Here is a 1,153,433-nt window from a genome sequence, read left to right as displayed (position 1 = left end):
CAAGAATTCTTACAAAATATATTTATCGGTAAGTAACCTATCGATTGCACCACATCACTAGAATTAAAGAGTCGTAAAAAAAGTACAAAACACCCAACGTCATTTTTGTCTTCGGGATTTAAAAATCACACTAAAATTATAAAGGTGAAAGTTTTTATGTGTGTGTGTGTATGTTTGTTACTCCTTCACGTAAAACCCACTTGACGGATTTGGCTGAAATTCAGAATGAAGATAGACAATATCCTGGATTATCACACAGGATACTTTTTATCCCGGAAAATCAAAGAGTTCCCACGGGATTTCAAAAAACCTAAATCCACGCGGGCGTCAGCTAGTAGACTATAGAATATGTTAGCAATGAAATGCATCCAGTGGAAAAATATCGCTGCCCTGAGGTGATTCCATAAAAGCTCCGTTTTTAACTTTCAAGCACTGAACACTAAAAGGAAGTATTCGTTGGTTCAAATAAAGGAATTTTAATATATGAAGCCACTCGCCTGCGGCTTTGTTGTCCCGAAACATTTACGACTTTATTACGATGGCGCGTGCCTTATAAACAAACGCAAACAATTTGCCATGTTTTACATAATCTCTCCAAATTGGATATGAATAACTGACGTCAGGTGCGCTCGTTTTTAGGGTTCCGTATTCGAAGGACGTCAAAGGGACCCTAATAATAAGTCTTCACTTACTCTCACACTCAGCCAGTCCATTTGCTTAGAAGTGCCAGAGCTGACTTTTGCAAGTTTTATTGGTTGCAAATGGGGCTAACTGGACACTAAATTACTTAGCTCGGCTGTGCATCCGTCCATCAGTCCATCCGTCCATCCGTCCGTTAGTCTGTCAACAGGTTGCATCTTGTTGTATCTTGAGAACCATACTAGGTAGAGAGCAGAAATTTTCACAGAATATGTATTTCTATTGCCGCTATAACAAAAACAATCAAAATTTCTAAATGGCCACCATGAAAATGAAAAAGAATTAAAAAGTGTTATTTCTCGTACGATGGTACGGAACCCTTCGTGTGCGAGTCAGACTCGCACTTGACGGATTTTCTTATTTTTGTTGTTAGTAGCTCCTTTGTGGAATATAATATTGCTGTCCCAGTTATTTTTCATTATTCGTACCTCCATTCGGGTTTCAGAGTAACCTACAATAAAATAAATGAATATACTTATATAGTGGACAAAGCCTTCAAATCTGCTACTTGGTCTACGACTTGACTGAGATGGCTCGTGGGGTAGGTGCGTGTTGCTGGAGTGGAGGAGGGTGCATGGCAGGTTGCTGAAAGGTGACAGCGACGTTGAATTCGTTGATTTTTTCACCCAACCATAACCTGCGCTCTACCTGGCGAACCGTCTCAGTGATACAGTATTACCTACCTATAAATTTTAACACAGTATCTATGTAGGTAATGTAAAAAAGTATACTTATAAGTCTTATGTCAAGAAGATAAAAAATCAGTTAAGTGCGAGTCAGGCTCGCAAACGAAGTGTTTCGTCTTAATCATCGTGCAAGAAATAACACTATTGAAAATTTTATTATTTTTGTTCTAGTGGCAATAGAAAAACACTTTATGTGAACATTTCAACTCTCTACCGATGCAGTTTACGATATACCTACAGACCGATGACAGACATACGGTCGGACGGTTGGCAGCGGAGGGCTAGTAACCCTACAAATGACGCATTACTGCGAGAATTTCCTTAGAAAATGTTATATTAAATTTTTCTAATGCGCAGTAATGTTTAACCGTTACCACTTATTTTTATATTAATTATATTTATCAAAAGATGGTACATATATTTTTGAGCGTCAAACAACTTGAGATTTTGCATCTAGGTTTTCTCATGGTTTTCTCTATGACTCAGACCTAGACTAAGAAAGAAGTTTCAGAAATTCTAGCCAAGCCTAACCGGGGCAGGTAAGCTACTTACAACTAATTAGCCAGGCGTAAAAAAATAATTAAAATGTAACATAAAACGTGAAAACTTTTAGATGGGCAAAAATTTCCACTTAGCCTCCTCATTAGCAAGGAAATGTTGGTGTGAGCGCGCTTCCTGCTTTATGTCTGCAATTCACTTTCACATTTTCACGCTCCTCCTCCTCTCGTAATGTTACTCCATAACATTTTATATTTTGTAACATTTTTAGGGTTCCATACCTCAAAAGGAAAAAAGGAACCCTTTCCTTCACTTCGTTTTCTGTTTGTCTTTCTGGCTGTCCGTCTGTCCATCTGTCCGGCTGTCTGTCCGTTCCTCCGTCCGTCGTGTCTGTCAATTCAGGAAAATAAAACCTATAGGGTACTTCCCGTTGACCAAGAGCCATGAAATTTGGCAGATAGCTATGTTTTATAGCACAACTAAAGGGGAAAATTCGAAAACCGTGAAAAAAATTAAAGATTTGAGTTCCCTACCAAATAGTTAGTTTACTGAATCACATCAAGATGGCGCTGTCTGTTATTATGATACTGGTTTGAGATTTCTTGTATGATGTTGCAGAACCCTTCGTGTGCAAGTACGACTCGCACTTGACCGGTTTTCATTACCTAATAGTTACGACTAAGTACGCAGGCACATACTTGTTGAAAGATGCTATAATAAAATAGTGGCGCGAAATGTTGCAATAGCTATAGATACCAACATAACTAGAATAAAAAAGAACATTAATGTACCTACTGCCGTGCCATAGCAATATACCTAGGTACTGCATCTCATCATTCATCGGAAATAGCAATTTGCTGTTTTTTTTTCAAAGCCGTAAACTTTTTATTATCTGTCTGAACTTACTACCTAAGGACCTAAATTTGTTTGATTATCTTAAAAAGCATCATATTTCATTCATTTGATTATCATAAATCAGCACAAATGAGATTTTTTATTTATTTCAGATATAAAATCAATTTCAAATTCCTTGCCGCAATAAATTGGTGTAATTTACGATCAATAAGTATATAACAAGGGATACTAATGATTTGATATATTACAGAAAAAAATTATGGCCACCCTGACTCACAGAAATGAACCATGACGAGTTTTAGTATATAACTCACGTACGGGATTATGAGAGCTTTTTTACGGCTCTTTATGATTTTCTACTTTAGAGTCAGTACCTACTCGAGGTCTCGTGCTATGTACCATAGCAGACACGATGCTGATGTGTGCCATACAAAAAAAAAATGCAAATCATTAATCTCTAACCGAGTATTCTGCATCAATAAATCAATAAATCATCGTGCCCAACAGAGCGATGAACCGACGATATAAAGCGGCTGGTGGGAATTGGCTGGATGAGGAAGGCTGAGGAGCGGGTGTGGTGGCGCTCTAAAGGGAAGGCCTATGTCCAACAGTGGATGTCCACAGGCTGATGATGATGAAACATTAAAAAACCGGCCGAATTGAGAACCACCTTCTTTTTGGAAGTCGGTTAAAAATGACAGTTATTTTTTGTGCCGATTCGACGCATACCTACCGCCAATTAAAATTTGTGCCAAATTATCTACTATACTATGTTGACAGGTGTCTCATCACTAAAATATATCTACTGCTATCAGCATCGAAATCAAGTTGCCTCAAAAACAGATGCAATGCAGCGTACTTGTATAAGTAGAGGTCAGTGGTTTCCATAGAACAATAATATTAGGTTATTTGGTCCTGTCTTGACTGTTAAAGGCGAAGAATATTATGGGCTATTCTTAGGAGTCAACCGTCTATGATAACCATAAATAATAAGAAAAATTTAAAGAAAAACTTCTTTTAAAATATTATTACTAAATAATATTATATTATCTAGTTCTACAAACCCTCATGAATAGGAGTACGTGAAAACTTCGTGCTACAGAAGTGTGTTAATGTGAAAAGTGAATTGCAGACGTGAAGCGAGATGCGCGCCTATTCAAAGGTCCCCCTCACTAATGAGGGGGTGAGTTTAAATTTACCTCTCCAGAAGAAAATATTCGCTGCATCCATCTCCACTAAACGCGTGCTACATTTTAAATGTGCCCATAAAATACAGAGTGTAACCAGAATGCTAGCAAAAACTTAGCGTCATTATTATCCTACGTTAACACAATTCAATGCTAATAACTATTGGCTTTAGTATTTTTCAAACCCGCATTGTATAGCGTGCAAAACTCGGGTTAGTGCCCTACCGACGATGCGGCATTGACTTCGAGCGACCTATTTACGGAACGTTCGTTCTAGCGTCAGTCAGGTGTTTTATTTGCAAAATATTCTTATTTCGTAGTTTTTTAACTGGAATTTTATCAGTAATCATCAGTACTATTACCAGCCTTCGTTTATTCTAGCGCTCTGGTTACACTCTGTTTATTTTGTAGCTATCTGTCTGGGCGTTAAGTTGCCTTGATTATTTTTGAAGTCTAAAGGCTGATTCACACTAAGCGCGTACACGTGACACGCGCGTAGTGACGCACGTCAATCCCTAGACTTAACTGCACGCATTATGACTACGCGAACGTTCACGCCACGCAAGCGGTATGCCATGTCTCATACAGTTCCAATTTCCATACATTAATTACAACGTAATTGTACCGCGTGACGTCTACGCTTACGCAGCCTGTGTGAACGAGCTGTTATTATTCCACAACTAGAAGATGCCCGCGGCTTCGCCCGCGTGGATTTCGGGTTTTTAAAATCCCGTAGGAACTCTTTGATTTTCCGGCATAAAAAGTAGCCTATGTGCTAATCCAGGATATTATCTATCTCCATTCCAAATTTCAGCCAAATCCATTCAGTAGTTATTGCGTGAAAGAGTAACAAACATACACACACACGCACACACACACACACACACACACATACGAACTTTCGCCTTTATAATATTAGTGTGATTTTGTACTGCATAACGCTCTATCTACTTTCAAGACTTTCAATAAGTAGCACCTACCTCCAATACTCGATATATTGAAAAAAAAAAAAAGAATTACGCGCTGACTCGACGCGGAATGTACGATGGGCCGTTTGATCATGTATGTCACGTGCGGGATTATAAAAGCTTTTTCCAATTCTCTATTGTAGGAGCGCTCTGGGATCTCACGGCGACCACGTAGGCGCTATATCTTTCGCTCTCTGTACGCTTTTATTTTAACGAAATTTACCCCCGCTACTGACAGAGCCACTTACATAAGCCGATTCGACATATCGGTATCGACTGCTGAACCGATGACAGATCGTATGTAGCGACCGTTTTTTCTTTAAAAAGCGGCTATCTGCAAACAATAAGTAGTTTGAGTTATCATCAAAAACACGAGAATTTAAAAAAATGCTGTTTCTAAAGAATACTGCTACATAGGTTCTTAGTTAATTAATCCTGCGTTTCAAACTTTTTTCTACTTAAGAAATAACAGATTTTTTTAAATGTTTATAGCAAATTATTAGCGACAGCTTACAAACTACTATTTGCAGTTAGCTGCTTTTTAGAAAAAATAGAACAAATAGAGTCAACATGCAGTGTTAGGTTTTGCCGTGACCAAAAATTTGCACTTCAAAGGTCCACTTGTTTACAAGTTTACTTGATTCTTCTTCTAGTGCAAGAGGAGTCTTAATATCCTATTATTTTCAAGGTAATATATTTTATCAGATAGTCTTTAAGTATATCAATAAATCCTATGTAGCATTTACGATATATAACGAGTATCTGATATCGTGATGGCGATGCTTATCGAACCTTACCACTTACCAATACCGGTTCGGTAAGCCATAGCGATATCTTATCGGTAAGTGAGAAAAACCCCGTCACTGTCAATTGCCTCCCATTGTCTCCGCGGGAAGCGTATACCGAATCAAATTGGGAAATATTGAAAGAAAACGTGCTAAGCGATACTGTATCTGTTACCGGTTTATTTTGGGAATGTGAAAAACAATAAAATAGCTGAAAATATTGTTTTAGATGAAACTTACTACCACAGTAGTTCCAATATTCGCCACATTAGGTATTTGTATGTACATATTTCAATTTTTGTTTATGTTCACGATTTCTTACAACAAACCTATTATGAAGTTGGAATTTAAAGAAGAACAAGTGTAAATTAAAAATTTATAACACCCCCGACAAGTGAATGTTACGAAACGGCTGAACCGATTTTCTTGGATTATAGCTAAGAACACTCTCGATTAAGCCACCTTTCAAAGAAAAAACTAAATTAAAATCGGCTCATTAGTTTAGGAGCTACGATGCCACAGACAGATACACAGATACAAAGATTCACAGATACACACGTCAAACTTATAACACCCCTCTTTTTGGGTCGGGGGTTAAAAACCTATGACTTACCTTACCTTATCCAACTTTATAATATTTGTACGCAATAATGAGTATAATAAATAAACCAAATCTTTTTCTAGACCACAATAACAAAATCATCGTGTAATAAAATTATCATAACAAACAGCCCGTTATTCGTATTTTATTGCATTATTTGTTCACTCTAACGTCCATTATTTGTTCACTCTAACGTCCATTATTTGTTCACTCTAATGTCCATTATTTCCAAGCTACCTGAAGTGGAAACCAAAACACTCTCAACAGCGACAAATAAAGCCATAAAGTTGCCCACAAAAATAACATTTGTCGTGATTTTTTGAGCGTTCCGTCCCTACAATGGGGCGGGCTATTTGTTGTTCCCATTCATACAGATCCGGAAAAATAAAACACATAATAAGGGCCCTCGGTCCTGCCGCCTTGCACATTAGTGCCACCAAAAATGTGACCATTCTTATACAAATGGTTTTGCCGTGAATTATTTTGTTTTGTTTCTAACGTTCAGTGTGATATAAAATATGGTTTATAAAACAATATGTAATCTGTTTATCTTTATAATATACAAGATGAAACCTACGATTTTGCCCGTGTAGATTTACGTGTGTAAGTCCCGTAGGAACTATTTTATTTTCCGGGATAAAAAGTTCGTCTCCGGTATTAGTAAATTAGTATAACTGATGGGCCGTGAATCGTGAAAAGATAACAGACATACTGATATATATGTATACATATACATTATACATACACAGATACACTTTTGCATTTAATATAATATTAGACTGGAGGTATGGATAAAATTAGAAACTGACTGACTGACACTGAAAATAAATATTTTGAATTATAAAGCCTAAAAATAATTTTCATTATGAGATTTATTGTTTTGGGATTGAAAAAAATAAAATACAAAGTTCGAGAATTTGATGTCCCATTTCATTTAAATTAACGGTTTTATTACACGTAAAATTAAACTTATAAATAGCCAAGGTGAGCAACCCTGTATTCAGAACTAACAAAGTTAGACATCGCACACATTAAAACTTTGTTCCAATTGAATTTCTCTTGTTTCCCAATAAGTGCATTAAACAAACCACTGAATCAAAGTTTCAGACTTTACCAAGAAACTTTGGTGCCAAAAAACTTGTCGGGTATTAATGCAGTCTGTGCTTTCGGTTTAACTAACTACTCTGTTACTTTCAATTTATGAAATCTTAGTAAAGAAGTTACGAACTTCTTACGAACGAACTTACGAAGTTCATTTACTACTTACTTAAAGTTAGTTCACCTATCTAGATAATAATTTTGTTTATTACTACTTAAAGTAGTTAGTGTTCATATAATTTAACTTTTGATTTATTTGTTAAAACTTACCTTTTGTCTGCTTGTAGCCTATCATTAGTGATAACTAAACTAAACTAAAATTAGAAATCCAAGAGTGAAGCTTAACAACAATTTTTAGTGGCCCCACTGTACTATAATATGCTATACCCAGTTAAAGCCCTACTGTTTACTAAGCTATTACACTGATCGCCATCGAGCCATTTGCTCTTATCCATTAAGGAGTTCTGTTTTCCATCTCCGAAGATATTCATCAGATCTTCACCAAATATATATGGCGCCACCTGCACAAGATACCCTTTCAAACAGAAAAAAATTCCAAATCGGTCCAGGGGTCTTTGAGTAATCGGGGAACATACATAAAAAAAAAGATTCCGACGAATCCTCCTCCTTTTTTGGAAGTCGGTTAAAAATAATAATGAGAGATGCAAAGCTTTCGCAAAATAAAATCATGCTATCCTATTATGACATGCCCGCATTCATAAAGCCGGCGTAAAATTGTTTTGCCCGCGATGCAGTTAATATCTTGGGCTTAGCGAATGTGGAAAATATTTGGTGAAATAACAATTTGCACATACATTGCATTCTCTTGGCACCCGCTTCGCGGCCCGCGCGGTCCGCATTCCGTCCTGTACGGCTCAATACCATTCCTATAACAACGTTTGTGTAAAAGGAAAATTAAATTCTTCGTGGAAAAATATTTCATTTCATGAAAGAATTTAATCCGAATTTGTATGATTTACTCCTTGATTAATAAATTAATTTGTTCGCTCTAGAAAGCCTCAATGGGTTTATTTATTAACGTTTATTCGGAAAGGAATATGAAAAAAATCCTGAAAGGTCGGCAACGCATCGGCGGTACCTCTGGTGGTGCAAATGTTCATGGGCGTTGGTAATCACTTAACACCAGGCGACCCACCTGCTCGTTTACTCGCTATTTTTTATTTAAAAAGTACCTATTTTTGTTTAATTTTTAGCAAACTTTTAAAATACCTGATTATGGTGCGAAAAATGCATTTCAGAAAAAGAACAGGGGAGAGAGGATGGGGTTGGATGAGGATTTACAAATAAAGTTGACATACAGAAAAAGTCGTGAAAATTACTGGTCTTAGAATCAATAATTTTTTGGATCATATAGACTCTAGAGCGAGAATTGGCCGAAGATGTCGCCTATCATCTTAGGACCCTAATGTCTATCGGTTTTTCGAACTATGTGCCCTACCTATTGTAACTTCAGCATTTCAACCCGTTGAGCTATGTCGGTTACTCTGGCACTTAGTAATAAGAGCTAATCCTTGTAACATTTTATCTGCTCCCATTAACCCAAAGTGCCCACGTCTACGTTCTACATACAAATTGACATTAATTTTCACGAACCAACCTCATCGTAATGACAGCGGCTACCGAATTATACCGTATGGTTTAATATTACCGTACATTTTAACGAGCTGTATAATAACTCCTATTTGTATACCATTTGCAAATTTTAAAGTAATATTTCGAACTCGTTTAGCACGCATTTGGGATTTAATAGCAATAATTTGTATAAACTAAATTGTAGAAATTAAGGGAGACAGTTAAATAGATTGAAATTATTTAAACAGACACAATCAAATTATTGTAAAGAGGAGTTCATTCGTAGCATCTATACTCTATACTAATATTGTAAATGCGAAAGTGTGTTTGTTTCTCCTTCCATCACGCCCTAACTAAGCAACCAATCGACTTGATTTTTGGCATAGAGATTTGAAAGGACGGAGAGTAGCATAGGTTGCTTTTTATACCAAAAAATTATTGAGTTCTCGCGGGATTTTCAAAAACCTAAATCCAAGTGAACGAAGTCACGGGCATCAGCTAGTGTTACATAATTTTACTCTCATTTGTATGGCGAACCAATCAAACTCAAGGAAATTTTGTAAACATGACCCCTTAGAAATATTCTGATAGAATTCCCTGACATACCTATTTAGACTAGACTTAGCAGTTGCCATGCTAGGCCTACAGATAAATTAAATTATTTTATCTAGGCACTTACTGATGTTAAATAATTTTAGTGCACGAGCAAAGAAGCCAAAGTATATTTTGCAGACAGTCCGTACTCCACTTAACTTTTGTCCGGATAAAGGGTGGTAATAGGTTAGTACAAATTGACCATTCGCGTGGAGTATTTGCCAAGCGATCCACGTACTGCCTCGATTACCGATCGAGAAGGTAATTCTTCGATGTGTGGAGACTGTGAAATAATTTTATTGGTAGGTAATAATAACTGTACGATTCGATTGGTCGACCCTTAAGAGCACTTGAGGGTTTTCGCTTTCCACTCTTGGTTTCACTCACATTTGGTATAATTTTTGCGGTGTATGATTTTGTCAATTGCCTTTAGATTTTGCTGTAAAGTAATACATATTAAGGTTAGATTAAGTCGTCATCATCATCAATCGATGGGCGTCCTGACTGCTGGACAAAGGTCTCTTTCTCGTCGAAGCTCGTCGTTTCGACGAATGGTTATCTTTAAGCCCGAATGTAAGCTATCTAGGTTTCAAATTAAATAAAAACTCACTTTCGCCTTTTAAAGCAAGCATTTTCATTTCCATTCATGCTTTTGGTCGCTATTAATAAAATATTTCATATATAATGTTTATCTAAACTGACCTCTGATTTATGTTTGGTAATAAATCACGCTTACTTTTATTGGTGGAAACATTAATATGGCGTTCGGAACCGTTTGTATTTATTTGTATGATAAAATAAACCGTGTTATGGTTACATCAGGCGATAAGCTTTAAAATTGTATCGTTATACAGTTAAATCACTCTCATACTACTGACTGTTAACCTGGTTGACCCAGTTTTGAGGATTCATTGTTTTACTGCAATATTTCAATTATTTTCAATATGGACCCCAGAAAAAATGTCAACATCTCAATAAATTCGGTTTAAGCCATTTCTCCTTGTCTTTATTCTATATTCCTGATATGACTCGGGGCCAATGTGTCAACGCACGTTGTGTCCCACATTAGGGCACGCCCTCGTTTCCACGGAACCAGCGTCAATCCATCAGGTCTCTTGTCACTATCCCGACTAATCCCTGTCAGCTCAATTTGTGCAAAGTGCTCTTTTGATCGTATCGTTGTCTAAAGTCTAAAATATATGCGAACAAGGTATACTTTCATGGGTCGCGGGCACAGAATACCGGGCGAAACGACAGACACAGACGCGCTGTCACTTCGACCCACTGTGCGACCCACAAAAGCCTATCATCTTGTAATCTGACTCTGATGGAAGTCTACCTTTAGTGTTGTAATATTTGAACACTGTGATTTTTCTTTTGAACCGCTAAAATGCCATACGATTCATATGCAATCTAGTTCTATAGTAGCGATGCAATATTATTTAAGACTAATTGAATAGAGCGGTTACATAAAGTGAAAGAATGAATATATTGGAAGTCCTTAATTGAATCTATACAAAAAATGTATAGAACAATTAAGTTTTTAATAGTCAGTAACATAACGTAGAACGTCAGAGCTGGGTACAATAGAATTTGCAAATGGGCGCTATAAAGGCCGTGTGCTACCAAACGGTTACCAAATTGATGCCCCTGTAGCATTACATTTCACATGCTCGTTTGGAACATCGCCCTCAGATTTATCGAGTCCCGAACCGGAGACGCGTCCACGTGCTAGATAAATTAGCTGACTTGACAAACTGTTGAATTTTCTAACGTAAGTATATATCTAACGCCTTATGTAGACCGTTTTCCTAAGTTGATTATTTATTTTGTTTTTAGGGGTTCTGCACCTCACAAGAAAAAAAGAAACCTTTATCACGTTGCTCAGTCTGTTCGTCTGTCCTCTGTCCTTCGGTTGAGTCGGTCAAGAAAACCATACCGTAACGTTTAAGATACTTCCCGTTGACCTAGAATCATCATATTTGGCAGGTAGATAGCACAGGTAAAGGAAAAAATCCGAAAACCGTGAATTTTGATTACATCGCAATAAAAAATTAAAGTTTATGCACGAAAAAATTAATTTACTAAATTAACTAGTACCTAATAGATGGCGCAGTCCGTCATTAACTTGCAGTGTTCTACATAAAAGTGTTAACTGTTAGTTATAACTTGTACGAAGGTACGGAACACTGCGTGTGCGAAGTCGATTAGCACATGACCGGTTTTCCAAGAATATATATCTTACCCGATAGTTTTTAGTAACCAACAACTGAGTTTATTTTTGATTTTTAAAGTATTTACCTGCTAAATACCTAGTTGATTTAACACCGCTTAGGCCACGTATCTCATTTTCTATTGTTAATATTGCATTACGATTCTAACAAAGAGATAAGTACCTATATTTTCTTTGTATACTCACAATTTCTAGGTATTATTCGTGTAAAGCTTTATCAAATTCACAAATTAAAAAATCAATGAAGAGATCTTATTTAACTAGATGTTGATTCTCAATCATTTTATAGATCAATATGATAACCTTCTCGGGTGTTAAACAGATTCAAACGCGTGAATAAACACCTTATAAATTAATAAAGCTGGCGTCTACCAAGTAAATTGCATGAGCTTTTGATGCTCTAATGTTGATAAGATTATAGTTATTAGAATAGAACCAGACAATATTATAAAGAAATAAGTTATAGAATAAAATAAAGTTATTTCGTGAGCAAGATATGATCTGGATTTATTTCTTTATTAACATCCATTAACTCATTGGATTCTAAGTCGATTATTTAAGAAGTCTCTTTCGCCACTCATCGAACATTTCGATTTCAGGGAGATAAAAGGTCAAAGGACATTGCTCAAGGTAAAGATTGAAATGAATATCTGCACCCGTATTCTATCAATAGAGTTGTAAAATTATTCAAACACTGTTTTAAGATACTTTAAGAGGAAAACCTATGCGAATGACATTGACGATTTCCCCTTCAAACTAGCAATTTTGACCCTCTATTGACAATTAATCAAGCAGACATTTCAATCTGCGAAATTTACGCGGACTTTTAGTATTTTGACGTAGGAGGGTAAAAGATCCAGTACATGAACGAATAAGGACTACCCTGACTTTGACCTAAAATTAAGATATACATGTATGAGAATCGTTCTATATATAATTTTTATATTTTTTTTTATCTGTGTCTATACACAGTAGGTATACACTCTTAAATTATTTAAATATCAAAAACGCAAAAAAATGCGTGGTATTAATTATTATAAATTATTTTATTTAACAAAAGGATAAATTGCCAGTAAATGAACTGGGAATTTCAGTGAATGAACGAACTCTATCTAGTGCATAAACTCTCGATTCCTATTAATAAATTCTTAAGTATATTTTCGCCTTGGAATTTTAAAAAAAATGTCAGATTTTCAGTTTTTGACTTATTGTATATTTTTTTCTACATTTTGCGCGATAAATCAAAAACTATTTTACATAATAATAATAAATAAAACCTGTTTTAGAAGACTGCAAGTTACAATAGAGCCGCTTGGAACAATTTTTTTTGCTGTTTCTTCTGGTAATATTCACAATGCAGAAATAATAATCATCATGGTGTTTAGATGGTTTGCGCCAAATTATAAAATTTTTTTTTAGTAAAAGTAGTTAACTATTCTTATTTGCTCATAAACGCAACGAGGAAATACAGCTTCCACATATAAAAATTTGAGTCCAGGCCTTGCTGTTAGCTGCTAATGGGTTCTCAAAGTAGCCCGAGTATGCTTGTTTTACTGGGCACAAAAGGAAAGAATGAAAGGAGCTTACCCAGTACATCTTAAAAGATCCGTTATAGATACATGCATCCTGCCATGCCTTACCTATGCCAGCCAAACATGGGTCCAGACAAAGAATATAAAAAGAAATAGTGACTTGCTAAAGGGCGATGGCAAGGTGCATAAATTAAGCAAAAAATATTCAAAGTGAGAATTGAAGACATAAGAAAAAAGACAAAGCCTACAGACACCTTGAGACATGCCCTAAAACTGAAATGCAAATGGTCATATTGTATCGATTTTTACAGATGAAAGAAAGACAGGTAGGTAGACCGAAGACGCGTTGGTCTAATGCTATTGTGCAAATCGCGAGAGAAAATTAGCTTGATAGTACCAAAGACAGAGAGAAATGGGGATACCCAAGAGGGATCCATATCCAAGAAAGCAGAATACCAGAATAAATATAAAAAAAATTCAAAAGAAAAATAAAACCGACTTCAAAATCACAAACACTAAAAAGTAAAAAATAATTTAAGTTATTGTGGTTTTTGAAGTCGGTTTTATTTTTATTTTGAAAATTTTTTATTTCAAAATTTTTAGTGGCCCCACTGTACTATAATAATATGCCATGCCCAGCTAAAACCCTACTGTTTACTAAGCAATTACACTGATCGCGAGCAATTTGCTCTTATCCATTGAGGAGTTCTGTTCTCCATCTCAGAAGATATTCATCAGAACTTCATCAAATTTATATGGGACCACCTGCAAAGTATACCTAGCTTTTCAAAAAAAAAAAAAATCCAGATCGGTCCAGGCGTCTTTGAGCAATCGGTGAACATACATTAAAAAAAAAATTGAATTTGCTCTTATCCATTGAGGAGTTCTGTTCTCCATCTTCAAAGATATTCATCAGATCTTTACCAAATTTATATGGGACCACTTGCAAAGTATACCCTATCAAACAAAAAAAAAATCCAAATCGGTCCAGGCGTCTTTGAGTAATCGGGGAACATACATAAAAAAAAAGATACCAACGAATTCAGAACCTCTTCCTTTTTTTAAAGTCGGTTAAAAATATACTAAGATTTACTAACATGGTGTTATACCATAGAGTAGCAAACAGAGGCAAAGCTTCTAAGAAGCGAGCAAAATTTATAACTATTTTGGTAGGGCTGGCACTGGAGGATACAATTTAATTAACAATAGTTATTTGTTCAACAAGATGGTAAAGTTTGTTTTTGTTGTGATTGCCTAGTTTAAATATCGATCTTTAAATATCGATCGATAGATCTAAATATCGATTTTGAACGAAATCAGTCAATTTAGAAAGAATTATAAACGGTGCCAACTTTTTTAAATTTTGGTTACAGGTTCCTATTTTGTGATCCCAGGGAGCTCTAAATATCGATTTTGAACAAAATCGGTCAATTAACAAAGAATTTCAAAATGGCGTCGACTTTTTTAAATTTTGGTAACAGTTTCTTATTTTGTGATCCCAGGGAGCTCTAAATATCGATTTTGAACGAAATCGGTCAATTAACAAAGAATTTCAAAATGGCGTCGACTTTTTTAAATTTTGGTAACAGTTTCTTATTTTGTGATCGCAGGGAGCTCTAAATATCGATTTTGAACGAAATCGGTCAATTAACAAAGAATTTCAAAATGGCGTCGACTTTTTTAAATTTTGATAACAGTTTCTTATTTTGTGATCCCAGGGAGCTCTAAATATCGATTTTGAACGAAATCGGTCAATTAACAAAGAATTTCAAAATGGCGTCGACTTTTTTAAATTTTGGTAACAGTTTCTTATTTTGTGATCGCAGGGAGCTCTAAATATCGATTTTGAACGAAATCGGTCAATTAACAAAGAATTTCAAAATGGCGTCGACTTTTTTAAATTTTGGTAACAGTTTCTTATTTCGTGATCCCAGGGAGCTCTAAATATCGATTTTGAACGAAATCGGTCAATTAACAAAGAATTTCAAAATGGCGTCGACTTTTTTAAATTTTGGTAACAGTTTCTTATTTCGTGATCCCAGGGAGCTCTAAATATCGATTTTGAACGAAATCGGTCAATTAACAAAGAATTTCAAAATGGCGTCGACTTTTTTAAATTTTGGTAACAGTTTCTTATTTCGTGATCCCAGGGAGCTCTAAATATCGATTTTGAACGAAATCGGTCAATTTACAAAGAATTTCAAAATGGCGTCGACTTTTTTAAATTTTGGTAACAGTTTCTTATTTCGTGATCCCAGGGAGCTCTAAATATCGATTTTGAACGAAATCGGTCAATTAACAAAGAATTTCAAAATGGCGTCGACTTTTTTAAATTTTGGTAACAGTTTCTTATTTCGTGATCCCAGGGAGCTCTAAATATCGATTTTGAACGAAATCGGTCAATTTACAAAGAATTTCAAAATGGCGTCGACTTTTTTAAATTTTGGTAACAGTTTCTTATTTTGTGATCCCAGGGAGCTCTAAATATCGATTTTGAACGAAATCGGTCAATTAACAAAGAATTTCAAAATGGCGTCGATTTTTTTAAATTTGGTAACAATATCCTGTTTTGTGATCCTAGGGATCCTCAGATATTGATTTTGAACAAAATCTATGACAGTTCAAGAAAATAGATTTTAAACACTATTTAAATTATTATCATTAACATTAAATTAAATGAAAACACGACGCGCGACGTGTACTGCAGCCCCTGAGCTTGAGCACAGGCCGAGCCGATATAAACCGATTTCTCTCCGTACGCGACGTAGCGCCTGTGCTCACGCACACACGCGCCTCAAGCTTGTAGTAGTGTACCTATCGTAGCGCGCTTGTATGAAGCTTTGACTCTGTTCGCTACACATGTGGTTATACAACGCAATACCACACTAACAAACACTCGTACAAACATACAGACAAGTATATACTCACACACACTCACACACACACATGGACGCACGCACACGCACTTTTGAACGGTTTGAACGGAACACGGTTTTGAAATTGAAATTGAAAAAAGTGTAAGAATTTGTAAGAAAATATTTAAAAAAGGTATATCAGCCGGTTTTTTATTCCAGCTCTTAATACATGTAAAAACGTCCAATCTGTTCATTTACTTGAGCCTTTACCCTAGTACCTAATTATATCGACCGCCCCATATCAAAACAAAGTAAATGTCATTTTTCCGAAAATCGTTTTATGTCATAAGCCTAACTTTCATAGTATGTCCCGTTGTATTGTAAGGACACCCACATTAAAGTAAAATTAAAAGCTAGTAAGTCGCTTTGACCATTTTAAAACATAGTAAGTCTATGAACTGGCTAGGTTTTTTATAGATTAATGCGCCTTACTAAGTTTTTCAAAGGAATTAGATAAAATAAAATAAATATCACCCATTATCTAAATACCATGTCAAAACAGTAAATACTTAATGATGCATTAAAACTTAAAAGTAAGATAGGAAAAGTCAATGACCTCTACATGTCAACTGTTAAATATGGCTTGCAAGGGAAATACTTTGCATACTTACATAATGTTTTTAAGGTTCCATATCTCAAAAGGAAACACGGGACCCTTATAGGATCACTTTGTTGTCTGTCTTTCTGTCCGTCTGTCCGTCTGTCGTGTCTGTCAAGAAAACCGATAGGGTATTTCCCGTTAACCTAGAATTATGGGCAGGTAGATAGGTCTCAACTCTCATAGCCCAAGTAAAGGAATAAATCCGAGAACAAATTTCGTGATTCTAGATCAACGGGAAGTACTGTATAGGTTTTCTTGACGGACGGACGGACAAATGGACAGACAACGAAGTGATCCTTTAAGAGCTCCGTTTTTCATTTTGAGGTACGGAACCCTAAAAAAGAAAGTGATGCACATCTAATGAATAAATGTGTAGGCCAGTCTTCACACTAAAATATTTAAACCCCTTTAATTTAAAAACTGTCATAGCCTAGTGGTTAGAACGTCCGCCTCCTAATCGAAGGTCGGGGGTTCGATCCTGGAATCACGCACTACTAACTTTTCAGTTATGTGCGTTTTAAGCAATTTAATATTGTATATCAAATCTTTGAAAAGAGCAACCGCCGAGTTTCTTGTTGAAGACTACGGCCTAAACTTCTCTTGAATTTAAACCACTTACTAGGTTTTGATCTGAGAAAGAAATTTGACATTAATTGACAAAATTGAGAGACCTAAGCTTGTATAAGAACACAGAAGTGTCATAATTCGTGTTCACTTTGCCTAACGTCTCTCGGAGAGCAGAGAGAGATTTAAACTGTTTCTTATAATCACTGGCCATATTTCAAATGCGAAAGTGTGTTTGTTGGTTTAATATTCAATCACGCTGCAACGGAGCAACCAGTCGACGTGGTTTTTTGCATGGATACATTTAAAGACCTTGAGAGTGACATCTCTCTCCGCATCGTATTCTTTATTGCTGAGGGTTGTGACCTCTTTCCATTATTCCTACATCTAATGGTAGGTTTTCTTGGGATAATAATGCGGTGGGTTCAAAGAGCCTACGGAACTCGACTAGAAAAACGAGATTTTGACTCTTAGTTTTAACGGTTATGAATTAGTTATTATTATCAGTGATAAAATTGATTAGGGCTGCCAGGTAAAATGACATTTATCTCGGAAAATCAAAGAGTTTCCACGAGATTTTTTCCAAGTTTGCGCTACTAAGTACATATATTATGAAGAGGAAAGGTTTGTTTGTTTGTTATCGATAAACTCTGAAACTACTGAACTACTTGCACTAAAGACATAATCATCAACATCAACCGACAGACGTCCACAGTGAACATAGGTCTTTAATAGGGTCTTCCACATGCTACGGGTTTGCGCCGCCTGAATCTTTGCGCTTGCGCTTGACGACAATCATGCTTTAAAGAAAGCAATGATGAGGTCCAAGTTGGAGCACGCTTACCTGGAAGATGCCTATTCACTCTTGGCTTGCAGGTATCTATGGTATATATGGCAGGAAACACGGCCGCCGAAATGGCGTTCCAACCTTTAGGCTCTCCCCATTGCCCGCAGCATGAATCTGAGCTTCCTTATGATGGTTATATTATGTACATATAATATCTCATAAGAAATCTCTAACACACAATCCAGCTAAGTAAGTCCAATTTCGAAAAAAGCTAGCTAGCCGACAAATCTAACTCAGGCAGCCTTCGGGAACCTTCGAGATGTCTCTGTCCAAAATTCCTCAATGCTTGAAGAACAGTCTTTGAATAGTGCATATTGTCAGTGATGAAATATGGATCCGAAATATAGGTCTTTTTTTTGTACACAGGAAATGCCTGACGCATACCCCTCCGTCATGTGGGGCTTGCACCAAACTTGCACTACTACGAAATCCATTTCGGAACACGGCACCCGGAACGAGGCGCGCTATCTCCTAACATAGGTATAATACCTATTTAGAACACTTACTATCTGTCATCATAATCTATGACAACCTCCGAGTATTTACCTGGTAAAACCGTAACTTTAGAATAAAATTTAGTATATAAGCAGGCTTCATTTAGAAATGAAAAAATCCCTATTTTATTTTTCAACGATTATAAACACAACTTTCATTCAAAAATAATAAGCTTATATTCATTTTAAATAATATTTTGCGACGAAATGACGCGCACAGTCCTTCCGCCATGACAGTCCAGTGGACACTGAATTCCATAGAGCGCCTGCAAGAAAATAAATAGCACAGGAAGTTTTTTGGTTAGTTTTAGATTATTTAAGAAACGAAAAACATTTAGTATAAAACTAACAGTTAAAATTGATTGCTAAACCTAAACATATCATTTTCTGGAGGTTGGCTTCAAAGTATCAAGATGTTAAAGAAAACTTTTACAGAACAAGTTGCGAACAGCAATGTTTTCAACTTGGTTTTTTTTTATTATTGGGATAATGTATACTAAATTAAAAAAGGCCCTTATAATCTTCACAAACTGAAGTTTTTAATTGCATGTATTTAATAGCTGTTAATGCTTTAGAAAAATAAACAATTTACTTCAAAGTACAGCATTTTTGCGATTTGTCAAATAGCAATTACCTTAAATAGAGTGATTATTAATTACGTGTTTTTTTTATAATGGACTCAATAATAAGCCATAAAAGACTCTTCTCGATAGGCACCGCTAACTTTTTGGCTTTTTGGTGATACGTGCGGCATGAGTGTTCTCCATAATGTTTTTTTTTTATTATTCTTTGTTTTAAGAGATTATTCGCTTAGTGAATATGCCTCTCTATGTAGCCCAAAGGTATGTAAAATCCACTAATCCGCACTTGCCCAACATGGTGAACTGTGGCTTAAACCCTTTTCATTCCAAGAGGAGACTAGAGCTCAGTTGTGGACGGACGATGGGTTGAGATGATGATGATAATAATTAGTAAGAGAATTTATTTACATCAGTAGCATTTTCAATTGAACAATATTGAAAAAAAAAAACGGTCAAACAGAGTTGCACTAAAAGGGTTCCGTACCATCGTACAATTTTTTTTTAATGTTTATGGCGGCAATTTTGAAATTGTTAGCATTTGATGCTGTAGTGGCAATACAAATACGCATACTGTGCATAGGTTTTTGCCTATTATGGTTCATAAGATTCCCGCTTACAGACAGGCCGAGGAGTCTTAGTGATAGGGTCCCGTTGGCACATTTTGGGTAAAAAAAAAGTAAAAATATTGTCTAAGAACATTTCTTTTATCATTATGTACCTATAGCTTATTTTATTTTACTTACGTAGGTATAATTTTTTTGCTCAATTGTGTATTTTGTCTTGCATACAGTATAGGTACCTACTGGGTTCTATTGGCTTTAATAAAAAACTTTTATTATTATTGTTATCATTAAGTGTAGGTACAGATCATCTTCTAGCTAACTTTATACTGGACAATCAGTCATTGCATCAGATCTTAAATAGATACCTATTTGTAATGCTTTCAAAACAAGTTACCGTTGTTACGATAAATACTAGGTAGGTACCTATAATAGATGTTACTTAAGATTAAATTAGTTTTATTTTGCAGATAAATTGAAGCGAATTGGCAAAAAGAGACTGATTGTTATTTATAGTTGGATAATAATGATTACCATCGAAATGTTATAAAGCATTTCGGTAATAATTAAATTAGCTCTTTGATAATGTTCTTGGTGAGATTCAAATAATAGTCGCCAGTCACAATTAATTTAATTTATTTATTTAAGTATTTATTAAACTTATACAAAGTACCTACATACCAATATTTCTGCGACATGCAGTGCAAAAACCATTGTCGGTTTTACTGGGCACTGTTATAACTTAATATAATTACTAAAAGTAGATACATTTTACATTAACTATCAGCCATTTTTCAGTTTAGATTAGAATTTGAAATTGACCCGAACTTCACGCGGGGCAATCAGGGGGCAAAAGTTTGTTTAAAATATAAATTATTTCATATTAAGTTGTTACAGTCCTGGGTATAATTTTAAGTAATTCGAAACAGCCCAAGGGTTCCTAAAGAACGACTTGTTACTTCAAATAATCCAGATCCAAGGGGCGATTGTCGGTACAAATGACTTAATTGTATTGCTGAATAAATTGTTTCATAAGTAAATAGCAATATTCTAACACGAGCAAATCTTAAAGTATTCTAGACACAATTATTTTAACTCAGTATTGGAGTAACGATTATCTACGAATTTTCTCTACTTATGTGTGCATGATTATACTATCGAAGATTATGTAAATGTAAAGAGCAACCACCGAGTTTCTTGCTGGTTCTTTTCGGTTGGAAAGGCATTCCGAACCAGTGGTAGATTCAGGAGGCCGGGGGTTCGATGCCGGGCACACCTATCATGCACCTTTAACATTTCGGAGTTATGTGTATTTAAAGCATTACATATCACTTGCTTTAACGGTGAAGGAAAACATCGTGAGGAAACCTGCATACAGAGTACTCCATAATGTTCTCAAAGATGTGTGAAGTCTGTAAATCAGCACTTGGCCAGCGTGGTGGACAGTGGTCTAAGCCCTGCTCATTCAGAGAGGAGAACCTTGATCAGTAGTAGATCGACAATAGGTTGAGATGATAAGGTCTTTCGATTTCCGAAGATATCTCCATTTTGCTATCAAAGATTGAAAGGATATGCCCTACCTTGTATTTATAACTCGATCATAATTTTCGATCGTGACAAAGCGTCATATGACTTATATAGACATCATACCATAATAAACAAAGAGTAGGTGTTTAAAATAATCATGACTCTAGGCTATACTGATCATTATTTTATTTCCCTTGGCCTGGCCTGGCTATTAATCCACACTAGTATTATAAATATGCGTGTGTCTGTAACCATTTTTACATATAGGTAAAGCTTGCATTCTGGAGTCAGATATAGAATTAGGCCTAGAAATAGGCTATTTTTATCCTCAAAAACCACAGAATTCCCACGACATTTCTCTATTATCTTTATATAGAAGTTAATTTTGACGTAAAGTAGCCTAAGATACTTATTTATTTTCTGCTGGTTGTTGCTGGCGACTTCATTTGCATGGACTTAAGCTTTAAAAATTAAATAGAAACTCTTTAATTTTCAGGGATCGTTCGCGACGCGACGGCACATTCTACATGTCGATCCACCAAGTCAGTTCTGTACAGAATTAAATTTTGTGATTACGCTAATGTACCTACTTGTAAAACAGAGAAACTATAGTGAGGAATAATAAGAGAAGAAAAGAAAAGAAATAGCAGAATAAAGAAGAAGAGAAAGTGAAGAGCTAACAATATGACAAGTGCGTGAACAGGCGCGTTTCGTGGCAGTTCCCCGTGTGACTAAAGGTGCCCACGCACTTGAACTGAACTGCAGCTGAACTGCGCGTCGCGTCAGCGCCCCGCACTATATTCTCTCCAGCCGCGACGCGCGTACGTCACTGCCACGCGGCGCGGTATCTCGTCTTAAATGTCCCGGTATTACTATGGAAGTCCCGGATCGCTTTGAGGGTCTGTGTCTTATTTTAATCCCTGTACATCAGCCTGACGTTCTTACAAGTATAATAGCAAGATTTTTCAAGACCCTGCGAAAATTGATAGCGGTTCTTATATTATCAATGCCGCGTTCAACAAAGCAGAAACTTATTGCATTAGATAGCAATTTCATCGAAGCAGCTTTGCGAAAATACTGATTTTGTAAAACATGACCGAAGAATATCTCTATTGTTTATTTGAATAAAATAATATTATTTAGATAGCGCCGGCGAATAAAAGTGGTTACGAAAAGTTTGCTTGAACTTCATAAGTTGAGTGGAAATGAGTGTCAATAGGCATTTTGCATTTCATAATGAATTATAACAATGTTTTACCTAGTCGAGTTTCCTTTGGCTTTGAAATATCAACGTTTACTGCAAAGTGTATTTATTCCAATATAAACAACAAGTAGGTACGAGTATATATTGTCTGTCACAGAACCGATGGCCGCTGTGGCGAACGTGTTCTGGAGTGGAGACCACGTAGCAGCAAGCGCAGTGTGGGACGACATCCAACCCGCTGGGCTGACGACCGCGCGAAGTGGGTGGCTAGGATAAAAAGCCTGTAACCCCGGAAAGGTAACCTAATTCTGTATCCATTAAAATCGGTTGAACTGTTGGGCCGTGAAAAGCTATCACACAGATAGACACACTTTCCCATTTATAATTGATATTATTATGAATTATGGATATGGATTAGTACTGATTAAGTATTCTAAGTATGGGATGCATAATATAATATGTATAAGTTTCGTATTTATAATATGGATTGCTCTCTCGTACTTCATCTTGTCTGCACCAATCCTTATAGCAACTTTGAAATGTATCGAAACATTCTAATGTTAATATGCAGATAGATCGCATCGATTCCATAGCAGGTGACCTTGGACACATCGCGAAGACAATCACCGCATTACAACGCACCCAGGTCGGACAATGAGGTGTAGTGCCGGAGGAAGGCCGACTCGTCACGTTCAGGTTAAGGACAGGCGCAGGTCCACATGGCGAGAGATCCTTTGCTATGATATAACTGAATGACTAATTGGCCCTTTCGAATCGGTGTGCGAGTGTAACGTAACGATGGATTACTCGAAGATAACATATTATAAACGTGGTGTGTGGACTTCGTCAGTGTTGGCGTTTGCTGGCGCCTGTGCGGTGCTTTTTTGGGGTGTTTTTTTTTTTTGTTAAAAGGAAGCGCCAAACTTGACATTGGCTAATCTGTGTAAAGCCAGACAAAAGAGAGAAAAAAAAGTTTATATGTATATGGATGTATGGATATATGTTACTCTTTCACGCAAAAACTACTACACGGATTTCGCTGAAATTTGAAATCGAGATAGATTATACCATGGGTTAACACATAGGCTACTTTTTATGCTGGCAAATCAATGAGTTCCCACGGGATTTTTAAAAACCTTTATCCACGGGAACGAAGTCACGGGCATCAGCTAGTTAATGATAATCTTAATAGAAGACCAGTTTTTGAAGTTTGATGATGCATATCTATACTTCCACTATAAATAGGTAGGCTTAGGTCCAAGGTTTTATGCCGGGCACAAATTTCTAACTTTTTGGAGTCATGAGCGTTCTTAGCAATTAAGTAAATATCACTGGTTTTAACGGTAAGGGAAAACTAAGCAATTAAATATCACTTGCTTTAATGGTGAAGGAAAACATCGTATGGAAACCTGCATGCCTGACAGTTTTACATAATGTTCTCAAAGGAGTGAATGAAGTCTACCTGCTGAACCCTTCTCATTGTCTTTCTGAGAGTGATTGCTCAGTAGTGAGCCGGTGATGGGTTGATCACGATGTCTATAAATGTAATAGTGTATCTTCTGTCCGTCTTATATCTAACATAAGCTTTAACAGATCTAAATAAATAAATAAATAAATAATAATTAATGTTTTATTACCTACGTATAAGCTACCTAAGCGCCACCTTAATAATAATTAATTGATGTTAAACTATGTTTTACTACAGAATCACGACCTTACTTTAAGAGGACCTAAAAGTGGAGCGTGGGAAATTAAATAAGGAAACTTTGTAAGCAATTAGGAAATCGTTACAGTGTTTTGGAAAATTAAGGAAACTTCACTCGTACCCGCTTTAAAGTTTAATTGGCGCTATAATTGTGTCGTGTCAGAATTTAAGGTTGAATATGGGTTGAATAGCCTTTCGAGTTTGACAAAATCAATAAGACCTATAAGTGTACTTCCCTGTTGTATGTTGTTGAGTTCGCTGTAGAAGCATAACACATAAGAGGGGTATCTCCGTCACTCGCTCCATACAAACGTAGTTCCAATTTCATTTGAATATTAAGCAACCAAAGTCCATGAAATTTTGCAGACATATTCTACAAACTAATATCTATGCCTGTGGTTTTCCAGATTTCTGTTAAAATATTCGGTTTCAAAGTTACGCGGTCTTAAAAATTCACATACAAATCTTTGATTTCCTGTAATTTTAAAACTACATATTATGCGTACGATTGTGTACCTACTTCGAGTATTACACTAGTCCTGTATTACTCTGACGTCAGATATCAAAATTTTTATTTTTTATATGAGTAATTTTATCTAAATTATTTAAACAGTAGGTATAGTTTATAATTAAGTATAAAAGTTAGAGATGCGTGCCCGAGATTGAACCTCGGATCCCCCGAATTAGAGGCGTACCTACGACGTATTAACCACTAGACATTAGGGCGTCTTTATAATAAATTAGTAACTCAGTAAACGTCTAAAGACGCCCGTAAACTCTTCGTTTGAACATGATTTATCTAAGCGCTTCCCTCTCTGGTTATTTAGGCGCGCGTTGAATAAATTATGGCGGGCATTTTTCCAAGTCAGTACACAACACTCATTTTCCTAACGAACGCCTTCCCTGACGCACATATTTCAACGATTACTCACAGAGTGAGTGTGTCCTGTAAGTGAAGCGATCGTTACTATTCTGTGTATCATATTTTACAAATAGACGATGCGCTTAATTTCGCATTAAGAGGGGTCTCTCCGTCACTCGTTTCATACAAACGTAGTTCCAATTTCATTTGAATATTAAGCACCCCAAGTCTATGAAATTTTGCAGACTTATTCTAGAAACTAAGTAAACAAACACCTTCCTTATCACGACAGCGACTCAGTGGCTATGGTTCTGCGACAGACTTGGCCTATCCATTGCCACTTCAGCGTACTAATCGTGGTGAGATTTTTAATTAAGTAGTGTATTTATGAAAATTTAAATAAATTGAGCACACTGGTATTATGTTAAATAAACAAATTATATAAATTTTCTTGATATTTGCGAAAAACAGGAAATATGGTAATATATCGCGTTACATATTATACCTACCTATTTTATGGAACTGAGCAGTAAACGTGTGAAAGTGATAAATGTTAGGTAACAGTCGGTTTCAGAATATGCGACGGTGCAAATCATCCGAAATATTGTATGAGATTGAATTTCGGCTTCCGTGGGAATTACTCACTATGTTGTTGTCATTGGGTTGCCGGGAGTAAAGAGATTTATCAAAAGTGTAGAGTGGCCATTGGAAAAATTCTCGTACTAACCAATTTTTTTTTTACTTTATTTGTGGCTTTATTTAACGACCTTTAATTTGAGAGCATCGTAATCAGAGTCTAAATTTAGGAATGGTAACTAAGATTTGTTATGGAAGCATACAGAAACAAGCAGGATGATTATTTAAGATTAATTGGCTTATCAGGACACCAACTTATTCTTAATATTTATTCCGCTTTCTTTTTACTATTTTTATATTCAGCGTAGTTAAATAAAATATGTCTTAATCTGTCAATTTCCAAATTCCCGTACATTATAATGCAATGACAAATTTCGTCCAGCGGTGATGATTATTGTGAAACAATAATTTTGACCTGATGGTCTATTAAGTCGTATGTAAAATTCAGATTGTGTGTAAAATACTAATGACAACTGAGACGGGCAAACTGCAAATAGCCAAATAGTCCTTATTTTTTTATGACTCACTGTCCTTTCTGTTTCTAGATGTCTGCTCTTTAACAGGGAGGGAGCTGCTCGGATATTTGTCACCAAACGTGTGTGATTGATGCGAATCATTTTTTAACCCCCGACCCAAAAAGAGGGGTGTTATAAGTTTGACGTGTGTATCTGTGTATCTGTGTATCTGTGTATCTGTGTATCTGTGTATCTGTCTGTGGCCTCGTAGCGCCTAAACGAATGAACCGATTTTAATTTAGTTTTTTTTGTTTGAAAGGTGGCTTGATCGAGAGTGTTCTTAGCTATAATCCAAAAAAATTGGTTCAGCCGTTTGGAAGTCATCAGCTCTTTTCTGGTTTCCTTATTACTTTTATCCCAGGACCACCAGAGGTTACGTATTTTCTGACACAGGAAATATGTACGATTGAGTAGTGTTAGTAAGTACTAAGAAAGCATGCCTAGCCTACGTGCTAGCTTGCTTAGACGGCCAATTTTCAGGTATCTGATAATCAAGGTACATAAAAACATTACTTACCTCACGTAAATTCTCCAAACTGATTTTTACGTATATTTTAGGCAATATCCTTAAAAATATGTCGCCAATACTCCCAGACACTTCCCGCATCGGCCGTATTGCTTTGCAGACGCTTTAAAGCTCCCAAAATAAGTAATTACTTAACTGCACGTAAATTCTGATGCTCCATTTTTATATATGTCCACCAGACAACTATTTTAAAACCTTTTACAAGAAGACAGACCGATCCAGAGGGCCAATCATCCCCTAAATTCAATTTTAATGCCTCTGTGGGTTTGAGCGCGAGGGCATCATTATCTACGCGCATGAGACTGAGTAAGACATGTATTAGGATATGTTGACTTCTCTCTCACTCTCTTATAGTTTACTTTTGTCAATTCATTATTAATATTAAAAAAAAATCAGCTAAAAATTAAAAAAATTGGAGAATTTACGTAAGGTAAGTAATGTTTTTATGTACCTTGATTACCTGGTACCTGAAAATTGGCCGTCTAAGCAAGCTAGCAGGTCTGTAGGCATGCGTTCTTAGTACATACTAACACTACTCAATCGTCCACATTTCGTTCGTCAGAAAATACGTGACGGCTGGTGGCCCTGGGATCTTTTACTATTGTAACAGAGGTTCATAATATTATGTCAATTGGCAAATGTCAAGCTGTCAAGATGGACGTTGCCTAGATACATAATTATTTATTTGAAAATAATGTTTTGGTAAACTCCGATACTTTGGATCGTAGGCGCGGAGTTTCTAATTTATAAAATATTATAATCACAGTTAAACGAGAAAACATCAATTCAATTATAATATCCAACAGTCAACCAAAGGCCACGAACAATCAACCCAAACCCAACCCAAACCATAGTCAAACTATTTTTAGGGTTCAGTAGGTATCTGTAGAAAAAAAAAGATGTAGCTTCGACTGCAGTTGTAGTCGCGTAGGTGTGCATGTCACCATTAAATATCGTAGGAGGCGATGACCCTCCGCGCGGCTGAGGTTCCCGCATCGTAGTCGCTTTGTCGCGCAGGTTTGGATGATGCATTAGGCGCACCTTCTTTTTATTTTATCTGCTTGAACTCAGCTTATTTACTTTGACAAAATACGTTTAAAATTCATCATCATTCGGATCAACCCATCGCCGGCTCACTACTGAGCACAAGTCTCCTCTCAGAATGAGAAGCTACCACACTGGCCAAGCACGTATTGGCACACCTCACGCACCTTTGAGGGAGCATTATGGCCAACTCTCAAGCATGCAGGTTTCCTGCCGGTGTTTTCCTTCACCACTTCGTTGTCTGTCTGACAAAACTAATAAATTGGGTACTTTCCGTTTACGTAGAATCATGAAAGGCAGGTAGCAATATCTTATAGCCTAAGCACTCTACTCCTGTGGCCCAAGTAAAGAGAAAAATCCGACAACTGAATTGTCATTACATAAAAAAAAACTTGTACGGAACTCTTCATGTGTGAGGCAGACTCGCACTTGACCGGTTTTTGAAAGTTATGTCAAATAAAAATTTGACATGCAATAACAAACAAAATGAAATACAAGCCACTTTATTCCTTATTCCATCGGGTGAAAGTCGATTTCAATTTAATCGTAGGTATATCTTGAAAAGCGAACTATTATACGACTACGTAAAATGGGTACATTTTTAAAGCAACGACATGTTAGAAACAGATATTTCGTTTTGGTCATGTTAAACTATGTGATCATTCAGATAATTCTTGATTTAGTGATGTTCGGTCAAAAATATTTCATGAAACGTATAATTAACATAACATTGATGTTACTTTTGAAGAGATATTAGCTGCCTTATTGGATTTATATTATTATAGAAATTGGGTTTTAGAATGGCACTAATAAACGGTAATTTATGAATAAAAGTTTAAAAAGCGTGAAATAAAAATTAAATTAAAAATTTAAAAAACCCCCGACACATAAACCTCTAAAAAGTAAAAAAATAATAGGTAAGTATGTATGGGCCCTTTAAGAATAGTATAAATAGTAAAGTTTTTATCCAAGCGTTCGTTGCGTCGGGGGACCGCTAAAGACTATTCTTTCTACAACAGATGACTTTCATAGTTTATGATAGGTAGCGGTCCCCTGGCGCAACGAGCGCTTGGATAAAAACTTTACTATTTATACTATTCTTAAAGGGCCCATACATACTTACCTATTATTTTTTTACTTTTTAGAGGTTTATGTGTCGGGGGTTTTTTAAATTTTTAATTTAATTTTTATTTTGCTTTTGTTTACATTGCGTTGAAATTTGCAAACATTTGGTTTCATGTTTTTCATGTCTAGTAGGAGTTCAATTAATCCTTAATCCACGCGGACGAAGTCGCGGGCATCAACTAGTTTTAATAGGTAGGTACCTATATTTCACTGTAGCAACTATGTAATTTTTTCTCAAAACAACTTTTAACTTGGTTCCCGACGTGGCTGACACTTAAAAAGCGGTCACGTCGTGAATTACAGCGGTACGCAACATGATAACATTCTTCTTTGTTGGGCTGATAAAGTGGTCTCTTTGTCTCTCACATGTGTGTATGTGACGACAAGTTTTTGTTGAAGTAGAATTATTTCAATGTGGGGAGACTGGGAGATACGATACCTTCGGTATTTTTATTTGGTTTTAACTTTTACATTTTACAGGCGAGGTTTCCTTTTTATTCGTGAGGAAAATCCATCGTGAAGAGCACCGGCCACGGGGGAGCGCAGTGGTTATGTCGGACTCCTACCGACTAAAAATATCACGAAATTGCGCAGTGGTTATGTCGGACTTCTACCGACTAAAAATATCACGAAATTGCGCAGTGGTTATGTCGGACTCCTACCGACTAAAAATATCAGGAAATATCACGAAAAAATATCACGAATCCCACCGCTGACGACGGAGCACAAGGGACCGACAACGACTTGTTACTCCGCTAGCAGATGTCCGCCGGAGCAGAACCACCACTGGGACACTACAAATTTACCCCCAAATACCTGAGATCTATGCTCAGTAGTGAGTCGGCTATGGGTTGATCGTGATGATGATTATGAAAGCCAGACCCTCACTACTCTTAAAGCTTTCATAGCATTATAATAGGTAGATAAGTACAATACATTGATAATGAGATGAATGCGCTATTGATGGTAAAATGCCATTTCGAATTCAACTGAAACTCGATTACATGCTCGTATAGTGGGCTTCAAATATAATTTCGTTATCGGGACACATTTAGCAGTATTTCAACATTAGCGATAATACAATAGTATTAATTCCAGATGCAGAATTTTAGACCACATTTACAGGCGTTCTACCGTTTTATACCCAGAGAGCTGCTGGCGGCAACATTTAGGAGATTGATAAACAAGTAGTCGTAACTAAATAAACCAAAAACTAAAATGTAAAAAATTTCACATTTGAAAATAGATCATACAGCTACCATATATTTTTTTTTGTTCGAAAATGTATTTTTTTATATAAAAAACCTTCTATGGCGATTTTGCTGTTATTGCATAAAACGCAGTTTTTTTATAGATCTAATAGTTGGCAGGCATATTTCTGATACGTGTCTATTTTTAAAGAAAGCTCAAACTCCATAGTCAATAAAATGCACTGAAACAATTTATGGCCGATAGATAAGTCATTCGAGAAAAATAATATGAAACAGAACAGTGTGTGCACAGGTCTTGGTTTGCATACATAACGGTAGAATTTTTATAACATTCAACTTTTATTCTCCCAATTTTCCACCATTTCTTCAGCTATTAGTGCATACCTAAATGAGATTCTGACGTTCCATGAGTTTCAACGTAATTAAATAATCAAATTAACGTTACATATTTTAGTCCTTTTGTTACGGTCTACATAATTACAGAGAATACCACACTATTTTACATTCACATTTAACAAAGTTATTAAGGTGCTTTCATATACTGGCAACCGCGCACTTGCAAGTTTACACAAATGCATGCCGGTTTGCCAGTACAACCAACACATGCATAATTTCATTCTGTGCATTGTAATTTTTATTTTGATCTTATGTAGGTATTTACCTGTTTGCAAACCACAGTAAGCAAAGCTGCGTGTCCCAAGTTAATAAGAAATCTTTGGCAGTATTACAAGACTATTACAAACTAAAGGTTAGTTAGTACGGAATACGAGTAATTTGGGGATATAAACTTGATTAACCTTCACCATAGTAGGTAATTCTATGTACCTAATGGAGCTATTCAAACATGCATACAAGTGGCTGACGCCAGCTTTAGGGCCAGTCTATAATTAAAGCGGCACCTGTTTAGATTGAGCGCTGTTACTCTAATTAAATTGGTCTCTATTACCTAATAATTTAGGAGGCGGGATTGCCTGTTGGGAATACCGCCGTATTTGGCAATGTCAGTGTTAGTTTCACATAAATAGATATAATTCTCATTACTTCTCTCTGTCTCTTTATGTGGGCTCTGCGACCCTAAAGAATCATGGCCTTCTACGTTATGGCTGACTTACCGTAAGAAATGTGCGAGTATGTAGTGTGATGAGGACTGAAACAACAGATACCTTACGGGTACAGAAGGCCAAAGACGTTTAAACAAATAGTGACTCTTGTATTGACGCAATAAAGTGCAATTCAGCTTACACAGGACGCCTAAATAGTATCTCTAGTAGAGGAGGGGGAGAGAGAGAGTCTCTCTCTTCTGAGACTGGGAGCCGCTGATGGCAGCTCTCACTGCGTCTCAGCTCACATGACCAAGTGGGCCCGACCTTCTAAAACTCTAAAACTCAGATGTCTCTAGAAGGTACTAAGGCCGAGATCTTTGAGCTGACAGTACTTTAAGTTTGCTTACCTCATTTTAACTCTAAGCTCAAATTGTATGACAGCTAGTTAAAGTTACGTAACGGTCACCGTTAAACTTTGATCGTCAATAAAAGAAAATAGGTAGCACAAGTCAGGGTTTGTTAAATTGGACGGAAATTTCACCCATAACTTTAATCAAGAAGGTATGAATACTGACTTGTACAATACAGATTGCTTTCTATTGGTGCTCAAAATTTAACAATAACTTTAATTTGACTTAGTCATGTCATGCAACTGTACATACTCAAAGTCTTCTCCGTTAAAAAAAGTGATATTTAATGCTTTAACAGGGCTCTCTCCGTCACTCGTTTCCACTCGTTTCATACATAGATATTAGTTTCTAGAATATGTCTGCAAAATTTCATGGACTTAGGTTGCTTAATATTCAAATGAAATTGGAACTACGATTGTATGAAACGAGTGGAAACGAGTGACGGAGAGAGCCCTCTTAAGCTAAACTTCGAAAGATTAGCAGTGTGTGTCCCGGGATCGAGTCCCGGTCAACCCGAATAAAAAGTCAAACACTTTAACCACTACGCTGTTACCCCTTTTTACTTCAAAAATCTGAATACTCTCATAAAAATAATGAAAGTACCCAGGTTTCACAACGGTACCTAAAAAATTTTTCAATACATGACCATGACAGATCATAGATAGCTTGATAGCTTGATATTAGAACAATTTATTTTATCCTGATTCCATTTCCTTTCCCGTAATTGCATTAAACGCACGGTTGAATGAGTTGCTCGTCAGAGTTAGAGCTTTTGGAATATTAAAGTATTTCCTCGAATAATGCTGTTAAGTCTTCGGCGTTTTCGTAATTTATTAGGTACGGAAGCCCTGCGGCATTAATGTTATTACTTATTTCGAACAAGATCCTATTAACCTATTTTATACCGACTACAGTCAAAGAGCAAAATGATTCCAAGACAAGAACGGTCTTACTATAAAAAAATTTAACAAGTTTAACTGATGATTAAAATCTAAGTTTTTTTAATAGAAGATAATATGTTAGGTTTAAAACATCCGTTTAACATTTGTCTAAATTTTTTGGTAAGATCCAAATGGTCAAACTATACAAAAAATATTTTTGCTATTTACCCTATTTGGATTTGGAATAGTATAGACCAGGACCTCATCACTGCTTTTTATCAAGCATGATTTTCGTCAAGCGCAAGCTTAAAAAAAAGTGCCACCAAACAAGTTATTTAACTGTCTGTTTTTTATTTAGGTACGATGGCGTGTTTAAATCCCAGTCAAAAATAAACAACTGTACTCCTTCCAAGCTAAGTAACCCACTTCCATCTTAGACTGCTACAAGTGCGAGTCAGACTCGCGCACCGAGAGTTCCGTACTCCAGGTTTTTTTTAGATATTTTGCACGATAAATCAAAATGTATGAAAGTAAATAAAAATCTGATTTAGAATGTACAGAAGCCCAATCATAATAGGATACCCCCCCTTGGTATTGTTATCGTACTTTGAAAATTGAAAATACTTACTAATTTTATTACTTGTTCATGAACACATTTTTTTTTGTGATGTAACCACAAATTCAAGGTTTTCGGATTTTTCCTTTACTTGTGCTATAAGAACCTACCTGCCAAATTATAAGATTCTAGGTCAACGGGAAGTGCCCTATAGGTTTCTTGACAAACACGACAGACAGATAGATAGACAGACAGACAACGAAGTGATTCTATAAGGGTTCATTTTTTCTTTTGAGATACAAAACCATAAAAACAAAAAACGTATGACGTAGCACCGTAACTGAAATTTTAGAATTCGAAACTTCAGAATTCTGAAATCTAGTTGTAGAATAAACAAAATTTGGACCAAGGCAGACAATGCACTGTGATGCGGGATGCATAGAAACTAGAGTACTCGTAAACTACCCTCTGATACAGTACAAATATCCTTGGCCGAACGTTCGGGACGTTGACTGAATCGAAATAAGCTAAAGCTGCGGTTTAAAAACTTCACCTTTGCTTTGCTTTGCTTTAAAATGTAGAGGAAAAGGCGAAGTATCCAAAGATTGTAAATGTTTCTGTAAGGGAAGTGAATTTATAAAATCCGATCTTCGCGGTTTGTTAAAGTCGGACGGCCTCCCTGTCACAGTGGTAAGCGCTGTGGTCTAAGTGGGTGGTCCCGGGTTCGATTCCTGGCAGGGGCTTGGAATTTTATAATTTATCTGGTCCGGTCTGGAGGGAGGCTTCGGCCGTGGCTAGTGACCCTATCGGCAAAGCCGTGCTGCCAAGCGATTTAGTGTTCCGGTATATTGCCGTTTAGAAGCGAAAGGGGTATGGGTTTCATAAAAAACTGCCATATCCCTTCCAGGTTAGTCCGCTTCCATCTTAGACTGCATCATCACTTACCACCAGGTGAGATTGCAGTCAAGGGCTAACTTGTATGTGAATAAAATAAAAAGTTCGAGTCAGCTGTTGGACTATTTATGCTACATTTCTATAATCATAAACTTTGTTGCCTTGTTGCTGACAAAAAATATATACGAATACAACACAATACAAGTAAAGAATGAAGTAATAACAATAAGTGGACCTAGATCTAGGACTAACCCTGACTAATCTTAAGCAAAAATTAAAAAAGCAAAAATCTTTTTAAACTATGAATGTCTGTTATTAAGGTAAAAATCAACAAACTATCACAAACAGAAAACGATACTTTTTGTTTTTCATTCGTAGGCAACACAGAATAAGGTAAGTTAAACCAGGTTCTTAGGTATACTGATAACAGACTCTGCCTTTTCTATTTACCTTACGTAGAATTCTGTGATTGGCAAAAAATAATTTAACTTTGCAACTCTCTTTGTTATAACACTGCAGCCTGTAGGCCACAAAACCTATAACATTGAAGTTTTGGATGGTTGTTAAATTATTATATTATTATATTATAATTATTATATTATTATATTATATAATTATTATATTATTATATTAGTAATTATTGATAAAACCGCTTCGCTTCTCAAGGCAGTATCTAAAGGATGTGATTTCTCTAAATTCCTTCTTTCTACTTGGTTTTCTCATATCATTTAAAATCATCCAGTTTCAGCAGCTTTACCTGTCATTTTTAAAAGTGGAACCATTTCGTTTCCAGACATTTCCAATTGGGATAAAAGCGAGTTCAATTTAAGAGAGCTCTACGATAACTCAAAATATGGTAAAGTGACAATTTCTCTCGAATTTAAGTACACATATAATATAGAGATTTTGAAATAGCTATTTCTGTAATACTTGAGTTCTTGGTTTAACACTTGAAAATACTTCAAAATCATAGAATTATGCTAAAAAAAACTAAAATTGCACACTTTATTTACTTTCAATCACATATAAATCAGTATTGAAAAAAATCTCTTTGCGAAAATCTCTTCTCTCTCTCTTTGCAAAAAGTTTAGCACAAAATATCTTCTCGTATCTGTATGTGTTTTTTAAAATCAGCCTGGATTACCTCAATCTAGCTTATATTTCCAAATAAGTATAATTAGACTACTGTATGGATTTCATACGGTTTTCACCAATATAATTTCACCAATTATTATGAACATTTTTCGAAATATACGATGATAATGATTGTGAATTAAGTCGGAATCAAGAGATTCGGTGACTTGAGCTGCATACACAAAAATAATGTATAGTAGAATAGTAGCTCTCAAATTATCCATGCGTAGCCAGAGCGAGTCGTAATTATTACATAAAAGATAGGTACAGCCCAATACAGATTTTATATAAATTCAACAACATGTAAAGTTCACTATTATAGATTCAACCAGCATCCAATAGACCATAACGGGCCGTGATGGCCTAGTAATCGAATTCAAAACTTGTTACCCTGGTAAATACAACATAAAACTAGCAACAATTTGATCTAACATTGTAACCGAATAACAACTAGGTATAACGAACGCGCATAGTTGGCACTTGTTTGGATAGGGATTTTATTATAAAGCAGTTCGTTCGGCTGTGATAGATCAAAACTCATTAAACGACATTTTGTCATTATTGACTTTGATATTCTTGTCATGATGATTGACACTTACGTCCAATTGAGTTTTTTCCACCTAAATTGGCTTTAACTAACAGATGTTACGATATTATTATGTACTCTACCTTGAAAATATATTCATCATTTATTACCATCAGCAGTTACCTACTTAGTAGCAATCCATTACTTTTCTATGTCAGGTTTTAATAATTTAGAGTTGCAGCTGTCCTGATACAAAAAGACAAGCAGCATTTTTGAATGTTAGCTGGCGTACAATACAACGATTTTCAAATTAATTGTAGTCATAATTTGTAAATAAATATTACGTAGTTTAGTTTTTACATCTATCAGCACTCCGAGCACTGTTAATATTAGCATGTTGGTCGCCACCTCGGAGGTTTTATCCACCCCAAAATCAGCCAACGTGCCTAAAGAAGTTTCATTTCAAAATTTGGCTCTTCTGTTTGTCAGAATGCATTTACTAGGTTTCGGTTTAGAACAGTCACGGTACTATGGTGAAAGAGAAGCGGCAGTTGGTAATGAACTTACGCGCAACCATAACTTCATTGTTGCAGCGGCCGTGAGTGATACGTGCATTGGATTTGCAGGCGGAATTCAGTTACTTTGTATGGGTACTCGAGTAATGCCATCATACTTTGAAATGTAGAATGGGGAGGAAAATCTGTTTAAAAATTTCATATCGCGCTTTCAGATTTATCACTGGCGTCCATCTGCCGTCCTAACTAGATTTTAAATTAAGGCTTAATCAATTACACTTGTAACAAAGACATGTTACATTCATATTTCATGGAGTATATGCTTGTATTTATAATTTATGCTCGGTGATGAGTGAGACAAGAGGAAAAAATGCTTCGAGTAGAAGATATATAGCGCTCTACAATAAAGTGAACCAAGTATCCTAGTTTTAAATCATCACTTGAGATAGTAGTGCAAAATATGCACCTACTTCTTTTTACAGGTATTTTATCACTGGGCCATCATTGTGCTTAATCTATAAGTTCAAATAAAAATGTTGTCTTGATGGCTTTATGACTAATTTAACAACCTTTTACTCTCTCCTAAAACATAGGTAAGTATACAAGGATAAATAATTCCGCATAATATCATACGTTCCATTCCATACAATTTGTTAAACATGTGCCTTTTTCACTGTAGTGTAGGTATAATACATAATTATTCTGTACCTAACCGAAATACAAGAGGTCATTTCCAAATAATATTAAGCTATGCGTCATCTTTACCAGATAGCAATCTGGTGATGACACTGCAATTCCCGTGGTTTAGACACCGACCTTAGTTACAAAGTTTGTCTCTGTGGGAGCAAGTCAAAGTGACAATTGCATTTGGTACAGTAGCTGTAGTTTGAAACTCAATCCAAAGTTGCATCCTGCCCTGAAATATGATTCTAGTAACTGCCTGATATGATCGCTATTATGATAACCGATTCATCATCATCATCATCAAAATCAAACGAAATAGTCCACAGCCAGACATAAGGCCTCTTGTGAGGCTCCCTGCGACTCCTTTGATGTCATCTGCCCACCTAGGGATGAATCTTCAAACGCTCAGTTATCTTCTAGTACCTTGGGGTCTTGCATTACCCTGCCCATTGCTATTTCAGTTTCGCAACCCGTTATACTATGCTGGTTACTCTAGATCTCCTACAGGCTCCTCGTTTTTGATTGGATCAGGTAGAGAAACTTCAAGTATAGCTCTCTCCATCACCCGCTGTGTGTCTCTTAGCTTTTTTATGAGGCCCCATAGTTAGCGACCATGTCTCGGATTCATTCTTCACTGGCTTATACACCCTGTTCGAAGACTTTGGTCTTTTGGTGCTTGAAAAACAGATGTGTTGATTAAATAAGAAAAATTGAGTCTTCAAGTAGATACTACCTTTAGAACACAGTAGACGAATACTCTTGATGCATACCATTTTATTTTTATTTTATTTGTTACTTCTACCACTAGAATGATATCTAACTGTTGCGATCGAAACCTTTTATTAGACTAGACTAAAGCCAATTAAGAAGACAATCAGTAAGTAAACTTAATCTACAAATATTAATTAATCTCGGAGCCAAACCCTTGCCAATCGATAGAGTCTGGTACGAGGCTAGCCTTCGCTTGTTACTGCCCTACCGGCAAAGCTGTGCCGCCAAGCAATTTTAGAGATCTGATAAGGGGTGTGGATTGAATAAAACTGCCACACTCCTTCCAAGTTAACCCGTCTCCATCTTAGACTGCATCATCACTAACCACGTGTAAGTCAGGCAGTCGAGGGGTAGCTTGTAATGAAAAAACCAAGTGCGAGCCAGACTTCCGCACTCACACCAAGGGTTCCGTATTACAGAATGAGAATCACTTTACCCAGTGCGAGATAACGCGGGTGACATGCGGATACGCGAGGCGTCCCCACCGCGATTGCCATGTCGACATGTCGCGAACTATAACTATAGCTCTCTGTATGTTTGCGTTCGTTTTATTTATGCCAGCGAAAGCATAAAACTTGAAGATGCATAAAAAGTTTATTACACCTAAAAACGTGTATTTACTTTAAAGCGCACGGTTTATAAGGCAGACGAAAGCATGTTTCCCAGTGAACACGTCCGTGTAAATCTTTATTTTCACGGTTATATCGCGCCCTTTAACGGCGCAATGGCCTGTAACTAGAGACGCTCGGATGGCTCGGTTCCGATTCCGAAAGTTGGGAACTTCCGATTGATTTTGTACTTTCGATTCCGTTATTCGGTTCCGATAAATTTTAATCAGAAGTTATATCGGAGGCAGAATACACTGATGCTGCTTAACTTCACTACTAGGTATTATTTTCGATTTTCAATTCGATTTTTTTTATTTCCAACACCCAGGTATACACTACCTGTAATAATTTTTGAACTGATATTGAGAATACTCATTAAATAATGTTTGTAGTTTTATCATCTTAGATCTGCACATTTCTTTTCTGCCCTTGCCTCCGATTCCGGTTTCGGTTCCAATAAACCAAATTAAAAACTCCGCTTCCGAATTCGGTTCCGATATAACCACTTCCGTAACATCCCTGCCTGTAACGCGACGTGACTGTATAGGTATAATGCATAAATTTTGAGATCCACTCGCCATTTTAGCTCTAAGTGTCAACTGTCATGTTAAAAGTACGGTTCATCTTTAAGCCCTAATTCGCACGAGCGTTAAAAAGCGTTGCGTTAAAGCCCGGCGTTGCGCTGACAATACAAAGTGCGTGTTAAAAAAGCGTTGACGTGTGAACAGATACTTGGGAATGCATTTGTTCTATTCTGAACGCTTGTTTAACGGTCGTTAAAAAAGCTCTCGTGCGAATGAGGTCTGAATTAATGACGAGTGAGATCACAAAATGTATGCACTATACTTTCTTTATTTTATCTTGAACCTAAGATTTTATGTATATAGGAACTCTCTTAAATTTAGCATGTTTGTAATTTTGTCAAAATGAATTAAAAAGAAACTATTATGAACCAAACAAACAGACGTCATCGATCAAATTCTATCTTCGAGGATTCAGATAGTACCATACAATGTTTTTGTAAATTATACTTATTTTTAAAGTTCAACATAAAAATAGAAATACAAAATGCTAACGCACAGAGAGACCGAAGTTTCGGAATTACAAAAAATACTTTGTTATGTAACTGTTATGTTTATAATTCTATGTTTGTACAGGTTTCTCAACTACTTGATTACACGTAAAATAAATTCTGAAATCTTGAAAGTAACTTCCAAACATTCGCGACTCCTTCATCAAAATTCACAAGAACCTACGTCTACAACAGGGGAGAAAAGAAGAAGAAAGCGACAAAGGGGAAACCGACCACGAGTTACGCGCGATTATTCACCAAGACGATATGAATTTGAAGATTATGACTTAGACCTAGATTGTGACTAAGAATTTCGTCTAAACTGCCTATTGTGAACAGTTGATTAAAGAAATTAACCTTGCTAACAATCTTCTTCGATTTACCGATTTCTCACTTGATGCTCGCTTGATGGATTTAGCTCCAGGGATGATGGCGAGCCAGTATTCAAGATCATTACTGCGAAGTTGCTCCAACCATTACTTCAAAGATTATCAAGATTAAAAATTTGTTTACTGAACAATTTTATCCAGACCACTCCATTGTGAAAAAATCCCTGAAGAAATTAACCTTGCCAACAATGTTCGAGTCAAAATATTGTCATGTCTATGTAAAGTTTAGCGTAAGCAATTTAAACTTTTTCAAAAGAGAAGCGAGTTTTACAAATTATGGGGCCACCTCGGAAATGATGAGTCAGTGTTGAAGATCGTCCCCTTCTGATATTTTAAAAGTATACCTGATTCTGCGAAATTCTCTTCGTTTAAAATTTTCAATGGCTTAAAAGTTGGCCTTCGCGAAATAGCCGACTCACGTCTTGTTACTTATAAAGGATAGTGGCTCATAAAAAATTATTTCCACCTAACTTTATTGTTCGTGGAGTACCTACTCCTATTGTTAACTCTTCAGGCTTTTTATTTTTTAATTTACGTGCAGACAAAATCTTCTTTAACACAAGGTTCTAAATGAAAGGTTACATTAATTTAATTGCCAGATCATGTAAGAGTAAACCTTGAGTTTTTAATCGTTTTGGGTGCCTCTATAACCAAAGAATACCATTATTAAGTTAAAAAGTGACACTCACTCCCCTGCCTGTGGCGTACCGTTACGTTGAGGGCACAGGTGTTGTGGTAGTGTTATATAAAGCGTACTCCTTATCCCGCTCGATTAACGTATAGCGCTGTCCTTATCAATGAAGTGTCGTGGGCGCGCTACAACTATCACACGATTTCTGTGTACTGTGAACAAACCAATGGTGAAACTGTTAAAGCTTGTGTAATTAATAATAATAATTAATCTATCAATAGCTGAATAAAAACCATCAAAATCCAAAATAATTTTCTTTTTTATACAATAATTTACTATCTAATTTAATGCCCTTAATTTGTACCCCTTTTATAATACTTTTAAGTTTAGCGCGCCTTCACACAACGTTATGTCAGCCGCCTATAAAACTGTGAGCGAGCCTTGTGCAGTTCACTGCTTTTCCACAAATATCAAATTTGTCATTTGAACACCAAACTGACAATACGGCACTATTAAAACGAGACAGCGTACTGCTGGTATAAATCTGTCTCGTTTTAACTGTAAGTCTAAGCAAAGTCAAAGTGCGCTCTATAGATTTCAACATTACGTCAGGCGTGAAAGCTCACTTATAGGGTTCCGTATGCGAACGGTGCCGACGGAATCTTATTATTAAGACTCCGGCGCTGTCCATCCGTCTGTCTGTTAGCTGGATGTATCTCGTGACCGATAATAGATTTGAAATGATCACAGAATGTGTATTTCTATTGCCACTATAACAACGAATACATAAATTTCAAAATAAATAAAAAGTGGTTTTTCTTGTACGATGATACGGAACCCTTTTGGTTGCCTGGAAGAGATCGCTAGGTCGTAGATCGTAGCGATAAGGCCGCCAAATTATACTTACCTGCCTATATTTTGATGTGCTTTGTATGTGTTTTAACCGACTTCCAAAAAGGAGGAGGTTCTCAATTCGTCGGAATCTTTTTTTTTCTGTACTAATTTTGTGGTGTACCATAAAAGTATATTCATTAATTCATTCATTCGACCCTTCCTGTCTGTCTGACTCGCATTTGACCGATTTCTTTATACTTCTGTAATACAAAAATACAAAGTTAGCTTGAAGTAATTAAAAAGTAACCTAATTACGTCGGTTCGTAAGCTCAACAGCGTCAGAACAGCTGCAAAGTAGGCTCTAAGTGTTTAAACATAGTTGATGCATAATGAATGAAGGAACGGGCCTCCTAATTGCGGTGCACTATTTTGCGGTGTTAGCCTGAGAGCTCATAGATTTTTTTCAGAAAGTGAATAATACAGGTGAAGTGCAAGTCTGACTCGCACACGAAGTATTCCGTAACATCGTTCAAGATATAACACTATGTACTTTTTTATTTTATTTACATGGTTTATTAACTTTTTATTATTAATTGTTGTTAATATTAACCACGGACTGTAACGTTATACGATACTGTGTATGACGTATGTAACGCAAAATGACAGAATGTACTATAACCAACTATACCACGGACTGTGGTGTTCTATGATACTGTGTTCATACATAGTAACACGTAATGCATAGGTAATGCAAAAGACACCATACAAACTTGTAACTATAACGAGCACTTTTTTCTACGGACTCTTGGGCTATGTTATACTTGGTATAATTAAGAAATGAAATTTAGAACGTGAAGTGAGTACGCGACGAATGCTTTTGCGAAAATGCTGTACAGTTTCATACTTGAGCTTATTAGAGTGGGAATGTATGAGGAAATTCTTGACGAATTCTTAGCATTTGTCGTGGACCTTGGTTATTTTTTGACTCATAAACTAAGTGTCAACTAGTGGTCAAACTTGCTGTACCCTATCTACGAAATGAAGTTAGCATAGCGCTCTCTCTGTTTTTGTATGGGATTACGTGAATTATTTTTCAGGGTGGCTCCTATACTCCCAAAAAGAGCCGGAAAAACAATTAATTTTCTTACCCTATCATGTGGGGTATCATTGTTTAGATCTCATTGAGAAGAGTACGAATATATTTTTATTTTATTTTAGCATAAAAACAAGGAAATTAGGGGCAGCCAAAGTTGTCAGTTTAAGACCATTTTTGTGACGGGAGCTATCTCAAAAACTAAACTAGTTAGGAATATAAAACTTTGTTACATTATGTACCATATACTGTATTTTAACAACAAATACTGAAAACAACTATTTATTAAATAGTTTACAGACTGTGACCAAAACGAACTAATTTTTTTTGGGTTTTCATTCACGGTTTATCGCGATGTTCTAGCTCGGAAAAGAAATATTTCATACATCCAAAATATGAAGTTCATAATAATTATATTGTAGAGAAGGATTTATTTACAGTAGCGGTAAAACTCAATATAGAAGATTTTCAATACTGAAATCTTCTCAATAAAGCTACTTGAACTGCCGCGTGCGTTTGACATTGCTCGATACTTTGATTAAACGCTCGAAGATAGTACCGATATGGTACTGATTGTGAACGGTTTGCTTAAGGCTGCGTTTCCACCAAAGATATGCTATGCAGCTGTTGTGACCATTTCCATTAATGCTAAGCGGTGTAGCGGAGCGAAGATATGCTATGAAGATGAGTCGCCTCGACGTGGCTGTCCGAAGGAGATGTGCGACTTGAGCTAAGCGATGCATCGACGGCCACTTGCACATCGGTAGCTCCTATCTGTAGCGTAGCTCACATCCGTAGCTCTCATACACATCACGTTTTCCTCCATATAAAAAACATAGGTTCTTTGATCCCATTTTTACCAATGCTAAACTATGTGGAGCAATGATAATGGTTGATGGATATCACACACATCCATAGAAAAGTAGCATAGCACATCTTTGATGGAAAAGCAGCCTAAAAGGCGTATATAGAGTAGCTTTTAAAATGAGTACAAGACGATAGCAATAGCTAGTTGCACAGTTGCTGTCAAACGCAAGGAGTTGTGGTTATCGGGTAATAAGACCACAGTCTGTTCACGACGTGGCCTGATAGTAACAGGCGATGTACAGTTTAGGTAGGTTTATTATTGGAGATTAATAGAAATTACCTACCTTCACACGGGAAGGCTTAATACCCATCCTATGAACTATGCTACTCTTAGCATCATCGTACAACGGTGGCTATGTGCTACACAATAATAAACAGGGTGTCACCACACCCCTACTTGTATAAGCAAAGTTAGGTTCTGGTTTGAACACTAACTAATAAAACTCAACGATAAGATTTGTATCTAAATCTTTGAGCTCATAATCTGTAAAACCACAATAATACTGGTATCGTGTGTATAAAATTTCATTGAGTTAGATTGGTTAATATTTAATTAATGAGTACCAAATCAAGTTTGTATGTAAGGTTACTTCTTTTAAAAAATTGGCGGATGTCTGCAGAAATGAGTGGATGAGGAAAGCGGAGGACCGTGTGTGGTGGAGAACTTTCAGCAAGGCCTATCCACAAGAGGACGCATGTAGGTTGATAATTGAGATATGATGATGATAGATAGATAGATAGATAGAGATTATAGATAGAAAAGGGATGAGAAAAACACTTCCATCCCTTTACCAACTCAGAGTTTCCTACGTTTAAATTTTCGTTACTTGTTTTTGGGTAACCCACTGAGCATTTAGTGCGAACATAACGAAGACTCTAGAGGATCAAGTGATATTCAAATTGGAGTACTCCATAAAGCGCTCGTTGGCTGCCACTTGCCATTCAAGTTATTTACATATCTTAGTTCTAACGGTTATTATACTAGTAGTTCTTGCTGTTGTTAGTACAATTTCAGTTTCGTTTGTCAGAGCCAACACACACTTGACACCATTACCCGACTACGGCAAAGCCAAAAGGAAGGGTTATGATTTTTAACAGTCTATGTATGTTTGTATTTATGTGTGTTTGTAAACTACTGAGCTGATTTTGATGAATGAGGTGTCAATCGATTCGTCATTATGGTCCGGGTGACATAGGCTATATTTTACACGTATAAAATCAACCTGGCGGATGTTTCATCCAGAAATGTGAGGGTCTCCAAAAATTTGTTTTTGCTATTATCGAATGAGAGGGGAAAAAATCTGGGTTGAGAGACCTTTATGACTGCGGCTGAGTTCACGTTCGTGACGATATCGCAGTGTGTAAAGGCTCTAAATCATATATTGGGTTTGTGTAAATTAGTGTAATCTGGTAGGTATTTGTTATTCAGATCGACACACGTATTGTGGTTAGTCACGTAAGTTTACACTAATTGTGTTTATGAGGATTGATTTCTATAGGAAACTTCTGAAATAGGTGCCCAAAGCGGAATTTACATTACGAAATTAGTGGCACGAAACTAGTTTCACGACATTAACTTCATTGATGTCGTAATGACATCATGAAATTGGACGTTTACACGTGCAATTGAAACTCATCACCTCATAATCATCATCGGTGTCGGGGTGGAAGGTACTTTGAGTGTCTTCTGGAACATTTGTGTGGTGTTTTGCGTATTGAGTGCTTTTCCTGCTTCTATAGTAGTGGGAGGGCGAGCTATGCATATCACAAGCTGTACCATACAGATTCGTCTGTTTGGTGGATCACAGCAAATTACGCTTGTGCTTACCTAGTTTCTTGTATACCCTATAAAAGTGTGTCGGGCAATCATTTAAAGATTCCTCCTAAACCAATGATTGTTAAATATTGTTTACCAACTCTCACAAACCCTTGCTCCAAAATATTAAAGTTTCCCTCTAATCCTTCCACTTCTAATGCGGTTTGTCCTGTTGATTCCTTATCTCCCGGTAAAATGGAACTACGCTCAACTAAGTTGCTTAATCTTGTTTGACGGATACTTTACCTTTTGTCTTTGCGAATTCTCTTACGAACTTGAGACAATTTCGAAGATAGTCTGCACTAAAATATGGGTATGTTTAATTTGATTGTAGGTGGAGAGATGAAGTTTAGATCATACCTTGTATATTGAGCATCCAATCAGTACTCTAATTTAAATAATTACAAAGCCGTAAGTAATTTTATATTGTAGTGGTAACGACGTCAGCCTGCTATTCACGGGGCCTGGGGTTCAATCCTGGGAGACCTCTAACTTTTCGGAGTTTGTATTTTAAGCAATCAAATCATCATCATGATCAACCCACCTCCTGCTCACTACAGAGCACGGGTCCTCTCAGAATAAGAAGGGCTTCGGCCAAGTCTACCACGCTAGCCAAGTGCGGATTGGAAGACTTCACATATCTTTGAGAACATTATGAGATCTCTCAGGTCATCTGAAGGAAACAAAAAATAAATAAACAAACAGAGTATTCCTTACCGTTAAAGCAAGTGATATTTAATTACATAAAACGCACATAACTCCGAAAAGTTACAGGTGCGTGTCCGGAATCGAAGCCCCGACGTCCAACTAACACGTGGATGTCTTAATAACTAACTTAGTAGACTATGGCCTAAATGAACACAATTCATTTATTTTTCCGAATATTACTGTGGTAACTGTGGACGCTTTTTGAAAGTCAAATATGTGAATTCATATTATGTTAGCCCTTTTCTTTTCAATATTGGGCCGGTCACGGGTCAATAATTATACAGGTTTCCTCACGACGCGTTTTCCTTCACTGTTATATTAAGTGCTTGCTTATTACTTAAGTTACTGAGTGGATGATTATATTATTACAGACACTTTTCAAACATACTTGCCTCAAATAATAAACACCTACAAAAGGTAAATATTTCACCAACACTCAAGTATCCCGTCTAATACCTGCCCCAATAAAGCAAAACATCTTACGGCCCCACGTCTAAGATATTCAGGGGAAATAAGCCGTGAAAGGCATTGGAGCGGATCGGGATACGCAATTAACCGCGTCGCAGCCTCATTCGAGCCATCTTATACGTATAATTATATACAAGTATATGCACACAATATATTGTAACTAGAATACTAACCGTTGTATGAATATATTATGAGTGACTTTGGTACCTACTGATGTAGACTGGGTCTGAGTCCTTAAACAAATTAATGTTAGCTAACCAAGGTTTTTTTGTACTGTAACAGATCGTCTAGTTGTAAATTTTCATACCAAAAGCGGTACTTAAAAGCTTTCTCTTAATAAGGTGTAAGGTGGGCTTAAGATTTTTAACACATTTATTACCTGTTATCTCCCAAAGCCACCATGATTCAAATTTCATAGATGCTGATCGTTCGTGCCTGTGTTGGGGGTAATACGCAGAGAAACTTTCAGCTTTTATATTATGATAACGAAAGTCTGTCTCGCGCTAGCTAAGTATATAGTCCATTATTATAAGGAATCATCTTTTATATTTATGTTTATACTGATACATAGATATTCAATATGTTTTTTTCTTAATCGATATATTATTTACAAGGAAATATTAATATAATAGTATAATTATTATAGTGAAAATCACATTCATAGTTGAAAAATAGCATTTCCCACTAGAAGTACGATATTCATTAGGCACCGAGCCAACAGCAGCGCCATTTAATTTATTACATAAATACGGATTCATCAGGGAATTTTTAATTTTCAATTATTCATTTGTATTGTAGAAAGTAGGTCAGATTATTTTGTACGGCAGGACTCACATATTTTTATTGCAAACTAGTTGATGCGCCCTGGCTTCGCTCAGCAGGAGTTTCTGAGAATCCTTTCTTAACAGGTGATCTACCTATATTATAAAGATATAAGAATGCAAAATCTCGAGTTTATAACTCTAGCAGTCAGTGAATAAAAAAAAAAACTTGCTTGCGAATAATAATATTTTCCAAAACGCTATCGTAACATACAATCGTACCATACACTCGTATATACATTTTAAAAGGCTACCAATACTGGGGATGATTTTTGTTTTGTGTTATTTTTATAAACATTTAAAGTTTGTGAAAATGTTCATTCCACATTTATTTTCAGCAGTATTATAATCGTATTTTTTCTTTTATCAGTTATTTCGCCTTAGCTCCCAGTTTCCTTTTCGGTTTGTACAAGACAAAAAAAGAAAAACAAAAGAAACTTTTTCTGTTAAAAGTCCGTAAGCGAAAGAAAAGTACAATTTCTTTGGATTTAAATATTTCGGTCATTAGAGACTTGAGCTAAGGTTTGCGTACATTTACGTTGATACGACGTTATTTAAAACTAGACGATGCCCGCGGCTTCGTCCGCGTGAACTTAGGTTTTTAGAAATCCCGTGGGAACTTTTTGATTTTTTAGCTCTACTTATGCCAATTTCGTCAAAATCGTTTTTGAAAAAGACCGTGAAAAGCTAGTAGACAGACAAATAGACAGACACACTTTTGAATTTATAATATTAGTATGGGTTTACTATCTTTGGATACTTTGCCACTTTTCCTACAATATTATATAGAGATCCGACGTACATTATAGATTGTTCTCACACGAGTGAAACTAGAAATTCTCACTAGAGAAAAATGTATGTCTCTTTATTTAACTTTCTGTAAAGTCTATATAACAGACTCAATCTCGTTTATTTTTCCCTTTATCTTCACGATGAGATTTATTGGTGTAATTTTGTGTCCGACATGGTGTACCTTACTTACCTATAAAATGTTTCAAAATAACATCAAAGGTAAAATACATTATAGACAAACAGAACTATGTTAAACAAATAAGTTTACATTTTGTTTTGAGTTCACTGCATAAAGGCATAATTTCAAAATATTTGCAAGAGCCCAAAATACCTACCCAATTTATTAATTACAGTTCGATATTAAATTACATTCGCAAAATAATTCAGTAAATCCATACTTATATAATAATCTGAATGCAAAAGTATGTCTGTCGGCATACATACGGCTACTTTTCGTCCCGAAAAATCAAAGAATTCCCACGAGATTGTTTAAAACTTATTTCAAGCGGACGAAGTCGCGGGCATCATATTGTGTTTAGTGCAAAGATGGCTTTCATCTCAGAAAATCAATGAGTTTCTATGGGAGTTTTAGAAAACCGAAAATTAAGCGGATAAAGTAGCGAGCATCTGCATAGTTACCCTAGTACCTACCAGAATATTTCAACAGACAGAAATACCTCATTAATTATTACAGTTCGATATTAAATTACATTCGGAAAATCATTCATTAAAATATATGTAACATAAATGAAATGGTTTTATGACTGTAGATTGTTTTATTTAAAATTTTGAGTATCACCATAGTACCACGTATTTCGTCGAGTGCTTTTAAATCAAATTACACAGTCGGATCGCTTCAGCGAAGTGTAAGCGGGTCACGACGCGTGTAAGCGCATTAGATGCCTAAATATCGCGTTGATAAAACCAGTACATTTGACCTCCTGTTTCTTGCACAAAACCTCCTTTTAGATCCTCCACTGAATGTACAAAGAAGAGGGAGGTAGGTCAATTTAAAATTGACAAATATACCTCATAATGCGTACTGTGGTAGTTGGTATTAGAATTACTTGAAGCGATTAATGTCTTTATTATGAACTAGCTGTGCCCGCGACTTCGTTCGCGTGGAATAGTGACTTTTCGGGCAGCATAAAGTTCGCCGTGATTCTTTAAATCGACATAACTTTTTGACGTGACAACGTCTTATAATTCGATAGAGCCGGCTGCACGCACGAAAAAACATGACTCATGCGGCGTTACCTCGCTCTGAGGCGTTCCATGTAAGGCTTGAAGTGCAAGCGAGAGCGCGGAACGAGCGACAAAGAAGCACAATCGGCCTTTGTTGTCACGTTCAACTATCGTCAGTAAACCGACTTTACAGACAACCAATTTTTTATTTATGAACCGATTGACATGAAATAAACACTAAATATTAAGTGAAGCTTACTACAGTATATTAGTGAAAACCGTATCTAAATCGAATAAGCCGTTTCTGATATTAGCGTGCACAAACACACAGACAAACAGACAAACAGACAAAAAAAATAATTAATTACAATTTCGGGTTCGGCATCGATATAATAACAACCCCTGCTACTTTTTTTTATATATTTCCATTGTACAGACACCACTTTTCTACAATTTTATTATATGTATAGATATGAAGCAAGGGGAAATTTGTGCGTGCTACTGATTAAGATTACGTAAGAATGACTGAGCAGATTCTTCCACGATAAGAATTTATATTGCTGTTGTTTTATTAATACTAGTATACTCGCCCCGGTTTCGCCCGGGTGGGCTTTCCTATCCTTCATAGATACATGGATTTTTGTATTTACCTACAAAATATATCCTCGTCAAATGTTGTGAATGAAAACCCGTACTGAAATACACCGGTACTAAATTTTTTTAACCAAAATCTAACCTGTTGCTAATAGGGAAAAAATGAAAACTCATAGATATTAATTATACCTACCTATATATTATTAACAAATCAGGTTTATTTAAGTACCTTTTGCGTTCTTTACGGTTAAAATTTATTGTTTTCTGAGTAGTGCTGGTAAAAGTCCGAAATTACCGATTTCGGGCATGTAGGTTGAGATTTGGTAAACATAAGGTTTTACTGGAAAATCCTAGGATTTACTGCAGTTTCGAGCTTGTACAGTAATATTATGTATGTGTATACCTATACACACCTGATTTACGAGGGCGAACCAATCTTTTAAACAGTTTTTCTTTATATAACTATACTAAAACACGTGATTGATTCCTGAATAAAAATGCAGTTTATTTTCGTCGGGACTTTTATGGGACGATATAAAATTTTCCAATTCAACTGTTGGCACTCCTCACTGGCATTGGTTCGTGCAGTCTAGGGATTGCAATGCTGGATCCGCAATCCAGCAATCCAGCTGGATCCAGCACGTATTTGGTGCTTGCTGGATCCAGCATCTGACGCTGGATCCAGCGGTGCGGATCCGCAATCAGCTAAAAACAAGTAATTAACTGTCTTTTCGCGCAAAAAAACCATTGAATGTTTTTCAGAAAAGTAAAAAAAAACTGTAACATAATTGATTGGCCTCTCAAGTCTGAAACTATATTATAACTTGAACTTCTATTAAGTGGGATAGGCTACGTAACTTTATTTCGAAAATAGTGAGACTGAGAATCTGAGAGCCCTACAAAGTTAGTGAAATAGGTAGGTACGTAAATGAAAAGAAAAAAAATTGGCGGCGTTACCTCAGAGCGAGGTAACGCCGCATGAGTCATGTTTTTTCGTGCGTGCAGCCTTCTCTATCGAATTATAAGACGTTGTCACGTCAAAAGCTAGACCATTACGATAGATCTCTATTGTCTACAATTGCAAACCACGATGGGAAAGCTGGATGGCTATAGCCGTTAAACAACTGGACTGGTCAATTGCTCTAGCCCACAGCTGCTTCACGATAACGCTAGACCTGATACTTCACGTCCAAAGGTCGCTAAATTAAAGAGCTGTGATTGGAAACACCCACCATACTCCCCAAAACTTGCTCCAACAAATACTTTTTTCGAAATTTAGACAATTTCTTGCAAGGAGAAAATATTCAATATCGATTCAGTCCAAAGATTCTATTGCCTTCAAAGATTTATTGATTCTTGCTCCCACAATTATTTCAGCACTGGAATCAATGAATTACCTATAAAATGGCGAAAGTGTATAAATAAGTGGTACATATTCCGATTGATTAAAAATATGTATCCAATTACATTTAAAAAAAAAAAAAGTTTTTCTTTTTTTCCTTTTTAAAAACGCTTTTTTCATAGGAAAGAACCTCATAATATAACTACAAACAAATATACGTAGTTAGTAATTAAAATTTCTACAGTGAAAACATTAAAAAATTGCATTTCTTTGAGAAAACGATAGGTGCTGGGTCCGCGCTGGATCCAGCTGGATTTGCTTCGATCCAGCAAAAATCCAGCTGGATTGAAAATGCCGCTGGATTGCAATCCCTAGTGCAGTCACAAATCAAGTCTTCCGACGTTCTGCCGAGCGAAGCCATCTTTGTTTTTCGCGATATCTTCCCCGCATGAAAACCTTGAGGAAAGTGCCGTGAAATACGACATCGAACGCTGCCACGCTTGTACTATCTATCTCTCGTAAAGCAGTATCTCTTGCAGTATTTACTCATTTTAATTTATAACTTCACATGCTTGACGTAACAGGTAGGTAATTACCTACTACGTTAGTTTCCTTTTCAGTAGCTGGCTGACATTTAGCAGCTTAGACTTCTAGACCAGACAAAGGCGGGTTGGGCGTCCAAACGGAAGAATTTGAAAATTTCAAAATCGCATCGTTGGATACTATGTAGATGTTTGTGATGCATAATGCACCTACTATCTTTTGATACTATGACTATACCAGAGACACTCAGGCAATACCATCAGCCTATGTATTGATAAGTTTGAATCTACATTGCAATCGATTTATGAGCCCTAGATTGAGTGGAATCAAGTCTTTTTAATAAAAATTTAACCTCAACCTTATGAACTTTGATATTAATGCTAAACTTGGTACACTGAAAACGAATCACAGTGAAGACTCAAAGAACAAGCACTTTAGTGGGTCGCGCGCTGCCGCCATTATGACAAAGTAAAGAAATTTTAGTTTGATTAATTGTCAAGGAAGACTGGGCGCCTTGGAACTTCACTCTGCCGGTGTGCGTTGCACCTAACATAACAACAAATTCTCAATGTAATAAACGGAGAAAGAATTTGTTCCGTTTCCAAAAATAAAGCAAAAGGAAATAATACGGCGAGCGTGGAATCAGAGCGATATTGATGAATCCGCTGCGCCGTTATTGCAACTCCCTAATGGATACAGATTGACCTCCCAACACAAACACGATACGTAACAAACAGTTATAACAATGCGCACTGCACCTACTATCTACGAGTAGGTATAAACTGAGAATATCGGTGTTTTGAACTATGCGCCCTGCCCATTACCACTGCAGCTTCGCCACCCGGTTATTCTGGTTCTCCTATAAATCCCTTCATTTCTGATTTGATCACATGACCTACGAGACCTATGTCCCAGCGCGGACGTCTATATTTTGTTGATGATGATGATGAGCGTTGCACTAGAATGGATATAATAAACATACAGTCGAATTGAGAACCTCGTCCTTTTTTAAAAGTCGGTTACTAAAAAAGAAAAATAAAACCGACTTCAAAAACCAAAAACACTAAAAAGTAGAAAATAATTTTTGTTTAGCTACACACGTAATGTACCTAGGTATGAAGTCGAGCGAGCATATTAAAACAAAATTAGAAATCCAAGAGTGAAGCTCGCCCGACTTCATACCTAGGTACATTACATGTGTAGCTAAACAAAAATTATTTTCTACTTTTTAGTGTTTTTGGTTTTTGAAGTCGGTTTTATTTTTCTCTTGAAAATTTTTTATTTCACAATTTTTAGTGGCCCCACTGTACTATAATATGCTATGCCCAGTTAAAACCCTACTGTTTACTAAGCTATTACAGTGATCGCGAGCAATTTGCTCTTATCCATTGAGGAGTTCTGTTCTCCATCTCCGAAGATATTCATCAGATCTTCACCAAATTTATATGGGACCACCTGCACAGTATACCCTTTCAAACAAAAAAAAATTTTTCCAAATCGGTCCAGGGGTCTTTGAGTAATCGGGGAACATACATAAAAAATAAAGTCGGTTAAAAATATACAAGTACGCGGGACAATGCATGCCATACAAATTACAGCAATTTTTTGTGCCAATTAGAAGTGTCCCCTGAGCGTACCGGGAATTATTTGACAGTTTGTGTCAATTATCTTTATCCATATGCGAAAGTGTGTCTGTTTGTCTGCTGGCTTTTTACAACCCATCTATTTACCTTTTTGACGAACCATGCTAACCGTTCTTGACGTAGCTTGCATCCCAGGGAAGGACAGATGCTATTTTTAACCCCCGACCCAAAAAGAGGGGTGTTATAAGTTTGACGTGTGTATCTGTGTGTCTGTGTATCTGTGTATCTGTGTATCTGTGTATCTGTGTATCTGTGTATCTGTGTATCTGTCTGTGGCATCGTAGCGCCTAAACGAATGAACCGATTTTAATTTAGTTTTTTTGTTTGAAAGGTGGCTTGATCGAGAGTGTTCTTAGCTATAATCTAAAAAAATTGGTTCAGCCGTTTAAGAGTTATCAGCTCTTTTCTAGTTTTCTTGTAGAAAAGAAGGTTAGATAACCGTTAGGTTCATAATATTCTAGTGTCAATTGACAAATGTCAAGCTGTCAAGATGGACGTTGCCTAGATATACATAATTATTTATTTGAAAATGATTTGTCGGGGGTGTTGAAAATTTTTAATTTACACTTGTAATTCCTGAAAATCAAAGAGTTCTATAGAGATTTAAAAAAAAAACGAATTTCACGTGGACAGAGTCGGGGACGTCATTTATTTGGTACAGAGATAGTTTGCATCCTGGGGACGAATATAGGCTACTTTATCCCAGAAAAGCAGAGTTTCCGTGGGTTTAAAAAGCTAAGTATATCCACGCGTGACTGTATAGTTTAAAATAGGTACTATCTATTGAACTTGCTTATCCTTAATTAAAACTTTTAATTAAGAATTTATAAGCAGTCATCACTAGTTTATTATTTTAATGTTATGAAAACTTGTTTACACTATAATTAGAAATTATTAGCTTTACGTTAATGTGTAGTTAAATGAGCATTTATCCACCGCGGCAGTTAGTCAACCAGCTATCTTGTCACATGGTAATTAGACAAGTTAATTAAGTGGCATATAATTATGCATAGTTTCTGTACTTTGTGGCCGAACTTAGCGAAACACTATCTAATGAGTTTATGTAAATCATAATCATCATTTTGTAGACCTCTCTGGTGCAGTGGTAAGCGCTATGCTCTTTTTAGTGGTAGGTCCCGAGTTCGATTCCCGGCAGGGGTTGGAATTTTATGATTTCTAAATCACTGGTCTGGTCTGGCGCGAGGCTTCGGTCGTCTCTAGTTACCACCCTATCAGTAAAGCCGTGCCGCCAAGCGATTTAGTGTTCCGGTATGATGCCGTGTAGAAAACAAAGGAGTATGGATTCAATAAAAACTGCCATACCCTTTCCAGGTAAGCCCACTTCCATCTTAGACTGCATCACCACTTACCACCAGGTGAGATTGCAGTCAAGGGCTAACTTGAATCTGAATAAAAAAAAATAAGAAAAACTGTATCATCATCATCATCATCTCAACCCATCGCCAGTCCAGTCTGAGGGTCTCCTCTCAGGATTTAAACCAAGTGATGATGCAGTCTAATATGGAAGCAAACTAACCTGGAAGGGGTATGGCAGTTTTCATTAAACCCTTAGGTACTCCTTTGGTTTCTTCACGGCATCGCACCGGAACGATAAATCGCTTAGCGATACGGCTTTGCCGGTAGGGTGGTAACTAGCCACGGCCAAAGCCTCTACAAAGAAACTCTAGAAACATATTACAGGTACATAACTATATGAAAATTGAAAACAGTAATCACAATAACGAGAACTCTAGGTTTCTATGAAACAATAACACTCGCTAACAATGCATTTCGATAATCAACGTGAAATGCAACAGCAATACAGACCAGCTGAAATCCGACTGAGCTTCGATGTTGGTGGATTTACAGTTTACACAGCTTATATTATGAACATACTCGAGATTTTCGTTATCAGTTTGAATTTAGTTGTTGATTCATCATGATAAATAAATAATTTCTGAAACTACTTACTATGAATCTATAGTTAATAGATACCTGACCTGATTATAAAATGTGAAAGTGTGTTTTGTTTGTTTGTTGGTTTGTCCTTCAATCATGCCGCAATAGAGCTACGGATTGACGTGATTTTTTGCATGGGTATAGTAAAAGATGCAGCTCTTTAGCTATACCAATGGAAAAGCTTACTAGTGCTTGCAAGTGACATACAGCTTCTTCCGGAAAACGAAAATTGCCCACGTCATCAATAAATTCACACAAACAATTACTGTAAAGTGAACTCTACACTCGCGGCGCGAATGGTCACGAAAGCCCACGACAATTGCGACAATCACGAGTGTAGATGTTGTTCACGCCTTCGCGTTCGCGTTTCGCGCCTTTCCCCGATCAGTGTCGGTTTTTGGTCCGCGACAAAGGGTTTCGTCCATAGTCACGAACAAGACTGTGAAGATTTGCGAGTGTGGAAGGGACATAGTTCACGCGTGGATCGCGGCATACATTCACGGCGTGAAATAACGGCGCGACTACACGTGCGAGTGTAGAGCCGGCTTAACAGATAAAGTCATGGGCGTCATCGAGTAAGATTATAAATGTTGGTATCCCTAGGGGCGGCCGCGAATCGACACAGGCAGCTCTCTGCAGCTTAAATAGAGATGCTGCATTAACCTGAGTTTCTTAGAGGCAATATCAATATTAACAAGCCTAATTCTGTCGGTACTTTTTGCACTCAAACGAGCATCATTCTGAGCTGAATGTTAATCGGAGACAGTTGAATTTTTAAATTCAATATTGATGGCTCATGATGCTGCCGGCTAGGATTATAATAATAATGAATGTATGAATGAATATACTTAATATGTGAACTATCTAATACATCATTAATCCAAGGTCATCTTCAAGCTGACGTCACAAATATTCCATTAACACTCACCGCGGTCGACACTCCACACTAACCGATCCTATCTCCCGTGTCGTCTTAGGATATAACGTACTCGTAGTTAGTAGGGTTTACCCTCGGGGGACGGCATGTGATTGCTATCTGCTTCTACGGGCCGGAGATAACGGCAAGCCGGTAAATGACGTTATCACTAAGTCCTGTTATGAGGATATGAACTTCAGAAGGCATTAGTAGTTGTCCATTAGTCGTCGTCATAGTTCGAAATATTGTATTTTTTATTACAAGACTAGCTGATGCCCTCGGCTTGGCCCGCCTGCGTGGATTTAGGTTTTTCAAAAATCCCGTGGGAACTCTTTCATTTTCCGGGGAAAATTAGCCTGTGTCGCTCTCCGGGCTCTTAACCATGCAAAAAATCTCATCGATCCGTCTCCTACTGCGGCGTTATTGAAGGATAAACCAATTCGCATTTATAATAAAGGTAGTAAGTTGGATAAAGAACTGAAGAGTGACATATAACTACCTAGTACGCGAAAGATCGAGATGGCAATCGAGGTATGAGGCGGGGCAAAGCCCGTGCGCTAATCCGCCTCGGGTGAGCGCGGGTGATGTTCGGGTGTGCACTTCCACACTTCTACATTACTTTTTAAGCTAATGATAGAGGAATGTGCAGTGCTCAGACAAGCCGTCGAGCGCTTATGAGCACGAAAAAACCAATATTGTTATCTTTTTTGTTGAAAAAAGAAACTCGTAAAGGGTATGACGGTAAACTTGTAAAGATATCAACGTTATTGAAAACCTACTCCATCACAGTAAGAGAGGCCAATATGGTATGGTTACGACAACATTTTAAAGTTCTCGAGTAAATTGTTAAACTTGATCGATGAAGCAGTCTCCATGTAAGCTTTCCCTCATAAAAATCTATAAAAACGTGCAATTTATAACAAAACTAAAAGCACCAAGAGCACAGCGCCAGTTCTAAACAGAAACTATTAATCGTGTGCTACACAAACCTCAAGAAGCGGAACTTGAAACTTAAATGCGATTTCTTCAAATAAAGAATCAATCCTTGAATTTAAATGCACTTTGTTTTCCTCAAAGCTTTTGTATGTGTTACTAGTTTTCACCCGCGTGGTATAATATTTTATAGCCTACTCGTATTCCCGTGCTTTATTCCTGTGACTTCATCCGAGTACCTACACAGATATAGGTTTTTGAAAATCCCGTTTAGGTGGACAGACGAACAGACAGACACGACAAAGTGATCCTATAAGGGTCCCATTTTTTATTTTCAGGTACGGAACCCTAAAAAATTCAGAATTGACTGTTTAGGTTCGGAGACTACATATTACAAAATAATATTTTTTTTCCATTCCTACTGAGTTGGCAATTTTTGTAGCCTGAGCACGATCAGTGCGACATATCGTTCGGCTTTTAGGACGCTTTGTCGATGGTAAAGCTTAGAAGAAGCCGTGAGAAATCATTGCCTCACGGATTATGCTTGGGATGCTGGCATTAGTTCGCGCAGTCACAAATCAAGTCAACCATAAGTCAACCGACGCGTTCTGTCAAGAGCAGACATCTTAGTTTTTCTGCGACATTTGTTCAAGAGGGCGCGGTGAGTGAAGCACCCACCTCTTTTAAAAATACGCTACTAAGTATAAGGTACTTCTGTTATGAAACACGTTTTTTATAGGTATAAAATTTTTATTTTTACCACCTTTTCCAGTTCAGATTTCTTTAAAGTCGTAGTCGTATTGCTGTTGGTCGAATCGTGACACATTTCCATTAGATAATCACCATAATCACATAATGGTAGTTCTCTTGGTATAATAATGCGGTGGGTTTCCTTATCATTTCGCATACAACTTGCTAAAGAGAGCAAGACTTCGACTCTTATCTGTGTTACAGTTTTTATCACATATTAGTGATAATTACGGCGAGCAAAGACGGCTTAACGTGGTCTTCGAGGCACACAGGATACGAAAAGGCCAAATTTTGACCTTTAACGTCGGTAACCCATCAAAAACAGACTTGAGTGAACATTTCTCAACAATCGCAATCGACTGATTTACCAGGTTCCTTAATCTAAGGATTTAGCTGTCGAAAAATGACAAGTTTAAAATTTAAAAGTGGTTGCGTAGTAATCTTAATTCTTATATTTAATTCAATAGAAGTAGGTACTTCCTAGTTGCAAAGTTTTTATAGAGCCTTAATCTGCAAGTCTGTTCAGCTATTCTAACAATAGCTTAATCAGCGACCGACTCAAGTTTACTCTCGCTACATAATAAAGATACTCGCTACAGCACTCCAGTTAATTTTGTTCGTGTTCAAACATATTTTATGTACCTGCCTATCTATACTAGAGATCTCAGTCAACAGGCCTCCTTTTTAACCCCCGACCCAAAAAGAGGGGTGTTATAAGTTTGACGTGTTATCTGTGTATCTGTGTGTCTGTGTATCTGTGTGTCTGTGTATCTGTGTATCTGTCTGTGGCATCATAGCGCCTAAACGAATGAACCGATTTTAATTTACTTTTTTTTGTTTGAAAGGTGGCTTGATCGAGAGTGTTCTTAGCTATAATCCAAAAAAATTGGTTCAGCCGTTTAAAAGTTATTAGCTATTTTCTAGTTTTCTTGTAGAAAAGAAGGTTAGATAACCGTTAGGTTCATAATATTCAAGTATCAATTGACAAATGTCAAGCTGTCAAGATGGACGTTGCCTAGATATACATAATTATTTATTTGAAAATGATTTGTCGGGGGTGTTGAAAATTTTTAATTTACACTTGTTCACTATAGTTGAAAAGAGAATTTTCTAGAGTTTGTAGTACCTATTAGTGCTGTAAAAACACGTAACTCGTAGGATACAAGTTAAAAAAATCGTTTTTATAAAAAAATATAATTTATATCAGTGAAATAAGCCGTGGATTTTGTACATTACTATATAGGTACCAAATGAAACTAAATTAATGATATGTAAGTAAATTGCAGCAAAATGTTCGAAATTATTCGAAATTATTTGCATTCGTTTTAAACGTTGTAAAGTTAGGTAATTATTTTACTAAAGAAAGAATGTTTTGCTTGCGTTTTGCCTTGTAGAGGTACTTAATATTCGATCAGTATTACCGTTAAATAGAAGATTGGCTGTAAAGTCGTATCTATTAGATTTTCTATGTATACAATAACTTCACCCCATTTCAGAAAACATGATATTATTTAGGTAAGTACATTGATTCTCATGTCTACGAGAATATTGCTAGCATAAATCTCACAGAATAGTGGGAGCGAAAAATAAAAACAGTTGTTTTGCTTTCCCATGAAGCCACAGCTGTCTCCGAATATTAAAATGTATGCTAACTCGACTCTCTAATGACCGAAAGATTTAAATCTGGAGGCAATGCTTTTGTTTCGGCAACGGATTTTAAACAAGAAAACTTTTCTTTACACTTTTTATTTATTTTTTGTTGGTTTTGTACACAAAAGAGACAAATAAATAAACATTATTTCCTTAGCTTATCGTTTTAATGTTATGAATTATTGTGTAACTAATGTTATCGGTGTAAAATATAGGTGAGATTGCCTAAATCGTAATATTTACATTATTATTGTTTGAATGGTGAACGAAGACATCATGAGGAAACCCGCATGACTGAGAATTCTCCATCATATTCTCAAAGATTTGTGAAGTCTATCAATACGCACAATATGTCAACACGCAATAGTTAGTGCGCCAGCGCCGGGTTGAAAGCAGTAGTAGTTCACACAATAAGGGCTTTAATCATATTTATATTATTGTTACTAAGGGCGCCTTCTGTCACAAAATGCCACGCGAAAGCAGCGCGGCTGCAGGGCTCCGGCCACGCTGCTTTTGTAAATCCATATAAATAACAAGGGTAAATTAAAAATTTATAACACCCCCGACAAGTGAAGGTTACAGTAATAACTAGAAAAGAGCCGATAACTTTCAAACGGCTGAACCGATTTTCTTGGATTATAGCTAAGAACATTCTCGATCAAGCCATCTTTCAAACAAAAAAAACTAAATCAAAATCGGTTCATTAGTTTAGGAGCTACGATGCCACATACAGATACACAGATACACACGTCAAACTTATAACACCCCTCTTTTTGGGTCGGGGGTTAAAAATAAGCGTTCAAATCATAGATAGCATAGCTCTATGATACGAAAATACTCTTAAAAGTTTCCTTCTAAATTCAAAAGAGTACCTACCTAGACTGTAGAGTAAATTTTGAACTGGAGCACACTTTGTCCAAGTCGGGAACTTTATTGCCCAATATACAATTTTCCAATTCCAATGTTGGCACTTCCATATCTTTTCACCGAGGCTTCTCGTTCTGCTAGCACGAGGGGCCCACAAATCACTGCTATTGTGTTCTTTCATATTTGTTTTCAGTTAAAATGTTCTACAGCTGAGGCAATTCCATAACGTCTCACGTGAAAGGGAACCGAAAATGGAATTAGTTTCGGACAAAGAGAATAGATTTTTTAAAAGGAATTTTCGATAACCTGTTATTTTCATCGCATCCGTGGTGACACGATGTCACGACCATAACTATAATGGGAAGTGGTGTTTTACACTTTTGAATTTTTTATTCAACGTTTCAGTTTTAGGTTTACGGTTCGCAATGATTTCACCATATTTTGAGTGTTAAGGGAGTATTTGTGCATTGTACCTATTTGTTTTCACTGAGAGTCATGATCCGTTTTTATTTACCAAATAATAGTAGGGATTTACTTGTGCTGTAAGACATTGTTACCTGCCAAATTTTATGATTCTAGGTCATCGGGTTTTAACAGACACGACAGACAGACAAACAGACAACGAAGTGATCCTATAAGGTTTCCTTTTTTTGCTCTAGATATACGGAACCCTGTAAATATGTAGATGCCAACCATTCGCTAACAATTCGGAAGAAATAAACACGGAAATCAATTCGGAAATAAAATAAAGGCCGCAATAAAGAGTTACGCGTAAATGCAAACTTTCAGAAGTCGATTGTTTTCCTTGTTTTGTTTAGGCGGATCGGGTAAACTTAAGGTCATAGCACACATCAACTCGAAAAGGATCGTCACCGTATCAATATAGCCATCCAGTATTCTCACCCTCGGTTCCCGCGCCTAAGGTTCGTCGTCACCACACTTACATGTGTCTCCATATTACATCACTCCGTCCACCCTTGCCTGTGTGAGATCGGTGAGTTAGCCAAATTGACATACCGGAGCTGCTCATACGCTTTTATATTGGGTTGATGCCAGGTTGACGACGAGGTGTGAGACGATATGGTGACGATACCTTTCCAAGTTGATATGTGTGCTCAGACCTTTACGCGTAAATGCAAACTTTTAGAAGTCGATTGTTTTCCTTGTCTTGTTTAGGCGTATCGAGTAAACTTATACGTAACTTGGTGAGCGTCGAAACTTATTCGGCTTTGTACACTTTATCCGAATCTTGTGAACGATATTTTAAAGTGTTTGAATATTCGATTTATAGGAAAAATTGTGCTAAAGAAAATTCTATTTTTAACTACAGTTTAAACTGCACGCTATGAGTATTACTTATTCTTATTGAGAATGTTTCAAAACTAGTCGGTTTTACATCGATAAAATAGGTATGTTACTTTCAGCATTTTTCTAGTTTTCTTAATATCTATTAGATACACATATGTATATCTAAGTTTCTAAAAGCGGTCATAGCCGAGTAATTAGAATCTCGGCCTATTCGGAGATAGGATTCGATTCTGGGGTTTGATTATGGGTAAGTACCTCTAACTTTTCGGAGTTATATACGTTTAAAGTAATCAAATAAAGCTTTAGAAGTAAAGGAAAAGATCATGAGAAAACCTGCATGTCTTAGACTTCTCCATGTTTTCAAAGGTGTGTGAAGTCTGACAATCCACACTTGGCTAGCGTGGTGGACTGTGGCCAAAACCTTTCTCATTCTGAGAGGAGACCCGATGAGTATTGGGCTGGTGTTGGATGAACTATAAGATGATGAAGAGTCTCTTACAACGAACTTAATAGAAAAAGTGGTTTTCGATTTTCAAATTGAAGATTTAAACCCCATTTTTTTAGGTTTATAGTTTCATAGAAGCTATTTTTACTTTCAATTTTTAAACTGTTTTCATTTTTAACCCCCGACCCAAAAAGAGGGGTGTTATAAGTTTGACGTGTGTATCTGTGTATCTGTGTATCTGTCTGTGGCATCGTAGCGCCTAAACGAATGAACCGATTTTAATTTACTTTTTTTTGTTTGAAAGGTGGCTTGATCGAGAATGTTCTTAGCTATAATCCAAAAAAAATTGGTTCAGCCGTTTAAAAGTTATGAGCTATTTTCTAGTTTTCTTGTAGAAAAGAAGGTTAGATAACCGTTAGGTTCATAATATTCAAGTGTCAATTGACAAATGTCAAGCTGTCAAGATGGACGTTGCCTAGATATATCTACATAATTATTTATTTAAAAATGATTTGTCGGGGGTGTTGAAAATTTTTAATTTACACTTGTTATCGTTAAAATTCATTCGGTTCGCTCGAAAAATCAAATAAGAAGGCAAAGAAACGTACAATGGAGAAGCTTGAAGACTCTCGCTATCAAAAGTGAGATAGCACGAAATGAAATGACGTCGTAGATTGTTATTTTACCCCGGCCTCCCCTTGATTGTCACGAGCATTCTAGCGGCAGCAGTTCATAATTGACACGTCTGAGAGATGTTATATCCCTCCCATCCAGCACATTAAAGGCGTATAAAAATACGTGCCTGCATTTGTATGCATGTCAAAGTAAAACATTATTGTCGGTGTCGGTTAGAGCTTTCTGGCTTTGATAGCTCAATAAGTTGAATACTAAATTTATTCTGCTATTGCTACAACTTTTTGATATTATATTCATAACCTATAATTCTTGATACTAATAATGAGTGTTAAACGACCAACCATCTAATGTGGACTGCCAACAGACGTGAAAACTTAAAGTATGGAATAATAGTGTTTTTTTTATGGATTTTCCAATTGATTGTATCAAAAATTAAAATTTCATGATTTATAACATAAAACCTTTAGTTTAGTTTTACATATATCGGTAGTGCTACCATGCACAGACTTTACCCATAAATAAAATGTGCCTAAAGTTTTCATTTAAAAACTGTATTTTTGTATACAACATAATAACATTATATAAAAATAGAATTAAAAACTTACGTTCATACTTACCGTTCTCGATACGGTCTATACTCTATAGGCAATAACTCATATTTTTGACCCAGCGATCTGGTGTTCTAGCATAGAGGACATTCCTGACGCCTCCCCCGTAAGGAAAGGGGCTTGCTTATTTGAAGTATTAAATAAACGAGAGCTAATTCAGACAAGGATGTGCTCCGAGACACGAATGCTTCAAGTCTCAACATTTAATGAAGGAGAGAAGAACAATGGTTCGTTGATTTGACCCCCGAGTTGTTCCATGTAAAGTGAAAGTTTATTTTAAAATTATACGCCGCCGCTGAAATTTTCTTGGGCTCAGTAATAAGATCGCGAGGTGTGAATATATTTTGTAGACTACTAAAGAAATTCAGTTACATATTGGATGAAAATTGTTTAAGGATTGTTTAAGGGTATAAGTAGCTTTGCAGGGGTTTGGAACGCTATGTAGCTGATTGTTCTTGGGACTAGTATAAAGTAATTTACTTTGTCGTTTCTACTCAAGCATCTTGATGAAAGCTTAGATGCCCAGCAAATAAGACGCTCAGCTGCTGAAAATAAAAATTGTTTATTTTAATATTATGGCCATAGAGCTCGCTATTTAGTAATAATTATTATTGTCATCACCACCCCTCACTTTACCTTTCAAATTCAAAATATCTTTATACTAGCGGATGCCCGTGACTTCGCCCGGGTGGAGTTTTTAAATATCTCGTGGTAACTCTGATTTTTCGGTATAAAAAGTAGTTTTTGCCCGTCTCCAGGATACAACCTGTCTCAAATATCGTTTTATTAATTTCTTTTTAACAGCAAAACAGGAAAATCTAGCAGACAGACAGACACACTTTCGCATTTATAATATTAGTATAAGTAAGTAGGTATAGATTGTTACGGCTATACTCATGTATTTACGTGAATAATAGCCGTAACAATCAATACTTACCTATATAATGGAAATCACTCAACGCTATACTTAACGCCATATTAGAATCCTGTAATCCTACAGGCCAACTTGTTGCTAATGATTTTCAACTACCGGTTCGGAAAGCTGATTTTACTTTTAGCTTAGATAGTCTGAAAATAAAACGTCTGTATCTTACACCGACATAATTCCATTGTTCCTATTTTTTCCTTTCCTCAGGAACACTAGATAAATAGGAGTCAAACATTTCTAGCTTGTTTTTTTTTCAAATATTTATTCCAGCTATGAGCGTAAAAGTGATACTTTGAATTTAATATCAGCAAACCGTTGTAACTGTGCCAGGTTGGCAGCAGTCGTGTAAAATATCAATAATTGGCAACCAGAACACCAATATATCAATACTATTTGGCAGACTAGACTTGCATAAAAAAGTTTGTACGATCATTAAATTGTCGATCGGAAAGGTTTTTATAGTGTTAGGGGTTCCGTACCCGAAGGGTGCCTACGGAACCCTATTACTAAGCCTCCGCTGTCCGCCCGTCTGTCTATATCTCATGAACGGTAATAGATACAGAATTGATATTTTCAAAGTAATTATATATTATTGCCGATATATCAACAACCAAGATGATAAAAAATAAATAAAAAAGTACATAGTGTTATATCTTGTATGATGATACGAAACTCTTCAAAGTATGACTTGCACTTGACCGGATTTTCCTTTTTTATTTAGCTCTATCAAACTTAGATATCTACATCTAAATTAACAAAAGAACACAGACAGCATCGCAGTACGAATTGAACGAGTGGCTTACATACGCGACTGCTTACAAAGGATTCAGACGGGACAGGAAAAAGCTAAACTAGGTTAATAAGTTTAAAATCAGGACGAAAGAAAAAATATATATTTTTTTTAAATCTCCAGGCAACGGAAAGAATGTCGTACAGTCTTACACCTCAATGAATTCTTCGTCTAAAGTTACAATTTTACTAACCCATCCAGATGAATCAATTACATTTTGATAGAGTAATTTTTCCGCACTGCGCACTGGCATAAAGAATTATGCCAAATAGCTTGTCTGTTGTCTGTCTCATTAAAAACTCATAACTATTCACATACTCATATCATAAAACCTGGCATCATTATATCAATTTTGTTTGAATAAACAGTAAACAAGCCAATGTTTATTAAATTTAACATGTTTTTCGTAAATTACTACCTTTTAATAAACATGCATGCGAACGGAATACTGAATTTAGCCGCAGTAAAATTAACCGCTACAAAATTTATAGGCCTTCAACCCGGACAGCTGTAATTAATGGCTGCCCCCTCTGGAGGCGATGTTGTCACACCAAACTAACATGCTATTTCCAGGGTTTCCCAAGAAACAGTTTACGTAGTTATTAATTCCCGTAGTCAATGATGGAAAAGGATAATAAGTCCTATTTTTGAATAATCAAAAGCTTTGAAATACTGAAGAAAATTATTCGGCATTTTTTTTGCAAGTTACGTAGTGATACACATCATTATCATCATCATAATCAACCCATTGCCAGCCCACTACTGTGCACGTGTCTCAGTGTTTAGGCCGTAGTGTGCCACGCTGGCCCAGTGTGGATTGGCAGACTTCACATATCTTTGAGAACATTATGGTGAAATCTCAGGCATGCAGGTCTTCTTGCGATGTTTTCTTTTACGATGTTAATGCAAGTAATATTTGAATGCCTAAAAGGCACATAAGTCCGAAAAGTTCGACGTCCTTGTGATACCAATCCATGGTTATTGTCTGTTATCCAAACTATATATATACATTATAATACATCCCAAGGTGTATCTGTTTGTCTATCTGTCTGTTACTTTTGTATCACCAATCCGTTGAACCGATTTTGCCGAAATTAGGTACAGATATAGCTTGCATCCACGCACAACAGACGGAAACGTTTAAGTGCGGAAACCAGCCCAGAGAGAAGAAGAAGCTTGCATCCAGTGACTAGAGATAGGCTACTTTTATTCCAGAGAATTAAAAATTCCCCCACGATTTTAATAAAGGCCCGATCTGTTTAAACGATTTCAATAGATATAGAAATAGTAGGAGATGGGCATAGACGTAAAACAGAGAAAACAGGTTGAATTGTCATAGAAAAAGAAAAGTATAGAAACACAGTTGCTATGTTCATTTTGCCTTGTTCTTTTAAGTAGTACTTGCCTACCTGCTGACTAGGTCCATATTTGGTACGAAAGCAATTTTCGCTTTAAAAATTATTGTGAAAATTGTCAACAGAATTTTTTTATTATTAAATACACTGTAATATCTAAGCTCACGGCCGATGTTCCTTATAATATAAATTGTCTTATATTATGTCAAGAATTTAATACGCAAGAAATTATTAGGTCCCTGATCTTTGATTCTTATTTAGTAAGTACTAAGTAGCTATCGATGGCTGCGACATAACAATTGTATAACATTAAGTGTGTACGTCTGTCTATAATATTATTTACATCAAGATTCACGTCAATCACTTATCGTCAGGTGACATGTCAGCTTGTCGATTTGGATAAGCAATATAATGGTAATATACAAGTCACGAAGAAGCATTTAATTACACACATTCAAAGGTTTTTGCCTACCTAAACTTAAGGAGTGGAAAAACCTTTTCAAAGGGCAATTTGCTAGACCATAAAACAAACAGTAAATCCAGTAAATTCTTCGAACAATCTGATGGATTCCCGCAAACAAACTTATAATGACTTAATGTATAAACTTTTTATCGCGGCCTAAGAGCTCTGTTCAGAACTTGTAATTAATTTTTAATCCTTTATCTTTGCTTTGCGGCTTCACACAATAAATTAACTTTATGGCCGCTGAATCGCTATCATTTTAATCTGGGGCTGTAATCGGTTAATTTGGAGCTTTGTTGTTGTAATAAATAATTTAATTGTGATTTTACATTGGTGGTTCCTATGTTTTCTTGTCTAAATTTTGCTATGTTGTCACTTTTACAAACGAGCTACCCACTTACTGCTGTATCTTGAAGTTTTAATGCTTTTATAGAGTTGTTTATGTTGCAGGCTATCACAAAATGTACAAGTGTAAATTAAAATTCATAACACCACCGACAAGTGAAGGTTACAGTAACTAGAAAAGAGCTGACAACTTTCAAACGCCTGAACCGATTTTATTGTATTATAGGTAAGAACACTCTCGATTAAGCCACTTTTTAAACAAAAAAAAATTAAATTAAAATCGGTTCATTAGTTTAGGAGCTACGATGCCACAGACAGATACACAGATACACAAATACCCGTCAAACCGTTGCTCCGTTGTGACGTGATTGAAGGACAAACCAATAAATCAACAAATAAGAAGGTAAGTAAACTTTCGCATTTATTACATGGGTAAGTAGTGATAATATGGGAAGTGATAGGTACTGATACCTACCCATGTCATTTACACCCGCAGTCCACCGCAGGACTAAAGCTTCCCACTCTTCGCGGCATTTAGGTACTCCTGCTCTTGAAAAGCTGAACCATCTATCTTCTACTGCATATTTTTTATACTTAGGCGCCATTGGTGGTCGGTTGACGGCTATCAATCCAGCCGCTCCCAGCTCCAGCATCCGTATTGCCACGATAACATGCTTATATACTTAATATGTACTTAATATGCTAAAATACCCACCTACTCGATCGCTCACGAATTTTACGTGAGTACGCTCTTATTCGCGTACGATAAATAAAACAACGGCGAACACGTGAGAATCTAATTCGTTGGCTTTAATTAAAACAATGCGTGATATGTCGAGATCACGATGTGAATATTTTCCGAGTGATTGCTCGGCTGAAAGACCACGTAGTTACTTTGAATATGCAGGCTTTATTAAATAAATTAAATCAATTATCTTGTCGGTGATTGTGTAATACTATTGTTACCTGAAACCTGCAGACCTGAGAGTTCTCCATGATGTTCTCAAAGGTGTGTGAAGTGTCGATCTGCATTTGGCTAGCGAAGTAGGTAAACTGTCGAAACCTTCTCATTTTCAGAAGAGACGCGTATCGCAGTTATAGTGAGCAGGTGATGGGGTGATGATGATGATGATACCAATTTTTCTCATAATTATATTATCAGGTCAACGGCAACTTTATGGTGACTATTTTTTATGAATAAAGTTACACTCAGATTATTACCTTTTCGTTCGAATATATTTTTCCAAGAAAGAAACTATCGACAATTCAATTTAATCGCTACGACGAACGCGAACTTTGAATTATATTTCCCCTGAGGTTGAACAAAAACATTTATCCTCCCAAATGGCCTATACGTAATGGGAAGACTAGATTTATTGTCAATTGACGAACGATTATGGCCCATATAAAAGATTAGAAACGTTGATTGTTGATTGTTATGTTGTGGATCAGTAAAAATATAACATCTAATCCTTACATAAATAGATAACGTTGATATAAAATCGGTTGACAGCGAAAATTGTTATATTTTTAATGTTTTCATAACTGTTTTCAGTAGGTACCCTTTTCAAAAAAATGTATCGCAAGACAATGCCTGTGACTTTTTCCGTGTGTATTTAGGTCTAAGTTCCCGGAACAAAAAGTAGCCTATGTCCTTCTCGGGGAGGCAAACTATATTTATATCTTTCGTCAATGGGTCGTGAAAAGGTAGCAGATAGACAGATAAATTGACACGCTTTCGCATTTATAATATTAACTGTATTAACTTCATCCAAAAAGTATGGATGTAATGCATACTAATATCTTTTGACGGCCTATCCGTTTCTAACTAAAATATAAAACAATAAAATATTGTCTAAAGTTTGATTATGCAACCACTTGTCACACCCTAATTTATTATTCACTCAGTTTATGTAAACTCAAATTCATCGCACCTCATATGATACGCCATACTTTGCAAAAGATTTCGGTATTTTTTCCTAACTTTATAAGATTTAATGGAAGCAAAGTTTATTTTCGCCACAGCTTCGTTATATGAGATGATATTCTTGAGCAAATTTCCGGTTATAAATTCGCTTAATAGAAGGATTGACGGCACACCCTGCGGTACGGATTAGGGGCCCATAGAGTGCTTGGGTGTCGCACGTTTTGGTTGAAAATGAGCCAAATACTAGCTCAAAACCTACAGTCTACCGCCAGTCGCAAGATTTGGATTTAGTTCGGCGCTTTGTTCTGATTTCTAGAGGCAGATTCGGTTTGGTTCGAATCGTATTGAAGTGGTACCTAGCTACTCTAACAAAGAATTAGGTAGGTACTTACTCTAACTATACCTATTATTCAATCGATCGAATCAATCGATTTCCACGTGGCATTGAAGAACAAAATATGTAGGAATCGTAGCGATATTAATTTTTTACGGATAAGTTGATAACTAGCCGAGTTTTTTCAAATGTAGGTTTTTCTATCGGAGGTTGCATTCTACAACTATTATAACTAATTGGACTTTATTAACCGCTACCCTAAAACCTTTTAATAAACCAGATGTCTACGTAGCTTACTTAGCAAAGCTGATTTAGAAAACGAATCAAAACTGTTTTTAAGTGCATGAAAATTCCTCAAATTCATCAAAAAGCTCAGCAAAGTGAAATATAGAAGTTCAGTTTTCCAACCACCTTTGTTTCACCCAAAAAGAGTGTCGGTTTGTATACACGCGGCTTAATTCCAAAAAACGTCAAGAGCGCACCGTATTTTCAGTATACGAGAGCTTAGAGTGTGTTCTTGGGTTTTCGGTTGAAAATGCGAGAGATTTCAACTCAAGAGCACTTCGCCCCGACGGGATTTAGAAACGCCGTGTGTTCTGTTTCGTAGCGCCAGAGCAACCGTTTGTAGCTGGAATTATTATCACTTACCTAAACGTCGTTCGTAAAGGGTTCTTTTAAACCCATCGCACATTAGAGGTGCTACTTTCTTATGTGCAATGTATGAGCAATCCATAAAAATATGGAAAACGTCATTAAAATCATAGGTAGGTACAAGCCGCATTGGCCACATTTTGCTGGCGGCAAATACGGCTCATATTGATGACATCTCTCATATTTTGGCTGAACGCCTATGATTAGCAACTATCGCCTGTGTGATGCCTCTCTCACTAGCTAAGATAGAGACTGATTCGTTAGAGGGTGGTTCATTAGACAAGATCTATAGAGATCTATACATCTCTAAATAATTTTTAACACATACATAAAAAAATTGCGGGACCGGCAGGGGCGAGATTGAGGGTGGGTCACTATCATAAAAAATTATAAATTTTGTCTCGTTTTAACTATTTTAAATCTGACTTGAAATAGTTTCGTTTTAATTCCAAGTACAGTCTGAGCGAAGCGAAAGTTAGATTTTCCACTAGATTTTAGACAACATAGCTATTAAACATACTACATAGATGATATAGGGGTTAATCTGCCCTTACTCTCTAGGTACTAAAAAATTTGTTACGTGCAGCATGTAGGTATTTACGATTATGCCATTAAAATTTTCTTCCGGTGCGCGTGCGGTATTGTGATGTGCGATCAATAGTACACCAAGCGTTTACGTGCTTTGGTTGTAAATGTGTAAAATCTCCATTCAAGAATAGGTACTAGGTACTACTTGAACGGTTTAGAACTGTTATTTTTTCTCTTTTCCTAGAGGAAAAACGTATCTAGGTTGGGAATTGTTTTTATTTAGTTAAACTTTACACAGAGCTTTTCCTCGATGTTTGCATTGCTTTTTGAGTGCAGCCAGCGATTACTATGAGTGTAGCCTTTTAGTTAGGTGCCTTCTTTTTTTGTAGTTAGCAGTAGCAGGTACGTAAATTCAAGGAAAATGTGCGAAATTTTTAGCTGAAGTACAATTAATACTTCTCTAACGACAAAGATTAGAAACGCTACTTATTAATTGTTCTTTTTCCTAGTCTGTAAACACTTTGCTAAATATTATAATATGTATCAGTAAAAATATAAATAAAATCAAATCAAAATTAAAAATTTCATTTACATTAGTCCAACCTGCATCGGTGCAACAACACCACCTTACATAGATTAGTTTTTAAGATTGTTAGCTCCATTTATAAATGTATTTTTATTTTCCATTCATCTTACACATTGTTTCATTTGTTTTTTACTTTTATTTTAATTGCAAAAATTTGATTTACCTACTGTAGGTATCTGCTACATACCTATTGAGTTATTTTTTTGTTATGGGTTGTAATTTTACTGCCTGAAATAAAATTTATTTATTTATTTCTTTAGGGTAACAAGTACAGGTGTACAACAGGTTAGGACTTAATATGTTACTTTAGTGACTTTATCACTGGTTTGAATTGGTTCTATTGAGAAAAGCCGGCAAGAAGTCCAACAATTACGCTATAAATTCTATCTATGCCTTTATAGAAATGATCTTGATATTATAAGTAGGCATATGTGAACATTATATCGATGGAGATTTAAATTATTAATGATATTCATACGCATGTTTTGTCGTCTTTCCTTTTAATACAGAGTTTTGCTCGCACGGTATAATCCCGGGAAAGCATTCAGCTCTCTAATCTGCGATATTCTTATTGAAAATCATTCTGTCTCTCTTGGGATTAAGAAGCTTCGTTTGCTGTGTTTCCTGACTTATAAAATCATTTTTACTAGAGATTATCTGAAAAGTCGATTCACAGTTGAATGTCCTACTCCCGCCATTAACAGGCAGGTAGGTAGGTTTTATAGGACAAGTAAAGGAAAAATCCGAAAACGGTGAATTTGAGGTTGCATCAAACAAAAAATAATTAAAATGTGTTCATGAACAAATAATAATTAGTATTTTCAAATTTCAAACTAAGATAACTCTACCAAGTGGGGTATCATATGAAAGGACTTTAACTATACATTCTAGAGCATGTTTGAATTTATTTTAATGCCAGTTTTTGCTTTATCGTGCAAAATGACGGAAAAATAGTCGAGTATGGAACCCTCTGTGCGCGAGTCTGACGCGCACTTGGCCGGTTTTTTTTTTCATTCTTGCGCTAACATTAATATGAGATTTTAAAGCCATTTAGGTCAAAGGTGCTCAGCAGAAAGCGCCTCGCTTTTTTAAGTGTTAAACCCGCGGTTTGTCTTTGAGCTTAACGTTTCTTGTTGCGTTTAAATTATTTATTTTCGTTACTTGGGCCTTAAAGTAGATTAAGATTTGTAAAATTATGTTCATGTTATTTTTAAATTAAAGATTAAAAGGGCACAAAACATAATTAAACAATCGTAATCGTAAATTACTTCTTTTATTATAAATGCGAAAGTGTGTTTGTTTGTTGGTTAATACTTAAATCCTGGCACAACGAAGCAAGGGATCGATGTGATTTTTTTGCATGGATACCTACAGTTAAAGACCTGGAGAGTGATATAGGTTATTTTTTATTCAAAAAAAAATCCAAGAGTGAGTTCCCACAAGATTTTTGAAAACCTAAATCTGCATGGATGAAGTCGCAGGCATTAACTAGTAAGTATTTTCAGTAAAAATGACTCACTGGCTGATTCACCAACGCCCAGCCCAAGTCCTTAGATCAAGAAAGCTGCGTTTTTGCAAAAAGCGTTCCTTCACAATGTAGACCAGACCAGATTTTTCGAAATTCCCACGAAATAGGCAATGAAGAGGATTGATATTTTCGCCCAGCAAAGCCGCAGACGGTCGCCAGTTGTATGTAAGACCGTCATTTTATGCAATATGTTGACATTAATCAAACAAAACAACTTTTATTTCGTACTCAGCGATACAAAAAACATGACAAGCATTTTAGATACAGAGATAAAATATTCCTTCGTAGATAAGATACATCAGCCTAGCAAATCATAATAATACAATGTGCCATAGCAAATGGGAAACAAAAATTTCAAGGGCGTGCCTTTCCAGATTTCCTTATTCGTAAAGGCCAGCTTCTTGTACCATGAAATTGGTATTCCATATACAACAAGCCTCGAACTGTAAACCAAACAAATGCGCAACAAAAAAAAAACCGGCCAGGTGCGAGTCAGACTCGCGCACGGAGGGTTCCGTACTCGGGTATTTTTTCCAACATTTTGCACGATAAATCAAAAACTATTATGCATAAAAATAAATTAAAATCTGTTTTAGAATGTACAGGTAAAACCCTTTCATATGATACCCCACTTAGTATAGTTATCTTACTCTGAAAATTGAAACATATTTTAATTTTTTTTTAATGATGTGACCACGAATTTGCGGTTTTCAGATTCATTCCTGTACTTGTGCTATAAGACCTACCTACCTGCCAAATTTCATGATTCTAGGTCAACAGGTACCTATAGGTTTCTTGACAGACACGACGGGCAGACAGACAGACAGACAGACAACAAAGTGATCCTAGAAGGGTTCCGTTTTTCCTTTTGAGCTACGGAACCCTAAAAATAACTTGCACATCCATCTATGAATTGAACTGACAGAAATAAAGTGGGCCTTGTTTTATGTCGAGTTGTATCAAGTGGACAGGCAGTCACGAGTCAAGCTCAGGGTTCCAAACCTTAACCTTACTGTCTACCATGCCTAAATTAGATATATGGATACATTGGCCGAAAAATTGAAAAGATATAAAAGTTATCCTACTAATAGGTATTATAAATGCGAAAATGTGTTTGTTCGTTGATTTGTCCTTCAATCACGCCGGAGCGGAGCAATAATTTTTTTTTGTATAGATATAATATAAAGTCCTAGGATTGAAATTTGCCAAACTGAAATTGAATGTTTATGCTGGAAAATTAAAGATAAAATCGCGAATAAAATGGCATAGTCGAATAATAATGATTTAATTAGTATATTAAAAAAAACTATAAAAGGTTCTAACGACCACATATCGGTAGTTAGTGTAGCCTAATTGCCCTCTTTAACACATAGATACAAAACATACAAATATTTATGGGCATAAGTCTCTTGTAGAAATTTCTTCACTGACCGTCTACTAATACTAACACTGCCTTTTTGAGTACTAAATCGGAATTCAAGTACCTAAATATTATGTACGTACCTATAGGTACACAGTTTTTCAACCGACTTCTGCAATGATATATATTTTAATCATGAAGAAAAACTTGAAAGAATTCCCTATTAAAACAAAATTCGGTATGCGTAGAATGCTTAGGAAAAACCCCAGGAAACATCCGAAAACCAACAAAGTTTCGTATCAAAGAGTAACGGAGAAATTCCATTTGCAGCTCGCACCTGCAAAATATTTTAGTCAACATAGAATTTTGGGAATTGGGAGCGCAAATTGAATGAGCTCCCTGCCTCGGAGCTACTCATTGTAATATTACAATAGTTGGTCTATTATTATGGTTGGCTACATTTACGTTGTTTCTTCAAACCTATTATGTACCAAGGGGGATTTACAGCCCAAACTAAAAAACAAGTGTAAATTAAAAATTTATAACACCCCCGACAAGTGAAGGTTACAGTAACTAGAAAAGACCGAAAAGACCTGATAACTTTCAAACGGCTGAACTGATTTTCTTGGACTATTCCGCGCCTACGATCTAAAGTATCTGAGTTTTCCAAAACATCATTTTCAAATAAATAATTATGTATCAAGGCAACGTCCATCTTGACAGCTTGACATTTGTCAATTGACATAATATTAAGAACCTAACGGTTATCTAACCTTCTTTTCTACAAGAAAACTAGAAAAGAGATGATAACTCTTAAACGGCTGAACCAATTTTTTTGGATTATAGCAAAGAACACTCTCGATCAGGCCACCTTTCAAACAAAAAAAAGTAAATTAAAATCGGTTCATTCGTTTAGGCGCTACGATGCCACAGACAGATACACAGATACACCGATACACAGATACACAGATACACAGACACACAGATACACAGATACACACGTCAAACTTATAACACCCCTCTTTTTGGGTCGGGGGTTAAAAATAAGTAGGTCCTATCTAGAACAATCAGTCTATCGATATCCATACCTACTAAAGTATTATTATAATTTCATAAATGCGGAAGCGTTTCTGTGTGTCTGTCTGTCTCTCTGCTAGCTTTCCACGGCCTATCGGTTAATCGACTTTGATACAATTTGATAGCTCGTATGCCATGGACAGACATTTGTCCCGGAAAATCAAAAAATTTCCACGGGATTAAAAAAAAATGCAGATATTTATTCGCTTCTTTTGTAGTACCTTATTGATTTGACATCTAAAATGAAATCAATAATTTTATTATGAACAGTTTCAATTATTGGGTATGTAGCATGAAGCTCCTGTGGTGAAGTATCCATTTTTTGACGAAAGTTCTAATCTAATTTAATCCGGTATAAATATCTTCGTGATCGATCTGTAAACAGGCATTTCTTGTATCTGATAAAGGTATACCTGTGTAATATTACATAAAGAATCGTACCCAACAAACGAAATTACCAACAACCACTCAAAAATTAAAAACGAAAGGTCGACGGTTCAAACCCCGCCCGTTGCACTATTGTCGTACCTACTCCTAGCACAAGCCTGACGCTTAGTTGGAGAGGAAAGGGGAATATTAGTCATTTAATATGGCTAATATTCTTATTAAAAAAAAAATGCTTTATTCAAATCCTAAGGTCAAGGGCATCGAATAATTGACGTAGTGTTCCGAGCTATTACGATAATCGGGAGATCATTTTAAAATCTTCAATTATAGTATCATCGAAATTTCGATGGTTCTGATTTTATAATGTCCGTAACAAAGATAAAATCGCAAGATTTTAGTTTTATCGTCTCTATGTCAATGTCAGAGTTAATTTTTGAGGAAATCAAGATTTTGTTGATCTGCAAGAATTTTGAGTTTTACTATAAAGCTTAGATCAGTCAATTAAGCTTTTTGTCTCTAAATTTAGTGATGCGTGATGCGCTCACAAAGAAATAAACGGTCTATAACTTTATCATAATAACAAGCGGTGATAACCTAGTGGTTAAGACGTCGTCCTTCTAGTTAATAGGTCCGGGGTTTGATCCTGGGCACGCACCACCTATAACTTTTCGGGATTATTAGGTTAATATCACTTACTTTAACGGTATAGGAAACCATCCTGAGGAACCCCGTATACCAGAGAGTTCTCCAAAGGTGTGTGAAATCTGTTAATCCACACTTGGGCAGCGTGACTATGGCCAAACCCTTTTCATTCTTAGAGGAGACTCGTCCTCAGTAGTGAGCCGACGATGGGTTGACCATCATGATATGAATAATCAACAACCTCTATATTAAAGTACTCATTCCAATAAAAATTTATTGTAAGCTGCAAATATTTTCTTATTTACATAGATATCGTTGGTTATAATCAGCCTTACAGTATTCTTTTTGATGCGAGCTTAAAATCAGAGAACCTTGCACAATAAGCACATTTTGATGCCGGCGCCACACGATGGCCGAGAAAGCTTGTAGAGAGTCGGGATGCTTGTTATACACTCAATAGCAAACCGAGCCAAGTGCTTTGTCCACACCCTTGCACTTGGTGTTTGTGAAAGCTTGCTGTAGCCGCCAAGCGTGTGACAGCACCATAAAGGTAGATGTTGCTTGGTCTGTATGGGTGTACAAATGCAACGCGTATAGGTACGCTTAGTAGACTGCATGTAGCAACACCAAAGAACTCTTCAAAGTTCAAACTATGAATTTACCCTATTCAATCTTTGCTTTCGTACGTTGCGTATTTATGCACTACACACACCAAGCAACTCGCCTATAAATATGCACTTACTAGCAATAGACTTTGCTTGTGTTGAATTTCTACAGTCTATGAAGTAAACTTTGTAAGCAAAATCCCAAGTTTTTTAGACCCAGTGGTTTGAGATATTATATTGATATATCTGTCATTCAGTTTCTATAGATCTATAACAAGAGAATGGCAGAAGTTGCACATAAGTGTGAGCTTAATAGTATTCTGTTGTTTCCGTATTTATACATAGATTTGTTTGCTGTAAAATAATCATTGAAGCCTCATAAAAATCTCAAACTCCCTGCAATTTACAAGTTAATAAACAGTCGATCACCTTGCAGCTTAAAGCTAGACTTTATTTTATTATCATATTCACATATAATTACGGCGTGAACGAACCGTGAAGTATTTTAGCACGTAGCTGTTATTGTTTGATGATGAATAGTAAACATTTCCTCGACGCCCACAGAATGTCGTTATCGAATATAAATCATATGATTGCGTATTTTGAGGGAACAGGATGCAATTCCACCTACAATAGGCGAGGTAATATGCAACTGTCAACCACATCTAAAATAATACAAAAAATTTAATATTGATTCATAAGCAATGTGAAGTTACAACTTCTTTTAATTTGTTTTTATGTATCTTATAGATAAATTATGGGTTCACAGACTTAGCGTCGTTTCAGACGTGCCACATCCACTATGCAAACATAACACCGGAAACACTATCGCCGGCTATATAAATTTATGAAACTATGTTCACCATCAAGTTTGCATCAAGCTGAGTTTGTTGTGGGCTCTTCGTAGCTTCTTCTCGTAGCTTTAGTTTTAAGTTTACGTAATTAATTATCACCACGATATCATCTTACAAATCTAACAATTATGACTATCAAAAGGCGTACCTACTTGGAATAAATGAATTTCATTTTGATTTTGGTCAAGAACAATTTAGTTGCATCTAACGGCTGCCACGAACATTGTGGTCAACACTGACGACGCGACGGCGACGCCGCGGCCACAAATGTAAGAATTTACGGTAGTCGCAGTCTAGTGGCTGACTACATAGCGACCATCATTCTATTCCTCGTTATTTATGGCTATGGCAACGCAACTTCAGGCAGTGAGACCATTCCTACACAACCACCGCCCGCAGATAGATGTTTTTGCCACTGTGGTCTGGTTGTAATGTGGTCCATCTGACTAGACACTAAAGTCATAGACAAAATATATACCTGTGTGCAAATATCGCTGTATAAAAGCAAATAATAGCTCGCTTAAAATAAACAACAGAAAGGTAACAGGATGTTGACGTATATGGATAAACAAATGTCTAATATTTTTGTAATTTTGAATAGGTACTAGCACTCAGTCTAGCACTTGCAAACATTTTCGTATCTGAGTCTACGTCTAGGAATCATAAATTAGGATAAACGCTTTATAAGGTAAAACCGCCTTGAGTTGACCGAAAAAGACAGACTGGGGATTCGAGGTTTAATCCCGGGTACGCAACTCTTTCTAACTTATCGGAGTTATGTGTCTTTTAACGATTATAATATCACATTAATGGTGAAGGAAAATATCGTGAGGGAACCTTACGTCTACATTGAATTATAGATGCTGCCGAGCAATAATAAAATTGTTAAAAAATTGCTCATGTAACCTTAATAATAAAGCAAACATAAGTCACCAATATTTTTTTTAAGAATATTAGTTATGCTAATCGAGACTAATACTACCCTTTCCCCTCCAATTAAGCGTAAAACTTGTGCCAGGAGTTGGTACGACAGTAGTGCAACGGGTGGGGTTTGAACTGCCGACATTTCGGAATTCAGTCCGCTCCTCAACCGTTGAGCTATCGAGGCTTTCATATCAATGCCAATTTTTGTAAGTCTAGCTGCTGAAATTGACTTTATGCGAGTGTTTACACAGTGCAAGTGACTAAACAGAGCTGATTTCTGCAAGTTTATTGCTTGTTGACACTTGACCTTACACCAAGTGTTATCTAGAAAATGATTGCTTTCGTCTACCGAAGACAATATCGAGAAATATGTACTTAATATTAATTAAGATCTAATTTTCGTAAAACTTTCACCAAGGAGTCAGGAGTATGAAATTTTATGTTAAACAACGGAGAGGCTTTCATTATTCGTTGCCTAACGTACGAGTAAGTAATTAATTTCCTATAAGTAATCACCGAAGATAAAGTTTATGGCATAATATTTGTAAAACGCATGAAATTTGTAGAGCCTATACGCATTACTGTTTTCTTTCAAATTGGAATACTTATTATGCATTTCAAATGTTTAGATGGTAGTCAATATCAATAAGTATGCCAAAATGTAATGTAAGTATTCCTGTGGGAATTTTTGAATTCAGGATCCTAAGAATAATTTCGATTCATTTTGGCGTGCCGCGTGAAGGTTTACAGACGTCCAAACATTTAACTTTAACATAAGCTTTAAGATATATTTCGTATTTTTAGGATTCCTTAAGGACCTCAAAAGAAAAAAGGTTCTCCTACAGGACCACTTCGATGTCCATCTGTCTGCCTGCCCAGTGGATCGCCCGCCCGCCCTGAAATTTTACATTCAATTTTAATCGATTTCGGGAAATGAAGGAGTTTCTTATTACGCCATGTATTTTTATACATTTATATATTAGCTAAATAACAAAAAACACTTCAAAACAAAGTTAACCAATTTTGTAACTTAATTTCCCATTTTTAACCCATTGATTTGTTAACTTGTTAATTTCACGGTATGAAGTATCTACCTAACTAAAATCTATTTTTTGTTACACACTACTTTACAGAAATCATTATGCATGTATGTAAATAGGCCACTTCAGTGCGCATAGGTCTCCACCCTTGCATATTCAGAAGCAATTAGAAAACTTTAGTACTGATCCATTACGTAAACGCAATGAATAACAATTTTGCCTCAACACGTAACAAAGTTATAATACGATTTCCTTCGCGCCCGCTTTGACGCTCGCAATTATTAGTTAAATTAGTATTTTAGTATAAAAGCAAAGGTATTTGACGTGAAATTTAAAGGTTAAGTGTCGAATTTGCAATGGGAAAAAGGAATGGGAATACTTTGTATTTTTTTTTTTGAATATTTATAAGCCACCTGTGCTTCGTAGTTAATGAAAGTTTGGAAAAACTTATTGTGACGGGAACTTATTATACTCATTAACCAGATGGAGGACCTCAAGTGCTTTCACATGATTGCAAGACTAGCCTCCGATAGAAGCTGATGGAAGCAATTAATCCGCACAAGGTTGCAAGAACACCAGAATCACGATCTTCAGAAATGAAGGAACGAATAGAGAGAGTGCTCTGTAGTGAGCCGGCGATGAGTTGATTATAATGAGAATGATGTGGTGACGTTGAATGCATTCTTGAGTGGTGAAGCAAAATATAATGTATTACTATTAAACAGGCACGATTAATTTACATAGTTATATGATAGTTTTAATCAATCAATAAATAGATGAGCTGACATAAAATTATCTAACACTGCATAACCAGCGTCATTAATCTCGTAAGACAGCCAGTTTATGTAACGGACGACAGGTAATGTGTATAATGACAGGGTCTTCAACGCCCACGAGGATGGTAATAAAACAGCCGTGAACCGTCGGCCATGACATGACCAAACGTTTGCCAAAGGTTTTGCCAACGTAAAGTATAGTGCATACAATTTGAGAATGTACTTGCTGTATTATATTGGGTTTGTGTCAACTGTCATGTCAAAAATACAATTTAAGTCTTTTTTTTTTCTTCTCGTCTGGCTTTAGGTACATATTTTAGTCTTTATTCTAAGGGCAAACCGTACTTTTGACAGAACATTTGACACATAGAGCAAGTATGGCGAGTGCGTTTTCAAAATGTATGCACTATTAACATAATAGGTATATTATACCTATAATATTATATTACTTTTTTTAATTAATTACAAGTTAGTCATTGACTGCGATCTCACCTGATGGTAAGTGATGATGTAGACATGAACGCGGCCTGATTTTTGAAGGGATGGCGTTTTCCATATCGGTTTTTTTGCGGTAAAGCTTTGCGGTATGGTGATAACTAGCCACGGCCGAAGCCCCCATCAGACCAGGTCAAAGATAATTTAAAAATCATAAATTCATAAATTAACCCAACTATGAACGAAGCCCGGGACCTGCTACTGATAAGACCACAGTGCTCACTACTGCGTCAGGAAGGTTGACAAGAGTCGTATGTTATCACACTAACATTATAAATGCGAAAAATGTGGTTGTGTGTTTGTTTGTCTTTGCCGAAATGGGCAGCAGATCAACGTGATTTTTTACATGGATATACAGTTAAAGACTTCGAGAGTGACAAGGGCTACTTTTTATTCCGGAAAATCAAAAAGCTCCCACGGGGGTTTAAACACCTAAATCCATGCGGACGCAGTCGCGGGCCCCAGCTAGTTTTGCATTATAGTAATACTATACCTCGGAATTGTAATTTGTTGGAGTGATATCGGAATTTGCACATGATTGTATTAAAGTTTTTGGGTTATTCGTAATTATGGTTAGGCCAAAGTTTGATGTAATATCGTTATTACAGTTTTTGCTTAGTTATATTGAATTAGGTTCTATTAGTGGAATCGTGGGTCCATATTTCATTTTGGTCGCCCATCGTAAAGTTTTAGCCTTTCCATAGAATAAAATATAATATTAATAATCCTTAATCTAAGAATATTAGGTACAATGATAGTACACTTTATAAAGATAAACGAATACGGTGACAAGTCTGTACATTATTTTTTTATTTCACAGCTTTATAATATTTGCTTTACTAAATTAATTAATACCAGATGATGCCCGCGATTTCATCCGCGTGGATATAAGTATTTAAAAATCCCTTGGGAAGTATTTTATTTTCCATATAAGTAGCTTATGTAAGTCCTCGGGATATAAGCTAATTTTGTAGCAAATTTCATCAAAATCGGTTAAACTGCTGGGCCGTGAAAAGCTAGCAGACAGACATAAAGACACACATTTGCATCCGCATAATATTAATATGAAAAAATGACAATTTTAATGTACATAAAATTGACATTTTGGATGCACGAGGCGTTGGCGTCGCAATGAAAAAAAATGAGTTGAACAGAAAGTATTACGAATGTAGGAATATTGAGAAATGAGGTCATTAAAATAAATGTTTAGAACGACGACCTATGATAAAATGATATGGTACAAAAAGCTTGGTCAAGTAAAATTACAAAAATGAAACTATTTCAGCTTTATATTAGACTGAGCTTGGAAAAAGTTGAAAATCGTTTGGTCTCACTTACAAGAATAAATTATATTATGATATGTACCTAATATAATAATTAATAGTAATTAAGTACGACGATGGAATCCCTTATTCAGCAGGATTGCGGAAGCACAATTCGTAGGAAATGAGCGGGCTTAATTATACTAACCTTTGTTCTATTGTAGTCTTAAACCTGTCTTATTATATGCATAATATAACATCAATATTGTCGCACGACGAATGTCAATCAAACTTTTTTGCTGTAGATGTTTTTATGATAAAGGTACTTATTGTAACTGAGACTAATTTATCAAATAAATTATGTACTTTACTGCAGGTAATAAACTTTAATAATGCGTTTAATACTGGTTAATACTGTTTTACTCCAAAGCAACACAGTCCAACATTGAGGTTGTTAAGCCACAAAGCTGCATGCTACAATCATTTAAAATGTACCGAGAACCGTGTTCACGATATCGCCGCAACATAAGGCAGAAAAATAATTGTCGCATATTGTGATTGCAGCGTAAACCCACCTTAAGAAAACCAATATATTATTATAACTTTTTCAGGTCTTCAGATGTTACTTTCGATATAAGCTCGGAGTATTTTATAAGTAAGTAAGCACTCTTAACTTCAACATATTGTCAAATCAAATCTTGTAGAAGGCGCTCACAAAATGCTCCTTAAATTGGCATTCCGTTTTGTCTATACATTTTTTTAATCAATACACACGATAAAGGTTCGATTCACGTTGATAAAATGTCTTTATTTAACATCGTGATGTATTTAAAATAACGCTCAAAATGGCAACTACCTACTTAATTAAAACCGTGTTTCAGACTTCATTAAGTAATATTAACTGTGTTCGTTCGTGAGTTAACTTATAAGTAACATGAATTTACTCGTACAACTTGAAATCTAAGATAGCATTTACAAGAAATATGTAAAAGATGGCAGTTTAAATGTCCCTTAGATAACAGTTTGCGTTAAATTAAGGTGTATCTTAACTTGCTAATGAGTTTGCGATTTAAAATATTTCTAGTATAACATTAATTCATATTAATGTAATTAATGCTTGAGTCTACTAATTAATTAAATATGTTGCATGACTTGTCATGACAAACTAGTGAATTCATAATAATAATTATGAAATTAAAGTGTGCTACATTCGTAATTAATGTTCCAATAAATAATAATAATATGTTTACACGAAGTTTATTTCTATATTCAGTAGCAGATGTGCCAGAGTCAAACTACATAGTCACCGTAATCTATCCACATCGTTTTTAGTTGTCGAAAAATACCATTGACAAAGTCAACAATTGCAAACAATGTTGCTAAGTAACTTATCCGCAGATTAGAGATAGGATAGATTATTTCTTAATTTTGATTGTAATTCATTATTTTTCACCCATTTTGCTTAGAAATTATAGTCTAACACCTAGACAAAACTAAATTACTAACTAAAAAAATAGTACGAATTATTGAATACTTACCTACCTACTCAAAATTTCACTATATATTCTAAGTTATCCCGCTTTAGTAACAGGTGCCTTATCTTGGTCATAACTATATTTAGTGGCATCAAAATGGACGGCTCTTTACACAAGAACCAAAGTCTCAACTTACAAAATTAGTAGTTACATAATACATAGGTCTAAATTCAACCCTTCCAATATGTCGCTGTGAAAACGTGGCCTATGCGAGCTGACTCTAATTGGTACATTGAGATCTCGATGTCATTTCGATATCGACAGGAAAATGGCGTGACTACACGCTGTGACACAAGACATGGCGTGTCTATGTAGTCGTGTCATTCGGCAAAACCCTAGACCGACGCGGTCGTTATACAGGAAGGCCAAAATTTTTCTGTATAGAACCAAAAAATTGATCAAGTGATCTTTGTGTTGTATGTTGTGAGTGACTCTAACTAAAATCCACACATACAAAACAAGCTTTTACCACGACTTCGTTCGCGTGATAAGGGAAAGAATATTTAAAATACGAACATCAATTCCGGAGATTCACAAACTAACATATAATTCTTTATAACAATAGTAGGTATAATACATGCCATAAAATTATATATTACCTACTTTGTAAATGGTTTTGGTATGTTCTTTTCCATATTGTATTGATTTATAGTGACACAATGATACTTTAGTTAAGATAGATAATATTTTGCTAATGTCTATTATGTGGAGCGGCGTGAAGAACTCAATTTTTAGCAAAGTTTGCATGCACAAGGCTCCAGTCGGGTTTAGCCACCATATTGGTACTTAAAGTATCTATGTACCAAATCGTGTCATTCGACTAAAGTAACATACCCGCGCTACCATGTTACACCTGTGTCTTGAAAATTAGGTGCTTACTTGTGAGAATATATTCGAAACTGTCCTTGCTTAGTCGCAAAATCTATCTACGTAGTATTTACTTACTTATCTAAATATTAGCTTTGTACACAGTATTTGTACGGATGCAGCTGTTTTTGCACAATCAGTGCTTCGTTATTTTGCATTACAAGAGACTCCATACTTTGAGGCAAAATCAAAAAATTTTATAAACAAGGTTGGGGTTTCTGGTGATTCTATAGATTTCATATCAAAATGAACTCCATTATTGTCTTGGTCAATTATAGCTCGTGAATTTTATTTCCCCCGAGAAAATTCCTGATATTTGTAATATTTCAAGGTTTTATTCTCATTATGTAGTGGTTACTTTCTATAACTGGGCTAAGTTTTAATGTCTTTACAGATTGAAGATATTTCAATAAAAGGGCATCCTTTAATATTTTAGCAAAATTCTTAGTAAAGTTCAATTTTGTAAGTAAATTGAAATATCTAGGTTAGGTAGGGAGGTACATATTCTACACAGATCAAAATGAAGATTAAGGGTCCTTTTAGGCACTCCGGTTATTTATTATTTAGATACATGGATATCCAGGGCTGAATAACCTATGTTTAGATAGGTAGAGTTATTCAGCCAAACAACAAACATTTATTTCTATTACACTATATGTAGTGAAATTCGTAACAATTTATGCTCGTATCTCAAAATTTACTTAGTGAGTGGGTAAAGGCATAAAATACATTCATAAACTTGACTCTGCAGATGTTAGAGATCCATTCAAAATATTAAGATATCTTAGATTCTATTCAGTAAGAAAGAAAAAGCTTTAATAAATCAAAATTTTAAAAACCCCCTGACACAAAAACCTCTATAAGAAAACTAGAAAAGAGATAACTTTCAAACGGCTGAACCGATTTTCTTCGATTATAGCCAAAAACACTCGATCAAGCCACCTTTCAAACAAAAAAAAACTAAATTAAAATCGGTTAATTCGTTTAGGAGCTACGATGCCACAGACAGATACACAGATACACGCGTCAAACTTATAACACCCCCCTTTTTGGGTCGGGGGTTAAAAAGATAAAGTACGCACAATGGCATAATGCTACAAGTTACTTTTGACGCTAGTTTCTTTGGTACAGTGATTCATAGAAGTGCTGTATCTATTATTATAAATGCATCTCACTCAATGGAGATTCTGATCTATATAACGGTATTCCTACTATAATAAAACCTGTGGTAAACGCTCCGGTTTTGACTGTTAGCTGACTTCACCCTATTAACCTAAAGTATTAATATGTGTGGGGATTAGGCCTCCATGAGACATGACCTGACAGAACTTAATAGTACACTATCCGTTTAGCCCTGACAGACGAGGGTGGCTGACTGACTCGTACGTTATTGATTTGCGTAGAGCTTTACCGTTAAAAGCTACCAACAAAACTACTACGATTTTCTTGAGGGCTTATTTGAAAAGAAAACACTTTTAACTTTCCTTTTATACCTGCTTACCACATAATCTTTCATTTGCCTTTTACTTTTTTATTTTGAAGGTTAAAACAAATGTAGGTACCTACATACCTAACCAATGTCTTACCGCCTACCTATTTCAATACGCATGATAAATGGTTTTCTGATTTTGAAGCGATTGTGTACCTACGACTTATAATTACAAGCCGAAAATAGTTTCCTGTTAAATGCTTTTAATATTAGTAACCATAATCTATTTCACCATTTTGACGTCAAGGAGACAAAATAATATCACGCCCACATATCGATATAATTTATTGCTGTTATACAAATCACTATAACGTGTCCTGTTATTTATTAAACGGGCTAAAATTATTGGTAACTGTAACACGTTAATTTACAATGTTGACATTTTGTATTTATTGATGCTAACAATTTTTAACACACTACAATACAAATTTTGTTAAATAAAGTAGTTACTAAAGAACTACGTATGTACTAGATACACAGTCAGAAAAAATAATAATTACCTACTTAAGTACCTATAGATTTTACAATAAAGTATACGTTTTAGATATTTAGAACAAAATACATACAAAAACAGAAAAGGATACATTTCTTAACGGGTTTTAAATACCGAAGGCTGAAATAAAGTTAATTTTTTCAGTTTGTTCCAAACTTGTTTGATAGTATAGGTACACTTGTAGAACTATTTGTACAGGTTAATATCATTATTAAATTACAGTTAGTGCCGACATTAGATAATCATTTATTAGTTATGTCATCGTAGAAATTCCTAAAAATATGTTCCCAGATTCTAATTAACCCCCGACCCAAAAAGAGGGAATTGTTCCTTTCCGTCCCCCTAATCTGTCCCCCCGGGGGGACGGATAGGAATAAAGGGGTGTTATAAGTTTGACGTGGGTATCTGTGTATCTGTCTCGTAGCTCCTAAACGAATGAACCGATTTTAATTTAGTTTTTTTTTTTATTTGAAAGGTGGCTTGATCGAGAGTGTTCTTAGATAGTAATCGAAGAAAATCAGTTCAGCTGTTTGAAAGTTATCAGCTCTTTTCTAGTTTTCTTATAGAGGTTTTTGTGTCGGGGTTTTTTTTAATTTTGAGTTATTTAATTAAGTTGTCACGGAGAACCAATTAATTACGATACGATAGTGACACGATGAGTCTCCATATACGGCCATAAAACGCGTTTCTTATGTCAAATTGCTGGCAAGTGCCAAGTGTAGACAAGCATCGCGAACATCTCGCCCCCAGCAGCCATTCCGAGAATTTGGTCACGGTTCTTACAACCGTCAATAATTCAATAAGTTGTAGAGAAACCAAACATATAGTTAATTGATGAAAAGACTATTATGAAGATAATGTGGCATAATTCATTCGGTTGGATTGTGCCACATGCGGTTGTTTTTTTGTAATCCTATGTGAACTCCTTGATTTTCCGGGATTAAAAGTACATTGTAGTGTAGGGATGCAAGTTATCTCAGTACCGAAATTCGTCAAAATTGGTTAACTGATGGGCCATATAAATGTGGCAAGCACCCACACATTTACTGTTATAATACATACGTATTAGTATTCATTTGAAAACAAAGTTTTTTGGTCACAAGTTTTGTGTAGGGCCAGGTAGTGAAAGGGCTAGGGGACAGTCATCTACTCAGATATGCCACAGTCATTTACCTGAGACGGTTCCTGAAGCAGGAATGTGATGCGGTAAGGTCAATAGATGGCACAGTTACCGTCACTGCTCTCACACCACACAACTATTGAAATTACTGGAGTTTAATAAGTTAACCAGGCATGATAAAAATGTGGCACCTTCAAGTTTGGGATTATTTGAAATATCCTTATAATTATATTTTACATCAACATTATTATTACTATGTAACAACTAGATAAACAACGATCCTTTTAAGCATTAAAATATTCGGCTGCATCACATTGTGGATACACCGACAGTAAAACCATCGAGATATTCAGGTAAATCGGACCTTACCTTAAATAATGAGTTGTATTGATTACTTAAAAGGACGCGTTAAATATGCTAATGAACTGCAGTAATGAGCTGTGGATGTATTTAAAATACCTAGTTAATTACGCTTGTTTGCATTAATTAGTGGTTTATGTGTTTGCATACGGTGTTTTATTGGTTAGAGCTTTTATTTTAAAAAAGTATATTTAAAAAAAATGATACTACAGAAAATGTTACAGTAAAACTTAAAGCTAGCCTTATCTAATTACGATACAAATCCTAAAGTTTACACGGAATTTTTAAATCCTAAATCTACGACGATCTAGCGTACAATGTCGTTGGCATCAATACTAAACGGGTTTATCAAAATGCATAGTGTTAAATCTATTGTAAACACAGTTAGCAAATGGGGCATGAACGTTGCGCAAGTTAGTTGTCAATGCAATGAATTCGTCATTTGCTGCTTCGTCGATTTGCTATGTAAAGAAATATCGATCAAATAACAAAAATAACTGTATAAGACAAACGAGTAAATCTCAGAGGTACAGATAGGTACACATTATTTTGTACTAGATGATAGCCGCGTGTTCGTCCGCGTGGATTTAGTTTTTTAAAATCCCGTGGGAACTCGCGACCAAAAATACTATGTCTTTCCTATGGGAGTATATCCTTCCTGGGATGCAAGTTAACTCTGTATCAACTCTCGGCAAAACGGTTAAACAGATGGGCCGTGAAAATCTGGCAGACAGACAGACAGGCACAGTTTCGCATTTATAATATTTACCTAGTGTTTAGATAAGTATCTGTAAAACAATTATTTAAATAGCGTATCGGGAACCTTTAGAAATGACATTTTGATCAGAAAAACTGGCAAAAATGTTCGTGCAAAAATCGATTAGATAAGGCAAATAAATAAATCAATAATGCGGAAAAAATTGTTTATTTTGTTGAAACTTATTCTGATTTTAACGGAAACAAATTTATACATATTAAACCAATTTATTTAAATACCATATACTAAATCACGACTCAAAATAACTTTGATTTTCCGCATTCGGTGAGAGTACGAAGCCTTGGTCGAGATCGTGGTTCGCATTGCAGGAAAAGAATGATTATAATGATTATTGTATAACTTTTAACATATTATGAATAATGTATGAGCATAACTCAAGCTTAGAAGTTCCGTTGAATTTAGATAGATGCTACAGGTAATACACACATAACCACACATAGGTACATCTCTTCCATTCTATTGTATTGAAAACAAACTATTTTCTTATTAAAAAAATAAACTATAAGAATTGTAAGATTGAAAAATACAGTTATAGAAACCTATTACCACTACAGTGCCATATTTAATGACAATTAATAATATAAATGATAATTGAAAAAAAAATCGGGCTACTTCAGAACACGTCCCGAATACGAGGAGGACATCCATCACCACTAAGCTATCACGGCTCTACCTATATTTTTTTTAATTTATTAACTGTCTATGAGGATTTTTGAACAGTTTTTGAAATAAAAATTACGATTGCCAAAGTTTTTAGCAACTAGCATGTCTATTGTCTACCCTACCAGCGTATTCTGGTTTCTGATATGCAGTTAAATGGTTTTTAGGGTACCGTACGCGAAGGGTTTCAACGGGACCCTATTACTAAGCCTCCACCATTTTCATAGTATTTGTATTACTGTCACCGATATAAAAACAAATGATGAAAATTTCAAAATGGCCAGCATGAAAATTTAAAAAAATCACCGTTATTCCAAACTGTAAAGCACAAGATATTCTAAAGTTTGTAGTTAATCACAACTTTTTGTTACCACTTCAACATGACAAGCATATTATGTAGCATTAGCATATAAAATACCAGGTCTGTGATGGATGAAGATAAATACGCTTATAAGTATATTAAATTTAATCGTTTTAATCGGTGAACGCTTGACATAATTCGTGCTGCTTGTTTAATTCTCGCTGGATTTAATTCAAATCCATAGGTATTCTATTGTTATTTAGCTAGGTATAAGTAAAAACTACTCAATTAAAGGTTTTTTTAATATTCAACAATCGGTCGTATAAAACTACTTTCAAGTAAAAGTTTTTTTAATACTTATTTTAAAAATCGGTCAAGTGTGAGTTCGACTGGTAAATAAAAGGTTTTAGTAGGTACCATCAAATCGTATAGATATATTTTATCCATTAACATGTTTTTTTTATTGGCATGGCAGCTATTTTGAAATTCGCCAAATTGGTTTTTATTATTTGTTCTAATAGTAGTACAGAATATTTTATGAGAGACTGCCAGAACACCTAACAAGCTAAATAAACAATATAAAATGCGTACTCTTATCAATAAATAAATCAGTAATCGATATTAAAAGCGTTTATCGCGTCGATCAAATTAGAGTCCTATCGAATAGCTACAAATTCTTTGCCGGGAGCAAAAAACGAAATATGTACTGGAACGGATCAATGAACAAAACCAAGTTCAGGGCACCTAAAATTCTATATTTGTTGGAAGTCTTTGATTTTTCTGAATAATAAGTATTTCACTTTCCAAGTTTTTAATAATATGCATAATTGCATATAAAAATCACGACAATCCGTTGCTCTGTTAGGTTGAGTAACAAACCAACAAATCAAAATAATTTTCACATTGTAGGAATTCGAAGCAACGTAATTTTATTACTGACTAGCTGATGCCCGCGACCTAGACCGCGTGGATTTAGGTTTTTCGAAATCCTGTGGAAACTCATTGATTTTCCGAGATAAAAAGTATCCTGTGTGCTAATCCAAGATATTATCTATCTCCATTTCAAATTTCAGCCAAATCCGTTCTGGTAAAACACACTAATACATACACACAAACTTTCGCCTTTATAATATTAATGTGATCTGTAACCATATACAACTACTTGAATATTTTAGATTCTATGTTTGTATTCACAGCATAATTATCACGTTTTAAATACAAGCAAGATATCTAAATGTCGAAAAAAGGTCTCAAGTAAAATGTTGTTAAACTGTCAGTAATTAAGGAAGTGTCATAACTACTTTGAAAAACGAGCGCATGCAAAACGGATACAAAAACCCTCTCACGTAACAAATGATCTAATTAACCAACAGCTAATTAGCTTTGTTCTAATTTGAATTTGACCAAAAATACTCAATCATGGCTGATAAAATCAACGGCCGTGGTTGAGGTTTTACGCTCGATAGCCATCTCTGAAATGCAGATAAAAAATGAATGTTTTTTGCTATCAGTTTCAATGAGGCAGTCAGCAAATTTTTAGCCTACTATTTTATACTGGCACTACTATACTGACTTTTTAAAACAGTTCTTTTTAACCCCCGACCCAAAAAGAGGGGTGTTATAAGTTTGACGTGTGTATCGGTGTAATGTAATGAGCCGATTTTAATTTAGTTTTTTTTTGTTTGAAAGTTGAAAGGTGGCTTAATCGAGAGTATTCTGATCTATAATCCAAGAAAATCGGTTCAGCCGTTTGAAAGTTATCATTATCAGCTCTTTTCTAGTTATTACTGTAACCTTCACTTGTAACCACAAATTATAAACCACACCATAATTTTTTTATTTACACTTATTTCAATCTGTAAATAATCCCTCAGTATGAAATAATAAATTCGAAACATTTTACAAATATTCGGAAAAATCAATTATTATTGTTGGATCAGTTGGATTCAGAGATTGGAGAAAATTTAAATAGAACTAACCTAACTTCTTTTCTAATAGGGAAAAAATTGAAATCAGTTCAGATTTGACGGAGTTATGAAATCCCTTTTGTTTAAGTCGCTTAAAAATACCTACTTAATAAATGAGATACAAAATAAGTGCACTATTTATTAAAAAAAAGTCTTAGTCATCTTTTAGTAAATATTTTAAAACTAACTACGACTGAGACTTTATTACTTTCTCACAGAAAATTGCTGGAGACTTTAATCAAAGGTTTCATATCCCTGTCTGGGTGTTGAGCACTCATTAAATATTATGAAGATGTTATGAAGTTCTCGACAGGGGTCCCCACACTTAATCACTGTACGTTCACTCGGAGTGAACTTCACGACAATGCTGGATATTGCAACAGAGTGCAAAGATTCGTGATCACGCCCGTGAATTACTGTGTGGCTATTAAATGGGTAATTTTTGAATACAATTCGTTTCTAATTGAATTGAATTTCGTTTCTGATCCGAACTGCTAGGATATGGAATGCCCTTCCGCCATCAGTTTTCCCTTCCACTTTTAATATGGGTACGTTCAAGTCAAGAGAAAATAGGCAACTTCTTAAAATCATAACCCTTCGTTTTGGCTTTACCGTAGTCGGGTAAAAAGTATGGCTTCGGCTTCTTTCAGGTCCATGGTTGAAGATTTGGACAAGTAGCAAGGGCGTATTGTTAACCAAGTTATTCTTTAGCAGCCGCTGGGTTAGTAGCCCGATTGCATTGCACAACAAAATGCTTCATCGCTCTTATCATCTTACGCCGTGAGCTGAAAAGCGTGTGATATTCCGTAATTTTAAAATAACTTGTAACTTATTCACAATAGTTGAATGGTTGAACATTATGAGGTAGGTATAACTAAAAGCTTGCACAGATGCAAAGGCAAACTGAGCAGTAACGTCACGAAAATCTAATGTACTCCCATACATTGTATATAAAAAAGTGTGTTTGTTTGTCGATCTGTTTGTTGGTGTGTGTCTTATCTTTTCGCACCGCATCCATTTAACCAATTTTCACAAAAGGTACAGGATATCTAGCATTACGGAGCAGGACAGCTAGGTTTTCAACGGAATTAAAAAAACTTAACTCCTCGTGGATGAAGTCGTATGTGTCATTTATTATCTAATTCATTCTTACAGACCTGAAAAAAAAACGAAGTGGTTTCTTCAAGTTAATAGGTATTGAAATGGAGGTCCATTTGGTCTAAAGTTAACAAACCTTGAATAGTGCAACCCATTTGCTTTTTTGACGGGCAAAGTTAACCTGTACAAAGTACGAACGCTAAGGTTACTTTAACCGCTCGTATAGAAATAATAGGAGGTACAAAAATTCAACGATTGAAAAAAGGCTATAATTAAAGTTCTGTTTGGTCAATAACCTACTATTACAGATAAGAGATATTCATGATGATTGAATGCTCAAGGGTTTTTGCTTCTAAATGTTTCTCATTGCCCATTCTACCGGAAGATAAAAAAAATTAACTTGTCATGTTCAGAGCTATTACAATAAATTATTTGTTGTTGATATTTAAAGACACCGCACCTTTCATTGATATTTGCGCGTTACACGTACACACAAACAAACACAATATCATTTAGATCCTCATCGCAGACTACCGATAATAATAGCCAATCCAACAAAAATCCACACTTCACACTAATATTATAAAGGCGAAAGTTTGTATGTGTGTGTGTGTGTGTGTGTATGTTTGTTACTCCTTCACGCAAAAACTACTGGACGAATTTGGCTGAAATTTGGAATGGAGATAGATAATATCCTGGATTAGCACATAGGCTACTTTTTATCCCGGAAAAGCAAAGAGTTCTCACGGGAATTTTAAAAAACCTACATCCACGCGAACGAAGTCGCGGGCATTAGCTAGTTATAAATAGAACACGAAACATTTACTATTTAAAGCAGACGGTTTTACGAAAATCGGGTAAGTGTAATCGACTCTTGATAATTTAACTTGAACAAACTTAGAAAAGAACATGGGCGAAGGTCCGTGGAGTTGGTGCAAAATCAGTTAAATTGTCTTGAGAAGTCAAAATCACTACTAATATTATAAATGCAAAACGGTCTTTGTTTGATAGTTTGTAATTCATTCATGCCACAGCAGCGGAGCGACAGATCAACGTGATTTTTAAATCTTAGATATAGTTTTAGAGAGAGCTTCTAGGAAAATCTAGGACTTCCAACGTTTTTAAAACTTAAATTCACGCAGATAAAGTCGCAGATATTATCACGTACCGAATAAAAATGGGACACAGACAAAAACAGACTGCGTTAGTATTTGTATCACGCGCCGAGGTATTATTAAAAGTATGACAACCTTATTTATTGCGTAAATTAAGACGTAAATAATTTTAATAGTCGATTAAATGTTATAATAGGTGGTCATAAAATGTAATTAAAATATGAAAGCCTCTGCACCTTATAATTTTCTGAATACCAATGCACTAATAGCGCAAACCTGCGATTAGATTCATATCAGAATCGCTTAGATTCAGCTTTGCTTAAAACCTAGTGCTATACTTTTCCAGAAGGAGCATTGTGAAATGTACACCAATATATTCAGCTCTGTTATTTAAGTCTAGTTTAGAGATTGTGTACGACAGAATTAGCCACACTGATTACAACCAAAATTCTGGTCTAGAAAGCAAGGCATAAGATGAGTGTTGCCCTAGCATTCTGTTGTTTGCATGACAAATAACATAATATCTGGATAAGTACTTAATTTCACCGATAGTCCTCTGTGCAGGGCCTGTATGGCGGTCGATGAAACACCGACGCATATGTGCTCCTAGAGCGCGAGGGCGTAGCAGAAACTCCCAACCTCACTCCAGAAATCCCCAACCATACTCCATGAAGCCCTCGACAACCTGGGAGTTCTACTCGGCTTGTGAAGCGAACATGGATGACTGCAGTGAAGACTTCGGCGGGGAGGGGCAACGCACGCACAACAGACGAAAAAGTTTAAATGTGGAAACCAACCCAGATAGAAGAAGAAGAAGTACTTAATTATTTATTTCATTAACACTTAATCAGGATCGACGGAATTGACTAATTAATTTAATTTTTTTTAATTTTATTTTAATGCAGAACCTTTTAGTGCTTAGAATTCAATCGGTATGAAAAATTTGTCACATAACTAATACTCAGCGCGACAATGTCCGATCAACATTAAATGGCTTGATTACCGCTGTCGTAACTGGACCATGTGCCTTTAAAGGCGTAAATATCAATATCGTTAACTGCTAAAGCGAAAAAAAACCGGCCAAGTGCGAGTCAGACTCGCGGAATGAGAGTTCCGTACGCGGGTATTTTTTCCAACATTTTTCACGGTAAATCAAAAACTATTATACTTACATAAAAATAAATAAAAATCTGTTTTAGGATGTACAGGTAAAGCCCTTTCATATGATACCCCACTTGGTATAGTTATCTTATTTTGAAAATTGAAACACATTTTAATTTTTTTTAAATGATGTAACCACAAATTAGCGGTTTTCAGATTTATTCCTGTACTTGTGCTATAAGGACCTACCCACCTACCAAATTTCATGATTCTAGGTCAACGGGAAGTACTCTATAGGTTTTTGACAGACAGACAGACAGACAACAAAGTGATCCTATAAGGGTTCCGTTTTTCCTTTTGAGGTACGGAACCCTAAAAAATACAATTATTGCAAGTTCGATCCGTATTTGTTAACAATTAAGTAACACGCATTTATAACGTTCATTAAAATGGTGAATTGAACTGATATAACAATTATAGATAGACCGTGACATGCGTACCTACCTAATGTTGTCACTCATAACAAAAACGTTTATAACAATAGGTGCGACGGTAAATAACCGCATTCTCGATAAACAAATACTTGTAAATTTTTTTTAAAATTCGTGTCTCGAAGAAACTATGTTTTCGGGATAAAACCTAAGTATTTTTATAAGCCAATTTATGTTTAAAATTTTAAAACCGTTCAGTAGTTTTAGCGTGAAGCGAGTAGAGACAGAGAGACAAAACTCAAAAAAAAAATGTTTTGGGGCTTATATCGATAATAATAATGTTTCCTCCGGATAAAATTTCTAAATTAAGTATACCTAATATTTAATGCACAACTACAGAAATTACCAACCATTGGCTATTTTAAGCTAACTTTGTAGTACTTCTATGCATGAATTCCCTACTACAATGCATGAAGCTTTAAATTGAAATAACACAAATATGACTGTGTTCTTAGAATCAATTATTTTACTACGCTGACTCGTGTAAGCTCCGTTATTTACCTGAACCAGAAGACTAGTAATTTGCACATGCACACAAGGAAAGACAATTTCTACGTATGCCGGTGCAATTATACTAAGAGTGCCCGTTGAGAAGCGAATCACGTTCCTCAGCTTGCGACATCTGTTTGCTTGCAACCTAAGTTTTACCATCAATCAACACACACATGTATACAATTACTTTCATTAAGTGCTTTAATAAACTACGTAGAGAGTGTGTGGAATAATTTTTAGCAAAAAAACCTCCTGTAATTGTAGCAAAACCCAGAAAATTGATTTAGTTCATTATACGACAAAATTATATATAGATATTTATCGCAAAATGCAGACGAGGCAACAACATTCAATATAATTTATTTCTTCTTTACTCTTTATTCTTCTAAGTATTAGAGCCTAAGTATTAGTTGCACTATTGTCGTACCTACTCCTAGCACAAGCCTGACGCTTAGTTGGAGAGGAAAGGGGAATATTAGTCATTTAACATGGGTAATATTCTTTTAAAAAAAAAAAAAAATATCATTTTGTTTCATCGAGTATAATTATTTCATAAAAGCCTCTTTATTGTCAAGACTCAAGACTCTATTACCGGTTCGAAAAACAGATTATCTTAAGGAGAGCCGGCAAAAAACTCAGCAGTTATTTTATTCAAAACAGCCATATTATGTCTCCATCAGTGTCACAAATCATTTCTGCATTTTGCATCGCCAATTACCGTCAAGTGAGATCACAGTCAACCTGTAAGCCATAAATAATAGAACATAAGCTAAGTTGAACCATTTTCCAGCTAATCGCTGAATAAATTGAAACAATTCAATGTGCAAATCTCATTATTTATGATGCAGATAAATTACCGATAGAAACTGATTACGATAAATTACTAAAATAACAAAAGTTTTATTGCTAACCTGGGAATAATGCAAATAAAGTAATATAATTTTGATGCAAACATGTTTTTCTACAAAAACTATAGTAATAATATCATTTTGCATAATATTGCGTTGCTAAAGACACAATTAATATTCATCATATTATGTCTTGAGCAAGTTACGATAGCGTATATCAGTTGATTGCGCGGAGTACTCGTAAGTAACGTTGATCCAAGTTGGTAACTAGAGGATTACTTTCGTAGTTCGGAGAACAAGACAACAACAACTGCCGTTCCCGTAACTAAAACTAATCTGATAATAATCTCTAAAACCAAGAGTCCAAATCAGACTGATATACAAAAATGTAAAAGCGGGAGTGAATGGAAAGAGGTCACAATCGTCAGCAATGAACAAATTGATGCAGGGAGAAAGATTGTAGAGTAAATCAAATAACCTACATTCCATGTTTTTTTTATACTCTTTATTTGAGGAGTTTTTTCCTTGAGGAATATGACATCTGAATTTATGAGAATATCTATTTACGTAAGGCCTTTTTGTTAAACTGTAACAGAGCCCTAGCCTCATCCGACAGAGGTTGGGATAGGGCACTGTTACAGCCGCCGACCTGGCGAAGAATGGGAAATCTAATGATTGCGAAACTGTGTTTGTTTGTTGGTTTGTCAATTTGTCGGATAGACGTGATTTTTTGCATGAACATAGTTAAAGACATAGAGACTTTTATCCCGGAAAATCAAAGAGTTCTCAAGGGATTGTAGAAAACCTAAATCCACGTGGACGAAGTCACGGGAATAATTTAGATTCTGGTTTGTTAATTAATTTTAATTATTTAAATTGTAGTTTACACATCGTCTTCTATATCATAGGCTTGAGTGAACCAATGAGCTATGTAATATTAACAAGTGTGTACATAAAGCTGTTGCACAACATATTCACGTGATTCATAATTATTATTATAGTTTCACTAGTCTAACTTTTGAAAATTCAACATTTTGCTCAAATATGCATGAAAAAAAACGAGAGTGCATTGATTTTGAATATGGTAAAACTTTTTTCTGTTTTTAATTAATATATCTTACACATTAGTGCATATGATAGACTGATTGATTACATCCAGAAATATTCTTGAATTCATTTACAGATTTATTATAATTATAATAATGATGAATAAAAAAAGACAGCCTTGTTGCTGCAATCTTCTATAAAAAATTCGAACAGTTTAAAAAAAGGATGCATGTTTACATTGTTTTTTTTACGTATGTGCTACAACTAAAATCGTACCTACTAATAATAAAATTTTAATGTGAAAGTGTGTTTGTTAGTTGGTTTATTTGTTTGTTCGGTTTATTAGTTAGTTTATTTATTGGTTTGTCCTTCAATCATGCCACAACGAAATCAGTTATTTCGTTAACTGATCAACTTAATTTTTGCATGAATAAAATCTGCAGAGTGGCACATGTTATTTTTTATTAAAGAATTAATTTTTTAGAAAAATTAAAGCATTTCTATAGGATTTTTGAAAAACTCAAACCCACGCGGACGAAGTAGGTACATCAATCATATAGATAGTTTATACTTTAGTTAATAATTAAGTAGACGGACTTATTAATTAAATTGGTAAAATCTACACAGATACATTGTGTGAACTTCTCCTAAGATCCAAATCAGAATCTATTCAGTATAATTGATTAAATTGGCAGGCGATTCGATCGGTCATAGTAATTATTGGTTTGCATCTAATCCATAAGTCAATCAACTGAGTGTAATTTGCAATGTAATTTCTTAATTAGTACGTGCTTTGTTGAAGATATTTGAAGTAATTATCGCACCATAACTTAGCTGACGCTTAGACGGTTAGTAAAATATTATTTTTAATAAAAAACCTGGGAATCTCGGATGGTTTCCGAGATGTCGCCGATGGGAAATTTCAACGGGAGGAGGACTTCTTCTTGACTCAGGCATAAAAGTACTGCTTACTCGAGTTGTAATACTGCAATGCTCATTCCTCAATAACTTGTCATATAAAATAGGTGCCTATCTAAGTATCTAATACTTACCCCGGGTTCGAACCCTGTTGTGTGTTACTACTTGTACTTACTAAACAAAATTATTTCATTTTAAAATTTGCATTTTTATAAGCACAATAATGAGCCGAAAAGAAAAAAATATGTTGTATAAAATGCGCCAAGGAGATAAATGTAAGTGGTAGGTTTAATAAGTTCAAACACTCAAGCTCAACACATTTCGAACTTGATCTATTCCCCATTCTACCGGCAGATGGCGAAAACGATCGTCTGACATTATGTAAGGGTGCTTATTTGAATACTCAATGCGCTATTTACGTAAAAGGGTTTATCGGTGACGGGAAATTCGATGATACCGTAATGCCTCTTTGTGGTTTTATTTATAGTGGCACGGAAGTCAACACCTTCGTAGTGTATTTGACAAGTACGTGTCATGATACTTAAGTGAGATGTGTCCATGATACCTGCAAGTATGCACGATAGAGTCGATATGGATGACACTAGTTTAGTCTCATTGATTCGTACCGTAATGACTAATGCCTCTTTTTGGTTTGTTTTACAGCAGAAAAAAAATCAAATCAGTCCATTAGTCTTTGAGATAATATACCTACATACACAGTGGTCGAAGTCAGCTTGATAAATGTATTAATTAAACCGACCTTTTAAAAATAAAGGCGTGCTGGTTTTAAAATCTATCCGTGACGGGAAACATATTTTCATTTTAATGCTCCTATTTCAATGCGTCAAAGGTTAAATAAAACACGTTAGAAACTTAAGATTGACAGTTGGAAGTCAAGACCTTCACAGTTCACTGTTGTTGCTACAATTTGAAATCAAACATTTTTAATTGCCACTCTGCTCTACTTACACAGTCAACTGTCTTTATTTTACTGGAGGTTGAATCTTCACGTATTTCAAATTTTAATATGAATTGCATGAAATATCATTCTATTCTTAAAATGGAAATCACTCACGATAGTTTAAACAATAAAATATCATTAATATTTAAAACAATATTTTCGTGTTTATAGCGTATCGCCAGCGTAGTAGAATATGGTCTAAACCCTTCTCACTCGGGCACGCACCCCTAACTTTTCGGGATAGTGTGCGTTTAACTTTCAAGCAATTAAAATATCTCACAGGCTTTAACGGTGAAGGAAACTATCGTGATGAAACCTGCTTGCCTGAGGGTTCTCCTCTCCATAATGTTCTCAAGTTGTGTGAAGTCTGCCAATTCCATCGATGTACAATTCGCACAGGGCCAGCGTGGCGAACTATGACCCTTCTCATTCTGAGAGGAGACCCGTGCTCAGTGTGAGCCAGCGATAGGTTGATCATGATCTGAAATGATGAATATTGGTGAAATAGAAAAATAAGCTACACGATCATAGGTACGAACAATAACAGTGACTAAACAAAAATGAAGAGAACATCTATTACTAATCAAAAATTCCCAATGCACCCAAGAGCGTTCTTCCACTAACGGTTTGCTACAGAATTAGGTAAAGATATAAAAGCTCGTACATCAACGCGATTATGCTATAGAAAGGCTTCAACTTACCAGATCAGATATAAGATCTGACCAACTGATTCTACCAACAAATTGATCAGATGAGCAACTCTAATAATATTCGTCAAACGTATCAAAATTGATTTCCACGGCCTCATCCGCGTAGATTCTTAAGGATCCTGTTAGAATTTCTGAAAATCTTTTCTTAGTGCGGGTCTACATTATAAAGAGAACCTACATGTGATAAGTATTTTGAAGTTTCTATATTCACCACCGATTTAAACTAGGTGTTTCCTATCATTCAGTTATACGGTACTGTTTAATTAATTGTTTAAATTAAGTCGTCTCGTAAGGATAAATATTTTTTAACCCCCGACCCAAAAAGAGGGGTGTTATAAGTTTGACGTGTGTATCTGTGTATCTGTGTGTCTGTGTATCTGTGTATCTGTGTATCTGTGTATCTGTGTATCTGTCTGTGGCATCGTAGTGCCTAAACGAATGAACCGATTTTAATTTACTTTTTTTGTTTGAAAGGTGGCTTGATCGAGAGTGTTCTTAGCTATAATCCAAAAAAATTGGTTCAGCCGTTTAAAAGTTATCAGCTCTTTTCTAGTTTTCTTGTAGAAAAGAAGGTTAGATAACCCTTAGGTTCATAATATTCAAGTGTCAATTGACAATAATGTCAAGCTGTCAAGATGGACGTTGCCTAGATATAGATAAATATTTACTTGAAAATGATGTTTTGGAAAACTCAGATACTTTGGATCGTAGGCGCGGAATAGTACAAGAAAATCGGTTCAGCCGTTTGAAAGTTATCAGCTCTTTTCTAGTTACTGTAATCTTCACTTGTCGGGGGTGTTGAAATTTTTTAATTTACACTTGTTCTATCAATGTGTTTGTGGACTGGTTGGCTGGTCAAAAATGTCAGAACTCGTTGTAGGTATATCAAGCGCGATGGCACTAACAGGCGGGCTGAGCTGCCATATTGGTACTTAAAGTAAAAGCTCCTAGCAGCAGATATTACGTTTTATAGCAAAGCAATTGTCCAGAGTCTGATGTTCCAGTAGCAATTTACAGAAGCGCTTGCTTACCCGGCGGCGTAATGAAATGATATCAGCAGAGCTATGCGAGTAGAACAATGCAACTATTTAGTGTTTATCAAGTCAAAGATACAAACTTTATTGCGTCAGAAGCGACAGTCCATTTTAATTTCCTGTTTCTTGCATTTCTGCCCCAGTGGGTACTCAAGTTTTAATTTTGACGAATAGTATAGTCTTTTTTATAAATAAACGATTTGCTTTTGTACTATTTAGAGTCACTGACGAACAAAACTAATATAAACTTGCTCACAATTTTTCACTTGTTTTACGATTAATATAATGATCAATTTATTGCCAGCCCACTACAGAGCACGAGTCTCCTCTCAGAATGATAAGGGTTTGGGCCATAATTTGCCTCGCCGCGCTGGTCCAGTGCGGATTAGCAGGCTTCACAGACATTATGGAGAACTCTCACGCTTGCAAGTTTCCTCACGATGTATTCACATAATATAACTCCGAAAATTAAGAGATGTGTGTCCGGGATTGAACTCCCGATTAAAAGTAACTGACGCAGGTATACAACTAAAATTTTAATATAGTGTCCCAGTGGTAGGTCTGCTGTGGTCGGAGTAACGAGGCGTTGTCGGTCTCTTGTGCTCCGTCGTCAGCGGTGGGATGGAACTTCGTGAGGTATTTAGTCGGTAGGAGTCCGACACAACTACAGTGCTACCCCGTGGCCGGTGGTATCCATGACGAATTTCCCTCACGATAAGAAAAAAAAATTCAGAGTACATTCTACCCTGCCTCGATTACAGAAAGACCTAGTTTCTGAGTATATAAGCTACAACATTATTTAATTTTATTTACCTAATTTAGAGTCTGTTTCATCCCACTTCAGATGTTCGCTATAACTCCGCTACAACTTTAGCATTTTTTGTGCCAACTTAAAAGAACAGGCTAGGGAATAATAAAATGAGTAATGTTTTTGTGAGCAAACAAAATAATTATGGCAGGAAAACCGAAGAGTATTTTACCTAGGTACGCTTTGTTTGGTCCTTGTGCAGCTTTAAAAAGACGTGAAGCATGAAAATAATGATCTCGTTTCTAAGTTCTGAAAACGGTCTGTTTACTTTTACTACCATTTATTTTAGCAGGTTTAGAATTAATATCGATAAAGTACTTTAAAATAATATAGGTATACTTAAGTTTTCCTTAGCTTACTAAGTGCCGATTTCACCAACGTCGAGTGAAGTTTAATCGGGGAATAAATCGGGGAATAAAGTATCGATGCCAGATGTTGCTGATCTCACTAACTTTTTCAGTATTAAAAAATGTGCCAATTAGGTACATAATGTAGCGGTTTTTACACAGCCTTGTAGACATAATAGTTCCCTAATAACTCATATACCTACTACTCTAATGTAACCATAACTAGGCATAGAATATAGATTATATTATTTTTTTCTTTTGGTCCATCCTCTACCGTTGCTGTAGGTAGGATATAGGTAGTAATATAGTATCGCACAATATGTTTGAAGCTCGGAGCGATCTGATTGTTAATCTTTGAGTATGGAGCTGACCATTTACGGATCCCGCTCCCAGGAGAGCCGTGAATACGAAATGCGGTAAAACGCTGCATAGTTAAAGGAAATTGGAATTGAACGTAACTGTCCAGCGAGCGATTAGATTCTATAGTTCTATACGATACGAGTATCTCGTACGACTCACCTACTGAAATGTAATACTAATCGTATTTATTTGTGTATTAGAGATTACCTGTAGTTTTAGCTGTTCAGAATAGAGTAAATAATATCTAAGATTTAACAGGGCTCTCTCCGTCACTTACTCCATATAATCGTAAAGTCCATGAAATTTAGCTGCAGATATATTCTAGAAACTAATATCTGTGCCTGTGGTGTTTTAGATTTTTCTAAAAACATGTGGTTTTGAAATTACAGGGGCTCAAAGATTTATATGTGAATTTTTAAAACCGCGTAACTTTGATAAACATTTATATGGAGCGAGTGACGGAGAGACCCCTCTTAAATCAAGAGCGCACTTTTTTCTTAATCTGTCACGTAGTGACTGCCCACGACTTTGTCCGCGTAACTAACTTCGTTTAATCTTTTCTTAGCTGATGCCTTCGCTCTAGAAAAAACCTCCTTTTCCATTTAATTAAACCAGTAAATGAAATGTTCCTACATAAAAGTTCATCTCCTATTTTACCATCCTTGCAGTGCAACCACTAAATGCATTGCCGGCTTTTCAGAAATTTGTTGATCCGCCCTTTGGATAACTCCATGTTGAAATCTACTGGAAATATCGCAGAATGAAAGTTGTAACGAAAGTTGGTTCTACAGTTTGCATGTGTGTAAAAAAAAGATCCTGCTATAACGGGTGGTCAAAGTGAACCTGGCACACATAAATTTTATTATTATAGTGGGTATTCATAGGTGCTTCATTATAACTTTTCAGCCTCTGTTTTGCTTAATCCCGTCTTGGCTGACATTCTAAATAAATACCTAGGTATGCTTATATCATCTTATAAGCACATAATAATTAACGGTAAGTACAATGTCATGAATTATAAAGAATATAATAGATTTTATACTATTAGGTTTATTAATAGGTAGGGATAAATATTACGGATAGCTTCATAAAATCCTTGTGAAAAACAAATTCTAATAACTCATAAAATGAATAAGATAGAACAATAAGCAGTGAAAGGTCTTACAGCTTTATAAATCATGATTTATTCACCGTCTGGCATCGGGCGCCGCCGGTCTGATTACCGATACGGAGATGTGTACGTCTCAGGCTGATAGAATTACTCTATCCACTGTAGCTGATAAGGCTGGTTTTGAGTACAGGCGAAGGCGTTTCGAACTAGTCGAGTGTTAAGTAGCGTATACAGTCTTATAGCTTTACAAATCATGATTTATTCACTGTCTGGCATTGGGCGCCACCGGTCTGATTACCGATACGAAGATGTTTACGTCTCAGGCTGATAGAATTACTCTATCCACCGTAGCTGATAAGGCTGGTTTTGAACACAGGCGGAAGCTTTTCAACTCTTGAGTGCCAAATATCGTATAGGGTCTTAAAGCTTTACAAAGCATGATTTATTCACTATCTCTCTCTGTCGAGTACAGGTGGATGCATTTTGAACTCGTCGAGTGCCACGTGTTGTACTATTATCATATCTACTCCAGGCATCAGCTTTGGACTAAGCTGGATGGTAAAAGGTAAAAGGCAAGTGTGGTAAGTATTCTTTAAAAGTTTAAAACATAAACCTAACTGATGTTTATTGCTTATCTGTGATTTTTATGGCGAACTAATTCAAATGATTAGGGATGTTTATTCTTATCGATATGCATTAGTCAAAAATTAAAGTTTAATACTCCATATATATTATAATATAAACAGATATAAGCATTTCATCGTTCCAAAATACGTAAAAGCGATTCCGAAAACGGAAATATTATCAAAGAAATAAAAACACGCTTTACGTTACGTTTACGTTTTCTATTTGGGAACCGCGTTGGCGTCGCTCGTTGAGTGTGTCCATAACTTTAAGCTATCCTTCTAAAGTATGGTAGCGCGTACTTGTTATTTATTGTTTTTCGTATAGAAGCGAGCAAATGCCTGTTCTAAGCTTAAATAGATACGTTTGATTAATAAGCTTAAACTCTAAGCTGTATATTATCAGGTGTTACCTCAAATCTGCTTACAAAAATCTGTGAATTAAAATAATGATCGGGCATACAATCTTTAATTAATCAAAGGTTAAAATACCTTCTGTATGTGGCAAACATGCTCTCTATGAAATATTTCAATATCAAACTACATTGTAATAGCACATTGTAGTACCTACTCGAATGCTCATTAAATTCGCGTATAGATCACACTTCACACTAATATTATAAAGGAGAAAGTTTGTATGTGTGTGTGTGTGTGTGTGTGTGTGTGTGTGTGTGTGTATGTTTGTTACTCCTTCACGCAAAAACTATTGGACAGATTGGGCTGAAATTTAGAATGGAGATAGATTATACCCTGGATTAGCACATAGGCTACTTTTTATCCCGGAAAATCAAAGAGTTCCCACGGGAATTTTAAAAACCTACATCCACGCGAACGAAGTCGCGGGCATCAGCTAGTCACACTAATATTATAAAGGCGAAAGTTTGTATGTGTGTGTGTGTGTGTGTGTGTGTGTGTGTGTGTGTATGTTTGTTACTCCTTCACGCAAAAACTACTGGACGGATTTGGCTGAAATTTGGAATGGAGATAGATAATATCCTGGATTAGCACATAGGCTACTTTTTATCCCGGAAAATCAAAGAGTTCCCACGGGATTTCAAAAAACCTAAATCCACGCGGGCGAAGTCGCGGGCATCGGCTAGTAATATTATCACACTAATATTATAAAGGAGAAAGTTTGTATGTGTGTGTGTGTGTGTGTGTGTGTGTGTGTGTGTGTGTGTGTGTATGTTTGTTACTCCTTCACGCAAAAACTATTGGACAGATTGGGCTGAAATTTAGAATGGAGATAGATTATACCCTGGATTAGCACATAGGCTACTTTTTATCCCGGAAAATCAAAGAGTTCCCACGGGAATTTTAAAAACCTACATCCACGCGAACGAAGTCGCGGGCATCAGCTAGTCACACTAATATTATAAAGGCGAAAGTTTGTATGTGTGTATGTGTGTGTGTGTGTGTGTGTGTGTGTGTGTGTGTGTGTGTGTGTGTGTGTGTGTATGTTTGTTACTCCTTCACGCAAAAACTACTGGACGGATTTGGCTGAAATTTGGAATGGAGATAGATAATATCCTGGATTAGCACATAGGCTACTTTTTATCCCGGAAAATCAAAGAGTTCCCACGGGATTTCAAAAAACCTAAATCCACGCGGGCGAAGTCGCGGGCATCGGCTAGTAATATTATAAAGGAGAAAGTTTGGATGTGTGTGTGTGTATGTTTGTTACTCCTTCACGCAAAAACTACTGGACGTATTGGGCTGAAAATTAGAATGTAGATAGATTATACCCTGGATTAGCACATAGGCTACTTTTTATTCCGGAAAATTAAAGAGTTCCCACGGGAATTTTAAAAAACCTACATCCACGCGAACGAAGTCGCGGGTATCAGCTAGTATCACACTAATATTATAAAGGCGAAAGTTTGTATGTGTGTGTGTGTGTGTGTGTGTGTGTGTGTGTGTGTATGTTTGTTACTCCTTCACGCAAAAACCACTGGACGGATTTGGCTGAAATTCAGAATGGAGATAGATAATATCCTGGATTAGCACATAGGCTACTTTTTATCCCGGAAAATCAAAGAGTTCCCACGGGATTTCAAAAAACCTAAATTCACGCGGGCGAAGTCGCGGGCATCGGCTAGTAAAATATGAGATCGTGTAGCAAAATACATTGCTCGTGTTCGTGTATTGTTATTGAATCACTTGATTGGACGCATACATTCTAATGGAATGACAAACATACATTTGCGCTTTACATAAATTAATATTATTATTTATCTGTCTGTGCTCGTTGCCGGTCTGTTTGTTTACTTCTGTGTATCTTTCATTTGATTGAAACGAAACTTTGCACAGTAGTGTTGGGATTTGCGGAAAGGTTTCTGAAATAGATCCATCAACGAACAAAAGATGGCAAGTGAGTCTTATTTAATACCTAAATAATTTAATAAAACACTTACAAACATAACTCTATTATAAAGATAAAGTAGGTATCTAATTATTACAGATATTTTTAGAAGTTTACAAAATTATTAGAATCTAAAGCTAAGTCCTATCTCCTGCTTATAAGGCCTATTCCGTCAAAAGCTGGTTAATAAAATTGAACGAGAGTGCCAAGAGGGCTTTTTAATTTTAATAAAGACGAATTATATCAAAATTGAACAGAGTAATAACCCAAATTGCCTTGTACAAGTTTGTTTAATAAGAAAATTGAACCACTGAGAACAATCGGAAGCCTTCTCGGCACCATTGGTAGGAACAAATAGCTAAGTAAAATTAAATGGGAGTAGAGGAGGGTTCTTTAAGAGGTCACGAAACAATAGCGCCTATGTTTATAATAATAGCTATGTTTTCTTACGACGTATTTCATTCATTGCCTGCACTAAGATAACTTACTTGATTATAGTGCTATTTTCAAAATCCACAGCCTTCCAACGCTGATTCAGCAATGAAATCAAACTCAAATTTGTTTATTTCATGCAAGACAATTTGTGTCACTTTATGGTAAATCTGGGACTTTACCATCGGTTCGGCAACCAGATATTCTACTAAGAGCTGGCATATTATAATACATAGCAATATTATCAATCGTACAATTAGGTACCTGGCTACGTATTGTGGGCAACTGAGAGCACAGCTTTCATGCAACTTTGTCATTAATAAAGAATACATCATGGTATTATAGACTCCACTTAATAAGTACGGCTTTACATATTGTTTTTTGTTATGGAAAAAAGACCAAAATTCTTTCGGAAATAAAACATTTTACATTATGGCTTGTCTGAGTCTATATTATGAGTAATGTTGCGTCCACTGCTGGACCTCCAAACACCTCCAAAACCTCCAAACACTGTCATCCACCTTACTTATCTACCCATTTTCATTTTAGTTTGTCGGTTTAGCGGGCTAGAGGTCATTCCATGCTGCGCTTGCCGGCACCCCATCTCATTCCAGAACACGTTTGCCATAGCTGCCATCGGTTCAGCGATGTGAGCGATACACATGGCCTGTCCACTACCACTTTGGCTTGCGTATCCGTTTATTCTATTACTGCTAAGATTACTACGTAGATACATAGCTGTAAATCCAATAACAATTGTTTTCGCTAAAGTTTACAGTCAGTTATTAAATTTCCATTCGCAGCGGCACAGTTTTTGCAAACTGCAGTCGGCCACAAACACTAATGACTTGAATATTACCGTGGAAATCTTCCCGGGGACCGTTGCATTTGCATGCTAACAAGGAGCCTGGCTTTCTTTATTAATTGCCGTCGTACTGCACTGCAATTTACAATAACGAGAAAACTATTTTACGAGAGAGACAAACTTAGAATAAAATGCCTAAACTGTTTATCAATACCAACTGAACTTTTTTGTGCTTCAAATACCGGGGATTCACAAAAAGTCCAAGTAGGTACAAAGATTTATTTGTATAAAAATAATCCAATCTTTATGCGTCCACTGAGGTTACTAAGTGGTTAGGACATCCGCCTACTAATGGAGGTCGGGGGTTCGATACCGGGCACGCATCTCTATCTTTTCGGAATCATGTGCCTGAAGTCTGCCAATCCACACTAAAGGTGCCCACGCACTCGAACTGAACTGCAACTGAACTGCGCGTCGCGGCAGCGCCCTCATGATATTCTCTCCAGCCGCAATGCACGGCAGTGACGTACGCGCGTCGCGGCTGGAGAGAATATCGTGCGGGGCGCTACCGCGACGCGCTGTTCCGCTGCATTTCAGTTCGAGTGCATGGGCACCTTTAGCCAGCGTGGTAGATAGACAACGGTCAAAACAGTTCTCAGTAGTGACTAGTGAGCCGGTGATGGGATGATGATGATGATTGCTGCATCGGTTACAACGCTGAGCACGTGAAAATAAAGTGAATATCGATTTTGCTCTCAACTCCACACAATATTCAGTTCACTGCACCTTTTAGAGTGCAATAAAAATAATCTTCTTTGTTCAGTGGTCCGTTTGAACACAAACAGGCGTATGATAACAAATACGTTGCCTGAACAACACGACCTGTTATTTCAAACTCGAATTGGTGCATACAGTGTGCTAAGTACGAGATTTTACATCACGCAAACGCTGATAGAATTCGAACTTCGAAATACTTTAGCGTTAAAGTAAAATGAACCTTGGTAGCCTGGTTTTAAGGCTCAAGTTCCTACAGACAGCGCTCTAAGCGGAAACGTGAAAGTGACATTATAGTAGGTGGTACTGACTACTGAAGTTTTTACTTTAAATCAGGAATTTTTAAGTCCATTTTACTTTGACGTTATTTTCTTCTGACACTCGAATTCTATCAATTTGGTGAGATGTAAAATCTCATACTAAGGACACTGTTATTTCAGGACCGAATTGGTAACAGGATATACCTAAACGTTTTGATCACGGAATATATTCTCGGTATCAGTATCATCCTATAAAATTGGAACTATGTTATAAAACTAACATTAAGAAAAATATTATGACTCCAAACTTAGGCTTTATTAAAGTGAGCTGTCTCCTTCAGTATCAATATTGTATTTCCACGTTTAACTTTTCAGACACATTTTCCCAACTGAAAATATCTCAGCCACTTTTCTTTCCGCTCACATTTAATTTTAACTAACGATATAATATGTGTGTATAATGCGTACAAAGTGACAAAGGACAACAAACTGTCATTTGAAAAGTACGGTTTGCAAGGAAAGTATTTTGCATACAAGAGTTTTTAATCCATTATTTAACTGTTATTTAAATATTGCATGAAAACTGACATTATTTCATATTTAATATTGTAAGCACAAGTACTAAACCAGCGACGACTGACAGAGAGAGATAAATCACGTGAAATGAATTGATAAGACACGCCAGCAAAGGGAGATCTTATGATCTTAAAAATAAGGGTGAAAACTTTAGTTTTATTATAAACACTGACAATAAAACCCCTATTTTTCTTTTAAACAAGCAGTGATAGAAATATTTTAGTTGATATTCTATTTTTATAGAGGAAAGCAGCTGTGATAAAGGTGATGTATAGATACTCTGAGATTGATGAGACATCAGTGGAGTTGGAAAGCTCTACATTCGGATTTACTCTAAATATATATAATTTTTGCCAACCCTACCTAATCGGATCATATTGATAGCTAGAACATCACAACATGGCGGCCACAGTGGTCCTTTCTCAGATTGTACGCGTTATATGTGTACTTTGTAACTAGCTTTCAAAGAAGCTTGTCTTACTTTCGCGAGTGAGGAATAAACGTTATTGCAACTTTTATTGAAGCACTCCCGGGATTTGCGAGAGATATTTTAGTGCTCATATAAAACTTGTTAGCGTTTTTGATTGCATCTTGTTTAAATATGAGATGATGAATAAGGGTGAATGACATATTATGAATTTTATTAGCAAGTTGACGATGCGGTGAGCTGGCTCCAACACGATACCACATATAGGTAGAGCTGCATTAGGTCCTTTTGCATTAAAGGCGGTTAAAGTTAGGTTACGATTACCTACCGTTAAACTTAAACTTTGATATTTGATAAAAGGCAAATATAAATAAACTAAGAACTTTGATAAAAATAAAATCACCATTCAGGGTTTGTTAATATTGCGTAAAAAAATTGGATCCCACCTCCTCAATCCTGACGCTGCAAGGGGTCTGACCACTAAAACTGATTTGGAAACTGTCGGTTATGAATTGATATTGAAAGACCTACCAAATAAAGACTTTATTGTTGAACACGGGGACCTAGCTCCTCAACTCTGATGCTGTAAGGAATTGCATTCCTAAATCGTGCTGATCTCACGAAATTATTAAAGAATCATCCGTTCTAATGGTTATGCGGGTACAAGATACTTACGTATACTTTTTGTCCTAGAAAATTAAAAGTTTCCACGGGCAAAGCCGCGGGCGTCATCTTGTTAGTACCTACCTACATAAAAAAGCATTGACTTTAAAAACCTCTTTTACATTTAACTTATATTATTTTAATCAAAATAATATAATCTAAAGCGATATATTTCTGGCAAAGTTGGCAAATAGGGCGGTAATTCCTAGGTGAATGCAATTTGCTTATAGTAACCTCTTTACGTGGCTCCTAACAGGCAGACGGGCAGGAAGAGCGAATTTCTCGCGGGATTTTCTCATTTCGAGCTCAATTTAGAAATTTGTCGAGTATACCTTCTACTTAGCCCGGTATATGTGGAATTTATGAAATATTATTTTAGCCCTACGTGCGATTTTAATTTCCTATTTTTTAACGTAGTTTTTAGAATTTAAATTATAATATGTTAACGCAGTGCCCGGTAAAACCGACTGTGGTTTTTTGGCACTTGTTATACTAGGTATGATAGTTATTAACAGGAATTATTCAAATTAAATTAATAATTTTTAAATTAGAACGATTTTTCAAAGTGTGGGGCATCTATCCGTACTATGTCCTATAGAGAATTTAACATAGACTCTACTCGTAACTAAATACTTAGGTAAGAATTTTAAGTAATTCTAACTACATTTTTTAAAATACTCTCACGGGTAAAGTCGTGGGCTACAACTAGTTTTAAATATAATCCTACCGTTGCCATGTCATCGATACGGTATTTTTCTTCAAGCCCACCCACCTAAGTGGTCTGTGAAAACAAGCATCGATGAACTTTCATTGTCACACAAAAGGCGTATTCAGCCACGAACATTCCAAATTGATTTTCGTACGTATTCAACGGGCCTTGTCTAGACAGAGTTGTTCCTAGCTACCTAGGATAGCTTTTGTACGTAGAGAAATCTTCCATCATAACTGACAGCGCTAAAACATCAGGATTCAGGGTATCGCACAGTGACCTTTAATACTTTGTACCTTATTTTTTTTTGACGAGGGGGAAATCTTAAGTTAATCTCGGGTTATGTGGGACTTCTACCAATTAAAACCCCCTCGGTGGCCTTCCTTAGCACATATTGAGAAGCTCCAGGAACTCCGAAGTACATGCGCCGGTGCCTATCTCGCGCGACGTCCATTGGGCTCCTCCTGAAGGATGTACTGTGTGTGTCATCAATATACAAACGGTATTAAGTTTCCAAATCTGCGAAAATGGCTGTAAAAGACAGACAAATAAAGAGCTGATAGTGTTCCATTTTTAGAGTTCGAAAGTTTCGAAATTTTACACGAAGGGTTCCGTACCATCCATACCCTTGGTATGTACTATTCGTACCAATAATATAATTATTTTAACAATGATTTGGTCAGATCATAAAACATGAAAAAAATACTGTAGGTACAATCTTCATGTGGGTGGCTGGTGAACTTCATGTTAAAAAGTGTTTTATAACCCTATCCCTAATATTCTATGAAAGTCTTTGTTCTGTGGCATTTTGTTGACATTTTGCTTGTGAATGAATTTTTTTTTGCGTTATTTTCAAAAGGTTGAAGGTTTTTCTGAATAAAGTTAACATAATACAGAAAGCCTGTGTACTTGTATGTACATGTGACACATTGTGTTTATTTCTTTGATGTTATATAAAATTATATCTTCTAAAATTTAATCTCGTAGTTTAATTAGTTCCAAGGTTTAAAATTACGCCACCCGATCCGATTAAATTAGAATTATTTACGGGATTAGAAAACAAGATCCACCTAAATCCGGAATAATTTGTCTCGGCTTAGCGTACAAACATTCCGACAGCCAAAACCCGTTTAATCAAAATCGCAGGAACAGTAGAGTAATCAGAAATAATATAATTTTCGTCTTCATTATAACTTGGTGAGGGAGGCGGAATTACTTATGGCTCACAGCAAATGAAAAGATCACAATCGGCTTTATTACGGGGCTGACTAGGCATTCACTTATTTCTTAGGATAGAGACTTTTTTCCCTTTCATTTCCTTACCCAATTTTCATGTAGATGGCATTAATGCTGACAGAAATAATTTCCTTCTCGTATGAATGGCAGACCTTAATTTTTGCGATCAACTCGTTTTTTATACCTACTTGAAATAGTAACGTCTAATTTTTTAGTTATGTTTTACTATTTGATCGTTTCCCCTAAACTGAAGTAGTGCTTCGGAAGGGCCACTTCGGAAAATCATTTGGTAAGTTTTTTCAATAAAAAATTTTGAGGCCTAATATATCTTTATTATGACTACATATGACATATCCTGAAGCATTATTTATAGGAAGGCCGCTGGGTGTTTTTTCAAGTCGGGCACCGAAAAGGACGATAAAAGTTATGAGGGCAGGGAAACTCTCGTAAATAGCAAAAAGGGAGAGGGGATAAAGGTATAATATATCAATACGAATCTTTAATATTCGCACGCCAGCATCATAAATCAGATGGAATGAGACCGGACGGTAAATCAAAAAGTTTTTATGTGTTTACACTTTACATGAACCTATTAGCAAAGCTACTACTAAGGCTTCTGTGCTATGAGTAGATAATGTTAGCGCAGGATATTTTAGTCTGCATATTATTTCAACCCATTACCTATTTGTTTAGAAGTGCTAAAATCTAGTTTCAAACGGATTTTATGTTAATTTTTCCTTCATTAATAGGTACTTAGATATGTACATTTTAACACTTAAGGTTATCTATGTGAAGCTACAGAGATAATAATATATAATTAACTAAAAACTTTCCGCGGTTTCGCTCGGCAATAATTTTCATATCCTATCCCGTACGAATTTCTACAATATCAAAAAGAAACCTTTGTAAAAAGGTCTTTCTAGAATCTAGATCCTAGCCCTTGGCTTGGGCTGGCTGGGCATTAGTGAGTCAGTCCATGAGTCATAATTTTTCTTTAAATTAATTTATACTTAGTTAACTTTTGCAGTTCATTTCTAAAAACCCACTGTAAAATCAACGAATTATGAAAATCTTATTACTTAATTATATCATGATGACATCATGTTTTTTTTTTAAATTACAAGTCAACCTTGGTTAACTTACAATGCCACATACTTATCTAGTCTTTTAAGACGTTTAGTCCTAGCGTTTGTCTACACTGTTTTATATCGTTTTGAAAATTCTCCTAAAGGCTTCGGAGAATCAAAGCGGAAAATTGCACAAAAATTTTCTTCAGTATTTTGTCTGCGCAGATATGGCGCTTTCCTCATATTTCGTTATGTTACAGCGCAGTGGAATGCTGCGCTCTGAAGTGCATAGCAATAGAGTTTGAAGAGCATGGAACTTTGTAGTTTATATTATGTAGGTATCGTTAGGTATGTTTGTGCTGACAAGAATACCGCGCGCTTTTATCTACTCGCGGAATCTGGAAGATTTGTACTTAGCCTTAAACTTTCGAGCTAAAACAGCGGTCACTATACTGTTGGAGCTTACTTAATATAAAAATATTAAGAACCAACGACCTTTTGAATTTCAGTTTTGGTTATACCGTACAGCTATTGGGGCCTCAATTTAATTATCTACACAACCTTCCATAGCTTCGAGTTACGTAAGCAAAATAAACTAGCACCAAAATTAATATAAATCCCCATCTTGGCGCTACTCACTGTGCAAATATTATTAAGCCGCTAAGTCACGACGTTCTGCCAACAGTATACGCTGAAAGCCATACATTTACATAGTTTAGCTAAATTAACTTTTAGGCACGCTCTTAATATAGTAGTTTAATGTAGAATTTAGACGACGACGTTGTTTGTTTTCCCAAATAGAGTATGAGTATACTACAGTAGGTACCTGTAGTAGTGTTCACATAAATTTTTTAAACATTAGCTCTTTCTAATGAACGTCTGTTTAAAAAAAAAGAATATTAGCCAAGTTTATCATGATGATTGATATTCCCCTACTAAGCGTAAAGCTTGTGCTAGGAGTTGGTACGACAATAGTGCAACGGGTGGGGTTTGAACCGGTAACTCGAATATTGATCCACTCCTTTAACCGTTGAGCTATTGAGGCTCAACAGTACGAAGGTATCGAGGTTCACCACTTGACATTACGTTTGACTATGTTTCTAGCGTTTAATTTCAATGAAAAATGAAAAAATGAAAATGAAAATTTATTTCACAAATTTAGATTTATATAAATATTTAAATCAATTATTCTGAAGTTAATTCAATGTTGCAGCTCAAACTGATATAAAAAATAACGACAGTTATTTATGCCTTCGATCCGAAGAGACCTCAGAATATAATTCCGAAACGATTATTCTAGAATAACTTCAAGGAAGTTTGAAGGTGCATGGGTAGGAGCCATGCTGCTAACGTTGCGTATCGTAGGGTCTACAATTACCGTGAGTGCAATGTGATGTCCTGCCTTTACTAACGCCGAGCGCGATTCAGTATGTCTATGCCTTTAGGGTCCTGAAATTGCTTTTTATAACGGACCATAACACGAGTCCTTTGACTATAGGGACCACATTTGTAAATTGAAACCGAAAAGGGCCCAAAGTTCCCAAAACTATAATTTGCGGTAGTGCATACGTATGAACCTTGAACCTTCGACAATACGATTAATAGTGGGTGAGGGTTTGTAGGTATTGGTAGTAAAACGTGTCTAAAGTACCCTACAAATCATTATAGGTACAAGAAACTATAATGGAAACATTAGTATGCCCCGCGCTTCTGCTGTCGTAGTCGCGCGCAGGCTATTTGTAACCGACTTCAAAAAAAGAAGGAGGTTTTTTTTAATGTATGTTCCCCGATTATTCAAAGACCGATTTGGTATTTTTTTTGTTCGAAAGGGTATACTGTGCAGGTGGTCCCGTATAAATTTGGTGAAGATCTGATTATATCTTCGGAGATGGAGAGCAGAACTCCTCAATGGATAAGAGCAAATTGCTCGCGATCAGTGTAATAGCTTAGTAAACAGTAGGGTTTTAACTGGGCATAGCATATTATAGTACAGTGGGGCCACTAAAAATTGTGAAATAAAAATTTTCAAAAGAAAAATAAAACCGACTTCAAAAACCACAAACACTAAAAAATATTTTTTTATACGTCGGAGCAACAATATGCAACAATGTAATAAACTATACATTCCTACAGCTTTAAGAAACTTGCGACAGTTTATTTTGTCATCATCATCATCGTCATCAACAACCCACCGTTGCTCACTACTGAGAATAGGAAGAGTTTAGCCACACTGGCTAAGTGCGGATTGAAAAATGAAAGGAGATCCGCTATCTGTGGCTGAGGCTTTGAAGCATGCTACAGATTGGTAGGTAAGTATCTAGTATCTCGATGATTCTTGACACATTTAAAATCAAATTTAAAATTTGTAGCAAGAATCGTTCAGTTCTAATTCCACAGAATAAAATTATTTATTGTACCTTGTGGCCATATGGAATGTCGCATTATCGCACGATATCGCTCTGGAACGTTTCCACTATGTCGCCGTCGTATAATATCGTAATTTATCGTCGTGTCACTGTTAGAAAAGAGTCGCGGACGTTAATTAATCGTGCCGTCCTATATGTTAACACCCCCATTGAAATATGTAAGCCATGACACTGTAAACTGTACGACTATTTATCGTTTCAACAGAGTGGGAACGTGCCCGTACCCTTGCGTGCAGTTTTTGTCACGCTGCGCTAGTAGGTATAGGCACCTATAATAGGCAACATCGGCTGAAAAAGTATCTATTTAATGTCACAATATAAAGAGGTCAAGAATAGAACGTAATAACCCGATATGTATTTTGAGTAATGACAGCCGCGTGAAACTAATTTCTGACCTTTTTGTTGAAGAACGTCACAAAAGGGAAAGTTATACCCTCAGTGGACCCTTTAAACCTTTCAAATAGGCGAGCACATGTGCTCTATTACATTTCAGAGTTATTGCTCTGCATTATGACATCGCTATTATATTGAAATTGAAAAAGTTTTGGAGGGTTTATTAAAAAGAAGAAAATGACGATCTTTGCTCATACCTTTTCATGTGGAGTATACTAGAGATGTTACGGATGTCCAATTCTAAGTTCGAAACTGTCGATTAATTTTGCACATTCGATTCCGATTTCGGTTCCGATAAATTTTAATCGGAAGTTATATCGGAGGTCGAATATGCTGATGCAGCTTAACTTCACTACTCGATTTGATTGTTTTTAGCCCCAAGTATACACCTACTTATATTATTTTTTAAACTGATTATAAAAATAAACTGATTAATTATATGCAATTTTATATTTTCTTAAACTTGCCCTTATGCCCGGGTCGGGCATATTCTGCGAAGAGAGAAAGGAAACGCTGCTCATGTGACGTTTCAATGTCAGCCTGGCGGTCGAAGGAGACCTGGTCGACCAACCAACACCTGGAGGAGGTCCATTGAAGCAGACCTAAGAAGGGACTCTCGTGGAACCATGTCAAGGCAGCAGCCAAAGATAGGGAGGGGAGAAAACAACTGCTGACACAATCATCAGACCTGTCCTTAACACTTCTCTCCGATACCGGTTCCGATTCTTGTTCCGGTTCCGAATTCAGTTCCGTTATAACTACTTACGTAACATCTTTGGAGTATACTGAGGCAGATTGAAAAATAGCGAAATAGAATTTTAATAATGATTCTATTTTTAGCTTTTTTATTGCAGTTGCTGTGACTTACTGCGAACTATTTTAATATTCTACTACAAAATATTGATATTAACATCAAACGGGTTTAATATACGTACTGCTTTCTTCGTAAACGCATGAAAAATAAAATCTCGTTCAAACTCGTATCTCGTCTCAAACGGAATTCGTTTTCATTAAATGTTAAATGTTAAAAGCATGAGGTCTGCATCAATTTTTATGCAAGCAGCAAATATCTCGGGCGCATCCTCAGTTTTAATGAAACTTGCAATAACGCAACGTCTACGAGTACTTCTCAGTCGCGAATTCCATAAGACAGCCCGTCTTTGAAGGCTAGCAACAAATTACATACCTTTTTCCGTGAGCTATAATTAAATATGAGAGGAAACTAGAAGAGTGGCTGCGATATTGTGCAGCTGGAAAATATTTTCCAGGAAGTTTTTTTCTATAGGAAGGTTTTTTTCAAAGGCTTACAGTACTGAATTTGGCATCTATCATAGATATAAAATAGGTCTGGGTACTTTCCTTTTTTTGATAGGTTTTTATCAAAGCTTTCTCCACCCTTGCTGCAAAAGTCGCGTTGTGATCAGCGCAAAATGCAGTCATCTAAAGAATGGAGCAGGTATCTACTTGTATATTTTCCAAAATGGCAGTGATTTCTTAAGGTCTCGATAAGTTCATATTTTGACCCGATTCCGACGTCAGGTCATATTTTAAGGTAAAACGACTGGTTTTATTATATTGTGGTTTTGCATTTTTTAATACTGAAAATGGCAATGAATAACCGGCGTCGGCTTCATCAGCCCTAAAGAAATACGGATGACATCAGTATCATCAATAACCACGTTTATTTGATATTTTGGATTATGATTAGAGTGACTAGTTGGTGTTATTCATTTTTATTGTCAATTTTCAACATTTATTATAGCTCAGTGTAAGATCAGCTTTATTTTATATCTTTCTATAAATCAGTTTTCCATTATCATTTATCACTGATCACGAAAAATGCATCCGCACATGTTATCTATGCAAATGAAAGAATAAACTAACTGACTCTCATATCAATATGCAGGTCAAATTTTCCATTTTATGGATCCATAGAAAATTGATATTTTGCATGTAGGGATTCTTTGTAACATTGACCCCTACTAAGAAAGGATTTTTAATCTCAAAGTACTTGAAACTGACTAAGATGCAAATCAAATTGCTGGCAAGACGATGTGTTTAGTTAAGCTTTTTCTACAATATAGACTCCCAAAAATAAAAAATGTTAAGAAATTCTACCCGAGTGAAGTCAGGGCGGATATTCAAATTCAAATTCAAAATATTTTTATTCAATTAAACTTTTATAATATAAGCTAAGCTACTTTATTTATATTTTCAATTACTTGAGTTTGCTAATTATTTCTCTAGATACATAAACATGGACGTTTCGTACAAACAGTGGCGAAGGGAAATTTCATTTCAGGCTTTTGATGTGTATATAGCAATTCTCAGCGAGATATTATTTTGTTATTGAAGCGACTGATTCAAACAGACCATTTTAATTATTATAACATGAACACTGAGACTGCAAATAGTATTCAATATTGCTTTGAAAGTTTCTTAGTTGTTTGCTTAAAGCTATCTACTAAGTTGTTTATTAGATAGAAGTTTATGTGTAAAAGTATCTTGTAGGTATGTATTCAGAATGTTTTAATAGTATGAATCCTTCTTTATACTCCTAACGCCTGTTCTAGCTTAATAAAATTCTTGAAAAATCACAATGGCGGGTTTATGTGCTCTAATGTGCGAACTGAAAAAGATGCAGTGCAAACCGTAGTCAGGAGTTTGAGAAAACTTTTTAAATCACTTACTAGTGATTTTATTTTGTAGCACCCAAAGAAACTTCATTCGGACTTACGCGTTTAGAGCAGCCTCAATTTGTCTCAAGCCAAGGAGCCTTGGCTCTTATATAAATATTTAGATGAAATGGAAAGGCTGCTTGATAAAAATAGGTATCTAAGCAGAGCGTAGAATTCGAACTTTGAATTTAGACTGCTGGCAGGGCGACCAAAGCCCATTGAAATAAATTTTCCAATAATTTCAATATTGGTAATAATTCATTCCGATTTCCTTACAATTGCAGATTGGTTTATTTCCGAATAGGCTCCGAAGAGTAAATTTTCCATCTGGAATATTACAGAAGTTTTACAATAGACGCTATTCTATTTCCAAACTCGGCATTCAAGTTCGACGTTTTGTCCTAGATAAAATATTAGGTTAGTTTAGAGGAAGAGGTAAATTAGATTCGCAGAATAGGAATTTCTTACTTTACAGGTCAGGCTTGGCTCTTGTGATCAAAACTCGGATCAAAATTAACTTAAACTAATTTTCTTCATGTACTTTATTAAAGTGCAAATAGTCCAGTCGATGGTAGTTTTGAAATCGTCTCTAATTTAATTTATTACATAACCATTTTCATCGTAAAAAGAAGATGAAAGAAGTTATCGTTAAAAAACTGTTTGTTCTAAGCGCCATTTTTCCGAGATTTCGGCGCGAGCGGCAAAAATACGAGGTGGCAAAATAAAAATTCGGAAAGGGCATGTCGAAATCTATAAAATCACCAATTTGCAAAACTCCCGGAAAACTTTCTAGGTAACCCCTTTTTTTTGAGCACCAATTAATGTGAAAATAAAACCGACACTACAAAGAGACACTATAGGATTTTGCTTGAGTGAGAATGAAATCGACGCGCACGCATTCGCGTTTTGCTTCACGGTAGGATAGAGTTCACATTGTAGAAAAGATCCGTTGTTTCCCTTTACCAGAGTGAACTAGAGTGAGGAAACTCTCGGTTCGATCCTGAATTATATGTCAAATATTAGGCTATAGTGACGTAAAATCAAAGAAAAATAGGGATACTTTAGGGCTAAATACTTGGCGTCAAATGTACCTACTTATATTTGACGCCTGCCGTACATTGCCACTTCAGCTCCACAAGACGACTATTGGAGAATACCTACTCGGTACCTATTCTTCTCATTTCTAATTTGATAACGTCAAGGACAACCCTTGAACGTCTATTATACCCGCTGAGTTATTTTGAGCTTTCTTATCAAATCCGTAATAATTAATGACCATATTGTTTTAGAGGCGGAAAACGCACTGTTAAAAGTAAAGTTTGTGGTCTTGAGCCACTGAGGAATATTTGTTGAAAGAATACGACAGACTTTCTTGAAACTAAGTACTTAGTAAGCCAGCGAGTTGGATTTTGAAAACAACTTTTTTCTTGGAACTGTAGTTTAAGTACTTGCTTTTTGATGAAAATGATAGAAAGTTAGGTACAATGATCATATTACGATGAAGATATTACCGGTTCTCAGTAACAGTCGAGTCGTCAATTCACAAGTCAGATAATAAAGGCCGATTATAGAATCTTTTCATTTTTAGTGAGCGATAAGTAATTTCGCTTCCGTAGCGAAGTTATTAACGAAGACGGAAATCCTATTGCTACTGAATAGTCCAATTTCCTAACAAGAAAGATCCTCTTTGATAACTTCAAGTCGTGCATGGAAGCTTGATATTTTAATCATCATTTACCTAGGACATTTTTCTTAATTATTCCTTAATAAGAAGACACACTCAAGAGCGAGATGCGTGATATTTTGACACCGTATACCAACGTAGATATTACGTTATTTATTGCAAAACTTATCGATATTTTTAAAAAAACTAAAGATATTTAAAAATTGGTTAAAATGCCGTTGCTATCAATATCCCAGTTCCCAGTCTACTAACAAACGCCTTTGTCCAATTAGGTACACCACTAGAATAATATTATATTCTGGGGGCACACAACACAAAGTCCAACACTCTTCAATTTAAAGACAGCCTTAGTGTTTCAGAAATAATCCATGCATGTAAGGTACAAGTAGGTACCAAGCTATATTTTTCCTTTGAAAGCTAAACTCAAGTACTTTCTATAGTACATAATACGCTTGGAAATAGTTCGCAAGAAATCATGTTTCAGACTGGCAGGTAAACTATCAAAGTTATAAAATAAATGGCAGGAGTTTGCGCAAAAATTCATACTTTAACGACTTAGAGTTAGCAATAACGTGGCCAGAATTTTCTTACGCAGAAACAGGACACCTTCAGTTAAATAATATTTATTTCGTTGAAGTCACTGTGATCAAATATAAAACATAATGTCCAGAATGTCGATTATTATTAGCCCGGTCAATTTAGACATAATAAAAATAGTGGTCAAATAACAATGATTCCCACAGAGCCAAATATTGGTAGAGAGATGGGTTTTACCATTACAAATAAAGTGTTAAAAATCCCCATCGAGGTGTGCTACAAAAGTTATTCGGAGTCAAAAGTCAAAATTTGAGGTTTTTTGGACTTGTTTCGAAAACAGTAAGTTATATCAAAAAAAAAATTCATACTAAAGTTGTAGATCTTAAAATTTTCTACAAAATGGTCTTCAAAATTTTTTTCCTAAGAGTTACCATTCCTGAGATATCGCAATTCTAGTAGCAGACAGACAGACACACTTTCGCATTTATAATATTATACTAAATAGTAATGGATTAATCATTGTAGGTACAAAAATTATCCCAAATAAAGCGGGACTTATGGTCAGCGTAGTTAGTGAGAAACTTGTAACATTTACTCCGTGATTCTCCACAAGTTTTGATGTCAATTACGGCTCTTGGCGCAACAGCGATGTTTGGCCGGCAACTTAAGCGAGCGCATCTGCCTCGCTGGAGATTATCAGTCTTTTATTAAATCTTTAGCTTTATAGCTGGTCTAGTAGCTAACGTATTTGGCTGCAAATCATGACTGAGACAATCTTTGTGGAATAATACTAGTCACAATTCACATACATAATCAGAATTCAGAGCCAAAAAATATAAGTATGTACTTACGAGTAATTGTTTAAACATTGTCTTGTAAAATTATAACCTTATTCACCTAAATCATTACCCGTATTATAAATACGGAAATGTATCGTGTGTTGGTTTATTGGTTTGTCCTTCAACCACTTTGCAACGGAGCAGTGTCGACGGATAGTAGTCATAGACCTGGATGTTTAGATAGGCAACTCCATATTTAGGGTTCTGTACTTCAAAAGGAAAAACGGAACCCTTATAGGATCACTTAGTTGTCTGTCTGTTTCTCTGTCCGTCGTGTCTGTCAAGAAAGCTATAGGGTACTTCCCGTTGACCTAGAATCATGAAATTTCGCAGGTTGGTAGGTATTATAGCACAAGTACAGGAATAAATCTGAAAACCGCGAATTTGTGGTCACATCATTTAAAAAAAAAATATGTTTCATATGATACCAAATGGGGTATCATATAAAAAGGCTTTACCTGTATATTCTAAAACAGATTTTTATTTGTTGTTATGCATGATAGTTTTTGATTTATCGTGCAAAATGTTGGAAAAAATACCCGAGAACGTACCGCACTTGGCCGGTTTATTTTTCCAAAGAATGCTATACATATAACAAAAAATCATGCCACCGCGCCGGCAAAGTAAATCACCCTGTGACCGGGTTGCCTGTCCGCCCAATTGACGATCCACAAATTGATCGTCATTACAAAAATATGTCACCAAGTGATATCTCTAATGACCTGTCGTCACCGAAGCAGACATAAATTCATAATTACATTGGTCGTTACCGCCCTATAAAAACTAGACATAATAATATTATAGATAAATCATTTTTACAGCTGTTTGATGATTATTATTTTGTTTAATAGGTAAATTTTGTTATATTTTAGGTTCAAGTCATATTGCCGTAAAGTCAAAGATAGACCTACCACTCTCAATTCTTATTGAATGCTTAAAACCCTAGAAAAACCTATTTGCCAACGTCAAAACCTAACGCTCTTACCACATAAATATAAAGTGCATTTTAAACTGAGGTTAAACATGTGCTTTACAAGGAATAAATAAGTTTAAAATTTGTTTGATCAGCAGCTAAAGTCCAGTCTTATTCATAAAAATCCCTTATTATAGGTTTAAAACGTTCATTAGCTAAAATGCTCATTAGGCCTATTAAACGTTCCATAACTTTCTTTATTCATAAAGGTTCAATAAACCTCTCACAACTAAATTCTCGCTATAGGCTAGTTTCGCTTTGTTATGTTGTCGTTCTGATGAATTCATAGACAAAATTGCAAAAAAACTGGGCTCTACACAGAGAAGTGACGCAGGTGTGACATTTGTTTTCGGTCAATTGTCTGAGTTCTGGAGGATGGTTAGGTATTATCGTTCGGAGTTTTGTTCCGATTTATTTAATTAAAAATGGAAACAGGAAGGAATTTAGAAATTAGCGTTAGATTTTATTATACTATTTAAAAAAAACATGTATTAGGTAAAAGTATGTATTAGATACAGTACCTGGACATTCATGGAATAAAATCCTTTTTTTTTTAAATTGAAAATATTACAATAAAACATAAAGCTAGCCTTATCTAATTACTATACAATGCTCACTGCTTACTATACATTACTCATGCCCGTGTGGAATGGTGCCAAGAATACTGGCTGCATTTCCACGCTTGACAGCCAGGCTGATCCGTTGCGCAAAAAATGAGCCAGCCCTTTTTTTTACCCAAATCCTTCTCGGTTTATGTAGTTAGGTACTGAGCTGCATCACCGCCATATTTCTTACGTTAGAAGAAATCACATACCTATGTAAAGCAATGATTACATGAAAAGAAACTTCGAAATTAAGTAGGAACTTTTAGGTACCTACTTCACGACGTCCGTCCCTAGCATCTTGTGGCAGTTTAAAACTTGCAACTCTAGTTAATTACCACAGCTTTTCGAATCCAGAATAAATAACGTACAAATAATAATTACAATGCAATGACACTAGAATCAACCAAAACAAAATAACCTCACTTCAATCTTGCATATCAAACAAATTATCAGCTGTTAAGACAAGACGGCGGCCATGTTGTTCTTAAATAAGGGTTTATAGTAGGGTTCAGCCTGTTATAAGTTATGGAGCCGTTATTGAACACTTTTAGCACTATTGAACGTTTATGAATAATGTTTTTGAGAACTTTGCTTATAACAAGCTAATAAAGCTTCTACAAATTTTTATGAATAAGACTGTAAGATTTTATAGTTCCTTTTAATTCGTGATTAGTCAGTTGTTTCACGTTTATGAAATAGCTATAGATTCCAGATTTCTACAGTTATAACAATGTAGTCTGTAGTTAACAACAGTTCTAGAATATTCAAGGGCTGGAATAGGCCGTTAAATCTGTGAAAATGGGTGCGCAGGTGCCAGTACTGACTCTACGAAGTATCCGCTGTTACTTTGTTAATGGCTTCTTAATTGCTATTCTATGTCTAAACTACGGCTGTAAATTATTTAAATGTACATTTCAAAACACAAACATTAGCAAAGGAATTAAAGCCTAATTAAAATTCAATTATTAATCTCTTCTTGTGAAATCAATCTGCGCTAATTTAATTCCTTGACATTTCAATGGATAAGTAATAATTAAACAAAAACAAAAATAATAATAATTAGAATTTATTCATTTATAAAACTAGAATAATTAAAATTTATTTATTTATAGAGGATGCCCGACTTCGTCCGCGTGGTTTTAGGTTTTCAAAGATCCCGTGGGAACTCTTTGATTTTCCGGGATAAAAAATAAGCCAATGTCCGTCCCCAGGATATAAGCTAACCCTGTACCAAATTTCGTCAGAATCGGTTTAACTGTTGGGACGTGAAAAGGTAGCAGACAGATAGACAGACAGCAGACAGACACACTTTCGCATTTATAATAGGTTTAATGTTAAGTCCTAAATTAGAGCTAAATGAGTCCCAAGAACCACCACAACTGCAAAGTCCACAATGTATTTTTCAACCTATTGAAAATGCCGCCATCGTGGAAAAAGTGCTGATGAAGTCAACTAAGGCTAGCGCTGACGTTATCATGCATGCCAACAATGAAACGAAGCGAAAATAGCAAAACTAATCATTCGATCTTTTAGCACATGAGTAGATATCGTGCTTTTAATATTTATCTACCTGTTTAAACTATGATAGTGAAGCAGAATGTAATCTGCGGACCGCTTCGTTTCGATTGATTTCTTTACTGACACGCGTTATGCCTACCTCTAACTCAGCGCACCATGTTGACATTACTCGAATATTCAATAGGGTCTGATAATTGAAATGAAATCTACGATCTGAAGTTCTATGATTTTTACTTTAACCTAACTTAGCACTTGATTGCGATCTTATACTGCCTGAGATGGTAATCGAACCCATCCCTGTTAAACGTAAATGACCCCAGCGCGCGGATTGATCAATTCATTTATTACACGGTAAAGTTTTCTACAAAATAAAAAAGTGGCTCCACAAAAATACATCAACGAATGGCTAACAGAGTTTCGGAAAGTGAAGTTCTGAATCTGTTTCGATCAACACGCCTAGCATGCATTCACTTTGACTAAAATCGGATTGAGGAAAAGTTAATATTAGAAGTTTTGCTGCTGTTGCAACCGCGCCTACCACTACAGCACTCAGCACTTTTAACTTCGTTGTATAAAGTACTTCCTTTTGTTTATTTCTGCCTTTTCATCCTACTGTTTTTACTGTTGTAAATGCAAAAGTGGGTCTGTCTATCTGTCGCCTTACTACCTTTCACGGCCCATCTGTTTAAGCAATTTTAACGAATTTTAGTACTGAGAGCTTGCGTCCTGGGAAATGGACTCTGCTTTTCTGGATATGCCAATCTCAATTTCCGGGACGCAAGCTATCTCTGTACCAAATTTCATATAAATCGGGTAAACGGATAGGTCTTTGAGAAGCCCGTAGGAATTCTTCGATTTTCCGGGATAAAAGCTAACTCTGTACAAAATTTCGTCAAAATCGGTTAAACTGTTGGGCCGTGAAAAGCTAGCAGACAGACAAACACACTTTCGCATTTATAATAATAGTAAGTATGGAAGTAATGGATTATCGACTGAGGCTGAAATCAATAAAGCTTACTATGACGTTGTTCAGGTTTTACTTACTAGAGATATATTCAATATGTAGTGTCTGCTCTTAGTTTGAGCAAAGTCAAAGTACCTAGGCTCGATAGATATAGTCAGAGGCAACCACATACTGCAATAGTTGAAGTGTTGAGAGACATTGTTAGCAACATCAAACGATCAGCTATCTGCATTTTAAGGATTCCTATTCAGTATTAAGTTTATCGATTGGAATAGTTTATCAGCTGTATAAACTTATGTATCGAAGTGTGTGGCGCGTTGGTAATTTCATCAAAATGAAGCTCTGTCAGGATGAAGAGGGGTCTCTCCGTCACTCGCTCCATACAAACGTAGTTCCAATTTCATTTGAATATCAAGCAACCAAGTGACGGAGAGAGCCCTGTTAACACTCAGCGGGTGCATAGAGATTCGATTGGATTGATTTCCTCTGCAATTGCGCTTATAGTTTCAGATTTGAGATAGGTTGAAGTAACTGATAGGTCTATTGCATGGATTCGATACAAATATATTTTCTTTTCAAAAACTATCAAGGCTTAAACGTCTTTTGTTGAAGAATACTTGGTTGGTAATACCTAGTCTCATAATTTAAGCAAAAATATTGCGAGCTCTTTCAGAAATGAAATTGTTTTAGCATATAATAAGTAATTATGATGATTTATTTTTATATATTAAATGCCTAAGTTTTAGATGATTCATATACATTGTCAATAATATTTAAATAGGTACATGGAGAGGTCACAGTTGAGACGTGGGCCTCCTATTTGGGAGGTTGGTGGTTCGATCCCGGACACGCACCTCTAATTTTTCGAAGCAACTAAAACATTATGAGGAAACCTGACTCCTCGCGAATTCTCCATAATATTTTCAAAGGTGTGTGAAGTCTGCCAATCCACACTTGGCCAGCGTGCCGGACTATGTCTTAAGGTCCCCTTCCCCTAAGGGAGGGTCCCTTAGGGGAAGGGGACCTTAAGACATTCTCAGTGTCTCATTCTAAGTGTGGACCCGTGCTCAGTAGTGGGCCCGGCGGCGATAGGTTAGTCATAATGATAATAATAATGGGGTCCAAAATGTAATAAATTAGGTATCTACCTACCTACCTCAAATTTTTTGACGAAGTATACTTAGTGAATGCAACATAAATATACCGAAATAAGAGATTTTGAATTAAAATTATACTTAGATACTTAAATGAAATTACTATTTCCAGGCAAGAAAACTTTTGTGTTCTATTATTTAAAAGTTATTGCTACAAAATACAAATTGCGGATTTAAAACCACAACGCAAATACGCTTCGTCGGTAAGCAAGAAGTTATAGCTAAAATCTCTGTGTATTTTTCATTCGCAAAATCTCGCTTTCTTCATTTTCTGCACCAACGGCAGGAAATAAAATCGCCATCAAGACGTTGCTCGTAATTTGAGAATACATAACTGCAAAAATTCGTAAGAATGCGCGGTTTCGAGGCAAATTGCGGTGTGTCCGGATAAGGCGCCGGCTAGTCGCCTGCGGTTTTGCTGAACTTTTTATAAAATAGATTGCCGAAAAACTTTTTTTTGGTTCTAACTTTTCTAGTCTAGTCTATATAATATATATATATATATATATATATATATATGTCGGCGCGAAGGCGTTAATAGTTACTAATAATCAAACTATTCAAATCAAAAGTTAAACATTACTTTGTTCATCAAGTACTAAAATACCCTCAGAGTTGATTTAGACATGACTAATTGTTGTTGTTATTGTAAGTTTTGGTATGTCGGCGGTACCGACTTTTAGCTGTCAACACTTTGCTCACTGAGCATTACGTCATCTCCCCACTGTCGTCGTTGGACTATAAAATCAGACACGCTGTGCGTAGCGGGGCATTATTCGTCCGGTTGTTGCCGAGGACACTTCTCAGTAGGCATAGTCTGTCGTACTGTAGAATTGTGGTTACCTAAAGTGGTACTGTTGGTTAGACGAGTTGATATTGTGGTGATTAGGTTAGATGGTCGGTTTGGGACCGGTGTAGGGGTGGAGGAGCCGGTCTAGGTAGGTTAGGCTAGGTTTACCTAGTTACGCTGGTAGTTGTGACATGTAGTAAGTGAGAGTTATCATGGTTATAGTCGAAGGTAGTTCAATATCACTTAACAGTCCAAGAATATCGTTAGTACGCCCACGAAAGCTCGGTTAATCTAAAGGTTGCTATCCTGACGTATCCGCTTAGTTATTATCCAGGTTTACTAGTGGTTAGATCATGCTTCAATCTTAATAATCATTAGAAGCGCCTACAAAGTAATAAAAAAGTGAAAATATGCCCACGATAACCTGATAACACCCTCTGTCTCCGTCATCAGAAGTGGGATCGACCGCTGATCCACCAGGTCGATCATCAGATATGCTGCCGCAAAACCACCTTGTCATCGAACCTCGAAATGAAGTAAACCTCGTAGTCAAGAAACCGTGTCGGCGCCAGAAGACGTATACACGGATCCCGGATCATCCACTTCTCGAGAAGAGTCGCTGGAACAACTCACTCAAGAAGCAACCATGGAAAATGAGACGGAATAAAAACGCCGAGTTAACATATTCTAAAACCCAATTATCCAAAACCTTGTGCATAGCTATTGTCACTCGATGGAGGTGGCATGAGTTACTACTTCTAGTAACGACTAGTTTATCGTCATTCGTCACTCGGTTTAGGTGGTATGAGTTACTATTGCTCGATATAGGTGATAGTAACGACACTTTTGCTGACTAAGACACGTGATACTATTCACTATTGGGATGGTCTTCACTAATGAGATAGAGTTGATTTCTTATCCAACCATGCTGTATAGAATTAAAGAAAATTTCGTATTGTAGCTGTAGCAGTACGATGTCAACACTGAACTTGTTGTTTAGCACTAGCGTTGTACTTTGTTACGTAATGAACTCTTTTACTAAAAGTTAATCAGGAAAAGCCGAGCCTTTGACTATAGCAAGTTTTCTCTTTTACACGAGCCCCACACACACACACACACACACGCACACACACACACACACACACACACGCACACACACACACACATACACAAGTTCTATCCACGAGTTTATCTACGAGACAATCCACGAGTTTATCTACGAGACAATCCACGAGTTTATCTGCGAGAAATCCACAAGTTTATCTACGAGACAATCCACGAGAAATCCACGAGTTTATCTACGAGAAATCCACGAGTTTATCTACGAGACAATCCACGAGAAATCCACGAGTTTATCTACGAGACTCTTTTACACGAGCCACACACACACAGACGCACACACACACACACATACACACACACACGCACACACAGACACAAGTTCTATCCACGAGTTTATCTACGAGACAACCCACGAGTTTATCTGCAAGAAATCCACGAGTTTATCTACGAGACAATCCACGAGAAATCCACGAGTTTATCTACGAGAAATCCACGAGTTTATCTACGAGACAATCCACGAGAAATCCACGAGTTTATCTACGAGAAATCCACGAGTTTATCTACGAGAAATCCACGAGTTTATCTACGAGACAATCCACGAGAAATCCACGAGTTTATCTACGAGAAATCCACGAGTTTTCCACGAGTTCTATCCACGAGTTATCCACGAAACACACACACACACGTACTCACACACGCACGCACACACACACACACACACGCACACGCACACACACACACAAATACTAACGAGATTTTACTTGTTACTAAATAAGCTCAAAAACCAGAAACATTGAAGATGTGCTGGTTTACTACAAATATAACTAAGCATCATTTGATGCTGACAGATACCAAACTCAGAAGAGAATGTATTTTAGTTTCAGAATCAACATCAATCGTTAGGCAGGTGCAGAGCGCGCACCGCCTGTCAGTATGGCCGTGTCGGCGCGAAGGCGTTAATAGTTACTAATAATCAAACTATTCAAATCAAAAGTTAAACATTACTTTGTTCATCAAGTACTAAAATACCCTCAGAGTTGATTTAGACATGACTAATTGTTGTTGTTATTGTAAGTTTTGGTATGTCGGCGGTACCGACTTTTAGCTGTCAACACTTTGCTCACTGAGCATTACGTCATCTCCCCACTGTCGTCGTTGGACTATAAAATCAGACACGCTGTGCGTAGCGGGGCATTATTCGTCCGGTTGTTGCCGAGGACACTTCTCAGTAGGCATAGTCTGTCGTACTGTAGAATTGTGGTTACCTAAAGTGGTACTGTTGGTTAGACGAGTTGATATTGTGGTGATTAGGTTAGATGGTCGGTTTGGGACCGGTGTAGGGGTGGAGGAGCCGGTCTAGGTAGGTTAGGCTAGGTTTACCTAGTTACGCTGGTAGTTGTGACATGTAGTAAGTGAGAGTTATCATGGTTATAGTCGAAGGTAGTTCAATATCACTTAACAGTCCAAGAATATCGTTAGTACGCCCACGAAAGCTCGGTTAATCTAAAGGTTGCTATCCTGACGTATCCGCTTAGTTATTATCCAGGTTTACTAGTGGTTAGATCATGCTTCAATCTTAATAATCATTAGAAGCGCCTACAAAGTAATAAAAAAGTGAAAATATGCCCACGATAACCTGATAACACCCTCTGTCTCCGTCATATATATATATATATATATATATATATATATATATATATATATATATATATCATTGTTTTGCTGCGTTGCGAAAAGTCTTATATGCTTAGCTGGTAATATGCTTAGCTGATAAGCTAATAAGAACAGTTCCAACGTCGTAGGTAAAGTAAATAAACTGCATGGGTTTGGTTTTGCCAATAGATTAGCAAGAAAAGCTCCCACTCAAACTTCATTAAAAATGCTCCCAATGACCACTCTAATCTATAAGTATATCTCCTTGGTTGTTCACAGACATATTAGCAGCAATAATTTAAGGATAATGCTTGGGTAATTTCGCTCGAGCCGCCCGTGAAATCTATGGCCTTTAATAAACGCGAACAAAGTGTGGATATAATTATTTTAAGTAAATTAGTGCTTTGGAACATACCTACCCTTAATGAAAACACTAATTATGTCAGATTCACCGGCTTTAGCCGACATTTTAAATTACGATATGAGTAAGCTTCGGGATTGTATATTATCCAACCCAGCAAGATGAGTAGGTACCTACGTTCTGCAAAATAAAAAGCACCTACCAGCTACTTCTTATCAAGGTTTGTATTCGAAGGGTGCTTACGGAACCCTATTGTCCGTCCGTCTGACCGTCCATATGTCCGTCTGTCAGCGGGCTGTAGTTCGGAAATCGTAATAGGTAGAGAGTCGAAATTTAAACAGAATATGTATTTCAAATGCCGCTGTAACAAAAAATAACAAAAATTTAAAATGAAATTTAAAAAAAAAAGATTAAATAGATTCTTGTAAAATAGTACGGAACAGTTCGTGCGCGAATCCGACTCAAACTTGGTCGGTTTAATACCACAGTAGGAAGGGCCTGAGATGCCGGGCAAAAAGTGAAGCCTTGACGCAAAGTCAGCACAATAAGTACCTAATTTTCAACTTACATTACATAATATAACACAATTTTAGTAACTGAGAAATCAGTAAACATAACACATAATTCATTTTGCTTATTATACTTAAGAGTTAATTATTATTGCACTGGCCGATGGCCGCGACTTCGCCCGCGTGGATTTAGGTTTTTTGAAATCCTGAGGGAACTCTTTGATTTTCCGGGATACAAAGTAGCCTATGTGCTAATCCAGGATATTATCTATCTCCATTCCAAATTTCAGCCAAATCCGTCAAGTAGTTTTTGCGTGGAGCAACAAACATACACACACACACACACACATATCACACAAACTTTCGCCTTTATAATATTAGTGTGATTAGAATGCAGGCAGACCACAATCGAACGGTTGGCAGTTCAAATTCAAAATATTTTTATTCAATTAGACTTTTAATTTTGAATCGTTATAAGCATCTACCACTGGTTCGGAATGAGAAGTTCGGAAGAAGAAATTCCTACCGAGTAGAACCAGCAAGAAACTCGGCGTTTGCTCTTTTCAAAGATTTGATATACTATAGCAGTTGCGATGCAGTTGGGTCAACTGCAATAAAACTGCATTCCAACTGCAATTTTGCAGTCTGTATAGACCCTAGACTATTCAAAAATACCTTCAAAATAGCTCATTTTGTCAGGTAAAAGTCCTTGAAAGTGGGGCGTTCAACAATTTTCCCAACACTTTACAGTGTCATTACACGATCCTCGAGACGCGACAAGTAGTGCGTCAAATAGGTATTTTCTCCGCGGATAATGACTTTAATATCCTTTTTAAATCCCCTTAATGCGGTCTGTTTCTGATAAAAGCTTGCTTACTCATGTTCTAGATGATACTTTTAGAAAAGGCTTTGAATAATTACGTAAGTATGAATGTCTGAAAAAAAAAGTAAGATAAGTTGAAAATGTTTTTCTTGTACTACAATAATATTACGAAGTGTGATAATATTATTATCTTGCAGTTTTTATGAGTGGTTATTTAAATAAGTAAAGAAAAAAAGGTGGCTGAATGACTGTACAGTTCAAACTACCACTGAAATTTGGCATACAGATAGCTGTTATTATGACGTGGACATCCCCTAAGAAAGGGTTTTTGAAAATTCAACCCTTAAGGAGGTTAAATAGGCGGTTGAAATTTGTGTGATCTACGAGGACGAAGTTGCGGGCATATGCTAGTTCATTCATATTCAGCAGAGTTTGTAAGTCATCGAATTATAGCAAATCCTATCCCCTTATACCTTCCCCCAACCTTCTCCCTTCTCACGGCTGGAATCGCGCTCAAATTATACCCATCCTTGGCTGGAGTCTAGCGGTAATACGCCCGTTAATAGCCCAACGTATTACCTAGTAAATTGCATCGTATAATTATATGAAAGTCTATCAAGCAAATTGCGCTGTAGCAAGAGTAAGGTGATAGTAAGTACCTAGTACTTACAGAGCATTGCTGCAGAGCCAAAAAAATAGATTATAGTCTAATAATCCGGGTATTATTAGGACATGCGCAACCTTTGGAAAGCAAAAAACCCCAAAAAGTCCAGAAGATTGAGACTGAAAAAGACCTAGGGTTTCTGGATTAACAGAGCGTTGAAAAGAACTTACGTCTAACGTCTCCGACGGAGAAGTTTGATTGACCAAAGATAATCAAGAGCTGTAGAGCTTGGATGACGATGATTATTACGAGAAAAGTAATAGCTAATAGAAAAGTCAATGGCGTACCCAGAGGACTATATTTAGCATTGCTTTGCTATAAAAATTGAAAGACAAACCAAAAATCTATTGGCTAAGTTTGTAAACTCAAACATGTATCTCTTTTACCTAGCCTACCTTTGTTTCTGGTCGAATGTGATATTTAGTTCAGGCATTATTATAGTAAATTAATTAAGAGTTATTGTTTGAAATTGAATAGCAGTCTAGGTCTGGTCTTTGGTCTACAAACCAAATAACAATTGAAATGTATTATCAAAGTATCAGCACTGAATACTGCAGGCACGAAACAATAACATCAGATAAGGAGCAAGCGCAAAGCTCTGTATCTTTAGTATGAGTTTGCGCATCTCTACAACTCTGATAGATTTTGACTATCGTAACGTCAGATTAAAATAACCTTAATCACCTTGTTGTAAGCTTGATTACAGCTTAGGCAGAAGTTACATGAAATTCACCAGGTGACACGCCTGATCGTGTGCTCGCAATTTTACTATTTAAAAAAATCAGCAAACTAGAATGTTAGGCTTTCACCACAGAAACAAGGTTACTCACGTTAAACACGTGCGTTTATATGGGCTGAAATCGCATAACGTTTACTTAAACCACGCCTGCAATTTTTTTGGTAAGCCAAAGTGACTTTAAAGGGTCAGCTTAATTAGATGCATTTTTCTCAAACGTTGTTGATTTTAATGCTCGATTTACACTGGAACTCTCATAGTCAAGATAGGGGCTTTAGGGGTCCATTCAGACGACATGTGTCATATTCAACCTTATTGCATTGCATTAAGGTTCTGTTACGTTATCGAGTTGTCCAAACTCGTACTAAGGGTACATAATGCTGATAAGGACCGATGTTGATTCCGCTTTCAATGTGACCAAAACAATATCGGTATATTGAACAGTGAACAAACGAATCGCAACTGCAATACAATACATGCTGCTCTTATTGAATATTTACTCAGCCAGGCCGGATTGGCTCTTTAGTTTGCGGTGGCTTTTATCAAAATATCTATTGCTCTCGCTTTGACAACAGCATTGTCTCTCCAGCATAGACAATACGATATTTTGTTCATTTCTCCAAATATAGGTATCCTACGCGTGAATAAATTAGGAAACAGCGTTGTTCACTCTCTATCATTATTTAAGTAGGTATTCCTACTTAAATATTGGTGAGTAGGTAGTGACCTCTTTCCATTAATCACTTCATTGGAATTTCATTGGAATAAACTCTTGAGGATTCTTGAGATCCTTTCTATAGAATACGACTTAGACTCTAAGTATAGCAATAATCATTATTATTATTACTAAGTAATATTAGCCGGGTCGACAGATTTAGCATGATTTATTTCCAAAAAGAAAACGATTATTATGCCTCATTTATTTGGGCCTCCGGAATCGGTAACTGACTGCTTCAGAGTCAGATTCTGACGGTCAGAGTTGCTTACCAAAGGCAATCATTTGATATGCGCAGTCGTAACTCGTAACTAGGCCACATGGGCAGCACACGTCTTGTCTTTGGAGGTGACATATCTCTCAGCTTACTCTCGCTACTCTGGTATAAACTTTGCCTAAGATGAAGTCGCGTGCGAAGGATTTGATAGAGTAGGCATTTAGATAACTTTAGGTACCAGTGAAAACTGGCAGATTATAATAAATTTTATTAACATTGGACTATTTCAACTAAAGCATTGATTTTATGCCTTTCATGACTTGTAAGCTAAGATGGGGAAATTAATGCCAATACGACCAGAGGCATTTGCCGAAATTTCAGCCCCCACTAAGTAGCGTGTCTTAATTACTATGATGTAAGACCCGTAATAAAGGGCAATTTGGCTGATTTATTGTAACATCCATTAAAACTGTTCTCTGAAGGTTAATTGTAGGTTCAGTGGGACTCGAATCGAAGACTAGTTGCTAGCTTCTAAAAAATTTGTAATTCTTTACAGTAATTTAATCAAATAAACTTAAAATAAATTAAATGTAATCACATTTTAAATGCCAGATATATTCGAGTAATATTATAAACATGTTTTGTTTGAATTAATTAAATTTTAATTACATTTATTTTGCAAGATCTGATCAATTTATGTTTCGATTCCATCAAAATTAATATGATTGGTAATAATAATAAAATAGCGTTGATCAAAATATCAATTTTGGGGATTATAGTAGATTTCATTATCACCATAATACATATTAAAATAAACATTGATGACGTCTATTATGTTTAAAACGTGCCGAACTTTCATTTAATTTTCTGAATACCTATTATAAATGCGAAAACGTGTAGTTAATTATTTTTGTTACCTACTAACATGATAACAATTGAACTAAAAGAAAGCGGTAATGTTGAGAAACAAAAGGTATTGAGAACTCACGCGCCATTAGGGCTGCGTAGCTCAAAAGGAAAAACGGAACCTTTATAGGATCACTTTGTTGTCTGTCTGTCTGTCTGTCTGTCAGTCCATCTGTCGTGTCTGTCAAGAAAACCTGTAGGGTGTCGTTGACCTAGAATCATGAAATTTAGGAACAGGTAGGTAGGATCCATGAACGAATAATTAAGTAGTATTTTCAATTTTTCAAATAACTAAGACACCAAATGGGATATTATTGAAAAGGCTTAAAAAACCTGTACATTTTAAAACCGATTTTTTTTCATAAAAGTTTTTCCTGCTAAATGTCAAAAAAAATACCCGAGTAAGGAACCCTCGGTGCGCGAGTCTGACTTGCACTTGGCCGATTTTTATTGTTCTATATGTGTGTCATGTCAAAAGTACGGTTTACGCTTACATTAAGTAAATCTAGAAATACGTATCGTAATATTATTAAAATGATATTCAGGATATCCCTAGAGCGCCGGCTCAAATAAACTTTACTAGCTCTAAAACTTCGGGTCCCAACTAAATAAGTACCTTTTCCGCTAGAATTATGATTTGTCGCCCCCAAAGAGCGGGGCTGAATAAATTTTATTAAATCCCGGAACAGTTTACGAGCATCGCGTCAGCACTGCGCCACATCCTCGGGATAACGTGGCCAAAAATATTTATTATTGTCGTACTTGGCTCCGTCTAAGGATCTGGGTTATTACGGCATTTGTTTAATGTACCTTTTGTTTTGGGTGTTGAGCCGTATCTATCTATTTTTTAGGGTTCCGTACCTCAAAATGAAAAACGGAACCCTCAGAGGATCACTTTGTTGTCCGTCTGTCTGTCTGTCCATCCGTCCATCCGTCCGTCCGTCGTGTCTGTCAAGAAAACCTATAGGGTACTTCCCGTTGACCTAGGATCTTAAAATTTGGCAGGTAGGTAGGTCTTATAGCCCAAAAAAAGGAAAAAATCTGAAGACCATGAATTTGTGGTTATATCATTAAAAAAATTAAATGTAGTAGGTACTTTCAATTTTCAAAGTACGATAACTATACCAATTGGGGTATAAAGGGCTTTATCTGTATCTTTTCTATCACGCAAACGTCTTTTCTTACACATTTAATACCACACATCTTTATTTTTAAAGTTTACTGTGTATTAAAAAAAACTCATTAAAACCTTCAAAACTTAGCTACTAAGCTTACATTATAAGGTTCTTACACTGTTTTCGTCTTAATTTTACTTCATAATCAAGGTAAAACAGAACTTTCAACTAGAAATTTCAACGGAGCAGATGCGATGAAAGTTCTAGACTGACCAAACTTTCCCGTCGTGCTAGGTAACGTAATTGACAGCAAAACTTGAGTACCTATCACGAGGTAGATGTTGCAACTTCCACAAACTCCAAGTCGTTAAAGTATGAATTTTTGCGCAAACTACCGCCATTTATAGAGGAACTTTCTCAGTTTACCGACTCCTCTAATTCTGAGCTACGATTCCTCGACTATTTTCAAGATTAATCCAATACACTGAGTTAGGTAATTCTGGCGCCGATTCAGGCATTTCTACTTAACAAAAAATAGAAATAAAATCTATATTTTTAAGCTAGACTAGCTTAAAAATAGAGCTTAAATATATGCTTTATTATAATTTTACCCTAACATGGCTCTTTCAAAATCAATTAATTTTACAGTTTCAAAGGAAATATCCTTGAGCCTTAATTTAGTACAGTGATAGTTCTTTATTGAGTATTTTTTATTCGGCACAATATTCAGTGATAGCTGATAAATGACCGGGACTATTTTGCTCATAAAAAATGGAACATGCCACTCTTCACGCTAGTGCTCGACGCGTTGTTAAAATCGCACTAAAACAAAACGTTTTCAACGCTCCCGTTCAAAAATAATGTCACTCGACACGCAACACTGCCTAAGCATCGCCATCTAAAATGCAGCTTCAGCTAGGTTTTGTGAAACAAAAAGGTAGCCAGCGTGACGTTTAAAACACTCAACACAAGTTACAGTGTTTATACAAGAATACAAGGTGTAACCAGAACGCTAGCAAAAACTTAGGGTTATGATTATACTCCATCCATATCTATACTAATAAATAAAATTGGAGTGTCTGTCTGTAATTTCGAAATAACTACCTCATATTAAGCTCATATGGTTATTTGAACGATACCATAACTGAATCACACGTTTTTAAAATTTTTGTCTGTCTGTCTGTCTGTCTGTCTGTCTGTCTGTTTGAAAAGGCTAATCTTTGGAACGGCTGAACCGATTTTGACGGGACTTTCACAGGCAAGTAGAGGATTGACCAGGGCGTAAAATAGGCTACTTTTTTAACCGACTTTCAAAAAGGGAGTTGTGTTTTTCTACCTATGTACACCGAAATCTCCGAGATTTCTGAACCGATTTGCGTCATTTCTTTTTTAATCGATAGAGGAACTTTGCGACATTGTTTCATAAAAAATTTGGAGTCCAACTCCTCAATCCTGATGCTGCAGGGGATCTGACCAATCCACGCGGGCGAAGCTGCGGGCATCAGCTAGTCTATACTAATACTAATAAATAAAATTGAAGTAACTGTCTGTTTGAACGGGCTAATCTTCGGAATGGCTGAACCTATTTTGACGAGACTTTCACAGACAAGTAGAGGATTAACTAAGGAATAACATAAGCTAGTCCATCATAAAGCCTTTATGGGTCCACTGCTGGACATAGGCCTTTCCAAGAGCGCGCCACCAAACACGGTCCTCCGCCTTCCTCATCCACCCGCTCCCCGCCACCTTCTTCAGGTCTTCGGTCCAGTGGGCTGGAGGTCGTCCCACACTGCGATAAAACGCAGATAACTTCGAAAAGTTAGAGGTGCGTACCGAGGATCGAAGCCCTGACCTCCCGAATAGGAGGCAGGCTTAAAAAGCTCTAGAAAGTAGAAACGTACTTATGTTTGATTTAGATCTGGTGTCATTCCCATATATAATTTCGTGTGGCTTTAGTTAGATCTGGAACATATTGGGTAATATCTTTCCCAATTAATGAGGGTGCAATTGCCTTGGTATTAGACCTTCACAATCTAGTGAGAACATAAACTGTGAGACATGAACTCGGAGGTCCCTGGGGCCTGTTTAATTTCACGACTGAATAAATCCAAATGCTATGTCGCAGACTGCCCCGCGCTATTTTGACCCCAGCTCATTGATAAATCCTTTTGTCGAAAACTAGTCACCTCTACTAACATAAAAATCTACAATGCACTTGCTATTGCCGCTCTTTTTTAGCGTCATGTTTGTCAATATAGTGTCAACACGAGGGAAAATTGACACAAAAAGTGTCAATTTTGATTCCCGGGACGATCGGGAGGTGTTTTGAATTTGATTGATTTTGACCGCCTCATTTAGTGTACTTGTCCATATCTATGTTAGGAATTTAGGATAAGTTATTGTAATAGTAACTACTAACTTTAATTTTTGGCAGTAAACTGGCTACTTGATAGTTAGGGAGATAGGAGAGATAGGGAGATAGAGATAGGAGATTAGGTACTACATGAAAAAGAAAGTACAATAATAGGAAAAAAACAGTTTTTTTTTTTGTTTCAAAAATTGGCTACTGTTAATCGGCAACGGCAGCTTAAAATGCATTGCCCATATACATACCTACTAGGTACTTAATCAATTTTTTTATTTATCATCCTAGATGATACCTTAATTAAGTACCTACTAGGTACTTAATCAATTTTTTTATTTATCATCCTAGATGCCTGATTCAATTCTCAGAACCGCCGATTTACAAAACAATTCAGGGATAAGTCGGATAAGTCAAAAAATCTGTTATCGTTTGCATAAGAACCGACTTTTTCAATCGCCTAACTTTTACGACTTAAAGAATAAGTACGGATTTACTGTAAACCCCACTTCTCTAACTCGGAAAATTTTACTTAAGAAACAAAAGTACTCTAATAAAAGAAGAACAATCATAAAGGGAGACGTACGAAAGCATTTGCTGTAAAAAATAGGGGTTATGCGACAAACGTATTTTGTACACCCGAAATAAACTTGTCAAGCTTAAAACTTTTCACTTGACATGTTTTAAATTACCCTTATTTAATAAAACTTTTCACTCTGTGTTTCTAAATGAACATTTTCCTTCACTGTGTTTTATGGGCTTCATAACATATTTTTATTAGAGGGACTTATTTTTACAACAAAATTTTAAAGTAACTTTCGTTTCCTATTTATTTTTTTCCTTTCAATTCTTTTTATGATTAGATAAAATCTCAAATCTTTAGTTTTTTATTAGATAAATATAAAAAATACAATTTTAAGATACAGAATATTTAAAATTCATGACGAATACGTTTGAAAATAAAAAAAAATGTAAAAGTACTAAAAAAGAAAGTTTTCGTAGATGGGTAAATCAAGTCTGCCATTTTACGATTCAAAAGCACCACTTTGGTGACAGCTGTCCTCTTGTTTCATTTGTCATGGCCACGATGAGCGTAGTCCTCCATGATACGTAATCTGTCAGCAACGTACAATATTGATGTAAATGGATGATGATTCATTAATGATCGTAGAGTCTGTACTGTACCTACTGCTTTTATGGCATGGATTAAAATGGTATTCATTTTTTTCCTATCGATATTTGCGGTTTCATAACTTCTTTTTTTTTTAACCCCCGACCCAAAAAGAGGAGTGTTATAAGTTTGACGTGTGGATCTGTGTATCTGTGTATCTGTTTGTGGCATCGTAGCGCCTAAACGAATGAACCGATTTTAATTTACTTTTTTTTGTTTGAAAGGTGGCTTGATCCAGAGTGTTTTTAGCTATAATCCAAAAAAAATGGTTCAGCCGTTTAAGAGTTATCAGCTTATCTAATTACTATACAAATCATGCCCGCGTGGAATGGTGCCAAGAATACTGGCTGCATTCCCGCGTTTCATAACTTTTATGTAATTTTGGATCTAGGAAATAGACTTACTCAGACATACTATGTGTTATTTATGAATTTGAAGTAATTAAGTTCAATATTTCAGAAGTTATATTATATAACTCTAATTTATAGACATACGGGCATTTGGATCATCATCTATATTGTATCGCTCAAGTAGAATAGATCTCGCTTTACTCGGTTAAAAAAATCTGCTAAATATTATGACTCAAGAGAACTACTGCGATATCAGCTGTCCTCTAGTTCCATTTGTCATGGCCACGAACAGCGTTGTGCGCTCTTGACAATACGTAATCTGTCAGCAAACTGGCGTAAGAGGATCATAAGGGCTCTCGTGCATCAATCTGAATTCGAGAAAACAAGAGTACGACCGAACCTTATGTAGGTATTTCGGACTTTGATGAGACTTTTCTCAATCCATTGTCAGAATCTATGCAATATTGTACAAGGGCTATAGCCATTTTTCCTTTTTAATAATAATGAAAAAGTATTTTTTAACGCAGCGTCGTAACGGAATGCTTTTTTCAAGAATTGTATCCATCCTGAATTGAGACGCATTTTTTTTCAAATTCATCAAAAACCTATACATAATAGTAGTCCACTGCTGACAGGAGGGTTTGCCCATAATCACCACACTCAGCAGACGGGTTGGTGATCGCAATAGATGGTAGTAGTAGCTCAGAGCACGCTGCTGCCCGTAAGTACTACGTTATATTCCCTTAATTGCCTCCTATGATACCCGCGGGAAGAAGAGAGTGGTGACAAAAATTTGTAATCTGATCTGCCGTCGCCATACGGCACTACTACAATATTGTTTTTTTTTATTCAGATACTACCCGATGGTTAGGATGGATAGGTTTTCGAAATCCCGTGGGAACTCTTTGATTTTCCGGGATAAAAAGTAGCACAATGTGCTAATCCACGATATTATCTATCTCCATTCCCAGCCAAATGCGTCCAGTAGTTTTTGCGTGAAGGAGTAACAAACATACACACATACACAAAAACTTTCGCCTTTATAATATTAGTGTGACAAGTTAGCCCTTGACTGCAATCTCACCCGGTGGCAAAATGATGACGCAGTCCAAGATGGAAGCGGGCTAACCTGGATCGGGTATGGCAGATTTCATTAAACCCATACTCCTTTGGTTTCTACACGGCATCGTACTGGTACGTTAAATCGCTTGGCGGCATGGCGTTGCCTGTAGGGTGGTAACTAGCCACCGCCGAAGCCTCCCACTAGACCATACCAGAGAATTCATAAATTAGATTAAGAATATTTAAAAAAAAATTGCTACTATTTCATCTTTTTCTTATTATGGAATGCCTAGGTACTTATGTCTATTTCGTATGTACCAAGTATGTACCTAATGGATATAAGCGCTTGACTAGCAACGCGTGAAGGAAACAACATGTCAGACAGACATTTTCTTGAAGGTAAGGAAGTTATAATTGGCAGGGAAAAGGGAGGCGTGAAAGATATCGCACACCTCAACAGCTTTGTAGAAATAGGCATGTGTATGTATTTATGTACAGTATTTATGTAATATGTATGTATGTATGTATGTATATGTATGTTTTGTCCGCGACTTCGTTTGCGTGGATTTAGACTTATCAAAAATCTCTTAGTAGCCCTTTGTTTCAAAAGAAATATATTAAGAGGGCTCTCTCCGTCACTCGTTTCATACAATCGTAGTTCCAATTTCATTTGAATATTAAGAACCCAAAGTCCACGAAATTTTGCAGACATATTCTAGAAACTAATATCTGTGTCTGTGGTTTTCCAGATTTCTGTTAAAATATTCGGTTTCAAAGTTACGCGGTCTTAAAAATTTTCATACCAATCTTTGAGCCCCTGTAATTTTAAAACTACATATTTTTAGAAAAATCTAAAACACCACAGACACAGATATTAGTTTCTAGAATGTCTGCAAAATTTCATGGACTTTGGTTGCTTAATATTCAAATGAAATTGGAACTACGATTGTATGAAACGAGTGACGGAGAGAGCCCTGTTAATATCTGTATCTTATTATGTATTTGTCTATACATATTTTATGAAAAGTATTTAATATATATCTTCAAAAAGCAGGCTGCAAGCAATGAGTGCTGTGCTTAATTTCAGCTTTAAACCAGGTTAATTTTGCAGTAGAGTATTAATATAGGTAATGTTTTATAGACACATTTTTCCATTTTTATAATATTAGTATTATTTTTTACTCAAACAGAATATTATTTCGAGAATATAAAATGTTACTCAGTTACCCAGAACGCCACAAAGCCACGCAACTTTGCTCTAGAAAAGTTGCGAAATAGAGTTTTTTAAACAAGCAAAATAGGACATACAATTGAAAATTCCCAACGGTTTTCCTCGGAATCTAAGCGTCAACTTTAGCGTTCACTTGCAACAATACAAGGGTGTTTTGTTAGAGTGAACAATATTGCCGGAGTGAAAAATGAATATGAGCACAATTCTGAACATGCAAAAATAGAACACGCCACCCTTTATGGTACTTACTGTGTTGTAAAAATCCCACGCTGTCGTGCAAATCAAAACGTTCCCAGTGCTCTTCTTTCAAAATAATATTCCATGACATGTGGGCTAAGAGCCAGCGCGTGACAGACCTTCGTTATTTTATAGAAGCTGAAAATTTCTCTGCGTATTGCCCCCAACACAGGGAGAATAATCAGTGACTATGAAGTTTGGATCATGGAAATAAAGGTGTAAAAAATCTTAGGTTTTTTTTAATTTATTGCTTACAACTTACAAAATTTAAAACACAGATGGCCATCCTCCATAAACATCAAAGTATAAAGTCAAATTTTTAAATATTTTCATCGTAAAATTTAGTTGTAGAAATCACGTCATGCATTGCCAGACAGCCCCTTAAAATAAAATAAATGATTTATTTATTTCATTTTAAAGTTCCAAAATCTACATTAAACCCCGGAAAATCTTCTTAAGACTCGACTATGAAATGAATGAAATAATACTGAAAATACATATTCTTTCGAATAAAGTTGTGAGTTGAGAGTAGTGTTGAGAGAGATTTAATCAGTTAAAAACAAAATGTAGAAAATGCTCCCAAGAGCCCTATTGTTACATCTTAGTGCTCTTCGAGGGGTAAAGCAGGGAGATGAGAGGGGAAGTAAAATAATATTGCGACAACTGAGAATCCAAACTTTTTAGGTTTGAAAAATTGTACTTTTTTAGATTGAAAAACAATAACTTTGAAGATGTTTGATTTTTCGTTCAATATTATTAATGTTGATTTTAAATTCAAATGAGAAGTCAACATAATTATTATTTGTCTCCACACTAGATGACATGGTCGCCACGATACGATTTACCTAGTGTGGAGACCACTAGCAACGGTTTTATTTATTTATTTATTTATTTATTTATTTGTACCAGAAAGTTGTAACAATATAAATAAAAGGAAAGAAAAAGTGGACAGGGAAGCACTTATCTCTATAAGAGATCTCTACCAGTGACCCTTGGCAGTGCGAGAGGTTGTAAATGGAGTAGAATAGGTACAGCAAAGATAGACAGTAATCATGAAAAATAAAAAATAAATATAGTAGATATTATGTTATAATATATACTTACAAATATTTATATATTAAAATAGACTTACAAAAACATATATACCTTAATACATAAATATATACTTATAGTCATAAATATATCTTATAATATATACCGATAAATATATGTAAACAATATGTTATGACAGAGAGGAAAGATAGTGCTGTTTCAGACGAAGTTTGAAGGTGCTGATGGAAGGGTTATTTTTAAAAATACTGTCAGGTAGTGAGTTCCAAAGGCGAGTTGCGAGTACCGTAAAAGATTTAGCATAAAATATAGTGTTGTAAGGGGGAACTGCAAGTGAGTTTAACTTGACACACGAACGCACTGGCATCACCCGAGGAGCGGCTTCGTTGAAGCGCTCACGCAAGTAAGAGGGGGAGGATGAATTTAAAATCTTAAAGAGTAGCGTGAGAATATGAGTATTCCGGCGAAGTCGAATAGGGAGCCACTTTAACTTATTTCGAAATTGAGAAACATGGTCGAATTTGCGCAATCCGAAAATAAAACGGATGCACAAATTCTGAAGGCGATCTAGTTTATCAAGCAGCTCCTCGGTTGCATCTAAATAGCAGACATCGGCGTAATCTAGGAGAGGAAGCAGAAGAGATTGTGCGAGTAAGATTTTAGTTTTAAGAGGAAGGAAATTCTGCAAACGTTTCAAGGAGTGAAGGGAGTAGTGCATGCGCTTACTCACTTCATTAATGTGACTTGCCCACGATAAATGGCCGTCCAATATCACGCCAAGATTTTTAGTTCTTTCGGTTAGCGTAATAGTTACCCCATCGTAGGCTATTGCAGGGAGATTTTTTAAATCAGCACGAATTCGAAATTGTCTGCTACCTATTACAATAGCCTGCGATTTTTTTGGGTTTACCAAAAGACCGTGTGCGTCAGCCCAATTCTTTATTTGTGCAAGATCCAAGTTAATTTCATCCACTGTAGCGGCCAGGTCAGTGACAGCAGCATGCCTATAAATTTGCAAATCATCTGCGTAGAGGTGGTAGTGGGATGAAACTGTTTTAGTGATTTCGTTTATGAAAACAGAGAATAACAGAGGAGACAAAACGCCACCCTGAGGTACACCGGCAGAGATATCAGCCCAATCAGAGTAAACTCCGTCAGCATAGATTCTCTGACGGCGACCAAGAAGGTAGGATCTAAACCATTCAACTACGGATGGTGATAAATTAAGCGAGCAGAGAATGTTGAGTAGTACATCAAAATCCACTGAATTGGTTTTTTTGGAAAATAAAGATTTTTTTATTCAATTTTTATTAATTATGACATTATTTTTAGGGTTCCGTACCTCAAAAGGAAAACAGAACCCTTATAGGATCACTTTGTTGTCTGTTTGTCCATCGTGTCTGTCAAGAAACCTATAGGGTACTTCCCTATCATAATAATATAATAATATAATCATGAATCATGGTAATCATGAAATTTGGTTTTTGATTTATCGTGCAATATGTTGGAAGAAATACCCGAGTACGAAACCCTCACTGCGCGAGTCTGACTCGCACTTGGCCGGTTTTTGTACCATACTATTTGTAACCATACTTTTCTAACATCTATTTGCACACATAAATACCCGTATTTTTGCAAGTAATGAATTGAATTTACCTTTGCGGTTTAATTTACAATAATTACTTCTAAAAAGATACAGACCAACTTACTAATATATCCCACTAATAAAATCACATACAAAACTACGTTGCTGTCTCTGTCAAGTCCAATTAATGAGGGTGCAATTTAAGATAACATCACGCCTCCGGTATTAGACCTTCTCAATCTAGTGAGAACATAAACTGTGATAGGGGACGATCCTGGGCTTGTTTAATTTCACGACTGAATAAATCCGAATGTTGATCGTCTTTCGCATTGACATTTCTGTTATCCCATCTCTAAGGGCGCTATCCAGCTAGGACACCAGTGGCGACGCAACCAGTCGCGCTACCAACAAACTGTATACCGCTCTGTGGGGGGTACGTACCGTGTGGTACGTACGCTTGTTTGCACAACCAATTTGGTTGGCAAATCACCCGCTGGTGGCGCAACCACTAATAGTAATATGTACCTACCTGCCTATGGATCTATTTGGCCTTTCATTCACTCGACCACAATCTATCAGCGAGAACTCTCTGTCCACCAATTTGTCGCAGTGACAAAAGCTAAAATTAAAAATCTCGCGCAGCAACGTTCTATTGGCGTTCCAAACACTCGCGTAGGTTGTACAGGAATTTAAAATTAAAATATGTTCATGTGTGCATATACCTGGCAATAAAGTTTTTCCTAAATAAATAAAAATAAATTCTTGGAACAATTACTAAACTGAGTTAGCACAGAAAACATATCTTGTAGATCCAGACCTTTATTTATTAATGTTCTCAAAAGTCACAAAGAAAATAATATTTTGTCTTTGTCTTGTTTTATCAATTCATATCTCATTATTTCTTCGAGCGTACCAAACATATTCTAAGGATTTATTTTCTCCATAATGATATCGTATAATCAGTATTTCTTTTCCCAGTGGTATTAATAAATATGTATCTCCGAAAAGCAATTGTATTGTTAGAAATAAATCAGGAAACGCTAAATTACGTTCGATATCCTCCACGATAGCTGGGACATTGTTATATTAATCTTGTCTAAATGGGAGGGCATAATTGAGGGATTGGTAACGTAGGGCGACATCAAAGGTAATAATCAAAAGTACAAATGATGGAAATATGCCGGAGACGCTGACATGACAGAATAATTAATGAGGACATCTTTTTCTACCAAATATTTTTAGAGAGAAAGTAAAAAAATAATTATGTTTGGAACGTCGAATTTGAGATATTACTTCCAAGTATCTACGCATAATTTTTAGAATATGAAATTATATGGAATCAATTAAATAAAATATAATTTACGTAGGAAGATTAGGAATTTTTTTAACTTTGGTTGACATAATTATTATGGATGTGATGAAAATTGAAGTCAAAGCTATGAAAAAATGAACTAACTACTTATACCATTTATACTAAGATCGATGAAACCATCTAAAAAAGGTTAAGATATATATCTATACTATTTTATTTGCGGATGCGAAAGTAAAATTGATAATATTCAGGAAAATTCAGCCAGAAAATTACTTTTGATATAACAAAAACTACTTGAAATAAAACAAGGTAAGCTTTCAAACTAGAGGAAAATACCTGGCACTAAAGGATTTTGTCAATTTTGGCTCGTAGAATAAATGCGGATTTATACCAGAAGCTTTCAAACTTAGTAAATTTTGCTCAAAAGACAAAAGTACTCCAATAAAAGAAGAACAATCATAAAGAGAGGTGTACGGGAGGCAATTTACTTAAAAAGGTGGAGGATATACGTATTTTATACAAGACGCCATCTTTGATATATCTTATAAAAAGGTTATTTTTTGCGCTGCTTGTATAGATTTCAACGCGGTTCAATTTTTTCCCCGGGATATTTCCGACTTCGGAGCTATGTTTTTTTCGAGGTTTGATAATGGAGCTAGACTCTAGTTAGAGGTGGTTTGTTTATAAATATTAATAATAAAAAACCGGCCAAGTACGAGTTGGACTCGCGCACTGAGGGTTCCGTACTCGGGTATTTTTTTCGACATATTGCTCGATAAATCAAAAACTATTATGTATAAAAAGAAATAAAAATCTGTTTTAGAATGTACAGGTAAAACCCTTTCATAATATGATACCACACTTCGTATAGTTTTCTTACTTTGAAAATTTAAACACATTTTAATTAGTAACCACAAATTCACAGTTTTCGGATTTATTCCTTTACTTGTGCTATAAGACCTACCTAGCTGCCAAATTTCATGGTTCTAGGTCAACGAGAAGTACCCTATAGGTTTTCTTGACAGACACGATGGATGTACGGACGGACAGACAGACAGACAGACAACAAAGTGATCCGGTAAGGGTTCCGTTTTTCCTTTTGAGGTACGAAACCCTAAAAAGTAGGTGGTAGATGAAATAATTATAACACATATAGGTATTTCTAAAAGAATGATCACGTATTAACTCTAGACTGGGCAAAGATACTGCCAGTTTAGGAACCAAGCCAGCTATTGAAGCTGCGACCTTATTAGAGTCCATAATTCAAGACAATGCATGCAATGCTCACATGCAGTAATGCTTCGTACATTGCACAGTACAATCGATTGTCAAGTGCACATGCAATAGACAGGATGAACAATGAATCTAAGCTTTACATCAGGCTAGACCCTTAGTTAACCATGTTAATTGCATTTGCAATTAGGTACGTACGCATTGTCAACAACTACTTATTAGTTATTAACTGATTAGCTGATTATTTTTTTATTTTATTTTTATTCAGATACAAGTTAGCCCTTGACTGCAATCTCGCCTGGTGGTAAGTGATGATGCAGTGTAAGATGCAAGTGGGTTAACCTGGCAGTTTTCATTAAACCCATGCTCCTTTGGTTCCTACATCGGCATTCGGTTTAACATCGTATCGGAACGCTAAATTGATTGGTGGCTTTGCCAGTAGGGTGGTAACTAGCCACGACCGAAGCCTCCCACCAGATCAGAAATTTAGGAATTATAAAATTCCAAACCCCTGCCGGGAATATCGGACCCGGGTCCTCCCACTAATAAGGCCTTACCATTTCGCCAGGGAGGCCGTCAAAATTTTGAGATTCATTGCGTAGCGTGATTGGATTAGCAGCGAATGCCTGTGGTTGTGTTAGCGTGGATTTAGTTTTTGAAAAACCCGTGGGAACTATTTACTTTTTCAGGTAAAAGTGTAGCTTATATTACTCTTCTAGTCTCTATGTCCAAGCAAAAATGACGTCAATCGACGTATGGCGGCGTGTTTGAAGGACAGAACAACAAACCAGCACACAAACAGACCTACCCTACCCATATGGGTAGTTATATTATTATCATTAAGAAAAACGTGGTTAAACTCAATCCGATCTCTACTCGTACCTCCATTTTAAATGAAATTCCTACAAGCTAATTGGAAAATATTTTCATCTAGGATAGAGGAAAAACAGCTTGGGAATATTTCGCAGTAATCAGTGCAAGGTAAGTAGTGATGGCGGGATTAGATGAGATGAAATTATCCAGCGACCGCAGGCGGCTACGGTGAAAATTGGATTTTTTTAATACAAAACCTGTGATGCAATTTTCATTACGCTGATTTTTTGCTGCAGTAACATTAAGTAGATCAATTATACCTTAATTTTTATACAACTGCCCAAAATAAAGAAAAAAACTGATCAAGTGTGAACCGGACTCGCACACGAAGGGTTCCGTAACAAGTTTTTTTTTAATTTTATTTGTATGGCGGCCAGTTTGTTCTTATTTGTTGCTATAGTGTCAATCATTGATTTTGCATGATCTCAATAGAAATACTAACTTTATTACGTTTTAAGAGATACAGCCCGCTGATAGTAAGACTGACGGATAGTTGGACGGACAGAAGATGCTTAGTAATAAGGTCCCGTTGGCACCCTTTAAATACGGAATCCTAAAAAGGAGTGTGTAATATTTTCATATATGAGTACTCATATGTGAGTTTCTTTATTCCCATAATCCTGAACGCTTCTCAGCCTCAGAGGAAACCTGTTCTCAGTAGTGGGCCGCCGATGGGTTGATTATTATAATGATAATGATAATAATAAGTACTATGTGAAAGTTATATACAGCACAACGTTTGTGTTATTTTGACGTTCCGGACTGAATCTCAGCAGTTCAATTTTGTGAGGAAACCTGTTTGCCTGAGAGTTCGCCACAATGTTCTCAAAGGTGTATAAAGTCTGACAATCCGCACTGGGCCAGCGTGGCGGACTACGGCCTAAACCCTTCTCATTCTGAGAGGAGACTCAATCAATAGTGAATCGGTGATGGGTTGATCACGATGTCAAGATAATTAATCTACAGAATAACAGAACAACGTTTGTGTTATTCTGACGTCCCGTACTGAATCTCAGCTGATAATGGCAGTATGTAAATTCTAGGCAAATGTTTGCTCAGGCACGGTTAATATCTGATCTAGATATTAGTGCACTGTTTGAGTTATGGACCGTCTTACTGTGACTAAGAATCTGGATTGCTAATTAGGAAATTGTAATAATACCCTTACTAGCTGTGCCACCCTGGCTTTGCTGAGGTGTAATTTCTGAACTAGGTACGCTACAAAACGAATAACCTATAAGCAATCCGTATCTTGAGTTTGACGCCATTTTCAAATGTAAAAAAATCTTTAATTTTTATTTATTAATTTATAAACACATAACAGACATATTAGACGGCAAACCGCAGTTGGGTTTTTATTTTTATTAACTTTTTAAATATTTGTTATAATTATTATAATCGCAATAGGCTAATTTTTCCATATAATTTCAATTTCATGTCGTAAAATTAGGTAAGAACCGTCTAATTTTTGTGAATGTAAATGTGAACGAAAATCTTTCATGAAAACACATGCGTTGTAATATCGCGAGCTGCTTACATTATCACGATGTTTATTAAAATGTACATGACCTCATAATTAAAACTTTACGACAATAGGACCCCACCTTTGTTATTTATGATCCAATAAAACAAACCACCCACACAATGTAAGGAAAAACTCGCCTTTATTATTTTGAACGTGACAAAGAATTGTAAATGAACTTGCATTGTTTTCGTTTTTACATAAATAAAAATATTACACCACGTCCAAAATAAAAGTCATCATATTTTTTAGGGTGCCAACGAGACCCTCTTACTGAGACTCCGCTCTCCGTCTGTCCGTCCATCTATCTGTCAGCGGGCTGCATCTCGTGAACCGTGATAGGTAAAGATAGGTAAAGATTTGAAATTTTTACAATCTTATTAGAATAAATTAGATATTTTGCAATCGCCAATAAACTTTATGTTCAAGTGTTAAGGTTTATAATAAACTGAAGTTTGTTGACATTATAAAACTTTTCTATTTTTCGTAATGAGAAACGTACATGTACACATGTGTGCAAACCTGGCCACTTGAACGATGCCATTTTGTTCGTGATCTGTCATCTATACCTACTATTCTTTTTGTTTTTTTTTTTTTTAAATTATATAGACTAGCGTTTGGCTGCAATCAGACCTGTTAGCAAGTGATGATGCAGCCTAAGATGGAGCGCACTTGCCTAGAAGTTGCCTATTCACTCTTGACTTGAAGGTACCCATATTATAGGTGGAAGCGAAAACTGATGCCGGAAGGGCGTTTTCTATTCTACGTCAAAGCTGATGAATGTTATACATCGTATTATAACATACAGTCATTATGTACTGAAAGCTTCTTGTTATGAATTAATTACGAGAGTCTCTAACAAGACAGCCGTGTCAACAGCTGGTTTAGTTTCCAAACAGGTTAGCCCCTTCCTAGTTAGGCACTTCGATAACAATAACTTTGAATTCGTATCGATTATGTTATAAGCATAAACTTTGATAGGATAACCTCCCTAACTAACCTATTATTATGCCTACTATGTTGCTTTAGGCTCTTGGCGCTCTGCATTCTACGGTTTTTTTACGGGACGTCATGCAATTTTTTATATGTTTGTCTTTCAATCACGCACCAACAGAGTGATGTTTTGTACAGATTGGAACTACGTTTGTATGAAGCGAGTGACGGAGAGAGCCTGGAAAAGATAGATCATTTTTATTTCAGAAATCAAAGAGTTTATACGGGATTTTTAAGTAGCTTCAGTATATTTTTTTTATAATTTAAGTAATAAGTCATTTCAGTTCATAATAAAGGCAACGAAGACTAAGATTCAGAGTTTTCTTTGCCTTTATCATAACTTAAGATTTTAAAAGTAATGAGACATTAATAAAAAGCTTAATTAAAACTCCTTTGTTACTTTACTTAACTAAAGTTTTTGTTACTTATTCGTATACAATAACTTCTTCTTGTTTTACCTTTTTAGAAAAGCTTAGAAAATGGTTTTATTTTTCTTAACATAAGTCTATTTTCTGAATAAATTGTGTTTGCCTTTTTACGTTCTTTCTATTGTGCTTCATATAATCATATTTTAACCGATTTCATAAAATGAGGCACTATTTGACGCGCACCTATGTTTGATCCAAAGTTGTCTTGAAAGTTGTCGATAAACCGAAATCGATAATTATTTATTTTAAATTCTAGCGATCACCCATGGCTTTGTTCCTTTGGAAATGACTAAAATCCGGCCTTATTAGTTGTCTTTATTATAGAGGAATTTTTGGTTGGGGTTAATAAGTCGGGGCTTTTTGTTTTTGTCTGAAGATTATGCTACAGTTGAACCGATAGCTTTACATAAAGTATTACTATATGTACATAACAGTTTTTGATTTATCGTGCAAAATATCGGAAAAAAATACTCGAGTGCGGAACCCTCAGTGCACGAGTCTGACTCGCACTTGGCCGGTTTTTTATTTTTACCCAATATTCTGAATTCTTCACATTGTTGACTAACTAGTTCAACTAATTATTATGATCATTTGACGCCAATATCCTCAGCTACTGTGCGTCTTTTGAAGCAGAAAGCTTATTGCTATGAATTAATTACGGTCTCTCACAAGACAGCCACGTTAACAGCTGGTTTAGTTTGCAAACTGTCAACAGACTGCTCCATAGTTTTCAAGACACTTGGGTCACGTCTTTGACTTCCTTTCGATTCAATAACGCTAACGTTCAGTTGATGAACTTTGACGTCTTTTTATATAGGTATCTGTAGTGTCTTAGGGCTAGCACAAACGAACCAGGCGCTAGCTATGCGACACCACAAATTGTGATTTGTTCTGACATTTTATATGAAGCCACTGCTCCTATAGGCAGTGGCAGCTACTTTCTGTAAACTGCCGGCCTCCACCCAACTCTCCTTCCACCAGCAGCTAGATAACTGGTAGGTACGGATGAGAGCACCAGATTTAAGGATCTTCCGAATAGTTCCGTAACTCTAAGTAACGCGCTCAGTAGCCGACTTTTCAACTTTCATTATACGTACGTTATAGACAAATAACAGTTTCATAGTTCATTTACTGAGAGTTTGCGTAAGAAAACGGAAGAAGAACTAACAGAAAATTAATAGTAGACACATTGTAGAATCACACTAATATTATAAAGGCGATTTGTGTGTATGTGTGTGTATATGTTTGTTACTCCTTCACGCAAAAACTACCAAACGGATTTGGCTGAAATTTGGAATGGAGACAGCTAATATCCTGGATTAGCACATAGACTACTTTTTATCCGGGAAAATCAAAGAGTTCCCACGGGATTACGAAAAACCTAAATCGACGCAAAGTCGGGGGCATCAGCTAGTAAAGAAATATAAGGCAGTGGTCTTTTGTAGGTACGTACTAAAGTTTGTCACGCCACTGAAGCGAAAAGAACCCTATTACCGGCATGCTACTCTCATGCAAAAACATAAAACTGTACCGGACGTAGTGGATTGACAAGATTAGCATAACTGCACCAAAGCGCTGCACGCGAGGCCATAGCTTTTAATAATTAGAAACTTCTCATAAAGTGCACGATACTACGTGACATTGGCAAAGTAAATTCTGCTCGGTTAGGGCAAAGGTGAAGAAAATTGAAGTCTTGACTAAAAAGCATTATTCAACCTTTGCAAAAGATTTTAGTGGTGGTAGCCTAGTGGTTTAAGGCTCGGCCTCCTATTCGAGGTTGTATATGGTTCGATTCCGGGTGAGGTTTCAAAGCCACGTGTGTTCTAAGCAATTAGAAACCACTTGTTCAACGGTGAAGGAAATATCATAGTTCTGTTCTCCATAAAGTTCTCAAAGATGTGCTTTGTCGTAAGTTAAGCATACATGATTAACTTATGACTTTACTAATGAAAACACTCTTATTTACCATAATAAATTTGTTGTTAATCAATGTAAGCTAATTACGCGAGTTAAACATAACTGTGTAATTGTGGCCTAACAGACAGTAATTATTAATTATCTTTATACAATTCGTTTTAAAGTTAGTCAATTTAGAAATCGAAAAGATAGACGCAAGTGATCAAAACCACTGCTCCAGAAGGATTAGTGTTAAACTACCGTTTAGCTTTTATTTATTTTGTTTGCATTAGAAGTAATCAGTACACGTATACTTTAGATTATTTATAGCTTTAAATAAATTAAAATATTCTATTCAATCTATCACGCTATCATGGAAAAGTAAAGTAAGTCGGTGGCACGCCCGTGCAGTAACATAAAATTTTACCATGGTATTATTCTATAAACACTTTTAAACACTTTCTATATGGACTGTTTTGTAAGTATATTAAAAGATGGTCTGAATTAAAATATTATTTATTTACCCCTAAGACAGCTACGTCGTTGTCATAGACCTTGACTTGTTGTGCTATCATTATCACACAAATTTAATAAGTAGGCTTCAGTAAACCCATAGCAACAATAATGCGATATCGTAGCATTCCACAAGACTGAATAACAAAATACGACAGACTGTCATATACCAATTTTACAGCGCGATGTTTTTCGTATCCATTTGTACCATACTGTATAATTGTCGCATGGTGTTGCTCCACCGTATAACAGCGTAGATACGCATCGCAGTGTATACCAGCGAACGCATGATACGCATTTTGAGGAAGGATCACTAGTATGGCTGGACAGTGTGGAAATTAAAACCTGCCAAGATCTCAAGCGTCTATTTGTCGAATATGGTTCATCGGCGTACTCAACGATGAACACAGTGTATTAGAGAATAGCAAAGAAAGACAGAGTGGATTGACTAATAAGATTAGCATAATTGTGCGAGGCACTGCACGCGAGCCCATAGCATTTCATAATTAGTGCCCGTTGTTATAAAGTGCATGTGTTACTTTGCGCACTCCAACTTATATTGCACGTAAGTGAAGGAAAGTGGGTCGGGCACTCTTTGTCCTTATTGCGTGCAGTTTTTTGCTGACGGCATGGCGTCATGAGCTATGTTGGTTTTAGTGCTTTAACTTTTTTACCGTATGTAATTATTTTATTACACGATTCCACTGTAATGAGATTAATATGACGAAATTAACTGTTGCAGAATTTTTAGAATCTTTTTAGTGCATGGTAGGTACACCACGGCCAGATAGTTGTCAGGAAGGGTTTTTGAATGTCTGTTTCTAAGCCAACTTTTTAACGTTGATGCATGATAAATAATCCTAACGCCTCCACCCAAAACTTGGTGTTTTGTAAATAAAAAAGACTCGATTGCCAATAAATAACTACAATTGTCATGTTTTCTTTCCTTAGGTCGTTAGTCCCGCTGGGGTAATGTGCGAGACCATTAAAAGAGCATAAATATATTCCCCTGTCTATAAATGTCACTGGGTTTCGTAGTTTGCCACTGTAAATAGACCTTTCGATGCAATCTACAATGTTGTTGACGGAAAACTTGGTCGGAAGACATTTTTATCTACGAAAGAATAACGCTAATGACATACTTTTCTTGGAACGCGGCTTATTTATGTTCCAGCGAAGAAAATGTGCACATAATTTTGTTTACCTTCTATAAAAGGATTGTAATTCTTTTTTTACAGAATGCCTAGACTTGGTCGTGGCCTTATGCTGTTTTCAATTATAAATCTGGCAAAGGATTTAATCATATAGCTGGATTTAATATTTTAAAAAAAAAACAATTTAAGTATCTATACTTGTATGATTACATGCATGTATCATTATTTTTCAGATTTGTTTAACTTTAATTTTAAGTGATTTAACAGGGCTCTCTCCGTCACTCGTTTCATACAATCGTAGTTCCAATTTCATTTGAATATTAAGCAACCAAAGTCCATGAAATTTTGCAAACATATTCTAGAAACTAATATCTGTGTCTGTGGTGTTTTAGATTTTTCTAAAAATATGTAGTTTTAAAATTACAGGGGCTCAAAGATTTGTATGAAAATTTTTAAGACCGCGTAACTTTGAAACCGAATATTTTAACAGAAATCTGGAAAACCAGAGACATAGATATTAGTTTCTAGAATATGTCTGCAAAATTTCATGGACTTTGGTTGCTTTATATTGAAATGATATTGGAACTACGATTGTATGAAACGAGTGACGGAGAGAGCCCTCTTAAATACCATCTGCCTACTAGATGACACTACCATTAGGACTGAATACCAAAACAACAAAATATTACCTATACAAAGTCGAGAGGGTAAAATGTCTCTGAAATAGCAAAGGGAAACTTTCATTGTAAGCTTTCTGTTCCAAATAGGTACCAACTAAATTTTTTTGGATTAAGTAATTAATTTCTGGCAAAATAATTTTGAACTCATCAATCAAATGTTAATTACTATAACCAACCACCCAACAAAGACGCCCTTAAACAAAGAAAGGGTAGATCTTGAAGCACGTATTTGCTTACATTTTATCAACATAGGTACTCTTTTTAAAGAGCACGCAACATTTTTTAGGGGTTGACGAATGGGGTGGCACACAAGTTTAATTAAAAATAGTCACGCGATCCTATTTCCAGTGTGGCACTGGCGTGAGAGATTCGTTTAAAATTTCACCGAACTAGGCTTTTATTAAATGCTCTTCCAATTTGATTTAATGACTTTTCTGTCGGTTTCCTACCACGGGTGCGTGTTAAAGATAGAAACTCTGATACAGTGCGCTATTAATTTTATCACTCGAAATTGAAATGGCTAAGGGATGATTCACAATACAACGTGTACAGGACAACATGTGCCATATGCAGCACGAGTAATTTTTAGCACTTTAGTGCATGGTCTAGCATTATTCATTTTTACAATACCTTTTTACAATTCATTTGTTTCGTCCTGGGATGGTGATTAGGCCGATTAGGCCCACATTTTGAATTTTCATCACCTGTATAATAGTACCTACATTTCATTTCGATTCAAAACGTGACCTCAGGATATAAACATATCGCTCAAAAACGTGGTGATTTGTTCTACTCACGTGTTCACGGAAGTCATACAACTTCGATAACCAAAATTTTCATGCAAGCGTTAACAAGCTTAAGAAACTAGTCGATTGGTTATTTTTCATTGCTCTAAGCAATAAGGTCGCCTATGCACACAATTGTTTTTTCTGTTTTCTTCTTTCTGTGCTGTGTTCCTTACATGTATTTTTGTGTGCAATAAAGACTTCTATCTATCTATCTATCTTTGCAACAATGGAATACACAAACGGAAAATATATCTATTTTTGCTTTATTCTATGTCCATGAAAAAGGCGTTATAGGGCTCACCGAATTTATTGTACCCCGCAAAGACCCAGATGGCTTGCCTCATAAAACACACCGAGTGCCTCTGTTAGTGGCAACGCTATACTTGAAGATAATCACAATTTACGGGCATCCCTTTAACGAAAATTTGGAAACACTTGCCTCTTAATAAGACATTATGGCAATTGTATTAGGCTTTATGACGTCAGTCAACATCATTATTAAGTGATAAGTTAAGCTTAACCCTATTATCATGATCATCATAAAAAATCAGCCCACTACTGAGCACGAGTCTCTTCCCAGAGAGAGCTGTTGCCACGCTGGCGAATCTGCTGATTTTACACCCTTTTGAGAACATTATAGAGAACTCTTAGGCAGGTTTCGTCACGATGTTTTCCTTCACCGTTAAAGCAAGTTAATTAATAAATTAACTAAATAAGTTAAGTAAAGTTAATATTTAATTGCTTAATACGCACTTAACACTAAAAGTTAGAGGTGCGTGCTCGGGAATGAACCACGGATCTCAGACTAGGAGTCCAGCGTCTAAACCACTAGGATATTCCCCCTGTACATCCTCATTCAGCACTTTTTCTATAGTGCTTTCTTTGATAAAATTAGAAATAAAGAGATCTGTAAGAGAAACCACATAGCTCAATGCGTTGCCAAGGTGAACGTGTTGCCAAGTAATAAATAGAACACATACGAATAGTTCGGCGATCCGATAAACATTAGGCTCCTAAGATGCTCTAACATGACTTTGCACTAAAAAGCATACATACTTAGTGTTAGTATGCTACTGGTCTAAGTGACTTCTAAAGAAGCGACACAAGGCCATGGAGTAGTATCCTTAGTAGAAACCTATATCCAACAGTATCTAACCATCTATTTATTAAGACTATCATAGTGATAATGATAATGTCGGTTTATTTGCACAATGATCTTTCACAAAGAGTAAAAAAATTACAAAGAGGCTTACGTTCTCGAGATTGTAACTCCTGGCACGAGAATTCAAATAAAAGGAGCGAGTATCAATAAATCACGGATATAACAGCAAATATCGTACGTCTTAATCGTAAATCACTGGTGTAGATAAAATAGAAGCAGCTCAGATTTTCTTTATTTTCACGTTTTTATATGTAACCGGGATATGAAAGATGGCCTATTTATATATTCATACCACATTGGTGGGAATGGCTGGATCACGGTTTTATTTTATATCGGATTAAAGATTGCATTTACTGTAGAATTTACCTCCTCTGTAGAGATTTCTATGAAAAGAAACATATATATACCCGGTACAGATATAAAATTAATATGAAGATCTCAAAATCAGATTGAGCTGGATTTGAAGTTTCCTAATCAAAAAGCACATAAATTTATCAAAGATTCTGTATTGCAGCAGGCGTTCCTACTTCCGATATCCCGCCCTATAAACTCTCATCAGCATCCCCCAAGCTTTGGACAAATTCTTCTGATCTTGTTGTTTAGGGTAAATCTTTCCATTTATATGTAAATTTACGACTGAATCTTTTGCAAATCACCGTATAATAAATACAATCGAGGTAATAGGTATTTGTCCTATTTATCTTTTAAAAGATCAACTATGGCCAATCTTTGAAGACTCCTCTGAAATTATGTTTTGACTACTTTGAGAAAAATGCTACCCTGGAACGTTAAACCACTTTAAGGCATATCTTTACCCGTAGCTGGTAATGAACCATGGTTGAAGCCTTCCCTCAGTCTAAGTTTGAACCGAATAAATGACAAAGTTTTTAAAAATCCCGTTATTTTGATTTACTGGGATAAAAAGTAACCTATATCATTCTCCAAGCCTTTAAACCCACATAAGGGTCTTTAAACGGACTCATGCAAAAAACCACATGGATCCGTTGCTCCATCGTGAGGTGATTTAATGACAAACCAGGAAACAAACACATTTTTACATTTATAATAGTAGTGATAGTTGCCTCAGCTAGAAATCGAATTAGAGGGCCACTTTTAAGACGCTCATTACTGCACCAGGTTATCATGTGGAATATAAAGGAGATGCAATTTCTTTGAGGGTCGTAGGTATATACATATATCGATGACTCGTCACTTTCTTTGATCCCTCATCTGTATTCAATGATCCAAAGATAGGCTACGTAAGTGAATTCATTATAATATTCGTGTGATGTTACAGTTCAATGTCGTCAGTTCATTAGTGGGAAGTCTGCCAACATTGATATTCACAGTCATGTTTAATTTATTCTTTAATTCGTTAAATATCTGATCCGTTAGTAATACATCTAAACTTGATAACAACAAAAAATAGTTGTAACCTTGTCACTATTTTACTGGTTAGTGGAATGTTATAATAATTTAGATTACTACTTGAAAATGATTCGCCCTGACTACGAATGGATCAACTTACCTAACTTTTTTAATAAATTACCTAACTTTAATGATGTTAATTGGAATTATTACCTAACTTTATTAATATTATATTAGGTATACAAAGTTATCGTGCCTCATCAAATATTCTAATAAGTCTAGTTACACTTCAACTTGCGTTAGACGCATGTGCTAACTACCCAGATGTACTCGTATAATACTGCCTCTGGGCATGCCTCTAGCGCATGCATCAAACCCTGTTGTGCACAGAATAACGCACGCACTATCTTACGTCCCATCCCTCGGTTTCGTACCTAATGCGTAGACGCATGCGCTTCTCGGCAGATTACAATATAAGGTCTTCTACGCAAGTTTTAAAAGTACAAATCAGTGTAGTTGGATTAAATTGATGGGGAAAGCAGTATTTATATCCACCAAGGAGCTCAAAATTTCTACACTCTACAGCTCTCACACAAGCAAACGTGAATTGCGGTTATTTTTTATAGGTACAATTTAGAAAATATAAGTATGTAAAAAACAAAAAAACAATAATAATATAAAATAGGCCACAATATTATCGTTCAACCGTTCACTTCAGTGAAGCATTAATTTGTCTAGGCAAGAAGCTTAAAGGATTCCATAATATAATTTTATGCGAAGACCATTTGTCACTAAATCTAAGTAGACAGTTACCAAACATCGTAATTTATGTACCGCTTTCAACACAACTGTCCGTTGCAGCTACCAGCTGTAACTTTGGCGTCTAGGAGTCCTTGGGGACAAATTATGACCTAAATAGTATATATACAATGTCTTAGTTACAGTTTAGTTATATGTAATTATAATACGCTAAGTAGGTATACAAACGATCTTTATAACAGAGGGAATATGAAACTTTATAAACTAACAGAAAAGAATGATCAGCATCATAGTAATTTTATCAACTATGTACCAGGTACCTACTTTGAAAAAGTCCTTGATTAAGTCAAGAAATAAACCTTTAATTTCACACTCAATACTTATTTCAAAGGTTTATTAGTTTTTAAAGGGCAGCTCTGCAACTCATCTGCACAGTCTGCATAGTCTGGCTGTGACTGCGAGTCACAGCCAGACTGTGCAAGAAACTGTGTCTGTGGTTTGTCAGATTTCCGTAAAAATATAAGATCCGGGCTCACAGATTTATTTTGTACCTATAGAGAGCGTTCCGATTATACTCTTTTTAACACATGCATGTTTCTTTGGCACTACGGAAGCATCATCCGACTCATTCCTATATCTTTATATATTCAGGTGTTTTGGAATAGGTAATATTCATAGATATGGTAATATTATATAGTTAGAAAAATTCAAATATTTCACTCTTGAATTGTCACATTCATACGTTATGCAGACAGCTGTGGTTTATCAGGTTGCAGGTTTTCATCCTAATGTAGGCAACTTCGTCAACATCCTCTTAAGAATTTAGAAGTTTTGTATGGAAAGTACTGTAGGTAAACACCTCTCAACACACGCACATATCTTTCGCGCCACGAAAGAATCATCAGAGACTCTCAAATTTCCTCCACCGTTATTTATTCAGGTATTTCTGAATAGGTAATATAGAGTTAGGAGAACTCGAATATCTCACTTTTGAATTATTACGTTACGTGTGCGGTTTCGTTCATACGTTATGCAGGGAGCGAGACCGTCGCAGCTGTGGTTTCTCAGGTTGCGGTTTTTCATCCTAATGTAGGAAATTATACCCTCTTAAGAATTTAGGATCCTGCCAGCGACCGGAATGAATGAATGGGATGACATGAGTTTTAAAGAGACTTGTGCCTTTTAGTAATGAAATTCGTGTCAATGTATTATACTTTTACTACAGTAGGTTATAGCTATTTACGAATAATGCTGATATATTTTTGTCTTTCATAGATACATAAATCTAGTCCCACAAATTTTATCACACGTCCTTTAGTTTTGAAGATTTGTCTACAAAAATCACGAGCAAACGAGCAGGCGGGGGCACCTGTGAAACGATTACCGCCGCCCATGAGCATTTGCAGCATCAGAGAAACCGGTTTTTCAGGAATTTGTTGATTTCGCCCCTTAAACATGGGTCCGACTAGATATCAATGTTCCCAATGTTAATCGATCAATCCCCATGTTAATGTCTAGTGGGAACACTGCCGGAGAAAGTTAGTTCTACAGTTTGTATCATAGATAACAGGGTTTATACTTTGCTTGTACGTACTAAAAAGGCCTGGCACAATGGGTAGTTGAAGTGCACTAAAATGCATTAGGGTATATACATCATAATTATTATTCCTTTTAAAGTTTTATCGTTACAAACATAACTTTATTAGCATCATCATCACAGTTAACCCATCGCCGGCTCATTACTGAGCACGTTCTACTCTCAGAACAAAAAAGGATTCGGTTATAGTCCACCACGCTGGCCAATAGCAGGTTGGCAGTACTTTTTAGGGTTCCGTACCTCAAAAGGAAAAACGGAACCCTTATAGGATCACTTTGTTGTCTGTCTGTCTGTCTGTCCGTCGTGTCTGTCAGAAACCTATAGGGTACTTCCCGTTGTCCTAGAATCATGAAATTTGGCAGGTAGGTAGGTCTTATAGCACAAGGAATAAATCTGAAAACCGTGAATTTGTGGTTACATCAATTTAAAAAAAAATGTAGTTCAATTTTCAAAGTAAGATAACTATACGAAGTGGGGTATCATATGAAAGGGCTTTACGTATACATTATAAAACAGATTTTTATTTATTTTTAAGTATGATAGTTTTTGACTTATCGTGCAAAATGTTGGAAAAAATACCCGAGTACGGAACCCTCAGTGCGCGAGTCTGACTCGCACTTGACCGGTTTTTAATTTAGCAGTAAATAAAAAGAAAAATTTGGAAATCCTTACGCCATCTGTTATTTAATTGAGACATTAAGCCTGGGATCGCTCAAACGGGTCTGCTTTAATATCGCGCATACATAACGGATGGCCGACAAAATGTACGGGAATTACACAAGCGGCGCCCGCCCGGCTAAATGATGGCCATTGCCCGCAATCGTCGCCGGGAAAACTCCGGGATAATTGACATGAATATGGCGAAACGAGCGCCCGAATATGCTCAACCTACCCTTAGTACAAGTGTAAGATCTCGACAACGTGTAACGCGAATTGGAACGTCGCGTCGCGCCGGCACTCTCGTTTTCTGGCAGGTTGTCTATGGCTCTCTGCGGTGCTCGGAACGTTATTCTTTTGTGCGTGTCTCTTAATTTTATTAATATTACAATATACTGCTACAATTACTTTCCTCGTTTTAATGATAGTGAACCAGTCTTAAAAATACATGTTAACAATCAACTTACAAACGTTAATAGATTTTGAAGAAACAGCTGGCTTCAGTTTTAATGTGACAAAAATAACTTTATTAACACCAGCACCTAGTTAACCCATCGCCGGCTCACTTCTAAGCACGCTCTCCTCTCAGAATAAAAAGGATTAGATTATTATCGTTCACCACGATGGCTAATAACAGACTGGCATATTAGAATGATGGCCATTGCCATAATCGTCGCCTGAATTTGGTCAACTATATACCCTTATTGCGAGTTTCTAATATCTCGACAACGTTGATAGATTTTGGAAAAACAGCTGGCTTCAGTTTTAGTGTGACAAAAATATTTCTTCATGGTTTTAATTCACAAATTATAAAATTTTAATTTTTGGTTTTACGGTTAATGTAAAAATCCAAAAAAAACCATTGTTATTCCTTCACTTCTGTTAGCATTTTTAAACTAGATTAACTTTATTAAGATCACTTTATTGCAATATAAAAAATGTTCATTATTACAGTTTATAAGTAGGTAGGTATATTCTACCATCTAGTTTTGATTCTAAATACGACATTAAATAATATTATCATCTTTTCACTATTAAGTATACAAAAGTAATTCAACACTAAGTAACTATTGAAAATTGACCTTAATATTATGACTTCTTCATATTTTGATGTCATGCATTATGACGATACGATTTTTATTTCACAAAATTTTCTCAACTTTAACGTCAAGCTTTAAAGCACGATGACTGAGGTACATTTTAATCTTAGTTTACATTGCTTCGCTATTCGAAATCTATAAACGTCATCGAGAAGTGGAAACTCACACTTGATATAAATAACAACTGTATTCGTGGGAGGATGTCAACAATTCTCTTTCGAAATGACCTAGGGACACTTTTGATGTTTATCCCTGAATATATTCAGGCAATTCGTGACTATTTAGGCTTTGGAATAATTATTTTGACGACGAACCGCTGCCTTTTGGCTTCATAATTTGGTAGGAAATGTTGGAACTTGGACTAAATATTTTATAGAGAGAATTCAGGATTTCGTGTTTTAGAAATAAATATGAGGTTCCGAAGAGTCTCACTTTGCTTTCATGCTGTTTGTATGCCATTTTAGTTCATACTTTTCATCTATTGCTTGTTTTACTTCCGTAGGTTCCGTAGCTACCTATCTACGAAGTAAAATAATACCTGCCAAGTAAATCGAGAGGATAACATTTAAAAGTGCCCCGTCTGGATACAGGTTCAGTATGAGTTTGTCTTGAAGTTCCATTTAATTTGGATTTTAAACATAGTCATCCTTGCAAGCTATGATAGAGATCACAGTCACAAGCTTTGTTAACGTTAAACCCACTGTACTGTTTTTATAGGTAACTTAGATGCCCATGAAATAGACGTAATAGGGTGTGTCGAATTTATTATAGTCGACAAAGACCCAGATGGCCGGCCTCGTAAAATATTGCGAGTGGTTCTGTTGGTAGCAACGTTGTACTTAAAGTTAATCACGATTTACGGACACCCTTGGGCGAATATTTGGAGAAATTTTCCTTGAGGCGCTTGTCCGGCCGACAATTAGCGAAAAACGAGATGAGCTAAGAACTAGAAGCGAGTTGGCGAGCAACGAGTAGCGAGTGTGTAGTTGGGATGGTTTATTCGCTGGACTGTGAATGAGAGTGCGAATAGGTACGGGCGATTACTTGCAGCAGCTACAGTGCAGTCACTCAAGATACTGTACAAACTACGCGAATGTTTTACCCACCAAAACAGCAACACTGAGCGAGTTTTTTCTTTAATAGCACTTGACGCTGCGACAAACTAGTGGAGAGTCTTATTTATTGACATGGATTGTACGTCTTGTGAACGAGAAAACACTCTACTTATAACTAGTCGCTTCCTTGTCGGCGGTGGGACAAGTGCCTATGCGAGGTATTTTTGATAATTACCTACTAGGACTCTTATAAAGCACTATTCTTCATAAGTGAGATTTACACAAAATTATAATATAGTCGCCCGTATGTAGATTTCAGCCTCAGACCTCACTCAGTCAATTATCAATTTGAGATATGACCTCAAATCTGGATGTTTTATTTATTGTGTGGCAACGGTACCTAATTTATTTCTCAACCAGCAAACCTATCCTTCATGAGTATAAAAACCCCCGTGAAATTCTTGAAAAACTTAAATCCACACAAATGAAATCGCTTGCAGAAGCTAGTGAAAAACAAAGTTCTTAAAGGCTGTTAAACTTCTCGTACATTTGCAAGCACACAACCTTTTGAATACACGTCATCTCCGCAATCTTGAAGTATTGCCAACAGTAGAAGCCCATTTACCTGTAGTACTTACGTACGTATTGACTCCTATCGGGAACGATGCATTGTTGAAGGGTTCAGTGAACCGGCTGTGTGATTCAGCTCCTCACAAAGAGCGGTGAAAGGATTATCAGATTTGATAGTACCGAGGAAATCTGCATTCTGTTGTGGGAACTTAGGTTGAGATCTATAGAGTGTTTATTTTTTATTGCGTGAATGGGCTCGCGCTTGACGATAATAAAATAATCAATGATGAGGTCTAATGAAAGAATGACTACTTTAATAATTTGAGTTTAATTATCACCCTTTTGTATATTATTATGTTTTCCTAGTTTAAATAAACTGACCTGGTATTACCTATTGATATAACAGTAGCCTATCTCTGTATATCGCTCACAATATTCTCCTAGCCATCAAATTGCCACAATATGCGTTTGTGAGCGAATTGAACTTCATGGATTCCGATTTCTGTGAATCGAGATCCGCATGCAAAGCCGCTTATCGAGTCCTTTGTCAAAATTAGCTTTGTGGTATCATTAGCCAACTTGCAACATGCAAGGGCTAACTGATACAGGTTTTAGCAAATGCCTGTCCGTTCTGACTTTCAAAATAATGATAACATTTTGAAAATTTAAATATTAGCGTCCTCGTAGAATCTAAATTAACATGGCAGGCACACTATAACACACACTTAAATCTAACATGGCACACGTACACGTAGCTAACAAATATATCTAATGATTTAGAAACAACAGGCGATGATTTGACAAAATAATACATTGTTCTTCCACGGCATTTTAGAAAAGGCAACGACTATCAGAATAAAAACAAAAAATAAATAAAGAGATCTCATCTCAAGATTTTAACAGATCAAATAAACATGGTAAACGATAAAACTTTTTCAATTTTCCAAACACTTTCCCAAACAGGCTCCGAAAAACTTTTGCAAAGTGGCTAAAAGTCTAACAATGCTAGATTACTGAATAAAGTTATGGCATGAGGCCTTTTATTTATCCAATGTTCTACAATATACACCTAGAAATACATTATAAAGAGACTAAACTAAATTAATATTGTGTAGACAGTAGGTACGAGTATTATTATACATCATAACATTAATTAGTGAAAATGACTAATGAAAAGAGACTTAATTCAAACAATAAAACGTATTATTCTAATTAATTAAAACAAAAAAGATGAGGGAAGCGATATTTTCCCCAACGGATAATATATTTAGTTTTTATATGAAGTGTGATAACATTATACAAAATAACCTTATTATGTCTTTGTTTACCTATATCGCAGGTTATTTCAATTTACACCTTGGCGGAGATGTTTTTAAGTTTAAAATGGGAGGGCAGCATTTTTGAAGTTGTATTCACGTGGCAGTCCAAATACTAAGGTGGAGCACGCGATGTGGCACTTCCATAACTCAGTGTCATAATTGGCCACCGCGTTAATTAGTTGCAGCGTCGTGCCGTGCTCTTTAATAGCCTTTTAGGCCTAGCCCCTAAGCCCTCTCTAATTTTTTTCTACTTATTCTACTCACGTAAATAATTATGCTTTTGGTATATCGAATTGTATTGAAAGTAAAATGTGCATACCACAAAAGTTACATGTTGTAATGTAGTTGTTGTAAAGTTACAAGTAGATATTAATTTCTAGAATATGTCTACAAAATTTCATGGAATTTGGTTGCTGAATATTCAAATGAAATTGGAACTACGATTGTATGGAGTAAGTGACGGAGAGAGTCCTGTTAAATTGACTCGAAACGGTATGATTACAATAAAAATTCAACAGCTTTCTTCTGTTTCTTGCTCCTCTTGTAATCCGTTTTCTCCAGCTGCTCAAATATTGTGTTTGTCCAGAGTTTGCCCACTATTAAGAAACTGTTTTCTTATTACGAGACGCTTAAGAGAGGTGAATGAAACTTCCCATAAAATCCAAGTAGACAGGCACGTGCCATTTTGTAAGGCACTGAATGTGACCGTATTTCACGCTTCACGCACCATTACAGGTCTTTACAACGTGTACATTCGGCTTGGTATATACTGGCGAGAAAGGAAGAGCATAAAGATAAAAACCTTACGTCTTTTAAGCAAGGAAATTGCTGGAAAAAAGATGTAATTTGACATAGACGTTAATTAAGAATCCTTAAATCCTATTAATTAGGATCACGTGTACCTTATTGCACCAATCTTGATTTTGGGATACCTAATATTCAAATCATTTTTTTATAGCAAACAATTAAGTAAATAGGCTATCTTGAGAAGTGACCACAAAATGAAAACCTAACCTAATGGAAAGAATTCGAAACTGCACTAACACTCGTACGTTTTGTTAATGCTACGTTTACGTATAAGTACGAAATAAATTCAAACAAAACAAACAAAACAATAACAAAATTTGGAGATATTATATTTTTATAAATAATAGCAATAAAGAAAAATTATCCCTATAATTTTATCCTATGGCAAAGCTTCAGGAAAATCGTGCTATATTTTGAGTTTAATTTTGAGTAATAATTTAAACGAAGCTCCCAAGCGCAGCCTGAATATCTTTCTAATTAAAACGGCTAACGATCTTTTAGGAACTGTTCACTGCCAGCTAGGTTTAATTTGTAACGAGTGCTTAAAGCGTTAAAAGGATTACGCCAACATAGTAAATGGCACGGATTTATGTAGATAATAATTATGAATTCAGAGATAAGGTATTCAGAACCATCATTAAAATAAAAAATGAATAGACTGAAAAACTGTTCGCATTTTAATTATAAACCGCAACCGCATACTGGCTACTCGTAAAATCACTGAAAGTGTACAAGTTTCATTCAGTTTTCACTTTTCTTTATAAGTATAGAACATATATCTCGGCCCAGAAGACATAAGTATCGTATATTTTCACGTTATCTATCCTATTGAGGTTATAAATAAATGATAAATTAATAGGTATTGTTAATATAAAACATTAGTGTTTTAGAATCCTTCGATGCCAACGGGGCCTATAACTGTCTCCGCTAAGTTAAGATAAGTTCCATTAATACATTTCTATGGAATATGACTTTAATAATATACCTATCTACTAAATTATCCATACTAATACTATAAATGCGAAAGTGTGTCTGTCTGTCTGTCTGTCTGCTACGTTTTCACGGCCCAACCGCTGAACCGATTTTAATGAAATTTGGTACAGACTTGGGATACATCCCTGGGAAGGACAGGCTACTTTTTATCCCAGAAAATCAAAGAGTTTCTACGGGATTTCAGAAGCCGCGGGCATCCTCTAGATTGAAAATAAAAATCACTAAGCTTTCGTGGTACGTGTAGGTATAACTAAGGCATAGTGCTGAAATACGCACAAACTTTATGTTGCTCTAGAGAGAAACAATGGATATCAAATGAAGACTGGCATGGCGTAGAATCGAAATCCAAAACATCGTCTACCATTTATTTATTCAAATCAACGTCTGTCAGTCACAGGGCCGTAATCAGTACAAAGGAAAGAGCTTTTAAATCACGTTAAGTGCCTAATCTATAGGTTCCTACTGTGCTACGTGTTCACAAAAACCCAAATGCAGTGACGAGAGCTGGAAAAACAGGTGATTATTGATGATTAGTAATAAGATACCACAAAAAAGGCGCGAAAAAAAAACCTGTATTTTCTATAAGTTCGCAATGTGTTGTAAATAAAACATCTGACTGTCATTGGAGGTCAACGAACGTTGTGTAGATGAGTGCGGCAAGTTTTTCTATACATACGCTCATTGCGGGTTTGAAAAATACTAAATCACTTAAACTACAAGTAGTCAGTATTAGTCAAATGGTTTTTTAAATTAAATGTTTTCTAGCATTCAAATTACAGCCTGTATTTATTGTAAAAACTATATTATGCCCGCAACTTCGTCCGCGCAGACTACACCAAACTTCTATTTTACCCCTAGTGGTTGAATTTTCAAACTCCATTATTAGCGGATGTCTACGTCATAATAGCTATCTACACACCAAACAGCCCAATTCGTCTGATTGAGCTGTGTGTCGATAGATCAATCAATCAGTCAATCAGCTTTTCCTTTTATATACATGTAACTAAGTATATAACAAAAACAACCATAACAATAATTTGCAGTCACCATTAATATTGTACGTGACGTTAAAGGTGAATAATTCGGCTTATTAATTTTGCGGCGCACTCAAGGTGCGGTTTCCACTTTACATGACTGGAGCTCCTTAATCACGCTCCGCTCCAAGCCGGGGGAGCGCGATTCGGCTTTTATTACAATCGTTATTCATTCGATGAAAATTCAATCTTCATTCGAATAAAAAATCGGTGAGACATGGACGTCCTATTCGATTGATCCAGGGTTCAATCCAGGAGGACCTATGGATGATGGATACGGGGTGGTCCGTCGTTCACAGTGTGGTCCTCGGGTTGGTTGGCGTGCTGTGGTGCCGGCATGACTCTAATGGTGTTAGAGGACACGTAGTGTTCCAGTGGTGGGAGGCATTGTCTGTCCCTTGTGGTCCGCTTCGTCAGTGGTGGGATGGGACTTCATGAGGTTTTTCGTCGGTAGGAGTCCGACATAACGGTGGTATCCATGATGGATTTTCCTCACAAAAAAAAAGGGTTCGACCCCAGACACGCACCTCTAACTTTTTGAAGATATGCGTTTGAAAAGATTAGGATATGGATATGAAATAAACTTAAGATATTTTTAGATACTTTTTGTAGGTATACAAAAAGCCATAAAACCAACATTAATTACAAAGAATCTTTTGTTTTATAAAACATCAAGTCTGATTAGGAAAAAGTCTTTTGTGTTTCTTTATCATACCGTCGGTCCGTCGATTTAAGTGCACAATGGTCTCCCCTGACATGCTTACAATGCTCCGATAGCTTGGTAAACCACAATAAAACGTGCTAACAATAGAGTCTAATAGAAATGAAAACGTTTACGTTGCGTATTCAAGATTTTTTTGTATCAAAAGAAGATAGATATCTTACTAATATTATAAATGTGAAAGTTCGGATGTTTGTTATTCTTTCACGCTACAGGTTTGGCTGAAAATAAAGATTGTACCTTGAATTAATACAATATTGACAGGCACAGACTTGAAACAGTCCTAAAATATTCGATTAACAAACATGCTAACAGTCACGGCTAAAAGCTAGTTTAAATTAACAATAACATTAAGTATCTCATTGCAATGTACTTAATCATCATCACGTGGTGCCATCTTCAAACTAAAGCTCAGTGGTAGAGTATGCGGTCGTGTGCTATTTTCTTAATATCTGAGTAGATCTATCTACTTACTTATATCGAGATCTCTTTGTTATATTATCAAACCACTTCTTCCTGTACTCTTCAGGTGCCCTTTTTCTGATCTTAAAAAATCAGTCGTAAAAACTTGTTAAAAGTTTTAGGTCTCTGAAATACTTAAAGAACTCTTTCTCCGTACAACGGATGAAGTAATAACCCTAAAAGGATAAAGGAAACAATATTGCAACCAACTTTACTTGCAACATTATTACACCCAAGGAAAGCCCTAAGATATTTCAAGCTGTAGGTAATTGTAACGGCGCCAGCATTTATGGTTCGTTTAACTGCTGCCAGTCACCATCAATATTATTTATGTGACGTTAAGGAGAGTAATTCTGAGTATTAATTTCTCGACGTGTCTAAGGTGCGCCCTTACATGATTCGTAACTCTTAATCACACGAAGGGGAAGCGAGCTTTTATTCAAGCTCAAAGGCAAGATATATTGAAGTCATTTTTTATTTAACTTGAAATATAATTAACTGTTACCTTTGAGAAATGTAAAAGATTTCATAACCTTTATAAGTAGTCAAATAGGAATTGTCGTAGAAAATTGATGAGATTTTAAGGATAAATTGATTTCATTAGTTTGCGTATTTGCGTGTATAGTACGCGACAGGTTGAGATAGCAATTGGGGCGGGGACGCTCCGTACACTCGCACCGCCTCCGCGCTAACCCAGTGCGCGATAGCCAATTGCCATCTCGACCTGTCGCATACTAGTCGACAAGGTTACAGTCGCGACAAGAAGTAGTAACTGTAACCTTTGAGAAATATAATATTACCAATGTCATAGAAAAATCTTCAAGCATTTGAGGGTTGGTAACAGTAGGTCTGCCTTTCTCATAAATGAAGAAATATTTGGTTTTCTATTGTTACACGAAACAGTAAAATGCCCCATAAATCCTATGTTATTCATTACATCGAGTTATTTGCGTCATAACAATGAAACAATACAATCGGATGTAATGAGAATCACCGCTAAGTCTATTTTCATTTTGAATAATTTAGGCCGCTTTCTGATTAGTCGGTAGTCGGTACAGCAGACGTGCAACATGAGCACATTCGGTATACGCGGTACTGAAAGCTTACCGAGCGTCTATATTTGTATGGAGCGTTCTTGATTGGTGCGGTAAGCGCGGTAGCAATGCGGTACAGATTTGGTTTACCTCGTCTCTGCTGACTCCGAAGCGCGTTGCTCCATACAAATTCACATAAACTACATTTGCCGCGCCGTGCTGCGTCGTGTCACATCACTCAGTGTCGCTCAAGTGCGCTTTGCTCCATACAAACACATATAAACGATATATGACGTGCCGCAACGCACCACGTCGCGTCTTGCAGCTCAGCGTAAATTCGTTTAGACTTTTAGTTTATGTTTAGAGTTATGGTAAAATTAATTGCAGCGACAAGCTACTATATCTCACGTCCGCGTCACGCAAACTTTGCACCCTTCAGCGACGTAAGATTTTTATTATTATGTTCCCCTTTCCGCCATAACACACCGCGCCGAATGTATACGTTGTGAGGAGCAGTAATGATGCGTGAAGCGTGAAATACGGTCACATTTCAGCGCCTGCGAAATGGAACGCACCTGGCTCCTTAGGTTTTATGTGAAGTTTCCTCACCTTCTTACGGCGCCTGGTAAGGGCTGCCAATATCGCCGTCCTCACTTTGTGACCCCTCATAATACGAGTAATACTTCTTGAGAGGGTATTGAACGTGGGCGGGTTCCGTCGCGCCGCTGTAATTTTACGACCGTCCTTTTAGGCCTTTCGAAACTCGGCGATGTTAAATTTCTTAGTGAATATCGCAATTTATCATACATGCGACAAAATGTCGTAATAATGTTATGTCAGTGATCTTCTTCGTCGATACGTTCTGGAGCGATCGTGGTCGTCACTGCAGTTTTGTGGCTCACTTGACTAGGCGTCTCTATTCCTAGACAGTTCACTGTGATCTCTCATTACATAGGCAGCTGCCTTCCTTGTACCTAAGGGGGCATCCATCACCGCCCTTAATTAGCCAGTCTATCTCAAGGTCAATGTCAATGTAGTAACATATGATATCCGAAAGGTAGAAGGTTCAAACCCCACCCATTTTATTATTATATTATTCATTATATTATTTTACGATTGATTGGAGGGGAAAGGGAAATAATAATAATCATTTTTAATACAATGGCTAAAATTCTTTAAAAAACTTACACACACATTTCTTCTTTTACATCGTCTTTTGTTTAAAATATAATTAATGTTAAATGATATTAATGATCACTTTAATGAGTTTCTCATGTCTTTTGCCTTTGCATAATATCGTTGTATCCTTTATAAAATGAGGTATAAACTTTTTGCCGTGCGACAAGTCGTTATTGCGATTTTGCGCTTATTTATGATCGGTCTTTACTAGACTGCTTTTGCCTGTTATAAAAATGTTACGCATAAAGCTTTCAGCGAAAACAAAATACTTTTGTTATTATTCTTATGAGAATTGGAAAAGATTTTTACGTTTGAAATATTTTCTTTGAGTCCGGTTGATTATACTTATCTGATTTAATGATAAAAGTATGAGTCTATATCGCCTACCCAAATTTATTTTCGTAACAATACAACATGAGACATGGCCTGAAAACTCTAATGAGCGATTTTCCTTTTTTTGTTTGCCCCAAGCATCTTTCTACGAAGACAAATTAATTAAATCCTGTATTTTTTTTTAAATTCACTATATCAAGTTAAGTTCAATATATTGCAAAAAAAAAAACATCTAACTGACGCTAAAAGTCAACGGACGTTCCGTAAATAGGTGAATCGAAGTCAATGCGGTCGTAGGTGGGGCATCGACCCAAGTTTTGCACGCTATACAATGCGGGTTTAAAAAATATTAAATCACTAAAATTACAATATAAGGCAAGTGGTTATTAGTATTGGATTGTGTTAAGGTAGTAAGTATAATAATAACGCTAAGTTTTTGCTAACGATCAACCCTTCTTCATGAATTCTTAAAATATAGAGACAAGTGCATTGAAATTCTCCATGAAGAAGTTTGTACTCGGAATGCAGATTAAAAATTAAAAGCCTTTTATTTTTTACATTTTAAGTACAAGACTTTATATCTATTTTCTAGTTATTTATCATTTATTTAGTTAAGTTTAACTGACTGTCCCATAAATAAATAATACTTAATAAAAGTTAACTTATAATATTAACAACTAAATTAAAGGAGACGAGAATAAGAGTGTTTATTTATCATAATGTGTAGAGACATTATGCGCAAACAGAAATATCTTTCTCGACATACGGAGTAGATAGACTGCCATTTTGAGCAAAATATCCCACACAGCAAGGTTCCAACAATAGAATACAAAATTTGATTCGCTCGGCTCCGTCAAATCTGATAAGCGCTCCTAAGCTCTGCGACTAGGATACCTATCCAGCATTCTAGAAAACAAGGACTGTCTGAAACTGAATTTGATCTTGGTGATTTCACCTCTAAACGAAAAACTTATAGAATAGAATAGAATAGATTTTTATTCAAATAAACTTTTATAAGTGCTTTTGAATCGTTAAAATAATTTACCATTGGTTCGGAATGCCGTTCCTACCGAGAAGACCCAAGAAACTCAGCGGTTGCTCTTTTCAACTGTATTTGTTACAATAACAGATGGTGGTAGACATTGTTAAGGGATGCCCGCAACTCCACGTGGACAAAGTTTTTTTGAAAATCCAATAGGACAATCCAACTCTTCAATTTTTCGCTAAGTATATTATTCATGAAAATAACACGTCGATCTATCACTCTGTTGCGATATGATCGAAGTACAAATAAACACATTTATAATACGTAAATAATACTAAATGTTATGTTTATTCAAAACATAAATAATTGATGTTAGGTAATAAATTATTGGTAAGTATACATGCGTATTGTTAATTGCGTTCAATTTTTTACAACTTGTGTATTTTTTACTATTTCAAAAAAAAAAACAGTTGGTATATTAATGGCGCCTTTATATATCTAACCGTTCACTAAAAATAAAGCTTTACAATGGTAAGTAAATGGAACAAAATTCGAAACATAATATGTATTTAGAATTTGTTTTGTTTCTCTGAATATTTTTTTACATCCGTTGGATACCCTACCTGTGAGGTTGTCATGCAGATTCGAGTTTCTTGACCCGTACTACAATGCATCCTCTGCTCTGAGCAGAGAGTCTACAAAATATGTATCTAAAGGCAAATAGATTTCTGCACCTAGTATCTACCATACCTACTTATATTAAGTTTGTAAACAGCAAAAATAACTTTTTACCTATGACTTCTATAGTTTTTATCTAAACTAAATATGACACAATAAATTCCTGATCACAATGGATATCGTCGTAAGCGCTTGATCTTAGAGTTCCGTACCTCAAAAGGAAAAGGGAACCTAAGATCACGTCGTCGTCTGTCTGTCGAGACCTTTTTTCTCAGGGATGCGCGAAGGCATCAAGTTGAAATTAACTAATAGTGCCTTGGGGCTGTGCAAAAATCAAGCTTCTAAGTCAACGCAATTAAAAAAAAAGGTGATTTATGCCGCATAGATTTTGATACTCGCAAATTTATCAAAACCAAAAGGGCATTAGACGCTAACTTAAAATCCTAAAATCGTTCATCAGAATCGTTGATTTGATGTGATATCGTATGTTTCTAGGGTTCCGTACCCCGAGAGAGCGAACGGGACCCTATTAAGTAGATAGTAAGCGTCCGTTGTCCGTCCACCCATCTGTCCATCTGTCTATCTGTCAGTGGGTTGTATCTCGTGAACCTAATAGGAGAGTTGAAATTTTCACAAAATGTGTATTTTTACTGTCGCTATTTAACAACAAATACTTAATAAAAATTTCAAAATGAGTGTTATTTCTTGAACGATGCTGCGGAACCCTTTGTGTGCGAGTCTGACACGCGCTTAACCAATTTTTTTGTGATTACAAAATTATAATGTCAGTTTGAGATGATTTCGAATCCTTTCAAGGTACAAATGTTTTTTTAAAATTTCAACTCTATTATTTTTTTGTATTACGAGCCTGGCATGTAATTAAGTCTTAACTTAATTAAAAACAAATATCTAATCAACTACTCTATAACTTTAAAGCAGTTTGTTAATAAACTCTTTGCTTTGTTCGCAGTTATTTTAGATTGGCTGGTCTGATACAGTCACGTAGCAAAGCCATGATGGGAGTCCACACTCCACATAGTTCTATGGATGCAAGACGATAATACAAGCTTACAGAGGTAAGCTCCTATTATCTCCTTGCAGATGAAACCTGGCAACACTGTAAGCTCTTATTAGGTATCTGGTTGCAAGTGTTACCTAGGTACCTCACAAATATCGTGAAAATGTTGGGATGTGTCTAGACATTCTTACGTAAAGTGGTTCTTATTTCACTGCTGTCCAAACAGTAAAGTGGATTATTACTGTACATGTGCGAAACAAAGTATTACTAATCCAATCCAATCTAATCAATCCATCAGCATGTATGCATCCACTGCTGGACACAGCCGAAGAGCCCAAGAGTGCTAAACCAAACACGGTTCTCGGCCATCCTCATCCACCCGCTCCCCGCCACCTTCTTCAGGTCATCAGTCCAGCAGCGGGCTGGATGTCGCCCCACACTGCGCCTACCAGTACACAGTAGGCGCACTGGTATTACCACACCATGGAAACTTATTCCTGGGATATGTCACAGATATTGTATCAGTATCATAACATCGCCAAAGTCGGGGTCACCCAAGAAAGCAACATCTTGAGCGCAGGTTTAAGAAACCTTAAAAATCAAGATCGAACAAAGTGCGCTAGTGCGAATATGCTTTAACCATTGGATCCACCTGACGAAAACACAATAAGTTGAAAAAACTTTTTTCAAAAAAGTGAGCCGACTTCAAATTCACTGAAAAGTATGAAATAATTTTTAGTTAGGTACGTATGTATTTTATTCCAAACCAACGATCAAAACTTTTGTAATTATTGTAAGTTTTAAGTAAGTAGATCATTTTTGATTAATAACGCGGACAAGAATATATTATAACCTTTTAAAATCGGTTCAAAAGAAGCAGTAGTTATAAATAATGTACCTTTAATATAAAGAGCAATGGAGAATTTATATCGACAGACATTCTTCATAGAAAAGGAAACGGAGCTGAACCTTCGTTACGTCAAAACGGACCATTATTCACACGTTTGGCATATAGTGCGCCGTAGTCGGCAAATACAAAAGGAATTACTTTTATTTTTCATCTCAACCGCAGCATGTTGCCTTATGATAAATCACTTTGGCGCCAACGCTGCAGGAAGAGACAAAAACATTTAGAGCACATCTAAAACATACGTCTTTATTCTTTTATCTCTTTTATGTTCCTTACTTTTGCATGAATTTTACTTTTTAGGGTTCCGTAGCCAAATGGCAAAAAACGGAACCCTTATGGATTCGTCATGTCTGTCTGTCTGTCCGTCCGTAAACTTGGTAAGTAGATGAATTCTGTGCACCGCATTAAGATTTTCACACAAAAACAGAAAAAAAGACAATATGGGAGGTCACCATACTTAGGTTGGATTAGATTAGATAAAAAAAATTTTGAGTCTTAGACTCAAATATTTTTTTTTTCATCAAACCAATACGTGTGGTGTATCTATGGATAGGTCTTTAAAAATAATATTAGGGTTTCTAATATCATTTTTTCTAAACTGAATAGTTTGCGGGAGAGACACTTCCAAAGTGGTAAAATGTGTGTCGTCCCCCGCCCCCATAACCATGCAAACTTCCACCGTGGTTTGAACGAGATCTAGTGGGTAGTTTTTTTTTCCATCCATCCATCCATCAGCCTGTATGCGTCCACTGCTGGACATAGGCCTTTCCAAGAGCGCGCCACCAAACACGGTCCTCCGCCTTCCTCATCCACCCGCTCCCCGCCACCTTCTTCAGGTCATCGGTCCAGCGGGCAGGAGGTCGTCCCACACTGCGCTTACCGGTACGCGGTCTCCACTCCAGAACACGTCTGCCCCATCGGCCGTCGGTTCTGCGACAGACATGACCTGCCCATTGCCACTTCAGCTTGCTAATCCTTTGAGCTATGTCGGTCGCTTTGGTTCTTCTGCGAATTTCCTCGTTCCGGATTTTATCCCTGAGAGTAATACCCAACATAGCTCGCTCCATAGCGCGCTGAGCGACCTTTAGTTTGTGGACGAGGCCAACTGTCAGTGTCCACGTTTCTGCTCCATACGTCATCACAGGTAGGACGCACTGATTGAAGACCTTAGTCTTAAGGCTCTGCGGTATCGACGATTCGAAGACCTGACGTAGCTTTGAAAATGCTGCCCAGCCCAGCTGAATTCTTCTGTCAGCCTCCTTGTCGAAGTTGTTCCTGCCGAGTTGTATAATCTGGCCGAGGTAGTTATATTCTTGAACAACTTCGATGCTAACATTCCCGACGGTGACGGGTCTTGAGATAGCGTGCTCGTTAAACATTACTTTCGTTTTGTCTATGTTCATCTCAAGACCTACTCGTCTGGAAGAACAGCTAAGCTCGATCAGCATTTCCTCAAGGTCCTGCAGCGATTCAGCCAATAGAACTATGTCGTCCGCAAATCGCAAGTGTGAGATATTTTCGCCATTCACGTTTATGCCTCGACCTTTCCAGTCCAATTCCTTAAACGCGTCTTCTAAGGCACAGGTGAAAAGTTTTGGGGATATTACATCTCCCTGCCTCACACCTCTTCGTATAGGGATTGGATTGGTTTGTTGGTCTTGGACTTGGACGGACATGGTGGCGGAGTCATACAAACATCTCAACACTTGGATATAATGCCAGTCGACTTGGCATCGCTGCAATGAATCCAGAACAGCCCAGGTCTCGATGGAATCGAAGGCTTTCTCGTAGTCCACAAACGCTAGACAGAGGGGTAGATTATACTCTTGAGTCTTCTGTATAATCTGCCGTAGCGTGTGGATGTGGTCTACGGTACTGTAGCCCTGTCGAAACCCCGCCTGCTCCGGAGGCTGAAATTCGTCAAGTCTTCGGGCGAGACGATTCGTAATCACCCTCGAGAACAGCTTATAAATATGGCTTAGAAGTGAGATTGGTCTGTAGTTCTTGAGCAGACTTTTATCTCCTTTTTTGAAAAAGAGCACAGTAACACTTCTACTCCATTTTTCAGGTGTTATGCCAGTTTTGATGACGGTATTAAAGAGGTCTTTAAGCTTGTTGAGAATTGGCTTTCCTCCTGCGCGCAGGAGCTCCGCTGTAATACCGTCATCACCTGGGGCTTTGTTATTCTTCAGCTGCCCGAGAGCTATACTAATCTCGCCTACGTCGATATCCGGGAGGTCATCGGTATAGTGGCGCACAAGTCTCGCACGTTTGTCGTTCGCGGTTTGGGTGGGTGCAGGTTTTGGAGCATGGGCAGAGTAGAGTTGCCCGTAGAACTGCTCGATCTCAGCTAGCACCTCTGGTTTCGAAGCAACAATTCGGCCATCCGATGCTCTCAACTTCGTCAGATGGCTCCTCCCAAGACTCTTAGCGAATACTTTAGCCCCTTTATTGCGTTCGATCGCATCTTTTATACTGCGGGTGTTGGCAGCACGGATATCGAAACGTATTCGCTTTTTAATGAGCTTGTTTAGAGACCGCCACTCTGGCGAAGCTGAGGACATTTCCCGTCTCTGTTGCATCAAATCCAGGGTCTCGCTAGAGATCTTGGATGGAAAGGTTTTGCCTTCTTTTCGACAAAACTTACCCCCCACTTCCCGAACGACATCCACAAGATCGCCATATTTCTGATCAACTTCGTCGGTGGTTTCCAGCAATTCGAATCGGTTCCTAAGTTCTATTTGGAACTTTTCTGTTGCATCTATGGGTTGGCATGGTGTAGGGCGAAGAGTTGACCTCATCAGACGTCGTCTCTGGAGCTGAAGGTTTATATTAAGAGAGCCTCTTACGAGTCGGTGATCGCTTCCAGTATTAAACCTGTTAATCACGGAGACATCTCTGAATATATCCCTACGATCAGTCACGATGAAGTCAATCTCATTTTTGGTCACGTTATCGGGGCTCTGCCAAGTCCACTTCCTACGAGCACTTTTCTTGAAAAATGTATTCATTAAGAACAAGCCTCGCCTTTCCAGGAAGTTGACCAGCATTTGCCCCCTGTGATTCCTGTCACCAACTCCATAGGGTCCAATCCTCGATTCGTTGCGTTCTTGTACTCCCACCTTTGCGTTGAAGTCCCCCATAACCACCGTGAAGTAGGATTTGGTAGTATTGTCCATAGCCTCGATGATGTCTTCATATACGGCCTCTACTTCTTCATCAGAGTATGTCGACGTGGGCGCATAGACCTGCACTATTTTCAGTGAATATCGGTGGTTTAATTTAACTATAACATATGCTACCCTCGTCGACACACTACTGATCTCCACGATGTTATTTGCGAGGACTTTGTTGATCAGAAACCCCACTCCGCCTTGGGATGCCTGCTCGCCTTCTCGATAATAGAGTACGTGACCCGATTCTAGTGTCAGAGTATCCTCGCCCTCTCTACGGACTTCTGACAATCCTAGAATATGCCACTTGATTTTTTCCAACTCTACCTCAAGTTCGGCTAGGCTTTCATCCGATCTCAGTGTCCTGGTGTTATATGTTGCCAAATAGAATCGTTTGGTATGGTAGCCATCCGTAGCCCTACTACTAGTACTACTAGAGATACTAGCCGTAGCGTAGTTTTTTTTTAATAAAACTTAATTAAAAAAAATACACTATTATTAAAACATCGATCAAAGTTACAACGAACTACAAGAAGTTTTATATGATGTTATTTGCTGCTACGGAACCCTTCACGGACGAGTCCAACTCGCACTTGGCCGCTTTTTATTTTTATGTTAGCTGATTACCGATTTCATCCGCGTGGATATAGGGTCCTAAAAATCCCGTGGGAACTTTGTGATTCCTATGCCCATATCCAGGGTGCGAGCACTTTACTACAATACAGGATTTTGCAACGACAGAGCGTTGCGAAATTCCCCAAATACATATACCACATTGATTATGCTCGGACTATAATTATTGTTGAGTTACAACCCCTACCGCGCTATACCACTTTGCTGAGACAGCTCGTGGAGTAGAATAGAATGTAAATATTCTTTATAGGTAGAATAGAATAGAAAAGCCACATGTCGACGTCAAGACAAGTGCCATACTAGGTAGGTATCCGCGATTAGTTACATCCAAGGTTGTAACTCGCACCACTCAGAGAAATTGTCATTTCTACCAAATCGCGTTCGTGGTAAATCGACCTTTATCGGAATAGCGCTTTCATAAAGAAGGTGGGTTATCCAGCGGTCACTTTTCGAGGGGCCGATTTAGAGGAAACCGTACGTGTTAGCAATTTATGGCGGCGATAATATCTGGATATAAATTCAAAGGATAACAATAAAACCCTTTATTGCCTTCGTTGTTGTCACAAAAACGATTCGGCGGGCGATGCGGAGTTTTTTTGCGGACATAAAATTGTAATATCATGTAACTTGATAAACAAATCTGCACATTACAATGTAGCATATTTATTGGAATATGATATTATTTATATTTTTGTACAAAAATAATTATTTGTTTACAAAGTATATAGTCGTATTTGTATAGTCGTATGGTAACTAAGAGAAGTTTCCCTAGCGTGCTTCCCAGCGGCGCTCTCATACAAACGTAGTTTGATTTCCTTTGAACTCAATGAAATTTTGTAGACACGTTTTAGAAACAAATATCTGTTTTTCCAGGATGCCAGATTTCTTTAAAAGTTCGCAATTTGAAAGGCTCAAAGATTTGTGTGTAAATTTTGAGACCGTGTAATTTAAAACTGCATATTTTTAAAGAAATCTGGTAAACCACAGACATATGAAATAATAGAACATATTGAAAAAGTTTCATTGAGTTTAATTCGTTAATATTCAAATGAAAAATTACATCGTAGTAGGTATCTAGACGTTGGAACTGTAGGGGGTGAAGTTTTCTGTTTTAGAAGATCTTGCATTTTATGGGTTGCCTGGAGGAGATCACTGAACTGATACCCTTTCTTTTTAAGTCTATCCTGTATTTTTTACTCTTTGTCATAGTATTAAGCAATAAAGATGTTTTAATAAAAGTATAACAATAATACAAGTATTACATAGCAAAAATATACATATAAATAAGATGAAAATATAAATTGGTTGGAATAGGTTGGGTGATCCAAGAGCACGGATATATTATAATGAGGCGTTAGGATGCTTGGATCATTGAATGCAAATGAGGGATCAAAGGAAATTACGAGTGCTATATAAAATTTGCGCTGAGTAAAGAAATCTCACTTTCTTCCCTATTTTCATGCGTTCAACGTTTAAAATTGAAAAGGTACCTTTTTTAATACTAGCTGATGCCCGGAACTTCGTTCCCGTGGATATAGGTTTATAAAAATCCCGTGGAAACTTATTAATTTTCCGGCATAAAAAGTAGCTTATGTGTTAATCCAGGGTACAATCTATCTCTATTCCAAATGTCAGCTAAATCCATACAGTACTTTTTGCGTGAAATAGTAACAAACATAATAATATACCCAGCCGCCGTTTGGCTCGTCTTAGCGGAGGCACTGCCGTGCCCCTTGATCCATCCATACATACAAACGCGCGTTTATAATATTATTTTTCTTTTTTCTTTCTTTTCTTTCCAACCATTGCGATATTGAGGCATATAGACAGGAACATGAAAAGAAAGGAAAGAAAAATCATAATAATTTATACTAATTATTATTTTTGTAGTTAATTGATTGACTCCTCTTTGCTCCGTAATAAACGAATATTTAAATACATAATCTAGATATACCTAGACTGAGACGATATCAGCTTTCTGAGCTCTTCATAAATTTCATATACAAACACCAGCCACTTGAATACGAATACAATCTATTCGAATTCAAATAGTCAAGTGCTACCAGTCCAGGATCATGGAGAATTTCATATTATTTTCATCTAAGCAGCTCCTTTCAAACGCCTTTCAATAGTAGAGAAAATTTTATTGCATTTCTATATGCAAATACACACCCTTCATATTTGAAATTGACTTGTATTGGGTTTATGTCGCAGCTTACTTTATTCAATAGAATGTTACTTCATATAGTAACCCTACAGGAATGTAATGCAAGTATCAGAAATTCCTGTTTTTCAGAAGCTTCTTAGACTGTCAATTCAGTTGTAGGTATAAAGTAGTCCCTATTCATCATCATCATTATGATCAATCTATTACTGGCCCACTACTGAGCACGGGTCTCCTCTCAGAATATGAAGTACATAGTCTGCCAGGCTGGCCCAGTGAGGATTTAAGGAAACCAAATAGTAAGAGCTAAAGTCAACCCATCTTACTTATCCTACACTACCACTAAACTTCAAGTTATGATAACGTTCCACTTCCATCTAAACAAAATTTCCTAACCACACTAAGCCCGGTCTTCTTCTACAGTTTAGGCAAATTGAAATAATTATTCCGGGTCTAAGTATTAACAATTTAGCTAAATATATTTACGGACACACGCAGTCAGGGTCTAGAGACTATTCCAAAAGGAGAATTGTCGTGGACCGCCCTCGAATACAGTTGTTCACAGAGAGTTGTCATATTGCTAGAGGCAGTGATGAGTGTCCCATAAAAAACGACTCAACCTGAATAGTACAAGGGGAAAAGTCGTGTCTTTGGTCATTCAGTAAAATAACACTAGGACTGTTTTCATTTTGTCTAATTATATAAAACCATATAAAACGAAAAGCTGACTGACTGACTGATCCATCAACGGCGTTACGCTAAAAAATAAATACTTTTTAGTGGTCTAAAACTATCTTCGCATTAATGCATTTCTAGTAAAACTTACTGAGGCAAATCGGTTGGATGGTTTAAAAGTCCGTAACGGTTATAGGTAGAAATAATTTTTGGGTGTTATATAGAGATGGACATTGGTATTAGTTTTGTAAGGTTTGCGTCTCTAGTAATATGACATCTCTCTGGTTGGGCATATTTGGGCGGCCGCTTTGAAACATCCGTGTCAATTATCCGGGAGTTTTCCCACAGTTTTGCCAACGAGAATTGCGGACGATGGTCATAATTTAGCCGAGCGGCTTGTCTTGTGATACTTCATTCTGCCGTTATTTCGGCGACCCCACAGCTAATGTCTGAATTCAGAAAACAGAGCCCAAGCACAATCAGTGCGACAGAACTTTCTCGCAAGGTATTATGAGAGCAGAATTTACTAGCTAACTATCTTATCATACCTATGTACCAAAAATACAACTATTACCTACTATGTAAAGAAACGACACTACACAGACTACGACACACACACACACACTCGCACACACACATACCCCCCCCCACACGCACACACACGCACACACACACCCACACACACACACACACACACGCACACACACACACACACACACACACACACACACACACACACACACACACACACACACACACACAGACACACACACCGGTAGTAAATTGTATGGAGTGTCGGGCGTGTGGCGTGCCTATATCGTATATGTTACGACATATAGAACGATCTTAAAACACTTTATATAATATCGATAAAATGGCGAGCATCTGCTAGTTTATTGTAAGTGCATAGAACATAGCCCTCTCGTAAAGTAGGAGACTTAACCCGCGGTCACTTTTATAAGCAACCGATTTGGAGGAAATTGTACGTATTAGCTATTTATGGGGGCGATAATATCTGGATATAAATTCAAAGGATAACAGTAATTCCCTTTATTGCCACCGTTGTTTTCAGAACGGACCCGGTAAGCGAAGTAGCCTCATGCGATTGGGATGGTACGAACATGTAAAATGAATTTGGATTGTTAGAAAAATAAAATGAATAATTTATGAATTGAGATTCAGTTTCTACATAAGTTTTTCATTACTTTTATCGTAAATAGTGTAGTTCAAATTAATTTTTAATGACAACAAATCAACGCATTATCGTAAAAAATACTCCTATATGTTAAACAAACAGAAGAAATCTTCTTTTTAACCCCCGACCCAAAAAGAGGGGTGTTATAAGTTTGACGTGTCTATCTGTGTATCTGTCTGTGGCATCGTACCTCCTAAACTAATGAACCGATTTTAATTTAGTTTTTTTTTGAAAGGTGGCTTGATCAAGAGTGTTCTTAGCTATAATAATCCAAGAAAATCGGTTCAGCCGTTTGAAAATTATCAGCTCTTTTGTAGTTATTACTGTAACCTCCATTTGTCGAGGGTGTTATAAATTTTTAATTTACATTTGTTATTTTATACGGTCATTTTGGTGAGTATAGGTATAGTCTGAAAAATTATTATAATTAGATAAATTCTATCGCTATGAATTGATTTTTTGCAATTTAAATGAACGAGGAAACAAGTGTAAATTAAAAATTTATAACACCCCTGACGATCCAAAGTATTTGAGTTTTCCAAAACATCATTTTCAAATAAATAATTATGTATTTAGGCAACGTCCATCTTGACAGCTTGACATTTGTCTATTGACATAATATTATGAACCTAACGGTTATATAACCTTCTTTTCTACAAGAAAACTAGAAAAGAGCTGATAACTCTTAAACGGCTGAACCAATTTTTTTAGATTATAGCTAAGAACACTCTCGATCAAGCCACCTTTCAAACAAAAAAAACTAAATTAAAATTGGTTCATTCGTTTAGGCGATACGATGCCACAGACAGATACACAGATACACAGATACACAGATACACAGATACACAGACACACAGATACACAGACACACAGATACACAGATACACACGTCAAACTTATAACACCCCTCTTTTTGGGTCGGGGGTTAAAAATAAACTTAATATACGTTCGATACGTTAGTTATTTTTCGAATAAAAAATGATGATACCAAAACGAATTGATTAGTAATTCTTTGTAGACACCTAACATAAAAACGCTACTATACTTCACAAAATAGTGCTATTTACGGAAGCGTTCATCTCATAAGCTGGATCATAAATTCTTAAGAGGGTATAATTTCCTACATTAGGATGAAAAACCGCAACCTGAGAAACCACAGCTGCGACGATGGTCCCACATTAGTTCCGTATTATATACCTACCTATGTACTTACCTATATAACGTTTGAACAAACCCCTTCACAACATCTGTGGATTACTTTTTGATTTGGAAAGTGAATCGATTTTTATAAGCCCGCGTAAGTTTCGGTTTTTAACCCCCGACCCAAAAAGAGGGGTGTTATAAGTTTGACGTGTGTATCTGTGTATCTGTGTGTCTGTGTATCTGTGTATCTGTGTATCTGTGTATCTGTGTATCTGTCTGTGGCATCGTAGCGCCTAAACGAATGAACCGATTTTAATTTAGTTTTTTTTGTTTGAAAGGTGGCTTGATCGAGAGTGTTCTTAGCTATAATCTAAAAAAATTGGTTCAGCCGTTTAAGAGTTATCAGCTCTTTTCTAGTTTTCTTGTAGAAAAGAAGGTTAGATAACCGTTAGGTTCATAATATTATGTCAATAGACAAATGTCACGCTGTCAAGATGGACGTTGCCTAAATACATAATTATTTATTTGAAAATGATGTTTTGGAAAACTCAAATACTTTGGATCGTCGGGGGTGTTATAAATTTTTAGTTTACACTTGTTAAAAAATCCGTGGCAATTCTTTGTTTGAATTTCGGGAATAAAAATTGTTCTTTATTTATTTCTGGGGTGCAAGCTTTCCTGTTCCAAATAGATGATTGAAATACCCGCAATCTTTTAGGTGTGGATTTAGCTTTTTAAAATCCATTTTCCGAGACAAAAAGTAGCCTATGTCCTTCCTCGGGATGCAAGCTATCTTTGAACCAAATTTTTTCAAAATTATAAAAAAGCCAGCAGACAGACAGACAGACATTGGCCGTTTTGTGGCCTTTTGAAGAATATATGTAAGTTAGAGAGCCCATAACATTGCTTCAATAAAATCTATAGATTACAATGCGATTAAGAAATAAAGGTCACAACTCTCAGCATTGAAGAATGTGACACACAGAGAAATAGAAAGCATACAAATCCAGCAGAATTCCGCGAGTAGAAAATGATGCGTGGAATTTTTCTTGAGGGTTATATTCTGCCTGCTTATGTTAAGCGATGTGGCGTAGTACAAAAGTAGGACAACAATATGCGCATCAGTTTATCATTAAAGGTGTAAGTCATTCATCACTGGCATCATTTACTCCTGGATAACCGCTGAATACCAAAATGATAACCAAAATGAAGTTGCCTCCATAACATAGAATAAAGATGAGATGATCTTGGGATATTGTGCGCGCCGCAGGAGCCTGAGTTTACGTGAAGGCTTTTGCATTGTGAGTTGTGTTGTTAGTATGTCGTGAAAATTTTATAATGTTGATTTCGTCAAATTAGGATTACTTATAATGAGAGGTAGAGTATATAGATATCCTTTCTTAATTTTCAGATTCCAAAGTTAATAAACCAGATTTATGGCGGCCCCTATTGTTATACTATCCGTGAAGTAGGTACCTTGGCCTAACCAAAATAATTATATTCATCATCATGATCCAGCCTTCGCCGGCCCACTACTGAGCACGAGTCTTCTCTCACAGTAAGAAGGGTTTAAATCATAAGGCATCCAGGTTGACCAATTAATGTAGGTATATTTTGTAAAATTTTAAATAGAAAGGGAAATTTTGTAAAAACTGTCAGCAATAAAGGCTTAGCTATTATAATAATAACTATCATAATATTATTATTTCTTTTATGCATTTGGGCTGATGCCATAATAAAACTGTAGGTATACCTACGTATACATATATTTTCAAGTAAGATGATTGATTTCTTGCAAAAAGATTTCAGTAAATTAATACTCAATTTTATAGACATCAAACATTATTGCTAACGGCCTCCATAATAAACTTAAAAACATATAAAGGTGAAAGTCACCTTCAAAATAAGGTATAAAGGAACGAAGAAAATTTATGGGATAGGTTTAAGTAGAGCATACGAATATAATGAATTCGCTTACGAAGCGTTACGATGCGCTCGGATCATTGAATATAGATCGGGGGATCAAAGAAAATTACGAGTTCTCAACAAAATTTGCGCTGCGCTAAGAATTTCCGGTTATTTTCTCATTTGCATGGCTCAAGACCAGCGTTTTTAAAGTCTAAAGTTGAAAGACTCTTTCCGGTGTCGATAATTCTATGCATTTAAAACTTTTATTTTTATTTTTGCAAAACTATCTGTTTTACTTAGATATTGCACCATAGGAATTTGAGAACGATATTTTTTTAGCTTTTTTATTTGGAAAAACATACAGGTTGTAACCTGAACGCTAGCAAAAACCAAGACAGGTTATAGTTCTGATAAAGTAACATACCATTAAGTACTGATAAAATACCATAAAACAAACTATGGATTTTTTTAAATTCTGATTTTTTTAAAGTTCACTTGTACAAGTATATTGCAAATAAAACATCTGCCTGATGCTAGAGGTCAACGAACGTTCCATAAATACCTAGGTCACTCGAAGTCACGGCCGCGTCGTAGCCTGTGTCACTCTGCAAGTCTTATATATCTAGGCAAAGTTGCTCCATTACAGAAGGACAAATCAACAAACCAATAAACAAATACACTTTTGCATTTATAATATGGATAGTGATTAGTGATTTCATCACTCTACGGTTTGAATTATTAATTTCTGTTTTTTTTCGTAGTCATCGTAAAAACAGATAAAAATGTAAACATGAATCGACGCTAATCAGTTGATTTGTAAACGCATACGCTGAGACCCGAAAAAGTTCCAAATTTTAAAATTAACATATAAATGGAAAGATTTACCCTAAACAAGATCAGAAGAATTTGTTCTAAGCCTAGGGGAAGCTGATGAGTGTTTATGAGGAGGATTATCGAGTGTGCGCCCGAGGACTTAAGATACAATTTCCTATTTACATTTTAAATACTTTTTAATCCAACGGATCTTGCAAAATCTTATAGTATTATCCTTAAAGTGTGGAGTTTTATTTTTCAAATACATATTTCTAAACACACGAAATATTCTGAAAATCTTTTATTTAGTGTAGATTACGTCAAATGATCTAGATTATATTTATAATGCAGGGATTTTATTATTACAGTGTTCAACATCAGCAGTGATAAACAATTCAGCCAAATCAAGTTCAATGAACTATCCGGGGAGCTTATTTAAGGCTCGAGGCAAAGACGAGGAACAAAGTGCAGTGACGCGAAGTATTTTTAACCCCCGACCCAAAAAGAGGAGTGTTATAAATTTGGCGTGTGTATCTGTGTATCTGTCTGTGGCATCGTAGCTTCTAGACTAATGAACCGATTTTAATTTATTTTTTTTGTTTGAAGGGTGGCTTGATCGAGAGTGTTCTTAGCTATAATCCAAGAAAATCGTTTCAGCCGTTTAAAAGTTATCAGCTCTTTTCTAGTTACTGTAACCTTCACTTATCGGGGGTGTTATAAATTTTTAATTTACACTTGTACACAAATAAAGCTCAGTATACTTTGTCATTTTTTCATACTTTTTCGCGTCGTTTTACTATGACTATTGACCATGCTAATAAAACTTTATTATAATTACTATACGATTCTTCTGTTCTTATTTGGGAACATCAGTGACTATTTAGTTAGCAACCTTAATTTATAGGAAATTCATTTCATATATCTACCTAGGAGGTCCCCTACATTCGTTGACGTTACTATGCCAAATACATAATGCCATATTGACGAGTATTTCGCCCTTACTTAATTCGCCTTTTCTTACAACAACAAACTAATCTCTAAATCAAATGGACACCGTGCTTTGTAAAAGCCTACTTAGGGGTGGTTTGAGTTAATTTTCAAGGAAACTCAACCGTTATCCTTCGAACAGAATCGCGTGACTATTTTTAATTAAACCTGTAAAGTCGCTCCATTCATCAAGCACTAAAATATTGCGTGTTTTTAAATATTCTGTTAAGGTGATCATATACTACGAGATTACATGCAAAAGACTCAATAATCGCAAAAGACACAAGAGATGTAGGTAGCGATTTTTTTTCTATGCTGGAATTGCATGTGACAAAATTCATTGTGACAATAGATGTGAATGTAAAACTAAAATACTAAAATACTACTGTGAAACTAAAATATGCCAGCACAGAAAGAAGTTCTAAATGTATCTTTGCTGAAGTGTTTTTACTTGTACTTATTATGTTGCTGATTTCCTTTGCATTCTTAGTGCTAAAAATGCAGCGTTTGAGCCTGTTTCTTATCTTAGATAAACTTAACGTAACTGATCTTCTTAAATAAACTGTTTACATCAGTATTTTTGAATACAATTTGACCTGTTTCTATAAATGTATTTTTTCTATGTAAAACGGCAAGTATTATTAATGTACGACGTGTCAACATACCCGATAAGAACCCGGCATGTTTCGTTAGAACTTGTAAGTCTTGTTTTCTTGACTACTAAATTAATAGCCACCCTTTTTCATCGCACATTGTTGCGTGCGCTAATGCGACGAGACCACTTGAAGGAATCGACCATATATACCTCAACAGCCGATTCAGCCGTGCAAGTTGTACAATTGTACACAAAATATTTACCCTCCTGCTTCTACAACCGCACCGCACGCCACGTATATGCAAATTGTAGAATCAGCTCCCAGTGGTGATGTTTCCACTAGATTACAACATGGAGTTATTCAATGGGCGGACTAACAAATTCCTAAAAGGCCAGCAAAGCATCGGTGGCATTTGGTGCAGCAAATGTTCATGGGCGGCGGTAATCACTTAACACCAGGTGACCCAAAAGCTCGTTTGCTCGCTATTTTTTTATTTTAAAAAAATGTTTATTGAACTGACTAATAAAAAAATTCGATGTAAGTGTGATTTGTTGATATATGTATACTTTTCTATGATTTTTCAATGAATCAGCATGTTTGCGTCCACCGGTGGACCAATATCTTCCAAACCACTTCGCCACCCACGATATTCTACGGTCTGCCGTCTGCCTTCCTCACCATAGATGACCATAGGGTCGTTCCCATAGACGTCATGCTGCAACATGTCTGTCCCAGCGGCCATCGGTTCTGCAACAGACATGGCTCGCCTGCCACAGCAGGCTAATCCATTAGACTACGACACCGCCCAGATTAGCAGCCTGAAGTGGCTGGCTGGAATTCATTTTGGTTCTTCGAAAAAATTAAATTATGGCGTAGGAAACAGAACATTGAATACGAAGCTGATTTTAGGTTCTGTGGCGTAGCCGCTACGCTACAGGAGTGAGCAGTGAGAATGTATTTCGAATCGTTACGCTACGCCGCGCACACCGTATTAGATATTAGGATAATATTATTAGTATTAATCATGTGACTGAAAATTTTCGAGGTCTCTCACCTCGAAAATTTTGCATAAACGAAATACGAATACGAGTTACCATTCGTACGTCAAGCGCGCGATGGTGTTTCTAGACAGGTTGTGCCACCATTATTACTATTTAAAGGTTGCGTGTGATAAGTACGTTTAAGAAAGTACCTACACAATATAGACTCCATTGCTCTAGTAACAAGTTTTATATACCTAGGTGTATAAATATAGCTAGGTAGTAGATGTTAATTTTAACTTAGAATTACGCGTTTCAAGCGAGTGAATAATGAGCAACGTCTAAAAGGTTTACAGCATTTTTCTTTTGCCTCCGTTGCTTATACTTTAATAGAACTGCTTGGCTCTAATGAGAGGAAATTGTTTCATTTTCTTATTTTTGCAAGTCATACAGACAGATCTATAGTATTATAATAAGAACCATTTATCAGGGGGCACGGCAGTGCCCCCGCCAAGACGAGCCAATTGCATTATTTACTATTAGGTACCTACTTACCCCATTATATTCTTAAAAAAATATAATATCATAATACAAAATTAAGACATAATATTGTTAAATATTTTGTTATTTTTTATTTGTTTCAAAGGAAAAATGGGATAAGTAGGTAAAGAAAATATTTTAATATTACTAGCGATTATTTTAAAATTACTATAATTTATGTTCTGTAATAACATTTATTCATTTACTAGAAAATTACTTGCGAATAAACAGCGCTATCAGAAAAAACGTCGTTCCATTTTATAGCTTTTCCAATAAACCTCTTTATTCAAATTCAAACCGAATTTTATGTGCATTGAAGCAAAGCCCTTATAATGGGTATCTGTTCAATCGGTATAAATGTTTTCTTTTTTGGGAATGAGTAGAGCCATCGAGTTAGACCGTAGAGCAGCAAACTTCATACATCAATCGTCAAAAATCGTCGTTATTTAATTGCCCTAAGTTTGTTAGAAACAAAATATTTCTTTAATTACTCTGTTGCTATAGGATTATAAGGGCCGACGCATATGGACGAAACGAAATCAAGTCCTTTTGAAAACACACTTACTCAGCTTTATGTACCTATTTTAACATATCTACATATTGAATTTAGTAAGTCCTAATGCACGCGAGCGTTAAAAAAGCATTGCATTAAAACCCAGCGTTGCGCTGAAAATACAAAGTGCTCGTTAAAAAAGAGTTGACGTGGGAACAAATACTTGGGAATGCATTTGTTCTATTTGAACGCTTTTTTAACGGACGTTAAAACAGCTCTCGTGCGAATGAGGTCTATCTTGAAAACAAAACACGATGGGAGCGCGCCACGTTGAGTGCGCCTGGGCTTTCTATATACCGCTCCCTTATGCTCAAGTAAATGAAGTTAAGTTGAATGATGCAAAGTCTACCAATAAAAGCGCCGGCTCTGTCTAAGTGCATTGCGCCTAAAAGTTGTGTAAGTTTTTATTTTTTTAATATACATACTAGCGCTTGATGCTATCAGACCTGATAGCAAGTGATGCATGATGCAGCCTAAGATGGAGTGCGCTTGCCTAGAAGATGCCTAAAGAGTGAATACTCTTGACTTGAAGGTTTCCATATTAAAATTGGAGAAGAAAACTGACACTGGAAGGGTGTTCCATATTCTAAGGGTTTATAAAAATAACGATATTATTATTAAAAACCCGGAGTAAAGGCAGATCCAGGTAATTTAACTTAACGTAATTTACCATATAGGCATAACAAAAAGCACGGCTGGTATAATTTTACACGCCAGTCAATTCAAGTCTGTTTGTCGCTGTCAGTCTGTCGCTCTAGGAACGTCATAACTCTCTGAGTAGGCAAGGGTATCATTATAACTTTCAACCGTTCAAAAGAGTGAAAGCTTCAGGAAACTCTTTAAAGAAAGAGAATTTGTGGTATAAGAATGATTTTTGTGGCAATTTGGATAAAAATCTGAAAAAATAAAATTATAATGTAGCCCTTTTTAATACTCAAGTACCTATCTATCACCTACCATAAGTATTATTTCTGTAATCAATTAATTAATTGATAACAATGCAATCCATGCTATCGATGTCCCACCAAACTCGGTCCTCCTTCTTCATCACTTACCTCCAGCCCGGCTAGCATGGGCAGTAGATAAAAATTATATCCTCGATTACATTCACTGATTTCTATGACATCAGTGGATATAATCGGGGGATATAATTTTTATCTATTGCCCATGCTAGCCGGGCAGGTGAGATAACAGTCATGGATTAACTTGTCCATATTATAATATAAAGGGTGTAATCAGAACGCTAGCAAAAACTTAGCGATATTATTATACTACCTAATACAATCCAATGCCAATAACTATTTGCCTTATCTTGTAGTTTTCAATCCGCATTGTAAAGAGTGCAAAACTCGAGTCAATGCCCCACTTACGACGCGGCATTAACTTCAAGTGGCTTATTTACGGAACATTCGTTGACCTCTAGCGTCAGTTAGATGTTTTATTTGCAATAAATTGTGAACTTTTAAAAAAATACAGGATTTTCTTTAGATTTTTTTTTGCATTTTTTGTGGTATCTTATCAGTAATCATCAGTACTATCACCTGTCTTCGTTTTGGCTAGCATTCTGGTTACACTCTGTATAAAAAGGGGTATATTAAATCATAGCTTTATTATCATGTCTCCCATGTCGCTCCCAATATGAATACACAAGTCGTACTCCAGTTATAAAAAATATCGTAAAATATTTTACTCCCGTATACCTATCTATACACACCGTCAGTATTGATGGCCCGTTATAAAGTTTATGAAGTTGTTAACTTTTATACAGACGACTATCGGTGTTACTCTATCGAAGTTCCAACACTTGGCTCATAATGACGTCCATAAAGTGGTTTGAAGAGCTGTGATTCGCTTAACTACCAGTAGCTAAGACAAACTTCAAGCAATTTAATTGATGAGTGCATTTTATCAATTTCTGGGACATTTTGTTTACAAAGTATTTAACTTCTTAATCAGCTGTTCTTTTGCAAATCATAATACCATAATACTTATTTTGAAACTATTGAAAATCCAGAGAAAAGCATCAATTCACACTTCTGAAAATTTAAAACAACTTAGGTAGGTATTACGAAATTCTCTACCTTACTTATTTTGAATTTCAGTTTCAACTGGAACTGGCGAGTTATATTCATGCTAAAATTTCGGTTCGCCATAGCAACTCTATATAAACACAATTACAAGAAAATAACAAATTGTGACAAGACAAAACATACGTTTGTATCGTTGTGCTAGCAAAAAGCGATATGTCGTTGTAGGCACGATAAATGAGTCTCGTTAGTGCCGTATAACAAAGGGCCTAGCGAGAAGTCGCCGACAACTAATAAGTGTCTGTTCGCATTATGACACACCGGCAGTTTGTGAGACAGTGGATAAATCGATGTATTATTTTCTTTTTTATTAGAGAAAGATTTTCGTTAAATTATGTATCACTGTCTCTGATTTTATTAATAAATAGGTAATAATAAGCTGATTCCCGCAACTTAATTCGCATGGAAGTAGGTTTTCTTTAACGATTCCATTGGAGTTCCTCTAGAATCTATCGTAGTCTAATAGAGAAAACCTACATATGCAAAATCCACTAGTTTAGGCTGTGCGTTGCCTGTCATTCATAAAATGACCGAAACTATAAATAGTAGGTACCATAAGTGTAATAAATAACGTATAATTTATGTTATGTGTTGGTTAACATTGGAACAAAGGGATGTGAAACGGTAAAAATGTCGTATATCTCCCGTGCAGCACGCCGGACTATCGGAGACGTAACTCTTCAGTAAAGCTGGGTTTCCCTTGGAATGGTTCTTGTGCAACCATTCATTACAAAAGCAACGATATGTAAGTAGTACCTATGTACCTAATTAAGGTGTATAGAGACAAATTCAAAACATTAACTTTACTCGTAGTTTTTGAATTGTGCTCTTTATAGTCTAATTTTTATATTATTAGGTATTTCACTCTATTCGAGTATTAAAATGTCATTGTATACTTTTTATAACAGATACTAGATTGTGGTCCGCGTGGATTTAGGTTTTTCAAAACCCCGCAGGAATTCTTTGGTTTTTCGGGATAAAAAGTATCTTATATGTTAGCCAGGGTATATATATAATCTATCTCCATTCCAAACTTCAGCCAAATCCGTTCGGTAGTTTTTGTGTGAAAGCTTAACAAACATACACTCATACAAACACACAATCTTTCACTTTTATAATATTAGTGTGATTATTGTGATGTATATTCGTGCATTAAGATGAAGTCAATTCTGAATAAAACGAATGTTAATTCATAGACGGCAGCAAGGGCACCATAGGTTTAAAGGTAATTTTATTACTTCAGATTTGACTGAAAAAATATTATTAATCTACCTTCTCCATGATTTGATATAAATTGTATTAGCACGATTTTCCAAAGCGACCAGGAGTAATAATGCGAACGAGCTCTAATATATCACGTCGGCCAACGATAAGAACGCCTGGATTTATGTTGCCGATTTCTAAGCGATACCGGCGTATATTACTATATTTTGGACACTAATTTTGCCTATTTATTTAGTTATGTAACAAAACATAGTAGGTATCTAAAGAGTGACACTAGTTATTTATTTATATCGTTGCAACTTGCATTCAAATGAAAATCGAACTACGATTGTGACGGAGCGACCTCTGTTAAAGAGACTTGCACTGATATATTATATTATTTTTAACCCCCGACTCAAAAAGAGGGATGTTATAAGTTTGACGTGTGTATCTGTGTATCTGCCTGTGGCATCGTAGCTCCTAAACTAATGAACCGATTTCAATTTAGTTTTTTTTGTTTGAAAGGTGGCGGCTTGATCGAGAGTGTTCTTAGATATAATCCAAGAAAATCGATTCAGCCGTTTGAAAGTTATCAGCTCTTTTCTAGTTACTGTAACCTTCACTTGTCGGGGGTGTTATACATTTTTAATTCACACTAGTCAATGCAAATGTTTACACCAATGTTAGTTATCTATCTATATCTATCTATAATAAAATTAATAAATAATAAAATTTATACAGCAGAACGATTACGTAGTAGCAGTTAAAAAGCGTTCAACAGATTACCTCGTTCGCTCCCCCGGGAGCGATAGATCGTTATCGCTTATAAATCGCTCAAGCTTATCGCATGCATTCAGAGGAAATGTGGAAAAGGTACTTTCCGAAACGCTATTCGTTCACGTTTTCGTTAAATTTTAACTCTCCATTTAGTGTGAGCTGAATTGCTAGGTTTGATAGCCTAGTGGTTAGGACGTCTGCCTCTTGTCCGGGAGGTCGGCGGTTCGAGCCCGGATACGCCTCTCTAACTTTTCGGAGTTATGCTTATAAATCGCTCAAGCTTATCGCATGCATTCAGAGGAAATGTGGAAAAGCTATTTTTCGAAACTCTATTCGTTCACATTTTCCCTAAATTTTAACCTTGTATTTAGTGTGAACTGAATTGTTAGGCTAGGAACAAATCTAGCGAAAAATCCGCACGGAATACGCGCGCGGAAATCGTAGGCATTTTGTCCGCGCAGATAAGGCGTTCTGTCTGTCTGTTACCATTTTACGGTGACGATCGCAATCACTACTGATTGGCCAACAAGGCCAAATATTGCCAAATCAGTGCTTAAATCCACGCGGAATAAGTTATTTTTGTAAAAGGAAAATCTGAATGATCTCTCACATCATAGGATTTTCATAAATGCCACCAAAAAAGAGTCGGGGCCAGCTAATATTATACTTTTTTTATTCATATAAAAAGAAACTGTCAGTTTGCACAGCTTCGTATAATCAGGCAATTTATTTAATACCAAAGTTTACAGTGTAATAAAACAAAGCAATATATTAACAATTTTCTGTTTACTAGTGTCTTGTACGAAAACATGTTTTCCCGGAGATGGTTCCGAACTAAGAAGGCAAATAAATACTGTGTAGCACTTATTTATATTGTTTGTTCCATCTGTTGGAAATACGGCTATCACAATTTCTACTTTAGGTATTCAACAAAAACCTGAGATTGATATAGGTATTAGTGCCACAAACCAAAAGAAAAATTGATAATAGGTAGGTATACCTACATACTCGTATAATGTGTCTATAAAATGAATTTGATATAAGACTTATTCAGTATAAATAATGTGAATAAAGTGATCTTCAATTTCAAGAAGCAAGACAAAAGCTTTATTAAAAGCTATAAGTCTTAGTATTTGGATTTCTGTGGATATATATACCTACTGCTTTACAACATATTTTGACAGAATTCGAATGTCTGTCCGTCTGATAAAGTCAATTCTTTAGCCAGATTAGTTCTCTGAATCTACTGGAACGATGAAGTTGAAATTTGGTTACATTTTTTAAATTAAAAAAAAATGCTTTAAATTATTTAAGAAAATAGGTGAAAATTTACCATTCCTATTTCCCCTTATCTCAGAAACTACTGAACCTAAAATTTTGAAAAATGTAGAAAATAGTTCTTTACTTATAGAGTAGGTATAGAAAACTTATAAGAAGTTTATGGTTTTAAAATAACATGGTAAATCTCTCAATAACGAAAACTATGTAATGTTATGTATGGTAAGTATGCTTACCTTTAGTGAGGAACAAAAAGAAACAACGACATAGCGTTTCTGTGAATTTTATAGAAACATAAAACATGTGAAAGCGCGCTTGGGCGACTGCTTATTTGCATAAAAGCGCCCTACGTTATGTATAAGTACTTATTTTTTTTATGTTTATATAAAACTACGGAGGTTTTTAGATCTCGGTCTTATTAAATATGTCGTTCCTTATCTTTGAACTTTGTAGGTTTACTCGTGTAATTACGAAAGATCAGGAAGAATAAAAATACACAGGTAGGTACATACTTAACGTTTAGGATGAGGTTTTTAAACAGCAACTTTTTTAAGAAAAGAAAGAAATTTTCCGATTTGGTGTGAAAAATTAAAATTCATTTTTAAAATTATCAGAATCAAATTCAATACGTTAAAATTGCAATGTTGTAGAGAATCCTTAGTGTAGCAGTTAGTAAACAAGTATCTAAAGTGAAAAATCTGAAAACCGTGAATTTGTGGTTACATCACAAAAAGAAGTGTTATTTCTTATGATACGGAATCGTTTGTGTGCGAGATTGACTCGCGCTTGGCCGGTTTTTTTTTAAAAATTGAACTTGTTATCAGCCTGAGGAGTCCGCGCATAGGTAGGTACAAGCTGTTCCCACGTATGATTACTTACCGAATAAAATATATTATTATCTTCCTTACAAAATACACAAAAAAAAAACTAAGTATATTTAAGTATAATAAAATATAGTTTTATAAAACTCGAGCTCAAATTTTCAAATAACTTCATTTTGAACAATAATATGAATATTATTATTCATATTGTTCATTATTAACGTACCTAGGTCGTTAGGTACGTAGATCACGATCAGTATTAATTTATGATACAATAATAGCTATTATGTTCACAGTAACACCAACTTCCACAAAGGCTTCCAACATTAATTGAACTGCTATCGATAATTAATAAAGAAGGAATAAAGGTTATTTAACGAAATTCCATGAATAAGAAAATGCTTCATTGAAATCACCTGAGGATTGATGACGTTGCCTTCCATTATGGTGGAGCCAAGACTGAGAATTTAAAACGTTTTCATTTGAATTGGAAATCATTAAAAATTCTATTATATTGCTGAAACGCTGTGCTTAGGTCTAACGCAAACTACTGTTTTTTGTCTGAGACCGATTATTATTCTACAATTACTTACAACGGTCTTTAAGAGTTTGAATGTCTAGGTAATGAGTGTGGATGGTGATCTATTTAACTCCAATATCGCACAATGCTGTATGCGTTAGTGCGTGTTCATCGACTTGATTTACCTATACAATATGTTTAACGTCAAAAACATTTTTTTGTAGGATCGTTTATTATTGAAGTTTTCGTAAACTTTATAACGTTGAGTTACCATTAAATATAATAATATTCTACTAGCTTTTCCCGCGATTTCATCCGAGTGATAAATAGCCAGAGATAAAGTAGCAAACTATCAGTGAAATAATTTTCAGTATCAGATCTAGTTCGGAGATTACTCCTAAGTTTCCAAACTTACAAACATACCTCTTTTTAATAAGTATTATAGCTAGATTTTGCTATTTTCGACTATTAATCGTTCGTCTGCAGTTGGCGTTACTTACCGCGCTGAATATTATTCATGAAATATAAAAACGCAAGGAACTATGTAAAAGAACTGAAGAGACTGAAAATATATAGTTTCAGTATCACTACTACAGTTATACTAATACTTATCTCTGTGTGCAGGTACGCATTACGCATAGGATTTTTATTGGTCTAATAGAGGATGCCCGCGACTTCGTCCGCGTGGATTTAGGTTTTTAAAGATCCCGTGGGAACTGTTTGATTTTCCGGGATAAAATGCCTATGTCAATAACAGGAACGCAAGCTACCTCGGTATCAAACATATAAAATGGGTTAAGCGGATGGGCTTTTAGGAATCCCGTGGGAACTCTTTGATTTTCCGGGATAAAAAGTAGCCTATGCCCGTCCCCGGGATATAAGCTTACCCTGTACCAAATTTCGTTACAATCGATTAAGCTATTGGACCGTGAAAAGGTAGCAGACAGACAGACAGACACACTTTCGCATTTATAATATTAGTATGGATGTATGTTTCTTACCTTTTCCATTTCTAAACCAATTTTTTTGAAACATGAAACACGCCAACCAAATTAAATGTCTCCTCCTTTTCTGAAGTCAACTAAAAAAAGAATACAATGCAGTGGGCAGCACTCCAAAAGTTTTAAGTCAATTTTTTGATTCAAAAAAATATTTATTTATTTATTACTATTTTGAGATCCCGAATCATCAATATTATCATAGTATAAATTAAATTATTTATGTAACTTGAGGATTATTAATTGTATCCTCTCTAACTAGATGGAGCCACCGGCAATTTGCGTTGCACCAAAACTCACCTCAGTACTGAGCGTAAATAGAAGTAGAGACGTGTCTTGTGTAGCGAAGTCACGGGTATTAGCATAAGTTTATTTTATGCTTTACTATAAATGCGAAAGTGTGATTTAATATTTTTGAAATGGGGTATAAAATAAACACCCATAATAATAATTTTATAATAAAGTTGGAATCCATTCGGTAGAGTCCTCAATGCACACGGACTCTACCGAATGGATTCCAACTTTATTATAAAATTCGTTTATTATTATTCGTCATTAGTGATTAGTGTTAATCACTAATGACGAATGCATATTGCACATTCACTATACAGTATACACTGTATTTTTAACCCCCGACCCCAAAAATAGGGGTGTTATTTATATTTTAATTCAATATTCATACAGTTTTGGTGTAGATTGCTCCAGCAGCCACTAGACAAGACACAAAAAAAACCGGTCAAGTGCGAGTCAGACTCACGCACTCAGGATTCCGTACTTTAGTATTTTTTCCGACATTTTGCGCGATAAATCAAAAACTATTATGCATAGAAATAAATAAAAATCTGTTTTAGAATATACAGGTAAAGCTTTTTCATAATAATATACCACACTTGGTATAGTTATCTTACTTTGAAAATTGAAACACATTTTAATTTTTTTTAAATGATGTAACCACAAATTCACGGTTTTCGGATTTATCCAGTTACTTGTGCTATAAGACCTACCTACCTGCCAAATTTCATGATTGTAGGTCAACGGTAAGTAACCTATAGTTTTTCTTGACTGACACGACGGATGCACGGACGGACAGACAGACAGACAACAAAGTGATTCTATGAGGGTTCCATTTTTCCTTTTGAGGTACGAAACCCTAAAAATGAATACCATGTAAGAGAAATTGTATTTCATCATCACGTCTATTTACCTATTATTATTATTAGAACCTTACAGTGTTTTGGGTAACCAATTTTCCCACCCTGAGCTGCTGAAACACCTTAGATGTTTCATGTCTTAATTTTTTTGTTACTTACCTAAATAAATCCTTTTATTTGTTTATAAATTATTTGTATTAATTTTGATACAACTACAGTTATCAAAGTAATTTATTTCTTGTCATAATAATCGAAAATTATATATTGATACTGATTGAGGGACATAGATATCATATTCAGATAGATGTCCGTAGGTACACTCGGACCGCTAAGACAAAGTCAACGAGCTTTTTTTAACCCACGACCCAATAAGAGGGGTGTTATATATATATATATATATATATATATATATATATATATATATATATATATATGTCGGCGGTACCGACTTTTAGCTGTCAACACTTCGCTCACTGAGCATTACGTCATCTCCCCACTGTCGTCGTTGGACTATAAAATCAGACACGCTGTGCGAAGCGGGGCAGGAGAGACGGCAGACGAGCCCGTCTGCCGTCGAGTGCGCTCGAATCGTTTGCGCACCGGCGTTCGGAGCCCGCCTACAGTCTTTCGGACCATTTTCGCGACTTGCCTGTCCGAAACTCACTGCGTCCAGCGGGGGTGGTTCGGACTCACGCGTTCGTGCTTCCCGGTCTAGTCTCCCGGTCTGCCACAAGCGGCAAGCCCCGGGTGCTGGGCCGGTGGGGTCGACGTGCCGACACCCTTGTCTCGGGCTCACGCCAGGCAAGGACCGCCACCGTTTCGTCCGCCAGCGCTCCGATAGCGCTCTCGCGTCCGCGACTCGCGCTGTGCGCATGCGTTCAAGAAGCCGGTGGTAACGCGCGGAAAGTGCATTATGCCACCACCGCCGCTTCCGCAGCGCCGCGTGACGCGCCCGCGCCCCATCCGCCGCAGGGTGTTCGTCCGATCGTCGGACACCCTGGAGGCCATCATTGCATCGGGCCAGGCAACCCTCGCCGCCCGCGCTGCAGCAGCCATGAACAGTCCGGCAGTCGGCGCCGGCGAAGAATCCTTCGCCGCGAGCCCACTCGCACTTTCGCCGGCTCCATCCTCCCCGGCCTCATCGCTGCCGGCCATCGCCTGGCCGGCTAGCCCAGCCGACCCACGCGCCGCCGACCCGCGCGCCCCCGCGCCCCGCACCGATTTTCGCGCTGTGGCGCCTCGCCACGACCCGCGCGCGGCCGCGCCGCCTGTCGCCGTGCCGTCCCGCGCCGACTCGAGAGCGGCCGCGTCTCGCGCTGACGTGAGCGCCGCCCCGCGCGCCGTACCCGCGCCCGCGTCCGCGGCCACACCGACCGCCGCGCCGCGCGCATCTCTCCAACCCGCCGCGCCGGCGACTCTCTCTCCGTCGCCGCACGCGCCGCGCTTCCCGGCCCCACAGGACAACATTGCTGTGGGCCGTTTTCCCTCTCCGCCGCAAAGGAGAGGAGAGAAAACACCGGCCTTCACTCCACCAAATATGCCGGCCCTGTCTCCGGAACCCATGGAGACCGCGCCGGCGAGTGAGCCCGGCCCCTCCTACGCAGCTGCTGCGGCCGCTGCAAAGAGGCCCAAGACGACCCCGTCGGGCACCGCTCCAGTGCGCGCTCCTGCGCCCGCGCCCGCCGCCGCCGCCACCGTCGACCCCAGCAAGACGCCGAAGCCGAAGGCCGCCCGCTACCCTCCGCTGATCGTGGAGGTGCTGCCGGACTGGCCCACTCACTTCCGCGAGCTGAAGAGGCTCCTCGGCCATGCTCCCAACGGACGCCCATTTGGCAAGGGTGTCCGCTTTATACCCAAGTCGGACCAGGAGTTCCGCGCCATCCAGCGCTACCTTACGCAGCTGGAGAGCGCCAGCGGAATCTCCTGGTTCTGCTACTCGCTGCCGGCTGAAAGGAGCCTCAAAGTCGCGATCCGCGGTCTGCCGGCGAACACAGAGCCGGAGCTCGTCGAGGCAGAGCTGCGCGAGCTCGGATACGTCCCCGAGCACGTGAGGACGATCCCCGCGCGTCCAGGCAGGCCTGGATGCCTCATGTTCGCGCAGCTGCAGCGGACACCAGACATCACACCGGGCATATACGAGGTGCACGAGCTCCTCTGTATGCCCGGCATCACTATTGAGGCCTGGCGTGGCAGGAAGGGGCCCGCCCAATGCCACAGGTGCCAGCAGTGGCGGCACAGTTCGGTGAACTGTCACCGACCCCTAGTCTGCGTGGCCTGTGCGGGAAACCACGCAGCCAGGGACTGTCCGCGCCCCAAAGAAGAGCCGCCGACGTGCGCCAACTGCGGCGACGCGCACACGGCGAACAACGCCAACTGCCCCGTGTTCCGCAAGGAGCTGCGGAACCGTAGGGCGGGCACTGTCGCGCGCACCGCACCGGCGCGCGCCGCCGCCGCCGCCTCGACAACCGAGGCCAACGCACCCGGCTCGCTCATGGCTGCCGCCAACCAGCCACAGCAGCAACCGGGCCGCAAGCGCCGCCGCAGACGTGGCAAGCGCGCGCAGCCGCGCCATGACACGGCGCCGGCCGCGCCACAGCCCTCTGCCAAGCGCCCGACGGCGGCCGCATCCGCGGCTCCCGCTGCGCCACAGCCTCCTACCAAGCGCCCGACGGCGACTGCACCCGCGCCGCCAGCCGCCCAGTCCAAGCCCACCGTGGTCGCCGCTCCCGCGAGGGAGACGAAGGCGAAGCGGAAGGGCGCGCCGCGCCCGGCACCTCAGCCGGCCCCCGGCCACTTGGACTCCAGACTTACCAAAGTCATCGGCACCCTACACCAGGTTCTGTTGGCAATCCAGGAGCAGCGTGATCCAGCCCCGCTGATCCTCGCCTGCATCGCTCGTCGTGGACCTCCACCGGCCGCCAGCCGCTCGACGGATCTCGACCAAGGTGCTAAGAGCGAAGACGACGAGAACGAAGACACTACTCAGGCCTCGCTTTCGAAGGCGTCCAAGTTGGAGCTTCTGGACCGCGTTCACGGGGATCTCACCGCGATCATGGCTGCGGTGACGGGGCCCGTGTCGCGTTTGAATAAGGAGAGCACGAACGCCATCAGCGCCAGCGTACAGGACACACTTGCGGTGGTCGCTGCCCTCAGCCTGCGCCTGTGCGAGATGGAAGCAGAGCTCGGCCGGGCGAACGCGAGGTGCGCAGACATGGAGAAGGAGCTGCTGCTCGCCAAAACTACCATTGGGTCGCACACCACAGGTGCACCAACGCCTAGCGCCAGTTCGCAGCCGTCTTATTCGGCTGCGCTAAAATTATCAAAGAAAGCGGACCCGAAGCCCATTCCGGCCGAGCGAGGCCCCGTCCTTGCATTTTACCCGGCCGAGGACCAAATAGACAAGATAAAGACTGCCGAAGACACGAAGGCGGAGCTCAAGCGCGCGGTCAATCCACGCGTGCTTGAGGTCCAAATAGAGAAGGTGCGCAAAGTAGGGAACGCCGGGGTGGTTGTGCAGACCACCTCATCGCACGCTGCGGACCGACTCAGGAGTGCGGCTCCTCCGACACTCAGGGTGACGGAGCCGCGGAAGATGTCGCCGCGCATTTGCCTCCGCGACATTGACGGCAACCCCCCGGCAGAAGAATTCCTGCTGGCCCTGCATGAACAGAATCTGCGGGGCACTCAGTGGACACTAGAGAGGCTGAGGGCTGAATGTAAAATCTTCAAGATGAATGGACGTCAGCACCAGTCCACGACAGTGATTGTGGAATGTCCACCAGCGCTAAGGGAACACCTGTTAAGCAAAGGGAAGATATACATAGGTTGGCAGTCCACCGAGGCGTGCGACTTCGTTCGGGTGACATGCTGCAACAAGTGTCAAACCTTCGGTCACCCGGAGAAATACTGCAAGTCCAAGGAGGTGGTATGCGGGAAATGCGGCTGCACCGGGCACAAGAAGGACGACTGCAAGGCGGAAAAGTCCCGGTGCGCCACTTGTCACCGTTTCGGTAGGGAGTCGGACTCTCACACCACAAACGCACGGTCCTGCCCCGCCCGCCAGTACGCTGAACAAAGGGCCGTCGCTACAACGAATTATGGCTGCCCCTAGGGGGCCTCAAACTCTTCGTGTCGGGCAGCTCAACCTCGGCGGTGCTGCTGTTGCGACGAGTGAGCTACCATCGCTCGCCCGGGCGCTGGGGCTGGACGTTGTTCTTGTGCAAGAACAATACTCACAGCCTCCGCCTGGCCTCATCCAGCACGGCGCCTCAGCCAAGGCTGGAGCACTCGTCGTGTCGGCGGACGTCGCGGTGGTGGCCCTCAACCATCTCTCCACGTCGCATTGCTTCGTCGCGTCGATCAGTAAAGGCGGGGCGGAGTTTACTATCGTTTCCGCATACTTCCAATACTCAGAGTCCATCGACCCGCACCTACACCACCTGGAGAAGACTATAGACTCCCTAGGGCACAGAAGCGTCGTCATCGGTGCTGACGTCAACGCGCACTCGCCTATGTGGCACAGCGAGCCCCGCCACTACACCGGGCGGGGCCAGGAAACGGAGCACAGACGGAGATCGGTGGAGGATTTCATCACATCAAGAGGGCTCGTCATCCATAACGCCATGGGCCAACCCGCAACCTTCAGCGGCCCAAACGGAGAGTCGAATATTGATGTCACGCTAACAACACGTAGCGTCGCAGTCCAGGACTGGCGAGTGCGCGACGGAGCTTCGTCAAGCGACCACCGCCTCATCACTTACACCATTGTCTGCGATCGCGCGCGACGAGCTGTACAGTGCGCCGAGCTTGTCGATGGTGGACCGCCGAGGTTTCGGGAAAATGGGGTTGACTGGAGCCGTTTCCAAGCGACGATCAGTGCAAGAGTGGGGCTCCTGGACGAGCGGAAGAATGCTTCCGCCCTGGCCAGTGAGCTCACGGATGTTGTGGTGCGCACTGCGCATGAATGTCTGGGTGTGCGTGGACGGAGCCGGGATACCGGCTACGAGTGGTGGAGCCCGAGGCTGGATGCCATGCGCAGGAAAGTAGGCAGACTTCGCTGCGCATGGCAGAGCGCTAGGAGAGTGGGTGGTGACAGAGAAGAGAGGGCTAGGGACGCATTCCATGCAGAACGCAGGAGGTACCGACAGCTTATGGTGGAGACGCAGAACAGCTATCACCTCCGAGAGGCTGAGTCGGGTAACGTCGACCCCTATGGTCAGGCGTATCGGGTTGCCTGTGGGAGGTACCGACCTCCCGCAAACGTCATCAACGGCATTAAGTATGCCGACGGCCACTCGGAGAGTGTCGGTGAGGCCGTGGATAATCTGTTGCATGCCCTGTGTCCGGACGACGACCCGTCTAAGGATACGGCGTATCACAGAGAGGTCCGGCTAGCGGCCTCCATTTTCCCGACTGGCTGCGACGCGCCTCCACTCACTCGAGACGGGCTGCAGGCCATAGTTAGGTCCCTGCCTAACACGGCTCCGGGAATCGACGGGATCACGGCGAGAATGGTCAAGCACGTGTGGGCTGCGGCCTCCGCGGAGCTTGTTTGGGTGTACGGTAAGTGCGTCGTGGAGGGGGTTTTTCCCGATGTTTGGAAGGACGGCAGACTTATCGTACTACCCAAGGGGAACGGTAAACCACTGACCGACCCGAAAGCGTATCGTCCGATCACGCTCCTTCCCGTCTTTGGCAAGATTTTAGAACGCGTATTGTTACTGTGTGCGCCCCAGATCGCAATGGGGATCTCTCCCTGTCAGCATGGGTTCACTCCGGGTAGATCGACCGTCACGGCGTTGAGCGAGATCCTAAGCACAGCAAGAACTACTGAAGCGAAATACGTGCAGGCAATCTTCTTGGACATCTCTGGTGCTTTCGACAACGCTTGGTGGCCGATGATTATGCTGAAGGCCAAGCGTGGCGGGTGCCCGCCCAACATTTACCGCATGCTCGCTGACTACTTCAGCAGACGGCGAGTAGGCATGTTCATCGGCGACCGGGTACAGTGGAAGGTGTCAACCATGGGTTGTCCGCAGGGGTCAGTGCTGGGTCCTACGTTGTGGAACGTCCTGCTCGATGACTTGTTTCGGTTGCCGCTCCCTGGGGGGGTCAAAATTGTTGCATACGCGGATGATGTCACCGTGCTGATAGAGGCCGCCACGAGACGGAAGATCGAGCTGGCTGCGGCCGACTCCATCTCCCTCTTTGAGGGCTGGGCCCAAAGGAACCGCCTCTCCTTCGCCCCTGCGAAATCGCAGACGGTGACGCTTAGGGGTAGGCTCCAGCGGGCTCCGGTCATCAAACTCGGTGGTGCGTCTATCGGGGCGGTGCGGTCTGCCGTCGTACTGGGCGTAACGATCGACTCAAGTCTGTCCTTCGCCGAGCACGCGCGATCGATCGGAGAGCGCGCCGCTAACTGCTTTGGGAAGATGTCGCGCGTGTCGACCTCTTCCTGGGGCATTCGATATCCAGCGCTGCGCATTCTCTATTACGGTACCTATGTAGCATCGGTCACGTATGCTGCGGCGTGTTGGGCCGAGAGGGCGACGCTCTATGTCGTGCGGACGTCGTTGATCCGGTCCCAGAGGCCCGCTTTGATCCTTCTGACCAAGGCGTATCGATCGAACAGTGCTGCCGCCCTTGCCGTTCTGGCGGGGGTGTTGCCGGCGGACCTGGAGGTGATCCGTGCTGCCCGGGTAGATGAGGCGCGTAGGACCGTGGCCAAAGCGGAAATGGGCAGGCGTAAGCGTGAAATCGGGTCGGCCATTGTAGCGGAGTGGCAAGCACGCTGGACGGTTGAGACGAAAGGGAGTGAGCTGCGTCGGTTCTTCCCGGACGTGGCCGGTCGGCTCAGGTCAACCTGGGTCGCACCGGATTATGAGACCTCGCAGATCCTGACAGGCCATGGGTGCTTCAACAAGCGCCTGCATGACATGTGTCTTGTTGATAGTGGTGTGTGCTTGTGTGGACTGGCGGAGGAGGACCTTCACCATGTCTTGTGGGAGTGTGCGGTATACGAGGACCTCCGGTGCGCCCTGCTGGACGGGATCGTTCGTGAGGAGGAGGGTCCGGTCTACTACCAGGACCTCGTTGCTACGGCGGAAAACTTCGGCAAGCTACGGGAGTTCGCGCACCACTGGCACAAGAGGCGGAACAGCTCGGAGTCGTGATCAGGGACCTGCGCAAGGAGAAGAACGGATCCGGACCGCGTGGCACGCGGGGATCTATGTATTGTGCTCGTCTGCCCCAGAAAGGGGAGAAAGACAAAAAGGGACAAGGAGGAGATAAATAATTTGTAGGGAGTCAAGAATGCGCCCCTGGGAAACACGCCCAGAGCAAGTACCGGGGGGCTCTCCCGCGATTCGGCCCATATAACCGAGAGGTTGGTGGGGCCATGGGTGGTTGGAGGGTTGATCCTCGCCTGCATCATGGAGCTCTGCAGCTCTGAGTGAGCTCCGTGTGGCATTCTGGAATGCCGACGGGCTTTCGTCACAAAAAGCCCGTCTTTTCAAGAACCTGATGTCTCAGCGTCGAGTGGACATCGGCCTGATCAACGAGACTCACCTCAGACCAGTAGACCGGTTGAACTTTTCGGGATACCACGTCTACCGGGAGGACCACGCCTCGCCGATCGGGACTGCTTACCGGGGATTAGCAGTTTTGGTCCGTCGGAATGTCATCCACCAAGTGCTGCCAGTACCTCAGCTGCAGACGACCTACGCACTGGGCGTGGAGGTCTGCATTGACCGCCAACCCACCCGTGTGTTCGCCTTTTACAAGCCGCCGACGAATCGCCTCGCAGTGACTGACGTCCACACCTTGCTGGACTCGCCACTGCCCACGATTATCGCCGGGGACTTCAACGCGAAACACACGGCGTGGAATTCCAACCACGTGTGTCCGGACGGCAGACGCCTCCTGGACGATGCAGACCGCCACGGGTACGTGGTGCTGGGGCCAGAGGTCCCGACGCACTACCCGTACGCCGCAGCATATACGCCTGACGTCATCGACATAGCCGTCACCTGTGGCTTGTCCGCCACGCCGACGTTAGACGTACTGGATGACCACCTCATCTCCGACCACCAATCAGTCCTCTTGACGCTGAAGACAACGCCGATGACTTCTCTTCTCCCTCCGCCAAAGCATCGCCAGGACTGGCGAATCTTCGCCGAACACATGGCCAAGCATTCGCCGTCCTTCAGAGTGGAGAGCCCTGCAGACGTCGACCGACTCGCCGAGGACCTCAGCGCGACTATGTCCACCGCGCTTCGAGAGTCCAGACTCGACGCTGCAGCCATGCGAAAACCACGCCAGCTCCCATCCTACATCCAAGCGATGCTGGAGGAGAAGAGGAAACTGCGCCGGACATGGCAAAACCAGCGGTGCCCGACCATGAAGACGCGGCTCAACGCTCTGGCCGCCAAGATCTCGGAAGCGTTACAAACTATCGCTGACGAGTCTTGGCATATGACCATCGAGCGAGCCGGCGATGACTGGTCCGGCATCCACCGCCTTTGCCGCCGACTCTCCGGGAAACCGCCTCCGATTAGGCCCCTCCTGGCCGGTGACGGAACCCCGCGTTACCGTGCCGAGGACCGAGCGGAGATCTTTGCGGACCACCTGGAGACGCAGTTCACCCCGAACCCGACCACAGATGTGCAGCACGAAGAAGCCATCGAGCGACACTTGGAGGCATACTTCGAGTCGCCGATAGCGCCGACGGAAGACCCCGTCGTATTTTCCCCTGGACAAGTCCTTCGGATGATTCGACGAACTAAACTGCGCAAAGCGCCCGGCCCCGATCGAGTCACCAACGAAGCCCTGCGTCACCTACCCCCGCGAGCAATCGCGACGTTGACGCGGCTATTCAACGGGATACTCCGCACCGGGCACTTCCCATCGTCGTGGAAGCTCGGCCGAGTCATCATGATTCCGAAGCAGGGGAAAAACATCATGCAGCCTGGGAGCTACCGTCCCATCACGCTGCTGTCGACGATCTCGAAAGTCTTCGAGAAGTTGCTGTTGCTGCACATCACGCCTCATATTCAGCCACGCGACGAACAGTTCGGTTTCCGTGCCGAACACTCTACCACGCTCCAAGTCTCGAGGGTACTGCACCATCTCGCTGCCGCCATGAACAAGCGAGAGCGGTGCATTGCAGTATTCCTCGACATGGAGAAGGCGTTCGATCGCGTCTGGCACACCGGGCTCATCTACAAGCTGTCCACGTCTACTATTCCTCGTCGAGTAGTCAAGACTGTGGCCACCTTTTTGCAAGACAGGCGATTTCAAGTGGCGGTTGAAGACGCCCTGTCCACGGAGCGCCCCATCCGAGCCGGTGTGCCTCAGGGAAGCTGCCTGTCGCCCGTCTGCTATGGCAGATACACGGACGACATCCCAGTGGTCGGCGACGCCATGCTGGCGTTGTACGCCGACGACGCTGCATTCATAACAAAGTCGATCAATGGACCGCACGCGGCGATCAAAATGCAGCGTGCACTGGATGCACTTCCCGCTTGGCTGAATGACTGGAGGCTGAAGGTCAACGTGGCGAAGACTCAGGCGGTATCCTTCGGGCGGACTGCCCCGCCGCCACGGGTATCGCTCTTAGGAGAGACCATCGAGTGGACGCCCTCGGCCAAATACCTGGGGGTAACCATCGATAGGGGACTCAAGATGCGATCCCACGTGAAGAACGTGGTCACGCAGACGCGCGCCGCACGGGCTCTCTTGCGCCCAGTGCTGGCGTCCCACCTGCATCTCCGTACGAGGCTGTGCGTCTACAAGACGTACGTCCGCACGCGACTCACTTACGCGGCCCCAGCTTGGTACGCGCTACTAAGCGAAACGGACCGCAAGTCGCTGCGGGCGCAGCAGTCGCTAGCGCTCCGCACCATCGCCGGAGCTCCACGCTTCGTACGGAACGCGGTCATCTCCAGGGACCTGCGCATGGAGAGCCTCGACGACCACGTTCGCCGCCTGAGCACCTCGATGTTCGCGCGCGCTGATGGAGCGCAAGCCCAGCACCTGCGGGGCATCGCGCCATACCATCGGCGTCCGCCGGACAAGTTAGGTCTGCCACGTGACCTGACCATCTGAATAGTCACCACTGCTTCCCCGCCGCTGGCTGACGGGCGCTCGCCGGAACATCGCCGGCGGGCTCGACCTCGCCGAGCCGCGGGCGTTAGCCTCAAGGACATCCCACGCCGCCGCAGTAGCTGATCGCTCGCGAACATCCGCGGGCTCGATCGCACTGCCGTGCGGCCACTACCGGACATGACAATCCGGAATTGACACCCAGACCAGTGGTCCAACCCCGTGCCCCGCCCGCAGTCGCAGGCGGCGTAGCCACCACTGAAGAGGGCCATCGCCCTGACCAGTCACCCCGGGACCCGAAAGGGTCCGCGTGGACGACCTCGAGATGAAGCGGGGCATTATTCGTCCGGTTGTTGCCGAGGACACTTCTCAGTAGGCATAGTCTGTCGTACTGTAGAATTGTGGTTACCTTAAGTGGTACTGTTGGTTAGACGAGTTGATATTGTGGTGATTAGGTTAGATGGTCGGTTTGGGACCGGTGTAGGGGTGGAGGAGCCGGTCTAGGTAGGTTAGGTTAGGTTTACCTAGTTACGCTGGTAGTTGTGACATGCAGTAAGTGAGAGTTATCATGGTTTTAGTCGAAGGTAGTTCAATATCACTTGATAGTCCAAGAATATCGTTAGTACGCCCACGAAAGCTCGGTTAATCTAAAGGTTGCTATCCTGACATATCCGCTTAGTTATTATCCAGGTTTACTAGTGGTTGGATCATGCTTCAATCTTAATAATCATTAGAAGCGCCTACAAAGTAATAAAAAAGTGAAAATATGCCCACGATAACCTGATAACACCCTCGGCCCTCCGTTATCAGAAGTGGGATGCCCTAGGGCTCCAGAGTAGTCTAATGATTGATTTAGTGAGTTACTAGTCTTAGACAAAAAGAATGTATCGAGGTGATTAAGCTACCCTCTGTGTTGAAAATAATACCGAGAGGACAGAGGTGTCTTACGTGTTCGTTCATTTTAAAATGATTTGTTACAAATACTACCTTTCACTACCGATATTACCTCGCGGAACATGTTGCAACAGGAATTGAAGGTGTTTTTCTATTTTGAAACGTAAACAAAGCAATATCGAACCACCGTCGTCTTGTGGGAATAACCGATTTAATTCTACAACGTGGAAAGTTTTTCGACCTAATTTAGACCAGAGTTTTCAATCAAGTAAATCAGTGTCCGTCACTCGATGGAGGTGGCATGAGTTACTACTTTTAGTAACGACTACCGTCACTCGATGGAGGTGGCATGAGTTACTACTTCTAGTAACGACTATCGTCACTCGATATAGGTGGCATGATTACCGTCACTCGATGGAGGTGGCAAGAGTTATTACTTCTGGTAATGACTACCGTCACTCGATGGAGGTGGCATGAGTTACTACTTTTAGTAACGACTACCGTCACTCGATGGAGGTGGCATGAGTTACTACTTCTAGTAACGACTACCGTCACTCGATGGAGGTGGCATGAGTTACTATCGCTCGATTTAGGTGATGGTAACGACAAATTTATCGTCACTCGATTTAGGTGGCATGAGTTACTATTGCTCGATTTAGGCAATAGTAACGACAAGTTTATCGTCACCCGATTTAGGTGGCATGAGTTGCTATCGCTCGATTTAGGTGATAGCAACGACTAGTTTATCGTCACCCGATTTGGGTGGCATGAGTTACTATCGCTCGATTTAGGTGATAGTAACGACAAGTTTATCGTCACTCAATTTAGGTGGCATGAGTTACTATTGCTCGATTTAGGCAATAGTAACGACAAGTTTATCTAGTTTATCGTCACTCAATTTAGGTGATAGTTTTGCTGACTAAGACACGTGATACTATTCACTATTGGGATAGTCTTCACTAATGAGATAGAGTTGATTTCTTATCCAACCATGCTGTAGAGAATTAAAGAAAATTTCGTATTGTAGCTGTAGCAGTATGATGTCAACAATGAACTCTTTCACTAAAAGTTAATCAGGAAAAGCCGAGCCCTTTGATTGTAGCAAGTTGTCTCTTTTACACGAGCATCACACAGGGACGTGTGACGTGTCAGTTCTGGCCGTATCAGAGACCAACATTAAAGTGGCCATTATTTAAAGCACCATCTGTTATTAAATGGTTGTACTGCTGAATTGTAGAGCGACATCTGTTTGCGAACTCAGGTTCGTTCAGCGTGGTACTAAGGACGACAGTTACAGTTAACCACATATCCTTAACAACAACCAAAAAAAAAAAAAAAATTTTTGTTTTTAAGCTCAGTTAGACGCCACCGAGTTTCTTGCTGGTTCTTCTCGCTAGGTTGTGGCATTCCGAACCAGTGGTAAATTCGTTTTGAATAATGTTTAGATCATGATTGATTAAGAGTTGCAATAGCAATTGCGCTCTAATCATATGAACTGTAGTTTAGAATCGGTTGAACTAAATTTCGCGTCGCGACATGTCAGTAGATAGGTTCTTGTAATTAGGTTTTGGTTCTTCTCGCAGTGTTAGCCTATGTTTTAGACAGATGATCAGTTGAAAGTAATTCCTTAACCTAGGTTGGTTGTGTCAACTTCCTAAGTGTTGAGATGTGATGAATTAGTCAAGCCAAAGAGCCCTAGAAAAAGCCGTGGGGGTCAGAATCATAACCAATAGCATTGTACGTTAATTATTGTAATGTTTCTGGTTTACGGAGGTTTAGTGACTGAGAGGACATTGATGTCCAGTTTTAGAATGAGAAAGATGTTCATTGACAGTTAACTGCTAGCCAGGATGGACGAGCGGTATAATGATTTGTGGTTATGGTTTTGTCCTCACATGCTTTGTGACATTTAGCGTACGAGGACGTACGCCGGTCAGAATGGCCGTGTCGGCGGTACCGACTTTTAGCTGTCAACACTTCGCTCACTGAGCATTACGTCATCTCCCCACTGTCGTCGTTGGACTATAAAATCAGACACGCTGTGCGAAGCGGGGCATTATTCGTCCGGTTGTTGCCGAGGACACTTCTCAGTAGGCATAGTCTGTCGTACTGTAGAATTGTGGTTACCTTAAGTGGTACTGTTGGTTAGACGAGTTGATATTGTGGTGATTAGGTTAGATGGTCGGTTTGGGACCGGTGTAGGGGTGGAGGAGCCGGTCTAGGTAGGTTAGGTTAGGTTTACCTAGTTACGCTGGTAGTTGTGACATGCAGTAAGTGAGAGTTATCATGGTTTTAGTCGAAGGTAGTTCAATATCACTTGATAGTCCAAGAATATCGTTAGTACGCCCACGAAAGCTCGGTTAATCTAAAGGTTGCTATCCTGACATATCCGCTTAGTTATTATCCAGGTTTACTAGTGGTTGGATCATGCTTCAATCTTAATAATCATTAGAAGCGCCTACAAAGTAATAAAAAAGTGAAAATATGCCCACGATAACCTGATAACACCCTCGGCCCTCCGTTATATATATAATAATAAGTTTGACGTGTGTATCTGTGTATCTGTCTGTGGCATCGTAGCTCCTAAACGAATGAACCGATTTTAATTTAATTTTTTTTTTCAAGATTCAAGATTCAAGATTCAAGATTTTTGTTTGAAAGGTGGCTTGATCAAGTGTTCTTATCTATAATCGAAGAAAATCGGTTCAGCCGTTTGAAAGTTATCAGCTTTTTTCTAGTTACTGTAACCTTCACTTGTCGGTGTTGTATAAAGGGAGATGTTGTATAAAGTCGCCATTATTGTCGTGTAAAGTCACTTAAGCAGGATGTTATATATTGTCTATTGTCTGTGTCATTATTGTCTGTGGTCTCTCTCTTGAAATAAAATCATCATAAAACAGTCGGGGGTGTTATAAATTTTTAATTTACACTTGTAATAAAATTGTTTAACGATCTTGTACATCGTCGCATCGTCTCACCTGTAGTCCGGTAAAAATAATGCAAACGCAGTAGCAACAAGCTGCGCGGCAGTGCAGCAACAGGTTATGTTTGAAAGTTGCACTTCATCAAACTAGATGGCACCACATGACGTTACCATCATACTGCAACCTAAGTCAGTTTCGACGTTGAATGAAGTCGAATAGTCCAAGATGTAGCGAAGCCGGGTTATAAGCATATTATGCTACTAACTGACTGATCTATCAACAATTTTTGATATAGGTCTTTGAATTTATCTAAGTACCTATAATATAAAATTTTAGAAAATTATAAAAAATGTAGCTAATTTTTTGTTTATTATTTATGCATACATATTACATACTCGTAACCTATGATAATATAAAAGTTATAAAAACCAGGTAAGTACCTCTTATAGTTTACAGTACTTTGCATATTAAAACCGGCCAAGTGCGAGTCAGACTCGCGCACCGAGGGTTCCGTATTCGGGTATTTTTCCGACATTTTGCACGATGAATCAAAAACTATCATACATAAAAATAAATAAAATTCTGTTTTTGAACGTAACGTACAGGTAAAAGCCTTTTTATTATGATACCCTACTTGGTAAAGTTATCTTCCATTGAAAATTGAAAATAGTTAAGTACTAATTATTTGTTTTTGAACACATTTTAATTTTTTTTGTCATGTAACCACAAATTCAGGGTTTTCGGATTTTACACTTTACTTGTGCTGTAACATGATTCTAGGTCAACGGGAGGTACTCTATAGGTTTTCTTAACAGACACAACAGAGGGACAGACGGACAGACGGACAGATGGACAGACGGACAGACGGACAGACAGACAGACAGACGGACAACAAAGTGATTCTATAAGGGTTCCGTTTTCCTTTTGAGGTACGGAACCCTAAAAACACAAGTGTTTATAACTCGTGGCCAACATCGGCAGATATTTTACCCCATCGCACTAGATGGCATCACACGTGGGTGAATTCACGCATGGACTCAGTGAGGCCGCGAAGGTAAAAGCTGAAGTCCATACATTTTCACCAATAAGCAGACCTGTCTAAGGTCCCGGTTATTATTACTAACATATTTTTTGAAGTGGTTATTGTTGTAATACAAATCCACGTAAGGTACACAATAAAATGAATAAATCATATTATAATGATAATGTTAAACAAAATGTGTAAAGTGAGAAAATAAAAGGTTTATTTATTTATTTATTTATACGAGTGTACCTTTGAGTGAATACTAGAAAAGAATCAATAAGGAATATATTGCAAAAAGAAAATACACAGCACCGGCTCTCACAACTTTTATGTCTAGGCGTTTTAAGATCGAAGGTGTAGAATCCAGCGAACTAATGACTACAGCAGCTACAGTTATGGGCTATATATACCACTTGCATTTCATGATTCGTTTTTCTTCCTCTCTCGTCTGGCTTTACAAAGATTAGCCAATGTCAAGTTTGTAGTTATTTGTAACAAGTTAGTTAAACTATACAAGTGTGGACCCCGTCTGTGCCGGCGCTCGCCGACATACGCACGGCACCCCCTTAGAGCGCTTTCCAGTCAGTTTTAACAAAAAAAACACGCCAAAAGGCAGAGCATGACCGCCAGCTAACACCAACACAGACGAAGTCCTGATTCATTTCATTTTTCACAATTTTAAGATCAAATTACAGATTAAAAGTTGAGCGTTGTGCGGTTTCGAGGTATTGCAAATTGTGCATCTAGGTAAAACCACTCGGTCTGGTAATCCAGTAATGGAATTGGTTACCTGCAACGCTGCAGGCACAGATAAGGTTGAAGTAATCTACTGACTCCACAATACAACTTGGACCTATTTTGCCGTTGCAGAATATACAAACTATTTTCGATGTAACTGGTTCAAACGAACTTGGTCGGATTTACTTATATTTCAACTACTGAAGCGTGGGTTATTGGAACGTATTTATTCATTTATTTGTTTTGACTTTGCTAAAGCATTCAAGCAAGGATGCCGTCCTATAACATTTAGAAAGCCGTTAACTGCAAAAAATTGTTTTGGAGTTTCGCCAAAAAAGTGGGAATTTCAATAAAAATAATGTTACGTTATATACAGTTATATAGCATATTTTTTTAGAAATCAGCTTTTTAAAATTCTGTTTTTTTTAGTTAACGGCTTCATTCTGGGAGGAGACCTATTCTCAGTAGTGAGCCGGCGATGGGTTGACTATGGTTATGCGTTTAGTTTGGTCCAAATGAAAGGGAAAATTGCGTACCTAGGTAAAATAAACTACGCTATTCCTGGATAACATTGCTGTATGATTATGGACAGTGAAATTGGATAATGTAGAGTTGGAATATGCCTAACTATTGGATGATGTTTTGACGATGTAGAAATTCACTATGAGAGGGCGCAGTAACATTACTCGTATACTACACAGGCAAAAGGTTTGGGAATCTACTTTCTTTACGAGGAAGACGTTGCATGCTAATCAGGAAAATTATTTACTCACGTTTGTGAAAATGATACAGGGTTGTCTGCTTACGGACATAGATACATAAATTGTAAAATTTCATGGTCCGCTTTTCAGTTGCCAATGAAATTTTTCATTTTTAAAATGACAGCTTAGTTGTTTTATTTGTTGTGCAGGACTTCACCGGGAACTCTATAAATGCGACACTATGTCCTCAAGCTTCTCGCAGAATAATTCCAAACAATTTTTAATTTATTTTAAATCAAACAATGATATAATATTAAGACAATTTTGATAGAAATTAAAAGTAACAGCCCTATTCCGTTTTGGAGTAAAAATTAGGACGATGAAGTGGAGTGCTGTGGCTTCTTGCAGATTAATGTCAAGTTAAATATTTATATTTAATTGAATTTCAATTTAAAATGTCTAGGTCCTTTTGGAGGAACAATTATAACGGTACAGGAATAGTTAACCAGGAGCTCTTTAAACAGGCACCCTGTGACTTCTGACTTCTTGCAGATTAACTTAAAGTCAAATAATTAAATTCAAATTAAAAATGACAGCCCTAGGTCCTTTTGCCGGAACAATTATGACGGCATAGGAGGAGTTCGCCAGGAGCTCTGTAAATAGTCACCGCTGTGGTTTCTCGCAGATTAATTATTCCAAGTGAGGGTGCTCGCGATCCTTTCTCTATTCAAAGCCAGCCCGCTTGCGACAGACAATGTAGTTCCACTTTTATTAAACCTTTACCGAGAGGATGCGATGCGCTGAAACGTGATATCTGTATAGTCTGAAGCCTCAGTAACTCAACGGTCACAGAACAGGCTGAAATCCGAATGTGAATAGGTTCAAACCACACTTTCACTATTGTGATACTCAAGTAGTATTTCTTCATCATCATCATTATCAGCATTACTGAGCACGGGTCTCTTCTCAGATTGAGAAGGGTTGACCATATCACGCTGTCCCTGTGCAGACTGGCAGACTTCACACACCTTTGAGAACTTTCTGGAGAACTCTCACTGACATTTAATTGCTTAAAATACACGTAATATTAACTCTTCCAGTGTGTTTTAGCATGAGAAAAAAATTAGTAGTATAAATAGAATGAAAACTTAATGGGGAAATGTATGGTCGATTTTGCCGTGACAACGTTTGCACGATACACGCTTTTAGAGCTCGTATCGTAATTGTCCCGTTGATTTCAAGCAGAAGCTGTATGTTTGCCGATACCACGTGACGCACGAATACTGGCACATTGAGACTCATGCATCATTGCGCTTCGATCAGGTTTCTCAACAAGAATGCTCGTCTGAACTCGTACCTTTGAACTGAAATTCCAAACAAAGGGAGCACTTGTGAGTTGTGAACGTTAGCAAGAAAACATTGGAATAATGCTGATATAAAGGTAGATATAAAGCTGAGTGGGTGGAATAAATAATTGTAGAGTGTTAGAATAACGAGGGATGTGTGGCGACAGCATACGTCATACGTGGCGGTTAAGTAACGATAACTGAAGTCGAGTAACGGAATTGGATCGGTGACCGATTTTGGAGGTCCTTTGGAATTTTTGTTACATACTTGCCTTCGAGAGAATTTAAAGCCGTCGCGTTGGTCCCAGTTACTTATTTATCCATAACAATATCTAATCGTTAAATCTGAATTGAAATTGCCTACTCTTTCTTAGTTGCGTCGTAGCTACGTAAGTAAGAATGCGTAGGGTCTGAGAGCCAACTGTTTGTAAATAAGTAGTTGATTTCTTATGTGACCATACTACTATTGAACAAATTTTTGGAACTTCATATCTAAGTTTACAAGATAAGTCATAATATCATGTTAGACTTTAAAGTCAATTTCACTGACTAGTTTTGCAAGATTTTCTCAAATTTCCTGAAACTAAATACAGTGAAACAGTGAAATTAAAGTAACTGCACGTAAGAATCGGACTGTTTCAATGTACTGTGAAGCACTTTAAATATTCAGCGGTAATTAAATACAGAGCTTAGTATAAAGCGCGGTGATTGCTCAGAGTCAGGCTGAGATTCACTAAAATAATTTCGCACTTTCAAGTTACAAAATTAGTAGAATTGCAAAGAAAACTGCAATTTTAAGAGTGGTATATTTTTTACCCAACAGAGGAAATTCTGTCTGTCTGTACCTACATCGGTACCTTCATATTACCAAACTACTGTGAATAACACATGAATCAGCTGTTTGATATGTGGATGAACTTTATCATTTAGTGGCCTGAGTGACGCCATGATAATGCTAGATCTATGCCAGGGTCAGCTTGTCGTTTTTAAGATAATAATAATAAGGCTTTAAGTCATAAATTCAAATTATAACTGTTGAAATAAATGTAATGCACCCCATATCTAGACAAGTTATTTTGACATAATATTTTTGTCCAAAAAGTCCATGCAATATTTTTAAAAATAACGTTGCTAATTAACTTATCGACAGATTACAGATAGATTGATTATTATTTATTGAAAGTAGAAGTAAAATTTATTCAAGCTACCTAGCCTAGGTAGATTTTTACGAGTTCATTTCAGCGATCAGCTGTTTGCAGGGTTGTCACATTGGAGTTTGAGAAAAGTTCTTTAAGTCATCACATTATCTCCCACGGGTATCACTCTATGAGGCTCGTTACTATTTTGTACATATACACATTAGTCCTAACCTGAGTTTGCTGGGATGTCACGGACATTAACTAGCACCTTGTATACTGACTGATAAGCACATAGTACTACTTTGCGTTGCGCAGTCGAGTAAAAATATAATAATAAATAATTAATGTATGGGATGACGAGCATTGTACGAGTACGTCTGAAATCACATCAAGCATTGTGCATGGTAGATATTGGTAAAATTTGAACGTCATGGAATATTTACGAGTCATGTTTATTCAGGCGACGAATTCACAGCTTTTTACTCGTAGTCCCATTGTCTCTGTTTGTTTTAACTTTTAATTACTAGGTGAAATTTTGTAGTTGGAATTCATAATGAAACCGAAAATAAACCTTTCAGTAAATCTTACCTATATGAAAACACAAAATAACAAATGTTATGAGGTATACCTACTTTACATACAAAAAGATAAAATAGCTGACTGACGTAATACACCGCTGGTGCTAGAAAGAACTTTTGCATGTTGATTTTTTTATAAATCCCTCCATGAAAACTTTTTAGAAATTTCACCCTAGCAAAGCTGATTTTAAAAAATAAATATATGATATGCTTTTAAACTTTTAAGGACGGATTACTTGGACTTTTTACTCTGATATTACTTACTGTATTTTTCGACACTAGGAGTCGAGATATTCAAACCCATACTAGACATATACAACCCAAATGAATGTGCATGGGCTGCAGGAAATATTTGAAAGATAGATTGATACGTCGCGTCGCTACGCATAACTGCTACGGTTTAGGCTACGATGGCGCTGGCGTCTCCGTGTGGAGCAAAAGTCCCATACAAATTAAGATTTAAAAAAATTACTACGGTGATAGTAGTATAAATAAATAGATAATTGCTTATAACGCCTGGTTACACTGACGACAGGACAAAAAATAGCCGACATTGTAATTTCTATGAGCGAAATTTTGATTTTAGCGTCATTTTAGAGTTCTTCATATAACAAACTAGATTATGATTCTGCCGCGAGGATTTAAGTATTTTCGAAGTACCGTCTCCACTAACCTGGGTGCTAAAAATCTCTGTATACCACGTCAAAATTAGTTAAACAGATGAGCCGTGAAAACCTAATAAACAGGCAGATAGATCATGTTAGTATGGATAGCCAATTGACGTCACAAACGACAGCTACAAGAAGAACTCATCAGATCAGAGCCCAGATAAGATCCATATCCCAACTACGGCTGTATCTTCAAGATTGAATACCTATCTATCCAGTGTCAATCAACAACATTGTGGTAACCCGGTTTACTACGAAGCGCAAATACGTGCCATAAACATTAATGTTAATTTACAACACGTGCCTGCAACAGCACCTATTGCAATAAACAAATGGATAACATCACGGGAAGGCGATACTCGTAAAAAGCATAGCTGACACGCACGCCCTCGCGTAAAACACTGGCTTTATTCTCAATGTAACAATCGCAATACGGGACTAGCAGGGAGATTTCGATTTTCCGAACCCAAAATCTTGGTGGGAAATTTTGTTAGGTACTAGTTTTTCGTATTTGTTTTTCGTCTACGAATAATATACGTTTTTAGTGCATTTTCTTGCAATCCATACCAATATTATAAATACGAAATTGTATCTGTCTGTCTGTCCTGTTTTTTAAATTCATCACCAGCTAGACCTTGATAGTGATCTCACTTATTGCATTAAATAAATGACACGCACACACTCGCGAAAAACACTGGTTTTATTTGTGTAACAATTGCAATATGGGACTAGAGAGATTTCGATTTTCCGAACCGAAATCTGGGTGGAAAGTATTGTTACTAGTTTTTCGTATTTTTTTCTTGTATTTTCCCATAATACAGTCAGCAACATTTAAACCTTATAAAATAGATACTTACCAAAGAATAGTATAGAAAATAATGTCGGGTTGTGTCAATTTGAAAATTTATAGTTTCTAAATCCACTGATCATGGGTCTCCTCATATAATTAGGCCCTATATAAACCCATTTACTTACCTAACTATAGCCTAGGCTGTAGTTTGCCATACTAGGCCAAGTGCGGATTGGCAGAGGTCCTACTGACAAAAACTGTTCTAAGTACCCAGTGATTTAGCGTTCGGGTACAATGCCACGTAAAAACACATGGGATTTTTAAGAATCTCACAAAGGAAGTCGCGAGCGAAACAGCTAGTTTCTGAATCAAAAAGATTTTAAGGGAGATAACCACCGCCCTATCGTTCTTAAAATAGCCACGAATGAGCAAGCTCTTAAAAAGTTCTTAGCGATTCTTAAAATAATTTACATCCACTCTCAATGCAAATATGTTACGTATTTGGTTAAAAGCATTCTAATATTTTCGATCAAAAACTTTCAGAAAGGAGCTTTCAGGATTTAACCGGAGCGTCAGCTGCGGTTTAAAAGGCGCTCGTAAATCCGATAATGCTGCGAGAAACCTACTTTTGGAATAATATTCCAGAATTCATATTTGTCTGGAATAATATGAGTGCTTACGAAACTGCGCGGTGAAGCCGAATGACATAACTAAAGGGGTTAAAGCTTTTTTTCTTTTCAAACTGAAAGTCAATAAAGAAGCTGCATTAGGTATTGCACTGATTGTATTTGGGCTGCTTAGAATAGGTGTATTATGGTCATAGTCATAGTCATAGTCATAGTCATTTATTCTTGATAATATACATTATACGTCAATCCAATAGTTCAAATTATTTTTTAACCCCCGACCCAAAAAGAGGGGTGTTATAAGTTTGACGTGTGTATCTGTGTATCTGTGTATCTGTGTGTCTGTGTATCTGTGTATCTGTCTGTGGCATCGTAGCGCCTAAACGAATGAACCGATTTTAATTAACTTTTTTTTGTTTCAAAGGTGGCTTGATCGAGAGTGTTCTTAGCTATAATCCAAAGAAATTGGTTCAGCCGTTTAAAAGTTATCAGCTCTTTTCTAGTTTTCTTGTAGAAAAGAAGGTTAGATAACCGTTAGGTTTATAATATTATGACAATTGACAAATGTCAAGCTGTCAAGATGGACGTTGCCTAGATACATAAATAATTATTTATTTGAAAATGATGTTTTGGAAAACTCAGATACCTACTTTGGATCGTAGGCGCGGAATAGTCCAAGAAAATCGGTTCAGCCGTTTCAAATCAGCTCTTTTCTAGTTACTGTAATCTTCACTTGTCGGGGGTGTTATAAATTTTTAATTTACACTTGTATAACAAAATGTCACAATATTTTTTCTTATAAATATAGAATAAAATACAATAATAAATATTAATAATCAATTTTGTCTTCAATGTATTATGTATTGCATTATATGCAATTATGTATTGTGTGGCGTGGCTGTGGGCAGGCCAAGTCTGTCACACAGGATTCTTAAAAAATCAAAATCATAATACTCGTATATACTCTAGCAAAACCTTTGTGTTATTATTATATGCCAATAACCATTTGCCTTATCTTGTAGTTTTAATGATTTAGTATTTTTCAAACACGCATTGTATTTTTAGTGCAACTCGGGTCAATGCTCTACCTACAACGCCGCATTGACTTTGAGTGCATTTACGAAACATTCATTGACCATCTAACGTCATTCAAATGTTTTATTTGCAATAGGTATATTGTGAACTTTTAAAAATACAGATTTTTAAACTTTTTTTGTAGATTTTTTTATGTGATCTTATCAGTAATCATCAGTACAATCACCTGTCTTCGTTTTTGCTAGCGTTCTGGTTACACCCTGTAATTTGTACAAAGGTAGCATGCATCCTGGGGACGGACATAGGATACTTTTCATTCTGGAAAAACAAAAAATTCCCACAGGGTTTTAAAAACCTAAATCGTGGGCATCATCTAGTAGGTAACTAGTCACATTAATATTATAAAGGCAAAAGTTTGTATGTGTGTGTGTGTGTGTGTGTGTGTGTGTGTGTGTGTGTGTGTGTGTGTGTGTGTGTGTGTATGTTTGGTACTCCTTCACGCAAAAACTACTGGACGGATTTGGCTGAAATTTAGAATGGAGATAGATTATACCCTGGATTAGCACATAGGCTACTTTTTATCCCGGAAAATCAAAGAGTTCCCACGGTATTTTTAAAAAACCTACATCCACGCGAACGAAGTCGTGGGCATCAGGTAATAAAATACGAGTAGGTACATCCATTACTTTCGGTAGGTATCCGGGGCACTGTGGCTTCGCAAAGAGGTGCGAGGCGCGTGATTTGAATCTAAAGAACTTCGCGATAAAGCCTGTCGAAGCCGATTTGAATATGAATAGAATGCTAATGAAAAGCTTGTACCCGGGCATAACGTCTCTCGTAAAATTGTTTTACTTGAGTGAAATATACCCGGGTGATAGATAACAGGAATTGAAACAAGTGTCAATTAAAAATTTATAACACCCCCGACAAGTGAAGGTTACAGTAATAACTAGAAAAGAGCTAACTTTCAAACGGCTGATCTGATTTTCTTGGACTATAGCTAAGAACACTCTCGATCAAGCCACCTTTCAAACCAAAAAAAAATTAAATTAAAATCGGTTCATTAGTTTAAGAGCTACGATGCCACAGACAGATACACAGATACATAGTACCTACACAGATACACACGTCAAACTTATAACACCCCTCTTTTTGGACCGGGGGTTAATAAATACGATACGACAGTGGCGCGTTTGTGCCGCGACGATATTGGTTTGTCAGTCAACCATTTGCTTCCCGCACTATAGGAAAGTACAGTAGGTACTCATGCGCAGACACATCTTTCCATTATTGTCCAGAGCATGTTCCTACCGTACACATCTAAATATATAAAAAGAAAAGCTGACCGACTGACTGACTGGCTGACTGATTTATCAACGCACAGCTATGTACCAAAAAGTAGCCTAAAATCAAAGAGTCTCCAAAGAAATTTTAAAAACCTAAATCCACGCGGACAAAGCCGCGAGTATCATTTTGTAAGCAATTAACTGCATAATAATATGTGGATATACTATGAACAATAAGTAATACATTTTTAGGGTTCCGTACCACAAAGGAAAAAAGGAACCATTATAGGATCACTTTGCTGTCTGTCTGTCTGTCCGTCTGCCTATCGTGTCTGTCAAGAAAACGTATAGGGTACTTCTCGTTGACCTAGAATCATGAAAGGTAGGTAGATCTTATAGGACAAGTAAAAGAAAAAATCTGAAACCCCTGAATTTGTGGTTACTTAGATCACAAAAAAATTAAGATGTGATCAAAAAAAAATTTACTAATCTACATAAAGTGTTAGGTTTACCTTGTAGCACCGCACGGAACCCTTTGTGTGCGACTTAGACTCGCACTTGACCGGTTTTTTTTTTAATTTTTTATCCAAATCCACAAGGCTTTTATTTGCGCAAAATTTACTCGTGTAACTTATTATATTTATAATTGTGCCTAGTAGGTAAAGTAATTAGTGCGCTCTTTGTTTTGTCAGCTAATTTATCACGATAAAAAACAACAATATAGTAAAGTAATTTTTTATGGTTCCGTACACAAAGGGTGACAACGGGACCATATTATTAAGACTCCGTTGTTCGTCAGTCTTCTGTCTGTCAGCGGGCTTGTACCTCATGAACGTATGAAGGTAGAAAGTTGTAATTTTCACAGTATGTATGCCGCTTTAAGAACAAAATAAGCCACTATAAAATAAAAATCGGTCAAGTGCGAGTTGGACTCGCATATGAAGGGTTCTGAACCGTCTTTTAATAACATTTTTTTAATTTTCATGCCGTTTTAGAAATTTTTATTATTAGTTGTTATAGCGGCAATAGAAACACACATTCTGTTAAAATTTCGACTTTATATTATACCTTTTACGAGATACAGCCCGCTGACAGACTGACAGATGGATGGATGTGGACGGACGGACGGACAGTGAAAGCTTAGTAATAGGGTCCCGTTGGCACCCATCAGGTACGGAACCCTAAAAACCAATATGCCGAATTTAAAAATGGCCGTCATGCTAATTTAAAAAGTTCGTAGTATTATATCTTGTAGAATGGTACGGAACCCATCGTCTCCGAGTCCGACTCGCACTTGACCGGTTTTTTATTTTTAATTTTCCTAAAGGTTGTCCATTAAACGGTGCGCGTACCAAACTCTAATTTGCTAAAACTACTGGGACTTGCACGAGCAAGTCACGATAAACGAAATGAATATTACTCAAGAGACTGCTCGAGGGTGTTTATTTGAATATGAAAATATAAAATGAATTTATAAATAAATATTCCCACTATAAAATTATACGGCAGTGGCTATTTATTTTTATATTATTTTACACTTACCTAACTTTTGAGTTCCAGTCTTATAAGGGTTCAAAGGTCAAAGCTTTCGCACAAACCTGCGTGACCAAAGCAGATGTTTTGTTTTGTACCCAACGTTCTCGCTACATTTGGTAAAGTTTAGTCATTTGGTTCCCGAGCACCTCTTCGTTGCTATGAAAGAATGACGCGAACTCAGTGAAAAGTAATTTCCTATAAGCAAGTTTCTTATATACGTAACAACATTCAAATTTTTGTAGATGAAAGTCAAATATTTAAAGTCAGATACATTTGGTTCGCGAGCATCTCGTCGTTGCTATGAAAGAGGGTCGCGATGCAATCTCACCCAAAATTAATAACTCAAAAGTTGAGCGACTCAAAAATCAAAATCGATTACGAACGGAGAAGAAAAAGTATTTTCCTATTAGGATGTTTCGTAGTATTCGAAACAACATTCAAATTAAGTAGATGAACGTCAAATATTTAAAGTCAAAGAAACATTTGGTTCGCGAGCATCTCGTCGTTGCTATGAAAGAGGGTCGCGATGCACTCTCACTCAAAATTAATCAGCGAGAAGCTATTGCGGCGACTATTTACAAAAGCTTCCTGGCGCACTCTCCCGCTTCATCATTTTGTCGTAAAAAGGAGCCAGGGATGTCTCAGCTTAAAATTTTATATCTAGCGTGTCTGAACTTTAAACAAGAATCATAGCTAGAAGCTGGCAAGAATGTAGTTACTTTTTGTAATATTTTGCTATCTGAACAGTGTAACTATGTATATTAGCGGTGCGTCTTGCTGAATAAGTCATCCGTGTACACAAACATAGCCGATGCGCTACAGTGTCGGGCAGCCCCAACATCATCCTGAAGGCATTATTATATTGCACATGGTGTGTATTATAGATCATTTGTGTATAGTTGACCTAAAGGTCGATTCACACCAAGCACGTACACGTGATACGTGCGTAGTGACGCGCGTAAACCCCTAGCACACTGGGTTACGCATACGTCCATGCAGCGGTGTGCCATGTTTCATACAGTTCCATATATTACAACGCAATGGTACGCGCAACGTCTACGCTTACGCAGCCTGTGTGAACGAGCTTTGCTTAAAATGCTTTAAAAGTGTTACTTTGACGTATGAATGACCATTTGAAATGATAAAGGTCTCCCAAAAAGTCCCATAACTAACTTGATAATACATTAAGTAAAGTATCAAAAAAATTAAAATAAATATAGAGACAACCCTAACTGTATTTCGCAACAAGGCCCACAGACATGAGTAAATAATTTTCCTGATTACCGCGCCCCGTCTTCGGCGAGCAAAAGGAAGTCTGGAGACCCGACCTCGACAAAAATAATAAAACTTTCCTTCTCCACGTTCCTTATTTAAGTCCGAGAGCTCGTAGGAAATTCGGAGGAGCTTCTTTATACAAGCTGAAAGTTAGTTCTTCTGTGCTACTGTGTATGTAAGCTTGACCTGAACTGGATGATAGCGTGTTTCAAAGTTACGTTTTAATAAAAAAAGGTTATAAATAGGTATCCTTAATATTTTTTGATAAATCTGAATCTAAGAGAATTTAAAAATTAAATAGCAGGTGATTCAACTGTAGCAATTTAAAACGTGGAAGGGCGTGTTTAAAGTTTTTGAAGAATAGAACTTTATACAAACTAAAACTTCACTGTACCAATTTCTTGAGATGTTTTGACATGATTGGATTTGGATTATGGAAACCTAAACTAGCTTTCGTTTTCACATTACATTTAAAAATTGTAAGCCCACCACAAAAAAACTGGGCGGTTTAATCTACCATTAAATCAGGTAATGCAGAAACACTATATCAATATTTAGCAGGTTTTATCAAGCACCTTCCCAAAATTTCCTACAAACTCTTAGGCAATTTAGTTTTTTCTAGCCATCTTGGTATTGCGAAAGAAAATTGATTTCCTGTTACGTATTTTGAGTGCAATAGTGCGAAATTCGAGTACTTAGTTAACTAGATGTCGTCTGTCGCAGAGCACTCTCTGATAGGTTTCACACTGTTTGCTAACGAAAATTGTAATTTAAGTTGCAAATTATCTAATGGCAATTTCTGTTCCTGAAATTTCTGGAATTGAAATGTACTTTGTAGTCTACTGTTTACCAAAAATCACATTATGCCATTAACGTAATCTTTGACGCTAAACGAGCGATTTTCTCATGGATCAAAATTGACATTTCTGATAATTGGGAAATTATCTGAAATACTGAACATTAATTGATATGATAAACGCCAAGTTTTTGAAACAAAGTGTTTAGATTGTCTTGATGTAAAGGAGCACTAACGAAAGACTGAGCCAAAATCATTTTACTACCTACTCAATCTCTTTCTATCTTTCTTTCTATCTCTCTCTCTCTTTTTCCCTCTCTAATCTATACTAGTGTACAACTGTGTATATTTCAGAAGACAAAGCCTAGGTATTGTTGTATACGGGCATGTCATGAAGGAAAGACATCACAGCGGCTAGTGAGTCGTGAGGTGGCTCTATTGACTAGTCGGAAATTATTTCAACACCCTTCACGCTTTTTCATTTGTAAGCGATCTAGTTTATAACGTTGCTAAATAAAGCAACGCGTACAACGGATATTACAAAGATCCAATTAATAGATAAAAAGCGCATTAATTCCATTTTAGCGCACAAAATCATTATGGTGCGAGTAAGCTCGAAATGTAAAAAGTATAAGGTAATATTATTTTGCTACCTACAGAGAGTTGCCATATTGCTAGAGTAAGAAATGTCTTACAGGCTACAGACTGGCTTACAAGAGCAGCAGTCGTGTTTTGTACCAATCAGTAAAGCGTAGGAACTGATTTTATTGTCTCTCGCTATCTTTATCATATTACTCTTACGGAGTAAAAAAGTACATGTGTAAATTAAAAATTTATAACACCCCCGACAAGTAAAGGTTACAGTAACTAAAAAAAGATCTGATAACTTTCAAACGGCTGAACCGATTTGCTCGGATTATAGCTAAAAACACTCTCGATCAAGCTACCTTTCATACAAAAAAAAACTAAATTAAAATCGGTTCATTAGCTTAGGAGCTACGATGCCACAGACAGATACACAGATACACACGTCAAACTTATAACACCCCTCTTTTTGGGTCAGGGGTTAAAAAGAGAAAGATCTGAACATTATGAGAGTCGTCTCAAATGTAGGAGAGCAACATAATGTGGGAAAAAACGCTGAAGAGATTTATTTGTCGTTAGATTTGTTTCTTGATTTAATAGTTATTCTGTAGGTTTCTTAAAAAAATCATAGCCGTGTTTTTAGATATACGGATGTACTAGCCTATGGAACGCGACTTCGTTCCCATGAATTTATATCTTTAAAATCCCGAGGGAAACCTTTAATTTTCCGGGATAAAATTAGCGAATGTCACTCTCCAGGTTTTTATTTATGCCCATACAAAAACACGCCGATCTGTAGCTCCGTTACGACATGACTGAAGGACAAACCAAGCCACCAATAAACAAACACACTTGGTAATGATGGGCCCGATGTACGGGGTCTGTAGGTATTACCTCAATGGCTTCCGATAAATGAGATTGATTTCGAATAAATCTCGGGATCATATCCTAAAAATCCGGAAGAAAGAGAGCGGAATAATTCCATGACGCGAATTAATAAAGGTTTCGTTTGAAGGAGATTGCTTTTATGTGTAAAAGGAATTCGGCGCAGGTGGGGAGCGCAATTAAATTGTGCAGGTCGAAACGCTCGCGTCCCAGGGAATGTAATAAACGAGTCACCTTCGAGCAAATATTTAGGGAATTACCCGTGGTCATGTGGGAAGAAGCGCTTAATTGATTTTTGAAACAGTTTCATTTAGCTCTGCTTTAGTATATTTATTTCAGATATAGCGATAGATTATTTTGTTACTTCTAGTGAACCTATCCATATGGAATATTAGGGTACGTTTCTACTGGACTGGAGTAGAGTGGGGCTAAGCAGAGACGTGTGTTTCTACGACCGTTTTCCGACGTCCTAGAGTCGCCTTGCCAGTATGGTACTGAAAAATTAGTCCGTAAAATACACGTTTAGGCCGAGTACGTTACTGACACGTTTATTTGAAGTCTGTATCACTGGTGTTTTATATTTACAGACGGGACAAAATGTAGGGCTCTGTGTTAAGAGGGGTCTCTCCGTCACTCGCTCCATACAAACGTAGTTCTGATTTCATTTGAATATTAAGCAACCAAAGTCCATGTTTTGCAGACATATTCTAGAAACTAATATCTACGCCTGTGATTTTTCAGATTTCGGTTAAAATATTCGCTTTCAAAGTTACGCGGTCTTGAAAATTCACATACAAATCTTTGAGCCCATGTAATTTTAAAACTACACATTTTTAGAAAAATCTAAAAAACCACAGGCACAGATATTAGTTTCTAGAATATGTCTGCAAAATTTCATGGACTTTGGTTGCCTAATATTCAAATGAAATTGGAACTGCGATTGAATGGAGTAAGTGACGGAGAGAGCCCTGTTAAAAGGATTATCTTCATTTCTTATTGAAACTATATTATGTGTATGTGGGGTTGTGTGTGTGCGGGTATGCAGGGCGTCCCCCCGCCTCATACCCCGATTGCCATGTCGACCTACCTCGTACTATAGGTATATTATTTGTCACGCTAGTTTGAAGCATGCTCAGTGTTTGCTGACACAATGTGACATAGGTACCTATAATGCAAATATTGGCGTGTTTGGATATACGCGTGACTAGTCTATCGATCTGTTTGATTAATAATCTGGCTAAACTAAACAGTAACATTCATGTTAGCTTGTAGAGTATCTCTGGAATCACGTGTAGATTGCAACTATCACGATATTTTAACATAATATTCAATGTATTTTATTCCCTAGGTGCGTACTAGATTGACCATATTTTGATAGGTAGCATAATATGAAAAATCACCGGAAAAGTATACCGGTAGTAAGTAATCACCGGAATAACAATGCAACACTTGCTGCCTTCTCAAAGTAGCCTGTGAAAAATCACTAAGTAAAAATTTTACAAAGATTGAAAATCATTAAATATTTTTTTCACAGGCGCATAGTCATCGACCTGAGCGAAGACGATAAAGATAATGCGAGCTAGATCACTCACATCGCTGCATTTAAGCAAGAGAGCTAAAGATCTTGTTAATGTTTGTGCGAAAATTGAAAATGACTCCGTGAAAAACCGCCCGTGAAATATCAGCGCCATTTATCTTGATCATGATTTCTTGTTAAATTGATGTAGCAAGCGATTGTAAGTGGGAAAAATAATAAATCATATGTGAAGGATCACTGTACAGAAAAAATAATTTACGTAACGAAAAGTTCTCACCACTGCGCCAGAAAGTACCATGAAGGTCATCAAGAGGTTGGTACGTAACTTTACGATAACATACCTACTTTTCCAACACGCTACAAACACCCAACACGCGTTGCATTCTATGTACCTATTTATAAAAGAATAATAATGCATCAGGGTTTTCTTATCGAAGCCGGAGTGGAGAGCATATTCTTATGCTTATACTCGTACTTTTATTAACATACTTATTAAAAAAAATCGTTATCCAATGTAATTATTGTATAGATTGCCACGGATCGATAATATTTGTAGTATGATACTAGTCAAAACAAAAATTGTTTTGAATTCAAAACCGTCGCATTTCGTCCAGACGCTTTGTTATTTAAAAATATATTTCTGCCTTACCATAAAAAAAAAACTGTGCGCGTGCTTGTTACACGTGCAAATACACGTGTTGAGTGGGCTTATGACCACTGTCACGTTGATTTGAAGCTCGCTCAGTGTTTATTAACACTATGTGACGTAACATTACGCAAAGATGTGGTTATTATCTATATCAATCCATATGATTTTGAGTTCATCATCATCATCACCGGCCCACTACTGTGCGCTGGCTTCATCTTATGATAAAAAAGGTTTAGGCCATAGTATGCCGCGCTGGCCCACTTTCACACACCTTTATGGACACATGAACATTGCGAGGAAACCTGCATGCCCAAGAACTCTCAGGGATGCAGGTTTCCTCGCAATTTTTTCCTTCACCGTCAAAACAAGGGAATTTAATTGCTTTTAAACGAATATACCTAGTTAGGTACCGGAACAAGTATAAATTAAAAATTTATAACACCTCCGACAAGTGAAGGTTACAGTGACTAGAAAAAAGCTGATAACTTTCAATCGGCTGAACCGATTTTCTTGGATTATAGCTAAGAACACTCTCGATCAAGCCACCTTTCAAACAAAAAAAAAACTAAATTAAAATCGGTTCATTAGTTTAGAAGCTACGATGCCACAGACACATACACAGATACACTCGTCAATCTTATAACACCCCTCTTTTTGGGTCGGGGGTTAAAAAGGGGATTGTACCCTTAACCTCCCGAATACTAGGCTATCACTGCTGTGATTTTGAGTTATTTTGGCTTTATTTACATACATATTGTGTAGGGGCGCCAGCCAGGTAACCTCCCAGTGCGCCTGGATGCTGCTGGTCCCTTTTGGATGCGTCCGAGGGGAAGAGCAGTATTCGGGCCGGTACGCCCCGGTAACATGGCTAATAATTTCTCTTCGGAGATATTGTTGGCTATGGCTAATGACCTGGCAGGGGGGGAGGTTTCTCCGCGTGTCCCTCTGACTAGCAGAGGGCACAGTGGATGAAGCGTAGGACGGGACGCGGGCGACGTGCGCGGGATCGGGACTGTCTGCGGATGTCGCCCGTTGGGTCCCAGGGTCGGGGGGCGCACTTCGTTGGTGCGCCCCGGAGGTGCGGTGGGGGGACCTTGCGAGTAGGTCCCCGGTGGAGGGTCTGCCTCGGCAGACGTCGCTGGCTGGGTCGCGGTTGTTTGCTTCGGCGTTCCCGTGACCCAGTCGTCAGGCGACGCGCAGTAGCGCCGCTGGGGTTTAGTGGGTATTCCGGTCGCCTCTCGGCCGGCGAGTCCCACATACCCTCCCTCAGCTGGCTGGCTGCCTTACGGTTGGCTGGCTAGCTTCCGGGGGGGGGGGGGGGGGATGCGTAAATGCATTCCCCAGCGTCAACAAAAAAAAAATACATATTGTGTAACTCTGAACATAAACGCCGGGTCAAGTACTTGCAATGTAGATTCTTAGACTTCTACCAGAGTGAACTATCTTCTAATAAGAATGGATTTCAGTATGCCCTTCAGAGTGAAGCCGGGGCCAAATACCTATCAAATAAAAAATATTCAGCTCACAAAATTACCCGGAAGTACAAATTATTTATTACCTACCTGAATACTGAATGGTATTCGTTTAGGCGAAACTATAACAAACGTGAAATAAGCAGTCTTGATAGTGTTACGCAAGTTTTTCATTAACATTCTATTCATATTCAAATCGGCTACGGCAGGCTTTATCGCAAAATACTCCTGGAGTCAAATCACGTTCCTCGCACCTCTTTGCAAAGCCACGGTGCGCAATGAGATAGTGAAACTCTTGATTATCTGCATTCTACATAAACTAACTTCGTGCTCTATATCATAAGCATGTTCCATGTGGATACATAACTCGTTATTTATGGAGCGAAATATTATTCATTGAGTTTATGGTATAATAATTATTATTAATTAATAATCCCGTCCTCACCTATAGGGCTGAAACGTGGACACTGACAAAAGGCCTTGTCCACAAATTCAAAGTTGCTCAGCGAGCTATGGAGAGGGCTATGTTAGGAGTTTCCCTGAGGGATAAGATACGAAACGAGGAGATCCTCAGGAGAACCAGGGTCACTGACATAGCCCAAACTATTAGCAAACTGAAGTGGCAGTGGGCAGGTTCTGTACTGTTTATTGTTCTTACTCAGTAGGAACTACTAGACTAGCTTATTTCTGCACTATTTAAAAGATTAAAGACAATAACTATAACGCTAAAATTCAACATCATGATGCAAATAATGTAGGAAGAAATGCGGTGTTCGAATGTAAGTGTTAATTTTATATATTTCCTTTTTAACCCCCGACCCAAAAAGAGGGGTGTTATAAGTTTGACGTGTGTATCTGTGTGTCTGTGTATCTGTGTATCTGTGTATCTGTCTGTGGCATCGTAGCGCCTAAACGAATGAACCGATTTTAATTTAGTTTTTTTTGTTTGAAAGGTGGCTTGATCGAGAGTGTTCTTAGCTATAATCTAAAAAAATTGGTTCAGCCGTTTAAGAGTTATCAGCTCTTTTCTAGTTTTCTTGTAGACAAGAAGGTTAGATAACCATTAGGTTCATAATATTATGTCAATAGACAAATGTCAAGCTGTCAAGATGGACGTTGCCTAAATACATAATTATTTATTTGAAAATGATGTTTTGGAAAACTCAAATACTTTGGATAGTCGGGGGTGTTATAAATTTTTAATTTACACTTGTTAAATTCATAAGATCTACGTCCGCTGTTAGTTTTAAGTTTACTAACCATTTTAAATTATATTACAATTAATTGAAACGGAATTTAAATAATGTACTAGGTACCTGTAAGAAGGTATCACCAATATTTTATATCCCGAAAATAAGTATAGATTGTACACCTGAAGGGCTCAAGTTAACTCGAGCAGAGAGGAGGTAAATCAATGACACCATCACTCTCGATAACAAGGGTATAACGGGTATATCTGACGCATTAGCCAAGACAGGACATTTATTTTGTTATTAGAATTGATTTTGAAGAACTTCGGCCCAACAGTCCACTTTGAAGGTAAAGTCCTATACGATTTACAATAGAAGAAAAATAAAGCAAATACTTAACAATTTTAGCAAAATTAATTTCTAAATACTCTATTTCCATTCCATTCCATCAGCCTGTAGGCGTCCCAGCTGGACATAGACCTCACCAAACGCGGTCCTACGCCTTCCTCATCCACCCGCTCCCCGCCACCTTCTTCAGATCATCGGTCCAAAGTCCAAATACTCCATACTGCTATCTAAATATATAAAACTTAAAGTTATGACCATTGATGACAGAGCCAGCCACCCTAACTCACTAACTGACTGACTCATGAATGCTCAATCAATCAATCAATCAATCATTTATTTGCTCTAAATGCAGGTTAACAAAGATATTACAACTATTCATTTTAGTATCACCACATTTGCCATGTGATGGCGTGCAAATATTTTATAGAGGCACTTATATTAAATGCAAGTACATACAATGCAGTGTGGATCCAGCATTTACCAGTTTTTTTCAAATAAATTAAACAATTTTATTTTCTTAACTGTACAAACAGTAATAACCAACTACCTACATTTATATCACACATTTGTTAATGTGCGTAGCAATGTTTAATACATAATTCAGTAAATTAACCTTAATTAATTAATTATATATAATATATACAATGATCATTTGCGTCCATGTAGACTACACAAATTTGTAATCCCTATTTTTACCCCCTTACCAAACTCTCGCAGCTGTACAGAGATTTTCTTTATAATAGAGACAAGTAATAAGACTAAATTGTTGTAAATTCCCACAGGAGCAAAGCCGCAAGCGGTTGCTTATATAAGTGTGGAAATATGGGCAGATTTTTCAATCGCGAAATAAATCAACTGAGGGATGATTTGATAGATTTTGTATTACAAAAGCGCGCTTTGACAGTTTTTGAATTAGAGAACCGCCAAAATATCACATATTCTGTTTATCAGTTAGCGTGCATTTACATATTTGCCCTCGCTCCGGCTAATACGGCCCGTCGCGTCGCCATGAATGTCGTCGACTGACACCACATCACTCATGCATAATCTCATCACTGAGGCATGCCCTGAGTCATGACGAGAGAGGCCCCATCTCCCGTCATGACTTTCCCTTCGTAGGAATATGTATATGCACCTTTAGTTTATCTGGTAATTGAAATATCATTGTCATAATCTCAATCTATCTGCAGCATACGTGAGCACAGTTCTCCTCACGGAATGAGAAGAGTTTATGTAAATGCACCAGTAGGTACTAGCCAAGTGCATAATTAGACTTTACACACCTTTGAGAACATTATGTAGAACTCTTTGACATAATTACAGCTTAAGATGTTTTTCTTCACCGTTAAAGTAATATGATATTAATTAATTGCTAGCACATTACTTAAAAATGACGTCGCGGTCATCAGCTATTGACAACAAATGTAAATTTAAAATTTAAAACATCCCCGACAAGTGAAGGTTTTTGAAACGTTTGAAAGTTATCATCTCTTTTCTAGTTACTGTAAACTAGAAAAGAGATGATAACTTTCAAACGGCTGAACCGATTTTCTTGGATTACAGCTAAGAACACTCTCGATCAAGCCACCTTTCAAACAAAAAAAAAACTAAATTAAAATCAGTTCATTAGTTTAGGAGCTACGATGCCAAAGACAGATACACAGATACACACGTCAAACTCATAACACCCCTCTTTTTGGGTCAGGGGTTAAAAATACCAGTAGGTAGATAATAATAGTGTTTATTGCATTTGTGAAACACAGCAAAATATATTTGGCACAGAAGATACTGAATTTCAAATTTAGAGAGCGCTGTAACCTGTTTTCGTGGAAACTGCTTTGTATATGCTGACTTCGCATTGTGACTACACTTCGGCCAAGTTGCAAGAGAATTATTACCTATGTCATTTGTACATATTTGATAGCGAGATAGGAATATACATACCTATTAAGTGATTATCGCCACCCATGAACATTTGTGGCAACCGAGATACGCCGATGCGTTGCCGGCCTTTCAGGAATTTGTTGGTCCCTTGAAAAACCCCATGTTGTAGTCTAGTGGGAACACCGCCGATGGGAGTTAATTCCACAGTTAGCATTTGCACTTTCGCATTTATAATATTAGTAGGGACTACAGACCTCTCAAGATTTATTCAGACTAATAAATCTCTTACGGACGAACTTAATTAAACTAATTACCTACCTTTATGTCCAAATTAACTCAAGTCGCAGTGTTCGGTATCGTTTCGGCCCATCCGTCCTTCTTCTGTCCAATTCTATTACACCGACGCATTTTCTAAGGTACACTATGGGATCTCAAATGAGACCCTGCGTCGTCTTTCTCGGATTCCGTAGTAAAATAACTTAAAATTTAAAAACCCCCGACACAAAAACCTCTATAAGAAACTAAAAAAGAGCTGATAACTTTCAAACGGCTGCACCGATTTTCATCGATTATAGCTTACACTTACACACTCATATATACATAGGTACCTATATAGGTACACTCTCGATCAATCCACCTTTCAAACAAAAAAAAACAAAAAAATCGGTTCATTCGTTTAGGAGCTACGATGCCACAGACAGATACACAGATACACACATCAAACTTATAACACCCCTCTTTTTGGGTCGGGGGTTAAAAAGGAACACTTACCGTCTTACCATAAAAAACACATCTTGTTTAAAATTTTGGTTGTTTGTGTATGGGAAATCTGTCGGGTTCAAAGTAGTTGTTTTCATGGCTTGTTTTAATTTTTTGTCGTATGGTCGACCATAATACATACAGGTTCATCCCATTTACCCGAAACTTCCAAACAATCTTACAAAAACAATTAAGTAAGAAAAAGGCGACATAACGGAGGGTAGGCTTGGCAGGCACCTATATCTTCCGCGCGATATTCCCCATTGTCTCTTAGAAAAAGTATTGCAGAAATGGAATTGGATGGCGAAGGGACGGATGGGTTAAACAGATACCGTGCGCGGACTTGAGCAAAGATGAAGATAAAGCTAATTAGCGAAATGAATTATCATTGTAATGGACGGTTCGCTTGCTTAGATTTTTTTTGTCAACCATTTTTTTTACTGAGCCTTTCTATCCCATTTACGCGGACAATCAGGACGATGGATTCAAAAACTTTGTACTTATGCCTCAATAGCTATGCGGGCAAAAGGACACACTTTAATTTGCAAAATCATCGCATCACACTAATATTATAAATGCGAAAGTTTGTGTGTATGTGTGTGTGTGTGTGTATGTTTGTTATTCCTTCATGCAAAAACTACTGGACGGATTTGGCTGAAATTTGGAATGAAGATAGATAATATCCTGGATTAGCAGACAGGCTACTTTTTATCCCGGAAAATTAAAGAGTTCCCACGGGATTTTGCAAACGTAAATCTACGCGGGCGAAGTCGCGGGCATCGGCTATTGAAGTATATCTTTATGCTTTCTTGCAGGGAAAACAGCCGAGAAAAAATTTCTTCAGTCACTGAATATTTCCATAGAGTAGTAGAGAGTAGTTCAGTTAGTTGTTTTAATGAAATTAGAATTTTCTTAGAAAGTTAAGGTTATATCTGCAATTCAACTCGATTATTGTCCTAAAATTATGGACTAACATATAGGGCGCTGTTAGTAACGTTTTTTTAGGTATCTGTAATTTTTAGGGTTCCGTACCTCAAAATAAAAAATGGAACCCTTATAGGATCACTTCGTTGTCTGTTTGTCTGTCTGTGTGTCCATCCGTCCGTACGTCCGTCCGTCGTGTCTGTCATGAAAACCTATAGGGTACTTCCAATACCCGAGTACGGAACCCTCATGTGCGAGTCAGACTCGCACTTGGCTGGTTTTATAATATCCTTTCAAATAGTAGGTATATCAGGACTTTAGAAGATAATTTATAGTGAAAGAACTACGACAACGTTTGTTAGTAAAGGTTGATGTCCTCGCACTTTACAATGGTAAGGCAATGCATCCAAGGGAATAATCCCGAAAACACGATGCGGAGATTTCGTTCGGAAATTCGAGCATAGGGAACTTCACCGAGGAGATTTGTGTTCGGGAATTGAGTGAAGGCTATTGTTGCGCACTGACTGGAGGCGAATCGCGTCGATACTTGATATTTTGTGGCTTTATCGGTATTTGCTGCAAAAGCTTTCAACGGTTTACTCTGTCGGAGCAGACAGCCATTGTATTTTGAGTAGATGGGTAGGTATCTATGTGAGTAGATAAAATATATATACTTCATCCCTTATATTGTTTTTAAACCCCGACCCAAAAAGAAGGGTCTTATAAGTTTGACGTGTGTATCTGTGTATCTGTCTGTGGCATCGTAGCTCCTAAACTAATGAACCAATTTTAATTTAGTTTTTTTTTGTTTGAAAGGTAGTTTAATAGAGAGTGTTCTTAGTTATAATCCAAGAAAATCGGTTCAGCCATTTGAAAGTTATCAGCTCTTTTCTAGTTACTGTAACCTTCAATTGTCGGGGGTGTTTTTTTTAATTTACACCTGTAGATATTTGTCAAGCATCCAACCACTCATTTTTATGTCTTATTGTGCCTTTCTAGAATAATCTTGTTTCAGACGATGCCTGAAGTATCTAGTGCTAGGATAGAATTTAAACGAGGTTCAACCCATTGTAGTACAAGCACATGTAGGCTTGAGAGAGCAAATCAGTGTTTAGTATTTCTGAGTAGGTATGTAGCGGGGTTTGTGGTCTCCATAGGACATAGTTACGGCCAGTGCCCATTTCAAACTATTTAGTGAGATGCAGCTTTGCTAAACCCTCTTTTATTATCTAGGTAGGTATACTAATAATGTAAATAGGTAACGATTATTTTGTTTGTAAGAAGTAATCACACGAACTACTAAACCGATTTAGAAAATTCTTTCACCAATAGAAAGCTACATTTTCCTGCGTACCATAGTGTAGTTAACTGTCAAAAATAGAGATCCCTGCGAAAATTTTAATAAGCTTACAGTTCTATAAGTTCTTAAATATGGGTTACCTGGAAGAGATCACTTTAGTCGTCCCCTTTTTTTAAGTGTATCCTGTATTTTTACTCTTTGTAATTTTGTTTTTATTTTCCACTAGAGGATGCCCGCGGCTTCGCCCGCGTGGATTTCGTTTTTTTAAATCCTGTAGGAACTCTTGGATTTTCCGGGATAAAAAGTAGCCTATGTCCTTTCCCGGGATGTACCCCAAGTCTGTACTTTTCATTAAAATCGGCTCAGCGGTTGGGCCGTGAAAACGTAGCAGACAGACAGATAGATAGACACACTTTCGCATTTATAATATTAGTATAGATAGTATGGAAGTATGCATATACACTCTTGGCAGAAAACCCTCTTGCGCGGCACGGTCGCGCAGTCCCGCACGGCTGAGTTTTCTTTGAATGAAAAAACGCGCGCGATGTCTGACGCGCGGGCACGTTTTTGCATGGTTTTTAATTAAATTATAATAAAGGATGTACCAGTATCTACGTTTTGCTTTTTTGAGAGCGGTTGCAATAACACAAGAGCACTGCGATCTCTTTAACGCCTATTTTGCCAGTCGCGCCTCGTAAAAAACGCGCGCGGCCTGCAGCGCGCAAGTAGAGTGTATGACACTTTTTATTCACCTATTGTACGAAACAGTTATGGAATGACTACTTTTTATTCGTTCTTTATAAAGATACATTTTAAGATACTTTTTCTGATGTAACGAAATCTGTTGAATGCGGCTCCATGTCTACAGAAACTGAATAAGGTATTTTATTTCGATGTATTTACATTGATAAATATTCGAGAACATTTCAGTCTGGGAAACTGAACACAATAGCTCGTTTGTGACAACTGTCTTCCGCCATTCAATTAAAGTAAATGGATTTGCTGAAACACGATTAAAGTTTGCAATCAGCGGCGTAAACAGTACTGTGCCGTTCCTGAGAGCGACAACGACGAATTTATGTGAACTTGATAGAATTACAGGATTTGAGCTATTTCCTGGCACATATTTTGTTTAAACAGGAGAGGTACAGATATTCTTGCATAAATAGACGGATGGACAGAGATAAATTGATAGTTTTCTTAAAACCATGGCTGAAACATGATTAAAGTTTGCAATCAGCGGTGACGTGAAAGAGTGCTCCTTCTGATGATAAATTGCGTTTAGTTATGACGTGACCAATTCAAAAATTCAAAATATTTTTATTCAAGTCCTTTTGAACCGTCAAATGCGTTGGTACGGAAAACCATTGGTACGGAATGCCTTTCCTACTGAGAAGAACTAGCAAGAAACTCGGCGGTTGCTCTTTTCAGAGATTTCAATTTGATAGCACCTAACTACAATAAAAAAAAATGACGATTGATCGGTGTTCCTTTGAGAAGTAATTAAAGGTCAAACAAATACACTTTCGCATTTATATTATTAGTAGGTATAATCCGTAATATGATTTTAAAAAAAGTTCATCATAGGTATGTATCTAATAATGTACCTAACGTGTACTTAACAGTGCATGCTATTTATTATTCAAATATCTATTTATTTTCTTAAATTAGTTCCCTAATAATCATAAATTTTAATACTGTCTGAAAATAAGCCATCGTCATTTCAGCACTATAATTAAAACCGCCTCCCGATTTAATAAACGTAATGGAACCGGGACACAATGTAAAATTCATGGGTGCTAAAACATTCTTTTTATAGCGGACACCTTTCAAGAAAATAACAGCTATTCGAAAACAAAAGCCCCGGCGCTCTCGTCAACAAAACAGCGAATGTTCTCTCCAACCTCTAAGTAGACGCAGGCCTTTTCAATCTCGACGTGTAGGCGCAGAATAAACAAAAGTCTACGTTCTAGTGATGCGCTGAGGTTTTTTTACTCGATATCCAACATTTTTGTCAGTTTTCATAACTTTGACATTGTGAGATAGGTAATTCATGGATGCGAAAACATTATTTTTATAGCGGACACCTTTCAAGAAAATAACAGCTATTCCAAAACAAACGCCCCGGCGCTCTCGTCAACAAAATAGCGGATGTTTTCCCTAACCTCTAACCCCCCGTCCACACACTGAAAATTGAATTGAATTGAATTGAACTGCTTTACTAGCGCAACTAATCGCGACACCGCTGCACTAGGTTGCTTGCCCTTGCAACGCGATGGACGTCGAAACTGTGAGCTATTGCATTCTCACCGACAAAATAGAGAGCGATGGGCGTGAACGAGGAACACGCGAGTAACGCGTCCACGCTACGTCTCTGCCTCCGTTCCTCGCTCCTTCCCATGCCACACGGGCATTGTGTGGACGGGGTATAAGTATCTACGCCGGCCTTTTCAATCTTGACGTGTAGGCGCAGAATATACAATTACTCTAGCCCGGCTAGCATGGGCAGTAGATAAAAATTAAATCCCCCGATTATATCCACTGATGTCATACAAATCAGTGGATATAATCGGGGATATAATTTTTATCTCCTGTCCATGCTAGCCGGGCAGGTCACTGATCGTTATTCCCCGTGCTAGGGACAATAAGCAGAGAAACTTTCAGCTTTTATAAAATAACGAAGGTCTGACTCTCGCGGGTTCCTAGTCCATAAGGCCGCAGTCTCCTACTTCCAGATTCAATCATACTAATATCAAACAGGTAACACTCGATACTCGATTGTTCTAAAATAAGTACTTACCCATTTAAAGTATTTTACTTACTCGATTGTTCTAGAATAAGTACTTACCTACGTAAAATATTTTACTCAGAGCATCACTAGTACTACCTACTTTCGGAAAAACGAAACTTTTCTTATTATTTAAGAGCCCCGAATGTTTAATGCATGAACAACGATTTATCGAGAGAGAATAATGTGAAGTATAATTTCAGTGATTGCGTTTCTGCACTCAGCGTTTTATTTATTTTGTTTAAAAGTGGAATTCTCTTCATGCAAATTGCACAATGCATATAAAAGCAGTAAATAAATAAATATATTATTTTGTGTTTTTTTTTTAATTATTTAGTGCATAGTGCAAAAGCGTTTAAGTAGCGTATACTTTTAGTGAACGCTTTTGAATTATAGATGTATTTATTATATCGTTTTTATTCTTTCTTTCACCTTTCACCTATTTGAAAATTTGATAATTATGGTTTGTCCCTAACTAGTAAAAGAACCTTCACCGCTTCTCTCTACCTTAAAGACGGCTCCAGTGGCTATCGAACCCAAATCGGTATCAAGCAAAAATCGGTTATTTAGGCTTAAGAATTAATCGTTAGGATTAAAGCTTGAACGTAGGTACTAGGTACTACCTTTTTAATGATAGCCCAAGTTTTACACAGTCGAAATGTGTAAAAACTAGACATACTAGTGAGCCAGGTACTACTATTATACTACCACAGTCAAACACCTAACATAGCTAACTAACGACAAGCCATTTCTTAGTTTGTAGGAGAGAATAAAAGCGTAACAATGTATTTTCCTCGTAAACTCGAACCAACTTTCACATTTGATACCAAAAACAGACAAATTTAGAGTGCTGATATAGAAAAATCCAGTAAGCGAAGAATCCTGCTGGCTGCGAGCGAGACGTGCCTTGATTAATGGAATACTTAGATCTCTTGCATCTTCAGGAAAAACAACGTGTTATTTCATTGAAGTGACGCGCAGGAATAACATGGTGATATATTATATTATTCAAGTCGTTTACTTGGAGTTATTTTGGGAGATTTTATTAACAACTAGGTTTCCTTACATTGTTATTTTCCTCTTTTCATTTACTCTACTCACTACAATTTTTCTCTTTGTAGCATATTCCTCATTGCTAATAGGCCATGCCCCATGCTTATTAATCACGAAATATTTATTTATTCTAATTATATTTATTAAACTTCAAGAAAGTACAGGGCATTTTTATTACATTCAGTGCCACAAAAGCCACGGTGGGTTTTAACTTTTACCGGTCACTGCGTTAACTTATTATAGTTATATAATAAAACTATAAAAGTCAGTATAGTAACAAATTGATATATAAAACTTAATGTTGTGGGTAGGTAAGGAAATAGTAAAATGAAATGAAATATTTAATAATTCATGTTGGATAACTTGTGTTATTCGTGGTTTTATGATATTATGTTAACACTCTACCGCCCGTGCCGTTTCGGATAACAGAGTATTTGAGTGATAATACTCTACTTTTAAATAATAAAAGTCCATATTATTATTAATGTTGCGTACCTAATACAAACTCCGAAACCATTTTCCCGTAGGTACTCTCTCATTTTCCATGATTTTCCTCAATTTATTTCTTGGGCTCTTAGAATACAAGTGGCTTACAATGTATAGTTATATCTGCCTTATATAGAAAGCATATCTTTTGTACACCAAAATTGCGAAAATTCTTTTTTCCATATAATAAGTATACGATACCCGCTGTCAAAAGGTTAAAAGGTTACCAGAAAATGTATTCCTTTGATAAAGCTGAACGCTATAAAGAAAATAGAAATGACCGGATAATATTATATTGACGGTCGCAAAGAACAAACGGTTCCCTTCGAAAACGTGATTTTTCAAGGGAACATTTTTAATTGCTTACTTTTTAAAATGGCACATTGTGTTATAGGACACAATCTACGAAATAATTACGGCATACTTTAATTACCCAATTTAACCCCAAAAAATCCCCAAATATTGGGCTGATTTTTCTCTGATTTTTATCTGGAGGTTGAATCTTTCCTACGGGAAATCAGCTGTCAAATCGTCATTCCTTAGATTAAAGTTATTTGACGATTGAAAAATCGGCCCTAAGAGTTATATTTCAAAAATATACAAGTGTAAATTAAAAAATTTTAACACCCCCGACAAAGTATTTGAGTTTTCCAAAACATCATTTTCAAATAAATAATTATGTCCATCTCGACAGCTTGACATTTGTCAATTGACATAATATTATGAACCTAACGGTTATCTAACCTTCTTTTCTACAAGAAAACTAGAAAAGAGCTGATAACTCTTAAACGGCTGAACCAATTTTTTTAGATTATAGCTAAGAACACTCTCGATCAAGCCACCTTTCAAACAAAAAAATGTAAATTAAAATCGGTTCATTCGTTTAGGCGCTACGATGCCACAGACAGATACACAGACACACAGATACACACGTCAAACTTATAACTCCCCTCTTTTTGGGTCGGGGGTTAAAAAGACAGAATAAGGAATTCTAAGTTCATTTATGTAACAAAAGTGAATTTCGCCAAAATTGTACTTGACCGTTTGTATTTTGGGATCGTCGATTATTTCGCCGTATCGGTTTCCATCAAAGCAGCAAGATAATTGTCTCAAGATAATGTCTGGCTCATTTCAGTATTTCATTTTGTATAGGATAACTTATGTCAGCTAAGATCCTTCGGAGAGTATTGATAAACGAGCGCTAGGAACATACGGCCAGCATACAAATATTATATTGCGGAGTTTTTACCCGACTATGACAAAGCCAAAAAAAAGGGTTATGATTTTAATTTTAGCAGTATATGTATGTAGGTTTTTATTTATGTTTGTTCCGCCGTAGTGCCTGAACTACTGAGCCGATTTTGATGAATGAGGTGTCAATCGATTCGTTGTTATGGTCCGGGTGACATAGGCTACCCGCTATATGCTACATTTTAGCATTAAAGTATTTTTTACTCATTGTATACGAAAAAATCGACCAGGCGGATGTTACATCCAAAAAAGTGGGGCACTCCAAAAATTTTTTTTGCTATTGTATCGAGTGGGATATCAAATGAAGGCACGAAATACATAGATGATTCCTGCAACTTCTTCTGTGTAGATTAAGGTTTGAGAAAATTTTGATTTTCCGAGACAACAAGCCAGCCTAGATAAATCTTTTCCCAGGCTGCAAGCCACCTCTTTTCCCAATTTCATTATAATCGCCGTGAAAAGCCAGCCGACTGATAGCATACCTACACACTTTAGTATTCATAATATTAGTATGGATTACTAAAGATGGAGATACAGTACGTAATTAAAAATGATTAAAACACGGCTTCATGATTGAAAAGCAGCGGCGCGGCGCTTGGATAAACATGAATCATAAATGTTTTATGGATTTCGAATTTAACCAATATTCACATACGGGTAACACTGCCACTGAACATTAACAATGCCTGTTACAGGCCTGCGAGTGAGCAATTATAGGATGCGAATGGGACTTACACGAAAAATGGAACATAACCAGAATTAATTTATTTGATTGCAAATATAATTTTAATCATAAAAATGTATATGTCTATTTCTTTGTTGATGAAACTAATTAATTGTTCTTTAACTACCCATAAACTGCAATCAGCATATCCTTGCTCAATCATAAATGCTAGAAGAACGCGAGCAATCTGGTTTTGCTCAGCTCAATGACAAGGCAGGAGATAATTTGATGAGATGTATCCAAAAAATACCCATTTTCTCATTCATTTTTTCTCCAAAGCAGCTAAAAGTTTGCAAAAACACTCATATGAACATACAACGGTATGAACCTATGACACAAAATAAAACCTATTCCAAATAAATAGCCGTTGATGAAGATTTTATTATTGAGATTGCAGTAAATGACTATTCTTTACCAAATAATACATATAAATAAATCAATGAACGAAAGCTAATTAAACAAACAACCCGCAAGGTACCTACCTATAGGCAGTTCATGTATCAATTTATTGATTACACAAGGATTACATTGTTAACAGGAAAGCGAATGTATCCAATTAGTCAGAAGACTACCATGTGTTGCCGTTTGGATTAAGGTTTTATTTAATCCTGAAACGCAATTAGCGTACCTACTAGATATCTGTAACAAAAGTCTGACTCTGTTATTTCTATCACCTATGTTGTTCAGCTCAGATTTGTATATAATCTATAAGATTTATAAAAAAGACTAGATGATGCCCGTGGCTTCGCCCGCGTGGTTTTGAAAATCCCGTGGGAACTTACGATTTTCCGAGAAAAAAGTAGCCTATCCGTAGTAGAACGATAAAGTCTTTACTTGGTAGTTACCTCTAATATCAACTTATAACCGCCTGTTTCTAAATCCCATCAGTTTTGGTTGTCATGTCCCCTGCAGTGTCAGGCTTGAGGAGTTGGAATCCTATGGGACAATGTCGCAAAGTTTCTCTATCGCTAAGAATCGCGAGTCAATTTATGTTAAAAGAATAGTTCTAAGTTGAAGTTCCGTGTCTATTAAAAGCTACTCTTCTCGCCAACGATAAAGTGTCTCCCATTCTATTTAAACAGTGCCCACTTATAAAAATAAAACCAACGTTACTGCAATATAAATGAGAGAATATCTATAAGGCCGCACACTTTTCAAAGTAAAGTAGGTCATTTGTTGCATTCCAAAATCCAGTCTTTTTCACTTTCTGCAATAAAATACTTGAGTGGTTATTTTACTTGAGTGTCTCTTTGTCTATGTATATTTTTTACTCTCTTACCACTAGATTGATCTTTGAAAAAGCTGACAATATCTTGGTCCAATAGGAAAGTTGATATTTCAAAAAATTATCAAGTTGCGAGCCGCGCTGAGCTAAAATTACTTCTTCTGTCTTTTCTAATTTTGAAATCCATACTAAGTAATATTATTAATTCGAAAGTGTGTCTGTCTGTTTGTTACCTCTTCATGGTCCATCAGCTGGACTGATCTTGACGGGCACACAGTTAGCTTACAACTGGAAATATAAAAGTTTAAGCATATCTTAGAAATCCTAAGACTTCCCTCAGGGTTTTTAAAAATCTTTAATCCACTTGATTGTAGTTGCAGGTATTAGGAGTAGTAGAAAAAATCAAATTCACTTTCTGCGTTTGTCTATGTATTCGTTTTTGTATTGCTTAACTCGATTTCATCCAATCTATAAGTCCTGTTTGGCAGCCTTCGGGTACATAAGCCTAAAAAACAACTACTAGGCCATTCATCCAAGATCCGTCTATTTTCAAATAAATAATAATGAAGAAGATATTTAATAAAATAGTTTATAAACAAGTTGTCGCCTAATTATACCGACAGTTCTCGAAATCTACAGAATATTATTGTTGAAAACCGTATGACGTTTCCACTAGGAATTATTGTGAATTTCCTCGAAGACTTGGTTCAATGGAGGAAATTGTTATTGTGTAATATCGTCGGTAAATTCTGTATCGAGCTCAAAACCAAATTAATATCTACGCTCGAATATATAATATTAGAATAAGTACACAGAAATGTAGCTGCTAGGATACTAAAAAGGGTGAAGTTAATGTACGCTAAAAATCGTTAATATTCCTTGTATTTGTTATGAAAAAAAGGTTACATCGTCTTTGTCAAATCTTTTCGTTCGATTAAATCTTTCCACCAAGTGGGGGGTCTACCTACATTGAGGTTTCCTACGAGGTTCATAGCGATCATGTTTTGGTTATGTTATCATGGATAATACCTATATATGCACTTTCGAAGATTTTGGTCTTCAAGTACTGAGGAATTTTCATACAAATTAAACTAAATTACTTAAACAGGTCTAGAAGTATGCCTGTGTACACTATACAGGCATCTTTTTCACAATGTTCCGTGCGGAAAAAGATAGGCTTACTTTCAGTTTAATTTATTTTGGAGGCTAGCGTAACTGAAAAGCAGCATTGCGTACTAGTAAAAATATGAGTTGATATATTTGCTTTTCACAATATTGTTTGAATGGGTGACATAATAATTCACAGAAAACTTTTAAGTAAAATTAAATTTATGTAATGAAAACTCAGTCGGGTAGAAGTTTTCATTATCTACCGTAAAGTTTCATTAAAACAGTATCGCCTTCCGTTGTAATTTTATCCCTGCTCAGGATGGGTTAATAATGAATAGTTCATAATAGTTCATTGATAACTTTGTGACGAAGGAACAAGGACGCAACGTTGCATATTGCTTATTAAATTGCTTCTAACTAGTGGTCTAGCCCGTGAGGTTGAAGTTAATTGTATTCTCTTCAAAACCAAAGGTCAAAACTAATGTCAGCTACTATGCATAGAATAATTTCGTATAGTGTCGGTTTGTTGTAAAAAAAAATTTGAATACGTATCCAACAGTCAAAGTGCGTAACGCTTGTTTACAGCTGATAATAGGTGTGAACGCGCGCTAACTTTAACATTTTATACCTACTTAAAATACTAAATAGTTCGAAGATTGTATGTAGTAAAAAAATAGTCAAGTGCGAGTCGGTCTCACACACCAAGGGTTCCGTATCATCATACAAAAAACGACAATGTTTTATTTTTTCTGTGATGTAAGCACAATTTCACGGTTTTCGGATTTTCCCCTTTACTTGTGCTATAAGACCTAATTACCTGTCAAATTTCATGATTCTGGGTTAACGGAAAGTACCTATACCTACATGCATCTTGACAGACAGACAAACAAAGTGATCCTATAAGGGTTCCTTTTTCCTTTTGAGGTACGGAAGCCTAAAAATGGTGATATATACCTACAAAGTAGGTACATCAGGTAGGTACCTACTTTGTAATATATATTTTTTATTGTAGCTACGTTTTAAAATTTAAGCTATTTGTGTTGAAATATCTAGAACATACGTAAATGAAAATTCTATCTAGCTGGATTTTTAAAAATATCTAATGTTAGTCATTCGCTGTGTCCAGTGAGTAAATTTTAAATGTAAAATATTTACGAAATGTAAAATTTATGCTATTCCAAGTATAGAATTTACGGTGGCGCGTTTCGTGCGTGGGGATTTTCTAAAACGCCATATATCTTCCTTATTTATGTTTACAGCTTATACCAGCCACAGCCGTTGGTGTAGACTCTGGATCCCGTTTATCGGATTTCGTACACGTTTTGATCGGAACCAAAGAGACCACTAACCTGTAAACATAACGTAACGTAGAGCGGACACTGGGAGTATTTTGACACATGACAGAATGGTGGGATGTTGTGATTGTTTGTATATGTATGCCCATTACTATTTCCCTCAAAAACCTTGTCGCCTTTATTTTAATGCGATTTTTGGCATTACTTTATCGCTTCAAGTTTCTTCGTTCAAAAGTCGCTGCAGTCGTAGTATTTAAAAATAATTTACTTATTGTATCAAAAAATTATGACGTCACTTATTATGTCATAATATTTTGATACTTATATCTCATTATGCTTGTGTTTCTGGCTTCGTCATCTTTTTTACTTTTTAGTCTCTCTTCGATGATTGGTAGTGACTATTTTTATTAAAGACATAATGATTTATTGGAGTTGCAAAGATTTGTATAACTATTATATTTTGTAAGCTAAAAATATACCTTTTTGTGTTGGTTTATTGATTAGATTTAAGCTATAAGTTTAGATTGTTGTCCATTAAACTAAAAGAAAAAGTAGCCAAATGGCTACTCTCCTTGGATTCTTAATTTCGCTTTATGTCAATTCAAATGTTTAAATATCTTGGAATGGAACCCATATCATAGATTTGATATAAACGATCGACCTTCCTAAATTATAAGGAAAAATTTACCTCAAACGATCAGATCATAATATTGGAAATATACGAATGGAATTATAAGGATCTGTCTACTTTTAAGGCTTTGGGATATGATTGCTTTAGAGTTTAGACGGAATATGAATATTGTTGACGACATTTTGCGCTAATACTTGCATATCGGTTCCTATTTCCCAATAAGGTAAATCGATTTATTTTGTGCTTATGTTTTACATTTTATTTTGTCCCCTTTTATATTTACAGAAAAACAAAGGATTTAAGGAGTTTTCTTAAACTTTTATTAAAATAATATACCGATGAAGTTGCGGGCAAAAGTTACTATAAAGAAACTAAAGAGTTGATAACTTACACATACCGCCAGTATTTTGCTATACAAAATATTTGCATCAAAGCTTTGGAAGCTAAAAGTAATCGAACTAACCGGTAAGAATTTCGAAATATAGGTAAGTAGGTATACAAATGCAGGATTTGATTTTGTAAACTTGTAAATAACGATGTTGCCAGAGTCGCAGAAATGTTTGCCGTATATTTACACAATATACCGATGGAAATAAAGGAGAACTTTAGTTGGTTTCCACTGTAGGTATTATGATGGCACACGTTCTTCAAAACCCCTTTAAATACTAGTTTGTAGCCAGAAAAGTATAATAGTTTCTATTCTGCATGTTGGTTTTACCTATTAAATAAATAAAGTTAGATTACCAACAAAACATTAATATAAAAGCAAAGAATAAAAATCTTATGATAACTCATTGTGAAAAAAAAAAATGGTTGTCTGTAAAGTCGGTTTACTGACGATAGTTGAACGTGACAACAAACGCCGATTGTGCTTCTTTGTCGCTCGTTCCGCGCTCTCGCTTGCACTTCAAGCCTTACATGGAACGCCTCAGAGCGAGGTAACGCCGCATGAGTTATGTTTTTTGTGCGTGCAGCCGGCTCTATCGAATTATAAGACGTTGTCATGTCAATATTTAAGTAGGTAGGTTACCTATATTTATCATTATTTATCATCTGTTATAATAATTGTTCAAAGTAGGTACTTATCTTAATTTCGTGTCATCAGTCACAACATTTTAAATATTAATTAAGGAATGTATGACTCAAATTAAGTGTGTCTCTTTAACTGGACAGTAGTTTTAACAACACGAACAAAGTAAAAATAAACAGGTGTGGCAATCGAAGCCCAAACTAAACCTCGTATCTTTTTCGAACCATTATCTCGGCAAATATAGATAACCTAGCTATGTGTAAGACTTTATCTTGCTGATAGCGTTCCAGTAACGATCCGATCGTCGAGTGGACAACCCTAAGTTCTACTTTCCAGTAATAGTTTTCCTGTTTGTAGTGAAGTGAAATATTAAAGTGCAATGGCGGGGGTTGGCAGAGGCGACGGGCAAGGGCCAGCGGTCGGAAAACTCGAGTCACAGATTTATTGCATCAAGTATACTTTGTTCTGCTTCAACATTGTACTATGGGTGGGTATCCGATATTGGACGTTTCGTCCAGTTCTATTTCTCTTGTTTACTTTGAATTAGCTTTACGTACGGTTCCACACTAGTTTTCTGTCCGTAGAGTGCAACTGTGGAATTGGATGTTGGGATTTGTTGTGTTTGTTTTCTTCACCCTATGAAAAGTACACATTGTAGAGGATATACGTAATTGATATGACTCACAGACGGTGTGTTATTTTGGTAAATAGTACTGTCATTTCCGGTACATGATGAGTCATTATACATTAAGAACTACATAATATTTGGAAGGACATAGGTACGATTCAAATCCCTAATGCTTGTTGATATCCATGGCATGCATAATATTATAACAAGGCGGCCATTTTTAAAAGTAGGATAGAACCATGTTGAACTATACGAATAACAATCATGTGAATTATTATAAATAGGTTACAAAATTACAATTAATAAAAACAGAGAGTAGGTACCTACTTATTATACCTATCTTTCTTATTAGCTTCTCAGACAGTATCTTACTATTGAGATTTTGTTCCTGAAACCAATCGTAATATCTCGTATTTTTACGAGATTTTATAACGTTGAACTCCCGAAAAAAAAGGTATTTTGCTTTATTTTTGTCTATGTCTAAAAATCATTTTTCTCATTTGCTCATTTCGTCATGAATGCAGTTTGCTAAATAAAGACACAAAAGCAAAAACATTGTTCATTATGCGTTTAACAGTCTGGAATATGTATAGTTGTCGTAAACACAAAGTAATGTCATATCAGATTAGCTGAAATAAAGGGCTACGCATAAAGAATCCGTTTATCAGAACGTTATCATCGCTTGTCCCGTTTTCCAAGTACAAACGTGTCACAGCGTGAATCACATAACCAACCTACTAAAACTAAAAATATAATATCTAGATCTGTTTAGAGAATAGAAAAGACTAGATTTTTTAATTAACTTTACTTTCATAAGCTTTACTACCATTAGAAAAAAGTTTTTCTCTCTAAAAACGAATGACTATAACTACCTAAGTATCGTTTAGTTTTACAAAAATTCCTTCAACATTTAAGATAAGTCAAGTGTATCCATAAAGCTATGATGAATTTATTCACATAATAATAAAGTGAAATAAAGTATCAAGAATAGTTAACATAAAAACAATAGTCCCGTTTATTGGTAGAGTCAAAAGTTTCATAATCTCATAAATTCCGTAAATGCTATACTGAACTCGGGAGACAAAAAGATATCCAATGTTACTCTTTGTAATAGACTTGTTTTTGTAATAATAAATTTTTATAGGTTTAAGTTCAAGCAGCTACCATCCATTTTGCTTTGTTTGTGTGTGACTTGTCTTATTGAGTATATTTCATTTATAGAGGGAGGTTTCATTTAAAGCTTATTTTTGTAAAAAGCTTCCCTTTCATACACATTCAGTATATTGGTAATATCGTCATTCAGTGTGCAAGAAAATCCCTTAAAAAAGGATTGATACGGCCAAAATTTGAGGTGTTGTAAAATAGTACCCATGTGGATTTATAGTTAGAAAGAAAAAAAATTATTCTATAACATTTCAATATTTTACACACAAATATGTTATGAACATAATATTTTTCATATTTTGCCATAAAATATTCTAGAATTAATTTCACTTAAATATTCATACAAATCCGACTGAAGTTTCAATGAAAATCCAGTGTAATGAAAAATATGCTGAGCGAATCATTTTATTAACCAACAACTTTTTAAGTTATTAAACTTATATATAGGTATTTTTCTTCGAGAAACCCGGAGTAAGTATTTTAGTTATCCTAGAAATGTCTGGCTGGAAATATAACCTCTGTAGAGCTGACAAATTGCGGTACATCAACTATCGGGCCAAGTTTTCTACCTTGCTCAAACTTGTAAAATATTTACTAGTTCTTGTCCACTGTCGGTGTTTCTGTGTAGTAGTTTTATTTTGGCTGTCCATTGGGATAAAACTTAAATTACTATTACAGATATAGGCATTGCAAATATTATACACAAATGATGTAAATGCGAAAGTGTGTCTGTCGTCTGTCTGCTAGCTACTTACGGCTACCGTTAAACCAATTTTGATAAAAATTGCAACAGAGACAGCTTGCATCCAAGGGAAAGACATACTTTTGATCCTAAAAAAGCTAAAGAGTTCCAACGGGATTTAAAAAAAAACAAATACACGTGGATGAAATCGCAGGCATCATCTAATTATAATAAGTTCAAGTATTTCGCTAGGGTCCTATCTCATCCGAATATTTTCTATACAAAATTTGAAGTGGCAAAAAAACTGACTTAGTATAAATACAAACAGTACTACCGATCAAAAAGTGATAATATTTTTACAACCATAAAATTTCTACTAGTTAGGAGAGAAAAGACAAAGAATATTCGTATATTTTAGAAACTAGTACAAATGTACGGGTAAAGAAATATTTTATCTTTTTGAATCCAACCAATCCCTAGCATCAAAGATGCAAATAATCAAGCTGAAACTAAGAATCAGGTCGTCACACTAGTACCAACAGTTCTTTTGCAACGCTACATTATCCCGCAAGCAAAAAAGATCCACATCTCTGCGTCACTATACTTTGTCTGCAAAAACCTTTGTCGAGACAACAACACTGTTCGCAATCCATTAGGGCCTCGGCAAATGACGCGAAAAGTTGACTTGTACGTTTGTACGGATTGCTGCGAGAAACATCATACAATACTCGGGGCTGTAACCACTCATCAAAAGCAATTTATCAACTCAAGACCGTGGTCTGAGGGAAATTGGATAATCTAATGAAGAAGCTGCCAATTTTGATAGATAGAAATAATAAAGTTTACGGTGCTATTTAGATCTAGATGTCTGATAGCTCAATTTGGGGTTTCCATTGAAAATTTGTTAAATAAGGTACGTGGTTTAGCTAATGTTTCTCTTTATTAAAAAGGTTACATCAGTAGTTTCTTATAGCTAGCCTAGCTTAACTATTATAATTGTATTATAACTATTATAGTAGTGACTAGCTAGCTTCTTAAGGTTAATTTAATTATTATATTGTTACCAGGAATATAAATATACAAAATATTGTTGATAAGAAATAAAAAAAAACTTTTAGGAAACAATTTTATGCTAAATGCTGATTGTGTTTTTGACAGTTTTAAGTCTGACCTAAAGCTTTGTTCAATTTAAATAAACTCAGAATAGTTTTATTGGAACTCGAATAAGCCCGTATTGTTTTATTTCTCATGTACAAGGAATAAGAAGTCAATAATATTACTGGATTATTTACCTGAATTTAATGTAAAAAGTGAAGAAATTTTGGCATAAAAGCTAATCACCTATCTATTACAACATATTTAAGCCTTGCATACCTATTTTTTTAAATGAAAGTTACCTCCAGAAAGTGCAGTGTGTAAAAATCTGATTTATCATTTCAATTGAGGTTGTAAAACTGAAAATTTACTGCATAGAAGCGTTGGTTTTTTACATCAATTGCCTACGTCATCAGCATCCTCATTTATATTCCTGCCGCATATTACGTACTCCATGTTTTGCTCTTCGCAACCCAAAAACAGACTTTTTGTGATGTTAAAAATTTATAGCGTCGTAAAAACTCATACCGCGTTCGTCTTCTTGGCCAGGGGTGTCTTTGTAAGTGCGGCTATGACACCACAATGTAGCGTACTTGAATATTTAAGATGTTTTTAAGAACCTCTTCTTGAAGGTTTTCTTCTTTGCATCGTATTCCACATTTAAGAGTCGTTACCCCTTTCCTTTAAAATTTTAAGGGTAAGATTTTTCTTGGGATACGGTAGACTCCCAGATCCTGCTGGCTGTAGGTATCCGATGACTAAGAGGATGAGATTTCGACGATTAAGTTGAGGAACTCAATGTGGAATAGGTACAACTTAGAGATACTTTCTAACCGACTTCAAAAAAGGAGAAGGTTCTCAATTCGTCGGAATCTTTTTTTTGTAATGTATGTAGCCTATGTGCTAATCCAGGACATCATTTATCTCCATTTCAAACTTCAGCCAAATCCGTCCAGTAGTTTTTGCGTGAAGTAGTAACAAACATACACACATACATACATACACACAAACTTTCGCCTTTATAATATTAGTGTGATAGTGTGACTAAAGAGAAGGTTACAGTAATACATATCTTAAGGCTACCTATGCCGCAAACACTGTAACAGAAATGGAACAAAATCCAGAAGTGAGCGACATCTTGGCGTAGCTCCAAAAGTCAATTATTGGGGCAAGCCGCAGCGCGGTCGGGTCGAGCAATTATTTCTCTTCAGTGTAGGAACACCTTAACTAATGTTCAGAATTTGGACAATATTTTATAGCATTTTTAACACAGAGACATGAATAGGTCATAATATTTTAAAAAGTCGCCATTTTGTAGGGCCATTCCGCAGCCGAGTAAAAAAAATTGGTTGTCTGTAAAGTCGGTTTACTGACGATAGTTGAACGTGACAACAAAGGCCGATTGTGCTTCTTTGTCGCTCGTTCCGCGCTCTCGCTTGCACTTCAAGTCTTACATGGAACGCCTCAGAGCGAGGTAACGCCGCATGAGTCATGTTTTTCGTGCGTGCAGCCGGCTCTATTGAATTATAAGACGTTGTCACGTCAAAAATTGTCAAAGGGAACGGGTCATGAAAATATAATTTGCATCCATGTGTGTTAGAAACTAATATCTGTGCCTGTGGTGTTTTAGATTTTTCTAAAAATATGTAGTTTTAAAATTATAGGGGTTCAAAGATTTGTATGAGAATTTTTAAGACCGCGTAACTTTGAAACCGAATATTTTAACAGAAATCTGGAAAACCACAGGCATAGATATTAGTTTCTAGAATATGTCTGCAAAATTATGTCTAAGTTCTGCTAGTGGTGCAAGTGTACTGTGAAATGAATAATATTATCTCTGAATTTAACTTATTACAATTTTGAATTAACAAGTGGCCAAAAGCAGTAAGAATTAGTTATTTTCTCCATTTTCATTTATTAAAATGTACTTAATTTTATTTAAAAAACAGCAAATCTACATTATCATACTTATTTTTTTTTTAAATAGGACGCTTTATGATAGATGTGAATAACAATTCCACCATGCTTTTGCATAATTTTATTGTAATCCATTTGATTTTGCACAAGGTTAATTTACAATTCAAATTGATACGTTAACTAACGGTGACAAAAACGAGATTTTCGATTTATCAACTAACTAGGTATTGTACCTAATTGCATCATTGGTATTGTGAGAATAAATTAATTCTAAATACAGTTAATAAGCTTCGAAATAGTCAACTAAACGCATGAGCGACGAATGTGAGTCCAAATAAAAGTGTTTTTATCATCCCGGATTTTTGCTTGTGAGTTAAATGAGCTAAACTTCTACGTACTCAAAAGTAATTTGAGTACATAGAAATCCACGGGACAAGCCAGTAGGGTCCCATTGGCACTCTTCAGGTACGGAACCCTAAAAAGCTATATCATCTCTACTTTAACAGGGCTCTCTCCGTCACTCGCTTCATACAATCGTAGTTCCAATTTCATTTGAATATTAAGCAACCAAAGTCCATGAAATTTTGCAGACATATTCTAGAAAATAATATCTGTGTCTGTGGTATTTTAGGTTTTTCTAAAAATATGTAGTTTTAAAATTACAGGGGCTACAAGATTTGTATGACCGCGTAACTTTGAAACCGAATATTTTAACAGAAATCTGGAAAACCACAGACAATAGATATTAGTTTCTAGAATAGTCTGCAAAATTTCATGGACTTTGGTTGCTTTATATTCAATTGAAATTGGAACTACGTTTGTATGAAGCGAGGGACGGAGAGACCCCTCTTAAATATGTTTATGACTTAATTATGTCAGTAGTTTTATTTACGAAAGGTGCAATAATCCTACCGCACCGTGGTTCACAACAGCTTATAATATTACTCGGGGCATAAAAAACGAAAAGTTATTCCTTAGGTGAAACGAGGATTTACAACATTATGCTTACAACGCGGCGGCTGGCTTCCTGAATTACCTTCTTCTCAAAACATAACCTGAGTAGGGGATAACACGGAATGAATTTATGACAGGAATGTTTGGAAAAATTACGAAAATACATCTTTATAACTTTACGTTTATTGTTTAAATAACAATTATTAATAATTTAACAATGAATATTAAACTTAATGAATAATTCATACAACGATACACATTACGATACGATAAACATTTATTCTAATTAAATATGAATAAGTATTTTTTTAAATATTTATCTTTAATATTTAGTTTTATTTTATTTTTTGTCGTTATTCATTACCTCTTTTCAATCTCAACCTGAGCGTTTTTCAATGAAATCTGATAGTATGATAAAGATAGCTTTTTCCATTCCATTCCATCAGCCTGTATGTGTCTACTGCTGGATATAGGCCTTTCCAAGAGCGCGCCACCAAACGTGGTCCTCTGCCTTCCTCGTCCACCCGCTCCCCGCTACCTTCTTCGGGTCATCGGTCCAGCGGGCAGGAGATAGCTTGTAGCCTAAAAATTAAAGAGTTAATTAAATTAAAGAGTAAATTAAATTTTTGAAAATCTAAATCCACACGGACGAAGTTGAGAGCATCGTTTGGTCGTAAATGTAATTTTGCACAAATAATGCTTCAATCATTCGTTTTAAGCCTATATAACACTAGCTGACGCCCGCGACTTTTTCCGCATGGATTTAGGTTTTTCGAAATCCCGTGGGAATTAGTTGATTTTCCGGGATAAAAAGTAGCTTATGTGCTAATCCAGGATATTATCTATCTCCATTCCGAATTTCAGCCAAATCCGTTCAGTGATTTTTGTGTGAAGGAGTAACAAACATACACACACACACATACACACAAACTTTCGCCTTTATAATATTAGTATGATAGTATGAAGTATGAAGTATGTATGTAAGTATACATGATATTTACTAATATTGGATTATTCTAAATAAAAAGGTCTAGACATGCTATTTATGACATAGTATCTTTCAGTAAGATCGTCACAACTGTCGCCAGAGCCTATTCCGAGACACCTGTGATACGAGAAATAAAGAGCTTTACAATGTCTCTGAACGGGCCTTTTTTCCCGCGATCCAACCTCATCTTGTATACCTACTACTCGAGGGACATGAATGCGTTATATCGCGGATTTTATCTGTTCAACGCGAACTCCCAAACTCCCAAGATGGCTGCGTCGTCAATAAGCAAACAAATGAAATTTTGAAATCTATATGATAGTTTTCGAGGTGTTTTTTTTTTTGTAGCGGTAATTTAGTGTACTTTTAATACTGAACACGGGTCTCCTCTCAGAATGAGGAAGGTTTGGCCACTTCACTAATAAGGTTTGAATAGTCCACCACAATGGCCGAGTGCAGATTGGAAGACTTCATATACCTTTGAGAAAATTATAGAGAACTCTCAGGCATACCAATTTTCCTTCGCCGATATAATAAATATAATTGCTAAAAGCTAGAGGTGCATGCCCAGGATCGAACTTCATAACTTCAACTAGGCTTGATAGCCTAGTGGTTTTAGATTTTAGAATATTATAATTATGATTATTTTGTTGTCATAATGAAAAAAAACAGGTAGATATTCTGTAAAACTTGTCAGCTAAAAATCTCATCCCAAGATAAGACGCAATATTATGTTCTACATACTCCGTAGAATGCTACAAGAACAATCATCGTCAGAGTTCTATAATAATATCAGTTACAATGATACATAAAGCAAGATAATACGCGTAAATAACTATGTTACAAATTATACGTAAGTCCCATTCCCAACTATTCTAAACTTGAAAGTACCAATTATATCCTTGTCACATTGCAGTACTATTATAATATTAATGACAATGATACGACGATATTATACTTAACTATGTAAGTCCTATGGACTAGCAACCGCAATTAGATACCGCAAGCCGCTCGTCTAGATGTGCTGTTGGAGCCAAAGAGACAATCACCTATTTTGTTTTCATTCCTCTGTCATTACTATAATTCCTCTTTGCTGTCTGTTTGCTCTTGCTTGATTTGATTGATTGTGATTGTGATCATCATTAACGGCCGAAATTAATGCTGAATCTATCCGTAATTTAATCCGTTATTTGTCGAAAACGGCCATACAAGTTTGACAAATAACAAGAAACCTATCGAGAGATTACAGATAGGATTGATAATTAATTATCAAATTCAATATAAAATCTGCCAATCCGCACTGGGTCGGCGTGGCAAACTACGGCCTAACCCCTTCTCATTCAGGGAGAAGACCCGTGTTCAGTAGTGGGCCAGCGATAGGTTGGTCATAATGATGATGATTTATTTTCGGTAAATTACTCGCGTGACGTTATCGTGGGTAGGCAAAAATTGGTACGGTTGGTTTTCATACAGCATGGTTGGTAACGAGCGTGCGGCATCCAGCTATTCCAAGTCTGTGGTATGTCCTCTATGTGATGTATTCCTAGTCCAAAGTATTCTAAACTTAGAAGTACCCATTACCTTCGTCACCTCGCAGCACCATTATACAAGTGACAACTATACTCATGTCAGTTGTCACACGTATCTCTTCATACTTGCTTCCGCGTCCTTTGAGACTAGCTAAAATAATAAGGGCCCTACCTCGGCGTTCCAAAACGGGACATTTTCTCGCGATTCAACCACGGCGCGCACTTAGGGGATTTGAATATCTTCCTCTTTCTTCCTTATATCGCATTTTATCTATTTCAGACAATTTACGGGACAAATACGTCGCGAAAAACAGACTAAGTATATCAGTGTAAAACGTACTTTGTGTCAAAGCGGAATGGATAGAACGTTATACTGAACGTGTCGTATATTAAGAAATACAAGGAATTGAGCGCAACGCTTACCTAGAGAGTTGAGTGGAGCTAATTCTGTGAGAGGATCCAAGACGCAGCGACGTTTCGGAACTAGTAATTTAAAAAAATCTGAAATACGTCTGCCCTGCCCGAAAAATATGAACTAAAAATAGTGTCACAGAGCCACCATGTTGAATTTTTCCAAAAAAAATATAGCCAGTATAACTCGGGATGATATAAGGGTTCTAACGATACGCCCTTAGATCAAAAAATATATTCAGGCATTAAGTTGCATTAAATAAACTCATACACATGAACCATGAAAACATTACAATCTTTTATTGGGCAGTCGTGTAAAAATTTGTACAAATAGGTATCTTTCTATTTAAAATCACTACGGTAGCTCGACGAAGCGACAACCTGTCAATCCAGATGATCCAGGCTTTTATGACAAAGACATAGTTAAAATACAGAGGGGTAAAATTGCAAGGTGACATTTTAATGCGAGTGCAATATTGGCTCAGTTCCAAAAGTCAATTATACCGAGTGACCTCGACGGTGCAAGTAATTATTTCCCATTTGTGCGGGAACACCTTTAACGAGTGCACTTTTGAACGATGCTTGACGTACAATATTTTTGGATTTTTGGCACCGAGTCGACACTTCAATTTAATGTGTTTATCATTTTAGCAAAAACCATACAATGCATAACATTTTGAGAAAGTATTCGCCATATTATTTACTCTATGTGTCATTTATCATGTCAAAAGTACAAGTATTTTAGTCCTTAATCGAAGAGTACTTTTGATATTATATTTGATTTAATAGCTTTTATGGTAGATACACCATAAAGTAGCAAACTGCAATCTGACATTTATATCTCACCCTAATAGTTTAATTTTGCTAATTAACCCGGCTTAATAACGCTGTATCGGGCAAGTTGTGTAGAGCAAGACGATTTACTGCTGACGCCACGTGCCGCTAATGTTTGCCTTAGATAAAGCGGTAAAGGCTTGTTCATAATGGAGGAGAACTATTGTATATATTCTAATTAAACTATTATATAATATTCCTCCTCAAACGAGCTCAATGAGACTACCTAACATCCAACTACACAGGATTTGTAAAATATTGCAGTCACACGTGAAAGCGGTGCACACATTCACAGATGCAAACATACTATGGAAGTGAGGGAATAGAAATTTCCACATTTTCATAGATCGATGGGACTGTAATTCAATATGACTGGAGAGAAATCAGGTGCAGGACCAACGTCTTTATGTGCTTTTCCAAAGCACGGCTTTATGCCACCCATACATACCTATTTCCGAAATCCGGGGCTGGTATTGAGAATTTATTGACATAAAACCTAATTACTTTTTGGTCCGGCCCGAGTCTTGAAGCTCGGATTCATGATCCACTATCGAATAGCCACTAAGATCAACGAAGCAGTTATTATTCAAATATTAACCAGTATTTTTAGTCAGAAAATAAATAACCTAATAAATCTATGCACATCTACAGGACATTATTATTACTTGGTACTGATCATTCCTCTTTAGCTGCTGCCAAATTTTGTATCATGCCAATAAATTTTTACAATTTATTATGAATCGTCAAAGTTGCAAACGAAATATCAGCCACGTGTTGATTCAATGTTATGAGCATTAGGTACTTTTTATGTGAACTTTGTAGCTAAACAAGATTTACTGCTGGCACAATGTGACTTTAATTTTTATTTGAAATGTTCAACCTTTTTTCAAATAGTTTTTTTATTGGCTTGCGCTAAATAAGCTTAGTAAAAAGCTATTATGAGACTTAGGTTAGAGCGCAATTGCCTAGAAGAGGCCTCTCACTCCTTCCTCACTCTTGCCTTGAAGGTTATACGTGGTAGGAAATATGGGTAGGGCATTTGTACCTACCTTATGTGGCATTATGTCAATCTAAAATATTACAACATAATTCATTGTAAATGCAATAAATTTTTAGTTGGATCCCCTTTTAAAATGGCAGTCATTGCGAAGCATTTACGCATCCATTGGTCGGACAGTATGAAATAAAGCACAGCCTCGCGAATTTTCCGCGCTTAATGAAATGAGGCTTTAATCAATTCCCAATTTTGCACGATAGTACAACTCTTTAGTTAGAATTAATTAATAAATAACTAGTCTTTATGGTCGTAGCTTTAGGAGAGGGGTAACTCTACAAAATTACCGACCCGAGGCCATAATTCGTCTGTCCATCTAAAATTATGTGGAGCATCTGCCTTTTTATACAAGTTTCTTGAGCTTAATTTTGCTCTGAAAGGAAGCTGCTCACGAAGTTTTATTATATAAAGCTGAAATTTTTCTAATTTGCTACTACGATATTTCAGATAAAAAGTGGCTCCGTGGGTATAAGTTTTATAAAAACCAATGAAGTAATATTTTCCTACCTAAGTAGGTATACGAAATTTCATAGCTTTTTTTTATTTTTGTCTACTGAGGAGTTCCGTAACTACTTTAACCGCAAAAAACCTTTTTTCACCGAATTTCAATCGGACCAAGCTGGACAGTACATACTTTTTAATTATAAGGAAACCTACCTAATGTAGAGAAGCCTGTTAGGCTTGATTCATAACCTTCTTCTTTTTTTGAATGACTAATTAGTAATTATGGCTTCACTGCCATCTCATCTGATGAAAATGTGACGATACTATAAGTAAATAGGCTAAATTTAGGAGTGTGCAACAGATACTACATGGGAGGGCAGTTTATTAAACCCATTTCTAGGTGGCATTAGGAAAAACTAAAGTGCTTTGGCTTTGCCGGTAGGTACTTTAGAGTGAGAACCTGCACAACCCAATCTCCGACAGAATATCCTTCATCCCTTTTTAGAAAATTAATAAATAATATATTTTTATCTTTTTTCAGTTGTTCGGTGCATCAGTCTTCGCGCTATGTCTCTGGATATGCATAGAGCCTGGATTTAACGAGTGGATGAACATCCTTCAGCTGCAGAAGTATTTCATTGGCATCTACATCATACTCATTGGCTCGCTGGGCATCATGGTTGTCGCCTTCCTCGGGTGCGGTTCAGCGCTCATGGAAAACGTTAAGCTTCTATATGCGGTGAGTTAATTCGGTTTTATTAATTAGTAGGCAAGCGCTTGACCACAATCACACCTGATGGGAAGTGATGATGTGGGCTAAGATGGTACCCATTTACCTAGAAGATGCCTATTCACTCTTGTTTTAGAGATACTGGATTGTAATTGATAGGAAACACTGATCGCGGAAGAGTATTCCAAACCTTGGCTATGCGTATGATGACGCATGTTATTATAGTAGATGATAGGTATCCCTTTTATTTGGTTCAAATGTCACAATCGACTAAGAGGTCAAACCAAACATTTATGACTGTACTAAATGACGGACTCAACTTCACCTGCGTAGATTTAGGTTTTTGAAAATCCTCAGGGAACTCTTTGATTTTACGGAATGAAAAGTAGCCTATCCTAATTTCTTTAATTTCTCGAAAGAGAATCTCAGACTAATCAGAAAAAATTAAGATGTGTCATACGACGTACAATTTCAAACACCTATGTCGTCCATATAATGTGAAACTATTTTATGGGGTACATAAACACTTACATACGGTGTTCGGGAGATTTTATAGGCAGGTTTGCAACCAGATAATTTTTCTACTCACTTTACCACTTGTGAAAAGTCTGCATGCTGTTTATCAGTAGAGTTATAAACTATGAATAGTAGTAGGAACTAGGAATATGATAATAATAACAAAGTGTTAATTTTTTTTCTTTTCCAGTACATAGTATCGCAAATAGCGTCATTTGTGTTCGGATTGGTGGGCGCCTGTGTTGTGTTGGACTTCTCTACCTATGACTCCAGCATCCAACCTCTCATCAAAGATGTTATTTTAAGGCTAATGAATAACCCACAACATGAAGGCAGTCGGGAAATCCTTAGGATGGTACAAGAGGGAGTAAGTGATCAATTTATTATTTATCCTCTCCTCCTCCGTTCCTCACTATTATAAATTTCCTCTAAGATTCCTATACCGGCTGATAAAATCCTTAAACGGATCCTGTGCTTGATTAAAATCTATAATTTTAATCAAGCACAGGATCCGTTTAAGGATTTTATCATTTGTTTTTAAAATATTACAATATAACTTAAAGCTAGCCTTATCTAATTACTATACAAATCATGCCCGTGTGGAATGGTGCCAAGAATACTGGCTGAATTTCCGCTGGCTGGACAGCCAGGCTGATAAGTAGATCATGATTTGATGGCAAGTTTAATCATCTGCATAAAACTTGCCATTAAATCAAAAAATCGCATCGGTACGTACAAACAGGCACAAGCAAGCCTGGAAAAATGAAATTTTTGTTCAGAATGAGCAGTGTAGTGCGTAGTACCTACTACCTGGTCATTGGTTGGATGTGCAAAATGTTAGGTCGTAATTGGACAGTACCAGACAGTACTGCAAAGTATCGGATGAAAATCAGAACCAGACCCAAAAAACAAACAGTTGACGAATGTACAGTCGACGATGAAACGGAAGCGGAGCGTAGGGAGCAGGCACGCTGCCCGTGACGGCCGTACTAATCAAATGACCGAAGCGCTTCGTTGATCAATCGGACACTGCGACCGAAATCCAGATACGTAGGTATCTGTAAAAAAAAGAAAAAGCCAGAAACTATCCAGCGACCGCCAGAATAAAATTTTGTAGTTTCCAATAATATTAAAGGATTTTTATACCACCGAGAGGATTGCAACGATTTATTTGTGCGTTTATTTTATCTTCTATCTATAATTTCTCGTAAAAAATTTCATCAAGAAAATAATCTTATTGAAGTCTAGATAATGCCCGCAATATCGTCCCCGTGAATTTAGACTTTTGAAATTCCCGAGGGAATTCTTCGATTTTCTGGGATAAAAGAAACCTATGTTACTCTCCAGACTTTATACCTACTTTGACGTAAGATTTTTTACACTTATATTACCTGTTATCTCTCAAAGCCCCCATAATCCAAACTTCATAGTCGCTGATCGTACCGTCCTGTATTGGGGACAATACGCAGAGAAACTTTCAGCTTTTATAAAATAATGAAGGTCTGGCACGCGCTGACTCTTACTCCATAAGTAAAACAAATAATAAATAAATGAACCATCGCTGAAAATGTTTTTGCAGTCAAACAAACATGCGTGCCAATGCCATCATGTTCATTTTTATTATTTCCATAAAAACCCAAGTAATTAATCAATTTTCATTTTCGCCTAGATTGGCTGCTGCGGAGCTGATGGCCCAATGGACTACCTCCACCTGAATAAGCCTTTGCCATCGGAATGCCGCGACTCTGTCACCGGCAACGCCCACTTCCACGGCTGTGTGGACGAGCTCACCTGGTTTCTGGAATCCAAAACTGGATGGCTGGCAGGCATTGTTCTTGCTTCTTGTATGATTTGCGTAAGTTTGTAAATCTTATGATAGTGTTTTACCTACACTTGAAGAAACTACTTAAATGTTTTTTAAATACATATCAAAATTCCGGATTCGAACCTGCTGAACCTGTGTAAGTTTTTTTATATTAGAATAGCATGATGAAAATTGCCCAATTAATAATTTTCAAGGATGTTAGTTTATTTCTTTTTGGGTTCTATTGGCTCTTTATTAGAGAATCTCGTCTTCTCTTCTCAACTTATTCCCTGATTTTTTTGCCAATATAGTATCATTTTTTAATCACTAAAAATATATTTTTAACCCCCGACCCAAAAAGAGGGGTGATAAGTTTGACGTGTGTATCTGTGTATCTGTCTGTGGCATCGTAGCTCCTAAACTAATGAAACTATTTTAATTTAGTTTTTTTTTTTGTTTGATAGGTGGCTTAATCGAGTGTTCTTATTAATCTAAGAAAATCGGTTCAGCCGATTGAAAGTTATCAGCTCTTTTCTAGTTACTGTAACCTTCACTTGTCGGGGTTATTAAAATTTTTAAATTACACTTGTTGCAGGTAATAAACGCTGTCATGTCCATGGTCCTCATACAAGCAGTCAAAAAAGAGGAAGAAGAATCAGTAACGTACAAAAACTGAAACATTTTAATTATAAGAGAATCTTAATTTTAGACTTAGGTACAAAGTTATAGAAATAGATTTATATATTTTTTATATACTTATAGAATAAAAACGACTAAGAATAACAACGTTGTTAAAAATATAAAGCGGAAAATTATATTATTATTTTTTATTTAGGAAAATTGAAATGTAAACGTGATTTTCTGTTCTTGTAGAAGATTCCTAAAAATGAAATACAAACTTACTTTATGTAAACTTTTTACCACCGTCTAATAATGATAAGTAACCAAAGTGAAATAATATGACATGTAAGTACAAAATGTTTTTTTAAATAAATAAATCTGTATAAACCTGAAATATTTTCTATAATTTCATGTAAATCACTGCAGTTACTACCTACACTACTGACTGTATAACAAAACCAACTCTATGTTACAGCGCAAATAATTACCATCTCATTTCAAAGAACCATCCTCGAGAATGGAATTTTCCATTTAATTTTGAAATTGCCCAGTTCGTTAAAGAAATAGTTGCCGGCTTCGATACTTAAATAAGATTGCTGACTTTAGCATTAATTTCTCATTTACAGGAACTTTTGTTTACTACCTACTCTTCAATTTAATGCGCAAAATAAACAATAAATTATTAATTAAGTTTTAGGTATAATATTACGGACCATATTTATTGTTGGGGTAAATTTCGGTACACATTGACGTTGTTGGTTGAACTTCTAGCCTTTCTATCAGCCATTGAGCCGTGAAACTTTCACATTTTATCTACTATCCTCAGGAAACCTGTACCACGTGGTAAATCTCAGTGGCAGATTAAAATATCTGTCCGCGTGGACATATGTTTTTGAGAATCGCGTAGGAACTCTTTGATTTCCGGAATAAAAAGTTGCCAATGTTAATTTTCGGGATACAAGCTTCCTCTTCACCAAATTTTATATAAATCGGTCAAACGGATGGGCCTTTAAGAATCCCGCGGGAACTCTTTGATTTTCCTGGATAAAAAGTAGCCTATATGTCCTTCTCCGTAATGTACGCTAACTCTGTAACAAATTTTATCAAAATTGGTTCAACTGTTGGACCTTGAAAAGCTAGCAGAAAGACAGACACACTTTCGCATTTATAATATTACAGTATGGATTAATTAAAATAAACAGGCAATATTAAACAATTAACGCGATGCAAAGTTGCTAAATCTGCAAAACTCAAAGTTTGGCTAATGCATCCACAGCTGTATTACGCAAAATAGTTTGTTTCTGCTACAACTACAACTAAAACCGTAGAACGCAACCACAAAGGCATAAATTCATGTTAAGCTATTTGAATTGTTTTCCGTTACTAGTTGTTTGACTCATTTTAACGTTTTATGAATTATGCAACCATATTTGTATGATTATGCAAGCTGAGCTTATTAAAACTAGCTTTTTCCTGCAACTTCACCATAGTAATAGGTATATATATATGGGTAATTTTATAGCCTTATAGCACTCGGAAATAATGTGGCTATGTGGAAAGAATTTTTGAAATCGGATGAGAAGTTTCGGAGATTATCTATCTCCTTCATCAAAGCTTACATACAAACTTCATAATTAAACTGATATTCACGAGTGTGCTTGGCTTATGCTTGTGTTTCAGTCGTATTGGTATAAGTAAAAAAAAAAAATGGTTTATAAGAACTTGTTGGCTACACTAACGTGTGTCTTAACGTGTGTATATGTCGCAGTTATTGTCAAAGCCGTGAAATTACAATCTCACTAATGATATTTTAATTATATTATGTCAGCGGAACAAACTATCCGGGTTCGTTAATTTTTGATCAATATTATGCCTAAGTATAAATAAACACTGGCTCGTTCAGCTCTCTTTGCCTTTTTAGTGGTATTTAACGGTGACCATACTTATGCGCTTGCTTGATATGCAACTGAGCCTTGCATGACGAAAACACAACTCTACACTAGAGTTAGTATTATTCAAGGAAACTACATATAGTACACAAATAAGCACGCTACAGAAAATACAGTTCCCAGTCTATAATTTGCGTCATGTTCGATTGGAATTATAGGAAAAATTCAAACATGGAACGCCCTGTCAATCACCCCGAGTATGATGCACGAGGTTTCCCCTAGCAAATACATTAACTTTTTTTTTTATCCACACAATGTTAACAAAATGGTGAAACTGGTGAATGAAAAATGCGCATTCAATATCATTAAATACAATTGTTTAAGTATACCTTCATTAATAACTCTTTATTCATATCAACTTTACTAGCGATCCTCTAATTTTCTAGGGATCCTAAATTAGAACTGTCCGTTCCGCTACGAAAATTTTCAAGGATTGAAAATAATTATGAGTAATTGAAAAACACAACGAGCATCTCTATTAGATCAGGAAACATAATAAGTGAGACAACGCTTTCTCTTGGATTTTTGAGTCTTTTTCATCGATAAAAGCCGCTTGAGAAATGTGTCGCACCGATTGTGCTGGGACTGTTTTCAACATGTGGCATCCGTTGTATTCTACCCCCGATATATATTTATCAAAAACGAGTATTTTGAGACGGGCAAATAGGTAACTACGCACTAAAGAAGAAAAGGTTTTATTAAAAAAGTTTTAATGTGCTTCAAGTAAAGAAATAAAACGAGATATTTATCTATGCGACCCCTAAAGTTGCCCTTCAGACAATGAAGTCACCCACTTTCTAATAAAGATCGCTGCGGCGAAGGAAAGAGAGGTTCGAGAACAAATTAAATAAGGATAAGTGAGGGCTGGAATACACATGCATCCGGACCAGGTCTAATATCCGGTGGAGAATGTTTATTGCAAACAAACAACTGTAGTCGGCGCAAACAAATCCGTTGAGCCCCGATCCTAACTTGCTTCCTCTAATTGTTTGCCCGTAACTTTGCTACAACCACCGCTACACTAATATACCGCCTGGGGAATAAGCGACATGTCTAAACACTCGATGGATTGTCGATAACATTGACTTATTATCATTATATCACTGGTCGATACTGATGCCGAAATTTGAGGAAAACGCTGTCAAATATGTGCGAGATACATGGACGTATTATACTTAGCTTTATGGCGAGATACATAGGAAGTGTCAACGAGGATAATTAGGATTATATTTATGGAATTAAAAGAATCGAATGAAAGTAACCTCACTCGAATAATTAAACTCTAGTGGACTAGAGTATTGTTCGAAAGTTAATAATAATAAAAGTTAATAATCATCATCATTGAAAAATAAATTGAAGTGTCGAATCGACGCCAAAAAATGCTGAAAGTCAAGTGTCGTTCAAAATCTGAACACCCATTAAGGTGTTCGTGCACAGATAAGAAATAATTGCTCGCGTACCGCCGAGGTCACTCCCAATAATTGACTTTTGGCACTACGCCAGGATCACTCCCCTGTAAACCGTCACTTTTGACTTCGTCCTGTTTCCATGACATACTCGCAACCAACTCGTAACATTCAGAGACCATTACTTTAGCTAGCATTTTTGTTTGGTGGTTTATCGTTTAATCACGTTTCAACGTGGCTTCAGATTGACGTGATTTTTTGTTTAGTTATAATTATAGACTTGGACAGTGAAATAGGATACTTTGATTCCGGAAAATCATCATAGAATACTTACGGGATTTTTAAAAACCTTAAGCCACAGGAAGGATGTCGCGGGCATCAGCTAGTGTACTATAAGTTTAATATTTTAATAATGTTCTGCTAACCAAACTTCGGACATCTCAGTCAATCTCAGCAAACACAGTCAAGACTGATGCAAGCTAAGTATATATTGTAGTAAATAATATAGTGCACTAATAGTTATATGTGCAAACAAACACAAGCATTTTCTATTCCCTTACTCTTATTGACTCGAAAAATCTAGAACACACGCGATGGATTTGAACCTGCAGGCCTAGGGTTTCAGTCTACCTCCGCCATTGTGCAATTGAGGCTTATTTTGTCACTATTTACGCTCGCAGAAATTCACTCGCAAAAATTCAAATAACTCTAAATCATAACACCCTTTACGCAAAACGAAAGCCGATTAACCGAAAGTGACATCAAAAGCAGCCGTCTTTGTTAAGTGTTTGTTTAAAAACTTAAAATTCGTCACGGATTCGTCTCTGGTAAGTTGCGTAGAATAAATAAAATCTACCATAAGATATTCAAATCCCTTAAGTGCACGTTGCGGTTGAATCGCGAGAAAAGTCCCATTTTGGCGCGTTGTAAAACTCTTTATTATTCCAGCTTCACAGGTGTCTCAGAGGGTGGCAATGTGAAAAGGGAGTGACAGTAAGTTTCTCTATGGACTGCGTGATAAGTCTAGATTTTTTTGACACTGAAAATAGTGTGAGTAATGCTTATGTGGGTGGAACTCTTTGGAAAGAGCAAAAAATACTCCTTGACGTATCCACACATCAGATTGATAATGGCTTAGTCAAGGTACCTTCAGAATATTAGATAGATACCTACGAATCATAACTCATAAGTCGATTTCCTTCTTTGTTTATAATAGGCAGGTAGCCTGTAGCATTTACAACTTCATTTTTCGATAACAGAATCATCACGACACTCCTGAGGCCAGTTTAAATTTTCAAGGTAGCTATGCATTTGCGCCTGTGTAGCCTATAAATGAGCAAACGTCCTGATTTAACGTCTCTGTAGTCTGTACGAAGGTAGAAAACATAACTTTGGTTCACGTTTTTTAGTTAAACACTCACAATCAAGGCCTTTATTTTCATCAAATTCAAATGTAATCCTGGTTATTGACAAGCTGAGCTTATCTGTGTAAAAATATACGAGTGTTTATCAATATGTGTTATCGAGTTTCTTTTGTACGCCTTACTTAGCCATCTAAGATCCGCTATAAAATTTAACGCTCACAATATTCACGAATCTACATTGTAATGTCATACTTGTGCTTAGAAAATGCCTCTGGCTGAATAAAAGCGGTGCGAGTTTTTACGGCGTCGTAAATTTTTAACATCACAAAAAGTCTGTCTTTGGTGGTGGAAAATCGAGTGAGTTCATAACATGCGTAAGAATATAAATTGCATTTTTTAACGTTATAGCTATCTCTTCTTAATCTAAAAGCAAGGTGTCGTTGTTGTAAAAGCATAAATCTGAAAAAAATCAACGATTTTGCAAGCCAATGTCCCAATACAGTCAGCAGAGTATTTGTCAGACAGTTGTGGTCAAAATTACGAGTACTTGGAAGTCTATAGTAGAGATTACAAAAAGAACAACACTGCAATATTCTCTCAATTAATCTACTTAAGCTTATTGGAGTATTATAAGGGGTCCAGTCGTTCAAAATGACCTCAACCTATCTGGGGACATAATGGGGGCCAGTAGTGCCTTCTGTCGCTACATTTTATTTTACTCTATTGGACAAAAATAGGGTTATGATGGGATAACCCATCGATATAGAATTATCTTAACATGACAAGCTCTAACGGTAATGCGACAACAAAGGAAAACAGGTACAGAGTAATTAGATGAAGCGGGTTTACATGAATGTGCTCTTCAATAGTCTATTGAGTTCAATGGTTTTGAGTTCTTTTCTACGTCGTCGCGACAGTTTAAAAAATCATTATCATCATCATCCCAACCAACGCCAGCCCACTACCTACTGACAACGGGGCTCCTTTTGGAATTAGAGGAATTTAGGCCACAGTCCACCGTTCTGGCCAGATGCGGATTAGTAGACTTCATACACCCAATTCTCAGGCATACATACAAAATAAGCACGTAAGCAAAAATATTGGAAACATGTTAGGACGAAGAAGAACTTTCTGACAACAGGTGTAAATTAAAAAAAAATTATAACACCTCCGACAAGTGAAGGTTACAGTAACTAGAAAAGAGGTGATAACTTTCAAACGGCTGAACCGATTTTCTTGGATTATAGCTAAGAACACTCTCGTCCAAACCACCTTTCAAACAAAAAAAAAACTAAATTAAAATCGGTTCATTAGTTTAGGAGCTACGATACCCCTTATACTTATAACACCTCTCTTTTTGGGTCGGGGATTAAAAAGCAAAACTACCCAAGACTATAGAAGTAAATATCATTCTTACTTTGCTAAAATCAGTTACTTGGCATTGTTCGCAATCTCTCAATTTATCATCGCTAGAGCGTGTATCCAGGTCTGTACGTGGTTGTATTATATTATATCTATATGATTTTTCCTGCAGCAAAACGTACAAATGTACAAGTCAACTTTCCACATCATTTGCTGAGGTCTTAATAGTTGGAAAGCTAGTGGCGAATTTTTATAATAATAATAATAATAAATAGGCTTTATTGCTTACTTATTGCTAGTGACAAACATACATATGTTATAAGTAAATTAAATCTATAAAAATAAAAAAACTAACAATAGCAATAAGCCGCAAACTCAGCATGGCCGAGCATTGTTGGCAATGCTCAGCGCTGGTTTTCAGTTTGCTCCAAAAAATATTGATTAATAAAATAAAAACGCATTATGTAGTGCATGTCGTTGGAATTGATATACTCATAGTTTTGAAGTTTCTGAAGATGGTAAAAAAAGTAAAATACCAGAAGGTAGGTAATCACCAAAAAAAAATCTGTTTGTAAAAGATCAGCAATTATTTTTATTAATTTTACAAAAAAGGTTACTATATAATATCGCAGCAACAATGGTATTCCAAATGTTTATTTTGTTAGTTTCAGGGTTCAGTATCTCAAAAGGAAAAAGGAGCCCTCACTTCGTTGTATGTCTGTCTGTCTGTCTTGTCTTCAAGACAAGGAGACAAGGCAAATGAAAACTTATAGGGAATACCTACTTCCCTTTGACCTGAAATCATGGGTACGGAGAAAAGTAAAACCGTGAATTTGTGGTTACATCACAAAAAAGGCGTTTATATACGTGTGTTTACTAAATCACATAATAGATGGCGCTGTCCGTCATTAAATGCGAATTATGCCTACAGTATATTAATTTGAGATTGTGTTATTATTGATACGATGTTACAAAACTCTGGCTCGCGAGCCACATTTTAAAGTTTTCTGCTATCAGCTTCCTATCTATAATGGATTGCGAACAATGTTGTTGTCTCTACAAAGGTTTTCACAGACAAAGTATAATGATTCACAGATGTGGTTTTTTTTGCAAGTGAGAAAATGTAGCGTTGAGAAGGAACAGCCGTGGGTAGCATATTGACCTGATTCTTGCGGTTTTTGCTTGATTACTCGGAGCTTTGAGCCTTTATCTTAGAAAAGCGGTTGTTTTGTGGAGTGATGAGAGATTTTTTCACCACAGATGAGCGATGTACAAAGAGAAATAATTATAATTATTTATTTCAAGCTAAAACTTCAATAAAATATCAAATAGGTATTATTGCAATATAGCCTTAAAACTAAAACACAATAAAAGTAAAAATTAAATGAATAAATAAAAATTCCTCGCATCCCTTGCTTCAATTAATAAGTAAAAATTAAGCTTCGTTGAATTCCCTTCACGAAAGCTTTTGCTATGAAAATCAATTAGTTAGCAAAGGCAGCCTCATTAGGGCTATGCACACAAAGGGTACCAACGGGACCCTATTACTAAGCCCCCGCTGTCCGTCCATCTGTCCGTCCGTCTGTCCGTCCGTCTGTTCGGAAGCCGGTTGTATTTCATGAACGTAATAGAGAGAGAGTTATAATTTTCACACTTTGTATTTCTGTTGCCAAAAACCAAGATGGCGAATTTCAAAATAGGCGCCATGAAAATTAATAAAATTAAAAAAGTACCTACTTACTTTCATATCTCGCACGATGGTACGGGACCCTTCGTGCGCGATTCCGAATTGTACTTAACCAATTTTTAGTAACTGCATTTTATTTGCATCATCAAGGGAAATTGAAGTCCAGCGACCGAAATGAAAAGAACAATACAGAAATATTCTCTCTAATCAATTTATTCAGAGATTCCCATAGATATATTGTGCTAATAAGTTATCCAAGTAATAACAAAGACGTGTCTCATATATTATAACAAACAAAGTAGAAGGAACTGCCTCAACTTTTATCTATACTAATAAATAAAATTGGAGTGTCTGTCTGTAATTTCAAAATAACTACCGCATATTAAGGTCATATGGTTATTTGAACGATACCATAACTGAATCACACGTTTTTAAAATTTTTGTCTGTCTGTCTGTCTGTCTGTTTGAAAAGGCTAATCTTGGGAACGGCTGAATCGATTTTGACGGGATTTTCACAGACAAGTAGAGAATTGACCAGGAAGTAACATAGGCTACTTTTTTAACCGACTTTCAAAAAGGGAGTTGTGTTTTTCTACCTATGTACACCGAAATCTCCGAGATTTCTGAACCGATTTGCGTCATTTCTTTTTTAATCGATAGAGGAACTTTGCGACATTGTTTCATAAAAAATTTAGAGTCCAACTCTTCAATCCTGATGCTGCAGGGGATCTGACCAATCCACGCGGGCGAATCTGCGGGCATCAGCTAGTCTATAATAATTTAGGAGGCACAACAAAGCTATAAGATAGAATCTCCTAATTACTGGACGTCTTATTTCTCTTTTCGTATTTCAGTTGATGGCACTCACGGAATTAATGGCACTATAAAACTTTAGCTATAAACAACAATACAAATTGATCAGGTAATCATTTAATAGGACAGTGACTTGATGTCCTAGTAATTCTTCAAGCTGACGTGAAAATAGCTAACGTGATTATCTGCATTATATTTAAATAGCTGACACCCGCGACTTCGTCCGCGTGGATTTAGATTTTTCGAAATCCTGTAGGAACTCTTTGATTTTCTGGGATAAAAAGTAACCTATGAGTTAATCCAGGATATTATCTATCTCCATTCCGAATTTCAGCCAAAACCATCCAGTGGTTTTTGCGTGAAGGAGTAACAGACATACACACACACATACATAGAAACACACATACACACAAACTTTCGCCTTTATAATATTAGTGTGATGTGAAGTGTGATACTGTGATTCATTCATTATTGGATATTAGCATGTCGGCGACGCAACCTTTAAATTTTTACCCATCCTAAAAGCCTGAAGAACTTCTTCGCTTTAGAAAGATGGTAATCATTAAAACAAAATGATCAAAACATTAATTCAAACAATTAGTTCAGAATGTGTTAGCAAATCGCATGTAGGTACATAAGGTGCGGAATACACGAGCGAAGCTAAACGTTGCTGAGCACACGTTGTAATTACTCAGGAACTAGATTGTCTAGCGTCAAGGAACTAAGCGCTACTGTAAATATACTTGATGTGATCGTCGCCTGTGGTGACACGATTTTAACAGCACTTTGTTTCTGTATTATCCTTGCTGTTCGGATTTTGTTTTACCTACTTAGAAACTTTTTTCAGTTACATATAACACTAATTGCGACACATCTGTTTCGTGGCTTTTACAATTTGTCGATGATGCCGTTTGAAAGCGTTATCCAATAACAATGGTGTGCCTGTGATAGTTTTTAAAATACATACATTATACACAGCAGTGTTCAAAATACAATATCTTTTAATTATTTTATACGACATTTTAGCAAATCTTAATTGATAGCACTAAAACTCAATCCGTTTCATTTAGATCACTTTACGGAGACTGCTTTGATTTTATAAAATTATAAACATGATATTCATAAAAATAGGAATAGAAACATTTTTTATTTAAATAATCATTTAAGTGCTTTCAAATCGTTGAGTGAATCTATTTTATCTTAGCCCCATGATTAATCCCCTTGATTTCATAATTTGTAAAACTTTTTTTTAATCCTTTATTTATAGGCTTTTACTTTGTAAAACATAATGTTGTACAACCAACCATACTTTCATGTTGTACTGTATGGAAAACCATTCAATTCCCCATATTCACTTCAGTAACCATTGAGTTATCGAGAAGCGTATTCAATTAAAACCGCATTTGCCGTGTTCATAGTACAAGAATACAAGCCGGGCTAATCATCACTCAGCACACAATAAAGTTGTAATTACTCAGGAACTAGGACGTGTAGCATCGAGGAACGAAGGCGGCATAATAAATGTACTCCAGTCGCCTGCGGTGGGTAGATTGTAACGACAACTTGTTCTTGTGTAACTAGCTTTAATTACATAACAAGTCTAAAAATAATACTTTCTGTCCTATTTCGTTAGGAGCAAACTGAAAGAGAAAGCATGTGTTTTAGATATGTCTGACTAATCTGCCCACCTAATTATTAAACAAATACCTAGACATATGATGATTGTAATTTTAAATATTTCCTTTTTCATAACCTTTTCCAACTAATAAAACAATATTCTAGTGCTTAAACCGGAAAACGAATAAAAGTAAGTCTAAGCAAAGTATTAATTTCAATACAAAGCGGCTGATCTTGAATTTATTTGATCTGAATTTGCAAATTCATTCGTAACGCCAATTGATCCGATTATGGTCGGGATAGAATAAAATCCGTGGATTGAATTTCGGTGTAGAGTTTGATACATAATTTATTCGAAGGTAAATGAGGCTTTAAATTAAAAGTTAGGAAAGTTCTGTGTATAATATTACTAAATGATGCCCGCGACTTCGTCCGCGTGAATTTAGTTTTTTTTTGAATAATATAAAAAGAATATACTTACTTATATAAAAAGAAGCCTATGTCTGTCCTCGGGATGTAAGCTAGCCCTGTACCAAATCTCGTCAAAATCGGCTAAACTGTTGGGCCTTGAGAAGCTAGCAGCTATACAGACAGACAGACACACATCGCATTTATAATATTAGTACGGATAAGTATATGCAAGTATATATCTAGCTGATGCCAGATTAGCTGAACCTAATTACACACGAAAGAAAACTTTCGCGTGAAATTAGGTTTATAAAAAATCTAATGGAAACTCCTCAATTTTCCGGGATTAAAAATAGCCTATGTCACTCTCTACCTCTGTAACTATGTACCTACCTATACCCGTGGCAAAAATCAAGTCAAGCCCTTGTTCCTTTTCGGCGTGATTGAAGGACCTACCTACCTATATAGCCAACGTCTACATAAACAAAATAGATAGATAGATCGAACACTTTATTGCACACAAAAACACATGTAAAGGATCACAACACAGAAAGAAGAAAACAGAAAAAAGAAAACAATTGTGTGCAAAGGCGGCCTTATTGCTTGGAGCAATCTCTACCAGGCAACCTTTGCTGAGAGGAGAAGTGCTAGTGTTGGATAGTACCAAGTCGCAAGGAATTTTTAAAAAGACATATAATATACCTATATTTAATATTATACTAATAAACAAGTTTAAGTTTGTGACTAAACTTTCTTGTTGGTTGGGCCTTGCCGGTTCTTCTCGGTAGGAAAGGCATTCGGAACCATTAGACAACTCAAAAGTAGTTGTAAATGTTTAATTGAACAAGAAATATTTCTATTCTATAACTAAAGTAGCTTTTATTCCAACCCCAAATCAATTGAATGTGTTGATCATTCCCCAAGCGCTATATTAGCAGCGGTCTCTAACAAAGTTAGCCAAACGGTTACAGGAAAGTTAGGCTCGGACTAAATGGATTTGTTTGAGCGGGCTTGTTGTTTGTTGCCAATAAACATCCTTTAACGGGTATTAGCCCTTCTGGAGAATGCGTTGTGTGTATCTTAGAACCAATTGTTTTGTCTGGTCAATTTGCCCTCAGACATTTCTTTTAATGAAAGGCTTCTATTAATAAAGACCGAAAGTGATCGCTATTAACTGAACTTTACTGATTTATAAAGTTTACATTAGTTACGCTTTTATTTAAATCTTTGTATTGCAAAAAGTAATCTTGATAAGATTAATCTTTGTTTAATTCATTATAATTACTTACCTGCTTATTGTATTATGGTCCTTACAATATCTTCTATAAGTATATTTAATTATACTATTATTACTATTATTACTATTATTTAACTAACTAACTGACATATATCAACGTATACAGCTCAAACTAGCGTCTAAATAGGTACTTGACGCACAGGATACTACGTAGGTAATTGAGGTTTTGCTTGTAAGTACTTGAGGTTATGCTAGCTTTTAGAAATAATTTTAGTATCTTCGAAAATTCCAGCGGGATTTCAAAAAACCAAATTCCACGTAGACGAATTTAGAAAAAGGCAGTAGGCATATTAGTCTCTTCATTACTTTAATATAATGGCAAATACACATTGTTATATTTTTCAATCCCGAATGAGACGAAAGATAACATTCCAAGAAAAACATAAAAGAAAATTGTTTCCGAATGAAAACGTGGCGTAAGTGTGCGAATGTTATTCCACGATAATAAGAAAAATAGAACACGTCTCCATGACAAATAAATGTCTGCGTTTCCTTCAATAGAAACCTATCAAACGTTGGTGTATCACAACTTATTACTGAAGCAAATGAACCGATAACAGAGTTACATGTTTCTTCGACGGCGTAGCAATTCTGATGAGATCTCAGCGAGCGTAGGAAGATATCGTTCGATCCTTTGACTGTATAAGTAAGGTCGATTGTATGATAGGTCTCGTTATGCTGGTCGACGCTACTCGTGCTATAGCAGAAATTCATACAAGCCAGGGACGCCTTCCGTCGCGACGCTAGCTGTTTCGTCGAGGAAATAGAGCCCTAGTACTGAACGGAAGACTCCACGTCTGTAATTATCATCGTTGTTATCATTATAGTGGGTGTATAAACAAAAAAAATACACACAGTCACTTTCTTTAGTTAACCCTTTGCCAATGCAGAGCTTGGAATAAAACTCACTTTCTCATCAAATCTTGTGAAAGTTGAAAGATTGGAATCGGAAAATCTGCAATTAATTACGTAAAATGTTTAAGTTATTTTGAATTATTTTTACGAGTACTCGCTTTACTATTTCATGAGTTAAATAATAATTATACCTAATATAGCAATCACAATTAATAAGTATCTAATTTTTACATTGCGCTTTATGGAATAAACACCAAAATTTCGTGAATTAGACTCTATCTACGGAAAGAAGTTAGCATATTAGGACAGTACTTTCTATCAGTAGTATCTATTACGTAATCGTAAAAAAATGCAGTGCCAAAAATCGCAGTGGACGTTAACAATTTTGACTCAGCAAAAGTTATTTGCGAAATTATAGACTAATACAGCATAGAACATCATGGGGCGCCAGCCAGGTAACCTCCCAGTGTGCCTGGATGCTGCTGGTCCCTTTTGGATGCGTCCGAGGGGAAGAGCAGTGTTCGGGCCGGTGCGCCCCGGTAACATGGCTAATAATTTCTCTTCGGAGATATTGTTGGCTATGGCTAATGACCTGGCAGGGGGGGAGGTTTCTCCGCGTGTCCCTCTGACTAGCAGAGGGCACAGTGGATGAAGCGGAGGATAGGACGCGGGCGACGTGCGCGTCCCAAGGTCGGGGGACGCACTTCGTTGGTGCGTCCCGGAGGTGCGTCGATGGGGACCGAGCAGGTCCCCGGTGGAGGGTCTGCCTAAGCAGACGTCGCTGGCTGGGTCGCGGTTGTTTGCTTCGGCCGTTCCCGTGACCCAGTCGCCAGGCGACGCGCAGTAGCGCCGCTGGGGTTTAGTGGGTATTCCGGTCGCCTCTCGGCCGGCGAGTCCCACATACCCTCCCTCCGGGGGGGATGCGTAAATGCATTCCCCAGCGTCAACAAAAAAAAAAAAAAAAAAAAAGCATAGAACATCATTATCTTTATTATTCACCTTTACAGCAAAGATAAAGCGTTTCTTACGTACGAATCACACAAATATTATAAAGGCGAAAGTTTGTATGTGTGTGTGTGTATGTTTGTTACTCCTTCACGCAAAAACTACTGGACGGATTTGGCTGAATTTGGAATGGAGATAGATAATATCCTGGATTAGCACATAGGCTACTTTTTATCCCGGACAATCAAAGAGTTCCCACGGGATTACAAGAGACCTAAATCCACGCGGGCGAAGTCGCGGGCATCGGCTAGTATAAAAATAATACTGAAACAACAAGTGTAAATTAAAAATTTATAACACCCCCAACAAGTGAAGGTTACATTAACTAGAAAAGAGCTGATAACTTTCAAACGGCTGAACCGATTTTCTTGGATTATAGCTAACTAGCACTCTCGATCAAACTACCTTTCGTACAAAAAAAAAATTAAATTAAAATCGTTTTATTAGTTTAGGAGCTACGATGGCACTGACAGATACACAGATACACACGTCACCCCTCTTTTTGGGACGGGGGTTATAAAAAGTTACCGAAACCGTCTAGTATCATACAGATACAGATTGCATGCAGATATAGTCATAAAATTATTCAAATAGCTTAAACGAATTTATCTCTTTGTGGCGGGCTGTAAGTTAGTTGCTGAACAAACTATTTGGCCGTATACCACGGGGAACGCATTAGCCAAAGCTTTGTGCTTCTGATTTATTTACTCCGCGTTCGCCTTTTGCAACAGACCGATTGTACATTTCTATTTTCACAGTGTCATCATTTCAAATGCGCTTAGAAAATTAAACTAAGTGTTTTCTGGGAAAAGTTCGCGCTAAATCCTATTGTATTAAATAATCCTGACACCAAAGATGACTTCGTCTGACCAGAGACGGACGAGGATTATTATAAAACCTAGTCTAGACGGATTACTTATAGTCTATGCAAAGATGGTAGCCTACTCCAAAAATAATCCATATCCATCCATACTAATAAAAAAAAACAGCTCTGTCTGTTTGTTACTTTTTCACTCCTATACATATTGCTGAAAGGAAATATCTTGTATGCTCGGGGTGGATATAGAATACTTTCTAGAAAACTAAATCCGCTAGGATGGAGTTCTATTAGTTCTGTAAGTAAACAAAATTGAACCGCTATTTTATAAATAGCCACTCTATATTTGCTTGAGCTGTATATGTTTTAGACGTACTTACTTACTTAATAAGTTGTGAGCGTTGTTGTTCAGTGTGCCAAGTACAATCTTCTAAGTTTACTGTTATTGCGAACTCTTAAGTTGGGTCCACACCTGATATTTTCAGCTATCACGATTTCTTATCATACATTAGTGTTAGATCGGCGGTGTAGCGATGCTACAAATTCACAAAATACGTTCATATACTAACTGATCATGTTATGCGTGATACGCATTAATGATAAAATGTAATGAATATAATTGTTTCTGTGTAGGCGCTTTGGACAAATCAAGACTACTACTGCATGGTTTAGTTAAAAAAGATTACTGAAAAGAGCCAGCAAAAACTCTTGATCTTGCTTGCATGGTAGGCATCAGATCACATTGAAATGAATATAATATACGAAAGCGGTCCCTAGTCAAGCAGACGGCTACATATAATTAAAAAGAAAAGAAAGTCAGAACAGAGAAGAAGATGATATCGCAAGAATTGCATTAAAACTCGAACATCATGCGATGCCACGCTATCGTGATCGGCGATAAAACCAAATGTAGCCCCACCCTTATTCAGTTACTCGCTACTCGCTAGGTATATCTTAAGTTTATTGGTACAAATATCTGTTTATGTTGTACCAATTTCATAGCATCAATAAATATGTTTATCCTAAAACAATAATGTACCTCCCTTGCTCTAGATATTTTGATCGGTTGCCAAGTAAAACATTTTCCGATTTCATGTCTCATATTATGCTTAGCAAAGAAAATATGCTAAGTATATGTAAGAATTACATATCAATCATCACAATATTATAGAGATTTGGTTTTTAGCCAATGGGATTGGCCAAAAACCATGTTTTGACATTGATTCCTTTAATGATTGATATATTTTTAGCCAATAGCCCCCCCCCCCCCCCCCCCCCGTTCTTTATAGAAGCACCCTCATAATCAGTAAGGGTCTCCTATCAGAATGTAAGGGTTTTGGCTGTGATTACGTAATAACTCCGAAAAGTTAGAGATGCGTGCCTGAAATTGAAACCCGGACCTTATATCATACCTGGATAGAAAGAAGGTCGATGATTTTAACCACGAGGCTCTCGTCGTTCAGCACTCTAATACGTGTATAATTATACGTAGTGCATTATCCAATGCAATTACACCGCGATCTCCACCGCGCCTCCATCATGGCGGGTAATGATTTCCTGCACTGCAGGATATAATGTGTGCAGGGCTGACTAGCAATCAACTAACTAAACACTATTAGCAAGCTCTATTGCGTCATATGTATACATGATATGTATTTAAGAATAGACACAGGTTTAATTTGCATTTTCATAAAAATATAAAGGCTTGCTTGTCTAATATTCCACTTTTCTTCTCAGAGATATCTTTTGATATGAAATAAAATGATTTATTTTAGCAAGTGATTGTTTCATTTACAATATACGGCTGAGGTCTTCTTATATTGTTTGTACCTGTGGCCTTACAATAACATGCAAGAATGGAGCGCGTAAGCACGCGTCTGTGTGTTTGTGTGTATGTGTGTGTGATTTCGTATGTTAAATCGTAATTGGTAAAGTGGTAGGAGTAGCTACTACAATATTATAAAAGCCTAAAAAGGCCTAAAGTTAAAGAATGCATGTCAAATTATAACATCATAATTTAAAATAAAAAAATAAAAAATTCATGAAGAATTCTACTACACATACCTACCTACAATTTTGGATCCAATATGAAAATGTTACATTTGTAACAATGTAGGTACTTCTTAAATTCTACTGCGCACTAGTGTGTGTGTGTGTGTGTGTAGTGTGGGAAAGTGTTTTGGAAAATTCCACTGGTGTCTTATAAAAGCCTTCCACGCAGTCGAAATCGAATGTTATTTACAATATTATTTCTCAAAAAACTCAGAATCTTGCAATAATTGGCGATAAGACTTTCCGTTTCAATGAAATAAATAAACATGAAAATATTTTCATATTTTATTCAGTTTACCATTCAACGAGTTCCAGAATATAGTGAGGTTAAGAGCACTTCATATGAACTGAATTCCATTTGCTTTCAATCAGAATATGAAATATGTAATATTTTGAAAAATGTTTGGATACTAACGTATTCCTCCACTTAGATAGGGTACAGTGTAGTAGAAGATATAAACTAGGTAGGTAGGTACCTACTTGAATATTGAACTGCGGGTTGTGGCAATATTATTGGAATGAAAGAAATCAGATAAATTGATTGATGGAAAAATAAAATCTCTTCATTTCGTTTATTTATTTGCTTTCATGTACATTTGATGGTGGAAGCTTAGTAAATATGCACAGCCTACTTTTAAGGTGATCATGACCATATACAATATTAATGATCGCATTGCAACAAAAATGATTCAGTGCCACCAACAACGAGGAGCTGACAGCTGATCTTATTGATCGTTAAGAGGGCTCTCTCCGTCACTCGTTTCATACAAACGTAGTTCCAATTTCATTTGAATATTAAGCAACCAAAGTCCACAAAATTTTGCAGACACATTCTAGAAACTAATATCTATGTCTGTGGTTTTCCAGATTTCTGTTAAAATATTCGGTTTCAAAGTTTAGTCTTACAAATTTACATACAAATCTTTGAGCCCCTGTAATTTTAAAACTACATATTTTTAGAAAAATCTAAAACACCACAGGCACAGATATTAGTTTCTAGAATATGTCTGCAAAATTTCATGGACTTTGGTTGCTTAATATTCAAATTAAGTTGGAACTACGATTGTATGAAACGAGTGACGGAGAGAGCCCTCTTAAAACACAACATATCGAGTATCAATAACAGTCGTCAAAAATCAAGCAAATCTGTAGGCAAAGATTGCAAAAGATTTAGGTACGCAAATCGGTAATATTAAGAACTGTGTGGGTTGCTACGAATAGATAGGTAGAGAAATTCTATAAAAGGTTAAGGAAGCCCCGGCAGCCATTCCTAATTTAATTGGGTTGTATACAATTGTTAACAGAGGACTCTCCTCCCACACTCGCTCCATACAAACCTAGTTCTATTCTCATTTCAATATTTAAAACCTCCAGACGACTACGCAGAATTTCTTGGCAATTTAGCTTACAACCCCAATAGCTTTTTGGTCCAACCAGGGACTTGAAACCGGCACCTCACGATTCGTCACCGATTAGGGTAGCCACTGATAAACGAAAAAGTGTACTTACTAGTAAATCGATAACCCTCAACGACCTTTAAGTGTACTAAACACTACACGGACCACTCCGAACAAAAATGTATGCGGCTGCAACTCGTTTTTGCTTACAATTTGATATATCCAGTGTAATAATAGTTTTGGTAGCTTCATAGAGCCCGATCTAGCTCTTTAGGGTGAGAGATTGCCCGCCGTCACTTTTTGCCACGATACATAGCGATACAGCCGTAAAAAGGCTGCGATACAGTAGCGATGCGTCGCTGACCCCTATAATTTTGCCCACAGTTCTGTATCGCGTTCAAGATATGCACAACAAGCAATAAATTTAAAAAAAAACATGATTACCCTGCCATATCGAAATCTTTCAAATAATTTATAGCCAGTGTCACTAGGAAAGATGTAAAGATTCTAACGATATCCTATACACAGAAATCTGTTCGTGCATTTAGAAGTTATGCTGGAATAAATAATAGATACATACATACACCACACCACATACCTACATATATGAACTCTGAAAACATTACACTCCTTTTTTGAACAGTCGAGCTATGCCCTATAAGTACTAATTTAGTTGAATGTCAACCCTATATAAACAGAATCAGCACAAATATTATAAAGCTAGTTACACAACAGGGAGTCAACGTCACAATCTGCCGCGAGCCAGGATCGCATCAACTAGATTTATTGCGTCGCTTTGTTCGCAGACGTTAGACGACCTACATCCTGAGTAATTACAACCTTATTGTGTGTTCACGACGCTTACCTTCTCAGATGTGATTTGATATCATAAATAATCTCTTGTTCTAATAATAATTTACACCGCCATTTCTTAAGCTTATAGCTAACATACGTAGGGCTCAGTTGCTAAGAAAGGAAGAAAGATATAGCAAATATGAACACCTACCACAAATGAAGCCGTGCCGCCGAGCGATTTAGCGTTCCGGTACGAGGCCGCGTAGAAACCGATCAAGGGTATGAGCTTAATGAAACTACCATACCCCTTCCAAACTAGCCAGCTTCCATCTTAGACTGCAACATCACCAGCGGGGTAATTTGCTAATTCAGTGTCTAACACTGAATGATAGCCACCAAGCTTGTTTTACTTGAGTTGGCTCTACATTGCTGTTTCATCAAGTGATATTGAAATATTTTTTCGTAGAAAACCTTCAAATGATTAAAAATAAATGTCCAATGACCTCGGTGGCTATCATTCAGTGTTAGACACTAAGTTATTGAATCAGTAGGCTGATGAGATCGCAGTCAAGGTCTAACTTGTGTCAGAATAAAAAATTAAAATAAAATTAGTTATTACCTAATTGAATTGTCAATACATGGGTAAGTAGTAAAAGACGTAACTACCTTTAGTGCTTAGGTGTAAAACTATCTAGTTCCTGAGTAATTACAACTTTAATGTGTGTTCAGCGAGGCTTAGCGCCGTTCGTGTGTTCTGCACTTTATTTTACGCCTACGAACTCATGAGATTGTCTTCGGAGTGTAGGTGTAATTAAAATTCAAGCTTCGCATTCAACTTGCTTCAGATCGAGAAGTTTTGTTAATTATCGTCATTTTAGCAATTATCGCTTCGAGGCATTTGGCTTAGGCTTCACACATGCGTAGGCACTGCTTATTCTGAAGCTACTTAGACACATTATTATACCTTCACATTATTATAGTACTTTCACTAAGTTTGTATCAACTGTGAACAAAAGCATTGTTGTTCTTGAAATTAAAACAATAAATAGCGTTCATGATCTATTAAAACTCTTTTCTCCGACGATGGGATGATCATGGTGATGATGATCTATTACAATAGTAAAAAATATACATTTATATATTAAAAACCCGCGACATCGTCCGTGTGGATTATTGTTTCACCAAACTATGTATGATTATTTCTTTGTCGGGAAAAAAACGTAAATAGATATCATTTGTTCAATTATAAAAGATATCAGTAAAACCTATTAATTCATCAAGATGGGTAAAACGATTACACGGCGAGCATCTTTAGTAATATGTATTTATAGTATTAGAATTCTTAGAATCTCATGGTTCCATAGATCAAACCCTCTTTAAAAGCCCACCTCACGCATAACCACCCAAATCAAATTCTTATTACTCGAACACGCAAAAAAAAAATCTGCATACTTATATTTAAAACCATGTGATTACATTACAACCAAAGGCTGATAAGAACAGGTTAGCCTATTCCATCATGGCTCCATTGCCAAACCATCAGTAACATTACTATAGCAAATCAATCTGAATCAGTCACATAATTATATCAGAATATAACCCTTTATCCGATATTCAATTTTACCACTACGTTACCGCAAATTCCGTTTCTATTCCGAAAATGGAAAATTAAAGCTTACAGTGGAGCTTAGTTCATATTTAATTGGGAAATTATGATTTAAGCTTGCGAAGCTTAATAATTTAGAAGGCGGATTGAAATCCATAGTCGTTGGTTCAAATTGGACCCGTTGCATAATTTTTGTATCTACAACTAGTTCCATTCTGCTCTCTTGATAGGGAAAGGGAAAGACAAGTTAGTCAACTTAGACCAAAATCTATCTGTTATCATAAGTGACTTATGGCTAAAATTAAAAACCAATCTATCTGTAATGTGTATAAGTTGCTCAGCAACGTTCTTATTTGTCAAGAATTGAATGGTCTTATTTGACAAGTAATAATGTTGCTAAGAAACTTATTGACAGATTACAGATAGATAAGTTATTAATTTCGCCCGTTAGTAACATTGTTAAGCCTCGTGATCCAACGTTAGGGTGAGTACATATGTATAATATGAGTAGGTACATATTATACTCCACGACTTGTGGAGAATAAGCTACATTCTCCACAGGTCGATCGGTCGACTACCATTAGTACTATGACCCTGCCCTTTACTTGTCGGAGTTCGGCCTCTCTGATGGGCCCGGAGGCCTAGACTCTTTTTGGTGGGACAAGTAGAGGCCGAAACAACCTTACAATTTTTGACAACGTTACTAAGTACACAACTTATCAACAGATTACAGATAGGACTGATTTTATTATTAATTTCGGCCATTAACATTATGAGCACATCCCTGACACTCCATATAAGCAAACTGATTTAATTACTTATTACTTCTACCAGAACACCGGCCTTGTCTTCACATGATTTGTGTGTATGCGTAACGGTAGGGCTGAGGTCTGAATGAATCCAATCGAGCGGGACAAGGGCATGTTATACGTAAGCAACATCAATGCGTCTCGTATGCGTGATAAGTTGATAACTGACAAGAAAGTGTGCAGATGCTAGCGTGGCAGTGCCAGTAACCTTGCCGTTACGTTTTGCGGGCGACGATTTAGCGGGGGAGTGTCACTTTTTTACGTAGAGGTACTAATAGTTAGTATTTCTGTGATTCTAGTTTAACATGGCTAGTAATCCTTTAAAAAACCAATGCTACAAACAAAAAGAGCGAAAACATAATGAGGTAAGAAACCTAACTTGAAGTTTTTGAAGAAGAAGTAGTCTGGTTGAAACAAATGATTTAATCATTAATCGAAACGTTAGAAGTGCGAACTGAACAAGATTTACATTTGAGCAAATGGACGTGCATTAACGAAACATTGAACCGGGTTCGTTATTTATTGTGAACATTACGCCCCAGAAATGCAATACAACTTCATTAAGTCGAAAGGAAAAGGTTATAAATTCCAATCAACTCGGCACTTTCAATATAGCGTTAGATTCAGGATCGGTGTTTATTCGTGCCAGTACATTTATATTAGATTGTCTGAGACGAATTGCTCTGGGTATTGTTCCAAACAAGGTGGCCAAGGTGCAGTAATGAAACTAGAAAATAGGTTTGGCTTTCCTAGTGTTGGAAATGGTTATAAAATATTTTTATTGAGATGAGGTTTAGGTACTATAAAATGTATCTAATACTTTAAAAAAACCAGCCAAGTGCGAGTCAGAGACTCGCGCACCGAGAATTCCGTACTCGGGTATTTTTCCAACATTTTGCACGACAAATCAAAAACTGTTATGCATAAAAATAAATAAAAATCTTTTTTAGAATATTCAAATAAAGCCCTTTCATATGATACCCCATTTGGTATAGTTATCTTACTTTGAAAATTGAAAATACTAATTATTTTGTATTATGTAAAATATATACTATAATGTAACCACAAATTCACAGTTCTCGGATTTTTTTTCTTTACTTGTGGTATTTAAGACCTACTTACCTGCCTTATGTTTGTGGTATTTTACTAAAGAGTACCTATTTCATGAATGAAACATAAAATTACCAAATCCATGTTTGTAGTTGTTTCAATCAAGAATATTACATTTTTGTAAAATGTAGATTGAAAAAAGCCTGTCTTATTAGAACAACATTACGTGCCATTTAGGGGCTAGGAATCAAAACAGTACCATTACATAAACTTCGGCAGCACGCCTGCCCCATTCGATTTGTGGTAATTGATCTTCAATTAAGGAACTACGCAAGTGATTCCCGAAGGATTGCCCAATCAACGCCTTGCGGTGCGAGTAAATTGCTTCCTGCGAACGAATCAATTATATTATATAGGTAAGAATCAGTAAAAGTGAACCATGTCTTATTCATGCCCCACTGCCGAGCAAAAGCTTACATTAATTAAGATTTATTCGAGTATTTTATAAACGCAACATTTTTTCCAAAAAATTTCACTTAAAAAATCTTTTTTAATAACAAACTTGTGTTTAAAACATGTAGCAAAATGAGTATAACTTGAGGAGTTCCTATGTCTACCTCCCAGTTCCACCATAAGACTACTTCCATGGTAGGTCCATAATATTATTGCACTGTCATCAAAGTTACCATGATATTTGTGTTTACAAATGCTCAATGAGTTGCCGGGAAGTGCTCTAAAATTCAGTGGCAAGATTCGACCACATAATAATAAAACGGAAAATTAAATATTTAATGTGTCATTACTGAAACATAAGAAATCAAAGGGTAGTACTGAATTTATTGACGCTTGTTGAAAATATACGTTGACTTAAAGCGACTGGCGATGGCGTCCGGTTTTATTTAAATTTGAGCATCCTGGCTAAGGCAAACAATCGGAGCAATTTCACAGAAAGACAAACAATTACTCGGAGACAAGGCTGATTCTTAAATAAATATGGGTGTCCGTGAAATCGCTACCGGGACATTTGCGTTGAGAACTCTTCAACTTTCCCAGGGGAAATGAAAGCCGTTGTATGACAGGAGGAAAAATAAAGGAAAACGATAAAAATATTATATTCTTCTGTTTTATTTATTATTCTAATATTACATTATTTTTAAAAAAATGTTTACAAAAATAAAATAACAGAAATAACAAAAAAATAAATAAAAGAAACAACAAAAAGTAAAATAACAAAAACAACAGAAAACTAAAGTAACGGAAGAAAAAAACATTAATTAAAATTATATTCTTCTGTAATTATTAAACATTCAATAATTTTTATTTAGGTTTTCTAACCCAATTACGCACGTTACGCTCCGACGCCAGAGCATCTCAGGAAATCTAGACCTTACAATGTATCACGGACTCCTGCAAAGTAACGCCAACTTTTGTATATACAACTATGTACTATTTCATGAAGACAAACTTATAAAACGTATATTATTATATAGGTACATATGTACCTATTAGTTATTATTAGGTACATATGTACTTATTAGTACCTAACTCGTATTTTTGCAAACGTAGCTCGAAGTAGTATTTACTCGCTAAGCTGATTCGAGAAGAATGAAAAAGCTATAAGCAGATTATCTGTGATAATCCTCTTTCTCTATTATTTATTTATTATGCTTCATATTTCATTTTATGCCTACGACAGCCTTTACAGTTAACAATACCTACATTGTTTAAGACAAGTTTAACACATCCTTTGTCTAGTTTTGCTAATATCTCAAATAGGAATTACAAAAAATATTTACTTTTCCAGTTCAGGAAGGTTTTCTTTATCAATCAATTTGGCTGCTAGGCTGGAAAAAGATTCTAAAGAATGTGACGAACTCTACACTAATCTCGTGTGTAACGTTCGAATTTTAAACACTTTTCTAGCTTAGTAAAGGAAACCCTTTCCATGCAGATTTCGACTGACGAAGAAAGGCTTTCTGAGATGATAAAATTCAAAAATTACAGTGTGACATCTTTGTGACATTCTATTTATTTCATTTTCATTTAGGTAATGCAGCTTGTACACCTCTATTAGATGTTGTTACTTAGATCTGATCTATTGTTTTTATATTTAGACTTTTTAGAGTTACATCCTGTGTGCCTTTAAAAAAAAAAAACTTTATTGAACACACAAACATATGTACACATACAGAACCCACAGAAAAAACTATACATGAGGGTGCAAAGGTGGCTTTATTCCTAAAGCAATCTCTTACAAGCAATCTTCTATCGATTTTGGTCAGCCCGCCGCCAGAGTATGTCGCTGTAAACACATCAACCTATTATTACTTGCACAAATAAAAAAAAATACGTCATCTCTCTACCAAACCCAGCCTCAATTGGAAAATTTTTACCTCTCGAACAGGACATACGTCTAGTCGACACCTATGTTTTTGGCCAAAATATTCGAATTTTATTTCGAAAAAACCCTGCTGCAATGGGCAACAGGGCTGAACTTTTATTGCAAAAATATTATGAAAGCTGAATATCCTAAAAATTCACCGAGTATGTAGGTATAGAATACGTAATAAATCTATCTAATGAAATTGGAACTACGATTGTATGAAATGGTATGAAACGAGTGACGGAGAGAGCCCTCTTAAGTATCGTAACATTAGCGTTTAAACTATTGTGGGTGATATACATTTCATTATAAATACAAGTATATGTATCACGGTTTAACTTACTTGTTTGTCGGAGTATGCTCCACTAGACTAGAGTTAAATAAATTAAAGTAAGATATTCTTTATTGTGCACCATATTTAATAAAGAAATATATAACAAAATTGATGTATGTACAAAAGTAAATAAGAGAGGAATATACGACAGGTAAGAGGACCAAACAGTAAATATAAATAAAGAAACATATCAAATTGAGGATAAATATAATAGTTTCAGTTTCGTTTTGAAAATAAACAGTGATTTAGGCTATTTGATATCTAAGGGGGGAGAGTTCCATAGCAGTATAGCGTTAACAGTAAAATATTTAGCATAATAAGAAGAGTGTGTTGGCATTTTCAGTCGTAAATTATTTTTAAAACACGAGAAAAAGAGTGTGTATCATATAAAATCGTTCTTTAATATAAAGAGGTGTGGAGGTATTTAACAGCATACAGTAAAGAAGATGTAGAATGTGAATATTCCTACGTCAAATCGGGAGCCATCTTGAGCTTACGGCGCAACTTGGACCTGGTCATATTTTCATAGCGTAGAGTTAGTCTTGGGCATCGTTGCGGCCTCGTTAAAATAAAGACCTCGAGTCGGGCATAGTCCGACAAACGAATGAGTTACCGTCTTACATAATATATGTATTTTTAGCAAGTTCAATTTCCAATAGCTGTAACAATAAACATAGCATTCATTTTATTCATTCTGTATTTTTAACGTATTATAATGAATGAGTGTGTGAGGCTTTAGGGGTTTATACAGCTGACTGCAGCTCCCGCAAATATTATTTTTGCTTTTATATTTTATTTTGATGGGATTAATTTATTTATTATGCTGTTTTAATGGCAGTGCACATTGGCGTAGACATTGCAGAGCAGAGTACAATTTTCTTGTTTTGATCATTTCTGTTTTAGGATAGAGAAAAATTTTAAAACACATTAACTGTCATGCACTGAAGTTCATTTAAGAGTACATAATATTACAGAGTCACATTATAATAGTACAGAGTGTGTATTGAAAATATTACAATAAAACTTAAAACTAGCCTTATCTAATTGCTATACAAACCATGCCCGCGTGGAATGGTGCCAAGAATAAAATAAAGACTGCATTTCCACGCTGGACAGCCAGGCTGATCCGTTGCCCAAATGCTGTGCAAGACTGTACCAGACTAACGGCTAGCAGGGAGAAGTGGCAAATGCGAAGTGCGTATGTCAAAAAGTCACTTCCGCAATGACCACAACCGCTATGCCAACAGTGTTACAACGAAGAAGAAGGATAATATTAGAGGATCTATGAATGAGCATAGAAGAAGAGGAAACAAACAGTTTATATCTCACTATGTGAATAACGGGATACATAGGTATATGTATCGAGTTATCGCCGTAACGAAAACTCGATATTTTGTTCAGTTATCCCATAAAAGATGTTGAAAAATAGCGCAAAGCCTACGCCGAGTAGTACAAACGAAACGAGGGAATACACGCAAAAAATATACCGATCTGAGTCCGTGCTATCTGTTTATTCGTCGTGTTTTTTGGGAGTTTGTAAAGGACAGGGCATGCAAGGTTCCTGGGGGAACGATAACCTGAAAAACGGGGGTCTTCTGTGATTGATGAGGAACTGGGCTTAAGTGTCGGATAAACTGGCCCTCACGTAGTAAAACGGCCTCAGGTGCTTATATTTTTAAAGCTGTAAAATACGATTTGCTTTTTCGAAGACTTGATTTTTGTAGAGGTCTAGGATTTAGCGCGCTTGCCTCATCATCATGATCAATCCATCGTCGGCTTGCTACAGAGCACAGGTCTGCTCTCAAAATGAGTGGGGGGTTGGTCATAGTCTACCATGAACTGCGAAGGGGGCAAGGAAATGTACCTAAACGGAATGTAACAATTGAGTTATAACGGACTCGCAAGTAAAAACAAATTGTAACAAAAGATGCGGTCAAAGCAAGTCAAAAAGATATAGGTAGGAAACATGATTGTCGTTTGACATACAGTTGTAGGTACCATTAAGATATAATTCACGCCTAATTTCAGAATACTCGTAAACACTCATGAAACAAGTGTCTAAAATTGCTTCAAGTTTGATGTATTTGCACTGACTCTTCTATAGATAAAGTTTGAAAACTTTGTGAATATGAAAAGTTTGAAGTTGACTTCAATCCATTACGCGAGTGAAATATTTCTTTGTTTTCCATGTTTCGTGATGTCATTGTACGCGATCTTTCTGTACTTTATCATCTTTGTAACAAAGAGCTTTATGAGTAAGAAGATTAGATTAGATCGATTATTTTATTGTAAAGTATAGTCACTTTCGCCAGCGTGAATTTTCTTAAATAAGAACTCTTAAAAATCCAGTGGGAACTCTTAGATTTTCTGGAATAAAACGCAACCTACGTCCGACTCCGGGTATGATACGCACATAGTATTTGGAAGCGGACCTACTCCGCCAGAATCCTTTTGCTCCACGAGCGCTTATTTTAAATTGGTTAAAAATCAGTCAAGTGCAAATCAGACTTACACACGAAGGGTGCCGCACCATGGTACAAGAAATAACATTTTTTTTTTATATTTTCGGGCGGCCATTTTGAAATATTTATTATTTTTTATAATAGCGGCAATAGAAATACATACACATTCTGTGAAAATTTTAACTCTCTACCTGTTACGGTTCACGAGATTACAGCCCAGTAAAAACAGACGGATGGATGGATGGACAGCGGAGGTTTTAGTAATAGCACAAATAGCACCCATTACCCCTTCCGGGTACGAAATCTTGCAAAGTATTTCACTTTTTTTTAATTCACAGGTTTCAAATTTTATCGGGCTTTATGACGCAGAATAAATAGATTAGCTGAAGAAGGCTTCACGAGAGAACAAGAACAAATGGGATCAACTTGACAAATGTGTCACAATAACAGAATGGGGAGTTTGGAGTGAAAGCGGGCCATTAAGCAAGAGGGAAGCGACTCGAATCCTTGCTTAAAGATAATGGAGCGTATAAAATTTTGTTTTATTTTTAAATTCTTACACATTTGTCGTCATCATGTAGACTGGTATGAGTGGTGATAGCTTAGTGGTTAAGACGTCGGCCTTCTATTCTTGAGGTCGGCGGTTTGATCTCGGGCATGCACATAATCATCAAATATTAATAGTGGGCTAGGAATGGGTTGACCGCTGAATTTTTTTTTCTAGTGTCAACCCATTGACTTGGCCAAACGCACTCGGCGAACGAAAACTAGATCACTTGGCGAAGGTATATTTTGTCGGTTCACTGTCACAAACATCAAAGGGCTTGGTGTTATTCGGAAACAATGTAAAACACATTGACTGGCACACAACGCGTTGCACCTACTGGGGCCAATAGAGTAACGATATTTTTGTAATTTCTTTTTAACAATCTCTTTGCTCACCGTCTTCCTTAATGTTGAGGAATATGCTCTTTTCTACAGATCAACTTTTTTCGTACAATTTTCTGCTGCAATTAAAGAGTAGTCAACTATCTATGTATGCCTATAGTTCGCGACAGGTCGACATGGCAATCGGAGTATGAGGCAGAGGGACGCCCCGCACACCCACACGTCACTTGCGCTATCCCGCACCGGGTTAGCCGTTAGCGTGGGGGTTTTGCGGATGTGCGGGGCGTCCCAACCCCAATTGCCATTTCGACCTGTCGTGAACTATACTTATGCAGAATTTTGCTGCTGCAAAGAAAAATCATTTCACGAAAAAGTTAGACCTGCTCTTAAGCGAGCAAGGTCGCCTGCAATCGCTAGTCTATACTAATATTATAAAGAGGAAACCTTTGTATTTTTGTATTTTTGTATGTTTGTATTGAATAGGCTCAAAAACTACTGGACCGATTTCAAAATTTCTTTTACCATTACTTAGAGGGATTCTTCCGAATCCGTATAGGCTATATTTTATCCCGGAAAATAGATAGGATTTTTCGTGGTAGTGTCCACCCGTGCGAAGCCGGGGCGGGTCGCTAGTTTGTATATAAAAACAGGTAGTTTCATTCGTCTGTGAAGTTCGGGCCCGCGCAAGGCGCAAGTTTTAACGAGGTAGCACTGACTTGCATTAGTCGCTTCAACAACTTGTTAATCTTTCTATCTGAGCCAAGTTTCAGAAACGGAGCTATTTAGTGGAAACACTACCAATTAGTTCTATTTGGTAAATAGTGAGATACTTTTGAGAACTCTTGACAAGTTAAACTAGAAAGGACAGGAGGGGATCGTGCTGCAAATAGGGCGTCATTGGATCATCCTAGAAAAAACTGAAATACTGAAGTCAAGAGTTAGTTATTGCTTCATTGATAATAGAGTCATTGGGGCGCATTAACTTTGAATTCACAAGAAGATTAGGTTATACAGTATTTAAGAGCTTTATTAGTCTAAGAAAACTCTTATTCCACTTATATTTTGTAGTTGATTGAAAAGGTTTACAATCCTCATCAAAGAGCAATACGACGCAACTACACAGAGAGAAAGAAAGAGTACTTCTCTATTGAAAATTCTTTCAAATAAAGGTGAATTTCACAGATAAAATATCATTCAGCAGGTATTTGATTCTTTTGCAGAACCAAATATTAATCTGGTTGGTTTCACTCCTATCCTTCATCGCTGACGTAATGCGCCCAACACTCCTTTTATGTTCGCGGTGTTTTTGTTTCCTCCATCATTAAAATCATTGCAGCCTGTTCGCGCTTCGGAAACGTACAAAGAAATTCACAACGCGAAGTTGTCAAAAGCAAAAAGCTTCTGCGTTATTCATTCGGTAGAAATCAAAAACAACCCCGTCAAATATTAAAAATGCGTAGCTTTGTATATTGTTGAATACTAAAATATTACGTTTTAGAACCGGAAAATCTTGTGTTATTCAAGTCATATTATTTTTTGTTCTGTTACAGTTGTATACTGTCCAACCCACGAGATTTTGGCTCTGAGTGAACCACTCGCCATGCTGCCCCATAAACTTCATGGATAAGCGTTTCATAATGATATAGTTATCATAATAAAATAGTATATTAAGTATATACCGACTAATATTATAAATACGATTGCTTGCTTCACATGGTTGGAAGCAGAGTACTTTTTTTTGGAAAGAGTTCTTAAGGGTTTTTTTTTAAAAACCCTAAGTCCACACGGACGCAGACGCGGGCATGAACTAGTGTGATATAAAACGATAAACTGACTGACTGGCTGACTAACATATTATATTACAGCCCAAACTACAGGGTAACTTAAGATATTGTATAGAATAGAATAGAATAGATTTTTATTCAAATAAACTTTTACAAGTGCTTTTGAATCGTTAAATAATTTACCACTGGTTCGGAATGCCGTTCCTACCGAGAAGAACCAGCAAGAAACTCGGCGGTTGCTCTTTTCAATTGTTCAATTTACAATAATATTCGGTACAATAGTATAACGGTGCTCTCTGCAATATTGTTTTAAAAAGAAACTTATATTTCATTAGAGTTGGTGGTAATATGTTACCCTGTTACATATTTTATTTTTCATACTTTTTATGTTTTAATAATTTAACAATTGGATAATTTATTATTATTATTTATTTATGTCCAGTATTTCAAATGTATAAATATTATGAAAAGTTATTTAGGTATTTAAGTTTTAACACAAACTTACGCTACTTTCCTCAGTATATTAATACAGTGTACACAAACTGTAGAAGACTTTGCTTGAAACTACTTCAACTTTGATATATTTGCACTCGCTCATAATATAGAGATTTCGTTTGAAAACTTAGGTAGATATGAGAAGTTTGAGACTTCAATCCATTATAATGTTGTGAATGAAATGTCTCTTTACTTAGTATCAAAAGGCGAAGGTAATCTTACAAATTACATGTTTGGCATTATTCTGATTCTAAGATATCTGAAACTTGTTCTTGAACGATTTAACAAAATGGCAAAAGTGTGTGTGTAATAATATTATGCCTCAAGGAATTGAGGCATAATATTACTACACAGACACTCACGCGCACACTCAAACAAACACACGCGCACATACACACACACACACACTCATCCAAATAGGCTAGTTAAGTTTAATATTAGACATGTATGTTTAAATTAAAATGTAAAACATGTAAGTTAAAATACAGGGTGTTTGGTAATTAGTATATAATGACGACACGTACCCATGCTACTTTGATCTGATAAACACAATGCAGAAGTATAATGACGAAATAAAATTATAAAAATTTCCATAGAAAATTTAAAAAAAAATTATGTCAAAGTTTTTATGACCCTAACGTGCCCTAACTCACTGAGATTGTTGGCCATCTTTAGATAGGCCAAGGCCAACGATCTCAGTGAGTTAGGGCACATTAGGGCCATGAAAACTTGGTCATAAAAAATAAAAAAAAAATTGTATGGAAATTTTTATACTTTTATTTCGTCATTTTATTTCAGCATTGTATTTATCAGATCAAAGTAGCATGGGTACGAGTCGTCTTTATATACTAATTACCAAACAACCTGTGTATATGTGTATATTTTAAAAATTAAGGAAACTCGGTACCTATTCCTAACTTCTGCAATACAGGTATTTCCTAGTGCAGAGGGTAGAAAACACAATCTTGCTGTTGTATGTATGTAGAAGTTCAATAAGTTTAGGGATTAACAGAATCGACGCCATACAAATAACTCGCGACAGCGTAGCGTTTTGCTACGATGCCTTATAATCTTTTACCTAGTACAATAACAATTTTAACTGCCAGTCATACCTATTTTAATAATAATGTATGTTCATTTAATTGCTATATTGTATTTATCAAGTTCAAAGTTAGACACTAAAAAATACAGGTAAATACGAGTAGGTAAATAATAATTATTTATTTAGGTTTGACTAAATACCTCGAAATATCTCAAGGTATCGTATTTTACCTAGATTCCTCTCAGTCCGCGCCTTACAAATCACAACATTAGCACGACTGGCATTTGTGAGCGTCGTTACGCAGATTCGCCAAATTCTCCACTAAGAATAAAGCATTTTCATTAATAGTGTCGTTATTCAAATTACCTACAGAGAGTTTCTGATGAGATGTATTAAGCTTTCCAGGCATAAAATCGAAGCGTTTTATCTCAACATGAATTCGTCAGGCTCGACCGCTTTGGAGAAAATAAAGTGGAAACCCTAGTGGCTTTTTCTGCTACAACGAATTTTGGTAATTTATACGAGAAGATAGGTACTTTCAGCCAGTTCTACGAAATAATTATGTGCCCTTTAGCTTGTGAAAATACTTCTTAATATTACTAAAACACAAAAATATTAATAGAAATATGATATTTTTGATCATGAAATACATATTAAATGAAAAAGATTTCATAAAAATTTTATGTACTCACTTAAATTTGTATTTATAAACTATTCTAAACTAAATTGGAATTTACGTGGTAGCAAATCAAAAATATCCCAGACCTTTACTCATGACCACGACTCGACTAAGGTGCAAGGCTCATATTCTTATGACAACTGGTTTTTAACCCCCGACCCAAAAAGAGGGGTGTTATAAGTTTGACGTATGTATCTGTGTATCTGTCTGTGGCATTGGAGCTCCTAAACTAATGAACCGATTTAAATGCATAGGCTACATTTTATCTCGGCAAGTCAAAAAGTTCACAAGAGATTTTTAAAAACCTAAATCCACGCGGACGAAGTCGCTGACATCATCTAATTCCATTAAGAAGGTTTCTTTATCCATGTGAGTACTAAAGACCTCTTGTCCGAAGAGAGATAGTCAACCAGTTAATTAATAAGAGTCAGTTGAATAGTACTTGCCGTACACAATGCCATTCAGTAATTACCGGGTGAGGGGCCCCATATGTTCGTGACATTTATTAATAGACTGCTTGTCAATTGCAGGGCATCATTTATTCCTTAGTTAATCATTGTAATAAAGCCATTGAATTCCTTTGTTATTGCTTTTTGTAAACGACTACAATCGTGCTTCAGTCTAAGGCTGACATCTATAGACCGTACTTTGACTTTGCTCAGACTTAAGTCAGAGTTAAAACGAGACAGATCACGAGAGCGTTATAAGTTATAAAGTTGTCTCGTTTTAACAGTGTCTTAAGTTTGAGCAAAGTCAAAATACGTTTTATAGATCTCAGCCTAAATCCAGTTGCATGACAGATAGTAGATAGGCTCTTCTCAGACTTGGGCGCGTTTGGAACCCTTTTAGCTTTAGTTTTAATTTCCTAATTAATTATCACCACTATATCATACAACCATCAAAAGGAGTACAATAATACTTACTTTGAATAAATGATTTTGAGTTTGTTACAGGAAACAGTAACTCTGACTGACAATGAAAGGAAGGTCTTTTTCTCTTTATTGTTTTCTTCTTAACTTCCTGGTACAAATGGTGGGTTACACGAGTTATACTCTATCCAAGAAAAAGAGTTAGTATAGGGCTCTCTCTGCTACGTAATGCCATACAGATGATAGAGACAAAAATCTCAGTGGGTGTTAACTATTTACAGTGGCCAACCAATCACTGAAAGAATGTTTACTAACTATTGCCATGGCTGGAGCCTCACCAGACCAGAGCCTAAATGAAAATATTATAAATTTCCAATAGCCCCTGTTAGAAATCTAATCGAAAAGTGTGTGTGCCAGGTAGGATGTTAAATTATGTTACCCTTCTTCACAATATGTCACATGAAGTTACTAACAATGTACTACACTCCCTCATCACAAAGTTTGATCAGAAATTGTAATTATTCCCGTCACAAAACATGTGCGGGTTCCCTTATCATTCGCCATGATGTTGACATAGATTTTTCCCTTTATGCAACGTCCCCGTTCATTCCCGATCCTCGACATAATGTACCAGCGCTCCCTTTATGCTCCCTTTTTTGTATCCTACATCATTAAAATCATCGCAGCCTGTCCGCGCTTTGGGGAGATACAAAGAAACCGCCAACTTGTCAAAAGCATCCCCAGTTCCCTCTTTATGCAACGTAAAAGGTTTTTTTTATTAAGTTATTGAAGTTTACTTGGATACGCTTATAGGATATCTATCAGATGCTTTAAGCTGCCTTTCCAACAGTGATCTGCTACTTGCTAAGCTAAGGATGTCAAACCCACCATTTTCATAGCATAGTATAGCTTGGCTTAGCTTTGGTGGAAGAGAATGTAACGAAGCTAAGTTTTTACATACTAGTTGCTAAGGTACGGATGTATGTTCAACCCAACATTTTCATAGCATAGCATAGCTTGATTTGGCTTTGGTGGAAAAGTATTAAACGGAGCTAGATTTTTTGCATATACCTACTAGTTGAAGCGAGGACTATATTTAGCTCGCATCCTCGCGGGCTAAGTACATGAGCTAAAGATGCGAGCTAAGCTCCATTTTCCCTCACCACACCCGCTACCCTACTACGAGTAAATATAGCAATGCATGGCTTAGCTCGCATCGTGCATCTTCTTCGCACAGCTACGTCATGCAAAATGCATCCTTAGAGCACATCTTACCTGCTCCATTACACCACTTAGCTTTGGTGGAAATAGACAAGATTATTATTAAGATTTTTCTAGACAAGCGCGCTCCATCTAGGTTGCATCATCAATTGCTAGCAAGTCTGATTACAACCAAGCGCTAGAATGTAAATAAATAAATAAATATAGTAATTTATCTTTACTCTTTTGAACATTGGCTGTGTCACAGATTCGAATCTACCAGTAGGTATATTTGTATGACAGCAGCGAATTGGACGTCTATTTTCCGCAACAAAATAGTGGCTGAATGTAATTGGAAACGCCAAATCAAAACTATACGGGGCTGCAAAAATAGATTTGAAAACTTCTGCTCTGCTCTCTGAAACTGAGAGGTTTTTAGCTATCGTTAAATTGAATCAGTACAAAGAGGCTAGCTAAAATTAAAAATTGTGTCTGTTTTGCCATTAGAACTATATTATTGAATCGAAACTTTTATGTCGAAAGAGCTACGTCCACTTTTTTCCTTGAAGCTCTTTGTAAAAGCGTTTTAGTTTTTTTGAATAATAGATAAACTCTCAAAGAAGACAGCAACGGACAAGAAAGGCAAGTTGAAAAATGAGTAACAATAACCAGCAGCAAAACTTGTAAGCTTTTAAGTAGGTAGCCATTAACCAAGGGCGAGCGTCTTGCATTGGCGCCATTGGAGCTAATAAATCAAAAGTTTTTGAGCACAAAAAGCATTCTGTTGGATGGCTTGAATCGAGCAACTTTGCAAATCTATTTTTTATTCGACTGATTAGTTTTCATTCGATGTTGGTGAGTTACCTACTTACTTACTTACATTAATTTATTCTCAACTGGTACTCATTATGGGAGGTATAGAGACTTATTAATTCGGGTTACTTTTCCGATCAGTAGGATAGCGTAACCGACACGATAATATTTGAGGCGAGTATCAATAAAACGATATCGCATATACTTTGTGGAGTAAAAATTGATATACCTATACCGTAACGTACCTATAATAATCAGATAATCGTAGGTAGGTATATTGTAATGTACATAATTGTAACGAAAGCTGAAAAACTTACATTTCTACATTTCAACTGATTTATAATATGAATGTTCCTTTCTATACACCAATGGCTCAAGTAAGTCATTTACCTGATTATTCAACTACTACCTACAGTAGCGTAATGAATGTGATTCTATGCTTTAATGGCATTACAACCATTAGCTTGAACGTGTATTATGAATGGGCTAAATGAATACTAGCTATTGAATGAAGCTTAATCAAAACTAATGACTATGTTTATTTGCTGACGTAGTATGAAATACTGAAAAAATAATGGGATTGCAAAAAGGCACGTTTTTAACTGATTAAGAGTCCCATTCCATTCCCATAAAATGTGAATCTATTATTGATTGATCACTACCCTATATGGGAAAATGTGTTTGTTTGTTGTTTTCTTGGTTGGTCCTCCAATCAATCGATGTATACGCCAATCACATAGCAATGGAAGTACGGATCGACGTGATTTTGTGCATGAGTATAGTTGAGAGTGACATAGGACAAAGCATTCTCTTTTAGGGGTTCCTACCTAAATGGTGCCAACGGGACCCTATTACTCCTCTGTCCGTCCGTCCGTCCGTCCGTCCAATTTTAAAGATATTTTTACACTTTTTTTTACCTGTTATCTCCCAAAGCCACCATGATCCAAACTACCTACTCCTGTGTTAGGCACAATGTGGGCACAATGCAAACAGAAACTTCCAGCTTTTATAAAATAACGAAGGTCTGGCACGCGCTGACTCTCTCTCTCTCTCTATAAGTATATTACAGTTTTCAAGCACTTAGCTTCAATTTAAACCATTCAAACTTATTTGGTCATTCACGTCCGCAGCGCCAAGTTACAGGAATAAAATAAAGGTAATTTCTTACAGTCATCTTGTCAAAATCTCTTTTCTGTAAATAATTTAAGTAAAGCCGACATTCAAAAATTATTCCTGATGGAGAAAGTTAAAGAAATCTGATGCTTCCAACTTCGAGCATTTTCCGAGTTTTCGAACAAGACGATTTTATACAAATAGCAAATCAATTTGTACCTATTTACTACGAAGATTTTATAGAAGAGAGTATCTACAAAAGAGTAGTTTTTTATTATGATAAGCTTTTGAATTGCCAAATGAATCTGAACTCTACTTAGATCTACGAATCTATATTATATTAAGTACGTAAGCAGAATCAGTGCAGGATACCGAGCCCTTCTAAATTAATTAAGTATTTATGGACCATAATAATTAATTGTCCGACCATAGCTTCACCACTAAGTATATTCCAACCTTACACTGGGCACCTCCACCTCTGAGCAAATTTTCTATACTGTAAGTAGGTACTTATAGGTTATCTGTAGGTAATCTGTGAGCCTTTCATAACAAATTATTTTTGTGTGTTTGTAATAAAATATAATCTTACATTAAGCAATTAATGAATTATGTAATCAACAAAAATCTATTTTGTTATTTATACATCCCTATGTCTTGGTGTACAATAAAAAATATTTTACTTTACTTTACTTTATGTAATGTATATCTTTAGAATATTAATAACTGTTAGTATAGCAATTTTGTATAAGAATTCTCTTTTTATTATTTAGAGGTTATTTTAGTAAGCAAACGTTTGATTTACGACGACTTTTTAATTTTAGCTCCCAGAGTTTATCTAGGTTATTTATTGCTTATTAATTCTTCTCGCGTGGAGCATAACTTTATTAAACAGTTTCTACTCGCACCTATTATTATTGTAAGGGATGTTCCAAAGGTTAACAGGATTCTTCCTTTGACATCATTTTACATAGGTAATATCTCATAAACACACATAGCCGCCTAAGGAGTAGGTGTAGCTCACTCAGGGTCAGAGCATCCAAAGTGAAAGTCAAAGTCAAAGTCAAAATCATTTATTCAAAGTAGGTACAATTGTACTCCTTTTGATGGTCGAAATTGTTAAATTTGTATGATATAGTAATGATAATTAATTACGTAACTTAAAACTAAAGCTACGAGGGTTCCAATACCAACTCCCTCCCTTTGGTATTCAAAAGCGGGCAGTTCAAGTTTAGGATTAGTATTTTAAGGAAGTTTAACCAGACATTTCCGCAGAAGCCGAAAGCACCACAACCCAGCAAGACATAGCCTCTTTGCCTGTTCTATCGTCTTTGAAATGAAGAGTGCCCTGATGAGTTGCAGTTTGGTACCAACTGGTTGTCTGATATACTTTGACCATCCGTTTTAAGAGATAACTTCTTTTACATTGGTGCAAATTGTGAAACCAGCAATTTACTCGGTTCAAGAGCGGGTAAACAAATTCCTAAAAAGCCGGCATGGTATTGGCGGTTCCTGTACTACTTCAAATGTGCATTAAACAGTCTGTAGTACAAATACCGAATAAATCAACTAGCTGTAGTCTACGTTGACTGGTTGGATTGCTCGGTTTTTTGTGTACTTAGTATCCAGTAGTAGTAGTAAAAGAGTGGAATTTTTAAGAATCACTGAGTAGGTGGAATTTACAAAAATCCTGTAATTTGTACTTCTTCATTTTTAATGCCAATAATTGTCTTGGATATATCTTGAAATATGACGGACACACATATAAACTTTCCACCCCTGTTTAACACATTTCATTTCCAAAAAAACCTTTCTTAGTGCAGGTCTAGGTATAGCATGCGACAGGTCGAGATGGCAATCGGAGTATGAAGCGGCGGGACACCCCCGCGCTATTCCGCACCAGGTTAGCGAGCGGGCTGTGTGGGTGGGCAGGACGTATCCACCCTGATTCCCAAGTCGGTTTTATTTTTCTTTTGAAAATTTTTTATTTCACAATTTTTAGTGGCCCCACTGTACTATAATATGCTATGCCCAGTTAAAACCCTACTGTTTACTAAGCTATTACAGTGATCGCGAGCAATTTGCTCTTATCCATTGAGGAGTTCTGTTCTCCATCTCCGAAGATATTCATCAGATCTTCACCAAATTTATATGGGACCACCTGCACAGTATACCCTTTCAAACAAAAAAAAAATTTTCCAAATCGGTCCAGGGGTCTTTGAGTAATCGGGGAACATACATAAAAAATATAAAAAAAAAATAAAAAAAAAAAAAAAAAAAAAAGATCCCGACGAATTGAGAACCTCCTCCTTTTTTGGAAGTCGGTTAAAAATACAGCAATAACGAAATTCTACTTTTGTGAATTTCTAAAAGATTAAGCCCCAAAAAAGCTGAGCAACTAAAAAGCTTCTCATCCCATCCCGAAACTTGAGTCGCAGGTGCGCATTTGTCACCGAGATTCAATAAGTGACAGCGGGATAGAATAGAAAGGGAAACAGGAAAGTGACGTGACGTGAATGGCGTGGATGTCCAATTTGTTTCAACTCAAATAAATGATCTTGGAGTAGATACAGTTCAGTTCTGTTGATCGAAAGCTATAACCAAAGAATTATTTACTTGTACATGATGTCCGACACTTCACCCGCATGGAGTTAAGAAAGTTTTAAAAAAATTATAAATTCCATGGGCATGTTTTAATTTTCCGAGATAATTTTCTAGATATTAGTTTCTAGAATATGTCTGCAAAATTTCATGGACTTTGGTTGCTTAATATTCAAATGAAATCGGAACTACGTTTGTATGAAGCGAGTGACGGAGAGACCCCTCTATCTAGTCATGAAAAACTATGCCAGACCAGATCAAATTGAAATAGATTGAAGCGTCATATTGCCTTAGTTCTAGGAAACTCACAGAACCATCGATCATACCTGTCGCATGCCATTTAATTTTGAAGTATGAGGGAACAAACGAGGTCTTTGATATATTAGGGTCATAGATATAACATTTTTGTGGCAATTTTTACACTTATGGCTTTCATGTACCTGAGTGATATAGTTAAAGACCCGAAAAATTACATAAATAGAATTACTTTTTAAGTAAAACAAGGTGTTTTCCCACAAGATTTTTAAACCTAAATTTATGCGGTCAAAGTTACAAGCATCATCGGCCTTACTATAAAATGATAGAAATTATTTTTCAAATACCGGATCAACATACAGTCAACAACTCATTTATATTCCTGGATTATGGACTGCGTTTTAAGTTCTGACTATCCATTAGCTGTAACATATTGAAATTCTACATAGTTCTCCGTTAATACCTCTCAATGAAGAAAACAAGCAGAAAATAGAATAGAATTTAATATCGCAAATCGCAACAAACCAGAAACAACGATGAAAGACAAAACGGTAAGCAATAAAATGATAATACCCGTAGCCTACCTTACATTTAAGGCTTGAAACACAAAAAAGTAGAAAGTATCTAAAGCTGTGCAACACTGTGCAACAAAGTGTGCTTAGGTTTAAGGACAAGTTTATCAGGTGTTTGGGATACTAAATAACCAGCGACTGCTTAACGTGCTTTACGGGGCACGGTGGAAACGAAAAGGCCAAATTGGAACTCCATAACTCAAGCCATCCATAGCCTAGTAGTTAAGACGTCGGTACGTGGGCATCCTATTTGGGGCGACCAAGGTTTGATCCCGGGCACGCACGCTAACTTTTCGGAATTGTGTGCATTTTAAGCAATTAACAAGGCTCTCTCCGTCACTCGTTTCCACTCGTTTCATACAATCGTAGTTCCAATTTCATTTGAATATTAAGCAACCAAAGTCCATGAAATTTTGCAGACATATTCTAGAAACTAATATCTGTGTCTGTGGTGTTTTAGATTTTTCTAAAAATATGTAGTTTTAAAATTACAGGGGTTCAAAGATTTGTATGTAAATTTTAAAGACCGCGTAACTTTGAAGCCTAAGATTTTAACAGAAATCTGGAAAACCACAGACATAGATATTAGTTTTTAGAATATGTCTGCAAAATTTCATGGACTTTGGTTGCTTAATATCCAAATGAAATTGGAACTACGATTGTATGAAACGAGTGACGGAGAGAGCCCTCTTAAATATATTCTCTTGCTTTATCGGTGAAGGAAACCTCTCCATATTTTTTTCAGAGTTGTTTGAAGTCTGCAATTGGTCAGCGTGGTAGAATATGGCCTAACCTTTCTCATTCTCTGAGAAGAGTCGAGCTTATTTTTGAGCCGGCGATGGGTTGATGATTATGAAAATGAACCAACACAATCGACTGAACACGCCATGCACTGGTTGTCGTGCGTCTCTTTCGTCGTGCTTTGTGTCTAAGCCTAACTTTGAAGTTATCATCATAAAAGCAGTTGAAATCGCAGAGGCAGATAATAATCGTGGGTAGAAAACAATAAAATCCGTAAAGACTATGCCATAAATTGCTAAGCTGTATGAATTGCGATAAAACAACAGATTTGAATTCATAACAAGCAATTTACAAATTGTTATAATATCTAGACTGCTCCTAATTAGTTTTCTAGAAACTATTGAATGTACTCGCCATCATAAAGCTCTACTCGCACTGCATTTGATCCGAATTCAAAAAAAATCTGACCTAAAATACTCGGGTTGAATCTTGATGTCAATTTGAAATTGCATCCGATTCGACCACCATCGCGTGCATGATGGTTACGAGAGTTTTTTTAAATATGTATTATACAACTGTAGGGAAAATCCTCATGGAAACCCACTGGGTAGTGACGGACTCTTACCGGCTGAAATTCCTACTGTCTCCTGACCTGATCACATTGCAACGCATGCCGACCTGGTAAGTAATAATATGGATAAATAATTTTCAACTATTGTTCAACATACCTATTCGATATGCACCAAACGTATCACACAGAAATACAGTTATAGTTCTAACTCAACAGTGGCCTGAATATTCATTCGACAGCGCAACATTAGATTTAACGTCTCCAGCGTTGGCAGCAATCAGTTCATACATTTCTATAATGTTTCCGAACCCGACCATGAATGCCTGAGCGAGGGAATTGTTCGAAATGTTTTATTCTATTACATAACTAGGAGTAGAAACATTGAGTTCTAGCCCATAGAGAAGCTGATACCATCTCTTCGTCGTCTCAAGAGATGACGTCCACTGGCTGACAGCCTCTTACTAGGATTTCCAAAAAACACGGCCTTGTGTCACTAGTGTCCAGAGGCTACCAGTTACTCACTTGAGATTGCCCGTTCACTCTTTCAACGCTGAGCTTTTTAGTGTTGGGTCGCTATACTCTGAGACCCTAACGCCTCTCGGTTCTTGGAGCTATCCCCGCCCCATCCAATGCAACTTCGGTTTCGCGACTCGTTGGACTTTGTCAGTTGGACTAGTTCCTATACGAAACTCTCTATTCCTGATTTGATCACGCAGGAACACTCGAAGCATAGCTCTTTCTATCGCCCATAGTGTGACTCTGAGGTGAGTCTTCTTATCGGGCCTCTAGTTAGCGGCCATATTCCGGTACACTGCACAGTGAGTCATCACTGGCAACACACAACATAAGGCGTCTAAAAAATAGGAAGCTGTAATAGAATAAGTAAATACGTACTGTAAAGTAAGTATAATATCTCTACTCAGGTTGGGGCGTTTTTGAGGAACGTCTCCGCCTCTAATGTATGATACCTCTGTGACTAGAAACTTTAAAGAGGGTCCCACGTCTGGGGCAGTTATAAGCACTAAATCAAAACTTTCTCCTTTCGGATATGACTCGAGTGAATACGCTTGCCAAAGTTAGATATTCCATAGGTAATGCACTGAAGTCTGAAATGCAACGCGTGACGGCAGCAACCGCACGGCAAGAAATCACACTTAACGCGCGTGTAGCTGTGTAGGATTTGTACATAAAGAGCCATATGAAAAACAAAGATATTTTTAGCAATACGGATCTTTCATCTATAAACTAGCTGATGTCCGTGACTTCGTCCGCGTGGATTCAGGTTAAAAAATTGCTGTGTTAATCCAGGGTATAATCTATTGCAACTCCCAGTCGAATCAGAAAGAAGTCGAAAGAGTAATAATCATACGGACGCACACATAAACTTTCGCCTTTATAATATTTGTATGAAGTGTGATAGAAGAAAATATCCGTCAAATCGTCGTTTACTGAGGAATATAATAATAATTAATCATCCCATAATATCTTGCGATTGACAGCAGTATATTATTCTCTATTATTTTTCTAATAATAATTGACGTTTCTCACAATCCACCCTTGGCAAATTAATTGTTCAGGTTCAGTCCCCGTTATATTTAGTCGACTTGGATTCTTATAAATTAATGTCATTGTCAATAACTAACGTATTTGTATTGTGTGGCCCCAAACAGTTGCTGACGGCTAGACGGCAAATCACATTCTACGGAAAAATAATCAGTTCGTATATTATATGGGTTGCCTTAGAAATAGTATAAGCACTTTAAAAGAAACAGATTTCGAACAAAAGTGTACATGGTAATTTAATGTAATAATTTTGAATAATTGCAATACCTTTTAAACTATATTGTGCTGCCATAAAAATAGATTAAAACCGTGACTAGTAATTCGCATAGAAAAATAGGCTATACTATAGGTATCCAAAACAGTGCTTTGTGGTGCTGTCTCCCAACATTGAACTGACATGAAATATAAATGAATTATGTTCATAAGAAGCGACTTCCATGCCAAATCTGTATAGATTAAACAATTATATTGCCGCCTGTAACTTTCTCATTAACTTGCTTATGCCCGCGACTTCATCCGCGTGGTATATACAAAGTTCAAATCCCTATTTTACCCCTTAGGGGTTGAATTTTCAAAAAAAAATCTTAGCTGATCTACTCATAATAGCTATCTGCATGCCTAGCCTGATCCGTCCAGTGCTTTGAGCTTCGCCTTGATAGACCATCTTTCCCATTTATATATTTAAAGATAAATACCCGATTTATAGTCAGGCGAACGAACACTTGAAGTTTGGAAAACCAAAACAAAGAAATATTTCACCCGAGTCCCGAGTAATGGATTGAAGTCACCTTCAAACTTTTCACATTCACCGAGATTTCGTGCTTTTATATCAAATCAAATGAGATGAGTATAAAATATGTCAATATTTTTAAAATTATATAGGTAGGTATTTTTTGTTTTAAAAAATTAGTTTCGTGGCACAAAATGCAGCGGAAATAACTGCACTATTTTCCCGAGAAATTCGTACAACAATCCTACTATTATAATAATATTGTAAACACGAAAGTTGCATGGATGTTTGTTACTCTTTCATGTAAAATCTACTAGACGGATTTGGCTGAAGATTGAAATGGAGATAGATTATACCCTGGATTAATACATGAGCTACTTTTTATCCCGGAAAATCAATGAATTCCCACGGGATTTTAAAAACCTATATCCATGGGAACGAAGTCGCGGGCATCAGCTAGTAACTAAATAAATACTGGTAGTAATTTACTGAGTAATCTATGTTGAAGTGATTGACTAAACTAAAATATTCAGAAATTTCCTTATACATAATGAATTTTACAAGCTTTTTGTAATTTTTGAATGATATATTATATATTTATACAACTTACAAAATCGGTTATTTAGTTATTAGCACTAACTCTAAGCGGCCAAAGTAGTCGATACCTACCTAATATTTTATCTATTCTAATCAAAGTTACGAGTAAATTATACTGTAGAATCTACAGTATAATTTACTCGTAACTTTATCTACAGTATAAGTATGTACATCTACAGTGTAGATGTACATACTTGACAAAAATAACTAACCCTGTTTTTACGAACTAAGTAGGTAGAAAACTTTGAAGATAATAAAGTTGTATGAAGAGGTGGTGTTTTGATAGTTGATCGCCTCGTCTCATTTTGTTTTAATACCAAAGTTTTGATTTATTACCTTTCCTTTCGCTTGGATCCGAGCGGGTAGAAGTTCTGTAATGGTTTTATTGAAATAACTTTCCTGGTTCTGGTTCTTTAAATATAAAAGCGCTTAATGTAGTTAGCGAAAAAGTAAAAAACCGGCCAAGTGCGAGTCGGACTCGCGCACCGAGGGTTCCGTACTCGAATATTTTTTTCGACATTTTGCACGATAAATCAAAAACTATAGGTAATGCATTAAAATAAATTAAAATCTGTTTTAGAATGTACAGGTAAAGCCCTTTCATAATATGATACCCCACTTAGTGTAGTCATCTTACTTTGAAAATTTAAACACATTTTAATTTTTTTTACATGTTGTAACAAATTCACGGTTTTCGGATTTATTCCTTTACTTGTACTATAAGACCTACCTACCTGCCAAATTTCATGATTCTAGATCAAGGGGAAGTACCCTACCCTATAGGTTTTTTTGACAGACACGACGGACGGACGGACAGACAGACAGACAGACAACAAAGTGATCCTATAGGGGTTCCGTTTTTCCTCTTGAGGTACGGAACCCTAAAAATAACGAACCTTTTAAGCCACCCTACTGCCAAATTGATTGTTACTATACCGTCGAGCCGTGATAGCTTAGTGGTTAAGACATCCGCCTCCTACTCAGGTTGTCGGGGGTTCGATCCCGGGCACACACCTCTGACTTTTCAGAGTATTGTAAATTTTAAGCAAATAAATATCATTTGCTCCAACGGTGAAGGAAAATATCGTGAAGAAACCTGCATGCCTGAGAGGTGTCTATAAAGTTCTCAAAGGTGTGTGAAGTCTGCCAATCAGCACTTGGCCTAAGGCGTACTACGAGTATGCCCTAAGCCCTTCTCATTCTAAAAGGAGTCTCGTTCTCAGTAGTGGGCCAGCAATGGGTTGATCATGACGATAAACATAAACATTAAGTTCTTCCTTAAGACTTTGATCTGTTTCAAGTAAATATAGAAAATACTGGTAAATAAACCGAAAACTTGTAGAATTTTGCACTTTAACTTTCATCCCCAACACGATGCCAAAGTCTGCTGTTGACCTAAAAGCATGAACTCGTGTTCGGAACCTGACAAAGACGGCGGGGGCGAGTGAAAATATCTCTTTGTGGCATTTAGTGAGATTGCCCTTTTCTAGCTTTGGTTTATTAAAAGTCAATTATTACCTCGAACTGTACAAATACAGAAAATCTAGGTTCATTAATAATTTAAATAAGAAAGTCTATCTAGGTTATAATCTAGGTTTACTAATAGTTATCCCAAGAAAGCTCTTTCCATTAAGTGATTACTGGAAAGCGGTCATAACCCTCAACAATCAGGAATATGACACAGAAATAGAAAGACGTACCTATTACCTACCTATTTAAATACATACATACAGGTACTTACTTAAAGTAACAACCAAGAACAAGATCGATTCCAATGTGTGTGTTCAATGTATGGCAAAAGGGTATATTGACTCGACGCTTAGTCCCGGTTCCTCATCAATCACCCAAGGACTCAGTCCTGCCCGAAACTACTCAAACTAAAAAACCAAATCAACAACCAACTAATCCAACTTAGTTTCTATTTCGTTTGAAATTCGAACTCGTTGCGGACCGACTTTTCACAGAACGTAATTTTCCAATTTTTCTGTTTTGAGTTTCGGGAAATCGTGAATGTTCCGGTGTTTGTTTCTGTTGGTTTTATTTCAGATGCAAATTATTTGAATTGGTGATTTTTATTTCATGTCTAGCGTGGTGATAAAACGGTTTCCTCTTTGTTATACCTAATATGGTTATCTAGCAACTTTTTTAGCTAGTATCTGCAAAATTCGGTTTAACCATGAAACCAATCAAAATTATTTCAATATAAATCGTCACCACATTAGTGAGTACGGATCTACTCTGAGTTTGTTGTGGGCTCTTCTCAGACTTGGGCGCGTTTGGAACCCTCGTAGCTTTAGTTTTAAGTTACGTAATTAATTATCACCACTATATCGTACAAATTTAACAATTTCGACCATCAAAAGGAGTACAATTGTTACCTACTTTGAAAATGATTTTGACTTTGATTTTGACTCTGTATGAGAAAGGGTAGGCTCGTCGATTGTAATAAGTCTATGGGTAGGCTATATAGTCCACCATTAAGGACAATTTTCAGACATATTTATTCCCTCAGAATGTTTTATATCATCTTTACTAAACTGCAACATGGTAGGAGAAAAAAAACTCAGGTTTTTGTTATTATTAAATCTAATTAACCTATAGTATTAAGTACCTATTCTGACAAAAAAGGGTAAAAAGTTTAAGCACTAATTCGTATTGTCTGTTTCGTCTGATATCTCGGTTTTTAGCATTGACAGTGTGGATTCAACGGGATACTGTAGAGAATTCCTATACTGTTGATATTGCCGCTGATGTTGACTGAGGTTATTCTGCGGCGGGCTCGTTCGAACCTCTTCTAGAAGTAGTAGCACTTTAATTCTAAATTCCCGCATTTGCTCATCAGAAAGAGTCTCAACGTCTGATAATAAACTGAATAGAAACATTTTTCGGGTATCGTCTTTGTTAAATTCCCTCTCTTTCAACCAATCGACTTCCGTTTCAATTTTTCTATATTTGGCCTTTTTAAATGCATTCAACACTGCAGCTGGTGAAGAAACGCCTTCAGGAATTATTACAGATTCTTCCTCGAATGGAGAATACGCTTCTTCACGTGAAGCATCTTGTGGAGAACTATTCCCGGCTTCTTCTGTGTGAATGTTTGTCTTAATATATGGTAGGATGAATTGCAGCTCATTGTGCAAGTAATAAAGTTTCTTTTGTTTCTTCGATGACCCGTCTGCGCATAGCTTTAGGCTGCGTACAAATCCGTTCCTTATATTTTTCCATTTACTTTGACAATAGTGAACTGTAACAAAATGATGATGTTATCAATTTTAAATAGACCAGCACTTTCTTGTGAATTGGTATTGTTTAATTATTATTATCGATCAATATAAGCTCAAAAAAATGTCTACCTACCTATTTGTGTGGAGTCACTTAAATGATAAGTGAACATTATCTCAACAATTACATAACTTACCTACTTAATAGGTACAACTAAGTATTATTATTCTACCAACTAGATAATGAGTTATCTGTTTTTGTTTGTTCGTGACATCATAATAATGTGAAAAAATCGGACCAATTAAACCAAATCTTTTACTTAAATAGGAAGGGTCTATTTTGTAAAACATACAGCCTGAAATATTCCTCTTTAGATCCTTGGATCGCATCACCTGAATTTTACGTGGACCAACTCGCAGGCAAAAACACACACAGTTCTACTTAGAGGTACCTAGTTGGTAAACCTAGTTTTCAGTTCGTTTATGCGAGTAGGTATCACATAGAAACGGCTGAGCCGATTGAGATGAAACTATCGCATTTTAAAGGCCTACTTATGGCTACGGTAAGGCTCCAACCTTTATAATTATTTCTGTGGATCCAACCTAAAACCGGTCCTTTAAAGTCGAACGTACAAAGTCACGCTCTTTCGAATAATAGGATCTTAAGTACCTAAAGAGAAACATAAAATAAAACGCAATTACCTAACTAAGTATCGAATTTAATCTAAATAAATAAGTAGGTACAATATACCAGTGCCATACCTACCTACTATTATATTCTGTGCCAGTGCCAAGTACAAATAAATGACCTACTTAAGTAATATTATAATGCCTACTTACCAGTCCACTGCATAGCCTCTGCAACTTCGTTCCATGCCTTGTCCACGATATCCTTCCTTGAATAGTCGGGCAAAGTGTTGTTGTAAAGGCAAGGATACTGCTCAATTATCTGGACGAAGTTTAACACCGACTCCATAGTAAAAAGAGTGAAACACGTGCGTGCCACTCGTCATACGCTAGAGCTCTGCGACGCTGCCGCTTCGCGTCGGCGTCGCGTCGTTGGCATGTCGCGGCCGCTTGCGTGCAGCGAGGCGAGCGCGACGTTGCCGCTCCGCCTGTCGATATCAAACAGCACGCAGGCGTACTTTTGACTTTGAAACATTTTGCGAATTGGTACTGGTACTTACCCTATTTAATTTTTTTTGGCAACTGCGGACCGGAGCCGGGCCGGATTGTTGGGCATGGGCTAAGAAGTCATAATAGACATGGGGGTGCTTGTATATTCCATCCATCCATCAGCCTGTATGCGTCCACTGCTGGACATAGGCCCACTGTTGCCAACTGCTAGCTTTCCCAGTTGCTAGATATTTTTCAAAATGTTGCTAGATTGCCAGTTTTTTTTACCCCAAAAAGTTGCTAGATAGTGCTAAATGTTAAAACTTAGGCAAAGAATATTTAAACACTACGTTAACGAACTTGGTAGGTATTATGGTAAGTGACAATAAAATGACAATTTCTAAGAATCATTTTTATTTTCCTTAATTCTAACATTGTTAAAGTTAAAAATGTCTAAAGTATCGGTGTACATCATTGAATAAAAAAAATGTGGTTAAAGAATTTATTCTCAAAAGAATTTATAATAAGAAATTAATAAAGTAAAAGATAAAAATAATTTAAAAACTAATTAATTAAATAGGAAGATTTCGATGGCTGGGGTTCCGGGTCTTGCGATGGTTTTGAATATTTTTCCGCAGTACCCATTTTATGCAGAACATCTTTAGGCAAAACACAGTTATAGCAACATTTACCACTTTTCCTGAGGAAGTCTCTACTGCGGAGGAATGAGTTCAGAGTTAACAAACTTAGCTTATTTTTCACTAAATTCATTTCAGAGAATAACCTCTCTACCTCTGCATTTGAATGAGGCAGTGGAAGTTGCTAGAAAAAGTAGCTAAAAAGTTTAGCTACAAGTTTCATTAAATTGTGGCTGTCTGTCACCAAATAATAGCTAGATCTAGCTATAAAGTTGCTAAGTTGGCATCACTGCATAGGCCTTTCCAAGAGCGCGCCACCAAACACGGTCCTCCGCCTTCCTCATCCACCCGCTCCCCGCCACCTTCTTCAGGTCATCGGTCCAGCGGGGTTTGTATATTCATCAATTACATCTGTGATTCTGTAACCTCATAATTCCCAAACTCACACATGAGATATTTTTCTTTTGATGAACAACTGAGCAAGAGCACCATAAAAACCGCCGCCCAGGAACAATTGCTAACACTGAGAAGTGAGAACTACCAAAAACAGGTTGCCGGCTTTTCTGGAGTTTGTTAATCCACTTTTTGAATTTGTTAAATCCATATCTTAGTTTTAATTAAGGTTTCGATGGATTCGAATTAGCGTCCCGTATCTGGATAGGAGCAGCAGAGCAACAATTCTTTCTAACAACAGATTCTCAACATTTTACTATAAATATACCCCTTTTTCGAAAGCTTTTTGAAAATAACAAGGAGATAAAAAATGAAACAATCTCCCTTTCGTTGATAAAAATGTAAGTGATTGATCAGGTGTTAGGTACAAAATATTTTTTTAAGGTTATCTTGGTCTTACTACCTACCTATGTTCAAAATTGTAACTCTTCAAAAGAGTTTTTGTTTAAACCTCCCTAAAATCTCATATCACAAGGTTCATTTCATGAAAAAAAGTAAAAAGGGAAACAATTATTTCGGATCGCTAAAGCATTTAACTAACCTTTTAATCCTGCCACAAAGATCCTGAACGCCAGGCGCAACGAATTGTTACAGAAAAATGGCAGCAATTGGAAGAGTAAGCACGGGAAGTGGGCATTGTTCAGTCGCTGGTCATTCAGTAGCTATATTGTTCAAATTACTGTAGGTATAAATGCGGGACGGGAGTCGGGACTGACCTGACAATAAAAGTTTTGGGATGTAGTTATTCTATACATACTACATGAAGACCTAAAGGGCTTTGATCAAGTTCAGTGTGTCCTTGACGTCCTTTCTGGATATAGATCTCTTGTAAGAACTTTCACATGTCGCGATCTTACGCCGCTTGTATTTCCAGAAGCTCCCTGTGACTTGCTCGATGTCGTCTGGCCACCTCGTCAGCACTACGCTTTCCAGTACAAGGTCATCATTCTATCACCCTAAGACCTCAACGTCTATCGGTTCTTCGAACTACTTGCCCTGCTATGTACCTAACACTTTGAGCTACATCGGTTACTCTGGTAATGATATAGGCCTCTCCTGCACCCGCTGAGGGAGTCCATAGTTTTTTTTTTAATGAATGTTTTGCTGCCAACCCTCCGACATGGTTATCGGAAACTTTGTATAGCTTAACACGGCAATTTTTTTTAACCTTATTCTGTTCAGATTGTCATGAAACAGGTTCTTTTTTTTCTGTACTGTGATCATAATTTCTATGCTGAAGCCTTAGTTTTTTTTATTTTAATAAAATAAGAGTCCATAGTTATCGACTACGGTCTCGGAGCCCTATGTCATCACTAGCTTGACCAGCACTGTTTAAAGAATTTGACACAAAAAAACACCAAAAAATAGACTATTCACTGAATTAAAATCCCGTCCAACTACAATCTGCTGCTGATCTTTACCTTTAGATACTACTACTACTACTACTTAGTTACTACTTAGGTACCTATTATTTTAAAAAACTTTGAAACAGGGTAATCCAATAAACGGCGTACTGAAACGAAATGTGAAAGGAGAAAAAGAAACTTACCTATTATAAAATATGAAAACAAGTAGTAATATGAAGTAGTAATAATGTGTACTCATTTAAAAATGTAAATATATAATAAGAAAATTAGTAATTAAAAAAAAAAAAACTAGTGATGTATAAAAAAAAATATAAATGTAAATTAGTATTATTAATAGGAGAAGTCTTGTTTATGTACTACATTTTATATACTTAAGATGGAAAATTTAGTACTTATTAACATAAAATGTAATGATGCAAAAATGTTTCAGTAAATAAAGGCTATATTATTATTATATTATTATTTAATCCAATAAACATCTAAGTAAAAGGTCACCCAAAAAAATTCTGTAGACATCGTCATGACATAAATAGGTAGGATATATGTAGGTATATTGATAACCTCCTTGTTAAAGTTGGTCAAAAGAAAAGAATGAAGCATGCATCAACAGCTTAATTAGGTCGTCTAGTACGCTTTTGATTAGAATTTAAAATTATAACACATAATAAAATCTTTCAGGGTCTTGGCGAGAGTTGAACAAAAGGGCCGGGGCTTAATTAAATACAACGCCTGAACAACTCCAGCGGCCATTACGGTGTTATTAAATCGTTCGAACCGCTCCCAACACGCTACAATAATAATATGATGAACTTCGACACTTGATTTCATTTGAAACGTATCTAATCAAACCAAACCTTTTACACAGATCCTTAGGGTTTTGAATTTTGATAGAGTAAACAATAAATTGTAGAGAATGGCTTCAATTTTTTTGAAATACTTAATTATTTATTTTTGTTATTCTGTAGGTGTTAATCACACCCACAGAATAACACAGATATTCTTAACCTCCAATATTTCTGCTCTAAGCGTTTAAGATGATTATTATATTTTAGATAGTAGGTCTAGGTAGGTTTAGGTAGGTCTTCTGTGTGTGAATGAATTAACCCTTTTAATAAATTCAATCCATACGCTTTTAATTTGAATTTAAAATGATAACACATAATAAAACCCTTCAGGGTCGGCACTTGGCGAGAGTAGAACAAAAGGGCCGGGGCTTAATTAAATACAACGCCTGAACAACTCCAGCGGCCATTACGGTGTTATTAAATCGTTCGACGCGCGCCCAACACGCTACATTATGATATACCTACTTCGATGTCGGTGATTTTATTTGAACTGCTCGTACCTAATCAAAAATTGTTGATAAGTTTTATATATGGCCTGCTATTTTAATTTGGTTGGCGTTTTCAGTGCTGTGAACTCTCTATACCTTCTTCTGCCTACGTTTCTTTAATTCAGGATACAAGTTAGCCCATTTAGCACTTTAATTTTAGATTATATACCTACCAATACTTAAATAAGTCAATTAATTTTGTTAGACGTTACCTACTATTTAGGTAGGTATTATTAGTAGGTATAAAATGTAAAAAGTGCTGATTGACAGACTTCACATGCCTTTGAGGGCCTTATGGAGCACTCTCAGGCAGGTTTCCTCACGATGTTTTCCTTCACCATCAAAGCAAATGATATTTAAATTCTTAAAACGCACACTGAGGGTTCCATACTCGGGTATTTTTTCCAACATTTTGCACGATAAATCAAAAACTATTATACATAAAAATAAATAAAAGTCTGTTTTAGGATGTACAGGTAAAGCAATTTCATATGATACCCCACTAGGTATAGTTATCCTATTTTAAAAATTGAAACACATTTTTTTTAATGATCTAACCACAAATTCGCGGTTTTCAGATTTATTCCTTTACTTGTGCTATAAGACCTACCTACCTACCAAATTTCATGATTCTAGGTCAACGGGAAGTACCCTATAGGTTACTTGACAGACACGACGGACGGACGGACCGACGGTCGGACGGACAGACAGACAGACAACAAAGTGATCCTATAGGGGGTTCCGTTTTTCCTTTTGAGGTACGGAACCCTACAAATTAATAAATACTAATCTAATTACTTATTTGATCAAAATTAGTTATGTGTTATGAAATCAAATCAACTTCAGAGTGATTTAATTTTACATTTGAGTGGTCAGTACAGTAATTATTAGGTATCTCTTGGGGATTGAATGTCATGTCAAATCGACATAATTCTATAGGTGTCTCATGTTAACAAGTATCTATTGATTCAATAATGGAAACATTTAATTGAAAATAATTATTGTACCTGTATTAGTTAGGTATCTGCTAATTTAATGCCAATAAATCACTAATATTATGATTTACATATTAATTTGTTACTGTAAAAGCTCCAAATATAGTAAATTCCAGCTAAACGCCGGATTCAAACTTTTTAACCGACTTTCAAGAAAGGAGAAGGATCCCATTTGGTGCGTTAGTTTTGTAGGTACCCATACGGTCTGCTTGAGAATTTTGCAAGTCTCTGAGGTATAACAATCTAAACCTATTTGTAATAATAGGATTTACTACAAATTCCTATAATTAACCCTAATTTGGGGTTCTACAGTAAAATATACATCGAATGAGGCAAAGAAATTAATAGGCAAGTACTTAATCTCAAATCTATTTCAAACAAGAATCTGTTAAAATCTGACAAAATTAAAGCAATGTACATTGTACATACATTTTATTGCAGGTATACATGATCAACCCATTTTTGCCCCACTACTGAGTACGGATCTCCTCTCAGAATGAGAAGGGTTTAGGCCATAGTCTGCCAAGCTGGCCCAATGCGGATTGGCAGACTTCACACACCTTGAGAACATGGAGGACTCACAGGCATGCAGGTTTCCTCAAAATGTTTTCCTTCACCGTTAAAGCAAGTGATATTTAATTGCTTAAAACCATAACGCACATAACTGAAAAGTTAATGGTGCGTGCCCGGGATCGAACCCCCGACCTCCGATTAGGAGGCGGACGTTCTAACCACTAGGCTATCACAGCTAACGATCATGACGTACATTTTATTGCAGGTATACGTTGTATGTATAACTGTGTGGAATTCGCCGAACACATCGAGCTAATATAGCTTACTGGAACCACAAAAAAGCAAACGCAATCAAATGGAAATGCAAAATGGCAGGGCTGATTGCCGTCACATGTCGCGACCTGTCACCAACATTCAGCAAGCCGCCTGCCGTGATTGATAGTCTGTTCCGAATAAATCGGTTCGATATTACATTACAAACATTAAACAAACAAGATTGATCGACTCCCATTTAGCCAGATAGGACGTTTCAATTTTATTCCAGTTATATATCCAGATAATTCATTATGTATCCTGGATTGGAATATCCACCGGATGCTGTTGGCTGTTTGTGATAACCACATATTGTGTACCAACCTTAATAAATATGAAACACAATTATAGGTGAGTACTTATTACGGGTAGAATTAATATGGATGAGCATTAGCCGCCTAAGAAACTGATTTCATAGCACACATCGTAGTTATATCCAGATAATTCATTGTGATTGGCTTTATTTGACATTATTTGGTTGATTTCATAGAATTAGTTCCATATTATCTCTAGGTAGGTTACATATTAATTTATGAAAGACCTTCAGGTGCACTAATATCCTCTAATGAAACTTATCACAGTCTCAGACAAGCAAATTGCTTTCACAGTTCAACACTGAATCATTATTAACCATTATAAATTGATTTTTGTAGCTGTGTTCGATTCCGTCTGTTCTTTAATGAGATCAAAGATGTCCTGGAAATAGGGAAGATCAAGTTTAGCTGGCCCTTTGTGGCTTTTTGACCCGGCTACTTCACAATAATAAAAAGAACGAAAGATTTATAATGACGCTGGCTCAGTTAAGGGCCAATATACTATTATATCCAATAACAACGCGCAATGGAAACATGTTTGAAATCCGAATCATCTAATTATACAAAAGGAAAAGCTGACCGACTGATTGACAGATCTATCAACGCACAGCTCAAAGTACTGAACGGATCGGGCTGAATTGGCATGCAGATAGCTACTCGTATTATGATGTAGACATCTGCTAAGAAAAGATTTTTGAAAATTCAACTCCTAAGGGGGTCCTCCTAGGGGTTTGGAATTTGTGTAGTCCATGCGGACGATGTCGCGGGCATAAGCTAGTACAGAATAAAATTGAATCATACAAGAACTCCTCTTTGCACCCCCTTAGAATAATATTTTAGATATAGGTAGCCATTTAGGGAAAATGACTTTATGGCAAGAAAAAGCTTTAGGGTCAAAATTATTAGCACCACAATTATCAGCAAGATAAAAAAAAGATAACTTTTTTTAACGGGTAGTGTTCGCTGTTGTGTTATAATTGGGATGACCCGGGTTCGTTTCTCAGGAGGAGCAGTTTGGAAAATATCTGATCTGGCTTCGGTCGTGCGTGGCGGCTAGTGGCTAGGCCTACTAGTTACCCACAAATATAGCTACCCTTTGCCAAGCGATTTACCATTTTGGTACGCGTACCTAGATAATCACATCACACTAATATTATAAAGCCGAAAGTTTGTATGTGTGTGTGTGTGTGTGTGTGTGTATATGTTTGTTACTCCTTCACGCAAAAACTACCGGATGGATTTGGCTGAAATTTGGAATGGAAATAGATAATATCCTGGATTAGCACATAGGCTACTTTTATCCCGGAAAATCAAAGAGTTTCCACGGGATTTCGAAAAACCTAAATCCACGCGGGCGAAGCCGCGGGCATCGGCTAGTGAGTTTAATAAAATCCTTTTCCAGTATTTTTTTACTTAAACTGCGATCTTCCAGGTGAGATTTTACGGTCCAGGTCTAACTATCGGTTATCCGACAAAAAGTCATTCTTTTTAATACGATTCTTAAAGTACCTATTGCCCCCTATTTGCTACTATAACTTGATAAGAAAAATTTTCTTACCATAGCATGTACCTAAATTTAAGATGTCCATTATTGGGTCATCCCTTATAATACTAAGGATCTGTCTGAGTACCTTCCTACATAGAACGTGAGAGTATGTTTATTCGACTTAAGCCCGGTACCTCATCAATCACCCAGTTTTTCAGGGCTATCGTTCCCTCAGGATCCCGGCATACCGTGTCCTTTACTGATTCCAAAAAACTGAACAAATCAACAGCCATCGGGGAGTTGGATTAGCTTACTTTTTGCCCGGATTCCGAATATGCAGACTTTTTTACTCTGTTATTAATAAGTAATTATATTGAGCAGCAGTGGTATGTGTTTTTGAAATAACCTTTTCTTTTACAGCTTTATTAATACCTGTCTACTTAGATTGTTTGATCAGGTCTGTGATTGGATTGCTGATAGGCTATCCAGAAAATCTTTATCATTTACCTATCTATGGGCTTTGACATTATACGTTATCCTAAAACAGACTTAAAAAACTAGCTAGGATAGCCAATTATTATTGCTCTTGCAACATTTTTGAATCATATTACATACTTACGCCAATAAGCATGCAAATTATTCGGGATCAAACAGTTCCTAGGTATGTATTCTATTATATGCACCTATGTAACAAGATGACTTTAAATGTTTCGTAAATTATATTATTTCGATTTAGATTTCAGAGATATGTATATAAGTACATATAATTATAGCTTCTATAATAATTATATCTACTACTTGCACAAAAACTCTAACGGTCTAAACCGCTTGGAGGGTCTTTTCTAAATGAGTTATTTCAATGATCGGAATTCTGAACCTAAGTCCTTTTTAAATACGAAACCCATTTAAAACTTAAAATTTGTTAGATAAGTAGGTACTTGGTAAGTACTTATCCTACTTACGGAAACAGCAGATCACTTATAACTTTGCGTCTAAAAAGCAAGACGTTACATCGAAAAGCTTTTACCACCATTCGCCTCAAACTGAATCCGAATAACCTAAGCCGTAGTAGGTACCTACTAGGTATAAACTCAAAAGATTGCTCAAGACGCGTTCCAAATTCGAAATTGAAAAAGTTTCCGAACTAGGTAGGTACAAAAATATGACAGAATACGATAAACTCGATCTCCATTCGACTTTTGAGTCTTGGCTCATATCTAAGCTCCCTAACCCGAGCGAAATGTCGTCATCAACATTCAACTCCCTATCGCCCACCCCACGAGCTTGCGCCTAGTGTGGAGGTAGGCTAATCATAGTTGCGATATATACCTAAGTAGTAAGTAGGTAATGTAATCATCATTGATGGGAATTAAGTAATCGCTGCTTGTTGACAGGTGGTTGTTGGTAAAACAATAAAATTACTTAATTATACTTAACTGATATGATGAAAAGGACTGTATAATTTTTCCGTTTTAGGTACTTACCCACTCACTGACAATATTTATTTTGCGGTGGCATAACTTACTTTTATGGTAATTTTTTTAAGTAAAAAATCTTTAGGTGCGAATTCTGTTTCGGAGTTCGGACGTAAGCAATGCAAACTTAACTTGTATTTAAAATGGCCGCTAAATAGAACAGCTGCTTTGAATTTAGAGGCCGCCATCTTTATCGAGGTATCTGCATAAATGTATCAAGAATTCATTGATTCAGTACAATAAACAGAACTACAATACATATCTACCAAGTACGTGCCATATTTACATGTAGGTACAAAATACAGCTTTTAGCTACTTCTCATTTTCGAAACTATTAAATTCTAACATAAATTAGGTAGGTATTCAGCTTTTTTTTTAATTTAATCGTAATATGTACCTCACTTTTGCAACCGCAAAAAAGTTTTACTTCAACCTCGCATAAATGTTGCAGACAGTTATGTTTTTTTTGTTTCATTACCTACCTATCTGACATAGGTACCAGCCCATTTGCTTACCTATACAGATTCACCTACTTGTTAGGGTAGGCACCTATATTGAATGAATGGTAATATTTATTTTGCCGCCAGCGAAGATCACCGGAACGCATGCGTGGTTTCCGAACGACCCGCAGTAAAACGACTGGTCACGTGACTCGACGCGGCATTCGTTCGTCTCACTTCGGCAGTCGTCGGCGAATCTGCCTCGCGGACGGGTGTGTCCGTGTTCAATAAATCAAAATACCACAAATGTGTCAAATTAAACGATTCCGTTAAAAAAAAGTGACATGTGCGCCGGGAGTGTTGTAAACACGGGTTGTAATATCGGCTTTTTGTAGAATATTAGTATTTACTTCGTACGAATCGCGTATTTACTTAAAATTTTGTGTAGCCTATAGTTTCGTTCGTGATTGTGGTTCGCTGACATTCCAGGTCGGGTTCGCCGTAAATGGTATTTGCTTACAAGATCTGGGATTTGTATAGTGTTGTGTTTTGATACATTCAGGATGATTTGATTCACGATGGACCGAGTGAGTGGCGTGTGTCGGTTTGGCGGAGTGGTGTCAGCTGTGAGGACTAGAACTGGTCGGAGTCGGAGGAGAGTGGCCGGGCCTACTCAGGCCGCCGAAGAGTTGCCTGAGGCCCCGCGGAGAGGCCTCGGGGCTGTCCTTGTCCTCGCTTGCATAGTCGTTTACCACAACTGCCTTTACTGTGGCTTCGTGTTTGATGATATCAGTGCCATAAAAGAGAACAGAGATCTGAGACCGCAGACTCCCATCTCGAATATCTTCCTCAACGACTTTTGGGGAACTCCAATACACAAGGTGAGATGCGCGGCTAAGTGCTATAAAACTTAATGACTTCAGAAGTTGGATGCCCCTGTTAGAAGAAACTCTGTGCGTGCTTCATAATTAGTCTAATGTGGTGAAGTTTTGTTTCTGTAGTTTATCTACTCAGAAATCTTAACAGCACTTAAAGAAATTGTGTGAAAAGTAATATGATTGTAAATATTTTGTGAATTTTTTAACCCAGTTTTGGCACTAGAAGATTGAAATCAAAATTGTCAAGTGCTATTTGGTTCCAATGAATCTTATATCAGCTTGTATGATCTAACTAAAACAAATTAAAAACTTCTTTCATTTACTAAAGTTGTCTGAAGCAGGTATTTAACCACTTATCTATCTATCCAGAAAAAATAAATATTTAATGAATCTACAAACTGAAACCAATATTGAGAGCGGTAATGAAACAATAATTACAAAGGTCTGACTTTTCCATCAACCAAAATCTGATAAATTCCTGTGAAAAGACACACCATTAACTTGCTATTAAAGCAAAAAGAAGAAAGTTTCAAGTACAATCTTCGCACCAAAAAATGTACCTACTAATTTTGTAATAATACAACAAACTTTACTTATAAACAAACAAACAACATCTCAGTTTCAAACACAAAACAGTTGCATGATCCAAATCCCTGTTATCAACCATCGCTAATCCGGCAATTATGCAATGCCAGCCCCTGCGTTAAAAAGGGCGTAATTTATTATACCACATGCCACGTGCGGCTCTAGCAATCAAATTAACTATGAATAGTGTTTTGTAAAGAAACGTGTGAAAGAATACCTATCACAAGAGTGAAATTAAAAGAAGAATAAGAAAGAAGAATTAAATCGTTTACAGAACAACCTTTTACTGCGATCTTATAAAGAAGTAAAAGATAACATTATAATATAGTTATTGCTACATGCCAAATTAAAAGGTGATTCGCTATGAAATTAAATCGTGACTGTAGTCGACATCAAACTGTACAGTTATTGTAGTAAGAAAAGGTGTCAAAATACAGGTTATCAGTTTATTTCAGGGAGAACCAGGGCACAGTAGAAAGATTGGTTCAACGCTACGAAAACAATTTGAAGTTTTAACAGTATTTGAATAACAAAAAATCTTGGCCAGTCACCCAATTCATCAAAATCAGGAAGATAGATAAAATTATTCCGTTTTAGTCAAGATCGATGAAAAGTGACTTGGCAAAATATAACTTCCAAACAATTCCAATTTTCCTATCAATCTTTGGAAATCTTCAAACCTAATGCCTAATGAAAGGGGTAAAGACTTCGAATTGGAGCAAGTTTTGTAAGAGTTCTATCGTTTACATTCCGAACATTAACATTTAAATGAAGTAGGAATCGCTTTTGTTTGAGATTTCTCTATAGCGTTAGTAAATAGGCTGATTTGTAATTATTTTATATTTGAAAGGATCAGTAAACAACTCTCTTAGTTAATTGCTATGGATGTAGGAATAGGAATATTTGCATTACGATAACAGTAACTAGAGAGAACTTATTAATATCATTAAAAACATTATAAGTTCGTTCTTACTCACATTTGGTTTTATTTATCACTCAGACAGCACGAGGTTGAGCGGTTGTTAAATAATTCAGCCCTACATTTTTTTTACAATTCAGCGCAGTTTTATAAATTAAGCGTTTTCAGAATTGAGCAAGCCCTAACGCCGCCCTTCCTTCAAAAGGTTCATATAAGATTTATCTCTATATAATAGGTAAAAATCCAGGAATCCAGGTTCATTTATAGTACCCTTATATTCTAGACTTTGTTAATAAGCTCTTACTGCTTGATTTACTATTTTATTAAATTCAAAATATCCACATATTGTTCTTCAGGGGCTCATAGCTATTTCCTATAAGCCCTTTAAACTTGCCTAGGCCAATATTTCATCTAAATAGGTACTTTTTCTAACAAAATTACACAAATTAAATATTTTCCTATTTTTATACAACTCGCACTTTTTGAAACCGGCCAACACACTTTTATCCCATTTTTTTTCTTATGTTTTTTATCTAAAACTCAATTAATCATATAAATTGGAAGGTCATATTGTGATACTTTGCCTTACCCTTGTCATTTGTAAAAAAAGCTGCTTGCGTTACATCTTTTGCAATTTATCACCGAACTCTGCTTGCAAATCACCGTAGATTAATTTGGTCTTGGTTTATTTCATTAAAAGTGGGCGTTTTCACTTTATATTTAGTGAAATAGAAGCCTACGAACTTGTAATTATAGCAATTTATTAAACCTATGATTGGTGATACGTTTTCGTACCGAACGATCTCTATTGTCGGTAAGTGGCTAGCTGTTGGCCTTCTAGTATGACAAAACTTTAGCGAAAATATACTTTTCCACCTATTTTAAAATAGTTTTTTTAAATAAACTCATTTGGGAGTCTGGATCTCTCACTCAAAAGGTTTATTCGAGGTTCGTGCTCAATTTTAGAGGTACACATTTCGTATTTGATCAAAAAGTCTGGGGACGTTAGCATCGGCTCACCGATGGCATCAATCAACGTCAAGTAAATAATAAGTTTTATGTTGCACTCTTGTCGAACGACTGTCCTCTGTCTCGTTTGTAAACTGTGGTTGACACGAGGATCACATTACTTGTATGCTTTGTGAATTTCGATGTCACTCTAGTGTGTAGAAACATTATTCTCTTCTATCAATAAAATACATTCGAGCTTTTCTAAGTTATAGATATATCAATGACGACGATATTGATGCTTACAATATTACTAGATGATCCCCACGACTTTGTCCGCGTGGATAATATGTGATAACCATGGATTTTTATGGGATAAAAAGTAGCAGTGTTAATTCAAAGTTAATCTATCTCCATTCCACAGTCAAATCCGCCCAATAGTTTTTTCGTGAAAGACTAACACACACACACACGCTTTCGCCTTTATATTATAGTGTTATTTTATGTTTTAGTGTGATGTAATGTCCCTATAGAGATACAGAATTCATCATCACCATCATCAATAAAGACTGGACATCCACTGCTGCATATAGGCCTTTCCCAAAGAGCGCCACCATACCTACAACAGCACTTCACTTTACAGAACTAAGGGTCGAAAACTAATGCTATCTTTTTCACTAAGTTCTCTTGAAGAAAAGGATAACATGGATTATAGATATGTCTGTTTAGTTTGATCTTAGAGATTTATGTACAATCCAATTAAGTAGGTAGGTACCAACTTATTTTATCAAACCCTTAAAAGTATTAGCTATTACTTAGGTACTTAGTTATCAGAAAAATCTAGCAAATTTATTAGAGACTGTACATAGGCCTAATATAACCGCAAGCGGGTGTTAATCAAGATAAATTATTCACTAACCATGAAACCAATTTCATATAGCTCTTGCATAAAATATTAAGAACCGTGAGAGTGGATCACATGTATCAAGTAACTGTTTAGTGACGTTAATCATAAATGAAAGCTTGGAGTTTATGCGGGAGTTTTGTTATGCAGCTGTCTCAAGTCCTCTTACTATCTTTATTATGAGTAACTACTTTTATTTTGTCTCAGTATAAAATAATTCATGCTTGACCGTGATGGCAAGTGGTGATTTTGAAGACTAGAAGCATTTGCTAGATATTATTGTTATAAAGATCCTAACACCTTGTGGCTACGATTATAAATGGCGCTCTATTCTTGAATACAATACGAAAAAGTTGACACCTGATATAAAAAAGATTCTGACGAATTGAGAACCTTCCTTTTTCAAGTCGGTTAGTAAAATTTTTCTCATATTCCTACGTGTCATAACGAAAGTAGCAATTTTTATACTTATTTCAGAAAATTTTGCTTAAGTTTTAGCTATGTAGGTATAGCTAAGATTTCAGTATGAATACTATAAACATATTATGTACATAGATATGGTAGGTATGTAATATGTATGATACTGGTACCTCAGCAAATAAATTGGACAAAATGACGTACTCTCTCCCCTTCGTATAACCTCGCTCACCCTAATAGCATAGCATTGTTAAAAATATCGATTATGCTTTTAAGCAACATCTCAATCTGTGATCGGGGGACGTAAGAGGGATGTATACTTCCCCCTGATTTTTTGCAAACTCGGTTGAAAATTGATGTAGACGTATTTCCCCACCTCTCCCCGTCCGTCTGTTCGTTTAAATATCAAATCGAATCAAAATATACGATATTCAAATAGACGTTTACAAGATCTTTTGGATCTTCAAAGGTCTCCTCTCCGTTGGTGCCTAATGAATGATCGGAATAAATATATCGACGCTGGAAAGCGATCTTGTCGTATCTTGAACTTCACACCAACCAAAAAACATTTCCAAAAATTCCTAATTCTATTCTTAATCTATCAGGAGTACTTACAGAGTTTGTTGTTGGCACACATAATTACGTTGTATTACTCAAACAACTAAAAAGCTAACTAAGAAATAAATGTTAAACTTTTTACACATACTCGTACCTACCTGTAACGGGTTTAATATGGATTTAATTAACATAATAATTAATTAGCTTTAGGAATTTGTATGCATAATAAATAGAAGCAAAAACCGTTGATTGTCTGAATTGTTTAATTAATCAGCTTCATGTGGACGAGATTAATTAATGTTGTCACGAATTTAATTAAATGTTTTTAAAGTTGTTGTTAATTAAAATTTATTTATTATATTAGTGGCTTGGTCTTCTTGATCCCTGTTTAACTCTTTCAAATTAGCGCATCACCATTCGCTACGTTTTTGACGTTTACGAAAATAATAATTAAAATTGTGGAACTTCATTTTAATGAAATTGAATTGAATACAAATTTCACGAAATATTAAGACCTAACCTAAAAAATTGTTATTTAATAAATTATGAATAATCTAAATAAATATACAGAAGGTAACCATAATGTAATGGATCAAACAAAATGCTGACACAATTGACTACTGAAAATAATTAATTAAGTCTTTTGACGCTCCTCTTTCAAAGTTCTCACGTCGATAATGAGTTTCAAGTCAAAGCAAAGGCAACATCGGCTAAGCTAAGCTTTGCCTTTTCAGCATATTGTATAAGAGAACCACGCGAGACCCCTAAGATATACAAACAGAGTTTCAGCTAACAGCAAACTTTGTCTGGTAATTTACAGTGTGCATTTGTAACTATCCTTATCGTCACCAAGGATAAACAGAGATTTTCATAGTATCCAGGACAAGCGATATGAAGCATAAATCACTGTTACTAACCTAACGAGAGTTTCGCTCGCGTGCAGAAACGCTGGATTCTTAGGGTTCCTCAGTGCGTTTTTTTAATTCGATCAATAAGTTAGCCCTTGACCATTGGTACGTACTATTTATTATCTCTGCGTTGACTGCTATCTTACCCAGTGCTAATTTATGATGACGATATTGGAAGGTGAATGAGCGTTAACTTAATTTTTAACCCTCGACCCAAAAAGAGGAGTGTTATAAAGTTTGACGTGTGTATCTGTCTGTGGCATCGTAGCTCCTAAACTAATGAACCGATTTTAATTTAGTTTTTTTGTTTGAAAGGTGGCTTGGTCGAGAATTTTCTTAGCTATAATTCAAGAAAATCGGTTCAGCCGTTTGAAAGTTATCAGCTCTTTTCTAGTTACTGTAACCTTCACTTGTCGGGGATGTTATAAATTTTTAATTTAGACTTGTCTTGTATGAAAATTTAAAGAGTATTCTAATTTATAACCGGTACCAAGGACACACCTAGAGTTTAAAAGCATCTGGGACGAACAATCTGCAAGAGATAAATCAACGTCTCTCAAAGTTTTCGCGCCCTGGAATTTTGACTGAGGGCATGAACACTGGATTCCTTAATGTCTTTGTTCTGGAGTTCGATAAAGTTTCTATAATGCGAAAATAGCGCTTTATCGGTTTTGTTAAATGTTAGTAAATAATTATTATTATCACACTAATATTATAAAGGAGAAAGTTTGTATGTGTGTGTGTGTGTGTGTGTGTATGTTTGTTACTCCTTCACGCAAAAACTACTAGACGGATTGGGTTGAAATTTAGAATGGAGATAGATTATACCCTGGATTAGCACATAGGCTACTTTTTATCCCGGAAAATCAAAGATTTCCCACGGGAATTTTAAAAAACCTACATCCACGCGAACGAAGTCGCGGGTATAAGCTAGTTTAAGTAATATTACGTATAATACTGCGAACTACAATTTAGTGCCAATAAAATTTTTTAAATGCTTAGTAATGCTTAATGCAGTAGTAAATTTATATTCATAAACGGTGCCAAAGAGAAAATTGATATTTAAAGAAGTATCATTATATTTAATGCAGGATTTCTCTAATTGTTGCAACTTTCCAAAGAAATTGAAGGAAGAAACTAATAAGACTTCTTATTATATAAAGTACATATTAGTTAGATGAAGATTAATTAATGCTTGTAACATAGAAATCTCATTGATAGTAATAAAATCCAGCGACCTATTTATTCAGGATGATAAATCAAGCATTTACAGTTAACACGTTTCGCGAATAAGTGAAAATTTATGGACGTAATCACCATGAATGTTTCATCCGAGTTCAGTATGAACGCCATCCGAGCTGGATTTATGCTTGCCCAAACGACAGAAGTAATTAGGCTACAGGAATTAATTTCCAATACGTCAATATGACAAAAGTAAAAAGACGTGAACCTACAGTCGGTAAACTGCTGTATCTAGATTTATTTACAGCAAATTCCTCCTACACCAATGCAGGCAAATATTATTATAAGTGTAAATTAATTTATAACACCCCCGACAAGTGAAGGTTACAGTAACTGGAAAAGAACTGATAACTTTCAAACGGCTGAACCGATTTTCTTGGATTATTATAGCTAAGAACACTCTCGATCAAGCCACCTTTCAAACAAAAAAAAAGCTTTATTAAAATCGGTTCATTAGTTTAGGAGCTACGATGCCACAGACAGATACTCAGATACATACGTCTAACTTATAACACCCCTCTTTTTGGGTCTAACTAAAAATAAGCCTCAAAAAAGTAAGGAACAAGGAACACTTTCGATAGCAACACGTAATATTTTTACGTCAACACATTTCAATGGCCATACAAAATATTTTATGAAAGTAACCCTAGACATAGCAATATTGCACGACAATTTTATATTCAGATGTCATACACGTCGTTTTGAAAAGCTTCGGACCCATTAGCAAATGAATAGTAAAAATGTTCGTGACTCTGCCATTCAGGTTCGGTATTATAAAATACAAAATAAGCGAGGATAAAAAGATCTACGTCCAACAGCGTTATTTTTTGCTCTTTTTAACCCCCGACCCAAAAAGAGGGGTGTTATAAGTTTGACGTGTGTATCTGTGTATCTGTGTATCTGTGTGTCTGTGTATCTGTGTATCTGTGTATCTGTGTATCTGTCTGTGGCCTCGTAGCGCCTAAACGAATGAACCGATTTTAATTTAGTTTTTTTTGTTTGAAAGGTGGCTTGATCGAGAGTGTTCTTAGCTATAATCCAAAAAAAATGGTTCAGCCGTTTGGAAGTTATCAGCTCTTTTCTGGTTTTCTTATTACTTTTATCCCAGGACCACCAGAGGTTACGTATTTTCTGACACAGGAAATATGTACGATTGAGTAGTGTTAGTAAGTACTAAGAAAGCATGCCTAGCCTACGTGCTAGCTTGCTTAGACGGCCAATTTTCAGGTATCTGATAATCAAGGTACATAAAAACATTACTTACCTCACGTAAATTCGCCAAACTGATTTTTACGTATATTTTAGGCAATATCCTTAAAAATATGTCGCCAATACTCCCAGATACTTCCCGCGTTGGCCGTATTGCTTTGCAGACGCTTTAAAGCTCCCAAAATAAGTAATTACTTAACTGCACGTAAATTCTGATGCTCCATTTTTATATATGTCCACCAGACAACTATTTTAAAACCTTTTACAAGAAGACAGACCGATCCAGAGGGCCAATCATCCCCTAAATTCAATTTTAATGCCTCTGTGGGTTTGAGCGCGAGGGCATCATTATCTACGCGCATGAGACTGAGTAAGACATGTATTAGGATATATTGACTTCTCTCTCACTCTCTTATAGTTTACTTATGTCAATTAATTATTAATATTAAAAAAATCAGCTAAAAATTAAAAAAATTGGAGAATTTACGTGAGGTAAGTAATGTTTTTATGTACCTTGATTACCTGATACCTGAAAATTGGCCATCTAAGCAAGCTAGCAGGTCTGTAGGCATGCGTTCTTAGTACATAGTAACACTACTCAATCGTCCACATTTCGTTCGTCAGAAAATACGTGACGGCTGGTGGCCCTGGGATCTTTCACTATTGTAACAGAGGTTCATAATATTATGTCAATTGGCAAATGTCAAGTTGTCAAGATGGACGTTGCCTAGATACATAATTATTTATTTGAAAATAATGTTTCGGAAAACTCCGATACTTTGGATCGTAGGCGCGGAGTTTCTAATTTATAAAATATTATAATCACAGTTAAACGAGAAAACATCAATTCAATTATAATATCCAACAGTCAACCAAAGGCCACGAACAATCAACCCAAACCCAAACCATAGTCAAACTATTTTTAGGGTTCAGTAGGTATCTGTAGAAAAAAAAAGATGTTGTAGGTAGCCTCGACTGTTGTAGTCGCGTAGGTGTGCATGGCACCATTAAATATCGTAGGAGGCGATGACCCTCCGCGCGGCTGAGGTTCCCGCATCGTAGTCGCTTTGTCGCGCAGGTTTGGATGATGCATTAGGCGCACCTTCTTTTTATTTTATCTGCTTGAACTCAGCTTATTTACTTTGACAAAATACGTTTAAAATTCATCATCATTAGGATCAACCCATCGCCGGCTCACTACTGAGCACAAGTCTCCTCTCAGAATGGAAAGCTACCACACTGGCCAAGCACGTATTGGCACACCTCACGCACCTTTGAGGGAGCATTATGGCCAACTCTCAAGCATGCAGGTTTCCTGACGGTGTTTTCCTTCACCACTTCGTTGTCTGTCTTTGTGTCATCTTTCAAGAGAATCAAAACTTATAAATTGCGTACTTCCCGTTTACGTAGAATCGTGAAAGGCAGGTAGCAATATCTTATAGCCCAAGCACTCTACTCCTGTGGCCCAAGTAAAGAGAAAAATCCGACAACTGAATTGTCATTACATAAAAAAAAAAAACTTGTACGGAACTCTTCATGTGTGAGGCAGACTCGCACTTGACCGGTTTTTGAAAGTTATGTCAAATAAAAATTTGACATGCAATAACAAACAAAATGAAATACACGCCACTTTATTCCTTATTTCATCGGGTGAAAGTCGATTTCAATTTAATCGTAGGTATATCTTGAAAAGCGAACTATTATACGACTACGTAAAATGGGTACATTTTTAAAGCAACGACATGTTAGAAACAGATATTTCGTTTTGGTCGTGTTAAACTATGTGAGTCATTCAGATAATTCTTGATTTAGTGATGTTCGGTCAAAAATATTTCATGGAACGTATAATTAACATAACATTGATGTTACTTTTGAAGAGATATTAGCTGCCTTATTGGATTTATATTATTATAGAAATTGGGTTTTAGAATGGCACAAATAAACGGTAATTTATGAATAAAGTTTAAAAAGCGTGAAATAAAAATTAAATTAAAAATTTAAAAAACCCCCGACACATAAACCTCTAAAAAGTAAAAAAATAATAGGTAAATATGTATGGGCCCTTTAAGAATAGTATAAATAGTAAAGTTTTATCCAAGCGCTCGTTGCGTCGGGGGACCGCTAAAGACTATTCTTTCTACAACAGATGACTTTCATAGTTTATGATAGGTAGCGGTCCCCTGGCGCAACGAGCGCTTGGATAAAACTTTACTATTTATACTATTCTTAAAGGGCCCATACATATTTACCTATTATTTTTTTACTTTTTAGAGGTTTATGTGTCGGGGGTTTTTTAAATTTTTAATTTAATTTTTATATTCGTTATTCTTTATTTCTACCATTGAATTAGATAGTGCAATCGTCTTTTTATCACTATAAGTGGTTGTACTGTATCACATTCTTCTTATAATTAAAAAAAAAAAAGAATATTAGCCATTTTAATCATGACTAACATTCCCCTTTCCCCTCCAACTAAGCGTAAAGCTTGTGCTAGGAGTGGGTACGACAATAGTGCAACGGCTGGGGTTTGAACCGGCGACCTTTCGGAATTCAGTCCGCTCCTATAACCGTTGTGCTATTGAGGCTATAATTCTTATAATTTAGATCCCATTTATCGTGAATAATGTGAATTATTTGTTATTAAATATGTAATGTATGTATGATTAAGTATGTATATGTATGTAGCTGTTATGTTATGAATCACTTTATTCCTAATGCACGAATATATCATTGTTGGTAATTAGAAACGCGATAGCTCTGCATTGTAGCAATGAGCATATTTTCAGTGAAGAACGTAATTTGTACAAGTAGGTATGTACCTAGGTACTTATTATAATACATATGCCTTTTATTTTGACTGTCTATAAGGTCTGTAATTCTATACTTCTTGTCAAAATAAATCTATTTGAATAATTATAATTATCGCTGCATCTGCAAAATTATAGCTATACCTAGAAAAGCAACAAAAATTTCGCTGCATCTACAAAATTAAAGCTATACCTACCTATTAGAAAAGCAACAAACTGTTTTTATTAATTTGCATAGTTTATCATAAGAACGGCGTAGTTTGGTTTTATGCAAATCTAAGTAGGTATGTCTTTTCTTTCTGCAACTAAATATATAAAATAAAATATGAAAATAAACTATTTAGGAATAAGTATGTATTTAATTAAGTCTTTCCTTCTCACATTTGCTTTGAATTTTTTTCGACCACCTTAAGTTCATTTAATTTAATGAAAGCATCAGCATTCACTAATCAAAAATATTTAGTTCTCTAAATCATCTTAAAATGTCTACTTCATTTTAATCTCGCTTCTGTACATTCATAATGGCGTGAGGATGGGACAGTGAGTGTTTTGATAAGAGATTAACGCCATTTCGCACGTCGGCTTAGCCAGAGAAGGATTATGCGAGTATTTTATTCACTGCCCTATGAAAGAGATAATAACTATGCTAATCACCCAATTAGTAGCAAATTACGTAAGTATTGTACTGTATGTTTCCATAAAATAAATAAATTGAAATTAAATTGCAAGTAAAAAAATCTTTTCCATGGTTCGTACATGAAACAAACTGAATATGAATGTTTATAAATGAAACTAGTAAAAAATAGGAACATATTATATAAAATACTAGTGGTTATTTTGTCCAAAACTGTATAGAGTAAAAAAAGCTTAATACAAATAATAATAAAATAATAATCTTTACTGCATCGTCACTTACCACTACATAGGTTAGACCGCAGTCAAGGCACGTCAAGGGTTAATTTGTAGTTGAATAAAAAAATCTGATATTTACTGATTATATTATGGACACTACAAAATATGAAATGATGATGAACTTGGAAGAAATAGTTGTTGACCAGAATAAATTAAGTACCTTCTTAATTCCTTGTTATCTTACCCTTACTTTTTTATCAACATAAGTTAAAGTTTTCGTACATACTTATATGGTTTATTTAATTAAAAAATCTCATATCATTTTTCTTTCTTGATCCCTCAACTTGCGTAGAGACCCAATTAATCATACAAATTGGAAGGTCATGTGATATTCACGCCTTACCCTTGTCACGTGGAAAGAGCTGCCTACGTCGTTATCTATCAGACATATTGCTAAAAGCGATGTCAACGTGAAATTCTGTTCGCAAATCACCCTGGTAAACTGACGCTCACATTTTCAGCCTTTTTGTGTGTCTAGTTTATTTAAAAATCCAAATTTTCATTTACAACAGCCTGCCGAACGCATTCATCAATGTCAACTAACCATGTACCGTTTTGCATACTCTTTTTCGTGAACCAGTGACCATTTAATCTATATATTACTAGTTGATGCCCGCGACTTCGTCCGTGCAGATTTAGATTTTTAGAATCCCGTGGGAACTCTTTGACTTTCCGTGATAAAGAGTAGACTATGCCACTCTCCAGCTTTTTAACTGTATCCATACAAGAATCACGCCGATCTGTTGCTATTGCGACGTTATTGAAAGACAAACCAACAAACAAACACATTTTCGCATTTATAATATGGATAGTGAGGTAATTATATTCAAATAAGCAATTTTATGTAAAGTTCTAAGATTCATCTAGCATCTTCTGTTACATTTTAAGATTTGCTAGTGTAAAAAGTCTCAACTTATATCAAGTGAACTAAAATTGGAATTAAAATCCCACTGGACGGTGAATTTTTCTTCAGTGAACTTCTATTTTTACGAAACTCTGAAGCCAGTTTGAAGTTAAAAGCTTTCGTTCATTAAGCTAAATTTTTCCACCAAAGCAATTATTAACCTTAAAAAAGTAAACGGTAGTTGTACGATGCAAAGTTGAAAAGAAAGTCAGATTATGGCCAAAAATAACGGACCAAAAAGGTACATTATCATCCAAAACAGAACGCCCATTTATTAAAATATTAATTAACCTTGCGTTTATCTCCAATAAGGCTCGGAAACCCCGGTGAAAATTTGGAAGCTTTCAGCTAAATATAGGTGTAGTTACGTAAATTTCCTACTCATTTTAGAGTAGGCAATGTTTCAAGACTTCCAGACAAGTTCTTTAGTAATGAATCAACAATGAGGCGAAAATGGTTCAGTGTTTTCTGCTCTAAGTGTTTTTACAAAATGGTTGGAGAGTGATTCGCAGACATGCTTTTAGAATTTCATTGTAAGTTGGCTCCTCTCTATCTAAAATAGCTCAATAATATACCTATATAAATAACCTCAATAGCTCAACCGGTAAAGGAGTGGACTGAAAACCGAAAGGTCGACGGTTCAAACCCCGCCCGTTGCACTATTGTCGTACCTACTCCTAGCACAAGCCTGACGCTTAGTTGGAGAGGAAAGGGGAATATATTAGTCATTTAACATGGCTAATATTCTTTAAAAAAAAAATAGCTCAATATTTTTATATGTCCGAAACCATCTTAACGTCATATTTAAAATGCAGGAACGATGTATAATAATCAACTACATATATTCTAACTCATTTATATAGATTCAGTTTTAAAATGAGATCGATCACCTTTTTTTTGTACGGAGATCCCATTGAGATTGAATAGATTCAGTAGACGTTCAACGAAATGATAATTTATTTTAATACTAATAAATGATAAGAGTAGTCAGATTGTAAGATAGAATGATAAAGTAATAAATGAGTTACAAATATTAATGGAGTTGTTTGAGCTTTTGGCCGAAGCCAACAGTTCAGACTTGAAGACCAAAAAAACAATTTTATTTATTTTTCCTTCAGTTATAGGACCTACTATACTAGTTCATCTTTGTTTAAAACATTCACACTAGACAATACATTGAATCGAGGCGTATGATTTCGAGCGGCGTTGTTTAATACGGATGAAACCGCGGGCGGGTGTCAATCGATAATAAATTATTCACAAACCATGAAACACATTTCATATCGCTTGTGCATGTAATATCAAGAACCGACAGAGCGGATCGCGCGTATCGAGTATTTTGTCAAGTGATTATTTTGCGCTGAAGCCTGCAATTTATGTGAGAGCTGTGTCATGTTACCGCGGTTGGTCCATTGTTGTTCATAAAAAGTTCATCGACAGCCTATATTCAGTCTATGAACTTTTATTTTGCTTGATATTTAAAGTTTAACAACTAAATGCTGCCCCGGATTTGAGTCTATTTAAATGCTTAATACTTAAAAATGATTAACATTTTAAAGCCAAAAAATTTTTTTTAACCCTTATTCTTATTACAAAAATGGGACTAGGCTGGACACTGTGATACGCATGTCCAAAAAATTATAGGTAAATTCCGCAATAAGCTGGGTGCCAGAAAAAAAAAACAAAAAGACGTCGAGGCAGAACAAGGCGTTGTTACATTTATGAAAGATTGCCCTAGCCATCAATAGACCGCGATAAATGGAAGATTGAAAGGTAGGCCTTTGCAATGCACTGGGAAACAACAAATTTGAAATAATAAAATAATTTATTATTATCCTTACACATCAATATTGTAATCTCCATACAATGATCTCAATTTTCGATTCGAGTTTGGATCTAGATCTAACTTGATCAAATAAATACCTAGTTCCAGTAAATAAGTACCTAGTTATTTAGTTACCAAGGAAGGTACCTATTCATCTATACATTTAATAAAATTGTAGAAAAGTGGTGTCTGTACAATGGAAATATATAAAAAAAAGTAGCAGGGGTTGTTATTATATCGATGCCGAACCCGAAATTGTAATTAATTTTTTTTTTGTCTGTTTGTCTGTGTGTTTGTGCACGCTAATATCAGAAACGGCTTATTCGATTTAGATACGGTTTTCACTAATACTATATTGTAGTAAGCTTCACTTAACATTTAGTGTTTATTTCATGTCAATCGGTTTATAAATAAAAAAGTTATGTCAATTTAAAGAATCACGGCGAACATTTTTAACGTACATGCTGCCCGAAAAGTCACTATTCCACGTGAACGAAGTCGCGGGCACAGCTAGTTTGAAAATAAATGCAGCAAACATTTTTGTTTTAAATACTAATTAATTACCTAGTTAATGTGTTTGTCTATTTCAGTTTTTAGTATTTATATACTACTTACAATTTACATCTGTAAATTAATGTTGGTTTCTGACGGCTGTACTTCATTATGTCTACGCCCTCAATCACCAGTCAATAATTACAGTTAGATTCCTATGACCTTTTCAGTTTAATATACGATGAGTAAATAAAGCATGAGAGTTTGGGTGGTCGCGTGACTGGACTACACGTGAAGCCATATTTCAACGACCTTTTCAAGAAATTCATTTGTACGTGAGTTATTTATGGCCTAGCGTGGTTTCTGTTACGTGCCACTACGGAGCAGTTAAACTTGTTTATTAACATAATGAAATAATACTAGCTTTTGAACTACCCTCTGTGCAGGCGAAAACAGTAATTCCTTTGTTTAATTCATAACTTTCATGCATGCTTCGAGCTTACGTTTTGGTTTTAATAATGTAGTTACGACTTCTGTATTCTGAGGTTGTAACTGGAACATAATTATACATATAATATAATTATACAACTAATTCTGGTTTATTTTTAGAGAATGTTCGGTAGTCCGATGGTCAATTAGTCTAACTATGTATTTTTTGAATAATTATGTGCGTAGTAATAAATAGATATCGGTTTTTAAAAAAAACGTTTTCACTGTTACTCGCATGGTTTTCGCTGTCGAAATTCCACTGATCCCTACGAAGTGATTTGCCTCCTCGTTTCTAATTCAAACTGCTAGAATATGTAATTCCCTTCCGCGATCAGTTTTCCCCTCCACTTTTAATATACCTTCATTCCTCTAAAACTACTAATCTTTCAGGATGAACTGCTTTATTTTCAAAGTTTGCACGTCGCCACATTAATCCAAGACCGAAGACTCGTACGGGAAACGCGTATCAGCAAACTGGGTCCGGTAATTTGCAGCGTGCATTTGTATCCTTATCGCGACCGGTGGCTGGGACGAACCGGGACTTCGGAGGCGACCGGGACAAACAAACGGAGACATAAATCAATGTCACAGCGAGTTTATCGCGCCTTCGCGTTTCGCCCGCGGACGTGAATGCTGGATCCCCTAATGCGTTTGTTCTGGGGATGGAAAAAGTTTGTTGTACGCGGATAGCGCTATCGCGGATACGGAAGCTCCATTCACTATTTTGAACTGTGATACTCTGTGCCTCGACCAACTTCGTGAGTTACCTATAGTGCAGGTATTAAAGCTTTATGACGACGGAGCTTAATATTGGGTATTAAAATATATTTTTGCTTGGAAACACTTTGTCTTGTTAACTTTGCTTGCAGGATTGTATCAGTCTGTCAAAATGGTATTTTATGTCCTGAAATGTAAGTAGTTCCATTTAGGACATGGTCCTGATTCTCTACGAAATTCAATTCATCGTCTTTCTCTTTACAGGGTCTTGTGAGTTATATAACATGGCATCTCAATATTTGTTACAAGAACTGTCTATGAATTAAACATGAGGATAATATAGAGCCATGATTAGCAAATACTTGTATAGTAAGATTAAATTTTACTATACAAGTATTTTTTTAATTTATAGACTAGCGATTGGCTAAAATCAGACCTGCTGGCAAGTGATGATACAGCCTATAAGTTAGAGGACGCTTGCCTATAAGATGCCTATTCACTCTTGACTTGAAAGTGCCGATCTATATTAAAAGTGACTACCATAATCCATAAAACATTAGGGACCTGTTATTGCAGCAAAATAAACCAAACATTCTTCCATATTACTTTCGCATGTCAATGGATTTTTTTACTTAAATCCACTATTAAGCAATATTATGTTTCTATTACCTTCTTTAGGCCTTTCGTTGACCACGCAAGCTGTAACGACAGTTATTATAGGCACGAAGCTGGTCAAACCTTTTCGCTTAGTTATTGAGGCAATTACGGTTTTATCTTGTTCTTAATCGTGCAATTAAAGATATTTTAGGATTATCGAATGTTACTCCCGCATTTCTGAGAAAGTTAAGCTAAGGGCAAGCGTAGTTTGGACACGCAAATGTTTGGTATTACAATACAGATCGAGTTTTGATATTAGTTTCCAAGATTATAAATCGATGATGCCAAAGTTAAGAACCTTGAAAGCTTTAATATAACTGATACATGGCAAAAGTTGAAAACTAAAACCCGACTGCGATCGTATTAATACACGCTGAAATATTAGGTATACTAAAATTGTTTTTCTGTCTGTGTGTGTTTTGTATGATTATTCTAATATCACTCTATTATTCTGTGACTATTCTAGACAAAAATGAAAACAGAGAGTCAGAGGTACCTACTTTGCTGTTTCTTAAAAATAATATCTAGTTATTTACTTAATCAATACAAAATGGCAGAGAAATAAATCTCTCTCGGCACAGAGCTACTCGTAAAGCTTAGGACAAGATACAGGCTTTCGAGGCGTGTTGCGGCTTTTTGGAAATCCCTTAATTCTACCACTAGGGAGTATAAAATCCATTCCTCACGCGCATCAAGACGCGTAACGTATTTTCCTCTAAAACTTCTCCTTTAGTGAATCTATTACATAGAGAATGACGTAGATACTTACCGCAGTCATAGGTACCTCTACCTACCTTGTGGAATATCAGTAGGTGGGTATACTTACCTATTAATTAGGTAGATTATACGGGAATAATTAGAGCCAGTTTAATCAGGCGGTTAAGTTATGATACAGTTATCGATAAACTTTGATCGTCAATAGAAACAAAATGGTTTGCGCGAGTCAAGGTTCGTTAATTTTGGACCATATCTTTAACTTTAATTATGGAATTAAGGATACTGACTTGTACTACCCACTTTGCTTTTTATTGGCGGTCAAAGTTTGACGTTAACGTAATGTAATTTTAGCATGCATGATGCAACTTGCCCTTAAAATTTGTATTTCATTTCCACCCATTAGACTTACAAAATCGTTTTTAAATTTTTCACATCTGAAAAACAAAAAAACATAGTCTCAAAAAGTTGATTTTTATTTTAGGTGCACGTAGGCGTTAATTTTACTAATTTTTTTAAAGATCTTTTCTTAGAGATTCGACAAATGGTCTATTAGAGATTCGACAAATGGTCTACACATAACAATATCCTAATCGTTTTTGATTGTCTAGGTTAGGGAATTGATTCTCTATCACTTACTGTCTCAAGAGGTACACAGCAAATTCCGTCTAATGCTCACAATCTATTAGCATGAACTTAATATCAATTACGTCCCGATCCTATCCGAGCAACTGTTTATCTTGGATCCTAATTCCGCTCTAAGATGGTTATTAAGAGCATCCGAGACAGTTTATTAGAATTTCAACAGTCTCTTTGTACTGTTCAATCGTTAATATTCTAAAATACCGTGGTATTCTGCGCTAAATCAACACAATTCTTCATCAATCCATATTTAATTTTGACACACAAACCAAGTTGTCAACTTTGGTTTCAATTTCAATCTGTGGCTGTAATAGCATTAAAAGCCGATTCACACCAAGCATGTACACGTGACACGTGACAATCCGTAGACATAACTGCACGCATTACGTCTACGCAAACGTTCACGCTACCCAAGTGGTATACCATATCTCATACACTTTCATACTTACGCACTGGTACGGACATATACAACGCAATGGTACGCGCTACATCTACGCTTACGCGACGCATACGCGGCCTGTGTGGCCGGCGCTAAGTGCGACTATATATTATTTAGGTACTATTAATTAATACCCATACAATTTGTTTCCAGAAAATAAGTAACATCTGGCAGTCTTAGTATCTTGGACCATTATGAGATTCGTCAGAACGACTTGCCAAACATTCCCAATGCCTTTTGGTGCAAACTCACGATAGCGAAATATCGTAGGGTGCACGCTACTATTTATTACCGACGTAAGAGTACCCACATACACAGATTTACGTAACACAAGAGTCGCCGTAATTGTTGTCTGCTCGAATTTATTATCCACAGCATTTGTCACTCTTACAAGGAGGCAGGAGGCGGACTTGCTTGGCAGCGCGCCCCGGCCATGCTGCGCTATATTGAGTGCCAACAACTGCAACATTTACCCTGTTATGCTCAGTTTATTGCAGACGATTTTATGGTGCCGAAGCGTATCTCAAGAATGCTTATTTTGTATAGCTTCTGCTTGTGTAGTAAACGCAGTATACCATGGGGAGGGGCATGTAACAATTCAACTTCTACTAGATACAAGTTGAAACTATGTAACATACCCCATCAAATATGTTACACATAGCCCTGAGTATATGTACATATCATTATTGTACTTATTTTGATAAAATTGTACAATAAAAGATCATTTTCGACTTAAACACTTTAGTATCTATATTTTATGAAGAGTCACTTTAAAGTTTAACTTAATGTTAAACTAAACGTATGTAGTTTGTAGATATAATGTACCTAGATTGTAGGTACAACCCGTATATATTTGAGTGGGAGCTTCGTAATTAGCAAATTAGTTTAAACAGTACAAAATTGGATATTAGGCAAGGTAAATAACTATATTATGTCTTCAATACACGTTAATTAACGCCACCCCAGCTTCTCTTAATTGAGTCTTTAAACATATTTTAGAATAGATAAAAGCAATATTTAATGGATTCTATTTATTAATAATTGTAAAGCTTCGTTGCTTTAATGTCTGCGGTTTGTTAATTGATTAAAAAAATAAAAATCAGAGCATCAGTAAAAGATTTATTATCGTTTTATTCTTCGTTTGTAAAATGCTAACTGGGTTAGAAAATCATATACCTAGATACTTGTTTAAGAGATGTATTAGTAGTGCTTGCTATTATTTAATGAGAAACAAGTTAGCCCTTGATTGAAATCTCACCTGGTGGTAAGTGATGATGCAGTCACTCCAATCTAAAATGGAAGCGGGCTAACCTGGAAGGGGTGTGGCAGTTATTATTAAACCCATACCCCTTTGGTTTCTACACAGCATCGTACCGGAACGCTATATCGCTTGGCGGCATGGTTTTGCCAGTACGGTGGTAACTAGCTACGACCGAAGCCTCCCACCGAACCAGACCAGTAGAAATTATGAAATTCCAAACCCCTGCCGGGAATCGAACCCGGGACCTATCACACTATCACACTAATCACACTAATATTATAAAGGCGAAAGTTTGTATGTGTGTGTGTGTGTGTATGTTTGTTACTCTTTCACGCAAAAACTACTGGACGGATTTGGCTGAAATTTAGAATAGAGATAGATTATACCCTGGATTATGTAGCACATAGGCTACTTTTTATCCCGGAAAATCAAAGAGTTCCCACGGGAATTTTAAAAAACCTACATCCACGCGAACGAAGTCGCGGGTATCAGCTAGTCACTAATATGATCATTGCGCCAGGGAGATCGTCAAAACTACACTACACAAACCCCTTAACTTTTTTATTAGTAGGTATACTATAACAACTTTTACACCCCCGCTACTGCTGCAGTTTTCACGCACAACGCTGCCTCCCGTATTATATTGCTTGAAATTCAGATACTAGTCAGAATATACGTTAACTAGTCAGAATTTGCCATCCAACCGTGAAATCCTATTTACCCCGTCCGGCGTAAATCGTCCTGAGGTAAATAAAGTCCACGGCAACAATAAAACCTGCGCTGGCTTAAACAATAACAAGCGGACGAGAGCTAACATTGCACCGGCCTGATTGGATGTTGAAACTTTTAAATGCTTCAACATTCCCAACGTAATAGGCTAAGAGCTGGGTTTTTACTCGACTGCCCAAAATAAGCCCAAAACTGGTCTAGCGCGAGTCGGACTCGCACACCAACGGTTCCGTATTATCGTACAAAATATATTTTACACAATTTTTTTTTTTATTTGCATGGCGGCTATTTTGAAATCATCTAAGTTTTTTTATTTTGTCTTATAGAGGCAATAGAAAATATACACTCTGTGAAAATTTAAACTCTCTCTACCTGTAGAGAGTTTAAATTTTAAAATACCTACCGTATTACCTACATAAAATAAACCCCCTAAAACGGACGGACAGCAGAGCCTCAATAGGGTCCCGTTAGCATCCTTCGGTTACGGAACCCTGAAAAGAAATGTAATGTTTCAGGGGTCGTGCGTATGTAGGGTATATATAGTGCGCGACAGTTTGAGATGGCAATTGGGATATGAGGCGGGGGGGCGCCCTGCACACCCGCACAGCCCCCTGCCGGAAATCGAACCAGAGACCTGACAGGTACACAGTAAGACCACAGCGATCACCACTGTGCAAGATGGTCGCCCCAAAAATACAGATCTAAACATTTATAACATAAGGTTTATTTAATAAGCCATATGTAATGTATATACTAAATCCCCTTATTTGATTCATTTCAATGTTTGCAGTAGGTACATGAGTCAGAAATTCAGCTTAAACCAATTATCTGTTAGCTGGGTATATAAAGTTAATCCATAACCTACTAAGGTATTCCATTGGCTTCAATTAATTGATGTTACGGGTATACCGTTGATAATAAGCAGGAATATTCTTGAGTTACCACAACGTTGCTTTTTCGGATAATATTATGTCCTAGTTTAGTTTTTAAGGGTTTTGGATAAAATTACAAAGACTTGACTAATGCAAGCGACGTGAGTTTTGTTTTTAGACAAAATTACAAAATATTAAGTTTCAACCTCAGCAATTTGAGCTATACGACGATAATAGTATTGAAAGTATAAGAGTTTTTAGACTAACAATAATATAGGTGCATACTCGTAAGAGAAGATCAATCGGTATTAGAGTTTTTTAACGTTAAAAATATAGTGATTGATATTCTTTATAGATATATAAGTATGTAATACAGTATGACGACTTAATCCACGTTTTGGTCGGGGTATGCGCGACTAGTTCTGGGGTCCTTATATTCAATGGACCTCTGCTCGCGACGTGGCGCCTAGGAGACTGGTACTTACTCGCGAGGGCCGGAATACGCAAGCCACGTTAACTGGTAAAGTACGTGTCAGATAAGAACACGCATAAGTTCTAGTTCTATAGCTATGCTAGTTGCTAAAAACTTTGACGGACTTACTCTACAATTAGAATACTGTTGATTTAGTCCGCAAGTAATTTATTAAAAAGATTCCCTGCGCGTAAAAAAATATTCAAATTAACTCTGAGTTAGGTAGACGTAACTGTGTTTTTTATTAATCACTTTATCCTTTATCTTCATTGTCGAAGGACTTCTTTTACTTGTTTAAAATATTCTGTGTTAGGGAAATTGTAAAGAGCCTTCGCAGCTTTGTTATTCAATTGGATTTTCTTTGTTTCAGGTACAAATGAGCTGGATATTTCTTCTCCACGCACTTTCTTTGCTACCCTTCACTTATTTACGTTATCCGATAACGTAAATAAATACCTAAGTGAAACTTCACTAGGGTTACCAGATGGAAATATAAAAAGGAAGAGCAAGTAGATACTTGTACTACTTTGGAAAATAGGAAAACTATAAAAAAAGGAGGGCATATCTATACTTCTTTTCGAATATTGTAAATGTACAAATATGTATGTACATTATGTATTGTTGCGAAATAAATAATAACTTAATAATTTTGTTATAAATATTCGTAATTTCACTTTCAATCAAAACTATTAGTTTTTAACCGATTCAAAGGGAGGAGGTTCTAAATTGGCTTGTTTTATTCCTTCACACGCACACTATGATCAAGCTATTTAATCATTCTAAATTCTAATAAAAAAATATCGATGCGTTTATAATCATAGTCGATTCACCTATAGTAGCGGATTAATTAATCGATTATAAGAGTGATCGCTTCGGTACATCATTATATAATCCAATTAACTGAATACTAATAGGAATATTCGACGTAGGTAAGCCAGTATTACTATTGATGGCCTAAATGTGATTAGGATAAACGGATAATGCTGCAAATAGATTCAAAATTAATTTGAAATCATGTGTCAACGGACTACTTATTTTGAACTTGTCTATCGCTTTTGCTGCAGGTATAACTAATTAGTAGTCTAGGTATGTAGTTTACCTCTTTAAAAAAGCCATGAAAACCGTTTTCAAATCTAATAACAAGTCATTGACAATCTTACGCACGTACTTATACTGAATTTATAAAAATCAGTCAAGTGTTAGTTGAACTCCCATACGAAGGGTTCCGTACTAAGAAAAAACCATTTTAATTGTTTTTCTATAATTTTCATTGTCGCTTTTTCATTGCGGGTTCATAATAGCAGCAACAGAAATACAATTCTGTGAAAAATAGTAGAAAGTAACTCTCTAATTATATAATATGTTTGTTAACTCTTGTTATTTCTCTAGTATTATATGGTTCTCGAGATGCAGCCCACTGACAGACAGACGGACAAACAGTTTAGGCTTAGTAATAAAGCCTTCGGGTTGGGAATCCTAAAAATGGTCTCTATGTAACATAAAACGCTAAGCAACAAAATAAATCAAGAATATTTTGCGCGAGAAAAGTAATTATGAAAAAAAAATCATAACTGACTTATAAAAAAACTTCCTTCTATTCACAAATTTTCTCGAGGGACGCAAAAACGTTTCGGGCGCTCTTGGATCTAGTTATATCAAAATATTTTCCTGAAATTCTGAGTAACTTCGGTCGGGCATTGTGTAAAACTCTGTCTCAATGGAACGCGCAAGTTTCATACTTTTGAGGAGTTAGTACCTGTTAGAGTAAGTAAGAATTTACGAACTAAGTAATGGTTTACAAGAAAAGAAAAGAGTCCTTGACCACGCTTGTTTGGAAATGAACCTACGAAAGTAATCTATCCGACCTAGGGCCTTACTACCACCGCTTTAAGTATAAATGTTTTAATATTGTCTTTATTCACACAAGGTTTATATGAAAAATGTCAAAACAATATTAAAATATTACTACTTTAGGCAATGATAGTAGGGCCCCTGATCTGAACCTAAAACTCTAAAGTCTTTCAAATAGGGATAGTTCTATCAAACCGGGCTCACTTGGTCACGTGACCAGAAATATATATTTATCAATCTACCACGAATCATCTAGGTAGCAAGTCTAGTTTGTCATAACCAGGCAACACTTCAGCCTTAAGGCTTCAGCCATACGAGCGTAATTTTTTGAGTTGTGACTTCTGAGTCACTAAGTATAATGAGTCGCATAATTTACGCTGCATTTCGTTTCAACACAAAAGTTCTGTTTGTGCCACACGGCGATTTAAAATGAGTTGTCTTACGAGTTGAGATTACACGACTCATTTTACGTGACTCACAATTCAAAAAAATTACCATTTGGCTGAAGCCTTATTCAACATGGCATCAAAATTTCCCACCTACTCTTAGTCCTAAGGCAATGAAAATTCAGAAAAGACCGTAAAAATAAAACCTGTACGTTATAAAACTATTTATTTGGATTACCCAAACAGTTTTATTGCGTGGTTTTTATTCTAATACTTTATTTGAATGCCACTGTATGTTGTTGAATAAAATAAATGCCTAAACGTAAATTCCCCTAACAAATACTAGGTATAGTTAACAGTGCACATAAAAAACAGTTAAAAAAGGTACAACTACAAAGCGTATCGTCAAAGCTTTCGTTTATTTTGGGTAACATGACCGAAACAAAACAAGGCCATTTTTGAAGGCGTGATCACATATACATAGGTACGCAGTACGCACGTTTCGCTTTAGCTCGTTTTCAAACGATGCCACAAAAAACGCATTCACAAATCGAAAAATGAATAAAATCAATTTCGACAGCACCGCGGCTATCAAATATCCAATTTTTCGTCCATTTGCAATTTTAAATAGCATGCCATGCGATGCAATATCAGTTAACAATAAAGCGTTATACCCAGTTACCCGAAAATACAAGCTTTTGTTAAATATATTGATTTTGCGAATGATTAAATTACGTGATTATTTAAAGTGGAATAGTGCCACTTAGTTTTGTCAATGTTGAATTAAATTTTATACTTTCATCTCTGTGGTTTTACGCATTGTGATCAAATCAATAGATAAATTTTAGAGTTTAGGCCATGGAGGTAACATTATATTTCAGCCATATTTGCTGTATATTAGGATAGTTGCGTATGTTCGATATTGTTCTATAACGCAATAGCAAATAGTGTCACTAAAACAAACCTTTCTCAAACGGGTTAGTAAATCCCTACTTAATACCTGTCGTAAATGGAAAAGTGTGTTTGTTTGTTGGTTTGTCCTTCAATCACGCAGCGACAAATTAACAGATCCTTACAATGGTTCATATGGACATACATACACATTTAAAGACCTGAAGAGAAAATTGATACTTTTTATCTCGCAAAATCAAAGTCCCCACGGTAATAATTTAAAAAATTAAAATTCATGCTAATACAGTATTAGCATGATTAGCATAATGTCGGGGCTACCAACTAGTCATTTTAGATACTGTATATTCTCAACATATCATAGTCTACTCAATGTAGGTAATTACCTTACCACGTGGTATATATCGATTATATCAATCGAATGTTTTAACCTTACCATAGATATTTCATCGATAGACCGTAAGATAGATATGGAATCCTGACTACTAGTTTAATACTTACTTATCGCTAAGCTATTACATCAAAGATCGGATTGTAAATCTTAGCTCGCAAGAATTTGCGTCGTCGTAATCCCAGAGATGGAGTGTTTGGTGGCAAACTCTATTACGAAGTCTGCTCAGAGAGCCTTATTGATAGAGCAGAGGTTTCAGCGGTCACAAGTACACGACCGCGCCTTTTGAATAATCTGGATCATTTATTAGACAAATTAGTCGCTTAAGGCCGCTTTAAAAATTATATAAGACTAGATGATGCCCGTGACTTTGTTCGCGTGGATTTAGGTTTTTAAAAATCCCGTGGGAACTCTTTGATTTTCCGGTATAAAAAGTTGCCTACGTCAGTTTCTAGGATGCAAGCTACCTCTGTACCCATCAAAATCCGTTAAACTGCGGGGCCGTGAAAAGCTAGCAAACAAGCAAACAGACAGATAGACACACTTTCGCATTTATAATATTGGTATGGATTTTTGGAAATCTTTACCTTTAGGTACTAAAAACGTAACAAAGATGTTCTGTGTGAACTAAAAGGGGTACTGCCTCAGCATAATGCTGCAGTATTTGACTACTGCAGCGCTGATTTTCAGGCAGAGCCGGATTAGTATGGATGATTATATCGTAAAAACAATGTAGGCAGACATCCCAGACAATCTTGAATAGTTTCAGATCGAGGCTTAAGTGATTACGTTAAAGATCGGATTGTAAATCTTAAGTCTGCAAGAATCTACGGCACTGTAATCCCAAAGATAAAGTGTTTGGCGGCAAACTGTATTACGGAAACTCCTTAGAAAGCCTTATTGATAGCGTCGAGATTTCAGCGTTTCAAGACAGCGACCGCGCCTTCTGAATAACTTTTGTATAATCTGTACATTTACTACATAAGATATACGCGCCAAAATGTATGAAGTGTATCATTTGTCTCTGTTTAAGACCCATTACGCATCGACTAAGTTGTCACCCGGCAACTCAGTCGACGGCAATCGTTAGAATCTGTAATTTAAGCGGAATTTACATTACAAAATTAGTTTCACGACATTAATTTCACTATCAATTGCACGTGTAAATATCTGATTCCGTAATGCATGCATTAATTTCATAACGCATGCATTACGAAATGAGACGTTTACACATCTAAACTGTATCGTCTGAAGGTAGTTAAAAGAGGACCATTATTATGTTGACTTATAATTAATAAAGCTCTAAAACCGGTTCGGTAACTGAGAAACAAAATGTGTAAAATTAAAACTTATTCAGTTCTTTAAAATAAAACCTTTATGTACGTAAAAAAAGTTACAAAACATTTGAAATTCAAAAGGAAATACACAAACAATATTTAAATTTATTTTTAGTCAGGCTTTAAAAACTGCACAGTCTATAAAAATATGATTAAATTTGACATTCAAATATTAAAATTGCTATTCACATTGGAACTCGATTGTCGCTTAGAATCATAAAGGCATAAATGTATATAACATTTTAAACGCGTATCCACTGTTCTTGTTCGCTATAAAAATTCTCGACCTGAAGGATTTATCGACTAATTTATCAACTTGGCTCAACCAAGCCTAGACTAGATTTATGACTGGGGTTCGGTAGTTTTCCATTTGCCAATTTAGATAATTGTATGATATCCTTCATTTTTAACCCCCGACCCAAGAAGAGGGGTGTTATAAGTTTGACGTTTGTATCTGTGTATCTGTCTGTGGCATCGTAGCTCCTAAACTAATGAACCGATTTTAATTTAGTTTTTTTTTTGTTTGAAAGGTGGCTTGATCGAGAGTGTTCTTAGCTATTATCCAAGAAAATCGGTTCAGACGTTTGAAAGTTATCAGCTCTTTTCTAGTTACTGTAACCTTCACTTGTCGGGGGTGTTATAAATTTTTAATTTACACTTGTATTATTATCAGAAAAATACGCGTTTTTACTTTCGGGTTCTGACGCCTCTTGATATTGCATTGGAATCAGATTATGGAAATTACGTCAGACCTCTATCTACTTCGTTAGCACTGCCGATGTAACTGACTTGCAGCTTACACATTTACAATCCTATAAAAAAAATTATCACATGTCTTTGTGGCTGATGCGCCTCTTGCTGGTCTCTCTGATTACCTCTTCAGGAGTCATGTAAAATACAGAAACATTTCTCTTATTATATACTGTTCAAACCAATCACATCACATACATATTTTCAAAGTCCACGAGACGAAATCTCTCGAAAAAGCAAGTGTGCATGAAAAATAAAATGAAGAGTAGTGAGTATTGTAGTAGGTACCTACTCGTATTTCATTTTATTCTTTGACGTTCAAAAGGTCCTTTCATCTTTTTACGAGTCCCTCTTATGAAGGAGGCCTTAAACCTAACTTGAGGACTTCTGAGCGCGAAAAACACTCAAGTGTTCATTTTCACAATAAGACTTTGTTTGTTTAAAATAGACTTTGTTTTTTACCTTTGTTTTGAGATTTTTTCGTTGATAAACTTTGGCTTCAATAGGTAGAAATTTTCTTGAAGCCTGAGTTTTACTCGGCTGGGCAGGGTGCGGAAAGCTTCGAGATGTCTTCTCTCGAAATGACATCAAGCAAGATCCAGGGAGTCGTTAGATTTAGGAGGCGCTAGACCGTCGCGTGTGGAAGTCCCTACATAAGACCTATAACCAGCTATGGACGTTTATTTATTGACGATGATGATGATAAAAATACAGTATCTACTTAACTGTTATACTATTATTCTACTACTTAAATACATAGGTATCCACTAATTTCTCATTCGCATATTGATCCAATTAACTGTACGATAACAGGTATGTTAACAATGAATACACGTTATTGCTGACTGGCTCTTCATGATTAGGATTAGCGAGTTATTGATTGAAATAATATTTGTTAAATTATCTAGTCGACGCATTTGCCTAGACATAATATTATCTCGCTAATATTTTATTCAATTACTTCGCACTATTCGTATTTAACTTCGCAAATTGGCTCTTGACACCAGATTCATAGTTATAATAAGCTTTGTTTCTATAGGTAAAAAAGAGCTTTTGATTATAACTGTTAGGTATTTTTCAAAACCTATGTAATACCTACTAATTCCCTATATAATACCTAAATACCTTATTCTACAACCGAAAAACCATTTTAATTGGGTTAGACACGTAGTTCCATTTTTCCACTATACGACTAGATGGTACCCACGACTTCGTCCGCGAGAGTTTAGATTTTTTTAATCCCTTGATTTTCCCTTGGTCTCCAGAATGCAAACTATCTCTTTACAAAGTAAATGATGCCCGCAAATACGCCTATATGGATTTAGTCTTTTGAAAATCCCGTGGGAACTCTTTGATTTTCCCAAATATATTCTGTATCCTTCACTGGGATGCAAACTATCCCTGTACCTTTCGTTAAAATCGGTTGAACGGATGGGCCGTGAAATGCTAGCAGACATACAGAAAAACAGACAGACACATTTTCGCATGTATAATACATAATTAAGTATGGATTTTCTCTTTATACCAGTTTCCCAAAAAGTATTCGTAGAATTAGTAATAATCCTTACTTAATGAAGTCTGAGAAAAGAATTACCTAAGATTTTTCTCATTTTATCAAACATCTCAGACGCTGAGAAATCACGATAGTACACATTCATTTAAAACGGCTGATCTCAAGGTTCTCATAAGATCCCCGGTATTGATAGCGAGCCCGGCTTAAGTCCTAGTTAATCCCTGGATACACTAGTCGCTGGAATGTTCGATATCAGCCTTACACGAAGTAAGATCGACTTTTAGAAATACGAATAGTCACATAGATTAGTCTTTTTATTACTAAAGTACGACGTAGAAAAACCAAAAGTGCAATTATACTTCATGAAGAAAATAATCTGAGTATATACGAGTAAGTAGGTAAAACCTATCTCGTCGTCCATTTCAGAATTCTAAATTCTGTTAATGTCTTGGTCAGCGTTCATGCGATTAAGTACCTTCCTACTTAATTCCTCCAGCATTTTATTTTCGAGAGAAAATTGTAGACCAGGAAAATCCACTCGTCTCTTGTGAGGTTATTTTTCGGCTTCCCCTGGTAAGCCGGAACCGTAAAACTGCAGTATACATTAATCAAACCCGTATTTTGATGGATCAATCCGATTCTTTATTTCGTTTTAGGATTACGGGCAAGCTTTTCAGCTTTTTTGGTACATTCTTTCGAATTCCAATTGATGGATTTAATCAAGTTTACTACTAGGTACTTAATACCATAATATGCATTAAGAGGACTTTATTCAAAGCGCGCTGCATATAAACGAATTTTGATTCTTATTTGAACATTAGCTGATATCCAGAGCTAAAAAATGTTCCTAATTTTAGTGGTCAACGGTGGACACGTGCCACAAATTAATATTTGTGTGTGTGGTATGACAGATTTCTTTAAAAAAATATATGATTTAAAAAAATAATGTATGTTCTAATCTATCTTGATCTAAATCTGTCTTTAAATATTTTGAACTGCGAAGTTCTTACGTACAGTCAAAGGCCGTAAGTAGCTTAGCACCTTAATGATCATATTTATGTGATCGTATCATATACGGTTATTCAATTCAATTCAATTCATTTATTTAACGGACAACATGATCCATTTTTTATTTTAGTGTTAGTAACAATAAAAGCTTAAAAACTATGTTAGCACTTAAACACTAAGTAGTTAGTAACAATTATTCTTAGTCACTATGTTAGTAATTAATATTTCTTATGCACATGGCGTGTTTATAGAAAAAAAGTGCGACAGGTTTTTGATGCAATAGTTTCGCAAACTACCTAGGTATATATTTTAATATACAATGAATATACTCTACTAATTGTACCTATTTAGTTACTGTGTACCTATAAGGTACTAAATTATATTTAGGCCCCATATGCCGGTTAGACAACACGTCGAAACACAAAAGCGATATATTGAGGCAATGCGTATTAACTATTAATACACATAAATCTTGTATCAAAATCCAAATTAATTCATCCAGTGGGAGAGTTTACTATGAATAGGCAGGTAATTCATAACAAATTACGCGACTACATACCTAGTATATTATTCTTGTCAATAAAGAGTTAGGGCCGGCGCACATAAATATGACGGAGCGCAGCGCAGAGCATGCCCGCGAAGTTTTCTAATCGCGTGACACATTACGCGAATTTCTACCAGAGAATTCGCGAGCACGCGCAGGACTGCGCGCGGATGCGCGAGTATCCACACGGATGCACAATTGATTTTAGATATTATTTCAATGAGGACAATGTCAATAATACTTTGACTCGTGTCATGTGGTTATTGACTTTATTTTCTAATATTTTCTAATATTTTCTTGAAGTATTTATTCGTTTTAAAAGTATCAAAAATAAATATGACCTGGCATCAATGTTATTATAGATTTAATGAATTTCTTAATGATAAAGTTGTATCATTTATCATGGATGCATCAAATAAAGTTAGGTATATCTAATTTGGAGTCGTGGACGGTTATCTTGCTATTATAATATCCGATTACATTGAATTAGGTACTATGAAGTAGCAATGAAGTAAAATTGGTTTAATTCGTTGGCAACATTAATTACATTGAGGGCGGCGGGTAGATTGTAATTTACGTCAAACGTGAGCGTACATTGCGTGCAGCTCGATTAGATTAACGTTCAGTAACTCCTGTGCTGATGTGTTTTCGGCCACAGAAATGAAACGAAGCCTATCATTGGGTTGGGGAGCAATGACTTTGTTCCAGGATTGAAAAATTGATTTTAGGGTTCTGTATCTCCAGAGAATCAAAAAAAACTTTAAAAGATTACTTCGTCGTCTGTCTGTCTGTCAAGACCCATCAAGGAAATCAAAACCTACAGGGCACTCCCCGTTGACCAAGAATCAAGAATTTGGCAGGCAGCAATAGGTCTACCAATCCACACTTGACAATTAGTGTGGTGCAGTAAACCCTTCATTCTGAGAGGAGACTCGTGCTCAGTAATGAGCTGGCGATGGGTTGACGATGATGATGATGCTAACAAATGTTTTAAAACACAAGTAAAGGGAAAAATCCAAAAACCTTTTTGTGGTTACATCACAAAAAAAAGTGTTATTTCTGGTGCTATGGTACGAAACCCTTCTTATGCAAGTCCGACACGCACTTGACTGGCTAAAAAGAACAAAAATCCTATAAAACTGTTTTTGAACTGTAAATTAATTACAACTTACGAAACTCGTATTGTAATATTTGTAGTTAGCTCATAAAAGCATGCACTTCTAATTTGAAACTTATAATACTATAATATAATTTATTACTTTTTAATTAAGTTACATTTAAGCATCTACTATTAAAAATACACATTATTATCTTATAGTTTACTCAATTTTCAAACAAGCTCCGTCTTTTCGTAAACACAAATACATTAATTATTATTATTATATTATATTAATTGAGAATAAAAAAAATCGGAAATAAAATTACACAGTGCAGCAAAAAAAGTATCGAGTTACAGGCGTAATTGTATTCAAAAGCGCACTGAACTCGATTACTGGAGCTTAATTGCCGGTTAAGTTCATACCTGTACAACACGCAAGCGGTATTAAATATCGGAACATCATCCAATAGAGATGATGACTACTAGTCAAATCAGTGATATTTATTCATATTGCTAAAAGCACATACCCAACTCTAAAAAAAAATTTCAAAAGAAAAATAAAACCGACTTCAAAAACCACAAACACTAAAAAGTAAAAAATATTTTTTGTTTCTACACTTGTAATGTATGTATGAAGTCGAGCGAGCATAATAAAAGAAACTAGAAATCCAAGTGTGAAGCTCGCCCGACTTCATTCATACATATTTACACGTGTAGAAACAAAAATTATTTTTTACTTTTTAGTGTTTGTGGTTTTTGAAGTCAGTTTTATTTCTCTTTTGAATTTTTTTTGTTTCACAATTTTTAGTGGCCCTACTGTATAATATGCTATGCCTAGTTAAACCCTACTGTTTACTAAGCTATTACACTGATCGTGAGCAATTTACTGTTATCCATTGAGGAGTTCTGTTCTCCATCTCCGAAGATATTCATCAGATCTTCGCCAATTTTAAATGGGACCAACTGCAAACTCTTTCAAACAAAAAAAAAATCCAAATCGGTCCAGGTGTCTTAGAATAATCGGGTAACATACATAAAAAAAAAAACGATTCCGACGAATTGAGAACCTCCTCCCTTTTTCGAAGTCGATTAAAAATTAGAGGTAGGCGCCCGGGATCTCTTGACCACTAACCTATAATTTGTTATGGATACTTTTACTACAAAATGTAGTTCTTAATAGGCAGGCTAGGTAGCTCGCTATTATAAGAATAGAATTTAATCAAACCTTTGTTTTCCAAGTTAATTTATGTACCTACATAAACTGGAAAAGTTTAAAAATAATTTCACTAAATTCGTTGAAAATTTTCGTTTTTCAAATCGCACATCAACATCAATTGCAAGTTATCGAGTTAAGAAAATGTATGTAGCTACGAGCACCTACTGAATCAGGTCAAACTTAAAAATATAATACTTATTATTTGTTCAATTACAATAATAATAAATTCAAAAGAGCAAAATGTGAATGAAATTGGTAGGTATATCGTGAATCAAAATGTCGACACAACAAGTGACGAGTAACTACAATATTGTACCTACTATTCGTGAATTCAAAAGCGCGTGAAACTCAATTACGAATGGACGTAATCCCAAATTTTATACCTGTTCAACATGTAAATAGCATGAAATATCCAATTACAGCCTTAGTCGATTTTATAATAGCAGATTATTTTGTTCATAATAAAACATTCATAAAACGCATAATACGTGTAGAAATCTCCTCGTAACATAAGGCGTGATGTAAGGCTCAGCGGGTCGATTCCCGAATTTTCAGAAGCGGATTTTTAATTCGGTAATTACCCCCTATATCCATACAAATGTAAATACACCTACTGATTCGTGAATTCACGAGCGAGCATAATCCCAATTTTAATACCAGTTCAAAATGCAAATAGCAATAAATATGCAATTATAGCCCTAACCGAATTGGTAAGGGCAGTAAACAGAGTATTAGCACCTTATACAAATGCAAAATGATTCTGTATTCGTAACATGAAATAGCGGAAATAATTAAAAAGGAAAATTGTATGTAGTTCTGAACTAATGCTCACAGCATGCAAATGAAGATTGCAATGTTTTGAAACACAAACAAAATGTTAGTTACATTACAAAAACATCCAATGTGTAAATGTTTTCCAATCTACATAACATCAAATAAGTATCGACGAAGTATTCGTTACTAGTTACCTACTATAGCGTGCCGAATTCAATTAACTAAATGTGAATGAAAAATAAAGTAACTATCGCCAATTTAATAGTTCACTGTCAATTAGTTAAATGCAATCACCAATATGACAATTTCACTGTAAGTACCTACATTAAAACGGTTTTTTTTTTCACGCACAAATTTATATCCATACATCCGTGTATATAGTAAATCGGTACCATTATTGTGAATGTAAAAGTGTGTCTGTTTGTTTGTAAATAGCTATTTGACGACCACTACAATAGGCAAAACGCTACCTACCAGAGAACTACATAATGTTTTTGATCCCGGAAAAATAAAGAATTCTGACGGGATTTACAAACCAAACCATGACCAAACCTAAGTCGACGGAGACAATTTTTTTATTCCTTATTATGAGTGCGAATAAGCTACTCAATTGTATGTACTATGATCTAGCCTAATTTATGACTAATAAGTAGTTTAACTTTAACCTAAGCTTATAAATTATTATTATTTTATACATATACAGAGAAATTGTCCTTTGACGCATCTTAGACATGTTCTTTCGTCACATACACTAGGTACACTTTCACTTATCACTAAGTATACACTAACTCAGAGGCAGACAAAGTGATTTGTAACAGTAAGTTTCTTCTATAAAATGTTTCACATAGAAAAAAACATCAGTATAACATGTACGCTGAGGAGATCTTTAACTCAATGAAGTTGAAAAGTTTGATATAAACGTTCCAAAATAACATACCGAAAAGGCTGCCGTGTAATTAACGAACGAGTCTTGTTAATTTAGTTTAATAGGTAGGTACCTTACAATTTTCCAAGGTTAAGTAAATATTTTATCGAGCTCTTAAATTTTCTAGCCACGAAAATTCAATTACTTAAAATTATAAATCACCCAGTAGGTATCGTACAGAAGTCGTGAAAGTTAGAAGGAATATATTTGTTGTGACTAAATTAATAAGAAGAAACCATAAATAAAAGGTTATTGGAATATTTAAATCAATTCCGATAAGTCATAATATAAGGGTTCATAACTTCAGAAATAATGAATACTTACAACAGCTGCCCACACAATTTGTAGGTATTTATTCATCAACTCAATATTTATTTACTGACTTCTCAGCTTTGATTAAATAATTTTAGCGTTTAGTTTTGATAACGAAGAGTGTAAATTTTTAACCCCCGACCCAAAAAAGAGGTGTTGTAAGTTTGACGTGTGTATCTGTGTATCTGTCTGTGGCATCGTAGCTCCTAAACTACTGAACCGATTTTAATCTAGTTTTTTTTGTTTAAAAGGTGGCTTGATCGAAAGTGTTCTTAGCTATAATCAAAGAAAATCGGTTCAGCCGTTTAAAAGTTATCAGCTCTTTTCTAGTTTTTTTTATAGAGGTTTTTTTTGTCGGGGGTTTTTTAAATTTTGAGTTATGTATTTACAAATTCACTTTGCGGTGCAACATGAAGAGTTATTTCTTGTACTCGATAAAGGTCACCTTTCACGCGGTATTCCTATGAGGGCTGAAGTGTAGTGCCTTCAAAGTCGATAGTTCACTGTTGAGGTGCCATCCAACACTGCATAATTTCATAATGCGCTCGCGTGAAGGGGAAATGGGCTTAACTTCAGCGCTGGTGCAAATTGATCCCTTCCTGCGGAAGACAATATTACGCTAAGTGTTTTGTATTGGATTATATTGTGTGAATGGAATTATTTACAGACACATCAAAGCTCTCGTCGTGTTACTTCGAGTTGTATAATGTTGTCTAGATCTCTTTCTATCTTATTAAAACGTCTAACTCTCATGTTAAGTATCTTTTCCAAAAAAAAAATATAATTATTACTGTTTTGTTACTATCCAATACAATTTTTTTTTTAGTTTTAATTTAGATTTTAAGTTTATTGAATTTAAATTTCTAAATAAACGATAAAACTTAAAAAAAATATTAACATTAGTTAGAAATAAGAATTAAATCCGATCAACACTTTTAAGAGACTTTATTTCATGGTGGTAAGATTCAGTAATTTTCCTATAGACCGGTCGTGATACTAAGGCGCCTGTTAGGAACCGAATTCAAATCACGCTTGCAAAGCGAAAAATATCATCTCTACGTCGAAAGATCGTAATGTTCATAAACCCCAAAATAATTTGCCACTTTCACAAAATTCGAGCACGTCCAGACCTTATCCGAGACTATAGACTTAATAAGCGAAGCCTCAATTTAACTTCCTAATTTTAAAACATTTTTTGCTATCGAAGCTGATGGCGGCTTCGAAAATGGAATCACCATTAAGGATCGAAGGTACTCCACCATTTTATCGGAAATAGACTTAACGGTGACTTTTTTGGCCTCCCAACCGGCATGAATATTTATGAGCTTTGCTTCTTTCGCGGCCTCGCAGACGCAATTTTTTCTTAGATGCCCGATCAATTTTATCTTCTTTTTATTAAATTATTATCATCCGTTGTCAGCTTCTTAAATCTTTGAGATAAAAAAAATTACAAGCGGGACGATGCTGCAACTTAATATGTTTATTTCATTAACTTCATAAGTAGTAGGTACCTACTTAAATGTACAGGTAACTAAATAATGCCTAGGTGAAAACCAAGGTCATTATTTTCCTGGGATAAAAGTAGCCCACCTAACGCTTTTTTATTAGTAAGAACTAAGAGTATAATTAATTAATTTTGGTTTAAAACGTGTCCATAGCTATTTGTGTACACGTAGCAAATCTCTAAGTGACTGGTTCGATATTAGATACGACGTGTGACAAGGTGGTTTCTATTTACGGTTGATATCATATTTGATATCAAACAAGAAGACATCAGCATCGAAGTAAATGAGCCTCTTCAAACAGTTTCAACGTAAATCTGTGAATTGTGATAAGGGTAAAGTCAGTACGAAGGTAACATTTGTTAGTCGAGTAAGCAGATTTTGAAAGCTCTACACTAAAGAGCTTTTAAAATTTGTTCATTCAACGGGAACAAAGTTTTGCCTTAGTTTTGATTATAAATTGATTGATTAATTACAAATCCCACCGCGTGGCGCGCAGTCTAGACAGTTTTTATTAAATACGTGACAAGTAAAAAAAATAGGACAAGTCCGAGTTCGACTCGCATACGAAGGGTTCCGTACCACTGTACAAGAAATAACACGTTTTGATTTATTTTTTTAATTTCATGGCAGGCATTTTTATTATTTGTTGGTATAGCGGCACGTTCTGTGAAAATGTTAACTGTCCCTATTACAGTTCACGAGATACAGACCACTGACAGACAGGGAGACGGACGGATAGACAGACGCACGGACCCCTAAAAACAGCCTCTAAACAGGCGAAACAACAAGTTTATTCTGGTAATAACTAAGTAGCCTCTGTTAAATCGGTATGATACAAAGGGCAGCATGCTCTATGCAATGCTCTGATTACCTACCCTCCTGCTGGTGGGTAATGCAGTCATCATCATCACTATTATCAACCGATAGACGTCCACTCCTGGACATAGGCCTCTAGCTAGTAGGGACTTTCACACGCCATTGGTCTTGCGCCGCTTGAATCGCTCCCTGCTGCGACATGGTTATTCTTGTCAGCTGTTCACCAAGTTGCAGTCTTCCAACACTGCGCTTTCCGGTACGACATCGCCATTCCAATTTCCAGCACCTACAAAAAACATAGAAAATATACTATAAAAGTAGATATACATAGTTTGTATAAAAGGTACATAATAATATACTTAATGCATGTAATTTCAAAGGTGCTTCACCACATACAAGTATGGGGGTTGGAAGGATCATTCAGTCTGCTTGATAGTAATTAACTACTTAGGGCACTGTTCTTTTTTATTGTTCCTTTGAAGGGAGAGAATATGAAACTGAGATACAGGAGGGAAAAAAACAAGTTTTTAATAACGTTCTTGTGAGGGTATACAATATACATATACCCTCTTTTATAAGTATATTATATTTATCGTAACCATAAAGACTCGAAACAATGAATCCTAAAAATAGGTTCCAAACTTCAAGTTCATCGTCACTACACGAGTCGCTTTTTGGTTTCATCGAGTTTCAAGTTACAACGGACTAAACAAGTTTTCACTTTAAGATTAATTCATAATATGTAGTAAGTAGGAGAGTGATCAAAACCAAAAAAAAAAAACTTTCACCCTTAAAAATAAAAGTGCTTTACAAAATTTAATTCATAAACTCTTACAAGTCGTAGTTCGACATCTGTAATAATAGTCATTGAAATCCTTTCGAGTAGTGTCGGCCCTCCATCGCAGATTTTCAAGAAAAAAGGCAATCACATTAGAAATCTTTTTTCGGAACCATTTCGAGCTCCGTTTTATTACTAAGATATTTTTTTATTCCCTAAGCACCTTACAAAGGTATTACCTAAATAAAATATAGAACGTGCTTTCAGAAGCCTTTAACCGTAATCTATTCAACAAAATTGACGAAAATGCAAATATAAAATGTATAAACTGAGTACATCTCACTGTCCTAGATCGGGCCCATCTATTGGTTTAGCAAACTATGTGCCCCGCCCATTGCCACTTCGGCTATGTTTAAAGTATAACCAATTTAATGGACTTCGTCTGTTTCGGTGTTAGCTGGCGGGCGTGCTCTGCCTTTTTGGAGTGTTTTTTTTGTTAAAACTGACTGGAAAGAGCTATAAGGGGGTGCCGTGCGTATGTCGGCGAGCGCCGGCACAGACGGGGTCCAAACTTGTATAGTTTAACAAACTTGCTACAAATAACTACAAACTTGACATTGGCTAATCTTTGTAAAGCCAGACGAGAGAGAAAAAAAAAACCAATTTAATAGATCATATTTGACATCTGTCTGACAGATGTCAAATATGATCTATTAAATTGGTCAGATTCTGTCACTTACATAATATAAATAATAATGTGCGCGGAAGGGTACAGAATTATTATTTATATGTAACTGACAGATATCTAAAATGTGATCTATCAAATTGGCCCTACTTTAGACCTCATTCGCACGAGCGTTAAAAAAGCGTTGCGTTAAAACCCGGCGTTACGCTTAAAATACTAGGTACGCGTTAAGAAAGCGTTGACGTGTGAACAGATACTTGGGAATGCATTTGTTCTATTTGAACACTTTTTTAACGGACGTTAAAAAAGCTCTCGTGCGAATGAGGCCTTAGTTCGCTAGTGTCCGTTGAGATTGGCCGCAAATCGGTCGGAAAGAACTTGAAAGGAAAAATTTGAATAAAATTCAAATTTTGAACGGAGGTTTCAGTAGAGTTTTATTATACTCAATCATTTTAAATTCCCATCGTCCCATTAAGACCGAATTAGGGTTTGTGTAACGGCAAAAACCCTGCGCATCCTCGCATTTGTTAACATGTAAATTTATTCTGAGAAACCCGAGCGGAGTCGATGGTAACACAAAAACTAACCGATTTTAATATGGTGCTCTCTTTGGATAAACACAGCGTTAATGTTCCACTAGATGGGGCATTTTGTTTCAATGAACTTGTCCACTATCTTGTCAATCATAATAATCCTTCGACACAGCACGATAGGCCTAAATTTTATCATTATTCACATAGATAGCTTTAGTACTTACCTATTGTCTGTTTTAACGTATCTATCTTTGTAGAAACGAACTGCATCTAAAGCGGATTACGATTGACAGGAGTGCTTCGATGTTCGTTGGATCATATTGTTACTATATGAAGCGTCTCATCTAGTAGAACATTTATATATCGCTGGATAAACATTATCCTGTTGGTGGTAAAAGGCGGTATGAAATTTTTAATAGCATAATGAAGGTTTATTTAATCGAATGTAGTTTGGGATCCTACTGTTTTGAAGGCCGAGCAATATTGACAATTTTGCCCGTGCCGCCACATGAATTAGGGTCAAAGCTGAAAATCAGCGCTGTATTCTCTTGAGTGTAAGGGAATTCAGCATTATGCTGAGCTGTGACCAGTATTCAAGTTGTGCAGCATATAACAGTTTGTTCCGACGTTACTTCTGTTTGGGGCCTTTTAGCTTCAATGTCGTGGAGGCGAGTAGGGAGACACCTTCTACGTTTAGCATCAACTAGTTATATCAGGAGATCCCGGGCACGCACCTTTAACTTTTTACAGCTATAGGTATGCGTCTTAAGAAATTTAAATACTTGCTTTAATGGTGAAGGAAAATTTCGTGAGGAAACCTGCAAGGTCCACATTATGTGTTCACTCTCATTCCACGTAATGTTCTCAAAAGCGTGTGATGTGTGCCAATCCGTACTTGAACAGGGGTGATCATACTACCGTACTAATACTTTAAGTCTTCTGTGATAGGAGAAATCTGTGATGGTCTTTTAAAGGTAGTAATTAACTATACGATTTCGAACGTTCGGCTCTTACTCTATAAAATCAAACCCCAAAGCCGACCGCGCCGCGTGTTACAAAAAGGGTGTGTTCACCCATAATGACTTAGCCTGACTGTAAGAACTTTCCGGCTTTAATGAACTGAACGTTTCATTAATATTTATTACGGCGAACTTTTTCACAGCACCTCTTAGGCTGGGCGCACACTTGAGCGTCTGGCCACTTTAGCACAGTATAAGGATAGACACATTAGTCCGACGCTTTTGACCTCGTGGTAAATAACAACCTCAACGACTCTACCATATATAGGTCCAGGAATTACTGGGCCCGTCTCGGGCTCCCTTATCGCACGATTGCTCCGTCTAGATGACTTTTTTTTAATCAGATACAAGCTGTAGATACAAGTTAGCTCTCGACTGCAATCTCATCTAAGTAATGATGCAGTCTAAGATGGAAGCGGGCTAACCTAGAAGGGGTATGCCAGTTTTCATTAAACCCATGCTCCTTTGGTTACACGGCATCATACCGGAGCTGCTAAATAATAACCAGCAGCATCAGCACGATAGTAGCCAATGTGCACCCAGTCTTATGTGTCTTCAAATTTTTATCGTAAGTTATTAAACTACAAAGGGATTTAATAATAAGGTTAGATAAATACTTTATATTTCAAGTCTCAACCCTCTTGCGTCTAAGGGAGGAAACTATACAATGCAAAAAAATTAAATGTCGTAACTTCCAGATCTAAGGGTAAGCAATATCATTGTGCTTCTATGAAAAGCACGCCGTTCTTTTTTCGCATAATTACTTATAGTATATGCAAAGCAAACGTACAAGTTGTAGCCACATCCCAAAACAAGCAAGTCGACTGATGTTTGTACTTTCCGGGTATTTCCGTTTAGACTAGGGTCTTTTGTTTCTTGTAAGAGCAACACAGCTTTGTCTAAGCCCTGCCCGTTTGTAGCACATGCAAATGTTTGCATTGCCGTGGTTTCTGCTTTGACATTCCTATACGAGTACTAGCATTAACACTAGGTTGCGACTTTGTTCATGTCCGAGTTGACTGAAAGTTTTAATGAACCCAGACTGGGTATAGGTCTCTTTGGTAAGGGCGATAACGACGTTTTGCAATAACCACAGTTTGCTATTCACAGCTTTCTAAAAGACAGTATTGTCGTGATTCGATTAAATTTACTGTTTAATAATTCCATAATTATTCAGAGTTTTGAGCAAATCGTGTTTGTCCATAGTCAATATTATTTTTAAGTGGCAACTTTAACAATATTGGCAATATAATTTTGTATGTTGGTAGTCTTGTGATATGTTTGAATCGACCAATAGCAAGTGGCGCGGGTATTTTTATCACAAAATGGCGAAGTAGGCGGGAGAATTGGGGTAGACACGCTAACCGGCGGCAGAGCGGCATTCATTACGTGTAGCGCTTTGACAGAGTGAAGTAGTGGAAGGACTTTTTGAGTCAGTACTGTGAAAGTGATTTTAAGTTGCAGTTAAATGGGTGAGTTCGTTCCAATTTGTACAGATAATGTGAATTTACATATGTGTGGACATTGTTGGTTAGAAATGTTGATAGACGGTTGAGATAGTCGTTGAGATAGTAGTTCCAATATAGTGTAAGGTACCGTCGCCCAGTTACTTGTTATTATAATCAGAGTTCTACAGGTCGGTGATACATATTAGATCTAGTTATAGAATCCCGTGATGTTTCATGAATTCGTAACGCTGGGTGTTGTATATATCAAAACCAATTCATTATTCTGCGGCTCTGGTCAGAGACACTTCTCAGTAGACACGGTATGTCGTGCTTACTGTAGGTTTTAGAGTTGTGGTTACCTTATGTGGTTTCCGTTCGTTGAGGTCATAGCACTAGTTGTGGTAGCTAGGCTAGATGGTCGGTTTGGGACCGGTGTAGGAGTGGAGGAGCCGGTCTAGGTAGGGTTAGGGTTTTGTATTTATCAAAGTATCATGCCAATTAGCTTTTATATATTTCTTCATCATCATGGTTAGACAACAGGTCTCCTCTCCGAATGGTAAGGGCTCAGACCATAGTCCGCTGGCGAATTGCTTGAAATTAAATGAAACGAAAAAAAAATTGAATAAGAAACGAAATATCAGGTTTTTTGATGAAAATCTGATTTTCAGAGATAATACGGCACGCCTCAGTCCTCAAAGCATAAAAATTAGATAAACTTTTTTTATTGTCAAATTATGTAGGCGCCTTACATTTGCCATTTTAATTAAAGCCAAGTTAATTAAAACATCACAGATACGGCTTTAGGGGATTGCTGTAATATCAATTTCAAAGCGAAATATATATTGCGTTTAATTTCTATCAATCCATTAATAATTTATTGTCATGATTAATTACATTAAATTGATTGCCAATTACTTAATATAAAATAAAACAGCTACACGGAAAATATGTCCCCTAAAGTTTGTGGGATCTATATTTATCGCGTATTATATAACTATTATATGACTAATCTAATCTATCTAAATATATAAAAGGAAAAGCTGACTGACTGACTGACCTATCGCACAGCTTAAACTACTGGGTGGATCAGGCTGAAATTTGGCATGCAGATAGGATTGCGGATGCTATTATAACACACACAATCTATTATAAAAATTTGAATAAAATCCTATCAACTAAAAATATATATTAACGATATTGTACCTACCATCGATAAATCCGAGAAGCTTTTATATGAGCGCTTAATATTAAAGAATCTGGGATATGCTTAGTAAATTGTCCGCTTTAATATGAATGAAAATAAATCATGAATAGCTGGAACCTTTCACTGAGATGAAATTCCATATTGCCATGGCTCGATAATATTAATGCTCCTTTCTTCAGGATGGGGCATCTGTAAACGACGAGTCATCTCTATTATTGAAGCGACAAGCTACTTACGTCCGTAGCCGGTACTCTTTTGTTGTTAACGTACAGACTCTTATCCTTTAATAGTAGCGGCTTATATTTTATAGAAAAACGGGAAAACAGAGAAATACAACCTTGTTTAATTTCCTACTTTGCTTCCGAGAAATACTGTTTTTTTCAAAACCATTTAGATTCAAAAGGGAAAACTGGTTACCTACTGAATCGGAAAAGTTCACAATACATCTCGAAAGAGAAAATCAGAAGGAACATCGGAACGGACGTAGCGGTGTACGCCGCGCCGCGCCGTGCCGCCTGAATTCAGCGGCTCCTTGCGACTCGTTAGTATGTCATTGTACCTATATCATAATAATATCATGTCGTTTGTCTAGCTAGAGAGGGGTTTTTCAACGCTGGGCTTTTCACTGCGAGGTCGCCATTCTAGCACCTTAGGACCCCAACGTCTATAGGGTTTTCGAACGATGTGTCCTGCTCTGTAGAAATATTTTGAACGTTATCATGATCAACCCATTGCCGGCCCACTACTGAGCACGGGTCACTTCTCAGAGGGAAAAGGGTTTAGGCCATAGTCTGCCACGCTGGCACGCTTTAATTTCTTTTCTTTTCTACCATCAGATAAAATTGCAGATAGCAAAACTAAGATCTCCTTTTATTTAAGTTCATTTAAGTATGAACAACAGAAGTGGTTAGGTGAGTTCATCGCAGGTTACGACTGCATGTGTTATTTTCTGCCAACTGTAACCGTCCCCGAGAGTTTTTGCAGCTTTCCTTGTACCTATTCGTTTTTTTTAAAACGATAGCAGCCGTTCGTCGTGGTATTCGTCAACCGATGTCCAATAGACGGACATAACATAACTTAGCTTGTAATAGAACATAGGTTTCTTGTATACTTTCTCACGCCACTGTCTTACGCAGGCTGAATCCAGCGGCTTCCTGCTACTTTTTTGCTATGCGACATTCCACGTGTACCTATCTGCGATGCGCGCAAATGTAGCAAATGACTTGTCGCATTCCGTTATTGAAACACAGAAACAACATTAAACTAAAGTAGAATCCAAAAAAACAACAAACATTAAATTAAAGTAGAATCCAAAAATGGCACTTCTGTATTTAAAAAGGAACTACCCAAATAGCATCGTGTTCATGACAACGTATTCGTAACACGGAACGCGGACTCAATTATAGAAGGGGTAAAGGGGGTAATAGCTGAGTAAGTTAATACCTCCACAACATGCAAATAGCATTAAATGCCGGAGCAACAATTAAAGTCGTGAACTTTAATTGATATTCATGGAGCCGTAATGGGAATGTAACAGGATTCGGACGAAAGCGGCACTCGGGGCGTGTTTTATTGAGTACCTTACCTACTCTACAAATGAGGTGAGTTACTCGTGTGCTACGCTTTAAAGTGATAAATTGAAAAACTTTTTGGATCACTTTAGACTTTCTATTGTGAAACCTCAATAGCTCAACGGTTATAGGAGCGGACTGAGATCCGAAAGGTCGGCGGTTCAAACCCCACCCGTTGCACTATTGTCGTCCACTAAGCTTTACGCTTAGTTGGAGGGGTAAGGAGAGTGTTAGTCATGATTAAAATGGCGAATATTCTTTAAAAAAAACAACTCTTTGGGTCCTAATAAAGAACTAAGTTTCAGTATCCTTGATATACTTTATATCTATACAATTTTTTTTTTATTTATATTATTTGCTTGTAAACAATAGAATATCTCTACAATATAATGTACATGTTAAAAAGAAGTTGTAAAATATGATTAGGTAAATAACACGAAGTTAACTTGACTTTTGGGGTTATTATTTAGACCCGAAAATCAAGATAGTATCCAGAAATCCTGTGCAAACTTTTTGATAAGTGGCGGCTGGGATGGACGCCCGCTTCTTATATTGTTTTAAAATAATAAACAGATCCGTGTTAAATAACTGGAATATGCGAGTACGAGGGTATGAAATTCTATTTAAAACTTTATCGTGTAGTAAGTACTTGTGCTTATTTCCATAATTTATAACCACATTGTGCGGCAAAGTAATAAATACTTAGGACATACTTACCAACTCGTTGTACAATAGTGGTGGTGTATAAGTTCTGGAACTATCTCTTGGAGTTTATACTTTACCTTACCCTTGGTTCGTTGGTGATTTAATAATACAAAAAAAGGAAAGATACAAACATTATGCAGGCATATTATTGAAGAGACATGCAGTTTAGTTATACACCACTCAAAGTATTCCACGAATAAGTTATCGTTTTGTTATGGTGTCCATGCTAGCCATCTTTCACTGAGGTGATGGAGTTTTTTTTTCTCCCTCGTCTGACTTTTCCAAAGACTAGCCAATGTCAAGTTTGTAGTTATTTGCAACAAGTTAGTTAAACTATACAAGTATGGACCCCGTCTGTGCCGGCGCTGGCCGACATACGCAGACCCCCTTAGAGCGCTTTCCAGTCAGTTTTAACAGAAAAAAAACACTCCAAAAAGGCAGAGCACGCCCGCCAGCTAACACCAACACAGACGAAGTCCGTGATGTAGTTTAGCTAAAAGTCTAGTGTTTTGATCATTCTTGTTGTCATTTCGGTTGGTCACCAAAGTTATTCAGTAACAAATTAAGTCACCTGAACACTTTGCGTTAGGCGCCATCTCCACGGACGAGAGAATCGCAACGAGTCCGTCCTACTATCGTTGGATAATCTCTCAACTGTGGCGTAACAAAGTCAAAGTCGAAGTCCAAATCATTTATTCAAAGTAGGTACAATTGTACTCCTTTTGATGGTCGAACGTGGTGGTATCACCGCGAGACGCGACGAGTCCGTGATCTCATACTCGTCCAGAGCCACGCGTTGTATCGCCGCGATAATATTGCCCTGTGGAGATTGGCCCATAAGAGTTTAATGGAATTTGGTAGCACCGCGAGACTATCGCCATGATACTCTCGCTTCTGGAGATGGCGCTTAAGTAGTATTTATACAACCAAATCATATGTCTACTAAGATAAAAATAGCCTTGCTGAACCAGCTTGTTTTTATACCTAACAGACCTGAAGACATTCTACAATTGAAAAAGGCTTACGGTTTGAATAAGCTTTTATATTTTGAGAATTTTTTGTTACTTACATTTTACAATTGAAAATAGAATTCGATTGTCGGGTTGGGAAATGTTCGTGTCATCGGAAAACTCGTCCCATACGGTTATAGCAATCCGGTTTTAGACAATTTATTAGAAAGATATTTTGTGGATACAAAATTACTTACAAGTTTGTAAGTATTGAACGGATTTTCATGCGGTTTTTCGCAATAAAAGGAGACATTATCTCAAAGACTATTTGTTAAAACTTTGCAAAAAAGCTACCGGTATGATGGTTGTGAATTAAGTCGGAAAAAATCTGTCTGATCTGTGAGCACAGCTGTGAGCTTTAGTGTCGCGCGTTACGTAAATATTATGTAGTTAAAAAAATTCATGAAAACAATATAACATTGTAGAATACTTCCTCTCAAGATACCCGTGCAAAGCCAAGGCGAGTCGCTAGTTATAATTATAAGTAAGGACGTATTATTAAAAATGTCTGCCGTTTAAAGAACTAAGTACTGCAAGAAGCGCAAGCAACACAGTCCTAGGTTTTTATTAGTATTTTAATAACTACTACATTTTTATTCAACTTTTCTACTCCGAGCAAGCATTAAAACAGTTTTCTATTTAAATATTTTCATTTTAATAGAAAACCGTCGTCCGGCGTCGCGTTTTTCCATCGATAACAGGCAACTCTACCTAATAGTGTGTTTGACACTTTTTATTACTTTCTTGCTTTTATTAGGTACTTTCTTAATAAAAACCGTAAAAACTCGAGTTAAACGGTGTCATTTTACTCATAATTTCATTTGGCCATAGCAGACGCGATGCTTTCAGCATCAGCGATTGGCGATTTAGTTGCTTTTCGGAAACTGTACCGTATCCACGGAACGGAGCTAGTATATGGCTCTCATTGTTACCTTAACAAAAGACAAAGAAAAAGACAAATGGTGAACGCCCACTGAGGTTTCTGTCTTCGTCATTTGTATAGGATTACGTAACAGAGAAACCCCCATACTAACTTCTCTCCGTAGATAGTGCATATCATAAAACTGTGCTATAATCAACCAGAAGCAATCAAGTCGATTTTCGGTAATTCGATGCCGCGACCGAACGCTAACGTGCGATTTCAGTACAGCGACCGAACACAGAAAATCTTCAAAACGCGATGCACGAAATAATTGCTAAAATGTGCTGTGCTAGACATTTTAGTTTAGATTGTAAAAATAGATGTTTTAATTTAGAATATCAACTAATTTATTTGAATGCAAACAACTTAATTAATGGTTCTATTTTGTTGCAGGTACGTAACATCGTTAATACATCAGTGAAATTATTGTAAGTTTATACCTATACGCAAAATAACTTAGATATTATTTTTACGTTCCAACATTGAGTAAGTATCTTCCTCCGGAACTCTAATAAAAAGGACACCCTATACAATCAAGAAAAGATGTAAAAGAGGCAACATACTAGATCATCATTGTAATATTCAGCGTACAGTGTTTCCACAGTTCACGTCAGTTATGAAACCTGTAAGAAAACTTCAAGGTTTCACCTGTCAAATGTAGGGTATGAAACGATTCAGGTGTGTCACACGGGCCGTCGTGAAAGAGTTTTAAATATTAAACTAAAAGCTTTAAGCCTAAAATTATAAGATTTATAATCTTATGATTTTAAGTTTATTTCGTGGTTTAGCGACATTTTATATTATAAATAACGGGTGTCATAACACGATTAGTTTGTTTTGTTTAACTGCCGATATTTCGACTCAGTTGCATGAGTCTTGGTCTCGACGGAACTCCAATGCTGTGAGAGATGAAGTTCGAGCTGTCACAGTACCGATCGGGACTGCCCATAATATAAAAATATTGTTTACAATGTTTTCAAATCTTTGATTTCACGTCACCCTTAGTGCTTCAACTACCTAATATTTGACAGATTCGATTCATGATCAAACCGAGTGCTCCCTCACTCTAATTCACCCTGGTATTTCGGAAAAGTTCGTAACTTAATAGGAAGGAATTTCGTCGCTGTGAAACATTCCAGCAATCCAAGAATTATTTTAAGTAATAAAATCGCGGACAGCGGAATCTCGGAGATTCTATATTAATAGCTTCCTTCTTAATGCCAATCTTTAATGAGTTTATTGTCATTCGGAAGTAAGAGACCCTAAAAAGTTGTCAGGTGCTCAAATAGCTCTTATATGTGATACTTATGTCTTTTGCGAATAAAGGTAAAAGAATTAACTCAACATTCTATGAGTCAATGTCGGTATCAATTCCGGTAGAAACTCTTGGCAATTTCATCGATACCCAAAGTCAGTTTCTCAGTCGGAGGGAAATCGACCAAACTAAAATAAATGGCGCATAGTTCGAACCTCTCTGGGAGATGAAATTCCGGGTCACCCCTACCTCGATATGATCGAATAACCCCGCCCATCTAGGCGACGTCTTTGCGAGACAAGTTGGCTTCGAGGAAACCCACGTATAAGGGATACAATATTAGATACTATCGGTACAAATATGTAATAATATGTATACTTAGTACTAACTTATCTACGCAACTTTATCAGTGTGAAATAAGGCGAAGAAACGAGGAACGTGAGCTTATTGTTTTCATTCAGTTTATTAAGTTAAATTTATTAGTTTTGAATACCTAACATCGAATAACTAACTAACAATGCCTAGCGAAAATGATATAAAAAACAGGGCTTAAAGGAATTATTAGTCAAGCGAACGTCCGCCAAAGGACACACTAAATTTAAAAATTATATTTAAGCGGACTTGCTGTTAAATCCGACTTGAACAACATTTAATTAACTGAGGTTCGAGGCATTGTCAGTTAGAATTCATGACTTGCAAAATGACATCGAGGTGTTATGTCCAGAAAATATTGCTACTGAAATCGATGAACGTGAAAGTATAGAACACGATATCATTATTAACATTGTCACTGCCAAAACAATGGTGGAAAAATTCATAAAAAGGGTTGAGTGTGAACATACGCATATTATGAAATAAACAAATTAAATTATACACCTCATTTCATTTTAACGGACGATTATATAAAGCCCGAGCATTAAAACAATTCCCGGAAAAATATTCTACACAATATACGTATATTGCATTCTTTTGTAACGCTTTATTATGCAGAGATGGAAAATATACAGCGAATTTCTTTTATACCAACAAAAAATCCACGATTGGAGAGCAATTCAACAAACAAATGACCCGGTTTGCGCTCACGGTACCCGAAGAGCTCTTCAGATAATCACCAAGCTCTTGTTTGACGGGAGATTTCCTGTCAAGGTGCTACAAAATTCATTTTTTGTGAAAACGTCCGAATTTTCCTTAAACGCCGTAACGGAAAATGAAAAACCACTACAACAAAAAATAAATGCTATAGTCTTTATAATGACAAGAGTTCTTTTGTTTAATTCTTGCATAGGTTTCATTTTAATTAAACTGCCTTGGCAGTTCTTTTCTGGTACCCGTACTAGCGGACCCATCCCAGCTTTACTCGAGTGGAATTTTTGAAAATCGGTGTGGTGGCGGAGTCCTAAAATCCTGAAACACATATTTTTTTCTTTTTAACAGAAAGTCCAAATTCTAATTTTCATACGGATATAACTTAAAAAATTACAGGCTCATAATCAAGCTTATTACCCCTTTTAGAGGAAAAGTTTCCAAAATTCCTTTCTTAGCGAGAGCCGACGTCATATCCAACTTACCGTCAAAATTTCAAGTTTCTAATCCTAGCGGTTTTTGTCAGTCAGTTTGTCAAGACAAATCTTTTTGTATGCACCTATAGAAAAATAAATGCTATACAGTCTGTATGATGACAAAAGCTCTTTTGTATAAGGTTAATTTGAATTAAACAACCTTGGCAGTTCTATTCTTATACCCGTATTGTAGCAAAGCCAGCGGATGCGCTTTGGACCTTTTGGATCTATTGTACGATCTCCTTTCCTCTCTCGAGTTTGTTTCAATGACCTACTTGAGTAGTTTATCGATAGCCTAGATTAGATATGCTTTAGTTTTCTAGTTTTCTGAGGATGTATTTGATTTCCAGCCAACCCATCACATAAGCATAGTAATTGCTTCAACCCAACAATGTCTGAAGAATTAATAACTTGCTTTCTGTATGACCTCGTATATTTTGCAGCTGAATATTTACATCCATATTTTAAGTTGTGCCTTCTTTCTCCAAAAGCTTTATTCGTAGTAGCACACTGTTAATAGAGATGTGAGATAGGTTTTCAAAATCCCGTAGGAACTCTGTAATTTTTTGGGATTTAGTAGGGTATAATCTAATATTTCCACTCTTAAATTTCTGCCAAATGCATCCAGCAGTTTTAGTGTGAAAGAGTAACAAACATGCACACATACATACACTCAAACTTTCGCCTTTATAATATTACTTCGACTTCGTCCGCGTGGATTTACGTTTTTCAAAATCCCGCGGGAACTCTTTGATTTTCCGGGATAAAAAGTAGCCTTTGTGTTAATCCAGGGTATGATCTATCTCCATTCCAAATTTCAGCCAAATGCGTCCAGTAGTTTTTGCGTGATTGAGTAACAAACATCCAAACATCCACACATTCACATTTATAATATTATCAGGATTAGTGTGATATGGGTAGTGATACCGACATGTCAAATATCATTGATCTTCTTGCTCTGGGTTGGTATCTCAGAGATTCATCACTATTCACCACATTCCTTATAAAAATGCTTTCATACTAGTCATCACTATACAGATTAATTACATTAGCTTCATAAAGGGACACCGCGAAAGCGTCTTCTCGTAAAAATGGCAGTGTTAAGAGGGGTCTCTCCGTCACTCGCTTCATACAAACGTAGTTCCAATTTCATTTGAATATTAAGCAACCAAAGTCCATGAAATTTTGCAGACATATTCTAGAAACTAATATCTATGTCTGTGGTTTTCCAGATTTCTGTTAAAATATTCGGTTTCAAAGTTACGCGGTCTTAAAAATTTACATACAGACACAGATATTAGTTTCTAGAATTTATGTCTGCAAAATTTCATGGACTTTGGTTGCTTAATATTCAAATGAAATTGGAACTACGATTGTATGAAGCGAGTGACGGAGAGAGCCCTGTTAATGTTTACCGTGTCATTGAGAGCGACGTGAAATGATAAAGTGTCACGCTGAGTGTCCCGAGTCGTGCTCTATCGACACCCGGGCTTTTTGTCTCTATGATCGATGTTGCTCAGGCGACATCGACTATCAGCAGCTGATCTATTCACATTTTAGGGTTCTGTGCCTCAAAAGGAAAAACGGAACCCTTATAGGATCAGTTTGTTGTCTGTCTGTCTGTCCGTCCGTCCGTCCATCGTGTTTGTCAAGAAAACCTGTAGGGTACTTCTCATTGACCTAGAATCATGAAATTAGGCAAGTAGGTAGGTCTTAAAGCACAAGTAAAGGAATATATCTGAAAATCGTGAATTTATGGTTACGTCATTAAAAAAATAATTAAAATATGTTTAAATTTTCAAAGTAAGATAACTATACCAAGTGGGGTATTATATGAAAGGGCTTTACCTGTACATTCTAAAACAGGTTTTAATTTATTTTTATGCATAACAGTTTTTGATTTATCGTTCAAAATATCGGAAAAATACCCGAGTACGGAACGCTTGGTGCACAAGTCTGACTCGCACTTGGCCAGTTTTTTTTACATCATCCAGTATCCTTGCAAGTTAGGATGTATTTTCCAGAAATAATATCTCTGGTATTATGTTTGTATCAAATATTATTTAATTTTTTTCTCTTTTTCCCTATAATAATGTATATGAATATGTTAGCGCATTTCTCACTGTGTATCCTTATATTGAGATTCACTATATTATATCCAAAGAAGTTTCATATTTATCGGAATCCAATAATGAGCCTGCTACATATTTTATACTATTGGATACAATCGAAGCGTAAAGTAAAAGGGAACTAATGACAGAAGTTTAAGCCGATGTATATGTCGGTCACGTTCCTCCTCCTACAGAACGGCCTTTTGTTTTCATTGATTGATGTCCTTCGGCTCGCTTCTTCATGATTTCTTACTGTTCGTCGAGCAAATTTCCCAGAGCCCTTTGTTAAAACTTTCTTGTTTGTCGACGAAATGGGTCGAACATCCAATTGCTTATCAGTTCGCAATGAAATTTGTTTTAAAGCTAACGACAAATGAAATTTGTTTCGCCTTTTGTTGACAGCGTCGGTTTATGATAAGCTGCCGGGCGGAAAGGACGCGAACGTGCCAAAACTCCTATTCATTTTGTGTATCGCGAAATAAACTACATTGGAATTTTCTGCAAGCTTCGAAGAAAATTTGTTCTTGTACAGCGCGCGTCGGGAGTATTGTTCCCTTTTATGTAGAAACTATTTCTATTTTAGAAATTTTAGAATATTATAAAATCCAATTGGTACTGATTCTGAGCGCAACTAAATAGAGTATTCGCATCCTCTTATTAATTTATTATGAAAAGGACAGACACAGTTTGACATTTTTAAATTAAATTAAGTACTGTCAAACCTCGTGACTTTAAATTAAAATTCATGTTCTGTCCTTTTTTAGCAATATTAAAAAGAAAAAGATGCAGATACTCTAAATTTAATTTAGAGAAAGACTATAGAGTCGGCGCCATTGTATATTTTTTTCCATTTCTTTTTTGTGTGACTAGGGATATGAATTAACACAAGAAGCGTCTCTCTTTGTTCTGAGAAGAAAATAATTATTCTTCTCATAATATTACTACAATAATTATTATCTTTATCAAATGTTATGCCTATGTAATAATGTAGCTTTTATACGTATTACAAAGTTTCTTCTTCTTCTTTTTATATTAAACTAGCTGATAGTGTAATATTTTATAATAAAATTCCACAATCAATTTTAGACTTGCCTTTACACAAGTTTAAAAAATCTATTAAAAGTATGCTCCTGAAAAAAGCTTATTATACAATCGAAGATTATGTAAATGACAAAAAAGCTTGGATTTGATTCGCTCCAGCAATATACGGCGCTGCAATTGCTTGTATACAGTATGGCATATTATTGTAAATTGTACATTTGAAAAGAGCAACCGCCGAGTTTCTTGCTGGTTCTTCTCGGTAGGAACAGCATTCCGAACCAGTGGTAGATTATTTTGACGATTCAAAAGCACTTGTAAAAGTTTAATTGAATAAAAATAATTTGAATTTGAATTTGAATTTGATGCCCGCGACTTCGTTCCCGTGGATATAGGTTTTTAAAAATCCCGTGAAGGCCTATGTCCAGCGGTGGATGCAAATAGGCTGATTAATTGAAGTGAGTAAATAAAATAGTACTTAGTACTTATCTACAAACATAAATTGTTTAACAAGTGTAAATTAAAAATTTATACCCCGACAAGTGAAGGTTACAGTAACTAGAAAAGAGCTGATAACTTTCAAACGGCTGAACCGATTTTCTTGGATTATAGCTAAGAACACTCCTGATCAAGCCACCTTTCAAACAAAAAAAAAAAATTAATTAAAATCGGTTTGTTAGATTAGGAGCTACGATGCCACAGACAGATACACAGATACACACGTCAAACTTATAACACCCCTCTTTTTGGGTCGGAGGTTAATAAAATAGTATCTACGAACATAAATTGTTTAAAAACGGAAGTTTAATTAAATATTGAAGATATAATATCTTAGAGATTGTTTTGTTAAGTAGGTACTCGTAATGTTATTACGCTTTAAGTGTGGCTCAGTAAACACTAACTTTCAGAGCCTAGCTGCTATAATCAAGACTCGAGATCTTAAGCCTAACGTAATATTCCCTCGAGAAGAAAGATTAGATAGACATTAATTGCTTTTTAACCCCCAACCCAAAAAGAGGGGTGTTATGAGTTTGACGTGTGTATCTGTGTATCTGTCTGTGGCATCGTAGCTTCTAAACTATTGAACCGATTTTAATTATTTTTTTGTTTGAAAGGTGGCTTGATCGAGTATTCTTAGCTATAATCCAAGAAAAACGGTTCAGCCGTTTGAAAGTTATCAGCTCTTTTCTAGTTACTGTAACCTTCACTTGTCGGGGTGTTATAAATTTTGAATTTACACTTGTGTAAGTATTAGCTGTACACTGTACACAAAGATGAACTATTAATTATTTTTTGTAACTAACTTCAGGAAGGTGATGGTTCTTTTTTTGAATCTTTTTGGTACTACATATAGCTAGTTCTATTGTTATTTTACTATGTTTGTGATCACTTTAAAATTTAAGGCATTACTAACTGATTCCCTCGAATTCGCGTGGATTTAGGTTTTTAAAAATGTCGTGAAGATTCCTTGATTTTACAGGATAAATAGTAGCCATACCAAAACAAACAAATATTGATCGATTGAAAATCATCCATCGAACCAATAAACTAACACACTGGCATTTATTATATGGGCAAAGATGTAGCACATATACAATAGGTATAAAAAAAATTATAATCAATGCTTTCGTTTCATCTACATAATATATGATCATTTTTTCGTTAATTTTCTTATCTTTTTTATTATTTTTAATTCAAAATACTGATAAAAGCTCTACATAGAAATATTATTCCCTTGAAAATGTATTCACCATTTTTTACAATCTACACCTTAGGTTTTATTTTCGTGAAAATTATCTCTTTTCGAAATAGAATCCTTTACAAATTCTTCCGTGAAAAACTTTTCTTAATGATACATCCTCGATCGCTCGGTTGAGTGCCGGCCTGAGACCGGAAAATTCTTATATTCAACTTCCATTCAGCCGGTCGTAAGGTCTATAGGAAACGATCTAGTACCTACTGAGAAAATATACTTGGATGAGATTGGAAGAGATAAGGCAAATTGGCATCATTAAAAACGGATTCAAATCCAGTCATCGTTAATCATTTCTAAGTTATCCTCGCAAATATGTGTTTAGATAGAATTGCTCGGTCAAAACCTTTGTCACATTATAATGCAGATAACGGGTACCACGATTAATTTGATGATCTTGATTTGTCGATAATTCGACTCAATTGCACGAGTCGTGGACCCTTTGTCAGTTTTCTATGGATAGGAATGATTATACCTACTAGTGCGGTGCTAATACAGTCATGTCACTAGATGAATGTTAAATGTATGTGGAAGGAAAAGAGGAGAGGAAGATCAAAGAAAAGGTGGATGGACTGCTTGAAAGAGGATATTTTGTGTAAAAGGGGTGGAAAATGCGTTGACGTATGATCCTTGCGTATGACGTAGGATGCCTTGTGATCGGTGGCTTAGCAATACATCTATCTTTCTCTAACACTAATTCGTTATAAAGATAATTATTTATTGATACCACCAAAACACGTGTAACGATAATCTACTATTACAGTTTTCTTGTTTTCCAAGCTAACCTTTTTATGAGAGCTCTCTCCGTCACTCGTTTCATACCATTTCATACAATCGTAGTTCCAATTTCATTTGAATACTAAGCAACCAAAGTCCATGAAATTTTGCAGACATATTCTAGAAACTAAAATCTATGTCTGTGGTTTTCCAGATTTCTGTTAAAATATTCGGTTTCAAAGTTACGCGGTCTTAAAATTTTCATACAAATCTTTGAGCCCCTGTAATTTTAAAACTACATATTTTTAGAAAAATCTAAAACACCACAGACACAGATATTAGTTTCTAGAATATGTCTGCAAAATTTCATGGACGTTGGTTGCTGAATATTCAAATGAAATTGGAACTACGATTGTATGAAATGGTATAAAACGAGTGACGGAAAGAGCCCTGTTAACAAATCTGACTAGACTTCATGAAATATTTTACGCGGGCCCTAGGAAGTAACGTTAGCAAATCGCAGTTCCCAAAAGCTAATACAATAAAGTGATCCAAAACGTGATAATCTTCATGCGATTTAACACCGTTTGTACAACTAGTCGGCATAAAGCTCGACCACAGCCCAGAAACCAGTAACCACCCACATAATTCGATGCAAACAATATAAATTTGATTTGCATGAACTAAATAAATCACAGCGCAGAGCGTTGTTGGACCCTGGCTGTGTTGTAGCAGTAAATCCTTGCAGCTATCTGATTGAAAAACTTCAGCTTTGCTTTAATTTTTTCCTCGACGTACCTACGTCACACTACATACAAGTTATTATAAAACAATGAAAGCTCTCCACTGCATTTGTTTGTTTACTTGGGAACTACTGTAGCGATTTTCATTTGGTTTTTTCCTTAAAAGATAAGCGTTATGATAGAGAAAGATTTAGGTGTATAATTTATTCGGATTTATCGTAGTATAAATAATTGACCCAATTATTATGATGATGATTGTCGATTAAGGTTCAGTTGCATGACAGACGGTTAAAATTATGTTACGGTTAGTTATATTTTCACCATCAATAAAAAGCTAAGCTGGTTGATTCATATTTAAGGTTTTAAAATTTTAGTCCAAAGTTAACAAATCTGACTTTTGCAATCTTGACTTGAATTCTGCTCCGAATTTTATCAAAATCGGCTACCAAGAACCAAGAAGAGATACGGCTTTTGATGAGAATTTTGCGAAAGATTTTAAGAAATTTCAATAATCTTTGAAAAATCAAAATACACGTGGAAGAAATTGCGAGAATGAGGTAGTCAATCTGGTAGTGTAAGGTTGTAATACGAGTTTACATCAAACGTTCAATCCAATTTTAATTCGAAAACCTTCACCTTTCGCTTCGAGTTTACAATTATTGTCGGACAACCCCGTCGGGGCCAAAGTTATACGATATTCATTGGCTCCCGTATTGGTTATAAATAAAATAGTATACTCGTACGCTTGTACGAGTATATACCTATAATATATAACAATCAAGAAATTTCACCAAAGATTTAATTAAAAAACATACAAGGAACCATGAGCTCAATTAGTTATAAGGAATCCGTTAAATCAGCCAAAGTGCAACATGCATCATGCGATAAGCCTGCCCTTTCACTGCTAAACATGCAAAAAAAGCAAGCAACCATGCAAGAATCACTCAAAGCACATTTCACTCTGACACCGAAGCATCCTTTGCTGGATTATAGCAAATATCCTATGGTTCATTGTTTTGATCAAGGATTTCCTCAAAGTAAAGCCTGCTTCTTTCTATACAACATTAGAAACAAGTGTAAATTAAAAATTTATAACACCGCTGACTATCCAAAGTATTTGAGTTTTCCAAAACATCATTTTCAAATAAATAATTAGGTATGTATTTAGGCAACGTCCATCTTGACAGCTTGACATTTGTCAATTGACATAATATTATGAACCTAACGGTTATCTAACCTTCTTTTCTACAAGAAAACTAGAAAAGAGCTGATAACTCTTAAACGGCTGAACCAATTTTTTTAGATTATAGCTAAGAACACTCTCGATCAAGCCACCTTTCAAACAAAAAAAACTAAACTAAAATCGGTTCATTCGTTTAGGCGCTACGATGCCACAGATAGATACACAGATACACAGATACACAGACACACAGATACACAGATACACACGTCAAACTTATAACACCCCTCTTTTTGGGTCGGGGGTTAAAAACATAGCAGGGTAATTTGCTCACTCAGTAACACTAAATGATAGCCATCATACTCATTTGACATTTCTCTAATAAACAAACTTAGATAACCCTTCCGTATCCTGGTAATAAAAGAAATTTCACGAGTTTGCAGAATAACATAGCTATAATATAAGTCATTAAAGTAGTTCTGATAGTGCGATATAAACATAAAACTGGTGCTTTAATATCGTCATTATGCACGTGGAGCGTCGTGATATAAGTCGTTAATAGAAAAAGTTTTTGCGCATAGCGAAGCGCGAGTTTTCTGATTTCCATATTGTTTGCATTTAGTTGGAATAGGTGGGGTAACGTTAACTTCACATAATATCCGCGAAAAAATTGCGCTACAATAAAAGTTAGCGGTAAAGCGACTTCAAGATAAGATGCTATCAGTAAAACAAACAGCACAATGTAGAAGTATTGTAATACAAGAACTTATTTCTGTCTAGTTAAACATGATATTTTTATTCAAAAGTATGAAAAATGAATAAATCGTTTTATTTTAAATCAACAGTCGCCCGTTATAGGTTCAAAAGAATAAATAATTTGAATCTATGAAACTAGATTTTTAACCGCTATTTCGTTCACGTGTCATATGCCTAAGTATATGAATTGTACATTTTTCACGATAATTTGTACTTATAACTATTCATTAGTTTCAGTCCTTCCGGAGATTACCCCCTACATCAAATTCACTAAGTAATAAATCACTCTTTATAACATTTTAAGTATATAAGTTATCGAGAAAAAGGTACGTAGCGCCCCGGCCGCCGTTTGGCTCGTCTTGGCGGGGGCACTGCCGTGCCCCCTGATATAATGAGTAAGTGTAAGTTAATGTTCAAAATTCCGCATCGATACAATAAATTATACTGTGCCGTACATAAAAGTGTTTTGATTATCCTAAGAAAATATTATGATATAATTTCTATGAGCAAAATCAAACAGTCCCAAAATTGTTTTCATAAAAATAAGAGCAAAGTTAAGAATTTGTTCATACAACCCCTGGCTTTGTTAAAATAATAGTAAGTAAATTTTCTTTATAATATTATTATATTGAAATCATAGTAGCCGTCTACCGATTGACGTTCACGGTAGCATACTAGGTTTCTTGTAGGGACTTTCAAAGCACATAATGGTCTGAGATAATATGGTTACTACTTATGATCATATAATTATCATCATCATCATCATCATAAGAAAACTCAGTTTCAGTGGATGATGAAGAGAGATATGCTCAGAATTTCTCTACGTCATCAAAAAAAATAAGGAAAACAATTTAAGAGTGAATAGCATCTTCTAGGCAAGCTCGCTCAGTCTTAGGCTGCATAATCACTTGGGAGCAGGTCTGATTGCAGCCAAGCGTTAATCTATAAAAAAAAAAAAACAGAACCAGAGTAACTTACTCGTAGTTCGAAGAATATCCGGATTATAGTTTTTAGTAACTCTTTCATTTGCATCCGAAGAAAGAAACGTTCAGACTCATTAAAAGGTTAGAATAATGCCAAAATAAATTAATTGATTTATTTGCTAAAAGTCCTATCTCATTCCCTCAATAAAAACTGGCCGAGTCAGACTTGTGCACTGAGGGTTCCTTTCATGATTCTTGGTCAACGGGAAGTACCCTATAGGTTACTTGACAGACAGACAGACAACAAAGTGATCCTATAAGGGTTCCGTTTTTTCTTTTGAGGTACAGAACCCTAACAAAGCCCTCTCGAACAAAGATAAAAGTTGATTTTATCAAGAATACGGAAAATGTATTGTGGAAATACCGCCACAGCCAAAGGAAAGGAAAAGCTCTAGGTACATTGACTTTGTTCTTAGTTCTTGCAAATCAGATTTACATTGTTTGCATCGCATAATGTACGGGATGCGGTGAAGTCATGTATATATATATATAGCTATAAAGCACTATACATTACTTTATTGAAAAAATTAGGTCGCATTTCTTCGCTGCCTTTAAAAAATCGTAAACTGTAAAAAAAATATTTGATTATCACCTTATTAAAATATGAGATTTAAAATAGGATTTGGCTCGCTCCAGCAATGCGCGGGGCTGCAATTGCTTGTATAGTATGGAATATTATTGTAAATTGAAGAATTGAAAAGAGCAACCGCCGAGTTTCTTGCTGGTTCTTCTCGGTAGGAACGGCATTCCGAACCAGTGGTAAATTATTTGACGATCAATAACACTTGTAAAAGTCTATTTGAATAAAAATCTATTCTATTCTATTCTAAAAAAACTGACGTTTCTAAATAGTTTGCTACGGAGGAGCAAACTAAAAACTAACTATGAATCTTGGTCCTACGTAACATTCTGTTTTAGAAAATTGGTTTTTCAAAATTTCCATGTTTTGGCGGTAATTCAATTCGTTGAGATGTTCAATTATATGAACGATAGATTATAGAGTTCGTTGAAATCGAATAGCGTACTGTATTAGTCTTGAAAAAAACAGCAGACCCTGGTTAAACTACAGAACCATGCTAGCTCAAATAAATGTCGGTTGCTTTTATCACCCGCACGTGATGGTGTACCGGAAATATTTCGCGCAAATAAACATAACAATAGACGCAAAAGAAAATGTTATTTCCGCTCTATTTGCGTGTGATGTACGATCTTATTCGTCTTGTGCATTGTACGGGACCCTTTCTAGCAGCAAATAGACCGTTCACTATAAGAGGGCGAGTGATGTTTATGTAAACTTTTATACCTACCCTACTACAGCCCCGGGCGCGTGTTTCTCCTCAAATTTGATATCATTCCTTTACGCTTCCGTGGAAATAAATAGGGGTAGGTATATTCAAACGTTGGGCGAGATAGGGTCATGATGGGAGCCTTAACTTAAGTTTACATATGAGACTTTTTGTTTCAGAAACTTAGTCCTATTTGCCAGTGGTTTATATAAAACACACACGCGATGGCATGTAAGCTTTCATTGATAAAATATACCGTCTCCTAATTTGTAAACCAGTAAACTATTTCCATACACTAAATGGCAGGAAAATATTGACCATCGTAGCTTTAGTTTGTATTGACTTAAATAAAATTAGCACTTTACCTCACCTCTATTCACTTGTTAAATTCAATTATTAACATTCAAAAAGTGTACAGTATATGAAATTAGTTATTTTCTTACTGAAGTTCATCATTCAGTGCGGCACGGCATCCATGCAAAGGTTTCACTGTCAGTTTTTCCAAAGTCACAGCTGTGATTACTGACTGCCAATGCCGTGCCGTCTATTTCGATGTTTGCATTAAAAAAATGTACATAGATAATTCTCTGCTCCATTCACTCATCAGTCATCACTCATGATTGATTGAAAATCTATCGTTTAAAGAACGCTATTAAGAGGATGGAAAATGTAAGATATGGAGTAAGATTTCAAATTTCTACGTACAGCAACTTTTTGTAGTGAGTCTTGTCGCTAGTGTGAACTAATACTTACTCGTGAGTGTAATGCGAATAACGTCCCCTGGACCCTATACTGTGTGTGGCTGTTTCACAAACGAATGGGAATGTACGTCTGTAAAGTCCCCCATTACATTTTATAAAGCCATCATCCACGGCGTTATATAACTCCTTGGAGAACAGAGGCCTACCTTAATTAGGATCGATGTTGATGAGGGTACCAACCGTCAAGATGTCTTAAGGCGGTTACTCACGAGAGTTGTAGCATTGTATCTAATAATAATAGATCATTATTATATTGAATAAAAATGAAAATATTTAAATGTGTCATATGGGGAGAGTTATAGAGCGCACTTTGACTTAGACTTAAGATTGAGTTAAAGCGGGACAGATTTATGTGAGAGATATACATCTGTCTCGTTTTAACTCTGTCTTAAGTCTAAGCAAAGTCAGAGTGCACTCTATAGATCTCACCCTAAGTTGACTTAAGCTTGCGCCGCTCGCTGGGCGGTGGAGCATGCGGGTAACTGTTCTATCAGCAAGCACTAACGCGCTCGCGGTGCGGATTTAGGGACTCGTAGCCTCGACACGCGGTGAAAATGGAGGAGGCGTATTCACGTTACATTCTTTGAAACAACTCTAACAGCTGAAATTATGCTCAACATAGGTTGATAGTTTCGGATAGCCGAATTCTTTGGTAACAACGTTATTGTCAAAAATTCTAGGCACTTTTTGGCAAATGACAACGCTGTAAAGTAACTTATCGACAGTTTACAGATAGATTGACTAATTAATCGTTTCGTCCGTAAGTGAATACCAGGCTTTAGTACATAAAGACTTGGCATTAAAAATGCTGTCAATATTAATGGCAGTGAGCCGGCCACATTTGGTAGGAAGGTACTACCTAACGTACGTAAAATACGGTACGATTGTAATACGTTGACCAGTCAGTTGCTGGATGAGTGACCAACCTTGGAAGTTCAAATCACTCAGCCTTAATCTTTCCCTTGTGCCTCGGAGAGAACGTCAAGCCGTTCTGGGTATTCGTTATTCTAAGAGAGGTTTTTGTCCACAAAAATCAGAGAGTTCTCAAAAGATTTATAGAACCTAAATCCACGTGGAAAAGGTCATGGATTTCATCTATTTCACTAATTCCATCGGGACTTTAAAAACCTGAATCCACGCAGCTGAAGTTACTGGCATTATCTAGTATATTATAACATTTCATCAAATAAATGGCTGCGTGGCCTGCTTTTTCTAATTGCCTCTTGTCCTTTTTAGGACAGCACCTACACATTATTCCTAAGAAAAAGTTCCGTTGCTTCAAAGGAATGTTTACCATTTAAGGTAATTGTTTGTTTTCATACTGTTACAAGGCTCACAATTGTTTGGACTGTGTATTTAATGTGGGATATCAAGTAGATTGGATTGTATTGGCTAACAGTAATTGAATATATTTACCTACCTAGTTGTTTTGTTTTTATTATACCTGAACAGGTTTAGGGTTACGTAGATTTTCCGTCTAACATCTAGGTTTTCATGAAAGCGATAAGTACATTATTTTTATATGTATATTATTTTGTGATGTAGTAAAGACCTTATTTTTGTAATTTAAAGAAGACGTTTGAAAAAATGTTAACTATAATGTTAGTATATGTACGAAATTAACAAATAGGTTAAATTCATTAAATAGGTAAATACTAGCTAATTCTGTAATTTATGCTAATACTAGCATATTATGTCCGCTACTTCGTCCGCGTGGGTCCTTAGGCGTTAAATTTTCAAAAATTATTTCTTAACGGATGTCTGCGTCATAATAATTGCATGGAATCCAGTAGTTTGAGCTGTGCGTTAATAAATTGGTCAGTCAGTCAGTTAGCTTTTCCTTTTACATATTTAAATTATAAAAAGAAAAGATCTGTTTCTTTGTAACAGATAAACTCTGAAACTACTGAACCGATTTTAATAATTCTTTCATCATTTTACTGTCCAGAAGTAACATAAGCTACATTTAAACTACATTTTTGTACCACGAAAAAACTAGTCGTTCAGAAACGAGTAGTTAATTCCTCGAAAACTGTTACAAACATGTAATTAATACCTCAAATTAATCACTTAACAATTTACAAAGTCGTTTGAGTGGAGATCCATTATCAAAAACTCAAGTCATTCACATATCGTCAACCTCGGTTGTTAAATACTTTTAATTACAGAACTTTTAATAGAACTGTCACATTACAATGTCGACTGAAGTTGGCCTTGTTGGAAAAATTCATGGTATTTAAATTAACGTTTAAAAGTTAGTCTAGGTAAACGAAAATTCAAAGAAAATCCTGTAATTATATAGCACTGAAGTTTGTACCTACTCTAATTATCTCTTTACTAATAATAATAATAATTAATTTGAGTCTTTAGCACACTAACGCATGCGCACTTGCTGGCGAATCGATTAGCGGTTTTATTTATTTATTTATTTATTGTATTAACATAATTCTTAGAACTATTTACATTGTATTCTTAGCGCCCTTAAGTCTTGGCGACTTGTCTGGGCGCTGCACATTCCTCTAAATATATATTAATTATATGAAATAACCTTTTCTTCTTACTCAGCGGGCGATGGGCTTGGAGTTTCTCTACGTGATCAAATCAGAAATGAGAAGATCTGTAGGAGAACTAGGGCACATAGTTCCATATAAATAGAGGAAGCGTTGGACCACATAATGTCATGCACAACCTCATAATGGTTGAATAAGACACAATGTCGTTTGAATCCTGTTTGAATCGTTCTCTATAGAAGCCCTAACTTGACTTCGAAATCTAGTGTTATTCTTTCTTATAGTACATGACAGTTCGACATGGCACCCGTGCTGTTCCGCACCGGGTTAGTGCGGGGGCTGTGTGGGTGTGCGGGACGGCCCATCTCGATTGCCATGTCGACCTGTCGCGAACTGTACCTCTATCTACACCTTAAATTCAGTACATGTTTGCAATAAATAAAATTAAATCCATACTAATATTATAAATGCGAAAGTGTGTCGGTCTGTCTGTCTGCTACGTTTTCACGGCCCAACCGTTGAACCGATTTGAATGAAATTTGGTACAGACATGGGATACATCCCGGGGAAGGACATAGACTACTTTTTATCCCGGAAAATCAAAGAGTTCCCACGGGATTTTAAAAAACCGAAATCTACGCGGACGAAGTCGCGGGCATCCTCTAGTATAACATAAAATCCAAACCGATCTGATTAAAGACATAATATAATAGACTTTGAGTAATCTTTAGTCAAAGTTTTTTTAACCAACTGAACCGTTTATAATAACCGATACCGCTAGCTAGACCATTATACTCGAATAACTTCTCAATTCAATTTCTGTAAATTCTGTTAATAAACAAAGTAAGTACCTAAAGTAAATACAACAAGTCAGAAACGAGAAAATCGAAACGTTGCTATTTCGTTCTTGAACTCGCAAACAGTTTAGGAAATTGTACTAAACCGAGTTTAAACTTAATTCCATTAAGAGCCGGTTATACGGGAGCCCGTCGTTTTAAACTAACTTTACTTTCGTTTAACTTTTAAGGCTTTGGCATATACAACGCGCGACAACTCTAGAAATTAGTCCAATGTGGCTTCTGGAACTTCTAATAGTGATAATAATTAATCTAAAAAGTTCGAGGAGCCACATTCAAATTCCACTAAATCATACCAATAAAAAAATATACAGTTTTTAATTAATTTCCACAAGTAGACATACCATGTACTCTTCTCTAATACGCCATTCATTAGTTTATACAGAACTGTATAAAAGTTTTCATACTGCACACCAACATGAGCCGCGCCGTCTCTTCTATCTACAATAAATATTATAAAGGAGAAAGTTTGTATGAGTGTGTGTGTGTGTGTGTGTGTGTGTGTGTGTGTGTGTGTGTGTGTGTGTGTGTGTGTGTATGTTTGTTACTCCTTCTCGCAAAAACTACTGGACGGATTGGGCTGAAATTTAGAATGGACATAGATTATACCCTGGATTAGCACATAGGCTACTTTTTATCCCGGAAAATCAAAGAGTTCCCACGGGAATTTAAAATAACCTACATCCACGCGAACGAAGTCGCGGGCATCAGCTAGTCTACAATATGGAATGCCTTTCTGTCTGTTTTTCTCGCTAGCTATAGTTGGCACCTAACCTTTAAAAAATCATGCACCTATCCACGCACGAGCACGCATTAACACACATACATGCTCAGTGTGACGTCCTGCATCATAGCTGCCGTCACGCTTTGTATGTGTCCAAGGCCTTATACCAGGCACTCGTCGTTTTAAACTAACTCTACTTTCGTTTAACTTTTGTGATATAAAAACCTGGAAGATACGACTTAGCAAATTGACCGTAGCTTTTTCGCCGAGTAATATTGTTACGCTACCGAAAAGTTAAACTCTTTGTTTTAAACTTCTTTCTTAATTTGCAGTCGTTAATCATGTGCGGACTTAAAACAAGTATTAAAATTGAGTTTATTTTTAAAGGTTTTTTGGAGTGATTAGGGCACTTAATAAACTTTTATTATTTTGAGGATAAAACCTAATTGGGTTGGTATAGAAACGGTAATACAAATCTTTAACTGGATTGATTACTTTGGTGGTAGTAAAATTCCTTGTGATCTAATCATATTATATTTAATAGCTTAAGAATTTTGATCCAATTAAAATATTTCAAGTAGAAATGGCTTGTTTATGGAACTACTATAAGAGGATTTTGTTATTTAAAATCTCATAGGAAATTTTATATTTTCAGGAATAAAAATTACTTCTTGTCCGCCTCTGAGATGCAAGGTCCTACTGTATCAAATCGTCTTAAGTAAGCTTTGTACCTGGGTTTTATGGCACAAATAGTGTATCGTCCGCGGTTCGCGGAGCTCCCCAGAAACCCCAAAATTCCTAATCAATCGCTGTATAGTGAGTAGGGCATGCAGGTACCTCGTGCAGTGCTCTTCGTTGCCGGCGAATATCGGGCCCGATTCTTCTTGCTTCTTGCTTGATGCACTTTAGTGTGTTTAGTGGGTGTGGTGGAATGTGGTATTGAACTCTAACCGAAATTAAATTAACAATTATGCCGAGAGAAGGCGGCGAGCCGCGGCCGCTCCAACCCAAAACCGATGAATCAAATTTGACAGTGACACTGTCACCTGTCAGACGACAAACGACAGCTGGAGTTGCCGCTTAAAGAATAATTACCAAACAAATAGTAATTGTATTGAAAAGATAATATTAGAACTCTGTGAGATTTCATTGTTAATCTTTGTGTAGTGCTGTTATACCAATATAATATTTTCATTCGACCCTTATATTCCCCATGCGCACTCGAAACTAAATAGATAGATACATCCCTAGGGCAAAGAAACTAAACACGTTCTGTTACGACCGCGAGCATGGCTTCATATTAATACAATCCCATTATTTAGGGTCCTGTTTATGTGGTGTATCCTATCTGTGTGCCTAGTGAGAGATTTTTAACCTATTCGATCGCGTAAAAGTTAACTGCGTTTTGTATGGAATTGAAACAGCGCCATCTTCTTGTCACTAGATGGCGCTGTTTCAATTCCATACAAAACGCAGTTAACTTTTACGCGATCGAATAGGTTAAAAATCTCCCACTAGGCACACAGATGTGAAACCTCACAATGATCAATCAGGTCCTTCAAAAGTTTCAAGGGATTCCCATAATTTATATCTGGCTGAAATAGTTGGGTTCATAATTTTACAGAACTTGTGATTTTCCATATTACATACAAAAATGTTAAACAAAGGTAAAGTAACTTATTATGGTACAATCTCCACAATTTTACTTTAGTTTAAAAAAAAAATTTAGTGATAGTTTCAGTTAAAAATTTAACAGAACTGATAGAAAGCTTTTCGACTGATGTTCACTTGAATTACAATACTTTTTATTCAAGTTTATGTCTAATTTTATTGCACCTTATCAGACATGTTAAACATAGCTAAATATCTCCTAAACTCATCTAATTAGTAATAAAGCGTGGAATTGACTCGCGTCGTACGCTTGTGCTCCAGCAATGCGCTTGACTACAATTACCTAATTCTATACCTACATGGCATTATAATATTGTAAATAAAATCATTGAAAAAAGCAACCGCTGAGTTTCTTACTGGTTCTTCTCAGTAAGAACGCTATTCCAAAACAGTGGTAGATGCAAAGTACGTCTTGTAAAAGCTTATTTGATAAATCTATGAAATACTATTTTTATCTACTATAATGTTGAAAAAAATGGGTGTGGGACTTGAACAACAATTGAAACTTCACCATAGCTTGCCAATCCAGAACCAATCCCACTAATAAATTTGACATGTAACACAAATATTTGTCCAGTTTATGCGTTTAGGCGTACGCCAGGGGAGGCTAAAGGCAGAAGTTAATTGACCCGTCGTGTTTGCACTGGCGCGGCGCCGGGTGTTTGCACATTGCCATCCGATTGTCCTGCTTATTATCCACACGCGACTACCACTAAAATATTCATGTTTACCTTAGCCACACCAAAAAAGTTCAGCATGAATGATAGGATCTATTAATACACGGAATCAAGTCATTTTCTAGTAAAAGTTGAAGCATACTTAGTTTAAAATTATTTTCTTTAACTTTTAATCTATCTTATCAAAGCCTGCACTGTCCTATAGCTGGGCAAAGACCTCCCTCCATTTTTCCACAACTCTCTATTCTGCGCCTCTTTGGGCCATCTAATTGTAATTCGACTAATTCATCATCTGATTTACCTCGGATTTAGCGGAACATACAATTTTATTGCAATAGATTATCATCCAAAGCTCTGGGTGGACTTTTACTTGATGACGCGAACTCCTCCATCCGACGCGACGCACTCAGAGGCAGCTTCTTTTTTTTTAAATATAAATACCGAGCAAACGAAAAAAATTTAAATAAATATCAGGCGGGTCACCTGATGTTAAGTGATTACCGCCGCCCATGACATTTGCAGCACCAGAGGTCAATCAGGCAGCCTTTAGAATTTTTTTGGTCAGCCCCTTGAATAACTCCATGTTGGTAATCTAGTGAGACCACCGCTGAAGGGAGTTAGTTGGTTCCACAGTTCGCATTTCTTTCCAGCTCCTGATCTGATACCCATAACTCTATGTCACTCTGAACTCTATTAATCCACCGATCCTTTTCTTCCTGGAAATCTTGGACCCTGGTGTACTTTCTTGGTATTTTTATGGTTTTAATAACATTCGGTTCTTTATACAAATTAAAATTACAATGGGTAGGTATATCGATTACAATCTCAAAATTATTCGGAAAGTTAGTTTAGGTTTAATGAGTAAGGTAGAGAGTAAACTTTGAACGTCCTTTGTCCCTCTTAAGGTTGTTGAGAACATATATTAATTTATATAGCACTCCAAGATCACCAATATTGAAAATTTATTGAAATTTCCATCATCTTTAACTAAAGCTTACCAATTCAACTAGCAATCTAATATTTGCAGCAAATATTTGCTTAGGTACCAGCATTTCAACCAAGTCTCATCCATGGGCAAGGCAAAGACGACAGTAATTAATGCCCGAGTCGTGTTAATATTGCCTTAACTTAGAAAAAATCACTGGAGTTATTTTAAAGATTCAGTTCGGTACACTTTAAAATATGTACGCTTCTTTAAATAGCCTTTAAAAGTATCTATTCACCATCTTCGTCTACAAAAGATGATCAATAAATCTTATATTTGCCGCAAATATTTGCTTACGTAATGTACACTTGTACCAACCCTAGTTCCTAGAAAAAAAACCACCTGAGTTATTCTACAGTTCAATTTCGATACCTCTTGTACTAGGTACACTTTTTAAAGAGCTTTTAAAATATCTGAGAAATCTCCACCATCTTTTTCAACAAAAGATGACCAATAAATCTTATATTTGCCGCAAATATTTGCTTACGTAATGTACGTTTGAACCAACCCTGGTCCACGGGCGTCGGGCAAGGCAAAGACGGCAGTTAATGGCCAACGTGTTTGCATTGGCGCGCCTGTGCTGTTTGCGCACTACCCGATTGTCCCACTCATTGACTACATACCTACTTTTACCGCTTCGTTTACTTTCGTCGCGTGAAAAACTACTGCCATGATAAATTCAATGAACTCTATCTACATTTGCTCGTGTTTTATATATACGTACTAAATATGTAGAGTTTTGATTCTCATGTTAGTAGTTTGATTTCATCCTATTAAAAGTAAGCATATTTAGTCAAATAGTTTTTGAAGTAAAAATTCTTTAGGCTCTAGAGAGTAACCCAGATCTTTTTCGGATGAAGTTCATACGTCACTTCACCCGAATACGGCCCCAAACAGATCGGGTGTTTTGAGGCTGCCATCATTTTTCTAATTTATATCTCTTTTATATTATACTTAGTAGCTAGTGCCATAGATAAAAAACTCTATATACGAGTATTTTACTTCAATCAAAGAGCCTTGTTGCCTAAAATTCTGAAAATAGGCCTACTCCAAGTGCGCGAAACCATACACGGTCCTCCGCCTTCCTCGTCCATCCACTTCCCGCTACTTTCTTAAGGTAAACGTCAATCTCTTCTCTTCTTTATTAACCCTTATTTGTCCATTGTTGCACATAGCGCACGCCATTCTTCCCAGTGTTGGGCCAATGTTGTTCCAGCAAGCTTAGTGTTATCGTCGGACTAATGGGATGGTTGTCTTCCACTTCCTTTTTAACCCCCGACCCAAAAAGAGAGGTGTTATAAGTTTGACTGTATCTGTCTGTGGCATCGTAGCTCCTAAACTAATGATCCGATTTTAATTTAGTTTTATTTTGTTTGAAAGGTGGCTTGATCGAGAGCGTTCTTAGCTGTAATCCAAGCAAATCGGTTAAGCCGTTTGAAAGTTATCAGCTCTTTTCTAGTTACTGTAACCTTCACTTGTCGGGGGTGTTATAAATTTTTAATTTACACTTGTTCCGATTAATACTACAATACACTATAACGTATATACACTATGAGTAAGCATTTTGAGAACTTCAAAAAAATCTAAATTGACGCAGATGAGATTTGCGCGGAAGTAAAACAATCTAGTCTGTAAATACGTCAATGCTACGTATTTATTTTATATCGCTACGCCGTAGCACCTCAATGTCGAGGTCTACGAACATGAAAGGCGAGTAAGTTATCTGAAATGTACGAGTACGTTATAGTTCGCATCTGTTCCGCACTGTAAATACTTTTCCGCGTCGACGCTCAACGCCTTTGTGCTGGTGGCAGCTGCGGTTTATAGTGAATCGAGTTCGACTACGTGCTTAGCAAAACTTAGCTATTTTGAGCTTTGGTTACGATTTGCGCTACTGAAATCGCTTGAAATCGCACCTTAACTTTTTTACCCTACTACCTGGAAACTATAGTATTTTGTACTTACGTGTGTGTTAATATGTGTAATTGTGTGTGTATTTGTGTGTGTGAGGTGTGCACATTTATCAATTCCTTCATAATTTCCAAACTGCTCATAAGATTTAGGTACAAGTGCAGATTAAAAATTTATAACTTCCCCGACAAGTGAAGGTTCACACAGTAACTAGAAAAGAGCTGATAACTTTCAAACGGCTGAACCGATTTTCTTGAATTATAGCTAAGAACACTCTCGATCAAGCCACCTTTCAAACAAAAAAAAAACTAAATTAAAATCGGTTCATTAGTTTAGGAGCTACGATGCCACAGACAGATACACAGATACACAGATATACAGATACACAGATACACACGTCAAACTTATAACACCCCTCTTTTTGGGTCGGGGGTTAAAAAAACAACACCCTTACTACTGAATAATAGCCCAACCATTTATCTTCGTAGAACAATACAATGTAGTGAAGGTGGAATGCCATCGCGTGACACGTCCACTTTTTCAAACTTCTAATCTTATCGCCGCGACGCCTGTTGACGTTTGTGCCAGACCACACTTTACACAATAGCCTGCATTGTTGAAAGTAATGTTGACTGACACAAAAACTTACTATTCTACTTGAAACTACTGTTTTTGTATCCAAAAAATCCTTCGTGACATCACTAAATCCTTAGTATTGAGTGTCGCACTGGCACTACATAAGTTATTGAAATGGAATTTGCTGTTTGTTTTAGGCTTTTTTTTATTAACCCCCAACCCAAAAAGAGGGGTGTTATAAGTTTGACGTGTGTATCTGTGTATCTGTCTGAGGCTTCGTAGCTCCTAAACGAATGAACCGATTTTAATTTAGTTTTTTTTTTGTTTGAAACGTGGTTTGATCGAGAGTGTTCTAAGCTATAATCGAAGAAAATCGGTTCAGCCGTTTGAAAGTTATCAGCTCTTTTCTAGTTTTCTTATAGAGGCTTTTGTGTAGGGGGTTTTTAAATTTTTAAATTTTAAGTTATGCAATAGGGATTATGATGTGTTTGTACTCTCAGTCCCGGCTTTACCCATGGTGCAGGGTTTTCTTATTCCGATACAATACAAATACGAAGTTAGCCCTTGACTACAATCTCGCCTGGTGGTAAGTGATGATGCAGTCTAAGATGAAAGCAGGCTAACTTGGAACGGGTGTGGCAGTTTTTATTACACCCATACTCCTTTGGTTTCTACACGGCATCGTACCGGAACGCTAAATCGCTTGGCGGCACGGTTTTGCCGTTAGGTCGGTAACTAGCCACGGCCGAAGCCTCCCACCAGACCAGACCAGGGTGTAAACTGTACAGGGTTTAAGGGGCCGGCAAGCGTCCCTCGCGACTTCTCCAAAGTGGATCGCTCGCGGCGCTCTCAAAGAGTCTTCGTCTATATTACGGCCGGCCATTTGCACCCAAATATGCAATTTGCTCCCGAATTTTCGATCACTGTTGAAAATATATATAATATAACTGTAAGTATTCCATTTTGATTGCACGCATATTAGAGAACTGAAGAGAGACTTTGACTCTCATTATCTTTTAAAATTACAAAAGATATAAAAACAGTAATTATTCTTGTAATTTGTCCTAGATCATTTTGATATTGAAAGGATGTCTTTATAAACTAGAATTACGACCTATTTATTTAAAAGTACTTACCTACTTAAGTAATTTACGTGTTTTACAATCATTTAGTTTATTCAATTAATTATATCTTTAGCATCCAAATTATTTTCTAAAATCCAGTATTTATCAACATCATAATTGCTCAAAGTTCCCAATCAATTAAATACTAAACTCGATAATTAATCTTTATAGGAAACTAGTGTTTTGCTCGGTGCGCGAGCTGCTAAAGCAGCTCGCGTGACGTGGTAATGTTAAGCTTTATTGTATTAAACCGAATCGAGTTATTAAGATGCAAAATTCACCGCGAAAACACCATAAAACGACACCCATATCGATTTTTTTCTTAAAAAAGGCATGTCCGCCATCTTGGATTTCAAAATAAATGTCGTTATCAAAATCAGCCCCTGGAAAACTCTGAAAACGACATCCATATCATTTTTTGTAAAAACGGGGTAGTTGAGGGTAATAAAGTAGGGTGCGTGGGTGCGCGGACCACTAAAGTGGTCCGCGAGCATGCAGAGTTTATTCCACCGAGTAGACCTTCGGACCCTGATCATCTTTTGCCAAGAAACCATTCTTCCATCTTTTATAGCCTCCGAGATAGATACCGACGAAATTTGTACGGCGGCCATCTTGTTTTTCCAAAATTTTCCACTTTTTCTATTAATCGTTTAGTACATTCTTCAAAGATTGCGAGTTTCAACGAAATCAGTTGGAAAACAAAAGAGTTGCAAAAATCATATAGGCCGCCATCTTGTTTTTCTGAAATGTCATAATTTTTCCCTACTCATATCGCGCTTCAAAACATATCTCCCCTACATTATCGTATCGTTTTCCGTCTCTTTCTAGGAGAATGAGACATTCAATATTCGCCATACAAAATGTATGGGAAAATAAATTCCGCCATTTTGAATTTTTTTTCTATTCATCGATTAGACCTTTGGATCCTGATCCTCTTTTGCCGAGAAACCGCACCTCCATCTTTTATACCCTCCGAGCTGGACGCCGGCGAAATTTGTATGGCGGCCATCTTTTCTTCGCCATTTTGAATTTTTTTTCAGCTTTTTGGCAATTGGATGATGTCATGAATGACATTTGGTCGAGTACCCCCCACCTATCTTCAATACCTTGAGCGGACCCTTCACCCGTCTCCGACATCCTCGATCATCAGCTATTTCCAAATTTTTCCTCGATTTTTTTTTTGTTTCCTATACGAAACCATCAGTGAAAAAAAAAATTTCATACAAAATTTTACAGGAGGAGTTTTTGGGGAAAATCTCGAAAATCTCCCCAAATGTGGCAACACTGTGTACATATTTCGATACTGCTGGTTGAGTCACACAATCGATTGATACATGTCGACTTTCCAAAATGTTGCCAACTGCCTCAAAAACGTGGTCAAAATTTCGAAAAATAAAAAAAAAATACAAAATGGCCGCCAACTCGTTTCACAGAAAGATTTTACACGGTTTCATAATTTTCCTATTAACTACAGGATATACCGCGCCCGATGACGTTTCAATCTTTCCTCTCGCTCGCACCCACGCGAAAGGGGATACCGTGAAAAAGACCGTGTCGAAAATCACTTTTACTTTGATAAATTCCAGTGTTGCCAGTCTCCGGCGACAAAAATACCCAAATGTCATTTGTATGATCAAAACACATAATCGTTCATACTCGGATTTTGCGAAAAGTCCGTATTTCGATTTTTTTCAATTTCCCGAAAATCTTGAAATTTCCCCAAAAAATGGGGTAATTTTTTCCCACCGATCTATACCTCGAGTCTATACGTACAACCGCTTCATAGAAGCCGAATCGCTCCGATGTTGCCAACTTTGAGATATTTAACTTTTAAAATTGCGTTTTTTCGTACCTCGAACAAAACAGCCGCCATGACAGCCGCCATTTTGAATTTTTTAAAACCACTCCCATTCTGTCAAAATACAGGATAATCGTGGGCGAAACACGAAAAAATAGTTATCCTCGACTACCCCGTCTCGGATCTGTGGCGCCGCGGTTCGGGGTCGAAAAATCAAAAATTTTGAAACGCTACGACTCAGCCGCCATCTTGTTTTTCCAATTTTTTCGACATTTTCTGTTAATCATTTACTACTTTCTACAAAGTTTGCAAAATTTAACAAAATCGATTGGAAAACAACGGAGCTGCAAAAATCACATCGGCCGCCATCTTGTTTTTCCGAAATGTCATAATTTTTCCCCAGTCGAATCCCGCATCCGAACACATCTCCCCTACATCATTATATCATTTTCCGTCTCCTTCTAGGAGAACAATTATGTCAATGAGTCAGTGAGTCAGTGGTAATCGAGCTATATATAGTATAACTAGCTTTTGCTCGGTGCGCGAGCTGCTAAAGCAGCTCGCGTGACGTGGTAATGTTTAGCTTTATTGTATTCAACCGAATCGAGTTATTAAAATACACAATTCACCCCGAAATTCACCATAAAAAGACACCCATATCGATTTTTTTCTTAAAAAAGGCATGTCCGCCATCTTGGATTTCAAAATAAATGTCGTTATCAAAATCAGCCCCTGGAAAACTCTGAAAACGACATCCATATCATTTTTTGTAAAAACGGGGTAGTTGAGGGTAATATAGTAGGGTGCGTGGGTGCGCGGACCACTAAAGTGGTCCGCGAGCATGCAGAGTTTGTTCCACCGAGTAGACCTTCGGACCCTGATCATCTTTTGCCAAGAAACCATTCTTCCATCTTTTATAGCCTCCGAGATAGACACCGACGAAATTCGTACGGCGGCCATCTTGTTTTTCCAAAATTTTCCACGTTTTCTATTAATCGTTTACTACATTCTTCAAAGATTGCAAGTTTCAACGAAATCGGTTGGAAAACAAAAGAGTTGCAAAAATCATATAGGCCGCCATCTTGTTTTTCTGAAATGTCATAATTTTTCCCTACTCATATCGCGCTTCAAAACATATCTCCCCTACATTATCGTATCGTTTTCCGTCTCTTTCTAGGAGAATGAGACATTCAATATTCGCCATACAAAATGTATGAGAAAATAAATTCCGCCATTTTGAATTTTTTTTCTATTCATCGAGTAGACCTTTGGATCCTGATCCTCTTTTGCCAGGAAACCGCACCTCCATCTTTTATACCCTCCGAGCTGGACGCCGGCGAAATTTGTATGGCGGCCATCTTTTCTTCGCCATTTTGAATTTTTTTTCAGCTTTTTGGCAATTGGATGACGTCATGAATGACATTTGGTCGAGCACCCCCCACCTATCTTCAATACCTTGAGCGGACCCTTCACCCGTCTCCGACATCCTCGATCATCAGCTATTTCCAAATTTTTCCTCGATTTTTTTTTTGTTTTCTATACGAAACCATCGGTGAAAAAAAAAAATTTCATACAAAATTTTACAGGAGAAGTTTTTGGGGAAAATCTCGAAAATCTCCCCAAATGTGGCAACACTGTTTACATATTTCGATACTGCTGGTTGAGTCACACAATCGATTGATACATGTCGACTTTCCAAAATGTTGCCAACTGCCTCAAAAACGTGATCAAAATTTCGGAAAATTTGAAGAAAATACAAAATGGCCACCAACTCTTTTTGCAGAAGCAAATTAGATAATTTTACAAGTTTCCTATTAACTACAGGATATACCGCTCCCGATGACGTTTCAATCTCTCCTCTCGCTCGCACCCACGCGAAATGATCGTCCCTGAAAAAAGACAATGTCGAAAATCACTTTTTTTTTGATAAATTCCAGTGTTGCCAGTCTCCGGTGACAAAAATACCCAAATGTCATTTGTACCAGCAAAACACATAATCGCTCATACTCGGATTTTGCACAAAGTCCTTATTTCGATTTTTTACAATTTCCCGAAAATCTTGAATTTTCCCTAAAAATGGGGTAATTTTTTCCCACCGATATATACCTCGAGTCTATACGTACAACCGCTTCATAGAAACCGAAACGGTCCGACGTCGTCGACTGGGAAAAAATTTAATTTTAAAATTGGGATTTTTGGTACCTCTAACTTAACGGCCGCCATGACAGCCGCCATCTTGAATTTTTAAAAACCACTCCCGTTTTGTCAAAAAACAGGATAATCGTGGGCGAACCACGAAAAAATAATTATCCTCGACTTCTCCGTTTCGGATCAGTGGCGCCGCGGTTAGGGATCGAAAAATGAAAATTTTGAAAACGCTCCAGCTCGGCCGCCATCTTGTTTTTTCAATTTTTTCGACATTTCCTATTAATCGTTTACTATTTTCTTCAAATATTGCAAAATTCAACGAAATCGGTTGGAAAACAACGGAGCTGCAAAAATCACGTCGGCCGCCATCTTGTTTTTCCGAAATGTCATAATTTTTCCCCAGAGGACTCCCGAATCCGACCACATCTCCCCTACATCATTATATCATTTTCCGTCTCTTTCTAGGAGAACAATTATGTCAATGAGTCAGTCAGTCAGTGGTAATTGAGCTATATATAGTATAACTAGTGTTTTGCTCGGTGCGCGAGCTGCTAAAGCAGCTCGCGTGACGTGGGTATGTTAACTTTATTATATTTAATAACCCAATTTATTTATTAAGATACACAATTCACCACAAAAACCCACAAAACGACACCCATATCAATTTTTTTCTTAAAAAGTGCATGTCCGCCATCTTGGATTTCAAAATAAATGTCGTTATCAAAATCAGCACGCTAGAAAACTCTGAAAACGACATCCATATCATTTTTTGTAAAAACGGGGTAGTTGAGGTTAATAAAGTAGGTGCGTGGGTGCGCGGACCACTAAAGTGGTCCGCGAGCATGCAGGGTTTGTTCCACCGAGTAGACCTTCGGATCCTGATCACCTTTTGCCAAGAAACCACTCTTCCATCTTTTATAGCCTCCGAGATAGACAACGACGAAATTTGTACGGCGGCCATCTTGTTTTTCCAATATTTTCCACTTTTTTTATTAATCGTTTACTACTTTCTTCAAAGGTTGCGAGTTTCAACGAAATCGGTTGGAAAACAAAAGAGTTGCAAAAATCACGTCGGTCGCCATCTTGTTTTTCTGAAATGTCATAATTTTTCCCTACTCGCCTCCCCCACCCGAACACATTTCTGCTACATTATTGTATCGTTTTCCGTCTCTTTCTAGGAGAATGAGCCATTCAATATTCGCCATACAAAATGTATGGAAACATAAATTCCGCCATTTTGAATTTTTTTTCTATTCATCGAGTAGACCTTTGGACCCTGATCATCTCTTGCCAAGAAACCATACTTCCATCTTTTATACCCTCCGAGCTGGACGCCGGCGAAATTTGTATGGCGGCCATTTTTTCTTCGCCATTTTGAATTTTTTTTCAGCTTTTTGGCAATTGGATGATGTCATGAATGACATTTGGTCGAGCACCCCCCACCTATCTTCAATACCTTGAGCGGACCCTCCACCCGTCTCCGACATCCTCGATCATCAGCTATTTCCAAATTTTTCCTCGATTTTTTTTTTGTTTTCTATACGAAACCATCAGTGAAAAAAAAAATTTTCATACAAAATTTTACAGGAGGAGTTTTTGGGGAAAATCTCGAAAATCTCCCCAAATGTGGCAACACTGTTTACATATTTCGATACTGCTGGTTGAGTCACACAATCGATTGATACATGTCGACTTTCCAAAATGTTGCCAACTGCCTCAAAAACGTGATCAAAATTTTGGAAAATTTGAAGAAAATACAAAATGACCACCAACTCTTTTTGCAGAAGCAAATTAGATAATTTTACAACTTTCCTATTAACTACAGGATATACTGCTCCCGATGACGTTTCAATCTCTCCTCTCGCTCGCACCCACGCGAAATGATCGTCCCTGAAAAAAGACAATGTCGAAAATCACTTTTTTTTTGATAAATTCCAGTGTTGCCAGTCTCCGGCGACAAAAATACGCAAATGTCATTTGTACGAGCAAAACACATAATCGCTCATACTCGGATTTTGCGAAAAGTCCGTATTTCGATTTTTTACATTTTCGCAAAAATCTTGAAATTTCCCGAAAAATGGGGTAATTTTTCCCCACCAATCTATACCTCAAGTTCATACGTACAATCGCTTCATAGAAGCCGAACCGCTCCGATGTTGCCAACTTTGACATATTCGAATTTTAAAATTGCGTTTTTTCGTACCTCGAACAAAACGACCGCCATGACAGCCGCCATCTTGAATTTTTAAAAACCACTCCCGTTTTGTCAAAATACAGGATAATCGTGGGCGAAACACGAAAAAATAATTATCCTCGACTTCTCCGTCTTGGATCAGTGGCGCCGCGGTTAGGGATCGAAAAATGAAAATTTTGAAAACGCTCCAGCTCGGCCGCCATTTTGTTTTTCCAATTTTTTCTACCTTTTCTATTAACCGTTTACTACTTTCCTAAATAGTTGCGAGTTTAAACAAAATCGGTAGGAAAACAAAAGAGCTGCAAAAATCACGTCAGCCGCCATCTTGTTTTTCCGAAATGTCATAATTTTTCCCCAGTCATCTCCCTCACCCAAACACATCTCCCCTACATCACTATATCATTTTCCGTCTCTTTCTAGGAGAACAATTGTATCAATGAGTCAGTGAGTCAGTGAGTGGTAATTGAGCTATATATAGTATAACTAGTGTTTCGCTCGGTGCGCGAGCTGCTAAAGCAGCTCGCGTGACGTGGTTATGTTAACTTTATTATAATTAACCAAATGATAGACAAAACGACACCCATATCAATTTTTTTCTTAAAAAGTGCATGTCCGCCATCTTGGATTTGAAAATAAATGTCATTATCAAAATCAGCACCCTGGAAAACCCTGAAAACGATATCCATATTATTTTTTGTAAATTAGGATAATAATTTAGTAGGGTGCGTGGGTGCACGGACCACTAAAGTGGTCCGCGAGCATGCAGAGTTTGTTTCACCGAGTAGACCTTCGGATCCTGATCATCTTTTGCCAAGAAACCACTCTTCCATCTTTTATAGCCTCCGAGATAGACACCGACGAAATTTGTACGGCGGCCATCTTGTTTTTCCAAAAAATTCCACTTTTCCTATCAATCGTTTACTACTTTCTTTAAAGATTGTGAGTTTCAACGAAATCGGTTGGAAAACAAAAGAGTTGCAAAAATCACGTCAGTCGCCATCTTGTTTTTCTGAAATGTCATAATTTTTCCCTACTCATATCGCGCATCCGAACATATCTCCCATACATCAATGTATCGTTTTCCGTCTCTTTCTAGGAGAATGAGACATTGAATATTCGCCATACATTTTCTATGGGAAAATAAATTCCGCCATTTTGAATTTTTTTTCTATTCATCGAGTAGACCTTCGGACCCTGATCATCTCTTGCCAAGAAACCACACTTCCATCTTTTATACCCTCCGAGCTGGACACCGGCGAAATTTGTATGGCGGCCATCTTTTCTTCGCCATTTTGAATTTTTTTTCAGCTTTTTGGCAATTGGATGACGTCACAAATGACATTTGCTCGAGCACCCCCCACCTATCTTCAATACCTTAAGCGGGCCCTCCACCCGTCTCCGAAACCCTCAATCATCAGCTCTCTCCATAATTTTGGCTTACTAAGTTTTTGTTCTCTATACGACACTATCAGTGAAAAAAAAAATTTTCATACAAAATTTTACAGGAGTTTCTTAGTTGAAATTCTCGAAAATCTCCCCAAAAGTGGCAACACCGGTTGCATATCTCCATACTGCCAGCCGAGATACACAATCGATTCATACATATTGACTTTCCAAAATGTTGCCAACTGCCTCAAAAACGTGATCAAAATTTCGAAAAATTCAAAAAATTACAAAATGGCCGCCAACTCGTTTTGCAGAAATAAATTACATCGTTGTACAACTTTCCCATTAACTACAGGATATACCGCTCCCGATGACGTTTCAATCTTTCATCTCGCTCGCACCCACGCGAAATGATCGTCCCTGAAAAAAGACAATGTCGAAAATCACTTTTGCTTCGATAAATTCCAGTGTTGCCAGTCCTCGGCGACGAAAATACCTAAATGTCATTTGCACGAGCAAAACACGTAATCGCTCATACTCGGATTTTGCTAAAAGTGCGTATTTCGATTTTTTACAATTTCCCGAAAATCTTGAAATTTCCCTAAAAATGGGGAAATTTTTTCCCACCGATCTATACTTCGAGTCTATACGTACAACCGCTTCATAGAAGCCGAATCGCTCCGATGTTGCCAACTTTGAGATATTTAACTTTTAAAATTGCGTTTTTTCGTACCTCGAACAAAACGGCCGCCATGACAGCCGCCATCTTGAATTTTTAAAAATCACTCCCGTTCTGTCAAAATACAGGATAATTGTGGGCGAAACACGAAGAAATAGTTATCCTCGACTACCCCGTCTCGGATCTGTGGCGCCGCGGTTCGGGGTCGAAAAATCAAAATTTTCAAAACGCTGCGGCTCGGCCGCCATCTTGTTTTTCCAATTTTTTCTACATTTTCTATTAACCGTTTACTACTTTCTTCAAAGTTTGCAAAATTCAACGAAATCGGTTGGAAAACAACGGAGGTGCAAAAATCACATCGGCCGCCATCTTGTTTTTCCGAAATGTCATAATTTTTCCCCAGAGGGTTCCCGAATCCGAACACATCTTCCCTACATCATTATATCATTTTCCGTCTCTTTCTAGGAGAACAATTATGTCAATGAGTGAGTGAGTCAGTGAGTGGTAATCGAGCTATATATAGTATAATAACTAGTGTTTTGCTCGGTGCGCGAGCTGCTAAAGCAGCTCGCGTGACGTGGTTAGGTTTATGAGTTATATTAAACCGATTTGTTTATTAAGATACACAATTCACCACAAAAACCCACAAAACGACACCCATATCAATTTTTTTCTTAAAAAGTGCATGTCCGCCATATTGGATTTCAAAATAAATGTCTTTATCGAAATCAGCACCCTGGAAAACTCTGAAAACGACATCCATATCAATTTTTGTAAAAACGGGGTAGTTGAGGTTAATAAAGTAGGGTGCGTGGGTGCGCGGACCACTAAAGTGGTCCGCGAGCATGCAGAGTTTGTTCCACCGAGTAGACCTTCGGACCCTGATCATCTTTTGCCACGAAACCACTCTTCCATCTATTATAGCCTCCGAGATAGACACCGACGAAATTTGTACGGCGGCCATTTTGTTTTTCCAAAATTTTCCACTTTTTCTATTAATCGTTTAGTACATTCTTCAAAGATTGCGAGTTTCAACGAAATCGGTTGGAAAACAAAAGAGTTGCAAAAATCACGTCGGTCGCCATCTTGTTTTTCTGAAATTTCATAATTTTCCCCTACTCATATCGCGCATCCGAACATATCTCCCAAATATCAATGTATCGTTTTCCGTCTCTTTCTAGGAGAATGAGACATTCATAATCGCCATACAAAATGTATGGAAAAATAAATTCCGCCATTTTGAATTTTTTTTCTATTCATCGAGTAGACCTTCGGATCTTGATTCTCTTTTGCCAAGAAACCACACTTCCATCTTTTATACCCTCCGAGCTGGACACCGGTGAAATTTGTATGGCGGCCATCTTTTCTTCGCCATTTTGAATTTTTTTTCAGCTTTTTGGCAATTGGATGACGTCATGAATGACATTTGCTCGAGCACCCCCCACCTATCTTCAATACCTTAAGCGGACCCTTCACCCGTCTCCGATATCCTCAATCATCAGCTTTCTCCATAATTTTGGCTTACTAAGTTTTTGTTTTCTATATAACACCATCAGTGAAAAAAAAATTTTTCATACAAAATTTTACAGGAGTTTCTTAGTTGAAAATCTCGAAAATCTCCCCAAAACTGGCAACACCGGTTGCATATCTCCATACTGCCAGCCGAGATACACAATCGATTCATACATACTGACTTTCCAAAATGTTGCCAACTGCCTCAAAAACGTGATCAAAATTTCGAAAAATTAAAAAAAATACAAAATGGCCGCCAACTCGTTTCACAGAAAGATTTTACACGGTTTCATAATTTTCCTATTAACTACAGGATATACCGCGCCCGATGACGTTTCAATCTTTCCTCTCGCTCGTACCCACGCGAAAGGGGATACCGTGAAAAAGACCGTGTCGAAAATCACTTTTACTTTGATAAATTCCAGTGTTGCCAGTCTCCGGTGACAAAAATACCCAAATGTCATTTGTACGAGCAAAACACGTAATCACTCATACTCGGATTTTGCTAAAAGTGCGTATTTCGATTTTTTACAATTTCCCGAAAATCTTGAAATTTCCCTAAAAATGGGGTAATTTTTTCCCACCGATCTATACCTCGAGCCTATACGTACAACCGCTTCATAGAAGCCGAATCGCTCCGATGTTGCCAACTTTGAGATATTTAACTTTTAAAATTGCGTTTTTTCGTACCTCGAACAAAACGGCCGCCATGACAGCCGCCATCTTGAATTTTTAAAAACCACTCCCGTTCTGTCAAAATACAGGATAATCGTGGGAGAACCCAAGAAAAATAATTATCCTCGATTACCCCGTTTCGGATCTGTGGCGCCGCGGTTTGGGGTCGAAAAATGAAAATTTTGAAAGCGCTACGGCTCGGCCGCCATCTTGTTTTTCCAATTTTTTCTACCTTTTCTATTAACCGTTTACTACTTTCCTAAATAGTTGCGAGTTTAAACAAAATCGGTTGGAAAACAACGGAGCTGCAAAAATCACGTCGGCCGCCATCTTGTTTTTCCGAAATGTCATAATTTTTCCCCAGAGGGTTCCCGAATCCGAACACAACTCCCCCACATCACTATATCATTTTCCTTCTCTTTCTAGGAGAACAATTATGTCAATGAGTGAGTCAGTGAGTGGTAATCGAGCTATATATAGTATAACTAGTGTTTTGCTCGGTGCGCGAGCTGCTAAAGCAGCTCGCGTGACGTGGTTAGGTTTTACTATATGGTATTAAACCGAATTTATTTATTAAGATACGCAATTCACTCCGCAATACTTATAAAACGACACCTATATCAATTTTTTTCTTAAAAAGTGTATGTCCGCCATCTTGGATTTCAAAATAAATGTCGTTATCAAAACCAGCACCCTTGAAAACCCTGAAAAAGACATCCATATCATTTTTTGTAAAAACGGGGTAGTTGAGGTTAATAAAGTAGGGTGTGTGGGTGCGCGGACCACTAAAGTGGTCCGCGAGCATGCAGAGTTTGTTCCACCGAAAAGACCTTCGGACCCTGATCATCTTTTGCCAAGAAACCACTCTTCCATCTTTTATAGCCTCCGAGATAGACACAGACGAAATTTGTACGGCGGCCATCTTGTTTTTCCAAAATTTTCCACTTTTTCTATTAATCGTTTACTACATTCTTCAAAGATTGCGAGTTTCAACGAAATCAGCTGGAAAACAAAAGAGTTGCAAAAATCATATAGGCCGCCATCTTGTTTTTCTGAAATGTCATAATTTTCCCCTACTCATATCGCGCATCCGAACATATCTCCCATACATCAATGTATCATTTTCCGTCTCTTTCTAGGAGAATGAGACATTCATAATCGCCATACAAAATGTATGGAAAAATAAATTCCGCCATTTTGAATTTTTTTTCTATTCATCGAGTAGACCTTTGGATCCTGATTCTCTTTTGCCATGAAACCACACTTCCATCTTTTATACCCTCCGAGCTGGACACCGGCGAAATTTGTATGGCGGCCATCTTTTCTTCGCCATTTTGAATTTTTTTTCAACTTTTCGGCAATTGGATGACGTCATAAATGACATTTGCTCGAGCACCCCCCACCTATCTTCAATACCTTAAGCGGGCCCTTCACCCGTCTCCGATATCCTCAATCATCAGCTCTATCCATAATTTTGGCTTACTAAGTTTTTGTTTTCTATCTGACACCATCAGTGAAAAAAAAAATTTTCATACAAAATTTTACAGGAGTTTCTTAGTTGAAAATCTCGAAAATCTCCCCAAAAGTGGCAACACCGGTTGCATATCTCCATACTGCAAGCCGAGATACACAATCGATTCATACATATTGACTTTCCAAAATGTTGCCAACTGCCTCAAAAACGTGGTCAAAATTTCGAAAAATAAAAAAAAATACAAAATGGCCGCCAACTCGTTTCACAGAAAGATTTTACACGGTTTCATAATTTTCCTATTAACTACAGGATATACCGCTCCCGATGACGTTTCAATCTTGCCTCTCGCTCGCACCCACGCGAACCGATCGCCCCTAAAAAAGACCGTGTCGAAAATCACTTTTACTTTGATAAATTCCAGTGTTGCCAGTCTCCGGTGACAAAAATACCCAAATGTCATTTGTACGAGCAAAACACGTAATCACTCATACTCGGATTTTGCTAAAAGTGTGTATTTCGATTTTTTACAATTTCCCGAAAATCTTGAAATTTCCCTAAAAACGGGGTAATTTTTTCCCACCGATCTATACCTAGAGTCTATAAGTACAACCGCTTCATAGAAGCCGAATCGCTCCGATGTTGCCAACTTTGAGATATTTAACTTTTAAAATTGCGTTTTTTCGTACCTCGAACAAAACGGCCGCCACGACAGCCGCCATCTTGAATTTTTAAAAACCACTTTCATTCCGTCAAAATTCAGGATAATCGTAGACGAAACCAGAAAAAAATTATTAGTTTCAATTTCCCGTTTCGGATCTGTGGCGCCGCGGTTCGGGGTCGAAAAATCAAAATTTTGAAAACGCTACGGTTCGGCCGCCATCTTGTTTTTTCAATTTTTTGGACATTTTCCATTAATCGTTTACTATTTTCTTCAAAGATTGCAAAATTCAACGAAATCGGTTGGAAAACAACGGAGCTGCAAAAATCACGTCGGCCGCCATCTTGTTTTTCTGAAATGTCATAATTTTTCCCCAGAGGGTTCCCGAAACCAAACACAACTCCCCCACATCATTATATCATTTTCCGTCTCCTTCTAGGAGAACAATTATGTCAATGAGTCAGTCAGTCAGTGAGTGGTAATCGAGCTATATATAGTATAACTAGTGTTTTGCTCGGTGCGCGAGCTGCTAAAGCAGCTCGCGTGACGTGGTAATGTTTAGCTTTATTGTATTAAACCGAATCGAGTTATTAAGATGCAAAATTCACCGCGAAAACACCATAAAACGACACCCATATCGATTTTTTTCTTAAAAAAGGCATGTCCGCCATCTTGGATTTCAAAATAAATGTCTTTATCAAAATCAGCACCCTGGAAAACTCTGAAAACGACATCCATATCATTTTTTTGTAAAAACGGGGTAGTTTAGGGTAATAAAGTAGGGTGCGTGGGTGCGCGGACCACTAAAGTGGTCCGCGAGCATGCAGAGTTTGTTCCACCGAGTAGACCTTCGGACCCTGATCATCTTTTGCCAAGAAACCACTCTTCCATCTTTTATAGCCTCCGAGATAGACACCGACGAAATTTGTACGGCGGCCATCTTGTTTTTCCAAAATTTTCCACTTTTTCTATTAATCGTTTACTACATTCTTCAAAGATTGCGAGTTTCAACGAAATCGGTTGGAAAACAAAAGAGTTGCAAAAATCATATAGGCCGCCATCTTGTTTTTCTGAAATGTCATAATTTTTCCCTACTCATATCGCCCTTCAAAACATATCTCCCCTACATTATCGTATCGTTTTCCGTCTCTTTCTAGGAGAATGAGACATTCAATATTCGCCATACAAAATGTATGGGAAAATAAATTCCGCCATTTTGAATTTTTTTTCTATTCATCGAGTAGACCTTTGGATCCTGATCCTCTTTTGCCAGGAAACCACACCTCCATCTTTTATACCCTCCGAGCTGGACGCCGGCGAAATTTGTATGGCGGCCATCTTTTCTTCGCCATTTTGAATTTTTTTTCAGCTTTTTGGCAATTGGATGATGTCATGAATGACATTTGGTCGAGCACCCCCCACCTATCTTCAATACCTTGAGCGGACCCTTCACCCGTCTCCGAAACCCTCAATCATCAGCTCTCTCCATAATTTTGGCTTACTAAGTTTTTGTTTTCTATACGACACCATCAGTGAAAAAAAATTTTTTCATACAAAATTTTACAGGAGTTTTCTAGTTGAAAATCTCGAAAATCTCCCCAAAAGTGGCAACACCGGTTGCATATCTTCATACTGCCAGCCGAGATACACAATCGATTCATACATACTGACTTTCCAAAATGTTGCCAACTGCCTCAAAAACGTGATCAAAATTTCGAAAAATTAAAAAAAATACAAAATGGCCGCCAACTCGTTTTGCAGAAATAAATTACATCGTTGTACAACTTTTCCAATAACTACAGGATATACCGCTCCCGACGACGTTTCAATCTCTCCTCTCGCTCACACCCACGCGAAACGATCGCCCCTAAAAAAAGACCACGTCGAAAATCATTTCTTCTTTGATAAATTCCAGTGTTGCCAGTCTCCGGTGACAAAAATACCCAAATGTCATTTGTACGAGCAAAACACGTAATCACTCATACTCGGATTTTGCAAAAAGTGCGTATTTCGATTTTTTACAATTTCCCGAAAATCTTGAAATTTCCCTAAAAATGGGGTAATTTTTTTCCTCCAATCTATACCTCGAGCCTATACGTACAATCGCTTCATGGAAACCAAAACGGTCCGATGTTGCCAACTTTGAGATATTTAACTTTCAAAATTGCGTTTTTTCGTACCTCTAACATAATGGCCACCACGACAGCCGCCATCTTGAATTTTTAAAAACCACTCCCATTTTGTCAAAATAGAGGATAATCGTCGGCGAAACCAAAAAAAAATATTATCCTCGATTACCCCGTCTCGGATCTGTGGCGCCGCGGTTCGGGGTCGAAAAATCAAAATTTTCAAAACGCTGCGGCTCGGCCGCCATCTTGTTTTTCCAATTTTTTCTACATTTTCTATTAACCGTTTACTACTTTCTTTAAAGATTGCAAAACTCAACGAAATCCGTTGGAAAACAACGGAGCTGCAAAAATCACCTCGGCCGCCATCTTGTTTTTCCGAAATGTCATAATTTTTCCCCAGAGGGTTCCCGAAACCGAACACAACTCCCCCACATCATTATATCATTTTCCGTCTCTTTCTAGGAGAACAATTATGTCAATGAGTGAGTGAGTCAGTCAGTGGTAATCGAGCTATATATAGTATAATACGAAATACAACAAAACTGAATCGCAACAATGTGGTTTTGGCTAAATTATCACTTGGCCGCAAATTATGCATAGGTTACAATTAAACATGATAAATAGAATGGATTGAAAAGCGAAAATCCGTACAAATTGCATGTATTGTATTACTATTGACATACGATAAAATTTGTAAGTTATTTTTTTATCGCACTATTTGATTTGGTTTTTATTAGAGACTAGGGGAGGCTAGATTCAGTCTCTAGTGTAAATACTGAGGGCACATGATGCGTTTTCGGTTTTCAAGTTGTAAGCATATTTTGCGGAAATAAAATCAACTGAAGTGAATTGTTTCAGCCACGGCTCATCTGACAGCCACAGATTAATAATAATAAGTTCAACTTCGATGGTTTCAGTTATATTTTCTCTTTAAATTTGAAACCATACCGTATGTCCCATCACAAGTTGTTTTTGCTGCAAACAAAAAATGACAACCAACATATAGGTATGTTTTAGGTATATATGTAGAATACATTTTCTAAAACTTTCCGTAATCGCAGTAAGTAAGATATTCAACGTACAAAATAATCATATATAAGCGGACGGAAATAAGGAATGATAATAATACATATCTTGGCAATTTATGTATACAAACAAAAATTATGCGATGGCATAATAGAATGTGGACTCGCAACAAGGGTACTAGACAAACCAAGCCCCGCTGAATTTATAGAGCATATTATATTTCATCTAAACCCAGTTGCCAATTGCTCCGTAAAGTCGGATTTTTATTGGAATGATTCTATTTATCCATTCAAAATACTTGGCTCGCTACTATACCTAGTTTTGCCGAGTTCACTGAATCGAATTTAACTCGACATAGAATTGAATGCTCGAAGTTTATTACTATGCTATTATCTGTGACAGAGCCAAGAACGTAAATATTATGTATTTTGCATTCAAATATCGTGAATTCATAATAGTTGATGTAGGATGGGGGATATAGAGATGTAGTAACTCGGTAAGTAGTTGTTTTCTTTGTATAAGAGATAGTGGTAGTGTACATTGACAAAATTGATCGATATAATTGGACCAATATCAAATATCGGCGAATCCAACAAAACTATCGTAGCAATATACTTACCCGTGAATCAATTTCTAATATTCAAAATTTCGAAGATTCAATCTTGACTCCAACTTGAAAAGCACAGCGGTAAAACAACAAACGTCACATGAAACCATTAACATAAAAAAGTGGACAAAGAAATACAAAAAAAATATTAGTAGTCCTTAAAATGCCAAACAAGAGTGTGTACCCCTGGATAAGTTTAACTTATTGAATATTTTTTTGGGTAAATTAGAAAGATAGAATATCTAATCATTAAATAAAAAAAAACTAATTTACATAGTATAAAAAACTTTGATTTGATTTAAATCAATTTAAATCGAAGATTATTTAGGACAAACTCAAATATAAATTAAATGCCGTGTCGCACGTTTAAGCCCATTTTTATTTAATTTGCAGAAGAGGGTGGTTCGAGCTCCTGTTTTACACGTCTACCTATTTACTATTCTCTATTTACAGTGGGTTTAAACGAGATTCTCTTCAATTGGAATTCAATTTACCGTCAAAATGGACGTTAGGCCTCATTTGGCGAAGTATTCCCTCGCCGAATGCTCACACTATTCTGTGCTTGTTTCGTAAACAGTGTTTAAGGTAATTTTGCAGAACCAAGACCCTTTTTGCCCGACTATCAGAAGCAGGGTCATGTTTTAGGCACAGTTTAAGTTTGAAATCTATAGAGCGCACTTTAACTTTGCTTACTTAGACTTATGTTTAGGTTAATAGTCTTCTTTTATCCCGGATAATCAAAGAGTTCTCACGGGGTTAAAGCACAAGGAGATATTTTTAAAAGAATAAATAAATCCACATAGACAAAGTTGCGGACATCTAATAAAGTCATTATTCAATCAATTATTATTATTCATATCTACGTCTGGAACCTTTTTTTCGGTTCTGAGACCGATACTTGTAGACTCGCCACGTTTTTTTAATTAACTTGACCTTTTCAACTTTTCATTTTGCGTGAGAAAATAATGTAAAGGTGATTTTAATTAACTTTCTTTTTAATTTAAAGTGGTTTGGTGAGGTAAAGTTATTAGCTGGAATCCTATTGAGTTAAGTATGTAATTAGTAATTACCTACTAGCTTTTTACTTTTTTTTTGATTCTATTATCAGGTGCACGCACGGGAGTGCCCTTGCCAAGGCGAGCTAAAGGACGGGGCACTACCTACCTCTTCTGGAAGCGTTTCGTCGTTTTTTTACTCTAAAATTATTCTTTTACTTCGCCTTCGTCTGCATGGGCGATTTTTGTTTCTTAACTGTAATTCCATTGCAAGTTTTAAAATACATAGCGTTGCAAAGAGTCGTTAGTGGAGTTGAAGCGTGGTTGACATTGAATTAAAAACCCATCTTAACATAACAAAATACAAAATTTAAAAACCGCTGACACAAAACTCTCTAAAAAGTAAATAACTTTCAAACGGCTGAACCGATTTTCTTGGACTATAGCTAAGAACACTCTCGATCAAGCCACCTTTCAAACAAAAAAACTAAATTAAAATCGTTTCATTGGTTTAGGAGCTACAATGCCACAGACAGATACACAGATGCACACATCAAACTTATAACACTCTTCTTTTTGGGTCGGAGGCTAAAAACGACACCATACGGTGGCAAAACAACAAATGGGTTCACACGTAATATTAATGACTTAGATTTTATCCAAAGATCTCAAAACTTAGGTATACTACAGTCCTAGTTTGTGACAAATACAGCGTGGTTGACATTGTATTTTAAAAGCCATTTTAAAATGCTATACCACGGTACTAAAACAGTAAGTAAAATAGTAAGTAACTTCATACATAATAATATTTAATGGTTTAGATTTCCCTAAGAACCTACTCAGAACTTATATTACGGTTCTAGTTTGCGGCAGATATAGCGTGGTATCTAACCATATGCGAGACATTACGACAGCCGTTAAAGTTAAATAACTCTAACGATATAGTGCCATGACAGTCATTATCACGCGGCCTTTGCATGAAACCTATGGTCGTTTCGTAAATCAAATCTAGACAATAGATATTTACCATCCGGCAGTCAAAAGCCATTATAACCTTGTGGTTAAGACGTTCGCCTCCTATTCGGAGGGTCGGAGGTTCCATCCCGAGCACACACCTACCTTTTCGGAGCTAGGAGTATGTGTACGGTGAAGGAAACAACGCGATATGAGAAAATCTACGTGTCCGAGAGTTCTCCATAATGAAAACCACTTGATTCGTTGCTCCGTTGTGACGTAATGGAAGGACAAACCAACAAACAAGCACACTTTTGCATTTATAATATGGGTAGTGGTAATATTACTGAAGCAATAAGACTTAGGCAACTTAACATGCCACTCTAATATAAAATACAAAGGAGTTGGATTTGGCGATAACCCAAAATTGTACTAATGGGGTCGCAAGCAAAATTGTTCCAATGAATTAAATGCCTCACTGCTTGATGTATGTAGATAAGTACTCGTATAACGACAACGAACTAAATTATGGATAATACTTAAACAAGTGATTATAAACTGAAATTAAAGGTCTTAAAATACCTACTGAATATGAATTACTTAAATACTAAATGAACAAAAAATTGAGGGCGAACACAAATATTGAAAACGGCGACTTGAAATGGGTACGGAATCCGAAAAATGAAAATTCAGTCACCAACTAAGACCATGAAACTTCGGAATATGAAAAATAATATAGCTGATCTCAGATTTACTTCATTAAACCCTTACAAGTTTAATTATGCAAAGTAATTTGCATGCATGTTCGGGTAAAGAGATTAAGCGAAGCAAAGCGGACAGTAAATATATCAGAGCGACACGGACATTCATCTTGGGGATGAAAAACGCCCCACCTTTAAACGATTTACGAGAGTTATCCGCTGCGCTGGTGAACGTTTGAATTTCTACGTGATCTACCAATTTTATTTATTTGCTCCTTGTATTTTATTGAAATTTATATAATAATAGGGGATGCCCGCGGCTTCGCCCGCGTGGATTTCGATTTTTTTAGATCCCATGGGAACTCTTTGATTTTCCGGGATAAAAAGTAGCCTATGTCCTTCCCCGGAATGTATTCCAAGTCTGTACCAAATTTCATTAAAGTCGGTTCAGCGGTTGGGCCGTGAAAACGTAGCAGACAGACAGACAGACAGGCAGACAGACAGACAGACACACTTTCGCATTTATAATATTAGTATGGAAGTATGGATTAAATGAGACCCGCAACTTCACGTGGGTTTATGTTTTTAAAAACCCCATGGGAAATCTTTAATTTTCCGGGATATAAGGTAGCCTATATGTGTCTCCTGGATGCGATCAGATCAGTTCAGAAATTACCTACAAAAGTACAGAAGGTACATGGGTAGGTACAAGTTACAAAAATAATCATCTTGCAAAAAATAGAACAACAACCTATTTGCGTAGAAATGGTTCTTTCCAGGATCCAATAAACCAGATACTCATACGAATTTGTATTGAAATATATCCTAAACGAGATCCTGCAAAAACCATTCATGCATAGAACAGAATGTCGCCATGAAAACGGACCCTTAGGGTCTTATTAATTAAGAACCTTTGAAATATGTGACAGTTAAAGGCCTTCGCAAACGAGGACTTAGGTACTTGGATGTATCTAACAGAAAATTCTTAGTTCAAAGAATGGAAATATTTGCTTTCGCTTTTAACAGCCTTCCTCCGAAAATGGTTGCCATGAAAATTGGAAGTCCATTTTGCTAAAGTGCATGAGACTACAATCGCTTTAAAAAAAACACTTTAGGATAGCTTCACGTTACCTACAAGCTTGAGTTAAACTATTAAACATCATGCATTAAGAGTCAAAAAATCGGTCAATTGCGAGTCGGACTCGCACACAAAAGGTTCCGTACCCATAGTGCAAGAAAAAACATTTTTTTTTGTATTTTTTTTATTATTTGTTGTTAAAGTGGCAATAGGAATACATATACTGTGAAAATTTCAACTCTCTACCTATTACGGTTCCCTCTGACAGACAGACGGATAGACGGTCCGGAGGAGACTTAGTAGTAGGGTCCCGCTGGTACCCTGCTGGTACGGGTCCCTAGATACTTAGTGACCCTTCCTAATGATTTCAAGGATGTGAACTAATAAACATTTTAAAGTAAACATACCTATTATTATCTTATTTATTCTTGTTACATTACCCAGTTCTGACTTTCTGACACATGTAAAAGAAAATTTATGCAAACATTGTAAAGCGAAGGGGCGTGAAAATCCCTGACTTTCTAAATAATGTAAACAAACCTAGGGAGGAAAACATTAATATACATGAGCTTAGCTAGTTTTCGCTAGAAACCTAGATTTTTACTCTCGTCAGTGAATAAAGTCTAGGTATTGCGTGACTTCAGCTTTGATGTTATCTACGAAGTCGAGCTTCTAACTAGTTCTACTATCTATTCTGCGCCTTCACTTGTTATCACTGAGTTGGCTTTGTAGCAATAAAACAGAATGGCTATAATAAGACTGTACTATTACTATGAAAAGATAAAGTTTGTAAGTTTGTTTGTAGGGGGTAATCTCTGTAGATACTGAACAGATTTTTAATTTTTTCATTATTTCTGAGTTACATAGACGATATTTTATTTTCAAAAAAAAATCAGATCCTTACGAAAATTGTAATAAGCTACCCGGGCAAAGCCGGGGCGGGTTGCTACTATTAGATAAATGTAAAAGTTGTTAATTACTAGAAAATTTAAGTCTACTAGAGACTATAGACTAATAACGTTTATAAATATCTCACATTCTTTTTTATTTTAATCGATAATTTAAAATTTAACTGACTGAGGTTGGTACATCACCCTATTTAATCATCAAAAACAAATTTTTGGGGCTTTAAAAGTCGATGTGTATAGCACTCTAAGCACCAATACGAACAACTAGAAGAATTACTACTAACTAGAAAACTAGAATAATATTATCTTCCATCAAAAATATCAACAGAACCGATCAACAAAAATCAGAAAACCTACCTCCAAATTTTGGATACCAAGAGCTTTTAACCATTAACTTAACCACTAATTAACTTAACCATTGCAATTGATTAACGCTATCATTACTTACAACAATCTTGACTAGTCATTTACTTTCTTAAGTAGGTACGTCTAAATGCAAAAAAGCTATCAGTTCTAATATTCCTTCCACATTGTAAGAAGTGTTATCAAAGGGGACGACGAACCTTTTGGCAGAACTCCAAAATGCTACTAATTGTGTCACATACAAGGCCGCTACCATCAAGAACAAACATATTATTTACTTAGACATATTCTTACATAATTTATGTTTGCTCATTATGAAACGGTTCTATTCTTGACTAGTTTTGCAGGCGGCTCCACTTGCCTTTGCTGTTAAACCAAATACCTAGTTAGGGTCAAGGCATATTGTAGTAGAGACGGAACAAAGCGATGCCTCTTGTTTAAAATCTCACAATATGAACTCAATTTATTTTTTCTTACATAATGTTACATAATATTGTTTTCTTTTAGTAAAAAGAAAAATGCGCATGTTCATCGCGCAAATATGAAAATAAAATTTATGCTCTACGCACATTACGCATGCACATTAAAAACAAGTGTAAATTAAAAATTTATAACACCCCCGACAAGTGAAGGTTACAGTAACTAGAACAGAGCTTTCAAACGGCTGAACGGATTTTCTAGGATTACAGCTAAGAACACTCTCGATCAAGCCACCTTTCAAACAAAAAAAAAACTAAATTAAAATCGGTTCATTAGTTTAGGAGCTACGATGCCACAGACAGATACACAGAAACCCAGATACACAGATACACACGTCAAACTTATAACACCCCTCTTTTTGGGTCGGGGGTTAAAAAAGACTTGTGTACAGTAGTAAATAGAAGCGAGCTGTATTTACACAGAAACCCAGATACACAGATACACACGTCAAACTTATAACACCCCTCTTTTTGGGTCGGGGGTTAAAAAAGACTTGTGTACAGTAGTAAATAGAAGCGAGCTGTATTTACACAGAAACCCAGATACACAGATACACACGTCAAACTTATAACACCCCTCTTTTTGGGTCGGGGGTTAAAAAAGACTTGTGTACAGTAGTAAATAGAAGCGAGCTGTATTTACGTTACGCGCTGCTCAGCCAATGTGATGGCAAAGTCGCGCGACCGGTAAGTACGCTACTACCGCGCTGTTGTTGTATTGCATTTAAATATGGCTAAATCAACCACACCTTAAATCTTAGACCATATCATCACTTTCGATCAGATGTGATTGTGGTCAAGCGCTTGCCTATACTGAATAAAAAAAATGATAACCGTGATTATACCAGGTTGGATTTAGAGTTTTGGAAAATCCCATGGGACCTCTTGGATTTTCTGAGATGAATTGTAGCCTATATTTGGCTCTGAGATACCAAGTCTCAAAAATTTCATTAAAATTGGTTTAACGGATGGGCTATGAGAAGGAAAAGACATTCACATTTACAATGTTAGATAACGTTATAGACATACAGCAATATTAGTGCTTTGTATCTCCTAACTAAAATGGATATTGAATTACGCACGACTTACGTAATTTAGTGGAAGCAATAACGTAGCAGTGTTCATAAAATTAATCGTTCACGGAACAATGTAAGCAACGTTTGAGAGCTCTAACCGTAGAGAATTTCGTTATTGTTTCATTCCGTAGCCCCGCAAGCCCACGACCATGATCGATGCACGGTACATTTGAATAATCGCTTTGAGGGACGCCCTGTCACAAGTACACTAGTTCAGATTCCTTTGCGGGAAGCAGGCGGGTAGAAAACAACAAAAGGGGTCGAGACAATCTTCTCTGAATTTGCTTCGCTCGAAGTTTTGCTACGTGAAAATTTCGCAATGCATTTTAAGCAAACACAATCCATATTTTGTCTTTCTGCACTTTCAAACTCGTCCGTGTACGAAGATAAAGCTAGGGTGCATTTTTTATGAATACTTTGCAAAGGAATTTACTTTGGCTAAAGTTGGCGATAAATACCATTTTGGCAAATATTAAAGTGAGACAAAGAGTGCGTTTAGTAGCAGGTTTACGTTTTTTTCTCTGTTGTTCAAAACATATAATTACTTACATTAACTCTAAACACAGATAGCCTTATACCTACTGTTCTAATTCATCATCATAATGATCAACCCTTCGTCGGTCTACCATTGAGCACGGATCTCCAATGAGAAGGGCTTAGGTCATAGTCTGCTGCGTTGGCCCAGTGTGGATTGGCAGACTGTTCTAATTAAATGTTGTAAAATATTTCAATATCGTATTCATTGTTTTTTTTTTTAATTGCACACTAATATTATAAATGCGAAAGTTTGTATGTGTAAGTGTGTGTGTTTGTTACTCTTTCCCGTAAAAAATACTGGACAGATTTAGCTGAAATTTGGAATGAAGACTAAACCCTGAATTAACACATGGGCTACTTTTTATTGCGGAAAATCAAAGAGTTCCCACGTGATTACTGAAATCTACATCCACTCGAACGAAGTAGCGGACATCAGCTAATAATAGTATAATCTTTTCAAAAGCATTCCTAGTAAAAGAATAAAATTAATGATCACCTACCATAATTATATAAGTATAATTATTTTACAGCTATCTTAAAAAAATATTTAAAACTTTCCAATTGCTGGCTGGTCCAAGCTGCCTACACTCGCGTGGGATTTCGGAAAATTCTTTGTTAAGTATAGCGTAGACCCTTGTAGCGAAGCGTAGACGTTACAGAGAAAACATACATTATACAAAATCTCTTTCTAGACCCTGCGGTTTTGAACTCTACGTTGGTATGTATTTATAGATAGAGAAATACTTAAAAGATCGGGAGACGATATAACGTGCCATAAATATATCAGACCGACAAGGGTATTCATCTTGAGGATGGGAACGCCCAACCTTTAAACGATTTACGAGGGAAAAGGACGCTTCCATGGTAAACACCAACACGAGCTTTTAAAATATGAATAAATTGCTTTATTCATGCTTCGACGAACCTTAACAGACGATCGGATATGATCCGACGGATCTGTTCGGACTATATCCTATCATCTGTAAGGCTATGGACAGTGAATTGACCCTCAATGGCTCCACGGTTAAAGCGGACTGCAATCCGAAGGGTCGGTGGAGGTTCAAATCCCACCCGTTGCACTGTTGTAAAATTTTGTGATTCATGAGTAAAAATCGCAATCTTTAATATTTTGTTTCTTTACATAATGGCTTTTCTGAAAAAAACTCAGTGTTTTTGAAAATGAAATTTTTTTTACTAACTGATGCGTTTCCATCACTTGTAATATACTTATAATATTGTAATGTTATTATTAAAATCGTGTTTATTGGTTGGTTTTTCTTTAATCACGTTGAATTAACGTAGTTTATGCATGAATTTAAGTAAAGACGTGGATAGTAACTACTAGGCTACTTTTTATCCGAAAAAAAAACAAAGCGAGAATTAAGATTTTTGAAAAATCTTAATTCTAATCTAAGTCGGCCTTCAGAATAAAGGTGAGGTCTGTGTAGTGATTGATAGAGTTTGACTCATTGGAATACAAATAAGCAATTAATTTTTAATTAGTAGCTTTCAAATATATCACAAACATTATATGATTGATTACCTAAAACATATTTTGCAAAAGTAATCAAGGCTTCAACAGACTCATATCTAGGTATTCTTTTATACATACAAATAAAGGTTTATGAATTCGCTTTGATAGATTTTTTAAAATGGTTTTCAAAAGTTGTTACTGTAATAGACTTTTCTCATTATAGAGCTTTTTAATGAGAAGCTCAACACTATAATGGGTTTGGTTATTTGTTATTTCGCCGTAACTGGGAACGACCGCAGGCTGTCAAGTCCGCTATTAGAAGGAAAACTAACCGGATTTATATTTCGCTAGTACCTACCTAAAGGCTGAAATATCTGAAATAGCTGAAAATTTGTTAGTTTCACTAAAATATTCCGCTTAGCGCAGCCATTAGGTACATTGTCTCTGAGTCATAAATAATGCTCTTAAAATTTTAATGGTAGGTGCTTAGCTACTTTCGCACAATTGAAACGTTAATGTAAGTTTCATTGAAAAATGTTCTAGATATTTGTTATTTTTTAGCTTTGTAAACGCTAATATTATTTTTCAATGTTGAGAACACTTTACTTTCTATATATCTATTACCTAACATGCAAAACCACAAGAAAGCTTTGTAGCACCTAGTGTTTTGGTTAATGATGCAGGGTCCGTGTTTCTTTGTTTAAACTCTTTATTCCACATAACAAAAGTAGAATGTACACAGGCAAACTTAATACCTAGAGGTATTCTTTTTAAGATAACCCTTGGTAATAGAAAAACAGTGCGTAGGCCGTAGATAGAGTGAAAGATGCAAAAAATGACCATGTCTCTATGAAAAGTACTATATTTACTTACTTAACCATGCAAGTCTGTTAACGTTGGGAATCCAAGGTACTAGAATAGTCATCTCACACCGGAAAGAACAGGGAAAGCAAAGTTGCAGGGAGCTGCTGGATTCAGGCGGCGCAAGATCGTGGCGTGTGGAAGTACATGAGACCTATGCCCAATGGAATCCGTTAAAGTCTTTAGGTCTAATTTTAATCCACACAATTTTCAAGCTTTTATATTCTTATTTCTTAACGATTAGTTTTATAAGTATAATAGCGCGTTATCGCTCGTATTAAATTAAGTGGTGCCAAGTTTAAAGCCACCTTCGCGCTTAGGTGGCTCGGTTTTATTGCATTTTTACACGAAAACACCGCACTGGGCGCATTTCACGTACAAAAAGCCACGAATGAGCCGTTCGAGCGAGTTTCCACTACACTATTTAGATGAAAACCAGTGCTAGAGTATGTTTACGTACACCGATTCGGATCTGTTAAAAGTCGTAAGCCGATATTTCAGGTTTTACCCACTCGTGGTTGTTTATAAATGAAGAGTTTCCAAAATAAAGTAACTATTTATTCTTAGCAGTAGCTAAGAACACTTGGGGTTCCAAAGTTCTAGAATAGCGACCTTGCACTTGGGACCACAGCAATGGCAACCCCTTACTAGGTGTCGCATAGTGATGCCGCTGGATTCAAGCGGCGGCGCAAGACCGTCAAATCTGGAAATCTCTAGATACTCGTATAACAAGAGACAACAAGAGTCTACAAGAGACTTTTGTCCTGCAGTGGACATCTATCGGTTGACAATGATGGTGATGATAAGTTCTTTAGATCTACTACTTATATTTTAAAAAAATTACCGTTAAGGTCGCCCTTTGTTTTATAAAGTGTAAATGAATATTTTTCCCCGCAACTATGCGTAAAGCTTGTTATAGGAGCAGGTACGGCAATAATGCAACGCAAGTGGACTTTGAACCGCTTACTTTTCAGATTACTGTCCACTCATTTACCTGTAGAGCTACTGAGGCTTTTGATTTTTAAAGTGAACAAAGTTGAATTTATATGGGATTTTCTTTATGAATTCTACTGACACTATTTTTTTTTTTGTTTATATCTATGGCGTACCTATTACCTTTGAAATTTGAACCCAACTTTAGTATTTTCGACACTTGGGAAAACGGAGGCTCTAGAACAACGGAAACTCGCTCGTATAATGGGATTACTGACGATAAAGTGCGCCGCGTTATACGCGCAAAGGAACATAATTCGCGCTATTTAGATGAAAAATGACTTCAGTGCCGTAAACTACTTTATACGTACCGCCACATAGTTGCCGTTATTTATAAGGGTGCTTCTTCAAACTAGCATGTTGCCTCTATTTTAACATTATCTGCGTATTACGCCCCAAAAACTGGTTTCAGATGTTTTGTGAGATCAGTCAGGCATCCAGACCATCTTCATTTAAGAAAATCTTCATTTATATAGGAAAAGGAAATACAAAAACAACCAGTCTTCACCCTACGTACTCAAAATTCCACGAACGCGTACTTAGCGATTTGCTTCCTCGTCTCTTATTCGAACCGCTATGAAGGATAATATTATGGGAACGCCCTTCTAGAATCAGTTTTCCCGTCTACCTTTATTATGAGAGACCTTTAAGTTAAGACTGAATAGGCATCTTTCAAGCAAGCGCTCTCCATCTTATGCTGCATCATCACTTGTCAGCTGCAGGACTGATTGCAGCCAAGCGTAGTCTATTTAAAAAAAATACTTACTAAAGTAAAATAAAGCTACATTACAAAAATATTGACTTTAGAAAGGTTTTTAAATGATTAAAAGTCAAACAGATGGGGCATGGATGGGACGAATTTGGAAACTGTCAACTTCCATCCGCCTCCAAGCCGTCAAACTGCCAGTCACAGCTTTTCACAGTTCAGACATCGCGGAAGAAAAATTAGCAAATTTCATTTTTTCAAGAGATCTGGAAGATTCGATGATTGATGAATATGTCAACGTTGTTACTCAAAATAATTACCTACTAACAGAATACTAAACAAATAGGATCAATTTTGCTCATCGATATGAAAATTCCATACATATTAGATTTCGTAGACCTCTGCGTAGAACGCGGCCACACTTGCGCGCGTCATGAACGTGGCAATGCGATGCGGAACGCGATGCGGAAGCGTCCACGACGCGAATTTATACGTGCCTGGTGATCGCGCAGATGGGCTTGGTACCCATCTACGCAACTACACCTATCGTGGGAGTTGAATGCCGCCGCGCGGCTGATGTATGCTTCGCAGTCGCTTTGGTCGCGCAGGTTTGGATGATGCTTAAGTAGGTAAGTATGGTACAAGATTTTTATACCATTTCTGCCTACAATGAATTGACATCATCATCACATTACCAGCAACTCTGTAGCTTGTTTGAATCTTGGTAAGTATTGGCAAGCTTTCTTCCTGAGTAAAATATTTTGTTCCAATTCAACTTCAGGTAGATGTTACATATTTTATTCTATTTATATTCCATTCTTTCTAAAATTCTAACCATATCCACATTTACGGAAAATTCAAGCAGTTTGCATACATACGAGTACCATGCCAGGAAATGCAAATCGTTGCAGCACCAAGTATCACCCTGAAAATGCAAATCCGGTGGTCAAACTTTGCCAAGATTCATGCATTAAACATACTTCCTTCAATACTTGCACATTTTAGGAATGGCCAAACAAAACTCGTGGCGACAGCGATGCCCGATGGCAACTTGTTAACGCTTTCTGAAATTATTCAGGAACTATATGAAAGCGCTATATAGTTGTCGTCGTCAACCGCTAGATGATTGAGACCTTATTATAATGTCCATTGCTGGACTTCCACACGCCGCGATCTTGTGCTCTAGCTTGGATCTAGCGGCTCTCTGCGACTCATATTTTGATGTCGTCTGATGATGCCGTCTAGTGAAGGACTGCCAACGCTGCGCCTTCAATAATTACTACGTTAGGAATAAACTAGAGACCTGTGACACGCGGACAGACAGACAGACAGCAGAGTGACATTAATAGGGCTCCGTTTTTATCCTTTGGGTACGGAACCCTAAAACATAGATTCATGGAAAGATATTTGGAGAACTCTTAAATCGTTATATGAAATCTTCTCAAAGAAATATTACAAGTGAAACATTTTATATTACAGGAGCAAAGGATCTTTTTCATATATAATATTATTGTTGTCAGAAATATATTTACAGCCGAAACCATCATTCTAATGTGGAGTTTTATAAATGAAACCTCAAACAAGTCAGAAGCAGGAAATTACAGAGCCGCAAATAATGGGCCCAAATGTCGGCGACAGGCTTAATGTGTTCTACACTCCATACACAGAATACTTCATGTGTTCAAAAAGTGTAGAGACAATCAGTACCCTCAGTATGAGATATATTTCTCACCAATATAATATTCGAGAGTCGAAACAAAATAACGTCAAAGTAAAAAAGGGCCATTTTACTTCAACGCTAAAGTATTTCCACTCTCAAATACTATCAACGTTGGTGAGAAGTAAAATCTTGTACTGATGATACTGTTATACTAATCTATACTAATATTATAAAGAGGTAAAGTTTGTAAGTTTGTTCCTAGGAAATAATCTCTGGAACTTCTGAATCGATTTTGAAAATTCATTTCCAAAAAATTAGAGATCGTTACGAAAATTCCAATAAGCTACGCGAAACCGGGGCGTGTCGCTAGTAAGATATGACACGCGTAACGAAAATTACGCTGAACAACTGGCTCAGTAATGTATAAAACTTATTTCTAGTTATTTCGGCCTTAGATTTTCATGGAACTGCTAGAAAATACTTCACAAGTAAATAAGACGTGTAGACACGAACTGATTTCAATTTTAAGAAACACGTGTAACCATAATTTCCACGAACAACGAGCTAAACGAAATAAAGAAATTGTCTGAAGATTTGGGGCTTAGATTTATGGGAACCTTCTAGATTTAGAAAATGCCTCACGTGTACCTACAAAAAATGTAAAGATAAACTGCTAAGTAGGTAGGCGGTACATTTCGACTCATGGATCGAAAATATACGCGAACAACTGCCTGAATAAGTAGGTAATGGAATAACATTCATATGTATGAAACTTGTCTATTTAGATTTGGGGCTTAGATTTAGGATTACCCATTCCAGAAAATACCTCGCATATACACAGTGTAGAGACGAACTGTTACACATTAGTGATACTTGAAAGGAGAATAGCCGTTAACGCAATAAAACATTGAAAATAATTTTTTTTCTCTCTCGTCTGACTTTACAAAGATTAGTAACTTTGTAGTTATTTGTAACAAGTTAGTTAAACTGTACAAATATGGACCCCGTCTGTGCCGGCGCTCGCCGACACACGCACGGCACCCCCTTAGAGCGCTTTTCAGTCAGTTTTAACAAAAAAAACACTCCAAAAAGGCAAAGCACGCCCGCCAGCTAACACCAACACAGACGAAGTCCAAATAAAATATTACTTGTGTATATTTTTCTTGTTTACGGTTAAAGCTTTTCAAGAGTTTTATAAATGAATTACATAAATAATTTTATACATCGATCCACAGTCCAGGTTGTAACCAGAACGCTAGCAAATACTTAACGCGGTTACACCCTGTATAGTGTAAATAAAATATTAAAATGTATGAGTCGAATTATGTCAACGTGTTCTACATGTACGCGGGTCAGATTGGTTCGCAGGTCACGAGATTCACTCAAGAAGATTTCTTGTATTAGTGTGACCTCCTATCGTAATATAGACTCTATAGACGCGCGATGTGGAGGTGTAAAGGGCCTTAAATAAGTGTTCTTCGACAAGCATCACACCTCGACGCGCTAAGTAATGTAAATAATGTATTAATATGCATGAGTCTCGTTTACGCTTAAAGCTTAGATTTTCACAAACCTCATTGAATAAAGAACACCTAGGCTAACTCTTGTTACGGGTTGCGTGACTTCAACTCTGATGCCATCTACGTAACCGGCCTTCAGCTCGTTATCAGAAAGGTAGGTTTATAGCAGGAAACAATGCGCCCAGGCCGGTAGTAATTGTAAATGAATATTTAAATAGAAGCTTTACGTATACGACTAAGTTACTTAGATATTACGACTCCTTAGAGCGAATGATAAAACATAGAAGTTCTTACGCTCCATAATGGCGTAACGAAAATTTTTACCTAAAGCACCACCTGTGCTTTAGGTTTTTTCAAAATCCCGTAGGAACTCTTTGATATTCCGACATAAAAATTAGCCTGTGTTAATCTATCTCCTTTCTAAATATCAACCAAATCCGTTAAATATTTTTTGCGTGAAAGAGTAACAAACATACACACATACATACACACACATACAACTTTCGCCTTTATATTATAGTGTGCTGACTCTAAAAAACTTTTATTTCTTAAATTGTGCCACACATTCCATCTTACAACTAAAAGTTGGCGCTTCCTCCACTTGAGCATTAAAGCATACAAGCCTCAAGCAGAAGAAGTGCTGGAATGAGTGGCACAAACCGAAAAATAGTTTCAACTCATCATTATGCTGTATGCCTAATTGAATTGCAATTTACCCTAATTGAATTGTTTGAAGTTTAAGAACAAATGCGAGTTTGTAGCCTAATTTTTGTATGAAAATTGTTAAAAACCGTCCTCTATGTTTTATTATTCGCTGGTTCCTTACAATAATACATATCTAACTGTACTGTTATTCTAGTGTTCCGTACAATATCTATTTGTTCTTTTTCTCCCTAGTGAGCGTTGTTGTCTGGAAGAGATCGCTATTTAGCGATATGATCGCATTTTGTGTACCTAAATTTTAAGTTATTTTTTTGTAACCTGTCATTTGTGTTTTATGGTGCAATAAAGTATATACGTACATATGTTATCACCCCACCAAATCAGTAGTTTATAAACCTGAGCCCTTACCGTAAACAAGCAAGTCTTTTACTCGTGTATATTAATATTTGTCAAAGTTAGTGCGTGGGTGTAACAACTCGTAGGTAACTTTGATGTATTCTCGGAAATTTTCCTTTTATGTTGCTTGTCTTAGTATATCTGCACACTTGTACGTCCTGTACGTGTCAGGCATTGTAAGACTTGAACACAACTTATTGATGAGATGTTGCCGAAGTTTTGCGAACACTGATTTCCCTAACTGTTGCAAACTTTTGTACAATAGTGCTGCTTACGTAATATAATTTGAAGTACATGCTGGCAGTTGGTTACTATGTGTCCTACATTTTAAGGATAATAATTATTCTTTGTTTAGGGTGCCAACGGGTCCTTATTACGAAGTCTGTCCGTGCGTCTGTCTGTCGGTGGGCTTTTTTTTATTATTTGTTATTATAGCGTCAATAGAAATTAGAAATACATACTGTGAAAATTTCAACTTTCTACAAGGTTTATTCAGACAGACTGACGCACGGGCAGCGGAGGCTTAGTATTAGCGCCTCGATGGCACCCTTCGAGTTCGTAACCTCAAAAATCAGAGCCTTTTATAGATACATATACATATTAAAATGAGTTTATTGTGTTAAAGCCACGTTAAAGTAATATAACGTTTAATATCCCATAGATTTTCAATCGAGGAGTTTTGAATGAGATCTCGTGGTTGAACTTGTCACGAATTGGAAATGAAACTTCTATAGAGACTTGTGTACTTGAAAGAGACTCGATTCACCACAATAGACCCGCATCATGCCTACATAGTTTGCATCAGCAATCGCTCTGTACGCTTAGTACAAGTTTGTAGATCTCGACAACGTTGATAGATTTCGAGTATCGAATGTCTATTATCATGAAGTAAAAGAAGTTGTTTGCGAATCTTTCCTGTACTTTCCTTTGAGTCATAGTTTTTAAGCAATAAAGTATTTAAATAAATAAATAAAATTGGCCTAAACTGTTCTGTTTTAAGTCGAATTTGTATACACTTTGTGAACCAAAATATGTCACTAGGACGGAATGTACGACTTCAAAATAATGGTCATTTTATTTAGATGGGATAATGGATTCTCGAAATCTAAGTAGGTATCAACATTGTCGAGATGTGCGAACTCGTACTAAGGGTAGATACTGCTGAACTGAAACACGGAAAATGCAATAGTAATTTCATACAAACGTTACACAATATTGTATCTTTGGCAGGAATTCAACTCGAGCTATATAAAAGCATCGAGTACATATCTGGATGAAAAATGTACGGAAATTGATAAAAATGGTTGTCAAGTAACAAACGGCGATTCCCAAGCATTTTATGCCAAATGCCAGATGGTTTTGTTTGTTTAAAATCTTTTATGATACTTTTTAGGGATCTGTACCCAAGTGTGCCAACGGGACACTATACCAAGCCTCCGCTGTCCATCCATCTCTGTCTGACTGTATGTCGGTCTGTATCTCACGAAATGTAATAGGTAGGGAGTTGGAATTTTCACTGTACCTAATTATTTCTATTGCCGCTTTAACAAAAATAATAAAATAGCCGCCATGTAAATTAAAAAAAAATCGAAAGTAGCTGTACATAATCTTGTAATGGTATGGACTTTGATACGACAAGTGTCTTGGTTACGATATCAGAGTGCGGTTCGAAGCTATAGAAGGCTGTAATTGGATATGTTACCTATTTAATGGTTGCTTATTATGAAAAATAACCATTGAGCTATTTCAACTCAGGTAAACGGTACTTTTATACCTCTATGAAATGTACTCATTTCGTATACAAACATGAGTCTGCTAGGTGCAATCATCCTTTTTTAATCCCCGACCCAAAAAGAGGGGTGTTATAAGTTTGACGTGTGTATCTGTGTATCTGTCTGTGGCATCGTAGCTCCTAAACTAATGCACCGATTTTAATTTAGTTTTTTTTGTGTGAAAGGTGGTTTGATCGAGAGTGTTCTTAGCTATAATTCAAGAAAATCGGTTCAGCCGTTTGAAAGTTATCAGCTCTTTTCTATTTTTCTGTAACCTTCACTTGTCGGGGGTGTTATAAATTTTTAATTTACACTTGTCTCTTTTCCGTTTAACCTTTATTAGTGAGTAAGTAGTTCCAATAGATGAAAATATATTTTATCTAGATTTGACCCCTTTGTACCACAGGACAATACACAAAACTCGACTTATTTATCAATCATAATATTTCACCCGACTAAAGCAACGCTAACTTTTTTTCTATTCAATATTCAATACGGTGCCGAGCATAATTTTTGTTACTTTCTTGAACTAGTAAAGTAGGCCACTCATGTTATTTAACGTTACAAGTTATCCAGAATAGGTAATAAAGTTCTTGCGTGATTTCTTATCCACGCTCTTTGAAAAACATTCTTACTCTTGTAGCAAACTTACTACCACAGTTTCATTTCAACTCAATTTTATATACTCTACCTGCTCACCTTAAAAAGGCTAAAACACTGTTATATTTGATTTCAGCCAGAAGCCAAGATGCTGTGTTCAAAACACAGGATTATACTTATATGTTGTAACTAGCTGTGCCCGCGACTTCGTTCGCGTGGAATAGTGACTTTTCGGGCAGCATATAGGTACTCTGTACGTTAAAAATGTTCGCCGTGATTCTTTAAATTGACATAACTTTTTTATTTATGAACCGATCGACATGAAATAAACACTAAATGTTAAGTGAAGCTTACTACAATATATTAGTGAAAACCGTATCTAAATCGAATAAGCCATTTCTGATATTAGCGTGCACAAACACACAGACAAACAGACAAACAGACAAAAAAAAAATTAATTACAATTTCGGGTTCGGCATCGATATTATAACAACCCCTGCTACTTTTTTTTATATATTTCCATTGTACAGACACCACTTTTCTACAATTTTATTATATGTAAGTATAGATTAATATTATGGTAATAGTTATACATTATCTGCTGTCTGTAACACATGGACAGCTATTGCCAATGTTACAAAACTCATACAACAAACGATAATACCTCTGGCATACAAAGCAATGTAAATTAAGCGGTAATGCTATACAAATACGTCTGTTTTTACAATACCTGTTGTTTCACTAGTCAGCTGCACGCCAAAAGCTCCACGCTCCTTTATCACTTCTATATTCTAAATACTGAATTCTGTGATTGAAATACTATCACCGAAATTTTCGTTATTGAAGCCATTATTAATATTTTGGAAGGCTAACGATACGCGAATATCGTCATGTCAGTAATAATTTTATTTTTAATGAGCATCGAATATCCTCGATATTTATAAAATATAGGGATCTTAGGGCCAGCACAAACAGACGAAGTGGAAAAGATCCGAATCGTTTTGATGACAAGCTTAATACTTTGATGACACACCGTTGAGACTGATATGTTGCAGCGAAATGGCGTAAGCCATTAGTTAGCCAACTCCCTTAGTGATATGGAGGATAAAATTCATGGAGCTAATGTGTACTGATGCCTTAAGGCAGTACGGAAAAACTCATATTTACTCACTTAATTTAATTTTCTGATCGTTCTTCCTTTTTCTTTCAACCTAAAAGTAATTCCAAGTAATATCTAAAAGCTGACATATTCATCCATCACCGCATCTCCGGGGCCTATGTCTATACAAAAACTTAGTAAAATAATTTTTGGCTGTCAGCTACGGAAACATGCGGTTGGCGTTTTGACGGTCAAAGGAGCAGATTATATTTGACTGCTCCATATTTTAGTTCATTTTGTTCTTTCTTCACTCTCCTCCTCCTTAAAGCTATTGATCAGACCCCTCTGTATCGTTATGGACGAAAGGATTTGAGATTAATTCTCAGCTAGATCATTTGGGATTTCATAGATTTTTTTATTCAAATAAACTTTTTCAACTGCTTTTGAATCGTCAAAAGAATCTTCCATTACTGGTTCAGAAAGCCTTTCCTGCCAAGAAGAACCATCAAGAAACTTGGCAGTTGCTCTTTTCTAAAATTCACTCTATCTATCTCTTCTAGCTTATGCCCAGCATGCGTTGCAATTGAAGGTACCATTAGAAACTTTCTCGCAAATATGCAACAGCTGTACTTTCGCAATCAAACACTAACAGAATCGTTCCATTGAAAAACTCGTGAAAATATAAAGGACACAGAAAGAGATCTCAGAAGCTTTAGAATTTTGTAAAGAACACTTTAATATTATCATGATATTTAAGGAGCTAGGGAAACTAATTTAGTAACCTCAAGATCCTTGTATCTGCACAACACAGAGCTGCTTATAGCTCATTGAAACAGCTTTGCTCCCGGCCCCATTAGCAATGTTTTGGATTTTCGCCAAAACGAAAACTCTAGAAACCGCTCCATAATGTTCTACGTCGACGTCAAGCTGGAGCGGGGCTTCCCGCAAATGTTATTGCTTCGCCAATACGTTATGCGGAATAAATTGTTTTGATGACGAGTGCTACGTAACACTTACTTTTTAGACTATCGCTTAGTTACCATTCAGACCTGCTTTAATTATGAACTAGTCTTTCAAGAAATAAAAAGATTCGTGGCCCGTGGGCTACAGCAAGTTTGACGTGAAAATTTCAAATATTCGCCCTCAAAAAATAAAGCTGGTTTTGCACTTGTGTCAATAATTTGGTACGTGCTCAGACGTGTAAAGTATTTAGATCTAGTTAATCTGATCACGTAGAGAGTTCATATTGAATAGTGCAAATTATACCGCCCTCAGAGCGAAGGGCAGATGATATCTTCAGTAATAATAATCGCAAGACCTTTCACCGATACCTATTTAGGATAATATGATTCCTATAACAATTAATATGCTTTTGATACGTGGATCTCTTCCAGAGTGAACTGTGTAAGGGAACTCTCGGTTTGATCCGGAGTCGATATTATGTCAATTAATATTAGGCTATGGGTGACGTGAAATATAGGTTACCTAGCATTGACTTATGATAGTACTACCACAGTTCACGACCATTAGGGAACTTCTAAAATTAGATACAAGCTAGCCCTTGACTGCAATCTCACCTGGTGGTAAGTGATAATGCAGTCTAAGATGGAAGCAGGCTAACCTGGAAGGGGTATGGCAGTTAAACCTATACTCCTTTGGTTTCTACACGGCATCGTACCGGAACGCTAAATCGCTTGGCGGCACGGCTTTGCGGGTAGGGTGGTAACTGGCCACAGCCGAAGCCTCCCACCAGAAAAAAAAAGAAAGAAGAAATGTAATACATATAAGAAAGAAGAAATGTGAATAACAAACTAAACCCACCAAAACTCACTCTTATAAATAACGTCAACTAAAGTAGATATCGCAAAACACACCTAAAGCGCGTTATGGCATATAAACCATTTTTCATCTAAATCGTGACTTCTGTTCGTTCGCGGGTGTAATATGGAGCACTTTATCGTCAGTAATCCCATTGTAGCGGTTCTTCTTTGACTTTTTGTTCTCTATGTGAAACGCGTCTCTCGCTTCGTTTTCATGTGAAAATGCAATAATACCGAACCCAGTGGGCTTAAAACCTACAGTCATAGCATCACACTTCACACTATCACACTTCACACTAATATTATAAAGGCGAAAGTTTGTGTGTGTGTGTGTGTGTGTGTGTGTATGTTTGTTACTCCTTCACGCAAAAACTACTGGATGGATTGGGCTGAAATTTAGAATGGAGATGGATACCCTGGATTAGCACATAGGCTACTTTTTATCTCGGAAAATCAAAAAGTTCCCACAGGATTTTTAAAAAACCTACATCCACGCGAACGGAGTCGCGGGCATCAGCTAGTGTTCAATACGACAACAATTTTTCACGGGCAACCGTTTATCTATGTAAAACTCGTGAGAAAGTGGTATCGCACTGATTGTGCTTGGATCCCTAGCACCGTTTAATTTAGTGCGAGCGATAGCGCGTTGTACGCAGCGCTCTTAAAATTTATCATTCAAGTTATATTTTAATCCGCTTCATACTGCCTTGTTTAATGCTATATAGGACAAAGAACTTTGTTTGGCCCATGTTTTAATTGGTTGTAGCAGTTCTACTTTGACTTTTTTAGTATCTACCTATAAAACGTGTCTTTGTTTTCATGTGAAAATGCAATAAAACCAAACCATACACGGTGAGTGGGCTTAAAACCTGGTACCACTCAATATACCTAGTGTGAGCTATCGCACGTTGTACGTAGTGCTTATAAAAGTTACAATTTAATCCGCTTGATACTGGCTTGTTTAATTCTACCTACGAGTATATAGTATAAAGAACTTTGATTGGCCCATGTTTTAATTGGTTGTAGCAGCTCTACTTTGACTTTTTTAGTATCTACCTATAAAATGCGTCTTTGTTTTCATGTAAAATGCAATAAAACCAAACACGGTGAATGGGCTTAAACTTGGTAGGCGAGCGATAGCGCGTTGTACGCTGTGCTCATAAAAGTTACAATTTAATCCGCTTGATACTGGCGTTTTAAAGCTACTTACATAGAACAAATAACCTATACTATAATTGGCCTATACTTTAATCAGTTGTAACAGTTTTACTTTGACTTTTTGTAGTGTCTACTTATAAAACACTCAATTTACCTAATGCGAGCGATAGCGCGTAGTACGCGGCGCTCATAAAATTAATCATTCACGAATCACGTTACATTTTAAGCGGCTTAAATGTGGCCTTGCTTAATGCCATAGGATCCGCACCAATTACAGAATTTGATTAGTCGATAATTTAGTAGGTCGCCAATAGAAAAGCTTTAACATAGCACTAAAAGATCAGCCATCATAATATCAGCTAAGAGTAGGTAAGAATTAATTTATGTAAGAGTAGACTCTCTGACCAGTAGGTATAAAAGACCTATTTCTTATTTCAGTGCCTAAGCTATTCAGTTGTAGGTACTCTACGGAAAGCGTCCAACTGAAAAACTGCTAATTTTTGATGGCTTACTTCGATAACAAAACGAGATCTGACATCAAAAATATTGAATCTCAGTGATGGATTCCGCCAAAGACCGTTACATCACTTGACTGATGTTCGACTCTTTTCGTAGAATTACCAACTAAACTAAATTAACTGATCAAAATCTATTGCTATCCTCATACTTAGCAACATATTAAGACCTGTTATTTCAGTACAGTTTAGAGATTTTGTTCCATAAAATTAGCCACCAAGAAATACGGTATAGACTTATCAGACGACTAGTTTCGTTTATCTAGGCACGCTTTGCCCCTCGAAGAGTTCAGTCAGTGTAGAATGTGAGGTTCATCGGGTTACAGTTGCCTGACTAAATTAGTTATTCGGACGACTCGAGCGATCTAAAGTCTGTGGTCTGTGGAAGCCCTTAATTCTTTAAGGAAAGTTCCATATACCAGCGATTATATCGGTGAACGGTTCATTAGAATTTCTTTGAAGCACGTCTCTTCAGAAATAGACCGGCCATACTTCCTTTGCGATGAGGCTACAAAGGCGGTCCGCACGAGCGACCATTTTTGAATAAAGCGGAATAATCCAAATTTTCTTACGCCTAAGATCTTAGCGACTACTCGTACCTGCTTGCCACACCACATATTATTATTTGCTTCATTTAGCAATGAAATTTCAGAAAGATTTCTTAATAAAGTAGCTAAAGCTTGTATGGATTTATCGAGCACTGCTATCGCGCCATGAAAGCCAATTTGAACGCACCTCAACTAGTTTTTGAAAAGGGTTTACTGTTTATACAGTTAATGTATATACTTTTATTGATAGTAACTGTAGAAAAGTCAGGCTCAATTTGAACAATCAGCTGGCAATCCTTTTATGCCACATGTGGTGCCTCTGTCGCGAAGAGTTTCCTCTCTCTTAAAATGTCTGCCGTCGAACTCGATTTATTTGTACCTTATTAACTACTTAATTAATTATAAATAATATAAAGACTGTTATACTCTATCGGGACTTTTTATTTGTTTTCTACAATAACTGATAAGTCGCAGACCGTGGCATCGAACCAACGAACGCGCATCTTTCCGCTGCCGCTGTCGCTACCACTCCGCCTCCCGCATGTTGTCGAGGCCTAAAGCTTCATTGTAACCTGAAAAAAAATCCACTGAAATAAAGCTCTTGACAGGCTGACATTTAATAAAATACCCCAATCATAACACCACGTACCTACTTACGTATACGTAACACGCACACATCAATTTATTAAAACATACTGAAACATATCCAAACTTCGCTACATGCTAGCATTTGTATGCACACACACACATAAATGCTCATCCGTCTCAATATCGCAGTCTCCTTGAATATAATTCTATCCCCAGTATAAACTGAGGCAGTGTAAACACAACGGTCCTAGCCCGACCCTTGTCACCACGTCACATATCTGTCCGACTTAATTTTAACGAACCCGTACCCTCGGCTTCAAGGAAGCCGGCTTATTTTGTTTGACCATAGAAAATCAAACCCAGTCCCCTTTCACGAGCTCAAATGTTTACAGTATCTGCCAATAAAATTGGTCTTTTAGCACATAATAACTACTTCGATATAGGGGTTCCAAAATTGAGGTTTGAGATAGGATTTCTTGAGTTTTTCTTTATATTACAGAAAACAGTTACTTGTTCAACAAAAACTTTGCTTGAAAGTGCTTTTCTAAATATGACTCACCTATCCTATTTTACCACGTATATCTTTGATTCTCACCGAAAATGGCGTCGACAAAAAACGTGAACGATTGCTATGTAATAACTACGTAAAATACATAATAGTTTTTGCTACTGCAATGTAGTCGTATTTCATGAATTCATACGAGGTGATTCGCTTCCTCGGTTATAAAACCTTGACAGAGGTGCTCCACATTAGGCTACATCTTTTACTATCACAAGTAATTACAGTCCAAATCAAGCTTATATATTTAGTAAAAAAATCTACACCATATGTTAAAAACGCAATTCATCCAACTCGACTAATTTTACTGAATGACGTAGTTCTCCCATTTTCCTTCCCTAATAATATCCATAAAGATTCCCAACAAAGTTACTTTAGATGCCCTCGTATAAAGAACCTAACAAGAATTAAGTGTCTATTTGCATAAGATATTATATAATCTTATCTTACCCGAGGTACTTTAATGTTAAGAGGTAACATTTTAAGGTTCTTTATGTATTTAATTATGATAAAGCATACCTAATTTTATGTTTTTTATAAATACACACATGTTTTCTACAATACTTATACCAGCTATACTCACGTATTCCGTCGAATGTAAGCCCGACTAGTTTTGAACCCATCCCACACACATAATATTGTTTTTTCACGGTAGGTATCATCTTTATACTATGGACGAGGACTCATAAAAGTTCAGGCGGTTAATAAAAAGTATATCTAATAGCTAAAGCTATAATTTGATTCTAGATGATGCCACAGCTTCGCATGGATTTAGGTTTTTTAATTATGGTAACTTTGATTTTCTGAGATAAAAGTAGCCTTTATTTATCTCTGGGATGGAAGCTTATCCCTGTACTCAGTAAATAACGACCGTGGCTTCGTCAACGTGAATTTAGGTAATTTAAAAATCCCAAAGAAACATTTGATTTTCCGGAACATGTTTGGCTTTAAACTACTAAAGTACTGTACTGTAGTGTAAGTATTGAGTCCTTGAATTGGTTTTCAACCTTCAAACTTTTTCTGTATCTTCAAACTAATCACCATTAGGTTACTATCAATCCATCACATCACTAGTTTTTATGTAGTTGGTATCTTCCTTTATAACTTTCCTTGACTTTATGAAACAAGAAAACTGATACTCCTAAGCGAGAAATATTGATTTTCGATTAACCTTTTTTTCTATCATATAGGTCAAGTTCAAGAATATAGGAGGGTCCGGAGAATACACTCGTGTTCTATTTCCCATGGCGCCTCTGTTAATAATAAAAGAGTTTCTACTATAAGGAACGAAATACTTGAATCTATTTCTTTGTGGCTACTGGCTTACTCTGAACCTTTTTATTACGAAGAGATCTTTTGTAAACCGCTGCTACGAGGATATTGCTTAATCACTTTCTTTTTTGTGACTTGTTTTATCATTGTTGATTTTATGTACGCTTTTTCTATAAGCATCTTTTATTAAAATGGGCTTTGTTCGGGATCTTCTGAAAGTTTATAAATCCCTTCCATTGTAGGTTTTATTAACCTCTGACCCAAAAAGACGGGTGTTATAAGTTTGACGTGTGTATCTGTGTATCTGTCTGTGGCATCGTAGCTCCTAAACTAATGAACCGATTTTAATTTAGTTTTTTTTAGTTTGAAAGGTGGCTTGATCGAGAGTAAATAATCCAAGAAAATCGGTTTAACCGTTTGAAAGTTATCAGCTCTTTTCTAGTTACTGTAACCTTCACTTGTCGGGGGTGTTATAAATTTTTAATTTACATTTGTCATAGCCAAGACAACTGAGTTTTCATACAACTATAAATTATAATTCAGTGTAACATCTTCGGGATTTAGCCATGTGGAAAATGAGACATGGCCAACGTCACAAACCATGCTTTATATGGTTCTACGTACTGCATCGTCGTATAGAATACTTTTTTAGAATAAAGATAGAAACCGCTTCATATCGATTATATTTGACAAAGTTTATAGTACACTTTTTCTAAGTAAGACGTAGGTATTAGCCTAGCAAACTCCCTGCTCCCTAAATTAGAATTTTTATATGCTATGAGAAGCCAGTCTTTCATCTGAATGGACAGTTGATGACAAGATAAAATTGATAAAATATCAAAGATAAAAATTCGGCTTTTTCAATCTACCTTGAAAAGCATCTTTATTATTTGGTATTTTCAAATCTGTTTTAATGCCTGGTTTATACCCAAGCGGAGCGGAGATGAGATAAGTTCAGTCGACCAATCAGATTTTCAAAAGATGACGTGATAATTTTTTTACGTCATCTATTAAGAATCTGATTAGTCTGATCACATCTCTCCGCTCTAGCGCCGTAGTTTGACAGCCGCATCGTAACGATCGCAAGCACCTCTGATTGGCCGACAGACTCACCATTGGCTACAATGCAATAAATAAAAGGAATGAAATGCACTATTGCACCAAGAATACCATAAATTCAACAATCACTACAATTGAGATGAACAGAACCCAAGCACAAACAATACAACGTCGTCTTGCGATTGACAAAGCTTTGCTAAAGCCACGAAAGAGATGTACCTATCGCATGTCGCATGTTGATTCTGTTCTGGATGCAGCTTTGAGTACAAATGGGGGTACACTAAGGATAACAATGTGATATTTTGTAGCAAGAAGACGTGAGTAAATTCTCCAAAAACAATAAGTGTAGCTGGCTCTGCATTAGGTACAAAATGTATTTTCTTCCACGCGAGAGAAACAGTATACGATACAATGCCGCGTTGCATCAACTGAATTATCCGTCCAGTGCATTGAATCAGACGGTAGTTACATAAATTCATATTTGTTCAGAATGCACGGCCTGCGCTGTTGCTCTGTTTGCTTTCACCATAATTGGATTGTGTGATTGACTATAGTACGTGTGCTAATGCTTCTGCAGTATCTGTATATTTGTTTGATCCATTAAACTGATATTAATCAATTTAATTGAATCATGTGATTGGCTACCGGTTATCGCCGAATCATTGTTAATGTTATTGTTAACTAGCTGACCTGTCCCGGCATCGAACTTTTTCAAAAAACTTCTCCTTTACACTTTTTCACACAGCACTTTTTCCTTTATTTTTAGGGGTCTACGCTATAGAGAACTTCATGCAAAATCTCAAGTTTCTTAACCCGGCGCGCGGTTTTAACTGTACGTTGATAAATCAGTCAGCCAATCCTTTTATAAAATTATATAGAATACTAGAGGATGCCCGCAACTTCGTCCGCGTGGATTTAGGTTTTAAAAGATCCCGTGGGAACTGTTTGATTTTCCGGGATAAAAAGTAGCCTATGTCCGTCCCCGGGGTATAGGCTAACCCTGTACCAAATATCATCAGAATCGGTTAAACTGTTGGGCCGTGAAAAGGTAGCAGACAGACAGACAGACACACTTTCGCATTTATAATATTAGTATGGATAGAAGATCAAATAAACTTTATTGTTCATCAATAATGAAGACGAAGACTATCAAAAAATCAAATGGAACACTATACTAAACACTTATACCTACTACCCATTTTCCATTCATCAATCAGTCAGCATCTACATCTAAGCATTTACTAGTACATTGCCCGTTTCAGCTCTCACTAAAAACCTATAAATTTTAGATCTTCGTGACCTAAAAAACTAGTAAATAATTTATCTGCCACCACCAAAATAGAAAACGCTGGTGTTCAGTAAGTACGACTCTAATTTTAAAAGTTTTAAACCAGTGAGCTAGTTAGAGAATCTCTATTTAGATGTAACTTTGTTTATGTTGTTACCATCGATGGTTGTTACATAGAGAGCAGAGACGCTTTGAGTGCCACGGTTTTAGCATGAACGGGCATGGTTGGTAGGTATTTGTAAATCAGTCGATCGTTCTATTTTATTGGTTTGTGTCCATTTTAATTGGATTGTGTGATTGCCTATACATCAAAGCCCGTATTGTAGAGCTGAATATTAGTCTATTAAATTGGTTTACATTTTAAAACTGTTCATTTCGCACAGCGATATAGATTGATTTTGAAGATTAGGCAAATTATGTCACAGAGAGGGGATTAGTTCCTATTCCCTATGTACAGAAATATAAATAAAATTTTGAGGTTTGCGGTTTTAATGGATTCAGTCAGGATCATGATGATACAGTCAGGATAACAGAGAATAAATAAAATAATATAAATGACTTGTAGGTAGGGAGCAAAGAATATACGATTTCCAAGAATTCCTGTGTACAGAGAGACAATCTAAGGCCAAATGACACACGATACTTTTAGCATCGGCGATCAGCAACTTTATGACTTCATCGATGCTGCATGCACTTTTTTTAGTGACTAGGTAATTTTAACCTATGTTGTTGCAGATTTTAACCCTATTCGATATATTCAGTCTATTTATAACTCGAAAAAGGTTTTTTACCCAATTTTTTTATGAGGTTTAAAAATTTTAAAAACGTCATAAGTATGCATTCAGCTGGAGCAGATTCTACCCCGGTTCAATGCCTCGAAAGAAAACGGCGTACCACAGAACTGGCAAACAACAACGCTATAAATATAAAACTGGTTTGCAAGTCTAGACTTGATTCGCTCTCGCGTCATTGCGTATGGCTCTCAAAAAGAGCTTTATTAAAAAAAAGTTTTTATGTTGTCTTGACGCTGCTGCCTAGACAGAAAACTTCTAAGGACATATAAGTACCATATCATTAAGTTGTGTCATGATTCATACCGTAGACAGATAGGTTCTATAATTCAGAACCAGTAGTTACCTGTACCTGCTTTTTATTAGAATTCTGTGGTCTTCACATAGTATAAGATTACTATCGATTACATGTTAGTCCTTGACTGCTTTCTTACCTAAGATGAAAGCGCGAAGCTGTTGTACTCTGCAACAGCAACATACAACATTGCAACATGTTACAAATGGAAACTTATTTTGCGATCACATGCATGCAGTGCATTTAATGCAACTGATGCTGAGACAACATCGTGCTGAAGGATTATGGGAATTTTAAGAAAATTTTTTTTTAAAAGCTACGAATACCTACCACTTTTTGACTATGAGATTTTGGGATCAAAATTTTTTTATATTTATTTACACCCTCAGTCCTAAAAATAGCACACATTAATTTTAGTGCGAAATGGCACTTCCTCGTAAAAAGTATCCAACATCACATTTCGTCACATTCAAAAAGTAAATTTGGAATTTTGGTTACGCTGTATTCGTTTTTTAGCGAGCTGCAAATGCAGTACAGGATTTTATTTTCATCATATATTGCGGTTTTGAAAACGTAGTTCGTTCGTTAACGAGGTACGAAGTAATATAGTAGTAGTATTAATATAAAAACATATTTTTCGCCGAAATATTAACAGCCACAAACTCATTAACTTCTGACCGCGATTGAAAATCGGAAATAATAATTAAAATAACTAGCAATTGTGGTTCAATTTAACGCAACGGGATTTGATTACTCAGTACTTGAAAATAAAATATTGATGATAAAATATATATTAAAAGCATTTAAAAGCTACAGTGTTTTTGATGAGATAGTTATTTATGTAAAAAAATACATTTAGATCAAGATATATACTTAAATAAAAGAATATAAAAAAGTTTTCATATCCCACCAAAAACATTTCATGTAAAAAGGTAGCCAAGACTCACAAGTTCATAATGTTTTCACTGTTAAAAAGTTATGAGATCTATATCCACGCAAACAAAGTCGCAGACAAAAAGTTGTTTAGAAAATGTCATAACCAATTTTATTTTTAAAGCACAAAAAGCTGCATTCTGCTTTTAACTATGTTGCTTGTATTAACTTTACCTGCTTCAATAGTTATATTATGAAACTTGATTATTTATCCACCCAGAGGTCTATCAATAGAACTAGGTATTATTAAGTAACTCTCGACGATAGAAAAAAAGCAAATGGTTTAGGGACGAAAACGATGTCGCGTGACTGTGTCTGACTAGTAAAGCTGTGAGAATGGTCGGGACGTAATATAACCCACAAAAAACCAGCCAAGTGCTAGTCGGACTCACGCACCGTGGGTTCCGTAGCTTGGAAGATTTTTCGCAATAACAACCTTACAATTGCAGTGCGAAAATGAGCACAGGTTTCCTCTCAGTATGAAAAGAGTGTATAGGTCATAGTTCGCCACGCTGGCCCAGTGCGGATTGGCAAACTTCACACATCTTTGAAAACATTATGGAGAACTCGCATGCAAGTTCCCGCATGATGGTTTCTTGATGAAGAATTAGTGATATTTAATTGCACATAACTCCAAAAGTTGGCGGTGTATGGCCGGGATCGAGCTTCCGACGTCTTAACCAAGTGAATCTATAAGGGTTTCATTTCTCTTTTGAACTGCGGATCGCTAAAAAGTCTGGTACTACAAGACTTTATTAGAATAGGGACGGGACAGTGAACAAGAAAAGACCAACGATATACCCCTATTGTGATGGCACGCTGACATAAAAATGATAGCGCGGATGACCTGGATAAAAGCCATCAAGGACAGACAAAAATGGCGGAAGTTGAATAAAAGCTAGACGAAATCAATTGTCAGGAAAGGCTGACGACTGGTTACTAAAGCTTTCGTGAAAGCTTCATTTAGGCACAGCGCAAACTGTACGTATTGCCACTTCGTTTAGTGCTGCAACAAGACACAAAGTTCATATTCGGGCGTAAGACTGGCTTCTCATAGCACAGGGAATCCTAGTTTTGGTGCCAGGAATTTTGCGTCTACCTAGGTTTACTTAGGATTTACCTTGTAAATGTTAGTCAGATAAAGATTAAAGATTATAACTCTATTCAAACATGATTAAGCTAACTAATACGGCAAATAAAGCAATACAACTTAGATTACTTCAATACGACGTAATGAACCTTATACGCTGAATACCTAGCTAACGAGATTCTGAGAGTAATCAAATGGACCAAAGCTCCCTTCAGTAAAAAAAAATCTGTGCGTAAGGCGAAATACACACAGTTTACTTCAAAACATTCATGTAAACTATGCCTGTTTGTGACAACTCGTACAAAATTTTGTAGGTATATTAACCTTTCTCGTTTCGAATTACCAATCCAAAACAGTTACTGCTTCTTGTTAATTAGATTCCGTTTTCTGATAAGTTGAGGGTTTACTTATCAGCAAACTGAATTGAGACTAAAGTCGTGCGGGTGAATTCCATTACACATCATTATAATATTACTACCTGATGCCCGCGGTTTCGTACGCGTGGATTTAGGTTTTCAAAAATCCCGTTTGAACTCTTTAATTTTCCAGAACAAAAATTATGTGACTATGTGATATTCCGGATCTTTAACTATACACATGCAAAAAATCACGTCGATCCTTTGCGACATGATTAAAGGACAAACGAATAAACAAATACTTCTGCAACACACTAATATTATAAAGCCGAAAGTTTGGGTGTGTGTGTGTGTGTTTGTGTTTGTTACTCGTTCACGTAAAAACTACCTGACGGATTTGGCTGTTTGGAATGGAGATAGATAATATCCTGGATTAGCACATAGGCTACTTTTTATCGCGGAAAATCAAAGAGTTCCCACGGGATTTCGAAAAATCTAAATCCACGCGGGCGAAGTCGCGGGCATCGGCTAGTTTATAATATTAGTATGATGTTTGCAACATCTGTTAAAGTAATAATATCATTAGGTTCACAACCCCTCACAATAGTTTTGCGGATTTAATTCCTCCTACTAGACATAATATGGAGCATGAATATGAAACATTCGGTCTCCATTTTAGCAAATGGAAATAAGTCATTTACAAAGACCTTTACGTTGCAGCTATTCATTCTTTTATTGAGTCATTATTCGGAATGGCATCTATCAAGTCAAACATTACTTCTTTTATATTTACCATAAAATGTTACCATATTGATGTGAATGTAGGGAATGTAAAATGTGAGCGTGATGGTAAAAGCTCGGAAAATTAAAAATGTATTCTGTATAATACAAGAATAGAATCCACTCGTGGCTTTGCCCACGTTCTCTTCAAAATATAATATAAAGTACTTTGAAAATGTCCCGAACAAAATATTCCTTTTAGGTGAAGCCAAACTAAGCCAATTTATAGCGAATAGGAAAAGACACATACATCGTATGTAGGAGCTTGCTACGTTATATTTCGAAGGGCCGCAGATACCTAACTACTAGAATTTCTTTATGCGCAGAAATATTATTTTACCGTCTATTATTTTATTAACCCCCGACCCAAAAAGAGGGGTGTTATAAGTTTGACGTGTGTATCTGTCTGTGGCACCTTAGCGCCTAAACTAATGAACCGATTTTAATTTAGTTTTTTTTGTTTGAAAGGAGGCTTGATCGGAGTGTTCTTAGCTATAATCCAAGAAAATCGGTTCAGCCGTTTGAAAGTTATCAGCTCTTATCTAGTTACTGTAACCTTCACTTGTCGGGGGTGATATAAATTTTTAATTTACACTTGTTATAATGGTTTTCTAATGGCAATAGCTGTCATATTTGCTGATTGATAAAAACGTAAAGGCTGTTGCTGATAAAAAATATAATGTGTGAAACACTAATTATCAAAATATAAATAGGTAAGTCAAATTAACCATAAATTAACTAGCTGAGTAGATTAAGACAAAACCAAGACAAAACCATATGGACATAAATAAGCATACAAGCATAAAACCCCGGTTCAAGTGTGAGTCGGACCTCGCGTTTTTATTGTTCCGTACATAATTATGTACATCACATTTTGGCTGTGTGAAATGTTTCTTTTCCGAGTTTAAACATCGCAATAAACCGTGAAAGAAACCCCCAAAAAATGTTCGATTGTTTTAGTCACAACTTACAAACTATTTTACAAGTATTTTGTTAGAGCTATGAGCTATTTCTAGTTGTGCAAGAACCAATGTTCTAAAACAACAAGACAGGTTAACGATAGGGATAGCTAAAATAAACAAGGTAAATAAAGTAAAAACAACAACAGGCAAAACTAATACAACCCCGTATACATAACCAGGCGAGCATAAAAGATTCGGAGATTAAATAACGTTGAGCGGAAACTTACTACGTTGTAATTTTGTAATTTTCAACGACAAGTAATTAATTGTTAGGGCCATGAGCTATTTCTAGTTGGGCAAGAACCAATGTCGAACAACAAGAGTGGTTAACGATAGGGATAGCTAAAATAAACAAGGTAAATAAAATAAAAACAACAACAGGCAAAACTAATACAACCCCGTATACATAACCAGGCGAGCATAAAAGATTCGGAGATTAAATAACGTTGAGCGGAAACTTACTACGTTGTAATTTTGTAATTTTCAACGACAAGTAATTAATTGTTAGGGCCATTAGCTATTTCTAGTTGGGCAAGAACCAATGTCGAACAACAAGACTGGTTAACGATAGGGATAGCTAAAATAAACAAGGTAAATAAAGTAAAAACAACAACAGGCAAAACTAATACAACCCCGTATACATAACCAGGCGAGCATAAAAGATTCGGAGATTAAATAACGTTGAGCGGAAACTTACTACGTTGTAATTTTGTAATTTTCAACGACAAGTAATTAATTGTTAGGGCCATGAGCTATTTCTAGTTGGGCAAGAACCAATGTTCTAAAACAACAAGACAGGTTAACAATAGGGATAGCTAAAATAAACAAGGTAAATAAAGTAAAAACAACAACAGGCAAAACTAATACAACCCCGTATACATAACCAGGCGAGCATAAAAGATTCGGAGATTAAATAACGTTGAGCGGAAACTTACTACGTTGTAATTTTGGAATGCTCAATAACAAATTGTTAGGGTTATTTCTAGTTGGGCAGGGGCCGCGGCAATTTATTTTTCGGTCGCGATCCAATTATTTTTGGGCAGGGTAGTGGGGTATAAATCTGGCCCGCAGCCGCACGCACCCGATACCTTGTAATGCTTCCAACACTAAGTTATTGCTTATACCCTCACAAATTGTTTTCATGTCTCGATTTTACTAACTTCATTCTATTTTGTTTACCTAGTACCTTGATAATTAAAAGCTCCGATGAAGATCCTTGCCGGTAGTTAACGAGAGGCAACTATCACTATTATTGTGTAATTTTAATATACACGGACTCATTGATCTTAATACTATACCATAGAATAACTAATACCAGTACCTTCCAGGACCATACCTCTAAATTTACTGCTATCAGCAGTCAACATCAATCTTGTACTTTTTTATGTTATCAAATCTTCAATAAACAAGACCTAAATAATCATTCGTTAGCCATTTATTTCCTAAAATGGAAAATGAAGATCACAGGAATCTTAAATTTTGTATTTAACATAATATTTCTCGTGTTTCAGGTAAACTTCTGGACTCATACATTCACCAGTGTACAAGTAGGTATTCATACTATACGTAAAGCTGCATCCACACTCTCCACGAAGGGTCTCTAGAACGTGATCGTGGATCTGCGGAATCCAAGATCCCGCTAACAATGTCGGTATTTTAGCCGGAGTGTGAACAGCTCGGGTCGTAGAGTGTGACTGCTTCACGTGGCCTTGATTTGTACCTACGCCCAGCCTTCAGAAGTCGTTATTACAAGAGTGTGGATTCGAGGTAAAGTTTACACATCTGGTACATGTCTCCGTGCTTTACGACAAAATCCACGCCGCCGAAATGTTCCTGCGCAAAAATTAATTATTTGCTCGAACGCTTTGCTAAATTTTATCCATTTAACTTAATTACAGAGTAGGTAATGGAGTTTATAGCCCCATTATTAATCTTGCGAGACGTGTAGAAAAGGAAGGTCTTAGCCTTGCTGAAAATAGCTCAAAATAATTACAGAAGTAGACGAGTATGATATACCTAACTTATCTTGTAGTTAAAAGTTTTTAAATGACTACTCAGACTAAATCAAAATTTATATTTACCTATATGCTAAAACCAGTCATACCTACATGTATATCTATGATTAAATTGTGTAGTTAAATCAAAGACCTGCACAGGTTTCCACTACACACATACTCGCTATTCTTTATCAACACAGTTAACTGTATACCTACTGGTAAACCTCAGAAGAACATCTTTATATTAATTTATACTTAGTAGTCCCGCGAGCTAGCACAAAGTAATTCTTCTATCCTGCTCCTAACTCTTGAAGCCCGTGTTTCTTTAAAACAAGAGTGAATAGGCATCTCCTATACCTATTCGACATTATATATATATCATTAGAGATAGAAAGAGCTTTGCTATGTAGGTAGTCAAAATAATCATGGCGGTTATACATAGTTGCAAGAGTCTCTTCAAAGTCAAATTTACGACAATTACATCGAACCGGGCCCGCCCGATTGCTATTCACGCTAAATAAAACCACAAGCAGTTCGATAAAACCCCCTATAAACATAATTACTGGGTAATGACCCAAATGTTATAAATCTCGAACCCCGACGCGTCGATTGGCAAGGCGTCTCATTAATTCTGGCCGGTCGACATCTTGAGCAACTAATTGCTTGTTTCGTCTGATCTCTCTGATAGTGCTTCTAATATTGATTGTAATTTATTCCTAATACTGTTATCTTATTGGAATTTCAAATGAGATGTTTTATTCAAGTAAATTAATTGTTAATCTAAAAGCTCTTTTGATTGAAATGAAAACTCTACACAAGGTAGGTAGGTACTCTACACAAATACACTATAGAAACTTATAGGTGGTTATTTTTATCAAAATCATAATAATTATATTTTATGATTAACAGTTATTACAATCCAAATAACTGTTTAATTAATCATAAGCAGAAGTGTAGGCTAACATAATATTACTTATTAGCCTGCAGTAACAGGAATAAAGCTGCCATTGTATGATCATTACCTACCATTGATGGTTGTATGATTTCGATATTTTATCACTGTCAATAAGTTTGCTGATCGATAACGTAAAGGCTGCATCAATCATTCCTACAATCGAGGTATTTTTGCTGCAACATTGTATTTAGCCCAAGTGACAGAGCGTCGGTCATCAGAGGTGATTGTAATACATAATTGACCTCCCTTTGTTACTATATACATAATTATGACTTTATCATTACTAGTTCAGGTAGTACGGCAAAAATGTGACTATTAGACAGAAACACTTATGCATTATTATACTAAGTATGTAGTTTATTATATACTAAGTAAGACGAAAAGCGCAAATATCGCTGGCTTACTTTATAACGAAATTCATTTATCCTCTTGCTTACATTAATTTTATCGAGCGCTGTATTTCTTCAAAAATAAATTTCTTTACAATAAATGGGCAGAATTTTGTTGCGAGTTCTGTCCATAATAATAATATTCAATTATTTACCTGCTAAGGCCAGCTTGGACTGTAGCCTATTACGCTTCCCATTCTGAGAGAAATACCGTGCTAGTAGTGGGTCAGTGATAAGTTGAGGTGACGATGATAAAAAAGTAAAAAAAGAAAGCTGTTTTGCATTTAGAATATAAGTAAAGCCAGAAAACTGAAAAACAAAACGAAGGAAATTAATTTATCCTCTTTCTTACTTTAGTTTTACTAAGCATTGCTGTATTTCTTCAGAAATAAAGTAATAGCTTTTACAATAAGTGGACGGGCTTTTGTTCCGAGCTGAATTAATAATTATTATTATTATCTGTTAAGGCCAGCGTGGACTGTGGCTTAAACCCTTCACTATGACAGTAGATCCATGCTCAGTAGTTGTTCGGTGATGGGTTGTGATGATAAAGACAGCCGTAAAGCTCTTTTGTAATTTAGAATATTAAGTAAGTAGGCGAAGTAAAAAACAAAACGAAGGAAATTAATTTATCCTCTTTCTTACTTTAATTTTACCAAGCATCGCTGTATTTCTTCAGAAATAAAGTTCCTTATAAAATGAAAGCTATTACAATAAGTGGGCGGGCTTTTGTTGCGAGCTGAATTAATAATTATCAACTAACGAGCCCAAATGGCGTTCTGAGTTTATAATAAACTCGTTTATAATAAAGTAATCCAAAATACATTTGCATTTTTAATAAGTTATTGTCGCAATAATGTGTTGACATTACCTACTACTAGCTGCTTGTTATGTGTTGCAAAGCGCTTCGCGCGCCACCTATTGTACCTGCTACGTCAGCCACTTACACGCAAGTTCCACCAAGAACTGTACAAAGTTTCAAACAGACAAACGATGCGTGAACAAGATAACATGCTGACAGACAAACTTTCTTATTAATATATTTTTTTTTAATACTCAATATTATAAACGCGAAGGTTTGTGCGTATGTTTGTAACTCTTTCACGCAAAACAACTGGACTGATTTGGCTGAGAATGGAGATAGATTATACCCTGGATTAACACAAGCTACTTTTTATCCCGGAAAGTTAAAGCGTTCCAACGGGATTTTTTAAAAACCTATATATCCACGCGAACGAAGTCGCGGGCTGGTTTTAAATATGGACGGAAGATATAAGTTCAAAAAGTAAGATATCATAAGAAAATCTCTCTAAAACCGTGCTATACTTTATCTAAGCTACAAACGATAGAAAAACTGACATCTCAATTTCATAGTCCCACCTAGGTCATCGTGAAATTAAGAAAAACTTCTTAGTTACAAAGTAGGTAAAACTATCTCATTTTCATTCAGGCTGGCATTAATTTTGAATTTCATTTAGTAAATTTCTCGAGTCGGGTTAAATTCACCGGTATAAGACGGTCGGGACCAGCTACCTACTCGTATAATAGACCGGGATGCTGCGTTGCTAATAAGCGTCTTAACAGCTCAAAGGATGACACATTAAAGGCTTGGACACACGTGTTTAATACAGCTCCTAGAAATTATAACAGGGGATTGTTTCACAGTCCACACTGCCGTGCGAGCGTCAGAGACTACTGAAACCGCGTGCGTTACATCCTGCCATACATTTCCTAAACTAAATTCTTAAGATATATTATGATATGTTTTATGAGGATTGTATAGATACTTATTACATGAATATTAAAAGACTTTGGACTAACAATATACCTACAAAAATACTCTTCAACAATTATTGGCAAAGTTTGTGTGGCTTAACAGTAAGATGTTATCAAGATAAGACAGATCAACAGGAAGATGTATTATTCTTAAACTGTATGTCATATTGGGCAGCTATTTTTAACCCCCGACCCAAAAAGAGGGGTGTTATAAGTTTGACGTGTGTATCTGTGTATCTGTCTGTGGCATCGTAGCTCCTAAACTAATGAACCGATTTTAATTTAGTTTTTTTTTGTTTGAAAGGTGGCTTGATCGAGAGTGTTCTTAGCTATAATCCAAGAAAATCGGTTCAGCCGTTTGAAAGTTATCAGCTCTTTTCTAGTTACTGTAACCTTCACTAGTCGGGGGTGTTATAATTTTTTTATTTACACTTGTATTTAATGTTACTATGTTCTATTTTATCTTCTGAAACTGGCCACATCTTAATACTTCGTCTATGCTGGCCCTAAGACAGCTCAAAGGATAACAATTTATAGTGATACGGGGCTGAGATGAGGAACGACTGAGCGTCGTTTACGACGGACTTACTTTGGCAGGTTAATGAGACGGACGTTTCTAATTATGGAGGATTTATCATACTCGTGTTTAATCTTATGGCAGTTATGAAAACTTTTACTTTTTAAGATCTCTTCATAGTTCAAATCAAGAGTGAAACAGGCATCTTCTTCGAGGCATGATCGTACGATTTTTGAAGTGAAAACTTCTCTAGGCGCGTTGGGCGATTTTGGGACGAGCACATACTACCTACGTCCTACATACTATTAGCATGTCAGTGACACGGCTTTGCTTATAGTGCTCGAAGTGCTGTTAGATGTAAAAACTAAGTGGTTTTAATTTAGAAATTATGAAATTTTAATTTTTGATAGGTTCTACAAGTACTTAGCTGTTTTGAAAATCCAAAAAACACTGATATCATAATTTTAAGTTTTCATTTCTGTAGCAATATTTATTATCTGCCGATTTTCTTATTAACCCCCGACCCAAAAAGAAGGGTGTTATAAGTTTGACGTGTGTATCTGTGTATCTGCGTATTTGTGTATCTGTTTGTGGCATCGTAGCTCCTAAACTAATGTACCGATTTTAATTTAGTTTTTTTTGTTTGAAAGGTGGCTTGATCGAGAGTGTTTTTGGCTATAATCCAAGAAAATCGGTTCAGCCGTTTGAAAGTTATCAGCTCTTTTCTAGTTATTTCTGTAACCTTCACTTGTCGGGGGTACTATAAATTTTTAACTTAACTTGTATCTTTAATTAAATATACCTTCATCAACATCATTGTACGAGTAGATGTAGGTATTAAGTATTATTTTAATATGCGACTTTAGACCTTTCTATCGTTAGGCACTTACAAAAATCATCAAAGTTTTCGAGGTATGTCAACTTGTACCATGAGTGCAGTGTAACTTTCTTCCTTCACAGACTAATTTTATCAACTACTGAAACTACCAAGTACTCAAAGTTTCATACATTCACTCTAATATGCACTACTCATTAATCGCACATGGCAAATACCCTATCACGCATAATTTAAAGGCTAAAGCCTAGTTAACTACGCCAGATTAGGTGCTCATTATCAGAGAAATTCGCTGTCATTTTGATCGGTTGAGGCCTAGGCTCAATAGCGGCTGAATGTTCTCAATATGATGACAAATCAATACCACCAATATACGAAATCAGGTCACAGGAAATGTATCTACTTTTGTACTGTAAAGCGGACTTTATATGTGTTATTATTTTGATGTCACAATCATTCAAAAAAACCGGCCAAGTGCGAGTCAGACTAGCACACCGAGAGTTCCGTACTCAGGTATTTTTTTTACGAACAATTATTTTTGAATGTAAAAATCAGTTTTAGAATGTACAGGTAAAGCCCTTTCGTATGATACCCCACTTGGTATAGTTATCTTACTTTGAAAATTAAAACACATTTTAATTTTTTTTAATATGTAACCACAAATTTGGGGTTTTCAGATTTATTCCTGTATTTGTGCTATAAGACCTACCTACCTGCTAAATTTCATGATTCTAGATCAACGGGAAGTACCTACCCTATAGGTTTCTTGACAGACAGACAGACAACAAAGTGATCCTATAAGAGTTCCGTTTTTCCTTTTGAGGTACGGAACCCTAAAAATCAAAAAACCCACGCGAATTACGACCACGAGTTGACTACATTATAATTTATTTGCTGAATATGAGTTCTAATAGAAATGATTACTTTCGATTAAGAACCAGGAGAAGTTTCATAAAGCAAGCAAAATCAGCGGCTCGGAAACGAAGTTATTCTCAACCAAGTTTCCGCTCCCAATTAAAACTAGGTACGCGTTCAGTTATGAACTTACAAAGTTGAATACGTTGCAATCGCTAATCTGAAGGGGTCCTTTTACCTAAAGGCAAATAACAAAAGAAGATGAGGAAATATAAGTTCAGTTAAAATGTTACAAGTCGGCAAATGAACAAATCTTGCTTTACTTTTTTTTTCTCTTTAAATCTGGCTTAACTCTGATTAGCCAATGTCAAGTTTGTGATATTTTCAAGTTATTGAATTTATACAAGTATGGACTCCGTCTGCGCCGGCGCCCGCCGACATACGCGCGGCGCCCCTTTAGAGCGCTTCCCAGTCAGTTCCACCACCAAAAAACACCAACTAACACGAAAACCAGCCACTCTTAACAAAAAAAAAAACACTCCAAACAAGCACAGCACGCGCGCCAGCAAACGCCATCGCAGACGAAGTCCGGCTTTACTTATCCTTTAAACCCCCGACCCAAAAAGTTATAAGTTTGACGCGTGTATCTGTGTATCTGTCTGTGGCATCGTAGCTCCTAAACTAATGAACCGATTTTAATTTAGTTTTTTTTTGTTTGAAAGGTGGCTTGATCGAGAGTGCTCTTAGCTATAATCCAAGTAAATTGGTTCAGCCGTTTGAAAGTTATCAGCTCTTTTCTCTGCAGCTCTGTAGCTTTCACTTGTCGGGGGTGTTATACATTTTTAATTTACACTTGTGTATACCGCGAATATCATCATCATTATCGTCGTTCATTAGAAAATTAAACTTTAGTCTTTAAAAAACTAGGTACGCTATTAAAAAAAGTCATCCCCAACAACTAAAAGCTTTGCTTAATAAAGGTTTTTTAGTAATATTTCAACTCTAAATTAGGTGTCACATGGCTAAAAGCAGCAAATTAGGTTGGGGCGGACAGTGAAGAGCGGCCGGTTTAATTACATTGCGACGGCTTTATTTTTTAAGCTAGTGTTTTATTATGGTCCTGTATAAAAAGTTGACGTTTGCCTGTTTTAATTACTATAATAATAGGGTTTATTTATTTTGTGGACAAATCTATCCCTAACTCGTAAAAACTCTTCAATACAAATAATGATTGTATTTCAGCATTTCTCACAACTTATCCCTAAACCATTATATAATGCATGAACCTATAGTTATGGCTTGTGATCTTAAAACACCTCTTACGCGAGCCAAGCCGCATCGAAAAGCCAGCGAAAAACATGGAGAAAGAAGGAATACCTACCTACATATTTGAATGAAAATATTTGTAAAGTAATTCGGAACAGGGCGGATTTGTTTCACAGAAATTACGAAACAATTCGGGCGGGCCCCGGGCATCCGGGCAGGCGAGTAGGTAAATTCACAAGGGACGGGTCGGGATGTCCTTTCATGGCTTAATTCAGAAAAATCTTAACATCGCCGGATCTTTATGTACTGTTTACGAATCCGGCCGCTGATGTCTGAACCCTTCAATCCGTTAGCGGTTGTATCTAATGAATAAAATGTTCGTCCTTTTTTCTTGATGACAAGTTTTACCATATCTCACGGAAACCTGTATGAGTGTTCCCTATAATGTTCACAATGGCGAGTGTAGTCGACCAATTTTTTTGAAATAACACGACGCATACAGGCAATTTGGTTTTTAACTTATACTTATATAGCTAAATTTGGAATTTCATAAACATTTTGCGTGACTAATCAAACCGTTGTGTTAAAGAAGTTGCCTTTAATCAGACTGGGTCATCAGGGCACTCATTTGCTATTAACAAAACGAAAATCCGTTAAGTCATCAAATCCGAAATCCGTTGTCGGGCCCCTCCCCTTCTAAGCCCCGACACGAGCTGATTACAAAGTTTCAACAGAATGATGCCGGGAAAGATTTTTTAATGAATATTAATTCGTTGCCTGTAAAACAAACTTTACTCTCTGCCAAGATCAGTAATTGCTACGTTTCGTCTAAGCTGTAGGTATTCGAAGTCTTCGCCAAGGTTGGAAAGTTTTTTGCTTCCGTAGTATTTGGAGTGGAAATCGTTATTTATTACTGAATCGACGCCTACAAGTGCCTAGTCCAATTTTACGGTTCAACTGACTCTTTTAAGGACTAATGAAGCGTTATATTATTATCTCTAGATGTAGAGCGGTTATTTTAGTTTGTTTATCTTAAGTTTTATGAACCAATTCTTAGCCGAAATAATTCCTGATTATTATTATCGTTTCCACTTCATTATTGAATTTAGATTGTTTCAAATAATAACACAAAACATTTGGAAACGATGATTAGCGATACAATTGTGGTCTTCTTTGTCTCAGGACATTCATCATCATCATCATCATCATCAATATCAACACATCACCACCTCTATGCTGAGTACGGCTCCTCTAAGAATGAGAAAGGCTCGCCCGTAGTATACCACGCTGATCAAGTGATTGATGACTTAGGATATTCAAAGTCAAAGTCATTTATTCAAATTGGGTATACTTTCTGATTGTCAAACAATGATATAATGGTGGTAATTAATTACGTTAACTTAAAACTAAAGCTACGAAGGTTCCAAACGCGCCCAAGTCTGCGAAAAGCCCACAACAAACTCAGCCGGGTATTTGTTTTATCATCACCACTTTACAATGTCACTCATACTTTATATTTGAGGTAATTACTATACTAGTATTTAGTGTATTTTACAAAGATCGTTTGGACAAAGCGTTTTGAACCCCGCCTCTGTTTTGGATTTTTGTTAATTTTATAACAAAAACCCCAATTAATTTAATAGGGTCCCATTTGCACCCTTTGAGTATGGTACCCTAAAAGTAAGGATATATTATGACGCAACTCTTAACTCGTGGAGAAAAGTTGACCCTGCCTGGACTTTGCGCATACTGCGGACTTCCGCAACATACATACAAAGTAGGTATAAAAATATAGATGGAATGTACGCTCAGCGCAATAAATCTGGTATAGTTTCGAGCATTATGAACAGTCACGTACGCGCGTTGGCGGCAGTGGTTGACGCGATTTATGATTGTTGGGGAACTGTGCACTTTTACGATTTTTTTTAATTCCCACCCACTTTCACATGAAAATTCCACGCACGGCGAGGGTGATTATTTCCTTAATTGAGATATCAAATTATTTGATACTTGGTTGAAACGAATGTGGTAGACCAAATCGCTGACTGCAACGACCAAGAAGATTGACAGTTAAATTATTTCCCTAGTTTTTGTAAGTACCAATAGCGGCCTCAACGCTTTCGTTGATCTACAAGTTTTTACCATATTATTATCTTCTGATTGAATAAATGTGAAAAAGTATCCATCTGTTTATCTATTTAGTGCTTTTTCACGACATAAATGTACCTACTTCCAATTTTAATGAAATAATATGGCACTTCTGAACGTAATATATTGATAATTGTAATAGGTTTAAATTATTCGATAACATGGTAAACAAAAGTCTTGGCCCGTGAATAAATCGTCAGAGGACGTTGACTTAAAACAAAGGTCTTTGGGAACGAATTCTAAGCAGGCGCCTCTGAGATATGCGCTTAATTGATATCTCAAGGGAAATTCTGGCATACGTGAAGCCTTCTAAGGTAGTGTAGTAGCTGAAAACCCTTCTCCGCAAATAGAGCAAAGGCTTTTCTCATCAGTCAATGTCTATATGATTTCTCTGTCCCTGAAGGATAAAAACTGGACCAATTTCGACGGCAAAAGTATGTAGAATTATTAAATCTATGAGGATCTAGATATTACAGAAAGTAATGTTATTTTCTAGTGGTTGTACGAAAAAACAATTTGTATATTAGCATCTTAGGACCCCAACTTCAAAGATCATCATCGCCATTATCAACCCATTGTCTGCTCAACTATGTAGTTACTACACAGCACGGGTCTCCTCTCAGAATAACAAGTGTAAATTAAAAATTTATAACACCCCCGACAAGTGAAGGTTACAGTCACTAGAAAAGAGCTGATAACTTTCAAACGGCAGAACCGATTTTCTTGGATTATAGCTAAGAAAACTCTCGATCAAGCCACCTTTCAAACAAAAAAAAACTAAATTAAAATCGGTTCATTAGTTTAGGAGCTACGATGCCACAAATAGATACACAGATACACACGTCAAACTTATAACACCCCTCTTTTTTGGTCGGGGGTTAAGAAACTGGCTAAGTGCGGATTGGCGGACTTCACAAAAAAAAATGTTCTAGTAAGTATAGACTTCGTTGTATAAAAATTTGAAGTTTCTGGACTGTGCTGTACTTTTATAAGTCACCCTTTCGGTTTATTATTTTTTTATATCTATAGATATCCTTCACCAATGAAGAAGAGAATTTTCTCTAGATATTTTATAATGTGGGATCTCATAATAATGCGCATATTCTCGGTCCGCAAACATTTTGATCCGCATCCTAAGCAGCGCGACAAAAGCCGACTGTATAAACAAGGGGAGCGCGGCAATCTTCGCTATGCTATGCCGGATATCTATTTATCACGGATTTGTGTGACGCGCAAATATGTGCGGTGGGTAAAAACGAAGCTTTTTAATCTGGAACTTTCTCTGAAAAATTCTCGAAATCGTTCTCAATCGTATAGTAAAAGTCCAAATCTAAAACTCGACTGCGATTCTCTAATAAAACGCTGAAATATACTTAGTTAAATCACTTTTCTATCGCTTGGTATATTTTAATACTGTCAGAATTTTCTCCGCTTTCATTTGAGATCCCACTCGAATGAATCAGCGTTACAGATTATAATTGAAACCTTATCCATCAAAATCAGCTCAGTAGTTGCCTTATTGGCTAGGCAGCACGCTTCAGTACATAAATAAACGTTGTATAATAAGTATAGCCTAATTTGCAAAAATTGCAATTTATACTGTAAAATCTCAGGTATGTCAATGTCGGTAAGCAGATCCGAGAATATTCTGCTTGTAATAAATATAATACCAGTATACTCAATATTTCCTTATTTAACGCCTTATTCAAACGCTCTGAATACTATTCGAGTTTCTCGAATATGATTTGGTTGATTCAAACATCTCGTAATATGATTTATCATAGCTAAAGTTCATTAAATGCAGGAATAAGCCCAAACAAATCCGCTCCGACTTGATAAAACGTGTTTTGAATTTCAATATTCCCGTAATTAGGGTGTATTCGGAGAACATTTGATACACTACGCGAAGTTAAACGAGAACTGAGATCCTACAGGCTTAATAACGGGTTATTAATGAGTCAATAGAAATTGCCTCTTCTCTTTTAAGTTGGAAGAGTTATTTTGCATTGACATAATATTATCATTTAAGTTTATTAGCCACTTTGGTTTGAATATTATCTACTATAACTTGAAAGATAAGAACCAGTTCCCGAAACGCTAAATATTTACCTATTGACCAAACCGGCTGGAACCTTTCTCATAAACTATTATGTCACAAATCAAGTTGCATAAGACCAATTTGGTAACAGATCGGTTAAATATAACAGTCACAGTTTCTCTTGGTTTTATTAATCGTGGATCCGGTATAATTTAAACAAAACTTTACGATGATCAATCATTACTTTGGCATATATTTTTTGAATAAAACTCAGCTAGACTAATAATTAAAAAGAGGTTTTTCACAAATGTTTGCGGCGAATTCACTTTAAAACATCTCAATGCCTAGGGGAATCTAAAGGGCGCTGGTGTTTTTCGGATTTTCAGGCATTTAGCATGCTCGCCACCGCCCGCTACACTTTTATGAGCCAGCCGCTCTGTTCAAGCGCTCTCTTCTCTTTTTTTCAAGTGAGAAGCGATGAAATCCCATTTTTGACCAGCCTTTTGTACGTTTCGACCTAAGGCTTCGAGTATTTTTTTTCGATGATGGTTTTGCACTTGAATTATACCTCACTTGTAGGCGTTGTCGGGTCAGTGTAGTTGTATGGAATGATTCGCATCAATTTCGTTTCCTCTTTCTCTCTGGTCGTTATTGAACGTCTCTTCAGTAAGACCGTGGTCCTAGCAAGATCCTTGCCTCGAACGGATCATCTGTTTCCATTTTCTTCTGTCGGTAAAATTCCTTATATAATACAAACAATTACAGAAGCATGGCACAAATGTTAATTTTCTCTTCTCCTCTTGTTTCTACAAAGAAACCATTGACATGAAATAAAGATAAAATATAATGTAGAAAAAATTGAGCGCATCGACACAAAGACATTCCTATATGTATTTTTGATCGCAGTGGAATCGTTAAAATCTCTGAGACTTGTCGAACTTCATACATATTCCATCGGCGCCCACATGCGATCACATTCCAAAATTCATAAGAACTGCTAAGTTCGCGCAGAAAAAACACATTCTGAATCGCAAAATTGTTTTATCTGCCTCCTCGTATTATCATTTAAGCTTGAAACACACTAAACGCGTAACGGCGTGTCTATGCGCAATGTGGCTTTTAGAAATTATAAGCAGTTTTTTTTTTAAAATTTTAAGAAGATTTGCCGATGTCCATTGATACGAAAGGTACAACAACATTAGTCCGGTATAATCTAAAAAATTAAACAAATTTGTATGGTGCAACATGTAGCAAGCAATACGCACCACCAAGACACAACGCAACAAATTGCAACTGTGCATTGTGGAGTCTACGTCCTGAGGATGATCCGGTGTCGGAATGAAACGTAGTTGAGTGTATCTTAGAATATTTGTGTGACGTACTTGATTAAAATCTTGTTTAACTCTATCCACGGAGAGAAGTTAATACAGGGCTCTCTCTGTTACGTAATCTCATACAAATGACAAAGACAAAAAGTCAACCATTTTGAAAGACCAATCAATCACAAACGAACGCCTATGTTTTGAATTGAATTTCGAATGTTTCGAATGTGAAAATATGTATTTACCTAATAGAGTACAGTAAACACGTCCAGCCGTGAGTTTTCGTTCCGCGTTGTGTTTATATCAGCCTTTAGTCTGAGATTACTTTTTCTAATGCGTGTCTTGGCTCTTTGAGAACTGTGAACGTGGAATTAAATTCAATAAGTTATTATTTGGATTCCTGCACGTAAGAAATTCTAAAGGCATCTGATGTTTTTCAAGCAGGTACAACATAATTAATGATAATTCTAATAATAATAGATATCATGTACTTATTTTATCTTTTGTTTTAGAAATAGTGTAAAACGAAGTCACTGTCTGGGTATTCGCTTATTCAAACTTAGAACAAACAATCAAAATCAGCTGCATTTATGTTACAACTAGCCGATGCCCGCGACTTTGCCCGCGTGAATTTAGGTTTTTCAAAATCCCGTGGGAAATCTTTGATTTTTCGGGATAAAAAGTAGCCTATGTGCTAATCCAGGATATTATCTATCTTCATTCCCAGCCAAATCCGTCCAGTAGTTTTTGCGTGAAGGAGTAACAAACGTATACACACACACACACGCACACACGCACACACACACATACACACAAACTTTCGCCTTTATAATATTAGTGTGATATAGCTTTTTTACAATTACAATAGATCAGCTTGACCTTCGAACGTGTATACTCTAAAATAATAACAGTGTTAGTTATTATACGTAAAACCTAGCAACACGAGTTTTATGTTTATGTGATGCAATAATATATCCTACAGTAGCGCTATACCAGTATACCACAGTTTAGTAATCATACAATTGGGTTATAAACTTGCGTACAAAAGTAGCTAGAATCAATTTGTGGGAATTCAGTGTTGGCCCGAAAAACTAAGAGTTTCTCGGATCGAGTGCAATTAGAATAGAATAGAATAGATTTTTATTCAAATAAACTTTTACAAGTGCTTTTGAATCGTCAAATAATTTACCACTGGTTCGGAATGCTGTTTCTACCGAGAAGAACCAGCAAGAAACTCGGCGGTTGCTCTTTTCAATTGTTCAATTTACAATAATATTAATATTAATTTGCAAGACAGACGCAGCTGCAGCCTCAAATCGTAGCAGTTCAAGTAATTCTGCCTCAATATGCCTCAACCTGAGGCACGCCATGCTATCACTAACCACCGGTCATGTGTGAGTCGGACTTGCACATAAAGGGTCCCATACATCGTATAAAATATATAACACTATGTACTTTTAAATTTCATTTGCATGGCGGCCATTTTGAAATCTTTATTAATTTTGTCATAATGGCAACGAAACGACACACAGGTAAACCTTCATGGTTTTAACTGTGTCACAAAGAAGACTTATTAAACATTCCTTATGGTGATAACTTAAAAAAAATCGGTGAAAATTTCAACTCTACCTATTACGGCTTTATCGCTATTTTAGCGATAAGGCCGCCTTTTGTACATAAATCTATAATGTTATTTATATATTACTATGTCTTGTTGATGTACAATAAAGAATACTTTACTTTTACGGTTCATAAGACCTGCCTGCCGGCCTGCTGATAGACAAACGGATGAACAGCGGAGGCTTAGAATAGGGTTCCGTGGCACCCTTGGGACCCTAGAAACGTCGAATCGGGTTCTTTGTAAGCATAGTCTAAGCTTCTTTTTGTAGTGTGTTGTGCGATTAACCCGCGAATGAATTCGCACCCGTCTGTATGATTGCTAAACAGTGGCTTGCTGAACAAGCCAGCATCCCTTATGAATTATAGCTAGAACAAATCAAAAACAACGCTATTTCATGCAGAATATGTTGCCAACGCCGGCGCCGCCCACAGTGAATTGAATAAAACATGAATCCCTACTTATCTTACATTTTCTTACTACCTAACTTTCACGAGGAATCTACAAAACTTGCACTACCCATATTGTAAATGCGAAAGTGTGTTTGTTTGTTGGTTTATTAGTTTGTCCTTCAATCACGTCACAACGGAGCAATGGATTGACGTGATTTTTTGGATGGATATATGTAGTTAACTTGGAAAGCGACATAGACTACTTTTAATCCCGGAAAATCAAAGTGTTCCCACAGGATTTTTAAAAACCTAAATTCACGTAGACGAATTCGCAGGCATTAGCTAACGTTTTATAATTTCAATTGTAGGTAGTATAAATACTGGTGCCTAACGCAGAACCTATCGTCTATTGAAAGCCAAACTTGCTGTAAAAGTCAAAGTGCGAAAGAGAACAAAAATTGCAAATTTTCTCATCGAAAGTCGCTAAAATTACAAAGGCGGAAAAAATCCATTTGGCAAGTCACTAAGTCTCTCCCCTTTTCAAACTTGACACCGCCTGATTACGAAGTTCAACAGAATGACGCTGAGAGGGATTTTTTTAATGAATATTAATTCTTCGCCGGTAAAACAAAGTTCTCCACCTAAGATCGGTAATGCTTCGTTTGCCGTTAAAGTTCTATTCGGAATTCAAAACTTAGGTGAATTTAAAATTGAACTCCTAAAGGGGATTTGGAGGATAAAGCTTTTTATCTTCTTTTATATAAAAATTATGATTGTCTATCCGTTCGTTACCTATGGGTAGGTAGTATCCCTGATTGGGATGCACTAGTTTTGGGGTATGAGTTCAATAAAATTGCCAGTCACCTTCTCTTTCCAAGTAAGCCTAATTTCATCTTAGACTGCATCACCGCTAACCACTAAGTGAAATCGCAGTCATGGGTGGGAGGCTTCGGCCGTGGCTAGTTACCACCGTACCGGCAAAGCCGTACCGCCAAGCGATTTAGCGTTTCGTTACGATGCCGAGTAGAAACCAAAGGAGTATGGGTTTAATAAAAACTGCTATACCCCTTCCAGTTAGCCCGCTTCCATCCTCGACTGCACCATCACTTACCACCAGGTGATATAGCAGTCAAGGGCTTACTTGTAGCTGAATAAAAAAACAGTACTAAATGCCTGTATACATAGTTTTAAGCATTATGTAAAATCACGTGCGAGCTGGGGGCGGCGGTCGTCGAGATTTATGAGCGTGAAAGGAGCAGCGTTGCGACCCCTAGAGGTTTTGTTACTAATTGCGACCCACTTTCACAAAAACTCATGCAACTATTCTATATTCTGATGAAGTGAATAAAACTTTGTTGTTTTGATATATAAACTTGAAGATGGCTTCATTTCGTAGTTTTCCTTAACAAAGATCAATTCTTAGGGGAAGTAGCCAAGTAGGTATGTGTGTATAAAATCAATGATGCATATTATCTCGTACTACTAGAAGTACTTAAGCCGTTGTTACTTGGTACTTTAAAACTTTATTACATCAGAACTCATCCTTACTATACAATAAATACAATAGACTAGCTGATGCCCGCGACTTCGTTCGTGTGGATATAGGTTTTTTTTAAATCCCGTGGGAACTCATTGATTTTCCGGGATAAAAAGTAGCCTATGTGTTAATCCAGGGTATAATCTATTCATTATGATTAAATAAAAAACTATATATTTTAGCTAGTAATCAAAGTACGCTTATTTATGTAAAATCGCGATATCTATGAGCGCGAAGGGAGCAGCACTCCAACCCCTAGATATTGTGTTACTAATTGCGACCCACTTTCACAAAAACTCGCATACACTATCAGGGGGCACGGCAGTGCCCCCGCCAAGACGAGCCAAACGCGGCGGCCGGGGCGCTACGTACCTTTTTCTCGAAGTGTTTCGCCGTATTTTCGACCCGTCATAACTTCGGTCTGGATGACGCTAGAAAGCTGAAATTTTCAGTATAAGGTGTCCTCAGCCAATTTACCAAATATACCAAATATCAAATATCTAGCTTTTATGGTTACAGATTTATTGATACCTAAAATACGCCGTTTTCGTCCCTCACTGATGATCATCACAATTCAAAGTCTGTAATTCTAGAGTACTTCCCGAAGTCCTAGAAGGCTGAAATTTGGTATGTAGACTAGAAATTGCATACAAACTACAGGAAAATTAAGACTTTGGAAATTCCCCCCCTCTACGCCTCTTATGAGAAAAGCAAATCTGTAAATTCTGTTGCTAGAATGCTGATATTTTCAGGATAAGATGTCCTTGGCAGACTTATTAAACGCACTGAGTATCAATTGTCTAGCTTTTATAGTTTCAGATTTATTGACAGTCAAACTTCTAGTCTGTAATTCTAGGGCACTTCCCGAAGTCCTAGAAGACTGAAATTTAGTATTTAGACTAGAAATTGCATACAAACTACAGGAAAATTAAGACTTTGGAAATTCCCCCCCTCTACGCCTCTTATGAGAAAAGCAAATCTGTAAATTCTGTCGCTAGAATGCTGATATTTTCAGGATAAGATGTCCTTGGCAGACTTATTAAACGCACTGAGTATCAATTGTCTAGCTTTTATAGTTTCAGATTTATTGACAGTCAAACTTCTAGTCTGTAATTCTAGGGCACTTCCCGAAGTCCTAGAAAACTGAAATTTGGTATTTAGACTAGAAATTGCATACAAACTACAGGAAAATTAAGACTTTGGAAATTCCCCCCCTCTACGCCTCTTATGAGAAAAGCAAATCTGTAAATTCTGTCGCTAGAATGCTGATATTTTCAGGATAAGATGTCCTTGGCAGACTTATTAAACGCACTGAGTATCAATTGTCTAGCTTTTATAGTTTCAGATTTATTGACAGTCAAACTTCTAGTCTGTAATTCTAGGGCACTTCCCGAAGTCCTAGAAGACTGAAATTTGGTATGTAGACTAGAAATTGCATACAAACTACAGGAAAATTAAGAAATTGGAAATTTCACCTCTCTACGCCTCTGTATGGGGGAAGCAAATCTGTAAATTCTATCGCTAGAATGCTGATATTTTCAGGATAAGATGTCCTTGGTAGATTCATTAAACACACTGAGTATCAATTGTCTAGCTTTTATAGTTTCAGATTTATCGACATTCAAAACCTCTAGTCACAAATTCTAGGGTACTTTCTGAAGTTCTAGAAGACTGAAATTTGGCATTAAGTAGGAATTTCAACAATTATGAACAACAGATAAATTAAGAAATCGGGTCCCCCTTCATCCCCTTGTATATGAGATGCATATCTGTAAAATCTGTTACTCGAATTCTAAAGTTTTCAGGATAAGATGTCCGTGGCAGATTTATCAAACGTACCAAGTATCTGTGTTTCCTGAAGTCCTAAAAGACTGAAATTTGGTATATCTGCTTCAAAATTGAGTTGCAAGATTCCACCCGAACAAACATATTTACATACGAGTACATTGCAAGTTGAATAAAAGCTTTTAAAAAAAGAGGTAACGATAGAGAGTGGGCCATGATGATGTACCTACAAAAAATAGATCCAAAAAAATCTAGGGCACCTGCCAAAAAGAAATGAAATCCCACCAAAAACATTTCATGTAAAAATGTAGCCAAGACTCACAAGTTCATAATGTTTTCACTGTTAAAAAGTTATGAGATCTCTAGTAGAGCCAAGCCCCTAACTGAGCTTAGATTTGTGCTGGCCATGGGACCTATCCCAAGTCCAAAGTAATATAGCTCTTAAATGTTCTTGACTGTATCAAATTTATAACAATAAATAACAAATCACTCTACTTACAAGCTCTGATTCTACAAGCCCTATATCTTGGTAAAAAAAGTACGGCTTGGCCGTTTACAGTTCGTGGATTTTTTATCTGAAATGACATCTAAGCCCGGAATTGCTTCTGCGACTAAAACTATTCCTTAAGGCCTTAAAATATGTTGTCATGTAATAGTTTTACGAACATTAAACGGCCAAGCCGTTCTTTTTTTACCAAGATGTAGGGTTTGTAGAATCAGAGCTTGTAAGTAGAGTGATTTGTTATTTATTGTTATAAATTTGATACAGTCAAGAACATTTAAGAGCTATATTACTTTGGACTTGGGATAGGTCCCATGACCAGCACAAATCTAAGCTCAGCTAGGGGCTTGGCTCTACTAGAGATCTCATAACTTTTTAACAGTGAAAACATTATGAACTTGTGAGTCTTGGCTACATTTTTACATGAAATGTTTTTGGTGGGATTCTATATTCTGATGAAGTAAATAGGGCAACTTTATTATTCTGTTGTTGTTGCGATATACAGAGTTAATTGTTTCGACTTTTGACGAGATGGTTGAAACATAGTTGCCATTATGAAAAAATGAATCTTGTAGAGCTAGAGAGGCTTGTAATTGTAGGTATATTACAGTCCAGGCCTGAAATAAAGCGATTACCAGCCGAGGAATATTCTATTATATTATATTCTTTGTAATATAATCATTTCTTCTGTAAAGTAGTACTTTACGAGCAAGTGGGACTAAAATTTATTACTGAGGGTTGAACTAGTGAAACTTTTAGTCCCAGTTCTTCAACTGCATCTAAAGCCTATTAAGAGTTGAACTACTGGTACAAAACGCGGGAAGCTTTTGCAACAGGAAAACCTACTTGTACGATCTATCGGCTTATATTTCACAGCATTGTTGGACTAATTTAACTAGGCCTTGCATCTGATCCGAATTAACGTACAATAAGTGCCTGGAATCCGTTGTTTCAACGACGAAATTGAGAGACGTGGAATGGCATTGTGCATAGAGAAGGCAGCAGAGCAGGTCTCTATTGTAGCTCGGAGCGAATAGCTTTTATTTTGAGCACAAAGGAAATCTTATCTGCGCAGGCTATTACAGTCAGCTTGGATGAAGCGATTTCAAGCTGGATATGTGGTATTGTTTTAGAAGGAGATCTTTTTTTTTTTCAATTAAGTCTATATGAAGCGTTGATTGCACTTAGCTATTAAACTTATTAATGGGCAAATAGAAAAATAAAAGTTAGAGATAAAATAATAATTTCGATGAAAAAATGTAACATAAATAAGATAATCTATGAATACTATGGCAGGCAGTGTTATTTTTTGTAGCCTAGTAATATAGCTAGCCAAGCGTCAGTTGCAGTAATTATAAAGTATCGAACAGGCAAAATATACGATCGTAAACCACGCTACTCTATAAGTTCATGCAAATTAAAGATTTTTGACAGATCAAATATATAGCTTTTTAACAGGGCTCTCTCCGTCACTTACTCCATACAATCGTAGTTCCGATTTCATTTCAATATTATCATTGCTTGCTCATTGCCACTTCAGCTTTGTAATGTCGGTTAATCTGGCTCTCCCACAGATCTCCTCATTTCCGATTTGTTCACGTAGAGAAATTTCAAGCTCCTGGAAAGGACTATTTCCATTTCGAGAAAAATAGGTAAAAAAACTCGGTCACTTAGGAGGCGACGGTGAGAGCTAATAAATAATTGATCAAATTAAATACATAAGCAAATAGATAGGTATATCTTTCAAGAACATCGTTATGACATAGCGATGTTTTTGTTGGTAACATTTTATTTTTGAACCCTTTAATTAAAAAGGCAATGGCAGCTGAAAATAAAACCGACGCTGCTAATTAAAAAGGCAGCTTTTCACTGTCAACCCTAACCCAATTTGCTTTTCTCGGTCCAAAGATATTTGACACCTAACTCAAAACTGGATTAAAACGTACCAAACAGTATTTCTGACCACTAACCAAAATAGGTTTATCTCAGTAACTACTTAGGTACTTCTATTAGACTGTTTTAAAACTCTTACTTAATAATAGGTTTGTCAGGTCTGGAAAGGTTATGCAGTCTAAGACCATTTTCGTTTGCATTTAGGTAGTATTTGGTATGTCCGTTGAATTTTGTCTGGTGTGCAAATATTTTAACTAGGTTAGGTATAGGAATGAAATGCATTTATAGTTGGTCGGACAAAGTAATTTCGTTTGAGACCGCCGACATACAGAACAGACCGTTGAATTTGCACGCGTGAAAATCTTTATTTTAGCAATTCGCCGCAGGTTGGAACGTGCAAAACATAGAGCGGTCAAAAATGGGATTTCACCACTTCTCGTTGCTTTTGAAAAGGAAAAAAACGCCTGGACAGAGCGTGGTCGGCTCATAAAAACGAAGCTCGGGCGGCGGCAAGCAAGACAATTGCCGAAAAACACCTGAAATCCCTTTGTATTACACTGGACATTGATATTATGTTTGAACTTTTTAGAGCAAAATTCTTACTAGGGTTCCGTACCTTAAAGGGAAAAAGGAACCTTTGTAATCCTATAAGGGTTCCTTTTTTCCTACTTTGCCTGTCTATCTGTTCGTTTGTCTGTCTGTCTGTCTGTCTGTGAAACTTTACTCATAAAGATTATTTTATTTGTTACAGGTACTCTTCAAAACCATTTCGTGATAAAACAGTATCGCAGTAAATAAATCTTACAATTATTCGAAACCTACTTTTATTTTCAGTGGAATAAAAGCTTGAAGTTTAGTCATGTAATGTAAAACCTGCAAAAAACGTGGTTGTAAAATAAGCATTTTTATTCGACACCTAAAAGTTTCTTTAGAATAAAGAAAGTTCTTTTCGAGCTTTTAATTAAAAGCTGTTAATTTGGTGATAAAAATAAAAGCTTAATTTTGCTCTTGCAAGAATTACATGTTTACTTGCAAAACTGATTACGTCACTAAATTTTGTTTTATACTTTATTTAGGAAGTACAATAATTTTATCAACTTTTTTGTCTTTCGAGACAAGGAATATTATTAGTTTAATAATAGAAATACCTTCATAATGAAATATATAATCACACCTTTCTTTAAAGACAAAACTTGAGAACTTGACAAACGTTTCATTTCCTTTCTTTAAATATTTTTGTTTGTAAGACAAATCATAAACAGAGAGAACAAAAAGTGAAGAAGTGAACTCATTAATTGATGGCTTGTCATGAATTCGTCATAAGTCTTCATTTATCAATTATAGGCGTCACTCAGAAAAGCAGGTATTAAATATTTTTATCGAATTATTGGAATGTCCTCTCCAAAACCAACACAAAAAACACAAGTTTAATGTGCAAGGTTATCCGAGAGTTTTAATCTAAACAAACTAATGCCAAAATAAATAATTTAATTAGAGCGTGATTGCTATCACAACATCTAATTATTCAGTTCACAACTCAAATACCGAAAATATGCGATATCGCTCCGAATCTCAGAAGGAGACTGAACTAAAACCTTCAAAACACCCGTATTTATGCAAGTTCAATCTTGTTGGCCTCCTAGTAACAGATTGTATGACATCGAATGAGCCAAATATCGATTTTACCAAACTACCTTCATCAGCTAAATTAATAATTTTATATTATTTTTGACAACTCAAATCAACTTTTTAAAAATAACCTTACACAATGTTATCAATATAATATGAAGATCATGAAGATTGAATTAATTAATGATTAATTAGTGATCAAAAATTTTAAATGCAAAATTAAATTAATACTTATAATGTAATTACTAATTAATAATGTAATGTAATTAATAGTGTAATTTTACTTTTTGGCAAGCGCATTTTGCTCTTTCCAAAAAGTGACAGCATTACAACTAATATAAATCAGTTTGACTGTCCTTGTGGAAGTGAATGGCTAGAGATAACTATCAACAGATCAAAATATCCTAGATATTACATAGTTCCTAGATGTGTATCCTAGATGTTACATACTCAGTAAATATCCTAGATATTACATAGTTCCTAGATGTGTATCCTAGATGTTACATACTCAGTAAATATCCTAGATATTACATAGTTCCTAGATATGTATCCTAGATGTTACATACTTAGTAAATATCCTAGGTATTACATACTTTAGTACATAGACTGCTAAGAACCCTAACCGTAGTTTGCGCAAAAATAAAGTTTTTTTTCTACCTCAATTTAAAAAAGGTGCGGTCGCCTACACTGCTATCACGTAATTAAATAGGTCACACTACCTCATCACCTCTCACCTAATTTGTACCTCTTAGTCCGCTCCCGTGGCATCCAAGTCAGAAGTCAAGTTGTGTAAAAACATTTTTAACCCCCGACCAAAAAAGAGGGGGGTTATAAGTTAGACGTGTGTATCTGTGTATCTGTCTGTGGCATCGTAGCTCCTAAACTAATGAACCGATTTTAATTTAGTTTTTTTTGTTTGAAAGGTGGCTTGATCGAGAGTGTTCTTAGCTATAATTCAAGAAAATCGGTTCAGCCGTTTGAAAGTTATCAGCTCTTTTCTAGTTATTACTGTAACCTTCACTTGTCGGGGGATGTTATAAATTTTTAATTTACACTTGTAATATAAAATTTTTGTTAAACTACAATGGGGCACTACTACAAAAAAAACTCTTATATTGTTGATATCAATAATACATATTATATTATTATTGACATCAACATAAGAGTTTTTTTTATATAAAATAATTTTAAATCTAAATTAAAACTAAAAATCATTAAAAACTAAAATGAATTAAATTAAATCTAAAACCTCATTGAGACCACCGCAGGAGGCATTGTACCCAAGATGCTTGGCAGCATTACCCCTTTGCAAACTGATTCTTTGACCAACGTAACTGCCAGCTCTCGGGTCCCCGGTTGACTCGATAACCCATTTCGAAATTTCCTCAAAAAGAGCTCGAGCCTCCGGACCCGAGGAAACTATAAAAACGAGAGAGTTTTGTAAAACTATATTCTATGCGTAGGTATATTAAACGATACTAGTACAGCGATCAATAACAATTTGAATGCACATTCCGTTCATTCCTGTTTTCTCAGATGGTATATATTTCTTTTTTCATTCATTTTACAGACTGAAGTTTATGAATGTTGTAAGTATTCAAAGTAGCTGTACAACATCTGCAAAATCTTTCCCGTAGGGATTTTGAAAAATGTGGCCTCATCATTTGTCTGCATTATAATAAAGGGGACCTCTATTGGTTGTTGTTAAGTTAGTCAATGAGTCAGCACTTTTCTTTTAAATTTTTAGATTTCCAGCTAATAGTACCTACGCACACCAGTTACCAAAGCTTCATCATCATCAACCCATGGCCGGCCCACTACTGAGCACGGGTCTCTTAGAATGAGAAGGGTTTAGGCTATAGTCTACCACGCTTGCCAAGTGCGAAGTGATAGACTTCATACACCTTTTTGAAAACATTATGGAGAGTTCTCAAACATGCAGGTTTCCTCACGACGTTTTCCTTCACCGTTTAAGCTAATGATGTTTAATTGTTTCAAATGCACATATATTTAACTCTGAAATGTTGGAGGTGCGTGGTAACCACTGGCAGAGTGAAGTAAAGTGAGTAAGCTCTCGGTTTGATACTGAATCAACATCTGTCAAATGTTAGGTATTTGTGGGATGATACGTGAAATCAAAGATTTAAGATTATTAAGTATAATATTTAACTCTTTGTCACGCTGCCATGACGACCCCTATAGCTTACCTAGTCATCTCGTAGTCTACATTTGACACCTGGCAGGGCAGATAAAGCCTTGAGGTTTTGCTACAAGCTTCTTAACTGTCTTGAACTGTACCACTGCCTGGGCTATAACCGCTATGTACCAGAGATTGGCTGTCCCTAATATCCCGGCCACATTGACAGCCAACAACGCGATGTTCAACGGCGTTTCCCGTCAAACGGAGATTTAGCCACGATCAACGTACAACGGCATTCACAATGCCGTTTAGCGTTAGGCGTTAACCGTTCAAGTGTGGCCACTCAGTTTAACGCGTCGATTATCGCTATATTTATGGCGTTGTTGGGCATCGACGTTAACCTTAATATAGCTGCAACATAACAGAAAATGAAATGTAACAAACTCGGAACTGGTAAGCATCGCCGCCAGGCAGTTTGGAACTAGAGGGCGCTGCGCCCGTCGCCCGAGGGAACCCGTTTAGATTAGCAATTGAAATGTATTCAAATTCACAAGTTCATAACTGGAGTCTCTTTATCTCGATTTAATTGGAAACTGAAACTTAGTTTTTTGCGATGGTTTTCGTTGTGTTGCTGATTTTAATAACACCCGACCCAAAAAGAGGGGTGTTATAAGTTTGACGTGTGTATCAGTGTATCTGTCTGTGGCATCGTAGCTCCTAATGAACCATTTACAATTAACACTTGTTATGATAGTGTTTTTACCTACACTTCAAGAAAATTCCCACTAAATTTCTAAATAATTTTTATACTTATGCATATCAAAAATTGCGGAGCCGGCATTGCACCCGACGCTTTAACTATACTTGTAAGCCTAAATTAGATGATTTTGCAAGTTAAAAATTTCAAACATTCTATAAGACATGCTTCCGACTAATATTGCCACTTTTTGCTTCCTATTTTACCGTTTTATTCGAAGAAGTGTCGTTCAAACGGCTTTTGGCTTGTATCCGGATAAAGTTGTTCTCGCCTACATAGCCCTAGGGATACATTGCTTAATAGCTAAGCACCTACTTGACATGTATCATCGTTTTCAGTATTTCGGGAGGTATCGATTTATCGTTCCAGATAAAGTTGTGTAGAAGCTGATTGGAGACATGATACGTTTTTCCAGGTTAGCGGGATTGCTATATTAATTCAGATGATTCAGATGCCAAAGCCGTGCCGCCGATTAGCGTTCCGGTATGATGCTGTGTAGAAACCAAAGGGGTATGTGTTTGATAAAAACCTACCATGCTCCTTCCAGGTTAGCCCGCTTCTATCTTAGACTGCATTCACTTACCACCAGGTGAAATTGCAGTCAACGGCTAATTAGTATCTGAATATTTTTTTAATAACGTCACTATTACATTTATTATGTATGTAGCGCGGCAATCATGAATGCTCCACAGTTTGCTCACGCTCACATAGTTTCTTCTTCTATGTTTTCAACTTCTAGGAGAAACATTGTGTAGGTGTAACATTGTGGCTATTACACATCGCCTTTATGGTGTCTTGCGTCCGTACTCTGTACTGACCTTTAAAGTAGGCAGCACATTTCGTATTTTTATGAAGTCAAGGGTAAAATTACCAGATGATCCAAGCTCATGTAGTTATAAAGTGGTGGGCGGCTGGCGCTAACAAGTGTCTTAGCAGCTCAAAGGATCACACTTTAAGGTGATACGAGGGGTGGGGGCGATATGGGCCGGCTACGTTTACGACGGCTTTAGCCTGCAAGGCAATGAGGCGTACGCTTCCAATTATGAGGGATTCATCTTGACTACCTATAGGTAGCTACAACTTGGGTTCGTTATATTCACCTGTCGAATAACGTATGGTATAGGTATCTATAGGCAAATTTTATGAAATTCTCACAGAGTCATTTAGATTTGAAAAAATATTAACAGGGCTCTCTCCGTCACTCGTTTCATACTATCGTAGTTCCAATTTCATTTGAATATTAAGCGACCAAAGTCCATGAAATTTATCAGACATATTCTAGAAACTAATATCTGTGTCTGTGGTGTTTTAGATTTTTCTAAAAAAAATTTAAAATTTTTTTCCAAAAAGTTTTAAAATTACAGGCGCTCAAAGATTTGTATGAAAATTTTTAAGACCGGGTAACTTTGAAACCGAATATTTTAACAGAAATCTGGAAAACCACAGACATAGATATTAGTTTCTAGAATATATCTGCAAAATTTCATGGAATTTGGTTACTTAATATTTAAATGAAATTGGAACTACGTTTGTATGAAACGAGTGACGGAGAGAGCCCATCATCGTCATTATCATCATGATCAACTCATCCCCAGCCCACTACTGAGCATGGGTTCTCTTTCGGAATGAGAAGGGTTTTGGCCATAGTCTGCCACGCTGGCCACGTGCAGATTGGCAGACTTCACACACCTTTGCGAACATTATGAAGATTTCTCAGGTATGCAAGTTTCCTCGCGATCTTTTCCTCAAGCCTTATTAAGCTTATTTTGGGTTATCTAAAACCAAAACATAAGTATAAGAACATCATGAACCGCGCCGAGAGATTTTCATTCGCTCTATAGTACAAAGCTTGTCTACAATGCTGTCCCGTGTTTGTCATGCATTGCGCTTGCATGCCTGAATCTATGACTTTAGGATTAATTTGAACTAATTTTTCAAAGGTACGTAGCATAACACCCCTCTTTTTGGGTCGGGGGTTAAAAACGGCATTCAATTTAACCGTCATCCATATAGCTTTTTTAATAATGTACCTAATCTTAGTGAAAATCACTCCTTATTCTTCTTTAAGATATTCAAGGGAGAAGACAGTAGGTATTGAAATCTCATACCTATTATACATTTTAATATTGTATCAGTGGATAATATCTTCGCAACAATTAGCAATGCAAATACATTCGGGTCACTTTCAGATTCATATTTAAGCTCGTTCCCATTCCCCACTTAGCTTTGCTGGAGGCTAATTAATAATTCAGCTTGCGACAATAGCACGGTCAACGCTTATTATTATAGCTTTTCATAAGACTTCGAGCTCTAGTAAATAATTTTCTTTAATACCAGCAGCTTTATGAGAGTAGCTATTATTTAGATTTTAGTGTATTTAATTTCTATCTTGTTCGATTTCTGGGTCGGTCCAAAAATTTGTTTACTATGTACGCGACAGGTTGAGATGGCAATCGGGGTATGAGGTGTGGGGATGTCCCGCACACCCGCAGGTCACCCGCGCTCATCAACAGCGGACTAGCGCGGGGACTGACCAAAAAATAGGAACTGGGTTCTAAAGATTAGCTCGGAGTTCTTCGGAGAGTACGTCAAACCGTCGTCGCTCCTAAGTACGCCTGATTTGTCTCCGGTCGTATCGAATTGCCGTCTCATCAGGCCATGAGAGGGAATAAAGAGTGCAACTTATTTGCGTAGGTCCTTACTTGAGCTATGCTACGCACCTTTTACATTGAGTACATACTGTAATAACTGCACTACATAAGTAATATGTATTTAGTGCTTGGGTTTCAAATATTTGCCTAATTTAATTACTGTTACATTTAAAAACAATGTTAATTAACAGAGTTCTTCTTCTCTTAAATTAATGATTTCTAAACAAAGTAATAGAATAAGTACCTACTTCAAAACTTCTGGTCGTTCAACAAAATATTCGAATTTTCGGGCCTAATATTTCACCAACTAATATTTCATAGAAAGGTCGAGGGGTTTAAACTTACTTAAAGCTTTTAGGTATTTGAAGAGGGCTTCGAAAGTAACGTTATTACATTAGACAAGTTGTTGAGACGTCGCAAATTGAGATTAAGTGGTAGTTTTCAGTAATCCACAGCGTTACAAAATGAAAGGGTTTGAAGACCTCTCTTTCCTATTAGTAGGTAAAATAGCTAAAGCAACTTCGTCCACGTGGAAACGCTGCCCATGTCATTTTGAAAGTGTGTTTGTTTGTTGGCTGGTCTTCAAACTCGGACCAACGGACTAACGTAATTTTTGCATGGGTATTAGTCAAAGGCCTAGAGAGGCTACTTTTTCCTCATAAAATCAAGAGTTCACACGCGATTTCTAAAAACCTATACATCCACGCAAATGAAGTCGTGTACATAAGCTAATAAGGTTCACAAAAATCCTGTTGGAATTTCTCCTTTCTTACTGCGGATTTAGGTACGTTATAGAGAAATCAACTTGATGCTTGTAATATTTCAAGAGCAGATAATCGCGTTTGAGGCGTTATTAGCTAGCAGTTAACCTAAACAGAGTCCTACCAGCCACCAAAAACTTAGTATCCTAATGTCCGCTCTTCATTCATTTATCGGGCACTAGCTGATGCCCGCGACTTCGTTCGCGTGGATGTAGGTTTTTTAAAAATCCCGTAGGAATTCTTTGATTTTCCGGGATAAAAAGTAGCCTATGTTTTAATATTATGATTAAGGATGTAATCTATCTACATTCTAAATTTCAGCTCAATCCGTCCAGTAGTTTTTGCGTGAAGGAGTAACGAACAGACACACACACACACATACAAACTTTCTCCATTATAATATTAGTGTGATAGAGCATAACAAAATATAATATATAAGAATTTTGACAAAATATGATGAACTGAACACAGTAACAATACGGGTGTAAGAGTTTCATAACAATGAGTAGGTACCTATACTATGTATTAGGTATAACAAGTTTCAATTTTCCCCGTAGTGAATTGAGCCGACCATTTTCTCGAAAGGTTTCCCTTTGTCTTGACAGAAAATTATAATCCCATGTTAAAGGATCAGTCACGTAAAGATGTGTCAGTTTTCTACTGTCCTAAGGGATTTCACAAAATGTCCGGGTTTTGAAGATATCAGGAAACGTAAGGGAATCAAGCACAATGTGGTCCACATTTGAAGATATTTGGGTGTTTATTAGGTAAGTAATGCGGATTGGCCAGGTCATGTAAACTGTTCATCATTATTGTTTAATATCCATACCAAAATATGTGAATGTCTGTTTGTCTATGACCTTTTCTCAGCTCATCCGTTAAATCGATTTTAATGGACACAGAATAGCTTAAATCATAGAGACGGATACAGGCTACTTTTTATCTCGGAAAATCAAAGATTTCATTTGGGATTTAAATCTTAAACTGTTAGAATTCACGGGTATAGTGGTATAGTTGTAATATATAATATTATGTATTAGCGTTTGCCCGCGACTTCGTCCGCAATGTCGTTTATAATTTAACTGTGAAGGAAAATATCACGAGGAAACCTGCATGCCTGAGAATCCCCCATAATGTGCTCAAAGGTGTGTGAAATCTGCCAATCTGCACTGGTCCAGCGTAGCAGAATATGGCCTAGCCTTTCGCATTCTGAGAGGAGATCTATGCTCAGTAGTAGACCTGCGATGTGTAAATATGATGATGATGATATTTAAAGGAATCAGGATATCACATCACACTTCACACTAATATTATAAAGGCGAAAGTTTGTATGTGTGTGTGTGTGTGTGTATGTTTGTTACTCCTTCACGCAAAAACCACTGGACGGATTTTGCTGAAATTCGGAATGGAGATAGATAATATCCTGGATTAGCACATAGGCTACTTTTTATCCCGGAAAATCAAAGATTTCCCACGGGATTTCAAAAAACCTAAATCCACGCGGACGAAGTCGCGGGCGTCAGCTAGGATATTTTTTTATAAATAAAGAAATTTTACAAGATTATTTATTATATGGAGTACTTAATCATTTGAAATGTTTCGTAAAAACGGCTAATACGTTATGATAAAGCCCTTTGACTCGTTTAGCGTTGTTTTATGCGAAAAAAGCGAAGGCAAAGCTTAGGAGCTTTAAGGATTAATCACTTAAAATGTAACGTTTTGCATAAAATTTATTACAGTACCCCGTTTCAAAGGCCTTTTCTTAGTAACAAATTTGAAGTAGATTTCATTCGTGACATCTTTTGATCTCCGATATCCCTTTTTTGGCTTGTTAAAAAATATTCAATTACTGTTTAATTTTGTTTGATTTTGAAATCATAATATTTAGGATACTACTTGGTAAATTGAAATTGAATTTTTCAAACAAAATTTTATTTATTTTAGAGTCTACTGCAAATCTTATACCCCGTTCACACAGCTTTAAAAACGCACGTTTTTCTGTCAGATAAATCTTACCGAATGCGTAGTGCTGCAAACACTGAATACGCATAGAAGCGTGCACATGGTTAAAACTGTATTTTTTTTTACAGTTTGCAATAATGTATGAACGGTTGGTCCTAAACTCAATCTAGTCTCAACTACGTATTCGGTAAGGGTTATCTTGCAAAAAACGTGCTATGTAAATGTCATGTGAACGCGGTCTTATGGTACCTAATGTTAGTTTTTATTGTCGTGAGTGTTTCACCAGTAAAATAGATAGATAGATAGAACACTTTATTGCACACAAAAACACATGTAAAGGATCACAACACAGAAAGAAAAAAACAGAAAAAAACAATTGTGTGCAAATGTGGCCTTATTGCTTATAGGTAGTGTTAAATAGCAGATATTATTGTGACAGAGAAGATAAAACAGGTCAGCGCCAATTTACTGATTAACAAAAAGCAAGAATGGACATTTTGCAGGCCATCCCACGTATCTAGTAAAATAATAATTCTCTGGTTAAATATGCGATTGCTGTACAAAACACAACAATAACACATGTAAACAAGGGCCACATATTGTTGATTGCGCTATTGAGAATAATAATTGTGGCAGCGCGGCCTGCCTACCAGCTACAATTATTGCTACAATAAAATGTTTCAATATTTCAAACTGCTGTGCTGGTGCGATTTCATGTTTTGTTTTGTATAAACTCTTCTACTATCGATAAAAGCACATTTCATATTCTGTGAAACTGACAAAAAACGTGTATTCTTGGCAATCATAATTATGGAAAAGGATCGCTCCAATTTTTCGCACTTTGACATCAAATTGCAGAATGCGACACATAGCTCTCTCACGGCTCTTACAACACTTTTACGATGAGAATTGTACAAGAAGCTCCCTCATAAATAGGAAATGTCAATTTTTTTTAAACAAAACCAGCTCTATCACGACTTTTTGTCATTAGACATGTCGCAAGTGAAATCTTACTATCCTTTATCTTCCAAGTTGAGCACTTGCACAAATGTGCCGACAAGGGACGCTAACTTTTTTCATCTAAACAAAAAGCAACAGAAAATACAACAAGCGTTGTTCGGGAGAAACTTCGGCAATATTCTAATCGACTTGTACTGTAATGGACTCTGTACAACTTTCTGCTCAGTGCTCTGAATAGATATAACTTTTTGTACGTATTGTAGTGTTTTGTTTATTTTTCAGAAACAAAAACAGTTGTTGTCAAGTAAAAAGCAAGTAAAAAAGCTCTAGACTACAGCGGGGGAGATTTTGTGACAGCGCATGGACCTACTATGTACCTAACTGTCTTCAATTTGAATAAATGATTTGACTTGACTTTGAATTTGACCTTGACTGAGTGCGGGATGCTAAATGTTGACTAAAAACTATTACCTAACGCGGCAATATAGACATCCCTGCCGTCACACTTTCCCTTGTACCGAAAAATCGCCCGATGAAGTTGCCTACTGTACTTCTCTTATTTCCACTAAAAGCTGTTGCTCTCGGCTACGCCCACATGAAATTAAGGCAACGCTATAAACAGGTATCTCGGTTTCTAGTAGTCTTATTTTTAGAAGGCAATCCAGTATTTTGAGTACGACTTAAATACTTAGGGTGAATTCAGATTAACGGTTTTCTGCGCATTTTAGCTTATTTTGACAAACCCATATGCGCTACACGCGCGTTAATTTCGCCCTTCAATAAATCAAACGCGCGTGCACGCGCTCATTTCAGCTTGCTCGCTCGAACAGTGGGTTACTCAATAGCAATATGGATTTGATAACTTTCAAACGGCTGAACCGATATTCTTGGTTGATTATAGCTAAGAACACTCCCGATCAAACAAAAAAAAACAAAATTATTATCGGTTTATTAGTTTAGGAGCTACGATGCCACAGACAGATACATAGACACGTACACACGTCAAACTTATAACACCCCTCTTTTTGGGTCGGGGGTTATAAATATTTACTGCTGGACAATGCTCTGTGGTAAGGTTTCCATATAACATGGATGAGTTTGAGCTTTCTTATCAAGCCACAGTGTCTAGCAGACTAGTAAGTCTTCTCAACATCTGAATTTTTATTTTAAAATGCGAATATTTTATCTTAATTAAGTATGTACGTATAGTATAGGTACAACTTGGGTACAACAATAGGTTCAGTGATTTTTGTGTACGATAAACAAAATACAGCCTTTTTTTCCGTGACTACTAGAAAATGGGATATGTTCATTTTCTTTTTTTTTACTCACTATATTTACAATGTGTCATGCTACCTTTTTCTTGCGATGACAAGATGTATTAAAAAAACATTCATCTCGCCTAGTTAGACAGGTTTTTTTCGTAAAACAAGGATAACTTCCACTTTCTCAAGACTTTGATGGATGATTCTGGTGGATTCAATTTGCATTTTTTCTGTACTAAAAGTTTGCTACTTTATCTTCCAAAATAATATGAAGGTTTACGCCTTAAGCACAACGAGGCATTCCTACACACCGTATCAAACAATTACCACTTTATGCCTACAGTATTAGTGTAGGTAAACCGCGTGCAAACTCATCAGTAAGTATGCTAAAGCCTTAAGAGCTCAAAGGTCTTGGACTGAAACGCGAAAAATTATATGCTTTAATCATAATTATTGGCCAATTGTCGTTTCCTTTCTTTACACAAGTTTTATAAGAAGAGCATTATAACACTTATGTTTAAAAACGTGCCTTTTTATCAATGCAGTTTTCGTTTCTTAGTGAGAAAGTTGCTGCGCGCTGGTCAGTACGCACCCTAAGAGCCTTAAGAGGGGTCTCTCCGTCACTCGCTTCATACACACGTAGTTCGTCTCTCATTGGAATACTAACCAATCATACTCAATGGAATTTTATAGAAACGTTCCGGGAACTAATATCTATGCTTGTGGTTTTCCAGATTTCCGTTAAACGCGGTCTTAAAAATTCACATACAAATCTTTGAGCCCCTGTAATTTAAAACTACATATTTTTAGCAAAATCTAAAACACCACAGGCACAGATATTAGTTTCTAGAATATGTCTGCAAAATTTTATGGACTTTGTTGCTTAATATTCAAATGAAATTGGGACTACGATTGTATGGAGTAAGTGACGGAGAGAGCACTGTTAAAAATGAAAACTCAAACAACACCCGGGCTAATTCTCGCTCATGTCCGCTCACAGCGTTTTTGGACGTCGCGACAGCGTTGATTGATCGATCCGTGCTATTTAGCGATTGTTGTGTTTAAAACACAATCAATAACGGCGCATGCACGGCACGCATTCATTAAACAGTTTAACTTTTGATGGGGAGGCTTAACTGCTATCATTATATTATGTCATGAAAATTCATTTTCCTTGCATATTAATCAGAATTATAATTTTTTTGTTCAAATTTTGATGGCAGGGGCTAATTACCATTTGTAGCTGTACTTTATAAACTGGAAAAGTTGTAAAGCCGTTTCTTTCTAAAAAGCGGCTGATTATAAGTAGGCTACATAGGACCAAGGTTTTTAGTTTGGTCGTACGTGTCATATTTTAGTTTTTCTAAATTGTCATGTTTTTGTCAATTAATCAAAAACTATTTTTTGGTGTTAGCTAGATTAGGTATAAAAAGTAGCCTAAGTATGTCAGACTCCGTGTATTCAACACTATATCCTTGTAAAAAGATCAGATCTATCCGTTGTTCTGTTGGGGTGACATTGAAGTACATTGACATTGAAGGACACCAACAAACAAATAAACACACTTTCGCATTTATAATATTGTTAGTGATGGAAAATGACGGATTCCAATTTCAAACGTCTAATTTCGTTCACTTTAAAACAATGCACTAAAGTTATTTCATTATTTTTTAACTCACTATTTTCAGAGCAAAACTCATTCGGAGCGTAAATACTAATGTGCTAGAAAACTGGGCCATTTTTAACTTTGGACATAAATCCGAAATGAGTTTTCAAACTCCACTGCGAGAGTCAGCTTTTGGGACCAGCATATAAAATTGTAGGCCATTTGGTCTGTGAGTAATTTTTGAAGCTGTAGAGCTTAATAATAACTCGAAATAGAAATGGTTTGACGTAATTTAATACAACTTAGATTACCGAAGGGACGTCAGTTCTGTTTGTTCTATATACATCAATCTACAATATAAATGTGATAAATATTTTTTAAATACATATCAAAAATTGCGGAACTGGCAGGATTCAAACCTACTAGCAATCGGGGCGTCGGACGCCAACCCAGAAGACAACCTATTCAAAATTTTCAGCTGTGGACTTCATGCTATCGAGACAACAGCTGTAAGCTGTAAGTATTAAATAGATATTCAAATGTATGGGTATTACATTGATATTACATAATACCACCATCAAGGTCCTGCTTAGTTGAAACAACTTATTAAATATCCAGGGACTGTGCTCCCATAATAATAAATTACCATATAAATTAAATGCTACCCAATTTTCCTTTTTACGATATTGAGATGCCGATTGCGATCAGATTTTCAGCAGGAAATAGCCGGAAGCCATCAAAATTGGTTTGAGCTTCATTCCAAACGAAAATATACCTTATGTAGTTGTGATAAAGACGATGGGATATTCAATTGGGAGCGGAAAATAGTTTAACTATTTGTATAAGTGCGTATTGACATGCAATACTGTAGTTTGGGGGTAGCGATGTTTACTGGTTTCTTGGCTTATTGAGTAGGTATATTATAAAGGCCAATACTAATGCGTAGGTATATTAAAAACTGAATCCAGGAATCTTGCGAGCCTACTCCATTGTTAAGTAACATTCAAGATGATTAAATAAAAATCCATTGTTATTGATTTTCATATCTAACTAAATATAAAACAATATTTAGTAAAAAGTAGCAGAAAAATTACATAATAGACTCGACGGCTTAGTAATTAGTTGAAAGTTGAAATAAATAGGCATCTTCTAGGCAAGCGCGCTCCAACCTCATCATTGCTTTTCGAATATGGACTGCTTGTTTGAGGTTCTGAGTGTCGGGCGAATTTCCATCCTTATGTCGTTGACATTCCATCTACACGCACGAAACGTTTTGCGTCTTCATTCCTCATACGCATGGCTAAGGTTTGGAATACTCTTCCGCGATCTGTGTTTCCTACCAATTACAATCCGGGTATCTTTAAAACAAGAGTTAATAGGCACCTTCTAGGTAAACGCGTTCCATCTTAGACCACATCATCACTTTCCATCAGGTGTGATTGTGGTCAAGCGCTTACCTATAGTGAATAAAAAAAAAATCCTCAAATCACGCCTAGAAGTTTTACTTCAATTAAGTACTTAAACAATTTTTAGGCCTGAAACATACAATACGCGATGGCGGCGACAGCTTCACTTCACTCTGAACTTGCAAGTTACACGCCACGTATGAATAATTATTATAGTCAGTATAAACTAAGTACAGAAGTACATGAAATTGCAGCTTCGCAATTTGAATGCTTTATTCATACAGTGCCTTGTATCAACAGACCTATTCCGTATGGCTTAAGTTAATAACTTGTTTTACTTTAGCAAACTTATAAAGCTAATTAAATTGCAGAAAATTACTTGTAGAAATGCTAAGGCATTAGGTTTGCCCGGTGATTTAGTTTTCTTGCAGATAAGTGGCACTTTGTCGACTTTCGCTGTCCACTGAAGTACTACGCCCAAGACGGGTCATTCCGAACAAAATTTTTGGCGGTTCCCAACTTGTTATTACTGAACTATCATAAGCACTGAATCTCGGTGACAGATACCGGGGAATGGTACTGACACAGTAACTTTATTTATCTGACACTTTAGTTTTGTACCTATAACTAAACTACACACTGAGATCTGGAATCTAGCAGCTGCGTTGGAAACGTGGCCGTCAAGCGGTCTGTTTGTTTCAGCCTTTACAAAAGCCATTACAATAAGCGGTGACCGTGCTTTTGTCGTGAGCTAAATTATTAATTAGCCGACGAAGCCGAATAGAGAACGGGAACAAGCTTGTAATATGAACTCCGAAAGTGACCCAAATGTATTTGCATTGCTAATTAACTCGACGATGATATTGTTCGCTGATAAAACAATGAAATGTGTGCACGACGAACCGCGCTCCGATGCAAGACCAGTGAAATAGCTACAGGAGCGAGCAGAAAGGCGCTCTCGACCAATCAGGAGCGAGCATTCTAAGATTGAAAATTATGTGCACGACGGAGCCGCGTTCCGCTGCAAGACTGGCGAAGTAACTACATGAGCGAGCAGAAAAGCGCTCTCGACCAATCAGGAGCGAGCATTCTAGGGTGAAAATTAGTTTTAACTTATGTTTTTATCTTATAAGAATTTGGCAAATTAATAAAGAATACATTGATTTAAAGTATAAGTATAGGTAGATAACTAAGAAAACTATGTAAAACCAATAATAAATAGAATCTAGGTCTAGTATTTGCGGAAATATAACTCGATATAGTTATTAAGGAAAAATGTAAATAACTTAGAAAGTATTGAATAATTGTAAATGTTTTTTGTTTATACGAATAAAGATTAGCGCGATCCCTAATCTGGGAAAAAACAGTACACCTAGGTTTTAGGCAAAAGGCTAAAACCTAGGACTTAAGGTTGTATAATTTCTTTAATCCATTACCCATAGATTAAATAGAAAACAGGAAAATAATATGTTGTAAACGATTCATTTGATCAAGATCTAGCCTTTTAAAACCAAAGACTGCAAATATAAGAAGTAAAGACCTAGGAAATCTAAGATTCAAACACTAGAATTAATTTATGAAATTATTTAGTAAAGTAACATATGTAGAACATTTATTATAGGTAGTCTAGATAAATCTAGACGTCTAGCATACCAAATTGTACTTGTAACATGCATACTTTCGCTGCAACCGCGTCTCGCGAAATGAATGCGGGGACCTGGCGCGGGTGATATTTATAGCCTCGGTGGTGCGGGGCAGGGTCATATAAATATGCAAAATCCGAAATTCCGCCGTTATTCGGAAAAAAGACGTCGCAGAGTAAGCATGCATGATTCTAGGTATTGTAAATAAACTAGACTAAGTATTAGTTAAGGAATCAACATAATATGTAAATAGAAAATGGGAAAAATAAAGGCTTAACCACAGAGGGGGTGAGGCAGCGAATATTCTAGATAATTGGGCAAAAATATATATAAACGCGGGGGTGTCTCGACTGGACATTCCACTGATCACCGAACACGAGTCAGCGACAAGAAAATCGGAAAACTGGGAAAATCGCTGCCTCACTACGCCTGGCTGGAGACTGCAGAACGACATAGCGCATTTTTATTGCACCTCGGGGTTGGGGGCGAGGTTCGATACCCTAGGAAAGCTACCCCCCACATTGTTTGGTCCTTCGAGCCGGATTAAGGAAAATTCTACAGAACCAAGTGCGGGTCATCGAAAATCAAGAAAATGCCTACAACGCGGTCTCAAGCCAACGCGTCGGAAAATATTGTTCCAGTCAGTGAGAATCATCCCGGCGGTGTGAGAAGTACCACTTCAAGACCTACTGCCACCAGCGGTGTGAGGGACTCCGTCTCAAGACCTACTGCTGCATCAAGCCGCGACACGTCAGCGGCCACATCGGAGAGTGCAGAACGCACCACAACCTCCGAGGGTACAGATCGTACCACCACAAGTGGATCAACCACGTCCACGGAAAATTCCACGGAAAACACGACATCTTCTAACGTCACGGCAAAACCAACAGGGGACTCCGGGCGCGCCATGCCGACGAAGTCACATCGCTCCGGGTCAAGAAAGCTGAAAGAAGCTGAATTGAAGGAAAAACTGGCCGCCCTGAAGTTAGAAGAGATCCGAGCATCTATCGCTCTCGCTCAAGCACAATTGGAAAAGCATCACGCTGCCGCTACGGACGAAGAGGACCTGGCGTCAGCGTCGGAAAATGAAGATGAAGGAAAAGAGGAACGTTCTAGCCACGTTCAAGAATGGCTGGAGGGAAAATCAGAAAAGGTGAACAATGAAGGACGAGGACAGGGCGCTCGCAGTCGACACGACGACGGGAAATGCGAACACCGGGAAGAAGAAAACCGGCCTGCGCGTCAGCCACTCAACGTGGATGTTACCTCACTGGCAACAGCTCTCAGTCAAGCAGTAAGGACGACGAGAGACGCACCGAAGTACCTCCAGGAGCTGCCGGTGTTCAATGGGCAATCCGGTAGTTGGCTAACGTTTCGCGCTGCTTATGAAGAAACCAAGGGGTTATTTTCAAAAACGGAAAATGTATCAAGACTGCGCCGCAGCGTCAAGGGGGCGGCGCATGAAGCTATCAGCAGTCTACTCATCAGCTCACCAGATCCCAAGAATATCATGGAAGCTCTGGAAAGAAGATTTGGGAGACCTGATGCATTGGCAATAAGCGAAATACAGAAAATAAAATCGCTTGGAAAATTAAGTGATAGCCCACGTGACCTATGTATATTTGCAAACAAAGTATCGAATATAATAGCTACATTGGAAGCCTTGAAGAAAATTCAATATATGTACAATCCAGAGTTGGTGAAGGCCACGATAGAAAAATTAACGCCGATTTTACGAAAAGCGTGGTATGACTATGCTGCGAAGGAAAAGGAGGACATTCCTGATTTGAAGAAACTCGCAACATTTTTAAATGAAGAGGCGGACAAGTGCGGAGCGTACGCGCAACCTGAAGACATCTCAGGGTATAATGAGAGGTATACGAAGAAGAGGATCGAGCACACCTACTCCACGAAAGAGCAGAATATCAAGAAGGAACAATGTCCTGTTTGCAAATTAGATCACCAGTTACCCGAGTGCAAACGCTTCCGTGACGTCAACACGAACGAACGCTGGGAAATTGTAAAGAAGCATCGTATCTGTTTCCTATGTCTAAGAAGCCCGCATCGTCGGTCTACGTGCAGGGCCAAGAAGTGTGGTCACGACGGCTGCAGTATGTCGCATCACCGGCTTCTCCATCACAAGATAAGAGTGGCTTCACCGTCGCCGTCATCGCCGGTCGTCGCTGAAGTCACGTCTACGGTGGAAATCGTGAAAAACGCCAGCAATAGAAGCCGACAAGCATACTTGAAGATTGCACCGGTCACGCTGACGGGACCCACCGGTGCCCGCGTCGATACCTACGCCCTTATGGACGACGGCAGCACTATCACGTTGATCGACGAAAACCTGGCGGAAATATTGGAGCTCGATGGGCCGCGGGATCCTATGTGGGTACAAGGCCTTAATGAAACAGTGAGGCACGAAAATAGCCGACGCGTCGACGTCAAGATACGAGGACGGTTCAATGAAGAAGAGTTTACGTTACGAAGCGCCCGCACAGTACAACGCCTTATGTTTACGAAACAGAATATCGAACAAAGAGAACTAAGGGACTGCGCACACCTACAGGAAATTGAAGATAAATTGATATACAAGAACGCGAGCCCGAAGATACTTATCGGTCAAGATAACTGGGAGTTATTGTCGGCATTGGAGATCCGTACCGGTCGTCGAGATCAACCGGTGGCTTCAAATACACGACTAGGATGGGTTCTACACGGATGTCGCACGTCATATCACGAGGACGTTGCCTTCTGTGGTCACATTATACTCAAGGAACAAGATAACAAAATGGAAAATATGAGGAAGGAGTTCTTCGACATGGAAGCTCTCGGTATCAGTCCCAGAAGACAGAAGAGTGATCCAGAAGAACGCGGAATGAAAATCCTAAAGGAAAATAGTAGAAGATTGCCCAATGGCCGCTTCGAAACTTCGTTGCTATGGAAACAAGATGACTTCGTTGTACCTAACAACTACGATGACGCCTTCAAGCGCTTGAAGACTTTAGAAAAAAAGTTAGACCGCGATCCGGTTCTCAAGGAAAAATACGACGCAACGAAAAGAAAACGTACGAAACCGAATCCCGCAGAAGATCCTAGCTGGACAAGGGGCCGAAAAATCGAAAAGGACTCAAGTACGAGTGTGATGAGAAGAGAAAAAAGAAAATTCGTGCATTTGGAATCAGATTACATTCTAAAAGCGGAAAAACTATGGGTGCGAGAAGTGCAAGCACAATCATACGCGAGTGAAAGAGAACGCATCATACGGGGAAACGCCCCCGGCCCACGTGACAAGCTCGCAAGTCTGAGTGTTTACCTGGAAAATGATGGGCTAATTCGTCTACGGGGAAGAATCAAAGCGACTACGGAAATCACCATGGAAACGGTCAACCCTGCTCTGCTAGATGGAAAACATAAATATACAAAAATGTATATACAATATGTACACGAAAAAATGCATCACGGCGGCGTTGAGTTGACTGTGAACGAGTTACGACAACGATACTGGATCACGCGAATACGACCTACGGTGAAAAGTGTTATAAGGAGCTGTCCGATATGCAAATTAAGAAAAACGAAGCCGATGACACCGTCGACGGGGGACCTACCACCGGCGCGACTCACAGCATCTGGCGGACGAGTTTTGGAGACGTTGGGTGAAGGAGTACCTTCCCCAGCTACAACAGCGGCGGGAGCCCTACCATACCGGCTCTCACCCCAAAGTCGGCGATCTAGTCATCATCTGCGATCCAAACCTACCCAGGAACGTATGGCCACGTGGACGAGTAACTCGAGTATATCCAGGGCCGGACAACGAAGTACGCGTCGTGGACGTAACGACGAGCAACGGGCACGTGCTGAAAAGACCAAGCAAGAGGATCGTCGTGCTACCAGTATTAGAGCCGCATGCTGCGACCGGCGGGAGAAATGTGCACGACGAACCGCGCTCCGATGCAAGACCAGTGAAATAGCTACAGGAGCGAGCAGAAAGGCGCTCTCGACCAATCAGGAGCGAGCATTCTAAGATTGAAAATTATGTGCACGACGGAGCCGCGTTCCGCTGCAAGACTGGCGAAGTAACTACATGAGCGAGCAGAAAAGCGCTCTCGACCAATCAGGAGCGAGCATTCTAGGGTGAAAATTAGTTTTAACTTATGTTTTTATCTTATAAGAATTTGGCAAATTAATAAAGAATACATTGATTTAAAGTATAAGTATAGGTAGATAACTAAGAAAACTATGTAAAACCAATAATAAATAGAATCTAGGTCTAGTATTTGCGGAAATATAACTCGATATAGTTATTAAGGAAAAATGTAAATAACTTAGAAAGTATTGAATAATTGTAAATGTTTTTTGTTTATACGAATAAAGATTAGCGCGATCCCTAATCTGGGAAAAAACAGTACACCTAGGTTTTAGGCAAAAGGCTAAAACCTAGGACTTAAGGTTGTATAATTTCTTTAATCCATTACCCATAGATTAAATAGAAAACAGGAAAATAATATGTTGTAAACGATTCATTTGATCAAGATCTAGCCTTTTAAAACCAAAGACTGCAAATATAAGAAGTAAAGACCTAGGAAATCTAAGATTCAAACACTAGAATTAATTTATGAAATTATTTAGTAAAGTAACATATGTAGAACATTTATTATAGGTAGTCTAGATAAATCTAGACGTCTAGCATACCAAATTGTACTTGTAACATGCATACTTTCGCTGCAACCGCGTCTCGCGAAATGAATGCGGGGACCTGGCGCGGGTGATATTTATAGCCTCGGTGGTGCGGGGCAGGGTCATATAAATATGCAAAATCCGAAATTCCGCCGTTATTCGGAAAAAAGACGTCGCAGAGTAAGCATGCATGATTCTAGGTATTGTAAATAAACTAGACTAAGTATTAGTTAAGGAATCAACATAATATGTAAATAGAAAATGGGAAAAATAAAGGCTTAACCACAGAGGGGGTGAGGCAGCGAATATTCTAGATAATTGGGCAAAAATATATATAAACGCGGGGGTGTCTCGACTGGACATTCCACTGATCACCGAACACGAGTCAGCGACAAGAAAATCGGAAAACTGGGAAAATCGCTGCCTCACTACGCCTGGCTGGAGACTGCAGAACGACATAGCGCATTTTTATTGCACCTCGGGGTTGGGGGCGAGGTTCGATACCCTAGGAAAGCTACCCCCCACAAAATGTATGGTTTTGAAAACCTTGTAATATAATTATACATTTTATATTCTGTGGATTATATTTTAATAATGAAATGATGATATGGACAGAGTTGTGATGCCGACACACTGTGAGGATGCCCAACGAAAGGCCAAGCACATCTTTTATTCTTGCTAGGACGGAAAGCGGAAACAAGGCGATCAGTTCCTAAAATATAAAGATGTGCAAAAGAGGCATATGACTTATCATTATGACATATCTTGCATCCGGCAAGATCGTACCTTCAATTGGGAAAGACGCTGAAAATCGAGAGAAGTGAAGGCACTTGGCCCAGCAGAATATCACAGAATATGGCGACAAAAGGAGGATTGAAACTTTAAACCAGATCACCCTCCAATATAACTTACAATTATGTAGATGGTACACTATTTATGTCCTCACTGTGCGCGCTTTACCCACGCCTAATAGGGCACATTAGCGACATCAGGACACATAAGCGAAGTAGTATTATTAATCATACTTCACACTAATATTATAAAGGCGAAAGTTTGTACGTGTGTGTGTGTGTGTGTGTATGTTTGTTACTCCTTCACGCAAAAACTACTGGACGGATTTGGCTGAAATTCGGAATGGAGATAGATAATATCCTGGATTAGCACATAAGCTACTTTTTATCCCGGAAAACCAAAGAGTTCCCACGGGATTTCGAAAAACCTAAATCCACGCGGACGAAGTCGCGGGCGTCAACTAGTAGTAATTAAGCAGAGATTCAGTCGCTGTTGCCAAACTTGGCAATCATTATCATCATAACCTACATCATTATTCTTCATATATAAATTATTATTATCATGTGTGTCTGTCTGTTGACATTTCTTGTATCATGGATGTCTAAGCTACTCAACCAGTACAAAAATTTCACGGTATGCTATAACATTATAAATGTATACCCGATTAACGAAAAAGCTTTTTTCGTGACACCGACTGTTATTTCACCTGATTTTGATGGATGATGCAAATGAAATTCAAATTGGATTAACGCTGTTTCTATTTCGTATTTTCGTTGAGTGTTATCTTTTATGTTAGCCAATCCCTAGATATTCATATAAGTATCTAAAATAACCAACGTTGAATTAGTTATTAAAGATATTTTATTTCCGCTTTGCTCGAAAATCCACCCCAAGAGTTATTCTATATAAGAAAGTCCTTAGACTAAGACTGCAAAATTGGCCTTAAACAATATTTTAACGTATGAATTTTGTACTTTTGCGTAGGTTTGTTTAAACCTCTGTATTCATCTGCTTAAAAGCGACCGAAAAAGAATTAAAGCAGATGTTTCCATAACAAGCTTTTCGTATAATACTAGTGTGTTTGATTTTAGCGGCTTTTATGCTGAACAAAGCACATAAAATCCAATCGGTTTGGAACAATTGAAGAGATATTTTATTACACCGCTTTTGTAGTAAATCGCCGAGTGACCTCAATTTTGAATAGTATTTATTACTAGCCGATGCCCGCGACTTCGCCCGCGTGGGTTTAGGTTTTTTGAAATCCCGTGGGAACTCTTTGATTTTCCGGGATAAAAAGTAGCCTATGTGCTAATCCAGGATATTATCTATCTCCATTCCAAATTTCAGCCAAATCCGTTCAGTAGTTTTTGCGTGAAGGAGTAACAAACGTACACACACACACACACACACACACACACACACACACACACACACACACACACACACACACACACACACACACACACACACATACAAACTTTCGCCTTTATAATATTAGTGTGATAGTCGCAAACTTTTGCCCGCAACTTTGTCCGAATAGGTTTAGATCTTTTTATTAATTCCGCAAGAAATTATAAAAGGATTTAAAAAAAAGTATCCCGTCTCCATTTCTGTGTCGTATAGAAATCGATTGATTAGTTGCAGCGTAAAATGCCAAATAATAGACACACTTTCGGACAGTTAGAGAAAAAAAGGGAAAAAAAATCCATAAAGTCTCACAAGTGCATTATTCGTGTACGCACAATGTAGCTTCCACCAATCAGATCATGATCCGCCCGGTTCCGCTCGGGTAAAGAAGCTCTGCTCCAGTGCTCTGTAGTGAGCCGGCGATGGATTGATTATGATGATAAAATAAAAGATAATGTTGAAAACTAAAACCCGACTGCGATAATCTTAAACGCTGAAATATTAGAGTAAAATTGTTTTTCTGTCGCTTGGTATATTTTAATGTTGTTGTACATTAATTTTCACGAGCTCAGAATTTTCTCCTCTTTCATTTGACATCCCACTCGATACAATAGCAAAAAAAAAATGTTGGAAACCTCCACTTTTTTTGATGTAACATCCGTTTGGTCAATTTTTGTCGCATAAAATAATATAGTCTATTTAACCCGGACTTTTAAAACGAATCAATTGACACCTTATTCATCATAATCGGTCCAGTAGTTTAGGCACTACGGTGGAACACACAGAATCTTGATACGAACATACATACATACATACATAGACTGCTAAAATCATAACCCTTCCTTTTGGCTTTATCGCAGTCGGGTAAAAAATCATGTATAGTCGATTTTTTTCGGATGAACAATCAAAAATTTGTTCGGATACTGTGAGAGTTCATAATCAGTGTAAATAAGGGAGTTACAAGTAGTTGTGCTGGAGCCTATGAGAACGTATTACATAGTAACTATTTATTATACATTTCAGGACTTCAATATACGCTCCATGGTTTACGAGAAATTCCCCTTGTAGTTTCGACTAACGTAACAATATAACATATGAAATTGGCCGTTTACGTGGACCCTCGCGTTCGCTGTCCCATATATCGTTCCTGTTGTGACTGCGATAAATTCCAGTCCATGTACGCTTGCATGCATCAAAACTTCAGCAACGGGAAGATATACAAATAGCATAAAACATTCTTATCTGATACTACGTTATCGGAAACAAAAATTCGCAACAAATGCCTATTTATTTAATCAGTAGATGATGCCCGCGACTTTGCTGATATAATAATTATGTAGGTTTTTATAAATCCCGTGGGAACTCTTTAATTTTCTGTGATAAAATGTAGCATGATGTTTTAATTTAACCTTATCTCCTAGTCAACCTTAGGAAGATGTGAAAGACGTGTTGTGGGTGTGCTTAAAAGCAACGACTGTAAATATAATACATATATTTAAGCTTAGTTAAATAGAAAATAAAGTAAAATAGAAAGTAAGAATATCCCACACTTTTAACAATCAGCTACCATCTCTGCATGAAATAATGTGATACCAAAGATATTATTATAAAACTCCAGATAAGCAAAATTTTTACAGTTGTATTTTAAATAGTGAAGACTAATTCGTACACTTGTATGCATAGCGTCACAGACTACAATAGATATACGGAGTGCGCCGAATTTACCCACTCTTTGACAGCTACGAGCGTTCTTCAAAAATGGCCCATTCCTAGGGTTGCATATTAGTACTCAGTAACATTTAAGAGAGATTATTTATTGTATCAACCCCTGATTTTAATAACAATAACACTTTTGACGCTGTTTCAATTATCGCGCCCTCTCGTTATCTCAGTAATTGTGTATTGATATTGCTTTTTCTTATCTCAGCGTATTATACTAAGATCTAAATTGCTTTTTTCCCGTGTAATATCGCTGCGGGATCGGTCCCGGATTACTCAAAGGCAACCTTAGCTTGGAGCGATTTTCCGGCTTGCTTCTTTAGGGCCGGCTGTAGCTACTACGGTATTTTTTTGTATTTTTTCATCTTAAAATATATTTCTATATTAGAAAACGCTGCATAATATAAAATTACTTTTATGTATAGTGTCCTACGAATTCATGAAGAGTAAAAAAGAAAAATATCAAGTGAAAAACATAGTGGTTGCAATTGCAACATACAATATTATGACGTGTAACTTATACTAGTCGACACTACCGCGTACTAAACCTGTTAATGTTCGAAGTAATTTTTATGCAAGAAAAGTTGTGTTAAAATAATATGCATGAAAATATTATAAACTAGCTGACGCCCGCGACTTCGTCCGCGTGGATTTAGGTTTTTCAAAATCCCGTGGGAACTCGTTGGTTTTTCGGGATAAAAAGTAGCCTATGTGCTAATCCAGGATATTATCTATCTCCATTCCGAATTTCAGCCAAATTCGTCCAGTAGTTTTTGCGTGAAGGAGTAACAAACATACACACACACACACACACTTTCGCCTTTATAATATTAGTGTGATAACAATCTATAGATACCTCAAAATAAAGTCTTTGTTTTTCTCCTCTCGCATTATAAATATAGAATTCACGTTTGAATATCAAATTTTTTGCTGAACAAGTTGAAGTTTCTTAACTTTATTATTTCTCGTAAAATTTACTACATGAAAACTTTATAACACAATATCTTGTAAGTTTGTTCACTAAGTTAAGATAAATTTTGTTTCTTTAAATAGGTTTGGTAAAACTCACACTCTTAAATAATTAAAATATTCCACGGCTTTCGTCAATTAGTGCTACAAACCTTATCAAGTACATAATATAAGCATTTATAAAACTCCAGATACTCCAAATTGTATTATAAAACTACAGAACTCTAAAGCTCATACAATTGTATTATTAAACTAGCTGTGCCCGCGACTTCGTTCGCGTGGAATAGCTCTCAGCGCGCTTTATATAGCCACGGACGTTAAGGCGCGAGGCGTGTAGTACCTACGTACTCCTGTACGTTAAAAATGTTCGCCGTGATTCTTTAAATTGACATAACTTTTTTATTTATGAACCGATTAACATGAAATAAACACTAAATGTTAAGTGAAGCTTACTACAATATATTAGTGAAAACCGTATCTAAATCGAATAAGCCGTTTCTGATATTAGCGTGCACAAACACACAGACAAACAGACAAACAGACAAAAAAAAATTTATTACAATTTCGGGTTCGGCATCGATATAATAACAACCCCTGCTACTTTTCTTTTTATATATTTCCATTGTACAGACACCAATTTTCTACAATTTTATTATATGTATAGATATAGTGAACACAAATTTGTACGCTTGTGTGTGTGTCACATAAGCGTACTTAACACACACTACATGGATAGGTATTGGCGCAGAATTTAAACTTTGACACTTTCGAGTGGCCTTCAAAAATGGCGGCCTGTTGGCTGTTACCAGGATTGGTCTTTCTATACACAACGCTAAAAGTTCTCTGTACGGAACCTTTATCAAAAGTCGTCGTATCATACCTAGGAACCTACGTACAGTAGTTTTTCTTTCATTACATTATCACGGCACTAAAACGCCAGTCTAAAAACTGAGAAAAAATCAAAAAAAAAAAAATCAGCCAAACCGTAATATTTATTTTTATTATATAAGCATATCATCAGAAATCGAAATCAGATCGAGGAAAATTCTCATCCAAGTGGAAAATAAATCAAAATGGCGTCGACAGCGCTCCTGTTACTTGAACGCGTTGTCATTCATCTTTTAAACAAATGAAGTGAAAAGCACCGAAATATACTATGTACGTGGGAAGATATTTAAGTAACTTCTATGTAAAAAGCTTTTCGCACATCTGTCAACACAACAGTAATTTTTCACATGCATTTTTCAATTCTTATTTTTTCTAAGTGGCAGTGCTAAAAACATACTTTATCTAAACATTTCCAAACCAGCTGATGTCCTCGACTTCGTCCGTGTGGATTTAGGTTCTCAAAATCCCGTGTAATTGTGAATAATAAACTTTTTAATTTTTTGTATTGGAGTCTCCAATATTGTACAATAACGACAGAAGTCATGTACGCTGAAAAAAATTGCACATAGAGCATATTTGATGATTTCTCACGAATATGCAATCAGAGAGTTTCTGGAAGTTAAAATGGTATACTATTCTATATTTACAGGGCCTGAATGCGCGTAAGTATAAAAAGATGCGTACATACCACACGACGCGTACTGATAGATGTGCGATCCGCACAATAGGTAACTTTGAGTTATTTCGCTTCGAAGCCATAATAAATGTAGACAGGCGGGCTCCCGAAATATATTTCACGGTTAGCTTATTCAACGCTGGCACTAATTTATTGCGTGTAGGTGTTAAGTAGGTATAGACAGTCACTGTTTGCCTATTTCTATACCATTCTTGTAGAATAGTTTTTCTAGTATGTGATACCTAGTTAAAACAGAATACAAAAGCTTTTTATTGAAATGAACTTTTACAAAGTTCTTTTGAATCTTTATGTGTAGATATCTACTAAAGAAAGATATGTTGTGGTAAATCTATTGTACCTACTTAGTTTCTAAATTAAAGTTAATTGGTAGATCTAAATCTAGTGATATCCTGGTCCGCAGGGAGCATTATGAAAATCTGTCAATCTACTTTAGATTCTTTAGAGATTGTGTATAGTAAAATTAGTCACATTGATCAACTTAATCGACTCATGCCTGTAGCTTTTTTGACTTAATTAATCTATTTTTTTTTTTCATATAAACGATAGCCTTCCAGTAAACAAATCATAATAAAAATACACAGAGAAGGTGTCCTTTTGGCCATTAAAAAACGTCAATTCCATAATGGACTGCTCTCTAATATTGTAATGCTATTCGAACGGAATCCTTTGATAAGGATCCCAATTTTCGCAAGCCTCTCGGGACAACGAAAAACTGACACATCATTACGTGACTCAAGTCTCAACCTTTGACACCTTCGCATTATATAATTTTCTATCAAAGACAAAAGGGGCGAATGAACAGAAAAATCTTTTGTCTTTTTTCCCTACTTTAATTTTAACCTTACCCATTTGTAACCTGTTTTACTCAACTTGATAATTTGTTTTGACGGGCTTAGTTGACTAGCTTTTACCCTCGTCTACACACGTTACATACGAAACGAAACGAAGGAAATTCGAAGGGCAGAAATCTTGAATTCTAGTAAAAAGTAGTTAAGTTCAACTATTTTTTTAAAAGAGCGGTAATAGCCTAGTGGTTAAGACGTCGGCTTTCTATTCGGGAAGTCGGGAGTTCGATCCCGGGCATGCACATCTAATAAAATAATTTTGAATAGAATAACTGAATGGTCCTGTATAAATTACTAGCTTATGCCCGCGATTTTATCCGCGTAGACTACACAAGAAACTCCTATATAATTTTACTCCCTTAAAAGTTAATTAGCAGATATCTACGTCAAAGTAGCTATCTGCATGCCAAACAGCCCGATCCATCCAGTAGTTAGAGCTTTGCGTTGATAGATCAGTCAGTCAGTCAGTCAGCTTTTGCTTTTATGTATTTAGATTATTATTTAGCAGTCAGTATGTAGTTTCTGCGTGCAGTTCGAAATCAAGTAAACAAAACAGTGTAAAGCCATACGCATGTGGTAAAGCTCCGAATTATTTCGATCGGATACACGATCAGTGTGTCATCTTTTTTCCGCTCTTGGCTCTCTACAAACCGATAGTAACTAAAGCCAGTTAATAAATATGCCTTTGTTTCGAACAAAAAACAGATGAAGCCTCACAAACACCGCGATACGATTTTTAAATTCCGTTATCGAATAAAATATTATATTTCAACGGGAAAAACCAAATGTTGCAATTTCGTAAAAATGGAGTTAAATTTATAAATTCCATAACATAGTTTCCTTCGAATTTCGTGCTTTAAATCAGTGGTTCTATAACGAGCATACGTGCAATTGATTGTAGCAGCATTTAAACTGAACAAAAGCATATGAAATCGCATCGATTCAGTAACTACAGTTGAAACCAGAGAGTCCACATTACTAGAGCGTACAATGTCACATGCCTTTTACCACACGAGTTTACCAGAGGTGCTTTTTGTAATATAAGGTCAAAAATATAATTATAATCAATCCTATCTGATCAATCTGTTCGTACCTGTGTTGTCCTGTGTGTGTATCTCTCGATAAGTTACTTGGCAAAGTTGTAATTTGTTAAAAATAATTGGCTAATAACAATGTTGGTAAGTTACTTATCGACAGATTATAGATAGATTCATCATCATCATCATCAACAGCCGATAGATGTCCACTGCTGGACATAGGTCTCTTGTAGGGACATTCACAGGCCACGCTCCACGACCACGGAGAGTGTACGAGTTCTGAGATTTTTTCAATTCCCAACGCCCTCGCATTAGGCGGGAGTGCGTTTTCTTAGGTTGAGGGCGCCTAATGTATCAGGTTTATTGCTCTATAAATATATACCTCTATGGTTGAAACACTAAAATACATTTATGTTATTTAACCACTTTTGTGTTCAGTCGGAGCACGGCCACAATTCGCGATAGCATTTGTTATCGCGTAGTCCTTGTTTACTAGTGCTTTAAATTATTGAAGCACTTCGCACTACAAAAACATTGTTTCACACGCTGGAATTCAAATAGGTACACTTTGCTTATGATCTTCTATGTAATATCACAGAATATACAAGTGGCATTAGTCTATTTTGTACCACTGAATTATTATGTAGCCACTTGGTACTGGGTTATTTCAGTAAAATAAATATCGTTGCATTGTATTTCAATTGTGTTTGAAATAAATTATTTAAATAATTTGTTTTACATTGTAGACAGAAGGTAAAAGTTCAAGTATATTGATTTGTAATGTCCTTTTAATATTGTATGAAGTTAAAAACACATTTTGTATTTTTTATTGACGACATTAGTCCTATAATGGGCTCGATATAAAAAGTTGACGACAAAATAAGTATATTTTAGTTGGTCTGTTTAAAAGAATATCAATGATTGACAGTGATATTTATAATTTCCATAAATAATGTGTGTGAGAAATATAACAAATTGGACACGAAATTAAATAAAAATAAAGAATTATTTATTATAAAATCTAGGTAAGTACATACTTTTAAAACTACCTTCAAATACTTACAAAAAAAAAAGTTACTGAATAATTTAGAACTAAAATCAATCCCGCTTTCTCAAATGGTGTCGGTATACCTACCTATATTGATTTCAATAAATCAATGTATTTCAATATAAGAACTTATTCTGTTAATTTCATCTGGGTAAAAATCCAAGACGGAAGTTCTGTGCTTGTTTCAAAGTCAGCTAAAAAGGAACAACGCTATTAGTGTTTAACAACTTCAATCTAACTTAGTTATTGTAGTTGAAACGTAAGTCTGTAACTCGATACCAATAGGTGAAACTGTTTGAAAATTGTATTGCGTTTTTCAATTTGCTTCGAAGACTTGATCCTTTTAAAAATGTATGTGAACAGAGTCGTATACTCTCGCAAGCGAATACCAATTTATCAAGAGCTCTGGGCGAGGGAAAGCAATTTAGAGAACCCAATAGTTCGACAGGAATTTATAGTAAAAGCACCAAACCCTCGGCTGAACAAACTGCGGGACCAGTTTATTTTTCATTTATTTGTAACTAACGGACACCGTCCATCGTCTATATGCCAATGGGTTTATGCACGTGCAGCATAAGCGCATTCCTTCAAAGCCTTACCTATAGTCGGGAGCCCGGGGTTCAATCCCGGGCACGCACCTTTAACTCTTCGGAACAAACTATGTGCGTTTTAAGCAATCAATTATCACGGTGAAAGAAACTCCGTGGGGAAACCTACATGCCTGAGAGTTCTCCATAATGTTCTCAAAGGTGAGTAAACTCTGCCAATGCGTAATAGGCTATGGCCAAACCCCGTGCTTAGTAGTGAGCCGGTGATGGTGATGATATCAGAATTCCAACCAGTGGTCACATTGAGTCGGAGCCCTTTATACCCTTCATAAATTACGACGCTACAAGTGAGCACACATCTTGAACAAACGTCATCATCACTTTCACCCGATAGACGTCCACTGCTGGACATAGGTCTCTTGTAGGGACTTCCCCACAGTTTTACACCCCTCTTGAATCCAACGGCCCTGCGACGGGGTCTCCCAACGCTGCCCTTTCCGGTGCGAGGTCGCCATTCTAGCCGCTTGGGAACCCAACGCCTATCGGTTTTTCGAACTATGTGCTTTGCCCATTGCCACGTCAGCTTCGTCACTCTCCTACAAATCTCATTTCAGATTTGATCAGAAACTCCAAGCGTAGCTCTCTCTTGAGCTCTCTCTTTCTCTCTAGAGAGCTTGAACATTAGTTAGGTATAATTATTTTCATAGTCACTGGTGTAAGGATATAAATAACATTCATGTCACAGCGAATCCATTACAATATTGTCGAACAAATCCTAGCAGTGTAGCGGTGATAAATCAAAATGGCGTCTCCGCCCATTTGGCGCTCATGTCGTTACTGCGGGGACACTGGTGACGTTAATCTGAGGAGAAATATGAAGTAAGAAGCTTACATGTTCGCTGTAAACAAAATCAAAGTTATATTACAAATTAGAATCCATGCCTACTTATTATTATATAAAAATGCGAAAGTGTCTATCTATCTGTCTAGATTTTCACAGTTGTTTAACCGATTTTAACATTTGGTAAGTATAGAGATATTTTTTGTACAGACTACTGTTTGGCTGCAATCAGACCTGCCAGCAAGTGATGATGCAACCTAAAATGCATCTTAGGGATGGGAATAGGCTACTTTTGGTTCTGTAAAATAAAATAGTCCCCATTAAAAGCCTTCATCTACGAGGACGAAATTGCGAGTATCATCTATTTGGTATAGAGATAGCTTGAATCCTGAGGGACATAGGCTACTTTTATCCTGGAATATCAAAGAGTTCCCACGAGGTTTATAAAAAACCTAAAATCACGCGGACATAGCCGTGGGCATCATTACTTGCTCGTAGTTTTTGAATAAATATATGAAAAGAAAGAGGGATAGAAAGAAAAAAACTTTTATTTTTGAAAGCTATTTACCTAATAAATTATAAGCAATAAATAATTTTATTTTGTAACCTATGAATGAAGTATAGGTACCTATTTATAAGTACACTTCGATGTTTCAATCTTCAAATTCTTTCTTCTGTGCTTGTTAACCACAATATAATATGTTTATTGTTTTACTATTCAAATACTAACAGTCACGGCTTCGCATCTGCCGCTAACTTCATTCATAAAATATGTAAACTGTTTGCTAAAATAGCAAAGTTTTGAGTGAAGTTTGTAAGAGGCGAAAACCGCGCATGTTATCATTTGAGAGATAGGTATGTACATGTAACATGACTAATATTCCTCTTCCCCGCCCAACGGTTGTGCTAAGAGTACTTATTACGACAACAGCCCTAGGGGTGATATGGGAACAGGAAATTTCGGATTTCAGGCCAACCCAAACCAAACATTGAACCAACATAATGAAACTTTACATTAAAGTTGATCTTATATGTTATCGGTGAGTAAGTGTTGAATGGAAATGACCCCTTTTGTTCATAGGTGCCGTACCCGAAAGGTACCTTATTGCTAAGCCTCCGCTGTCAGTCTGTCAGCGGGCTGTATTTCATGAACCGTAATAGGTGCAGAGTTGAAATTGTCACAGAGTGTGTATTTGCTGGTATAACAACAAATAAATAATAAAAAAAAATTAAAATGGTCACTACCAAACAAATTAAAAAATTGTGTTATATCTTGTACGATAATATGGAACCGCAAACGGGAATGCAATCGGTTTTAAGTAATAATTGCTACAATAGAAGCAAACAATTGGGGTAGCTTTAAAACAAGAGTTAATAGACGTCTTCTACGCAAACGCGTCCCATCTTAGGTCACATCATGACTTTCCATCAGGTGTGAATATGCACTACACTACACTACACTATAGTGAATTCACCCACTATAGAGTTTCTTCCACACTCTCGTCTTCAGATCCACACTCTCACTTGTACGCTTCCCAAAGGCTTTTTAATCGTTGTACGTGGAAACAACACGAAGGTGCCGCCCACGTTTTTCACTCATTCAGGCCTTTGCCTCGCATCGTTTGACGCCGACCAAAGTACCGAAACTCAGTGGAGCACAGGCGTGGCGAGGCCGAGGCCGAGGGCGCCGTCCACACTCTCGTTGCCTCGCGTCGGGGAGAGTGTGGATGTAGGGTGAGGAAAAACACTGACATTAATCCGACTGGAAATATGAAAGGCCGCCGGAGCTTACAAGCTTGTTGCAAACAACTAAAAGCATGTAGATTAAAACATGCAAATATTATTACTCTGTTAATTCATAACTAGCTTTTACCTTCAATCTAGTACATCTAATCTAATCTAGTTCAATTTAGTAGTACTCTTGGAGGGTTTTTTTTTATTATAATGGTTCAAAGTCAGCATCAAAGCTAGGTTAGCACTCGCCAGTACAAACGATTGTGGACGGGCGCATAACTAGCTTTGTTTCTGACAAGAAATCTTCGTCTTCGTGTGCGAGTCCGTCTCGGTGACTCTCTTGACTCATGACCGGTTTTTATCTGAAGATAAGGAACCCTAAAAATACCAAAAGTGTATAGAACTATATAAATAAAAGCTTCCTTCAGTGAAGTATCACCATTAATGACAAGGCTGTCAAACAAACCGTGACCGATGAAGCGGGAACAAGACAGAATTGCGCCCCGGCTCGTTCCGCTCTCATGTTAGTATGGCGGCGACAGCATGACATTAATCCGTTCGGAAATATGAGCGGACCATAAGAAGCTTGTCTCTGTGCTAGTAAATTCATGAATATTTTAATAGAAATATGAAAAATGTGTACAAAACCGAAGGTAGGTCATATTTGGTAAGTAAACTACGTAAGTAAGCTACGTAAGTACTTGGTAAGTAAGCTCTAAATATTATTGTTCTTTTAACTCTAAATCTCTTTAATTTCAATATGGATCAAATTAAGAGTGAATAGGCATCTTCACTTACCACCAGATAGGTTTAAAGAGTTTATTTCTCAGAAGAACAATGTTCACTTATATGAGAATAATTCTAAATATAAATATAGATAAAACATAATTTTTAAAGGTACGGTGACTTTATACAATAATAATATTTCAAAACATGCTATATCCTAAGTTAACAAACTATAATATATATCTATCTATCTATCTATTATGTCTGACAGTACTTTTTTAACTCGGCTTTAAATTTTGGAAAAGATTTTTCCTCCAATATGTGTTTTGGCAAGTCATTATATAGTAACGCTCCCTCAAACTGTACAGTTTTGGTACCATAATTAGTCCTAGCTTTAGTTAATTGTAGCTTGTGCTTGTTACGTGTACCACATTTATGAGATTTTGTTTTAAAAGTGATTTGTGTATGTACGGAGTCCAAAAGTATTTTTCTAACTAAAAGCTCTCTGCAATAAGCAAGCAGCATCCACCGAGGTACTTGGGTGTCTTTTCCGACATTTTGCACGACAAATCAAAAACTGTTAAGTATTAAAATAAATGAAAATCTGTTTTAGAATGTACAGGCAAAGCCCTTTCATATGATACCCCACTTGGTATAGTTGTCTTACTTTGAAAATTGAAAATACTATTTAATTATTTGTTCATGAACAAATTTGAATTATATTTTTTGTGATGTAACTACAAATTCACGGTTTCCGGATTTTTTCCTTTACTTGTGCTATAAGAACTACCTAGCTGCCTCATGATTCTAAGACAACGGCAAATACCATATAGGTTTTCTTGACAGACACGACAGACGAACAGACAGACTGACAGACAGACAGACGACAAAGTGATCCTATAAGGTTCCGTTTTATTTTCAGGTACGGAACCTTGAAAATCACCTTACAATATTTCCCACGCTCTCTCGTAATGGTATCAAAAATTCATTCGATAATGCATATGAAACGGCACATATCCAAACGTCAAGCAATGTCAATTTGGTTTTGAACAGCGAGACGTGAAATATAGCAGAAAGGCCAATAAAATATCTCTGATACTCCCCAGCGACGTTCCGACTCTACTCGTATCAAGATATTGTACAGAATTTCTAGTTGGACCAACCGACATCGTAGTTGTATCATTTCTTACACTGGTATACTGTAATATAGAAGCCTAGCTCCTGCCTGCGACTTTGCGTGGATTTAGATTTTTAAAAATCCCTTGAGAACTCTTTGATTATTTGGGTCAAAAGTAACCTATTTCACTCTCAAGGTCTTTAACTACATCCTATGATTCATGCAAAAAATCACATCAATCTGTTGCTCTGTTGCGGCGTGATTGAAGGACAAACCAAAAAACAAAGACACCTTCGCATGGATTTTGTTAATATGGGTAAAACATCATCATACATTAGGTACGAAGTAAAATGAAATTAAACTGTCAAATGAGGCATACCTAACATAAAGGCGACGATAAAATCTCTCCAATCAGACTCAGTGTTTTCAAATTAACGTAAAGCAAGATTTCTAAATAATTTTTAAAGACTTTAAAGTGTACCTCATAAGAAGAACAAAAATTGTAAATTTTATGATGATGTCAAATAACGTCGTTTTTCCATCGTCTACCGCGCGTATGAATATTTCGCGTGGTGTCGTCATACATAACAATAGCAAAGCATAGGCATAGGCAGTAAAACAAAGAGATCAGTCATTAACAATTAAACAGGCAATGTTCCAACAAACAACAATTACATAAAACGTACAAAGCAAATATAGTTTTAATGCAAGCCAAAAGCTACCAGACCGTGACATGGCGAACAATAATGTACTTCCTACTGAACACTGTACTCTACTCTCGCCGGCAGATGTATAAGCCTCTACACACGGCACCGACTTTGTCCTCCAACTTATGGTCCAGCCAAGTTAGTAAAAACTAAAAGAAACTAAAGTTGGGGGCGTAGGTAATGAAAAACTGGCATCTATACCTAGTTGCATTGTTGCTTATATCTACACCAATAATTACCATAAAAAAATCATCCAGGCAAGTACAGGTTTTATTAACTATTGATATTGTCAAAACCACCCCTTTTAAATGTGTAGTCATATTATTGCTTTTCTTTCTATAATTTAACAAAGTTACTTTACAAATAACTTTTCTTTAATTTTCTTTTGTTCTAAAAATATGAATAAATGAGTGGAATCGCTTACGCTATGACTAACGGAATGGCATATCAACGTCACGTGTCAAATTATGGCTTTCTCTTCCTATGTTGGAAGCGCAGAAATTGGTAGGTATCAGAAGTTGGTACCGTCTGTAGAGGCTTTACGAGTATAGTATTGCCAAAGCAATATGTTGAAATGTATTTTCAAGTGAACATAAACATCGGTTAACTGCTTTTCGATGATAATAACTCACAGAACGAACCCGAATAGCCGTTTTCTTGAAAAGCTGAAATAATATTAGATTTTCTACCTAGATCTACTACAAAACGTTCCTCCCCGTGTTGACAATGTACAAACTTTCAGCTTTTATAAAATTACGCAGGTCTGGCCCTACTGGACTCTTAATCCATAAGTAAAAGTCCATTTCGGCTTATGTTTTCATTTGTCACATGACAATTTCAATACGCTTCGTGATTAGTACATTAGAAAGCTTTGACTCCAAAAAAACTTCTAACTTATTCATTTTAGAACAACTGAAAAGTATTTAAATAAAATCGGTTCATTCGTTTAGGCGCTACGATGCCACAGATAGATACACAGATACACAGATACACACGTCACACTTATAACACCCCTCTTTTTGGGTCGGGGGTTAAAAATAGAAGTGTTTCACTCCACATTGTAAGCATTTTAAATGAATAGATATACAACAAAATTATAGTACATACCGTATCCTGATGAAAAAGTATTTCTCATTTATCTTTTTATCTTTTCTACGAGAATTCTCTCACTGAAAGCTAACGCAAACGTAAGCTTTATTAGGTGGATACTTTATTTTAATTTTAATACGTCTAGCCAACATAAAAATGAAGATGACTTTTTAGGAGCGTAAAATTTTATCCCTCGAACGTATTTTATACTTACCTACGTATTTTTAGACCATAGAATGACCTCATACAAACCATGGTGTTTGATAAATAATGGTACTTTTGATAAAAAGCACAGATTTCTATTTTGTTTTATAGTTTTCCCAAAAAAGATAACATTTATGTGTTGAGTGTTAAAAACCGTTTTGACTACATGTATGTATATTTTTGTTAATCTCCTAAGCTACTGCTAATTATTACATTTAGTACACATTAGCTGTTACAGTTATCTGTTTCGCTAAAAATACATCCTGTATTTATGCGGCGAATTCTTTTAATATATTATAATTAATTTATTATTATAATTAATTAATTTTAATAAATGATTGATGTAGTATTCCATACTAATATTATAAATGCGAGAGTGTGTCTGTCTGTCTGCTAGATTTTCACGGCCCAACAGTTTAACCGATTTTGATGAAATTGGGTACAGAGTTAGCTTACATCCCGGGAACGGACATAGGTTACTTTTTATCCCGGAAAATCAAAGAGTTCTTAAATACGGGATTCCGTACTGTTTAACCGACTTATATGAAAGGCACACAGGCAGCTTGCGTCTCAGAAATTGAGATGGGTAAATGTTTATCGCGGGGAACGCTGGATTAAAAAATCTAAATCTACGCAGACAAAGTCGCAGGCATCGTCTAGTTTCAGATGTTGAAAGATGATGATGACGATGTCAAAATTAAAAGATGTGAAATTCAAAATGTATTCAATAGCAGTAGGTATATGAAAAATGCAAAAAGGAAATATTATAGAAAGTTACATACTCTATATATTGGTCCACTACAAAGAATTACTGCTGCATTTAGCCCGTTTCACTTATGAGGCAAAGCAAAGGCTTTATTTTCGGAATTGCCTTTTGCTCTTTAAATATACAAGGCATGCTCTTGCCGTTTTGGCTTGGACACATATTTTAAGACACTTTATTAAATATTATATTGTAAAATGTTGCTGAATTTCGTTTGCTTTTTGCTATACGGGCAAATTTTTAAATTTTGCGCGAATTTGTTGAAAATCCCGTAAGAACCCATTGCGTTTCCGGTATAAAAAGAAGTCGAGTCGGGGATCTATCCCGGCCTAACGCACCTCTAAATTTTCGGAGTTATGTGCGTCCTAAGCAATTAAATGGAAAACATCGTGAGAAAAACTGCATACCTGAGAGTTCTCCATAATGTTATCTAAGGTGGGTGAAGTCTGCCAATCCGCAGTCGGCGCCAGCTTGGTAAACTATGGCCGAAACCCTTCTCACTAGCCAGCAATGGTTTGATGACTTGTTGGTGATGATACTAACGACTATAAGCTGTTTACATTCACTTTGTTCATGTGGATTTTTAGGCTAACGTAGCTTATGTTAACCTTAGTTAGACAATTTTTCCTTTATATGTAAGTATATTAATATATAAATTTAGATATATAGCACAACTAGCTGATGCCCGCGACTTCGTTCGCGTGGATGTAGGTTTTTAAAAATCCCATGGGAACTCTTTGATTTTCCGGGATAAAAAGTAGCCTATGTGCTAATCTAAATTTCAACCCAATCCGTCGAGTAGTTTTTGCGTGAAGGAGTAACAAACATACACACACACACATACACACAAACTTTCGCCTTTATAATATTATTGTGAAGTGTGATTATTATCTTCGAATGAAGACACCGCTTACAAAATAAGAATTCTGTAGTAGACCTAGTGGCAACAATACATATACAATTCCCCAAAAGCTTTACAAATGATATACAATTCCTGCCGGCTAACAAAGGGTGTTAGGCTGCAATAAGGACGTTTAGTGTCTTATACAAACATGGCCGCGTCTTACTACTGTTCCACTTCCAAAGCAGGCTGAGTTCTAGTAAAGGCCTAGATAGACAAACTGCGTTGGCGACGTGTTCGACACGGCTCTTAGAAGACACACTGCGGAACGTGTCATGTAGCCCAGTTAAATAATTATACTGTCTAATGTGGGCTGGCCCTGGGTAGCTTGATAGGTAAGCAGTGTCTTATTTCAAACATTTCCCTCTATTGTATAAATTGTAAAAGTATATTACATACTTGTATTACCGATCCGTGTAATATAGTTATAACCGGCAAACTGATCAACCAATCGCGTGCTTCCCCTCGTAGAAATCCCCTCGCGCTCCCTTCGGTCCGTCAAAAAGACCTGAAAATCGACTATGCGCATTTTCTTGCTTTGTTACCTAAGTTATTAAATTTAAGATCTATGACTTTTTAAAAATAAATAGAATTTTTTTTTGTTTGCCGGTCACCGTGCATGCGTTTATAATGACAGCATAACGTCTCGCTTTGTTTCTACTCAGGTCTTAAGTGTTCTATCGCAGGTCGGCTTCGAGTTAGTTCGATTGCGCGCAGTAATTGCTTGTATGTTCAAGGTAAATGTTTGTGCGACTCCAGGCATTGTATTCACTCTACAGATCATGCGAGCCTTGTTAGCGTTAAGTGAACGTATAAATACACCCTCCGTATGCTTCATTAGACAAACCATATTAGCAAGAGTCTTCTGTTCTTCTTCAGTTTAACAATATGTCGCCCGTATTTGAATCTGCTTAATATAATTTTTATATTCCTACCTTTTTAGGGTTCCGTATTTTCAAAAAAGGAACCCTTATAGGATCACTGCGTTGTCTCTCAAGGGTCAAGATCCATCAAAGGATTCAAAACTTATAGGGTAGGTACTTCCCGTTGACCTAGAATCATGTTTGGCAGGTACGTAGCAATGTTTTATAGTACAAGTAAAGGGAAAAGTCCGAAGACCATGAATTTGTGAACACATCAGAAAAAATAAGTTAGGTATTTCTTGTACGATGGTTAGGTAGTAGACGTACCCTAGTGTGCCAGTGCGACTCGCGCTCGACCGGGGGTTTTGGCAATAAATCAAAAACTAGGTACTTTTTGGGGTCGGTTGTTTTTTAACAAAAGAACGACAACCAGAAGTAATCTAAGTATATTATGTAAAATCGTAACGTTACGGATAAAGCAGTATAAATAATCCAACAATGCAGGCAATAGATATCAGTCAGTCACTTTATACCACAGCTTTATACTAAGTATCTCTCAAAAAGATAGCACACACGTTAGTACCTATTCGATCTAAGCCATGCATGAACAATTATTGAATAGTTGAGAAGTATTATTTATTAGCACTACCATATTTCCCCTTCACAAAAGGTCATCGGTTACGACTGCCACCTCCCACCTGACATGGAATTTCATATAAAGAAGCACAATAACCCTCGCCTGCTAATTTTCGACACCTATAAGTCATGTTTATGGCACGGCGACATTTTTGCGCGTAAAGTTCCCCCATAAAACTGATTTATTTTGGACTTTGCATAGCTTTATACGGGATTGTGAACCGCTCTATATTTCATATCCAAATAGATGTTCTTTATCTTTACACGCATAGTTCTAGTTTTATTGTTATTGCTCCGTCTACGACTAAAATTGTGGACTATATAAAATTAAGGCTTCAATAACTCGCAAAAATCGAAGCTAAATTAAAATAAACACGAGTATACGAGTATATTTGATTGCAGTTAATTAAATTGTAACTTACTATAATAGCCTGTTATGTTCTGAATGTCTTGGATACTGGATACATACGACTGACAAAGCTTGATTATTTGAAACAAATATTTTAGAGGCATTTACTTTTACTTTTTATACAGTATACCTTCAAAGACGCCAAAAATGGAACTAGATTGGGCATACAATGCCGTTAATTATTATCCAACCATTTACTTAGGCAACCGTTGGTTCTGAACCCGCAAGGCAAAAGAAAGCATAGACGGTCAAAACAAACTTGAAGACATATAATACTATTTTAGAGAAGTTAAAAAAGATGGGGTTTCTTGGGGTGAGTTAGGCGTCCGATAGATCGGCTTGAGTAAGAGTACTGCCTTCTGCCCTGAAGGGACATTTCAATTCAGCACATACGAGTACGCATACAATATACAAGTGTTTTTATCACGGGAAAAAGATAATGAAGTTTTGCTTTATATAACTTATGGTGTTTTATTTGATTAGCTTTTCATACGACTAGCCATCTGTAATGGTCCCGTTTTGTTTGTTACAGGAGCAATCACACAAATCGTACCGTCCGCTGACGGTGCTGACGTTCCGATGGAACTACGCGGTGCATGGCCTACAACCAGCGGGCTACCACCTCGTCAACTTGCTGCTGCACGCTCTGGTCTCACTACTCTACTACAGGTAACCTTTCCAATTATAAAAGCCAGCCTTTTACTTTGCCCTAAAAACGCCAGCGCGTGACCTACCCAGGATGCGCCTATGCGCACCGCGCGGCATTTTAAGCCGTGTTTTGTTTCTATGTAAGTACACCAATAATAATCAACCGTAATAGATTATACCTATTTATATATTTATGTTTATATTTATTTACTAGGACACCAGAAAAAATTCTTAAATCCTATACACACACATTATTAAGATATATAACTTATTAATTAGGTGTCACAACTTATGCCAAAAGAAATAATCAAAAAATTATTAAACAATAAAAAGTTTACAGTGTACAAAATTTATACCTTAAAATAAAATAAAAATACTAATTACTTAGTCATTACCAAATGGTGAATCCTTACAGACGCATTTAGATATTCACATGATAATTTTTATACTTAGGTATACATAATTCAAAATATCCTGTACGTACTTGTAAAATCGTGAATACAGATTGCAAACATCGATGTATTTCATAATAATTTTGAATCGCAATTTGAATATTATTCACATCGAGTTCGGTTTGGTCAATCATATATTCATACTGAGTACGGACAGTTGATTTACTTTATTATATTTGATTTACTTTATTATATGATTTACTTTATTATTAATTTATTTATATTTCGCACTTTTATGAATATACATATTTATAAAATATTCCATTATGCAAAATCCACTGTACCTACCAAATCAAATCATATATATTATCAAACTAGCTGACGCCCGCGACTTCGTCCGCGTGGATTTACGTTTTTAAAAATCTGCCCCTAGTAACTTTACGCAACCTTTCGACAGATTGCTGATAGATTGATTAATTTTATTGATTTCGGTCTAGCGACCGGCTAGCGCCAGTCTATGAAAAACCGACTTCGAAAACCGACATTTAAAGGACTACACTAATCAGCCCTTCGCTCTCTTTAAAAGCGTTGGTTTCTAAAATTGCTAAAAGAATTTTATTCAAGTTATTGCCAATAAAATAAGATCTTCTCCGAAAAAAATGACTCACCTGTATGGGATAGGATTGATATTAAGGTCGCCTGAACAAAGGCAGGGTGTTTTCCAGTCTCGTCGTCTTGATAAGTGAGCTCGGAATATCTATCTACATTTTCATCCACTTAAATCATTATCATTTAAATCCACTTTAAGCCGTTTAGATCTAGATTGTCTGTATTACGAAACAATTAAGCTTTTGTCTATCTTCAACGAAAACTCGACACCTACATTTAAACCTATATCCTACCGAAATGGCTTACATTAGCGTAATGTTACTTTCAAACCTAAAACATTTACGGAGACAATGAAGCTGATTCTACAAAATTCCCTTTAGAAATGCTGTCTTATTTTTGTAACTGAACTTTTTTTTCGAAATAACACTGTTTTGTAACATTATTATACCAGTCAGTTAATTAGTTCCTTCTTTTATAACCCCGGTATAGCACGGGTGACGATGATCATCATACCGGTAGCTTATATTTTCGTAATTTTTTTATAAATACAACCTTAGATAATTCCTCTTTCTATTGGAAAAGCCGTATGAAAATCCGTAAAGTAGTTTCTGAGGTTAGCCCGAACAAACATGAACTCATTGCGGTGGGGTACTTTAATTTATGAAATAAAAGTACTTAATGCTATATAGTAAGTATAGATAGATTTCAGAAATGTGTTGCGAAAAAGAAAACTACGAACGTCATCAAAATATAATAATAGACAAATTGTACCAACCACCTTCCGATGATTATTAAATTATATTCTCTTTATTGTACGAAAAACCGCCTGAATATAACCATTATTATGATATAACGAGTAAAAGTACAAAGGCGAACTCATCCGATAAAGGATCTCTTTAAACCAACCTTTGATATTCTGGAACGACCAATAATCTTTAGATATGATGAAATAAATTTATTTAAAGGAATACACAAAAGAAAAATATTTTATAAGTAACTATAACGTAATCCAACAATACTAAAGGGTACTAGCCGATTACAATAGTCGATGTGCAACGCATTCAGTCTCTTTTCGTTTGCCATGATGAGTCATGCTCATTGCCCGCATCCATCCATCCATCCATCCATCCATCCATCCATCCATCCATCCATCCATCCATCATCAGTCTATACGCGTCCACAGCTGGACAGAGACCATTTAAGGCCGTCGGTTTAGCGGGCTGGAGATCGTCCCACACTGCTCTTACCTTTCAACAGTCTCCACTCTAGAGCGCGTCTACCACAACGGCCGTCGATTCTTCAACAGATATGATTCTCAGGCATATATTCTATCCCTCAAAGGGACACTGAATATAGCTTGTTCTAAAGCCCGTTGAGCAATTTTATTTTCCTGTGGAGATATCCTTATATGCTATGGATCAGGTTTCGCAGTGGTTTGTTTCACTAATCGCTATCCCATCTGCGAACAGCACCGGCTTGATATGTTTTGCCTGAGTCGTTGACCTACGCAAAATAAGTCTTTAATAAACTAAACCAATAAAGTTCGTTCACTCTGAAAAAAAACAGAAGCTCTAATTAGACGTGAAATTCAGTAAAAGACAAGATCAACTTATGTAAGACGTCTAAATATCTACAAGGAATCTTTTTTTCGGCTTTTGATTGTCTCGTTAGTTGAAACTCGGACGGTTGCCCTTAGTCTCTTTGATAAATTAGGCTTTGTATTGCAAACAATTGAATACTGCTTACTGCTGGTCTATGCTGCTATATCTTTTTCTCTACTCTAAAGATCCTTTTAGATCTGCCGACACTACACCACAGGGGCAAAAATACCTATTCAAAATTTATAATCCCAGCAGACTGACTCGTTGTATGTTACTCTTTTTCCAGAGACTAACGTTTTTAACCCCCGACCCAAAAAGAAGAAGAAGAGTTTGACGTGTGTATCTGTGTATCTGTCTGTGGCATCGTAGCTCCTAAACTAATGAACCGATTTTTATTTAGTTTTTTTTTTGTTTGAAAGGTGGCTTGATCGAGAGTGTTCTTAGCTATAATCTAAGTTCAGCTGTTTGAAAGTTTTTCTAGTTACTGTAACCTTCACGTCTTGTCGGTGGTATTATAAATTTTTAATTTACACTTGTAGATCTGCCGATACTACTGGTGTAGTACAGGCGCAAAAATATATATTCAAAATTTATAATCCAAGAAGACTATAAGACTCGTTGTATGTTACTCTTTTTCACAGAGACTAACGTTTTTAATAATGTTTTTAACTACTTCGAAAATTGTGGAACCAGCAGGATTTGAACCTGTGTTCGAGGTTCGCGCCCAACGCTCTGACCGCTAAGCCACGATTGACAGTGATAGCCGTACGATGGCGGCGCGGTCGAGATTAATTAATATTAAAGTACAATCACAGCTGCGTCATTACCCCTTAATTGTTAATTGGATCGGGGAACTTTTAATTGTTAGAAGTCAATAATCCAGCCGTTTGGGCCGCGGTTCAAGTCGCCTGTTCAATTATTCAGCGCATTCTCCGTTTAAGCGCCTGCTTCGCTATGTGTACCGTCTGCGTCCAGTACACAGCCTCATTTTCATCGACCCACCTATTATCCGTATTTAGCTTCGTTAGGTACGACTTATTCTACTCAGATTTGTAGGGAAAGCATTATTGTTTTATAAAAACAGAAAGCGCTCTCATTACTTTTGCCATCATTAGCGAATGATCGTGAAATTATACAAATTGTTATAAATAGATCAATAGAAATAGTTCTCTTATTTTAAACACTAGATGGATACGGACTTTATCACATTTTATTTATGTCAATTTCCATGACCATTGCTTTTTGCATACATTTCTGTAAGTATAACATGTCTAAACACCACGTAATAACAAGGTAAGAAGCTATCGCGACTGTATAATTTCACAAGAATGTAATGTAATAGCAGATAGTAGAATAAGTGATATCTAGATAAATTAACGCTTTTTCGCGGCTTTTTAATTGGTAAAGTTCAAAAATCAGGGGGTAATTGTATTTGGGATGCCAATTTAAACCATTATGCATATGCATGCTCTGTTATCTTCTTAAATACTCCGAATTTTCATAAAATTATTGAACTGAATGTTCTGAAACTTTGTTTTAAACAATGTGTCGCAATTCTATGTCAGTATATAATTATCACTTACCTTTGTATATAAATGAGATTATTATAGCTATTAGCTACAAAGCTTTGAGACTCCCTCTCTAGTTAGCACTAATTATAATCCCTGTCCACAGCAGGTATTGATAACCAATTTGGCAGTTTAATCCACTCAACTATAATAATTATTATGGTATTATGCAATCATTATCTAACAGAATCACAGTTCCCTAGACATTACGTCCATAATTATCTAACTACCACAGTTTAACTTTGATACATATTATTATCCTTATGTGTTAACTGTTAATTACTATATTTGGTAGGTGCATACCTATAGCATTATTTGTGCATAGCAGGTTCATTATCCGCTTTGGCTGCTTAATATCATTGACGACTTTAATCATGCAATAAATATTGTGATTTCAATTTTGCTTCATAATACTTATTTTTGAAATAACTAGATATAATAGAGATATTTTTGAAATAATGTCTAAGTGAATAATTAAATCTAAACTCTTGAGCAAAGAATATACTCATAGTTACTTAAGGTTAATCTAAGGAACTTCGCGACGATTAGCGAAAAACGAGTTTGACTAAAAACTAGAAACTAGCTCTCGTCGCTGTAGCAAACTAGTTGCTAGAGAGTTTTCGCCGGTAGTGTGCACAGTCATCAAAAAATTCAAACGTTGGCCCTTAAAATAATTTAGATATTTTAATATAACTGTTTATAATTGATTATTTCTCAGGTACTCAACTGAAAGGTATATGCACGTAATACAATTAATTATTCTGCGCTCGGCAGTACAAAGGGTAGCAAAACATTTACCAAAGGAATTAAATTAAATATATGGCTTGAGGAAATTTTACCTCAGCAGAAAAATAAGATGAAATCAGTTCCGAGCAAACCGAGCTTGCCTCCGCACTCTCCAATTACACGGGCGTGCAATAAGAAAAACATTTTATGTAGGTACCGACTAGCCGGCCGACCCACCTGAACTAATTTCTAACTTAAATATTAAGGGAACAATTCCTTTATGTGACTTTACGAGCTTTAGTTTTTTTTTTTGATTTTTTGCATTCCATGCTTAACTTCAAAAACTAGATAATGTTCGCAACTTCGTCTGCGTGGATTTAGATTTATTAAAAACCCTCTTTGATTTTCCGAGCTAATAGTAACAGGTAGACAAACGGACAGACATTATGAATTTAAAGGTAATTGCCGCCAAAAAGAGGAGGAAAATCATTTATTAATCTTAATTGGATTAAAATTGTTATAGTTAACAAATAAGACATCAAAGGAGCAGAATCCTCCTTTTATTAATTAAATAAGATAAGTCAATTCATTCAATCTCAAAGAGGCCTATACCTATAGATTGTACCTAAAGCAATATTGGAGTGGAGTGTACTCGAAATTTAGTAGAGGTGCTTTTTTCACTCTTGTTAATGAGGAACTGATATCGAGTTTCTACGGAAACGGCACTCCTTGTTACCTCCTCCCAAATTAATGTTGTAATATTAGACTTTTTAAACAGGGAGATACAAATTGCCAAATTGTACGATCTCTCCGACGCAGAGATGCGAATACTCTCCTCACAATCTATGGCTAGTATCCACTATCAATATTTGCAAAAGTCAAATTGTCCAATGGAAAAACTTGCAGAAATTGACTTGCTGCAAGTGACGTACGTGAATGACTTGTCACTTTGCTTGTTACAACTGAATTCTGTAACTTTTTGCTACTTTATTTGCTTTATTTGCTTCCAAAGGGAGACAACGGGATTCTATTACTAAGACTCCGCTGTCCGTCCGTTCGTCCGTCCGTCCGTTCGACTGTCTGTCAGAGGGCTGTATCTCGTGAACAGTAATAGTTAAAGGTTGGCTTTCACGGAATGTGAACTATCGTACTTAAGATTGTAAGTGCGAAATTTCGCTTTACGTGAAACAAACAGTTGTTTACTACGTTCAATGAAGTAGATGGTTTTTCGTCTCACACACGGAGCGATGCGAGTGTTGTCGCTCGCATTTTCACAGGCTGCTTTAATTAGAGTAGCAAGTGCTACAAATGCGAGGCGTTTCACATGATTTTTCACTGCTATCTGTGAAATGGGCCATCTCTTGTATAAGGTTTACATACTCAACCTTTTGCATCATTAGTGTAACGTGTTAAAATTTAAGCCCTTACATTATTTGCAGCCGGTATATTTTCCCCAACAGCTTCGAATTTGTAACGTAATTACTTTTAATTCATGACCGCCTGCCTTCAGCGTTTATTAACGAAGTCCCAGTTTTGAGCACAATACGAGCCTAATTTAAAATTATTTGTTATATTTTCCATTGTACCAAGTGAAAACCCTTTTTTAAAGTTACCTTTACAAAAAACTACTAGCCCGAGGCAAGTCTGTAGGCAAATAGGATTTTTTTTGTCAAAGACAATAGAACTGTAGATCATTTATAACTTAATGAAGCAAGGCTGCGAACTGCCAATGCTTTCTCCATGGCTTTCTCATGTTGTTGTTTGTTTTTTTTTTTTTATTTCATACTGCTTTTATATTTATAAGCATAACAATACAGCCTATTTTGCCATATTCTCATTTGCGTACTTCAATGGAGCTCAGCCTAGTATAGTTTACTCTGCTAGTATTCTTAGTATGAGATTTTACATCTCACTAACGTTAATAGAATTCGAGTATCGAGACGCTTCAGAATCATGCAAAATGGACCTTTAAAGTCTTGTTTTATAGCTTAGCTTCATCCATACATCTCAGTCAGCACTGCAAGTGGAAACATAGAGAAATTAAAATTGGTAGTACTGAATTGTTGAACCGCAAGTGTACATGGCGACAACGAGGTCGATGCGAGCGATATTTCTGGATTGGCCATTACCTCTGGGATCGCGAGAGTACCTATCGTGTACAGTTTCAGAGCCTCAATAGCTCAACGGTTAAGGTGCGGACTGAAATCCGAAAGGTCATCGGTTCAAATTTCACCCGTTGCACTGGCATACCCTCTCCACTATTGTCATAGCTAAAGCTTTACGCTTAGAAAGAATATTTATAGTCATGATTAACATGGCTAACATTCTTTTTAAAAAAAACAGTGTGTCGGACATATCATCACCATAAGCCAAGATGGTACGCCATAGCCATTATCACAGGCTGTAAGCACAACACCAGGAAAATAATCTTCCTCGTGACTGCCCGGGTAAGGAGGTAAAAGCTATTGGCCTCACGGGGACCTCACTCAAATCTCGTTAGAATTTCTGACTTTAAATCAATAACTTTTAGATCAATTTTACACTGATATTATTGTTTCGATTCTCGAATTCTATCAACGTTGCTGGGTCAGATCTAAAATCTCATACTATACACATCAGCTCGAGGGTAACTTTTTACTGCAAAGTTAAATTAGTTTTTCATTACCCCAAACACTGCTGGCAGTGTCATAACTCTGCCCCTCATTAGGTCGGTCCTTTGTCTTATCTTTGCATGCGAGTAATTAATTACGTTTCGCAATTAATTTACTCTTAATGGCAGAGTATCGTTGTTACGGAATGATTAAGCAATTTATTCATAAAATGTTGTTTACTGTATCAGAGGGAGCCGTTTATTTATGCTTTTGATTAAATTGTCGAACGCAATCATTTCTTTATACATGATAATTAAATTAAACATTTATTTGGGATACAAGGTTTGTATAACCTATAAGATCAACATGGTAGCGGAATGCAAACTTGTAAAATGGTACGGGTTTTTCGGTAATGTGGTAACTATACGAGATCTTCTCTTTTTCCACACCTCGTTCATAAGCTTTCAGAATGAGAAGAGTTTAGGTCACAGTTCACCATGGTGGTCAAGTGCGTAGTGGCATACTTCACACACCTTTGAGAACATTATGGAGAATTCTTAGGTATGCAGATGTCCTCATGTTTTCCTTCATCGTTAAAGCAAGTTATATATACTTAAGTACCTACCAAAACGCACATAACTCCGATAAGTTAGAGGTGCATGTCCGAAACCGAACCCAGAACCCTCCGAATAGGAGACCGAAGTCTTAACCACTAAGGAAAGCTAACAGGTACAGAGAAACCGTGGGCATAAGCTAATCAAAATTATTAAACAGAGAAAGATAATTGAAATTTCATCCAGTGAAATTATAATGATCATAATCAGAAAAGCTATGTATAAACCTGAAAACTGGCGAACCGCAGGATAACGATTGCACGAAAATCGTTAATAGGATTAAGCTCGCAAATTGGATATTGGAAGTAAGCCGGACTGAGTCGGTGGACAGCAAGCAGCGTAATTAGCAGTAACTAAGGGGAGCGGCCGCCTGATTAAACGGGCTTAACTCGCGCACTTTGCTTCGTAGACCTTCCAAATGTTTGAGTAGCGTATCGGTTTTGAGCACTTTTTGCGCAGCGGTGTATTTCCAATTGATGGTTATTTTCTAACTTGAGTTAAGACTGGTCTATCAAATATTGAGAGTAGCCGTATTTTTGCACTGCATTGTTTTAAGGTAGGTACCGCATAAAATTTGTACCTTACGATATTTTTGATTTTTTATTTTGATCACCTTTAAATTGAATGCATCATCGCCTACAATTTGGTGTGACTTCAGTCAAGCGTAAACCTTTTAGTGCAATCAAATAAAATCATATCCCATTCTAGTCAGAAAATCCAAGTAACAATATTAATATAATGTTACAGATAAAATTAAAAAACCCTAACAAGTTAGATTATACCACAATCGGAAAAAAATCTTGCCATTTAATTGGATAAAGGCATCCTTCCGATTCAACCACAAATCCGTATTTCGCGACCCTCCGGGCCTGTTTGCGATGTTAAAAATGTGTTTAATAAATCTTCCCATCGCTCGTCGCGTCGCCCCAATCTACCATGCCGATGGTTATTGTGGAAACCAAAAATTTCATCACCGCGTGTCGTGGTATAAAATTCCGTATTTCTCGATAGCATTTTTGCTAGTCCTAGTTCTTTTAAGTTCATTTGAATTAAGCGCTTACCACTGCGATCAATGACGTAATTATTTACAATACGACTGTCCAAAAAGGAGTGTAATATTTTAGGGATCATGTATGTGTGTAACTATGTAGTATATGTCTATATATGTATGTATTTATATACTTCATTGTACAATAAAACACAAATGACAGGTTACAAAAAAGAAAGAAAACTTAAAATGTAGGTACAATAAATAACTCAAAATTTAAAAAACCCCCGACATGAGCCGAAAAGAGCTGATAACTTTCAAACAGCTAAACCGATTTTCTTCAATTATAGCTAAGAACACTCTCGATCAAGCCACCTTTTAAACAAAAAAAAAAACTAAACTAAAATCGGTTCATTCGTTTAGGAGCTACGATGCCACAGACAGATACACAAATACACACGTCAAACTTATAACACCCCTCTTTTTGGGTCGGGGGTTAAAATAAAGAAAGAAAACTTAAAATGTAGGTACAAAAAGGCGGTCTTATGTATGTTTAGTTTCTTTGTTCCATCATAACTTCTAAATGCCCAAACAGATTTAGATCTATGGAGTATCGTTAAAATTCAATATGGCAGAGCAGTTGTGTTTTTATTTTATTTTTAATTATATTTTACCATCAGGTTTTATGGAACTGGAGCGGCAATCGCTTCAAAAAACCCTATGTATTTTTTTATTAAATGTTTACCTCGTAGTAGTCCTGCGCAATGATGAAATAAAAGTAAGAAATAAAATGGCTTCATTGAATTTGATCTCTGTAGAAAATATAAAATGAAATCAGCTCTATAACAGCTCGCCTCCGCGCTCTCCAATTATACCCACGTGCAATAAGAAAAGTATTTTATGTACAGACCGACAACCTACCTGAACCGATTCTTACTACGACACTTATTTAGTTTCTAGATGATTCCCGCGACTTTGTCCACGTGGATTTAGTTTTGTAGGGTCCTAATAGGAGACAGGGTTCCTATAGGACCCTATATTACCAAGCCTCCGCTGTAGGTCCCTCTGTCCGTCCGTTCGTGTGTACTATGTCAGTCGGCTGTATCTCAGAGCCAAGGGCAATCCTACCGCTCCCATCGCCCAACATCTCGATTATTTTATGGGCTTAAGAATAATCACACTATCACACTAATATTATAAAGGCGAAAGTTTGTATGTGTGTGTGTGTGTGTGTGTGTGTGTGTGTGTGTGTGTGTATGTTTGTTACTCCTTCACGCAAAAACCACTGGACGGATTTGGCTTTGGCTATTGGGCGGTTTGGGAATAACTATGTACTTGCACCATATAGGCAGCACTAAAATCGTCCTGGTGATATGTGGAAACTACTACCTACTTTACTTTACCTAATAAAACCTACTTACCAAACCTAACCTAACCTTTTACATAAAACTGTTTTTCTCAGAAACTGGGAGGAATAAATTAAAAATTCTTTTTTTATATGAAAGTAGGGATATCAAACTTTATTATATGTAAACTTTCATTGAGACACAAAAATATTTGTAAGTGGCCCAAACTCCATAGAGTGCTGGTCATTCTCTTTTGGAATGGAGATAGATAATATCCTGGATTAGCACATAGGCTACTTTTTATCCCGGAAAATCAAAGAGTTCCCACGGGATTTCGAAAAACCTAAATCCACGCGGGCGAATTCGCGGGCATCGGCTAGTATTTTAATATTTCAAACAACACTTTATTCACCTAAATAGCTATCTCTCGTAACAATAGCAAACAAATCATTCAACATTAGTCCCAGGCAGATTGGGATCTAAATTGGGAGTGCGTTAATAAATGAGAGTTTCATATGCAGATGGCGGGAGGCAGTCATGAATTTAAAAGTAATTCCATTATAAGTTGGAAGCTGGTTGGAGAATTTTCCAGCTGCAAATAATATGAGGGCTAAAAGTTTCGCTTGATACACTAATGTGATTGGTGTGTTGTGTCGTGTGCGAGTGACGCTAAAAACGTTACAAGTTTTAAGTGCCGTAAACAACTGGATGTTTCCTGTATTTTTTATCATGTTACAGACTCTAAAATCAAAAAATTATTACTTTTAGGGATCCATACCCAAAGGGTGCCTTCGCTGTCCGTCCGTCTGTCCGTCTGTCTGTCAGCGGGCTGTATTTTATAGGTGGAGATTTGAAATTTTCACAGTATGAGTGTTTCTCTTTCCGCCATAACAACAAATAATAAAAAAACTAAATGGCCGCTATGCAATCTAAAAAAAATTAAAAGTAGTAGTGTTATATTTTGTAAGATAGTACGGAACCCATCGTATACGAGTCCAACTCGCATTTGACCGGTTTTTAAAAATTCCGCGGGAACTTAGGGTACAAAGTATTCTATAGTGTAAATTCAGGATATAAGCTATGTCCATTCCAAGCCAAATCAGCTCGGCGTGATGGAGTAACAAACATCCAAACACTAAATTTTTCACATGTTTTATATAAGGTATTTTCAGATAGTAGATAGCTAAGTATGGTAGGTATCTACAACAGATCGGTTGCGGCTAGAACCCAGAGCCATAAAGCCAGTTTAAAAAAACTGATCGGTTGAGATCACCTATGAATAGGATCACCTATAAATGTATAACTAGTAGGCACATGTACTATATGTTAATATCGGATGTGGCGCCTGTATCAAGATGTAGCATCGTTTATGAGCGGTTAGGCGGCGCACAGTAATGCATACGGTGCGAGGGATTGATTGATCACTTGATCAGTGTTCTAGCTTGTGTTCGAGGCAATATCGATACATGAACTATGCGGGCACACCAACATCTTAGACATGGCCACTTGAAAGCCTTATTGTAAAGCTAGTTGGTTCCCGTCACTTCGTCTGCATGGATTCAGGTTTTTAATTTTTTGTGAAAACCCTTAGAGAAGCTAGGTGGGAAATCTCAAGTTTCTAGGCCTAGTGGTTTGAGCTTGATATTTTGTCAGTTATTATATATTATAAGTTGTGATAGCCTAGTGGTTAGAACGTCCACCTCCTAATCGGAGGTCGGGGGTTCGATGCCGGGCACGCACCACTAACTTTTCAGTTATGTGCGTTTTAAGCAATTAAATGTCACTTGCTTTAACGGTGAGGAAAACATCGTGAGAAAACCTGCATGCCTGAGAGTTCTCCATGTTCTCAAAGGTGTGTGAAGTCTGCCAATCCGCATTGGTCCAGCGTAGCAGACTATGGCCAAAACCCTTCTCATTCTGAGAGGAGACCCGTACTCAGTAGTGGGGCGGAAATGGGTTGATCATCATGATTTTGTCAGTTACTCGTTTCTCTTCAAAGTAAGATTCCATTTACAAAGTAAGAAGTTTCTTCACCCGCGTGGATTTTGGTTTAAAAAACCGTAGGAACTCTTTGATTTTCTGGGGCAAAAAGTAGCTTTCTAATAATATAATACCTAATAATCTTTGTCCCTAGGATGCAAGTTTTAGAGATGTACTTTCGTAAAAATCGATAAATGAATGGGCCGTGAAGAGCTAGCAGATAGATAGACAGACATACTTGCATTTATAATGTTTGGTAATGGACGTTTCTTTGTCTTCCCTTGATTGTCTTGATTTTGATGTAGATTGAAGGTTCACAACAAACTTGAATTTCTTCACTACTTTAGGTTTTGTATTTAAAACACTGAGGTAGATAACATGATTAGTTTAATGATCCAAGGATGAATTTACAAGAAAATAATAAAAATTGATGACGCGACGTATCGCTGCTTTTGATCTAGTGTTCCGTTCAATATGGCTGCTCCCTTCGTGTACGTTCGGGCGCTGTCGTATTACTTCGTTGGCTCGCGCGCCAACATCTTCCCCCCCCTCAACGACCTTGGGATGTTGAGGTTACTTGTCCGATGCTGATGGCAAGGGGCACAGGCTATTGATGGCACGTCTGATGATGGCACTTGTGGTTAAAATGTCTGCTACACGTGCGACTCCGTCTGCTCCAGGATAAAGTTTTGATATGCGCCCCATGCGCCATTTTAGTGGAGGAAGGTTTGCTTGTTTAATGATGACCATATCTCCTTGAAGTAAGTTTCCTTTATTTATTCGCCATTTTGCTCTTTGTTGAAGCTCGCACAGGAATTCCTTACGCCATCTTTCCCAAAATTGTTGTTTGAACTGCTCAAGTTGCTGGTATCGATTCAGACGACTTATTCTGGCGTCTAACAAGGCTGGTGATGGCAATGAGGTGAACGGTCTACCGATGAGGAAGTGCCCAGGAGTCAAAGGAAGTAAATCGGTTGGATCAGACGAAAGTGGAGTAAGGGGTCGAGAATTCAAGATTGCTTCGACTTGTACGAATAAAGTCGATAATTCCTCGTACGTGAAATGATTGGTTCCTAACATGCGACTGATATGATATTTTGCAGATTTCACACCCGCTTCCCAAAGCCCGCCAAAATTTGCACAATAAGCTGGCGAAAAATTGAATTTTATGCCCTCATCGGCGGCAAACGAGGTGATTGATTCATTGTTTTCTACGGATTCTAAAAATTGGCGAAGATCATTGTTTGCGCCAACAAAATTCCGGCCATTATCGCAGTAGATTTCGCTAGGTTTTCCTTTGCGTGAAATGAATCTCTTTAGGCAAAGAAAAAAGTTATCAGTGCTAAGGTCAGACGCAAGCTCAAGATGTACAGCCTTAGTTGAGAAGCAGATGAAGAGGCATAAATAACCCTTGGTTAATTTACAGCCACGTCCACGGCGATCTTGTATTGGAAAAGGTCCTGCAAAATCTACGCCAGAAATCTGGAACGGTAGGTTAGGAGTCACCCTCGACGCAGGTAAGTTACCCATTATAGGATTTAGTGTATTAGCTTTCATAATTCTACATCGTTTGCAGTTGTTTACTGTGCTTCTAGCTAGGCGTCTGCCTGAAACGGGCCAATAGTTTTGTCGTAAATTATTTAGCAATAATTGTGGACCGCCATGCATTAGTTTTATGTGCTCATAAGCAAATAATAATTTTGTAAATTGATGGTTTGAATCTAATAAAACTGGATGTATTTGATTATAATTTTCAGGTGAATTTTGGATACGCCCACCTACGCGCAAGATGCCATTATCGTCTACGAAAGGTCGCAGTGAGAGCAGGCGTGATCGAGAAGGTAAGCATTTTTTATCATTTAGTAGTTTAAGTTCGACTTCAAAATTTTCTAATTGATGTTGCTTTATTAAATAGATGAGAGAATTTTTAAGTTCATTAATTTTGAGATGGCCTGTATATTTAGCGCTCGGGTATTTAGAATTATGGATAAATCTTAGTACGTAAGCTAAACTTCTTTGTAGTCTTGCAAAGTTTGAAAATCTGTCAAAATTTAATATTGTATGTGTAGCTGCAGCTTTTGGAGTTGCTATAAATGTAGATGTAGTTGTAAGTGTAGATATTTGCTTAGTTTTATTAATACACGCTTTCTTTTCAGGAAGTTCATTAATGAATTTTATATTACTTGGCCACTCAATTTCATCATTTGACAAAAACTGAGGACCTTGCCACCATAAGGCAGCATTTTGAAGATTTTTTGGGTCTAAACCCCGAGAGGCTAGATCCGCTGGATTATGTGTGCCTGGTACATGTCTCCAGATGCCAGAAGAAGTCATCTCTTGAATCTTTGCAACTCGATTCGAAACAAAAGTCTTTAGATCACGAGATTGGGATGATAACCACCCAAGGACCACTGAAGAGTCTGTCCAGAAATAAGTCTTTGGAGGCACTGGAAGTCGTAAAGCCTTTAAAACAGCTGAAGCTAGACGAGATGCGAGTAAGGCTCCACAAAGCTCCAATCTGGGTATGGTTTGCGACTTTATAGGAGATACTTTAGTTTTTGCACACAGAAGATTGACACTTATCTGTCCTGATTTATCAGTTGATTTCAGATATATGCATGCCGCGTAGGCTTCAAGAGAAGCATCACAAAATGCGTGAAGTTCGATGGTTTTTGGTTCGTCATTGAGTGCGTATCTGGGAATTTGAATATTAGATAAATTGTCTAAGTTAGAAACAAAGTTAGACCATAAATTGGCAATGTCAGAAGGAATAGGGTCATCCCAATCAAGTTTTAATAGCCACAATTTTTGAAGAATTATTTTTGGGATTATTGTGCACGCACTCAAGAGCCCGAGAGGATCAAATAATTTTGCAGAATTTGATAAGATCGATCGTTTGGTTACTACAAAATTAGATTCAATTTTCGTAGGAAATTTCAAGACGTCAGCGACTGGATCCCATTTAAGGCCTAGTGCACTGGATTGCGAACTTAAATTTAAGTCCGTAGCTACATGAACATTTGAATTATTTTCAAATATAGAAGGTATGTTAGTACGAAATTTACGCAAGGGAAGACATGCAGAACTAAGGATTTCTGATGTTTTGTTTATAATATATAGAAGTTCTTGTTCTGAGTTGCAGCCTGATAGAAAATCATCAACGTAAAAATCATGTTTTATTAAATTTGATATTGTTTCATCTTTGCATGTTTTAGATGATTCTAGAAGACATCGAGTTGCGAGAACGGGAGCAGACGCAGTACCGTAAGTATCATTGAAAGAAGACGTTTCTGCAGGTACTTTTTCAAGCTCCCAAAACTTAGAAAGTTGCTGTTGTATTTCTTTGCTGAAGTTGCAATAAATTTTATCCGAAGTGTTGCTACGTTTCCCCCCCATGGGGCCAGCAACTATCCAACCTAGTTGAGTTTCTTGTAGTGTGGGCATATGAAGACCCAATTTAAATCTAGAAGAACAAAGTAGATCCCAGAAGACGTCGGCTCCGAGAAGCATGTCAATTTCTGAAGAAACAAAGAAGTTGGGATCCGCTAAGTGGATGTGGTTAGGTATTTGTAGACTTTCGATATTGATGTTGACTTGAGGCAGCTTGTCAGTAATAAGAGGAATGATGTAGCATCTGACAGGCATGCTAAATGTGTTGTATGTAGAGTGGATGACAATATTGCAATGTTCGGTAATCTTAATTACAGAATTGTTGAGACCGCATACCGAACGAAGATAGTTTTTCACTGTTGGTAGACCAATCTTTGTTCGTGCAGCTTCGGTTATAAAGGAAGATTGACTTCCACTATCCAATAAAGCTTTCAATGTAAATGATTTGCCGTTAGTTGTTACCTTCACCAAAGCCGTAGATAGAAGAGCTTGGTTTGAGGACACAGAAGACATACTAACAACGCAAGAAGGATCCTTCATATCGGTAGGACCAGAAGAGGAAGAAGGTAAGCTGTTATGTCTAGGAACTTTAAGATTAGATGTTGGAAGTGATGTAGTAGTTCCTTCGCGACTTTGTGACGATGATGATGATGTAGATGTTTGTGTCGGTGGTTGAATATAGTGAAGAGAAGACTGTCTATGTAAAATTGAATTATGTTTTCGTTTACAGAAGCGGCAACCACCCAGTCTACAGTTGAAATGACTGTGCCCTTCACGGAGGCAGTTTGTGCAAATTTGCCATTCGTGAACTTTCGCAATTCTGTCATCTGCTGACATCGATTTAAATTTTGGGCAATTATATAATTTATGGTCTAGCTTACAAGCTAAACATGCTTTGTTGGTATACGAAGATGATGATGATGATGATGAAGGTGAAGAAGGTGACGCAGCAATAAATGACTTTGATTTAACAAATTGATTGCGTTTATCTGATTTAATGGGTTTGTTAGCATGAACAGTCTCCAACACTGTTGCTCGCTGACGCAGAAATTCAAAAAAATTACTAAGCTTCACGTTGTCGTGGGTGCTCCTAAACTCCTCCCATTTTCCGGCTGTAGATGAGTCCAGTTTTGAAGAAGCCAGGTAAATGATCAGAGAATCCCAATGCTCTGTTGGTTCTCCTAGTGAATTTAGGGCATTTAAATTTTTGGTTATGTTATCAATTAAATTACGTAAACATTGTTCGGATTCCCTACTGATAGGTTCTATAGAAAATAAACCTTTTATATGTTCATTAATCAGAAGTCGCTTATTATTGTATCTGTCACAAAGAAGTGACCAAGCTGTTGAGTAGTTGATAGATGATACTGTGACAGAATTTATGACTGCGCTTGCTGAATCTTCTAGGTACGACTTGAGATAATGAAATTTATTTATGTCCTCGATGGTATCATTATTGTGTATTAACGATAAATACATGTCTCTAAATTCTATCCATTTACTTTGGTCCCCGTTAAATGGAGGAATTTTAAGCGGTGGCAACTTTACCCCACGATGCTTTGACCGGTCGGATCCGCTGACAGACACCGATCCGGATTCGTTTTTTAATGCGTTTTCAAAAATTTGTAACATTTCTTGTGCTTGCGCTATTAATTTAAAAAATCTATTTTCAATCTCTTCTCTTTCTTTCATCTGTAGGCCTTCGTCCTTAATGTCTAAAGATTCGATTTTTGATTGCAATTCATCGAAATTATATGACAGATCTTGAAACTTACTCAACCTTAAACTTAATTCATTACATTGAATTAGTTTCTAAAAGAGGCGTTAAGTATTTTTCAAAAAGAGTAATGCGTGTTTTTACGCGTCCTCTTTGCGCAATAAGATCTTTTAATTCGGTCATTTTGTAAGCGCAAACAACAATATACGATATGAAGAAAAAATTAAAATATTAAAATAATAATAAAAACAATGCATCAACCAACCTCGAAGCCCCGTACAAACCGGGCGTATTAAGTAATCCACCTGTGCGGCACGGCTTACTCGATGCAGGCACCCGCAGTCAGCGCGGCGACTCGGCCGGGCGTTCGGGAAGTAGGTATGAAAATATGATGCGACCGACCGCCACTTGGTGAATTATTTCTCACCGCTCGACTCTGAAAATAGTCGGCGAATCTATGTTTTACTATTGAAATATTACTTAATGCACTGTAATTAAGATGGTACAGTTTTAATTAGATGCTGTTTGTACTTTGTATTAAAGGAATCATCGAAATTAAACTGATGGAATGAATGTTTGTAACTCGTTTGAAACGATGAAAATGTCGACCTTTGTCGACAAATCGAAGCAAAATTGATAAAGAAGGATTAACGATGTATAGGATTAAAGATGTATAGGAAAAAAGATGTATATTATAGGAATGAGCATTACTTCCCTCGGATCACGTCGTGGAGGTCACCATAAACTTGTTTGGTAATGGACGTTTCTTTGTCTTCCCTTGATTGTCTTGATTTTGATGTAGATTGAAGGTTCACAACAAACTTGAATTTCTTCACTACTTTAGGTTTTGTATTTAAAACACTGAGGTAGATAACATGATTAGTTTAATGATCCAAGGATGAATTTACAAGAAAATAATAAAAATTGATGACGCGACGTATCGCTGCTTTTGATCTAGTGTTCCGTTCAATATGGCTGCTCCCTTCGTGTACGTTCGGGCGCTGTCGTATTACTTCGTTGGCTCGCGCGCCAACAATAATATTACTATGAATTTGTATTATATTTTTCATAGGTATCTTTTGTCCTGTTAAATAAAGTCGTTTTTCATACACTTGTGAAACAGGTTACCAACCAGAAATATAGAGTTACAAACCCACGTACCTACGTCCTACATACTCATAATTATTATACGAGTATTTCATCTTCTGTGTTTGTGTTTGATCTATTCGTTATGTTAATACGCACCAAAACACCTACCTAGTCTTGAATTTCTTTCCAATTTATCTCTGATAGTATGACAGGAATAGATGGTTTTGCAAACATATTTTTAACCCCCGACAAAAAAAAACTGTTTGGCTGAAAAGGAGAATAGACTTCATATTATAGGTACTTCTCACGACAAAGGTCTGCCGTCGAATATTGTTAAGCTTTCTTCCTTGTCCAAGTACCGGAAACGTATCACTCCAAGAGCCCTTCACGGAAGTTAGCTCGCAAATTAAGAGCATGTTGTCATGGCACTGCTGTATTGAGATTAATGAACGATGAAATTCTGGTACATGACATATTCTCGCTAGTGACCAGTAATTTATGTAATGACCTTAATTACCTTTTATGTAATGACCGAAAAATAGGATACCCAAGTTTCCGAAAGAAAATTTAAATTGAAAAGCTTTAAATGACAAGTGTGAATTAAAAATTTATAACACCCCCAACAAATGAAGGTTACAGTAACTAGAAAAGAGCTTTCAAACGGCTGAACCGATTTTCTTGGATTATAGCTAGGAACACTCTTGATCAAGCCACCTTTCAAACAAAAAAAAACTAAATTAAAATCGGTTCATTAGTTTAGGAGCTACGATGCCACAGACAGATACACAGAAACACAGATACGTAACACCCCTCTTATTGGGTTGGGGGTTAAAAATAATAGTCTATCTTCAAAGTTGTTTAGGGATGCAAACCAGAAAATATCTAGGTAGGTACATGAGTAACGTCTTCTTTGATTCTGCCAATCGAAATAAAATCCAAAAATTTCAAATCCTATTTTTTCGAGTTAAATACCAGAGTGAGTATCACATTTAATATTATAAAGGAGAAAGTTTGTATGCTTGTGTGTGTGTATGTTTGTTACTCCTTCACGCAAAAACTACTGGACAGATCGGGCTGAAATTTAGAATGGAGATAGATTATACCCTGGATTAGCACATAGGCTACTTTTTATCCCGAAAAAAACCTACATCCACGCGAACGAAGTCGCGGGTATCAGCTAGTTATTTTATAATGTTAAACACTGTAGAGATAAACGAGTCGTATTTTTCTCGGTCTTGGAGCCGGGAAACGCTTGTAAATATTTCCCGTTTAACTGACACATGGACCCAAAGTTTCAAAAGGTGTCGCTTTACATAATAAATGGAAGAATTTACGTACAGTAAAACGATTTCACAGAGAGTTCCGTGCAAGCTTCAAATGCTTTAAATTCTGCGAGGGGCATTTTTGTTTAAAACAGAATAGGATTGAAACTAAACGAGATATCATGCACTTGAGTTTCATTGTCCATTAATCACAGGGAGACAATGCTACAGCGACGTCGTTTCAATTTGTGAACGGAAAGCTATCCCGTGGAGTGAACACTACTCAAAGAGAAACTTTCACGGCTGTGAGCACGAATAGGGCGCTCAAAACAATTTGTAACAAATAGATGTTGAGAACTTTTGCTATTGATGACAGGTTTGCTATTCATTGCGATTTTTCTAAGAACTGTAAAAATACACACTAGTACTAGTATTATAATTTTTTGTTACGTTGAAAATCCCACTTAATATAATATTATAAAGGCGAAAGTTTGTATGTGTGTGTGTGTGTGTGTGTGTGTGTGTATGTTTGTTACTCCTTCACGCAAAAACTACTGAACGGATTGGGCTGAAAAGAATGGAGATAGATTATACCCTGGATTAGCACATAGGCTACTTTTATCCCGGAAAATCAAAGAGTTCCCACGGGATTTTAATAAAACCTACATCCACGCGAACGAAGTCGCGGGCATCAGCTAGTATTACAGCTAGCCTCATTTAATTACTATACAAATCATGCCCGCCTGGAATGGTGCGAAGAATACTGGCTGCATCTCCGCTGGACAGTAAGGCTGAACCGTTGCGCAAAAAATGAACCAGCCCTTCTGTCACTACTGTAAACTTTCAGTCATAAAAAATAGCTTATTCCTGCGATTTCGTCTGCGTGGATTCAGTTTTTAAGAATCCCATGGAACTCGGAATTTCCGGGATAAAAAGTAGCCTATCACAGTTTCCAGATCTTTTACTATATCCATGCATAAAATCACGTCGATCTGTTGCTCCGTTGCGGTGTAATTAAAGGACAAACCAACAAACAAACACAATTTTGCTTTTGTAATTTTATGGTTAGTAATGCCAAGTAGGTATTATGTCTTTCTGTCTGTATGTCTGCTAGCTTTCCACAATTCATCCGTTTAATCGATTTCGATTCGTTAGCTTAATAAGTCACAATTTTGCTGGTGAATGGTGAACTTAATTGAGTTAGGTATTTTAGTAAAATCCCTAGAGAATATAGACTCTATTTTAGTCAGTATCCCCTATCGATCTAACGTTACAATACGTCACGTTAATTAAGTTACAAAGTTTATAAACGAGCAATGTGATTTTAAGCTTATTTCGTGGTTTAACGACATTTTTTATATCGTAGATTATTTCAACTCAATTGCATGAGTCGTGGTCACTGAGTCAAAATATTGGCAGTTAAAAACACCAAATGAATCGTGGTATGTACTTGTTATCTACAATATAAAACTAGCAATATACTGTCGAACCATTACAAAAAACTCAAATCCGTTTAGCCGGTCCAATGAAAACTTTCCGCGTTGAAATCTTGTAAGAAATTCATCCTTGCAAATTGAAAAAGCTAGTAAGAGTTGCAAGAAAAGTTGTTCTATACGTCGCCGCTCGAAATATTCTCAAAGTTTTGTATTATTTTCGCTACTAAAACTTATGATAGCATACAATGTTTCCAAAAGCTTCGATAACAATGTAGTTCAAGTTTGAATAATGCCAATCGAAAATAACTGAGATAAAGTAAAGGGAAGAAATGACATTGAAAAATATATTAGACATGATACTAAAACTTATTGCTTATCGGATATATTAGACTTATTACTTATCGGATAGATTATTCAGAATAACCTGTCCATGCTTAAAACAAAAGTCTGCTAGCTCCTATCCATTCATTAAAAAAAATTAAATCGATAATCCTACAAAATAAGAGAAAGTAACTCAAAGAATTCCTTCACAAAAAACTCTATGAAGTTAATTGATTAGTTTGAGTTAGTACCTATCCGTTTTCACTTCTTCAAATCATTCATTCAATTTCACATAAGCGAATAGAGAACTGATCAATCAGCTAGATTCTATGAATTCAAGTATTGAAGACTTATAGCAACCACCTTTAAACCTTTCAAAAATATTTAAAGAATTAAACAAGTACCTAGTTAAAAAAGTTACCTTCCTTAAACCGGACGCTGCTCGATGTGAGCCGACAAACTTAACCAATTAGTATCTCTTCTAACTTCCCAACTCTCTGCAAGACAAAAGGATATAGGGTACGAAACTTTCAAAGATAAGTTTGCAATGTTCATTTCTTAGAAAAGCATTTTTTGCAGTTCTAATCAAACAGAATCAAACATTTCGGGTATATTCAATAGATACTTGAGCGCTTGACTAGGGAATCCCAGATTTGAGTCCGGCTAGGTCAATTAGAGAATTAATAATTTCTTAATGGCTTCATAGGTTTGGGTCTTATGGAAGGCTTTGGTCTTACTTACCATCTTTTATCCAATTTAAGTGCAACGCACACCCGCCGAGTGGAATGGAGCTGAGACGCAGCGCTTTTTGGATGATATTTCAAACAAAGCTTTATTTACTTTGGCATAACGCTCGCCACGTATCCTTTGAGCTTAGTTTGCCTTAGGTATAAGGTTTTAAACCGTATGTATAAAGCTGACTTTATGTTGTTATCAAGTAATATTCGGCTCCGCTCTACTCTGTACGTGTGCGTTGGACCTTAGTTACCATATAACAACATTTACAAGAACTAAATGCATACTTGTATTGTTCAAGCTATTTCAAGGAGCATCACAAAAACTTAAATCCGCTGAGCCGGTCCACTGAAAACTTTTCCCGTTGAGATGTTGTAAGAAATTCATCCTTGCAAATTGAAAAAGCTAGTAAAAGTTTCAATGTTGTACACGTCTCTGGAAATGTTCTGTGGAGTTTTGAATTATTTTTTTGTTGATAATAAAAGTTATAAAACGTGCAATGTTCTCAAAATTGCTGTAACTTTCTTTTTAAATGTCAGTCTTATTTGCAATATTGTAAATGCACAATTGTGTCTACCTGTTCATATTATGTCTGTCTGTCTGTTGCATTTTCACGGGTCATCTGTTTAGACGAATTTGACAAAATTTGTTTCAGAGATGATTTGCTTCCATTTATAGTGGACGGACATACGCTACTTTTTCTCGTAGGAAAATTACAGAGTTCCTGAGAACTTTCAAAAGCCTATTTCCAGGATGACGAGTTTGTTGGCATCGTCTAGGTCTTAATAAATTGATAGAAATGCTATTAGCTTATTTAACACAGGTATCACCAAATCTTAGCAATTCATGTTTGAAATATTTCGAAAGAATAAATCTCTAGCATCCAAAATGCAAATGCAATCTTTTCTTACAATAAAGCGCGCTGAGGTTTCACTAGACATCTGAGCAAGTTCACGTTCACTTCTATTATACATTATTCTGAATTCTGTGGAAGCGACCAACGCATAAACCACCCTAAGTACCTTCATTATAACATTTTATAAAAAAAATACCAAAACAACACCCGTAGATGTCAGATTAAACATTAAACCCCGCTGTTTCCATAAAGGCAACATTTAGCAGCTTAATGTTTTCTGTTCGCGGGTTCGCTCGGTTTCACATGTTATTTAACATTACACACCATTAATATCCATTTCTTAAACATTACAAGATTTCAAAATTTGAGCCGGAAATGGTTATGCGGGGTGCTTATAATGAATAATGTTTTATTTACTTTTGTGGTATTTTTTAGCTTTTCGCTAAAAGAGTGGAGCCTTTTTGGATGAAATTTTACTCGCTTGTTTAGAGTCAGCTGCGCATCAGGCGGTTAAAGTAAGGTTACAGTTAAAATTAAATTTGACTTATAAGCCACTTTCGGTTGCATAAGTCAGTATAGTAAAGCAATAAATTATAGTCAATATAGTAAAGCAAATTGTAATAGCCGCGTAGGACTTGTTTCTGTAAATAGTCTGCTGTGTTTTAGGCTTAAATTACTAATACCAATTTCAATCGTTTGCTTATAGTAGGTCCAAAAAGCTGACTTTACGTTGTCATTAAAAAGACTCAGCTGGATTCCACTCCATCTATTTAAAAATTAAATTAAATAATTTTGAAAAATATACTTACCTCAAGCTAGACTGTAATGGAAATGAATACAACGGCCGTAAATCTTAGCTTTAACGAAAATCATCATTTAAGAAAGTCTTACAAACTTGATAATGCATAAAATACTATTTAATTAAAGTTAATTAAACAGTTCCTTGTAACATTTACAACTGTTGGTTCCAAACAAAAACATTTTGGGCATAGCGTGTGACAATATTACAGCCACGAAATGTTTCCCGACGACCTCGGGTTGCCTGTGTAGCAACGAATTGTAGGGAATTATGTGTGTCGAGGCAAAATTACCAAAACTAATTTTATACTTAAAACGGAGTTATTTCGATTCTACGAAAACTTTAACACTATAGAGTACAGAAAAAACAGTAGGCCAATTTGAATAATTTTCGCTTATTACCGATTCGCCTTGAATGTCTCTGAAGATAAAAATATAACTTTGAATATGCCACTGTGAAAGAAATTCAGTACAGACGTCTATACACTGTTAGAAAGTTTAAAATATCAAAAAGTAGGTACTTATTCTTTGAATTTCCTTATAGCGGCAATAAAAATATACTCAGTGAAAATTTCCACTCTCTACCTGTTGCGGTTCAGGAGATACAGCTCGCTGACAGACAGACAGACGAACACCGGACGCTTAGTAAAAGAATCCCGTTGGGACCCTTCGGGTACGAAACCCTAAAAAAGTAGCTGTTGAGATAAAGTTAAAGTTTACATAAGAAGTACTTAAGAAGCTTAATAGTCGAGTATGCAACATAATAATATTGCAGTTAGCCTAAATATATAACAAGTGTAAATTAAAAATTTATAACACCCCCGACAAGTGAAGGTTACAGTAACTAGAAAAGAGCTGATAACTTTCAAACAGCTGAACTGATTCTCTTGGATTATAGCTAAGAACACTCTTGATCAAGCCACCTTTCAAACAAAAAAAAAAAAACTAAATTAAAATCGGTTCATTAGTTTAGGAGCTACGATACGATGATGAAAAATAAATGCCATTTTTAAGCCAGACCTCTTCCGGCATACTTGTATAAATTCATATCAGTGGTCTAAATAACAATGAACAAACTATCAAACATTTGGAAATACCACATGCATTCAAGCGACTCCATTAACTAAACACTCTCACAAAGGCAAAGTAGGAAGCAGGGACATTCAAATGAAAATGGAACGTAGCCTCAGGCAATACTGAGTACAACAACCACAAAATTTCGGAACAGGCTTGAACTGCTATTTACAAACAAGTTTGCGTATACACCAACGCAATTGTGAAGTAGTCTCGGGTGTTTTTACTTTTTAGTAAACTTTTTAGGCGCAAGGTTCACCGGTAGACCCGAGGCGCGGCCTGACCAACTCAAAAGTTTTTAACACCCGACCCAAAAAGAGGGGTGTTATAAGTTTGACATGTGTATCTGTGTATCTGTCTGTGGCATCGTAGCTCCTAAACTAATGAACCGATTTTAATTTAGTTTTTTTTTTTTGCTTGAAAGGTGGCTTGATCAAGAGTGTTCTTAGCTATAATTCAAGAAAATCGGTTCAGCTCTCAAATCACTTATTTAGTAATGGATTTAGAATTCTGTGGACGAACTAAACATAAGCCATTTTATGCTTTTCTTACAACATAATATTAGAGTACATAACATACTCGTAGAACCACATAACTAAGAGCTAGTGGTTGTTCGAGCGAAGTCGTTAGATCGGTAGCTTGCGGTTGGCACTGACCGCTCCCTTGCATCGCTACTCCGATACAATGCGAGGGCGTATCCACTGCCATTGACGTTACGTACAGATACTCGTAGCTCAGAGCTACGTAATTGTTACGACCGAGCAAATTGTAGCAGTTAAGTTAACGCGCACACTTGAGTACAGTTGTTCACATTACCTCGTAGCCGCGGTGGAGCGGGTGGATACTGTTGCAATAATAATTATATGAAACGTAGGTATCCTTCAAGTAAGCATCACGAAAAAAGCTCTGACTTTAGTGTGAAGTGGGTGATTTATTGATTTGTTTACGTCGCTTTAGAGTTTAGATGATCTATTCAATGGTGCGAAGTGAGGCGTCAATTCAATTCAATTTATTTATTTGCTGATACAGGTGATTTTATAGGTGTAATTATACAAATACTGGTCCAGCTGTAACACGCCAAGCTGGCATGCAAATACATAGTAAATAGAAAAATTAAAATAAAAGTAAAATTTGCGATTGTTTGAAATAAATGAAGTTATACAATAAAAGGGATTTACAATTTTGAATACTTAGTTCTAAAAGTCCTTAGCGTGTAGTTAGGGGTCTCTGCGCTCCCTCGCTTATCAATCTTTGTGCTGTAAGAGTATGCATCACTACTTAACTAACATTAACTGTACTTGAACAGGTAGGAATTTCAGTGTGGGCAGAGCATATGAAAATATTATACCAACTTCAAAAATAATAAGATCATTATTATGTAAATGAAAAAGCGCTTAATAGCTCGACGGTTTTGAAAGTGATAGTGATGATCACAATCACTGATGTGCATGTTAATCACACGTTTCGTTGGCATCGCTGCAAGTTGCAGTCTCTCAATTTATGATTATTATTTTTTGAGTATAATTAGTATTTATGCCCACATAAAAAAGCAATCAAACTGCATTTAAAACCAGCTCGCGCGTTGAATACACGATAGTAATTTCAGCCGCGTTTAACCCATTTTTCGTTGCAACATTTGGTCCAGCTATTAAGATGTTATGCATGTGCACTTAGAAATTCTCGTTTAGCAAAGAAACCTCGAGGGGAAGCAGCCCACTTTAGTTTGGCGTCTTAAAAGAAAATGCAGCGAGAATGTTACCGAGCGTAAACGGGGGATACCTCCCTTGAAATGTTTTTCTCAGGAACACGAAGACTTAAAACGAACTTTAATAAAAGAAAATGTAATCGTATGATTTATGAAATTTCAATTTGGAAATCTGCTTTTACGAGGTTTATGGGTGGTTTATTTGGCTCTGAGTCTTACCTATATAAAATTTATGTAATGTCATTATAGCTTATTTATGTCTCAAAACTAGACTGAAGCGTCTTTTACGTGGGTGAAAAGTTAAAGAAAGGAGAATGGTTGTTTTGTTTAAGCCCACAACTACACTTTATTTTCGAATACCGAACAACACACACCCAAGCACCTCAGAATTTTAAAGACAATAAAAAAAGAACCTCCTCCTTTTTTGGAAGTCGGTTAAAAAAGCTAGAACTAATAAAAGCATTATTATACCTACACTTAGCCATTATTAAATTATTATAAGATTAGAAAATAAATTGCCAGTTAAACTCAACTTGGCACTGCGTGATTAGTTGTGTTGTGAAGTTCTGCAGTGACCCAGTCGGCTTTGTTTCAGAGTGGGCTCCATTTTTATCCTAGAGTTTGTTGAAACAACTATAGAAAATAGTAGAACTAATAAAAGCGCTGGGTATCTCCACTTAGCTGTTCTGTCGTTTGCTTTAGAATTTAGTGGAATAACAACAGACGTCCCGCAAAAGACGTCCGCCCTGATTAGGAAATAAATTGCCAGTTGAACTCCACTTGGCACTTTGTTATTAGTTGTGTTGTGAACTTGTGGAATGACCCAGTTTGCTTTGTTGCAGGATGTGCTCCACTTTTCTCCTAGAGTTTATTTCTAAATCCTGACACAACCTGAAAAAATGAAAAAAAAAAACTAATTAAAGTGCTTTCGTCGTTTGCTTTACTGAAGTTAGTAGAATAACAATAGATGCTGCGCAAGAGACGTCGGTGCTGATTAGGAAATAAATTACTAGTTAAACTCAACTTGGTATTGCGTGAGTAGTTGTGTTGTGAACTTGTGGAATGACCCAGTTTGCTTTGTTGCAGGGTGTGCGCGATGTTCCTGCCAGAGTTCGCAAGTTTCGTGGCGGCCATCCTTTTTGCTGTCCACCCGATACACAGCGAAGCGGTGAGTACACAATCCTTTTATGATCATCCTCCATTTACATATCAATACTTTTATAGTTTCCGTCCGTCTGTACGCTTTCCGTTTAAGTTGCCTGGTAACAAACCACAGCCGAACCATCAGATCTCATCACAGCTATAAATGATCAGACCTTTTTATTATATACAATAGCGAACAAACGAGCAAGCGGGTCACCTGGTGTTAAGTGATTACCGCCGCCTATTAACATCTGCAGCACCAGAGGTACCGCCGATGCGTTGCCAGCTTCAGGAGTTTGTTGGTCCGCCCCTTGAATAACCTCATGTTGTAATCTTAACCCTGAGATGTCATGTTGTAATGGAGTAGACCTGAGCCTATTTAAAAATTATTGATTTCTAAACCCCAGCCAGTGGGGCGCCAGCGGGGCGCCAGCGGAGTAGCGTTTTACAAATGTACCCAGCCTGTAAGAATTATTATTCTATTTTTCCCCGACTACCATCTAGCATTAATATTAATTTGAACGCTAGGCGACTCCGGTTTTAATCTCTCTTAAACTGGTGAACGAAATTAAACGATCCCGCATAAAATCAGGCGAGGTCCCACGAGAATTTTATATAGGCCATGAGCCATGACCTATTTTCCATTTTGTTCACACTGACATTTCCATTTGACGATTCGACAGTTATCGGTATTTTAAAGCTTTTTAAAGGCTTTAAGAGGGGTCTCTCCGTCACTCGCTTCATACAAACGTAGTTCCAATTTAATTTGAATATTAAGCAACCAAAGTCCATGAAATTTTGCAGACATAATCTAGAAACTAATATCTATGTCTGTGGTTTCCAGATTTCTGTTAAAATATTCGGTTTCAAAGTTGCGCGGTTTTAAAAATTTTCATACAAATTTTTGAGCCCCTGTAATTTTAAAACTACATATTTTTAGAAAAATCTAAAACACCACAGACACAGATATTAGTTTCTAGAATATGTCTGCAAAATTTCATGGACTTGGGTTGCTTAATATTTAAATGAAATTGGAACTACGATTGTATGAAACGAGTGACGGAGAGAGCCCTGTTAAGCATCGATGTTATTGCTCATGCATGTTGATGCATGTAAATTTGATGCTCGATAATAATTGACACTACATAAATGGACGTCAAAATATTATGCAGTTTGCTGGACATTTTTTTTTCTTTGTCATCTATGATGAAATTTTGATTGGTTTTACTCTCATGGAAATTCAAGTTTAGAATTTATCTTGATAGATAACTAACAAATTATCTTAAATGACTCATTCCCGATTCGATTGCCTAACTAGTTTAAATTTTCCAAAAAATACCATTAGATTTAATAACGTTTTCATTCAGTTCTGTATAAACTTTAAAGAATCAAAATAGGTCACGTGTGAAACATTTGATTTACTCGTAGGTAGGTACCTACTTCATGCCGATTTCAGCCATGTTTTTATTAAATGAGTGTTTTTGTTAACATTAATTCAATCCATTTCCTATTAGTAATCAGTCTTGCTAACATCAAGATCTTCTATAATAATATTATTTTACAATAATAATTTTACCAAGCTATTCGAAAATAAAATTAAAATCAGTCAAAGCAATTTAGACATACATTGCGGATTACTCTGTTGTACCCAACAGCAAACCAAAATAAAACGAGACGAGAGGTCTAAAATACAGTGTTATTCCACGAAGAGCATTATGAATGGGATGGCAATTCATTTAGGCCTGTCATTTTAAGATTGCGTACAACAGAATTAGCTATAATTCTTACCTACTTAGTTAAAAATCTGGAATAGTAAAATAAATAATACTAATAAATAGGTAATTATGATGTCAGTACCTAAGTTTTCGGTCCAACATTCAAACATAATCTTATTCATTGAAAGCAATCTATCGGCTTAATCTAGTCTTTTGTCTTACAGATAGAAATCCAATACTTGGTAATGTAGCATAGACTACCGGATTAATGTCCATGGTGTCCTCAACCTTTGAGGCTATCGATAGTCGATACCTACTCACATTTCTAATTAATTGCCTCCTTTTATGATTGAGCTCTCCTCACGCGATTAAACGTCCTTTGACGTCCGTCCTTTACCCTCTTAGGTGTATAATTTGACAGGGACATAGTCAGAAATTCATAGATGAATACCTACTGGCCTCTATTTTTAACCCCCGACCCAAAAAGAGGGGTGTTATAAGTTTGACGTGTGTATCTGTGTATATGTCTGTGGCATCGTAGCGCCTAAACGAATGAACCGATTTTAATTTAGTTTTTTTTGTTTGAAAGGTGGCTTGATCGAGAGTGTTCTTAACTATAATCCAAGAAAATCGGTTCAGCCGTTTGAAAGTTATCAGCTCTATTCTAGTTACTGTGACCTTCACTTGTCGGGGGTGTTATAAATTTTTAATTTACCTACGACGTCTTTAACTACGAAGTTAAACTTTGTTCAATATTATAGTCACGTTTTACGTGCTTGGTAGTTAGTTGGTAGTAGTAGAGTACCTATAGTAGTTTAGTACACGCGACGTGGCACTACATTTTTATGGCTTTGCTATTAACTTAACGATCTTTAATTTCTCCATGTCATCTAGGTATGTGACGAAACGAATTAGAAGCCATTCCAAGAATGACAGTGTTTATTTTTATCATTTTTACTCCTCGACGCAATATTAAAAAGGAATTTCATAAGTATTAAAGCTTTTGTAATTTATTACGTATTTACATAACTTTACTTAAGCCTGTATTAGTACGTATCTAATTCTAGTTTAATGTGTTAGTAACAATCATAACTTAAAAACTATGTTAAACGTCATTGTACTAAACTTTCAGCAGCCAAGTACCTAGGTACAACCATTGCGATAAACAATTTTAAACCGGACTCCGCCTGGACAAAAGAATCAGTTACTTTTACAACACTTCCCATAGAATACGTACGTACTTAACTTCAGTATCTACTGGCGATAAAGGACATACTTTTCTCTAAAGTGCACGCTGTAAACGTCACTTTCGAACGGAGTGAAAATACAGGGGTAATTCCTGCCATAGTTCCGCAACTTGTTTATTTTCCGAGCAAAATTGTTTGTAATGAAGTCTTGAGAGGACTCCGCTAAGGCGTCCGCCTTCGTCGCCTCTACCCTAACTATATTACGCCCGGACGGACGGACACTAAACACGATGGGAGCGACGCGAAATGGCAGCAAAACGGCAGGACATATCACACTGAGCATGTTGAGCATTGGTCCATCCATACAAGATGAAATGAAATGAAAATACACACACACAAATGCCCGCCTCCTATTCGGTAGGTCGCGGGTTCGATACCGGGCACGCACTATTAACTTTTCGGAATTATGTGCGTTTTAAGCTATTAGATATAATTTGCATGAACGGTGAAAGAAAACATCGTGAGGAAACCTGCATGCCTGACAGTTCTCCATAATGTAGGTACTCAAAGGTGTGTGAAGTCTGTCAATCCGCACTTGGCCAGCGTGGCAGACTACGGCCTTAACCCTTCTCATTCTGAGAAGAGATCTGTGCAGGGATATTAGATTCATATTATCATTTCCGTTTTTAATATATTACTCTTCTGAGCTTCTCTATTGCCATAGAGAATAACTGAAAGTACTTTTAAACCATTCTATGTTTATTTGCGAACAAAATCATCATCTCTAATAAAAACCGACTGAACTTAATCGGCTTAACCTTTTAAACAAACTTAAACGCTGTTTTACTTTCTGAGGAGATTGAAGCTTTTTTCAATAAATACAACAATATCGTTCAATAAAGCGCCCGTTCTAAAAATACAAATACGTAATTCCTAAAATAGAAGTGTTCCATCAACTTTTTCTTCTTCGAACTAAACTTTTTATCTAAAGTCCGAACAAAAAATAATAAGGTCGATGGAAAACGTCTTCGAAACGAAATAAAGAGGGCAGTCTTATAAAAGTTCTCTTTTCAATGGATATTCAAACATTTTCAATAGATCGCACTTTACAATGGAGTCCAATAAAGATCACGATTCCAATAGGGAAAAAATACAGGCTTAATTCCCGTTATAGTTCCGTAACTTGTTTATTTCTGAGCCAAACTGTTTGTTATACTTCTACAGGCTGCTCCGGAGCTTCAACTTGATCGGAAAATACCTATGATACTTACCTGACTTTCCTCGTTATTTCTAAACTAAACTAATAACTGCTTGTTATAATTATAATAACGTAATTACAGAACTTTTTTAAACCAAGAGAATATTTATAAGTTTTGAAATTTTTTAAGTTTGCTTAAAAAGATAAGCCGATTAAGTTCAGAATATTTTCATTTTTTGTTAAAAAAACTGAAAATTCGAAAAAGAAGAAAACCGGGAGAAATACCTTATTATCGCTAACTGAAATTAATAACGTTAATAACTAATAATAATATTCAAATATTTCTCTTACATCCATATATCATTATTTAAATAGACAAAATCATATTAAAATTTAAAACTCGTTGGTACCAGCGATTTCGTCCATGATGGATTCATTTTTTTTTAATCTCGCGGAAACTCTTTTCATTTTCAGAATAAAAAATAACCTGTGCCAGTCTCTAGAATGCAAACTATTACGAGGATTTAGGTTTCAGGAATTCCGTGACGATCCTCGTTGATTTTCAGGGACAACAGTAGCCTTTGTCATTCCCTGGGATGCAGCTAACTCCTTATCAAACTTCGTCAAAAACGGTCAAACAGATAAGCCGTGAAAAGCTTGTAGACAGACAGACACACTGTCGCATTTATAATGTTATCTAGTATGGAGTCTCCCTTTATTTTGTTAAAAGTTATTTAGTCAAGAACTTATCTATAATCTGTAAGCTAGGTTTTAATCTTGATTTTTCATTCCCCCGCATTGAAATATTCTAAAGTAAATGTGCGATGTCTATTTTCTTCATTTTCAACTTATCAACTTCACTTTCATTAAATTTTAAATATTTTATTTTTTGTATCGTGAACAATCCCGCCTTGTTACTGGGGAATATTACAAAAGTAACACGAAGCCCAATCGAGCCGGATTTCTTAAGAGGTTCAGATTTGTAAAGCTTTCGCTGGCATTTCATTAACATCTCAAAAGGAAACCTGAGACCGGAGACGCATTGCGTAAAATAATTGTACCCTACCTACTTTACAATTAAAAGTAAAACAATACAAAGTAGGTTCGTAGCTACCCGTGTTTGTTTTTCAAAGGATCTTTTACAAAACAAAAATAAATTCCAAGTTTTTTTACTCAAACCTTTCAAATGCCGAAGTTTGCCACGAAAACCTGCAAATTACGAAATGAAACATTGGTCACAAAAAACGCACCAAATTTGAGAACCTCCTCTTTTTATGTTAATTTAAAAAGTGATCCTATAAGGGTTCCGATTTTCTTTTTGAGGTACAGAACCCTAAAAATGTAGAAAATGCTAATCGAATACAAAGATACGACCAGTTGCGACCAGCAGTTTGAGTCACGAAAAAAAAAGCCTTTTTTGTTCGATAAAACTTTTACAAGTTCTTTTGAATCGTCAAATGCATCTATCACTGCTGGTACGAATCTGTCCTACCAAGAAGAGCCAGCTAGAAAATCGTTGGTTGGTTGGTTGTCGATTTTACAATAATATTGTTGTGATTTGTGTCATGTATAAAAGTATAATTGCAGTCCTGCGCATTGGTGAAGCAAGCTTTGAGTCAAATCCACGCTTTATTATCAATTATCATGTACTTAACTTAGAAACCAGGCAACCTAGAAAAGAAAATAAATATAGACATATTGAGTTAGGGTGTACCTAAATAAACGCGTAGTAAGTGCGTAGCTTGTTAACTAGTCTCCTGTTGAAATTGGCTGCCGAATTTAATTCACTCCCCATTCACATTCATATTCAATTTCAAATGAATTCAACAAAGAGAATTTCGTAACGAACGTAGCATACATGAGTGATAAAATCTATTCCAAAAGCTTGATTGGTTTTCTAGGAACACAGTGGAACTAGAAAACCAATAAGCAAACAACTGGAAAACAAAATTGAAAATCGGAGATTTATCAAAATAATTCATGCTTCTGTCCATTTTTAACCCCCGACTCAAAAAGAGGGGTGTTATAAGTTTGACGTGTGTATCTGTGTATCTGTCTGTGGCATCGTAGCTCCTAAACTAATGAACCGATTTTAATTTAGCTTTTTTGCTTGAAAGGTGGCTTGATCGAGAGTGTTCTTAACTATAATCAAAGAAAATCTGTTCAGCCGTTTGAAAGTTATCAGCTCTTTTCTAGTTACTGTAACCTTCACTAGTCGGGGGTGTTATAAATTTTCAACTTACTTGTGCCTTGTTAATTAAAAATATAAGTACCTATAGTGCCACAGGTCGAGATGGCAATCGGGGTATGAGGCAGGGGGACGCCCCGCACGCTATCCCGCACCGGGTTAGCGCGGGGGTTGTACGGGTGTGCGGGGCGTCTCCACCCCGATTGCCATCTCGGCCTGTCGCGTACTATAGGTACTAATTTCGACGCGGAATGTTTTTCCTACTCTTTTCCTGTCTCTCTTTTTCCTTTGATGTAAAGCCGGAGTACAATAGCTTTTGATATAGTAAAAGCACAGTAGGTATATTGAAGGCGTCTCTTTGTGCAGGTGACTGGTGTGGTGGGCCGCGCTGAAATGCTGTCGTCGGTGTTTTTCCTCGGCGCGCTACTGTGCTACGCGCGGGCGGCGAGTAGGCGGCGATACACAGGTTAGTTACATTGTATAGTTGCAACTTCGAGTATCTCGTAGGTCTAGTAGTAAGCATGTTCGACTGCGGATGACGAAGTCCTGGGTTCGATTCCCAGGTCGGGCCAAAAATAGTTAGATATTGGATTTATCTGTTATGAAATTCTCAGTACTAACTACTAACCCGGGGTTAGGAAGTTGGCGGTGTATCACAGTGCACGCATGTAAAGCTGTTGATCCTGCGCCTGATCTTTCTATGATCGTGTCGTGTTGGATTTTCAAAGGGCTATGAGAGTGAGGGAATATAGAATACACTATTTAACCCGGTGATAGTGAGTACTATTCATCCGGTGTTTGACAACTAGTCAAATCCGTATTTTTTTATCAAACGTCAAAGGTTAGTATGCGAGCTTCTATAAAATACTGGCATGTGATGTCACAATGATTTTTTATTGAAATCGATAATTTAAAAAGGTACATTTAAAACTAACAAAATACGTGGATTTTACGTATTTTGGAAGACCCTCTAATTAATAATCACTGAGAAATAATCTATTTTTGACGAGGCAAATACCGTATTATATATAGGTACGTCCTAGTCTGTAAAATTGATCCAAAATGATTTTATTTAACAAATATGGTAGGCTATTCAGTTATATTAACAATTTCTCACATATTTAAAGTATAAATTATGCAGAATTTTCCCAAATTGTTAGCCTTCCAAAGTCCTTCGCAAATATGCATTGTTGGACATGCCGACCCGTAATTTGAATATTATAAACGCTACTTTCGGGAAAGTTGTATCCGAATCCATGCGGGAACTAATTTAATTAAGGCTCGGACACACAAGACGCGTTACGGTAGCGTATCCAACGCTGCTCCCAGAAATTTTGATACATGGAATTGGACGAGTATATTCATTTAGTTCCTTGTACAACAAGGTATGTTCCTTGGTAATATAATTAAGTTAACTGATGTTAACTGTCTTTGGTAGCAATGTACGTCCATAGACCATAGATATCGTCTTATTATGAGGTCAGAATAAAAATAGAGATGATACATATTTCACTATAGTCTATAGTTCTATACTATTATGACATTAATAAACGGTATATGTACGTTAGCGATTCTTTTCGGTAAGAAGGGCATTAACCGAACCAGCAATGGTGGATTCCTTGACGACTTGAAAGCACTTGTTTAAAAAGTTTATTTGAATATAAAATCTTTTTATTTCTATTTCGGTATTCAAAGTACTCTCTTTGCTCACTTTTCAAGTGACAGTTGGCAGGTCAAAGTCATTGACTTTCCTATTCTTACTTTGATCCATTTTGCTGTGTTGCTGCCGCACTTTGTCTATCCAGGCCTTAAAGGATGAATTAGAAAGTACGTAGTTGGCAAACGTATGGCAAACTTTCTGAAATTCAGCTGTACCAAAGGACGCCTGAATGTTCGCAGTTACCTGTGTTACGGGAATGTAATATCGTTAAGCTTCTACGGACGAGCAAATGTTTGGGAGTTCTCACTCACGTTAATTTGCTTTTTGGTCTGAACCTGCTTGATGAGGTTAAAAATTGTGGCCGAGATTGACTCCGATTTCATTATGTTCCGAGAATTCAAACTCGACGTACCAAATTCAGGAAAATAGGATTCAGGAAATTCAATGTAATTTAACCCTCGCAAGACTTGAAAATTAATTTCAGCCCCTTTATGATAATATTATGACAGGTGCAAAGGCCTGTTTAATTCGTAAAAAAAAAAGATATGTATTTGTGTTAGGTACTAATCGTTGGCAATATTCTATTACTATCTAGTACTATCGGAGCAATTGTTTTACATGGATATTGTTGAAAACCTTGAAAGTAGTATAGGCTACATTTATCCCGGAAAATCAAAAGGTTCCCACGGGATTTTTGAAAATCCACGCAGACGAATTTGCGGACATCAGCTGGTTGTTAATAATAAAATTAATTTATGCTTCTATTATTTTCTAATTAAAACTATCGCTATAGTACGCGACAGGACGAGATGGCAATCGGGGTATGAGGCGGCATGACCCGCGCTACGTACACTCGGAAAAATAATTCGCTTGGCAGAGCATACTAATGCGCGCGTATGTATAACACACAAAGATACGACCCGATGCTATCCGATAATAGATACACTCACACTTACTACACTCACTCACACTTCTAGATAACCTTACCAGTCGTATAGGGTTGCAAATTTCACATTCGTCAACATAGTTCTGATGGCCGAGTGGTAATAGTGTTGAAGTTCTTAAATATGGCGTGAGTTCTAATCCTAGTGGGGGATTGCTTTTTTATTTTTGCAATTATTTATTTTGTCTTCTTTATACAGTCAAAATTATCATACTTTCAAACAATATAATTATAAGCAAGAAAAAACAAAAATAATAACACTTTTCTATTTTAGAAGTTATTTATTTGTCTTTTGTGCAGTTCATAAATTATTATAATAAGCAAGAAATAAATAAGACGCTTGTCAAAAAATTAACACATCAAGTTAACAGAAGGTATACAAAAGAGGAAAAAAAATTGACATACTTTATCTACTCCTATTACTCCTATAGTAATTTAAAACCAATATCGATGTGAAGTATGCTAAAAGTCGGTCAAGTATGAACGTAATGTTTTATTTACGTTTTGGGTTACTTTTAGGTTTGTGAGATGAATCAACATGTTAATTACTTAGTTAGAAATCAAAATCAATTATAACTTCTAACTGCAATAACAATAATATCACTCACAAATAGAATTAAATTAATTACCTATACTTTATTTAATAATGTATAAAGGTAGGCCACCCTCGTAAGCTATTACTTTTTGTAATCGACTCGTCATGTTAGTAACCATATTCCAGCAAGTCTATGCTGCCCCACAGAGACTCCCAGGTTGAAGTTACCACTTTATTCAAAGTATAATATATCGTTTACCTGTTGTTCTATTATTATAGTATTTTACGTCCATCCTTGTCCGACTCAAAAGATTTTTCATTATTAAAAATAACAACGTAATTACATCTGTCAAAGTTTATATATTTCATTGCAAAATGAAAGTCTATGGTCCTGGTGCAAACCATTCGTAATATTTTCTTCGTAATGTATTCCGGCCGCACGCAAATGCTTCCGCACAGTTTGTAGAACTACATTGTGCTTGGTCGCTGTCAACCAAATTTTTAAAAAGGAATCCACGCTATGCATTGCAACGATTTCTTGGTGGTGATGTGACTCCATCTTATAAGCTGATGGTTTGGGCCCAGGTCAACAATTGTCTACATGCCCCGTTTCTCCGTAGTGACAGACCCACAAGCGCACGGTATTCATCTGTAAATGATTATATCCTGGATTAATACATAGGTTACTTTTTATCCCGGAAAATTAATGAGTTCCACGGGATTTTTAATAACCTATATACACGGGAATGAAGTCGCGGGCATCAACTAGTATTTAGTATATTGGTTACATTGTTATATTATAATGCGTCTGATTAAAAGTATTAAATGGACTAAAAACATTACGCTAACATTTAGAAAATACTAAATGCACATAAGTAAAACCATAAACATAATTTCAATACGAGTAGGTTATATTTGTTTACTTACCGATATCATCGATTTCGGTTATCGAAATATTCCGCTCAAATAACAATCTCTGCTTTTTAAACAAAGATAAATAAATGTTCCATGGTGGTGAGAAGTTCAGTAGTTATTCAGTGTGAAAAATAACACAATACACCATAAATGAATTCACTATACTAGGATCTATTAATCCGCGTGCTCAAGTTCTATTTGACAATAATTTATAAAATAGGTAGGGTAGATTTAAAAAATGGGACATCAACTTGATATTGCCATTCTGTAATCTATAGGTATACCTACACCGCATAATTTATCGTTTTGTGGGTTCGAAACATTTCATTGATGAATAGACCTTAACTGTCTTGTTTTAAAGCTTAAATTCGTCCACATATCTACAGCCAGCACTGCAAGTGAAAACTGCTAATTAAAGTCGTGAATTTTAGACGTTATCTCAAGGTGGTTTAAGGCCATTTTACTCTGACATAATTGTGCTTCGACGATCGGATTCTATCAGCGTGGGTAAGCGGCAATACTACCTAGTGCCTGCTGTGGGGAAATCAGCGAAATATGTAATTTGTAATTATTGCAAGTAGGTATGGTGAAAAGAGACCGACAATTCATTAAAGAGAGATAGGTGTAAAATAATAAGTAAACGAGTTATGCACACACATAATGCTTCGTTGTGTTGCCTGCTTACCGATTTGTTTTGCTTTGTGTACATGTTGTACTTATAGATTATCATCCAGTCAAGCCATAGCATAACTTATCTGCAACTTATAGACACCATAGTCGTAAACTAAGACATTTTGATCCCCCTATGGACTTAGTAAGCAGCCTCAAAGTTCACATTGTGCCGTTACCCTGCAAGTAAGCAGGCGATAAGCTCTTATCTCCTAGAACTTTGAACTGAATCGCCCGAAGCACTAGTTGGAAATAATGGAACTAAATCCCTCGTCTGACAAGAATACATAATTCGCATTTTACATCTGAAGCGAATTCGAACTTCTATTTTCTCAGAATTTGAGAATTGTTTGAAAATATCTCGTATTGTACCAACTTAATAGTTGTACGTAGTCGTTTTTTCATTCCATCATTTTTAGGGTTCCGTACAGGAAGGGTACTGTCCCTACAACTCTCTCTCTGTCTGTCTGGTGTCTGTCTGTCTGTCCATCCGTCTGGTCTCGTGAACCATAACTGGTAGAGAGTTAAAATTATCACAGAATGTCTATTTCTATTGCCGCTGTAACAACAAACAATAACACCATGAAAATAAAGTGTTATTTATTGTATGATGGTAGGTACGAAACCCTTCGTTTGCGAGTCCAGCTAGGACTTGAGAGGTTTTAATTTATAAAACAACAGCGAACACCACTGCGATACTGAGTTCGTAAGACTGACTGATCTTAGATAACCAGCTAATAAACCATACCCAGCTATAACCATAATCAGCTAGATAGGCCATCCCGCGCGTTCGTCAACTAAATCCTTTTACCAAAGGTTGTCTGTAAGAGATCGCTTTAGCAATAAGATTGTATTTACATCCTTGTAAGCCTTGTATATAGTTTCTTCTGTATCTTGTATTGTTTTCTATATTACGTACTTACCTAAGTATCTGTGTGCAATAAAGTTTTCTAAGGGCCGATCTTTCAATCGTCAAATAACTTTTACTGAGGAATAAATTTGAGATTTGACAGTTTTTATATAAAAATCTGTCAAAACGTCTTTATTCCTGAGATAAAGACTTGGATAAAGATAATTAACAATTGAAAAATCAGGCCTAAATATATAAAATAGATCAAGTAATTCTTCCAAGACTTTAATATTTAAGTTAAACGTTAAAACTAGAACTAATAAATTAATTACAGTAGGTTCTACGTCGGACAAAATTTCAAAGTCTTTACTCAGGCGACTGCTAGGTAGGTATACTATTCGTTTTAGCTTGTTCAGTCAGATCTTCATCTTACATTTACATTTTCACTTACAATACCTATAGGTAGCTACAAAGTTACAGGGCGACATTTTGAATGCCCTTTGACTTACCTACATAAAGCGTTATTGTGTCTTTGAAGGCAGAGGTCTTGCCAATGCCTGCGGTTAAGTAGGCGATAAGCCCTATCTCTCAGAACTTTGGACCAAATTGCTCGAAACACTGGTTGAAAGGAACAGAGACCAAATCCCGCTTACAGAGTCTTTGTTGGGTTTTCTTTCATGTCATGTTGAAGAGTCTTTTTTTGGTTGATAATGGGTGCTCAAAAATCCAGTGAGTCCAGTCCGTCCGTCTATTCATCTGTCTGCCATATATTAGTCTGTGTGTCTCAGCCATTTATTATTGTAAATTATGAGTGATGTCAGTCTTGTTTCCAGAAAATTCCTTTTAGCTTTCGCTTTTTTTTTCAAATTTTAAGCTTTTTTTTAATTTAATTTAATTTATTTACCTACTATTGTATTTTAGGTACTTATATTATAAATGCGTAAATGCAATTTACGTATTTAGTTAGTTTGTCCTTCAATTACGCCGTAAAGTACCAACGGATGGACGTGATTTTCTGCATGGTTACCTAAAGACCTGCGTGATTCGCTAACTCAGTGATGATCATCAATGAAATATTTTTAATCCATTGAAGGTTTTCTATGAAAAATATTTTTATATCGCTCAGTGAAATAGCAATGTATTTAATATATTGTAATAATTTAATAATAATGTAACATTAAAATTAATATTAATTTATAATGATTATAATTGTCGTAGATAATAATTTAATGATTTAATGATAAATGTAATATATTGTAAATTGCGATTCCCTGACAGGGCGTCATGTACTTCTTTAGTCAACTATACTTATTTAGCTTTAAGTTATATAGTGATTAGTACATGACAGCAATAAAATAAATGAATAAATAAAATGTAGAACCAACCAATATCAAATAAGTAAGATGGCTTTCATTTAATGAGAATCCCCCATGACTTGAGAGTGATAAGGCTACTTTTAATCCCGCAAAATCAAACATAACCCATAGGATTATTAAAAACCTAAATCCACGCATCATCCACTATCTCTATCTCTATAATAATTTTGTTTTTGGTTTTTTTTCAGATTGGCGCTACGTAGTGGCTTGTACAGCTTGTGTCGGCATCGCGATGCTGTGTAAGGAGCAAGGGATCACCGTCACCGCCGTGTGTGTTGTCTACGAGCTCTTCGTTGCACAGAAGGTAAGGTCTCACAGACCTGCTCTATTTTCGGTCAAATATATTGCGGTCAAACAAATTCGAATAAAAAGTGCATGCGACATCGTATTTTTGTAGTTTCCACTGTGGATCGTTTTTGTCGATTGATCGGTGTTAACTTTTGCTCCATTCTAACTCAACCATGATATTTAAACGACCGATAAAATTGAGCAAATCTGTAACAAGCTAACAAATCTTATTGATCGTCAAAATACCGCATATCGAACAACTTGCCACAAAAATCATCGTACGCCTTAAACAAGTTAAAATCTTTTTTTAAAGATCACCTACAACTACAAATGACTTAGGTAACCGTAAAACGAGTCTACTAACCTGCTCTGAGCTAAAAGTAATGTAATGTCGACCACATAGAAAGCGCTCAAGTAGGTAGTTTTTAAAGGAAATGGTAGATTAAGAGATTTCTACGCGCCATCATAATTTTATCACGGCTTTAGGGCTCTATGTAGCCACAGCCGAAGTCTCCAACCAGACCAGACGTAAGCCAATTATAAGTACCCAGCTAAGAGTCCAAACCTAAACCCCCCATTTATAAATGGGGAGTTTAGGTTTGGACTAAAGATACGACTGCGCCAGGAAAATCGTGATTAATCGAATATTCTAAGCCAAAGTTTGTTCGTGCACGCCTAATGGTTTATTTCGAATCAACTTAGGCCTTTTAACCCTTTCGTTTTAACTCGCTGGCCCCGCCAGAACACGGCTTTGAACAATAAACTTCCCTTTTAACTCGACCAATAGCAATTGGGATATAAGCCTCTCCATAATCTATAAAGCTTCCTACATTATATTAAAGAGAATTCCTCGTCTCGAAGATAAAAAAATATTATTATTTACGATAATAATTGATGGTATGAAAATAATATGATTAACTAACTTGGTAGTACTTATTGAATGATATTTTGATGTAAATTAAACATCCGACTGTCCCTAATAGATATATTTATAAGAATTGGAATTTGGAGCCTGCGATAATAATAATAAATCAATCAATAGGTAGGTATCACGTACCTACTTTTCTTACAAAAGAGGTTTAGCTAGTTTTTTTGTTCCGTTTAGATACAAGTTAGTCCTTGGCTGCCCCCTCACCGGGTGGTAAGTGATGATGCAGTCTAAGATGCTGGAAGCGGCCTAACTTCGAAAAAATGACAGTTTTTCCCCACCAGACCAGAGGCCATTTCGAAATTATAAATTTCCAAACTGCCCCGACCAGGAATCAAATTTGGGACCTTCCGCTTATAAGAACACAGCACTCACCAGGGAGGTTGTCAAGTTCCAAAAGTTCTAATAATTTACGGAGCAAACCTTATTTGTGACATTGAACCTTGAGGGCAAACTCTCCAAACTATCGCGTACGTCTTTGATTCGAGATAGGCAAGAGGTATTTGTTCTAAAACGGATCGAAGTTTCAGACCGAAGTTTGGACGTACCGAAACAAGCCCGCTCGGAAGTATATTGTTTCCTGTGAGCCTGGGAGGCTACAGATGTCGGCATCTAACATGCAGGCATCTACTAAGCTCTTTATTGAAAGTCTAGTTTGCATTCTGTCCTACTTTAGTTGGAAAGTCCTGCTTTTCAAGACTAATGAGACCGTATAGTGTTTGCAAGCATATACATATAGTTTCAGCGTGATATTATTATCGAAGCCGTTGTTTACTCTTCTCCCACACAGTATTAGAAAGGAGGGATTAATGCAGCTTAGAAAGAAGGCAGAGGCTAAACGAACTTTTTTTAACTTAAAAAGATTATTCATTTATTTTCACTTATATTAGCAAAAGTCGCTCAGCGAGTTTTGGAGGAGGCTAAATTATTAAGAGTGAAGGATAGAATCCCACATGAGGAGATTCACGGGAGAACCAAGGTCACTCACATAGCCCAAACCATTAACAAGCGAAAGTGGCAGTGGGTAACCCATAGGTGCTTGTCGTAGCGGCGATGGCCATTAGAGCCGAAAAATCCTAGAGTGGAGACCGCGCAAGTGTGGGGCGGATGGACCGACGACATAAAGAGGCTGGCGGAAATTGGCTGGATGAGAGCTGGTTGTGGTGGCGCCCATTAGGGAAGGCCTATGTCCAACAGTGGACATCCACAGACTGATGATGATGAAAATAGATTTAATCTGAATAAAAATTTTATTCTCATTTTTATGATTTAGTGGTAAATTTTTTGGAAGTCGTATCAAATCAATCCCTTTACTAATTCAATACTCTGCAAACTTAATTTAGATGAGATTGTTTATGCTAAGGTTTCTTATTCCTAAATTTTTTTCACCAGCGCAAAGGCAGTAACACCGGGAGGCCGTGGTTCGAATATTGGGGCAAAGGCGGATGGGGCTGCGCGTGCGGCGAGGCCGCTCGTCGAGTAGCCACGGTGTGCTGCGCCACATTGGCTCTATTGGCCGCAAGACTGCACGTCATGGGCGCTCAGTTGCCTGTTTTCACACGCTTTGACAACCCTGCTGGAGCTGCGTCTCCTCCCGCAAGGTAGATACTTATCTTCTCTTCTTCTTCCTGACCTTATCCCCGCTACGTGGGGTCGGCACAACATGTTTTCTTGTTGATAGAACAGAGTGGAAACTGTCTTCTATCATCCGTCAACGTATCATCCACCCTTTTTATACGCATATCCTCTTTCACGCAATCCAGATAAGTACTTATGGTTCTTCTACTCCAGGTACTTCTATTCATGGTTAAAATTTAACAACTTAGTCGGATAGAAATATGTCTGCTGATAAAATAGGACAATTTAGTGCAGCAGGTGTGGATTGAAGCTCAAACTTTACCCTCAAGAGCAAGCAACTTTATCCTCAGTCGGAGAGGAAATTAGAATACTAGGCATGTCTCTATCGGCAGACATATTTCTAACTTTGAACGTTGAATTTCGAATTTCTGTCAGGTACCTGGCCTTGAGGCAGTCTTTTTACGTCTTATCCTTGTTTTTGCTGACGGATGGTGGAATTCTTCCTAAGATACTTGATCTCTTCGAGAAGAGATTGGTTAATGTGGGGCTCCTACCCACTAAAACCCCCTTGCTGGACATTCTTAGCGCACATTAAGAGGCCTCCAGGACTTCTAAGAAACGTACACGGGTGTACGTAAGTTTTATCCCACGAATAATAATATAACTTACAGGTTACCCTCCTTCTGTCTCACAGCGTGCGACAGTTTTTCGGATAAAAATCATCTTTAATTGATTGTTCACTCCACAGACATCTAACGTTTGCCTACCTCCCTGCACTGAACGCCTGGCTGCTTGCTCTGCCAGAGGCGTTGTGCTGTGACTGGACGATGGGCACAGTGGCTTTGCTGCGCTCGTGGCGCGACCCGAGGAACCTGGCTACCATCGCGCTGGCCGCGACACTGGTGGCGGCGGCCATTCATGCCTTGAGGACTCGCTCTTCTGCTTTATCTATGGTGAGTACCGATAGGCGAATAACCAGCCAAGTGCGAGTCAGACTCGCGCACAGAGGGTTCCGTACTCGGGTATTATTCCGATATTTTACACGATAAATTAAAAACTATTATGCATAAAAATAAATAAAAACTGGTTTAGAATGTACAGTTAAAGCCCTTTCCTATGATACCCCACTTGATATAGTGATCTTATTTTGAAAATTGAAAATACTAACTAGTTAATTGTTCATGAACACATTTTAATTTGTTTTTTGTGATGTAACCACAAATTCGCGGTTTTCAGATTTATTCCTGTACTTGTACTATAAGACCTACCTACCTACCTGCCAAATTTCATGATTCTAGGTCAACGGGAAGTACCCTATAGGTTTCTTGACAGACACTACGGACAGACAGACAACAAAGTGATCCGATCCTATAAGGGTTCCGTTTTTCCTTTTGAGGTACGGAACCCTAAAAACCAAGAACTTTTATCATATTGACTTTGCCATCTCTATTTTCAGGGTTTAGCACTGCTGGTGCTCCCATTTCTACCAGCCTCCAACTTGTTCTTCCCCGTGGGTTTTGTGGTCGCTGAAAGGGTTCTGTACATGCCCTCAATGGGCTGGTGTCTCCTGGTCGCGCATGGTTGGAGACTGGTCGCCAAGAAACGCGCCAAGCTCGCAGCTGCTGCCCTGATATTCCTTCTGTTAGCCTTTAGCGCCAAAACCTATGTGAGAAATTGGGATTGGAAGACTGAATACTCTATTTTCGCTTCAGGTCTTAAGGTAAGTAAAATAGGTACCCTACTTTTAGTTTAGCAAATAGTTTTGCGTGAAATTCAGGGCAAGTTCCTATTTCGGGGTATACTAACGAACTGCGATAATTTCGTCCCAATCAAAATTCGGTTCGCTTATACAAAATTTACAGTGAAACCCTTACAATAGTCACTCATTCTTACATTCTCCATTAGTTCTAACGTAGACTTTCCTGAATTGCCCCATATAGTAAGGAAACCCTACTTATCACTTCTACAAAAATCATTTTTATCCAGCGCAGCCTTTTTATCTAATAAAACGTATACCTAACCTAAACATAATTGTTTCACTAATTTGCGGGGATCTCTATCGAAAATTATTTATTCCAACTGGGATAACTGTAAGGTCAAATCTATTTTCAGGTCAACAGAAATAACGCGAAGCTGTACAACAACGTCGGCCACGCCTTAGAAGCTGAAGGAAAATACGCAGAGGCATTAGAGTTCTTCAAAACAGCCGTGAACGTTCAACCTGACGACGTAGGCGCCCATATCAATGTGGGCAGAACATTCAACCACCTCGGGCTCTACCAAGAAGCCGAAGACGCTTACGTAAAAGCGAAATCTTTACTACCCAAAGCGAAACCCGGAGAATCTTACCAAGCGAGAATAGCCCCTAACCACTTAAACGTATTCCTCAATCTAGCAAACCTAATTTCCAAGAATGCTACGCGGTTAGAAGAAGCAGATATGCTGTATAGACAGGCGATTAGTATGAGAGCGGATTATACTCAGGCATATATAAATAGGGGGGATATTCTGATCAAATTGAACAGGACAAAGGAAGCCCAAGAGGTGTATGAAAGAGCCCTGTTGTACGATAGCGGGAATCCGGATATTTACTACAATGTAAGTATTTTTAAAAACAATTCCCTTCACTACTAATCCCAGAAGACAACACTTTCCTTACTGCCCAAAGCTTTGTTCACTTTTCCTACTTCCCGCCACGTACTGTAAAACGTTTCTACTCACTGCGTCATCGCTCTTAGACCTCATGTTTTGTAAAGATCATGTTTTGGATTTGTAAAGATCTATGTTTCAGTGGTGCCTGTTTTATATCTCTTGATCCTTACGGTTAATTCCTTCGGCTCATTGATTGTTGTGTGGCTTTAACTAACTGAATCTTCTCTCAAGGTTGTGCAGGAACAATGTCTGCTAAGTTCGAAAAATCATCTGATGGAACCAGTTCATTTTGAACGTTGATTTTATTCCAGCTTAACTTAAGCTTATTAGTAGGTAGATACTCACTTCAAGGATTTAGAAACTGAAGTGGAATTAAGTCTCATTTTTGTCCAATTCCTAATCAATTATTTTGTTTGTTTATACTCAGTCTTATTAATGATCTTCTCATTCCAGCTAGGAGTAGTCCTACTAGAACAAGGTAAAGCGTCTCAAGCACTGGCCTATCTCGACAAAGCATTAGAGCTGGAACCGGAGCACGAGCAAGCGCTGCTGAACTCCGCCATACTGCTGCAGGAGCTGGGAGCCGCGGACTTGAGGCACCTCGCCAGGCAACGGCTGCTCAAGCTACTAGACAAAGATGGTGAGCTGATGTTTATCAATATTATTGAACGACAGGTTTGTCTTCTCAACTGATGGAGATAGGTTTCTTGGAGAATCCACACCTTGTAATTTTGTGCCGCTTGTATCCAGCGGTTCCTTTAGACTCATTCGTTTTTGTCTGTCAGTCATCGTGAAGATCTTGCGTTCAGATCTTAGGAGGTTGATAAGAAATACAGAGAATTTATGTCTAACTCTCGGATGTGAAACTTGTGTTAACTCTTTTTTTGCCCAAGGGAGGAATTTTTTAAAGCCAAAAAACTATTCCAATTTACTTGTTGCTGCTAATGTTTATGGGACGCGGTAATGTAAATTAGGTATACTGTCATGGAACTATACGGAGGTTGATGATAAAATTGTGAAATATTTATATTGAGTAATTTCCGAACGCAATAGAAAACTAATAGCCAGTTAACCGTTTGTTATGTGCTGTCGACGAAACCCGCCTGAACAATCGCGTAGCAGAACAGCTACGTTGTGAACAGTTCCCATTTACTAGCGCGAATGTCCCATTGATTTATTAATTATTCCATTTAATTCCAGCAACAAACGAGCGCGTGCATTTTAACCTAGGCATGGTATGCATGGACGAAGGCGACGCGGAATGTGCGGAGCGCTGGTTCCGCGCGGCCGTGCACCTCAAGCCAGACTTCCGCTCTGCACTGTTCAACCTGGCCTTACTGCTCGCTGACAGGCGGCGACCGCTAGAAGCGGCGCCCTTCCTCAAGCAGCTAGTGAGGCATCATCCTGACCATGTGAAGGCATTAGTGCTTCTGGGAGATATCTACATCAACTCCGTCAAAGATTTGGACGCAGCTGAGAGTGTAAGTCGCATTTGAGTAATAATTTGGTTATTGATATCATAAAGACCTCTGGAAGGTATTGGCGGGGATGTGGCACAGCCTGCGAAACATGGGCTGACGCAAAGCAGGACGGAAGAGACAACCGGGGGTCATCCTTCACTAAGCAAGGTATACATGGTAGGATGGCTTTCCGTGGCCGTGCATCTCAAGCTAGACATCCACTTCACACTCTTCAATCTGGCCTTACTGCTCGTTGACAGGCGACGATCGCTAGAAGCGACGCCCTTTCTCAAGCAGCTAGAAACCATATCAAGGCGTTGGTACTTCTGGGGGCTATCTAAATCAACTCCGTCAAAGATTTGGACGTGGCTGAGAGTGAAAGTGGCATTTTGTTGTTAATTCGCAGAGAAATAGATAACACGCGGTCGTCTCTTAATTCGTACCGCCAAATAAATGCCTACGGCCTTTTTATTTATATTTTTCAATAAGAAATAACTCTGTTACATTTCAGTGTTACCGTCGAATCCTCGAACTAGAACCTGACAACGTACAAGCGCTACACAACCTTTGCGTCGTGGCCGTGGAGCGAGGAAAGCTCGCCGTGGCCGAAGAGTGCCTCGCGCGTGCCGCCACACTAGCGCCGCACGAACACTACATACAGCGCCATCTAGCGGTGGTGCGAGCGAGACGCGCCGCCGCCGTCTCGCCCACTCCTCCCACCAAGCAACCCGCCCCTAGCGCCACCACCGAGGTGCGAGCGAGATGGAACTACATCCCGCAACAGCCCCCCGACCCCCACGAGACAGACCCCTCGTAGCGATACTAATCCAACTGAACTGTGTAAATACGTTTAAATAAACACCAAAAGAATCTCGGTCGTTATTTTTAAATAAACGTTTTAATGATTTGCATTTGAATTTCGAACGATCAGGGTATCTCTTGTTTTGTACTCTGTTGACTGTCATGCTTTTTTAAAATTATCTAATGACTGTAAAGATTGACGCGCATGGGTGATTTTTGTTTTTTTAATATATCTACTAAATATTCTAGGATCATACCCGTGCGTTAGAGATCTTAGAGAAAATATAATTTTTTAAAAATAGAACAAAACGTTACGAAATAGATTATTTTAGGATCTCTTATTTTAAAAGCTTATTTTGCTTAACATTTCGTGATATTAGTTTACGCCATTTAATCTAATTAATTGTGTACGATATTGTATAATGTGTAGAGACATGTTGGAGCGAGCTTTCGTCATTAGCCAGGTATACGGATACTCTTTGTGTGTAATAAAATTGAAATAGAATAATAGAAAAGACTTGAAACTGTTTTAAATTTATTATAATTTCTTGTATCAAATGTCCCTTATTCGTTAAGGCCGTTAGTTATTGCATTTAAATCGTAAAACTCTTTTATGTGTAATTTGTGATGACAAGTTACTTATAGAAGTGTCATAGCGTCACAAAATGCATTTCGTGCATTAATAATAATTATTTATTATTTTGACATTTTAAGATCTCATTACCCAATATAGACTGTTAAGTACAGCAACACAGTCATATAATGTTTGCAGCCTAACGATTTTGTCATCCCTAATTATTATTTTAACCTAGATAGCGATGGATCAATGATTTATTAGATAAATTATTAGGTATTATTTGAGGATGTACGCTGTTAGTTATAATATGCGACTTGATCTCCCAAACTTCTTTTAGGCGTTGGGAGTAGGTTTAGAAATGTACCGCATTAACCCCATCGAAAATAACGATTGTTACATAAGTACTTCAACCCAATATTTTGTTAGAGAGTTCATTTTATGACTATAATAAAAAATTGTGCTGAAATTAAACTTGAAAACGTCGCCATTTTTACTGAATAATTAGTATCGTCTAGAAATGAAGCAAAAATAAGTCCGTAGAAACCTTTTTAGGACATTATGGCCTCGAAAGTAGTAATACAAATGGGCTTTTATTCTGATAGGCTGCGATCAATATTACAAAGTGCCTCCAGGAAAATTAATGCGTGCGCATCCAGCTTAATTCACGTTCAAAAACAAGTGTTTAAAGGTTTTTTTTTTTAACTAAAATTTACCTTTAAATCTTCAAGGCATTAGGTTTTTGATAATTAATTTATTTACGGCCTTCGGATAATACTTACCTATTTAATAATTTTATACAAACAATTTTTTTAAGACAATAAAAATAAAACAGCATTAGAAATCAAACAAGGCGTGATACTTTGATATAGTTTCAGGGCTTTATGTAGAAAAAAAATACCTACTGTACCTACCTACCTAATTAGACGGTTATTTTCGTAATTGCCAATGTTATTATGTAAAAAAAGTGATCGACAGTTATTAGAATAAATTATGTAGATGTGAAAAAATGTAACGTTGTTAATGTTTTAAGATAAAAAGTAACTTTTGTAAAAACAGAAATTTTTTACAATGTCTTGAAACATTTCTGCTGGATATTCCCGGGAGCGGGAGTAATGTCGTAAGGACCCCGAATATTATAAACTATTTGTCGTCAAAACATTTATTTTTATAAAATAAATGATGTTTCAAATTACCTGGCGTTTGATTTACTATTTTATTCTATTCCTGTCCAATGCTAAGTATTTACTATAAGAAATGAGAGGAGATTCGTAAGAGAACCAAGTAACGGGTTGCGAAGCTGAAGTGACAGGTGCAAGGCACATACTTAGTTCGAAAGACCCATTGATTTTGAAAGAGCCACCCCTGAAAGACCGATAGACGTATTGAGGTCCCAATAGCAACCTCACAGCGGAAAACGCAGCGTTTGAAGAGCCCCCACTAGGTGGACATTCGACATCAAAGGAGTCTCAAAGAGCCACTGGATTCGTAAGTTGCTCATGTACGTCCCGGGGGTGCAAACTTTTTTTATCCACTTCCAACTCAGTTAAGCGGATATGACCGTGAAAAGCTAACTATAGAACTAAGCTAAGAATAGGGAGACAAACACTTTCGCATTCATAATAATATTAAGTATGGATGCATTAGGTACCTACTTATTGATAATATTTTTTTTTTGATATCACCTACGAGTAGGTAGTTTCCTAGTTTGTGAGAAAAGTTTAAAAATTTATTTTCTTATTATAGTTACCTACTTACTTTTAATTTTGAAGAATTTTTTTCACTAATTCAGAAGTTCAGACCGACGGATAAGTGCAAGTTCAGCAAAGTAGACTGACCTTGCTTCACTCGGTGAATATCTACTGCTTGAGGACTTTTCAAAACTATCGTAAAAAATAAAACAACAATTTTAATGTAAAAGATTTACTATATTGTTTTGTACAGATCACAAATTTGTAAATGGTAGATAGAAGGGATCTTGCCTTCTCTACGTTCAAAACAATATACACCGTTACGCGCATACCTTACACATATTGACGTCGCTTGCTTAATAAATAGGTACAAAGTAACTAAGACAAATAAATCAATGTTTTAAAATTCAACAATGTAGCATTTTCAGATGTGCCAACTTCCAAAATCGAACAACAAGTTGGCTTCAGATAAAAAAGAGCCCTAGAAAACAGTTGAGGGAATGAATTTATCTAAGTATATAGTATCAGCCATTGGTCAGCCACCTAGCATAGGTGGCTGACCAATGCTAACAGTTAACACTGTTGTTTCCCACGCAGAATGAGAAAACGGAGAATCGGCACAGGAAAAAAAGATTGGCCGAGTCCCCCATTACGCCCATTACAATCTGCATGGTGGGCCAACCGACAGGGCACATAGTTCGGAAAACCGATGGGTCCTAAATAGTGCTAGTATGGCGACTTCGCACCGAAAAGAACAGCATTGGCTTCTACCACCTATTTGACAGGGGACCGACGACATCAAACGAGACCTCTGTCCAATGTGCGATCATGATAGTGAATGTGCATAGACAACCCCGTTGTCACGCTTCACTTCGTACCACCAAATAAATCGATAAATCACCCACTGTGCGGGTTCAGATATCAGAGCTCTTTTTTGTGACGTCAACATTCCGAGAATAAATCTGAGAGTGGGTAGAGCCTAGAAGTAAGGTTGGATCGTGACGGCAACGAACTTGTTGGCACATCTGTAGGAGTTTAATTTGATCTGAGCGAGAGTTAGTTAGTTTATTTTTCCATGCGAACATAAAATTTTAGTGAATATAAAGGACCTGTATTAATTAACATAGTTGTCCATAATATCTTATATAAACAAATACAAAATATAATTTACTATCTAACAAAATTTCAACAAAGATTAGCTTATTTTTTTCAAATGACTGCCACTTTCTTCGTTTATTTATACGTACAGAGTATAATATCTATCATACCTGTTGATAAGTAGCTCGAAGCAGCCATAATTTAAAACAAAATTTTATGATTAAGTAATTAATAAAATACCTAACTAATAGTTATTCAATTTCTATAAAAACTAATTTATTAAAGATTCGGCTTTAACATTTTGAAATCCTGGTAGGTAATATAAAATAGACATAGTCGTTGCAACAACATTGGTAGGTACAGTTCTTGCAATTCACGAAGGCGAGTGGAGCCATCAGCCATGCTTGTGTTTGTCGTATCGGTATAAGTAAGGAACACTAAGGCTAATATCTATAGAGCGTACTTTGACTTAAGTTTCAGTTGAACCGAGATAGATCTATGCAAGCGGTATAACGCCGTCTCGTTTTAACAGTATCTGAGTCTGAGCAAAGCCAAAGTGCGCACTATAGATTTCAACATAAATGTGTGCGTTTGCGAGCGCTTGCCCACGACTGATTGGTCCGACATGCACGCACACTTACGCAATGCCCACGTATACGACGCAACCGCAAGGAAAGTTCACTCGCCTTAGTTAATTGCAAGAACTGTATATTAAAATCAACTATCATCATTATCAAACCAAATGATAATAACACAATATGTAGATAATGGTAAATCTTATGGCTGGTAACTAACTGGACTGGACAAAAAGACGAGAAACCTTTTACAGTGCATTGCAAACCATTGCAAGTTTTAGAAGAAACAAAAAAGACTGGTAATTTTGTGTTAAAAATCCCCAAATTAGTCAAAAGTTGAATTAAAAACTCAAAGTGAAAAAAAAAACATCGATTTAAACTACCGGATTATTCTTTTCAATATTACAAATTTAGCACCCAACATAGCTACCCATCTTGTCAATCAAATCAATCAATAATTAATTCGCCAAATTCAATAATAAGTAATCGACCACTCATATGGTAAGGCGTGTTCTGAGGTATGCAATCTACAGTATTTACACTGAGTTCTTAAAATCTACGACTCCGGGTTGACACGGTAGGAGTATTTGAAATTAGACGAATTATTATTTCAAATTTAAACAGATATTCGTTCGTATCAAGTACATACTATGTACCTGCACCACACCTACTTTTGTAAGCTAAACCAAAGTTATAGGTCACGAAAAATTGTGGAAACGGTGGTGCATCTTGTATATTTTTGGAGTACCTATTCATAAAGTAATAATATAACTAAATTTTTTTAATCTATCTAGAACGAGTCCGTGCTGAGGGATACAGAACCCCAGAAATGACAGACAAGCATTGTGTTAAATTATTGCTTTCAAATCATTAGTAGTAACTAGTAATTTCAATAGTAGGTATTTTAAAACAGGCGACAACGGACCAGACTTATGCCCGATTTCACAACCTCTAAGATAGTCACACGTAGTTAGATATATGTAGGTAATCAAAAAGCTTATAATGTTTCAAGAAGGAATCTAGTCACTGTCCACTGAACCCGATTTTTTTAAATGCAATAATTAATAGAAACTGTAACTAACTTTAGTGAGTGATTTATAACAAACTCAAACCGTAGGATTAATAAATAAAACATTGAAATACCTACTCCTACCGTGTCAACAAGGCTTTATACTTAATTTAAGTACTATCACGGTCTTGCAGTCCTTTAAGTTATGTACAACTGTTTGTTACTTACCAATTGTCATAAAAATTAAACTTTAAACCTTTAAACTTTTCAATACAGACGTAAAACAATTATTTTAAAATAAACGCTCATTTTCTAACCGATAATCATTTATTCGCAAACAAATTAAAAAAATTAACCATAACAATCTTGAATAGTTAAAGAAATATAATTTATCTAGGTAACTAATATTAAATATGTACACTTTTCGATACAAATAATAAAAATATCATTCACTCGTGCCTCTTTTTAGTTTACATCAGTTTTCTCTTTTTTTTTTCAAAATCTAGCTTATATTATAAGTAATACTTACAAAACTTCAAATGACTAACACTTACTTTTGACTATGCCTAACTATTGCCATTCTGATATCGAAAATATAAGGCAACATCTTCCAATTTGACCTTATCCAAACTATTCTATATTTTTTCTCTGAATATATTTTATAAATACGCGCTTAATTTTGAGTACAAAATGTTTGATTTTAGATAAAACTTGAGTATAAATTGAACAATATAAGCTCGAACTTATTTTACTTTCAAGTATATAAAAACAATTCAAACACCATGGTGTATACGTCTGCATATTTGGAGAACAAAATAAATATAAAATAGCTACTTTGATTAGTTTTTACCTCAAAAGTGACAGTATTTCCGTTACACTTGATGTTTATTAACACTGTAATAATTTATGAATAAGGGTGTATTTTGATATAAATCATTCTGTAATTCAGAAAATATATAACTTGAAAATCATTAAGTCGAGCTTTTCTTATACGGTAGGACGTTTGTTTTGCCAAAAAATTAAATTAGCTCTTCTAAGCTGTCCCTAAACATCCATAACATACTTCAGATCTCTAATAGATTCCTATATAAAAATATTATACCTTTAATTCGAATTATTCGGATCTAAAGACACACGCAAGATTAAATTTTAAAATTGATTTTGTACATTTATGACATCGGTGCAAAGTTACTCGAGTCTAAAAGAACGAATCAAAAATAGCGGAGTATGGATCAATCATTAACTCTCACTTACACACTATACGTAAATATAGTGTGCAAGTGAGACGGAATGATCAGCGCCGCCGTTTTCGATCCGTTTCTTTATCGAGTTACAAATTGAGTTTAGTACAAATCTCTAAACTTAAGTAAATTAACAGGTCTATAGTAATGCTCTCCCTTTCCGCATGAAACATTATGAAAAAGATAGCATTACTTTTAAACCTATCGAATTAACTTAGTTTACAGATAGAGTAACTTGATAAACCCCGATATCGTATTTTTGTTTCAAGTGATAATATTAATGTTACGAAATAGTTACTAAATCCTGGGCACCAAATATTTATAAAAAGCAAAACATAAAATAACAATGCATTAAATCAATATTAAATATATATAATAATTGCGATTATTATCCTTCTCTGTTGCTCGCTTACATATTAGGTATTGCTTTCTCGCTTGCAGAAACATTAACTGTTAAGCGCGCAGACTATAACATAATTTAGATAGACAAAATGTATCACCGATTTTTTAATCGGATGTAAGTAACTTTAAAAATATTAATTAAACCGATATAACACTAAATGAGGTCACGAATACAAAACGATAAAGTGAGGGGTCTAAAAGCAAAACCGCCTCTTTGCATAAAATTCACAAAATCAAATATTTGTATGCGTGAAAAGACACGTTCGGGCTAAACAAATGTGAAATAACATTTTGGGCCATAAGCGCCTCTAAACAGTATTAAATTGCAGTCAAAATCGTCGGTAAAATGCAAAAGCGCCTGTTTGAAGACTAATATCAGTGTGCCTAGTCGGAGTTTTTTAACCTATTCGATCGCGTAAAAGTTAACTGCGTTTTGTATGGAATTGAAATAGCGCCATCTAGTGACAAGAAGTGGAAACATAATTTGTGAGTGCGAGTTTTTTACGTCCTCGGGACCGACTATTGTTTACCGACTCGCATGCGAAAGTGACAACGTGAGCGCACGTGATTGGTTGATTCAAGAACTATGCGAGTGCGAGTATCAAATTTTCACAATTCGCGAAGTAAATCGAGTAAACACGACGCTAACGCGATAGTTAAGTTGTCGCATAGATTTTTACAGTGAAAGTTGAGTGAGGAGATAATTTTAAAGACATTTATTTGCATTTTTCAAGTTTAATTTAAAGGACTACGATTTAAAAATTATGGCAGGGCGGTATTTTAGTCAAAACTACTTTTAATTTACTTTTCTAGGCTCTAAAAGAATATGTGGTCATAAACATAATCAGTTTTATAAATGACATATAGATGGCGCTGTTGTTATTAACTTATAGTCTTCCACGTAAAATTATTAAAATATCTTGTACGATGCTACGAAACCCTTAGAGTGCGAGTCCGACTCACCCTTGACTCATTTTTAATACATAATGATGACGTACATACTATACCTACCTACAAAGACGATGATTTCAAAACATAAACATAGAGAGTAGATATAACCAGTTAAATTTTGATAGACAGCTACTTCCATACAATCACTTCATAGAAATTTCATTCTAAATTTGGTTGGTTTATATCACGACGCCAACATTACAAAAATAATAAACGCCATTCACGGTGAGGAAACGCGTATGGGCTGGTTAGCTTCGATAGTAACACACACTCACTTGCACACGATTCTCGGTGCGTTTGACGTTAGCTCGATTAACGCGCTGGTGAAGTCATGCGAATAATTTTGTACAACTCCCACTCGGCACACCGGTGCAAACGCGCCACTGTTGAATTGAGCCAATGAGATGCGAATATAGCGCCATACTGTCATGGCGGCCGTGATCGAGTTTCTGTGAACACGCTTAGATTTCCAGAACCAGTTTTTATTAATTTTCGAGTGCTTATGGAGGTTAACATCACACCAGTGGCTCCAAATAGAGCCAGAAAAAGGATAAGGGACCCTGCGCATTGGAAACGCAACATAAAAAAACGTGAAAGGTAATGATTTCAAAGCGTTTACGTATAGTGTTTTGAGACCAATTTGAGACCTTGGTGGGATGTGTTTATGCGATAGTGTTTAGACTTTAGTTAAATATGAAAGTCGATTTTAACAGGACTTCTTTTATTTTGTCATTTTATCCAAGAAAACTAAAAATAGGCAATAATATTATAAGTAATTATATTATTGCATACTGCAATTATATTATTACTTAATATTTTCATTATTTTTTATTTAATTTGTATCAATTGAATACTATTTTATAGAACCCTACCTGACGCGCACTTGGCTGTTTTCTTTTGAGTGGGTTGGTTTGGTAATTTATTAATAAATAACATTGTTTATTTTGTTTGGTGGAAATCAGCGCAGTCTTTGAAATATGAAGTCATAGGATTTTTGTCCTAGCAATTATGTTGTCTTGTAACATTCGTTATTGTTTTGATTTTAGGTATATGCCGAAGAATCTACCAAATTTATCCATCTCTTGTACACATAAGAGCAAGTTAATGAACTGCTCCAAACTAACATCCCAAGATCTCAGAAAGTTTCGCGAGGCCTTTTACTCTAAACCAGAGAAAAACTTTCAAGACAACTTTATACTTAAATATATGAAGGTAAAGGTACCATCCCGGAAGAAGCGTGGTGAGCGCAAGAGAGGTGAATTGATATGTCACACTAGACTTTACATTCGACAGTTCCAAAAACCCTATACAATAATGCAAGTATGTCAAAAATTATTATTATGTCAACTGGAAAGTAATGCAGTCGTTTGGGCTCCACATGAAGCTAAGTATAGCCTTATGTTAGAGCGGGTGCAGAACAAATTTGTCAGGTTCTTGTACATGAGGCTTTATGGGGTTTACCCATTCTACCCATTGATGTACCCTACGTTATTTGTTCTGGGTATGGTCGGGTACAATGAGATAAGGTCTAGAAGGGAACTCGCGCTTGTTCTATATATATTTAAAATAATAAGAGGCAAGTTATTTAATGCGGACGTATTAGGACAGGTGAGCCTTAGAGTGCCGGACCGGTACGTGTGGCGGAGGCGCCGGCCGCCGCTGCTGGCGCTGCCGCAAGGGCGCACCAATTTGCTGAACAAGGCGCCGCTGGCGCGCGCTCTTGGTACTCTTAACGTCGTGGCGGAGCGGATCGACCTGTTTTGTTGTACTCGGAGTGAACTCACAAGGGTGGCAATGTGGACTATCTGTTACGATAGGAATAAATAGATAGATAGACTTACACGCTCAACTCCTTAACTTAGCTATCGCATTAGGTTAGCCTGTAATGATAGTTTTAAGTGGTGGTGAAAATAAATAAATAAAAAAATATTTAAAAGAGTATTAAGCATTACGGAACATAGAATCCGTACAATTGCTAAAAATTATTATACTTCTGGCAAACCTCCTCAGGAGAATCGTGGTGGAGACCGAACATCCATCAAAAATGTGGGTAAAAAAACGGCAGTTATGCAGTTCATAGAATCTTTTAAATGTATTGAGTCCCACTACTGTCGCTCGGCTACCTCTGTACGTAAATATGTTCCATCGGAACTCAATATTCGTAAAATGTGGCGAATGTACAACCAAAAATGCGACGAGCACTTAAAAGTTCGGCAATGTTTCTTTAGAAATATATTTAATAGATCTTACAACATTGGCTTTGTTACCCCAAGGGTAGACGTATGCTCGAAATGTTTATCATTTACAGAGAGAATCAAACATGAACAGGACTCTACAAAAAAGGCCCATTTAATAGGTGAACTAAGGCTGCATAAATTGAAGGCGAAATGCTTTCACAGGTTTTTGAAGGAGTACGATCCTAGCAGATTGACCATTAGTTTTGATTGTCAAAAAAATCAGGTGCTACCGAAAGTGCCTGATCAGTCGGCATACTATAGTCGCCAACTGTACATCTATAATTTTACAATAGTAAAAGGAAACGAGACTCAGAACATTTCCAAAGAAAATGTTTACATAAATTGTTGGACTGAAAACACGCACAGAAAATCGTCTAACGAAATTGCATCAGCTTTATATTTTTTTCTTAAAAATTGTAACTTGGAAGGCAAAAAAGTTCTAAGATTAATGGGAGATGGCTGTGGCTCTCAAAATAAAAATAGTACCATAATTGCCATGCTCTCATATTGGCTAGTAAATGAAGCTCACAGAAACCTTAAAACAATAGAGCTGATATTTCCAGTGCCCGGGCACTCATTTTTGCCCGCGGATAGGGTATTTGGATTAATAGAAAAAGAAGTAAAGAACATGGAACAGATAATACACCCACAGTCCTATATAGATATATATGAGAAATATGGGCAAGTCACAAAGCTCGGTATGGATTGTTCTGTTTTTAATTGGAAAGAATTGGGAATGAATACACTTAAGCGGCCAGGTGAATATCATTTCCAATTTCTGCCCTGTAAACGTTTTTATCTGAAGAGAGTTAAAAATAACCCCCAACGATGCTTGTTAAAAGGTGAAGTTAATTACAATACTGACCTAGGAGCCTACAAGTCTGTCATTAAAAAAAATAAAAGTTTGTACAAAGCTTCAGTTCCTTTAGTAGAAGCAGGAAAAGTCAAAGTGAGTGCACTCAAAATTGGAGATGTAAAGAATTTATTAAAAAGCCATTTTGGTGAAAATTGGGAAACCCAGTATGGCGATGAACTAAACTTTTACACAAATATCATAACGAAAAATACTGATGATACTGAAAATGCAAATGTTCTCGATGGTGATACGGAAAATGAAAATCACGATCTTTGTAATTATTATCCCGAAGAAATTGGATTAAGCGTTTAATATATTTTTATATTCTCTTTTTTATTATTTCAACAAAATGTTTATAATATTAGAATGTTTCTGTTTTTTTTTTAATAAATACTTGAATTTCTTACTTTTACACTTTTTTTATTTTTGTCAATATTTATTAGCATGCTAGTAACATCTTGCATAATGATGTCATAATAATTTGTCAGATACAAAAGCGCCCCTTTCATATTTAGTGAGCTGCAAATCCGCCTACAATTTCGACTTAGATGCAAAAACGCCTCTTTTAAGTTTTATTTTAGAAATTTGACGAAAACAAAGCTTATTTGGGTGGATATGAGGTCAAATTTTAAATAATGTTACTGCCATCAACAGCTCTATTGACGTTTGACTTCATTAGTTTGCCTGCAAAGAAAGATATGCGTTTTTCGTTAGTATTGGAAAAACGTCAACTACGCAAAGTGGCGGGTTTGCTTTTAGACCCCTCAAGTATAGGTAATACTTGGGAATCACCTGCTTAACCCTAATAATTATTCAAACTTAAAATTATTAGGTGTCGACACCACTGCCAAAGTTCTAGAGTTTTGAGTTCTATGTCCTAGTCACTGTACCTAATATATTGGAACTCTTTATGAGCTAATGAGCAACTATTTAATGTATTTGCATTGATATTGTCAGTTTTGAGAGCGACATGCAGAACTGTGAACTCAGAACTCTAGACAGTGGAATCAACGCCTTAGGCGTAACGCACACCTACAGAATAGAGTGGAGGTGAGGCGCAGTATCTTTTAATGACTGAAACTCGGCTTCATTTACTTCGTCATATGGTTGAATTTGGTATGAAAAGAAAACACATGGAGACTGCAAGGGCGCGTTCAGTCGCCCCCGCGATGCCAAAATAAATAAAGCTGAACAAGACGAGTTTGCGGAGGACGCCAAATAGTATCCGTGAAAATATCCACGATTGGGGATGTACATATTACATTAAGGTTATTTATACTTTAATATTATCTGAATAAAGTAAGTTTTACAATGCAATCTTTAAGTACTTAAGTACCTCATTTTTGTTCTATTGTAATCGAAATAGCGATAAAAAAGAGACACTTGTTCACTTTTATTATGTGACTACACGTTTACTACTACTTGTTACGGCATACATTTTCTTATATAAATGACGCTTCGCCTTGGTTCCACTCCACTCCGTAGGTAAGCGTTACGCCTAAGCTTTATTTTAAATTAGGAATTTAACACTCCTTACAAAATTAACATGCAGGTGGACCCGTATTCAAAAACTCTACGATACGACCATTTAAATGGAAGATGTAGATCAACCGATAGCACGCCGCACGGTGGGGCAGATCCGGGAATTAGCTGGCCATAAATCGATTTCTCAAAAATGGCCATTGACAAACAAAACTTACTACCTTAGGTAATTAAGTAGACACCGAACATAATGCCACCTCTCCATTCCTCTAATTAGGGGTGTTCACCATTTTGTATCAGTCTAAACCTGAGCGTCACTCTAAGTGTTCATATTGCGCTAACTGATTCAATTAAAACAACTTTTTAAAAAGTGATTTTTATATGTTAGTGAGTTATTTTTGAAAAAAATCTTAATGGAGTCGATTATATCAGGTAAGCGCCCATATATTACATTTATAAAAAAGTTTGAATAACGATAAAATAGATATTTTATGGGACTTGCAAAATAATGCTTCTGTTGCGGTCGAAAAATCATCTTTTAGATACTCAAAAAGGTTTTACTTTAACTTCCCACCGAGTCCCATCGGTTTTATTCATTGTAAATAAAAACTGACTATTATCCCTAATTGAATACATCGAGATTAGCTGCGGTCTCCCGCGGAATCCATATTTTGAAGGCTATGAAGTACATAGCGGAAAATCGCCGTATTTAACAAATTTCTTTTTTTCGTTTTAAACCGGTTTTTATTTGCTTCCAGAATAGAAAGGCACTTTAGGGACTCGCACCGTAACACGTGGATTTCTTTTTACTAAAATGCAACAACAAGACTTGCCCGATTTTGATGCAAAATTGATTTATCTTGAGAGATATATTCTATCACAAGATGAATATTGTGATGAACAAAAGAAGGAAGTTAAACATAATTTCTCACGTCTAAAGTCTCAATTTAAGAAAAAATGGATCGAGTCACATAAAAAGGCCCATACTTTCATTCAAAAGAATGGTGAATGGTTAAAAGGAACATACGAAATACCGAGACCTAAAAAGCCTTCTTCTGGTAGACCATCAAAGTCGTTTGAAGATTCAAGTGAGAGAAGTAAACGCAGAAAAACACTCAAAATGCGTAGCACTATAGAAACAGACCACAAAACTTTATATTGAGTTGTATCCCTGGCACCCTATGTCTCCAACAATGCATAAAATCTTAATACATTGTGCAACTGTAATGGATCATGCACTTCTGCCTATTGGATTACTATCCGAAGAAGCAGCAGAGGCACGAAACAAACATTTTCGCCAGTATCGGTATTTCGCAAGAAAATGCTCAAGGGAGCAATGCAATTATGACGGCCTTAATAGGTTGTTGCTAAGTTCGGATCCATTAATATCGAGCATAAAGCCAAAACCTAAAAGAAAAAATGTGCCTCATAGCAAAGAAGCGTTGGAAATGCTTATTTCCGCTGAACTTAACACAGCAGAATGTCCTCATGAGGAATCTGAACCGGACCAACTTGACAAGGATGAATTGAGCTCTAGCTCTGGTGAAGACACTTGGGATTGATCTGAATCACATTATGTTTATTTTTGTATTTTTTTATTTACCATTGCATCTTTATTTTCATAGTTTTTGTTTTTATATTTTCTTAATTTATCATAATCACGATTTTAATTTACTATTATAGTTTTAGTGTTTTTAGTTTTTTACTATGTTTTATACAGAAATAAAATCTGTTTTGGCACTTTATTGAATTATTTGTTTTTCGTGTCAAAAAACGTTTGTTTCTCCTTATCGGTAAAACTACTGAACCGATTTGGCTGAAATTTCGGATGAATATAGATTATGCCCTGGGTTAGCACATAGGTTACTTTTTATCTCAGAAAATCCATGGTTTCCACATGATTTAAATCAGAATTTCGACAAACAGGATTTAAAACCAAAATATACGCAAGCGGGGCCGCGGGCATCAGTTAGTTTTAAAAAATAAGTTCCCAAAATACTAAAAAATATAATTTAACCTATTTACAACACATATATGGGAGAAAATAATATTGGCCGCCTAATTCCTGGATCGGCCCCACTGTGCGCCGTTTGAAATCGATATCTAATCGATACTTCGATATAAAATCGATAGTATATCTATAGTAGGTTCTACAACATACACTTTTCTTTTGAAAGATTTCGCAAGCTCGAATTTAGAAATCGCAGCAGGTTTCGCTCCTTACCTTAATTCACCAAATAATGCGTCCAAACTAAGAATAGGAATGAATTGCCACCATATAGTGGAAATTTATCTTGAATAAGAATGTTTTTTAAATATATGTTTAGTTTTTGTAGCACTAAAACTTATTTAAGTATAATATGATATAGAAACCAATTGCTGCGTGTGCAGATTTTCTTTGAAACCCGTAATTTTCAAGTGCAAGTTGACGGATAAAGGTCATTGGCTTTCCTATTCTCAGTTTGGTATTGTTATATACCACCTATTGAGCTAGACTTTCAATATTTATAAATGGGGAAAAGACAATTATTCAAAACTTTCTGGAATTTAAATAATTAGGCGGTTTTATATCCTATCCTAGCGCCAAAATGGAAAAATAGCGTCCTTAAGGCCAACCGCATAGGTACTAGAAAATGTCGATCAGAAAAAAAAAGTATCGCGTGCCGGACGACACTCTACTCATGCATTCTGCACTAGAACCCGTAGATTAATCAGAATTATGCCGGATCGGACGTACTCTTCTTATGTTCGCAAAATGAGTGTGATAAAAAGTTTTGTGACCAATGACATTATACCAGACTTTACATGGCAAATATAATGCTCGATGAGTAATACAGAAGATGAATACGTACAAGAATGAAGAGATAGCGCTTCTACGTACTTAGACTTTGCTTAGACTTAAGTTTCAGTTAAAACGAGACAGATTTATGCCAGCGGTATAGCGCTGTCTCGTTTTAACAGTTTCTATTCAGCCTAGTTATTGACTTTAGCTACGTATGTACTATTATAATACTTACCATTATTTCTGACAGACAGTTTCTAATAATATACGGCGGGCCTAAAAGTGCTACCAGACCACAATTTTTGCTGTGTATTACCTTATGCCTGTCTATCGCAATCGTTTCATTCAGAAATTATTAGTTTTAAAGGTAAAAAAAGCCTGGAGTGACTGCATTTTCTTCTCTCTCAACCAACTCAAAAATCCAAAAACCATCAACAACACTGGGATTATCTTTGCGGCTTTCATTGAAAAACTGCTATTTTTTACACTTTCCGTGCAATTTTAACATAGAGCGTAGGCTTGTAGCACTTTTTTTTCATGACGTTATTTTTTACGGAATCGCACCTTAAACGCAACGCAGAACAACTTAGTGGAGTGGAGTCGCAACGTCTTATTTAATAACTTGAATTCAGCTTTATTCACTTCGACCTAAGATTGAAATTGGCGTAAGAAAAGAAAAGATGGAGCAGACTAAGGCTGAGATCTATAAAACGTACTTTACCTTTGCTCAGACTAAGAGAGACTTAAAATGAGACGAATTTACATACATCTGTCTCGTTTCAACTCTAAGTAATGTGTGAGCAAAGCTCTAATAGATCCTCAAAGCACTAGTCATCACCCAGCGCGTTATGACTCCACTCGGCGTGACTCGGCGCACTGCGACTCCACTCGGCGCGACCCGACGCATAATGACTCTACTCGCCGTCACTCTGTTGGTCTGCGCTGGGCGTAAGATTATTAGCTGTGTGTTGCGGGTCCAGATTACATATCCTCCAAGTCCTCCTGAAACACAAACAAAATATTGCTAAATAGATTTTTTTTAACTTACAAGGGCGACTTTTTAGAGTGGGCGCACTCGCGTGAAATTTGAACAGCTGTTTGGGAAATGATTTTCCAAACAAAAAACCTCTATAAGAAAACTAGAAAAAAAGCTTTCAAATGGCTGAACCGATTGTCGTCGATTATAGCTAACAACACTCTCGATCAAGCCACCTTTCAAACAAATAAAAACTAAATAAAAACAGTTCATTCGTTTAGGAGCTACGATGCCACAGACAGATACACACGTCAAACTTATAACACCCCTCTTTTTGGGTCGGGGGTTAAAAATACGAATGAGTGAAATGACCACTTTGAATCGTATTTTTACCCGACTACGGCAAAGCCGAAAGGAAGGGTTATGATTTTAGCAGTCTATGTATGTATGTATGTATGTTTACGAAAACGAATACGAGTGAATGCACAAACGCCCTAACTCCTTTCCCTCAGTCCGCGAACTTAAAAATAGTCAAGACCTAATTTGTATCTGAATAGAAAAAATAATCACCGTCTTGCGCAGTCAATTATTGAAGTTTAGTCGCAACCGGGTAGCATAAGTACAGTGATTTGTGGTAGTGACTCACTTGTACTCGTTGTCGGCCCCGAACTCCACCATCTCCTCCTCCTCGTCCGGCTTGAGCGGCTGTTGCTGCACGAGCGCTAGGGGACCCTTCTTGTACGCCGTCATCTCCTGAAAACGACCATCTAACGTTACAGAAATGATTTACATATTCACTATAGTCTATTTTTAGGGTTCCATACCTCAAAAGGAAAAACGGAACCCTTATATGATCACTTTGTTGTCTGTCTGTCTATCGTGTCTGTCAAGAAAGCCCATAGGGTACTTCCCGTTGACCTAGAATCATTTTTATGCATATAGTTTTTGATTTATCGTGCAAAATGTGGGAAAAAATACCAGAGTACGGAACCCTCGGTCGAGTCTGACACGCATTTGGACGGTTTTTAAATTCTAGAGACCAAACTGACAACTAGAAATGTCAAACTTAAGTAGTGTTGTCCTCATAGTTCCGGTTTAGGTTTAAATCGTTAATAAAATAATATTTCGTGCAAAACGAGTAAAATAAACATACGAAATGTGTAAAATTACAAGATTGAAAAGTACTACTAATATATACAGATTTTTGAAGTTAAACTTCTTTATCTGATAAGAATGCTATATGGCATTTTTAAGAATGCTATTTGTATTATTCTCCTTTCAGCAAAGGTTGCCTGGTAGAGATTGCTCTAAGCAATAAGGCCGCCTTTGGACACAATTGTTTTCTCTGTTTTCTGCCTTTTGTGTTGTGTTCCTTTTTATGTTATTGTGTGCAATAAAGATTTCATCTATCTATCTATACTATTCGGTCAAGCTAAGTTTGCACCTCGCATCGATTACGTCACACTGACGTTTAGGTACGGTATGCGAACTGTACTGACGCGAAAAGACGACCGCGGGGAGGTGAGCGGGTAAGTGGGAGAGGCGTCGCATTCCAGCGAGCTGCAAACTTAGCGCGACCGAATTAGAACTCACCCTATCATATCTCGCCTTGTCCTGTTCACTGAGCGACTCATACTTGAACTTAGTCTCAGGGTCGGCCGCGGCCCAGCGCCGGCCCAGCTCCTTAGCGATATCCCCCATCGTGTACTCGGGGTTTATGGCCTTCACCTTGGAACGCTCGTCGTTGCAGAACCAGAAGAATGCTGATCTGTTGAGGCAGAACATCATCATGATCACCCCTTCGCCGGCTCACTACTGAGCACGGACTCCCCTCAAAATGAGAAGGGTTTGGCCCTAGTCTACCACGCGGGCTAAGTGCGAGTTGGTAGACTTCACACACCTCTGAGAACATTATGGAGAACGCTCAGACGTGCAGTTTTCCTCGCGATGTTTGCATTCACCGTTAAAGCTTACTCTACTTACTATTAATTATTAACAAAAACCGCACATAACTCGAAAAGTTAGGGGTGCGTGCCCAGGATCGAACGCCCGACCTCCCGGCTGACCCGGAAAAGCTTTAAACCAGCTATATATTATCAGAAATTACCAGTAATCTGCCATGAAGTGATCATCACTTCCATAAACAAAAACAGCTTTTTGTCAAGGTTTTGCCAATTTAAATATATTACTTTTGTGAATCTAATTACAATAACATTCATTCAAATGTATTAAAAATAGTGTTGAAATAAATTCGCGACCATAAACTCACAGCGATCGCTTGGGCGCGTTGGGGTCCTTTTGTTGTTGTCTCTTTCTGCCGCGCACCTTTACGTCTTTGGGCGGCACGTAGTTCTGCATCTCCAGATCGTAGCGTTTCTTGTCTTGCTCTGCCATCTCATGGAACCTTTGCTTCTCCTTCTCTGACATAGTCTGTGGACAACAAAAGGGGGTTCAAAAGTTTCAGCTATAAACCACCTTGAAAACCCCACTTGACTTTGTACTGCTGTTTTTTACTGCTATATACTTCCAAGTTGAATAGCTTCAACTTGGAATGAGACTTCCAGACAACCGAATAACCTAAAGAAAGGCTCGTAAGAGGTCTAAAGCCAAAAATGCAAAGGCAGCAAACACGAGTGGTGAATTTTGCAAACAAATGCTATCTAAATTCTTGGAGAAAGATTACCTCCAGTGGTATTATTTTCTTTTCGGCAGGTCTGCACAAAAAACGCAAACGCAAATACACATTGACCGCGCGGTTTGTGGTATGGCTCCGCTCTCGAGATCCTGCTGTTGTCAGTGAAATCTTAAAAACCTATTTCAAGATAGAATATTCCACCTCTCAACTCATTTTTTGAAGGAGGCGGTAAAGACAACGTTTTTTTATCCGATTCTGTTTCTTCTTGTACTCTTCTTGACAGATTTGCACAAAAAATGCGTACGCAGTATGCCCCCACGCGGTTTATTGTATGGTTCCGCTTGCGACATCCTACCGTTGTCGGTGAAGCCCTACCTAGCTAGCCCTACCCTACTCAGAAAAAGAAAAGGGGGAAAATACTTACATTCCACCTTTCAGCGCATTTCTTGGAGAAAGCGGCAAAGACAACGTTTTCTTCCGGATGTTTCTTCTTGTGCTCTTCCCGGCAGGTCTGCACGAAGAACGCGTACGCAGTCATTCGACCGCGTGGTTTGTTGTATGGCTTCGCTCGCGGCATCCTGCCTTTGTTGGTCGCTTGTGCGATGAGGGCCTGCTGTTGAGCTTGCTGTTGTAACTCCTGGGAACAATCATTTTAATGTTTCATTTATTTTCCTAACTTTTCCATCTAGCTGCATATTCATTAGTAGGTCAAGGAAGTACACCATATACAGCATAGTTTCGTTTGTGATTGGCTGGTCGCTCAAAAGCCCACTGAATTTTTTGTCTTTTCATTTGTATGGGATTATGTTACAGAGATATCCCTATACTATCTCTCTATGGATAGAGTATAGTCGCGGTATGTGCCTTTACATTATAAATTATTACTTAAATAAAAAGATTAAGTATATTAAATGATTGATACATAATACAACAGTAAATTTTGTTTTAATGATTGTTGCAATTATTGTTCCACATTATTAAAACTGTTCAAACTTGCAGCAGGTTTCAATGTGGATAAGTAATCATTAACAGCAGCATTATATTTTACCTGTAAGGTGGCAGACTGCCGTTGCAGCGCAGCTTGTATTTGTTGCTGCTGTGAAGCCTGTATCTGTTCCTGCAGAGTTTGCTGCTGTTGCTGCAGTGACTGCGCCACTTGCTGCTGCAACGCCGCCTGCGCTTGCACTATAGCCTGAGCCTGAGCCTGGCTCACTTGCAACTGTATGGATTGTTGTTGACTATTCTGCTGTTGTTGTTGTTGTTGTTGCTGCTGTTGCTGTTGTTAATAATAATAATAACATAAGGAAGTGTCTCGATGGCTATGAATGGTTGTTTTATTTAAATACTATTTGATCACAAGTGAAGTTATTAGTTTTTATAATTTGTTACAGAGGTCGTTTTGCGTTAAGGAACTAAAAGCTAATAGAAAAACTTTTCGCCGTATATTTTTCCCCTGAATCAAAAAATGATTTTCGCACATCTGCAATATTTTTTAAAGACCTATTGAAAGACACCCCACCCCACATCATGAGAAAGAAGAAATAATAAATCTTCATAAAAATTTCCTTTTTCAAGATTTTATTACCACTTTTTCTGCGAGATTAATATATAGCAATTACCAAATTATAACTATCTTTTTCTAAGAGTCTTTAAGCTACGCTGCGGACGCTACGCTGCGGACGCTACGCCATATAACATGCTTAGCTAGAAGGGTTTCTGGTTGGCTACAGATCCCTAAAAAGATTAAAATTATTTGAAGTAAAGGGTCTTATTGATATTTACTTGTTGTTGTTGTTGTTGCAGCATTTGTTGCAACGTTTGTTGCTGGTGCTGCAATGTTTGTTGCAAGTTCTGGCTCTGGTGCTGGAGGGCCTGTTGCAGGTTTTGTTGCTGCAACTGTTGTTGCAACTGATTCTGTTGGATTTGATTCTGCTCTTGGGCTTGTTGCCGTAGAGCCTGATGGTTCTGTTGGATCTGCCCGTTGGCCTGATTGCTTTGATCAGAATCCGGGCTAGACTGGTTTTGGGGCTAGAACAAAATAATTTCGATCTAATTATATGCTACTGATGACCACAATTATTGGAACATTGTGTGGACTTAGGTAAGATTCCGACTAATTCAGAACCTCATCCTTTTTTGAAGTTGGTTAAAAAGTAGCTTAAACATTTGTATCCATAATGCAACTTAACTTGTAAAGGCCCATGTTGCTTTGCATTTTCTGTACATATTGGACAAAAAAATTTGCCCTAAAAACAACCTAAGAGTGTGGCCAACTATTACTATTTGTTATCAAAAATGTATGATAACCTATAACCACTAAACTGTGGTAAGTATTTTAACAAAATGAATCTAAATAACTAAGTACCTACAAGGTACCTAGTTACAAACAATTTGGGAAGAAACCTATGATAATAATATTATGATTCCACATTTCCTTATCATAATCAAAGCAGTATTTTGATAGTTATGAGGCTAGAATGACTGGATGTACAAACAGACTGCTTGTATCATATTCATGACACATAAACAATCAATTTGTATCCTATTACATGTAACATGACCTTGTTAATTTTTAATTTTTTTGTTTCTTATATTAGGTATAGTTTATTTGCACACTAAATCGCCTCAAAATTTTACCTGAAATGGAGATTTTTCAAGGGTCCTAACTTTCAAGATAAATACCTATATAAGTTATGGTCGGACTTTGTCTGTGGTGGCGTTTGTTGGCGCGCGTGTTGTGTTTTTTTGGAGTGTTTTTTTGTTAGAAGTGGCCGGTTTTTGTGTCCCGCTGGTGTTTATTGGTGGTGGAACTGACCGAGGAACTGACTGAGAAGCGCTCTAAAGGGGCGCCGCGTGTATGTCGGCGGGCGCCAGCACCGACGAAGTCCATACTTATACATATAGTTTTCCTAACTTGTAAATAACTACACACTTGACATTGGCTAATCAGTGTAAAGCCAGACCAGAGAAGAAAAAGAAAAAAAAGTTATGGTCAGTCAGAAACATGGAAACTTAGCTAGGTACTTAAAAATAAAAAAAGTACCTACCTACCAACATAGTAAAATATTACAGCAATCTTACCACTAGGTAACTTCTACTAAGAAGTTTGTGATTAGAAAGAAATGATAATATTAAACATTAATTGCTTTTTAACTTTGTACTTAATTAAAACCTAAATTCAACATCTCAAGTTTGTAGATCCATTTACCTAGGTAAGTACTAATCTAAGGTGTAGGTCATATAATATCAGTCAGTGAGATTCTCCTTAACTAAATGCCTAATGTACCTACCTACAATATACCTAATAGACTTAGGTAGTTAAGTACAATAATAACAAAATCTCACCAACAACCAAATCCTTCGGAACAACTCTGTTTCGTATATAATAATTTCACGAAATCGATAGATATCCATTTTAATTTTTATTCTCCTTCGGTACCCAGGGTTACGTCGGTACGGTTAAATCGGTGAATCGTAATTTGTATCGTATTTTTGAAAATGGAATGAAATTTAAAAGCGATTTTTAGGTTATTACCAAATAACCAAACAGTTGTTTGTAAGTAAGTTCAATACTTGAAAGTTTGATTTGACATTTTTCATTTTTAGTGATGTGAAAGAGATGTAAAAAATCAAATGACAAGTTACTCAACTGTATCCTTGATGTCCCTGTTTAGTGAAACATAAATTCAACAAAAAAATAGGTAATGATGCAATACTTTTACTAGCTTTAATAATATTTCATTGAAACTTAACTTAGTATTTTTTTAAATAATGAGATCAAAAACGAATGCATCTTTCAGCTCTTTTTATGTTCATAACAAATCCATAGACAAAGAGGCAAAAATAATGGGCGTAAACAACCCTATTCCGGAAATAAGTTTTTTTAATAATAATCATAACATTATTATAATTAATATAAAAACTCATGAATTATATAACTATACCGTGGGTGATGACGTCTGTTGCGATTCTACTGACCCTGTGGCATACCACCATGGTTGTTGAGGAGATTCTTCTCGTGTATTAGAACCAGTCATTATACGGTAATCAAAACTTGGCGTCGAGTTATCAGCACCATTATTAGAAAAACCACCAGTCATTTTGTAGGTGTATAATTGATGGGTTGCAGAAGCAGTACTTCTAGCAATCTCTTCATTTAATTGTTGTTGATGCTGTATTTCACCAGATCCACCCGGCCACCACGAGGCTTCGTCGCGCGCACCCCAAGCGCCCCCCGTTGTGCCCCGTTCCCCCATATCACAATCGGCGCTGTCGAATAACCAGTTTCTTTATTCCACTTCAGCTGCCTTAATTATTCTTTGTTTTGTGTCGTTTTAGAAAGCATATCCTTTATAAAGAAATTTAATTGTTATTTAAGCTTTCCTTTGTTATCTTGAGAACTATATATGTTTTCACTGAAACACTAATATTTTAAACACTGACTAAGCTTTTCATCACAAAGAATCCAAGTGATTACTTATTGTAAATCATTTTATGGGAGAATGAATAGGATTAATTGTGAAAACACTCGAGTTCGATTAATAAAAAAGCTGCCGGTTATAAGTTAACACTCCACGCGCGTACGTTTTGTCTTCGTTCGTATTTGAGTCAATACATTTGGCAACGTCGCATAAGTAGGACGCTAAACAAGTGCGCAGTGGTGCCCTCAACGCGCAGCGGACATTTTAAAAATGTTCCATGTCTACGCGAAGAGAGGCCGAACTTGCACGAAGTGGCAACAAGCTCGTCCAGCAACCGTGAACCGGTCAATAAGGCGATTAGCGCAGCCTCATACACTACTATATTTTCTACCTCTATACCAAAATTTTTGATTGTTTCTATCAAGTTTATTGGTATTTTAACGTAAAAACTGATTATAAGTCCTTTCAATAATATTCAAGTAGTTAGTAGTTTGGAACTTAGTCATCCTAGGTACCTAACTAAGATACACTATCTTAATTACCTAGGACCTAGGTACAAACTCCAAACTAATCGGGTATAGGTACCTAGAAAATGCGCGACATTAAAAGGTGTACTTATATTAAAATAAATTATCATAATATTCCAATCTATCTTGTCCTGATGGAATCATAATCATTGAAATACTTTCCACTCCTCTGATTTTTTTATATTCGTCTTTACATATAACTCCCTAAATTGTTTTCAGATACATATCTCCCTAGATTGCCCTTATATAAGAACATTCATTATTAGATTCATAATGAACAATCTTATGCTAGTATATTGTAAAGCCCTTGCAACCAACTGGTAAATAGTGACGGCCAGAATTTTTTTTTATATATGCAATATTTCAACAAATTGAAACAGATGAGAGCATATTATAAAGACTTAAAAAAATTGCCCTTTTACATTGAATAACTTATTTTTTTTTTGGGGAAACTGCTTCTATCATCTATATTAGTAGAAGTCTGTAGGATGAAGCATTGAACCCTGATACTCCCTGAACGCCTTACTGCCTTTTCAGCGTTACATTAAACTCCAAGAAAGTTTAAGACTGATGGAACGGGGAGATACCTGCCTGCTAATGGAACGTTAGGAGCAACTTCCAGGTGAAATTTCCCTTTAACATTTGGTGACATTTAAGTTCAGTCTTTTACATAGATTGGGTGTTATAGATACCTAAATAAAAAGGCGGCATTGGAAAAGAGGGAATCATTCTCGATTGCTTTGCTGCAGAAAATCTTTTACAAGCAGTCCCCAAGCAAGGAAACCCTTAAAATCTGGATCAAGTCAAACGGGACAGTCACGCAAATTTTCATTAGGTCCTTCAAAGGTACTCGTAGGTATTGAGTCACACGTTTCTATAACGCACGCTGAAGCGGGGCTTGAGAGTTGAGGGCGATATAGCGATAACGATCAAGTAAAGCGATTAATCCAATAAATAATTTAAAAATTGATGAAAAAATTATAAGCATACTTGGGAATGGCAATACACATAGCTAATGATACCCGGATTGTAATTGGTAGGAAACACAGATCGCAGAAGAGTATTCCAAACCTTAGTTATGCCTATGAGGAATGATGACACAATATGTTTCGTACGTGTAGATGGTAGGTGTGTTGACGAATAAGGATGAAAACTCGTTCGGTGGTAAAATGGCGAAGAGGCGACAAGATCGAAAATTTCCTGTGCGCACTCTTCGAAATATATCCTCGAATATATAAAACACCGATAAGCCGACGACCTTACGGCGGTGATCGAGACTTGTTGAAGTTGAAGTTTCACCAGGAAAGGAGTCTTCGCCTATGAGTCTCCCAGCTCGACAATCAACAGCATCCAGAGCAGCTAGTTGGTATTTAGTGGAGCCTTCATAGGGATGACTTGTGCTTGATACAACGTAATCAGGTGGCGCGGCGTCAAGAACCTACTGCTTGACCTTGTTAGGAATGCCAAGTTTTTTTGTGGCGGTTGTGTTGATGTTACCAGAGACGTCGAGACCTAGGAGATCAATATGATCAATGGTATTAATGAAAATGGGATGATTAGAATAATGAATTTAAACATCATCAAACACCAATTAAACATCTAATATAACAAGTAGGTACATAACTACATACCATAATAGAAACGTACTAAAACACATAAATTGATCGGACAAGAGCTGGGAAGAATCACTGCAACAATATTGAAAACAAGCAATATGTAACGAAATATCTGACTAGTTAATTTTAAATTGTCTCAATTTTTATTTCAACATAGATTTCAAAAGCAGGAGCAATTTTCAAGAAAACTAGTAATTCTGTAGGACTTGGAGATAGTGCCTACATCTAAAGATAACGTATTTCACTTGCAGGTGATGGCATTGTGGTAGAAAAGAAATAAAGCATTGGGTAGATAAGGTTGGCTAGACATCATAACTGATATTTTAAAATATAAATAAATATAAATGCTACAGTTGAAAATGATGTGAGGCAGTTCCGTCAGAATCTTGGAGTGACGTAATTGGCGAGTGACGAAAATCAAAAGGTAGGTAGGCAGGTATTCCATATTTTCTATCAATCCAAACAAAACACATCAATCTTAAGGGCACATCAATCCATTGGCCGCCGATGAGTGTCCTTAAAAAATTGTCTGATCTACAATCATAGTATCATTTGTAAATTACTCCAAAGTTTAGTCTCAACAAAAGTGGTTTCCATAAAATATACTTAGATATGTCGCTTCTTACCGATTACAAATTATTATTTTAATATAAAAGTTGCAAAGATGTGAAGACCAAAAAGATTCATACAAAAGTCAAAGAAACCGGAAACTGGATGAGCGCAAGCATTTTTTGGATTGTATTAAATGAAAGTTTTCTTTTGGACCTAGGTAAGCAGTTGAGTGCTTCGGTCACATCGCAAGAAAGAACGCCAGCAATACTGAAAAATTCATGGTCACTGGTAAGATCGAAGCAAAGAGATCCCGCGAAAGTGGCCCGAAATGTTGGTCAGACCAAATAAAAGAAGCGGTCGACATACATATTATCTGCGATGCTATCTAAGCGGCAAGAAAAAGGGAGCAATGGAGGAATATCGTAGCAAAAATTGTATCTTGTATCCACGATCCTCAAAATTGTTGAGGGAACGACGCAGGAAGAAGAAGCTGTTGAGACCCATTGAATATATCTAAATAATAGCTAAAACAGAAGAGAAACCAATCGGCTAAATAGAACGTGTGTTCACCCAACTGATAATATATATCTACCTTGGTGTACTTACATATTTCAATCATTACCGTATTTCATGTTCACTTTGATACCTAAGGAAGGATTTACAACTGCGAGTTGAACGTTTTAACCTGCTCATCCTGAGTCACTCCTAGTGAGCTAGATAGTTACCATAATTATTGTTACCAAAACAGATATTATATGTAAATAGGTCCTCGTTTACAGAAAAATATCGATAGGTACTTATCTGTCACACATTTTTTCTTTATAATATTTGAAAGCCCCCAAATGGTAGGGTAATCTTCTATTTAACTAGGGAATGTATAAACAAAGTGCCATAAAGTTTTACATAGGTATGAGTGATGACGTTCCTGGCGCAGTGGTAGCACTGTGGTCTTATAGGTGGGAGTGCCGGGAATCCAAGTCAGGTGTGTAAAATTTTGCCTTTCAATTTGACAGTAAGATAGAATTTAATATTATACAGGAGCGCAAGCGCATGTATATAGTACCTACATTTTAAAATTTCCAATAATCCCAGAAATTTTAAAATGTAGGGAAGGATTGAAACCCTAACCGCAGCTTCCGCCCTCCCCCTCTTGTCTTTGGCCGTGAAGTGGGATATTCTATATTTGTGTTAAAAAATATAAGTAAACTAAAAATAATAATTAATACATAATAATATGAATTGGTAATTTGAATGTGCCTAGATAGGTATATAAATCATAAATGAATGAATACCTATGCTAATTCAATTTTTTACCGTAGAATTAACGCCTAACAGTATTTCTAAATAAAAATCTATGATAAATTACCGAATAGGCTTAATAAACTCGGCGAACAATTAAAAAAAAAATATTTTTGAATTGTACGGTAACGAAAAACCCATATTTTTAACGAACTTCAAAAAGGAGGAGGTTTTTAATTCGTCCGAATCATTTTTGTTACCAAATAAATATTTACTTTACTTACTTACCTATTCTATAGTTATTAAAATAAATCAATCAATAAAAAAATATTGATCTAGATGTAGGTAGGTACCTGCCTATTTTTCTTTTAAAATTCACATTATACTCGGAGGAGAATCATAAAAAATTAAAGAAGCTACGTAAGAAGAACTATTGGTTTTGATGTAACTAAATAGGTACTTATATTCAAGAAAATATCACATTTAAAAAGCGCATAAAAGTACTTATCCTATAAATGATTAGGTTCATTTCGTAGTAAGCTGAGTATATCACTCAAATGAGTCGAATGTCTATGACAATACGGACTATGGCCACTTACCTACTACAGCTGTACTAGTGTTGTGAAGTGTCACTTCGTATTCGGCAGCCATTTGCTTACAAAATTAGAATGAGTAAACTATTTATTAAAACCGCTTTAAATAAACTAATACAATCGCACCATATCATAATTTATTCCACACGGAATTGCGATTTAGATCAAAATTACATTGCCTAATAAAACAAATAATATGAAACTCACCGAGTATGATATATTACGAACGAGCACACGATTTCAGCGCTTATTACGTAGGGAACTTCGTGTTTGTTCGCGCTAATAAATATAGCGACGGGCTATCTCAATGGGAGAATGTTTTGATTGGTCAAATTTAAATTGCGCGCCACGCGGCGGCCAATCAGTAATTTTGCTTGGGCTTTATTTTTTGTTTATACTTACCTATATCTATCTTGCCATACGATTATAGCATCTTCTTGCACACATTTGAAAACTGTTTTCATTTTCACAAAGAATTTTATGTTGGCATTGGTGTTTTGAATGTGTGAGAAATGCTATTGCTAATGCGTTTGTAAAGGTGACGGGACGTCTGTACTCTGTCGTCTTCTTGAATGGCGATCTGTGGTTAAATTGTATTGTATTTTTGTGATTAAGTGGCATAATAAAAACAGCTGGCTTATGAAAATATTGAAGAGAAAATAGTTTTGTGCGATTAATCTATAATAACTTCAAGAAGTGTCCTGTAAATCACGAACTCTGTCATAAAGCTTCATTGAAGTCATGAACGATTTGCATTATTCGTGTAAAAGTGCAGTGATTGGAAAAACGCTATTGTTGTAAATCGAATGCGGTTTAGTGTTGCGGTAACTTGGTGCTTTTGATATGATATTAATTGACTGTTTTGCCGAAATGGTCAGTGTTTTCACTTATCATAACCTCAACGCTGAGGCTTGAATACGTCAGACTATTTTGCATCGCCCAGTGCGAGGCCTTGCGTGAAACTTAAGTTTATCTGTTATATATGATTCAACGCGAGTATCCAATGAACAACGGGTTTAGCACGGGAGAAGAAGATTCTAGAGGTAATTCAGATCAAATATGTTGCCTTGTGGATGACAACGAGCGATGCAGGCGACCTGCTGGTAACGCATCATACAGCAAGCGCATACAGAAAACTGTGGCGCAGAGGAGGCTCAAACTTAACATAGATCCTCAGGTATGTATCATCAATATTTGGGCTTAATTTCATTGATTAATTCATTCATTCAAACACAAATATACTATTATTAAGATAAGGACGAAAAAACTAAAGCTCTATATTATTTTTGTTGAAGGCTAGGCACACATACATCTGTGATTATCACAAAACAATGATACAATGTGCGAGGACAAAGCAAAGGAGGCCTAAGGACTCGGAGGATGACAGCAATGAGGCAGAGATGGACACTCCTGATGTAGACTGGTTTCAATTGCAAGTCAATACTCTAAGGAGGTATAAAAGACACTACAAAGTGCCTACTAGGCCAGGACTGAACAAAGCTCAACTTGCTGAAGTAAGTTTTTTTATTTACAATTTTTCTCTCATGTAAATCTGTGATCAGATATCTATAGAATATGGCTACTATTCAAAAGAAAGTGCACTAAACAAGGAAATTAATTTTCCTATTTAATTTCAAGGCTAAGAAGATTCCAATTTACTAAGTCTAGTGATTAATTTCATTGCTACAGTTACTCATATTTAGCATTAGAAATAATAAAAAAGCAACAATCGTTTTAATTTATTTTTATTATTATGTTTATATATATTTACATTGAAATCTCTACAGTGAAAATCTCACTATGATGTAAACATTCCTTGAATTGACTTAACTTTAAATCCATACCTACTCTCTCTCTTTATAACAAAAACTATGAGGCAGCAGTTGATCCCTTGAATTTTTTATACAAGGTCATTTGAAAAAAATAAAACAATTTCCATACAAAAAAAAAACTTGTGGACTAGTAGATTTTTTTTTTCATAATTTCAGGTTTTCCCCATAATACTCAAAAATAATTACTATTAGTAATAATGATGACTACAGTGACCACTTTCCAATCAACCTTGTATACAAATTTTGTTGTGATAAGTTACTTAATTTTTTTTTTCTATTTACAGGTGATACAGAAGCATTTCAAATCTTTGCCTGTCAATGAAAAGGAGATTATGGCATACTTTATTTATATGGTGAAAACGAATGGCAATAAATTAGACCAGAAAAATGGCATAAATTCAGACTCAGTGTAGTGTTATGTGTATTTAATTTATGAAATGTAGTTCTAATGTTAGATGTACAATGTAATTAGGTGATTTCTCTTCCTAAATTTACAATCAACATTCGAGAGATTGTCTTCTGCTTATTTTTTATAAAGTAGATCTCTAAAGCGCTCCAAAAAGTTAACACGTTTCATTGCTAATATGGTACACCATCACAGGAAACCATAGTTGCTGTGTCCTGTAGCCGTGAATGTGCACAGTTGCTGGTAGCTACTCCTGGTCACTGGAAACCGTAGTTGCTGTGACCGGTGGCAGCGATTAGATACAGTCGGTGGTTCATTGCTTGTTTTCCGTCAGTGTCACAATGAACATCAATGTAAACATGAATAAATTTTTAGCTAGGACTCTAGGTTTATGCTTGACCGATCTCATTAAGTAGGTACCTAAATCTTAAGGTGGAACATGCTTAAAATGGACTTTGAGAATTTTACAATTCCATTATACTCCTTTTCAGTTTACATTATGTAAAACTCAATGCTATGGTAGAACTCTTCACATCCCCAATCAAGATACAGATGTAATAAAATGGGTAAAAAGTAAGCAACAGACAATCTCAGCTTTTCAGTTTATGATTTTATAAAATGATCAAGGGTATGCCTGCATTGTGAAATTTTTATGTGATTTTTATGTGATGAATTGTAATTTAGGAAAAAACATACAAGTGATTTCAAACAATTATTGTCATATGAATGAATTTTGTGGGGAGAATTACAATACAATTTCACAGTGCAGATTTAGCCTAATTGGCTATATTGTATTTTTGAATTACTTTTATATTATATCAGTTGACAATTTGTATTAAGTGCATAGTTTTCAGTTATTCCTTGTGATTTATAGAAAATAAGATAGTTATATAAGATTTGCTCGAAAAGCATAAAGACATGGCTCCCATACATCACCTATATTGTCCAATTTGAATGATGTTTTGAGGCTTGATTCAATTGGTGGTTCGTCCAATGTCTCCTGTACTATCAACCATAGTGATCACAAAATAAGTAGTCCAATCTGAAGTTGCAACATGACAATCAGCATAGGTACAGTCAAAGGCCGTAAGTCTATAGCACTTTAATGATCATATTCCCGTGGCACGATTATGCACATGCGTTAGGTGTGTGGCGTGTTTATAGAAAAAGGTCACAAGTTCGACAGGTTTATGAAGCAATAGTTTCGCGGAATTGCTACTCGAATTCTGAGGCAGACTGTACAGCCAAGCTCACAACCACTCTGTGATCTGTTTTAATACACTGCACAGCGTGAGGAAACCTGCATGCCAGAGTTCTCTGTATTGTTCTCAAAGGTGTGTGATGTCCAATTCCCACTTGGCTAGCCTGGAGATCACAGACCCATGCTCAGAAGTGGGCCGGCGATGGGTTGATCATGATGATGATGAAAGTCATATTAAGACAGATTTATAGAGTGCACTTTGACTATGCTCAGACTTAAGTTTCAGTTAAAACGAGACGGATTTATGTTAATGATATAGCGCTGTCTCATTTTAACTGTTTGAAATCTAACCAAATTCAAAGTGCGATTGTGGCCTTAAGACTCATTGGACTACTTGTTTTGCGACTATGGACCAACTGTGCTCGGCGCAATCTAGTCTTCTACTGGGAATATGCGACTAGTGGAATCAGTGCACTCTTGAAAGTGCTTTTCAAGAATCAAACAGCATATGGAGCACAACAAACTAGCAATGATTGTTACTTTGTTGTATATTGTCCATTAGAGCGATGTAGATGCACAGAGCACAGTTCCCAATTTTTGTGCTTGATATATTGTATCAAAAATGCTTTGTGAACTCTATATTATACATAATAATATAGAAATAATGTAATTGTCTCAATGAAGTATCCACTATTTATTTCTCATTTTGTAGTTAGACAATGCTCTATGTACATAATATACATTTTCAGCATCAGATGTTATGATTGTTTATTGACAAGGGAAATGCAATGCTAATTAATATTTAAGAGAGATTTAATAGCATTAAAGTATAAAATGTAACTTTTATTACATTTTATTTAACAAACTTGTGTATAATTTTGAGCAACACGCCCAGCGGGGTTATTTGCTGACTCAGTGTCTAACACTCGACGTTAGCCACTGAACTCATTTGACATTTATTTTTAATCCATTGAAGGTTTTCTACGAACAATTATTTTAATGTGCTATGCTGCTATCATTCAGTAATAGACACTGAGTAAGTGAATCATCAGAGAGGACATTGCTCTCTTGGTCAAAATTTTGGCATTTCATATGACCAAACATGTACTGACAAAGTTAATGCGCCAGACACACTTCACGCTATTCAACCCATCTTCTAATTAAATCTTAGTATTTACCGCACACTTTCATTCTTAAAATAACACTCAACACAAGTCATGGTCAAGTCGGAATGAGTCATTACAATTATTTATTTATTTTGTATTCACTTTAATCCATCACTACAAGGCGAAGACAAAATATTCCTGCACACATTTAACACCTTCATGTATTTTTCAGACCAATGGTCTAATATGTTGGCAGAAGAGAATGTAGGATATAGGATCTTCCCCGATGATGGTTGCTTTCAATTAATTTGAGTTCTCGTCAGAGTCTGATGATATATCTATCCATGTTGAGGCGCCTTGCTTTGCTTTTATTTCGGCCGTTTGAGGAAGGGATGGTGTAACTGTAAAATAAAAAAAGTTGCCTTGAAAGTGACAACTTGTTTCTATTGACACAAATTTATTTATTTCTTTTGTTAATAATGTACACTGTCCTTACACCAAAGAAAAGGTGGATGGATTGCGTAAAAGATATATGTGTAAAAGGAGTGGAAAATGCGTTGACGTATGACAGAACAAGATTACCATAAATTCAATGATTGCGATTCACATTGTGATCACAATGATTGCGATTGTAATAATGATTGATGCAGTTTCCCGATATCGAGCAGCTGAATCCAAGTGTGTGGATACTGCTGCAGCAGATTAATAAAAAAACCGGCCAAGTGCGAGTCGGACTCGCACACCGAGGGTTCCGTAGTATTACGGGTATTTTTTTCGGCATTTTGCACGATAAATCAAAAACTATAAACTATATAAAAATAAATAATATCTGTTTAAGAATCTACAGGTAAATCCCTTTCATATTATGATACCCCACTTGGTATAGTTATCTTACTTTGAAATTATTTATTTTTAATTTTTAGTTTTCGGATTTATTCCTTTACTTGTGCAATAAGACCTACCTACCTGCCAAATTTCATGATTCTAGGTCAACGGGAAGTACCCTATAGGTTTCTTGACAGACAGGACGGACGGGCGGACGGAAAGACAGACAGACAACAAAGTGATCCTATATGGGTTCCGTTTTTCCTTTTGAGGTATGGAACCGTAAAAAAGAATGCATTACCATCATATTTGCTGGGCTCGGGCTTAGTATCTTGTCCGTCATCTGAAATCTCTGATAAATCTGAATCTGGCTCCATCTTCGCACTAATGATATGGTTCTTGAGTCGGATGCTAAGGTCTCTCATGGTCAGCGATTGTGCATGGTCGGTCGTTATCATGTCGGCAAAGTTTATTTTGGTCCTTTTTTGTCTGAAAAAAAGAATTTAAGTGGTGAAAAATCTTATGCTATTCGCACATTACCGAGATGAGAGTTCTGTATTCGAATTCGCTAAAATATCAGTAACAAATTTTAGTAGGTATTGTTATTGTAGAATGAGTTGTTTGCGGTACATCAGCCCCAGTCAATTTTTTAGGGTTCCGTAGTTCTATCGTACGCGTGTCGCTGTCGATGTTGCAGAGAACCGATATAGCCAAGTTGGTGAAAATAGACCACAAACTTTAACCAGCAGCTCGATTGCGGTACAATGAGAGCTACAATGTCACGGTCGCAATCACCTCAGTCATTCTACCGCAATCGAGCTGCTGATTGGTTGAAGCTCGCTGACTATTGGCTACAATGTAATTGCAACAAGAATAACATAAATTAAGCCAATAACAATTGCGATTGTAATAATGATTGATGCAGGTTTTAGGGGATTGAGCTACTGGTGTCTCCACAAACTGTTCTTTATAAATCGGAGCAAGTATGTACCTATGTTTAACTCTCGCCGATCCGACGTAAAATGCGTTTATCAGCGTCCATTTTCTCACAAAAGTCCACCTCAGACTGTTTTAGCCGATTATTCCCTAGTCCCTAATCATAATAATAACTGGATGATACCCGAGACCTCATCGTGGATTTTTTAAAGATCCCTTGGAAGTCTGATTTTCCCAATCCCTGGGAACTCTGATTTTCCCGGATAAAAAGTATCCATTTCCAGGCTGCAAATTATCTCTGTAAGTACTAAGTCGATATTGCCCGCGACTTTATCCGCGTGGAGTTAGGTTTTAAGAATCCAGTGGAAACTGAAAATTTCCCGGGACAAAAATAGCATATCCATCCTAGGAATGCAAGCTATCTCTGTCCCAAATTTCGTAAAAATCGGTTAAAACTGCTAGCTTTTCGTGGCCAATAATAAGTAGGTTTAAGTAGGTATATATGGATTAACTAGGTAGGAAGTAGGAACATAATATCTTACAATTGTTGAACTGTTGGTACATCTGTAGATACTCATTGAATAGTTAATCAAGAACTTTTTGTTTTCATAATGTCAATGATGCAGAACTAGGTTATTAGGCTAAGGACATCGACCTTCGCTAAGGTCGTAGAACCTAGATTGTCACATGGCGTAAACAACCATATAACCCAAAACACTGGTGACACTGCTACAGGACATACTTTCACTCTATCCAATTACGCATATGATGCTGTGATTTTGACAGTTTTTATTAGTGTATGTTCTTGCTTGTTACTCCCAAAAGTATTTGATGAGTGAAGCATCGTTTACTTCATCTAAGCGTTCCATTTGCTTAATATAACCCCAAGCATGGTGTGAGCATACGTGAAGAAAAATATAAATGAGACAAATTACGTAATTTTCCATCTATACAACATACAAAACATTACCGCGGCGTACGTTACTAATGAAGGATTTTGAAAATTTCCAAGAGATCTTTCAAAACGTAAATTCACGCGGATTCCCGCGGGAATAAGATAGTATGTTATGTTATGTATTGAGTTAGATATCAAAATATGTTTACTTCATATAGTATGATTATTATTATTTCTTCTTAAGTTAAATAGGTAATTATTGTGAGAATTTTACTCTTAAACTTGTCAGATAGTTCCCAATTCAAACATAATAATTCGGAATTCCATTTCAATTAACATAGTATATTAATTTCCATTAGCATAGTATTAAGTGTACATACGCCAGCCAAATCCTTATTTGATGCAACATTTAACTGGTCCAACCTTCACATTGTAATGACTTCAAACCAGGCCCATGTGACCTACTTTGAGACATTTAGTATTGGTGTTAAATACATATTGGAGGTAATAACCGATCATTAGCGTGTTATTGAAATAATATCTTGTAGTTTTGACCGATTTCAAAAAAGGAGGTTATTGTATCATGATTACGCGATTACCTTAAAGACCGATGTACGTAAGATAATTTTTTCACTATAGTAATTTACATACTTTCAGGACGGAAGGTTATAGTTATACATCTAGATATCATTCTTACGTACGTAGTAATATGCAAAAGTATATACTTGTCACTAATATTTTTGATACTAGCTGATGCCTGCGACTTCGTTCCTGTGGATAAACGTTTAAAAATCCAGTGGGAACTCATTGATTTTCCAGGATAAAAAGTAGCCTATATGTGTTAATCCAAGGTATTATCTATCTCCATTCCAAATCCGTCCAGTAGTTTTTGCGTGAAAGAGTAGCAAACATCCATACATACAAACTTTCGCGTTTATAATATTAAGTAGGATATGCACACTGATTTCATTTTTTTACTCATTATAGGAAGTTTGCAAGATGGTCCCATAACTTTATGGATCTAAATCCTTAATCCTGATGCTGCAGAGTTGCTGCCCGCCTGCCGCCACTGCGAAGTGTATAACTACATTCTGGGCCTTACCTCAAATTGTCGTCGCTTATAATTCCCTTCTTAACCAGATCAACCAAATTTTTGCACCTCTCTGCCGCACTTTGTATGGCTCTATGGACAATATTAGTATTGTAAATAGCAGCTCCAGTGAGATTTAGTAAACATAACTCCTTGTACTGGTTCATGCCAACCACTAAAAGACCACCACCGGTGTCGCCATCTTCTGTGGCACTTGTACATACTCCTTCCTCTATATGACTTGGATCTGATACTAGTATACTGAAAAAGTAAAATTATAACATAAACAATGTGATTTAAAGTTATGTATCAACTCATTGATATCTATAATTTATAATTAGTAAGATCAACTGTACCTACAATTTCTGCCATATAGCAAATCTGTCTAATCCCCAATCTCCCTAATTATGAAACCAGAATCAGCCTAATAAAGAGTAAATGATGACAATATTCATTACAATACACCACCTTATAATTTTTGAAGCAAAGCTTCTTATTGGTCATTTGGAATGAGGCCCTAACTCATAAAAAGTGAAACAAACATATGCAGTCATGAAACACACCACATTGGTTGATCAGTTTGGCCATAAGAGTGAGGGAGACAAAAGAGTTTTACAGGGATCTACAATAATTTCAGAAATCAGTTGTAAAACTGAGTACTGTGTAAGTTTTGAAAGAAAAGTATAGTGAGAGAAGAAAAATTCACAGCAAAAATAACATTATTTTTGACTTTTTGTTTATTCTTTTTAGTTTACGAATATATTGTTTTTAAAATAAACATGATTACAGAACCCCGCCTTATACATGTTCTAGCATACACTTGGCTAGTTATTATTTTTATATTGTAATTACCATTATTGTCTATAAATACCTACTTATTTTTAAATATAGCAAATGTCAAACACACTGGATAGTGATATAAAACTGTTGGTATAGGATCCTTCTCAGCCAATGTGTGTATGATGATATTTTCGCCACTTCTAGTCACATCTGGTCGCTTGAAATGTGCTAAGGACGCCAACGTGGCAATGCTGGAGCATTCTATTAAGTTGCCATCGTGATTCAAAATCTTTACGTCAACTCTTAATGACCACACCTAGAAATAGAAAGAATAAAAAATTAAAATGAGTAGCACTAATTACAGTATCTAATATTGTATATTGACTAAAATATTCACTGAGGATATATACCATAATTTTGGTTGGGTAAGAACTTTTATAATTAATAATGAAATAAATAAATATTATTATTTTACTTTAATAAACTTTAAAGCAGCCTTGTACAATGTTGGTTGCAGATAGACCACCTACTATTGTAGGTGGAAGACAATATCAAATGAGTTACAAGGTATGTACAGCTGGATCAAACAGTGCAGGTTTGCAGTGTGTAATAAATCCCTTTAAGGAACCCATATTCAGCTGTGGACAGCTATTGCTTCACATTGCAAGAGAAGCAATCAATTGATAGAACAAAAGAACAATTACCTTTTCTTCCACTACAATACACAAGGATTCAAGATCAATACACTTTGAATCCTTATAGCATTTCTCAAGCAGTCTATTTAAGTAGACAGTGAGATCAGTTTGGCGGTTGGCCTCAAACTGTGGTGCAGCCATGGGACTTATTTCCACATTGATGTAGAGAATACCCTCATTTGGCCTTATTTGTTTTGGTTGGACAACCTCACATGATACTTGTGCTAATACTCTGTAAAAATAAGGTGAGTTGGATATCAAATCGTTTGTGGGAATGAGTGTAATATTTTATAATAAAATTCCACAATCAATTTTAGACTTGCCTTTACACAAGTTTAAAAAATCTATTAAAAGTATGCTCCTGAAAAAAGCTTATTATACAATCGAAGATTATGTAAATGACAAAAAAGCTTGGATTTGATGCGCTCCAGCAATACACGGCGCTGCAATTGCTTGTATACAGTATGGCATATTATTGTAAATTGTACATTTGAAAAGAGCAACCGCCGAGTTTCTTGCTGGTTCTTCTCGGTAGGAACAGCATTCCGAACCAGTGGTAGATTATTTTGACGATTCAAAAGCACTTGTAAAAGTTTAATTGAATAAAAATAATTTGAATTTGAATTTGAATCATCAATACTAAAAGTGATATTTAAATCTGACAACGAAGACCTTATGATCAAGATTACTAAGTTAAATTTTTAGTTGGTTCATTCTACAGGCAAAATCAACTCTAGTTGTTCAGTTAAATTTTATATGTAAGAACTGAACTGAACAGTCAAGAACTGACAATTATCTTACAACTAATCTATGGGCTAATAATTTTTATTAGCCCATATTTTTTTTAATTTGATTTAAAACACATAGGGTTATCAGCAATCAAAACAGATCTTACATTTTTCGGATTACAAAAAATAAACAAATCTTACTTTGTTTCCCCTATAGAAACAATACAGCTACCGTATTCGGAACCAAATTTAATATATAGCTTTCGACTTTCATTGTAACTTCTGCCATCTAATCGCTGAAAATTAAATTAAACACATATTAAAATTATTAATGAATTAAAAAAATGATTGTTTCAAATCTTTATCTGAACTTACATGGCCTTCCGAAATTATTTTTTGCACAAAAGATTTTTCGCAATTCGACAGAAATACTTCCCTCATTTTAAATAATAAACTTATTATTTATTTACTTAAAATTATTATAAGGAGCGCATTTTTCAGTTTTGAGGTTATAAAATTGTTTTCAACCTTATTGCAATCTATTATCTATGGACATCGTCACTTGTCAAATAGAGAATAGATAAAATAAAATAACACACCGGTCATTTTATTTTATCGGTTTTTAGTAAATAATAATTATAATAATTATATTATGTATTTATTTACTTACTTAATTGCTCCCGAAATTAATAATAATGTGTAATCTGTCGATAACTTACTCAGTCTGACCAACGAAAGTAACTGGAAAAGCGCGGCAAATTCAAAAAATACCAGTAGTATGGAATGGATTTGGCAATTGCAGCCACAAAATTAGTTTAACAAACCTGGAATAACCTATCATAGAAAAGAAATGAAAATAAAGGAATTCCTAAGTATCAAATTAGGTTATTCCAGCTCTGTTATACTAATTTCCCGATCTGATCAATACTGTTTTTTTTTAATAAGTAGGTAAGTCGCGCTTTTCCTGCTCTACTTTCGTTTGCCTGACTCTAGCAAAGTTATATTTTTTAAAAAGTCCATAGGTACTAATAAGAATTAGTACTTCCTACTTCTATGGACCATACATACAGTTCCTAACAATAATAAGTAGGTAACCTTTGATTAACATACAATAGGTATAATCAAAGGTAATAACCTAGTTGGTAATTTCCTATGTCAGTGCATATCTATAAGATAACAAATTACATATAGACATAATATCTAGATCAATTGAGTAGACGTACGCTTTTCTTTAAAAGTAAAATGATTGTTATTCTTGGTAATGAGACCTTGAAAACTAGCGCGCACATGGGACAACTATAGCGAGTAGTGATAACAATTTACATAACCTTTACCTACCTACCCTTATTAAGGCAACATTGAAGTCTATTTAAATAACAAGATAGCGGACATACCAGTGGTTTAATAAAGATCCCATCAAACCCAACCTATCTAACTGGGTACCTACTTACAAAATCCAAGCCTCGCAACTCAGTTCTTCTTCAGCAAAAAGTTCTCACATCTAACGTAAAACCAAGTCGGTTAATTTATTCAGTTGGTAGGTACTTAACTATAGGAGCATCCATTCAACAAAGTCTTAAATCATTATCTATTAGGTAGTTTAACTAATAATATTTTATATTGACCGTATCAGTATCAATACATAACTAATATAATCTGTTTGTATCCATTGCCGGACATAGGCCTTCCCAGAGAGCGCGCCACCATACACGGTCTTCCAACTTCTTCATCCAATCACTTCGCGCTACTTCGCCGTCTGTCTAGACTTTAGACTTTAGTCCAGCTGGTTGGACGTCGCGTCGTCCCACATTGCGCTTGCTGGTACGCGGTTTCCACTAAGGAACACGTCTGCTCTAGTGGCCATCGATAAAACGATACCTATCTGGCTTAGTTTTAGATCTAGAATAATAAATAATGGAATGACTAATAGGCATACCTATTATTATACCTAACGTTTGTATGGAGAAGCGCGTACCTACCTAAAAGTGTACCTAAGTTTTAGGTAGGTACGGCTAGAGAGAATATCTTGCGGGGCGCTGCCGCGGGGCGCAGTTCCGCTGCAGTTCAGTTCGAGTGCGTGGGCACCTTTAATCAAAGTTCTGGCATATCCACATAATCCTAGCTCGCAATAAAATATCGTGATCGGACAGTGTTCAAGGCGCATCGTCGCACCGATTACATCGGGTGACACAACCCTGTGTCACCACCACACCACCGCGACCATTCTCTAACAAAAAACTTGGACTTCCAGCAAGAGGGAGGTGACATTATACGTACCGCTCTGCCAATATAACTGACCGCTTGGTCAAAATGCATTTAGATTTTTAAAAACTCTTTATTTGCCTGATGAAAAGTAACTGTCACTACAGGACTATGACTATCTATCCTAAAAAATCACGTCGATCCGTTGCTGTGTTGCGGTGTGATTGAAAGACAAATCAACAAATAAACACTTTTAGCATTTATAATGGGTAAGTTATATGGGAAGTGATGATAGTGCCGATGTCTTCTCCCGCGCTTACTTGGTCACGACTGAGCATCACTGACCACCATAACGCGATTTAGTATTTCAATTCCAACCTTTGAATGGCATACATAACGCTCGCTCGCCTCGCCACATGACGGGTGTTGAGCTTATACTCTCAACGTTATGCAATGCAAGCGTTTGCGATTATGGCAGTTCACTCGATGGTAAATACTTTCAGTCTTATTATATAAATTAATAAAACCATAATAGTTTAGCAAAAATAAATAATAATTAGAATAAATATTATTTAAATAGGTACCAAAAAAAAAAAATTGTTAAAAATAATAAATAGGTAAAAAATTATCGTAACCAAGTTACTCATCGATTTGTTAGGCTGATTTAAAATTAAACGTTTTTTAAAGTTTTAAAGTTATGTACTAATATTATACCTAATATATAGGGGTTTGATTGGCTCTTAATTTGATAAAATTGTTCTTTGATTATAAGTATATAAGTAACTATCTAGGTATTAGCAACAAAACTTTTCAGGAGTCATTTTGCTATAAATTTTATTGCTAGTGGAACTTAAATTAAAATACCTATTCTTAATAAAATTCTGTGCATTTGAATTTTTAGATACAGAGTTAACGGCTCGCCAAAATGAAATTCAGGAATTGAAAAATGCAATCAATGGCAAGCACCTCAAAATAGGGACATACAATGTAAGTACCTACCTAAGTACGGCCTATACAAAGTTGAGCGCGGTGCAGATAGCATAGTGGTTAAGTAGGCCCTTATCGGGGCGTCCAGGGTTCGATCCTGGACTCTTACCTCCATGTGTCCAGGATCGATCATAGTAAGTAAAGCGCTGAGTTACATGGCAAAATAAAATCGGTCAAGTGCGAGTCGTTTTTGCACGCGAAGGGTTTCGTACCATCGCACAGGAAATTACTTTTCATGGCGGCTATTCTTAAATTTTCATTAAGTACCGTATTTGTTGTTATAGCGGCAATAGAAATACACATTCTGTGAAAATTTCAACTCTACCTTTTACGGTTCACGAGATACAACCCGTTGCTAACAGACGGACGGACAGCGAGGCTTTGTTAAGGACCGGGATACATTCCTGAATTCCCGATTTTACCTAAGTATAGGTACAACACAACACATGATCAACCCATGACCGGCTCAGAGTGAGACGGGTTTTGACCATAGTCTACCACCTTGGCACATAGGTACTTTATTATATACTTATTTATTTGTTCGTATTAGTACGATAGATATCAGGCGGGAAAAGGTACTTAAATTCACACTGCACAACACAATTTCTTTTAATTTAACCCAAGTCGGTCTTATAATCGGTCATTGGTCGGTTTAATAGCTGAACTAAGTAAAAAGCTATAGGCTTAAAATCTTTTTCTAGAATTACCCACTAAGTTGGGCGGAAGGATCTGAAAATGGCACCCTCGACGGCCGCGGCGTGGCGTTCATTCTCGTCAACATTCTGCGACAAAGGTTCAACTTTACCTTTGAGGTGGTGGTGCCTGAACGGAACTTCGAGCTGGGAGGGCGCAGGCCTGAGGACTCTTTGATCGGACTTGTTAATAGCAGCGTATGTTACACGGATGTATTAAAATATACCTATATAGAAACTGGATGATGCCCGCGACTCCGTCCTCGTGGACTTAGGTTTTTAAAAATCTCGTGGGAACTCTGCTTTTTCGGAATAAAAAGTCGCCGAAGTTAATTTCCGGGATATATACTAGAACTCTGTACCAAACATTAAAATCGGTTCAGGGGTTTCGAGCCGTGAAAACGTAACATACAGACAGACAGACACACTTTCGCATTTACAATACATATTGGTATGGATTACAGAATCCTTCCCAGAGAAATGCGTAAGATGTTTTCGCGGCGCTTTAGACCTTCTGGATTTAGGTTTTCCACTTGTATCATGATTTCATTGTCAGTTCACGGTAAGGATAGTGCGCCTCTTACGCATTTCATCTAGAAGACCTTTTACTTCCTGTCGTGAATAGCCACAAAAAAACTAAGTTTATTTTGCATATTAGATATAGATACTTAGTTACTTTTCCTTGAACACAGAAGGTAGACATGGCGGCGGCGTTTATACCGATCCTCGTGCAATACAACAAGTTCGTGACGTTCTCCAACGACCTGGACGAAGGCGTGTGGATGATGATGCTTAAACGACCCAAGGAGTCGGCCGCCGGCTCTGGCCTCTTGGCACCTTTCGCTACATATGTTTGGTTGGTACCCACTACTTACTATAGACCCTTGTGCAATACGGCGCGTTTGGAACCCACGTAGCTTTAGTTTTAAGTTACGTAATTAATTATCACCACTATATCGTACCTACAAATTTAACCATTTGGATCATCCAAAGGAGTACAAATGTACCTACTTTGAATAAATGATTTTGACTTTGACGTTGACTTTGATACTTGCGGTGCGCGGCGCATCGCAAGAACGTCGTTGTACCTCAAGCGATTCACATGCCGCGATGCGTAGTAGGTACATTGTCGTAGAATTCATCCGCAGCGTCTACCACGTGAAATCTTTCACACACCTTCGAAAATATTATGGAGAACTTTCAGATTCAAGTGCAGGTTTCCTCACGAAGTTTTCCTTCACTATTACAGTAAGTGCTAAGTTACCTAGTATTTAATTGCTTAAAAACGCACATACGAGTATCTACTCCGAAAATTTGTACGTGCCCCGAGATTTCACCCCTAATCTCCAGACTCTAGAAAACCGGTGTTGTAGTAACCATTGGCTACTAATGCGTTTTATTTTTGTACAGGTACCTAATCCTAGCGGCAGTTCTAGTATACGGGCCTTGTATAACTCTCCTCACATGGATTCGCTCGAAGCTAATCAGAGACCACGAGCAGCCGATCTCTTTGTCGCCAAGCGTGTGGTTCGTGTATGGCGCATTCATCAAGCAAGGGACTACTCTGGCTCCTGAGGCTAGTATGTATGGTTGGCTACTCTTGAAGTGAAATCATGTTGGAAAGTTTTATTAAATACTAGCTGATGCCCGCAGCTTCGCCCGCGTGGATTGGTCAGATCCCCTGCAGCATCAGGATTGAGGAGTTGGAATCCAAATTTTTTATGAAACAATGTCGCAAAGTTCCTCTATCGATAAAAAAAAATACGCAAATCGGTTCAGAAATCTCAGAGATTTCGGTGTACATAGGTAGAAAAACACAACTCCCTTTTTGAAAGTCGGTTAAAAAAGTAGCCTATGTTACACCCTGGTCAATCCTCTACTTGTCTGTGAAAATCCTGTCAAAATCGGTTCAGCCGTTCCAAAGATTAGCCTTTTCAAACAGACAGACAGACAGACAGACAAAAATTTTAAAAACGTGTGATTCGGTGTTGGTATCGTTCAAATAACCATATGAGCTTAATATGAGGTAGTTATTTCAAAATTACAGACAGACACTCCAATTTTATTTATTAGTATAGATGCGTACCTACTTACATCTAAATAGCAAAGGTCAATCTGAGCTTGCCTCAGTTAAAGTTTGTACCTAAATCAAAGCTTACACGTGTGCTCAAAGCTTTAATCCAGCAGTCAATTCCATCAAAGGGTGATGGTATCGGCCGCTAATGGCGACCGGCGTCATTTATCACCCTCTAGTCACACCCTCTAATGTGGACATTCCGTATCTACTAATCAGTATTTGTACTACATGAAAATGATTTTATCGAGTCATAGGTAACTATTATGGGGTATTATTTAATGATGTACTATGAATAATTACTCATTCGTAGGGATTTAGTCCATTATTTTTTACAAATTAAAAAATCGATATCCCAGCTGCTTTAAAGTCTAAGTCCAGATGATTAATAGGAGTAGATAAGTAGGCACTACAGTTTCGTCTTTCAGCCTAAGCAGGACACTGGTTCTACATTCTGTCCAAAACTATACGTATATCTATCTATCTATCTATCTATACCCACGATTTCACTGAGACGGCTCGTGAGAAAGCTTGCGGCAGGGTAAAGACGCAATTAATCAAGGAGTTCAACGTCACTGTCACACAACCTACCCCACGAGCCATCTCAAGTCGCATACCTACCTACCTACGGGCCCAATTAGTAGATAAGGACCGTAGTTTTCAGACCAGAACCTAAACCACTAAACAAATCAGAAGCTGATGCCTGATGTGGACTAGCTGTTATTGAATCCAAAAGGATTTGTACTTTGTATGTATAGGTTCTAATCACAGTTACTATCCTATTTGTAGTAGCTATCTAAGTATAGTACGCGACAGTCCGAGACGGCCATCGGGGTGTAGGGTGGGGGGACGCCCCGCACATTACGTACTGGCACAAGTTTTAGTATTCGTGTAGATGCACTATTGGTTCATTAGTTAACCTTCCCGCGTAGTTTTAAAGAACAGTATTTCTATGGCGACAGATTCCCTCGACTGTCGTTCAGTCTCTTTTTACTGTAGGTACCTTATATTTTGTAGACACCACGCGGGTCCTCTTCGCAACATGGTGGCTCTTTGTGATCCTGCTGTCAGCATTCTACACGGCCAACCTGACGGCATTCCTTACTCTCTCCAAGTTCACACTAGACATCGAGAACCCTGAAGACTTGTATAAGAAAAACTACCGCTGGGTTGCTTCTGAAGGGGGGACCGTGCAGTATGTCATTAAAAATGTAAGATAATATTATGCTTAGCTACTAGTTAATCTCCTTGCACTGCATTTTAACTAAGTAGTCTTTAACCAATTTTAGATGCCGCTATAAATTCAAAATGGCGAAATGTTTGATGACCATGTTTCATTCCACCAAATGGACAAACAACTTTATTAAACATCCACATGGAGTCAGAATTGGAGTACGGTTTTTTTAACACCCGACCCAAAAAGAGGGGTGTTATAAGTTTGACGTGTGTATCTGTATATCTGTGTGTGGCATCGTAGCTCCTAAACGAATGAATCGATTTTAATTTAGTTTTTTTTTTTTGTTTGAAAGAAGGCTTAGTCGAGAGTGTTCTTAGCTATAATCGAAGAAAATAGGTTCAGCCGTTTGAAAGTTATCAGCTCTTTTCTAATTTTGTTAAAGAGGTTTTTGTGTCGGGGGTTTTTTAAATTTTTAACCGACTTCCAAAAAAGGAGGAGGTTCTCAATTCGTCGGGATCTTTTTTTTTTATTTTTTTTTTATTTTTTATGTATGTTCCCCGATTACTCAAAGACCCCTGGACCGATTTGGAAATTTTTTTTTTTGTTTGAAAGGGTATACTGTGCAGGTGGTCCCATATAAATTTGGTGAAGATCTGATGAATATCTTCGGAGATGGAGAACAGAACTCCTCAATGAATAAGAGCAAATTGCTCGCGATCACTGTAATAGCTTAGTAAACAGTAGGGTTTTAACTGGGCATAGCATATTATAGTACAGTGGGGCCACTAAAAATTGTGAAATAAAAAATTTTCAAAAGAAAAATAAAACCGACTTCAAAAACCAAAAACACTAAAAAGTAGAAAATAATTTTTGTTTAGCTACACATGTAATGTACCTAGGTATGAAGTCGGGCGAGCTTCACTCTTGGATTTCTAATTTTGTTTTAATATGCTCGCTCGACTTCATACCTAGGTACATTACATGTGTAGCCAAACAAAAATTATTTTCTACTTTTTAGTGTTTTTGGTTTTTGAAGTCGGTTTTATTTTTCTTTTGAAAATTTTTTAGCTATCGAGAATGATTTGTGCATAAATTAGCTTTGAGGGAGGATTAAGTCACAATGATTGTTGAATATAAGCTATCTACTAATATTTATGTGAAAAAAATTGCCGGTTACAGTAAAGATTAAGAAAGCTTTTACTCTCTGGATCCATTTTACTGTTTTATCCTTTTCGCAGCCCGACGAAGACCTCTACTACTTGAGCCGAATGCTGACAAACGGCCGAGCCCAATTCCGTTCCCCAGTCGACGACCAGGAGTTCCTGCCAATGGTGTCCGGGGGAGCAGTGCTGGTGAAGGAGCAAACCGGCATCGAGCAGCTCATGTACGCGGACTACCTGCAGAAGGCGCGGGAGGGGGTGGAGGAGACGGAGCGCTGCACCTACGTCGTCGCGCCCAACGCCTTCATGAAGAGGCGCCGCGCTTTTGCCTACCCCAATAACAGCACCCTCAAGATACTATTTGATACGGTGTAAGTTGTCCCACATCTCGGTACAGTCTTTAAAAGCCCATCGTACAAAGGCGTAGTATTTTTAATCCTTTTTCTCCACAAATGCGTGAAAACTAGAAGTAGCCAAATATTCAATTTAGAAGATTAGGTAGGTACTTACTTCACACTTCTTTTATTCAACTCCATTCCCTCTTGAAAACCCGAAACATATAATCTATCGGTTTCATCATGAGTGTAGGTAAATAATTTCATTAATTATTGCAAAAGAAATTTAGTGGCAGGCAATTACAAGTATTTACCTAAATAAGATGCAGGAAAAAGGCCGAAATTTTAATAGTTTCATAAAGAATTGTGGTTGCAGGCTCTCCTATCTAATTCAATCGGGCATAGTAAGATTCCTGGAGCATCGCGATCTGCCCAGCACTAAGATATGTCCGCTCGACTTGCAATCCAAAGACAGGCAGCTCCGGAACAGCGATCTCATGATGACCTACCTTATCATGGTGACAGGCTTAGCGGCGGCCATTGCTGTATTTCTTGGAGAAGTAAGTAACACTGCTAAGTAGGTAGGCCGTAGGCACCTATTAGCATACAGTTTCACCGCGACGCTGCCAATCTGCCATCTCGATCTTTCGCGTACTATTCGCTGGATTGCTAGTCTATCCACAGTTGAAAACTTAATGAAAATCGGTATAATAGTACCTAGTTTCTGAAAGTTAGAAAAGCGCACACAGACAAACGACCTCGGCGAAAGAATTTGTTTTAGATTAGTGTTTGGGCATAAGATTTGGTGTATTGCTTGACTGAGAAGGCTCGTAGGGTAGCGTGCGTCTCATCTCACGAGCCCTCATAACTACCTATCTACTTATTCAATATTAATTTTTTAGGTGATCTTCAAACGTTACATAAAGGTCGACGCAAAGCTAGAAGACAAGGGAAAGAAAACCAAAAAGCGTAAGAACAAAAATGTCAAACCAAAAAGTTACGACAGCAGTCGTCCTCCACCCTATGATTCTTTGTTTGGCAACCCCCGTAACAGATACAAATTCAACGAGGAATCCAAGAAGGAGATTATAAACGGCAGAGAATATTATGTGGTGAATAATGTAACTGGGGACGTGCGACTGATTCCTGTTAGGACGCCATCTGCTTTTCTCTATAGATAAACTGTGACATGTGACATGCATCCAGTTAGTATAACATGTTATAAAACTTTTGTATTGTAATATAACAACATTAAACACGTCTATTTTAGGGTATAACATAGTGTCCACACTAAATAATTTTTATGAACCATATTACGAGTATGTTGGGCGCATTTATAGACAGTAGGAGGTACTTTTAAAAGTACCTACTAATTCAGTTGTACAAAACCAGAGTGAACCAGAGTAAGGTAACGCTCGGTTTGATCCTGAATCGACGATATCTCAAATACTAGGTTATGGTGACGTAAAGTTAAAGAAAAATAGAGCTACTTTAAGGCTACCCGTGGCAAATATGTAGGTACTGACATTTGACGCCTGCCAGTGACGTCGATGCCGCAACATTTTGTTAGAAGAGATCCACCAGAGATCGTCATCAGACGCTAATAAAAATACATATTTTATTTTAAGCAACAGATAAAGATAAGCATGAAAATACCTCTTAAAATATAAAGGTACAAATTATAAAAGAAATTGTAGTAGTATTTAAGATTTATCTATTAAATTATTATTATTACCAAGTAGAAATCAAGATTAGAAAGTTAAAGAGTTTTTACGTAGTAAATTAGACTTTATCACCATACCTACTTGTATTAGTTTACAATATATTGTTAAATATACCAACGTTCTATAAGTAGAATAAATGTACCTTACTGAAATAAAATCGGAGCAGTTTAATAAAAGCTGTAGAAAATAAAAACAAAACTAGTTTCATTTATATATTTTTATTAACTGTGAAAAATACATTCCACAATTGCATTAACATTCAAACCAAGATCAACATCTTTTCAATATTAACTTAATTTTCAATATAAATAAACAATTATTTTTCACCTGCCGAAAGAAATTTTGTTATTGTTATTTGCAACCCTATGACATCAGATTAATTGTAATTTATTGACACTTTAGTGATTGGATAAAATAAATAGTTGTAACAAGTTTTGCTTAATTCAGACAATAAGCCCTAATTCGCACGAGCGTTAAAAAAACGTTGCGTTAAAACCCGTCGTTGCGCTGATAATACAAAGAAAGCGTTAAAAAAGCGTTGACGTGTGAACAGATACTTCGAATGCATTTGTTCTATTTGAACGCTTTTTCAACGGACGTTAAAAAAGCTCTCGTGCGAATGCGGCCTAAATAATTACCATAATCGCAATGTCATCACAATTTTGGTGCTAGGAAGCTGTAAATAAAACAAAATATCTTTGAGCAGGCGTGAAATAATAATCTAAATAAAGGCTGTGCCTCTATGTACAATATTTTACACTTTGTACATAAATACAAAGGTACAGAACGCTGACGTCAGTCGCGCCTACAATTTGTACCGCGACGTTGTTACCATCAAACCATTCTTTGTCCGCGCGACTGATATAAGCGGGCAAGGAATTCGGTGCTCATATTATATTGAGCATCGACTAATAGCCATGCAAAATGCCTGTTACTTTTAACTATTATGATGAATTTAGACTATATAACATTAAATACAGCATTTGTTATATAACATTTACATATATGTAACATAACAAGAAATATTAAACAGACATGTAACACGTTATATAACACACATGTCCAAGTATAAAATGTTATATAGTGATTAAAATCACCATATAAAACCAACTATACCATTTTGATAAATTATATATTCTGTTTCTACGCATTTTTATACGTAACAAAATCAATAACTTAATTCATAACATGTAAAGTTTACCATTACTTTAATATATAACTTTAACACTAAGAAAATGCTAAGTTTTAAATTCACTTTCAATAAAAATTTGGATGGAAATTTCGGCAAGACAAAGTTCATAATATTGTTTGCTTTATTATTATTATTTAAACGTCCAACGCGTTAATATTGTCTGAAAGACAATAAAATAAGAAGAATACGCACCGGATATCCTGGTTATGTATATATTTTATATACAAGAAGTATTCTTTTTTAACAGAACTTATATGTTTATTTTTGTTTTTCTGAATAAATCCGTAAGTAATAATATTATTGTGAATACAGTTTAAATACTTAAGTGATAAATAAGTCTATTTAAAAAATTTGCATCCAAGTTTTCGTAATGGTAATAGGTATTTTAATATAAAATAATATGTAAATTATTTCAATTTGAAAGCCTCATTTATAATGCTGAATTCATACACTCACATCTTTACACATATAAAGGAAACTCAAAAATTGCGCGCCAAAATGAATATATTTTAATTAATATAAAAAGTTTTTACTAACTTGTAATTCACTATTATGGTTTGCCACATTCCAGTTCATTTTTTTTAAATCTTTAATTCAGTACGCATAACGGAATTCAATTAAAAGATACATAGATACTTATTTTTCACTGTAATAATAGCACATAATACAATATTGAGTACTATAAATCGATTTATTTCGACACTTTTTTCATACTGAATTTAAAATATGTACTACGTAATGTATTCCTACTACCCAATTCAAATGTTAACAAGGTAACTCCAGCTTAGTATTTAGTCCCGATTCTGTAAAATGACTGATATTTATTACATATTACATTTTGTGAGTAAATAACAAACCTGTCTAGTTCATTCTATTATCTAGGTATTTGGCTGTGGTAAGAGTCAAAAAAATTACATCCGTGGCAGCCCTAACTTATACAATATTGCAAAGTTACCCGCAAATACTTACAATCCTACAATAACGCTAGCCATCCTTGGCAACTACTTAAAACTAGAAATCTTCATCACAATTTTTTTAAACTTTCATTCAACAGTGTCCATTATAATATATCACGATGAGTTTCATATTTCTCACTCAGATGAAAGAAACGCCACGTCACTGCATGCCATGCCATTGCATGGCAAATGTGGTGATACTAAAATGAATTGTAATTTCTTTGTTAACCTGCATTTAGAGCAAATAAATGACTGATTGATTGAAAAAATAATGGCTGTATTAGATGGTCTATTTTACGAATACCGTATAGCTATGTTCAAGTGAGTGCGCACGCACACATCGACCGCAACGCAACGTAGGTGTCAAAAATGTGCTGACGTAACCGCTTTTTTAGGAGACCAGAGCTTCATCAGGGAGGATTTTTATAGTACAAAAATACATGCCGAATTGTGGGAACCATCCACCCCAAGGAAGTAGATTAAAACACGCATTGCGTATAGCCTTTTTACTATCACAAATAATTTTGTAGGTACGATAAAACCTATTTATTTATCTTATGCAGCCTGCGCGTGTTAGATATAAATAAATCCGATAAGATAACCTTATTTATGTGTCAAGAGTCAACACACGTGGAATCCGTGTCGAGTCAATTACCTTACATTATATTGAGTACAATATTTTTGAATGGAAACACAACTCGCCACACATACGTAAAAGATACAAGAGAAAAGACAACGTGAGGAATCTTGAATGATTAAATTATTGAATGTTCTGTGAGCGTTTAGAAGAGGTTCAAATCAGGCATCGCCGGCTTCAAGATTAGTAGTTCCATAGCGAAATCAGTAGTTCCATAGCGAATAACAATTTTACGTTCGTTATCATCTCTACTGAGCCGATTCTAAACTTTCTTTCCCTGATAGTTAGAACCTACTTTTAAGAAGATATATCAAATCTTTATCAATAAAATGTCGCAGGCCTGCAACCACTTTCCAGACCCAAAAACACTGAAGCTTAAAAACAGGTAAGGTAAGGACTTTCTTGAAGAAATAATTTTATAATGTGTGACCGATATTATCAGTGATTATAATTATTTACTAGAGGATGCCCGCGGCTTCACCCGCCTGGATTTCGGTTTTTTAAATCCCGCAGGAACTCTTTGATTTTCCGAGATAAAAAGTAGCCGGGATGTAGCCCATGTCTGTACCAAATTTCATCAAAATCGGTTCAGCGGTTGGGCCGTGAAAACGTAGCAGACAGACAGACACACTTGGAGATGGGCAGAGCGTGTCTGTAGGACTACAGGTGACCGATGGATTCGTTTGCTGCTGGAATGGAGGCCACGAAGGAGAAACGTTGGAAGACAACCATCCCGTTGGTCCGACGACATTACGACCAACACCGAGAAGAATGGCGTGCACGTGAAGAGGCCTATATCCAACAATGGATTAATAAGAACTAAGAAAAAAGATACTATGCAGACATCAAATAAAACGTCAGTGTGGGCCAAAATTAATGCTCAATCTATCTTTAACATGTCGATAAGTTACGCTGTTATTTGTCAAAAAGACTTTTGACGAATAACAACACTGCTAAGTAACTTATCGACAGATTACAGACAGATTGATTATTAATTTCGGTCGTTAATCGGTTGTTGCATAAAAATCGGTCCCAGAAAAAGCGGTTGTATGCGTTAGCTCTAAGGCGTGGTAATATTATAAATTTAAAATTGAACTATTTTGAGAAACGGAAGTTTCCTAGGGCGTGATATTTTATAAAGGATTAGGTATCTAAAGGAGGGAAAAGATAAAAGCGATTGTTACATGAACTATGCCTAACCGTTTATAGTATATCGCTTATTAACTATTAACCCTGACATACTAGTCATGAAGACTTTGATATTATGTTATAGAAATGTCCACTCATTAAGTCCACTTCTGCAACTGCTTCAACAGTGGATATCTACTCAATGAAATTCTCAACACTGACTGTGCCAATGCACAGCTTAAAGTGGTAGATTTAGAGGCATAAAAATTTCAACGAATTTCTTACATAGCGCTAGGTAAGCACTAAAGAAAGGATTTTTGAAAATTCATCCCCTAATTAAATAAAGGATGAACGTGTGAATGGAAGTTTATCATTTTTAGTAAGGATATGTTTTAGTTTATAAATCAGTTATTTTTTTAGAACGAAAAAAAAAAATACTTTCTTAGTTACCTACTAAAAGTGTTACCGATTGGAAATTTCATCGGTCACATAATAAGCATGGGCATAGCTATACATTGATGTATAAACATAGGCCCTCATAGAAAAAAATCGAACTGATCTGATTCATAAAATCAGAGTAATTTTAGATGACAGTGTCAGTCAGTTAGGGTATGATGTTTTGTCAATTATAATGCCCTCGCTCGTCGCGTCATGCGTAAGTAAATCACACTAATAGTATAAAGGCGAAAGTTAGTATGGGTGTGTGTGTGTGTGTGTGTGTGTGTGTGTGTGTGTGTGTGTGTGTGTGTGTGTGTGTGTGTTTGTGTGTGTGTGTGTGTGTGTGTGTGTGTGTTTGTTACTCCTTCACGCAAAAACCACTGGACGGATTTGGCTGAAATTCAGAATGGAGATAGATAATATCCTGGATTAGCACATAGGCTACTTTTTATCCCGGAAAATCAAAGAGTTCCCACGGGATTTCGAAAAACCTAAATCCACGCGGACGAAGTCGCGGGGGTCAGCTAGTCTTGTATAAAAATTTAAGAAAGGGATTTATTTGTTTCAATATATTATGGCTAAAATGATTTGAACATTTCTTTAACTGTCATACTTATTAGCGCTAATAGACTAGAAGGTAAACTGACAGAAAAAACGAAATTTAAAAAAGGAATAGCTAGGTGTATAATAATAAATGCGTAAAAAATGACTTCTCATGCACTGTTTTGACTTTTTTTTTCTTTAAATCTGGCTTTACTCTGATTAGCCAATGTCAAGTTTGTGATATTTTCAAGTTATTGAATTTATACAAGTATGGACTCCGTCTGCGCCGGCGCCCGCCGACATACGCGCGGCGCCCCTTTAGAGCGCTTCCCAGTCAGTTCTGCCACCAAAAAACACCAACTAACACAAAATCAGCCACTCTTAACAAAAAAAAAACACTCCAAACTAGCACAGCACGCGCGCCAGCAAACGCCATCACAGACGAAGTCCCTGTTTTAACTTACTGTCAAATATCATGTAAAAAGTACGATTTTTGTCGTTATTTTACAGGCGAAACATACTTTTGACATGCCAGTTGGCCCACAAACTTAAAATGGGGCGTGAGAAGTAATTTTGTGCGGACTATATCGATTAAGAACGGTAGATTAAGATTCATGAGTTTTCGTACGAATTTGGCTCAACAACAACTATTATATTCGCCTGCAACCAGCGTCTCAACTCATGGGCTGTCTCAGTTAAACGGTATATTACCTATAGATTTATTTTACCTATAAATAATAAACGATATAATTTAAAGATAGAAGATAAATAAGAAGAAATGGATTTGCAACAAAAAAAGATGGCAACTTTTAGTCATTTATCTTCATAGTTTATTAACACTAAACTAGTTTAAATTAATTTTAATTTATCGCTATTAATAACGCATTTGTATAGCAATAGCATAACTCACTGTTAACAATTCTATTTGTTTTGGTATACTATCTTACACGTAGGTACATATTAGTTGTGAAATTCTTATTTATCTAAGAACACATTGTTTTACCAATAGATTATACTAATTTATTCAAGCGATACATTATTTTAACTGTATTTAACTTAGTTTTTATTTATTTCTATTTTGTTGAAACGATTTTTTAAACGCTCATAATAATATATAGATTTTGACAGTTTCGTATTTTTTTTATTTCGAGGAACCCCCTGATATTCCTAGTTTTTTATGTATATTCATGCGCGAACATCTTTTTTACCGTAGGTATTCAAAATGGGTGCCAAAAGAACAGCTGTTTTAAGGCCACAACCTTTTATTGAGATTTTTTGAAGTACCAAGTGGTTATAAATGCCATAAATTAAATTTAAAGCTTTATTTTCCACTAAGAATGATTTTCAAAACTAATAGTAATTTATTTTCAATTAGATCGTAAAATCTACCACAATTTTAAAGACGTTATACCACTGCGCATAAAAGTTACGCGCATTAATGTTTCTTTTTTTTATATTAGGAAATATGCCAAAACGTATTTCAATTCGTCACTTAAAAAGGAAATTATACAGTTCTAGAAACGCGCTTAGCAAAATATAGAAATGCACTTTTACGCATGTTAAATATAAATGCCTCCTATTAATATTAGCTATAACAATATTGATTTTAATGTTGAATCATTTGAGAATAAGTGTGCTTACGTTAAGAACAAATACTATTATTGTTTATTAAAATTGGCATGGATTTTATGATAAGTAGCTGTTTAAAAAGCGATTTAAAATTTATTTTCTACTATGTGCATTTTATGTTTACATTTTCATGAGATTAAAAAGCTGGTTTTATGTAAGACTTTGAAATGGAACCGAGAAAGGAGGTTCCATAGTTCAGAGGATTTAAGTTTTATGGAGAAAATTACACTTAAAAAAACCGCATCAACTACTTAATTACTTAGTATTTTTTTTACTGTCTCCTGAAAATTTTGCCTAGATTCTAACATTCGAAAAGTTTTTCGAGCATTATCTAAATACTAATTTTTTTTTCTGCGCAGACTTTTGACAACATGTTGTATGAATATACGCGAGAAACAAAACGATCAATTTTCGAGTAAACAATTAACTTATGCGTGATTTTTAGGATTTTTCCTTATTTTTAAATATTTTTTTTGTTAGCTACTTAATTTTTTTTTAACTAATGCGAACCTAATACTTTTTATTGGAGTTGCTACCTACGTGTGTGATTTGTGTAGCGACGATTTCACAGCTCTGTGTAGTGTGCGGCTACGCGGCCGCCTGTCACACCGTCAGCCGCGAATCCATCATCGGAGAGGGCAGGAGTGATCTGAAAACATATAAGTATTAAATTAATTCTACTTTCTATATGAATTACGGCACGTAATATGGGTACCTTCTAATATTACATATATTATAACAATATTATATAAATAACAATACTCAAGTCAATAGTGAATAGGAAACTTCTAGGCAAGCGCGCTCCATCTTAGGATGCATCAGCACTTGCTAGCAGGTCTGATTGCAGCCAAGCGCTAGCCTAGAAATTAAAAAAAAATGTTGCATACCCACAGAGTGGAATGTAGTTGAGTCCATTAATAAAAAACCTAATTTGGTCAGAATTGTTATTACACCATTTTGTTCACCAGCTCCTCAATTATTCTCAGCTTTATTTACTTTGAACAAAACACGGTCGAAACTAAAAGCTGTCGTCGTTATACCCAAGGAAATAAAGCTTAAATTAAAATAGATGCTGCACTTTGGACACGGTAATAATATTATGTATACAGATAATATTACCGTGCTTTGGATCTACTCCACTCTACAGATATATGCTGTGGCTAAGAGTAAAAGTCGCAAATCTGATGCGGCAATGGATTGGGCATATAGAAGTAAAATACAAAGATTTTTTATTCAAATAAACTTTTAAAAGTCTGAATCGCCAAACACATATTCCGCTAAAGAACTAATTTCTTGCTGGCGAATCTTTGTAAAGAGCAACCGCCAAGTTTTTTTTTGGTTCCTATCTGTAGGAAGGGCATTCCGAACCCGTGGTAGATACGTTTGACGATTCAGAAGCACTTAAAGATTTGAATACAAAATTTTCCCTTCCCTTCTATTGTAAAGGAATTCTCACCCGCACTCCAAAGCGTCCAAATTCCTCGCAGTAGGGTTCCCTTGACTACTTGCATTCAGGTTGGAATGCATAGATTCCGTCCGCGAGCCCATATTTCGCTGCCTGCACATGTACGGAGTGACCGCAGGGGACGGCGTGTTTTGCTTCTGAAATAAGAAAACATTTTATAGAAATTGAAAATGTGGAATGCCCTCTTATTCATAAAAATGTTAAAACGCTCTAAAACTTCCGATATAATGTGTCATTTTAACCCCCGACCCAAAAAGAGGGGTGTTATAAGTTTGACGTGTGTATCTATGTCTGTGGCATCGTAGCTCCTAAACTAATGAACCGATTTTAATTTAGGTTTTTGGTTTGAAAAGTGGCTTGATCGAGAGTGTTCTTAGCTATAATTCAAGAAAATCGGTTCAGCCGTTTGAAAGTTATCACCTCTTTTCTAGTTACCGTAACCTTCACTTGTCGGAGGTGTAATAAATTTTTAATTTACACTTGTGTATTACCCTATTCAAGTGCTAACAGACTCAGTGTGGCATTTCCTGCTAACTTGACTCACTACTTGGATAAGGGTAATAGCACAAGAGAAGTTTGTGCTACTTATCTATTCTCAATGTGATGTACATAGCATATCCCTGTTTTTGTGTATTGGTAAGAGACGATTGGGGTAAGTAACTAACTACACATTAGTTATTCAGAAGTTTATAGAACTTTTTAATATTTATAAATAAGAGGAATGAAAATGAAAATAGATTTATTTATTCGGTTTATACTTGACTACTCAATACATGTATTTTTCTATGCAATTATATTATTTACACTAATGAATCTAATGATGGTGTTTGGTGGCGGACAAGTGTTAAACAAACTTACTCTAAATCTTATCAAATATGGTATCTATGTCGCTGTAAAGATACTTTATCAAATATTCAAAAATTAATCATGTAGGTAAGGAGATTATTTTGTTTCTAATGGACAATACTGGGTCTAAAATTTGATAACAACTTCTTGCCGTATATTTACCTACTATAATTGGGTAGATGCTATGGTTTTTACATGTTTGTGGTATCGCTATTGAACTTGATCGGAAATCTAAAGCCCGCTTTACACATTCGCCGAAACTTTTGGCCCAATGTCTGAACAGTGGGAGAAAGTGTGATACAAATCGAGAATGCTCACCACACAGTAGAGTCGACTACTAAACTTATGTCTCATCAAATATATGAAGCGAGCTTTATGATTATAAGATAGATACACATACCTTTCACTAAATGAAACAATGCATTTAAACACTCATAATAACAAATGCTATTACAAAAGGGCGTTTTTCTTTTTATCTGTCATTTAAACAATTTATTGATCTATAACAACATTAAGGACACATTATTTCAATTCTAGTTATGCCAACAATTTTTTATCAAAAGGTAATTTTCATACTATAAGGTCGAGTCTATTACAGAAAATTGCTCATCAAAATTCAATAGCATCGATCAAAAAGCCAATCGCATGAAAGGGCATAGTAAATTACAAAAAATGATACCATATCTAAAATTCCCTTTAGAAATTGGCTTATAAAGTTATAAGGTAAATTGTCTATGTAAATATATTTGTCTATGTAATAGCAACAATTATCACAGATAATAAAAGGCTTCCTAATATCACAAAGTACCTAATCAAATAATAAAGGAAGGGCGATAAGGAATACAAAATTATCATATTAAAACCGGTATATAAAGATATCAAGTGAAGTAAAGAATATCAAGAGCGAAATCAAGTGGCAATAAGTGTATTTAAATAATAAGGAAATAAATTGCAGTTCTTGAATGGAACTGATAAGAATTCTTTTTAATTTATCGTTCATTATTCTTCCTTACCCCTGGCCTAAGGCCGTGCCTTAGTGGCGTAGTCGAATACAATACCAATAAAAAAATGTGTCAATAGGTACATACATAGAGACCACACCCTTGATATTTGCAGACAAGTCGCCTTTACAGTAGCAGCTGCTGTGGTTGTACTTAGTCATCTATAATGGGTTGTGTACCCCAATGACTGATCCACAACTTATCAAAATATTTGGATCGGTCAGTTCAAAAACTGCATCCAGGTTTTATCAAACATACTATTTATTCTGTGAATGCTTCTTTAAAGTTAGATTACCTACAAAACCATGCAAGTCAGAAAATTTCTTATAAAGTTCAAATACCCAAAAAAAAGTTATTAAGTCCAAAAACGTTCTTTGAAATACTTTTTGCTTGTGAATGTAACAGTTTTCATTATTTTTTTGTTTTTTGAAAATTCTAAGTGGTTTTTGAAATAACCGATCATATTAAACCGATCATATGTTCTGTCGACTTCGGCCGGTCTTCCTATAATCCCGCAAGATTTATATCTAGCTGTTGTCCCTGTAATCTGAATCATCAAAAGTGTTTCTGTAGGCTGCGACAATACTTTAGTAGGTACAAGAGTCAGGATTGGAACACAGTTCGGCTCTCTTTTGACATAAAGCTATTAAGGCGGCGGTATATACCAGGTATAATTTCAAATCTAGAGATGGCGATACACATTGTATCGGCATCTCTCTTAGACGCCCCTGAACCGGTTGCGAATCGCCACAGTGTAGATTAATCAGTATCGCATCGCTTCTGCATTTTAATAATCTATGTACTTTACTGCAGTATTTACATATAACATCAGAATCGACTGCATTCGACTTCGCTAAGTTCATGTTCACACGTGTTAAGATTGCATGTACATAAAATTATTTTTACAAGTAAAATGCTGTTTTATATACTTTTTAATCCACACTGATGCCACTTGGCATTAAATAGTAAACAGTGAACAGTGTTCCCTAGTTACTGATTAAAAGATTTGAATATTATTTACAATCAATAGTTTAAATACTTTTATTGCTTTGTATACTTACGTAACAAGAAATAGCTGATGCCTATTGCTTTAGTTTAGATTCATCTCTTTACAATCATAATATTAGGTATCTTTTACAACCTGCTTGTTTTACGTATGTGTGTGTATAGGGGGTTACTTCAGATTAAAATGGACTTAAATATCCTTGATTTAAGGTCACTAATTCAATATCACCGATTTTACTTTTTGGTTCGGTTATACCTAAATTACTTAGCACCGAAATCCATACTTCCATACTAATCCATACTAATATTATAAATGCGAACATGTGTTTGTCTGTCTGTCTGCTACCTTTTCACGGCCGAACAAACCGATTCTGATGAAATTTGGTACAGGATTAGCTTATATCCCATGGACGGACATAGGCTACTTTTTATCCCGGAAAATCAAAGAGTTCCCACGGGATTCGTAAAAACCCATGCGCTAAATCGATTTGTGTGAAATTCGGTACTGAGGTAGCTTGCATCCCTGTTATTGACAAAGCAACTTTTTATCTCAGAAAATCAAACAGTTCCCACGGGATCTTTAAAAACCTAAATACACGCGGATGAAGTCGCGGGCATCCTCTAGTTATCTATCAAAGTTTCTATTTATTTCATTTCGATATTTATCGGGGTTGTAAAATGCTATTGTTTTATACATCGATATAATAAATAAATGTTCACGCGTTAGGTGTGCAAAAACAGCTGATAAGGATTCGTTCAACCGGTTCACCGGTTTGAATGTTTCCGTTCACACCACTAGCTGTAGATGTATGGACTAAATTGAGCTTTAAAACAAGGCTGTTAAGGTCCAATACCATTCTATCAACGTTGTAAAAACTCGTACAATACATAACGATACCTAATGCTATAAAATATGCTCGAGACGAGCATAATCACTTACCTGCTAAAACCCGCAGTGAAACATTTTATCAAATTTCGTAGAATTAGATCGTAAAAACACAGTAACATCAGATTAAAATGAACCTAAATTACCTTAATTTAAGGTCCCAAATTCAATAACACCGATTTTAATTTTTGGTTCTGTCTGGATGGCTATACATGAATGGATTAACTTGAGCTATAAAACAAGGCTGCTAAGGTCTATTTCACGTTAACGTTCTCAATATAAACCTATCTGCCAGTTTTGACCATTAATGTGGTGACCATTAAACTTGGCCTTGAAAAAGATACTTCATAAGGATGAAAGATTATATATAGTACGGACAAGTCCAAGTTTCTTAAATTGTTACTAGTTGATAATAATAATACCATCATTCATATTTACTTACATCTTATAGGTAAATTTAATTCTATATCTTATTTTTATATGTCAACAACACTTTCCACAATCATCATGTACAAATCAAGTCCTAGAAGTAATGAGTAATTCAATGAAACTATAGTTAGCACCGATATCATACAAGTTACTATTTATTACATTTCGCTAATGATCGGGGTCGTAAAATCCTATTGTTATATATTACCAAAACATTCAAAGTAAAAAAATATTTTACAAGCTTTAGGGGTGCAAAACACTTGAAAGGGTATTATATGCACCTGCAGCCATAACAGGATAACATTATAAAATATTTCGTTTGTATAAAAAGCTGTTTTGTTTATAATCCTCGTTTTCGTTTATTTAATATGGTTACCTTACAAATCATATTATGCGCTCGAGAAGTCAACTACTGGACAAAGTCAACAATGAATTATAATATTTTATAGCTCTTTTGTTATTTTTAGATTCGGGCCATTGATTTACATTTAAAAAATTAAATTTGTAGTAATTATGTTCTCTAATTCAGAAGCTTTGAGCTACCCTCTTCAAGCCTACCCCGTAGGTAGGCTTGAAGACTGTCAAAAATAGTACTGCGACTTACTAATACAATGCAGAGTCTGAGCCTGGTGGTGATTTTGAAGTTTGAAAAGGTGCAATAGATTCTCTCTATAACTTAGACCCGTACTAAGACAGGATTTTGAGACATTGGATCTGGAATTGACCAAATTATCGTACAACAAAATTTCTCACGGACTAATGAAAGCTATGAACCAACGGATTCAGTAGTTAGATTTTATTAATTTTCTTACATTTCGATTCAAAACAATAAAATCAGTCAGAAAAATAGATACACTAATTTGACATTCCAAAACGAAGTAACTCTCATCTTAATAACAATTTGATGTATACTTTAAATGTAACTGCATAAGGTAAGTTTTACAACAAATATTTTAACACCGATATTTCAGTGTTAGTCTAAGTGAGTGAGAACACAAAAGCCATTAAGATCCTTTGTATCGACAAAGGCAAACACAATAGGATCTTTTATTTCTTGTAAATTGGACTAGCTTTATGACAAAAAGTAGGTATGAAATTTTGCTTTGCACATGTTCAACTTTTGGCTGAGATAATAAAGTCTAAGTTGAAGGATATTGAATAAGATACATACTTATTTTTGTATCTATAAAACATTTACGACACCACAATTTTTGGTCAAACTTATTATTGACTTATAACACTTAGTGACGTATATACATATCAAACCGGCCAAGTGCGAGTCAGACTCGCGCACCAAGGGTTCTGTACTAGGGTATTTTTTCCGACATTTTGCACGATAAATCAAAAACTATTATGCTTAAAAATAAATAAATAAACTGTTTTAGAATATACAGGTAAAGCCCTTTTATATAATTCCCCACTTGATATAGTTATATTACTTTGAAAACTGAAACACATTTTTTTTGTGATGAAACCATAAATTCATGGTTTTTGCCAAATTTCATGATTTTAGGTCAACAGGAAATACCCTATAGGTTTTCTTGACATTCGGACATACAGACAGACATATAGACAACAAAGTGATCCTATAAGGGTTCTCTTTTTTCCTACGGAACCCTAATGAATGATATCATTGCATAGCAAGTAAAGAAAATATTAATTATAACACCTTGGATAATCTTGAAAACATTTGAGACTTGAAATTGGATGTTATTTTCATAATCATCATGACCATCATCATCATCATCATTATCTGCCTGGGATGTCTACTATTGGACATAGGCCTTCCCTAAAGAGCGCCACCCGGTCCTCAGCCTTCCTCATGCAGCCACTTTCCGCCAGCCACTTTATATCATCAGTCCAACGTGCTGGAGGGTATCCCACATTACACTTGCTTATACGTGGTCTCCACAGATAGACAGACATATAGAGAGATAGACAGATAGACAGACCACAAAGTGATCCTATAAGGGTTCCTTTTTCCTTTTGAGATACGGAACCCTAATTAATGATGTCATTGCATAGGATGTGAAGAAAATAATAATTATAAGCCTTTGGATAACCTTGGAAACATCTCGGACTTGAAAGCGGATGTAATTTTCATAATCATCATGATCATCATCATCATCATCATCATTATCAGCCTGTGGATGTGCACTGTTAGACATAGGCCTTCCCTAAAGAGCGCCACCACACCTGGTCTGTTTATTTTTATTTTCAAATTATAAGTCCTGGTCCATAGTGACCAAATATTAGTTTCACTACACTGCAATCTAATATTTATTGAAATCTTTTAAAACTTAAATTATTTTTCAATATAATAAATGCACAATATCAACTTATCTTAAAATCTAGAAAAATCCTAAATAAATATACTTTATAACCTAGTACTTAATTTACTACTCTATGGCATTCTTACGACATTCCACCAGACAAAATGCTTATGAAACCCGATACAGGTCTTACCGCGCTGAGGCGACGGGTATGACTGACAAGATAACGTAATTACGGCCCATAACACTCAACAATAGGGTCGAAAATTCTTTGTACTCGCTCTGTACGCGATTTGAAGAGAATAAGCGAGGAAAGCGTGAAATCAAATAATTTAGAATATAATATGAAATATAGCACTTACTGTGAAATGATCGGACCGAATTATTTATTTGATTGTTTTACACCTATGGTGAAAGTTACGTCTTTAAGAGCTTTGTCATTAAAGAGAAAAACACAAAAGTCTAAGGTTTTAGACCAAACTTCTGATTTTTTTTCTATCGAGGAAAGTTTGTCCAATCATGTTTTTATCGGACCAAATCCAAGGGGATATAATGAAAAATATTATATATTAATTTCAAATTTTTCGATCCATGCGTTCCTAACTTATTTCCATTTTAGTAAACTTTAGTATCGACGAAAACGGAGACTGCCGCGTTAAGTAAGCATTTTTTTATATTGGTAACAAAAAACAATACAACCTGACAATTTTGTAGTAATTAAATAGTAAACGTGTTTGTTTTTATCTTTATAGCGTGTTGATAATATCGAAACATTAATAACTAGATGATGTCCACGACTTCATTCGCGTGGATTTAAGGTTTTTAAAAATATGTAAGTGGGATATCTTAGATTTTGTGGGATAAAAATTTGTGAAATCTAACTTCGTCTTAATCGGTTAAACGGATGGATTGTGAATAGGTAACAGACACGACCACACATACTTTAGCATTATACTATTAGTATTGATAGATAGGTATCATAAAATCGATATGTTACCTATCACTTGTAAAGATATCTAAACGAATAAAAAAAGAATTATATTAATATTGATTGTGAAACCGTTGCAGATGGTCGTCACACGTTAGTACACGTAGGTATTCCCCTACCTAATAGCACAGAGTAAGGATGGTGGTATGTTTACCAACCAGAGCAGAGGTTCGACGAAGCCGTCTAGACAGAGCAGTTGTGCGATAAGAGACGATAGTAATGCCAGGCTATTAACCACGAGATCAAAGGCGTCGGTCTACTCTGTCTCCTTATATTGTGCTAATAGGTACTTTGGTAGCATTTCTTCACTTTAAGAATAGGTATAATTAGTCAGTGGCAGTGAGAGAATAACCAGGCCCTTGTCTAACGTTTCAAGTTGCGTAGTGACATACATAAACGGGAAGGACAGAAAACTTTTCTATCCATAGTATGTGACAGATTTACGCACAGTTTACGTTAACTTGGAAGGTTACATTAGATCCTCAGAGACTTAGTATCTTTACCTATGCCTAGTTAACCTCTGGTTTAGGCTATACCTATAGTTCACGTTAAATAGTGCTTAAATGTGACATTTATTGCCTCTCATTTAGTAAGGATATTTCTTATCACGTTATCTCATCCCTATCGGTTATACCTACTAAATGTCACAGATACGCACAGTCAAGGTTACCTCAACGAACTCTCCAAGCACTACGCACTAGAGTCTAGACGGTTATACAGTTAAAAAGCTAAATAGTTTTGTTTTTGTTTGGCATGTCCCGTCTAGTGCGTAGTACACAGAGGTCGTTGGATTGACTTCTTACAGTCTTTGTTTAAGAAGGGTAGAAAAATCATATTCAAAAGGCTGCCTTTTCCTGGGAGATTTGAGAAGATGAGTAGCAGAAATCTAAAGGGCTCAATCAGCGTAGCTATGAAAATACGGAATACCAAGGCATAACGCATATAATTGAGTAGGTTCCTTCGGTAGTGGAGTGGTACGGGAGGGGTGTGATGGCCTGAAGCGAGAACTCAGTGATTCGTCACCGCTCCCACATCGTTTCACTAGCGAGTACCGAAAGAGCCTTCTCAGTTATGCGCTATACCTACAGAAAACTATAGGGTATGCATACGTCCCTTGTTGTGCACCCTTGCATATCTCTGGAGCAAAGTTAGCCTGATTTTTAGGGTTCCGTACCAAAGGGTACCAATAGGGCTCTATTACTAAGCCTCCACTGTCCATCCGTCCATCTATCTGTCAATAGGTAGAGAGTTGAAATTTTCACAGAATGTGTATTGCCGCTATAACAACATATAATAAAAACTTCAAAACGGCCGCCATGAAAAAAAAAATCTTGTAGGATGGTACCCCAGGATAGGACCCCTTCGTGTGCGACTCCGACTCGCACTTGACCGATTGTATCTGATTTGAGGTCCTGTTTTGATTTATTAGTACTATTTCATTCTATTTAAATCATCGTGCAGAGAAATCAAAAGCATATACAAATATTTTACTATTTTTAATACATTTTATAAATAAGTAACAAAGTTTGGCACATTGAGGTATATTCAGATATTAATCGTGATTTGTACAGTCAACATTAAAACGCTTTAAACAACAATTTACAAAATATCACAAGTCTTTTTGTGTAAGTAATACAAAAACGACATCATTCTTCTAAAGTTCTAATAGCTAGGGAGCAAGTGGCAATATTATGGCAAGCAATATTATGACTTCATTCATCATTGTTGTACTATTTATATAGTAGATATTAATAGTAAGTTCTTAATATATTACACTTTTTAAACACTTTTAGGGCCCGTAGGAAGGAATAAGGAACCCTTATAGTTTCGTCGAGTCCGTATGTCCATCTTTAAGTCACAGCCATTTTATACTCGAAGACTACGGTAAAATTAGCTTTTATTTATTTTAATGGGGAGTTTTTAACCCCTAGATGATGCCAGCGACTTAGTTCGCGTGGATATGGGTTTTCAAAATCCTGCGGAAACTTTGCTTTTCCGGGATAAAAATAGCATATGTGTAAAATCAGGTTATAAGCTGTCTCCATTCCACTTCAGTCTAATTGGTTCAGTCATTATGGCGTCGGTAATATACATCCAAACTTTCACATCCTTATCTTACTACCCATATTAGAAATGCGAAAGTGTGTTTGTTTGTTTATTGGTTTGTCCGTCAATCACATCGCAATGGAGCAAAGGATTCGGAAATCGGAAAAGAGCAAAGGATGGCTTACTTAAAGACCTGAAGAGTGACATAGGCTACTTTTATCACAGAAAAACAAAGAGTTCCCACGGGATTTTTAAAGACGTAAATCCACGCAGACGAAGTCGCAGGCATCAAATTAGGATTTTAACATGACGATGAAGTCACCTAAGAATTAATACCACCAGGTCCCTAACTATTTTCATAAATTCTAAATCCCTCTCTACAATTGCACACAAAACTCTTCAATACACTGATTTATTCCTCGCTGCCCGAGGTACTCAGTTTGATGCTCACACTTGAAGAGCGTATTTCCTTGAAAAAGATTTATCGAACTCTTATCCTTTCTAAACTGTAAAACTGCAATGGAAAGAAAACACAATTTCTGCCAGATCTATTAGCTAAGCCATTAAACTCAACCCATTTTAAAATGGTTAAATTAATGTTGAGTTTTGCGAAAAACCAGTAATCTGTAGCCAATAAATCAGCAACAAAGTTACTTCTGCAGAGTCAATTTTTTGTATGATTATGAAATTCGAAAAAAGTTTGGACTGAGTTACTATATAAGTCCATAGCCAAGTAATAGTGGCGTTGAATTTTTATTCATTTGTTATGATTTATGAGGATGAGGACCAACACACTAAAAACACATTTTTTACATCCCAACTAAAACAAATATGCATGCACGCACCTATGATGGTTTGATTACATTGTTCGGTTAAGTCGTATGCAGCCACTGACTTATATGTAAATTATTATTCAACCGAATAATAAGTTACATAAGTGACACATAGCCAACCGGCTATGTTCGATCACTAGCAGTTTTCGGTCACTGACAAATGTAAACGAACTATATTCAATTTAACAAAACACACATATATAAACACAATCACACGGCATTACTGAAAGACACTAATCGGCGCATTTGTATAGACAAGCACAAAATAACAACTAGCTTTTTAATGGCTGTATCAGCAAAACCGAGATTGAATCGAATCGAGCACTTTGTTCCGAGCATAAACGTCACTGTCAAAAAATTCACACACATGGATATGAAACCTGAAATCACTCACTACGGTAACAAGTCTTAAGCTACGGTTTCCTAGGAATATTAAAAAAATAAAAAGGCGGCCATAAAGCTACGGAAGTGGTGATAGAACTTTTCACCTGTCATCACCGCTATTACTCCGTTCCACTGTCATAATATTATCGTTATGTGGCGGCACTGCTCTTCTAGGAAACCGAAGTTTATTTGTTTTTTTGAATCGCATATAGCAAGGTGCAATATAACATGCAACGTAACATTCTACACAATATCTCACAGGAGTCTAGATGAATCGCACGCTCGAATCGCGCATTTACCACGAACCACCTACGCGCATGTCTCCGCCAATCTACTATGGAGACGTGCGCCTTTTTGTTTTCGTCTGAAAATCGATAGTTCTGCGCACGACTTGCAATGCTCGCAGTATGAGCGACGAAAACACGGGTCGTGCGCCTAAGACATCTAGATTTCAGACTACGGGAATTTGTTATAACGCACGTTACCTTGCGGCAAAGTGTACGGCAAATTTTTGCATAGAAAGGTACATTGCATGTTAGATATTGCACTAGTACGTAAAAAATTGTAATGCAAGGAACTGTATGAAGATGTTTGCACCGCAAAGCTCCTGAGATTGCGCAGCGGCTGTATCGAGCTCTGTAGCACATCATCCTGAGGTACTATAGCGCCTTGAGTTCTGGCTTCTCAAGTCTTCCATTTCATCTATCTTCAGTTAATGTATCCCATTCTGCTCAGGTATCCTTCAGAACATATTCCATTCGTTTATCGTTACCAGAATTGTCTCGTGAAAGGCGTTCCGGAATTTTGAGTTCTCCTCTTTTTCCAGACTTGGGATGGGCTACGATGTGATCAAAATGGCTAGGTCTTGAAAAATTACACAAACTCGACGCAGACTCCCACTCCGACTCGACTCACAGTAAAGTATGGAAATGTGAGCTTTAAATTGTATTCTTCATGGTAGAATTTTTAATGTTGAAGTGTAATTGAGGTGAACCACGCGTGGTCCACTCACAATGAGCGGACATTCAGACTTCTTTCAATTAAATTTTAGAAATTACGCCCGTAAAGATCACGATATAAAGCTTACATTTCCATTTTTTACTGCGAATCGAGTTGGACTGGAGTCGGCGTCGAGTCTGTTTCATGTACGAAGACCTAAAGACAGACGCATTTAGCACAACACATGCAAACTTCTTGAAATATGACGTGCTATTAAAGTTCCTTGCATTACAATTCGTAAACGCGTTTAAAATGCCTACTTGCCGGGCAGTTTCCCTCGCGCATTGTATGGTGGAGGGTTTGAGAGGGATGAGAGTGGTACGTACTTGTTGATTGGGCCCGCAGCACGTGGCGTTGTGGCAGAGGTCGTTGGGCGGACAGTGCAGCGCGCACGGCGCCTCGGCCGACGCACCACTTATTATCTGCCAAAAATAAGTTTCTTTGTCTACATCTTCTTTACTAGACTAGACTAAAAAACAGACTTGACAACTAGGTATTTAATAATAACAACCACTAGTTCTTAATAAGAGCGGGTATTTTTGTCGATTCAGTGATTGATTTACTAAACAATTCAAAACAAAAAGTTTGTTTGAATCTTTCTATTTTAAAGCGTACCTAAATGATTGTTGCGTTGGTAAAGCACTGTAAAGTTTGCATTTGAACTTTAAATCGGTGGAACTTTGGGTGTCCTAAAACCTTTAAGTAGTTTGTTGATTTAATAAAAAAAAATTTTGAGTATTTTGTAATTATTTGAATTCGTCCAACAATTTCAAATAATTACAAAACTTTACTAGAATATTTATTATTGTAAATACCTCATTTCCATCTAAAGGCAACTCCACAAACTCAGGTTGTATAGTTGTCGAATGAATTCCCTCGTTGTGGAAGAATTCTTTAACCTTTTCCGCTATCTTCATGTATTCCGATAAATTTCTACACCTGTAACAAATTCATTTGTTCTTTGAATATAATATTATTATACATACAATATGTACACATCACGGATACAAAGAAACAGCTTATTAATTTCAACTATAAAACAAAGATCTCTATTTGTAAACAAATAATATTATGTAAGCTAAGAATCATAATAATTAGAATCGCTATGTAGCCAAAATCCCAAAAATTTATCCTAAGACATGGCTAGTATGATGACCAGATTTTTTGAAGCATTTGCTAAATATGTGCGTGATAACAAAGACTAAAAATATAGAAATGTGTCAGAAATAGTCAGACTGAGTGAATTAGGAGAGGATAACAATAATGCATAAGTATAGTCGATTCCGAAAAAGCGGGATCAATCATTATTACAATCTCAATTGTTGTGACTGGTTGAGTAGATGGTATTTTTGTTGCAACAATGCATTTTAGCAAATAGCAACAACCATCAGAGGTGATAGCGATCGTCACACTGTGATGAACAAACTGATGTCAAACTACGATATGGCTCGTGCATCAATCATTACTACAATCTCGTTAATTGTGGATGACTAAAATTATTGTTTTCTCCCTGCAACGATGAATTCCAATGTATCTTCACACTGCATCGAAAACGATGCAGTGTGAAGATGCTAACGAAAAAAAATTCGCAGCACACAACCATGGCAAATCAGAAAAACTCTCATAAGTTCCTTAGATAAATTGCTTGTTGTTAATTTATGCATGATTCAAATCTTTCAAAACAAATGGCCATAACATCTTAGACAAAGACACATGATTCACTGTTATTGAAACATTTATGTAAGTACCTAGGTACATGTTTAAGTATAGGTAAGTCATCTGGTATAACATACTGATGTGTTTTAGCATTCATTGCCAATGTTATCAGAATGAAATCGCGATAAAAAAAGGTGATAACAGAATTCGTTTAACACTAATTAGCTCATTTGATGCGATTGCAGATGGCATTGCGCAAACAGTTGCTATTTATCAATCTGATAACTCAAATGGAAAGATATATCTACCGACCTATCATATGCACGTACCTAATCATAATTCATCTAATATTGAGTTAATCCTGGTTATTTGAAAACTGATAAAAGTTACTTTGTTGAACAATACTTTGTAATCGATTTGGGACTTAGCCTCAGCAGATTGAAGACAATTATTGTAAAAAAACTTGTTATAAGTACTTCTTAATTTTTCTTAAGAATCTGATTTCGCATTCTGTTGATAAATCGATTAGATTAATAAATAACGGTGTACATATTTTATCATAAGATTTCTCAATTCATGATTTTTGTATAACATTATAACATTGATTGCCGTGCATTACACACTAAGAGAAATGGGTTGGAAATATCTTTCTAAACTGATCTAATGTTTTTGACCCAGAAAAACGCAATCCTATTTCTATTTATCTTCAAAAATAACTGTACTTGTTTTTTGCATACATACATTTTATGAAATCGTTCAAAAAGAATGTTTATATTATTATGATCTTCCGCGATAAGTACTTAAAATTTATGTAGGTAAAGAAATTCAATCGAAGCAAGCCTTAATCTTCCACTTTGCAATGTTCAAATGAAATTAATTAATGTATTGAAACCGCACTTTCAACTGGAATTGATGACCCGTGGTAAGGTTTCACGTACTTGTAGTTATTACCAATAGGTCTAACCCCGCTAAATATTCAACCCTCATAACACTCTTATCTCAAGAAATCACAACTATCAATTTTATAGATGCAATATTCATATTCAGGTTATTAAAACAAAAACATAACACCTAATCATCAGCTTAAAAGCAGAGACAAAATTGCCGGCGCATGGTTCACTGACCTTCATACCGGGACAAAGACTCTTGGGCAGGCGCCAAAAGAAGCAATCCGAAATCTTTTTCAAAATACCTTGAATGTATTCTTCATACCGTTATAAATAAATAAAGACGAGTTCTTTATTGATATTCCTTTGATTTACAAGCTCAGTACAATCCAATTATAAATGAGGAACTCCTCAGTATACAGAGGCGTGCGAAGATTTTGATGTATCTACGAGAGGCAAAATGCGCCATAAATGGCGTTACTCGCGTCTTTCGGACGAGGAAATGGACGGAACGGCGTTCGTTTCTCCCATCAGTAATAGGACCTTACAAGAAGAGAGAAAAGGCATATTCTAGTCTGGCGTACTCCACCTAACGCTACATCATCACTCTTTGGTATGATTACAGTCAAGTGCATGCCTTTATAGTCAAAAGCAGCAGCCAACTAATTGGTAGACTTTTAAGGACCCACCCAACTACGGTTACAAAATTGCGTCGAGGATATACCGTGGATTTCTGATTCATTCCGAATTTATAATCACACTTTTATTATTTCATGGTGGTTGCATTCGACGGCTGATGCTTCAATTTTGAATGCTTCAATATTTAAAGTGATGGTCACAAACGTTGAATTAATGACTGACTTTATAATGATCATGCTAACACAGCTTGGATGACAGCTCTACATATATAACACGAATTGAACGAGAGCAAAAACATGCTCTATTTACCTTAGACTACTTTGATTCAAATTTTAAATCGGTATTTAATCATTAAAAATTAAAGAAATCGCATGTAATATACCTCATAGTGTTTTATACAATAATTAATCTATGCGGCTTTTTCAATGACAGACCGTCTGAAAAATATTGTCTGAGACAAAATATAAATAGCTCAACTACACAATACATTATTTCAACTATCGGTCATTCATACCAATAATTACATATACTTCAATACTTATTGCCTAATCAGATTAAAGCATTAAGCGTTAGGTACTCATATACTTAAATAACGAAATAACGCCGCGCGCCCTATGTTTAAAGATATTTGCATACCTTTAGCGATTAAAGATATAAATAATAATATTAATACGACACATAGTGCCGTCTAGTTATCAGGTCATATTATATAATATAGTTATCTCAGTATCATATCTTAAATTAGAGAATACAAGGCTAATTGTTTTCTAACATTGAATTAAGAGAGTTCATTTATTGTCTTTAATGGTTGTTGCACACAAAATCTCTAATAAACTAAATTGATATGAAAAAAAAACCGGCCAAGTGCGACTTAGACTCGCGCACCGAGGGTTCCGTAGTCGGGTATTTTTTTCGATATTTTACACGATAAATCAAAAACTGTAATGAATAAAAATAAATAAAAATCAATTTGAGAATATTATACAAGTAAAGCCGTTTCATAGCCGTTCCACTTGGTATCGTTATCTTACTTTGAAAATTGAAACACATTTACATATATTTTTTTTTCAATAATGTAACCATAAATTCACGGTTTTCAGATTTATTTCTTTACTTGTGTTATTAAACTTACCTACCTACCAAAGTTCATGATTCTTAGGTCAACGGAAAGTGCCTTATAGGTTTTCTTGACAGACACGACGGACGGACGGATGGACAGACAGACAGACAATGAAGTGGCCCTAGGGTTCCTTTTTTCTCTGGAGATATGGAATGTTAGAAGTCTAGAACAATACCTTATATGCGCGCTAGCGATGATCCTGTCACCCGCTAGCTGCCAAACGTGGAATTCGTGCACCGCAAGCACTCCATCCACCTTCTCTAAAAGACGCCTTTGTATCGCGTCCACCTGCGTACATAGCACATAGTTGCTCATTTACCATAAATATCATCATCTTAACCCTAGCCAGCCCTTCTTTTTCTCATAATAGCAGCAACAGAATTAAGGACGAATAGGACAGGCAGAAACATGATAGCGCCTAAAGATAGCCATCTTTCAGATAGAATACAAAGGTATTAGATAACAAAATATAGAGCGAAGGTAGGGAGGAGGTTTTTAGGCTGTGGGCCATTGGACAACATCCCCAATGTAGTCAGGCACTCCCGAAACACCGATGTATCCACGAGAATTTTCTTCCTCTCCAAAAGAAAAAATAAATACGTTTAAGTTTATGCAATAGTCCACAACGCTAACCAAAGTCGGATTGACAGATTTGCTATTGAACTTCCAGTCTTTCCATCACTTACAATCAGATGCTGTCTCAGTTAATACCAACCAATACAGAACTTTTTCAGGTCAACGTGTTCCATTTTATGCTTCCTCACCACTTATAACTAGCAGATTGCTTAAGGAATAGATCCTCTTACAAATGAAAAATATTAAATCTCAGAGCCGAAGATGGGACAGTAATAATCAAACGCCAAATAAAACAGAAACCGGTCAAGTGCGAGCCACACTCGCACACAAAGGGTTCCTTACCATCATACAAGCGATTTTAAAATTGGCCATTTTGGTTTTTATTATTTGTTGTTACACTGCAATTGAAATAAACACTGAAAATTTCAACTCTCAACCTATCATAATTCATTAGATACAGCCCGCTGACAGACAGACGGACAGCGGAGGCTTAGTAATAGGTTTCTATTGGACCCCTCTGGCCTAAAAACTGTTGGCAATCTCAATACGTCCATCATGTACAACAAAATTGGAGCAAGCAAATAAATACATATTTTATTTGCATTTCCCGCCATGCTTTAGGTGTACCTAGGTACTATATATAGTGCATGGATATTTAGCGACCTAAAGATTATTATGTTTGTAGGTACTGTTCGGATATCTCGTATTTGCCAATTGATAAAATAGTTAACAGTGCGGGACGCGAACCGCTATTGAGGATTTGACACATTTACGAATATAAACGCAATCCATACTAATATGTACTTTACGGACTGAGCTACTACGCTAAAAAAAGAATGCGCCTAATGCATGGTCTAAAACCCTCTTCGCATTATTGTCTTTCTAATGAAACCGGTTTGAGGCGTATCGGACGGTTTAAAAGTCTATAACGGTCGCTGCTAAGAACATTTTTTATGTTTTATATATTAGGATATTCTGTGCTAATATTATGAATGCGAAAGTATGTCTATCTGTTATCATTTCACGGTTCATCTGTTTAACTGATTTTGACGTTTGGTAGAGATAGTTTGTATGCCAGGGAGGAAGGCTACTTTTATCTCGGAAAATAAAGTTCCCACGGGATTTTTTCTCTATCTAATTTTTTTTAGTTTCGATTAGCTGGCCCCGCCCTGAATTGGCTTGGGTAGAAAGTCTTTCTTAAATGGGAGTTAGATAGGTAGGCACCACTTTTCTCTAGAAATCGTAGGAAATATGTATGTAGATTGTAGATATACCTAAAAGCTCAAATTTCTACACCCTGCGTCGATTTATGATAGCTATAGATTGATATGTCAGCCAATCAGTCAATAAACGGCTTATTTTGAGCTTGATGAAATATTTAATTTGGACTAAATTCACTAATATTTAAAGGAAAATAAATATGTTAAAATACTAGGCAAGCACACTGCGCGCGCGAGCATAATTTTGATCAGAGTAAATTGAACTTTAATTTCACTATATTAAAGTTCATTTTTGTGTGGAGTAAATTCTCCGCGACCAAAATCAATACACGCAAAATCGCGCCGAATTTTGTAGTAGGATTTTACCTAAGCGGTTGAGCTATTGAGGTAAAGTAATGAGTATAACGTACCTGTATATGCGTAGGAACAGTCTGCAACAGGATGAGGGCAGACTCCCTCAGTAGAGGCCACACTGATGCGAGGATGAGGATGACTAGAACTATACTGAGCGCGGGGTCGATATAGTATTTGTATTCCCAATCTGTCAGCCATACGACTAGCGCTGAACAGACCACTATTAGCGAACCTAGAACAAAGAATAAACCATTTAAAATAACTTGAAAATAGGAAAATTATGTCTGTCACAAACTAAGGAAGTTTGAAAAGTTATCACTATTAGGCGGGGCACTAATCTAGCTAAATGCGCGAAACTTTTCGCATCTCGTGTGCGCAGATATAGCGTTTTCAATGTCAAACTATAGAAAAGTCATAAAACGATTAGCCTAGGTGCCAAAAAAAAGCTTCTTTGAAACGTGGAATAAGGGAAATAAGATTTAAAGTAACCGTTTCTTGGAGTGTGCCGAATATGTTAAATGTTTTCAAATATTAGAGTTATGGGATGCTTAGTTTGACTATAATCTATCCACGGAGAGATGTTAGTATAGGCTCTCTCTGTTGCGTAATCCCATACAAATGACAAAGACAAAAAGTCAGTGGGCGTTAACCATTTTGGGTCACCAACTTTTTTCCGTGGATAGAGGAGTATACTATTTTCACTTTGGCTTACTCTTAGCAAAATTGGCCAATATTAAGTGTCATACTATCAAGAGTGATGTATTCTCAATTTATATTTCAAATATAATATCCAACAAATATAACAATAATATTCTAATTCATTACCACTTCATACAACTATCTGAGGAACAATTATCCATTACTCACTTGTTGCAAGGTTCACCACTTAGGTACATACTACATACCTAGCTGATTAAGGTCATTTCTTAACTGGACTGTATTGTTCATTCAAAATAACTTATTACATTATTGTTACTTGTTTATTGTACATAATACATACTATGCAATAATCGTTTAGTACTTTTTCTTTTTAATCCAAAATATTGTAATAAAACTAAGGTATAGCCTTATTTAATTTCAGCACAAGTCGTGTGAATCTATAGTTAACAAAACACCATTGCTAAGGGTTATATAGAAGCAGGTGTTACTTTGCGGAAGTCCATTATATTATACAAGGAACCAAAAGCTTAATATGCAACAATCCGCTGAAGCAGACAAATCTGTATGGCGCAACATGCAGCATGCGATATGCACCGCCCGCCCTCCCACTGCTAAACATGCAGGGAAAGCTAGCCACCAAGCAAGCAATACGCGCCACCACCACGCAGCACCACACAAATCCCAAAACCACTCGACGCGTGTCGTGAAAAAATGATTTGTAGGTCATAATATTTTTAACTTTGCAGTTATTTCTGCAGTAGATAAACGTGGTAATATACGTTTTTTCTTTATTTGCTCGCACTAAATCATAAAATCTTTTAGGCTCATAATATATGGGCCATACCTCTACTTGAATTTGTGTTATCTCATGAAATAAACGGCAAGCCTGTAAGTTACTTAACCTTGGTTATTTACCAATATCAGATAACTGAATGAAAATATGTTGGTAGTCCCCATTAACTAGGAGTAACAAAAATTAAAGGGGGAGATTACTTGATAAAACTTGATAACTACTTTATAGTTATAAGTTTCGGTTAGAAGTGATAAAAGAAAAATCAATGTGACTAATCTAAATGTATGATAAGGTTTATTGGAAAGTAGTACAAGGTTGATGTTCGCACGTTTGTTATTAGTTATTACCTACCACAAAATAATGTCAATGGCGACGCCCGTCCGTCGGTTATCGAACCGAGGCTACTGGGATACGACTTTTTTAGCACCACACTTTTGAACGCAAACACGTTTGCATGCGTGAATAGGAATAGACGGCCTTTCTGCAATTATAATGATCAACTAGGGTTGCCAGACGTCTAGCTTTTGCCGGATATATTTAGCTTTTTATGGTCGCTTCGCACCACGCGCCGCGGAGAAACGCGCCGCACGCAGCACCTGTAGAGCGAGCTAAGCTGTCTAGAGTATGCTGGTCGACGGATGCGGCAAGAGATGATGGGCCTGATTTATTGATTGTTGTTGGTTAGAACTGATTAATTATGTGATTGGTACATCCTAAAGATACAAAATAGCCTAACGCTGGCTATCAAAAATGATTTGTCAAAAGATTTTGCATTTAAGACAAAATGTCCGGCTAATCTAGCGCAGAATATTATACTTTAGGGCCTGCCAACCCTATTTTCAATGTGTTTAACTTTGGGTGTGAAATGTGCTGAGATTTTATCAGCGATCGTATTGATTTGTCATCACTGGGCATCTATGCTAAGTCGGGTTCCATGTTAAGTTTTCCGGTCCGGTCAATTTCACATTAAAATTCACTACAATTTCCGTCGTTAGACGAATTGAATTTTTGAATTGAATAGACGAATCCCAAAATTGTTGGTGTTCTAAAATAGTAACTTAAAACTGGTGATTTCTTCAGTTACAAGTCTAAATTAAAAATTTATAACACCCCCGACAAGTGAAGGTTACAGTAACTAGAAAAGAGCTGATAACTTTCAAACGGCTGAACAGATTTTCTTGGATTATAGCTAAGAACACTCTCGATCAAGCCACCTTTCAAACATAAAAACTAAATTTAAATCGGTTCATTACTTTAGGAGCTACGATGCCACAGACAGATACACAGATACACACGTCAAATTTATAACACCCCTCTTTTCGGGCCGAGGGTTAATAAAATGAGGCAGACTTATCTTAGTTCAAATAAGTGCTAGATTTATTTCATTTTAACTCTATCAAGTCAAAATAGATGCTCTATAGATCTAACACAAAACCTTCCATGTCGTACAATTTTATACAATGCAATGCCAGTTGCGTACAAGGAAAACTTGTGACAATAACTTTACTCGAAAAGATTGAAAAAATTAGTTAGGTAGGTACGTAGGAACTCTTTCGTTTGCACTTGGTAGTACGTGAAAAACGGATTAACATAAAACATCCATCAACGAATATTCATCAAGACCCCGCTGAGAGCGAAATAACACAATTTCACGGTAACACTTTACTATAAGCTTTACTCAGTACTCGTACTTGTTTACAAAACGCGAAATAGGTATTCCATAATAGGAATAGTAGAGAATACTTGGAAGTGTGAAAGGAAGGAGACATTATTGACCTTAAAGGAGTTCGTGGACTAATTCGTAGCCGTTTTCCGTAAGGAATCCGTAGGAACTCTTTGATTTTCCGGGATAAAAGTAGCCTATGTCCTTCTCCGGGATATAACAACTCTGTACCCATTAAATACGGTTTAACTTTTGGGCCGTAAAAAGCTAGGAGACAGACAGACAGAGACACTTTCGTACTTTTACCCGACTGCGGCAAAGCCAAAAGGAAGTGTTATGATTTTAGCAGTCTATATATGTATGTGTTTATGTATGTATGCATCCAGATTCTGCGTGTTCCATCATATCGCCTAAACTACTTGGCCGATTTTGATGAATGAGGTGTCAATCAATTTGTCGTAAAGGTCCGGGTGACGTGTGCTACATTTTTAACCGACTTCAAAAAAGGAGGAGGTTCTCAATTCGTCGGATTTTTTTAAAATAGAATATTAGTATGGATCACTTTTTAATCGACAGCAAATCGACTCACCCAGAGCATCAGACAATACATGAAGGAAGACACCCTTCATGTTCAGATTTCCAGGGTCAGCGTTGGCGCGCGGGGTTTGCTTGCTGGGTAACTTGTCTATCTTGGGCGGCACCATCTCATCGGTTTCCTCCTCCTCGGGGGTCGCGTGCCCTAGCGCCATGTCCGCGTTGCTGTTGACCAGCTCGGTGAGATGGCGCACGTTGGCCGGCGGCGGCACCCCGCCGTGGGTGTGTCCGTGACTGCTACCATGTTCTAAGGGTTAGTGTTAGATTAGTTTTATTATAAAGTGCACCTGTAATTGACAACCATACTGAAGTTATTTTGTAAATTTTATTGTCTTATCTGTATGGAGTTGTTGGTGAAATTAATGAATAAATAAATAAGGCTGTGCCTAATTCGAAAGTTTTTATTTGCAAGTAAAACAACGCTAGCATTAAGGTATTCAAAAAAGTGCAAGTTCTCAAATTACGTAACATATATCATCTTCCAATAATGCGAAACAAAATTAAAGAAACCCGTTTTGATTTCGGCGAAAATTCTGAAGGATGAACCCTTGTGAACCAAAAGTTTTGCTTTTATTTTCATTTCCGTATAAGTACTGTTGCTATACACGTAAAATCGTAGGCTTTCAATTAGTAGAATAAGTGGGGAGAAACTTAGCAGTTGCTGTTTTCAAAAGGAAAAAAATAACAGAATTGCAGAATCATGGAAAAGGCAAAAATTATAAAACCGTTCTGGACATACATGTTTTAATTAAAATTAATAAAATCATTTGTAAAATATTAATTATCATCAAATAGTTAAATAATTAGTTAAAATAATAAATAATAATTATATAATTAAAATTAATAAATTAAATTATTATTAATAGAATTACGGGCGTTCTCACAAGCGATACGAAAAATATAATTGACCAAGTTCAAACAGACCATATTAATAACAAATTAGATCAATTTCGTTAACAATTAACCGCGATATCATGTAGGTATAAGATAATAATTTATATTTTGTAATAGCATCGCCTAACACTAAATTATTATCTAGACAAGGTCCTTACACGTAGAATTGGTTTTTTGCATATATTCGAACTAACAACTTTGGCGATGGCAGGGGTGTCTACACAGACGCGCATTGGTTCGTCAGTCAACCTGATTTGTACCTGTCAGACAGACACCCCCACATTGACTTTACGTCACATATCGTATGCGCAAGAACAATTTCAGTTAGAGACCCGAAAAATACGCGCGTCCCTTCGACTGATAAAATTATCTTATGAGAGAGAGGCAGTTATTCAATTTTAAGCCGCAGCACTGTGCGAGCTCAATAGCATTTTATTGTATCGTAACAAGAGTCACTATTTATTTAAATGGCTTTAGGGATTAATCCTTCTGTACCTGAAAGGCAACTTCCTGTGGTATTAGAACATTCTTGCTGAATAACTGTCACATTCAGGACGGAAAAGAAAGAAATTACAGTAAATTTTTAACTCACCATGGAACAAGAACAGTCCGACGATGTTTAGTACCAATCCAAGCGTGCCCACAGCTACTAATAACTTGGCGTTGTGTATGATCTCGATCTTAATGAACCTCTGCACAGCTTCCACTGTTATACTGAAGCATAAAGCTACTAGGAAGACTGCGTTCACGAGGGCGCCTAGTACTTCGGCGCGCGCCCAGCCGAATGTGTTCTTTGACCATTTCTTTGGTGACATCTAGGAGAAGGAAAGTAACTAAATAAATACCAGTTTTAAGAAACTTTATGACTTCACTAGATGACTTCGTCCGCGTGGATATAGGTTTTTTGATACTGCTAAAACTCTTCGATTTTTAGGATTCCGTATCTCAAAAGGAAAACCGGAACCCTTATAGGATCACTTTGTTGTCTGTCTGTCTGTCCGTCGTGTCTGTCAAGAAACCTATAGGGTACTTCCCGTTGACATAGAATCATGAAATTTGGCAGGTAGGTAGGTCTTATAGCACAAGTACAGGAATAAATCTGAAAACCGCGAATTTGTGGTTACATCATTTAAAAATAAAAATAAAACGTGTTTCAATTTTCAGAGTAAGATAACTACACCAAGTGGGGTATCATATGAAAGGGCTTTACCTGTACATTCTAAAACAGATTTTTATTTATTTTTATGTATAATAGTTTTTGATTTATCGTGCAAAATGTTGGAAAAAATACCTGAGTACGGAACCCTCAGTGCCCGAGTCTGACTCGAATATGGCCGGTTTTTTGGGTATAAAAATTAGAAGTAGTAAGTAGTTCCAGTAGTATTTTTGTCTTTAAAAGTAACAAACATACACACACATACAATCACCTTTATAATATTGGTGTGATAAGTGAGCAGTGATGATAGCCTAGTGGGTCAGACGTCGGTCTCCTTTTCGGGAAGTCGGCGGTTGGATCATGCACACAACTCTAACTTTTCGGAGTTGGTTGGTATGTTCATATATAGTTCATGCTATAGCATGTAGCAATAAAAAATAAACATTGCTAGTTAAAAATAGGTAGTTTACCTTTCCTCGCGGATTCATTAGCTAAATACGTATAACAGCTGAACTGAACCTTTCAATATAATCTTTTGATTTAAAAGATAGAGATTTATCGTGCAAAATGTTGAATAAATACCAGAGTATTAGTAGTACCAGTAACCCTCGGTGCGCGAGTCTGACTCGCACTTGGCCGGCTTTTCTAAGAATTACATCCAACAAAAGAATTGGTTTTGAACTTGAAGGTAATGAGGCAGGACTTTGACCATGAGACACAAATAATTACGTCACCAAATTAATCCCTTACAATTTGTATAAATATGAAAAAATAATACTAGATTTAAACGTGTCTATTGAATTTGGTTCGCGCCAAACGTGATATTTTGGTAGAGGTCAGTGGCAATTTATTTTTGTGTTTTGCGTCCAGTACCTATAACACATAATAACAAAGGCACGTGATTCCATAGGCCGGCAGTTTCTTATCGCAAGTGCAATTGCCCGCTTATAAACATTTGCGTAAGATATTTGAGGAAACGGACCAGCTTAAAACTAAGGAAGGATGTTTGCAAGTTTGGATGTATCTGGAGCTAAATAGATATATCTAATAGGTCTCTTGTAGGGACTTCCACACGCCACCGTCTTGCGCCGCCTGAATCCAGCGGCTCCCTGCTACTCGTTTTTCGAACTAATTTAAAAGCATGAATTAATCCTGGCTTGGCGACTTTGCTCATCTTTGCGTCGTATTCTTATTGCCGAGGGTCGTGACCCCTTTGCATTGATGACATAATGGTAGGAGTTCTCTTGGGATATTAATGCAGTGGCTTCCCAGATCCTTCTGCATACAACTCGACTAAGAAATCAAAATTTCGACTCTGCGGTGATAACTGGGACAGACAGTGTAACATGCTCTCCGAGACAGGAGGCAACGAAAAGCCCAAGTTCGGACCTCCACATTTGGTAACCCATCCAGTTACCAACTTGGGTTAGCGTTGCTTAATTAACAACCGATTGAATATGCATTGTCATAAGTAGGCGACGCGTCCCTCTAGACAACTTGGTTTTCCTTTTGCTCGAAGTACAGCAAATAAGACATTCAATACTAAGTATGTTTACTATTAGAAATCCCCTCTCAATTTTCCACCTTTGTAGATGTTTTTATTGAGTCATCATTAAAATACTGAATCAATCTTATACCTATTAATTTCTTAGAACGAAAACCGGAAGTCTGTCGATGACGTCATTTAGTAACAGATGACTGATTCATTGCATATGTATGTGTGATTTGTAAATAAGTCTACACAAAATAATGTACCTATTTACCTGAACCTATACCTATTGACAAAACCCTGATGCAATGTAGGTTATTTAGCAATATTACAAGGAAAATTAATCATCATCATCTCAACCCTTAAGACCCACTACTAAGTACAAGCCTTCTTTCTGGGTGAGAGTGTTTAAGCCATAATCTACCACGCTGGCCGAGTGTGGATTGGCAGACTTCACACATTTGAAAACATTATGACAAACACTCAGATACACAGGTTTCTCATATTTCCTTACTTTATGAGTAAAGCAAATGACTATAGTATACAACTCTGTATAGTTACAGGTGCATGCCCAGGATCAAATCCAGAACCCATAGGTTTTCTTCATTATAGGTACTAGACACATTAAATTTCCTTAAATGGCCCATTAAAACAGTTTTAAAGTCTTCCAGTTCAAGTATTTTCCACATGACTCTTTTGGTAAACGTCTATCAACAACAGTGATAGTAAATTATGAGAAAAAAAGGTTTTTACCTGGAAATGCAGCTAGGTTTTTAATTAAATAAGTAAACACAATTACCTTAACTGATAAGAATGCTATCACAAGTGCAGCTACATCACTCAACATGTGAAACGAGTCCGCAACAAGGGCCATAGAGTTAGTCACATAACCAACAATAAGTTCCACAAAAAAGAATGTCCCAGTCAGCCACAACATCGACAAAAGTCGACACTTCTTCCCAGAAAACTTTCCCATCTTAACTGCTGAAAGAAAACTTTAATTTAGTACATTCTTTTTGTACCTAATATTAAAAGCCTACAAATGTACAATAATATGAAATGTACACATAACTTATGTTATTTTTGTTAATAAAAAAGCAATTACAAATATAAATATTTTTTATACAATCTGTGAGCTTTACCTATCTGGAGTTTTTTAATATCTTTGACACACAAAGGTATTGTTTCAAGTGAATGACATGTAAGATAGTATTTTCTTCATTTCCCAAAAATCTCATACTAATAAGATTAGGTTATAGAGGTAAACGATACTATAAGCAAATTACATTAAGTAGGTATAGAGCATAGTATATTCATGCTGATAGTGTGGTTTGATAAGAAAACTTGCAATGCCTATAAACATCAATAATTGTACTAATTTTTGTAATTTTTAGGTTTTTTATTGCATCATTATATTCTTTATCATTAAAGAATGAAAATAGTAGGTAGTATTAGCGTATTATTACTACAAGTATGTGCTAACTCAAATATTAAGGCCTTGTTAATCTTGGCAAGCAAGTCTTGCTTATAACTTTGTAACAAAAACGTCATGAATCATAGTTCACTTACCTTAATTTTATGAAACAGTCGAAACAGAAAAGCGTGTATCAGCAAGTTGAACCCATTACAACTTCGTTTGTCAATAGATGCACAAAATGTGCATTATCATTTGACGAAAATGTGTTTCTTCTTCAATATCGATTCGATGTACTATCTAAGCGAAAACATAGAACACCTTCAATACGGAGAAAGGTAAACATCTAAACCTCGTGTGCGATTTGAAAACAAATCCCTTCTTCTATGCTTGGACGAATTTTCTCATAAAACAATCCAATTAGAAAAAGTTTCGTGAAAGCTGGCTGATCGACGTTCACAATATTTGTTGTAATAATCTATTTTCTATTAAAATTTTAATGAAAAGATTACGTCCTTTACAAGGATGATTATAAATTCACTAATATTCGATTGATTTTAAAAATTACACTCAAAATTCAGTATTCGATCGACAGCCCGTCTGATTTCTGAAAAGACTAATAAATAATCTGTCATGATCTGTCAAGGAAACTCAAGTGTCAACCATGGTGTCACTCAGTGTCACTGGTCTATGACGTCAACTCAATAAAAGAAGAGTCTTTGTATAACTAGCTTTACAGCTCTGGGTTCTTGTTCGTTTGAGAAATTGTCAGACAGTCAAAGTCTTTATACCAATGATTTCATACACTAATAATGCTTCTATTCAATTCCATTACGTAACAGCCTATAGGTAGGTAGGTATAATAGGTACTTTAAGACTGAAGGAATTTCTTGCTTCTTAAAATAAACAAAACCCATCGTTAAGAAGGTTCAAAAAAGCTTAGACCCAGAGCTGTAAAGCCAGTTGGAAAAAAAAGAAGTTTATTTGACAAATGTCAAATGGCAATGTCCGCCAATGTCCGCTGTCCAGGGAATGTCAATACGACAATATTCAATTTCAATTTATCAATTTTATTTATGCTATGCTATGCACTAGGAAACTGTATTTTACTTTTTTTAATTAATTAGAATATTTTACAAAAATTACAAGTTTACTTATGTATTAGATTTCAACTTCTATCATCTGAAATTCGTACACATTAATCACTACGTGAAATAAATACAATATCAGTTTACTATGTGGCAAAGGTTTTTGACTCTGAAGAAGGTAGACTTAAAAGTTTATTTAAGTTAAAGTGAAGATGATCACAAGAAGTATTTTTGGAAATAGCGTGGAACTATTTCGGTTCGTGCTACAAACCGCTTGTATAACTCACTGCACTTGGGAATTTATTGGAGATTTTGTGATGGTAAATACTTATGCCTTAACCTAATCTAGACTTATATTTATTTTATATAGTAGAACAAAGAATATATTCAACTGATCTGTTAAATTTGAAATCCTAAACTCTATTCCTTAAATGGGAAAGTATTGGTAACCTGCCTGCTATAAAATTAAAATGAGTTTACTAATCCATACTTGGCTAATAGCAGTCTATAGTCATACCTTTTATTTACATCATAAACATTATAAATTTTGAAGTACATTTCAGATATAGTCCGGCTGCATATTACTAGAATGTCTGGTATTTAATTGTTTTTTGTCACACGATAATTGTCTGTCAGAAAACTTTCTTTAGCACTCACTCTATGAACATCAAAAGCGGATATCAAATCTGGTATAAACCTGCTGTCTGATCATTTGATCTAGTATCATCTAAATGTATAAGTTGAGTGTTTTCAGGTGCATATCAATATTCTTTCTAATAGAAAATATCTGATAATATGCAGCTGGACTTGGCTCTGTTGACATTGGCAATGAATCAAAGCGGATTTCTTAAATTTTAACCTGTACTTATCTCTGCCATGTGAAGCACTTACTATATGTGAATTTTTTTACATAACAAATTAGTGGTTTACATGTTTGATGTATTGGTCAATATGGTATGTAAACTCTTAAAAATTAGTTTCGATTTTATGCTAATGTCAATCAACCTAATATAACAATAAGAGTAACTTCAAGTTAAGAGTGAATAGGCAACTTTTAGGCAAGCACTCTCCATCTTAGGCTGCATCTGCCAGCTGATCTGACCCTTTGATCCAGCTAGCATCAAGGTCTGCCAAGGATGCTAGCGGTATTTCTGCATGCATAGGCCTGGGTTAAATAAATAATGTACAAATTTTTTTCAGTGTTCTGGCCCTTCAATGGAACCTACACTTCAAACCAACAACATCCTTCTAACAGAGCACATGTCTCCACGTTTTCAACGGTTGTGTAAAGGTGACATAGTAATAGCCAAGTGTCCAAGGAACCCAAAGCAGTATGTATGTAAAAGAATTACAGCATTGCCTGGGGACAAAGTCAGAGGCCACTTTCCTGGACGGAGCCAAGTTGTGCCTAGAGGACATGTTTGGTTGGAAGGAGACAATTCAAATAACTCTGCAGATTCTAGAGTCTATGGTCCAGTACCACAAGGTCTGATAAGGAGTCGAGTTGTATGCAGAATATGGCCTTTAAATAAAATTAGCTCTTTATCTGAATAGAACAGTACTTAATTACTATGTACAGGTTTGTAAATATATTTTAGTAGTACCTTAGTTATGCTGAAGTAATACTTTAAATGAATTGTTGAATTGTCTTTAGTTTATTGAAATAAAAATGCTGTTAATAAATCATATAAAAACTTTTTATTTATTACTCAAGATTACATAAATTTGTGTAGAAGATTAGGTACTAAAGATTTTTCAACTAGTATATATTTAGTCTATTTCCTTCAAATATATACTGAGTGAGTATTGAAGTCAGTATCACTTTTCATTATTAATTAGATTGAGGATTGATTTCAACAGTTGTTATAGACTCTGGTTCCACTGTTAGGTCTATGTGATTTTGTAAAGATATTGACAGTCTGACATTCATTGCATGATCATTTCTGGAAAAAAAAGGATAAGTACATATAATACATTACTGATATTATTACATGCAATCAGCTTTAAATTAACTAGTTGGACTTGTCGAATTATTGAAGTTTAAGATTGTTGTTAATTGGTTTTGAATAAAATATTCATAATACTGAAATAACAACACCCTACCTCAGAATACAACCAATACTAATACAAGAAATAATTTTCGCGAAATAAAATTAGAATTTACTAACTGATGTGCTCTGCTTTGCTCGGATGAAAGTTTATATATCTATGTATAAGGATATAATTTATACCCTTTGTATACCTGCTAATTTATACCTACTGGATAAAATAGCATTTAGGTGAGAGAATTAATATTAAAATTGTTTCAGTAGTTTTAGAGTTTATCAATTACATACAAACAAACAAATCTTTCCTCTTCATAATATAGGTATTATATAATACACTTTATTAGGTATAATAATATGTATATAAGTATAGATAAGAGCCTGCAAATCTTCAGATTTTATACATATTTCTAAAACTTACGTGTTGTGAAGTAATACAACAATATTTCCTTCTGGAGTCAGTACGGCAAGGTTTTCGACGTGTCCCAAACTACGTCGCAGCACTTGTATGCGTTTGGAACCTCTTGGCATGAACTTGGAAAAGTGACCCATTGCATAGAACATTGGCTGTTTGATGAATTCATCTTTCTCTCCATACACCAGGATAGGAGCGTCTACATAGTTGTGGGCCCAATTCGGACCACCTTTGTCATCCAGGCATAGATTCCAATCTATCCAGCCGATTACGAAATTGTTTATGTCCTTAAAGAAATAGATAAAAAATACTTTTTGTTTTTCAAAGTAGACACCTACTTGTCTTATACTTGTAACCTATAGTTGTAGTATGCATCATGAAGATTTAAAAGTGAGCCTGTATCCATCTATGCGCTTGCTGTGCCCTCCGCTCCTTATCGAAGCAACTATCTACTGTAGTTTTAAGTAATAACAAATTCCTTACGTCTAAGATGTGCCTCGTGTATCTGGCCGCTCGTTCCCAGGATCCTACTTTAACTCTCATTATATCCCAAGGCATTGGACCTATTTGAACAAAGATTGTTGTAAAAATAACTTCAAAATCGAAGAGGCTACAAACAAACTACAAAACTACCAAAGTTAGGCATTCAAAATTACCTTCACAAGCCTCTGTAGACAGGAGTAGTTTACCAGGATATCTCTCTTGAATACTGGAAAGAATCGATGCTGGTATGAAATTTCCATAGTAATGTATCGCAATTCCATCAATGTAATCGAGTGATTTTGGTGCTGCTCTTATCATCTGCAATTTTTAACTAAAATTAACTTTTCTACATTGCCGCGGAAAGCTTTTATCTGTCCTACAAATATGTACCTATATAAATTGGTGTCCCTTATCGAGTACTATAGTAGAGGGTATTCCATTGCCATAAATATTTTGTTTTAAACTAAATGTGTTTCTTGATTGATTTTTCAAACTTACCCCTTGGAGGTAAATATCTATGAGGTATCTTTGGTCGTCCACTGCAAATATTAAAGTGTCATTGAAACGAGAGTTTCTTAGAGTAGGTCCAAGATTATTTGCTACCCAGCGTCCCTAAAAATATCAAAACACAGTTGCATTGACTCAGTAATTTAGTCAGTTAAAGTAAAGACTCATTGGTGACGAAGCACTGATGAAAACTAAACTCCAAAGTTTAGAACATCGGCGTAAAGTTGCCAGTCTATCGGTATTCTACAGGATATATTTCGGAGAGTGTGCACAAGAACTCTTTGACCTGGTTCCTCCTTCACCTTTCTACCATCGTACTGCCAGGCATCGTCAAGGTCTGCATCCGTACGTAGTCGAAATTCCTCGAACACGTACGAAACGATTTGCTTCCTCTTTCCTAATTCGAACCGCTAGGATATGGAACGCCCTTCCAGCGTCAGTTTTCCCTTCCACCTATAATATGGGTACCTTCAAGTCAAGAGTGAATAGGCAACTTCTAGGCAAGCGCGCTCCATCTTAGGCTGCATCATCACTTGCTAGCAGGTCTGATTGCAGCCAAGCGCTAGTCTATATAATTTAAAAAAAAAAAAAAAGTAAAGTTTCCAAAAAGGAAACAACTTAAAACTAGAGTTGACACTACTTGAATAACAATTTGAAAATATTTGTATTTACTCGTAAGTGTAGCGTCGTACTTACCAAGTCCCCAGGGAACCACCCTACCGAATTGAAGTCGACAAAAGGAACGATTCCGTTTATTGGTTCATTTGTAGTTGTGAGAGACCAAATCTTAACGTTTGCTTTTTCGTATTCTTCCATAAACCTATAAGCATAGATTTTATGCTGGTTAATTAATTAATTTCAGACCGTGCGTAAATGTATCATAGTAAAAAAGGTATCTTATCTCTTTATCATTAACAGTGATTATGTTTTGTTATAAATTTTACCGTATATGATAATCAGCATAGCTCTGGTAGTATTCAGGTTTGACTTGTGCAAAGCCTGTGATGGCTTGGTTTGTTTTCATCCAAATTGGGGGTGACCATGTGCTCGCCGTTATCTTTATATCCGTTGTGGCTACTGCTTGAGCTCTTTTAATCAGTGGCAACTAGAACAAAATAGTGTGAGTTATTTAATCATCAAAATCCTAATGGATTTTATGGCTTGAACATTCATCATGACAAACAACCTTGTAATAGTAATCTTCGATGGTCAGAGAGAAATTAGAAAGGGCGGCATCGTTCCAGGGGTATTCATTGTAAGTGTACGGATGAGTTGAAAAGTCAGCACCGCCTATTGGTACACGGATCAAGTTGTATTCCAAGCCATCTTGCGCGAAATAGGAGCTAAAATAAAGCAATACGTATTATATTATTGTTGACTTTACCTAACTTGAATAGAGAAGCTAGATTAGCTAGTAGCTAGATTGTAATTTTGCCATGAATAGGTATTACTAGATAAAACTAGAGACAACGCTCTATAAATAAATAAATAAATATTTATAGACAAGAAGTATAACAGTCATTTTTAACCTCCGACCCAAAAAAAGGGGTGTTATAAGTTTGACGTGTGTATCTGCGTAGGTATCTGTCTGTGGCATCGTAGCTCCTAATGTAATGAACCGATTTTAATTTAGTTTTTTTTTTGTATTAAAGGTGGCTTGATCGCTCTTTATGAGTAGTATTGTATTCTATAATTCGACATGTAACATTTCAACGACTTCCCACGGGATTTTTAAAACCCTACATCCACGCGAATGAAGTCATGGGCATCGGCTAGTATTATTATAATTTACTTAAGTAGGTATACTTTACTTTATTAGAGGTGACTTACTTAATGAAATGATTTTGAGTTCTAAATGAGAGTTTGCGCCAATTCACACCTGCAGCGTCTGTTACAGAACCTCCGAAACCTTCAATAGTTTGAAATTGAACGTTACGGAACAGCCTGTATGAAGCATCGTCTAAATTTTTCGCTGAAAAAAAAATCACACTGGCATAATTAATAACAAAGAACCCCTCTGGGGATTTAAAAATTAATTATACTGAACTCTGTTAGACCTACGTTGAATATTCTCTGATATATTATCCTTGACGTAAGTTTCACTCTTTTTTTCTTCGTTTTTACTATAAGAGTCAGATTCTATAACTCCTCCGCCTTTTTCGAAACGTTTGCCAGCCTGGAAATATACAAAAAATGTATAAGTGAAACATTTAAATGTTACCTTTATTTATTTTAATCTACTTCTACTACCCTCATAGCCAGGGTCTGCAGTTTGTTGGCCTTAGCCTGTCCCAGGTATTGCCTCTAATTTTAAAAAAGATGAATTAATAAATTCTGAACTACCTAGGTATTAGAAAATCATAAATTAATACTTAAGGCCGATTCACACCAATTGCGTAAACCCCTAAAACACCGGGTTACGTATACGTCCACGCTTTACGCAAGCGGTGTGCCATGTTTCATACAGTTCCATTCTTTACAACGCAATGGTACGCGCTACGTCTACGCATACGCAGCTTGTGTGAACGAGCTATTGCATAAGCAAATTCAATGTGTCAAAGCTCTGAAGTAATGAGCACAAACTGATTTGCAACATCTACCTACATTTAGTTAGGTACCAGTTAAACCATGAGCAATCACAAGACAAGCGTTAAATTCGAAATTAATGCAATGTGGCTTGGTACTTTTTGGCATAACTGGGTCCAAAACATCTTAGGATCAATTTTTCTGTCTTTCTGCTGGTTTGGCGTTATCTAGGCATTTTAGCGGTCTCTAAGCTACCTTCAACCGTACTTTATTGGTTGCGAAAGTCAAAGGTTAAATTATAATTATGTCTAAAACCTATACGGATGTATTATAATCCTTTTATTCTATTACGATCTACGTGTGTGAGAAGTAGGTACTCACTCGTGTGCTGGTGTAAGTGACGTAGGTGCCAGGTTTAGGGGCATTCCGAGTAACAGTGTCGCAGTATGTGGCGTCGCACACACAAACTATCGACCGTCCGGCAATGCCCACATCACGGGCTCTACATGGCAAATCTGTAAAGCGATAAATGAATTCACTGACAGAAATTTTTACACCGACTATAACTCACAAATTAGTCGATACTAGAGCTAATTTCTTAAACTGGACCCTTTCTAGTAAAGATTTTTATATAAACCTATGAGGATGATACTGCCCTTGGCGCAATTAAAGTGCCATAAGCCTACGTTGTCGTATTAGTTCACAAATTGCGAAAAACCAAATTAAATTTGAATTTCGCGGGCAGACCCGTCGCATCCACCTTAAGTGACTTGACTCTTGCAGCTATGCAATGTACCTAAAGTACCTTAACTTGTATTTCAAAATGCCTAGTGTAACAGACGACTGGTTATAATAACTATACCTTCTTGAGTTTAGTGGTATGGGTTTAATATAGCAACTGGTTTGATTATTTCTAAATGTGTTAAAACAAACCGACTGAGGTACTTACCACATTTTGCAAAGAATAACGAAAATTGTAAAACAGCTATAACCAAGAAAATCCGTATGTTTTTATGACCTGGCATCTGAAAATTTCAATAAAATACCTAATAGTTAGGTGATTGCCTATGCGTAAACAATTATTTTTAAAATTTAAATTATGCCTGTGGCCTTTACCTTTGATATGAAATCTCCAAATATTCATAACCTACTGGTAAATGGTAAAAGTAACGAGCATGCGATTTATCTTTTGTATCTCATTATCTTTAATTGATTGCCAATTTTTAATCTGGGTGTCTTTGATTCGCCCCTTAATCCAGATAGTAAATAATAAAAGATCGATTAAAAATCCTTATATCATTATCTTTGTGTACAGTCGGTACACGATGGATACTAAAAGATGAGTAAGTATTATTTACTTAACTAATTTCACTTACCTTTTAAACTAATACTTAGCAAACTTAACAATTAAATAATTTTAACTTAACAATTAGGTAATTACACTTATTAAGAGGGCCGTCTCCGTCACTCGTTTCATACAATCGTAGTTCCAATTTCATTTGAATATTAAGCAACCAAAGTCCATGAAATTTTGCAGACATATTCTAGAAACTAATATCTATGTCTGTGGTTTTCCAGATTTCTGTTAAAATATTCGGTTTCAAAGTTACGCGGTCTTAAAAATTTACATACAAATCTTTGAGCCCCTGTAATTTTAAAACTACATATTTTTAGAAAAATCTAAACCACCACAGACACAGATATTAGTTTCTAGAATATGTCTGCAAAATTTCATGGACTTTGGTTGGTTAATATTCAAATAAAATTGGAACTACGGTTGTATGAAACGAGTGGAAACGAGTGACGGAGAGAGCCCTGTTAAAGTAATATTTTAGGTATTTAATGGATTTTTAGAAAGTTTATTGAAATAAGTTTAAAGATTATGATTAAAGACTAAACTTAGTAAAATCAGATGTAGGTAAGTAAATTAGAGATCAGAAAAAAACTCTACACGGTTGATATACTTACCTACTTACTATACTTGCACTTGTTTACAGGTTTGTCCATATGTTTTTTCCTTAAAAAATCTTACCTACTCTGTCTAAACACATATTATGTAACTAGCTGTGCCCGCGACTTCGTTCGCGTGGAATAGTGACTTTTCGGGGCGCGAGGCATGTAGTACGTACCTACTCTGTACGTTAAAAATGTTTGCCGTGATTATTTAAATTGACATAACTTTTTTATTTATGAACCGATTGACATGAAATAATCACTACTTAAATGTTAAGTGAAGCTTACTACAATAGGTATATTAGTGAAAACCGTATCTAAATCGAATAAGCCGTTTCTGATATTAGCGTGCACAAACACACAGACAAACAGACAAAAAAAAATTAATTACAATTTCGGGTTCGGCATCGATATAATAACAACCCCTGCTACTTTTTTTTATATATTTCCATTGTACAGGCACCACTTTTCTACAATTTTATTATATGTATAGATTCCCTTTCCCATTCTGCTAAGCGTACATCTTCTGCTAGCAGTATATAAGACGATACTCTTAAGAAACGAACCCAGTATTCTCTTTGGAAAAGTCTTCTCTTTTTCTTAATCATCAAACAAATTACAACAGAATGTAATCTCAGAACATTTTCTTCCATAGCGTGCGCTTAATGTATCTAGTCGTATCATTTATTCATAGGACTGTACTAAACCTAAAAACTTGAACCAAACATGATCAAATAATTATTATTTATTGAAATATGTATCTTGATTAATATGTATGTATCTAAATTGAATATTAATCAACTGATAAATAATAGTTCAAGTTAGATGTTATGGATGTTAGAAGGGATTAAATTTTTCAACTAACCGGCAATTGGAATATTATGTCGGTGACATATTCGTAAGGAGTGGGCGTACACAATAGTATATTTCATTACAAGTGCGGAAAGGCTGTCATTGCAAAGAGTTCCGACAAATGTCTACCCGAGCCGAGGCGTAGCTGAAGGCGAGGGTTGACAGTCGGAACGAGTTGCAATGACGGTACCGCACGTGTACTGAACGACTACTTTTAATACAGTTGCGAAAAAATGAAGCAATTTAATAAAATAATAAAAACACAATAAACTCAACTAACTTAATTTAATTTAATTCAAAACAACTTTATTGTTAATAGATATAAAAAACTAGGGTCGAAATTACTCATTTTAGGCAACCAACAACTAAACTCGCAAAGAAAATTTCTGAAAAATGGCGCCAACCGTAGAATTTTTTTTTTAAAACTGTTTTTTTTCTTCACCCATTCTGGTAGGCAAAGGGAAATATGCCCATACAGCCAAGTCTTCAGTAGAAGTTTTTTATTGATATGAAATGAAAATGAAATTTAATGAGATGAAATGAAATGAAACCTAACCAAACTCATTCAATCAAATCATTAAATCTGATATTGAAACAAATTAGTAGCTTCTTATTAGAAATACGTATTTGCATGAATCATAAAAACTTCTATGAATTTTTTAAGTAAAAACTTCATGGTTGGTTTTTCTTTTTAATATTTTGACAGTTGGGAAAGAAAAAGCACGAGTGCGGGAAAGGTAAAGAAAAAGCACGAGTATGTAATAGCCCACATCCCGAACGCTATACGTCCCTGCAATACGCCACTTTTTGAGCAACTGTATTAAAAACTTATTGTCCTGGTTTACACGCAGAACTAGTATGTGCCCGAGACTTCGTCGCGTGGACTACACTTTCCAACCCTTAGGGATTAAAGTTTCAAAAACCCTTTCTTAGCGGATGTCTACTAGCTAATCAGTAATCTGTCATAATACTTATTTATCTGTATGTATGCCTTTCAACCTGATCCGTCCAGTAGTTTGAATTGATAGATCAATCAGTCAGTCAGCTTTTGCTATACTTACCTATTATATTTAGATAGAGGAAATGCACATAATATAATGCATTAGTAAATTCAAAATTTAGACTTATGCAATGTATCTGATGTTTTCCCTAGGTATCCGGTTATTAAAATTATAAAATAATATTTCTTACATAAAACTTCATATAATTTATTAATTAAATGAAAACTTAAAAACTAAACTAAATGCCTATTAGGTTTTCTCAATATAGACACCTATACGAGATAAGGAAGGATTAAAAAAAAACAAGCAATTTTAAGAAGACAATATAATTAAATTTTCATACAAATCTTTAACGTAATTTTATCTTTAAAATACTGTACACGCGTCGGGTGGCCTTGTAGCTGATCATTTGCTTATAACAAATGAATTTGAAAAGGATGTTTGAAAGAAAGTAGATGGACAAAAAAATGCGTGCAAATGATCGTGTTCAACGCCTCCGACTATATATTTATTTTCATATTGATATGGCAGATTGTCGATATGAAAGACTTTTAGAAGCAGAAATCACTTAGAACTACAACCGAAAAAATGCACTAAAATATAAACTATTTACACAATACCATCTAAGGACACCATTTATTGAACAATCGCCATTAGAACTTCCAGTTAACTAAATAGCAAAAGAGCCGAGTTAATCTCATTTGAGTACATATTAATTTTATTATTAAAATCACAAGACAGATCTCTTTTGCTTGTCTTACACACTCGTTCATGTTCTGCTAATGTAATTAAAACATTCATTTGCCGAGATTGACTCTGAAGACAAAGGAAAAGCTAAGAAAGCAACGAAAAATTAAGTTGATCTTAAGTACTAAGTGCTTGACAACTTCGCCTACAATTTTTGAACGACCATCGCCATATTTTAAACAAAAAACGCTTACATCTAATCACTTTACAAATTATCTAATATAAATCTATGAAATAAATACAAAAATCTCTTATAACTAACTAAGATTATATTATTTTCCTACCGCATGTCTTCAACTAAACGCTATTTAATGCACAAATAAATCCTCCATAGACGACGCGACTTTTGTCGTACCTATCGGGCTGAAGGTACATGAATGCAAACATTTCACACAGTCTGTTATCTTTATTTAAAATATATTTGTTACAAATATTTTTTTTTTTTTTTTTATATTTAAACATCTGTATTGTAACTATGACGAAGAATAAAAAATTCAAGATAGACTTAAAAACAAAGGGCGACCTTATCAGTACAGTGATCTCTAGGCAACCCATACTTAAGGACCTCTGGAACTGTAAGATTTTTAATTTTCTTACAAAAAAATAAAAATGTTACTATATTTAAAGCTGAATAAAAAAAATTGAAATGCTTTTGTAATGAAGTAGGTACCAAACTGTATTGATTTATAGAAAGGTTTACAGTCATATACCATGGACCCTGCATAAACATTGACAATTGTCCGATTATTGCTCGAGTATTAACGAAGTCTTTAGACGATTTAGTACCCTATAATAATAATAAAATATAGCTTTATCTATGGAGGTTTAACGATGCTAAACTTAGTTTGCGCTTAAGTGCGCTGCCGGGAGGACCCTAAAAATATTTGACTAAAAGAGAGATCAAATCATTGCCACGTAAACTAATGTATAAAATGGGCAGGCCGTTTGGAGAGACAGAAAACTCCTTTTGTACTTTGGAATATGTAAACGACCCCTGAGAAAAGAAATTGCTTACGCGAAGTGAACCGTTCCTTTCTGAGTTTTCAACTTTTTAGGGGTATTATTAACAAAAAATGGGGGTAGAAAATAGTACCGATTTCCCTTCAATAGGTACTAAGTACTTATAGTAAAATATTTATCCGATCCAAAATTTGAATTGTTTTTGAAAACATTAATGCCGAGTTTCGTAATAAAATCTTTTACAAAAATATCTGCTCGGATTTTTAAAATATTTTTGGCTTACGAGGAGTCACTTCGAGAAAAGCCAGTGAAAGAACTTAATAACAAAAATGTTGTCTATCATTCAATGAGTGAATTAGGTGTTTTTTGCAAGGAAATAGGTTTAAAAAGAAATGATTATCGCGATTTTTTTGCGGTTTTGGGTACCTGTTTGCTTAAATACGGCTGCGGGCTGTTAACGGTGAATGATAGAAAACATTTTTAACAAAATCTTCAGTATTAAATTATTTAGTTAGATATATTTGCAAGCGTGGTGTAATGAGAGAGTATAGTACTTGGTAGTCAAAACGAAATAATTAGTAATACTTTAGAAATATGTTTAAGCCGCCGGGTTAGTAATAATAATAAAGGACGCTAATTTGCATACGGAGTGTTAAAAAATAATCTTATCAAAACGACATTTTGTTAAGGTTAATTAAAACTCAAAATTAAAAGAGAATTTCACGTTAATCACAAATCATCATTATCTTAATAAGAGAGATCGTAAAAATTAATTCAAAAAATCGTGGGCATTTTATTCATGTTACTTAGATTAGCTGTACAGTGTGTGTATGATTGTTATATCCTGTTAATATGATACAATTTTACATAACGACTTTTGTTCCTACACAAAAGTTTGTGCAATTTGTATGTACAGATAGATTATTGCAGTGTGGCAAAGACTTATTATGCTGGAAAAAATCCTGAGAGCCCCTCTTAGGTGCATAGGGCATATTTTCATGTTAAAATTAACGCAATTTAACGATACTTTAATATAATATATGCACCATTTTGGTTGCAGACGTTAAGAAGATCAAATAAAGTAAACTAGTTTTAAAATTCATATTAAAGATAAGATTTAATTAAAAGCGTTAAAAATTACCATCAGAGTAGAAAATAGTATAATAAATATAGTTGCCACTGTTGTCAAACCATATTCTCGTAGATTTTTTGAAAACGTTGACTGATAATAATAATTATGAAAAAATATATGTTTTTCTGTTTACGGATTGGACAGGGTACCGTTTGCAGGTCAAACTTGATCAACAACCAATCTCAAAAAATCAATGTCAATCTGGACAAACTTCATGCTGCAGACGGAATAACAAATAGTAAATAACGCAGGAAATAAAACTAAAATATAACAGCCAACGTTTTCATATAAATTGACATTAAAAAACAATGAATAAAATTGTACCACAAGTACCTACCTACTCAGAATCGTAAACTTCACTAGACATCTTAACAACTCTAAATTCACTTAATCGAACTATTCACTGTATTCTACACTAAAATTTAATCTTTTCACTGTCGTTAAACCTATATTTAGACAATTTCCTTATCATTTTCACAGTGAAAAGACCAAATATGCTCATTTATGTTAATGTAACATAATTATAGAGGCACTGTGTGTATTCAATTTAATATTTTTTCACTTAACTTCATATTTATACACGCATTTAGGGCAAAGGTACTGAACGATATTTCGTGAAAATTATTGGACGTAAAACATTTTTACAACCGAAAACGTTAAAAAATATAAATATAGAGTCAAACCTAAACGAATGCTATAAATTTCCCATTTCGATTGGGAATAAATTATAATATAACTCTATGATAGATAAAAATTGAGCTATACATAAAATTTCATTTACAAAAATACTTGTAGCGTAAATTTTCAGATCACATTTTTGCTAGAGTCGCGTCAATATAATAATAATATGTATAACGATTTCTTTATATTGATTTTCGATACATACACGTGTCAGCTGAACACGACACCCTTTTATTGCAAAGACCTACTAATAAAAAATATATTTTAGTTTAAATAAATAGGTCCACGATCATAGAAATTTTTTGATGTGTAGTGCATACCTACACTTTCCGATTTACTTATCCAGGTTTTTCTACATCTTTCCTCGTATCCTTATAGAAACTAGCTACTTCTGCTTTTAATTATATGTAGATAGATTCTATTTGATGACAATCTAAATAAAACTCCCGACGTTAACAAAATATAATTATTTACAGCTTTAGTCTGTTCCATTAGCTTAACTATCTCAATCAGCAGCTCATCTGTGACATCACACACCTATGGTCCGCTTAACATTTGAATAATCATAATGCTGATCGCAAATTACAGCAGAACCACACGCGTCGAATTTCTCATACTGAAATTCTCCAAAGGAATATGGAAAGGTCATCAGCACGAATTTCCACAATTTTTTTTGCGGTATCACCTCTGTATAATATGATCAGTTTAAATCGGAAAGTGTATTCACTATAAATAATGATAATAATTAATGAGTGAATAGCTAACTGCTAACATGCCTGTTGCAGAAGGCTTCGGAGGTTTGGAAAGGGTATAGAGGGGTGGTGTTCAGTCTTTGACGAGGCGGTAGATGTGATGCTGAGCCCCGTGTTCGCTGTTTGACACTTCGAACACGAACGCCGCGCATAGAAGCGTCTCTTGAGTATCTCTGTTTGACACCACCTGGAAGAGAAACGGTCTTTTCAATTTTGTTGGAATTCTGATTCCATAATACTCCAAAAAGAATAATATATACTTAACAAAAGTATTATAAAAAAGGTTGATTGATTGATTGAAGCTCATGGAATCGGCAAGAGCTTGGATGAGCAAACTTTACCATCGGGGCTTCTTCCTAACTCTATTCCCGAAACTCGCATGTCAATGTCGCAACTCTCCACTACATCACCAATCTCTAACTCTCACTCCATGGTTGATCAGAAAAATCATTAATTTTATTGACAACGATAAAATGGCATTTCAATGGTTGTTCGTTTTGGCCTCTGGCACACTCGTACTACTTATATAGCAGTGTATAGAACTGCGAATTTGCACGGGACACAGCCCGATTGATGTCTTCAAACCAGTCAATTTAGAATTCGTGATTCCCGATCCAGTCCCAACTAAATCAGATTTCATCAATTCAGGAACCGCTGCTTTGGGCAAATGTTCAAATAGAAGCATATGCTGTAAGCGCTGGAGACCATACGTCGAGTATGTATGAATACGTCAAATCCTATACCTAAATCTACTTTTGCCACAGTGGTTTGATAGTAAAAATAATCTTCCTCCATCGGGCATCAGGCTTAATGAAATAAGTAAGTCCTTATCTTATTAAGCTACTAGCTGATGCCCGCGACTTCGTTCGCGTGGATGTAGGTTTTTTAAAAATCCCGTGGGAACTCTTTGATTTTCCGGGTTATAAAGTAACAACATATACACACACACACACACATACACAAACTTTCGCCTTTATAATATTAGTGTGACAGTAGGTACCCTTAGATTCGTACCTGCAGAATGGTGAAGTTCTCCAGCACACTGTTCATCATGTACTTCTCGGGCAGGTGTTTGAGCTTGTGTATGAAGTTGACCATGTACTCGCACATGGGCGAGCGCTGGATGCGGTACACGAAGCGGCCGCCCTCGAACCGGGCGTACTCCGTTTCTACCTTCTCCACCACTTGTTTGCCGAACGAACACACTTTTGTGCTACACGTTATTGTCATGTTCTCGTTGCTCTCGTACCTGCCGAAGAAAATAGAATGATAAATGATCTTTATTTGCAAAAAAACTTACCCGCTAATAGGCATGCAAATATTTATATTACATTTTTTTTAATCTATCTAAGCTTATACTAAAAGTATTAAAATCTACATATTTAAGTTATAGCCATACAAGGATGGCTAGCCATACAAATTGGGTTGTGATTGTACAATGCATTACTAACAATAAAAAGTTTAATTTGCATTTGATACTGCTGAGTTTCTTGCACGTTCTAATCAGTTGAATCTGCTTTTCGTCGAATCGGTGGTTTAGACTCCACTCTCGACACATCATTGCAACAGAATAGGTAGTTACTTAAAATATTTTGGCCCGGATGAATTAAGGTATTCTCAAAAATATGTAACCCACATTAAATACTCTTGGTAGATCTTTAGATTTATAAATAAGAACATAAAGTTCTCCGTTACTCAGTTTGCGCCTAAAAACTTAACGCGCTAACTACGATAATTTCAATTCTAAAGCTCATTTCAGACTATGGTTTATAATATATATTAGTATTACAGTCCGATCAAAATAGACATTCAAGGATACAATAATTCGCATAGACTGTAATATATATTAAATTCCATAGTCTGAAATGAGCTTAATAAGTTTTTTGTCAACACCGCATTAATTTTTTACCGCCAACATTTTAAAAGAAATAAGTTAGAACGCTACAATATCTCATCAAATTATAAAAATGCTACTAATTATAAAACAGTTCACTTACACACTAGTGACTCCGTAGAAGGCTCCTGGATCGTCGAGGTTGTTGGTGTTAAGGTCCGCCCAGAACTTGACGAGGAAGAACGCGTTTCGCGGCCCCTTCTCGTACAGCTCTTTCAAACCGCCTTTCTTCTCAGGGAATTTGTCGTTTATCTGCTGTACCTCTACTGACTGAAAAGAGACAGTCAAAATTGTAACACATCTGATTGACTGATCAAAAATTAAACCCTCGGCGATGAAATAATTGTTATTTCATCGCCGAGGGTTTAATTTTTTTCAGTAACTTAAGATTCCATCGATTTAGATGCTGGAGACCTTGTATATCTAATGAAAGCATTTAAGATTTTCATAGCTACCGTAGACAAGCTTTTCAAGAGTTGTAACCATAAGTTTTATCTAAATGATGTAAATGATCCAAACAGATTGATAAAGACCATTTTACGTCAGGCTGATGCCCAAATAAACATATTGTTAACCAAGAAACAGTTAAAAATTATTTTGCTATAATCCGCCAACAGATCTGTTGGCGGATTATATCAAAATATTTTTTAACTGTTTCTTGCTAAACATGAACTTCCGCAAAGTAACGCCTGATTCTATCCAATATATTGTTAACCGATTCGTCTCAATTTTCATCTCAATCAGCCTTTAGGTGTGATCAAGTTCATGGACTAAACTACAGACAAACTGAGCGTGTTCAAAAGTTACCACAGCTGTGATAGCTACTGGTTCCATTTAAACTTTTAAAGCGTTCCAACTTCCATACCAAATTTTTCTTCACTATGTTTATCCAAACTTACTCCCTTTTCCTCAGCTCATAATATGCAAACGCGAAGGAATACAAGTTACAACGATTCCTTTCGTATATTTTTTTATATTGAAACAGGAATATTTGACTGTTCAACTAAGGTCTTAGACCTAGAAATTTCTTAATCAGTTTTAGACCATTATTTAACACTGATCTCTACATGCAACAGATTAAGTACAATAATAATTACCTCTAATAAAGGATCTGCGTATGTTACAGTACCACCTATATGTACGAATAAATGTTGCGCCGGCGCTGTGCTCGGTGGATACTGAAACAACCAATCGAAAGTTATACCCTTTCTACAAAATATGAACTCTTATCTCGTAATATGAAGTGTTTTGAAAAACTAGTCATGTATGTTGCAAGTTGTTAGCTTCTGTACAAGGAGGAATGAGAGCGTATGCTTCTTATTACTCCAAACGGATTCTGAAATCCTTTTCTTCTTCTGGATATCTGTATTTAAGATGTGTTGGGCGTTAATCACTGGAGAAGCTCTTTAGGTCTATTTCGTATCTCACTGACGAAGTATGGAAACTTTTTCTTTTGCATCCAGTGAGAAAGGGATGATGCTACAGAACTGAGTCTTTAAAGTGACGAGTTACGGAATCTTCAAGAATATGGGTGTCACTGACATCCATGTCAGATTCGTAAACATCGCAACTAAGTTCCCTAGCCAAATATTCCCCATATTTGGCTACATTACGCAGGGAACCCAAAGCATCTCGTGTCAAGCTCTCAATCGCAACCCAGGGCATGAGAAAGTGTAGTCTGCCAAACTAACTTGGTGGTGTAAGGTTTTGGCGGATTCAGGAGGATAGCGATGACGTGGAAAGAGATTAAGGTATAGCTCAAAGCCGCTCGTGATGGCGTAATACTGTAAATGCATTCTGCTCCGATGGGGAATAGAGGACTTAGAACAACATAGGTATTAATTTTATTAACTCACTGTGTCTGGATCTCGGGGGTGTTCCACGAAGGCTGAGAACTCGACGAGCCTGAGCTTGTGCGTGGCGATGGCTCGTCCCTCCCACGGCGGCGGCGGCGCCACGTCCGTCCCGCCAGGTACGCCCACGCCCGGCACTCCGGGAACACCTTTGTACCCTGTAGCCGGGAATGGCTTCACACTGGAACAAGAGGCCATATTATGCATCTCAAACCGTGTCCCTGACCAAATTTTTTATAGGCAACATCGCAGTACTATTGGAATATTTAGTAAGTGAGATTGTACAACAGTAGATGAGCACTAAGAAGACCTTTGAAAATTCATCCCCTAAAGGTATGGAAGCTTGAATGGAAAGACTTCGTTTTTGTAGTTTGAAATATGGAATTGGTCAGTTATATCAGCGTTTTTGGCAAAAATATTTTCCAAGCTTTTTAACTCGCTAGTTCTTTTTTTTTGTTCAGTTCATCTAAACATTCTACGAATTCATGGATATCAAACTTACTCTTGTGACGTGCCTGCTTGTAGACCAGGTTGCCAAAATTGCTGAAATAAAAAAAAAACAGGTTAAAATTACAAGTAGGTATAACTAGGTATTCTACAATCTATATCAGATTAAATTGTTAGGGTCAGCAGTTTCTCACTAGGCTTCATTTCAAAAATACTTTTTCTATTTTTCTGTCTGTGTCTACTTTAGAAGATGCGATGTTATGTTTGGTTAAATAGTTAAAATGATTATTTGTTATAAATGATCCATTTTGTTACTAGTTTCGGCCACATACATTAATATAATTAACAGAAGCACACTAGGTAGTTTTGATTAATTTGATAATATTGTCTACCAAAATAGAAAACCAGCATTATTTAAAGCCACACATTTTAAATCAACATGAACACTTTCTGATTTTAAGTTTGCTTTCTCTATAAAGTTAGCAGTCACTGCGTTTTTCTCCTCATATATAATTTTTCAATTTCAATGAATGTACAGAATATTACAAATTATCAAATCATAAGTATTTCAAATTGGTAGGATTTTTAAAACTGTCTTGATAGTGTTGGACACTAAAATCGAATTCAATACTAAAAATAATGGAATATAAGTAATATAGTTCCTTTATCGTTAAAGTCCAGAAGCCGCCAAACACTCGGTAACAGTTAAATTGGAAGCCAATCGTTATTTTGATCTATCCGTTGCGTGCATGCCGCCATGCCTTGATAGAAGCAACACAATAAAGGCGTATTTTGTGTGAACCAACACAAAGGCATGCCTTGCAAAATGTACCGTGTGGTGGTACGCCGGGTGCGGCAATCCCGCCACTATCTGCGCACTCGACAGTGTGCTCATAGACTGCATCGCCTTCTCTTTCATCACCCCACCGTCCTAGATTGTTTATCAGCTCTTAAATCGGTTTCAACTAAAATGTTTACTATGTTACAATAGCGTAATAGGCTCTTAACGAATAGCGGCCTACTACGTGAATGTGTTTAGAATATGTTGTTTATTTATACTTTTACCATTACAATAGTAATAGGTGCTTAATTACTTTTGCCTCCTTATATCAAACTCAATTCAATCATGTAATTAAGTATCAGAACAATTTATTCTAGATCGATTTCATTGCTACATCTACCTATACCTACCTATTGTATTACCGAACCTATTTCATTTGTTTTAAATGTGATAATACGGTGTTATAAAACACGAAGGTTTCCAAAATAACCTCTTGATGAATTAAGGGTCCATTAGATGAAGGGTCTGCTCTCAATTTTGCCACAACTATTGTTGTCGGATAACATAAGCAATAATATAAAATAAGGCCCTCGAACTGATGCGGTCACAATCCAGACCGATGCGACTTGACAAGCGATGTGTTGACATCAGTGAGAATACTAAGATTAAGAAGTCAAGTCTCCAGATCCTCAACAAGGTAATTTCATTCCCTTTTTATTGTCGATACATTGTTACTCTAGTGAATAAAGATATGCAGCCTAAGGTGGAGCACGCCTGCCCAGAAGGTAAAATATATAGGGTAGGTATATATTTACCCTATTCTTAATACTAGTTCTTAATATGTAGAGTAGGTAAAACAATGGATATAACAATATAGAAGGATACGTCCATTTTCGCTACATTTCCCTTGCAAAATTTTAGGCAACCCCGTGTTTTAATTAAAATTTAATTGGTTAACAAAGTGAAATGCACTCACCACTTTGAGTTTGGCCTGAATCTCGCGTAGTTTTCGCCTGGCTAGCACCTGTATGTGTGACGAGACCTGTTTCCTTGTGCGCGTCTTTCCTGTTCTTAACTTTATATATCTTGCTATAAGTTCGTTTCTTCCTGGAATAGAAAGACAAAATACTGTTGAATGCTCACATAGAGATATTGGTAACCATTCATCCAAGATATTATTATTAATTTCGATCGGCATTTCATTAAATGATTAATTTAGTGTGTAGATTAGGCATGTCGAACAATCTGAGTTCTTAAATAGATTTTAATTTTCTATAGAATTATTAAACAAAATTTTGCACATTTCACAAAAAAACGAGGTACAATATAATATAAAAGATGATAACGAAGTGCCAATTGTCATAGCCCGCGAGATATTCCAAATACTCAACTCGAATCAAAACGCGCAGCACAATGCAACGCCCGGCCCGATGCCGATCTCGTTATGAAACAATTTTCAAAATATTTTGAATAGCTATTTTCAATTATTGAAACTGCAGCCGGCCCGGAATGCAGGGTGGATCGGCAGAGATAATGAAATATATTTTACTGGCAGGTCTGTTGGAAAAGCGAATACTAAATATTAACAAATAAAAGAGGATTTTTATCCGTATATTTTATTTATAAAAAGGGTGGCGGGAAGTGGCTGCTGAGAAAGACTGGGTATTCATTGAGAAATAGGACTGGCGTTTATTGGGGAAGTAAAAACATGACTAGACATTTATGAAAGACTTGTGGTAAAGCTTTGAAGACAGTTTGTAGAAGTGGGTACAAGATTTATTTCTCTTACAAAACCTCAGATTGCTATGCTACAGAAAACGATAGGTTACCTAACTTATAGAGCTTAAAATCGGCAAAGTTAGACTGCCCAAAGGAGTGTAATGTTCTCAGGGTTCATTTATGTATGTATGTGAGTACCTTTATTCCACTATAGCTGTCAATTAATGTCTGAACAGATTTGGATGTATGGGCTATCGTCAGAGTCCTTACATTTCTTACAAAAATTCAATATGAAGGGTAGTCGTGTTTTTTTAAATTAAATATTACTTGTTCTATAGGTACAGTTCACACATTCAGTTAAACACTTTTCTAGTTTTTGGATAATTCTGTTATACTATACTCCACTATACAGACAGACAGTTTTGGAATAAAACTTCTGTTATATACAGATAGACAGACGAAGTTATTTCATAAGAATCCCGTTTTTATTTAGGAGTAGGTACGGAATACTAAAAACTGAAAGAGGAACGGATCCCCGGGCTGTACAGGGCAGATAAAGTAGAGACCGAAGAATTGCTTGACGATTTTAATTTGAACAATGGTGTATTAATTTGAGGCGGCACAAGACTGGGCCAGGGCAAAGTAAATTGAAATCTCATTGAATTCGGGGAATGCGATGGCGATGAGCGGCGGCGGGTGCGAATTTAATTAACCCCTTGGCTGCTCGTTGAGCCGTGCTTACGTATATCTAGTCATTTACATGTAGATTGTACGTTCGTTTTCATGAACGATAACGTATTACGCAAGTATTCAATATGCAGAATGCAAAACTATCACCGACAACCGTTATGGAACGTGCTGCTAATTTTTTTTTAACATACTTTGCGATTATTAATAGCTCAATGTATTTTGTCCTTTAGAATCCAGGGTGGATTCTAAACCCATTTTATCATCGGAAGCGTTCAGAACAGGATAGGTAGGTACTTTCCAACAACTCTCAAAACTGTAATGGCCTCTCGATTTCAATAATAGGTACACTGATTCCCTGGTTTTTTTTCATGGTTGGAACTGAGCTTTTATTAAAGCTCATTAGATTTCCATTCCATTCCATCAACCTGTAAGCGTCCACTGCTGGACATAGGCCTATCCAAGAGCGCGCCACCAAACACGGTCCTCCTCATCTACCCGCTCCCCGCTACCTTCTTCAGGTCATCGGTCCAGCGGGCTGGAAGTCGTCCCACACTGCGCTTACCGGCACGCGGTCTCTACTCCAGAACACGTCTGCCCCAACGGCCGTCGCGTCGCGTCGGTTCTGCGACAGACATGGCCTGCCCATTGCCACTTCAGCTTGCTAATCCTTTGAGCTATGTCGGTCGCTTTTGTACTCCTGCGAATTTCCTCGTTCCGGATTTTATCCCTGAGAGCAATACCCAACATAGCTCGCTCCATAGCGCGCTGAGTAACTTTTAGTTTGTGGACGAGGCCAACTGTCAGTGTCCACGTTTCCGCTCCATACGTCATCACAGGTAGGATACCCTCATTGAAGACCTTAGTCTTAAGGCTTTGCTGCATCAACGATTCGAAACCTGACTCAGCTTTGAAAATGCTGCCCAGCCCAGCTGGATTCTTCTGTCAGCCTCCATGTCGAAGTTGTTTCTACCGAATTTTATAATCTGACCGAGGTACTCGTTACATTACTACTGTTGGATCAGTACATTCGTGTGAAGAATTTAATACCTGTGTCAGACAAAAGTATTTCAAAGTTTTATTCATCTTTAATCGGTAAAGTTTTATAATATTATCTCCGTATTTAAGTGTAAGCTCTTTGTAACTTTGTCCAAAATTTAAAGTGAAAGGCAGTCGCAGTAGCTTCGCAAACAAACTTTTGAAGTTTGCTAAGTGAAAACATTCTTGAAATTGCTTTGAAATTATGGCACCGTTTCATAAAGTTTTCACGACGGGCATTAGGTTAAAATTAGTAAGGGACACTACAGGGATAACTCGCATTACAGAAATAAACACGTCGTACGTTATTCGTCGCGAACATCACAGCGGACGACATCCGCGACCGCAACACCTCGTAGTGAAGCGCTAAGTTTTTAAAAGGTATTCTAATAAATAATAATTGATTCTACTCGATTCTAGTCGATTGCCACAATTATTAATATAATCAAAAGGATGTTTCGCCGGTAATCCGAGTGTAAATAGGCAATTAATTGCTAAGATCTGACAATAGAGTATTGACATCATAAAAGGACTTGCAAAATAGTAATTGATTGAAAATCACAGGTCGATCGATCGACGGTAGACAATCCATTTGTTTGATATGGTTCATTACCTACTAAGTTATGATATTGAGTAGGTAGTTACACAACAACTGTACAGGTTGAAATTCCAAGTAAACTGTAAATAGTTCCTTGCAAAAGGTTCACGTCGAAACGTTTCTATTTCAGGATAGCAAGAAATAATGCACTTTCGCAGAATCGAGTTGACTCACTTTTGTTTGAAAATGTACTACAATATGTATCGACTGTTAGCATGAATCTCGACAGAAAAACGTTGTCTTATTCAACTAGTGAAGTTAGTTCGACTAAATCTAGAAAAGAATTGCTTTATTTACTTCTTTGAATAAAGGTAGAAGAAGAAACATTTGCGAATCTGGATTGACTTATTTTTCTTCAGTTTGAGAATCCATTTAACATCATCGTGTTTGGTCAGTCCAGCCCATTCATTTTATACATAATAATTAATTGATTTAAAAAAGTTCATCCTAACATCGACTAATTTAGCAAATCGATTTATTCTTCAACGCAACACAAAGTGCCGCAAGTCGCATCACTAAAATCCGGCATTAAGAGTGCTTTCACCCGAAACGTCGTGTGCATCTCTCTATAAATAGTGCGTTGCAAGGATCAAGTCGAAACGTTTCTATTCCAGCGAATAGAAAAACAAAGATGATTATTTATTAGTTAGTTAGCTAATTTGGTCCGTTGCCAGCGACGCGCTACGCTCTCTGCTCCCGCGCGGATGAAATTGTGCGTGCGGACGGCTGCCATATATGAATATTGATTGCGTTTTTTTAATACCGACGTTGTGTTACTTTATTTCTTAATTGGATAAAAACTGATATTAATAATTTAGTAATATAGTTCTGTTAGAAATTGTGACTAATATTTATTCCTGTTTTACTTGTGACTATATTTTTGACGTTGCTGAATGGACAAGGTCCTGTTAAATAAAATACTTTTCAATATCTAGGGTATATTTAGGATTAATAAGACCACTCAGATTTAAGTACTTACACCACTTTTCTCGTGGAGTTATTGAATCTTCGATGTATAACTCGCTTTATCTATTTCCTATTTGTAATTTGATTCTTTAATATTGTGCTCTCTTACATTAAAAGGAAAGCCAGTGAAATTAAATATTTATTTTTCTAATCTACCGATAATTTATACGGTAAGGAAGATATTGAAGATCCATCAGGAACACATTAACGAAGCGACTGGCGGGCATGACCTGTCGATTGTTTTCGACCGTGTTAGCGAAATTAACTCTAATGTTTGCTCTAGGTATAAGTAAATAGTCTGTTGATAGCTAGGTAAAGGTCCTAGGTATCCCTGAAGAGGCTAGAGTACCACTCCAATATAATTGGACATAAGTTCTGTATCGTCCTACCTATAACATTTTGAATCTTCCTCTTAATGACATGTGTAAGTACCTACTAACTAAGGCATATTTTTCTGGTCTTCTAAACCACGTTCTTAATCTATTTATTGAACAGCTATAATTGGAAAAGCTCAAAGCTTGAATTGACTTGAACGCTGTTGGTCACCAATCGAAACTTCGATATGAGTTATAGAGTTAGAGAGAGTTCTTTGAAAGTTATGTTGCAAGAACCTACTATAGGTATATTACATTGACAGAAATGTGTTAAAGTTACTTGAATTTGTTAAATTTATTCAAAATACCGTAATATTGAAAATAGGACTCGTTCCAATAAAAGAAACATTACCATCGGTGACAGAAGCGACGGAGTCGGGACAGAATTTCACGCTGACCCAAACAGCAGATATGCAAGATGAGGGCGACGCTGAAGGGTTGAGTGGCGACGGTTAAGGAGGATTTCTCGAGACAATCGGGAGTTATGCCTTCGGCGGGCGGGGCGCTAAACGAGGGGCGCGGGAGAAGGGGCGGGCCTTCTTTATATTTTCTTACTGTGTTCGCCGCCTAGCGGCGCGGCCGGGCCCCTTACACGCTCGCTCGCTCACTAATTGCGCATTCTTCGCATAGTTTAGCCCTCCCGGCGAACCCCTCGCCCGCCGCCCCCGGACCACGTGAAGCCGTGCGCCGACGAAACTTTCATACTCCCAGGATATTGAGCGGTTTTGAATGTCTTAACTCACGAACGTGCTTGCAGCGGAGCCGGAGCTGGCTTTGTAGCCGAACTGTTTCCAACAACTCGCCGCATCGTTCGAGCCCCGCTGAATTACTGCTCACTTCCGAGTTGCCTCTATACTCCGGAGTGGAGGCTGGAGCGGCCCTCCCCGCACTGCAACACTGCGCCGCCTAACAACTTCATAAGTTGTTATTGATGTAATGTGTGTAATGTCTTTACTTGTTGCCAAACTTCGATATTGACTGGAAATTGTTTGACTCCAACTACTTAACTCTATTGTTCACTTAGCACAAATATGTTGACTTATCTCTATCACAGAGCAAGATTTCATACCATTCAGTGCTCATGTCGGAAAATAAATAGACGACAGCATTTCATCTCTAGAGTTGAGGCTAAGCATCAAATAAGTACAACTCATGAAACGGGTAAAAGACAGAACTACAAACAGTTACAGTGTAGGAAGTTAAGTGCAGAGAATATCTCTTAAGATTAGGCGTTGATCCCATTGCCAACGATTTAGAGTTCTGATCTCAGAGTAGAGCTACTTACCCTACTTAGCTACATTCCACGTTCACTGAAGTCTATGTGATGACTTTTGAATGTACATACGTGGATCACTGCAACGGTCAAATAAGTAACAATTTAATATGCCTAAGTAATACCTTATACCTATACGATTATAAGTTAGGTACTTACCCACAAGCACAACAGTCTTCGACAGACCGAGCTCAAAAAGTTGGACAGTTCATAACACATCTGTTGCACTGTTGTAAGTAGGTACTTAAGCACCTACCTACGTGTAGCAAAGATTTGGTGTGATGGTAACGACCCAAAATTATCAAAAAAGGCTTATCTTTGATTGATAAGTAGGTACGTAGTGAATGCGACACGCAGACCAGCCAACTCAAGTGTCTAACACTGAATGATAGTCACCGAGCTCGCTAGATTTTATTGAAGGTTTTCTTTGAAAAAAAATTTAATATAATAAATTATTTTGATGAAACAGCAATGTAGAGAACCAACCAATTTCAAATGAGCTCGTTGGATATCACACTGAGCGAATTACCCACTAAGCTCTCTGAGTACCTAACTTTTCAAGTTAGCATTTGCCAAAATTGTATGATGTCAACTCAAGACGTTTTTCAGTCCATACTAAATAAACTTAGGCACAGTCAAATTGAAAAGTTAACTTGAGCTTTTGTTCTTAAAACTTAAGACCACTACACAAAACTCCAGACCGCTGGCTGTAGGATTACACCCTAGTGCGGAAAATATCTGTTAAGATTAGGGCGAGGGTGCCGGACGGGACGACGGGCCAGGACGACGGGACGACAGGCGGGTGACGCACTCGCCGGCTAGATTAAGCCCGGGCCGACACGTCCGCGAATAATGCGCCCATATATCGCCCGGACGAGCGTGCCCGCAATTATGTACCGTGCTCTTTCCCATCACACTGCCCTACGACAATAAACCGTCCTCCCAAATATTATTAAACACGTTATTGGACTACTAGATTTTCCGCGTATCATTGTTTTATACGAAAATTAATTTTAAGAAATTTTGGCGACCTTTATTATTATTCTGTGGACCTGCTCGGGCTTTAACTGTTCTATACCTTTTCCTATCCAAGAAGCGGTGTGTGTCGATCTTAATCATATGAGACATATTTGGAGAAATCTGAAATAAAGTAATTCGTCCTGGATATAATTTGAGCGAAAAAATATACCTATCAGGATTGCAAAATATACTTTTTATCCTTTCCTATGTTCCTGTCATATACCTCCGCGCCAAAAACTACTTAGCCAAAAATCATAAAGTCCTGTCCAACTGTTTTCAATTAAGTAAGTAGGTAAGTATAATTGAGGCGTTCATTAATCTTTCACGCCTCCGCAGTTTTATAAAGTTCCGATTACATAATCGTTACAACTTACAATGATTAAATGTTATCTCAGAGGTGAATCGTAATGTAAAGCAATAAGTAATATTTACAGACAATCATCTAATACTGGTTCAGACGTTTATTATTATCAGACACTAATATTATCGCTTGACCTGAACCTCGCTAAATCGATAAAAGCTTTTTATATTGATAAATAGATAGCCTTTGACTAAGATATCACGTGATAGTGTGTGTTATTTCATTCAGAACCTCATTAGCTCAACTGTTAAGGAGCGGACTCGTATTCAAAAGGTGAACGATTCAAACCCCACACGTTCCTCTCTGGTCATACCCATTCTTCGCACAAACATTACGCTTTGTTGAAGAGCAAAGGGGAATATTAGTCATGTTTATCATAGCTCTTCATAAGAAAGCTCAAGAGTATCTCAGCGAGTTGCTCTATTTGATCAATGATCTGATAAAAACCATCTGAAATCTGTAAAAGAACCAGAGTATCTGGCATCTCTATGGGTTGCGAAGCTGAAGTGGCAATGGATGGGGCTTATATTTTGAAGAAACGATACATGTTGGGGTCGTAACGTGCTGGAATGGGGAATAGAAACCGTAACTGGGTGGACTGACGATATCGAATCGCAGGGAGCCGCTGGATTCAGGCAGTGTAAGACCATGGCGTTTGGAAATCAATGAATAGGTATATACATTCGCTATCTTGATATCTAGTATTTCAATGTAAGTGCAATACGAATTAATACAGTTGGACTACTTTTCATCCTACGCGACAAATCGTTTGACGGTATCGCTCAAATAAATGGCGGCAAAATTATATTTAGTATCCGGAGAAGTAGCTATAAACTAGATCTAATCTTAGTTCGAGAAGTTAACAAAACTCAGTAATCTATCAATTTGTTTGGCGGTTTGGGTTTTGTAATTTTCTGATAAGGTTAGGGACGCGATTCATATCCCATACAAATACGGGACAGTAACAAACATGATATTAACACATCTTGATAGTACAGTGACAGGTCTTCAAGCAAAAAGTTGCACTTCTGCTACGTCCAATAAAAAAAAGGTTCCGACGAATTGAGAACCTCCTCCTTTTTGAAGTCGGTTAAAAAACTTTTTACTTCAACAACAGCATCTTATCTGCGAAACTATTATTTCGTGTGTGTTCCGGACACAATTGACGTGGAACAATTAAAGGCACCGCCATTACGGCGGACGCACATTAAGTTCGCGTCAGGCACATTATACCGTCCGCTTTAATTAAAGGACTGCCCGGCTCCCGGCTCCGGGGTGGAATTGCTAAACAAATCTACCGCAAGCGATGTGTCCACCTTAAGTGATTTAATAGACGGAAAGAAATGTGCCGGTTTAATCTTATCGTCTCCCGGAAATAATCCTTTTAATGCTGTTACGTCATGCTACACGGTTTTAAACCTGCCTGACTGAATTGATTGACTGAACTGTGAATTTCATTCATGGCCTTTAAGCGTTTATTTCGTACTCCTATATTGTACCGCTCATAGGCACCCTAATGATAAAATTATTCATTCACATATTTAATATTTAGGTGCCTTAGATCTCATCCAAGTCATTGGAAGCCATTGGACACAAATGGCATAAGACGACTTGTCTATTTTCAGTATGATAAAATTATTCATTCACATATTTAATATTTAGGTGCCTTAAAATATTATTAGGCGGTTAATAGATCTCATCCAAGTCATTGGAAGCCATTGGACACAAATGCGTAAGACGACTGTGGTTTGAGGATCCCTGCAAGAGACCTATAACCCAGCTGTGAACAATGACCATAAGGCAAAAAATTCATAACATGGTCGGTCTAAAATTGTTAGACCAACATAATATTATCACCTGTAATAGTAGAACTAAATATTTTTTCCCAGACTTCACATAAGGTTCTGCTGATTTTCGAAATTGAATATATCATCAGACTATTTTGTCACTAGATTAGCTGCAAACTTAGCAATGTGCATAAGCTTATCAAGTTTCAAACTAATACAACTATTAGAAGTGGTTGGAAATCGATTTGCCAGACTTGTTTACATAGTTACGTTCCCAGGTGAATTTGCGTTTATGCTTTGAACAGAGACGTAACTTTTAATGAAAATAGGAAAGGTTTAATCGCTTCATAAGTTAGCTAGTTTATGTCTGCAACTTCTTTTGCGTGGACTATACAAATTTCAACACCCTATTTTACCTATTTTATTTCAGGGGTTGAATTTTCAAAAAATCTTTCTTAGCGGATGTGTACGCCATAATAGCTACTTATCTCCACTCTACTTGCCCAATTTTAGCCCGATCCGTCAAGTAGTTTGAGTTGTAGATCAGTCAGTCAGTCACCTTTTCCTTTTATACATTTAAATAGATAAATGACACAATATTCATGCCGAACTAGTAGAGGTCAAAAAAAATTTTTTTTTGTAGCCCTATGTTCCACGAAGAAATAACTTGACTCAATCTAAATCATCATCTTCATAAAAATATGGGGCTAAAAACTATAGATCATAATGTGGTTATAATAAGTAAACTAATAAAGGACGCCAGCAGAGATACGGTTACAAACACAACGACTGTTGCCAAGAAAAAGCTTCATTATTATTTCAATGAAAAAATTTGGAGTTTGTAATATTACTCAAATGTTCTGACCGAAACGTATGCATCGTGAAGACGGTAAAAAATATAAAAAGAGGAATAATAACGTTGTTGTCAGGATGAAAGAAATCTGCAATACGAATGATACTCAAAACACTCAACGACTTGGCAGTATTCCTAACGCTGAAGTCATGAACGATCAGGACAATTATAACCTTATCACAGGGTGAGTATCAGAACAGTACCTATTAAATTGTTTAAGATATGAGTTTCGAAACATAAACCTTAATGATGAGTGGATGATCAACATAACCAATCTTAAAAGATTGGGACTCTCTTGGAACTGGAGGCTGTGGAAAACTGCTATATGTTACTGCAGCTTTATTTTCCACAGAAGAACAAAAAGACTTCACCATGAGATACATAATATCTATATTAATTACCGCTACATGACGGTGGAAGTGGAGATGATTTAACTCTAGTACAACTTTGTACAAAACAAGTGTAAATTAAAAATTTATAACACCCCACAATGACAAGTGAAGGTTACAGTAACTAGAAAAGAGCTGATAACTTTCAAACGGCTGAACCGATTTTCTTGAATTATAGCTAGGAACACTCTCGATCACGCCACCTTTCAAACAAAAAAAAAACCTAAATTAAAATCGGTTTATTAGTTTAGGAGCTACGATTCCACAGACAGATACACAGAAACACATGTCAAACTTATAACACCCCTCTTTTAGGGTCGGGGTTAAAAAGTAGGGTTGTATGTCGTATACGATATATTAAATAGGTAGGTACTTAATAAGATTTATTCTTTTCTCTAAAACCGACCTCATTATTTGAATAATCTGTGATAAGATCTTTATTTCTTGTATCTTTTCTCGCGCCCAAAATCCCACCCTGTATAAGAATAAGAAACGTTTATTTTTGAAAGTGACACAAAATATTAACTCGAAACACGAGAGATTTACACAGTTAATTTCGCGAAGGTTTCTTTCAGTAATCGTCACGTAGCGATAACGAGCTTCTTTAGTTAACAGTGTAACGTGAAAAAATTTCCCCGCCTCGGTTTAGAGTAACTGAGCTTGCATTGCAATCATTACTCTTTCCAACCTAAATTGGCGCTTTTTTTGTGCTGGCGGGCGTTTTTATTGAAGGGACTGTAATACCGATGATTGTTATAATTTATGGAGTAGGTAAACTTTTTTTAATTCAGATACAAGTTAGCCTTTAACTGTAATCTCTTTGACTTGGTGGTAAATGATGATAGCAGCGGGCTAATCTGGAAGGGGTATGGCAGTTTTTATTAAACCCCTTGGTTTCTATATGGCAAGGCAGGGCGTGTTTAATGAAACAAGCAGATACCGATTGTTTTGTTATCCTGAATATAATTTCAGCTTGGATCTAAAACCTAGTTACAAGAGTAAATGACTAGGTATTTATTTCATCTAATAGCGTAATATTTTATTGCAGTGAAGGTGGAATACAGAACTTTACGCAATTAGCTATAGGATCAGCATTATAATCCACTTCATTTCATTTATTCCAAAAAATGAACAAAAATACATATCAAATTGGTTTCTTGGTACTCGTGAGCGCTTGATTGGCTTCGTTATTAATTAGTAGTTCCTTTCATATCATTTACTTACCCACTATTTGAGAAGTAATGGCAAATCTTAAGTCCCTCCCAAAACAAAACGTTTGCATAGACAAGTACTCGTACCCTAATTTTGTTTCTTATTTACTGAAACAGGTAATTGTAGGTTACCTACTGAATTTCGAAGATTGCAGGTGAGATTCAACAAAGCACTTATGCTTCCTCGAATCGGCGACACACCGATCGAGCGAGATAATAATTGTCGGTTCACGTCTTTCCACGGAATCGTATTGCGCAAACCGCTTTGTCGGCTCACATCAATACCTACCGTCCTTTTGTCTCGTGCTACACCATTGTTCATTTTGGAACGGCCTTGATACAGCTTCATAATTCAATTATTGTATTGACATGTACGCAAATTGAATTAGAAAGCTGATCATTACAATGGGAGAATAATAAGAGGTGATTAACTATGGTGAATAACTGCGATGCAAATTAGAGACAGCTGTGATTTGGAATTATATCTTCCGTCCATAGATATTACTTCGCTTCCGTCATAATTTTCTTAGTTTTATTGTGGGATGTTACACTTACCTACTCATAATGTCGTATTTTCAAAACTTTTCTCTTTCTTTAAGAACAGGAAACTATTTTTGGTGTCGTGAGATGCCCAAATGATTTAAAGTAATAAAGTAAGAATCTTTTACCTAGTATGTATTAGAACTTAGGTTCTTATGGAGCTTAACAATTTCTCACTGTATAGGTAATCTAACTTGTCAGCCTAGTAATCTAAAATACCAATAATTCTGAATGAAATGATCATAAATTCATTTAATACGAATCACGCTGGCTGAATTTTTGTGAGCTTCTCATATATTATATCTGTCTTTGAAACCCTTATAGCTTTCAGTTTTTTACTTGATATAGTGAAACAATTTGGCATTCATAAAATGTACAGAAATCGTTGATCACATGTGTACCTACACACATCTACTATACAGTGAAATACATCTTTGAAATAAGTCTTTTTTATTGTGTGACGTCAATCATACCTGAGAAACAGAGTAATGATGAGGTCGAGGAATGCGCTAGTCTAGAAGATGTCTATTCACTTTTGCCTGGAAAGTATTCAAGTTACACTTGGCAGGAAACACGGACGCCAGAAAGGGTATTCCACACTTTAGCGGTTCGTATCAGAAACGTTGACCAAAAACGCTTCGTACGAGTTATTTTGTCTAAAGTCGCGATTCTCTAGCATGCCCGGACTCACCGTACATCTTGCCCTCGTCGGAGAGGATGATCTTCCGCCGCCCGCACGGAGGGTAGATCGCCAGCGCCTCTTGGAAGCTCTGCTCGATATCCGGACTCCACACGCCCTCTGCGTCCGCCGCCGACATATCCTGCAGACATTCATTTACCATTCTTACACAGTATGCTCTCGAAAATCCTTTACTTTCCAATACATTTCTAATCAAAATACACACAAATATATAGAACGAAATAAAAGATTTGCATTTTTTTAAAGAATATTAGCCATGCTAATCATGACTGATACTCCCCTTTCCCCTCCAGTTAAGCGTAAATCTTATGCTAGGAGTAAGTACGACAATGGTGCAAGGGTGGGGTTTGAACCGCCAACCTTTCGGAATTCAGTCCACTCCTCAACCGTTGAGCTATTGAGGCTCAACGGTCAAATTTTAGTGACAGGTTACCACTATCTACAAATAAAATATGGACCGTCCAAGTGATCATGAGCGGGCATGGTGCTTGAGCACCATACACTAGCACTATTGCCTCGGTATGTATGCCTAGACTTACGTGGGCGGTCCCAAAATGAATTGGCCTGATATAGTTCTAAGCAACATATCGATACATGTTATGTTATATCGGACAGTACGTTTATCGTGTTACTTTATATACTAACATGCATCGACATGAAAAGCGTAGTCTCAGCTCAGCAGTGGTTTGAACATCAATATTCGCGGGTTTTTTGGAAATGTCGAAAACCGAATATCGAAGCGTCACAAGTTTCTGTTCAAAGAAGACTTATCTCCCGCCCAAATAAAAGAACGATTAGATGATGTGTACAAGGAGTCTTTCCCCTCGTAAAGCACAGTAAGAAACTGGGGGAAAGAGTTTCGCTTCGGGAGAGAAACGGTCGAAGACTGCGGCCATGATGGTCGACCGGTGGAAGTGCTCTCTCCTGAAACTATTGCTGTAATCGAAGAGGAGGTTTTAAGTGACCGCCGTTTGAAGATTAGAGTAATTGCAGCTAGACTTAGGCTCTCTAAAAGTACCATCAATCGTGCAATCCATGACCATCTTCGTATGAAAAAAGTTAGTGCAAGATGAGTTCCGAAACTTCTTTCAGCTGTCCAACGACAGGAGCGAGTGCGCTGTGCAACCGAGTTTTTAGGTCTTTGGGACGAAAACCCAAAGAATGTAATCGAGCGGCTACTTACTGGTGATGAAACTATGGTCTTATATCATGATCCAGAAAGCAAGCGCGAGTCAATGGAATGGTGTTACAAGGGTGAAAAGCCATCTAGAAAGGCAAAGGTGCAAAAATCCACCAAAAATGTCTTGTGTACAATCTATTGGGATTCTCAAGGGATTTTGATGGTAGAATTTAAAAAACGTAATACAATCGTAAACGGCGAATATTATACTTCATTACTATATAAACTGCGAGACACGATTAAGGAGAAGCGCAGAGGCAAGTTGTCTTAAAGCGTCCTGTTGCTCCACGACAACGCACCCGTTCACACTGCCGGTGTTCCGAAGGCTGCAGTTTGTGAATGCGGGTTCACGGAACTGGAACATCCACCGTATAGTCCAGGCCTGGCCCCGTCGGACTATTATTTGTTCCCAAATTTAAAGCGGGGCTTAAGAGGAAGGAAATTTTCAAACGATGAAGAGTTGCAGGCGGCCGTCTTTAGTCATTTTGAAGACAAAGATTGAAGTCACTTTTATGAAGATTTTGAGATGTTAGTTCTCAGATGTCAAAAGTGTGTTTATATTAGTGGAGATTACATAGAAAAATAAAATTGGTTTCATCTCATTTTGTTGACTACTTCATAGCTAGGCCAATTCATTATGGGACCGCCTAGGTAGATATAGCTGTTGAGCTAAATAAGCGCCAGCTCTTGGGTCACTGGGCACATGGAACAATTTTCACGAAAGATTTTATATTATGTCGTGTACGACAAAAGCTTTCGTGTCTGATGACCATGGGAATCTTACGAACTGAAATAAGGATCGTTAAAGTGATGATTAAAATTAAAAATATATTTTGATCTGTCCACAATTCAAATACTTACACAGTCGGAGAAAGAGTGGATATTTTTCTACGTAACTTTGTCTCTTCTTTTGTGTTGTTACTATGTAGGAGATATTATTTACTTTAATATTTTGCACCTATCATTATTATTAAGTAGGTAATAGCCTGTATAACTAATCTACAGATTAAAATAAAATAAACGTTTTATGTTTTTCACAAAGCCGCTTCATTTTCAAAAAACTTCTGCATAAGTGTGGCTTTTATGATTACGTGTTTTTAAATAGGTATATCTACATATTATCAAAAAATAATAAATTCCTGTTAATGAGCTCCTAAACTTCGCAATCAAACAAGATAAAAAAATGAGATTTAGAGAGTTGATATTCGCATTGTATTCGGATTTCGGACGAATCCGTGGGCGAAAGTTTTCACCCATTATAAGTATAAAATTGGGCGAACCAATATATCAGCATATGAAATAGTTATTTATAACCATAACCAACACTTCTATTTTCTATTATCTTGAAGCAAATATAAATAAATAACCTTTTATTTCAGATTTTTAGCTCCATAGTTTGCAAATAGGATCTTTATTAGATTAACATCATCATTCTTTCATCTTATCTTTTTCCTTTTGCCGAAGCTGTGTCGTGCTAAAGGCGGCCAGAAATTCTCTGTGTTGGAATTCACAACCAGTTGGTTGTTACCCATGTTGAGTGGTTCACTTACATCGACCCTACCCTTTCTTACTCACGTACTTACTTTACTTTAATACGAGTACTTACATATTATACATATACTTTTACACGAGAGATCATTAGTAGGCATATTTAAGAAGAGATAAAACCGTACCTTCTTTACAACACAAAAAAAAGGGCAAAAATTAATACTCGTTTTTAAATTTTAGGGATTAGTGGTAAGGTTTAGGACGGTCCGTTTAAAAGCCAATTGAGCCTTGAACTGTGATCCTTTACGAATTTGCACAATGTAGAGCACGTATTCCTATGCTCATGCAAATTCCATGGCAATTTACACCTGTTTAGCTTTAGTGGTACGGGTAAAATCGACACTAATAAACATCTAGGTACCTAATATCGTTAGCGTGTGAGTTCTGTGTGTCTGTTCCAAATCATCCAAATCTCTTGCATATTATCAGTGCATTCTGGAGATATCTTTGTCCTTTGGAAATCAAAATTTCCACGTTGCTTCTAGAATTATTTCGTTGTGAATATATATAATTACATTTTTACATGGATATGATAAGGAATGAATATAAATATAAGGGGAAGTTTAAAAGTAGCACCAGTGGTAGAAAAGATGAGGGGTAATAGGCTGGCATGATATAGGCATGTAATGCGGAGGGAAGAGAGTCATATCACTAGAAGAATGTTAAATATGCATGTGGAAGGAAAAAAGAGAAGAGGACGACCAAAGAAAAGGTGGATGGATTGCGTGAAAGAGGATATGCGTATAAAAGGATTAGATGATACGTTAATGGATGACAGAAGAGAGTGGAAGAGGAAGACATGTTGTGCCGACTCCACGTAGCGTAGGAAAAGAGCTAGAAGAAGAAGAAGATATGATTACATTTTTTCCTAAATCGATTCTATGATTTTCCTCTATAGCTGCTAATAATTTAAATTTTTTAGCTAACTGCTGACAAAATTTCACTAGGAACCTACTTAATACGATACCTATACAGCTTTGCATTACTTATATAATTTTATATACCCTCGAAATACTTATCGACCTTCGATTTTTGATAAAAAGTAGTGAAGTGAGTCAATTTTATTTCCAAAATGTTGAGCTGTCAAGTATTCAAAATATTTATATTTTAATTGGCACTCAAATTTTGAAATATCGACATATTGCTTACCATTTAAGTACCAATGCTATGCCCTTTTATAAATAAAAGGTGTCCGTTTTGACTACAAATTTTTGAAAGTGCCAAGATTATACACACTTTTTTCAAAAATACAAAATAGCGAGATTTAACTTTAATTAGTATTAAATAAGTAGTCATTAAATTATATTGATTGTAAATGATCTCGGTATTATTTAAACCGCTAATTTTTATTTAAGATGTTTTTGACTAAGTATACCAAAGTAAGAAAGAAGATATACTAATTTATATAATGAGGCTGAGGTACTATGATTTTTTAAACTGTAAAAAAAAATTACTTCAAAAGTTTTTAAAAACCTCTGACTGCGGTTTGCACTGCTGTCTCATGTATATCATGTGTATAATTGAAGATTTTTTCACCTTTGAAAATGACGCCAAACAGCCGCCATATTTATCATTTTTCCAAAAAAATTATAGCCCGTGTAACTCGCATGATGCTTGTTTCTAAAAATACCCCATACATCCAAATCAGTTCAGGCATTGACTCGTAGAAATAACATTGATATATTGGTATAAAATCTGTATCTATTACTTAATAAGATTAGACGTATGAATCGATTATGGATCTATTTTTATAGGAGAGTAGATCGCGTCATCTTGATGTATGATTTCCTCTACGTAGCACGCGCCGTAGCCGTGGCACTACCGATGCACTGTTGCCAAACATTGACGAGCCTAGTGGGTTCATCATGTAAACCAGATGCTATTAACATCTGTTTGTGAACCAACAGACCGAAGTTGCGACTAAAAGATTATATACACAACCTAGTAGCGGCCTAGAGCCCTTGAATTAGCTTCCGCGTTTCGACTTGTAAACATATAAACGTGTTTTAGACTGTTAGAGGAAATCTTTTTAACCCCCGACCCAAAAAGATGGGTGTTATAAGTTTGACGTGTGTATCTGTGTATCTGTCTTTGGCATCGTAGCTCCTAAACTAATGAACCGAATTTAATTTAGTTTTTTGTTTGAAAAGTGGCTTGATCGAGAGTGTTTTTAGCTATAATCCAAGAAAATCCCCTTTGAAAGTTATCAGCTCTTTTCTAGTTACTGTAACCTTCACTTGTCGGGGATATAAATTTTTAATTTACACTTATTGGTGACAATAGTCGTGCAGGATAACATAAGAACTGACGAAATCATACAATGTACAAAAAAGATAACACAGAAAGCTATCTGCTATCTAAAGAGTCAAAAACTGCGTCGCCCGCTGTACGGCACGGGTGTAAAGAGGAAACGTTCGTAGTTTAGCGAGCGGGGTTCAGTTCTCTTGCATAGCATTGTACAAAAAAAGACCTAAATCAAATGTCATAAGTTATAAGGTTACGGGGACATAAGCGCCCCTAATTAAAATCGGAAACTGCTAAGATCTTAAAGAATTAGTCATTAACTCCATCAAGGCTAGGACGAAAAAAATCGGTATCTACGTCCAAGATCGATGCGCGGGGCGAGTGGCTAAAGCTCTAACACGAAAAGCGAAGTGAAGAGGTGCGTCATTGTAATTAATAGAGCCGGTTCTATTCTCCAAAGAGAATAAAAATAACGCGCTTGACTCCACGTTGCCGCGGCGGACGCGCAGACGAAAACATCGTGATTCACTTCGATCCGTGGAACTCGAATGTGAATCTTCGTGTTAATATTTGCACATTTGTTTTCTATAAACTGTATGAGTATGTTACATTTAGCAACGACCAACAAACTAATCAGCAAATCAAAATTTAAAAAACCCCCGACACATAAACAGCTCTATCTTTCTTTTAGCTTATCAGCTATTTTCTGGTTTTCTTATACATATAGGAAAACTGGAAAAGAGCTGATAACTTTCAAACAGCTGAACCGATTTTCTTCAATTATTATTATAGCTAAGAACACTCTCGATCATTACCTTTCAAACAAAAAAAATTTAAATTAAAATTGGTTTTTTTTTTTTTTGTTAAGAATATTAGCCATGTTAATCATGACTAATATTCCCCTTTCCCCTCCAACTAAGCACAAAGCTGTATTAGGAGTAGGTACGACAATAGTGCAACGGGGGGTTCATTCGTTTAGGAGCTACGATGCCAAGACAGATACACAGATACACACGTCAAACTTATAACACCCCTCTTTTTGGGTCGGGGGTTAATAAAATAACTATACCATTTTGAATTTTTGCAAAAACATGAAGGTGGTAGGACCTTCTACGGACGGACTCCTTTCTTTCTGGATACACAAATATAGACATCAGAGCATGCGACGGAACGACAAAAAATACATTGGTGACAAATTATTGCTTGTTTGTTTAGTATGGTAGTGGTAGTGGTAGTAACCATGTTTCACTTATTTATTTTGTAGTATAAGTCTATTGTGTAATCCTTAACTTTTTTACACATTTGTTTTCTCTAACATGTATGTCTGTTCTGTTGTATGTTTCGTTTATTTTATTGGTAAATTTTACGGTATTTTACACAGTTTGCTGATTAACCACAGTCTACAGGTGAGAGTAGGTATAGGTATCTTTAGTCTTTGTTACTTGGACTTATTCGTGTAGACTTGTGATTTTTTCTATTTTCCGTCTGCCTCTACTTGCTTTTCCTTTCAAGCTGTTAGGCTGAGATCTAAAGAGCGCATTTTGACCGGCAGATGGAAGACATTAAAGAGTCGCAGGTTGCCACTGGGTTCAGGCGATGGAAAACCGTAACGTGCGGAAGTCCCTACAAGCAACCTAAGTCCCAGTTCATTCAACAGTTAGAGAACTTCTAACAAAACGTCGAGGCTTCGACGTCACTGGCAGCCGTAAAATGATGGTCAAATGTTAGTAGTTACATTTGACGCCGGTAGCTCTAATGTACCCTTATTTTTCTTTGATTTCACGTCACCATAGCCTAATATTTGACATGACTTAGGGTCAAACCCAGAGTTCCATCACTCCAGTTCACTCTGCCTATGCACTGGACGTCTATCTGTTAACGACGCCGATCCCATAATCGCTGCTGGTGGCTATAATACATCTATGTTTTACCCTAATCGATAGGTAAGTAAGTACTTAATAACCTTAAAGATTGTTTACCTTCTCATCGTCACTGGCCTCGCCAACGTCGAGGTGCTTGGCATCGGCGCCGCCCGATCCATTGGTGTCGGGCGCGCCGGCCGCCGTGCTCCAGGGAGACGCAATGGTGCCGGCTGCGAGCGCGCCGCTCGCTGCAACAAACAAACAACATTATCACTTATTAGATTACAAACACGCAGCTTAGAAATATCCGGCTCGAAGGACCAATTACATTTGCTAATTTTGTTAACATTTATTGGGTGTAACCCTCGACGTCCACTTGAATCCATAGAAATCATACAATTGGAATGAAATAAGCGTCATATTACGACATGTAAGTAGGCTTTTCAAGCTTTTGATGGCGGCTGAATCGCAGCGATCAATTTCAATATCATATATGAATCAAAGATTTTTCGAGACTACATGTACATGTGTCATCTTTTTTTTTTCTCATGGCGATTCTGCGAAGAAGTTACTCTCTGTTATTTGTTGCATAATTCAAGAAGGTTATAAATAAGTACGTTTACCTACTTCGGTGGAAGCGTTATTGTCGCGTCACGTCTTAATTATCGTAAATCTTCACGAATACGTTGCGGTCACGAAAATGAAACTAGGAACAGGGAAAGTATGAAGATGTTCTACCACAGAACAGTAAGAAACTGTGAACGCTGGTACCCTTGTTTAGTCCAAATCCAATTTATATATCAAATCTTTGAAAAGAGCAACCACCGAGTTTCTTCCTGGTTCTTCTCGGTAGGAACGGCATTCCGAACCAATGGTAGATTATTTTGACGATTCAAAAGCACTTGTAAAAGTTTAATTGAATAAAAATACTTTGAATTTGAATTCGTACATACGAAGCGTTTTTGCTCCACGTTTCTACTTTCTGATAACCAATTAATTATTAGGTATATTAATTACTATATTTGCATGCCAGAAATGGTGAATACATTGGACTCATTTTATGCTCTTTGTACAACTTTTTTTACCTGTATTCAGCAAATAAAGAATATGATTATGATTATGATTATGATTATGATTATGATACGAACCAATAACAATATGGAATGCCCTTCCAGTGTCAGTGTATCCTGAAAAGTGAATAGGTATCATCTAGGCAAACGTGCTCCAAGCTAGACCTCATCATTGCTCTGTTTCTTAGGCTTGACTATCGTCAAGTACAAGCCTATATTCTATATGATAAAAATATGTAGTTTTATTGTCAAGTTGAAAAACTTAATACAACCACATAATTAGAAAAGATTACCCTCGATACAGCTTCCCGATTTAATTTTATCGTCATAATGGTAATAGGTCGGTGTGTTAGTCACTTAACATACTTAGATACCCACTCAGTAAAATTGATATGAGCTCTTCAGCCGCGTTTTATTTATAGTGTCACTTTACACAAGTGCATTTAAAAGAATCATCATGTTTACGAATTTTTAAACGGTTAAGAGTAAAACGAAATATAGCTGATGTAAGACATTTCACTCGATCGTTTCCATTAGTAAGTAACGCGACGTCACGGTTTTTTTTTAATGAAAATTATATCAAAGGGAAAAATCTTGTAGTATTTTTATCAATGTGTTAAAATTAAGAGTTAGTTCACGCAGGTAAGTATAACGCATGATTTAGCTTTGTACCTTCGACGTTCAATATTGCGGTTCCCAGACAAAAATGATTTTTGTGGGTGAGACTACACTTTTTGATAACCGACAGATGTCAAAAAGTAGAACATTTTTGTACTTTTCCAATCCTAACAATCATACTCCTCACAGGCACTTTTTCATCCAGCTATCAGTATGGTTTATATCTACATCAATATTTTTGACTCTAGTCTCTCTACATTTATGACATGCCAGACATGGCCATATTTTGTTGGCATGTGCACCCAGTGCCAACTTAAAAACCACAAAGGCAAAACTGCCTCAGTTTGAAAGCCAATTTTTTCTACTGCTAGAAATATCAGCCTACGCTACTGAGTACGGATCTTTTTCGAGACTGAAAAGGGTTTAAGCTATAGCTCACCACGCTGGGAAAGTACGGACTGGTAGACTTCACACACCTTTGAGAACATTATGGAGAATTTTTCAGGCATGTAGATTACGAGGGTTTTGTGGACGGTCGCTAGTATTATGATATTGCTACTACCGGCAGTATGCAATTGTAATATCAAGAGGTGTAATGTAAACGCGCTCTCTGAATGGTCTCGACCGTTTCAGCGCTTCTGACGTCAGGAGCGCTGTTTGCTTACTGATTCGGATGCTCGCCTTGTAAACTTCCAATCGTATTGTGGCTTTGCACTAATACACTAATGTAAGCAAAAACAAGATTTACAGCGTGTATTTGCGAGTGATTGAGTATGTAGTATCTAGTTGTGTAGGGTCTCTATTAATAAAGCGGTTCGGCGTAGCTTTTAAGTGACGTAGCAATGTATGTAGGTAGTCCCATTGAAGCATATTGGTAGGCCTTCTATAGCTGAATGGAAATAACTCATTTGGGGATTCATTTCCTTGTATCTATTTAATAGATGATACTTTAGTAACATTTCTTCTGTCCTCTGGGAATGTATGAATAGATAATAGCAAGATTTGGTATACTCTTTTAAAAAATTGATGGTTTTATTTGTATAATCGAACTTGATGATAGTGCTTTATTTTTATACCAAAATAAAAGAAAACAATGACTAACTCTACACAAACTGTAATATTTGTACAGAACTCGGGTAATTAAAGAAATCTTGAGCTAAGAGGTTTCCAGTAATAATTCACCCCATAGTGAGGTAGGTAGGTACTTACACATCGCATTTCGCAATTACATAGTTTATTTTAATTAAACGTTACAATTTACGCCTTTCCGTTGTTTTTATTTAAAAAAATATAATAAAGTGCCGAGTTTTATGAGTCCTCGTATTGTTTATGTTGTTTTGAAAGGAGTTAACAAAATTTTATGATCAAATGTAGTACCTACTTACTATAACAGTACTTATAGTTATTATTTGAAAGTGATCAAAAATGTAAAATAAAAGAGTAACTATGTAAAAGAAACCAGTTGATTATACATTAAAGTGACGCTTTAATACACTATGCATTTGTTTATTATTTCGTAGAAATGCTTGGTAAGTAGAGACACTCGATTTTCATTTGCCTGCGTAGCACAGTTCACGTTGCATATTGCCTACAAACAGATTTGTACGTAAACCAGGAAATCGAGGCGCAACTGTGAAAAATGTCGATAGGTAAAGATTGTTGAAATTCTAGATATAAACTGAAACAGAAAAAACTTTACTATCATTCTGAATAATGTTTAAAATAAGTTCTTTTTAAATAAACGTTTCTCCATAAAAATATGCAAACAAGAAAACCTTAGCGTTCCGATTCGAAATTTTCATAATAGGTAAGCTTTTGTTCGTTCAAGATGCGAGAGCGGAGGTCGTAGGCATTCTCGAAATTTTCATATTTACCGTTAGAAATATGCAGGTACGAACGTTAACAATATAAATATAATATCAAAACGGAGAATTTTGTTATGAAGATCGGATCGAGAGTCGACGGCGAAAGTATGCGCCGCCCGCCCGCCCGCCCTCGGGCCCCGCTCCGAGGTAAATCTACTTTCTTACAGGTTACTTTCTTAAAAATATTCCTATATCAATAAACTCTGTTTAAAATTATGAGTTTTTACAACTTTTTTAATGGGAACCTATTTCATGTTAAAGCTTAATTTATTTTAACAAAATACATAGATATTTTTTCGGCTAAGAGATCTATAAGTCCTTTAATATATTGTAATAATATGTCAGACCAAAAATCCACTTTTGTGTGAAACAAAGCATCTTTCTCTGAAGGGTAGATAAGTAAGGTACCTACCTACTAATAGCTACATACAGATAATCTAGAATACCTTTAGGGTTAGACAAAAATAGATTTTTTTAAACAAAACGTTCATTATTTAACACTCTTTTTAAACATTAATTGTGTAAAACATGGCCAATACTTGTATCTATCTTTCACTTAGGACCTCAAGAAAAAGAAGAAAATATGTTTTTGGCAAAGCATTAGTGAACACATCAAACTATATCTAGTTATAAATAACAAAAAAAACCTCATTCAGTCGGAACTCTTGATCGCAATGAATATCGCTTTTAATAATTCAGCAGCCAACGACATAAAGCCGGGAGAGGTCTTCAATTAGGACAATTCAAATTGATCCGAGGCGACATTAAAGCAGTGGCCGACAAAGGGCCGTGAACGTGCAATAATTAAAATAATAAAGCATTTCCCTTGCGCCCCTGTCCTGCCCGGCCCTTTATGATATGACAAGTGTCCGCAATAAGGGGAGCGTGTGGGGAGATTGATCAACGCGCAGGTTTTGTTCACCGTGAATTTGGAATATTTCAGTCTGTCAATGGATGTGTGTAGGTTAAGTAAGCTCGGCGTTTTATGTTGTTGAAGACGAATGTATGCCAGTGAGTCACTCCCCGTTCCTTGAAAACCTGAACAATAGGATATCTGTCACTGGTTCAAACTTGAAAGGGTGGACTGAAAGCTATTCGCTTGGGTAGTTAAAATAATATTAGCCAGTAATGACTATTTTTCAATATGACAAATCAATATAACTAATATTCAGCAAGAACAAACCCAATCGTACCTATAGTTAGTGTTTGCAATTAATATATGCAAAATGTACCTAGGTGAACCGCTGTCATTAATATTATACGTAAATGCATCTATTTTATATCTCAATCATTTGATTAGACGTACCTTCCTACCATAGAACGCCATACTATTAGTCATAACGAGGTAAATTCAACACACGCGTAAATACATAATAGCCATGTCGTCAGAAACCTTTGTGAAATTATGCTTATACTCGTAGTTATCGTCAGAGAGTTGCATTGATAATAGAGCGGCAATTGTCCCGTATAATGTATTTAACCAGATTGGACTGTATGTAGTACAGTGATCACAAAATAAATAGTGCAACCTGAAGTTTCAATATGGGCACAAACCCTGCTGAAATCTGTTTTTGTTTACTGCTCAGTCATACGCCTCGAGTAATACTAGACCTCTTATAATGCCATACATTTTGAGATCTCACTCATGTTTTTTCAACATGACAGTTGACACATAGAGCTAAAAGAAAAATAAAACCGACTTCAAAAACCACAAACACTAAAAAGTAAAAAATAATTTCTGTTTAGCTACACGTGTAATGTACCTAGGTATGAAGTTCAACCTCAGTGTATTTCAGTTCAGTGTATTTTTCCAAGTTTATACCTTTGTTATCATTACATGGGGCTACTTTTTTGATGCCTTATGTGCAAAGTTTGCTCCTCTATGGTCTAATTTCATGGTTGGTTTTCGTAGTACGTTAGGATAGGATATAATTATCGTGAATAACATAACATTGCCTACGCAACGTCGTGAATAACTGGTTGTTTATTAATAACCCATAACCGTCTGGTACCTAGTTTAAGTTAACTAATACTTTTTGTTTTGAAGAGAATTGTTTCGTACGGAACTTTTAGTTTTTATGTCGATATCTTCCTTCAAATTGTATCTGGCTTATTAATACATGATCTTCCTTTTAAATATGGATTTACTAGACATTAATTACCTTATACTTGGTATCTTTATCAAAATTAAATGATAGAACAGTCCAATCTGTAAACGTTGGAGTAGTAGAGAATAATACAGAATATGGCTTCACCGTGCTCTTTATTATTGGACTTTGATTTAAAAAAAAAAAAAAGGTTTAAACATATAACATTAGCTTGGCACGTTAATTATGACTAATATCTCCCTAAAATATTCGTAAAGAATGTAATACTTAGTTTTAAGCACGATAATAAACCAAAGAGAAACCAAGTGAAATTTTAACCAACGGCCTTTCAGGTTTCAGTCCACCCTGAAACCGTTGAAGTATTGAAGCTCTAAAATAATGCCAGTTTTAGAGTCAGTTTGATCATTTTCCTCTTAAAGTTATCCACCGCATTCAATGAAAATGAACAAGAGTTACCTACAAACTCACAAAGCACTCTAACAAAACACTTCTTCCGAAATAAAAAACGCTTGTCCTCTACTGAAATAGCACACTAAGCAACACGCGATTCCCGAAGCAGGAATGCATTTAATACCAACAACGGAATAATTCCGGTAATTTAGTGGCATTTAGACCATATCGCGTGTACCTTACCGGTAATGAAAGAGAGCTTTTTTCACAGCTCCCCCTTTTTCAGTGGTACTCTTATGATTTTACGCTAGTTAGGTACCTATTACCTATTTGACCGGCGGAGGTTAGATGGTAATCGTTTTATATACTTAACAACTAAAAGGTAAAAGTATATCTGTCGAAAGTTTTAAAATTAAATAAAAGTTAAAAATATAATTATTAAAAACAAGCTTTTATGAGTAGCGCACTAAAAAGTAGAGACTTACTGACACAAGTTAAACTAAACTCGAAGGAATTATCTACTGTTAGTCATGATAACTGTTAATTCCTATCCTCATACCTAGTTTATTATAATTTGGCCTCCTCGTACATTCAAATTTAAACCAGCTTGATAGTAGCATGGATCTAGGAATCAGGTTAGGTACTCCTAAAATAAGCTTCACGTTTATTAGTAGGGGAAAGGAGAAAATGAAAAATCTTTATTTATAACTCTTTACATTAATAATATTCTTAAAAAATGTGAATTACTGGGCCAGTGCCACGGCGAAGCAATCTCAAAAAATATTGCGCAGTTTTTGAAATTTTTGGAAAGTGATCCTTGGGGGTTTAAAAATATTTTTAATTAGTACCTACTTGTTGCGTAATTTTAGAAAGGTGTTTACCATGTTGGAATCGAAGATAAACTACATAAAAATAAACTCATTTCCTTTCCAAAATATTATTCTGTTCGACTGAAGCTAATTATAGCATGTAACTATAGCGCAGCGAGACTTTATTTAGTAGATCTTCATAGACACTCACATCATAAATAACAATAAATATTAGTATTTATATTTGTAAATAAATATTATTAATTATGTCTAAGTAGGTAGGTACTTATTACTAAACTCAGGCGATACTATTTGTAAAATATGGAAACTATTCCGGTTCAGTATAATTAGTAGTAGTCTATTGGCCTTGTCTACAAATTCAAAGTCACTCAGTGTGCCATGGAACGGACTATGTTGGGTGTCTCTGGCGGATAAAATTCGTAACGAGGAAATGCGTAGGAGAACCAAAGTTACCGACATAGCTGTACGAATTAGCAAGCTGAAATGGCAGTGAGCAGACCCTAGCAGTGAGCAGATATTGACATTGGCGAGATGCGAATAGCCCTCAAACAACTCAATAACAACAAGGCGCCGGGTGATGACGGCATTACATCAGAACTTCTACGTGCAGGAGGTACTCCTGTGCTGACAGAGCTTAAGGAGTTATTTAATGACGTCATCATGAATGGAACAACGCCGAAAGCATGGAGCAAGAGTGTAGTAATCCTTTTCTTTAAAAAAGGAGACAAGGAGCTGCTGAAGAACTACCGGCCGATCTCTCTCTTGAGCCATGTTTATAAGTTGTTTTCGAGGGTTCTTACAAATCGCCTCGCCCGAAGACTTGACGAGTTCCAACCTCCAGAACAGCCAGCCTGTTCTGGAGGTTGCGAAAAGGCTACAGTACCGTAGATCACATACACACCTTAAGGCAGATTATACAGAAGACAGAAGAATATAATCTCCCACTCTGTCTTGCCTTTGTGGACTACGAGAAAGCCTTCGACTCTATCGAAACTTGGGCTGTTTTGGAGTCATTGCAAAGATGCCAGGTCGATTGGCGGTATATCGAGGTGCTGCGATGTATTTACAATTCTGCGTCAATGACCGTCCAATTACAGTCTCAGCAGACAAAACCAATCAGCTTGCGAAGGGGCGTTAGACAGGGGGACGTAATATCTCCAAAACTGTTTAACAGTACATTGGAAGACCTCTTCAAAACGCTGGACTGGAAAGGACGAGGACTTAACATTAATGGCGAGTACATCTCACACCTACGGTTCGCCGACGACGTGGTTATTTTAGCAGAAACTCCGCAGGATCTCGAAGAAATGCTGTGTAGCCTAAGCCGCTCTTCCAGACGTGTCGGTCTCGGGATAAACATGGACAAAACAAAGATAATGCTCAACCAGCACGTTGTCCCGACACCGGTTAGCGTCGAAAATGTTGGCATCGAAATTGTTTCACAATACAACTACCTTGGCCAAATAATTCAATTAGGCAGAAACAATTTCGACGAGGAAGCCAACAGAAGAATTCGGCTAGGTTGGGCAGCTTTTGGGAAATTAAGTCAAGTCTTCTCATCGTCAATTCCTCAATGCCTGAAAACAAAAGTCTTTAACCAGTGTGTCCTTCCCGTCCTCACCTATGGTGCTGAAACGTGGACACTGACAAACGGCCTTGTCCACAAATTCAAAGTTGCTCAGCGAGCTATGGAGAGGGCTATGTTAGGAGTTTCCTTGAGGGATAAGATCCGAAATGAGGAGATCCGCAGGAGAACCAAGGTCACTGACATAGCCCAAACTATTAGCAAGCTGAAGTGGCAGTGGGCAGGCCATGCTTGTCGTAGAGGCGATGGCCGTTGGAGCCGGAAAGTCCTTGAGTGGAGACCGCGTTTAAGCAAACGTAGTGTGGGACGCCCTCCAGCACGATGGACCGATGATATTAAGCGGCTGGCGGGAAGTGGCTGGATGAGGAAGGCTGAGGACCGGGTGTGGTGGCGCTCTTTAGGGAAGGCCTATGTCCAGCAGTGGACGTACACAGGCTGATGATGATGATGATGATGATGAGACCCTATCTGTCGCAGACTATATTCTGGAGTGGAGATCGCATACCAGCAAGCGCAGGGACGACCTTCAATCCGATGGATTGACACTGGCGCGCTCTCGGGATGGCCTATGCCCAGCAGTGATTGATAGTAGGCAAAAGAGCTTATAAGTGAAATCCTTGAACAACCTTTATGAAAAACAATAGGTTTTACCTACCCATGAAATGTATCACATGAAACTTGAGTTACGAAAAACAGACAGACATTTTCAGTATAATGTAAATTCCCAGTTCCCACATTCAAAAGTATTTAATTTAGCAACGGAGCTACAGGTACCTACCTAGTACCCCATTTCCCAGGCAACAACCAGTTAAACTGCTTTTCTTGAGTTCAAAAAGTAGTACAAATTATTTATATTTAAAATCATTCGCTACACTTTACATTTTCGGTTTGGTACCTATAATTGGTATAAAAAAAACCTATTTCTGGTTGTTAATATTTTACTGTCAATGCGGTGATTTTTGAACGACTTTGAGAGGGCTATTTTTGAAATGGAAACCAAAATTAAGTGATTCAATAAATTAATTGAAATTCACATTCACATTTTTAGGGTTCCATACCGAAAGGGTAAAAGCGGAACTTTATTAATGTCACTCTGCTGTGTCTCTTCGTCCGCGTGTCTAGGTCTCGAGCTCGTTAACGAAATGAGTTACAAACCAGAAATTTTGCTATTTGGTCATAATCATAATCATATTCTTGGTGTAGAACTTTGACCCAAAACCAAGTTGATTAGACATTCAATTGTCTTTTTCTGGCGGGCTTCCATACATAAAAAAGGAGCTGAATTTTTTTTTACCTAGCATAACAGCATAGTGATAATCATTCTTTAGAGCTTATTGGGTACAAGTATGAATTACATTTCTTATTCTTTTTTATCTTAAACAAGTGTAAATTAAAAATTTATAACACCCCCGATAAGTGATGGTTACAATAACTAGAAAAGAGCTGATAACTTTCAAACAGCTGAATCGGTTTTCTTGAATTATAGCTAAGAAAACTCTCGAAGCCACCTTTCAAACAAAAAAACTAAATTAAAATCGGTTCATTAGTTTAGAAGCTACGATGCCACAGACAGATACACAGATACACACGTCAAACTTATAACACCCCTCTTTTTGGGTCGGGGGTTAAAAATAAGGAAACGTGGGCTGTCTAAGTTGTCAGTTTTAGAACATTCATTTGTGGCGGGGGATATCTCGGAAACTAAACTAGTTAGGAATATGAAATTTCGGTATATTATGTACCATATACCGTATTTAAACAACACATACTGAAAACAACGATTTATAAAATAGTTTGTAAGCTGTGAACAAAACAAACGAACATGGGTTTTTCTTTCACGGTTTATTGCGATGTTCTAGCTCGGTAAAGAAATATTTCATACACCCAAAATCCGATTTTCATAATTATGTACGGAACCCTAAAAGAGCGAAACCCAACTCGCACCTGACTAGTTTTTTTTTAAATCATTATAAGGGTATCTTAATTGGAAAATCAGAGCAAGACGAAGGCCGACAAAGTAAATTTCGAAAATGTTTCAAAATATAAATTAAAATAATATGTAACCAGGTACAACTTTTATATCTGGTTCAGTAAATCAAGATATTTAAATAAATTTTTTAACCTTACAGATTCTTCTAGAATATCGATGCATTTATAACTTTTCGTCGAATAACTACGAATATTTTTACAACACTACCTATATCTAAAAATGTTTAAGATATACCTATATAGGTAAGTTTTTGTTATACTAGGTACCTATAGGCATAGGTTCACTCTGGCACCTATTGGTATCTGAAATCATGACCTCTATTTCAATTTTCAACGATAAAGCTTTTGATGCTATAAAACTGCGAATTGTTTTGAATTTTGAACATTCGAATTTTTATTCGATAGCCACCGTGACGATTTACTTTAACATAAAATTCGACGCAAAAAATTCAGCACCTACCTTGCTAAATTGGAAATAGTTTGCATTATAAAAACAGTATGACTTTTAGTCAAACTATTGAATAGAAACCCGAAAGAGCATGGAATAACGTACCTACCTAGTCTTTCATCAGTAAGTTGAAGAAGTGCGCAAGTGAAAAAAATTGATTGTATAACTAAAAAATCATCGTGGTACTTACCTATAGTAAAATGTTACTCATTCGAGTAGATGGAAAGTAGGTACCTATGTACATAAAATATTAAACTAGAATAAAATTAAATATACAAGTGTAAATTAAAATTATAACACCCCCGACAAGTGAAGGTTACACTAATTAGAAAAGAGCTGATTACTTTCAAACGACTGAACCGATTTTCTTGGATTCTCGATCACTCTCGATCAAGCCACCTTTCAAACAAAAAAACTAAATTAAAATCGGTTCATTAGTTTAAGAGCTACGATGCCACAGACAGATACACAGGGTCGGGGGTTAAAAAGTTTAGAACGTAAATAATAATGGTTTGAACCATGTTGTTTCGTGTACACGGATAGAAGTCACGGTTCGGCATCCGTCATACCATATAGCACTGTGTAATAATTCTCGTATCAGTGAGGGGGTGGCGCTGCCCACCGGGCCCACCTGTGCCGGAGGGTTGCGCCGGTTGCGCGCCAAAGTATGTTAATTAATTTTCGGTTGACCGTCCACCACTCGCTCGAATCGCCCCCGTGCGGTTTGCGTACATTTTCGTATAACAAAGGACCGGTTAGCGCTCTCAATAACTCCACTTTTTAATGAGCGACATACCGATTTTTTTTTTTTGGTTTTACGCATGATATTTGTACATAATTCGGGAAAAGTTTACCCTTTCACCTATTTTTATTGAAACTTTTTATGCTGTAACGATTTCAGCGCTAAGCACGCTATCAACCAGTTTTTGTTAGCTTTTCAATTTAGAATGTTCTTTGACCATTCCCAGTCTCTCTTACTAAGTGCTTACTACTCTACTCTCTAGTACTGAGAGATGTGACATCAATACATGTAGGTAAAATATAAAAGAAAAGTCCTGACTCAATCACTGACTGACTTATCAACGCGCGGCCCGAGCTCCGAACCAAAGCTCAAAATTTGGACAGAGGTTCCCATTATAATATTGACAAGAAATAAGGGCGGATTTTTCAAAGTTCCCGCGAGAAAGGGGATTTTCTTGGGATAATAATAAGTGGGCTTCTAAATACATTTCCGTATAAATTAATATGACATTAAAAAGTTACAGAGAATGTGTTAAACAATTGTTTTGCTTTATAATTTAAAAAAAAGAGAAATAACATGTAACTTTTACGTAAAAGCTCTAAAGCTCTTATCAAAACAAATAACACGGAACTCGATATTACGATCCTCTATTCATTATTCAATAGCGTTAACCCGCCTCTCAGTCTATTTGATAATACGGGCCAGCCCGATTTTAATACCGGGTGAATATATCGAGAGAGGCAAAAATCGATATTGACTGAGAGAGGACGTGTTATGTTCTGTTGTGTAAGGATGACCTAGTCTGTACTAATATTATAAATGCGAAAGTATGTCTGTCTGTCTGTCTACTACCTTTTCACGGCCCAACAGTTTAACCGATTCTAACGAAATTTGGTACACGGTTAGCTTATATCCCGGGGACGGACATAGGCTTACTTTTTATCCCGGAAAATCAAAGAGTTCCCACGGGATTCCTAAAGACCCATCCGCTTAACCGATTTGTATGAAATTTGGTACAGAGGTAATTTGCGTCCCGGAAATTGACAGGCAATTTTTTATCCCGGAAAAGCATCGACTTCCCAAGGGATTAAAAAACCTAAATCCACGCGGATGAAATCATGGCCATCATCTAGTTGTCCAATAAATCTTGTACGAAAAACTCGTTTGGAGGTAGGTAAAGACTGCGTGCCAGCAACAGCAACATGGGATGATCTTCAGGGACTAATGGCCAATAGTAGCGGGACGTGGCTGGATAAGATAAGTGTCGGGGTGCCTTCATGTTTAATAGCTGGTAACGCAACTAAGTTTATTATGTGCGAGCTAGATTTATCATGACGAATTCTTGTACAAAAACGTTCACATTATAAACGGAAACAGTAGTGTGACATGAATTGACTTTGGTATTGGATGTTTCAAACGACAGACAACATCGATTCCAAAATGAATACCAATTTACATTAGCCTCTAAATATGTTGACGGTATGAGTAGGTATATCGATATTATTACCCAAACCTAGTGTGTGTATTGTAATGTGTAGGGACTAGGTATGTTTATTGCAAAGACGCGCGTGCGGATTCACAAAGATGTTTATCTGAGTAAATGTTTACTAACGGTTGACGACGTGCGATCGTGCGGAGCAAGTGGTGAAGCCACGTGGTGCTCGCAACGCACGTATTCGCTCAGAGCCCTACCACAGAATGCAGCAACGTGCCTCCGTGCCTCCGCATCGCTACTGGAAATGCTACGTCAGCGGTCAACGATATATCAACAATACCGTTCTCAAAACAAAACAATAGGTAGGTACTTATTTGCATGTGCGCAATCATTATTAACTTATGTAAGAGGGTCCGTCATAAAATTTTATGCAATATAACATCGCCTATTTAATCATTAACCGACTTCCAAAAAAGGAGGAGGTTCTCAATTCGTCGGAATCTTTTTTTTTTTTTTTTTTTTTATTTTTTTTTTATATTTTTTATGTATGTTCCCCGATTACTCAAAAACCCCTGGACCGATTTGGAATTTTTTTTTTTGTTTGAAAGGGTATACTGTGCAGGTGGTCCCATATAAATTTGGTGAAGATCTGATGAATATCTTCGGAGATGGAGAACAGAACTCCTCAATGGATAGGAGCAAATTGCTCGCGATCAGTGTAATAGCTTAGTAAACAGTAAGGTTTTAACTGGGCACAGCATATTATAGTACAGTGGGGCCACTAAAAATTGTGAAATAAAAAATTTTCAAAAGAAAAATAAAACCGACTTCAAAAACGACAAACACTAAAAAGTAAAAAATAACTTTTGTTTAGCTACACGTGTAATGTACCTAGGTAGAAAGTCGGGCGAGCTTCACTCTTGGATTACTAATTTTGTTTTAATATGCTCGCTCGACTTCATACCTAGGTACATTACACGTGTAGCTAAACAAAAGTTATTTTTTACTTTTTAGTGTTTGTCGTTTTTGAAGTCGGTTTTATTTTTCTTTTGAAAATTTTTTGCTATCTAAATATATATGAAAGTAAGGTAACTGACTGATCTATCAACGCACAGCAATTGGACGGATCAGGCTGTTTGGCAGATAGCTATCATGACGCAGACCTCCGCTAAGAAAGGAATTTTTGAAAATTCAATCCCTAAAGGGGTAAAGTAAGGGTTTGAAAGTGTAGTCCACGCGGTCTAAGTCGTGAGTCTTAGCTAGTTTTAAATAAACATCTATAGCAACAATTTTAGAATCACATAAAGGAACCCGGAAGGAAAGCATACCTACTAGGTATCTTGATAGAAAAGTCTTTTTTTCAAATACGTAGACTAGCATTGGCTTGCTGGTAAGTGGGTGGAGCGCGCTTGCCTAGGAGATGCCTATTCACTCCTGACTTGAAGGTGTGTACAATATATATTAAAACTGGTAGTTACCTGAGTACCTATATTCTTTAGTATAATATATTCTTAGGGTAAACGCATCTTCTAGGCAGACGCGCTCCAACTTAAGCTGCATCATTGTTAACCTCCTTCTGTTTGATATGATTGCAGTCAAAAAAATATATTAAAAATTTCGCCTAATGAGCCGTTTGAGAAATATGATCGTAACTCTCAGCTTTTAGTGAGTATTGATGTTACCACGTTACTGTTTTTTTCTTTTCGAAGTGGCCGCGTCGAGAAAGATAATCATGGGAGCGCACCTCTGAGTCACACATAGACGACTGCCAAGTGAACGTATTGGCAATGAAAGGCTTTAACTCGTTCGAATTTGCCATGCAAATTGCAACTTTAAATGATGGCCGATGAAGATGATTTCTAAACATTTGGTGCGAAACATAGAGTTTAATGAATCACCGGTCGATTTGCCAGCTGCGAATAAAGACTCGGATTGCAATGCTCTCGGCAAATATCGCGGCTCATCTTACAGAATGAAACGTAATAAAAACAATAATATGCTCATGTAGCTTCCTCGTAATCACTTGTGTATCGAAAACTGTTTTTGTTTGACTAAGCCTCGACTTAGTACCTACCTCGAGTTAGTCTGATATTACCGGTACGAAAAACGGGTCAAGTGCGAGTCCGACTCGTATACAAAAGGTTCCGTAGTCCGTACCATTGTACAAGAAATAACACTTTTTTGTGATAAGTATGTAGGTATATTCACAAATTCACGGTTTTTGGATTTTTCCCTTTACGCCACGACAGATAGACAACGAAGTGGTTTTATTAAGGATCTCTTTTTCTTTGGAGAAACGGAACCCTAAAACCAACAGATTAGTGGCAATCTGCCAAATAGACTATCAAAACATTTAGGTACCTACTTATACTTTTAAAGTTTTTCTTTTAACTTGAAATTCAAAAATCCTTCTGACGAAATTTGATCACGTATTTTTACCATATCATGAATTTAATCTTTCAAAGAATTTGCCTACTTTTATCAGATTGAATGTCTTTCTTATGAAACAAACTTTTCAAAACGTATTGAAATATTATCCACCAAGATTCACTTGGCGAACTGTTGTTACAAGTAAATACATCTACCTACCTACTCAACTTGACACGGACAATTTGCAAACATGCAATGTAATCGATAGCATACGCCATAAATAAAAAGGTTTTATGTTGCAGAAGGTACCTAGATAGGTACCTACTACACGAATGAAACGCATAAATGTTAGTAAGTAATTGAAAAATAACGATTATTAATATTAAGAAACGTCAAGAAAGCTATCAACTTAAAATATATTATGTTACGAACAACTAAGATAATACATAATTTCAAATGAAAGTATCCTAAAGCCGCATCAACATAATATAACATCATATTCAAGACCTCAAAATAATTTCATACCCGAAATAGGTCCTATCTAAAACGCTCCCGTAAATTAATTCCGTATACATCCAGCAAAGACGGTAGATGATATTAAACTGGAAGCAATATCTAATATAGATGGCATGGTAACAAAAGACACTTATGAAATTAAGGCAATAAATCAGTGGCCCGAGCCGAGCTGTGGGCCATGAATGAGCACAGGAACAACGGCTTATATGTAAATAATGTCGTATGCCGACGCCCGACAACGGTCCGCCTGAATATAAAGTAATTTTCTATAGAACAAAATGCATGAGAAGTGATAGAATACCAATTATAATTATATTCATAAATACATTTTTATTCCCATAAAATAAAAAAAAACCTACAATAAAATAAAAACCGACTTCAATAAGGAATATATTATGTACATACAAGAGTAAACGGAGTTTGGAGCCGGTGCCAATTGTCGCACAAACCGTCTAGGTACTCTTCATATTGTTTGTAAGTCCACATTGGCACCTCATTGTATAGTATACTATAGTAGGATAGTATACTAACACATACTAACTACGTGTTATACTAACACATTAAAAATAATAGAATGCTCACGAAGTTAATAATTCACAGGAAGTCCGCAAAAATAAAGATTGCTGTCTCTGGGTTTGGAGAAATTTTCTGCCATTTGTTTACCTTTAAAGTCAGCTAAGGAAAAAGAAATTAAACATAAACTCTCATTTTAAAGTATGAAAAATAGACTAGAGTAACCTACATTTGCTAGATCATAATAATGATTTATAAGTTAGAGCAATTTTGCAAAACGGACACGCAGATAGTGTGGCGCAAAACGTAAGCGGCAGTGCAAGACGACGCGCGCGACGTCGCAACTAAAGATAACAACCTACGATAGGTGTAAGAGGCTCTACACACGAGAATATTACCGTACGAAGTCGCAACGCACGTAGACTGCGTGTATCTGTTCTCGGCTCTACACGCCGCACTGGTTGAGCTCCAACATAATTACTGTTGATTTATACAGAAATATCGGGTGAATATATAGGTATATTATGTTGTATTACAGTTAAAACCCGTTTTATATAGTAGGATGGATTGATAGATAGATAGAAGTTTTTATTGCACACAAAAACATGTAAAGGAACAACACAGAAGGAAGAAAACAGAAAAAAAAATTGTGTCCAAAGGCGGCCTTATTGCTCAGAGCAATCTCTACCAGGCAAACTTTGCTGAAAGGAGAAGGAGTATAGTTCTGACTGACAGCGTTTGTTACATTGAGTTAGTTCCTCAACCTCACAAGTGCAACAATTAATGAGCCAATTTATTTTCATGCAAAAATGTCGATAACATAACTTCTCATCTTTCTGGGGATACGTTGAGGGTCGACGCTTCTTGACACAAAATTCCTTAGTGACCTCTTGTAACTAGAATTATAATGGGAAATTACGCTATGAATATTTTTGCATCAAAACACAGAATGAACCGGTTATTGCAGTGAATAAGGTGTCACATCTAGAGCGGAGATGTGTGCTTTGCATTGTGCATTGATAGAATGATCTGAGTGCTTAACTCAGATTAATCTATCTATAATAATCTGTTGTGTCTGCTAAATATGTCTCCACTCCGCTCCGGTCTGTCGCAGTAGACGCGCTTCTTCTATCACCGTGTGTTAAGACTTTAAGCACCCACAACAAGCAATAGGCTAGTTGCTTTATTGTAGTCAATTTACCTCCATATATTAACATAAAAATATACCGAAATTTTAATACCTGTTTGATTAACAGGTATATTAAATTTTATCCTATCTATGGACCAGTTTCTTAGCATAATCTTTAACAGTTGGCACCGGTTTATTTCTATTTTTTATTTATCATTTCAAAGGTTATTTCAATATTGACTTTCTTCACGTATACATAGATATATCTGCCTACATAATATTTAAATGTATCTGTCTGTCTGCTAGCTTGTAACGGCCCAACATTTTAACTGATTTTGAAGAACAGAGTTCGCTTACATCCTAGGGACGGACATAGGCTACTTTTTATCCCGGAAAATCAAAGACTATATTAATAAAGCTAAACTCGGACGAAGTCGCGGGCATTATTGAGTAACTAGATGATGCCTGCGACTTCGTCCGCGTGGATTTAGATTTTTCAAAATCCCTGGGAACTCTTTGATTTTCCGGGATAAAAAGTAGCCTATGTGCTAATCCTGGATATTATCTATCTCCATTCAGCCAAATCCGTCCAGTAGTTTTTGCGTGAAGGAGTAACAAACATACACACACACACACACATACACACAAACTTTCGCCTTTATAATATTAGTGTGATTTACATGTCACAAAAATCGATTTACCTACATAACTTCTTTAGAATTTCATTTAATTAGTTAAATTCAGTAAACTCTACACATGTTTTAAGAACAATAAAAATATACAGCATCAAGTAAAACATCTGTATGAACGTAAATGATAATAATTGATAAAATTATAATACCTCAATGAAAATGCTAAACGAGGAAAGCACTATAAAAACGTGAATAAATGAAATATTCATATGTAGCGTTTATCACGCTGCATAAAGAGCTGACGTAACCGATACGATAGTCGAGCAACCAGACACACTACATTGGTTATGTAGGTCTTATGCATCTCTAGGTGCATCTGTGCTCTCCTATAATTAGTCCATTTTAATCTTATAGTGAAACGCTAGTGAAATTTTACGATGTAGAGTAGGTAAGTAATATGAAAAGCATATATTTGTTATGAGTATTGCGCTCCGAACGGGGTGGTAAAATCATTCCTAACTTCTAATAGATCTGATTGACTTTACAGAAATGGTTTTAAAGGAGGCATTAAATGCATCATTTATATATTTATTTAACCAATTTTTATCAACTCAAAGATCTTGTCGTACCTAGTTAATCTTGAAAACCTTTGAATATTTCATAAACTATTCATTGTGTATTACGGTGTAAATAAGCAGTGGTTATTCCATATTCATTGCATAAATATGTATAGAAGAATTCCAAAAACTCGACCCATTGAATATTTGAACTTTAATATTCCCGGTTCGTACAGACTTGGTTACGTGACCTGAACTCTTTTAAGGCTTGGGTAGCCACAACGCGCGACGGGCGTCGGCTGTGTGTCAAATGGGGCTCCTAGAAGTTGCAGTATGTGGAATTACTGTGTTAAAAGCAGAGCACTCTGTTTGATAGACCTTAAAGTCCTAAAGAATGCGATGGTGGCGCCAGAGCGTTGGGACATCTCTCACTCGACAATCTCAACCGAGAAGCACAAGCGGTACGAGAACTGTTCTGTAGCGATCCTTGCAAGAGTCATATGTCTACCTGCATCTATTGATTGAGATGGCGAAGACGATTTGCGTAGCACGTACAGTATGACATGCTTCATGCTTTCTTTATATTTCAAACTGTACACACATTTCTGTTTCCCGGCGTTCTGCTGCCGCTACGCGTCGTATCTGTCCAAAGCTCAAACCTTCATAGTGTGGTACAATATCACACGACTACGTCAAAAACAATGGATTCATGACCAACTTCCAGCTCAGTGCGTGAGCCCACGCCTGCTAACTGCATACAGATCAATGGTAATACCTCCAGAAGTTCCAATGAAATAAATTATGTATTTATTTATACCCCCATAAGGAACATTCTGAGACCTTCAAAGCGTTTCATCACAAAAGTTCTAATTAAGGCACCACCCTTATAAATAAAAGTTTTGTTCTAAAATTACTAGTAATATCCCAACCCACTAAGTACAACGATTTCAGTTAGATAGGTAAGTACTCGTACTTTTCATTTGGAATAACCCTTTTTTTTGCAATTTATTTATTTTTTATTACCTATATACCTATTTGAATAGGTAAAACAATGTGCCTTTTAGAATTTGGAGATGAGATTGCAAGTAGAATATGGCAGGTTTTTAAGATCCATGATGTCAACAGTAATTAATTAATTAGAACATGCGTTTGGCTTATTACATAATCCCCTAAGTACCTATGTATTACATTGTGGTAAGCCACGGTAAGGGTTGTAGCGCCTCAATTAATTCGAGCTAGAGGCTGGTTTCATTATACACAGGCTTATGTAATGGAGGGAATCTGAGAGCTTGGGATCAAGGTGCACTGATAATCGAATTAATTTCAGTGCGCTGAAGCCGGCAATGTTGCCGACAGAGGGTTTAACTTAGTTTATGACTATGCTAGCTAGGTACGCGCCCACTGTGCAACAAGTTTGCGAACGTCTTGAGTGCTTTGAAATCGGTAAAGCCGTATAGAGCTGTTCGACACTCAAGTGCAAGACGCTACGTTATAGTTTTGTACCGAACGAGGCATAACGATTAGCCTAATATACGACGGCTTTGCTGTTAGTTAGGAAGCTGTTTCTTATCAAATCAATGGACAGATGTACCTACCTACCAAATATATCTACATATAATGACGAGTTATGTCCACCTCTTACTTAGGTAGCTTTTTATGAAAGGTTAAATGGTTAGACAATGCGATTTCTATTGAAGTAACTTTTCTACCTATTTAATTGATGCCAAATAGTCATCTTTGCCGTCTGTAGGTATATTTTATTTCTGTCAATTACGTTTCAAAGATAAGCCCCGAAATATTAGGGGTGCGTGGCCGGGATCGAACCCTGGACTGCTCGAATAACTGCTTAACCACTGGCTGTCATCGCTTGCTAAGTATCAATGTGATAATTATTACACTTTGGTGCTAAGAGTACCTACAGAGCTCTTTTTACTTTGACCGGTATGTAAAGTCAAAGTCAAATAGTTTATTAAAAATATGTACTTAGATAACATTGTGCACTTTTTGATTGTCACTTGTTGAATTTGTTAGATAACGATGTAATGTCGATAAATTATTAATTATTACGCTTAAAACGAAAGCTACGCGGGTTCCAAACTCGCCCAGATCTGAGAAGAGCGTACGCAGCTGTCTGTCTGCTCCTGTTCTTAACATTTCGCAGTTTATAGGTTGGCCTGAGGATGTACTGGCATCACAGTGTCATAAAGGGCTATAAAATGAAGCGATCGCAATTAGCGGCAACGGTCGCGAGGGCAGCTGCGAGACAATTGACAATCCGTCGGGGTCAACGACCAGTGCAACCACTCACTCAACACTATCTATATTTGAATCTATGATGGATGTAGCGCCGCAGACTATGGGCTAATGGGCCAATAGTTAGTCGGATCGGACTGTTTTGTCGTAGGCACTACAATTTACAAATGAAACATCAGTCTTTCTTTGCTAAGAAATATCTAGTAAAAGGAAATCTTTATTAACTCAACAAACCGTAGTGTTTACATGCTTTAGTGTGGGGCCCTGCCTCCTAATGAAGTGAAAACTGTGTTTCAGGAGGCAGTGTCTTCCCATAATATAATATATTGTAACAACATACAACCACTTATTATAAATTAAGGGATGGTGCAATCTGGGAAACAGTTCGCTATAAAAAAAAATTCAGCAGACTATGCGTAGGAACTTATACAGTTAAATAAGCTTTCAAATTTTCCTTAGGTATTTGTAATTTTTGCATTTTGCTCATCTATACTATATAATATATAGAGGGGGGACTCTTCCTCTAATTTTTACAACTAAAATCGAGCGACCCAAAGTCTGTAGTCTGCGGTAACGATTCTAATTTTTAAAAAGGAGTAAAAAATAGTTTATGATACTTTCTTGTTTGTAATCAATTACTACATCGTATCTATGCTGTATACACGAATAGTTTGTCGTATTATATACATTATGTACAATCAGTTTCATTATTTTGGTTAAACCTATCTAGATATTGCGTGTGCATTTAATATATTGGTGTCAGTAGAAATTATTATACCTAGATGTTTGAACGTAACTAATGCCTCCGATTCACTCCGCTCCGCTCTGCTTTATTGGACAGGCAGGTTTAACTTTGCTATATTGTTTGTCTCGCGCGCGGCGTGGGAAATAAAATGGCTGTTTAGGTACATAAATTTCTATTTAAGTAAACGTTTACAATCGCATTAAAATTAATTATTATTAATCTTATCGTCATGTAGTGAAACAATTCTCATAATTATGTGTTTTATGCCTATAAAAACAAACAGAGCCTTAAATGTGAGATTTATGAGTGGCAGGATTACGTCATGACTCACGTCTATATAAGTACGATAGCTAGATAATTACTTGGGTAGGTATATGTTACAACTTACAAGCAATCTGTATTTCTCGTTAATTGTAATTAAGCTCTGTAATAAAGCATTTACATTGACTTTTGGCGCTAGAACCCGACAATACTTGTAAAGAGTAAAAGGTTTAGCGCACACAACTCATTATTATTTTTAACCCCCGACCCAAAAGGAGGAGTGTTATAAGTTTGACGTGTGTATCTGTCTGTGGCATCGTAGCTCCTAAACGAATGAACCGATTTTAACTTAGTTTTTTTTTTGCAAGGTGGCTTGATCGAGAGTATTCTTAGCTATAATAATAATCGAAGAAATTCGGTTCAACAGTTTAAAAGTTATCAGCTCTTTTCTAGTTTTCTTATAGAGGTTTTTATGTCGGGGGTTTTTTAAATTTTGAGTTATAATACATGAATATATTTCTCTCCAAATCTCCAGTCTACTACCACCGGGCCGCCCGCCGCCGGTATACAACGTGAGCTGTATCATGTATGTCAGTCAGCCAGAACTCAGAACCTAATGAGCATAGAGCTATTTCAACTAGGATAAGCAGTGATTTTATTACAAAACCGCCCAAAAAAGGATGTAATATTTTCAGGGTGTATATATGTGGGTATCTTTATTCCACCAAGTTCGAGGATTCGTAGAATACTTACACTACCCTGACTGACTATAAATTTTTGAAAAAAAAAAACAATATGGCGAGTGTATGACGCTATTTTTCAATGTGAAAAAGTATTTACTTCGCTTTTTGGAAGGGCTTTGTGTTTTTAATTTTTTTTTAATTGCATGCCACTGACTTGATTGTTTTACCGCAACCACTATCTATTCATGTGCCTAAGCGATCAATTAGATCGATCGATGGAAGTCTGTGATAGACCTTATCTAAGCTCCGCAATAAAAAAGCATTTACATTACCTTTAGGCGAACGCCGACAATGGCAAAGAATAAGTGCGATTAAGATTCTCACAGTAATTATGTAGTTGTGCGTGTAATATTATTTCTCGTATCACGTATAATTGGATTGCAATGCGAGTACACCTATGCGGAAGAGCGGCAGCAGAGTCTCTCGTTACGTTCTTGCATTCTGTGTCTTATTCTGAGAACACCATGGGAATATTGTGTACGAAAGCGAACTCTTGAATCGGCGAAATTACCTCGTTAAAATGTGACATACATATTATGACACGATAATGAAATACCTGCGAAAAACACTTTTTTTCTTTTCACACAAAAGCTCTTTTCTAGTTACTGTAATCTTCACTTGTCGGAGGTGTTATAAATTTTTAATTTACACTTGTATTAAGTTTAAAAACAACTTCAACGCCCGGTGTCACGTTTTTAGAGTTCCGTGGTGGAACAAGGAACCTTTATAGCTTCGTCCACTCCACTCTATCCGTCAGTCTGCCGGTTTGTGTCAAAGCCATTGTAAAAATAAACTAGAAGAGTTGTGAGGTTGAAATTTTGTACAGTTATAGGTAAGTAGGTTCCCAATCTAATAGGAACCTACACAGTGGCATCTTTAAATTTTGAAAAGTTGTTTTTTGTTGAAAAATACATGTTAATATTTTCAGTAAATAAAGAATAAAAATAAATTCTATTCGACCCGCTTAATTTAAGTAGGTAGTGTTTTATTGCACAAAAGTACGAATAACTTTAGTTTTTTGGAACTTTTTACCATTTATGTCATGAAATCCTTATCTATCATGTATTCACTTCAAGACTATTTGACATATATACTTTAAATTGAAAACTGAAAACATTCCATTTTGGCGGAAAGCTCCGATAAGATCTTAGAATATGAAAGCAATGGCGTGTCTTTACCGGAACACAATATACGAATCCAAAATAACCTATTTTTGACAAAGTTTATGTAAATTAGACTACGTAGGGGACGTACCCTTTTTCACTTTTAAGGTAATCGCACAGTAACGTAGGGCCAAGTGGCCACTAGCAATAAAAGTTGCAGAAATAGTTCTAGCCAAGTAACTTGCACGTCACTTGTACCTACTATGTAAACACTCGCAGCAAGGCAATTTCTAAAGAAAATTATGTTTTAGTTTCTGCAAGCTTTGTTACAAAGTCTACAATATTATACTGGGTACTTTTCAGCGATGAAAACGGAACGGCGGCGGCAGCGCCAACCTTTACACTTTTAGTCATCCGCATATCTTCGATGTTGCCGATGCTGCTGCGTTCTACGACTGCTCTGATAGGTTGCCTCTTAGTATGCGATCAATGGTGTGGACTATATAGGAAGGTACAGTGCCAGTATAAATATTAAATTTTGGAGCTCGTAACTTCAATACTATTAACTAATACAGTCAACAATGATGGCCCTGTTTGATATTAGACGTTATAAACTCTAATACAGGTACAAGGAGCTATGTGAAAACGTTTAAACTGCGGAGCGGCCGGCCGTAGCAGCTACGCCATAGCCGTTTTCCGGGATAAAAGTAGGTACCTACTACCTATATATTTTTTATTTTATTTTTTTGCTTTTCGTCAAGTTTACTGGAAAAGTAACATTTTATAATATGTATTATTAGATGTATAGATGTGGAAATCTTTTGTATAAGTCAATTGTTTATGTCTGTTCTACATCTTTCAGTTACCTATAAGTCTCTTTTTCATATAATATGTACCTACATATTGTATTTACCGTACATGAATGTAGTGGTGAGATAGATAAAACATAAATAAAATAAAGTATCTAAGTAGATAGGTGCGTCGTCAATAGTAAAATAGTGCAGCTCGTATCTTCAATTAACCAATATAGCCAACAGCGATGGCCCTATTTGCCACTCAAATAGCGCGTGACTCGGCGACTGTTGAAGAGGCGCACAGTGCAGGTGTTGCCGGGCGAGCCTCCCACGCGCTGACCCGCTAGCATCACTCCGCACTCGTTAGTAAGGGCGCGTTCACACTCTGGCGTGACGATAAATAGTCGTACAGTGTCATGGCTTATAATAATACTAGCTGATGCCCGCTATTTCGAGTGCGTGGATTTAGATTTCTGAAATCCCGTGGGAACTCTTTGATTTTCCGGGATAAAAGTTACCTGTGTCAATTTCCGGGACGCAATCTCGTTCTCTTAGTCAAGTCATATATGAAAGGATCTGAGAACCCTCCGCATTATCATCCCAGGAAAACTCCTACCATTATACTAACTAATAAACAAGAGTCCTCTTCAACCACTTCACAGTTTGCAAACAGGTAAAATTAATAAGACCAAGCGTGTGTCTACTAATAGTAAACTGAATAAAATTTTAGGAATTTATCTCTCGGAATCCAAGACGTTTGGCCACTACGTTAGACGCTGCCGTAGCGTCGCCCGTCGCCACAATCTATGCAAATCGCGACTCAAACTTATTGCTCTCGCCTTCACTCCTTTCCAAATGCATACTAAATAGCGTCAACCGCGAACCGCCCTTTGTTCCCAGTTTTTCACTTAACCGCGCGCCGCTACGATGGAATTGCCGTCTAGTGTTTTAAACAACTGCGGGATTTATTTTTAGACTCGTCCATTTTATTACGTGTCACGTTTTATTTGTTTACCTCTCTCTATCTTTTCCTTAGAGACTCGCCCGCTTTCAATATTCAATCTATCTGTACTTAATATGTAGATAAGTTGCTTAGCAACGTTGTTATTTGTCAAAAAATACCTTACAATTTTTGCCAAATAGTCAACAAAAAATAACAACGTTTGCTTACAGTTTTACAGATGGATTAAATATTAAAAACAGACTGCTTCTGAATTCTGCTCGAGATCCTTCACTTATCTAGAAATTAGAAATTCTTTATTTGCATAGAAATGCCTACAACAATTAGTGTTAGAAAACGAAGAATACTTTACACTACTATGCATGAGAAAACAAAATCTCTACTGGATCTATCGAAATTATTTATATCGATGAATGGATCTTTGAAAAGTTCTTGTTCGCTTTCAAAAATCGCCTGATAACAGTAAACACAAAGATGACATTTCTTTCTTCCTTGAATGGATCTGCTTAGCCACTAAAGTCGTTTGGTAGCTAAATGCAAGTCCAGTTACCGATTTGTTTCAACATTGATTAACCTGAAAAAGAATGGCGTGCAAATGAATATGCCTATATCCAGCAATTGTTTGAGTAAAGGCTGATATAAAAGCAGAAGAGATATAGATGGTATTTAAGATTTTGATAACGTCACACCAAATACCCAAGTGATAAGCAAAAGATGCAGGTGTACCGTACCGTCTTGTTCTAGGAACTTTATAAGGAGATCAATAAAATGAAATTACAATTATACCAGATGTAGGCAATACCTACATATACGTCCAAAACAACATATCTGCACGTCTAAATAAAAATTGAAAGTGTTTTTTCCACATAAGTCTAGCGCTTTATACATAAACACTCGCAATGAAACCAGTTTTGAACAATAGCTCGTAGAAAACACTAAATTCATTATAACGCTATTTAAAGAAGAACCTAGTTTAAAGGGTAGTTCAATGAGCGTAGTCAAGGAGCTGGTCGTTTAAATTGCTCCCGTTTAGCGCAGCGTAGAAAACACGTGCGAAATGTTGCCACGGGCGATTAGCAGAATTCCTCTCCGCAATAGTACATTACGCTAAAAAACAAGGATCTTGCGAGACATACATGTATAGAGTGACCATTTTTACAGACTTAATGTGGGACAGTCGTACAAAGAAGAGAACGGGGATAGAGTTTAACTTTCTGGTCAACTAGGCGTAAATCACCATAGAGCATTTTCCAAATATAAAATACGTTTTTAGAAACGGTTTTTAAGAGGCTCAAAATCTCAAAATAAACAAAACAATACGACAAGACAAGCGTAGTGAGTAATTTTTTTTTTTTTGTAATTTTTTCATGAAACTGCGTGAATGATAAGTGATATAGCTTACTTATAATATAAGTACGGTCGTAAGCTAAACGTTTTAACGTATCTTAAAAGGTATGTAGACTTCTTTTCTTCTTAGCCGAAATGAATAAATTTTAAGTTATATTTGTATTATTATATAGTATATACATTTTTTTCATGTATCAAAATTGTAGTTACAAAGTTATAATAAATTAAGCTAAGTACATTGGAAATGAGGAAATGCTTATCTCTAAAAAGGGATTTCTCCCAGCTTCCCGTTGCAGGTTGTGAGTAAGGTGCATTAATACGTGGAATAGGTCCTATGATACTAGAATTTTACTTGCTGTACCTCAACAGGTAAGGTAATAAGATAAAAAATACTCTTCAAGCAGGACCGTCCCGCCGAAAACAGGACGTATGGTCACTCCACACATGCATGTCGTTCTGTTGATTTTCCATATAGGAGCGTCGTGTTGTTGACGCATCCAACGCCTATTGAGGTAATGATCTTTTTATATTAATGAGTTTTTTTAATTACTGGAAGTATTGTTTATACCTACCTACTTTACATTTAATGAGCAGAGTATTGCAACTGTTTTAAGTAGGTACCTACCTACTTATCTACCTAACAAAATATAAATAAAAAAAATGTGAAAAAGACCAAAAAGATATTCATTGAACTTGTAAATGTTTATATAACATAGCATAATTAATATCAATACTTGATATTAATTATTATTGTAGTTGAAAAGATTAATTGATTACAAAGCTTCACTAGGTAAAAAGGTTATAAGAGCCAGTAGCTAAAGTGTCTAACTATATTTTTTTTTTGCCACATAGCTAAAAAAATCTGTAGATAGGTTTTCTGTAACAGCGGTAGAGCAAAGATTTTTGCAGATCTAAATTCTGTTTTCACAATGTGGCTAATATAAAATAATTAGATATCAGATAATTAGATAAAAGTGGGCAATTTAATATACGTATCTGTATAAGAAAAAGCAATAAGACCGTATCAAGGACAAAACAGACAAAGGCAAAGTTTAATAAAATACTATTTCTCACGTACTGGCGGTATTGTAACTGGAACATACGAGTAAACCAAACTTATTTGCTGACCACTGCTATACCCATCATGTAAAATAGTAACTATTATGTTGACTAGGTGAATAGGAAATTAATGATAATGAAAGTAAATAGTTTATTAGTGTATTCCGATTTTTAAATTGTCTTTTAGTTGTTAAGTATTTTTTTTTGTTCTTTTTTTATTTGACAATTATTTTTTTATTTGAATTTGCATTATTTTTGGACTTAACAAAAAAAAATAACAGCACGCCTAATGTTTTGATAGCCTTTTGAAAAGAGTCTTGTCATATACCTAACCTATTCTTAAAAAAATATAAATAACTACTTTACTTATTTATCTTTCTGTTTACTGATTTAATCACCTACTTATTCTTTCATTTCCTTTTTAAAGAATTAGTCATAAAGTATTATCATTCTATCAATGATTTATATATTCCTACGAGTAACTAGATAAGAAAATCTTATCGTTTGTAAAAATTATCGCCAAGTCGCTGAAACAAACATTCATGTAGTAACATTACGAACTACAAAGTAACATTTAGTATGAAAAAAAATGTCAGGTATCTAGCAATTTTTAGCATAGCTACGCAATAATTCCGCTAATGTAATGCAACAGGCAAAGTGTAGGTAATTAGAAAATGAGCGGTTGTCGCGATCGTTGCAACATAGACAATCAGCGTCGCGGGCGTCACTATGCGGGCCATTGTTGATTTGTTGCATCCAGGGTTGCCAACTTTGACAGAATGAACTAGAGTGAGGGTACTCTTGGTTTGAGCCTGACGTAACGTGAAATCAAAGAAAAATAGGCGTTTCATAGGCTACCTAGCGTCAAATGTTGGAACATTCCAAAGACTACAATATTATGAACATTCGACGCCTATCAGTGATGTCGAAGTCTCAGCGTTTATTTACAAGTGCCCTTATTGTGAACTGTGACATTGATGTAAAAAAAACTAATGCTATAGATGGATAAGGGTCGATATACACTGCCAGCAAATCGATGCAAATTTCTAAAATTTAGTGACCTCTACGTCTGCAATGTAAGCATACATTTCTATTTGTACGGAAAAAAAAAATCGAATTTTTCTTTTGGGTGACAAATTTGTGCTTCCTAAGACATAGAGAGGTCAATATGTAAAATTTTAAAAATTCGCTTCTCAATATAAATAGACCTTAAAGGTCTGCCATATATTGAAGCATGCTCGTAGGTGTCGTTTCACCCAAAGTTGCGTAAACACCGTGCCCTTTGCAAGACTACTAAAAAAGGGTGTCAACCCTAGTTGCAATCATAAAGAATAAATTGTTGTGTTCGCATAACTAACAGATAATCCATTATCACAGCACAGGTTTAGACATCAGAGCAATGAGCCTATGAGTCGATCTCTAAAATGTTCAAAAATAAAATGAAAAAACTAAATTAATACACCTTTCCGATAATTTTCTAAAAGGCATGACTTAGTTAAGAAACTGAGCTTAGATTTAGTAGGTACATTAACTAGTATTGAAAACACTACGCCAATCAAAAAAAATAATTATAATATATATTATATAATAATTTTTTATCAAGTTGAATAAGTAATGACTAGTTTTTAAATTATAAAATTGAATTCCATATCTTAAAAAAAATTATCTTACTTATACCTACTTAGGTAAAGCTTTGGTTACCGTGTCTCTAAAATGTATTGAAACTTAACCGTCGTTATAATTTTTGGCACCTGAAGTGTAATTAGACGTCTACATTAAAGTAATATTTTAACACATAACAGTAAGTTCATAAAAGTTAATAATAATTTATTAGCGGTGCTACTAGAAATAAGAAATTAAAATAAATTAAATAGTAATTAATAACTTAGTTGTAAGGTGAATCTCAAGGTCTACAAAATTTGCTTCGGAATAACTATTAAATTTTCCTTTGACTAATGTACCTACTAATGATATATTTTATTTACCTATACCTGGTGAATTCGAAGAAGTTATTAAGTGTAATTTAGATTGACAGTCCATAAAGTAAAATAATTCGGTAAGAACATAATGAATTAAACATTCATACATTATTTTAATCTCATAACGTAAACATCGTAAGTGTGCGGGTTCAGAGTAGTAAATATTTACTAATTTATCTTGAATACCTAATTATTGTTCTGTTTTATTGGTCATTAGCACATGCTTGCTACATTATCGGCGTCTCTTTATGTTTTCATTTATATCCCAAACTAAACACAGTTATTATCCACACCGATATAATTATATACTTCAACCAGAAAAAACTCCAAGAAAGACAACATCTTGATACTTAAAAGTAAAGCCACTGAATTGATGGCATTGGCTAAATAAAATCAATCTGTCTGTAATCTGTCGATAAGTGAAACTGAATTTAGTACGGAAACCAGACCAGAGATAAGAAAGAAAGCAGAATTGAAACTGAAAGCATCGTTGTTATTTGGCAGAATTTACTACTAATGGTCTTTTTGATAAATAAAAACCTTGCGAAGTTATTTATCGACAGATTACAGATAGAAGTGTGTAAGGTTTGCATTCGCTATCTTCAACATAACAGTGTTTTAGTTTAGAGAAGTAGGTACGAGATAACGACCGAATTGGAACGAAAAGGCAATATTTTAATGCGGGAAAATTGTCTAAACGGGAAAACAAATACTAGACGCCAATGTTCCCTATAAATTACTACTAAAAAATTAGATTAGTACAATATTATGGCTCGAATTTTGAGTAATAACCGAAGTAACATTTTGAGTAAATATTCCAATGTCGTTATCAGTAACTCAGTCAGTGCCGAGCACAGGAAATAAATGCATGCTAGAGCACGATGAGATCAAAATGTGGCTATTGATCGAACAGAACTGTTTTACAATAGGGCTAGGTTGGCTTTCAGGAAATCGATTTCATAATTTCACTTCCGTTAGAGATCAGATAAAGTATTTTAGATAATAAATAAATCTAACCATATAAGCCACTGGGCAAGCCTTTATGGATTGTAATCGTGAGATAGTATACCGTCTAGATATCTGAACTGTACTTTAAATTATTTTATTTAAAGCCGTGTTATTATAAAAAAATTATTAACTGGACCTATTGATAACTTTTTCGTTTTGATAAACGAATTATAAAAAAGCATCAATATTACCCAGGAATTAATATTAATTAACAGGAATTACCCAGGACTCAATAGGTAAGATATTTATCATCAGTCTGCTTACGCCCACTGCTGAACACTTAACGTTTTTCCGTAGCGCACCACCACACACGGCCCTCTTCCTCATACATCCACTTACCTTCTTAGGTAAGGTTGCAGAATAAAGTCTGGTCTAGTAGGAGGTCGGCTGCGGATAGTTATTTTTCAGAGCCTTTTTATCATCTCTATTTCCTGCTTTTGATTCACATCTTTTGCTTCCCTTATTTCGTAGAAGTCTCAACTCTCAAGAATTTGTTTTATACACCACCTGGCTCGCAGCCCGCACCGCTACTCTGGGATGCAAATCAAATATTTGGCGTTCCTGTGCGATAGCGTCATTAAGGAAAAGTATTCTTTTGTTTTTTATTAAGTCCATGTAGGTAATTCACCGGCCGCAATTTAATTAGCCGTTGGGGCAGACGTGTTCTGGAGTGGAGACCGCGTATCAGCAAGCGCAGTGTGGGATGACCTCCAAACCGCTGGACGACGACCTCAAGAAGATAACGGGAAGTGGGTGGATGAGGAAGGCGGAGGATCGTGTGTGGTGGCGCACTCTTGGGAAGGCCTATATCCAGCAGTGGACGCAAACAGGCTGATTGATTGAGGTAATTCAACCGAAAGGAATTAATTACAATAAGCGCATAAAAGCAAGTCACGTGTGGTGCGTGCGACGCTGTGGCGTCACGGATTGTGGTAACTTTGACGTAAACATAGTTTGTACTCAAGTAGCGTTTGTGAAGACGATTGTCTATTTACACGTATGGAACAAAGATTATGTACCCTTCTTTTTCCGAAGCGGTGCAGTGGTAGTCATAAATCACTGTGTAATTGTGGTTTATAGTATCGCCAATACCGGGATCACGGTATTGGAAGCCCTACATAATAGTAGCATAAGAGACATTAAGATTTAAAGGTTCCTTCTTTCGTTCCCTTTAAGATGAAACCATTGATGGATGAACTTAAAATAATTGTGTTTATTTAAACAAATGGCCTTAAGTGATTTCTTGGTATTTTTGAAGAAGTTTATTCATTCAAATAACCTCATTATTTTAATATTGCTATTTAGAAATTGTTATTTAGAAAATTTTGCTTTTCGAACAGTTGGTCGTAGAGTCTATACATACCTACTTATAAAGTCGTAGAGTCTTTATTCTGTTTTAAAGTAAACCTACTGAAATAATTTTAGTATTAAGTTAAATTTTATCTAACAAATAAAGACGTTATGACCGTTTTTGTATTGGAAAAAGGTCCCCAAGGTCTATTAGTAAAGTTTATCTAGTTGTTGTGAAACAGGCCCTAAGTTTGGATAATATTTGTTTTAGTATGATTCTAGTAGTAATTAATATCTTCGATCATCATCATTAAAGAAACGGGTCGAATTGAAATCTCCTTTTTGGAGGTCGGTTTTTAAAAAAAATAGATCAGTCAGAATGAATCAAATCAGATGATACCTACTCATAAAAACGAAACGTTAAACGTCCAAAACACTATTTTAGTTTACAAGTCTACAATTTCCTAAACGATAGAAATCACAGAACAAATCGGCAGCCATGAAACGTACAGTGCGGTTGCGGACAGTAGGTTTGCCAAATTGCTAGTGACTTTAGGACAATGTCACTGGCCACTTACGATCTGGGTTAATATTTTTTAAGACAAAACAAAATAAAAGAGTTTTAAACTATTATATTTATTTACTTTATTTAATTTACTTTATAGTTATAAAATATTGGTACTTTGCACTGTATTTTTAGCAAACCCTTGAGCATTCCGGTAGTGAAAGTGTATGGTTCTATAATATCGTTACAAACTGAATTAAAATAGTTTGATTTAAAGATTTGTAACGATGGGGCTGGCATATAGGTGACCTATAAAAGGCTCTTAAAATATCAGATTTAAATGAAACGAGGGCAGCCCAAATTTAAATACAGTCGGTAGCTGAGGTACAGGAGTCTAACTTTCACATATCATTAATATTTCACTCATTCTCAAGTAATAGTTTATTAGATCACGGATAGCAGGTAGATGACGATATTTTAGGATTTAAAAAATATATCGAATAACAAATTGTCCTAAACCGTTTTCTATAAAATATTTTTCTACCTGTAATATATATGTATGAATAAAGTACCCGTTATTTACTTATAATGTCGTCAAACCACGAAATAATCCTTAAATCATTATGTATGTAATAGTTGAATTAATTCTTAATTATTTTTTTTAACAAAATATACAGAATAGAGAGATAATAGGTCTTTGATTGGTGTTGGCGTGCGTGCTCTACCTTTTTGGAGTGTTGAAACGGTCAAAAAGTCTTCGTTCTTCAGTTGAACATTATTGGGCGATTGAAAAATCAGCCCGTAAAAAAACTAAGGCAAACAGTTTCCCAGGCTATCGGGTGTGAGAGTGTTGTGAGGGCACAAATCTGTAGTCCGTGTATCTCCGGTCATGGGCACTGTGCCAAGACTCCACTTCCGCGGCGTGTCGCCCGCGGACCGTCCACTTGTCATCCGGGCTAATAATAATAATTGAGGTTTTTGTAACCGCAACGACGTGGTCCCGCGTCTCTGTTGACTCTGCGATGAAACTGAGATGAATAATATTCATTTTATAACAGGTGTATTTTTTACCCGACTGCGGCAAAGCCAAAAAGGGTTATGATTTTAGCAGTCTATGTATGTATGTATGTATGTTTGTATCCAGATTTCGTGTGTTTCACCGTAGTGCCTAAACTACTAGACCGATTTTGATGAATGAGGTGTCAATTGATTCGCTGTAAAGGTCCGGGTGACATAGGCTATATTTTATAGGAAAAAAATTGACCTAACGGATGTTACATAAAAAAAGTGGAGGTTTCCAAAAATTTTTTTTGCTATTGTATCGATTGGGATGTCAAATGAAGAGGAGAAAATATACTAAGCGACAAAAAAACAATTTTACTCTAATATTTCAGCGTTTATTAAGACGATCACAGTCGGGTTTTAGTTTTCAACTTTTTAATGCATAAACCAATACTTTGCTGCAATCACGCAGTAAGTAATGATGCAGCCTAGGTGAAACAGTGACCATGCTTGCCTAAAAGATGCCTTTTCACTCATGACTCATGATTTGTTGGTACTATTGTAGTTTAAGTGTATATTTCATGGAAGGTTTAACTTTTAACTTTCATTTAAATACAGAAGGTTTACCGTGCAATGGTGTAATCTGTTAGGTAAAATGGGTTTCAAGAAATTAAATATAATATAAATGGATCACAATTTGATACATCGTTAAAGAAAAAATTGTTTGATGAAGCTATAGAATAAAATTACTTACCAAAAAATATATTACTTAATTTAGTTCACAGTAAATCGTAGGGACCTTTGCAAAATGTTAAAAATAACCTTTTCCGTAAAATTACTTGTAAATTAATTAAGTACTATATTTATTATTACTAAGTATAGTTTAAATTTAAATTAACGTTTCCGTAGTTAATTTTGTTGAAAAATAAATAAGTTGAAATATCGATTGAAGCTTTTGCAATAAGAAATGAGCCTCATTAACATAATATACCCATTTTCTTTATTTAATATAATACTTATAATTAGCCGTAATCGATAATATCTTACTAATTAACAGACATAAAACAGTGTCAAGCACACATAAGTTACATTTCACTTCGATTCCAATCTAAGATCAACAAGTGTCGATAAATCGGAACCACTTTTCAAAACAAGTAGTTTCAAGTGTTGGCGCCAATAACTTTCAATTTTAACAGTTCTCTGTACATGTGGCTTAATAAAGTAATACGAAGCTAAATAATAAGTAGGCCAAATCGATCACGACTCGATTGAGCCTTTTGTTGGCCCAAGGATCGTTAAAAATGAATCTTTGATCTCGAACCCTTTTAATATTCTTAACAAGTGAGCAATAAACTTGGAAAGTTACGAATTATTGAGTGATTGAATTATCTTATTAAAAGTTTTTCTGAATCATTATTTTTCATATTTTCAGTGTCATAGTTATTTTTGAGACGATATACCTAGTTTCATTTCTATCTTTAATTAAGTTTTGTAAGTGGCTATTCAGTTTACAGATAGATAAATTAGATTTTAGAAGTTTGTTGGCAGATGCTTCACAACTCAATAAAACTACGCCGCATTAGCCAATTTTTTTCTTAGTTATCATTCAGCCCATTAATTTTAATGGTTTCCTGTGTCTATAATCTGTATCTATAAAAGATTATATTTCTATAAAGACTTTTACTTGGTACTTAATGCATGAACTAAGTCCCAATACTTGTTTCTAGATAACTTTATCATCACCATTTAGTGTTGCTTTGAGATTTTGTTTGCATAATTACTGTTTTAGTATCTTCGTCAATCTTCAACGATCTACAGTTATTAATGGAAAACTAATTTAAACACCGACATATATTTACATCATTAATGAGACAAGAAGAGCCGCATATTCTCGTTCAAACTGTTATTATTATAAAGTAAAAAATAATTAATATTCTAATGTTTATTCTATTCCAAAAGTAATTATGCAAGTATGCATACTTCGTTCCAGTGTATGAAGTGTTAATACCGGACGTAATTATTTGGACGCGATACAAGATGCTTCTGATTCTGAGAATGTTCCATCACCAAAACTTATTGCTAACACTTGCTCTCCCTTATTCCATGTTAAGAATTAAATTTATTATGAGAAGACAAGTATAATGATTACACGGGATGTACAGTAATTTGTTTATTGGGTGTTAGTATGCTAATTTTATGCACCATAAAACTTAGTGTTCTGCGTAATGTATAATTTCGTAAACTTTTGAAGATTGTGAAGCGTCTAATTGTGAATATTATCTTTTTCATCTATGTTTTTACCGCAAGCAACCATATTTCTTAAAAACGTGGGTTTCCCCCAAAATGCTCTAGTGGGCTTTTACGTCATATTCACTATGACATTGAGAGTTGAGACAAGTCTATATTGGCTATCATCTCAGCATCTAATAGACCTAACAGCCAAACTCATGATTTACTATAGCATCTATGAAATATTTAAATGTGTAAGTATTTCCGTTTGATCCCTGAACTTGATGGAAATCTAATCTGCTAAAATATCAGATGATCAGCTGCTAAACAGCGATTGCTTAAGCATGATTGTGCAAGTTTGTGCTTTGAGAGCTGGATTATATTAAAAAATACTATTAGATTCAATTGCATTAGGAGGGTTAAAGTTACGCTTCGAATACTGTTAATCTTTGGCCACCAATAAAAAACAAATTAAGTATTTGTGTAACCCGTTAGCTTTTATTGACGGTCAAAGATTAACCGTGACCATAACGTAACTTAAGCCGCCTCTCATGTCAAGCGAATACATCAACGACCTGACATCCAGCATCAGATAATTCGCCAATAGTGACGTGGCAGAACACGTCACGCTTCCAACAAAACGAAAGCCTCTATTAGGTATATCTGTTAACATGTAATATGTATGCGCTAAGACACTAAAGCGTGTTAAGCTTAGGGGACATGACGTAAGTACAAAGGGTGCAGGCGTCCAAGTTGTCAAACGAGAACTTTTTATCGGTCGGCCTGTCGCCGTTGAATAGAAATGAGCCTTGAATAATGCATGTGTGTCCTCCCCCCACTTTTCTATGGCGACCATCCATTTAACTCGCAATGCGGGACGAATTCTTTATCTTGACACGTGTAGATTTAGAGGTGACAACGTACGCTATAAATCTGGCCATGAGGTGGAAATGGATATATTTACAACGGGACTTGATGAAAATAATGATACATATTAGAAAACCACAGTGTAGACGTGTGAATTTCGGTAGCACAATGTAATTGACTTCAAAAAATTATGATTTTTAACAAAATTTAATTTTGTTTTCAAGAGTGTTTGGTTGCACCGTCCGCCTAGGAAACTATGAACATGTTATACTTATCTATGATTTTGTTGGCTTCATAACAAAAATTACATTTTAAATTTTTAAACTAATATCATTAATGGTGTCAATTCGGTTGTACCTGTATAAGTCACTACTTTAAACAAAATGGAGATTTTAAAAAAGGATATCCTGTTCACAACATTCCCTGCTGAATATTTGTCAGAATTATTTTTGGAGCTGTGAATTAAATTTAGGGTAAAGTGAGATTTATGTAAGACCTCAAATATCAAGTGTCAGTTTTCAGGACTATCCTGTGAATTGATGTATCGCTGGTCACCCTACACGTTTCCCCACCTTGCCATCAAACTGATTCGCCGTACTATACCATGGACAGGTTCCGTATACCGTTGTCATTTTTATCCTATTAAAGTTATGATGAATGCTAATGCACTGATAATGTTTACTGCTGTATTTGGTTTGAAATACGATACCTATTTAGCATAATTTAAATTCGCTGTGCTTTACATAAGTTTGCCATTTCCGTCTTTTAGTAAACAAACCAAAAGATAACAACAAAGTATAAACCAATTTTAGATCATTCGATGGACTTAAAAAACAATGCTTTTAAATAGTAAAAGTAAAGTTAGTCGTCTTAGACTAAAGAAACGTATGTTTATTAGCTTTCTTCATGCTCTACTCTCCATTTTGACGTTTCTAACTAAAAACTAACTAAAACTATAAAAATTGCAAAAAAAAAAAAATCTTTACTTACTACAAAATACAAATTGATTTTTAACAAGTAGAAAAGCGCCCATAGATCCACTGGTCCTTTTACAATGAAGTTGTTTGATTGAATAGGTTCACGATTTTTACTCAGTTAATTTATCACCATTGGGTATCCAGTATCTACCTACCTGCATCTACATTAAACCGATAGCGGCTTATCGATAATAATTTATGTGCGCTTATAGGTAATCATCAGTATCTTATTAGTATCTACATGGGTAATTGCAGCATACTTTGTATCGATTACTATGCAATAAATTACGGCTGATTATTATTATAATAATATTATTATTATGGTTAATTAATCAATAATAATGGTAAATTAACTTTATTACACAATAATTTTAAGAATCTTGTAATTTGAACAGAGCTTTGGAGTAAATACATAGAAAGCTGAGAACTAGTAAATAAATAGCATAAAATTTTTAAGACATAGGTTAAACAATTAATGAATTAACACCACGACCGACATGTATAGAGATTTTTATGTAAGTCTTTGAGCCCGTGTAACTATATAACTATACATAATCATCATCATCATCATCAACAACCAACGCCAGCCCACTTAGCGCGGATCTCGTCTCAGAATGAGTAAGTAGGGTTTTGGCTACAATCTAGCACACTGGGCAAGTGCGGATTGGCAGACCCTACCTACACTCTATACTACGGTTTCCTCGCGATTTTTTCCTTCACCGCTAAGTAAGTGATATTTAATTGCTGAAATCACATATTATATTATTTATTATACATATATGTAGATTAGTCCAAAAAGTTAGAGGTGCGTCCCCGGGATGGACCTCCGATGGCCGAGGCCACCTCTTTTTAGAAACACATTTTTGAGGAAATCTGGAAAACAGACAGATAGAGCGTGTCTACAAACTTTTATTGAGTTTGATTGATTAATGTTCAGATGAGAATGAAATTAGGTTTGTATGGAGAGTGCTGTGGAGCGCGCTAGAGTGACTTCTCATAAGCGTGCCATAAAACGCGCCAGGTCGGAGGAACGAGCGTAGTTCATTAATACAAGCACGTGGCGTGATTACCCGTGCAGTAACGGTACATTAACCGAATGCAATCAAAGTGGCAACGAAGCCGTTTGTGGACTCTATTTCGATTTACCGGCGACTTGTACCTATGATGTTTACGATACACGAGCGTAATTAATTTTGTTTATTGAACACAAATTAACCACATTTTAACTATCGTATAATAAACATATTCACATTATTAAATAACTAGCTGATGCCCGCGACTTCGTTCGCGTGGACTACACAAACAACCCCCTATTTTACCCCCGTAGGGGTTGAATTTTAGAAAATCCTTCCTGTGTATGTGTGTGTATGCGCCATAATTAGGGGTGGCGCTTCCAACATAATCGCTATCCGCATGCTACATTTCAGCCCGATCGGATCCAACTCGTACCTACTTATTTTGAGCTGTGCGTTGATGGAGCAGGCAGTCAGTTAGTCAGTCAGTATATATTTATCTAGATACGTCATGTAGAAAACACAAAACTTTAAAACACCCATCATTCAGGATGAATACTGAAACTGTTATTCACGGGATTGATGAAGAAAGTCAAACACAATTTGCATAATGATTCCCTATGATTACCTACTGACCTACAATAGCCCTAACAATACAGGTAGCTAGCCAATTGACCAAAACACCACCGGCACCGGCTCCATAAAATGTCATTATTGAACTACACTATAGAACTCTTGTGTACATAATATATTTGGTAATAAATTAAATTGTTTTTAACTTTTTAGTGTTTGTGATTTTTGAAGTCAGTTTTTATTTTTTCTTTATTTTTTTTACAGCTTTCAGCACTCCGAACACTAAGTAGGTGACGCCGAAATCTGCCAACGCGCCTAAAGAAGTTTCCACTTCAATAAAATTACCAACAAGTAAATTAATACAAATCACTTTACAATAAACTTGACTGTGCCAATATCAAGACAACAACAGTTACAAAGCAAATCAAGGTCAGTATTAATGAATGAAACCTATGTAAAAAGCTCGAGCGTGAGTACAAGTATATAGGGCAACATGCAGTAGGTACGTATAAATATTGTTAGCATAAAGGTCTCGTCAGAAGAGAATGGATTACATGTAGTCTAAGAGCCTATTGTATTGCAATGTTTAACAGGAATAAAGAGAACGAAAGATTATTGCAAGAAGCAGATTTATATCTAGGTAACATATAAACTCCAGATTTTTACAGTAGTGGTAGGACACATAAGCAGTTAAAAAAAACCTGATGGACGTTGGGGACCCAAGGTGATAAAATGGTGACCTCGCATCGGCAATCGCAGCATTGGAAGACCCTCCACAAGGCGGACAGACCACATCAAACGAGTCACAGAAAGCCGCTGGATTCAAGTGGCACAAGACTGTGGCGTATGAAAGTCCCTACAAGAGAGCTCCGCCTAGGCCCTAGACGTCTAAATAAACAAATAAAAATATTTTTTACTAGCCGATGCCCGCGACTTCACCCGCGTGGATTTAGGTTTTTCAAAATCCCGTGGGAACTCTTTGATTTTCCGGGATAAAAAGTAGCCTATGAGCTAATTTAGGATATTATCTATCTCCATTCCAAACAGCCAAATCCGATTAGTAGTTTTTGCGTGAAGGAGTAACAAACATACACACACACACACACACAAACTGTCGCCTTTATAATATTAGTGTGATTCAATTAAACTTTTGCAAAGCTCTTACAAGTATTTTGCGTTCGGCGTTTGACAATGACTATGATGATGACCCCGTTTAAAAAGAATGCATTGCAAAATTCTGTACCAAAAATGTTAAAGGTAGTAAATATTTTCGTCATTTCAATATTTTAATGTGATCAAGATATCATCTACGCGAATGTGGCAGAAAATCTAGTATGCCAAAAATATAGGTCATACTCATCATATCACGAACTAAAATTGGTTAAATACCAAGGACATGCTTGGATAAATAAGAATGTGTTATGGATACCAATCAAAATTAATATAATAATAATCAGCTTTCCATAGGATGTGACTTGAAGGAATACTTTGTTAAAGATATTTTAACTGCATCTACTAATTTATTAGTATTTTATTTAAATTTGTCAGTGCTCAGGTGCTCAGGTAGTGCAGGTTAACAGCTTTCTAAGACCGATTGCTATTTGACCCTCGTGACCTGCTAAGGGCTAACTTGTTGGTAATATTTTATATTGGCATTCAATAAATAAAACTCTCAATTATTTCAAGATATTTGTGATCTTAATCAATGTCAGCTTATGGTCTTTATGAATGGGACGGGTTTACAGAGCATCAACTACTTTTTAACCCCCGACCCAAAAAGAGGGGTGTTATAAGTTTGACGTGTGTATCTGTGTATCTGTGTATCTGTGTATCTGTGTATCTGTGTATCTGTGTATCTGTGTATCTGTCTGTGGCCTCGTAGCGCCTAAACGAATGAACCGATTTTAATTTAGTTTTTTTTGTTTGAAAGGTGGCTTGATCGAGAGTGTTCTTAGCTATAATCCAAGAAAATCGGTTCAGCCGTTTGGAAGTTATCAGCTCTTTTCTGGTTTTCTTATTACTTTTATCCCAGGACCACCAGAGGTTACGTATTTTCTGACACAGGAAATATGTACGATTGAGTAGTGTTAGTAAGTACTAAGAAAGCATGCCTAGCCTACGTGCTAGCTTGCTTAGACGGCCAATTTTCAGGTATCTGATAATCAAGGTACATAAAACCATTACTTACCTCACGTTAATTCTCCAAACTGATTTTTACGTATATTTTAGGCAATATCCTTAAAAATATGTCGCCAATACTCCCAGACACTTCCCGCGTCGGCCGTATTGCTTTGCAGACGCTTTAAAGCTCCCAAAATAAGTAATTACTTAACTGCACGTAAATTCTGATGCTCCATTTTTATATATGTCCACCAGATAACTATTTTAAAACCTTTTACAAGAAGACAGACCGATCCAGAGGGCCAATCATCCCCTAAATTCAATTTTAATGCCTCTGTGGGTTTGAGCGCGAGGGCATCATTATCTACGCGCATGAGACTGAGTAAGACATGTATTAGGATATATTGACTTCTCTCTCACTCTCTTATAGTTTACTTATGTCAATTAATTATTAATATTAAAAAAAACAGCTAAAAATTAAAAAATTGGAGAATTCACGTGAGGTAAGTAATGTTTTTATGTACCTTGATTACCTGATACCTGAAAATTGGCCGTCTAAGCAAGCTAGCAGGTCTGTAGGCATGCGTTCTTAGTACATACTAACACTACTCAATCGTCCACATTTCGTTCGTCAGAAAATACCTACGTGACGGCTGGTGGCCCTGGGATCTTTCACTATTGTAACAGAGGTTCATAATATTATTTCAATTGGCAAATGTCAAGCTGTCAAGATGGACGTTGCTTAGATACATAATTATTTATTTGAAAATAATGTTTTGGAAAACTCCGATACTTTGGATCGTAGGCGCGGAGTTTCTAATTTATAAAATATTATAATCACAGTTAAACGAGAAAACATCAATTCAATTATAATATCCAACAGTCAACCAAAGGCCAAGAAAAATCAACCCAAACCCAAACCATAGTCAAACTATTTTTAGGGTTCAGTAAGTATCTGTAGAAAAAAAAATGTAGCCTCGACTGTTGTAGTCGCGTAGGTGTGCATGGCACCATTAAATATCGTAAATATAGGCGATGACCCTCCGCGCAGCTGAGGTTCCCGCATCGTAGTCGCTTTGTCGCGCAGGTTTGGATGATGCATTAGGCGCACTTTCTTTATATTTTATCTGCTTGAACTCAGCTTATTTACTTTGACAAAATACGTTTAAAATTCATCATTATCAGGATCAACCCATCGCCAGCTCACTACTGAGCACAAGTCTCCTCTCAGAATGAGAAGCTACCACACTGGCCAAGCACGTATTGGCACACCTCACGCACCTTTGAGGGAGCATTATGGCCAACTCTTAAGCATGCAGGTTTCCTGACGGTGTTTTCCTTCACCACTTCGTTGTCTGTCTGTGTGTCATCTTTCAAGAGAATCAAAACTTATAAATTGGGTATTTCCCGTTTACGTAGAATCATGAAAGGCAGGTAGCAATATCTTATAGCCCAAGTACTCTACTCCTGTGGCCCAAGTAAACAGAAAAATCCGACAACTGAATTGTCATTACATAAAAAAAAACTTGTACGGAACTCTTCATGTGTGAGGCAGACTCGCACTTGACCGGTTTTTGAAAGTTATGTCAAATAAAATTTTTACATGCAATAACAAACAAAATGAAATACAAGCCAATTTATTCCTTATTTCATCGGGTGAAAGTCGATTTCAATTTAATCGTAGGTATATCTTGAAAAGCGAACTATTATACGACTACGTAAAATGGGTACATTTTTAAAGCAACGACATGTTAGAAACAGATATTTCGTTTTGGTCGTGTTAAACTATGTGAGTCATTCAGATAATTCTTGATTTAGTGATGTTCGGTCAAAAATATTTCATGGAACGTATAATTAACATAACATTGATGTTACTTTTGAAGAGATATTAGCTGCCTTATTGGATTTATATTATTATAGAAATTGGGTTTTAGAATGGCACAAATAAACGGTAATTTATGAATAAAAGTTTAAAAAGCGTGAAATAAAAATTAAATTAAAAATTTAAAAAACCCCCGACACATAAACCTCTAAAAAGTAAAAAAATAATAGGTAAGTATGTATGGGCCCTTTAAGAATAGTATAAATAGTAAAGTTTTTATCCAAGCGTTCGTTGCGTCGGGGGACCGCTAAAGACTATTCTTTCTACAACAGATGACTTTCATAGTCTATGATAGGTAGCGGTCCCCTGGCGCAACGAACGCTTGGATAAAAACTTTACTATTTATACTATTCTTAAAGGGCCCATACATACTTACCTATTATTTTTTTACTTTTTAGAGGTTTATGTGTCGGGGGTTTTTTAAATTTTTAATTTAATTTTTATTTTTAATATTCATTTTCTTATATTTTTTTTTATTATTGCTCAAATAACTATTGGACTCAAAGCGACTATGTTTATAAAGTCTAGATTTTTGTAAAAAGCAATTTTTTAAATTGATTCTATTATTACATTAATCCAATAAAATAAAACCAAAACGACGACGATGAAGACGAATCAAAAAATTAAAGGTCATGACTAAGTAAAGGAAAACCGTCTCCAACGTCTAATTACAAGGATTTTCACCACAATCCTTATGAAAATCTGTACATATTGGTTATATTAATTTTATTATCATATGGCAAGCAAAAATAACGTGAAGCTTGCTAATATAAGATAGCAAAATAGGCTAACGCTTGATGACAATCATGCTTTATATGTAATCTATGATGAGAATATGTACTTTAGAATGTAATGATGAAGGTCTTGGTTGGATAGGTACATAATATAAACAGTTCCTAAGAGATTAAATTATCTATAGGTGACACTGGATTTAGAAAATAACTAATCTAGATCCAGCTTAGGACGACTAATGTCTTGAGTTTAAATCCAAATTCTTTATCTTATTTCTCAGGCAAATTGTGGACTTAATCTTTGGTTGATATAAACAGGTTATTTGTAATGGAAAATTCATCATTGTCATTGGTTATTGACGGCAAGCAATCTAAATCCTGCGTAGAACGATAAACACAATGGTAAACTGTCTCCTGGACTAATGCAATGCCAGGCGAGAAAGCTCGTTCGTGCACCGGCGTCGGCAGAATTTGAACGTTTGCGACATCAGGATAGGCGTATAGATAGGACTGATCTTAAAAGGTCAGAGTTAAATATCAGCGCAGCACATTAAGCTCTACACAATTGGGAACTTTAATGTTATTCTGTTCGTTTCAAAATATTTACCGTGAGAGCAAGATTAGCCGAGCTATTTTTGAATTGGAAGGAAATAAATAAAAAGGATAAAGGTTGGTCAGAGTTTGTGGTACTTATTACGGGTATAATAATATGTACAAAGGAAAATAATATAAATAAATATAAATTGTATCAGGAAAAAGGTAATGAGAATTTAGTAAGAAATAATTTGATCAGATCTGTGTCAGAGTTTGATTATAATAAATAATCCACGTTGGTTATTTAGGTACACGATCTACATTAGCTATCTTGGAAGATTTGAACAACAAAAAAAGAAAAGTAAATGATAAGGTGGCATTAAAATCAAAGTCGCTACACATAAGTATATAAAATTGTAAGTAAGTATAAATATTATTTATATGATAGCCTCTATCTATAAAACCCTAGAAATAACGAGAAATTAAAAATGTGAGACTTGCTTAGGAGTTTTGTGGCTGGTTACCTTTTTAACATAATATACTACTAACTGTTAACTTTACAATAAGTCTATTAACAATTTCTCTGAAGGCGTGCATGGGGAGAAATATAACAATATTCAAGCAGTAGTCGGCAACATTGGCCTTTGTTACACTACAATAGTGGCGACAGTCCACAAAAACTAGTTTCGAGCAGATGAATAGAAAACATACAAAATGAGTCGTTAAATTACTATCAACTGATAACAATAGAAAGTTGAAAAGATGAAACTATACGGGGCAAAGTTTGGATAAGTAGGTAGTTGGTGCAGCTTTGTAAACAAAACAGGTAAATCTGACTTAGGGTCACTCTAATTTTTAAAAGGAGATTGTATACGAAGCTAGGAAAAGGAATAATCCTTGTATTGAAAGACTAAGTAAAAACTAAAACCTAACCTAAACTAAAGAATAGATAGAGTGTTGGTCAAACAAAACTCTACTCAATACAAAAATACAGAGGAAAACGCAGTAATAGCATAGCGCCTACTTTACCGAAACATACATAAAGATGCAAAATTTACAAGTGGGTAGAAGACATTATTGGAGAAAAAAGTTGTTGCTTTACTTTTGAAAGTAGAGTCAACTTAATTGAATTGCGAAGTCGTAAATAACGGTAAACAGAATGTTCTCAGGAAGGTTTGAGGAAACCGTAATGATATTGACGTGTGCTGAGTTAAAATTAAATTGTCTTAATCAAGAGATATCCTTTAATTTAAATAACTAAATGGGTTTGCACTTGACTGCAATCCCACCAAGCAGGAGATAGTGCAGCCTAAGGTGGAGAGCGCCTGCCCAGAAGATGTCTATTCACTTTTCTTTTGAAGGTACCAATATTAAAGCTAGCGGGAAAAACGGACGCCGGAAGGGCATTCCATATTCTAGCAATGCGTATTAGAAACGAGGAAACAAATCGCTATAACAAGTCAACAAAATGTCCTGAAAAACGGATATGTTGACATCAGTAAACCTTACAATATGATATGTTTAGAATTTGAGATAGGTACTATAAAAGATTCTCAAAGTCCTGGCAACAACGGTAAAAGGTAAATAACACTTCAACCACAATAACAGCTCAATGAGCAAGTGTTTAAGATTTAATATTGCCCACTATTTACCTCATACGTACCTTTAGCAGGAAAACAGATGTAAATATATTATGTCATGTTTACATTCATAACACTGTAGGTAAATATACCTACCTACCTACCAACCTACTGAGGTTCGACGAATGAATAATTCCATTGAACAAGAATAGCATGACGTATTGTACGTAATACATCGTGAATTATTAGCGGCAGAAGCTTTCCTAGATGTGAATCTAAAAGAAAAAGCAATAGCGCGAATAGAGAAGCGAACGTTATTAAAGCTTGGCCCACGCGCCGATGAATCATGCGCCTGCGCGGGACGCCTGCCCTCCCCCTCCCTCCGACCCGCAACACACCGAGAACAGCAAAAACATTACCTACTTTTGAATAAGTTCCCTTTCTCTTTCTACACCTCCGAGCAGCTACGTTCGGGGCCATTCATTATAACAAAACAAATCATAACAATACTCATGCCAAATATATTGGTCTTGAAAACGCTTATGTAAATTTAATTCTTCAATCTGAAAATGCAAATGGTACTTTTCGGCGGAAACGCAAAACGTTTTTATTTTGTTTACACAAGTAAACGGTAAACATTAAATGGCAAATAAACTCTTAAATAGCAGTAAATTCACGATGACAAAATAAAAAGTCCTTTCACCTGCGACGCTTTTGGAAAAACACGAATAAAATCAAGCTTTTACAAACACATTAATTAGCTATACCTACATACTTACTTTAAACTAATAAAGATAAGAATTATTCCGCACGAATTTAATTGGCTAAGGTATCTATACTTACTCACTCGAGTACGTAAAACGATTAATTTCAATTTGTATAGACTACCGCAACTATAGCATTATTATAGCATATAGCATTGCCAAACAAAATGATTAAACTGTGGGCATTCAATAATATTATTATGTTAATTCATTAAAATAATAAAATAATCAATAAAAAGTAAAACTAGGTAATATAAATCAGCCGAGAGCTGATCAACGTCTGATCGAGTTAACCTTGTGACATCAGGTAAAATTGTTTTAGAGCAAAAAGTTGTTCTAAGTTTAGAAGTTCTAAACTTCAAACATCTCTAAAATTCTAAATTAGAACATAAGTTTAAAAGTAAAATTATTGTAAGCGTTTTCCAATCTGTCAGCAATCGAGTGATTGCTGAGTTATAATAAAATTGATATATACTTAATAAAATAATTTTACGTTTAAACCTATTTCCTAAATTAGAATTTTAGAGATGTGTGAAATTTGGAACTTATACATATTATGTACTACTAAAGGCAAAATTTAGATATGTAAAAAAGTCGTAAAAATGCTTCATGGAAGTAATAATGCACTTATTAATTTAAACATTACTCGTAATGTAATGTCACATCACGTCGAGTGATTGCAGTCAAAGCGTGACGAAGTTGAACGAGTGACCATGAAGTGCGTAGAGCGGCCGGTCGCCAGCGCTGTACGTAAAAACGGTGACTCACCGACAGAGAAAGGATATTAACACAGTCGTGCGATAGAAAAGGAAGCAAAATACAAGAAAACTGGTTTAAGATTTCGAGTTTCAATCCGATATGCTCCTGTCTCAGTCAACTTCGCTTGAGTAGCGCTGTTCCACTGCTGTTCAAAAACAGTAGGTCCGAGTAGACCTCATCTTTTACTTTTTTCCACTTGAGGTAGTTTGTAATTAATGAGAATTTATTCTTCTTTCGTTTGAGTTTGAACCGCTTGGGTTTCTTGTAATGCGTATTACAGCAATTAGTCACATTGTGCAGTATTAATCGTTTGGTGGGTACTTTCACTAGAGATTTTTAAATGTTTTTGTTTTAAGCTAAAATATCATCATAATCTTATCTGGGTCTTATAAGGGTTACCTACAGAGCATTTTCTTTATCTACAGTCTGTGAAGCGGTGATGTCACCGCTGCTTTAGTTCTCTTATCTCGTCGCTGATAAAACACCGAGTTAGGAATGTACTGTCACGTCTGTCGGAGAAGCGTTGCACTTGCCAGAACCATTCTTGTAAATATGACGTTTATTATGTGAAGCGTCAATTAGGCGTCCAATTGACGATAATTCATCGGGTTGCTACAAGTGCTACAAGTTAGCTATTAATTAAATGTAAGTAGGCGTTTGTACAGAGCGACTGTCGCGTGCGGAGTTTACCAAGCCGAGCGGCAATGCTGAAGAAAGTCTACAAAGATTACAGGAATTTTCCGACTGGGTGGAAATGATCGCGTCTCGGTGAATCATTGCGTGTTTTTGCCCGGTGCTCGTAGAGAAAACGCTCGACTCCACTTGATACAAAACGCTGGAGTGGCAATTTAAATTGCTGTTTTAAATTTTGCTAGATATACCTTTATAGACGCCGGTCGCTGGCCGCTTTTATTGCGTACTCGTGAACGGGTTGTACCTACTCGTTCTCGAGTAAAATTATGATGTGAACTGCAAATTTTACGAGACGTATTTAATTTTGTAAAAAGGGCCAAAAATGGGTTAACATGATTTTGTGAACCGTTAATTGTAGTGTTGTTGAGATGTTTTTGTTCATTGACTCGTCAAAAATACTCTGAATTTTGCTGATTCTTTTAGTATTCGTGGGTACGACAGTAAAATGACACCCGAAAATAAAATTATATTTCTAGTTGACTCTACAGATCAAGATACATTTTTAGACGATAAAATTTAATCGATAATAAAATTGGTAGAAACGTGAAAAAATTGTCACGCTTTAGTTAGCAACAGCGGATGTTAATCTGAATATCGTCGTGTTGTATTGATTATTCGTTATGCTCGGTTGATTCCGCTCGCCGACTCGAATCTCGTGGTCATTATCCAATCTTATTATTATGCGCACATTACTTTATTGATACCTACTTACTTCACTGGCTCAGTGACCCAAAGAGACTCTTTGAATTGCCTCCAACACTAGCGCAAGGCAGCTTCTATGCTTCAAGTATACACATGCCTGACCTGCGGCATTTTACAACCATCAGCTCTTCTGAGGGCTTGTTAATTGTTAGTCAATGCTTACTTCATTCCTTTAAGACGTCCAGCAGGATGTTATCTCAGGATCACAAAAATAATCTTCTCCTGTCCGGCACTATCGACTTTACAGACTTAAATGATATATTTTCGAAGTAAAATAAGTAATATTTCAGCGTCTTTAAAGGAAAGTTATGAAATGATAACGTTAGTGGTAAATTAGATACCACTTATGCTTTGTTTTGTAGATATGTAATATTAATAGTTACGCAACAATAAAGAAACACAGTAATATGCTGTTAAACGGTCACTTCACGTACAAGGTCATGACACAATGGATTCTGAATAATTTACGCATTTCAAAATTTTTCTTTAGCCATCTAATATGCCTATTACAAAATATAATTATTTACTAAATTCGGAAGAAGAGAATTATGATAACGTAACAAGAGCCTTATACTTACATTAAAATGATTAGAAAAACGTTTAAAAGAATTAATATTGAACTAAATTAAGACCGTTTTGTGTTTAAATTAAAACTAAAACATTAAAGCAAATCTATTAATAATAATAAATTCAACAAACCCACTAAAGTAAAATGTTATCACACATTTAGAAATAAAAAGAGCAATTTATCATTGAAAGTACATCGACTAAATTACGAACATAATAATACAAGATATAAAGACAGAACAGGGCATAATTTTATTGTGGGCCAACAATCGTTAAGGCTACTGTTACGACAGGAACCGGTTGGACCACTTCTGCCGAAAGCCCGATCAGTTTTAACGCCATAGACAGAGGGACCGCTACACGGTTCCATTTTAGATCATATTGCTTTCTCCCCTTATCGATCACTTCTTAAATTGTTATTAATTTCTTATCAGATGATAGCTATACGTTAAGCGGATGGCTCGTCTTTTGTTAGTCGTTCCATTTGAAGATGTTATTTAAGTTGAATAATAGATAATGACTTGGTTACGTTTGTTACAGGTTAATCAACTTTGTGGTAACTGACAACATAACAAAATATCAGTTAACGACCAAGTATACAAAGTGGAACAAAAATATCAAGTGGGATGGATCAACTAAAACTCAAGTGAAACAATTTGCCAACAAATGGGACTTATAGTATCAGGGAACTAAGAAGAATCTTGATTATTATTCTTAATTATCAAGAGTATAGTAAAAAAATAAGAGATAAAAGAAGATCTAGACCCATATTTGCTGCTGTCATATCAAGTAGGTAATATTGATTTACGCGGCATCGTTATGTAAATTATGTTAAACTTAAATCTGCAAATTTTAAAGGATTTACATTTCAAGTTGTGAATAACGCGATAAAATTAGAATACGTTCTAGAATATTAAAACGGTGTGGTTGATTTAAATCGATTTAGTGAGTCATCGCAGTACATTTATTAGTATATCATTTTCAAAGTGAAGATACAGAATTTAATGTGTGCTCGTAAATATCGCCGGTAGCTGTGTGCCAAGATGCTTAGCTTCCTGCTATACGAATTAGTTGTCACGCTTCCAAAAAACAGTTCGAGCTGAATTTTCATCAATTTCTAAGTGACTCGGATGTATCCACCCGTAAAATTCTGAAAATGACGTGCTTTGACATTGACATGATCTGATAGTGAATGAAATTCTTCAGTGTAAAGTTCAGGTACATTCACCTGGGATTCTTTGCATAATATTACGTATCTTCGTCAAAAATACGTATTGCAATAAAAATAAAAGTTTAAATTATTATTGACAGCTTCCCGATTTTAATTGACACCCTCAGATTTTATTTGCACAACATATTATTTTCGTCGCTACTCCGATGAATAATGCATAGCGACAGCCGTATTGCATATCACTTATCAATCTACGGAGAACCACGTTATTTTATAAAATGTAATTGATTATTCAATCATTGGCAAGGAGCAATGAATCTTTTTATATGCATGCTCAAATTATCGCAAGTGCGAGTGCCAACAGAAGTGTGATTGATGTCCGATCGTTGATGCTCCACGTGAACCGAAGATTGACAGCGGAGCGAATCTCGAAGCATACCTATGTAAATCAAATTGGCTAAGTGGTATCGACTTCCTGTCGAACTTAAATTAGCTAAAAGCTGCCCGAAAGCGAGGCATCGGCCACCGAAAATACCGAAAATTATCCCGTAGCGTGCTGAAAATTGTTACGCGTTTAGAAATGGGTAGGTAGGTAATCGACGAAATTTGGAGCTCGAGGCTGCGCACCTGCAGGCGCCGAGGTTCATTCATGAGAACGAAACGGAACGAGGCTCATAAGAGGTCGAGAATAATCCGCGGCCGATAATAACAGTTGGCTTTTCTTAGAATTAGTACGGTGTAAAGGCTTCGACGGAGGGGCTGTCGCCGTCCCTCTCGCTCTGAAGGAGGGAGAGCGAGAGCGCGTGGGCGGGGCAACCGGTGTTATGTCACGTCTGGGCAGATAGAGGCGTCCGAAGGCTCGCATGCTGCACTCACTGTATCCGTTGTACTTCCCGACTCTTTATTATGAACGTTTGTAAGAGGAGCCGAGGTCAGTGCGAGATGAACAATACTCGGGTGCGCTTTTACAAGGAACTTATTTTTCTTTGAGAAAGATTGTTTCGCGCTTTTTTTTTTTGTTTTACATCTTACGCTACTTTTAAATAGCTGTGTAGTGTGAAACTAGGGCTGTAAGTAATTAATTCAATAGAAGTGTTATCACTCATCAGTATTATGTATGATAAAACTTTATTCTTAAACGTGACACAAAAACGACTGAACCAATTTCAGCAGTATCTCAAACATTACACTAAGTTTTGTCAATGCCGGTTGAGTAAAACTTGAAATCTGGTACCTAATTTGTAGTAAGTAGGTTTACCTATCCGAGTACCTATAACGAGGACGGAATCAAGGGTAAAAACTAGTAAGGAATCGTAGAATAGGTACCTATATAGTGTAAGGATAGCAAGACTTTTTGTTCTTAATTTACCTAATTCTGTAGTTTGCGCTTAATTTTTATATAATTAGGTGGTTTACGATCAGGCATGCGAGAATTGTTCACAATTCAAAGGAATTGGCCCGAGTGAACTGCTTATGGAGCAAAGCCGTCAATTTTATTGCACGAGGCATTGGCAAGGCAACGTGTGTAAATCACACATTTATGGCTATTCCGTATTATAAAGGCGACATTGCTAACCTCGCGTCGTCAGCAAGAACGTTATATTGCCACTAAACCTAGCACTACTTTACGTAAATCTAAGTTTAGAGAGTTAGATTTTATTTTTAGATTAAATTCTAACCTCCTTTCGTCAGCAGAAAAGCTTTTGCTACTAAATGTTACTATGAGTAGGTACATACCTAGTAAAACTAAAATAGAGAAAAGAAATTTTTAAATCCGTTAATTCTTGTAATGTTAAATTGAGGTTTGCTAATAATATTTTAAGCTGGTTTTTCAGCTTACCAGATTTAGGAAAAAGATTGATATCTGACCTTTACTATCTTTTAATGTAATCATATTTCCAAAAATACTTCTAAATATATAATCAAGATCAAAATTATGTACATACTAGTGGATTTAGTTTTATAAAGATCCCGTGGGAACTGTTTGGTTTTCCGGGATAAAAAGTAGCCTATGTCCGTCCCTGGGATATAAGCTAACTCTGTACCAAATTTTCTCAGAATCGGTTAAACTGTTGGGCAGTGAAAAGGTAGCAGACAGACAGACAGACACACTTTCGCAATTTATAGTATTATAGTATGGATGGATGTACAAGTAACCAGTCCCAGATAGACTTGATAAGTAGACAGTAGATTAGTGGTAACACCACCGAATGTTTTTTCAGCTGGTCTCAAAATAGTCTAGTCTTCATTAACCTGGTTCGCGGGACTTTCATTCAATGGAATCAAACGTTCTTCTATATTTATCTTATCTACTCTCGATTGCTTTCGATTTGTTTGCTTAACTAAACTCTCGACTGCTGCAAATCGAGGTTGTAAATAAAACTAATTCGTTTAAGTTCTTTCCACATAATCGACCGACACTCAATTCAAGAGTGAAAAGAATAAAAGGTCTTATATTTTAAGGTCACTTAAATTTTGAGTTTCTCTGATATATTTATATTATGTTTGTATAGGAAGACCTAAAATATTTTAATAGTTTGTTTACATATTTTAGTTTTTACGCGCATTACACAATACAGCTACATACTACCTCGGTACAAAAGCCATAATTTTATTTTAAAGTCTATTTTCACTAAAATCAAAAAGTTCATAAAAATATCACAGATTTAGTTTCTGTTGTATTTGGCGTAAATCTTATTATAAACAATAACATGATCAAAATGTGTAACGATTGGATACCGTTGATTTTAGACAGAATGATGTTTTATCGAAAGATTGATTGAGTAGTTTTAAATAGGGCCAATTAAGTACATAGCTTACTACATAAGGTTAGAAAACAATTTAAAGTAAAAGCATCTAGTTTTAAGTAGAATGAATTTACTATCAAAGCTAATTAGGTGCTGATTTATGTAGAAAGCACCTTACTGAAGATCGTAAAGGATGGTGGTATTTAATTGGCAAATCAATCGGGCCACTACAAACAACCCGAACCAATTAACCCCATGCAAACGTCTAGAATTGCTGTCGATTAGTCTGAACTTAGGAGCGAGGGAAACTCGAACATCCCCGAAGAATAAGTTACTTTGTAGGGAGGAGCACTTTAACTGCGCTCAATATTAGGCAGGTAAACTGAATTTTGATTCTAACACTGATACCTACTGATGGAAAATGCATAGCTTAAAATGGTGGGTCTAGGATACCCGCGCAACCGCCAGTCCGTTGAGGAACAAACACAGGTTTTAGTGGGTGCAAGCCCCACATAACCTCTCCGTTTCCCCTGGCGAAAGGGTATTCGTTAGGCATTTCCTGTGTATAAAAAAAAGGGTCATCTAGAATCATGAAATTTTGAACAGGAGTTCCTTAATTTACTATGACCATTCAGTGACTATAACGTTGAAGGTAAGCACAAATAAAGGGTTTTGAACAGTCAACCCAAGGGAATAAAATAAAGATGACTTTGAGAAGTCAGATAGTTCCTGACAGTTGCCGATGGGTAATCTCATATTTTTAACCCCCGACCCAAAAAGAGGGGTGTTATAAGTTTGACGTGTGTATCTGTGTATCTGTGTGTCTGTGTATCTGTGTATCCGTGTATCTGTGTATCTGTCTGTGGCATCGTAGCGCCTAATCGAATGAACCGATTTTAATTTAGTTTTTTTTGTTTGAAAGGTGGCTTGATCGAGAGTGTTCTTAGCTATAATCCAAAAAAATTGGTTCAGCCGTTTAAGAGTTTATCAGCTCTTTTCTAGTTTTCTTGTAGAAAAGAAGGTTAGATAACCGTTAGGTTCTTAATATTATGTCAATTGACAAATGTCAAGCTGTCAAGATGGACGTTGCCTAAATACATAATTATTTATTTGAAAATGATGTTTTGGAAAACTCAAATACTTTGGATCGTCGGGGGTGTTATAAATTTTTAATTTACACTTGTACATATTATGCACCTAGTGTAAGCGATAGAGGTAAACAAAACAAATTAAAGACTAACAGTTCAATTTACCACACAATTACTTATTACATATAGGTTATCGTTCTCACGATCACAAAACATAACGGAAGTAGAAATAGACATCAATAAACAACTTGGCTTTTTTGAGTTAACATTGCTAATGCCTGGCAATAAAATACTAATCCGGTCTAAAAGAAAAAAATATTAAAGAGATATTTGCTTAGGTAGAGGAATCTCATCAACGTTTTTGAATATTAAGGTCCAGTTGAATGATTATGTGACATTATCAATATTCATTACCGTTCTAATAGGGGTCTCTCCGTCACTCGCTTCATACAAACGTAGTTCATCTCTCATTGGAATACTTACCAATCATACTCAATGGAATATTGTAGAAACGTTCCGGGAACTAATATCTATGCCTGTGGTGTTCCACATTTCCGTTAAAATATTTTTCAGGTTTCAAAGTAACGCGGGCTTAAAACTCACATACAAATCTTTGAGCCCCTGTAATTTTAAAACTACATATTTTTAGAAAAATGTAAAACCCACAGGCACAGATATTAGTTTCTAGAATTATTATGTCTGCAAAATTTCATGGACTGTGGTTGCTGATATTCAAATAAAATTGGGACTACGATAGTATGGAGTAAGTGACGGAGAGAGCCCTGTTAAAGTTTGACCACGAATAAATTTAAATGGGATTGCACAAGTCAGTAGTCATACTTTCTCCTGATAAAGGTTAACCGGCCCTTTTTTATTCATATCCATTCTTAAACTTAAAAAAAATATTAAAGACAGATTTGTGCCAAAAATAAACCGTGGATTGTGCAACCCGTTTTGTTTTATTGACGATTTAATAAGCGACTCGATTAGCATAGAAACAAGTGAATCGCTTAATAGTTTTAAACCAAGAGGTTACAGGTTCATTCCCACGCAGTTAAAAATAGAGCTGGATTCGATGCGGTTTTTATGAGTTGCGCACGAGTGCTATGTCTGAAACATTTCTATCTTGCTTTAATAGACTTGTTAAAGGAGTATTTGTCCAAATATTGAGAAATCATTTTGAGATATCCTTAGAATTCATGTTATTCTGACGTACCTGAGTTTTTCATAAAGAGTTATAAATTATTTTTGGAAGTTTCAAACATGTTTTAGAAGAGCTTCTAAAAGTTGTTGTTAAACTTATTATGTTGTTGTTAACTGTAGAATTTTCTCACAGCTATGAGGTCCTTCTAGACCGTATCCTATATACTAGTCATTGACGTTTTAGGTTACAAAACATGACTTAAGTTAGTTAGTATTAGATACCAATCAATGTGACAAAACGAAAGTAAAAACTTAGGCTAAACTATCTAAGTAAACTAAATGTAAATAATAAATGACGGTATCAGTCAGCCAGTTATGTAAGACACGCATCGCCTTATCAGCATAATCTTGAACTTGATTCGCATCACGAATCTAATTTCTTATCTACAAGCGAGTCACGCATTGCCAGTAACAGAAACAAAATAAAGAAATTACTCTATATTCATCATAATAAATTACATCCATCCATCCATACTCCATACTAATATTATAAATGCGAAAGTGTGTCTGTTTGTCTATCTGCCTGCTTTTCACGGCCCAACAATTTAACTGATTTGATGGCTAGAAGCTTACATCCCGGAGACGGACATGGGCTACTTTTTATCCCGGAAAATAAAAAAAGTTCCCACGGGACACTTAGAGGCCCATCCGTTTAAAAGATTTATATGAAAGGTACAGAGATGGCTTGCGTCCAGGAAATCGACATAGGAAACTTTTTATCCCGGAAAATCAAAGAATTTCCATGGGATTTTTAAAAGCTAAACCCACGCGGACGTACTCGCGGGTATCATCTAGTCCTAAATAATTTGTTATGTTTTTACATGGTTTTTATCGTAATACAAGAGTCTGAGTCTTGGTAAGTTTTTGAGTAAATATAGATAGGTAGGTATAATAGTCTTTTAACCACAAGTCTTTAACCAAAGGTTGCCTAGCATCTGCTTGCAGTAGGTACTAAGGTCGCCTTTGAATGCTTTTTATTCCTTGTTAATTTATATCTATTTAAAGTGTGCAAATTATAATAATATTTTTCTTTTTATTGTCACTGGAGTTAGCGTAAAACATTAGTTTCCTTGAAGTGTACTAAAACACTATCAGTAGATAAAACACTATCATAAATTAAAAAAAAATATTTAAACGATCAGTGTCATAACAGTATTAATTAAGTAGGTATATTGAAATAATCCATGTCTTTCATTTAAAAGAAAACCGTTTGTCGGTTAAATTGATATCATTATAAAATTAGTTCAAGTAAACCACCGGTTTTACTCCGGCCCTTGTATAGCACTCAATTAAATAAGTGAAAGTAGAGCACCGTTGTATGGGGAGGCGCCAATCTCTTTTAATTACGTTAATCGACATCGCTTATTATTGATTGAAGTTTATTAATAATTTCATTATTCTAATAAGCGTTTAGTTAGTTTCGTTTGATTTACAGGTTCCACTTCTGTAGGGACCTAATTAAAAACATTGAGTCGATTACTTTGTATTGCACATTCAAGTACAAAGTTGTCTATTCCGTGGAAACAAACTAAAGAATTCCTTTCTAACTAAAAAACTCGTAAACCTGGTTTTGTTTACTCAAAATAATTGCATTCAAGCGTTCAAGAATCGATATTCAGCACAGCAGAGCTGCTGGCAAAATTGCGCTGAAGTTTCAATAAAGAGAAACTTTAATATGATTTTTACGAAAGCAGACCCGTGAAAAAAGCTTGTAGCTAGATAAAATGCTTAACTTAAAGGTATGCATTGTATTATACTAGCTTAGGACCGCGACTTCGTCTACGTAGACTAGGTAAACAATTTTGAAACCCCTATTCTACCCATTTAGGAGTTGAATTTTCAAAATAAGCTTTTTAGCGGATGTCTTCATCTTATTAATAGCTATCTACGAGTAGCTAGCATGCCTTTCAGCTCTACGGTTCAAACCCCGCCCGTTGCACTATTGTCGTACCTACTCCTAGCACTAGCCTAACGCTTAGTTGGAGAGGAAAGGGGAATAATAGTCATTTAACATGGCTAATACTCTTTAAAAAAAAAATCAGCTTGATCCGTCCAGTAGTTTGAGCTGTGCGTTTCAATAGATCAGTCAGTCAGTCAGCTTTGCCTTTTAAGTACGATATAGGTACCTAGTTACCTATATTTAATCTATACTAATAAATAAAATTGGAGTGTCTGTCTGTAATTTCGAAATAACTACCTCATAATAAGCTCATATGGTTATTTGAACGATACCAACACTGAATAACACGTTTTTAAAATTTTTGTCTGTCTGTCTGTCTGTTTGAAAAGGCTAATCTCCGGAACGGCTGAACCGATTTTGACGGGATTTTCACAGACAAGTTGAGGATTGACCAGGGCGTAACATAGGCTACTTTTTTAACCGACTTTCAAAAAGGGAGTTGTGTTTTTCTACCTATGTACACCGAAATCTCCGAGATTTCTGAACCGATTTGCGTAATTTTTTTTTTAATCGATAGAGAAACTTTGCGACATTGTTTCATAAAAAATTTGGAGTCCAACTCCTCAATCCTGATGCTGCAGGGGATCTGACCGATCCACGCGGGCGAAGCTGCGGGCAGCGGGCATCAGCTAGTTTATTAATAAGATGTATCGTGGGCGATATTTTTCCATGTCGAAAGTTACGTCATAATACGTCTTTATCATTTCGCAGAAAAGATAAGCCGCGATAAGAACTGGACAGGAATTATAATTAAGCCAGATAATGGCCGTAATAGATGAGTAACGACGTTACGCTAGTAATTAACAGTTTTTTTTGGAACGACTAATTGACGACTTTACATGCAACTTATTTATTAAAATTAATCTTTGTTTAGAGAAATTCAATATTCTGTCATAATAACCACGGTTACATACATATTCATAGATTCAAAGCACAGTAGGTACCTACTTGCGGAGTACTATAAATATGTTTTAGGTATAGTTTCGAATTTTTCCATTAATGGTTGCAAAATGGTTGTAGATTTATCTACGTGAAGGTTTTTTTTCTCGTTTTTTATAAGTAACACACACGGACATAATAAGATATAACACTATGGATATGGGACAAGGGTGCGCCACCCGACCACCTTTTGAATTGCATAAAAAGCAAGCTTTTTAGGTACTTTACCACGCTACATTAATTAATTAATTAATGTAAATTATATACATTGCAAGTTTTTGTTGAAAGGTAGGTATGGCAATATTTTATTTGACATGGTATAATATAACTGGTTTTGCTATGATATGTATAGCTGGAAGCGGACCATCAGGCAGAAAGGAGATTCCAATTTGACATGTGGTTGTTGGACATATGTAATTATAATCCGACAGGGTCTGCAGGGAACGTTGTAGTGTCGGTCATTTATAAAGTCCGTCAGGGCAGTGAACGTGTTTGCTCTTACCAAGATTAGCGTAGTTTGCTCTTACCAAGATTAGCGTAGTATCCTGCAGGGTGCATCATGAGAGAACCGATCACCGAAGTAAACTTTCCATTTGTCACTTACCTAAAACGGACAAATCATAAATTATAAGATTTACAGGGTAGGACATGAATGGTAATAAAACTCTGATAAATAAACTTGATTGGTTTTGTAAAGTTGGACCACACTGACGGTAAGTAGTGCGTGAGCGTCGCTAAAAAGCATCTTATTTCAAAAGTTAAGTTTTTTTTTTCCTTAAAAATTAGACATGTTTAACTCTAGGTTAAACTCACGGAAAGGGCGATATGAGTAAGTATGTACATTAAACATTTATATAATAGCATTTTATTGTAAGATTTTAAAAATGTTTTGTTATGTTACCCTTTTCTAAGGATAAATATTTCACGTATTATTAAAACCTTATCTAAATGGAACATTGATCTTACAACTTGTTTTACTGAACCAATTCTACATGCAGATAGATTGCTGATATTGAAATCATATTGTTATGCTTGTGAAAAGAGATAAAAAGACAGCTACCTATCTTAGTTTTCATGTTCTTAAATATCACATTCTTAACACATTTTTGGTATATTTCCATTAGATAAACAATAGTTCTGTATTTCATAAGATACTCTGATAACTCGCTGATAGTCGCTCGAATAAATAGATACCTACCTGCCTGCCTAAATAATGAAACTTTCATATTTTTAATAGGTACATAATCAAATATTCTTATAGATATAATACCTATTACCTACCCGTTTGATAAGCTGTTTTTTCTATATTTCCTAATTTCTTTATTTAAATAATTATGGTATTATCTACAAAACATAACATTACATTAGATAAAGTTACAATTAATCGAAAATGTCAACAATGGAGCGCAAAGCCCAAACTTTTAATTTTGTACTTAAAATAACTGTGTATTGATTTTTTTACAAACTAAATAATATAGTCAAAGATCCATACGTTGGTAACGAACTGATGAATCTAAAGCTGGCACCAGATTATGCGAAATCTAAAGCGATACATAAAGACGACATTTCACTTCGGCAACGTGTTCGCAATATCCATTGTAGGTACCTAGATGGAATATTCGGGAATATAGGGGCTAGAATTCAAGCAAGGATTGCATATTCAGGCCGAGGCATGCGAGCACACGTGGCTGCCATGGCTGCCGGCTCCGGAATCTGACCAAATGCCCATCGGGCCTCGATTGTTACCTGAATTGCTATGCCTTATTTATGCTGTGCTTCCAAAACAATAAGCAGGTGAAAGGTCTGTGAAAGGAATTTCTGCTAGGTAGGTATTCTTTTTAACCCCCGACCCAAAAAGAGGGGTGTTATAAGTTTGACGTGTGTATCTGTGTATCTGTGTATCTGTGTATCTGTGTATCTGTCTGTGGCATCGTAGCGCCTAAACGAATGAACCGATTTTAATTTAGTTTTTTTTGTTTGAAAGGTGGCTTGATCGAGAGTGTTCTTAGCTATAATCTAAAAAAATTGGTTCAGCCGTTTATGAGTTATGAGCTCTTTTCTAGTTTTCTTGTAGAAAAGAAGGTTATATAACCGTTAGGTTCTTAATATTATGTCAATAGACAAATGTCAAGCTGTCAAGATGGACGTTGCCTAAATACATAATTATTTATTTGAAAATGATGTTTTGGAAAACTCAAATACTTTGGATCGTCGGGGGTGTTATAAATTTTTAATTTACACTTGTTAAAGTCTTAATTGAGATGAAATAATTTATTTTATTACCTATAGAGAGAGCCATACTGTGGAATGTTTTTAATGGTCCAATATCGAGAGGTTATAGGAATAGGAGGCTTCCTGTGGTTAAATTTAAGTTATTTACAAAACCTTAGTAATAATTCAAAAAAATATATCACTGCCTCATCATCACCATCATCAACAGTCATTATGCATCCACTATTGGATAATGTTTTCTTTTAGTAGAGCCAACGTTGTCTGTCCTATTTTTTTGCACCAAGGTTACTTTGATGGCAGTAATAGGTATGTTCAATAAGTTGGAGTGAACAGTTCTAATATAACTTTTATTTTAGACCAATGAAACCAAAAACTCGTAGTTAAGACAAAGATCATTATGATTAGGATTGCGTTAAAATTACGCGCCATAACTAAATTCAACAAAGCGAAATCCTATACACTGCAGATAATCCTCATAAAGAGCAATTTAGATCGTGACAAACGATCCGCGTTGCGCCGCTTAGTTTGGAAATCGTGGATAAATGGCTCTACACACGGAACCAACTTTCAATGACAACTAGATATGTAGGTAAGATAAATTAGTTTAGAGTAGACGTTCGGTTTCGCATCCGTACAAAAGTCATAGACATGAATTGAATGGGTTAACATTTTAGACATAAGCATTATTGCGGTTCATAGCTCATGTCTGGTGCGATCATCTGTCCATCAGTCATCACAGAATCTGAGGGACAAATAAAAATAAAACAACATTCAGTCGAATTGAGAACCTCCTCCTTTTTTTGAAGTCGGGTGAAAAAATATCAGTTGAACTGATGCCAAACTTTAATTAATAAAATATATAAAATATTGTGGCGATTATTTTTCGAATCTCGCAGCATTTGAAACACAAAAATCTTTTTCTTACAAATTTTGGATTTGGATGTTCATAATCAAAAATGTTAATCAATTAACATCAGTATTTTAAGGAAAGTTTGAGAAAAATTGCCTTATTTACAAATTTATTATTATTTTTCTACAAAATAATATAACTAATAATGTATAATTAGCCCATCTGGGTTGAAGATCGATTTGCCTTTCTTTTTGAACGGCTGCTTATAACTGGATTGGAAGTTGGAACTTATGTTGGAATAGAAGTTGGTCCCGCGTGTGGACACTTTTATACTATTGTTAATTATAGGTAAGTAGTATACAAGTCGCCGACGCTAAACATACAATTTATTGTCAGTAAACTAGCACAGAGATACATCTCACGAGATTTGTGAGCGTTATGAATAGCCGAATACGTTTCAAGACAAATTGACTCGTTTCGACGGTAGTTGTTATTAACAAAGAATCAACTTTCAAATATTTAGAACAAGTATTTCAAAAGTATTTATTTTACTCTAGTTCTTAATTTTATACAAGTAATTCACATAAGGTACCAAGTGTATTAAGGACATACAGGCATAATTTCTGGATTTTCTTTAAGTTTATACCTAAGTTAAGATAAACTGAATAGCTAACACATTCTATGTACAAGCAATGCAGTTCATTTTTTTTGAAAACTGGTGATAATAAGTAGTCATAAAATATTTAGAAAACTCTATTCAAAGCCTTTGGTAGGTAGGTACATACCTACTATTTTGAAAATAAGGAGATAGCTAAAATAACACACTAACATAAAATAAAACATTAACAATAATTACTTATATAGCAATATGTCTATGAATATATATATGTTAATGAATATAGTTTTCGACCCACGCATCGACACCATAGGCAGATACAAGTAGATTGACCTTTAGCTTTAGGATGAAGTGCAGAATGCCTAACCAAGGTCCTACGCTTTGTATAATGTCAAAAGTCAGATTTTCCTAAATTTCTTAGCTGATAGTTCTGCGATATAGCAGTCTTGTACTACTTATTCCCAAAAAAGTTCTCAAAATTATTTTAGACGGTTAACGCAATGGTTTAGTTCTAGAATTTTCGCAACTTTGAATTCCTTCTTATTCTTTTAGTACCTAGAACCTACATGCTACATACCAAAAAGCCTGCAAGCATTTATTAAAATTTAACTCCTTAGGGCCCATTTAGGGCATGCTTGACCAAAAATTTGGCTTAGAAAATACCATACCGATACAATTATTTTAGAGGTATGTGTACGAGAAATTTTAATTAAGGCTTCAGTTGGCAGTAAATTATTTGGTAAACTTCTCCGAACCAAGGTTTTAACAGTTGAAAAATCGACGTTTGCCTTTAACCGCAGGAGAGCAATGCCAGTCAAATAGCGATTGGAGTGAGAGATAATATAATATCTGAGTCAAGATCTAAAGGCTCTAATATAGGTACACTTTAAGATAAAGAGTTGGGTCCCTGGACCTTGTATATTGAGCCAATGTAAAGACAGCTATCTGCTGTACTCTTTGGTGTATTGTTCTATATTAACCGTTTGATAATAAAATTCATAATTATCTATGGATGTGGAAGGATCGCATCTTACATCACAATAATGAAAACTTTTTTCGCTAATTGAATAACTGCAAACTGGACAAGAAGCAAACGTGTTAGCGCTATTGGCACCCAATTGCACCAAGATCGTGAGCTTGTAAAACCGCCGCTTGTCGGCGAGAGGCTAATGGCCATAATTCGTTGAACATAATATTATATTATGCGATACTTAGCTACTTCCTGAGTCCAATATGCTTGCCCAATGCCCAAGGTATAAGTATTGAGGGCTGAGGCCTTAAAGGTCGCTTTTTCAGATTTCGGTCAAAAGCCACAGCTCAGAAGATTCCTTTACTTACTTCCATTACTTATTCTTTTAACGGAAAACTTATCGCTGTATCAAATCTAGACCGGCGATTAAGGAACAATGGGACATTAATAAAAACGCTATTTGTACTGGTGCGAAGCGTGAAAATGTTCCGTTTCTATGAAATTCGTCGCTTACTTTATGACTGCGAAGCTATAAATTTTTTATATTATGAGAATGAATGAAATAAAAAAAATAGAATGCTAAGAAAAGAGAATTTATATTATGTAAGTACCTATTTAAATAAGTAAGTCTAATACTAGAACATTTTATATTTTACTGGCTTTGCGGTCTATTTGAAATAATAGTGTTGGAGAATAATGCTACAAATTCGGTAGGTAGCTAGGAATAAATTTCCCATAATTCCCTCTATTATGGAAAGGGATCACAACTCACGACCCTCAGCGATGAGAAATATAACGCAGAGAGACACTTTCGTATTTAAATATACAGAACTGGTTTTGCTTACTCACGACGTGAAATATTGTGTGTCAAATAAATTTAGAGAAACATTGCGCGTTGTAAACTTAGAACCTTTTGTTAGGAATTGAAATAATATACTTAGGTAGGTAAGTATAGATATTTAGTTTAAAGTGTGCCTAGATTTAACTGTTGCGAAATCAGTTTTATATGGAAACCGGTTTATTCAAAACTACCTAAAGAGTTGCACAATATCTAGTCTGGATTAACCGAACCGTAAAATGTAAAGCTCTAAGCTCAGACATGTGCCTCTAGGTAATAAAATAACGTTTCGGAAATCTTTTTAAAACAAGTTATTTAGTTCCTAAAAGGTAGCAGACCGACAGAAACACTTTCGCATTTATAATATTACCTATAAGTAGTTAGTAGGTATGGATCTTATCTGGATAGAGTTATCGTACATCCTGGAGACGAACATAGGCTAAAGTTCCTGGGAAAACAATCCCTTTGTTTTTCTTGGATTTTAAATAACCTAAACCCACGCAATCAAAATCGTAGACTAAAAGTAGTATTATTATATATCCATTACACAGGTTTCTAGCTGTATTTTTCTTCGCCCAACAGCACTTAATGAATTCAGAATATTAATTAAGCACATAAGTTTTGTCGACGAAATTTGTCAGGACACACACGGTCTACGCACTAGACCATCACGACTACTTAAAAAATATACGTTCCAGTCTCTAATTAAATATAATAAATAATTCAATGTTCATTAGCTACGCGAGTCACGAGGCAGATCTTTCGGTTAGCGATACGCTGCTAGATGAAAAAGCAAGAGGCTCGGTCCAATGGTCGGTATGCGTGGAATGGCAGGGGCATCCGGGCGGCAGCGATTGTTACCAGTTATCACTGAATGTTTTTCACCGGGGCATTTTGTGTCGCTACAAAAAACCACATAAAGGGCGGGCGCGGCTCGTTTGAGACACCGCCCCTGTGGGAAAATCGTCGCCAGAAAACTGCAAGCAAATAAATTATAAACTCTCTCACGTGGAACGCGATCCGGCATGTTCACTTTTATTTGTACAAAGCTCATAAACAGCGAGGATGCGCCGCGGCGCGCAGTTGTGCACGTTTAACTTGCAACGCTTTGGGAAAATCTAGGGACGCTTGAATAAACCTCGAATGTTTGCTGAAAGTTGAGATAAATTTTGCATTCGCCCGAACAGCGCCGCTGAGGGCTTGCACGTGCGTAGTGACATCGCGATTGGCTTTTAAGGCTTGGACAGACGCTTTCGAGACAGCACGAGCTCGATCACACTGTAGCGTGAACACCTGATTTAATACTACGGACCAGCGGTCCTGCAATGATCCGCCTGTAGTTGCAGGTATCGTTGATACCACTGGAAAACACGTCACTGCTGAGTGCGATGGCAACTGCTAGCTACGTGAGTTTACTTGAGCGTGAAGGCTTTCATGAAGTTCCTGTCACATCACAAAATATAATATACACGCTCAGTGTGAGCTCTGCTGCGTTGCTGCCGTTATGCGTCGCTGCCATCGCGTTTTGTGTCCAGGCCCTAAGATTCTGTAGATGTCGCGCGATCGCAAGGGGATCATTAGCGAAAATGGAGCGACCCGGAATAGAACTGACAGCGAAACGATTGCACCGCCGTGATGGATGACGGGAGCCGGGTTATTACTGCGAGCTAATATCCACACCCGGGGAGAATTAGAGGGTAATGAAAAAATGTGGCAATCGTGTGTGGTAATCGTATAATTTATTACGGACATTATAATAAAATTAATGAGGTAATAAAATCGTTTCTGAGGCCTCAACAATGCAACGCGTTGGTTCAATGGCAAAGGGCCGGCATCAGAATTTGATAAGTCATAGTTTTGAGACTGAAGTTTTGGTCTATTTTCGTCTTTTATAGTTAGTTGGACAATAATATGGGAAACCGAGAAACGCGAGTAGGTATCTCGTATTTTTCAGTCCCCAAACCTACTCAAAAAATCAGAGACGAATTTTCAATTGCCAATGAAAAATAAAGGTGAGTTAAAAATATAGGACAAAAAAAAACCTGAAATCAAAAGTCATTTTTGCATATCAGCTAACTGTTAGAAATATCTGGAACATAATATAGTGAGACAAAAGTACTTGAATAAAGGGGATTGCAGGCATCTGCTACAAGTTGTCAGTAAAAAAAAAAGAAGTTTATAAAGATCTCAGCTAAGATCTCAACATTACAGTTAATACGTTTAACTACTCCGATACAAAACGGGCGAACGGATTGGCTAGTCTTGTCAAAGATATTAAACGATAAGGTCAGACGGGGCAAAAGTACAATTCCAGCTTAACCTTCAATATTACTTCAGGCCGGGCGCGCACGGGCGGTTAAATGACCGACTGGTCAAATCCCATCGTTTCATCATACAAAATTTGACCGCAGGTCATTTAACAGCCTATGAGTAAATGAATGAATGAGCACCAATAGCGCCTTATTCATGTATTCTTTTTCAAAAATAGGTACTTTTGAATAGTTAAGTGTCCAGGTGTATCCATTGTGGTAATAACTGCAGAAGCACTGAAAGGAATATTTTCCCTACCAAGAAGAACAACTGATACTCGATAGTCGCTCTTTTCAAACATTCGTAATGAATCTTCTATTTAAGTATACATTAAATTCATGTTTTGCCATTGCTTGATGCAAATAGATTTTATGAAACAAACTACATATTTTCAGTCTACTTCAAAAAAGGTTAGGTTTTCAATTCGATATGCCTGGCCTACGTAACATCTACGTAATATTATTTTATTTCCTTCTAAACTGAAAAGATAATTTGCGTTGGTTAAAATTATTTTAGCACAATAGCCGCTCTATCGTTTTGGTAAATCTCTTTGGCACACGTAGCTTGCAATGAAAACTCGCAGAAAATGCATCGGAGATAAGAAAAAAATTCAGTCCGCCCGAGCGCATATAAGTACAGTGCATTGACGGTGACATTCCACGGGGAATACTTCGCATATCGAGACTTAAAGTAACCATTTACCGATTGCAGATAGGTACGCCAGGGCCAGCCGAGCAATCTGTGACCTTAACACGAGTTTCATACCTTCCGAAAACGAAATTCGATGGGGAATTCCTCCATACACCAAGCATCCACGTAGTATTAAGTAGTTAAAATAAAAATCGGTAGTACAGAATATTAAATGACCCTCTAGAATCTAGATCGCCTTTTTCGTACAGACCTAAAGAAGGTGGACGAGGAAGGCGGAGGTCCGTGCTTGGTGGCGCGCTCTTGGAAAGGCCTATGTCCAGCAGTGGACGCATACAGACGGATGGAATAGAGTGGAATGGAGACCTCGTGAAAGGTTGCCCATACGATAGGTTGACGAAATCATATTCGATGTGGTTGGTCCTAATTCATTTGCATGAGGGCACCTGCTAGTAGGGAGAAGTGGCGCATGCTAGTGAGGCGTAGCGTTATCTATAAATAATGCCACAAAACCATCGCAGAATAATGATCACAAGCTCACTGTCATGTGTGATACAACGAATAAGGAGTAAATAATGTACAACTTTAAAGCAAAGAGATTAGACACCTTTTCCTTTGACATCATAATATCGAAGCTCATGAAAACCATAATACTTTTCGAGATGCAAACTTGTACTAGCGGCACAGTACTGGTCAGATCGCATCACTGGCATACTTGTTGCTACATATTATACTTAACCTAAATAAGAAGGAAAATATTTTCTTTTCGTGTTAGTTTAACGAGGCATCGCATCGTTAAGTTTAATTATTTATTTTAAAAAAATATTTCCCTATCTATAATCGTAAACGAATGTTGTTTGAAGGCGTAGTCAAGTTACATAGTAACTACTTGACTTAAGATCTTGGTTGTTGGCTTGGTCGTAGCAAAAAAAGTTACACTATATCACTGAAAGTTTTTTTAATCAAGATTCAAGTTAGCTTCCGCGATCGTATTTAGTGATATTAATTGGTGTTGCGGATATTATCCTGGGAAATCAAAGAGTTCTTAGAGGATTAAAAACAACTAAATCCACGAGGATGAAATCGTGGGCCATCTATCTACAGGCTATAAATTATCGTGCAAAAAAAATGCGCACTTCAATCGCGGGCAAAAGGGAATATTTTATGTCAGGAAGAAACATGACTGAAAGTTGAAAGTTAAAACAAAAAGCCGATCAATCTACTCCACAAAACTTCCTACTCCTGTATGTTAAAGACACAAACGATGAATAGATAAACAAAAGTCCACGTACAGTCGTCATTAAAGTAACTAAGTTACGGCTAACCGTTAGTCCCGACGTGGAATAAAAAAAAAGTGGTCCTGCCGTGACGCCACTGCCACTTGGTGACTATTCATATCTTTGTCTCACGTTGGACTTCTACTATAGTTAGAGCGGGATGAAGGTAGTTTTAATATGCCGCTTCTAATACGAGTTGCGTCTAATTTATCGCGCGACAGCCGCTCCGTAGCAACGCGACGGAGAGCAACATTAATCTTTGGCGCTAAGAATGGTGCCCAAAATTCTATACGGGATGTGATAATAAATTGTAAATAAAATATTAATATCTTAGATGATCCTACTTAAGATTTTTTAGTCCTTAGAAATAGAATGATCTAGAATAGGTAGATCTATGTACACATAGAGACTAGAGCAAACCAACTACAGTCTGTTTTTCCCTAATTTGCTTAAAAAACAGACAAATCTCAGAAACCTCGGAGAAATGCATAAGCGACGCGATTTTTCCGGGGCTTTAGACCTTCTGGAGTTAAGTTTTTCACTCGTATCATGATTTCATTATCAGTTCTTGGTATCACGATCATATGGGACGCATATCTCCTATAGTGCGCCTCGTACGCATTTCAGCGAGAAGCTACTTGTTTACTTTTGAAGTACCTAAACTAAGGAAAACTAAAGTAGGTATATGTACTTAACGCAAATGCATCAAAGTTATGCTTTATCCCCTCACTATGCTAATATCCAAGTACATAATATGTTATAAAGTAATAAGGAGTTATACCTACCTACGGATTAAATAAAATTAGTACTATACAATATAAGTACCTAACATGATTTAGATAATATTAAGTACAACTTATGTATGCAGGCAAAATCAAACAGTACTAATTGGTAAGTAGTGCTTTTGCATCCGATTTAATTTTACTTGGCTAAACATAAATTACAGTCTATTACTATATTTCAAGAAAGAGTCTAAAGATAGGTACCTATATAGTAGTCCAGAAAAATTAAACAAACCAAAGGCATAACTTCAGAATTTTTTCGCCATAAGTAGGTACATAGATTAATTTCCCTCGGCAATTTCAGAGATAAGTCTGGTTAAGAACTTTTTAATTACAAGCCCTTTAGCTATTATATAAATGCAAAATGATAATTTAATCACTAGACACAAAATGAGGACATACAATATTTAATGCTTCACGGGTATTGGGTTCAAAATCAATATATTAGCCGGCGTCCTCCGCCATTTACCACAGGACAGAATTCAAATTTAGTATCTCGATAATTACAGCGACGCAGTAATTGTTATTAAATACCGCACACGAGGTATTTGCAACCTATGGCATCGATGTGAGCACAATACTTTAATAGGCAGTAATATTAAATCTAATAACAGTAGATAAATTATCTCTATTCTCTACTAATTTTAATCATTATCATGATGATCTTGATCAACCCATCGCCGCACCGGCTCCTAACAGAGTAAGGGCACTTTCTCCTCACAATAACCGTGATAGCTTAGTGGTTTACTAGCCTGATGGTTTCTTCTATTCAGGAGATCGGGAGTTTGCTCCCAGGCACGCACCTCACAACTTTTCGGAGTTACGTGCATTTTAAGCAATTAAACATCTCTTGCTTTAACGGTGTAGAAATACATGAGAAAACCCTGAACGTCGTGTAAAATAGATAATTCATTTATTCTAAATTGACTAGCAAATTGATACGATAATGGTGAAGTAGGTACTTATTTTTTCAGAATAATATTCAGAGTTCATAGTTTCTTACCGTTTCTTTTTAGTATAGCCGTATCAAATAGATTTATGCCATGACTGCACGTGTGTTTTTGTGTAGATTGCTATGATATGAAGCTTGCTCGTGAATACTGTTGGATTATTTTTAAAAATTGATTAGAATTTTTGGAAATCATATAAGATTTTTAATTTCCGCGCATGTTTTGGGAGGACATTCCAATTATTCGTCAAAAATATTTCAATAATAGAAAAATACCTATATTTCTGAATGACTCCTTACAGTATGTACCAACTTTCGATATGGCTATTATATCGTAAATAGGTACCTACCGAGATTTACTAATGTTTTAAGGTAATATACAGCGAAAAAAACGACGTTTCCTAAACGCACTCACAAAATAAATAGTCTATTATTTAAATTCGATAGGTATATCTTACTAGTAGGTCGGTACTACGGACAACAAAACCGATCTTCAAGATACTTTTACTTACTTGAAATAGGATTCTAAAATTTTAGTATCGTTTGCACGGTGTATTTTGCTTAAAAATAGACGAAAGAACTTTTATACTCTCTTTTATTGTTAGGAAAACTATGTCGGTTTGTAGAGCAGCGAAACAGAGTTTTTATGCAAATTTTTAGATTTTCGAGGTTGTGAAGGAGTTTATAAAGTACCAATGTCTAAATTATTAACAGGCTTTGTTCTCTATATTCAGTATAATTAATATTTATTACTGAATTAATTAAAACTATAGGTACGCAAATGAAAACAGTGCACGGAATAAAATATTTTTTTTACCTAATTTACCCTAAAAACTAAAAAAAATTAGGTAGTTAGAGTGCTACAGGTTTCGGTCAGTCAAATAAATAACTATCAGATGCCACTATGATATGTCAGGGGTCTGCCACCGTTTCGGAAAGCAGATCCTATTGAGAAAAGCCGTCAAGAAACTCAGCAGTTAGGTACATTTTCGAAAAGCAAAACATTACGATATAACATAGAGATATAGTTTAGTAATGTAACTATGTAGTTACTAGCGACTGCTCGCCACTATGCTCTCGTGGGAATTTCGTAAAATCCCTCCTTATTCCTTGTTTACATTAGAGGGAATCTCTATGCTGGGTTGAAGAGTTCAGTGTGTCAGGACTACTCTTTGCAAATCCAATTACCAGGGAACGCAGGGAACCGCTGGATTCAGCCGGTGCGGCGGCGCAACACCTTAAAAGAGATTCCAACAGTGGAGTCTATCGGTTGATGAAGATGATGATAAAATTATTATAATTCACTGACTCATCTACACTCACTGTCCTACCTGACAATAACACGAAGAACCTAAAAAAATAACTTAAATTAAATTAATTATTATAAATCGTACGTACGGTTTGGATTTTTTTATTTACTAATTTTGTATACAATGTATAAAAACTAAATCCAAGAATCCAATTCTAAGAGTGTGTTCATAATATTAGTATTTTTTATACGTCATTTTCTACAATTTTTAGTGCTCATATGTGTGACCGAAGTTTCACTCAAAAGCGTGAAATCAGTAAACGTCTTCCGCAAAAATTAAGATTTGAATAATATTTTATTTCCAAGAATCTATTAAAAAGGGATTGATCTTTAATATTTTACAATTTTCTTTGTTATAATCGATATATCTGAAGCGTTACAGTCTTCAATAATTCTTAAAAAATCGAAAATAGAGCTGACGGCCTCTTAATGCTTTCAATAAAATAAATAAGCTCTGAACTCTGAACCGTTGCCTTTATTGACCAGTTTTACTTCTTTTTCAGATAGCTACAATTATAATCCACTCCTCTACCCTCTGTAATAATAGCACAAAGAGTTAAGCTACTTAGAAACTAGCAAAGTAGATACCTATGTTATACTCGTAACTCGTAAGACAAAAGAGTGGGTTCGCTCACAAGCCAACGGACAATCAAAGCGAGCGAGCCGATTGTGAAATAAAACGCACAAATAACAAGTTTAATTAAATCGCCAAGAACGGCGCAAAGGGAGCGAACAATTCCAACTAAGCACAACGATAGTTTAACAAGTGAACTCAAAGTAAGCTTCATATTGAGCTACCTGCGAATTGCAATAAACGCAGCGTGCTCAATCGTGAAAATTATAACAAAACTTTGTCTAATTTTGCAGTATAGTATCATTATAGTAGGTACCTGGCTACTGGGAGCTAAACAGTTTATGTTATTTCATTTCCTATTTAGTAAGTTTCATAGAGCCTAGTAGTTTAGATACCCGCCTGTTACTCGGATGGTCGGGGGTTCGATTCCGGCCACTGAACATGCGCACTTCGTTATCTGTCTGTCTGTCTATCGTGTCTGTCAAAAAAACTACAGGGTACTGCCCGTTGACCTAGAATCAAGAAAGGCAGGTAGGTACTTAGGTCTTTTATCACAGTCAAGGGAAAAATCCGAAAACCGTGAATTTGTGGCTACATCACAAAAACTAATTAAAATGTGTTCATAAACAAATCATTAGTATTTCAACTTTCAAAGTAAGATTACTATACCAAGTGGGGTATCATATTATGAAATAATGAAAAGGCTTTTCCTGTACATTCTAAAAAATATTTTTATTTATTTTAATGCACAATAATTTTTAACTTATCGTGCAAAATGTCAAAACAACTACCCGAGTATGGAACCCTCGGTGCGCGAGTCTGACTCGCACTTGGCCTGTTTTTTTAATACAAACGTCAACTCAAATTATAATAATAAGCTACTTACGCGCGTTTACTCCGTGAACGTGTTGGCAATAATTTCATATGACACCAATTTCGCACTCCATAATCCCCATTTGTCATTTCTTTAGAAAGTAAAATTAAGATAAATAAGAGGCAGGGAGTGGGTCCTTTCGCTTAAGTACGTTGAGTGTTTTATAAGGTTAGATAAGACAACTTTACTTCAAAGCTGAATCATGCTCTACAGTTACAGGTTTACGGTTTATTTTTCAGTGCAAGTGAGGAGGGTACACTGTAGTACTCCACAAATAGGAGTCCGAGAATAGAGCGAGGCTACTGGATACTGGATAGTCATCGCAACCGTAGATATATCCAGCAGCGTATCGGCCGCTGCAAATTTTTTCAAAATTTGCTCGGAACATTGCTTATAATTAGGTAGTTAGGTAACTTTACTGGGTCAGCTTTACTAAATAATTTTTACGGTTCCGTACCTCCAAAGGAGAAAAGGAACCCTCATAGGATCACTTCGTTGTCTATGTGTTTGTCTATAGCACCTTTCCTCTCAGAACACGCGGAGGTATCAACATGAAATTAATATTAAAAACTCAGGTCTATACATTTTGACACTCGCACGGGATCCAAAACCTTTAGGGTAGGATATACTTCACGTTGACCTAGAATCCTATTTGGCAATAAGCAATGTCTTATAGCACAAGTAAAGGGAAAAATCCGAAAAGATACCTATCACAAACTAATATTTGCAGTTGGAGATAATTTAAGCAGTAATTTCACATATCCTTCCAATGTACGGAACCCAAGGTGCGCAAGTCCGACTCGCACTTGGCCGGTTTTTGTAATCAATTAGATAGATGGAATCAATAGTTTTAATGGTAATGTACCTGCTCCCCCATTTTATGGTGTAATCTTTCGTGGTATAAAATAATAATCATACCTACCGCTTCTGTAAACTATTTATATAATACTGACTGCTACATCAGAACTTCTGCTGATAAGTTCGACAATAAGCTATTTAAGCACCTCGTAATGCGTGACAAGTAATGGCTTTGATTCGTGGTCGGGGAGTTCGTTCGGGGATTAGGGGAATCTGGCAGGTCAATAAGAGCAGGTAGCGTAACCTCACACGACGGCGCTACAATACCTATATGTATACTATAGAGCTATGGCGCCTTTATTATACGGTAGTTTACGGTACCTACCTGTCTATAAAAGGATTGTAAGGCACTTGTCCATCCGCCAACGATTACCGAGCAACAAATAGAGCTAAAGACTAGAAACGAACGTATTTGCGAGCAACTTATGACGAGCAATCAGAGCCAATGTGTCCTTAGAATAGTTTTCTCGCAGGGTTATGAGCGAGTGGATACAAACATACACACATACATACACACATTATTACATACATACATAGACTGCTAAAATTATAACCTTTCCTTGTGGCTTTGCCGCAGTCGGGTAAAAAAAGCCAGCCAGTCGCTAGTCAGCGCGGCGCGGCGGTGGGACAAGTACCTAAATACTAAAAGGCTATTATTACACATACACTTGGAGCCTGATGATCCTTCTCCTTCGAAAATCTCTTCCTTTCAAAAGGGAGAAATTTCCTTTCCCGATTTTGGTAGAAACTTTGCAGTTTTCCGATTCGGTAGGGTTAGAAAAAGTTTTTTGGAAGGAGAAACAACAAACTGCATTTCTCACGAATCTGTTTATGCTTTCAATGTGAAATAGAATAGGGCTCTGGTTGAATGCCGGCATCTTGGACTAGTAAGCTCCGACGACGAAGAAGATTGAATTACAAAACGACTAGGTTCTAGGTTAATTTGCACAAATATAAATCCAACTGGATTCAATATCGGAGTGACGGAAACGTGATAAATCGCGTTAGATCGGCCATGAGGTGCGACGCCGCGTGAGGGCTTGGAGTGTCAGCAGTTTACACGTCTTATTGCTTGTCGCTCCCGTCCCCGTCGCGTCGAGTCGCAATAAAAACATCGGGCGTATTCACCAAAATAACTCTTGGCACCCATTCGCGCAACCGACAAGAGACGAAACTAAAGCTCCGCAATCTAGTGATCTTTGCGACGCACTTCACTGTAAGGATGCTTCGGGAATTGATAATTAATTTATTAATTAGTTTTCAATTATCGTACAAGTAGAAAGTAGATAGATACTGGTAAGATAGGTATAACAGAGACTGAGCTTAATATAACTTTTCAAGTTAACGTTAACTGTGTACCTACTTAACTGTCATTTTACGGATGGTAAATGAACCTCTTTCCCGTTCTTATTGTGACAGATTTAGGCATAGTTAACAATTAACATTAACTTAAATAATTAATCAGTTTTCAAGTTTAGCTTCATGGCATAAGGTTAACTTGAAAACTAATTACTATTTATTATTATCAACCTAGGCACTAGGCACCTATTTTATAATATTCCATGGAATCCATGGCAAATGAATTGGAAGGATGGTAAAAAGGCTGGTAGCTAAGTACCTAATATATTGAAAACTATTAGTTATGATTATGATAAAATAAATATATTCGGCCGGATCATTTTGAAAAATCCCGCGTGTGCTTAATTTTTTTTCGTAATAAACTAGTCAATAGAAATATCCATGTTATAATTTTACTTCAACCGCGCTTATTATGTTTTAAATTATACTATATATAGCTCAATTACCACTGACTCATTGACATAATTGTTCTCCTAGAAAGAGACGGAAAATGATATAATGATGTAGGGGAGATGTGTTCGGATTCGGGAACCCTCTGGGGAAAAATTATGACATTTCAGAAAAACAAGATGGCGGCCGACGTGATTTTTGCAGCTCCGTTGTTTTCCAACCGATTTCGTTGAATTTTGTAATCTTTAAAGAAAGTCGTAAACGGTTAACATAAAATGTGAAAAAAATTGGAAAAACAAGATGGCGGCCGAGCCGTAGCGTTTTCAAAATTTTGATTTTTCGACCCCGAACCGCGGGGCCACAGATCCGAGACGGAGTAATCGAGGATAATATTTTTTTTTTGTTTCGCCCACGATTATCCTCTATTTTGACAAAATGGGAGTGATTTTTAAAAATTCAAGATGGCGGCTGTCGTGGCGGCCATTATGTTAGAGGTACGAAAAAACGCAATTTTAAAAGTTAAATATCCCAAAGTTGGCAACATCGGAGCGATTCAATTTCTATGAAGCGATTATACGTATAGACTCGAGGTATAGATTGAAGGAAAAAAATTACCCCATTTTTCGGGAAATTTCGAGATTTTCGGGAAAATGTAAAAAATCGAAATACGGACTTTTCGCAAAATCCGAGTATGAGCGATTATGTGTTTTGATCATACAAATGACATTTGGGTATTTTTGTCGCCGGAGACTGGCAACACTGGAATTTATCAAAGAAAAAATGATTTTCGACGTGGTCTTTTTTTAGGGGCGATCGTTTCGCGTGGGTGCGAGCGAGAGGAGAGATTGAAACGTCATCGGGAGCGGTATATCCTGTAGTTATTGGAAAAGTTGTACAACGATGTAATTTATTTCTGCAAAACGAGTTGGCGGCCATTTTGTATTTTTTTTAATTTTTCGAAATTTTGATCACGTTTTTGAGGCAGTTGGCAACATTTTGGAAAGTCAGTATGTATGAATCGATTGTGTATCTCGGCTGGCAGTATGAAGATATGCAACCGGTGTTGCCACTTTTGGGGAGATTTTCGAGATTTTCAACTAGAAAACTCCTGTAAAATTTTGTATGAAAAATTTTTTTTTCACTGATGGTGTCGTATAGAAAACAAAAACTTAGTAAGCCAAAATTATGGAGAGAGCTGATGATTGAGGGTTTCGGAGACGGGTGAAGGGTCCGCTCAAGGTATTGAAGATAGGTGGGGGGTGCTCGACCAAATGTCATTCATGACATCATCCAATTGCCAAAAAGCTGAAAAAAAATTCAAAATGGCGAAGAAAAGATGGCCGCCATACAAATTTCGCCGGCGTCCAGCTCGGAGGGTATAAAAGATGGAGGTGTGGTTTCTTGGCAAAAGAGGATCAGGATCCAAAGGTCTACTCGATGAATAGAAAAAAAATTCAAAATGGCGGAATTTATTTTCCCATACATTTTGTATGGCGAATATTGAATGTCTCATTCTCCTAGAAAGAGACGGAAAACGATACGATAATGTAGGGGAGATATGTTTTGAAGCGCGATATGAGTAGGGAAAAATTATGACATTTCAGAAAAACAAGATGGCGGCCTATATGATTTTTGCAACTCTTTTGTTTTCCAACCGATTTCGTTGAAACTCGCAATCTTTGAAGAATGTAGTAAACGATTAATAGAAAAAGTGGAAAATTTTGGAAAAACAAGATGGCCGCCGTACAAATTTCGTCGGTGTCTATCTCGGAGGCTATAAAAGATGGAAGAGTGGTTTCTTGGCAAAAGATGATCAGGGTCCGAAGGTCTACTCGGTGGAACAAACTCTGCATGCTCGCGGACCACTTTAGTGGTCCGCGCACCCACGCACCCTACTAAATTATTATCTTAATTTACAAAAAATAATATGGATATCGTTTTCAGGGTTTTCCAGGGTGCTGATTTTAATAATGACATTTATTTTCAAATCCAAGATGGCGGACTTACATTTTCTACAAAAAATAGAAATGCCTGTCATTTTATGGGGTTTTTCGGGGTGAATTATGTATCTTAATAAATCAATTTGGTTTTATATAATAAAGTTAACCTTACCACGTCACGTGAGCTGCTTTAGCAGCTCGCGCACCGAGCAAAAACTAGTTATACTATATATAGCTCGATTACCACTCACTGACTCATTGACATAATTGTTCTCCTAGTACTATATATAGCTCGATTACCACTCACTGACTCATTGACATAATTGTTCTCCTAGAAGGAGACGGAAAATGATATAATGATGTAGGGGAGTTGTGTTTGGTTTCCAAAACCCTCTGGGGAAAAATTATGACATTTCGGAAAAACAAGATGGCGGTCGATGTGATTTTTGCAGCTCCTTTGTTTTTTAAGGGACTCCGTTCAAACTCGCAATTATCAAAGAATGTAGTAAACGGTTAAGAGAATATGTGAAAAAAATTGGAAAAACAAGATGGCGGCCGAGCCGTAGCGTTTTAAAATTTTTGATTTTTCGACCCCGAACCGCGGCGCCACAGATCCGATACGGGGTGATCGAGGATAATTATTCTTTTTTTGTTTCGCCCATGATTATCCTGTATTTTGACAGAATGGGAGTGGTTTTTAAAAATTCAAGATGGCGACTGTCATGGCGGCCGTTTTGTTCGAGGTACGAAAAAACGCAATTTTAAAAGTTAAATATCTCAAAGTTGGCAACATCGGAGCGATTCGGCTTCTATCAAGCGATTATACGTATAGGCTCGAGGTATAGATTGGAGGAAAAAAATTACCCCATTTTTAGGGAAATTTCAAGATTTTCGGGAAATTGTAAAAAATCGAAATACGCACTTTTAGCAAAATCCGAGTATGAGTGATTACGTGTTTTGCTCGTACAAATGACATTTGGGTATTTTTGTCACCGGAGACTGGCAACACTGGAATTTATCAAAGTAAAAGTGATTTTCAACACGGTCTTTTTCACGGTATCCCCTTTCGTGTGGGTGCGAGCGAGAGGAAAGATTGAAACGTCATCGGGCGCGGTATATCCTGTAGTTAATAGGAAAATTATGAAACCGTGTAAAATCTTTCTGTGAAACGAGTTGGCGGCCATTTTGTATTTTTTTTTATTTTTCGATATTTTGACCACGTTTTTGAGGCAGTTGGCAACATTTTGGAAAGTCAGTATGTATGAATCGATTGTGTATCTCGGCTGGCAGTATGGAGATATGCAACCGGTGCTGCCACTTTTGGAGAGATTTTCGAGATTTTCAACTAAGAAACTCCTGTAAAATTTTGTATGAATTTTTTTTTTTTTACTGATGGTGTCAGATAGAAAACAAAATTTTAGTAAGCCAAAATTATGGAGAGAGCTGATGATTGAGGGTTTCGGAGACGGGTGAAGGGCCCGCTTAAGGTATTGAAGATAGGCGGGGGGTGCTCGAGCAAATGTCATTCATGACGTCATCCAATTGCCAAAAAGCTGGAAAAAAATTCAAAATGGCGAAGAAAAGATGGCCGCCATACAAATTTCGCCGGTGTCCAGCTCGGAGGGTATAAAAGATGGAAGTATGGTTTCTTGGCAAGAGATGATCAGGGTCCAAAGGTCTACTCGATGAATAGAAAAAAAATTCAAAATGGCGGAATTTTTTTCCCCATAGAAAATGTATGGCAAATATTGAATGTCTCATTCTCCTAGAAAGAGACGGAAAACGATACGATAATGTAGGACAGATGTGTTTGGCTGGTGGAAGCAAGTAGGGAAAAATTATGACATTTCAGAAAAACAAGATGGCGACCGACGTGATTTTTGCAACTCTTTTGTTTTCCAACCGATTTCGTTGAAACTCACAATCTTTGAAGAAAGTAGTAAACGATTGATAGAAAAAGTGGAATTTTTTGGAAAAACAAGATGGCCGCCGTACAAATTTCGTCGGTGTCTATCTCGGAGGCTATAAAAGATGGAAGAGTGGTTTTTTGGCAAAAGATGATCAGGATCTGAATGTCTATCGGTGAAATAATCTCTGCATGCTCGCGGACCACTTTAGTGGTCCGCGCACCCACGCACCCTACTTTATTAACCCTAACTACCCCGTTTTTACAAAAAATAATATGGATGTCGTTTTCAGGGTTTTCCAGGGTGCTAATTTTGATAACGACATTTATTTTAAAATCCAAGATGATGGACATGCACTTTTTAAGAAAAAAATTAAATGTGTGTCGTTTTGTGGGTTTTTTGGGGTGAATTGTGTATCTTAATAAATAAATTTGGTTTAGTATAATAAAGTTAACCCAACCACGTCACGCGAGCTGCTTTAGCAGCTCGCGCACCGAGCAAAATACTAGTTATTATACTATATATAGCTCGATTACCACTCACTGACTCACTGACTCATTGACATAATTGTTCTCCTAGAAGGAGACAGAAAATGATATAATGATGTAGGGGAGATGTGTTCGGATTCGGGAACCCTCTGGGGAAAAATTATGACATTTTAGAAAAACAAGATGGCGGCCGACGTGATTTTTGCAGCTCCGTTGTTTTCCAAACGATTTTGTTGAATTTTGCAAACTTTGAAGAAAGTAGTAAACGATTAACAGAAAATGTGGAAAAAATTGGAAAAACAAGATGGCGGCCGAGATGGAGCGTTTTCAAAATTTTCATTTTTCGACCCGGAACCGCGGCGCCACAGATCCGAGACGGGGCAGTCGAGGATAATTATTTTTTCGTGTTTCGCCCACGATTATCCTGTATTTTGACAGAACGGGAGTGATTTTTAAAAATTCAAGATGGCGGCTGTCATGGTGGCCGTTATGTTAGAGGTATGAAAAAACGCAATTTTAAAAGTTAAATATCTCAAAGTTGGCAACATCGGAGCGGTTCAGCTTCTATGAAGCGATTGTACGTATGAACTTGAGGTATAGATTGGTGGGGAAAAATTACCCCATTTTTCGGGAAATTTCAAGATTTTGGGGAAAATGTAAAAAATCGAAATACGGACTTTTCGCAAAATCCGAGTATGAGCGATTATGTGTTTTGCTCGTACAAATGACATTTGGGTATTTTTGTCGCCGGAGACTGGCAACACTGGAATTTATCAAAGTAAAAGTGATTTTCGACACGGTCTTTTTCACGGTATCCCCTTTCGCGTGGGTGCGAGCGAGAGGAAAGATTGAAACGTCATCGGGCGCGGTATATCCTGTAGTTAATAGGAAAATTATGAAACCGTGTAAAATCTTTCTGTGAAACGAGTTGGCGGCCATTTTGTATTTTTTTTTATTTTTCGAAATTTTGACCACGTTTTTGAGGCAGTTGGCAACATTTTGGAAAGTCAACATGTATCAATCGATTGTGTGACTCAACCAGCAGTATCGAAATATGTACACAGTGTTGCCACATTTGGGGAGATTTTCGAGATTTTCCCCAAAAACTCCTCCTGTAAAATTTTGTATGAAATTTTTTTTTTTCACTGATGGTTTCGTATAGGAAACAAAAAAAAAATCGAGGAAAAATTTGGAAATAGCTGATGATCGAGGATGTCGGAGACGGGTGAAGGGTCCGCTCAAGGTATTGAAGATAGGTGGGGGGTGCTCGACCAAATGTCATTCATGACATCATCCAATTGCCAAAAAGCTGAAAAAAAATTCAAAATGGCGAAGAAAAGATGGCCGCCATACAAATTTCGCCGGCGTCCAGCTCGGAGGGTATAAAAGATGGAGGTGCGGTTTCTTGGCAAAAGAGGATCAGGATCCAAAGGTCTAATCGATGAATAGAAAAAAAAATCAAAATGGCGGAATTTATTTTCCCATACATTTTGTATGGCGAATATTGAATGACTCATTCTCCTAGAAAGAGACGGAAAACGATACGATAATGTAGGGGAGATGTGTTCGGGTGGGGGAGGCGAGTAGGGAAAAATTATGACATTTCAGAAAAACAAGATGGCGGCCTATATGATTTTTGTGACTCTTTTGTTTTCCAACCGATTTCATTGAAACTCGCAATCTTTGAAGAACGTAGTAAACGATTAATAGAAAAAGTGGAAAATTTTGGAAAAACAAGATGGCCGCCGTACAAATTTCGTCGGTGTCTATCTCGGAGGCTATAAAAGATGGAAGAGTGGTTTCTTGGCAAAAGATGATCAGGGTCCGGAGGTCTACTCAATGGAACAAACTCTGCATGCTCGCGGACCACTTTAGTGGTCCGCGCACCCACGCACCCTACTTTATTAACCTCAACTACCCGGTTTTTATAAAAAATGATATGGATGTCGTTTTCAGAGTTTCCCAGGGTGCTGATTTTGATAACGACATTTATTTTGAAATCCAAGATGGCGGTCATGCATTTTTTAAGAAAAAAATCGATATGGGTGTCGTTTTATGGTGTTTTTGGGGTGAATTTTGAATCTTAATAAATAAATTTGGTTTAGTATAATAAAGTTAACCCAACCACGTCACGCGAGCTGCTTTAGCAGCTCGCGCACCGAGCAAAACACTAGTTATACTATATATAGCTCAATTACCACTCACTCATTGACATAATTGTTCTCCTAGAAAGAGACGGAAAATGATATAATGATGTGGGGGAGATGTGTTCGGTTTCGGGAACCCTCTGGGGAAAAATTATGACATTTCAGAAAAACAAGATGGCGGCCGAGGTGATTTTTGCAGCTCCGTTGTTTTCCAACCGATTTCGTAGAATTTTGCAAACTTTGAAGAATGTAGTAAACGGTTAACAGAAAATGTGGAAAAAATTGGAAAAACAAAATGGCGGCCGAGCCGTAGCGTTTTGAAAATTTTGATTTTTCGACCCCGAACCGCGGCGCCACAGATCCGAAACGGGGTAGTCGAGGATAATTATTTCGTGTTTCGCCCACGATTATCCTGTATTTTGACAAAACGGGAGTGGTTTTAAAAAATTCAAGATGGCGGCTGTCATGGCGGCCGTTTTGTTCGAGGTACGAAAAAACGCAATTTTAAAATTCGAATATCTCAAAGTTGGCAACATCAAAGCGATTCGGCTTCTATGAAGCGATTGTACATATAAACTTGAGGTATAGATTGGTGGGGAAAAATTACCCCATTTTTCGGGAAATTTCAAGATTTTCGGGAAATTGTAAAAAATCGAAATACGGACTTTTTGCAAAATCCGAGTATGAGCGATTACGTGTTTTGCTTGTACAAATGACATTTGGGTATTTTTGTCACCGGAGACTGGCAACACTGGAATTTATCAAAGTAAAAGTGATTTTCGACACGGTCTTTTTCACGGTATCCCCTTTCGCGTGGGTGCGAGCGAGAGGAAAGATTGAAACGTCATCGGGAGCGGTATATCCTGTAGTTTATAGGAAAATTATGAAACCGTATAAAATCTTTCTGTGAAACGAGTTGGCGGCCATTTTGTATTTTTTTTCATTTTTCGAAATTTTGATCACGTTTTTGAGGCAGTTGGCAACATTTTGGAAAGTCAATATGTATGAATAGATTGTGTATCTGGGCTGGCAGTATGGAGATATGCAACCGGTGTTGCCACTTTTGGGGAGATTTTCGAGATTTTCAACTAGAAAACTCCTGTAAAATTTTGTATGAAAATTTTTTTTTTCACTGATGGTGTCAGATAGAAAACAAAAACTTAGTAAGCGAAAATTATAGAGAGAGCTGATGATTGAGGATATCGGAGACGGGTGAAGGGCCCGCTTAAGGTATTGAAGATAGGTGGGGGGTGCTCGAGCAAATGTCATTCATGACGTCATCCAATTGCCAAAAAGCTGAAAAAAAATTCAAAATGGCGAAAAAAAGATGGCCGCCATACAAATTTCGCCGGCGTCCAGCTCGGAGGGTATAAAAGATGGAGGTGCGGTTTCTTGGCAAAAGAGGATCAGGATCCAAAGGTCTACTCGATGAATAAAAAAAAAATTCAAAATGGCGGAATTTTTTTTCCCATACATTTTGTATGGCGAATATTGAATGTCTCATTCTCCTAGAAAGAGACAGAAAACGATACATTAATGTATGGGAGATATGTTCGGATGCGCAATATGAGTAGGGGAAAATTATGACATTTCAGAAAAACAAGATGGCGACTGACGTGATTTTTGCAACTCTTTTGTTTTCCAACCGATTTCGTTGAAATTCGCAATCTTTGAAGAATGTAGTAAACGATTAATAGAAAAAGTGGAAAATTTTGGAAAAACAAGATGGCCGCCGTATAAATTTCATCGATGTCTATCTCGGAGGCTATAAAAGATGGAAGAGTGGTTTCTTGGCAAAAGATGATCAGGGTCCGAAGGTCTACTCGGTGAAACAAACTCTGCATGCTCGCGGACCACTTTAGTGGTCCGCGCACCCACGCAACCTACTTTATTAACCTCAACTACCCCGTTTTTACAAAAAATGATATGGATGTCGTTTTCAGGGTTTTCCAGGGTGCTGATTTTGATAATGACATTTATTTTCAAATCCAAGATGGCGGACTTACATTTTCTACAAAAAATAGAAATGCCTGTCATTTTATGGGGTTTTTCGGGGTGAATTATGTATCTTAATAAATCAATTTGGTTTTATATAATAAAGTTTACCTTACCACGTCACGTGAGCTGCTTTAGCAGCTCGCGCACCGAGCAAAAACTAGTTATACTATATATAGCTCAATTACCACTCACTGACTCACTCACTCATTGACATAATTGTTCTCCTAGAAGGAGACGGAAAATGATATAGTGATGTGAGGGAGTTGCGTTCGGTTTCGGGAACCCTCTGGGGAAAAATTATGACATTTCAGAAAAACAAGATGGCGGCCGGTGTGATTTTTGCAGCTCCGTTGTTTTCCAACCGATTTCGTTGAATTTTGCAAACTTTGAAGAAAATAGTAAACGATTAACAAAAAATGTAGAAAAAATTGGAAAAACAAGATGGCGGCCGAGCTGTAGTGTTTTCAAAATTTTGATTTTTCGACCCCAAACCGCGGCGTCACAGATCCAAAACGGGGTAGTCGAGGATAATTATTTTTTCGTGTTTCGCCCACGATCATCCTGTATTTTGACAAAACGGGAATGGTTTTTAAAAATTCAAGATGGCGGCTGTCATAGCGGCCATTTTGTTCGAGGTACGAAAAAACGCAATTTTAAAATTCGAATATCTCAAAGTTGGCAACATCGGAGCGATTCGGCTTCTATGAAGCGATTGTACGTATAGACTCGGGGTATAGATTGGAGGAAAAAAATTACCCCACTTTTAGGGAAATTTCAAGATTTTCGGGAAATTGTAAAAAATAGAAATACGCACTTTAAGCAAAATCCGAGTATGAGTGATTACGTGTTTTGCTCGTACAAATGACATTTGGGTATTTTTGTCACCGAAGACTGGCAACACTGGAATTTATCAAAGTAAAAGTGATTTTCGACACGGTCTTTTTCACGGTATCCCCTTTCGCGTGGGTGCGAGCGAGAGGAAAGATTGAAACGTCATCGGGCGCGGTATATCATGTAGTTAATAGGAAAATTATGAAACCGTGTAAAATTTTTCTATGAAACGAGTTGGCGGCCATTTTGTATTTTTTTTCATTTTTCGAAATTTTGATCACGTTTTTGAGGCAGTTGGCAACATTTTGGAAAGTCAATATGTATGAATCGATTGTGTATCTCGGCTGGCAGTATAGAAATATGCAACCGGTGTTGCCACTTTTGCGGAGATTTTCGAGATTTTCAACTAAGAAACTCCTGTAAAATTTTGTATGAAAAATTTTTTTTTCACTGATGGTGTTATGTAAAAAACAAAAACTTAGTAAGCCAAAATTATGGAGAGAGCTGATGATTGAGGATATCGGAGACGGGTGAAGGGCCCGCTTAAGGTATTGAAGATAGGTGGGGGGTGCTCGAGCAAATGTCATTCATGACGTCATCCAATTGCCAAAAAGCTGAAAAAAAATTCAAAATGGCGAAGAAAAGATGGCCGCCATACAAATTTCGCCGGTGTCCAGCTCGGAGGGTATAAAAGATGGAAGTGTGGTTTCGTGGCAAAAGAGGATCAGGATCCGAAGGTCTACTCGATGAATAGAAAAAAAATTCAAAATGGCGGAATTTATTTTCCCATAGAAAATGTATGGTGAATATTGGATGTCTCATTCTCATAGAAAGAGACAGAAAACGATACGATAATGTAGGGGAGATGTGTTTGGGTGGAGGAGGCGAGTAGGGAAAAATAATTATGACATTTCAGAAAAACAAGATGGCGACCGACGTGATTTTTGCAACTCTTTTGTTTTCCAACCGATTTCGTTGAAACTCGCAATCTTTGAAGAATGTAGTAAACGATTATTAGAAAAAGTGGAAAATTTTGGAAAAACAAGATGGCCGCCGTACAAATTTCGTCGGTGTCTATCTCGGAAGCTTTAAAAGATGGAAGAGTGGTTTCTTGGCAAAAGGTGATCAGGGTCCGAAGGTCTACTCGGTGGAACAAACTCTGCATGCTCGCGGACCACTTTAGTGGTCCGCGCACCCACGCACCCTACTTTATTTACCTCAACTACCCCGTTTTTGCAAAAAATTATATGGATGTCGTTTTCAGGGTTCTCTAGGGTGCTGATTTTGATAACGACATTTATTTTGAAATCCAAGATGGCGGCTATGCACTTTTTAAGAAAAAAATTGATATGGGTGTCGTTTTGTGGGTTTTTGTGGTGAATTGTGTATCTTAATAAACAAATTTGGTTAAATTTAATAAAGTTAACATAACCACGTCACGCGAGCTGCTTTAGCAGCTCGCGCACCGAGCGAAACACTAGTATTATTTATACTATATATAGCTCGATTACCACTCACTGACTCACTGACTCATTGACACAATTGTTCTCCTAGAAAGAGAAGGAAAATGATATAGTGATGTAGGGGAGTTGTGTTTGGATTCGGGAACCCTCTGGGGAAAAATTATGACATTTCGGAAAAACAAGATGGCGGCCGACGTGATTTTTGCAGCTCCGTTGTTTTCCAACCGATTTCGTTGAATTTTGCAAACTTTGTAGAAAGTAGTAAATGATTAACAGAAAATGTGGAAAAAATTGGAAAAACAAGATGGCGGCCGAGCCGTAGCGTTTTAAAAATTTTCATTTTTCGACCCCGAACCGCGGCGCCACAGATCCGAAACGGGGTAATCGAGGATAATTATTTTTCTTGGTTTCTCCCACGATTATCCTGTATTTTGACAGAACGGGAGTGGTTTTTAAAAATTCAAGATGGCGGCTGTCATGGCGGCCGTTTTGTTCGAGGTACGAAAAAACGCAATTTTAAAAGTTAAATATCTCAAAGTTGGCAACATCGGAGCGATTCGGCTTCTATGAAGCGGTTGTACGTATAGGCTCGAGGTATAGATCGGTGGGAAAAAATTACCCCATTTTTAGGGAAATTTCAAGATTTTCGGGAAATTGTAAAAAATCGAAATACGCACTTTTAGCAAAATCCGAGTATGAGTGATTACGTGTTTTGCTCGTACAAATGACATTTGGGTATTTTTGTCACCGGAGACTGGCAACACTGGAATTTATCAAAGTAAAAGTGATTTTCGACACGGTCTTTTTCACGGTATCCCCTTTCGCGTGGGTGCGAGCGAGAGGAAAGATTGAAACGTCATCGGGCGCGGTATATCCTGTAGTTAATAGGAAAATTATGAAACCGTGTAAAATCTTTCTGTGAAACGAGTTGGCGGCCATTTTGTATTTTTTTTAATTTTTCGAAATTTTGATCACGTTTTTGAGGCAGTTGGCAACATTTTGGAAAGTCGACATGTATCAATCGATTGTGTGACTCAACCAGCAGTATCGAAATATGTAAACAGTGTTGCCACATTTGGGGAGATTTTCGAGATTTTCCCCAAAAACTCCTCCTGTAAAATTTTGTATGAAATTTTTTTTTTCACTGATGGTGTCGTATAGAAAACAAAAAAAAAATCGAGGAAAAATTTGGAAATAGCTGATGATCGAGGATGTCGGAGACGGGTGAAGGGTCCGCTCAAGGTATTGATGATAGGTGGGGGGTGCTCGACCAAATGTCATTCATGACATCATCCAATTGCCAAAAAGCTGAAAAAAAATTCAAAATGGCCAAGAAAAGATGGCCGCCATACAAATTTCGCCGGCGTCCAGCTCGGAGGGTATAAAAGATGGAGGTGCGGTTTCTTGGCAAAAGAGGATCAGGATCCAAAGGTCTACTCGATGAATAGAAAAAAAATTCAAAATGGCGGAATTTATTTTCCCATACATTTTGTATGGCGAATATTAAATGTCTCATTCTCCTAGAAAGAGACGGAAAACGATACGATAATGTAGGGGAGATGTGTTCGGGTGGGGGAGGCGAGTAGGGAAAAATTATGACATTTCAGAAAAACAAGATGGCGACCGACGTGATTTTTGCAACTCTTTTGTTTTCCAACCGATTTCGTTCAAACTCGCAATCTTTAAAGAATGTAGTAAACGATTAATAAAAAAAGTGGAAAATTTTGGAAAAACAAGATGGCCGCCGTACAAACTTCGTCGTTGTCTATCTCGGAGGCTATAAAAGATGGAAGAGTGGTTTCTCGGCAAAAGATAATCAGGGTCCGAAGGTCTACTCGGTGGAACAAACTCTGCATGCTCGCGGACCACTTTAGTGGTCCGCGCACCCACGCACCCTACTTTATTAACCTCAACTACCCCATTTTTACAAAAAATGATATGGATGTCGTTTTCGGAGTTTTCCAGGGCGCTGATTTTGATAACGACATTTATTTTGAAATCCAAGATGGCGGACATGCACTTTTTAAGAAAAAAATTGGTATGGGTGTCTATCATGGGGTTTTCGGGGTGAATTGTGTGTCTTAATAAATAAATTTGGTTTAATATAATAAAGTTAACCCAACCACGTCACGCGAGCTGCTTTAGCAGCTCGCGCACCGAGCAAAACACTAGTTATACTATATATAGCTCGATTACCACTCACTCACTGACTGACTCATTGACATAATTGTTCTCCTAGAAGGAGACGGAAAATGATATAGTGATGTGGGGGAGTTGTGTTCGGTTTCGGGAACCCTCTGGGGAAAAATTATGACATTTCAGAAAAACAAGATGGCGGCCGACGTGATTTTTGCAGCTCCGTTGTTTTCCAACCGATTTTGTCGAATTTTGTAAACTTCAAAGAAAGTAGTAAACGATTAATGGGAAATGTCGAAAAAATTGAAAAAACAAGATGGCGGCCGAACCGTAGCGTTTTGAAAATTTTGATTTTTCGACCCCGAACCGCGGCGCCACAGATCCGAAACGGGGTAATTGAGGATAATTATTTTTTCTGGTTTCGCCCACGATTATCCTGTATTTTGACAGAACGGGAGTGGTTTTTAAAAATTCAAGATGGCGGCTGTCATGGCGGCCGTTATGTTAGAGGTACGAAAAAACGCAATTTTAAAAGTTAAATATCCCAAAGTTGGCAACATCGGAGCGATTCGGCTTCTATGAAGCGATTGTACGTATAGGCTCGAGGTATAGATTGGAGGAAAAAAATTACCCCATTTTTTGGGGAAATTTCAAGATTTTCGGGAAATTGTAAAAAATCGAAATATGGGCTTTTTGAAAAATTTGAGTATGAGCGATTACGTGTTTTGCTCGTACAAATGACATTTGGGTATTTTTTTTGCCGAAGACTGGCAACACTGGAATTTATCAAAAAAAAAGTGATTTTCGACGTGGTGTTTTTTCAGGGGCGATCGTTTTGCGTGGGTGCGAGCGAGAGGAGAGATTGCAACGTCATCGGGAGCGATATATCCTGTAGTTATTGGAAAAGTTATACAACGATGTAATTTATTTGTGTAAAACGAATTGGCGGCCATTTTGTATTTTTTTTAATTTTTCGAAATTTTGATCACGTTTTTGAGGCAGTTGGCAACATTTTGGAAAGTCAATATGTATGAACCGATTGTGTATCTCGGCTGGCAGTATGGAGATATGCAACCGGTGTTGCCACTTTTGGGGAGATTTTCGAGATTTTCAACTAAGAAACTCCTGTAAAATTTTGTATGAAATTTTTTTTTTTCACTGATGGTGTCGTATAGAAAACAAAAACTTAGTAAGCCAAAATTATGGAGAGAGCTGATGATTGAGGATGTCGGAGACGGGTGAAGGGTTCGCTCAAGGTATTGAAGATAGGTGAGGGGTGCTCGACCAAATGTCATTCATGACATCATCCAATTGCCAAAAAGCTGAAAAAAAATTCAAAATGGCGAAGAAAAGATGGCCGCCATACAAATTTCGCCGGCGTCCAGCTCGGAGGGTATAAAAGATGGTGGTGCGGTTTCGTGGCAAAAGAGGATCAGGATCCAAAGGTCTACTCGATGAATAGAAAAAAAATTCAAAATGGCGGAATTTATTTTCCCATACATTTTGTATGGCGAATATTGAATGTCTCATTCTCCTAGAAAGAGACGGAAAACGATACGAAAATGTAGGGGAGATGTGTTCGGGTGGGGGAGGCGAGTAGGGAAAAATTATGACATTTCAGAAAAACAAGATGGCGGCCTATATGATTTTTGTGACTCTTTTGTTTTCCAACCGATTTCGTTGAAACTCGCAATCTTTGAAGAATGTAGTAAACGATTAATAGAAAAAGTGGAAAATTTTGGAAAAACAAGATGGCCGCCGTACAAATTTCGTCAGTGTCTATCTCGGAGGCTATAAAAGATGGAAGAGTGGTTTCTTGGCAAAAGATGATCAGGGTCCGAAGGTCTACTCGGTGAAACAAACTCTGCATGCTCGCGGACCACTTCAGTGGTCCGCGCACCCACGCACCCTACTAAATTATTATCCTAATTTACAAAAAATAATATGGATATCGTTTTCAGGGTTTTCCAGGGTGCTGATTTTGATAATGACATTTATTTTCAAATCCAAGATGGCGGACTTACATTTTCTACAAAAAATAGAAATGCCTGTCATTTTATGGGGTTTTTTACCACTCACTGACTCACTCATTGACATAATTGTTCTCCTAGAAAGAGAAGGAAAATGATATAGTGATGTGGGGGAGTTGTGTTCGGTTTCGGAAACCCTCTGGGGAAAAATTATGACATTTCAGAAAAACAAGATGGCGGCCGACGTGATTTTTGCAGCTCCGTTGTTTTCCAACCGATTTCGTTGAATTTTAAAATCTTTAAAGAAAGTAGTAAACAATTAATAGAAAATGTGAAAAAAATTGGAAAAACAAGATGGCGGCCGAGCCGTAGCGTTTTCAAAATTTTGATTTTTCGACCCCGAACCGCGGCGCCACAGATCCGAAACGGGGTAATCGAGGATAATTATTTTTTCTGGTTTCGCCCACGATTATCCTGTATTTTGACAGAACGGGAGTGGTTTTTAAAAATTCAAGATGGCGGCTGTCGTGGCGGCCGTTATGTTAGAGGTACGAAAAAACGCAATTTTAAAAGTTAAATATCCTGAAGTTGGCAACATCGGAGCGATTCGGCTTCTATGAAACGATTGTACGTATAGGCTCGAGGTATAGATTGGAGGGGAAAAATTACCTCATTTTTCGGGAAATTTCAAGATTTTCGGGAAAATGTAAAAAATCGAAATACGGGCTTTTTGAAAAATCTAAGTATGAGCGATTACGTGTTTTGCTCGTACAAATGACATTTGGGTATTTTTGTCGCCGGAGACTGGCAACACTGGAATTTATCAAAAAAAAAGTGATTTTCGACATTGTCTTTTTTCAGGGACGATCATTTCGCGTGGGTGCGAGCGAGAGGAGAGATTGAAACGTCATCGGGAGCGGTATATCCTGTAGTTAATAGGAAAGTTGTAAAATTATCTAATTTGCTTCTGCAAAAAGAGTTGGTGGCCATTTTGTATTTTCTTCAAATTTTCCGAAATTTTGATCACGTTTTTGAGGCAGTTGGCAACATTTTGGAAAGTCGACATGTATCAACCGATTGTGTGACTCAACCAGCAGTATCGAGATATGTGAACAGTGTTGCCACATTTGGGGAGATTTTCGAGATTTTCCCCAAAAACTCCTCCTGTAAAATTTTGTATGAAATTTTTTTTTTCACTGATGGTTTCGTATAGAAAACAAAAAAAAAATCGAGGAAAAATTTGGAAATAGCTGATGATCGAGGATGTCGGAGACGGGTGAAGGGTCCGCTCAAGGTATTGAAGATAGGTGGGAGGTGCTCGACCAAATGTCATTCATGACGTCATCCAATTGCCAAAAAGCTGAAAAAAAATTCAAAATGGCGAAGAAAAGATGGCCGCCATACAAATTTCGCCGGTGTCCAGCTCAGAGGGTATAAAAGATGGAAGTGGGGTTTCTAGAAAGAAGATGATCAGGATCCGAAGGTCTACTCGATGAATAGAAAAAAAAATCAAAATGGCGGATTTTTTTTTCCCATAGAAAATGTATGGCGAATATTGAATGTCTCATTCTCCTAGAAAGAGACGGAAAACGATACAATAATGTAAGGGAGATGTGTTTAGGTGGGGGAGGCAAGTAGGGAAAAATTATGACATTTCAGAAAAACAAGATGGCGGCCGACGTGATTTTTGCAACTCTTTTTTTTTCCAACCGATTTCGTTGAAACTCGCAATCTTTGAAGAATGTAATAAACGATTAATAGAAAAAGTGGAAAATTTTGAAAAAACAAGATGGCCGCCGTACAAATTTCGTCGGTGTCTATCTCGGAGGCTATTAAAGATGGATGAGTGGTTTCGTGGCAAAAGATGATCAGGGTCCGAAGGTCTACTCGGTGAAACAAACTCTGCATGCTCGTGGACCACTTTAGTGGTCCGCGCACCTACGCACCCTACTTTATTAACCTCAACTACCCCGTTTATACAAAAAATGATATGGATGTCGTTTTCAGAGTTTTCCAGGGTGCTCATTTTGATAACGACATTTATTTTGAAATCCAAGATGGCGGACATGCATTTTTTAAGAAAAAAATCGATATGGGTGTCGTTTTATTGTGTTTTCGCGGTTAATTTTGTATCTTAATAAACACTATCGTTTTAATACTTGTCAACCCAAACACGTCACGCGAGCTGCTTTAGCAGCTCGCGCACCGAGCAAAACACTAGTAATAATTATATTGTTGCATATGCACAAAAATAAACCACCATTTGTGGTAAAACAGAAATTCTATTATAAGTCCATGAACCCAGAGCCATGAAGCCAGTCAAAATGAACTACACTTATTCGTCTGTGGTTTTTTAGTCTATGGTTGACAGATTTAAGAAAAAGTTTCAAACGTCGTGTTTAACTAATAAAAATTGAAAATAAATAAAAAGTGAGGAATTTACGTAATGTTATCAATTGTTTTATTCTTGAATAGGTATGCGGATGTACCTTTTATAATATGTGCTAGGTGGGTTGCTTAAATATTTTTAACTTTGTAGGAAATAGGTAAGTACAGTACTTTGATTAATTTTGAACTTTTATCATCTATCTATTACCTATTTGGTGGTTTTTTTAATTAGATGCAAAAATGCAATCATAATTGCTTTTTTATTCAAAGATATTGTCAATAAATTTTTGATAAATAATTGTAAGTTAAACTTAGGTAGGCAATTAACATCTCACTCGCACGCATAAAATGTGCGACAAAATATAAGTAAGTAGACAACTAGGTAAATCAATATTTTATTGTTTTAAAGTTTTTAACAAAGATCAAAAACAGTTTGTTATTTCAATAACAGAATCTGTTAACAAGTTTAAAATGATTTTTAAACTTATTAATTATTAAGTAGGTAGGTAATTAACTTACGTGAGTTTTGTAACCACCTCAGAAGTAGGTACTTAGGTTAGGTGCCTACTTAGCTATTTTCCTTCTAATATTTTTTGATTTAATAACATGGAACGTCAAACAATTGTTTTTTTATCACTGTGCATAACTAATCAATTTCTGAATCGTCTTAAATTTTTAAAAATAAACTCATAAATATACTAGCCTACCTAACATTTAAACACTTTCCCGCCCCTAACAACTATTTTTCACTTAAAATGTTGCAAATGTAACGCTGTGCGATAACGATTAAGAATTAATTTATAAAAATAAACTTACGTATAAGTAAGTAAGTGTTGTAATTTGGTTTGATTAAAATGATAACCGAATTTAGAAATTTCCGGTGGCACAAAAATTAATATCACTGATTTATATTATAATAAGGTAAAGCTTAATTTAGCAAAATATGAAATACTAGCCGATGCCCGCGACTTCGCTCGCGTGGATTTAGGTTTTTTAAAATCCCGTGGGAACTCTTTGATTTTCCGGGATAAAAAGTAGCCTATGTGCTAATCCAGGATATTATCTATCTCCATTCCAAATTTCAGCCAAATCCGTCCAGTAGTTTTTGCGTGAAGGAGTAACAAACATATACACACACACACACACACACACACACACATACAAACTTTCGACTTTATAATATTAGTGTGAAGTGTGATGCCGCGTTTAATAAATCTGATGAAATCGTCTTCTTCGATAACTACTGCCAATGAGAAGGTAAGTATAAGTAAGTAAATCTTCTTCTATTATATTACTTAAAATTCAAGTTAAAATTAAGAAGGTAAATTAAAATCGTATACTAACAATTTCAGGATCAGAGTTCAATTCTTTTTAAAATAGAAGAAGAAAGAAATTCTTTAATATATATTTTCATGTTATATAGTTTTATATGACTTTTACTTTAGTCGCAATCCTTAAATTTAATCAATTAGATTTAATTTTAACATCGTCATTATTATAAGAAAGATCAGATCTTCTTGATAAGTATATAATAATAAATACTCCGCATGACTTAGGAATTTGCGAAAATATTTGAGGAATTTGTTTGTTTATCTTTGCTAAGTTGTGATAAATACTCACGCCTTGGATAAAACTTAGAGTAATAACAGTCCATGTCACCCTTTTAAAAAAATCACTGCATCAATATCACTGTTAATTTGTTTACCGTTCACAGTTCACTCGCGCATTACACGTAAAATGTTTGACATTTCATAAATTAAGCTGACAAGTGTCATCCCCGCGCGCGGAATACGTCAAATCGCAAACAGCCACCAGCGCGACTGAAGTGTATCACGGGCGAACCATACCATACCGCGTCTTTCGAAAATTGCGCCATCTCAGCAAGCACACTGAAGCAATTTAACAACACAAAAACACCTTGAGCACACTTCATGTCCTACTAGCTTTCATAAACGTCCAAAACCTAAAACTAGATAATGTTTACATCGCGAAATGCCGACACCCAAACGACCGGAAGTCGAAGCGAAGCAAACGCGACAACTATGTAAAATATTGCAGGATCGCGCTCGCATTGTTGACATTCCCCAATAAAAATCACCAAAATCTCGTGTAAATTGTATGAAAATCACTTAAAAAATATTTTTTACTTACCTATTTCGAAGTCCAAAGGTGTAGTGAAGGGACGAATTTTGATTAGATGTTAATTAAACAGTGAATTTAAAGAATATACTCTTATTGGTATGCGAAGAATGGCACAAAGAATCCCGACAACGCACGCGACGAATGCGCACCTCGTTTGCGCATATGCTGACACAACTTCATGGATGTTACTCCCCTTACCCCGCGCACACCCGGTTTTCTTTATCAGTGTGCGTGTCTAGAGTGGTCAAACGTGAAATTTTGTGCATGTATACAACGCACACTGACACTTTTCTACCTGCGTAGCTCCCGTTTGCCGCCATCTTTGTTACGACAGAAAGCGAACGTTGTTCTATTAGTAACTGTCAAAACTACTAATGCCCTCTATCGAACTCTTAATATAATTGAAAACTGACACTAGGTGTCGCTTAACAGAATACAAAATTTTAATCAATAGTATGCACACTTCACACTTGTTTAAACAAGTAACTTTTATCATTTAGAAGATTCTTGGAACATTTAAGTAGTATAAAAAGAAAAGAAACTAATATATTCTTGACAATATTTAATTAGTTAACAAGATTTCTCTGACTTTACCAAACTAATAATTACGGTCAGCGCTTCAATGAGTAGCAATAGTTTGCTATTTTGCTACTTAAATGGTCCTACTACTTTACTTAATCTTTCTGTACTTAAGTAGGTACCTACTTATCATTGTTGTTTTCATAATAAAACACCCAAAATGAATGACTTGCTCATTAAATTTATTTCGTTAACAAATTCTATTGTAGTAAGAGACTATGTACTTAGATAATGTTAAAATATTATTAAGTATAATATACTTACTAATAATAAAGAACAATAAATATATAAGTGCTCAAAGTTATTCGGTATTTACTTTGAGAATAGATAGAATGCACACAACATTAAATAAATACGATATGTTTCAATACCCTTCGTCATAGGTATAATAATCTCATCCAGTGAGAATATCGATTGCATCGATGGTCCATAGCGATTTGATAAAAAAGCCAAAAAAAGCTTAATAGTATTTATATTAAAACAGTAAAATTTTAATAGATAAGTATACAATTTATATTCTTAATAAGTAATGAGAATAAACAATTTAAAGTGTACAAGTTACAACACACACAACAGTGCACAATAATAATATTATGGTATCGCTAGGTAGATAGTTTATCCAATAGCTGAATTTAAGGCCTGTTATTAAAATGTAAGTTTATCGAGTTAGGTACTTTCCTTTAAAAGCACAAAAATTTGGTACAGTAATTGATACAAGTTGCATAAATACTACATAAAAATTAAATATATTTTTATGTATATTATATATATACTAGGTACTTAGATACTTATATTTTATATTCAACGCGGAAATGCAGCCAGTTTTCTAGGCTACTAATTGATTGAATCTAGTATTAACATACCTATGACAAAACAGAGTAAATCCACGCAAATTATTTAAAAATATGAGAACAATATATATATTTAGCATTAGTTAAGGATATTAAGCAGAGTTAAGGAGTATGACCTATAAAATAAATATTTCACATAGTTAAGCGTTAATAATTATAATATTTAGGTAGGTAAGTACACTAAATTCTAGACTTTTTGTCGATATTATTAAACAAGTAGATAACTAACAAAGTTTTCAAGCAACTTAGGTCTAAACTATCAAATGTGTAGTTAAAACGTTTTATGATAATAATAATTATTATTACCTATAACAAATGTAAACTACCTTCTTATTGCTCAAAAAAAAATTGCTTAGTATTATTTACTTAGAACAATTAAATCCTAACTTGGAAGCATAAATAAAGTTATAAGTACATAACACTAAAAATTTAACACTAAAAATTTAAAGTAAGTGTAATAAATACTTAGGTCTAAAACTTTGACAACTTTCGTTTGGTTAAAATTACAATGGCACCAAATTTAATACTTCGGTATTAAAGTGCGCTCACTTTTTAAGCCAAAAACCCTACTTTGCTGGTTACTTAAGAGTCCTTGATCATCCCCCTTTTACGCACATTCTAACAAGCTTCTAAGTAATTACCTATTGTAAAAGTCTCAGTATACTTTTAACAATTGCCACTAACATAAGCCCTTGACAGTAAAATTACGGTCATTTCGACATCTTTATGTTTAATATAACGTTACATTAAATTAATTCGTCGAGAAAAATTCAAAATTTCCTCCCATTTCTCTTTATCAATAGGTACCTTGGTATATTAGCGTAGAATTTGTTCAAAATGTCCATAATTTTATTATTAAGAGTCTGTAAGATTATTTTTAAAAAGTTGATTTGAGTTGTCAAAAATAATATAAAATTATTAATTTAGCTGATGAAGGTAGTTTGGTAAAATCGATATTTGGCTCATTCGATGTCATACAATCTGTTACTAGGAGGCCAACAAGGTTGAACTTGCATAAATACGGGTGTTTTGAAGGTTTTAGTTCAGTCTCCTTCTGAGATTCGGAGCGATATCGCATATTTTCGGTTTTTGTATTGTGAACTGGATAATTAGATGTTGTGATAGCAATCACGCTCTAATTAAATTATTTATTTTGGCATTAGTTTTTTTTAGATTAAAACTCTCGGATAACCTTACACATTAAACTTGTGTTTTTTTGTGTTGGTTTTGGAGAGGACATTCCAATAATTCGATAAAAATATTTAAATAATACCTGCTTTTCTGAGTGACGCCAATAATTCAGAAGCGGGACGTGTCTCACGTTGTCTTAATTTCGCTTTGGTATCTTTTTGTAAACAACCCACATTTGATTAAAATTTTTATTGAGTTTGATTTGGTGATTAAAATTTTTAGTTTTTTTTTTAATAATTTAGTCTTTTGTGAATTGGAAAGTAATTTGCAATGAGTGGTTCAGATTTTGTATACATCGAATGAGAAGTTAGTCGTTTGGATTTATTGTTGACTTGATATTAAAACTGAGAGTTCGGCAGTTCAGGGGTAGGTTTTAATGATTTGACGGAGGGCAGGATAGCCCATGATTTGGATTTGACTTAGGGCAAGGAAGCCCGCGACTGACATGACAAGATTATTTAGAAACACGAGGGCGTGTTAAATTCAGGACGGCCGAACTGTAAGGTTATTTTTAAAAAGTTGATTTGAGTTGTCAAAAATAATATAAAATTATTAATTTAGCTGATGAAGGTAGTTTGGTAAAATCGATATTTGGCTCATTCGATGTCATACAATCTGTTACTAGGAGGCCAACAAGGTTGAACTTGCATAAATACGGGTGTTTTGAAGGTTTTAGTTCAGTCTCCTTCTGAGATTCGGAGCGATATCGCATATTTTCGGTTTTTGTATTGTGAACTGGATAATTAGATGTTGTGATAGCAATCACGCTCTAATTAAATTATTTATTTTGGCATTAGTTTTTTTTAGATTAAAACTCTCGGATAACCTTACACATTAAACTTGTGTTTTTTTGTGTTGGTTTTGGAGAGGACATTCCAATAATTCGATAAAAATATTTAAATAATACCTGCTTTTCTGAGTGACGCCAATAAGTCTATGTAAGAAATATTTGTAAAAATTACTTATATACTGAGGCTTTTATGATAATTTAAACTGTTAAAATGTGCGAACGAGAGGGATGATAAAGGTGCTATTAACAATTTTGATTTTGAATAGATTTCTTACCTAATTGTTATTATCTAATTTTAAAAACAATTAAGTAAAATTATTATATCAAAACTTACAAGTTCACGCATTTAATTATATATGTATCAAACTAATGAAAGCCCTAAGATATTAATACTTACACATTAGGTACATTGGCCGTCAAAATAAAGATTATCTTAAGAATAAATTAATAAGCAAGGATTGGCGGCAGTAGATGGCACATGGGGCATTTCACGTCAAGCGGACAGCCAAAAAAAAGGGAGGTCGTGGATTTTGTTAATACTCTGGTCAGTTATACTTCTAGTAGACGTGGATATATACACACAATGTTTTTTTCGTATGATGCTTTATTGCTGAGTTATGAGCTTTTAAAAATTTACTAAGAATGAAGTCCGTTATTTTTGGATGCTTATTATTTGTGACAATTCATTTGTAAAAAAAAGTAAAAAGCATTGTTTATTATAGTTAAAAAGTTGAAATTTTTATTTTTTTTATCGAATTCTAAATTTAAATTTTTTAACGTATAGTAAACCGGAAGTGAACATTTCAAATCGATATTTGAGTAACTTGGCCAGAATAAAAATATTTTTTTTTACCGTGAATTAAAGCTTACATGTACTTATTTTTCACCAAAAAAAATTGTAACGTGGAGTCTAATAGTTTAGGACTTAGAGTGGTTTTATTAATTGAGATTGAAACAGTATTAATTAAAACAGTGTTTTATTTTGTAACTAGCTGATGCCCGCGACTTCGTCCGCGTGGATTTAGATTTTTAAAAATCCCGTGGGAACTCTGACTTGCCATGATAAAAAGTAGCCTATGTTACTCTGCGTCCTTTCAAGTATCTTTATGCTAAAAATCAAGTTGATTGGTTGCTTAGTCAGGGCGAACAAATCTTGTGGGAACTTTTGATTTCCCAGGACAAAAGTGGTCTATCCGTAATAGCCCATCCCCGGGATACAACGTGTTTCTCTACCACGTAAAAACATTTAAACGGATGATCCTTTAAAAATCCCGAGGGATCACCAGGATTTAGGAATGCAATTCCTTACAGCATCAGGGTTGAGGAATTGGGTCCTCGAGGTCAAAGCCAAAGTGTTTACCTGTTATAGATACCTTCCATATCAATTTATAACCGACAGTTCCCAACCAGAATCCCACCAAATCCCACCAGCTTTAGTGATGGGGCCCCTGCAGCATCTGGATTGAGGAGTTGAAATCCAAATTTTTTATGGAACAATGTCGCAAAGTTCCTTTATCGATTAAAAAAAATTACGCAAATCGGTTCAGAAATCTCGGAGATATCAATGTACATAGGTAGAAAAACACAACTCCTCCATTGTTGAAAGTCGGTTAAAAAGTAGCCTATGTTACTCCCTGGCCAATCCTCTACTTGTCTGTGAAAATCCCGTCAGAATGGGTTCAGCCGTTCCGAAGATTAGCCCGTTCAGACAGACAAAAATTTTAAAAACGTGTGATTCAGTTATGGTATCGTTTAAATAACCATATGAGCTTAATATGTGGTAGTTATTTCGAAATTACAGACAGACACTCCAATTTTATTTATTAGTATAGATTACATTTTATTTAAAAAATCTTTTATTTTTGTATATTTCATGTTAGAATGAATGAATAAATTATTCATAGCGTAGTATTTTAGCATGTTAGTGCATAAACCCGACTGCTTAGAAAGTGCTCATAGTTATATCTATGTATTCTATATGCTCTAAGTCCTAAACTATTAGACTCCACGTTACAATTTTTTTTGGTGAAAAATAAGTACATGTAAGCTTTAATTCACGGTAAAAAAAAAATATTTTTATTCTGGCCAAGTTACTCAAATATCGATTTGAAATGTTCACTTCCGGTTTACTATACGTTAAAAAATTTAAATTTAGAATTCGATAAAAAAAATAAAAATTTCAACTTTTTAACTATAATAAACAATGCTTTTTAATTTTTTTTACAAATGAATTGTTACAAATAACAAGCATCCAAAAATAACGGACTTCATTCTTAGTAAATTTTTAAAAGCTCATAACTCAGCAATAATGCATCATAGGAAAAAAACATTGTGTGTATATATCCACGTCTACTAGAAGTATAACTGACCAGAGTATAAACAAAATCCACGACCTCACTTTTTTTTGGCTGTCCGCTTGACGTGAAATGCCCCACATGGTAAGATAAATAGAACAGTGAATTTTTATGAAACCACGCATCTTTAAAGTGCACCTAGACTTTAATTAAGATTCTGTCTATTTTTATGGTCAATTAAAAGTTTTTCTTGCACCGAACTTTGTGACGAAGGCAAGTCTACGTCATAATATGTATAAAAAAAATTGTCACACTACCTACTACAAAATATTATGGTAAAAGAGTAATTCACAGTATACCTACCAGGGATGTTTCTTGCTTATTTGCTGATTAAGTTTGGCGCTCTCGTTTATTATGCTAGAGGCGAGCCTAGAGATTAAAATATTTCCTATATGAATACAGTCGAAATTTTTCATCGTTAAACTTAAGTGTAGAGTTTACGAATTTCACAAACATAACGACGTTTAACTCCATTGTGAAACAAAATATTTTACTTTGTTTTCGATTGCACCAATAATCCCATTACTGTCTCGACATGTTTCCACGGTCTTTTAAGGTCCTCAATGGACTTCCTTCATGTTTTCTTGTGTCCATCGATCGACAGGCTGCCATAGGAACACCACTTGAGCTGTGTTTCTCTCCTCTCTTTGCAAAATATGCCCGACCCATCGCCATCGCCTCAGCTCTACCTATATCCTAGTACGAGTGGAAATTGATGCCAAGTTTTCTACAAGCCTTCACTTCTGATGAATTCCATGATTTCATGTCAAAGCAGTAGCCAAAGTCACGAGGACATGGAAAACTACGGCTGCAGCTTTAAGTTCCATGGAGGAATAAAAGGACTCAATCATCATCATATTCCATAACTAAAAGTACAAGTTTGACAAGTTTGGTCATTTATAAAATAATTATAACAGGTATTTTTTAATGTTTTTGAAAGTAAGGGTCAGTATATTTTTGGAATGAAATGATAAAGTCGATGATTTTTGCGATGTCTTAGAGCTACTAAAGAAACATAACACCATTGCCTTAATCAATAATAATATTAATTAGTTGGTCTTGCTTGTAGGGCAAACGACTTGCAGCTCGTGTACAGGGAGGTCCTGGACAATGAGCGCATGGAATGCCATGTTTGCAGTCGCGAGGATGTACTCGCAAATTGAGAACCACGTAAATGCTGAAATAAAAGTTTCATGTCATGAGAACAAATATTTATCACAAGTTTAGTTCATTGTTGCAGTTTCAATTAATTTAGGCATTGAAGTAATATTCAAGCAAATATTTGTATAGGTCCTGAACTTGAAAAAGAAGAGCAAAAGGTTCTTAATAGTTGAAGAAGTTTTACTCATACTAAAGTTCCAAACTGTTAACACTGTTACAATAAATTTTTGCTTGAAATATGATTTACGAAAATTTTGGAGAAATTTTAATTCAATTCAAAAATTGCATGGAAGAAATTACTGTAGTGATAAAGACTTAAGTCGCCTTTTGAGACGATACTGAACTTACCAAGTGGTCTACAAAGCAGTCTATGTCTTAGAAAGAAGACAATAAGGCCAATAGTAGCGACGATGGCCACGAAGAACAATATCCATACAAATTTATTTGTCCTCACTGGCTCTACCACATCACTGGCAAGGCAGCCAACACGCGCGCGGCACAGCATATGAAGAAGCGATGCCACCATGAATATAATGAATATCTTCTCGTGCACGACTAAAAATAAAAGGACACACATTTAAATGCAATTAAAAATAATTCCTTAAAATGTTTTCTGAAGCTAAATTCTATCATAGATGCAGGAATATTTCGTAAATGTATGAAGCATGATGCTCCACGCATTCGTAGAACCCATGGCTAGAATTAGACCATAATAATTATTCTATCTAACATAATGTCTGGAGTGGAAAAGACAATATTTTCATAGAACAGTTCCAATCCGAAGAAGGTGGAGGTTGAGATATATTTACGGTTTAAAATAATTGTTTATGCAAATCGCATTTATTTGTTTAAATATAAATAATAATGACAAACAGTAACACTTACAATAATTTTCTCTATTCGAAACATAAGTAACTCCTGTTAGTGCAAGTAACTCTATCAAGTTCAACCAGTAACAAGCTTCTCCTAATTTTATAGCTAAATTACGTACCTGAAAAGAAATATGATTTAAAACATCAATGCTCTCTTATATAATTTCAGGTCGGTGTGTATAAAACTTGCCTTATCTTCGAAGATATAAGAAGTGCGCTCTCTATGGTAGTTGTAATATAAAGAACCTATTAACAGTCTTGGTCCTAGGTGGTAAGCAATGCATATTCTCCAAACATATCTTTGTGGGCTGATCCCCGTAATTGCACTTATTGACGGAACTACATTATAAACCTATGAAAAAAAAAGTTAAAAAATTGGTTTACGTAACATACGAGCAACTTTATGTTAGCTTTTTGGTAGATATAATTATTTTCAACCTGGCTCCTGAATAACTTACCCTACAGTGTGTTTCATGGATATCATCTGCCTGGAATATAGATGCTGTCACATAACAAAATACTAAAGCACCTAGTGGAAGCCATAGGGCACTTAAACATATCCTTCTTAGAGAACATGACCATAGCAGTCCCTGAAGAAATAAAACAATCAATTAACATTATGATTTTACAGTCGGTTTAAAAATTAGTTAACCATTATGCACCTTGTAATTTAAAGTTTTGATAGTCCTGTTCACAATACACGATTCCTTTGTGCGAACTATGTCTTGCTCATTCGTGTGCGTTGGTATCTCTACTTGTGCGTCATTTCCCATTTTCTGTCTCACTCACTTTTAATCATTAATATCATAATTAAACAACAACCCCCTTCATCCGATGCACATTGTTTTTATTGAATTCATCGCCACTGAAAATTTGCTACACCTCGCAATAAGAAAATGTGAAAAACTGGTTAACCGTGCGGAAAATATATTTGTACATAGATAACAATAGATTAAATCTTTTGTACATTAAAATGTGAGCTTTCATAAAAGCACAGTGCTAAAACGAGTAAAGATGACTTGAGGCGTGGATTGAATGAAGTTACTCGGACTTGCGCATTTGATGCTGAAGAGCTTTTCGTTATGGTGCATATTCAGACCAATTTTCCGCAGTTGTGAAAACAGAAGAATACCTGCTTTAATAGTCGATAAACTTCGTTATTATTGTATGATTTGGTACATTAATAATTAACTATGTTGTAAGTGTAATTGTACATTCAAATTGCAGATCAATAGTTCGCGCGCAGTTTTGGCCAACTCATATAACGCTACGTAGCTGGATGCCTACCTAGTACCTAGCAAAGAAGTTTAGTGCATGCCTAGGGAATTGGTAAAAAAGGCACGAGAAAATGGCATTTCATTAATGTCTTTCATTAAATATTTTTTTTATGGTGTTAAAATCTGAATGACGTTGCGGCCCTAGATAGGCATTAGATCTTTTGATAATAGGTACCTACCGCAATAGGTAGGTAGCTACCTACAAAAAGATCGATTGAACGAGTAGCTATTTTCAACAAACATCAAGACCGTTTAAATATGATCAAGACCTACCTATAAAGAAAAATGTGCCTTAAGTTATAGTTAGGTGCCTACTATAAAATGGAACGATCAACGATGACATAAAATTATTTAAAAATATGACTTCTTATATAGTTATTATTATTTAGATAATGCATGATAGTTGCAACAATTTTTTATTTACAAAAAAAAAATAGTATTGATTGTACGAATACCACTTTACAAATTAAATAAAAAAATACGAAAAATTTGAATATGTACGAAGATTGATTAAAAATGTTGCATTGATCACTTTACAATTTTGCCGCCAAGTTTTGCAAATTTTTGCGAGGTATATATTTTTATTGATTGTTTTGGTTATTCGTCTGTGTTTTGTAGTCTATGGCCTTGACAAGGTTCAAACGGTTCGAAGCCAGAGTTGTAAAGCCCGGTGGAAAAAAGGCTGACAGATGGCGATTATCATCTGTGACTGTCAATGTCATGCGCTGGTCATGCGCGAAAAGAAATTTGCGCGGAGCGGAAGCGGAGTGGATCGGAGGTCGTGTTTGGTAGATGTATTTTCAAAAATCTTTAATTTACTAATTTTATAAATAAATGGCAGGCTTTTCGGAAGCATTTTAATAAATACAAGCCTCAACATGTCGTTTAGTAGACTCTTTATTTTGTTTGGTGTGTGCGTGATGTTATTTAACAAAGTTGAATCTTCAACCCACTGGATGGTCACTGAAAGTGGATTAATTCAACCCCGGGTAAGATAGCTTTCAAGGTAAACACTTATTTGCTTGAACAATGTATTTTCAATGTATTAAGTAGGTAAATCATCTATAAACAGTAATACAGCTTGTTAATGATAATGTTTGAGAAAAATCAACAAGGCAATGACAAATTAACTGTGCAAATTAGATTAATTAACAAATCATTGAAGGTTTTTATGTCTATGGGTGCAAGCTAATTGCTTAGTAATAGTAACAATCTATACCAGGCAACTTTACGATTAGAAAACGCTAAAAATTGGACTGTATATTATCATTAATTTTATAACAATGCACAACTTTTGTTTGTATTTCAGCTTGACTCCCCATTTGACATGGCACGTCCATATGATCTACTAGCATTTTTGAACCAAGAAAAACGTTGGGATGATATATTCGATATTTATAATGACCTAGTAAAACAGCAAACCATTATAGACAGACTTTGGTTTGACGTTGGTAAATTCACTGATATTGGTCGACAAATAGCCCAGGACGAAGATTGTGTGAGGGCTGGTAACATTAATACCATTGATTGGCATGCAGCTCTCCTTGAAGATGGTTCCAAGAAGATTCCAGAAGAAGAGTTTCTATTTCCTAATCCTTATTATGGGCCTAATACTGATATGCCAGATTGCAAACGTATGTCTTCATTGACTTTTAGTATGTTCGTTTTTGAACATTTAGAGGTAAGTACAATGACATTTATTTTATTCTTGTTCCATTAAGAGATCTGCTGTAAAATCTAAAAGCAGATTTTTTCAGTACCTATTCTCATGGCATGAGAGGCTGTTCCTCCATTGGAAACTGTCTCTAATGTTATTTATTCTAGCTTAAGGTGAAGTCACAGAGGGAAGGTGATGAGGGAGCTCCATTAGGATACTGAATAATGTAGCTAGTTTGTTGTGTTAACTTGCACTTTGTAGCTCTTTGTTCTGTGTTCCACCTTTTTTTTTTTATTGTTTGCTCATGCAGTTTCTACATCTAAATCTCTACCATTTCTAGATTTGAATTGTTTGCAGTGTCCCATAGCTCAATGCCAAAGGTCTACACTAGTTTTATTGTTGTTTTTTCAATGAGCAGTTTATTATCAAGAGAGACATACAAGTACCGTACCTACATAAGCATTTATATAATCTAATGCAGATATACATCTTTTAATATTGTGTAAATTACTCTATATAGCGAAGTTGAAGGGACTGGTGTTAAACAGAGAGTAAAAAAAGATATATGTAATTTTACGAAGTGGTTAGCAATAAGACAAGTAACAAGTAAAAAGTTAATATTTTTTTTAATGAAAAATCTGCTTTCTTATAGAGTATGATGCAAAGGGACAATCTGACAGCTAATCCTGAATTTGTGCTGCCAGAAATATTATCCCCCATCATGACATTGGACCAGTTTGGTCACTGGGTGACTGGGGTGCTCCGTCGCAATAGCACATCTTGGTTACACTATCATATGGCTTCATTGTTCTGGAGAATCAGAGGAAGTGCCCCAAAGGCTTTGGAGTGCAGTCGGCGGGCTGTGCTCTATGCACCAAGGTATTTCTTTTTCTCCTATTTTGGAATCTACATAGTAAGGCTAGGGGCAAATCTAAGGGCAATCTTTACTCAATTCCTATAATTCATATTAAGTGTTCTGTATATTATGTGTGGAAACTTCTACATGCAGTTTTCTAGCAGTTTTGCTCAATATGCTTTTTAACCCCCAACCCAAAAAGAGGGGTGTTATAGGTTTGATGTGTGTATCTGTGTATCTGTCTGTGGCATCATAGCTCCTAAACCAATTTTAATTTAGTTTTTTTGTTTGAAAGGTGGCTGGGATCAAGAGTGTTCTTAGCCATAATCCAAGAAAATCGGTTCAGTCGTTTGAAAGTTATCAACTCTTTTCTAGTTACTGTAACCTTCACTTGTTGGGGGTGTTATAAATTTTTAATTTGCACTTTTATTTTCAGAGAATATAAAGATATTGCCCTAGGAAGCTTAGGCATGGTGCTACACAGAAGTGGTAAAACAAATGACGCCATTATAGTTCTAAGTGCAGCTATAGACCATGATCATACAAACTATGTCAGCCATTTTGCAATTGCTAATGCTTATACAGTGATTGGGGAATTCAACACTTCTTTAAAATATTATGATGAAACATTGAAGCTGAATCCTAGGATGGAGTTAGCGTCTAAGCATAAGTTTGGTGTACTATGTCATGCTAATTTGGCTGTGAGGATTAAGGCTATAAGAGAGTAAGTATTTCTTAATAATGATTTAATAGAATATTAAGGGAGTGGTCTGTTAAATGTTTAATAATTGTTTCTGTTTTTCTGTGTGCATTTAATTCAATACTAATGCTTAATATATTAACATTTATTGAATGTGTTTAGTTTTAGAAATGTTACAAGTGGCTAATTTTGTTATACACAATCTCTAAACTAAATAAGAGAAAAAGGCTGCGATCCACGCTCTGGGGCCTACCTGGTCCAAAGGTTGTCCATCGCCATTCAGCGGGGCAATGCTGCCAGCTTGATGGGCACTTTTGGTCCAGGGGCAACCAGGGGTGGTCTTTTTGACGACTATAATTACTAATAGGAATATTAATTACTAGCGACCCGCCCCGGCTTCGCACGGGTGGACAATAATGGCTAAAATATAAATGTTTGGTTTATACTATTTAATAAATGTATCTGTTAATTAATTATCTATTGTAAAAATTTACTTGAATAAATAACAATTAATTTTGTATCTCTAAACTAAACTATACTTAATAACAGGTCTAAATCTATTGCTATCCCTCTCATAATGCTACCTGTGGAAAAGTATAGCACTAGATTTCTGTGAATTTCGTTTCGTTAAAGATTGTATAACTACAACAGAATTAAAATTATCACCAAAATCAAACTTTAACATTTAAATACTTACATTACTAAATATTTCTTAATATATATTGTATGTTGTACCTGTCTATAATTTTGGTGTAGGGTACTCAATAGATTATATCTATTGCAAAAGTATAATTATTTTTATGATGGACGACTTACCTGTAGGTTCTGGCATAAATTATTATGTAGGAAGATACGTACATATTATTTTTATTTTTTAGAAAGGTGCATATAAAGCTTAAATAACAAAATTTGCTGGTATTGTTATAATAAACTAAGTATGTTTGTCATATTAAAATTTTTGTGTATATTGTTACAAGTGTTCTTTGTTTGTATTCATATAACAAAGGCACATTGCAGGAAACACGAAGCGAAGAATTGATTATTTTCTAAACTATCACTTACTATCTACTTTGTTGTGTATCCCACTTGACACAATAGCAATTTTTTGGAAACCTCACTTTTTCAGATGCAACATCTGTCAGGTCAATTTTTTACGTATTAAATGTGCGCATAGGTCACCCGGACCATAATAACGAATCGATATACACTTCATTCATAAAAATCGGTTCCGTAGTTAACGCGCTACGGTGGAACACACATAAATACAAACGAATATACAGACTGCTAAAATCATAAACTTTCTTTTTGGCTTTGCCGTAGTTAATCGGGTAAAAAAGCGTATGCGTCGTTTCTCTCGCTTCACATCTCTCCTGCAATGCGCCGACAGCATCAAACTAACGTACTTAAATTTTCTTTTATATTAATTTGTATGTGTATGTATATTTTAATAGTCCCTATTGATATAATGTAAGGTAAGGTTTTATTTTTTATTACTACTTATATAAGAATATTTTCGGTTGTAGGACATTAAATAAGCTTCGCGATGAACTAAATGAGTATAACCAGAAAGAAGCTGTATGGCCTAAGGTTCAGGCAGAGTTTCTAAAGACCCTCAAAAATGGGGACGAGTTTGGTAATACTTTTGTTTATGGCTAATATACTTTTACTCTAAGTTGTCTATTATCACAAACTGAGTCAAATCACCCAAATTAGGTACTTGAGTTTATTGAAGTTTCTTAAATATTTTTTTGTCTACAGCAAGAATGCAAACTAGCTTTATGTATAAATTCACCAACATCACCTGTTTCAGCAGTCGAGTAATGAAAAGGAAAAACAACACAGATTGGCAGGCACTCTTTCACTATAAATAATTATCATCCATCTTAGATTAAGGAATAAGGATTGGTCTTCTTCAATCTTCTCGATTGGCCACAATCTAAGCTACTCATATTAACAATCAAACACTTCCGCTTATGAATGCGGAAGTGTTTGTTTATGTTGTGTGTGTTACAGGATTATTTGAAAACCTATTTAAATCTCAAGTTCTATTTTTTTTAATTTCCAGAATATAGAAACGTAGAAAAGAACTACGAAAGGATGACAGACATAACCGGCATTAATATGAGAGAGTTCAAGAACCAAGTAGACAAAAACTCTTTAATAAAATACTTTATCGATGGACCACTATACAATGATGAAAAGCTCGGGAAACAGGGTGTTAGTGCCATCGATACAATTTATAGCTTAGAGAGGCTTATACGGCATGTTAATAAGAATCCCCATATTGGTGACAATAATTTTCAAACAGAACAAAGAGAACCACCTATAAATGTTAAGTTTGATAAGGAAACTAGAACAATAACTCTGGAGCATAATATAGGTAAGATTCTTCACAATATAACAAGTGTAAATTAAAAATTTATAACACCCCAACAAGTGAAGGTTACAGTAATATCTAGAAAAGAGCTGATAACTTTTAAACGGCTGAACCAATTTTCTTGGATTATAGCTAAGAACACTCGATCAAGCCACCTTTCAAACAAAAAAAACTAAATTAAAATCGGTTCATTAGTTTAGGAGCTACGATGCCACAGACAGATACACAGATACACACGTCAAACTTATAATACCCTCTTTTTGGGTCAGAGTTTAAAAAGGGTTTGATTTTTGCGGATTGGCAGAAAACGTTATGAAAAATCACAGGCATGCAGGTTTCCTGTCAATATTTACCTTCATCGTAATCGTAAAGCAATTGTTATTTAATTACTTAAAACGAAATAACTCGAAAAGTTAGAGGTGTGTGCCCGGAATCGAACTCCCAACATCCCGAATAGGAGGCGGACATTTAACCACTAAGCTGTCACGGTACTTACCTATGCAATAAACTATAGTAGGTTACACATATTTCTTTGTGTTTTATTTTAGTTAAACAATCAACTCCTCGTGAAGAGAAAACTGAATCTCGCCCGGGTACTGAGAAAAAACCTATTACGAATGATGAAGATATAAGTGAATTCGAAACCGGAATTTATATGTAAGTGCGATTTTATTAAAGCTGATTTATAAGTCACGACTCACGGCTCTTTATGGAATTGACTCATATCAACAACATAACTTTTCGCCACTATATTAACTTTGGGTATCAAATAAACCATCTGTAGTTATCATTATCACTAAGTTAATGATTTTAAGCTTATTTCGTGGTTTAACGACATTTTATAGTGTAGATAACGGGTACATTACCAAGATTAAGTTGGTGTTTTTAACTGTCGATATTTTGACTCAGTTGCATGAGTCGTGGCCACGGTGGGAATGCAGTGCAAGAAAGCGGGTAGATCGGTACTGCCCATGACAGCTCGAACTTCATCTCTCGCAGCACTGCAGTCCCGTCGTCACCACGACTCATGCAACTGAGTCAAAATATGGGCAGTTAAAAACACCAAATCAATCGTGGCATTGCACCCATTATCTATAATATCACTAAGTTGTCGTAAAATATAAAATTAACTTTCGTTCGTTTCGACTTTCGTGGTAATCCTAATCCATAATATTATGTGCGTACATAGTGTGTGCGGTGTACGCAATCAAAATGCATGCTTGAATACATCAGTACGCATGCACGCACTCATGCAGCACATCTACGCTTTGCTTTGTAAACAATAAATATAACATAGTTATATAGTGACATAGTGGAGTAAATTATAATTATCAAATCATGCTGTAGGGTATCAATATAATTAGTATGATTAGAGTTTAAAATGGAATTTTCTGAATGTAAAACATATATTCTTTAACAGGTACCCGCCTAGTATGCAAATAAATCGTAATATAGAAGACTTTGACAAAGAAGTCGATTGGCCTTCAAATAAGCTCTGCAAAGAGACTGCGCCGGACTTCCCTCCGAATGTAGAGGCTATATTCCCAGTCTTTATGCCTTTTGAAAATAAGGGAGTGAGGTAAGATGTTGCTTTAGCAGGATTATTTTCACTAGGAATTTTTTATTAGAGCAGTGTAAAATAGATTTTCAACAGGATTATTATTTTTATTTCATCTTCCCATTTATAAAAAGTTCTCATAAAGCTGTTATAATTATTTACAAACTCAAGAAATCTTATTTAGATTAGATTTAGGTCTAAAATTCATTGGATTACGACAAATCGACGTATCGATGGTCTAGACTCTAGAAACTAATATAGTTCTGAGACTAAAAATATGTACTCGGGCTTACCGTGTCGTAATACAGTCTGGCGTGATGATTAACCGATCTCAGCATTCTTCAAAGGGTCGAGGGTCTGCGCGTCAAAACGTCATTATTCCGTACTAAATATATGACGCCCGCAATCTTTTGCCGCATCGATGGACGATTTTATCAGTTTAGGGGTTTAGCATAGAGCAGTAAATAATATTGTAGTACCTACCCGGCAGGAATTATCACACATCGAACTTTAGAAAGAGATAATCGGCAGCTTCAGTTTCATAGAGCATTGTCTCTGTCGTTGAGACTGACAAGTGAGCGACAACACGTCTCATAGGTATGAGTATCGGGTATGAGTAACAGAGATGACGCTCTACGATGTTGAAGCTTTTCTGAAATACAATTTTATTTTATGTATGCCATGGTTGTATTTTTTTTAAATGTATTGAAATCGTCTACATATTGATCCAGGAGCCCGTTTCAGAATAAAATCGTTGCTAACAGAGAAGATAGGCGTGCCTCTATCTGAAGAATACGAGTTGCCCTGGCATCCGCCCACATGCCCTCAGGACAAGGAAGCAACGCTTTTGACGCAAAAGAAATCCTCTAAGTAAGTCTTTGGGGCTAATCCTGTTGCACATTCTCGTTTCTAATTGGCGGAATGGACACGACTCTCGATTCACTAGCGAATGGTATCTAAATGTTAAAAGCGCCAAAAATGACTTAGGTACATGGTGTTAGAACTTAAGCGACAGTATATATATTTCTCAATACGCCTAAATATTTCTAGGCAACAGATAGTGACGGAAGTGGTGCAAACTAGCTACTTGCGACAGAAACTGCTGGAATATGTCAGTAATGGCAACATTGAATCTGCTTCACATATGCAGGACGCTGAGATCGGGCAGCGTATCCACGTTGCTATGAAAAAGGTATAATCACACTATCCTATTTAAGTAGCAGACCAATCAAATTATTGATAGAGGTCGTGAAAGCATTATCACGTCATCTGACAACAATCTGATTGGTCTGCTAAACTTATCTCCGCGCTAGCCCTTACTGAGCTTTAACATAATTTTTGTACAACATGACTATACCTATTCTCTTTTTCATACAGTTACTTTGAGAAGTCTTAGTAGAGTAGTTTATAAGAATTTCTAAGTAAACATGTTGGCATCTCAAATCTAGACTATTTAATATCATGTACTGTTTTATTTAGTGTGCACTCACGATTGCATGTAGTTGTACGTTTCACGGCTTGAGCCTTAAGTGGTAATGACTTGATGAGCATTGGGAAGCTAATGTCCCCAATTTTTGATCGTATTGGTCTTTTGGTCGCTTCCCACTGACAGAGTCGAAGTGACAATCTAAAATTTTATCTACATAGCATAACTCCATATCTATATCTCCAAAACATATTGTAATACTTTTCTATCGTGGAAAAAACTATGAAAAGACGCGTGTCTTTTTTCCTCTGTGTTTTGCCAAGTTGTGAAGATAGAGTTGAGCATGCTATAATGGATTACTTTTGACTAGGCGTCAGGAGAATTTTCAATTTAAGTAGGGGTTTTTTCCCAAAATCCTTAACTTAATTGTCTTTTTAGAAATTAGCGCCAAAATGGATGTTGCTAACCCTCTCGTCCCTATACTGGCGGGTTCGTGGTAACAACGTCAACGCACTGCACTGCCTCCTCACGGCCGGGCGCTGCGTGCAACAGATCTATCGAGACATAGTGCTCATTTCACTGGCTTCAGTTTATCTGGAGATGGGATACTTTGACGAGGCTCTGGCGGCCGCTGAAGAGGCTTTTAAGTTGAGTTTATATGAGGTATGAATGAAACAAATAAACAGTATGTACAAAACAACCAGACATGCCCAGAAAGGTCGACAAGACTTAAGGGTGTTAAGAACCTATGTAAATTCGTATAATAGTTATATTGATAAAATAAATTAAAACGGTGTTTTACGTTAGATAGTGTTTTTGTTGTCACCTTTTCTTTCATATTGTAAAAGAGGGACGGCAACAGATTTTAACATTCTATCTATTCGAAATAGTATGTTAACTAACTCATATCATAGATGGCGCTGTCCTTGATAAACTTGCTTATAACCTGAGGTCACTACAGTCACGAGTGCACTAGGGTTGGAACAAAAAGTGTTATATTTTTTATACTGGTACAGAACCATTCGTGTCCGAACTCCGACTTGCATTTGACCGTATTTTTTCTTTGCAGCCAGGTACAAACTTCATCCTCGCGGAATTGAACATGATAAAGAAACATCGCAACACGCACATGTTCCATTTAAAGCAAGTGGTTAGAGTGGAACCAGGCTTCATGAACGGCCTGGCAAGGAATCTGCTCAATGGATGGGCGTGTATTTTGAAACAGGTCAACACACTGCGGGAAATGGGTGAGTTCCCTTTATCATCCCCATTACTGGCCCACTACTGAGCACGGGCCTCCTTAGAGTGGGAAGGGTTTAGGACATAGTCAGCCACTCTGGCCCAATGCGGATTGGCAGACTTCACACACCTTTGAGAACATGGAGAACTCTCAGGCATGCACGTTACCTAACGATGTTTTCCTTCACCGTTAAAGCAAGTGATATTTAGTTGTTTTAAAAACGCACATATCCCCGAAAAATTAGAGGTGCGTGCTCGGGATCGAACCCCGACCTCCCGAAAAGAGCCGAAAGAATGTTTACCCTTAGGGTATGGATCCCTAAAAAAGTTGTCGGAAACAGAAGGTTAATCTTATGACTTGCATTCATACTTCGTTTCTTTAAAAATTACCTAGGTCCTTTCATTATAATATTTTGGAATTCGTGATTTAAATTTTATATTCACAAAAAAAGTTACGAAAGTGCCATTTATTCACAGACAAAACGCAGAAAAAAATTATTTTACAGATTTTTCCGTCCCCTTGGCCTTACATTGATTTATTAATTTATAGATTTACTGAAGAATACTCAGTACATTAACAAAAATATGCTCGCTCTCTATTTGGTGGTGTACAAATCTCTAAGCCAAATTGAATACTGTAAAATTAGTGTTATCCTTTTCACAACATTTCCTGCAAAATAGATAACACTGCCTAAAGACCTGACAATTTTATTAAGAGACTTGTGCACATCATATTGGTAGATATTAATATGTAAGGTAATTTTAATTTACAGACTTCGGTGAGAGCGACATTTGTACTCAAGTGCAGCCATTATTGAATATGGTTTGCGAGAAAGATGGTGAAAATTGTCAGATGGCCAACATAGAGTGCTTCAGAAGCCACCAAAGAGGTAAACTATCGTATTTATTTTTTAATTTGTAGACTAGCGCTTTGCTGCAATCAGACCTGCTGGCATGTAATGATGCAGCCTAGGATGGAGATTCAGTTTTTTTTAATGTTTGAAAATTCTTCAATGCATTTTTTTTCTTTAAATTAAACACCACGGTTATAGTTCACTCTAACTTATGCATGCATAGATATAATATCTATGCATAAGTTATTAGAATTATGTTATGGGATTTCCTCCGATTGAAATTTCCTCCGTCTCAAATAGCACTCCCCAGTACTGCAATTTTATATTTCTCCCCGGTAGCCGACACAAGCGCTCTAGTGCGAATGTTAGAGGAGAAGGGTGAACCGCAGCAAGTGGCGGACAATATGGACGAGGCATTCTTCGACCATTTCATAGCGAACTCGCCCAAAGACCACGCGGACAGGCTGGCGCACCACGCCAACTTCGACAATATGGTGAAGACGATCGACACGGTGCTGAAAGGATGCGGCCCACTGGGGTGTCACAGTAAGTGTTTGATTAGTTCCTTAATTATTTCGGTAATACACAAGACCTCTAGTCCGTAGATACTACTCTCTTTTTATGTTAAAAAGTTGAAAAATATTTGTCAAATATCGCTTTGTGGTATCATTGATCGCCTTCCGTATATAGCATGACGTTAAGTAATAATTAGGTTAAAAATAAAGAAAAAGTCATGATTTTTATTTAATTATTCTCATTAATAATGAATTCTAGCCCCATAAACTACCGCCATGCAAAACATTACATCATTTTATTACTACAGTCCAAGACTCTATTGCAAGAACTATTTATGAAACAAGCTGACGCTTGCGACTTCGTCCGCGTGGATTTAGGTTTTCCTTAAAAATCCCGTAGGAACTCTTTGATTTTCCGGGATAAAAGTAACCTATATGTTAATCCAGGGTATAATCTATCTCCATTCAGTAGGTTTTGCGTGAAAGAGTAACAAACATACGCACATACATACACACAAACTTTCGCCTTTATAATATTAGTGTGATTATTGTGTGCAGACCTGAAGCCCGAAGATTTGGCTCTAAAGGAGGACGACTGTGCGTACCATCACTTACAACTTGGCTATTGGCTGCACATCATCAGTTTTAGGCAGCTGCTCATTGATTCCGATATGGAGTAAGTTCTCAATATCATAGCACTTAAATTACTATATTCCTGTGTCGCCTTGTGACAGAAGGCATCAGTCGTCCATTTTGTAGATACAGTACCCGGTAGAAAATATTGCACATCCAAATTTAGAGTGAGATAACGGTTTCATAGAGCGTTGTCTCTGTCGCATTTTAAGTATGACAGGTAGATAAGTCTAGATGGAGATAAATTGATAAGCAATGAACTTTAATACATTTATTTGCTTTCTAATAAGTATACTTTTCTAAACGATTATCCTAAGCATTTCAATTACTTACTAAAAGGCTAAACCTACGACCGACAAAACGTCACACAGGTATGAGTGACAGAGACGACGCTCTACGAAGCAAAAATCTCTTTCTAAAGTTCGATGTGCAATATTTCCTGCTGCGTACTGTAGTGTCCGTTTTACTGGCGCCTGCCTGCTGGGCGCTCTAGTTTCTGATTGGTTGATATAGTCGAGGCAGATTATGTTGCGACACCGTAACACAGTAATGTGCGTGCTTATCAATAATTATTATATAGTAAGGGCGTGATATAAAAAATTAAACTCGAAAGTCATTGTAAATGTTTATTTTCTTTCTCTCTTACATTCATTTATTTATTTTTATTTCAACCCTTACATCTAGCCTTACATGATGTCTTTTTCAAATATGTCTAAGTAAAAAGGCTGAATACTGAAAAACAGAAATCAGTTTTTTGAGAGCACCTGAATAATTTAAGGTGCTTCTCTTAGATTACGATTGCTTAAAATTTTCTATATGACCAAATGTCAATAAAATCTACGATGTGCCTATGTCGTACATTTGAGTAATGTGTATGGCTGGGGTCTACGCAAACATAATATCTTTGGACGTACGTCTCTTTGTTCTAGTATATTCCCCATTTTTATTTCAGGGCCTGCCTGTTATCCTAAACCGTTAGATATACACTTGTAGCCTGTCAATAACGTATAGCCTAATAATAATCGTGATTTGTAGGCTTCCGTCAGAAATAGCAACTATGACCCCGTCGAATAAAAAAGTCCCCGAGTGTGTTCGGCCCGCGGAACCCCTGGACGACTTCTACTTGGACAAGCTGAGCAGAATCAGTGGGGAAGGCTGGCAGCCCGTGCTCAGCCTCATGCACCAGTTCGCGGAGATGTTCGACTACTTCGACTACGTAGCGCTTGGAGCCAAGATCGCCAAGTACGTCGACACGGTGAGTATCGTGGCTAAAATACGCCTCATTGACTGGACAGCGTGGAATTTTGGCTATATGAGTAAATGAGACAGTACAAAGTGGCGTCATTACCACTTCTACCATCTTTTAGCTTTGACTGGGCAGAGGACTGGGAAATAACAACCGTAACCCCGTCGAATAAGAAAGTTCTCCATGTGTTATCTGCCTGGAATAGATGGACGACTTCTATTTGGTTCAATTTATCAGTCTATCAGCCTGTTGGCGTCCACTGCTAGACATAGGCACACACGATCCTCCGTTTTTCTCATCCGCCCACTTCCCGCGACACTGTAAGTATAGAAACATTAATATAGAAAAGATTTTTGCTATCATCATACAGGACAAATTGTCTAGGCTTCCGTCAAGAATCTGTCTTTTATATATCCAAACTGACTGACTGCATATTACCGTATAGCTCAAAACGCTGGGTTAAGTAGCTTGAGTTAATTCATGTTATCGGATAAGTAAATTGAACAACTATAACTGTGCACCTGAAGTCGATGACGTCACAATACGAGCGAGCGACAAATGTATACGAAAGACGCAGTGCGAGAGCGGGAGGAACGCATTCGACCGTGTTACATGGACATCTGAATCGGTAATGGACACGTGTGTGTGTTGCGCAGAGGCCGCGCTCGTGGACGGGGGCGCTGGGCGCGGGCTGGTGGTGCGGCGCGGGCGGGCGCGGCGCGTGCGCGCTGCGCTGCCTGGGCGCCGCGCACGCGCTCGCGCCGACTCACCACAAGCACCTGCCGCTGCGCGCGCTCGCCGCCCTGCTGCACATGTAAGCAAAACATTAGTACATTAGAGTGAAGCCACTTGATGCGGCGCCTGAGCGGTGCCGCTGTGTCAACCTATATTGAAATCGCTGTCCCATGCCACACTATGCGATACGACGGCGTGTGGCGGCGCACCAGAGAGAGGAGGCGGGGAGGAGGGAACAACGCACCATGCGTTGAAACGCCATACTTTTTGCCGGAGCGGCAACGCAGTCTCTGTGATGCGGTGCCGCAACACACATCCTGTCACAAAAAAGACGGAAATGGTTACATTTCTATTAGATTTTATAGGGAACTATAATATTGTCAAATAAAAAATACAACATACAAATTATGAATACAGACCAAGTTTTGTGGCAATTAAAAGATTCAATAATAACTTTTAAACAATTTTAACAGTTTAGTAATTTCTAGTCTAATATTTTGTGTTCGTCTAATATAAATTAGATCTACTACCTTGATCTACTTATTATAACATACTGTAGTCAGAAAAAGTCAGTTTATTTAATAGAAACCTATTTTGTAGGCAATCGAAGCAAGAAGATGCTAAGGAAGTGGCCTATCTCTCCTTATACATGATGCCGAAGAGTAAAATCGAAGCTTTCCTAGTTGCAGTTTCCCACACTTATCTGGTAAGTATTAGTTTGAAATCACGTCCGTCTTACCGGTCATGCGTGAATGCTCAATTATCACTAGCCATATTATAAATGTGTCTGTATGTCTGTCTGCTAGCTTTTCAAGGTCCATCTGTTCATCCAATTTTGACGAGCTTACTAATCCACGGGAAGGCATAGGCTAATTTTAGTGCTAAAAAAATCAAAATGTTCCCACGAGATTCCGATATCCTAAATCGACGCAGAAAGTCACGGAAGTCATATAGTTTTATAACTAAATCAAAGAGTAACATTTCCATGAATTATGGTAACTACTAACTTCTTGAAAACATATTAATAAATTCCAATCTTTTCTGCTTCGAATCAATAACGACCATTTTTCTTGCCGTCATTTTCCATCTCCCCCGAATTGTCCTTTCTTTTTTAGGGTTCCGTACCTCAAAAGGAAAAACGGAACCCTTATAGGATCACTTTGTTGTTTGTCTGTCTGTCGTGTCTGTCAAGAAACCTATAGGGTACTTCCCGTTGTCCTAGAACCATGAAATTTGGCAGGTAGATAGGTCTATAAGCACAAATTACAGGAATAAATCTGAAAACCGCGAATTTGTGGTTACATCATTAAAAAAAATATTAAAATGTTTCAATTTTCAAAGTAAGATAACTATACCAAGTGGGGTATCATATGAAAGACATGAAATTTTCATTTATTTTTATGCATTATGGTTTTTGATTTATCGTGCAAAATGTCTGAAAAAATACCCGAGTACGGAACCCTCAGTGCGCGAGTCTGACTCGCACTTGGCCGGTTTTTTTTTCAAATTCAACTCTAGCCAAAGGCAATGTAGCTAACATATTTCACTTATGCCTTGACAATTTTTAATTCCTGTCGAAAAATTTTAGAAAATAATTAAATTTAATTTTACAGGCTGAATATGAACAAGCAATCTGGATGTACCGTTACTCACTAACGTTCGATGAAAAGTTCCTCCCTGCCAAGGCATGCCTGCACGCGACTATGTGCCTCATGTTCTACGGCGAAGGGAAGATGAAGAAAGGCGAATAAGACGTTTTTGCACCGGGGCAAATGTTTAAAGACAAATGGCATAATACTTACAGAAATATACGAGTAATATGTACCTCTAGTAACAGTTTTTTTTTATTATTATTATTAAATGAGATATAATGCGTCCGAAGTAATAATGTGAAAGCCATATTTTTGTCTCGAACTATCAAGTATCAACTGTCATTTGAAAGGTATGGTTAGCAAGAAAAGTATTTTGTATACAAAACGTGTTTTCTCAAAATAAATTAAATAATAATCATCGCTATTTTTTGCATTTTTCACTGACAGCTTTCATTAGACACTTAAATCAGCTTAAAAACGCATTAGATTAGATTAGTAAAAAAATTTTAAGCACTGAAATATCAAAAAATGCACTATATCTAGTACTTAAGCACGCAGTTGTCAACACTGAGTGGAAATATTACATTTGGAAGCTACAATTATTCGTAAATATATATACTTATTTTTTTGCTAACCCTAATCGGATCATATTGACAGCGATGACACAATATGGCGCACACGATTTCCCTTAGTTCGGACATGTTATACTGATTAGTGATTACTGACTGACTGTCACATCAACGTACAGCTGCTCAAACTGCAAGGTCTACAAACTTGAAATTATGCATTTAGATAACCTTACAAAAAAGCCAACGGGATCTTTAAGAAGCTTAAAAACACGTAGATGAAGTCATGGAAAAAACTAAGTAGTTATTTATACAATTATATTGATCGTCGAGTTTCCCCATATGTTTCAGCTTGCATTCCTACCGATTTTGCTGGTAATACAAGATGCTTTAGGTTCCTTTTAATGTTACCGAAACGGAAACTGTTAGATTTCGAGTTGAAAGAACTTGTACTAGGGGTATACTAAAAATAAAAAAAGCTCTGTAAAATAAGTAATTGTGTACTATTTATCCATAAAGCCGCGTTTTCACTGGTCGACCTGGGCAGACACTAAGGCAGACTTAAGTTTCAGTTAAAACGAGACAGATATAGATGGCATAACCAGCTATATAACGCTGTCTCGTTTTAACAGTGTCTTAAGCCTGAGCAAAGTCAAAGTTCTATAGATCTCAGGGTGAGATTTGAAATATTTCTTACACGGTCCATTATCAGTTAAATGACCAATTCGCCCCTGAAGGTCGATTCCGGGAAACCTACATCAATCATTAATCGCGAATTGTGATTGGCTGAATTTATGGTATTTTGTTGCAACAATGAGCCAATAATGAGCGAGCGTCAAACAATCAGAGATGAATTTAATCGTCAGAGTATGACTGTCATTTTACCGTAATCGAGCCCCTGGTCGACCCATGAAAACGCGACCTAACTCTCAATTGGCTCAATATCATGGTACTTTTATAAATGTAATCAATGTTAAAGCAGATAAGGTATTTGAAGAATAATATTGCTTTTTGCAAGAACAAAATTACTGAACCAAACAGTGTCGAAGTCTGGTCCTTAGATGTAAGTGTAGATAGATCTGTCTTAAAGTTTTAATAAAATGGTCAGCACAAACTTGCTTGACGAAATGTAATTCATTGCAACAACATTCAACCTTCGGCGTTCTTTAAGGTGGAGTTTCAAGTCAAGCATCAGTGACGCCGTGTCAATGAGTGGCAGATTTTATTGTACTATGCAAATGTAGGGAAAGTTATTTGAGTGCAGTGGCACACCTGACAGATGGGCAGTGTTATGTCGTAGCGAAATGGTATAAACCGGCAGTTAGCCAAAATTTAGTGAAATGCACCAATTGAGTTGTCGTTTTAATATCTCCCGGGCGTTAGCCATATCACTAAGGGAGTTGGCTAACTCCCGGCTTATGCCATTTCACCGCGACATATACAGTACGCTTAGTATAAGATTGTACTTCTCACCAACGCCCTTGACTGGTTGTTTTAATGCTCAAGTTTATACATATATTTACAGCCAGCGCTACAAGCGGAAACGTTGCGAAATAAAAATCAGTAGTACTGAATTTTTCGCTTTAAATCAAGTATCTTTAGGTCCATTTTACTTTGACGTTATTTTGTTTCGACTCTCGAATACTAATGGGTGCGAAGTAAAATCTTATACTAAGCCAGGTGATGGTTCTGATGATTACTGATAAGATACCAAGAAACCCCGATTTTTTAAATGAAAGCCTGTATTTTTTTTTAAAGCTCGCCCTGTATTGCAAATAAAAATTGTATCGTAAATCTAAGCAAAGTCAAAGTGCGCTCTATAGATCTCAACCTTATATTTTTAAACCCGCAATGTGCGAAACTCGGGGTCAATGCCCTATCACGTGGCATTAACCCCGCGGCACCTAACTACGCAACGTTCGTTGACCTCTAGCGTCAGTCAGATGTATTATTTGCGATATATTGTGAACTTTAACAAAATACAGGATTTTTTTAAAAATTTTCTTTCGTAGTTTTTTTTTCTGGTATCTTATCAGTACTATCAGCTGTCTTCGTTTTTGCTAGCGTTCTGGTTACAGCCTGTATGTTTAATATTTGCAATTATCTTGACGTAACTTAAAGAAATAGTATTAAAAATCATTCCAAATCTAGGTGTACTATTTACAATCAGAACATAGACCTACAATTTAATGTTAATTAATTTCTTTGTTAAACAATTTCATATTGAGGTGTTTATGTACCTACTTCTAACCTTTCAGGTTTCAGTTAGTTTTTATTTATGATGTTTTTAAGAAATGTTTCTTCATTGATTTTGTGCCGTGTCCTTCATTGAACTATGCGCGCTATTTAATAATTAATTTATCATTGTACAAAATTAAGACTGACCAAAGTTTATTTTGACCAGGTGGTCTTTGCAAAATATACAAAATATCCTTGACTGTTATTTGGTGGTTTTATTTTATACAAAATAATATTATGTGTATCTACCTACATAAGGAAATAAGTAAAGTGATAGATTCAATAGATCCAAGTTTTTGGCTCCAATCTGTCACTGATTTCCGCAACAGAATTGGTGCTGCCTGCAAACCAAAACAATATACCTACCTACCTATTGGTGAAAATAATCGAGATCAACTGGACCGAAATCTAATAATCAATGCTAGACCTAGCCTGTCGCCATTCCATATCACACTGCCTACAGTAGGTACGGAGGAAGAATATGAATAATTATTTACAGCTTACGTACAGTTAAAAGCTTCGGTTTTGTATCCACATTCTCAGACTTGGGCGCGTTCGGAACCCTCATAGCTTTAGTTTTAAGTTCACGTAATTAATTATCACCACTATATCATCTTTCAAATTTAAAAAATCGGACACACGAAAGGTGTACAATAGTACCTATTTTGAATAAATGATTTTTATTTTCATTTCATCTCTGAGTAATGTATCTAATTCAATTCTCGGGAACTTCTCTAACAATTTGGATGATAAGTAATGTTTTACTTTCCAAGTTTATAGTTAGAGTTGCGTTACAGTGGCTTGAAAGCTATCAACGTTGCCGATATGGCAAACTTATTCTAGTCTTGGGTGATTTCAGACCAGACACGCGCTCTAGCCGTCTAAGCCACACACACTTTATAGGTACTTACGGAACAACGAGATAGGTAACAAAATTTTGAACAATAAAAACGAAAAAAAGCCAATCATATCTTGAGTCCATTTAAAATCTTCTCGCTGCTAACGTCTTCCAACGTAGATTATGAAGCACCCACAATAACTATTGGAACACGCACAAGAGTATATCACGTTTACTAGTCCTGTGCAGTGACCAATAGTTGTTTTGGGCTTCGTCCCATGGCTTCTATGCTTTCTTGACTGCGTAAAATCTTGCTGAAATCAAAACTTTATATTAGGTACATGAATTGAAGAAACAATACTACTCTTAGTCTGAAATGTATAGAGCGCACTTTGACTTTGCTCAGGATTAAGAGTAAGAAACGAGAAAGATTTATAACGTTGTCTCGTTTTAACCGTGTCTTAAGGCTGAGCAAAGTGAAAGTGCGCTCTATAGATCTCAGCCTAACTATGCTAGTTTAATCCAAAATCAACTGAGGAGCTGGCGAACAAAACCCGTTTTCCTCTGTGACAAAACGGTGTAATTACACTTCTGAGCAATATATAGGTATTTTTTCATCCAGACGTTTTTGGTCCTCAGAATATAAATCTTTCACGCAAATGCGGGCCTAAAACTGAACTATTATTTACTTGATGATTTAATAAGAACTTTAAAGTCATTTCCAAACAAAACAGCTTAAATTAGAAACAAAATCGAGTGCAAAGTTCTAGATTTAGATTAAAGGGTATAATTACACCGAAGTTTTATCTTTTTAGCAACTTTATCTTCAGTTTTTTGCTGCTCCTGAAAAATATAATTTCGTGCAATTATACCGTTTTGTTTGCCAGTTCTTCAATTCATCTTTAAATTAAATACCCGTCAATAGACCAACCCAGACATGAAAATATGTTTCTTAATGTTACATTTTACTACACTTATGTGAAAGAGTAGATAGAGACTTGTACAAAACGGTCCATGAAGGTTTGTGTTATGCGTTATTTTATTATCAAACAGTATAATTATACCTAATATAATTTAATTTAACACAAATCTGTGAATAAAAAACAGTTATATAGATAATAAATAGGTAGGTACATTTTTATTCCTGAAAATTGTAGATATAAAAATACAGAAATACAAAAAAATATTAGTAAAAAATATACCAGCATATGACCACAAGAGTGATATTATAACTTTACTCAGTTTTTAATTAGTTAACAACTAAAGAGTTAGGTAGGTACGTACTTATCTAACTATATTTACAAAAACATTTTTCAGCTTTCGTATGGATGATTAGATCTGTATGCGTAAGTACCATCTGATTACAAGAGGAATATCAATTCGAACCATAGGTACAGTGAAGGAGCATCCACAAATGCCACAGCAATGAGCTGAGTGGCTCATGAGTCGCTCAGCTCACAGCATGACTTGCTCCGTGCCGCGGAAACTGACGGCAACCTCAACTTGATTCACGTAGTACACCTCGTGAACCACACAGTGGCTCATGAACCACTCAGCTAGCAGGTGTGGATCCTCCTTAATGTGGACTTTTATATACGTAGGTATCTAGCACAGATAAAAGTTAAGATTAAGAGTAAATTAGTTTCAGAGTGCAGACACATTATCTTGTAACGCGACAGAAGGTAATCAGTGTCATACATTTTTGTTATACTTACTTACTGTGCTTACGTACTTACGTATAGTTTTTTAGTATTATTAATTAGTATAATATTATAGTATTTAATAACACAGTGGTGCGTTTAGCAGATAACGTGGCACACCAGAAACGAACAGTGTGTCTGCACCTTTAAAGTTTTACAAGATTTTATAAGCACTAAAAACTAAGTCAGTAGGTGTTCAGGTTGGCTTGGTAAGTTAAGAAATTCACTCTTACAGACAGCGATACTAGCCCTGATAGCCTGATAGATAGGTTTTAAGACTTCCGCTTCCTATTCGGGATATCGGGAGTTCGACCCCAGGCACGCACCTCTAACTTTTAGGAACTAAGAGGTAATTAAATATCACTTGCTTTAACGGTAAAGGAAAACATTGTGTGGAAACCTCATGTGCATACTTCATGCCTGAGAGTTCTCCATAATGTTCTCAAAGGTGTATGACGTCTGCCAATCCGCACTTGTCTAGCGTGGTAGACTATGGCCAAATCCTTTTTTTTTCTCTCTATCGTCTGGCTTTACAAAGATTAGCCGATGTCAAGTTTGTAGTTATTTACAATTTAGGAAAACTATATAGGTAAGTATGGACTTCGTCTGTACTGACGCTCGCCGGCACACGCGCGGCACCCCTTTAGAGCGATTCCCAGTCAGTTCCACCACCAAAAACACTAGTAAAACACAAAACCTGGCCACTTTTAACAAAAAAAAAAAAAAACACTCCAAAAAGGCAGAGCACGCGCGCCAGCAAACACCAACACAGACGAAGTCAGGCCAAATCCTTCTCATTTTAATTCGTGTGTACATTCGTTCTGACTGATGAGAAACGTCCTCAGTGGTGAGTGGTGGTGATGATTATCATGATGATGATGACGGAAGTAGAAAGAAAAATACTTTGATGCAAAAATTACTGTATGGTAGGCATCAGTAACAAACCATGATTTACTGAGACCCCCTTAAAATTATTCTTGGGAAGAACAGGATTGAGAACCACTTATCAAATTTATTTTCCTAAATGAAAATTGCAGAAAAAATTACTTATTTTATTTTTGTAATCAGAGAAAGGCATTAATTATACCTTTCTCTAATTAAATTATGATTTCCATATTGATGAAAAAAAAAAAAAGATCTTCATTAGTCATATTATGACTAATGAAGATTAGGGGATCTGGTGCTACGGCATAGGCACATTTCAAAATATAACCTACCTAATATTGAGTTAATGGTACGAATAAGTCAATATTTCTTAAACTTTCGTCTACTATAACTACTGCCTACATCAATATAGTAGTTAGGTAATTAGGTAGATAAAACACAAAAACGTTTAAAGCTAAACTTACCTATTTAAAGGAATTCCCTAAAATATAATGTATCTAAGTATGGGGTGCTACGGCTACAGTACAATATATATAACTATTACATATATACCTATATTACATAAAAGAAAGTTGTAGAATCGATTGTTTGATTTTTCGTTTTCGTGAAAAGAAACACAAATCACGGGATGAGAAAATGCGTACCGCAGCGTGCGCGTTGAATGTTTTTGTACCGTTGCGTAGCTAATGGACTAAGAGCCAGTGAGATCCATGCCTTCGTTATTTTACAAAAGCTGAAAGTTTCTATGCGCATTGTCCCCAACACAGGAAGGAACGATTGTGGCAAACCCCTGTTGACATCCAGGACAGGACAACTACTGGAATCCAGACATACATACCTATTAAAGTTTAAGGGTGTCTGGCAGGGGGTTGCCACGATACTAAGTATTTGCCAATGCATGACATGGTACTATTCCGAAGAAAATATAAAAATGGATTTTAACTTACAATCCATCCATATCCATACCAATATTATAAATGCGAAAGAGTCTGTCTGTCTGTATGTCTGCTACGTTTTCACGGCCCAACCACTGAACCGATTTTAACGACATTTGATATAGACTTGGGATACATCCCGGGGAAGCACATAGGCTACTTTTTATCCCGGAAAATCAAAGAGTTACTACGGGATTTAAAAAATCGAAATCCACGCGGACGAAGCCGCGGGCATCGTGTTTTGTGAATTAAAGTGAATAGGCACCGACCAGATTGTGTGGGTGGTTTTATAGGTGGAAGCCTTTGAAAGTTTGAACGGGTCTAGTTACGTACTAGTCTGGTAAGGTGCCGACTATGAAATCAGTAGCGCTAAGCGACTTAGGAATCCGCTACGCTGCCGCGTAGAATCCAATTAGGTAAAGATTTGAAATAGTATACCCATCTAGATGTAAACGGTATATATATCTACTTTTTTCTCTCTTCAAAATGACGGATTGACACTTGATTGGAATTGAATCACCCGTTATTTACTGGCAAAAATGTTTTTAATACATGAATCGAATTAGTTTGAATTAGAAATTTTCCTAAAAGGGATAGGACATTATATTATAGGTCGCAGGTCGTATCGTAGGTCTACCTTTACATTGGTCGCTAGCCCGAAATTCATTTGCATTTTAATATAGGCAAAAGTAGAAATATAAAAAAAATTAATAAATAGGTACTTAAAAAATTAACATGAGCGCTAACGACCTCCTTGCAAAAACAGTCCAATAAGGCAAGCGTCTAAGCGAGTGGTTGAACATTTAGGCCGTAATTATTTCATATGAAACTGATTTTGTCCACGGATAGGCGGTAGGTATACTAATGTGAAAAATTTTATCATTAGAATAAAAATGTAAAATGAATATAATGCATCTACTTGTACTAATAAAACGTAAATTAATATAGATTTCCATAGGATTCATAAAACACATAAAAGTTCTCTTAATATTACAAATATAAAATTAAATTTTCAAGTAAAGTGAGTAGAATGTGTACAATATTTTTATATTATAGTACACAAGAATTTTGAATTTCCGTCCTGATGACGAATTCATCATATTTTTTTTAATTAAAATTTCTAGACTTTAAGAGATGCGAATAAAATTTGCCAATTGTGGTCTTACAGACCTTTTACTCACTTTGCTCAAGTTAATGAATTAGTACATTCATATTATAGAGTAAATGTAGAGTTCTGAAATTACAATAAGGCAGCACAAAAGTGGATCCCTCAATTTGTAATCTAATGAAATACCTAAATATATAAACATAACTATTGAAGTCTTCGACTCAAATTTTATTTGCCAAAAGGTTTGACAAATATTTTTAAATTGGACGAAGATTTTGAAGAAGGCAAATGTTGGGTCAAATGTTGGAGCAGAAACGTTGCATCTTCGTACGTCGTAAATGAAACGTCCGCAATAGCCGCTGTCACACGCACAAGAGTATACTCTAACTAATCTTGTGCAGTGGCCAGCAGCTGCTTTGGACTTCATTCGACTCCGTCTTGATGTTCCACACCAGTTGAATGCCGATACTTTATTGCGTTATAACAATATGCGAACTAAATTATAAAAAAGCAAAGCAAATAAAAATATAAAAGTAATAATTCTTAAAAATAAAGATAATGTTTGATTACATAAGCATATAGAATCATCGCAATGTAACTTGGTCCCCAAAAATATTATAGAAACCAAAAAAAAAATTACCATTTGGGCGGTGTAGGTATGTTTTTTTGTAAATACGTAATACTGGTAAGTTGTTTATGTAACCCTAAATTTTATTTTTATTACCTAATGTCACTTCTATTATTTCACTCGTTTTCCACATTTTTGAATTTATGAAAAAAAAATTTTTCTTTCTTTTTAACATTTTTTTTTAATATTTTGTTTCCTGATTTTTTGTTTTTTTTTTTTTGATGTCATAGATATAAATATATATTTTGTTTTAAGTCAGGTATGAGTAGTTTTGCTAAAATCGAAACATTTATTTTGTGAGTTAAAAACGTCAGCGATTGACGAACCAATTTTTTGTCGCAAGGCCAACGAACCCCATCGAAATTGACACGTAATTTAATATAATATTTGTTATCAAGTGAAACGGATGGCGGGCGAGTATAAAAAGCTACGGTGTCAGGTGGCGCGAAGCCCTGCGATGCCGTAGGAAACCATACTACCGGCGTAAGCTGCTGCGCATACTGTAATGCTAACACTAGTAGGTAGATAATTAACTATCTATGATCTTTTTCATTATCATTATCATCATCAAGATCAGCCCCAGCCCACTACTGAGCACAGGTCTCCTCAAAGAATAGAAGGGCTTAAGCCATAGTCCGCCACGCTGGGCGTCCAGATTGGCATCTTTGAGAATATCATGGAGAACTCTCAGGTATGCGGGTCGCCTCACAATCGTGATGTCAAGTGATAATTATTACAAGTGTAAATTATAAAATAACAGTTACAGTAACTAGAAAAGAGCTGATAACTTTCAAACGGCTGAACCGATTTTCTTGGATTATAGCTAAGAACACTCTCGATCAAGCCACCTTTCAAACAAAAAAACTAAATTAAAATCGGTTCATTAGTTTAGGAGCTCCGTTGCCACAGACAGATACACCGATACACACGTCAAACTTATAACACCCCTATTTTTGGGTCGGGTGTTAAAAATGCACATAATTCCGAAAAATTAGAGGTGCGTACCCAAGATCGAACCAACGACTTTCCAAATAGGAGGCAAACGTTGTAACCACTAGGGGCTATGCGCCGTATAACCTAGATATTGGTTACTTTAAATGCTATATTATACAGGCATTTTTCACACTATACGGCCGTTTATCATTAAGTATTGATCAATGAAGCTTCAATAGCTCAACGGTTAAAAGAGCGGATTGAAATCTGAACGGTCGGCGGTCCAAACCCCATCCGCTGCTCTATTATAGTACATACTCCAAGCACAAGCTTTACGCTTAGTTGGAGGGGAAAGTAGAATATTAGTCATGATTAACATGGCTATTATATTATTTAAAAAAAACGAAGTAGGCAAATCCAGCACACCGCCTCTCCGTTTGAAAGCTCGAATCTCAAAAGTAGATACTGAATAGATTTATTGTTACCGATGATGGAGTGATAGGAAGTATTTGTATTGGCTGCGTTTTAATATTTACACCCGTAATAACGTCTAATAGTACGCGTCAAGTACTTGCGTTTTAGGAATTTGAAAAGTGTCTTCTTTATTTCTACTTTACAAAAAAAATCTAGTGACGTTAAGAAATTCATAATTTTATACGAATCTATCTACCTACTTAGTATTCAAGGGTTACAAAAAGAAAATGTAGGATACATGAAAATATTTTTAAACAATCGAATTTTTAATTATTTACCTATGCAATACTGGTAAATATTAGGCAGGATTTTCTATGAAATAATTTACATACATGATTTTTGTAATTACAAAAATTAAATTGTTTATATAAATTATAAAATATTAAAAATAATTCAAAATATTAACAAGAAAATCGTACGCAAACCATAATATAAAAAAAGTAAAAATACTCACTTGAGCAACAAAAACAAAACACAAATTGAAAAAAAGCCTTTAAAATTAAAACCAACCAATCGATCACTATTTCTTCTACTTTCTAATTTTCCTCTATTTAATGCAAGTATAAAATAAAAAAATGAACGTCTGCACTCAGGGTAGGCCGGGGTGCGAGTGAATACTTGAAGCGGTACTGCACAGCTACCTTATAACTAAACAAAACGGCCTATGTCCATCGCCCTTAATTTGTGCCGGTGGAAGCTATAAACGGATAGCGGAGTACGCAGCGCGAAGGATAAACTTACGTGGAATTACTTCTTAACCCCCGACCCAAAAAGAGGGGTGTTATAAGTTTGACGTGTGTATCTGTGGCTTCGTAGCTCCTAAACTAATAAACCGATTTTAATTTAGTTTTTGTTTGAAAGGTGGCTTGATCGAGAGTGTTCTTAGCTATAATTCAAGAAAATCGGTTCAGCCGTTTGAAAGTTATCAGCTCTTTTCTAGTTACTGTAACCACTTGATCACTTCTTGTAGATTCTTCATTGTAAAATGTACTTAATTGTAATTTTTTAAATTAAAAACATCTTTTTTAGTTTTAAGATACTTTGATTTTTACTTCTTTTACACAGTATAATAAAGTAAGTAGATACATTAGTAGATAGTAGGTACTGCTCAAAGTAACGCAACAAAAGTAAGAAATAGGTAAGTTTATAAGTGTAATACAATAATTATGGTAAATAAACTGACTGCTTAAATATCAGTTAAATAAATAAAAATTACATTCCTTTCTATATCTTACATAAGTAGCTATATACCACCTAAATTTTTTCTTTCTCTATTCGCTTGTAACTTAAATACACCTTCAAAAGGCTTTTGTAATAGGATATCAAGAAACTATCCCACGAAAATTTTACCCAGAACGCTATCAATTCTCACCTGATATAATACCGCTTAATTAGTGAAAAAATATACGTAAGTAAAATTAAATAAATGGGAAAGTATAGGTGTGAAACAAGGTAGGCTGGAATGTGCGGAGGGCACTGAAGCCCTAGAAACGAGGTCGGCGCCTCCCTCGTTACAGGATTACGGACCGCTACTAAGATTTAAACCTGGCTGTTACGTGCCTTGCTGATAATAGTCTTTGTTATACAAGGTTAATTATTAATGCAATTATTCTTATGCAATTTGTTTCTTGCTATTTCCAATACTTCACACTAGGTTCATAATTTAGTTACAACGCACGATGCTCACCAAAAATCTAAAAATTAGTAACAAGACTATGAGTTTATAATATCCGAGACCAAGTTGTAAAGAACTTGGTTTGTAAGTTTGACTGAAAAAATAATTTAATTTACTAACCAAGGGAAAAATAATTTAGGAAGAGGAGTTACAGGTTTGAACTTCTATAATTAACTAGTTGAGCCTTCGCACGGGGAGCCTATGCCTATTGCTTAGGCAAAATATGAGTATGAAGGTGTTTAACCTATTGAATCTATCTAGGTACTCATAAACATTCCTCGTGAAATGTTCTAAATACAATGAAACCAGTACTGAATTGCACTAAAAAATTTAAGCACGTACCAATTTTTTTACCGGAATCAAACCAGTAGGAACGAAAAATGTATCATGTGCTATGTATTATGGTTAAGAATCTACTTTTCACAAAGCTATTATACTGATCGGGATCAATTTGCGGTTATCCGTTGAGGAGTTCCTCCTCTATTTCCGAAATTGTTCATCAAATTTCACCAAACTTGCATTTTACCAACCTGACAAAATTAGATACCTTAGAAATAATAATAACGAGTGTAAATTAAAAAATTATAACACCCCCGACAAGTGAAGGTTACAGTAACTAGAAAAGAGCTGATAACTTTCAAACGGCTGAACCGATTTTCCTGGATTATAGCTAAGAACACCCTCGATCATCACCAGTAGCACCCAAGCACACTTCACGGTTACTTCGCTGGCACCCCACAACTAGCTCCCCCTTTTTTCGTGGGGGAAATGACCGCGCCCCTGGAGGCACGGAGGTTACGTCGGACTCTTACCGACCCTCCTCAGGGGAGTAACATGTCATCATGTGATGTGTGTCACACATCGTCTGAGGCACAGTTATTAAAAATCTCAAGAAAACTCTTTAATTTTCCGGAACAAAAAGTAGCCTACGTCCGTCTCCGGGATACGAGCTATATAATCTGTACATTTCATCAAAATCGGTTAACCATTAGTATGGTAATAATATTAGTGTGAAGACAAAATAATTATTATAGACATATTTTTCGCTCAATCATTCTTGACCAATGTACCAACTACCAAACTATGGCAGTACTTATACAGTATACTTTTCTGATTTCGTAAAAGGTTTTACATGCAAGTATTATTTATAAGTTTATTTTACATGTATAGTTTTAAATATAAAAGTCTCTGCTAGGGTAGAAGGTAGCGTAGAGCTGTAGGGTACGGGTAGGGGGTAGGGGAGGTGTGGATGTAGCAGGTAATAGATTAGATATTCGACACCAGAAGCCCCGCGGAAGTTGTGTCCGGCCACCCGACACTGCCCGCCCGGTTGTGATCATAGTGTAAGTATACGATATTTAAGGTCTGGACAAATACGACGCGTGACGGAAGCGATAGGTGGTGACGATGACTCCGAAGTGATTCTTGAAGCCAGGAAAAAATCCATAGAATGTCGCAAATTGAAAAACACGCGCGATAATTTGCTCGAATCATGCATGTCATGGCTGAAATTCAATTAGATGGGAACAACATTTAAGACTATATTAGGACTAGACCCCGTCCTCAGTAAATCGCACAGAAAATACGCGTGTATAAAAAGCGAATGCGTACGGCGCGTGATTCGCCAACTTTCATTTTATTTGTATTACTTGCGTAGGTAATAAAGGAAGTAGATGTAATTTGGAGATGAACTAGCAGGTTCGTGCGACTTTATAAGCGTGGATTTAAGCGTTTAAAGATATATTGGAATTTCTCAAAATCTTTTCGAGAAGATTAAGGTAAGATGTGTGGCACAGCGTGTGAATAAAAGGTTTTCTTTCTCTCTAGGGATCCTAAGTAGGTACTTACATACTAAATTTAAAGTTACTCGAGCCATCGGCTTAGTTTGTGCGTTGTCTGTCAGTCATTCACTGTTACTGTTTTATATGTACCTAGATAAAACAAGGGACTGTACGAAGCTGGTTACACAGCCCAGTGTGACGGCAGCAGCGTTGCCTCTTCGCTCGCTCTTCAGTGTGAACGCTTTCATTCACTTCCACACGGAACAAAAGGAAGTATCAGGCACATAAATCTTATACTACTTCTAGAGGCCGCGTTAAACACACTGCCGTCGCTCATCGGTGCCATATCGTGGTGTGTCTGTCCATGCCCTTATTTATCGTTTCCAACCATTGAATAACGCCAGGATCGCAATGGGTTTATCCGTATCAAAATACCACGTCATTAAAATGTTTTATACTTATCTACTTAAATTTCTAAATACATGAAATGCCAAAGTGTGTCCGTCTGTCTTCTATCTGTCTGATTGCTACGGTTTCGCGGCCCAACTACTGAGCTGATGGTACAGACTTGAGATACATTGCGGGGAAGGACACAGGCTACTTTTTATCCCGGAAAATCAAAGAGCTCCAACGGGATTAACAAAAACTGAAATCCACGGTGGCAAAGCCGTAGGCATCCTCTAAATCTATACTAAAATTCTAGATAAACATTTAGCCCTAAAATTCACACGAGCGTTAAAAAAGCGTTGCGTTAAAACCCGGCGTTGCGCTGTAAATACAACAGTGTGCGTTAAAAAAGCGTTGACGTGTGAACAGGTACTTGGGAATGCATTTGTTCTATTTGAACGCTTTTTTATCCTTACGAAATCGTAATAAGCTACACGTGCGAAGCCGGGGCGGGTCGCTAGTTTATAATAATTTCAAATGTCTTTAGTTTGTAGGAAAAATAGTCGTAAATCCAAACGTCGATTTGAATTTTCTCTTTGCCGTTTTTAACTAATTTTTTTTTTATCTCAAGCAAAATTCATTCATCCGGCCTTTCTCGGGGTGAGGTGCGGTTAGAGGGAAAGGGTGACACGCACAGACGCACAGATAATGTCATTTCCTTAGAATAAAAACCCAGGTTATTTCCTTCATCTGTGAAAACAGCATTATTTTAAGCTCTACCTACAGAGTCGTCGCTTCCATGAACGGGGCTTTTAACTGCATAAAACGCATGTACGCGTAACTCCGAAAAGTTAGTGTTGGGTGCCCAGGATGGAATCGCAGACGCACTGAATAGGAGACCGAAGCCTTAACCACAATCGACGAATCGAACGTGGAATAGCGTACGAAATACGGTTGGATGGATGGATAATGTTATGTACTTTACTTACTTGCCTATTTAAATAGAAACGCTCTAATCTGGTTGGATATGGCTGTTTTACTAGAGTCTAGACCAAACCTATAGGCACATCCAATCCAATCCTTTTTATCAGTCTGTACCTATGCGTCTACTGTCGGAGTATTAGGCCTTTTTATTTATTAGACCTTTATAACAAGCCTGCCCAAAAAAAGTGTAAAAAAAAATAGGAGTGGGTACCGAGGTACTTGTAATGTTTTGAGGGTTATTGTGTGTATGTACGTTTCTTTATTCCACCATAACTTCTAAATGCCTAAATAGATTTGAATATTAGATATGAGGTAGGTATCGTTAGAATTCATCGCGAGTGAAGTTCGATATAGGTACATTTTTGAAAAATAAATAAATAATATGGTTTTGAAATGTGTTTTTTATTTATTTGGCAGGTTAGTTATGTTTGGTAATTAGGTTGTATTTTAATTACGAATTGGTTTATTCAGCACACTAGCAGTTCTAGGTACCTACTACCTACGTACCTACCTTGGTATATTAATTTCCGGTAACATATTAAATATGAAGAAACTGACCATCTAGGCATTAGTATTAAATTCCATTCATTTAATAAAATATAGCCAAATAATTTGTAATTAGAAAGATGGTAACAATTAATTTCAATGGGAGAGAGTTCCCGCCGCACGCCTAGCTCTATAAATAAATCGACCTTCAGATTAAAAATAGAAGCCGACCCCTCCCGAGCGAGGTCGAGAAACTGGGTCACTGGGTGCGTTTGTCCCTCTTGCGCTGCCCTTACGCCATACGAGCGACAGGGACGGCTATACAGCCTGCAGAGCCCGTGACGTCGCGAAAGCTCGTTCATTGAATTTTATACTGTACAAAGCTTAGCTTTGGTGCATTCAGGTTCTTTTCCAAATTTTTGGGAACAGAAACGATCTTTGATCAGAAATTATTAAGAGACAAACTGTAAACAGAAAGCTTGAGAAACTTTCTGAACGAAAACCTCAATATAGTCTTATTTGAATCTAATATAATTTTACTAACAAACTTTCTTATTGATAAAGTTAAAAAATTATTAATATAAGTTCCGGAAGTATAAATAATAATTAATTTATTGGAATATTATTTCTAATGAAAAAGGTATAAAGGGAGCTTTGTTCGGAGTTATAGGTTTAACCTGGGCACATTTTGCGATGACGTCAAAGGCGGGTGTGGCACGTACCCGTGACGTCACGGGAAGGCTCTGACGTCAAACAGACCCCCTCCCGCCCCTCAGCCCGGTTCACACCCCTGGTATACGAATGGATCCTACAGTTTCATAGATATTGTTTCTTTGTAGTCTTTCCGGATTAGACATGCAGAAATGTTGAAAATCATTATAGTACTTAACACAGTTAATTTAAGACAACCTCGAAAAAAACTATTTCATACTAGCCAAACTTTCATCAAAATTACGTCGTAATAAGAATTTATTTCTCACCGTTCTCACCTATGGTGGAACGTGGACACTGACAAACGTTGACAAAGTTGCTCAGCGAGCTATGGAGAGGGCTATGTTAGGAGTTTCCCTGAGGGATAATATCCGAAATGAGGAGATCCGCAGGAGAACCAAGGTCACTGACATAGCCCAAACTATTAGCAAGCTGAAGTGGCAGTGGGCAGGCCATGCCTGTCGTAGAGGCGATGGCCTTTGGAGCCGGAAAGTCCTTGAGTGGAGACCGCGTTTAGGCAAGCGTAGTGTGGGACGCCCTCCAGCACGATAGACCGACGATATAAAGCAGCTGGCGGGAAGTGGCTGGATGAGGAAGGCTGAGGACCGGGTGTGGTGGCGCTCTTTAGGGAAGGTCTATGTCCAACAGTGGACGTCCGCAAGCTGATAATGATAATTTAATTAGAAATAATTGACACCTACAATTTAAAAGCGGTGATAGCCTAGTGGTTAATACGTCGGTTTTCTGTTCAGGAGGTCCCGAGGTTCGATCCCGGGCACGCTTCTCTAACTTTTCGGAGTTATAGGTATTATATGCGTTTTAAGCACAGAAATCCCTGTGGTTTCAAGCAGTTAAGAATCACTTACTTTAAGGATGAAGGGAAAAGTCTTAACAAAATCTGCATGCCTCAGAGTTTTCCATAATGATCCGCACTTGACCAGCGTGGTAGACTTTGGTCAAATCCTTCCCATTCGGAGAGGAGACCGGCCGTTCTCAGTAGTGAGCTAGCGATTGGTTGATAATGAGTGAATATACTCACTTTATTAGTTTTTTAACTCTAATTTTGTTAAAAGTAGGTTCATTTGTATCTTATATATTGTCTTCGTGGCCCCGAAATACCTAATAAAAAAAAAATCAAATAATTATTATGTATTTGCATCTAAACAAGTATTGTGAATGCGAAAGTACACCTGTATGTTAACCCTTCCACAGCCATTAGCTTAACCGATTTTAACGACATTCGGTATAGACCTACTTAATCTAGGTATATCCCGGAGACAGACATAGGCTCATTTTCATCCCCAAGAATCAAAGAGGTCCAACGCGATTTGAAAAAAATCGAAATCCATTTTGATGAAGTCGCGGGCATTGTCTAGTTATTATTATTTATTTATGAATTAGCACGTACAATTTATTCAATAAAATAACCCATAAATATCCTATATCCTATACCCAAATAAAAAGTTTTATCGATTTCCATATTCATGTCAAGGATAATATTATCTCGAGAATCGAAACATTTTATAGTAGGTATGTATTGATTATTTCCAAGAAGAACAAAAGATGAATCGATGAAATAGATGTTTTTCCATATATGTACTCGTAAATATTTATATGAAATTAATTAAGTAGGTGGTTCCTGGTATGGTATGGTGGTGGCTAAGCTAAAAACTAATTTTCTTTGTATCTACTACATCGTAGCTACTTTCAAATACATGTTCTAGACATTATGTAGGTAAGGTCATAAAATCACCAAGTGTAGACAATTTCTCATTGAAAGACCGGACTTATAATATAGTCCAATCTTGACTGTATCCGCCCCTATGGCCGTTTCCGCGTCCACATTCCATCTCCATCTTCAGGCTCTTGTCATCGTGTTTTATGAAAAGTACCTACCATGAAAGCCAAGAAAATGAGTCTAATTTCAACTGTTCTGCCATATCCCATCGCAGAGCTCCACTTCCCTCCTACTACATCCTTCATATCCAAACCTTGATAGCTCAACGGTTGAGGAGCGGACTGAATTACGAAAGGTCTGCGGTTCAAACCCACTCCTGGTACAAGCTTTACGCTTAATTGCAGGGGAAAGGGGAGTTTTTGTCATGATTAGTATGGCTAAAATTCTTTAAAAAAAACCACACATGCCCACACAATTCGATCGGGCAGTTGGAAGTAGCCGAAAAATCAGTCACCGATTTCGACGGAATGACAACATACACGAACGAACAGTATTAGTTTGAACCACGGGTCAAAAATTAATAATATTTTTTATGAAATAATAAAATTTCAAAAATAAAATGAAAACCGACTTCAATAATCACAAACACCAAAAATTATAAAATAGTTTAATTTATTACCGAATATAATATTAGGTAGGTATTTAAAAGTTAATGTAGTTAACTATAATAATATTTTCTGGAGTCGCTGCCAATTATTATTTATTAGCCGAACGAATCGTTTATTCTTCATATTGTTTTGGGACTCCACATTGGCACCTCATTGACACCGACTCCAAAAAATATTATTATATTGTAGAACTACTATATACCTACCTAATATATTCGGTAATAAATTAAATTATTTTTAGTATAGTATTTGTGGTTATTAAGATCGGTTTTCATTTTTTGTTATTTCACAATTTTTAGAAAAAAACCATCCAGTCGAATTGAGAACCTCGGTCGATGAGTCGGTTTTTAACCGATTTCAAAAGAGGGTGATTTGGGCAGTTTCCAATATAATTAATATTATACTGTTGGTCTGTCTGCTACCGTTTAACCACCCATCCATGTAACCATTTTATGAAATTGATGAGCTATATACAGAAAATAAAAAAGAACCTAAATCCATAGTTGGTTATAAAATGTAAATATATTTACTAGAACTATAAGCCTATTATAAAAGTTCAAAGTGTGCTTTGCGAGATATTCTAGTATCAAGGTCACAGCTTCTATTGTTCAACACTTTTTACAGATTGTTAGACCAAGTTCACACAGCATTTGGACCGCACGTTTTTAGGGTTCCGTACCTAAAGGGTACCAACGGAGCGCTATGAATGCCACTCTGCAATCTGTCTGTCTGTCTGTCCGTGTGTCACAGATCTCTAGCTCGTAGACGAAATGAGTTACAAACCTGAAATTTGTTATTTGGTGTAGAACTGACCAAAACCAAATATTGAATTAAAAATTCTATTCAGTTATTTTTCAGGGGCCCCCCTGAAAATAACTATTTTGTCTCTGCTAAACTTTGAAATTAGAATAAGTAATAACCCAGACGTCGCGTCGCGTCGGTCTGTCATGTCATATTTCGAGAGGTCCAGATTTTGACCCCAGGAGCATGCCATTGTTTAAAGTTATGTGCGTCTTAAACAACTAAATATTAAAACGATGAAGAAAAATATTGCGAGGAACCCCTCATACCTGAGATTTGTCCATAACATTATCAAAGGCTGCCAATCCACACTGGGTCATCGTCGCAGACTATGGCTTAAACCCTGCTTATTCTGCACCCGTGCTTAGTAGTGGGCAGTTGATAGGTTGGTTATGATGATGATAAGGATGAAAATAGTTAGACATAATAAGAGACCGAGTGCGCTGAGTGGCGATGAGCAGAGAAGAGGCGCAGCATTACGAGTGGCGGCGAGTAGAGGTGCACCTAATGCATAGTTATAATATGGGTGCGAATTGGTTGGCACATGGCGTATTGCATCTTCGCGACTAGCACGCGCTTCTACGACTTGCGAATCGCACAAGGAGTCACTAGAATGCGTTCATTTTAATAATTTCAACCGTAGCTCAGAGTAAATAAGCTGAGCTTAATTTTATAAGACAAGAAAAGCCGCCACTTTAGTGCCACTTCGTTCCGTCTGTGATCATTGCGCAAGTACACGATTCTATTTCTGAGAGATTTATGAGATTTAAGTTAAAATTACATATAGGAATAATTTTATTATTCTTCTATGCTCAAAACAGAGAGATTTTGTGATTTGAATTTTCAATGAAAAACGTGTGTATCCATTGTACATCAAATATAAATAAAATAGTGAGTATAATAAATAAAAATATTATAATAAGCAAAAAGGAGTTCCGTTTTCCGGGCCCTAGGACCATGGAGTCTTAGTCCTAAAAAAAATTACGAGACATTTCACCACGTTTAATAGCCTCACCTAATGGCAACAGCTGGTTCATTTTTTGCGCAAAGGATCAGCCTGGCTTTCCAGCGCGGTAATGCAGCCAGTATTATTGGCACCATTCCGCGTGGGCATGATTTGTACAGTAATTAGATAAGGCTGGTTTTAAGTTTTATTGTAATATTGTTAGTTGTAATAAGTAAAATACCATTATATTAGGATTTTCGAACTTGAACGATTTTGTACTGCAAGAGTGGGGTGCAATTATGAGCTATTTTTCGTGTACAAGAAATGCAAGATCCACTATAATTATGATCTGAACTAATGATAATATTTTAGTAGTTCAATTCATGATTTGAACTGCTAGACTATGTCAATCCCGTTTATTACTGAATAACATAAATTATAATCCTCTATTTAACACGTTTGTATCGCTGAAATTTTGTATTTTTAAACTTGGTCATTAATGAACTGATGGCTAACTTGACGGAAAATAGATTATAAAATGCTCTTCGTGCTTTATGAGGAACAATAATTACAGCTATAATTATAGCTTGATTAAGTATAATTAATTTGACGATCATTCGATAGTCAATAAAGTAAACAAAATTGATACGAATAGAATAATTATACAATGCTGTCCGTGCTTTGTAGAGCACGTTAGTTTTGGACATGCTCTTCTTGCTTCCAATCAAAATTATTAGGTACCTATTATTTGGGATTCAGTATTTGGGATTCAGAATTTGGTTCACCCTGGAAGAAGTTCAGAATGCTATGTTACATGATTTGTTCAAAAGTTAGTTTAAGTAGTTACTAGATACAATTTTAAGTTCGTTTATTCGAGAATATTAATAAGATCTTAAAACTTTAAAAAAAGTAGGTTGATACTTTGATCTTGCTATTACGTAAATATCACTCGATTTCGCGGCAAGTTAAAGAACTTTGCCATTACAAAAACTGAGTCGAGCCATCCTTTGCGTAGGCGAGTCTACGGAGCTACGAGCCAGACAGCGCGTAGGCGTTCCGTAGCGTACTCGTAGCAACATCCTACACGTGCTACGCAAACTTTCTACATCCTTCAATACCTAACTTTTTCTTATCTTACTTTGACTCTGAGGATTTCTCTACATGTCTACTCTACTTACCATACCTTAGTTTGTAGTCCATAAAAACACGAAATCCGTGCCAATTATAATTAGTATTATGAATCATTTTGGTTACTTTAATAAAGAAAAGAACTTTGATACTTTAGTGTGAAAGTTCCAGAAAATTCACGGGATCGCAAAGCCAAAGGCCGCGACGGCGGGCGTCCGTCGACTGGAGCCTACATCCGACGAATTTCCCTTCAGGAGTTAGGCTTGAATGGATCTGCGCTGCGATTGGTCGTTCGGTTGTGACGTCATAACGAAAATCACAATCATATGGGCTCAGGTCACGGGTTGCGCGTGTGTGCGTGCGGCCCATGAATGGGCGAGAGGACCGCGCCCGCGCCGTGCCCTCTGACGTCACTATTATGCAACTAGAGATCTGGAATACAAGCAAATTTTCATAATAACTTTTGAAGTATATTTATAGGAAAGGTCTTTGATTACTTTTAGTTTTTTTTTCTTTAATTAGATGCAGAACAGTCCAATGGAATCCTAGGTATGAAATATGTCTGATATTTTGACAAAGAGGAATTATAAATTTCTTTCCGCAATTGGTCAGAAATAAACAAGTAGATAGCCAAGGTGTAGCACAAGTAAAATATTTATGTATTTATCAGATTACTGAAAATTTTACAAATAAGAATTAAATCATTTGAATAATTGATGCTAAGTTTTATTTTTTCGCCTGGCTGTATTCATGAATAACTACTATAGTATGTATGAGTGAATCGACATAAATGAAATCTTTGGCAAGTCTTTGAATTAAATTATTGTAGGACTATATTATGTTGTGCGAGTGATTCTGATAAATTGAGTTTTCCTATAACTTTTGGTAAGAATATTGGTAAGATTCGGCATTCCTTTAAAATCATATTTTTATGTATACAAGTTATCGTGGTAATTCGATACTACTGACAGGATTTTTTCCAGTGGATTTTGTTTTTTGTTTGGAAGTGAATTGAGAAATCATAGTAATAATGTCTTATTTCTTGTTGCCGTCATTTTGTTCTATATTATAAATTCATATTATGAATCCCTTAATTAGTCACAAGTTCATTTAGAGTTTGGTAGGAAATTATTTTAACGGGTAGTAGTAGTAAACAGCTATAAGTGCTGTATTATTGTTATGGAGCTTTTCGATTTTATTAATTAACCCCCGACCTAATAAGAGGGGTGTTATAAGTTTGACGTTTGATGGGTGTATCTGTCTGTGGCATCGTAGCTCCTAAACTAATGAACCGATTTTAATTTAGTTCTTTTGTTTGAAAGGTGTCTTATTTGAGAGTGCTGAAAATCGGTTCAGCCGTTTGAAAGTTATCAGCTCTTTTCTAGTTACTGTAACCTTCACTTGTCGGGGGTGTTATAAATTTTTAATTTACACTTGTTACCTTAGTTATGAGTAAATAGTGCAAATTGATCCTTCAGTTATAAGTACGAGATTGCATCCATCTAGAAAATTGAGTTTTTAAATCAGGTCAGGTTGGAAGCTTATCATTGATTTAGCTTGAATTTATGATCCAGTTGGAAAAAAGGATTTACAACCTGGACTAAAATTTGTAAAAAATAATCTTAATAACTAATGAGTATTCTATAAGCTTTTGAGCACACCCTATAGATTTGTAACCGACTTTCAAAACGGAGGTGGTTCTCAATTCGGCCCGTTTTTTTTTTATATAAAATATACCTATTGATTATGCATTAAAGAAAATAAATTTTATGATAAATAGGGTCTTGGACTGTTTTAGGCTTCGTCCCTGTGACGTCATTGATTGCATTCCGTACAGCATGAGTTAGTAATAAATTAAGTTAAAAATAAATAAAAATCATGATCTCTTATAACAAATTTTAGCCCCATAAACATTGACCTTAGTCATTGCCCATAAACGACCGCTTACAAAAAACATCACATCACATCATTTTACTCTCTGAATGATTTTTAAATATTTTTATTTTATTTTATGTTCAATTTTAACTGCAAGTAGGTACAGTTTACTCTGCTGCGAGGGCCTGGATAACCTATACTTCAAAACGTTTAAAAATTAGTCCTCATTATTCATTTCCTTTGTCTGATATAAAATCATCCTGAACAAAAAAGGAGTGATCTAAAATTATCCCGTATCGCGTGACCTTCGAACTTTACCTATGCAGGAGCCTGAAATAGCCTGCATGCGGGCGTTGACCTGCCGCCCGCCCCCGCCGCGCCCCGCCCGCCCCTGTGACCCGGTCAGCAACAAGTGTATCGACTAGGCATTTGACATTTAACTACCTCCATACTACCTTTTAGCACTGATGCAGACTGCAATGGTTGACGTCGAATAATCTCGAATCCTTGATAAATAGCAGACGAGGTCCTTATCATACTGTAATTTTTTATTCGTGAATATAACAAAGATTTTGTACGACCTTGTAAAGGCCTCGTTTTAAGCTATTTCAAGTGTGAAAAAGTTTCCAAATTTAAATCAAATCAAAATTATATTTCAAGTAGGAGTTAGGACCCTTTTCAAAATCAATGGTTAGGACAACTAGTGTCCTTTACCTACGTCGGTTACTCTAACATAGATTCGGAATGAAAATTCTACCGAGAAGAAACAGCGAGAGACTGAGCAGTTGCTTTTTTTTTTATTAATTTTAATATTATTTAAGCAAGAATTTTGTTTTCGTGGGAAAATCCCATGGATCTATGAGTGGGCCTAACTTATATCACCGTGGCCATGACATTGAGGTTATGTCGGACTCTTACGGACTCTTACGGACTAAAACTTATCCCCGCAACCCAACCAGTGGCGCCCGCTGATGTAAAGCCTCTTCCGGGGACCCATAAAGTCTACACTCTGTCTGCGGTGCACTAGGAACATAAAGGTACGCCTCACAATACGAGGTCTACTTTCCTATCGGACGACAGAGGAAGCTTTTGTCAAGAGGGTAGGTGGCGATCATGGGCGGCCTGCTTGGATTCGACTCTCTTGCGATGAATGCGTGACAGCCAGCATCATCCTCTTTCAGACGTACCGACGACTCTTTATGCAACATCACTTCCTGGGAGACGGATTCTACCACCGACGAAGTTCCAAGATCCACACGAACAAGGTCGCGGGCATCAGCTAATATAATGCTTGCAGTTTTCTTGCGATAATAATGCAGTGAGTTCCCAGATCCTTCCGTATACTCGACTCGACTGAGACGAGAGTTGGACTCTTAGGTTTAACAGAAACTAGTTAAACAGAAACTAGTGATAAGACGATTATTATGTCCTATTGGTATCTTCAAAAGAAGAGTGAATAAGCACCTTCTAGGCAGGCACGCGGCTTAGTCTGCATCACCACCTATTATATGGGTGTTGCAGTTAAGCGTAAACTTAATACCTAGCATTTCAGTTACAAATGAAACGATGGTGCCTGTAAAAACAATAAAATTGGTTTCATTCACAGTCCAAGGCGGTGTCGTGCGTCATAGTCAAGGACGCGGCCTTCGGGGCCCATGTTAAAGACTTGTACAGACATAAAGCGAGATGCCCAGCGAGGTTATCCGCTCTTTGAGTAGCCTATATATTATGTTTGAGGCCGTGGTAGCCTAATGCTTAAGACGTCCGCCTCTTATTTAGAAGGTCAGAATTCCATACCGAGTACGAACCTCTAATTCTTCGTTAATTCGTTTTAAGCAATTAAATATCACTTGATTTACCTAACGGTGAAGGAAAATATCGTGAGGATACCTGCATGCATAAGAGTTTTCGATGTTCTCAAAGGTGTGTGAAGTCCGCCAATCACACTAGGCCAGCGGGACGGACTATGGCCTAAGCTCTTCCCATTCTGTCCCATGTCATGAGGAGACCCATGTCTTAACATGGGTCTCCTCTCCAGTACTTATACTAGGGTCGCGGCGATGGGTTGATCGTCAGGATGATAATTTGAGGCAACACAGTGAGGCAGCAGTAAAAATAGTAAGTAGATACCTACATATAAAAAAATCCCAACCAGCAGGATTTGAGCCTAGAAATTTCACCACTCCGCTCCACACCGACGGCGCTCCGGGTGTGATACCCAAGGGTGACGTAGCTGAAAGGTTGAGAATTCTATGATATCTATTGTTGCGGCGCGTCGCTTGTAAATGCACAACGCCTGGGAACTTGTCCCACTATAGTTGACGGGGCGTGAGTGGGTGGTCAGGTAACTATTTTGCACCCTGTCCTTCAGTTGGCTCGTAGGCTGGTTCTAACGTCCCATCCCGTGCACCCCGGTCGTGCACCTCTACCGCGACAGGTAGATGTAATTTATTGGTATAGACGAAGAGAGGTTTCTTGAAATAAAATACTTATTTCGTATGCTAGTCTCTGGGCTGACTTGGGCTGACTGATTGGTCTCGGCTCATGGAGTGGTATTTATATCATGAAGCCAGTAAAATATTCCCACACCAATGAGTGAACCCTTCGAGACCCTCTTTATTTCAAGTTAAGTTTCATACACTTATTTCTTAGCAATAAAATAGGTTGATTTAAACACAAAAATGACAAGTTAACATAAATTTAACCTCAATTGGCCTCTACAACACAATTGGCCTCTATTCTAATTTCTATTCTCGCTAGGCTGCTAATAAATCTAAAACATAAGGGCCTTTTAACCTACACTATACTACTTGAGTTCCAAATTCTACGAGTTTAAACACTTTAGTCAAGCAGGTAGACGACGCGAAGAGTCATAATTTAAACCGTTCTCGAAACGTTCCTTTTTTGTGGGCAAACAGCGAAACATGGCCCTTTGCCTAACTTATAGGTACGTCGTGCGCAGAATTCACACAATATTAAACCTAGTCGCTAACATCCTCCCCCTTGTGCGTAGCACCAATCTTCGAACCTGGCGATGCTACATCTGCTGCATCACGACTGAATCTGAATTCTGAACTGGCTCGACGTAGTACTCTTCTTCTTGTTTCGAAAACTCAGGATCAGTAAACCACATGTGACTCTTTGATAAGTTTTCTGGTACATCACGCGTGTCATCATCGGCTGGATTCATGCGGTGCCATTCATGTGGTTGAATGACATCTTCGATTTCTGCAAGTCTATGTGCCACAAATGTCTCGAAGTGTCTGGGATCCGACTTGATCCATGACAGGACAACGCTGGAGTCTGTCCAATAAGTCTTTCTCTTGATTGTCAGATCTGACTCATGTATAAGTGATTCAACTAGTCGGCTTCCCAGCAGTGCAGCTTGTTTTTCTATTTGCTCATCCCAGCCAATTCCACTTCTGCATATACTTTGCAGTAGATTTTTCCATTGTATTAAAACTGGTGATGCCAGCCCGAACGGGCCAAAAGTGCTCATGACTGCACTAGCGACTTCTCTTTTCATTGGGATTCTTTTTTCTTCCCGTACTTCTTGGGGTGTGTTCCGTAGGCTAGTACGAAACCTGATGCTGTCTTCTTCGGTGAACCACCGTAAGCCTAGAGTTTTCTCTTCTTTATCTCCAAGCTCTATTTCAGTCTTGTCTACATTTTCTTTTGTGATTTGCTGAAGAAGATTCGGTTGATTCGATGCCCATCCTCTTAGTGCGAATCCTGCTTTTCTGTGGATGTAATCTACTTCTTTCGCAACTTTCACGAGTACTTGTTCGGAGTGAAAGCTATGAAGATAATCATCCATGTAATGGTTACGTACTATAGCTGTTGCTGCATCTGGATAACGTTCTTTGAAGTCTTCTGCGTTTCTATTCTTCACAAAGATAGCTGTGCTTGGTGATGAAGTTGCGCCGAATATGACGGTGTTCATTCTATATTCTTTCGGTGGAGCGTCTCGACGACCTTCTCGACATAAAAATCTCAAATGATCCTTGTCTTGAGGTCTTATTTTTATCTGCAGGACCATTTCTTTAATGTCTGCTGCTACTGCCATTGGGCCTTGACGAAATCTTGTTAGCACCCCGAAGAGATTTTGCAGAAGATCTGGTCCCAATAGAAGAGCGTCATTCAAACTTCTCCCTTGGGACCTAACTGCAGCGTCAAAGACGATTCTTACTTTCTTTTTAAATGGATGTATGACAGAGAAGTGAGGAAGGTACCATTTTCTTTTAGAATCTTGTTTGTTTGGTGCCTCTTCTGCGTAATCTTCATCAAGCAGATGCTGAATTTGCTTGATATATTCATCTCTGAGGTGAAGATCTTTATCCATTTTCTTTTCAATGGTGAACAGTCTTTTTTCGGCTGATTTGTATTTTTCTGGCATTTCATCATCTTCATTTTTCCACAGCAATCCAACTTCAAAGCCTCCATCTTCTCGCTTTTTACAGGTTTTTTCTAATATCGTGAGAGCTCTTCCATCTGAGTCTGTCGTAGGTCTTCTTGGTTGCACTCCCAACGATTCTCCGAATTCCGTCAGTGAAGCGACTGGTCGACCGGGATTTCCTCTCTTAATTTCTTGAGATACGATCAGTTCCCAGTTGTCTTGTTCTATGAGTAACCGCGGTGGCTCAAACTCATAATAAAGAATACTTGTCATTTCATTCAGGTGTGGATATTTTTCTATTCTTTCTTTATCCAGGAACTGTGGAGCAAGATTCAGTTCTTCGATGGTGCGAACACGATCGAGGCTTTTCTTTCCTTCTTGGTGGACTTCTCGTATTATTAAGTTGAGCTTCTCAGAGTCCCTCTTGCGTATCAATTTTCTTCCAACTGTTTCTAGCACCAATTTTTCTTCAGTTCCCTTTGCCCCAATATTCTTAGCTATTCGTGAATCAAGAAGAGAGACCGTTGATCCTTCATCCAAAAGTACTAGTATCTTTTGGGATCCTTTTGGTCCAAATACTTCTACCGGAATTATCTTCAGATAAGCCCTGGTTGTTCTCACTGAGTGGACTGGCAACATTGTATTCACTATCATTCCTAAATTCTCAGCTCCACTCGACTGTTCTGAGCTTATAAGCTCCGAGTGCAGCAGGGACTGATTCCCTCGTTTATTTGGAATGATATCCTTTGTTTCTTCCAAAAATGATGCCTGGATCCAGTTCTGAACATGCGAAGCTGTGTCTTCTTGTTCCTCATCCAAACCGTCTTCTAAAGCTGAATTCGCAGCTCCACTCGACTGTTCTGAGCCTATGATCTCCGAGTGAAGCAGGGACTGATTCCCTTGTTTATCAGGACTTACATCTTTAGTTTCTTTCAAAGATGACGTCTGGATCCAGTTCTGAACAAGTGAAGTTCTTCCTCCTTGTTCCTTATCCAGATCGTCTTCTGAAACTCTGGTCGTTTCCACTGCGTGGATTGGCATCGTTGTATTCGCTATCATTTCTGAATTCTCAGCTCCACTCGACTGTTCTGAGCTTATAAACTCCGAGTGAAGCAGGGACTGATTCCCTCGTTTGTCAGGAATGACGTCTTTCATTTCTTCTAACGTAGAGGTCTGGATACAGTTCTGAACGTGAGATGTTCTATCTTCTTGTTCCTTATCCAGACTAACTACTTTATCTTCGATTCGTTGTTTCTCGAATCTGATTCTGGCCAGATTAGCTGCTGCTTCAGCGCGCTGCAATTCTAAAAGCGCCAGTTCTTCTCTTGCTTCTAACTCGCGTAATCTGGCAGAAGATCTCTTAGACCGAACTGACGTGCGGATAAAACCCCCTGATTCAATCGTCTTCAAGGTTCTGTTCTGGTTCTTCCACTCAGCCATCATCTCGTCAGTGGTCTTCTGTTCTTTGAGTCTAGCCCCATTTTCGAACATCTTCGTAACTTTTGTCGCGGTGTATCCCGAAGATTCCATATTTGAAGATCTTAAGTTCGTGGCTATAGCTTCGATAGATGTGGTCCCTTCTGATCTGCGCACATTCGCCTGTTCTGTTCGTTGCGATGTATTTGCGCGTAGGGGCACACGCTCTTCCTTCTGGAACCTGGTGAGAGTCATATCTCTTGTTCCTGTTCGTAGCTTCACCTGTTACGGGTTCCAATGATGTTCAATGATGCTACACAGACGTTTTATCTAATTTATTGCACACAACAAACACTTAGGCTAAATCTTATCCTAGGTTTTAGGCGCCAGGAGAGTTTTTCTATCTTATGCTGGAACTCTGCCAAAACCAGACCTCGGCTAGCGGTATTCAGGGTTTGTAAATAACAGGCTCCAAGAAGGGCATTCCCGTTAGGCTACGACAATCGAGAAATCAACATTCTAAAAAGAACACCATAAAAGCTAAAGTTAGGCCCCCTACTATTAATAACTATGCAACTCACCCCTTCTATAATTCGATCCAGAACACATTATTTGCTAATCGCAAATTAATAAAGATTTCTATTACTTAAAATATCCGAAACTATGGCACATAACTAACACATCACATGAGCATTGCCTCCGGTCGGTACACAAATTAACGTCATCTCGCATTTGACAGCTGATCGGTAATATCGTAATGACCGACCGTGACCTTCAACTTCACTATTATAAAGAATCTATTACAAAATACTAATTAGAGCCTAGATGATTTCGTCAGGATTCGAACTCGGGTATTGCGGTATACATTTTATTCTCAGGAAGTATGAAATCTTCCTAATCCATTATATTCCCCCAACCTAAGAAGAAAAAAAAATATGATCCTATGAGGATATATTTTATTTTCTTTATGCATCATCACGCCATGATGCCTTTAAATCTTTGGCATGCCAAACACCAATAGATTTGCCATGAGCGTTGTTCAAGTGAAAAACGTTATCCGATATTTTCTCTACTATTATTGCTTTCTCAAATTTCGGTGCTAATTTTGCCATAAACTTTGTACCTGCTTTAGACAAAAATTTAGTTCTTTTCCAAACCACATCGCCCACTTTAAAGTTTGCTATTTGCCGTTTTGTGTTATACAACCTGATACTTTTGTCGTGTGCCGATTTTAGCTTCAGTTGTACTTCTTTGTACAACTCAGATCGAGCCTTTAAGTTTGATAAATATCCCTCTGTATCAATAAAAAGTGGTTGGTCATTATTAGTAAATGATTGTATGCAATCTGATTTATTGGTAAGATTTGCTGGAAAGGATGTTTCTCGGCCAAAAAATAAAAATGATGGGGTATATTCTGTAGTTTCATGCACCGATGTCCGAATAGCATGAGCAAATTCCTGTAAATGTATGTCCCATTCATTATGCTTTTTAGAATTTATATAGGAAGCTATCATGGTACCAATAACTCTATTAACGCGCTCAGTGGGATTGCTTTGAGGGTGGTAGTTTGGGGTGTACCAAATTTGACTATCATACTTCTTAGCAAGTTCTCTAAATAAGTGTGAATCAAATTGCTTTCCGTTATCACAGATTATGGCCATAACTTTTCCAAAAAGCAGAAACTGCTTCTCTAAAATTTCACAAATTTTGTCGGCTTTACCTGATCTCAAGGGAAATAATAATGTAAACTTACTAAATAAGCAGGTTATTACTAATAGCATTGTATTACAATTTTTACTTTTAGGGAAAGGCCCCATTAAATCCAAAGATATTACCTGCCATGGGCCGGTAACTGTTCTGTGTTGGCCCATATGACCTAATGGTAATTTTTGTGAAACTTTGACTTTTGCACAAGTATCACATTTCCCTATATATTGCCTGACTTCCCGTAGCATATCCGGCCAAAAGTAAAATTGTTTAATTCGAAATAATGTTTTCCGTATGCCTAAATGACCCGCTGTGACATCATCATGACAGTATTTTAAGACATCAGCACGCAGAGATTTCGGGATAACCAATTTCCAATCATTAACTTTGTCCGGATATTGTTTTAAACAAATTTTCTTATATAGTAAACCCTCTCTAACCTGCCAGTCATGACTAATATTCTGCCCACTTTCTATTCTAGCTACCATGCTTTTATACCATTCATCTTTATGCTTATCCAAAATCTGTATGTTACTTCGATCTGAATCTATAAGTGCATTAATTGACCTAGATAAGGCATCTGGCACTACATTGCTCCTGCCCGGTCTGTGAATTATATCGAAACTAAATTGCTGTAGCTTCATAGCCCATCGCCCTAATCTACCGTGCGGATCCTTCATCTTATGTAACGTTTTAAGTGCACTGTGATCGGTAACTACGGTGAAGTGTGTGCCATCTATATACGGTCTAAATTTCTCTATAGCGTAGAGGATGCTTAAAAGTTCCCGTTCCGAAGTTGAGTACAATTGTTCGCGATTATTTAATTTTCTACTTAAATAAGATATAGGTTGATCGACATTATTAATTTTCTGACATAACACGGCGCCTATTCCCTTACTTGAGGCATCACACTGTATTATGAAGGGTTTGGTGAAATCTGGACAAGAAATGACCGGTGCTGAAGTAAGTAATGTTTTCAGATTTAAAAATGCCTTGTCCGCTTCTTCAGTCCAGACAAACTTTTTAGTCCTTTTACCTTTTGTCAAATCATGAAGTGGGGCCGCAATTAGAGAGAAATTTCTAACAAACCTTCGGTACCAACTAGCAATTCCAATAAATCTCTTCAATTCGGTGATGTTTTTGGGTCTTGGGAAGTTCATGATTGCCGAAACTTTATCAGGATCTGTACGCAGTCCGTCTTTGTCTACTATGTAGCCTAAAAAGCGTAAACTAGGTGGTGCAAAATTACATTTATCAATATTTATTGTAAGACCAGCCTCCTTAAGGATGTTCGTTACACGCTTTAAAATTTCTAAGTGTTCATCAAAGCTTTCCGAGCAAATAACAATGTCATCTAGGTAAGTCCAAACTTTACCTTCTAGAGCATGAAATAAAATATCCATTAATCTCTGTTGAGATTGTGATGCGTTTACTAAGCCAAAAGGCATAACTTTAAAATGAAAGAGACCCCTGCCCGGTATAGCAAATGCTGTTTTTTCTTTACTAGATTCCTCGAGTTCAATTTGCCAAAAGGCTGATTTTAAGTCAATTGTACTTAGAAATTTCGCATTTCTCAAATTATCTACAATGCAGGAGACTCTTGGTAGCGGATAAGTATCTCTTTTCGTAATTTTATTGAGCTGTCTGCTATCTAGGCAAAGCCTATTAGTACCATTAGCTTTTTTTACTACAACGATAGGAGAGCACCAGGGACTATGGGAAGGTTCAACTACGTCTTTTTCTAACATCTCATCCAATTCGCGTTCAATTTCTTTCCTAATGGCTGGAGAAAAGTTATACTGTTTTTGATATATTGGTTTACTGTCCCCTGTATCTATAGAATGCTTGAGGATTTTAGTTCTACCTAAACCTACACCTACGCATTTCCTTATTTCATCTATAATGTCTAAAAGTTTTTGTTGTTGGACTTCGTCTAATTCTTCTTTGCTTACTAGAGCTGCCGTTTTGTCTTCAATGGAACTAACTACTGGTATTCCTTCTGATGCTTCTACTTTAAACCTAAATGAGATTTCAAATATGTCAAAAAAGTCTTTACCCAAGATCAATTGTTGAGACAAATCAGGCATGAGCAGCATGGAGACATAGTGAAACTGATTATTGAACACTACTGGCACATCAAAACCTTCATTTATACAATGACTAGCACCATCTGCCGTAGCGATACGCATAGATTTTATTTTATGTGACTTCACCCCAAGCCGTTTCAAAGTATCCCCAAATTCTCTATTCACTACTGTACAAGTAGCCCCAGAATCTAATAACCCATTGCAAATATAATTAAGAATATTTAGCCGTATATATGGCCTGTTATCATTTTCCTTTTTTAATGTCAACTGGGATACTGATTTCTTAGACATGAAGGTGTGAATAAAATCTAACCAGTCCTGCCACTCTTCATTATCACCTTTAGCGGAAAGGTTCAGTTGGCAGGTTTCCGACCTTCCCCACTGGCGTTTCCCTTACATGTGCAATCTTTTAAGGTTATACCAAAACGGCCGCAGCGGTAGCAAAATAACCTTTGTTTCGGTACAGAACATGACCGGAATAAATGACCAGTCTCACGACAATTCCAGCATCTCATATTACTGCTAGGTTTATTATCTGTACTTTTTATGAGACTTACCTCTTTTTTGTCTATGACCGTTTCTGTACTTGACTTGTAAGCTAAGTCTGGTTCTAATGCGTTAACTACCGATTTCGGTTCCTGAAATTTGTCACAATTGATCTTGGTTCTTTCGATAATCCGCATGACATTTACCAGATCGGAAATTGAGGTAAAAGTATCCCGACATACCGCCCTTTGATAATACGGCTGCAGATTTTTAACTATAATCATTAATTTCTCAGTTTCCGAAATTTTATTAGGAAGTCTATTGAACATATTCTGCATTACCGCAATGAATATCAGTACTGGCTCATTCTTTCCTTGAGTTCTCGCTTTTGCCTCAGTTAGTAATTCTTCCTGATAGTAGGGCGACTGGAAAGTACGCTTTAATAACAAAACTAATTCGTTCCAGTCCCTCACAAATTCTCTATTCGCACGAAACCATATTAACGCGTCCCCTTTAAAAAAATCGATTGCATGCTGCCATAAATCATCATGTGTCGCATGCCTGGCATCCTTTAGTTCCTGTACTCTTTCAATGAAGGCGTTGACGCTAAATTTGCTGTCACCAGAAAAATGAACCCCCACTGGCTTATCGGTACTAACTTATGCTTACGCACAGGTTGAATTTCATCAACTGGAAGCATGTCTTGCATAACGTTCGAGTTAGCGCCTGCCTTTTCTTCGGAAGTCTGCTCATCTATAAGGTTTAAAATTTTCTTACTATCCTCACCTATAGAATTATGCAAGGCCTCTCTCATTTCCGGAGTTATTTCTTCCCCATCTTGCATGTCATCCTTGCCTTCTAGTTCCTCTAATAATATAGATGTTTTATCTAAGAGCGCGTTACGTCTAGCTTTCTCAATTTCATCCAAAGGTATAGCCAAGTTTAATCTATTTACTACATGAAATAAACGTGAAACTAACCGCTTATAAAGCTGCTTATCTGGCTTTTCTTGTATCTCGGATAGATAGCACGTAATAGTGCTAATCTTTTTAGAGCATGTATCTAATTCCGCACTAGGACTATTTACAGATTGCGGAGGTGATTTTAACTCGTACGACACTTCCATTGAGCTTTCAGCCTCCAACATGTTCTTTAGGATTTTTTTTAAGGCCGATACTAACCCTGGTTGAGTATATCCACGACACGCGAGTTCGAATTCGACTTCATCTTTTAACAAGTATTGAGGATCCATGGTTGGAAACAACTCAAGAACAACTTACGGTTATGGAGTAATACAATAATACGGAGTAATACTATAATTATTGCGTTGTTTGTTAACTGCTATATGGCTACACAATTTGCCAAAACGAATTGTCATATGCCTTACCTATACAACTAACATAATTATTTTACACTAATACACTAAACACTACACATTAAAAAATATTTACAGAACATCTATGAGTAATAATCCTTAAGCCTTATAATTACTTAAGTGACACAGAATAAGATTATTTCCCCAATACTAACTATTAACTAATTATACGTGACAACCCTGCATAACATTCATGATAGTACGTCCATTTTACTTCAATATAACGTAGCTATTACAATGCAAAAATAATTCCCGTTAAGTGTATGTAATCTTGCAATGCATGAGCGCGCCGCTGCGATGTATACCTAATATTATTTTGAACGCGGGTACCGCCGTCCACTTAATGTTACTCGCTTAATTATGTTACAACTGGGCTAATATCAATGCAACCCCTTTAGTTTTTAACGTTGGGCGCTATTTTGTTACGGGTTCCAATGATGTTCAATGATGCTACACAGACGTTTTATCTAATTTATTGCACACAACAAACACTTAGGCTAAATCTTATCCTAGGTTTTAGGCGCCAGGAGAGTTTTTCTATCTTATGCTGGAACTCTGCCAAAACCAGACCTCGGCTAGCGGTATTCAGGGTTTGTAAATAACAGGCTCCAAGAAGGGCATTCCCGTTAGGCTACGACAATCGAGAAATCAACATTCTAAAAAGAACACCATAAAAGCTAAAGTTAGGCCCCCTACTATTAATAACTATGCAACTCACCCCTTCTATAATTCGATCCAGAACACATTATTTGCTAATCGCAAATTAATAAAGATTTCTATTACTTAAAATATCCGAAACTATGGCACATAACTAACACATCACATGAGCATTGCCTCCGGTCGGTACACAAATTAACGTCATCTCGCATTTGACAGCTGATCGGTAATATCGTAATGACCGACCGTGACCTTCAACTTCACTATTATAAAGAATCTATTACAAAATACTAATTAGAGCCTAGATGATTTCGTCAGGATTCGAACTCGGGTATTGCGGTATACATTTTATTCTCAGGAAGTATGAAATCTTCCTAATCCATTATACACCTTCAAAAATCTTCAACTTCCAGTTCTAGAATCTGTCTTCCGGGATCCGGTTCGAAGGACCATTTGTTGCGGCGCGTCGCTTGTAAATGCACAACGCCTGGGAACTTGTCCCACTATAGTTGACGGGGCGTGAGTGGGTGGTCAGGTAACTATTTTGCACCCTGTCCTTCAGTTGGCTCGTAGGCTGGTTCTAACGTCCCATCCCGTGCACCCCGGTCGTGCACCTCTACCGCGACAGGTAGATGTAATTTATTGGTATAGACGAAGAGAGGTTTCTTGAAATAAAATACTTATTTCGTATGCTAGTCTCTGGGCTGACTTGGGCTGACTGATTGGTCTCGGCTCATGGAGTGGTATTTATATCATGAAGCCAGTAAAATATTCCCACACCAATGAGTGAACCCTTCGAGACCCTCTTTATTTCAAGTTAAGTTTCATACACTTATTTCTTAGCAATAAAATAGGTTGATTTAAACACAAAAATGACAAGTTAACATAAATTTAACCTCAATTGGCCTCTACAACACAATTGGCCTCTATTCTAATTTCTATTCTCGCTAGGCTGCTAATAAATCTAAAACATAAGGGCCTTTTAACCTACACTATACTACTTGAGTTCCAAATTCTACGAGTTTAAACACTTTAGTCAAGCAGGTAGACGACGCGAAGAGTCATAATTTAAACCGTTCTCGAAACGTTCCTTTTTTGTGGGCAAACAGCGAAACATGGCCCTTTGCCTAACTTATAGGTACGTCGTGCGCAGAATTCACACAATATTAAACCTAGTCGCTAACATCTATATAAAACTAGCTGATGCCCGCGACTTCGCGTGGATGTAAGTTTTTAAATTCCCGTGGGAACTCTTTGATTTTCCGGGATGAAAAGTAGCCTATGTGCTAATCCAGAGTATAATGTATCTCCATTCTAAATTTCAGCCCAATCCGTATAGTAGTTTTTGCATGAAGGAGTAACAAACATACACACACACACACACACATACAAACTTTGTGAAGTGTGATGTGATGTGATTATTTATGTCTTGGTCCTACAATACATACCTGAGTAATGAGTATATGTATAAAAAAAACCGAGAGTAATTGGAGGTAGAAGAAAACTTGGTATTCAAGTGATGCATCGCTTCGAGTTTGTCCAGGCCCTTAGTGTATTAGAGCACTATTTGAACGGTGGTTTTAGGCCAGACAATGTTGGTTCTGTTTTAAGTTACGCTATTAATAAACTGAAGGCCGGTGACGGTGTTTGTTCGGACTATGTCACCTTGGTGTAAAGTTTTGTTGAAATATTATCACCAATACTTTTCCCAGTTATTTATTACTAGCTCATGCCCGTGACTTCATTCAGGTGCATTTAGATTTTTATGAATCCCGTAGAAACTTTGATTTTCCGGGATAAAGTAGCCTGTGCCACTCTCCAGGTCAACTATACCAAAGCAAAAAATTACGTCGATCCGTTGCTCCGTTGCGACGTGATTGAGGAGAAGGCAACAAACCAACAAACACATGCTTTTATAATATTAGTAGATCGGTATTGTAGCTTCGGTTCGAAACTACTTCTAGATACTTCATAGGTATATCTCTTGCAGAGATTTCCATAGAACACGGTCTTGGGAACTTTGTATTGGTGTTTAACCTAATGGAAAGTACCAATTCAGCGTCTTCTGATGCAGAGTTAAACTTGGGTTTCCTAGGAGAGCGGTACTACACATAAAGACGTGTCTACAAATTTAGTCTGCAAATCGACGACAACATTCCAGTTGGGATGCAGTTTTATTGCAGTTAACACGACTGCATCCCAACTGTAATTGCGCTCAGCTTGCAGTCCAAATGCAGTCCATGTAATAAAGCTATTCGTAGGCACCTCAAATGATCTGGTAAAGATTGATTTAGCAGTCACCCCATTACGCACGGTCGATGATTGAGTGTTGCGACGATTGCTTGCGTATACACACGAAGACTTCCACATTTTCAGATTCTAACGGTCCGGTCGCCGTGGACCGTGCGTTATGGCTCGAAGATGGTCTTTACACCCTTCTGTGTATTTGCGGCGCTTGTGTTTGAGACTCTGGGTCTATGGTCATCGGCCACGAAAGTTTTTATTAAAGTTGTGTCCCAAAATCTGATCCATGCATCTGGTGACCCAAGAGCTGGCGCTTATTTAGCTGAACATCTATGCCTTGCTATTCAGAGAGGCAATAGTGCCAGCGTATTGGGCACAATACCCATTAAAGACCTTTTGGATGGTGTATATTTTTTGTAAATATTAAGTTTTAGTGACTTTTCAGACGGACGGACAGTTGGACGGACAGACGGATTGATAGTAGAGGATTAGTAATAGGGTTCCGATGGGAAACCTTCGAGTAAAAACCCCTACAGGTAAGTCAGTGAAGACATTTTACTTACAATTTGATACAAATTATTCTACTATACATATTACGAAAAGCAACTTTCTTTCCCAACTCTCCTTTGTGAATTAACTTCAAAATAAAGTAAGAAATCTCACGTTGGTATAATATTCTTCTAAGTCATCCACCATATTATAATCCACATAAAGTGATTCATGCGTCCGCAGGTACCCACTGCGTTCGATTAACCAGGGATCCAAGAATGAACGTCGCTCTGCGTGCTTCGATTCATGAATAGAGGCTGCAACCCTGGCTGACCTACTTTTTGACTCCATGCCCCCATACTCGGAAACAAAACGTCGTAACTTTTAACGATTTGCCTGACAATAATCGCACGTACATCTTCAAAAATTGTTGCCGTTATCGCATGCCGGGTGTATCTGGGATGCTATGTTGTCGTTTCTGGGTTAAAGTATGACGTCAGTCGGTGCGGAGGGGGTATGCAGCGGTGGAATTAGGTCAGTTTCATTCTGAAACAGGTTTGATGGAGGATGTTCAGGGGTATGGTAAGGGGGGAGAGACCATCGAACGGGAATTAGTTGGAAATAATGATTAGAGCGATTACGGCGTTTGCTATTTTTAAATGGGATATAACGAATAGTTTTGTTATTGCAGAATAAGTGAGTAGGTATTTTTTTATTTGACTTTAAGTAGTAATTTATTTATGGGTAATAAATAAATTGAAGAATTTGAAAATTCTCGAAAATATGCTTCGAAAATATTTTCTCGTTATATATTACTATAAAAAATATGGAAAAATTTAACAAGTAGTATTTAATAGTATCAGACTTGAGTCTGACCACATAAGATATCTATGGCTCAACTATTGAAGGCGTGGAGGTAACATACCCCGACTCCGTCCACGTGGAATGACTTCTTGTATAATGCTCTACCTGCCTGTGAAATTCCCTGTAGATATATTTTACATTTCCATTCCCTTCGAATTCTCTTAAATCAAGAAATGTCTATTTCCTTTATTTCGAACTGAAAGCCTGTTAATTTTGTGGATAGGTATAACTTGACGAATTTTCATACAAATTTTCATTAGGTTAAGTCCTTTAGAGGTGTTATTTTCAAAAACAACAAGCCAATTTCAGCCCGATTCATCCAGTAGTTTGAGCTGTGATCAATCATTTATAAATTAGTCAGTCACTACCAGTCAGTTAGAGACTCCCATTTATGTCATTTGGAAAAATACTCCAACGATATGATCTTTTTTCCTTGTTATAAGAATTCAGTTTCCTTGTTATATGATTTAAATTATTGTAATCGAATAACTCCAGTTTTCGGAAATCGAAAAGAAACCTACCGATTCATTTCTGTCTACCTCCATCTGACAAGTCAAACCTAAAATAGGTGACCCAAATAGAGGCGTTGCCCCGTACACGCAGCCTAGGATTGTGACGTCATATCCTCCCCTCCCCTCCAGCTTCCTCCCCCTCTGCAACATAAAGCTGCACTTCCTTTTGAAATATGATCCTGAGCTTTGTGTCGCTTTGATTTTAAAATAAGTTTTCTACCTACGCCGCCGCGCAGATATATGAGTTATTAAAAAGTCACATATTTTTTTTAAACAGGCAATAAATAAATAAGACAAGTAGTAATTTTTTTTTATTAACTATCAAATATTGAATGTTTTACAATCTGCTTTAACACAACAAAAAAACCACTAAGGTTTACTATTGTTGCGTATCATTCCGTCCATTAATCAATTTAGGGTATAGTGCTTCCATAAATAATATATACATTATTTATAGAAGCACTAGGTAATGTTACAAGATAATAATTTGTTGTAATTAAAAACACAACTTCTCAGCCATATTGATAAAAAAAAAATATCTGTGTCCAGTGTTATTTGCGATGATGTAAGGATTCTAAATATATCCTATGTACATCCAAATCTGTTCAGATATTTAGAAGTTATAACAATCAAACTCACGTTTACACATACATGTACGTACTCTGAAAACTTTACACGCCTTTTTGGGCATTCGTTTAATAAATAATTAGCCGTATAAATATAATGTCTTTTTTATTTTATTTTATTTTATAACAAGTTAACAAGCCTTTGACAGTAATTTCACTTGGCCATATATAAGAGCTAGGTATTACAGGGGTAGGTATATCAGTTTAGTTAAAACCATACCCCTAATCAGTTTCTACGCTAAATCGCTTGATAGTACGTCTTTGCTGTTAGGATGGTAACTAGCCATAGCCGAAGCCTTCCACCAGACAAATACTAGACGTGATGTACTTAGTTTTATTTTAAAAAAATCCTTTTACTTATCTACGAGTACTTAACTTATTTTGTCAATAAAGTTATTTTAATAATAGTTATTTTAAGATAAAAACTACTGAAATCCAGGCTAAACTGGTTAACTTTTCAATGCAACGGTAACTGTGGAAGCAACTTACTGTGTAACAACTTTAGTTGCCTACAAGATGTTGTAGTAAAATCTTACGCACCTACTTGAAAATAATATTGCGATTATATTGTTACTTTTACGATTTGAAAAGAGCACCTACTCCTGAGTTTTACCGGCTCTTCACAGACCTCAGCGAATAAGTTCTTCACTCTGACACATGTTACCCTACTTATGGAATATTTTTTTTGAATTTTTTCTTGAATTATTTTATTATAATTAAAAATTTTGTTTAGCGATTAATTTTATTTAGCTGTTGGGAAAATTTTGATTCGATATCTCACTATAATTTTAGCATATTTACACTTATTGAGCTTTTACAACTTCAGGATGTTAAGCTCCATCTGTTAAAGTTGACTGAAAACACGTCGTTACAGTACCTACTGAAATTTACAGCTGAAATAGAGGAGCTTTCATCGTAGGTCGTTACCATGTAATATTTTCAGTTACCTATAGATGGCGCTGAATGTTTAATGTTTTGACCAGGGCAGCGATATAGCGCTTGAATGCGGCGTGAAATCAAACTAGGAATCAGCTTAGTCGATTTTTAACCCCCGACTCAAAAAGAGGGGTGTTATAAGTTTGTCGTGTGTATCTGTCTGTGGCATCGTAGCGCCTAAACGAATGAACCGATTTTAATTTAGTTTTTTTTGTTTGAAAGGTGGCTTGATCGGGAGTGTTCTTAGTTATCATCCAAGAAAATCGGTTCAGCCGTTTGAAAGTTATCAGCTTTATTCTAGTTAATGTAACCTTCACTATGTCGGGGGTGTTATAAATTTCTAATTTACACTTGTCTGTACGTGAAATGATTCCGGTTCGTATACCTAGTCGGCGCTTTTGGGATTTTTCATCAAGAAAAAATAGCTTAATTTTATTAATTTTTAGGGTTCCGTATTATTCAGATACAAGTGAACCCTTGACTACAATCTCACCTGGTCTCTCATCACCTGCAAGTGATGATGTAGTCTAACATGGAAGCGGGCTAACCTGGAAGGGGTATGGATGGCAGTTTCAACTAAACTTCAGCCTAATGGCAAACAGAACTAAGTTTTAAGTTATTGTGGTTATAATATGAAATCGGTTACTGAATAGGTTTCTAGGACCAATGATCATTACCTACTCCTAAAATCAACGCTATTTTCGCTTAGTTTATTCAACAAATGAACTGTAACCTGGCACAGACAAAACTAAGTGCCTATTTATATATTAACATACCTAGTTCTAACACTCAGAACTAGGTATGCTAATAGCAAACAGATGTTGCCAGATCCCAAATTATTTATTTGATATTTACTAAATTACAATAGGTACCGCTCGACTCTATTCCGAGTCAACTTCTGAACTATTTTGACGAAATTTGGCAAAGAGAATTCTAAATATAGATAGGTTAGGTATAAAATATTATTTCATTCTGCATAATCAAAGATTATCAAATCAGATAGATTAAAAAAAACTCTAGCACCAAGTTAGGTATATTATGTAAGGCGATAATCGCTACAACACAGATTAATCTTCTACAGGATCATCGTTCTAATTTGCTGCCATGAATAATTAAGCTTAAATAAAGTTCATAAGTTATTACCTAATAAGTTATATTGTGAAATGAATGAGGAAAAAAATTAAGATTTTTATTTGGTATGAACTTAACTGACTCGTAATAGCAACTCTTTGGTAGGTAATTTCAAAGAGAATTTCCCTCAATTTTACCGTCTACATCAAACAGTACATGTTCTAACCGGCTTCATTTGTTATTCTCAATATCCGCAATATTTCAGTAGCACATGCGATTGTCAGATTTCATGTTTTCGCCCAGAGATATGCTAGATTACTAGAACGAGCAATGTTCGCAAAATTACTTCAAGCTCACTGGTGTTCTCGTATTACATAAGATAGATATAAGATAGTAGAATATAAGATAGATATAAGATAGTAGAATAGTAAAAGATAGTGTCTGAGTAAACTAAATTGACAGGTATAATTTTTATGCTATTCTTTTCCACAGAGAGCATTATGAAAGGGATAGCAATATAAGACCTAATATTTTAGTTTAAAGAATAATAACGCTGTATGATAGCAGGGAATTTACTTGCGATTAAGTAATGTTTCACTATACTGGCTGGGAAACCAAAGACTGGCCGACAGCTCAATCCCACACTAGTATTTGTATACTCCTGCCATCGCACCTCATTTTATATCACCAAAGAAATTGATGAATCGCTTACTGCGCATGTACAAGGCCAGAGATCTTTTTAAGTGAAACCAACTGTAGTCTGTAGGTATGTGGTTTGCTCCTCCATTATATGACATCTCTCCGTTTCCGCCTCGAGCAGTCATTAGACATAATGTTCCTCTTTATATTTCTTACAAAGGAAATGTTTGTATGACTAATGGGCTAAAATTATGTTTGGAGCCTTACTGAGAAATATTATTCGACTCATATTTGCTGTCAAAGCAATTTCTTTGAAGGTTTTTGAGGCTTTTATTTAATGTGCGTAATTATTGTTTATATTTACACTGGATTTTATTAGTTTAGAACTCTTCATACCGAAACTAGCAATCCTGCCGTGGCTTTGCGCGTAAAAGTAAGTATACTTTATGCAAATACAAGTGAACTGAAAGTACTTTTTTTTCTTTCTGCGCATTTCTTGTTTGCTGTTCTTGCAATCTACGGGTCCCTTGATTTGCGGTCACAATTTAACAACCATCCGTCGTCGGCCCACTACTGAGTCGGTTGTTAGTCAGCATGGTGGACTATGGCCAATATGCCAAAATGCGGATTAGTATCTTCTAGGTAAGCGCGCTCCATCTAAGGCTGCATCATCACTTACCAGCAGGTTTGATTGCGGCCAAGCGCTAGTCTAAAAATGAAAAAAAAAAGCAGGCTTCACTCAGTTTTTCTGGTTTTCGTCTCGACGTTTTCCTTCACCGTTGAAGTAAGTGTAAATTACATAACTCTGAAAATTTAGAGGTGAGTGCACGAGATCGAATCCCGGACTCGCCAAATGGTAGGCCGAAGTCTTAACCACTAGGATATCACCAATAATACCTGCATTTGAGGAATTTTCAGTGAGAGATTAAGTCCTACAATAACTATTCGTGGAAACTTGTATGAAATCCGCTTAGCAGTGCAGCCGACGCGGCGGGCTTAACTTTATACTACATAGCGATGATAAATAAATCGGTTTTCCTGTATTCTGTTGGACGGTCGAAATTCCAGTTTCAATTACACACTTCTAAGCCAATTCCCTACGGAACTCTGGCGCACTAGTTTTGGAAATTGAACTGGTGTGCTGAGAGCGAACACTTTTCATTTTGGAGATTCACATTGCAGCGTCGCATTTCGGTATCTTGGTTACATGAATAGTGAACTAGGAGATTGGTCTGCGTTTGTCAAGCATAACTCAGAATGGCATATTCAAATATGATAGGATCAAGAAAGTAGATAAAAATCTGAGCACCGATAGCACAATTTAACTCCTGCAAAACAGTTTTATTTTCACAGAAGACAGCGCCTCACATAATAATTAGTTGGTTGATACGTTTTCAATAAAATGATAAAGATTTATTTACTTAGTTACTAAATTTTATTTTTATCAAGATGACGCCCGCGACTTAACCTAAATCCACATTGTTTCGGCGTCATCTATTTGGTGCAGCGATAACATCCCGGGGATGGACATAGGCTTTTGTCCCGAAAAATCAAAAAGTTCTCACGGAATTTTCAAAAACCTAAATCCACGTCAATGACTTCGCAGCGATGCATTGTACTTATTTGGTGCAGGAATAGCTGTGGAGATAGCTTGCATTCTATATACAGAAATAGGCTACTTTTATTTCAAAATATCAAAGAGTTTCCTTGGGATTTTAAAAACCTAAATCCACGTGTACAAAGTCGTAGGACTATCTAGTAATATAAAATATTCATTCAAAGATAGAGGTTGATTATAAGCTTTTTATTTGGGCATTCTACAAAACACATTTTCCAGCGTAAATGGCGGTATTGCGTGGGCGGTACACGACAAACGTTGTCTTCAGAAAATATGAACTCCTGCGTTACACCCAATTTGGTTTGTCATAAATTTTCCTTTATAAATAAGTGTGCGCCGTTGGCATTTCCGTGTATTGGTTTCTAAATAAAAGGATGCGCGAATTTTTCCGGAACTTAATAACCCCTCGGTTATTTGAGAGCATCAAATTTTTGTGATTTTTTATGGAAATTTAAAAATAAAGTAAAATACGTACAAGCTCAATAATGTCTCCGATATCAACAAGTATTTTTCTCTTTAGACTTTTCAAAAGTATGCCAATACTTGGATCTAAACCATTCTTTATTAGGCACCAAAAGTAATAAAAATGATCGAAAAATGCAAATATTTTTTTTTTAACTTTGTACTTTTTGTTTTTTGATCTTGCGTAGGTAGGTAATCAAACTATTTAAGTACCAAAAACTACGAATTTAATAGAGATTAAAGTGATAGTTTTTAAAAATATCGTTTTTAGAGAGAGAATTTTAATAACCATTTCTCTTGAAAGTCGTGGCCCTGGCCACTTAGGCATAGATTACTTTCATCAATAATTAGGTAGGTTGCTATTATTTTTATTAACATGATACAAGATCTTCAAAGCATATAGAGATTTCATTTCACAAGATACTCGTAGTTACGTCCATCGGTTCCGCCAACTAGATATATTCACGCTGTATAAGATCGACCGCATATTATTATCAGTTTCTGTCAGAAAACTTTTGTCCCACTTTCTATGCGAATATCAGAAGCGACGTAGATACGTCTGATCCGGTAACAATCGGATAATCTGATGTATGTCTGCAGGTATTTACAACATTATGAGCAGAGTACCTTCCGGTGCCGTCGGTCCGATTTTTTAGGGTTCTTTACCTCAAAAGGAAAATTGGAACCCTATAAGGGTTTCACACTCACTTTGATGTCTGTCTTCTGTCGTGTCTGTCAAGAAAACATATAGGGTACTTCTCGTTGACCTAGAATCATATTTGGCAAGTAGGTAGGTAGGTTTGGCACAAGTAAAGGGGAAAATCAGAAACCATGAATTTGTGGTTACATCACAAAACAAATTAAAAGAATGTTCATGAACAAATAATTAGTATTTTCAATTTTCAAATAACTAGTACAACAACAAGTAGGGTATCATATTATAAAAGGTATACCTGTATATTCTAAAACAGATTTTTATTTCTTTTTATGCATAATAGTTTTTGATTTATCGTGCAAAATGTCGGAAAATTAATACCCGAGTACGGAATCCTCGGTGCGCGAGTCTGACTCGCACTTGGCCGGTTTTTTTTCTAATAGGAATTTCTTATAATATGCGGCCGGCTTTAGACGACGACGCCAGAAATAGCGGCAGTAAAAGTGAGAATGAGGTCGTCATGAACCGATTTGTATGCTGTCCACTACCAGCTAACCGTGCAGGGCAACACTTTATAATGTGTTGAAATCATCACTATTACCTATATCTCATAACAATAACCAATACCTACATTAATAAAGAAAAATCCTCAATCGCTCAGTGATTGACTCAACCAAACGCAAACTCACTGGCCCAGATCAAACTCTTAGATGTAAAAATCTGTACCCTTTATAATGTAGACAAGTAATAAAGCCGGAAATTTCCATAAAGTGGGTTTATATTTTTGGCGAGCGAAGCCGCGGGTGGTCTCCCATATTTTCAAAAATAAAAAAGTGAGTGTGTCTGTCTGTCTGTTATCATTCCGGGTCCAACCCCTGTGCCGATATTTCACAAAAATAGATGTGTAGATTTGCATAGCCTACTTCTTATCCTGAAAAATAACGTACTATTCCTGTAACACTAGTACAGGTCTAGTATAAATTCCACGTGGATGACGTCACGCGCAACAGTTAGTGAAATCCTACTATTATCAAAAATGCGAAAGTGTGTAGGTCTACATGTATGTTTGTTGGTTTATCCTTCAATCTACTTTTTATCCCCAAAACTAGACGAGTTCTCTTGAGTTTTTTAAAAACCTATATCCACGCAGACCAAGGCAACATCGAGTTGTAGCTAAGTCGAAATCTTCAGACGACGCGTCGGCAGTTCCAGAGGTCATAAAAGTTGCATCTAGCAAGTCAGGCGAGATGTTGGAACTGCTTACTTTCCATTAGGATATCTCCAAGGAAAACACCGCCCCCGGCGTTATTTAATTATACAGAGATTATCCACAGTTGTCTTTAGTGAGAAAATCTCACATTATAAAACCATTTCTCCGCGACATTTCCTTTCGTATTGATGGTTGATTTTCTTCCTGTAATCAAAAGAAAAACGCTATTGAAAAATTCCAGTTTTGCAGCACAATACATTAATTTATTAAGTTAAATGAATAGATCTCTCTGGAGAAGTTATTTATTCGAAGTCAAGCGAGAATATTGCTATCGACAGATGATTCCGTTGGAACTCCGCTTTAACAAAGGCTTTTAAATTGCCTTACATTTTGATCGATAGTAGTTCGGCTGGTGCAGGACGGAATTTAGAGTGGATTGTGTAAGTGCAAAGTGACATCAAATTTCATATTTGAAGGGATCATTTTCTAGAAAACTTTTAAAGAAAAGGGGTAAACATTTTTTGTTTTCATTTTTATAATATAGTACATCCATCTGGTGGTGATCTTAACCTTTCTCAGAAAGAGAAATGTTTAGATCATCACCATACTGGTCAGATGCGGATTGGCAGGATTCCACACACCTTTGAGAGCATTACTTATTCAGAACCCTTAGGCAGCTATGCAGCTTTTCTTCAGGTATTTTACCTGTTAAAGCAAGTGATGTTTGAAAATGAGAATTAAAAAGAAAATTGAAAATGAAAGTGTAAAGCTAAATAAAACAGTTAAAAAGTACTTAGCATGCGTTGATTTGGAATGCCTATCAATTCACATATTTCTATCAATACCTATCCTGGAATACTCCATTCGCACCATAAAACGGAATCCAAAATGTACGGATGAGCCCGTTAACAGAAGTGTGCTTGCGGATATAAATAGACATAACAATTTGAAACGGCTATTTAAATACCATTGTGCTTAATGTTCTGGTCATTTTGATAACAAAATTACTTCTAATGTTCACGAGAATGGCTTATATCCCAATCCATTAAAACCTTAACGTATTTATGACAGTAGCAAAGCAATCCCAATAGAAAAAGGTAATCCCCATTGCACCTATGTTAATTATTTCTGTAAAAGCATAATTATTACTTCATTCATCTTGCGATTGATTAGGCGAGTCGAATTTATATTATCTAGACTAGACATGCTTTGGGTGCATCTTCTCAATAGACAACTTATGAAAAATGTGTAACTATCATCGTGCGACATCACCGAATGGTCATTCACATATTATGTACTCAGGGTACGGTATGCCGCACAATTTTATTTTAATCTGCTCAATACTCAAGATTGATAAAGTGAACGGCGATTTAAAGACTAATATTACTTACCTAAATATTTTTTGCTTTTAGTACATGATCTGCATCATTATTAAGTTTCTTTGAAATAATGCCGTTACAAAAAATAATATGTTTATGTTTATTATGTTTCTCTTGTATTGTATTACGCTATATAAAGTTAAAGGCATCGACCAATTTACCCTAAACACCCATTACGAAGATGGTAATTAGGATAAAGTACACACAATAAACATAAAAGCTCGGCAGTACCAGTAATGCTTACCCAATGGTTTTAAAGCGCTGGTTTCAATTTTCGCTGATAGCTTTTCATCTCTCCCATTTTGTAGGCATTCGTAGAAAAAGGCTTTTAGGCTGATCGATGCAGTGCCTCGATAACAGACTACCGATAAGCATCAAGAGACCTGTGGAAAACGGAGAGAATTGGAGTTAGTTTAAAGTTTTTTAAATTAATATTCCCATTTTTCCAAGCTTATGCTAAGAGTAGGTATGATAATAATAAATCGTTGGGTGTACCATGTGTACTTTGAAATTTCAGTAAAATATATTTTCAAATAAACATTTAATATTTTGGTCGGGTTCTAAACGTTGTACGTTTGTCTGTCGAGGTAGTTTATTATTATATCTTTTTGTAACTATAATATGAGATAATGAGCTAAATAAAGAGCAATTTTTTGGAAATCGCAACCAAATACAACAAATTTTAATTTTTGTTTACAATGTATTTAAATAATGCATTTGTTTATATAATAAATATTGCGTATGGTTAATTAAAATTGCAATATTATGAATATGAAAATGGAAAAGTTGTGTTCTTCCCGCGATTTCTTCTTCGTGGATTTATTTTGAATTTTTAAAGATACCGTTGGAATTTCTCCAAGTCCTTTCTTAGTTTATAGAAAGTGATCTCAAACTGCTAACTAACAATCAATAACCGCTAATAGACGAAGTCCGTTATCCAAATTTCATAAACTTCGTAAATTCAATATTTATTTTGTTGAGTTGGAGAAGGTTGGAGGTAATATTTGAAACAGCCGTTTTCGCAACTTTTCGCTTGAAGCTATTTCATTAATTGATTGCTTTCAGTCTCGTTTATGGCGAAAAAAGAAAAGTTTATAAAATTTTACTTTTCAGAGCGAAAACATTTAAAAGCTCCCCTTTTTTAGGGTATTTTCAAAACTTTCTTTTCTATTCTTCACACTAATATTATAAAGGCGAAAGTTTGTATGTGTGTGTGTGTGTGTGTGTGTGTGTGTGTGTGTATGTTTGTTACTCCTTCACGCAAAAACTACTGGACGGATTTGGCTGAAATTTGGAATGGAGATAGATAATTAGCACATAGGCTACTATTTATCCCGGAAAATCAAAGAGTTTCCACGGGATTTCGAAAAACCTAAATCCACGCGGGCGAAGTCGCGGGCATCGGCTATTGTATGATATATTATCTTCGTAGGAAAGTTTCGCGGTATTGTATTTTGCGAAATTTTATGTCATTTGCACTTTTAAACACTTTTTAATGTCTAACGTATATCTTCTATAATATAAAAATGAATCGCAAAATGTGTTGGTAAGCGCATAACTCAACAACGCCTGGACCAATTTGGCCAAATCTTTTTTTTAAATGTTCGTTGAAGTTCAAGGATGGTTTTTACGGCGAGAAAAATTAGAATTATTGCTGGAAAACCCCTAAAAATAGCCCTTTTCTTTTTCCCATACAAATGATTTCTAACTAAAACGTAGTCAATTTGAGCTTTATTGCTATGGTATAAAGTTCATATTAAATTACAAGCACTCACTGTTGTCTAAGCAATGTAGGTGTGTTCCTAACGTCAACGGTTCTGTTCAGGAGAATTTTTTAAAATACGTAGGCACAAAAACTGCCACATTACAAATCTTTTTGACAGGACGAAGTCTGTCGGGTCAGCTAGTATTTTATAGGTATGATGATTACATATTTCAGAGACGATTTTGTTTTTGTACGTATGTTTGAAATTATTGTTGTATGTTTAAAAATTAAGTATGCCTACCTATGCTAGTAGGCATACTTAATTTTTAAACATTTAAGCATGTTATTTGCCACTTAAACTGCGTATCCCTGTTTGTAATATTAGAAGGTACTCTAACCTATAGAATTCCAGTCCAGCCAACATTAAGGACCTAAAGGCACGCTAACTGCATTTTCAACGTTATTTTTGCAACAGTTAGCCTTCCCACTCAATGCCGACTAAAATACCAACCAAAATGCCTGAAAACCTTATGCAAACTGTGCAACAATACACTCCAGTTGGTATTCCGTTTTGTTTAGTTTGCTACAAAAGAAGCTTGATTTTACTTCACAATTATATATAACTAGTGACCGTCCGCGGATTTTGCTAACATCAGAAGAAAATATCGCTCAAGGATCTGTTCATCTGTTCACATGACATGTAAATACAGGTAGGACAGGTCCTTGAACGGCTTCGCTAGGGGAAATCATAAATCCTCTTTATTCCTTACCCCGTGGGAATTTCGGAAAATCTGTTTTTATTACTTGTCTACGTTATAAAGAAGAGAACATCTGTGTATTTCAGCTCTATTGGTCCAAGTTTGAGTCAGTCGCTGAGACAGGACTTTTCTTTTTATACGTACTGATTTTTCACATATTATGAAGAATTACACTTGTAAACAACTAATGAGCAAGTAGGTAGTTACAACACGTATTGTTATTTCGGCCACAATGGAAGATTGCCAATACGGTAAAAATACTACACCATCAGGCACTAAAATAACATTCCGATGCCTAAAATTTTCATTGTAAAGGTCTAGGTATATTGAGGAAGGCTTGTGCAAATTTGTCGATATAGGGCAAAATAAAGAAAAACTAACTCACTAAACTAACTACAAGTGTAAATTAAAAATTTAAAACACCCCCGATAAGTGAAGGTTACAGTAACTAGAAAAGAGCTGATAACTTTCAAACGGCTGAACCGATTTTCTTGGATTATAGCTAAGAACACTCTCGATCAAGCCACCTTTCAAACAAAAAAAACTAAATTAAAATTGGTTCATTAGTTTAGGCGCTACGGTGCCACAGACAGATACACAGATACACAGACACACAGATACACAGATACACACGTCAAACTTATAACACCCCTCTTTTTGGGTGGGGGGTTAAAAATAAAGTAAAGTAGTAATAAAGTAAATAAAGTAACTAAGTAAATTACTAAATTGGGGATGCGACTGCCGGATTTGTTTCAGTAAATGTATAACTCTGACTATCTATAGTTACCTATACGTTAAACTAAAGAAAATAATTGATACTTCAACCATTCATGTCGAGAACATATTTAGATGAAAATTATTTGAACTCTTTGATTTTCCGGCATGAAATGTAGCCTATGTAACTTTCCAGGTCTTTAGCTATACCCATGCAAAATATCTCGTCGATCCGTTGCACCGCTGTGACGTGATTGAAGGACAAACCAATAAGCAAACACACTTTTTCATTTATAATATGGGTAGTGACAAGGTATTTATAAGTAAAAAATGACTTTGTAGCACTGTTTAGTTTTAAAACATCTTTCTACACAATTTGGAATGTGAAAATTATTCTGAGGAGCTTATATTCTTAGGCAGATAACCGAAACTTTTTGCTCTGTACACGTGGTATCGGGTATCCTAGATAAACATTACCTTTAACTAACAGCATCAATGTTAAATAGATCCTGTGACAACTTCGTAGTTCAACCAGTGGAAGTTTCCTGTTTACATAGTCAAGGGTGCAATAATAGGAAGGTATCGGAGGCTTGGCAGGTATATTTACAGCAAGTATCTTTTGAGTACCTACTTGAAAGATCCATGTAATCTTAAGCATCATCCAAGCCTGCGCAACCACGACTATTATTTACAGCTGCACATAATATACAGGGTGTAACCAAAATGCTAGCAAAAACTTAGCGTATATAGCGCGGTAAAGCGTGCAAAACTCTGGTCAATGACCCACCTACGAAGCGCATTGACTTCGAGTGACCTATTTACGGAACGTTCGTTGACTGCTAGCGTCAGTCAGATGTTTTATTTGCAATATATGTATTGTGAACTTTTAAAATGAGGATTTTTTTAAATGTTTTTTCGTAGTTTCCTATGGTATCTTATCGGTAATCATCAGTACCTGTCTTCGTTTTTGCTAGCGTTCTGGTTACACCTGTAGATTCCCGCATCTCGCGTTCATGACGCGTAGGTGTGGCTGTAGTTTAAGTGACGGCATATTGCTATTCCAGTATGTGTAGGCTGTTTCCTTATGTACTTAGAAAAAGTTATTATGCTATCTACAATCAAATCCATAATCATAAAAGAAAACAATCGAATATCATTTTTATTTTTCCACGCATAAACTATGATAAATCTATGCGGAAATGAACCAAAATCTATTGAGATTCGAAAACGGACAAAAAGAAAAATATTCTAAAAGCAATTTATTTATATAGAGCCCTTATATAAAGCCCTTTTGAATCAGACAAGGATCAAATACTTTGAGGTCTGCTTTATCTTATCAAAATTTGGAAATGGCGAAGATCAAAGACCATACAGCCTAATTTATCTAAGCAACATTGAAAATCACCGGAATCACTTTCATTTTTATTTATTTGTACCTACTTAGTAGTACAATTATAACACGGCTTCGCCCGCGTGGACTAAGGTTTTTTAAATCTAGTGGGAACTCTTTTTTCCAGGATAAAAGTAACCTATGTCCTTTCCTGGGATGAAAGCTATCTTTATACCAAATGTCGTCCAAATCGGTTGAAAAGTTAGCAGACAGACAGACAAACCGACAAAGATAATAATATACTATGGATGGACAGAGAAGTCCTTATCTCTATAAGAGATCTCTACCAGTGATTCTTGGGATTGTGGCGAAGATACTTTATATATCGGTATTTTGATTAGCAAAGTAGTTCATTTTAAACTCCTAGAAAAATTACACAATACTTTTCCTTATTCCCTGTACGGTTCATTCAAAAAATTACAAGGTCTCGCTGCGATAGCTTTCGGAGGGTTAAACTAAACAAAACTCAAGGGAGTGAGCCAAAAGTTACGCTTGCTCAGGTATACTGAACAAACAACGAGTGATAGAGGTCCCTCTAACAAAGCCGAAAACTCGTCTACAAATACATAGAATAGAATAGAATAGATTTTTATTCAAGTAGACTTTTACAAGTGCTTTTGAATCGTCAAAATAATTTACCATTAGATGCCATAATTTACTATAACACATTACGCTTCAGTATTTTGCAAAATAGCTATTCCAATTTACTTCGTTGGCTATGTAGGTATATTCTGAGAATGTAGTAATTTTGATGTTCATCTTTTGTGCGTCTGCACAAAGTGTTTGGATGATACCTACGACTTCGTCTGTTCGGGTTAAGGTTTTTCAAAAATTCCATTGGAATTCTCCAATTTTCCGGAATAATAAATAGTCTAAGTCGTCTCCGAGCTACTAAGAACTCAGAGTATCTAAGAAGATTTCTGAAAATTGGTGAAGCGGATGGGTGGCACTTTCATATTTATAACATTAAGTATTAGCTATTGCCCGCGACTTCGTCCGTGGTAGCTTTTGTTACTTCTGGATAAAGTGGTTTTTGATGGTAAAAGAAATATTACAATCGGTTCAGTAGTTTCAGAGTTTATTGATTACAAGCAAATCTTTTCTTTTTATAATATTAGTAAAGATATTCTTGTCCTTTTGATAAATAAAATTACTCCTTTACTTTAATAATTACGACTTCGATTACTTTTACTGCCTCATTGGTCTATCGGGTTGGGCCAAGATATAGTTGGAATTTTGGGTTTTCTGTCAACAAATTCTCAGTAACAGCCCAGAGTAGAGTTAGCGGTGTTACACTTCCTTGCTTTAGAAAGCCTTGGGTTTATCTTTCTCCGATCGTGTCAGATAGCCATCCTACTTTGAGAATGAGGGAATAGCGTAGTGTATTTGTGCACAAGCTCGTGCACTTTAATATCTCTTGCGCAGTTGGCTCCGTTAAGATTGGCCACTGTAACTGAAATTCTGTCGTGAAGCACATGTAAAATAGGTATACATATTACTCATGACTCCACACCATGGCTGAACAACTGCCCGGCACGTTTAATGTTTATAAGATCAAATATTCAAATGGAGCTTACACGTTGTGTTATTTCGGTGTTGGTGTCAAAACGACACTGCTCTAAAAATGACTGCGAAGGGGAAGCCGGGGGGAATCGATGCACAGGAGAAAGGGGGAAAGAGGGGAAAAGTGGGCGCGGGGGGGCTGCGCCTACGCATTGCCCACCGCACCTTGCCGCCCGCCGACCGCCAGTCAGCAACTGTGACTCGTGTTGGCTGAACCATCTGTAGGGCCATCTTCTTTTTCTTTTCGTAGGTGAGTCCGTGAAGTTTTCTATACTAACTACTCAAAAAATCGACATAACCCACCGTTGAGTGCAAAAGTGAAGTGTTACCGCCACGCCGCGCAATGGATTGTGTGTGAAAATATGTTCGTGACGAAAATTATCAACCGCGCGTCAAAGTGGTGCCGTAGTACTATGTCAAAGTTAAAATAATTCGGATTCCGTCTTGATTGCTAAGTTAATCATATGTTATGACGTCACCGATAAATATAGTTCCAACTTTCAACATCCGATTCTGAGGATCCGGCTTCAGGACTTGGCATTGACATGAAACGGTTTCAGCTTACAGTTAATTTAATTGAGCGCTTTCTTGTTAATCAACTTAAATATTGTGGAAAAGTTTCTTGATTCGGCGCAAATTTTACTGAGCCTTATCATTGAGTTATTTAATTTAGGAAATTCAATTTTCTAATATTACTATTTTTTTTATTCTTTAATTTGGAGTTTTGGGAGTAGAGTTTATGAAACGCTTTCTTAAATTAACCTCGATTAATAATTTAAAATCAAAATTATTTATTTACAAAGAGTGATTTTTTAACAATCAACAATCATAAAAAACACTACTTTGATTTACTATGTCCTTAACATTAACGATTAAGTCATAATTGGACTTATAGAAATAGGATCTTAATTCTTAATACAACTTTTTTTTTACATAAAAATAGAATTAATTTAATATTTAAATTAAAACATTTCTTTATTGAATTTAAGACTCAGCTTAAAACTTTATAGCATTATTTTTAATGAATAAGATTAAACTAGTAAAAATTATTCGTACAAAAGCAACGGGTTATATAAATTTATTTATTAAAATCTCTAATGACATGAATACCTACGTCCGTATCGCTCGACGTCTGAAATACTTGTAATCTAAGTCGACCGTTTGCGACCAAATTAGGATGCGCGGGAGTGCCAGCCAGCCTATTTCAGTAGCCCGCGCCGTCCGAGCGGTGACGACTACGACCGAGTTTCCCCGAACACACTCGAAGTTAAATGCGGCACCAGCATTACGTTAAGAGCGCACGTTGTACCAAAAACCACGTTTTCCCACCCGTTATAAATTCAACCTGACCTAATTTAGATCTAGAATGCATTTCAGCCGCAATGTGCAACATTTTTGTCAACTCAACAAAACGCAAGGCTTAAGGCGTTTTAAAATTGTTGGGACATACATTTTTACATAAATGCTTAAATATCAAATATCAATTTCCTACATCTGGGTATTGGCTAAGGTCCAAATAGTTTTAAGTAACAGATTCTTGATGTAAGCCAAAATTTTCGTCTAATGTGACTGAAATATATTACATGTAGGTACCTATATAAATTTTCTGCATTAATCAATAGCTTGTCAGCTTAACGGCCCTTAATAGTTATCCGTTTATCCGATCAACCATTCAAAACTTGAGGTATAAAAGTTATAAATTACCTATTAGGTCTTACGTAAATTAAAGTTATCTGTGTAAAATATGAATATCTAAGGCGAGCAGTTGTAAAGATATTTTTTTATTAATGTTTTAATCTGAGTTCCGAGTTCGTTTTAGTTTTAGGATGCTCTCGTAATTTTTGTATAGGTATTTCTATTTAATTCTCGACATGTGTTGGTATAGATATTCATTTTAATTCAGCTAGCGTCACTTGTTTAAATATTTTTTTTGCATTTTCGCAATGACTTGTATAAACTAATAAGCTATAGGTTATCAAATCTAATTAATAAATTTCTATATAAATAAAAAATATCGGTGTACATACAATAAAAAAACGGGCTGAATTGAGAAGGCCTTGACCTTTTTGGAAGTCGGTTGATAAAAAGAGAAGCTACTGACATCTCAATGTACACCTCAAACCACCTACCTACGTATTTTTTATATCATAGATCTCCGCTACGAAAGGATTTTCGGGATTCCACTCGAGTGAAGCAGGCTCGTGTCAGCTATATTTATTATTCATAAAGTAAATAGATAAACGCCTGTTATCTTGTTCGATACTGATATTACATCCACTTTGCGCTACTGTGGATTGTAGCTTTAGATAAAATTCGAGATCAATGCCTGTCATCTGCCAATATCTTATCTGTTTCTCTTTTGAAGAATATTTCACTAGATTAGAAAGTCAATCGATAGCCTATATTTGACGAGTTTATCTTTATATTGACAATACCAGAAATATCTAGAAGGTACTAAAGGTCCATAAATTTTTTTATGTACCTACTCGTAATGTGGCCTGAAGGAACACGAAACAGTGAGCTATAGAGAAATTGGAGGGAGGCCTTTGCCTACTTGTAGGGCACAAAACACAAATATTTTGTGCCTAGGGCTGCTTTAGATTGAAATAATTATATTTTTACAAGCAACAGATCTCTGTTTCAATTAAATAAAATTCTTGGCTAATTTAGTGATTTATAATTTCTGAATTGCCTTAGGTCTGGTCCCAGGGGAGGCTAAGCCAAAGATTAGTTACTGTCGCCAAGCAAAGCAAAACCTTACAAAGTTGTAAAAAATAAACTGCCTAATTCATACTTGTCTTTTTGGAAAATTATCTCTGGAATGTCCAAAATGTTCAATGTATTTCTAAGCCAAACTTTCCCTGAGGAAATCATAAAATACAGAGATTCAATTAAAACGGATGGATGATAAAAGTGGCTTGTTTTCTTTATTAATGGATGAACAATTTTCATAATGAACTTCGTCCTGAATTTAATTTAAGTCTCGCTATGGAATTTGTTATTTATCGTTGAAAAAATATTTCTTTACTTATATTAACTAAAGAAAATAAACAAAAATTCTTACAAAATTTGCCTAATTAATTTTTTTTTATAGGACACCCAAATCCACACAAACACAATGGCGGATGATGAAGTGAGGTAAGGCTTGTAAATTAATTATATACATCAAGATAAATATAAAAATACTTTCCTTTTATAGGTTTGTAAATGTATGCTTTGTGCTTTAACGTAAGTATCACTTTGATTTTTGCGTAATCCCTGATAAAGTAAACTAGATATTTAAAGTAGATAGTGATGTTTATTTCCCAATATCTGTTTCCTAAACAAAGTAACAAACAAAAACACTCATCCCTGTTGTTCCTAATTAATTTTAATGTACTTTTTGGTTTTAATTTTTTCGAAGTGAAAACTTCTTTCAGCGCGTTGGGCAATTTTGGACTGCAAGGTCGCGTCACCAACATGCTAGTGTTATAATGCTCGGAGTGCCGATAGAATATAAAACTAAACTTAATAGTTGTTATTTAGACATTTTAATTTTTGATACTAAATCAAAGCCCTTAAATAAATAAAGAAAAAAAATTTTTTTTTGATACTACAGTTAATTTGAAAATCCAAAAAAAAAACACTTGTTAAAATTTCAAAGTTTTAAGTTTTCACTTCTGCCGGCAGTTCCCGCGACTGCCAATTTTTTTTTAAATCACAAATTCTTAAATCTTATTTTATTACTCTAACATATGTTTTGTTATTACTTTTCTTTCATTGCATCATCGCATCATCTGGGCATCGACATCTGGATTGCAACCGATCTGCTCGATGACGACAATCTACAGTATTGAATTCTTTCTCTCATCGAGACACAGGTAGAGTATGATGAGTGACTAACAACAAACTTTTATTACTCACATAACATAATATTACTGTACACAATGAACAGGTACATTTTTTTCATTATTACCTTTATAGAAACAATGAATATGACCTACTTAGGTACTGAGAAAACAATTTTTTGGAATATTTTTTAAATCAAATGTTATTCAACGTAGGCGTTACTTATACGGCACCTGTTATAACTATATAGCTAGGTGTCCCTAAAGGTATTTTTAATAGAAAATCGTAAAATAATAATAAGTAATATTATATAATCTGAGAGAAGTTTTTTTAATAATTCTTTTGTAGGTACTTCGAAATATTTGTTAATAAATAGCCTAATATCGAATGTTTTACAAAAAATATTAAAAAATAAGCATTTATTTCATAATATTTATTCTTTCCTTCCCAATGGAGATTTTACAGATACAAATTTTGTAAATTACAAACCAATATGTTGAAAATATCGTAAGTTGGTCGATAAATTCGATATTTTTTTGCTCTTCTGTCGGCCTATTAATATTGATTCATACACTAAAATATTTGTATTAATAAACCAATGAACTAAAATGGCGTCAATGTTGATTTGAAAGATTGCTTTTGTTATTCACACACCAGTTTTGTACACCATTTGTGATTCACACACACTGCGTTTTTCAATGCACAATAACAATAATTTGAATGTTTAAAACATGCAATGTTTATTAACATTATTATTACCCACGTGAAAAGAATATTATATACTACTGCTACACATTAACACAATACTTACACACTGCACATAAAAAAAATTAAATTATATTATTTGATAATTTTTTATGATTAAAATAAATGTTATTTTTTGTTTTTGAGAAAGTTTTTAACTAAATCACAAACACACTAACCGATGCATATATTTAATAAATCGTTTCTATAATTTTAATTTTTCTTTTACAGAAAAAGCGTCTCGATGAGGTAAAGTAGAGAAGATTGAGAAGAAACTTACGTACTCATACACACACTCATAGTAATATAATAACAAATCAGACATACAGAATTCAGTTCAAACGTCAATTTTTTAAAGATTTTTTCAAGTTTTGATAGCAAAATAGATTAGAAAAAACATGTTTCCTTGTGAAATCCGAATGTAACATAATACTTATCCAAATTATCGATAAAATATTATATTTAACTTGAGGTTTTAGCATCACGCAAGAAATCTGAAAATTAAAAATAATCATAATTTTTATGATAATTATGTTCTGTTAACACACACTCGTACACTATATCAAAGCGAAGCTTCTTAGTGATCGTTAGGCATAAGGAATCAGTTCGCAAATTGAATAAGAAAGTTAAACGTACGAACACGGCGATTAAATTCTCATCATTGGCGTATTGGCCCTGAGCAAGAGTAAAAGATTTTATAAAACAATGCCTAAGAAGCTTTGCTACTGTTGAATTACTTACATATCAGTCTTTTTGTCAATTTTTCCCAATTCTACTGTGTCATGCAATGTCTCCAGGCGAAGAAGGCCAAACAGGCCGAGATTGACCGCAAGCGCGCCGAGGTGCGCAAGCGGATGGAGGAAGCCTCCAAGGCCAAAAAGGCGAAGAAAGGTTTCATGACACCAGAGAGAAAGAAGAAACTTAGGGTAAGTGTCCAGATAATCAAAGCTGTTTAAATGATAAATACCTATGGTAAATGCTGTTGATACCTTTTTACCAAAAATATGCCATACAATCCTTATTAGAATAGAATATATTTTTATTCAGAGTGCTTTCGAATCGTCAAAATACCTTAATTTTGGCTGGTGAGCTAACTGACTAACTGATTGACTGATTATTTCTTCAAAATGGCTACTCCAGAAACTAGCTCCACTCTCCTTTCATTCAGCTTCACTTACTCTTGATAAATTTAGAAACCTAATATATAGAGACGATAATAATCCAGACAATAAAGGTTGTAATTTCCACCATCATTGGTTTAATAAAATTATGCTTATTAATAATTCAACGAAAGATCTGATAGTTTACTTGGTACTTTGTAGTTGCTCCTCCGTAAAAAAGCCGCTGAGGAATTGAAGAAGGAACAGGAACGCAAAGCAGCCGAAAGAAGGCGCATCATTGAAGAGAGGTGCGGCAAACCCAAGAACGTTGACGATGCAAACGAAGGTAAATATACACTTCCAAACAACAAACTACTCCTATATTAGAAATACATTTGTGGAAAGTTACAAATTCACTTATTTTTCTCTAGATATCCATAACATTGTAATTGTAGTCATTTTCGTCATACACCTCGCAAGGCAATGCAGAGTGAGCTCTGTCTTTGCAGCATTGTTACCCATGTAAACTGTGTATTCGCATTGTAGATACAGTTGCAAGGATTTGCAAAGAGTACCACACCCGCATCGGCAACCTCGAAGACCAAAAGTTCGATTTGGAATACATCGTTAAAAGGAAAGACATGGAGGTAGTGAGACGAGCCGTTGCGGAAACCCTATTTATTGACAAACTTACAAAACTTACCAAACTTCTTCATTTAATGCTGTGATGTCGAAATGCGTGTTGTCTATTACCTTCGTCTATTTTAATATGTTTCTGCTGGTGTGCCAGGAAGTCCCTCTGGCCTCTTATAATCTAATGCGCCTTTTCCTTCTAAGCTAAGTAGTCGTTAAGTCTAAGAACCAATAATTTACTTTCCTTTTTAATAATTCATTAAATTTCTCTCTAAGACTCATACTCTAGCTTACCTTTCATAACGTTAATACGCGAGCGCCGACGGAGAGCGTTAGGTCTAGGACACGGAAGCTAAGCGGCTAAGCGGCGGGAGTAACTTGTGGTTGATGTTGTAGCCGCTCTCACGAGCATCATTACGGGATACCACCAGCGTATCGCGCGGCTCGAGGAGGAGAAGTACGATCACGAGATGGAAGTGGCCCGCAGAGCTCTCGAGGTCTGACCCGCTTTGCGCGTACAGCACTCATTTATTACGCTCTACGTTTGAGTAGTTCATGCCGACAATGTGACTAGTAAACGACATTTATTTGTTTTCGCCGCAGACTCACTTTTATCACTTTAGGGAGCTGAAAATTAAAAAACTTAAATATCTAACTAATGTGGATAACAATAATGAAATTTTTGAATTCGCTAAAATAACTTCGTCCCGTTATCTGAATTGGAGCAATATAGAATGACAAGTGTAGACATTTTCATCGCGTTTTAGTTAACAAAATCTTAAATTTTGTCGCAAATAGAATTCCCACCTGTATTATCATGTAGCTTCGCTTACGCTTCCAAACCCTGTAAACCGACACCACCACCGGAATGAGAGGCGGACAGCGTCACTTTCAAAATTGTTGTACGTTAAATTGTGATTGTTTTTCTTTAGCGGAACTGCAGACGATATGTCAAATGTACTGGCACAGAATATACAACCTTGAGGGGGATAAATATGAACTAGAACGAGCTATCCAAATTAGGAAAATGGAGGTAATCTGCATATTAGGATTGGGAATGCATATTCTGACGTGATCTGAGTTTATTATGATAGTTGTTACGACATGACATGATAGTTGAACGGCTCACCGCACACATGCACACGTCGCTCCGTCGACAAACGCAGGCCACTCACACAGATGCCCATGCTCATCATGCCGGCTAAATAATCTGTCTTTCCTTTTTCTATAGCATTGCTCAAGAGAATAATACAGGAGTATTATGACCGCTTGTATGTGTGTGAGGGCCAGAAGTGGGATTTGGAACATGAAGTCAGGAAAAGAGATTATGAGGTATTGACCCATGAATTATGACCATTGTGAATATCACAGTCATCGATTATGTAACAAACGTGCGCGTGTGACAATACGTGTTTACACTTTGATATAATGCTTTGTAAGTTTTCGGTTGTTTGCTGTTGGATTGTAAATAACGGTCGAAGCGCGGGTTAGTGGTGTACTCATAGAGCAGGGTGTGCCTGAGCGTAAGTCGGCGCCCGCGAACTGGGCCCGGTCGAGCCACGGGAAGGCATGCGGTGCAAAATCGATCTGCCGACATGGAGCTTACACGATTAACACTAACGCCCGCTGCAGCCATCGGCGTAACACTGCTCTCATCCTCACGGACTGCCTCGCTGCATGATCGCTTCTCATTCGCCGTACCACCACCATTCACATCCGATATCATGTCACGCTCCATGTTTGTAACTGATGTCATTAACAGCGACTCGTCGACGGGAGAAACTTCTGATATTTACGCGTCGATGGAATTGATTTAATCTTAGGGGCTTTAATTATTGCATGACCTAGCAAACTTATCAATGAGTAACAAGCATAAGAATCCCGATTAATATATATCCCTGATAGTATGGCACTTTAATATTAATCGATAATGACGGAAGCGACAGCATTAATCGAGTACCTACCAACCGTCGCTGCATTTGACCGTTTGATGCTTCATGTGTGGTGACAGCTTACTGGCCTTACTGAATTTTCTCTTTTTATTGATAAAGTAGCAGTAGAATTACCGATATTGAATTGGAACGTTGAACGGGTTCCTCTACTGGCACACGCAAGTGCATAGTTTAAGTGAAACTTCTTGTTCCAAATCTCCAGCAATTCATGTATGTGCCGTTTGATTTCGCGCGAAATGTTTGCGTTTTCGGATGCTGACACATTTATGTTACCTCTCTCCTGCGAACCCCGTATATGAGTAGTTGGACACCGAGTGCTAAATTAAAAGTGCCATGCTGTGGTCAATCCTTCTCACTCCCTTCCCTGTCCAGGCTGAGGAGATGGCGCCCTCGCTCGGATACAAAACCACAAGAACACACAACATTTACATACCCACATGATTAGGTGATCGATTTTGCACCGATACTCTTCTACACACACTGCGACAGCTACGTTATGAATAAACGACTATTTATGTGTAGTGATTGATAATATAATCCAGATCGTTATTGTACATTTATTTGTTAGTGAAAAACAAATAAGTTAGGCGCTAAATATTATACAACTTCGACAGCTAATGATGGGCAGGTAACCAATGAAAACGAAAATTGTTATAAAGAATGAATGTGAATTGTTATATGAAATGAATAGAATATTTTTCATTGCTCAGTCATCGAAGTGGTAGAATATTATCAGCGCTAAGTTTTTGCACTTGTATTATATCCCGCACAGTGACTTAAAAATAGAAGAAAGAGCTGCTAAAGACCAGCTACCAGTTACCTCGCACAAAGAGCACGAGACAAAATCACACAAATAGCGGCTAGAGACATAAATGATATATTTAGGCGAAGAGCACAGGCAAAATACATCTTATCACAAATTGGATTTAGTTATAACTTGCCTTGATGTGTATAGCAGACACATGGTGTAAACTGTTCTACAGCTCGCAAATAACACTGCCTAATCTTCGCTCAGTTCTCTACCTATCTTGTTTTGTGCTTTAGTCGTAATAATCAAGTAGTGTTTATCACCAAATTAGTTACATCTAAAACTTATTTGGAAATAAGTTATATCGATATTGCTCACTTCTAGTAGCTTATTTCAATGGTTATTTTAGCGCTTTCGTAGTTTACCAATTTCTTTTCTTTCTTATGCATGAGATTTCTTATTAATAGTTTTAAGCTATTTTCACCTATTTTTTCGAAATTTCATCTTTTCTTTTGGTATTAAAATCTAATTTGTGTTACATAATTTTATTAATAACATAAAACTCTAAATTCTGAATTCTCGTATTACATCGACTTTTTCAATTGCCATTCTCTAAGCTTTTACACAATTATACAATATGCTTGTATCTTAATATTTTTTACTCATTACATATTATTATTTTGATTAATAATTCAAAAGCATTTTATTAAACATTGATTTTTGTTAAACTTATTATTATATTGTCTAATCATCTGCTTAAATATTTTGATAGATCTCCGACCTGAACTCTCAAGTCAATGACCTCAGAGGCAAATTGTAAGTATATTATTATCAATATTTTTTTAAGTTAAATTGTTGCCCTTCAATCACATATCACAACAAATTGTTCCCAGACATTGAGATTTTCTCCACAGTCCTGCAAATAATGTAAATGTTTGCGATTATCGACAATCTTGTTGCTTGTGTTAAAAAGTTACTTGCCACAATTTTCGGCCAAGTCAATATCCACACGGTTCATAAGATTCCCGATTTCTTCATACACCCATATGTTCATCTTGGTTCTAAATTTCACTTCTAGCGTCAAACCAACACTCAAGAAGGTGTCCAAATATGAAAACAAATTCGCCAAGCTCCAGAAGAAGGCTGCTGAATTCAACTTCCGTAATCAATTGAAGGTTGTCAAAAAGAAGGAATTCACCCTTGAAGAAGAAGACAAAGAGGTAAGCATAATTTAATACTTTGTACCTATAAATAATTTAGTCAAAGAATATCTATTTTATGAAGGTGGTTAAGGTTCGTTAAATCATAATCATCATCATTATCAACCGATAGAAGTCCACTGCTGGACGTAGGTGTCTTGTAGGAACTTGAACAGCGGCTTGTATAATACCCAAACTCAATTAATTGATTTGGAAGAAGTAAATTATATTACCATTGTAAATCTAACTGATCTGATTTTTATTGATCGTGGTTTAATAATATTTTGTAAATCATAAATTTTTACGGAACTATATTGTAAACATTAATTGTTTATCATAATATTGAATCGTACTAGTTCGTATATTATTATTATTTCTATGTTACTACGTATGTTTAAGAATTCAAGTCATAAGAAACCAATCATTTTTCTTTTGTAAGACTACTTCTTCTTTTTTTTGATAACCTATTATGTTCATTAGTAATATTTATCAATTTAATTCCATCGCAACTATCAATAATTATTCCTCGCTGTTCAAAATTAACTGTTCTTTTACATTGATCATACTTATTTTTCTTCCATTTCTAACACTTCCCCTATGTAATTGCTGTTATATTATCAAACAAATTCTTAAAATATCTAACAAAAAGTTTAACAGTTGTAGAGATTTAGAGATTACAATACAATATAACAATATCATTAATCATGTCCCAACAGGCCAAGAAAGCAGAGAAAGCTGATTGGGCTATCGGCAAGAAGTGAATTTGCTTTACATATGAATTATATTCAGAAAACTATTTCCATCGCATCAACTTTATGACGATTTAATTATTCTAATTTATCATTTAATTTTTTAATAAAAATATTTGTTTTTTATTGGTTAATTGTTTAAAATTTCCTATGAATGTCAAATCTGACAAAAAAGAGGTGAGAAATGTTTGAAGCGCGAGCGTACATTATGCTTCTCCCCTGCGTATATTATGTGAATATTGTGTTCAACATAACATATTTTGTTTTATGAAAATCCTACTAGAGCTTCAGCTGAAACTTAAAAATAAAACATGTTCTATACGGCTTCGCAAATCTTGAGTTGTTAGGTTTAAATTCAAGTTTTAATTTTTCTGTGCTAATATAGACACCTTTCTTGACTAACAATTCATTTTACCCATCACCTAAGATTAATTAAATTCCAGGTTCTACTTTTAGCGTTTTGTTTCTTTGAAAGCAATATAATCTAAATATTGCAATCCAGGTCTATGAATGGTTTCAATAATTACAATATTTACAGGGTGGTGCTGGCGCTAAGGTAACTCGATAAATCTGAGTAAAAAAAGTTTTATCTAGATATCACCAGACGCATGTGAAAGATTTAGCACATCATAGATAAAACCATTTGTAGAATGGTTATTGGCTGTATTATATTATTATAGTCCTTATATGACTTTTGATAACTAACTTCTACAAAATTATCAAAAGGTCTCCGAGTTCACAATAATTCAAACTTTTCTACAGAGAGTAGAAATATAAGATAAAGAACTATCTTTACCTATCTTTTTTATTTCCAAATTGGAGTGTAATACCTACTTACTGTAATTATTTGTGTGTCAATTTCGACTACGTATTACCGCTGAAATTAATAATCAATCCTACCTGAATTCTGTCGATAAGTTGCTATTACCTGTTTTGATATTATATGTTACTTGTCGACAGATTAAAGATAGGTTAGTTATTATTCTTTCGGCCATTAGTCTTTTCGAATTTATGTATTACCTACCTGCCATTTATACATTTAGTTGTTGACATTCCAAGATTTATAAGTGATTCTTCCTGAATTATTTTAAAAGTCGTTTGTTACATAACTTCTTAGAAAGTTAACAACTATTGATTTGTATTTGCGCTGAAAAGTACACGCTTATTTTGATAGTGAAATATATTTTCCACTGCTCTATATATACGCTTACATATATAAAGACATAGTTTTAGAGATTTGACAATGCAACCAGTGAAAATAGTTGCTTTATTAAATAAAGGGTGTAAGTTTCTAGTAAATCAATAACTGCTACGAAATTATGAGTTATGAGTGTATATGAAAACTTAAAGTTGTACAAATCGTTAGAGCGCTTTTGGTCTTTCTTTAAATACATAGTACTCATAAACTGCTTCGTAACAGTTTTTCTTTTACTTCCAACCAAGAACCATCCTTGTGTCTAGGACTGAGTGCGACAATAGTTAAAAGATTGGAACTTTTCGGATTTTAAACCGATTTTAAAGTCTATGCTTCATATAGAACTTAGGGGTAGTTATATTTTATATAACTCGATTGAATTGCACATTTTTTGTACTCATATTGTCAGAAAACAAGTGGCTCTAGAATTTAATAATATAGTTAACTGCCAGATTAAAATACTTAGAGCTATTTATTTTGCGACTAATAGCAAGTAGATATAAGAAATTCGGTATCACGACATCCTCAGTTACAAGCTAGTATTATTTTTATAAATCACATTTTCTTGTCAGTTTTTAGCTGAGTATGTTGAATCTAAATTAAATGCACAATTGTATATAAAACGTAGTATGCACTTTTATACAGCCTTGTTCTGTTCACATATCTATTATGTGTATACGTGTATACTAATATATACGTATATATGTATATATATATATATGTATATATATATATGTATTTAAAAAAATATCAGCCTTTGGTTTGTTAAAATTTTGCCTGGCAAACTTTATTACCTTTGAACTTTTTCTACGCTCTATTATTTAGGTAAAGTCAACATTGGAGACAGACAAATGCTGTATGCATTGTAAATATATCTTAAAACAGACCATATTTATATATATTATGTACTTGTTTTAAGGTGTATGTCAAATTGTAGAAATCACCTTTCGCCGGCAGCGGTGTTGAGTTTTATTGAAGTAGCTGACGCTGTCGGTGTGTGTTTAAAAAAAATATAAATCTAATATATTCATATTGTTTCACAGAAAAAACCAGACTGGTCCAAGGGCAAGCCAGGCGATCAGAAGGTAAAAGAGGAAGAAGTTGAGGCATGAAGTGTTTCCCTATCATAAACTATTAATTGTAATGTGACCTAAACACCAGCTGACCAAAAAGCATTTTGAAATGAACCCTCGCGACTAAGTGATTAGGGGTTAAATTTCCTTGAAAAATTCCTCCATCATTTTGTATGTATTTGCTAATGACCTAGAACACTTCGAACGTCAAACCCATTTTATTATTATTTATTTTTTAATTAATGTTTTTTGTAAGTTAATAATACGTTAAATAAATTAATTTCTGTATTATATTACATTGGTTATGTGACCTCATTTTCTCCTGTGTGCCACCTATCCTTACATAATATTATTATCTCTTGTACTTTGTTTGTAATATACCTAGCGTAAAGGGTAGCAAACTGTATACAAATATTATTTTTCTGGGAAGATAATATAAAGACACTAAGCAATTAGAACTACATATTACTAAACTAATCTACATTAAGTAATTAGTGATGTTAAATAATATGCCTTACATAATTTTGGTAATCTGATTTTCAGATAAGACTAAAGGATAGAAAATTTATCGAATCTACCCTTTATTATTGGTATTGTTTTGTAATATTCCAATGAGTGTTTGCCTCCATTCCCCTTTCACTTTCAATTATAATTAAGTATATTTCAATATAAAGAAAGATATTTTTATCATTCTATAAATTGATTGAAATTTTTAGAAAACTGGAATCAAGTATGATATATAGAGATATAGTATAGGCATCAAATATTCCTGAAAAGCCGGCAATACATTGACGGTTCCTTTGGTGCTGCAAATATTGCAAAAATAATAATGTGTGATACAAATAACATATGTATTACATACAGCAACTACTTATTATAAAAAAAAATGTTGTAAAACAAGTTTCCGAATTCCAAGTAGATCTTTAAAAAAAATTAAATTGATTACCTCAGAAGGTGTTATAAAAATAACTTGAGTTTGAAAAGATACATACACAATCAAATACTACCACGTATCACCTCTAAGATGTTCGCGTCAGAACCCATCATAAGGTATCCCTTACAACTTTGAAAAATATCAAATACTATTACTTAACTAACTACATAGACAGTTAATGCCCGGTGGAATGGTGTTATTATCAGAAACCTTCCTTCAAGTCCTGACAACAACTGTACAAAGCTGCAACACGATTGGATGAACGATGCCCGAATGCATAGGCAACAAACGGACAGCCAGACAGAGAAACACAATTTTTTAATATATTATGGTAACTATATGGTATATTATGGTATATTTTTCAGTGATTTTAGGTTTACATCACAAACATTAATTTATTACAAATCATATTATTATACACCACATAAATGTAGTATCTACGAGAAAAAGGTAAGTTTAATAAACCTAATTAAGTACGCTTTCTATTAAAAAATAAAAAATAACAACAGCTACTTATTAGATTAGAGCATATTTATACTTATTATAGTACTATTTTAGTACAAAAGGCAATCGAATACACTTATTTACCTACTTCACATCAATAGCTTTATTCAACAAAATATTTATTATTACAAGTACGAAAAAGCTATATCTACATAAATAATAATATATTTTATTTTATTAATAATAATCAAATAAAACAAACGGTAAGTAATATATTTGATTAGGTACTGATAAAACAAGTAAATGTTTTACATTAATATTCACAGTAGGTTTAATTAAATGACCTCCGATAAACGTAATAATTTATATATATGCTTTTGCTTTACCAAATGCATCCGTATGTTTTAAACCCTTTATTTATACCTCTGATAAAAGTAATTAGCGACTTATTGCAATAATTTTAATCAAATGTATGAAATCTTTATTTATATTTTAAAAATAAGGTATTATTAGGACAAATTTTTCATTTGCTATAAGAACTATTAAATAAAAAGTCATATTAATGTAACGTTTTTTGAAGATCAACGTTGTCATGTAAACGCTGCCCCAATAAACGTTCTGAATAATACTAATTATTAATCTGAATAGTGTTACAAAATGTTATTCAGAAAATGTAAACATAACAGGTCCGCGTCAGCCTAATATTATTATCATCTAAAATAATTCTCAAATCTTAACACAAATTATTACTATGATGTAGTAAATAACATTTTAAAAATAAAATTATTAAAAGCTATTACGATGTAACTGATTTAGCTAAAGCTTAATGCTTAAATAGCTATACAATTAGTATGCCGGCTAAAAACTTGAGCAAATGCGCAATACCGATTTTTAGGTCTTTAGGTAATGGTTCAAAGGGAATGCGAGAGGATTTCTACTGCGCGGAAGCACGCGATTGGTCGATCAGATTGTTTTCAAGGTCATTGATAACACAGTATTGATAGTTTTCTCCCACTACGCCAATGTTTGCTCAAGTTCTTTGCCAGGTATTGGCAGGTACTTACTTTGTACAAGGAACCATAAGCTTAATTTGCTATAATCCGCCAAACCAACGAAATATGTATGGTTGGTTTGGCGGATTATAGCAAATTAAGCTTATGGTTCCTTGTATATCATGGACTTCCGCAAAATAACGCCTGCTTCTATAATACGGTACCTACTTTGGTAAATAATCCGTGTCATGCTTGTTGCTGCGCTTGTAATTCATATAAGCAATATAAGAGATTGCATTATAATTTGTCGTGCGCAGGAGGGCGCTCCAGGCGAAGCGCCCGCGACGCCGGCGGCGGGCGCGCCGGCCGCGGCCCCCGCAGCTGCGCCTGCACCCGCACCCGCTGCAGCTAAAGGTAACTATAGTATAGTACAATCAGTACAATTTTGTGATATAAAGGAAGATGTTTACTAGAGACGGTGAGGCGAGCATTTCGTATGTATGTATGTTTTATCTATCCCGCCGCGCCGACGACGGGTCGACGGAGTTCCATAAAACCGGTCAAGTGCGAGTCGGAGTCGCACACGAAGGGTTCCGCACCATAGTAAGGAAAACTCAAACAAGTATAATATTACAAGTTAATGATGGACGTCGCCATCTTATGATTTAGGAAATTAATTATGTTAGTAAACACATTTTAATCAATAACCGACAAACAAACCAAAGCGCGGAGAACAAAGGGTTGTAAAAATAAGCCCACTAAGGCCATAAGCCAAGATAACGGGCCCTAGCTGATGAAATCCCGGCTAAAAGTTCGCCACCAGGGTACAAAGTTGCCCTACGCCTCACACGGGTAAAGAGGCCATGCCACGAGGCCCGTACTCCCGCTTGGCCGTTTCAGCCAAACGGAAAGGACTTTACTTACCAATTAGAGAGTAAAGTCTTTTCCGTATGTTACCTACCCGAGAGATTGTCCATAATAACAGTATATAAGTCTAAATAATGTTTTTTTCTGATTTGCAGCATAAACAGTAACTAGGCTACGGAAAACCATCATCGCAGATCACCATCGATCGCTCCATCAAGATGATTATGTACTCGTACTTTTCCATCTCATCGTGATATTATAACATCATATTCATTATTGCGATTAATAAGAACTGTAACGTACGTGTGTAATCAAAATCTACTATTGTTGTTAATTTTTTTACAAATATTATACTTATAAATAAAAAATATCGTTCGGTTATCAATGTTTTTTAATTTTTACCAAAATTGTGATCGTTTTTCAAATCTTTTACAATCGGACCCATAACTTTGGTGTGAAAACTAGTCACTGGGGATAGCCAAAAGTATCAAAACAGAAATGAAACAGAATGGAAAGAGGCCACGAGCCCTCAGAAATGAAAAACTCTACAAGGAAAGGTGTTTCGACTTTGGTGAATCCTATTTAGTTTAGTATGAACCAATGGCTCTACAGTCTACACGCATGTGGTTTCAAAACTTCTTTTCAGACCATAGCGTTTCTGTAGCTCTCATAATTTTAGTTAAGCTTACGTAATTTAATCATTACGTCACTTTTAAGAGGGGTCTCTCCGTCACTCGCTTCATACAAACGTAATTCCAATTTCATTTGAATATTAAACAACCAAAGTCCATGAAATTTTGCAGACATATTCTTAGAAACTAATATCTATGTCTGTGGTTTTCCAGATTTCTGTTAAAATATTCGGTTTCAAAGTTACACGATCTGAAAAATTTACATACAAATCTTTGAGCCCCTGTAATTTTAAAACTACATATTTTTAGAAAAATCTAAAACACACATAGATATTAGTTTCTAGAAAATGTCTGCAAAATTTCATGGACTTTGGTTGTTTAATATTCAAATGAAATTGGAACTACGATTGTATGAAGCGAGTGACGGAGGGAGCCCTGTTAAAACAAACAGTATACAGTAATTGTACCCACATTAAATAATTTTGACTTAAAGCTAATTTCAGTAACAAGCTATTTATTAAAAAAAAACTGATACTCGAGCTGGATTCTTAAAAACCAAAATAAAAATTCTCTCAATCAACTCATACAATTATTGGAAAAAGATTAAGCGGTTTATTGGTCTTAAGCCGGGTTAAACTGTTTATAAATTAGGCTGAGTCAGACGGTCGGAGCCCATACGCCCCGACCCTAGTATCTCGACGTTTATTGCTCTGACCCTATACCGAACACATTTAAGGTGAATTATCCTTGTCCTTTCCCGGAGCTTATATCTCTCGCACGATGTAATGTGAACCGCTTCAGAGAAGGGAAAGGTTGAGGTTGAATGTAAATTGTTTTATCAGTAGACTAGCTCAAGCCCGCGACTTCGTCCACGTGGACTTCACAAATTTCAAACCCCTATTTGACCCCTTTAGGGATTGAGTTTTTAAAAATCCTTTCATAGCGAATATCTAGGTCTTAATAGCTATCAGCATTACAAATTTCAGCCAGATCCGTCCAATAGTTTCAGTTGTGCGTGGATAAATCAGTCAGTCGTCACCTTTTCCTTTTATGACTAGCGGTTCAAGCAGGCTTTGCACGGGTGATCATCTATAGCTGGATGACTTTTGTTAGATAGATGGGGTGGAGGCGGCAGTCATGTGATGAAGTTTATGGCAGATACTTGTTGAAAGGAACTATTCAGCTCCCGTGCTTGTCCATAATTTTCACCGCACCGCAAAAATAGTTTGAAGAGTTGGCGAACAAAACAGGACCATTATACGAAATTAAATATTAAAACCATTGCCAAATTTTCCGATTGCTTTGCCAAAAAACAAACTAAAAAGACTAAAAACTAAAAAATTCACATTTGAAAATGGAGCCAATGATAAACCATACCTATATTGCATTATTTAAAAAAAAAAATAGTCATTGTCACTCAAGATGATATAAGTATACATCCAGTTCTGTTCAGGTATGGACCCTGAAATCAATACATTCCTTTTTTTGGGCACTCTTGTTAAAATATACCGTTTGAGACTCACGGTATTTAGGTATTCCACACAACACTGAGATCTCGTATCTTAGATACACAGAATATTGAAACCGTCCTCCCTTTGAAGTTTACCCATTCACACGACATATTCACGTCTAAAACGTTGTCCTACAGCCTGCGGCAGTTTAAGGGTCAAACTATATAGGACGAAACATGACGTACATGAATATAAGGCCGTTTACTATGGACCCAGTTTGTGAAATATTTTTAAACCACCTTCCTTATGGTACCTGTTCATTGAAGCGGCGTGAAGCGGAGATGTATTCAAGATACCATATATATTATTTATTGAGAAATGACGTAATTTTTTTACGCCATCTCATAATAATGCTATTCTGCTGAATACATCTCCACTTTACTCCGCTTTACTATAGATAGTACCAGTAGTAGTGGACAGGCATTGTTAAGGGTGCGTTTCCACCAAAGAGGAGCGGAGACGTGCATTTTCGACTCATCAAATAATTGAGAAATGACGTGGTAAAATTATAACTAACAAAACCTATAGTTAGTTAAAATCACACGTCTCCGTCTCCGCAGCGTTCCGCTTCAGTGAAAGCCTAATCATAGCTTTAAGAGAGGTCCGTACGACGATTCTTGGATTATACGAGTAGGATTTCAAGAAAATTTTTGCGATTCGGTCAAAAATGGCACTATCCAAGTTTTGAGTTACAACTACATCAGCTGTAATTCTGAGGGAAAAACCAGATCGACCTTTGTAAAGATCCTTGTCTTGATAACTTCTATGACCTCTGATGATACTAATCGTTTTAAACTTAATAATTATTATTGTTAAATACAAAACTTTAAATTACCATATTGAAAAATCGATATTTTGAATAGGATTACTTTTGCTTTCAATATGCAAAACTTACACAAAGGTTCTTACTGTTTTTCTCTTTACTACTTTCCTCTTGCTCAAATCAATAGGACGGTAATCCGACACCACTAGAGAGAGATCTGGCGGAGGAATAACCATGGACTAAGCTTTACGTACTCATTCATAAAGGACTGTGCCTTTGTGAGTACGGAAACCTTAGTAGGGACGTAAGAGATGCAAGATGTCATCTATTGAGTGGCAAGGTTCCGGCAAGCTCGCTTACCTCGCGCTGTCTGCTATTTTGTGCTGTTACTGTAAAGTGCATCTCCAGAGCACAATGTTAATTTCATATTGAATGCTCATACTTTGGGGAGCGGTGTCGTGTAAGTGGGCTACAACCTTAACACTACTAATTTGCAGACGCGACGTCGTGTTGCTAACGTGGGATTTAAGAGGGGTCTCTCCGTCACTCGCTTCATACAAACGTAGTTCCAATTTCATTAGAATATTAAGCAACCAAAGTCCATGAAATTTTGCAGACATATTCTAGAAACAAATATCTATGTCTGTGGTTTTCCAGATTTCTGATAAAATATTCGGTTTCAAAGTTACGCGGTCTTAAAAATTTAAATACAAATCTTTGAGGCCCTGTAATTTTAAAACTACATATTTTTAGAAAAATCTAAAACACCACAGACACAGATATTAGTTTCTAGAATATGTCTGCAAAATTTCATGGACTTTGGATGCTTAATATTCAAATGAAATTGGAACTACGATTGTATGAAGCGAGTGACGGAGAGAGCCCTGTTAAACCCGGGACCTCATAAACCGCTGCTGAATAGCCTAGCTACTGGACGTGCACGTATACTCGTACTGAGCACAATGATATCATGCCGCGATCATAGCGACAAAGTCTAATACTTTTTATTTTTATCATGAAAATCCGATAAGATATACCTAGTTATATACCTATGCACCACACACCAAATAGGGCGTGTCATGACAGCCTCTTAGAAAATGGTAAGTACGTGCATAACAATAGCTGTAATCCAATGTTTATTATCTTATCTCCGAAATATTACAAACAATCTTAAAGCTAGCCTTATCTAATTACTATACAAATCATGCCCGCGTGGAATAGTACCTACCAAGAAAACTGGCTGCATTTCCGCGCTGGACAGACAGGCTGATCCGTTGCGCAAAAAATGAGCCAGACCGTCTGTCATCCGATGATGCTATTAATCGTGGTGAAACGTCTCGTAATTTTTTTTGCACTAAGGCTCCATGACCCCGGAGACTTCATGGCCCCGGAGTCTCTAAGGCAGACGGAGCAAAAATGTAACTCTCGATAAGAGAGGCATACTTGTACCGCTTGCCGTTTTCAGTCACAACATAACAAGTGTAAATTAAGAATTTATAACACCCCCGACAAGTGAAGGTTACAACAACTAGAAAAGAGCTGATAACTTTAAAACGGCTGAACCGATTTTCTTGGATTAAGTATAGCTAAGAACACTCTCGAATCTCGATCAAGCCACTTTTCAAACAAAAAAAAAACTAAATTAAAATCTGTTCATTAGTTTAGGAGCTACGATGCCACACAAAGAAACACAGATACACAGATACACACGTCAAACTTATATCACCCCTCTTTTTGGGTCGGGGTTAAAAATGCGAAAGTGTCTCTGTCTGCCTGTCTATAGCCTTTTCACGACCCATCCGTTTAACCAATTTTGACGATCTACGGGATTTTTGCACATGGATATAGTGAAAGACCTAGAGATAGGTACTAGAGAGTGATATTTTTTATTTTGTATTCAAGAAATTCAAAGCATTTCCACGGGATTTTAACCTAAATCTACGCAGACGAAGACGAGCATCAAAACCATAATTATAATTATAATTCAATTATCATTACGTTTACCTATCATTACTTAACAGTTTATTATTTTTTTTTTTTGTTCAGTCCACAAAACTGACTACAATTGAAAAAAAAAATACAATATGATACATGGACAAAGATACATGTGTGCAATTGTGTCTTCTCGATGTGGACTCGGCATGCACTATTAAAGTATGTAGGTACAAAACTACAGCGCAACTTAACAAACAAGGAACAAAACTTAATCCAGAACAGCTACTAACAAAATAGGAAAAACCTTATACAAACTACTTTCTAACAATTACTTATCTGTGTACTTAACTTACTTTTTATTCTTGGTATATTGTCACAGAAGATATCTATAACATCTCTGAAACTATTTGCAAGAGACTGCATTCTATACAGCGGACCCAATATGCCCAAGCTTGGTTTTGGTATGAGGTAAACAGATCATTCATTAATCTGATACCGCGGCTTTGTCCGTGTGAATTCAAGTTTTTAAATATTCCGTGGGAATCGTTGGATTTTCACTAAGTCCACTCTCCATGTCTTTAACTATTACCTATGCAAAAAATCACGCCGAGCTCTGTTGCAACGAAGAATAAACCAAGAAACCAATAAACTAAAAAACCGGCCGAGTGCGAGTCAGACTAGCGCACCGATGGTTCTGTACTCGAGTATTTTTTCCGAGATTTTGCACTAATATGGATAAATCTCAAACTATATCTATGCATAAAAAAATCTGTTTCAGAATTTACAGGTAAACCCCTTTCATATGATACCCTATTTAGTAAAGTTATCTTACTTTGAAAATTGAAAATACTAATTATTTGTTCATGAACACACTGTGATTTTTTTTGTGATGTAACCACAAATTCATGGTTTTCGGATTTTTTTCCTTTATTTGACCTACTTACCTGCCAAAATTTCATGATTCTAGGTCAACGGAAAGCACCCTATAGGTTTTCTTGACAAACACGACAGACGGTCAGACGGACAGACTGACATACAGACAGACAGACAAACAGACAGACAACAAACTGATGGTATAAGAGTTCTGTTTTACCTTTTGAGGTACGGAAGCTTAAAACCAACACACTTTCGCAATTTATATTATGGGTAGTGTGGTAATTTCCGATAATTTGATGAAATATTTTTTTTCCATAATTTGATTAAGATTAATGTGGAGCCCGTATTGGTGACATACAAAATCAGTGACATAAATTACGTGGAGCGTGGATACGTGGAATTTTTAAAAAATTCGTTGGAATTTCTCTGAATCTTTTCTTAGTGAGAGTTTTCGTTTAGAGAGAACCTATGTGCAAAATTCCCAGCGGTGTGAGCTTTACATTGATTAAGAGAAATCAATATTAACGACCTCTAAGTCTGACCGTCTGTCGTGTCTGTCTAGAAACCTATAGGGTACTTCCCGTTGACCTAGAAACATGTTTGGCATCTAGGCAGGTCTTATAATATCACACATACTTACGGGGGGAAAATCCGTAAACCGTTAATTTGTGGTTGAATTAGGGTTGAATTATGAAAAAAATGAAAAATGAAAATGAACAAATAATAATAATTAGTATTTTCAATTTTCAAAGTAAGATTACTATACCAAGTGGGGTATCTTATGAAAGGGCTTTAACAGAACATTCTAGAACAGGTTTTTATTTATTTTTATGCATACAGATTCTGATTTATCGTGCAAAATGTCGAAAAAATACGCCTGTAGTACGGAACTCTCGGTGTGCGAGTCTGACTCGCACTTGGCCGGTTTTTTAGTATTTAGTTCAATGTTTGTTACAGAATATTATTAATTTTGTTTTCTTCATTTTATAAAAATAGAGCTGCTAAACTTCATAAAATTATCACTGTCGCTGCATTTTTAGGATTTAGATTTGGTGATTTAGCTTATCACCAAAAAACAACTCCTGAATTTATGTCTAATCTATACACGCTACACTTTTCGTAATCTTCAGCCTTGAAAAAAAAGTAAATGACCTATTTATCAGACTTAGGTTATCATATTATTAGATCTTACATAAATGACTGATATCGCAACTGAATTTCATAGCAAATATCACTTTTGTAGTTGCAACATCTAGTAGGACTTGATACGTGCTATTTTTTTTTTCTATTGTAAACGCATTAAAGAACCGATATTGCCAGCAGAGGTTGCTGGAGACGAAAATAGTAAGTCTAATTTTCATCAAGTTTTTTATTTAAAAATAAAAAATTTAAAAGTCGGGGGGTATCCCTATGAATAAGTTGAGAAAATATGCTGTAGAAGACCCTACCTATTTATTATTAAACTAGGTGTAGCATAATGTGTCTAGTAGTTAAGACATCCGTCCAGACAGATACCAGACAGGCACCTCTTTTTCGGAGTTATTTGCGTTCGAGCAATATCACTTGTAAGTTGTAGGTAAACATCGTAAGAAAATATGTATGTCTGTGAGTTCTCCATAAGGGCCTAAGCCCTTCTCATTCTGAGAGGAGGCCTGTGCTCAGTATTGGGCTGGCGATATGCCGATAATGATGGCTACCTGGCTATAAATCATATATTTGTCTGTCTATATATCTATCTGTTTGATTTGGGATCAAAAAAATATTAATAAAAACTTTTCAGTGGTCATTCTGTTATTACCTATTCAATATTTATTTTAACTTCCAAAGAGGCTATTGATATCAAATAAGCGTTTGAGCTTAAAAAAGGGGCCTTTACCTTTTTATATACAAAAGATAAAATATTCTAAGCATTAGTGCACTTTTTTTTAAAGAAAATGGATAGTCAACTCATGAGTAAGACAAGTGTAATAGTATTGGACAATCATACACCTGGAGACATCGCGAAAGCCATGATAGAGGACGGGCGACAGAAGGAACCCTTTTACATATTCGATATGGATGAGGTATATCGTCGCGTGGAATACTTCAGGAAGATGATGCCGAGGGTTGAAATGTTTTACGGTAAGAATATTCAAGTCACGTTTACTACCTATACTTATAATATTTATACTGTAAAAATATTCATTATGAAGCAAAAACGGAAGCCAAACGTTTAGTTATTTTTCGATGCATAATATGTGGTGTACCTACTTCGTTTACATCGACAGCTCACAGGAAGATACTAGCTTTGACCCGGGACTTTGTCCACAGTTTGTACATATTATGTGATTTATAGCCTATGCTACTTCTGGATAAAGTAGTTTTCTAACGGTGAAAGATTTATTAAAATCGGTTCAATAGTTTCATACTTTATCGATTAAAAACAAATAATGTTTCCTTTAATTATATTAATTAATATTTATCTTAGATAAGACTTCTGTGTCAAAAATATTCCGAGAGTAATTTTTTGATATAGATTACGATAAATTTCTGAATATTAGTTATTAACTCATTTTAATTAGATAATAATTCAACTTTGTACTTTACGTATTCTACGAAAATGTTCTACATACATAACTCTGAGTCTACGCACAAAATCATAGCAAAATCATGCCTCCACTTCTACCACTCAAAAAAATCTCAAAATTAATTTACTCACCTACCTACCCATGAGTATTATGTTAAGTTCAAATGCCACTTCAACGCTGACCTAAAACTTCAACTGGCTGAAATATTTTTATTTATTTGTAAGCTGGTTATTAAAAGCTGTGGGCTAGTAGTTTTACCGGTTAAAAATGTTGAATTTTAGAGCGTTTCCATATTAAGCCTGGCGTTCATTAGAGCCGAATAGAGGCGTGCCAACCGCCAAATCGATTCGTATGAATTAAAAATTCTATGCCTCCATCTATTGGAATTGAGCCGAACTAGCAAGTCTTCGATCGAACGATTTAAATAGACTGCCAAATTACGAGTATGTAGATAATAAAGGCTCTTTTAGGTCGGAACAACAGCCAGCGACAATGCGGCATGCTATGGTATATACTATGTATAGGTACTATATAATATACTAAATGCGAAAGTGTGTCTGTCGGTCTATGTGCTAGCTTTTCACGGCCCCTCTGTTTACAAATTTTAACGAAATTTGGCACAGAGAGCTTCATCAGGGGCCCGACATACACAATTTTCTATTATAAAAAATCAAAGAGTTCCCACGGGATTTTTAAAAACATAAATCCTCGAGAGCTAAGTAGATTTATCTTAATCTTATAAGTGTTGCTAAAAGTTTTTTATTAAAAATTACCAGACGATATTGAGTATTTTAACTTTATCTTGTTACAACAGCTATGAATACGTAATTTACAGAATTTTAGACTTTATAATACCTAAAAATTTTACCAAAGGATACTGTACAATACATACGTATTCATTAGGTTGAAATATAACGCTACTTTACGGATTTATTGCAGCTATGAAAGCCAATGACAGTGACAAAATGATAAAACTGGCAGCTGCACTAGGACTCGGCTTCGACTGCGCCTCCCCGGGGGAGATTTGTAAAATACTGGAGCTGGGTGTGTCGCCTGAGTAAGTCATTTATTTATCTACATTTATAAAAGGATATACTGTCATATCAACGTTCAGCATAAACTGCTGGGTCTATTCACTTATAAACCTAAATACATAAAAAGTCCTGACACACTCACCCACTGATTCATCAACGCCTAGTAGGTATAAGCCCTTAGTACTTACTAGAAGACTGTACAAAGAAATTCCCTTCCTTTTCTGCTATTTCATTTTTGTAAACATTTAAAAAATATGATTGTAGCGAAGTAATTGAGAGAATTATTATATGAGTTCAATTAATTATTTTGTTACAGAAGTATAATATTCGCTGCCCCCGCCAAAACGCCAGATTGGATGATGTACGCTCGTCAGTCCGGCGTTCGACATACAACCTTCGACTCTTCATATGAACTGAAGAAAGTCAAGCAATACTGGCCAGATGTTGGGTAAGGCAATTTTCAAACATTTTGTAATAATTATCTTCCTGTCTACACATATTTAAATATGGTCATTTGTTTTCAGACTCTTAATTCGTATTAAAGTTGAAAGCGACAGCATTTATAAATTAGGAGACAAATTCGGTTGTGACTTCGAAACGGAGGCTACCGATTTACTTGAAGAAGCGGCTTCACTTGGCTTGAAGGTAAAGTTTGATATAATGAGTTTTCAGGAAAGGGTATAGGAAAAAAATACATAATAACTTTTTTTTAGGTTGTTGGCGTAGCGTTTCACGTAGGCAGTAGTTGCTCTTCGGCTCACAGTCACGTAGAGGGGCTGCAAAACGCGCGGGCACTGTTTGACTACGAGCTTCGCGCGGGCAGAGGGATGAGCATCGTTGACATTGGAGGAGGGTTTCTGAGCGATCGGATTGATAGGATTGATCAGGTACGGTGACAAGTCCATACAGAATATTCCGTTAACTTCCATTCAAACTTCTAATTGCGATTCTTCTTTATGTAACTGTAAGTTAGATGTCGATTCGATCTTATCTGGTGGTAACTGATGAATGAAGATGCAGTATAAGAAAGAGGCGGGGTATGACAGTGATTAAACCTTTAAACCCATATCCCGAATTGGTTTCTACGTGACATTATACCGGAACGCTAAACCACTTAACGATAACTACCTACGACCGAAAGTCTTTGACTATACCAGACCTGAGCTAAGTTAAAAATTAAAAATACTGAAATTGATCCAGCCCGGAATCAAACCCGGAACCTTCCATATAGATAAAATCTGTAGTGCTCACCCCAATCTGCCAAAGCTGACTCACATCATCAGAATAATCATTATCAATTGATAGATGACCACTTATTATCGAGACGCATGGAGTGCGTCGTGGCAGTTCCGGCCTAAGCATGCAGTGTGTATATTTACACGGAATTACTTAGATTCACGAAATAATTTGAACCATTATCAACAGGTATCCAAACTAATAAATACGACTTTGGAAGAACTATTCCCGGAGCGGAGCATACAAATAATAGCGGAGCCGGGAAGGTACCTGTGCGATACCTCGTGCAACTTGTACTGCAATATCAACAATATTCGACGGGTAATTGATGGCTTTTTGTTATTATGCCTCTATTATTTCTTAGCCATAAATTTTGTGGTGCTTGTGTTTGAGTCTTTTGGGCACATGATTTTTGGAAAGGAAACACTTTATTTATGTCGTGAGAGATTTGGCTCAGAAGTTGATCCAAGAGTTGGCACTTGTATCAGCGCTTGAATCAACTTGGCGGACTGAAGCCCCCCGGCTAATTCTTCTAATCCAGTGCGACAACAATGCCAGTATTTTAGGTACCCATGCTCATTAATGATTGATTAACTATTATCGATCGATCAAGGTTTCGAATGAGTAGTTGATGCCAAATACATACTAGGATGCCAAAGTTCGTATCAGTGATTGGACGCCAAACACATCAGGATTCAGGATGCCATCGATTGTTAGAAAAGTTGGATCATCTCGGACATGTTAAAGGTTGCCACCATTCCGGCTCCACATTTTTCTACGGCAGAAGGAGGAAAAAACTGTGAAATTATTGAGCACACTTTTCAAAGGCTTCTTGCATTTTCATGTAAAAACCTAAAAAACTTAATTTTATTTTGTCTTTCCTAGGCCACACGTGGTGGTGAAAAAGTGAATATGATATACATGAACGATGGCTTATATGGATCTCTAAGGTATAACGATCCATGGCAAAAAGTCAAAAGATTCGGGGTAAGAGTTCACTGTCATTTTTCGATATTTTTAGGGTTCTGTACCCCAAGACCGCCAACGGGACCTACAGGGAATCTTAAGCCTTCGCAGGCTGACCGTCCGTCCATCCGTCGATCTGTCTGTCTGTCAGCAGGTAGAAAGTTGTCACAGAACGTGTATTTCTATTGCAGATATTGTAAAAAAAAAATTGAAAAAAAAAAAATTAAAAAGTACATAATGTTATATCGTATACGATGGTACAGAAACCCTTTGAGTACACTTGGCCGGTTTTTCCTATTGAAATTATACATTCTTAATTATTACTGCCTAAAAAATCTGTAATATTTTATAGAGACATGAAAGTATAATAAATGAGAAGCTAGAAAAAACGATCTTATGGGGTCCCAGCTGTGACTCCACGGACAGAGTTATGGAAAATAAGGATGTTATGCTACCCGCCTGCACTCCTCTTGATTGGTTAATATTTAATTCACAAGGGGCGTACACATTTGGATTCGCAACTCAGTTCTCATGCTTGCCTAAACCTCAGATGCGATCAGTTGTATCACAACAATTGTGGTGAGTGTTTTGCTGTAATCTAAATATAATATAAAAGTTAATAACTAAAATCCGACTACGATCGTCTTAATAAACGTTTAACAGGGCTCTTTCCATCACTTACTCCATACAATTGTAGTCCCAATTTCATTTGAATATTAAAAAATATGTAGTTTTAAAATTACAGGGGCTCAAAGATTTGTATATGAATTTTCAAGACCGCGTAACTTTCAAACCGAATATTTTAACGGAAATCTGGAAAACCACAGGCATAGATATTAGTTCCCGAAACGTTTCTACAAAATTCCATTGAGTAAGATTGGTTAGTATTCCAATGAGAGACGAACTACGTTTGTATGGAGCGAGTGACGGAGAGACCCCTCTTTAATATTATAGTAAAATTGATTTTCTGTCGCTTGGTATATTTTAATGTTTTGGTTTTGGACTTGCATAATATGATATTTTAAGAGTAAACATGCATAATGACTTTAATATCTGTCTTGAATCATTCTGGAAATGCAAAAAAATGCAAAACAAAGTAAAGTGTCGGTAATACCTGCAGATTTTCGATGGGTCGCTGATAGCTGCGTTTATCTTAATCGTTAATTCATTGGACGTTCTAATTTATTAAAATGGACCTAACCTACCTTCGTTTTACATGTGTAAATTAAAAATTTATAACACCCCACACCACACCCCTTCACAAGTGAAGGTTATAGTAACTGGAAAAGAGCTGATAACTTTCAAACGGCTGAACCGATTTTCTTGGATTATAGCTAAGAACACTCCACCAATCATCAAAAATCAAGCCACCTTTCAAACAAGAAAAACTAAATTAAAATCATTTCATTAGTTTAAGAGCTACGATGCCAAAGTGACATACACAGATACACAGATACACACGTTAAACTTATAACACCCCTCTTTTTTTGTCGGGGGTTAATAAAATGATTTGTTGCAGGGCAAAACTGAAAGACAGTAAAGTATTCAGGCCAGAGGATTTTGAACAAAATCCAGATATATCAGCACCACTTCCTTCGTCCTTGCCTACGTTAGTGACAATGTCAACCTTTGTTAAATCTAATACTTTAAAAACTAACTAAGATTTAATTTAATTTATTTTAGTTTTAAATTTTATTATTAATTAATTTTTAGTTTTAATTTGGGTTTAAGTTTATTTTATAAAATTGTCTGTTATTATATCTCTAAAGAAGTAGCAATATTATTATATAATTTATATACTACCATGAACCTCATCAGTATAGTTGTGAGATGAATAGTTAACAACTTAAAAATAAATTAAACGAGGTTGTTAATCTGGTGTGTTTTAATGTGTGTGAACTTTCGTTGGAGACAGTTGTGGTGTGTGTGCTTTATGTTTGTGTTACCTATTGTTTAGTTTATATACTGTCTCCGTAAAAAAAAATATTGTTAATCGTCTTCCAAAAGAGAGGTGGTTCAGCCCGTTTTTTTGTGTACGTACAGTCATCGATTTTTCGAGGTTTCTGGGCTGATTGACAATTTTTAGAGTTCCATAAAAAGGAAAAACGGAACTCTTATAGGATCACTTTGTTTTTCTTGACAGACACGACGGACGGACGGACAGACAGACAGAAAGGGTTCCGTTTTTAGGGTTCCGTACCTCAAAAGGAAAAACGAAACCCTTATAGGATCACTTTGTTGTCTGTCTGTCTGTCCGTCCGTCCGTCCGTCCGTCCGTCCGTCCGTCCGTCCGTCGTGTCTGTCAAGAAAACCTATAGGGTACTTCTCGTTGACCTAGAATCATGAAATTTGGCAGGTAAGTAGGTCTTATAGCACATGTAAAGGAATAAATCCGAAAACCGTAAATTTCAGGTCACATCATTAAAAAAAAAATTAAATTTTCAAAGTAAGATAACTATCCCAAGTAGGATATCATATGAAAGGGCTTTAACTGTACATTCTAAAACAGACTTTATTTATTTTTATGCATAGTAGTTTTTAATTTATCGTGCTAAATGTCTGAAAAAATACCCTAGTCCGGAACCCTCAGTGCGCGAGTCTGACTCGCACTTGGCCAGTTTTTCCTTTTGAGGTACGGAACTCTAAAAATAAAATAACGAAAAGAACTAAAAAGTTTATTAACGATACCTACTACGTTCTTCAGCCCATCACGCATTGAGGATGCGATTGCTTGTCTTAATCATCAGATATAGAGCACTGATAGCTGATAGCTACTAATTATATTAACTCTTTGTCAGAAACAAATAAACATTTTATGTTGTTTGATGAGCAGATATTACTTATAGGACTGATATCACAACAGAAATTCATAGCAAATAGTTATTTCGTCGATGCAACATCTAATTCATGACAAGTGCTGTTATCATTTGTTAATAATAACTCAGTAAACATATTATAGGAAGAGTTTATATTACCACTAGCTAGTGGAGACTAAACAGTAAGTAAGTATAATTTTCAAGTATTAGTAACTTAAAATTAAAAAAAAACCCTGACACAAAAACCTCTAAGTATAAGAAAACTAAAAAAGAGCTGATAACTTTTAAACGGCTGAACCATTTTTTTTTTCGATTATAGCTAAGCACTCTCGATCAAGCCAGCTTTCAAAGAAAAAAAAACTAAATTAAAATCGGTTCATTCGTTTAGGAGCTACGATGCCACAGACAGATACACACCCCACAGATACATATAGTACCCCTCTTTTTGGGTGGGGGGATTAAAAATAGGTTTTATCATCTCAACATAAGATATCCAGATAACCCATACTAATTTTGTGGATGCGAAATTATGTCTGTCCGTCAATCTGTCGGCTAGCTTTTCACAGCTCATCTTTAGAACAATTATTTTTTACCACATTTGGTAAGAAGATAGCTTGCATCCCAGGGAAGGACAAAGACTTCTTTTTGTTTCGGGAAATCGAAGAGTTCGCATGGGATTCTTAAAAACCTAATTCCACGTTGACGAAGTCACGGGCATTATCTATTAGGTACTGGGATAGCTTGCATCCTGAAGACTGGTGTCGACTACTTTTTATCCTGGAAAATCAAAGAGTTCCCACGGGATTAAAAAAAAAACTAAACCCACGCGGACAAAGTCTCGGGCATCATCTGGTTTAATTTTTAACTATGATATACACAGATTAAAAACAGATAAAAAATAATTACCTAAACAATTAAGGGTAATAACAATCGATCAATAAATAATTAGAAATTTATTATATTTTGGGGTCTATCAGTCATTTTCCAACAGTCGAAATTGCAGCGGTGGTAAAGGCCTTTGCAAAATTGCATTGTAAGTTTTATAAAATATGTTATTTTGTAACTTTTTTGATAAAATACTTAAAGTAAAGAAATATACTAAAGACAAAACAATTAGTTTGACTATAATAATGTTAATTATAACAATACAGTTTTATAATCATTTAGATGATGTGATTAAGTGAAAATATGCTATAAACGAGTTGCCATTTTAAAATTGTGTAATAATGTTTTAATTGTGTGTAAATTATATAATATAATATAATTATTACAGTAATATGTAAAGAAACCATATTTTTACCGCAGTGTTAAAATAAACTTATAAAGTTTACGATTATGTATTTAGCTGTACAAAATGCATATAGGATCGTACGAGTATGTCTGATTGTTGAATAAAAAACTGTGCTAAGAGACTTTTCTGTCGGTGTTCTGTTATTAATAGATATTGATTTCAAGTTTATAACTCAAGCAGTTATTTAGGAAAAGAGCCTTCATAAAAAGGTGTTCCGCTTTTCTATAAAAATTTTAGAGTCTTAAACTGTACCTACATACATATTTTATTTTTAAGAAAATGGATAGTCAACTCATGGGTAAGACAAGTGTAATAGTGTTGGACAACCACACACCTGGCGATGTCGCGAAAGCCATGATAGAGGACGGACGACAGAAGGAGCCCTTTTACATATTCGATATGGACGAGGCATATCGCCGCGTGGAATATTTCAGGAAAATGATGCCGAGGGTTGAGATGTTTTACGGTAAGAACCAGTTACTATATTTTCCTGACATTAATACACATGTTTTGTGATGTTCGAAACAAACCAGTGTAAATTAAAAATTTATAACACCCCCGACACGCGAAGGTTACAGTAACTAGAAAAGAACTGATAACTTTCAAACGGCTGAACCGATTTTCTTGAATTATAGCTAAGAACACTCTCGATCAATCCACCTTTCAAACAAAAAGAAACTAAATTAAATCAGTTCATTAGTTTAGGAGCTACGATGCCACAGACAGATACACAGATACACACGTCAAACTTATAACACCCTTCTTTTTGGGTCGGGGGTTAAAAAGATGGGACGCGAGGCACAACTGCACATCGGGATCTCATTCTGAAAACAAGGAACAAGTGTAAATTAAAAATTTATAACACCCCCGACGATCCAAAGTATCTGAGTTTTCCAAAACATCATTTTTCAAATAAATAATTATGTATTTAGGCAACGTCCATCTTGACAGCTTGACATTTGTCAATTGACATAATATTATGAACCTAACGGTTATGTAACCTTCTTTTATACAAGAAAACTAGAAAAGAGCTGATAACTCTTAAACGGCTGCACCAATTTTTTTGGATTATAGCTAAGAACACTCTCGATCAAGCCACCTTTCAAACAAAAAAAACTAAATTAAAATCGGTTCATTCGTTTAGGCGCTACGATGCCACAGACAGATACGCAGATACACAGATACACAGACACACAGATACACAGATACACAGATACACAGACACACAGATACACAGATACACACGTCAAACTTATAACACCCCTCTTTTTGGGTCGGGGGTTAAAAACCGTAAGGTATCCATCCCTCACTTTTCACGGCATAACCGTTAAACCAATTTTAAAGAGAGATACAGAGATAACTTGCATCCCGGAGACGGGATTTTTGAAAAATATAAATCGATACGGACAAAATTGAGGGAATCATCTAGTCTAGTGTATCGTCATGCGCAAACAATATCATAAAGTGCACATTGGATTACTTTAACACACACAGTGTGTTTTAACTATTTACTTTCGCGCGGTGTACGTGTATGTATTATTTGCATAATAACTAGGAAAAGTATAAACGCTGTTATACATTAGTACACAGTTTTATGTAAAAAAAGGTGTGATAAAAATAAGAGGAGTTTATTCGTAGTGCGCTCCAAACAAACGTAGTTAGGCTCTTAAAATTAACGAAATTTTGTAGATGACACGTTCTAAGATCTAATATAATATGTGTCAGTATTGTGGTTTCTCAATTTTCTGTTAAAATTACAGGTTCAAAGACTTATCTACTTACAAAATATCTTTAAACCCGTGTGACTTAAATATTTTTACGGAAATCTGGCAAACCGCAGCGACAGATATTAATTTCTAGAAAGTATCTACAAAATCGCCAATCTTCCTCGGCGGAAAGCTACTATTACATATTATATCTAATTTACTGTCAAATATTGGTTATCAGCGTGGTGTCCCCGATTATAGAAAACTAGATGATGCCCGCGACTTCGTCCGCGTGGATATAGTTTTTTTAAATCCCGTGGGAACTCCTTGATTTTCCGGGATAAAAAGTCTACCACGCCTATGTCCTTCCCCGGGATGTAAGCTATCTCTGTACCAAATTTCATCAAAATCGGGCCGTGAAAAGCTAGCAGACGACACATTCGCATTTCTAATAATATTAGTATGGAAGTATAGATTATTCATCATTCAATAACAAACGAAAACGTAAACAACGGTGACGGATTTTCCGCGCAAAGTAGAGCTCGCCTTAGGCTACGTTTATGGTGGACAGCGATGAGCGGGAGTGGAATAAATTACTTGAACTACTTTGATCTTTTTACTAATTGTGCTGGGCATCCTGAATTAAGTTTCCAAAACCTGTATCTCAGGGTCCCCGCTCTTCCTCCTCCGTCATTCACAAATAAATAATTATTAAAAAGATAAATTAGAATACAATATTGTGTGTGTGAGTGTGTATTGTGTGTGAGTGTGTGTTTGTGTTTGTGTACATGTGTTTGTTTACAATAATAATAATACCATTTACCAATTTCACCTACCTATTTATTATTGCAAATTAATTTACTTAGCGTGAACCCCTATGTTCTGGAAAATGGCAATATATTGACCCAATTATAGTTCAATGCACTTTATGTCTCATCCTTATACATTTTCTTATCAAAGATAATTTCAACAAGCCAATACTATCGAATACTAAATCTCTGTTTGTTTGACTCTTGTTTTACGATTGCCATATTATATATGAAAATATAATTAAAACATGTCAATCAAAGGTGCCCTTTAATTTGAAGAACAATGAAGAAGAAATCCAATATTCGAAAATGTACGTCTAGTACATAGTTCATAGACTGCGTGGGTCGAGCTTTTGTTGAAAAGAAGCTATTTAAAAAGACGTTTGATTTTATAAGTACTGCTAAAGAAGATAGATAGGTACCTACTCGATAAAATAGCTAACGAGGTCTTTGGAATAGTATGATCCTGGTATTTTATCGACATTTTAGATGGCCTAAATGATAAAGAGACCCCGATAATTAGATCGAAATCTTTTAGATTGAGCGAAAATAATTTTAACAAAAAACAGAGTAATTTTGTTTTTTATAGTAGGTAACAACAAAAACAAAGCAGGTATTTAAATAAATAAAATCTTTATTATTCTTCACTATTGTTGGACCCAATGGATATTACAATTTATTTAGATATATTGGATAAATAAAACATCTGAGTATATATTTTTAGCTCTACAAAATTGTGGGACTCTAGAAGAAGGACATTTGAACATTAATCGATTTCAATAATAATAATTAATGTAGTAGATATATCTTAGGAAAAGTATGATTTTATTATCTGTGATTTTAAACAAAAAAAAAATTATCTATAGAAGCAGGTGTTACTTTGTGAAAGTCCATAATATAGATAGATACAATAAACCAAAAGTTTAATTTGCTTTACCTAATCCACTAAATACAAGTCAGTACAATACAGTAGGTATAGTATGCAGCTTGCCATATGCACCGCTCCCATTGCTAAACATGCAGGAAAAGCCAGACACCAAGTAAAACTTTTGGTTCCTTGTAAAAGGTTTTTTTTTTTGCAGAACACCACAGAATCTCAATACCACCTAATACCAAAATATAATATGTACTTAGTACATCTAATTACTAGGTTGAATACTGTACTATGTATTTTATACGAATCTGTTGCAGCAATGAAAGCCAATGACAGTGACAAAATGATAAAACTGGCAGCTGCACTAGGACTCGGCTTCGACTGCGCCTCCCCGGGGGAGATTCGTAAAATACTGGAGCTTGGTGTATCACCTCAGTAAGTCATTTTTGCCTTCATGAGCCGCGATTACAGCTGTAAGTTTTACTCACGTAAATAGCTTACGCAATTAATTTACTAATGTAAATTTAAATACTTATAAGGGCATTTACATTAGTAAAGTCGTAAGTTAATAACGTAAGCTGCTTACATGAGTAAAACTGACAGGTGTGATCGCGGCCAAGTAATATATTACATTAAAGTAAGCATTTCACACTGTTTTTAGGTTTTTTTACCTTCCTAGTTTACACCTTTTATACTGTAAAATTGCTTGGATACTAAAGCAGAATAAGTAAATCCTTCTTATCAAATGTTATTTAATTGCGAGGTATTTTATTATTTATACTATTATGATTTTTATCTTACAGTAAGATATCTTACCTTGGTGTTAAAAACAAAAATATCGTAACGCATTGATAAAAAAATAGGCATTGATAAAATAGATAAATAATCTTATCTAATACGGATATTAAACCATGCGAGGCTTACGACCCATTATTGTAAAAGCGAAAGTGTGATTGTTTGTTGCTTTATTTGTTTGTTCGTTTGTCCTTCATCACGTGACAACGGAGTAACGGATCAACGTGATTTCTGCATGGATGTACAAACCTGGAGAGTGACATAGGCTTTTTATCCCAGAAAATCAAAGTGCTCCCAAGGGATCTTTAAAAATCTAAATCCACGCGAATGAAGTCGCGGGCGTCATCTTGTAAAAATATAATTACAATTCGATTCGACTTATCACGTGAAGGTTTTTGGTAATGGACGCAATTTTAGAACCATTAGGCACGGTCGACTAATCGCCCAGCAACTAGCCGACGACGGAATCTGTAATTTATGTAGAGGTTGTCCCAGCCAGTTGCTGCGCAGTGGCAACTCGCAGGCAACTCGCCAGTTGCCCCAATTTATATTACACGGGTTTTTATAGGAGTATTCAGACAACTGCGACTTTTGAGGCGACTGGACATCGCGCACAAAAGTGGTTCAGGCTTTTGTAACGAATATGTAATCGACTTGTAAAGAAAAAAAAAACGGCCAACTGCGAGTCGGGCCTCACTCTTTAAGGGTTCCGTAACTAATTATGTACAATTTTTATTTATTTATTTTTTTGTTGAAAATATTAGTATAAAACTTACAGCTAGCCTTATCTAATTACTATACAAATCATGCCCGCGTGGAATGTCAAGAGTACTGGCTGCATTTCCACGCTGGACAGCCAGGCTGATCCGTTGCGCAAAAAATGAGCCAGCCCTTCTGTCACCCGATGAGGCTATTAGAGGCGGTGAAATGTCTCGTAATTTTTTTTTTTAAATTAAAGTTACATTGGTTTAAAGATTTGTATGTAAATCTTTCGTATGTCCAAAATTTCATTGAAATTGTTCGTATTCAAACGAGAGCCTTAAGTACAGTTGGAGTACGTTACGAATAAACTCATATAAAGCTTCGTTTCTAAAGGGCTGGACAATGTGTTTTAGCAATAATGTTTTACAGGAGTATAATATTCGCCGCCCCGTGTAAAACCCCAGATTGGATGATGTATGCGCGTCAGTCCGGTGTTCGACATACAACATTCGACTCTTCATATGAATTGAAGAAAATCAAACAGTATTGGTCTGACGTCGGGTAAGGAGCAATCATTATACTATTTCCCTTCCTGTGGGCGATTTGCTAATTCAAATACATCGATGTATATATATCATCACTAAATAAAAGCGATCAAACTCATTTTTTACAACGTCTAGAGGGTTTTGATATCGTTTATATATTATGTTTATTGGTTCCCTCAAGACTAAGTACTCTTTAGATTTTAATATATTGTTGTGGTAGAAACTGTGTGAGAATTTAAACCACCCAACCAGCATAGCCGCAAGGCGATAATGTTCCCGTAAAGTATGTTCACTAATGTAGAAACCAAAGGGGTTAAGTTTAATAAAAACTGTTGTAACCCTTCCAGATCAGCCCAATTCCATCTTAGACTGCATCACTCTTACCACCAAGCGAGATTGCTAACTTGTACCTGAGTAAAAAAATTAAAAAACCTCAAAAATAATTATATTCGATTCTAAGATACTTCAAAATAGCCCACAAGTAAGGTTTAATTAAACATTAAGGCTTGGAATCAGTTAGGTTTTACAGTTAATTTACCCATCATTTCTAATATCCAGACTCCTATCTCATACATCAATACATTAGAGCCTACATACAACATTAGAGACCCGATGCCACATAATCTACCTTATTGACATCTTTATGACCACTTAGATAGCAAGCCAGTACCCGACCTAATAACAATGTAATAGACCTATGCCAGTGCATATGTTTAGATTTCCTATGTAGATTTTCTCTAAGCTATGTAAATACAAACACGGCAACCATTTATAATATAAGTACATTCGAGAATGTTTTCACAAAATGCTTGTTTATTATAAACATGCTAAGCTTGTATGGAAGCACTTGCAAGTACTTTGTAACAGGGAAAAAACCGGCCAAGTGCGAGTCGGACTCGCGCACTGAGGCAGACGACGGACGGACAGACAGACAGACAGACAACAAAGTGATCCTATAAGGGTTCCGTTGTTCCTTTTGAGGTACGGTACCTTAAAAAACCGGAGTAATACTAGTTCACTCTGGTAATACTACGTTTATGAGAAAACGTAGTACATTGGAGTTAGTGTAAGATTGTCTGTCCACTAAATTGGAGCGGAGATTACAAACCAATTAGATTATTATTGATAGATGACGTGAAAAATTATCATGTCATCTCTCTAGTTAGATCGAATACGGACGAAAAATCGCCATTATTGACAAATCTTTACTAGCTTTTGCCCTCGATTTCGTCCGCTATACATACTATATAATTTATGGCTTAAAGCACTTGGGGATAATGTAACTATCTATCAGCGAAAGAGTTTTTTACCTCTTTATAATACGAGTAGGTATTAGTGTAGATTATTTTATTTCACGTTTTTTAAAGTCTGCCCAATATTCTGGAAGGATATAAGGATCTGGAATTCTTTGTATACTAGATACTCAAAATCTAAAGACGGCCCTAATAGTTATACAATGTTTTATCATAAAATCAACATACTGATGGTGTGAATGTAATAAAAATGGTAATTTTTTCAGACTATTAATCCGTATCAAGGTTGACAGCGACAGTATTTATAAACTTGGAGACAAATTCGGCTGTGACTTCGAAACGGAGGCTACCGATTTACTCGACGAAGCGGCTTCACTTGGTTTGAAGGTACTCGTAAATATTGTAACTGAAAACGAGGCGCTTTTTGTACAAGGGCTTTTCAACAACCAATATTGAGATACTAGATGATGCTCGCGACTTCGTCCACGTGGATTTGTGTTTTTGAAAATCCCGTAGGAACTCTTTGATTTTCCGGGATAAAAAGTCTACCCCGCCTATGTCCATCAAAATTGATTCAACAGTTGGGCCGTGAAAAGCTAGCAGACAGACAGACAGACACACTTTCGCATTAATAATATTACTAAGTATCACACTTCACACTATTATTATTATTATTATATTATTATAATATTATAAAGGCGAAAGTTTGTATGTGTGTGTGTGTGTGTGTGTGTATGTTTGTTACTCCTTCACGCAAAAACTACCGGACAGATTTGGCTGAAATTTAGAATGGAGATAGATAATATCCTGGATTAGCACATAGGCTACTTTTTATCCCGGAAAATCAAAGAGTTCCCACGGGATTTCGAAAAACCTAAATCCACGCGGGCGAAGTCGCGGGCATCGGCTAGTGGATAATAAATTTAAAAAAATGCTTTTTTAAAATTGAAACACTTAATTGCACCAGGATATTTGGTGCGGCCCAAAAGTAGGGCGCTCTTGCACTCAAACGAGGTGGAGCGGCGACGTGTTCAGCACACTTGAAGCAGTTCAGCAATTGGATTATTGAGTGATAATTTTCCTTTCCGCTTTACTATAGATACAGGCACCCTTAGCTTTAGTACCAAATACGCAATTTGAAGGGAGGAAATCCCTCGCTCGCTCAACTCAAAACTTATCAAGCAACTTAGCAAGAAATGGAACTTAGTATTACTTAGCAACAAAGCTGATTATAATATAATATAATGTAATATATTAAAAATAATATGTCCGACATATACAGGCCAGTCTCATCGTAGTCTAAATTACAATCCTAATATAATAATTAGAAATGTGAATGTTTGGATGTTTGATACTCAATCACGCAAAAACTACTGGACGAATTTGGCTGAAATTTAGAATGGAGATAGATTATACCCTGGATTAACACATGCTACTTTTTATCCCGGAAAATCAAAGATTTCCCGCGGGATTTTGAAACGTAACTCCACGCGGATGAAGTCGCGGGCATCGGCTAGTTAAATTATAAAATTAATCGCTTTATAGGTGGTTGGCGTAGCGTTTCACGTAGGCAGTAGTTGCTCTTCGGCTCATAGTCACGTAGAGGGGCTGCAAAACGCGCGGGCACTGTTTGACTACGAGCTTCGCGCGGGCAGAGGGATGAGCATCGTTGACATTGGAGGAGGGTTTCTGAGCGATCGAAATGATAGGATTGATCAGGTACGGTGATGGATCAGTAGACGGGTTCGGAAATTACTTTTTACTAATGAGCCTTGTGGTTTTGCTCAGAGAAAATATAAAGAAGAAAATAAATAAAACTTTTTTATGTGATCACTAGGAGCTGATCCAAATAGCATTCGGTGTAAGCAGAGTAATTAATTTTAAGTTGTAATTTTTAATGTAAAAACTCTTTGTTCCATAATATCCCGTATGTATTTCAAAATTTATTCCTTGTTAAAGGGAAGAGTGCAAAATTTCAGCTTTCCAGGCATCAACGCCCAGTTCTTGGAAAGTTCGGCAGAGTGTGTGTCATTCAATAAGTCAGTACTTTTCTTATTAGGTAGATATTTAGGTGACGGAATAGAAGAGCCAATTATGTGCTGTCGTTGAAATAAAATCCCACCTACTTATACTTTAATTTTCAATGATAGTTGTAGGGCTTACAATTTATTCATGCCTAAAAGCGAAAACTTATAGTTTTGTTATTTTATTACTTTCCATCCCACGCCTTCACCGGAATAAAATTCTCGTCAACCTCTAGCTTAACGCGAATTTTATGCCGGCGAGAAATATATTAGATGCCAAGGGTTCTATCCCACGGTATTTATCAATCGTAGCGCAAGCAAGTCTGATAAGGTACCTGCTTTTCAACTACGTTTGTCGCAAAATAATTGGAACCGTTATCAACAGGTATCCAAACTAATAAATACGACTTTGGAAGAACTATTCCCGGAGCGGAGCATACAAATAATAGCGGAGCCGGGAAGGTACCTGTGCGATACCTCGTGCAACTTGTACTGCAATATCAACAACATTCGACGGGTAATTTATTACTTTCTGTTATCTTTGTGCTGCTCCTAATAATTTAAATGAATAAGAAAGAAAGAATAATAAATGAATAAGAAATCCAACGTGCTCGCACAGAAAACACCTATTCTACTACATACGAGTACTACTCTCTCCGTCACTTACTCCATACAATCGTAGTTCCAATTTCATTTGAATACTAAGCAACCAAAGACCATGAAATTTTGCAGACATGTTCTAGAAACTAATATCTATGCTTTGGTTGGTTACGTTTGTATGGAGCGAGTGACGGAGAGACCCCTCTTAATATGTCGACATTTTTGACTCTATTATATGTAGAGTCAAAAATGTCGACGAAAAACGTTTCGTGTGTTCATTCAATATTAGATAGGCTGAATAAACTCGTACGAAGTTGGGTAAGCTACATTCGGATGCTACCGCTTATGGCTTCCCACTTCTGCAGTAAAACGTAGGGCGCTCCGTCCACGTCCGAAAATCGGTGATCGTTATCGGCAAAAATGAAACATAGTGATTGCAATATTGAAACGCACACGTCATACAAGAAGTCTATAATAAAAGCCGGTGACTATTGGACCGAAGTATAAAAAGTTTGACAAGGACGGAGCGCCTTAAAATTCCCAAATCCTGAGCAAAAATAAAATTATCACTTTAATTTCCAGGTCACACGTGGCGGTGAAAAAGTAAACATGATATACATGAACGATGGATTATATGGATGTTTGAGATTCAATGATCCTCCGCAAACGGTTAAAAGGTTTGGGGTAAGATATACCAATTTCCAAGTTTATACTTATTTTTTTCAAAGTGACTGTAATTTCATAAGAACGCGGTATGGAAGTTTATTAAATCCATGCCTCTAATTGGTTCGTACTTTGTACATCTCACCGTACTGGGACCTTTACGACACGGCAACGGCTTTGCCGATATCGTGGTAACAAGCACACGGTCAAAGCCTTTCACCAGACCAGACCTGAGGTAGATTCAAATATTTTTTTAACTATATACGTGAACGTAAGCCTTAAAAGTTGGACGGAGCAGCTGAAGGAAGCACTTGACCCTAGCATCTAATGTGCTTATCATACAGCTAAAAACCGGCTGCGTTGTAAGATCATAAAAAGAGTACTTATTAAAAGGAGCCACAATCTTCAGTAATAAAGGAGCGACGTGAGTAGCAGAATATAGGCTTGTGCTTGACAGCAATTGGTGATGATGGACCATGCCTGCTCAGAAGGAGTTTATTTACTCTTCTTTTGAAGGCACAAAATCTGGAACGGATGCTGGAAGAGAGCTCCATATTCTACAGAGCGAGTATATACTATAACCGCGTATATATTATAGTGCGTGTACATTATATGCGTTTCAGTATTTGTAAGTAGCCCGAATACCTATCTAAAAATGGTCAGAAAAAATCTGTATTTTTTTTTTTGTAGAGACCTGAAGGTGTAATAAATGAGAAGCTAGAGAAAACAATCTTATGGGGTCCCAGCTGCGACTCCACTGATCGAGTTATGGAAAATATGGAAATTATGTTACCAGCTTGCACTCCTCTTGATTGGTTGATATTTACTCCACAAGGGGCTTATACCTTTGGATTCGCAACTCCATTCTCATGCTTGCCGAAACCTCAGATGCGATCAGTTGTATCACAACAATTGTGGTGAGTACTGAACAGATGTTGCATAAGAATACATACCGTTAGGCATCCATCCCACAGCTGACCTTGATAGGCAGTTTGGTCAGTAAATAGTTGATTGTAGTGATCCTCTAAGGTATACTTATTCCTTAGTCTATGTCCTTTACTTTTTATGTTTGTAAACGTTGTTATTCACATTATAGTAATTGGTTCGGCAAAGCTGGGTGGTAAAATGGAATAAGTACCTAAGTACTATGCAGAAGAATGTTAGACAAAAAGACTTTTTCGCACTTACATAATATTATGTTCGTTTAAGAGGAGTTTATTTTATGATAATGTACGAGTAGCTAAACTAAATTATTTTTTTATGGAAGGCGCTGTAGAGAAACTTCTCTTAAAAGTCACACATCCAAGCGAGGAATAAAACGAAGATGCGTGAAGCGCTCAAAGCCGAATGGAGCTCAAATAAACCCGGATGGCTTTACCAATCGGGCGAGATGAATGAAAGTTGAACGCAATATGTAGGAGTTACATTGTATCAGTTTTGTTGTACAATAAAGCCCACTTGCACAAGGACACTCAGTGTTTTTTTTAATACTGTCACTTTTTGGCATACTCGTGTTAAAAAATGACATCATTACTGCATCTAACCAAGTCAGTTTAAGTGTCAACGTGCAAGTGGGCCGAATCGAATGTTCTAACCCAACGACTGCCTAGCTTGTGTATAGAAATCCTTATATCCATACTCGTCGAGCAAGCTTTATGTAGAACGCAGCATGTTCGACGTTGCTACTTTCGTATTTACTTGACTGAACTTAAAAACGTCTTTTCATAATAATAATGATTTGTTTCAGGGCTAAACTGAAAGACAGCAAAGTATTCAATCCAGAGGATTTTGAACAAAATCCAGATATATCTGCACCGCTTCCTTCGTCCTTACCTCCGTTAATAAAAAAATCAACCTTTTTAAAATCATATACTTTAAAAACTAACTAAATTAATTGTTAAATCTCATCGATTCCGCCGTTGCGAGCCAAATTGATGTATGTAGTTAAGTTCAAAGACTTCTATGTATTAAATTAAATTATTGTATTAAAGTGGCATTTTTGATGCAACAATGCATTGTAGCCAATAATGAGCGAATATCGGACAGTTAGAGATAAATGCGATAGTCTGTAAGCAGCTATCATTTTATCGTAATCGAGCCAAGAATTCGATTGCCAGATGAACAGAATAAACTATTATCCTAAGTAATAAGTATTCTAATTCACATTAAATTCGCATTAAAGCGCATTGAAACAAGAAAATGGTTTTTTTTTGTTTTAAAATGATAAAATAACCAGCTAGTTGAAAAATTACATAATTTAATAGAAGACGCCAGCAAACTAAGTTGACCCAAGTTATTTTAACTTTACTCAACTTGAAGCTTACATTACACTCTCAAAGGAATTTCGTAACAAATTCTGTTTTAACTTGACTTTGACATTCCCCTTTTTACAACTATAGTAAATAAAATATTCTTCAACTCTATTTCATAAATTATTATTATTTATTATGGAATACAATTCTAAACTGTTCTAAGGAGCCAATCACATAAGATGCGTAAGGCCGACACACATTTTCATAGTGTCGTGTCAACCGTGACGCGGCCATGCGTAAATCGCTAAAGTTGAAAACTAAAACCCGAATACGACCGTCTTTATAAACGGTGAAATATTTATATTCATGAACTCAGAATTTTCTCCTGTTTCATTTGACATCCCGTTTGATACAATAGCAAGAAAAATCCCTTCCTTTTGGCTTTGCTATAAAGTGCCTTTTGGGTGAAAATAAAGAGAAGTGCTTTATGGTCACCCATCAGTGAAAAATAGGGTGAATCTAGGCTTAACTACGAATATTGTTATTTGTAGAAGCTTACTAATAAAATTTGTAGGTATTCGTGGGAGCTTTATATTTTTACTCAAAAGGAAATTCACTTTGAAGATATTTCAGGTCGTTTAGGCGCGTGGTTTCCGTCAGACTGGTTGCGGCTTGAAAAGAGTTTATAACAGAAGCGATAAAGTAAAACGCCCCGTTCGAAAATATGTCACAAAAGAGCTTTTACGTGTACCACGATTTTTACAATGCTCTTTAGTGTACCTTTATGTATTTTATTACATGATCTTGTGGTAGACGGTATTACGTGGTAAAAATATATTTAACTACATTCATAAATAGAAAAAACTTTATTTCCACAAAAACTAGGACAAATTGTTGACATATTTTCTGTTTTTTGCTGACTGGTGTGAAGAGGCTTAATAAATCGCGACTTGATTAATTAATCGAACACTTCTTTTTATTGTAGGCTGGTTAGATTTGCATACTGACTTTATTAACTCATTAACGTAATATACGCACTTGGCCGGGGTAGCGGACTACGGCCTAAAGTCTAAACCCTTCTCATTCTTAGAAGAGACCCGTGCTCGGTAGTAGACCGGCGACTGATCACGATGATGAAGATACCTGAAGATGAGAAGAGATAAAGAGTTTTCCATCAGGTGTGATTGTGGTCACAAGCGCTTGACCACTATGATGAATAAAAAAAGATGATAATATTTGTAAAGATTTTGTGCCATTTCAGGATTGTGTCAATAGTGGGCTAAAGAAGGGTGATCCATGTTGGTGATGTTATTTTGTAAAGATGAATTGTGCCATTTCAGGGTTGTTACATGCTACGAGTAGGTATTTACAGTAAAATTCGTCCATTTCCATCACAATTCAGACCAAATCCACCAAAAGGCAACACTTTGAATTTCAAAAGCGTATACGCTTTTCAGCATTAGCACAAATTTGACAACCAAATGACCAAAGAGAGCTCTCCGATAAACCATGTAAAACAGCTGACGGGATCGCGAATCCCCTTCGAAAATACCCTTTTGGTTTACACTCGTTTATATATTTTTGGATTGAAAATATACATTGCTGTTTTTGTTCAATACGATAAAATTATTGTCAGGTTATAACCAGTAATGTAAGACAAATATTTTAGTTAAGGCGAATTTTCTTCGGTATTACAAAGTCAGGCGATGTTGAAATAGAGGCCGATACGTTTTTAGCCAGTAGAGCTGTGTCGTGGGTAACGAAATCACGTTTTTACGGTGATCTCTGTCAGGAGGTTCTGTCGTCGATGTTATGTATGAACTCGCTCACTAGTGAACTGCATTGTCTTGTTTTTGTTTTGTATGCTATAAAGGTGAGATTCGCATGGCTTTGTTGTTGTAAAGTTGGACAGTTTTATGTGAAAACTATATGGAAAACTGTAACAGCTGTGTTTCTAGTTTGGATGTAAACTACTAACGAGTTTTTCGGTTGAACAGGTGTGTATATAGAACTTGAAATATTACAAAATATAATATAATAACAATTAATGCATACTTTTTTTACGGAATTTTGTTAAATTAATCTACTACATACAAAAATTCTAAGCATTGCAACAGTTGGACTAAATGCTCTAGGAATTCATAATGAAAACTTTATAAAAGGACTTATAAAAACTTCATAAAAAAACGGCTTGTGTAAATTATAGAAGAAAATTATATGTTTTTTTTATTTTATTAATTTTATAATTACGTCATTTTGATAGGTATTAAATAATTTAAAAAGAAAAACACATTAGGTAGGTAGCAAATACAATATTATTTAATTTTATCTAAATTAAAATCAGCAAGATTTTTTATAAGTTCAATGTCATTCGCCTTAAACTAATCTTAAGTACAAAAAATACTTCTCGTGTCTACAATAGCCGACGACCTTGCTATAAATAGTGCAAGAGCTTAACGTATTATTGCCCACACTTACCGAACATCCTATTACTTAAAGTTAAATCAATACAAATATAATTATGCTTTATGATTAAAATACGTTTTTTATTCACGTGTTGTCACTATGCGGCTATTATGAATGTTAATTAATATAAATCCATACTAACGCAATAAATGCGAAAGTGTGTCTGTCTATTTGTCTGCTCGCATTTTACGGCCCATCCTTTTAATCGATTTTGATGAAATTTGGTACAGTGATAGCTTTGCATCCATGGAACGGGCATAGGCTATTTTTTATCCCGGATAATCAAAGAGTCTCCACGGGTTTCTGATAAAACCTAAATCCACGGGAACGAAATCGCGGGGATCATCCAGTTTTAATAATTATAATTGGGTATTATGAATCGATGAAAAATACTACCTAATATTATGTACCATAATTATATGGACTAATTTGGTTATAATTATTAAGTAGAGGTAATAGGTATATTATGTATAGTAGGTTATACCTAGTACGTATTCAGTGGTAGGTACTCAAAACTGCTTGTACCTAACACTAGATAAAGTATTTAATGTTGCTAATTTTTTTACAACAATAATAAAATAATTAATTCCATAGCTGATCTTTTAAATATAATTTCCTGTATTTCAAGAATTGATAAATATAGTACCTAATTGAATACAATTTATATAGATTTCGTATGTCTAACGACCATATACCTACTAGGTATATGATTTTTCATTTTTCCCTCCAGTAAACCTGTGCCTCTTTCATCGCATAGATTCTTGTACTATGTTACGTCATCATAGATTGTGAATCATGTTCAATGAAGCGAAGTGAAGCCATCGAAAAAGTTCAAGCATTATTGGCGGAAGTAAACAAATAGGTACTTTACTAAAACTTAGGGGGGTGGGGTGGGGTGGGGAAAACTGGGTTAAGATGTCCAACTTCTATTCTTGAGGTCGGGAATTCGTTTCCGAGCATGCACGTTTTAGTTTTCGGAATTAAGTAGGTACCTACGTGCATTTTAAGCAATTAAATATCACTTGCTTTAACGGTGAAGGAAAACATTGCGAGAAATGCCTGAGAGTTCGAAAGTCAGAGAATAATATATAATAATATTCTAGGTTTGAAGTGAAGTCTGCCAATCCGCACCTTTATCCAATGTGGCGGTCTATAGCCTTCTAAGCTCTTCCCATTCCGAGAGGAGACCTGTGCTCTGTAGTGGCCCGGTGATGGGTTGATCATAATGACGATGATGAACTCGGCCCGGTCAAGTAGTTATTGATATAGAGCCTCGATAGCTCAACGGTTGAGGAGCGGACTGAATTCCTTAAGGTCGGCGGTTCAAACCCCACCCGTTGCACTATGTCGTACCCACTCCTGCCACAAGCTTTACGCTTGTGGCAGGAGGGGAAAGGGGAGTATTAGTCATGATTCGAATAGCTTATATTCTTTAAGAAGAAAATGCTTAATATGCATATAGAAACACTCAAAAAACATCTCACTACATTTCATTGCACTCACACCAAGAAAAACCTACAAGTTAAAAATTTGAACGAATACGCTTTAACTATAATTTTAACTATATTGAATTCCTGCGCGTCACTCCTCTTGGTCCCGGCAGAATACCAGCGCTCAGGTTTTATTTTAAAACCTGCAGCATTAATGCTGAGCCGGGGCCTTTTCATCTTGTGCCATGTGGGTGCAGGAAGTTTTTTGATTATTATTAAGTAATTATTAAAAACTACTTACCTACTAACGAGATGAATAAATGAATTTTCTTTCTTCTTTCTTTCAAACAGACAGTCACGTAGATTAACTTTATACTATATAGCGATTACTTAAAGTGGCTGCAGTCACAGACAACATCTGTTAGCAATTATGCTTTCTAGCCCTATAAGGAATGGAGCGGGCGCCGACGACGACGTGTAGACCTCCTTTTTTGGTGCTGGTCAAATACCCGATAGCTTTTTAAAAAACAGTTCGTGTTTGTTTGATACAAATCCACTTTCGGTTTGATTTTTCTGTACTATCTATTAAAATGTTTTATGTTATTGCAAGGTTGTTACTTGAAATGATTTCGTTAGCCAAATCTAATTAGAAATCTCAGGTATGCAGCTTTCTTTGCCCACGGTGATGTCCTTCCTACTCCTTTTAAGCAAGCGCCCTACGCTTATCCTAATTAGTAATCGCATAGTTTTCAAGCGTGACAGACTATGGCCTAACCCCTTCTCGTTCTGAAAGGAGACCCGTACTCAGTAGTGGGCTGGCGATGGATTGATTATGATGATCGTGATAATAGTTTTCAAGAAAAAGACTAATGATGTAGAATGGTACTACGATAAAAGTTATTTTCCTTTCCTCTACCTAAGATACAGTAGGTAATTAAAGTAAGAGAAGTTAACTCTAAACTAACTCTGCCTCAGGCTTGAACAGCGTCTTTACACGGAATCGCAAACACCGCACATGTACCATAACTTTTGTTAGTAAACTAAACTTAGTGCCTAACTGTCATAATTTACGACATACACTTGCAATTATTTGCAGTTTATTTCATAGCAAAATCTTCGAACTGGCTTAGAACTGGATATTTTGAAAAAGAAGAAAATGGCGGCGATAAAAATTTTCGAGTTTTACCGGATCTACGTTAACATAACCATCAATGACTCTATTTTTAACCCCCGACCCAAAAAGAGGGGTGTTATGAGTTTGACGACTGTATCTGTGTATCTGTCTGTGGCATCGTAGCTCCTAAACTAATGAACCGATTTAAATTAAAATTAATTTATAACACCCCCGACAAGTAAAGGTTACAGTAACTAGAAAAGAGCTGATAACTTTCAAACGGCAGAACCGATATTTTTCTTGGATTATATGTAAGAACAATTTCGATCAAGTCACATTTCAAACAAAAAAAAAACTAAATTAAAATCTAAATTAAACTAAATTAACATTAGTTTAGGAGCTACGATGCCACAGACAGATACATAGATATACACGTCAAACTTAAAACACCCCTCTTTTTGGGTCGGGGGTTAAAAATAGGTAGGTACCTATACTTTTTATTTCGCTAGAATGAAAACAATACAATTCCAAATCAAAAGAAAAAAAACTTGCTCTCACCGGTCACCCAAAGAAATGAGTTTCAGTTATTCTTCAGTTTAAATATCGTGTCTTCTCGAGTATCAGGTCACGGTCTCACGGGCATAAATCAACATCCGTTTGCTTTTCCGGGTATTTTTTCCATTATATTTTCTTTCCCGCTGTATTTACTTATCGTTGAGTAACGGTATCCATTACATGTACAATTATTATTATTTTGAGATTGTATGTCAGCCGCAGATATGTTATTTCTAATTAAATCAAATCAAAACATTTTATTTGCTTAAATGCGGGTTAAATAGTAATTACTTTATATTGGTATCACCACATTTGCCATGATCGCGATGATTAATGATCGCGTTGTAGGCTATCGCTAGGTTACTGCGAGTTATAATTTTTGGGTAAGTTACTTACCAACATATTTTGTCCAATAAAACCAATAGCAGGAACTATAGAAGGGATGTTTGAAATAGGCCTCGAATAAGCCCTTCTTATTAGCAGGAACCGATATATCCCTATTTTTTCAAAGGTTCAGCCTGGCTGTCCAGCGCGGGAATGCAACCAGTTTTATTGGCACCATTCCACTTGGCCATGATTTGTACAGTAATAATTAAAACTAAATTTAAGTTACAAATTTCACTGAACCCCCGGTCATGTGCGGGTCGTATTCGCACACAGACAGACAGACAGACGGACGGATGGACAGCTGCAGAGGCATAGTAACAGGGTCTCGTAAGCACCCATTTGGGTAGAATACCCTAAAAAATATATTTTGTATTTGCCTTTTATTCGTGTCTTTTACTCTGAAACGTTTTCTTTATCACTTTGTGCGATCTAAGACGACCTTAATTTCCGTTCAGGAAAAATCTTTGAAAAGGATATTTTGTACACAAATATCTCAAAGTTTGACAATGGAAGTAAATTAGAGGAAGCCGTAAAAAAGATTTTTCCAAACGTAAAAATTTTCCTCTTAGCGGATTATTTACGCATTTTATTTTCAGCTGTAACCAAGAGCCAAGGACAATTAGTGTTAAAAGTGAGCCTATTTAACAGATTTTATACATATTCTCTCTCTTTCTCCCTCACTAGTAAGAGTCGTAACCCATCTCGTTAATTAGGTACGATTTATCTGGACCGAAGCGAACCTATCGTGTTAGCTTATTCGATAAACTTTATAAATCCGTTTATTTATTAAAAGTTTTGGATTTATCTATTCCTGCCCACTAGGAATGAAAATTAGGTACTAAAATGATCACTGAGTAGGTTGTTAAAGCAATAAAATTGTAGCCGAAAAGTTCTAGTTTTGTTTCCAAAAATAACATTTTTTATGTTCCAACTATACAGATTCTAAGAATAATCTAGTGAGTGACAACAACTAAGTGGAGTGTGAAGCAAAAACACTTCACAGATTGTTTTCACTGAGATGAAAAAGCGAATGAAAATCATAAGGGCAAAATGTATAGAGATTTTTCAAAGTAAATAATAAAGTTAGAGAATTGCGTAAAACTACTTATTTTAAAATTCAAATACAAGCTAGGCCCTTGACTTCAATTTCACCTGATGGATGAGGCAGTCTATAATGGAAGCGGGTCAACCTGGAAGAAGCATGGCAGTTTGCCATCAAATAAAAGTTTCTGGTGTTAAAAACTGGAGATAGCCCAGTGGTTAAGGCTTCGGCGGGTCCGGGGTTCTATTCCAGGCACCTTTAATTATTCGGGTTATGTACATTTTGGGCATGAAAATATCACACTTGCTTTAACGGTGAAGGAAAATATCGGAAAGAAAATCTGCACGCTTGAAAGATCTTGATCTTAAAGATGGGCAATGTCTATCAATCCGCACTTAGCCAGGTTTGGCCTAAGCTCTTCTCATTCTAAGACTCGTGTTCAGTAGTGGGCCGACACGCGATATGTCGAGAATTGAGATGATAATGAAATAAAATGTTAATCAAGATTTATAATATGTATAAAGAATGGAATTGAAATTCTTAGTCTATTAGCATTTGTTGAATATCATGAATATCATATTCTTATTAGTTTTCCTTAGGAACCTTACATAGACAAATTAAATATTTGCGCGTTTATGTAAAGATACTATAAGTAGGTATATTTTACTCGTAGATATCACCCTTATCGTGCTAGTTTGCCTGGAAGAGATTGCTGTTCATGATAAAACCGCACATTGTATTTCCCGTTTAGCTTAGCTTACCCTTGTCTTTGTTTTTGTTACTTGGTTTTGGTTAAGTATCTTGATCAGATGTAGCTTTAATCTTTACGTACCTATTTATTGTTGCGAAAGGATTTGAAAACCCACCGCATTATTATTTCAAAAGAACTCCTACCATTATGTAATTAATAGAAAAGTGTTAGGTCCGTCTCCTACTCGGGTGGTCATGGATTCGATCTCGGGCACGCACTTTTCGGAGCTACGTGCGTTTCGTTTTAAGCAATTAAATATCACTTGCTTTAACAGTGAAGGAAAAGATCGTAAGAATACCTGCAGACCTGAGAGGGTCCCATAAAGTTCTTAAAAAGTGTGTGAAGTCTACCAATCCACACTTGGCCAGCGCGGCGAACTATAGCCTAAAACCGTGTTATTGAAAAAGTAAAAAAGTAACCGTAGTATTTTTTTTTTAGTTTCTGAGTAACCCGAGAAAGCAGCTTAGCTATACAGTATACAAGTTCCGTCTGGAAATCAGTAAAATCTCCAGCAGCCCATTTAATAAATTAATTACAGGCATAACACATAACCCATTAGGCTCATATAGTATAGTAGTAGTAGTCATATCATATGTATAGTGCTAAGTCCAGTTTTCTTTTAGAAAATTGGACCGAATAAATGGAAAAATAGCAAATGTTCCAAACTTTTTTATATTTGGAGGAAAATTAATGTGGCATAAAAAATAATGTGAAAGAATACAATGCTCTCATGGTTGATGATAAAAATTCAACGCGCACCCAGTATTTTAGTGGGAAAATACAGTTGAGACGTGTTTTAGCGAGTTTGCGAGGGATGAGTTATCCTTTGAGTTTCGGCACTACGTGTATGTAGGTAGGCTATGTTTCATTCGTATATATGAAAACTGTTAGTTCTCAGATTTCAGTGAGCATAAAATATAAATATTTACTTAGTTAGATTCGAATTTTGAAAATCCCTTAAATATTTCTCTAAAACCTTTTCAATTAATCTATTTGTTTCGTGCCAACGAAGGGCCTGAACTTAGATAGACGATAGAAGAATTTTTTGCACACAAAATAAGAAAAACCCCAATAGTACAAAACTAAGAAACTATAAATTAAAAACAATTGTATGCAAAGGCGGCCTTATAGGCTACCTTTGCTGAAAGGAGAAACTAGGTGTGTTGGATAGCACTAAGGTAAAGTTGAAGATTACAAAATGGAACTAAGCACGTAGGTAATACCATAATATCCTTACTCTGTGCCACAACGCTGTTATTCTGTTAGGGCCTAAACGACGGAAGTCAGATCTTGGTAACCTTAAAACCAAATACTTAATAGATAAAACATTTCATTATATTTTCAAATTATTCTGACATAATATGATATTTTTATAAATGCTAAAAGCACTCCACGTTTTTCACTCAAATGCTAAACCAAATATTGCACAGCTTTAATTTTTAATATCTCGCAAAAAGCTCCCATTTTACCTGCGTTCTATATTTTCTAAACGGAGCTATGAATAACCAATCTATCTTAAATCTACAACGATTTCTATGAACCTACATGTCTATACCTATCAAAAAGATTAAGGTTTATTATTATCTCTTGTTCATCGTGGTCGTATAAAATTGTTCATCTTGGCGAATATATGTACCTATTTTAACAGCGCTCGCTAGTAAAGCGATTCGAGTTCCCTGGGGTAGGGTCGGATGAACTCCCTATAATATATTTACGGCTTATCCTCTATTCTTTCTGATTTCGACCAGTCCTAAGGGAATAGTGTATTATGCTTATTATAAAGATTTGATAAGGTATAGCGCTTACTGAGGAGTGATGGCTTAGTTGCGACAGAGGGCATAAGTCGACTGTGCTGGGTAAGCAACTTTGATCCAGGTTGGCAATTGAATGAGTGACCGATTTTGAGGTTCGAATTTGACCTTTCTTTTTCACACCGCTAAGCCATCGCTTACGGTTATACCTATCTCCAAATGTAAAATTTATAATCGAAATCTCGTATTCTTAGGCTCTTCGCTATGCATCCGATCCGAATTCTCGGATTTCGAATCCGAATCGAGATCGAGAACCGAGATCCAGTGATCCGAGATGCAGTGCGTAAAGAGCCATCAAATTGTTTGCGGAAAGATTTAGTAGTCTGCCACATTAAGTATTCTAATACGGCAATTCTCTTCTATGTAATTGATGGAAAGGGCTTTCCTCATAACTATCATCATTATCTCATTGCCGGCCTTCTCTCAGGACAAGAAGGGTTCAGGCTATGATTGGAGTTGGAACGATGTTGGGTTTAGCCACGTAAAAAGACCACGACTGAGGAACTACGCAGACAAAATAGTTTTTACAACCGCTTGCGGGTCGTCCCGTGTTATTCATACTTTTAGTAGAATATCGAAGTTCGCTTTTGAATCGGTCTAAGATAAATGCAAAAGAGGTCGCAGTATGACGAGTCTTGTTACAAAAGTTGGTCGGCGTGTTTTATGCTAAAAGTTCCCAACTCGAATATTTGAGACACCATATCTTTCTAACTGTTAGACAAACGATACCAAAGTTATTCCTTTGATAACCGAGATATGACAGAGTTGGAAATTTGTTTAACGACTTCGCCTAGATACTTACTATGAAGTCTGTCTACATTGGAGTGCTGCAGGTATGGTACTGAGCAAAGTTTTGTGTTATACTACCATTAGAATATAACTTAGTATATAAGGTATTGCATTTATGATAATACATAGTTGTTACATGTTGTATCCAAAAAAATTGCTGAGTATTAGGTCGTTTCTTTTGCATGACTCATATAAGACGCTGATTAAATCAGATTTTAAGCACTTTCTGTTAATGCTAAGTTTAATATAGAAGTTGGATTAACAAATTCAATTCAGTAAAATAGTACAGGTATAGTATTTTGTTTAATAAAAATAAAATATGAACCATTCATCCGTGGTTTAATTTTTTAACCCCCGATCCATACAGAGGGGTGTTATAACTTTGACGTGTGTATCTGTGTATATCGGTGTCTGTGACATTGTAGCTCCTAAACTGATGAACCGATTTTAATTTAGTTTTTTTGTTTGAAAGGTGGCTTGATCGAGAGTGTTCTTAGCTATAATCCAAGAAAATCGGTTCAGCCGTTTGAAAGTTATCAGCTCTTTTCTAGTTTTCTTTTAGAGGTTTTTGTGTTGGGGGTTTTTTAAATTTTGAGTTATTAAGAGAATGTTGTTGATATAGTTGTTTAGGTAGAGATAGGTAATTTAATTTTGTACAACTTTGACAATTTGGCAACTTGGTTAAGTTAAAATTTGGCGACTTATTACATTCAGGGAATAAAGTGAGGAATGTTTAATCAAAATGTGACTTGGCAGTAACAACTGACAAGTCGTAATGAATAGATAAAGAAGAGTTTTCAACTATTAATTAAGCTTTATACCCATAGGTAAGGAATCTGGTGAAACTTAGGATACGGAGTAGGGTCCTTTGGTTTTGGAGTATCTTCAGCAATCATCACTGACTAGGTTGCGCGAACGTATTTGGTGCCGTAGCTCAGTCATCAGGCGATGGGTGGAACATACCGTGATTTTGACTCGGTAGGAGTCCAACATAACCGCCGTGCTTCCTCGGATGCGGTGGTATCCATGAGAATTTCCCCACGAAAAAAAGATTTTTGAGGTTCAACCCGATTACATCGTTTTTTCGAGCTAACCTGGAAGGATTTGGTATGCTAGTTTATATTAAACCTATAAATAACTAAATTTCAGTTTAGTTTCACAGAATATACGAATTCAAAAATATTAATTATTTTTACTAACCGGTCTGCCATTAGGTATATAGATACTGTATGCGTAATTCTCTTACTCCTGAAATGTCGGTTCTATATCATACACGCTCCACGCATATCTGTCTCACTTCCTACCCATATGCTAAGTGTATCTAGAGGGGGTTGTTCTGATCCTTGATCACTCTACAGTGTGGCGTGTAGCAGTAAAATGACAGTAATACGACATAATATACGATGAAAATATTACCTGAAGTTTAGTTTCTTACTATCGAAGTATATTCACAGAATGTGATATTCATAGATTAGATGAAGTTTTAGAGCACCACTGGATGCGTTGCCGTCGCAATAGAAGCAAATATTCTAGTCTTTTTTTAATATATTATCTATCTAACCTTTTCCCTGCAGACTTCGTCTTTGTGTCTTTGTGGCGGCTATATTATGTAAAGTGAAAGTGATAAGGAAAATCAATATTTCCATTTGACGCTGTTCCAAAGCCTCTGTTTTATGACATACGTTATCTGATCATTCCGTACCATTTATTTTCTATCTTTGTATAAATTATTTATAGAAGCTTTATGAAACGCCACTGTAATAATTGCACTAATGACAGGTTTTTCTTTGGTTTCCGTAATTATTCTAACAAAGATAATGTCAAAATACTTGTATCACAAGGTATCATACACTTTCTATTGGTTCGTAGATCCGTGAACACTTTACAGTAACTACTAAAACTTTTACAAGCTATGCCGATGTACCTGCGCAGAAATCTTATTTTTGAATATCATATTTTGCATCCCTATCTGAGAGTTCATAATGATCTCAAAGGTGTGTGAAGTCTGCCAATCCGCACTTGGCTCTATGGCCTATGGCCAAATACAATCCATACTAAGAGGAGATCCGTGCCCTCTAATGAGCCGGCGATGGCTTGATGATGGTGGTGATGCTGAATACCTACTTAGGTATTAATAATATTAATATATTGGATAGAATCAGGCGTTACTTTGCGGAAGTTCATGTTTAGCAAGAAACAGTTAAAAATTATTTTGCTATAATCCGCCAACAGAAAAAATCTGTATGGTCAAACATGCAGTTACAAGCTAAGCACCGCTTACCTCCCCAACCAAGCAATAAAGCCAAGTTCCCAAGCAAGCACTGCCACCACCATTTACATGCAACACCACACAAGACTTTTCCACTACTATCGACGCACGTTTCGCCCCGACACCGGAGCATCCTCAGGAGATTTTGACTTTACAATGCTGTATTGTCAGTGCTTGCTTGGGAACTTGGCTTTATTGCTTGGTTGGGGAGGTAAGCGGTGCTTAGCTTGTAACTGCATGTTTGACCATACAGATTTTTTCTGTTGGCGGATTATAGCAAAATAATTTTTAACTGTTTCTTGCTAAATATTAATATAATTAATTAGAGCGCTCCGTGACGAATTTCGTGTCTCCCTCTCGACGATCAAGTTTAATCCTGTGATAACAAAGCCAACAAAGCCGAGCCGAAGTTAGCGCTCGCTGGTTTAACGACTTTGCATACTTTAAGCATTCTATACTTTGTTCAGGGATAAGTACGCATCGGTTTTTTTGTTTGGAACAGTACAAAGTTCTGAGCTCTGTTGCTCTTTGGAAGCTAGATACAACATTTTAAACAATTTTTTGTAATATAATGGCTTGGAAGACATGCCTCAACAGCTTATAAAGCTTTATAAACGCAACAAAATACTTCATACCTTACGTATTTTTTTTAACCTTAGAATATACCTTAATTTTAGTGAACCGAGTGTCAAATAAATATTGTATACCGGCATATTAGGCACCCACGATACAGGATTACCTTGTGTGGGCACGACAAGACAGAAAAATTGTATAAGAGTTTGTATTTTGTAAATAAATATTTTTATTATTATTTTTGCATTTTTATTTATGCCAGAGCAACATTACATAATGCAACATTGTGGCAACAATTTTTTAACTAGAAGACTATAAGCAATTAAACCGATGAAATGTGTAAATTGGAACCAAAAACAAATAAGACATGCCTACCAATGTTGAAAACATTTAAAATGAGAAATGTGTGCGTTGCGCTATCAGAATAATTATCATCTACCAACATTGTTGGACGTTCGCTCGATTTCGCACGTACACAGGGGCTCGCATTTACATTTCGCACAGTTATTGTTTTAAGATAACGCTAATTACTTCGGTTGAAACGCGTGAAATAAATTTTGCTTACCCACCCCTTTTCCTTGCAAATATAGGGTACGTACATTATTGTATTTATTTCATGGCTAGACAGTGCAGAAACATTACCTGCTAAATTGTCGCTTGAGCACAGCATCAAGTCTCTTTCTATTTTCTATCTATGGAGGAAAATTAGTATAAAGCTCTCTCTGTTACGTAATCCAATACAATGTCAAAATAAAAAGTCGGTGTGCATTAACCGTTTTGAGTGACCAAATTAAAAACGAACCTATGCTTTCGAATTGAATTTCGAATGTTTTTTTGAAAACATAGGTTCTCTAAGAGTAGTACGGAAAACATAGGTTCATTTGTGTGTGTCTAACGTGGATAGAGTATAGCAGCCAAATTGGCAAAAAAGGAATCTCTGTTTCCTCTACGGCAGCTATGAAATCCACCTCATCCTACAATTTCGTCTGCATGCATTTTTCCCGTAGCATTGAGATTTCCACGCGCTAAAAAGTATCTGTTTCCAGAATATATATAGGTAGATTATCTCAGTTAATCTCAGTATCTTTCATCAATATTAGTTCAACATGGAAACCACAGAAATAAACACATTTGCACTTGCACAATTATAGTCCTCAATTATGATAAAACAGGCCTCATGCACCCGTAACAGTTTAAAAGAAAAACTTATAAAAGATAAGCTCGTCGGTTCATATCTCCATTCCTGCACTGAAAATCACAGTATTAGCAGATTATATAGATAAACGACAAACCAGGTAGATAGACAATATCAAACGAATCGCTGGCCACAAGCGGCACAAAATCGTGTAGTGAGGAAATCCCTTCATAAGATCTAAGTATGTCCAGCCGTGGTTTTCCATCGGTTGAAATATTGAAATAGACTACGCCATAAATATACCTACTTCTAAATTACTACAATTCAGGTTTTTCAAAATCCCTATCTAGCCTATGTTACTATACTATCCATGCAAAAAACCACGTCGATATGTTGCTCCGTTGCGGCGTGATTTAAGGACAAACCAAATCAGCAAACAAACACTTTCGCTTTTATAATATGGGTAGTGATTACAATCGATGGAAAAGGAAATATCGTATTTTAGAAGCCTTAAAAGGGTCTAAGATGAATAATATGACACAGTCACGCCACAATAGCGCCCCAGGCGAAAATTCAATAAGTAGGTAATTCGTAGGTCGACAAGCTTTTAGCCCTTTTACGAATAAAAATAAATGTGTCATAGATCTGTGAAATCCATTTGACTGGTTCAGGGTGAGAGCTAAACTGAATTTAAGTTACCGATTTAACTTAAAAAGTGCGTCAAATTAGGTACGTCAAATGTGTATGACGTCACATCTGTGAATTTCATACAAGCTTCCTTATTAAGCGAGCATTTTGATGTTTGATAAAAAGTCGCCGATTTAACTAGTAGTTATTATCCCTATTGGCATCGTTATTGCTCATCTTATAATATAAAAATGAATCGCAAAATGTGTTGGTAAGCGCATAACTCAACAACGCCTGGACCAATTTGGCCAAATCTTTTTTTTAAATGTTCGTTGAAGTTCAAGGATGGTTTTTACGGCGAGAAAAATTAGAATTATTGCTGGAAAACCCCTAAAAATAGCCCTTTTCTTTTTCCCATACAAATGATTTCTAACTAAAACGTAGTCAATTTGAGCTTTATTGCTATGGAATAAAGTTCATATTAAATTATCCTGGATTAGCACATAGGCTACTTTTTATCCCGGAAAACCAAAGAGTTTCCACGGGATTTCGAAAAACCTAAATCCACGCGGACGAAGTCGCGGGCGTCAGCTAGTGTGAAATAAAACCATAGCCTATTTCAGCCGCCGCTAAGCGAGTGTAAAACAAAGAGCTTAGGAGTGACGCTCGCGTACTACGTAATGTATTGTTATTAAACCTTTTGTGTCTTATTGTACTGCACTCGCGCAATATTTTATTCTCTTTATAATATGTGAACATTTTATTTGCATTTTGTTGGACTTTATGTGTGACAAGTCTTGAAAGAACAATGTTATGCCTAAGTAAATAAATACATATAAGTTTATGATGCACTTTTAGTATGGTGGTCTTGTCCAGTAATTTTATCTACCAAAATCTGCCAAACAAATTAAAGAAATTGTCTATATTATGTGTTAGGCTGTTTTCCAATTTTTAAGACGTTTTTGGCCTCATTGCCGTGAGACCGTAAAACTTTCATACACGACAGACAGAATTTTAATAAATATAGGTAATAGCTTATGCCCGCGACTTCGTCCGCATAAACTGCACAAGTTTCAACCCCATATTTTACCGTCATACCGTTATGGATCAATTTTCAAAAATCCTCTCTTAGTGGATAATAATAGCTATTTGCATACCTTTCAGCCTGATCCATCTAGCGCCTTAAAGCTATGCGTTGGTAGATCAGTCAGTCAGTCAGTCAGCTTTTCATTTCATACCTATATTTAAGATTCTTGTGCCTACATTTTTTTCGTCAATGGATCCTATTTTTAGCAAAGTCTGACTTCATCACGAGCATAGGTATACAAATATGGATGTCTCGAAGGGAATGACGTTTATTTTTACTTTATAAAAGACCTAAAAGCGGAGCGGCCTACGAACGTATTCAATTTATCCGCCGGCGTGTTGTAGCGGGTTAAAAGCCATCTTGGATCTCTATCGTATGTCTATCTACGTGGGTACAAGCAGTGGATGTCGTCATTGTATTTAAATTTTAACTGCATATTTTGTATCTGTACACTTTATGACAAATATTGCAACCAGAACGAAGTCACGGATTTAAATCTATATACATAAGTGGTAATAGCCAAGGATAATGTATAGAACAAGTAGAATTTGTTCTACTATTTAGGAGGATAGGATTTGATCCCGGGAATGAACCTCTAACTTTTCTTTAATGCATTTTAAGCAATAAAAATATTTCTCACTTTAAACCGTGAAACCATCGTTAGGAAACCTGAAGAAGAATGCCTGAGAGTTCTCTATAATGTTTATAGCTGTGACGTGACAGACGAACTGGACGACATTATAAAGGTTACTGTTTTTCTACGGAACCCTATGATAAGAAAACACTCCACATTATAGTAGCTGTTGCTATATTAGTTCTTGTCCGAAACACTCATTGTCATATTAAGCTGTGATAGAAAGCCTCAAACTGTTACATTGGCTGCTCGCCAAGTAGCCAAACCACCCTACAACCATTAAGCGTACAGATTACTATGGGATATTGATACAGATTGGAGTTCAGGAAATGTACTTTACTTACACACAAACAGTATAACGTTGAACCACTCTATTCATGAACTAATCTACAACATTACCTACCAAACTTACCTAAACCACTAAACCTCAAACTTGGTCTGTACATCCTTGACGTTGCCTGTAACTGTAACTTCTGCGGTGTCCCTATTAGATTACATGGGATTATTCAAGTGGCGGACCAACAAATTCCTGAAAAGCCGGCAACGCATTAGCGGCTCCTCTGGTACTGCAAATAAATATTCCTGGAAAAAAAAACTATAGTATAAGAGCCAACGTAAACAAACGGAGTGGTATGGAGCCGAGCCTTTTTGATAAATGAGTACCTAAACTCAGCTTTAGTGCTTTGACATATCGTTGAAATTGGTTTACTGAAAATTAAACATCAGGACGCGCCGCGTTATATATCAACTCTGTGTAAATCGTAAGATGTGAAACCATAACGTTTTCCCAAGTTAATAACTCTACACAAACGTTGACTTGATAAGTCTAACAAAGTCTACGGCCTTTGTTTCATTCATTGTACAGGTAGGTATATTTTTGTTTTATTCCATTACAAGTTAGCTCTTGACTGCGATCTCACTTCATGGTACCTAAATTGGTAACCTGGCAGGGTGGACGGTTTTTATTACACCCATACCCCTTATCGGTTTCTACAGGGTATCATACTGCAACGCTAAATAAGGTGGTAATTAGCCACGGGTATAGCCTCCCACCAGACCATACCAGAGACAACTTTGTAAATTATAAAGTCCAAAATTGCCCTGCCGGGAATCGATCCCGGGACCTCCCATTTATAAGACCATATTTTTTTTATTCACTATAGGTAAGCGCTTGACCTGATGGAAAGTGATGATGTGGTCTAAGGTGGGACGCGTTTACCTAGAAGGTGCCTATTCACTCTGGTTTTAAGGATACCCGGATTGTGGTTGGTGGGAAACACAGATCGCGGAAGAGTATTCCAAACTAGACTTGCAACGAATATTCGGTTACTATTCGGTATTCGGCCTATTCGGCTGCTTTTATTATATTCGGCCGAATACCGAATATCTACATATTATTCGGCCGAATACCGAATACTTAAATAATATATTTTGTCGTAGAGAAATAATTGGTAAAATGAAAAATTAAAATCGATTGATTACGTATATATTCATATTTTCATTTCTGTTATATTCATTTAAGTAGTCATTGGTGCATAACACAGGTAGGTACATAATCATCTTCTGAATTGGAAAAATGGAGGATTCTATGTATTTGAATTATTGTGGTAATCAAAATTTAGAAGGGTAAGGTTCTCATTTCTTTTATAATCATTTATTAAGTAGTCATTCGTACATAAAACAGGTACATAATTTAATCATTTTCTGTATTAAACAAGTTAAGAATTTTTCTATGCATTTGAATTATTTTCATAATCTAAATTTAGAAGGGGAAGGTTATGGTGCAGAAAGACTAACTTTTCTGCATTTTTAGGAAGTAGTTTACTTCTTTTTTTCTCGTAGACCATCCCAACTTCAGAGCGATGAGTACATTAGAACAAAACAAAGGAGCGCGAAACAATCACGTCTGTACAAGTTTTTGGCGCTAAAATCCGGCCGAATACTTTTGCCGAATATTCGGCTATTCGGTCAGGGGCCTCGCCGAATATTCGGTATTCGGTATACTGCCGAATATACTATTCGTTGCAAGTCTATTCCAAACCTTAGCCATGCGTATGAGGAATGAAGACGCAAAACGTTTCGTGCGTGTAGATGGAATGTCGACGACATAAGGATGGAAATTCGCCCGACGTCTTTCGGTGACCATAGCGCTCACCATTGCGCTAGGGAGGTCGGATTCAACATATAAACGTAAATCGAGCATTCTCTAATAAGAAACTTGTCCTTACTCTGTATGAATATTACGCAGACGAAATGACGAGTATAACAAGCTAATATGTGCTTAATTAATATACTCCCAGGGTAACATTTTAGTAATTGGCATACTTGATAAACGAGAAATTAATGAAACTCGCTGAATAATTCCAGTGTTTCATCTCATTCCTCGCTCTTACATCAGTCGGAGTGAGCTCATTACGAGGCAGTTATGTGATATTAATCCTCGCCATCTAAGGATTAATATTGAATTACTATGATTAGTGTATTTTGGGTATGAATTAGATTTCACAATATCTGTCTCCTTAGAAACAGAAGCTTTCGACTAAAGATTTATAGACGCATATATCTACATCATATCTACATAAATTATGTGACATGACTTTTTACCCCCGACCAATAAAGAGGGCTGTTATAAGTTTGACGTGTATATCTGTGTATATGTCTGTGGCATCGTAGCTCCTAAACTAATGAACCGATTTTAATTTAGTGTTTTTATTTGAAAGGTGGCTTGATCGAGAGTGTTCTTTATAGCCATAATCCAACAAAATCGGTTCAGCCGTTTGAAAGTTATCAGCTCTTTTCTAGTTACTGTAATCTTCACTTGTCGGGGGAGTTATAAAAGTTTTTATTTACACTTCTTTAGGTACTGCAATTTGATTTCAACGAGCAACGTCGCTTCCTTCAATATACGTCTCATTAGAAATTGAAGCTTTCGACTTACAAAAAGCTTACAAATTGTATGAGTCGAAGGCATATATTTATTGGAAATCACAGTATAGGTACCTACTATTATTTTATTTAAAACGGGTATTTAACTTTCTTCCGAACTTCCTTCCTTCACAACAAGTAACCAATCGATTGTAGCAGATGTTACTTTGCGATATTCTAGATATGTATATATAACTAGGTAGGGGTACCTGGCACAGTAGTACCTAAATGTACTATCCTCCGAAACAAAGAAATATTGTAGTCACATACCTCGTAGCTTTTCTGCTAAGAAGCGCCTTAGGCTATTATTTATTTATTATAGATTATACCCAATAGGCAATAGGTATCACTTACAAATGTAACACAGTCCCACAATTATTTTCGACAGGGTGGAACTTAAAACGGTCAAAAAGGTCGAATGTCTTGTTAGGAATCTTTCATTCTATTGGAATTTAGACAGTATAGGATCTGCGGCAAATACTTACGTTCAAAAAATGTTTGTAAGATAAGTACCTACTTACATTTTTTTTTTAATAGGAATTGCTTGAATAATATAATCCAATAAAATTCAACTAAACATTTGATTTAAAAACCACTATCAACTACAATACAATTTTTTATTTTGTAAGCCAAATAATTAAATATTACTTTATGATAGAGACATGATATTACAAACATGTGGCCAAAGTAAATTATTTCTAACAATGGAATTAATTTGAATCTATCCTAATGTTTTTATATGAAACGTTAAATATTATTAGGAGATGAAAACATTTAAAAGTTTTTTTTTTGTTTTTATGATAGCAAAATTATAATTACAAACCATTTGGAACTCATAATTCAATTAATAAAGGTTCTTACAAAGGAAATTTGCCAAAGCGGGGAATCCTATTTAATTTAATGTCCAGCCATAACCTGCCCGTGAAAGTTGAAATCACCGGAGATAATGCCTAATTTAGTAAAACAATTAGAGAAATAATTCAGCAGGAATTTGTTTTAGGGGTTATTTTTCAATCGTTCTATAACTCGACCGATGAATTAAGACAGATTTCCCGTTCAAAAACTGTCTAAGCGTTCAATTAGTTTCCTCAGTTGTCTTCAGTTTAACTTCAAAAATATCGTCATAGAAATCGATCATTATTTAAAGACTAAAGACACAGAAAAATTGTAAAAGACTTTGAATTTGGTAAATAAAAATTTTTCGTTTTCATTTTCATTTTTAATGATTATCTATACTTACCTAATAAATAAAATTGAAGTGTCGTGTCTGTTTGAACGGGCTAATCTTCGGAATGGCTAAACCTATTTTGACGGGACTTTCACAGATAAGTAGAGGATTAACCAAAGAGTAACATAGGCTACTTTTTTAACCGACTTTGAAAAATGGAGTTGTGTTTTTCTACCTATGTACCTACACTGATATCTCCGAGATTTCTGAACCGATTTGCGTATTTTTTTTTAACCGTTAAGGTAAATTTGCGACATTGTTCCATAAATTTGGATTCCACTCCTCAATCCTGATGCTTCAGGGGATCAGACCTATCCACGCGGCCGAAGCTGCGGGCATCATCTAGTTACGAAACAAATGTGTAGAAATATTCCATAAAATGAACGATCATTTATACAGTAAAAGAAAGTTTTAAACGTCTACAAAATGCATCGCTCATTATGTCTCAAAAGACTGCGGGCAATTTTGTAAAGGTGAACTTGACAAGATCTGAAAAAGTGTACATAATATAGTTCCTCACCATCACTAATAGCAAACTAGATGTCTTTAATGAATTTGAGAGGTTATAAAATTATAAATTACTAGATGATGTCCGCAATTGCGTCCGCGTAGGTTAGTATTTTAAAATTAAAATATAAAGTCTATGACCGTCTCTGGGGTGCAAGCTATCACTTTACCGTCCAATTCCATAAAAAAGTCATAGAACACGGATAGGCAATATTTCGCACTTATAATATGGATTCAAACTTTAATGTTCTCAAATATTCGCTAACGAAATGAAGTCCTAGTTTTCGATTTGGAAATTGTCAAAGATACTGTAATGAATAATTACTAAATCATGACAGTTGAACCAAAATTAATTATTCATTTTCATTGAAATGAGCATTAGATATTCATCATTAATTTAGCAGTCAATTCGTTAATAATGGATTAATAATGAAATATTTTCGGCTAGAGTAGGAATTGGTAAAGGTGTCAAATACGAGTATTAGGTATACGAGCCAACTTGGGATTAGCCAATTTTAGAGTTACATAGGGACATAAGCTTCCACTGTTCGTCAGTCTGTCTATTTGTTTGTCAGCGGGCTGTATCTCATGAAAGTTGCTACAGAGTTAAAATTTTCACAGAGTGACTATATTTTTGCAGTTAAAAATACATATACAAAAAAAAGATTCTGACAATTTTTTTTATGTTTTAAGTTAACTAAGGAACAATAAAGTGCCTATACCTACATTATAATATTCTACAAATGTGAACCTAACATTATTAGTAAGGAAGAAAGAATAGACGCAAACAACTCAAGTGTTAATATTAGTCCTTAAGAGAGGTCTGTCCGTCACTCGTTCCATACAAACGTAGTTCCAATTTCATTTCAATATTAAGCAACCAAATTCCATAAAATTTTGCAGACATATTCTAGAAACTAATATCTATGCCTGTGGTTTTCAAGATTTCTGTTAAAATATTCGGTTTCAAAGTTACGCGGTCTTAAACATTCACATAAAAATCTTTGAGGACCTGTAATTTTAAAACTACATATTTTTAGAAAAATCTAAAACACCACAGGCACAGATATTAGTTTCTAGAATATGTCTGCAAAATTTCATGGACTTTGGTTGCTTAATATTCAAATGAAATTGGAACTACGATTGTATGGAGTAAGTGACGGAGAGAGCCCTGTTAATTAATTCTAACGTATTTAAGCCGAAGTAAACAAATAGTCTTGTCTACTCATAATAGTTAATTATATTTGCTGTACGGGGTAAGAATATTTATTTCATTAATTCAGCCCAATAGTTTTGATGCATGAAATTAGTTAATGTCTGATTATTATTTAATTAATAAATCTAATTAATTACCTACTTAGGATACTAAATTATAATTACCTTATTTAAAAGACTAAAGTATTTAGTTTAATTTGCATATCGGCGATTTTGAAATTCACCATCTTGGTTTCTATTATTTGTTCTTATAGCGACAATAAAAATGCACACTCTAGGATTTCAACTCTCTACCTATTACGGTTCACGAGATACAACTCAGTGACAAACGGACGGACAGCGGAGGTTTAGTAATAGGGTCCCGTTGGCATCCTTCAGGTACTTATGGAACCCTAAAAATTAAAAATAATTTCTTAAATTTTTTTCATTCAGGAATGAGAAGGAGTGGGGCTTGGGGTTTAATATTGTATGTGTATACCTACGCGTATCCTTAGAACTTCAACGTTTCTGTTTTTGTTTTGAAGCTAATAAAATATCTGCTTCGTCTAGGATTAAATTCTTTTTCTAAAAGTCCAGCTAAAGGCGGGCTAGATGTTGAGAGTATTAATTAGTTGTGGTTACGAGAATCTTCTCTGAGGCAGCGGAGACAAAAGCGATTAATTACAGAAGTTCTGTCCACTTTTGTTGTGTCATTCGCAGACTTGCTTCATTTTGATAATAAAGGATGAGATTATATTTTCATTTTCAAATGGGTGCACAAGCATATGTAAGTACTTACGTTTTGTATGACGGCCACTTCGAATCGTACTTTTACGAAAACGAATACGAATCGAATACGAATGTATGCACAGACTCCCTAATGTTTCTAAAAAAGAATTTTACGTAGGACCCTAAAAAACCTTGGTCTTACGTAGCATTTTTTTTAAAAACATTAGTTTTTGAAAATTCCTACGTTTTTTTGGCGTACACTCAAAAATATCAGACGAGTAACAAGCTCTATCTAAAAACAAAGAATAGATCCGACATGAAGAGCAAAGTACTCGGCAAGCCCAGTAGACTTCGTGCAGAATGGAGCGTAGCGGACAATGTTGGTTGATGGTAATTGCTTTTATAACGCTCCGCATACAGTTTGCACAGCCTTCATATCACTCTGAAACGGTTTTCAGCTGTATCATTAATTTATTACTCTACAGTTTGAATTTAAAACAGGCAAATATGTACTTATCATTGGCTTGAGGATTTTTTGTGTGGACGTCCACTGTTTGTCATGAGCTTTTGCCAATGAGTGCCACCACATCCGGTCCTCAGCCTTCCTGACTCAGCTATTAGAATTTAACGTACCAGACAACATACTTCGATATTGTACTGCAAGTAGAAGTAATAAGCTCTGTCTAAAGACAAAGAATAGATCCGACGTGAAGAGCAAAGTACCTAGGTATACTGAGTAAGCCCAGTAAAGTTCGTGCAGAATGGAGTGTAGCGAACAATGTTGGTTGATGATAATTGCTCTGATAACACTTCGCATACAGTTTGCACAGGCTTCACTCTGAAACGGTTTTCGGGGATATCATTAATTTATTACTGTACAATTTGAATTAAAAACATTTTTCCTCAGTATTAACGAAACTGATAAATATTCACGAAATGTTTTCGAAACCTTTTCATTGTGGAAAGGTTATCAATAAAATTTAGTGTAGAGTGTTGTCGTACGCGAGTCGTTTGCGCTTCTGTGAGTTTGTCACGCTAACATTATGCATTATACACTTTATACATTTTTTTTTTAACTTTAACTAAGTAGGTACTTTCGCAGCATACACCACGACATCTCTCAGATGGGATGATTTTTAACCCCCGACCCAAAAAGAGGGGTGTTATAAGTTTGACGTGTGTATCTGTCTGTGGCATCGTAGCTCCTAAACTAATGAACCGTGTTTAACTATTTAGTTTTTTTTATTGTTTGAAAGGTGGCTTGATCGAGAGTGCTCTGAGCTATAATCCAAGAAAATCGGTTCAGCCGTTTCAAAGTTATCAGCTCTTTTCTAGTTACTGTAACCTTCACTTGTCGGGAGTGTTATAAATTTTTCATTTACACTTGTTCCCTTAAACTTAATTCATAATTTTCATCATACCAGTTACTTACTTTCACAAAATGTTCATGAATTATAATACATAAGCTTTTTAAAATATCTCTCTTGATATTAGTGAAAACCGTATGAAAATCTGTACAGTAAGTAGTTTCTGAGTATAACCCGAACAAACACAAACTATGTCCTATACAAATAATATGTTTGTAATAATAATATGATGATTAAAATTAAATTACCCTGTGTTATTAAGTTTATTAAAGACATTAAAATAAGAATAAATTAATGAGAAATAAACGAAGGCTTTCTTCCGAAGCCTTGGTAAATATAACGGTATAATAACAATGATTCTGCGAAACCGAAATGAGGATTACTTACCAACAAATGGCGCCCGAATGAGACTGCGGTGTTAATAACTTATGATAGGTATGCAGTGTATGTAACCACCAGTTATAAAATGAACCGCTTTGCAAAAAATCAGGCAAGTGCGAGTCGGACTTGTGCACGAAGGGTTCCATACCATCTTACAAGAAATAACGCTTAATTTTTTTTTAAAATTTTCATGCGGACATTTTTAAATATTTATTACTAGAAGATGCCCGTGACTTTGTCCGCATGGATTTAGTTTTGTGATTCCGTGGGAACTGTTTGGTTTTCCGGGATATAAAGTTGTCTATATCAATAACATAGACGCAAGCTACCTCGGTACCTTTCATACAAAACAGTTGAGCGGATGGGTTTTTAGGAATCCCGTGGGAACTCTTTGATTTTCCGGGTTAAAAAGTAACCTATTTCCTTTGCCGGAATATAAGCTAACTTTGTATCAAATTTCGTCGATCGGTTAAACTGTTGGGCCGTGAAAAGGTAGCAGACAGACAAACAGACAGACAGACAGAGAGACAGGCAGAGAGACAGACACACTTTCGCATTTATAATATTATTATGGATTTGTTGTTATAGCGGCAATAAAAATACAGATTCTGTGAAAATTTCAGTTTTTTACGTATTACGATTCATGAGATACACTGATTGACAGACGGACGGACGGATGGACAGCGGAGTCTTAGTATAAGGATGCCAACGTAGCGCTCCAAAATCAATGGTGCCAATCTTCGGGTATGGAACTCTAAAAAATACGCGTTATTGATTGTTTCGATATGAAAAGCCTATTTTATTTAACCTATGTTACTATCCAGGTCTTCAACTACATCCAGGCAAAACATCACGTCGATCCATTGCTTCGTTGCGGTGTGATTAAAGGACAAATCAACACACTATCACATTGTAAGATACTAGTATACTAAGAGTCGAAAGACACTCTTTTTAAAATTTTCATACAATTTATAGAGCGGGCGTTACGTTGCGGATTTCCGTGACAAGGCATAAAAAGCTTAAAAGTAAAGCTTTTTGCTCGTTTTTTGTTCCAATTTTATTTTCCTTCTTTGTATTATGGATCACTAAACCATTATAGAACGTGATTTGATAAATAATTAATTTTAATTAGAGCTAAATTAATATCAATTTAACGTTAAGTCACGTAGTTTAAGAAGTGAACACACTTAAAGTTAGCTAGTTTGGGAAGCACAGTTTAAGCTATTGAATAATGAACGGTACTTGAAAGTTCGCAACTTGGCTGGAGTCAGGTTTGTCTAATATAAAATGCTAAGTGAAAATAGCTTCTATTTGATCCAGATCCAGGCACAAACTAGTAAGATTCTGCGAGAAAAAAGTGCGGAATTTTCTAGGGCTTTTTATTCGCCTGTGAAATATAGTAGGTTAGAATTGGGGTTAGATTGAAGTAATTTCCTTTAAATCTTAGCATTAAGATGAAAATTTATGAAAACAAATGGGTCCGCTTAGGAGATTTTACACACGTCTCTCTTAAAGTATTCTAGTAGGTACTTACTACTCTGGTAAAATTAAGTAAAAAGCTTCAAATTAACACTTATTTACCCATCAGTGTGCATATGCGTCAACAGGAGGACGTCTAGCAGATTTTTTGTGTTACATTCACGCAGGTTGAGCCGCCATATTGGTACTTATAAGTTGTGAGAGTGAGGGAATAAAAAGTGCACCTTTATTTACGTATTTGTGGACTACAATATTCCCTGCATACATGTCTAGTTTCTGTTGACATTGGCTCAGTTAGAGACTTGGTAAGGAGGGCATATATTATTCATCCTCCATAACATGAATTCAAAATCAAAGCCAAAATGACGCATTCAGAGAATTTTGAAACTGCTACAAAATTTCAACACGTATATACACGAAATTTCAGTCTGTTTATGAATCCAGAATCAAAGAGCATCCTAGGCATATGAATTCCATGATCTAGTTTCATAAACTATGCTGCATTGAATAAATGCCGCCAGGCGACGCGTCGCACGGCACGAGTGCAGAGCAGTTGTTCAATTATGCAATAAAATTATGGTTGGAATTTTTGCAGAATTTTTCGATAAAATTCTAACCTTATCGTGTGCATGGATCATTAATATTTCATACTGATAGCTACTAGATATGCGGTGATAGTCTAATAGTTAAGATGTAGGCATCCTACTCGGAGCGCGTCGGGGGTTTGATTTTAGGCACGCACTTTCACGAATTTTCGTCGTCGCTCGAATTAGAAATGAAGAGGCAAATCACTTCGTCTTTATCCATGGAATTTCGACTACTTACGGGTGCCTTGTACTTAGTACGATAGTAGACAGGTGAAGGAGGAACGAGGTCAAAAAGTTTTTGTGCACATATTTATTTATTTAGATTAGACTTTATATTTTAACGTTAGATTTTTTACACCTTTATTACCTGTTCGCTCCCAACGCTATTTTAAATTTCTTTATAAAAACACTTTAAATTGGCACACTGGCTGATCAAATTCTCTGTTTTAAACCATTAATTCTATAAAATTCATTACAGCCGTTTCCAAGTTTGAACATAGTTAAGCGATTTGAATAATTTCTCTTGGCAGCTGAAAGGGGTTATTATCTAACGTCCGTCGTCCACACTGAAATGTACTGGGGGATTTCATTGAATGAACCTTTCCAAACTTAAAGACCAAACCAAGATATTGTACAAATTCTTGTCTCCCTAAACAAACTGACAAAGCAAATGCCCAGATCAAAGATGCGTCGATAGAATAACATTTAAGGATCTAGCTGATGCCCATGCCCTAATTTTTCGGAGCTCTGTGTCTTCTAAGCAATTAAATATAATTTGCTGTAACGGTAAAAAAATATCTTGACGAAACTTGCATGCCTGAGCGTTTACCATAATGTTTTCAAAGGTATGTGAAGTCAAAAGAAAAGTTCCAATCCTCACTGGCCAGCATGGCAGACCATGGCTTTCACCCTTCTCATTCTGAAAGGAGACCCGTGCTCCGTAGTGGGCCGGCGATGGGTACAGACAAAAGTCAGGAAGATCAATGTATTCGAAAACTTGCTTTTTTGCATTATGGAATCGAAACGGACCTCGAAATGTTATAAAAGATATTCAAAATGATATATTTCAATTCTGACTTTTATTAGAGCGTCAGTAACGTACGAGTTTATGGCTCTCGTGATGTTTTATGACACTGAGGCGCCCAACTAGCTGGAATAATGTGTCAGCTTTCGGTGGCAAGGCAATTTGTTGCAGTCGCGATTTGCGACCGCACCGCCTCCCGCCTAGTAAAATCACCTAGATTGATAACTAAAAGCACCTAAGGGTGGTTGCAGATTGGCGTTTTTTCTGCGCATATTAGCGCACGACAGATGACAGATGGCCCACTTTGTTTTTATTGTTTTTTTCCTTGAATGTAGAGTGCTGGCAGCAGTACTCTACTAAGATTACAATCTAGCCCATGAGTGAAGCTAATAAGTAGTAAGTACATATTATTGTATTATATTATTAACTTAAACTTATGAACGTAGGTACTTATACCTAAGAATCGATCAATACTTACCTTAGTTTATGGTTAAGAGTTTCTATTAGGAGACACTTCACTTTGTTCTTGTGTTCTTTGAATTTCACTAGCATCGTAGCTCCTAACTAAAGAAACCGATTTTAATTTAGTTTTTTTTTTGTTTGAAAGGTAGCTTGATCGAGAGTGTTTTTAAGCTATAATTCAAGAAAATCGGTTGAGACGTTTGAAAGTTATCAGCTCTTTTCTAGTTACTGTAACCTTCACTTGTCGGGGCTGTTATAAATTTTTAATTTACACTTGTTATTGTGATGAACTAAATTAGCTTTGGAAATAATGACGTCATAACAATGTGCGTGTTCACAATTTGTGGTCACACCCGCAGTGATAAGCTGATTCCCTGGTCTGTGGTCACAGCGCAACAGGAAGGGAGTTATTTTGAATCAATTAATAATGAACAATTTTCTACAATAGTTCAGATTTAGCATTTACCAATGTAGAATAATTTATTTGTGACTAAGTTTAATCTAAAAATCATAAGCTCTGTTAATAAAGTAAACCTATTCACAGGTATAAAACAAAGTTTTTCGAATGTAGCTTTTAAGCTTAGCGCAAGATTAAACTGAAAATTTAATTCCAGTAAAACCGCGGTAAATATTTTCATACTTCATAAACCGATTAGCGGAATGTTTGAGGTGGTTCGGGTAAATAAAATAGCCTTTTAGTAGCAGCTACAACTTATTCAAATGGCCCGCTGCCTGTCCGATTATGATAAAATATTCTCTATTGAAAACAAATATTAAACCGTAAAGACCACTGTATCTGCAACTCAGCTGTTTAAATCGGTGAAAGCTGAAATGCTGACCAGTTTAAAACACGTTCAGGTTCATTCGGGAGGCTTGGCATATGTTACCAGCTGTTGGAATATGAAAAAGAATCAATTGTTGTGATTTGCTGTAACTATGAGAAGTATGCTTGCTGTAACTGGTACAAATGCTTTGAGAGTTGCATTTATTCTTTTGCGGCTCTTGTATTACAAGATGCACACATCGCCCGCAATGCATTTTTTAGCATAGAAAATACGAATGTTGTCAGGTCGACCTTCCTGGTCAATCTCATCGGGCGTATCACAAAAATGTGGGTAACGCCCGCAGCAGCTGCAATTGCATATTTACTATATTTTTCTATATCATTCACATGTATTTTTCTACTAGCAAAGGCGTAGCATTTGGCGCACCCGGCAGCGAGTGCGACTTACTCTAACTAGATGATGCCTGCGACTTCGTCCGCATGGATTTAAGTTTTTAAATTCCGTGAAAATCCTTTTATTTTCTGGGAGAATAAGTAGCCTTTGTCACTCCCAAGGTATTTAACCTGCAAAAAATCACAACGGTTCATTGCTCTGTTGCGACGTGATTGAAGGGCAAGCCAGCAAACACACTTTCGCATTAATAATAGCGCTTCCAAAATCGATGAATAATACCTATGGATATGCGATCAGCTTAGCCGAAAAAAAGGAGCGTTTTACCTGAAAAGGGTTTTATCAAAAAAGGAATTAAAATCGCTTGCCCAACCTTGTACAATTGTGTATCCGAATTATTAATGAGATCTGGGTACTGTTAAAGTTAACATTGATAAGCTTTCTTTTTACCGTGGGCGCACACAAATCGCTCAACGGACGGTGTGATTCCCACGGATAAAGGGTTGGAAACCCTCGAACGTACTTATATGGATTAGGGTTAATAGCTGTTGTTGAATACGCTTTTTGTGTGCTGCTTTATTGTTTTAAAATCTCAAATAAACTGAGGTGGGATGACAGGTGGTTAAAATTACGTTATCGTGTTGAATCCATTATAATCATCTCAAAATTCTTTTTTCCATCTTGGATACGCATCTAAGCAGAATATTTAAAAAAGCAGTACAGTATAATTTAAAAAGTTTTCAAAAAAATCCCTGACTGTGGTTTGCACTGCATTTTCAGCCCACAAAATCCGCCATTTATATTTTTTAAGAATTTTATGTACCCAGTGACAGTCGTGCTATCAAGACGAATGAACGTATGATCTATCAAAATCGCTTGAGCCGTTGTACGAATGGAATATATAGGCCAAACACATAAACCTCTTTTGGGCTTCACCGCAGTCGCGTAAAGAGTACGAATTAAACTCTTAATTAAAATGATTATCTTAGTAAATATTTCTACCGAACATGATTTTTTTAATATACTTAGGTAATCTGTTGATACGAAACATTTTCGCGGAGCTCTGTAATTTTCCACTTCCGCGAACTTGAAGATATTCGTTGAAGCTTATCTCGGTTTTACTCAGCAAATTGTGTTCGTGTTACCGTGCCTGTGAAAATTATGAAGGAAAAGTTAATTTTATGATTAGTTGATTTTCCATTTACATTGACTTTGGTGATGCTGTGTTTTATAATAACCCTTTCGTAAAATACAGAAATATTTATTTTGGCTATATAAATATATGTATTTTATAACTAAATAAGCGTTGATAGCTTTATGGCTAAGAGGTCAGTCTCCTATCCGGAGGGTTCCAGGGTTTGTTCCCGACGATCTCCCTTGGGCAATGGTGAGCGCTGTGGTGTTAAGAGGGCTCTCTCCGTCACTCGTTTCCACTCGTTTCATACAATCGTAGTTTCAATTTCATTTGAATATTAAGCAACCTAAGTTCATGAAATTTTGCAGACATATTCTACAAACTAATATCTATGTCTGGGGTTTTCCAGATTTCTGTTAAATTATTCGGTTTCAAAGTTACGCGGTCTTAAAATTTTCATACAAATCTTGGAGCCCCTGTAATTATAAAACTACATATTTTTAGAAAAATCTAAAACACCACAGACACAGATATTAGTTTCTAGAATATGTCTGCAAAATTTCATGGACTTTGGTTGCTTAATATTCAAATGAAATTGGAACTACGATTGTATGAAACGAGTGGAAACGAGTGACGGAGAGAGCCCTGTTAAGTGGGAGCTCCCGAGCCCCGCGTTCGATTCCCGGCAGGGGAACTTTGCAAATTTATAATTTCTAAACAGTCTCTGGTCTGGTGAGACTAGTGACTAGTTACAAAGACTACCGGCAAAGCCATGCTGCCAAGTGATCTAGCGTACGGTACGATACCGCGTAGAAACCGAGCAAGGGTATGAGTTTAATGAAACTGCTGTACCACATAATATACAACAACATAGTACATTATTTAAAGGTTTTTTTGTTTCGGCAGTAGGTATAAGAAACTTGTAGCAAAGTTGATATACAGGAAATAGAAATATCCTCGTTTAACGCCCGCAGCGTTTCGAATGGGGCCTTATTTGCTTTAATTCTGTTACTACAAGTTTTCTCTACTGAATACAGTACAAGTACCAATAAAATGTTATCGAATGTGGAAAACTTCGAAAGAAATCTTTTACCTTAACGGTAAAATGTGCCCAGTGTAATTATTTTCTGTGTAAGTACAAAGACAACAAAAAGATAGACGGTAAATGGTGGTAAGTAAATGGCATTGTAAAATGCCACCTCTAGCATCGAATTTTCATACCAATTTCCACTGGCAGGAACACACCATCAGCATCGAAGACGGCAGGGCAAAGATTATTTTGCCGCTAACAAACGGCAATTTTTTTTTATCATAAAAATGGCCAATCCTTCCGTTTGTCTTATTTTATAGTCACGATTATAAGCTTAACGTTTTTCGGGTTCCGTACTCAAAGAGCAAAGAGCGCGACTCTGACTCGCACTTAGACACTTGCACGCATAATCACACGCACCCGCATACACAAACACACACACAGGTACCTAATACACATAATAACCATAAAGCTTTCTTATTGAGAACATTTTTACATGAGAAAACATATTTTAAGAATTAATTATTTGCATGCGGATTGTGGGCACACGTATGTCAATAAAATTACTTCACTTTCTTCATCCATCTATTTCTTTTAGTCTGTGTCCTGGGTAAGCATAGAATTGGATCAAGGAAGGGTGTTTAGGGTAATGTTTGTTTCCCCGGCCTCCCCTTTCTTTTGTGCGACTTCACTAATGGTGTAAAGGGTGGGTTCTGTGAACGTGCTTGTATTGTTATCTGACGCACTGCAGAGAGTTATTATAAGTCAGTTATTATTATGTTTGCTAACACAAGCTTCCCTAGAATTTGATCAAAAATACGATGTGGTTAGTTACTACAATTTTATCATCCTACAGCCAATGCCACCAAGCAATGGTCCCTCGTAGAAACCAATTAGGAGTAATTATATGTAGATTTAATGAAATTGCACTACCCCTTCCAGATTGATATTTATCCAAGTTTAATCTTGAAATATATCTCTTTTGTTTGTGGATTAAATGATGGAAGACGGAGCTGTAGAATACGTCTTTATTTGGTGCAGGCTTAAGACTGCGTTGTCACTTAATATTTAGCAGACAAAAAGATCGTCGTCAAGATCTAACTTTGAAATGCTTAGAAAAAAATAAAAACTTGTCACCTTATAAAAACGGAGTCCAGTCGTTGAGACGTTAGCCTCCTCTTTGGGGGATCCAGGGTCCAATCCCTGGCACGTAGGTACCTCTAACTTTTCGGAGTTCTGTGCGTTTCAGGCAATTAAATATCACTTGATTTAACAGTGAAGGAAAACACTGTGAGGAAAGGAAACTATGTAGGTTTCCTCACAGTGTTTTTTCTCAGGCATGTGCTCTGTGACGTCTGCCAAACCGCGTAGCAAACTATGTGCCAGCGTAGCAGACTACGTGTCAGCGTAGCAGACTACGTGCCAGCGTAGCAGACTACGTGCCAGCGTAGCAGACTACGTGCCAGCGTAGCAGACTACAGCTTAAGCCCTTCTCATTTCCAGAGAGGAGACCCGTGCTCAGTAGTATGCCGGCGATGGGTTGGTCATGATAATGAAGACTACGATGCGCTCAAATATTATGTGGCATTTCATTATTCGACATAATTGCAATTATCAGGCTAAACGCCACGCTGTAATCACAGCTTTGCGATTTTATTCTAATCTAAAATGATCGCTAAATTGGGCGTGTATGCGATTTTAGTATTGTCGTGAATACTAATGATAGCACTGGATATAGCAATTTAGGTGATAATCAGAGTTAACGTTTAATTTTAGAACAAACCGGAAAAGTGAGAGTCAGGCTCGCGCACGAAGGGTTCGGTACTCGAGTATTTTTTCCGACATTATGAACGATAAATCAAAAACTATTATGCATAAAAATAAATGAAAATCTGTCTTAAAATATAGGTATAAGTAAAATCCTTTTATATGATACCCCACTTGGTATAGTTACCTTTGAAAATACTAATTATTTTTCTATATACTAATTATTTAGGAACCCTGTAGGTTTTCTTGACAGACACGACAATTACGTTAGTTGCAGACCGACAGACAGACAGACACCAAAGATCCTATAAGGGTTCCGTTTTGCTTTTGAGGTACGGAACCCTAAAAACGAGATATTTACAGCAATTATTAATTCATCTTCTATTGACTGATGACTGGCTCATTTTTTGTGTAAAGGTGCTTCGCAATGCAGCCAGAATTCTATTGGCACCATTTCAGCGTCTACGATTTGCACACTAAAAAATGAGCTACCTATCTATAACCTTTATTGCAATATTTTCAGTAAAAAAATTTTACCAACCAATAAAAATTTTAATTTTGCGCTTGAGTGTTACTCGTAATCTCAATTTTGGAAATTACGTTCGTTACCTACTGCTACCCGGTGGGCGGTGTGGATCACGCAGGCTTATTGAATTATTCATATATCGACATTTTTGCATTTTGATGAAATGCTCCTGTGATATTACGATGAAGTAACGCGAAACCACGACAGGCTGTTATTTAATGGGTACGTGTTATTAATGCAGAAATTCAGCTTGCATAGTGGACAATACCTAGAGCAATACAGCCTCGAATTAGAGCCTCGATAGCTCAACGGTTGAGGAGCGGACTAAATTTCGAAAGGTCGGCGGTTCAAATCCCACCCGTTGCACTATTGTCGTTCCCACTCCTGGCACAAGCTTTACGCTTAATTGGAAAGGGGAGCATTAGTCATGATTAGCATGGCTAATATTCTTTAAAAAAAAAATATAACTTCTAACAAAACGTCTAGACTTCGACGTCACTGGCCGCGTCAAATCAATGTTAGTACATTAATTGAAGCAGGTAAGCCTTATGGTAGCCCTTTTTTTCTATGATTTCACTATAGCCTAATATTTGACATAACGTCGATTCAGGATCAAATCGAGAGTTCCCTCACTCTAGTTCACTCTACTGTGGGATAATGACGTAAGTATATTATTAGTGTAAATAAACGCTGTACACCACGATAGAAAAATCACCAAGACACCGTTCTTATTCTGTCCTGCGCTGTATATTCTGTGCCTGGGTTTCGTTTCGTTATGTCCGTTTTCAATATTCATTCTACCTGTAATCTATAGATAAGTTACTTAGCAACATTGGTATTTATCAAAAACACCAAACAAAAACCACTTTGGCAAAACAACGTTGCTAAATAACATATAGGTATATCCAGATTTCAGATACTTACCTGTCTAAGGAATTTGTCGATACGTTAGAGTAGCCATTTGCTGTAAGAGAGACCGCTGGTGCAGCTCTTCCGAATTACTCCAGTCAACCGAGCTCAATCTAGAATCCAAGAAGTGTTGCTGGTAAGATAACGTAGGTTTCTCGTTGGGCGCATATTCTTTAAAAGCTGTCAAAGTCAAAATCAGTTATTCAAAATAGGTACTATTGTACACCTTTTGTTTGTCCGATTTGAAAGATGAAATAGTGGTGATAATTAATTACGTAAACTTAAAAATAAAGCTACGAGGGTTCCAAGCGCGCCCAAGTCTGAGAAGAGCCCACAACAAACTGAGTAGTGTTCCGATGTCCCGTCCTTCCGAGGCACGGAGTTAAAACTATGGAGCTAAAAATAGCTTGCTTTAGCTTTGGTTAACGTTGTCTGTGGGTAAATCTGTCAAAACTGTTCAGATATAGTGACCATGTGAGCTACAGCATAAAAAAAATGCTCGTCTATCTGCAAAAAAAATGCCTTGTAGTTGAAATGGAGTGTCCTTTTATAGAAAAATATCGTTGAAAAAAAGTTTACATTCACACCGACGCAGCAACGAAATTATTTTCATAAAAAATATTCTCGTTTTTACAAAATTGTACTCAAGTCTTTTATTTTTCACTCTTTAAATTGAACACAATACGCGCCGTCAATATTTATTCATTTGATTGTTTAACTAAATTTTCGCTATCGGTATTTTCCGTCGGGTGACTGCTATTGGATTTTCCGCTCTTTCCACGTTAAAAGTTATTATGAAAAAATTTGTCATCAAAAACTTCGTACCGGATGCTGTCACGTTCGGATGTTTCATTAATGATCCTTCAAAGTTTAATAATGTAGTTCTGCGAAAGTTTAAAACTTTCAGGGGACGATTTTCTTCTTTTTTTTTTCAATTAGTTGATCCGCCTCGGCTTCGCATAGGTGGGCTTACCTATTTCTTGAATGTGTTATACTACAATACATATTCGAATAAGCCTTTCTATTGAAACGTTCTGAATAATTTAATCCATCAACATAGGTAGAGTAATTGCACTGACAAGTTTATGTACCAAAATATTTCCCCCGAATTTGAACCTGTCAGCTACTTAGGTACTAATAACGAAGAAATGATAATATATTTATTATATCTACATATAATCTATATAAGTAAATAGTCTACTTTTTACTAAGCTACACTGATCGCGATTGTTTTTCTATTACCAGTTGAGGAGTTCCGTTTTCCATCTCCGAAATTATTCATCAGAGCAACCTTATTTAGGAAACTCTAATTTATATTCTCACTTTATATTTTTAGTATAAATAACAAGTCAAAATAATGAGAATTTATACAACAACCTTCTGTTTACTAAACCTAATTAAGCTGCCTTGTGGAAACTTCTGTACCTAACGAATTCCATCCCAACAGCAAAATAAATATTTACAAGAACACAAAAAAATATTTACAATGAAAATTACAATTTGTCTGTTGTAACTTCTTAAAAACGGAGAACGAACCAGAAAAAGCAAAAAAGCCATGTTCGGTCTTTCTTAGTTTTATACAAAAAAAAATACTTGCTAAAGAAAAATAAAAATTAGATAATTTTTTTGACAATAGGAAAAAACCGTCGGTGTTAAGTATAGCTAGACAAACATTAATTCTATCAAAAGGTCTTAAAAAGTCCAAACTTTTGAGTTCATTGACGAATTCTTTGTCAATACAAATGCAATTCTTCTGACTGTTCGGAGATTCACTTGTGTTTTTTTATTTATTTTTAATTACGTAAAATATGTAACATATTTTTTAGAAGAAGAATTACAAATGTATGCGTAATAGAAAAGATTATACTCACGCACCTAAAAAGAAAATTATTATTATCAATGTGGCATTATAAGAGTTTACCTTCATTGTTGACAAAGGTAATTTAGCCTGAGGTCAGCCGGGAAGTCATTTCCTTACTTTGTGATTTTATACAAAACTTTGATCTCTATTGTGGACTCGAGGTTTTCGTTTCTATTCAAAATTATTCATTTACTTTTCCCTTTAGATCCCATAAGTCCTTTTATCTTCATTTTACGTGCTGATGCTTTGATATTGGACTCAATTATTTTCAATGGCTACGTGGTTACGTACCTGCCCAAGGTATTCATCATTATGATCATGTTCAACCCATCGCCGGCCCACTACTAAACACAGGTCTCCTTTCATAATGTCACGCTGGCCCAGTGCGGATAGGCAGGCTTCTCACTCTTTTGAGAACATTATGGCGAAGTGTCAGGCATGCAGTTTTCCTTACAATGTTTCACCTACGGAATGGAAAAACGGAACCCTTATAGGATCACTTTGTTGTCTGTCTGTCCGTCTGTCGAGTCTGTCACGAAATATGGTGCTTCCTGTTGACCTAGAACAATGAAAGGCAGGTAGGTAGGTCTTATAGCACAAGTAAAGGAAAAAATCCGAAAACCATGAATTTGTAGTTACTTACATCACAAAAAAAAATATGTTCACTAACAAATAATTACGAAGTATATATTTTCAATTTTCAAAGAAGGATAACTATACCAAATGTCATATTCATATGAAAGGGCTTTATTTCTATTTATCCTGCAAAATGTCGGAAATAATACCCGAGTACGGAAATCTCGATGCGCGAGTCTGACTCGCACTTGGCTGGTTTTTTTTTACAGAAGTTCTCCATCCTGATGTTAATACGGTAAATGAATAATTCATTACTCCAAACGGAAGCACCCATGAATAACGGAGTAGGCTTAATAATAGGTATAGCGAAACATAATATATACCTATAAGTACCTACAGCAGTTTGAAATAGGTAGGTTAATGCGTACAACAGGCAGTCTCGGTAAACCTATGTTATATTTGCACCCACACTAGGTACAGGGCCGTCCCATTCATAAAGGCGAACTAGGCGACGGCCTAGGGCGCTCGAATTTCGGGGTTGAAATAGTAAGGGTATGAAATAAGCGTGCTGGAACGAGTTCACTGCCTGTGTATAGCAGCATAGCAATACAAAATTATAAAAATATACTTAGGAAGTTTAGCAACGCCGATGTAATCCGCCACCTTAGGTACCTAAGACCATTTCTATAAATGAAAGATTTCCGCGCTCCTTCGCTCGCGAATACAATGATTGTACGTTTGTTTTGCAAAATGGCATTAAAAACAACGCTCACGCTGTCCTATCCTGAACAAAAAGTTTAACTTCGTCTAAACAAACTAGTTCTTACCTTGAGGTATTGAGTAGTTACTTGTATTTTTATTTTGCTACGAAATTATCCCGAGGGATGTAAGTCCAGTAATTCGCCTAGGGCACTGAGTTTGCTTGGGCCAGTGCTGCATTGGTAGTTCACTAATTTCCGTTAGGTCGGAACTCGGCAGGAATTAACATTATAGAACCTAAGAGTTATGGGAGAAAAAAACGAACATTGAAATTACCTTTCGGAAACTTTATTTGGACCCTGTGCAGTAGAATTATTAACGTTATTTAATGTTAATTTCTTTTATGGTAATTTATGCTAGGCACGTCTTTATTATGCCCTGGGGGGGGGAATTAAGTTAAATTATGCCATCGGACTATTCCTATATAGCGCTATTCGTGCTTTGTAAATAAATGGATTTAATTTAATATGTACATCACATTTTATCAATTATTTAGTTATACATAGTTTTGATTTTCATCGTCGGCATGTGGGTGTTCAATGTTAAAACATGGGCTTTCGCTAGTGAGTGCCATCACACCCACTCTTCACCTAACCTCATCCAGTCATGGCTGGAGTTTTAAATATAAAATTATTCTCAACATAATGTACGATAACAAGTAAAGAAAATATATGCTTCTTATTATTAAGTACGTCATAATCTGCTAGGTATCCGTTACATGGTTAACGTAATAAAATGCCTTTGGGAGGGTTTCTCGTATTATGAGTATTATGTATCTGATGATAACATTTATTTTATGAGTATTGAATGTATATACGACTAGATAATACCCGTGATTTTTCCGCGTAGTTTTTTTTTGTTTGTTTAAAAATCCTCCTCTTTGATTTTCCAGGGTAAAAATTATCCTATAGCTATTTATGCATCTCCGAGATGCAAGCTATCTACGTACTAAGTATATTTATATAGATGATGCCCGCAACTCGGCAATGAATATGTCTGGCACAAAATTAGCCTATGTCGTTCCCCGATGTCTAATTTGTTATGTTCTTTCCTCAAAATCAAGTACATCCTTGCTTTTTCGGTATAACTACCTGTGCCAATCAGTAAAGCTTTATAATTGCTTCATTTATGGAAAAGTACCACATTGCACTGTTTAAATTCTAAATGGTTTATCTTTTTGCAAAGTTCACATGACAATTTTAGTAAATTCAGTATAAAGCTGGCAAATATTCACAGAGGAATGATGATTTACGTTTGTAACGCGCAATTATGGTTAACCATGTAAAATCTAGAGCGCCACATTATTCAGAATTTTAAACGACATGTTTACCACATGCCACTTGCTTGACCTTATAAATGATAATAATTATTTAGTCAGATTTTTTCGCTCTAACAATAAGGTATCATACCAAGAGTTAAGATTTCGTTCTCAGTCGAATTTATGTGGAAATGAAAACCCGCCGTATTATTGTTCCAAGAAAAAGATTAGAAGAAAGAAGATTAATGGAAAAGAAGGTATGTCCCTCAGCGACGAGGAAAAATGATCCACAGAGGTAGAGGCCTGATCTTTTTTTATCGCTGGGAAATGCGTTTACGCATCCCCTCCCCGGAAGCCAGCTCGCCAGCCAGCTAGCCAGTCAGTCAGCCAGACAGCCAGCCAGCTAGCCAGTCAGTCAGCCAGACAGCCAGCCAGCCAGCCAGCCAGCTAGCCAGTCAGTCAGCCAGCCAGCCAGCCTAGGCCAGGTAGAGTCCTGACCTATCATAAGAGACACAAGTTATCCTACATGAAATAAAGACATATTTTGATTTAATTTCTTATAGGTAGGTACATACTATAATAAAAACTTAACTTCTATAGCATTAAAATTGCAGAATAATTATTTGTTCTGTAATTTTAATGCTATAGAAATTAATTAACCTCAATAAACAATATGAAACAACAGTATGATTTTAATAAGCGATCATTCCAGAGGTTAAAACATTATGCCCTTTATTATTTACCAAAAAGCTTTCATCATGTGTAAAATCCAATTAAACAATGTTAATGATGAATTCCATTGAAGCAAACTGCATACTCACATACCAGATATTACGATTTCATTTGTGCAATATTGCTATTTTGCTCGGATGAATTACACTTATTTCGCTACAGGACATAGGAGCTTTCAATTTGTGTTCACTTATAGGAATTAATAATAAGAATAATAATAAATTAGTGTCTTACGTACATTTTGTCTGCACTTTAATCTGATGAGTTGAGTATTATGTTCGTCTTACGGTCGATTTTTCAATCGTCAAATAACTTCTATTTGACGAATAAATTTGAGGGTTTGACAGTTTTTGAATAGGAAATCTCTTAATACGTCAAATTTAATCCACAGATTAAAGTTATTTGGCGATTGAAAAATCGGCTCTTGTTAATATTTTTTGTTAGGTAAACTTTCCACTGGGAAATCGCCATACCATAACCTTAAGACTCTAACGTCTATCGAAAGAGCAGCGTTAGCAGATCATTAAGTGAGAATAAGTACGACATCAAACGAGTGCGACTCGTTTGATGTCGTACTTATGCTTAGAGCTGTTAGATTCAGGTGGCGCAAGACCGTGGTGAGTGGAAACCTTTACAAGACACGTTTGCCCAGCAGTGAATGTCCATCGGTTGACGACAGCGACTAGCTGAGCTCGGGACATTTTTTTGCGTATTTAAATACAAATCAAGGACTCCGTAAAGAAACAGACCCCCAAATTATTCAGTCAGATGCATTCTCAAGCGCAAGTCGAACTCAAGACCGTATAATATGGAAATCAATGCAAGTCGTTATAAAGATCGTTGGCAAACAAAATATATCAAGCTGTTTCCACAAAAATAACAATTTGTTGCGTGTGTAGTACACTGCATGCGGTGTACATACCTACATTCACCACTTTTAATCATTCCCCAGGTAAAGACTGACGAAAAGTGCTCGCTATACCTACATTGGTGCAAAACGTAAATTTTATTGGTGTGGATGCGGTCTTTATGGTCTGTTTGTACGTTAAAATGTCGATGACACTCGTGTAATACTTGGCAGCATTGTAATGAAATACGATGAAAATGCGCTTATTCAAAAGTAATATTTAACACCGCTCGACTCTACCATTTTGTTCTCTACGGCTACCAGTGATATAAATGTTTCACTAGATGGAACACTTCATAGTAAGATATTCCAACGAGCATCACATCGGTGTCCGCACTCCATTCAACAGTAATCCGCCTTGCGCGATAACTCTAAAATTAATCCCGATATCATATTTGAATAATGTACGTAGCTTTAGTACCTTTAGTCTGTTCTAACTTGCCAGGACAGGAGTTGATGCCAAACTGCCAAAGAAATTTAACAATTTCGACCATCAAAAGGAGTACAATTTACCTACTTTTAATAAATGATTTTGATTTTGACTTTGACTGCACAGCAGTTTGTTGGCAGTGTGCGGACACCGATGTTTGTTGGAATATGTTGGTACTGAGAGGGCCCCATCTAGCAGAACATTTATATCGCTAACGGATACAAAGTGTAAATGTTGCCAGAAATGCACTATTTAAGCGCTGCAGTTTTATACGAACACGGACTTTAAGTATGTGTCTACATGAATAAATGCTCTTTTTAAAGCTCCTCTGTTTTATTGTTATACCGGCTGCACTTAAGCTGCGCTTTCCAGTATTTTAAGAGTTCTTTTTTAAGGGACTCATTTTGGTTTACATTTTTAACTTTTTTGACGTCCAAACACAAAAGTAGGCAGTTCAACTTGTTGGCACTCCTGCGACTTGGCCTCCAGCTCTTGACCTGTCGACTCTAAACGTTCTGATGAGTTGTTTGCTCTGATATTATTGTTTTCCCTATTCCATGAGCTTATCTTTATTTTTAGAAACCAGATTCATCACACCACAGAGATACCTGGTATTCTCCCACTTCCTGTCATCATCATCATGATCCACCCATTGCCAGGTCACTACTGAGCACGGGTCTCCTCTCAGAATGAGAATGGATTGGCCATAGTGCACCACGCATAGCCGAACGCAGATTAGCTTCATACACCTTGGAGAATAATATGACACTTCTTGGGCATGCAGGTTTCCTCATGATGTTTAGAATCGTGAAAACATCTGAGAGAATTGCATGTTTAAGATTTTTCTTTGAATGAAAGAAAAATAAAGTTGGTATTATAAACAAACTTTTAAAAAGGAGCAAGAAGTTAAAATGCTAGAAACTTTCCTAGTTAAGAAGCTGAAGAAATCATCTAACTAAGTTAGGTAAAATAGACATGTTGTTTCATGAAATAGGTAAAGCGGGCTATATTTACATAAAATTTATACCGTTTCTGACCATAGCTATTTTTTGAATAATGATTGGCTTCATTTTCACAACTACATTTTTAGTTAACTGCAAGTTCACCAGTCAGTTTACAGTAATGAAAATTCTGAGAGCGTAGCCATGGCAGGGCTGTCACGTAACTACATCTTGATCCTCTAATCTAATACGTATCCACTCTAAAAGTTGTTAGCCCTCGTCACTTAGATTTATTAGATCCTTAAAGGGGACGAAAATTCAGACGAATTGCCTACTTTTATCCGCAATCGCTACTCGGATCAAAGTTAATAGGATGATATATTTTTATGATATCCCGGTTTAAAGTGAATGAAAGAAGGGCGTATTGTAGAAACAATGCGACTCATCCGTAGAACAGAGTTCGATGTGATCATGGAGCAAAAATGAGTTAAATAGCTAAACGCGATAAGGAATACGAACTCTACAGACGTACGTTTTTAGAATTTTCGTATCTTGTTTAGTTTCGGAAATACAGAATCGTATAACGTCCCATCTGACATTAACTCCGCATTAAAACGCACGAAGTGATCAACTAACCGCGCGCGGGGAGCAGGGGCGGCGCGGGCGCCCCGTCCGCTCGTCAGTCCGGCCGCTCTTCGTTGGAGTGATGGCGTATTTGTGTCAATGCGCTCAGATTTTTTTTGGTTTGATGAACAAAATAATGTATTAAATGTTTTGCATGTAAAAACATATTTTAAAGATGTCACGTTCACAGAAAATGTTAGATATGCTTAAAAGAGCTGATGCAGAAAGAAAATTTTCAAACGTTCCTGCTGATTATATGAAAAAAAGTGTAAATGCTGGTAAGTTGACGATTTTAGCTGTATTATTTTGCCATACACACTAATAAATTCTTAAATTAATAAACATTATATCTGTATTGCTGTGATTTGCATTTTTGTCTCAGTAAACCGTCGTGGGCGATCGATTTTTATTTAGGACGTTTTATGACGGAGAGGATAGAAAGGCATTTTTAGTGTGAAAATCATCCGAAACTACAATTGGCGTACTGCTTACTCACAAAGTATTCTTTCTTTCTGTAATAATAAATAGCAAAAAAGTAGAAGTCTTATGAAATGTAAGGACGATTTTATTCGAACATTATTGATATTTTAAGAGTTTCATGTGAATATAGAACGTTTTTCTACGGTATCTGTGATACGATTTGTTGGTTTGATATTAAGATGGGACGTTTTTACTGGGATAAAGACATCACTTAGGACGTTGTTCGTTTAGAAATATCATGAAATAATAAAATTATAAAGATTTTTTATTTAAGATTTGTTAAACTAATTTCTTTGTAAGTACCTGTAATAATAATTATACAGTTTTTATTTTATTTCAGCTGTGAATGTTGATGACAATGATATGACACAACAAACCTCACCTTTGCCTCCTGGTGCAGAAGAAATCAGTCGTGAACTAGCTGATATATGGGAAGAAGTTCTGTATGAAGATGGTGGGACCAAAGAAATTACCTGTGATAGCTCAATACCAAATGTCATGTCTGATCCGTATGCCAAAGATATTTACAGCAATCAACCTAGCACATTTTCTTTGGAAGTGCCTTCTAGTTTCGAGAATTCGCCAATTATTCAGCTTGAAGAGCTGTTAGAAGTTCCTCACCATAGATCTACCCCGGTTAATTTGGAACTGTCAGTGCCAACTCCTATGCCATCTCCTATTAATGCCCATTCGATCTGCGATAGCTCATTCTGCCCTAATCATGCAGACATATTCGCTGTGATTTCTTCGTCGTCATTTAGCACCACAAATTCACCTGCTACGTCGCACTCAAGCGATCCCACCATGACTCTTAAAACGACTAGAAAACGACAGAGGCGCCCAAAAGAATGGGCAGACCTTAAACGCAAATGCCTTAAGAACTTAGGTAAGAAATATGTAACGAAAAAGGGAATAGCGGTAGACGAAAAAACGATGGGGTCATCATGCAAATGCCGTTACAAATGCCCCGATAAAATATCTCACCAACAGCGGTTGAACTGCTTCACAAAATTTTGGCAACTGGGAGATCGAGCTATGCAGTGGAATTTCATCATCAAATATTCCGATAAAATGAAGAAGAAAAGATGCCTGAATCAAGACACTCCTAATAATAGAAAACATACTTTTAAGTATTATCTGCCGCTGATCACAGGTTCTAGCGAATCTCACTGCGAGAAAACTGAAGTATGCCAAACTATGTTCATTAATACTCTTGCCGTTTCAACTCGTATCTTAAAGACTGCATGGAAGAAGTACGATGGAAGTGCTATTTTAGAAGAGGACAGACGGGGTCGCCACGACAGTCATAAGATCGTTATAGATGACGCTATGAAACTAAGTGTTTGTGACCATGTTCGGGCATTTGCCCCTGTTGAATCACATTATATACGCAAGAATAGCCAGAAGCTTTACCTACAAGGAGATTTAAGTATTGCCAAAATGTTCAAATTATACCTTGAATGGTTCGACCCCGATAAATACACGTCTAAGGCTACAAAGGAACGTCAGTATCGTGACATTGTCAACTTAAACTTCAATCTAGCTTTTCATACTCCCAAAAAAGATCAGTGCGACGAATGCCACGTTTTCCGATTGAAAAAGAATCCAACGGACCAAGAAAAAGAAACTTTTCAAGAACACCAGACTAATAAGAAGGTCGCAAGGAACTTAAAAAGCCAAGATAAGAAATACGCTGAGGAGTCAAATGGAAACATGGTTACTGCTGTGTTTGATTTTGAAAAAGTGTTGCAGTGTCCTCATGGCAATATAAACATATTTTACTATAAGAGAAAGCTGTCTTCTTTTAATTTCACAGTTTTTGACATGGGTAAAAGGAAGGCCGTTTGCTATATGTGGGATGAATCTGTGGCAAAACGTGGCGCAAATGAAGTCAGCAGTTGCCTCTTAGATTTTATCCAGACTAATGTTGACCAAGGGGTCAAAGAGTTTCGATTTTGGTCAGACAACTGTGCTGGCCAAAATCGTAACCGCTTTGTATTTTCAATGTACGTTTACGCAGCAAAAAAGTTCAACATATGCATAACACACCGCTTCTTACAGAAAGGACACACCCAAAATGAGGGGGACAGTGTCCACTCTGTCATCGAGAGAGCTTCTCGAACCAAAACTATATATGCCCCTCATGAATGGCGTTTATTAGTAAGATGGGCTAAGAATGAAGGAGAACCCTATGTTGTTCGCAACATAACCCAGAATGACGTATTTGACTTTAAATGTCTTGTTATTAATAAGGTTTGGATGAAAGACATTAAGGGCAAGAAAATTAACTGGAGTAAAATTCGAGAGGTTCATGCAGACGGTAGTGATACCAACAAACTGTTTTTTAAATACGACCTGACTCAACAAGATTATAGTATTTTAGTGATTCGCAGTAACACGAGGAACTCAATACAAACTCAACTAAAACCTGCATATTCTGAACCTATTATGGTTCCAGCTGCTAAATATAAAGATTTGATGGATATGTGCCGCTCGGAAGTTATTCCCTCAGAATATCATCCTTACTTTTACTCCTTGCCACATCACACCACTATTGATGTTTCTGAAGAATCGGAAGAAAATTTATCGGAGTAAGAAACATTTTAGATATTTATTTTTTAACCGACTTCAAAAAAGAGGAGGTTCTCTAGTCGACTGTATGTTTTTTTTGTATGTTTATTACTTGATTAGTCCGCCAAATACGAACCGATTTTAATAATTTTTTTTTTCTTTCCGATTTTAATTTTTTTTTTCGAATTTAATTTTCTTTTCTTTTAAAGATGTTATTGTAGAACTACATTAACTCTTGTATATATAAGACTGATTGTTATGAAGGCTGAATATCTCCATATACGTATTTCATGTTGTATGATAAACATTTACGTACATTTATAAGTTTAAGATTGCTAATTTAAGTCCATGCCGTAGTCATATAGGTTAACTAGTTACCATGCTGTGATACGATATGCCATTTAATTACTATTTTACGTTTTAACTTTTATGCCACCAAAGCAGTTTTAGGTATACGTAATTTTTTTTTTGTTCTTTTATTAATTATAGGCAAGCGCTTGACCACAATCACACCTGATGGAAAGTGATGATGTGGTCTAAGATGGGACGCGTTTACCTAGAAGGTGCCTATTCACTCTTGTTTTAAAGATACCCGGATTGTAATTGGTAGGAGACATTGATCGCGAAAGTGTATTCCAATAATTGTTGTTAAGTATGTTTTTACCTGTACGCATTGTTCCTATAGGTACATAGATCTGTAAGTTTTAAACTATGCTAATTTTAAGTACCACCGTACCTAACTGTGATGTGATTGCCGTTCAGTTTTGTTATTTGTTTTGAGATTTTTTTAATTAATAAATGACTTTTAATAATGGCTTGTTTTTTATTTAGTTACATGGGAGGGTAGTCATCATATAGCTCACATTATGTTTAAAAATTTTAAGATGTTATTCACAAAGGACTCATAAGGAATAGGTAATTCCAACAAAACATGACCCATGTTAATATAGAACGTCACATAATTCAGACGTCTCCGTAAAGCAACGTACAATGTTCACTACGGACCCCCGCTCTTCCGCTATAAAACGTCCTATGTTGATATGAAACTCACTATCTCGTGAAATAAGAGGATAAGAAATATACACTACATAGCATTTAACTAGACTAGGGCGTTGTTACAACATACCAAAAAATCAAAATCCCCAGTCTCACTGTTTAAGAATTACACAAGTCAACAACTTCGCTTACCTCTACTGAAAACTATCAATCCTGTAGATGGAACTCTGTTCTACGGATGAGTCGATTATGAACAGCAAGTAGGTGGAAATGTTCTTTACATTCAATTTCTAAATCTACGTCTTATTTTTTAAAGTTTTAAAAACGAAATATGAATAAGAAAGTGTGTATCTCTTTCTATATGCTTAAAGACAGGTATCGTTTATTTTCAGATCTTAATTGACACAGAGACTTGAATTCCGAGTTCTGAATTTCATTGGCTGTTTTTTACTGCGGGAAAGTATCACAGTCCATAATAAAAAAAACCAAGCAAGTGCGAGTCGGACTCGCACACGAAGGGTTCCGTACCATGGTACAAGAAATAACACTACTTAAGTAATTTTTGGTGATCTCACCACAAATTCTTGGTTTTCGAATTTTTCCCTTTACTTGTCCTATAAGACATTGCTGCCTGTCTTTCATGATTCTAAGCCAACGGAAAGTACCTTGTTGATTCCTTTGACAGGTTTTGCCAGACTGACAGACAGACAATGAAGTGATCCTATAAGGGTTCTTTTTTCTCTGGAGATACGGAACCCAAAAATGGTAAAATCGGAATGCTAGCACCTGAAAAATTAAATTAAATAGGTGCATGTACAATTTCGCTTAATTTGGTAGTTCATTTAAGCGCTATATTGTAGCGAATGTCGTGAAAGACCGAGTGCTATTTAAATTATTCTAGTCAGACGGTGCAGCCACAAATCGACTTCAAGACAAATTGCTTCTACGGCGAACGTGACATATTGCCTGAAGTCTGCAAGTGCAGTAATTCAGTTAATTCGGGCACCATTTTAATACCACCACAATACAAATAAGAGTTGCAAAACTCTTGCACTTTAACGTGTAGATAATATAACAATAAGTGCACGGAAGGTTTTCAGTTTCAAAAATGCCTATGACAGATTCTGCCGAATACTAAGAGGTTCTGCCGAACTTCTAGATCTTTGCAAACTTCAGAATTTTAAGGACTTCGTTTTGGCACCAGTAAGGAATAGAATAGCTTGCGCTTTTATTATGAAATAACTTCATCCTCAAAAGACAATAGTCAAAATCTTTATTCAAAGTAGGTAAGTACTATTGTACATCTTTTGTTTGTAGGATTTGTTAGATTTGATATAAGTAGTGATAATTAATTACGTAGACTTACAACTAAAGCTACGAGGGTTCCAAACGCGCCCAAGTCTGAGAAGAGCCCACAACAAATCATCATCATCATGATCAACCCCTCACTGGCTCACTCACTGAGTACGGGTCTCCTCTCAGAACGAGAAGACTTTGGCCATAGTCTACCACGCTGACCAATTGCAAATTGGGCTGACTTTAGGCCCCTTTGAGAACATTATGGAGAACTCTCAGGCATACAGGTTTTCTCACGATGTTTTCCTTGACCGCTTAAGCAAGTGATATTTATTATTTAATTGCTTAAAAAGCACATATGTCCGAAAAGGTAGAGGTACGTATCTGGTATCGAACCCCTGACCTTCCGAATAAGAGGCGGAGAAAATATACCACTAGGCTATTATGGCTTACTTACTTTCTTTTTATCAAAAGTATTCTAATATGGAGGTATTTGCAAGACATTCAACCTTCATGTAGCAGTAAACGTCTATTGGTTAAAAGATAATGACGAGTTGACGACCACAACAATATGAAAATGAAGTCTAAAAGTGCTTCAGAAAGTATAACAGAACTCAGAAGACTGAAGTTTTCTAATTAATTACTTTGCGTCGGACAGTGTGCTTAGTGTAAGACATCTCATCCAAATTCGAAATCGAAACACAATAACTTCAAAGTAAAATAGACCTAAAAGCCCTAAATTTAAAGTCAAAACTTCAATAGCATCGATTTTAATTTTGTAACGTTTTCGCTTTTTTTTTAATAATATTAACCACGCTAATCATGACTTATATATATCTCTTTCGCATCCAACTAAGCGTAAAGCTTGTGCTAGGAGTAGGTACGACCATAGTGCAACGGGTGGGGTTTGAACCGCCGACCTTTCGAAATTCAGTCCGCTCTTTAACTGTTGAGTTATTGGGGTGTTACTTGGAGGTTGGAGCGCTAGCTGGACATATGGACGAACTGTAAAATACTTGAACTTTAAAAAAAGGCGGTTAAAGTCCATGAAATCTCGAATTCTATGAACGTTGTGATATAAAATCTCGTACTAAGCAAACAGTTCTCGGGGAAGATTCTCGTGACCGCGGCTAATTAATGCTTTCAACATTTCTAGCTCGTTTTTGGTCTGAATTTTTTGGAGCGGACTTATTCAGACGCAACAAGTTTTTGTTTCTCTCCAAACAGTTGTGTGTTAAACTCTTCGTAGCGGTTTTCGATACATAGTTATGTACCTACTCAATGATTTTGTACTGAACATAACATTGTCGCCTCCTAATTCTACATTCAATCGAATCCGAATCATAGACAATTGAAAATTTTATGTGCTTACCAAAAATTATTTTTAACCCCCGACCCAAAAAGAGGGGTGTTATAAGTTTGACGTGTGTATCTGTGTGTCTGTGTATCTGTGTATCTGTGTATCTGTGTATCTGTGTATCTGTGTATCTGTGTATCTGTGTATCTGTGTATCTGTCTGTGGCATCGTAGCGCCTAAACGAATGAACCGATTTTAATTTAGTTTTTTTTGTTTGAAAGGTGGCTTGATCGAGAGTGTTCTTAGCTATAATCCAAAAAAATTGGTTCAGCCGTTTAAAAGTTATCAGCTATTTTCTAGTTTTCTTGTAGAAAAGAAGGTTAGATAACCGTTAGGTTCATAATATTCAAGTGTCAATTGACAAATGTCAAGTTGTCAAGATGGGCGTTGCCTAGATATACATAATTATTTATTTGAAAATGATTTGTCGTGGTCGGGGGTGTTGAAAATTTTTAATTTACACTTGTTATATTAAGTATCTTCTCTATTTTTATGCCGATCGCCACAAAATTTTGCACGTAGGTACAAATTTATGAACTAAAATAAAAGAAGTTTAATTTAAGTGTACTCATACATTATTTTTGAAGTTATAAAAAAATTGGTTAGGTCTTTTATAACCACACATAAAAAACACTAAAAGTAATACACACATTAGGAAAGTGACTGGAATTAAGCCTCTTCTTATGACGTATTCAAATAAAATAAAATAAATCACTACCTATTATAAATTGTGCGAAAGTGTGGTTGTTGGTTTGTCCTTCGTGATTTTTGGCATTTTTTTTTTTTTTTTTTTTTTAATGACCATAAAGTACTGACAGCAGTACTTTATTAAGATTACAATCTAGCCTACGAGTAAAGCTAATAAGTAATATTATGTTAACCTAAACTTATAAAAGTACTTATGTCTAAGAGTCCGTCCATTGACATATTTCTTAGTTTATCGTTAGTTATTATTTATGACACTTTGTTCTTGTGTTCATTATATTGCATTAGCACTAAATTTTCACTTTGTTCTTTCTTGTGTTCTTTACACTGCACTAACACTATAACTACACTAGCTCAAAAGGCTTAGTCCTTTTAAGTCTACGTTTTAGGTCTGTGTTGTCGAGGAGCTGGATAGCCTCGACGTTCACATGTTGATGGAGCCTGCGTTCGTGGGATTTAGCATGTTTGCTAATAACCGAGTCCACGAAGTCCATTTGAAGATCGCGATGAATGTCTTCATTTCTGACGTACCAGGGTGCATTGATGATACCCCTGAGTACTTTATTTTGGAATCGCTGTATTATTTGAATGTTGCTTTTTCTGGTACAACCCCACAACTGGATACCATAAGTCCACACTGGCATTAGGACCTGTTTATACAAGAGTTTCTTATTTTGTGTTGATAGTGAAGAGTTTCTACCTATGAGCCAGTACAATTTTTTGTACCTTATCTCTAGGTCTTCTTTTTTCTTCTTGACATGAGCTTTCCAGCGTAGCTTGCTGTCAAGAGTCATTCCAAGATATTTTGCCGTATTAGCATAAGGTATCTTTTGTTGGTCAATATAGATAGGGTGATAGTTCGGTTTTTTATTCGTAAAATCAATATGGGTAGACTTGGAATCGTTCAATTTTATTCGCCATTTTTTCGTCCATTTGTGGAGTTCATTTAATGCTGATTGTACTTTTCCCGCCGCCTCCTGGTGAGTATTACCCACAGCTATGATGGCAGTGTCATCGGCAAAAGTAGCGATGGTATTATGATCAGGTTGTGGAAGATCACAGGTATACAGGAGATACAGGACAGGTCCTAGAACGCTTCCTTGAGGTACTCCAGCTTTGATCTCCTTGAGTTTGGAGTAGGCTTCCTCTTGCCTCACTCTAAATACTCTATCGGATATATAAGATTCAAGTATGTTTGCGAATGGTTGAGGGAGTAATACTTTAAGTTTGTGAACAAGACCTTCATGCCAGACTTTATCAAAGGCTTGTGCTACATCGAGAAATACGGATGAACAAACTTTCTTTTCTTCTAGTGTTCTTTCAATTATATTCGTTATTCTGTGAACTTGATCGATTGTCGAGTGCTTTTCCCTGAATCCGAACTGATGGTCGGGAATCAGATTTTTTTCATCTAATATAGGTTTTAATCTGCTGAGTAGTAGCTTTTCAAAAAGTTTTGAGATAATTGGTAGCAGAGAAATTGGTCTGTATGATGTAACCTCATTTGGTGGTTTTCCTGGTTTGGCGATCATAATTACTTCTGCAACTTTCCACAAGTCAGGGACGTGCTTCATTCTAAATGCTGCATTAATCAGCGTCGTTAATTTAACGATTCCTTTTTTTGGAAGGTTTCGCAAGATTTCTGTAGTAATTAGATCATATCCTGGAGCTTTTTTCAGGTTCAATTTATTAATTATATTAAGTATTTCTTTAGGTGTGACCAGTTTAATGGGAGTGTTTTCTTGACTTGTTTCAATTGTAGTAAAGTCAGTGTGTTCTCCTTCGTTTGGTTGAAATATTTTTTCTAGATATTCTGCAAATCTTTTAGCTTTTTGCTCACTATTTCTTGCCCACATTCCATTTTCTTCCTTGATTGGAGGAATATGCAAACATGGTCTTTTTAAGTTCTTAGTGGCTTTCCAAAGTGAATAGTCGGTGCTCCGTTCGCTTGTAAGGCTTTGAAGATAACTGTAGGTTGACGAATTGTTAAAGTTTTTTATTTGTTTCTTTAGAGCCTTAGTCAAGTTATTCAACACCCTTTTATCAAGGGGAGATCTCGAATGATGCCACTTTTTTCTCTGCTTTCTCTTTTCAATGATGAGTTCAAGGATATTTTTGGGATAAGCAACCAGTCCTTGGGGCTTTTTTCTAAGCTTTGGTGTATTATTCCAAGCAGCCAGCTGAATATCTAACATAAACTTTCTTACTTCTTCGTTTAGTTGTTCCGAGCTTTTAAGCGGCACATTTAAGTTAATATTATTAGTCAGATCCATTTTGAAGCTGTCCCAGTCTGTATTTTTGTTTACAAGTACAGGATAAGGTTCTTTATATATGATTATATCACTTAGCGTTAAGAGGATAGGAGAATGGTCTGAATTCATGTCGAACATTTCATCAATGTCTAGGTATTTTGATGATATGTTTTTATAAATAAAGAAATCAATTAGGTCTGGAATTTTCATCGCATCTGTTGGCCAGTAGGTAGGCTTACCTGTACTTATTACATCGCATTTTTGATCTTTAATAGCACTTAAGAGTTCTCTACCTTTTGTAGTAGTCAATCTAGAACCCCAATAAGTATTTTTCGCAATCAAGTCGCCTTCCAATAATAAATCTATTTCCAATTTTCTCGAGGAAGTTGACATAATATTCTTTTGATATTGAATGCCTTGGAGGGCTATATATAGCTACTATGGAAAATTCGTATCTTGTAGTTTTGACCTTTACAGTTACTGCCTGAATTTCTTGTTCCTCAAATTTGTATTCTTGATAATGAAACAAATTTTCTTTAATTATGACGGCACTGCCGCCTCTTGCTGTGTTATTTGGGTGTATGGCATGGTACAGTTTATAACCGTTAAATTTAATAAATGATTGCTTGGTAAAATGTGTCTCAGATATTAGACCGATATCAATCTTTTGTGTATCTAGGACTACTTGTAGCTCTTGTTGATGTTGTAGTAGTCCGTTTGAGTTCCATGCAAATATTTTAAGCATATTATTCATTTTTTCAGCTTATTGGTAGCCTTATTAGCACCACCTTCAAGTTTTTTCAATCGCTCGTCGAACGAGGACATGTATTTAAGAATTTCATCCAGTTTGCTTTCCACTTTTATTTGGGGCAGTTGAGTGCTTGGCAAATTTTTAGAAACTTTTTGGGCATAAGTTTGGTGTTCACTTTTGTTCGTGTCTTCCTTAGTCTTATTTACATGAGGATCAGTAGATTTCTCAGGTTTCGATGAACTCTGAGGATAAGATGTAGATGATTTTTTAAGTTTCTTATTTTTTAGAATCTGCATTTCTTTGGCAACCATACAACCTCGATAGTTAGCGGGGTGCGCTTCACCGCAGTGTAAGCATTTTGGTTTTTCTTCTGCTGGCTTGGAGCAGTCTCGTGTCAAATGTTTTCCAGTACATTTTACACACCTAGCCTCCCTGGCGCAGTATTTCTGCGTGTGGCCATAGGCTTGACATTTTTTGCACTGTGGTACCAGTTTTGATGTTTTTATAGGATGAATTTCAACTTTACACCCTAGGATGTATTTGATGTCGTAAATTTTATTTATATCTTCTACATTATTAAATGTTAGAGTAAACATATTAAGCGGCTCTTTATTCTGCCATCTTAGTTTGTTAACTGCATTTTCTATTTTGTACCCTTTGCTTTGGAGGTCTTCAATTATTCTTTTGGGCTGGCATGAGGCAGGCAATTTTTTAGCCATGACACGAATAGGTCTTTCTTGTTTATTCTCATAGGAATGCCACAAAAACTGATTTTGAGATAAAACTTTTGTCAAGTTTCGGTAGGCATCCTCATTTTTAGCGTTTATTTTGACATTCTTTGCGTTCATCATTTTTAATGTAAAATCTGATGAGGCTTCGGGAAGATTTCCAGAGAGTAAGTCAAAAAAGGTTTGATAGTTTTCCACGCCGGACACCATTATAGGTGGGGGTAGTGGTACTTTCTTAGTTTTCTTCTTTTCATTTTTACGCGTTTCTGTATTTGATGTTTCGAATTCTCTACTCTGCGACAGAATGGGTGACGTGCTTAGTTTCCTCTTTTTCCTACTCTTTACTCTTATCCATTCTGTTTCTTGCGCAAGTTCTTCTTCGTCCGTATGATATTGAACGGATGGATCAGAACTTTCCTTGTTTTCGGTAGTATCCATCGGGTCGTTATTTTTATTAGATAAGAGCTTTATTTGTTTCTGAAGATCCAAAATTTGCTGCTCCATTTTTTTAATTATAATTTGAAGTTTCTCATTTTCTGCTTTTTTGTCTGAAAATGCTTTGAAAAGCAAATGCTCAGTTTCCGTTCTTAATTCTATTTTTGTATCGGCCATAGTTGGAGGAACCGAGTAGTATAGCGTTGATTATATTATTTGCTATTACAATAAACCTGACGCGACGAAACGCGGAACTAGGTCATTGTGCCTCACGTACGACCGGCGCGGGCGGCGCGGGCGCGGTCGGATCGCGGCGTCAGCAGTTTTCGCTGTTATTGCGGTAAAACACGGTCGATTCGAATGAAAACTAGGCACAGACTTATTTTTGGCATGAAAATAATTAAATACCTGGAGAGTGGCATAAACTACATATCAAATAGTTGCCACGGAATTTTTAAAGACCTAAATCCACGCGGATGAAGTTGCGGTCATCAGCTAGTCTTTTATATAACTATAGTTACTATATTTTGTAAAAATAAAATTCATTGCTTGAAATGACAAACTTGCATGTCTGAGTGTTCTCCATAATGTTTTCATTATAATATTAGTGATAGATATGTAATTTATAGTCCATAGCACTCAAGAATGAAGTAGCCATCTATCAGTGAAAAAGTTTTGAAATCGGATGAGTAATTTTGAAGATTACCTCCAACATCCAAACTTTACCTCTTTATAAACTTGGCAATCAAACATGTTTAATTATTATTCATATAGAGATTTTCATATATATCCCTCTTTTATGTAACTCTAAAGCTATAATCTAGCCACAAATATTGAGATAAATTCGCTCATTCCAAATGCAGTTTTTATGCAGCTCGGCAAGTAGCCAAATAAAAAGACAAACGTAGCTACAGCTGTAAAAGTTAACTGCAATCGCTTCACCTATAAAATCTGCATATCACAGTAAAAATAAACGTAGGTAAGAACTTTATCACGTTACTATACTTTCTATAATCAACTACAGCTAAAGAGTCATTACTATAATCACAAAATACATAAAATGATGTAGGTATGTATTATTAATTATATCATTAAAATGGAAACAAACACCTACCTATTTGCTACCTTGCCCAAAGAATTAGTTTGGCCATCCAAAGGGTCCTAGTGCGTGGGTGCGCGGACCACTAAAGTAGTCCGCGAGCATGCATACGGGCATTGTCTTTATTAGACATTTCGGTTCACCAATTCCCACATTCGCGTTTTCGTATATAATCGCATTGTTCTGCCTATTTAAGATCTTTAAATGAAAATAAGTTTAAAAAAATGTTTTGGTTCGGTGGCCATTTTTTTTCATTGGTTCACCAAAGGGCCCAAAAATCACATCAATCTTTTCCACCTTTGTGATCGAAGGGCAAACCAACAAAACAAACACACGTTCTTATTTATAGTATTCTTTATTTTATTGACTAACCAAAAAAACAGCCGAAATAAAGGAGAAATACGTGTCATGAGAAGTTCTTAAGGGCAAAAATGATTAAAGATAAAACACCCTTGCACCCTTTTTAGACGGTTAATCTACTCGCCGCCACAAAGTGCTTGATTCGACTCAGCTTCAATATTACATCGAAAATCGCTCAAAGGCTTTGGTTTCAACGCAAATCCTTATTCCGAGGTCTTTCAAGAGAAGCGGTGCGCCGCCTCTCACGTTAGTTTTAATTGGTTTTGACTTTGAAGTCAGAGAAAAGGAATAACTAAATTTGACCCTTACTTATTTCTTTCCTTCGCTTTTACGTTTCCTGAATTTGCTGTAACTAAATTCTTTTTTACTTTTTATGTACGTACGTACGTACGAGTACTTACAAAGATTCTTCATAGGCGAAATAATAGTACAGTTTACACAATTATTTTTTTGAAAAACTGGTGTAAAACTTGAAAAATCGAGGTTATCGACGTACAGTTTTTTCCCTGAAATAGCTTAAATTCTATGGAAATAAGTCTGTCCATCTGTTTGCTAGCTTTTCACGGCTCATTCTTTTAACCGTTTTGACGCGGGGATGGACATAGAATCCTTTTTATCCCGAAAAATCAAATATTTCTCATGAGAATTTTTAAAATCTTTCTACACGGACAAACTTGCGGTTATTATTTATAATAAGTAGGTAAGCACCTTCATAAAACATTATCGAATTATGTAATCATGTTATAAGTAAAATAAGTAAAGGGAGGGGTAATTGCGTAGGCATGTAGCCTTGTAGGTAAAGTTAGCCTCATTATAACTCGGTACAAAATGTGTACAAACTTTTTACTTTACATATTATTTTTCAGGTTATATATCTACTTACAGCAATACTAAGGTATTGAACCTGCTTTTTTCTATACATATAAAAGGATAAACTGACTGACTAACTGATGGCACAAGCTTGATGGCTGTTATTTGCATTATTTGTGTGCGGAAGTCTTTACAGCTTCAGGCGTAAAATAACAAACGAGCCAGGCACTAAATTTTGAATATTTTATGATTTTTCCCTCCATAGCTTAGCAAATACAAAGATATGTTTGTATACATTTTTATTTTAGAAATTCATATTAAAATAAAAAACCAGCCAAGTGCGAGTCGGCATTTTGCACGATAAATCAAAAACTATTATGTAAAATAATAAATAAAAATCTCTTTTAGAATGTACAGGTAAACACTTTCATATGATACCACACTTGGTAGGTAAGTACATCTTACTTTGAAAATTGAAACACATTTTAATTTTTTTTAATGATGTTACCACAAATTCACAGTTTTCGGATTTATTCCTTTAATTGTGCTATATAAGACCTACCTAACTGCCAAATTCCAGGGTTCTAGGTCAACGGGAAGTACCCTTTAGGTTTTCTTGACAGACACGACGGACGGACGGACGGACGGACAAACAGACAGACAGACCACAAAGTGATCCTATAAGGGTTCCGTTTTTCCTTTTGAGGTACGGAACCCTAAAAATTGTACAAATATATTTGAAACATAAGTAACTTTTTTCGATGACAGGTTTGACTGGCATATTATACCTGGAGGTAAGTAACTATAGGTATCTACCACATCTATTGCACTGTACAACATGTAAGTGCTATCTTTCGATGTTGTGATTTAGCCTTACACTTCAACAGCCTTGGCCGAACTCTTTGACTTGGTCAGTGCTGAATTAATTTAAAAAATATAAATTTCTATAATAAACTAACTGGTGTATAACCCAGAAAAATGGTCATGACACACACCACTGTACCAGAGAAGTGATCAAATACTAAGTAAATTAATATTGTGATATCAAAAGCAGTTACTTGAATTATTAAAGAGGAGCTACAATTTTGATTTACTCTCCTTACTCTATGACAGACAGGATTCAATTTATCTTAGAGATCTATTATTAAACGCCAAGATTTATCTACGTTATTGAGACAATGGAAATTTGATATTGATTGAGCCAAATTTCAGTCACGAAAATTTTCAGTGAAATTCCCAGTCCTAAGTATTTGTATCAGTTTTAAAGTAAAAGTTTCAAGGAAACGAACAATTTAAGCTCAGACAAGTTTTATTTTATGTCTTTATAAGTGTAACCAAGATTTCTTTTAAAACTCTATCTTAAATTGGTAATTCTGGAACCGTCGTCGGGTGCAACGTTAAACTCAAAACTCAAACTCAAAATAATTTATTCAAAGTGGGTACTATTGTACACCTTTTGATGGTCAGAATTGTTCGATTTGTAAGATGTAAGTAAACTTAAAACTAAAGCTACGAGGGTTCCAAACGCGCTCAAGTTTGAGAAGAGCGTTATGCTTCTTCTTCAACTTAGCGTAGTCCCGGACGTTGCGGGGAGTCTATTTGGGAATTTGTAATTTGTGACACAAGTTTGTTTTGGTGAACTACATGTGCCAAGAGGATGATCTTCGTAATTAAGACGGCCTATATACAGTTTTCACATAAAGTTTTTCAGTTCTAATTTTTTAGCCCTTGAAATACAATAAAAAATTATTGTAGATAAAAGTATGTCGTTTGACAATGATTGAGTTGGGAACCCTAGAGTACATTTTTAAAACCTGTATCTCAGGGTCGGTGTTCTAATGTTCTTCCTCCAGTGCCCCAATATAGAGTTTTTGGGTATTTTCTAGGTTCTAAGAGCTTCAATAGCTCAATCGGTAAAGGACTGGACTGAAAACCGAAAGGTTCAAACACCGCCCGTTGCACTATTGTCGTACATACTCCTAGCACAAGCCTGACGCTTAGTTGGAGAGGAAAGGGGAATATTAGTCATTTAACAGGGCTAATATTCTTTAAAAAAAATTAAATGCTGTTTAAACATGTTAAAGTTAGTTAATCACTTTTGATAGGAAACTTGTTTGAACACAATCGAAATAAAATATAAAGTAAATTATATCGCGTTTCGGCTAATTGTCTAATGTAATCGATACTCTCCTTTAAGAGGTTTTAATTAGTTTGCCAAAGGTTCATCCGCCCTATTCAACGTTCAATTAATTAAAGATTACAATCGATGGTTTAATTAACTAATATTGTTGTTTGGAGTTCTTTATAAATTGATCAATTTAAGTGCAAATAGGATAACTTTTTTGGTGCTATTTCGCTTGTATGCAACCTCTAAACTTAACTAAACTAGGGATTGAATTGAATATTTAGGTAGATACTATTGCCTCATTTTACTCGCTAATCACTTAGAGCTCGTTCACACAGGCTGCGTAAGCGTTTCGTAAGCGTAGACGTAGCGCGTACCATTGCGTTCTAATGTATGGAAGTTGGAACTGTATGAGACATGGCATACCACTTGCGTGGCGTGAACGTTCACGTAGACGTAATGCGTGCAGTTATGTCTACAGATTCACGCGTGTCACGTGTACGTGCTTGGTCTGAATCGGTCTTAAGTAGTACGTGCACTACTTATTTCTTTTTTTTGTTAATCAATCTTCACTAGAACTTCTTCTCGGTAGAAAAGGCATTCCGAACCAGTGGTAGATGCTTTTGACGATTCAAAAGAACTTGTAAAAGTCTAATTGAATAAAAATATTTTGAATTTTGAATTTTGAACTAAGCGGTATATAAAGGTTTTAAATAAAACCATTGTAGGTAAGTCATTATGGTTCAATATTTTATAAATATTTCTATCCGGTCTTTTACAACTAGAGAAACCATTTGAAATTCATAAGAAGATAAAAAGATTATTTTTATACGGTTTTATATTAAACTAGCCGATGCCCGCGACTTCACCCGCGTGGATTAAGGTTTTTCGAAATCCCGTGGGAACTCTTTGATTTTCCGGGATAAAAAGTAGCCTATGTGCTAATCCAGGATATTATCTATCTTCATTCCAAATTTCAGCCAAATCCGTCCAGTAGTTTTTGCGTGAAGGAGTAACAAACATACACACACACACACACACACACACACACACACACACACATACAAACTTTCGCCTTTATAATATTAGTGTGATTGCAAACTTTAAAACCCATGAAATATTCCTTAAAACCTCTTAGAATATTCAAGAATTCAAGAGTGTCGGCGTTACCGCGGGAGCAATTTCAATAGATATCGTTTCCATCGTTCGTATTTTACGCTCGAATTTGCAATAAAAGTGACAACGACTGCTTCCAATGCAAATTTAAGGTGATCGCGTACCACGAGACAACCTACAAGAGGCGCAAAAGTTGCAAAAAGTGCATGTATCTAATGCTTTGCAATACTGAAAATGCATGAAACAAGTTTCGCCGCAAAAACCGCTTACATGACACGTTCTAAGGTGCGACTAATACTGAAGTTACTCGCATTTTTAGGATTAAAAATGTTCTTACGGCTCTTAAGCCTCTTCAGGGTTTTTGCTTCATAGGCCATATGCGATCTCAAGAGTTCAAGACGTTGGCATCAAGATGTGGCCGCAAAAAATGTATCGAAGAAATACCTATTGATAACGTAAGCCAAGGTCGAACAGAGGGCCTGATACTGGTGACGTCACTGTATGCTCAGTACAAAAAAACATTGATTTAGAAGCTCTTGCGGCTGTTTGCAAGCTCAAGCGACTCATACTATTAAAGTGACTTAGTATCGAGAAAATCGCGAGGCTTTTGAGAAAATTGCGGCCATAATTATTATTACACACTTAAGTACATGCATATGCATAAAGTACAGAACTTCGTTTTTGAATTGGGATAAAAATACACCTCTTGCGGCTTGCGGCCATGTGCGATCTCCTAATAGTAACAAAAACTGCTTTGAATGCAAATTAAGACTGCTTAGCATGAATTTCCAGTGAATGTCCGACTAAGAGTAGGTCCCAACATTAGATAGGACTGCATATATAAAGTTCATGCATTCAAATACTCCATTATAATGCGATTGGTTTACCATTAAGTACGTGTTTGAATCCAACAGATTCTCGCAATAAGCTAACAAGCTAACTTCATAAAATTATAAATATTCAGTTTTGAGTTAGGTTCACAAACTCTCTACACAAAAGCAAATGTACATACTTATACCTTCACTTGAACTGGTTTAATGCAAATATATAACCTTTTTTTTAATTTAATAACCTTAGTCCACGCGTTCGAAGTCGCGGGCTTCATCTAGCATGTATCTAGAGATTGTGGTAAATAAACATAGAATATACAGAAAAGGACTACCAAATTCTCGGTTCGCCGAAAAATGAGGACTTCTTCAACTTGGATTCAACCTTCGACTTGACCTGAGTGGCTTTCCTTTTTTAAGTGTTTTCAGCAACAAGTTTCTTATTTCACCCAATTATAGAATAAGAAAATTCCGCCCTCACTTGACTATTAGAACTTAGGTACCTATTTGCGTGAAATTCGAGGTCAAGCTGTATCCAGTGGCTAACCATCATCACCATCATCATCATCACCCATCGCCGGCTCATTACTGAACACGGGTCTTCCCTCAAAATGAGAAGGATTTAGTTTTTTTTTTACTACTTATATTAATTTTTTCACTTATATATCTTTATTAATAATCGCTTAGTAATTAATTATTTATCAGTACAGTGTTCGTGGTTAATTAGTACCGGTGTTTTGGATGCGCTGGTAGCACTCGGCGTCTTAGTCCTCCACGCTGACCCAGTGCGGGTTGCCAGACATTTCACAAATTTGAGAACATTATGGAGAACTCTCAGGCATGCAGATTTCCTCATAATGTTTTCCTTCACCGTTACAAGGTATATTTTTAATTGCATAAAAGGCATAAGTCTGAAAAGTTAGAAGTGCATGTCCGGAAACCCCTGACCTCTAAATAGAATCCAACGCTAGGCTATTTACTGCGGATTTTATTAACCCCCGACCCAAAAAGAGGGTGTTATAAGTTTTAACATTATAAGCGGATAAATTATATTATAATGATATATTACAATTTTTTACATTTTATTGCACAAATCAATGAAGGTATACTAAAACCTCATCTCAATCTTATCTATTAGTTCAACCTTAGGAGGATATGAAAGGCGTGTGTATTTTATAAGCGAAAAAAGGGAAGAGATTTTCTTATTACCTTTACCAGCCGACCAACTCCGGTTTAGCTCGAACGAAATTTCTGATAATCTACGTCTATAGAATTCTAGAAAACAGGATCTCTATTCATACAAAACCTTTCAAAACATCCAGTTTCTTGACCTAGGGTTTTAGCTTTAGGTACGTTGACAATCAGTTAGTTTTTCTTTTTATATGTATAGCTTTTCAAATTATACAACATAGGCACCTAAGTACCTTCATAAATATAATTGGGCATGATATTATTACTCGTAATACTATTATGTTATTCCAGTAAGATCTTTTGGGATTCTGACAACCCAGTTTTACATACTAGTTTATCATACTTACTAGTTTATCTATTACAATGTGCGTGTGTGAGAAGTTCCTGTAATAAATTATTTCGTTTCCCAAACCTTTTGTTGTTTTGAAATGCTTCTCGACTTCAAAAGAGCTTAGTTAAATCCGTATGAATCTGTAGCCATACTTACGATAATGTGTTAACACAAACTTAACAATGCACAAGATGTTGATAGATTGCTGATTATGTCGAGTAAATTATTGCATTTTCTAGCCGGATTTGATAAATTATGACTTTTTAATATACCTACCAATCTAATTATCATGTAAATCCTATTGTTAGAAAAGTCAAGAGCGAAACGCACTCGTACACGAAGGGTTCCGGATCATCATACAAGAAGTGACACTTGATTTTTTTTAGTTCTAAAACCGCAAATTCAGGAAGCATCCTGCAGGTTTTGATACCTTTGCCGGGTCGTGACAGACACACAGACGACGAAGTGATCCTAAAAGGGTTCCTTTTTTCTCTGGAGATACGGAACCCTAAAAAAAGCATCCAAAAGGCTGCTGAGTCAAACAGATATCGTATTTAAAATTATAATATCTAGAGATAAAAATATAGTAAACATGTCTCTACATACTATTCTCTTTGAACTTTCAGTCCACTGTGAGTCCTCTAGTCGAAAAGTGAAAACTTTATCCATATATACAAAAATATTTAGGACTAGATGATACCACGAATTCGTGCGCGTGGATTTAGCTGTATATTTTAAGCTTTGACTACAAAATATTCAGGACTAGATGATACCGTGAATCTGTCCGTGTGGATTTAAGTTTTTAAAACCCGTGGACACTTATTTTATTTTCCGGGGAACTCTACAAATTTTTAATCACTTATACCTATGCAACAATTATGGCTATCCGTTGCTCCGTTGAAACCAGCAAACCTATGAACCAACAGACTCAGACATCAACATAATAGACTGGCCAATGGCTTTAAAAGAATACTTACAACAAAATATTAAGTAATACTCTATCACACCAATTTATAAATAAAAATACTTCCAAATTGACAGGACGTGCCTGGTATAAAAGTGTATCATAGATATATCACGTGCGCAGGTTTTGGCTCTAATTGAAATAATTCCGGAAGTTCCGGAAGGAACTCTTCCGATCGGACTGGAACCGATTTACGTTGAAACCACTTGGAGCCTGTGGTTGGACCATATTGTTATTATGAAACGCCATATCTATCTAGATATTTAATGGCTTAATACAAACCAACAAACAAACACACTTTCGCATTTATAATATGAGTAGTGATTTTCTTTATGATAGCTACGCGACACCCACATGGTTGTACGAGTAGATACTTGCTCGTACATTTAACATTTAATCGTAGAAAGGTTGTCTACGTTTCGCCTTTGAAATGTGAATTTAGCTGACGCTTTTATTTATCTTATATGTAGCTCTCTTATCGTGCTACTTCACTATTAAATACCCGCATACGAACGGATACATACCAAAATGTATAAAATCGTAATACCTAATGGTTAAATATTAAATTAATTTAAAACCTATATAAAGTTTTCAATTTGTGATAATCAAAATAAAGAATAGTAAGTACCTACTTAAAATACCCGCATAAGACTTGGTTATGTATGAGGTTGTTATCGTATACACAACAGTCTTTATCCAGATTGTTTAGATTACAGTGTTACTGGATCTTCAGTTTATCTAATAGGCGATAATATCTATTTCCGATGACATATAAATGACCCATTTATTCGAGAGTTGGAACTCTATTAAACACCGATCTAAGTGTTACTAGCTTAGTGGCGCCGGATAACTTTGATACAAACGTAACTAAGTAATAAACTCCAACATAGAAATTTAAAGTCATTAAGCCTGGATGAAGATACCAACTACCATATTTTTACATCTAAAATGTCGATCAATGTAATTAGAATATTCTTGGAAACATAATTCGTGAATGGAGAAAAAAATTGTAAAGTTTTTCCTGAGGAAAAGTTTTAGTTTGTATACTTAAATATTTTAACATTAATTACTTGTAGATTCTTTTTTAATGTTACGCGTAGAGTTTGCGATGGCTAAACTAATATAAAGTAAATACATTTGAAGGTTAAATGGTGATAAAAATATCATTTTTCTTTTCACATACTTAACCAAAACTAAGGTTGATTCTAGACCATAAAGTAAAAATCTAAGGAAAACTAAAATATGGTATTAAATTTACACATGAAGGAATAACCTTTATCTTTATCAAGACATAGGTAATAAGGGAGAATCGTCACATAAATCTAGGATAGTGTTTCTTCAGCAAATAACAAAGCTTTCACACATACCCACATACAGACATAGCTGTTAGAAGAACCAATAGACCTTAGGGTGCTAACGTGGCGACCTCTCACCGCTAGACCCCCCACTAGATGGACAGACAAGTCGCATAGAGTCGCTGGAGTCAGTTGTTTTATTCCATTACAAGTTAGCCGTTGACTGCGATCTCACCTGATGGTAAGTGACGATGCAGTCTAAGGCAGCAGGCTAACTGAAAAGGGTGACTAACTGGAATGGAAAGGGTGGCAATTTTACTTACACCCATAGTCCCATACCCCTTACTTCGGTTTCTACCCGACATTGTACAAGAACGCTAAATCGCTTCGCGGCACGGCTTTGCGGGTAGGCGGCAGGGTGGTAACTAGCCACGACTTTAGACCCTAACCTCCCACCAGATATATTGAATTATGCCCAAATTCCCAATCGCCCTTGCCTGGAATCGAACCCGGGACCTTCCATTTATAAGACCACTTCACCAAAGAGATAGATAGATAGATAGAACACTTTATAGATAGAGATAGAACAAAGAGGTCGTCAGATGTCATAAATCCATGACGTGTGAGAGTCCCTACAATATATTTTTCAACCTAACCTTTTGTTCGTGTTGTCATTGAGCAAAGTTGGAATGCCACGCCTCATTACTCGATCACTCGAATCACGACGGGCGCTCGTAAGTCGGTAACTAAGTTTTAAGTGCACTTCACGCGCCAAATGACGTGATTCAGCTATTTGTTCCCATTCCACCGTGATATTACATAAACAGCCCTTTAATCATCCCATCGCCGGCTCACTACTGAGAACGGGTTTCCTCTCAGAGTGAAAAGGGTTCGGCTATAATCTACCACGCTGGCCCAATGAGGATTGGTAGACTTACACACCTTTGATAACATTATACAGAACCCTCAGGCATGCTTTCCTCGCGATGTTTTTCTTTACCTTTAAAGCAAGTGACATAAAACGCACACAACTTCGAAAAATTAGAAGTGTGTGCCGAAATCGAACCCAGGACCTCCCGAATAGAAGGCTTACATGACATCTTAAGTCGACAGCGACGTTGTTTAAAATATTATGTAAGCTGGAGTAATTATGTGGCCATGCAAAAATGAATATTACTATGGTATAACTACTTACTTCGCAGAGCATGTTTTTGGAGAGTTTTTAGATTTGAATTCTCACGTTTTCAGTTCAGTTTAGTTCCATTTTCAGTTGTAAGCAAATGTTTAGTTCCTATACGAGTATATATCTTTAAACGGACGACGATGGATAGATTTTACCCGACAAAATTTCCTTTTTCGAACAAGTGTGGGAAAATCAGACACGAAAAGTGTCAGTGTCTGAAAGGATAATAAATCGGAGCCGCCAACCTCATTACAGCCAGATCGGATTATAGGAGTGAAGGATCAAGTGCTTGAATTAGAGTGTCACAAAATACATAGCTGTCTCCAGGGATTGTAAATGTTTCTTAGTGTTTAGTACAAAATATCATCCAAAATGTTTCTAAATGGTATACAGTAAAAAAGCTTTTTAATCTTTACAACTGTTTTATAGGAGAAAGTCCTTTAATAAATATACGTTGCTGCTCCTGCTCTAAAACTACCATATTTTTTCGTCACATGCCGTTTAAATCGACCTTATCAGTTTCTTTGTCTCTTTTCAACCTACTCAGTTACACTTAAAATCCTACTGTATTAAATACAAAAGTGTAATTTTTCCTTGTGTGTTGTGATTTTATTGGTTCGATTTTCAACCACGCCGCAACCAAGCAATGGATATCTTTTGCATGAATAACAGATATAGTCAAAGACCTGGAGAGTGACATAGACTACCTTTTTTTTTTTGGAAAATCAAAAAGTCCCCTTGGGATTGTTAAAACTAAATTCATACGAATGAAGTCGCGGACATCATCTTGTGTTTAATAAAACATTACCAATGTTACACTATTTTTCCAGATTCTCGATCCTTTTAAATATTAAAGTGCCAACCAAGAGATGAAAGCACATTCTAACAATAATATCGTTCCAGCTGCATTGAAAGGATAAAAGGAAATGATCTGGAAAAAAGTATCCCATAACGGTTCGGGAGCGAGGCATTTGTCCGGATATAAAAATATCCTTGTTTACGCACCGCAGTGGGTATCGGGATGAACGCAAACTTTGTGACATCGAGACCACGTTCGGTAAATCGAATGTGATTTAATATTGTTACAACTTTCATACTATCCGATCTGTTGGTTTTATGTATGAAGTGTGCACTTGCTTTTCACATTATTTGCAATGATATTGGTCCTTATAAGAACGTAAAATATATTAAATTAGAACTTTATAATCGTTATAACTTTAAGATGTGTTTGAATAAGAAGTAGGTACTATATTATGCCTTTCTTGCATTTTCGCAAAATCAATTGAGATTGATAACGTATTTAGACGTGACTTCAGCGCCTTATTGATGTAGTAATAAATAAACAGACAAACATAAAAAAATATAAAAAGAAGAGAAAGTTTCAAAAAGAGAAATTTGACAAGAGAATTTACGAATAACTTGTTTAAACTTTTATTTGGATTAACTGGAAATAACTCTGACATGTTTACACTTAACGCATACCTAGTGAAAAGAAAACTTCTGCATTTTTTATTCATTAATTATAGGCAAGCGCTTGACCACGATCACACTTGATGAAATGTGATGATGTGGCCTAAGATGGGACACGTTTGAAGATGCCTATTTACTTTTGTTTTAAAGATATCCGGAATGTAATTGGTAGAAAATACAGATCGCGCAAGAGTATTTCAAACCATAGCCATGCGTATGAGGAATGATGACGCAATATATTGCCTTGGCCAATATTTCAAAAATATTCAAATTTCACGAAAACACGGGGGAAATTGAAATCTGAAACACAGCTGCTACGTCGGAAGCGCGCATTACGGCAACACAGACAAATTCTCCGCCAACATCCGGAACTGACGTCCGCGCGAATGCTAGAAACAATATAATTGAATTTGACCAGCAAATTTTATTTACTCTAAAATAATAAATAATAAGACATGTTTTCATACAGTTTTTTTTATTTTATTTTATTCATTTATTTCCTAATTAGTTTAATTTAGTTTAATTTAAACACACCTGGCAAACTTGGCAATCGATAGATATAACATCCCCGCAATTGAATTTCGGCCACGGCAGTCAATCTCCATAGAGATTAGCCAACTATGCGGAAGATATTATAGTGCACAAATATGTCCGCAATCAAAGATGCACTTTCTATTCCTTCACTCTCATAGCCCGATGGGACACGACCAAAAAGAGATCAGGCGCAAGTACGACGACTTACACGGCCACAATCACTTAACATCAAGTGGCCTATCTGCTCGTTTACTTGCTATTTTGTTTAAAAAAATTGTAGAGTAATTATTTGTGCATTAAGTATCCATATCCTAAGCTAGCATTAAAGCATGGTGCAAGGACGTGGATATAAAAACGCTTCAGGCGCTACTAAAGTGAGCTATGAATGTGATGCAGTTAGTTAACAAACTCAGTTTGCAGCACTGGTGCCGCGCATGAAAATATCATCTTATGCAAAGGCAGACTTATTTTATTAGCGTTGCGCAAAAACACTTTGAAGAGAGTCTTGTTTCACACTCCAGTTAGTCGTTCCCACTCACAGCGTTATTCTGGGAAGCTGCGACCACAAAGTAATCATTTTAGCCAACCAGCTCTTTGTTATTGTCTTTGAGACTTCATAAGAGTATCTACTTATTCTTTCCATTTTGTATGTATGTGTTTATTTTATCCGGATCAAGGACCAAGTTTCTACAGAGAACTCATTAATTTCAATAATTATTTTTGTTAAGAGTATTAAGTACTTTTACTTGAATTTTTAGCGTTCTATACCATATATAGGATGCCAACGGGGCTTGAAGCCAACGGGAAGCAAGCTATTTGACGTTTGATAAAAAGTCACTGATTTGACTAGCAGTCATCATCCCATCATCATTATTGACAGATTAACCTCAACTCAAACACATATTGTCGCGTCGAGCGCACCCCATACAAACGAAGTATTTGCGATGGCGAATATAATGAAAGATATTTACTCTGTTAGTGTCTTTAACTTTTTTACAGTGCAGTTTTTTAAAACTTCCTTACATTCAGCAAAACTAACATCACTGTAACTGACAACCTATAAGATTTTTGACAACCCGCAATAGGCTTAGTTAGCATCATTTATACGACGGGTTCGAGATTCGTCAGTCGATAATCGAGATAGCGTGGCGGGACGTGGAACGCCGTGGTCGAAAAATAAGTAATACTGTAATCCAAGTGCAAACAGTGCGAAACATCTTTCTCACAGCTTTTCCAAGGCTTTTGTCGATAAAGTTGCGTGCGAACGTTTTATCGCACTGATTGTGCTTGGGCTTCTGGATATATCGCGCTCCAACACGTCTGAGCTACACGCTCCTCGGAACTTAATCATAGCCATAGGGGAGAGGCGTACGTGGCATATAAATACAATTTAACTATTTTAATTTTATTTCTGGTAATATGAGCCTTTTAACGTTAACACTTAGGTACTAACTACTAGGAATATGGACAGAAATTTTGGTTGCTGATTGCACATTATGTACGAGAGAATTCAAAAATATATTTCATGTAGGCCAACTTGTGGCTTCCGGTTCGGAAAGTAGATTCAACTGGAAAAATCTGGTAATAATATTATATATCGAAGTACGGTGCAAAAAAGCGGGGATACTAGTGATTAAGCCTTTGGCTTACTTATTTGGAGGGGTCCGGGCTTCAATCCTGGGCATGCATGCATCTCTAATTTTTCAAAGCTAAGTATATGCGTTTTAAGAAATTAATTATATCACTTGGTTTAACGGCGAAAAAAACATGATGAAGAAACCTGCATACCTAAGAGTTTTTCCTTATTTGGAAGATGGTTTATAGGTCCCCAATTTTTCTCACTTTGTGAGAATTCTTCGTGCTATATGTATAACTGGCTGATGTCCGCGACTTTGTCCGCGTGGATTTAGGTTTTTCGAAATGACGTGGGAACTCTCTGATTTTCCGAGATAAAAAGTATCCTATGTGCTAATCCAGGATATTATCCATCACCATTTCAAATTTCAGCCAAATCCGTCAAGTAGATTTTGCGTGAAGGAGTAACAAACATACACACACACACATACACTAACTTTCACCTTTATAATATTAGTGTGATTATCCCCAAACCATCTAATTTACTTGTTATATCATGAAACCACGACTCAAAACACGAGGCGTCTACAAGTCTGTCAAAACTTTTACAAGATTGGCTCTAACTCATGAGGAAAATGATCCTCTACTTGCGTATTATGCGGTGGAGTGGAGGATATTGAATAGTACTTGTTATTGCTTATTTCATTATTTTTTAGGGTTTCGTACCCAAAGGATTGAAACAGAGCCCTATCAATGTCAATCTGCAGTCTGTTTGTCTGTCTGTCTGTGTGTCTGTCCGTCTGACTGTCAACGTGTCACAGGTCCCTAGCTCGTAGACTAAATGAGTTACAAACCTGAAATATTGGTATTTGGCGTAGAATGTTACCCCAAAACCAAAATATATTAAATTACAAATTTAATTAAATTACTTTTCAGGAGGGCCGCCGAAAAAAAAAGGAGCCGAAAAAAAATTTTTTTTACCCTAGCCAATCCTGGCATGTGAGGTGTTATTGTTATTAAGCTTATTTAGTAAACTACGAATGTATTTTTATATTTTTTTATATTAAAAAAAAGGAAATGTTGTGCCGTCAAAATTGTCAGTTGTAGAGCATTTTTTCCGGCTCCTTTTTTCATGTATGGGAGCCCCCCTGAAAAATAATTCATTTTCTAATTCAATATTTGGGTATGAGTCAACAGTATCACAGTATCTTACACCAAATACCAAAATTTCAGGTTTGTAGCGCACACACGGACGGCCGGACGGACGGACAGACATACAGCAGAGTGACATTAATAGGGCTCCGTTTTTACCCTTTTGGGTACGGAACCCTAAAAACACAAGAAAAAATTGGTGACAAATACATACCTAATGATGCATCGAAAACCGATTTCCAATTCCGTTCCGACCATAAACAATGATAAATGGAAGATCTTCCAAAATTTTAGAATTGTTATTAACCGCTGATATGGAACGTTATTTTCGCTGAGCTCTGTAATTTTCCACTCCCATGAACTTTAAGATTTCGTCTGGGCTTATCTTAGATTTGCTGAAATAAATTGTCTTTTATTATGTGGGTGTAGAGTATCAGCTAGAAATCTCTGTATTTTTATTTAGCAAACCATCTCACTAATGAAAAATTCAAAATTTAATGTAACCTTAATCAACTATCAAAACTTTATTGGTTTAAAGAGGTACTAATGTTAAGGCTGATTTACACCGGAGCAATAAAATCCAACAATGGGGCAATCTACGAAAAGATATGCAGTCTATTTTATACCGAGACTTTTTACAGTCTGTCGACGATTCTTAATTTTTAAATTTTTGTACCTTACTGTGGCATGTCGCAATATTGCAAGTGTTTCTTTGGCGTAAATGAAGTTTTAGGGGTTTGATGGGCAATAGAAAATTAAAAACTAAAACACTTACAAGCATAACAGTGAACACTTGAAATGTAAACATGTCGTAGTATGTTTAATTTAATTTTTCTAATATAATTTGCTAATATAATAAGTCATTGAACTAAAGGTGAGATGGTAAGATTATACCGTAACCGAAATTCAAAGTAATCTAGTAAACCTTGAAGTTTGCAAAAGTAGGATCAGATTTACTACTACAGATACTTTGATACTTTGGGCGTCAACTTGTCTAATTTTGAGAAAGCAATGATAAGGGTTAAGGCTAAAGGTATGAACAGCTAAGCTTAAGTAAAGATCACCACGTAAATTATTGAGAGAATTGTGGATTTATTAAAATTATTCAATTTGTAGGTTAAGTCAAGTCAACGAAAAGAAGAAAAAAAGATTTAAAACTACGAACTAGTATACTAGCCTGAAAAATACCTATTTTCTTTTCTGTTGATAGTGATAGGAAAAACAGAAGCCAAAAGGCCATATCCCAGGTTATTATTCTAAGGGCATATCCTGGCGTGTCGGCGCATAATATTATAAGCAAAAATAAGTACCTACCTAAACTTATCGCTTAGTACGCGCCCATAGATTTTTGACACTGAAAACCAGACGCAAACCTTTACTAGGGGTAGGTAGGGTGCACATTGGGGGTTTTACCACGATCTTGCAGTATATCATCCCTCTCCCACCAAGGGTCCTAGATAAAATCTATTTACCGCATAAACGTAGTGGCACAAAACCAAGATAATTATTTTGCTTTCGGTAGATTTGCGTGACTGCAAATGTTTCTCCTCTCCATACAATTTTATCTTGAGACCTACTTGATTACTGTGTGAAAAAATGCCGCAAGTATTTTGTAACAATAATGCTTGCCTTGTTTATCTCTGTTATTCTCTCTGTTTTATAAATAAATTAATCAGAAATAAATAGAACAGAGTATTTTTTCTAAAATTAATGAAAAAGAAAGGAGGGAAAAAATTGCGATAAGTAATTTCGTTATATCCCGTCAGATACACGAGCACTAAGTAGCCGCTAATATTATGGGAGAGAGAGATAGTATAAAAGCCGCATAAGTGGGTCATAATGAGCTCGTTCATTTAATATACGAATGGGATGAACAGTGGAGTTATCCACACAGACCATATTCCCAGTTTTAAAGAACAGTTCATATTATTTTACGAGCATATGATTATAACTTTCTAATGTTGCCGCTACATTAAAGTTAACGCCAAAATATTCGCGATAATCAACGGGTTAAAACTGGGCACTCTTGAACGTTTAACCTTCTTACCGGTATACCTAACATAGATCGTGTCTACATCTACGTTTCACGAGAAACGCCGTTTAACATCGCGTTGCTGGCCGTTAATGTGGCCGGGACATAAGGGAAATAAAGTGGCTGTACTATTTTTAGGATTAAATTCTGTCACGAAGTAGGTACAGACTATTCAAAAAGCTTCCAACGAGGAATATTCAAAAAGTCTTTGGCTGTTCACTGGATTGGAATGGATTGCTTCGAGAGGAACGTATTGCAAGCTAGTAACATATTGAGCTATTGCTGCACAGGTAGGTACGAGTATGTACACTGGTTGGGAGTCTATACGATTCAATTCAATTGAATTCTTTATTTGAATAAAGGAGTGTGTGCCACGGAAATGCCAGTCAGAGTGAACTAAGTACATGAGCCTTGGTCAGGACATACATACTGTAAGCCTAGGCCGATTTTTCAATCGCCAAATAACTTTTATCTAAGGAATAAAATTGAGGGTTTCACAGTTTTATAAAGAGAATTTATTATTACGTCAAATTTATTCCACAGACGTATTTAACGATTGAAAAATCAGCACTATTTACTAACTTTCATCCCTTCTTAAATTTAATAAGGAACATCCTAAACTCTACTATTTATCCAAGGTCAACAAAGTTTCGGAGTTCTAGGTAAATAAGATGTAATACGTGTACTTATAGAGTTTCCAATAAGGAAACTTAGATTAAAGTTTTTCGTTCCTCGTTAAACTTGTTAAAATGTTTATATTAGATACCTACAAGGCCCCGTCTTTCTAAAAAAATATTTTCGTATTAAATCCGGAAAAATAACACCCACCCATATTTTCACTAGCGAACCGCCCTGGCTTCACACGGTTGCAATATAGACACTAAATATTATGTGATGTCAGTGTGGTTATTTTGTTATAAGTATTTTCAATGAAAGCTTCCGGTTGTCTTGATTTCTTCTGACATAATATGCATTTCAACTTACAACAACGACTTATTTTGAAAATGAAACCTAATAGGCAGGTATGTCAGATATAGTTAATACCTCACCGTAACAGTCGGGGATACTAAACATTCCAAAAGAATACATTAAACTAACTCTACCTACAGGGCCGGATAAGGGCTTTTTGCACTGCAGCCTAAGGCCCCATTGAAATAAAGGGCCCCCATCCCCCATTGAAGACTGTTTGTTGAATTGAATTTAAAAAAAAATAAGGTTAGACAACTCAAATTATATCGACTAAATCAGTTCTTTCTATAAATTGTGATTTAACAAAAAAAGGAATTAGCGCCATTAAAATGGAGAAAGGTTGCTTTAAGTGTTTTCCTATAGAGTGTACCTATACCTACTGCTAGTAAATTAAATGGAAATTAGTCGATTATATAAATAATTAGGCACGCTCCCAATTAGTATTAGCCCAGGGCTCAACAAACTCTCGGTCCACCCCTGTCTTCCTAAATACTTCACTTTACCTTGGAGGTACTACTTGTCACTGGCAAAGTTTAGAACTCGCGCGTGGTACATTACTCGATCGCTTGCACCTCGGTACTCGTTCTTAACTCGTAACTCACTTTAAGTACACTTCACACGAGTGTTACGTGACTCAGCAATTTGTTTTTGTTTCACAATTAAGCACCTCTAAGGTGTAACGTACCTACAGAATTTTGTTTACGTGAAGCGTTCAGATGGAATTCTTGACTATGACACGTCATCTTTAATACTACGTTCACAGACTAGACAAATGCTCTTCATCTCAATACTTGTATGCCGTACGCGCTGAAAAAGCTAAATGCAGCGCTTTCAGAGACAACCAACTAATGTGAAGCCAACTGTGTGCTACATACATACATATTTCGTAAGCCACAAATATCAACGTGCTGCAAAACAGCTATATTTTTGAAGAAATTTGCCACCAGAAATTTCCAATGTCCACCTCCTGTTTCCACATCCGAGACGGTCAGTGGTACCATGATCCAAATTACAAAATATGCAATCTTATGAACAAAGAATACCTTCGTATGGCTGAAACCTTTTGCGGACTAAGATCATCTTTAAAACATGTAAAATTAAATTGAAAGTAATGGTATCATCTAATGTCATCCATACCACACGTATCTGCAATATTTCAACTCAATTGAAAAATTAGTAGCTAAAAAATCTTATAAACAATTTTGATGGAATGACAACATACGAACAAGTTTACCTAATAAAAAGCTTTTAAAAATACCGCTACAAGTTAGGCTGGAACATTATATTGCCCAAGAGACCTGTCGTCGAAAAAATAGGTATCCTATTCTACAGTGATCCGTAAAAATATACTTCACTGGGCCATCCCAAGGGGAGAGTCAATCATTTTCTCTCCAATACCTACAATACATGGATGAACAAGGGAAAGTGAGGATTTTAAAACAGAAAAAATAAATAAAAGCTTCTGTAAACATTTTTTTAATGATAGGTACTTATTGCGTTATATTATATTTCTCCTTGAAGACTTTTTTGGCGGTTTGTGTTAGTTACCAGCATCACTTCATATGTTAAAATTTTACTTAATTATGGCGCTACAAGCGGAGATTTTGTTTTCAATCGTGATTCTATGTCGCTCTTTACTGCGATGTCTAACTAACTGTCTAAATAACTATTGAAGATCATGTTTAAGCTCCAGTCGCATTGGCGAAGACTTTCAACAAAGCGTCGAATCTGCCCTGAAATATTCCGAAACTTCTTTATATTTACTTAACTTTATCTCCATCACGTAATGTATAAATGTGAAATAGAAATAGAACAGAAAAATCTTCTTCTAAGAACCTTTTACAGCAATCCGACATCACATCAGACGCAAAAGACATGCTCTTTGAAGCACGGGAGTATAATACCGACAACTTCTGCTACTGAGAATTCTTTGACTGAAAATTCAATAACCTTTTGACCCTGGCCAAGACTTGAACGTACGGACCTTATGATTCATAGCCATAGGGCAGTTTACTATAAGATTCATTAATTACTAGAAGATGCCCAAGACTTCATCTATGCACTTGCCCGTGCTTTGTCTAGGCATGTTAAGTAGACTATGGCCGTGAAAACATAGCACATAGACAGACACAATTTCGTATTTATATTATTAGTATGGAATATAGTAAGAATTTCGAGGCGATGTGATAGTGAGGTATTAATACGGGTATTATGTAATACACTGGGTATACCATATCTTATCAACTTACAATAGAACACATTTGGGTTGGTACATAATATCTTTCGCGAACTGTAGAGGCGTGTCAGCAAGGTTATCCAGTCATCCATTACTGACAGCTGGATGGTGATTAGTGGCATCCATTAGCGATCTGACAAATGTCAATAGATAGGTATGTGATAGGTATCACGTAATACTATTGATTGATAACAGTCATTTAAATACCTACCTCCAATGCTATTCTCTAAACACAGCTTCATTGTGGTTAATTCTTTCGTATTCCTTCATAACTCATATAATAGAGGGTTAAGCCATAGTACACCGCGCTGGCCAAGTGCAAACTTCATTATCATTATTATTATCAACCGATAGACGTAAATATCTTTAGGCTCTGTCATATGAAGATGATATACAGAATAATAGTGATTTCTCACAAATTATACTAGCTATGCAACTAATTCACAATTTAAATTCTTATAATTATTCATTTTATTCCATACAATTATTCATAGTGACGGTTCAAAGAGAATCTGAAAGGAATAAGCAAAATTATAACTTCAGGGGTTCGGGAGCTTTGCAGTATAAAATTATTTGGTTAAAACAATTCCACTAATAAAATACCCACTGTCTTGAGATAATAAGAATTTATATCTGAAGCAGAATTAACGTAATTAAATTAACAATTAGTACTGTTAATTTAGCTCTCAGTCACGTTTTCGCCCGTGGTTCATTTTACGTTTTTCCTCGTGAAACGAAAGAGTGTACCCAAGTTCGGTATGGGTATGTTATTTAAGAGGTACGTACCTATTCTTGATAATATACCTGTTCATTAGGCTTTTAATTTAGCTCATCGGTTGAGGAGCGAACTAAATTCCGAAAAGTCGGCGGTTCAAACCCCACTCGTTGCACTATTGTCGTACCCACTCCTAGCACAAGCTTTACGCTTAATTGGAGGGAAAAGGGGAGTATTAGTCATGATTAGCATGGCTAATATTATTTGAAAAAAAGAATATTGAAATATATAATCTTGAAAAGGTTAAATCATATCGAGTATTTATTCATCCAAGATCATACCATAACATTTCAAACTGGCGCCCGAGAGTGGGCCGAGAAGTGAGAAGAAATAGTTGTGCTTGAAGTTGCTTATACTACGAGTATAGAGGATACGTATACGATGCATTTAGGTTAGTCTTCGAATATAAAGATCTTACAATATCTCTGAGTCTCTGTATCTACTCTACAGGAAGGAAACACGGAAGTTAGAAGGTCGTGTCACACCTTATCGGTTCGTATTAGAAACGATTTGTGAATGAATGTATAGAATCAAGGTTTAGTAAAAAAATTACTCAGTATTTTACATCTGTAAATCATAATGTTGTGCTTAAATTTCGACGGCCATATTTTATTTATGAAAGCGTCAAGCGAGGTCGACGGAAAATGTGGAAAATACAGTGAGCGAGAGGAAATTTTGTTACACAATTACATGGATACATTTTGACGATACGCGCTCCGTTTTGACTTTACGAAGAATTATTACTTTGTACATTCATCCTTTACGTATAGTGGGTATTCTTAGTAGGAGTAAGAAGATTTAAACGTGTATAGTTTAAATGTGTATTAATTTCAGCTGAAGTTTACATACTTAAGGCGATTTGTATGAACAGGTTGATTCTCGAATTACTAAAGTAACTCAACTCATTAAAGTTTTTCACTATATCCGTATAAAATCTGATTGAAATTTTCATATCTAATATTACGTTAATTTTTGGGAGTAAAGCAGTGATAACATTTTTACAGAACATAGAATAGCTACCTACATAACATAGCTAAAATATGTAACTAGGTCAGAATTCATCAACTGCAAATCTACCTAATAGGTAGGCATCGTCAACAGATATTTCAGGAGTCAGATGAGATTTAGGTACCTATACTGTGACACTTGGTAGACCGCACGTCATACCAAATTGCTTGAGTCTCTAATCCTTAATTACCTACTATACCAAAATACAACTAATTAAGTACTACTATAGTCACTAACTATGAGCCTCATAAGAAAGGTCAGAGAGAGCCACGCGGCATGCTAGTTTCAGGTCAGAAATAAAAAGACCCGTATAGAACCGACATGGTTCAACGGGTTGCGAAGGTAGAGTAACTATAACATAAAGAACCGATGGATGTTGAGGTCACAAGGTGCTAGAATGGCAACCTCGGAAAGTGTATCGTTGACAGACTCCCCCTGGGAGACATCAAACGAATCGGAGAAAGCCACTGGATTCAGGCAGTGGCAGGCCGTGACGTGAGATATCACTATAATCTACTCACTCAGAAATTACAGTTAACTTATTTGCTAACAGAGTCAATATAATATAAAATCAGTATCCAAATTAAAAACCCATTAAAACTAAGCGAAAGCCAAGGTACACATGCCGTCGTCAACTTCTCAAAGTTTCTACATTAAAATCGAGCTGGCATTAGGTGTGCTTAATAGAGTTAAGTACTTTCAGTTTAAATTTAAAAACTATTAGGTATAGAGGTGGCAGCGAGGGCCAGACCTTCGTTATTTTATTTAAGCTGAAACTTGAAAATTTCTCTGCGTATTGCCCCAACACGCCCTTAAACCTTAGCAATTTATTAAAATTTAAGGGCGTCTGGCAGAAGGTTGCCACGACACTAACAGAATTAAAATAATATAAATATAAATTAAAAATCAATATCCAAATTAAAAACCCATTAAAACTAAGCGAAAGCCAAGTTAAACACGCCGTCAACTTGTCAAAGTTTCTACATTAAAATCGCGCTAGTATTCACTGTGCGCTAGTTAACAGAGCTCTCTCCGTCACTTACTCCATACAATCGTAGTTCCCATTTCATTTGAATATTAAGCAACCAAAGTCCATGAAATTTTGCAGACATAGTCTAGAAACTAATATCTGTGTCTGTGGTGATTTAGATTTTTCTAAAAATATGTAGTTTTAAAATTACAGGGGCTCAAAGATTTGTATTTTTCTTTAAAAAAAGGCCCAACTTTGTGCTCGTTTTTCTAGACAACGAAGCAATTTAATGAAATTTGGAAAAACCACAGACCTAGAAAATTTAATGAATATTATGTAGTAAAAAAATTATCGTTATATATTTTATATTGTTATAATTATGTGGGAACTACGAAAACCAGAAATTACACCCAGAAATCTTGAAAATTTCGTGCTGTCTCGATTTGTGCAAGCGGGGTGGTGAAGTGCGGGGGACGACACGTGAAACTGACAGAAACTGACAGTCTAAACACACGGGCCACATTTAGACTGCACCCAACTCCAAACTTGTCGATAGGTCTAACTAAATACACTGGTACATTTCAACTTGCGTTAGACGTATGCGTTACCTACTCAGACGTTGCCTGTAGATAAAAATATGTCTCATGTTTGCTGGCAATAGCGCATGCATCAAACCCTGCAAGTTGCAACTCTCTTGCAACCTATTCCTCACGCAATACGCACAGCTTTAATATTATAATTTTTGACAATATATACTATATGTAATGCCATATCACAGGTCACTCTCTGATTTATTGCTAACAATTTACTTCCAAATCAATTCCAAATGCAAAGAAATCTAAGTGTGTTGAATTCACACTGCCCAATACCAGGACCTTAAATGACATAAATTCATTGATAAATAATCATATGTTGAAAATAAAGGAGAACCCCGTGTTTCTCGGTATAATGTTAGATGCAAAGCTTCTATGGAACACCCACATATCAACACTTGATGGTAAACTCAGCTCTGCTGCTTACACTGTTAGAAAAATTCGACAGGTACTGACGTGACGGAAACTGCAAAAATTGAATATTTTGCCTATTTTCACTGTATTATGTCTTACAGACTCTTGCTATGAGATAAAGCGGTAGATATTGAGAAAAAAATGTATTACAGAAAAGGACAGGACGTGCAATTTATAATTTAAAACCGCGCGCTGCCATACAATAAAAATATAAGGAAATAAGTACCTTATCTATTATCTTATAGTAGCTTCTAAATATATTTACAACTAGCTAATGCCCGCAGCTTCGCTCGCGTGGATTTAGGTTTTTAAAAATCCCGATCCTTTCATTTCCCAGAACAAAAGTTGCCTCTCCGTAATAGCCCGTCCCCGGGATGCAACTTATTTCTGTATCACGTAAGAATATTTAAACGGATTATCCTTTTCAAATCCCGAGGGATCACCAGGATTTAGGAATGCAATTTCTTACAGCATCAGGGTTGAGGTCAACGACAAAGTGTTTACTTGGTATAGATACTTTCAATATCAATTAATAATCGACACTTTTTAAATCCCATTAGCTTTAGTAGTCAGGTCCCCTGCAACATCAGGATTGAGGAGTTGGAATCCAAATTTTTTATTGAACAATGTCGCAAACTTTCTTTATCGATTAAAAAAACTACCCAAAATTACGCAGTTAGGTTACTTGCCAAATTTCATGGTTTTGAGTCAACGGGAAGTACCCTAGAGGTTTTCTTGACACACACGACAGACAGAGAGATAGACAAAAAGTGATCCTATAAGAGTTCCGTTTTTCATTTTGAGGTACGAAACCCTAGAAAACGTAGGAACGGCATTCCGAACCAGTGGTAAATTTTTCTGACCATCCAAAAACACTTTGAAGTTTACCTAAAAGTTTACAGGAATAAAAATTTATCATTGTATTCCATTCCATTTCATTCTATTCCATTCTGTTCAAAGATAAATAGATAATAAAAATATTTGTCACCGAAACAATAATTTACGATACATCAACCAATATCAATTTTACTGATGACAATCTGACTATTACCAAAGTGAACGACTACTATAATATCTATTATATACGACTAACATAATATGTATTATAAATTGTGTGCCGTTTGCATTCTCACTAGGTTCTCATTAAGTTTGTTTTATTTGGTTAAACTTTCTGGCATTTATATTGTTATGACGTTTAATTGGCAAACAATCTGTTTATTGGCTGAAACTCAAAAATTCAGCCAATCACAACAAAGAAAATATTGTAATAATGATTGATGCAGCTTTCTGTAATTGAAAACAAAATATTTGACATTAACTTGAATGTGACAGTGTTTTCCGAATAGGGTTGCCAGAGGCCCCGTATTTTACTGGTTACCCCGTATTTCAGGATACAGAAACCTGTAATTATGAAAATAAAATACGGGGCAAATAAAACTAAATATTTTTAGGGTTCCGTAACTCAAAAGCAAAAAAGAACTCTTATAGGATCACTTCGTTGTCTGTCAGTCTGTCAGTCTTTCCGTCTGTCCATCTGTCCATCTGTCCTTCTATCCGTCTGTCATGTGTTCATGAACAAATATTAGTATTTTCAATTTTCAAAGTAAGATAACTACATATATCAAGTGGGTTATCATATGAAAGGGCTTTACCTGTTCATTCTAAAACAGATTTTTATTTATTTTTATGCATATTTTTTTAATGCATAACAGTTTTTGATTTCTCGAGTAAAATGTCGGAAAAAATACCCGAATACGGAACCCTCGGTGCGTGGGTCTGACTCGCACTTGGCCGGTTTTTTACAAATTCAGCAGGAGCTGGCTGGCGAAATCAAACACTGACGTTATGTCCAGTAGAAAGAATATTTTCCTTTTGCGGCAATGCGTAGCCGAAACCCACTCGATATTGATCATGGTCGTAGTCAAGGCGGCGGGGCTTGGTTTGAGGATGTAAGCCTTTTTTTATACAAGTTAGCCCGTGACTTTAATCTTTTCTAGTCGTAAGTGATGATGCAGTCTAATTTCTTGGCCGTTAGGGCCATACTAACCATATAACTAGCCATGACCGAAGCCTCCCACCAGACCAGAAATTTTGAAATGGCGACTGCGCCTGGGAAGCCGTCAAAAACCTAAGCCTAAAATAATACTTACACTATTTCTTGCATTTGCTTAACAAATTTTTTTGGAAATATATCAAACATTTCGCGCTCACTTCACTCGCGCTTTGAATTTCTATTACTTGGTGTAAACGCCGCAATTTCGTTTGCATGAATTTAGATTTTTGAATGATTAGATTAGATTAGATGAAATTCCGTGGGGGATTTTCCGGGCTAAAAAGCCGCCTAAAAAAATGTCTGGGATGCAAGTTACCTCTGAATAGTAAGTACCAAAATTTTGGTAAAGAAGATGGGCCGTGAAAGGGTAACAAATAGATAGGTAAATAGATATACTGTCGTATTCGTAATATTAGTATAGATAGGAAGCTTTAAAAATAAAATCTTGCTATGGCTACACTCGTTTCCCTTTCACTTTATTTTTTTCTGTATTGAACCAAAAACATTTACGCTCACTGCGCTCGCGCTTTTTTATTGTTGTATTTTATCTCACTGTCAAATTGAAAGGCGAAATTCCACTAACCAGGTAATTAGCCCATAAAGTTGAGCGAATGTTTTTTTCCTCATGACAGGATTCAGTTCCGGCCCTGATAAAACCTCTCCCGCAATCGATTCCTGGCTACGGCCATAGTATTGATACTGTGAAGGTGGAATTACAAATTAAATGTAATTTTAAGTTGAAATGAAAAGATTGTATGCATGAAATGTATAACATTTTGCTTTACAACACTAAGAGTTTTTAAAAGCTATTTAAATAAATAAATCTTTTATTTAAAACCACATTGCAAACACAGTTCACCAATCAAGACACGGCAACATACAGAGAAAAAATACAAAACTTACAAATAAACTGAAATATCTAAATAGGCTTTCCATGCATTTCAGAGAGAACCACCGCCTATTTCTTCAAATACTTCAAATTTTCAAATTTCTTCAAATCTAAACCCCGTATTTTTGATGGTGGTAGCCTGTAAATCAAAAAGAGCCAGGTGGCAACCCTACTTCGACCTAGACAGAATGAAAAATTGTTTTCATTACTCGGTATGCCTACTGCCATAGTGTGACAGAAAGTGTGACGGTAGTTGTGACCTCTGATTGGCCGACTCTCTTTCACTATTTGCTAAAATTGATGATTGCAACAACAATTTTTTCTTTTTTGTAATCGAAAACAGAACACGGACGTCAAACAGGTTGACTAATTGCAATCATTTCTGACCGGCTAACATTGTTCCGCTAGTGGCTCAAACTCACTGTCGCAGCAAGAACATGGTAAATTCAGCCAATCACAGCAATTTGAAATTTGGTTATCACAAATGTACCGATCTAGGAACCGAGAATGCACGAACCAGGGCAGATAGAGATAAGAACAATAATATCATACGTAGGAAATCGACGGGGGATCGTTGACAAGGATAGCCTTAAGTACTCTCAGTTTAAAACACATTGCAGAAAAGTAAAGATTAGGTAACAGTATAACGTCTGTTCGATGAAAGAGTCCGTCTTCCAGCAAATGCCCCGGCTCTGAAGCCGTAAGTAGGTCGATATCTACTCGTGAAAAGAGCTTTGAAACAAATATACCTACTATTTTTAATCTAGCCACATGCTTATAAACAGTGGGAACTGGAAACTCCAATGAGGATTGGCTTTATTTTTCTATGATCAAGAGTTAACTCAAAGATAGCAAATAGATGTTTTTATTTTAGGTGTTATAAATAAATGATAATATCTACTCTTTATATATTTTTGTGCTCTAACTCTAGATAATACAAGTCATCTTAAATGTATAAAAAGAAAAAAAAAGCTGACTGACTCACTGATCTCTATCAACACACAGCTCAAAACTACAGGACGGATCGGGCTGAAAGGCATGCAAATAGCTATTATAATGAAGACATCCGTTAAGAAAGAATTTTTGAAAATATGGCTTCTAAGTGGGTAAAATAGGGGTTTGAAATTTGATACTCCACGCGGACGAAGTCTCGGGCATACATTAGTAATTAATATTTGGGAAGGCTTAGGGGCCCATAAAATACGGGTTTTTCTAGTTTAAAGGTCCCAATGTATTTTGCTGTACTGAGTTTCACTAATAAAGGTTCCCTTCTCATAGATAATAATTACAGAGCTAATTAGAAATTCTAATTTGCTCTGTAATTATTATGTTCTCAAACGTGTACGTAACGTCTGCCAATCAACACTTGGCCAGCGTGGTGGACTACGGAGTATGGCCTAAACCCTACTCATGCTTCTGAGAGAAGTGATAGATAGAAATGATGATGACTCTTAATTCATTTTCGGGAAAATGGTCTAGAGTGATTCAAATCAATTAATAAAATCATCAATTTTAGTTAATGTGATCAATTATGCAACATGATTGCTTTTTGCACTTAACATTTGTGCACACTCCAATAATTTTATTACTATTAATGCATTATTCTATTATTATAATTGAATAATTAAAACTGATTATTGCTATTTGCTCTCATATTGCCTGCCATATTTTAATTCATTAAAAAAATTATCGCTTTAAAAAGAACGTAATATATTGATAATATTATTGGCTATTGAGTTCTCCATGAGTAGTTTGAATACCTTTTATAAAGATTATTGTTATAATAAAACTAAGGACGATTCCAAACAAAAATCGTGTTTTATGAAGCTGTCTTTACAGGTCTAAATTTAGTAGCATCCTTTTCTACAGCGAGCAATATGAAAAGGACAGAAATACATTTAGACTTGCCATTTTCATTAAGCTTAGACATTGTGTACAACAGAATGCCACATATAGGTATAACATAATTTAATAACAGCAAAGTTATATCTGTACAGTAAAAATACAAAAATTCTGAAACCAATTTAGTTTCCTTTTCTAGCTTGTGTTTTGCTGGCAAAAATTGAACAATAGGTAACTGTCGAGTCGTATTAAAACATTCTATGATTCTATCCTATGGTCATTTTAAAAGCTAGGTACCTATCTATATTATGAAACTAACTTTTAAAAGGAATTTTAATTAATAATGAACTTAGCTTAATACTAAAATCTTTGTCAATTAAAGAATTGGTAGTAAATTGGTATAACTGGTATAGGCTATTCTAACCGGGTTATAGGTAAGCTTCAGCCGTGGGGATAGTTACCACCTTCGCGCAAAGTCGTGCCAGCAAGCGTTAGGGGTATGGGTTTGATTAGGAGTATGAGTTTGATTAGGAGTTTTGATTAAATTGCCAAGCCAATCTAATATAATTATTTTAAAAGTTCTAATTTAAGCTGCTTACATCATTATGTCGAAATCTATAGAGATAAAGCATGCTTGACTTTGCTCAGATTTTATTTAAAGACAAAACGAGACAAAGTTATCTATCTGACATAAATCTGTCTCATTTTGACTCTGAGTAACTAAGGCCTAAGCAAAAAAGTACGCTTATCTCGTAATTATACTTAGTCATTTACCAATGAAATCTCAGTCAAGGACTTTCTTGCCATTGAATAAAGAATTTGCATGTAAACTTATGTAAACTTAAAGTAAGGATGCGTTTTCACTGAAGCGATGCGAAGCGGAGCTGAACGGAGACGTGTATTTTCGACCAATCAAATTATTGTGAAATTATCACATCATCTAACAATAATTTGATTGGTCTATTGAGCATGTCTCCATACCGCTCTGGTTAAGTGGAAACGTACCCCGAAATGCGTACAAACTTTCACAATATCTGCCTAATGTAGACCGGAGGCAACCACGCACTCGGGAAAAGTTTTACAAGTATGCCTAATATTATACAGGCTTGTTTATGACATATTTTACGGTCAATATAACCTTTGCCGTCGTCTGAGGGGTCTGGGTTACGTGCCACAGTATACGACTTGACTAATTAAGGTTAACCTTGGAATTCATTGTTTTTGTGAATAAGCTGAGGTCTGGTTATTCTGGTGATTGGTTTCAACTAGAGCTGGTTAACATGTTAGCTGCTAAGTCATTTAGACTGGAATTAACCTTTACATACCACGTGGTCTGAGGCCAATTACGAACAACGAAACGTAGTGTCTGGTAGCCTGAAAGTCAAAAATAAACTACTGCAAACAATGAACTGGGCATATACAGGCACGCTGGAAGAGGTGTCGATTCGAAGCGCCCCACCGAGCTCACCGGGAATTAAAATAGAATTTTTGTATCAAACGATCTTCGTGTTGACACTGTGTTGACAGATTTCTCATCACTAGTATTAGTTCCGAGTACGCTCACATGACACTCACTGCTGCCATCAGCGCCAAAATGATGGAAAATTAAGTTGCTTCAAAAACAGTCTGGCAATCACACATCCAACGTATTCGAATTAATAGAGGTTAGTGATTAAAAAAAAAGTACACAACATTTTCCCTTCTTGTCGTGTCGCTTCACTATTAGAGACTGGCTGTCTCGTCGTCATAATATTCTAATTTCTTGTTTTTTGCACATCACAAAATTGCTACGTTGTCTATCTCGGTCCATTCTCAGATGTTCTTAAGTTCCACGACTTTCCTTTTATCTACTGACGCTTCTCTTTCTGTCCACCATGATGATCTGCAAATTAAACTTTCCCCAAATAAGAGCATTTCCAGTGCTTTGTTGCTTAATAGATAGATAGATAGAACACTTTATTGCACACAAAACACATGTAAAGGATCACAAAAAGAAAGAAGAAAACAGAAAAAACAATTGTGTGCAAAGGCGGCCTTAGTGCTTAATTTGATACAATAACGAGGTTCTACTCGATACTTGTACAGCAAACCTTTACCGCAGTAGAATTCCACGGGAATTCAATTAAAAGTTTCGTCTCGCTCTCAAACTTGAAACTAATAAGAACTTTATCTTGCAATGCACAATTCTTAAATAGTTTAATACAACCAGAAAATGTACAAAACACAATATATCAATAAACTTCTAGGTAATCTTTTAATTATGCAGTTTCGGAACATCTTGCTTCTGTCTGAATTACAGTTTTCAAGGCAAAATTAGCAAATTACAACTGAACAAGTTTTTATTTCAGACGATAAACCAATCCCTAATTTTATTTCACCCGCACTTACTCGTAACTAAATAGAACTGGAATCCATTAATTTGCTCGAGATCCTCCATTGATTACCCGCAGTGGAAGTCCCAAATCCAGACCACGACAAATTGCTTTACCACCGAGGAGTGACATATCACTTTGATCTCATTTTAGAATCGCAGCGTCATAATTTTCACGTTATGAAATCTTATGACCCGCAAAAAGAAGTGGAAATTTTACAGGGGTATTTGATAAGTAATTTAAGTTTTTAAAAAACCCGATTGCGGTCAGCACAGAGCACTGCGGGCCTCGTGTTTATTAAGTGAAAAAAGTTCAAAAAATTAAAACCAGTGTTGCTTGTTGTTGATGTAAGGATTTGAACAACATCCAGACATCCAGACCCATTCGGACATTTAGAAATTATAGTGGAATTACATGAACCCTCAAAACATTACACTCCTTTTTTGGGCAGTCGCTTAGTAAAAACTGCAAGTTTCTTTATCTCAATACTTTTGTGACGCCCTTTTATTCCAAATAGTTTTCTAAAACTTTCTTATTTTATTCCTACAACCAAAATCTAAGACCGCGAAATATTACTTTACCGTTGAGAACTGACGTGTCGCTTTGATAATATGAACTACTATAAAGAATTGCGGTGTCGTATAAATTTTCACGTTATGAAACTTTGTGGCGTGAGAGCAAGCAGAAAATTTTGAGAATGCACTTGAAATATTTGCTAGTTTGTAACATGGTTCTAGTAGAGCCATATTTTAAATTATCAGCTAAGTATATTGAATACCACTTAAAAGGGTAGACCCGCTCTAACTTCTTGAGTTCGGCAAAACAAAAGCGTGGACCGGTTTGGCTGTAGATAGCCACTCGTGCCAAGCCAGAGTAGTTTTATTTTTGATACCCGGTTGCGAAAAATTACAAAGAGTTTTCTTACAATGGTTGCCATCCTGTAATCAACTAGTAGCTACTATGCTGGCTATGTTCGCGTTGGCAGACTTCACGCACATTTCAGAACATTACGGAAAACCTTAACCCATGGATGTTTTCTCACGATATTTTTCTTTATCATAGTAAATAATATTTGATAGCTTAAAACGCACATTCATTTAGTCAGAAAGCCGCAGCGCGGGGCACAAACGGACATATAACAAGTCCCCTGGCTATAAGCCAAGATTACCAAGCCTTAGCCGGTGAAAAGAAATTCACCAACTCACAAGTTACCCTGGGCGGCCTGCGCCCCACCAGGATAAGGAAGCCATGCCTCCAGCTTACCCCGCTAACGGTGAAGATCCGCACATCATCAAAGGTGCAATCCCCGCATCAAATCCTGGAACTCCCGAATCCGACGTCTTAACCACAAGACTGGAACCGCTTTTTACCCTACTTACCTATAGTTAGTACCTCAACCCACTATAATAGCTTTAAATAGGTACTAATAATAGTATTCATTTGGTAAACTGCCGGCCACTAAAAGCCCTTACCAAAAGTTTGACAAAATCATGAACATTGCTAAAGGCAGCTATATATTGTCCCTTGTCCAGAGAGTAGTAAACTGGCATAAAATATGTTCTGGCTGGGTAACGTGTTCTTTTTGCGATCGTATATCAAGCTGTAGTGGGGCGATCTTGGTTAATAAATGAATGGAAATGGCCAAAAGGAACCTCAAAAGGAAATAGGAGCCCTAATAGGATCACTTTGTTGTCTGGTAAAAATCTGTTAAAAATAAATATTGTTTATTTTTTGTACGATGATACATACGGACCCCTTCGTGTACGAGCCTAACTTGCACTTGATCGGTTTTTTTAAAGGAGCTATTAATTAAAATTCCCACAACCCACGCTGGAAAATAATCATTTCCTTCCCTTTATCCTAAACAATGAAATCCAACAATTAAAATTCTCATTATGAAACCTGGATATTTGTTAACCCCAACTTTGGTTCAACAAACCCGCGCAGGTGAATGACTTTCATTTTATTTTTTCCAACTCAAGACTTTTTCTTTTAAAATTAAAACTCTTTAGACGATCTCATTATAAAAGGTTTTCTTTTTATTGGTACTTTGTCTCCAACTTAATTGATTTTTGCAAGCGCATCTGATAATAATAATGAATAATGATAATGTAGATAATTTAAACTAGATATTTGATACGAAAAAATAAGAAAATAAGTAGGCCGACTGAACACTAATTAATGGTAAGTGGTGATGCAGTCTAAATAATACGAAATGAGCCTCTTATCTCCTCCAAAAATGCATGACGGCTCCAACGTTCCCATACTTTGCGGTTTTGAGGTAATTAGCAAAACCTCGCGTTACTGTCACCGTATAAAAAATATGATAATATTATTAGGTATGTACTTATGCAGAAAATCATCTACTTACTAGTTTTTGCCCGCGACTTCGTCCACGATACAAATAATAGCCTATAGCACTTGGGATTAGGTATGTACCTACTTATGCAGAAAATCATCCTACTTACTAGTTTTGCCCGCGACTTCGTACACGATACATATACGTATAATAATAGCAGCACATTAGGATTTTGTTGGGGATCTATCAGTGACAGATTTTTTTAAATTGGAAAGTAGTTTCGGAGATTACCACCTACATGCAAACTTACAAACTTTACATTTTTATATATAAGAGTAGATATAAAAAAGAACTAACTGACATCTTCTCGTACTAACAAATCGCTAGAAAATTTTTCTTTCTTTTTATTTAGATTGTTACAACTTTCTGGTACAAATAAAAAATAAATAAATAATAAATAAAATTGAGATTTTGAATGTATGCTAGGCATGTTTACGTAACCCCTTATTTATTGAATTTTGTGATTTTCCAACGGTAACTTTAAAAGAATTATAAGCAGGTGAACAAAATAGCGGTAAAAAAAAACAGATAATTAACGGCCCTGCAACCATTCACAAATCCCCAACATTCGTAGGACTAACGAAAACAGAGTTCCAGATTAATGTTTACATTGGTCATACATAACTCAACTAGTAGGTGGTCCACTAGTTACTATGTTGTTTACGTCAGAGAACAGAAACAATATGTCAAGTACGTACTGGTCACTCGGTACAAATAGGAAAACTCGTAGCTAGAGATTTGTTTCCAGTACCGTAACTTAACTGTAGAAGAATATTATAACAAACTTACTTTTTAATGAAAAAATTAAAAAGTACATTTGAATCAAAAATTATGAAAATTACAAAAAATTCTAATCCTAACCAACCTACTCCATAGAGATTGCTCCAAGCAATAAGGCCGCCTTTGCACACAATTGTTTTTTCTGTTTTCTTCTTTCTGTGTTGTGTTCCTTTATATGTGTTTTTGTGTGCAATAAAGTGTTCTATCTATCTATCTATCTTTCTACATAAGAAAATTTACCTTATTACCTACTATTTCAATGGTAATAATAAAGTAGGCATGCAGGTACGTAATAAATACGTAACTGAATAATTTTGCATCATAAAAAACGTGTCCTAAATATTGTAAATAAAATATTTTGAATTCTTAACAATAATAAAAAGTGTTCTAAATCTGTAAAGAAATTCTTTAAACATTAAATAAAATGTGAATCTATTCTTTAAACCAAAAAGTAACCATAGAATAGAGTTCCATTACAAGACATTAAAACAATACACAAAAAGTTAATCGAAATAAATAAAAGTAACATTTTATGAACTAGAAGCTCATCTCGAGTAATCCCGTGGCCTGTAACACTGAAACAAATGACCGGAAAGCAAGAAAAGTTCACATGCTATGTATTATCACTGTTCAGATAACCTACTATGATCGCTGTAAAAGTCTACTATTTACAACATAAACTCAAAACAACTTACATTGCTGGTTTTCTTGTCCAAGCTTACTTACAATTTAGTTGTAAGACCGCAATGGATATAGTAAAGTATTTAATTCCTAACTTGGTCTTCTACAAAAGTTCACGAAAGGGGAACAAAGTAGCGGGACTTACGTTAAATATTACCCAGTACGATGGTAACGCTAGTGAAGACATAACGTACTCGTATGTACCGAAGTATGCTGTGAAATTACGATGTTTCCGCGTTCGTTGAAATGGTACAGTGCGGTGGATATTACTAAATTTGTATGCATTTTAGTGATTGTGAGTGTGTGTAAATAAACCTAAGAATTCTTGGTACTGAAAATAGTTATAGTTAAGTGAGTTTGTTAAGTTTTTACAGTTACCTACTGGTAAGAAAAATTTACTGTACAAATTGTATATTAGTGTGTTGATTAAAATTTTCAGTTTTCATACTAGAATTTAAATATTATTTTAATCATCGCGATCGCTATTTGATTGGATATTTATTGCCTACACGATTCTAACTAATTCTACTAACATAGATTCGTATTTGTAACAAAGAGATGCTGAATGTTTACTTTCGAATGCTCGGGGGGATCGGGGGTTTGATCCCGGTTGTTATGTTATGTTTGTTTAAAACAAATATCATTTGCGTTAACAGTAAGACAGAAGGAAAGCATCGTGCATGTCTGCTCCATAATATTTTCAAAGGTGTGTGAAGTCTGAAATCCACACATGGTGAGCGTGGCAAACCTAGACAAGCCTAAACTCAGTGCTCAGTAGTGCGCCGGCGATAGCTCGATCATGGTGTTGATGATTTAATATTCATAATAAATAAACAAGATAGAGGTACAAAAGTACCGAGTCCCCTACTTGGCCGTCTTGATTCTTGGCAGAAAATTGAGTTTTTATATTAAATGGCCCTCCAGTGACGCTACTAACCTTTTGCTACCACTTTTGATTACCAACACAATCCCGTGTCTATCCCGAGATCCCGGGATTAACTGTAGATAAACCTAAAATCCCGGGATTAGAAATAAGGGGTCAAGTCCTCTACCTTCCACGTCAACCATAGAGGCGCAGCATGACAGGTAGCATTTCAAATATTAAGATTCTATGAAGCTTAGACCTACCATGCTCTACTCTAGTTTTCACTCTACTTTTGATACGGTATAATATCTAAAGGTATCCCATAAGCGAGAAAAAGTTATTGCCAAAAGTGTGCTATTTTTAGGAAGATAAAATTAAATCGTTTCTGTAAATTGGAGTGCTTTAAATTGAACTGCGCATAAATCATTGCTAAAATGTAAACTGATACGATTTGACGTCATATCACTGGCATACGCTGATATTATGACAACAGTATAAGTAGTAACAGTATTATATTACATTCTGTGGTAGTATCAATGTTATCATTTACGCTTCAGTAACTTTAGTACACATTTGTACATCTCAAAGAAGAGGTTTTCATGTGGTATTAATAGGTAGAATCAAATGAACCTAGAGTTCCTTGTTTTGAGTCATACCCACTCTCTTTACTTAAGAGCCCGCTTCATTTTAGCAGTAGCGAAACTCGTTGGCGGACGGAGCCTAGCTGTTTCCACAGAAGACGGAAACAAGGTTTAAATTCAGTGGCGCGCGAGCTGTCAACGCGAGCGCACGGTTTCGTGAACCATTATTATCAGTCGTATTTTATAGAGCGAAATCGTTTCACTGTCTACCTACATTGTTTTATATTATGGTGATTAACTATGATACAGACTCAAAGACTTGGTGATACGTGTAGTGACATGTCTGAGGAAGAAATAATAATGAGTGAGCAACAAGTTGTGGCGGTGCCTTTACAGAGTGAGAGCGAGCAACGAAGTTTGGAAAAGAGAGGTCGTGAAGAAGATTCAGCGGAGGATGAAGAAGGGTTTATTACAGTACAGCGAGCGTCGAAGCGACATGCTAGGGGTAACTCGAATAGTTGTGGAGATAGTATGGAATTTACCGTCTGCGTTACATCGAAAGAATTGTTACCGAAACAGTTCGGTATGGCTAAGTTATTGAGATCAGAAAATATTAAGGGTATTAGTAGAATTGTGTACAAAAATCCTTATAAAGCTATAATTTCCTTTGAAAATCGAGAGTGTGGCAGCGAGTTGATGCAGTGTGAAAAACTAATAAGCTTGGGATGGAGAGTCCAACCTGCTGATGAAATGGTTTTATCTTATGGGATTGTTAGACAGGTAGATCTAGAAGAAACAGATGAAGAAATATTGAAAAATATAAATTCTGAATTTGAAATAGTATCAGTGAGAAGACTTAAAAGATTAGCGAATACGGGTGTATGGGTAAATTCCGAAACGATACGCCTAGCATTTAAGAGCCCAACTCTACCTGCATATGTATTCGGTTTTGGCTGTAGATTTAAGGTGGATAGATATACATTTCCTGTGACTCAATGTAGTAGGTGCTGGCAATTCGGGCATATTTTTCGGTCTTGCCCTATGAAGAAGATTACCTGCCCAAAATGTGGGAGTAATCACGAGAATTGTGAGATAGTCAATTTTAAGTGCGTGAACTGCAAAGGCAAGCACATGGCAATGTATAAAGAATGTCCAGCTTATCTGAAGGAAAAAGAAGTTAGAGAGATTATGACCGAGAAGAACTGTACTTATCGAAGTGCCTTAAAAATATTTTCGGAGAAGATGGAAGCTCAACATATTTATTCTGAATCGGAGGATGAAAATGACGACATGCAGAAGCAAAACAAGACGCAGACGCAAAATTATAGGTCTTACAGAGATGTCGTAGTGCAAGCTGAGGTTCATACAAATATGTCTACAGGAGAAGACGAGGATCTAAGAAATAACCAGCATTCTGAGCCTGAGATAAGAAGAGTAAAACCGAGACAAGACAAACAAAAGACAACAAAGAGGAAAGAAGAACAGTCACATCAGCAACAGTCGAGTGCGTTTGAACAGTCATTCCGGAGAAACGCAGAACAGAGGGAAGAAGAACAGACAGAAGGACACGAGAAGAAGGGATATGAAAAAAGTTTTGGTAAACGTTTAATGGACATTTTTAAAAGTATTTCAAACGTTTTTAAGTCGACAAATAGTTGGGAAATTAAATTAGAGTTAATAGGCAATGTGTTAGTTAAAGAAATTTGGCAATTCATAGTTAATTTTGTACAAAGTGGCGCTGTCTGTAAAAAAGTAATATCCTCGATATTTAATGGCTAGCTATTCTCAAGGTCAAAAAGATTTTGTACTAAATTTGTTGCAGTGGAATGCGCAAAGCATTAGAAATAAGCGTACCGAGTTTGAGTTGTTGCTATCGCAAGAAAAAATTCATATTGCCTTAGTCTGTGAGACTTGGTTGGAATCAGAGTCTCATTTTAATATTAGTGGATATAATATATTTAGAAAGGATAGGGAGGTTTCATATGGAGGTATTGCTTTTATTATTCACAAGTCAATCAAAACTCAGGAATGCCGGTATAGAAACAAAATGCATAAAGTTATTAAATTGTCAGGATATTAAGAATCTAATTTTAGTTTATTGTCCTTCATCGATCGACACATCACCATCTGATTGGGAAGATATTTTTTCTTTTTTTCCTAATAATTGTATAATAGCAGGGGATTTTAATGCACACCATACGAATTGGTCTTATAAAACTGATACAAGGGGCAGAAATATCTATGATGCAGCATTAGAGGCTGGCTATATATCTCTTAATAATGGTGATCACACTAGAATTAAATATGTTAATAATAATGTTCAAAAAACATCCCCTGACATAACATTTGTATCAAGTGATATTGCATTAGGCTTTGAATGGAAAGTTTTAAATGAAAGTTTGGGAAGCGATCATCTTTTTATTAAAATTAAGTTTAAGTATAAGGATATAGTCATTATGACACAAAAACGGAACTTTAAACAAGCCGATTGGGATTCGTATACAAAATATTTAGAATATCATTTCACTTCCAGCAATACACACTCTGATATTCAGTTATTATATGACAACTTTATCAATCAGTTAAATAATGCAGCTAATAGGTTCATTCCTATGGTAAAAACTTGCGAGAATCCAAAGCAAGGCTTCCAACCTAAGGCATACTGGAACCAAGATTTGTCAAAATTGGTAGCTAAGCGTAGATTGGCTCTGAAGCAGTTTCGTAAAAATCCAACACCTGATAATTTGACAAATCTTGAAGAAAAAATAATGAGTGCTAAAATTGCGATTAAAAAAGAAAAAACAGCAGATTGGCAAAATTACTGTGATAGTGTTAATGAAAAAACAACAATCTCTGACATGTGGCAGCGTCTACGTTGGACAAAAGGTTTCCGATCACCAAGGTGTTACGTATCCCAGGATCAAAAAGTTGAGCTTTTATGTAGTCTCGCCCCTGATAATGTAGTTACAAAAGCGCCCGAATATTTTTCTTCAAATGTATCGTTAGAAAGTCCATTTTCTTTGCAAGAGCTATATAATTGCATAAAGGCAAAAGATACAGCACCTGGTAATGATGGAATCACGTATTCTATGATATATCACTTGCCAATGGCTGGAAAGCTCTATCTGCTAGATTTGTACAACTGTATAGTAAACACAGGCAATATACCGATACAATGGCGTGATATTCTGGTGGTTCCAATACCAAAACCAAATTCGAATAATACAACTGGTAATAATAATAAAAAGCTTAGACCTATATATTTGATATCATGTATTTGCAAGATTTTACATTCGATGATTACTAGACGGATTGAATGGTATATGGAAAAAAATAATCTGTTTTCTCCATTTACCTTAGGGTTTAGAAGAGGACATTCATGTCACGATTGTCTAGCAAAATTAATAACTCATATTCAAATAGGTTTTTCTAAAAACCTTCAAACAGTAGCTTGCTTTTTGGATATTGATGGAGCCTATAATAACGTATTGATAGAAAAACTGACTGTGACTTTAGACGAATTTGGCTTTGGTAAAAAACTATGTCAATATATATGGAATTATTTGAGTGAAAGGCACCTCAAAATTCAGGATAGTGTAGATAAGAGGACCTATTTTTCCCGATCTGCGTATAAAGGTTTAGCTCAAGGTGACCCAATGTCACCGATACTATTTAATATTGTAACAGCTAAAATTTTTCATAGAGTAGTTAATGTTTCATTATGTCAATATGCGGATGACTTTGTTTTATTTAGTACAAATAAAGACATATTTGAAAGTGTTAGCAAGTTACAGGGAGCATTAATTATATTTAATGAGTTGTTAAATGATATGGGATTGGAGCTATCTGTTAAAAAATCAAAATTTTGTATATTTAGTAGGGGTCATAGAAGACAACGAGTAGAATTAAAAGTGGACACTTTTTCTTTAGAGTTGGTAGAAGTTTATAAATATTTAGGTTTATGGTTAGACAAATCCTTACGTTGGGGTAAGCACATCGGCGAGACGGTCATAAAAGTGCAAAAATGTTTTAATTTGCTTAATGTTTTGGCTGGATCATCCTGGGGCGTTCACACTAAACATTTGCGTCAAATTTATTTAGCTTTGATACGAAGTCGTATAGATTATGGATCCTTCATATATGACAATGCCGCAAAATGTCATTTAATTAAATTAGATAGGTTACAAAATCAGGCTTTGAGAATAACAGGGGGCTTTATAAAGACTACTCCAATTCACGTTATGGAGAGTGAGCTGTGTATTCCACCGTTAAAGCAACGGAGGAGGTATTTAGCCATTAAATATTGTTTAAAAGCGTTATCGTGGAAAGACAACGACACTATCAAAGAAATTCAAGTTCTTAGTGGTCTCTGTAGAAGTAATCATTATTGGACGAATAAAAAAGTTCCTTTGCTTGTGTCCGTATATGATGAAGTAAAACTAGAACCTATTTCTTCTTCAGTATGTCTTGAAATGTTTACATTAAGGACTTGGGTTACTAATATTAATGTTCACGATATTGTTAAATGTAATTTAGAAAGTGTCAGCAAGTCCAAAAAGTCATATGAAGTAAATAATTTAAAATATGATGTTATTAAAGAGCTTAGGGACAAGTATGCGGGTTGGTTTGTTATTTATACTGATGGATCAAAAACTGACGAGGGCCGAGGTGCTAGTTTTTTTGTTGCTACAAAAAGGGATAGTAACTTGTTGGGTAATGATTGTTTACGGATAGATGGAGAGATCTGTATTATGACGATTGAGCTCATTGCAATCTCGGAGGCACTGTCGTATGTAAAGACAACTAATCAAAAAAAGGTTCTCATTTGTACCGATAGCAAAAGCGCACTAGAGCATATAGCTCGATCCGCCTCTGGTATCAGAGGTGTTTCGGTAGCTTATGCAGTGCTATCTTCTATAGATGAGTTGAGTAATTTGGGCGTGGATTTGAGGTTGCAATGGGTTCCATCGCATATTGGACTGTCAGGTAATGAGGAGGCTGACTCTTTGGCAAAATGTGGATGTAAAGAAGGTAGATTAATTAAAGTTGAGGGCGACTATTCTGAATCATTACCAAAATATAGAAAATTATGTTACAGAGATTGGAAAGAATACTTCGACAAAATGTCATTAGAAAAAGGAATATGGTATCGAACGTTGCAGAGTGAGCCTCCTCATATACCTTGGAGCAGCTGTACACGAATGAAAAGGAAATATGTAGTGTTGGCCCACAGGCTTAGATCAGGGCACATTCCAGGCAACAAATTCGGATTTCTTATGGGAAAAACATCTTCTCCAAATTGTGACTCCTGTGGAGTCATAGATGATGTATATCATTGGTTGGTGGAATGTGTCCGATTCCAATCAGGAAGAGACCGTCTGGTTGAATTATTAAACTTGAAGAGATTGCAAGTTGGTGTCTTCAATAGCTTATTAGCTAATCCAAATTCTGACGGAGCTTGCAATCTCTTTAGATGGTTTATGATAGGATAGGTTTGTAGGATAAGATGGAATTGTATATATAGATAGAATTGTAGGATAAGATAGGGTACAATTAGGCTGACATGCATAAATGTAAAAGCCTATAAATAAAGGATTAAAAAAAAAAAAAAAAAAAAAGGTTTAAATTAGTGCGTGTCATCCTTTCCCTCTAACTACACCTCACCATGAGAGAGGCCAGATAAATGAATTTTTCTTGAGAGTCAAGATTTTTTAGTTAAAAAACGTAAAGTGATAATATTTGCTACTCGACGTTTGGAATTACGCCTATTTTTGGCAAAAGAAAACATTTTTTATAGAAAATAGGCGTAATACGTTTGTATGGAGAAGTGCGTAAGAAAGGCCACCTGAAGGCCGATTCACGCCAAGCACGTACACGTGACACACGCGTGGTGACGCGCGTGAATCCGTAGACATAACTGCACGCATGACGTCTACGCGAACGTTCACGCCACGCAAGCGGTATGCCATATTGTCTCATACAGTTTCATACATTACAACGCAATGTACGCGCTACGTCTACGCTTACGCAACGCTCACGCAGCCTGTGTGAACGAGCTGTTAAGATCGGAAATATGCTGGCATTAAAATTTCGACTTTACTAACTTTTTTATGACGGTAAAGGATAGCCTTTAACCGTATTACCAGGCCTCAGTCGAAAACAGCCTTAATTGATCTCCCTGGGAATTAAAGCTGGGAATCTCCGGATAGAGTTGCGAGCTTTCCCAACACTCCTTCCCAAGAGAGGTCATGACTCATAAGTCATGAGTCATGAATTTATAACGTATGTTTGTATTAACTTTAACAAAGGTTAACTTAATTATGAGAGACATATTATTATAACCAAATAATTATACTTAGGTAATACACAAAAAATAAAAAATAAATGCATAGAAAAATTTCTATGAAGTTGTCTAATAAACATCTTTGGTAGGTAGGTATAATATTATATGTGATGAATCATGTCTTGTGAGTCTTAAATCTAAATATGATATAAAAATATTTTATATGTGGAGAAAATTCTAAGAATCATAGAATACCTGATTCATCATACTATGGTCTATGATGAATCAACTATCTGACGGAAATAAGATGCTGTTATAAACGCCGGTAACGGAAATTCCGGATGAGTAAAGATACACAGAAACAACACGACTAATATTTAATATCGCGAGATGAAACCGCAAATTTATTTGTACGCATACCGTGATTTATATGCACACATCGTAATATTACAAAGTTTAAATATAGAATTACGTTTTTTGCAACTAGGTATGTGATCATTAGGATTTCGTACCAGAAGAGTGCTAACGGGACTCTATTACTATACTTACTAACATTAAACTACTGTACTAAGCCTCCGCTGTCCGTTTGTCAGTGCGCTGTATCTCATGAACCGTAATAGAAAGAGAGTCGAAATTTTAGAGTGTGTATTTCTATTGCCGCTATAAAACAACAAATAATAAAAAAATTAAAAAAGCCGCCGTAAATTGAACAAAAAAATTAAAAAGTAAGTACAAAATCTTGTAGGATGGTACGGAACCCTTCGCGTGCTAGTCCGACTCACATTTGACCACAATTACGTTGTGTGATCACCAAATCTTAGGAAATGCCAAACACTAGCCCTCTCCATAGCTCGCTGAGTGCCTCTTAAATTGGTGGATCAACAAACCCTTTGTCAGTATCCACTTATAAATAACTAGCTTATGCCCGCGACTTCATCCACGTTGTCTACACATCCCCTGTGGTAGAATTTTCAAAAGTCCTTTCTTAGTGCATGTCTACGTCATAATTATAGCTATCTGCATGCCAAATTTTAGCCCGGATGTGCGTTGATAGATCAGTCAGTCAGTCAGTCATTCAGCATTTCCTTTTATACATTTACTAGTAGATAATTATTATGTTTAGTTTATTTAGTTTATTAGATTAGTTTTGGAAGGGAGAATTGCAGGCAAAAGAGCTCAAGGTCGCCAAAGACGTAAATGGTTGGACGATATAAGGGGGTGGACAGGGCTTAGTTACCCGAAGTTGAAAGAGGCGGCTTTTAATAGAGAAGCTTTTCGGATGATGATCGCCAAACTTCGTTTCGAAGAAGGCACGCGATGATGATGAATTATTATGTAGATCATCAGTAAATGGAAACAAGAGGTACACTTTACTAACATTTTTTCGTAAATTGAGTTCGCAACAGCAATAACTTCCAAACAATATGATGTAACACTATGAACACTTCATCGTGCTGCCATCATACACGACGGCCACCATCGATAACGGCCACGCGCTAAAGCCTTTTTCACGAAAAAAAATTTCAACAAAATTTAGCACGAGATATTTGAATTTCACGAATTTATTTTGCCCTGGCACATATAGAAATAGGAATGAATACGTTTATGCCCTGGCACAGAACTTTGACAGCTGCAATGTGATAATTCCAGTCCATTCCGATCGGCTGACACTCACCCATTAGATAAATAGTATATTTCATTACAAGTGCGGAAAGGCTGTCATTGCAAAGAGTTCCGACAAATGTCTACCCGAGCCGAGGCGTAGCTGAAGGCGAGGGTTGACAGTCGGAACGAGTTGCAATGACGGTTCCGCACGTGTACTGAACGACTATTTTTAATACAGTTGCGAAAAAATGAAGCAATTTAATAAAATAATAAAAACACAATAAACTCAACTAACTTAATTTAATTTAATTTAAAACAACTTTATTGTTAATAGATATAAAAAACTAGGGTCGAAATTACTCATTTTAGGCAACCAACAACTAAACTCGCAAAGAAAATTTCTGAATAATGGCGCCAACCGTAGAATATAAGCAGTTTTTTTTTTCTTCACCCATTCTGGTAGGTAAAGGGAACAATGCCCATACAGCCAAGTCTTCAGTAGAAGTTTTTTATTGATATGAAATGAAAATGAAAAATGAGATGAAATGAAATGAAACCTAACCAAACTCATTCAATCAAATCATTAAATCTGATATTGAAACAAATTAGTAGCTTCTTATTAGAAATACGTATTTGCATGAATCATAAAAACTTCTATGAATTTTTTTAGTAAAAACTTCATGGTTGGTTTTTCTTTTTAATATTTTGACAGTTGGGAAAGAAAAAGCACTAGTGCGGGAAAGGTAAAGAAAAAGCACGAGTATGTAATAGCCCACATCCCGAACGCTATACGTCCCTGCAATACGCCACTTTTTGAGCAACTGTATTAAATCTCATCTCGAGGTCGTCCACGCGGACCCTTTCGGGTCCCGGGGTGACTGGTCAGGGCGATGGCCCTCTTCAGTGGTGGCTACGCCGCCTGCGACTGCGGGCGGGGCACGGGGTTGGACCACTGGTCTGGGTGTCAATTCCGGATTGTCATGTCCGGTAGTGGCCGCACGGCAGTGCGATCGAGCCCGCGGATGTTCGCGAGCGATCGGCTACTGCGGCGGCGTGGGATGTCCTTGAGGCTAACGCCCGCGGCTCGGCGAGGTCGAGCCCGCCGGCGATGTTCCGGCGAGCGCCCGTCAGCCAGCGGCGGGGAAGCAGTGGTGACTATTCAGGTGGTCAGGTCACGTGGCAGACCTAACTTGTCCGGCGGACGCCGATGGTATGGCGCGATGCCCCGCAGGTGCTGGGCTTGCGCTCCATCGGCGCGCGCGAACATCGAGGTGCTCAGGCGGCGAACGTGGTCGTCGAGGCTCTCCATGCGCAGGTCCCTGGAGATGACCGCGTTCCGTACGAAGCGTGGAGCTCCGGCGATGGTGCGGAGCGCTAGCGACTGCTGCGCCCGCAGCGACTTGCGGTCCGTTTCGCTTAGTAGCGCGTACCAAGCTGGGGCCGCGTAAGTGAGTCGCGTGCGGACGTACGTCTTGTAGACGCACAGCCTCGTACGGAGATGCAGGTGGGACGCCAGCACTGGGCGCAAGAGAGCCCGTGCGGCGCGCGTCTGCGTGACCACGTTCTTCACGTGGGATCGCATCTTGAGTCCCCTATCGATGGTTACCCCCAGGTATTTGGCCGAGGGCGTCCACTCGATGGTCTCTCCTAAGAGCGATACCCGTGGCGGCGGGGCAGTCCGCCCGAAGGATACCGCCTGAGTCTTCGCCACGTTGACCTTCAGCCTCCAGTCATTCAGCCAAGCGGGAAGTGCATCCAGTGCACGCTGCATTTTGATCGCCGCGTGCGGTCCATTGATCGACTTTGTTATGAATGCAGCGTCGTCGGCGTACAACGCCAGCATGGCGTCGCCGACCACTGGGATGTCGTCCGTGTATCTGCCATAGCAGACGGGCGACAGGCAGCTTCCCTGAGGCACACCGGCTCGGATGGGGCGCTCCGTGGACAGGGCGTCTTCAACCGCCACTTGAAAACGTCTGTCTCGCAAAAAGGTGGCCACAGTCTTGACTACTCGACGAGGAGTAGTAGACGTGGACAGCTTGTAGATGAGCCCGGTGTGCCAGACGCGATCGAACGCCTTCTCCATGTCGAGGAATACTGCAATGCACCGCTCTCGCTTGTTCATGGCGGCAGCGAGATGGTGCAGTACCCTCGAGACTTGGAGCGTGGTGGAATGTTCGGCACGGAAACCGAACTGTTCGTCGCGTGGCTGGATGTGAGGCGTGATGTGCAGCAACAGCAACTTCTCGAAGACTTTCGAGGTCGTCGACAGCAGCGTGATGGGACGGTAGCTCCCAGGCTGCATGATGTTTTTCCCCTGCTTCGGTATCATGATGACTCGGCCGAGCTTCCACGACGATGGGAAGTGCCCGGTACGGAGTATCCCGTTGAATAGCCGCGTCAACGTCGCGATTGCTCGCGGGGGTAAGTGACGCAGGGCTTCATTGATGACTCGATCGGGGCCGGGCGCTTTGCGCAGTTTAGTTCGTCGAATCATCCGAAGGACTTGTCCAGGGGAAAATACGACGGGGTCTTCCGTCGGCGCTATCGGCGACTCGAAGTATGCCTCCAAGTGTCGCTCGATGGTTTCTTCGTGCTGCACATCTGTGGTCGGATTCGGTGAGAACTGCGTCTCCAGGTGGTCCGCGAAGATCTCCGCGCGGTCCTCGGCACGGTAACGTGGGGTTCCGTCACCGGCCAAGAGGGGCCTAATCGGAGGCGGTTTCCCGGAGAGTCGGCGGCAAAGGCGGTGGATGCCAGACCAGTCGTCGCCGGCTCGCTCGATGGCCGTATGCCAAGACTCGTCAGCGATAGTTTGCAACGCTTCCGAGATCTTGGCGGCCAGAGCGTTGAGCCGCGTCTTCATGATCGGGCACCGCTGGTTTTGCCATGTCCGGCGCAGTTTCCTCTTCTCCTCCAGCATCGCTTGGATGTAGGATGGGAGCTGGCGTGGTTTTCGCAAGGCTGCAGCGTCGAGTCTGGACTCTCGAAGCGCGGTGGACATAGTCGCGCTGAGGTCCTCGGCGAGTCGGTCGACGTCTGCAGGGCTCTCCACTCTAAAGGACGGCGAATGCTCGGCCATGTGCTCGGCGAAGATTCGCCAGTCCTGGCGATGCTTTGGCGGAGGGAGAAGGGAAGTCATCGGCGTTGTCTTCAGCGTCAAGAGGACTGGTTGGTGGTCGGAGATGAGGTGGTCATCCAGTACGTCTAACGTCGGCGTGGCGGACAAGCCACAGGTGACGGCTATGTCGATGACGTCAGGCGTATATGCTGCGGCGTACGGGTAGTGCGTCGGGACCTCTGGCCCCAGCACCACGTACCCGTGGCGGTCTGCATCGTCCAGGAGGCGTCTGCCGTCCGGACACACGTGGTTGGAATTCCACGCCGTGTGTTTCGCGTTGAAGTCCCCGGCGATAATCGTGGGCAGTGGCGAGTCCAGCAAGGTGTGGACGTCAGTCACTGCGAGGCGATTCGTCGGCGGCTTGTAGAAGGCGAACACACGGGTGGGTTGGCGGTCAATGCAGACCTCCACGCCCAGTGCGTAGGTCGTCTGCAGCTGTGGTACTGGCAGCACTTGGTGGATGACATTCCGACGGACCAAAACTGCTAATCCCCGGTAAGCAGTCCCGATCGGCGAGGCGTGGTCCTCCCGGTAGACGTGGTATCCCGAAAAGTTCAACCGGTCTACTGGTCTGAGGTGAGTCTCGTTGATCAGGCCGATGTCCACTCGACGCTGAGACATCAGGTTCTTGAAAAGACGGGCTTTTTGTGACGAAAGCCCGTCGGCATTCCAGAATGCTACACGGAGCTCACTCAGAGCTGCAGAGCTCCATGATGCAAGCAAGGATCAGCGGGGCTGGATCCCGCTGCTCCTGGATTGCCAACAGAACCTGGTGTAGGGTGCCGATGACTTTGGTAAGTCTGGAGTCCAAGTGGCCGGGGGCCGGCTGAGGTGCCGGGCGCGGCGCGCCCTTCCGCTTCGCCTTCGTCTCCCTCGCGGGAGCGGCGACCACGGTGGGCTTGGACTGGGCGGCGGGCGGCGCGGGTGCAGCCGCCGTCGGGCGCTTGGTAGGAGGCTGTGGCGCGGCGGGAGCCGCGGATGCGGCCGCCGTCGGGCGCTTGGCAGAGGGCTGTGGCGCGGCCGGCGCCGTGTCTTGGCGCGGCTGCGCGCGCTTGCCACGTCTGCGGCGGCGGCGCGCGCCGGTGCGGTGCGCGCGACGGTACCCGCCCTGCGGTTCCGCAGCTCCTTGCGGAACACGGGGCAGTTGGCGTTGTTCGCCGTGTGCGCGTCGCCACAGTTGGCGCACGTCGGTGGCTCCTCCTTGGGGCGCGGACAGTCCCTGGCTGCGTGGTTCCCCGCACAGGCCACGCAGACTATGGGTCGGTGACAATTCACCGAGCTGTGCCGCCACTGCTGGCACCTGTGGCATTGGGCGGGCCCCTTTCTGCCACGCCAGGCCTCAATGGTGATGCCGGGCATACAGAGGAGCTCATGCACCTCGTATATGCCCGGTGTGATGTCAGGAGTTCGCTGCAGCTGCGCGAACATGAGGCATCCAGGCCTGCCTGGACGCGCGGGGATCGTCCTCACGTGCTCGGGGACGTATCCGAGTTCGCGCAGCTCTGCCTCGACGAGTTCCGGCTCGGTGTTCGCCGGAAGGCCGCGGATCGCCACCTTGAGGCTCCTCTCAGCCGGCAGCGAATAGCAGAACCAGGAGATTCCGCTGGCGCTCTCCAGCTGCGTAAGGTAGCGCTGGATGGCGCGGAACTCCTGGTCCGACTTTGGTATGAAGCGGACGCCCTTGCCAAATGGGCGTCCGTTGGGAGCATGGCCGAGGAGCCTCTTCAGCTCGCGGAAGTGAGTGGGCCAGTCCGGCAGCACCTCCACGATCAGCGGAGGGTAGCGGGCGGCCTTCGGCTTCGGCGTCTTGCTGGGGTCGACGGTGGCGGCGGCGGCGGGCGCGGGCGCAGGAGCGCGCACTGGAGCGGTGCCCGACGGGGTCGTCTTGGGCCTCTTTGCAGCGGCCGCAGCAGCTGCGTAGGAGGGGCCGGGCTCACTGTATTAAAAAGTTATTTTAACTATTATATATCTACTCTATCCATGGAAAGAAGTTAGTATAAGGCTCTCTCTGTTACGTAATCCTATACAAATGACAGAGACAAAAATCTCAGTGGGCGTTAACTATTTTGAACCACCAATCATATTTCTTGAGCGCGCAATTAGTCGATAGCTAGTCGCTTCGTCGTCAGGCGGTGGGACAAGTGCCTAAGGTTGAGATCTATAGAGAGACCTTAGATTTATAATACTGTTAAAACGAGACAGCGTTATACCTGTGGTTATACCACAGGGTGGTTATACTGCTGACATAAAACGTCTCATTTAAACTGAAGCTTAAATCTGAGCAAAGAAAAAAACGATCTATAGATCTCAGTCTAAGACTGTTCCAGATGTTTCTTGTGGCTGTCAATTCAGAAAAAATAGATTTTACTTAAATACACAGACATAGTGCATTCAGTCAGCGGATTGAGGTCAATTCAAGATATATGCACTAGAAGAGGCCCTCGACGACTCTCACATTATTGACGTAGCGTTTTATGAGATGGTTGACATTTCCGCAGCTAGAAATAGGCACATTTTTAAGCCATTACTTGAAGTTTAGGTACTTAATTAAAAAATAAAAGAATTAAAACGTTTTATATAACGATTTTAGCATATTAATATGTACGTGACTTCATCCGAGTGGACTACACCAATTTCAAACCCCTATTTAGGAATTGGGCTTTCAAAAATCCGTTCTTTGCGGATGTCTACGTCATAATAGCTATTAGCAGACGAATGGACAGGCGGACGGACGGACAGACGGACGGAATAGGGTCCCGTTGCCACCATTCGGGTACGGAACCCTAAAAATTATTTATTTTTAGCAGTCAATAGCGGTAATCGTTGTTCAGATGTTATTTTGAACCTGTGTATAAATAAATCTCCATGGTACATTAAGCACGTGGTAAGGCAGATAAAAGAATCTTTAAAGTACTTATGTTCAGAAATGGATATCCCGTTGCCAAACCATCAGTCGGGAGCTATCAGTGAAATAAATTGACTGTCGAGATCAAGTAATTTACTGTTATTGGATTATTTTTATAGGGTATCATGAAACCAATTTATGGCAATCAATTGTATGTAATAAAAGATAAACATAAAACTTTTCTTGGGAGTTTCTGCCAATTTTTCGTATTGAACGTGTTTAATACGTTACGTTTAATAAACTAATATTTCCTCCTCGAATTTTATCATGGCGTTTGATCACATTAGAGACAAAAATTTTAGCTTTTGTAGCTATATAGCATGACTTTTTGCCATAGGAAAACACGTTTCGTCCTTAAACAATTAGCTGGCTGAGGTACCTACCACGTTAGTTATTTAAGTCTTTGGGAGCAGTTGCTAATTTGCGCTCTACTGCCAACCAATTTAGCACCCCAGTACGAAGCCTTGTACTACGCCTATCGAGTTCTTACTATACAAAAGTCACAAAAATGAACATCTTTTCTGAAATGCAGATGACCCACGAACATGGCTAATAATTTCTCTTCGGAGATATTGTTGGCTATGGCTAATGACCTGGCAGGGGGGGAGGTTTCTCCGCGTGTCCCTCTGACTAGCAGAGGGCACAGTGGACGAAGCGGCGGATGGGACGCGGGCGCGCGACGTGCGCGTCCCAAGGTCGGGGGACGCACTTCGTTGGTGCGTCCCGGAGGTGCGGTGGTGGGGACCGAGCAGGTCCCCGGTGGAGGGTCTACCTCGGCAGACGTCGCTGGCTGGGTCGCGGTTGTTTGCTTCGGCGTTCCCGTGACCCAGTCGCCAGGCGACGCGCAGTAGCGCCGCTGGGGTTTAGTGGGTATTCCGGTCGCCTCTCGGCCGGCAAGTCCCACATACCCTCCCTCAGCTGGCTGGCGGCCTCACGGCTGGCTGGCTAGCTTCCGGGGGGGATGCGTAAACGCATTCCCCAGCGTCAACAAAAAAAAAAAAAGATGACCCACGAAAACCTACTATCTACCTATCGGAATAAGTAATCACAATAATTATCTACTAATTTCTGTCTCGGTACAAAAATGGCTGTAGTCGGGTAATAATCTGCCTCAGCTAAATTGCGGTCATCTTGCATTATTAGAACTTTGGAACTAGAGTAATTTGGACAATGTATAATTCCTATTCCCAGATGCTCTATCTGAGTCAAGTAATTATCGCTTAGGGCGATCGCACACGGCCGCAATATCCGTAGAAGGCGTAAGAGACAATATACCAAGCGCCCCGGGCGTGCTGATGGGACATGGTGCTGACAAAATGTATGGCGCTCTGTGGAACAAAATACAACAAGCGCCCGCCGCCGCATTTTGTTACATATAGTGCATTTTGTCTTCACAGCGTCCCGTCCACAAGCCCAGCGCGAGTGGGGTGATTGCTAACTCAGTGACTGATACTGAATATAATACCTCTGAATGATAGCCACCGAATTCCTTTGACATTTATTTTTAATCCATTGAAGGTTTTCTATGATTTTTTTTATTGTCACTCAGTGAAGCAGCAATGTAGAACTAACCAATGTCAAATGAGCTTGATAAAATGTTGATCACTGCATTAGCGAATCACCCCGCAGGTTGCTTGATATATCCTAAAAAAAAGCTTCCAAAGGCGTAAGAGCTGCATTTTTCAGTACTGAAAATGCCAGTGACGTCCATATTGGGTGCGCTGTTGACTTCTACTTACATCATCGGCATTACTTCGATGCGGTTGAATCTAGGCAATCACATACATTTTGGCTCGGTGATGGCGCTTGCGTCCATTACACTTTGATAAATAAACTCTTTTGCTCAACGATAAAATCAACGTTTCGGGTATTATTAGTAGCATTCCGCCGTCCCTGCCCGTCTATGCTTCCTTCAAAACAAGAGTGAATAGGCATCGTCTAGGCAAGCGTACTATAACCAAGACCTCATCATTGCTTGTGTCTATTATATTATTAATTGCTTGTGTAGGCATGATTGTCGTCAAGCTCAAGTAAGTCACGCAATATAAAAAAAGTCTCACGGATCATAGTGCACCATCACTTTTGAGAAAGACCGCAACAATTTCATTACAAAATTTGAAACACAATTTCACACACCCATTAAGATCGTTTCGCTGAAAACTTAAATCAAACTCGTAATTATCATACGCGAGCTTGAGTTTGGATACAGAAATTGTAATATTCAGACTATGTACACACATAATACTTGATTACATCACATCTTCATCTGAAATACGTACATACTGCGAATTTGGCAAATATGAATATTGCTTGTTAGTGCCATTTCAGGAGAATATTATTGCGATAATTTCTTGCTGCTGATAGTATAAGGCTCGAAGAGGTGCACGGGCCGTAAAAGACCGCGAGATTTGGCCTTACTATTAGTATTACTATCACTTATAAATTAATAATAATTATTAAGTTGTTACTTAATTAAGCTATTGTAAGGTTATTTTAAAAAAAGTTGATTTGAGTTGTCAAAAATAATATAAAATTATTAATTTAGCTGATGAAGGTAGTTTGGTAAAATCGATATTTGGCTCATTCGATGTCATACAATCTGTTACTAGGAGGCCAACAAGATTGAACTTGCATAAATACGGGTGTTTTGAAGGTTTTAGTTCAGTCTCCTTCCGAGATTCGGAGCGATATCGCATATTTTCGGTATTTGAATTGTGAACTGGATAATTAGATGTTGTGATAGCAATCACGCTCTAATTAAATTATTTATTTTGGCATTAGTTTGTTTAGATTAAAACTCTCGGATAACCTTGCACATTAAACTTGTGTTTTTTTTGTGTTGGTTTTGGAGAGGACATTCCAATAATTCGATAAAAATATTTAAATAATACCTGCTTTTCTGAGTGACGCCAATAATTCAGAAGCGGGACGTGTCTCACGTTGTCTTAATTCCGCTTTGGTATCTTTTTGTAAACAACCCACATTTGATTAAAATTTTTATTGAGTTTGATTTGGTGATTAAAATTTTTAGTTTTTTTTAATAATTTAGTCTTTTGTGAATTGGAAAGTAATTTGCAATGAGTGGTTCAGATTTTGTATACATCGAATGAGAAGTTAGTCGTTTAGATTTATTGTTGACTTGATATTAAAACTGAGAGTTCGGCAGTTCAGGGGTAGGTTTTAATGATTTGACGGAGGGCAGGATAGCCCATGATTTGGATTTGACTTAGGGCAAGGAAGCCCGCGACTGACATGACAAGATTATTTAGAAACACGAGGGCGTGTTAAATTCAGGACGGCCGAACTGTAAGGTTATTTTTAAAAAAGTTGATTTGAGTTGTCAAAAATAATATAAAATTATTAATTTAGCTGATGAAGGTAGTTTGGTAAAATCGATATTTGGCTCATTCGATGTCATACAATCTGTTACTAGGAGGCCAACAAGATTGAACTTGCATAAATACGGGTGTTTTGAAGGTTTTAGTTCAGTCTCCTTCCGAGATTCGGAGCGATATCGCATATTTTCGGTATTTGAATTGTGAACTGGATAATTAGATGTTGTGATAGCAATCACGCTCTAATTAAATTATTTATTTTGGCATTAGTTTGTTTAGATTAAAACTCTCGGATAACCTTGCACATTAAACTTGTGTTTTTTTTGTGTTGGTTTTGGAGAGGACATTCCAATAATTCGATAAAAATATTTAAATAATACCTGCTTTTCTGAGTGACGCCAATACTATGTTACATTTCACTCGATTACCTAATGATAGATGAGTGGTAGATTCATTTAGCGATTCAAAGCCAGTCGTAACAATTTATTTAAATAAAAATATTTCTATTCCAATCTTGCACCTCGGTCAAGTTTTGAATCCGTGTGCGATTTCCTCAAGTGACCGACGTACGGACATAATTTAAGGGTCCTTATTAATTAACATTAATCTTTGCAGTCCTTTAGAAATCGGCTCTTGGACGGGTCAGTGCGGTCGTCGGGTGTACAGCTATGGCGGTTTGTCCTATCAAAGACCTTCGAGTTAATATTTAATGACAACAAGTATACATACTTAATAAGGGACCAATTTATTAGTCTTGTTAGACCCTTTGAAACAGTATGTACGTACATGTATTTAAAAGTACCTATAACAATTATGGATTACGATCAAACTTTACATCTACCAAATTCTTGTTATTTTTCGTCTTCAACGCATAGATGTCCCCACTGATGAACATAGGTCTCTCGTAGCGACTCCCACAAGTCGTGGTCTTGCGACTCTGCGTCGCCTGGGTCCAAAGGCTCACTATTGCGCCTCGTTTGATATCATCTGTCCACCTAGTGAAAATCTGCCCACGTGCTACCCGTGCAAGGTCGTCATTCCCACACTCTGTTTCTGTATTTGAACCACTCGTAACCTTTCTATTGCCACTTCATCAAAATTAAGATGCAAAGTTCTTTTTTACATATGAATATCATTGGACGCAAAGAGACATGAACACAATTGGCTTTGCGTTAAGTTGCCCAGAAAAGAATTATTCTATAGTATGTAATTGTAAAATGTTGCTTTATGAAAAGAGTAACTGCTGAGTTTCTTGCTGCTTTCTTCTCGTTCTAATAATTTAAAAAAATAATTTGAAAAATAGATTAAACTTTTTTAAGAGCCTTTAAGATAGATGAAACAATTGAAATGTGTGGATCTTTTCTTAACTAAAATTCGAACTATGTGCCCTACTCCTTGCCATTTCGCAACCCGTTGAGCTATGTCGGTTACCTACTCTGGTTCCCCTACGGATCTCCTCTGATTTGATCACGTAGAAAAACTCCAAACATAAGTCTCTCATCGCTCACTGAGTGACTCGGAGCTATTTTATGAGGCCCATAGTCAGCGATCATGTCTCGGATCCATACAGACACATTAAACGCATACAGACTGAGAATGTCACTTTATCTAGAAACGATCCTGGCTAAATTGTTCCAGTGTAGCCCATGTAGGTATGTACTTAGATCTTTTGGTGGGGGCGCTTTGACCAAGTCTAATTATGACCTCAGAAGCGACACCGTACTACCAACTTAGTATTCCGGTACAAAGCAATCTACATTCAAATTAGTGGCAGGAATTGTACGTATCTTTGAATAAGCATGAGTTTGTATAACTACATACTAAATAACTATAAATGGACACATAGACCTTTCAAAAGAGTTAGCGTAAATAAAAGTAACCATAAACCCCGGGGCACGGTGCCCCGGGGTTTATGGTCAACAGTCAACAAAAGCAACACATTTTTTAATACTGAAAATAACAGCGACGTGAACAAGAGTCAAGCGCATCGAAGAAATGCAGTTGATATTATCACTAGCGCACTAACAAACGTCGGCGCTAACACTACTCTGACCTCTTTTCACGCAGTTTTACAGCGCGCCCGATGCTCCTGAATACATATTTAAAGTGCCGCCCGTAAAATCTCTTATTGTAAAGACTTTTAATTACGCCTGTTAATTACGCCTTCTGCATGTCTTGTGCTCTCCTTGAATCCATCTTAAATCTTTGAATCTTAATTTCAAACATATTATCTGGCATATTATCTGGAATTGTGATATTACAGGGATGGCAGTTGACAGAAAGTTTTGTAACAGACGATTTCTGATAATATGCGGCCGGCCTAAAATAACGACGTGCCTAGTTTGACGGTTTTAGAAACACATTTTTTTAGTAGGATTATCCATTCAAGACAATGGGTCTTGGATGGATAATCTATACCTACATTTATTTTTTAAGCTCATGAGATCGTGGTTAAGCATAAATCTGCCATAAATAAAGATAACTACTGACTTTGACAAAGCAGGTCAGGACTCTTGAACTTTTATCAGGTGTCGACAAAATTATTATGAAAAGTGATTGATTCTATTTTGCATTTGGCGATAAGTCACGTTTGGCTGATGTTCTTGTTAGACAATATTATTTATCTTTTAGGTATATGTAATTACTAACTACCGGCCCCGGATTGCCTTTGGGAATTTTGAAAGATCCGGCCTTATCCCTTGTCTGCATTATAAAGAGAACTTCTGTGCATAGCTTTCTGAAGCCAAAGGTTTGGGCTGGATAACGCATTAATGAGTAAGCCAAAGAGCAAGCCAGGACTTTTTTCTTTATATAATTTATATTTCAAACAGACTAGACGCTGCGAACTGTTTTTACTTTGGAAAACATAGTAGCGATTATTGTACAAAAGTCCTGCTGTCGGGAAAAGTTTGAACATTACAATTTGAGCCTACATGTCAAAGTTTTTCCATAATATTCAGTTTTCGCCCGCAACAATAAACAATGGGAAAGTTTTGATGACTCTCGACTTTTTGTTGTTACCCGGGTTGTGATGTTGGACTTGTAGGAAAAACTTAAACTGCCCCATGAAAAATATAACTTTGGTAGTTATTAACATTTTTTGCTTCATAATACATTTTGTTTAAATATATAAATGTTATGTGTTCATGTAACTCCAATGACCTACTTTATTCATCCTATTACATCTTTTCGGTAGAAAGGACATTCCGAACCAGGAATTAAGGCTTTGACGATGCAAAAGCCACAAAAATCTATCCATGTTCTTACTTACTTCTAGCATTGGTGTTTGAGCTTTCGATCTTAAAATCTAACTACGTGTTTCCTGTGGAAATTCCACCCCTTCAACGATTTTCAAAAATTCCACCCAAGCGAAGCTGGGGCGGATCAGCTGTTAAAAAATAAAGGGAAAACTATTAAACTCGGTATTAAATAGAAGGAGGAAGTAATTTCGCGTGCCACAGATTAAAGTTTAAGACGTCTATGGCATACTAAACTAAAGTGCAAGTCGTGGAAAATCACGAAACAATTTCGTTCGGATTTCATTTTAACGCTGCGCGGAGCAGAAACCATCTGACAAAATTCACGACGGAGTGTTGTTCAATATTAGATAGGAATTTTATTAGGAATGTAGATAGAGATATGGACTGAGTAAGTATACCTACTTTTTACATTATGCATTTAAAAAAAAGCTAAAATCTAGTTGAAATTTAAAATAATGCCAGGTTCACAAGACGTGCTTGTTTTTAAAATTGTAGCCTAATATTCCTTTTTACTAATTGACTTCTAATTGTACCTATAACTTCGGTAAAACCGGCTAACTTTGATACTTCGCCAAACCACCCGCTTGGTCCTGGCGGGTGACCCTGTTGTACAAACAAGGGTAAAAGTTGTTCAAGAACTTGGTACGATAAAGTAGTTCTCTGGCAAAGTTCGGCAGTATCCCCACCGCCTATGGCGAATTCAAGTGTTATACTTGAAGCCTCTAGGACTGAATCTCGGAAGGTTGTTATTTCAAAATATAATAGGTACTCGTTGCTATATAATTTGTGTAATTATAGTACTTATTCATTCCATAAGCTACAAATATCAATAGCTAAGCTCAGTTGGAAAGACAATTTGGACATGTTTAGCATCACTACTAAATAAACGAATATCATAAATGCGAAAGTACGTTTGATGTGTTGGTTTGTCCTTAAATCACGCCACAACGGAGTAAAGCATGCATTTAGATTGGTAAAGACTATCACGGAAAATCAGAGTTTTAAAAAATCCATAACAACACATACGAATTCGCGTGAATCATCTAAGTAGTACGTAAAATTATTATTTTTTATTAAAAAAAAGCGTTATTAAAATTGGATATCATACAATCTAATCCCCCAGAGTTTACAAGTGCCTACTTTCACAAATTTTCATCAGAGATGAGTTATGAGCTTATATAAACCTTCGAATAAAAAATTGTATTTTTGATTGAAAATAGATGGGCCCCTAGGCCCTACTCCTAGGCCCTAGTAACTACATACTGCAAGATTACATATTGCGAAAATAATTTGTTAAATGTTAACGTTAACAACAATATCAAATCGGTTTTAAAACAAGAAATGGTCTCAAGTTCATTCATATTTTCTACGAGAGTTTTTGATTATTGAGATCCATAGCATTTAGTTTCAGTCGAACAAAATGTATCTCTAAAAAAAATGTATCTATCTAAATGTATGTGCGAATATATTTAAAAACCGCTGGAAATTTAAACAAACGGTTTGTAACAACTGCTTTGGCAATATATTTTAAAATACACTCTATTTGGGCCAAAATATTGGCAGCTGTAAAAGCTTCAAGGATGCCAAAATTGCCTCTTACTACTCTTATCGTGAGGGGGACGTTTGAGTTAGTTTAATAGGGTGTGGTTCTATTAATAATAATACTGTGATACAAGTTAATCATTGACTGCGATCATGAGATACAGCCCTCAGACAAACAGACTAAAAATCGATAGTCTCTCCTGTCGAAGTATGCTGTGATTGCACGTTGTGATCATCTAGCTATTACAAGTCGTGATGTAGCGTATATTATAATAAATTATCATCAATTAAAGAAAGCAAGAATCAAGTTTATAAGCCTTATAATTCATTTTAATTTATTTGCACATTTTATTTGACCTTTCGGCCCGGCGGCATTTGCTGCCAGTCAACCAAATTCGTGTGTAAATGTAAACAGACCACGTCGGTCGTCCCATTTAAAACAATAATTACAATGAATTATATATTAAATTACTTTTACGGCGACAGTTAAAACAGTCTCGTTGGTAAATTATCATCCCGCGAATATAATTTACTGTGGAAAATCACAATCGTATAAACATATTTGTTACATCAAGAATAATGGACATTTTAATCGCCAAAGCGATTTATTGTAGCGAAACGCTTTTGTTCCTTTTATGTTATATTATTTTAATAGGAGAGTCATTTGGTGCTCAAAAAGGAGGTTACCTGGAAAGTTTTCCGGGAGTCTTGAAATATTGTTATTGTATTATTACAATATTACGGGGGATATTGTTATATTATTAGGTATACTAGTCGCGGGCATAACCCGCGACTTCGTTCGCGTGGACTACACAAACCCCTATTTTACCCCCTTAGAGGTTGGATTTTCAAAAATTCTTGCTGAGCGGATGTTTACGTTATAATAGCTATCTGCATACCTCACAGCATGATCCGTCTAGTAGTTTGAGCTGTGCGTTGATGGGTCAGTCAATCAGTTTTCCTTTTATATATTTAAATTTCGATGATTTTTATATAGAAATTTCAATTTGAAAAAGTTCGCCATTCGTAGATCGATTACTAGCTGACCTGCCCTTGCTTTACTTGGGTAGAATTTCTAAAAATCCATTGGGGATGGAATATACAAAAATCTCACGTTTACTTCACTTTTAACCAAAAGTCCAAACACCAATTAGCAAGGATATAACTTGAAAAAGCAGACTTTCATACCCGTTTCATATTTAACCATTTTGGGGGCGAAATTTCTAAAAATCCTGAAACACCTACGTGCATGGTTCTTCAACTTTAACTGAAAGCCCAAGTAACCATTACTGTAACTTGAAAAATGGCGGAATCCGTAAAAACTTTCACTCTCTAAGTATTTAATGCGTAGTTTTTCCAAAAATCACACCTTATAAATTATTATCTACATCTTAAAAAAAAAACACCTAAGCACCTTCTAGGTAAACGCGTCCCATCTTAGACCACATCATCACTTTCCATCAGGTGTGATTGTGGTCAAGCGCTTGCCTATAGTGAATAAAAAAAAAAAAAAACTACTGTACAGGGAACCTAAAGCTTAATTTGCTAACTACAGGGAACTACTGTAGGGATTAGCTGAAACAGACAAATCTGAATAGTGCAACATCCAGCTTGCGATATGCACCGCCTGCCCTCCTACTGCTAAATATGCGGGAGAAGCCACCCACCAAGCACCACACATCCCGAAACCACATGACGCACGTTTCGCCCCGACACCGGAGCATCCTCAGGAGATGTAGACCTTACCACGATTAAAATGATTAAATCAAATTGGTTTTGGTTCCCTGTATATCATGAACTTCCGCAAAGTAACGCCTACTTCTATACAACATTTAGAATCTACTGTCAAATCATCTAATAAGCAAACGGTCCCACCTTAGGTGATGATGCGATCACTTTCTATCAGATATGATTATGGTCAAGTGTTTGCCTATAATGAATCAAAATATAGATAGATAGATAGATGTCATAATCAATCTGAGACCTAAATAGATGTTTAATGTTCGGGTTTATAGCATCACTAGAAACTCGCTCAGTGCACGTGTGCTCCAAATATAGACGACTCTTAAACGGTTCTACCTCAACCGCCTACCGTAAACTCATAAATCATAGCATATGGCTTGCAAACTATGCGGAAAACACCTATCAAACATTTAACGACTCCAAATCGTGTTCTATGAAGCCAGCGATGCAGCTATCAAAATTGGCATGACATTTGACTGGACATCAAGTTATTAGCAACAAGTGTAAATTAAAAATTTATAACACCCCGACAAGTGAAAGTTACAGTAACTAGAAAAGAGCTGATAACTTTCAAACGGCTGAACCGATTTTCTTGGATTATAGCTAAGAACACTCTCGATCAAGCCACCTTTCAAACAGAATCGGTAAATTAAAATCGGTTCATTAGTTTAGGAGCTACGATGCCACAGACAGATACACACGTCAAACTTATAACACCCCTCTTTTTGAGTCGGGGGTTAAAAACAAGTTGCAGTACATACAAATGTACATTTTCATTTTTCTTTCAGCATTGTAATATTTTCGGCGTTAAGCCTAAAGTTTCTAATAGAAAAATCAACCAAACCTCAAATCTGCTCATGTCAGCAATCAATCATCAAAAAAACTACAGACCGTTTTCCTGAAGATGCTTGTGTTCAAGAGCGCTCTCGTGTTGGCTATAAAAAGGAATACGCACTTGAGTCCCCACTAAACTTTCTAATATGGGATCGGAGATTGAACAGTCCAACATAAATCCACCGAGCCCATGCCTCATTTTTATTGCCAACGGTTTTATTATTCAGTTAAAGTGCCAGGGTAAATAGGGAAAACTTATATATTCTTGTCCGATAAGTAGCACAAATATGACATAATATCGTAACATAGGTGAAACTCGTGACTTCGTTCCCCAGGAAAACTTTAATTTTGAGATTAATAAATAATAATATTAGACTGAAATCTTACCGATTCTAGGTCTGCCTTGTCGATACAACTGATTGTAAAAATTAAAACAAATTATTACTTAAAAAATACGTTTAAAAAAACGTTAAAAGTACGTTTTTTTATGGTTTCCGTGTAATATTGTTCACACAGTTAATATTTATTTGTACGTTTCCGATGCGTTCGCATATCATCCACGCGATTGAATTGGAACTGGAGAGTGTTGTTGGTATTTACGCACAGTATTTACGGTATTGTGTTTTGTTCTCGGCAAACTGAAGCCTGTAGGTGTACCTATAGGTCTCGAGGCCGAGCCTCTTTCCCAAGGCGTGTCCTCACACGTGTCTTGGGCTGGACTATTTATTCCAGACCTTTTCATGCAAAATGAGCCCCGCCTGTACGGCATCAGCCTTGAGGCAACTAGATTCGTCTCTACGTTGTTGCTTGGTGTTAAATCTGGTGATTGGGGTGACATATCCAGTAGTTGAGGTGTCGTGTGTCATCTCCTTCATTGCCATTGGAGGCGCCGCTCATACGGGACGTAGGAGCTCAAGGGATAGGGTTGTTTGTGTGACGGTTTCTGACCAATAAACAAACAAGAAATTGCATTGCATGCTGGATATTGCGCACGGGATAATCTGAGCAGCTTGCATTTTTCGGTAATTGTAACTATTCCAATCTTCTCTTGGGTGCTTTAAATGAATAATAAAAGACGTGTAGGGTAGTAAAAATGAGTGATAGCTTTGCATTTATGGCTAGACTGTTCAATCTCCGCTGCTTTATTGCAGACGTTTGTACTTTGTAGGGAGTCGAGTGGGTATTTACTATTTTACGACATTTTTGATGTTAGGCAATTGCATTTTAATTACTCGTATTTGTTTAATTAAAATGGCCCATTCGAAGAAGTTAATTTTAGTCATACAGTAGCTATGTTTAAAACATGCTAATTTCCATTTCTTTCTCAATGCACTGCAGTTAATAAATCTATCCTTTTCTCATTTTTGCTTGGTATTGGCCTCTAACAAATAAAAACATTTTTAGCACCAGAATAGTTTCTTGCATCGTGAGTTTAAAAATTATGAAATTTCTTTCCAACTGATTTTAATAGCGCTATTAAAGTTAGGAGCGTCGTATGAAATTGAAATGCGCTCAAGAATAGGATAACCGGCTGGGGCGGGCGGGTGGTGGAGTACAGCGCGTTCAAGGAATTTCCTTCTGAGTTCTGTGGGCCTAGTACACAATTATTTACTACACTCGATAACATCAATAGATTCTTTAATTAGTCCTTGTTTTAAGGCTATCATCCCAGGTTTATGAGTTCAAAGTCCATATCTACAGCGACAAACCGCAGAAACTGTGTAAAATAAAAATCAGTACTAAATACGACTTCGAACACCACGACCTTTACGATCCATTTCACTCAGACCAAGATTGGGTTACTTCACATTTAGTCACGTGAGTCGCGGTATATACCTACGGCCGGAGCGAGACACTTTTATTTTTTATTCAGATACAAGATAGCATTTGACTCCAATCCCACCTGGTGGTAAGTGATGAATCAGTCTAAGATGGAAGCCGCTAGTGGCTTCGATCCGATCGCGATCCTTCGATCTCATAAGAGGGATAGAGAAAGAGTGAGACAGAGAGATAAGAGAGTATTAGTGAGAAGTTTACACGCTAGAAAGAGAGACGTTTGTTAAATTTTAAACCGCAGGCAGTGTCATGCCAGGTGCACTTTATTGCGTTGGAACTAGAGTCGCCATTTATTTAGAACTTTTTTGTGGAGTGAGGCTTCTGTACCTGTAAGGTGCTATTAGAGTTTTGTATCTGCGCTATGACGTCACTGTTCAGATACTCGAAATTTCCCAACGTTGTCGAGGTATGCAAATTCATACTAAGGGTATTGCTCAAGCAGTTTAAAATAAAATCCAGCGGTGTGCCGCAATTTTGTACAAAATGCACTTTAGCCTGCTATAGACATTCTATTCATAGCTGGGTGCACTGAGCGGAAAATTGCTATATTATAACTTTTATTAAAATACATATGCTCTACTTTTTGAGTATATCTACACCTATATTGTACCAATATTGGTACCTTTAAAAGAAAAGTGAATAGGTACTGTCAAGGCTAATACACTCCACCTTAGGCTGTTGAAAAAAATTACAAGCTGAGTAAGTGTAAATTGGTATGGATCGTAGACCGACAAAATAACAGCTTTCTCGTGGCTTTTGCAACGTTTTATCGTCGGAAAAGCCGCGAGAAAACGTTATCTCACTCATCGTGCTGCTAAAGTATGAAATAAAAGTATGGATGGCCGAATCATGAGATCCCCATGCAAAATATTATTTCTCGTCAACTTTGTGAGCAATTTTATACGCAAACGAAAATACATACCCTATTTTCCTATTCATCCAAACTCGATTTATAAAACAGCTGCCAGACCTTTTCTAGGTAAACGCGTTCTACATTTTAGGATTACTTTAATTCCTACATTCCAAACATTACCTAAAGCCTACCTACTTCAATTACAATCCTATACAAAGGGTCTAACGTAGGGATTTGCAACGTAGACAAGGGATCGAGCGATGCGCAGTTAAATAGTTGTAATAAAGCCTGAATGTTTCTGTCCTTTCAAAGGGCCTTATTAAATTAGTTTAACAAGGCTCGCAATCCTATTAGAACGGGGCGGGTCAAAGCGGTCGTCGGGTGCAGTCTGTACTCTATAGCGACTATACTTTCAAAGAGCACCTTCATTTAATATAGATGACTCCTCCCAGTTTACTCTAGAGAAAAACTAAGAAAGAAATAACGTAAAATTTATGACTCCTTTTTTTTATTCATTATAGGGCACACACTTGACTGAAATCATACCTGATGGAGTGTGATGATGTGGCCCAAGATAGGACGCATTTGCCTAGAAAATGCCTATTCACTCTTGTTTTAAAGATACCATTTGCGTATTTTTTTTAATCGATAGGGAAATTTTGCGACATTGTTCCATAAAAAATTTGGATTTCAATTCCTCAATCAAAATTAAATAATTTTTTACTATTAATTAATGTTTGTAGTTATTGAAGTCGGTTTTTATTTATTTTTTGAAATTTTTTTCGAGTTTGATTTCTAGTAAAATCTGACCGTAGCCTTACTCCACTTGGCAAAGCTAAAGATAAACCAGAGACAGGATTTCTGCAGCAAATATCCAAGTCTTTTATATTATGCAGATTGCTCGTTATCAAGGTCCTTTTGCTCACCGGAGAGGCTTAATCAACTTCAAATGTACGAGAAGTAAGGGAGAGAGGGATTCTTGAAAAATAAATTTTGATAAACTCGACGAATGAAAAACCTTGTATTGTGCTAATGAAGTGTTAAAGGGAATGAAGTTGGGAGTTCATCGTGTTTTTATTTTACTTTTGATTTTTGATGAGTAATTTTATGCATGTTTTATTTATCCTTTTCCGTAAAAGCAATGTAAAAAGTTACTAACTGGATGCGTGGTTGGTCGTTATTCAACCGTTTACTTTCTAGACGTGCATTTGAGAGTATGTTAACAGATGGTGACATTAACAATGATAACATTAGATAGGTACTATACAGAATTAGGGTAAGCAGGTCTTTTATGCCTCTATGGCCTGCATGCACTAAGCCAGTATCAAAGTGAACTGTACCACTATTATCAACTGTAATAACCAACATTTTGTAAGTTGAATTGACCTGCAGTATCTTATGACATAGGTAGCCACTAGGGTTGTCAGACCCTAAAATGCATAAGCCGAACTTGGCACTAACTAGATAATATGTACTAGGCCGAAAGTGTGCTCTCGTCGGAAATATCTTTTTAATAGCCAAACAAAACCTTTGTTAAAGCCGCATAATATACAATTTTAAAGCTGAGAGATCTACCTAACATTATTAAAAAATACGATTGGGTATATATTAACTGTTTAATCATATAGTCAATAGTAATATGAATTGGGATATTCGGCATATAATTCGGCATGGCTTTGCTCGTACTAGAGGCTTTTCGTGCAGCTTGTTAGACTGACAAAAAGCTTAACAAAATCTGTACAGACCGGACGCGTAAATATTTGACCAGACACGACCGTAAAAAGCCAAATATTTCCGGATAAAGCCGGATGTCTGACAACCCTAATCCTAGCAGTTGGTACATCATTTTCAGAACCCACAAGAATTAAACACAGATTTAAAATAATAAACAAGCCCGTGAACTAAAATAGGAAGCTCTGTAATAGATGTACTTTGACTTTATATTTTACGAAAATATTACCCTAAATTATGTTATGTTATTTTATGTTACCAACAGTGTAATCTTTTATCTTTACCTTTATCTTTCAACGTACTTATACCCTTGTAGGTAATACGTTCGACCTTCAACGCTTCTCCGTTTGAAGTTAATTAAGCCTTTCCCCTGAGGCGCAAGACTTTGATAAGGAGTGGCAATCTGCATATTATTAAACCCTTGGCTATTTGGGAAAAAAAGAGTTACAGCTTGCTATATTTTTATGAATAAGTTCATGTGTATAATCTTCTGGTAAAAAAGTTTTTACTCAGAGCTCAAGAGTCATCACAGACCCAAAATTATGTGAGATATGAACTATAAATTCCACACATAGCACATAGCAAAGATTTTAAGAATTTTCGTTGCAGTCGTGTGATATAAGCACAAATGCGCATTTGAAAGCGTCGGTTTGTAGTGTTTCCCGAGAAAATGTCTTTACCAGCCTGCCGACACCAGATGGAGTCTCTAACATAAGTTCCACGTCTTTTAAACTTGGCCGTGTGCCACGCAAAGTTCAGGTTTTATTTGTGTTAGATTCGTTCGAGATTTATTAAAAAATCGGACGAAGGTAAAAATGTGATGAATTAAAATTATAGTTTACTAGCCGATGCTCGCGGCTTCGCCCGCGTGGATTTAGGTTTTTCGAAATCCCGTGGGAACTCTTTGATTTTCCGGGATAAAAAGTAGCCTATCTCAATAAATAGTTTATTTGGATAAGGATTAGTATTTGACGATAATATGATCAATAAACATAGGCTAGTAATTTTAATTACTTTTATTCTATGGAAAAGCGGTTATAATGGCTAAAATATAAATGTTTGGTTTATACTATCGCAGACTTTTTTGTAGGCATTATTGAGTTCTACAACTTTTCTATAGAAGTCAACCATACATCTCTAACCATTTAGGCAGCGTTCGCGAGAATCGTTAACGTACGGCAGTTTTTTCGACGCCTTACTCCACAATTTTCACTACCACGAAAAATCCTATCTATTTTCCGGGATAAAATATAGCCTATACGGATTCGGAAGAATCCCTCTAAGTAATGGTAAAAGAAATTTTGAAATCGGTCCAGTAGTTTTTGAGCCTATTCAATACAAACATACAAAAATACAAAAAATACAAAAATACAAAGGTTTCCTCTTTATAATATTGGTATAGATTATGGTATGATTTTGATCGACCACTAAATGTTACAAGTATGAAAATGCTCTATGATTCTTAAAGTATCACATACTTAGACTCTCAGCTTTCTTACAAGATGTCAGAATGGCAGCCTCGCCCGGAAAGCGCAGGGTTGGAAGAGCCTCCATTACATGAACAAACGACATTGAATAGCAATTATTAGTTTGGATTAAATTTTCCATCAGGCATTATTATTATTTCATAAATGACAAAGGAAGGCAGTGAACCTTGTCCCTGTGAAATAACTAAATAGGTTTAAGATAAACGATCGCTTTCTACTTCACCCGCAAGTTAATTGATTTACCCGTATCCCTTCCGGATTACCGAAATTTGTATTGACTAGAGTATGCGGTTTGAAATGAAACCACATCTTACCTGCTATGTATATAAAATTTCAACCCGTTTGTGATATTTACGAGTATCAGGGGTCTTGTCCGATGATCAAAGTCGATCGAGGGTATGGGCCCTCTAACCTGGGCGCATCCCCACGGACAGTCATGTCAGTCAGTGCTACAACGTCACTGACCTCTATTAATATCTACGAGCACACTGGACCTGCGACAGCCAACCTGTTTTAAAGCAACTTGATTTTCTCCACCATGTGCCGTATGAGCGTGCTTGGAACTAAATGTGAGTGATGAGACATTAGCTGTCAACATAGTGTCGACGAAGACCATCTGACGCAGAGTGTCAATTTTAATTCCCGGTACGGTCGGTGTGGTACTTCGAATCGGCATAAAAAATAACTGTCATTTTGTATGGCACACCTCTTCCAGCGTACCTTCTTGTATGTATCCATTTCAGTGGACAACGCTTACTCGCGATTTTTCTACAAAGCGTTACAAAAGCCGCGGGAGAGATGTGCCGCACTGATCATGCTTGTCTGTTAGACTGGTTGTTTTAGCTTTTTACTACTTTTTAATGATTTTTTTTTATTCTTTTATTAAAAAGCATATTAGTCATTTATAATCATGACTAACATTCCCTTTTCTCCTCCATCTAAGCTTGTGCTAGGAGTGGGTACGACAATAGTGCAACGGATGGGGCTTAACCGCCGACCTGTCGGATTTCAGTCCGCTCCTATACGCGTTGAGCTATTGAGGCTTAAAATTTATTTACTTATACAAATTAACTACAACCAACATTATGTGTGCTAATTTAAAATAACTTATTACAGAACAAAGGAAATGTAGGGCCTAAACACATATTATAACGTAGAGAAAAGGTGTAAAACGTTTTGCTACGTCAGTTCGTAATAAGCACTCGCAGGTACGAATTGTAGAGTGAGGGTAACCTACGCACCGGTATGAACGTTATTTGCGTAATCGAAAAATTCTTGGGTATAGGTACTCTCATAGTCTCAAAGATAGTCAAGATAATTTTTCCAATATTTTTTAAGACTAACCTACACTAGCTTTTTCTACGATCTTACCATATCTAAAACCTTACTCTAGACAGGCAAAAGCTAGTAGAAAAATATTTTTCAAACTGTCCGAACCGCTTACCCCTATCTTAAAAGGCGATAAAGCACCGAAAAGTCTCGGGAAAACCATAGAATATAGGAATATGAAGGATGATGTCCACGACTTCACCGATGTAGATTTATGTTTTTTTTAAAACTCCGTGGGAATTTTTTTAATTTTCCGGGTAAAAAGTAGATAGTTACCCCATATCCGTCTCCGAGATACAAGAAAGGTTGTGGCGATGGATTGATTAGGATGAAATTAATTTGCATATTATATTATAGCGTCGTATCAAACAATTATAACAATTAATGTTAATGTACTCTTATAAACAAAGTGGAACATTTAAGCTATATTTTTTTCTTTATCTCCCGAACACAAGTTTTTGTTTGAATTGCTACCTCAACTCAGCTTTTGTGCTTTCAACAAAAGAAGAACGAACCCGGCGTATTGTTGAAATATTTTTATTGTGCTTTTATTTCACCAATTGGAATACGAAAAAAATAAGTAGATAACATTTTAGGAAATAAAAAGCTGGCAAGTGATGAATCGTAGGAAATAGTTTGTCATTATTACGACCCTGCTGTCTAGTGCAAGATGGCAAGTCTGGATTTCCACTATCCATCTATCTCTCTGCGTTCCAACACTTTTCATTCGTTCATCTATTCCGAAGACATAGACACGTGGACACCATAAAATTACAGAAAATAACAGTGCGGTTTAAAAAACTATCTTTTCGTATTATACTTAGTTAAGATCCCCTACTGAATTAATTAACTGGATTACTTTAATATAATATAAAGAGTTACTTGGCATGGCATAAACATGAAATCATTTTTGTACACAATTTTTTTGAAGCCGAAAATTTTATGAAATTTCAAAGGAAAAACCTCAAACAAGTTTATGTATAATAAATATCATCGTCAGCGCGACACCCGACTAATCATATAGACCTAGCACTTATCCAGTATTATTAATGGAACCATAGTAAAATTCAGTTTGACAAAAGCTTCGCATACATCAGAGAATCTTCGTTTTAACAGCAGTTTCGCTTAGCTTCATAACTTAGACGAAACTCAAATTTTTATATGACGTAACATCTTAAAATGGGTAGGTATCATTACGGTCACCAATCCGTTTTTGAAAAATGTTGTATTCTCTTTTAAGAAATCCATTCAAGTTACTGATCCGTTGCTATTAGAAAACATAGCCAGAAATATCAATCGTCAACGAACCACCCTTAATTATAGGCATCCAAAGATATAAATGGAAAATAGGTTTAAAGTTCAAAAGGTTAACCAATCGCAGGTTAATCAAAATCAACTAAAATATTGCTTATTTAATAAAGAAATAAATTTTGCATGCATACATACTTAGGTTCAATAACTTTGGTATATACCTACTGCAAATAGCTCATATACTCGCTGGTATTTTAATCATTGAGAAATAGAAGATCGTAAACACTAAATTATAGTTTCAATAACTCGTTAAATTATGAGAAATTTACATTTTGCTAATGTTTTCACTCCCATTTACATAAATAGAACGCAAATAGTACTTACTAATCATTATTCTAACTTAGTACATTAGAGTCCAGAGAGATTGGAATAATTTCCTGCCTTGGGACCAATATCATCCTCAGATGCTAGTGACAACAATTAACGTCGACGGAATGTAGTGATCACCGCACTCGAGGGAACAACCCTTATGCACAACACACATTTGCAGAGCGGAGGAGTCAAGAAGTGGCGTCTTTTTAGAAAACAACTCAAATAAGCTTAGATTTACGTACGAGTTATGTACTCTGCCATATTAGAGGCGGCGCTGAGTTTCCCCCATTTTTGCCTTTATATCAATTAGAATCGTATATCCATTAAATTAAATGTATAGCACAGCTATTCTGAACAATAATCGTCTAGTAGCTGTTCAAATTAGTTTGTCACTATTAGTAACTGTTCAAATTAGTATTTCAATATCAAGTGGAAGCAAAAATTTTAGCTCGGAATGACAAATGCGTAGTAGATAGGTACTAAATAGAAATCGCACGTCAACTTTCCGAGCTAAGTATGTTTTAAGCAATTAATAATTTAATGGTGAAGGAAAACATCGTGAAGAAACCTGCATGGCTAGGAATTCTCCACAAATTTTCTAAAAGGTGTGCGAAGTCTACCAATAGGAACGCACTTGGCCAGCTTGGTATACTATGGCCAAAGTCTTCTCATTCTGAACGGAGATCGGTGCTCAGTAGTGAGGCGACAATGGGTTGATCGTGATGATGATGATATCAAAATGAATACAGCTGAGTTTGTTGTTAAAAATAGAGTCGCTTTCTCTCCACTCCGACTGTATGCATCGGCTCTTACTACGAACCCGGGTTTTTGTCGTCCCCTTTTAACAAATGCCTTCAAGTCATACATGCTTGTGTCGGCATAATATTACTTCCATCCTATGACATCTGTGAAATGGAATAAGGCCTACATATACCTAACATCGTTCCGGGAAAACTAGGCACATGTTAAGGGATGTAATGGGGGTAATTGGGTACCAAAGTTTCTCCCCGTCACTTAGTCCTTGCCAGTTGCCAAGTTCTACGTCATGACTCATGTTGTATAAAACTTGTGTTTTATGTGATAAGTTTTATGTTATAAGTTTTTTTATAAGTTTTATGTTATAAGTTTTTTTATAACACAAAACTTATTTTAGGAACACTTTTCACACGCAATGAAAATAGACCGTACATTACAGGTTAGATACAGTCAAATCTAAAATTAATTCTGCGCTTAGTAGATCATCAGAAGTATGGTCCGGGGGTGAAGTAAGCTAAGGCTCTGCAAACTGCATGTCTACACAGACAATCATACCTGCCAAGTACCAGTACACATGTGTTATAAGTGGTTCAAGACAATGAAAAATGTTTTAACAAGCTAAACTTACGTCTTATTATTAATACTCGCATTTGTTTTAAAAGTGTCCTAAAAATCATATAAGAGATAAACGCGAGGAAAACCAGATGTATAAATAAACGTGGAAATAAACAAAAATATCATGGTGTGTTTCCATTGAAGTAAATTAGAGCGAAGAAGAGAGAATTGGAGCTATGAAAAATTTGAATGGATTTCCATTGAACTGGAACAGATAAGAGAAGAGCGGTAGCGATATTAATGGCATCAAACTATAATTGTCTACACTTTTAAATAATAATAATATGTTCAGGTTTATTCAATCAGAACTTTAAACGCATGAAAAGTGCTTTTTTAATTGCAAAAAGTAGCCGTATAAAAATACATACATGAATAGATTAAATAAGACAATAATTCTTTTGTTTTATGCAAACTATAATATGAAGCGAGACATGATCGAGGCAAATATAATCTGCACATCTCATCTATTACTCCTTCTTATCTCAGCTTCAATGGATATCGTCTATAGATCGTTTTAACGAATAGTTCCTATGGCGTTATGTTGGCTCCCCTGTCTGTCATTGGTACCATATTGGCATGACAAGACACTGATTTTGTTTATGTTCATTTGATTTTCATGAATAAATGAAATAAAAATCAAATGAAGGTACCAATGACTTAGACAGACAAGGGAGCCAACATAACGCCATAGGAACTATTCGTTGAAATGATCTATAAGTCTCTCCGCTCGTCTCATGGAAGCGCAGCCTTATGCTCACCCAACCGGCATTTTTGTTTTCCCAAACATACAGTATTATAGATAAGGTATGATTACATAATTTGTATTTTGTCGGTGGAGAGATACATAGAACAACATTTACAAGCTCAAGGAAAACATTGTCACAAAAGGGGGACTTTACTCGCCTTTTGTCGTAAGAAATGGAACGTGAATTGAAATGAACAAAAAACATTTCTGTTGCCTGAATAGACAATAACACGTTTCAGCAATTTCTACTTCAATATTTCAACTGTGCAAATTGTGTATTTTTGCCTGTTTTTTTTTTGTCAAAGAAATGTTTGACTCCTAAAATAAAATTTCTCCCTTTTTAGTTAGCGTAGTAAAACAGGGAATGCTTAAAGATTTTTCGAGTATATCTATCTGTTCGTCCGTTCATCTGTCAGACCGTCCGTCTACCACAGCTGATCGTGTCTGTGCCTCAGCCATTTTAAAAATGAACAAAATATAATAATAATAGAATAGTAGATCCGTGAAGTTGAACACAGTTATAAAAGTCTGCTACCACTACCACATTTAACTAAAAAAATTCAAGGTACCTATGTACATTCTGTACACGAAAAAAGAGCTGAAAAAATATTTTAGCTTAACCCTCGTGGGGTTAAGCTAAAATATTTTTATTAGATAGATTTATTAGATATTTTCCTCATTGAAAAATATTTTCAGTATGAGATATCTTAGCCAGTTTTTGTAAAAAGCTATCGCTCGTAATTCGTCGTTCCATACTGATTTAATTGATTTGGTTCAGCCGGATAACCAAATAAGCTTATTGCTTCTTACTTTCTTAACAGATTCTGTGAATCTAAATTTTATTATTAAAATTTAAAAAGAAAATATGAAAACATCAATGATAATAAAAAACTTTGCAAATATTAAACATAAAACTACCTTGTTCCAGGGCCAGAGGTTAGGTATTTTTATGCTACTCTTATAACAATATGCAAAGTTCGTATCAAGTTTATTCGTGTGAAGCGCTAACAGTCTTGGCTTAGTTTGCTTCAACTATCAGCTTTTCCGATAAGCTATATTTATGCCTTTATCTCCTGATGGTAGTTATTTGTTAGCCCAGTTTTCTCGTAAACTTAAGTATTAAATTACACCTAAAACAAAGCAATTTCCAAACCGTAGCTCCGTTGTTCCTTAAGATTTGTATGTGAATCTTTTTGTGTAAGGTTTTTGTAAACTTTTCCGGAGATATCTAGAAATTGTATACAATGACACATTACAAACATTTCTGGTGACATACCTTAACAAAGTGTGTGAATACAGGCTTGGCTTAGTTTGCCTAAACTTCGCTATAAAGGTCTAAACTTGTAGCGTTTTCCGATAAGCTGTATTTACCAGACCTTCATCGCGTGATAGTCGTTAGACCAGGTTTCCGTCTTGGAAACTTGGCTCTTTGCCTGAAACTAGTTTCAATTCATACGATACCTATTTCGCTAAAGAGAAACCCATTTTAAAGGCTTAGCTTATTAGATCTTATCTGAAATAACGTTTGGTAGCCGTTTCGGTCACATTTAAGAAACTTGGCAAGGTTATATAATTAATTAATTATTATTATCTGATGTGATTAATAATTATGTTCTTAATATTAATATTGCTTTTAGAATCAATTTATTTTAACCAAGAAAATACTAATTAGATATCTAATTGATAGTCATGAAAACTTAATCTTACTAATTTAATAAATATGAAACTTTGGTTATTTGTTATTCCTTTATGCCACAGTGGCTGAAACTAATTGGATGAAATTTGCAATGAAGATAGCTTATACCCATCCAAGAACCTGAATTTACAGATATGCTAATTTTCATCCCGAAAAATCAGAGAGTTCCCGCGACATTTTCAAAACCTTATATTCACGCAGTCAAAGTCACGGACATCATCTATCTTCTTGTGGTACAAGAATAAACCAGTTTTCGTCCGGAATAACTCGCTTGAAATTTGTTTCTAGTTAAATTCAGTCTGATTTCGATCCCAATTGGAACAGAATATAAATCAGACTAAGCATAAATAAATCAAAGAACATTTACAGTATTATAAATAGAAAGAAAGAGAAGAATGAGAGAATCTTCATTCATAGTGCTCCATGACAAAGGCTGCCAATTCAAAAGTTGTTGTTGTTGGATCTCCACGAACATCATCCTTATCAACCGATAGATGTCCACTGCTGGCCATGCGTCTCTTGTAGAGACTTCCCACGGACACTGGACATAGTGGGCACGCCACTAAATGCTGCGTTTGATGTCATCTGTCCACCTAGTTGGGGTCTTCCAATGCTGCGCTTTCCGGTACGAGGCACCTGAAACCCCAAGTTTCACAAATTGTCACTTCTACTTTGCGACCTATACCTAGCTGTCGGTTACTCTGGTCCAACCAAACAAACCATACATCAGGAGCCAAATGAATTTACCACCTACTGTTTACGATCATCAGATTTTCCTGGACCGTTAACGGAGACTAGATTAAACTCATAAATCCACAACATAGCACGGAGTTTTGCTTCGAGAAGCAGGTTAATATTGCTTAACAGACACTATCAGTAGACACACCTAAAATCAAAGTGTATTCACAAGATATTAGTCTGTAATAGAGTACTGAAGTGAACAACTTGCTTTTGTTAGAGCTTGCCGCTTGGCATATTTATCGCTATCAGGCTACGTGGTGTATTCTCAGTTAATGCATCCAATTTACTCTAGATATACCTACGATTTAAGATGATCGCACACCTATCAGCCAAAGCATTAGCTAAAGTTGTGTTAAAAGTAGGATAGCAGTGGTTACAGCTAGGGTAGAAGTAAAAATTTTACTTGCGATGATCGATCAGGTCAATCGATTTTCGTCTTGCTGCCTGCTTGACTTAATTTGAGTGTAAGTGAGTAAGGTAGTAGTTAATTGTCGGGACGTGATGATAGATATAAGCATAAATTATCTGCCTTACTGAAAATTTAAAAAATAAAGTGCTATTTCTTGTTCTTTGATTTTTATTATTTGTTGTTATAGTGGCAATAGAAATACACATTCTGTGATTTAGACTCTCTATCTATTACGGTTCATGAGACGGTCAGACGGACACACAGAGGAGACTTATTAAAGAGTCCCGATGGCACTCGTCGAGTACAGAATTCTAAAAAGAGACCTAAGGCAATAATGCTTTTCTTCCAATATTCTCATTTGCTTTCACATCTTACGTGGTACGAAGAATTTTAAAACTTCGAATTCCCTTCTACAACATTTCTTGGTTAGTGCTTGACATTTTTAACGCTATCATGCTAGCGTAGGACGTGGAATATTCCTAGTACATAAAAATAGTTGGAATATTCTATGTTAATGCATCCAATTTTCTCGACTTAAGGACTTATGAAACATACATCTAACTTGGTTCAGTCTTTTTCAAAGAAATTTCACTACAAATACATAGAAAAGATAACAATAAAATGTTGCTACATTACTTTCAATGTAACAAGAATAGCGAAATTGGCTTGAGCAAATTATAAAGTCAGCAAACGAAAAATTCTTGCAATCATTTCTGCATTTGCATCATGCAACTGAACATTTTCACGAAAGGTTTTATATTTCTTGCAAAAGGGTGTTATTTTTGATATTTTTGCTTATTTCAGTATTTTCAGTCCTTTATTATTCAGTCTTTGATTCTCTGCGCTCGTTAAAAATTTGTGTCACTTTTTCATTTTTAAAATAATAACACAGCATTCCTTTTCCTGTGTCATCTCAGAGTCAGTCAGAATATGGGCAATGGAGAGAGATATATGCTTGGAATTTCTCTACGTGATCAAATCTGAAATGAGGAGATCCGTAGGAGCTCTAGAGAAATCGACAAGAAATCTGAAGTGGCAATGGGTGGCACCTATTTCGACAACCCAATCGACGTTGGGGTCCCAAGGTGCTAGAATGGCGACCTAGCATCGAAAAGCGCAGCGTTAGAAGCTCCTCCACTTAGGTGGGCAGACGACATCAAACGTAGTCGCAGGGAGCCGCTGGATTCAGGCGGCGCATGATCGTAGCGTATGGAAGTCTTGCGTATGGAAAGACAAGAGACCAGAAGCGCAGTGAGCGTATGTTTTTGCGATAGGTATGTACCACAGATGAGAGAAACTAATACTCATCTGTGGTATGTACCTAATACCTATCGCAAAAAATATTCTTGAAGAATGTTTTGTGGTGAAACTCACTTCCCGTAACTAAATACAAATGGATTCCCTTTCTACATAAATGTTTTGCCTGAAGCTGTAAATATCGTTCTTTATCTTTCTTTTGCGAGCGGAATGCAAAATTATCTGATACCGCTCCGAAAAAATAAAAATCAACGGTCGGGTTAACTTTATGTACCTATATTGATTTTACTTCTTTCTTTACTCGATAAAATATTATTCTACTATATATTATGTATGGTAGGATAGGACTCCAGCAAATAAACCTATGTGGTTTCAGCTGGAATCAACAATTACGTCTAATTTTTTTTATTTTTTTTTAAATAATAAAAAAAACTAGACTACAACGTAATTTTATTTAATAAAAATGCTACGGCCTTGTTTTGCGTGTTTACAGAAAAATATTATTATAAGTACAAGAACTGTTTCAATGAATATTTGGTAATAAAAATATTAAATATCACCAGACGTATTTCTGGTATTTATCGTATAAGTTTATTTTCGATTTTTTTCGTAAATGTTCCTTTTATCATGACGACATTCAAACTCGATTAGGCAGCTAGAAGCTGATATGGCGCCTCGCCAAGAAATCTTGTCATATATTTGGAGTTAGCTTTTCTATGCGAAACGCTACATCATACAATGTCAAATATTAAACCTTGAGCCATCTTGAGCCGTTAAAATTGCGTTTTATCGTCACATAATTTACATAAAACTGGAACTTGCCACCGTATGGCAGCTTATCGTTTTTGACGCTGAAATAAGACACTGTGACCTATGTAGCGATTGACCTGGCAGACCTCACACGTCATTATGGAGAACTCTCAGGTATGTAGGTATTCTCGCGTTATTTTCTTTCACCATGAAAGCAAGCAAGCTTGAAATGCAAATAATCCTAAAAGTTACAGTATGCATGCCCATGATCGAATCATAGACCGACAAGTAGGAGCCTAGTCGTAACCTACAAGCTGTCATCGCTTTCATTGAATTTCAGCTCATTTGTAAGTAAATAGTAGTCAACAAAAGTAATAAATAAAAGCGGATGTCATGAAGTACCCGTTGTAGCACAACTACGGGGGTAATGAAGGATATAATGAGGGTTAGGGCATAATTGAGTTCAGAAACTGTTTCCCGCCACTTAGTGCTCGCCAAGTTTTATGCAATCGAGTAAGGAGGAATACGTTTTGAGAGGTTTTGGAGTTTGCACCAAAGAAACATTAAACATTGTGGATGTTTCATAGGCCGTCAGATACTCGTATGTGACGAATCTCATAAGTGTTTTGTTGAATTTTTGTTCGTAAATTCTTCGACAGTTTTCAAGATTTGATGTTTTGTTTGATTTTAAAAAGTTTCTTTTCTACAGATTGATACATAAATAGAAAACAGAGTTTTTAACGTGTTTTTATGTAGGTAGTTACTTGTTTTGTCAAACTCACGGTTAATTAAAATAGTTCACCTTAAATAGGTTTGAAAAAACGTGTCCTTTTAAACATCTTATATTTAAAACGACTCAACCATCACAATATATTATGCCCAAGTGATTGCAGCAATTAATTAATTGTTATAACAATTTCCCTGACAGGCGGTTAACGTTACGTTACGATTACCATTAGTTACAAAAAAATATTTATTTGTTTTACTTCATTTTCATTTTTCATGTAACAAAATTGTGGTTACAAAGTAATAATAAATTAAGTTTAATTGGAAATGCTTATCTCTAAACAGAGATTTCTTCCAGCTTCCTTTTCAAAGTTGTGAGTAAGGCGCACTAATACGTGGAATAGGTCTTACATAACATGATAAAATTCATCTGCAGTCAACTGCACTCAACTGCTTGAAGCAGTCGTTAGTCGTGACTGCCTAATTCAAGCCACTTGTATATTAAAAGAAATGTTAAGTTTAAATCTTAACCACGATCATAAAAGCCAATGAGTATTAAAGTAAGTCTCAAATTAATTGCACGGTTCCAGTTTGGCCATAAGACCGTTGTTGTGGAGTCTGCTCCTCATTATTTCGCTTAAAAGGATAAGAATAAGCGCACTTAGCTCTGGTCTACTTAGCCTTCTCTAATTACTTCAGTACTAATCTTATTCAGTATTGTTTATGTGCGTTCTGTTTACCTTTTTGACCTCTAGCTTAATAAGATTTTAGACGACGTCAGTGGTAAGCGCTGTGGTCGTAATTATAACTACTTCGATTCCCGGCAAGGTCAATTTGGGAATTTGTTATTTCTAAACTGCCTCCGATCTGGCCTGGTGGGAGATAATAGTGGGAAAAAGAATCTGAAATCAGTAGTGTACAGTATATTGATTACCTAACCAACATTTGTCCTTGGTTTCTATACTTGCTTGAAGGATAGTAATGCTTTCTTGCTAGGGAGTTGTCATAAGTATTCAATTTTCGTTTTTCAGTTTCGTTCTGAAAGCAGTAGCTACGTGCAATATTGAAAGCAATTCTCTAGCGATCACGGCAGGAAGACGCGACCCTTATGTCTTCAGTTATTGGTTTCAACTCGGCTGTGCAAGATCATTTATTGAGATAAGATGATGCCCTACACTCACCTGCATGGATTTTGGTTTTTTACAAAATCCCTTTGATTTTCCGGGCTAAAAAGTAGCTTGTCTCCGTCTTCGTGATTTCTACCAATCTATTTACAATCTACACATGTACCATAATATGTTGTAAAAATCAATAAATCTAGTAGGCCGTGAAACAGTAAAAGATAAATAGACAGAGTAGAGAAGTCATCGCAATTATGGTAAAGATTGCATTTATTTATAATAAGGATATAAAAAGTTTTCAGAAGCATAAACCGCTCGACCGCAACGAATAAACTTAATTACAATTCAAATGCCTTGCTTTACAATCTCATATTAAACCAAACTGTATGTGGGTACCTACTCTCGGGCAGTGTAATGAAAGAACAAAATAAAACAGTGGAGGGCTTTAGGAAGCGGAGCGTGCTTTTTGTGTAAATATTTACATGTGGCCAGCTTTATCGACTTGCGGTTTATGGAATTTTAAACAAATATTAATACTCAACGAGATGTTCGTCGTTACATTCGCCGTATAAACCTATTCGCCACCATCTTAATACTATACAAAAAGGGAGGCTTTTGACTAATACTTAATTTAAATCAATGGCCTCCACTACATTTGTGAGTGTAGTAAGCCAATTCTTTGTATAAATATTAAGCTTCTCTCTCGTTCTGCCGCTTCTTAAGTGTTCTTTAGAGGTATTGTTCTTGTTTTGCGGCTTTTCTGGTGCTCTGAACAGAGAGGAGGCAGGAGCCGCGTACGTCAGACTGAGCGGGCATAGGCTCCTTAGATGCGGAGCTTGGTCTTCAGTAAGAGGCTTGAGGTAAGGACCTGGTAGAGCATCGACGTGGCATTTTGGCGTGATCCACGGTGTGATTGACAGCGGGGATCATGCTCAGGCTATTGTCGATAGGTACCCGAAGTAGCACATGTTTCCAGTATGCTTTATTAATTATATATTTTGCTAGTGGCGCCATATTCGTGGCGGCAAGTTTGCATTAGTAGCCCATTAGCACGATATGGAACTTTGCAAAAAAGGTTGTTTTTAACCCCCGACCAAAAAAGAGGGGTGTTATAAGTTTGACGTGTGTATCTGTGTATCTGTGTGTCTGTGTATCTGTGTATCTGTGTATCTGTGTATCTGTGTATCTGTGTATCTGTCTGTGGCATCGTAGCGCCTAAACGAATGAACCGATTATAATTTAGTATTTTTTGTATGAAAGGTGGCTTGATCGAGAGTGTTCTTAGCTATAATCTAAAAAAATTGGTTCAGCCGTTTAAGAGTTATGAGCTCTTTTCTAGTTTTCTTGTAGAAAAGAAGGTTAGATAACCGTTAGGTTCTTAATATTATGTCAATAGACAAATGTCAAGCTGTCAAGATGGACGTTGCCTAAATACATAATTATTTATTTGAAAATGATGTTTTGGAAAACTCAAATACTTTGGATCGTCGGGGGTGTTATAAATTTTTAATTTACACTTGTGAATAATAACAACGCAACGTGACACTTAGATTAATTAACGAACACCGGATCTATTTCCTACGAACGACACGACCACGACTTATATTTATTTATCACTGCCAGTATCAGAAGACTCTGATGCTAGCGGTGACATGTAATTCTTTTGATGGTTCTAATAAAATGCCAGAAGAATGCCAACTTCTATATAAAACATTTTATTTCTTGAAAACTTGCACTAGTGGCTATTTAACGACCGTCTACCTATCGATTTTACTCTACCTTAATCGTAGAATGTAAACGGCATTTCAGAAGTGGAAGCAACCCTCTCACCGATGACTCATGATTGTAGGCCTACCCCTAGTCTGATGTCATGCACTAATTAGCCACTAACTACTTTTGTTGACTAAAAGCTAACTACTTTTGTCGTCAACCAGGTCGCACCTTTTCGCTTCTGACGCAATTCCGTTTTTATTTTATCATGGAAATATTCATTATATTATACTAGCCGATGCCCGCGACTTCGCCCGCGTGGATTTAGGTTTTTTGAAATCCCGTGGGAACTCTTTGATTTTCCGGGATAAAAAGTAGCCTATGTGCTAATCCAGGATATTATCTATCTCCATTCCAAATTTCAGCCAAATCCGTTCAGTAGTTTTTGCGTGAAGGAGTAACAAACATACACACACACACACACACACACACACACATACAAACTTTCGCCTTTATAATATTAGTGTGATTCATTTTATATAGGATAGCTGTGATAGTCTAGTAATTAGAACGTCCGGCTCCTAATCTGATGTCGGAGTTCGATCCCGGGCGCACACCTGTAACTTTTCAGTTATCTGTGTTTTAAGCAACTAAATATCACTTGCTTTAACGGTGAAGGAAAACATCGTGAGGAAACCTGTGTGTTGAAGTCTGCCAATCTGCATTGAGCCAGCGTGGAAGATGGAAGACTATGACCTAAACCCTTCTCACTCTGAGAAGAGACCCGTGCTCAGTAGTGGGCCGGCAATGGGTTGATCATCATTATAGCTACTAGCCGAGAAAGAGCAGCTGTGCAGGAACTACTGCTTAACATACTCTCTTATAGGAACTCGTCTACAGTCGAACATTCTAACCATTAGACTAATGTGGCAATAAATCCGAAAGTATGCTTGTTTTTTGTTGGTTCATTGGTTTGTTGGTTTGTCCTGCAATCACGTCGCAACAGGGCAACGAATCGACGTGATATTATGCATGGTTATAGTTAAAGACCGAGAGTGACGTAGGCTACTTTTATCCCGAAAAATCAAAAATTTCTCACGGGATTTTTAAAAAACTAAATTCACCCCCTGCAGAGTGAGTTAGGCTACTTTTTACCATGGAAAATTACGTCCCCATGACGAAGTTTTTTCGTTGTTGAGTTATCGAAATCGACGTATCCTTCTTTACTAAGTATACTTAAACTTTCTTGTTTTTGGATCGTTAAAAATGGACTTAACTTTCCCGATACGGGAAAGAACGGAAAGATTTTGGGAGAGAGTTTCCCTGAGCCTGATATTATCAATGAAGAGCTCTGTTGTGAGTAAAAGTTTACTATCTCAAAGACATTTTTTCTGCAAATGTTTTAACCATTATTTTGGTAAAGTTTATTTATTGAAAATATGTATTTAGATAGACTCTTTCTTCAGAAATATGATTTAACTGTATATTAATTTTTGGTCTGAACGTACATAGCTTACAAAGCTAGATGTTCTATTTTCAAAACCTTCATGTGACTTTAAAACTTTATTTGAAAAAAAATGATATTTTTTAAATATTCTATTCAGTAATATACTTTAGTGATACTTTTCATATTTTAAATTTTTTTCTTTATTTAAAAAGCTTCATTTAAATGGCATAAGCTCAGTACTTGTTACCGTTGACTAATCTACTCGAGAATATGAAATTTCTTCTAACATTATCATGTTATCCAACGGGTATCCAATTACGAGTACCTACCTACCTTATAAATATCTTATTTTTTGAAAACTAATATTCCTCGGTTTAATCTAATAGCAGTGCTTGTTCCGTACATTTAAGAGACTTTGATAGATTGTTTTCCCCGTTTTTTCCCGCTAAAATCGTTCGAATTTAATGGACCGTGGAAGTGAAGTTAGTAAAAGAAAGTGAAATATTCAAAGAAAACTTTAGGTGTCCAAAACAATCTATTCGTTTTGAGTTATTCAATTATTAGCTGTAGGTATTTATAAAACGAAATATAAACTAACTAAAGTAATATCAAATAATATAAACATAAAAATATAAATAACTAGCTGATGCCCGCAGCTTCGCCCGCGTGGATTGGTCAGATCCCCTGCAGCATCAGGATTGAGGAGTTGGACTCCAAATTTTTTATGAAACAATGTCGCAAAGTGTCTCTATCGATTAAAAAAAAAATTACGCAAATCGGTTCAGAAATCTCGGAGATTTCGGTGTACATAGGTAGAAAAACACAACTCCCTTTTTGAAAGTCGGTTAAAAAAGTAGCCTATTTTACGCCCTGGTCAATACTCAACTTGTCTGTGAAAATCCCGTCAAAATCGGTTCAGCCGTTCCGGAGATTAGCCTTTTCAAACAGACAGACAGACAGACAGACAGACAGACAGACAAAAATTTTAAAAACGTGTTATTCAGTGTTGGTATCGTTCAAATAACCATATGAGCTTAATATGAGGTAGTTATTTCGAAATTACAGACAGACACTCCAATTTTATTTATTACTAGCTGATGCCCGCAGCTTCGCCCGCGTGGATTTAGGGTCTGAAATCCCGTGGGAAAGTTGTCACAAAGTTCCTCTATCGATTAAAAAAAAATTACGCAAATCGGTTCAGAAATCTCGGAGATTTCGGTGTACATAGGAAGAAAAACACAACTCCCTTTTTGAAAGTCGGTTAAAAAAGTAGCCTATTTTACTCCCTGATCAATCCTCTACTTGTCTGTGAAAACCCCGTCAAAATCGGTCCAGCCGTTCCGAAGATTAGCCTTTTCAAACAGACAGACAGACAGACAGACAGACAGACAGACAGACAGACAAAAATTTTAAAAACGTGTGATTCAGTGTTGGTATCGTTCAAATAACCATTTGAGCTTAATATGAGGTAGTTATTTCGAAATTACAGACAGACACTCCAATTTTATTTATTACTAGCTGATGCCCGCAGCTTCGCCCGCGTGGATTTAGGGTCTGAAATCCCGTGGGAAAGTTGTCACAAAGTTCCTCTATCGATTAAAAAAAAAATTACGCAAATCGGTTCAGAAATCTCGGAGATTTCGGTGTACATAGGAAGAAAAACACAACTCCCTTTTTGAAAGTCGGTTAAAAAAGTAGCCTATTTTACTCCCTGATCAATCCTCTACTTGTCTGTGAAAACCCCGTCAAAATCGGTCCAGCCGTTCCGAAGATTAGCCTTTTCAAACAGACAGACAGACAGACAGACAGACAGACAGACAGACAGACAGACAAAAATTTTAAAAACGTGTGATTCAGTGTTGGTATCGTTCAAATAACCATTTGAGCTTAATATGAGGTAGTTATTTCGAAATTACAGACAGACACTCCAATTTTATTTATTAGTATAGATAGTATAGATAAAGTACAAAGTATTTTTATATGACTGATTTTTTAACGTTTACTGAGTGTAACGGCCTTACTCACGTATTTAGTCGATGTAAGCCCGACTAGTTTCGATGTTTCAAACCCATCCGGGGTCCTTTTTCATAGGGACTCGGCTTTCTGGTCGCGGTTGGGACTGCGAACCGCACGCACCGCGGCCCTTACGGACCGCTGTGAAGTTGCCTGGATATTAGTTCAATACCTGGATTTTGGCTTCTATTTAAATGGTCCTTAGAAGTTAACTGGTCTATGGGAACATGTTTGGCGGTATGGCTTTGTTCATGCACATTCAGTTCCATATAACAATGCTATTGAAACTGCAGGACTAGCAGCAGCAAGTTAGTAACTAATTGGAAACTATCGAACAATCATGTAGCGAGTAAAGTTTATGGTACTGTAACAAGCGGGAGCAAAACCCTCCAACTAGTTTCCGTTTTGGCGTTTAGTATTGCACGTACTAAGTAAGGTACTTACCGTGTGCTTACGTGCTTTGTTTCCACGGTTTCCACCGAGGCAAGCTAACATTTAAGTGCACCTAACACCTACCCGCCACCCTAGTCTAATGCGTACTTTGCCATGATTTGCGCATATCCATCTGATTGCATTGTTAGGTTGAGTATCACAATCGAGCAAATATTGTCAATAATCATACATTAAAAACATTTGTCACATTAATTTGAATTGAACATTATCAAAATCAAATAGTGATAAAAGTTTTTGTGGGATTTTTTGAGTTTTAAATAATTTTCTCTCTCTTTGTACGTTTCGGACAGACGTACAGACAGACGGATCAAACAAAACTATAAGAGTTCTTTGTTTCACTACGGATCCCTAAAAACAGTTTAGTGTCGTAAGTTAGCAGGCATACGAGAACTTGTGCGTGACTTTTGCATAGAACAATGTGTTGACTTTTAGCCTTACAACAGTGGGGTGAACACACTCTCAGGTAATGTTATGTCTAAGTGGTCCGCGGCTGCTGGCAAGTTGCCCGCGACTCGCAACAACTCGAAACACCCAACTGCAATTCAACTATCGGCTATGGCAATTGTGTGGTGGCATTTTGTATTCTACACCATCGTGCGAAGGGACCTCGCTTTCTTTGGACATTTACAGACGAACACAATAATTCTCATTCCCAAGATTAACAGGGCTCTCTCCGTCACTCGTTTCCACTCGTTTCATACAATCGTAGTTCCAATTTCATTTGAATACTAAGCAACCAAAGTCCATGAAATTTTGCAGACATATTCTAGAAACTAATATCTGTGTCTGTGGTGTTTTAGATTTTTCGAAAAATATGTAGTTTTAAAATTACAGGGGCTCAAAGATTTGTATGAAATTTTTTAAGACCGCGTAACTTTGAAACCGAATATTTTAACAGAAATCTGGAAACCCACAGACATAGATATTAGTTTCTAGAATATGTCTGCAAAATTTCATGGACTTTGGTTGCTTGATATTCAAATGAAATTGGAACTACGATTGTATGAAACGAGTGACGGAGAGAGCCCTCTTAATGATGAAAGGTAGAATTGAATTGAAATAATATGAATAAAATATGCTTTATTGTACACCATCATAAAAAGAAACACAAAAATTATAATTATTATAGAACATACAGCAGAATTGCAGGCAAAAGGACTCCAAGCCGCCAAAGACGCACGAACGAATTATCGCTTCTGGAAATCTGGTTAACACTTAACTGTGATTAAGTATATTTCAAACTTTTTACAATACAACTGCTCGTAGATTCAGCAATATACCTTACTTATTTAAAAAAATAACAAAATATCTCGCCATCTGGATAATCCAAGATGCAAAAATAATCTCGAGAATCTCGACAATTTCTCAGCATTTGGGCGGCACGATTTGTCAACATCGCCCTTACATAAGGAACGATGAAACGGGTCCATTCGACTCCCTTTTAGCATACCCACTTTGAATAAGAACTAAATTTATGTGGCTCGAAAACATTGAGGATAATAGAATTTGTCTTAGATTGAGATGCGCGAGGGTTCGCAGGGAATGAAACATAGTTTGCAAAATGAACATCCGGATTTACAAAGAGTTATGATGATAATCTCTTCATAGAAAATAGAAATTACTATTCGACTAAGACGAAGTCACGGAGGGCTTGAGCTCCGGAATTCCGATTTTGGTGTAACTCCAGAGCTTTTTTTTTTTAGACATCGAACATATTCAGCGGTTACTGAGTATTTCATAAATTAAAGCGCAAGAAATATTAAAATCAGACCCCTTATTTTATCACATTCAATATTTTCAATGAAGCTTCAAGACTCCGGAACTCCGAACTCGGAACGCTGAACATCAAAACCCGACTCCGGAGCTGAAAAATAGTCCGATTTTCGAGCCCACTCACGGGTATTATACCCGGGACATCATCATCTAAAAAAATACTTTTTGGCTACATAAATTAAACGCCTTTTCCTTTCGTTTCTCCATAGATATGGGCCATAAGTCAGGGGCTATGCATTTGCGGTACTGATTGGCTAAATAAACACTGTTTCTCAGACTTCAAAAAAACTTTTGAAAATTGTACAGCTATTAAGACAAGCAGAGAGCTATTTTATCACACACTTTCTCTTTCAATAGTTGTATGATTTGTGAATAACCATACCACGTACCTAAAATTGGCAAGCGTTCCCGTTCTAAAAATTCGGAACAAGACGCCAGTAGGTACATCTGGCGACAACAGCTGATTGCTAACACGGCTCGTTGGTAAATATCGCAAGGCCATCGGAGCGCGCACTCCATATTACTGATGAAAACACTAGCTATACTTACCTACTGCTGAAAACGTAGCGACCTACAAAAATATTACACAATTTATTACCTAATGGCAGCTTTTCTCTATACTTGACACCTACAGTAGCATGTCTCTGAGATAAAACCTAGGATTTACCTAGTGAATGGTGGTAAAAATCCGAAATTAACGACTATCACAGACCAGTTTGGTATTTTACAACTATGAACAGGTGAATCTTAGGTGTTACTATAAAATCCTAGGATTTACCATAGATCGAGCTTGTACTCCGTGTGTGGTTGTAGTTGTAACATGTAGTCTTCAAGGCTAAACGGATTGTAATTGCAAAGGTCAATATCCGTAACGTATACAATATTGGATAACATCCAACTTAGCAAAGCAAGTTATGTTCGTATTCTCCATATTATTATGAATGCCCTTTGGACTATTTCCAGGATTTCCTTACTTGAAAGCTTACTTATCACGGAACGATGTTAGCGACGGTATATTTGTTACAGCATATTTTTAAAAGTATACATAAGTATATAAATAATGAGCAAACTAGCAGGCGAACCTGATGTTAAGTGGATATCGCCGCCCATGCACATATTTTGTAGCACCAGACGAACCGCCAATGCGTTGTCGACTTTTCGTGTGGATCCGCCCGGCTTTGAATAATCCCAATCTAGTGGTAATGCCACCGAAGTGAGTTCCACGATTTACAATGCGTGGATAAAAGAGACAATGGCACAACGTATGATCGAAGTACACCAGGCACCTAGTGAGGATGATATTGCTTTCGGTAGCGTGCGATACCCTCCTGGGTCTGGTCTTGTTAGGTTACAAGTTTTTACGCTGGTAAATCATAGATTACCATCTCAAGTATGTGCTCTGAAATATATAAAGATGACAGCTATAACAACAATACCAAGTTTACGAATGCCTAATAAAAGGGATGTAATTGTTTCTTGTTTGTCCTTATCTTGCCTACGGAGTCTTAAATACTGAAATTTATTTCGTCTCACTGCAATACGAGAAATTCTTTTTAAGCTATCCAGAATAAATTTTCCTTGACTAGGGTTGTGAACGATAGTTCAAGTATGTTCTGATTTCTTGTTTGAAAGGTGGAGCTGTACGTGGAATGTCTTCTTTCATATTACTGTACTTTATATTTTAATAGTTCCAATTTATAAAATATGTCTCGCATTTGGTTTTTTCAAATCCCCTGGATACGTTATATTTTTCGAGACTAAAAGTAGCAAAGCTTTGTGAAGATTGGTTCAGCGGTTGAGCTACGAAAAGCTAACAGACAGATAAACACACTTTTGCATTTATATTTTAGTATGGATGTATTGATATGGCTTTGGACCCTTATTTCAAAGGATCAGTTTTTATTTATTTATTACTACATAAAGAAGAAATCCCAAATAACACGAAGATTCTAACGCATATATCTTTTCCCGAAATCCAGAGATGTCGGTAGTACATCCTTGATTGTTCACTTAACAAAGCTTTTTACAGAAACATTGAGCCCAAACTTTTTTCATCTGCCCGTATATAAATTTTGTTCCTAACAAGTACCTACTCTAAGAAGGGGTCACTGAATAAAAACTCTTTTATTTACATTATTTTTGTTTGAGTTTCATCCAAAGATAAGTTCTAGAAGAATAGATAGGTGAGAAATGAGGAACAGAGCCTTTATTTCTTTGCACATTTCATGAAAGTGGGCAAGTTCGTTGAACTTCCATCTTATTATTGATAGAAAAAGTTCCTTAAATAATTTGTCTACGGACTCTCTTTAGTAAGCTTCCGCAATAATCGTAGATATAAAGACTTGGTTAAGGCAAGCTTGAGATTATTTATACACAACATCATTATTTTACTTAGATAGTGGATGCCTACCACTCTTCACTTACATATATTATACTGATTTTCATTCATCTTAAATATAGTTATAGCTTACAGCCGGATAGTTTTTATCGCCATGTCACAATATCATTTAAAACTTTTTTAGGATTTATTAGATAAACTTTTTAGTTTTTATGCATTGCATACATAGATATTTTCTATCCCAGAAAATTAAGAACCAAAAATAAAAACAAACAAACACACGGACGACTTCGTGATCCAGAAAGTTCGTAGACAGTAAGATTTGGTACAGGGTGAAGCAAACTCGAGATAATCCGAGATCACCGTCAAGCGGTATTGTGAGTAATCTTCGTATTACCGTAAGGATTTCTAAAAACCCCCACAATTGAAAGGGATTTTTCATTAGACATTCCATTCTTGTAGGTACCTCAACGTAAATAATAACGGAAACCCTTTCCTGTACATTCAAGCATTCATTAAAACGCTACTCTATCCTGACTGTTCACTAAGTTGGCTCACTATAAAAAGTAGTCGACCGCGACGGTCAAACGAGAAACTCTTGATGTAACTTTGTCTTTGATTGATCAGTTTTCATCAGAACTCTGAACTCGGAACTCTAGACAGTTGACAATAGGACCCTAATACTTGTTGGATAGTCAATAACGTTCCAAAATACCTACGACGATAATATGCTCTTATAAAGTTCACAACTTACAAATCCAGAAACCTATGAGGCCAAAAGAAATTCTAATACAATGAAATATAACAAAATATGGAGGAACAAAAACGCTTCACCTAAAAGTGAGCCCAAAACAATCCACGTTAAGAGAGCTCATTCACAGATAATCCTTTGAAATAGAAAGATCGTCTTAGCTCTAGGCGTTTATACGCTGAAATTGTCTCTATCTCGCTACAAAAATTAATAAGTTTGTAAGGAGACTTTTCTGTGTTATTTTCAAACTTACTGTATTCGTCGTTAAGTTCGCCGTAAACATTACTTGAATGAAATGTACACTAACTTCACTAGATTACTTAGGCTAGCAAAAATATATACTAATATTATAAAGAGGTAAAGTTTGTAAGATTGTTTGTAGGGGGGAAGTACTAAACCGATTTTGAAAATTCTTTCACCAGTAAAAAGCTACATTATTCCTGAGTGACAGGCTATATTTTATTTTAAAAAAAATTAGAGATCCCTTCGAAAATCATAATAAGCTACCCGTAATCGTAATTGATACTGAATAAAATTAACCAATTAGGGATATGGGTTTAAAAAAAACTGCCATACCTCTTCTTAGTTCAGGCCTTATCTTAGACTACATCGTCGCTTATCATCGGCGACATCGCACGCAGTCAAGGACTAACTTATCATGAAATAAAAAGGCATCATCTAATAGACCAGCTGCATTCATGAAATTTATTTCTACGTACGATTGTTGACGTACCTTTACCTTGAACCTGATTAAGAGGGCTCTCTCCGTCACTCGTTTCATACAAACGTAGTTCCAATTTCATTTGAATATTAAGCAACCAAAGTCCATGAAATTTTGCAGACATATTCTAGAAACTAATATCTATGTCGGTGGTTTTCCAGATTTCTGTTAAAATATTCGGTTTCAAAGTTACGCGGTCTTAAAAATTTACATACAAATCTTTGAGCCCCTGTAATTTTAAAACTACATATTTTTAGAAAAATCTAAAACACCACAGACACAGATATTAGTTTCTAGAATATGTCTGCAAAATTTCATGGACTTTGGTTGCTTAATATTCAAATGAAATTGGAACTACGATTGTATGAAACGAGTGACGGAGAGAGCCCTGTTAATAACTTCAAATCGCTCGTGCTGACTAAATATTGTACGATGTTACGGAATCCTTCGTGTGCGAGACAGACTCGCACTTGACGGGCTTTTACAGTCCATTTTTTTTCTGTGCTCGACCTCTATTAATTAAGTATTGTTTACCCATTGCGCCTTATCTAAACTTTAAAAGCAATTCATCAACACTTTAAACCAGCATTGTATGTAAATTAATTAATTCCAACCGTGTAATCAATTTATTTCACGTTTCTATTATAGTGTAGAGTAGAAGGTTAGATTTATTTTGCTCATTTACAATCAGTACGGTTGTAACCTTTGGAGCGATATCGCGTACAATGTTTTAATACAAAGATAATAATCACGCGCGAAAAAAATATTTCGAGTCGGAAAGTTAAAAGCAGGAAAAGTTGTGTTATAATATACCTGATTTTCTGAAAGAACAGTGTACCTAGTAGGTACTTAATATGTGGTGCAAGTGAACTTGTTTAAGTTATAACTAAGATTCTATTTATTATGAACAAAAACTAATACACAGTATTTACTATATTTTAAATGAAATTTAATTTTGAGAGCCCATAGAAATATAGTTAATTCATACATGCGGTTTTTAAAGGCCTAAAATCGAATTAAACCCACATAATACGTGTCTCGAATTAGGGTAATTTCGTGATAGCGCGGTTGGATTTCAATTTATTCAAGGATATCCGGTAAGAACAATTAATTTAATTAGGTATTATACCTAATTCTAATAATCATTAATATTGTTTTTGAAAATTTCAGATAAAGTGCTTCTTTTTGGATTACTTAGATACTTTTAAGTCACTTAGCTTATCTAAATAAATTAAAGGAAAAAGTGACTGACTGACTGACGTTTTGTCTTGAAGTCTGTCGATTTCTATTAACGCACAGCTCAGTTTACTGGACGCATCGGGCTAAGGCATGCAGATAGCTATCATATAGACATAAACATCCGTAAAGAAAGATTTTTTGAAAAATCCCTAAGGGGATAAAATAAGTGTTTGAGTCCACGCGAATGAAGTCGCGGGCAGAAGCTACTAATCTTACAACTTGAATTTTGTTATTTGCAAAAATCGATTAGAATGAACCTTGACCCTTGTAACTAACCTAGACTTTTATCTACATTAAGAAACTCCTCGATGCTATGCTAATTTTCACGTTGCTACTCATTCACCTTGAGCTGGGGACTAAAATAAAGCAACTATTATATTATTTGATAAGAAGTTAAACAAACAAGATTAAGTATATATAGAAGAAAATATCTGAATTAAAAATATTGAAAATATTACAATAAAACTTAACAGGGCTCTCTCCGTCACTCGCTTCATACAATCGTAGTTCCAATTTCATTTGAATACTAAGCAACCATAGTCCATGAAATTTTGCAGACATTTATTTATTTATTTACTTAATTATTTAATTAGAACGGACCTTTTAAGTCCAATTACACTAATTAAATTAAATTAAACAATAAATTAATTAATACTAAATAAATTAAATTACACAATAAAAATAAATTCAGACATATTGACTTTGGCTTGAATTTTCAAAAATCATTTCTTAGCGGATGTCTAAGTCGTAATAGCTGAGTGGCAAATAGCCTCATCCGTCTAGTAGGTACATAGTTTGAGCGGGTGCATTGATAGATCATTCAGTCAGTTAATCAGCCACCTTTTCCTTTTTTATATATTTACACTAACAGCTATATCATTACCAACAAGATACAATAGGTAGGTATTTATAGCCAGAAAAAGTTACGATTACTCAACAATAATAAATATCAATCCAATTTGAATACATCTCACGTATTTTGAGCACCAAAAAAAGAAACATTTACGGCTTAATGTTGATGTTCTACTCGTAACGTCTAATAAGGAAGGCACCAAACGGCGCCATGCACCAAATCTAAATGCTAATAAATGACTTACAATTATTGCAACATACGAAGAAAACCGGCCAAGTGCGAGTCAGACTCGCGCACTGAGGGTTCCGTATTCGGGTATTTTTTCCAACATTTTGCACGATAAATCAAAAACTATTATACATTAAAAAAAACTATTTAAGAATGTACAGGTAAAGCCCTTTCATATAATGATACCCCACTTGGTATAGTTATCTTACTTTGAAAATTGAAACACATTTTAAATTTTTTTTAAATGATGTAACCACAAATTCGCGGTTTTCAGGTTTATTCCTGTACTTGTGCTATAAGACCTACCTACCTGCCAAATTTCATAATTCTAGGTCAACGGGAAATACCCTATAGGTTTTCTTGACACACACGACGGACGGACGGTCGGACGGACGGACGTACAGACAGACAGCGAAGTGATCCTATAAGGGTTCCGTTTTTCCTTTTGAGGTACGGAACCCTATTAATAAACAAAAGTTAGTTGAAATAATAGATACCTATTATATATTTATACCTATTATATATATACCTCTATTTGTTCACCATTTAATTTACTTGATCAGTTTTTCCACGTTACTTTTCAAGTTGTAGATAAATCTAAATTACGTAGAATTTAAAATGTTACCTAAGTAATTAAGTATCCATTAGGTACTGCGAGCATTTGTCTGCGGTTTCGTCCGCGTGGTTTCACCCTTTTGTTATCCAGAATGAAGAGAATAAAGAGATGAATCCAACGATACCTCATTTAGGATTAACTAGTGACCCCTTTTGCTTAGCTGAAATAATTTTACATAAGTAGTGATTTTCTAAAGTAAAATTGCACGCCTTCTCAATTTGTAATTTAAAAAAAAAAAACCAGAATCAATAGTCAACTGTTAGACTATTTTAATATGTAGACCCGAGAAAAGAGAAATTATTAGTCATATTAATTAAAAATGCCCTGTTGTCCTGTAAGACAGATTGACCACAAAATCTAACCGGTAAAAGCGACGTTTAAGTCTCTCAAACCTAGATATGAATAAAAGAAAAGTGCAGTAGAAATAAAAATAATAAATTAAATAGCTACCCCTTTATTATCTCTGTAGTATTTTTTAAATCAAAACTAACAGTTAACTTAGCGACTTCACCCGCGTTGAATATGAGATAGACTGAGATATGAGATTGTGTTGGACATTATAAATCTAACTCGTGAACTGATATTATGGGAAACCCCCGGATTTAAAACATAAAAGCTATAAGCGAATACTCAGGCAAGTTTCATTCTAAGTGTAGAGAAAGAGACACATGTACAATCTTAAGCTCCAGGGCAAATATATCAAATAATAAATACATACAGACTATCCCAGGAGTCTGTCGAAACTCCGATGCAGATAGTCTGCTATTGCCCCGCTCGAATGCATAAACGTAGCATCCATCTAGGGGAAAACATCATATACCCTGAGGTTGCCACTTCAATTCCAGTCAGAAAGGTGATGTTGTATCTGGCGGCCACAGGTTTTGACAAGGAACTATGAAGTGGAGGCGACCAAAATAGATTGGAGACGGTCGAAGTGATGCAGGGTATATTCCAGAACCTGCATAGCTTCAAACAATAAGAAGTATTGCGAAGAAAAGATATTCGCTCTACATTTTTAACATTAAAACTAACTTTTTGAACATTATATGGCTTCAAAGATTTAAGTGTCAAGCACCACAATGAGTCTGAAATATTAATATAAGGCAGCAACTCTTCACATTGTTCATGCCAGCCTTAGAGACTTCAGAACCAGAGTAAAACTAATGAGAAAAACTGAAGTGCTTCTTGTGTCAGTCTCACTGCCCCAAGAAATATGGCTTCTAATTTTTACACGACTGCTCAAAAATTGAGTGTAATGTTTTCAGGGTTCATGTATGTATGTATGTGTGTTTCTGTATTCCACCATAACTACTAAATACAGATTTGGATGTAGGTATGGGATTTGGATGTAGGTACAACTACCTATTGCTTTAGTGGTTGAATTTTTTCATTTGATGATAAGAGCGCTTGCCACTGTGATTTATTTTATATGTATTCATAGCTACAAAATCCCTTAGATAAAGCCCTTCAGACCCAAAAGGTTGAATTCTTGTAATGTTGAATTTGCAAAATGTTAAGTCCTAAAATGTTGTTTTGGAAATGCATTGATAGAAAATTTTAAAGATACAGCTTGCAACCTTTCAATTCTGTCTCAAAAGCGCGAAGTAAACAAAATTGTTGTAAACAAATAGAAGGTAAATAGCTCTTTAAATATCAAAGCTTAACTGGCAAGTGTCCAAGTTCAAAAGAAGTGGCACACGACCTAACACTCCATCTGGTGACAGCTGATTGCTACGACCTACCTATGTTTATGTATGTATAGCTCATGGGGCTATGAATCAACTTATATGGGTATACCCCTTCGGAAAATCTATCCATAAATATTCTAAATAACTTCAATGGCTAATTATATTATAAGTAGCTAAATAGCACATAGTCGATGTTTCAAAACTTTAAGGAGTGCAAGTTACAATTACATAATTTGCTGCAAATATTCATCTGTGAATCTGCTCGTTCAATCGCTATTCATTAAAAAAAATCAAAAGTTAACCTAATCACGCCTCAACTACTTAACTAATTTCCATCTGGAGAAGAACTTTTTATGTCGGAAAATAAAGCATAAAGTAGAAGTAGTAATTAATTATAAGCATTACACGATACGAGCTTTGAACGTATCACGTTGCGGAATTTAATCCGCCAAACCCGTTGATAGTAGGGGATTACCTTATACATAGATACATCCTTGACCTCTAAATACCATGGATATACTTATCAAATATATTTTCTTTTGTTTCAGATTCGTGTCGAACTCAAAGAGAGGGACTTTGAAAATTTAGGTTTGTATTTTAATCAATTGTTTTTCCTATCCGTAGCTTAGTTTTGTATTCATCAAATTCAAATAGCTTTATTTTATGTAGCATAATTTAGTACCAACCTTTGGCAATTATGAAAAGTCAAGACTACCACTGAAAAATACTTTCTACTGAGAAGAGCCGGCAAGAAACTCAGCAGCTACTCTTTCATCTAGACTGGAAGCCAACTGCAAAATATTTAATACGGTGTTAGTTCATATAATATAACTATACTGCACCTTCTTTAAGACTCTTGACATTTCGAATGACGAAGAAAAACTTAGTACAAAAAGAAAAATTTCTCAATTTTAATAGGCTATCTTGTTTTCCTGTGCTAAGTACTTACCTAGTATATCTGTAACTACTTATTTATAAATCACCATCTATAAACCTAATATTTTCATTTCATTTTTAATAGACGAAATGCGATTTCTCTAACCGAATTCACTAAACCAAATTATTTTTCCTCGTATACCTTTTCTTTGAATATTAAGGAAAATGGCTGAGGGCAAAGTTTACGTGAATTTACGTGAAAATTTTGTATATATTTAATATGGGGATAAGTACCGTGATTACCTAGTGGTTAAGACGTCCGCCTTTTATACGGTGGGTCGAAGGTTCGATCTGGGATCGAACCCGGCATGAACTTTTCAAAGTTATTTACAGTTTAAGAAATTAAATATCACTGGCATTAACGCTGCAGGAAAACATCTTGAGAAAACCTGCATGCTTGAAAGTTCTCCATAATGTTCACAAAAGTATGTGAAGTCTGCCTCCGCACTCGGTCAGCGATGGCAGATTATGGCTAACCCCTTCATATTCTGAGAGAAGACTCGGGGTCAGTAGTGCGCCGGCGTTGAATGATGATGCATGAAAATTTACTAAGGGCATCCGCCTCATATGCCGATTGCCATGTCGATCTGTCGCAAACTATAGCTATATCGCGCCAGAGAGATCGACAAGCATTGTAAACATTTTGCAGCGTGAATTCGAAATTGATAGCGAGCTGTACCTGCAATGTAAATCGGTTTTTCAATTTGCTGATTGAAAACCATGTACAACCAGTTAAAAATAGGCAACTAGGTATATTTTATCGGTTCATCATCATTACTTATTGGCGGCTAACTACTGAACATGGAGCTCCTCTCAAAATGAAAAGGGTTTATTTAAGCCAAGTCCGCCACGCCGGCCAAGTGAGAATTTATTCGATTTTTCGGAATAAAACATGGCCTATGTTCGTTTTCGGGATGCCAGCTATGTCTGTATTTTTTATCAAAATAGATTAAATAGAGGGGCAACTAAAAATCCCGTGGTAACTCTTTGATTTTCTGGTAAAAAAGAAGCTTATGTCCGTTCCCGGATTGCAAAATGTCTCCGTAATAAAAAATTGCTAAAAAGGATGGACCGTGACAAACTTGTGGACAGCCAGGCAATACGTTATATATTATGTAGTAATAGTACCCAATTATATAGTTATTTAAGCCCACACATAAATCTCGCTTCTTAAACCGTTGTTTTACTCTAAATGGTAGGTAACAGCAGAATTTGTTATAAGTACAATCCATAAATAGGTAGGTATGAGATCAAAGCCACGCTGCAGCCGATGTAATGGTTTAATTAAAACATTAATTTAATTTGAACTGCTGGTAAGCGGCGCTTTCCTCAATGGAAAATTAAAATTTTACGAGGTAGGTAAATAATTAAAGGCACTTCGAAAACGAAGCCACAAAATAAATACGAAGCGGTGTGGCAATTTTAGTTTTAACAAAGGTCTAGGAGCATTATTAAAAAGATGAGTAGAGCTTCGTTATTTTCACCATCAAAACATTTTGCAAATAAACCATACAAACTTCATACATGCCTTTTACTAAAGTTTTTTTTTTAAAAGAATATTAGCCATATTAGTATGGATGCTAATCATGACTAATACTTCCCTTTACCCTCCAATTAAGCGTAAAGCTTGTGCCAGGAGTGGGTACGACAATAGTGTAACGGGTGGGGTTTGAACCGCCGACCTTTCGGAATTCAGTCCGCTCCTCAACCGTTGAGCTATCGATTCTCTGTATATCAAAACAGACAAAACATATTATGCACAAGATCTTCAGAAATATGAAAAATATATCCCTATGCGATCATTACTTTTGTACGCTACATTAACTGTTACCCTTTCTCGTAAAACACTTTCAATCCGAAACATAAACATTCCAGAGACTAGCAGTTGTCCGTTGCTTTTGTTTACTACGTATCGTTTCAGCTAGCCTACAAGCGTACATAATATGGACGAAGCGTTAAGCCTTGCAGACAGGCCCTTTAGTGTCTTCAGTAGATTTCTTATTTAGGAGTACCTAGGTTAATAACATAATGTTTGATAGCTTGGCATCGTGGACAATCTACCATTTTGTTTCTTGTTTCGAAATCGCTCAATGAAACATGTAGATACACTGGAGAAATTGTATTGAGCCGCAACGGATTCATATAATTTCCATGTCACAGAATTATTCCACGAAAATAAACCGCGCGGTGAAAATTCGCTGTATGGGTTTCATCATCATCATCATCATCATCAGCCTGTGGACGTCCACTGCTGGACATAGGCCTTCCCTATAGAGCGCCACCACACCCGGTCCTCAGCCTTCCTCATCCAGCCACTTCCCGCCAGCCGCTTTATATCGTCGGTCCATCGTGCTGGAGAGCGTCCCACACTACGTTTGCTCAAACGCGGTCTCCACTCAAGGACTTTCCGGCTCCAACGGCCATCGCCTCTACGACAGGCATGGCCTGCCCACTGCCACTTCAGCTTGCTAATAGTTTGGGCTATGTCAGTGACCTTGGTTCTCCTGCGGATCTCCTCATTTCGGATCTTATCCCTCAGGGAAACTCCTAACATAGCCCTCTCCATAGCTCGCTGAGCAACTTTGAATTTGTGAACAAGGCCATTTGTCAGTGTCCACGTTTCAGCACCATAGGTGAGGACGGGAAGGACACACTGGTTGAAGACTTTTGTTTTCAGGCTGTATGGGTTTATCTAAATTAAACTAATTAAAAAAAATTGCAACAATCTTTATGTGATTATTGTTGCAATTTCAAAGATCACTTCCATGTTTGCCCCACTATTTACAGACAAGCAAAGGCGACTAATGTATTCCGAGTGCGCAGCCTATATTTTTCTTCGGCGTTCAGCATCAGCTAGACGTGCAGCAGTTGTATGCACATTTCAAAGGAAACTAAGTTAGATACTCATTCCTATTTCGTATTCAAGACACATTTTTCCTTGTAACTGGAAATGCACTCTGTACACAGATAATTAATTTTAGTATTCTTTGTGTTGCAAAACGACTTTTTGCGTAACTTAACAGGGCTCTCTCCGTCACTCGTTTCCACTCGTTTCATACAATCGTAGTTCCAATTTCATTTGAATATTAAGCAACCAAAGTCCATGAAATTTTGCAGACATATTTTAGAAACTAATATCTGTGTCTGTGGTGTTTTAGATTTTTCTAAAAATATGTAGTTTTAAAATTACAAGGGCTCAAAGATTTGTATGTAAATTTTTAAGACCGCGTAACTTTGAAACCGAATATTTTAACAGAAATCTGGAAAACCACAGACATAGATATTAATTTCTAGAAAATGTCTACAAAATTTCATGGACTTTGGTTGCTTAATATTCAAATGAAATCGGAACTACGATTGTATGAAACGAATGACGGAGAGAGCCCTCTTAACTAACTCTATTATATTACGGACACATTTTTAAATCGCTATTCGTGGATATAAAAAAGCTACATAGAAGGTTATCATTTTTCCATGAATTTACTTACATTAGGCGACAAATAAATACTCATAGGATCAATAAAATGACACAATAGAATAAGAAAATAAAAAATAAAAACAGGAACATCAAGATCACACAATTAACTTATTACAACCTATATTATTTTGTGTAGGTACTACACGAGTTTTCTGATTATTATTTTATGAATATCATATCGTAACTTCTCTAAGCTTGTTTTCAATAGCCGCATATTAAAAAAAATAGCATTGCAAATTTTTCATAATGTACCTATTTATTTATTTATTTATTATTTGAAAATTTCCAGAAACGCAAAAATAACTACACCTTGTACTGCAAAGATCTTTCTCATAGAACAAACTCTTATAGAATAAATTAATCCTGTTTATTAAAAAACTTCATTGCAACAACGTTTCTACAAAATGAGCCGCCTGCTTCAGATCATAATAACTCGATCTCAACTTAGTTTTATAACTGGCCCGGCTAAGTATTAACTCTGACTTAATTGCTTTGCCGCAATCCTGAACTAAGTATCATAGATCTTGATCATAATAAATTATAAAAGTATCGCATACTTATTACATACGACCGATATTATAGAAGGCGAAAATAGAGCAAGATATATACAAGAAAAAAACAATTATAAATCGATACAAAAAATTGGAGTAGTACTATTACCAACTGGACCAATTTTTTATGAAAAAGCGGATGGATTCACGTAAACATACTAATGTACATTTATACATACATAATATAATTATTAATTACCATCTTAAAAATGTGATAGTGTGTTTGTTTATTAGTTTTTCCTTCAATCGCACCACAATGGATCAACATATCTGCATAATTTTTTACACGGATATAGTAAAAGACCTGGAGAGTGACATAGACACTAAACCCGGAAAATCAAAGAGTTTCTACGGGATATTAAAAATTCTTATCCACGATGGTGAAGATAACTATCTGGTTATAATGAAAGTCGGTTAAACGGAATTTTAAAAATCTTAAGGGAATTCTTCAATTCTCGGGCAAAAAGCATGTACATACTTTTAATTTGTATGTTAGATACCACTCAAACACATTTAATATTATCTTCCACTATATTACATTTGTTTTGGATGTCGCTCGCAAACATTATTCTACCATTAGCCGCGCCACTCTGTTTGCACGAGCCTTCATTGAATGTTCTCATCTAATAGCAAGTTGGGTGGTCCCATTCCTTCTGTTCCATAAGTTGCAGCGACGTTGATAAATGTTCATGCTCGAAAGCTAAGAGAAATTGTAGGATCCCTTAAGAATTTCTCCACGATCGCCGGAATGTCCGTTAGTAAATTATGGCTGGGGAATTTTTTTGAAGTTATTTTTGTTCCTAATTAAAAGATAATATGCGTAGAATTTGAAAGATGCGTGATCTGCGCTCAGTATTTTGGATGATGATTAATGATTATATTATTATAACGTCTGGTTTAGTATATTGATGGATCACGAATCACGATATTTATCACAGTGGGTAGGTATGTTGCAGGATCATGATCCAAATATCACGATATTGATTACAAGCGCTTGTCTAATAGATACTTATGTAACTACCTAAGTACCAAGAAAGAATTTGAATTTTGCTTCGTGAATATCAAAGTGAACTGCTGCCTGTAAGATCTTTGACTTTTATATTATAAAATGGACGTAGTTTGCTTTTATAATATGGGCATAAAAAAGAGATATCTAAAGTCTGCAAATCCATCGTGGCCACCAAAATTAAAATTATGATGATGATGATGATGATAAAACTTATAAATTACGAAAGTACCTGTCTCTCTGTGTGTCTCTCTATTAGTTACATTTTCACGGCTCTATCGACGAAAGGTACAGAGGTATCTTGCATTCCGGAGACAGAAATAGTTTGCTTTTTGAAAGGAAAAATCTTTTCAAACGAAGTCGTATATACCATCTAGTGTAGGTATAATAAAATAATTAGGTAAGTATGCCTAGCACTTTAGACTACCTAATTTTACTACCAAACTTTCACTAATTGTCTCAACTAAGTACAAAAGTTAAAAGCAACGTCTACAAAGTTACTTACCCTACAAGGTTATCTACAGTGACTTTGAATAAACTTACGAACTCACCGAATCGACATTTTCATAAGCTTGTGTGCGGAGTTTATGTGGACTTCGTCTCTGATCATGGCGGATTTGCAACCCTCGTGGATTTAGTCTTAAGCTGACGAATATAATAATTATCACACCCTAAGTCATTAGTTAGATAGACTAGAATATCAAGATATTCTATCTATCGATATTCGGAGAGTTCTACAAGCCACGGTCTTACTCCACCTGGATCCAGCGGCTGTGACTCATTAGATGTCATCTGTTCACCACACCTTCCTGATGTCCTCCTTGTTCCTTGTATTTCCTGTAGTCTGTTGGAAGGCCTGCCAACGCTTTCCGGGAGGAATTCGCCACTCTAGCATCTTGGGACTCCAATGTGAGACCCCAAATGGAGAGAACTAAGTAAATGTGCTCAGAATTTCTCTATGTGATCAACATCAATTCATCGCCGGCTCACTATTGAGCACGGGTTTATCCTTTGCAATGACCTTTCTGGGTTAAGCCATAGTCCACCACTCTAGCAAAGTGCGGATCGGCAGACTTCACACACCTTTGAGAACATTACAGAGATCTCTGAGGTTTTCTCACGATATTTTCCTTTACTAATAAAGCAAGTGATATCGAATTGCTTAAACACATACCAGAGAGAAGGTAGGCGTACCCGGGATCAACCCCCCGACGCCCCCGAACAGGTGGCCGACGTCTTAACCACTATCGCCAATAAAATATAATCTACACAATCAAGTCAGAAATAAGATACCTAGAAGAACCAGAATAATCAACAGTCCTCAACTGGTTGCGAAGCTGAAGTATATATAGGGCTATAGTTTGAAAAACCTAACAAAGTACCTACCAATTTAATGCCTAATTAAAAATATTGCTTCAAAAGCGTTCCTAATTGAATAAACTATTTTTGACTTTGACAACGTTATGGTTATGACTAACAAACCTTGATTTAATTAAAGCTGAACTTTTAATTTGCGCAAGTTTCTTATACCTTTGTGCATTATTCACTTTTGCTGTTTTGTAGTGCGCCAAACGTACAAAGGATAACAGAACAAAGTTGTCCGACAGAATGTTGTACGAGTAATTATAGTCAACAAACAGTTGTCTGTGCAACTTTATAAATATTCAAACTGACGAGAAAATCAATACTCATTTATTATAAAGTGTTTGTATGATGGTTTGTCCTTCAATGATGCCGCTACGGAGTAACATATTAACGCGATTTTCACTAAAACTTCCTCAGTTTATCAAATGTGCACCGCCGCCGCGCCGGTGCTTCTCTTACCAGATATAGATTCATATTAGAGTTCCTCTGTAATTCTTGTGCGTGTGGCAGCAAACTTCCATAGAGTCCTCCATAATATGTCCCTCACACTCATAGCCCGATGGGACGGAAATCCAACACGACTGGAGAGAGATTAGGTGCAGCGCCGACTCTCCAAGGACACTGCCAATTTCCTAACTCCAGGCTAATACTGAAAATTCTTAACAGAAAACCCCGATACCTAACTGTTTTGACCCAACCTGGAATCGAACCCAAGACCCCATCATCCGCAGTCGAATAAGCTAACCACTAGACCAACGAGGCAGATTAATGCAAGGCAAGGCAATTAAAGCAATGCACAAATTAATTAATCAACGTGCAAATCTCGACTCTCTGCACTCAACACATATTCTGTTGCGAATGTTTGGGTATATTTGCAGAGTCATTAGTGAGCCTATTTTGCTAATTGCACTGAAACAGCCCAAAGATAGGAAAGCTGACAAACTTCCAAGCAGATTGAAACTCTTTTTAACCATTGATGAGTTGAACAATCATCGGCTTTATGAAACTTTAAAGCCACTGCACTTTTCTTCTTAGAGTTCATTTTCTGTAGTTTATTTGTGAAGATAAATAGGAGTACCGCTGTAAGAATAGAGCTTTTCGCAACGGATAGGTATGACAATACGCGTAGTTCGTTAGGGTTTCTGAATAAACATCCCAGTGGATAATCTAGTAAATTTCCCGAGCAAAAGGTGTTGTGCCCTGCCATAAAAATGCGGAATTGCAAGACATAAATCATGTTGGTGTACTCCGGCCTGTTTTTTCAGCTTTATTCTTTTCTTTGCGTAGGAATTTTATGTAACTCATGTTATATCTCGGTAAGTAGGTCCGTATCTACTGGGTATGTAAGTTAGAAATCGTTATTATATAATATTGTGTCATATTATGTGCCTATTACATAGAGTGTAGTGAGAGAAAAAAATGATATTGGTGTAGAAATACCAATATTGAATTTTTTGATATCTCTCACAAAGTGGTCTGTAAAACAAAATGAAACCGATAGGTAGGTACATTTGGATAATAAGAAACTATGTAGGTACTGCTTGAAATCATAAAATCCTACACAAAAAATACATTAATTTCATAAAGCTCTTTTTTAACTACCACTCAAACCTACCAGACCAAGGCCTTTCAGACCAGGGCGCATTTGGAACCCTTATAGATTTAGTTTTTTTAATTAATCTTCATTTATCATCAATATACCAATTATATCTTACATATTTAACAATTACTGACAATCAAAAAGTGTATAAAGTTACCTATTTTGAATCCTTCCACTTGACTTTAGATAATTACAGTAAAAATATAAATCACCTGAGGCAATTACCTAAGCGATTACTCCCTGAGCCATGTAGGTAGGCATATTATCGGTTTCTAGGAAACCTAAAAGCGTTCAAGCGAGTTAATTTATTTAGTATGGATTAGCTAAAATATCCTAGTCAGTGGGGCGAGCGGGTTACCGACCACAATTTACGACGATTAGCATGTTAAATTCTCATTTCAGGCTTATACCAGAACTGTAACTTTAAATAGTTCCAGCAAAACACAACAGAACTACTTCATTTAAACTTCTCGAGGATTTATTGTCTTAGTACGTGCTTGAGTCGTGTATAAATTACTCAGAATAATAGCCGACTTAATTGCACCAATAGAGAAGTTACCATTTTTTTAATGAATGGATAAAAGGAAAAGCTGACTGACTGACTGATCGGGATTTTTGATATGCAGATAGCTATTAAGACGTGGACATCTGCTAAGAAAGAATTGTTGGAAATTCAACCCCTAAGGGGGTAAAATAGGGGTTTATAATTTGTGTAGTCCACAGGAACGAAGTGTCGGGCATAATATGCTAGTTGATTATAAAAATCTAAGCTTTAACAAAAATATTAAAATATCTCAACGAATGTAAAAAGTCGAAAAGGCCTATGTCCGGCAATTGACGCATACAAGCTGATGGATTGGATTACATAGCTTTCCATTACAACTTAGTATCATCTTTTCTCTAAAATCGACGGTTCTTAAATTTCGGCTAATATTGAGCTCTCTCTGCTAAAATCTCTCACTAATAATATTAATGCTACTTACTACGTCTACGGGTAATTCTGGTAAATATTTTGTAATTTATCATCAACGCTTCGAAAATATTTTGAAACCATACGACATTCAGAGATTGTCTTCTTATAGGTGACATTGAGAAATGAAACTCGATGAACCAACGCGAGCCGATATTTTATAGGCCTGTGCGGATGAACCAAGTGTTCAATTTACTGTGTGCGAAATTCGTGATTCCAATCGTTCCAATACGTTGGGTGTTCCTAGTATCCTAAGCCACGGCTTTTAAATAAGCTACATACGCATGTATGCAGTACATACGTGATACCGTTCATAGTATAATAGTATAATAAGTTCATTCCATTAATTAGAGATAAATTTCACTGGACAATAGTACCTACATTCTGATGTTTTCCTCCACGTTTCTTAGCTTTCGAAAATGGGTCCTAACTCTGTGTATCCATGTAAATATCTTGCATGGTTAAAGATGGCTCTGAGTATATAATGCCTCGTCACCAAAGTTGATAGAGGGACAAAAGTTGGACGATAAAATGACCATTCGCTTTATGTAGGTAGAGCTGGTAAAAATGGACTAGAGCAAACACTATATTGGACAAATCAAACACAGGCTTTAGATAAAAGGTATTGGCACTGAAATCGCGTTAAAACAACTCACTCCCCCAGTCTATCTCTGATTACTTTCAACTCAAAGGCGCTGCTCGCTGGCAGAACGCAATCAATGTGGTAAATCTTTCTGAACCATTTGTTCAGTTCACTCGTGTTACTGGGCTTTGAAAAGGTATTACTGGAACAAAGCCTTTACCACAGAATAAATATTAGCTTCAGCAGAGATACGGGCTACGGCTTGATTATTTTTCAGAGAACTGGTGTGGAAATCGTTTGGTGATATGGTTGTTTCATACAAGCGCATGTCCCTCCGCCTTCCTCCTCCACCCACATTCCGCTATCGGTCTCGTCGGTCCAGCGTGTTGGAGGTCGTCCCACGCTGCGCTTGCTGGTACACGGTCTCCACTCCAGAACACATCTACCCCAGCAGCCATCGGCTCTGCGACAGACATGACCTGTCCACTGCCACTTCAGCTGGCTCATTCGTTGAGCTATGTCGGTCACTTTCGTTGTCCTACGGATTTTATCGTTACGGACTTTATCCAGAGAGATACCCAATATAGCCCGCTCCATAGCACGCTGAGCGACTTTCTCATGGACGTATTATAACTAATACCTACTATCTCTATGGGACACACACACGACACACAAAGACTTTCGTCTTTAGGCTTCGGGTATCGACGAATTGAAGATAATATTTAATAGAAATGACAGGGTAAGCTCTTCGCTAAAGGAGCAATATAAAGTTTTTAAGGACGCTTATAATTTTATTACCTTGTGAAGTACGTCCTCGTACAAGCTGTACGCGACAGCGGCGGTCGCGAAATAAGTTTAAATTGCGCTTCGGAACAATTGTTGAGATTTATGTATTTTTTAACTTTGTAATATTAGAAATTTTTAATTACTAAACCTCCTTTATTTGATGGACGGAATTGTCCGAGTAAATATGGTATGGTATGGTAGAAATATCGCCTTCTATTCGGGGAATCCGGGACAGCAGAGAGAGTTTTGAGTTCTTGAAAATATGGGAGTGACGCCCCATAGTTCCTAATCTCCACTATGAGCACAAACACACACACACAAAATGGCGTTTGCGGCGTTGTGATATTCTTGATTAGAAGGTCAAAATACACTTTCATTCTACAAAATTCATATTAAAAATTCGAAAATATGTGTCTATCTGTCTGCTAGCTTTTCAAGGCCCAACAGTTTAACCGATTCTGAACCGAACAAAGAGTTCCTACGGGATTCTTAAAGTCTCATTCATTAAACCCCGATGGCACAGAGGTAGCTTGCGTTCTGGAAACTGAAATAGGCAACTTTTTTTCCCGGAAAATCAAGAGAGTTCCCACGGGATTTTTAAAAACCTAAATCCACGCAGGCGAAGTCGAAGCATCATATAGATCTCTATAATGTTAGGTGTGTGAAGTCTGCAAATCTGCAGCATGGCAACAGATAACAGTAAGCACATCGCATTCAGTGCTCACTACCGGACCAGGCGGCGCGGCGGCACAGCGATGGGTTGAGATGATGAGGCTTGTCGATTGAGAATCATGTGGTCTAGTTGCAACAGCGCGTATTGCAATCAATCGTACTGATTAAGCAGTGTTGATCCACGTAGACTTTGTAGGACCGCATATTTACCGTTTCTCCGTGCATTGGAAAGCATCTTCAGCTTTAATGCTCGTAACTATAAATTAACAGATCTGTTATTAAACCTAAGTGACGTACCTACTCTTATTTGAGTCGTATGTGAAAAGATCTGGGAGCATATTGCATTGTTATCGCAGGAAAATCCTAACCATTATATAATAATTAACTAGCGACCCGCCCCGGCTTCACACGGGTAGCTTATTGTAATTTTCGTAGGGACTTCTAATTTTTTTTAAATAAAATATAGCCTATATGACTCAGCAATAATGTAGCCCTCTATTAGTGAAAGAATTTTCAAAATCGGTTCAGTTAGTTTCAGAGATTACTTCGTATAAGCAAACTTACAAACTTTACCTCTTGATAATATTAGCATAGATTAGGTAAAGGGGTCATGATACCAATAAGGAATACGTTATACGACTCAAAGAAATATCGATTTTAATTTATTTAACTTATCTGAGTCGACTGAATAATAATATAATAATAGCATATATTTTATAATCTTTAAATAGTGTTATTACTTGTTTTAAGGCTTGAGTTCTTATTCTAAGGAAATTTCTATATAATCTTTCATAAATATCAAAAAATTTAGAACCTGCAGGCTTTCCTTAGTTTCCTTAATAGCTGTTCTTTCCAAAAGGTTTACGAGTTTTTAGGCCGGATGTAAGTAGTACTGAATGAAAGGCGAAATGGTGTAGAGGCACTACCCATGCATCCACATAAAAAGGTATTTATGAAGTAATTTACCTACGCAGTTTTTAGGACGAAAGTTTGAGGTCAAATTAAAATCTGAACGGAAGTATTGTTCTATCCACTTGTAGTAGAAGCTAGCTTAGTTGAAGGAGGAAAACCTAGCAGGCATTTTAAAGCCATATGAGGTATATTATGCCTATATAGTACGCAAAACTTTCATATATAACAGGCTAATTAACCCCCGACCCAAAAAGAGGGGTGTTATAAGTTTGACGAGTGTATCTGAGTATCTGTGTATCTGTCTGTGGCATCGTAGCTCCTAAACCAATGAACCGATTTTTATTAAGTTTTTTTTGTTTGAAAGGTGGCTTGATCGAGAGTGTTCTTGGTTATAATCCAAGAAAATCGGTTTAGCCGTTAGCTCTTTTCTAGTTACTGTAACCTTCACTTGTCGGGGGTGTTATAAATTTTTAATTTACACTTGTTTTAAGCTATGTAATACTACATAGCTCAATCAGCCTGTTTTCGTCAAGTGCATACTTACCGAGAACGTGTCAAATGCATATCGAGAACCTATCACTGCGTAGGTACATTTCTTCGCTTTTCTCATTCACTCCCCACCATCTTCCAGCGGAGGATATTCCACTACTTTTACTTGCCTGTTTGCGGTCTCTAGTCATTACGTCTCTATTCACCCCCAGGCGGAGTTCCGTGCTCGCCACCCCACCCTGTGACACTGTAGCGGTCTGTAGAGCCTACGCAGCATAAACAATCCGAAACAATATACGATCTCTAGTCCAGCACGCCTGCCCAAGCGGACTTTGAATTTACGACAAACATACCCGCCTCCTGCCTATAGAGCTTGCTAATGCTTGGATTATGTCAATGAAAGTTCTTCATAGAATTTTTAGGGTTCCGCACCTCAAAAGGAAAAACGGAACCCTTATAGGATCACTTTGTTGTCTGTCTGTCTGTCTGTCCGTCTGTCCGTCCATCCGTCCGTCGGGTAAAACCTATAGGGTACTTCCCGTTGACCTAGAATCATGAGATTTGGCAGGTAGGTAGGTCTTATAGTACAAGTAAAGGAATAAATCTGAAAACCATGAATTTGTGGTAACATCATTAAAAAAAAAATGAGTATAAGTTTTCAAAGTAAAATAACTATACCAAGTGGGGTATCATATGAAAGGACTTTACCTGTACATTCTAAAGCAAATTTTTATTTATTACCTCTTATATATCACAAAGTTTTCACGGGATTTTCTTATATCACCTTAGGGAGGAGGAAAATCCTCAAGGTTACCTCAGGTTTCAGGCAAGCTCATTGCCAGGCCATTAGGGATGCTGCCCAACGGCCTACGGACTAAAAACCGTTTTCAGGTAATACCTTTGCATTTCTAGGTAGGACTATCTACCATACTATACAAACGTGCAAAAGCTCATACAAACGTAATAATCCAAAGTAACGTAATAAACAGAAACCCTTCACATAACGCCGGCCATCAACACGTAATGCGAGCCATTCGCAAATAATCCCGTAAGAAATAAAGCTTGCGAGATATCATCCCGGCTCTAAGCGGGCATTCGTATTGCCTCATCTCGTTACAGAAACAATATGAACTTTTTAAGGGCACTTATAATTTTTATTACGTTGAAATGAACCTACAGGCTACAGCTGATAACCTGGGGTCGCGGAAGTTAACAGCGCGGTTGGTGATAAAAGCGCTCAGAGAATTATTTTTCCAACACGTTTCAAGGTTTACTACATTGGTACTGGAAAGTACCAATGTAGTAAACCTTGGAAGTAGTGCATTCTTAATTATCTTAGTGATAATAACTAAACAAAGTAAAAATAGAAATGTTTTATTTCGACCATCAAATCAATCAATCATTTATTTATTTGCTCAAATGCAGGTTAATCCCATCCCATCCATTTAACTGATTTGACGAAGTTTGGTACAGAATAGCTTAAAACCTGGGGATTGACATGTTATCCTACTTTTTATTCCAGAAAATTTAAGACTTCCCACGGGATTTTAAAAAATCTAATTCCACGTGGATGAAGTCGCAGTCATCGTCTATTTGGTAAAGAAATTGCTTGCTATACAACAGATATAGGCTTAAAACCGAAGAGTTCCCTTGGGATTTTTAAAAAACCTAAATCGATTCAAACGAAGTTGCGGGCATCGTCTAGTACAAAATAAAGACGTTGCTCAAGACGAAGTAATAATAAACTGGAAATCCAGCTTCCTGTATTCATTGAGCGTGTTAATTCGGGTGCGACGTGCGCAATGTGCACCCACACCTCTTTACTGAATTAAAATATAATAATTTAGCCAGACCTAAATAAACACATTATGTTGTAACTGCAAACTGTATAACGCAGACAACGCGGCAAGTAAAACGCAGTAGAATTCATTTATTTTTAATATACTACCTGCGTTGTTAAGGCGATATTGAACAGGTCATAATTTAAAAATTAAAAATCACTGCTCTGCCAAAAAGGAACAAAAAAGTAAAAAAAAAATCTCATCTGAAAATGCTGCCACACATCCGCCACATTGAAGTTTTCAAAAAAAAAATCCAGACTCACTCGGGAGTCGGGATGATGTAGGTACATAAGGATTCTAACGGTACCCCAAACATCCTAATCTGTTCAAGTGTTTAAAAGTTATGGGAGAATAAAGAAACTTGCATACATAACATACTTAATACATATATAAAATTAAACCTAAATGAGGTTTAATTTTGAAGCTTTTATTTGTATATGGGTTTTTTTATGCCTGACAATAAAAACTATTATTATTATTATTATTATTTAACGGTGAAGAAAATATCTTAAGAAAATTGCATGTCGGAAAATAGTCCATAATATTCTCATAATATTGGCCTGCATATTGGACTAAGGCCTAAATAAACCCTTCTCTGAGAGGATATCTATGTTCAGTAGTGGGCCAGCGATAAGTTGGGATGATGATGAAAGATGAATTGATGGTGCATCATGACGAATAAAGAAATACGATTATTAAAATAGCTGTATTGATGACTTAAACATACACAAATATGATTGTATCATGATAAACTTCTTATAGAACTGGTAGTTTCATCGTTTTAAAGTAAGTACATAGTAGGTAGGTACGTAATCTATGATAATCCCCTTGCAAAATATTATGTTACGAGTAGCTGTTACATCAAAGTAATAGGTACCTACCTACGTATAATAAGAACGGCACGAATTACGAACAAAAGACTAAGGAAAATCTCTGTGACGACCTGCATCGACCTTGTCCCCGTGAACTTTGCACATTGTTATCGTCTTCTGTAGAATAAAAGTAACCTACATAATTTACCAAAAGATAAGAGAGGTCATGTTTTTCTGATGACCGAGTAGGACATTGAACAATGCTTACCTAAAACACCGATCAAGTGCAAGTCCGACTCGCATACGAAAGGTTCCGTTTAGTATTTTCAATTTTCAAAGTACGATAACTATACTAAATGGGGTATCATATGAAAAGGATTTGCCTGTACAGTCAAGTTACAAGTCAAATTAGGGCACGTTAGGGTCATGAAAACTTGGACATAATTTTTTTTTTAAATTTTGTATGGAAATTTTTATAATTTTATTTCATCATTATACTTAAGCATTGTATTTATCAGATCAAAGTAGCATGGGTACGTGTCGTCATTGTATACTAATTACCAAACACCCTGTATTATATGTATATTTTTAACGTAAGTATTCGATACATAATGATTAGTAGGCTACACCTATTTGTATTATGACTGTTCAGTAAGTACAGAGTAGATAGATATTATATTATACCTACTTGTATATATCTTAGTATGTAAAAGACGTTAGCGGCGACATAATGTATTTTTAGTGCGACGAAGTTAAAACTCGATAACACTTTCGTGAAAATATGAAATGTATATTTTTTGACCTATTTTATTTCTACCTGTGTAAATAATATCGGCTTAAACGTGGATTAACTACCTACTTAGCTCTAGATTTATTCCAATTTACAACTGTCAAACTCAAAATAGATATATCGGATAAAGTGGGATTCGACTATGGATTAATATTTGGAGTCCAATTGGTTATTTGGTAAGCTTAGACCGTTGATCTTTTAATATAATAAGAGGATAGCTACATACCTAGTCGATAACGCCCGCGACTTCGTCCGCGTGGATTTGGGTTTCAAATTCAGCGGGAAATTTTTAATTTTCCGAGATGAAGAGTATCCTATGTCCATCCCCAGGATGCAAGCTATGTCCAAACCTACGTCAAGATTTTTTTTTTTAAATAGACTAGCGCTTGGCTGCAATCAGACCTGCTAGCAAGTGATGACACAGCCTAAGATGGAGCACGCTTGCCTAGAAGTTGCCTATTCACTCTTGACTTGAAATACCCATATTAAAAGTGGGAGGGAAAACTGATGCCGCAAGGGCGTTCCATTATCCTAGCGGTTCGGATTAGAAACGAGGAAGCAAATCGCTTCGTACGTATTCGAGGAATGGTCCTGTTTGAGACTTGAGCCGTGAAAAGGTAACAAAATGCCTTGCCTACTTTTGCAATGATAAAATTAATATGGATATGGTTTGATTAATATTATGCATTGATTGTATAGTGATTGTATATCTACTATATTCATACATTGTTGACTATTAAAGTTGGCCTTGCATACATACGTATGAGAATCACGCAATTACGTCATGCGGCATGCCATAAGAAACATCTGTAATCTGTATAATATAACATCAGAATTTATCTTTTCCTCCGTGGTCCTAGATTTTTATTTTATTTGACTAACCAACAACATTCATGCATAAAAATATTTGAGTATCTAAAAAACACATTTATAATTACTGAAAGACATAAAGCATAAACTTTAACGACCGGGTAATTTAAACCAAGGTCTAATGATTATTTTAACCTAAGTACATAAGTACAGCTAGGATAGGTACTAGTTTAGCGGTGATAACTGATAACCTAGACAGTGGCGTCGCGCGTCGGCTTCCTTTTTGGCGGGTCTGAGGCCCAATCCCGGGCACGCACCTGACTTTTCGGAGCTATGTCCACTATTGTATGTATATTCTGTGAGTGGTACTGAAATTACCGTTTATAAATAATTGTAAAAGGTTAATGTGTTTTCACTCGCACATCAACATAAGAGTTTTTTTTCATAAACTTAAATCTTTAGTTTTTTAGTTTTAATTTTAAAACTAAAAAGAATTAAATTAAAAACTAAAATGAATTAAAATAAATCTAAAACCTTAATCGGAGGAAGCACAAAGATATATAAACGTAGATGATTCCTCCGACGAAGGACGTTTTGAACCAGAGTGGTGAACTACATTAATAAGATAACCATACCTGAGTAACAAAAAAAAAATTGTTTTTGAGAGCAAAACACTTTTTAGTCCAAATCTAAAACGAACTTTATATCTCCTTGGTTTCAAAGTTATTGTTATCGCTAAGCAATCGGTCGTCAGTCATCACATTGTTTAGGTAATAGTGGCTATAATCGATACCCACGATCTCTTGCTCTAATTGCTCTAAGACAATTAACTCGGGACACTGCTCGCTCGGGATAGAATCCGAACCATTGATCTCACTGAGTTACGATCAAGTTAATGGGCACTGGAACAGCTGGTGTGTATTACAGACACGTACATTATTCTATGGTTTCTATATCCCTCCAGTAGATATACATTAGTGATTAGTCCATTTAAGCTCATGGTCCGGTTAATACAAAAGTGGCGAGCACAGGTGGCGAGTGACAAAATGTATCTAGGACACTAAACTGTCTTCTTAATCAAAGAAATCATATATGAAAAAATCGTAATATATTATATTAAGATCTATATTGGTTGTATAAAACTGCCTACCTACCGAATTCAAGCTGCAATTCTGTACAACTGTTGTACAATCTTCTGAACTTTATGTTCGTTAAATTTTAAAACAAACTATCTTTAAAATCTGGGCTAATTACTCTGGAATCCGGTAAAAGCTTTTCGTAACTTTGGAAAAGGAATAAGTAGGTTTTGAAAGATGGAAACTAAATTGGCAAGCGTTCAACACCAAAAGATGCGAAACGCCCTAACGACTGCAACTGGCGACACCACGACAATAGCCAGAATTACTCTGTTGAAAATATCCATCATAATGAGGCCGTTCTCGTTAATTATAATTTATACTATAATTACCGTTTAAATAATGTCAATTAATGCATCTGAATTAGACTTGCAACGAATATTCGGTTACTATTCGGTATTCGGCCTATTCGGCTGCTTTTATTATATTCGGCCGAATACCGAATATCTACATATTATTCGGCCGAATACCGAATACTTAAATAATATATTTTGTCATAGAGAAATAATTGGTAAAATGAAAAATTAAAATCGATTGATTACGTATATATTCATTTCTGTTATAATCATTTAAGTAGTCATTGGTGCATAACACAGGTACATAATCATCTTCTGAATTGGAAAAATGGAGGATTCTATGTATTTGAATTATTATGGTAATCAAAATTTAGAAGGGTAAGGTTCTCATTTCTTTTATAATCATTTATTAAGTAGTCATTGGTACATAAAACAGGTACATAATTTAATCCACTTTAATAAAAAAATCCAGCCGAATACTTTTGCCTAATATTCGGCTATTCGGTCAGGGGCCTCGCCGAATATTCGGTATTCGGTATACTGCCGAATATACTATTCGTTGCAAGTCTAATCTGAATACAACCATCTTTAAAAAATGAAAAGTCCTGACTCGCTAACTTACTGACTCATCAACTCGAAAGCTGAAATTTTATACAGAGATTTCCTATATTAATAAGATATAAATTATTATTATTGTCTGATATTGTGGCTTCAACGCTTTAAAATTCCCGCCATAAACCCGCACTTACAAGGGCGCTCACAGATAGCGCTGTCATGAGTCCATGATTCACTCACAAACATAGAGTAGGTTTACCTAGAGCTTACGAACTTTAGCAACGCCATCTCTGCATAGCTCAATGAAATACCTAGTTCTGATATTTGTAATCTGGACATCAAGTTCTTTGCTCTTTGACAGTTTGGCATTTTGACATTTAATAATAATTTCTCAACTCCGTTTTGGATTGGTTAACGTAGAATATTACGCCATATTGACCAATGAGAACTCCTTATCATATTATTTTTTAGCCACGTAAAGGAAAACAATGTTACCAAACGTAACAAAGAAAACAAATTCTTGTGCCAACTGTCATTTAGATGACTGTACGAGTATAGTGTCTCCGCCTTGAAATTAGTGTTTTTTGTGAAAAAGTAAGTAAAAATATAAGTTTGTAAGATTTTGATAGTTTCAAAGCAAATTGATATAATGAATGATGAACTGATACTTTTACTTTCTATAGAATTATCATAATACCTGCCATACATTGACGTCATAGGTTTTCATTACAAAACGAGAATATTGCTGTTGTCTTTTAGTACAATACAAAGTCCTCTCAAAATACTAACGTGTTCGTGTAGAAAATATCTAGGAAGTGTTCTAAAGGCCGCTAATGCACTTTTACAAAGGCGCAAGTTGGACAAAAGAACGTGTAAAAGTATTACGAAAAAGTTGTATGTTTTACAAAATCATTGTTTTCTACACTAGTTTGAACAGTATTCAGCTTCTCCGTATCTTAGAAGCTTTAATGTGACTATATTAGTTCCATTTCTCAATGATTCTTATGCTTAATTGGTGTTGTTAAGAAAATGTGTCACTCCTAGTGGAACTAATAACACCCTAATTTAAGCGTTCTACTTTCAATATTTAAAGACTTAGTAGCCAAGCGAAAAAAACATCATTTATCACACCTTTATGCATACTCCCTACATTTGTAGATAACACTGATAAGATAATCTGTACAATTTTATGTATTAATAATAACTTAAAGTGTGTGTTTGATAATATGTTCTGACATTGTTGTAGGTAGCAAGGTCCACCATGGCAAACCAGGTGCAGGCCTTGTACGACTTCACGGGGGAGCCCGGAACCACGGAAATGTCCATTACATGTGGTGAAATATTAACACTCATAAATACAGACATTGGTGAAGGATGGTGGGAAGGAAAGAACTCTAAAGGACAAACTGGCTTATTTCCTGCTGCATATGTAAGGAAACTCAGTCCAGATGAAACTGCTCCTACTAAAATGGCCCCACCTGCTCCCAGATACGACCAAGCAGCCGATGACTGGAGTGACCAACAATACAGTGCTGGAGATAATAACTACCAAAAATCAACCTCGCATGATGATGGTTGGGACGACGACTGGGATGATGACACTTATTCAGAAATAGGCCCAGGTGTCCCCCACTCTAAATCTATGAATCAACAGGCTCCACTCACTCCTCTACCGGGAATGCCCATTGCAGATTACAATAACCAGATAGATGATAATACGTCAAACTTTTCTTCTGTGGGAACAGTAAGAAAAAGCAAGTTTGCACCATCATCTAAAGTTAGTGGAGAAAGTTACCTATTAGGAACATTAAATGTAGAGGTCCCGGACTGTGATAAAGTCTATATAGTTCAAGAGGGAGACGGATACATTTGGGCAGCCATTCCCCAGCCATACAATGTCACGGTGGCATCACCAAAGAAGGAGTCAAAGTTCAAAGGTATAAAGAGCTTTATTGCATATCAGCTGACACCTTCCTTTAATAACATACAGGTTTCTAGAAGATACAAGCATTTTGATTGGCTGCATGAGAGATTACAGGAAAAGTTTACACTTATTCCGATCCCACCGTTACCAGACAAGCAGATTGCCGGCCGGTATGATGAACAGTTGATTGAGCGCAGAAGAGTTCAGTTACAAGAATTTGTTGACTGGATGTCCAAACATCCAGTGCTGTCCAAATGTGAGGTGTGGCAACATTTTCTCACTTGTACAGATGAAAAGCGCTGGAAGGCTGGCAAGAGGCAGGCAGAGAGGGATAACTTGTTAGGCCTAAACTATTGTATATCATTAGTTGTACCTGAGAAAGCTTTATTACAATCACAGGTGGACCATATCACAGAGCAATGTCATACATTCATAAGTAGTATGGACTCATCCGTCAAATCAGTCACAAACATGTGTCTCGCACAAACTAAGAGGTTCCAGGCGCCGTACAAAACAGATTGCCAAAAAGTTGGTGAAGCTTTTTATAATTTAGGTAATGCATTGAGTTTGGATGAAGGTTCAGTTATTTCAACATCGAAACTCACATCTGCAATCAAATTAACTGGTGGTGCTTACATAGAAATTGGCAGAATGTACGAAGAACAGCCGAAATACGATTGGGAGCCTCTCGGAGACAAATTTCACTTGTACAAAGGTATTGTAGGATCATTCCCAGATGTGTTAGCTAACCACAAAGCCGCCGTTCAGAAAAAGCGAGAGTGTGAGAGATTGACTGCCGAGCACAAGATGGAGGTAGCACAGTTGAATGAAGTATTAAGAAGAACTGATGTCATATCATACGCTCTTCTTGCAGAAATAAATCACTTCAAACAAGAAAGAACTGTAGACCTCAAAGCCACAATGCAAAAATTCTTGAGACAGCAAATTACTTTCTACAAAAAAATTGTTGATAAATTGGAATCTACCCTTCAACAGTATGACGAATAGCATAGTGATACAGAATGACTGATGATGGAATTGCTAGGTTCTTGTCAACGTATTGAAAATGGACTATTGCCATTATTTTATATAATAATATATCCTATTTCATAATATTGTTTTGGTATTGATGTTTTGTAGGTAAATGTAATCCAAAGGATATAGATGGACTTTAATGAAATCATGAATCAATTTATATATTGTGATGAAAGTGACTGAATGTAAAATAATGCTTAAAGACACACAAATCTGTTTTAATTTCTTTTTATACACTGAGATGTTATGTATATACATACTTTGCTATCTTACAATTTCCATTAAATAATATTTTTTACCACTCTATACAAAGTTTATTTGAAATTTACTAATTAATTGTCAATTATTTTGAGACATTATGGTATGTTTATTTAGCATAAGTGTTGTAATATTCCATTTTGAAATTAAGGCTGCTGATGCTAATAAACAGAAAAATCGTTCTTATGTATTTTTATTAAATTGCATTCATACCAAAATTTCAATAAAGTTACATATTTTTGTAAGTATAACTTTTTATTAGTAATTCGTTCACATTCATCTAAATGAAAAAATATCAGTGTTTTTATTTTTTATTTTCAGAAAGTCTTCAATTGAAACAAGGTGACTTATGCTGAGTAAAAATTGTTTGGATCTCAGCCAGAGACTTAAACCATTGCCTTCAGAATATAATGGCAGAAGAAAAAAAGAAGGATGCGAGTGCACTTTTGGCTAAAAAGAAAAAAGTGAAACCAAGAAAATCCAGAGACGCAGACTGTTGCAGTGTCAACTTTCTGAAATGTGTTCTGCATATATTCAATGTTATATTCTTGGTAAGTGCAACTTATCACTCTATCAATTATTATTATTAGTTAACTTTCTAGTTCGATATTAAAAAAATTGGTAAAATTACCTAAATAGTCAAATATCCTAAAGTACAATGCACACCAACAAATTGAGGTGAAGTCGAGTTGCAACATCATTTCATAATAATCTTGACTCCCTTTTAGTTACTTTGACATAAAATGGTTGAAATTGGTATATTGAAAGCAAAACATGAAGAGACTGAAGAATTCACTGTAGTCTGTAGTGTTACATTATGCATACATCGCTGGTTTGAAGAAAGGGCGAGGATGAGGATATATTCGAATTCTATGTATAGGAAAATGGCTCATTCGCCCTTTCTACAAACCAGTGATGAAGTATTGTACCAAGAAATTGATGGCAACAAAATTGATAGCCGCCACGAGATCGTAAAATCAAATTATGGCATTTAAAAATCAATTATCTTAATGAATAAAAAGCAATTAAGTTCATAAATTTTTAGAAAGTGTGGTTATCCACTATTTTAAAAACAACAAAAAAATCATTTTTTGTTAAGAATATTATCTTCGCATTCGTGTTTCTAATTCAAGTTATTGTGTTTGAGTATATTTTCAAATAAAACACTTCCAAAAGTGTCATAATTTTGCATATAGGCCATGAATATGGGTGCCGCTTCAATTCACTGCCACTATACCTATAAAGCTGAGTTTGAGCCATTATCCAAAAGACGATGCGTCTTGGCTTCACTCCACTCTGTAGGTGTGCGCTACGCCTAATGAGTCGCATATGAAATCCTATCTCGAAATATATCTTTTTATGTAAATAAACATCTCTATATACTCTACTACACTTTTTTGTAGTTGAATAATAAGTTAGGGGTAGATATTTTGATTTGATAATAAATAATTAGGTTTTTATGTTTTCAATAATTAGATGTTTTTGTAAAAGAACACCAGTTTTACAGGATGTTAAATTTTCATCATCATCATCATGATCAACCCATCGCCGCTGGCTCACTACTGAGCATGGGTCTTCTCTTAGAATGAAAAGGGTTTGACCATAGTCTACCACGCTGGCCAAGGGTGGGTTGGCAGACACTCAATTTTAGTCCGAATCAAATCTATGCTGATTGCGAGTGTGTTGTGCAATTGCCCAGTTCCGTTCTGTGAACTGCTTTGTCTCACTTCCATGAACCCATGTGAGGTGCTTAAGTACTCTTATATTGAGTGATTAGTCATCAGTTGTTTGTGTGCATGTGAACGGCCGCAGTAAATTACTTTAATCCGTGTAGCATCTAATCAGTACGTAACGTTCACGATTAAGCAGACAAGGTCACAGACTTACGTTTAGTCCATGTTTACTCATTAAAATTTAAAATACATATTGTAACTAGGTTTTAAAAGTTAACACAATTTATGCTTTTTAGTATTTGGAAAAGAGGTTTTATGTACCAATTTGTTATGTTTCCGATTCGGCTCGAAATCTGATGGACCTATTTTGATAGGGGTTTTTGCATTACGTAAGTTTCAACTTAGAGCAAGTTTTACAGACAGTTGTTATACAATCGTGAATAATGTGAATAAATATCTAACGTACCTACGTAATGTATGTGCCTAATTCTATCTGAGCAAATATTTTAACACTTGGAAACAGCACCGGCTGTACGTACCTATAACATGTTATTTTCGAGAAAATATTATTCCAGACGAATATTTCTTGCTTATAAATGTTTTAATGGGGAATAGTGTTAAAATATGCTTAAACTCAAATAATATACTATGTTTTCATATGGGCATGTAGGTATTCAAATCGTTTAGGTATTTGCTGCCTACTATACTTTATTTGATACTAGTTTTGTAGTTTTACAATAGTACTGATATAATAATTGAGTATAGCTTATTGACCGAACAATTAATCTTATCAAAGATACTACGAGAATACCTATGTGATCTTTGGCGATAAAAGCGGTCAAATGCAAGTCGGACACGCTCACGAAGGGATCCGCCCCATTGTACAATATGTGCTTGTCAATTGTTTTTAATTCTATTATTATATTTGTTGTTATAGAAATACCTATACACTATAAAAATATCTTTTATCAACTCTTTATTTATTACTGTTCATGAGATACAGCATGCTGACAGACAGATGGACGGACAGCGGAGGCTTATTAATGGGAACCCTTTGGTACCTTTCATGAACCAGAACCTAATTTCATGCTAAAAAAACTGAATTTTTCCCATTTTTACAGAGTAGATTCCATGCATGGCAATGAATTTCAAGGTTAATTAATTAGGTAAATGGAACAAAACGCAAATGTGTTTTTAAATTGAACCGTATTTTGTAATATAGAAATTAGAAAGCGAAATGTACGCGACAGGTTGAGATGGCAATCGGGGTATGAGGCGGGGGACACCCCGCACACCCGCACTCACCTGCTGCGGGTTAGCGCGAAGGCTGTCAAAAGTGACTATATTAACAGATAGATAACTTATTGTTCAGTTTGCAGGTGCAGGCGTATTATTAGTAGGCGCCGGCACGGTAGCGTCGCGGCATAGATTCGTGCCGCTTCTGCCCACTCCGACGTACGCCGCTATAGCATACTTACTCATCATCGCGGGCGCGCTGGGCCTGCCGCTGAGCGCACTTGGCTGCTGCGGCCTTAAGACTGAAAACAGGACCAGTCTACTGTGTGTAAGTACTTTACTCTTTGGCCTAGAGCTTAGCGATCATAAGATCTCGGGTCATTAAGTTTTTCTAAGTCAAGATATCTCAGTAGCACTCCGAAGTCGGGAAGTTGTTAGTGTTTTCACCCCCATGCTTCAGAAAACATCCTTAGCTGTTGGTCCTGAACTCTCGATCGAGAGTGGGAAACGGTAAATACTTAGGCTGTTCAGGTAATTGTATGGTCGAACTAGAACCTTACTAAAAAACGGCAGCTATGGTTCATTTGTATTCTTTCTATACTCGAAATTTCAATACAATGAGATGAGCTAGCCGCCGCAATTGCATCGGAACGCCGCGTCGCGAGTCACAGCAAGTAGTAAGGCAACATGCCTTACTACTTGCTTGTGACTCGCGACGCGGCGTACTACATCTTGCATATTGTGTCGCCACTCGTGCTAGTATGTAATGTGGCTAAGTCATAGATTAGCGTAAAGACTAATGAAAACGTATAAATTATTCCAGTACACATATTTCCTGCTGATCACGTTCATACTGGAAGCGGGAGCGGGCGGGCTCGCGTACTACTACGAGGTGGCGGTGGAGGACGAGCTGCGAGCTGAACTCAACACCACCTTCATCTCCAACTACGCGCTGGACACGATTATCACAGACGCGGTCGACACCATGCAGACAGAGGTCAGTACAAGTTGAAAAATCCGGTTCTAAGGACCATTGCACATTTAAAGCGTTTGAATATCGAGATTTGTATTAACAAAGCAGGGTCCACACTATGCATGCAGAGGTCTGTACAAATTACAAAATCCGGTTAGAAAGGACCATTTTGACTCGAATTTCTACCAGTCAAATATTTCGAGAAAACTCCGGAGTTTATGGTGGAAACAAACTACAGTGTAGTGATACCACAGAAAGCGATTGGAGAAAAACATTTTTTGGATGTCGTGCACACTACTCTGTCGTGGCGCCATGACACGCTCCGACTGGTTGATTGGAAGTATGTTGTGATACAGTGGTTTGTATCTTTCAGCTGATTGTGAATTGTAGCGATGCCCCATTGAAGGCCACATGTTTCAAATTGTTGTATAAAGTCACCATTACTATCGTGTAAAGTCACTTAAGCAGAATGTTATATATTGTCTATTGTCTGTGTCATTATTGTCTGTGGTCTCTCTCTTGAAATAAAAGCATCATAAAACATGTTACATGGTGTCAGAAGTGGGATATTGAACATAAACTTACAAGTCCATACCACCCAAAGTCTAACGGTCAAGCTGAAAGTTCTGTCAAAATTATGAAAAATTTATTAAAAAAATGTTTGGAGTCTAATAAAGATCCATACATGGCTTTATTACAGTATAGAAATACACCTAAAGCAAATTTTCCATCTCCAGCTCAGTTATTAATGTCCAGAAATCTAAGAATGCATATACCAGTCACTAATAAAAAGCTTAAACCTAAAGTAGTCACCTTCAGTGATTATAAAAAAAGTTTTGATAAAGACCGAGCACAAAGTAGAAGTTATTACAATAGAAATAAAAAACCATTACCACTTTTACAACCTGGTGATCATGTCACTTTTAAAAAGAATCCTAATTCAGACTGGCTTCCTGCTATTGTTAAAGAAAGGTTAAAGTGTCAGAGGTCATACATAATAGAAGACAGTAAAGGTAATAGGTACAGGAGAAATAGAGTACAGATAAGGTTCACGTCCAATGAAAGTTGTCACAAGTTCGATTCCGAGGTGCCATCCAATGCTTCTGAAACCCAAATTAATCAAAGGGAAGAGGAACCAAGCGAGAAACAGGTGGAAGCAGACCATGATTCATTTACAGATTCATTCATGGATTCAGTTCATAAACCTAAGGAATTTTACAAGTATGTGACTAGATCTGGTAGAGAAATTAAATTACCTATGAAATATGATTTGTAACTTTTTAACTAAATGTAACTTTAAATGTAATTTAAAACTTATACTTTTATATGTAAAACTTAAACTATTATATTATGTACCTATGTAAAAAATTGTCTCTTTGTAATTCACTAATTAGCAATTTACTCAATAATGTCATGTCATGTCATAGTGTTCAACTTCTTAAAATGTCAACTAAAAAATTGTAATAATTTATTTATTTAAAAAGGGAGATGTTGTATAAAGTCACCATTACTATCGTGTAAAGTCACTTAAGCAGAATGTTATATATTGTCTATTGTCTGTGTCATTATTGTCTGTGGTCTCTCTCTTGAAATAAAAGCATCATAAAACATGTTACACAAATGTGTTACCCCAGCCTTGTAACATTTTTTTTTATTTTCAGTTCAAATGCTGTGGTGCGTCGCGGTACTCAGACTGGAGGAAGAGTGCGTGGCACGAACACGACCCACGTCTTAAAGTGCCAGACTCTTGCTGCAAAACTGTCACTACGAGATGTGGGGCCAGGGACCATCCCTCCAATATTTATTATCATGTATGTTAGACTATCAACTATCTAATTTGCGAAGCATTGTGTTTTACTAGCTGAAACCCGAGACTAGGTACACCGCGTGGATTTAGCTTTTTAAAAGTCGCATGGAAACTTCTTGATTTTCTGGTATAAAAAGTGGCCTATGTCACTCTCTAGGACCTAGGTCTTTAACTATACATATGCAAAAAATTACGTCGATCCGTTGCGACGTGATTGAAGGACAGGCCAACAAACAAACACACGATCTATTATAATAAGAGTAGTGATATAATGAGTACGGTGAACAAGAAAACATGTGATGATCACACTAATATTATAAAGGAGAAAGTTTGTGTGTGTGTGTGTGTGTGTGTGTGTGTGTGTGTGTGTGTGTGTGTGTATATGTTTGTTACTCCTTCACGCAAAAAGTACTGGACGGATTGGGCTGAAATTTAGAATGGAGATAGATTATACCCTGGATTAGCACATAGGCTACTTTTTATCCCGGAAAATCAAAGAGTTCTCACGGGAATTTTAAAAATCTACATCCACGCGAACGAAGTCGCGGGTATCAGCTAGTTTAAAATAAATACCTACTTAATTTTTTTTCTGACAAAACTTTTTTGTACTCTGTCTCGGTCACTCATAGGGGTATCTTTTGTAGAGTACAAGACAGAGATCTCGGTCACTCATGAGCAACAATACCCGCTGCATAAACAATTTAGGTACATTTGTTCGCTGCATTCTTTCGATTGTCTCATTTTTTGTTAAACTCCCCATCCGCTGCTTCTAAAACAAGTTCTTTTATTTACCGAACCAAAATTAAAAATATATTATTCAAGTTAATTCTTAGTTCCTGTGTCTTGAATTTTTTTTCTTTTCAGGGTTGCATACGCCAGTTCACAAACCACATACGAGACAATCTTATCATACTGGCCGCAGTGGGGGTCGGTATGTCAGTCATACCCATCTTCGGATTTTTCTTCTCCTGCGTTCTGTACGTGAAGATCAAACATGTGATTGACTGACCCCGGCCTAAGCCTGCACCACCAAACAAGTGCAAGGTTTTTGACAAAGGAGCGTCATCCGGGGATCACAAACGCCCACTCCCCATAAATCCCCATAGAAATCCAAAAATCGCCAAAAGGCCCCAAAGTAAACGTCCCGTCAAGAGGGCCCCATGTCCCTTACACTCTAACCCTGAAAAGGAGGAGAAAATCCCCATATCTACCATTAGCGATAACGTTAGTATATAACCCAAAAAAATATTATAGAAAACAACTTTCAATTCAATAGTCCACAGTGAAATATCTTTTTATTTAAATTACAAAGTTTCTTTGCAAAATTTTGCATAAAAGTTTGGTGCAACTGTTCCCGATTCGAAACCAAAAAGGAAAATCGACTGTAGGTAATTGAAATAAAAATTAGGAATGATGCATTCAATCAATCGGAAAAGTTAATGGATGGTCTGATATTTTGCGCTTTTTAAACCCCGTCCAAGTATTTTTTCAATCTTCGTCCATCGTTATTTTATCTACGAAAAAATATATTATACTAGGAATATCTAATTCCTAGTATAGTATATTTTTCGTCAAAGTCAGTTCGAACTACATAAGATGTATGAGAATTTGCACAGCGGTTTGCTAGTGGTCTGTAATATTGTTTTTTTATGTTATGAGTACAAAATTCATACGTAATTATTTTACACTAATTGTTTTTTAATGTGTTTAAGTTAAAGTAAAAATTTTGTTACCGAATCCAAAAATACATTAAGTATAATTCCCTAAAAAATTCTTAAGATCAAGATATTTTATGTTGGTTTAAATATACTTCAGAGATCCTACCAAAAGACCTAAAGATATAATAAAATTATAATATTAGATAAAAACTGTCTGTGTGTTCATCAGTGTTGCACTGTCATAGATTTAAATAATAAATGTTCGTTGTATTGTTCGTATAGTATAGTTGTAGTAATCCACGACCGAATTTATATATAAAAATATTAATTAAGCGTGCAATGTTTTTAATGTTATTTTAAATTATAATAAAAAATAGTACGTGATATAAATAAAACCAGGCATGCTAGCGAAAATCAACCCAAGTAAAATACGTTTTGATAGCTGAATTAAAAGGAGAATGCCCAAAAAACGCAAGGTTGGTATAAATAACTAATTTATATAGGGTTACTACCTAATATCACGATCCAGCTAAAAGGATCAAATCCTATCAAACAACACCTTCGGGGGAAAATGGACTATACTTGAGTAACTGACCGTTTTTTTCATCAGAAAAATCTATAATTAGTTTTTTCAAAAAGTAATAAAAAGTATCAAACCCGTATTTTTCCTGAAAAACAAAACAATCATTTACTCAAATATTAACCCTGTTCTTACATGAGTAGTCAATTTTTTTTTTTTTTTTTTAAGTAAAACTTAAAAGTATTATAAGATTTTTTTTAATAAATACTGAATTACTGAAATATTCATTTATATCACGTGCTAGTTATGAAAATTACAAAGGTGCTATATTTGTTATGGTTACTTGAGCCGTTATGTCCTCATGACATAAGATTATAATATTACATTGAATATAAATAACATATATAACGAAACTTGATCATGTAAATTTTGTACCTAATTATGATTTCAGTAACTTTATACACATTTGAATAAAACTAATTTCATATGAATTTTTATTCATTCAAATGAATAAAAATGAAGGTCTGTGTTTTTTTTTTGTCTTTGAAAATAGTTTTATTAAAAGGATGATATTAGATTTCTAAGTCCATAACGTTATCTTTTATATATTTCACATTGCCAAGGTACGTTAAGACTAGATGGATAACAATATGTTTCATTGTATTATAACATTTTTCGGTTGATACATGTTATATAGCCATAAAAACTAAAGTGGAAGTAAATGTTTTATAACAAATAACAGGATATATGCACCTTTAGCCAGTAACTGTAGGTATTGATTGATAGATATTGTAGTAGACAGATCTTCCTTGTAAATAGATAGATCAGCTTGCACATACTGTCATGAATATCTGTCTATAGAAGTCAAATACCAGATGTCGTCACTAAAGTTGAACCTGCGCAGCAGTCGATTTAAGGCCTGAATTTCTACCGGTAGCGTGGTATGAAAGAACTCGACATCTTTCTTTTACAACAACAAAAACCCATTGTAGGGGTCGCGGGGTGATTCTCTAACTCAGTGTCCAACATTGAATGATAGCCGCCGAGTTCATTTGACATTGGTTGGTTCTCCATTGCTGCTTCATTGAGTGATATTACATTCTTTTTCGTAGGAAACCTTCAATGTCAAATGAGCTGGCTGGCTATCTATCAGTGTTAGACCTGCGAGTTAGCTTATCGGTAGGCTTGTTAAAACCTACAGTAGTGTCAAATGTGTTAAGTATAAAGGTTCATGTACCTACATAAAACAATACTGTTAAACTAATTATTTTAATGTCTTCACATGTTTTATTAAATACTTGTGTTATAATTTAAAACAAACAGTCAATATTTTAATATCATTGTAGCTAAAAAATGAAATAGGTAGCGAAAGTTTCTTACTAATAAAGATTAGCACACTGCTTATACACTGAGGTAAATACGCATGTACATAAATGAAATGTTTATAAGTCATGAATAAGCAGTGTTGAGTGTGTAAGGAACTTGATATAGCAAGCGCCCTGGGCGCACGGACGAGACGCTGTGAAGTCAATATGTAGGCAGGGCGCTCTGTGGAATGAAATATTATAATATAATATTATATGTATAATACAACGAGCGCCCGTTTCGTTTTATAGAGTGCCTTACTTATTTTGGTCTTCAAAGCACCCGTCCGTGCGTCCAGAGCGCTTGTTATATCAAGTCCCTAACTAAATTTTTATTAGTAAGACTGATAGTGTTTTAAGGTAATAACGTTATTGTGTAAAGAAAAGAAATACCAAAAATATCAAAGAAGGTTACTTAAGTTCTCAATTAAAGATTTTTTTGAAAACCACTATTATTAATAAGTAATAAGCCCAGTAAAAAAATATTGCAAAAGCAAATTTTTTTTCCACAAATTCATTTAAAGTCAAATCTCCACTATGAATCTCATTTTTAAAAGTATAAAAAGTAAATAAAATCGTGAAAAATGTACATTTATTATTTAATAAAACTTTCCTATTCTTACTTTAGACGCTTGTACATGTTTAAATTTTTGGTATTTCAGATAGGGTCAGAAAGTCAAAAATAACTACTAATTTAACCAAAGCTAAATGTGCCTTACTACTTACTAATCGTAGGTAATAATTATTATAGTGATTAACTAAATATAATGTTATATAATATTATGTACTTAATAAATTATTATTATTTTGTTTTTATAATACCTACTATCTAAAGTATAGATTAATGTACTTAGTCGCATACTTATAATTAAAATCCTTGCAATATTTTTCTGTAAAATTACTTTTGTTTGTAATTTGTTAACTTGCAGTTTTATTAATTTTCGTGCCTAAGTGTTTTCATACATTTAATTGGTCAACATTCATAATTTATGAGGCCAACAACCTTTCACGTACTACGCACTAGACGGGGTTAAAATTAATGTTTTTACTTATATACTGTACTTGATTTCCAGAGTTATACTTATCTCGACATTCATAGAACACGATTTTTGACGACGAATGATACCTATCCGTCTAAATTCTAATGCGTAGTACTCACACGCATACTCGTGAAATGCATAAACTAAAATAAAATTACGCTCGTTGGGCCTCACCCTAATACGGGTTAACAAACTAAGGTCGCCTTCAAATTTGTCGTAAAGTGGCTGCGTGGAGGCAGCGCGGCTGTAGTGCTGCGGCCGCGCTGCTTTTTAAATCCATAAATAATTTCGATCGATGAACAGTCTCGCGGGTGTAGCGCTGCAATCGCGCGTTATTAATATCCCAAACAAAAACATTTCATGTGAAAAATAAGAGTCAGTTCCTATCAAAAAGTTTCGGCCATTAAAAGTAGTCTTCCTAAAGAGTGCACCGATTTCGATAAAACAAAAACTAAATATAGTTCCAAATAAAGTGAAATACGATTAATAAGACAAAATTAGAATCTGTTACGTATTATTTGTGTTATGTAGGCACAGACAAATTTTCACATATCTTTGAATTGGTCGGTGTTTTATGCAACTTTTCGACATTTTTCGATTTTTTCCTTTGTTTACATAGTAAGACTCATAATTGTACCAAATTTCAACTTTCCATGTACACGGGAAGTGCGTCATAATTTTGGTCAGTCAGTGAGTAGGTCTAGGTCTTAATTTTTGCAATTTTCAGACCTCTGTATCTAAGAAATGCTTTAACGTAAAAATTTGAAACTTACAATTTATCGTTAAATCCACGAGCTTAGCTTATATTTCAAATTTCGTAAGATTATCATCACGCGAACCAGAGTTATGAGGGGGGTCAAAACAGCGCGAAATGTTTCGTGTAAATATACTTACTGCGCGCTTAGGCCGGAACTGCCTGACGCACTCCGTGCGTCTCGATACTAGCTGTGCCCGCGACTTCGTTCGCGTGGAATAGTGACTTTTCGGGCAGCGTGATTCTTTAAATTGACATAACTTTTTTATTTATGAACCGATTGACATGAAATAAACACTAAATGTTAAGTGAAGCTTACTACAATATATTAGTGAAAACCGTATCTAAATCGAATAAGCCGTTTCTGATATTAGCGTGCACAAACACACAGACAAACAGACAAACAGACAAAAAAAAAGTTAATTACAATTTCGGGTTCGGCATCGATATAATAACAACCCCTGCTACTTTTTTTTTATATATTTCCATTGTACAGACACCACTTTTCTACAATTTTATTATATGTATAGAATAGATGGATTTACATGCCTACAGCGCTGCCACTGCGCGGCACTTTGCGGCAAGGCGCCCTAAATCAGTACCTAAGAGTAATTCCTACCTTTTCCTTGTCCCAGTTGAGAAGGACGCTATTATTTTTAGTTATAATTTGTCCATTTTACAATATTTTGAATCTCTTACTTGGGTCATGTGATTTCTCATTCTAAGATTGTAGAAATATATTTTTAATAATAAATCTGTTATTTTATTTAGTCCAACTGGTTTAGTTTGCTCCCTTTTTAAAATTAAAAGTGATTAAAAACCTTTCGCTCGGAGCGGTCAATAAAAGCGCCCTAGTAGCGAGGTACCAGGCCGTGCCGTACATTAATGGGGCATACCTACATAAGTAACGCGTATCGTACCTACGTAGTTACATCCTATCTACTAATACATAAAAAGATTTGTCCTGACTGACTGACTGGGAATAAAAACTTTTTACAACAGTAGGTTCTGTTTATGGCGTAGATGTTCTAAGAAAATATTTTTGGAAATTCTACTCCTGATACATATAGGGGATGAAAGTTTGTAGTAGGTACATAGACGTACATAGTACATAGGACGTCATTTTTCAAGTTAAGTAGGTATATCTCAAACTCTGAGATGTTGTGTTTTATTAAAAGTCGAATCTATTTGCATTGTCCTGTGACCTGGGAAGGTAGATCAATTATTCAAATACCTACCTAAACGACAGTTTCATATTTGAGTAAATATTAATTAGGTGGATAAAGAACCCTTATAGGTACCTTTTTCTTATCTCAGTCAGTCGTGAGTTAATATTTATTACAAATAGGTAAATCCATTACTAACTGAATATTTAATGAAAATTTAATAGCATCTTCAATTTTTAAGATCAGTTGCCTTAATATCACTGTCCGTAAAAGTCAAGGACTGTTCATAAAAAAAATCCTAATTTGTGAAAAATGATGGTGAATGTGTTAATTTGTATGACAATCACAAATGTCTTGTTTTCTTCAACCGTGTCGCAAGTTATAATACGAAGACCTGTACTAATGAATACAAATATTCCAAGTAGACTTATTAACAATCCGTTAGCGATACGTCCGAATACAGTGTACACCAACAATGGACCGCTGCGATTACTGACCCCCAGCTCAAATATAAATAAACCAAACTGGTTCTACACTCAGCAGAACTTGCAACCACCAAACACGATTCTCGTGAAGCCGATCCAGTTAGGAAATCGAGAGCTTCAAGGAATTCACCCGCAACCGGGTCAAAGACCTGGAACTGGCTACTACATAAACATAACGCCGGTTACTCTCCAACCTGCAGTTCAGTCTCAAAGACCTTTACAAATACCAACCATGCCACCGTTTACAAACCCAACCAATTCACTCCCTGAAACGACCAAGAAGCCTAATTTTGAAGAAATTACACAACCAAATAGCATTGAGGAAAACCACAATGATGGTCAAGGTACCGATTTTGATATTGACATTAGAATCGGTTAGGTAGTTACTATTTTAACGATTTTGTTTTTCTATTAAGTAGGTATCTACATAGGTATGCATAATGCATTGTACGTCTTACTACATTATAAATTCTAGTAGCATATCCATCTACCAGCTATTAAGTCAATAACAGGTTAACTAGGTATGTACCTATTTAGATGCCTAATACTAAAAATAATACCATGTATACTTAGTATATAAGTTGCTAAATAGGTCCTCGAGTTAATAAGGTAATAATATAGGTAAGTAATTTCATTTTATCTATGAGAAACTAGGTAACTTTTAGGACACCTTGTGCGCTTTGCTATATGGTAGGGGTATGAACAAAAAGTTTCTGCAGTAACAATACCTAGTTACCTACAGATTCAATCAGTAGATAGTATAATATCTAATTTAATGATAGTACATACCTAATTTTAGAATTTAATGTGCCTATTAGATTAGAATCGAATTAGTTGCATCTATCTATTTGTATAGAACTTAATAGATAGATACAATCTTACAACATCTTCCGTATATCCGTAACATATGCTAAGGTCTATAAGATGATGGTTAATCAACGTTTTACTACTCAATAGCGTTAATAAACTTAACATTTTGTTATTTCAATCTTTTTATTTAATTTTATGCGCAATATAAGAATATTGGATGAAGGCGAATAAGGAACTGGTTTTAATATATGAATATGGTGCGAAGATGAGTCGAGTCAGTCTCTCAGACGATCTTTCGCCTGACGCCGATCGCCGCTAGTCTATAATTTTAATTGTGTTTAAAATGGAAACTAAGTTAAGTTTGTTCATTTTTTTAACTATCGCCTATAACTGCAACGGACAACTCCTTGGTGGTATACTATCTGGTGCGCAAAATGTTTTTGGTGGACTTACTCATGGTTTAAATGTGAACCTTGGAGGTCATTTCGGTCTGCACAATAAAAAACCACCGCAAAAACAACCCGAAGAAACCATCATTGTGGTCGTGGAAGAAGAAAACGATCAGAATAAAGAACCACCTCCCTACAGGCCGAATCAAAATGGCTATAATGGTAACAATGGCTACAACGGTAACAATGGCTACAACGGTAACAACGGCTATAATAACGGATATGGTCCCGGGCATAATGGAAATAGACCACACCAACAGGGACACGGGAACCACTACGGGAACGGTTATGGGAATGGAAACAATGGCGTAAACCGACCAAACCATGGCCACCATCATGGGCGACCACCGAATAATAACTTTTATGGTAACGGGAATGGTTACGGAAATGGCAACTATGGACAACAAGGTCACGGTTACAAGCCAAACAAATATCCTAATCAAGAAAACTATGACCGGCCTAACAATCCCACACAAGGAAACGATAACTATGGAAATAATAATCCAAATCAAGGATATAATAATAATGGTTATAATAATCAAAATCAAGGCAATAACAACCATGGATATGATGATCCCAATCAAGGAAATAACGTTTTCAACAAACCAAATCGACCTAATCAAGGGAACAACAATTTTAATAAACCCAACCAACCCGATCAAGGATTTGAAGACTTCGGTAACCAGAATAATCAAGGAAATCCTAATAACTTCGGTAACCAGAATAACCAAGGAAATCCTAATAACTTCGGTAACCAGAATAACCAAGGAAATCCTAATAACTTCGGTAACCAGAATAACCAAGGAAATCCTAATAATAATAAGCCCGTTGAAGGCCAAACCTTCCAACCTATACCTACATTGCCTCCAAATGATTTCACAAGTAAGAAACCTGTGGTAACTGAAAAGCCAGACACAGATGTTCCGCTGTTCATACCCCTCAACCCCAACGATACAGGGAGCAGTGACGATAAGACTAATACAGATCCTAAAAGAGAGACGGGAGAAGACGATGATAATTACGAGATAGATATTAGGATAAAAGATGAATAGGTATTTAGTAATCTCTATATTTATAATTGATATCAGTAAGACTGATAATATAAACATTACAATTCACCAGGGTATCAATTGTTTTTCATTGCACAATTACAATTCCACGTCATTATTTTAATCCTGCTATTAAAAACGTAAAAACCTATAAAAGTGCCATAGTAGGTACATAATATTATGGTTGGTAATGTAGGGTGAGTATAATTTATGCAGTTACGGATATTGTTTTTACTTACGACTGAAACTAATAATAATATCTCAATTTTCAACCTTTGATCTTTCTTCAATCTGTCATATTTAATCTGTTGTTAACTTGTTGTGTTAATTAGTTATTTATTCAAAATTTTACCTATTTTCTTTTTTCATAAATAATAAACAATATCGACATGTTACAATTAATAATAATAGAGTGACTGAAAGTACTTATTAATTTCCGAATCCGGAGTCTAGACATTACAAAAATAACAACATTATGTAAAGTAGAATCAAGGCAAAAAATAAAAATTCTTGTAACAAAAGATGTTGAATATAAATTATTCTAAAGCTCAATACAACCAGTTTTTAATTATTTTATAGCACTTCTCAATATGTAAATTAGGAATGATGTTTTTGAATGATTTACTTAACTAAAAATAAATGAAATCCATACATTTCCATACATATTTTTTTATATTGCATTCTTACGTACCTACCTGTTAATTAATTGTTATTTTAATTATTATTAATATATAAAATCCTAAGTACGTATCTGTCGGTCCGAGCCCAACCACTGGACCTCGGTACCTAGCTTTTGTATTTTCAAAACACTACAAAGAAGTGAAAACTTTCCATCCCCTGAATTCGATGGACAAAGTCGCGGACAATTATAGGCAGTACTATTAATATTGTTTCGGATACACAAAACATCAACCAACAGGAAATCGGACAAAATGCGAACTCGCACAAAATGGGGTTCCGTACCATCATACAAGAAGCTTTACTTAGTTTTACAACAGTTTTTATTTCTTTTTAATTTTCATGGCGATCATTTTGAAATTGTTAATAACCATATTTTTAGCGAAAATAGAAATAGATACCCATTAATTTCAACTGACTAACTGACATGGTGTACGAAATACAGCAGCCCACTGATAAACAGATGGACGGCCAGACAGCAGAGGCTTGATATCACGATCCCGATAGCACCCTTCGCATACGGAACCCTAAAAATGAAGTAGGTATATTACTTATAATATGTAGGTACCTATGTAAAAAACTGGCTGCGCGTTTAAAAATGATGAACTCACGAGATTTCTCGCCTGTGTTTTTTGCTCATATTATGTAGGTATCTTATACTTTAGCTAAGTAGATACATTTATGAGCAATATAATTAAATGTAACTAAGTATTTAATAGTTTAAAGTTAAACAAACCTAAGTACCTACTTAGATGTGTAGAAGAACCAGAGTAATCGACATAGCTTAGCCGGTTTACCTAAGTGGCAATAGGCAGGGCACATAGTTCGAAAATCCGATAGACGTTTTTTGGTCCCAAGGCGCTGAAATGTCGACTTCGCACCGGAGAGCAGTGTTGGAAGACCCTCACTAAGTGGACGGACGACATCAGTCGAATCGCAAAGAGCCGCTGGATTCAGGCGGCGCAAGACCGTGGCGCGTGGAAATCCTTACAACAGACCTATATCCAGCAGTGGATGTCTATCAGTTGTTGATGATGATGATGGAGTAGGTAGGTACTTAGTATTTTTATTTTGAACCTAACGAAAACTTAAGAATTGGTACTTGGTAGAGGTGGTAGGGAGTGAAGAGTGCATCATAGGTTCTCGTAGGTTCGAACTTCGACTCTAAAGCAGGCACCTCTGATTTTCTATATATAGTTCTCTCTCATTGAATAATAAATTGTAATGCATTTTCTATGCATAAAACACAGCAAGGAAATCTAGAACCTACACGCCTCCAGTACAACGCTGCCGACGTACGTAGTGGATAAGTATGTGCGTAACGTGCGCTGCTAATTAAAGATATTAGGTATATAGTTTGTGTCATGTGAAAAGAACTCTGAGTGATTAATATCGATCAATTTACTTAGTGATGACGGCAGGAATGTTTAATCCATAGCTCGTTAATCAATCTTTCCTTTTTGCGGACTACACTCACATGAGTACAGATCTATACCTACTACAGCCCGCACGCCCTACGCTACGGCTAATACCCAGCAGTAATAAGTACAGCCATAAGCTCAACTCATATTATGTACATAACATTGTGTGCTATAGATAAACACAATCCCACCACTGTTGCCCAGAAGCAATTTCACCTGACACCAACTTAATAACACTTTCATTAGTGCTAGTAAGAAGTGGAGAGGGAGGAATAATATACGATTCCTCTTTCGTATGATTGAGGAGGTTTTGGCAATCAATTGAACATAATGAATTTTATTGATCCTACTGATTGATAATGATGACGATATCATCTACATGGTAGGTACCTACCTAAGATGATATTAATAAAAATATCCTCAACTCATAAGAACTGACTTTATTCCATCGCTATACAATGCATGATAAACTTCAACTTTAATTCTAAACTACTAACTTCTTGAAAACATATTAATAAATCCCAATATTTTCTGCTTCGAATCAATATCAACCGCTTTTCTTGCCGCCATTTTCCCCATCTCCCTCCAATTGTCTTTTCTTTTTTTCTAATTCAACTCTAGGCAAAGGTAAAATCGCTAACAATATAAAACTGATTTCGAATACACTGATTCCAAACTGACACCATCTGACACTATGATTTCAAACTGATAAGTACATTCACAAGGCCGTACAGGTAATTTATAACGCGTCATAAGATTTCCCCCTTTGTGTTTATGATTTATATCACGAAGTCATCATTATACTTAGTTTTTTCTAGTTGGCTAGTAGGTAAGTAAAGCCATAAGTGTAAAAAGTGGCATACAGTAGGCGTTAAAGTTAAAACACGCTCAACGGAATCACAATAATTTTTTCCGTAAACTGTGCATTAAAGTTAAAATTCTCGGTACAATTGTTACGAATTCCTCTTCTTGTGACTTGCCAAGTGATAATTATTTAAGGAAAACAATTGCATCATGCTAAGATTAATCATTTTATTAAACGTGCTGACATTGAAAAATATTCACACTCGAGAACTAGTTGTGTCTCAAGTGGTACAGTCGGAACAAATAATTATATCTTCGAGTCCTTCAAACCAGAAAGTAACGGAAGAATTAATTGTTCCATCACGGGTTAAAGACACGGATACAGAATACCACAATAATAAATTAAATAGATCAAAAGAATTGCTTACGGCTGAAGAGGATTTCACTTTATCATCAAAAAACCTGGCTGTGAAAACATACATACACGAGAACAATTCAACAGAGTTGTTGGAAAAATCCGTTAATAATACTGCTGAAGATGGAATTAACAACGAAGAAAGGGTGAATATCAAACCTCTGGATATAATATCCCAAGGGAAAGCTGGAGGCGGTCAATCTAAACCTGGCGAAGCCACGAATGATACCGATATATCTTTAGTAGATAGATCAAGTTTTAACGGTGACAAATGTCCCACAGGACATGTTAGAATAAATGAACAATGTATTCCAACGGAATAGAATAGGTACTATAATAAGTTACTTGTGTAAAGTTACTTCTGACTACTGACTTAGTTACTACTGAGAAAGGAAAGTATCGATATGTAGCCACCTTACGTATATAGGTGTACGTAGGCATGTTTTTTAATAGTTACACTTAGATTTAATAATGTAAAGTGAGTGAAATACGTAATCAAAAAATTAAATCCGTAAATAGGTAAATAATTTGCCGTGTTTTATTAAACCCACATACCTAGTTAATTTGAAAATGTGTTAGTTAGCAGTTAACATTATCACAGAATATAAATAATGTAATATGTAATAAGTAGGTACTTCCTAGCTATTACATACATACGTACTAAAATCGCTCTTTCACAAAGTTACGTTAAACTGTGGGATAACATTCACATTTTTTTATTCAGATAAAAGTTAGCCCTTGACTGCAATCGTACCTGGTGGTAAGTGATTATTCAGTCTAAGATGGGTGCGGGCTATTCTGAAAGGGTATGGCAGTTTTTATTAAACCTGTATTGGGTTTGATATAAACTGCCATACCCCTTCCAGGCTCTCCAACCAAACCAAACCAAAGATGTATTCCTTTGGTTTCTACACGACGTCGCATCATCACATCAATCGCTTAGCGGCACGGCATTGCCGGTAAGGTGGTAACTATTCACAGCCAAAGCTAAAACCAGACCAGACCAGAAATTTAGAAATTATGAAAACCAAAACCCCTGCCGGGAATCAACCCGGGACATCCCACTAATAATATATAGCGCTTGTACCACTGCAACAGGAAGGTCGTCAAAAAAGTCAAGCTCGTCATAAGACAAAAGTTCAATTTAAAATATCTACAACTATTTTTCTTTACGTGTTAATTAATTATTATTCAAAAACCTCTGGGAATACCTAATTCCTCCAAATTATATCTATATTCTAAAACATTCCGTATTAAATCAATGTTACCCGTGTCTACTGTATCATAAATAGTCTATCTCCATGCATAAAGACTGGACTACTTCTGTGGTACCTACTACTCCTTGTCTATGATTTTCTGATTGACATTGACATTTGACAGTTGAATGACAGCAACAAGACAGAGCAGAGGACTTAGAACTAGAAATTGGAAATTGGAATTTTTAAAAAATATTTTCTAAAGCCGGCTAGATGGAAGTCTGGACGTGCTTTTTGTAATTTAGACACGTTTCTATTCCATAACCGCATAATAATACAGTAAATCGTAATCTTTAAAGACTAAAAGATAAGTTCAATTTATTACTACAAAATTAGGAGTCCGTTGACGAAAATACGCAACCACGTGTTACTGATTTAAAATTAAAGAATTTACTTACTGGAAAATTACAGTGTCACCAAGAATACCTCACAATATAAAGCACCAAGTGATTGAACAAAATCGTCGCTCAAGATACAGTGAAATATTCTTTAAAAATTATAACACGTGTTGCCGCAATGTCGAACGCGGAAGGAGACCTGCGGGATGGGCTCTCGGCTAAAGAAATCTTTGCTAACAGTGAAGGACTAACTTACAACGATTTCCTGCTACTGCCTGGATTCATAGATTTCACGGCGGAGGAAGTGGACTTGACGTCACCTCTCACGAAAAAGATAAACCTCAAGGCACCGCTCGTGTCAACTCCGATGGATACCGTCACCGAAGCCGACATGGCGATCGCTATGGCTCTATGCGGAGGCATCGGTATCATTCATCACAACTGCACTGCCGAGTATCAAGCCAACGAAGTTCACAAAGTGAAAAAGTATAAACATGGCTTCATCAGGGACCCAGTCTGTATGGGCCCTACTAACACCGTCGCGGACGTCATCGCAGCAAAAAAGAAAAATGGTTTCACTGGGTATCCTATTACTGAAAATGGTAAGCTCGGTGGACGCCTTATTGGCATTGTTACATCTCGAGATATTGACTTCAGGGAAGGCGATCCACAGTTGAGTCTCAAAGAGGTTATGACTCCCATCAGCGAAATGATAACTGCACAGTCTGGGGTCACTTTACAAGATGCTAATTACATTCTCGAAAAAAGTAAGAAGGGTAAGTTGCCAATCATCAATGGAGCAGGTGAACTTGTAGCTTTAATAGCCAGAACAGACTTGAAGAAAGCTCGCAGCTATCCCAATGCATCAAAAGACTCCAACAAACAGCTACTAGTAGGAGCTGCGATTGGTACTCGTGAAGGTGATAAGGAACGTCTTCAACTTCTTGTGAGCAATGGAGTTGATGTTATCGTTCTGGACTCCTCTCAGGGCAATTCTACCTATCAGATAGAAATGATTAAATTTATTAAAAAAACTTACCCAGACATTCAAGTCATCGGAGGAAATGTTGTAACCAGAATGCAGGCTAAGAATCTCATTGAAGCTGGAGTAGATGCTCTGAGGGTTGGGATGGGCAGTGGTTCTATTTGTATCACTCAAGAGGTCATGGCGTGTGGCTGTCCACAGGCCACAGCAGTATACCAAGTGTCATCATATGCTCGACAGTTCAACATTCCAGTTATTGCAGATGGTGGGATCCAATCTGTTGGCCATATTGTTAAATCTCTTGCATTAGGGGCTTCTACTGTCATGATGGGATCTCTCCTCGCTGGCACCTCTGAAGCTCCCGGGGAATACTTTTTCTCTGACGGTGTGAGACTCAAGAAATATAGAGGAATGGGGAGCTTGGAAGCGATGGAAAACAAAGAAGGGAAAGGTTCTGCAATGAGCCGCTACTTCCATAAGGAAACTGATAAACACAGAGTTGCTCAAGGTGTGAGTGGAAGTATTGTGGACAAGGGCTCGGTGCTCAGGTTCCTGCCGTACCTGCAAGCTGGCATGCAACACAGCTGCCAAGACATCGGAGCGCGCTCTTTGCTCAAACTGAGAGAAATGAGCTACTCGGGAGATCTCAGATTCATGAAGAGGACTTACTCCGCACAGCTAGAAGGAAATGTGCATGGTTTATTTTCATATGAAAAACGACTATTCTAAATCTGCTAAAACTGGTGTCAAGTATTAGTAAACCTTTATGTACCTTTGTGATACGTATGTTACAGATTTAATGCATTTTCTACAAATTTTTGTGATTACATGAAATGTATACTGTAAAGCCAATCCAGAAGTAAATATTTTGTGTACTTATTAAGCTAAGCTTAAATGGAACTGCTAGTTCTGATATTATAAAATAAATTCCATTTTAGTACATGCGTTTATTTCTTAAGTCATATTGATGTTATATTTTAAGGAAAGGACCAGATGTAAAATATATTTCGTAAATAAAGTTTACTGATTGAAAAATTTTCAGTTGTTTACATTAAAAGGTGTCTTATGTACAATTTACCTTATCATTATCACAAAATACATGTATGTAATTATACAGCAGAACTTATACAAGATCTAGTGCTCTGTCAGAAATTAATAAAATAGATTCATGATTTTGCCAAGTCAATGTGGATTTCGGTTGTATAAAAATTTTGTAGGAAGCTTTCACAGGATAAAAATAGCCTTTATTCTTGTGTTCTCTTAGCCCTGTATGTACTACATGCTTTGTAATACATAAAACGGAAATATTTAATTTATTGATTTATAACATTTGGTAAGTATACTATTAATAGTACATATCAAACAAATATACTAAATAATAATATGTTCATCAGTTTGGAAGCTACGATGCCAGAAACAGATATACAGTACACACGACAAACTTATAACACCCCTCTTTTAGCGTCGGGGGTTAGCAAGAAGAGACAATATTGTGATCTTGTTACAGAATGTAATAGGGCTTCAGGCCTAGCAATCTGTGTTAACTTGATTACGTTTGATATGTGTGTCAACTTGTATTTAAGGTCAAAACGTAATCTAGGGTAAGGTCTTAAGTAAATAAAAAACAATAAAATTTCTAATAATCACATTTTAATGGAATTATAATATGCACCAAGCTGCACATGCATTTTTATGCATAATATCCGATTTGACAATAAATACGATTGAGTGCTAAATAACTTAATTATAATAAAAAACTAATAATATGTGCTATGTCTATTCCTAGGACTGGTGCGCACAATGTTATCTAAGGCCCTTTACACACGAGGCAATCAGTTTGCAACTATAGAACAACAAATCTTTTTAGCGCGTAGGTACCTAACTATATTTTTTTAATAAAAAAGTATGCAGGCAAGTATGTAACTATATCTCTTAATTCCAAAAAAGGTTATTCGCTTATATTTGGAGGGTCAAATAAGCGTAAGGCTTGTTTGTAGTTTGTGCCTACAACTTGTTCAACAGTACAACTGCAACTTTTACGAATTGGGCCACAATTCTGATTTCAGTCTACCCTATAGGTACATTTTTGGGCTACAGGTATTGATAATACCTACATAAATATGTCATAAGTATGTCTTATATTGACATTAATAATTTAGGTAATTGTGACATAGTTGAAAACTGATTTTTTTGATATCCCCTGCATGTGAGAATGGGCTAAGTCTTTCTAAGCTCACTCTTCGTAACTATCTCAATTTTTGATTTGCTCTTCTGTTCCTTTTTTACAACTGAAATTAATAAATAATCTATCCGTAATCTGTTGATAAGTTACTTAGCAACATTGTTATTTATTAAAAAAGAGCAATTTTTAACTAATAATAACGTTATTAAAAAACTTATCAATAGATAATATGACTGATTATAATTATTAATTTTGGCCATTATATATTACAATAAAATTAATAAATAATACTGATCTATACAAAATTAGAGAGCAATATCATCCCATAAACAAAACAGCCAACTGTACGTCAATCTATAAAATACATTTACGGCCAAAGTTAATAATCAATCTATCCGTAATCGGTCGATGATATTGGCAACGTTGTTATTTGTAATAAATTGTATGGTATTTTTGACGTATCTAAGTAACTTATTCAACAGATTACATATCAAACAGATTACAGATAGATTGATTGTATTAATTTCGGCTGTTAAAAACCTCTTGACAGTTTCACATGCCTATTAAATTTTAAATTTTTACCTCTTTTATCTCGATTCTCGCTCAAAGTTGTTCTTGCTAAACCTGTCAAGACAACCCAGCTTCTCAATAAATACACCAATATAAAAAATGTCTTAATTTAAGATGATATCAATATTATTCGTATAGCATCAAATTTCGATTTACTATGAAAAGTCAATGGTCGTTCCAAAACCTATCCTAAGACCGCGCATAAACCTCTAAGTTTTACTCAAGTAGCTTACATGATTAACTTACGACTTTACTAATGTAAACACTCTTATGAGTACCTACATTTAACTTAGTAAATTAGTTGTCATTTAATGATGTAAGCTACTTACGTAAGTAAAACTTACAGGCGTGATCGCGGCCTAATCAAAGCCGACTGCATTCCAAACGCACCAGTCGGAATGCATAAAGTCAAGCCAAAAGCGTATAAATCTTACTGGGATTATACCTTAACATTATAACCAGCGCGGTCTCGTATGTCTACAGGAGATCAATCGGAAGAAACATTGTTGGTGTAACCTCTACAGTTGGCTTAGTAAGAGTTTGCATTCTCGAGAACGTAGATAGATTTCGCATATGAAAATAGTGAGTGTGTAATGGGCCTAACTAACCTCTCTTGCTTTGGGCTAGGCGCGTACTAGCGGTCAAATAGCGGCCTCGATACATCAAACAGCAATGTGTAGGTTCGAGTGCGGCAATTTTAACAAATAATTTTGTAGGTATGATTTATCATACAAAATCGAGGAGAGTACAGTCGGCCATTTAATCGGCCGTGCGCGCTTTGCCTTAAATTCGAATACAGCTAGAGCTCTATAAAATATTTTAAAGTAAAAATTGATAGGACCCACATAAAAGGTGACTCTTTTAAAAGGCCCTTTAGAATTTAGATCCATTTTTATTCTGAAATTGCCGAATTTCTTACCGGCTCTTGTCAGTAGAAACTGCTTTCCGAAGCGGTAGTTAGTCATGACTAATCATAAGTTGGTATACATGACAGAAAGATATTATAATTATTTTTTGACGATATAGTTAACATTCTAATTATAAGGGTTTAGATTTTTCTAATTCGCCTACTGGAAATCTACCAACATTGTCGAGATCTACAAACTCATAGTAAGAGTATGGATGCCTTAGTCTATGGTTACGCTAGCGATATCTGATATGTTACTAATAATATTATATTAAACTTGCAATTAATAATAATCTACGGCTCTAGAGTGATAGATAATAATTACTGTCGGAAGCTAAAAATTCGTTTTTCCCTAAAATGTAACAAAAGTCGTAGTTGCACCAACAAAGTCAAGTATATCATGAGAATGTTTCTAGCATGTTTCTAGAATCTACTTAAGATGTTATTGAAACAGCACACAGACAAATCACCAACTCAAAAGCGTTAAAATAAATCATGCATTAATAAAACAGGTTAGCCTGTGTAATAATTTGTCTTGTAAAAATTAAAATTGTAAAATATTTCCATAATATTGCCTGATGCTTATTGTACACCTTTTTAAGCTGAAATAAGCTTTAATTCTATATTTCATTAAATCGTAGCTTTTCAAATGTCTAAAACGTTACGATTTCTACTTCATAGAGAATCAACCCTGATACTCCTCCCAATTATGTAAGACAAATATACTCATTGGAATCAATCGGTAGTAAATTCTACCCCTTCATTATGGCAGCGAATTCAACCAATCGACACAGGCAGAATTTGTTTACATTACGATTACGATGTATACGTTTTTCTTACACAATCAAGGGGATTGTCTTCCTCGGTTGTGATTTATCATCCTTAACCAAACACCATTATCTAACAAGCGACAATTGTGCGATCGCCGCTGTCGAATTAAGAGTTTTTATATAGTTAGTCCCTGACTGCCATGCAGCCTTTTATGAAAGCGGACTAATTTGGAAAGGACATGTCAGGTCAATGTGGAAATTTTGATTTCTCAAATTGACTCAGTCAGAATTTAATAAAGTATGATGATGACAGATCTTGCCCGAGTGAATACTGCCTCTAAAAGTTACAGACTCACAGGTCAGGACTCTGATACTGCAACATACGAGACAGTGCCGCAATTAAAAAGGCTAAAATGGCTTATTGCACTACTCTGAATTTAAAAATTTTACGTTAGGATTGCGGGAAAGTATAAAACTATACTAACTTGTTCATTGCCGTATTAACTGTCCTAATACTTTAGGACAGTAGCTGTTATTTTACCGTTATCGAGACCCAGACGACGTGTCTAGTTTGACGGTTTGTGAAACTCGTATTTTGCTCGGAACAGTAATTCTATAGATTTATTTCAAAGCCTAAATCCTAGTCAGGGTTCCTATATTCAGAGTGGGGCGACAAGCATGTAACGCTAAGGGTCTACTCCTTTTCGGGCTCGTCATCGCGGAACTCGGGCCCGGGCGCGGCGTCGTCCTCGAACACGATCTCTTCGGGGTCCGGCGCGCGCGGCAGGAACTCCTGGCCCGGGCAGATCTGCTTGAAGATCTGCTCCGCCTGACCGAACACATAAGACAACCTAAGTGAGCGTTCACACTAAAATGCCATCTTCACGGACGAGAGAATCGCATTCGATACAACTCCTATAGGTAAATTTCCAGACCACAGGGCAATATTATCGCCGACGATAGTAGGTCGGACTTGTGGCGTTTCATTTGCTCATGGAGATGGCCTTTGTCACAGTCGAATCATTTAATCAAATTAGGTACCATTGTATACTTTTTGATTATCAATGGTTGAATTTGTAAGATAAGAATGTTATTGGTGATAATTAATTACGTAAACTTAATACTAAGGCTTTAAGGGTGCCAAAGGGTAGAAAATATTCGCTAAGGCTAGGGACAAATCTAGCTGAAAATTGCATTTTGCCCGTGCAGATATAAAACAAGGTGGACAGATCCAATTACCGTTTGCGTCCCTGGCATATTTAATTTTGTCTATAGATAACCGCCTAAATATAAAAGGACTTTTAAGTCGTTGAATTTAACAATGTGGAGTTTTATATTATTAGAAGTTGCTTTGTTTTTCCTACTAGTAGGTCAAAGTTATAAGTGTAAAATATGTAGGTATTTGATTTATGATATCAAGTTACTTATTATTGTGCAACAAATAAAGGTCCGTCACGAATTAGAGACGTGATAAATTATTATTATCATCACTTTTTTTGTAACCTTTTTAGGGTTCCGTATTATGGATTTAGGTTAGGTTTGTGTATATTTTACGAGAAAATAAAACCAACGCTCTAACTAGCATAGTTTTTTTTAATATTTACAATAAACATCTACACACAGAGTTAGTTTTGCGGTTCATTAACAAAAGTGATTCTTAGCGTTTTACTTCTTCTGTAGTACGGAACTCTCGGTGCGCGAGTCTGACTCGTGCTTGGCCGGTTTCATTTTATTTCACGTACCTTTATCATATTTTGTTTGAGATAAATATGTTAAATGTCACAAACAACTATTAATATTACCTAATCGATATATTATCTAATAATAGTTTCGATACGTTGTTTAGTTTACTATTTAAAATAATAACAGCATAGATTGAAGATAACTCAGTTACTTAGCTAGCATAAGGGATATGACACACGCATTTATGTAGACAAAATCTTAGGTTCTTTGTGGGATAATCAAATTTAATAGTGAAACCGCCAAATAATCATTGATCATGATCTGTTGCATTTGCTCGCTCTCTTAATTTCATGTGAATGTACAAGGAACGAGTACATCAGCTTCAGTGTCAACTCTGCTAGAAGTTTGGTGGTAATCTACACACTTAATACCAAACTCTATAGATTTGTCTTAAGTTGTTTGTCTTGAGCTACTTCTCAGAACAGGGCGCGTTTGGAATCCTCGTAGCTTTAGTTTTGAGTTTGCCTAGTTAAATATCACATCATTATCTTACAAATTCAACAATTGAGTCGAGCCCGGCATGAGGACAGGCGTACACATCTACATTGTCTATACTCTGTTCTTAACCGTTGCGGAAGGTCTAATCCTGTAGAATAGTGACCACAGACTATACTCTTTCGTAGTCGAGTAATAATTACCTGGTGAACAGAGCTGTCGAAGTCGAGCCCGGCAACAGTTCACGTGCAGACATTCACACTGTCTACTTTGTCCTTAACCGTCGTGCAAATATTTCACTTGTAGAATAGCAACCACAGATGACACTTTCGTAGTCGAGTAATAAGTTACCTGGTGAACAGCGCGGTCGAAGTCGAGCCCGGCATCAGGTCCCGCGCACACATGCACGTTGTCTACCCCGTCCTTGACTGATGCGCAAGTGTCTTTCACGTTGTAGAACAGCGACCACAGGCACTAAGACAAAACAGAACAGCAAAAATTTAAACCAAGCCTGTAACATTTCATTTGTGTGTGTAAATCTGTAATTTAGTATTGCTGGGAAAACATCGTTATTTGATTTGTTATTATGGATCCAGGTGACATAGGCTACATTTTATTTGAACGAAATCAATATGGCGGATGTTATGGTGCACTTGCATGGGCAATTTTGAAGCAATTGTTGCTCGACAACACATATGAATCAATTTGGAGCAATAAGTGGAGCAATTATTTTGCAAAGCATTGCTGAAATTTTCAGATATTTCTGGATATTGCAGTAAATTGCTTCATGTGGTCGTGATATTATAATTGACTAGATTGCCTGGAATTTAAGAACTTCAACTGGCTGTATAAGCATACATTTACGTCCATAAAAGTAGGGATTCTGTGATTTTTTTTTGATATTTTATAGAAGCACATTTATTGACTCCAATATGTATAATTTATTAATTGGTGACTTTGTCAAATGTTTCAATAGCAGGTGGAAGATTATTCCAACATTTACCTACCTGAACCATTAGAACCTGATGAACCATACCATACCATTTAGAACCAGATAAACAAAATGTACCTTAGGTTTGTCAGATGTCTCAGTCTGGTCGCCGCCAGACATGTCGAAAATCTTCTCGGCGTACGGCATTAGATCGCTCTCGGCGTCGGTCACTTTGTTCGTTATGAAGTACACCACAACTGAAACAAGACAAAAATTATTTTGTTACTTTCACAATTCATCATCATCATCATTATTATCAATCGATAGACGTCCACTGGTGGACATAGGTCTCTTGTAGGGACTGCCTGCGATTCGTTTGATGTCGTCTGTCACCCTAGTGAAGGGTCTTCCAAGCGATTCGCTTCCTTATTGCCTTATTGCTAATACGCACTGCTAAAGTATAGAAGCCCTTCCGGCTTCCATTTTCCCCACCAGCTACAATTTAGGTATCATAAAATGGATCTAGAAATATGAAGTTTTGAGTATAATGTAGTCTCAATCTTTTCTTAGTTATGATTTAAATGTCTTAGTCAGGCTCTATCACCACAAAGAAAGTGTTTTAAGAAACCCCACTCGCAGTTGAGGCGAATTTGCAGAAGTAGCTATATATCATCTAAGAAGAGTGAATAGGGACCTTGCCTTGCCTTGCCTTGCCTTCTAGGCAGGCGCACTCAATCTCAGGCTGCATCATCACCTACTATTTGGTGTGATTGCAGCCGAGCGCATGCATATAATACAACTTTGCGAACACACGCGTGTGCAGTAATACCTCCTGCGTAGTTGGATAGTTGAGGTCGGCCACGGCAGGCCGAAATTCGGTAAAGAGAACCGAACTCAGAATTCGGATGTGAACTTGTATTCATGTTATAAAGTAAGACAACGCGCGCCGATCCCTTCTTGTGAAAAGATCGATCGGTATTCCATTGTTCTATTTTTAAGCGTTACTTTTTAAACGTTATCGTAAAGGTACAACTTCCATCAATGTTTAGTTTTACTGTACGATTTGTTTACACTCGTATAAAAATGTTTATTTTGTAGCCGTTCTCTTCGATGACCTGTTTTCGTTATTAATAAGAAATAATTTTCACACATTTCACAATGTTTGGTGAAAACAGGTTAAAGTTCAAAATTCAAAATATTTTTATTCAATTAGACTTTTACAAGTACTTTTGAATCGTCAAAAGCATCTACCACTGGTTCGGAATGCCTTTCCTACCGAGAAGAACCAACAAGAAACTCCTTTCGCTTTTGTCCGTAGAATACGTGTAAGGGAACCTTTTTCCAAATGCCGCTTAAAGACCGATTAATTTTTTACGTACCTATCGCGTACAACTACTATCTACTCAGTTAAAACGTGATGGATTTATGCTTATATCTCTGTCTGGTTTTAAATCTAAATAAAGTCTGAGCAAAGTCAAATTACCTAAGCTCTAGTCTATATCTTGAGGGTGCGTTTCCATTAAAGAGGATACGATAAGTGCGAAGGCAAAGTGACCAATCATACAAAGAATTATCCGCTCCACCATATAGTCATGTTGTAAGATAGATTATTTCTAAAAAATCTTAAATTCTAGTGGTGAATTGGTCAAGGTACGCAAAATTGTAAAATCTAAAGCTATATAAGTTTCCTCAATTTCGCGAGTCATTGACTCACAAAGTCATTTGGAAATAATTGTACAAAAAGACTTGAATAACTATCAAAGCCACAAAAAACTAAACAGACGTATGCCAGCAAAAGTAAGTAGGTATGTAATTTTGCGGCTATTCACACAATACACAACATATAAACTGAACTAAAATGTCACATCTAAACGTTTATTTTATCTTTTTAACCCCCGACCCAAAAAGAGGGGTGTTATAAGTTTGACGTGTGTATCTGTGTATCTGTCTGTGGCATCGTAGCGCCTTAACGAATGAACCGATTTAAATTTAGTTTTTTTTGTTTGAAAGGTGGCTTGATCGAGAGTGTTCTTAGCTATAATCCAAAAAAATTGGTTCAGCCGTTTAAGAGTTATCAGCTCTTTTTTAGTTTTCTTGTAGAAAAGAAGGTTAGATAACCGTTAGGTTCATAATATTATGTCAATTGACAAGTCAAGCTGTCAAGATGGACGTTGCCTAGATACATAATTATTTATTTGAAAATGATGTTTTGGAAAACTCGGATCTCGGATACTAGGATCGTAGGCGCGGAATAGTCCAAGAAAATCGGTTCAGCCGTTTGAAAGTTATCAGGTCTCTTCTCGTTACTGTAACCTTCACTTGTCGGGGGTGTTATAAATTTTTAATTTACACTTGTTCATAATGCTCCCTATGGAAAATGATAGCACTAGGTACATTTAGACTATAAATTTAGTTTAGAAATTGTGTACTTACTTAGTATGGAACTAGCTAAATTATGTCTTACAGTCTGTACAAATAAATAGCAAATATCATGTGATGTAGCTTATAGCATAGCTATCTTATATATCTACTTGTATTATGTTACTTAAGTAATTTTGAGCCAAGTTATTAGGTTAGATGACTATTTAAATATTGAAAATTGACAGAAGACAGACGAGAACTGGTAAGTGATTTAAAAAATAAAGCAAAAGTAGCGAACGCGAAACATATAATTATTTTAAATCTCTACTCGTTTATTTGATCAATTCTATTAAAATCATCCTTCCGAATTTTTTTATTGCTGGCAATAAATATATTTTGCGAATGATTAATACTTCCTCAAATATTTCAAGCGATCTTGAATGTAAACAAAGTTTGCTTTCTTTAAAACGTATTAAAGATATTTTCAGTCTGGGCAGGTCTCATATAGAAAGAAAGTTGTGAGATTACAATATTCACACAATAAGTTTGTTGTGGGCTTCTTCTCAGACCAGGACACGTTTGAAACCCTCGTAGCTTTAGTTTTACGTAATTATTCCAATCTTACATCAATTATTTTACGAATTCAACAATAATTGACAGTCAAAAGAGTACAATGGAACCTATTTTCTTCTAAATCTAAATATCTAAATATGTATATAAAAGGAAAAGCTGACTGATCTATCAACGTACAACTCTATGAACTGGGATTGGGCATGCAAATATCTATTATGACGTAGACATCCGCTAAGAAAGGATTTTTTTTGAAAATTCAACCCCTTAAGGGGTAAATTTGTAAGGTTCACGCGGACGAAATTGCGGGCATAAGATAATTAAAAAAAAAATAGCCTTGAATTTGACAAATATTAAATTATACAGAACGCTTTACGACAGCGTGTACAAGGCGGTTCAGCTTTAGTGTCTCGCTCACACTTTCAACTGAGCATGAATAAAGCGCCACCGACGAAGACATAATATGCAAAGATAGGTACTTACAAAGTCCCTTAGGGCACGATCCTGTCGCGGGACCGACTTCCAAAACAGTCACAGCATTATTATCCTCAGTCAATGGGGGGAACCGCAGCAATGTCAATGGTTCTTTCTCACTAGGCATGATCGTCCCGTTGGTTATAAAAATAGCTCTCGATATATCCGAACTGTCTGCCGGCTCTTGGGACAAGAGATCTTTAGGGCCTTCGTTGATTCCGAGCACTAAATGTTCGCAGTTAAGGGTTTTGGACTTGCTCCCGATCACTACGACTTTTTTATCGTCGACAGTCTTGTATTCCACGGAGTCGATCGGTCGGTTGAGGCAATATACGCCGCCGAATACGGCGCACAATCTAGAAAGAATGAAATATGGTTATTCACTTATGACGTCACAGACGAAACACGACTTCGTCATCATCAACCCCTCGCCGGCTCACTACTGAGCACGGGCACAGTTCACAACAGTTATGAAACTTGAGACAAACTTTTGAGAGGTCTTTGGGAATCCCGAGGGAACTCATTGATTTTACGGGATATAAGCTAACTCTGTATCAAATTTCGTCAGAATCGGTTAAACTGTTGGGCCGTGAAAAGTATCAGACAGACAGACACACTTTCGCATTTATCATATTACTTAAGTATGGATTTTTAAATCTCTTATTTCACGTCACTCCTAGTGCTTAAATATCAGAAATACCCAATAGGTATTTGACAGATTTCGATCCAGGATCACACCGAGAGTTCCCTCACTCCAGTTCACTCTAGCACGGCTCAGAATGAGAAGGGTTTGACCACCACGCTGGCCAAGTGAAGATTGACAGATCTTACACACCTTTGAGAAACGTTAATGAGAACTCTCAGGCATGCAGGTTTCTTCACGATGTTTTCCTTCGCCGTTAAAGCAAGACCGTTAAACCACCACCATACTCGTAGAAGCTGTCAAACTAGTGATGCTATTGCGATTGTGATTTTCAGTATAATTTAAGGTATTCTCGATATAGCTGCGCATTTTAGCCAATAATGAGAGAGCCAATCGGAAACGATTGCTCTCATCACGTCACATTATAGCAGCTGTAAAATTTTCCAAGATCTTGTCGCGTGACAGGTGGGTTCGCCAGTTAAGAGTAGTTCCTGGCCTAACCCAGCAAAATATGAAATATGAATATAAATGGCCTGAAAGATAACTCTGATAAAATTCCGTTGGTTTTGCAATAAATTGTCATGCATCGACAATGCTAGAAAGTTGCGGATTTATTTTGCGAGGGCGCCTGGACGATGCACATCTGGGTCAATCAACTTCTCGCAACACTTTCATGGTCAGTTTGCACTCAAATCTGATAATCGAATGACATCAACGACAAAAAGCCTGTTAGTTCTTCATCCTATCACTACCCATATTATAAATGCAAAAGTGTGTTTGTTTATTGGTTTGTCCTTCAATCACATCGCACCGAGCAACGGATAGACGTGATTTTTGGCATAAGTATAATCAAAGGGCTGGAGAGTGACTTAGGCTATACTTTTTATCCCGGAAAATCAGAGTTCCCATGGGGTTATAAAAAACCTAAATTCACGCAGACGAAGTCGCGGGCATCAGCTAACACGCAATATATACCATTTGGTTTTACACAAATCTCTACTAAACTAATTAAACAACAATATTTATGAATAATATTTAATAATTTAACATGGGGTTTGACGAGGGATGGATCAACAAATTTTTAAAAAGTCGAAACGCTTTGGCGGTTCCTCAAGTGCTGCAAAATGTTCATGGGCGCGGTAATCCGTCGTTCACCTGATCGTTCGCTTGCTATTTATATATTAAAAAAAAATAGCACTACTCTTTACCTGCCCAAACCTGTAAAATATCTATCTAGGTCAATCAATCAAAAATTGTAAGCGAAATCGTGGCTTAGCGGTCAGAGCGTTCGGGCGCGAACCCAAAAGGCACAGGTTCGAATCCTGCCGGTTTCGCAATTTCTATATGTATTTAAAAATTATTTAGAAATCAAAAAATTGGTGCAAACTTTTCCAGAATACCATATTCTTAATTAAAATACTAAAAAATTATACTATTCTAATTTTAATGAAATCCTATTAAAATTAGACAGTGTAATGAAATAAATATTCTTGAGCAATACTAGAATAAGAAACTTTCTCTTTCATTAAAATGAAACGGGGAAATTATTTAAATAGAATCTTAGACCAATTAACACAATATTATGATAATAAACATTAATTAACCAACGCATTTGATAAATTGTCAGCCACAAGAAAGGCGTATTGCTATAGAAGTGAAGTTTTTAGGCACTTGGCTGATGGTTCCACTGGCGATCACGTAAGCACTAGGAATTACATGATAACTTGGAGAATCACGTGATTATGTAATCTCTCAGTAAGAGCTTTAACAAGATAAAGAGATATAACCACCATTGTTGCTAACTCACCGACAGAAGATAATTGAGAAACATTGAGAAAGCTCCCCACTGCCATAAATTGGCCACAAGAATACACCAAGTCTCATCAAGGGCTTCTTGCACTCCCGCATCCCTTCCAAACACGGCATGCCATTGCTTCCTCCCGCCGTCTCATATTCCTAGTAAGATCTTACTTTAAGTTGAAAAATAAATATTGATGTCGCAAACTCACCGACAGAAGCATTGAGGAAGTTCTCCGCTGCCATACATTGGCCACAAGAAAGGTGTATTTCCATAGCGGCCGAGGCTCATTAAGAACTTCTTGCATTCCCGCACGCCTTCCAAACACGGCATGCCATTGCTTCCTCCCGCCGTCTCATATTCCTAGTAAGATCTTACTTTAAGTTGAAAAATAAATATTGATGTCGCAAACTCACCGACAGAAGCATTGAGGAAGTTCTCCGCTGCCATACATTGGCCACAAGAAAGGTGTATTTCCATAGCGGCCGAGGCTCATTAAGAACTTCTTGCATTCCCGCACGCCTTCCAAACACGGCATGCTATTGGTACCTCCGGCGATTGCGTATAGCACGTAGTGTATCAAGTTTGGAGTCAGGCCTTTGTGCATCAGGTATTCTTGGAAGGTTTTGTCGTTCCAATCTAATGGAGAGGGGCCAACTTTAAGTTAAAGTTCAATGACAATTACATTTTTATACGAGAAGTTGATGGTAAAATAAAAATTGCCCAAAAACACCAACGCTTTTCACTAAGAAACTACGAAATTTCCAACAACCTCTATGTAACACGTGTCATTCAAAACAAAAAAAAATTGCGGGCATCAACTCGTTTTTGCTAACAACTTGATGATCAGTGTCATACCAATTTTGAAAGCTTCATAGAATACGATTCCTATTTGAAATAGCTCTTCAATAGGTAAGTTACTCATATAATTCAGTGGAAATTACTAAAGAACTGTATAACCAATGGGTGTTGGGTATCAAGTATGAATACGCGAAAAGAGTGTTACTTCTTCAGAGCAAGAGTATATTGTAAAAGTTACGCGATCAATTTGGTACTATTTGTAGGTTCTTCAAACTTACCCTTAAATTCGTTGTCCATTTCCTCCTCGTTGTAACCAACGATTGACGTGAGCATTTTCATCAGCATTCGTTTCTCTACAATGCTGACTGCCTCAGTTGCGAAGACGTCAGCTCGCGAGCAAGGCACAGGCATCAGCTTATCATTGAGCCAAGTGAGCACGCGAGTCACACAACGGAACTCCGCGTAGCGAGCGATGTTAGACGATATCAAAAGCTCGACTAGTGGCCCCCGCGAAAACAGCAACTAAATAAAATATAAGAATCTCAGGCTCAGCCCACACAAAGAGTTCACATATGAAATTATTCTCATTTTACTAATAAATTAAATTCTGTTGGATACGAAATAGGTAGATATCTTTTATTAAGTTGATGATGGCCATTTAAACATTATTAAGGTGAAACCCAAAAACCTTTTTTTTATCTACCTATCTGTCTATTTGACCAGACGAATCTAAGAAACGGCTGAACCAATTTTGACGGGCCGGAGACAGACAGAGGACTATCTTCAACAGTCATACATTTGAATATACAAGTGATCAAAACTGTTTTAACCTGGAGAAATAAACGGTTCATACAGGATTTTCAAAAAACCGAGGCGGTTGAAATCACAGGCAAAAGCCGATTTTTTTTTCCAGATTTCTGTGGTTTGCTCAAACCACCCACCACACACAGTGGCCCTGGATCGAAATATATAGACTGAGATTAAAAAATTGATCAAAGTAATCTAAACACAAGTGTAAATTAAAATTTTTTACACTTGGTAAATTACCTTACACTTTACAGTCAGCATTCTTCACAAATTCATTCAAAGTTTAAACATAGTCAATACTTTATTTTGCAACCGATTTTGAGGTTGTATTTATGAAAAAATATACAAGTTAAAATCACACATTTGCTACTCTATTGTGGAATTAATATAGACAAATACTACATCTTACCTTTGGTGTCATATCAATGTTAAACTTCCTATACTCTGTGGCGAAGTCAGCCTGACTCCACACCTTCTTAGCTGGATCTTTGCCTTCTTCAGTCTTACCATCCTCTCCCTCTTGTTTCTCCTCTTGTGGAGACTCTCTGTTCACAATATAATTAAATATTTAAATAAAGTGTATTGCTAATGCAGTATACAATAGATGAACAATATTTAAGTATGGAAATTGGGATTCTTTTTTAAAGTTATATTTCTAAAAAAAAAAATGATTCATCGGTTTTAGTTTGTTTTTAGTTTGGCTATGTAGCAAACTTTGTAGAAATAGCAGTTTTTCTAAATTTCCATATTTTTCGTGATAACTCCTTAACCATTATTTGCAGTTAACAGCTTTTTAGATATAGGATAGCAGTGTTGAGCTAATATTTTTATATAACAAGTACTTAGCACTGGTGATTAAAAAAATTGACATACTTGGGTATATACCACTTTTCACTTAAATTGTACACTTGAACTTGTCTACTTGGATCTGTGGTGACCTCTTTGATGAATTTCTGAAGAAAGTCAAAATTGTGTGATGCCCACAAGCCACCATAGTGATCTCTTGAATCCAAGTGTAGAACATTTTTGCCTATTCGACTGCAAGCTGCAGCCACTATAGACTCTACCAAACCTGAGAAAGAAAACATCAGTTAACAAAATACCAATATTCTTCATCTTGCAGTTCTATAAGTTCTTAAGTATGGGTTGCCTGATTGGAAGAGATTACTGTAGTGATAAGGTCACGCTTTGTTTTTTTTAAGTGTATCCTGTATTCTTACTCTTTGTAATTTTTTTAACAATAAAGATGTTTTAAAAAATAAAAAAATTCTTTCTGTGCATCCGGAAACCCCAAAATATTCATATATATTAAACACTAGATGATGTAAGCAACTGTCTGCTGGACTGGATGGATTTAAGATTGTTTAGTCCTGTGAGAATTCTTTGATTTTCTGGGATTAAAACTAGCAGTGTTCATTCAGGGTATAAGTTATCTCCATTCGAAATTTCGGCCAAATCAGTTTTACAGATGTTGTGTCATGAATAGGAAGGAGGAATAACAAACATTAAACTTTCACATTTATAATATTATTAGGACTAGCTGACAGGCCCAAACTTCATTCTGATGGAATTTCTGAAAACCTACATGCAAAATACACACTTAATAATTATTTAGATTGTCCTATTAATAAATAAAGTAGCAAAGGAACACTAAAGACCATCATGTAAAACAACAATGCAAAAAATTTCGGGCGAGTTACGTGTTCAAATTAAACAGACAATGAATCCAATCTAACTGCAAATATTTAATATATGAGTAAGCGGCTGAAAAGCGGCCGACTGAGCATGCGAAAACCATTTAACTCTGCTATATTACATTTATCTTCAATGTATTTTGTTGAGTCGCTGAACAGTGTAATAAGATTTCACTTGGTAACTAAAAAAAGCAGCTTGCAGTACAGCATGACCAAGTGAATGAAAAAAAGCAAGATCGATACCTAAGTAGGCTACGTATCGCCATAACGCCCGGTGTGTTAAATAAAGGAAATTATGCCTTACCCGTCCCTACGACTATGACCTCAAAGTCTGTAGGTAAATCTAATTCATCGACGTCCATTTTTCTCCTTCAACTTGCTGTAATCGAATTATTATTTATATGTTAAAATTAAGAAATGTAAAATGCTCCCACTTACAAAGGATTTTGTTTTTCTGACAGCTGACTGACAGTTTTATTTGACATTTCGGCGTTCGCTGACACCTGACATTGACAAGTTCACAATTTGGATACACAGATTATAATATAAGGATACCGTTTGGATACATATAAATATATATTTTAAATTTATTAGACTTATACAATGTACAGGACATTTTTGTTCCATTCAGTAATATAAAAGGTAAATTATATTATCCATTTACCTGAATTATTTCAGGACTGACGGATAGCTGACGGTTAAATATTTTGTATCATGTGCGGGAAATTCCACAGGTTTGTTCAACAGACGGTAACAGCACAAGTAACAGTTTGTTAGGCAGATAAATCTACCTATGTAATAGTTAATACCTACAACTTATTTGCTGCTACAGTAAAGTAGGTGCCATGTCCCATATTTATGTCACCAGTGCTGAAATCTAACTTAGGGGCCGTCCATTAATAAAGTGATGTTTTTGTACTTCCACGAATTCTACTATGGTTGGAGCCATAAGTATTTGGATGATATTTGGGCATTCGCTTGCATCCGCCATCTAACATGTTTATTTGTTTCTCACACCTCAATTACTCATCCGATATATTCTTTACAAATCTTACTTACCTGGAAAAAGGATATAGAAGACTTTATCTAGGGAAATTCATAAGCTTTTGAATTCTAATCCACACGATGTCGTGGACAAAAGCCTTGAGAGCTTACTTCCCATCTTTATAAAAAGCTGGTAAGTTTAGATAACTACACAGAAACTTCCATGATGCGATGCGTCACGTCATCGCAATGGCTGTGGTGAACCAAAATTTATTGAGACATTAGGTAGGTACAATATTATTATTATTATTTATGTGTCGCCAAACGTGCAGTTGTTAATGTAAGAAATCAAAAAGTGATCGTCAAAATGAAACAACAGCTGATTTGTGTTTTTATATATTATATTTACAATATTTTTACATACATTTCAACATATTACATGCTACTGGGAGCTCTTTTTAATTCGAGCAACGAACAGTTACATAAACTAACACGTAAATCTAATTCGTAATAAAAACGTCTGTGTTAGTTATCTACTGGGCCCGCTGTATACGGGTTGGCACACTAGAATCAATAAAATCCCGGTGTGCGTTTCGCTAGACGAGAACAGTGGCAGTTTCCTTCAAGTGATAACCGTTATAATGCAATAGTTTATTAGGCCGCCTCTCCCGTTCAAAGTTATTGTTCGAAGGACGAATTGGTCTCGTATGCCCTATTGATGGGTGAGGGGGTTTCACTAAAGTACAAATATACAATTCAAAATTGACTCGACGACTACCCTACCGAGTTAGTACTATCTACATTTTACAAAAACGGCGATAAGTTCGTACACTTTCAATAAATCGTTAATTTGTAATTAATGCCAATCATCGCTGCATTATTACAGCAAAGCAAATTAATGATTCAGCAATATTTAGTCCATTTTGTTTAAGTTGTTCGTAAATGTACAGGTACCCATGCGAAGAATAAATTGCGTAAAAATTGTTTGTCTGTTGCAAGGTTTACAGATTAAAGTTCTTCAATCTGCCATGGAGTGGCACGTATAAATTATTATTCTTAGCCTAATCGTTAATTTACAGTCATAATATAAATAAAATATTTAAAACTTAATAAATTAAAATAGTTAGCCATTCATTTAAAACTCTACAAATTCCTTGAAAGCTATTTCCTACTGTGACCTATATCACAATTGAATTTTTGGCTAATAGTCCGACCTTGAAGCCACTAATAAAACATTCGATAACTCTTTTATAACTTCCTAAAGTAATCGAAGCAATTCAATCAACAACATTACTTTTAACGCTTGATAATAATTTTATAACAAACTATGTTTTAAAACAACTCTTCCTCAAGCGCCAATAAAATATATTCGTTAATCATAATAAACAAATACCTACACAGGGAACAGTTTTAATTACGTCCAAAACATTTTTAATTTTAGAATATCAATTTGAGGAGCAGCACATATTATACTATATATAGCTCGATTACCACTCACTCACTGACTCATTGACATAATTGTTCTCCTAGAAAGAGAAGGAAAATGATATAGTGATGTAGGGGAAATGTGTTCGAGTGGGGGAGTCGACTGGGGAAAAATTATGACATTTCGGAAAAACAAGATGGCGGCCGACGTGATTTTTGCAGCTCCTTTGTTTTTTAAGGGACTCCGTTCAAACTCGCAACTATTGAAGAATGTAGTAAATGATTATCAGAAAATGTGGAAAAAATTGGAAAAACAAGATGGCGGTCGAGCCGTAGCGTTTTCAAATTTTTGATTTTTCGACCCCGAACCGCGGCGCCACAGATCCAAGACGGGGTAGTCTAGGATAGTTATTTTTTCGTGTTTCGCACACGATTATCCTGTATTTTGACAGAACGGGAGTGGTTTTTAAAAATTCAAGATGGCGGCTGTCATGGCGGCCGTTTTGTTCGAGGTACGAAAAAACGCAATTTTAAAAGTTAAATATCTCAAAGTTGGCAACATCGGAGCGATTCGGCTTCTATGAAGCGGTTGTACGTATAGACTCGAGGTATAGATCGGTGGGAAAAAATTACCCCATTTTTAGGGAAATTTCAAGATTTTCGGGAAATTGTAAAAAATCGAAATATGCACTTTTAGCAAAATCCGAGTATGAGCGATTACGTGTTTTGCTCGTGCAAATGATATTTTGGTACTTTTGTCGCCGGGGACTGGCAACACTAGAATTTATCAAAGTAAAAGTGATTTTCGACATGATCTTTTTTAGGGGCGATCGGTTCGCCTGGGTGCGAGCGAGATGAGAGATTGAAACGTCATCGGGAGCGGTATATCCTGTAATTAATAGGAAAATTATGAAACCGTGTAAAATCTTTCTGTGAAAAGAGTTGGCGGCCATTTTGTATTTTTTTTAATTTTTCGAAATTTTGATCACGTTTTTGAGGCAGTTGGCAACATTTTGGAAAGTCAATATGTATGAATCGATTGTGTATCTCGGCTGGCAGTATGGAGATATGCAACCGGTGTTGCCACTTTTGGGGAGATTTTCGAGATTTTCAACTAAGAAACTCCTGTAAAATTTTGTATGAAAAATTTTTTTTCCACTGATGGTGTCGTATAGAGAACAAAAACTTAGTAAGCCAAAATTATGGAGAGAGCTGATGATTGAGGGTTTTGGAGACGGGTGGAGGGCCCGCTTAAGGTATTGAAGATAGGCGGGGGGTGCTCGAGCAAATGTCATTCATGACGTCATCCAATTGCCAAAAAGCTGAAAAAAAATTCAAAATGGCGAAGAAAAGATGGCCGCCATACAAATTTCGCCGGTGTCCAGCTCGGAGGGTATAAAAGATGGAAGTGAGGCTTCTTGGCAAGAGATGATCAGGATCCGAAGGTCTACTCGATGAATAGAAAAAAAATCCAAAATGGCGGATTTTTTTTTCCATACATTTTGTATGGCGAATATTGAATGCCTCATTCTCCTAGAAAGAGACAGAAAACGATACATTGATGTATGGGAGATATGTTCGGATGCGCGATATGAGTAGGGGAAAATTATGACATTTCAGAAAAACAAGATGGCGGCCTATATGATTTTTGCAACTCTTTTGTTTTCCAACCGATTTCGTTGAAACTCGCAATCTTTGAAGAATATAGTAAACGATTAATATAAAAAGTGGAAAATTTTGGAAAAACAAGATGGCCGCCGTACAAATTTCGTCGGTGTCTATCTCGGAGGCTATAAAAGATGGAAGAGTGGTTTCTTGGCAAAAGATGATCAGGGTCCGAAGGTCTACTCGGTGAAAGAAACTCTGCATGCTCGCGGACCACTTTAGTGGTCCGCGCACCCACGCACCCTACTAAATTATTATCCTAATTTACAAAAAATAATATGGACATCGTTTTCAGGGTTTTCCAGGGTGCTGATTTTGATAATGACATTTATTTTCAAATCCAAGATGGCGGACTTACATTTTCTACAAAAAATAGAAATGCCTGTCATTTTATGGGGTTTTTAGGGGTGAATTATGTATCTTATTAAATCAATTTGGTTTTATATAATAAAGTTTACCTTACCACGTCACGTGAGCTGCTTTAGCAGCTCGCGCACCGAGCAAAAACTAGTTATACTATATATAGCTCGATTACCACTCACTGACTGACTGACTCATTGACATAATTGTTCTCCTAGAAAGAGACGGAAAATGATATAATGATGTAGGGGAGTTGTGTTTGGATTCGGGAACCCTCTGGGGAAAAATTATGACATTTCAGAAAAACAAGATGGCGGCCGATGTGATTTTTGCACCTCCGTTGTTTTCCAACCGATTTCGTTGAATTTTGCAAACTTTGAAGAAAGTAGTAAACGGTTAATAGAAAATGTAGAAAAAATTGGAAAAACAAGATGGCGGCCGAGCCGCAGCATTTTGAAAATTTTGATTTTTCGACCCCGAACCGCGGCGCCACAGATCCGAGACGGGGTAGTCGAGGATAATTATTTTTTCGTGTTTCGCCCACGATTATCCTGCATTTTGACAGAATGGGAGTGATTTTTAAAAATTCAAGATGGCGGCTGTCATGGCGGCCGTTAAGTTAGACGTACAAAAAATCGCAATTTTAAAATTCAAATATCTCAAAGTTGGCAACATCGGAGCGATTCGGCTTCTATGAAGCGATTGTACGTATGAACTTGAGATATAGATTGGTGGGGAAAAATTACCCCATTTTTCGGGAAATTTCAAGATTTTTGCGAAAATGTATAAAATCGAAATACGCACTTTTAGCAAAATCCGAGTATGAGTGATTACGTGTTTTGCTCGTACAAATGACATTTGGGTATTTTTGTCACCGGAGACTGGCAACACTGGAATTTATCAAAGTAAAAGTGATTTTCGACACGGTCTTTTTCACGGTATCCCCTTTCGCGTGGGTGCGAGCGAGAGGAAAGATTGAAACGTCATCGGGCGCGGTATATCCTGTAGTTAATAGGAAAATTATGAAACCGTGTAAAATCTTTGTGTGAAACGAGTTGGCGGCCATTTTGTATTTTTTTTAATTTTTCGAAATTTTGATCACGTTTTTGAGGCAGTTGGCAACATTTTGGAAAGTCAATATGTATGAATCGATTGTGTGACTCAGCCGGCAATATCGAAATATAGAAACAGTGTTGCCACTTTTGGGGAGATTTACGAGATTTTCAACTAAGAAACTCCTGTAAAATTTTGTATGAAAAATTTTTTTTTCACTGATGGTATCGTATAGAAAACAAAAAGTTAGTAAGCCAAAATTATGGAGAGAGCTGATGATTGAGGGTTTCGGAGACGGGTGGAGGGCCCGCTTAAGGTATTGAAGATAGGTGGGGGGTGCTCGAGCAAATGTCATTCATGACGTCATCCAATTGCCAAAAAGCTGAAAAAAAATTCAAAATGGCGAAGAAAAGATGGCCGCCATACAAATTTCGCCGGTGTCCAGCTCGGAGGGTATAAAAGATGGAAGTGTGGTTTCTTGGCAAGAGATGATCAGGGTCCGAAGGTCTACTCGATGAATAGAAAAAAAATTCAAAATGGCGGATTTTTTTTCCCCATAGAAAATGTATGGCGAATATTGAATGTCTCATTCTCCTAGAAAGAGACGGAAAACGATACGATAATGTAGGACAGATGTGTTTGGCTGGTGGAAGCAAGTAGGGAAAAATTATGACATTTCAGAAAAACAAGATGGCGACCGACGTGATTTTTGCAACTCTTTTGTTTTCCAACCGATTTCGTTGAAACTCACAATCTTTGAAGAAAGTAGTAAACGATTGATAGAAAAAGTGGAATTTTTTGGAAAAACAAGATGGCCGCCGTACAAATTTCGTCGGTGTCTATCTCGGAGGCTATAAAAGATGGAAGAGTGGTTTCATGGCAAAAGATGATCAGGATCCGAAGGTCTACTCGGTGAAACAAACTCTGCATGCTCGTGGACCACTTTAGTGGTCCGCGCACCCACGCACCCTACTAAATTATTATCCTAATTTTCAAAAAATAATATGGATATCGTTTTCAGGGTTTTTCAGGGTGCTGATTTTGATAATGACATTTATTTTCAAATCCAAGATGGCGGACTTACATTTTCTACAAAAAATAGAAATGCCTGTCATTTTATGGGGTTTTTCGGGGTGAATTGTGTATCTTAATAAATCAATTTGGTTTGATATAATAAAGTTAACCTTACCACGTCACGTGAGCTGCTTTAGCAGCTCGCGCACCGAGCAAAAACTAGTTATACTATATATAGCTCGATTACCACTCACTGACTCACTCATTGACATAATTGTTCTCCTAGAAAGAGAAGGAAAATGATATAATGATGTAGGGGAGTTGTGTTCGGATGGGGGAGTCGACTGGGGAAAAATTATGACATTTCGGAAAAACAAGATGGCGGCCGAGGTGATTTTTGCAGCTCCTTTATTTTTTAAGGGATTCCGTTCAAACTCGCAACTATTAAAGAATGTAGTAAACGGTTAACAAAAAATGTGGAAAAAATTGGAAAAACAAGATGGCGGCCGAGCCGTAGCGTTTTCAAAATTTTGATTTTTCGACCCCGAACCGCGGCGCCACAGATCCGAAACGGGGTAATCGAGGATAATTATTTTTCTTGGTTTCTCCCACGATTATCCTGTATTTTGACAGAACGGGAGTGGTTTTTAAAACTTCAAGATGGCGGCTGTCGTGGCGGCCATTATGTTAGAGGTACGAAAAAACGCAATTTTAAAATTCAAATATCTCAAAGTTGGCAACATCAGAGCGATTCGGCTTCTATGAAGCGATTGTACATATGAACTTGAGGTATAGATTGGTGGGGAAAAATTACCCCATTTTTCGGGAAATTTTAAGATTTTCGGGAAATTGTAAAAAATCGAAATACGGACTTTTTGCAAAATCCGAGTATGAGCGATTACGTGTTTTGCTCGTACAAATGACATTTGGGTATTTTTGTCACCGGAGACTGGCAACACTGGAATTTATCAAAGTAAAAGTGATTTTCGACGCGGTCTTTTTCACGGTATCCCCTTTCGCGTGGGTGCGAGCGAGAGGAAAGATTGAAACGTCATCGGGAGCGGTATATCCTGTAGTTTATAGGAAAATTATGAAACCGTATAAAATCTTTCTGTGAAACGAGTTGGCGGCCATTTTGTATTTTTTTTCATTTTTCGAAATTTTGATCACGTTTTTGAGGCAGTTGGCAACATTTTGGAAAGTCAATATGTATGAATCGATTGTGTATCTCGGCTGGCAGTATAGAAATATGCAACCGGTGTTGCCACTTTTGGGGAGATTTTCGAGATTTTCAACTAAGAAACTCCTGTAAAATTTTGTATGAAAAATTTTTTTTTCACTAATGGTGTCGTATAGAAAACAAAAAGTTAGTAAGCCAAAATTATGGAGAGAGCTGATGATTGAGGATATCGGAGACGGATGAAGGGCCCGCTTAAGGTATTGAAGATGGGTGGGGGGTGCTCGAGCAAATGTCATTCATGACGACATCCAATTGCCAAAAAGCTGAAAAAAAATTCAAAATGGCGAAAAAAAGATGGCCGCCATACAAATTTCGCCGGTGTCCAGCTCGGAGGGTATAAAAGATGGAAGTGTGGTTTCTTGGCAAAAGAGGATCAGGATCCGAAGGTCTACTCGATGAATAGAAAAAAAAAACAAAATGGCGGAATTTATTTTTTCATACATTTTGTATGACGAATATTGAATGCCTCATTCTCCTAGAAAGAGACAGAAAACGATACATTGATGTATGGGAGATATGTTTGGATGCGCAATATGAGTAGGGGAAAATTATGACATTTCAGAAAAACAAGATGGCGGCCTATATGATTTTTGCAACTCTTTTGTTTTCCAACCGATTTCGTTGAAACTCGCAATCTTTGAAGAATGTAGTAAACGATTAATAAAAAAAGTGGAAAATTTTGGAAAAACAAGATGGCCGCCGTACAAATTTCGTCGGTGTCTATCTCGGAGGCTATAAAAGATGGAAGAGTGGTTTCTTGGCAAAAGATGTTCAGGATCTGAAGGTCTAATTGTGAAACAATCTCTGCATGCTCGCGGACCACTTTAGTGGTCCGCGCACCCACGCACCCTATTAAATTATTATCCTCAACTACTCTGTTTTTAAAAATAATAATGTGAAGGTCGTTTTCAGGGTTTTCTAGGGTGCTGATTTTGATAATGACATTCATTTTTAGATCCAAGATGGTGGACATGCACTTTTTAAGAATAAATTGACATGGGTGTCGTTTCATGGGTTTTTCGGGGTGGATTGTCTATCTCAATAAATAAATTCGGTTTATTACAAAAAAATTAACATAACCACGTCACGCGAGCTGCTTTAGCAGCTCGCGCACCGAGCAAAACACTAGTTATACTATATATAGCTCGATTACCACTGACTGACTCACTCACTCATTGACATAATTGTTCTCCTAGAAGGAGACGGAAAATGATATAATGATGTGGGGGAGTTGTGTTCGGTTTCGGGAACCCTCTGGGGAAAAATTATGACATTTCGGAAAAACAAGATGGCGGCCGACGTGATTTTTGCAGCTCCGTTGTTTTCCAACCGATTTCGTTGAATTTTGCAATCTTTGAAAAAAATAGTAAACGATTAATGGGAAATGTGGAAAAAATTGGAAAAACAAGATGGCGGCCGAGCCGTAGCGTTTTGAAAATTTTGATTTTTCGACCCCGAACCGCGGCGCCACAGATCCAAAACGGGAAATTGAAACTAATAATTTTTTTTTGGTTTTGTCTACGATTATCCTGAATTTTGACGGAATGGGAGTGGTTTTTAAAAATTCAAGATGGCGGCTGTTGTGGCGGCCATTATGTTAGAGGTACGAAAAAACGCAATTTTAAAAGTTAAATATCTCAAAGTTGGCAACATCGGAGCGATTCGGCTTCTATGAAGCGATTGTACGTATAGTTTCGAGGTATAGATTGAAGGAAAAAAATTACCCCATTTTTTGGGGAAATTTCAAGATTTTCGGGAAATTATAAAAAATCGAAATACGCACTTTTAGCAAAATTCGAGTATGAGCGATTACGTGTTTTGCTCGTGCAAATGACATTTAGGTATTTTCGTCGCCGAGGACTGGCAACACTGGAATTTATCGAAGCAAAAGTGATTTTCGACATTGTCTTTTTTCAGGGACGATCATTTCGCGTGGGTGCGAGCGAGATGAAAGATTGAAACGATGACGGGAGCGGTATATCCTGTAGTTAATGGGAAAGTTGTACAACGATGTAATTTATTTCTGCAAAACGAGTTGGCGGCCATTTTGTAATTTTTTGAATTTTTCGAAATTTTGATCACGTTTTTGAGGCAGTTGGCAACATTTTGGAAAGTCAATATGTACGAATCGATTGTGTATCTCGGCTGGCAATATGGAGATATGCAACCAGTGTTGCCACTTTTGGGGAGATTTTCGAGATTTTCAACTAAGAAACTCCTGTAAAATTTTGTATGAAAATTTTTTTTTTCACTGATGGTGTTATATAGAAAACAAAAACTTAGTAAGCCAAAATTATGGAGAGAGCTGATAATTGAGGATATCGGAGACGGGTGAAGGGCCCGCTTAAGGTATTGAAGATAGGTGGGGGGTGCTCGAGCAAATGTCATTCACGACGTCATCCAATTGCCAAAAAGCTGAAAAAAAATTCAAAATGGCGAAGAAAAGATGGCCGCCATACAAATTTTGCTGGTGTCCAGCTCGGAGGGTATAAAAGATGGAAGTGTGGTTTCTTGGCAAGAGATGATCAGGGTCCGAAGGTCTACTCGATGAATAGAAAAAAAATTCAAAATGGCGGATTTTTTTTCCCCATAGAAAATGTATGGCGAATATTGAATGTCTCATTCTCCTAGAAAGAGACGGAAAACGATACGATAATGTAGGACAGATGTGTTTGGCTGGTGGAAGCAAGTAGGGAAAAATTATGACATTTCAGAAAAACAAGATGGCGACCGACGTGATTTTTGCAACTCTTTTGTTTTCCAACCGATTTCGTTGAAACTCACAATCTTTGAAGAAAGTAGTAAACGATTGATAGAAAAAGTGGAATTTTTTGGAAAAACAAGATGGCCGCCGTACAAATTTCGTCGGTGTCTATCTCGGAGGCTATAAAAGATGGAAGAGTGGTTTGATGGCAAAAGATGATCAGGATCCGAAGGTCTACTCGGTGAAACAAACTCTGCATGCTCGCGGACCACTTTAGTGGTCCGCGCACCCACGCACTCTACTAAATTATTATCCTAATTTACAAAAAATAATATGGATATCGTTTTCAGGGTTTTTCAGGGTGCTGATTTTGATAATGACATTTATTTTCAAATCCAAGATGGCGGACTTACATTTTCTACAAAAAATAGAAATGCCTGTCATTTTATGGGGTTTTTCGGGGTGAATTATGTATCTTAATAAATCAATTTGGTTTTATATAATAAAGTCCGCGCACCCACGCACCCTACTTTATTAACCTCAACCACCCCATTTTTACAAAAAATGATATGGATGTCGTTTTCAGAGTTTTCCAGGGCGCTGATTTTGATAACACGGCGGACATGCACTTTTTTAGTAAAAAATTGATATGGGCGTTGTTTTATGGTGTTTTCGGGGTGGATTGTGTATCTTAATAAATAATTTCGTTTTAATACTTGTCAACCCAACCACGTCACGAGAGCTGCTTTAGCAGCTCGCGCACCGAGCAAAAACTAGTTATACTATATATAGCTCAATTACCACTGACTGACTCACTGACTCATTGACATAATTGTTCTCCTAGAAAGAGAAGGAAAATGATATAGTGATGTAGGGGAGATGTGTTTGAGTGAGGGAGATGACTGGCGAAAAATTATGACATTTCGGAAAAACAAGATGGCGGCTGACGTGATTTTTGCAGCTCTTTTGTTTTCCAACCGATTTTGTTTAAACTCGCAACTATTTAGGAAAATAGTAAACGGTTAATAGAAAAGGTAGAAAAAATTGAAAAAACAAAATGGCGGCCGAGCTGGAGCGTTTTCAAAATTTTCATTTTTCGATCCCTAACCGCGGCGCCACTGATCCAAGACGGAGAAGTCGAGGATAATTATTTTTTCGTGTTTCGCCCACGATTATCCTGTATTTTGACAAAACGGGAGTGGTTTTTAAAAATTCAAGATGGCGGCTGTCATGGCGGTCGTTTTGTTCGAGGTACGAAAAAACGCAATTTTAAAATTCGAATATGTCAAAGTTGGCAACATCGGAGCGGTTCGGCTTCTATGAAGCGATTGTACGTATGAACTTGAGGTATAGATTGGTGGGGAAAAATTACCCCATTTTTCGGGAAATTTCAAGATTTTTGCGAAAATGTAAAAAATCAAAATACGGACTTTTCGCAAAATCCGAGTATGAGCGATTATGTGTTTTGCTCGTACAAATGAAATTTGGGTATTTTTGTCGCCGGAGACTGGCAACACTGGAATTTATCAAAAAAAAAGTGATTTTCGACATTGTCTTTTTTCAGGGACGATCATTTCGCGTGGGTGCGAGCGAGAGGAGAGATTGAAACGTCATCGGGAGCGGTATATCCTGTAGTTAATAGGAAAGTTGTAAAATTATCTAATTTGCTTCTGCAAAAAGAGTTGGTGGCCATTTTGTATTTTCTTCAAATTTTCCGAAATTTTGATCACGTTTTTGAGGCAGTTGGCAACATTTTGGAAAGTCGACATGTATCAATCGATTGTGTGACTCAACCAGCAGTATCGAAATATGTACAGAGTGTTGCCACATTTGGGGGGATTTTCGGGATTTTCCCCAAAAACTCCTCCTGTAAAATTTTGTATGAAATTTTTTTTTTTCACTGATGGTTTCGTATAGAAAACAAAAAAAAAATCGAGGAAAAATTTGGAAATAGCTGATGATCGAGGATGTCGGAGACGGGTGAAGGGTCCGCTCAAGGTATTGAAGATAGGTGGGGGGTGCTCGACCAAATGTCATTCATGACATCATCCAATTGCCAAAAAGCTGAAAAAAAATTCAAAATGGCGAAGAAAAGATGGCCGCCATACAAATTTCGCCGGCGTCCAGCTCGGAGGGTATAAAAGATGGAGGTGCGGTTTCGTGGCAAAAGAGGATCAGGATCCAAAGGTCTAATCGATGAATAGAAAAAAAAATCAAAATGGCGGAATTTATTTTCCCATACATTTTGTATGGCGAATATTGAATGTCTCATTCTCCTAGAAAGAGACGGAAAACGATACGATAATGTAGGGGAGATGTGTTCGGGTGGGGGAGGCGAGTAGGGAAAAATTATGACATTTCAGAAAAACAAGATGGCGACCGACGTGATTTTTGCAACTCTTTTGTATTCCAACCGATTTCGTTGAAACTCGCAACCTTTGGAGAAAGTAGTAAGCGATTAATAAAAAAAGTGGAAAATTTTGGATAAACAAGATGGCCGCCGTACAAATTTCGTCGTTGTCTATCTCGGAGGCTATAAAAGATGGAAGAGTGGTTTCTTGGCAAAAGATGATCAGGATCTGAAGGTCTAATTGTGAAACAATCTCTGCATGCTCACGGACCACTTTAGTGGTCTGCGCACCCACGCACCCTATTAAATTATTATCCTCAACTACTCTGTTTTTAAAAATAGTAATGTGAAGGTCGTTTTCAGGGTTTTCTAGGGTGCTGATTTTGATAATCACATTCATTTTTAGATCCAAGATGGTGGACATGCACTTTTTAAGAATAAATTGACATGGGTGTCGTTTCATGGGTTTTTCGGGGTGGATTGTCTATCTCAATAAATAAATTCGGTTTAATACAAAAAAAAAATAACATAACCACGTCACGCGAGCTGCTTTAGCAGCTCGCGCACCGAGCAAAACACTAGTTATACTATATATAGCTCGATTACCACTCACTGACTGACTCATTGACATAATTGTTCTCCTAGAAAGAGAAGGAAAATGATATAGTGATGTAAGGGAGTTGTGTTCGGTTTCGGGAACCCTCTGGGGAAAAATTATGACATTTCGGAAAAACAAGATGGCGGCCGACGTGATTTTTGCACCTCCGTTGTTTTCCAACCGATTTCGTTGAATTTTGCAAACTTTGAAGAAAGTAGTAAACGGTTAATAGAAAATGTAGAAAAAATTGGAAAAACAAGATGGCGGCCGAGCCGCAGCGTTTTGAAAATTTTGATTTTTCGACCCCGAACCGCGGCGCCACAGATCCGAGACGGGGTAGTCGAGGATAATTATTTTTTCGTGTTTCGCCCACAATTATCCTGTATTTTGACAGAATGGGAGTGATTTTTAAAAATTCAAGATGGCGGCTGTCATGGCGGCCGTTATGTTAGAGGTATGAAAAAACGCAATTTTAAAAGTTAAATATCTTAAAGTTGGCAACATCGGAGCGATTCGGCTTCTATCAAGCGATTGTACGTATAGGCTCGAGGTATAGATTGGAGGAAAAAAATTACCCCATTTTTTGGGGAAATTTCAAGATTTTCGGGAAATTGTAAAAAATCGAAATACGGGCTTTTTGAAAAATCCGAGTATGAGCGATTACGTGTTTTGCTCGTATAAATGACATTTGGGTATTTTTGTTGCCGGAGACTGGCAACACTGGAATTTATCAAAGTAAAAGTGATTTTCGACACGGTCTTTTTCACGGTATCCCCTTTCGCGTGGGTGCGAGCGAGAGGAAAGATTGAAACGTCATCGGGCGCGGTATATCCTGTAGTTAATAGGAAAATTATGAAACCGTGTAAAATCTTTCTGTGAAACGAGTTGGCGGCCATTTTGTATTTTTTTTTTATTTTTCGAAATTTTGACCACGTTTTTGAGGCAGTTGGCAACATTTTGGAAAGTCGACATATATCAATCGATTGTGTAACTCAACCAGCAGTATCAAAATATGTAAACAGTGTTGCCAAATTTGGGGAGATTTTCGAGATTCTCCCCAAAAACTCCTCCTGTAAAATTTTGTATGAAATTTTTTTTCCCACTGATGGTTTCGTATAGAAAACAAAAAAAAATCGAGGAAAAATTTGGAAATAGCTGATGATCGAGGATGTCGGAGACGGGTGAAGGGTCCGCTCAAGGTATTGAAGATAGGTGGGGGGTGCTCGACCAAATGTCATTCATGACGTCATCCAATTGCCAAAAAGCTGAAAAAAAATTCAAAATGGCGAAGAAAAAATCGCCGCCATACAAATTTTGCCGGTCTCCAGCTCGGAGGGTATCAAAAATGGAAGTGTGGTTTCTTGGCAAAAGAGGATCAGGATCCGAAGGTCTACTCGATGAACAGAAAAAAAAATCAAAATGGCGGAATTTAATTTTCCATACATTTTGTATGGCGAATATTGAATGCCTCATTCTCCTAGAAAGAGACAGAAAACGATACATTGATGTATGGGAGATATGTTTGGATGCGCGATATGAGTAGGGGAAAATTATGACATTTCAGAAAAACAAGATGGCGGCCTATATGATTTTTGCAACTCTTTTGTTTTCCAACCGATTTCGCTGAAACTCGCAATCTTTGAAGAATGTAGTAAACGATTAATAAAAAAAATGGAAAATTTTAGAAAAACAAGATGGCCGCCGTACAAATTTCGTCGGTGTATATCTCGGAGGCTATAAAAGATGGAAGAGTGGTTTCTTGGCAAAAGATGATCAGGATCTGAAGGTCTAATTGTGAAACAATCTCTGTATGCTCGCGGATCACTTTAGTGGTCCGCGCACCCACGCACCCTACTAAATTATTATCCTCAACTACTCTGTTTTTAAAAATAATAATATGAAGGTCGTTTTCAGGGTTTTCTAGGGTGCTGATTTTGATTATGACATTCATTTTCAAATCCAAGATGGCGTACTTACATTTTTTAGAAAAAGTAGAAATGTGTGTCATTTTATGGGTTTTTCGGGGTGAATTGTGTATCTTAATAAATAAATTTGGTTTTATATAATAAAGTTAACCTAACCACGTCACGCGAGCTGCTTTAGCAGCTCGCGCACCGAGCAAAACACTAGTTATACTATATATAGCTCGATTACCACTCACTGACTCACTCATTGACATAATTGTTCTCCTAGAAAGAGAAGGAAAATGATATAGTGATGTGGGGGAGTTGTGTTCGGTTTTGGGAACCCTCTGGGGAAAAATTATGACATTTCAGAAAAACAAGATGGCGGCCGACGTGATTTTTGCAGCTCCTTTGTTTTTTAAGAGATTCCGTTCAAACTCGCAACTATTAAAGAATGTAGTAAACCATTAACAGAAAATGTAGAAAAAATTAGAAAAACAAGATGGCGGCCGAGCCGTAGCGTTTTGAAAATTTTGATTTTTCGACCCCGAACCGCGGTGCCACAGATCCGAGACGGGGTAATCGAGGATAATTATTTTTTTGTATTCGCCCACGATTATCCTGTATTTTGACAGAACGGGAGTGGTTTTTCAAAATTCAAGATGGCGGCTGTCATGGCGGCCGTTTTGTTCGAGGTACGAAAAAACGCAATTTTAAAAGTTAAATATCTCAAAGTTGGCAACATTGGAGCGATTCGGTTTCTATGAAGCGATTGTACGTATAGACTCGATGTATAGATTGGTGGGGAAAAATTACCCCATTTTTCGGGAAATTTCAAGATTTTTGCGAAAATGTAAAAAATCGAAATACGGACTTTTCGCAAAATCCGAGTATGAGCGATTAAGTGTTTTGCTCGTACAAATGAAATTTGGGTATTTTTGTCGCCGGAGACTGGCAACACTGGAATTTATCAAAGTAAAAGTGATTTTCGACACGGTCTTTTTCACGGTATCCCCTTTCGCGTGGGTGCAAGCGAGAGGAAAGATTGTAACGTCATCGGGAGCGGTACATCCTGTAGTTAATAGGAAAATTATGAAACCGTGTAAAATCTTTCTGTGAAACGAGTTGGCGGCCATTTTGTATTTTTTTTAATTTTTCGAAATTTTGATCACGTTTTTGAGGCAGTTGGCAACATTTTGGAAAGTCGACATGTATGAATCGATTGTGTGACTCAACCAGCAGTATCGAAATATGTGAACAGTGTTGCCACATTTGGGGAGATTTTCGAGATTCTCCCCAAAAACTCCTCCTGTAAAATTTTGTATGAAAAATTTTTTTTCACTGATGGTTTCGTATAGAAAACAAAAAAAAAATCGAGGAAAAATTTGGAAATAGCTGATGATGAAGGATGTCGGAGACGGGTGAAGGGTCCGCTCAAGGTATTGAAGATAGGTGGGGGGTGCTCGACCAAATGTCATTCATGACGTCATCCAATTGCCAAAAAGCTGAAAAAAAATTCAAAATGGCGAAGAAAAGATGGCCGCCATACAAATTTCGCCGGTGTCCAGCTCGGAGGGTATAAAAGATGGAAGTGTGGTTTCTTGGCAAGAGATGATCAGGGTCCGAAGGTCTACTCGATGAATAGAAAAAAAATTCAAAATGGCGGATTTTTTTCCCCATAGAAAATGTATGGCGAATATTGAATGTCACATTCTCCTAGAAAGAGACAGAAAACGATACATTAATGTATGGGAGATATGTTTAAATGCGTGATATGAGTAGGGGAAAATTATGACATTTCAGAAAAACAAGATGGCGGCCTATATGATTATTGCAACTCTTTTGTTTTCCAACCGATTTCGTTGAAACTCGCAATCTTTGAAGAATGTAGTAAACGATTAATAGAAAAAGTGGAAAATTTTGAAAAAACAAGATGGCCGCCGTACAAATATCGTCGGTGTATATCTCGGAGGTTATAAAAGATGGAAGAGTGGTTTCTTGGCAAAAGATGATCAGGGTCCGAAGGTCTACTCGGTGAAACAAACACTGCATGCTCGCGGACCACTTTAGTGGTCCGCGCACCCACGCACCCTACTTTATTAACCTCAACAACCCCGTTTTTACAAAAAATGATATGGATGTCGTTTTCAGAGTTTTCAGCGTGCTGACTTTGATAACGACATTTATTTTGAAATCCAAGATGGCGGACATGCACTTTTTAAGAAAAAAATTGATATGGGTGTCGTTTTGTGGGTTTTTGTGGTGAATTGTGTATCTTTAATAAATAAATTTGGTTAAATATAATAAAGTTAACATAACCACGTCACGCGAGCTGCTTTAGCAGCTCGCGCACCGAGCAAAACACTAGTTATACTATATATAGCTCAATTACCACTCACTGACTCACTCACTCATTGACATAATTGTTCTCCTAGAAGGAGACGGAAAATGATATAATGATGTGGGGGAGTTGTGATTGGATTCGGGAACCCTCTGGGGAAAAATTATGACATTTGAGAAAAACAAGATGGCGGCCGACGTGATTTTTGCAGCTCCGTTGTTTTACAACCGATTTCGTTGAATTTTGCAATCTTTGAAGAAAATATTAAACGATTAATGGGAAATGTCGAAAAAATTGAAAAAACAAGATGGCGGCCGAACCGTAGCGTTTTCAAAATTTTGATTTTTCGACCCCGAACCGCGGCGCCACAGATCGGAAACGGGGTAATCGAGGATAATTATTTTTGTTGGTTTCGCCCACAATTATCCTGTATTTTGACAGAACGGGAGTGGTTTAAAAAAATTCAAGATGGCGGCTGTCATGGCGGCCGTTAAGTTAGAGGTACGAAAAAACGCAATTTTAAAAGTTAAATATCTCAAAGTTGGCATCATCGGAGCCATCATCATTTGAATTTTATGAAGCGGTTGTATGTATAGACTGGAGGTATAGATTGGTGTAAAAAAATTACCCCATTTTTAGGGAAATTTCAAGATTTTCGGGAAATTGTAAAAAATGGAAATACGCACTTTTAGCAAAATCCGAGTATGAGTGATTACGTGTTTTGCTCGTACAAATGACATTTGGGTATTTTTGTCACCGGAGACTGGCAACACTGGGATTTATCAAAGTAAATGTGATTTTCGACACGGTCTTTTTCACGGTATCCCCTTTCGTGTGGGTGCGAGCGAGAGGAAAGATTGAAACGTCATCGGGCGCGGTATATCCTGTAGTTAATAGGAAAATTATGAAACCGTGTAAAATCTTTCTGTGAAACGAGTTGGCGGCCATTTTGTATTTTTTTTTATTTTTCGAAATTTTGACCACGTTTTTGAGGCAATTGGCAACATTTTGGAAAGTCAGTATGTATGAATCGATTGTGTGACTTAACCAGCAGTATCGAAATATGTAAACAGTGTTGCCACATTTGGGGAGATTTTCGAGATTTTCCCCAAAAACTCCTCCTGTAAAATTTTGTATGAAAAATTTTTTTTTCACTGATGGTTTCGTATAGAAAACAAAAAAAAAATCGAGGAAAAATTTGGAAATAGCTGATGATCGAGGATGTCGGAGACGGGTGAAGGGTCCGCTCAAGGTATTGAAGATAGGTGGGGGGTGCTCGACCAAATATCATTCATGACATCATCCAATTGCCAAAAAGCTGAAAAAAAATTCAAAATGGCGAAGAAAAGATGGCCGCCATACAAATTTCGCCGGCGTCCAGCTCGGAGGGTATAAAAGATGGAGGTGCAGTTTCTTGGCAAAAGAGGATCAGGATCCAAAGGTCTACTCGATGAATAGAAAAAAATTCAAAATGGCGGAATTTATTTTCCCATACATTTTGTATGGCGAATATTGAATGTCTCATTCTCCTAGAAAGAGACAGAAAACGATACAATAATGTAGGGGAGATGTGTTCGGGTGGGGGAGGCAAGTAGGGAAAAATTATGACATTTCAGAAAAACAAGATGGCGGCCTATATGATTTTTGCAACTCTTTTGTTTTCCAACCGATTTCGTTGAAACTCGCAATCTTTAAAGAATGTAGGAAACGATTAATAGAAAAAGTGGAAAATTTTGGAAAAACAAGATGGCCGCCGTACAAATTTCGTCGGTGTCTATCTCGGAGGCTATAAAACATGGAAGAGTGGTTTCTTGGCAAAAGATGATCAGGGTCCGAAGGTCTACTCGGTGGAACAAACTCTGCATGCTCGCGGACCACTTTAGTGGTCCGCGCACCCACGCACCCTACTACTACTAAATTATTATCCTAATCTACAAAAAATAATATGGATGTCGTTTTCAGGGTTTTCCAGGGTGCTGATTTTGATAATGACATTCATTTTTAAATCCAAGATGGCGGATTTATATTTTCTACAAAAAATAGAAATGCCTGTCAATTTATGGGTTTTTTCGGGGTGAATTAATCGGGGTTAATAAATAAATTTAGTTTTATATAATAAAGTCTACCTTACCACGTCACGCGAGCTGCTTTAGCAGCTCGCGCACCGAGCAAAACACTAGTTATTATACTATATATAGCTCGATTACCACTCACTGACTCACTGACTCACTCATTGACATAATTGTTCTCCTAGAAAGAGACGGAAAATGATATAAAGATGTAGGGGAGTTGTGTTTGGATTCGGGAACCCTCTGGGGAAAAATTATGACATTTCAGAAAAACAAGATGGCGGCTGAGGAGATTTTTGCAGCTCCGTTGTTTTCCAACCGATTTCGTCGAATTTTACAAACTTTGAAGAAAGTAGTAAACGATTAATGGGAAATGTCGAAAATATTGAAAAAACAAGATGGCGGCCGAGCCGGAGCGTTTTCAAAATTTTCATTTTTCGACCCCGAACCGCGGCGCCACAGATCCCAAACGGGGTAGTCAAGGATAATTATTTTTTCTGGTTTCGCCCACGACTATCCTGTATTTTGACAGAACGAGAGTGGTTTTTCAAAATTCAAGATGGCGGCTGTCATGGCGGCCGTTTTGTTCGAAGTACGAAAAAACGCAATTTTAAAATTCGAATATCTCAAAGTTGGCAACATCGGAGCGGATCGGATTCTATGAAGCGGTTGTACGTATAGACTGGAGGTATAGATCGGTGTGAAAAAATTACCCCATTTTTAGGGAAATTTCAAGATTTTCGGGAAATTGTAAAAAATCGAAATACGCACTTTTAGCAAAATCCGAGTATGAGTGATTACGTGTTTTGCTCGTACAAATGACATTTGGGTATTTTTGTCACCGGAGACTGGCAACACTGGAATTTATCAAAGTAAAAGTGATTTTCGACGTGGTATTTTTTCAGGGGCGATCGTTTCACGTGGGTGCGAGCGAGAGGAGAGATTGCAACGTCATCGGGAGCGGTATATCCTGTAGTTATTGGAAAAGTTGTACAACGATGTAATTTATTTCTGTGAAACGAGTTGGCGGCCATTTTGTATTTTTTTTAATTTTTCGAAATTTTGATCACGTTTTTGAGGCAGTTGGCAACATTTTGGAAAGTCAATATGTATGAACTGATTGTGTATCTCGGCTGGCAGTATGGAGATATGCAACCGGTGTTGCCACTTTTGGGGAGATTTTCGAGATTCGAGACTAAGAAACTCCTGTAAAATTTTGTATGAAAAATTTTTTTTTTCACTGATGGTGTCGTATAGAAAACAAAAACTTAGTAAGCCAAAATTATGGAGAGAGCTGATGATTGAGGATATTGGAGACGGGTGAAGGGTCCGCTCAAGGTATTGAAGATAGGTGGGGGGTGCTCGAGCAAATGTCATTCATGACGTTATCCAATTGCCAAAAAACTGAAAAAAAATTCAAAATGGCGAAGAAAAGATGGCCGCCATACAAATTTCGCCGGTGTCCAGCTCGGAGGGTATAAAAGATGGAAGTGTGGTTTCTTGGCATGAGATGATCAGGGTCCGAAGGTCTACTTGATGAATAGAAAAAAAATTCAAAATGGCGGAATTTATTTTCCCATAGAAAATGTATGGCGAATATTGAATGTCTCATTCTCCTAGAAAGAGACGGAAAACGATACATTGATGTATGGGAGATATGTTCGGATGCGCGATATGAGTACGGAAAAATTATGACATTTCAGAAAAACAAGATGGCGGCCTATATGATTTTTGCAACTCTTTTGTTTTCCAACCGATTTCGTTGAAACTCGCAATCTTTGAAGAAAGTAGTAAATGATTAATAGAAAAAGTGGAAAATTTTGGAAAAACAAGATGGCCGCCGTACAAATTTCGTCGGTGTCTATCTCGGAGGCTATAAAAGATGGAAGAGTGGTTTCTTGGCAAAATATGATCAGGATCCGGAGGTCTACTCAGTGAAACAAACTCTACATGCTCGCGGACCACTTTAGTGGTCCGCGCACCCACGCACCCTACTTTATTAACCTCAACTACCCCGTTTTTACAAAAAATGATATGGATGTCGTTTTCAGAGTTTTCCAGGGTGCTGATTTTGATAATGACATTCATTTTTAGATCCAAGCTGGTGGACATGCACTTTTTAAGAAAAAATTGATATGGGTGTGGGTTTTATGTGTTTTTGTGGTGAATTGTGAATCTTAATAAATAAATTTGGTTAAATATAATAAAGTCAACATAACCACGTCACGCGAGCTGCTTTAGCAGCTCGCGCACCGAGCAAAACACTAGTTATACTATATATAGCTCGATTACCACTCACTCACTCACTGACTCATTGACATAATTGTTCTCCTAGAAAGAGACGGAAAATGATATAATGATGTAGGGGAAATGTGTTCGGGTGGGGGATTCGACTGGGGAAAAATTATGACATTTTGGAAAAACAAGATGGCGGCCGACGTGATTTTTGCAGCTCCGTTGTTTTCAAACCGATTTTGTTGAATTTTGCAATCTATAAAGTAAGTAGTAAACGGTTAATAGAAAATGTAGAAAAAATTGGAAAAACAAGATGGCGGCCGAGCCGTAGCGTTTTGAAAATTTTGATTTTTCGACCCCGAACCGCGGCGCCACAGATCCAAGACGGGGTAGTCGAGGATAATTATTTTTTTTGGTTTCGCCCACGATTATCCTGTTTTTTGACAGAACGGGAGTGGTTTTTAAAAATTCAAGATGGCGGCTGTCATGGCGGCCGTTTTGTTCGAGGTACGAAAAAACGCAATTTTAAAAGTTAAATATCTGAAAGTTGGCAACATCGGAGCGATTCGGCTTCTATGTAGCGATTGTACGTATAGGCTCGAGGTATAGATTGGAGGAAAAAAATTACCCCATTTTTTGGGAAATTTCAAGATTTTCGGGAAACTGTAAAAAATCGAAATACGGACTTTTCGCAAAATCCGAGTATGAGCGATTACGTGTTTTGCTCGTACAAATGACATTTGGGTATTTTTGTCACCGGAGACTGGCAACACTGGAATTTATCAAAGTAAAAGTGATTTTCGACACGGTCTTTTTCACGGTATCCCCTTTCGCGTGGGTGCGAGCGAGAGGAAAGATTGAAACGTCATCGGGAGCGGTATATCCTGTAGTTAATAGGAAAATTATGAAACCGTGTAAAATCTTTCTGTGAAACGAGTTGGCGGCCATTTTGTATTTTTTTTAATTTTTCGAAATTTTGATCACGTTTTTGAGGCAGTTGGCAACATTTTGGAAAGTCGATATGTATGAATCGATTGTGTATCTTGGCTGGCAGTATGGAGATATGCAACCGGTGTTGCCACTTTTGGGGAGATTTTCGAGATTTTCAACTAAGAAACTCCTGTAAAATTTTGTATGAATTTTTTTTTTTTCACTGATGGTGTCGTATAGAAAACAAAAAGTTAGTAAGCCAAAATTATGGAGAGAGCTGATGATTGAGGGTTTCGGAGACGGGTGGAGGGCCCGCGTAAGGTATTGAAGATAGGTGGGGGGTGCTCGAGCAAATGTCATTCATGACGTCATCCAATTGCCAAAAAGCTGAAAAAAAATTCAAAATGGCGAAGAAAAGATGGCCGCCATACAAATTTCGCCGGTGTCCAGCTCGGAGGGTATAAAAGATGGAAGTGTGGTTTCGTGGCAAAAGAGGATCAGGATCCAAAGGTCTACTCGATGAATAGAAAAAAAATTCAAAATGGCGGAATTTATTTTCTCATACATTTTGTATGGCGAATATTGAATGTCTCATTCTCCTAGAAAGAGACGGAAAACGATACGATAATGTAGCACAGATGTGTTTGGCTGGTGGAAGCAAGTAGGGAAAAATTATGACATTTCAGAAAAACAAGATGGCGACCGACGTGATTTTTGCAACTCTTTTGTTTTCCAACCGATTTCGTTGAAACTCACAATCTTTAAAGAAAGTAGTAAACGATTGATAGGAAAAGTGGAATTTTTTGGAAAAACAAGATGGCCGCCGTACAAATTTCGTCGGTGTATATCTCGGAGGCTATAAAAGATGGAAGAGTGGTTTCTTGGCAAAAGATGATCAGGATCCGAAGGTCTACTCGGTGAAACAAACTCTGCATGCTCGCGGACCACTTTAGTGGTCCGCGCACCCACGCACCCTACTAAATTATTATCCTAATTTACAAAAAATAATATGGATATCGTTTTCAGGGTTTTCCAGGGTGCTGATTTTGATAATGACATTTATTTTCAAATCCAAGATGGCGGACATGCACTTTTTAAGAAAAAAATTGATATGGGTGTCGTTTTGTCTATCATTTGGTTAATTATAATAAAGTTAACATAACCACGTCACGCGAGCTGCTTTAGCAGCTCGCGCACCGAGCGAAACACTAGTTATTATACTATATATAGCTCAATTACCACTCACTCACTCACTCACTCATTGACATAATTGTTCTCCTAGAAAGAGACGGAAAATGATATAATGATGTAGGGGAGATGTGTTCGGTTTCGGGAACCCTCTGGGGAAAAATTATGACATTTCAGAAAAACAAGATGGCGGCCGAGGTGATTTTTGCAGCTCCGTTGTTTTTTAAGGGACTCCGTTCAAACTCGCAACTATTGAAGAATGTAGTAAACGGTTAACAAAAAATGTATAAAAAATTGGAAAAACAAGATGGCGGCCGAACCGTAGCGTTTTGAAAATTTCGATTTTTCGACCCCGAACCGCGGCGCCACAGATCCGAAACGGGGTAATCGAGGATAATTATTTTTTCTGGTTTCGCCCACGATTATCCTGTATTTTGACAGAGCGGGAGTGATTTTAAAAAATTCAAGATGGCGGCTGTCGTGGCGGCCGTTTTGTTAGAGGTACGAAAAAACGCAATTTTAAAAGTTAAATATCTCAAAGTTGGCAACATCGGACCGTTTTGGTTTCCATGAAGCGATTGTACGTATAGGCTCGAGGTATAGATTGGAGGAAAAAAATTACCCCATTTTTAGGGAAATTTCAAGATTTTCGGGAAATTGTAAAAAATCGAAATACGGACTTTTCGCAAAATCCGAGTATGAGTGATTACGTGTTTTGCTCGTACAAATGACATTTGGGTATTTTTGTCACCGGACACTGGCAACACTGGAATTTATCAAAGTAAAAGTGATTTTCGACACGGTCTTTTTCACGGTATCCCCTTTCGCGTGGGTGCGAGCGAGAGGAAAGATTGAAACGTCATCGGGCGCGGTATATCCTGTAGTTAATAGGAAAATTATGAAACCGTGTAAAATCTTTCTGTGAAACGAGTTGGCGGCCATTTTGTATTTTTTTTCATTTTTCGAAATTTTGATCACGTTTTTGAGGCAGTTGGCAACATTTTGGAAAGTCGATATGTATGAATCGATTGTGTGACTCAGCCGGCAATATCGAAATATAGAAACGGTGTTGCCACTATTGGGGAGATTTTCGAGATTTTCAACTAAGAAACTCCTGTAAAATTTTGTATGAAAAATTTTTTTTTCACTGATGGTGTCGTATAGAAAACAAAAAGTTAGTAAGCCAAAATTATGGAGAGAGCTGATGATTGAGGGTTTCGGAGACGGGTGGAAGGCCCGCTTAAGGTATTGAAGATAGGTTGGGGGTGCTCGAGCAAATGTCATTCATGACGTCATCCAATTGCCAAATAGCTGGAAAAAAATTCAAAATGGCGAAGAAAAGATGGCCGCCATACAAATTTCGCCGGTGTCCAGCTCGGAGGGTATAAAAGATGGAAGTGTGGTTTCTTGGCAAGAGATGATCAGGGTCCGACGGTCTACTCGATGAATAGAAAAAAAATTCAAAATGGCGGAATTTATTTTTACATACATTTTGTATGGCGAATATTGAATGTCTCATTCTCCTAGAAAGAGACGGATAACGATACGATAATTTAAGGGAGATGTGTTTGGGTGGGGAAGGCGAGTAGGGGAAAATTATGGCATTTCAGAAAAACAAGATGGCGGCCTATATGATTTTTGCAACTCTTTTGTTTTCCAACCGATTTCGTTGAAACTCGCAATCTTTAAAGAATGTAGTAAACGATTAATAGAAAAAATGGAAAATTTTGGAAAAACAAGATGGCCGCCGTACAAATTTCGTCGGTGTCTATCTCGGAGAATATAAAAGATGGAAGACTGGTTTCTTGGCAAAAGATGATTAGGGTCCGAAGGTCTACTCGGTGGAACAAATCCTGCATGCTCGCGGACCACTTTAGTGGTCCGCGCACCCACGCACCCTACTTTATTAACCTCAACTACCCCGTTTTTACAAAAAATGATATGGATGTCGTTTTCAGAGTTTTCCAGGTTGCTCATTTTGATAACGACATTTATTTTGAAATCCAAGATGGCGGACATGCAGTTTTTAAGAAAAAAATCGATATGGGTGTCGTTTTATTGTGTTTTCGCGGTTAATTTTGTATCTTAATAAATACTATCGTTTTAATACTTGTCAACCCAACCACGTCACGCGAGCTGCTTTAGCAGCTCGCGCACCGAGCAAAACACTAGTTATTATACTATATATAGCTCGATTACCACTGACTGACTGACTCATTGACATAATTGTTCTCCTAGAAGGAGACGGAAAAGGATATAATGATGTGGGGGAGTTGTGTTCGGTTTCGGGAACCCTCTGGGGAAAAATTATGACATTTCAGAAAAACAAGATGGCGGCCGACGTGATTTTTGCAGCTCCGTTGTTTTCCAACCGATTTCGTTGAATTTTGCAATCTTTGAAGAAAATAGTAAACGATTAATGGGAAACGTAGAAAAAATTGGAAAAACAAGATGGCGGCCGAGTCGTAGCGTTTTCAAATTTTTCATTTTTCGACCCCGAACCGCGGCGCCGCAGATCCGAAACGGGAAATCGATAATAATACTTTTTTTCTGGTTTCGTCTACGATTATCCTGAATTTTGACGGAATGGGAGTGGTTTTTAAAAATTCAAGATGGCGGCTGTCGTGGCGGCCATTATGTTAGAGGTACGAAAAAACGCAATTTTAAAAGTTAAATATCTCAAAGTTGGCAACATCGGAGCGATTCGGCTTCTATGAAGCGATTGTACGTATAGTTTCGAGGTATAGATTGAAGGAAAAAAATTACCCCATTTTTTGGGGAAATTTCAAGATTTTCGGGAAATTATAAAAAATCGAAATACGCACTTTTAGCAAAATTCGAGTATGAGCGATTACGTGTTTTGCTCGTGCAAATGACATTTAGGTATTTTCGTCGCCGAGGACTGGCAAAACTGGAATTTATCGAAGCAAAAGTGATTTTCGACATTGTCTTTTTTCAGGGACGATCATTTCGCGTGGGTGCGAGCGAGATGAAAGATTGAAACGTCATCGGGAGCGGTATATCCTGTAGTTAATGGGAAAGTTGTAACATTATCGAATTTGCTTCTGCAAAAAAAGTTGGTGGCCATTTTGTATTTTCTTCAAATTTTCCGAAATTTTGATCACGTTTTTAAGGCAGTTGGCAACATTTTGGAAAGTCGACATGTATCAATCGATTGTGTGACTCAACCAGCAGTATCGAAATATGTAAACAGTGTTGCCACATTTGGGGAGATTTTCGAGATTCTCCCCAAAAACTCCTCCTGTAAAATTTTGTATGAATTTTTTTTTTTTCACTGATGGTTTCGTATAGAAAACAAAAAAAAAATCGAGGAAAAATTTGGAAATAGCTGATGATCGAGGATGTCGGAGACGGGTGAAGGGTCCGCTCAAGGTATTGAAGATAGGTAGGGGGTGCTCGACCAAATGTCATTCATGACGTCATCCAATTGCCAAAAAGCTGAAAAAAAATTCAAAATGGCGAAAAAAAGATGGCCGCCATACAAATTTCGCCGGCGTCCAGCTCGGAGGGTATAAAAGATGGAGGTGCGGTTTCGTGGCAAAAGAGGATCAGGATCCAAAGGTCTACTCGATGAATAGAAAAAAAATTCAAAATGGCGGAATTTATTTTCCCATACATTTTGTATGGCGAATATTGAATGTCTCATTCTCCTAGAAAGAGACGGAAAACGATACGATAATGTAGGGGAGATGTGTTCGGGTGGTGGAGGCGAGTAGGGAAAAATTATGACATTTCAGAAAAACAAGATGGCGGCCTATATGATTTTTGCAACTCTATTGTTTTTCGACCGATTTCGTTGAAACTCGCAATCTTGGAAGAAAGTAATAAACGATTAATGGAAATAGTGGAAAAATTTGGAAAAACAAGATGGCCGCCACACAAACTTCGTCGGTGTCTATCTCGGAGGGTATAAAAGATGGAAGACTGGTTTCTCGGCAAAAGATGATCAGGATCCGAAGGTCTACTCGGTGGAACAAATTCTGCACCCACGCACCCCTACTTTATTAACCTCAACTATCCCGTTTTTACAAAAAATGATATGGATGTCGTTTTCAGAGTTTTCCGGCGTGCTGATTTCGATAACGACAATTATTTTGAAATCCAAGATGGCGGACATGCACTTTTTAAGAAAAAAATTTATATGGGTGTCGTTTTGTGGATTTTTGTGGTGAATTGTGTATCTTTAATAAATAAATTTGGTTAAATATAATAAAGTTAACATAACCACGTCACGCGAGCTGCTTTAGCAGCTCGCGCACCGAGCAAAACACTAGTACTATATATAGCTCAATTACCACTCACTGACTCACTCATTGACATAATTGTTCTCCTAGAAGGAGACGGAAAATGATATAGTGATGTAAGGGAGTTGTGTTTGGTTTCGGGAACCCTCTGGGGAAAAATTATGACATTTCAGAAAAACAAGATGGCGGCCGGTGTGATTTTTGCAGCTCCGTTGTTTTCCAACCGATTTCGTTGAATTTTGCAAACTTTGAAGAAAATAGTAAACGATTAACAGAAAATGTAGAAAAAATTGGAAAAACAAGATGGCGGCCGAACCGTAGCGTTTTGAAAATTTTGAATTTTCGACCCCGAACCGCGGCGCCGCAGATCCGAAACGGGAAATTGATAATAATTATTTTTTTCTGGTTTCGTCTAGGATTATCCTGAATTTTGACAGAACGGGAGTAGTTTTTAAAAATTCAAGATGGCGGCTGTCATGGCGGCCATTATGTTAGAGGTACGAAAAATCGCAATTTTAAAAGTTAAATATCTCAAAGTTGGCGACATCGGAGCGATTCGGCTTCTATGAAGCGGTTGTACGTATGAACTTGAGGTATAGATTGGTGGGGAAAAATTACCCCATTTTTTGGGAAATTTCAAGATTTTTGCGAAAATGTAAAAAATCGAAATACGGACTTTTCGCAAAATCCGAGTATGAGCGATTATGTGTTTTGCTCGTACAAATGACATTTGCGTATTTTTGTCGCCGGAGACTGGCAACACTGGAATTTATCAAAAAAAAAGTGATTTTCGACATTGTCTTTTTTCAGGGACGATCATTTCGCGTGGGTGCGAGCGAGAGGAGAGATTGAAACGTCATCGGGAGCGGTATATCCTGTAGTTAATAGAAAAGTTGTAAAATTATCTAATTTGCTTCTGCAAAAAGAGTTGGTGGCCATTTTGTATTTTCTTCAAATTTTCCGAAATTGTGATCACGTTTTTGAGGCAGTTGGCAACATTTTGGAAAGTCGACATGTATCAATCGATTGTGTGACTCAACCAGCAGTATCGAAATATGTAAACAGTGTTGCCACATTTGGGGAGATTTTCGAGATTTTCCCCAAAAACTCCTCCTGTAAAATTTTGTATGAAAAATTTTTTTTTCACTGATGGTTTCGTATAGAAAACAAAAAAAAAATCGAGGAAAAATTTGGAAATAGCTGATGATCGAGGATGTCGGAGACGGGTGGAGGGTCCGCTCAAGGTATTGAAGATAGGTGGGGGGTGCTCGACCAAATGTCATTCATGACATCATCCAATTGCCAAAAAGTTGGAAAAAAATTCAAAATGGCGAAGAAAAGATGGCCGCCATACAAATTTCGCCGGCGTCCAGCTCGGAGGGTATAAAAGATGGAAGTATGGTTTCTTGGCAAGAGATGATCAGGGTCCGAAGGTCTACTCGATGAATAGAAAAAAAATTCAAAATGGCGGAATTTATGTTTCCATACATTTTGTATGGCGAATATTGAATGTCTCATTCTCCTAGAAAGAGACGGAAAACGATACAATAATGTAGGAGAGATGTGTTCGGGTGGGGGAGGCGAGTAGGGAAAAATTATGACATTTCAGAAAAACAAGATGGCGACCGACGTGATTTTTGCAACTCTTTTGTTTTCCAACCGATTTCGTTGAAACTCGCAACCTTTGAAGAAAGTAGTAAACGATTAATAAAAAAAGTGGAAAATATTGGAAAAACAAGACGCCGTATAAATTTCGTCGTTGTCTATCTCGGAGGCTATAAAAGATGGAAGAGTGGTTTCTTGGCAAAAGGTGATCAGGATCCGAAGGTCTACTCGGTGGAACAAACTCTGCATGCTCGCGGACCACTTTAGTGGTCCGCGCACCCACGCACCTACTTTATTAACCTCAACTACCCCGTTTTTACAAAAAATGATATGGATGTCGTTTTCAGAGTTTTCTAGCGTGCTGATTTTGATAACGACATTTATTTTGAAATCCAAGATGGCGGACATGCACTTTTTAAGAAAAAAATTGATATGGGTGTCGTTTTGTGGGTTTTTGTGATGAATTGTGTATCTTAATAAATAAATTGGGTTATTAAATATAATAAAGTTAACATACCCACGTCACGCGAGCTGCTTTAGCAGCTCGCGCACCGAGCAAAACACTAGTTATTATACTATATATAGCTCGATTACCACTCACTGACTCACTCATTGACATAATTGTTCTCCTAGAAAGAGAAGGAAAATGATATAGTGATGTAGGGAAGATGTGTTTGGATTCGGGAACCCTCTGGGGAAAAATTATGACTTTTCGGAAAAACAAGATGGCGGCCGACGTGATTTTTGCAGCTCCGTTGTTTTCCAACTGATTTCGTTGAATTTTGCAATCTTTGAAGAAAATAGTAAATGATTAACAGAAAATGTCGAAAAAATTGGAAAAACAAGATGGCGGCTGAGTCGTAGCGTTTCAAAATTTTTGATTTTTCGACCCCGAACCGCGGCGCCACAGATCCGAGACGGGGTAGTCGAGGATAACTATTTTTTCGTGTTTCGCCCACGATTATCCTGTATTTTGACAGAACGGGAGTGGTTTTAAAAAATTCAAGATGGCGGCTGTCATGGCGGCCGTTTTGTTCGAGGTACGAAAAAACGCAATTTTAAAAGTTAAATATCTCAAAGTTGGCAACATCGGAGCGATTCGGTTTCTATGAAGCGGTTGTACGTATAGACTCGAGGTATAGATCGGTGGGAAAAAATTACCCCATTTTTAGGGAAATTTCATGATTTTCGGGAAATTGTAAAAAATCGAAATACGCACTTTTAGCAAAATCCGAGTATGAGCGATTATGTGTTTTGCTCGTACAAATGACATTTGGGTATTTTTGTCACCGAAGACTGGCAACACTGGAATTTATCAAAGAAAAAGTGATTTTCGGCATGGTCTTTTTCACGGTATCCCCTTTCGCGTGGGTGCGAGCGAGAGGAGAGATTGAAACGTCATCGGGAGTGGTATATCCTGTAGTTAATAGGAAAATTATGAAACCGTGTAAAATCTTTCTGTGAAATGAGTTGGCGGCCATTTTGTATTTTTTTTAATTTTCCGAAATTTTGATCACGTTTTTGAGGCAGTTGGCAACATTTTGGAAAGTCGACATGTATCAATCGATTGTGTGATTCAACCAGCAGTATCGAAATATGTAAACAGTGTTGCCACATTTGGGGAGATTTTCGAGATTTTCCCCAAAAACTCCTCCTGTAAAATTTTGTATGAAATTTTTTTTTTTCACTGATGGTTTCGTATAGAAAACAAAAAAAAAATCGAGGAAAATTTTGGAAATAGCTGATGATCGAGGATGTCGGAAACGGGTAAAGGGTCCGCTCAAGGTATTGAAGATAGGTGGGGGGTGCTCGACCAAATGTCATTTATGACATCATCCAATTGCCAAAAAGCTGAAAAAAAATTCAAAATGGCGAAGAAAAGATGGCCGCCATACAAATTTCGCCGGCGTCCAGCTCGGAGGGTATAAAAGATGGAGGTGCGGTTTCATGGCAAAAGAGGATCAGGATCCAAAGGTCTACTCGATGATTAGAAAAAAAATTCAAAATGGCGGAATTTATTTTTCCATACATTTTGTATGGCGATTATGAATGTCTCATTCTCCTAGAAAGAGACGGAAAACGATACATTGATGTATGGGAGATATGTTCGGATGCGCGATATGAGTAGGGGAAAATTATGAAATTTCAGAAAAACAAGATGGCGACCGACGTGATTTTTGCAACTCTTTTGTTTTCCAACCGATTTCGTTGAAACTCGCAATCTTTGAAGTATGTAGTAAACCATTAATAGAAAAAGTGGAAAATTTTGAAAAAACAAGATGGCCGCCGTACAAATTTCGTCGGTGTCTATCTCGGAGGATATAAAAGATGGAAGAGTGGTTTCTTGGCAAAAGATGATCAGGGTCCGAAAGTCTACTCGGTGAAACAAACACTGCATGCTCGCGGACCACTTTAGTGGTCCGCGCACCCACGCACCCCACTAAATTATTATCCTAATTTACAAAAAATAATATGGATATCGTTTTCAGGGTTTCCAGGGCGCTGACTTTGATAATGACATTTATTTTCAAATCCAAGATGGCGGACTTACATTTTCTACAAAAAAATAGAAATGCCTGTCATTTTATGGGGTTTTTCGGGGTGAATTATGTATCTTAATAAATCAATTTGGTTTTATATAATAAAGTTAACCTTACCACGTCACGCGAGCTGCTTTAGCAGCTCGCGCACCGAGCAAAAACTAGTTATACTATATATAGCTCAATTACCACTGACTCACTGACTCACTCATTGACATAATTGTTCTCCTAGAAAGAGAAGGAAAATGATATAGTGATGTAGGGGAGTTGTGTTTGGTTTCGGGAACCCTCTGGGGAAAAATTATGACATTTCAGAAAAACAAGATGGCGGCCGACGTGATTTTTGCTGCTCCGTTGTTTTCCAACCGATTTTGTTGAATTTTGCAATCTTTGAAGAAAATAGTAAACGACTAATGGGAAATGTCGAAAAAATTGAAAAAACAAGATGGCGGCCGAACCGTAGCGTTTTCAAAATTTTGATTTTTCGACCCCGAACCGCGGCGCCACAGATCCGAAACGGGAAATTGAAACTTATAATTTTTTTCTGGTTTCGTCTACGATTATCCTTAATTTTGACGGAATGGGGGTAGTTTTTAAAAATTCAAGATGGCGGCTGTCGTGGCGGCCATTATGTTAGAGGTACGAAAAAACGCAATTTTAAAAGTTAAATATCCCAAGGTTTACAACATCGGAGCGATTCGGCTTCTATGAAGCGATTGTACGTATAGGCTCGAGGTATAGATTGGAGGAAAAAAATTACCCCATTTTTTGGGGAAATTTCAAGATTTTCGGGAAATTGAAAAAAATCGAAATACGGACTTTTCGCAAAATCCGAGTATGAGCGATTATGTGTTTTGATCATACAAATGACATTTCGGTATTTTTGTCGCCGGAGACTGGCAACACTGGAATTTATCAAAGAAAAAGTGATTTTCGACGTGGTCTTTTTTTAGGAGCGATCGTTTCGCGTGGGTGCGAGCGAGAGGAGAGATTGAAACATCATCGGGAGCGGTATATCCTGTAGTTATTGGAAAAGTTGTTTTACGATGTAATTTATTTCTGCAAAACGAGTTGGCGGCCATTTTGTATTTTTTTTAATTTTTCAAAATTTTGATCACGTTTTTGAGGCAGTTGGCAACATTTTGGAAAGTCGATATGTATGAATCGATTGTGTGACTCAGCCGGCAATATCGAAATATAGAAACGGTGTTGCCACTATTGGGGAGATTTTCGAGATTTTCAACTAAGAAACTCCTGTAAAATTTTGTATGAAAAATTTTTTTTTCACTGATGGTGTCGTATAGAAAACAAAAAGTTAGTAAGCCAAAATTATGGAGAGAGCTGATGATTGAGGGTTTCGGAGACGGGTGGAAGGCCCGCTTAAGGTATTGAAGATAGGTGGGGGGTGCTCGAGCAAATGTCATTCATGACGTCATCCAATTGCCAAATAGCTGGAAAAAAATTCAAAATGGCGAAGAAAAGATGGCCGCCATACAAATTTCGCCGGTGTCCAGCTCGGAGGGTATAAAAGATGGAAGTGTGGTTTTTTGGCAAGAGATGATCAGGGTCCGACGGTCTACTCGATGAATAGAAAAAAAATTCAAAATGGCGGAATTTATTTTTACATACATTTTGTATGGCGAATATTGAATGTCTCATTCTCCTAGAAAGAGACGGATAACGATACGATAATGTAAGGGAGATATGTTTTGGTGCGCGATATGAGTAGGGAAAAATTATGACATTTCAGAAAAACAAGATGGCGGCCTATATGATTTTTGCAACTCTTTTGTTTTCCAACCGATTTCGTTGAAACTCGCAATCTTTAAAGAATGTAGTAAACGATTAATAGAAAAAATGGAAAATTTTGGAAAAACAAGATGGCCGCCGTACAAATTTCGTCGGTGTCTATCTCGGAGAATATAAAAGATGGAAGACTGGTTTCTTGGCAAAAGATGATTAGGGTCCGAAGGTCTACTCGGTGGAACAAATCCTGCATGCTCGCGGACCACTTTAGTGGTCCGCGCACCCACGCACCCTACTTTATTAACCTCAACTACCCCGTTTTTACAAAAAATGATATGGATGTCGTTTTCAGAGTTTTCCAGGTTGCTCATTTTGATAACGACATTTATTTTGAAATCCAAGATGGCGGACATGCATTTTTTAAGAAAAAAATCGATATGGGTGACGTTTTATTGTGTTTTCGCGGTTAATTTTGTATCTTAATAAATACTATCGTTTTAATACTTGTCAACCCAACCACGTCACGCGAGCTGCTTTAGCAGCTCGCGCACCGAGCAAAACACTAGTTATTTATACTATATATAGCTCGATTACCACTCACTGACTCACTCATTGACATAATTGTTCTCCTAGAAAGAGACGGAAAATGATATAGTGATGAAGGGGAGTTGTGTTCGGATGGGGGATTCGACTGGGGAAAAATTATGACATTTCAGAAAAACAAGATGGCGGCCGATGTGATTTTTGCAGCTCCGTTGTTTTCCAACCGATTTTATCGAATTTCACAATCTTTAAAGAAAGTAGTAAACGGTTAATAGAAAATGTGAAAAAAAATGGAAAAACAAGATGGCGGCCGAACCGTAGCGTTTTGAAAATTTTGAATTTTCGACCCCGAACCGCGGCGCCACAGATCCAAGACGGGGTAGTCGAGGATAACTATTTTTTCGTGTTTCGCCCACGATTATCCTGTATTTTGACAGAACGGGAGTGGTTTTAAAAAATTCAAGATGGCGGCTGTCATGGCGGCCGTTTTGTTCGAGGTACGAAAAAACGCAATTTTAAAAGTTAAATATCTCAAAGTTGGCAGCATCGGAGCGATTCGGCTTCTATGAAGCGGTTGTACGTATAGGCTCGAGGTATAGATCGGTGGGAAAAAAATTCCCCATTTTTAGGGAAATTTCAAGATTTTCGGGAAATTGTAAAAAATCGAAATACGCACTTTTAGCAAAATCCGAGTATGAGTGATTACGTGTTTTGCTCGTACAAATGACATTTGGGTATTTTTGTCACCGGAGACTGGCAACACTGGAATTTATCAAAGTAAAAGTGATTTTCGACACGGTCTTTTTCACGGTATCCCCTTTCGCGTGGGTGCGAGCGAGAGGAAAGATTGAAACGTCATCGGGCGCGGTATATCCTGTAGTTAATAGGAAAATTATGAAACCGTGTAAAATCTTTCTGTGAAACGAGTTGGCGGCCATTTTGTATTTTTTTTAATTTTTCGAAATTTTGATCACGTTTTTGAAGCAGTTGGCAACATTTTGGAAAGTCAGTATGTATGAATCGATTGTGTATCTCGGCTGGCAGTATGGAGATATGCAACCGGTGTTGCCAGTTTTGGGGAGATTTTCGAGATTTTCAACTAAGAAACTCCTGTAAAATTTTGTATGAAAAATTTTTTTTTCACTGATGGTGTTATATAAAAAACAAAAACTTAGTAAGCCAAAATTATGGAGAAAGCTGATGATTGAGGATATCGGAGACGGGTGAAGGGTCCGCTTAAGGTATTGAAGATAGGTGGAGGGTGCTCGAGCAAATGTCATTCATGACAACATCCAATTGCCAAAAAGCTGAAAAAAAATTCAAAATGGCGAAGAAAAGATGGCCGCCATACAAATTTCACCGGTGTCCAGCTCGGAGGGTATAAAAGATGGAAGTGTGGTTTCTTGGCAAAAGAGAATCAAGATCCAAAGGTCTACTCGATGAATAGAAAAAAAATTCAAAATGGCGGAATTTATTTTTCCATACATTTTGTATGGCGATTATGAATGTCTTATTCTCCTAGAAAAAGACGGAAAACGATACATTGATGTTTGGGAGATATGTTCGGATGCGCGATATGAGTAGGGGAAAATTATGAAATTTTAGAAAAACAAGATGGCGACCGACGTGATTTTTGCAACTCTTTTGTTTTCCAACCGATTTCGTTGAAACTCGCAATCTTTGAAGAATGTACTAAACGATTAATAGAAAAAGTGGAAAATTTTGGAAAAACAAGATGGCCGCCGTACAAATTTCGTCGGTGTCTATCTCGGAGGCTATAAAAGATGGAAGAGTGGTTTCTTGGCAAAAGATGATCAGGGTCCGAAGGTCTACTCGGTGGAACAAACTCTGCATGCTCGCGGACCACTTTAGTGGTCCGCGCACCCACGCACCCTACTAAATTATTATCCTAATTTACAAAAAATAATATGGATATCGTTTTCAGGGTTTCCAGGGTGCTGATTTTGATAATGACATTTATTTTCAAATCCAAGATGGCGGACTTACATTTTCTACAAAAAATAGAAATGCCTGTCATTTTATGGGGTTTTTCGGGGTGAATTATCTTAATAAATCAATTTGGTTTTATATAATAAAAGTTAACCTTACCACGTCACGCGAGCTGCTTTAGCAGCTCGCGCACCGAGCAAAACACAAGTTATTTTATACTATATATAGCTCGATTACCACTCACTGACTGACTCACTCATTGACATAATTGTTCTCCTAGAAAGAGAAGGAAAATGATATAGTGATGTAGGGGAGATGTGTTTGGATTCGGGAACCCTCTGGGGAAAAATTATGACTTTTCGGAAAAACAAGATGGCGGCCGACGTGATTTTTGCAGCTCTGTTGTTTTCCAACCGATTTCGTTGAATTTTGCAATATTTGAAGAAAATAGTAAACGATTAATGGGAAATGTCGAAAAAATTGAAAAAACAAGATGGCGGCCCAACCGTAGCGTTTTCAAAATTTTGATTTTTCGACCCCGAACCGCGGTGCCACAGATCCGAAACGGGAAATTGAAACTAATAATTTTTTTCTGGTTTCGTCTACGATTATCCTGAATTTTTACGGAACGGGAGTGGTTTTTAAAAATTCAAAATGGCGGCTGTCGTGGCGGCCATTATGTTAGAGGTACGAAAAAACGCAATTTTTAAAGTTAAATATCCCAAGGTTGACAACATCGGAGCGATTCGGCTTCTATGAAGCGATTGTACGTATAGACTCGAGGTATAGATTGAAGGAAAAAAATTACCCCATTTTTTGGGGAAATTTCAAGATTTTCGGGAAATTGTAAAAAATCGAAATACGCACTTTTAGCAAAATTCGAGTATGAGCGATTATGTGTTTTGCTCGTACAAATGACATTTGGGTATTTTTGTCGCTGGAGACTGGCAACACTGGAATTTATCAAAGAAAAAGTGATTTTCGACGTGGTCTTTTTCCAGGGGCGATCGTTTCACGTGGGTGCGAGCGAGAGGAGAGATTGCAACGTCATTGGGAGCGGTATATCCTGTAGTTATTGGAAAAGTTGTACAACGATGAAATTTATTTCTGTGAAACGAGTTGGCGGCCATTTTGTATTTTTTTTTATTTTTCGAAATTTTGATCACGGTTTTGAGGCAGTTGGCAACATTTTGGAAAGTCAATATGTATAAATCGAATGTGTATCTCAGCTGGCAGTATGGAGATATGCAACCGGTGTTGCCACTTTTGGGGAGATTTTCGAGATTTTCAACTAAGAAACTCCTGTAAAATTTTGTATGAAAAATTTTTTTTTCACTGATGGTGTTATATAGAAAATAAAAACTTAGTAAGCCAAAATTATGGAGAGAGCTGATGATTGAGGATATCGGAGACGGGTGAAGGGCCCGCTTAAGGTATTGAAGATAGGTGGGGGGTGCTCGAGCAAATGTCATTCATGACGTCATCCAATTGCCAAAAAGCTGAAAAAAAATTCAAAATGGCGAAGAAAAGATGGCCGCCATACAAATTTCGCCGGTGTCCAGCTCGGAGGGTATAAAAGATGGAAGTGTGGTTTTTTGGCAAGAGATGATCAGGGTCCGAAGGTCTACTCGATGAATAGAAAAAAAATTCAAAATGGCGGATTTTTTTTTTCCATACATTTTGTATGGCGAATATTGAATGTCTCATTCTCCTAGAAAGAGACGGAAAACGATACAATAATATAAGGGAGATGTGTTCAAGTACACGATGTGAGTAGGGAAAAATTATGACATTTCAGAAAAACAAGATGGCGGCCGACGTGATTTTTGCAACTCTTTTGTTTTCCAACCGATTTCGTTGAAACTCGCAGTCTTTGAAGAAAATAGTAAACAATTAATAGAAAAAGTGGAAAAATTTGGAAAAACAAGATGGCCGCCACACAAACTTCGTCGGTGTCCATGTCGGAGGGTATAAAAGATGGAAGAGTGGTTTCTTGGCAAAAGATGATCAGAGTTCGAAGGCCTACTCGGTGGAACAAACTCTGCATGCTCGCGGACCACTTTAGTGGTCCGCGCACCCACGCACCCTACTTTATTAACCTCAACTACCCCGTTTTTACAAAAAATGATATGGATGTCGTTTTCAGAGTTTTCCAGGGTGCTGATTATGATAACGGCATTAATTTTGAAATCCAAGATGGCGGACATGCACTTTTTAAGAGAAATAGAAGAGCCTGTTATTTTATGGGTTTTTTCAGGGTAAATTGTGTATCTTAATAAATAAATTCAACCAAACCACGTCACGCGAGCTGCTTTAGCAGCTCGCGCACCGAGCAAAACACTAGTTATACTATATATAGCTCAATTACCACTCACTGACTCATTGACATAATTGTTCTCCTAGAAGGAGACGGAAAATGACATAATGATGTAGGGGAAATGTGTTCGGATGCGGGATTCGACTGGGGAAAAATTATGACATTTCGGAAAAACAAGATGGCGGCCGTCGTGATTTTTGCAGCTCCTTTGTTTTTTAAGGGACTCCGTTCAAACTCGCAACTATTAAAGAATGTAGTAAACGGTTAACAAAAAATGTGAAAAAAATTGGAAAATCAAGATGGCGGCCGAGCCGTAGCGTTTTGAAAATTTTGAATTTTCGACCCCGAACTGCGGCGCCACAGATCCGAAACGGGGTAGTCGAGGATAATTATTTTTTCGCGCTTCGCCCACGATTATCCTGTATTTTGACAGAACGGGAGTGGTTTTTAAAAATTCAAAATGGCGGCTGTCATGGCGGCCGTTTTGTTCGAGGTACGAAAAAACGCAATTTTAAAATTCGAATATCTCAAACTTGGCAACATCGAAGCGATTCGGCTTCTATGAAGCGATTGTACGTATGAACTTGAGGTATAGATTGGTGGGGAAAAACTACCCCATTTTTCGGGAAATTTCAAGATTTTGGGGAAAATGTAAAAAATCGAAATACGGACTTTTCGCAAAATCCGAGTATGAGCGATTATGTGTTTTGCTCGTACAAATGACATTTGGGTATTTTTGTCGCCGGAGACTGGCAACACTGGAATTTATCAAAAAAAAGTGATTTTCGACATTGTCTTTTTTCAGGGACGATCATTTCGCGTGGGTGCGAGCGAGAGGAGAGATTGAAACGTCATCGGGAGCGGTATATCCTGTAGTTAATAGGAAAGTTGTAAAATTATCTAATTTGCTTCTGCAAAAAGAGTTGGTGGCCATTTTGTATTTTCTTCAAATTTTTCGAAATTTTGATCACGTTTTTGAGGCAGTTGGCAACATTTTGGAAAGTCGACATGTATCAATCGATTGTGTGACTCAACCAGCAGTATCGAAATATGTAAACAGTGTTGCCACATTTGGGGAGATTTTCGAGATTTTCCCCAAAAACTCCTCCTGTAAAATTTTGTATTAATTTTTTTTTTTTCACTGATGGTTTCTTATAGAAAACAAAAAAAAAATCGAGGAAAAATTTGGAAATAGCTGATGATCGAGGATGTCGGAGACGGGTGAAGGGTCCGCTCAAGGTATTGAAGATAGGTGGGGGGTGCTCGACCAAATGTCATTCATGACGTCATCCAATTGCCAAAAAGCTGAAAAAAAATTCAAAATGGCGAAGAAAAGATGGCCGCCATACAAATTTCGCCGGCGTCTAGCTCGGAGGGTATAAAAGATGGAGGTGCGGTTTCTTGGCAAAAGAGGATCAGGATCCAAAGGTCTACTCGATGAATAGAAAAAAAATTCAAAATGGCGGAAAAAGTGATTTTCGACGGGGTCTTTTTTCAGGGACGATCATTTCGCGTGGGTGCAAGCGAGATGAGAGATTGAAACGTCATCGGGAGCGGTATATCCTGCAGTTAATGGAAAAATTGTAAAACTATGTAATTTGCTTCTGCAAAAAAAGTTGACGGCCATTTTGTATTTTCTTTAAATTTTCCGAAATTTTGATCACGTTTTTGAGGCAGTTGGCAACATTGTGGAAAGTTGACATGTATCAATCGATTGCTTGACTCAACCGGCAATATAGAAATATATAAATAGTGTTGCCACATTTGGGGAAATTTT

General features: G+C 36.6%; 24 protein-coding genes and 3 long non-coding RNA genes across 69 annotated transcripts; 18 read left to right on the top strand and 9 right to left on the bottom strand.

The window, feature by feature from the left end:
• The first annotated feature begins 252,356 nt into the window (after positions 1-252,356).
• LOC123866077 (tetraspanin-2A) lies at positions 252,357-267,986 on the top strand. The gene is made up of 5 exons (XM_045907404.1): positions 252,357-252,708; positions 264,463-264,660; positions 265,358-265,534; positions 266,837-267,022; positions 267,567-267,986. The coding sequence occupies exons 1-5, from the start codon at positions 252,601-252,603 to the stop codon at positions 267,645-267,647; spliced, it is 750 nt and encodes a 249-aa protein (XP_045763360.1). The 5' UTR covers positions 252,357-252,600; the 3' UTR covers positions 267,648-267,986.
• Positions 267,987-314,188: 46,202 nt separating this feature from the next.
• Positions 314,189-315,803, bottom strand: LOC123865875. Its single transcript, XM_045907075.1, has 2 exons — positions 315,632-315,803; positions 314,189-314,814 (listed from the first exon to the last, which is right to left on the bottom strand). The coding sequence occupies exons 1-2, from the start codon at positions 315,765-315,767 to the stop codon at positions 314,216-314,218; spliced, it is 735 nt and encodes a 244-aa protein (XP_045763031.1). The 5' UTR covers positions 315,768-315,803; the 3' UTR covers positions 314,189-314,215.
• A 9,666-nt stretch (positions 315,804-325,469) lies between these two features.
• Positions 325,470-561,787, top strand: LOC123866189 (protein O-mannosyl-transferase Tmtc3). Its single transcript, XM_045907590.1, has 12 exons — positions 325,470-326,114; positions 511,011-511,147; positions 539,011-539,092; positions 545,722-545,821; positions 552,492-552,607; positions 554,912-555,120; positions 555,846-556,050; positions 556,554-556,817; positions 557,210-557,695; positions 558,203-558,389; positions 558,950-559,230; positions 559,721-561,787. Exons 1-12 carry the CDS (start codon positions 325,812-325,814, stop codon positions 560,024-560,026), a joined length of 2,676 nt encoding a protein of 891 aa, XP_045763546.1. The 5' UTR covers positions 325,470-325,811; the 3' UTR covers positions 560,027-561,787.
• Positions 457,223-472,865, top strand: LOC123866199. The gene is made up of 3 exons (XR_006796155.1): positions 457,223-457,345; positions 470,731-470,733; positions 472,852-472,865. It is a non-coding gene; the product is annotated as an uncharacterized LOC123866199 (long non-coding RNA).
• On the bottom strand, positions 519,868-532,469 carry LOC123866200. Its single transcript, XR_006796156.1, has 3 exons — positions 532,400-532,469; positions 521,130-521,132; positions 519,868-519,879 (listed from the first exon to the last, which is right to left on the bottom strand). It is a non-coding gene; the product is annotated as an uncharacterized LOC123866200 (long non-coding RNA).
• A 6,138-nt stretch (positions 561,788-567,925) lies between the features above and the next one.
• On the top strand, positions 567,926-571,054 carry LOC123866193. Of its 2 annotated transcripts, none has more exons than XM_045907598.1 (3): positions 567,926-568,148; positions 568,598-568,806; positions 569,860-571,054. In XM_045907598.1, exons 1-3 carry the CDS (start codon positions 568,054-568,056, stop codon positions 570,954-570,956), a joined length of 1,401 nt encoding a protein of 466 aa, XP_045763554.1. In that variant the 5' UTR covers positions 567,926-568,053; the 3' UTR covers positions 570,957-571,054. The 2 variants fall into 2 exon arrangements, with proteins under 2 accessions (XP_045763554.1, XP_045763555.1); XM_045907599.1 differs by having other exon boundaries at positions 568,598-568,871.
• A 4,160-nt stretch (positions 571,055-575,214) lies between these two features.
• Positions 575,215-583,282, bottom strand: LOC123866192 (high mobility group protein DSP1-like). 3 transcript variants are annotated; one of them, XM_045907595.1, is made up of 8 exons: positions 582,464-583,282; positions 580,302-580,547; positions 579,568-579,801; positions 578,944-579,156; positions 578,154-578,314; positions 577,478-577,652; positions 576,531-576,637; positions 575,215-575,910 (listed from the first exon to the last, which is right to left on the bottom strand). In XM_045907595.1, exons 1-8 carry the CDS (start codon positions 582,773-582,775, stop codon positions 575,823-575,825), a joined length of 1,536 nt encoding a protein of 511 aa, XP_045763551.1. In that variant the 5' UTR covers positions 582,776-583,282; the 3' UTR covers positions 575,215-575,822. The 3 variants fall into 3 exon arrangements, with proteins under 3 accessions (XP_045763551.1, XP_045763552.1, XP_045763553.1); XM_045907596.1 differs by having other exon boundaries at positions 579,568-579,798; XM_045907597.1 differs by having other exon boundaries at positions 579,568-579,795; positions 582,464-583,280.
• Positions 583,283-587,679: 4,397 nt separating this feature from the next.
• On the top strand, positions 587,680-591,771 carry LOC123866197 (histone deacetylase complex subunit SAP30 homolog). The gene is made up of 3 exons (XM_045907606.1): positions 587,680-588,644; positions 588,763-588,981; positions 589,584-591,771. The coding sequence occupies exons 1-3, from the start codon at positions 588,450-588,452 to the stop codon at positions 589,710-589,712; spliced, it is 543 nt and encodes a 180-aa protein (XP_045763562.1). The 5' UTR covers positions 587,680-588,449; the 3' UTR covers positions 589,713-591,771.
• On the bottom strand, positions 591,586-598,506 carry LOC123866196 (exosome complex component RRP45). Its single transcript, XM_045907604.1, has 7 exons — positions 598,337-598,506; positions 598,163-598,257; positions 597,243-597,465; positions 596,634-596,854; positions 595,771-596,019; positions 593,139-593,326; positions 591,586-592,413 (listed from the first exon to the last, which is right to left on the bottom strand). Exons 1-7 carry the CDS (start codon positions 598,400-598,402, stop codon positions 592,316-592,318), a joined length of 1,140 nt encoding a protein of 379 aa, XP_045763560.1. The 5' UTR covers positions 598,403-598,506; the 3' UTR covers positions 591,586-592,315.
• A 2,010-nt stretch (positions 598,507-600,516) lies between these two features.
• LOC123866191 (glutamate receptor ionotropic, delta-2) lies at positions 600,517-608,321 on the top strand. Of its 2 annotated transcripts, none has more exons than XM_045907594.1 (9): positions 600,517-600,652; positions 601,071-601,150; positions 601,852-602,040; positions 602,535-602,698; positions 603,253-603,422; positions 604,934-605,127; positions 606,332-606,624; positions 606,965-607,148; positions 607,491-608,321. In XM_045907594.1, the coding sequence occupies exons 1-9, from the start codon at positions 600,580-600,582 to the stop codon at positions 607,767-607,769; spliced, it is 1,626 nt and encodes a 541-aa protein (XP_045763550.1). In that variant the 5' UTR covers positions 600,517-600,579; the 3' UTR covers positions 607,770-608,321. The 2 variants fall into 2 exon arrangements, with proteins under 2 accessions (XP_045763550.1, XP_045763549.1); XM_045907593.1 differs by having other exon boundaries at positions 600,556-600,652; positions 601,065-601,150.
• Positions 608,322-608,515: 194 nt separating this feature from the next.
• On the bottom strand, positions 608,516-643,727 carry LOC123866194 (zinc transporter 1). 5 transcript variants are annotated; one of them, XR_006796154.1, is made up of 11 exons: positions 643,261-643,727; positions 642,491-642,675; positions 639,639-639,861; positions 638,148-638,399; positions 634,499-634,674; positions 632,468-632,580; positions 628,806-628,929; positions 628,317-628,412; positions 616,292-616,437; positions 615,376-615,484; positions 608,516-610,660 (listed from the first exon to the last, which is right to left on the bottom strand). XR_006796154.1 is itself a non-coding variant. In XM_045907600.1 (10 exons), exons 2-10 carry the CDS (start codon positions 642,665-642,667, stop codon positions 615,439-615,441), a joined length of 1,353 nt encoding a protein of 450 aa, XP_045763556.1. In that variant the 5' UTR covers positions 642,668-642,675; positions 643,261-643,727; the 3' UTR covers positions 613,703-615,438. The 5 variants fall into 5 exon arrangements, 4 of the variants coding, with proteins under 4 accessions (XP_045763556.1, XP_045763557.1, XP_045763559.1 ...); XM_045907600.1 differs by lacking the exon at positions 608,516-610,660 and having other exon boundaries at positions 613,703-615,484; XM_045907601.1 differs by lacking the exon at positions 608,516-610,660 and having other exon boundaries at positions 613,703-615,484; positions 642,491-642,672.
• Positions 643,728-644,126: 399 nt separating this feature from the next.
• LOC123866198 (mitochondrial inner membrane protease subunit 1) lies at positions 644,127-645,877 on the top strand. Its single transcript, XM_045907607.1, has 2 exons — positions 644,127-644,513; positions 645,394-645,877. Exons 1-2 carry the CDS (start codon positions 644,406-644,408, stop codon positions 645,745-645,747), a joined length of 462 nt encoding a protein of 153 aa, XP_045763563.1. The 5' UTR covers positions 644,127-644,405; the 3' UTR covers positions 645,748-645,877.
• An 18-nt stretch (positions 645,878-645,895) lies between these two features.
• LOC123866190 (lysosomal acid glucosylceramidase) lies at positions 645,896-651,481 on the bottom strand. Its single transcript, XM_045907591.1, has 13 exons — positions 651,286-651,481; positions 651,119-651,194; positions 650,551-650,684; positions 649,705-649,819; positions 649,474-649,615; positions 648,830-648,986; positions 648,588-648,748; positions 648,340-648,463; positions 647,635-647,748; positions 647,310-647,454; positions 647,137-647,216; positions 646,660-646,940; positions 645,896-646,136 (listed from the first exon to the last, which is right to left on the bottom strand). Exons 2-13 carry the CDS (start codon positions 651,192-651,194, stop codon positions 646,025-646,027), a joined length of 1,641 nt encoding a protein of 546 aa, XP_045763547.1. The 5' UTR covers positions 651,286-651,481; the 3' UTR covers positions 645,896-646,024.
• A 2,804-nt stretch (positions 651,482-654,285) lies between these two features.
• LOC123865996 (transcriptional enhancer factor TEF-1) lies at positions 654,286-778,986 on the bottom strand. Of its 4 annotated transcripts, XM_045907259.1 has the most exons (12): positions 778,244-778,618; positions 743,047-743,123; positions 683,690-683,820; positions 676,730-676,859; positions 664,199-664,329; positions 663,274-663,372; positions 662,497-662,537; positions 661,998-662,175; positions 661,239-661,319; positions 660,245-660,411; positions 659,262-659,496; positions 654,286-658,434 (listed from the first exon to the last, which is right to left on the bottom strand). In XM_045907259.1, exons 2-12 carry the CDS (start codon positions 743,078-743,080, stop codon positions 658,321-658,323), a joined length of 1,341 nt encoding a protein of 446 aa, XP_045763215.1. In that variant the 5' UTR covers positions 743,081-743,123; positions 778,244-778,618; the 3' UTR covers positions 654,286-658,320. The 4 variants fall into 4 exon arrangements, with proteins under 4 accessions (XP_045763215.1, XP_045763219.1, XP_045763217.1 ...); XM_045907263.1 differs by lacking the exons at positions 743,047-743,123; positions 778,244-778,618 and adding an exon at positions 778,775-778,986; XM_045907261.1 differs by lacking the exon at positions 743,047-743,123 and having other exon boundaries at positions 778,244-778,619.
• A 6,524-nt stretch (positions 778,987-785,510) lies between these two features.
• Positions 785,511-788,197, bottom strand: LOC123866002 (post-GPI attachment to proteins factor 2-like). The gene is made up of 6 exons (XM_045907276.1): positions 787,226-788,197; positions 787,022-787,153; positions 786,754-786,915; positions 786,577-786,682; positions 786,040-786,246; positions 785,511-785,707 (listed from the first exon to the last, which is right to left on the bottom strand). Exons 1-6 carry the CDS (start codon positions 787,334-787,336, stop codon positions 785,580-785,582), a joined length of 846 nt encoding a protein of 281 aa, XP_045763232.1. The 5' UTR covers positions 787,337-788,197; the 3' UTR covers positions 785,511-785,579.
• A 316-nt stretch (positions 788,198-788,513) lies between these two features.
• LOC123865988 (tetratricopeptide repeat protein 17) lies at positions 788,514-803,466 on the top strand. Of its 2 annotated transcripts, XM_045907245.1 has the most exons (19): positions 788,514-788,829; positions 789,150-789,521; positions 790,150-790,376; positions 790,790-791,077; positions 792,577-792,686; positions 793,119-793,433; positions 793,979-794,087; positions 794,851-795,009; positions 795,733-795,858; positions 796,039-796,180; positions 796,853-797,077; positions 797,484-797,661; positions 798,427-798,543; positions 798,847-799,053; positions 799,581-799,698; positions 800,691-800,910; positions 801,558-801,715; positions 802,237-802,342; positions 803,250-803,466. In XM_045907245.1, exons 1-19 carry the CDS (start codon positions 788,719-788,721, stop codon positions 803,385-803,387), a joined length of 3,426 nt encoding a protein of 1,141 aa, XP_045763201.1. In that variant the 5' UTR covers positions 788,514-788,718; the 3' UTR covers positions 803,388-803,466. The 2 variants fall into 2 exon arrangements, 1 of the variants encoding a protein (XP_045763201.1); XR_006796101.1 differs by lacking the exon at positions 801,558-801,715.
• Positions 803,467-857,717: 54,251 nt separating this feature from the next.
• Positions 857,718-874,451, top strand: LOC123866004 (troponin I). Of its 19 annotated transcripts, none has more exons than XM_045907281.1 (12): positions 857,718-857,862; positions 860,707-860,745; positions 862,416-862,433; positions 862,982-863,110; positions 863,507-863,630; positions 865,149-865,249; positions 867,390-867,433; positions 867,696-867,837; positions 869,104-869,121; positions 870,804-870,845; positions 873,521-873,617; positions 874,226-874,451. In XM_045907281.1, exons 2-12 carry the CDS (start codon positions 860,731-860,733, stop codon positions 874,228-874,230), a joined length of 735 nt encoding a protein of 244 aa, XP_045763237.1. In that variant the 5' UTR covers positions 857,718-857,862; positions 860,707-860,730; the 3' UTR covers positions 874,231-874,451. The 19 variants fall into 19 exon arrangements, with proteins under 19 accessions (XP_045763237.1, XP_045763239.1, XP_045763240.1 ...); XM_045907283.1 differs by lacking the exon at positions 865,149-865,249 and adding an exon at positions 864,850-864,950; XM_045907284.1 differs by lacking the exon at positions 865,149-865,249 and adding an exon at positions 864,314-864,414.
• A 7,270-nt stretch (positions 874,452-881,721) lies between these two features.
• Positions 881,722-887,254, top strand: LOC123865998 (ornithine decarboxylase 2-like). The gene is made up of 9 exons (XM_045907266.1): positions 881,722-881,908; positions 883,294-883,411; positions 883,705-883,836; positions 883,913-884,033; positions 884,102-884,275; positions 884,814-884,945; positions 885,510-885,611; positions 885,943-886,169; positions 887,110-887,254. The coding sequence occupies exons 1-9, from the start codon at positions 881,722-881,724 to the stop codon at positions 887,249-887,251; spliced, it is 1,335 nt and encodes a 444-aa protein (XP_045763222.1). The 3' UTR covers positions 887,252-887,254.
• A 1,202-nt stretch (positions 887,255-888,456) lies between these two features.
• On the top strand, positions 888,457-901,658 carry LOC123865997 (ornithine decarboxylase 2-like). 2 transcript variants are annotated; one of them, XM_045907265.1, is made up of 10 exons: positions 888,457-888,588; positions 889,974-890,163; positions 893,404-893,521; positions 895,013-895,144; positions 896,648-896,768; positions 897,927-898,100; positions 898,791-898,922; positions 899,588-899,689; positions 900,359-900,585; positions 901,416-901,658. In XM_045907265.1, exons 2-10 carry the CDS (start codon positions 889,977-889,979, stop codon positions 901,555-901,557), a joined length of 1,335 nt encoding a protein of 444 aa, XP_045763221.1. In that variant the 5' UTR covers positions 888,457-888,588; positions 889,974-889,976; the 3' UTR covers positions 901,558-901,658. The 2 variants fall into 2 exon arrangements, with proteins under 2 accessions (XP_045763221.1, XP_045763220.1); XM_045907264.1 differs by having other exon boundaries at positions 888,457-888,592.
• Positions 901,659-903,958: 2,300 nt separating this feature from the next.
• On the top strand, positions 903,959-928,789 carry LOC123866008. Its single transcript, XR_006796102.1, has 3 exons — positions 903,959-904,418; positions 910,235-910,241; positions 928,776-928,789. It is a non-coding gene; the product is annotated as an uncharacterized LOC123866008 (long non-coding RNA).
• Positions 928,790-944,936: 16,147 nt separating this feature from the next.
• Positions 944,937-948,224, top strand: LOC123865989. Its single transcript, XM_045907246.1, has 2 exons — positions 944,937-945,381; positions 945,924-948,224. The coding sequence occupies exons 1-2, from the start codon at positions 945,279-945,281 to the stop codon at positions 948,176-948,178; spliced, it is 2,358 nt and encodes a 785-aa protein (XP_045763202.1). The 5' UTR covers positions 944,937-945,278; the 3' UTR covers positions 948,179-948,224.
• A 44,629-nt stretch (positions 948,225-992,853) lies between these two features.
• LOC123866003 (CD151 antigen-like) lies at positions 992,854-1,086,191 on the top strand. 3 transcript variants are annotated; one of them, XM_045907278.1, is made up of 7 exons: positions 992,854-993,063; positions 1,052,807-1,052,846; positions 1,075,385-1,075,614; positions 1,078,109-1,078,300; positions 1,078,796-1,078,969; positions 1,080,607-1,080,756; positions 1,081,617-1,086,191. In XM_045907278.1, the coding sequence occupies exons 3-7, from the start codon at positions 1,075,474-1,075,476 to the stop codon at positions 1,081,758-1,081,760; spliced, it is 801 nt and encodes a 266-aa protein (XP_045763234.1). In that variant the 5' UTR covers positions 992,854-993,063; positions 1,052,807-1,052,846; positions 1,075,385-1,075,473; the 3' UTR covers positions 1,081,761-1,086,191. The 3 variants fall into 3 exon arrangements, with proteins under 3 accessions (XP_045763234.1, XP_045763233.1, XP_045763236.1); XM_045907277.1 differs by lacking the exon at positions 992,854-993,063 and adding an exon at positions 1,048,318-1,048,731; XM_045907280.1 differs by lacking the exons at positions 992,854-993,063; positions 1,052,807-1,052,846 and adding an exon at positions 1,068,981-1,069,225.
• Positions 1,072,257-1,075,245, top strand: LOC123865993 (sorting nexin lst-4). 4 transcript variants are annotated; one of them, XM_045907253.1, is made up of 2 exons: positions 1,072,257-1,072,444; positions 1,073,093-1,075,245. In XM_045907253.1, the coding sequence occupies exon 2, from the start codon at positions 1,073,108-1,073,110 to the stop codon at positions 1,074,776-1,074,778; it is 1,671 nt and encodes a 556-aa protein (XP_045763209.1). In that variant the 5' UTR covers positions 1,072,257-1,072,444; positions 1,073,093-1,073,107; the 3' UTR covers positions 1,074,779-1,075,245. The 4 variants fall into 4 exon arrangements, with proteins under 4 accessions (XP_045763209.1, XP_045763210.1, XP_045763207.1 ...); XM_045907254.1 differs by having other exon boundaries at positions 1,072,258-1,072,444; positions 1,073,097-1,075,245; XM_045907251.1 differs by having other exon boundaries at positions 1,072,259-1,072,440.
• A 2,363-nt stretch (positions 1,086,192-1,088,554) lies between the features above and the next one.
• Positions 1,088,555-1,090,122, top strand: LOC123866000 (GATA zinc finger domain-containing protein 14-like). 6 transcript variants are annotated; one of them, XM_045907270.1, is made up of 2 exons: positions 1,088,555-1,089,176; positions 1,089,210-1,090,122. In XM_045907270.1, the coding sequence occupies exons 1-2, from the start codon at positions 1,088,893-1,088,895 to the stop codon at positions 1,090,048-1,090,050; spliced, it is 1,125 nt and encodes a 374-aa protein (XP_045763226.1). In that variant the 5' UTR covers positions 1,088,555-1,088,892; the 3' UTR covers positions 1,090,051-1,090,122. The 6 variants fall into 6 exon arrangements, with proteins under 6 accessions (XP_045763226.1, XP_045763229.1, XP_045763227.1 ...); XM_045907273.1 differs by having other exon boundaries at positions 1,088,556-1,089,681; positions 1,089,754-1,090,122; XM_045907271.1 differs by having other exon boundaries at positions 1,088,556-1,089,681; positions 1,089,718-1,090,122.
• A 2,504-nt stretch (positions 1,090,123-1,092,626) lies between these two features.
• LOC123866007 lies at positions 1,092,627-1,093,887 on the top strand. The gene has a single exon (XM_045907301.1). It carries the CDS (start codon positions 1,093,161-1,093,163, stop codon positions 1,093,686-1,093,688), a length of 528 nt encoding a protein of 175 aa, XP_045763257.1. The 5' UTR covers positions 1,092,627-1,093,160; the 3' UTR covers positions 1,093,689-1,093,887.
• An 876-nt stretch (positions 1,093,888-1,094,763) lies between these two features.
• LOC123865995 (inosine-5'-monophosphate dehydrogenase) lies at positions 1,094,764-1,096,981 on the top strand. Its single transcript, XM_045907258.1, has one exon. It carries the CDS (start codon positions 1,095,138-1,095,140, stop codon positions 1,096,671-1,096,673), a length of 1,536 nt encoding a protein of 511 aa, XP_045763214.1. The 5' UTR covers positions 1,094,764-1,095,137; the 3' UTR covers positions 1,096,674-1,096,981.
• Positions 1,096,982-1,097,576: 595 nt separating this feature from the next.
• LOC123865994 (rab proteins geranylgeranyltransferase component A 1) lies at positions 1,097,577-1,113,094 on the bottom strand. Of its 2 annotated transcripts, XM_045907257.1 has the most exons (10): positions 1,112,935-1,113,094; positions 1,111,810-1,112,008; positions 1,111,346-1,111,481; positions 1,110,408-1,110,651; positions 1,109,851-1,109,967; positions 1,109,540-1,109,645; positions 1,106,897-1,107,243; positions 1,103,621-1,103,739; positions 1,102,903-1,103,025; positions 1,097,577-1,101,202 (listed from the first exon to the last, which is right to left on the bottom strand). In XM_045907257.1, the coding sequence occupies exons 1-10, from the start codon at positions 1,112,990-1,112,992 to the stop codon at positions 1,101,068-1,101,070; spliced, it is 1,584 nt and encodes a 527-aa protein (XP_045763213.1). In that variant the 5' UTR covers positions 1,112,993-1,113,094; the 3' UTR covers positions 1,097,577-1,101,067. The 2 variants fall into 2 exon arrangements, with proteins under 2 accessions (XP_045763213.1, XP_045763212.1); XM_045907256.1 differs by lacking the exon at positions 1,109,540-1,109,645 and having other exon boundaries at positions 1,109,745-1,109,967.
• Positions 1,113,095-1,153,433: the final 40,339 nt, after the last annotated feature.

This window comes from Maniola jurtina, chromosome 6 (assembly GCF_905333055.1).
Source record: "Maniola jurtina chromosome 6, ilManJurt1.1, whole genome shotgun sequence".
NCBI lineage: Eukaryota > Metazoa > Arthropoda > Insecta > Lepidoptera > Nymphalidae > Maniola > Maniola jurtina.
This window is presented reverse-complemented; position numbering and strand designations above follow the sequence as displayed.

Coding starts and splice junctions, on each gene's coding strand:
- LOC123866077 (XM_045907404.1), top strand. CDS start 252,601: ATGGCGGGGGTTGGCAGAGGCGACGGGCAAGGGCCAGCGGTCGGAAAA. Junction 264,661..265,357: donor ACGTTAAGCTTCTATATGCG/GTGAGTTAATTC, acceptor TTTCTTTTCCAG/TACATAGTATCGCAAATAGC. Junction 265,535..266,836: donor TTAGGATGGTACAAGAGGGA/GTAAGTGATCAA, acceptor ATTTTCGCCTAG/ATTGGCTGCTGCGGAGCTGA.
- LOC123865875 (XM_045907075.1), bottom strand. CDS start 315,767: ATGGAGTCGGTGTTAAACTTCGTCCAGATAATTGAGCAGTATCCTTGC. Junction 314,815..315,631: donor AGAGGCTATGCAGTGGACTG/GTAAGTAGGCAT, acceptor ATTTTGTTACAG/TTCACTATTGTCAAAGTAAA.
- LOC123866189 (XM_045907590.1), top strand. CDS start 325,812: ATGGACCGAGTGAGTGGCGTGTGTCGGTTTGGCGGAGTGGTGTCAGCT. Junction 511,148..539,010: donor GTCTCACTACTCTACTACAG/GTAACCTTTCCA, acceptor GCTTTGTTGCAG/GGTGTGCGCGATGTTCCTGC. Junction 555,121..555,845: donor GCTGCGTCTCCTCCCGCAAG/GTAGATACTTAT, acceptor TTCACTCCACAG/ACATCTAACGTTTGCCTACC.
- LOC123866193 (XM_045907598.1), top strand. CDS start 568,054: ATGGAGGTTAACATCACACCAGTGGCTCCAAATAGAGCCAGAAAAAGG. Junction 568,149..568,597: donor AACATAAAAAAACGTGAAAG/GTAATGATTTCA, acceptor TTTTGATTTTAG/GTATATGCCGAAGAATCTAC. Junction 568,807..569,859: donor GCGTGGTGAGCGCAAGAGAG/GTGAATTGATAT, acceptor TATCATTTACAG/AGAGAATCAAACATGAACAG.
- LOC123866192 (XM_045907595.1), bottom strand. CDS start 582,775: ATGGGGGAACGGGGCACAACGGGGGGCGCTTGGGGTGCGCGCGACGAA. Junction 579,802..580,301: donor TGCAACAACAACAACAACAA/GTAAATATCAAT, acceptor TATTATTATTAA/CAACAGCAACAGCAGCAACA. Junction 577,653..578,153: donor AACGCGCCCAAGCGATCGCT/GTGAGTTTATGG, acceptor CTGCCTCAACAG/ATCAGCATTCTTCTGGTTCT.
- LOC123866197 (XM_045907606.1), top strand. CDS start 588,450: ATGATTCAACGCGAGTATCCAATGAACAACGGGTTTAGCACGGGAGAA. Junction 588,645..588,762: donor AACTTAACATAGATCCTCAG/GTATGTATCATC, acceptor TTTTTGTTGAAG/GCTAGGCACACATACATCTG. Junction 588,982..589,583: donor ACAAAGCTCAACTTGCTGAA/GTAAGTTTTTTT, acceptor TTCTATTTACAG/GTGATACAGAAGCATTTCAA.
- LOC123866196 (XM_045907604.1), bottom strand. CDS start 598,402: ATGAGGGAAGTATTTCTGTCGAATTGCGAAAAATCTTTTGTGCAAAAA. Junction 598,258..598,336: donor AAATAATTTCGGAAGGCCAT/GTAAGTTCAGAT, acceptor TTTAATTTTCAG/CGATTAGATGGCAGAAGTTA. Junction 592,414..593,138: donor CGAGCCCAGCAAATATGATG/GTAATGCATTCT, acceptor TTTATTTTACAG/TTACACCATCCCTTCCTCAA.
- LOC123866191 (XM_045907593.1), top strand. CDS start 600,580: ATGACGGGTGTTGAGCTTATACTCTCAACGTTATGCAATGCAAGCGTT. Junction 605,128..606,331: donor TGCAGTATGTCATTAAAAAT/GTAAGATAATAT, acceptor TCCTTTTCGCAG/CCCGACGAAGACCTCTACTA. Junction 606,625..606,964: donor AAGATACTATTTGATACGGT/GTAAGTTGTCCC, acceptor TTGTGGTTGCAG/GCTCTCCTATCTAATTCAAT.
- LOC123866194 (XM_045907600.1), bottom strand. CDS start 642,667: ATGGGAAAGTTTTCTGGGAAGAAGTGTCGACTTTTGTCGATGTTGTGG. Junction 638,400..639,638: donor CGGACTGTTCTTGTTCCATG/GTGAGTTAAAAA, acceptor ACTAACCCTTAG/AACATGGTAGCAGTCACGGA. Junction 616,438..628,316: donor GCTGCGGGCCCAATCAACAA/GTACGTACCACT, acceptor TTCTTATTTCAG/AAGCAAAACACGCCGTCCCC.
- LOC123866198 (XM_045907607.1), top strand. CDS start 644,406: ATGATCACAAGAAGTATTTTTGGAAATAGCGTGGAACTATTTCGGTTC. Junction 644,514..645,393: donor TTATTGGAGATTTTGTGATG/GTAAATACTTAT, acceptor AATTTTTTTCAG/TGTTCTGGCCCTTCAATGGA.
- LOC123866190 (XM_045907591.1), bottom strand. CDS start 651,194: ATGCCAGGTCATAAAAACATACGGATTTTCTTGGTTATAGCTGTTTTA. Junction 648,749..648,829: donor TCGAAGATTACTATTACAAG/GTTGTTTGTCAT, acceptor ATTTTGTTCTAG/TTGCCACTGATTAAAAGAGC. Junction 648,464..648,587: donor TATGCTGATTATCATATACG/GTAAAATTTATA, acceptor CTATGCTTATAG/GTTTATGGAAGAATACGAAA.
- LOC123865996 (XM_045907261.1), bottom strand. CDS start 778,277: ATGGACTGTTATTACTCTAAGTTTTATCCAAGGC. Junction 664,330..676,729: donor CGACGAGGGCAAGATGTACG/GTGAGTCCGGGC, acceptor TTTCTATTCCAG/GAAGAAACGAACTTATAGCA. Junction 662,176..662,496: donor CAAGCAGGCACGTCACAAGA/GTAAGTTTGATA, acceptor CTCTTGTTCCAG/TGTGAAGCCATTCCCGGCTA.
- LOC123866002 (XM_045907276.1), bottom strand. CDS start 787,336: ATGGGAAATGACGCACAAGTAGAGATACCAACGCACACGAATGAGCAA. Junction 787,154..787,225: donor TCAAAACTTTAAATTACAAG/GTGCATAATGGT, acceptor TTATTTCTTCAG/GGACTGCTATGGTCATGTTC. Junction 786,916..787,021: donor TCCATGAAACACACTGTAGG/GTAAGTTATTCA, acceptor TTTTTTTCATAG/GTTTATAATGTAGTTCCGTC.
- LOC123865988 (XM_045907245.1), top strand. CDS start 788,719: ATGTCGTTTAGTAGACTCTTTATTTTGTTTGGTGTGTGCGTGATGTTA. Junction 797,662..798,426: donor CAACACACTGCGGGAAATGG/GTGAGTTCCCTT, acceptor TTTAATTTACAG/ACTTCGGTGAGAGCGACATT. Junction 799,054..799,580: donor CGGCCCACTGGGGTGTCACA/GTAAGTGTTTGA, acceptor TATTGTGTGCAG/ACCTGAAGCCCGAAGATTTG.
- LOC123866004 (XM_045907281.1), top strand. Junction 863,631..865,148: donor CGTTGACGATGCAAACGAAG/GTAAATATACAC, acceptor CTTTTTCTATAG/CATTGCTCAAGAGAATAATA. Junction 865,250..867,389: donor TCAGGAAAAGAGATTATGAG/GTATTGACCCAT, acceptor ATATTTTGATAG/ATCTCCGACCTGAACTCTCA.
- LOC123865998 (XM_045907266.1), top strand. CDS start 881,722: ATGGATAGTCAACTCATGAGTAAGACAAGTGTAATAGTATTGGACAAT. Junction 884,276..884,813: donor GGATTGATAGGATTGATCAG/GTACGGTGACAA, acceptor CATTATCAACAG/GTATCCAAACTAATAAATAC. Junction 886,170..887,109: donor GTTGTATCACAACAATTGTG/GTGAGTGTTTTG, acceptor GATTTGTTGCAG/GGCAAAACTGAAAGACAGTA.
- LOC123865997 (XM_045907265.1), top strand. CDS start 889,977: ATGGATAGTCAACTCATGGGTAAGACAAGTGTAATAGTGTTGGACAAC. Junction 893,522..895,012: donor GAGCTTGGTGTATCACCTCA/GTAAGTCATTTT, acceptor AATGTTTTACAG/GAGTATAATATTCGCCGCCC. Junction 900,586..901,415: donor GTTGTATCACAACAATTGTG/GTGAGTACTGAA, acceptor GATTTGTTTCAG/GGCTAAACTGAAAGACAGCA.
- LOC123865989 (XM_045907246.1), top strand. CDS start 945,279: ATGTCACGTTCACAGAAAATGTTAGATATGCTTAAAAGAGCTGATGCA. Junction 945,382..945,923: donor GAAAAAAAGTGTAAATGCTG/GTAAGTTGACGA, acceptor ATTTTATTTCAG/CTGTGAATGTTGATGACAAT.
- LOC123865993 (XM_045907253.1), top strand. CDS start 1,073,108: ATGGCAAACCAGGTGCAGGCCTTGTACGACTTCACGGGGGAGCCCGGA.
- LOC123866003 (XM_045907278.1), top strand. CDS start 1,075,474: ATGGCAGAAGAAAAAAAGAAGGATGCGAGTGCACTTTTGGCTAAAAAG. Junction 1,078,301..1,078,795: donor ACAGGACCAGTCTACTGTGT/GTAAGTACTTTA, acceptor AAATTATTCCAG/TACACATATTTCCTGCTGAT. Junction 1,078,970..1,080,606: donor TCGACACCATGCAGACAGAG/GTCAGTACAAGT, acceptor TTTTATTTTCAG/TTCAAATGCTGTGGTGCGTC.
- LOC123866000 (XM_045907268.1), top strand. CDS start 1,088,893: ATGGAAACTAAGTTAAGTTTGTTCATTTTTTTAACTATCGCCTATAAC.
- LOC123866007 (XM_045907301.1), top strand. CDS start 1,093,161: ATGCTAAGATTAATCATTTTATTAAACGTGCTGACATTGAAAAATATT.
- LOC123865995 (XM_045907258.1), top strand. CDS start 1,095,138: ATGTCGAACGCGGAAGGAGACCTGCGGGATGGGCTCTCGGCTAAAGAA.
- LOC123865994 (XM_045907256.1), bottom strand. CDS start 1,112,992: ATGGACGTCGATGAATTAGATTTACCTACAGACTTTGAGGTCATAGTC. Junction 1,111,482..1,111,809: donor GAAAAGTGGTATATACCCAA/GTATGTCAATTT, acceptor TATTGTGAACAG/AGAGTCTCCACAAGAGGAGA. Junction 1,110,652..1,111,345: donor ACATTGATATGACACCAAAG/GTAAGATGTAGT, acceptor TATTTTATTTAG/TTGCTGTTTTCGCGGGGGCC.